Source organism: Meriones unguiculatus, chromosome 5 (assembly GCF_030254825.1).
Source record: "Meriones unguiculatus strain TT.TT164.6M chromosome 5, Bangor_MerUng_6.1, whole genome shotgun sequence".
NCBI lineage: Eukaryota > Metazoa > Chordata > Mammalia > Rodentia > Muridae > Meriones > Meriones unguiculatus.
In genome coordinates this window covers 101,538,919-102,692,351 of record NC_083353.1, presented here as the reverse complement: position 1 = coordinate 102,692,351, position 1,153,433 = coordinate 101,538,919, and the positions used below count along the sequence as shown (strand labels likewise).

Sequence of the window (1,153,433 nt, the reverse complement as noted above, 5' to 3'; positions counted from 1 at the left end):
GCCCAGAAAATATTTTCAATAAAATAAAATCATAGAAAAAAATTCTCCAGCCTAAAGAAAGAGATGCTTATAAACATACAGGAGATCTACAGAACACCAAATAGATTGGACCAGAAAAGAAAATTCTCATGCCACAAAATACTCAAAACACCAAATGTACAGAGCAAGGAAAAAAATATTAAAAGCTGCAAGGGAAAAAACGCTAAGTGACATATAAAGGCAGACTGATTAGAATCACACCTGACTTCTCAACAGAGACTATGAAAGCCAGCCTGGACAGATGTCATGCAGAACACAGATGTCAGTCCAAACTACTCTACCCATCAAAACTTTCAATCACCATAAATGGAGAATATAAAACCATATTTATACTATATCTATGCACAAATGTAGCATTACAGATGAAACTAGAAGGAAAACTCCAAGTGAAGAAAGTAAACTAAACCCAGAGAAACACAGGAAATAAATAAAGCCACTGGAGTAAAACCAACCAAAGAGAAGCACACAAACATACTACAACCAGAAAAATCAAAATACCAGGAACTAGCAATCACTGGTCATTAATATTTCTCAATATCAACAGACTTAATTCTAATAAAAAGACACAGGCTAACAGAATGGATGGGTAAGCAGGGCCCATCATTCTGCTGCATACAAGAAATACACCTTAACAACAAAGATAAACATTACCTCAGAGTAAAGGCCTGGAGAAAGGTTTTCCAAGCAGACAGTCCCAAGAAGCAAGCTGCTGTAGTAATTCTAACATCTAATAAAATAGACTTTCAACCAAAATTAATCAAAAAGAGATAAAAAGAACACTTTATACTCATAAAAAAATCCTATATTATATGTCTAGTATCCACTTATGAGTGAGCATATACCCTGCATGTCTTTATGCTTCTAGGACATGTTCTTTTCCAGTTCCCACCATTTACCCTACTAAAATCTGTACACCTAAGGAAGCTAATCAGGAAGGAGGACTCTGGCTAAGATGCTCAATCCCCATTCCCCATTCAGAAAGGCTAAGAGGATGGACATCAGAGGAGGGAGAAAACAGGGAACAGGAGCCTATCACAGATGGACTCTGAAAGACTCTGTCCTCCAGGGTATCAAAGCACAGGCTGAGACTCATAGCCAAACTTTGGGTAGAGTGCAGGGAATCTTATGAAAGAAGGGGAAGATAGAAAGACTTGGAGGGGACAGGAGTTCTAAAAGGAGAGAAAAAAAAATCTGGGCCCAGAGGTCTTTTTTGAGACTGATACTCCAACCACGGGCCATTCATGGAGATAACCTAGAACCCCTGCACAGATGTAGAGTATATTTATTGTGGGCCCTGAAAGGTAATATACAAAAAAATCAGACATACCTAAGAGGACTAGATGGCAGGAAATTATTAAACTCATTGCTTAGTTTAATAACTTACAAACAAAGAGAATAAGAATAAACAAAATCAAGAGCTTGTTCTTTGAGAAAATCAACAATATGGACAAACTCCTAGCCAAACTAACTAAAAGGCAGAGAGACAGTTTCCAAGCTAACAAAATCAGAAATGAAAAGAGGGACACAACAACAGATACTGATGAAATCCAAAGAATAATTAGATCTTACTTCAGAAGCCTGCACTTCACAAAATTGAAAAATCTAAAGGAAATTGATGATTTTTCCTGATATAGTTCACTTATCAAAGTTAAATCAAGATCAGGTTAACAGTTTAAACAGTCCTATAACCCCTAAGGAAATAGAACTAGTCATCAAAAGTTTCCCAACCAAACAAAAGCCCAGGGCCAGATGGTTTTAGCTCAGAATTCTACCAGACCTTCAAAGAAGAGCAAATTCCAATACTCCTCAAACTATTCCACAAAATAGAAACAGAAGGAACACTATCAAACTCATTCAATGAAGCCACCATTACCCTGATACCTAAACTACACAAAGACTCAACGAAAAAAAAAACAAAAAACAAAAAAACTAAACCCTGTTGGCCACAAATAAATCGATCCCATGCCAAATGTTAGCTTTCTACCATTATTTTTCTATCATTTAGTTCAATCAATACTTACACTTGAAATGTTTTTAAGAGAAAAAACTTATTATTTGCCTTTTATTCATGTAAAACTAAAACGTTCATGTAAAACTAAAAGGCCTTGTAGTTCACAAAACCTGTAAGTGGGACTGGGTTGCCACCAGAATCTCTTGTTTCTAGGCAGTAGCTCTTTTGGATTTCAAATACTCACCTGAGGATCCTGGTTACCCTTGAACTAGACAGACTTCCTATAGGACACATCTGAATCCTTTCCATCCTTATCTCAGTTACAAGGTTGACTACCAAAATGTCTTTTTTTCCATTCACTCTTTGTGACACTCCCTATGCTTACCCAACTCATCCCCAAGATTATGATCTTTGACTTCAGTCTTTGTAGTTTTCTCTTGTGTTTCCAGCTATTTGAAGAGTACCTAGACGGGGTCATCCTCGCTTGTATCACCCCTTCAATGATATTGCGAGAAAGACAATTTAAATAAAAGCAATCTCCCCACACCAGTGTGGGAATTACAACTGGCATCCATTACAAGAGTTTACATTCTCAGCAATGTGTTCTTCTTCAGAATATTATGTGTCCTTTTTAAAAAGCGCAATGAAATGGTTGCCACTTATTTGGGTGGACTCACATGACATGACAGATTAAAAATGGCAATTTTGTGTGTTTCAGCCCTCTGAAACTGTAGTTCCACATCTAAAACTTCACTCAATATCAGACTGACCATATTTGAAATAAAGTCCTTTATCTGTATCTAACATGTACATTCTTTTCTTAGTACTGTTCCATAGATGGCACATTATGACTATTCTTATATAATTTGGTTTGTAGTCAGCATTGAAAGACCATTTAGAGCTAACTTTAAACTAGGAGCATGTTCCTAGGTTTGTGTAAACACTAGGCTACAGTTTAGAAGAAGATCATCAGGTTTTGGTATTAGCAGGGGCAGAGCTGGGAAATTACCTGGACACCTTTCTCACAGATACCAAGGGGTGAAAATACTCTCATTGTTACTTTATTCACATCCGTTGAGAAGTCACACAACTGTGGCCTGGTGTTACGAGGAGCTGCTGGTGTTTCCAGGTTCTTAATCCAATATTAAACATAGAGCCACATACAAACTTCAAAGCAGTGGGGCTATTAAAAGCAAAGTCCACAACAGTTTAGACACACTGACTGTGACTTTGGTCCTTATACCTGAAAGAGGATTAAAAGGTCTTGATTATTGTTTGGAGTTCCTTTTTATGGCGTTCAAGAGAAGAAGGTGTTTGTTGTTTAGAGATATAACACAGGTGGTTTTGTTTTGATTGACAGGTTCAGAACATGTAAGTCTTTAGACATTTCAGATGCCCTGCTTCATATGATGCATCTCACTGTAATCATATGCATGCCTAATTATGCATAGTCAGAAAATGGTAAACAGGAGGTGCTCCTTAAAAGTTCCTGCAGAGGACAGTTTGCTTGATTGCATATGCACCCCAAGCTAGTTGAGACAAAATAAGCCCCTTACATTTGTAGACAAATATATATCTGGAATAAACTTGAATAGAAATTTTCCATGAAAAGGGAGTTTTCAATGGTAGTCAAGAGAAGAAGTCTATTCTATTGTTTGGAGAGGTGTGTACAGGCAGCTTGATGAGAGAGGAGGTCCTAGGTTGCTAAGTGCTTTGTTAGAAGATGGGTCTGTTGTTAAGGTGAAAATCCTTCGATGCCGAGTGTTTCCTTATAAGAGAAGTTTAGGGATAGCCCAAGTCAGGCGGAGTCCTAGGTTGCTAAGCTATTCCCATGCTTACCTGTTTCACGAGAATACATTCCGTGCGTTGGTTGTGTAGAGAAATGACATTCTAAACCATAGGTTTTCTTTATTATCTTACGGAGTCATGGATCATTTTAGAGTTTCTAGCTGGTCATGGAGTACCACAGCATGAGAGGTTAAAAGATCTGAATTAAAATGCAATTTCAGCCCTCACCTTACTCTTATTTCTTGAAATTCATACAATTCTGCTATTTCTGTGAAATTCACTTTACCTACAAAACAAATAGAAAACTTCTCATTAGATTATGCTAAGGTTTTCAACAATGATGCATAAAGGATTTCACGTAATGAAAAGTAACAGAGAGTCCTGTGATGATTTTATTGTGGCTTTTCCCGCCTCAAAGGGAAAAGCCAGTGGGTTCAATAAACACAGCATTAAAATATAAATACTTGAATGAACAACCTGGATGCCTTTAATGAAAATACACGAGCATCCTCTTTCTAATGGAAGGTCCCCTCTGGCACGGTAGCAGCCGGTTCATTTTCTAGATTTCCAGCAGATTAACTGCTTGTCTGAACTCCTGAAATAGGAGTGATGAGCCTCAGAGGAGATGGACTCATCTGTTTTCCTCTCTGTAATGAGAAGTTACTACTGTGCTCAGAGCATTCAGATTCTCTGAATGTCGGTGGTTCCCACCTCACTTGCAGAGCCCATCAGTAGGCAGCCAGGCCAAGTGGGCTGGGGAATTTTGAGAGCCAGGAAGAATGCATGCTGAGTGTCAAACTGCTGTAAAAATGAGACATCAACAATCTCACACCACTATTCAAATATTCCGGGCTCCTCTTAGTACAACTAAGGTCATATGCCTCAGTGGTCCTCAATGTGGGTGTTCTCGATCTCAGTGTTACCACCTTCGGAGAACCTGACAAAAATAAGAATTCTATATCCCAGATATAATAAATAAGATACTCTAGAATTTGGGCCTCCAAATCAGTGTTTTATCCAGTTTGGGGACAGTAGTATTTGTATATAAAATTGAGTATGTTATTGTATCTTCACTGAATTACTTTATTCCTCTCACTAGGACTAGGAGTTGAATTGTATCACATTGATAGCTGATATGGCTTAGCCCAGATTTCTCATGGGAGTTCTTTGTCGATTGTATCCATGTCTGTGGGACTTTTATTGAGTTAGTAAGTGCTATGTTATGAAGGAAACTGCATAACACTATGTGTACACAATGCAAGGTAAAGTGAAGAAAGAGTGTGTCATTACTTTTCCTTAAGGAAAATTCAGGAAGATGTAAGGAAGAACAAGTGAATTGGCAAAGTAACTGGGGATGAGTTAGCCCAGATGTGTGCCCAGTACTATGCTTGTCTGAGAATATGCCACATCATGCCTCCTATGCTGCTCACATCAATACTCACAAAAATAGTCTGTCTTAAGTAAGCAATTTGTACAGGAGGACTCTGATGTACATGGCATGTTCAAGCTATTTTTCATGGGTGTGTTTTCACTGAGAGATTACAATAAAATTACAGTGGACCTCAATGTTGAGTTTCTTCATCCATCCCATTGTCAGAGTCACATATTATTACGGAATGTTAACGGTGCCAGTCACATTTCATGCAGTCCCCCTGCTCTGCACAGAAGGTAAGTTCAGGCCAGCATTATGTGAGTTCACCATTGTGCCAATAGCCAAAGCCGCTGTTGAGAGAAGCAGAGATCGGGTGTGTTCCACACATTCTTCACATTCGAGCATTTTCATCTCCTAAACAAGCCTGAGTACATCACTCTGTACTGGCGATTGATAAGAAAAAATACGGATGAATGACTACAAACCTTAAACACATCACAAAGCAGGTGTTTGCTTATCAAAGTGGCCAGAGAAGTGGCTTTGAGTTTCTCTGATATCTGTAGAATTCTGGCTTTGGGGCATTTAACGGATGTCACAGTGTGAATTTCTCATGAGTTACATCTCTCTCGCACATTCAATTTAAAGATGGGAACTGCTGCGATAAACATATGCATGCAGACGGCACACAAAAAAAATGAAATAAAATAGAAAAATTATTTTCAAGTGTTGCCACTAGAGATGGGAAAGCCATAAACAAATGTTTCCATGCTAACTACACTCTGTATGTTTATACTCATCAATGAATGCTAATAAGACACACCAGTGCTGACTGCCTTGGGCAGAAATAAATATTATGCACTCATGGTAATTAATTTATGGCAAAGTACAGTCAGTAAAGTAAATTTGTGAAATTTGCAGAGTACTTGACAGCTTCTTATTGAAGCAGAAGTAAAATCCAGCCAGTAAATGCACAATACACAAAAAAGCGTGTTTAGCGATTGCCACAAGGATTATATTAAGTGATCTGTGGTTCTTTATTCTTCTACCCAACCCAGGGGTTAAACATTAATTTCTTTGTAACACATATATAGTGTTTTGTAAACTGACTAAATGGTAACTAGAATAGAAGACTTTGTCAACATATTCTCCAGAATTCACTGCTTCATGCACATACGCACAGGCGCATACACGCACACACACACACACACACACACACACACACACACACGCACACACATACACATGATCCTCTCCAATGAAGCCACCTAGAGTGACTTGTAAATAACATATCCTTAAGTCCTTAAAGAGACACTGGTCTTGAATCTGGAGGATATATAGAACAAAAGCATTGTTTGATTTTATCATGTATCTGCATATGAGCTGTTGTGTCTTTAAGGTGCTTTTAATGTGGATCTGTGCAGAGACTCCCAACCCAAGTTTTTTTTTTTAATTCAAATAACGTCAAAGCAGCAATAATTCATAAAATAATATTTTACAGACCTACAAATTGTTTAGCAGGTAGATATTATTAGCATGACAGTTTGAATAGTTTAAAAATCTCTTGCTCCTAAGTAGACAGTCATTGTAATTATATTTATTGGCTAATTGATTGTATTTATCTGTCATGACATGCTTGTGGAGGTCAGAGGACCGATTGTGGGAATCAATTCTCTCCTTCCACTCTGTGGTTCTAGGGATCAAACATAGGTAGGGAGGCTTGCCAGCAAGCACTTTTGCCTACAGAGGCATCTTGCAGGCTGTAGTGAGGCAATCTTGTTGGGATGAACCTGTGCAAGTGGTTTGACAAAGGATCCTGGTATGGAGAAAGTGAACACAAAAAGGAAAGAAAACATGAAAACTTTACTGAAACAAGATAGCATTCCATTGTGCCTGGTCACAATTCAAGCCACAGAAGAGGGATAGGAATCTCTCTACAGAGCTGACTCCTCCTCAGGCCAGCATCCACTTACCTAATGTCAGTGAATCATGTGACCTCGGTGGGCTTCTCAGGAGAGGTGTCTTGCCTTTAGTGAAGAGTCAGGAAGCTGAGAGCCAGTATGAAATAGCAAGTGGGGTTGGATATCCCAACCCAACATTACTCAGGGGAGTCACCTGGGAAATATAATCACAAACAAGTTGACTTACAAAAGAAGGGCTGTGCATAACCTTGTGCTCATTAAGTGTCTTAGATACGAAACCATTTGTGTTACTGCTTTTTATTAAGGTTTGTTTTCTAGGTAAGTTACAGAATTAATTGATTATGATCCCACATTTCGCTGTGAAGGTCACTGCATAAAACAAACCAGGAAGAAGTATGCTGTCCTTTCTATTTCCCTGCCTAATTTCTTTTCTCTATTTTTCACCCCTACCCTTTCTATTTTTCTCCTACTTTTGTTAAATTCCCCATCTTTATTCTCTCTTTATCCCCACTCTCCCTTCCCATAATTCCCTCCTGCTGCATTCCTTTATGCCTCTTAACTTCTCATCTTCCATTATCCCTGCTTTTCTTTTTTGCTGTCTCCTTCTTTGGTTTGAGCAGCCGGAGTTTCTGTTCCTATGTAGCTGTGGCCAGGACACTTGCCTTATTCACAGTGGTTCTTCTTGTCTCCAAACTGTCCCTTGTGTCTATCACTGTAACAACAACTGTTATACTTACTTCAGTAAATTACTAACTAATTAAAGTGCCTATGTACATTAATTCAAGTGATGATTCAAAAAAATAAGAGAGAAAGGTGGGTGATTCTGCAGGGCTTTGGCTTTCCTTCTAGAAGTACTTCCAATAGGTTTATCTCAGCGGGCCCCAGTGCTTTAGAAGAAGTCCACTAGACTTAAGGATGCTCTATCAGATACCTGGTTCTTTTTTTTCCCTTTATTAATTACACTTAATTCACTTTGTATCCCCCCCTGTGGTTCTCTCCCTCCTCCTGTCCCAATCCCTCTCTTCCTCCACCCTCTGCATGCATGCCCCTCCCCAAGTCCACTGATAGGGGAGGTCTTCTTTTCCTTCCTTCTGATCCTAGTCAATTAGGTCTCATCAGGAGTCACTGCATTGTCTTCTTCTGTGGCCTGGTAATGCTGCTTCCCCCTCAGGCGGAGGTAATTAAAGAGCAGGCCAATCAGTTCATGTCAAAGACAGTCCCTGTTCCTATTACAATGGAACTCACTTGGATACTGAACTGCCATGGGCTACATCTGTGCAGGGGTCTTAGGTTATCTCCATGCATAGTCCTTGGTTGGAGTATCAGTTTCAGGAAAGACCCCTGTGCTCAGATTTTTTGGTTCTGTTGCTCTCCTTGTGGAGTTCCTGTGTTCTCCAGATCTTACTGTTTCCCACTTCTTTCCTTTTATTTATATTCTTCACTGTTAACCACTCCTTGTGGAGTTCCTGTCCTCTCCAGATCTTACTGTTTCCAACTTCTTTCCTAAGATGCTCTGCACTCTGCGCAAAGGTTGCCCATAAATCTCAGCATCTACATTGATAGTCTGCAGGGCAGAGCTTTTCAGAAGAAGGAGAAAAGAGGGAACAAGTCAGGAACCTCACACAGAGGACCTCAGATCCCTGGTTCTTGATCACAGTTTTCTTTGCACAACTCATGTAATGCTGATAAAGTCCATTATCCCCACCAGCCAGCACAGAGAAGGATCTGTCTCAACTGCCTGACTCATTACCCGTCCCATCTGTCTATGATGCTCTCTTCTGGCGGCCAGAGAGCTTGATGTATTATTCATCTCATCATATTAGAAAGATTGTATAACCACCAGGCTATCAAAACCAGGGGACCAGAAATGATGGAAACAGGGTTTTCAAGGACTTTCCCCACTCTGTCTTAATATCTAGGAGAATAGTGCTATTTCAGGGGGCAGGGGGAGAATTATGAAAGGAAATGACCACCACAGATTGCAAACAGGTATTCACAACATTATAATGATTGAATTCATCAACTTGGATAAAAAGAAGGAAGCACAGCAAGGTACAACATGACCATATTTTGATACACAATAGTTGTGTACAAAGACACTATCTTGTGTGATTGTGCTGGTGATGGTGTAGCCATCATGGTTTGTATAAGTACTGTCTGTGATTTGTCACCTGACAAGGCATTTATCAGAATATACTCTTTTCTTTTGTTGATGTGTGGCTATATTGTACTTCATTTGGCCAGAGTCTTTCAGAATCATTAACCAATTTTAGGGATTCAAAAATGTCCCACAAGGATATTATAATAGAGTAGAATTTATTCATAATAGAGTGAAATAGAAAAAAAAAAAACATGCTCTTTTATGGGTGGTTTAGTGATGTCTATAGGGGACATATTGGCCAGAAATGTGAATAGATACAAGGCATTAACATGAATCATAACTTTGCATTGTTAATTTTCTACTTAAATTGGGTAAATTATGAGTTTATATCAGAATATCCATTTGGTACCCTGGGGTAGGATCATTCCACTTAACACCTTACTCATTAAAGGATTCAAATGCCTAGTAAGATTCAAGCTAATCAGTGCAGACCAAACCCAGATCACCAGCAGGCCTAGGATCCATGGAGTCTGTAGGAATGCAATACAGAATATGAAGTCTAGGAAGAAATGAAGGAGACAGGAAAAAAAAAAACTAAGGCCAAGAAGTGAACTGCCTGCAACGCCACCCAAGAGAAGCCAATGCCTCTGCCCTCCAAAGGCATCTGCATTCACATTCACATGTCTACATGTAGACACACACATACACAATTAAAAGATAAAAATAATTCTAAAGTCAGAAATAAAAATTGGGTTTTATACTTTATTTTAAAAAATTCAGAACCACCTTGAGAAAATTAAGAATTTATCATATGCTCATGTTGCATTTATAGTTTAGTATTTGGTGTGTGTGTTTGTGTGTATGTGTGTGTTTATGTGTTTGTGTGTGTGTGAATTAATTATTTCTGAGAAATACTTCTTCAGAGCTCTCCGTGTTTGTCATTTTTACAGTTACCATGCTGCTGCTCTAACAACCAGAGCTTTGACTTCTTCAATGTACTATCTCCTGATAAGTTTATATGGAGCGTTATCTCAGAAACTTTTCTGAGTCCATCACCCCAGTGTCCACCTAAGGTGTCTTCCTTCCTCTCCAGAGTTTAGGACTTCTGTGGAACTCTTCAACAGACTGAAGTCTCTGGTTGAAAACTGCTTCCTCTGAATCCCAGAGCTCTCAAACATAAGCCACTTACTTGGCTCAGACAATTACGTTGTGTCATGATTTCTTTTGTTCTTTATAAAGCAATCATTGTGAACTGAAAGGGAAGTTCTCATGAATGAGGCCACATGGATCTAATATGAGGGTCATTTTCAATGTCTGCTTTCCTAGAATCTATTTTTTCTTCTTGGTGACTGATCAGTGATCCCTGACTAGCTACTTCACTCTATTCTGTCCTTATGCATTTGCTATAGGAAGGATACCTCTCAATCCACCACCTCCAGGGATGGTGATTATTTAGCCTGAGCCAATTGGCATATCTCCCCACTCTCTGCTGCCTAGCCACATGGCTCTTTCAGAGACATGCTCTACAAGCAACTGGAGCCAAGCAGGTGCAAAGAAGCACTGCCAAGGTTTGTGGGAAACAGAATTCTTCCACCCGTTAGCAACTCGAGAAAGCCCAGAGCAGCCCATCAGACTACTGGGAACACCAGGATGAAGTCAACATCCAGAAAGGCAGAAGGAAGCAAGTGAACAAGAAACTGTGTCATAGATTGGTCTTGTGTATCCCACATTTTACCTGTTGATGGCAGCCCCGATATTCTTGGTTTTAGCAATATGATCTTTGGCAACACAGAGAATCTTAACAGACACAATCATATTGGACCAACCATTAATTTTCTCCCTTTACACATGAATAGGGAGACAATTTTTATTTCAAAGAACTGCTGGGAAGATTTAAAAAGACAATATGTTTGGAAGAATCATATGGCATGGATACTTAAAGAATTAGTTGTATTTATATGCTTATTTGTAAGCAGTTGGAAGAGTCTGGAATTTGTGGTCCAATTCTGCCATTTTTCCTGTTGGGTGGGGAGCCTTGTCTATTAGTTACTTACTTTGCTGTTTCTGTGATAAAACAGCATGGCTAATGCAACTTGTGGAAGAAGGGGAGTTTATTTGGACTTACAGTTTCAGAGTCAGAGAGTCCATCATGGTGGGGAGGCATGGCAACATGCAGCAGGCATGACATTAGGAACAGAAAGCTGGGAAGTCATAGTTTCAATGCCAAACACAATTCAGAGGAAAATAACTAAATTTTGGTCCTGCTATGAATTACAAATGCTGGTCCCCAGTGACACACTTCCTTTAATAAGGCTGTACTGCCAACTGGGGACAAAGCATTCAACTATTCAATCCTACGAGGGACAATCTCTTTCAAAGCAAAGGAATGCTAAAGACAAAGGAATACTAAAGATGGTACAATACCTATGCTCATCAAGGCTGGAGAGATGGCTCAGTCTGCAGAGTAATAACTATGCAAGCACAGGGAATAGAGTTTAGATAGTAGTATCCATCATAGATTGAGTGTGACAGTACATGCCTATTGTTCCAGTGCAGGGGAGAGGGCATATCCCTGGGGTTTGTAGACCATTCAGTCTAGAAGGGTTGATGAGCTCTAGCATAAGTGAGGGACCCTGACTCAGAATGTAGGGTGGAGAAGTCATTGAGGGAGACACCTGATATCAAAGACCATCTTTGATATTCCAGGGGGAAAAAAAAACTGATGTGGGGCATAGATCAGATACTAGCTGACCACCCAGCAAACTTTCCTTAAGGGTAAAAGTCATAACACTCCAGGCCTAAACTGATTGTTGCCAACAGGGATACCACTGATAGTGGTAAACAAAGAGCCAGATTTAATTGTTTCTGGCAGTGGGCTAGGGATGGTGGCTTCCTAGCTGGTGAGGGGGCACTGATGGTGGCAAGTGGGGGCTAGAGCTGACAGCTCTTAGCAAGGAGTTTCCACTAGTAGTGGTAAGCATCCAAAAAGGAAAGAAGGGAAGAAAAAGACCACTCTCTTTTTCCCTCTTTCTCGCTCTCTCTCTCACACATACACTTACGCTCAATGATGAAATAATATAGACTCAAGCAGGTAGGTTTCAACAAGCTTCTTCTTCAAGCTTCTCTGTCTTTATTTAGCTTCTTGTACTTTATTTTTTCTTCCACAGTTTATATACCCCAGCAAGATCTTTCAAGCAGTACAAAAATCACAATGTGGTTACACATTAGTGAATGATTACAACGAGTATACATAAGAAAAACATGTTCTCCAACACCCTCACATGATCAAATGGTTTACGTATTATGGGTGAGAAACAAACATGAAAACCAAATTATTCCCAAGAACCCACATAGAGATTAACAAAGTGTGAATGAGCAAGGTAATTTCTCAGCCAGCTTTTTCTTTACTGGCAGGCTGCAATTTGTGATTACAAAGAAAGAATCATTATCTTAAAAGGTAATCCTATAAAAATATTAAAAGAATCACAAACCTAAACATTTCCATGAAAAACAACCATACATTTCTACTTTAAGTTCTTAATGTGTACATCCACTCATTAATAATTATTTTGTTTGAGACAGGGTTTTCTTGTGTAGCTCTGGTTGTCCTGGACTCCCTGTGTAGAAGAGGCAGGCTTGAAACATACAGAAATATGCCTGCCTCTGCCTCCCTGAGGGCTGAGACTAAAGGCATACACCTCCATGCCCGGCTTCACTAGTAATTTTTTGTTAAATCATATCATGAAGCTGAGGGCAAAAATCAGTATGAGAAAATTAACTGTCATCTCAGTCACCAGCCCAGCCTGAGAGAGTCAAGTCATCCAATGCTTTTCTGGGCTGTTGTTCTTGCTCATTGACCTCAAAAGGTCTCTGGCTTTATGATTAAGAGTGTACTTTATTGAACTTCAAACTGTTCTCTAAGATTTTTCTACATCACAGCTACTAGCAAAAACATCATTACCTAACCTTGCTAAACAATGCATTTTTCCAAATGAAGAGTAGTCTTCATTGTTTGAAATCTACATCTGTAGGTTCTTTTCAAGGGTGGTGGTTGAATCTTTAATCTACTCCAGCAGCAATGTCTGAAAGAGATCAAGCATTATTTTGTGAGTACCAGTGATACTGCCCAGTGAGAGGCTGGACATCTTAGTGTTTTCATACAACTCATAGTTTATGAGGGATGTGGTAAACACAAGGTCAACATGCAGAGCTATGCTATATCATAGCACAAAGCCCTCAAGGCACATAGTCCTTGGGGTTCTGCCACTCCGAGGCCCACCCATTGTGGTTATGCTAATTGGTGGGACACATTCCATGGGTTCAAAAGTTGTTTTGCTGTTCCTCCTGCACAGCCCTAACAACCTAGCCAACAGATACACACACACACACACACACACACACACACACGCACGCACGCACACACACACTTGCTGTAAATGAATTCTGTCATAGCTGCACCACCAACTGTTTACCCAGCAGTACCCTCTGTTTATAGGTGAGAAATAACGAAGCCACATTCATAGAAATATCTGATGTTTTCCAGTTCTTTATATCTGTTTCTTAGGGAGCCTCCCCACTGCTCTCCATCCTTTTCCATAATATATCATAGAGTTCTGTTAGAGGATGAATCAGAGGTATGTATGTGTATGTGTGTGTTCATGTGTGCCAGAGTTGATTTAAAAGCTTCCTGCTTCTTCTAGTCCTATAATAAATGTTAGTTTACATTTGCTCATAAAGGTGTTTCATAGAGGAGTTGCTTAGCTGTTATTTCATTATGTTTCCAACTGTAGACAAGATAAATTTTGATGGCTTTGTTTGCTTCATGGAGTCCTATGTGTACATTTAAAGTTGTCTTCTTTAAGAAAGAGGAAAAGACAAATATACAGAGATGAATTAATATATTATAGAAAAAAATTTAGAGTCAGAAATTTCCCCTGACATCTGTCTGGTTGTATAGAATACAAAGTCATTTTGCTCTGGTGTTTGTTCCACAAGAGTTACCTACTCTTCTCCTTCAGCTGGGTTGTGCACTGTATGGAATCACCTTAAAGGCACTCTCATTTAGGAAATCCCTTCTTGCTTGCTTCCCAATTGGTCTTAGCTTCTCTTAGCTTCATATCAATGCGAAGAAAAGGTATCCAATTTTCTAAGCATTCCTCTAAACTCAGACTGGCATTCTCGAGGCACCTAACCTGAACCTCATATTCATATCCAAATGATGGAGATGCAACTGAGGTCAAGACAGGCTATTTCTCTTAAACATACCAAGTTTGTTAGATGCATGAGGAAGATGAATTTGTGCTGTGTGGTCCAGCACAATCATAATAACCTTCATGTTCTTTCCATTACTCCCCTCTCCCCAATGCCTCATAGAGGGGAAAATACCTTCTTCATAATTACACTTTGAAATTTGGAAGGTCATCAATACTTTCACTACTTCTAACATGGCTGATAATAAAATAAGCAATGATAACCATCATTTTAAAGAGGTTTGTTTCAATTGATGTGCTAAAGACTGTATATTTCACTTATTCTTAAAACGAACCTATGATGTTTATATATTATTTTATTTCAACAGAAATGCTTAATCGTTTGATTTATGAATGAAAGGGAAACTGTCTTGCCAAGTATGTGACTTAGCCATTGCCAGCCTTGAACACCTGAGGTCTTGCTGTTCCCAACCACAGAAAGTGAGGGGTCATTTGATGGCACTAAGTCCTGAGTGGAGGAGGAAGTTGTCAGGAATGGAAAAGGTACTTAGGGTGACCATAAAAAACAGGCATCATATAGTCTTGAAAAGAATCCCATTGGAACACTGGGAAATGCTGGCAATTGGTTAGACACCCACAATGTTTTTATTTGGCTAGAAATAAGAATTATTATTATTTTCTGGCACACATCACCTGAATAAAGTTAATACATGTGTCACATATATCATCGAGCACCGCAGGCGGAGAAACAGAAAAATGTGAAGAATGGGTCTTTTTAACAATGTAGAACATCTATTGCAATAACAACTAGGCAGATTCGTGGAAGGGGGATGGATATTTACCAGGTACACATGAAGGGTGGGTAAGGACATTCCCTGAAAAGTATTCAGCATAGGCGGTAGCAGGTAAATAGGTAGAAATCTGCAGAAGAGTCACAGAAAATTAAGTTTAGGAAGAGTTTACTCCTCTGGAATAATGTGGCTGGAGACATCTCCATAAACTCTGATTTGAATTGGAAGGATCATACTCTGGAGGAGAATGCATGCAGCTCCTTGAAGGAATTTTAGTCAGGTTTTGTTTCTAAGGTTCATTCTGGTGTGATACAGAGGATGGCCAGGCAAAAGATACACACTGCATCTGCCTTGCTCCCAGACTTCATGTGCAAGCACTAAGTGCATCCTTAAAACAAGTCCTGAACAGATTAAAGGGGAAGAAAGATATCTGGCTGTTGTGCCTTTGAACATCTCAGGGAAATGACAAACTATGCATTGCCCTCCAAGCAGAAGGAACATTACTTGTGATTTAGATTTATGTCTGTGAGTAGTCTTGAGGGCTGAGTGGCCTCACAGCATCACTAGGGAATGCTGTGAATGCTCATTGGTCAAATCAAGTCTTGTTGCTGATTACAAAAACGTCTTGTTATTTCACCACTCTATTAGTTAATAAACAAATATCAATTTGTTACACATACACACACACACACACACACACACACACACACTTTGCTGGGTGTGTATTAACACTGGTGAACAAATACGATTTAACGTCACCAGTACATCAGTGCACTGGCAATAAAAGTGGTCAGATGTAACAGTTATCAACCTATGTTAAATATTTTGCTAAGTTTTTTACATATATTGCTTAATTTAACCCTCACTAACAAAATCACTAAAAGGTAGATTTTATCGCCTTTTTTTTTATTATACTCATAAGGCAGCATACCAGTATACCCAGAGATATACAGTATGAAATTATACAGCTAGTTGGAGGCAGAATTGGAATGTTAAATTTGTATAACACCAGAGCTAGATCTTTCTGCTTGATATGTAAGGAGAAAGTAATGCATTATTGGAAAGTAGACAAAACAGTGCAGAGAGTCATTTAGAAGCTACTAGAAAACTGTGAGATCCTTTGCAGACTTGTATATTAATAACAAAGGGAATATGATTCTTACAGGCGATAAGAGTCGGTGTCTTAGGAAAATAATGAAAATATAGCTACAATATATTAATGGCTTTAGGAAAAAGATCAGTGGTTGTATTTTACTTGTGAAGATCTGAAAACTACACAGAGAAGAGAGAACGGTTTGCTAGGCTAGGTTTAATTTAGATTCAAACTTTCTTTTTTTATGTTAACCTGACACAAGCTGGAAGGAGGGAACTTTAGTTGGGAAATTCCTCTTTTAGACTGTGCTGTAGGCATATTTGTAGGGTATTTTCTTGATTAATGATTGACACAGGAGGGCACAGCCCACTGTGGGTAGAGCTACACCTGAACATCTGGTCCTGGGCTGTAGGAGAACTCAAGCTGAGGAACAAGACAGTAAGCAGCATTCCTCCAAAGGCTCTGCTTCACTTTCATCCTCTGGATTCATGCTTCTGCTTCCGCTTTGACTCCCCTGCACGCTGAATGATGATCCAGACTTGTAAGCCAAATAAACTTTTCTTCACAAAGTTGGATTTGGTCAGAGTTTTATCCCAGCAACTGAGACCAAACCAAGACACAGGCATTGAAGTGTATGTATTTTAATGGGAGAGGAGTGATCCAAACAATGGAGCAAAGGGAAGTGAGAAGGCAAAGAGAGGAATAACGATCATTTCTAGAATAAATTACTACTGTGGACAATTGGGGTTCCGTCCTAGCACCCATTGTACTACTTCTACTTTGGATTCCTGTTAAGAACTCCATCAGAATAACCAGGAAGGAGCTGGGTATTTTATCCTTCAGTACCACCCTGTCACTGAACTTGACACTGACATCATTAACTTCCCAGCATGTCCACCCAGTCTTAGTCCAGAGATAAGCTAGCAAGCAATATCCTCTGTTTACAGGATTTCCACAGGATAAGACTAGAATACCCCAGTATGATGTACTTGAGAAGCTTTCTCAGAAGAAGTATGAACTAAATTGTGGTGGTTAACTTGGATTCGCCTGGCAGGCTGTAGATTCACATGAGAGATAGCTCTTATCTAGTCTGTGGGGTCGTTTCTACATCACATTCACTCTACATGTGAACAGCACTGAATTAAATGGAAGTAATGGTTTCTCCACTATGGAGGACTGAGCCCAGATAAACCTTTCCTTTTATAAGTTGCTTATGTCTGGTATTTTGTCACAGTAATGAGAAAAGTAACTACTGAATGAACTAAACTCAGCATGCTGACATGCAAAAGCAGCAAAGGGTATGAGGCAGAGAGGAACATGTTAGGTTGGAAAGCCTAGTGAAGGCCAGTGTGGCAGAACGGGGCAAGGATGAGGCTGGGAATTAAGGAAGGTGGGGTGCCAGTTATATATTTTTGTGAACTGGGAATATTTAAATATTCTCCTAAAATCAGGTATTGTGTTGGCTAATTTACCAGTATTATCATGAGATTACCCCAGAAATGACTATAATTCCAGAAACTACCAGTGCTATATCAAGTGCCAGATGAGGTTCATAAATGTAGCCAATACTTTTATCCCCTGATGTCAGTGAGTGGCACCATGTATTGTTTATGATGCATTTGACTATTAAAAAAACAACAACTTATGACTTAAAGGAGATGTAGGAAGGATGTTTGTCTACCATAAGGACACATGTGATCAAGCTTCCATTTTTAGTAATTCAGATGATTCTTTCCTGATGCCTTGCTTGCTGCCTTCTCTTAGTTTACTTCTGTCTGCTTTTGATCCTGGAACTGGCACCAACAGTGACAAAGCTATTATGTTGCTTTGTTCTAGAACAATGGTTATCAACCTCCTTGGTGGTTGAATGACCCTTTCCCAGGGGTTGTCTAAGACCACTGGAAAAATACAGATATTTACATTATAAGTCATAACAGTAGCAAAAATTATAGTTATGAAGTAGTAATGAAAATGATTTTATGGTTGCGGTCACCACAACATAGGAACTGTATTCGAGGGTTGTAGCATGAGGAAGGTTGAGAACCGTGGATCTAGAAGAAGAGAGGTAGTCTACTTTCCTGTCCATGGGCTACATGTCACTGGATAGTGTTTTAATAAACACAAATATTGGTCTTATCCCCGGACCTGTGATTGTCCATAAGAGAATCTCTAGGTAAGAATGACTCTGTTTTGAATACCTTTCACTATTAGAGATGGGAGCAGGACAATCATGACCTCAAACAAATCAAGGACGCTTCTTAAGGTCCTCATGACAGTAATTATGAAAAGAGGATAGATCCATCCCAAAGTAATTGTTTAAAAAAAAATGAACAAGAAGGAAAACACAGTCGAGTTAACCTCCAAAAACTATTCACTCCTACTGATTTCATCTCTTCTTCAAAACAGCCACAGAAAACACAGGTTTCATAATGATTAGTTTTAAGACACAGCTCCATTTGAAAATAGGCACCCTAAATGGTCTAATATGTCAGTTAAAAGCCTGGGTTTAAATCCAGGCTCCAGTATTTACCATATCTGATGACAGCAATTAACTTAAATTCCTTGTTGTTGTTATCAGAATAACAGATATACAAAATCCACAGAATACCATACACATGCTCATGTGAGATCATATTCTTTTGAAATCACAGAACTATGCTGGGCTCAAGATAAGAATCTAATAAAGTTAAGCTGTGTCAGTACCTGTTTGCTCAGCACAGAACACAACCTTTGCGTTATAAAAAGAAAAAAAAATAAATAAATAAAACAAAAAACAAAACAAAACAAAACAGCTCTTGAATCTGTGGTGTGATCAGAGGGTTTTGTCTGGAAGACACATTTTGAAATAGGTGAACTGCCATGAATTTAACATGATTCCTCCTAGATCTTCAGTTCATAAATAGGAGTTAGAAAAGGCAATAAAGGCATTGGATTGTGTTTTTCTGGTATGAAAACCTAATAAGGATACCAGAGTTTCTAAGCACAGACGTGAATGGGCCCCTTTGAGGAACAGATACTCTTAAATAAGAATGAATGGAGTGATAACCAAAGCATAATTAGTGGGAAGGTACAATGATACTCTTACTAGATTCAAAGTGTGTGGAATTGGATAAGACTCCAAATACTTTTATTTTTTTCACTGAAGCAAAAAAATCATTACAGGAGATTGGAGCTGGGAAAGGCAAGCATGAGCTTCCTAAAGATGAGTCCATTGTGTACGCCAGACTACATCCGGCCATTCAGTACCTCTGCAGATCTCTCTCCTGAGAGAATGAGAAGATAATTTTCAAGGCAGCTAAGCCTGCATAACCACTAAAATGGAAATGAAATTAATGGAATAGTTTTTATATTCCCTCTCACACTCAACAATAAATCACACAAAGCCTGCACAATTTATGCATTTATCATACACATACTTCTTCTCTTCCTAATGGCTGTACCTTTGTCTTTAAATTCCAGAGAAACAGGTTCAATATCTAGATGCTAGAAAAAGTCAATGTAAACAGCTATTTCAGCAGTTATTGCTGAAATCCCTAAGTGGCCAAAGTGCCATAAATAAGTCATTATTACCTTACGCAAGGCTTGGGGACAGTTCAGAAGCAGGGATGAAAAGAATGTAAGAGCTGAGCTTGGGAGGATGTGCAGCAAAAAGACATTTTCTGGACATGATACAGCTGTGTTACTCATGAACTTACTGCAGCTATGGTTATCTGCACAAAACCTGCACAGCATTTATCATGGAGGGAGAAGGGGTCCATGAATCCTTATTCTGGCCAGTGCAATTATCAGCAGTTAACAGTAATTGGTAAAAGAGTGATATCATAGTTATTCAAAATGGGGGAGAGCGAAACACAGCTGAGGAACCAACTCCACTATATTGTCCCCCGCTATATTGTCCCGTGGGCATGACTGTGGGACATTTGCTTACCTTTACTTGGGATGAGAGTGCCTAGCTCCCTGGGGACAGTGCCAGTCCTGAATACATGGCCCAGGTTTTATAAAAAATAAAAAGGCACAAGCAGCCTTTTTCTCTGGCTTCTGCTTCCATAGCTCTCTCCAGGCTCCTGTCTTTGCTTCCCTCCATGATGAAGTGTAGCCAAGCAATCTCTTTCTTCCCCCAAGTTGCTTTCGGTCAGCATTGTATCAAAGGAACAAAGAAGCAAAGTAGGATGTGGGTGTTATTTTCGTCAAGGGTATATCCATAGATAAGTCACCCTTGTTCCACCAAATGCCACTTCCCCCACACTCAGGCAGATACCTCTTAGTAATTTCAGTGATCTACTGAAGGGGAATGAAGGAAGGCAATGGGGATGAACATGACTGAAACTCATTATATAAATACATAAAATTGTCAAACAATAAAAAAGAAGCAAGCCTGTAGTCTGCCCGTTCTCTACATATGGGGCTGTTGGGAAGGGTTAGCATGTTCAAATGTGAAGAGACCAGACTACCCTTGTGTCATTCTTCCTGTCTACTAAAAGATACCATGTTATTTCATTGTTTGCTTTGTACAGAGAATTCCACTGCAAGGAAGCCCCACTTCCTTTATATTCTTTTCTTACACAAGTTCCATCAAGAACTGAAAGCAAAAGTATCAGGTGACTCAGGGTTGTTTTTTTTTTTTAAATTAGAAAAATATGGTAGCATTGAAGAGAACAAATGGATAACCTCTCCACAAAAGTCAACTCTCTTGAGTGATGTGCTTTTCTTCTGTAAATGGACTGTGTCAAAGAATTCCTTGCCCAGAGGACCAAGTCAAGCCAGGACACTCAGAATAAAAGGACTCCCTTTTGTCCTTATCAGCCTTTTGAGTTTAAGCTGCTATTTTGTTGAAAGTCAGCAAATAAAGAGCATGATAGACTAGAATCTTGGAGTATAATTATCGGAAAATGGTGGTGTTTACCCACAGCTGGCCTCTGCTTCTCAGATGTGTTTGAACCTTGGGAGCCTCACTGATATGCCTGGTGCTGCATGTAACCTGATGGCAGAGTTAGGTCTATTTGAGTGGATACTATTTGCGTTGCTTGAGGATCAGTGTGTGAAATAAGAGTGCACATAGCTGCAAGAACAGAGTGGCTTCAACAAGTAGGGATTTTGTTTGCTTGTGTAATGTAGATTACAACATGAGGTAATGGCTGTTTTAGAGGCTCAGCTTTAGTATTTTCTTTCCATCCTTAGCAGCCATAACTATGTTCAGCTTACCAGGTTTTTTTTTTTTTTCCTCATAAAATATTTAATCCTCTTACCATTAGAATCCAGCTCTGTCCTTCTATAGATTGTGGAAGTGTTCAGGTTGGGAAGCCCAGAACAAGTAGTTGTAAAGTTGTTCTAATTTCCTTTCTGTTGCTTGGTTAAAGCACCCTCACAAATTTCTGTATCCATTCTTCAGTTGAGGGGCATCTGGGTTGTTTCCAGATCCTGGCTATTACAAATAAAGCTGCTACAAACATGGTTGAGCAAATGTCCTTTTTGTGTACTTGAGCCTCTTTGGGGTATATGCCTAGGAGTGACATGGCTGGTTCTTGAGGAAGCGCTATTCCTAGTTGTCTGAGAAAGCGCCAGATTGATTTCCAGAGTGGTTGTACATGTTTACATTCCCACCAACATTGGAGGAGGGTTCTCCTTTCTCCACAACCTCTCCAGCATGTGTTGTCACTTGAGTTGTTTATCTTAGCCATTCTGATTGGTGTAAGGTGAAATCTCAGGGTCTTTTTGATTTGCATTTCCCTGATGGCTAATGAGGTTGATCATTTCTTTAAGTGTACCAGGCATGGAGATAACCTAGAACCCCTGCACAGATGTAGCCCATGGCAGTTCAGTGTCCAAGTGGTTTCCATAGTAATGGGAACAGGGACTGCCTCTGACATAAACTAATTGGCCTGCTTTTTGATCACCTCCCCCCTGAGGGGGGAGCAGCCTTACCAGGCCACAGAAGATGACAATGCAGCCATTCCTGATGAGATCTGATAGACTAGGATGAGAAGGAAGGAGAGGGGGACCTCTCCTATCAGTGGACTTGGGGAGGGGCATTCATGAAGAAGGGGGAGAGAAGGTGGGATTAGGAGGGGAGGAGAGTGGGGTTTATGGGGGAATACAAAGTGAATAAAGGGCAATTAATAAGAGTTAAAAAAAGCACGCTCACAAAAAACAAACAAACAAAACAGCTTAAGGTAGGAAAATAACCATCAGGTTACTTCAATGAGGGAAGTCATGGCAGGAACTTGAAGGAGAAACCATGGATGTATACTGCTTTCTGGCTCCTTGGCAGTTTTCTTACATAGCGCAGGACTACCTGCACACAGAATGGTGCCAACTACAGAGAGCTAGGACCTCCTACATCAAATATTAGTTGAGACAATCCCCCACAGTCAGCCCCAGGCCAATATGATCTAAACAATCTCTCAAATGAAACTCCCATCTCAGGTGATTCTAAGGTACGACAAGTGGACAGATGATGCTAACTAGGATGGTGATACTACTGATCTCCATCTTCCTACACAGGGGAACAGAACAATTTTCTTTTCTCACAAGTCTGCCTCCACATCACTTGTTAGAAACGGAACACACTTCCTACTTTTGTGTGGGGAGCATCCCATTAGAAATTAAATAACTAGCCTCCCTTAGCCTTGATCAGTTACAGTCCTGGCTTCTCAGATTTGTCATTTTGAACAAAGTTAGGGACACGTGCTAACAAGAAGAAAATGGCAGACAGATGAGGATACATCTTGTAAATACAAATTGAAACAAATAGGGTCTCAGACTCACTCTGAATATGGCTGACACTGTTCCATGGGCTGTGGGTCCCAGATGGCAGGACTCAGTAAAAAGCAGAGAGTGTTCATCTGTCTCTGTATCCTGAATATAGATATGACGTAAACAATCTCCTCTTACTCCTGCCACCAGGACTTCCCTGCCATGAAGGACTACAGCCTCAGTCATTGAGCCCAAGTAAGATGCCTTTGCTAAGGTGTAAGTGACTTTTCTTATTACTGTGACAAAATGTCAGACAAAGACAAGTTAAGGAAAAAGTGTTTATTTCAGTTCACAGTTTGAGGGTACTGCCAATTATGACAGGAGCATGAGGCAGTCAGTCTCACTTAATCCATAGCCAGGAAACACTCTCCCCCCCCACACACACAGAGGGTGGCGTTGGTACTCACTCTCTTTTCATTGAACAATTCCCACCCTTATATGAGAATGAGAATTCTAACTTCAATTAACCCAAATGAAAACAAAACAAAACAAAACTCTAACAGATATGCTCAGAGATTGGTTTTTGAGGGGTTGGTTGGTTTTGTTTTTGTTTCCCCCCCACCAGCTGATTCTAGAGCCTGTCAAGCTGATACTATTAGCCATCACAGGGAAGCATTTTGTCGCAGAAACCAGGAAAAGTGACTCATGCAGGCACCATCGGAAGTTGTTTCTCTCTCATTTAACATCTTCCGTATCTTATCAGTGACAGAATAGTCTCAATCTCTGGTTGTGACTTAAAGAAAAAGTCCCACAGCCCTGGCACTTCTCCAGCCCCAGATCTTAATCTTTGTACTAGTGTTTGAAGCTGGTCCCAGACTTGCTCAGTTCTTTAGCAGAACTAATCTTTTTTGCTTCTGGAGCCAAGGAAAGCTACTCCTATGCCTGGATCACTCTGTTGCTGCTTCTGGTACAAGTGACTGTGTGGCATCTCTCAATACTGCCATTTCCTCCAGGAAGCCCTCCCTGGTGTCTGCCCTGCTTTATAGTCTTTTAGAATCTTCTCTTAGCATTTAGAATTCATTACAAAAAAATGCTACAAGAGTAAATTCTGTCCTTTCTTGAAGAGCTTTAGTGAACTGACAATTCTCCAGCATTGGGCTAAGGAGATAACTCAGCAGGTAATGTGTTAGCAGGTAATATGTTGCAAAATATGAGGACATAAGTAATATCCTCAGAATCGCACATGGAAAAGGCCATCATGATGATGTGCAGTTATAATCCCAGGGATGGAGTCGTAGAGACCGGTAGATGCCTAAGACTTCCTGTTTCGCCAGCACAGACTCCTTGGTGAGTTCCGGGCCGGTGGGAAGACTTATTTCAGTTAATAAGTTGGATTACACCTGACTGATAAAATAAGAGATTGCCCTTTGGTCTTTACTCAGGGAACTATATTCATTCATATGTCCCTACACATGTAGACCTGAATATAAACGAACAAATATATAAACACATGGGGAGAAGGAGAGGAGGGAGGAGATAAGGTGAGAAAGGTGAGAGAGAACATTCTCAGACCTTTGAAAAAGGAAAATAGTTCATCAGAAATTGATAGGTACTCGAGTAGGGCCTAATGTGACCTCAATATCCAGGCCAATGCAAATACGAGCTGGAAGATGAGGCTAGAAATTATTACCATAATCATTGACCCTCTCTTTAATTAGGAAGGTCTCAATTGCTCGTGGCTTGTTTTGTGAAGGAGTCTTTTGTCTCATGTTTAAATATTCGTTGTTTCGTTTTCCTTCTACTTTACAAATAAATGAGTATTATAGGATACTCATTCAGCTCACTGTCCTCAAAATGGCTTTCCTCGGGCTCCTTAGGTTAGAAACGGGCTGTGAAAAAGAGTGTCTATGGGAACTGCAGGAACTAGGCTACTGATAACTCCGGGGCCATGGTACACAGTGCACAAGGAAGCCAGGGGAGACATAGGCATCGACTGACCTCCTGAATCTGAACTGGAAGCTCCCTGTAAGGCCCAGGCTCATGAGTGAGTAGGTGGCCTCGTACTTCAGCCATTTTGAGTCGAGATTTTATTTATTCGAAATGAATCATGGGTGGGGAACTAAATCGGAAGTGACAAGATTGGTTGACAAGAAGGTTCATCTTCATCATGTGGGGGAAAGATTTACTTCTCTCATAGCACCAAAGAGTGAAGGATGAGTAAAGGAAGAGGAAATCTGAGGGTCAAATAAACGTAAAAGGTTCCTTTTTCTTGCCTCAGTGTGCATCATGAGTTGTTCTATTTGTTTTATTTTGTTTTCTAAGGGATAGGACTTCATTTGGGATGGGAAAAACATAGACAGCTTTCTGAAAATTAATCCTGCAAGTGCCATTTTGTCACTTTCAATTTCCTGAAAGTCAATTTGGTGAAAGCACCCAGTGTAACTTTTAATTTAAATTCAAAGTATATACTATAAAATGCATCCTATGATATATGAAAATTATTCCTTTTATGCTGAACATTTACTTCCAAGTGACAAAAAGCATTATTTTGAGTATCATGTTCAATTGCTAAAGCTACTGACCCATTAAACTTTTGTCTTCCACTATAAAATTACAATGAGTGGATTTGTTGTGTTTGGCTCAATGATCCTTTGGTGACTTGGCTTTCTAGTTGGCCTGGACCTTGATGTTGGCAGTGATGACTCCCTTTCTTCCCAATCTTCTTTGAACCATTTGAATTTCCAGCCCTATCTGGGCTATTCGTTGTACAAGGCAAGGAATCCAGTGTTTGTAGGAGAATACACAGAGAAAATAGGACGTTATCGACAGGGAAAGATCACAATGCAGAGCACAGATCCTCAATACATTGCCTACCCTACAACCCCACGCCCAAGATTCTGGACCAGTACTAATCTGGCACATTATTGTCATCATTGTCTTTCATAAACACTGCCGTGGTTAAAAAAAAAAAAAATCTATTTTTTTTTTTTTTTTTTAGTATGGATTTAGCCATTCACTAGTTTGCATAAGTCAGTGTAAGCTATGTTTTGCTGCAATAAGCAATATCTCATGTGTCAGTGTCCCATCACAGGCTATTTTATTAAGAGAAATACAGTTGTGTCTATGTGTATATGCCTGTGTATGTGCTATGTATAGAAGCACATTTGCCATGGTGCATATGTGAAGGTGATAAGAAAACTTTGTGGAGTTGTTTCTTTTCTTCCACCTTTATGTTGGTAATGGGGATTGAACTCAGGTCATCAATATTTTATAGTAAGAAACTTTGCATGTTGGCCATCTAGACAGTCTATAATGCTATCTCTGGCTGATGTTCTATGTCCAATGTGAGTCAATAGGAGGAGAGTCATGTCATCATTGCCTTCATGGAGGGTCCCTGTAAAATGTATCAATATATAACTCTACAGCTTGAGAACCTGGCCTTCTTGGTCAGGTTGTTAGGGAAAGAGAAAATACTGACAGTTAAGCACACCCTCTAAAATTCTACTAATAAGTCACATTTACATTTTTTTTCTATTGTCCCACGCAACTGACACTGACATACTTCAAGAGATCAGGCGATGCTGCTTCTTGTATTTATTTAGAAGAGAGCTAGATATTAGAAAACATTAGTATTGTCAACCGAAGATAATTGTTCTGTTCCTCTGTGAAGTCATCTGTAACATAAGGCTAATAACATCCATGTCATTGAGCTGTCTATGAAGTTGAAAATGAAATACAGAGTGGAATAAAACTGAGTGTTTTCTATGACACCCAATCGATAAAATTATCTGTTAACATTGTTGGCCCAAATATATATGTGTATATATGTTAAAATAGTATATTATATTCTTACATATAAGCAATCCACTGGGATAAAGAATATATGGGAGCCGAAACAGCCCACAGTTGTTAACATTACTAGGGCAGATAGAGTACATTATATTGAAGAGTCTTTTTAAAATACTGCTATCAAGGCAGAGGAGATGGCTCAGTCAATAAAATGTTTGCTGTGCAGGCATGAGGACATAAGTTAAAGTTTCCAATGCCCATGTGAAAGGCCAGTTGTGGCAGTGTACACATATAATTCCAACATTGAGAGGCGAGGACAGGAGGATTGTGGGGGCTCACTATCCACCTATCTAGCCAATTGGTAAGCTTCAAGGTTCTGTGAGAGACTTTGTCTCAAAATATAAAGTGGAAAGAAACAGAGAAAGACATCTGGTGTCAAGCGCTGGGGCTCTACACTTTTATATATGGGCACTTACACTTATACATACCCACACACACACATATGTTCATACACTTAAAATGTGCCTTTTATGTAGAAGATCAAATTAACTAATTTTCATTGAAATAATAAGTTGTCATTTTGTTTGTTTCATATCTCCTTCCTTTCTTGTAAATAGCAATATCAACAACCCATTCAAGCTGTATAGATAGGCATCATTCCTAATACTCTTTTTTTTCACCTCCTATTCCAGTTAGTTAGATAAGTCCTGTTAAATATGCACTTACAACACCTGCTTCAAAGTTGTATTATTGTTATGGGTAGAAGTTTTATGTGCCCTTCACCTTGTATTCACATGTGGAAGTCATAACCCAGGCAATGTTAGAAAATAGAGGCTTTAAGAAATTATGAAGTTTTATATTTGGTCATGAATACAGAGCCCCATTGGATGGGATCCATGCCCTATTAGGAAAAAAAAAGAAATATCAAAACACTTTCTCCTCCTTTCTCCTCCATCTGAGGATACAGCAACAAATTTGTCCCTTGCAGGCCTGAATGAGAGGTTGTGTCAAACACAAGGAAGCTTTTCTCTGTTTTGTATCTATCAGTAGTTTTTTTTCTTTCTTTCATTTTATCATTTTACCAAGGCTTGTTGAGCTCATGGCTTGAAAAGACAGCCCTTCTGCTGAATAATGGATTCTTTCCTAGGTTTGTGGGTATCCTCCAGCATTCATTCCATTGGCTACCACTGGCTTCTGATTCCTATAGCCTAAGCTCCTGGCATACATTCACATTGCTTCCCGGTGATATCCTCTTTATTTCTCAGTGAAACTGTCATGAAAATGAGGTAAAAACAAAGGCAACTGTTGTCATCCCTTCCTCCAGTGGCTTCTCAGGGTTCACACTTGGCCAAAAAAATCAAGATTCATTGACTTGATGACTTGATGATTTCTGTATGACTTTTCCATTACTGTGAACAAGTGCCTGACAAAAAAACAACTTACAGGTTTACTTTGGCTCATGGTTCAGGGAATTGAATCCATCCTGGAGGAGAGAGAATGGCAGCTAAAGCAAAAGCAATTCACAGAGTGATAGCAGAGTCGTTTTCACATCTGTGTGGATTAGGGAGCAAAGAGTGATGAATGCTCATACTGAGTCAGAACAACAGCCTCTGGGATGGTGGCTTTAATTTTCTCAAATCTCAATGGAAACAGGGATGTGCCTGGAGGCCTGTCTTCTTGGTTTGTAGAGTCACAGAAGAAGAGCCTTCTGTAGCTCAGTGTCTCCTATTCAAAATGCAAGTGGTGATATTTTGTGGGATTGTCATAGTAATAGTGTGCAGTGTGCTCTCACAGGTGGCAGACATTATTAATCAAGCATAATGCTTTTCTACACTAAACTCCACTTACCCTTCTTTGTCTCCCTTTTTCTGAGGCAGCCATTCACAACACTCTGAGGGCTGGAGACAAAAAGCTCAGTGGTAGAGCACTTGCCTCCCTCCATGAAGCTATGAGTTTGATTCCTAGTAAGACCAAAAAACAGCACAACACTTCCCCTGAAACATACTTTTGCCATCAATTCTACCAAATGGTTACTTAGACTTGGGGCCCTGTTATTGTATCTCAAACTAGACGTAGGAAGATATGAAGAATTTTAGAAGGTCAAAAAGTGCAGTAAATACCTGGTTCAATTCCTAACACCTAATATTCCCTTTCTTACCCTTCCCTTTTCTTTTCTTCCCTTCCCTTTCCTTCCCCTTCCTTCCTTCCTTCCTTCCTTCCTTCCTTCCTTCCTTCCTTCCTTCCTTCCTTCCTTCCTTGTAATTAAGGCATTTAAGGCATAATCAAGAGTTGAAGCCCTGCCATCTTTCCCTCTTCCATATTAGCATGTTCATTTGTGTCATCATATTCAAGATATTTTAGGTAACCATGTTGAGGATATTTCATGTGTGTAGCCTCTTTGAAACTTCTAAGAAAAACTAAAGGTGGAAATTTTCACAATACTTATTATACACTGCTGATTTTCTCTTTTGTATTATTTTGGTTACACAGACTCCAACAGCTCCGGAAAAATATGGAATTAAACTGTTCATAGTTGGAAGCATTTATATTAAGTTTTGTTTTCTTATTAAAAGATGTTTATCTAATTTTGGTCTATAGTGAGGCAAAGAAGATTATGATATCATTATGAGGAACTTGCCCTTTGTCTTGCCAACATTCCTCAAGGAACCAGAGGCAGACAGAAAAAAAAGAGGGGGAGAAGTCAACTTACAATAAGACATTACCTAAGTCAACATCTATCCCTGAGTAGTTCATTGATAAAAGCAAAGCTGAAACAGCCAACTTAGTGCTGAGCATGTAAAGCATCCCTTCACACACAAAGCACCTTCTGAAATGAGCCAAGACCCCTGGCTCACCTTTCAAGGATCACAGAATGGAGAACACCCTGTCCTGCAGGGCCTCCTGACCCTGGAGAACACCCTGCCCTGCAGGGCCTCCTGACCCATCTACCTTGTTGCACTGGGAACATTCATGACCATGGATCTTCTAAGACACTCAGGTGTGAATGCTGCTGGTGTTGGGGGTTTTGTGCATGATGATGCCAGGCAACTCTGACTTTCCTTACCTATTGATGAGCTCACTTTCACTGCTGGGAATATTTTGATCTTTTTTTCTCAGGTGCCACCGATCAACACTTTCTGTTTCAAATAGAGACTTTTTATTCAAAGGTCTCACACCCTATCGGGTAAAAACTTGAAAAATGCCTGCGGGACGTTAGTAGCATCGTTTTCTCACTCATGTTCAGCCTATTTACATCATCCTGAAACTTAGGTACTAATTGGGGTGTGCTCTGCTCCCTAAGGTCTGCTTCTGTGTTGCTTTATCTTTTAGGAATAACCCAAGAACAATAAGCATGAGGCCTGAGAATTCTTCCTAACACTTTCACAGAAAGTAAAATCTTTAAGAAAAAAAAAATAGGGGCTAGAGAGATGATGGTTTAGCAGTGAAGGGCTCTGCTCTTGCAGAGTACCAAGTTTGGTTCCCAGCATCCATTTCAGGAAGCTCACAACTAAAACTACAGCTCCAGGTGATGCAGGGCCCTCTTCTGTTCTCTACAGGTGCCTATATTCATGGGCACAAATCCCACACAGACACACATCTATACATATTTCAAAAAATCTTTTAAGATATTAAAAACTGAGTGACTTCAAGTGTTCACAGAGCTCAAGGATCAGATTGTGCTAGTCTTCATGAAAAATTATCAAGAATTACCAATAGTTGCAATTATTTACATTCCATGCAATCCTTGGAGAAGCAGCTTTATTGTATTACTGAGGGGTGATTAATATATAACAAGGATTAAGGACTGCAGCACAGCAGGCAGGCCTCTTAACTGATATGTCATTACACTGATTACAAAGGTATGCAAATGTTATAAACAGAAAAAAAAGTGTTTTTCTTTTATGCTAATTTTAGCCTGGCCCACCTGTGCATTAATTAACTCATATTCAATTAGCTGGTTCACCAAGGCAGAATTCTGTCTTCTCAGCCTGCCCTCTGTGGCACACAAGGAAGCTATAACATTTCCTAATTTTAACACCGTATTTTTAACCTCTGCCTTTTCATTCTTAAGACAATAAAAACTAGACAAAAAGCTTTTATTGGATGGAGGGAGTTTGGAGGAATTGCGGTATGATTTTGGTAAGGATCTGCCTTTTCTAAGCAGTCCAACAAATTAGAGTGATGGTTCTGGTTTCATGACTACCGTGATGTGTTTATTTGTTGGGCTGATGACTGTCCAGGAAGCATCTTTATTTTTAATAAAAGACTTTGTTTACTTTTAGTTATGTGTGTGGGCATGTGCTTGTCTGTGGGTACATGTATCTGAGTGCAGGTACATGCAGAGGTGTCTGATCCCCTGGAACTAAGGTTATAGGTAGCTCAAGTCTCTTAAGCAAACTCTACAAGATCAGCTGTATTTTCTTAACTGTTGAGCCATCTCTCCAGACTCCATCCTTACTACCTCATGCTAGGTAGTTTGATATCAACCTGATACAAGCTAAAGTCATCTGAGATGCCTCCGTAAGATTGTAGGTAGGCCTGTAGAACATTTTCTCAGTTAGCGATTGATGGGGAGGTCCCAGCGCATTGTAGGCAGGAGTCCTGGGTTCTGTAAAGAAGCAGGCTAAGCAAGACATGGGGAGCAATTTCAATATGGAACACCCCTCCATGGTCTCTGTATCAGCTCCTGATCCCAGCTTCCTGTCCTGCTTGAGTTCCTGTCATAACTTTCTTCAGTGACTTAGAAGTGTCTTTCAAATAAACCCTTTCCTTCTCAAATTGATTTTTGGTTACAGGGTGTCATCACAGCAATAGAATCTGTGACCAAGACATACCTGACATTAGTTGTTCACTGTATCAGTACCCATTTTTGCTTCTATTGCAAGCTAAGACTAGATGCATTAAGGATAAGTATCCTTAGGCTTATTTCCACAGGGCAAAAATGAACAATTATGACCTCTCACCTGCCAGTTTAAAACAATTTGTGCAAGTGAATCAGTGCAAATTCAGTAGAAAGGACCAGGTGGGCTGTTTGGTAATGCTCAGAGGTAAGTAAGAAGTGCTGGTGAATTTGATGAGGATTACCTGCCCTGCATGGAATTTTTAATCTTTTTTTTTTTTTTTTTGGCCTTAAGACTGAGCTAAACTCAACTGTTTTCTGAAGCCTTCCTGTTATCAGTGGCCAAGATCTGGACTAGGTATTTCCAGGTTCTTGGTCTCTGGTTCAAAATTAAAAAAAAAAAAAAGTCTTTTCAAAGCAAGGGGATAGAGCAGATTAGAAATATACCGGAGGAGAGCAGTGAGTCATATGAGTGGAAGCATTCAAAGATTTCCAATGTATTGCTCAGGGCTTTTATTTGTGGGCTCTAAGAGAAGGAAGGGCTGATTATTAAGGGATATAGTTGGCACATTTCTATATATTATTGAAAGATTAACTTATATAGTCACTTTTCTCCTGAACATACCCCTTCTTCTGATGCACCTAATTTCAATCCTATACATACCCCAGAAGGTATAAGATAGTGAATATGAGAGTAGCTCTAAAATTTCACTTTGGGACACATTTTTCCCTTGTTGTGTGTCTACCATAAACCACTTCAAGCTGAATAGGCCTTTTCATTCTTGAAACAGTATATAAGCAGAGTATGGTGGAACAGAATCTGAACTTGATGGTCATTAAGGGGAAAAGGAGCATCCATCTCTCAGAGCGGGGTGTGCTTGCAGTTCTACACTATGGGAATTGCTAACAGGTTGCTCATAAATTTTTGAGAGATGTTTCTGCAAAATAGTGTATATAGGTAAATGTCTTAGAATTTCAAGTACATTATTAGAAGAGGGAATTGCATACCCTATACCAAGTAGGGTAAGCTATGTGCTTGCCTGCCTCACTAGTGCTGGGAATATAGTAGCTGTTCACCCAATACCTAACAACACAGGGTCTGGAGTCAGGCATCCTTGGTTTAAATGCCAATTTTACCAAATGCTGCTGAGTGAACTTGGCAAGATTTTAGCTGTCAATGATGCAATTCCCTCAGAAAGACTATAAGTGATTCCTTCATCTTAGAATTATAAACAAGGTTGAAGGAAATAACATATGTAGACTTTGACTGACCTTTACATAATGTCTGTGACCTAGAAGGTCACAGATAATACATACTTGCATTTACATGGGAATGGAAACACTTGTCTGCACCTGTAGTTCATAATTTGCCTTTTATTTTCAGCATGGAAACCAAGGGGATAATGAAGACTAGTCCTGCTGTGTTGGCATTTATAATTCATAAATCCCCTATCATTAAGTTTGGCATTATCATTCCAGGTGGTGAGCTGATGTGAAGCTCTCTCAGGGTTTTGAGCGAGAACCGTAAGTGCAGAGGCCAGAAGATTTGTAAACCACAACTCCAACAAATTGCTTTCCACATTCATACTCTCTTATCTTCCCATGTGCAACCCGAGATGTAATACTGACAAGACATACTTGGGTTGTTGTTATTCTTTACTTCATTGACCACAGTAAGACAGAAGAAACATGGCATTAAGGGCTAAACCTACAGATTCAGGGACCAGTGCCTCCCTGCCCCTTACTTGAATTGCTTACCTATAGACTGCTTTCTGCTTCAGCACAAGTTTGCATTTTCTTATGTCATGTGTTCGTTGTTGTCATTTCTTTGTTTTGAAGACCTAAGGGATCAGTGCCAGTGCCTGACCTACCCCAGGCAATCACATCTGTTCTCAGCCATGTGCAGATCATTTTTATTCTTGCTGCAAACCTTTTGTCATGGTTTGAATGTGAAATATCCTCCACAGGCTTACATGTTTGAACACTGTTTCCTCAGTTAATGGTGCTATTTTTGGAGGTTGTGGAACTTTTAGGGGTGTGTTCTAGCTGGATGAAGGGAGTTGGCCTTGAGTTTTAGTGCTGGGTTCTGTTTTGTTTCTTCTCTTTGGTTCCGGGTCCACCTCGGCAGAAAAATCAGTTTATTGATTTTAATGTCATTCTTTTTTTTCAAGAGTTTAAATTCTTTTTAATATTAATTACAGTTTATTCACTTTGTATCCTGGATGTAGCCCCTTCCTCAATCCTTACCAATACCACTCTCTCTTCCTCATCTCTTCTCATGGCCCTCTCCAAGTCCACTGATAGGGATTGTCCTCTTCCCCTTCCATCTGACACTAGCCTATCAGGTCTCATCAGGACTGGCTGCATTATCTTCCTCTATGGCCTGGGAAGGCTACTCCCCACTAAGGCGGAGGTGATCAAAGAGCCAGCCACTGAATTCATGTCAGAGACAGTCCCTGTTACCATTACTAGGGAACCCACTTGGAGACTGAGCTGCTATGGGCTACATTTGTGGAAGGGTTCTAGGTTATCTCCATGAATGCTCCCTAGTTGAAGTATCAGTTTCAGAAAAGAACTCTGGGCCTAGATTTCTTGGTTCTAATGCTCTCCTTGTGGAGCTCCTGTCCCCTCCAGGTCTTTCTCTCTCCCCCTTCTTTCATAAAACTCCCTGCACTCAGCCCAAAGTTTGGCTGTGAGCCTCAGCATCTGCTTTGATACCCTGCTGGGTAGAGTCTTTCAGATGCCCTCTGTGGTAAGCTCTTGTCCTGTTCCCTATTTTCTCCCTCTTCCGGAGGCCTGCTTCAGTTTAAAAAGAAAAAAAAAAAAAAAAACAGAATTGATAATAAAAAATATTCATTTGAAAAAAAGAAAAATAATTTTTAAAATAAAAAAATAGTAAACATAAAGAATTCCTGGCTGATTTTGCTAGACTATATAGAGAAGAAGAAGAGTGGCCTCGTATTTTCTGTGCTACTAGAACTCTTTGAGTTGCTGCTATGACATTCTGTAGGGCTTTTTAAAAGTGTTCTGTGTCTCAGCCTTGCATCAGAATACGCAGACGGAGGAAGTCTGAAGCAGGCCTCCGGAAGAGTCTTTATATGCAGATGTTGTAAACATTACCAAAACAGTGTTTTCCAAATTTCTCCCATCTCAGAATCAACTCCTTACTGAGACTGACAAGGATTCCAAGGCTCCTTTCTTAATAGTTACGGATTCATAAAAATACTGCTTGTGTCATTTTTATCCTTACCACATCCTGATTAGACTTACTGAGCTTAAGGTTTTTGCCCAGTATAAAAAGCAGTCACCAGTCTCTGAAGCATGCATAAAGGTCAAACCTGACTGCTAAAGCCAGAGAACACATGGACTAGAGAAAGGGACAGTAAAATAGAATGGGCCCATCACGACACACACGTGTGCCCCTAGACTATGCAGGGCCCTCATGCTAGTGCAGAAAGGTGTCCTTAGTTGGCCAGGGTAGGTAGGTGCTTTTCCATTGCTTTCCTGCACTCTGGAGAAGTGACTGACTGGTTCAGTGTAGACTCTTAATTAGCTGGAAAACATCAGTAAAGGATGCCAAATCTTCAGCATCTAGGGTGTGCTGCCTCAGTAACCATGGCCTTTTTCGTGCCTTGCTGAAAATCAATCAGCTTGTTCAGACAACATAATGGAAATTATCTTTTGAAAACATTGCTTTCATGACAATCTGCTCCCTTTATCTATCAACTTTTATAGTGACTTAAAAATCCCCTTTCTCTCAATGTACACACATTTCTAACGTTGTTAAGACAGTTATTTCAGAAAAAGAGTTAGACATGTATATTAAGGGCAGCTTTTAAGTCTTAAATAGATCCAGTAGATGAAAGTCAGTGGAAGACAGATTTCTGTGAACAGTTTAAAAAAGAATGGTTTAAAATATCAACTGGGAGATTAGCTAGACCAAAGAAGAAGAAATAGCTCATCCTTTATGGGAACTCCAATGCATTTCTGGCTGCTTAGAGCACCAGATGGAGGAGGACTCTGAGGTGACACTTGGACTTATAGGGAGAGTTTGCTCCCTCATCTCTAGCTTCAGAGGATGTGCTGGGATGTACATGCTAGGGTAGATCCTTTTGGATGCATTCAAGATATAGCAACTTGTAGAGCATTAGAAAATAGTCTTCTGAGTGTGGTAACTTAAACCCGTAATCTCAGCACTAGATAGCCCGAAACAGTAGGAGTACCTCCAGTCCGGTGCCCGTTTAAGCCTATAGTAAGTTCCACGTCAGCCTAGGCTGTGCAGTGAGACCCTGCCTCAAAATCAGATGAGCAACAATAAAGACAAGAATGACAACCGTGATGTACGTATGTACTTTGTTGAGAATGTGGCTGATAGAGTGAAAATGCAAAACTGTTGACAAAATCCTGAGTCATTGTTGGGTAACTTCTGCATTCTTCTGAATGTTCAAGTACAAGCAGGGTTCGCAAAACCCTTCCATAAAGAGCTAGTTAGGAAATATTTTGGACTTGGCAGTAATATAATCTGAAACTGCTTAAAGAAGTTACAGGCAATATGAAAATAATGAGTGTGGCCTTGTTTCTCTCAAACTTTATTTATAAAAAAAAAAAAAAAGTGGTGGGACATTCAGACTCTGCTCCACAAGGAGATCAAAAACAAAACAAAACAAAACAAAAATCTAGGAATAGGTGTCCTTTCTGAGACTGATACTCCAACCAAGGACCATTCATGGAGATAACCTAGAATGCCTGCACAAATGTAGCCCATAGCAGCCCAGTGTCCAAATGGGTTTCCTAGTAATGGGACCAGAGGCTCTCTCTGACATGAACTCAGTGGCCTGCTCTTTGATCACATCCCCCTGAGGGGGGAGAGCAGCCTTACCAGGCCACAGAAGAAGAATTGTCATCAGTCAGTCCTGATGAGACCTGATAGACTAGGATCAGAGAGAAGGGGAGGAGGACCTACCCTATCAGTGGACTTGGGGAGGGGCATGAGAGGAGATGAGAGAGGGTGGCATTGGGAAGGGCTGAGGGAGGGGACTACAGCTTGGATACAAAGTGAATAAGCTATAATTAATAAAACAATACATAAATTGTAAAAAGTGGTAGGTCATATACAATACATGGGATGTGATCTACCGACTCTTGACATAAAGGATTCTTAGGAAATGACTATCGCTCTATGTATAATTTGTATTCAGAGAGATATAAAAACATAACTGCACAGTTGAAGGGAGAGTGAGTATTTGATTTGTGTAGAGAGTCTGCTGAGACTTTCTCTTCTTGCCTGTAGGGTGCACATCTCTATCCATCAGCAGAATTACATTATCCAGTGAGGAAGGATTGTGAGGTGATCTGCTAGATAGCATGCGGCCAGGAATAGTCAGGATGTTCTGACCTTTGTCTCTGCTGATGCAGTTTTGTTCAGCAAACATCAGGGGCATCTGATGGGCACTGAGTGGAAACAGCAAATGGTTTAATATAGTGATGTCTCTCCCACATAAAATATTTAGCTTGTCAGTCAATGTATTCTCGAGAACATTTTATTATGGGCTTCTCCCTCTGCAGCATTCTTGCTTGAGTCTGAATATTTACAAATAGCCAAAATGAAATGAAAGTTCAACTATTTGTTTGTTTGTTGTTTGTTTGTTTTTCTATCTTGATAGCTTTGTTTTCAGAGGCAGTTCAGAATTATTGAGGTTTTGAGAAGTGTTTTGGGGAGCAGTTAGAGGGCAGAGGTCTGACTGTGGTAGCTATTTTCATTGCTTATAAGCTTTTAAAAGTGGTATAAAATGAACAACTTTAATCAACTTAAAAACGATAACCCCAGTCACCAAGTCTTTGGTATATTATCTCTAATGAGAATCGTTTCAAAGCTGTTTTCTAATTGTTCTCTGGGTGGCTCTGTGCTGGATGCTGAGTGGATGTGTTAGGATGCCTGGGGACTTGGTGAGGAGGGCACAATCATTTCTGCTTTATTAATACTCTAAATAAAATTTGTTTTTCATGCTTAAGGCTTGTCTCTACTGGGCTAATGGTAATGAAGTTTAGGAATAAGACAAAAAAAAGTTCCTACTAGACACCATTTTGGAAAGAGAAGATACAAAAGTTTCAATAGATCTTCCTTTTCTTATCATCCCATTCCTGATAGAACATAAAACCCCACCCCAAATGCCCACAAGTCATGCTGCATTCTACTCTTGGCTTTTCATCTTCTCAAGCTCAAAATCTAGCACAAGGGTTAGCTGGCCAGGTAGTCACCATGCTCCTAAGTCTATGTATGTTCACCTTTCTAGCTCCTTTCTGCCAAACTCCACAGTTATCACCACCCTGTTAGTTTATTCATCTCACTTCTTTTACATTCTTCACACACACACACACACACACACACACACACACATATACACACACACACAAACACACGTATATTCTTTTGAAAAATATTATTTTACTTTTTTATAGTTTATTCATTTTATATCCCAATTATAGCCCTCTCGTTCAACTCCTCCTGTTCCAACCCTCCCTCTCTCTTCTACCCTCCCTCTGCCACACTGTACCCTTCCCCTAGTCCACTGAAATGGGGGGGTCTCTTCCCCTGCCATCTGATCCTAGCTTAAACAACAAGGAGGACTTTAGGGAGGATGCTTAAATCTCATTCAGAGTAGTAAACAAGATAGATACCAGAAGCCTTGGAAGAGAGGGAACAGGAGAGAGCTTACTGTAATGCACATCTAGGCAGTTCAAACCCCAGTTGTTTCTTTAGAAGGAGAAAAGTCTATCCCTGTGCATATGTATGAGTGCACACTTGGCCTTTAAACTCTTTTGATATTGTTCCTTCCTGAATGCAAATCCTATTATCTCCTTCCTTTGTATGGGGAATATCCCTAAATCCTCCTTTAATGTTTTTCCTATCTTGTTTTGTTCTGAGACATGGTCTCATTATGTAGATCAGGCTGGCCTTGAACTCAGAGATCTGCTTGTCTCTTCCTCCCAAATGCTGGGATTAAAGGCGTGTGCCACCTCATCGGGCATCCATTTGAAAACACTTTGACAAATATTTTTGAACATGAGAAATTTGATGTTTATTTTTTCTTCTAAAGCATCATGGTGATAGAAATGAAGAGTATTGTAAATAGAATTGTAATCTATCTTACTCATTCATCTTTGTCATATATAGCTAAGCTGCAAATGGATGTCCGTAGATGAGCACCTGCATAGTTTCACCTAACACATGGTAAAGGAGAGGAAAGAACTCAGCTACAGGATGAGAGGCATCTATTTCCATTTTTCCTTGGTCTACTGAACAACCATTTGAACTTGAGTGGGTAAATTCTCTGGAGCTTAGTAGTGCTCATACGTGTTAAATAAGAGGCATGGTGTTTCCAGACTGAATGCTGATTTTTAATGCCATTTCAACATTATTTAAAGAACAGCATATTTTCTTTTAGTATAATAACTATGTTAAATACATAAAAAAAACTAAAAAATTTGCCTCAAGCTAAAATTATTAATTTCTCAGACTCTCTTGTGCTAAGATATTGTTGTTTCCTTATGTTTAGCAAGATACCGCTTCTAAATTTAACAATTTTGTTTTCATCATTTTATGTTGTTCAAACTACTTTTTCTATGGGGGCATTAATTTGTGAGGCCACATAGAGCTCAATATGGACACTCTTCAGAAAACATGTACCTATGGATTTTGTGTCGCATATGGTAGGACTTTCTTAATCCCTTGGGCAGTGCTTTTTCTTTTGTCTTGGTAATGGTGAACAAACACCATGGGTACAGTTCACCAGTGAAAACATTGCCCATATGAAATGGGATTTGCTAAGGTGAAATAAACCCCCTTCTGTGAGTTAAAATGATGTCTTCATTTGTGAGTGACAGTCATGGTCATGAGAGAAGATGGGCTTTCAGGTATGCTTTGGTTCCAGACTTGACTGCCATCAATTTTAGAACTAAGGAACAGAGGAGTAGCTAACCTTGCTGAAACTTTATTTCTTTAAATGTAGTAAGAGCTAGAAAAGTCTCACTGTGTGTTGTTTCTATAATGTGAAGTGACTTGATATACGGAAAAGAGTATTCAGTGTCTGCTCTGTTACACATTGTTGATACTCAAAATATGTCAATTTCTTTTTCATCTTTAAAAACTAATCCATGGCTATGACTATCAAGTATGATTATATTAAAATACTTTCTTGAGGATGCAGAGATGGCTCACATACTAGAATCTGTGGCTGCTCTCTCACAGGACCAGATTTTCATTCTCAGAACCCATATGGCAGCTCACAAACACCTATAACCCCATTTCCAGGTCATCTGACATCATCTCTGGACCTCAGGGGGCATTGCCCCTACGTAGTACACACATACATGCAAACAAAACACCTATGCGAACAAGAAGGTTTTAAGATGCTTTCCTTTTATGTGGTACTTATTGCTTCAGGGTATCTGAACCCTTCTCCTAAAATGGAATTCTCAGAGATAACATATTGCAAGTAAAGAGAATGTAGAGCAGTGCTTCTCAATCTGTGGGTCGTGACCTCCTTTAGGATTGGATATCAGATATCCTGCACCTCAGATATTTATACCATGATTCATAACAATAGCAAACTTACAGTTATGAAGTAGCTTTAAGATAATTGTATGGGTGGGAGTCATCATAAGATGAGGGATTGTGTTCAAGGATGGCAGCAGTAGGACGGGTGAGAACCACTGCCATCATGGTTCTTCTATTACAATTATAGTGAATAATACTCACTATCACAGGAACAGGGAAGGACTGGGCAGTTTTTTTCTTCGTGTTTTTCTAAACTGACTGCTCTTTTCTCCACTTCTTCTGACCTTCTTCTCTTGGAAAGTTCTGAGTTAGAAACTATTAACATTTTACCCTGCCTTGCACACATTTGACTCTTAACGTGTAACGCACAATGTGTTCCTGTTTTTATTCCCCCTCAACTTACTGAAATTATTTTTGTGGTTTTTACTTTTTCTGCATTTGTTGCCTCTGCTAAGCTTAAGGGCATTTTTCTCCTAGCACATTTTACTTAGTGCTTTGGCAAATACCTCTCCATTTGCCTTCTGCCCTCCCTAGTCTAGCCCTGAGCCACCTCCCCCAAACTCCTCATTGATGGATGTGCTTGAAAGTCTAACAGGCTCTTCAAATTCTGCATTGCCCAGTCTTCCAACCTTGTATCTCTTGTGAGGTCAGAACAGCCAGTGTCTGCATCATCGGAATCAGACACATCATTGCTCCTGTCTCTCCTTCACTAGCCACTCAGACCTCAATAAGAATATGTGTCTATGCCCAGATGACATCTGAAGCATTTCTTCTGTCTCATCTTTGATCACCTATGGAAGGCTGCATTATCATAAGTGGTTAGGTGGATTTTTATTGCAACTTATTATCTTCTTCATATATTTACTTCTTTTTTTCTAACATTTCTTTTTTACATTTTTTATTTTAATTTTTATTAATTACACTTTATTCACTTTGTTCCCCCTGAAGCTCCCTCCCTCCTTCCCTCCTAACCCCACCCTTCCTCCCTCTTCTCCAACCATGCCCCTCCCAAAGTCCACTGATAGGGGAGGTCCTCCTCTCCTTCCTTCTGATACTAGTCTATAAGGTTTCATTAGGAGTGGCTACATTGTTGTCTTTTGTGGCCTAGTAAGGCTGCTCCCCCCTCAGAGGGAGGTGGTCAAAGAACAGGCTAATCAGTTCATGTCAGAGACAATCCCTTTTCCCATTACTATGGAACCCACTTGGACACTGAACTGCCCTGGGCTACATCTGTGCAGGGGTTCTAGTTTATCTCCATGCATAGTCCTTGGTTGGAGTATCAGTCTCAGAAAAGATGCCTGTGCCCAGATTTTTTTGTTCTGTTGCTCTCCTTGTGGAGTTCCTGACCTCTCAAGGTTTTACTATTTCCTATTTCTTTCATAAGATTCCCTGCACTCTCCCCAAAGTTTAGCCATAAGTCTCAGCATTTGCTTTGGTACTCTGCTGGGTAGAGCCTTTCAAGGTTCCTGAATAAACTGCATTGAAAAAAAAAAGATTTATTTTATTTTAAAATAATCTTGTATGGATTTGTGGATGAGAGTGTAGGTGCCTGTGGAGGCCAGACATGTCATGTTGTCATGGAGCTGGGGGACAACTGCCCACTATTATAGTTAGTTGGGAGCTTTACTCAGGTACACTGTAAGAGCAGTATATGCTTGTAACCTCTGAAATAGACCTCCATCCCTACAGGGATAGTGTTAAGAAAGAAAACCCCATCGTAATCCTTTCCATGCTTAAAACTTCATAGTTATTGACAGTGATAACTTTTACTTATTCTAGTCTACCAGGGACTTTCTGCTATGGTTTTCACTGACTGCTATGCCTGCAGTGAATGATTTTTTTTTCCTGTCCTCATTACGATGCTGTGGACACTCCATGTTTTCCATTATTTCACATCTTTCCTTCTCTCTTTAAAATCAACTCTGCTTTTAAAAGCAGCAAAGCACTTATACTTGATAGAGTTTTTACCTTGAATTCCCTTAGTTACTTTTACCGTGACTCAGATGAATACTTCAGAGAAACAATTTAATGAAGGAAAGGTTCATTTTAGGTCATAGTTTTACAAGCTACAGTCCAAGATTGCTGGATTCATGTTCTGGGTCCAATGGAATGCAGTAGATGATGGTGGCTGGAGAATGATGGCTCTTACACCATGACCACCAGGAGCCAGAGATGAGCATGCCTGGCTGGTAGGCTTCTTCTGCATTCTTGATCTATCCAGGTCTCTACCCTATTAAACTGTGGTTGGTTTTCTCACCTCATATTCTGTTTCACATGCCAATTGTCTCTGTTACCTTCATCCTTCACCCACCCAAATGTATTCAAATGTTTTCTAGGGCATTTCTCACTCAAGGCGTGTTAATAGTCCAGTGTCACCATCACAATGTTTCCTTTGTGGACATGTGCTAAATTACTTGATTTAAGATCATTCTACAAAACCCTTAATAGTAAAAAGATAGATCATTGGTTTACTTAAAATGTTATCTGAAGGAGTGACGTTAGAGTATTGGGCATAAATGATACTAGTCTTAGTTTATCTTTAGAACTTTTATTTGGACATGTGAACATGAAAAGATGTAACTATGACAATGGTCAAAATGCATTCTAAAGTCTAAACAAGCATAAACAATAAGCAAGCAACTAGAAAATAAAAAATTAAAGTTATTCTAGAAACCTCTACAACTAACTATGATGGCGTAGGTGCCACCAGATTCCTCCTCCTGTTTTAAACTAAATAGGGTCACACAAAAACTCTAATATGATCAGTTTTCACAGCCACTTGAAAATAATAAGTTCAGGAATTTCATCCCCAAGAAAAGGGACAATGTCAAAGGGACCTCTAACTACCTGAAGGCAATTTCCAAGCCACAACAAAAGAAAGACCATCAAAATATGTGAGTAGCAGAGCACCAGAGAGAACAGAAGGAAGAGAAAGAAAGAGGGGGCAGAGGTCTTCTCAATAGTCTTTGACTGAGTCCTAGTCTTTGATTGTGTGAGAGGAAACTGTTCACGGCCATGGAGATGGATGCTGGGAAGCAGTCTAAAGAACTTTCAGAGTATCTTTGAAGCCAGTAATTTCTATTCTAATAACTGATCGAACAGATCCCTGAATACCTGGAGCATTTCTTTGAGTTCTCAGGATACATCAGTGCAAGATTAAAGGCTGTGAGGATCTGTCCAGAGCAACTCAAGTAGTCAAGTTTTTCATTATTATGAAAACAAAACAAAACAAAACAAAAAACTTGACATAAACTGCTCAAAGAATAAAGATTTATTTTGGCTTAAAAATTCAGAAGTTTTAGTCTGTCGTGGAAGAACCAGATATTCACATTGTCAAATCCAGGAGACAGACCAAAGAGAAATATAGGAAGGGACCAGTGCAGAACAGAACTGTCAAGGACAGGTTCCACTTCCTCCAGCTAGGCTCCACATCTTATTTTTTACTACCTTATAATTATATCACCTTTCTATAACTCCATCAAGCCTGGTATGCTCATGATCTAATCAATGGTATCATAAATACCTCCAGAGGTACTTCTTACTAATTATGTAAGAGTTATAAATTGTCATGTACTGTGCCTTCAACCTTGCCCCCGAGGTACCTTCATTTCTAGTGCTGCTTCTAACGGCCCATAACTAATTCTCTTTCTGATTACAAACTGACTTTTTCTTTCATTTCTTTTCATGCCTTGCTCCCCATTCAATGCACCATTTCCCCCCTGAGATGGTAAAGAAACAAAATGTTTCAACAGACAAGGGAGGATGTTGTGGCTTAGAGACACAAACCCCTTCTTCCTTTTCACCTGAACTTTTAAATTGATGGGGGAAAATATTCCAGTTATTTATAGCTATATAAGAAACTTCTAATACCTAGCAGCCATTTCATTTTGTTTATAATGTATGCATGTCATCAGATCCAAAGGAGTACAGAGAGGAAGTGGGTTCTTGGCTCTTCAGTGTTGAAAGCCCTGAAGACTCAATTGCTTAGAGCTGGAATCATGTAGGATATTTATCATCCACACATAAGAGCTTGGATGAGTCCTTAGTGGAGCCCAGCTGGGTTATTAAATTTAGGGCAAAACTGTGGTTTTCCCAGACTTGAGATTCCTGGCAATAAAGTCACACATGGGGAACTAAACTTTATACTTGGTAGTTTTAGAGCAGACCTGAAGAGAAACTTTCAGTGGTGAATAAAAAAACCACAAGACCTAGCCATTTCAGCTGCTCTTCATTAACTGGTGTCTTTATGCATGTGCCTACATTCAAGAAGAGGGTCTCCCAATGGCAGAAGGGTCAAAGTTCAGAATCATACTTTAAACCTGCTGTGATTGGATAAGTAGTATATATTTTGAAATCTTTTACCAGAGTAACCATATTTTTAATAAATAGAATATCTTTTATTTACTCATTGACCATTTCATAGCTGTAAACAATGCATCTCGATCATAGGCACCCCATACTCTGTCATTTAACTCTTTCCTGGAACTTCATACTCTTCCTTTACATGCCATCCTGGAACCCTCAACACCATATTCTTCATGTTCTCTCCTTTCTTGTTAACAAAGTCCAGCTAGTGCTTCGTATTAGAATGTTGACTGACCTTGTTGATTTGTTCTTGTGCAGGTAACTATAGCTGCAGTGGCTTCATGAGTGCACTGGCCATGTTAGTCGTGATGACAGCATTTTACGGCACTCATCCATATCCTCTAGCTTTTATATCCCTTCTGCACCTTCTTTCATAATATTCCCCGAGCACTGGAGGAAAGGGGGCTGATGAATAGGTCTTATTTAGGGAAGAACACAGAACTTAATAAAATGACCCCATGTAACACACTTTTGGTCTTAGTCTTTGATGTCTTGCTATGAGGCAGAGCACAGTTGACCCTTTAGTTCTAGTTCATAGAGTAGCAGTAGTTTACAGACATGTGCTTTCAGTCTCACACATCACAAAAATTTCTCATTGTGTGTTACAAATGTTAATACATGTTCTGTAAATAGGAGTGTTACGTGGGAGATGGATCATTTTATTGGATGACCAGTAGAGAATGGTTCCTCTCAACCCTAGGCTGTGACTCCAAGTCTCATTCCCTGAGCAGAACTGGCCTCAGTTGCATTGGTTCACATAAGCTGGTGTCTTCTACTTCCACCTGGATTGCTGCCCTCTAAGAACATGAGCAAACAGGAACGTCTCATATGTTACTGACAGTCTACTTTAGTTAATTCATTACTGAGCAGTCACTACCAAATGATGTTGACATGTGTGCATTGTGGCAAGGCTGCTCTGACGTCCAGCCCTTTCAGGAAAGCAATTCCATGAGGAAATTGCCTGGGATAGCAGCAGTGGACTAAACTGGGTGACAGCCATGTCATAGCAATCAATACAGGAACAAAAAAAAAATCAAATATTAATGAAAAATGGATTTGTTCATGCACAGGATCAGTGTTTCTTTGTAAATGCTATTTTACTTCCCCTGTCTGCCTTCCAGTCAAGGCTGAGTAGAAGCTCGGTGACAGTAAACTCAAGGTGACATTTCTCATTTCAATTATTTCCTAAAGTGCCATCCTCCTCCTTTCTCTCTCACTGCTTGTCAAGAACTGGAGATGACATAATGAAATACTCCATCAGCTACGGAGCCTAGAGTCTGGTGAAGCAGGAGAAAACCTTGTCCAGCTGTCTAAATGCAGAGTAGTTACTAACTGGCAAGCTGGGATGAGGTAGTGAAGAAGACCTGGGGCTCAGGTAAAAACACTTTTATTTTCAGTTTAGTCACATTACCTGTTAATTAGAATTAAACTAGAAACTCCAGCAATCAACTCATGGGAATTCCTGTACTAACAGGTTTCATTTTTTAAATTCTTATGGTGTAAATTATGAGACTTATTTTCTGAGAAGTTTTTGGTCATTTGTTTTTATCCGTTGTGTTTATGGATTCTGCAAGTATTTTGCTTTGAATGATCATTTTGTATACTATGGCAATGGTCAGAAAAGTTCATGGGACTGAGAGAGGAAGCAATAAGAGTTATTTGGTGTTAGACTAACAATGACTGGTTGAATACTTTTTGAATTAGCTATTTGGATCTGGTTGAGCAACTACCAAGTCATTTTTGAAGGTCAGTCTCTGAAATATAGCTAGCTGAATCTCTTGAAAGGAGTAGTTAGCTATCACCTGTCTTCAAAAACAAGGACCATTTAACTCTGTCATTGTGGTTATATTAATTAATTTTCTGATGCTCTGATGAAGCTGGACAAAAGCAACTTAAAGAAGAAGGGACTTATTTTGATTTATGGTTCAAGGAAGACAGAGCTCATCATGGTGGGCAACTCTTGGAAAAAGTTAAGGAAAGCATGGTGCCAGGAGAGAGCAGCTAGCTGATAACATTTTTATCCACAAACAGGAAATAGAGAGATGGGAAGTGGGAGTGAGGCTATAAAACTTTTAAGTCTGTCTTCAGTGACATACTTCCTCAAGCAATGATGTACCTCTTAAAGGATCCATAATAATCCCCTCCAAACAGCACTATCAATTTAGGAACAAATTTTCAAATACATAATCTTATGAAGGACACATTTCTTACTCTAACCCCTACATGGCCAGTTCATAAGAGACTCCTAACATTATGACCATTGTCATGGTTTCAAATTGAGGACAAAGACTCATTGTGGCATTGAGTGTTCCAAATAGAACAGTGCTTTTAAGCCTCTAAAGATTGATGCATTCTTCAATGAGGAAAATAAACTTAATGTTTTATTAACTTCAGTCTAATCTCACAACAATTTTGCTGAGAGTGAGAGAGACTGAGACCTCTAGGAAGAGACTGTGTACCAGTGAAATTTAATTTTTTGACGTGATGGGGTTTTCCTTCGAGAGTTGGAATGAACCAGGCAGTGAATTTTAAGATAACAGGTCCACGGAGTTTAAGTCACAAAATTTGTAACAAGTATAACTTCTGCCCCCTCCTTGTCCCCTCTCATCCACATCTGTGCTCCTCTTCCTCTCCCAACTCACTCCAGTCACTCGTGTTTCCTCTTCACCAGCATTTCCTAACATGCACAATAGTAAAAAACAAAACAACCAAAACAAAACAGGGCTCACGCTATTGTGGCTATATGAGTGGGAAATGTCAGACAATAGAGGACCAATTATCTTATAAAAGTGGTTATATTTTTTTTTCTGAAATATGCAGTGGTCAGAGGAAATAGAGGCTGTGCTTGATCTTTGGGGTAGCATTTGAAGGCTTGTTAAGGGATGATATGTAGCTGGAGATGTCAACATGAAAAAATGCTACACACAAAAAACGGTGTCAGTGAGCTGATGAAGTAGGATGGATGGAGTTAGAGTAATGAATGACCATTGATGCAGAGGGAAGGCCAGCATCAGCCGAGGAAGTATAGGCAAAGGTATTCAGACTGCTTTTTATGTACCTCAGATAGTCTTGTTAAACTTCCATCACTCTTTTAACCTCAGTGAAAAAAGAATCGATAGCTCTCCCACGTGGAATTTCAAGCTCTCTCCACATTTAGCTTAAGCTACTAAAATTCTCATTCTTCAAGAAATGAAGGTGTTTTGATTAATCCATTTGGTTCTAAGTTCCACTATGCATTGGGTGCTGTTGTTTACTAGGGTTAAGGTCCCAGCATGGAGGGACTTGCCTGACTTGACCTTCAACTTGATGGCTGTGGCTGTGAGGTATTACTTGCTTCGCATTAATTACCAGCTAATCTTTTAAGCATGTTGCATGATGGAGGGCTCAGTCTGATTGCTCTTTTTTCCAGCCTCTTACTATCTTTAGATTTTCATCCCCGGTGATATTTGCAGCCTACTCTAGGATGTTGTTCTGAGTTATTTATTCTGGTAATAGTTCTCCTACCAGTTTGGGCACCTGATTAAAGGGCTGAAGCCTCTCTCTGATCTTCATTCTACCTCTCTTGTTAAAAGAGGCATCACGGATAATTCAAGGCATTAAATATTTTTCTTTGCATTCACACTTCACTTCAACACACAGGCACCTCTTGAGTTATGTGAATATGTGTCTTCTTATCATTGCTGTGATTTTGGTGGCTGTATTGATATCAAGGTGTGGTTTATAGCAGTGGAATAACTAAAATACCAAAGCAAGAATCTCATCATCCACAATGCAACTTTGCATGAGGCAGCTATTTTTTTTTTACCTTCTTACTATGATCTTGAAATTATCCCCTTTTATATTAAAAATGTCTGTCACACCTTTTGTTCTTTTCTAGATCTTTTCAGTTTTCACTTCCTGCCTTATCAAAATGTCTAGGATGCTTTCCCAGTAATTAAATTCCACAACTTTCCACCCTTCAATCCTATCAGTTTTTTTTTTGTTTGTTTTGTTTTTTTTATCTTGTGTGTGGCATCATAAGCATCCTTTTCTTTTATTATTGTTTATTATTATTAGTTACATTTTATTAACTCTGTATTCCAGCTGTATCCCACTCCCTTATTCCCTCCCAATGCCACCCTCTCTCCCTCATCTCCTACCTGCCCCTTTCCAAGTCCATGGATTGGGGAGGACCTCCTCCCCATTCATCCGATCCTGTTTTATCAGGTATCTTCAGGGCTGGCTGCAAAGTCCTCCTCTGTGGCCTAGCAGGACTACTCCTCATTTGGGGGGTGGAGAGGTACTTACTTCTTATACCAGAAGCCAGAAGCTATTGAAAAGAGAGAACAAGGTGGGAGCCTACCATAAATGTCCTCTGAAAGACTCCACCCAGCAAGGAATCAAAGCAAATGCTGAGACTCACCTTCAAACTTTGGGCAGAGTGCAGGGAGTATTATGGAAGAGAGTGTGTGTGTAGGGATTGGGGGTGGATAGAAGGATCCAGGGGGAACAAGAGTTCTACAAAAAGGCCAACAGAGCCAATAAATCTGGGCCCAGGGGGGGTCTGTTGAGACTGATGCACTAACCAAGGACCATGCATGGAAAGGACTTAGACCCCCTGCTCAGTTGAAACCAAAAGGCAGCACAGTCTCCATGTAGGTCCCCTAGTAAAGGGACCAGGGGCTGTCTCTAACATGGAATCTGTTGCATGCTCTTTGGTCACTTCCCCCTGGTGGGGGGTGGACTGGCTAGACCACAGAGGAAGAGGATTTAGATAGCCCTGAAGAGACTTGATAGTCTAGGGTCAGTTTGTAAGGAAGGAACACTCTCCTGTTCTGTGGACTAGGGGAGGGGAATGGCGGGGGAAGATGGAGGGAGGGTGGGATCAGAAGGAGACAAAGGAGGGGGCTATGATTGGGACATAAGGTGAATAAATTACAAAACTAGATTTAAATTAAAAATGAAGCTCCATGAACTTGAGGTTTGTACTATAATCCTTTTAAGACTGATCTTTTGTGATAGTTGTTGGGCTGTCCAATGTGGTTCAGACTGAAGTATCTGCTCAGGGCAGACGCAATGAACTGTTTGCAGTGGAGAGGTGGTCATGCATATTAGGCAGCTTCACTTTCTTATACTGTTCCCAACATGGCAGATTTTATCATGAAATGATAGTCAGTCGACTGCCTTCTTTCCTGTATATTCCCCTACAAATGAGGGGGACAAAATGTTTACAGAAATGTGGTAAGTGATAGGCTAAATGTTGTGTTCATGACTTCATGAGGCATAGGTGGCTTGGTCAAATAATAGGCTTTAGCCTTGTGGAACTTGAACTTCCCTCCAGACAAACTAGTGTTTTATTTTCCAGCAGACCTTCTAACTTTACCCTGTCTCTGTATATGAAATAATTGAGTGTCCAATGTATTGCTCCAGCTCTGATTCAGGTATCTGTCTTTACTCTTTGGAATTCTGTTAGAATACTTTAGCTGAATGGCCATGACTGTGGGAATGGAGGAGGCGAAAAGCAGGGATAATAAAGTAAATGATATGCTTAATGAGACTTGAAACTTCATTATGAAGAGCAGATAAAGGAGAGGGTGGAACTGGGATGGAATAGGAGTTAACAGTCATTGAACCCTTATTTACATCTTGGCATCGCTCCAAATTCCGCTTGCATTATCTTCCGTTAAGGAACTGAAAATAGATGACAGCTGAAGTTCTAATCAGAACTGGCTGGTGGCAGGCCAGCACTACTTACTCAAGGGAGAGCCACACACTAGGAAAGTCTACAAACTGAGCAGCGAGGGATTTGGGACACAGGGAATATAGTAACCAAGGTTCTAGAAAGCCCCTGTGATGAGAGAAGTTTGACGAAATGCAATAAGGAAGTTTAGAGTTCTCTGTTCTATGGCTTTGCTTTTGCATTTCATGTTTCACGTAATTCATCTTTATGACAATTCATACATGCATCTGTTTCACTTGTAGGCATGTATTTGACAGAAAACAGGGGGTTCCAGATTAGAGAATTGGCCATTTATTAGCCAGCGAGCACACGTGCATCTCCTGAGCCCCCATCAACACAGTGAGAGACCAGGAGAAATCATCAGATTGTTACTTGGGGTTCACATAGTGTGGTTGGGAAGAGTGGACCATTTTTCCCTCTGGAGAGAGAGAAAGGATTTATTTTTCTCTTGGAGTACAAACCGATATTTGCAAGGGAGGCAAGGAGAATGATGTTAATGGTGTCCCTAGATAAAGCCAACAATTTCTAGATGGAGAAGGTTCTAAATCTCACTAGAACAACATATAAGCTCCACATTCCAAGACATATTTGCCACAGATTCATTCTTTACCTGAAACAGCCAGTTCTCAGACACCAACCCAAAGCATCAAGGTGAAAATATCCTTAGAGAATTCTATTTCAGTAGTTCTAGCACAAGACAGAGATTCATTGGCTTGAATGCAGGTCTTACAAAAACACTCCACTCTTATTACCTTTTGTGCTGCTGAAATTCTCAGCAATGTTCAGGATCCTCAAGTGACTTGGGAGTGGTGGATCCAGAGAACACTTTGTGGAACATTGTGTGGCTTGGCACACTGTGAGAGGATACAAAGTAAATAGAGATTGAGAACACTGAGAGGATATTTCCTTAGAAACTCCAGGAGTTTGTAAGGATTTCTGCCAAGGACAGAAGTATTCAGTCCTTCCTAGTATAGAGGCGTGAGGACTGAACTTTGATACTCTTTAATAGATTCATTTGTCCCCCACTAACTTTATTTGAATCCATGTTCTTTCTTAATTGAATGTACTTTTCACTCTTTTAATTTAATTAAAAACTCAGCTCCAGAGTCTCATAAGCCCAAAGGTAACCCACAAGGAGTTGGTACACACATCTCTTAAAAGAAGATTTATTTATTGATGAGTGTGTGCATTAGGCAAACTGGGCAGGGAGAAGGGCCTTGACACACCCTTTATTTTTCCTCCCAGTTTCACACTAGTTCCCCTCCTTGGAAGAGAACCTTAGGCTTTGGGAAGGAAACAAAGCAGATTACCAGGAAGCCAAATCTTCACAGAAATGGATACTTGAGATGCTGAAGGTTCAATTTGCCAGATAATTTATTTCCTACATATGGCTTTCCCTACGGCACAATGAAATGCATTTCATTTAAAATTGCCTCCCAGCTCCAATCAGCATTAAGTTCATAACACATATTCAACAGATACAAACAGTTCAGATGACTAGAGACTGAGTCCAGATTCGCGTACTAGTCTGCTGATAAGTATAATCTATCAGAAATGGCAGCAGAATTCCCTTAATTCGTCTCTCACATAGGAATATGAAATTGCTTGCCAACATACACAGCATTGAGTTTGGGAGAGCCTAGCACTACTTCATTTTCTGTGTATTCACCATAGTTTTCTCTATGGACCTTGCTGTAGTTGGATCAGTGTTTTCCCTGATGTGGTCACAGTGCTGAGTGTGCTGATTGGCCTATGTAGTAACTCAGCTAGCTCAGTCTGTGGAGGTAACTCTTTGTCCGTGGTGCAACAAGAGGGAAACAGTAGGTCAGTTTTACATAAGAAAAAAGATCTATATAGCTGTCCTTATAATAAAAGACAACTTGAAAAAGACCTCGGTGTTACCAGAATTGGGTGAAGCATCTGGAAGCCATACCTCTCATGGTGCAGAAGGACAAAAAAGGTACCAAGTCAGCTGGGAGCTTCACATTGCCTCAGGATGTTAGGAAAAAAAAAAAAAAGTCATGGACGTTGAACCTCCCTCATGCAGGTCTATGAACATCTTGCAATGTAGCTGCCATTCAAGCTTAGCTGCCACTCGGGCAGAACATGTAAGAGCTGAGAATGCATGTGCCGTCTTTGCTTTAAGCCAGGCTAACCATTGTTCTTGTGAAAGACATAGCTTAGCAGCAGAAAAAAAGAACATAAAAGAAAACTGAAGGATTAGCACAAAAACAAATGGCATTGGCTGAAGAGATGGCTTAGCTCTTGACTTGCTGCATAAGCATGAGGATCTGAGTTCAAATCCTCAGCACCTGCCACCCCCCTCCCAAATGCATGCTGTTGGGTTCGCTGGCCAGCCCTTCTAGCTAAAATGGTCAGTTAGATGTCAGTGAGAGACTCTGTCTCAAAAAACTGAGGTAGAAGCTTGAGGAGATGGCTCAGTGAGTAGGCACTTGCCACTCAAGCCTGCTGATCTGAGCTGGATTCCTGGAACCCACACAAACGTGGAAGAAAGAATTGACTCCACAAAGTTTTCTCTGATCTCAGCACATGTTTTAGACTTAAAAAATTAAGATAGAGAAACAATGGAGAATCACGCTCAGGCATTAACCTCTGGCTTCCCCACACCCCTGCATTGCTGAGTGCTCCTGAACACACATGTGCATACATGCATACAATGAACACGTAAACGAAAGGCCTATGCCAGTGCTCACAGCAGTACTCCCTCTTTAACTCAGTCAAAGACAAATGTTTAGCCAGTTCAAAATCACACCCTTAGCACATATTTAAGAAAAAAACAAATGCCAGTTTGTGTGATTAATAAAGGGTAAACGAGCTGGTAAAGCTGATTGATTGCCAGAGTATTTGAGTAATGTAAAATTTACAGAAGTTGAAACTTGTTACCTTAAGCTTGCTAGGTTAGATAAAAAGCTGGTTAATGTTTCACAGGGCAATAAAACATTAGCATCCTAATATCTGGGAATATATTTTCTACCGAATGTAAATCTACATGTTAACCTGTAATTTTCCAGTTACCGGATCCAGCCAAATAGCAAATAGCTACATCTTTTACAAGTAGGTGCTCCTACAGATCTTAGTGAAGCCTCGTGCTGCAGAATGAACCACATATGACAGTGATCCCACAAACTGATGCTGGGTAGTGACATTGTTGCTGTCTCATTGGGCACATTCAATGACTTAACTGCTTATCAACATATTTCTTAAAACATGTCCCCATTATTAAAAGATAAATCATCTTAAGCTCGGAGTAGACCTTCGAATCAAAATCACAGCAGATGTTGTCATCACTCCTTAGGGCCTTCTACCGCTGCATCATCCCCTGAATCTGGTTTCCCAGGCTCTTTACAGTCTACCTTCTGTTCATGGGGTCTCACCTTAACGCATATTCTCCCATCTGTTGCTCTTCCAGCATCTTACCTCTTTTGCAGTTCCCTCTGTCATGAGTCATCTTAGTCATCATGAAGGTACAATTTGTTATAACAGTTCAAATGGGGCCAGGTCCAGAAAACAAGAACTGGATTTCATGAGAAAGGAAAGAGTGAAGAAGAGTGTGGTAGAGAGGAAAAGTTTGAAATGTGTACGTGTGTATGTGGCCTCAACTCCAGTGTAATCTGAAGAGGTATATAATCTTGAAAATAAATAAACAAGTAGGTAAACAAAAAAGCAAGCAAACAGAATAGCTTGAAAGAGCTTTTGCCTTGTCCCTTTCTTCCCTCCCTTGCTTCTTTTTCTCTCCATTCCCTTATCTTCCCTGTCTCTGTCCTGTGGGCTAAGTGAGCCATGGCATTAGAGGAAATTACCTGTAGCAAGAATGAAGTCTTGATGTGTCCACCCCCCCCCCAAAAAAAAATAATTGTATCTTGAGAGTGGCAGGAGTAACAATTACTTCCTTCCTGTTCTGGACCTGCACGCCCAGTGCTCATAGCCTGTGAACACTTCTGCCATCCCTGAGGTAGTCACATTGCCTGTTGACCACATTTTATGACATGTCGAGCTAGCACCTGGAATTTGTCTTCATGAAAATGAAGTATTCCCAGCACCTCAGCCACAGCCAATGATGTATATTGGCTGCCCATTTCCCCAGGTTTTATATAGCTCTTATTCCCCCAGTAAAAAAGAGCTGTTTCACTGTAAACTATCTCAGAGAAGGCTTTCCCTCCCCTCTGGCACTCAAGGCTGAATTGAGATCTTGTTAGCCCATCTGTCCAGATAAGCTTCATTCCTTCAAGTCCAGCATCTGTGTGCATGATGCCTGGATATCCAGAGGAAGAAGTGGATCCTGGCCCTGGACTGACACTGTGCCCTTCCCTTTCCCTCTCTGTATTGAGGTTAGGATACAGAGCCTTGAGCACAGTAGGCCAGTGCTCTTCAGGGAGGCCTAGAGTCTTCTTAATTCAGAGCATCATGTTCCCTTTTTTTGTGTGTCATCTGTACATACATGTCTTGAGTTATTCCTGTATTTGACCCCACCTCAAAAACTTCTAGCTTTCTGTGAAGGGCTTTGGGGAAATTCTTGGTTTTCTTTTGTCATTTTATTTTTTTTCCCATTGACCTATAATTTTAATTAGCCATTTGGACAATTTTGCAGACACAAACTTCAAAAGCCATATTGTTTTTTAAAGAAAGGTGTATTATTTGTCTTTACTTGGGGAACTTAATGCATATATACAATGAAATATAATGGTGTCTACTCTCCATTTCCCCCCAGCTTCCTTCGTATGCCACCAGTATGTTAGTGTTACTCATATGTGAACGGTTATGCAGCCATCCATTGAAACATCGGAACCCTCTCAGTGGTTGCATCCTCACAAAAAGAGCAGTCCTTCTTCCCCCAACAACTCTCAACTGCTGGTGCTCCTCAGTAAGAGCTGGGATTTGGGCTGGCTTGTTCTTGTGCAGGTCTTATGAAGAGCTGTGGTTCTATTGATTTGCAAAGGCTCTTCGGGTAGAAAATGTGTCTTCTGTTCTTCCTCCAGAACAGTAGGTTCAAGTCTGCTCAAGGTCACTACACTGATCTCTCATCCCTCATATTAATCCAGATAGTCTATCCCTAAAGAACCACTGCCTTGAGTGATCAACCTAGGGAGCTTCCATTCCTGGGTTTAAAAAGTCCAAGAAGGTACTCCTGGACTTGGCACTGTGATCTGGTTCTTGCATGAAGCCTTTCCTTCTACAAAAGAAGCCGGACTCCCCGTAATGTCAGTTTCCTTTAAAAATTCTATGGGTGGGGAATATGAAGTGTTCTCTTGGCTGACATCTTTGTCCCACACACCCCAGAGCAGTCACTCCTGGTGACCCCCATTAAGTCCCTTTCATGCTACTACCATAAGGCGACATTGTCATCCCAGGACTTGCTTGCTCAGGGAACTCACACTGGTGAGCCTAATCGGTTTTGTTCTAGCCAAGTTGCAGTTGCCTTAAATCATCCCTTGCATGACAAGCAGCTCATTTTCCAAACACCAAAGCTTCAAAGCAGCAGCCACTTAAAATGGGGGAAACAGGAAAGGAATGATTCAAATAACGCCATGTTTTCCCACCATGCCAGTTTGAGAAGATTTCAAGGTGTAAATAGTCTTTAAAATGTATGAACTAGGTGGTTTAACATGAAGGAAAAAACAAAAACAACCCCCCCCCCAAGAAAACAAAAACAAACACAACCAATGGCCATTGCTAATTCAGATAAAATCCAGAAGAGAGCTGATAGGCTAGGGTCAGATGGAAAGGGAGGAGGTCCTCCCCTGTCAGTGGACTGAGAGAGGGGTATGGGAGGAGATGAGGGAGGATAGGTGGGTTGGGAGGGGACGAGGGAGAGGGCTACAGCTGGGATATAAAGTGAATAAATTGTAATTAATAATAAAGAAATACATTTGAAAAATAAAATTAAAAATTTAAAAAGCTAAAACAACAGCAACAACAACAACAACAAAGGAGATAAAAGACAGAAAAAAAAGGAATGGCCATTGCTAATTCAGATAAAATCCAAATGTAACCTAATTAGGGAGGAAGAAGAAAGGAGAGATAAAATCAGTATTGGACAATCTGAAACTTTGCAAAGCTGGTGTCATCAGAAGGAGGTAGGTTGACAAGTCAGTACTAATCCTGACTTCAGGAGCTACATGATCTCATGGAGCTTGACATCCTGTTACTCTCAGAGCAGGTCTGTGGTGACTCAAATGATGTATCATGACACTTGCTCTGTGCATGCTGTAAGTATATTTGTTCATCACCTGAAATTACTGCTTTAGTTATTGCAAAGAAGATTATAACTGTGTTGATAGGAGACAATGAGAGATATGTGCTTCTGAGATCAGAATTTTGTAGACCAATTAAATGAGAAATGATGATTCCTATGTGGGTAAATTTACACACACACACACACACACACACACACACACACATACACACACACACTGCCATAAAGATGAAGCCATAAAGAGCCATCCATCAGAGAGAACTATCTGATAGGCCACATCACAGAACTATTGATTTTTATCTCACTAGCTTTATTGGGGAAAATGGACCATCAATAGAGTATATTCTATTGGCTTTCTTGATACCTGCAGAAGACTGCAAACCTGGTCCACACTTAAGTGCTGTGGTAGAATACGTGCTGCCAAACACTGGCATAAAACAAAATGGTCAAGTCTTTGGGTACCAGATCTTCATGGGCATTAGAATCATTTAGGGAGAATGGTCAATAACAGTCATATTTTCAGTTTTGAGTGAATGAATTTGTTAATACACAGGAAGACAAGGTACGGTAATGAATACCAAGTGACACACACATATGGTAGAAAAACAAAACATCATCAGATCACATGTTCTAAACACTTAATAGTAATTGACTGGAATACCCCATCAAAGGACTCATCTGTAATTTATGATAGAGAGCCTTTTAGATAGAGCAGTGTGGCCTCAGATGAGGCTTTCGAGTAAAAGAACAAGTACAGGAGAAAGCAACTGCTCACAAACACCAAATAGAAAGCAACTATGGAAGCTGAGACCGCCAGCCGCATTTCCCAAATGAGCTGTCCCTTCATGGATGAACTTCCAGCTTCTTTTCACACTGCAGACTTTCTATGTCATCAGATAGGCAACAGGGGTATCTGCTGGAAATATTTTACCTTTAGCTAGTTTTAAAGATGGGATGCTCTTACAATTGGGCTGGTTTTTACTGTTTTATTCCCCTTCTTCTCACAGAGTTAGAAAATCTGCCCATACCCAGACAAGGAGCCTTGGAAGACACTTTGAGCTAAAAGTGTTTGAATCTGTAATATAGGGAACCAAACCTACTTTCACAGCCAGCTTCTCAGTGTGCTCAAGCTGTGCATGACCATTTACCAATACAGTGTATGTTGTACAGTGTTAATACTGCTGTTCTCAGAGCCCCAAACTCAGATATTTTGAATCATAGGCCTGGAACACCCTGGACCATCTTCATGAGCAATGAATGCCAAATAATTCTCCCATAGATAACTGCTGGAACACACTTTTAAATGCCATCCACCTTTCTCTCTGAGAAGGATACAGATGCTACTGTATATCTTGGTGAAGCTAATGAAACTCTGAAAAGCAGAACTATTCCTGAGACTCTTCAGTCCTGTTCCAGTTCCTCTGCTGCCACAAAGCTACACAGAAACCAGATGAACACATCCCTCTTCTATCCCATGGAAACAAGAACATATTTTTCTATGATCAGAAGAATTTGCCAAAACCAGGAGTAATACAAACAAGTGAATTGCTGCATAGGTCACTGGGTTAATTTTGAAAGTTCTATTTGAGTTTAACAGATTTAATGACTGCCTGAAGTCTGCAGGACCTCATAGAGGTGGTTGATCTATGCATAGTAAGAGGTAAAAGAACTCCAAAGTTCATCAGTACAGCAACCAGTTCTTCAGCATGTGAAGAGAGGCCTGAAGACAACAGTGTTCCTCTGTTGCCATTAAGACAGTCTGATGCCAGATAGACAAACTTCATATGTTCAAAGGCAAGCCAACCCCTCTTTCAAAAGCCGACCACACTTTTACTCAGAACAAAGCAAAATTTTCCTTCACATCTGACAATTTGCTAGAATGATTCCTAATGGCCAACTTATATTTCACTTATATTTATGTAACTTATATTTATGTTTTTCTTTTAAAGAATTTAATTCAGCAAAAACCAAGCACAAGAGATGAAAAAAGGAAGATATGGGGAAAAGGAACTGTGGTCTCCCATTTCCTCTGACACACCAATCTCCCAGAACACTCATATGTTCCACAGCCAGGAACATCTTCAAACCTTTGGGATTGAAATGTTGATTGAAGGTTTGTGATAGATGAGGTAATGTTATAAATTATGTCTAAACGGTTGGACTCAATATTCAATCTCACTCCTGTCTCCAGAGATTTTATGGCATGGTTGAGATCTCTGATTTCAATTGATTTGGACTCTTTGGTGACTAGCTCACATCTTGGACCCTGGAAGTTATTTCTGCTTCTTGTAGTGAGCTATTGTCATTCAAGCAGAATCTAAAAGGGCTCTGTAGAAGTCATAAAGGACTCTTCTACTGCACAGAAAGTCCTGAGAATTTCCTCAGCTCTGTGTCAGGTATGGAAGGATAAAGCCTGTATAGCTATGTTTTATTGCACCGCATCTTTCACTTTTGTCTTGAATAAATGTCATTGTCATCGAAGGCCATTTGTCTTTTTGACTAATCTGCAGCTTTCTGCAAGGAGACATTTACTATCTGGTGCTGGACTGTTATATGTAGAAATATTAGGAGTGATTATGTGAGCAGTTTGCATTTCTTGTATATAAAAAAGATGAGCACAGATTGGTTTATAGATTTATTTTGCAACTGTCTGAAGGCTGTTAGGATGTATAAAAAAGAATAGATTTATATTGGAATGTACCTCGGCGTGTAACGAATATCAGTTTGAGTAAAAAATAACACCCGAATGATTGCTTGTAGTTTATGATATGCTTTTGTAAGCATGGAAGATAAACCGTTAACATAAGACAGAATTTCAGATTCTGTGCTCAAATTATCTAAGCATGCTAACTGTTACATAGGCACTGTCCCAATTCCCACTACAAGAAGAAACACAGAGAAGTACAAGGTTACGGAATGATTCTTCAAGGTTATAAATTAACATCATAACTTGGGCTCTTATTTATCTGGGCTCTGAACTCTCCACAAAAGCCCTATTCTACATCCTGAAAGCAAGTGAGGAAGACTTGGACTAATAATAGCCAAAGTTGGACTGAGTCCTTGTGACCTCATCTTTTCTATTAGATCTTGAACAATTACTTTCCTGAACTCCCGATTTCCCCTTTGGTCTTGCCAGGCAGGATACACACTGAGATAATATTGCCTGACATTTCTACTTTGTAATTCAGGATTCAAGGCTTATGTTGTTTGGCTGCTACACTGGTTTTGAGTAGGGGTATGGTTTATATATTTCCAAATGTGGAGGGTGAAGAATGGGCTCTCCACTTCCTAGTTTTAATTCCTAATCCCAACACGCTTAATACCCACACATTTATTTTTCCTGCTTATATATAGATGAAGAGCATGTCGCAGAGACACCCAGGCGGTATAGATGCAAATTTCTCTCCTCATAGTCCTGGGAAAAGAACTTCAGCACTCAGAGGCTTAAATTTAGTTCTGGTTGTTTGTTTGTTTTTCTCTTGTGGTTGAAATTGAGAGCATTTGGGTGTTTGCTTTTCTCTCCTTCTCTCAAAGAGCACTGAACTTGTTTGCAGCAATCTGAGATTTTACTTTCTGGCTTTTATTTGCTAAAAGATAAATGATATTGGTCAAGGGTCTTAAGAATTCTGAAATGCAGTTTGGTTGTGTCTAGCGGTAATGGTTATGTTACAATATTACTAAGATGAGAAAATCAAGAGGCTTGCTCAATCTCAATGGAACAGACAGCACCTTATCCATCTCAGAACCATCTTTAAAGCTTTTGCTTCCAAAGGCTGTAAGGAGGCATCTATCATCTCCTAATCTGAGGAAAACTGGCCTAGAATATCTCTAATATCTGTTTGAACTTGAAAGAGCCTATATTAACTTTGGTCATGTTGCCAGAAAGCAAAAGACTCACCAGAGGGCAGTGGTGGCTGCCTACTTCGGAGGCCTCGTCTTTGGTTCCCACTTCCCCTTGTCTTTTGAAATCTTTGACTCAGTAGCTATGTTTGTCTGGCCCCATTAGTCATTGTGTGCTTGTCATTTTCATGGTTCTGTGTGGCTCACAGGCTTTTGTTTCAACTGTTTTAGCTGCTTCAGGAACACTCCATGCTTGCTATATAGGCTGTTTCTAGACAAATAAAACATTTATATCAGTGTCACAGAATTTTCCATGTGTGTGGAATTGATCTTCCTGATTGTGATTGTGAACTTTAAAGTCAGCCAAGTTCACTTTTCAGATCTGGAATGAGTTCCATCATAAAATTGATTTGCCATTTAAAAATTATTTGTTGTGTTGTAACTTTTTGAAAAGATCCTAGCTTTTTCAATTCTCTCAAATCATCTGGAGAATCAGAATAACAATAAAATGAAAGGGGAAAGTCCTTGCGCTTGCTGTAATTTGTTAATGTGTTATCCGTCTCTCCATATTTAGGGACTCCAAGAAAATGTTGCCGTAGTTGGGGGGAAGACATCACTAAGAGGGACACTAGGGACACTGGACATAGATGGAGGTGGAATGGAAAACACTGACTTACTCATAGCTCACTGAGGTAAATAACCATTAGACACTTGTAGTTATATGTACTAATTTTACATAGTAGAGAATTTAAAAATATTGTCACCAGAAAGTAGGTTCCATTCTAATTTTGAATTTTTGAAATTTGGGTAGTATGCTACATTTTTGAAAAGGTTTCATTCAGAAGTTGGTTCACTATTTCAAAACCTTATTTATCTTCATTTTATGTGGATGTTTGCTTTGCACGTGTGTGTGTGTATATGTGTGTGTGTGTGTGTGACATGTGTGCCTGCAGATGCCATGGTAAGATAACACATCCCTTGGAATTGGAAGTATAGATACATGGGTCCTAGGAACTGGACCTGAGTCCTCTGCAAGATCAGCAAGTGTTTGCAACCCAGAGTTATCTCTCCAGCCCTTGCTTAACTGTTTTGTGACTTAGAGTAACAATAGTGTTGTGTAGTGTTTGCCAAGCTTCTTCTATTTTTTTTTTTTAAGAAAAAGTTCATCTGTGATGTAGGTTAAAAAATATACAGAAGTCTTATGGAGAGACACAGTTAGGTGGGAAAATCTTCACATTGTATATCAAATAGGACTTAGTTCAAATGCTGGTTCTCATATTTGCTAAGGTCACAAAGACAGTATATCCTTGATGTGTTCTAAGTATGTTTCCTCAAGAGAAACAAAGAGAAAATAAAATAACACCCCCTAAATTTCTTAGTGTAATGTCTGGCAAACAAAAGCCACACTACCAAGGTGAGGTATTTTTTTCTTTTTGAAGGTCTCAGAAAATGATAGCTAAGATCCAAAGACTTCTATCCCTGCAATTTAATATTTTTATAACTATTTTGGCTGCTTTCTTTTAATAAAACAGCAAACGGTATCTGTCAGTGCTGCCTTTTCCTCCCCGGGGAGCATCACCAAGATGGTGAGCAGGTGCATGCCACATCTGGCCTCCATTCCAAACTGTGGTTTATCATTTAGCATCCCCATTTTTGAAGCAAGCCGTTTTGCTGAAACTCATTGGCAATAAGTATGCTATTTCCATGTAAAAGATGGAAGGGTCAGCTAATCTGAGTTCACATAGCTGTCATCATCTTGGTGTAAGGATGGTGAGGGGGGAAGTTAAGCTAGGTGTTTGTGTGATTGAGGCTGTCTGGTGTGTGGGGGAGCTTTCTGTCACTTGCCACACATCAGGCAAGCAGAAAAGCTGCTTGGGTCTGTCTTCCACTTGAAAATCTGTGCAGTTTGTCCATTTGCGGGCTGTTGGAGAAGACTGTATCCCTGGTAGATCAATAAATATGATAGAGGTATGCAAGCTGCTGGCCACCTAAATCTGGAGTGGGATGAAAACAGAGCAAGCTGTTGCCTTTGAGATCCACTCACAATGCTTAGGAGTGTAAGATACAGAGACAGGAGTTTCCATCCAGAGAGAAAACCACCAAAGCCTGCAAAAACCACTCAAGTGCAAATCAGCACTTTGAACTTCAGCCTTTTAAGTTACTGCTTGGTATCGGATTCAACTTGGTTCTCAACTCACTTATAGGAATATAAAAGTAGCATTGAAATAGCTATAAAGGGGATCATCTCATGTGAATTTGGGTTCAGAAGGAGGCCATTTAGTTAGATGCTTCTAGCCTTGGTAGAATTATTGAAGGTATTTTTCTTAAATTTTATTAAAAAAAATTTCAGTTCTTTTGGTATTCTTTTAGATCGGCTTTCAGTATATGCCCAAGGCTATTCTCAAAATATCTGTGTTTCAGACTGGCCCCAGAATTGTTATCCTCCTGCCTCAGCCTCTCCAGTGGTGAGATTACAGGCATGCGCCGCTGTGCTTGTTTGAAATTTTCTTTGCACAACATGTTTTGGCTTCCTTTATTATATGTATATCTTTATATATTTATTATATATTATATATGTATCTTCTAAATAGCTATTTTGCCTTTAAAAAAATCATGTAATAAGATGCCCATTCGGTTTTCTGCTGGTTTCTGATATAGTTGGACTTAATTTTCTTTGTTATTTTATATTTAATACCTATTCTCTGGGAAGGGGAAGATGGATAGCATTGGACAAATGAAACGGCCTCAGAGAAGTCAAATCAGTTGCCTAGAATCACACAATTTCAGTTCAAGCCCAGCTAGCTGCACTTCAGACTCACATTTTGAACCTATAAATTCTGGAACTTTATTTTATTTTCTTGCACACCATGTACCACGTAGCATAGTTCCTAGCCCATAGCAGGTGTGGTGTTTCAAAGGAGAAATGTCACCCAGGGACTCATGCACTGGAGAACTTCATCCACAGTTGATACTGTTTGGGGAAGTTTATGCATCCTTTAGCAGGTACAGCCTTGGTGGTGGAAACATTCACTGGGTTGGGCTTCATAACCCCCGCCCCTTCTCATTTCTAGATGTGGATGGATCAGTCAGCTGCATGCTGCTGCTGCCATGCACGCCTTTCTTCCATTAAGGACTCTATACTTCTAGCACCATAAATCAAGTAAATCTCTTTTCTTTAATTTACTTTTGGTTCTGGCATTTTGTCACAGCAACAGAGCAGTCACTAACACCTCAGTGCTCAGCTAATAATTGTTTAAAGAAAAGATATAACTGAGTAGTGTATCTGGATCATACCCAAAATTTATATGTAAGCGGAGAAGTTGCCATACATCGTGGCTGACATCCTCTCATGATGCCAGGCTGCTATCTGAGGCTTTCCCATGCACTGTGGGGTTCCTGGTGCCTGGTGTTTCCTTTCAAAGCAAACATTTAGGCGGAGAAAAACATTGGGCTGTAATGGCTGCCTAGCATACTACCACAATTTGTCCTTTTTTGAAAATGACTGGATCCCACTTTGGAGAGTGGCTGCAGAAGGGATCTCTTGGAACATAATGGGCCAGTGCATGGAACCAGTGGGTAAATAAGGGTTTCAAAAGAGGCCAGAACTAACACAGGAGCAAGAGAAGCCTGCGCCTTGTATTAGTTACTCACCTTGTTGCAATAATGTGCCCTACCAGAAGAAATGTAAGGAAGGATTCATTTTGCCTGATGGTTTGGGTAGATAGGTTTCATTATGGCAGGAAAGGCATAGTGGCAGGAATGAAAGACTAGCTGCTCAGGAAACAGGGAGTGAACAGGAAGTGAGGCCAGCTTACAAAAGCTCAGAGTCCATATTCCTCCTGCAAATCTCTGCCCCCTAATGTTACTGCAGTTTCCCCAAGGAGACCACATGTTCCAAACCCATGAGCCTATGGGGAGCATTTCACAGTCAAACCACAATCCCCCTGATCCTTATATGGACTGATGATTGTGCCAACCCCTTAATTCTCTCCCACAAATGTACCAAGTCGTAAGCTGCTTACAGGAAGCTGCAGGTGAAAGTGCTTGTGTATTCCTTTATGTGAAACACTGCTGTAGGTTCCATATAGATGGTGCCTCCTCAGATGTTTGCACATCATGACATCAGCACACTGGAGCTATCCTTGTTGTGGATGAATGTGTTATTCTCTAAGGGACTACATCTTATTCAGGAGTACATGACTCTCTTCTCTAAATCTTGTGTCCACCTGATCAAGGCTGCCCCTTCTTTATCCTGATTCCTTCTCTTTTAGGATTCTCCAAAGATGGAAACATCAGGCTGGAGATGTGGTTCAGCTGTTAAGAGCATCTATTTCTCATATGCCCACTTTGCATGACCCAAAATTACCTGTAACTCCAGTTCCACAGAATCAATAGCCCTCTTCTGGCCTCTGTGAGCCCTGCTCTCAAGAGCATATATCACCTGCTACACACAGACAGACACACACAGACACAATTTTTAAGACTCAAATTCATCTTTTAAAAATATAGAGAAAGGAGTTAGAAAGATGGCTCAGTGGTTAAGAGCATCTGCTGCTCTTGCAGAGGAGCTGGGTTCCATTCCCAGAGCTCACAAATTGGCTCACAACCATTCATAATTGCAGGTCCACTATATCTAGTGCCCTCTTCTGACCTCTGCTAACACCCGGTTAGGATGTTTAGTTTGGACAAGCTAAGGACTTGCCTTTCTCAATGGCAAAATCTTCTGTAGTATGTGGTCACATTATATTTCTTATGTGTTTACAAAGCAGCTCTTGTGTACTGGTGGAAAGGAAAGACAGTGTCCAACTTCTCATGATGTCAACTTACTAGCAAGCAGAAGTCAAGTAGGCTTATTGGACTTCAAACTTAAACCTCTATTACTGAAGTTCAGAGCATTCTAAAACCCAGAACATCATTGTCGCAGAATACAATTTAGTACCCCTCATGTAGAAAGATACAGAGGGGAGTTACTAGCTTTAGCTTAACAAAACCTCTGCAAGCTCATTTTCTGGCTTTTTTTCTTGGAGGGAAGTAGCTCATTTCCCCAGCAGCCTGGAAGCCATCTTAACAGATGGTCCTTTGCTCTGTGGTGTGTGCCAGTCATAGAGAATTTGCTTGATGTGTCTGCAGGTGGCCTTGCTCTTGTCCAAGCAGCAGGCTTTGGCTAGAACGTGTTTTTTTCTGGTTTTCCAACAGAGGATGAGAAGGGAGGAGCCACTGACAGGAGGGGATCCGGAAGTGGTTTTCTTTCATTTAGGGTTTTCTGTAAGCAGGCTTACTGGCTGGCACACTCAAGCAAGATACAGTGATGGGCAGAATCTGAGAAAAACATACCCTTTGGAGAGCTCAGAATCTAACAGAGACTGCTAGGTGTTCATTGCTGCCTGATTTTTGGCTGCCCCTGCATCCATGGCTCATGGTTTCTCTTCTACCTGAGGTCTTATAAAATACTAACAGCCAAAAACCCTGGTCATTGGCTATGCATGTCTGTTTTATCAGGCTAGGCAGTTTTCCTCCTGCTCATGAGGCTGATAGACTTTTGCTAGAAGACTTGCTTTGATAATAAATTCAATCACCATTTTCCATTTTAACAACATTGACTATTTGTATCCAGATTCTCAGGACAATTGTTGTAATCAATCTTTTCTCTTAACTTCAGTGTTCACAGCTATATAATAGAGAGGGGAGGAAAGGTTCTCTTCAGAAATTTAAGAGGTTAAAATTAAGTAAGCATAAATGTATTCATAAGAATCACATTAGTTTTTCACACATTCCTGCTCCAGTTATCATTAATCAGGCAGATGGTGTTTGGAAATCTTAGATGCTATAGCTGAGAAGAACATAGGACTCTGAATACTGTATGTATTTAAGTTGTGTTGGTTAACCTTTGTTACTGTAGCAAAATACCCAAGTTAATCAACTTTGAAAGAGGAGAGGTTTGGCTCAGAGGTTTGAAGATTTCAGTCTGTGGCCAGTTGGCTCCATGCTGTTGCTGCTGTGCTCAGGCAGATCTCCATGGCAGAAGCCTGTGATGGATGTAAGTGCTCAGCGGCTGTTCCTAGGAAGTGGCGGAGGCATAGAAGAACTAGGTTCCTGTTATCCTATTCAAGAGCACATCCACAGTAGCCTGAGAATTCCTGCTATGTCCCATCTCTTGAAGGTTCTACTGCCAAAATAGTTCTTACATGGGGAACACTTTCCCAAAACTTTATCTGACATGTAGGCATGGCAATACCCAGAATGTAGGTTCACAGGAAGCTACAGCTGACCTGAAATCTGTCCCCTCATCATTCTCTAAGTCTTTGTTCTCTCACTACTTGTTACTGAAAGTACTAAACAATATTATTTACCCAAAGTGTCTGGCCTGAAATAAGCATTTCATACCCACGAAATATGTGTCTTTTTTAGGGAATTTTTTTTCTGATTGTTCATGAGAGGAATGGTGGCTTATATTTCTACTTCAGTCTTTCCTGAATACAAAAAAATAACCTTCTTTAGGAACTTGGGGATGAATTGAAATGACATTTCCGTTACTATGGATTCTGCTTAGACACAGTTGGAAGGGACAACACGTAAGAGAACAGCAACAATCCTAGTTGGCCATGTGACTGTTATTATTCCAATACTCTTAATGTATTCTTGCCAATTAGCTGGCCTATAATGTGTTGTTGTTTTCAGAGTCATATCATTGCTCTCTTTATGAGATCAGTTGTGTCTCTTTAGGAGAGCATGTCAAAATTGCTCTGTGAAGTGTAGGCATTCTTTTCTAAAAAGAGGCACGGAGACATTGACCCTCTAAATTGAGTATATTCCCACTCCTCTCAGCCATTTGTATAACATTCTGTCCTAATTACATGTGGCCTTAGGGTCTCTGAGAAAGGTTGTCATGGAGAAGCCACAATCCATGCTGAGTGAAGATTTTCTATGTGGCTTCTTTTGTGTCACACACACTCCTACTGGTAACTTTTTACCCATGCTCTAAGTATAACCAACAAACTCATTGGTTTCCCAGGGTGAACGGTGGTGAAAACGTATATTAGTTCACTGCTAGGACTGAAGTGGGAAAAGATATCATTCAGGTCTTCCCAGGAAGGAATTATCACAACTATAAATTACCATGGCATCTCTGTGTATTTTTCTGAGATATTTGTGATGACTAGATCCTTCAGCATATCACATATAACCAAAGCTCATCTGACTTTTCCTTGGGTTGCCATGGATACTCTGCTTCCCTTGTATAAATAAATGCAAAGCAATTGAAAGACTCTTCCCATCACGTTTAAACAAAGCAGGAACTGGCATGTCTAATCAACATCTGCCCCTTCATTAAAATTAAGGTTATGGATAAACTTAACCAAGAATCTGTGTTTTTGGCGTAACTCCAGCTCTGGATGCGTGGGTATTCTGTGAGGGGAGTTCTGCAGTACCCTGTTTCTTTTTCATTTGCTGTACTCCTTCATGCACCAACATTATAAGCCTTTAGACTTAAATACCCATCTGTGTTAATGTTGTGGTGGAACCATTGCCTCTCTTCAAGATCTATGTGGTTTACGTCTGTGAGAATCATGGTATTTGCACATCTTCTTTATTCTTTTGAAAGAATTCCAATATATATAAACAATGGAAAGCAGATTACACATATTCCTCTGTAGAGCCATCTAGAATAAGCTACATGTGCGCCACATCATGCTGCAGATTCCTGACAACTCCCAAGCAGATTGTCCTTGGACATTTTTTTTTCCTGATTATAGACTAGTAATAGATAACCAGGCACAGCAGGAAATCAATGTGGCTCCCTCACTAACATCAAGTCCACTGATCCCATTTCATTATTGCAGATGTCCCAATAAAGTCCTTTACAGCCAAGGGACCCAGCACATGGTCAATCACATGTTACTTACAGTTGCCAAATACTATATGTCTCCTTTAATCTACAGGCTATGCAGCCTTTCTCTGATGGTTTTGAGAGCTTGGGAAGGTGCTGGGAAGATGTCTCAGTGTTTACGATCATGCACTGCTGTGATAGAGGAAGGACTGGAGCCTCTAGAACCCACATCAAGCTGCTCGAAACCATCTGTTTTTCCAGACCTAGGGGATCTGACACCCTCTCCTGGCTTCTGTGAGCACTTGCATTTTTGTCCACATGAGTGTGTACACACACACACACACACACCACAATTTAAAATTAAAAAATTTTTACCTTTAAATATCTGGGAGATTTGAAAATTTAAGTTTACCTGATTAATTTTTTTTCTTGATTTCATTTAGTTTATGTGTGTTTTGTGGGAGTGCTTCTCACAGATAACAGGAATATTTTCATGTGTGCCTCATAGCCAGTGGTACATAGCTTCATAGTGACCACTCCTAGTGACATTCCCTGTGACCCCTGAGCTTAGACTTGCAAGGTTTCTTTACTTTAAGATGAAATTCCCATGGGTGTTTGATGTTGATTTTGTATGAGAATACACTGACTCTGTAATAACCTGTTGCTCATTATTTCTTTTTCTCTCAGGTTGGCATCATTTCTCCTGTAGATAGCAATCATTTATCTACTTGTTGAAATCTACTAGCAAGGGTTTTGGATTTTCCTTTGTTTTTCTTGGTCTTGTGGATATCTATTTTGTTTTCAGATGAGCCATCCTTTATGTTGAAACCAGTGTTGAAACTAGGATAGGATGACTATATGCTGAAGATTTATTATATTGGTTTTAATGGGTGTCTCACTCCAGAGAGGCAGAGAATCTGACAGTAGCTTAGTTCACAAAGTGGTTGTGTCAGCAGTCCTCATCTGGAACCAAAGATCTGGGGGACTCCTGGAGAGCTGCTGGTCTTGTGTCTATATTGGAAGCTCAAAGAAACCAGTTCTAATATTCATCAAGGAACACAGCAGCAGTGTCAGCAGGATGATCTTGCTATAACAGTGAAGGCCAGCAGGCACAGAGCAAAGTTTCCTTCACCTTTCTTTTAAGTTTCTTCCCACAGCTAAGGTGGGCCATTCATGTTAAAATAATCTGATTAAGAAAATCTAGAAATCGTAGTATTTTTACACAGTGGAATACTACTCAGCAATCAAAAATGAAGAAATCATGAAATTTGCAGGCAAATGGTGGGATCTAGAAAAGATCATTCTGAGTGAGGTATCCCAGAAGGAGAAAGACATGGTATATACTCACTCATATAGTCCTATAAGATATGATAAACATAATGAAATCTATACACCTAAAGAAGATAAACAAGAAAGAGGACCCAGGGTAAGATGATCAATTCTCACTTAGAAAGACAAATGGGAGGTGCATTGGACATAGGAAAAAACAAGTAACAGGACAGGAGCCTACCATAGAGGGTTCCAGAAAGATTCTACCTAGCAGTGTATCAAAGCAGATACTAAGACTCATAACAAACCTTTGGCAGAGTGCAGGGAATCATATGAAAGAAGGGGGAGTTAGTATGACGTGGAAAGGACAGGAGCTCCACAAGGACCAAATATATCTGGGCACAGGGGTCTTTTCTGAGACTGGCACTCCACCCCGGACCATGTATGGATATAACCTAGAACCTCTGCTCAGATGTAGCCCGTGGTAGCTCAGTAACCAATCGTTTTTTTTTTTTCCCTAGTAAGGGGAACAGGGACTATTTCTGACATGAACTCAATGGCAGGCTCTTTTACCTCCCCACCCCTCAAGGGAGGGGCAGTCCTGCTAGGTCACAGAGGAGGACTTCGCAGCCAGTCCTGAAGATACCTGATAAAACAGGATCAGATGAAAGTGGAGGAGGTCCTCCCCAATCAGTGGACTTGGAAAGGGGCAGGGAGGAGATGAGGGAGCAGGATATAACTGGGATACAAAGTTAATAAACTGTAACTAAAAATAAAAAATAAAAAATATATAAAAGAGAGTTAAAATTGTATGATGATCAAATAAAATATACATTTGATATAAAAAAGAAAATCTCTCACACTGATACTCCAACCAAGTTTATTCATGAATATAACCTAGAACCCCTGCACCGATGTAGCCCATGGCGGCTTAGTATCCAAGTGAGTTCCCTTGTAATGGGAAGAGGGACTGTCTCTGACATGAACTCAGTGGCTGGCTTTTTGATCACCTCCCCCTGAGGGGGGAGCAACCTTGCCAGACCACAGAGGAGGACAATGCAACCAGTCCTGATGAGACCTTATAAGCTATGGTCAGAGGGAAGGGAAGGAGGACCTCCCCTATCATTGCAATTGGAGAGAGGCTTGAGAGGAGATGAGGGAGGGGGCTACAGCTGGGATACAAAGTGAATACACTGTAATTAATATAAAAATAAAAGAAAAGAAAAAGAAAGAAAGAACGAACGAAAGAAAGAAAGAAAGAAGAAAGAAAGAAAGAAAGAAAGAAAGAAAGAAAGAAAGAAAGAAAGAAAATCTCTCACATGAGTTGCCAGTACCTGGATTTTTGACTGATTCAAGATCCATTCAGTCTGACAACAAGATTAGCCATTAAAGGAAGTAATGTAGCAAAAATGCCAATATCATGTTGTCATTTGACAGGAAAACATAATAAGCTTCTTATAACTTCACCTTCAATAGATACTGGACAGGAGTCACTTTGGGACAAGGTAACTTTCTTCAGCCTTGGCAAAGCCCAAAGTGAGCCAGGTGGTGCTGTACACCTTAATCCCAGTACCTAGGAGGGAGAGGCAGATGGATCTCTGTAAGTGCAAGGCAAGCCTGGTGTACAGAGTGAGTTCTAGGACAGCCAGCCAAGCCTATACCAAAAAAAGAGAGCAATGCCTAATGTGGCTGACAGCTCTCTCCATGGTAGAATAACAGAAAGATGGGCAGCACATCTCTGTGTTCATCTATCAACACTTTTCTGAGTAAATGCATACATGGCAAGCCCCGTTCGTGACTGCTCCTTCATTCCTTGAGCACTGCCTCCCATCACTGTAACACCTTAGAACATTTTGTCCTTTGCCTTGTTAGTCTCCCTGCCAGTCCTAAAGTCAAACACTCCTTCTTTTCACTGAATAATGACTTTCTTCGATATCTAGCTACAAAGTGCACTTACTGCTCTTGTGCACAATAATGGCCTTGGAGCCCGTCTTCTTTGTGTACAAAAATACAGGGTGGGGAATAGATAAATGTGGGGAACACTAACATTTAAATCTACTTAAATCCCTCTATGAAAATTCACGAGTTTAACTTGACTCTGAAAGAAATTTAATGTGCTTATATGATTTTTGTCTATTCAGATGGGTAACTTTTTCCGTCAACAGTGAGAACTCTCAGTGGCCTGTCTTTCTCCCTTCATCTATGTTTTGTTTGGTGTTTTTGTGTGTGTGTGTGTGTGTGTGTGTGTGAACATGTGTGTGAACATGTGTGTATGTGCAAATGTGTATGCAGGTCTCCAGGAAGGCCGGAAAAGTGGATCAACTCTCTGGAGTGGGAGTTACAGATGATTGTCCAGCTACTGTGTGTTCTGGAAATCAAACTTGGGTCCTTTGCAAGAATAGCAAGCCATTGAATGGCCAGACATCTCTTAACCCCGCTCCTGTGGCTTTTGTTTTTTATGTTTGTTTGTTTTGTTTTGATGTCATTTAAAAATAATTAATTTATTTACTCACTTTATATCATAATCATAGCCACTCCCTCATCTTCTTTTGGTCCCACCCTCCCTCTCTCTTTTCCACATATCCCCTATCCTGTTCCCTCAGCCAAGGGGAGTCACCCCCCAACAATCCACCCAAGTACATCAAGTCACACCAGGACTAAGCATATCTTCTTCCTCAGTGGCCTGGCAAGACAGCTCTATTGTCTTTTGTTTGTTTCTTTGTTTTGAGGCAGGGTCTCTCCATGTAGTCCAGGTTGTCTTGGAACTTACTATGTATACAAGTCTGGCCTTGAATTCACAGAGATTCATCACCTACTTCCACCTCCCAAGAGCTGGGATGAAAGCATGTGCCACTAAACATGTATTTTGTAATTATGTGCTTGTGTCTGTAAGGAGATGGAAGGGCATCAGAACCCCTGAAGTTAAAGTAACAGGTTATTGTGAGTTTCCTGATGTGTGTCCTGGGAATCAAACTCTGGTCCTCTTCAAGAACAATAAATGTTTTTCACTCCTGAGACTTCTCTCCACCCCCTCATTCTTATGTTTTTATTTGCTCAGTCTTCCTTCTTGGAAACCAGTCCCCAACTCTGTCTAGATGGGCACATCTCTCAACATGCATACAGGCTGATAATATTTAAGGGGAAGGAAAAGGCAGGCAGACTCAATGGCTCCTAACAGTTTCACGAGTCTGTCTTTCAAAACACAGTAGCACTATAGGCTTGACTTACTGTGCACACCTGGATCCTTCTTGCTCCTCAGTCCTGCATTGTGTGTAGGGTGAGATTGCCTTAAAGTGTCTTCTTCTTTGCTTCTTATCACTGTTTTTTTTTTGTTGTTTGTTTGTTTATTATAGCTGTAAGCATTTCTTGGGAGTCCAGGCTCAGATATTTTTTGGCTGCATTCACCTTTGTTGCATTGGTTTATTTCACTGCAGCCTCAGCTATGGTTCTAAATGCACATGTTGATTTGCCCTGCACATGCTATCGTACCACAAAACACTCAGAGACACTGACTGACACGTTCAGAGTCAGGTTTGAGGCTGTGTTAAGAACTGTGGTGTTTATGAACTGTGATGTTTCCTTGCTTCACACAAAACATCCTCTTGACCTCAGCATATAGAAAATTGGTATGTCTGGGATTGCATTGTGTTAGAATATTTTACTTTTAAAGTGGCTATTTGAATTGTTGACTTGAGCTTCATTTAAAAAATTGTTAAATTATCTTCTATGCTTTTGTTGAAAATATTTTCTGGGCCTTGGAGGAGGGAATCTTCTTATTCCTCTATTCCTATTATTCTTAGGTTTTGTCTTTTCATGTTGAATTTCTTGGACGGTCTGTGTCAGGAATTTTTTAGATTTAACATTTTCTTCGATGTATACATCGATTTCTTCCATTGTATCATCCACACTTGAGATTCTTTCTTCCATCTCTTGTAATCTATTGGTTATGCTTACCTCTGTAGTTCCTGATTTTCTTCCTCTTCATGATTTCATCCATTTGTGTTTTCTTTAATTTTTCCAATTAAATTGAGCCGTTTTGTTGATTTCTTTCTCTGTCTGACTTTATTTTCCTTCAATCCCTTCAGCTGTTTGTTTGAAGATTCTTCTGTTTCTTTTATTTCTTTCAGTGATTTCATTATTTCCTCTCTAAAGGCTACAAACTGTTAGGCTGCATCTTCTCGTATTTCTTTATGGATACCCATAATCTGTTTGTCTTTACCCTCCTGTATTTCTTTACAGATGGCCATAATCTGTTTGTCCAGAATATGTAAATAATTTAACCTTTGGGCAGAGTGCAAGGAATCTTATGAAAGAAGTTGGAAACAGTAAGATCTGGAGAGGACAGGAACTCCACAAGAGAGCAACAGAACCAAAAATTCTGAGCACAGGGGTCTTTCCTGAGACTGATACTCCAAACTAGGGCCATGCATGGAGATAACCTAGGACCTCTGCACAGATGTAGCCCATGGCAGCTTAGTGTTCCAGTGGGTTTCATAGTAATAGGAACATGGACTGTCTCTGACATGAACTGATTGGTCTGCTCTTTAATGACCTCCCCCTGAGGGGGGAGCAGCCTTACCAGGCCACAGAAGAAGACAATGCAGCCACTCCTGATGAGACCTAATTGACTAGGATCATAAGGAAGGAAAAGAAGACCTCCCCTATCAGTGGACTTGGGGAGGGGCATGCATGGAGAGGGGGGAGGAAGGGAGTTATTGGGCATAGAGGAAGGAGGGAACCACAGGGTGGATACAAAGTGAATAAAGTAATTCATAAAATAATTAATAAAGAATTAAAAAAGAATTTAAGAAGTTAAACAGCAACAAATCAAGTAACCCAATTAAAAATTGGGGTACAGAGCTAAACAGAGAATTCTCAATAGAGGAACTTCGAATGGCAGAGAAACACTTAAAGAAATGCTCAACATCCTCAGTCATCAGGGAAATGCAAATCAAAACCAGCCTGAGATTTCTCCTTACACTCATGAGAATGGCTAAGATGAAAAATTCAAGTGATAACACATGCTGGAGAGGTTGTGGAGAAAGAGGTAACCTCCTCCATTGCTGGTGGGAATGTAAACTTGTACAACCACTTTGGAAATCAATCTGGCACTTCCTCAGACAATTAGGAATAGTGATACCTCAAGAGCCAGCTATACCACTCCTAAGCATATACCTAAAAGAGGGTCAAGTATATAGCAAGCATATTTGCTTAATCAGGTTCATAGCAGCTTTATTTGTAATAGCCAGAAACTGGGAAATCACCCAGATGTCCCTCGGTTGAGGAATGGATAGAGAAATTGTGGTATATTTACACAATGGAATACTACTCAGTAATTAAAAACAAGGAAATCATGAAATTTGCAGGCAAACGGTGGGAACTGGAAAAGATCATCCTGATCCTAGAAGCAGAAAGACACACGTAGTATATACTCACTTGTAAGTAGATATTTTTCATATAATATAGGATAATAATACTAAAATCTGTATACCCAAGGAAGCTAATTAAGAAGGAAGACCCTGGGTAAGTTGCTCGATCTTCATTCAGAAAGGCAAACAAGACAGATGTTGGAAGAGGGAGAAAACAGGGGACAGGATAGTAGCCTATGACAGAGGGCCTCTGAAAGACTCTACCCAGCAGGGTAACAAAACATATGCTGAGATTCATAGCCAAACTTTGGGCAAACTTTGGGCAGGGAATCTTATTAAAGAAGGGGAAGATAGAAAGACCTGGAGGGAAGAGGAGCTCCACAGGGAGAGAAACAGAATCAAAAAATCTGGGCACAAGGGTCTATTTTGAGACTGATACACCAAACAAGGACCATGCGTGGAGATAACTTAAAACCTCTGCACAGAAGTATCCCATGACAGCTCATATCCAAGAGAAATCCCCAATAATAGGAACAGGGACCATCTCTGACATGAACCCATGGGCTGGCTCTTTGATCACCTCCACCTGAGGGGAGAGCAGCCTTAGCAGTCCACAGAGAAAGACAAAGAAGCCAGTCCTGATGAGACCTGATAGACTAGGGTCAGATGGAAGGGGAGGAGGACCTCCCCTATCATTGGGCTGGAGGAGGGGCATAAGAGGGAGTATGGGATTGAGAGAGGAGGGGGCTATAGCTGGGATACAAAGTGAATAAACTCTAATTAATAAAAAATAAAATAAAAATTAAAAAATAAATTAATTTTGTCTTTGAATTAGGACAGAATTTCCAACAATTTCTGAACCCCTTTCCCCAAATATACTTGGTTTTATAGTAAGTTTTGATGAGAGGTAGTATGGCTTTGATGACTCTACCAGAATACCAACTCTAAGAAATATTTAAGATGCTCTGTGTCCTGTAGTATCAAATAGATTATTTTTTATATAAGCTTAAGTATAATTATTTCATTAATAGTCAATTTTGCTTTCCTCTTTAATAAATGATAATTATATGTCTACCAAATAATAATTCAAAGATATATTCTTTTTTACTTTATTAAGAAGAAATATTTGATATTTATTTACTGTATGTGTCTATATAGTCAGTATCACACGTGTTTCTTAGGCAGAAAGGAGACATGAGTGGAACAGGTATTTATGATTTTTGTCACAGATAGGATGGCTCAGAGCCCCTGTGAACCATTCTTTGACTTCTCAAAGAAGAGTTTTCTGTTTGTTTGTTTGTTTGTTTTTTAATCCATTTATTATTTTGGATTTTGAAGTATTTGGTCCTTTCCAGATAATGGTGTAGGTTAAGGGCTGGGGCTAAGAGATGGGTAGCCTCTTCTTTAGAAAAAGTCTGTTTTTCATTTTGTGAAATGAAGATGAGAATATGTCTGCCTTAAAGTTAGTCATCAGCTGGTTGGAATTTTAAGAGCTCACAACTGGCTCACACACTGTCTGTGTGTTTTTCTTGTGTTTGTTTTGGTTTGTTTGATTTGGTGGGTGTTGGTTGGTTTGTGTTTGAGAGTCTTAACTGTGTTACTCTTGACTTCCTGTATTAAATTGTTTCTCTTGCCTCAGACTGCTGAGTGGGTCTGCAATCACAACCCCACCATGTTGAAGTCTCTGTTTTTAATTGTGTCCTCAGATTTCCACTCACAAACCTACCACCCTAAACAAAGCTAGCATCCCAGCTTGCATTTACTTCATGAACCATTGCCCAATGCATCCCACTGTATCTAAACCAAAACCAATTAGAAAATCTTCCATTTGGATCCTATTGTTCACCAATCCTCTGCCTCATACATCCTTACTTTAATGTCCTAATGTGCTTCTTTGTAGAGAGCGCATATTTAAATACCTTTTAGTTTTATTAAAATGCATATGCTTTTATTCAGTTCATGCTAGGTTGTTAATGTTTACCAAGGAGAGTGTGTTTGTTAGTTAGCTAGTTACTTACTTTCTTAGTTAGTTAATTAGTTAGTCAGCTTCTTGTTGCTGTGACAAAATAGCTGGCAAGAACACTTAAGGAAGGAATTGCTTTATTTTGCCCTACAATTCAAAGGTATTGTGGTCAGAAATTCATGTGGCCCAAGAAGGAGGCAGTTCCAGATGCATTCAAGTCAGGAAGCTAAGAACAATGAATGCTTGGTTTTTGGTTTGCTTTCCCCTTTTCAGTCCAGGACCCCAATCAATGGAATGGTGCTGCCCATGTTGAGGATGTGTCTTCTCTTCTCCACTTCATTATCCAATCAAGACAATCCACCACAGACATGCCCAGAGATTTGTTTCCATGGTGATTCTAAACTCTACCCAGTTGTCAATCAAGATGAACCATCACAGAGAGTGAGGCAGGGGTTGGCTTTCAGGTGCCTCATTCCCTTGTATATGGCTGTGGAGATACTCAGCAGAGATAGAGCAATGGGGAAGATGAGTGTTTGTTCTTGGATGCGTTCACACAGAGATAGGAAATTGCCATCTACCTGTGCTGTAACTATAGTGAAGTTATAGTGCTCACCTATTTATCTATTCCCCCTTCCCTGGCATCTAAGGTAATAATGTGGAAGTAAAGGATCATGTCAATATAGATGGTGTCTTTTCCAAAATTTTGTTTTAATATCTGTGTGTGTGCTTACACGTGTGCATGAGTGTGTATATGTGTGTGTGTGTGTGTGTGTGTGTGTTGCAATGTATGTGACATGACTCACACGTGGAGGTCAGAGGACAACTTGTCACAGTCAGTTCTACCATGGATGTCTTTGGGCACTGACTTAGCTTCTCAAGCTTGGTGCCAAGCACTTCTACTCACTGAGAAATATTAACAACCTAGTCTCTATGGTTTCTGTCATGCCTTATCTGTAATTCTCCATGTAACACTGACAAGTAAATGAGAGGAATAGGGGTGAGTTCACTGTGCATGCAAATCCTCTCATGAGTATTAAAGAGATACCTGTAAACCACAGTGTCCCTGAAGTTTTAACACTGACTTCCTAAGGGCTAACTACATGTCACTTCTTTGACAAGACCCTCCTCCCAAGTATAGTTAAGTTTCTCAGGTGAGTATTAAGCCAGTGTTTAACAGTGGGACAGTTGGATATATATAAAGATATGGAAGCAAAAGAAAAGAGCCTATGAAATGAAGTCATCAGAAATGAGAGAGAGAGAGAGAGAAAAAAAAAGAGAGAGAGAGAGAGGTATTTGAGCCTCACTGAAGCATAAACCTAAATTAAGTAGCTAACTGCCCCTTTTTTTTTTTTCATGTGAACCAGTGCAGGGATTGATATTTAGACCTTAATTCCTAAACAAAGGACTGCCTTTAAGGTCTAGAGATAAATAGCATATGTTCAGAGGTAAAAGGAAACCCCAAATTAGACAAATTTAAATAATGGAGAATGCACAGGGAACACATAAATATGCATTCGTCTGGTTCCCTGGAAGTGAGATGAATGCTGCCCAGCTCCCAGCCACAGTGCTGACAGTCTCCATCCATCCACCGTGCTCCCTTCAGGGTTCTTCTTCCCATCTGTTAATCGCCTCACTAATGTCCATTTGAATTCATCTCTTCAAAGGTAAATATACAAGGAAGCACAGTCTGTGAATAATTTTGGGGAGTGAAAACTCCTCATGAGAAAAATACTCTGGGAAGAATATATTTTATAAGTCTGTCAGTCTCTATATAGTCAACCTTCCCCTGGTCTTTCCTTTCTTACCTTATCCCTTAGTTGTTTTTTTTTTTTTTCCATTTTACTTTTGATAAAACTGCATTGCTTGCTTGATTCTTCTGTGGGAGGTATCAGAATGTTACCTGTATATGCATTTATGTTAATGTATATGCATTTCTATTTTTAATTGCATATATAATGTTTGGGGGAAACTGTGTGGGTATATATAACATGTAGTGATCAGATCAAAGAAAGTAGAGCTTCCTGAGCCTCAAATAGTTATCATCACTTTGTATTAGGAATATTAGAAAATCCTTTATTTTATTTTCAGATTTTTTTTTTATTAATTACACTTTATTCATTTTGTATCCCTCCCATAAGCCCCTCCCTCCTCCCCTCCCGGTCCCACCCTTCCACCCCTTTCGACTCCTTCTAAACATACAGTGCATTTGAAGAGCTTGTTGGAAATTGAATTCAGGGCCTCTTGAATGTTAAGTGCATGCTTTCCAAGTGATTCATCTATACCCTCAGCTCTAAGTATACAGCAACATCCTAACTATGATAAGTACATTGTGCTAGAGAATGCCACACCTCCTATCCACCTGTATTTTGTAAACAGTAGTCAACCTCTTTATTTTCTCCTATTCCCATCCTTCTAGTCTCTGACAACCTTTATTCTGTCCTCTACTACAAAAAGAAACGTGTTTATGTTCCCACATATGAGCAAGGAGGTCTTGGTTTGTCTTTCTATGCTTGACTAATGAATATATTATATTATATATTATTCCTATGTATTCTATATCTATGTATCCATTTGTCTTCTGTATACACACACACACATTTTTACCACTGATGTTTATCCATTTGTTGTGAGTCTGCTTTTTTGCATACTTGTCTTGAAAGCATAGAACACTACATCTCATTCATTTCCACAGTTCTTATTCACTTGTGGTATATACACATGGGTTGTCATAGCTACCCAAATGCCAATTTTACCATCTTTAATTTCAAGGCAGATTGAGATGACTGGCAGCTAAACTAGCAGTCTGTCTGCTGTTGCCAGTTGGCCTCTAACTTGGAAAGGCCAATGTTGGGGCTTGTTAAAGCAGTTTTGCTTATGGTCTTGCTTCTCTGGCAAACATTCCCCTTAACATCTATACCTTTGAGAATCCTGCCAAATTGATTCAAGACCTCTGGTTTGCACTGATGTTTGTGGTCAGGGAGAAATTGTATGCTAATTCTACTGAAAAGACCATTTTTAATTAAAATCCAGGCCCTCATGACACCAGGCTCAATGAACACCATTTATTATTTTGTACAGATTGAATCTAAAGTCAGAGAAGCAGGGTTCTTGTGAGCCACATTTGGGATTTTAAATCTGAATTGAGCTGTTGATAAGGTATAATTTGAGCATCTTTCTCCCTGTGATTTGTCTCACTGTCTACAAAATAGATCCACTTCCCTGGAAGAGCCTAACACCAGTGATATTGTGACAGAGTCTTCACTGTGGTTTTATATCCACTCTGGAGACTAGACCCCTGGCTTCTCACAGAAGGACTGGGATGAAGGAGCAGTTGAAATAAGAGATTAGTGTGAACCTCTGTCCCTTATGAAAGTCTGGTTCAACCGTACAGGAACTGAAACTTACCTTGGACTGTATTTCAACAGATTTCATTTACCTTGGAGAGCTGAAACATGGTGAATGAGATTGTACCAGTGCTTCATGGGAGGTGGCTCAATAAGGGCACATACTTCATTTTCCACATAGGGAAGTGCAGGCCATGAAAAAAGAATCACAGAGCTGTGGATTAGGGCTAGGCGAGCTGGAATAAAGATACTGTATCCTCTCCTTTTTGTTCTGCCACACCAAGTATCTGCAAATGTGGAGTTTTTAATAATCCCTGTGGTGGGTTCAGAGGCTTGTCTGCTGTAGCAAAGGAGACACCCTTTTCAATATCTTTCAGAAATTTGGAAAGAGATGATCTTGAATGTATATCTCATTTTCTACTTCTGTGGGTATTTTCTCATCTTTTTGTAACACAGAGGTGATTGGCTTTATTTGGTTTTGGTAGAATTAATAATGCCGCTTTGATCCTATTGTATTTGTTTTCAGTGAGGGGAGTGATGCAGCTTTATAATTTTTATCAGAAACTACGAAGAAACTTTTTGAAAGAAAAATTTTAAATAAGGCAAGTTGGCAAGAAAAAAAGTAATATTAAGTAAAAAGTAAAAAGAAAAGATAGCAATGAAGGCAGGCTTCCCCCAGGCCTCAAGTTTGGGAAACACAAGTCACACTGCAATGCTTTCCAAAAAGACTTCAGAAATGATTGGCCAATGCTCTATCTCTGTGTAAGGAATGACTAGGAGAATAATGTCCATATTTATGACTTCTGCCTGGTCACCCTGAAGTTCTCAGAATGCTTTCTCAGACCTGCAGATACAGAGAGATGTTGACCTCTCATGGTGGCTGCCCTTCTTCTCCCGGTCTCTCCCCTCTGTTCCTCCCTCATTCCCTATCCCCTGTTCCCTATCCCCTGCCCCTCAGAAAGGAAGAGAACAACCCCCACAAAACTACTCCAGCTCATTAAGTTGCATCATGTCTGAGCACATTCTCTTCCCCTGTGGCCTGAAGAGGCAGTCCCTCCAGGAGAAAGTGATCAAATAGCAGGTAACAGAGTCCATATCAGAGACAATCCCCACTCCCCTTGCTCAAGCTGCCTATGTATTTGTAGGGGGTCTAGGTCCAGTCTATGCATGGTCCTTGGTTGGTCCTTCAGTCTCTGCAAGCTGTTCTAGGCCCAGGATAGTTGGTAGTGTTGGGATTTTTGTAGAGCTCATGTTCTTTCAAGCTCCTTGTATCTTTCCCCTCACTCTTCTACAAGGCCCCCTACACTTTTCCCAAGCCCAATGTTTGGCAGAGCCTCTCAGAGGAGAACCATGCTAGGCTCTAGTCTGCAAACACAGTAGAGCATAATCAGATTGGCTCTTTCCTATGGAGTGGGTCTCACTTTGGGTCAGGCATTGGTTGTACATTCCTTCGGTTTCTACTCTCTATTTTAATCCCTCTCTATCCTGTAGGCATGGCAAATTCTGGGTGGAAGTTTTTGTGGGTGGGTTAGTGTTCTCCTCCCTCCACCAGGAGTCCCGTCTGGTTAGAAAGTGACTTCTCCATTGATGCTGATAGATAATACTGACTACTGAATGTTAGTTCATTTTATTGTGGAATTAAATGGTGATATGTTTGTGTGCTTGTTTTCTTTTGACTTTTTGTTGTGAAGCCACATAGTACAGGATAACCTATAATCCACAGACCCAAAGAAGCTAAGTAACAAGAAGGGCCCAAGGGAAGATGCTCAAATCTCACTCAGAACGGGAAATAGAATAGTGAGGGGAAGTGGGTAAAGAGAGGCAACAGGACAGGAAAGAGATTGCTAGTCATCTTTTGTCTCTGCCTCCCGAGTGTTGAAATTAGAGGTGGCCACTATGACTACCTGGCTTTTTATGTAAGTTCTGGAGAGCCAAAGTCCAGCCCTCATCCATTAGCAACAAGCCGTATAGGTTAGAGATCATAATTATCCCCATGTTAAAGCCTTTTTCTGAGTCTCTTATTGGTTACTGTATCCTGTAGTGAATCGTTTGCAGAGCTGTTTTCCACATAATTCTCATCATTTCTGTAGTAGTGAAGTTACAGAATCCTATTTTCTTTTCTTATAGTCTAATAATCATGTTCTTATATTTATAACATCTCTATAACCATTCTATTTTTTTTTCTGGGAAGTTACACACAAAGCATATGTTAGTTTTCACTAGATAAATTCAACAAGTACTTCCTATGTACATACAGTTAATAGATATTCATGAATCTAAAGCCTCACCCCAGTAAATTCTTATTGACCCAAGACACAGTCAGGTGACAGATATGACACTGTTTGAGGATGATGAGGTGAAGTCAAAAGTAACTCTACCCTTACTGCCCCAGACAATTGCCCATGTCTTGCAGCTCTGATACTGCTGATGACTCAGGCAGTTTTTGAGTGCCCACTACTTGGCTGTCAACCACCAGGCAGGCCACATTACACTTAACTATGATAAAGCCAGGTAAAAGGCTCAGTGGGTCTGATAACTTGACTTTGATCCCCATAAGCCCTGGAAAAGACAGATGCAGGCTAAGCAACCGAAACAAAAGAGATCCTGCCTAAACAAGCTGTAAGTTGAGAAATGACTCTTAAAACTAGCCCTCAGCCCTCTATATGTATGCTGTGACCATACATACATGTTACACACACACACACACACACACACACACACACACAAATTACACACAAATTGAATAACTACTAGGGGATGATACTAAAGTCTGGATCTTGGATACCCCCAAAAGGCCAGTGTGTTACAGCTTCGAGGAGGCTCATGTTGTTTAGAGATGATGGAATCTTTAAGAGGTGGGGCTTATTGGAAGGCATTAGGTGATGGGAGGGGTTTTCTAATTCTAATGGTAGAGTTTTGGGCCTCTTATCTTTTCTCTGTGCCTTCCTGGCCATTAGGTGAATGGGCTGATGAAGCAAACATTCTTATCTTTGCTCTGCAATACTTCCACCAAAATTTTGACAACAGTATTTCTACCAGTGCATGATGGGAACCTATAAGACTATGTGTCAAAACTAAACATTTCCTCTTTATAAGTTGATTAGGTCAGAACTTTTGTTACAATAGGAAAAAGTTAACATAATTAACTATTCAAATGTATAATACTTACAATAGGAAAATGAGGACTGAAAAAGACAATTCAAAGGTGCCATTTCAGAAAGGAGATGCAACTGGGTAGCAGTAAGAAGATGGTATTCTGGCACTGGGTATCTATTGATATGATCAAATAAAGCCGTGCCTAGAGTCCTACATGGAGACACACGGAAAGGTGGCCTGCTAGAAAGAAATGCCATGATTAATTCATCTGGCCTTGGAGACTAGACAAGGAAAATGTGCACAGCACGGTCAAGAATCACAAGAAACAAGTGATCATATGTGAAGTCCAAAGAATGAAACCCTCTTTAACGACCTCCTGTTTAAATCTTACCTTTTCCTGCTGACTACACTCTCGATTGATTAGCAAGTTCTCTTGCCATCCACCTTCTTCTTCATGATGTTCTCTATGCTTCTATTATCTTTCAGAAGCTCTGCCTTGTCAGTACACTTTCAGCCATAATCTAGACCCGAAACTCACAATGGCAATCTGTTAACCTCTTTGTTTCTACCATTCCGTTCACTCTTCTCGCAAGCCCCAAGAACATTGGTTATTACCAGTCACCACAGAAACTGAAAGTAAAATGCCCTTTTGAAAAACCATCATGGGAGTGTTAGCAGGCCTTCTGGTGTTGGTCTCCTTGGTTTGCCTGTGGTATATATGCAAGATTAGAGTCTCACAACAGTGTGATGCAGCCATGATCATTCAGGCCTTTACAACCATTGAAGCAGGACATTCTCCCCAAGCATGGTTGGATACGATAAAAAGCTAAAATGATACGCTCAGGATGCGAGGCTAAGCACTGCACTCAGGGTCAGCCGCTTTGGACCCAGAGAAGAGCATGTCTGATTGCATGCGGGTTGATGCCCCAGGTCCCGCCTCTGAGAAAAAGGTATTGGACGGGTCTGATGCTCTTTGGGTGGATGACACCTAAATGAACATCTGTACAAAGTCCCAATTTATTTCTAATATCAGAGATCAGACCTCTACTCTTGCCTGCCTGATGCGTCTAAAACAAAAAGGGGGAACTGTAGAGAGCTGCGGAATGCTATGCCTTAAAGATGGAGCTGGTTTCCGCCTTCCACCTTCCCGATGGTGAGTGCTCTCTGTCACGAACAACTCCACATTTGGCTAAGGCCGAGGATCTGGCTTGCTTCCATGTATGTGGACCTATCTGCATTGCCCCCGTGGCACGCCTGGGTTGGCTACCCAGAGGCTATTTAAGCTATGGGCTGGCTTTCCCCGGGGTCCGAGGATTGTTCAATGTTCCTGAATAAACTGCATTGAAAAAATAAAAAAAAAAAATAAAAAAAAAAAAAAGAAAAACCATCATGTAATTCTTTCTTATTTCTAAAGAAAAGTTTTTGGTTGTACATGCCCTTGACTGGACAAGCATCAGGATCCGGGCTTCATTATCTTCCCATTTTATGCTTACATATCCCCAATGGTGATACCTATGAGGTTGGAAATTAATTTCCATACATTATAAATCTATGAACCATAACCTTCTGATTAATACACATAATTTGTCAACAAAATGAGCTACTTTGAGCTACTTACTTAAGTGGGAGGCTTTAGCTGTCCTGCTCTACAGGTATATAGGTAAATATTTCTAATTAAAGCCATATCTGAAAAGAAAAAAAATCACCTAGAGGCTAAAGTCATATTTTCCAAGAAGCTTTCTTCCTAAGTTGATATTCTCTAACAATGTTCTTAGTCTTTATTTTTATGTCCTATTAACTTCAATTTTTATATTTAAGGCCTATTGATTTTAACTTTTTCTTTTTTTTTTTTTTTTTGCCTACATGTACATGCGTGGAATTCAGAAGGGTCACTGTACCATCTGGAGCTGGAAGTACAGTAAGATTGTATGCTGCCATGTGTGCTAGAAACCGAACATGGGTCCTCTGGAAGAGCAGCTAGTGCTCTTAACCACTGAGTCATCTCTCCAGCCCCTAGGTCTCTATTCCTATTTGATTACTGCTATAGTCATTTGTTTGTTTTTCCTTGGTTCCTTTGGTTGCTAATTTTCTTCTCTTAAATATGGAGGGATTGATTCTTTAAACTCCTGACTGCTGCCTTTGTGCTGACCTAGTGAAGACTAAGATTATCAAGATGTTGAAGGTAGAAGTCTTGATATTTTCTAATTCCTTTGACTCCTTATTGCTGTGCTTCTAGCAATGGATGCTTTCAGCTGCAATCTATTCTTTTTAGCATTGGTACTTTCATAAAGGTCTGGTTTCACTTCTGTTTCCACTAAAGACAGTACTTTCTAGACATCCTTCACACCCTCCTCTTCTTCTTTATCTTGGGAATGGATACCTGATCCCTATTACCTCTTCACGTTTCTCCTGTTTTAACTCTACTAAGCGTTGTAGTAGCTAATTGCATATGCACACACACAGAGAGACACTTACACATACATACACAGTATTCCCAAGAGTGTCACACAATTAAAAAGGTACAAAAGAAGATTTATTTCATTCTAAATGCCAGGACAGCCGAACACAGAGGGGTACCTTAAAATTAAAGGTGAAGGGCAGAGACCACCAGTTCAAAGGTAAAATCTTTCCAGAGGTGTCTTGTAGCTTCTGTTGTTTCCATTTATTCTTTCAAGGATTATTTGTAGATTTTTTTTCTCTTTTATTGTATTTAAATTTTGGCAGCAAAGTAACTGAAAGAGAGTAGATGTGTAACAGCTCTGAAGTGAAATGCATATATAGATATACTAATGTACATTATGTGTGTGTATATATGAATATATATGCAGTAGGACTGGCTTCCATTTTTCCATCAGAATTTGAGATTTTAAAAGTTAAATAAAATTTTAAGTGAAATCAGAAGAGAATGGAGTAAAAATTTACCTTTGAACATAGACAAGGCTGTTAGAATATTCTTCCCTTCGAAAGACTTTGCATGAGGTCCTCAGCCCTTGGAGAGGTGTTCTGTGCTTTTGTAAGAAGTGTTTTTTATAAAATTCCTAGGTTGTTTCCTGTTTTCTTCTTCTTCTGATGTCCTTCCTCTTTGCCTTTCCGGATGGGGATTGGACATTTTAGTTAGGGTCACATGCATGCAGAGGGAAGAGGGAGGGTGGGATTGGGAGGGGAGAAGGAGGGGCTTATGGGGGGATGCAGAATGAATAAAGTGTAATTGATGAAAAATTAAAAAAAATGCTCTAAAAAAGAAAAAAAAAATAAAAAAAGAAGTGTTTGTGTCCTGTCACCACAGTCTTCAAGTGGTTTCCCATAGTTCCTGCCTGTCCTTGAGGCTTTTCATCACCCCTGAGCTTCCACAACCTGATTCCAGCATCAGTTCTGATGGATCAAAATCCAAGCTGTATTTCTTATTAGGTACTTTGAAAGTCAGATCTAGACACTCTTTTAGAAAACCATAATAAATAATAATGGCATGTGCAGAAAGCTTACCTCTGCATGGCATTTTCATGTTACTAGTTTTGCATTGATTAGTATTTGCAGATTGAATTTCCTGAACTGATAGGTTGAAGCCTTGACCCCCCCTCCCCTCATGGTGGGTTTGTAAGGAGCTAACTAGGGTTAAATAAGGGCACAGTAGTCTGGTCCTTTTCTAGTAGTATTAGTGTCCTTATGAGACCAGAAAGAGGGACCAGGAGAGTATGCACATAGCAAAATTTGTTAACATGAGCACACAAGAGATGACAGTCATTTACCAGCTGGAAAGAGAGGCCTCACCAGAAATCAGTACCTCCAAACTTTAATCACTGGACTTCCACTGATTATATTTTATCTCTGGTGCTTAAAGCCACAGAGCCAAAATATCTGGGCCCAGGGGGGCTTTTGGAGATTGATGCAACAACCAAGGCCCATGCATGGAGAGGACCTACACCTCCTTTTCAGATGTAGCTCAGTCTCCATGTGGGTTCCCTAGTAGGGGTCCTTGGGATGTCTCTGACATGAACTCTGTTGCCTCTTCCTCAATCACTTCCCCTGATGGGATGGCCTTGCCAGGCTACAGAGGAAGAGAATGCAGCCAGTTCTAATGAAACTTTATAGGCTGGAGTCAGTTGGTAGGGGAGGAGAGCACTCCATTTCTGAAGACTCAGGTTGGGGAATGGGAAATAAGAGGGAGGAAGGGTGGGACTGGGAGGAGATGAAGGAGGGGGCTATGATCAGGATGTAAGGTGAATAAATTAAAAAAATAATAAATTTAAATTTAAAAAAGCCAATCCATCATCTGTATTTTGTTTCAGCATTTCTAGCACATGAATAGCCATAGTGATGAAGATGAATAATGTATATGTTCTTACGATAAAGAAGGTGGGCTCTGGGAAGAGGGAATCTCAATTAAGAAAAAGCCTCCATCAGACTACCTGTCGGCAAATCTGTGGGCCAACTGGTTGACTAACGATTGAGGCAGGAAGGCCCAGCAGCTGGTGAATGGTTCCATCCTTGGGCAGGTGGCAATGGGTGGTGTAAGACAGCAGGCAGAACAAACCATTAAGAACAAGCCAGTAAAAGCAACGTTTCTCAAAAGTTTCTGTTTTAGTTCTTGCCTTGAGTTTTTGCCTTGCCTTTGTTTAATGGACTGTGACTCTGGATATGTAAGTCAAATAAACCCTTTCCTCATGGTCTTTATTGCAGCAATAGAAATAAAACTGACACAGAAGTGGTGCTCAGGAATGGCAGTAGACTCATGTGTCTTGAGACTGCAAGGGTCCTGCCATTGTTTTTCACCAACTAATCCTCCAAAGGGCCAGAATGCCAGATGTCAGGTGATGGAGCAAAGCTTTCTTTGGGATGTAGAGAGACTTCCTTATCCTTTCTGCCTGCATCCCTCATAGGTGGCAAAACCAGGGTTTTTCATAAGTGTTTTGTGACAGAAAATTGAATGTCATGACATTATACCAGACAGGGCTAGGGCATCTTCCTTTCTCTCATAGTTCTTCAACCTACATTTTAAATTAAATATCTGGGAATCTGAGATGTCTTTTTGATTTTTTCACACCTGCTGTGAAATACATGCCTGCTGACAGTGGGCAATTTTAGCCTTGATGCAGTTGGGCAGGTCTATCTTGCTTATGTAAATGAAAGAGAAGGGAATGTGTCAAAATATATACATTATACACACATCTCTCTCTTTCTCTATACAAACACATATATGTCTATGTCTACATCTGTGTCTGTGTGTATGACTCTATCTATCTATCTATCTATCTATCTATCTATCTATCTATCTGTCATCTATCTATCTCTGTCTCTATCTCTATAGCGTGAACATTTCCATTTTTCCATGAGCTAGTTCCAAACTGAATCAGTTGCTTGGTTTTCAGTATAGAGTCAATATCCTAAACATTAAAAAAAAAAGGTATTTTAAGCCCTAATCATTTACTCACCCATAGAGAAGCATATTCATTTTGAAGAGCCCTCTGATTTTAAGAGCATTCCAAGGCACTCTTTCATAAGGGACATGGATAATTTTCCCCATAGGCACAAGAATGTAGTTTCTAATAATTCGTCAGGGAGCCACCAAACCCTCCTAAAGGCTGGGTGATATTCTTTATTCTTTAACCCTGGGGCTTAAAAACTCACAAATGAGCTAGATTTCAGTGTCTGACTACTCACTTTGGAGTCAACTATGTCATCTGTAATAAAATTAAAATTATTTATTCTTTCAATAACCTATATATTTACAAGGTCCTCCTCACTGAGAAGCTGTAGAAAGCCTTGACTGAGAACCATCAGGAAGACATGAGCTGCATGTAGATTTCTCTGTCTTGGTGGTTGAATCTTTGACTTTCCTCCCCTATTACTCATTCCATTACTGACTCTCTTATAAATCCTCATGCATCATATATTTTCCTTAATAAGCCCCATCTTTAAACATCACTTATTTGTTTGTTCCAAGATCATCTTAAGCACATACTCTGTTTAATAATATTGATAGAAAGGTGTAGGATGTTTTTTCTCTGGTTATATTCTGAGAAGTCTCTATTGTCAAACACATACTCTGTGGAATTAGCTTCTGTTTCAATTTTTAATGTGTCTTATCATGTAGAATATATATATATATATATAAATTTAATATAGCTATATGAGTAGATAAATACAATAATAAATATTAATTTAATAGTCTTATTATAGCCACTTGAGGTATCTGACACAATGTCATCTGTACATATGCTTGGATGTAATTGCTCCAGTCAAGCATTTAGCATCCCCATCTTCTTTCATGGTTACTTTTGTGTGGGGTGTAGAGAGCTAAGATCTACTCTTGATAAACATCTGCATAGTTTACTCAGTACAGCCCTCACGCAGTATATGCTAGGTTTATTAACTCTATCTGACAGTAATTTTGTACTCTTGTCTCTTCTCACTCCCCTGTATGGATTGTGCCTGTTATTTACATCAACAACATGGTTATGTGCTCATTTTCGTGGTGGAAAAATGCTTGCTTTTAAAACTATAAATGTGTCCTCCTTTGCTGGGAAAAAAGGCTAAACAGAAAATGGGATATAATATAATACCATGGGGCAAAAATCAGCATAGCCATTGCAAATATGTGCCTATCACCATGCCCATTCAAACCTGCAAATAGTCCTGGGTTGAGAGTGACATCTAGAGTTGCTACCCAGCATGACTTTTACTCACATGCCGACACATACATACAACATACAAACACACACACTAACACACACATATACACATACACATGTATACATACACATATACATATGCACACCTATACATAGACATATACATACATGCTCATCATACAGATACATATACAGGCACACTTATGTGCCTATACACCTACAAATATACATACAAATACATACATGTACACATACACATAAACATGTACACCCATGCACACACCATTTCTTATAGTTATATTTACTCTGTTACGATGGTTAAAAAAAATTGGTCATTCCTCCATCTGTGTGCATTATATCCATAAAGTATCTTGTAGGTGTCAGGCGTTGCTACAGGAGCTAGGGGCAGAATGGCATATATTTAACCTTGATTCATGGAACTTGTAACAGCGTGGCTTATGTCAAGCTCATGAGACTAATGAATGCAGTTTCATGGAAGCAGATGACACAATGTAAAGAGGATTTGTTGAACCTATGCAATGGTTCAGCAGGCAAAGGCACCTGATGGCAAGAGTGACTTGGATATCCAAGACCCATTTCATAAAAAGAAAGAACTCATTCCTATAAGTTTTCCTCTGACTGCCATACATGTGCCATATCATAACTGACATATACCACACACACATACACACTAATATGGAGAATGTAATTTTAAAACATTACAAAAAATTGGTTTTACAAGTTTACATTCCCATCAGCAGTGGAGGAGGGTTCCCCTTTCTCCACATCCTCTCCAGCATGTGTTGTGACTTGTGTGTTTGATCTCAGCCATTCTGATGAGTGTAAAGTGAAATCTCAGGGTCATTTTTGAATTACATTTCCCTGATGACTAAGGATGTTGAGCATTCCTTTAAGTGTTTTCCTCTATCGAGAATTCTCTGTTTAGCTCTGTACCCCATTTTTAAATTGGATTACTTGATTTGTTGCAGTTTAATTTCTTGAGTTCTTTATATATTCTGGATATTAGCCCTCTGTCCGATATACACTTGATGAAGATCTTATCCCAATCTCTTTTGTTCTGTTGACAGTGTCCTTTGCTTTACAGAAGCTTTTCAGTTTCCTGAGGTCCCCTTTATTGATTGTTGATCTTAGAGCCCATGCAGTTGGTGTTCTGTTCAGGAAGTTGTCTCCTGTGTCAATAAGTTCTGGGCTTTTCCCCACTTTTTCTTCTAACCGATTTAGTGCGTCTGGTCTTATGTTGAGATCTTTGATCCATTTGGACTTTAGTTTTGTGCAGGGTACAAAACTAAATAAATGTGGATCTATTTGCATTTTCCTACATGTGGACATCCAGTTAGACAAGCACCATTTTTTTGAAGGTGCTATCCTTTTTCCGTTGTATGATTTTAGCATCTTTGTCAAAAATCAGGTTTTCTTAAGTGTGTGGGTTTATTTCTGGGTTATCTACTCAATTCCATCGATCCACCATTCTGTTTCTATGTCTGTACCATGCATTTTTACTACTGTTGCAACTTGTACTATAGTACAACTTGAAATCAGAGATGGAGATACTACAGAAGATCTTTTATTGTACAGGATTGTTTTAGCAATTCTGGGTTTCTTGTTATTCCATATGATGATGAGAATTTTTATTTCAAGGTCGGTAAAATTGTGTTGGTAATTTGATGGGAATTGCATTGAATCTGTAGATTGCTTTTGGTAAGATGGCCATTTTTACTGTTAATCCTGCTAAGCCATGAGCATGGGAGATCTTTCCATCTTCTGATATCTTCTTCTATTTCTTTCTAAACTTGTACAACCAGTTTGGAAATCAACCTGGCACTTTCTCAGACAATTAGGAATAGTGCTACCTCAACATCCAGCTATCACAGTCCTAGGCATATATCCAAAATATGCTCAAGTATATAACAAGGACATTTGCTCTACCATGTTAATAGCAGCTTTATTTGTAGTAGCCAGAATCTGGAAACAACCCAGATGTCCTTCAGTTGAGGAATGGATACAGAAATTGTGGTACATTTACACAATGGAATACTACTCAGCAATTAAAAACATGGAAACCATGAAATTTACAGGCCACTGGTGGGATCTTGAAAAGATCTTCCTGATTGAGGTATCCCAGAAGCAGAAAAACACATGGTATATACTCACTTTTAAGTGGATATTATAAATATAATATAGGATAAACATACTAAAATGTGTACACCTAAAGAAGCTAAGCAAGAAGGAGGAGTCAGGGTAGGATGATCAATCCTCACTCAGAAAAGCAAATGGAATGGACATCAGAAGAGGGAGAAAACAGGATACAGGACAGGAACCTACCACAGAGGGCCTCTGTAAGACTCTGTCCAGCAAGGTATCAAAGCAGATCCTGAAACTCATAGCCAAACTTTGGGCAGAGTGCAGGGAATCTATGAAAGAAGGGAAGGGAAGGATATAAAGACCTGGAGGGGTCTGGGGCTCCACAAGGAGAACAAATGAAGCAAAAAATTGGCCCAGTGGTCTTTTCTGAGAATGATACTCCAACCAAGAACCATTCAGGGAGATAACCTAGAACTCCTGTACAAATATAACCCATGGCTGGTCCGTGTCCATATGAATTTCCTAGTAAGTGTAACAGGGGCTGTCTCTGACATGATCTCAGTGGCTGGCAATTTGATCACCTCCCCCTGATTGGGGGAGGGGGAGCAGCCTCACCAGGTCACAGAAGAAGACTGTGCAGCCAGTCCTGATGAGACCTGATAGGCTAGGGTCAGATGGAAGTGGAGGAGGACCTCCCCTATCAGTGGACTTGGGGAGGGGCATGGGAGAAGAAGGGAGAGGGGCCTACAGCTGGGATACAAAGTGAGTAAATTGTAATAAATTATTAAAAAATTAAAAAAAGCAAAAGCAAGCAAACAAAACAAGCAAACAAGCTTGTTTTGTAATAAAACGTTACAAAAAGAAAATCGTTGTAATAAGTTGAACTGATTCCTTGGAAGAAAATTTGAAGTCTTGAAAGATGCCTCCTTAGAAATTTTTTTATTTAAAAACAAGTATTAATAACATCTGAAAACATTCTGAAAATGCTGATATTCAAGATTGGTATTTTTTGGTCCCAATCAGGTTGAAATTAACGAGTGCGTCTAACAGCTGTCCACTGTCCTCTGTCACTGTGTCTCTTTCTTGAGCATTGGGGAATATCCATTTCGGCACACAGCGATAAAGCCAGTATCAGCTTTCTTACCTCAAGTATGCGGTAGCTGCAGGAAGAGGTCTGTATTAATTGCGTATCATTCATTTTTCAGGCTGCTCTTCCTGGAAATCCTGGGATAGAATTAATTTGAGTTTAAATCAGAGTAACATGGAAACAAAACAAAAACTGACATGAATGTGAGGGAAAAAGAAATCAACCCATTCTTTTGAAATGGAGTAATGCATTGTCTGAGACAGCAAATGAAACAACCATTCATAGCGGATAATTAACTGTGAAACACGAGTTTAACTTACAGCTATCATTATTAAAATAGGATCCTATATGTATGTTTTTTTTTTTTTTTTTTTTTTTTTTTTTTTTTGTCTTTCCCTATTAAGCTCAAGGTCTAATGATTTCTAAGCAGGAAAATGTTATAGTTGACCTTCCTTTCCTCTACCTGATAGTATTTCAGGTACTTGGAAATGACTGTCCACTCTCCACAATGCCACACTGAACACCAAACACATAGCATTTAGCCACCAATACTTTTACTGGTCTATGTAACATAGCCTATTGTTAACTGAGGTCACTTAGAGATCATGTATTGAAATAATACTCTCCTATGCCATGTTAATATTAATACCTGTCTGGAATAGTCTTGTCTGTATAATGGTGATGTTATTAATAATAAAAATTAACCTTTTCCCTTCTCATCTTGGTCACATTTTCATAGATTCATAGGTAAGAAGCCAGGCTGGGAATGGTGACAACCTGGGGCCAATACATTCACCCTAAAAGTGAATAAATAGAGTGTAAGTGGGAGTTTCTGGTCTGTGGCTCAGACCCCCATGGTCCATACTCTGGATGAAAATGACAGACAGCTTCATATCACACTACTTATAAATAATTCACTGTGTACCCATTATTCTTTTCCTCCATCACTTCTTTGATCCTTTCCTTCTTTCTTTCTCACCCCTTTCCTTTCCTATCTCTGCATCCTTCCTTCTTTCCTCTCCTCCCTCCCTTTTTTCTTTCTTCAACCTCCCTCTTTCCCTCCCTCTCTCTCTCTTCCTTCCTTGCTTCCTTCCTCCCTTTTGTTCTTTAGACAAGATCTTGCCATACAGCCCAGGCTGTCCTCAAGCTAATGATTCTCCCTTCTCGGCCTCTTGAATGCTGCGATTACCAGTTTGGCCCATTACTCCCAGTGCTATGCACATTTAGTTAGGAAACATAATAACTTTTTAAAATTCATGTATTTTCTATACCACCCTACCCCATATTTAGCAGAGGTATTGAAATAATATTGTCAGGAAGGTAAAAATAATTAGAACTGAGCAGTTTCTAAACTATACTATATGATTATGAATTCTCAGGAATAAACAAAAGTTACATGATGGCAATCTGTATAGACAAGTAACTCTGAGAAACCCTGTTTACATTCTGTTGAATGGAGTGTCTTCCTGGGCCTTGTGATGGCTAACATTGATTGTCAACTTGTTGGGATTTAGAGTCACCCAGGATACACATGTCTGGACATATTCGTGATGATATTCCCTGCAGTATTTAATGAAGTTGAAACTCCCACCCAGAACTGGGGCTACAGCATCCCATAAGCTGGGATCCAAAACTAAATAGAAAGGAGGAATCCAGCTGAATACTAGAATCTGTTTCTCCCTGTTTCCTGATGCTAATTTCCATGTAACTTGTCATCTCATTCTCTTGCTTCCAGGTTGTCACTACCATAATAGACCATATCCCCCGAAACTGTGAGCCAAACTAACCCCTTCTGCCTTAAATTGCTTTCCTCACTTATTGTGTCACAGTGACTAACACAGAAAGGCTCTGTTGTAGACCTTAACAGGTTGATCTCAACTGTGGCTCACACAGAATAGAAGACGGTGGACTTTCCTAAGCACTGGAAATATTTTAAAGTATGCAATTGTGGAATCAAAGAGACATGTGTTACATGGGAAACTGCTTTGATTAATTCTGGGCCTCATTTACCTGGATTTAATTTATTTTTTCTTCTGGGGACAGAGTTTATGTATTAGAGATACATATTATGAGAGCAATATTGTCAGAGATTGACTTTGAGCCCCTGACCCTCCTGCCTTACCATTCTAATTTCTGGGATTAAGGACATGTCCTACCAAACCAATCTCTGTGAGGATATTTTTCATTCATTTGTGTGTGCTTGAGTGTGTGCGTAGGAGTGTGTGTTTGCGTGCGTGCATGCGTGCGTGCATGCGTGCGTGTGTGTGTGTGTGTGTGTGCCGCAGCACACATGGGGAAGCCAGAGGATAACTTTGGAAGCCAAGCTTTCTCCTTGTACCATGTGAGTGCCAAGGATCACATTCATGTTATCAGGTTTGGCAGCAGGCACCTTAACTTTATGAGCCATCCTGTTGATCTTTTATACGGACATTTTTGAAAGGTCAGGAAAAGTTGGAGAATAGATAGGATTCTATTCTTCCATTCCCTCTGTTCTATACATATATACATATACATGTATATATATTTATCTACTGACCCACTGTTTTATCTATTTAGCTAAGAAACTTCTCTCATTGTGGGGACAGAAAAATACTCTAAGCACAAATAAATTATGGGCACTTAGCCTTAGTTTGGGGACTTTGTATGGCCGTTGGGAGGTTGGATGCTTGTGTGGGGCAGTGGTTTTCTGAGAAGGTTAAGGTTTTCTCTTGGAACTTGAACTGGCAAGACCATTGTTGAAAACAGAATTTACATCAGAACTTGTGATGTTGTATGGGTCCAGAGGAAAAGAATCCAAAGAGGCTTTGCTTTTTACTGGTCCTGAACAAGCATTTCAGGGGCCAGGTCATGATATCTAAGGTCCACACCTTGCTCAACAGTGCAGTCAAGAAGCTGCCAATTTACTAGCTACCTGGGCTTGGCAGAAAAGTGAAGTCGTATGACTCAGGCCATAGACCCTCGGCTTCTGTTAGCAGCTGATAGGAGCTTAAAAGTAAGAAGGCGCAATGCTGGCGACCCCTGCTCTGTTCAGGTGAGGGAAACCTGTATATAAGGTTGACAGAATAATGAATTTTCATGTCCAGCAGACCACTCATCTGTCAGGCAGCTGATGAGGGACTCTGTCCCCACAACTAGTAAAGGACATGAGCACTAACCTTAGAATGTTTACAGAGAGTTCAGTGTCACTGAACTTGAAAGTGAAGACTCTGGAAGCTTGTAGGTGACCACACACACTTGCAACTTGTCTTAATCTGTTTGCTTGAGCTTCAGACCTAGCAAAGCCTGTGTATGCCCCAGCTTTGGATTCAAAGGTGTTTGACAGCCAATTACAGTATAGTTTATATGACTTTTGGAGTTACTCAACTGCAGTTGAAAAGCACATACTCACTTGTGACACATATCTTATTAGGTTCTTTGGAGAAAAGCAGTGAATAGAATAGAGTCCCTTCATTACAGAATTCATTTCAATACGCTCCTGCTCATTGAAGTCAATGGCTCACAAACTAGAACCTCAGTCAAATCTAGTTAGCTTTGTGTTCTTAAAGTTAGAGATTACTGTAACATAACACAATCACTCAAGTACCTATTTTAAATTATTTGCTTCTAAAATGAAACAAGGGAACTGAATTTCTCTGACAGAAATCACATAACTTGAAGAACCTAAAGTATTTGGCCTTTAACAGAAATGGCTTGCTAGATTTTGCCCAAACCCTTTTTTTTAACTTTTATTAATTACACTTTATTCACTTTGTATTACCCCATAAACCCCTCCCTCCTCCCTTCCAAATCCCACCTTCCCTCCACCTTCTTCACGCATGCCCCTCCCCAAGTCCACTGATAGGGGAGGTCCTCCTCTCCTTCCTTCTGATCTTAGTCTATCAGATCTCATCAGGAGTGGCTGCATTGTCATCTTCTGTGGCCTGGTAAGGCTGCTCCCTCCTCAGGGGGAGGTGATCAAAGAGCAGGCCAATCAGTTTATGTCAGAGGCAGATCCTCTTCCCATTACTATGTAACCCACTTGGACACTAAACTGCCTGGGCTACATCTGTACAGGGATTCTAGGTTATCTCCATGCATGGTACTTGGTTGGAGTATGAGTCTCTGGGAAGACGCTTGTGTTCAAATTTTCTGGTTCTGTTGCTCTCCTTGTGGGGTTCCTGTCCTCTCCAGATCTTTCTATTTCCCATTTCTTACATAAGATTCCCTGCAAGTTGCCCAACAGTTGGCCATAAGTCTCAGTGTCTGCTTTGATAGTCTGCAGGGTAGAGCCTTTCAGAGGCCCTCTGTGGCAGGTTCCTAGGAAGAGGGACTGCCTCTGACATAATCTGATTGGCCTGTTCTTTGATCACCTCCCCATGAGGGGAGAGCAGCCTTACCAAGCCACAGAAGATGACAATGCGGCCATTCCTGATGTGATCTGATAGACTAAGATCAGAAGGAAGGAGAGGAGGACCTCCCTTATCAGTGGACTTGGGGTGGGGCATGGGTGAAGAAGGGGGAGAGAGGATGGGCCTGGGAGGGGAAGAGGGAGAGACTTATGGGGGGATACAAAGTGAATAAACTGTAATTAATAAAAATAAATAAATGTAATTAAAAAAAAGGTTCCATGCACTCTGCCCAACAGTTGACCATAAGTCTCAGCATCTGCTTTGATAGTCTGCAGGGCAGAGCCTTTCAGAGGCCCTCTGTGGCAGGTTTCTAGGTTGTTTCCTGTTTTCTTCTTCTTCTGATGTCCATCCTCTTTGCCTTTCGGGATGGGGATTGAGCATTTTAGTCAGAGTCCTCCCTCTTGATTAGTTTCTTTAGATGTACAGATTTTAGTAGGTTTATCCTATATTATATGTCTATTTGAGTGAGTATATACTGTGTGTGTCTTTCTGCTTCTGGGATAGCTCACTCAGGATGATCCTTTTCAGTTCCCACCATGTACCTGCAAAATTTACCTGCATGATTTCCTTATTTTTAATTGCTGAGTAATATCCCATTGGTGGGAATGTAAACTTGTACAACAAGTCTGGAAATCAATCTGGTGCTGCCTCAGACAACTAGGAATAGTGCTTCCTCAAGATCCAGCCATACCACTCCTAGGCATATATCTGAAAGAGGCTCAAGTACACAGTAAGGACATTTGCTCAACCATGTTTGTAGCAGCTTTATTTGTAATAGCCAGGAGCTGGAAACAATCCAGATGCCCCTCAACTGAAGAATAGATACAAAAATTGTGGTACATCTACAAAATGGAGTATTGCCCAAACTTTTGAGAGCTATAAACACCCTTGTGGAAGCCAGAGTGGGCATGTTGTATATCTTCCTCTGTAGCTGTGACTGCTTTGAGGCATGGTCTCTCCCTGGACCACAAGCAAGCCATCAAGCTCTCAGTATGCACCCGTCTCTGAGCCCTGATGCTGGGGCTATCAGCACATAGATGCCTAGATTTAGGGTTTTATGGTTGTTGGGTATTCAAACTGAGGTTCTAGGACAAGGACTGATCTACCACCCCAGAACCAGAATACGCTTTAATTAGACTCACAGGTGTGTGTCTGTGGAGACATTCTCAAATCTGCAGACCTCTGATGCAGTGCTCTTCCACCCATCAGCTCTCTTACTTTCACATGTGTCCCTGGCTTTTCCCTAACCAGGTTTCCCCCTGTACCTTTTCTGTCTGTTCTAGGTACACCCTAGAAGCCCCTCCTGTACCCCTTATCAGTAGACTATGGTTTCCCATTCCACGGCTTTTCCCTCTCTTCTGGCACTGCCTTGTCTGTTGAAGTTCTTACACATCTTCATTTTCATTTAATTTTCACTCCTATTGTTTCAGTTGTTTAGTTTTTTTAGACACTAGCTCTGACTTTGTAGCTGAGTTTGGCTTCAAACTACAGTGATCTTCTTGCCTTGTTCTCCCCGGAGCTGGAATTACAGGCAAGTACCCACAAGCTCACACATATACACCTTCATTTTTCTTTCTTTTAGCCTCCCTGGCTGTGTTTCCACTCACCTGCCTCAGATGATCTTTGTTTAAAGCTTTCCTGGCTGAGACAACATTGATCATAGTGCCTCTCTAAACCGGCTCAGCCTGTGGCCTTTCCACTTCTCTGTTATTGGTAGCATCCGTCTTCAACATTGTGATCTTGGTCATTAATAATCATGAGCATATTTGACTCTCATGCTCAATTCTGACTGAGTTTAAATGTGGACTTAAGGAGGAATGAGGTAATGTAGAGATCTGTGGAAAGCTCACAGAGCACATGGCGTCTTAGCTTCTCTTTATTTCGTGAGGAAGGAAATAAAACAGTGAGGGAAAGCAATGAGCCTTGGCCGAGAACGCCACACCACAGTGTGTCAGCTCCGTGCCAACCGCTGTTTTCACACAGTGTGCGCAGACCTCCCAGGGACACTTTGAGTGTCACGTAATGAGAAACTGCCAAATCACAGATTCAATTACCTTGCCAAATGTTACACAACCATTCAAGCCTGGTTCTGGTGTGTACATTTGTATATTGCTGTCCATCTTCTTTTGGGGTATCAACTCCCAAAGAAGTCTTGAAAATACTCTGGGTTTCATTAAAACATTGATGTGATGTTTGCTGAATGTTCTATTTTATATGTCAATCATATGTCAATCAGAACTGATCGGAACATAACTGGCTTGCAATGGTCATAGTATCCAATGTCCCTCTTGCTCAGCATCCACAAAAAAAATCAATGCTTGTGACAATCATAATATTTATAGCAACTAACATTTAGTGGGTGAGGTATGGTACAAATAAGCTGTCCTTCAGTACCTGATGTTTAAATACCTTCCTATGCAAATAAGCAAAATGAATCTGTGGCTGGAGAGATGAGTCATTAAGAGCTCAGCAGCCAAGAGTGCTCATTTCTCTTGGGGAGGACCCAAGTTCAATTCACAGCATCCATGTCCAGTATTTCACAAACATTTGTAACCCAACTCTGAGAAAGCCAGCCAGTTCCCTATTCTGGCCTCTCCTGATGCCTGCACACACATCATACACACACAGACATCCACACTAATGAAGCTTACATTTATTAAATTATACGAGTACCACAGGAAGTGTCTAAATGGAGTCCATAATTGGTTTGTCCATTTAGTCTTTAGCTTTATCAGCTGTAGTAGTTGTATCATCACTGTGACAAAATACCTGCCAAAAGCAACTTAATGAATGAGCAGTTTGTTTTGGTTCATTGTTTAAGGAGACACTGTCAATCGGAGCAGGAAGGGGGTGGTGGCAAGAACACAAGGAAAGCTAGTCACATCACAAACACAGTCAAAAGGCACAGGAGTGAATACTAGGATTCAGCTCATTTTCTCTTCGTTCAGTCTGCGATCCAAGTTCAGGGACAGCATGCACTGTGTGTTAGAGACAGGGACAGCATGCACTGTGTGTTAGGGACAGGGACAGCATGCACTGTGTGTTAGGGACAACACACACTGTGTATTTTCCACCCTCAGTTTAGCTCCTCTGAAGGCACCTTCACCAGCAAAGGCAGAGGCATGGGTAATCTTCACTGACAATTTGAATGACATTTTAAATCACCTAGTAGACACATCTCCTAGGAGACATATCTTCTAGGCATTTCCAAAGCCAATCAAGTAGATACTAAAAATTAACCATCGTATCAAATAAACAAAGATACACTGTTATATACTTACCAGCTAACACCCCAAAGCTGGTCAGCCTGAAAGCTTGTGACTCGGCTCTTGGGATACTGTACTAACGCTCTCCAAACACCAGCAGACATCAGACTTTGATGTCCTTGCAAAATGTATTACTTTTATTAATGGTCCTTTGTCCAGCAACCCTAACATGCCAGGCTGGTTGTACATTTGTGTTATGTGAACAGAGTTGAGCAGCATTGATGTGACCCAAGTTGCTTAAGTCTCAAAGTACAAAGTAGGACTTGAGCACAAAGTCCTGCATAGTAGGAGACATTTAGGGATCCAGAAAGTCTGTCCTACATGCAGTGTTGTGAGAAAATAGGGGCTTCTTAGGGAGCAGTGAGATGCAAATAGAAAGCAACTTGAAAGAAGAGTCTGGAGAAAAGGCCCATATCACAGACAGAATGACAATGCAGTCTCTACTGAATGGTTGTTGATTTCTTCAGCTTGTTGGGCTGGACTGAGAACTTGAGGTAATGCTGCCCACCCAAAATGATTCCTTCATCATTTCTAGGTTGACCCCTCTGGCTGCTCTAAGTCATAGCATCATTTCCCATCAAAGTCCTCATTCCAGTGGCATTGTGGTTGATGTTGATAGATGTGAGACATGTTTAAATGAATTTAAAAACAATTAAAGTTTCTCAGTATCCCCCAATCATAAGACAAGTTCCCAAATTACTTTCAATATCAGGCCATAGAAAATGTATATTGTATTAATTTTATTGTATTATAGACACACTCTTTGAATCATGGAGGAGGCAATAATTCATTTTCTTTCTCTGGGATTATGTATACTATCCTGTGGGTGATATGCTCTAGCACATCGGGTAATATGATATCTCTGTGATAACAACATTGACTGTTCTGTGATCCAGGATATACAATAACAATGCTATTCGTACAGCAGTGACACCATTAATGCTTAGAGAACACCCATGGCATTACAAGTGGTCTGCAGGTGGCATTTGGTGAACCAATAATAATATGACCTGCTGTTACACAAGAAGCAAGAATAGATGATAAAGGGCTAGTAAGATGACTCAACGTGCAAAGTTTCTTGCTGCCAAGTCTGATGACATGAGTTTGACCTTGGAAAACCATATGATGGAAGGAGAGAATGAACTGAAAGTTGTCTTCTGACCTCCACATGCTTGTACCTGGGAGTACAAACAATCACACAAAATAACAATAAAATGTTGATGTGTGTCTCAGCATCTGCTTTGATATCCTGATCAGTAGATTCTTTCAGAGTTTCTCTATGGTAATCTCCTGTCCTGTTCCCTGATTTCTCCTGCTTCTCCCATTTCCCCTTCTGAATGGGGACTGAGCATCTTCCCTAAGGTACTCCTTCATGCTGAGAGTAGTAGCCAAACTTTGGGCAGAGTACAGGGAATATTATGAAGGAAGGGGAAGATAGAAAGACCTGGAGGGGAAAGGAGTTCCACAAGAGATAAACAGAGCCAAAAAATATGGGCCCAGGCATCTTTGTAGAGACTGATACTCCAGCCAAGGACCATGCATGCACACATCCTAGACCCCCTGCTCAGATATAGCCCATGGCAACTCAGTCTCTAAGTGGGTACCCTGTAAGGGATCAGGGGCTATCTCTGACATGAACTCTGGCTAGCTCTTTGAGCACCTGCCTATGGGACATGCAGCCTTTCCAGGCCACAGAGGAATACAATGCAGCCAGTCCTGATGATACCTGATAGGTTAGGGACAGATAGAAGGGGGAGAGGACCTCCTCTATCAGTGGACTAGAGGAGGAGCATAGGGGGAGAAGAGGGAAGGAGTGTGGGACTGGGAGGAGATGAGGGAGGGGGCTACAGCCAGGATACAAAATAAACAAATAGGAAGAAAGGAAGAAAGAAAGGAAGAAAGAAAGAAAGAAAGATGTAAAAATAAATAAATTTTGGTGTGTGGTGGTACATGGGAAGGCAAGTGAATCTGTGAATTTGAGCTCAGTTTGATGTATGTAGTGAGTTACAGACCAACCAGGCTAGCTACATAGTTAGATACTATATCATCATCAACAACATAAAGAAATAAATGTAGACAAATTTTAAAATAATTGATGTAGTAAAAATAAGTAAATAACAGTGATTTTTGAAATTAAGAAAATTACCAATTAGATTTGTGCTCTAAGAAAATGTACTTACACCCTATTTTAATTATTCAGTGTCATATTTAAGCACCGACCTTCGATTAGAGCTGTAGTTTTTGAAAAGTCTTGAGACTGCATAGATCTTGCTGTGAACATCACAGTGTCACTAACAGGGATATCCTGACAGCAGGAACTGGCCATCTGCTTCTCACAGAGATATTGGCATCTTTCCCAGGCCGCCTTTTTGTTTTAAAATATTCATTTGTTTTTTATTTTATGTGTGTGAGTGTTTTGCTTGCATGTATATATGTGCACTGCATGCATGCCTGATGCCTATGGAGGTCAGAAGGGGGCATGGACTTCTTTGAAACTAGAATTATGAAATGTGGTGAGAGACCACATGGGTACCAAGAACTGAACTTGGGTTCACACAAAAGCAACAAATGCTTTTAATAGCTGAGCCATCTCTCCAGCCTTCCCAGCATGCCTTTCTCTAAGCTGAGTTGGAAGACTAGTCAAATACTTGGCTTTGCCATCCTTGAGTATATCACCAGGTGCCGTGGTCAAAATGTCTGTAGACTATCCATTCATTTTCTACTGAAGCATCTTTTTTGCTTACTTTATCAAACATAGGATTGTCAAATAACGGTTGGTTTTTCCCAGACCTAATGGTAACCCACTCAGTGCTGCTGCATCCTGGGAGGAGGCCCACAGAGAGCAGGGTTCAGAAGGACAGACATCCTCTCTTTGTCTAAACACTTGGTTCCCTTTGGTTATTAATGTTCCATTGTCTCAACTTGTTCAGAGATATCAAGGCCCAGATATAATTATCCCAGCTGATTTGGGGTCCTAACTTCCTTGAGGACAGTGTAATAGTCATTTATGTCCTAGAATTCAGGAGGATTTTAGATTTATACATACCCAGATTACTTCTTTTCTTCTTGTGTGTATGTGTGTGTGTGTGTGTGTGTGTTGTGTATGTACACAGTCAGTTTATATGCTGACATGTGTAGGTGCAGACAGACATGTATTTGCATGCATGTAACATCCAGAAGCAAATATTCTATGTTTTCCACCATTACTCTCCACCCATCTCTCGCTGCACCTGAATGATTAATGATTAATGATTCATCTGGACTGGCTAGCCAGGAAGTCCCAGTAATCATCTTGTCTCTGCCTCCCTGGTGATAGGAGTAGAGGGGCACACTGGCTTCTTATGTGGATACAGGGGACCCAAAGTCAAGACCTCATTGTTCATGGCAAGCATTTGAAATATTTTTGATTGAAATAACTCCATAGACTTCCCTAGTATATTTTATTCCCAGTAAAGGGTTATTTGCTCCTTTAATTTAAAAAGATTCTGTAACAAAAATCTTGATGGAAAGATGCTTGTTAGTCATAAAATTGATGCCTCTTACACTGACTCAGCAGACATGCAGCATTACAGTACTATCTAATCTGTGGACAAATGGACCTGCTTGCTCATTTATAAAGGAAGGTGGGAAGGCTTCATACTGGGATAGGAAAAAAATTGTCTCTCTAGAGATGTCCTGTAGAACTCCATCTGTCCAACTCTTGCCTATGTCAAGAGGATGTGGGCAACACAGCAACCAAAATTACACAGGATGTGGAGGCAGAATATTTGATTAATGTTGAGTAATCAAAGCAGATTTTTTTTTTTTGGCAAATTGAAACACTGGGCTTTCACTTGGTGGAGTAAAGTTGATGTATCCACTTGGTGCGTGTTCCTGTCTGCTTTCTGTTGCAATGGTAAACACCATGGCCAAAAGCAACTTGGGGAGAAAAGGGTTAATTAGGCTTGAGGGGAGAGTTACAGTCCATCACTGAGAAAATCCAAGACAGGAACTAACTGGAGCAGAAACAGGACTGATGGATGAATGCTGCCTACTACTGCATTCTCCCCTGTTCATCCTGAGCTAAGCTGGTTTTACAGCCAAGACCAGCCTGCCTACAGATGGTGCTGCCCTCAGTGGGCTTGGCCCTCCCATTTCATTCACAGGTCTAAACAGTCTTTCACCGATTTGGTCAAAAGCCAATCTGACAGAGCCAATTCTTCCGTTGAGGTTCCCTCCTCCCAAGTGACTCAAGGTTGCAACAAGCTGATGATGAAAATTAAGCACAATGGTAGGCTAAATTTGTCCTCAGAATATGGAAGCTTTCATGCCAAGCTTTATATGGAGGAAACTGAGTGACAACAGGGAATGGCAGCCAAAGTTTCCAAAGAACATCACCAAGGTGGACAGGAGAAGTGAGCTACTGGATCACTGGGGAGCAGGGTGCCAACAAACTGCTTGGCTGCTTTGTGGACATAGGATTGGCCAAGGGTATGGAGTATGTGTGGAACAAGCTAGTGAATCTCCTCGAGGCCATCCTCTCCGCACTTGTGATGGTCACTACAATACTGCCTATATGTACCCACTACCAAATCTGAAGCTTAGTCTGTGTTTGGAGTTTGGGTTAGCTTGTCTTACTAATTTTCACAATAGTTATATGTGAGGCAAATACCCCCAAACCACCGATTTTACAAAAGAAGAATCTAAGGCTTACAATCTTCAGATCAAGATTATCAGAAAGCCAGAAAGCCAAAGGAGAATATGGACAGAAATGGTGGTGATAGTGGTGGAGGTGGTGGTGGTTGTAATGGGGGTGGTGGTGGTGGTGGTGGTGTGTGTGTGTGCATGTTACCAAATCCCAGGCTCTACAGTACTGTTCTCTATCACTTTCCTTCAGAATGATTGAGGGGTAGAAGGTTGACGATAACAGATGTCTTAGCACAGTGCTGTGTGCAAGAGTGGAATGTTGAGGTCACAAAACTTCTTTCTCATTTCTCCCTTCGATCTTCTGCCATGATGTAAAGGCATAGAAGTAGACATTTGTCTAACATAGGAGCATTCCTTCCCTGTCTTTACATTCAAAACTTGTGCAAGTCAGATTTTTCACTGCTGTGACAGAACACCCGATAAAATCTGCCTAAACAAGGGAGGTTTATTTGGTGGTCCGGCTTTTAGACAATTAAAAAAAAGAAAAAAAATAGACAATCAAACTTTCTTGCTTTCTAGTTACTACTCCCTTTATTCAGAAAGACACCCAGCCTGTGACATGATGCTGTCTCCATTCAGGTAGGCCTTCTTCATCAGATAATATCTCGCAAATGCATCTCCCAAAGCCTACTTTCCGAACTTCTTAAGTACTTCTCTGTTTAGTCTAGTTGGAAGTCGACATTATCCAGCATAGAATTTAAAATTTGTAGTCCTGTAAAGATCATCACAATCATTTAAACCAGTGCCACTAGAGATGGCCTTGTTATTGAACATCATGAATATCTCTCTCCTCTTTGTGTTCCTACTCAAGACCAGTTGAGAAGATGCTCTGAGCCTTTTAATGTGTTACTGAAAACCTTTCCTGAATAAGCCAAGAATCTATAGATAATCCCACAAGAAATAATGACTTTTTGAATACTATAGCAGAGGTACAGGTTGAATTGCAGTAGTGACAGTCTTCAAAGGAACACACATAGCATACAGTGGGAGGTAGGAGCTCCTGCTCCTTCCTTGGTGAAATAGGTGGCGTGACTCCACTCAGACATCTGCCAGGACTACTTTGTCCAAAGAGCCTGGTGGGACCTGAGGTCAGACTATACTGCCAGCCCTCTATTTCAAGGAGATGCAAGATCTTTCTCTGGTGCTCGCTCATGTGTCAAAAACAACACAGCCCAGGGTTCAGTTTGATTTCTGACTCATCAGCAGTGACTACTTAAGACAGGGAGGGGTCCAGGGCTGTAGTGAAGTTTATTTGGTCACTGAGAGGAGGCAGGTCCACTTGGCCCCAAGAATTTACTCCAGTACCAGGGCCTAGCATTCTCTTGTGGACCCCAAGCTCATTCTATGGACTCAAACCTCTATAAATAAACTAGAGCTTACATTGCTTGGAAGACTGTGGATATCAGAACTTTGCAGGTCAGAAAATGAAAAACAAACAAGCAAAGAAACACCATTCTTCCTAGACATGAAAAATTTTTTTTCTTTTAAAACATATACAAGAAAGTAGTTTTTAGAAATGATACCATGTAAATACAAATTGAAAGCAAACAAAACGATTAAAAACAAAAACATGTCCAAGTGGGAAGTAATGGGAAGAGGGACTGCCTCTGACATAATCTGATTGGCCTGCTCTTTGATCACCTCCCCCTGAGGGGGGGAGCAGCCTTACCAGGCCACAGAAGATGGCAATGCAGCCACTCCTGATGAGATCTGATAGACTAAGATCAGAAGAAAGGAGAGGAGGACCTCCCCTATCAGTGGACTTGGGGAGGGGCATGTGTGAAGAAGGGAGTGGGAGGGTGGGATCAGGAGGGGAGGAGGGAGGGCCTTATGGGGGGATACAAACTGAATAAAGTGTAATTAATAAAAATAAAAAAATAAAAAAAACAATCTTATGTTCCAAAAGATGCTCAAGTATACAACAAGGACATTTGCTCAACCATGTTCATAGCAGCTTTATTTGTAATAGTGATAATCTGGAAACAACGCAGATGTTGTAGAGAAATGATTAAAGAAATTGTGGTACATTTATACAAAGCAATACTACTCAGTAATTAAAAACAAGGAAATCATGAAATTTTCAGACAAATGGTGGGAACTAGAAAAAAATAATCCTGAGTGAGGTATCCCTGAGGCAGAAAGATACATGGTATATACTCACTAATAAGTGGATATTAGACATATAACATAGAAGAAACATACTAAAATCTGTACACCTAAAGAAGCTAAACAAGGAGGATGACCCTGGATAAAATGATCAATCCTCTCTCAGAAAGCCAAACAGGATGGACATCGGGAGAGGAAGAAAGCAGTGAATAGGACAGGAGCCTACCAGAGAGGGACTCTGAAAGACTCTACCAGCAGGGTATCAAAGCAGACCCCGAGACTCATAGCCAAACTTTGGGTAGAGTGCAGGTAATCTTATGAAAGAAGGGAGAGATAGAAAGACCTTGAGGGAACAGGAGCTCCACATGGAGAAACAAACAAACAAACAAACAAACAAATAAATAAATAAATAAATAAAATCTAGGCACAGGGGTCTTTTCTGAGACTGATACTCCAACCAAGAACAATTTGTGAAGATAACCTAGAACCCCTTCACAGATGTAGCCCATGGCAAGTCAGTATCCAAGTGGATTCCCTAGTAATGGTAACAGGGACTGTCTCTGACATGAACTCAGTGGCCTACTCTTTGATCACCTCCTCCTGAGCAACCTTACCAGGTCACAGAGGAAGACAATGCAGACAGTCCTGATGAGACCTGATAGGCTAGGGTCAGATGGAAAAGGAGGAGGACCTCCCCTATCAGTGGACCGGGGGAGGGGCATGGGTGGAGAAGAGGGAGGGAGGATGGATGGAATTGGGAAGGGATGAGGTAGGGGGCTACAGTTGTGATACAAAGTGAATAAACTGTAACTGATAAAAAATAATCAATTAAAAATAATCTTATAATCACTTCCTTTCAATTGTTTGCTTGCTCCACCTCTTGACCAATGGTTGATTTTATTTAATTCAAGCAGAAAGCTCCTAGATTAAAGGTGTGTGCTAGGGCTGAGCCACACCACAACTAGAGGTAAATATCATACTCTTGGTTTTCGCAGTATGACCAAATATTCTGCAACAGTTGTGGAATGCCCTGTTCTGGGCAGTATACAGCCATTACAAACATGAATTCTCAATAGCTATGGATAACTGCATTTTTCAGCTTGAAAATGGGTCAATCATTAGCCAAGCAAGAATGGAAGATGGACTTGAGGCCTTAATATTTCTTATCATTAAATTCTAGGGGAAAACTGTCATCGTCTTTAACTGTGTACCTCCTGATGACCCACCAGTTCCAATATGGACAGTTCCAATCTATATCACACAGATGGCTCTGGGTAAACTAAAGGGCCACACAACAAAAGCAGAAGTCATGAATTTGAGAAAAGGGCAATATAGAGAGGAGGGTTGGCTGAACAGGGATTAATGTGTTGGGATGAAGATGAGAGAGCAGAGGGAGAGAGAATCAGAATGCATTGTATACACGTGTAAAATTGTTAAAAGAGCTAAATTAACACTTAAAAGTGTAAGAAGAGAAACAGCAAGCTGATAGTCACGATTTTATTGTATTCAGAGATTGTAAATAATTGTATTTTTCCTTGTTTTTATATTGCCTGTATTTTATGTAAAAAACAGAACTACCTTTGTAATTATAGAATGCATATGTTTTTTTCACTTTTTAAAATTTATTTATATTTTTATAAATTACAGTTCATTCACTTTGTATCCCCGCTGTAGCCCCTTACCTCATTCCCTCCCAATCCCACCCTCTCTCCCTCACCTTTTCCTATGCCTCTCTCCAAGTCCACTGATAGGGGAGGTCCTCCTCCCCTTCTCTCTGACACTAATCTATCAGGTCTCATCAGGACTGGCTGCATTGTATTACTCTGTCTCCTGGGAAGTGATCAAAGACCCAGCCACTGAGTTCATATCAGAGACAGTCTCTGTTCCCATTACTAGGGACCCACTTGGAGACTGAGCTACCATGGGCTACATCTGTGCAGGAGTTCTAGGAGTTCTAGGGGTTCTAGGTTATCTCCATGCATGGTCCTTGTTTGGAGTATCAGTCTCAGAAAATACCCTTATGCCTAGAATTTTTTTTTTGTATGTTTCTCTCCTTGTGGAGCTCCTGCCCCCTCCAGGTCTTCCTTTCTTCCCCTTCTTTCATAAGATTCCCTGCACTCTGCCCAAAGTTTGACTTTGAGTCTCAGCATCTCCTTTGATACCTTGCTGGGTAGAGTCTTTCAAAGAACCTCTGTGGTAGGCTCCTGTCCTGTTGCCTGTTTACTCCCTCTTCTGATATCCATCACTTTTGCCTTTCTGAGAGAGGACTGGTCATCCTACCCAGAGTCCTCCTTCTTGCTTAGCTTCTTTAGGTGTACAGATTTTAGTGTGTTTATCTAATATATACAACCATGTTTGTAGCAGCTTTATTTATTATTGCCAGAATCTGGAAACAACCCAGATGCCCCTCAACTGAGGAATGGATACAGAAATTGTGGTACATTCACACAATGGAATACTACTCAGCAATTAAAAACAAGGAAATCATGAAATTTGCAGGCAAATGGTGGGAGTTAGAAAAGATCATCCTGAGTGAGGTATCCCGGAAGCAGAAAGTCACACATGGTATGTACTCACTTATACGTGGATATTAGGCATATAATATAGAATAAATATATGTTTAAAAACCAAAATAAAATGCAATAGCAATATGATAAGCTGGGTTATGGATGCACACCAGGACAAATGAAATGGACATACAGACCCACAGAACCCAGGCTTCTGCTTACCCCTACCCTGGTCTCCGGCTCATTGCTGTCATCCAATAAGGGACAAGTCACAGTACAAAGCCATGAGGAGTGTGTGTATGACATCATCTGGTAAATTGTGGCTAGAGGCTGGGTTATAGGTCTGTGGAAGAATGTTGAAAACCCTGATTTAATGTCTAGGAAACAAACACACAGGCATACACACATGTTCACGCACACACACACACATACACATGCGCACACACGTACATGAAGGAAGAGTTATTTTTTCTTTTGGGGGCACTATGGCTATTTAAATCTACTAACACTGACCATGCCCTTTTTGCATATATGCTACACAGAGAGAGAGGGAGAACGAGAGAGTGAGAGAGACAGACAGACTGACAGACACACAAAATAGTTAAATTTTGTTTATGTATGTATGCATGTTTGTATACAGGTAGGTATGCATTTATAGGGAAAATCAGAGTCGGTTCTTTCCTTTAACTATGGTCCTAGGGGCTTGGTTCAGGTTGTCAGCCTTGCTGGTAACAGACTACACTCATCCACCCATCCTCAGGCCCAAGCCATACAATCTGTAAAGGTAGAAAGCTAAGAACTGCTTTAAAGAGGAGATGCCAAAGGAAAAAACTGGAGTTGTCTTTTCTCCCTCTACTTTTATATGGGGCATGGCATTGAAAAGAAAGTTACCTAGGGGCATTATGAAATCTGTTCATGTATGTAGCATTCGTTCTTACATGTGAGTTGAGATGTGTACCATTACACTTTTATCTTTTTTCATCTCTTCATAGAATTCATTTGTGTGTGTGTTTCCACATGGCAGAGCATCCTGAGAATTTTGGTGTCTTTAAAAATCCCAGTTATGTCATGTGAATATGTTTTTGTTTTAATACCAGGTGTGGAATATGGGACTGCTTCAGGTTGTCCTCAGCCATTAACTATGATTGTCTCATGTTCTAGGAGGGTCGTAATTTTTTGTCAACTGCAGATAATTTGACTCTGGGGGGCTCTATGAATGGAAGTGCCCCAAGAAGGCCTGTGCTAACTGTTGCTCCCCCTACGGCTGGCTGTCCCCACTGGGGCTGGTTTCTGCTTTTGCTGGTTTTTGCTGCTGTGCTTGCTATTTCTGGTTTGCTGGATTGCTGATTATTCTAACGATAATGATTGGACTTACCCCTAGAAACCTGATGCTCCTAATCAACATGGAGTAGTCTAAGGAGGTCTGCACTGCTTTTTTCCTCTAACCTTCTTTCTTTCCTGCCTAGTGTTGGGGGATTAGAAGGGACTAGGTTATAATATGAGTTGGCCACAGAAGAGGGCATTGCAGCCAGGCCTGAAGAGACTTGATAAGCTAGGGTCAGATGGAAGGGGAGGAGGTCTTCCCCTATTAGTGGACTTGGAAAGGGGCAGGGAGAAAATGAGGGAGGGAGGGTGGGGTTGGGAGGGAAAGAGGGAGGGGGCTACGGCTGGGATACAAAGTAAATAACCTGTGATTAATATAAAAAATAAATAAATTTAAAAAAAAGAGTTGGAAGGGTGATAGATATAAGAACCCAATAGAGTAGCTCAAAAAGTACACCTGTAGCGGGTGCCTGTGTGGAGGCCAGAGGACTTCCAAGTAAATCCACAATCTCCTCCCATCAAGTGGGTTATGAGGTTTGAACTTGGATTATTAAACTTGTCAACAGGCCACTTTAGCTGTTGAGTTGGACCTTGACTAAGTCTTTCTGAGAACCTGAATGCTCTGAACACCTAAGCACACTGTGATGTTATCTTAAATTATCCTACAGTGTCCCTAACTGCATCCCTGGAAAGACTGAGATTAAAGTCTCTGGATATTCGGGATCTTAACACTGTCAGTCTCTTATCCAGCAGATCAGGCTTTGATACCCCATGCTAGAGTAGGCAAAAAGAGTTCAACTTTAATTGGCAGACTTGGCTCATTTTCACTTCAATTTTCTAGTTACATATTTGTGACTGTGGGTGTTGGGTTTCCACTCAGAACAATACTATGAAGTACTCAATTGAGAAAATTACATTAGTAAGGCTATTTAGAGAAACATATTGAGTCAGTAGTTTTGCTTAATAGACATGAATGAATAAAACTTAACAAACTAATGTAAGAAATGGAGGGACCATTCAGGGGGTTGTTGTCCCTCACGGGGTCTGAGAGTCCTTCTCATTCCACCCTGCACGGCATGTATCATTTACAATGTTTCCCAGCCTTTACACTGCTGCATGTAAAGTCATTAGACACGTGTGTGTTTGCATGTGTACGTACCAATCGATGACAGAAAGGATCTTTTCCGTATCTAGATTGCCTTGTTTGCTCTGGATGTAGAACTTACCTGCAGGGGCTCTCAGAACAGAAGTGAGTATGATCGTCCTCCCCACTCACGCCCTAGCTCACTGGGCTCAGTGTTGTCAGGGATGGTGGGAATGACTCACAGGTAGATCCTCTATGTAGTAAACCTAGGCTTTGGATTCAGTTCCTAGCTCTACCCAACATAAATGCATATGAAGAAGTAAACTATCCTTTGAGCTGAGCTTGGGGGCAAAGAGGTCAGGGAATAACTTTGAATTCAAAGGAAGTCCCACGTACACGCTGAGTTCCTGTGGGGTGTGTGGACCATGCCAACAAAGTGGAGGATGTTCAAATCCTGGAAATCTGAAACATAAGATTTAAATAATTCTCTCTCTCTCTCTCTCTCTCTCTCTCTCTCCTCTGTCTATCTATCTGTCTGTCTTTCTCTCTCTGTCTCTCCCTCTCTCTGTCTCTCTCTTGTTTTTTCAAGACAGGGTTTCTCTGTGTAATGGCCTTGGATGTCCTGGATTTACTTTGTAGACCAGGCTGAATTTGAACTCTCAAAGATCCACCTGCGCTTTGCCTCCCAAGATGATTACAGGGATGTGTCACCACACCTGATACAGGCAGGTGCTGGGATAGCTATCTTCCTGTTTTCACGCCTGCCTCTGAGCATGTAGCACTGACCTATATAACTAATACTAGCAGTTGAAGCAGAACTTTGTGGGTATCTCTATAACCAAAGCCAACATGCCATTCTTTCTATCCCTGGCCATTTGCTCTTGTTTCATAGGTTTCCCTGTGTATTAACACATTCCTGCTTTCAACTATGCTTTATGACAAGTTTGGTTTATTTTCATCCTGTTATCGAGTATGTTGCTATTCTCAGAAGAATTAAAATGAGTACCACAGAACACAGGCATGCAGGATGGCTCAGTGGGGAAAGACGCTTGCTGCCACACTTGACAACTTAGTTTTATCCCCAGAACCTACATGGTGGAAACAGAAACAACTGGTTCTCAGATAAGCTGAGCTTCCTACAAGACGTAGAGCCCAACTCAACTTCTTGAGAAGGACTCTCTTCAACCTGTCAAGTAGCATGCCATCTTTTCAGTGCATTCCAGGTTTCTATATTTCAGGAACTGTCACTCAGGCTGTGCTGGGCTTTGGTGATCCAGCTGTCTTTGAGTCAGTTATGCTTCTTCAGTAACCCCTCCCCCATATTTCCGTAAGTAGCCCTGATGAAACTCATTGGTTCACGAAGTTAGATTTTGCTGGCATCCATACTCTGCTCTGTCATTCACTGTTATGTGTGATGAGTCGATATTTTCACACAATAGTCCTCTGAAGTTTCAGAAATCCTTTAACTTAGTAGCTTGCTGTCCAACCTAAACTTTCATCTTTCTTATACCATTGCTCTCTCTCTTTATTTTTAAAGATTTATTTATTTATACACATGAGCACACACCTGCATGACAGAAGAGGGCATCAGACAACATGATAGATGGTTGTGAGCTATGCATATGAGAGCTAGGAATTGAACTCAGAACAGTTCAATTAAGAGCAATCAACAGTTAAGAGCAGTTAAGAGCAGCCAGTGCTCTTAACCACTGAGCCGTTGACTAACATGTGGTGGTTTCCATTTTCACTCTGATAGGGTTTCCAAGATTATCTTGTAGGGTGTTCTGTAACCTTATAGCAGGTCCTCTCAATTTGGATGAGAAGTTTCTATGCTTTGACTGCCACCACAGAGAAGAGTTCACTGATAAAAAGAGAGTGTCTGAGTATATGGGAGCAGCAGCCATTACTGGTTATGCTGAAGCTGACCACAGACACCATCAAGCTGCAATCCAAGGACCTCTAGGTCTCACAAACCCCAGGTCCTAGACTTGCCAGGTCATGGACCAGTTGCATGAACCTGGAGTGAGTTGTTCAACCTCACAGTGCTGTTTTCTCTGCTCGAAATGTGACAGGGTGAAGCTTGATGGCTCAGAGTTTCCCTTCCAGCTTTAACACTCCATGAACCTGTGAATATGTACTGATTTCCCTTGAGTTGTTTGACAGATGGTGCAGATCCAGGGGATGGTGAATGCTTGGGTTCTAACTCTTTCACAGTGGTAAGTTAGGGGGTCAGTGCCTCCAAATATTATTAATAAAAGTCTTCAAATTCCAAGCTTGTTCTCTGGGCCAATATTTAAGAAAACAGTGAAGGGCCATGTTTTGTTGGTGGTGGCTTTTAGTTTTTGATTTATTAAAGATCTATTTTTATAAAAATCTTGCACTTTGAAGTTACAGAAGCACTAAGCTGCAACAAATTCTGCAAAGTGCTTAGTCTCAATTTTATGTATTTTCTATTTGTAGTTATGGATGGGGGTGATTAATATAGGGTAATCAATAGCATAGTTTTTCTTCATTGTGGTTTATATTCTAACAGGTACTGGCTTCGATTTGGGACACTGCATTCAGTTTAAGCTTTACTGCTAGTAGAGTAGCTTAAATGTTCCTTATTTTAGTTCAGAAATTAGTATCTTTTCTAATTTGTTTTTCCTTTTAATCATAGTTGATACACAATTTTATGATGTTTTCTTTTCTTATAATAAGATAGCTATATGATTTTTCTTCTTGCATTTTAATGAGTCAAATTTATTAGCAGTTATTTTAAACTTTGCATTTCTTTGATAAGCCACACATTCAGTACATTACTTTTTCTATATTACACAGTTGGCTACATTACTGTAAATTTAAAAGTATTTCGTGATAAATTCATAAACATTATAAACATATATTGGTCTATAATTTTTCTTCACAGTCTTAATCAAGATGGGTCTTACAACCAAGACAACACTATCAAAAATCATTTTCATGATTTCCTTTTTTTAACCTGAAAAAGTACATGTAGAGTGAGTTTACTGGCCCATTTATTTTCTTTGCCTGCATCTGTATGTGTGTGTGAGAGAGAGAGGTGGGAAGCAAGGGAGAGAGAGAAAAGAGGAGGAAAGGAGGGAGCAAGAGAGAGGGAGGAAGGGAAGGACAAAAAGAAAATAATAGAAAATATTTAATTATTTTTTTTCAATTTTCATAATAGATAAAGGACTGCTGTTTTTTTGTTTGTTTGTTTGTTTTTGTTTCCTTTGTGACTTAGTTGTTTTCAATAAAGTTTTCTGGACAAGCGTCCTGTTTTTTCCTACCTTAAGATTAGTTTAGAGTATGAGATATGTCTCTTGTGATTTCATCTGGGTCTCCTTTACTTTGCTGTTTCAACCTGTGTCCTGTGGTCTTTATGATGCTTTGTAGCTATGACCCAGCGAGGACCTAGCTTGTCTGTATTCTTTGTTCTGTATTTTGTTTGTTACTGGTTTTGGTTTTCTTTCTTTCTTTCTTTCTTTCTTTCTTTCTTTCTTTCTTTCTTTCTTTCTTTCTTTCTTTCTTTTGATAGTTACCTGTGTGGTTTCTAAATATTTATTTTGAAATTTTACTATGTATCAGTTCTATACCTGCATGTATGATGTGGCTATGTGATTGTAAACAATAGAAATGTTGCTGTTGCCTCAAATTTCAACTAGTGTTGGTATTTTGAGAGAGGTAGTGGGAGATACCAGCCTTTAATTATGGTCTTGAAATCTCTCCTTATAGATCAGTTGTTCAGGCAATTAAAAGTAACAGCTTGAGTTCTCTGACCTGATCTCTTTTAAGACATTGTAAAAGTTGTTTTATATTATTTTTACCTGTGAATATGTGTTTTGTGTGCATGCACATGTGAAGGCAGGTACCTGAGGTGACTAAAAGACTGCAGGGGATGAAGTTACAGGTGGTTGCAAGCTGCCTCGTGCGGGTGCTGGGAACTAAAGAAAGTGCAGCAAGTTCCCTTAACCCATGAGCCCTCCCTTCAGCCCCACAAGTCTGTCTCTTTTTGAAGTGATTCATGCATAGTTCACAGAGGAGAAGTTTCCACTCAGAAGCAGATTAGATAGAATTCCACTGTCTGCAACTCAACATCCCCATAGTTCAGAGATAAAGGTGAATTTCTGCCTATAGACTGAGGCTCCTCAGTTGTTAAATGGGGATGCAACTAACCCGACATGGTGCAGAAAGACTAAAGTGACAGGTTTTCATGAGCACCATAACATGTTCAGAGAGCCTTATTTTACTGTTCCTGGTAATAGTGTGTGTGTGTGTGTGTGTGTGTGTGTGTGTGTGTGTACGTGCATGTGTGTGTGCGTGTGTGTCAAGCATTAGAGAAAAGCTTGGAATGATTTGTAAGGAATTGAACTGATTCTTTTTCTTTCTCTATTTTTATAAAATCTTTTTCCTTAGGAACAGTTGTTTGTGGTCTCTTCATCACAGACACCTTGGAGAATCAACTAAAAATCATAGATACTGTCTTCCCCCAAATGAAAATTTGCATATTCTTTTCACATAGAATTCTATATTTGATATCTTGAGATTAGAGATCCTTTGAAAAAATTCATGAGCTGAGAGGTGAGAATCTATGTTTTAGAAAGTTGCAATTTTCTTTAATGTTCACCGAATGTCATATTTTTTGACAGCACAGAAGTTACCATGCCGCACAGGCTAATACATCCTGGGTGAGCAGATGAGATTGCTGTTGACAGATAGATTCCTTGACATTGCTACTCCTCATGGTAACAATTCTGAAAGGGAACTAAGGGCAGCTCACGAGCTTCAGCAAAGTGGGAGCACATCTGTCAGCAACTCAGACATTCTGAGAAATATGTCTCACAGTTTCCCAATGCATCTCAGATTGGATGTATATGTACTTCCAAAATTCTCCCCTTCCCTTCCACTTTATCTTGGGATGACCTCATATAGAATAACATCTATGGCCACAGTTTGTTCAGTGTGTTACTTAGAAGGAAATATGCATAGAGTATTAATGAGAATTACGGAGAGTCCTCAATGTAAAAAGAAACATAGTGTTTTGTTCAACGAAGGGGACAGGGAGAAAGGATAACAGAGGGAGGGAGGAGTGAGGAAGGAGGATGGAGGTATATAAGAAGGAGATTCTCCCCTCCTCTATAATTTTTCCTCTTCCTCCTTCTTTCTATATAACCCCTGCTCTCACTTTCTCCCCTCCCCAGACATGGTGTTACTCTGTGACCTAGAACTTGAAACACCCTTTTCAGTTGGCCCAGGGCTGGCATAATGGGTGCAGGCTGCCATGTCCAGCTACTTTCTGCCTCTAGATCTTATAATCAGAAAATTAGGTGTAGAACATTAGTATTTTGTGCTTTAAGGATGTGCTCATGTTATGTGTGTAGATGCTTTGCTCAAATATGTACTTGTTTACTAAATGCAAGCTGATGTCCATGGAGGCCAGAAGCAGGAGTCAATTCTCTGGAACATCTGTGGGGTACCTGATATGGCCTCTGGGAACAAACCAAAGTCCTCCTCATAAGCAGTGAGTACTCTTAACTGCTGAGCTACCCTTCTGCCCCCTAGATTGTCCTTTGCAAGGCCACTCAAAGGCTGGCCTGAGGGTTAGCTGTGGTGATGCGTCACAATCCCTTTTGCACAGTAGCTGGGAGGTAGAGGAGTCAAGGTTGCTGCCAACTCCTACTCTTATCTGAAGATTGTGTGGGAAGCACGGGGCTTGAACTTCTTTTCCCAATTCTTCAGCACCTTTTGATGGATGCAATTTTTAGAGATAGTGGTAAAGCATCTCAAGGGAAGTATTTGTTTCCTATGCTTTGGTCAACCTGTTTGCATATGAAAAATTATCTACTGTCTAGAAAAGATCACATGTGTGCAGTTGTTTTAACGTGAGCACAGACTACAGGCTCCATTGTTCTTCAAGATGCCTCAGAATAGGCTCAGATGTCAGAATTTTCAAAGTCAAAATCAGCTTACTAGGAGAAGTCTTAAATACAAGCACAAAATATTAGAAAGACTGTTGAAAGTAGTAAAGAGTATACTTGGCAGAACATGTCATTGATTTGCACATATATATATATATATATTCTTTTTTCAGGATTTTAAAAATTTTTTATTGATTACACTTTATTCACTTTGTATCCCCCCTGTAGCTCCCTTCCTCCTTCCCTCCCAATCTCCCCCTCCCTCCCACTTCTCCACTCATGCCCCTCCCAAAGTCCACTGAGAGGAGAGGTCTTCCTTTCCTTCCTTCTGATCCTAGTCTATTAGGTCTCATCAGGAGTGGCTGCATTCATTGTCTTCCTCTGTGGCCTGGTAAGGCTGATCCCCCCTCAGGGGGTGGTGATCAAAGAGCAGGCCAATCATTTCATGTCAGAGACAGTCCTTGTTCCCATTACTATGGAACCCACTTGGACACTGAACTAACATGGGCTACATCTGTGCAGGGGTTCTAGGTTATCTCCATGTATGGTCCTTGGTTGGAGTATCAGTCTCAGAAAAGACCCCTGTGCCCAGATTTTTTGTCTCTGTTGCTCTTCTTGTGGAGCTCCTGTCCTCTCCATGTCTTACTATTTCCTACTTCTTTCATAAGGTTCCTGCACTCTGCCCAAATGTTGACCATAAGTCTCAGCATCTGCTTTGATACCCTGTAGGGTAGAGCCTTTCAGAGGCCCTCTGTGGCAGGCTCCTGAATTCCCCGTTTTCTCCTTCTTCTGATATCCATCCTCTTTGCCTTTCTGAATGGGGATTGAGCATTTTAGCCAGAGTCCTCCTTCTTGCTTAGCTTCTTTAGGTGTACAGATTTTAGTATGTTTATCCTCTATTATAAGTCTAATATCCACTTATGAGTGAATATATTACCTGTGTGTCTTTTTGCTTCTGAGATTCCTCACTCAGGATGATCTTTTCCAGTTCCCACCATTTACCTGCAAATTTCATGATTTCCTTGTTTTTTATTGCTGAGTAATATTCCATTGTGTAGATGTACCACAATTTCTGTATCCATTCCTCAGTTGAGGGGCATCTGGGTTGTTTCCAGCTACTGGCTATTGCAAAGAAAGCTGCTACAAACATGGTTGAGCAAATGTCTTTATTGTGTACTTGAACATCTTTTGGATATATGCCTACGAATGGTATAGCTGGATCTTGAGGAAGCGCTTTTCCTAATTGTTTGAGAAAGTGCCAGATTGATTTCCAGAGTGGTTGTACAAGTTTACATTCCCACCAATATAAAACCAGTGGGGAAGAGCCTTGAACTCATTGGCATAGGAGACAAGTTCCTGAACAGAACACCAACAGCAAAGGCTCTAAGAGAAAAATCAATGAATGGGACCTCATGAAAATGAAAGGCTTCTGTAAAGCAAAGGACACTGTCATCAGAACAAAACGACTGCCTACAGATTGGGAAAGGATCTTCACCAACCCTATATCTGACAAAGGGCTAATATCCAGTATATATAAAGAACTCAAGGAGTTAAACAGCAACAAATGAAATAATCCAATTAAAAATGGGGTACAGAGCTAAAGAAAGAATTCTTGATAGAGGAGTATCGAATGGCAGAGAAACACTTAAAGAAATACTCAACATCCTTAGTCGTAGGGAAATGCACATCAAAATGACCCTGAGATTTCACCTTAGACCTATCAGAATGGCTAAGATCAAAAACTCAAGTGACAACAAATCCTGGAGAGGTTGTGGAGAAAGAGGAACCCTCCTCCACTGCTGGTAGGAATGCACATATATTTTCAAGGCCTCATAAAAACTATAAGACAAAAAGAAATCTCACTCCTAAGGGACCTGGAAGAATACTGGGTGCCTGGCTCTATCATAACTGCTGCGCAGATCCCCATACACTCAGAGGTTCTATTTTCAAGCTGATGTGCAGAAGTTCCATTAGACATTTGTGCTACTGATTTATTGAAGTGAATCCTGTAACACCTATACTCAGTGGCTACAGAGAACCAGGTGGCATGCTTGTGTTGTCAAACAGAAGAACACTTCAGCTTCTGAACCAAACTCTGGTCTTTGGGCTTTCTTTGTCAGCTGGATGAATTTCAGTCAAAGGCTTAGTATCCCAGTTGCAGTTGTTTTCAACAGAAAATGGGAATTCTTGTAGTCTTCATTCTGTACAGTGATGGGGAACATGTATGTTCCATGTATTTGGTAGAGCGTGGGGTATGCAGAAACAGGTGTTGTTAGCTGGTTGATGCCATTGCTGTTGATAACCTAGCTTTAAAATGTTATTAGATAACAAAGAAATTAGTTAAAAGTTAACCTCTGAAAGGTCGGAGAGCAGCAAAGCTCCTTGCCTGGAGATTTTATTTAAGCAAATAAGCAGAGGCCAGAGGAAATAGAATGTTCACATCAGTAGGAGGGAAGGGAATTCGTGGCTATTTCTTGAAGCACCTGAGAGACAGGGGAAGAGAATGTAACTTTGTCAGAAGTGAGGAGCAGGTGTCACTACCCAGTGTGTTTTACCACCGTTCATTTTTTATCAATAAGTCTTTAAAAGGTGATACCATGTAGTTAAGGTAGTGGTGCAAAAATTCCTCATCATCTTGAGAGGTAAATCTAGAAGGTGTATTGGGCTTCATAAATGACTCCCTGAGCTCAGAGGAGACTGGAGATAAATATTTATAGTGGCCACCTGCTATCAATTTAATCCCCTATGGGCTAGCACATCCAGAGTCTCTACATTACTGACTTCAAATATCCCCTTTTGAGTAGCTTTTCTTGGTATGTGAAAAGGAGTGAGGGCAATGGACAGATAGATAATAAAGCATATCTCAGCTCACTGTTTCCACATATTCTGAAAAGCTACAATGTATACTTCAATAATTTATTTTTTCTGTTTCTTCATGCATAGTAAGTATGTACACTGTTTATGATCACTATGCGTGCTAGATCTGAAATCAAGTTAAAGGAAAAAGAACTTGGCCTTAAAATAATGATGAAGGAAATTAATAAAATGGGAATTATGAACTATGGCATTAGGGTGACAATAGTTTTGCCCTCTGTATTTGACAGGTGTTGACCTAAGTCATTGTAAGTTGAAATGTGCAGAATTTTAATAACTAGTCAGTGAGCATCTACCATGTACTAGAGAAACAATGTAGTAAAACCACATTCTTACTGTAAATTTCTCAGAGTACAGTTGTCATGACCACTTATAGACAGAAACCATGGCTACTCACATGTAGAGTGTTGGAGATAAGTACTGTGTGGGTATAGAATAAAACACTAATTTTTACTGAGATGCCTAAAGCAAATTTCACATTGGAAGAGGAAGTTTGTTGGGAGGTTCACCTGCTGTTTATGAATTATGTCTCCTATGAAAGATCCACTGGTGTCACATGGAAGCTCCAGTTGTTTGAGTGTGGTGACTTCCATGATTTAAACTTCATCTAAAGGAACCCTGAGTAACATTTAGCCACATAGAGGAATGGTGGAGTAGAAGCTCCATTTAAAACAAGGAAGTGAAGGTTGAAGGTCATGTGTAGGGTGAATATAAAGGAACACAAGTAACTCACTTTATCAGAAGAAATTTCTGATGTAGCAAGGTAAGATGATGGGGTTTCTAAGGAACCACTGCTCTTGGCATCAATCTTCTGGGCATTCTAGTTCCTTGATGTGAGGCTTGTCTGTGTGAGCTCTTGTGGCCAGCACAAGGATATCAAAAAGTGTGGTCTACCAAGTCTGGGTAGAAACAAAGAGCCATTTTCTAAGACTGCTCTATCTTTTCTGTTCATGTATCAAATCAAAAGGCAACTTACAAGCACCACATCCATGAATGAGAAAGAAGGGTCTGCCTTCATTTGTCCTGGAGATCTTGGGGCTGTTTGGACAACAAAACTTGGTTTGTGGTGTTTGTGGTCACATCACTGTGCTAGGTCAATGATGTAGAGGGTTCTGTAATAGAAATCTTTGGAATTCATGAGTATGCACACAAGAAATTACAAAACACAATACATATTCATGTAATGTCCATCTGATAAAGAGAGTAACCCAGCAATCAAATTATACATTTTCCTTCTCAATTTTACCAGCCTCCTGTTTTCTATGAATAACTCATATCCTGTTCTCAAATATGATAAATTAGTTCTGCATTTTAATGAATTGACACCCTGCATTATACAATTCAGTACATCTAGATTCTTTGACCAGCATCATACATGAGATACAAACAACCCTGTTACCTATAAGATAGCTCATTCATTTTATTGACATATGCATTTTTAAATGAATGCACTATAAATTATACTGTGATTCATGAATCACTCTTTTTTGTTTTATAGTAGCAAATAGTGCTGTGTGATGTTTACTATTGTCAACCTGTCAGACTTTTCTAAGAGACAAGCATCTGGGCATGCCTCCGAGAGATTATCTAGAAGAGATGTATTGAGATGGGAGGTCCCACATTAATTGTGTGCAGTACCAACCCTTGGATGGGATCCTGGATTCAGTAAAAAGTAGAAAGAGATGTAAGCACCTGCATTCATCTCTCTCTGATCCATGCAATGTTATCAGCTGCCTCATGGTCTTGACTACTCCCACCATGATTAACAAAAACCCTGAACCAAAATAAGTTCTTGCACTATTAAATTGATTTTATTTGGTGCGTTTTATTACAAAAGAGATACAAATAACTAATGCATGCTTTTTCCCCCTATCTTTGTATGGATGGTGTATGCCTGTGCAGAGGCCAAAGACTGGTATTAGCTATCTTCCTCTATTCCTCTCTCTTTTATGTTTTGAGACAGGATCTCTCAGGAAGCCTCAATCTTGCTGTTCTTACTCTACTAACTGGAGAGCTGGCCCTGGGAGCTTCCTGTTAGCACTTGCCAAATTAGGGGTTGTAAACACATGCTACTACACCTGGCATCTACATATGTGCCATACAGCAAGTACTCTTCCCACTGAGCCATACCCAAGCCCCAACATGTGTTCACACATGGATTCTAATGATCCTATCCATATCTTGAGGTTTTTTTTTTTTTTTGGTACATAGCAAATATGTTCATTTTTTAACTTTAGTACACAATCTAAAATTGTCCTCAAGTGGCTGTACACATTTTCTTCTTCTCTCCAGCGAGCATTGTGTTACCTCTACTTGCTGCCTACTGTCTTGTTGATCTGTTCTCAGCTATTCTAGCTGGGTGTGTTACTGTACCCCTTTCATTTCACTTTCATTTCTTTGGTGCCTGATAAGCTTGGGAATATTTTCAGGCATGTATTCGCTGTTTGGACATCTACTGTTGTGAAATGCTTTGTCCATCATCACAGTAGATTTGATCCACTACTTATCACCATATATATTTTTTTTTGTATAGTTCGTATGTAAGATAATTGATGATCATGCCTATTGCAAGTATATTTTCCCTTTTCTTGTTGTGACTTTTTACTGTCTTGATAGAGTTTCTAACAAACTAGATTTTGTTTAATAAAGAAAATAGGTTATCTCTTTTGTTCTTATCACTGTTGACTTCTGTATCGATGTAACCACAAGGCTGCCTGTGGCTACATAGCAATTTTGAAGCTAACCTGTGACCCAATCTGGATTAAATATGATCTTCTATTTTTTTTTTTTAAAAAAATCGTCAGTAAAAATGAAAATAATTTGAGGCCAGCCTGAGCTAGGTAATAAGATTCTGTGTCAAGCAAAGAAAACAAACAAATAAAAATAATATACTATGATTCTGCACTTACTTTTTTATATAAAAGACACTGTACTAAAGTGAAGATTTTCTAAACCTATAAAAATATCCGTTGACCTTTTCGCATTTACTCATCCTCTGTTATTTCTGCACATGTCTATGGCAGTGTTGCTTCCGCCATGAATGGACTATGTAGCCATGTATGGATTCAAATCTGAATTCTGCTATTTATGCCAATGCTGTAGCCGCTCAATGACTGCAGTCATACATGTTTTATCATCATCATAAACTTGCCATCTATATTCTTAAAATTTTTGGAGTACTCTCTATCTTTTGCCTTTATAAAGAATCACCTTTGCCAGTTTGCGTAGGTAAACCCAAACAATCAACAATTTGGTTGTAATTGCAGTAACACCTAAACACACACACACACACACACACAACTTGATTTAAATTTCTGCCTTGATCTTTTTGTCATTTAAATTTTTCGTTTTTTCAAAATATATGATTTTCATTTTTATTTAATTTTACAATTTATTCATTATATATTTCAATTGAAGTCCCCTCCCTTTACTCCTCCCAGTCCCTCTCTCCCTCCCTCTAATCCCGATCCCCTTTCTCTAATCCACTGAAAGAAGGAGTTCTCATCCTCTGCCATCTGCCCACACATAGCTTATCAGAGACTGATGCACCAAACAAGAACCATGTATGGAGAGGACCTAGAAACCCTGCTCAGATGTAGCCCATAGGCAGCTCAGTCTCCATGTGGGTTTCTGTGTAAGGGGAGCAGGGACTGCCTTTGTTATGAATTTGGTTGTCTACTCTTTGATCACTTGCCCTGACACTGTGGCCTGGCACCACAGAGGAAGTGGATCCATGCAGTCCTGATGCTTTGATCCTTTTAACTAAGAAAGCTATATGGCATATGCTTCCATTTATTGAATTATAAAATTTTTTCTTATTGATTTTTTGTATTGATTTTCTATATAAAAGCTGAATCATTTTTTGAGGTTGTTTCTACTCATTTGATGAAGGGCTTTTGGTACTAAAAATGTGCTTCATATTTCTGTAATACACTTATAAATCCTTGTTTGGAGCAACCTTGCAAACAGCAGTTGTTCTGAGAAGTTATATTTGTAGCCTAAACATGTTGACACATGTAGGAGTTTCATGTAAAAAAAATAACCACTTTTCAGTTTCACTAGAAATAAATTTAAACTTGTAGAGAAATTTTAACTCGTGTGAGGAAGAGCTGCTGTACTATCTCCCTGGACCCAGTCGCTCCCAACCCTTTATTCTAAGTGGCTCAGTCCATGACTCGTCAATCCTTCATCTCCTGCCTCCCTTTCTGCCTTCTCCCCTTCCCAGGTGGCATATCACTTTCTGATGAACTGCAAGTATGTCCTTTATACTGTGGCCTTAAACATTTAATTTGTTAAGCATTGGAGCACTACCCTCTGCAATCAGTGATTTGACAGAATATTGTAATGTAATGAAAGATTATACTTTTATGATTGAAGCAATCAGGTCCATCCCCTCTAATACAAGATCCAATATAAAATTACTTATTCATTTGCTTTCTCCATCTCTTCTAGAGTGGATTGTTTCCATAGTATTTCTGATTTCTGTTTTGTTTGCTTGTGTGTGTGTGTCTGTTGTGTGTAACATTTTGTTTATTTTGTGTGCATACAGTGTGCATATGTGAGAATGTGAGGGATAATGTATGTGTGTGGGTGCACATTTATGTGTGTGACTGAAGGTGTGTGCTTGTTGAGGTGAGAGGACAGCTTCAGATGTTGTTCCTCATGTTCTATCTTGTTTGAGACAGTCTCATTCGTTGCTGCATGTACCAGGCTAGCTGGCTTGCAAGCTTCTGGGGATTAGCTTGTTTTTCACCTCCTATGTCAATAGGGCATATTGGATTGCAGATGCAGGACAAGGGGCCCAGCTCTTATGTGGGAATCTCAACTCACATCCTCACACTTTCTGGGTCAGATCTTCTCTCACTAGGCCAACTCCCCAGGCCATGACTGATACTTCTGAAGACTAAATTTTATTCTTTATGTAACAGAACAGTTCTCATTTTGAATCTGTCTAGAGTTTCAGGGACTTCCTGAAGCTACTTTGAATTGTCGCTCTTTTGTCTTAAGGAGCTTCTCCGAGAGATAAAATGTTCCAGGAAACTGCTATAGACAGCTGTTCATATAAATGTGAATCTGGGGCCAGCCACAAGATCATGGTGGCTTGCACTGTCCCTCTGGTAACAGCCATCAACTGTCAATAATTCCTCTGATAGAGGGGGCGGCTTGTAAGCTCCTCCATACTCCATACTAGACTGTAGACTGGCTTGATTATGTACTGGTCTTGTGCAGGCAACAATTGCTGTGAGTTGAGTACAGGGGCCCTGTTTGTCAGGAAGATGCATTTTAGCCATTTTTTCTCTGACTCTTACAGTCTTTCCATCCTTCTAACAGTAAGTTTGTATTTGTGTCTTGATGTCTGTCTTCTGTTTGGAAAAAAAAAAAACTTAATATTTCTCCAAATATTACTATACCACAGTCTGTATCGTTATAAATGCTATAAGTTCTAATAAAATCACACTATAGACTTTTGGTTGAATCTTATATAATTTTACTACTTTTAATATTTAAAAATATTTTCATTTTAATATTTTCTGATCAGAAGTTCAATTTTCACGTCTTTCTTTCAGCTTTGTTACATGGCTTATGCGCATTGTTTTTCAGTTCTATGATTTAAGCTTAGACCTTATAGATTACCACTCTTTCCTGGAACATACTGCATCTTCAGTCCTTCTGGAATCATAGTTATCAAATCCTTGCTAGTTTTGTTTTCTGAGATGTATGCAAAGTTTTTGTCTGTTTTCTAGCTGATTAATTATGCTCTTCTCTGATGTTATCTTTTTTGAGGTAAGATTTAATTTTGTATCAAGTACTCAGGCTAGGGACATAGTGCTTTAATGTGCCTTGTGTTGAGATGATTAGACATGTGTTTCAGTGATTCAGAGTGTCAGTATGTTTCTGCTTAGCTTTAAGATGTCTTTATTCTGTGTGCATGCCTGTGTGTGTGTGTGTGTGTGTGTGTGTGTGTGTGTGCGTGTGTGCATGTGCATCTGCTTGCTAAATAGACAATACACCACTGAGCTGTGCACCTCTAACTCCAGGTCTTGCTGCTTTGCTGCATCTCTTCAGACATGAACTAAAAGTCTGAAGTTTTTACCAAAACCCATGCTGTTGGTAGCCACTCAACTCTATTTGTTTCAGATTCCATTGAGATTACCTCATTTTCAGATTTAACTAATGCTTTATGATGTTCACTTTGGGAGTCTGCTTTTTTGATTTGAGTAACTGTGGGAATCTGCTTTTTTGTTTTTTGTTGTTTTTTTGTTTTTGTTTTTGTTTTTGGTGTTGACTTACAGATAACCACCATGTAAAGACATAAATAAATAATAAAATTTGAATTGGCAGATTCTGTGAATCAAAACGTTTCCTCATGGAGGGCCTCTCATGCTGCCCTCCCTCTTGACACCTCAGTGCCTGTTGTCTCTGCTCATCTCCTTATGTTGCCTTCACACATTTCTTTCTAAATGTTCCAGGATTTCTACATTCAGAGGACTTAAGTGATGTCTTCTAAGCTTGAGACAGAGCTGCAAGCCACATCATCATCATCGTCATCAATATATTTTCTTTTCTGTTGTTTTCTTTTTGACACCTGTGCCTTCTTTCATCACACTATGCTTAGTCATATTTAAACTTTATCTTATTGGCATTTTTCCTTTCTCTGTCTGTCTGTCTGCTATCTGTCTCTGTCTCTCCTCTCCCTTTGTCTATATACATGTGTATATGGAGATATATCTGATACAGTACCTCATTTATTAGAGTGACCTAAACTGAATATGTAGAATAGTACATGACCTTGACCTTCTGATCATTCTGTTTCTATCTCCTGAGATTACATGCAAATGCTGCCATATCTGGTTTACATGAGGATGAGACCTGAGTTACGTACCCAGTCTTTGATCCATGTCTCTATGGAAAGGTTTAAGACCATTGATTTATACAATGTTATCAGATTATCACATCAAAAATATTTTGTCTGCTGAAGTTGAGATCAAGGGAATGCTAGCTTTGCTTGGAAAGGTCTTTACAGAAAGTTATATCATATTTTAATTCATCAGAAATACTTTTGCACTGGAATAAGTCACCTTAGCACTTTTTTCTGTTCATACACTTGGTAACTAATTAAACATTCTCTTCATTCTTTTACACCTGTGAGTTGTTCATTTTTTTTCACAAGATACACTTGCCTTTCTGTGAAATTTCTAATAATTTATTGAAGATTTTTTTTTAAAAAAATGCTTTTTACAATGAGTTTTAAATTCTACATGGTTCTAGAAAAATATCTGGAGAACTGCATGGCTTTTTCTCTTTCCTTGCAAGCCAACTATTCTGGAAATATTCGGGATTTTTTTTTTTTTTAAAGGATGATTTGCTGACATTTCAAATCTTGAATCCAAGGTGCTGATTCCTGCAGTTTGAAGTTCTGGGAATTGCTTAAAGTTATAGCTTCCTTGGAAATAATCATGTCGATGTCAAAGAAAGTTTGTAGAGCTATGAAGAATCGTAATTACATAGCCTGCTGCCGTAGTGCTCAGGCTGATGGAGAAGGGACAGGTTTAACAATGGTGCTGACAGCTGAGCTTTTATCGATCTTTTGTTTTTAAAGCTAGCTGTGATGTATCTTGGGCTATAACTTCCATTCAAAGCCAATAAATAAGGAATTGCCGCAGTGAGAATAAGACACAAGCCAACAGGTTATAAAATGTGATCAGCTATGCAAAACTACAAATAAAATCGTAGCATTGATTGAAAAAAATAAATTATTGATGCCCTTTTGTGGTGCAGGGCATTTATATTAAAGTTTACAAACTGTGAGCTGTCAAGAAGAAAGTGGAACTAGAGAACAAGTAGGTAAGAGTACTTGCTGAGCAAGCACAGAGACCTGAGTTCAAATCCCAGCAACCACATTAAAAAAAAAATAGCTGGGAGTGGTTATACCTTCCTGTAATCCCAACACTGTTGGGATCACATGGCTGACAGACTAGCTACATGTTAGAGCATTGAGGGGCTGGAGAGATGGCTCAGTGGTTAACAGCTTCTGCTGCTCTTGCAGAGGAGCCACACTCAGTTCCCAGAATCCTCATTGGAAAGCCTACCGTCACTTGTAAATTCAGTCCCGGGCAACCACGTGTATAAGCACATACTGAGATATACTAACACGGGTATATACATAAATAAAAATTAAAATTAATCTTTAAGAAATGAAAATAAAACACAGCTGAGACATTTTCATACTATTTCTTGAAATAAAGAGCTCCTTAAAATGCTTTAGAAATACCATGTAAGTCATTTCTTACATACTGTCCTTACTGCTTCATGTGTCTGTATATCTGCTATGCTATGGTCTTCATTCGTTTTTAAACTTATTTTTAATTTCCATTCACAGGCATGTACTTGCTTGTTTTTAGGTACACTATGGATACCTGTAGAGGCCAGAATAGAGTGGTAGATCCCCAGGACCTGCCTTTAGAGGGGCTTGTGAGCAACACATTGTGGGTGGTGGGTACTCAACTCTGAAACTCTATCGGAGTGGTAATCCTTCTTTTTCTTTCTTTTTTATTATTTCATTTCATTTATTTATTTATTTATTACAATTTATTCACTTTGTATCCCGGCTGTAGCCCTCTCCTTCCTCTCCTCCAAATCTCACCCACCCTCTCGCTTCTCCCCTATGCCCTTTCCTCAGTCCCCTGATAGGGGAAGACTTCCTCCCCTTCCATCTGATGCTAACTTATCAGGTCTCATCAAGGCTGCCTTCATCATCTTTGTCTGTGGCCTGACAAGGCTCACTCCACCTCCAACCCCCCAGGGGAGGTGAACAAAGAGCAAGCGACTGAATTCATGCCATATACAGCCTCTGATCTCCTCACTAGGGAAGCCACTTGGAAACTGAACAGCCAATGGGCTTCCTCTGAGCAGGGCATCTCCAAGTGTGGTCCTTGGATGGAGTATTGGTCTCTGCAGGCCCCCCTGGGCCCAGGTAATTTAGCTCTGTAGGTCTCCCTGTGGAGTTCCTGTCCCCTCCAGGTCTTTCTATCTCCCTCTTCTTCCATAAGGTTCCCTGCACTCTGCCCAAAGCTTGGCTATGAGCCTCAGTATTTCCTTCAATACCCTGGTGGGTAGAGTCTTTCAGAGGTTCCCTGTGGATGGCTCCTGTCCTGTTCCTTGTCTTCTCCTACTTTGGATCTCTATCTTGATTGTCCTTCTGAGTGAGGTTTCAGCTTCCTCTCTAGGGTCTTCCTTGTTGTTTAGCTTCTTTAGGTGTACAGATTTTATTATGGTTATCCTCTATTATATGTCTAATATCCACTTATAAGTGAGTATATACCATATGTGTCTTTGTGCTTCTGGGTTACCTCACTCAGTATGATCTTTTCTAGTTCCCACCATTTGCCTGTAAATTTCATGATTTCTTTGCTTTTCATTGCTGAGTAATAGTCTATCCTGTAAATGTACCACACTTCCTGTAACCATTCCTCAGTTGAGGGACACCTACTTTATTTCCAGATTCTGGCTCTTACAAATAAAGCTGCTCTGTATTGTGCTCCAAGCACTCAGCTCTGTCTGAGTTGCACCATCTTGGCTACAAGGATTGTTTGGCTGGGCTCAACCTGGAGACCCACAGAACAGGGCTTTCAATGTTGAGAACACTGTCCCAGAGATCTCTGTGTTGCCCACAGTGAGTGTGTGGGTGGAAGGGATCCAATGTGTGGAGGCTAGCACAGAGGGATCTGGGGCTCTGTATGCACCCTCTTGCAGAAGCACTCACTCACAGGCCTGTGTGTAAATCACAGAGTGCCCACGCACACTCACTCACAGGTGTGTGAGAGAAGCACAGAGGGGCCCATGAGCACTCACTGGCAGGCATGTGTGGGAAGCATAGAGGACCCACTCACAGGCGGGTATGCAAAGCGCAGAGGACCCATGAACTCACTCACAGGCTTAAGTGGTAAGCTCAGAGAGCCCACTGTTTTCTACTCTCGGATTTGGGTCCCCTGTTTGGCCATTAGATTAAGAAGGCTCCCTTAATGGAGTTATGCACTCCCTGTTGTTATGCTCTGTGCACATAAGGTGCAGTCAATAGTTTGCCGCTCTCAGACCCCAGAGATGTCCACTGCAGCCTGGATCCAATCTGTTGCAGCTCATGGGTTGTCCCCTCTTGCCCAGGAAGCCTCAAAGTCGATGCTCTGGCTTTAGCCTTCCATCCACTCATCAGTTTTGGAGTTTCAGATCTTCTGCCCTTCAGAAATGGTGTGCTATTATGAGTAAAGTTGCTATGAACATGGTTGAGCAAATGTCCTTGTTGTACACTTGAGCATATTTTGGATATATGCTTAGGAGTGGAATAGCTGGATCTTGAGGAAGCACTATTCCTAATTGTCTGAGAAAGCACCAGATTGATTTCCAAAGTGGTTGTACAAGTTTACATTCTCACCGACAATGGAGGAAGGTTCTCTTTTCTCCACAGCTTCTTCAGCATGTGTTATCTCTTGAGTTTTTGATCTTAGCCATTCAGATGGGAGTAAGGTGAAATCTCAGGGTCGTTTTGATTTGCATTTCCCTAATGACCAAGGACGTTGAGCCATTCGATATTCCTCTCTTGAGAATTCTGTTTAGCTCTGTACCCCGTTTTTTAATTGAATTACTTGATTTGTTGCTTTTTAACTTACTTAGTTCCTTACATAGACTGGATATCAGCTCTCTGTCAGATATAGGGTTGGTGAATATCCTTTCATAGTCTGGAGGCTGTCATTTTGTTCTGATGACAGTGTCATTTGTTTTACAATTTCATAAGGTCCCATTTATCGATTGTCGATCTTAGAGCCTGTACTGTTGGTGTTCTGTCCAGGAACCCATATGTCCATCAAAAAAGGAATGGATACAGAAATTGTGATACATTTACACAGTGGAATACCACTCAGGAATTAAAAACAAGGAAATCATGAAATTTGCAGGCCAGTGGTGGGAAATGGAAAAGATCATCCTCAGTGAGGTATCCCAGAAGCAGAAAGACACACATAGTATATTCTCACTTACAAGTACATATTAGACATATAATATAGGAGAACCATACTAAAATCTGTACACAAAGAAGCTAAGCAATAAGGAGGACTCTGGGTAAGATGATCAATCCTCACTCATAATGGCAAATGGGATGGATATTGGAATACAGAGAAAATAGGGTACAGGACAGGAACCTACCACAGAGGGCCCATGAAAGACACTACCAAGCAGGGTATCAAAGCAGATGCTGAGACTCATAGCTAAACTGGGCAGAGTGAGGGGAATCTTATGAAAGAAAGGGAATATAGAAAGACCTGGAGGGGACAAAAGCTCCACAAGGAGAACAACAGAATCAAAAAAAAAATATCTGGGCCCAGGGGTCTTTTATGAGACTGATACTCCAACCAAGGACTATGCATGGAGATAACCTAGAACCCCTGTACAGATGTAGCCCATGACAGCTCACTTTCCAAGTGGGTCTATTAATAAGGGGAACAGGGACTGTCTCTGACATGATCATAGTGGTTGACTCTTTGATCACCTTCCCCTATTGGGGGAGCAGCCTTGCCAGGCCACAGAAGAAGAAAATGCAGCCGGTCCTGATGAGAACTGATAGGCTAGGGTCAGATGGAAGGGGAGGAGGACCTCCCCTATCAGTGGACTTAGAGAGGGGCCTGGGAGGAGATGAGGGAGGGAGGGTAGGATTGGGAGGGAATGAAGGAGGGGGCTACAGCTGGGATGCAAAGTGAATAAAATATAATTAATATAAAAATTAAAATTAAAAAAAAAAAGAAATTGTATGCATGGCTCACTGCCATCTACTTACTGAGGTATAGAAGCAGAGGCTGAGACTCACAGCCAAACTTTGGGCAGAGTGCAGGGAATCTTAGGAAAGAAAGGGAGATAGAAAGAACTGGAGCAGATAGGGGCTCCAAAAGGAGACCAACAGAGTCATGAAAACTGAGCCCTGGGGCCTATGAAGAGAATGATACCCCAATCAAGGACCATGAATGGCGAGGACCTAAAACCCCTGCTCGGATATAGCCCATAGACTCAGTCTCCAAGTGGGGTCCCTAGTAAGTGGAGCAGGGACTTTCTCTGGCATGAACTCAGTGGCAGGCTCTCTGGTCACCTCCCCTTTGGGGAAGGGAGGCGGGTACAGCCTTCTCAGGCCACAGAGGAAAACAATGCAACCAGTCCTGATGAGACCTGATAGGCTAGGGTCAAATAGAAGGGGGAGGACCTCCCTTCTCAGTGGACTAGGGGAGGTATATAGAGAGGGTGGGTTGGATTGGGAGAAGACAAGGGAGGAGGCCACAGCAAGAATACAAAGTGTATAAATGGCAATAAATAGTAATAATAATAATAATAATAATAATAATAATAATAATAAATTTTAAAAAGAAAAGAAACTTAAAAAACAAAAACAAATAAAACTACTATGAACATAGTTGAGCAAATGGAAGTACTCATTCTTAATTATAGGCTAGCTCTCCAGCCCCTGGTCTCAATTCAGATGTTGAACACTAATCACCAGTGTAATCCCTGGAAGGGCAATGCCTCTGGGAGGTGATTTATAGAGTGCTGCCATGGCCAAAAGCAACTTGGGGAAGAAAGGGTTTATTTCATTCATCATTCCATGTAACAGCTTATTATGAAACTCAGTGAGGACAGGAACTCAGGAAGGGTTATGAACCTGGAGCCAGGGGCTGATGCAGAGGCCATGAAGGAATGCAACTTACTGGCTTGTTCTTCATGCTTGCTGAACCTGCTTTCTTATAGAACCTAAGACTATTGTTCCAGGGATGAAAGTGCTGTAATTCTATTTAAATTACAACATTAGAAAAGAAAAACAAAAATAAAAGCTTTTAAGATATACAGCCCTGTGGCTTTCATGTGGAATATTTTAAAATATAAACAGTTAAGAAGCAAATGAATGTGTTTAATGCTGAGCTGGAGAAAAAAAGACAACCATAAGTAAATTCCTTTAGTTGGATTCCTCTAACCCTAAACCTAAACGTAAATCTAACCCAACCCTAACCCTAAGTCTTACCTTACCCAAAGACCACACTTCTTATTGTTGTCCAGATAGCTTAGTGACACTGGTCTTTACTCCTCATCTATTATAACTTCTCTCTGTAGCCATAACAACCACTTCCTCTGGGCACATATCTAGTTAGTGAGCTCTCAGCCTGTAGTTCATGTCAATTCAAAGAAACTCCCCTAGGGAGAAAATATTGACTGGGGAAAAATATTACAAAGCTTCTGATAAATCTACAAAAATCCTGATTATCTTTAATTGATTTGACTCTTCTCATACTAATTTTCAAATGTAAAACCAGGGCAGTGAGATGACTTAGCAGATAAAGACTCTTGCTATCACATCTGGGGCCTGAGCTCAATGTCCAGGACCCATATGGTGGAAGGAAAGAACTGATTCCCATAGGTTGTCCTCTTATCTACACACACAGCATGGCAAACCTATTGATGCAACAACCACTGTGTGGAATTATGATCTTTGTTTGGTATCAGCATAAGAATCATAAGAACTAACATTAGAAACACGGATTTAACCCTTGATTTAAACTCCTGTTTCAAATGTTCACAACCTTCATAAGCTGTGACCCTTTAATGTAAGTTTTCATGTTGTGGTGACCCCCAGACATAAAAGTATTTCATTGCTACTTCATAACCGTAAGTTTGCTACTGTTATGAATCGTAATGTAAAGATCTGTTTTCCAGTGGTCTTAGGTGACCCCCAAAGAGGTAATGACCCACAGGTTGAGAACCACTAATCTATTGTTCTCCATCCTTGGGTTTTATGAACCTCAGTTTTCCCTTCTATAAAATAGCACCAAGTATAAAAAGAACTGGTAAAGCTGTCTACACAAACCATGTAGCTTGTATCAAAAACACACTGATGGGGACAGCGCCATATTTTCAGCTTCTGAGAAAGCATCAGGCATTGTACTCTCTGTGGTTCCAAGCAGTCCTTTTGTTTTTGCAGCCCCACCCCTGCCCTTCATATGTATGTCCTGCCTGTTATACATTTTATAAGACTTAGAAAATCACAGGGTCCTGGGTCTACAGACTTCAGCCATCAAAGCCTTCACCCTTACAGCTGTTCCTTGAATGAAAGCTACAGCCATCCGACCTGTCTGTCAGAGCAGAACACCATGTGTTCTGGATTACTGTTGTCATTGAAAGAAACAGCTTTCACTTCAAAGGACCAAAAGACATGGCTCATTTTGGAGCAAATATGAGTGACCAGGGCCCAGGAACATCTAATTAGGTCTCCCTAAAAATGATGGCTCAACATGGAAGCATTTTCGTGGAATTTAATAGTAGCAGAACAAACAGATTAATTAGTCAAGGCTTTTTTTAAAATTGCATCGATAGAAATGTCAGAGGCTGGGTTACAGTAAAATCAGGAAACTCCTGTTGGCTCCAGACACTATATTATGACATTCTTAGCTCTGGGATTAGAGAAGGCTGTTAAGTCAGTAGGTTCCACAATATATTATCTATTACTTATAGGATGTTAGTTCTGATACAAATGTGGGCCTGGAAGGGTGATTCAGGGAGACAGAAGTAGCCCAAGATAAACATACTTGGGCTCTGGACCTGCACAATCCAAACCTCTCTTTACTACTGTATATAAATAAATGGTCAGTCCATCTTTGTGGACATAGATTCTTTGGAGGAATTTTCATTCACACAGTTTCGCTCCTAACAATTACCCTTAATTGTCTGTAAGTTGTTTGTTATGCAACCAACCAAAAGACTAATTTCATTATTTGATAATTGTTTGTTCCTGTTTTTTTCCCTCACTTTCTAGGTGTGTCAAACTAAGACACCCCTGCTCTAATCTTTTACTGTGTTCATGTTAGAGTAGACACTGGAAGTCAAATGAGTTAAATGACGACATTTACATATGGAAAGAACAGCATGCTATGGCTTGTCATGTTACAGTTTGTCCAGCGGCTTATTCTGTGGCCCTTTAGATTAGACAGTGTTGCTTCAAATATCCGACTTTGCCTGGGATCAGAAAAGTGATCTAGCAACTGTCACAGACCCAGTCTCTTCTCTGATGACAAGAACTGAGGAAAGCATACTATTTTCTCATGTTAGTCCTGAGAGGAATGGATGGGGCGCTTTGACACCCTCCAGTCAGAAATACTCAGGGGATGCTTAAGAGAGTGTCATCACCTCACTCTGCTCCACAAGCTTATTTAATCGCTATTGATTCCAGGTACATATTGAGTTCAAGATCAGAATACAGAGTGCTAATTAAAAAATCAAGTCTGGGGAGAGCCTGTGAGCCAGGGTAGAAGTGAGGATCGTTCTTCTGTTTGAAGGCTATAATAGCGATTATAGTAATTTTTTTTCCTCCTCACATAGCTCACTAGGAAGAATAAGAAGAGGAGGAACATACCTTTATATAAGATTCTCAACTGATCGTAGAATTACCGTGGAAAACAGCTCCTATTTATTATGAAGTAGTTATATGCCAAGCACTGTGATAGGATCTTTATTGGACTAGGGTAGTTGAGCCTGCTGGTTTTATAGAGATTAAGTGCTGAAATAAAGACCCTCCCAGCACCACATACCATGACAGGATGGGACGCAAGGGACTAGTTATTCAGTATTACCATATTCTAGCGTGTACTGTGAGTTTGTGACGGCACAACACAGCACTAGCGTAATGTTGTTCACACCTTTTATGCTTTATGCTATTTAATACAGAGCATGATTTGATTACTTTCTGGTGAGAAACAGAGAGCTAGAAGACAGAACCGTTGCCCAACGGCATGTTGATAGTAAATTATTTTTCTATTTTTTTATTTTTGTGCCTTTTTCATTTTATTTATTTTCACATATGGTCTCCTTATGTAGCCCAGGCTTGCCTTGACCTCAATATGTAACCCAGGCTTCTTTTTCACAGTGCTATCAGTAGATGTATATATCCTAAAAAGTCTTTACTAGACTTCTTCACTCTGTTCTCATAGTTGCTTGTTTAATAGTTTATTGTAGGAAGTTGGAAAGTAGATTCTATTTTTTCCTATCAGTTCAAATATGTATGTTTTACGGTCCACTTTTAACCTCTGCAATCAGTATATTATTAAGGAGCTTTCCCCATTCATTGCTAGTACTGATAATAATATAGTTTCAGAATACTGAACAAAAAATGTAGTGTCTTATCTGACCCTCACATGAACCTTTGAGAATTACCATCATCCCTGTTGAAATATGTAACTTCCTGCACAGAGCTGACAACACACTCATCCCTGGGCAAGCAACTAAAGAAAGGGCAGGTCAGGATCTACCTGAGCTGCCTCATCAAACAAGTCTTGTGCTCCACTAGGTTATAGACCACAGTGCCTATAACCAACACATTACTAACAGTGTACAAATTAAAACTCACTATGTTAGGCCAGTATTCATGTACCAGCTTAGAAAGTTGCATGGAAAACAGACTGGATGGCAGCTAACATCTCTCTTCCATCCTGATTATGTCTTGATACTCTGTCATCTTGAGATTGACAGAAGCATGAAGCATGTTGAACCTCAGAAGATACAGCTGGGAACTGAAGTCCTCTATACCTATGATGTGATGGAAAATATATTGTCTTAGCCCATGATTAGTTTATCATCACTGGGTCCACTGTCATTCTTGGCCTTAGATTTTACAGTTTTTGAACCAGTTGGGGTGAATATTCCATGTAAAAGAGATTCTGGAGAGCTGAAACATAATTCTCAAAAACCCACCAGAGATTTCCCAAGGGTGATAAATTTCAGACCTCAGCCCCTCTTAAGGAGGACTGATGGCAAGGTTTCCTTTGGTGGTTAGGGTTTTCGATGTCTCTTTTGTTAGGTATTTCTGACTTCGGCAAGAGACCAGGGCAAGAGGTCAGAGTGAGAGCAGCATGGAACAGAGTGGCTCCACATGGGTTGTGTTGTGATGGTCCTGTGTGTAAACACTGCTGGGAATGAGGACATTCTGGCTGGCACACTGGCTGGCACACTGGCTGGCACACTGGCTGGCACACTGGCTGGCATGATTGACTGATGTTGTATAATACCATCACTGTTAGTGCATTCTTTAGGGAGAAAAAAACATCTCCCTCTTGGTTCAAGTAGCCTGCTTCTACCTTTACAGTTGTCTAAATTTCTTTTAAAAGTGATATCAGGCCTATGTCCTGGAAATCAGAGGATGTTTGTGATTTCTTTAAAATAGTCCACGCTGTGTGTACTAACACTGAGGATGAGTCAGAAGCACCAGAGCTATATGAGCCATGGCCATGGTCTCATCCACTAATAGCAGAATGACCCAGGAAATTGGGGTCCTCCTGTTGGCATCCCTCACAAGATAACCTCACATCACTTTGGTTACTTTGGGACAGTCAGTAAGAGGCCTAAGCACTTGCGGACCAACAAGAGCCTCCAGCTAATAGTTGACCTTGGCCTGTGCACACTTTGGTCAGTGAGAAGACAATTGCAAAGGGGACTACAGATAAAATATGATGCTTTCTTCCAGCCTGGGAGTGGTGAATTGGGACTACTACAATTTCTGGGATCTGTGACTATACCGCCCTGAACATGAAAAATCGAATCAAATTTCTTAGGAAAGGAAAGGTACCTTTACTGCCTATATGAGGCCAAATTCTTCAGTAGTGTCTGGGGAGCATGAGGAAGAGGAAGAAAAGTAGAAGTACAGGTTGTGAGATAAGAATAAGAAAAATTCTTCATTATTAGTGAATATGACAAATAGAAGAGGATTTATATTTAGGGCATAGGTGTGAGAGAAGATCTGTAGGAAATAATAATAATCAGCCTCTGCATTTGGCTGATTATTTCATATGAACCTTACCCTCCCTCCCTCTTTCTGCTCTCCATCCCTCTTTCCTTATTCCCTCCCTCCCTCCCTCTCTTCTTTCTGTTTTTCTTTTCCCTTTTTTCCTTCTTTCCTTCCTTCCTTTCTTTCTTTTTATATTTTGACATGAATTCACAAAGATCAGCCTGCCTCTGAGTACAGTACTGAAACTAAAGGAGTGCATCAACAATGCTCTCCCACGTAAAGTTGATGGAAGGAACACCAGCACCCTCAGCTCCCGCAGGAGAGGATGAGGGTGCTGTGGGCCAAACATTCAACGTGAACCCCTCTGTCCTAGTGTGCTACCACTGGGGATGTATCTTGGCTTTGAGCTGAATTTAAAATTAAACAAGCTAATGGAAATAAAAAAGAAATGAAAGAGGGAAAGAATTGGAAATGCCAGCATGATGTTTTAACCTACATGAGGATACTGATTTTAAATGAGGAGGACTCTGTAGAACTGAAATTTATTCATTAGCAGCATGGAAAATCTTCATGCAGGTTGATCTGGGTTCAGGGTTTGTCCAGTGCTTTGTAGGTGTGATTCCATGAGTGGAATAGCAAGACAGAAGCACATGGGAAGTAGGAGGAGACCCTTTTCCTGAATCTGATTAAATTCTTTCTCTGGCTCATAATCAAGAATTTTAGCACAGATAACAAAATCATTCATGAACATAGCCTAGATAGAGACAAAGTTCCTTTCTGTCAGATAGAGACAAATAAAATGCTAATGTAATAATAGTTGTGAACCATTTTTAAAGTCCTAGCATGTCTTAACTTCAAGGTAACCTAGGAGAGTAAAGATTGCTTTGACCCTGTGTCCTGTGTTTTTCTGTACTTTTAACCAGTTGCCTACATTAAACTTGACTCTTACTTCAAAGGTAGTAAGAGTCAGAGTATATTATTTTTGAGCCAAATAAAAGGAGTCATGACCCAAGAACACAAATCCAGGTGGTCCCCAAAGCATTCTTTAATGCAGAAGTGGTGTCCTGAAGTTTTTATAAGAAACACATCAAGACATTTTAGGATTCACTGGTGAGAACATTATAGGGAGAGGGGTTTCTGCTATGGATTGGTGGAAGGGAGTGGTCTCCAAAGGTTTTCATCAGAAGGATGCTGAGTCAGACACAGAGGCACACAATAAATTTAAGGAGACTAAAGATAAACCAATGTAAAATGGTTCTAGACCTGCACCATTCCAACTCTCTGAAATTGTAAAGCTTGAATCCATTAGTCTTGTAGAATCATTAACATAGCAGTGGAGGCTGGACTTAAACTTAACGTGTCTTCCTCAAGGATCGCTGTCTTGCATTTTGTATTTCGTTTTGGGATTGTGTGTGTGTGTGGGGGGGGGGGGTGCGTGTGTATTCACTTATTTGGCTAAGCTATCCGGTCAGTGAGTCCCAGGGATACTTCTGTGTCTGCTTCCCCAGATCTAGGACTGAAAGTGCCGGCCACCTTGCCTGGATTTTTTTTTTTATGTGGGTGCTGGGGACTGAATTGGGGTCCTTATGCTTGCGTGGCAAGCACTTGATTGACAGCGAGCTCTCTCTCAACCTGGAAATATTTTTCGTACCCATTTTATTTGCCCCAGAGAATTTAGCAATAAACAAGAAAAAGACTAATAAATAAAATTCTGCTTTCTGTCAGATATAGGCTGTCTATTAAATACGGATCGCAGCCCTATTTTCTCTTGATGGAGTGATGGATAATTCCTAATGTGCAGCTATATCCACTTCTAAACATAATTTTATCTGTATAGTCCTTATTTTAGTCATCATCAAAGTTGTTTTTTTTTTTTTCCTCTTTCTCTTCTTGCCAGGATTGTTCTCCACTGCACCATTGCTTTGAGTGAAAACAGAGCAACAATGGAAGACATCCAAAGCAAGGGCCTCTCACTACCCATCTGCAGTTGTGGATTTTAGGATTTGAGTGAACACAAAGCTGGTGGCTGTCTTATCAGTTTGTTTGTAAACTGGCACATAGCAAAATATTCGTTTGTTCCTTATGTGCTTGTGGGACTTGGATAAAAGATACTAATAGCATGACCTGGGAGGTCAGGCATCTGAATGATCACCTACTGACCCATAGGTTGACAACCTGAAGAATTTAGTTTTAGGGAGAAAAGTACAATCCTTTTCCTATATCCAGGCTGCTTTGCTTAGAGGAGATTTCTGTGAAGGCTCCTATGTCATTCCAGGATTCCTTTAAATAACGGGTACTGTTCTAGGACAGACAGAGGAAAAGTGGGTTAATCAACAATTTACCAGAGACACAGGAAAGGCAGTAAACTTGTCACGTAGTTTTAAGGGTTGCTTATAAGGTAGAAAACAATTCTCAAATTGAATTGCTTTAGCAACAGTAACCAAAGCCTTTGGTTTTTCTAAGTGTAAAGGACCTTAACTGTATAGACACTGCTCACCGGAGACACAGTGACAGCTACAGTGATCACTGTGGTGGCTTTCCTACAGAACCTAGCACATGTTCAGCGTGTGGTAACTTCAGAGCTGGAGACGTTACTCAGTGGATAGAGTCCTGCCTGGTGTGCATGAAACAGTGTGTTAGATCCCCATCATGAGGTGATGACCACGAGGTGGTCATGATGTTTCATGTCTACAATCCAGCACTTAGGAGGTGGACCTAAGAGGACCAAAGTTCAAGGATGTTCTGGGCTACATAGTGAGTTCAAGACCAGCATAGGTTGTCTCTGAACAGCAAACTGATAAAAGTGTGTGTGAACAGCAAGTTTATTTTACTGTTAATTACTAAATGGGCACAGGGTATTGTTTGCATGCTAGGCAAGAGCTGTATCTATGAGTTCTACCATCAGTCCTTCTTTTAAATATTTATTTTATTTATATGTGTGAGTACCTGCATGTATGCACATGAAGTGTGCATGTGCCTAGCGCCTGCCGAGGACATAAGAAGGCAAATGATCAGCTGGAACAGGAGTTTGGGGGACTTGTGAGCCACCATGTGGGTGCTGGTAATAGAAACCAGATCCTCTGCAAGAGCAGCAATTACTCTTAACTACTATGAAATGGACTCTCGTTAAGTTTCCTAAGCGAGCCTTCAATGCACGAATCTGCTGCCTCAGCCTCCTGGTGGCTTAGGTTACCATTCAATGCCATCAGTCCAAACTTGTGACAGTTATTTTGATGCTGAGGTCGAGCTAACCCTATGAACAGATTCTCGTTGCTTTTCCTCCCATTAAACCAAGACCACCATTTCCAGTTTGCATCTGTAGCTCACATCTCCATCTTGCAGCACTGTGGTTCATGAGTAACAGTGAAGCTCTCACCAGGGGCCTCAGTGTTCCATGTTTGTTACAGATGTAAAGCCTCAAGGCCACCTGCACTTTAGCAAAGTCCTCATTTATTCACTCAATTCCTATGCACGGTGAATTTTGAGAGTCCTAGAGTGCACAGCAGTACAGGAAATAACTGAGAGGGTGCCTTCTAGAAAGTTCTTTATACCCGTGAGTCATCTGCAACTCCTTGCCGTCTTCTTGTTGACTTAGACCCACCGATCTTCCTGCCCATGATTTTACTCGTAGCAAAAGATGCTACTAAAGCAGAAGAAGAGAAAGTGTACTTTATAGTCAACATCTGAGAATCATTCTTTCTGGAACAGACTTTTTCTTTTTACTATAATTTTGCTAGCTGTTTTATTTTATTTTATTCTATGATTATCTTCCTTGGTAATTCAGTAAGGGCAGGACCCGGGTCTCCTTACTGACTGTATTTCATTTCTCATTGCTATGACAGAATGCCTGGCAATGCCATTAGGAAAGGAAGGGCTTGTTATGGCTGACAGATCAACAGGGTAGTTTGTCTATGGCAGTAGAAGCGTGAGGCAAGTGGTAACATTGCAGCTATAGTCAGGGAGCAGAGAGCGATGAATGACAGTCCTCGGCTTTCCTTTTTATTTATTTATTTTTGATGAGATCCCAGATCCCAGCTCATGGGATGGTGCAGCCCACACTTAAAGGGGCTATCTCTATTAACCTAATTCCTATCTCTATTAACCTAATTTGGAAAATCCCTCACACAGATTCTAAATCCTGGTGAGTTGAAAAACCAAATTAATTATCTCACTGACATCTTTCCTCTTTTGGGCATGGAAGTGAAGTCAGGAAGCTATGCCCTATTTTCAGACCCCTTCCCTCAAAATTCTCCTACCTCATAGCACTTCTTCTGGTTTGCTGATCTTTTTTAAAGTAATGTTTTAATTTTTATTGCATTTTATGTGTATGCTTGTGTATATGCCTATGCATAAGTAAGTAAGAAAAGAGCGTCAGATCCCCTGGAACTGGAGTTATATATGTGTGAGTGTCTGTGTGGGTGCTGGAAATATAGCTTACACACCCTGGAAGAGCATCTAGTGCTCTTAACTACTGAACCATCTCTCTAGTACTCATTATTATTTTTATTTGTTAATGCTTTATTAACTCTTAATTCTTGTTGATCACTTTCTTTGCTTCTAGAATCAGATTCAAAAACATGAGTCCTTTACATGTTCTTTTCTTCAATGCCCTTTTATTTAAGAAATTATTTTTAATCATGTGTATCTGTGTTGGGGGACTGTATGTATATGAATGGAATGCCTGGAGTCTAGAAGACGATATTAGATCCCCTGGAGATGGAATTATGTAACATGATAAAACACAGGATGTGTGTGCTGAGACCTAAAGGCAGGTTCTCTGCAAAAACCTTATGTTCTTTTAACCAGGGAGCCATCTCTCCAACTCCCTCACAATGACAAATCCCCCTTCTCATTCTCGTCATCTTCCTGCTTCTTTTTTTTTTTTCTGCAATTACTTCTGACACTATCCTGAGTTATGCTACAGATGAAGTCCAGTGCTCAGAAACTTCCCTTACTTCAGATACCAGCTGTAAAAGTGGGGTTGCCCAGGACAGTCTTGCTTATGATCAGCTGACTACAGCTTGAGGGAGTCCACTCTTCCCTCAAGTTTCAGCCTTCATTATCATGACTCAAAAGACTCAGCAAAACAATTTACTTTTTACTTTATTCAGGACAAAGATGCAAATGACAGCAGCCAAGAGAAGTCAGGGCCCAAATGGGTCTTGGTTCTCTGTATCCACAGAGTTGCTCCACCATCCTATCACTTTAATGTCCTCAGCAGTATAAGGCTAAGCATGGAAGCTCTCTTTCATGATTCCAGATCCATGGGTTTTATTGGGAGTACATTATGCAAGCATAATGGATTGAATCATCAACCGTGAAATTGAACTTCATTTCTAGCCCTTTTCTTCTCTCCAGAGGTTGGCTGATATCACATGGCCTAAGTCTGTAATCATGTATTCGTCTCTGTCCTAAGTCACTAATTTAACTTGTCTGGGGACACACCACAAGTCACCTTGTTAGAATGAAGTGAGGCTAGCTGTAAGAAGGTTACCATGAGTAACGAAGATAAGCCCATGCCTTGAAAAGTTCTCCAAATTTTAAGTTGCCCCCTATTAACTGCAGACATAGAGTAGTGCTGTGTGGCTTCCCCTTTGGGGATGAAAAAACAAGTGTCCACTCACATCAGATAGAGAACTCACCAAAGACCCAAGTAAAGATTCTCCTGAAGTCTAACTAGGCAAACCAATGATTTTTGGGGGTGACTTATAAGGGTATGGGTAAGGGCTACTTACAGGAGCATGGGAAACTCAAAGCACCACTAAAATCTCCCTAACCTGTAGGTGGGGGTGACAGCTCATTAATCCTGTACTCCCTGATTTTTTTTTTTAACAATAACTTGTAGGCATCTGAGCATGTAGCAGACCTTACTGCTTATGTAACCCGGGCATGGAGGGTAGGGAGATCTTGGGAATATTGTTCAGTTCAGGAACATTCTGAGACTTGTGGATGGTTTACTTCCTAAGTGGGAATTAGTCTCCTTCCAGGATGGAATTGTTTCCTTTCTGTGGGTGTGACTGCATAATCTCAAACAATCAAATTGCTTAGGAAGATCTCCATGCCCGGTGACTATAATTCAGCCTGATAGATAGAGGACGCTTTTTGAATATTTAAGTGGGTCACCTTTCCCCTGTGTGCTACTATGTACCCAGCCAATGGTTAACAAAAACTTGTTGTAGAATATATATGCATTTAACTATGGTACTGGAACACACTATCATGGAGCCTGACCATGGACTCAGATTTCTTAGCAAGTGTCTTTTTGCTACTTTACGGAGACAGGGCCTTGTAATGGAATGAATTACAGGTGAGGAGGTTGAGTAGATTTCTTATTACTACTTCTAGGACAAGTACCGTGTTAATGAAAGGGAATCACCTCTATAAAATGGCTGCAAAATGTTCTCAGATCTTTTTCCCTTGTAATTAATTATTGACAGTTCATGTGTATTACACATGGTCAGGGAGAAAAACAACACCGGCTACTAGTATTTCAAGAAAACTCCTACAGAATAATTTTAATGGATTTTTGTTGCTGCTATCAAATACAACAGTTGCTTAGTTAGTGAAGAAATAAATGGGTAATATATACATTTTTTTTGTTCCCTACATCACTGGCTGCCATAGCTAAAGTGCTGTGTCTGGCTTTTAGCAGAGGCAGTGAGAGGGAGGAAAACCAAGTTTTAGTTTAAATGAGATTAAACCAGGCATAATATTGAATCTGTGGCTTCACTGAGGCTCAGGACACTTTCATGGTGTCTGTGAAAGTACAGGTCATCTGCAGAGAATGGGAGCAGATTTGAAACTACATCGATGGCAGGCAGCATGGGGAGCTGTGGGTCTGTGAACTGGGGAACAGCTTCTCTCTGCTACTGTGTCTAGGTCAAATCTATTATGAAGAAGAAGCGAGGAAATAAATGAACTGAGTCCTTTTGTGCTCCTAAGACTGAAGCCAGCCATGTTACCTGTTAGTTAAATGATGTGAGCTAAGTTACTAAGCTCCTGACGTGGTCTTCCTCATCTGTGGAGTGGGAGAGTGGCTTCTATCTGAAAATGGCATTGTAGTCAGTGTTCTCTCACTGTAACATAAACATTGCGTAGAGCTAAGGAGATGCTTCAGTTAGCAAAGCACACATCTCACAAGCTCAAGATCCACAGAACCTAGCTAAACAGCTGAGCATGGGGCTGCAGAGGCTGCTCGGCAGTTAAGAATACTTTCTGCTCTTATGGAGAACCATAGCTCAGTTCCCAGTTTCCACACAGCCAGGACATCTCACAGCTGTGTTTAACTCCAGTTCCAGAAGATTTGATGCCCTTTTCTTACCTCCATGGCGCTTGTAGGCATGTGGTGCACATGAACTTACACAAGCAAATATACATGAAAATAAAAACAGGAAAGGGGAGAGTAACTGAGGAGGAGAAAGATTAATACAGAAGAACAAGAAAAGAGGGACAAATATTTCATTTGCCTAACTTTATATAGAATACATATAACTCTCTGTGTGTGTGTACGTGTGCGTGTGTGTGTGTGTGTGTGTGTGTGTTAAATGAAATTATGTCACTGGGGTTGACAATGATGTCTGTAAGAGACATAGACTATCTAACAAAGGTCCCAGCATCAGGCAAAAGAAATGTCTTTTTGGGTTAATATTAATGTAGTCCAAATGACTACTAAAATTTGAGTATTAGTAGTATAGTAAAAATGACTCCATAAGTCTCAGCATCTGCTTTGATAGTCTGCAGGGCAGAGCCTTTCAGAGGCCCTCTGTGGCAGGTTTCTAGCTTGTTTCCTGTTGTCTCCTTCTTCTGATGTCCATCCTCTTTGCCTTTCTGGATGGGGATTGGGCATTTTATCCAGAGTTCTCTCTCTGAATTAGTTTCTTTAGATTTTAGTAGGTTTATCCTATATTATATGTCTATATGAGTGAGTATATACCATGTGTGTCCTTCTGCTTCTGGGATAGCTCACTCAGGATGATCTTTTCCAGTTTTCACCATTTACCTGCAAATTTCATGTTTTCCCTGTTTTTTTTTTTTTTTTTTTTTTTTTATTGCTGAATAGTATTCCATTGTGTAGATGTACCATACTTTCTGTATCCATTCCTCAGTTGAGGGGCATCTTGGTTGTTTCTAGCTTCTGGCTAATACAAATAAAGCTGCTACTAACATGGTTGAGCCAATATCCTTATTGTGTACTTGAGCCTTTTTTGGATATATGCTTAGAAGTGGTATGGCTGGGTCTTGAGGAAGTGCTATTCCTAATTGTCTGAAAAAAGCACCAGATTGATTTCCAGAGTGGTTGTACACGTTTGCATTTCCACCAGCAGTGGGGGAGGGTTCCCCTTTCTCCACAACCTCTCCAGCATGTGCTGTCACTTGAGTTTTTGATCTTAGCCATTCTGATGGGTGTAAGGTGCAGGGAATCTTATGAAAGAAGTGGGAGTTAGTAAGATCCGGAGGGGACAGGAGCTCCACAAGAAGAGCAACAGATCCAAAAAATCTGGGCACATGGGTCTTCTCTGAGACTGATAGTCCAACCAAGTAGCATGCATGGAGGTAACCCACAACCCCTGCACAGATATAGTCCATGACAGTTCAGTATCCTAGTGGGTTCCATAGTAATGGGAATAGGGACTGCCTCTGACATGAACTGATTGGCCTGCTCTTGGATCACCTCACCCTGAAGGGGGAGCAGCCTTACCAGGCCACAGAAGACAATGAACACCTGATGAGACCTAACAGAATAGGATCAGAAGGAAGGAAAAGAAGATCTCCCCTATCAGTAGACTTGGGGAGGGGCATGCTTGGTGAAGGAGGAGGAAGGGAAGAATTGGGAGGGGAGGAAGGAGGGAACTACAGGGGGGATACAAAGTAAATAAAGTGTAATTAATAAAAAAATTAAAATAAAAAAGATTCCACCTACATGTAAATATTTGCCATCAGTTTGATTATGAAAATCCCTTTTTATCAAATACAACATTCTGAATAATAAAACCTACAAGATTTTCTCTAAAAAAGAAAAAAAAAATGATTCCATATTGCTCTTGTCCTAGGTTACCTCTCAGAAGTTAAAAAGTGAGTCCCTTGTGCTAAAGACACTACCTATTTTTGACACAGGTCCCAAGGATCAAAGATGGATCTGACCTGAAAGGCTTCCTCTGGTCTAGCTTTCATAGTACCATAAAGCACAAGGTATGCTGCCAAGGGAGGGAAGTAAGTCTTTCCGGCTGTGATGCCAAGGAACCATACCAGTGAGCAGCTTGACAGAGTGTCATGATCCGTGCGGCGGTTGCACTCAGCCTGGTGGTAACCAATAGCTGCCTAGTTGGATGTAAGACCCACAGTATAGGAATGAAATTTTGCCTGATGTTAGCCAAACTTCCCAGAGCTAGCGAGATCACATGTCTTGGAAGATAACCTACTATCACCACTTTACTAGAGCAGCATAATTCCTAAGTGCGTTTGAAAACTGATCCTAGTACCCACAGACAATGTTGAATGTTGAAGTTTTGACAGGGTGTGTTACCAGTGCCAGGAGTCAAGATAAGACTTGTGAGTATGGAAAATAACTAGAGAAATTAGAGACTACATTTGGTACATCTTTTTTGTCCATAAGTTATTGTATAATTGGCCAATGTCGGGTCTGATGTATACTGAAAAAAAAAAAATAACTGTGTCTGTATTCACTGTGTCACTGTGTGCAAACTTTTAAAAATATTATTCTCTAAACAATATGGTGTAAATACTATCTCCATTACACACAGATTATGTTAAGTATACAAATTAATGGAGAGATGATTTAGAATATACAAAGGACACAGGTAGGCTAAACACACACATTGTATTCTTTCCCTGAAGGCACTTGGATATCTTGGGATTTGGATAATGAAACAAGGAAAGACAAAGAGGGTCTGGCAGAGATGCCTGCTGCCGGTCCTTTGGGGATACGGCAGAGAGCTGTGTTATGCTCTGCCCTTGGCCTTGGTCTTCTGACTCCGTCTCACTATTGATCATGTCAGTCAATAGGGACTCCAGGGGCTCAGAGGTAAAATGTTTGGTGCACTACAGCAAGAAGCTTCTCCTACTTGCCATTTGTCCACAGACAACTCACATCTTTCTTTGATAATTTACTGGAGAGTTAGTCCACTTTTTCTTTGCTTGTATCACCCCCATTCTATACATTTTTTTTTGTATCAACAGATATTATAGTACTGAATCCTAGCACCTGTTAAATTCTAGTCAATATTTTCCTTCATTATCTCCAGTTTGCCTTTAGTAAGTCCTTGAAAAGAATTACACATTACCAAGAAAACTGGTAAGGAATTCCATGTTAAGAGTGAGGAGAGAAGAGGAGTCTGCAGAGCTTGGGAAAAATGTGAGACCCAGATGAAAGTCCTGGTGTCTTCCTAGTGAAAGGAATTTAGGATCAAGAAAGAGTGCTCGGATGAAACAGAAACTTAAGCGTGTACCTTTATGGGTTCTGATTTCTTTCCTGCAGAGTTGCCATGCATGTTGTAGCTGGATATCTTGTAGACAAATAGCAGTGATGTAGAAGAATGATTATCTGTATACAGAAGTTCAGCCCAATGGAGGGTGACCCCCTCTCAGCCCTTTGCATTTATTTCTTTTGTCATTTTAATTTTATGTGTATGGATATCTTGCCTGCATGTGTGTCTGTGTACCACATCTATGCAGTGCCCACAGAGCTCAGAAAATGGCCTTGGACTCTCTGAAACTGGAGTTGCAGATGGTTGTAAACCACCATGTAGGTGCTAAGAATCTATCCCAGGTCCTATGGAAGAGCAGCCAATGTCCTTAACTGGGAAGACATTCTCCAAGCCTCCTCTCCTCACACATCTATTTTTAAATTCATCTCAGCATTCCCTGGGTCCCTGTAGAAGGACTCCGCTTTGACTTTTCTTTTGAACTTAGAATAACTTGACAGTCTCTGCATGAATAATGGATTAAGTGAAATCTTGAACATGTCTTCATTTTATATTTGTTTTAAAAAGTCAAGTCAAGATTTTGTCTTTTTAAAAGGTAGCATGTAAGAACGTCCTGGTGGTATGATACAGCCAGATATTCTAGGCTCCATGACACTGTTGCAAGCTGACCCCAGCCGCTTGGTTGTCATTCACTTTGGGCCCAATATGTCATCACCCCTAATAACTAAGTGAACGGATTTTCTCATTCCCTGTAAGTTTGCTACTAGAGAGCATAGGAAGTGGCAGTGAGTCCCTGAGAAGGTATGCCATTCCTGTAGACATTGTTGATAAATAAAAGTAAAAAGAAAGAGGCAGTTATGGAAAAAAAAAAAAAACTTGTGAAGTGTTTCTTGGGTCAGGCATCGTACAGGTGCCATTCTTTCTGAAGCAGATGTTTGGTGTCTCCGTAGCTGGGTACATTGTCCTCTGTCTAGGGTTCTTAATGAATATATGGAATCACATAGGTCACCCTGATTTAGGATATTCCTGTAGAGCATTGTAAGGACTCAGCATTTACCTCTTGATCATTGAGAGGAGCGGTCCTGTTTCAAAGGTTGTAAGCACCCGCATGATCTTGTATAATCCATTTCATGCAGGGAAGTCCATGTCGCCATCCCTTAGGCTTCTGAGAAAATTCTTTGTTGCTAGGCTAAACAGAGATGTTTGAAGCCTTGTCCAAAACTACAGTGAAGTGTGACCAGTAGGCAAGGCTCCTCTGTGGCTCATAAAGGCTTAAGTAAAATGACATACACACATACAGACCACAGGTTGTGCTGCTGTCTGTTCAGTCTCTGGAAGCTTTTGAGCAGGTAATTTGTAAGATCACTCAAGTACTTGACAGCTGCTTGTGCTCTTTAAATGTAGCATGCTATGACTCTGCTGGGGATATTCTTAAAACACATAATTGGATTTATCAGGCCTTGGATAATTTCCAGGTGGTGTTGATGTTTAAGGTCCATGGGTCACACTTTGAAATGCATGAGTTTAGAAAAATTTTCTCAAAGAACTAAATAATAAATATTTGGGAGGTTTCTATGACCATGCTGTCTTGATATTACTCAATATTACTTACCCTTCTAGCATGAAAGCAGAACAGAACAGTGAGTAAATAAATATACTAATATTCCAGTATAATTTCAAAACTAATAATTAAGGCTGGGTGGTGGTTTAGTCAGTAAAGTGGTCGCTGTAAAAATGAAGAGCAAGTTTAATCCTTAGAACTCAAGTCAAAACTCCGGTGTGTCAGTGCACAGTGGGGAGGCAGAGACAGAAAGAATGCTGACGCTCACTAGCCAGCTGAACTGGTAGGATCCAGCTTCAGCTGGTGACTGTATCAAAAGATATAGTGGAAAATAATAGGGGAAGATGTCTTATGTTTCCCTTTCACCTTCACATGTGCCTACGGACACACCACACACACACACACACACACACACACACACACACACACAGGTAAACACAAACATCTCAACTTGCACACACACAAAAATATTTTCTTGTGTACACACAAACATATCTACATGCGCGCACGTGCACACACACACACACACACACACAAACATTGTCACACCCACACACACAAGTATCTTGACATGTTCACACATCATCTCTAATTACACACATAAAGATATATATATCCACATGCACAAATACAAATGTTCCTATGTGCACACAAACATCGCCACATCCACACACAGAAACATCTCCTTTTGTATACCTCATGATCACATTCATAAACATTTCTATGTTCACACACAAAGACATTGGCATCCACATACACATATCCATTTCCATACACACAAACACATCTGCATCTACACACACATAGGTGTGCATGTGGCTGCTCTCAAACACACACACACACACACACACACACACAAATTTCTACACACATAGGTATCATATGCCCAAATTAAAGTTTAAAAAGCACTAGGCAGGTAGAATGCAGACTTTGGCCTATACACTGTGGTTCGAGAAGGCCTCATTTAGATGAGTCATTCCAGCAGTGGGAAATAGTTTGATTGAAAGAACAGAGAGGAGATTGGAGACAGTTCCATGCGGAGGGAAGAATTTGGTGGAAAGCTAATAAATGTTAGGCTAGGGTGGCAGAAGGACAAGAATAGAAAATTAAAGAATTGATGGGACTTGACAGACATAGACAAAATATGCAGAGTCAACATCAATCAGTCTTCGATGGTTTGGGGGATCCTCAAGCAATAAAACAAAGCCTGACTTTTCTTGGCCGCATTTGGGAGGATTCATTTTTAGTCTGTTGCTTGCAGAATGTGACAGCTTGGGTTACTGACATTCTTCAGGATTTATGAAGGCTCAGACAGCTTTATGTCCCCATTAATGATACAAAATTAAAAATTTTATATGCAGTTTCAGGTTTCACACACACACACACACACACAAAACCTCTCAGTTGAATTTCCTGTCTACTGTAATAAGATCAGGTCTGTCTTGTACATTAATTGTGAGTTTTAGTGTAAATAAATTTATGCATCTTATTAAATAACTCAATTTCTCTCCTGCTCTGGGAGATTTTGGTAGGTGATATTTGAGAACATGACTTAATACTTATTATTCTTTTTAATGGAAGGTATTTGTGATTAAAAGATAAACTTGACAATGTAAGACTTAAGAATTTTGATATTGTGAGGTATGAGGAACACATTCCCAATTAAGGAAGAAGATTAAATATTACTGCAATGTATTGTTGCTCCAGCTGAGTGCCACAGAATACTAAGAATCATGGGAAACTCCTGTCATCTATTTAAATTCCCAAATAGTAGAAGAATGTCAGGCTTGTCTGTGGCCGACTATTGTTTGTTATCAAACCTCTGAAACATTTTCAATCTTTTAATATTCAATGCATAACTTCTCTTTATATCTACCTGAAAATCTTATGTGGTTTGTTTTGAAATAAGGATGTGGTGGGTCTAGGAGGCAGTCAGTGGGTTGAGTACTTGCTTAGTATAGATGAAACCCTGAGCTAGATAACAAGCAGTTAATGTGCCTGGGTGTGATACATGTCTAAGTCTATAATCCCAGAACTTGGGAGATAGAAGTAGAAGGCTCTTAAGGTTCACCCCCAGCTACATAGGGAATTCAGGATCAAAATGAGCTACCTGTGTTTCTATCTCAAATTATATATAATTTGTATATTATGTATCCAATGTCATCTACTGTTTACGACCACTGTATCTCTTTAATCCACTATTTTGAAAATGAAATAGGTCAATAGCAAAAGAAGGATGTGGGACCAGGCTATACTAGTTCTTAGGTTACATTGTAAACATTAAATACCATGAGCAGCTCTTTTTGGACAGATACTGATATTGCCATAGTTTGGTAACCGCTGCTTCCTTGTGATCTTAGCTCTCCATGATACAGAATCACCTAGGGGTGTTTTAAGAAGACTCCATATCGAGAGTACAGGCTAACCAGATTAGAATGTCTGGTTATAAAATTCAGAGATTGCTATTTAAGTGATTCCACTGTACAGCCAAGGCTGTGGATGATTACATGAAAGCATTTCCTCTTACCCTTTTAATTAGCCGCCTTGTTCTTAGCATGCTAATTATTTACAAAAAAGATTCATGTTGAATATCTATATGATCATATGCTTGCTTTTTGTGCCTTTATAGAGTCTCCTATGTAAAAGGGATGAAAGAAATGACCTGGTACCTCTTCGAATACCTTCCCAAACTGGTGAAAGATCATGTCACAATAGTCCCTGTGGTTATTTCTTTATTTCCTTTTCAATTGAGTACTTCTTCTCATGGCCATTTGTTTCCTCTTGCTCAGCTAGGTTATTACCACTGTGCCTTTCAGTGTCAAGTTGATTTTTTTTTCTTTCTTTCTTTTTTTTTTCTTTTTTTTTTTGTTTTTTTTAGAGCATCTTTTGAGAATCTTGCCTTTTCTCCCTGGGTTTTATCAACTCTCTTTTGACGGCAGGGACTCAGCCTATTCGTTTCTCTTATTCTTCTGTTTTCAGCTCGGCTTTACTAAAGAGTTTATTTTCAGTGTCTCATCTGGGCATCCGGGATGCCAGGTTGTTCCTTGTTTTCTTCATTTTATTATTTTTCTCTCCAGCCAGTCAGTCCAGATTCGCTAAGGTGCCAGCTCTGAAAAACTATTTGCAGCATTGGTCTTGACAGTTACACAGAGGTCTGTTTGTTCTGATTTTCAGGACAGAGAACGTTAGTACTTGATATGTTTCTACATCCCCACAGAAATTTTTTAGTCTCAGCAGTTGACCCATTTTTTTTTTAATGCAACCTAAAGTGTAGTGACTGATTGATTGGTGTTGCAGAGTGCCTGTCTTTACACCTCAGAGTATATCCCAGTGTCACTCTACTACTTTGCATCCACTAACATAAAGGTAACTGAACATAATGCAAAGGGATTTCAGAGTTTCTGAGGCCTCATGTGTGGACAGAATAAGTAAGCCCAAAGAAGCCATGTTCATTCTAGGCAAAAGGAAGCTGTGGCTTTCAGAAACTATAGCTTAAAATCACCCATTTCTTATAAATGAGCATTGGTTAAAAATTGATCTAATTATTAATTAGCATACTACCCAAATATTAACAGAGCTTTAGGAGGGAACTCTAAGTACAATCAATTGATAGAACCCATATGTGGACTGGAGGAAATTTGGAAAAAGACACTACTGAGTCTTTTCCCGTGTGATTTTGGTGGGAATCATGTCAGTTCTATCTGCACTGCATCAGTCTACCTGTTTGGTTTTTTTTATTACGAGTTATCTATAAATTAGAGTTATAACATAGCTGAAGGGCCTTAAAAAGCCAAAAGTTGGTATGAGGATAAGCTCTGTCATGAACAGTATATAGAATTCCATTGAAGATGTCCAATTCTTTCTTTTCTTTGAGATGTTTTCCATTGAACACATCTGTATGAAACTTGATTTATGAAGCACTTTTGTTCATTGTTAGAGCAAAAGAGAGAGAGAGGATGAGAGAGAAAGAGAGAGAACAGGAAAGCACCACAGATATTTGTTGGAGTGGACAGGCACACACATGCCACTGTGAACATGGAGAGTTTGGAGGACAACTTGTGGTGTGGATTCTGTCCTCTTCTCATATGAATTCTGGGGATTGAGCTCAGATCATCAGGCCTCCACAGTAATCACTCCACCTTCTGAACCATCTCACCGGGCCAGCTAATTTCTGAAGCACTTTGGAATACGTGTTTCTGTCCGACTCCAACCTGGTTAGACAGATCAGCAGCATCTTTTCCCAACTGAGCTTAGCTGGGTGAGTTATGAAGATCCACATACTTAGGTCATGTGAGGGTTAGTGAGCTAAGGTTAGGTACTCTTTAGGAATGAGGAATTTAGAATTATACTGTATATTTTTCTTTACAGCTCTCATCTACATGGTAAGAGCAAGGATAACCCCAACCTCATGAAGTTGCTGTAAGTAGTATGTGAGCTCATTCATATAAAACTTGGCCTGTTGCTATTACTATTGACTGGTCTACAAAGGCCTATTCTAAATGTGTCACCTGTATTTTTACTTGCGGGGTCACATGAAAAGCAAAACACTAGTGGCTTTTCTCTTTCTATCCATCTCCATGTTTGTGAAATGTCTATAGGTGACTGTAATCTCTAAATGACTGCTGCAGCGAAACCTAAGAAACTGACAAGATACCAACTTCAGATCTTGCTTGTGAGCCCTGGAGAGTGGGGGCTTCTTTGCTTTATGGGCATCAGAGAAATTTTATGAAATATTATTAAATCTACTCACAGATAATGTTAATGAAAGCTGTGATAGTCTGCTTGCTGCATCCACTTCATTAGACTAAGATACTCCCAGATAGCGGAAAAATCACTGTGGGTATGACAATAGGGGTGTTTCAGAAATCAATATTTGAATCAATAAGGTTGAGTTAAAACAAACAAACAAACAAACAAACAAACAAAAAACCAAACAGCCAACCTCTCGTTCACAGCATTTGACAGGCAGTGGCAGGAAAATCTCTGTGATTTCCAGCAAGACTGGCGTACATAATGAATTTCTGTCCAGCCGTGGCTATGTAGCAAGGCTTTGTTTAAAAGAAAAAAACAAAACAAAACAAAAAAACAAGCTACTACAAACAAACAAGCAAGAAAGCCACCCTCACAAGTATGGGGAGTACAGGTTGACATCATTAGTGACCCCCTAACCACTTGAGTGAGTAAAAACAGACCAGAAGAAAGAGGTAAAGGCAAATTATCTGTCTTTTTGAGCCAGGTATCTCCCTACCATTGGGCTTAGATCTGCTGCTCCAGCCTTTGAGTCCCAGGACTTAAACCAACGCAGCCCACGTAGCAGTCTCGGGACTCTTGCCTTTGTCACGAGAGTCAATCCATTCTCTCCTTACAGTCAAGTTCATCCATTCTGTCCTCACCTTGCCCATTGGTTTAGTTACTCTCAGGACATCGAAGGCCCTGAACTTAACAGAGTTTGTGGAGAATTCTTTTCTGCTGTCTGTGTGGGGTTTTGTAAGCTTTATGAACTGCTCTCATGGAGATGCTGTGCAACAAAGTGGCACCAGCCACTAAACCCACATCTGGAGTAACAGGCTTGGCTGCAGGCAGTAGAGCCAGAGCTGTGTTGGAAATGCTGGGGTTTTGTTTGTTTGTTTGTTTGTTTTGTTTTGTTTTGTTGCTACTTATGTGACTGAGTAGACTCCTGAAAGCCCTTCCCAGGGAATTAATGGTACCTGCTGTGAGCTGAAGCTATGAGAGGAACCCAAGAAGCTATAGATAAATTTGACTCAGGCTAAAGAACTGGTGCCACAAAACAAGGACTCAGAATCTTCAAATCCCCTCAGAAGCTGCCTATTATAGGGATGGAGTTCACTAGAAGTCATCATTGTGGTGGAAAGAAAGAGATATTTTGTTGACCAACAAAGCTAAAAATATCAGACTCCAGGGAGTCCTCAGAGACAGATGCACCAATCCAGGACCATGCATGGAGAGGACCTAGACCCCATGTTCAGATGTAGCCAATTTGCAGCTCAGTCTCCATGTGGGTTCTTGAGCAATGGGAACAGGGGCTGCCTCTGTCATGAACTCCATTGCCTGCTCTTTGATCACTTGTACCTGGTAATGCGGTCTTGCCAGGCCACAGAGGAAGAGGATCCAGGCAATCCTGATGAGACTTGATAAGCTATGGGCATGGGCAAATGGCAGGGGAGAAGAAACTCCCCCCCATCTAGGGGGAGAATAGAAGGGAAGACTAGGGGAAGGGAATAGAAGGGAAGAGGGAGAGAGCATGGGAGTGGAAGGAGTTGAGGGAGGGGGCTACCATTTGGATATACAATGAATTGTATTGATAGATAGACAGATAGAGGGAGTAGGGCTAAGGCAAGTCAGAGATGTTTGGATATTGGGGTAGGACTACATGTTCTAGCATTTGGTGAGAAATTTGCTTCTAACTTCGGTTCATAGCTGACGCCCACCTGACAGACTAGTGGAACTGTAATGATAATAGTGTATTAAGTATCTGTCCAAGACCGTCGTGGAACCAGACACTTCCTCTTTGCTGTGAAACTTCAGCCTTTCCTCAATTCTATGAGAAACATATTTGAGTTGACTCAGGACATCTGTTCATGTGAACCTAATTTGTGTTACATAACCCCTATTCAAGGAAAAGAACCCCTTAGGGATGAAACTCACATCTCTGAGACAATCCAGTGTATAGTAACCACGCTAACCAATGTCAATTCCAGTAGCTTTATGAGCTGACTGCTGTCTCCTTAACTACTCTGGGATTCTCTTAAATCCAAGATGTTAAATAATACTCACTTTAGTGCGGGACAGTGAAAATGACATCAGTGATCAGGTTAGATATACATGAAATGGGTAGATGCCAGATAACTGGGAGACACTAGGAAGGTCTTGATGATGCTCTGGTTGACAGCAGCCCACATATTGTATGCAGCAGTGGGGGCCAAGGAAAGTGAAACAGGAAAAGGCAGGAAGTACAGAGTCAGCTGAACTTTGAAAAAATAGTAGACACTTTCAGAGTATACATATATAAAAAAGGAGAATAATAATAATAAAAAAAGACAGTTTCTATGAAGCCTCAAGTATGACAGTCCCTGTCATAAAAATTTCACATGAGGGACAATCGCTTCTTCAGTTTTGATAGCAGTGGGCTATGAGCTGTGCTGTGCTGTGTAAACCTGATATTGCACTTCATAAAAGGTGTGTTAAGATGCGGCTTGTCAGCCCCAGCTCTGCATAGCATTTAATCAGAATGAGAACAACGTGATAAACGTGGGATTTTTCAAGGGCTTTCTGTTTTACAAAATGCAGTGTTGCATTTGCTATAAAAGGGGTTGGGGGGCGTGGGAAGAAAGAAAAATGTGTATGTTAACTTGCCCTCTATTGCTAATGCTATACATATTTCACTCAGGTTTGGAAAATGACCTGCATGTTGTCTCTGCAATTTTCTTCTTTGTCAGCCAGGCCCTCTCTGGGTAGTAAGTCTCGACAAAAGGAACAGAAAAGAGTGATTGCTGTGATGTATCTTCTAGGTTGGCTGGTACAGTCTTCCCTACATAATTGACAGGGTTAGATTTCTAAGGTGGGAGCAAAAAGCAGGTTGAACTGTGAGTCCTAAGGTGCCTATTTGAAGCATTACCATCATCTAGTCTTAGCTTTGGACTTGAGGCAAGAGTAGCACTCATGCTATTGTCTCCTCACTTCTATAACAGGTATATGAGGGTGCAATGAATTTCTCTCTGTTGTCCTCATTTGCATGTTAATCTCAGGCATAGGGACTTAGTATGTCACTGGTCAGTTGTGTGCTTATAGTTACCATAAAAACATGTGACAAAATAATGAGGGTCTGAAGACCAATATTCATTAGTTTAAAACTCCCAGGTCTAAGGAAATTCCTCAGTCAGTAAGGTGCTTGTTGGACAAGCATGAGGGCCAGAGTTTGGATCCTTAGATCCTGCATTTTAAAAGTCAATTGTGAGAGTGTGGACTTCTAATTCAGTGCTGGGGAGGCAGGGATGATGCAGATCTGTAGGGCTTGCCAGCCAGCCAGTCTTGGATCCAGACCGCTGGGAGGGCTTGTCTCAAAAGAAAACAACAGATGGAAAAACCAAGGAAGAGCTCCCAAGACTGCCTCCTGAGATCCACACTCACACGCGCACACACGAATGCACACACCCTTACTCAGATGCATAGGCACAAAGCTTCACCTACATGAACTGGCACATATGCATAGCCAGTGGGCATGTAGGAAGAAACTGTCTAATGCATTGTCAGGCAGTGACTGCATGCTTGCCTGTGTGGCCTTGTCTTTCAGCTTCCCGATGGTATTCTTGGCTTATTATATCCTATTAGTTTGACTTCTCTGGGCTGTTTTTCTTGCTGTGGTTTCTTTGACCATTTGGAGCAAATGTTAAGAAAACATACAGAAAATGGGTGGCATCAGAAAGAGGGCATGGGTCTAAAAGTCGGGTTAACAGCTGTACTGAAGACCCATTTTCCTAATTTGGTTATATTTTAACATTAAGCCCTTCTGTTTTTGTGAATATATATATATATACATATATATATATACATATACATATATATACATGCATGCACATTCTTTATTGTGTGTGCATGCACTACAGCACATATGGCACATATGTGGAAGTCAGAGGACAGCTGAGGGAGTCAGTTCTCTCCTTCCATCATGTCAGGTTTTGGGTGGAACTTCTTTGGCAGATTTGGTGGCAAGCTCCTATATCTGGTGAGCCTTATCAAGAGTGATGAATAACTTTCTTTGGCCTGTGTTAATCGTACCTTTCACTAGTTTCATATGGCTATTTTCATACGAGTATCTACTACTCTAAGAACATTCCCCTTGTGCCCCTTGTCAGCCTTCTTCATTACCCTGCACCATTTTGTTTGAGTCCCTGTGTGTGGTGTAAGATCATTCCTGGGAAGAAGAACTGCAAAATGTTATTCCTGAATAGGACACCACAGACAGACCAAAGTAATGATTCTATCAAAGTCCAACTTGAGAAATTAAAAGTGCATTGGGGAGAAGTGTTCAAGGAGCAGGCAACCGAGTTTATGCCAGAGACTGTCTCTTCTCCCCTTACTAGGGAACCCATAGGGCTACCTAAGCAGCCCACAGAGTAAGAGGATCCAGGCAGTCCTGATGGGACCTGACAGACTAGGGTCAGACAGTAGGGGAGGAGGACTTCCCCTATCAGTGGACTAGGGGAGAGGGATAGGGGAAGAATAGGGAGAAAGGGACCGGGAAGAGACAAGGGAGGTGGCTACAAGTGGTATACAAAATGAATAAATTGTAAATAATAATAATAAAGAGACCATTGGGATTCCTGATAAGGGTATAGGTAAAGGCTTATTTATAGGAGTAAGAGTGAAAATAGCAGCTTCACCAAGGGAAAAGCGTATTACAACCTAAGCAATGACTCATAAAAATTATAATTTTGAAGCTCTCTGTGTAACTTGCAGGTAGCTCAACAGGTCTGACAGCCGCTTTCCATGTAGTACTACAGGTTCAATCTTCCTTTAGGCTGCTTGGCCTGCGAGCTAGCCTCTCCAGAGTAGATTAGCCTCCTCTCTCCTCCCACCAGTTGCCGACTGTTTTTATCAGCTTGGGAAGTGAACTTCATTAGCCTCAACTTTCCAGAGCTGGTAAAGGTTTCCTTCCTGACTCTGATGAGCCCACACAACACCTTTTGACATCCATCATGAGCTATGGGACTAAATCATACACACAGGCTGACTTCTAGAAACTGAACTGTGTCTGCCTCCCAGCTTTCCATTGCCTCATGTTCACTAACTTAGCAATGGCCTGGGTTTTCAGTAAGGAAGCTCACCGGCTTTCTATTATAGCCATTTTATCCATATTTGTTTTGTTCCTTTCTCCACAGGATTGATAATTCCCTTCTTCTTTGTGAAGCAGAACATGGGATGCTGTAGAGATGAAAGGAACACAATGGTGCCCTTTCCTACTGATGGATGCATGTGCTGCAACTTACCATTGAAAAGTACCATAGTCCTCAAGTGCTTTATGGTGACTGCACACTGGGGAGAGAAGGTGAGAAAGATGAAGGGGACAGTTATTAGTGTTTCTGAAAGCTTTGAGAGCCTAAATCCTCCTTAAACAGCAACCCCCTCTGGAGAGAAGCAAATATGTCTTTGAAGTTGCTGTCTGGCATCTCAAACCTCTTAGAACTCTTGTCAAAGCAGAGTTGATGGTGATCGGATACCCTTGCAGGCACAGGGGTGAGAAATGGACATTGATGCATCTATTTGATTCAGGTTCATCAGCAACCCAGAAAGGAGCAATGCTTCTAGTCAAGCATGCAATGAGATTTTGGACTTCTTAACTTTGATTTTAAAGGCTTTTGTGACCAAGCACCCATTTGTCTTCTTACCATATTTTACAGGCCTCCTTCCTTTGAGTGTCATCTAAATTGTCTCCTCTGTACCTCTGGCTAGGCTTCTGGGTTTTCTTTGTAATTTAATTACGTTTTTGAAGTAAAGAAGAAGTACAGCTAATGCCTAATGGAGAAGAATATCAAATGGAAATGGATGTTGGCATTTGTAATTCTGTTAGGAGTCCATCTTTGGTTATAGTAAGCACTATCACTACGAGGCTTTTAATTTATGTTTATCTTTTCTGCATATGACTGTTTTGCCTGAGTGTATATCTATGCACCAAATCTGTGCTTGACTGATTCCTGGGGAGGCCAGAAGAAGACATCAGATCCCCTAGAACTGGAAGAACTGATGTTTGTGAGCCACCATGTGAGTGGCAAGAGAATCGAACCTGGGGTCCTCTGTAAGAGCAACCAGTGCCCTTAACTGTTAAACTATCTCTCACGTCCCATAGTTCAAGTTTTGAAAGATACAAAGATCTTTATAATTTTTAATTACAAAAATGATATTTGAAATACAAACTTCAAAGTGGAGAAATTTTACAGCATATATATATATATATATATATATATATATATATATATATATATTACTAAACCAGTGTAATCATTATACTTACAGATAAGTGTAGTCCTCACTCTTCATCAAGGAAACTTTTCAATGTAACAACAGAAACCATAACACACACACACACACACACACACACACACACACACACACAAGCATAATGGGTCAAAATGCAGAGTTGTTTAGCCCAGTCCTCATGGGCACCTACAACACAAACCCATGTAATGTAAGAGCCAGAGGAAGAGCCAGAGTGAGATTGTGTCTTGCAGGAAGCTACACGCAAAGTTTCATCGAAGTGGCTGCCTACACATGAGCTGAACGAGAACAACAATAGTCATGTTAATACAGACAAGGAAAAAATCCAGGAGGCTCAACCCTACACACAGAACTGCTGACAACTAGGAAAGCAGAGAGTGAGAGAAATAATCTTCCCCAGAGGAGAGCAGACCACCTGGTTATCTAATAACAAATACCGATGTATATGTATCAACAATTAAAAGAAAAGAGGCTATGAATTGGAGAGGGAGCAGGAAGAAATATATTGGAACATTCAGAAGGAGGAGAAAATGTAATATTATAGTCTTTAAAAAATGAAAGAAATACTTTTTAAGAAGAAATTAAATTTTAACTGTCTAATCAATCCTAATTTCTTTTTTTACTTTTTCAAAAAATTATTTATTTAATCACTTTACATACTGATAACAGCCCTCTTCTTCTCCCAATCCCAACCTCCCTTCCTGTTCCCCTACACCCTTCTCCCATTCCTCAGAGAAGGGGACCTAATTTATTATTACCTCCTCCAAAGCTAATTACTGATCTAGGTTTGCTTGTATCTCGTTACAGGGTAGATCTTTGACTTTACAAACTGTGGACGTGTCTGAAATTCATTTTAGTTCACATAAATAGTATCATGCTGCCTAACAGTGTGCAGTATTTTGTAATTTGCTTTCTTGCTCAACAGTGCTTCTGGTGTCTATAGCAGTTCCCTATTGTGTGTTCACTTATCTTTTCATCTGCTCATGAGTACTTGGATTGTATTTTGCTGTATTTTGATGCAGCTGCTCTGAGAACGAACAGCCATCTCTCTGCTGTCCTAATAGGCAGTGCACCACAGCCAGTGTCTTCACCTGCCAGTATTCTTTGATGCTTTTATCTTTACTACCAGGTCTCTGATCTTCATGCTCAGCTGGAGTGGACAGAGAGAAAAAAGTTACCAGGATTTTTCATCTGCATCTTTCCTCAAATTTTCCCAGCTCAGGAAAATGTATTCCTTTATTCCTCTTGTCTCTTAGAGAATCTCACTTTGTGCTTCATGGTCCCACTGGTGTATCGTTGTTTATCCACTGACTCTAGTGTTGATTTTCTTTTACTTCTTTAAGTCTGAAGCTAAGTGTGTAGCAGCACTTAGACAATTAGGAGGGCATCAAATGTCTCATTGTAGCTGGAGTATTGTTCTCATTTCCTACCCAAAGGGAGGGACAAGCTTAACAAACTATTATTTGGCTTAAAACTTTGGATCCATAGTCTTTTTCAAAAATACATAGCTAGGATATTCAAAATCACCTTTGATTGTTTTAGATTTATTTGTTAAATTTAATTGTGTCTGTATGCACATGATCACAGATCCCTACCGTGTCCTGAAGTATCAGACCCCTGTAGTTGTAGCAACAGGAGATCATACATTGGATTCTTTGCTCTGATTGTTATCTTTTCCAGTAATAACTAATCTTCAAATTGATATTCTCAGCAGTTTTTTCTTCCTATAACAATCACCTTAATCACTGCTTCTTAATCGTCCAATGCTGGATCTTATGTGAGATAAATATATAGTGTAGTTTAAAAATAAGAAAACATTTCACACGTATTTCTGTATCTTGTTTGGATGTTGTCAGAAGGGACTGCAGCTAATTATATACACTTTCGTGAAGACTGGTCCTTCTACTGGGGAAGGTCATCTTCGTTGATTGAAATTACAGATTCAGGAGAGATGCAGATGGAACTTTGAGAGAGGAAGGGCATACCTAGTGAGCTAGATCTGTAAAATCAACCTTGCTGATTACCGAAGTGACATCCTACATACAGATCACCACTATACCCTCTTATATCTTCTTAATAATTCTGTGAAAGACATGTAGGATGTGTAGCTGACACTAGATATAGCAGATAAACTCTCTTGAGGATAGGAAATGATAGGAAGATATCATCTAGCTCACTTTAAAGTACCTCCCTCCGCATTCTTAACACATGCACCTGTCCTAGGTGTGCCCTGGGATGGCACATAACTCTTCACTGTGGCAAGTGATGAGTAAATTGGAAAACTTATCTGCTGCATCATTGCCTTATCCAGTCTCAACCCCAAAAGGAGGATGAGACCATGTCTTATAAATGAATCAACAGGGTAACTTTTCTTTAATCAACCTCTTAACACCTAAACCCTGGGAGCTGATGGAAATAATTAAGTCCTCAGCACCTTTCTAAAGGTCATTTCCACTCTACTGTTGAGGGGATCAGAGTGATTAAAGTTCCAGGAAGCAGTCTGGTGCTGTTACTGACAGAGAAAATAATGGCCTTGCCCTCAACGTGTGCAGGCATGTGTCAATGTGCAATTCCCACAGCGCAGGAGACATTGCTCATTGATTGTTTTAAAGTATGTCTTAACTTATATCAAGAAGACCAGCAAGTTTAGGGCCCAGTGCCATTGTAAAGATAGTTTGTCACATTTACAGCTCCTCCAGGAAAAGAACACACCATGCCATGTTGGGAATCGCTAGCATTGGTCTGGACGCAGGGAGAAAAGAGAAAATGAAGTCTTTATTGTAGATGCCATGACCTCACAATGTCAGAAATAGGTTTGTGATTTCTATAACTTTAGATTTTTTTTTTACTATATTCTCAAGGTACAGGGCTCTGGTTTGTAGATGTTTAGCATGTAGTCCTTGATATCCTTGACTTTGATGGTGGAGGCAAACATATCTTTCTCTCTTGACCTTAATTACTAACACCAATTCTCCCACCAGACATTGTGTGTATGTGTGTGTGTGAGCATACATGAGTGATGAAATAGCCATAAAGGCTTAAAATGACCTCAGTAGAGGAGGTTTCACCAAGATCTCAGAAGCCGGGAAGCTAGTTGTTTTGGGGAATAAGAACCCTGAGCGAATTTTTATTGGAGGTGCTCCTCTTTCTGCTCCTGTTATTGCTGTGGAGTCAGGCTGTAGGGGCATAGCTGAGCTGCAGGCACCAGGTTGGAGACCTTGAAAGCTGTACAAGCCAGGAAAAGGGTCAGGTCCAGATGGGTAATTAGATGAACTATAATTCCACCCAAAACAAACAACCAAATAAACAAAGAAAAACAAAACAGGTGGTCTGATGGATGCCAGTTTGGGTATACAGTGTCAACATGGGGACTGATTTGAGCAAAAGCCCCAGAAATAGTCAGGAGTCCTCTTCCCGTTAGTCCTTGGACACACTAGCTTGGGACTTGGACTTCAGATGAAAGTTAGTGGGGCCATCAATGCTCAGTGTTAGGTTCTCTCCACATGAAGAAGCTTTGTCCTTATCTCAGTTGAGTGTGCTGGATGATTTCATGTCTTCTTAATAAACCTGTTATTAACAGTTCACTGAGTCCAATTAATAATGGACTTTATAAGACATAAGTCGGTGGGATCCACTGAGGCATAAGCAACTTACCAGCAGGCACATAACAAAAGAAGAATGCCTCTCCGTCACTAGCCGTCAGGTGCCAATAGTTCCTCTACAGAATTAGAACCCCCAGCCACCACCAATCACCTCCTCTTAATTCCAACTCTGCTTTTCTTACTGACTGGTATTGAAATTCTTTTTTTGTTCATAATTCCACAGTAGAGGGCACTGCAAAAAAAAAAAAAATCTAAAATCTTTGGGCTGCTATAGGCTACAGTGTAGAGTATAGTTTTGGTTCCTTAGCCTCTCGGCCAAGCCACCCCCTACCCCTGGCTGAGTGAGACTTAGGAATAAAAGCATTAAGAAAATAAAGACTAGGTTTAAACAATAATATTCTCTCTGGTGATCTTCCGACCACAACTTATTCTCTTATACAGTATATTCAGCATAGGCTTAATGAAAAAGCCCACAATTTGACAATCAGTCATGGAAACAAAGAAAAGCTGCTAGAAGCCCCCAAAAGGAGCTGCTTGTGGTCCATAGATCTGTCTCTTCCTCCAGGATGCTCTCTGGGCTCAGCTATCATGTTTTTCAGCATTTTTTTCTTTTATGTAGAAATATGTCAATCTGTTGCCTCTCTCTGACAGGCTGTTTGCATTTTGAGTGAAAACCAAACTGATCTAGTCTCTGAATAGCTTTCCTTTTTTTAATATCCAAAGCTGAATGGAATGGTGCCTCACTCAGTCCAGAGCACTGCATGAACTTGAAATATCTTTGACCCTTCTGAGGTGATTCCTCATTGCTTTTGCTCTTGACCTTGGATGTCTCATGTATCTGCATTGCTTCTTGAATAGGTTACTTTAGTATCACAATTCTTCCTCCACAGAAATGATTGCAACTTCTACAATGTCTTTCATTTTGAGGAAAGAAGAGAAATTGGGGGCTTAGGAGTTATGAGTACCCTTTTAGTCCTACCACTACTCTTTCAGAGGACCAAGGTTTCCTTTCCAGCACCTGCACAGCAGATCACAACCATTTATAATTCCAGTTCTAGGAAATCTGATGGCCTCCCGGGGTATGAGGCACATACATAGTAAAAGGAAATACATGCAGGCAAACAGCTATATATATATGAAATAGTAAAATAATTAGTCTTTGTTTTGTTTTTTAAGTAAGAGATGGCACAAATGACTACTAGTTGTGGAATTGGGGGCATTACTTCCAACAAAGAAGTACTATTAAAACGTGACAGTGACAAATTGGTTTAGACAAAGTAGTGAAATTTCTAAAAAGACACACATGAGAAAACAGGTCTCGGGGAGAAAAATAGAAAGCTTGTTTATATTTACATGGAGTCTTTTCATAGAAAAAGTCTGGGCCCAGATGTCTTCTTTGTTGGGTCCTAGTAAGCATTTATGAAAGAAAGAATACCAATCACACACAAATGTTTTCGGAAAAAAAAAAAATGGGACAACAATAGTCAATTCCTCTTTGACGAAAATATTAGAATTAGCAGACCAGCTGACACAAGAGAAAGCCTGTATAATTCAGTCGTTGCCTGCTCCCTAGCTTGTGTAAAACCCTGGGTTCAGTCCCCACAATGTCAAACAAACAAGGAACCAAAACTATTGATTCGTGTCCAAAGGGAACATAAATTTAACAAGAATTCTTGATTAAACTAGCAAATACATTAAAAATATTAATTACCATAACCAACAATAAACAGATAAAATTACCTCCTGAATTTGATGAGGTAATTTGATGTATCTTTTGAAATCGGTTGAGATAAAATGCCACAGGGTTAGCCTATGCGATTAAAGGGTATGGTCACATGATGCGAACAGACAAAGCACTTATAAAATGTCCTGTGTCCTTCAGAATGGTAGGTAAGGCTCTCACTTCTCCAATCCCTGCATCTGAACTGCACTTGAGAGATCAGTGATCTCTTTGCCCCTTAAAAGTGTGTTTCTTTTATGTCTTTTGGAAGGCGTTGTGATTTTCTGCTGAGGGTCAGATACATTGTATTTACTGAGTGCTGGGAACGGAGCTGAACACAGGCTGTTAGTATGAGGTTTTCCATCAGGCTGGCTGGGAGTTGGGCTGTTTATAATCATTTTAGGCACCTGTGACCTGCAGATTCCTGGTGAGGTACTTTGGCTTTACCTTTAGCCGTTGTGTTCTGTTTCCTCATCCCAGAGATAGTCTGCATTCTGCAGCTCTTTCAACTGCTTTACAAAATCACGCTTCTGCGACCCATTGTGGTCATTTGTGGGAAGGACTCTGCTCTCTGACCTGGCTTATCTCTCCTGGAGTGGGCCAGTAGCCCTGGGCTGCACTTTGACAAATGTTTCTTCAATGTTAGTTGTTTTTGTCATCATTGAGACAAAATGCTTGACAGAAACAATATTTGGAAGGTGGGTTTATTTGAAGTTTGTACTTTTAGAAACTGTAGGGTATTGTAGCAGGGAAAGCAAGGCACTATGTCTTGCTTTGTGCTGATGAGAGCTTACTCTTTGATCACATCCTGAAGAGGAACAAGTAACAGAGTGAATGTGTTTAGACGCTGGGATGGAGAATGACCATCAAAGCCCCATCCCAGAGTGGCCCACCTTCTACCCCAGCTGTGAGCCAGTTCTTCAAATGCATGAGCCTTTGGAGGATATTTTCATCTAAACCAGAATTCTATTATTTTACCCTCAGATTTGACTCCCTTCTTTAACTAGACCTGCTCCGTATCTTTTTCTTCCCATCCTGACCTCATGTTACCACATCAGATGGGACAGGAGAGTTCTCGGTAGAGGAAGAATAATGCCCTTAGACAAAAGAGGGTTCCTCAGTCATTCTCAGCTGAAAGGAAAATCTTTGCTGTTGGTTTCAAAAGTGATTACTTGTCTTCTATCACCACCCAGAGGTGAACTTTCTTGGCCCTTTGAGATCTTTCCAGGGTCCCTAGAAGCAAAGTCCAGGAAGAATTCTGGTATTGCTCAAATTTCATTTGGTCTCTGTGATAAAATCCCAAAGCAACCTAGGGAGGAAAGTGTTCATTTCAGCTTACCCTGAGGGAAATCAGGGTGGAAGCTCAAGACAGGAACCATGGAGGAATGCTGTTTACTGATTTGTTATTTGGCTCATACTCAGTTCATGTTCTTTTACAGCTGAGGCCCACCTGTCTAGGAATGGTAGCGCCTCCGACATAGTTTGACAAGAAAGGCAATGCCTTACAGATAAGCCCACAAGCCTTTCTGATCAAGGCAATTTTCTCTTTTCAGATTGTGTCAAGTTGGCAATAAAATACTAACCAGACATTCACCCACTAGAGTACACCTGCTGTGGAATTAATAAAAGACAAAAAAGTGAGAAGGGGAAACACAGAGACGTGATGCAGTACACTCCTGTAGTCCTGGCACTCTAGAGGTAGAGGCAGGAGGATCAAGAATTTAAAGCTAGCATGACCTACCTAGTGTGAACCTGTCTCAAAAGCAATCAGATAGCAATCAGGCACCGGCAATAAGGCTTCCTACCCTTCACTGTGTTGGTCCAGCTGTGCTCTGAATAGCATGCCACTGCTCTCAATCCACTGGTGCCTCGAGAAAGGGGAACTCAATGTTGATAGCTCTTTCCCTTATTTTTCCCTAAACAAATAACTTGAAAAATCCAATTATCATGAGAAATTTCTTGATACAAAATTATTTCACAACTTTATTATACAGGACCTAGACTTCAAGGGACTCAGTTTCAGATCAACAACGTGAGCGAACTCTGCTGATTAGATGAGACCAGGGTCCCTCATTGTGCATTCCATGGACTAGTCTCATTAGCATTGTGAGGGAACTTGATGCTGTAAATTCTAAGAACCTGGCTTACATCTGCTGAACGAGGCACTGTGGGAGTGATGCTCAGATGCAGTGTTCTAGCTTGATGCCCAGGGGATAACTCTTTAAGCTTGAGGACAATGTTCTAACACTGTAAGATTAAAGACCCTTGCTCATAATGATGAGTTTGAGACCCTCTCAGTATTAAAATCAAGGAAAATGGAACAGAAACACTGTCCTCAACATAGACAAATGGTTGGTGAACTGCAGGAGCACACAAAAAGATGCTGTTTAAAGTCATATATTCTCACTGGCTGAGTACTGGTACTGGAAGAGGTACAGTCTTCCAGGTCATCTAGTATAAGCCCATCCTAACTCCCCATGCTATTTGTTTGGTTTACACTTAGCACTGATTCTAAACTCCAAGGTTGTAGAGCCTTATTTATTATATATCCTGAGGCTTGAAATCTTCCTCCACCCTTTTCCCAGAAGGATACATGGGCTCAGTCACATAGCAGACTGTGATTTTTCAATGTTAAGATAAACTACAAGTACCAGGTGCCAGCTGCTAGGGCAGGTACCTAGGGCCCCCTGTTTATTTACAGTCTAGTAAACTTAACTCTAAGCACCTTTGACATTGTGAGCAGATCATACATATTTACTCTTTGCAATCCTTCACTTCTTTTTCTCTCCTACATAAAACATTTAAAAGTTAGGCATCAGCCAGGAGCTTATGGAAAGAAGCATGGGACATAGCTTCCTTTGCAGGGTGGAATCCACATCAAGGCCAGCTCTGCAGAAGGGCTGGCAGTTTAATTTGTGCTGGCCCCACCTTCTATATTTGCATCTCAAGAAGAGCCTTAAATCTGCCTGAAGCTCTCTATCTTTTCAGCCCCTGGAACTGAAAGTAAAGGTGTGGTGTGAGTTTGTCTAGTGCAGAGAAATTTAATTTATGCTGTAAAGAAGGCAAACTGCGTTCAACAAGCGTGAGAAGTAATCCATTATAAAGAACAGTGGGGTTGGTGAACTGTCTCCCCATGGTATCTGTACTTTCAGCTCAAGTTTGGCAACCCAAGTTCCCTCACTGGAACCCAAAGCATTGAACTTATACCACAAAGGTGTCCTTTGACAACACACACACACACACACACACACACACACACACACATACTGACTTTTTTAAAAAAAAGGATATTGTTAGAAACAATGAATAATTTTAATGTTGCACAGAGGAACACATGACCAAGGCTAAAGCACATGGCAAGGTAATTTCTTTCTGTAAAAAAAGGGAAGGTGATATCAGAGCCAGACTGTGTCAGCAAGCACGCTTGACCAAGATGGTATCTGTCACTCCATATTCCTGACATGGGTCATAGAGGCATCTGTGTCTCATCCCATTGGTGGGGACTAGGGTTTCCAATGTGATGTGATTGGCTGATCTGTGTGGAGGGGAAGGTTCATCGCCAGGCTAACTACAACAACATGCTCCTTACATTATAGTCTGATGTAGTCTTTAGTTTCTTAAAGCTCTGCTGAGGGGTTAGACAGGTACTCCTGCACTGATGTAGATATATAGTACAGGCAAAGCATATGTGCACAGGGATTGTCTGCCAGGTGCTGTAAGACCATGGGGAGGTGGTGCAAATCACGAAGCAGATACATTCCATGGGACAATTTCTAGCAAAATGCAAGAAAAAAAAATCAAACCAGAGCATGGGATGGGATACTTGCCCAGTGAACACTGCTGTCCATCATGGCTTCTCTGCTGCGAGTATTTAAGTTCGATAAACCGGTAAACTTAGACTAGTGCAAGGCTTTTGGGAACTAGTGTCTTTAAGGTATCAGCTACTGCTCAGTGATCACTTACTAAGAAACAATGACTTACGTGTCAGACACCATGTGCAGTTATGTTGGATACTATCTTTATATAATCTACTCAGGACAGAGAGAAACTAGGCAGGAATGGTCAGTATGGGACATTTTTTTTTCTTAAGTGAGAGTGCTATGAAGCTGTGCCAGTAGGAATAAATTTTGGAGTCTGGAAGTAGCTGGAATCTTAGCAAGTCTAGTCTAATCTTTCTTCTCTAGTGGGGAACATTCCAGTCTGTTGTAGTGGTTGTGAGAATGCAAAGAGCCAATTTCCTGTGCTACTCAAGTCTTAGTTCCCAGCCGTGGACAATTGTTAGTGTGAAAGGACTGTTATGGTGTTGGGATTGATCTGACTCTTAACAGTGATGCAAATATTTATTCAATGGACCACACACAGGATACAGGGGCACAAAAACATGTGAAATTGGAGAAGTCCAAATAACTGATAAAAAAGAAGTTCCCCTGACTAAGTTCTCTACCACTCAGTCAGGGGATGAAAAGTCATTTGTGTGTATATTTATGTATGTGAACATCATATGAGTGTGTATATGCACATGGGAATGCAAAGCCTGTAGAAGCTAGAAGAAGGAAGTGGAGATAGAGCTGATACCATAGCTTCCTCATGTGCCTTTAGGGACCAAACTCTGGTTTTCTCCAAGAGCAGAAAATGCTCCTAACTACTGAGCAATCTCTCCATTTAATAAATGCATGTTATATGTATAATATATTTGAATTATGTTATTTATTTCTGAGTAACTATATTAAAAGGAGAATGTGTCTGAAATGAGAAAGCCTGTCTGGACTTCTTGATGAGCAAAGTCAAGCTGAGAAGGGCAAGGAAGACCTTGATTCCGCGGCCATTTGGCAAAGGCATATATTTTCACAGACTTTTAAATGTGACACAGTACTGATACAGTATTCTATGGATGATGCTTGTTGAAGGTGCTGCGTCCAGTAAAATGGCATGCGGATAACTAGAAAAGGAAAGCCTGAAACCGATGACAATTAGAGCAGGCTAATTATAATAACCAGGTCTGACATAATTATATGTTAGAATTAGAGACAAAATACTGAGTTTGGAAGGAAGGAGGCTTCTTATAATTATAGTTAGATAAGAAAAAAAAAATCAACAGGACCAGACTGAGAAGAGGACATATATGGAGAAGGAGACCCAAGTGCCAAAGGGCAAGGCTCAGTGATAGGGAAACAACAGAAGAGGGAAGTAGCCAGGTGGATGGAAGTAGGCACAAGACAAAGTGTTTGATTTAGAGAGTGTTGAATTGCAGATGAAGAGGCTGAAGTGAGTGGAAGACTCATTGTGCTTAGCAGATTGATACAGGAAACATGATATGCCGATCTGAAGCCATCTAAGGGCCACAGCCAAGGTCAGGAGGAACTCAGAATATAGATACTATGTGTCTGCTTACTGTGGTTAGTATTGATGTCGACCAAGGCTTTTAAAAACACTTTCACTTATAACTTTCTTTTCCTGGGGGTTTTCTTTACATGGATATATAGGAATAAAAACCTAGAATATAAATGAAACATTTACAATAATAAACCATAAGGGAAATTGTCTTAAAACAATTTTTTGTTGTACATGTAATCTCATCACTTATTGCAGATGAAATCAAATTTAGCAATTCTTGAGATAGATATGCTTATTTTTATGTAAATAATTAAATCTCAGCTGAATGCTGGGCACTGTGGGTCATAAAGCATCTTTAACATTTTTCAGAATTGGTCAATATTTTGATTTTATAATTGTCAGTGCCAAGATTGTTGCTTTGCTTAAATATGTAGTATAAAATGGCAGAAGTATGTTTAAGGCCATTTCAGAAATCGCTGGAAATTCTGTCATAACGTCAAGCCAAAAGTCACTGAACCATTTTTTTTTTTATGTAATTTAACTAAACAACTCAAAGAACAAAATTTTAATCCAGTATTCTGACACAGTTCAAAGACAGTCTGATTTTATTCTAACGGGCTTAAAAATCCCAGTAGGAGACTTCCTAGTCTTTGTTTCCACAACGAAGCCATTCTACAGTCCTCAACAGCAGACAGTGTTTGTACAGTAAAAACAGTGAAATTCAAAACATACAATGCTCTTAACTTGGAACCAGAGTTTGGGGCAGGGCTCATTGGAGTCATGCAGTGGGATGGTGTATGCAGTCCAAAATACATGTGTTGTGTGTTTAGAGCCAAGCTACAGTGAAATCACACAAGCACGACTAGGAACACCCCAGGCTCATTACATGTTGTATTCTGAATTAATTTTCATGTTCTGAGAATTTTTATTGTTGCCATAATTTTTCTGATTTCACCATTCAATGAAATACGTCAGGTAACATTCTAACCCACTGCTATCAACAACAACAAACAAACAAACAAAAATAACAACACAATTTGGGTCTAGGACACCATGAACTGTGTAGGACTGAGTTGCCCAGAAAGGACAATCCTTGGTTATTAGTCTTTTAAATTTTTCCAAAATGCCAGATGCCATTGTCAATGCAAGAGTGATTGTCCTTAGTGCTGGGGATCTTTAGCATAGAAAAATGAGGGCAAAAGGGCAATGATGAGAGGAAAAGGGGTTGGGGGCTTGTTTACAGGGTCTCTGCTAACTCTTATTCTTCATCATTTGTAATTGCTGTTTAGGTGCTTAGAAACTACTTATCATATTGTGCAGTTTGGTGAATAATAATTGTTATATCCCTTGTGTATGACTTCCTATGTACTCTAGCAATAGAAACTGTATGAGCCTTACATTGCTTCTTTCTGGAATGTAGGAAATGATTGCTGCCTCTCTTCTAGTTCATCTGTTTCTACACAAATATGTGGCTTGAAGAATATTCATTAACCTTCCTAAACTTCTACCAGTACCCGCATACTCTTCTGTTCATTCTTGCATACTATTTCTGTATTCTTTGTTACAATCTTATAAGAGCTGTCAAGGTTAAGTTTCCAAACCCATGTGTGTGTGTGGTCCTAGTATCTGCTCCAGCATTTTTCTCTTTTCCTGTGTTTAGATGGGAGGGAACCCCATGCCCTTTCATTGCTTTTAACTCAGTCTTTGCTCTTGCCTCTTGGGAAGTTCCAAGTTTGGGAAGATTATAGGAACACATGACGATTTTCTTTTGTTGTAGATCTATGATGAAGGCTTAGGAGAAGTGAAGGGGAAGTCCTGAGAGTTTAGACTGAGAAAGGAGAAGGTTATGGCAAGCATTTCAGAGAGGGCTGAAAGCTGGGATTCCCAAGCCCAAATCTTACCAGAGCACTGGTGGTATGTTTCTGTGAACAAGCTCCTTTCTTGACTGAGTTCATTTGCATTGGATATTTAACCAGAAGCAACATAATAAGCCTGGAACAAGTAGTCTCATCAAAGTTACTTCATAGTTTCTTTACATGTGAGGAGTTGGTGAAGCCACTTCCCCTGCTGGTGGCTAGCAGGAGGCTTCTTAAGCCTCTCCACCAGGAGCCATTTCCACAGTGCTTTTTCTGGACTTAGTTCTCATACTGTCTGCTCTGGCCTCCATCCACTCATCCTGTTTTGATCACTGCTGGCCTCCATCCCTGACGTAGAGCTGGAGTTTGTTTTGAACCTTATTTGGCTGTTGGCTTATAGCCTGGCCTGTTTGCAAAGCTTAGAGACAACATTCATTGTTCAGGTACTTCCATGCTATTATGCTATTATGCTATACACCTTTGTCCATCACTATGCAGCTTTAATGTGTAGTAACTCTACTCTGGCAGCTTTGAGCAAAGGAGAACACAAGCTTCATTGTGTGTATCTCAGATGAAGAAGGGAAATGTTGAATCAGGAGCTCTTGGATACTGACTGCTCTCAGCCCCCAGCAGGTGTTAATTGGCAGATAGAACACTGAGATGACTGTATTGTGATGAACCCACTGCAGCCACCTTTTGCCCTTGAGTCTCTTTACTAAAATGCAAGTTTCCAAATGATGAATGATTTTGCCATTCATGAAGTTCCAGAAGAGTTGGGGATTTTGACTGACAGGCTATGCAAGACTGTGGGCAATGGAAGAGGAGTGGTTATCCAAAGAGAAGTCTTGCTTATATGTACACAGTAAAGGGAGAAAGCATGATGAAGAACATTGAAAGGGCCTGTCAGAATGTTCATGGGGCATGCATAGACAGCCATATTTCTGACACTTGCTCTCAAACTTCAGTAAGTGTCAGGATACGTCGGAGAACATGTATTACCCAATTCAGCATGCATTTCACCTATGCTCTAATGATGTAGCTCTGTGTGGAGGAGCTAAGATTTAGCATTGCTAGAAAATTCTCTCATAATCTGCTTCTGAGACACTGACTTTGAGACACACCATTCCACAAATGGCATAATTCTTCTATACTTTAGTTCAAAACATTACAGTGTTTATGCTCTGAAAAAAAAATGAAACTGAACTTGTCTTTATTATAATTCCAGAGATTTTAGCTACCTATAATTTGTGAGTGTGTGTAGTCAGAATGTCTCTTAAACTGTCTTTGTATACACCTCTCTTGGTAGTCTGGAGATGATGCTTGTCTTTACCCAGCTTTAATGTCCATGTTAAAAACCCATGATGAAAATCATGTCCTACAGCTTCTTGGAGCCTCTCCATTATGACAGCTGCAGTCAAACACCAAATAACTTTAGATGGTTGAGGGGATTTGTTCCTGAAAATATTTTGGCATGGGATTTTTCTCCAAGGAGAAAGGCATTTGTTCTTCCTCTGAAGAGCAGCTCCATCCCACAGTGGATCCCTTGCCATTGTTTCTAGCAAGAAGGAAGACACACTGGGAAATTGAAAATGCTACAGTTTTTGCTAAACATGCTTTGTGATGTCTTATTTATTTACCTTGTGTGTGTGTGTGCCTACTTGTGGGTGTGTGTGTGTGTGTGCACACAAATGTGCCTGCATGTGGAGAGCAGCCAGAGGACAGCCTTGGGTTTTGTTCCTTAAAGGCTAACCAGATTTACTTAAAAGGTTATTTTTATTTCTTTTATGTGCATGGTATTTGTGTCTCCATATTTGTGTGTGTGTGTGTGTGTGTGTGTGCATGTGTGTACTACTTGTGTGCCTAGTACCTGAGGATGCCAGAGGTGGGTGCTGAATTCTAGGAACTAGAGTTACAGACAGATGTGGGCTACTGTGTGGGAATGTCCCATGTCTGGAAATTAATCTGGGTCCCCTGGAAAAGCAACCAATACTTCTGTTTGCTGACTCTTTCAGTGTCAGGGTCTCTTTACTGGACTGGAACTTGTCCATTAGTCTTGGCTTCCTGTCAGTGAGCAAAATAAATCTTCCTGACCCCCACCCCCAGTGCTGAGATTTTAAGTGTGTGCTCACTCCTTTTTACACATAGATTCTGGGGAAGATACTCGGGTTCTAACATTTATTCAGAAACTGAGCTCTCTCCAATCACACACACACACACACACACACCCACACCCACACACACACCCTATGCTCATGGTTTGGGGAGGAATGCTAAGGCTACTTTATTCATGCTATTCATACCATCATCATCCAGAGGAAAAAATTACTTGCCTAAAAGTCACTGAAGATTGGGATAGACATAAATCAGCATTTCATTCCCACTGATCGTTGCCTGTGATGATGTTGATGGTGATAGCAATGGCCATCCTATCCTCATCCCCATGAGCCACACAGGAGGAGTAAGAAAGTAATAACCATTTATTGACTGTCTAGTTTGCTTACAACTAGACTCTATATTATATTAAATACTTCACACATATTCTGTATAACAGGGGCCAGTAAACACTGGCCAGTGTTCCACTTTGGCAAATAAAATTTGACAAAGCCACAACTATGCTCCATGTTTGAATGTTGGTTATAGCTGTTTTTGTGGTACTGTCGAATGGGTGAGATGCCCCAACAGAGATCATCTGGCTTACAAAGTAAGCCACCAGTACCATTGGTCATTAGTGAAAAAGGCCTTTCTCCCACTGGAGTTATTGCTGGTACCATCCTGCAGTGTTGGCACGACTCTGCCATTTTTCCAAAGACAAAAAACACTCAAAGATAGACCTAGTCCAAAATCACTCACACGCACATCATGGTGAAGTGGTTCTAGAGGAAAGCTGTCACCGCTGGAATGTGTGTTTCCCGTACACTTTGCCGTGTCCCTGATGAATGTGCCTAATTGCATGGATCATATAGCCGTGTAATAATGTACTGAATTATAATATGGTGACATTTTTTCTTCTCTTAAGCAAAGTGACATTTTAAAATGAAATAATGAGAACTGGTCCCTACGGGATAATCACACTGCAGTGGCATATTTATTTTAAAAAGCAAATCATGTGTTAGGCCAATTGCTGAGTTAATGAAATTATTATACGGCCAGCTAAGTGGATTTTGTTAATGCTGCCTTTTTTTTTTGTGGCACCTGAGTTTTGTCTGGTGGGTGGCAATGAAAGCATAGATTGCTAAGCAGGAATTTGTACCCCAAGGTCTAGACTCTTCTTAGTAACTAGATGGTTTCCTGGGGTGTTAATCACTCCAGATAATTCACTCAAGCAGGGGGTTTGTGTAGCTTTAAAGTTTTTCTGGTTTGATCCTTAACTCTGTGGCTCTCAGTCTTTGTGGCCTATCACTGTCATTGTGGCTCTTCATCAAAAGTTGGTCTCAGGGTGGTGCTAGTGTGAAGATATCCTGTGAAGAACGCTTTGAGCATTGTCTAGCTATTTGAAGGACTGAACCCCTGGGTTATTGTCCCCCTGACATCTGGCAGTGTTAAACATTTCTTACATGAATGATCAACCAGAGATTTGCACCTTTTTATCTGGTGGCTTTCATCTCCCACCCTCTGCACTGATTCCTATTTCTCTGATCAGCCAGTCCCAATTTGCTTGATTGTTATTAGAACAAATACCAAGGTAGGTTAGACTGGGAATAAGAACAAGACACAGTCATTGGTTTTTTGTTTTTTTTTTTTTTTTTTTTTTTTTTTTTTTGTAGGGAATAAGGTGTGAAAAGACTTATGGACAAAAACAGGGAAGGAAAACATAATTTCTTAATGTAGTACACTAAGAGCTAGCAGTAAATTTCAGATTTCCATCCCACAGTTCCACTTTCTGCCAGATGTACCAGAACATCATTTCTAGATCTATATTCTTAAAATGACACGAGCTGGGGATGGTGGCATAAACCTATAGACCTGGTCCTTGGATGCTGGAGGCAGAAAATACAGAATTCAGGGCCACCCTCAGCTATATAGCAAGTTTGAGACCAGTCTAGACTCCATGACCCTTTATTACATAAAACACACACACACACAGAGAGAGAGAGAGAGAGAGAGAGAGAGAGAGAGAGAGAGAGAGAGAGAGAAGGACAGAAGGAGAAAGAGAGGGAGAGGGAGAGAGAGAAGGAGAGAGAGAGGGAGAAATGGAAGAATAGAGAGAGAGAGGAAGCTCTTAAGGTGGTTCTCGTGATAATTAGGTTGTAAGAATGATAGTTTCTATGCCAAAAGAGAAAAAGCATAGAAAAGAGGCAAACAGCCAGGTTAACTCAGCTGGCAGAGTGAATGCTCTATTTATGTGTGTTGAGTATTGTAAGCACATGCATATATGTACATCCTGATAGATATACATACACACACATATATGCACATAGACATGCATTTCATGTGATCAAGCACAAGCGTGATCATATATTGTCCTTTGACTATCCACATATGACATATTTTTTTCTCTTCTAGTAATCTGAGTCTCAGCTTAAGTGTGCTATCCCTGGAAAGGCTCGTTTTATTGTGTGGCAGATTTCTTGCAATCATTTCCCCCCTCTTTCCTGTATTTGTGCCTTTAGCCAAAGGCTTTTATAGCCTCTTGCACCCCTTTCTGTTGGCTTGAGCTAGCCATGTAGACTTGCTTTATTAATTTTATGCAAGAAAATCACCACTCTATTAGTTATATGGCTGATAAAGCCTTGTGTGTATGTGTGTACTGTTTTCTTTCTACATGTAAACAATTCCAAGCTGGTCTGTGAGATGATGATTGACATGTGTTCCAGTCAACTCATCATCTTAGATGACAGTCATCTGACTTCTAGTTTGTGAACTGAGACCACCCTCCAATACCAGCCAATCTCTCCCTCACATGAAAATTCAGAGTGAGCCTAGTCATGGCTTCACATGTTTCTTTTTTTCCAAATCAGCAGGACTGCTCAGCTTACCATTCAGCTCATGACACAATTTAGAATCATTACTTGTAAGATTTTTTCACTGAGACTTATGGGCAACCTTTGGGCAGAGTGCAAGGAATCTTATGAAAGAAGTGGGAAACAGTAAGATCTAGAGAGGACAGAAACTCCACAAGGAGAGCAACAGAACCAAAAAATCTGAGCACAGGGGTCTTTCCTGAGACTGATATTCCAACCAAGGACTATGCATGGAGATAACCTAAGACCCCTGCACAGATGTAGCCCATGGCAGTTCAGTCTCCAAGTGGCCTCCATAGTAATGGGAACAGGGACTGTCTCTGACATGAACTGATTGGCCTGCTCTTTAATTACCTCCCCCTGAGGGAGAAGCAGCATTACCAGGCCACAGAAGAAGACAATGCAGCCACTCTTGATGAGACCTAATTGACTAGGATCAGAAGGAAAAGAAGTCCTCCCCTATCAGTAGACTTGGGAGGGGGGGCATGCATGCACAGGGTGGAGGAAGGGAGGGATTAGGATGGGAGGAGGGAGGGAACCACAGGGGAGATACAAAGTGAATAAAGTGTAATTAATAAAGAAAAAAAAGATTTTTTGTTGTTGTTGTTGTCGATGTGCCTGTGTGCACATCCATGCGGATACCAATGGAATCTAGTAGAGGGTGCTGGATCCTCCAGAGCTGGAACTATGGACAGCTGTGAGCCACCTGACATGGGTGCTTGGAACCAAACCCTGGTCCTCTGCAAGACCTCAGTGCTCTTCTCCAGCCAATCGACCAACTATTGTTGATTTAAGACACTGTGTGACAGAATGTTTTGTTCTACCCTACTAGGTAGGGTCTCAAAAGATCACAGCCCATCACCTCACAATGTGTGAGCAGTCCTTACTTCTTATTGCTGAGACGGTTTGTTTTTACCTGGCTTTCTCCTTGATATTGCAAATGCATGGAGGATAAAGTCTTTTCCTGGCTTGTTTACTGATGAGTCTCCGCTGCCGACAGCGGTGTCTGGCTGATAACAGACACTCAGTAAATATTTATTCAATCAATGAATACATTTCATATAGGCATCCCTTGCAGATTTGGCTCCTAATTCCATTTTCCTAGGGCTTATGTTAAATGTACTCTCCGAGGATCTATAATATGCTGTAATGGGAAGGTTTTATTAGTCTTCTATGTGTATTGAGCTGCTGGAAAATGTCAGCATGGACAGTTTAAATAAGATGCCCTAGATTTATAAAATCTGCCAAGATAATAAAAACATATATGTCTCATGTTTCAACTGGATCACAGCAGGTTTTGTTTCTGTCTCAAGGATTTGTGTGTGTGTGTGTGTGTGTGTGTGTGTGTGTGTTGTGTGATGTGTGTTTCTGGATTACTCTTGGGAATTTGTGGGCACAAATGAAAGATGTTGACTTGTTCTACCTAGGGTATCACATATTCCAGAAAAATCTCTTAGAATCTCTGGTCTGCAGAGATTCACCATTTATACCTATGTGTGGACATGGGAATCCAGGGTGCAGCCTACTCCAAGGAAGAATAATGAGCCGTGGGTGCTGATTCTTCTTTTCCCCTGCTGACTAACAGTGTTCTCTTTTGAGCTACATCATTTCTTCGTGTTTTTATCCCAATCTCCAGGAGTACTGTAGTGGAGTGGATGAGAACATGTATTTTGGAAAATGCTTTTCAGAATGAGCCCAAGAGCTCTCCTGCTAGCTACTGTGTGACCTCATGCAGGTTACTTACCATCTTTGCTCTATTGTGTGGACACATCATGACAGAAGCTGTGTTTCAGGGCTACTAGATGGGTAGTTGATCTAATATAGGTAAGTATTCTGTATAGTCCATAGAAGGATCTGTAGCCAGGCCACTTTTGAATGAGTTTATTAAGTATGTGGTAGGCAAAATTTCAAATTAAATGAAATGTAATAAATACTAACTTTTGTACCTATTACATTTATAATGTAATGAATACAAAATTTAATGTAACAATTACAAAAAATAAACCTATTCTTGGCTGTGTGCTATTTTATTCTCTGCATCATATAGTCAAGGGGTCAGCCTAGCCTAGGACAGGAGAAGTTAAAGGGCACTTGATAGAAAATCCTTAGGTCTAAATCTTATGGGGAGGAAACTCACTTCTAGAGACAGCTGAGTGATGCCAACCACCAGATGAAAAATAACGATTATAATGGAGAGTACAGTAAGTCACCTGTACTCCAGAGGGGGAATGTGGGAAACATTCTGCTTGTATTTATAGTGTTGGTATCCATCCTCAATCTTATTCCTGGGAAAAAATAAGATAAAAATTACACAATCAACCTTAGAGCAAGTGAAGAAATATTCTTACAGTAGGATAGCTAATAAGTATCAATTTTAATTGTAACAATGACTTTTGATGACCTTGTAGGAGAATGGGCAATTAAACACTTCACAGTCTTTATTTTTGTTACTGTGAGACAGTGCTGTGATCAGAGACAACTTTGGCCTGTGGTTCAAAAGGGAGATTCTGTAGTGGCATGAATGCCAGGTCAGTCAAAGCAGGAAGCTGAGAGATCAAATGTCCAACTCCAGGTAAATAGCAGAAAGCAAACTGAAAGCGGGGTTAGGCTAGAAAGGCCTGGCCTCAGTGACATCTTCCTTCCATCAAGGCCATACCTTCAAAATATTCTGTAACCTCTCCCCACACCATGTCACCAGCTGGGGACCAAGGACTCAACTACACAAGCTTATGGAGGCCAATTCTCATGTAAACTACTGTATATTCCTTACCTATTCAAGCAGTGCAAAACACACAAGATGCAGACTGAGTTGTAAAAGGGTAGTGAGAAAGGGTGGGGGGAGGGTAACAAGATGGGGGATCATACGTGGGAAGAGCAGGGGTGGTAGGCAAGAGGGCTGGGAGAGAGAAGGGAAACCTAGTGGGAAGAACATCTCGGAGACAAGCTGGACACCTGGGACAAAGCAGGCTCCTGGGCGTATGTAGGGGTGACTCCATCTGAGACTCCTAGCTGTGGGGAACTTGGAGACTGAGGGGCCTCCTCCTAGCCAGGAAGGGCTTCCAGTGGAGGGAGAGAGACACCAACCCGCCCACAAAACCTTTGACCCTAAATCTATGCTATCTACAGGATATGCAAAGATAAAGATGATGCAGAAAACTAGGGAATGGCCAACCAAGGACAGGCCCAACCTGAGACCCACCCCATAGGAGAAAACCAACCCCCGATACTATTAATGATAGTCTGCTATGCTTGCAGACAGGAGCCTAGCATGACTGTCCTCTGAGAGACTCCATCCAGCGGCTGAATGAAACAGATGCTGAGACCCAGAGCTAGAGTAGTTTGGTGGAGGAGTGTGGAAAAGGATAGAATGTCCAGGAGGCAACAAGAACCTCTCAAAAAGACTAACAATGTCAACTAACCTAGGTTTATAGAGGCTTACAGAGACTGAAGCACCAACCAAAGAGCTGCATGGACTGGACCTAGGCCCAGGACACATATGCAAATGATGGGCAGTTCAGTCTTCATGTAGATCCCCTAGCAGCAAGGGGAGCAAGATCATATGTGACATGGATTATGTTGACTACTTTTAGATCACTTTCCCTAGCTGAGCTGCCTTGTTTGGCCTCAATAGAAGAGTATATGATAAGTCCTGATGTGACTTGAAGGGTTAGGGTGGGCTTGTAAAGGGGAGGCTCCCCTTTTCTGAGGAGAAGGAAAGGAGGGAAAAGGGAGCAGATGACAGGAAGTTGAGATCGGGAGGAGAGGAGGGAGGAGGCTATGATTGGCATGTTAAGTGAATAAATTAAGAAATTTATATAAAAAGGGTCATTATAAATGAGACAGTTAAGGCTAAGATAGGTAAACAGCTTTTTTCAAGGTCATACACTAAGTGTGGTCAAACTAGGCTGTCTACACCCACAGGTTACCCAATCCTATCTTAGAATGCTACATAGAAAATACTGCCTATAAAGAATCTCTGTACCTTGGGAATCCACTTGTTCTGGCAATGCCCCTTTTGTGGAGTAGCAGCAGCTTACCCTCTGAACAGGACTTCAGAGTTCCAAAATGTTTGCCACTGTGAGGTAGTATTCAAGTCCTACCAGTAACATTCAAGATGAGCAGGGTGAGTGCAGGAGAAAAGTAGTATCTCACTGACAGTCTGAAGCCTCAAGTCCTCATCTTCCTTTCACAGTGCTGTGCTAATTCACTACCCTGATTTTAAAATTTTCTCAAACATTCAACTTGTGAGATCTGGATCATTTTCTACAGTGGAATTTTCTGTTCTAATTCAGAATAATGGGCATTTTTAAAATTCATATGCACTTAAAAGTATCATTCAAAAAGAGAGCTTTAGCCTGCCAAGAAGGGCAAAATAATTTTAGATACTTGACAAAAACTCACAGCTTACATCTAATTAACATTTTGTGGAAGTCAGTTTTAAAATCTTTTAATTAAACAAAATCTTTAGGTTCTGAGTCTACTTGCTCAAGGTCTAAGTTTATAAGCTAGGGAATCGTATCTACTAAAAGGCTGCTTTAAGTAGGTTTTAGATTGAGAAGGGTTAATCAAAGTAACTTTGTAAAGTGGAAGATTTCCTTAGGATTTTCATCCCTTAGCATGTGAACATGCATGATGAAGCTTGCAAATCAAACAGATGCAAATGTTTTCAACAGCAAAAGCCTGTAGAACAGCAAGCTGTAACTCATTGGTCAAAGAGAGCCTGTAGTGTGACTTTGTTTAGCCTTTGAGCTAAACACAATAATTTTACATTATTGGCTTTATGGGTTATTTAAACTCTATATGGTCAATGGAGCCAAATATACTCATGGTGTGCTATCTTATTGAAATAGTTTGTCACCCCCAACCCTGCCCTAGAACAATGTTCTTTGCCATTGTCCCTATTACAAAATCATGTCTTTAAAATGGCTGTTACCAACTTCTTCACGTCATCCATGTGCAGAGAATGTCTGCCTTGCCACCTCTTGAGTCTGGGCAGGTGTCCCTCCTGCCACCCCTTGAATCTGGGCTCCCCTGTGACATTTTGTTTGCTGGGTGGTGGTATGGTAACTTGGGACATGCCCATAAAGAAACTGCAGTTTTCATGTTGAGCCATTATAATTCTGAAACTTCATGTACAAAAACAAAATAAAAGCTGCTACAGAAATCCCTTAATACTTTGCAAGGGACTACAGTGCAGCTGAGCCCAAACTTCTAGCCATTGTCCTCAGGGTACCATAACTTGAGTGAAGAAAGGTGTCAATCTCTGACTTTTGTCTGAATAGACTCACAGTTTTAAAGCCAGGTTGAATTTCTCTAACATGATAACTCAAGCTCTAAAATTCTACCAAATTCAAAACTTTTATTTACTCTGCCCAATTATTAAAACCTTTGTGCCAAATACCTTCAGGCCATATGAATGAGATACATTATGAAAAGAATGAATTTTGAGTTTAGGCGTGGGTCCCATTTTCAGGATATCTCATGAATACACAATTATTTCAAGATCAGAAGGCGTCTCAAATTCTGAATCATTTCTGATCCCAAGCATTTCAAATATGGACTACTCAACCTGTATTTGCTATTTGAGCTTGTGGGTTCAGGGGCCACAAATATCACCACAATCTATGGTCCCAATGTTGTTCATTCCTGCCCCTGCTTTGTCTCATCACTTCCCAGTCCACCGTTCTCAGACTGTAACACTATTTTCAGAATTCAGTGTTTTCACTAAATTAAGCAGAATTTTCCATAAATGGTCCAAATAAGTATCATTTCACCTAGTCATTGTCATTTGATCAGAAGGTATCCTATGCAGGGGACCTTGTCAGGGACAAATACCTGCAGGGCTAAGCCAGCACACGGAGTCTCTGAGCTCCTTAATCTTGCATCTCCTATCATTTCTGGCAACTCTTCCTTTTCCCAGGGGTAGGGGATTTTAAAAAGCTGAACCTCTGCCATCTAGATGTGCTAAAATCTCTTCAGGGAGTTCTGAGATCACAACACACCAGGAATGAAAGATTGCTACTGTTGCTCCAAAGCCCAGCATGTCCCAGATGCTCAGTGGTAGCTTTATGTGGATGTTAATTTCCAATTCAGGAGGCTATCATTCCTTCATTCAGCGACAGTTGGTAATGTCTTCCTCTTCTGGATGCTTCTGCTGCATTAGCCCTGTGTAAGCTACAGGGTACCCTGATAACCTGCTTTATCTTGTCACACTCCTGATGGCAATTTTTCACCACAGAATGCAAAAATCTTTCATTTTTTTTTCTCAGCTATGCACATATGCCCATCTACATTCTAGCTCTAGCTCATTTTCCCATCTGCTGGGTGCAACTTAATGTCACCAGAGTTTTCTTTGTCCTTGAAATGTGCTACCTACCTCTGTCTTCCCACAATTTCTTGGCTGTACAACACTTTGTTGCAGAAATACAACCTCTTGTATTTCTGCAACCAAGTGCCTGACAAGGAGGCTGAAGAGGTGACTCAGTGGGTGCAAACACTTGCTGTACAACCCATAAGACCTGAGTTCAAATCCTCAGCATCCATTCAAGAATTTGATGATGGTGGTGCACACCAGTAACTTCATCCCTGGAGAGAATGGATATGTAGGGAGGGTGTTGCTGGGACTTGATGGCTGCAGGCTTAACCTAAGGTTGAGAGACCTTGTCTCAGTGGAATAAGATGAAGAGTGATAAAGCAAGACAGTCAGCATTTGCATGCACAGGCATGCACAGGCATGCACACACACACACACACACACACACACACACACACACACACACACACTACAGAAGAGCTGGGGGCACCTTAACAAAACAATTTAAAGAGAGAAAGGATGTATATGGCTCACAGTTTGAGAGCGTAGTCTATTACAGTTGGAAAGATGTGACAGCCAAATCATGTGGCAAGTGCTTGTGTTTCATTAGTAATCAGAGGGCAGAAAGAGGTGAGAGAGCTGCTCATCTTATGGTTTCCTCTCTTCCCATCTTCGTGTGCCCAGGACCCCAGCTCTTGGGATGATGCCACCACATTCAGTAAAGATCTTCCCTCCTCAGGTGAACCTCCTGAAAACATCCTCTCTGACATGCTTATAGGTGTGTTTCTAGGTGACTCCAACTGCAGGCAAGCTGACAATGAAGAAGAGCTGCCACGTCTCTCTAAAAACACACCTTCGGCTCCCCTCCTAAGTCAGGCCTTCTCACCATAATAGCTCAAATTCCACCTCTTTCCATTCTAATTCCTTGTGGGAAAGTGTTATCTCTTTAGGCATAAATATCTCTATTACATCCTTTAAGAATGCTTACTCCTATCCAAGTACTACCTAGGCCCAACCCTGCTTAAGGAGTGAGATCAGACAAGACCACCAGTCTTGCTCAGGGTGGTGATAAGGACACTAAAGTGTCGCTCTTCACAACTGACTGTTTCTGGCCAGGATGTGGGTAGGGAAGGACTCAGTCTTTTTAAGTAACTGGGGCACTGGGAGTTTGACCATGTTTCAGTGAATATATGAGCAACACAAATTAGAATTTTTTTTTTCATTTATTTTTCGGGAGAGGTCACAAGGGAAGAGGCAGACCTGGGAGGACTGGGAATTGAATGCGGTTAGGCTGTATGATGTAAACTTCCCAAATACTAGATAAAAATTTTACGTTGGAAACAAAAAAAGAATGAGTGCTACGATGAGTTAATGTTTCTGTTCTGGAAAGTTTTCTTCTTTGTGTTTTGCCTTTTCTTCCACAGAGTGGGATTTTTCCTGCCCACCTAAGAAGACTGTGCTGTAGGTACTGGTACTGCTGCGGAGGTCCCTGCCTCAGCATTCACGTCGTGTCTCCAGGGACAACTTTCCTCTTCCGCACTCTCTTTGTCACATCCTAAGCAATGAAGGAGTAAACAGGACGCTCCCCGCTGCTGTCCTATGCACAATGTCTGATGACGATTCGTCCTTGGAAGGCAGATTTAATAAAACCCATTGTGTTTTCTGGCTGTCTTCCTTATCTTTCTAGAGGCCGGTTTTTGTTTGGGACAGCTAGTCACCTCTGAAGGAAAACAAGCAGAAAAGCCACAGTTGTGAAAGGTTCGGGGAACATTACAGTGTGTAGAAAACACCACAGCAGTCTTTGTCATCGGTCCATGCCTGCTGGTGGTAACAGCGCACCAGGCTATTGCTGCTGCGAGCCAAGGACAAACCTGGGCCCCATCCCAGTTCTTCCCCAGCGTGACCCAATACTTCCTATGACAAAGGAAAGGAAAGAAAGAAAAAACCCATTTTGATTGTGTGGGGCTCACGGTCAAGTCTCTTTATCTTGATGCATGCTTTTGAGTGTCACTACCACCTAACACCTACGTGTTGACATTGGAAGGACTGATTGCAGCCCAGGCTCCTGCAGAGGCTGTTGCCTCCCTCCTCATGGATACCGGTGTGTCAGAGCTTTCTTTGTTTCCATAATCCAATTTGTCACAATTCAGCTGAGACTTTGCTTCTGACATTTTGTTTTCTACTGCCACGCAAAATGAATCAGAGTGTACTCCTGCAAGAGTCATTTGATTCAGGCTGGACTTGTGATCAGGCAAGCTGGTTGTCTGCGATGCTTACTATCAAGGAAACCCTTGAGTGGATGAACCTATTTGTGAAGGTAGAGGTCTTTGGTTCAGTCTCTTCCTAATTTTCTCATCTGTCAAAATTCTAACACATTAATTTCTGGGGAGTAAGTATACATTGAAATCATAGTATAACTCTGAAAAAGCTAAAGGCCAGCCTAGGGTTATTACATTATTTTCTCCTTATCTTCATAATTTGCTTTTCATTGTAGAGGATGGGGGTAAAACCCAACACACTTTAAAGAAGCCACACGTCTATAACTTGTGATATATTTAATTTGACATTGGTATTTCTATCTTATAAGATGGTTATTAAATTATAGAACTCAGTTTTAGGAGGCATCTTGAGGATTTCTTAGCAACAAATTCTATCTCATTCCTTCAAAGTTCTCTAGTATTCACTTGCATTGTATACAATCAGTAAATATTTAAAAATTTTTAAGTACCCTTATGACAAATTTGGATGCAGGTGCAGACAATAATTGAGAACTGGCTGTCCTCCCTGGCAAGCTTCTCTATCCACTGTACCCCAATCTGTAATTCTTTCTTTGACTCTCTTGTGAATTCAGTTACCCATCCTAATTTTGCTACTAAGAGGACATGTTCTGATAAGTATCATTGTTATACAGATGTCACAGAAGGTCCTCACACAAACAGATCCTGCTGGTAACCAGGTACAGTCTTTTGAAGCAAAGAAGAAATGAAGTAAATATAAGACACAGGGGGCCTGCTATAGATATAACGTGGCTACTAGTTTACTGTAAGCTTTTCTTTTAAGTAGGAGGATATCCTAACAAGTTTCAAATACTTTATTGGTTACTTTTCTTTTCACTAGGGCCAAACACCTGGAGATGCAGTTTAGGGCGGGAATAATTTATATTAGCTAAGTTTCCTTGTGGGGAGGGCATGGCAGCTACATTCATGGTGATGGGAGCAGCCTTGTCTGTGGTAGGGTAATCAGGAGTGCTCATAGCTCAGTGGCCACCTAGGCAGCATAAAGGTTAGGTTTGCAATGAGACACTCTAAACTCACCCTTCCTGCCCTATGCTTCTAACTATGACCCACATAGAAAGGGTTCCACAAATTCCCTAAGCAGTGCCAACGTCTGGGGATCAAGCGTACAAACACACGAGCCTGTGGAGGACACTTAAGCTTCAAGGCATCATCAAGAGTAATATTAAACTGGTGATGTGGTAACTCATTCTCATGAGATATTGCACAGTGCATATACTCTCAAGCAATAGAAAATTGTCATCTCTATAAAATGTTTATCAAATCACTCATGCTTTCCCAAGAAACACATTGGGTTTGTTGCAGCTGTTCTTCAAGTTATTTGGTTACAAACTGCTTCTAAGTATCTTCCCAGACTTAAGTTCTTACCAAGCAAAGAAGTCTGAGAAATGATGGTAAAGTTTGGAAAGCGGTTAAAATCTTGGAGGAAGTGTGCCTTTCTCAGTAGTTATGGTACCAAATACATGCATGCTTACAAAGTTTTTCTACAAGACTCTCACCAGGCCTGAGCAATAATGAGTTTTAAAGAATGGATCAAATTACTAGCAGCATCCAGATGATGCATAATGTTAAGTCTAGTTACTAATGTGAATAGTAGTGTTTTGTTTTTTGTTTTTTTTTTTTTTACAAAGATGAAGTTTTATTCACTCAACTGGTTTTAATTTGCTGACTGTATTCAACAGCGCAGGGATGATTCCATAACTTCTGCCTGGCTCCTTAGAGAAGATGAAAGATTAAAAGTGGCATTTTCCTATCACATACTCCTCAAGTATGAGTTTCATTACTTTTAATTAAAAAGGTATTATATGCATGAATGACATCAGAATCAAAGCTTGCTGTCCTCATGACTCTCATTGAATTCCCCAATGTCAAGACACCATTACAGAGTCCTCTAAGGTTTGGCACAGGGATGCATTCAAAGAGTTGAACTTGAAGGTTGATGGTGATACATAGCTCTCTTGTCCATGGTCTTCATGATAAGAAGCATTGGACCATTTCTTTTTCTTTCTTTCTTTCTTTTTTCTTTATAGAGTAGAAGAAGACTACAGAAATAACTTGTGGATTTTCTTTTATTTATTAATCTTTGTCCATATGATTCTTGATTTTCTCTTGCTGATATGCATAGAAGACTTGAAGCTACTGCTTGGTGGGAATTCTGACTGAAGAGAAAGTCTAGAATTATGTGTGAGCCAAGAAAGATGACAGAAATGCCACATTTCTGGCTTGAGGATTGAAGAAGCATCCCTAGCAGGCACAAAGATTACTGGAAGAAGGCTACCCATGTGTGCATGTGGATTGCTAATCATGATCTGTGACATGCTACACTTAATGTATTCTTAGATGTCCAGAAGCACAAGGTGAATTTGAATGTATTTATCTCTCTGATGATCTCATTTCCAAATGATCTGCATGGTAGCCGAGTGGTCATTTCAGGGTAAGGTATAGCATATTGACATGAGGAAAGCAGAAGCTGTTGACAAGCCTTGGGTGAGATGACATCTGTTTTCCAGATAAGAAATCTACACTTTAAAGCCACTCAGAAGGCTTAGCTTGGGGTGGTAAGAAGTATAAGGCATTATTATATTCACAGAGCTCTTTCGTCTATGAATTTGTTCTCTCCTTTCAGAAAGAAAGGAGACTTTTGAAAACATTCATATATTTCACACTGTTATGACAATATATTTTGGTGCTCAAAACTACACTTTAAAAATTCACTTTTTTTTTTTTTAGTCACATACCTCAATATAGTATACCACACTGGGTCTTCTGTTTAGGCCAAAACTGAGGTCTATGAAGGGATCATTATTTTTTAGAAGTTTCTGAAAATTAATCTCTTTTAAGATTATTCAATTTTTTAAGTCGAAAAGACATATGTATCTTATATTCCATGTTAATTATCAGTTTTATATAGTCTGATATAGTCTTATATAGTCGAAAAGACATATGTATTATCAGTCTTATATAGTCTGATATAGTCTTATATAGTCAAAAAGACATATGATCAGTCTTATATAGTCGAAAAGACATATGTATCTTATATTCCATGTTAATTATCAGGCCTCCTTGGTCCCTTTTCATGCCTTCCAGGCAGCCTTGCTAGCAATGGTATCATGATTTTCTCTCATACTTTAAATCAGTTCTTTCCCCCCCTCATATCTTCTGGAGACAGTCAGAGAGAACTACTTTTAAGCCAATTGAGTTGATCCCATACAGATAGCCTAAGATAATCTATTTGATGACCTAAGGCTTCAATTAGATTTGTACTTGGGTACCTAGGGATGAGGAGAACTGTCCTGCCCATTATAGCAAGCCTTTTCCTCTCTCTGCTGTTCTCTAATTAACCTTGAATTAAATTTTGAATTTTGAAGTTCCACCAAAAAAAAAAAAAAAAAATTACTTCCTTTCTGTATATTCTACCATATCCAGGAAGGACCTTTTCTTGTTTGTGTTTCCCAAATTTCTGGATGGGCTCTCTCTCTCTTGTGTTAACTCTGTGGGTACAATTGTCCTCAATCCTAGATTGTGCACATTTTGAGGACAGAAACCCAGACAGAGACTTGTCTGGGTTTGCCAGTTATTTAGTATGACCGGCTCAGTGAATCTGTTAAGTATTGGAAATGCACACTCTAGAATGTTCCTAGTCAGTAACCTATTAACCCTTCATCTTTCCAGTTGTCTTTCTTCCACGTCCCTCCTTCCTATTAATCCAAATTCTGCAAGACTAAGACTTTCATCCGAGACTAATTCAGTGTTGTATCACACAATCGTGAGTGAGTCTTGACTGAAAGGCAGAAAACAGGATGTACAAGTCACTGTGGAGTGAGCTGTCTGTCCTTGCATTTACAATATCCCACTCAATCATCTGACCTTTGCATCTGAGCATGGAAGTCCAGCCCATTTTAGTTGGGAATGAGTCATGCAGAAGTAAGGCACTTATTTGAGCCTATGCATACAAGGGAGAAATGGGTGCTTTGGATGTAGGGTCTAGGTGGCTAGATTTTTGACACTTCTCTGTTGAGAAAACTCAAGTGGGTTGTTAGATTACTCTGCCCTCAGGAGGCTTCACTGATGTTCCTCCTGTTTACTGTCCCTGTGTTGGGCAAAACTGGCCTTCACGGATGCCACCTGTCTTCTTTCCCCGCTGGGCCCCATGACTCCAGTATTTACTGACCCATCTCCTGACAACTCCTTCCAGCAAAGATTGTCATACACATCACGTTTCCTGTTGTCTCCATATTTCAGGATGTCAGCTCTAATTCTGCACAATGCACAAGGAACCATGGATCATGGAGACAACTTGGCCAGAAGTGAGAGGTACTCTCAGCATGCAAGCTGAAACCTGCTTGGTCTCCTTAGAGAACTCCTTGGATATATATGACCTGGAGCATTCTTCATAAAGCAAATAGAAGTGTCAGGGGTCAGGAGGATAAAGGAAAAAAGAACAAAAGTAGACAGGGAGCAAATTTTGCCTTAAGATATTAGTCACCAGACTGGTGTTGAGTCAATAAAGAGAATATGCTTGGGTTTGTCAGGGAAGGTTCATCCTCATTGTAATTCTAAACCACTTCTCCTGCCAAGGCAACTTTGGAACTAGAACACTGTTTCTTTTTCTTGTTTTAACATGAGTAACTTAATTTTAGATTGTTTTTAAAGTTACCATGTCTGTAGGTTATTACATATGTTCCTGGGATTCTACCCTCTGTTTGGCACTCTACGCTCACTTCACTCCACTTAAGTGTGCTAAAGCACGGTTGCGTGGCTGCTTTTCAATCCCTGGGTAGCCTCAGATCAGGGTCAGGCAACATTTACAAATTCTCCCAGACGTTTCATTAACTGGCAACTTTCTTACAAAGGGGAGAGATTAAATCATTCCATTTTAAAATTTCTGTGTGTATCCCTTTGTAGTGAGTGCCCAGAAGGGATAAAACCTTCTCCAGGTAAACACAAAACCTCACCAATTATGCTGGGATTAGAAGAGGAGTAACCACAAGTGCCATTAACCTAACTCTGGGCTGAGTGATTTCTAGGCTGTTTTCTTTCTTTTACCTTTTTGCTATGTTTGCTCTTTGGTATATATTGTCCTCTAGAATCAGAGAATGAGGATGAGTTGCTTTAGAGACACATTTCTGTGTTCGTTAAAGGCAAAGCTTCCAAGACTGTGTGTGTCATCCTTCCTTTTATGAAAATACAGGAAAGGAAAGATAAGGCATGCACCAGACCAGGGCTCTTGAGTATTCTTTTTTGTCTTATGTTTGAACTTTTCATCTGTTCTTCAAAATAAATACAGTACAGCCAGAATCGGTGTAATGGTAGCCCCAAAGTGGGCCCTCCCCAGTGAACTGAGTGATTGCCCTAGTGTGACAGGCACTGAGGCTCAGGAACCAGGGCAGTGTTTGTGTGTGAAGTGAAGGTGAACTCAGATCAGAAGAGTGTGGCTGTGTCACGGGTTCCCTTACTCAGGGCGCTCTCTTCTCATACTGCCTAGGGCACTGCCACAGGCTTTGAAAGAAGGAAGCCTGCTGGGTTGCCCCAGGAACTGGACAGCTTTGGCTCACTTGGATGCTTGCAGGGAACATGAATACATCAGAAAGATGAAACAAGGGCTCTTGAAGAAGGCAGTGGATGTTAACATCAACTCCCGGGGTAGCCGCAGAGGATAGGAAACAAGGGACAGAGCCAGATAAGACTGGCCAACCCTGAACTTCAACTGCCCAATACATGCTACACTCACCCGCCACTGTATATGGTTTTCCCCACTCTCTTGGGCCCCCTATGCATCCTGCTTCTCAGGACCCACTCGGATGCTACAGAAAATTCCATCTGTCTTTGTAATAAAATTTCATAATCTCTTTTGAGTCAATCAAATCTGATTTTAGACCAACTCTGCTATGTCCCTGGGTATGATCTTTAACCAAATAATGTCTTCATTGTTTAACTCATAAACAGTAAGAAATGACTGCAAAGATGTGAATGTGTGCGCGCGCACGCGTGCGTGTGTGTGTGTGTGTGTGTGTGTGTGTGTATGTGTGTGTTGCTTCCACCTCCCCAGCACTCCAATTACATATATGTACTACTACATCTTTCCTCTTTCCCTGGGTTCTAGGACTCGGATTCAGGTCCTCATCCCGGAACAGCAACAGTTCGCCAACCAAGCCATCATTCAGCTCCTACTTGCAAAAATTCTGGCATAAGTTGCCATTTCTAAAATTCCTAATCAGTGAAATAAACTGAGGTCAAAAGATGACAAACAGTTCAGTTTAAGCCATGTTTGAAAGTTCCGTCAGTAGCACACACCATGATCTGCGTTTTTCAGCTGAGGAGGCTGGAGGGTGATGATGCTTCATGTAAAAGGCACAGTTTGTCCAAGTCAAAGTAAGGATGGCCAAAAGCCTCTACCTGAATTCGCCAGGCCTTCCTTATGCAATACTGCAAACTGGGTTGCTTAAATTAGAAAAACAAATCATCTTGTAATTCTAGGGACCAGAAGTTCAAGCTCAGGATATTTGACAGGGCCATACTCCCCATGAAAAAGTAATGGCACACGCACATGCACACACACACACACACACACACACACAGACAAGCACACCTACTACCATTATCTCAACATCAGGTCTTTGTAGGCAACCTTTGATTTCCTTGGCTGACACACATGTCACTCCTGAGTCTGATGCCGTTTTCATCTGTTCATCTTCTTCCTGTATCTGTGCTCATGTTTTGTTTTGTTTTTTTTTTTCATTTATCCCTGAAATTTTGCTGGTGTGTATTTATTGTGAATAATGATGCATTTCATTAAGGGATTTCATAAATGCATTTCATTAAAGGATACCATGTGCTTTGCTAGGACCATAATTTTTTCCCTGTTCCCTCCCAGGTTTTCACTCCTTTCTTTATATTCTCTCAACCCTCTTCTCCCACTTTTAAAATCTATATCTATATCTTTATATATGGACATGTAGATCTGTTTTTATTATTAACATACAAGCCAGCAGCCACAAATTTAAAAAGAAAAACCCTGCCATATGTGCCTTTCTAAGATTGTTTTATTTTACTTCATACAATGATTTCAAGTTGAAACAATTTTCCAGGAAAAAATACAATTTCATTTTTCTTTATGACTGCATAAAACTCCATGTGTCAGAATGAGCTTTTCCTAGCTAGCTACATCTGCCTTATTTTCAAACATTGTCCCATTCTCTGTCAGTACCACACCATCTTGAGCTTCCTTTGGAGATACAGTTCAAATCCTAGTACATTATAATGTGCTTCCCCCTAAAACCAATGCCTGCGAGGCTGGGATGAGGAGGAAATGAGATTGTCTGGCACATAGACGACTCTAGGATGCACTTATTTCTCCAAGAATATTATTTTAGGATATGGGATCTTACTCCAACATATGTTTCTAAATATTTCTGAATAGAAATATGTTTCTAAATAAGTTACAGGCAAGGTGGTTGGTCAGGGGACAAACATCTTGGGGCATGGAACTTTCTGAATGGCTTTAAAATGGAATGGAGGAAGGAAATTCTGCGGTTTCTTTTCCATCACTCCTGGACTGCAGGACCTCTCACCCTGTCTTCTCTGCAGTCTGGTCTGTAAGATCATAAAAAGAAACACAAACTGAGCATGATGCTGCCCTCCTGTATTCCCAGCACTCAGGAAACTGAGTCACAGGAGGATCCTCAGCTTCTCACATGCCTGAGTTGCACGGAAAGTTCCAGGAATGCCTGTCTGGACAACAGAAACAAAACAGAATGAAGAAACGAAACAAATGTGAGTGTTATGTTTCCACTGCAGCATGAAATAGAAATCCAGACACTCTAAAGTGAAAAACTCACTGGGACATGCCGAAACAACAGGGTCAAGACACCAAAAGGTCATTTGAAAACAATTCAGATGGTTTTCTATATTATCATGAAGAAGTCAAGCATAGGAGATCATACCCATGTTGTAACTCTAGAGAAGCCCGGGTAGGAGGGATGCTGTGCTCCCTGCCAAAGTGAAAAACCCTTTTGCAAAAATGAAACAAACCATCATGTAGGGAGGCAACTATACACATTTCTTAGAATTCCCTTTTATGTTCTGGTTATTTCTCACATGTACCAAACTCCTTCACACCTTTTGTTTCTAACTTCTACAATCTCCTGCCCAGAGTCTTGCTGCCTCCTGTCTTTCTCCTCTTCTCCACCTGATCTGTCATCTTCTATTGATCCTTCAGACCCTTTGTCCCAAATTCTCATAGATGTGGCTAAAAATTTCCTAATCCTGACTAAAGGTGCAAACCCCAGAAGCCTCCTGGGTCTGGAGAAAAGGGACTTGCCAGGAAGAACCACGCCTACATTTTGTCCTCACACAGGTAAGAGACTGCTGGCCAGAACTAAGGAGATGCTTCACCCTGTGTCTGCCCTGCTGACTTGACAAGAGGCTGGAGTTCCAGGCAGCTGTGCAACACCTATTTGGTAACTCCCTGAGTCTTTTCTCCATGCAAGACTGTGCTAATCATGGAGGAAAGCCAGGTACTTGGTACACTGCTATCACCAGTGTCCGGGCCAAGGCTTGAGTGCACAGTGAGTTCCCCGAGGTTCCTGAGAGCCAGCATAAACACAACAATTGGAGGCTAAAGTTGAAATAAACTACACCCATGTATTAAGTGTTTCCTTCCTTCCTCTTTTCTTCTTTCCTTCCTTTCTTCCTTCCTCCCTTCCTTCTACCCTTTCTCCCTTCCTCCCTCCTTTTTTCTTTTTCATGCTAGGGATGGAGCTCAGGGTCTTGTGAGCAGTCTACTACTGCATTAAATCTCCAGGATATTTTATCAGTCTACCTCTTTCTCTCTTTATCTCTCACTTTTGCTCTTTCCTTCCATCCCACCCTCATTTCAAGGTCTCTGGCTTCTCCTTCTCCTTCTTCTTCTCTCTCTCTCTCTCTTCATTCTCTTTCTCCATTCTTCCCTTTCTTCTCTTCCTCTTCTCCTTCCATACTTTCTCTGCCTTCCTCTATCACACTTCTTTTCCCTTTCCTTCCCCCTTCTCTCTTCCTTCCTTTTCACATCACTTCTTTTTCTCCTTTCCTCCGTTCTTCCTTCTCTCCCTCTTTCCCTCCAGATATCCTTACTTTTCACCTCCTTTCCCTTCATCTCACCTCTTCATTTTTCTTCTTCCCCTCTTTTTCTTCTTCCCTTCCTCATTCTCTCTCTTTCTTTCCTCTCACTCTCTTTTTCATCCCCCTCCCCTTTTATTCTTTTTGTTATACTAGTGGTGGAATCCTGTATTTCACTCATACGAGGCCAACATTCCACCTCTAAATTATATGCTCATCCTACACTCACAATATGATGAAGAACTTGGAAGAGCTTCTGCATGTTTGGCCCATGGGATACAAAAAGTGGCATGGATTGGAAATGTATAGATAGTTTGAGTTTTGAAGAAATTATAAAAATATTGATACTAGAGTCCAACTCATAACTTATGTTAACTTTTGGATAAAGTTGCATCAAAATTTGGCTGTATATATTTTTTAATATATTTATTTATTTAATTTATTATGTATAAAGTGTTCTGCCTAACAGCCAGCAGAGGGCACCAAATCTCATTATAAATGGTTTCGAGCTACCACGTGGTTGCTGGGGATTGAACTCAGGACCATCTGGAAGAGCAAGTGGTTCCCTTAACCTCTGAGCCATCTCTCCAGCTCAAAAACTTGGTGATATTTAAATGGGATAAATGAGACTTTTTTTCTTCTCAGTGCTATTCCCAGGATTGGAAATAGATGTGACTTCCTGGTGGCTCACTGAGATTCTCCACTGCTATAAAGGCAAATGCCACTCCTCTAGCTTTATGTCTGTTGGTGTGATAAAAATACTCTTGACAAAAAGCAACTCAGGTGAGAAGGGTTAATTTTAGCTTACTGTTCCAGGTTACAGTCTGTTCTTACAGGGAATCCAAAGCTGTGGGAGCTTGAAGCAACTAGTCCCTGCATCTCCACAGTCGAGAGCGGAACTATAATGACAACACACCCCACTTGCTCATCTTCCTCAGCTATATTTCTACACTCTTACTCAGTTTGGAATCCCTTGCCTAGGAAACACTGCCTCTCCTAGTGAGCCGGCCCCTCCCCGCTCTGTGAATTAAACTGAGACAGTCTTTCACAGAATTGCCCTCAAGCCAACCCAAGGTAGCCAATCCTTCAGTGAAACGTTTTCACCTGTGTTTTCAGGTTTGTGTCAAGTTGAAAATTACGGGTAATCATCACCTTCACTGTCATCTGAAATCAATTTATAGAATTACCATGATCAATTTTGGGGGGTTATTATGTTCAGTTCTCTTTCTTATGCTTAAAGTGACGACTTTTAATTTAGAATGTGTATAAGGATGGGTACGCTATGGTGGAGACAAAACTTAGCCTGTGCTGAGGGAAGACTGTGGTCCTAGAAAGGAGTCACGTGATCAGAGGGTCACCTGACAGAGGTCCTGAGGAAGGATCCAGGTTTTCTTGATGGTTGAAGTTTTAGAAGTCTGCTCTTTTGCCTGCAGACAAATAACATGGTCCCAGAGTATGTGGGGTGTTTTGGAGAAACCAGGTCTCATCTTTTGTCATCCTGTTCTCAGCAATCTCTGGGTGAGGAACTTTGCTCAGGTGAGGAACTTCTCTGAAAATTTGTCTTTTGTGCAATTTAATCTGTGAGAATGAAGCCCATTGCCTCAGAAACACTAGTGGTCTCCATGTCTGGCTACATCATGCTTGCTGCTCATTGCCTACCTCACCACCTGCCTGGAATCTAATGGCAGTGCTTCCTGGTACTTTCAGGGGTGTGTTCTGATACATCTTCAAAATAGTCATGGGCTCTAGCATGCTGTTTTCTGCAGTTAGTGTTATAACACGTGGCTAGTAATTCCTTTATATTGAACATAAAGAGGCTTAGGGGAGTCTTGTTTTGCTGGTTTGTACTTTTTCATCAGTAGGTGTTTGCATAACCTCCCCATGTGCCTAAATTGATATTCAGCACAACAAAATTTGCACATGTTTCTCATCGGTGTAGCATTAAAACAGTCTACTGAATGTCTCCATATGATGGACTGTGAAGCACAGGGACTGTGCCACCAGGGAAACTGGCATGGAGCTAGAGCAAGGTTGTGTTGTGTCCAAACCCTGAAAATTTCAATCATGAGTCCCTCTGACTGCTCACCACCGCATTGGGCTCCTCGACCCACTTGCTCGCCAGGCTTCCTTCCTTCTGGTCTGATGCCAAGCGGACCCCCACTGCTATAGACCAAGAAAGTTGTAACACTAAGATCCTCAGAGAAGTCTTCCCCACTCCCAGCACTCCCAGCCCCCACTGGGTTCCTGCAGACCCACCCATTCTGGCTCCACTTCATCCTTCCCAGCCCTGTGTGCTTCTGTGCTTGAACACCCTGAGAGAAGAGGTAGGCTCTGGACTGACAGCGGACATTTCCTAGCATATAGCTTCATGGTACCTGAGTTGTCCATGGAAGAAGAATGTTGTGTAGGGCATTGGGCATTGCTTCCTGTATACATGTGTTTCTATATTCCATCCCTTCTTCTGAAGTGGAGGATAGGATCAAGACCGCAGAGACTAGGATCTCATATTTTCTGAGATTCTGTTTCTGTAACTGTGTTTTATTGACTACTGGCTTGTATCACTAAGAATAAGATCTACACTTACAGAATAAGATCTACACTGACACTGCCAGGAAAGCTGGCTTTGTCCTCTAAGAGCTTCCTAGTGTAATAGACAGTGGAATGTCTGTATGAGAACACCCTTCCTTCCATCTTGAATATGCAGCATCTTCAGCTCTTTTATAACATGGGTCCCTTGGGAAAGTTTCAGAGCATTCCAGATTAAAGGAATAATGAAGTGACTCAATACAGAGACATGGAAAGGTGCCTGGGGGTGCCCGTAAACTGCACAGCAAGATACAGATGGGCCCCGAGTTCAGATGACTCAGATTATACCGTTTAAATTTTTAAGATGTTTCAAAAGTAATAAGCTTCCTATGGAAATTGTACTGTGATTTGAAATTTTAAGCCTATTCCTGGGCTAGCAACCTGAAGCTGGATGCTCCTCCACCATGCTGGCAAGGGCAACAAACCACAGTATCCAATCAGCCTTACATCCATCTTAAAGGACAACTGTGACACTAAAGAATATTCCGTGATCCTATGGATGTTTGGTAGATTAGATGTGTCAACTGCATTTGCAATTTGGAGTGTTTTCAACTTGCCATATGTTTACTGGATCATGTTTCCACTATAAGTCAAGGAACACCTCTAGTTGGTATTTGGGCTTCTAGAGTAAGCAAGCAAGTGTTCTAGAGCGCTGGCCTGAGGAGAGAGATTGACAGTTTAAGGGTGTGTAAGTTTGGCTTTGGTACAAAACTCTCTAGCAGGAAGGGATTAAATCCTAGGGATGAGATGTTTCAAAACTTAACTGCCAGGTTGGAGGAGTGATTCTCCATTCCAAGCAAGTGAATGGTCTCCTCCTCCTGAGCTTCAGGAACTGTGGAGAAAGCAGCTCCTCCCTCCACACCAACTGTGTAGGCTCCAAACAGTTTGCATTGGCAATTGTTATCCCTTTGCTTTAGGAGCATTCTGAATGGCAAGCATCTTCCCAGGTGAAAGCCAGTCATCTCACAGCCGTGATCACCAGAGACACCACTGGATCTGGAATCCTGCTTCTCTCCCCTGTATTAACTAGGACGCAAGAATAGGAAGAGTCTGTTTCTGGCCTTGGCCTCTGAGCTCCTTGTGGCCACTGGCCTTCCTTGACTTGTAGATGCCTCATTTCAGTCACTTGTTTCCATGGTCATACTGCCTGCTCCTCATCTGTTCTTGTCCATCAAGTATCCATCAACAACTCTCTTTTAAGGATGCATACAGTGATAGGAAGGACACACCTGGATATTTCAAGAAGGTCATTCCATTATAGGATGCAACCGAAAAAGCTTCACTTGAATCGAATGTGACACTTATAGAGGTCTGGGTTGGGACTTAACACCTTTGGGACACTATTCAGCTCATTACTGCATCCTTTTACACACAACAACCTATAGTCTGTCTTTGAGGAATAGTCCTTGGATATTCATAATTAAATGTGTTTCCTTTGTTAATGTGGACCTATCTGCATTGCACACGTGGCACGCCTGGGTTGGCTACCCAGAGGCTATTTAAGCTGTGGGCTGGCTTTCCCCAGGGTCCGAGGATTGTTCAAGGTTCCTGAATAAACTGCATTGAAAAAAAAAAAAGAAGAAGAAGAAGACAAGGCAGCCACTCCTGATGAGACCTAATTGACAAGGATCAGAAAGAAGGAAAAGAAGACCTCCCCTATCAGTGGACTTGGGGAGGAGCATGCATGCAGAGGGTGGAAGAAGGGAGGGATTGGGATGGGAGGAGAGAGGGAACCACAGGGGGGATACAAAGTGAATAAAGTGTAATTAATAAAGAAAAAAAAAGAAAAAAAAAACTATTTGTTTTTGTTATTTAGTTAGCCTATCTAGGAAATGTATATTCACCAAAGTATTTGGTTTACTTAGACTTAAGCCAAACATCTTACTAATTTACTTCCCAGGGTCTTCTTTTGCCTTCTTCTAGCAGGATAGTACTTTTTAAAAAAATATTTTGTGGTATAGCTGGAAAAATAGTCCTGCAGTTAATAGCACTGGCTGCTCTTCTAGAGGACACTGGTTTTATTCCCAGCATTCCCATGGTGACTCACAAATACAGTTCCAGGGTCAATGCTGTCTTTTTGCTCCAAAGACCCCAGAAATGCACATGGTAGACATATATAGGCAGAACATCCATATGCATAAAATAATTAAAAAATATATTTTGTGGCAAGTGGTTTAAGCCTAATTAATACCTCCCACATGTGATGCAAACACTGCCATTGAGCCACACTTTCAACCAAAAATATTGTTTTAATACTTTAAAAATACAAATGTATGTGTATGCATGTGTAAGTATGTCACATACACCAGTTGAGGTCAGCAGAGGATATTAGCCTCCTTTTGTTCTGGAATTACAGGTAAGCTATGAGTGTGGGTACTGAGGGCTGAGCTTGGGTCTTTGTGGATGTTAGGAACCAAACTTAGTCTTCTGGAGGAATAGGACATGCTCTTGGCCATTGAGCCATCCTCCCTTGCTCCTTGGCCTCTGTACTCTTTCATTTTTCATGGCACTTCTCTGTGTCTTTTCTGTGCCCTTTCAAATTCTAAGAAATATTTTGTATTTGAATTCTCAGTTTCACGTTCATCCGGGAAACCCATCTGTCAGCGCTGCCAGTCTTTGGTTAAATGGAATAGGTGCCTTAGGCCTTCTGCAGCGCTGGGCACACAGTGGGTTAACCCTGCTGTATTTTATTCTAACTTCCACAATCATTATCCAGTCCAAGCCACACTGTATGGTACTCTGGCTCTCAGAATGGAGCAATGCAGATTTGGGATAGGCAGAGTTGAGAGTGTGTGGACATCATCTGGGCATAGAACTTGGCAATAGATGTGCAGAAGCACCTTGATACTGTCATGTGTTTGTAATACTTAACTAGTGGTAATTACTAGAGAGATTATCAACTGGCTTTTGATGTCGATTTTGAAAGACCCTAAGGAAGTTAAGGCAATTCAGAAATGAGAGTAAAGAACATCCATCAGTAAAGAAAATGTGTCTTCAGTCTGTGCAAAGATGGATAATGTGTTCAGATGAGGATGCAAATACAGTTTTTTTGTTCGTTTGTTTTGTTTTATTTTGTTTTATTTTTTGTTTTTGTTTTTATTAGTGCCACCTGGGCTGTATATGGAGTTCATCCTGTTTTAATTTTTGCAAGGAAGATGAAAGTGGGTTGAAAACAGGGGGGTTCAGATATTTTGGAGCAGAACTAGCAGCCTGGAACCCAATGTGTCCTTGTGATTCCTTGCGCATTAGCAGTAGGGGCTGAAGAGGCAATTTCTCTTAAAATACAATCCAGTATGAAGCAAATGTGAGACAGTGGCTGCTACTGAGCAAGTGAATGGCCTTCTAAAAGTGCCTAAAACCTGTGAAAAATGTGCTAGAGTGGTTCTCGCCAGCCTACTGCTTCTTGGTGAGTTTTAGTTAAGCAAGTGTGGGGGCCCATATATGCTCAGGTAGGCTTCCAAAGATGCACTCAGAGAACAGAGAACACCCCTGCCCTCCACATTCTCCAGAACTCTCCAAGGAATCTCCTCTCTCTCTCCCTCTTTCTCACTCGTTATCTCCTCATCTTCAATATTTGATATGGAATTTTAAAATTTGATGGAGATATACTAGCTTATGCTTCATTAGTGTCAGTAGTTTAGGGTACTGTTAAAGAGTTGTTAGATCCCAGATGAAAGAAGCTGGTTGAAGTAGGGAGACTGTATGACATTTCCCTGAGCATGCTTGGAAACAGAGTCCCAGCCACCTAAGTCTGTGCTCTTATTTTTAGAAGCAGCAACTTTTCAGGAGACAGTGACATGTTCAGAACCAAAAAGAACTGACCACATTGAGAGAAGAATTTCTCATCTGAATAATAGACTGCAGGATGGTTTCTGTGGCTTTTTCCTTACCGTAACTTGAGATATGGGTTTGATGTCTTAAAAATCTAGCAGCCATTTCATGAATGTGAAGATGTGTGAAATCTAGTGTGTGTGTATGTGTGTGTGTGTGTGTGTGTTAAAACAAGGACAGTTACCCAGATATTTAATATTATCTACAGACTGCCTTCTTACTAACAACAACAAAATGACTTCATGTTAATTTTTAAGTCGTCTGTTTCTAAATGTAGTTATATATTATAGTTGAGTATTTATACTTAATTTTAAAGATTCTTTCTCTCAGCCAGGCATGGTGGCATATGCCTTTACTTTCAGCATTTGAAAGCCAGAGGCAGGCAGATCTCTGTGAGTTTGAGCCAGCCTGATCTACAAAACTAATGTAGGATATCCAAGGATAGACAGAGAAACCCTGTCTTTAAAAACAGGAATAAAAAGATATTCTCCTCATGTGTTGCCATTCCCTTAGTGACATAGCTACTAATCCATGTAACCTTCCTTTCACATCTTATGTAGGTCCACACTGAACTACTAGAAAACCCATCCCAATATTTGAAGATTTTGACATTCTCCTGTGTGTCAGGCATAAATCATCATGTCACTTAGCCGTAGGGCTGATGGGGCTGGGAGATGTCTCACAAAGTGCTGTTCTGCAAGCACAAGGAGCTGTGATGGATCCTCAGCCCCATGTGTACCAAGATTCCAGACATGGTACATATCTGCATCACCAGCACTAAGAGGCAGTGATGGGTAGATCCCTGAAGCTCACTATCCAGACTGTTTCGCCAAAGTGGTTAGCTCCATGCTCAGTGAGATAGACCCTGTCTTTAAAACTAAGGTTGACAGTGAGAGAAGGAGGGCACATGATCTCCACATGCTTACACACAGGCAAGTTCACTGACACCCTTACATGCACCCATGCATACCTTACACACACAGAAGGCTGCATTCTGAGAGATGTGTTCTGTCGTTTTGTTGCTGTGTGAAAATCATACTTTGCAATAGGCAAGGCTCTATCACTTGACCTTGACATGACTCTGACGTCCTCTGAAGATATGATAAAGGTGAAGTATGTGAGGCTGATGGGAAAACACAGCAAATGGTTAAGTAGGTGTACCCTCTAAAATGAGCATAAGCATGTGGTGTAGTGATCATTTAAATCTGTAGTACAGCCATTCATCACCATTATCTAATATCACATACTATAGGAGCTGGATTTTTTTAGGTAGGTGTTCACTTTATAGTACAAGATAGTCTCAAATTTGAAATTCTCAATCATCCATATACTGGGCTTGCAGATGAGTGCCCCTGTGCTGTCAGCCATATAGAAGTAATTCTCAGCCGAGGAAGGGTGTAGCTGTTTGTTTCTCTTTTTCTGTGTTTGTGGGGTGTGTGTGTGTGTGTGTGTGTGTGTGTGTGTGTGTTACATATGAGTGTGGGTGTTCATCTATATGAATCAGAAGGCACACCCTGTGCCTGCTCAGCCTTCCCCCTCTCTCTGAAAGATCTTATCTCATGGAGCTCCACACTGAATCTCTCCTTGATAAAGAGCTACAAGCAATTAACAACTGCTGAGACATAAAGAATTAGAATTCCCCAAGGACAAGCCTGATTGAATATCCAATACTGAGTGGTCAGTCCTATAAACACACCATACAAGCAACACTGACTGGACTCAGAGGAGAGTGTGTGTGAACACAAGAGGAGTAGAAAGGGATAAATAAAAACAATAGAAAGTAAAGGCATTTGGGGAAATAATAAAACAAAACTATAGGCATAGGAGGGATGTTTCAAAGAACCACTCTCCAGTGTCTTAGCAACGAATGCAACATTTTGGATGGTCTGGGATGCCATTATTCAATAGGTTTCTAAGAGATCTTTCTCTTCTTTATGTCTAGTCTCCTTTTCCATACTAGGCACTATTGGTTTTCTCCTTAGTTGCTTTGGAAGTGATTATTTTGATCAGACACCACCAGGAGCAACAGAGTTTTGTTCCAAGGGGGCTTAGCTCATTGTTTTGTTTGTTTGTTTGTTTGTTTTGTTTTGTTTTTTCATAAATGAAATTTTTGCCTAGATTCTTACCTAGAGGCTCAGACCTTGGAAGGGTGATAGGCTACAAACAAACTCTTGTCAGTTGTTTTGGAATTCTTGATCCAAAGCTGATTAAAGCCCCCCAGGAGAAAGATCACATCTTCACCCAGGTTACCAACCTTTCTTTTCTCATGTTTCCACACTTTTTCCCATCTTTTTTTTTTTTTTTTTTTTAATCCTGCTTCAAGTTAAATTACAGGTCGTTAACTGTTAGAAACCTTAAAATAGAAGCTTTCTGCTCAAAATATATATGTATTTCAGGGTGTCCGCTGTGTCATTTTTGTTAATGTAAAAATGGGACGTTTGAAAGAACCTTTAGAATGAATGAGAATCTTTAGGAGAATGGGGGAACGGAGAAGTGCATTAAGGAGTTTTTTTTTTTTTTTCGTTTATTAGTGTTTATTCATTGTACAAAGTAACAGGCTTTGCAGTGACAATTTTATTGGTATCCTTATCTCACAGCACTCATTTTAACAAATTCACATAGACCATCAACATTAAGTCTCAACATTCCCCTAACTGCTTGCTTTGGACCCCAGTTTCTAGGTTTTGAGTATCTGCTTCCACTTTCTGAGATAACCAAAGACCTCAGGCTACCCTTGATACAACACTTCATGGTTTTTGTTATGATTTTTAAAACATTTTTTTTCCAAAGCAATGCTTGTCACCACTTCCTTCTGTCAGGATCGCATATCCAGCCTATTCTCAAGCAGAACTCAAATTAAAGTTTTAGTTCTGTACTGGCCGTCATCAGGAGGATTATAGGAAAATAGATGTTAGAGACACAGGCATGTCTTTAAATGTATAGAATACAGCTTTGGTTGGGGGACTTTCAATCCCTGGTTTACAAAGGAGCAGTAACCCCCTATCTTGTCATTTTTTAAAGAGTGAGTTTTAAGCACTATTTTCTCATTTAATGAATGACTCACGTTTAAGGAATGTCTCTTCCTTTCTAAATTTAAAGACATCGCTGTACTTCTTACAGACAAGATATGTCATTGTGGAAAAGCTCATGAAACTAAGGCCCTGATATTTGTGCAGTGTCTGAAACATCTCTGAGTTTCAGGTTTTAGTTCTTTCTTATGAGAAGACTTCTTCCCTTTTCTAGTATATTTCGCATTAAGGAGTTTTTCACATAGCTTTATGTGTTGTCTGACCCATCAAGTTTTCTCTCTGGAACTAGGTGTGAATGTGTTTACATATGATACCCATGTGCTTCAGTTAAAAATGCTGTAGTTTGATGTTTAATCAGGTAGGATCATTAAGTGTTTTACCCTTAGTGTGACTGTCAATCTTATTTTGCCTAGCGTTGGGCAGTTTCCTTAGAAGTTGCGCTTTAATGCCAAAGTGAGAAGAGTCCTAGGCAAAATTAAGGTGTTGGTCACCTTTCAGAAGATCAGTTGAGGAGACTGAACTACATTTAAATAGATGTTTCATAGATACTGATTTCTCTGTGATGGATTCCTGCTGTGCTTCTGAAATCCTCTCAGTAGCTAAAATCTCTAGTGTTCATCTCCTGGGCATCACCAGCTGTAAGCATGAAATATGTGATGGTTTAACTGAACATTAAAATAAGCAGCAAAGGACCAAGGGTTTTAAAAGGCAATTGCTTGCTTCCACTGAGAGACATTGTAGCTTTACTTGTAGTGGCATCTTGATCATGAGATTTTAAATAGACGGGATAGCATAACAGATCTACATGGCCTGTGAATGATTGCATGGAAGCTCTGCTTCTCTTTCATAAACACAGACTCTCTGCCAACCCTCCCACAGAGCCTTTTATGGTGCATATAAAGTCTCTCTTTCACTTTACCATTTACTAACTGTGAGGGTGAAACAGTTGGCTTAATTAAGCTCTGTTGCTTCTCATTTTCCTCCTATGTCCAGTGGGAATGGACATACCCTTCTAACAGGATGCTAAATAAGACAAGGATGAAGGGCCATGGATATAACAAGTTTGTTAACCCTGAAGTCAGTTATATCAATGTGGTTCATCAAATAGTCCAAGAAGCATGCTGACAATTTAATATAAATGCTCAATAAATAATAAGTAATAAAGTAAATCTCAAATTTGATTATTTTGTTTGCAGATTCCAAGGCTCTTGACACAGCCATCACCTCTTCTAAACTCAGCACTATCATTACTGGTCCATGTATGTCTTTCTTTGTCTTTGTTTTAGCAATAAAGTGAGTCATTACTACAGAACCATAGCAATATCAAAATTTCACTACAATTCACAATTTTCCATGGACATCTTCCTTTTCACATCTGATTTCCAGATGAGTGAGAACTGTGATGTATGATGGGGATGGCTATAATTTATAATAACTGTCTCATTCAGTGCTTAGTGGCTGATGTCTGTATTTCTCTCAAGAACATTCTCTGTGGAACTTAGGAAATACATCTTTGCCTACCTTTTCCTTGGGATTTCTGCTTTTGTTGTTGTGGAATGGAAACTATGCCTGGATAGTTTGCCAAATTCACAAGTATTTCTACTGCAGCCACAAGGTCTAGAATAACAGTTCTGTGGTTTGTGTTTACAGATGCTTTTCAACAGGAAGCCCACAATCTGTGCTGTTTGCTCTCTGAGCAGAGACCCATAGGATGGCTTTAAAACTACTTTCCTGTGGATATAAATAGAGCATATCTACATTGCAAAGGGGAGTGAAAATAAAGGAGGAAAAGAAGGAGCAAATAATAATTCATGATATTGTATATATATATACATATATATATGTATATATATATATATATAAATGCACATATACATACCAAGGAAGATATATTTTATGCAGTTGAGATAATTTTGAAAATGACCATGAGCCTTTCTCTGTTACATTTTCCCTTCTGAGTCACTTTCAGTATAGTTTAATGTTCTACCTTGTGTAATTATTATGTACTTTCTGTGCATATAGTTTTTTAAAAAATTGTATTTTATTCCTGTTAGCTGTTTATTTCCTATATAGTGGTTATGGTGGTATTTGGAGAAAAACAGCATCTGGAGCTTAGTGTTATAACATGTGTTTATAACATGCATGTGACCTGTGCTTAACCTATACCCAAACTTAAAAAAAAAAAGGAGCTAAATAAATTATTTTCTAGGCTTTATAATTTAGCCACTGAAGTAGTAGGGGTTCAAATTCTACCCTGCCATTTATTAACATGTCATTAGGGAATTACCTGGCCTTTTCTCTTTCCTTCTAGTCAGACCACATATATTGTACGCACATGCATGACCCCCAACAACACACATAAAGGGAGTAGATGTTTTCAAGTTTAAATGGTACCTATGTTTAGGGTAACACAGTGCCAGATGCTCAGCCAGTTCCTCAATAATTGATCTCTGCTCTCTCCATTCACAGCATGTCTGAAGAGACAAAAATGCCTTCCTGCTTGCCCACTCAGCTCAGGGACCTGGTGCTTCTGCCTGGCTGTTACTCTTAGCAGTCAGTAAGTATCCCCCAGCAGGACAGCATTGGTAATGTGGACTCTGTAACTTCCCATCTCATAGCTACATGCAGCCTCTTCCGGAGACCCTCTTGTTTGTTAGAAGGAACAGGCTAAAATCAAGAATACTTTACTAACTCTAACAGTGGATGCACCAGCCAGTTCATGATGCAAAGAATGATTTCTCCCTGGGAAAGCACTGTTTTCTTTTTTCCCCCCATAGTGAATAGCTTCCTGCTGTTGGGAGGCAAAGTCATTTCTTAACTATAAAAGCAGGTTGTTGACAGCGGGGTCTGTGCCCACCTGAATCTCATGCGCTCTTAGCTCATAGGGCAGTTGAATAACAGATAAAACAGTATGTGTGCATGCCTAAGTTTTCTAAGTAGAAGTAAAGGGGGTCTTTGGAGAACAGAAGAAATGCAGAGAGTCTGGAATCTGCAGAGAATCAGATTGTATTCCTTGAAGAGCCATCTCAGGGACAAAGTACATCTACTGAGCAACCGCCCCTGTAGAATGCTGATCTTCAGAGACAGGGAGGGACTCAGTCATCTTAGCCAGGGACCCTGACTCCAAGAATTTGGAATAGTGCCTGGTATACTCTCTGTACCCAAAAACATGTTTGCATTATGTGTACTAGTATCATCTATCTCAACACCTGATGGAAGAATAAAACTATAAGAACTGTTTTATTCTGAATCTAATTTGGAGCAGCAAAGTGCATCTAGAGAAAAAGAATCTCAGAGGTAAAATCCAATGTCCCCTGTGGTCCTGATGGAGGGTGGTTTTAGCAACCTGGATATAACCAAGCAAGGAGAGTATGCCTGGAGATGACAACGTTCGAAGGGGCACAAGTAACTCTAGTAATGAACTAGAGAGCAAGAGACCTATACTTAGTACTAAAGAGAATTTCGGCTCTCTAGCTATGACCTCAAGGAAGAGGAATAAATAGAAAAGTGACTAAAGGAGACAAATGTGACTACACATTAAGCTTGCATCAGGTCTTCCTTACTTCCTGAAAGCCAGAAGGTGGTGGGATAAGCACAGGTCACCACAGAGCAGTGACAGGGATTCACAAAGGCAGCCAGGATGCGAAATGTCCAGAATGGATGGAGCTGTGCAGGGTATGCTATCAGCAACCAAAATGTTTCTGTTTTCTGCTGTTTTTTTGTTTTTTTGTTTGTTTGTTTTGTTTTGTTTTTCTGGCTTATCTTTGTTGTTTTATTATGGGTAAAGCTAATGCTGGAGGAAAAGATTTTAGGTGCCTGATATTTGAACAAAGTTGGAACCATGGGGCAGCAGTGTCTTGTGTCTGGGCAGCAATTTGAAGTGCACTTTCAGGTCTCCCCACCCAGACTTACTAAACTCGGTGTGGTGCACAGCACAGTGGCTTCTTGTCTGTTTGCTTGTTTCCTCTGACTTGGTTTTGGTTTGTTGAGACAGGGTCTCCTAATACATCCGTACATCCTACTACTCACTTTGTAGATCACACTGAACCTCAACTTGGAGCAATCTTACCTCTGCATCCCAATTGATGGTATTATAGGCATTAGCCACCATGCTCAGCATTATATTTTTATAAGCCCTTTAATAAATTCTAAGGCCCACGAAAAAGGTAGGATTATCAATATTAATTATGATCTCCTAGAAAGCTCAGGAAGGAGGAGATACAAATGCTTAACCCATGCCATGCTTATCTGAATTCTCAGGAGTAAGGTCTGATCATGGATATAATCTGAAAGTCCTTTAGAGAAGCTAATGTGCAATCAGAGCTCATGAAAAATGAATTCCAGTTCAGGGCCTGGAACATGATCCTTCCCAGAGAGTTTTGTCAGACTGCAGGATTCAGGGTCCTCACTGATACCTCCAAATCTAAAAGCTCAACACAACCCTGAGGTACCCCTAGGGACACTAAAGTTTAGTATACATGAGAGGATGAAAGTCAGAATTTGTTCTCTGCTTCCGCCATCACCATTCATTGATTTCCTAACTCTTTTAAAGAGCGACAGGGTGGGGGTAGAAAAAAGGAGGAGATACGCAATGGTGTGGTATGCATGCAGTGAATGGTCATGGTCACCAAAGGCAGAAGCCATGTGTCTAAATTTTTACAAGGTGTGAGAAATATCCTTCTTTTCACGTGTCTGTTATTGATACGCATGAGAGAATAACTCAGACTAATTGACTGTGTAGTGCTTTGTTGATACTAAATGATGAAATGACCAGAATTCTGTTACCTGATGAACATACCAAAACCACAGGTTTCTGTAGAATTCTCCAGGGCCATACTCAACTTCGGTCAGAATTTTATCAGTGCCTTGTCTGAGGGTTGGCAAGATATCATTACCACCAAGACAGCAGTTGGAAGGGTGGAGAATATATCAAGGCATTAGGACTTTGAAGGCACTGAATTCAACATTATAAATCAAAACCTTCAGGAGGGATTAACTATAGAGGAAATATGAGATGGGAAATAACAGCAGAAGCAGTTGGCTTAGGGGCTCTGGAATGCTCACTGGAGTCTAATTGCCTTTGTTTGCAGAAAGTGGCTGCCAAAAATACTGCTGGATACCTCAGGCTGTGTCTGCTGTGGTGATAGCAGTGGAGTGATTATTCTTACCCATGTTGCACACTGGTTACCACATCCAATGCTGTTTCTGACGGTGGTGTTCATTCTTGGTTGGCACAATCTGAGAATGAACTAATGTTCTGGAACAAATTTATAGATGAATGAATGACGGAGATTTGCATGAGTATCCCATCTCCATTACAAAGATGAAGAGGGAGAGGGTCCCAGGCTACATGAATTGCCAGAGATTTTTGTAGCTGGTGTTAAATAAAAATTACAGGAAGCCATTGTTTTGGATTGAACTCCTCCACTATGCCTCAGTACAGCAGGCTGGAAGTCAAAATGGAACCACTCCTGCTGCAGTTCCATGTCACTGAGCCAAGACTACGCTGTTTATCAGGATCAGAGACGTAAAAGACAAACTTGCCCAACTGGTCACTTTCCACTAGCACAGTAGTGAAGTTCCCTTGACTTCAGTCAGCCTCAGGAAACGGCAACTGCAACTGATCAATCTGTTATTTGGTGGTTGTTCAATCTCTCTGTTCCTTCTTATGAGGAAAGTCACTTTGAGATGACCCATCTGCTTTTTGTTGCCTTTTTCTGTATATGAAGCCAACCTCATTTGCTTGGCTCACTGGAAGACATAATCCATCTTATGGACTGAAGAGTTGCCCAATTTGAGACTTAAAAAGAAAGCCAATTAAGATTTGAAATTGTAATTCTGTCCTTTGACACTGGCAAGAAGCAGAGATCAGAACTCTATCCTAACAGAATTCTAATAAGGAGTCTGGTGCTATCCTACTCCAACCCCTCTCTGTCTTCTTTGTCTCCTTATCCATTCTTCTTGATTGTCTGAATGAGGGTGTCACTCTGTAACCCAGCCTGGTCTTGAACTCATAATAGTTCTCCTGCCTTAGCCTCGTTAGTACCAGCTACTGGGTGGGGCTGAAGGTGTGGGTGCTTTCTTTCAATGAAAGCATTCTGATTTAGGATATTTACCTGTCTACATCAAGATCCCAATTTACTTACCCAAAAGGCTGGTTCATCTTCTTGTCAAAAGATATCCATCTCGTAGAAGTGGAGGCTGTGGAGGCTGTGTGTGGAATGGTCATATATCCCTCTTCCTTTCCTCGTCTTTATCAGAGTCTTGTTCAGCTTTTGACTGCCATCTCTGATGCCTTGTTCAGCTGACCACCCCTGTCACCTCTTCTAGATCTCTTGCCATATTTCTTTAGTTTTACACTTTGTTTATTTATCCAGTTTGTTCTATCTGAGTCAGATGTAAATATCTCTAGGATAATATGCTACCTGCTGAGCATCAGTCTAAGCATTAGGAGATTACCATGTGCAAGACTTAAAATATCTGACCTTCTGAAACAGAATGCTAAAGAGGGGCAGACAAAAGCAGTGAAACAAATCTCTAAAGTTAGATAGCGATCATAAGTTCCATAAAGAAAAATAAGGTGAGTAAATTGGCTCCCTGGGATGTTGGTCAATCACTGTCCTTTCAAACAGTGTGAGCAAAGACCAGACATGATAATAACTAACAAAGGACTGAATAAGGAGGAGAAATATTGGGAGGAAATGTGCTGGGAAACACCTCCAGTGATCTGAAACCTTCTTACTAGGTCTCACTATTCAGATTCTACCACTTTCCCAAAGTGTCAATATAGAACCAAGCGTTCAACACACAAAGGACCTTTGAGAGGGACACTCCAGATATAAGTTATGGATCTGTTATTGATGTGACCTGGTACTCTATTTTCTGATACATTTGCACTATTGCTACAGACAAACTTGAATCCCAGATGCTTAGTGGGAGGTAGAAGCGGTGCAAGATGTTAGAAGCGCTTTTGAGGACTGAGCAAATTTATATAGACATACATTTCAATGTATGCAACATGCAGAGCCTATATAAACTATGAGACATATTTAATAATTCCTTATATATGGTGCTATACCCTTCTCTTAGTCATCACTACCGATTAGCTCAGCTTTACTGTGAGAATAAATGTATAGAGCAGTTGTTTTCAGGAGGAGCCCTTTCTTACCCTGAACACCGTATGCATTTATTCAATGGCTTCTTAGCATTCTTGGTTGAACATTTGAAGAACTGAAAAAAAATGTTTTTATGTAATTCCTAAATGCCAGTGATTCTGCAACAGGACTGCCACACAGGATGACCTGTTCACATGGTATTTTATAGAGCCTGTTTCCCTATATGGAAGGGGAAGGCACTGCAAGATTAAAAAAAAAAAGATATAGGCAGCCTGATGATGGTGCTAGTGGTAGCAGAAGCCATGGTCCTGAGAGCTGCCGTGTTGAACAGTCATTTACTAAGCAACTTTGAGATCTGTGGGAGGAATTTTCTCTCTTCACCCTTACTATCCTATGAAGTAGATTCTACAGGAGTCGTTTTGTAGCTGAGGACATGGAGAATGTCTATATAAGCTACCTGAGGGTAGTAAGCAGGAAAAGGAGCCAGCTTCTAAACAGGGTTTTACTCCACACTCAAGAAAAAAGAAATGTGGATAATTCAAAATGTTTCTGTTTTGATTTGCAATTTTTCCATGGTCTATTAGTTTGTGGATGTTGAAGGAATAGGAGAAAGTAGGAAAAGCAATTTATTTTCTGCAGTCTGATAAAAAAATGAATTTTGGAGTACCTTTAAAAACATTGCTTGCAAAAGACTACAGGAAGAACTTGACAAAGACCAAAAATAGGAGAACTATGAGGGTTTTACCTTGCAGTGTAGGAAAACTGGTGACAATAGAATATTTATTGAAACTATTTATTTATCATCTACATATATTGATCATCTAGATATATTATCTATGTCTCTATCTATATCTGTCTATCTATCTATCATCTATGTATCTATCTGTCTGTCTGTCTGTCTATCTATCTATCCAACCAACCGCTCTCTCTTTGTATGTGTTTGTGTGTGTGTGTCAAATTGAGGATTTGACTTCTTTGTTCCTCTTTTTCTGAAACAACTCGTATTGGTCTGGAGGTCACTTATTTGGCTTGATTGCCTTTCTAGAATATAGAGGAATCTTGTGGTCTTCACCTCTTCACTGCTGGGATTACAAGTCCACAACACTGAGTCTGGCCTTTTATTAGCATTGATTCTAGGGTTCAAACTTGGGTCTTCTTTATTGTGTGGGAATCTTCTTACATCTGAGACATTTCCTTTGCCATTAGTCTGGATACATTTGAATATATTTTGGATTTGGGGACCCACTTAGAGTGAAAAGTACCAGTGTCATCCTGTACAAGAAGATCATGGTATGTTCCTGGTAAGTTGGCTGCTGTGAGTGACTTCTTGGACGTGTTTGTTTGTTTAGTTTTTATTTTATTTTTGTACTAGAGACTATAGAGTCCTGAGTTTTGGTCACCATATTTGTATGCAAAAACAATTCCATTGCCTTGGTTATCTGTTTCTATGTCCTATGACCTTTCCATTCAGTTTTGTGGAAATGTTTAACCTTTCAATGAATTTTATGTAAAGTACTGAGAATCTTTAAGAATTGAACTTCATTTATAGAGGGAAAGAATGCTTGGGTTTTGTGATTCTCCCTTTTCTAAGAGAGCCTTCAGTGGCTCTAGGGTTTGCTTTATATTTCAGAAACATGTTGTTGGAAACATAGGACTTGAGCTTTCCCTAGTGTTCTGTAGCTTAGGATTTCAATAAAATACAAGCACAGGCAGTAGAAGACAGCTACAGCACTTACTACAGAAAATAAAAAAGTTAACCAAAGTATTTTATTGATACATTCTTGGACAATACCACAGAACTGGAAGAGAATGGAAAGGGAATTTTTCTTCAGCAAGAGATTTTTTTTCCACTAAAGTGACACATAAGCAGCAATATTAACGAAAGTACTTATTACAAACAGTAAAAAACATACATGCTTCTTTTTAAAGTCCTTATCACATTGGTCAGTCATAGGGGGCATGAACAAAACCTCAAGACATGAAAAATCCATATTCTTTCCTTCAAATAGCTTAATAATCATTAAAATTATTGCAAAATATTCATTTACCCTAAGTAAAATAATAAAGGGGAACACAAATACAAATATTAAACATAAATTATTAACATGTACTGTAAAATACATTACTGGCATGCATTCCAAAGATCAAGACCTCTATTCCACTTAGCCAATGCTTTTCTTTCACATCACATCACCTACCGTGTACCAAAGATAGGTGGGGTATATCTTCTCAGCACAGTTTTTGGTCTTTAAATATCTTTTGTGTGTGCATGTGTGTTTAAAAAAAATAACATGATTTTCCGTGGTACTATAATCATAACCACACAGACGTTTACAGATGTGCATGGGGGTTTGTGTTCTCTTATGTCTGCCGAGATTTTTTTAATTAGTTGTTTTTTTTTTTCCCAAAGATTCCACCATCTGAGAGGAAAAGGTTCTATGAAAACAGGGCATTCAAAAACAAATAGTGAACCGAGGTACAACATTGAGTGGCAAAGTGCAAATGTCCTCACAAACTGTACAGAAAATTTCAAAACCTTGCATCCTGGAAGTACATACGTAGAAAGACAAGTCAGCCCCCAAAATCAGTCTGGAGGCTCTCAGCAGTTCATCCAAAAGAGCCAGGTGGGACTTGAGTCTCAACTCTCCCTTTGCTTAGGGAGTCCAGAATTGCAGCCAAGATGGCAGTGCTGATGCCAATGACTTGTTAAGCCAAGATAAAGTAAAGGTGTCTCAGAAAGCAGCTGTTTAGGTAGGATGTGTGGATCCTCTAACGTTGGTCTCCCAGCTGGAGAAGCTCCTCCAGAGATAGGAAGCAGGCAGGACCAAAATTGTCCTATGCCAGGTTGGGTGCCAAAATAACTGAGGGTCTTCCTCCTCCGTGGTTCCATGGGATGGAACAGGTTAGATAACCAGGTTATTATAACTGACATACTTCTTTTTTGCAGCAGGGCCTGGGGAGAAAGAGAGGGAAGAGTCAACTGTGGCCATGAACCTGCCTTCAAAGGTAGACCTTGGATGACTTTCAGTACCAAGTCAAGATAGAAAGGGGCACCTCTGGGGAATACACATGTACTTTGGCATATTGCATTTATCCGTAAGCTTTTTCCCCGATTAAGATTGACCTGCCAGTGATACAGACTCACCTGGATTCATTTCTTTGACATGCCTTCAATCTCGCTCTTATTTGGTCTGTGAGGTCACCAGATTTATCATTGGTTACCAAGCTTTCTTATTAGCCAACCCTAAACGTCAAGAGTGATCTGGTGCTGCAGAGATTTTCACCATGTGGTCATCTCCTGAAATCGTTTTTATAAAGAATCCTTACTAGTGGGCGGGGATGTCCTAGGTCACTGGGATTCACTTCAGTTGGCTAACAGAGTACATACACCAGCTAGCATTCAAACTATCAAGTCATTTATCTCTTTTTTTCCAATCTCGACAGCAATGTGTAAGTCCTCATCTTCAGGATAATTTCCATGTAGGTTAAAAGCACACTTGGAAACTTTTAAATGTCTGAGCAGACACCATCTACATTAATTTGCCTCAGATGGAGAACAACTTGCTTTTCACTCAGAGACCTTTACTAATGAATCCAGTAAACACACACACACACACACTCACACACACACACTGGTTCTCCCAAGGCAGGCACAGGACAGCACACTGAGCCAAAAAGCAATACTTTTTCTTTGCTCATGATGGGAACTCCAAGCTATTATAAAGTACCAAGATTCTGGCTTTTAGTTCTATATAACACCATGACTGTGAAGAGTTGGGTTCCTGTCCTGGCACATTCAGTCATAAGTCAAGTTGCATCAATTTCTGTTAGGCATAGACTCTTTGTCATGTATAATTGTCAGTGGCTTATTTCTTTTTTCTTCTTAGATTCTTGATAGAGCTGTTCATGGAGCACAGCAAAGTAGCAAGAATCTTTTCAGAACTCTTAAACAGGGACTCGTGTGAATTTAGAGGCCTCAGCAGCTGCATTAGTGTACTAAGAGCTTGTAAGTGACTTTTGGATAGTCTGTCTGCTATATTCTAAGCACATACACAAACATCCCTTTTCAAGATACTCCTCAAAGCCTAAAAAGTTGAATATCATTTTATGGAGAAATTCAGACATTTCTGATTGGAGGACTCATTTCTCTGTTACGGTATAGTTTGTTCAATAGATAAAATTAAAAAAATAGAATTATATGAAAGCGAGAGTCTCCTGGAAACTCTAATTATGATGCATTGCCATTTAATGAGCACATAAACTTAAGTCTCAGAGGATGCCAAGTCCCCCAAGAACATCCCTGTGGCCCTTACAGTGTCTATTGCATTCAGCAACTCTCTTTTTGGGGCATAAGGAAGAAAAGTAACTTTCTTTACAATTTTCTTTTTTTCTGAGTCTGGGTCTCTTGTATTTTAGGCTGCCCCTAAATGCTATGTGGCTAAGCATGACCCAAATACATATCAAATATATACCACCACATCTTTTACTGCAAGGCTGAGAATCAGACCCAGAACTTGGAGCATGCTAAGAAAGCACTCTAATGCTTAGATACATCCCGAGCCCTCAGCAAGGAAAACTTTCTAAAGATGTTTTCAGACTAGACCTTATTTACAGTGTCATGGCTAGTCAACCTCAGCTGACACAGACGAGTCATTGTAAGAGTGTGCCTTGTCAAATGCCAAGGAGCTAATTATCCTCCAGACCAGAGGGAAAAGAAACAAACAAAACCCCCAGAAGCCTGAGATGACCTAAATATCTGAGACACCTCTATTGTGTGGTTAATTAAGACTGGATTCTGTGTAAGCAGACTGTCTAGTGGAAAAAGAATAATTAAATTTCCTCAAATAGGTTACTATGTAATACCAGTCAGTAAAGAATTATTACTGAAAGAATGAATAGCTTAGAAAAAATACTCTTCCTGTGCTGTAGTGGACACTGGCTTGGGTTAAGTTAAAATAAAAATCTAGCTATGGTTTTTAAAAATCAGATATTTAGGGCAATGAGATAATTCATCCAGTAAAGATGCTGGTTAGTAAGCCTCCCCACAATCTGAGTGCAACCCACATGTTTGAAGGAGAAAACTTACTAGGGCAAGTTGTCCTTGACCTGCACACATGTGCCTTAGGCCCACACATAAATGTACACACAAATGAATAAATATAAATATGTAACGAGGCATTGTGTTACATTCAACCCCTCAGCTTAGAGTAGCTGAGGACAGAAGAATCAAAGTTCAAGTTCATTCTCAGTTTCACAGCAAAGTTTAGGCCAGCCTAGGCTAGACAAGACCCCGGGTTAACAGCAGCAAAACAATGGAACAAACGAAAATTAGGAAATTATGTTTTGCAAAACATGGAAGCTTCATGGGGATTATCTTGTTTTCAGAAAACTAGAGACCTAATTTGTATTCCCCAATATGGATGAGAAGGATGTGGGCCTCAGAGTGACCAGCATTCCATAACTATGCCACGTGACATTTGAATCTCTCTTTTCTTCTTTAGGCTGTGGTGAGAAGACCCTCTCTCTAGGACTCATAGGCCTAGGTTCTGATTTTGCTCCTTCACTTACGTGAGATGAGATGAGCTGAACTTTGTGGAGGTTTGTAAAATGAGGACAATAATTCTGACCCTGTAGGCTGTTGATAGCATGATGTCAGAACTATCCCAGTCTCTCACTGGAGAATAAAACATACAAATGTATTTTTAGGATACAAACTTCTCTACAAAGGATAAGCCTCAATATATGCTTTCTTTGTGGAATTGCTTTGAAGAGTTGCAGCAAGGTTATAATGAAGTTTATGCAGCCTTTAGAATGGCAATTTCTGTCCTTTATCACAGCAAAGTCCAGTGTATTACAGTGTTTATTTTTAAAGCTTCCTGGCCTTATGAGTAAATAAAAGAAGAGCCTTCAGGGCTGATAATTCTATTTTGTTTGAATAGCAATGTGGTTTATGGTCCAGGAAAGAGAAATGCCTAGCTCAAAATAGTTTGTCCAGAAAAATGGTTGCTAAAGAGATACACTTTTTTATTTTGAAAAGGCTAGGAATTGTTTCCCTTAGAAGACAGAGGTTTTTTTTGTTTGTTTGTTTGTTTAAGAACAGGAATAGAATGAAAATTTAAAAGTTATTTACATGTTGAATGTGTATGAGTGTTTTGACTGCATGGATGTATGTACATCACATGAGGTCCTGGTGCCTAAAGAAGTCAGAAGAGGGTGTTAGGTCCCCAGAACTGGAGTTATGGATGATTGTGAGACATGAGGTAGGTGCTGGGAGCAGAATATGGGTCCTGTAGAGTGTCTGCTTTTAACCACGGAACAATCTGTCCAGCTCTAGCAAAAACAGATGTGGAGTGCATTGTTCCTATTCAAAATGTTAGGGCTACCTCTAGCATTTGTTCTCAAAGCCAGATATTTCAAAGAGCTGACATTTCAGTGAGAAAGTATTAAGGATGCTGATTTCTGAGACACATTATTAATATATGTTTTCTTTTTAAGAAAGATTAGACATCCAACTCACTCTTATTTTGTCAAAACTTACTCTCAATTTGGCATTAACTTTAGTGGGCTAATTTTAATATAAAATTAATTTTGTTTTTAGTATAATTTTCTTTGCTTTTTAAAAATTTTTTAGTTTTATTTATTCCTTTTGGATCCTGATTTAGTCCCCTCCATTTTCTCACCCCCTCTTGGGTTCACCCTTCCTCTCTGTTTGCCCTGGCCTCCTTCTGCTATTCTTCAGAGAAGCTCCCCCTCCCCCCGAATATCAAATTGCATCAGGACTGAGTGCATCCTCTTTCCCTGTGGCCTGGTGACAAAGGGAAAGTGATCAAAAAGCAGGCAACAAAGTCCATGGAAGAGTCAGCGTCCATTCCTCTTACTAGGGAACCCATATGAAGATCCAGCTGCCCATCTGGATTTGTTTTTCAGTTGCACTAATTTATGGGAGGAGGAAAAGCTTGAGCCGTGGCATACTTGTAGAGATCATAGGACAGCTAGGGGTAGTTGGTTCTCTCATTGTACCACACAGGACCCAGCGATGGGACTCAGATAATCATGCTTGGCAACAAGCACCTCTGCCCCTGAGCTGTGTCACTGCCCACTCTCCATTTTTTCTTCTCACAAAACTGTGATTTATTGTAAGCTAGATTTAAGAAACTGTAAATAATGTAAAAAGGCAAAATACAGAGAAGAAAAAGAATCATAAAAAACCATAGTGAGAAAACTGAGTAAGTGAAAACAAAGCAAGACATCCTTTTAGCCCGTTTTTAAGTTTCCTAATTTTATAAGCAACAAAATTTATGTTTTAATAGATAAATAACGTGTGTTTTTAGTTTTTTATAAATATGTTTATGCAAGGGGTAAACATAAAGTATACATATGGGTTTTTCAAACATTGTACAAAGTAAACAAAACTTGTATAACATCCTTAAATATAACAATAACATCCTTAAATATAACATACAAAAAGGCCATGGCATCCTATCCATAGTAAGGAGATAAACATTAATAATCCCCTTCTCACCTGCACTAGCAATTCCTCCCTTTCTCTCAGCTACCATATCTGCTCCCTGAAATTGGTGTGGATCATGCCAATCACACATGTGGGCAGTTACCAATAGGCTATAGACAATATTGCTTCATGTGTTTTAAAGACACAGGATGGTGCTCCTCCATGCAAATTTAACTACAATCTTGATGTTTTTAGAGTATGTATCTGTGTGGTGGCTATGTTCACCTATGTGTAAAGTGCCCATGGTGGCCAGAAGAGGGCGCCACATACCCCTAGAGCTAAAGCTATAGGCAGTTGTGAGCTGTCCTTGTAGAGTTGGGAACTGAACTCAGATCCTGGCAAAAGGTGTGCATTTTCTTAAACACTGAGCCACCTCTTGGCCCTCACAAGCTTTTTTTCTTATAACATATTTTTTGAGATTTATTTGTATTAATTTTGCAATGATAGGTACTAAATAGCAAAAAATCTATAACTTTATTTTTTTTCTATCCATGGAATGCATTTCCTAATTTTAAAAAGTAAAAAATCATGAAAAAGGTATAAGCCAAGAAAACATATTTATTATCCATTTGACTAAAATTTTAAAAAATGACCGATAACTTCTAATTTTAATTATGTAAATTAATGACTCAAAGACAATCCAATTTTTAGAAAACAGATTAAAATACAATAAGATAATTTATGAATGAAAAAATACAAAAAGAAAAAAAACCCTGCAACATTATAGAAACATAGGTTCAAACAGATAGCATTTTGTTATAGGATGACACAAGAAATTGAATTGATATCAAATATTGGTGGGAAGTAAATAAAGAAGAATTTCTTATCACAGTGGTAGGGCTGTAAATTAACACAGTCCTCTGGGAGAGCCATCACATTAGAATAACCCTTGAATGAATCCTTCCAGGCTGACCAAGGCTCTACATTAAAACTACAGCCCCTTTGCCATCGCTGCTATCGCCAAGTTCAGTCACTAAGTATGACCTGCATCCTGAGAGCGGTGGTACAGCAGTTTCTAGAGAAAAGGAGAAAAAAGTCTCATCTGGACAAACAACTCTAGGAGGAGAAACTGCAGGGTTGCACATCAGTCCAGCGGTTGCTTTAATTTTCCTTTCCCCGAGCCTCCTATACAAGCCTCAGGTAGCTCCTTCCCTCGGCAGGCACCCTTTTTCTGCTGCCTGCTCTGTGCACTTTGACATACACAGGCCTTCCTGCTGAGGTCAGAATGATCTCTTTTCTTCTCTTTCAGCTGCCTCAGAAATCTAACACATGGGAAATACCATAACAATCTGTGTGCCAATGACTGAGAAACCGTCCTTCTAGACACACAGGAGAGTTTCCCACATGCACACACAGGTCTGTGTAGGGCTTCCCAGGGCTTTAACATAATAGTTAATCTCACATTCAGTACCAAACAGCAAAGTGGACCGAGTACCAGATGTAAGGCATCAGCAGACTGAACTGGACATGGCTTGCCTCAAGTAGGAGGCTTAGGCACGTTGGGCTGTTATCTCAACAGGCAGATTTACACATTTTTAGATGAGCCATATATCTTCATTCTATGTAAGAAGTTCCTTTTTCACTTATTCAACCAACAAAAATATATACAAAAAAAAATGTCATGTGTTAGGCTCCAGATTAGGTATTAGCAACATACCACTTTTCAGTATGTGGAAATTCATAATAAAACATCATTTAATGGCACAAGGACATGGAGAAGATGTCTTCAACTGGTAAGTCTCATTCTAGATTTGATGGAAAGCTAATCAGCTTCCTGTATATCATTCAGTAAGAAGCAATCCATTTTGTAATGATTTCTCGTAAATTCTTTCTAATTGATTAGATTAGCACATCATCCATACCAAAAGATGCAAATCTGAACAGGAATGCAGAACATGATGAGTGAAAGATGAGGCATTCATAGTTATGGCAATACAATTATGGGAAAAAAAAAACCCCTGAGACACCATACATCTCCCCAGCTCCCTCTGTAGCTCTTTGCAATAATTTCCCTGGAGAATTGTAAAGTATGTGTTGTTAGGTTGGTTAGCTGTACTTCTCTCTTGAAAATATTTGTGCATTGCCTCTGTGTGTATGTGTGTGTCCCTGTGTATGTGTGTGAAGAAAAACATAGGAGACAGTCCTCTCCTACCCCAAGGCTCAAACTCAGGTATTGAGTCTTAGCAGCAAGGGCTTTCACTCTCTGAGACATCTTGTTAGCCCTAGCTAGACTTCTTAAGACAAGGAGCTTAGCAAGGTGAGAATATAATCAGCCAGAAAAAGAACGCGTTAGCCCCAATCAACATTAATTCTGATCCAGCTGCAAAAACTCCAAAAGCTGGGTGTCTGTCTCCCTTTCCAGTTATCCAAGAGGACAAGTACTGAATGTCATTCCTCATAGATGCTGACTATACAAAATAGCCTAGGAATCTGCAGGCTATTGGTTCACTTCTTATTTGTTCTGTATTCATGTAAGGGTTGACCTGTGTCACCAGAAAGCAGTTTTGTTTTTCTGTCTAATGGGATAGGAAAATTGTGTGAGTCACAGACCAGCTTCATGTTAGACAGCAGGTCAGTGAAGCGACTTCTGGCCTCGGTTCACTGTTTTCAGACAGCAATAGAATGAATAATGGGAAAACAAGAGTGAATCAGAAGCATAGAAATCCTTAGGGGGGGAAATGCATCAAGTGCATCCTTCATTTTTCTGTCTTTGTGAGGGGCATGGATGAGAGACAGACCCAGTTCTTAAAATGGTTATGAAATCTGTTCGGAGTCAACATGTGAGGCTAGTTGATGTCTTTGATGAGGAAGAACTACCTTAAACCTGGAAGGGCTTCCTACTGAAGGGGATAATCTGAACCCAAAGCAAGAGAAAATGAATGTGGAGGGTGGTCAGCACGTGGTGAATCTGAGCATGGAAGGGAGGGTGGCGTCAGATAAATTGCTTCCATGTCTGCATGTTTTGCCTTACTAAATCTCAGACACTAGGAATACAAGCATATCAAAATCCCACTGCTTTTGTTGTTATTGTTCATTTCTATGCTTTATTTCTTCATAGAGGATTCTTCAAAAGCCTTCAATGTGGAGTTTCACTCATTAGCCATACATAAGGGAACCTTGTGCAATGTCCAAATAGAGTGTCACATGAATAACATTCCTTCTTGCAAGGTTATCTTATTATTCTCTTTAATGAGCCATCTGCCATGGCGCCATGGTTCTAGTTTAGTTACAGTGGGCAGTGGTATTGACATTTCTGGACACTCTCAGGATCCACCTTCTAATTCTTCCAAGTAGTTAACACAACTAGAGTTAAAACACAATTTCTCATGCATGTCTACACTACAGAATTGAATTTTTTTTCAAGCTTATGAATTGTGCAGCGCATGTTGTGGGTCTCTGATCTCCATGAGCTCTAGAAGGATCTTAGCATGAGTGGCCTAGTATTTTCTTTGGTGTTGCTGTATTCAGTGTATTCCAAGAATACCTTGAATGGTGCTGTTCAGATTTCATTTATAACTTGTACAGAAGGTTTTTATTTTATTTAATGTGTATGGGTGTTTCTTGTATGTGTACATGTGCACCACATGCATTCAAGGCAGAATAACACGTCACATCCCTTAGAACGGAAGCTGTAGGTGCTTGCAAGCAGCCCCTGTGGGTTCTGGGAACCAAACCTGTCCCTCTCCTAGAGTGGTAAGAGCTCTTAACTGCTGAGCCATGTCCCTAACCTCTCATTTGTAAGTTTGAAACCACAACACTCTTTTTTACTCTGAACATATAAGCAGGGTCACAACAACCTGCTATAACTGAGAAATCAATTTTCAGTCCCACCATGAAAAGGGTAAATGGTCGTTTTAGTGCTTCCTTAAAGAAACCCAATTTGTACTCGAAGACATAAAGCATCAAGCAGAAGTTTGCAAGGTTCTTAGAAGATGCTTCTGAAGGCAGATAGTTTCTGTCTTTAAATATCATGAAGCTTGGCTAATTTACAACTTGGATACTTTGAGGTATATGTTGGGAAAAGATACACCAAATTACTACATCAAAGAAATGGCTTTTTTTATTATGCACTTTGTGTGGGTATTGAAAAAGCTTTTGTGCTTTTTTGCAATTCAATATATTGTGGATTCGAATGTTCGGGAATGTGTTATGGACATGGTGAGATAATCCATCAAAGACTGAGGCTGTGCTCCAAAGCCAGTCTGAAGGCTGATGATACAAACAAAAGAATCATGGTGGCATAGCAGCAGAAGAGTGCTGGTCCTCCTGCTACATGACATTCACTGCTTAACAATGGGTCTTGGCATTTGAGGCGAGGAGATTTGTAGTCTCTTCATTCATTCCTCCACACATTTATCCAGCTTTTACCCAGAGCTTTCTATGATGTAGTAACACAAAGGTAGATAAAATCATCTCAATCCAGGTACAACTTCTGACTTCAATGCAATTCGGTGATGATTTATTCAGTACCTATTTTGCTTAAGGTGTACTTTCAAGCACAGGACTCAAATTATGGTACACTACAGACACAGATCCAGCTTATACATTCAAAGAAGATAAATCATTCAAAAAAAAAAAACAGAAACAAAACAAAAACACAACAACAACAGGTATTGGGTGGAGAAAATTCCCTTTCATAGTAGTTATATTCTGTAAGATTGTCACTGTCACTTAGCATACATTAATCCATTAATCTTAGAGGAGAAATAAGTAGCTACAGTACATATATATGTATATATAATATACAGTATATAGTATATATACTGTCTGTAGATATAATTACCTTTCACAATAGTTATATTAGGTTAATTAAGTAGCAACAGAATGTATATTATACATGTATAAATATAAATGCACTATATAGTATATATGTGTATATAATATATATATATATATTTCCCTTTCAAAGTAGTTATAGTCTGAAAAGTTGTCACATTACCCATTAATCTTAGAGGAAACCATGATTAGATATACATACATAAATACACACACACGTATGTATACTGTTGCCTTTCTAACATAAAACTGAGATTCCAACTAGTGACTTGAAAGGCCTCCCTAGCCAACTAAAGTACTCCAAATTTATGATTTCAGCCCTCCAAATCTACTTTTGTGGGTAGGCAAATCGGAAAATTGGAACCTCCAGATAATGAAAATCTGATGTACTGTGTCACCTGATAAAGTACACTTCAATGGAAGCAGTTTAAGGAGCTAGAGTACCTTAGCTCCCACCCAAGGTAGGAGGCATTACATTTCAGGGACGAGTAGAGGTTTGAGGTTGTCGAGAGAGGCACTCTAGGGATGCTTGCGTGGGTTACACAGAAACATAGGCCAAATAAAATAGAATAAAATAAAATAAAATAAAAATCCCCAAACTGAAAGTTCAGGATGTTGAGAGAACACTTAATAAATATAGAAAATTCTAGAAGAGGACAACATGTTTCTTGACTAAAAGAGGGAATCTGTTTTTGAGAAGTAGAAAATCACAATATATTTGGAAAATTATGTATTAATTAAGAAATGTTAAGGACACCTGATCTTTGACAAAGACGCCAAAACCATTCAATGGAAAAAAGATAGCATCTTCAACAAATGGTGCTGGTCCAACTGGATGTCTACATGTAGAAAAATGAAAATAGATCCATACTTATCACCCTGCAAAAACTGAAGTCCAAATGGATCAAAGACCTCAACATAAAACCAGACACATTAAATCGGCTTGAAAAAAAAGTGGGAAATACCCTAGAACTCATTGGTACAGGAGAAAACTTCCTGAACAGAACACCAACAGCACAGGCTCTAAGAGCAACAATCAATAAATGGGACCTCATGAAACTGAAGAGCTTCTGCAAAGCAAAGGACACCGTCATCAAAACAAAGCGACCTCCTACAGATTGGGAAAGAATCTTCACCAACCCTTTATCTGACAGAGGACTCATATCCAGTATATATAAAGAACTAAAGAAGCTGAAAAGCAGCAAACCAAGTAATCCACTTAAAAAATGGGGAACAGAGCTAAACAGAGAATTCTCTGTAGAGGAATATCAAATGGCAGAGAAGCACTTAAAGAAATGCTCAACCTCACCAGCCATTAGGGAAATGCAAATCAAAACAACCCTGAGATTTCACCTTACACCCGTGAGAATGGCCAAGATCAAAAACTCAAGTGAAAACACATGCTGGAGAGGTTGTGGAGAAAGGGGAACCCTTCTCCACTGCTGGTGGGAATGTAAACTTGTACCACCACTCTGGAAATCAATCTGGCGCTTTCTCACACAACTAGGAATAGCGCTTCCTCAAGATCCAGCCATACCACTCCTGGGCATATATCCAAAAGAGGCTCAAGTACACAAAAAGGACATTTGCTCAACCATGTTTGTAGCAGCTTTTTTTGTAATAGCCAGAAGCTGGAAACAACCCAGATGCCCCTCAACTGAAGAATGGACGCAGAAATTGTGGTACATCTACACAATGGAATATTACTCAGCAATGAAAAATAAGGAAATCACGAAATTTGCAGGTAAATGGTGGGATCTGGAAAGGATCATCCTGAGTGAGTTGTCCCAGAAGCAAAAAGACACACATGGTATATACTCACTCATATAGACATACAACATAGGACAAACCCACTAAAATCTGTGCATCTAAAGAAACTAAGCAACAGAGAGGACCCTAACTAAAATGTCCAATCCCCATCCGGAAAGGCAAAGAGGAGGGACATCAGAAGAAGAAGAAAACAGGAAACAACCTAGGAACCTACCACAGAGGGCCTCTGAAAGCCTCTGCCCTGCAGACTATCAATGCAGATGCTGAGCCTGATAGGCAACTGTTGGGCAGAGTGAAGGAAATTTTATGTAAGAACTGGGAAATAGTAAGAGCTGGAGAGGACAGGGTCTTCACAAGGAGAGCAACAGAACCAGAAAATTTGAACATAGGGAACTTCCCAGAGACTCATACTCCAACCAAGGACTATTCATAGAGATAACCCAGAACCCCTGCACAGATGTAGCCCAGGGCAGTTCAGAGTCCAATTGGGTTACATAGTAATGGGAAGAGGGACTGCCTCTGACATAATCTGACTAGCCTGCTCTTTGATCACCTCCCCCTGGCGGGGAGCAGCCTTACCAGGCCATAGTAGAGGACAGTGCAGCCACTTTTGATGTGAACTGATAGACTAAGATCAGAAAGGAGAGGAGAACTTCCCCTATCAGTGGACTTGGGGAGTGGCATGCATGTAGAGGGAGGAGGGAGGGTGGAACGGGGAGGGGAGGAGGGAGGGGCTTATGGGGAGATGCAGAATGAATAAAGTGCAATTGACGAAAAATTAAAAAAAAAATAGAAAAAAAAAGAAATGTTAAAATCAGGGGGCTGGAGAGATAGTTCAGCAGTTAAGATCAGTGTCTGCTCTTCCTGAGATTCTGAATTCAATTTACTGCAGCCACATGGTGGCTCATAACCATCTATACTGGGATCTAAAGCTCTCTTTTTGCAATCGAATGACCTACAGATAGAGCACACGTAAATGTAAAATAAAGAAATAAATATTTTTTTGAAGAAAGAAATAAATGTTGAAATAAAAAGCTGCATGAACAACTCTCTTGAAGATATATAAGTAATAATTTTAAACCTAAATCTTTAACCTTTGATGGGTGTCAAATCAATTCTCATGTATTCTTTTAATGAGAAACGTTAAATTCTAACAAAAACGGTTGTCTGTAGAAAAACATGTAGTAAAATAGGGTTAAAATGTGTAGTTAACAAACGTGTGGGGTGCTGAGAAGATGGCTCAGTGACTAAGAGAAGTTTCTGCTCTTTCAGAGAACTGGGGTTTAATTCCTGGCACTCACATTGTAGCTCAGCACTGATTACCACCTCAGCTCCAGGACATCAACCCTCTCTTTTCGCCTTCCTGGGCTCCAGAATACACATGATACTCATATATTCATGAAGGTACATATACGCACACATTAATAAGAATGAATAAAAATACAAATCACAAAATTTTAAGTTCTCTGTGACAAAAATTGCCTGGGAATGTCTGAAATGTGATAAATTATTACGAGCTACAGGAAAACTGGTAGACTTTAAAGACATACTGACTTTATAAAACAACCAACCTCATAAGATTAAATATTAAAGCCCTCTACTGAGACAGAAACACTAACTGAAATGCATGATCATTGATTATATCACAGAGGGTATTTTGACTCCATATTAAATAGTTCCATTGTGTCTATGGTCAGTGTTTTTAGTAGCAAAAAATACAGAGCTTTTACAGCATGTCATTGAAAGGTTCACGGAAGTATTTAGGGACAGTGGTGTGTGTGTGGTAACGGCTGAGACTTACTTATGCACAGTTCCTGGGGGACGTTAGTCAGCTTTTCAATTTCCATAACAAAGCACCCAAGGAACACAGCTTACAAGGAGGAAGAGTTTATTTTGGCTCTCCATCTACAGTCAGTAATCTCTGTTAGAGCTGGGGTGGTGGCAAGAGAGAACATGGGTTAGCAGGAAACCACTCACGAAGAGCAGATAGGAGGCACAGAGAGTAGCTTGGGTCCTGATAGCCTCTTCAAAGGCTATGCTCTCAGTGACTTCACCCAATAGTGCTACAGACTGGAGACCAAGCCTTTAACACCCAGGAGTTTGGAGCACACTGGAGATCTAAACAACGGAAACAATCATAGAAAGATATTGTGTGTAGACTAATATTAATGACAAGTAATTCTGTGCAAAGAGTTTACAGAAATTCCTCATTCCTGTGTATTTATAGACTTTAAATTTTTCTTAATAAACATAAAACATGTTTTTTATTTATTTATTTATTACTAATAATTACACTTTATTCATTTTGTATCCCCCATAAGCCCCTCTCTCCTCCCCTCCTGACCATACCCCCCTCCCCTTTCTGCATGCATGCCCCTCCCCAAGTCCATTGATAGGGGAGGTCCTCTTCTCCTTCCTTCTGATCTTAGTCTGTCAGATCACATCAGGAGTGGCTGCATTGTCATCTTCTGTGGCCTGGTAAGGCTGCTCCCCCCTCAGGGGGAGCTGATCAAAGAGCAGGCCAAACAGATTATGTCAAATCAGGGTAGCTGAATTTCTCTTATTTTATGCTTTTTTTTTTAAACTAAGCGTTTCTATAATGCTATTATATTTTAGTGTTGTCATTAAATTAGCGGGCCGTATTTAATTTTTTTCAGTAACTTACTGTATGACTATTTTACCAGCATGTATACATGTCTGCCACATGCAGACCTAGTGGGTGGGAGGTCAGAAGAGTGCATTGGATGCCCTGGAACTTTAGCTACAGATGTCTGTGAGCTGCCATGTTTATGCTGGGAATGGAACCTGGTAGTCTATAAAAGCAGCCAGTATTCTTAACCACTGAGCCATCTCTCCAGCCCCCAGGATTCTTTTTATTTCTTTTAATTAAACTATAAATGCAAGTGAAGAGGGCCATCTCTCAGAACTGGGTGGCTGTACTTATTTGTCAGGCTTTTTGTAGGGTAGACAGGACCATTGGTTTTGAGAATTTTGGTTTTGTTGATTCATATTAAGTCTTTTTTAATTCTTTATTAATTACACTTTATTCACTTTGTATCCCCCATGGTTCTCTCCCTCCTCCCATCCCAATCCCTCCCTTCCTCCACCCTCTGGATGCATGCCCCTCCTAAGTCCACTGATAGGGGAGGTCTTCTTTTCCTTCCTTCTGATCCTAGTCAATTAGGTCTCATCAGAAGTGGCTGCATTGTCTTCTTCTGTGGCCTGGTAAGGCTGCTTCCCCATCAGGGGGAGGTAATTAAAGAGCAGGCCAATCAGTTCATGTCAGAGACAGTCCCTGTTCCTATTACAATGGAACCCACTTGGATACTGAACTGCCATGGGCTTCATCTGTGCAGAGGTCCTAGGTTATCTCCATGCATAGTCCTTGGTTGGAATATCAGCCTCAGAAAAGACCCCTTTGCTCAGATTTTTTGGTTCTGTTGCTCTCTTTGTGGAGTTCCTGTCCTCTCTAGATCTTACTGTTTTCCACTTCTTTCAAAAGATTCCCTGCACTCTGCCCAAAGTTTGTCCATCAGTCTCAGCATCTGCATTGATAGTCTGCAGGGCAGAGCCTTTCAGAGGTCCTCTGTGTCAGGCTCCTGACTTGTTTCTTCTTTTCTCCTTCTTTCGATAATGAGGTCTCATGGGGCAACTCTCTTATACTTTTTTTGTGCCATTCTATTTTTGTTATACCAAAGAACTCAGTAAATAAGACGTAGATAAGGGTATTATTAATTGCAACATAAATGTTTCTTTGAGAATTTTAACTGAAAAAAATATATATATACAACCCGTAAATAGCTCCTTAGAAGATCTTCTGAAGCATCCATGTTCTAAATGCTTCATGGAAGCCCCAGGAAAGATGTTTGTTACTAAGATAGGCGTAGCTTTAAAAGTTAAATTCTGCTCTATTCTGCTGTTTTATGTTTAGCTTTTAAATGTTTAGACTTCGTATTAGGCATCAGAGGGTGAAGTTCAAGAATGGGGTGGAAACATCTGTCAGAAGTAGCTACTTCTCTAAGTCTTGGTTCTCTCAACGGTCTTGCTCATGTCTGCTGAACATCCTGCTCAGTTCAGGGGTGACTGCTGGCTGTGCATATTTCTTCACAGGCATCTGGCTTCCTTTAAAATATAACATCTTTGGTGAGCAGTGATGGAGAACAGTAAAAATGTAAATACTCTTTCCCGGGCTAGAATAATAATCATGCCTGCTGTTTTCCCTATCTCTTTATTTGTCTTGACTTCTTCATGTGTACAATGTGTATACGTGGGGAATTTGGACTTTATTTATAGAGGAACATAGCTAAGCATGCATAAAAATTAGGAACGAAAGGAAGATGCAGGGCTAGATTTCTCCTAGATTCCACCCAATGTCCACATAGAGTTAATTCTTGTAAAACTGTTGCCATAAAATATGCATGAGGGGGAAGAGGTTGTAAGTGCAAGGAGATGATATTCTGACTATGATGTGTCAGTGTTCTAGAATGTTCTTTTACATAGAGTGTTCCTGAAGGTGGCTTCTCACCAGACTTCCCTTTTGTTTCCTTTTGCAGTGCTTGGGATGGGATTTGAGGTGTTCAAGAAGCTGTTTGGACTCTTATTTCTGAGTTCAGACACAGCCTTGGCTTCAAATTGAATGCTACTGTCTTGCTTGCTTTTTCCCTGGCTGCTCTATAAAGTAGGATTTGCTCACTTCCCATTGCTCTCTATCTTCTTACCCTTTTTATTTTCCATTACCTATTTAACATTGACTGGAGGATTCTAAATTAACTTTTATTTCAACACATGCTTTATATCCTTATTCCTCTCTAGAGTAAAATTTTCTGATGCATTTTCTTTTAACCATGTATCTCCGTGAGTTTTTAGATTGCTTCGCACTCATAGCATAGACACAGAATGGAGAACAGTGACAGACAGGTATACAGATGAAATATGATAGATTCTTGCTTTTAGACCAGTCAGAAGAAATTTATGTTAAAGTCCAATATTCCTTAAAACTTTTGCCTGGGCCTTTGTGCTCTGGGCTAAGGTCCCACTTCCTTTCTGAGATGCAGAGAACTGAGGAAACAGTCTATTTCCATCAGCTTCCCTGAGTACGAATGCCTCCGTTGCTCCTAATTACTGTGCTCTTCTTCTAATTACTCACTAAGGCAGGACAGAAACATTGATCATTTATCACAAGAAGAGATCATAAGGAAAAAGTAATAACAGAAGGAACTGGAAATAAAATATGGTGTATTCAAATATGTCAGCATTCTGGACATCTTATATTCCAGATAGAGAAGACTACACATGAGCTCTGAGTGCAGAGAGCACTTCATACACATGGCTGTAGAATTGAGAATACCAAGGCTTGGTCTTCACAAATACGAATGTGTCCTAACTCACATTCTTTTCTTATTGGCTGTAAGCTCACACCATGATTCTTGCTATGAGCATACTTGGTTCTATAACTGAGCATCAGCGACCACTCAGCAACACGCCTTCTGCACTCACAAGGGATTTCCTGTATTTCCTATACCGGCATTTTCTTTAGTCAGTCTTTTCTTTAAAAATGCTGTTAGTCATGATCAATCCTCACTCAGAAAGGCAAACAGGATGTACATTGAAAGAGGGAGAAAACAGGAAACTGGACAGGAGCCTACCATAGAAGGCCTCTAAAAGACTCTACCCAGCAGATGCTGAGGCTCATAACCAAACTTTGGTGAAAGTACAAGGAATCTTATAAAAGAAGGGGGAGATAGAAAGACCTGGAAGGTACAGGAGCTCCACAGGGAGAGCAACAGAACCAACAACAACAACAAAAATAAAAACAACAAACAAACAAAAAAAGCTGGGTTCAGGGGTCTTTTCTGAGACTGATACTTCAAACGAGGGCCATTCATGGAGAAAACCCAGAACCCCTGCTCAGATGTAGCCCATGCTAGCTCAGTGTCCAAGTGGGTTCCCTAGTAAGGGAAACAGGGACTGTCTCTGATATGAACTCAGTGGCTGGCTCTTTGATCACCTTCCCCTGAGGGGGAGCAGCCTTAGGAGGCCACAGAAGAAGACAATGCATCCAGTCCTGATAAGACCTGATAGGGTAGGGTCAGATGGAAGAGGAGGAGGAGGACCTCCTTTATCAGTGGGCTTGGAGAGGGGCATGGAAGGAGATGAGAGAGGGAAAGTGGGATTAGGAGAGAATGAGAGAGGGGGCTACAGCTAGGATAGAAATTGAATAAACTGTAATTAATAAAAAAAATAAAAATGCTTTCAGTCTTCTTTTCATGTGCATATGATCAGCCCATTGCCTTAGAGCAGTTTATAATTTCAGATAGGCTGATCAGTACAGCCCTTTGATGAACATAAGAAGTTCAAGAAGTTTTAAGGCCATTTTTAAGCCTTCAAGGATGTTTATTTTAGTCCTAATAAAATTTCTACTTACAGTCTTCTTTTAGCCATGCTGCATATTTGTGCTTTTTGTCTCACCAATTTGTCCTTATTGATTATTCCTCTCTTACTTGTATTAACACACTCATCACATATCTTGAGAAATTACAACACAAGTTAGATGTCCTACACAATTCAGCAAAAGCCTCCTGGAAACTAGCTTCTAATTCAACTAAAGGCAATGGATCTGCAGAGAATGGTTGATGAGCCAGAAGGTCTGTCTATTAACAGGATGAAGGAAAACTCAAGATAAAATACTGTATTAGATTTTTTTTTACCATGGCAAAATACCTGATATAAATAGCTTAATGGGAAAACTTTTGTTTAGGCTCACAGTTTCAGAGGTTTTAGTCTACAGTTCTGAGCCATGATGAGGTACAGGGCATGTGGTGGAGTACAGTTGCTGACCTTATTACAGTCAGTAAGAAATAAAGGAAAGAAAAGAGCCAGGATCAAGACATACTCTTTGAGGAGCCTTTTCTAACTAAGCCCTTCTTCCCTTCTTCAGCTATGAACTCATCCACACTTCGTGGATTAGAAATCTCATGTTCCGAACAGTTCTCAATGTTTAGTGGTCACTAATGACCACTAAAATGCCTGCAACCCAGCAGCCTTTTTAAGGTGGAGGCTTAATGCTGAATTATAGTAGATCTATTGAATTAGATGTTAATTGTTACAGAGAATTAATGTGGTTTGCGTTGGAATGAATAATGGGATATGCTTATGTTGGAAAGAGTACACTTTGTGGAAAGATAAAATATTCTCAAGTTAAGTATCATATTATCTGTAGTTAGACTTCAAATGGTTAGAGACATTCCATTCCAGGAATGGGTAAAATAAATACAGTAAAGTGTTAACAAGCGTTAAATCTTTGTGGTGCATTATAAGCTGTTCTTTCTGCTTTTCACAATGATCAAATAGTTGGGTCTTTAAAAATAAAATGTTTCAGATTCCCATATTCACAGTAAAATCTATCCATTACAAGTTTTCTGGGAACTTATTCCAGATTTTTCTCACAATACCAGCCACTGAAAGATTTCTTAAAAACCTAAATATAGATCTATGATTTGACCTAGCTATATAATTCTTGGGCTTGTATTGAAAAGGCTCTAAGTCAACATATCAAAGAGATTTCTGCACACCTGGGTTAATTCCTGCACTATTCACAATTACCAGAAAGATTGAACCAGCTGAGATGGTGGTCACACAAAGAGATAGAAAGTGTGGTTAGTATACAGAATGGAATCTTAAACATTAAGAAAAAGAAAACATGACATTTGCAGGATAATGTCTAGAATAAGAAGTGATTGTCAGGCTACGTCATCCAGGTTCAGAAATGCAAATGTTCTAAGTTTTCTCTCATAACAGAACCTAGATTTAAATTGTGTGTGTATGTGTGTATGTATGTGTGTATGTGTGTGTGTGTGGTGTTTAAAAGAGGTGCAAGAGAAAAGCAGAAAGGATAGTGGATACATCTGTAATGTGTGGAATGAGAAATGTCCTTTGATAGGCTCAGGTATTTGAACACTTGTTCAGTGGTTTTTGGTGCTGCTCGGGAGATTACAGAATCTGTAGGAAGTGCAGCCTTTCTGGAGGAAGTTCAACACTAGGTTAAAGCTTTGAGAGTTCATAGCCTCATCTCACGTCAGTTTTGTGTCTCTGCCTTCTCTGGATGGTTGAAGATATGCTTAGCTGGCTTTCTGCTCCAGCTACCTGTGCCCATGTCTCCACATCATTATGGACTCTCCCTCTGAAACCATAATCCCCAACAAACTTTCATCTCAAATATGCCTTTAGTCATGATGTTTTCTCACAGCAACGAAAAACAACTATTACAATGTCTGCTTTGAATGAAGAGCAGAGATATTGAGAGAGAGAGAGAAAGCTGTTTAGCAAGAAAGAGCCAACAGAATTGGGGTGGCAGAGAAAGGATAAGTACAAACTAGATATGAAAATGTCATATAAACCTGTTGTTAACCTAAAATTTAAAAATAAAGTTGTCATCTCAGGTCAGCTTCCTCTATATAATTCAGGAGGATAGATGTAAGTTGAGATAGTTCTTGTGGAAGAGCTGGGGGAATTAGCACACCAAAGTGATCGTCATTGTGTGAAAACAGCAATCTGGGACAGATATAAACACAGTGCGGACAGTTCAGCTGAATGACCCTCGAGCCTGTCAGCCCATTCCTCTGTGCTTCAGCTTTCTCATCTGATAAATGAACATGATTGCAACACCAAACTACAAAGTTGCTATGAAAGTAGAAAATACAGGTAGGGTGATTAGAATAGGGCTTGATAAAATTGATAGTACTCTATTTCATCTGTGAGATTGATCTTTTCTGGGAATGAACTCTTCCCTTTCTCCCTCTCTCTCACACACGCATGTGGACATAGACACAGACACGTGGCACTTATATATATGGTTTTCTTTACAGAAAAAGTCCTTCTGGCGGTCACCAGCCTGACTACAAACAGAAATAAACACATTATTAGGCTGTGGAACACAGTCATTATGCTAGAAATTATCCTTAAAGAGACACCTGGTCATGTTTTCCATTCACCAAAAAAAAAAAAAAAAAAAAAAAAAAAGCACCATCAAATCATTTTCCCTCCATTTCCTTCCCTGACACCATCAATCCTACCCCATCCTTGTGGAAGTGTGACACTAAAATCTTGTGCTAGTCTACTGGAGCCAGAGAGGGAATCAGGGCCTTGGCAGTTACTAATGTGGCAAAATGACAGTTTTGTATGGCGCAGGGTGGCACAGCCTCATAATCAATTCTCTTACATGCACTGCATGACAACTTTGTCCAGCATTGGAACAGGCCATCGCTGATTTTAAGAAACATCACTGTTTTATGGTTCTGATATTTACACATTCTGCTTCTGGAGATCATAAGCATGAAATTATTTACATTTTCATCTATTTTGATTTGATAAATTGGCCATCTACTGACTGGTGCTGGCAGAATGTCTGTTGAATTAGCTGAAGCGAGGAGTTCTTTGTTAATCTACTGCTCAATTTTGTAGTTGAGAATTGATCAGTGTCCACATTCAGTAAGCCAAGTGAAGACTTTGACAACCACTAGCCTGGCTTTATTAAAAACAGTGTAAGTAAAACTGTCCATTCATACTGTGTATATACCCAGCCCTGATTCAGGGGTCACATAGCCCTCGTTCAAACTGCTTATCAAATAGACATAGCAGTCATTACTCAGAAATTTATAAATTTCAAGAGATAATACTCTAAACATATGGTTGCATCCCAAAGCGGGAGTGTAATTTACACAAGTCAGCCAAAATCTGTGCTGGGTGAGTCTTCCTGGAAATAACGTTGTAACACTAGTACATCACTTCTGGCTTATATTTTGGGAATTCAGGGAAGAGAAGGCATGGATCCTGATGAGAAGTTTAGCGTGAATTCTGGGTGGCATGTCAAACGTAAAAAACACCTGTGTTCTAGCCTTTGCTAAGCATTGAAAACGTGCAAAGGCTTTTATGTGCAGGCCTTTTCATCTTTGCAGCCACCTCTGAGCTACACATCAGTATTAGCTCTTTCCTTTTTGTAAAAATAGCATGCCTTCATTTTCATGTGTGTAAGTGCTTTGCCAGCATTGTGTAAGTGCACTGTGTGCTTTTCTAGTGAGGGCAGAGGCCAGAGAGGTTGCTGAATACCATTGTATGGGAGTCATGGACAGTTGTGAGCCACCATGTGAGTGCTGGGAACCAAACCTGGTTCCTCTGTAAGAGCAGCAAGTGTTCTTGACCACGGAGAAACTTCTCCTTACTCCTAGCTTTCTATTAAACACAAAGCTCTGCGGTTTGGAAAGGTGAAAGAAACATATCCAGTGCTTTTTCAGATACCATCACCATTTCCAAATGGCGGCTCTGATGCAGTAAGAGTGAGCTCTGGAAGGAGAGACGCACATCTGCACCAGGACAAGTCTCATCCAGCGATCATTTTCGAACTTGCCACCAGGGTCTGGCATTATTTTTCTGGTAGGTCACGGATGCTATCTCCATGGCTTGTTAAATTATGTCTTGATCAGCTCTCTTCCCTTTGCTTCTAGGCTGAAATTCTATCTTTCCAACTCCTTTGAATGTTCAGCTGATTGCAAGAAGCAATGAATCCCAGGAAGTGCTCAGAAACATCAAGCGTGGGTATTTAAATCCCTTAAGCAACTTCCTGTAGACAGTGGTGACACAGATAGCAAGCCTGACAGACATCCCCCCCACACACACACCCTGCTTCTAGGATTCCTCCACAGTCTCCTTCTCCTTCTTCCCCAGGGAACTGAGACTCTGTATATTTGGCCTTAGGGATGAGAAATAAACAATGTAAGCACAAGCTATTCTTAACATTCAGAGAAAGTTACAGTTGCACAGAAAGGTTAAAGAATGTCTATATTTCACCTTTTTGTTGTTGTTGTTGTTGTTGTTGTTGTTCTGCTAAAGAAGATAGTGCTGTATAAACACTGATGCAAGGGGAAATGCAAAGGTGTGGATGAACTGAGGCCATTTATACCAAAATGCCTGGAGTGCCATCTCCAACTTTTCCTACAATCTGTGTCATTGGAAAGGTCTTTAATGCCTGTGTTTTCTTGCATTTCAATTGTCTAACAAAGCAGTATATTCATGCCAGTGATATTGAGACAAATCAAAGTGAGGATGTATGTGATCTCTTCAGCATAGAGGTGAATACTTGGTAAATTGCTATTATCAACATTCCTATCCTTACCATATTCATCCCCTTCAGAGCTCTAGCTCATCATTATCCCCATTCAAGTCAAATCAGTTTATGACATAACGGAATTCAGAATTTGAAAATAAATCATCCCTCAGCTGGTGGCCCCTACTTTGTAGCATGGCCTTCCCTTAGAGGATGTCATTTCAACATGAAATTGCCAGTTCTGTATTATGTGCCAGAATAATCTAGACCCTGAACTTCATCTTGAGTGACTCCTGCAGGCCTTTAGTTAGGAGTTTTTCAGGACTGAGCTGTAGTGGATAATCAGTCTGATCTCAGAAAGAAAGCACAGGTATACATTTAGAAAGATTTTATTCATATTGTTTCAGAGAATAAGAATAGTCATTTACTCTAGACGGTGGTAGCATTTGGCTACTGATTTTACTTTGAGGGAAATTTTTGTTATTTTAAAGACATCAGCAGAGAAAATTCTCATTAGTAATTACTGCACTAAAATACTGTGTTATTTCGTCACTGAAGAGAACAGTTCTTTATGACTAGCAGATGGACCTCCTGGGAAAAGTCCTTGTGCAAGTACCAAGATATGAGCACAGATCCCTAGTGCCCATGTGTAGGTGTGTGTGTGTGTGTGTGTGTGTGTGTGTGTGTGTGTGTGAATCTGGGTGTTGTAGAGCATTCCTATAGGCTTCTTGGAGCTTCCTAGTTTATCTGAATTAGTGAACTTTAAGTTCAGCAAGTGACCCTATCTCAAAACACATAACTAAATAAGATAATTTGGATAGTAAAGAAGGATGGCACTCAACATTGACCTATACCCTACACACAAATACACACACACACACACACACACCTACACGCATAACACACATGCACTCCCCTACACACACATACATGCACACACACACATACACACACACCATAGAGAGAGAAAATTCCCATTATTCTTCCCAAGCAGTTACTATGATCTAAGCTAATTACTGTACTTTAAACCATCACAAAATTCTTAACATTTTCATTACAACAATTGCACAGCACTGGGTTTCATGTATTTAACACATCTCCAGAACAAGTCATATGATGCTCTGAGTTTTAGGTTTATGAATGATACTCCAATGCTCATAGATGTTCACACCAAGAGAAGAGCTAAAGTACACATGCACCTGCTGTGACGGACACGATCAAGAACAGTGGTTCTCAATCTTCCTAATGCCGTGACATTTTAATACAATTTCTCATGTTCTAGTAATCCCCAACATTATGTTCGTTTCTACTTCATAAGTGAAATGTTGCTGCTTTTATGGATAGTGATGTTAATATCCGTGTTTTCCAATGATCTTAGGTGAACTCTGTGAAAGGATCATTCTATCCCCAAAGGGGATATTACCCACAGGATGAAAATCAGTGACCAAGAGCATCACAGAAGATCTTTCTGCTGTGAAGACAGTGACCTGGGATAAGTCAGTCCTTCTTGTTCTTCTTTACATGAAGACATTCCCTCATCACAGGAAACCAGCCTGCAATTTGTCTTCCAGCTAGGTGGTCTAGTCTGTGTCCTTGGCCCATAGTTCTTAGTTAATCTTCCTTTACGGACAGGTTTGGTCTTATCCTATAAATCCTCAGGCTCTTAATCTTCCATTGTTTCTACCCTAGTTTCACTTTGCTTTCAGTAAAACTGTATTAATTTTTATATCCCTGGTGTCTAATTAGCAGTGTTCTCTACCTGATATCTGAAGTCTATTAACACCAGGTTTCAGGGTTGACCTGTCCTATGGCCTATGCAGTTAATATCTATTCTCTTTAGGCTTTTCTTCCCAGGCTTCCCCCATCTTATTCCTATCCTCATCACTTAAGATCAATCAAAAAGTCCTAAGATTCTTTCACTGATTGAGGAAAAAATATACAGAGGGTTGACACATGGTGTTATTGGTGAATTGTTGTATGCTATTTGGAAGCAAAAAAGGATGAGATAATTAGTACAGTTAGTTAAAGACAGCTTAGTTAATATTAGAATGTTTTTCTAGTCAAGTAATATTAAGCATTAAGACTAGATCAGCCTGCTAGGTTTCTGAGAGAATGCCTTTCTTCTCCCATTTTATATGTGGAAAATAGATCCATAGAAGTTGAGTAGAGCTCTTAAGGGTACAGGCTCATACAGTCAAGTAATTTGACACCAGTACCCAGGTTTAAGCCACCATTAAGCTCCTTTTTTAGTAGAAACTGTTGGCCATCATTCTCAGCTTTATCTAGAGAATGGATGAAGAGGATTGGAACAGATAAATGTGGGGTGATGACATGTAAGGTGATTTGGGCTGATAAAATTCAGCATGCCTCTGGTACCAGAGTGAGGGGTAACAGATAAAACAACGTAATTATTTTTAGTGACAAAGATCAGAATCCTGCCCGTAGTAGGTATTCTAGGTAGAGATTTCTGGCTCGTATTGTATAGGTCTGGTTTCTGTCCAACACGGCACTTCCCCTTCTTATGGCTGATAGGCACTGTCTCTGGATGGCTGCAAATTTTCAATAGATACTGCAAAATAAACATGGTGCTGCTGCTATTGGTATACGTCCTTGGTTTTCTTTGATCATCTTTAGTGTGAACACAGGCTAGGCTTCCATTTTCATTTCTACCTGTGAGAACTATAGCCACTACTCTTAGGACCAACTTTGAGATAATAGAATGAAGTATGCCATAATTAATAAACCATATAGTTTACAGCAGAACTTTTGTTCTATAAAGCAGAATAAAATGTGTCAGCAGCTCCCAGATATTTTTACCACCAGTCATAGAACTTGCCAATCATTGTCACTTTCATCTTTCTGAAGCTAAAAGCTTGTGGCTGTGTTTGCCAGCAAAGAAAAATTGTCTTAATATTATTTTTTTTTAAATTAGCTCTTTGAAAATATCTTCTGTTCATATTTTGGTGTTTTCTAAATGAAAAGTCAAATTGATCATGTAGTCAAAATGATCATGATCATTGATTCATGTAGTTTTATATAAGGAGAAAATTGGTGAAACCCACCCATTTTGAAAATAGTGGAGGTAAGGACAAACCCATTCTTTTACTTTCCTATCAGTGGACTGGAGGAGGAGCATGGAAAGTGAAGAGGGAGGGGATTCGGGGGAAGAGGGTTGGAGGAGGGGGCTACAGCTGGGATACAAAGTGAAAAAAATTATAATAAATTATTTTAAGAAAGAAAAAAAGAAAAGAAAAATATATGATTCTTAGTAAGTACTCCATCTATAGTTATATTCTTTGCACCATCAGTTCTGATGATGAAAAAAGTGAACCTGAGTTCATTTCAGAATCCTCACCTGAACAAAAATCTAAGTAAATCATATAATTCTTAACTATGGATTTGAAGCACAAAGAATGAAACAAAGATTGCTTAGCAGGACTCCTCAAGTCAACTAGAAAATTCAATAAACCTTGAGCTCCCAACTTGCCTAGCTCATCATAGAATCCCAGTGATATTGGAATCAGTTTGGACTGATCCTGTTACTTTTCAAATGGTTGTGTTGATATGCTGTAAATACAGTCCAAATGTCAATTTCTGTAACAGAGCCAACTGTGAAAATGAAATTGACCATCAGCTCATATGGCCCATGGGACCATGATGTCCAAATGAACTGTATTAAGTATGCAGGTTAGAGTGGAACTGGGTAGCTCATTCTGGGTCAGCATCCCCTGTGCCATCTTACAAACAAACTTGGGCAATAACTTTTCTGTACAGCCCATATTTTTACTTTCATAAAAGCTTGCACATGCTTCCTTACTTCTTATTAAATGCCTTGGGCTTTAAGATATTGACATGTGGAGGACTAAATATCTGTTATCAAGTTTGCTGGGATGGTATTGGATGATATTCATTTTATAGACTTGAATCCATATTATGAAATGTCTTATTTTCTCTGTAGAAAGGGAGAAATGGAAATGAGTGCATCCAGTGTATACCAGTCCTTAGGTAGTAATGGAATCTTAGAAGCTTTAGATGACTTAGACAGTGTGGAGAAATGTCAGGCAAATGAATCAGTGTTTTCAAATGGATGGTAAGAAGGAGACAGTTTGTGTAACATGAGAAGGGCACAATTGGACATAGATATGCCCATCTTCATATGTCTCTGAACTAGAAAAACATGACCAAATTGGTCTTTACAGCCCTTGATTTCAAACATCTGAGCTAGATCTTGGTTATCTGATATATTCTTGCATTGGAGACAAGTGATAAAACTCCTTGGAAGAAAAGATGCTAGTCAGGAATAAGAGGAGGAAAGATGGGGGTGACAGTAAGGCTGGAAACCCAATTCAGGAAAGGGTTGCTGACTCCCTGCAGCTGCTTTTCAGAATGAAATGTGATAAGCAAATAAGGATGGAGGCAAAGCATAGCAGGAGAGAAGAAGAAATGGGAAACAAATGATTGCTGAAGTTGCAACCCATGAATCACAGCTCATGCCTGTCTCTCTACCAAGTGTACTTGTGTGGACAGATAGTAAGACTTGGGACATACTGTTGCTCTTCTTCATGATCTATGACCTTATTCAGGCTGGTTAACTGTAATTTAGTCAAGATACTTGTTAACTAAGAGAAACAGTAAAACACCTATTAAGTAGATCTCTTGATCATGTAAAATACTCAATAAAAACTTGAACTGAGTAAGCATGCAGTAAGCTCCTGATACTATTATGCCAGATCCTGATGAGTATTCACATGATTCCCTTTCTTCTCTCTAATGCATTCATTCTACTAGAGACACAGTAGGAAATATGATCTAGAAATTAATTATGTTAATTACAAGGTTACCCATGTAACTTGAAATTTATCACAGAGTACTTGTCAAATAAACTTAGTTTGGGTGCCATGGGGGATCAATAGTCAGGGTTATCTTGAAAAGGTTCAGTTCTCACTGTGCGCTGTTCTTCTATTCTAAGTTTTGGCATGTGCTATATTTCATAATTATAAGACAACATTGTTTGGTCTGAGACATCATGCATGCTTTTGCCAGTCTTCACTATGGAAACAGGTACTCTGAGGGTTGTCAGTTTTTAGCATTGCTTGTGTATTGAATAATAATGAACAGGTTATAACCGCTGAGAATTGGATATAACCTCCCTGGACAGCCTATCTTAGTTCTACCAAATCTCAGCAAGATTGATTTAGATTTGGTACATTTCTGAAACCACAGGCCTAAGGAATGGACTCTCAAGGTATTGTTAGGAAGATAAGGTCTTTGTTTCTCTTAGAAGGCCTGCACCATTGTTCTTTATGGATTCTCTTCAAAGTTTGCTTTTCCAACATGTGCACCAGTCAGTCTGACCCACTGGCTGCTGCCTAAAATAGAATGGTACAACTGAGCCCATCTGCCATGGTCTCAGAGCGGATGTCTCAGTGATGTCTGCAGTGCTAGCTTTGGTAGGATGAATTCTCTGTATGAGTCAACCTCAGTTTATATCTGTCAGCTGGTGAAAAGGCTCTGTTGCTTTGATGACTCATAAATATGTGTTTCTCTTGGGTACCTTGGGGGCCTCCCTCTGATGGTCATATTCTATGCAGGTCTCCCAGAACCATAACCTAATTCTAATTAAGGGATATATAAGATAATATTCATCAATCTGAAAGATTATAAGGTATGATAGGGGCCACTAATCATTATTCTTAGTCTTGGTCAACTTAGTTCTTCTCTCTTTAGAGAATACATTATTCCCTTTTTAAAAATCCTTTGAGGCAAAAGATGTGAGACACTATTTGGAAATTTAAGTAATAAGATTGAATACATAGCATATCAGATCCTAAACCACCTCCTGGAAATGGATAGGGTAATATTGTGTTGTCTGTCACTTAATTACTTTTGTAAATTGTAACTGTCCATGATAACCCTGAAATATTTATGGGAGTAGTCACTGCTATATAGAGAAGCTGGGATTTCAATAATGTAGTTAAAGTTGTGTGTGTGTTGAATGTCATATATATTCTCCCAAATACTTTTTTAAAACCTCAGCCAGATCATAGGTGTTTGTAATACTGGTTTCTCAGAAGATTAACAAGTTCAAGGCTAGTCTATGGAATTAAAGGAATCCCTGTTTCAAAATAAAACAGTAAAGAGAGGAGTTAGTTTACAGTTCAGTTATAGAGTTCCTGTGTAGCATGCAGAAGGCTTAGTGCATTTAAAATACATTGATTTAAAATAAATGACATTTATTTTGTTATTTCCTTTACTAAATGACTCACTACCCTTCCAAATGTATTATTTCCTTTTGCTTGCAAGGAACATTGTTTGAAGATCTAAATTTCCTCGCTTACACAAAAAGCATTCTATAAATCAGTAAAAAAAATAATAGAGAGAGACTAGAATCTGTAGGACTGTCCAAGTAGGAAGCAAGTTTAGTGTCTGTAAAAGGACCAGGAGCCAATAAGGACCCAGAACCTATAAGAACCCAGAAAGTATGGGCAGCATAAGAGAAGCCTGAGTATAAAGACAAATATCAATGTGTATGATCTACAGACACAGCCTTAAAGAAAGAGCAATGTGGCTTGTTGGAGAAAACACATCAGACAGGAAATATAAAATAACATCTTTGTTTTGTTTTTTTTTTATCTTAAATAAATTTTGGTCAACTTATTTTTTCTACCAAGTGAAAAAGGGGCTTTAGCATGTTATAGATGAGACCATCTTTAGTTTTAACACTTGATTAGCAGAAGAAGTTATGAAAAAAATGGATGTGATGGGACTTAACACTAGAACAGCAAGGAAAGGAATGAGCAGCTGAAAATTGGCCCACATATTGGCATAATAGTTAAAACCACAAATTTTCCTGTTAAACTACCTACTCATTCTGTTAAGCAACACAGAAGTAGCAGGTGAAAGGACCAAACCATTCTCTGTCCATTTGAAAGTCATGTTTGTAGCCCTGGGGGAGCTTCAAATTCCATGTTTTTGTCAAAAAAGAGCCCCAGGTTCAGCTATGGATCTGGCTGGAAAGATCCTATTCCTTGCCACTGCACTGAGTAAAAGAATTATTGGCTATTCTCTACCTCTAGACCTTCACAGATGGGAACTGAGCTCCATTTTTGTTCAGAAGCTCCTCAACACTGTTGCTATCAGTGGTCTAGTGGGCTGTGGTGCTGTCTCTTTGGACTTAGACATAATGGATTTACTCATAACCTCTGATGTCCTAAACACACTTGGGCTAGATGAGTATCTCCAAAAAGGGTGTTAAGCGTTGGTAGGTCCCTGGTTGGTACAACCAGGTAATGAGTAGAGGCACATACAATCAAAAGACAGTTATTAAGGAATGCTTGCCAGAGAAGGTGCACGTAAATCTCTTGGGGAGCTTGCTAGGCTAAAGTCTCATTTAGCTGATCTGAGACAGAGCCCAAGCTTGTATAGTTCTAACCAGTCCCTGATGACACCAATGCTACCTATCAAAAATAATCATGTGTTAGGGATGTCTCTAGAAGGTTACACTACTGTCAAGTTCTGATCACTCTTAGCGTTATTGACCCAATTAGGAATATTTACACCTTTTATTTCCTGGAAATTATTTAAGTCATAAAAGTGTAGGTAGCTGGAATAAATTTGGGTTTCACTCACTGGCTGGAGACACAGAAATGAAAGCTTTGATTTGCTTCTTCATTGCATGTATGAGAGGAAAGGCTGGAAAAATATCTTCTTCCACAGCCTAATTTGTTTAAGAAAGCATTAAGGAGAATTCCAAGGTATCAGGATGGCACAAATTGGTAGAGGGTTTTGTTTTTCCATTCTGCCTCTTTCAATAGATAACATTAGCAATGCATACTCACGAAAATGGGATTCAAACGAATGGAAATGAATGCGTATGTGGGACTGGCTGCAACAGAAAGACTGGAAGCAGAGGCCCTCTCAGATTGCCTCCAAGAAGGACGGTGCGTAATAGATGATTTTCAGAAATGTCCCTCATTTCATCTAGATGACCTTTACGAAATGCCGACTTCTCCCATAGGTCAGATGTTATGTGAGCCAGTAGCTCAAAGGAGACTCAAACCATTGCTAAGGAAATAGCATCTACTGGCAGTCTTTGTACTAAGACTAGCTGACAGACAGATTCCTTCTCTTTTCTCAACTCATTTCTCCTTTTTATTCCATTTTGATATTTACAGTTAGCAATTTTAATAAATATGTGCTCTTAATATACATTATTATAGGATTTTATTCGGCACTCATCTATTCTATGAGTTAGATATGACCTCTCCTAGAGTATATATGAGAAAACTACATTTGAGTTCAAAGAAATGGATCAGGATAGTAGCAGAAAATATAGTCAGAACTAGATATTACTTCCTAGCACTCTAACACTGCATGAATTTCTACAGGGAGTTCATGCTGGCTTCATCTATGTTGTACCAAGTCACAGGCTGAAGTCCCACCCCTCAGGATTTATGAATATGACCTGACTTAGACACAAGGCATTTTTTGACATTACAAGTCAAGATGACTCCGTATTGAAACAGAGAAGTCTCACTACAGTGACTTTTGTAGAAGGGGAAAATGTGGAAACAGACACACACACAAAGGGGCAGAAAAGTGAAGATTGGAAGGGTGTAGGTGAAAGCTAAGAATCACTTGAGAGCTGGGAGGGGCTGGGCTCCTTCTTAGTGGATTTAGATGGGGCACAGCTCTGACTCACTCTAGCGTATCTGCATGTGGTTTGTAATACTACATATTTAAATAGTGTGGAGACAGGCAGGCACCAGGCTGCGGAATACTTAGAAGGGGCATTTCTGTCATAGCCAGTTAAGGAAAATGTATTGAAATGATGACCCCAAGGAGGGGGCTGAGACAGGCGTGGGAGAGTCAATGCTTCCTAGCACAAATCACAAATGCTACATGGGGGAAGAGAAGCACAGCACCTCAGAAATGGGTTATTGATATATTACGAGGAGGTGGCCAGAGAAGAGACCAGAGGAAGACCTCTGGAGAATTTTGTTGTTTGTGCAGTTGTTTAAGCAAACCCATTCACACAGTGAAGGGGAGGGTCTAGCTCCTCCAGTCCATGTGGCTCATCTGTACAGGCCACACACCCTTCCTTTCCATTCAAACCGGCCCGATGGTTCTGGAGCTCTCCTTCCTGTCCCGATTTTACAGTCTGGCAAGATCCCAAGAATCTGAGTGACATGGCAAAAGGAGGTAATTGAAATTACTGTAATGAAAATGACTGGTAATCTCCAGTGATGACTGGCCTTGTGAGTGACAGGTTTGCACTTTGTGCAAAATCTTTTACTGGAGCAAAAATGGGGCCTGTGGGGTCTTCAAGCATGAGAAATGCTTTTTTAAAATAAATGAAAATAGCTTTAGATCTGAAGAGTCCTGATAATGTCGTATATATTTAATGAACTTTCTCAGACTTGCTGAAAGTGTTTAAAAATGTAAACCAAAGTTACAAAGAAAAGTAATGTATATTTCTTATAATGAAATAGAATTTTTTAGAGTGTTATACTTCTATATAGTATATAAAATGTATGCATGAGTATAAGTATATGCTAATAATGGTAAGCACTGGGTTAGCACCAAAATCATGGGGCACATCTTTTGACTGTCTGTTATCTAGAATTCCATAGAGGTCATAAGGAAGAATGGAACTTGGGTCACATGAATATTAATATGAAGTCAAGAGAAGACCCTGAAAGTGTGATGGGCTATCTTGGTGGGCATATTTAATGTCTTCAGTGAATGTCAGAAGTCACAAAGGGAATTCCTACCTGATATATGCTCCCCAAAAGCAGTGCAAAAGCCTTGAAGCCAGTGTTTATTTTTTTCCCTTGGGTTAGAACTACATTTTGCGGATAAAAGCTCACTAACTTGTTCAGTGGTCTAATTCAAAGAATCGTACCCTGAACCTCAAAGGCAGAACAGAAAATAGGGGAGTTGTTTTTAGGAAAGGGGGTGAGCCCATTCCTTAATCCTTTGGCTGTGTTTGCTTTAAGATGACTCTATGTCATTTTTACACTATAAATACACGTGTAATTAAAATTATATTTTTTATGTCTGTATATTTAAATACAGTGTATTTAATACATCTTTTTTTTTGTGAAAGAACTCCCTCAAAGCTAACCTATACCTTACTTCAGTAAATTTTTTGAGCTGGGGAGCATGTATAATATAACCACAGGACATTGGATTGTCATGAAGTCATACTGAATGATTATCCACCTTCCTTTTCAAACTCTACCTCCGAAATATATCTGTCTTTCCTCCCAGCTATTTCCTTTGGCTTTCTAAGTAAACACTGCAGATAGCTCTCCCAAAATCTCTATTGTCTTGCTCTTACAAACTTATGAAGTCAAATGTATGTTCTCTGGCCTCATCCTCTTTGCTCTATCCAACACACCAGGTCTTTACTCCTTTCTATTTTCTAGTCACCAATTGATACCCTGATGAAATGTTACCCCTGCCAAGAAATCTTTCCTGACTTCATAAGGAAGAAATGGGTCCTTTTGTTTCTCTTCCTCATGGGGAACTCTGCTTTTCACACAGTCAGACACTCTGCTAGTTTTAGAATTGTTTCCATATTTGATAATTATCTGCATGGCTGTTCTTCACTATATTCTTTATAGTAGTATTAAACAGTATTAAACCAGGGGTTTGCAGATCCCTGAGTACGCATATGAATATGAAATAAGTTTTTAGCAAAAAGATCACCACAAAACCAAAAACTAGATAAATATTCTAAGGATTGAAAGGGAAGAGTTCAAAACAAAGTCAGAGCTATGAAGAGGCAAATAAATTGTTAGTCCTTAGACTTGCCCCTCCCATAAAATTAACCAGGATGAGTGCTCCATAAAATCTGTGGTTTTATATGTACCTCCAGATTCAATTTTCTGAGCTTGGAGTCAGTAAAGCTTTATAGAGCATGGGAAATAAGGAAAATTGAAACCTTTCCAATATTCTGTTCTCTTCTGGGGCTACAGAGACCAATTCTGCCAGAGGGAAGCAGAACTAAAAACTAAAGATAAAATGAAAACCAAAAGAGCTCATGGCCAAAGCTCTCTGTCTGGGTTGAAACACAGACATAAGATCAGGAGAGATGAAAGGGACTTGGGCCTGGAGGAAGAGATTGTTCATTGGGAAAGTACTTAATATGTTAGCATGAGGGATTTAGTTCAGTTTCTAGATGCCATGTAAAAGGCCTGGTATTGTGTTTGTAATCCCAGCAGTGGGAGGTAGAGAAAGGAAGATCTATGAAGACTTCCCAACCATCCAGCCTAGCCTACTTGGTAGCTTCCAGTTTCATTGATAGATTCTGTCTTCAAACCCAAAAGCACATATGAAAAAATATATTACCTCTGAGAAACAACAAGCAAAGTTGTCCTCTCACCTACACACTCACACAGAGGCACATATGGACATGTATACACATTCTGTCTGTCTGTCTGTTTCTGTTTCTGTCTCTCTTGCTGTCTCTCACACATACCATGCCATCTCAGTGACTAGGTGACCACTGTGGTGGTCTTGACTATTGTGACCACAAAAACCATATACCAAGCATCAGTCTCCATAGAAAACACGTACTTTTTCCTAATGGTCAAATATATGCAGCAGTCACATAGAATGGGAGCCCATCCTGGCTCCATATACCTTCATGTCTCTTCCTTACACAGAAGAAGTAAAGACCTTGGGCTGGCTCTGCCCCACTAATGGGTTCTGTGGGCAAAAGAAAAGACTAAAACAGAAAATTTCAAATTCTGACAAAAGCTAAGATGTTAGAATGTAGGCCAGCATTCTTCAGTTTTTGTTTTAATTTGTTTGTTTATTTTGTTGGTTAGCTGGGTTATTTGTTTTATTTTTTATGAGAGGTATAGAGGACAACAATCTTTTCAAAAGGACATTTTGTTCTACAAGTAGGCTGTGAAGTGTAATCTGGAAACAGAGTAGAGAATTCTGTTTTCTACTTAAGAGATAAGAAAAACTAGTTTGGGGCAAGGTTTCATTTAAGATACTCAGTAAAAGAAAAATTACCAGGTATGGTGGTGCAAGCCTTAGATCCCAGCACTAAAGAGGCAGAGATAAGCAAATCTCTGTGAGTTCAAGGCCAGTATGGTTAACATGGTAAGTTCCAGGCCATTCCAGCCAGAGCTACATAGGGTTTCATATTGAAAGAAAGGAAGCAAGGAAGGAAGGAAGGAAGGAAGGAAGGAAGGAAGGAAGGAAGGAAGGAAGGAAGGAAGAAAAAGGGAGGGAGGGAGGAAGGAAGAAAGGAAAGAAGGAAGGAAGATTATATCTAAAAGCTAACCAAAACCCCTAGCGTAATGTAGTATTACTTTAACCCTGTTTCTAATGGTAGTCACAGCAATTGTCCATAGCTGAGATCATCTGTATTTTAGGCACTCTGTCCCAAGAGTTCTTGCTCTTGCAGGATGATGTTTGCCTTTGTCAAGTGAAAGAGAAAGAATATGATCTAGGGTAGCAGTTGGGGATACACAGGAGACCACAGTGTGTCTTCGGGTAGGGGACTTGGATCTCACAATATTAACTAACCAGAAGACTTAGCTCAATCCCAGGGTTACCCAGGCAGTCACACAAGCAGATGCAACTAGGCATCAATGAATGCTCTGAGCACTAAAGCTCAGTGAACCCCCTTGGTCACAATCACTGTGCATGTTGTCACTCAGGATAAGAAGATTTCATGTTGAGAGGGGTTTGTATTGGGTGCTTATACTGAGCAATGTCCTCCAAACTTCTCTTAACTAATCTTACTATATATCCTTGCACAGCAATGAGCTGCATTTTGGGTATAAAAGCTGCCACTGGGTTAGGTGGAATAGTCTAAATAAACTGTGAATAATTTAGGGTGGTTTGGGGAACCATCTCTTGATTGGAATAAGTATCAGATCTTGGGTACCGTTTCTTCTAAGCGTTGTGACTGACTGAAAATCATCTCATGCATTCCTTTTGAATTTTTGCATGGAGTAACTTACATAATATGAGAAGATAAATTTAAGCATCTCCCAATACTTAAGTCTTGGGTATTGGAGAAACTTCCCACTATTCCACGGTCCAGATAAATAAGGAAAATAATCAACAGAATTCATTTAACACAGTTCAGTAAGGATTCCATGAACCTATTTGGCTGTTACTCTCTGGAGCTATAGAAAGCAATCCAAGTAGGAAGGTTGTGCTTCCTCTCATTGGAATGTCTCATAAGCTGGGTATTCATCATCACATAATTTCTTTTACATTTGCAATATGTAGCTTTGTTGCCTTTCACTTTTTCCTCTCTACCAGTACCTTTGTGATCAAAGTCACAAAGTAAACTATCTTCCAACTGCCTTCTGGACACATTTCGCTTATATTTCCCTTATTTGTTGCAATTGTTAATTTAAAAAAAATGAGTGTGAGAGCTGGAGAAATGGCTCAGTGCTGTGGAGAGTGGGTACTATTCTTGTAAAGGACTCAAGTTCAGTTCTTAGCACTGACATCAGGCAGCTCATACACAGATCTGCCTGTAACTCCTGTTTCAAGTGACCCCATGCCCTCTTCTGCCCATATAAAATAACTCTTTAAAATAGTCAAGATAACATTTTTAAAGGTTAGCCAGATCACAGTGCTTCTTATTTTTAACTGCTTATGCTTAAATGCCTCATCACATTTCCTATTAGTCTTAAAGACAGAAACAATTTTCCTATTTCACATAAAATAAATTTAACTCAATGCTTACTTTTATTCATAATTACTGCTAGCACTACAACTTGAGCCAATCTTTCTCTGTCTCTGTTTTTTCCTCTATTCATATTGATCATTATTCAGTCTTTCATACTCATCCTAAGCTTTCTCCCAAATCTGCTTTGGCCTTTATACCTTAGCTTTATGTTTCTCTGAATTTCTTATTCATAGATGTTTCTCTCATTTATACTCTCACACTGGCCATTTAGGAATCTATTTCACCTGCTAGTATGAGCTTTTTGGGTATGGGTAGAGTCAGAAGTCTGTACTTTGCATAGGAGTATCAAGTCATTTTGAGTTTAGATAATGTTGCCTGACTCCTTAGAACTCATTTTCAGTTAGAGTAAATAACCTGATGATGAACCCAGCCACCAGCACCATCACATACATTTAGGTATTTTTCTGGAGTAAGTATCTTTAAGAAAATTATCTTTAGTATCCACTTTGGCCATAGTGTTGCCACCCTGGTGGTTACATAGTGAGATATTCACCTCTTTGACTTTTCATCAGTTACTTAGGGTCTGGGATATCCTTTCTAGTCATGTGTTACCTCTACATCAATTGTCTAAGGTGGAAGGTAACTGTTGCTCCTCTAATGTCTACATAATCAGAGGAATTGTCTCAGGATTTCTGTAAGTGAAGAGAAAAATGAGTTACTCCAGTTCTTGCTGCTCTATTGTAGAGCATCACAGAAGAGATGTTTGGGTACACCAGCCCTGGTAGACAAGAAGCTCATGTTTTGACAGTGAGAGTTCACCTATACAACCAGGGAGTTTTGGATACAAGGAAAGATTGCTTGGTGGGGATAAGAAGGATCAATGGTACTTTTGGAAGGTCAATACTGAACCACTGATACTATGTAAATATATTTTCATGTAGACGGGAATAAATGTGTGACCCTTTGTGACTAATGGATCCTTTTTGTGGTAGTCTGGCAGTCCACATGCTAATTGTTTTAATTATACATATACACTCAGAAAATTAAAACAGCATCATTTAATACACTCAAGAGGATTAACACTGTGCTATATCAAAAATCTAGGCATATTATCACAAGACAATTTTATATTGTATTTTCTGATAGAGAGATGTTTCTGTATGCTTTCATTTCAAATTCAACTCTTACACATTTTTACTTTACTGCAAAGAAACATTGCTAAGCTTTTTATCATTTAAACATGCCAAGTTTTTCATTTACCAAGAATTTGAAGAGATAATAACCAGAAAGTCATAATCACAAATTGTTAATATCTACTTCATCTGTATGTGTTGGTTCACAGAAGCAAGTTTTATTACAGTTTTAGAAAATAATATATAATAAATTTGGATGCAAATATTTGCTCTCTTGCATGCAGGTTTTCGCCTTGGAAGTCATAATTATTAGTTTTATCTTTTTTTATTTCAGAAAGGTCAACATAGATATGCCCAGTGTTATTATTGTTAATCGTGAATTCTTTATGTTCCTTATTGACAAAAAACTTGTCATAAATTTAATAAGAAGTTGTGTCATGTGATTTTAACAAACTACAAAACCTCAGTTTGTTTAGGGAGTCACATGAGGATGAGTCATTGTCAAGTATGAATTAATCAGTTTTATTCAACATCAGTGATAGAGCTTTTATCTGTTAATTATATGAAATGGGAAAGACTGTTACTGGTGGTACTATGTTCCCTGTCACTTCATATGTTCAAGCATATTATTGAAGGTCATATTTTGGAAGATGGTGTAGATTCAATCAGAGTCTGAATCAAAGGATTGTAAGATCCTTCCCCTTGGTGAACCAATACAGTAGAGTCATCTCTGGAATTAGCATCACAGCCCAAGTTGTAGGACATTGAACAGGAAAGTCTCAGTGTGCAGTCCTACTTTCAGTGGATCCCTGACACAAAGCCATGTGTAGGGCCCTCCTCATTCTTAAGAAACCATACTTCCAAAAGCATGCTTCAGGCCCTCCTGGCAATTTGGTTAAAACACAGATTGAGGGATTCCTATCTCCTGAAAGAGGTAAGAGTGGAGTTCAAGAATCCTTACTTCTAGTAAATTCCCAAGCATTGCCAATATTACTAGACTAGGATGGTAGGTGAAAATGAAATTTTGTTTTAGAAACATGGGTTTTACCCCTGGCTGTCAGTGGATATGTTCAATATACCAGTATCTCATCTTAGCCAATTGCTAAACTCCGAAAGGGTGAGTTGCAGACATTGCTGTATAGTAAGTGGTGTACACTTCAGTGGTTAAGTGCTGAGAACCACAGACAAAACATGGTTCTTCTATCCCATTATTAACTTGCAGTAGATTCTTCTGCTGGGCTAATTTTGTGTTTGTGTGGGTTTTTTTAATTAGCAATATATACATATATAATATATATTATCTATCTATGTAAAATGTCAGCATGACATTTGAAAAACAAAAGTTGTGGGGATTTTTTTTTTCTTTGTACTCTCGGTCTATTTCAGTGATGTTGTATCCTCTCCTCCTAATTATTCAAGACTCAATTTGCTGTTAGCAATTAGATAAAAGTCTGTAGTCTGTAATTATGGTCTGTAAAGAAGAGAGTGCACACAGCACTTGCATATTTTACTTATACTTTTGTTATTGTAGGTGTTTTAAGCCATTTCACTTACTAGAATAAGCTGAAGCTTTAAAGTGGGGTCATATCTTGCAATGTAGATAGTTTCTCTGCTGAATGAGAGGCACCTTCAGATAATGAAAACCAATTGAATTATAAGGATTTCTCATCTTCGGTGTTTAATGTAATTTTATTAAAACTCTGTAAGGTTAAGGAGCTTACACCTAGCAGACTGACATCTCCAGTGCCGATGAAGTTTTACTGTCAAACATGTAAATGTTGGGTAGAATCCAAATTTTCCATCAAAGGACTTGGATTATGGACCTCACCCACTACTTGGTTAGACATGCAGAGACCCAGCAACCTATTGAATCTATGCAAGCATTTTAACAAGATCTTTGGATGCTGGTGTGAACATTAAAATTTGAAAAGCAATGCTTTAAATTATTCATTGATTGCCAAGGCTTCTGACTTCAGTAGCGGAAGAATGTAGAATTTACTGAGTGGGAGTCTCTTTGCATTTTTGCTGAGGCTTTATTTTCTCATTTTTTGGTGAGACTGTGGCTTTAAGTAGAACAAGAAAAAAATAAAATAAAAATTTCCTTCCCTTTCTTTTTACTCCTCTTTTATCCCGCAGAAGCCATGTGGTCCAATTCATGATAGTGGAAAAAAGTACACTTAACAGTAACTTCATTGTATCTTACATCCTGTTTCAAAAAAAATGGGTGGTCCATTTATATTGTGCCAAGGATTGTGTTAAATGGCAAAGAAATAAGAGCTGATCGGGGAGTGTATAACAGTTCTCATTAGTGTCTACAAAAAAAAAAACAAAAAAAAACAAAACAAAACAACAACAACAACAAAAACATATTAAAGATGGTAAATGAATGGCAGGCCTTCCAACATGAATTGTACAGAATTCTATTTAACTGTTTGGTTTCCAGGCATTTCTAGTGTTCAGCATATTCTGTGGGAAATTCCTATGAGGTGACCATGTAACTCTTTAGACTGAGGGATAAATCTGTGGGAGGTTCCTATTTCTAGGTTTTTTTACTCTTTTAACTTTCACTGTGGCTAGATGATAGTGTGAACTAAATGCAAACACCTGTGTCTGTTATCTGAGCCTCCAGATCTTATTCTCCCATGGCCATGGAGAAGCTGCAGTGCTGGAAGAGTAAGGGAAAAAATCTTCTGTGAGAGGCAAGGTTCTTTTCCATGGTTGTGCCAAAATCTGGAATTGTTGCCCAGTCTCAAACACATGGTACTCTTGGTTGCAACTCTGCATCTGATAGCAGGAGTTCAAAAATTTCATAATATTTCTGTCTGTTAATTTTGAGACAGGGTATATAGTTCTGGTTGCCCTGGGATTCACTATGTAGACCAGGATGCCTCAAGCTTATAGAAATCCATTTGCCTCTGCCTCTACCTCCAGAGCACTGGGATTAAAGGTATGTGCCACCACACCAGGCATGGTTTTATAATCTTGACCCCTGGAGGAAATGGTCAAATGAGGCTTCATGCCTTTCTAGAGTTTTCTTTTTCACATGCATTGGCTTGCTCTCTGTCCAGTTCAGATAGAGCTGGAAAATAGTGGTTTCTTTTTTTTTCTTTTTCTTTTTCCATTTCTTAACAGCAGTCATCTCTGTGATGAGGACTGATATCTAATTCCATCATTTGAGGGTTTTTTTTTTTCTTACTGTTCACATCCATGCCAGCTGTAGGCTGTCCTTAGAATGCCACAGGACTGACTACTCAGTGTCTTCTCTTGCTGACAATACATGACAGATGTGTGGGATTTGATGTCTTTAAAATGCTTTTCATCAGTGCAGAAATGGCATTTCTTGGTGGCTGTCATCCTTGTACAATGGTTGATGGATAATGATTTATCATGTTTAATCAGAAATTGCAACTTGCCTCCAAATGAAAGGAACAAAGCACACATTAGAGGAAATTTATGACTAAATTTATTTACTATTTATGAAGAATGTAAAAAGTTGCTGTTCTTCAAAGAACAACTATAAAGTGTAGAAAAAATAATCTTCCAGCTGCTTAAGATTCCAGCTGAAAGCTTAATGTAGAGTCTTTCTGCTTAAAGTTTTGCCCTTTAAATACATACCATTCTCTGTAGGTATCTTCCATTGCAGGGCACACTTGAGGCATGATGATGATCCAAGGCTAGTTTAGAGGCTAGTTCCTTCAATTCTAGTTTTTAATAATCCAGATGTCACAAAAGCTGTAGTAGGATGGGTTGTGGAGAGGTTTCCTCCTGGAGTTGAAGGGTATTCAAATAGTGAAGGACATAAAGGTGTAACTTTGTAAACAAACTGAACCAAAATGTTATTTCCTTATCTGAACAGCAGGGAAGGCTGAAAAAATTTCCCATGTAGGCACCCCTTCTCCAAAGCCATGAGGGTTTCTTTTCAATGATAGTAGAAAAGGGACACTAATAATTGTAAGTTAGCCATGCATCTACCTTATCTGGTCTCAGCTCACTCGGCCGTAAAAGAATCCTCTGACCAAGTTTATTCACACCCCTTGTTGGTAGAAAGGCAGATGAGAAGATGTCTATCCCAGAGAAACACCATGGCTCAATCCTAAACCATGCATCTGGCCTTCTGTTGGTTGTCTTGTCAAAGAGGCATGGATTACATCTTCTGGGCTCAGCTAGATTTTCTTAGACAATTAAGGTCTTCTTTTAACAGAAATCCATTTCTGAAATGACAAAGTTGACTAGAAGCTTTGAACTGTGCCTGATTCTAAATGTTCAAGGTAGTTTGTAATGTGGACTTTTGAAAACTTAATCCTAGTGATATCTTAAATCACTGCTAAGTAAAGTAGGCATTCAATAAGGAGACTGATTGTATATGTCTGTGTGTGTGCATTTCTGTGCATGTGTGAAATATATGCTGGTTCTGGAAGGGCCTGGGGAAGACATTGGATTCCCTGGTGCTGGAATTACAGGCAGCTGTGAGCAGCTGGATGTAGATGCTGAGGACAGAATTCTGGCCGTTTCAAGAACAGTGAGCACTTGTAACTTCTAAGCCATCTCTCCAACCCCTGACATTTTCCTTCTCAGGATCTGTCATTTGTCACCCTTGGCTCTAAGAACAGAAAAGTCTAAAATTCTCTCATTTTCTCAGGTGAGAGCTTATCTGGTTGTGTAGAAGCTCTCAAGAACCCTGTTTGCTTCTGCAATTTATCATTTTCACTGACTTTCATTCGTTAAGTTCTGAATGGCACCCTTTCTCTTCAGAGTGTACCAACAAAGTCTTCTGAATAGAATTGGAGCATGCTCACAGTCGAGGTTTGGTACACTTTTTCTTCTTTCCAGCTTTAATATATGTTAACCACATGGCTCCTGACTAGAGAAATGGCCAGAAAACAGTTGCAACTTTTAGAGATGTTTGAGTGCATATGTGCACATGCATGCACACAAACACACAAAAACACACACACAAACACACACATATACTTGTGTGTTTCAGTGCCCAAGACTGCAGGGTAAAGGAGCTAGCTATAGACATCCAGGGGACAGAGGTCAGTGATGCAGCTGAATATCCTACTAAGTATGGTCACACCTAAAATGGCAGTAGCACCAGGACTGAGAATTTCTCTGTCCAACTATACTGAAATATACAGGTAAAAGTCTGCCTCAAGCCAGACTTTTACCTTCCACTGGAAGGCAGTCCATTGGTTAAAAGCCTGGCCTGTGGGCCCAGAGGCTGGGGCTTATCCTTAAATTCTTCTGACTAACAACAAAATTACTTTGGAACACTAATTAATGTATCTCTGCCTTGCTTTCCCAACCTAAGTTAAGGTTATCTCTTAAGGTTATACAAATGACTGAATCAACTAAAAATAAGTGCTTGGCACAGTGCATGCTGCTTAGGTTAAGGGTTTCATATGTACATTCCACTTATAAGAATGGATGCTGTGACATTACTGAGATAATCTTCCAGTATGGAACCCCATCTCCCTATGCTGCCTCTTTTTTAATCTTAATATCTTTTTAAATTTTATTTTATTTTATTAATTACACTTTGTGTACTTCCATAAGCTCTTCGCTCTTCCCCTCCCAATCCCACCCTCCCTCCCCCTTCTTCATGCATGCCCCTCCCCAAGTCCACTGATAAGGGAGGTCCTTCTCTACCTCCTTCTGATCTTAGTCTATCAGATCACATCAGGAGTGGCTGCATTGTCATCTTCTGTGGCCTGGTAAGGCTGCTCCTCCCTTAGGAGGAGGTGATCAAAGAGGCAGTCCCTCTTCCCATTACTATGTAACCCACATGGACATTAAACTGCCATGAGGTACATCTGTGCAAGGGTTCTAGGTTATCTCCATGCATAGTACTTGGTTGGAGTATGAGTCTCTGGGAAGACCCCTGTGTTCAAATTTTCTGGTTCTGTTACTCTCCTTGTGGGGTTTCTGTCCTCTCCAGATCTTATTATTTACCACTTCTTACATAAGATTCCATGCACTCTGCCCAACAATTGGCCGTAAGTCTGAGCATCTGCTTTGATAGTCTGCAGGGCAGAGCCTTTCAGAGGTCCTCTGGGGAAGGTTTCTAGGTAGTTTCCTGTTTTCTTCTTCTTCTGATGTCCATCCACTTTGCCTTTCAGGATGGGGATTGAGCATTTTAGTCAGGGTCCTCTCTCTTGATTAGTTTCTTTAGATGTACAGATTTTAGTAGGTTTATCCTATCTTATCTGTCTATATGAGTGAGTATATACCTTGTGTGTCTTTCTGCTTCTGGGACAGATCACTCAGGATGATCCTTTCTAAGTCCCACCATTTACCTGCAAATTTCATGATTTCTTATTCTTCATTGCAGAGTAATACTCCATTGTGTAGATATACCACAATTTCTGCATTCATTCTTCATTTGCGGGGCATCTGGGCTGTTTCCAGCTTCTGGCTATTACAAATAAAGCTGCTACAAACACGGTTGAGCAAATGTCCTTTTTGTGTACTTGAGCCTCTTTTGGATATATGCCTAGGAGTGGTATGGTTGGATCTTGAGGAAGCGCTATTCCTAGTTGTGTGAGAAAGCGCCAGATTGATTTCCAGAGTGGTTGTATAAGTTTACATCCCCACCAGCAGTGGAGGAGGGTTCCTCTTTTTCCACAGCCTCTCCAGCGTGTGTTGTCACTTGAGTTTTTCATCTTGGCCATTCTGATGGGTGTAAGGTGAAATCTCAGGGTCGTTTTGATTTGCATTTTCCTAATGGCTAATGAGGTTGAGCATTTCTTTAAGTGTTTCTTTGCCATTTGATATTCCTCTACAGAGAGTTCTCTGTTTAGCTCTGTTCCCCATTTTTTTAATTGGATTATTTGGTTTGCTGCTTTTCAACTTCTTTAGTTCTTTTTATATACTCGATATTAGCCCTCTATCAGATAAAGGATTGGTGAAGATTCTTTCCCAATCTGTATGCAGTTGTTTTGTTTTGATGACAGTGTCCTTTGCTTTACAGAAGCTTCTCGGTTTCATGAGGTCCCATTTATTGATTGTTGCTCTTAGAGCCTGTGCTGTTGGTGTTCTGTTCAGGAAGTTTTCTCCTGTACCAATAAGTTCTAGGGTTTTCCCTACTTTTTCTTCTAACCCATTTAATGTGTCTGGTTTTATGTTGAGGTGTTTGATGCACTTGGACTTTAGTTTTGTGTAGGGTGATAAGTATGGAACTATTTGCATTTGTCTACATGTAGACATCCAGTTAGACCAGCACCATTAGTTGAAGATGCTATCTTTTTTCCATTGTATGGTTTTGGCATCTTTGTCAAAGATCAGGTGTCCATAAGTGTGTGGATTTATTTCTGGGTCTTTGTTTGGTTCCATTGATCCACGCTTCTGTTTCTATGCCAGTACCATGCAGTTTTTATAACTGTTGCTCTATAGTACGGCTTAAGATCAGGGATGGAGATACCTCCAGAAGATCTTTTATTGTAGAGGATTGTTTTAGCAATTCTGGGTTTCTTGTTATCTCATATGAAGTTAAGAATTTTTCTTTCCAGGTCTGTAAAGAATTGTGTTGGTAATTTGATTGGAATTGCATTGAATCTGTAGATTGCTTTTGGTAAGATGGCCATTTTTTCTGCTTCCTCTTTTTAAAATCTATTTATATATCATAATTAGAATACTCTTTCCACGGCACCTTTCATTTTTCCTCTTTCCACATCTTAGCATGTCTTAGTATCTGGTTAAAATGTTGTTTGTCTTTCTTCTGGAGGTGGTAAAGTCCTTAGAGACAGAATGACCCACCTCTGCCAGAGTCCTGAACACTGCATGAATTATGTAGGTTCAGTTGTGGTTCATTTGACATGTCTCCATTTCTAAGAAGACTAGTAAAGGCATTATCTCTTCAGTGTGGCTCACAAAATTATTGTTTGCAAATATGAAGCCTATTTTTAATTGAAGTGTGTGTGGTTCCTTTACAGACCATGCTACAAGGGCAGAATCTATCAGGCAGCTTCATGGGAAGACAAAGGCTAAATTGTAGGCTAAGCTAGGTGGGGTACTTTACTCTTTCACCTCAGCATATGAACATCATTGACCACGGTAGCTTTCTGGCCTTGGGAAGAGTTAATGGGAAGAGTTAATGCGTGGTATGCTACCTAGGATTAATAATTCACTTCGCATTCTGTACTCTTCTAATCTCTAGCCTTCACCCTGCCTTGAGCTGTCTCCATTCCCCTAGATAAACTGGGATAAGTGGCTACCTACTGTCAGTGTTCATCTGTGTGTAGAAGAGAACACTGTTTCCAGACTACACTCTGAAACTGAGTCCTTGATAATGAAGGATTTGTTGCTATTCTCTTCTTGGCCTAAAATTAACTTGTCAGTTCAAAGATCTTGCAGTTCTTTAATGAGAATATGCTGGGGTATAATGAGGTGAGAATGAGTTTGAAACTCCTTGTGTCTCTAATTCCTGTCTTGTTTCTTAACCTCCATGAACTTAAGTTATGCTTTTGTAAGTAGGGATGATACCACCTTCACCAGCCTGATGCACCTATGAAATGATGCTGTATAAATAAGTGAATAAGAAAACAAGGACATGGAATAGAACACACCTGCAGGTGGAAGCTAGGGTCAGATGGAAGGCGAGAGGGACTTCCCCTATCAGTGGACTTAGAAAGGGGCAGGGAGAAGTTTAGGGGGGGTGGGATTAGGAGGGAATGAGGGAGGAGGCTACATCTGGGATAAAGTCAGTAAACTGTAATTAATATAAAAATAAAAATTTAATTAAAATGAAAAAACAAAAATGGGGTGGGTTTTGCTTTTTATCTTCTTCCAGAACGTTGATATATACTTTTTAATTTTTTTTAATGTTCAGGCATGTGTAAGTGTGCCTCCATGTATATAAATATGTTTGTTCATCTGACATGGCACATGTATGGAGGTCAGAGGCCAATTTGGGTTTTGGTTCTTGCCTTCCACACTGAGGCAGGGTCTCTGTTGTTTTCTATAGTGAACACCCTCAAACTTCCAAGAATTCTCCTGTCCCCATCTCCCATCTCTCTGCAGGAAATCAGGGATTATGGGTGCTCCTGCTACAGGATTCAAACTCAAGAAATGCAAGTTTGCTCAGCATGTGTTTTTACACACTGAGCCATCTTTCTTTAATCCTGTTGATACTGTTTTGTTGACAAAATCTCTGGTGCGTGTGTGTGTGTGTGTGTGTGTGTGTGTGTGTGTGTGTGTGTGATTTTTTTGTCTGAAAGTTCATGGAAACAAGTAACAAAGCATCTGCTAGACAGTGATGGCCAAGGTTATCCATATACAGCACAACTAAGACATGCTTATTGGCTCTGGAAAGGACACTCAAAGCCTCCTCCAGCCAGCACCAGGATCCCCAAAGTGGCCAACCACAGGGAAAGTATGTGTAGAAACATTCCAGGACCAGATGAAGGCCTGTTCTTAGCCTTGAATGTCTAATTTGAATGTGTTGTTGATTATGGGAGGTGGCGGTAAAGATCAGATCTTATATGGCTGACATTTGTGTGGTGCTGGTAACAGCCAAGCCTTCCTGCTACAAGATCTATAACTACAGAAGATTGGCAACTATAGAACATTTCAAACAGCTTAGAAAAGGAGTTGGGAAATTTCCCCAGCTGAGAGAGAGGCACTTTGGACCAGCAAATTTTGTTGCTGCTACCTTCTAATACATTACAGATTATAATCCATATTACTAGACGTTGTAATAAAAATGTACAGAAGCACTCTCAGAGAAAGCCCATGGAGTATCTTCATTAAAAGGCTAGAATCCTAACATATCTCTGTATCTCTATTGTAAAGAAATTTCTCACCCAACATTTTTTTTTTTTTGTCTAACCCATAGATCCATGCTATCTTTTATGTGCTAATAGAATTTTCTAGGTCACAGCTTTGCTCTGTATGTCTAATGATCACGTGAATATAGCTACTTAAAGTAAGGAATCTAATGTTTAATTTCATGTAAAACCTTTTAATTTCAAGAGGTCTATATGGCTGATGGCTACTATATAAACTAAGTGTTATGACACAGTTGACGACAGGCAAAGGGGAAGGATTTTTATTTTGCAGGCAAATGGATGGAACTAGAAAAAGTCACTCTGACTCAGGTAACCTAGACCCAGAAGACAAATACGGCATGTACTTATTTAAAGTGAATATTAGTTGTTAAGTAAATGATAACCAAGTTAAAAATCTGTAGACCCAGAGTAGTTAGGTAAAGAGGAGGGCTCTAGGAGAGAAGCATGGATCTCCCAGGAAAGAAAAAATAGGATAGATTATTCCTAGTGGTTTTGGAGTGTTTGGGGATGGGCATGGGAAGGATTGAGTATGGGGCCTGATGAGATAAAGAGAGAGAATGTTGGGAGAGATGGCTGGAACTGGGAATATTTGGGGGATGGTATGGAAGTCCAGTGCAATAGAAACTTTCTGTAATGAGGGTGACCTAATGAGGACTTTTAATAAGGGGGGATATGGAACTTGAACTGGCTCTTGTAGCCAGGTAAGGCTCCCAATGGCAGGACTGGGTTACGTTCTACTGAGCTGTTGGCCGAGGGGGTACCTTGGATATCTCCCAACAACCCAGGCTGATGCCAGGAAAGAGGTTTGCTCTCCAGAAACTGACAGCAGGGCCTTATTGCCAAGGACAACATCCACAGAATTTATTAAACACAGAGAAGTCAAAACTGTTTGCATGGAGCCTGCACCCCTACCTTTTAGTCTCTTTGGTACAGGAAGGTATTCTGCAGGCTTTTAAAAGAAAACCATGAACAACAACCCAGCCATAAATCCCTTGATGTACAATCTGTTCTGTCTGTAAGATGTGCTGTGACAATTGTGGTGCAGAATTTGTGGGAGTGGCCAACCAATGCATGGTGTAACTTGAGGCCACTCCATGAGAGGAAGCCTATGTCTGACACCACTTGAATGGCCAGGAAGAACCAAAGATGACTGGTCTTGATTGATTCAAACTAAGTATCTAACTATCTAACAAACTAACAAAAACCTCAGTGAAATGGTTCATAATGATATTCTGCTATACTCATATATCAGCATCTTGTTCAGTCATCATCATAGAGGCTTCCTCTAGCAGCATATGGGAAAGAATGTAGAGACCCATAGCCAGACATTATGCAGAAAGAGAGTCTAACTTGGAGGTCTCCATTGGGTCCCTACCCTCTGAGCTCAGGGTATCCCTCAGAAGAGGGGGCAGAGAGATTGTAGGAGTCAATTAGGGTGGAGGATACTGGGAGAACATGGCCCATTGGCTTATCTGAGCAGGGTGCATTTGAGTTCAGAGAGACTGGAGCTACAAACACTTGGCATGGAGAGGTCTGCACCCTGTCTTCTGCATATATGTTATGGCTGTTTGCTTGGAATTTTTGTGGGACTTCTAACTGTGGGAGTGGGTTTGTCTTTGACTCATTTGCCTGTTCTTGAGACCCTTTTCCTACTGTTGAGTTGCCTGGTCTAGACTTGGTGTGAGGACTTTTCCCTTGCTTATTATATTTTGTTTTGTCCCACTTGGTTGTTCTCTCTTAAGGGCCTGCTCTTTTCTGAAGGAAGACAAAGGAAGTGGACCCAAGGAAGAGGAAAGGTGATGGGGGACTGGGAGGAGAAGAGGGAGGGGAAGGAACTGGATGCACTGTATGAGAGAAGAATCTATTTTCAATGAAACATGAGTAATAAACAAAAAGAAAACTATTTCATAGCAAATTATTTGACATAGAATTTTATACTGTGTTCAGCTCTTAATATTATGGACTCAGTTAATCTCATCAGCAACTCCTAGGACTCCTAGTAATATTCTGCCCACTTGGAAGACGGGGGAAACTGACATACAAAGGCTAAGTAATGGGCCAAGATCGCTATCTAGAGAAGGGTTGTCCAACCTTTTGACATCATGATAGTGTTGTCATCTACAGATGTGTTGAGCCACATTCACAGCTATGTCGAGATGCATGGGAACTCCAGATTTTGCAGCCAGGAGGACTGACACTGACACCAATAGTCAGGCTAGATTCTGTCCTCCTCAAGATGAAGGCTCAGGTTAGATTCTGTCCTCCTCAAGATGAAGGCTCATGAAGTAAAAGTTCTGGTCATTGCAGAGTATCCTGATCATTTTCACAGCCTGGTGAGGCAGAGTATAGAGTGAGATGTTTAAAATATGGAATCTCTTTTAGGACACCAGGGCTTTAATACATGGAGTTCTCTCGTGAGTCTCTTGAAATGATCTCTTGAAGACCTGCCAGTTCATTTTGCCTGCTAAAGTCACTCTGGCCTATTTAAGGTAGAAGAAAGAAAGACACATTGATATAGCTTCTTGCTGGGTGTTGTCATGGAGACGAGCCTTAAATGATGATGCTTTTCCTCCCCAGTCACAGACCCAGCAAGCAGCTTCGGTTTTATTTTGTCTGAAGCAGCATTAGTCTGAAAAGCCTTGTGAGACAGGGCCTCGACACAATTTCTTATGGTGCCATTGGAGATCTAAGGTGACTTCCACAGATATGGTAGATGCCGCTTGTATAATAACTCTCAAACTGTTCCATACTATATTCTTTTAATATCCTGAAAAGCCTTTGGTTATGGATGTTAATGGCTTCACATCACTGGTGAATGGTATGTGCTGATTACAACAAAGAATTCAGGGGTGACAAGTTTTCTTCTAATCCAGATAGACAACAGAATCAACAAAGCAGCTTCTTCAATCCATCATCAATGTTCCAGTGAGCAAAGATTAGGGGAAGAAATTATTTAAATTTGATTAACAGTTAGTTCAGGATATTTCTTCATGGCCATGCTTCTGCCCTAACTACGATTTTATAATCCATCTTTGATGTCTCCCTAAACAGCTGAGGTACAAACAGGTATTGCTAATTTAATGTAAATGTCACTGCCATGGTCTCAGTCTGAGCGAATTTGTGCCTAAAGTCAGAAAACATAGGCTGTGTTATGAAATGTAATGAAAACTGAATGTGTTTAAATGAGGTTTCCCAGATAGCTCGTTTGCTAGCTCAATGAAGCTTTGGCTTTAAGGAACCATTGCTGCTTAATGAATCAATACTAAATAGGTTGAAGACAGGTCAGGAGATTTATTGATATTTCCATTTGAAAATCTCACAGGTTTTTCTAGACAAAAAATCAGATGCAGGAGGATGGTTTGAGTGAGACTTATTGGGAGTGTTACAGAAAGAGGAGGCAGACAAAATAGCCAATAACAGAACCAGAAAGTTGCAGTCTCCAACACTCTTTCCTAGAATAGAAATAGAAAACTCCGGTTAATTGAAGGTGACAGAATCAAACTAATAGTTAACATCTGTATAGCTACTGGTCCTCCCATTCAGCTTGAAGTACTTTCCTATTACTTAGGTCCTAAAACTACAATATAAAACAATATATTGTACAAATGAGCAGAGCTACACAGAGGGACAGTCTTTGCTCAAGAGTCACCTTGCCTACCAGGCATAAATGGTGACATACTAGTCGGTTACTTTAGTTTAGTTATCGTTGTTGCTGTTTCGTTTTTCCTGTAAAGAGAGTGAGGTAGAAATCCCCACTGAAGCTTATCTCCTTGATGACCTATCCCCTAATATTCTGAGAACTTACTACACTACAAGGGACTGTCCTTCTCTGTGATGCATGTCAATGGGTAACAATAGGTTTCCCTTATATGGATTCTACCCCCCTTTGGGGACATCCATGCTCTTCTTAAGAAAAGCTTCAAGACAACTTAGCACTGTAGTTCCTCCAGTTATTTTGAAATTTTGAGAGCAAAACGCTAGGTCACTCATGCTCAAGAACATTTAAACAGTCTTGGGTCTCTTTCATTCAAGGAGACCACTGGTGGACTGGAAAGAAAGACCTTCTGGGAACGCTTAGAATGTAGCCAGACACTTGCCTTGGCCACCAGCTTGGCTTGACTGTCTGCCAGTGCAGATGGTCATTTGTAGTTGCATGTTACCTGAAGGGAAACAACAACGCAGGGCTATCTGAATTTCACCAAAAAATGGGAAATTAAAATACAAAAGTGATTTGCAAAAATGACAAAAGAAAGAAAGAAGAAAAAGAAAGGAAAAGAAGGATTAAGTTCCTATAAGAAATGTGAAGTGGTTTGCATGCTAACCCTAGGAGGCTAATTTAATCTGATTTTCAGCTATACTGATGCTAGTGATAATGACTTTGGTAGCCAATGGTTTTTGGGCTTTGCTATTGTGCAAAACACATGGGGGAGGGGAAGGTGATGAAGCTGTGGTAGGAATTTTACTTTTCTGTTCAAAGGAAGTCCCTAGTGCTATTCACTAATGTTAGTAAAATCTATTTCTGAGTTTAATCACCTTTGCCTGTGTTCCTATGCCAGATGTAACCATTTGAAGCTTAGGTGGAGTCTATTTTATCCATCAGTATGTGAAGACTGATAATTTAACTTAGAGTAGGCTGTGATCTGCTCAAGAGCACAAGCCTACCTGCCTATATGTTCATTGATGAATTCTAATAAGTTGTAATCTGGAAGATTACTTTCTTCTAAACTGGAATTACTGTGCTTAATTATTTGGGTTACCAGAAGTACTAAAGAGAAATTAAAGCATGCCTTGTGGTCTTATCTTTTCAGGAAAGGAGAGGGAAAGGTGAAGAGAAGAGAAAGGGAAAGAGGTGCCAGGATGGAAGAAGAGGGGACAGGAAAGAAAGGGAAGAAAGGGAAGGAAAGGAAAATAAGAAAGGGGGAGTGTGGTAGTTTGAATAGGTATGACCCCACAGACTCATGTGTTTGAATGTTTTGCGAATAGGGAGTGGCACTATTAGGATGTGTGACCTTGCTGGAGGAAGTGTGTCACTGTGGGGGCTGGCTTTGACATCTCATATGATCAAACAATGATAAATGTGGCACACAATCTCTCCCTGCTGCCTGTGGATTGAGACATAGAACTCTCAGCTCCTTCTCCAGCATTGTGTCTTCCTGTACTCCACATGTTTCCCCGCACAAACCTCTGAAACCATAATCCACCCCCAATTAAATGATTTTCTTTGTAAGAGTTGTGTGGTCATGGAATCTCTTCATGCAAATAAAACTCTAACTGAGATAGATAGGAAGGGAACAGAGGAAGAAGAGAAGAAAGATGAGAAGAAACAGAGGGGATGAAAAAAGGTAAAGGAGAAAAGAGAAGGGAGAAAAAAGAAAAAAGAGAGGGAGGGAAGGAAGGCAGGAGGGAAAGAGGATGGAAAGACTGAGGGAAAAAAGGAGAAGAGCTAGTCTCATTCATCTGAGGGCTTCTCATTAGATGATGAGCTTTAAGATCCTGAAAAGCCCAAGCACTCTAGAATCAACTGATAAAAACAAGAAATTATAAGATGGATGATGATACATAAAGAAAAATATATCCATGTAGTCTTCTCAGATGTAGAAAAGTTCATCACAAAAGCCTCCATCCACTAGTCCTGAGGTTGATGTCTGTCCTGCCACTCGGTTACTGGTATGCCTTGCAGGAGAGGGTATCACTCAGTTCTAAGCTTTAGGTTCTTGAATGTTAAAAGTGACAAAAAGCCATGCCTAAGGGTCTGGTTAAGTTCTTTGAAAATTCCATCATTAAGAATGATATGCAAAGCTGGGCACAGTGGCACACACTTGTAATCCCAGAATGCAGGGAATCAGAGGCAGGCGGGTCTCTGTGAGTTCAAGGCCAGCCTGGTCTACAAAGTGAGTCTAGGACAGCCAAGGCTATACAGAGAAACCCTGTCTCAAAAAGCCAAAAAAAAAAAAAAAAAAAAAAAAACAATGCTATGCAGAGATTACTCTTATAATCCTAAGCAACATTGCAGCCTTTATTATTTAATTGTGTTAAGACTCTGTAGGTAAAGATGAATGAATCTGCTGCTCCTGGGCAGTCCTATATTTGATGTGAGGTTGATAAGTACCAAATTTTAAAGTATCAGTGAAATGTTCCTGTTTTGTTACAAATTTTGTTATATATTGACATACAAAGAGACCAAATGTGTTTTCATTAGCAAAAATGAAAGGATTGGCACTCTGCTCTGTTATTATTCTGACACTCAGAACATATACCAGAACTATGATTCCTACCTAAAATGGTTTTTAGCTTGCCAACAGGCCTGCAATTACCTGTTAAAGTTAATTATACGGAATGATACATTTATCAGGTAGTGTGAGTTGATGTATCCTGCAGCAGCCTTACACTGGTAGCTTTTTTCTCTGTTGACCTCACCAAAGCAAGAGAGTATTAATAATCCATCAGAAGACCACAGTAACCCATCTTGAAAAAAGAGCTTGCTATACTTAGAGTCAAGGTTGGCTGACTTAACTAGTAATCTACATGTCATCCCTCTAATGCTGATGGTTTGTGGTAGGCAAAGTACAATACCAGGGAAATGGCTCAGTTGATAAAAGTGCTTGCTGTGTAAGCATGGAGACCTAAATCCATTCCTGGAACACATGTGAAAGCAATGGGACACAGTTGTAACACTAGGGTTGGAGGAATAGAAACAAGAGTATCCCTGTGAGTGGAAATGTGACCAGCTGAAATGGTGAGCTCCAGTTTCACTATGCCACTCTGTCTCAGAGAGTGAGGTTAAAAACCAAGTGAGAAGAATGCTCATTAGCCATCTCTGGCTTCCATGTGTACAAACACACTGGTACACATGCACAGAATTAAACAAAATATATAACTAAACCTTAACAAACTTTAAAAAGAGGGAATGGAATAAAATCCATGGGAAAGAAAGGAATCAGAGGTACACAGAAGGAAGAAAAATGGGAAGGTAAAGAGGAGGGAGAAAGGAAAGAGGACAGAGGTGACTAAGGATATCTCTAGGATGCCCTCACATGCGACCTGCCTTTACAGAGGAGGGATCTCCTAAAAAGGGAGTTACCATGTCAGTACGGTGTCCCATTAATGGAACTTGTTTCTATGTAGTACTGAGAATTACATAAAATGGGTCTTATCCAGGGTCACAGGCAAGCCACATCTGTGACACTCCAACTAGCACCACAAGGGCGACATTCCAAGTTTAGTTTTCCTTATTCTTGGCTAGAGGAAATAACAGCACAGTCAAGGTCATGGCCAACACTTACCAATATGAAGTAGCTACTCACATTTAAATCATCTAAGGATTTTGGGTCAGTTAAGCAAGAACAGCAGTGGGTAGGAGATTTCTCTAGCACCCTCCTGGTACAAGTTGAAGGTTACTCTGAGTAAGGAAGATAGAAAATAAGGAATTCAAATCCAGTCTTCAACTTGAAAAGGCAAAATAAATTATGAGAATATTCATGTAGGGTATAAAGAAAATGATGATTACCTTTGATGTCAGTAGAAAGTTAATTTAAAATGTGTCCAAGCTTCAATGCAGAAAGAAAGAGAAAGAGACAGAGACACAGAAAGAGAGAGAATCTGCAAAGTTGAGGTACATCTTTAGTAGTTAGAAACCAGAACAGAATCATCAGCTGACTATTGGGATAATCCTTCCTTATAGCAGTTGATTCGGGGAGAATTTTCAGAAATGAACTGACCTCAGTTAAGAACACACATTTTTCTTTTTAAATTAGAGTGACATTGTGGTTCTAAAAGACAAAACTTACCCTAAATGGCTGGCTCTGAGAAAACTCAGTGATTAGAAAGCTACCAGTAATTTATCAAAAAAGACTCTGGAAAAGCTGTGTTTTAAACTTTGTGTATATGTGTGAGCTTGAATCAGTCTAAGTGTACCATATACATGTGAAAGGCCACTGTGGTGAGAAATGGGTATTGGGTCCTACAGGACTGGAGTTATATATGGTTGTGAGTTACCATGTGCATTCTGGGAAATGAAGCCATGTCCTCTGCCAAAGAAGTAATTGCTCTTAACCACTGAGCCATTTCTACATCCCAAACCCATTTCCAATGGAAATTGTCAAGTTCATGTGTGATTGGAATGATAAATGGTGTAGAAATTTATAGTCACAGAGGAGAGAAATAGGCACATCGTTTGTTGGTTTTGTATGCTGGCTTATTGTACCAAAAGAGAAATTAACTACATAAATACAGGTGTAGTACTGATACCGTCAATTTTAGGATTTTTGCATGAAACCACAACACCATTTTGAAATCTGACATCAGCCTAAAAGCTGTCTTTTCTAGCCAGGCATGGTGGTGCATACCTGTAATCTCAGCACTCTGGGAGGCAGAGGTAAGTGAATCTCTGTGAGTTCAAGGCCAGCCTGGTCTACAAAGTGAGTCCAGGACAGCCAAGGCTACACAAAGAAACCCTATATCAAATAAATAAATAAATAAATAAATAAATAAATAAATAAATAATAAAAAGTGAACTCTTCAGTCTCTAAGAACCTGAGGGATCTTTTTCTTGAAGGTTTCAGTACTACCTGCTGAGTTACAGACTGAATTCTTTTTTTTATTCATAATTCCTGTCCACTATTAACTGTATAGCTACCAGGTTCTAGATGAGGCTAAAAGCCTGGGATTCACCAGGTTAGTATAACCAATAGCACGGAAAAAAACCCCAAAACCTTTAGCCCCTACATAGTCAGGCTGTACCCTGAATATCATACCCTAAGACAATGTGTTTCTAACTATGATACAGCAATTTTGCAGAACCATTTAGAGTCCCTAAACATGCACCAATGTTTTGTGCTTCAGATTATTTGTGCATAGTCTTCCCTGTTTTAAGTATCTTTCCTGGTTTGTGCTGCCTGAACCACCTTGCATACAAGGTGGAGCATGTTCTCCATACATAGCTGGACAACTGATATACCTCTACTAAAACCCTCACAGTGTGAAATTGAAGTTGCTTACCTTAGCATCCTCCATCATGTCTGAACTCCCTGAGGGCCTTGTCCATTCCTGTCTCCCATTCGTGTCACCTCAGGACTGGTTCAGACTAAAGCTTCTGAGACATTCATTTGATTGCTCCCCCGCCCACACAAATAGGCACCCCATGGTTCATAAATCTTGATGGGATAGAGCAGATCAGTGGTTAAATGCACTTTCTGATGCAGTTTCCATGAATTAAGGGCATGGAGTATACAACTCCACTGTGCTAGTAAAAACTATGGTCTGTGTGTGCTTTCATCCCATTCTTTAAGTGGAACATGAGCTGCAGAGCTGGGGTGGCAGGTGTTAACTGGTTTCTGAGCATGTGCTAAGGGATCAGTCCTGATAAGATTTATAGCTGCATTTATTTCTGAGGTGATTCAATGTCAAGGTGGGGTAGCCTTATATTCTTGACTGTATTATACTTAGAGAGTGCTTCAAAGTGGATTTAAAATTGAAGTGGTCTCCTGCTCAAGCATTGGTACCACACTAAATGCTAAAGAGAAAGAATTTCAACAGGATATAAAGCCTTTTATGTCAAAGCTCTAGAAGTCTTCAAGTACCAAATTACACCATTATATTAACGACAAGAGTGCAATGATTATTAAGATTCATTTGTTCATGGAATGCGTATGTATCTGTGGTGTCCATGTATTTGCCTGTGTACAGGTATATGCTTGCACAAACCTATGCATGTGTGTGCATGTTTGTGCACCTGTAAGTGGAGGACAGAGGTTTATACAAATTGTTCTCCTTGATGGTTCTTCTGGTTATTTACTGAGGTAGGGTCTCTTGCTGTACTCAAGATTGCTTATCTAGTCTAGCTAGGCAGATTGCTTTAGGGATCCCCTGTTTTTCTCTCCCAACAGCGAGGACTGTAGGTGGACTGTCATCTCATCAGGAATTTACTTAAAGGGACTAGTGATTCAAACTCTGCACTTGGACAGCAAGCACTTTTCCCACTGAGCCATCTCCCTAAACCTTATTAACTTAAAAAATGCAAGTCCACAAGGTGATGTCCTAATAGCGTTAACATATGAATACATGCTTAGAACAAGACTACACAAACATACAACTCAAGATTCTTATATGTCCATATTTGTAAGGCTGTATTTGAATCTACTGCTTTATAATCATATCATCATCCTATAGCATGAAATTACAACTATGATAGAGAAACACCTATTTTCTGGCCAGGGCATAGTATAGGATCAGTGATTCTTTTTCCTCCTTTGTCCTTAATTAGATGTTAAGATGAGTGTTATTAGACTGGTGGCACTTCCTACAGTTATAAAATTTTTAAATCCATCAATGACAACAGAAAGCAGTGTTGAGTTAGCTGATGGCAGGCTTAGGCCTCTGCCAAAGAGGGTACTGTCTAAAACAGAACCCTTATATAAAACATAATTTCTAGCTGTGTTATGTTTTGTACAATCTAGTTTTTAATTTGTTTCTTTCCATCTCTTACAAGCAAAAGCCAGGCTTGTTGTATATGGTGTGTTGTTGTTGGGACACAGTAGCTAAAGCAAAATTTTAAAAGCAAATTAGCACAAGATTCATTCTTATGTCTTTTTTTTTTCTCTTTACTGTTTCATCTCCTGGAATACCATCACACAGAAAGGGATTCAAACATGGAACTATGGGCCACTTCTTTAATTGACCTCCAAACATAGGTAGTTCTCATTTTTAAGGTATATCGTTGATGCCTACTCTTGGAAAACATAAGTTGGACCATCTTTCATTCCCAATTATTTTTAAATAAATCATATATAACATGCACCCTTCCTTTAAACTGATAAGGAAAAAAATCAAGTACAAATATTACTTGGATCTATAGGACCATCAAAAAAAATGGGGAAAAACACAGTAATGAGTGGGTGAACGTGTCATGTTAATGGCACTGGGAAAAGAAAGACCATTTCATAGTCTTCATTCTGTGATGTGACCTCCCTGCTTATTCTCTCAGAATGTCACCAATCAAAATCTGTGAAAAAATAATCCCAGAACAAAGGTTGTTTTGTTGCTAAACATCACTTCCTAGCAGTATTTTTAAATTTGTATTATAGTGTGTGTGTGTGTGCATGTATGTATTTATTGCGCTTATTAAGTGTAGGTCATAAGACAAACTCAGAGAGTCTGCTCTCCCACCATATAGATCGCAGGATGTAACTCAGGTCATTAGGCTTGGCAGCTGGCTATCTTATCTGCTCAGCCAACATGCAGAACCCTAGCAATACTTTTTAACTGAAAGGTAAACTTCACATAGTTTCCTATTGCTCCCTTTAAACCAAAAGCCACCAACTGCGAATGAAGCTAAAGAGAATTTTTAATAGATGGATATTTAATCTATCTTTTCTTTTCCTGTGGATAATTTTTTCTCATTTATTTTCAGGAAGTCTCCTGTAAAAGAACTGCTAAGTGATGAGCTGCAGTGTTTTGACAAGCACTTGTACTGCAGAGACTTGAAATCTCACTGGGACACAGTTACATATTCACTGTAGGGAAGAATGCCCTATTTAAAATCTAGGACAGATCATGTTGATACGGGAAAAGGAAATAACTGTGGAAACAATAAGTCTGAAATTAAAGAGTGAGATGTTACAGCCATCTAAAATCAACAAGAAATGTAATTACTCTTTGAAAGTAATCATGTCCTGTCTTTGAGTACTAAGTGGATTTTTTTTAAGGCCAAGATATTATTTGCATGCAAAATATCATTACTAAAAAAATATTGTAGGAGTGGGGTAGTGATCTGACAGAAGTCCCATGACAGAGATACACAAAGAGAAAGACTAATCCACATTGCTAAACATAATGTTACTTTCCACGATAGGACCCTGCTTTTGTAGATCTCGAAAGATCAGCCTTTGAGATGTTTTACAAAGAAGAGAGTAAGTTTAGAGATAATCAGAAGACAATATTTTATTCAAATCTTCCACCTAATTTAATTTTTTAATTTTAACTCTGTGTGTGTGTGAGAGAGAGAGTGTGTGTGTGTGTGTGTGTGTGTTTGTGTGTGTGTTTGTATGTACATGCAAGTGCTAATGTCATGGAGGCCAGAAGAAGACTCCTGTGGTGAAGTTAGTGGTGGTTGTGATCCTTCCATTCTGGGTGTTGGGAACCAAACTCTAGTCTTCCACAAGAGCATTACACATTCTTATCTGTTGAGGCATATCTCCAGCCTTTTCACACTCTTCTCCATGCCCTTCACTGCTTATTTTTCCACCTTTTGGAAGGGCTTGAATTTATCTAGACAAAGATGTTTGAAAGCAAGAGTTGTTTTCTCTGGGATTCCATTTGCTTAGGCTGACATTCAGAAATGATAAGTATAGTAGGACAATTAAGGATAGTCTTTTAGAGCATATATTGACTAACAATGCCCTAGAAATGGATGAATGGTGAGTCAGACAACTGATGGCTTCAAGAGAGTTCATCCATCTGATCAGTTGATGAGGTCACATAATCCATTATTTTGAATACCATGATATTAATTGGTAATTCTTCTGGCTAATTTTGGAAATTTTCTCACTTCAACCCCTTCCTTACTTTCAGAGAGCACTAATGTTGGTTTGATTTCTAGGCAAATAAATATGATTGACAAGTCATGAATTCCCACCATAAAATATCCCTCTAGTTATTTGTTGAAAGTAGGAAAAAAGAGAAAAAGAAAGGAGAAGAAAAGAACAAGGAAAAAAAAAAAAAACCACAAGACAATTAGTCAGTCTTACAGAATTTGGACCAGCCACTTACATTTTCTGAATTGGTACATTACCAGAAACGTGTAAATTTATTTTCATGTACAAAACAAAGTAATAATAACTGAAGTAGACATTTGTACTTGACTGATGAAGCATGTCCCCCCTTTTTTCCTGTCAGTAGTCCACACTGTCAGAATGTAAAAACACATATTTAAATATTTTTTAACCATCAATTATTTTAAGGTAGACTCTGTCTCTAAAGCGATTGGCTAGTTGTCACACCCATAATCATGTTCTTCAGCAAAGATACCAGACACCTAATTTGAGCTGTCACTGAGCTCATCAAACAGATAATCTTTCAAAATTTATTTCTTCATACAGACAGAATTTCATATTGTCATGCACGGAGTTCACAAAAAAACATTTCTATTCTTAGTGTAGACAATAACATACAAATAAATGAAAAGGAGATTGTTTTCTTACCTTTCAGAAAGCAGTCAAAAGCTATACTGTTGGTGGGATAGTGTACCAAGTTACGGACTTTTGTACACTCTTTCTTACTGGTGGTATACAGTCTACAGGAAAAGTAAATATATAGGAATATATAAAATAAATGTGCAGACAATATTCCTTTTTATTATTATCAGTTTTGTTGTTGTTGTTGAAGAAGAGGCTGCAATAGAGACCCACAGACATCGTGCCCATTATTTCGGTGGGTATGCTAGGCTGGGGTAGACCAGTTCACCACAATTCAGGTACCTCTGAACATGGGAGTGCTGGTGCCACTAGAGAACTGTAACTAGGTTGCACTTGCTAGGGTTTAGGCAGCAGAGGGAACCAGCTGACAAATAACTGAGCTATCTGGCTCTCTCCATTCTGTTGCCATCCTCTTTACCTCAGCCTAGTTCATTCTTGCTCACCAGCTTTGCCTGTTTAGTCCAGAAGGATGAGTACGAGTAGCGCCATGTTGAGAATGTTACAGATCCAAACAAATGAAGAAGCGAAACAAAACAAGAAACATTAACAAATCAGCATAGCACAGGAATGTATCACAAAACTTTGTAGGTATTACTACTTATGTCCAATTGGTTGCCCACATCCATTTTCCATCAGCCAAGACTTATTTTTTGTTGTTGTTTGTTAATCAAATACATCCTAGTATTGACATTTCTATTTTATGTGATTTCTTTCTTCGAGACCAGCAGAGGATTTTTCTTGTTTTCCTTATAGCCAATGCCAAATAATAATTTAAAAATAGAAAGAAAAGTAACATCAGAATATATTTATGATGAAATTATCTTATCTTACATTTTATATCTGAGGTATACATTGTTCTTATTCTAATATAGTCTTCCTTACATTCTATGTTCATGGGCGTAATCCCATTTGCTGTATAGCATCTATTCAGATTATCTGTTTCAGAGTCATTTATCAGCTATGAACTCTCATATTGAATAACTAGGGTGTGCTCTTGACTGTCTATCTGCCTATCTTCATTAGGTTCTACTTGCCTACCAGGATATCGTCTGTACCCACCCAATTGTTTTAAACTGAGTTATTTCTCAGCCTAGGAGACATCAACATAGAAAATGGATGCTATCGTAGAACCAGGTTAGGTCACACCTTCTCATCATTAGGCAATGCAATCCTTGCCCAAGGGAAGCATGAGACAAGAGGGTAATTCACATAGCATCTGATGAGTATGACTATTCCAGATGAGGAAGACACCAGAAAATATTCACCATTGGCAATTAAGTCATGCTCCCCACTAAATAATATCATCCATCTAGCTTGAAAAGGATTATAAGCCACAGCCCAAGCATGACCACATCCTCCTATTTATTTGTCATCTTACAGTTTTCCATGAACATATATACAAGTTCACATTCAGAAGTACATAGAGGGAGGCTAGATTCAGGAGGAAGGTGAGAGGACCAGAATTTGAAGAAATTCTGAGGGACAGCATCTGGGACATAGCTAAAATATCCAAATGATGTTTGGGTTTTCTGAAGCCCTGTAGCTGGAATTACCATTATATAAATAAAAATTCTTGGAGCTTCATCCTAATGCTGCCTGGGCTTGCTATTGTTTAGTCTGAACATAGACTCTGGCAAACACTGGCCTGAGTTTGAATATAGAATATATGATATATGCACAGTGTAACAATAACAATCTGAAAAGTTTGACCCTTTATCTCCCCCCCCATGATATTTTTTCTTTCAAGCAATCAGAATTTTAACTGAAGGAGCAACTTGAGAGGAAAATTTCAATCCTTGATAAGTAATGCAGTGGAGAGGGCAGTTTTGATGTCTGCACATTTTAAGCCAAGAAGCAAGCTCATTTTCATGTAGACATGTGCAGTGTGGAGGTGGATGGGTGGAAGCGGTCATGCACCAGATGGCAAGCTGCAGTGATGGAGCAGAGCCATTCAAGATGAAGACACCACGGACTGAGAAACATTCACACTAAGTGTTCAGAGCAAAGATGAATTGGAGAGTATTTCTGGTCCATTAATTACTCTGAAGTTCATACTATGAACTGGCCTGTCTTCTCAGATATCTTCCACCACCTTAAAAAAGAATTTGCCCAGTGGAGAGATGCATATTTTCAAGGGCGTGTACTGTTTGTAATTTGTTTTTGCCAAAAAGCTTAAATTAAACATTTCCTGTGTCTTTAATGCCAAAATTTAAATTCTCGAGATGATCTGAGCCGTCCTTGGTTTTTAACATAATGTGATATTATGACATTTCCTAGCATTAGAACATTCTTGTCTATTTTCATTAACTTACATTTTCACTGCAAGTCTTAATACAAATATATATGTATATACATGATAGATATGCATCCACATATATTCATATTTGTGACTTTCAAGCTACAGTTCAAATGCAATTGTCTGTCATCTATGATACCACATTTTCTACCTTAGAAGCTTGTTGGGGAACGTTTCAAATGATGTGTTTTTCATCTCCAATTACTTCATTACTTTAAGCCATGTTTGTTCCAGGTAAGTACCAATCCTAACATGACAGAAACAAGTCTCCACTATGGCTCAGACTGGGCATCACAGGAATAAACCCTTGACTTAATATGCCCAAATTTCCAGATCTGTGATGTCCAGTGAAGTAATCACAACCATTGGTGGTTATTTATTTAAAACAAAGTCAAATAGAAAATAGATGCATCATCTCTTTTGAAAAGCTGTCTTTTGGGTGCTTGAGAGACACTGGTGCTTGTGCTGGCTGTATCAGACAACACAGATCCAGAACTCGCGGCTACCTGCTGATACTGCTGCTACATGGCTTAGGATAAGTGGGTTCTCTTAATGTTCTCCAAGGGCTGGGTCATCAGAAACCCCAATGTTTGGAGGTACATGAATCTTCTCCTGTGGCTACACCCCTTTCTAGCTATCCTTTTTGGTGTTTTATGGCAGTGGATACACAATGCCAGAGAAGCTAGAAGTTCAGACATCTTTCAGACTGGTCGGGAGACAATGATTGCATTCAATTGTACTATTCTCTTCATTTTTCTTTTTCTTTTTCTTCCTGGATGTTTGTTATGATTCTTTATAGATACCAGAACAACCACACAATCAAAAAAAATTTAAGGACAGTTGTCCAATGAGTTCTCAGTGAAATTATTGCCATTATTCTATTTGACACTACAATATTTGAATTTTGGAAATAATCTGATAAGGCCTCTACATTGGCAGCCTTCTCTAAATGTAGGTTATTACTGTCTGAAGAAATACAATAAGCATCCACATATTTACTCCATAGTACAGTATGTTTCAGCAAAGGCAGAACCTCTCAATACACCACCACCATCACAACCATCATCATTATTGTTATCATATCACCGTCATATTATATTATGGTTGTTATTATTATTATTAAGCTATATTATGAAGTAAGAGAGCCAAAGGAATAATTCATGATTCATGCCTTGGGGATTTGTTCTGCTAGTCATGTTTCAGGACACCCAGTAGCCAAAAGGAATAAGCATGGGTTCAGGAGTAAGATCTAACTTAACTCAACCTTGGATGCTAAGCAGGTGCATGACTTTGGCCATGTCATAGAAACTGCCTGCAGTGAAGCTTCGTCAGTTCATCGAGGCTAAGAGCATCTTTTCTATAGAGTTGCAGTGCAAAATAAATGCAAGGTCTTCCATACAAAGCTTCTGTGTGATAGATATTTTAGAAGTAGCTGATGCACTGTTATTAATGTTTGCTTTGGCATTTTAGAAATCACTCAAACACTCAACAAGGATGGATATGAACATTAAAAGTTATCTACAGTCAAAAGATTAATTCTTAAGCACTGTAGGATTAGTTGTCTGAATTTGTAAGTTCATATTTGTTCATTTATAAAGTACAAATAGAGAGACTTCCAAGTGTCTGTTCTGCTTACTGATTTGGGGCAAAATCTTGTTAAATTTGTATGCTTAGGTTTATATGGATGTACATATATGATTAAAAAGTGTTATTGAAATAGAGAATAAAGTTTCCATGAAATCGAAAATTGAAAAATCTATTATAAACAGCTACAGAAACTGGGCTTTACAGGGAAACTGATCAGTATGCGTATAGTTATAATTATAGATATTCATATGATCATAGAACTATTACTTTTGGGAGTTCAGTTTCATCTACCTTACGGAATTTATAATTAACTAGGTTTAATCTGAAATCTATACTCACTACTACATTGTTAGTAAAAATAGTAATAAAGAATTTTATGCAGCTAACATCTGAGTCAATGTCATATTATTTATATGATGTCCTGTGTCTTTTATTTTAGGTCTTTCTTAAGCCACACTGAAGACTCCTGGCTGTTAGGGATAAGACACACAGTATTTTGAGTCTAACACTTCTGAACCCTGAAACATAGCTATCAGTTTCTGTCCTTCATAAAATGACTTTCTTCTTAGTAGTTTGGTGATACTTTCCCAATTGTGTGCTGCCTTTAGCAAGGTGCTCATTGGCCCTGTATACTTTAATGAAAGTTTAACATCATTATTCCATACTTTATGCTTCTGTTTCTAAAAGACTTGATTTGGCAATGATTTATGTCAACATATTTTTGTCCATATCCCAGTGGAAGAAAGGCATGCTTCTAAAGTTCTTCAAAAATTTAATTTTACTTCTAATGCTTCTAATGTTCACTGGGTATGGCTATTGCTCTAACAGGAAGTTGGTTTCCCATCAGGAAGTAGTCCTTCTAAGAGGAAGTTACTTCCCTGGTGGGAAGGGTCTGATAAAAGAGCCCTGATAGACATGTTTATCCCCACTGGATGTTTCCGGAGCAAAGGAGAGACAAAAGAATAATTAGGCAGAATTGTGAAAAGCTTTCTACCAGGAAAACTGTAGCAGAAATGAATCAAAACCAGAAGAGCAGCAGTTACCATTCATTAGGTCAAACCATCCACCAGGCAAGCTTACTCCAGAGAGCAGCAACACACATCACATTTTCTAGAGGTTTTCTGATGCAGGGTGCAAAGATAAGGAGAGTTACTTACTGTTTGGGTCTACATTTTCACAGAGTTCTGTCTTTGCCTCACCGTTGGGCCTGTCACTGGGTTTGTGTGACAGCCTTGATGACATGGTAGCTGCTGTGACTACGGCCTTGAAGCTTCGCTTCCGTTTCTGGACATTGAGTTCAGGGTGGAAAATGATGATGTACACTTTCGGCATGTATAGCATTCCCAGCGCCACTGACGCACTTAGGTTCATGGAGATTGTAAGCGTGGTGGTTTGTATGTAGAGCTAGGAGACACAACACACAAGGCACTATTACAAATACAATGACCGCAGAGGGTGAGCGAAAACTTAAAGCCGTGTCATGAATGACTATGGCAAGGAGACAAACAGCAATCCCAATGACCTTCTGCTAAACAGGAAGACAACTTGGCTGCACCTCCATCTCAGAGCTTAAGCCTATGTTAGTTAACACTGGGCAAGTCCTATTGTATTGAGAGATCTTCTAGACTATTGTGACAAGTAGGCTTTTAATCAGATTTAAATTCTTTTAAGGATAATGATAGCTGTGAAAACATGAATTATAGTTACCATAGTAATATGTAATCTTAAGTAAAAGTTGCTTATTTTAAACCTCAAAACAAAAAGTTTATTTGATTTACTATTCAGAGATTCTGAGACCTTATTATGAAAGTGATTTTTGTTCATGAATTCTTTCGTGTTGTTTTTGTATCATTAAGCTATTTATAGTTTGGATGCTACCCATATCCCCATCACTGTAGCTTTATGCTTTCTGGAGGATCAAGCAAATTTAGCAATCACCTCCTGTCCATGGGGTGATGTCATTGTGGGGGTGAAAAGGTGAGGGTCAAAGGGTATGTGAAGTCATACAGTCAGTAAGAGTAGAGCTACAGTCATCTTTCTATGATCCAGGCATATCTATGACATGTACTCCTATAAAATAGAGCTCCTTAGAAATCAGATATGTCTAACCTATGTATGGCATCTAAAGGATAGGTTAGACGGGGCAACTGGTGACCTTTGTCTTTTCTATCCAGGCAACCCCTAAGTCCTTGACAATGAGTTGTGCTGTGGTAGGCCACAATCTCTACTTTCTTGTTAAACTCCACTAGGAATCAACATTATTCTACTGGGCTGTACTTGACTGCTTTTGCAGACAAATTTTCTACTATTTTCTAACTCTGTGTGTTTCAATTTCCTGACTCTTCACCTTTGTGGACTGACTTTCAGATCTCAATAGACTTTGTTCATTCATCCATGGAACATTTTTTACAAGTTCTTTGTATTTAAGTTTGCTTACTTCAGCCTGGCCTGTTTCTCCTTTGCTACTTAAGTTGTTCTTTCTGGGATGTTCTCATCATTCATAGCCTCTTTACTTATACATTCTCCAAGGACAGTTTCCTGTACAGAATTAGTTTTAGGTTATAGTTATATTCTACTTTTTTGATTTTATACTGTCTCCATCTCCACTATAGGTTCCATGAAGTTATATCCTTTCTGGATTCATTGTTCTCTATCTAATAGAAAGGCATTAGATGCTACATGGTATATGATGGACACAGTCAGTTGCTTGACACCACTTTTCTCTCCTATTCTTCACTGGTCACACGGCCATTCTTTAAATATATAAATATTTCTATCAGATATAAACAGCATTTGGATATGTCTGATAAAACAAACAAACAAAGAACAATAACAAAAAAAAAACCTAGGATATCTTTCCACCTTGCTTTGCATGCTCAAAGCCACAGATTCCACCTCTAGTACTAAAAAAATAAAGTTACTTAGAAAGTAAGGTGGCATATAGAAGAGAATATTCAGGATATAAGCTTCAAGTTTTCATTTTAATGTCATATTTAGTGGGTGATTTATCAACAAGATTTACAACACTTTTAATGTCATGTTGATTTTTTTAACTTTTATTAATTACACTTTATTCACTTTGTATCCCCCCATAAACCCCTCCCTCCTCCCCTCTCAACCCCACCTTCCCTCCTCTTCTTCACGCATGCCCCTCCTCAGGTCCACTGATAGGGGAGGTCCTCCTCTCTTCTGATCTTAGTCTATCAGATCTCATCAGGAGTGGCTGTATTGTCATCTTCTGTGGCCTGGTAAGGCTGCTCCCCCCTCAGGGGGAGGTGATCAAAGCCACAGTCATGTTAATTTTTGTTTCCTCACATGATGCTTATCATATAATGCACTACCTTTTTAATGATGGGTAGTTTATACCATTTTCCTGTGGCTAGCCAATTAACTTAGTGAAATAAATTAGTTAATAACCATGGTTACTTCCTTTCATTAGAGAGTAAGTGCCCATCTGCATATAGCTTAAGCCTTATTCCAGGACTCCAGCCTAATCCTACCTTGGCTATCTGAGATTCTGCCAAGTAAAGAAAAGATTGTCCTTCATCTTGGCGGAAGTGGCTTAGGCCTTTGGGAAGAACCGTTAGCCTTAGAATTTCTACCTTAAGCTATGTGCCATCAATCTCAATAAATCCAGAACCCAGTTTCAGTTCCTGGGTTGCAAGTATGGCTTTACTCATACTTACATTTACCTATACTTGTAGAATAAAGCAAGCCAAGATCCGAGCAAGTATTTTATAGCAATTGTCTCAAAGACTTCTACATGACACAGTAACATGGGTTCTCTCCATCTTCCCCCCTTTTTTTTTGTTTCAACTCCAAAATAAAAATAATAGCAACTCCAACCTCATAAGATGGGGATCAAACTAATGAATGAGGAGGGAAGAATTCAGCAGGATCCTTAGGAGCAATGAACCAATGGAATCTCTGCTGCTGGTACTTACCACATTAGCTCGTTTCAGAAAGGATATTGGAAAAATGTTTCTCCTGTAACCACTTTCAGATATTTTAAACTTAAGGACATATGTGGCATTTAAGACTGAGGATATATGAGATTTCATGCTGTTCCTGCCTAAGCATGAAGAAACATAGCAAAGAGCATGTGTAACTACAGTGCACGGGTTTAGAGATAGCTCAAGGTCAGGCAAAGCTCAGCTGGATGTATTCCATGTTTCTTTTTTCCCTAGTTCTTTTTTTTTTTTTTTAATTTTTCATCAATTACACTTTATTCATTCTGCATCCCCCCGTAAGCCCCTCCTTCCTCCCCTCCCAATCCCACCCTCCCTCCTCCCTCTGCTTGCATGCCACTCCCCAAGTCCACTGATAGGGGAGGTTCTCCTCTCCTTTCTGATCTTAGTTTATCAGTTCACATCAAAAGTGGCTGCATTGTCCTCTACTATGGCCTGGTAAGGCTGCTCCCCACCAGGGGAAGGTGATCAAAGAGCAGGCCAATCAGATTATGTCAGAGGCAGTTCCTCTTCACATTACTATGTAACCCAATTGGACTCTGAACTGCCCTGGGCTACATCTGTGCAGGGATTCTGGGTTATCTCCATGAATAGTCCTTGGTTGGAGTATGAGTCTCTGGGAAGTTCCCTGTGTTCAAATTTTCTTGTTCTGTTGCTCTCCTTGTGGAGACCCTGTCCTCTCCAGCTCTTACTATTTCCCAGTTCTTACATAAAATTCCATTCACTCTGCCCAACAGTTGCCCATCAGGCTCAGCATCTGCTTTGACCAGGCTCTAAGAGCAACAATCAATAAACGGGACCTCATTTTCCCTAATTCTTATGGTTACAGAAAGATGTGGGGGCATAATATGAGATGCTTTCAGTACTCCAAAAATTAACATAGCACTGTTAGTTGACTTCTTGTCTTTGATATGTTAAGAATTTGGAAAACTTTAGGTGTTCAGTCTGCCTTTAACAGAAGCTTGATATGTCCCGCTGATCACACTGAAATGTCATTTTAATCAAAGCTTTGTGTTTCTCCAGGAAAGGAAGAAATTGTCATAGAATTGATCTACTGTTTGCTTGACACAGAATACTTCCTGTAGTCATGAAGTGTTGAGGATTGTTTTTCCCCTGGGAAAATGTGAACTGACATTTATTCAACATTTATTTGATAAGGCACCAAAGACAGTTCAAAGAAAAGATTCCACCCAAGTCTACCTTTTCAAGTCAGAAAATTTATTGGAGCTACCTACAGGAACATTGCTGAAAGGCCCATCCCAGCATGAATGATGACTCACAAACCCTGTTCAGCTTCCTGTCCCACTTGCAGCTCCCCCTAAGGGAGCATCTTTTTCCTCAACAAGTGTTTGCTCCTTACATAATTTTGAGAATGGCCCTTATGAATTTTGTTACTTTCTGAGCTTCCTGAGCCTCTCTGGATCCCAAAGCTTTCCTGAACCCTACAGCTTCTTTCTCACCTCCAGGAAGGGATGTTGTATTTTGGAGGAAAAAGCTCTACAGCATAAGAAAGTTGACAAATGCATTGTTAAAGTTTTAGAAGCAGTTTAGTTGGAAACCAGCTTAGGATGTTTCAAACCAAGCTGTGAATAACTACAAGGCTAACAAATTTGCAACCCTGGGAATTACGGCATTCTTAATATTCTTCAAAAACATAAAGATAGTAGAGGAAACACAGCTCATAGAGAAGAAGGACAGACCAGAACCATTGAGAAAAAAAATCAGATTTGTGGATTCATCAAAACTGTTTCAATATCACTGCCATTGTCTTCAACAGTAATTATAAAATAAACTGCAATGTATTTATGCATGTGTGTCTTCATTAATAGAATTTCATTAAAGAGTTTGAAGCAATTTACTGGTGTCAAGCTACTGACACAGGAGACAAATCATAACTATACTCTGGAAATTCATGGTTATATGTTCTTTAGATCCCCAGCATGTGAGGCATCTTTTGCAATACCACATCTAGAGTACCGTTTCTCCAAGACACTGCTGTGTGCCTTCTCTGGCCCACTTGCTGTGTTTCAAGCATGACAGCCACTTTTTCTGCCATAAGGAGCTGGATTATACTAGCAGAAGCAAAGCAATCAGATTTCCTTCATGACACAGTGATGGTAGTTAATAGCCATGTATTCTATACTTACAAATTGCTGACAGAAAATTCTCAGTTTTCTTACCACAAAAAAAGATATGTGAGAGGTAATGTAATTTAATTAGCTTGATCTAGCTGTTCCATAATGCAGACCTGTCAAAACATCATGTTGTAGACAACAAACATGTGTAATTTTATTTGTCAATTAAACAGTGTATGAATAAATATTCAATGCTAAGATAATGCTGAGCCTCACTATATCCCTTTCCCACTGTGTATTGGTCTTTCCTTAATGCTTCCTCTTCAAATGCCCACTGCTTTCCTGCCTAGCCTTTGAGGACTTGCTTACATCTGATCTGGTGTTTAGTGTTGTCCCTTCTACATAAAACTCTCTCCATCTTCGTAGTCAAGGGAGTTGCCTCTGCTCATGTGCTTTTTGGGTAGTGCTTTTCTTGTTTATCTAAAATAGTGCAATCTGTGTACCCCATTGCTTGCTTTGAAAAAGGTAAATTCAAGGCATTTACATATGTGAATGCCTGTGCACTGTGACTTCACATACTTGGCCAGTACAAAACAAATAAAATGCCAAATGAAAAAGGGAGATGGTCATGAAATTTCATCATAACTAGGGAGCTATTGGCAAAGCTGCTGGGAGAAAGACTCATTTTTCTTCAGGGGTAGAGCCCCTGAGAACCAACTCATACTTCAGTGGATGACCCTATAGCTATGTCAATAGCAAATAGGCTCGATTGGCTTAAAAACTTAGCACACAAACAGCAAAGAAATATTGTTGTATGGACATGACAAAAGAATTGAAGGGAGAAAACTGAAATGTATTTGAGAAAAACACATTATATAAACGTAAGAAATTATTAATACAAATTAAAGAAAAATTTCCAGGCAATATGATGATCAAAACGCTAAAAGGAGAGGAGTAAAGAAGATGCAATTTTTCCCAGAGCAACAGGAACATAAGAAACACCTTGATCATTACATTATTTCTACATATGGTATTCATTCCACAGACAGCACTGAGGGGACATGTATGCCTGCAAAGCTGAACCAAACTGAAGGGAAATACATAAAAGGTCACACGTGCCTTCTCCAAAGGTATGCCGCTGCTGTCTTCCACAGCTATAGTATCAACCACCAGTGCCCACTTCCTGGCATCTATTTCCAGGAGAAGACTTTAGGATATTTTTTATGAGATAAAGCTTCACATTGATTCAACTCTTTAGGAATTTATCAGACATCTTCCAAACTAAATTCAGTGTCTATGGATTTATAAAGAATTTTCACCTGTGTGAGTGTGTTTATGCATCTGAGAAAGAGAGACGGAAGGAGCAAGAGAGAAAGAAGGGGAGGGAGAGAGTTGGAGAATGATAATGACATCAGTGGCTACTATATCCATCGCACAGTCTTCCTATTCACCTGTGGTTTGCAAAGTACACTATTGCCACCACTTATGATTCTTTAAAAACAAATGACATTTTTAGGCAGAACTCACCAGATAATAAACAAAATGCCCTTTACCGAGTATGAACTAATTAAATTCTGGTTAACTGAAAACTTCTGCATTTCACCTAGGAATTCAATATGATAAACTTCTTTCGCGCCTAGCATGCTGATGGCATTCCTAGTCCATATTATCCATTATGAGTGTATATAGTTCTCTTTTTACTATTGTGAAGGTTGTGATTGCTGGGTGCTAGCCATAAATGATATAGCCATGGAAAAGACACAAAATGGTGCCAAGCGGGTAATTAACACTCAATAAGAATGTTCGAGTCATGCTCTGATCTATTAGTTAATACAACAAACAACTGGCTTTCTGTGCTATTCTTTTTTCTTACATTCTTAATACAGCTTGAAATGACTGTCTTCTATATAGAATCCAATGAATAACAGCTCGTTCTGATAGGATTCCATTAAATTTGCTCCTAGTTTGTTTGGAAGTTTACTCAAATCCCTATTTCATCTATCGTTGACTATTTTGTGAAAAAGCAGTCAATTTTGTCTGTCCCCAGGTGTCGGCTGAGAATTGGAATGAAAGAGCTTTGCAGGAGTCTTCAGGTGACTGGAGAAGCCTCAAATGCTTCTCCCAGCCCAGAGCTTGTGTAATAGAAATGAAAATGCTCTTCGATGCTGTCCTTGTGATGAGGGTGCACCAGTACCTGCCAGATATTTGAGGTATTCATGATACTAAATTGAAATAAAAGTTTTTGGCAGTCAATACAGGTTTGTTTTTTTTTTTTTTTTTTCAATCTTTAACACTTGTACCCTTGGTGCCTAGTTAGAGTGGCCATGTAGTCAGAAAGAAACAATGCCACATGACTGGCAAGGGGAAAGACCGCTCCCAGTTGGATCCTCTTGTTCGGTCCTAGAGGTTGACACACTAAAGACCTTCGTTGTGTATGGAATAACACCTTATTATAGAAGGCTCTAGAATGTAATGGGGGAAAGAGGCTTTTTAAGTGGGCAAGGGATTTTGCCTTTTAGTGTGGCTCATTAAAGGAAAACAGGGTTTTGTCGTTAGAGCTGGCTGTATTTCTTGCTCTTTGGTTGTTAAGGGTGACTGTGGGCAAGCTTCTTCAGTTCTAGCAAGTAAGGAAGTAAAGACTTCAACCTAAGTGTGCTGCTAAACCCTTGCTCCTTCTGCTATCCTATGAAAAATGTTCTCAGTAGCTGAGAAAAACAAAGGAAATCACATGAAGAGGGTCCCTGCCATGGCTGGCACGGGGCAGTAACCTGGGAAATGTAAGCAGCATTTGTAGAAAAGATAGCCTCTTACCCTGCACATTCTTTTCATATTCTTCCATGTAGACGTTTTTCCTTTAAGTCCTTGCTAATTCTCCATCTTGCTCAAAGTGTAGTTAAATAGAGATACTGCTGGAAGTCTGGGACAGGCATGAGGTCCTTGAAATGATCACTGGGCAAATCCACACACAGTATCTTTACCTGTTTGGCAGGTGATCCAGGTGAATGCCAGTAAGCTAGTGACACATCAGAACCATGGCTTTGCTCATGATAAAATCACATATGTGCCTGTGCTTTCCTCTCCTGACTGGAAGCCTAATGCCGGCTCTTTTCCCACAAAGCAAAATCAGAGATGTCATTATTTTAGTTAGCCACATCTTGGGAAAAGTTTTCTATTGGCCTTGCCAGGCCATTTTTACCCTCCAAGACTGACTCAAAGCTTCCTCTTCCAGAAACAAACACTTCTTACTGTGCTTCACATGGACAAGCCCAGCCTACATGCACATACATAGTCACATACATATATGTGAACATTCATGTGCATATGCTCTTATGCACATATGTACCTGAAAGTATGAAAATACATACTCATGAACACATTTTTATGCATGCAGGCAACAAATGTGTATACGCTGATATGTGAGCACAGACATTTGCATAATTCACATATATGGATATATATACATGTGCATACATGAACACATAAGGTAAGTTCATGTACATACACACACACCCCTATATCTAAACATACACACAGACACACATTCATTTTAATGCACAAAGGTACACATATGCCCAAAGAAATGTACGCACATACATGCACAAACTCATATACATATACATGCCTTCACTCATAAATGCACATATATAAGCACAGAAACACACGGAAAGGCAAACACATTATGAGAATTATACATACAAACACATACCCATACAGTTATACACAGGCCTTCATATGCACCCATGTAAACCAACATGAATATACAAACACTACTGTACATGCAAACATAGGCATAGACACATACCCACACACTCAAAAGCACAAACATGTGCATGTACATACACACAAATATACGTATATACATAAAGACACAATCACATACACGCAAATACACATGCATGTAACACATACACTTACACACAAATGCACACAGATACACATAAACATATGTACACATTTACACCCACATATACACACACATAAATACACTTGAATATGTAGAAACATGCATATACATGCATATAAGCACACATACACACACGTGTATATACACATATGTACACATACATGTATACTAAAATAAATACCAGTGGGTACTCATGTGACACACTTGAGCATACATACACACAGAGAAACATATACTCAGGCATACACCAAGACACAAACTCATGTACACAGAATTTCTCTCCCTTCTCTGAGTCTTAACTCTCAGTTTCGATTTTAAAACGTGTTCAACTTCTAATGTGAAATAGGAGTATCATTCTTTTGTAGCCAATACTGCCACTGTGTGTTGTGTTGTGCTACCAAAAAAGGTTATTTACCCTTCCTGCTGGTTTGAGAGCACAAAAAATGTTAGGTCTCTGCCTGGCAGTGATTTAACATACAAAGGGCAAAGCATTTCCCCCACCGTCAGCCTGGAGAGACACACTTCTGTCAGATTTCATCAGCTTCTTTTCAATCTCCAGTCACATTCATCCAGACGGAACCTAACAGCCTTTTCTGCAGGAGGCTACATCCCATTCTGCCTTATGATGCAAAAAGTCTGGTTTCTTCCTCACTGGGGAATATCTTGGGGGTGATGCAAAGATGTTCTGTGTTACTGTGCAAGTCAACCGGTGGGTTTTGAAACCATAAAACCTGAGCTTAGTTTATTCACTCTCTAAAGATGCAGGGAATTGCTCCATTTTCATAAGCCCAAAGCTTGCCAGGCTAGCTGAGTTCAAAGACCTCATTAAAGTTCTAATGAACATAAAAGAAAACCAGAACCAAATGAAAATACTGATGTCAGGAAAAGGTAAAGAGCAAGCCCCCCTAGTGTTCCTCATGCATATTCCATGTGTTTAAAAAATTAGAATGGCACAGTGCTTACCACATTAAACTCATGAATAAGACTGCAAGCGGTCAGTGAAAGGTTCTCATCAAAAACAAAGTGTGTTCTTATCTTTGTCCTCAAAGCCAGTGGGAACAGCTTTCATTTGAATTTGGGAATATTTGATCACTGGTCATCCCAGCTTCTTTTGCCACTTCATTAGGCCTGTATATTGATTTTTGTTGATAATTCTGCATTCCTTTTCTGCATCTCCCTCCTCTCTTGCCCTTCAACTTCTATATTGCACGAGCTTCTCTGTTCCCTGTGAATATAGGTACTGTCTAGAGAGATGACATTCTTGTAGATGGAGCTAGAGGCCCTGACTGTTTGGAATATCACACCACCCATTCATTAATATGCTAGGTGTCATCAACAGATGACAGATAAAGGGCTCCAATGACATCAACAACTTTTACTTAGCCTTTCTGAGTTGCTCTTCTGAGGTGCCAGTGTGCTCTGACGCCATATCCCCATCAGAATCCACAGCTATGGAATAGTTTAGGTCCCAAAAGAAGCTCCCTGGAAATTTTCAAGTAAGTAGTCATGCAGTTGGTGTCTCTAAATGGATCTGTGTGGATATGACAGGAACCAGTTACCTATGTCACCCAAAGATACACTGAGAGGGAATGGGCCTGGCCAGACAAAGAGTAGGGGTAAGTGGTTCATGGTCTTGATCTTCACTTCCTAAGTCTCATTTCCTTTTTCCTTTGTATCTGAAGTTTTATACCATGTAATCTTTAAAGGCCATCATTTTCTCACTACTCAGTCTAAAGGCCTGAGATCCAGCCTCTTTTTTCAACTCCTGAATCTGCTTTCTAGTTTCCTTTAAAAAAAAAAAAAAGTTTGTTTATTTATATATCTATTGTAGTAGTTCGGTTTGCTTGTCTATTTGTCAACTTGATATATGACCCAGGGAACTTCAACTGAGAGACTGCCTTTCTGTGGGGGAGGGGGATCAGTTTTGGATATTTTCCTGATTAAGGATGCAGGAGAGCTCAGCCCATTGTGGGTGCTGCCATCCCTGGCAAGGTTGTCCTGAGGGTTTAAGAAAGTAAACTGAGCAAGACAAAAGCATAGTGCTCCTTGCTGTATTTCTGCCCTGACTTTCCTTTATGCTCGGCTCTAATCTGTAAGATAATGTGAACGCTTTTCTCCCCAAATTGCATTTGGTCGTGGTATTTTATCACAGCAATAGAAATACAAACTAAGACATTTATTTATGGCACAATGTATGTGAGAATGTGTACATGTATGTAGAATGCGTGCAGAGGACAGAAGACGGTGTCCAGTGTTCTATACTGATTTTGGCCTTTTCTTTTTTTTTAAATTCTTTATTAATTACGCTTTATTCACTTTGTATCCCCCCTGTGGTTCCTTCCCTCCTCCCATCCCAATCCCTCCTTTCATCCACCCTCTGCATGCATGCCCCTCCCCAAGTCCACTGATAGGGGAGGTTTTCTTTTTGTAAAGCAGGGGTTCACTGAGCCTGGGGCTTGTGTCTTCTCTAGCTAGGAAGCCAATCAGCCAGAGTGATCCTCTTATCTTGGTTCCATTTTGAACTGGGGTTACAGGTATGAACTGGATGCCCTGCTTATAGTATGGGTACTGTAATGTAAACTGCACTTCTAAGGATTGTGCAGTAAGAACTCTTAGTACCTACCAATCTCTGCAGTCCCCTCCTATACTCCTGGAAGGACCTTAGAGGTAAAGCCTTGTTTATCATAGAATCCTTGGGGCTAGAAGCTATGATGCCTCTTCTGCTATCGTTGTACAATTTCTGTCATGTATCAGATGAAGACAAAAATCCTTAACCAGGCCCAGAGAACTCTCTTGGTTTCTGCATTTTCTCCTTTTATTCAAGTCCATTGAAAGAGTAGGAGTATGCCTTTGATGGCTCCCCACTTTGCTTGCTGTTCACATGGCTTTAGCTGGCCACCTGCCTTTCTACTTCATATCTTTTGGCATAGGTCTTTTAGATCTGACTGGCTCTCAGATCTAAATTATACCCACCTTTATTTCAGTAACCATTCTTGTGATTATTCATTCACTATGAATTATTTTATTGAGAATTTCCTGACTAGACTTTGTAAATGCAAACCATCTCTTCCAACTCAGTGGGTCACAGTAAGGGCTCAGTGAACAGTAGCTGAATAAATGAGTAGATATATTCTAGAAAATCCTGTTTAGTTAAGAGCCATAAAAGATAGGATTGGAACAGCATGGATGGCTTTGGATCAGGCTTTGTACTTGCTAACTTGCACCTCAGCCATTTTCATATTAACCCCCCGAGTTGGTGTTTAGTCCTTACAAAAATTGAAGCAAATAATATGTAACATAGAAAACATCACAATATTTTGTGAGAACCATAGAAATACAGAATGAAGAAATTAGACAGGGTCCATTGTTAATTTATCTTGCATCCTGGTACTTGGCAATCAGTATATGCCTTGTTCAGTGTTTGTCTTTTGACTGAGAGGATCTTCCCTTGTTTGATAAGTCCATGCAAAATTATAAGTTATTCAATCACATCAATCATGCAGGTCACCACTCCACCTAGGATCTGTATTAGTTTCTATCAATTCTCCAGTATGTTATACTCTCTTTGGCTACAGGGCCTTTGCTTATAATCTGCATTTTCTCTAGAATATTCTAACATACTCCTCACCTCATCTTTCATTCTTGCTAAAGATATGCACAGAGGGCCTCTGAAAGCCTCTGCCCTTCAGACTATCAAAGCAGATGCTGAGCCTGATGGGCAACTGTTGGGCAGAGTGAATGGAATTTTAGGTAAGAACTGGGAAATAGTAAGAGCTGGAGAGGACAGGGTCTCCACAAGGAGAGCAACAGAACAAGAAAATTTGAACACAGGGAACTTCCCAGAGACTCATACTCCAACCAAGGACTATTCATGGAGATAACCCAGAACCCCTGCACAGATGTAGCCCAGGACAGTTCAGAGTCCAATTGGGTTACATAGTAATGTGAAGAGGGACTGCCTCTGACATAATCTGATTGGCCTGCTCTTTGATCACCTCCCTCTGGGGGGGAGCAGCCTTACCGGGCCATAGTAGAGGACAATGCAGCCACTTTTGATGTGAACTGACAGACTAAGATCAGAAAGGAGAGGAGAACCTCCCCTATTAGTGGACTTGGGGAGTGGCATGCAAGCAAAGGGAGGAGGGAGGATGGGATTGGGAGGGGAGGAGGGAGGGGCTTATGGGGGGATGCAGAATGAATAAAGTGTAATTGATGAAAAATTTAAAAAAAAAAGATATGCATTTAAGTTCCATGTTGTAACTGAAATTTTCTCAAACAAATTTAGGAAATACTATTCTAAGTGTTCAACAAGCATTGCTATTCACATTCAAGAATGTGTATATATTAGGTGTGTGTGTGTGTGTGTGTGTGTGTCTATGAAAGAGAGAAACACACAGAGAGAGACTTTGTAATTTAATAGAGACTACACACATTTTGGGACAGTTTTAATCCCCCTAAAAGTTTTTGGAACCAACAATGAATGTTGAAAAGCTACCACAAAAGCTAACAAACAAACAAAAATGGAAAGGAAATGCTTTAAAATCCTCTATTACTTTCTGCAATCCAGGAAAACACATTGACTCTTATACACATAGCTTACAACTTAAGGAAAGAAGATGAGTCAATGGTATATTGTTTCATCTGAATCTTGGAATGAAAACAAGTCAAACCTGGATATAATTCCATGAAAGATGAATGAAGGTATCTGAACCCATGATTTTAGAGGTAAATTTTCTACTTGGCTTTGGTTTATAAAATCATCATACGTTTGTGTTATGGAGAAGACAAAATTGAAAACTCTTCTCCACAGTGAACTAAGTACTTTCTGTGGAGATGCCAGATGCATGCGACAGAACCTGTAGTAGATCCTGAAAAAGATGCATTCATACCCATTTAAATAGATGCTTAACATCTTCCATTGGATCCTCATTTTCCCTAAACCCCACCAGGCTGCTGAGACAACCAAGCTGGCATTGTCAACAGTGGGAAAATAAAGGGTTTCCTTTGAAACAAGCTCATGCACTAATTTTCCTTTGCTTATGACCAATTACTTCTTTATATTTGAAAATCCAAAACATTCAAGGCTCATTCTTGTAGTGCTTTCACATTTCACACATTCTTTATCCTCACTATGGAGCTGGCTAATATTAGTTGCAAATGGTATGTGAATTGTTTTCTTGTCCATGCTAGCCCTCTTGGAGCTAAATATATGTAACTACATAATACCATTAAAGCATATATGACAGTGGCTACCGTTTACACATTTTAAAATTCTACTCTTTTCCCTCTTCCCCCTCCTTATCCCCTGTCATGGGGTATCTAGGTTTCTGTCTTAGTAATATATCTGACTTTGATGGATCTGGCTTTGCTTCCCTTCAAACATTTCTACAGAGCCACCAGAGTGGTCTTTGTGGGTAATTCAAATGAGACCCTGCTCCATCCGACATGGTTATATTCCCAACCACCTTGCCAATCTCACCTACATTTGTCTATACTTGCATTCTTGCTGCTCCATGCTCGGTTCAAAAAAATGAGCTGACTGTGTGGTGGCATTCTCTTTGCCTAGAATTTGTTCTTCTCTTTTTATTTTTTGAGAATTTCATACATGAGTATTATATTTATATAATTTATCCTTCCCTCTCCTCCCTCCAACTATTCCTGTGTCCACTACAGAACTCTGTGACGAATTCTTTAATCTTATTCTTTAATTATTATTACATATATGCATGTATTTATAAATTTAGATTCATATGTGTAACAATAAAATATACATGTACATTTATAAATATAAATGATGAATATTGTTGCCTCTATGCATGTGTTTAGGGATGATTCCTTGGGATAGGATAACCTACATATCCTAGAGTTGATCCCAGAAGAACAATCAAGGTAGCTATTAGTTGCTGGTAGTTCTTCACATAGAGGAGAACACTTATGAAATTTCATGTTTGTTGTGAAATTTTTTATTTATTTTGCATAGGTTTTTCATTTATAAGTTTGTTACTCTGGTTTTAAGGGGAAAAAAACCCAGTTCCAGAAGGCCACCAAGCTAAGCTCAACCTCTTGTTCCTACTGGGTTAGTTAAAGAGACAAGGAATGGTGACAAGCAAACAGAGGGGTTTCTATCCTTTGGGGGCAGTGAGAAGAGGGTAGTATAAACATATTCATGTGTTCATACTGGGAAGAGACTTAGGGTTAGTAGCTAAAGAATATGGGGTGGGGAAGAGGTTTGTATAATTAGGCAGTATTGATTGAAGTGTGGCCTGGTTGATCACTGTCTCAGTCCCGGTCCTATAAAGTGGTTCCAAAAAAACCCATCTAATTCCATATGATGCAAGTCAGTTTGTAATATTAAGCTTCACCGTTGGAAATATGTGCTTTCGTTAGAGGACAGTTCTGTCCTTTCTCCATCCTTGGGTGTAGTTTCTGTCCTTTGTCATAAAGAGTAATCTTACTGACCCTGGAAGCCAAGATGACTGCAAGTTGAAGACAATTACTGGAGACATTTAGATAGCTTTTACCTCGCTTTTAGTTTCCTTAAGAGGTCAAGTCAGGAGTCAATGATTTTTAGTAAAAAGTCATTTATACACGCAGTTACACTAACTGCTTTTGAGGGTTCAATCTCTGTGCCCTCATTTTATCTGATGAACTTGCCACGGCCACTTTCTCTTCTTGTGGTTGTTTCTCCAAGCAACACATTTTCTTTATTCATAAGACATAATACAACCAGTAATTGCCATTGTAATTATGAATCCATTTATCTCTTCTACTTTCCAACTATGATTCTAGCTTCATGTTACCAGGGGAAGAGATATCAGTAAGAAATCTTTTTGGAAAAACTGAGTAAGGATCCTAATATTTTTTTAAATATCAGGCAAGGGACAGTTATAAGCACCACAGTGGATAAAATTGATTCTTTCTATAACAGAAATATATTTGTAGGAGTTTGGTTCCTAAATTGAATGCCCTTTGGGTTTTAAGACCAATATGTAGTATTTAGAGGCAAAGATAAAATGAAAGTTGACATCTTTTGAATCAAAGATCATTCTTCTACTGATGTTCACTTTCAACTAAAATCCTGATTTAATAAATCAGTAGGTCATAGACTTGTTTAATTTTTCATCCTTCAAATCTATAATTGCCAGGCTTATCAAAACAAACAACTCAAGTATTTCTTAAGGAACTGACAGAAAATTCTTAACCATTGCAACGTGTAAAATGTTTGTATGTTACATGTAAATCCATATTATATTTTTCTAGTAAGAATATGTGTAAACAGTTATGTACCTTGTATATAAAATGCAACAATTGGAAATTTGAAAATAGAGATTGTTTTTTTTTTTTTTTACCAATCCATAATGAGATGTTAAAAGGAGTCCAGCCCTGCAGTAGGAAAGGGCTAGTTCTTTTCATTCTTCTTCTTCATATTATTATTATTAATTATTATTATTATTACTATTACTATTATTTATGTGAATGTATGTATGACTACAAGTGATTGTGGTCACTTGTCTGTGGGTGCCCACTGGAGGCCTGAAGAGGGTACTGGATGCTCTAAACTGAGGTTATAAGTGGATGTGAGCTGTGCAAAATGAGTGCTGAAACTAAACTCTAGTCTTCTTCAAGAACAGTGAGTGCTCTTAACAGCTGAGCCATCTCTTGAGCCCCAAGATATGGTTGTTTACACTCATACAGAATGGGTGTGTGTCATGGAAATCTGTTCCTCAAAGGATGAGGATGAAAAGTTTGTCTTCTGGGTAAGATGAGCCATGTGGATTAGAAGACAAGTTTATTTCCCAACAAGATAGTCCATCTTTTGTGTGGTTGCCAGCTTCAAACAACATGCCAGTGAAGAAGCTAAAGGGATGAGGTGAACAGGAGAGGGAAATACTTACCTTTAGTAAAAAAAAGAGTATACAATGATGTAGGATGGAAATGCTCCATAATCTAAAGCATTGACCATTTTAGACCCTCTGTATGGGGCTGTGAATTTTAAATGCCTAGCAACAGGGTGTTTAATATCAAATTATTCTACCCTTGTCTTCAAGTGTTAAGCTGTAGTACAAGCTTTGCCTACAATATGTATAGCAATACACTTTCTTTGTTCTTGTGGTGGCCAAAGGGATGCCCAAATGAGGCTGGCATCAAAAAGCTCTCTTTGGGAGCTGCTTTTGCTGAAGACCTTGATGTCGCCTAAGGTCCTCAAGCCTGAGGCAGTTTGCAGGCACAAGAGATATTAGAGCATATCCCCAGGTCTTTCTCAGGGGAGAATAACTCTAGAGTGCAGCTTCAGATCTCTTTGAGGGGTGTCAATGTTCTTTTGTGCCTACCTTGTGCCCCTTCCTCTACTTTAGTCCTGCTACTTTCCTTTCTGCCCACTAAGAGGGTGATGAGGTTGCTTCCAAAATCAACCTCCCTCATTTATGCTCTGCAAAAAACCAAACCAAATTCAGAGTATCACCTAGAATCATAATGGATATTGAAGTTTCCATCCAAATAGGAGCTTTCAAAATGTATTTTATCACTTCCTTCTCAGTACTTATATGTAAGACCAACTGAGCATAAGAAACACTCTCCGAGAGCAGGTCCTAAGCACAGACAGTCTACCTCAAACAGGACTCATCCTCCCACAAGAACTTATTTCTCCTCCTCATATTATCTGGGGGAATGAAACCCTACCTTTCAAAAACTTGCACTCATCTGGATGCAAACAGATGTGGTGTATACAACTCCTTCCATGCCTATGCTACAGATTACTATACGATCATATATGGTCACAATGTAGTTCTCTCTCTCTTGATCTTTCTATGTACTAAACTATTTGAATGTTGCATATCATGGCTATTAACTCATTTTATTTTCCATAAATTTTACCTAAGGAAATGGATACCTTCATTTGTGACTATGATTACCAGTATCAGAGCCAAGAAATCTCACAGTAATTTCAAAATATCATCTACCACAGGGCTCAAAGATGACTGTTGTTTTTTTGTTTTTTTTTCCTTTGTTCAAAAAGTTCCTCTTAGAATTTTTCCTGTTGCAGGATATTTGGTCCCATTGTGAACCCCAGATTGTCAACTGTAAAAACCTGTTTCTTGTTTGGTATGGTTAGGCACTAACACACTCCTTTAATCCAATAACTTTTTGCTTATTGTGAACCTGTAATTATAGTATGACTCAGCCCTAGAACACAACTTTAATCCAAGCACTTTCTGTGCACAGGATTTAATAACATTAACGTAGATCAAGAGGCAGAGCAAGAAACCAGCTGTCAGGGATTAAGTAGTAAGGAGGGGCATTGAGTTGAAAGGTATTTAAGACTTCATAGAAAAGAGTTTTTAGGAGCTTTAGCTCTCTAGCTCTTTTGGCTTTTTCCTTGGATTGTCAGGTGAGCTAGCAGGCCTTTTCTTCCTGGGTTGTCAGCTGAGTTGAGTAAGAAAGGCTTTTTTCCTCTGGGACAGGAGCTGAGTAGTAAAGTCAGCTGGGTGCTTTCTCTGTGTCTCTGAGCTAGCAGGTTTTCACCACAGCATCTGCCTCCTGAGTCTTCATTGGTAAAATTGAACGGTTGAGATTTTCTTTCATTATAACAACATTTTGGCACCCGGTGTGAGGTGCCATATGTAAAAGGAACTTTTATTTGCCTGTTTCAATTGTTGTCTTGGAGGTTTACTGCCTCCTTCTGCTAACCTAGGACCAGTGCTGAAAGTTTATAGCCTCCGCACAATCTAACCTAGGCCTAGAAGGTTTTGGGCCTCTGCAACTCACCCTTTCTAGTTTTCTGAGCTCCAGCCTGGCTGGTTCAACTCAGCTGTTCTGACTCAAACTCCTCTCCCAGCTGAATTATTCAGTCTGGCTTCTCTCTCAACCCTAAATTGCTCTTCTTGCCTCAAAATAAATTCAGTACTCTTTCCTAATTTTCTGGCTCCTTCTCATTCTCTGGCTCAGTCTTCACCAGAGTTCTCTCTCAGTAACCTGTCTCTCTTTTACTGTACCAGTAAAAACTGCCTCCTTTCTCTCTGCATTTCCCCTTAAGTAGCTTCCTTTTACCTCTCTTATCTCCTGAGAGTTGAGCATATCCTATTCTGTCAAATTTTCTGTGATTTGTAACTTTCTTTGCCACTGAATTAGACATCATTTTCAAACATGGGTACTTCCTTCTATTAACCAACTTTATCTTCATTGTTTGGAACTAAAGGCCATCATGCCTGGACCTAAGCTTTTTTTTTTTTTTACCTGATACTTGCTCTATACCAGGCTGGCCTTGAACTCAGATATGTTTGCCTTTGTCTCCTGGAGTAAAGGTGTGCCAGATCACACAGACATAGAAGGTCTATGGATGTGATCTGTTGCCAGAGCAGCCATGTTCGAAATTTAAATTTCTCTACATTTTCCCACACTCCTAATTCAAACAAGACTGTATATCACATTTGATTACCATTCTAGACTCATTTTTGAGAACAATTTCCCTGCCTTTGTTTTTTTGAACTGTTTTATTAATGATCAAGAAAAATAGATTACCTCTGATCATGAGTAAATGTTTTAAATAATCTCTCTATCATCTATCTATCTATCTATCTATCTATCTATCTATCTATCTGTGTGTGCATGTGTCTACTGAGTGTGGATGTACCCACAGAGAACAGAAGAATACATAGGATGTCCCTGAATTAGAGTTAGAAGTGGTGGTGATATCCCCAGGTACTGAGAACAAACCCCAGGTCTACGGAAGAGGAGCAAAGTGCCCTAACTACTTGGCCATCCCTTCAGTCCCATGAGTCTTTTTTTTTAAGATGATAGTTAAAAGGTGACTCACAGTAGCTGCACATGTTTCTGGAATCCTACTCAGGAATTCAATAGTTGTATAAAACCATTCAACAGGATTTTTAATGTTCCAATCACTATAAACAAATTTTGTTTATTTCTTCTGGGAATGTTCCTGTTCCTTTATTTTAGAACTTGTAAACATAAAATGTATAAAACATTCATGGAATCTAGCTTCCCTACTCTATTATAGACTGTTATAGTCTGTTAGAGCCAGTCTAACCTTACTAGCCCTCTGAAACTGTGAATTTTATTATTTTCAATGGTATTTTGTGATTATTCATGAATATGTCTATGTTAAGATGTTGCTCTTTAGAAGACCCAACGTCTGTGGCAAGTGTATCACTTTCTATATTTGTTTATTAGTTCTAGTTAAACTCAGGTCATACTTATTTGTCAGGAGCAAGAGCCCACCAAGTCTAGGGAAACACAATGACGGGCTGAACCATTGGTTGGCAGTGCCCACTTGGTCATCTTCTCAAGAAGGTGACTCTAAAGCTGTAGTTTAAACTTGTATATGGAAATAATCTAAGGTGATACACTGAGACAAGCCTTTTTGAAATTTAAAGGTAAGTTTTCATTCTTTTAACATTTTTATTTTACTACTATATTTAATTTTTATTTTGTCTGTAGTTTAGAAAGCAGATATAATTGCTTTCCTAAGACTCATTCCCACTAGAAAATGTGTTACCTAGCCCTGGTACCTAACACACAACCAACATAGTGTTAGCAATGCATGTTCCTCTAAGGACACCTGCGATGGGCTCCTAGGAGATCACATGGGAAGAGGATATCCCCACTCACCCTTTCTCAGTCCTTCTCATGGTATTATCATGCGCATTCCATTCTTGTCTCGGTGATGGCCGATTGTCATACCACCAACTAGACATTAATTCATTTTATTGTCTTATAAACCATGATACAATGTGCCTTATAGGTCTTCAATCAACATTAAACAAAATCAGATTTGTGTGTGTGTGTGTGTGTGTGTGTGTGTGTAGTGTGTAGTGTGTGAAGGCCTGTGAAATTACTTTAAAATAAATTTATTAATATCATCAAAGTATATCCTTTTGTGGGCATTGTGCTGCTTGCTTCAAGCCAGTGGTCATTTCCTGCCCCTGTTCTTCATCTCTCATTGTAGTAAAGCATATATATATATATAAATATATATTTTAAATGACATCTCTCTAGTAGTAACAAAGCAGCAATATTTATTTTTATCCAAAGCTTTCAGCAATGAGGAAACTGCAGCTTACATGAGAGCAGGTGGTGAAGACAGAAATACAAAAATATGTGAATTCCAGATATGAATATATTCAGCGATTGGATTGAAGATGCCAGGATTGCTTTTACTATTCAAAGAGTAGGTTTTCACAAAACTTTACATTTATAAGCATGCAAAAAAAAAAAAAAAAAAAAAAAAACAAAAACAAAAAACTGGGAATAGTAATGTTTATCTGTAAACTAACATGTGAGATGTGAGGGCATTTGGAGTTTGAGGCCATCCTGGGACACATGGCAAGACCATGTATGAAAAACAGTGTTAGAAAAATACTTTCAACGTTATACTCCCGTTTAGTGTTAACCTTGTAAAAATGCTCATGTGTTTTCTATAGTGTACCATTCCAATGAAAGCAGAAATGCATGAAAACCTAGAAAGAATAGAGGATTGTTGGAAGAGGTCAGACTTCAAATTGAATACAGGTGAAATACATCTAGGTGCTGCACGATGATTTCGTTTGGCATTTTCTGTTTTGTAGAGCACACTGCAGACAATGCTATGTCGTTTATTGCTATTTATGGACTTCTTTTCTTAACAAAAAAGAAAAAAAAAGAAAACCTTCCTGTGGAAGCAGCTGTGTACCATTCTCCACAGAGGGCATGGCTTACTTGCTGTATATCATTTCAGCCTCTCTAAAAATTGACCGTGGCCAGTGTCACATGCCCTGCTGCTAAGAACTCTTGCTGGAGCTAGCTTTCATTAAATGTCACACAGTCACCCATTTGGCAAGGTAAGCTGAAGGGAAAGGCAAGTGTTGATAACTTCTGCAATGGGAAAAAAAAGTGATGATTATGGACTTAATCTTCAGTTTTCAGAACAATATTGGTCAAGATTCTCACAGCAGTCTCCTTCCTCAACTTTGTAGAATATTCTCAGCTCAAAAACTATGTGAGTATTAAGCGGAAGATTCCTTTCCTTTTTTTTCTTTTTGGTTGTTAGGGTTTGTGATTATTTTCATTTTTGCTTATTTTATCTTGTTCTAGGGCTAGAGATGAACAATGTTTAACAGACCTTGAAAGAAAAATTCTCAACTTCATATGGAAAAAACAAGAAACCCAGATTTGTTAAAACGATCCTTTACAATAAAAGATCTCCTGGAGGTATCTCCATCCCTGATCTCAAGCTGTACTATAGAGCAACAGTAGTATAAACTGCATGTTACTGGCAAAGAAACCAACTGGTGGGTCAATGGAATCGAATAAAAGAGCCTGAAATAAAACCACACATTGTATGGAAATCTGATTTTTGAGAAAGATGTCAAAACCATACAATGGAAAAAAGATAGCATCTTCAACAAATGGGGCTGGTCTGACTGGATGTCTACATGTAGAAAAATGCAAATGGATCCATAATTATCACCCTGAACAAAACTAAAGTCCAAGTGGATCAAAGACCTCAATATAAAACCAGACACACTAATTCTGTTAGAAAAAAAGTGGGGAAGAGCCTTGAACTCATTGACACATTCCTGAACAAAACATAAACAGCACAGACTCTAAGATCAACAATCCAAAATGGGACCTCATGAAACTGAAAATCTTCTGTAAAGCAAATGACACTGTTGACAGAACAAAATGACAGCCTACAGATTGGGAAAGGGTCTCTACCAACCCTATATCTGACAGAGGGCTAATATCCAGAATATATAAAGAACTCAAGAAGTTAAACAGCAACAAATCAAGTCATCCAACTAAAAAAAAATGAGGTACAGAGCTAAACAGAGAATTCTCAATAGAAGAATATCAAATGGCAGAGAAACACTTAAAGAAATGCTCAATGTCCTTAGTCATCAGGGAAATGCAAATCAAAACAACACTGAGATTTCACCTTATACACATCAGAACGGCTAAGATCAAAAACTCAACTGACAACACATGCTGGAAAAGATATGGATAAAGAGGAACCTTCCTCCATTGCTGGTGGGAATGTAAACTTATACAACCACTTTGGAAATCAATCTGGCATTTTCTTAGACAATTAGGAATAGTGCTACCTCAAGATCCAGCTATACCACTAGTAGGCACATATCCAAAAGATGCTCAATCATACAACAAGAACATTTGTCCAACGATGTTTATAGCAGCTTTATTTGTAACAGCCAGAAGCTGGAAACAACCCAGATGCCCCTCAAATGAAGAATGGATACCAAAATTGTGTACATTTACATAATGGAATATTACTCAGCAATAAGAAACAAGGAAATCATGAAATTTGCAGGCAAATGGTGGGATCTAGAAAAGATCATCCTGATTGTTGTATCCCAGAAGCAGAAAGACACACAGAGCGTATCCTCACTCATAAGTGGATATTAGATATATAAGATAAACATACTAAAATCTGTTCACCTAAAGAAGCTAATCAAGAAGGAGAATTCTGGGTAAGATGCTCAATTCTCATTCAGAAAGGCAAAGAGGATGGACATCAGAAGAGGGATAAAATGGGAAATAGGACATGAGCTTACCACAGAGGGCCTCTGAAAGACTCTACCCTGTAGGGTATCAAAGCAGATGCTTAGACTTATAGCTAAACTTTGGGCAGAGTTCAGGGAATCTTATGAAAAAAGTGGGAGATAGTAAGACCTGGAGAGGACAGGAGCTCCACGAGGAGAGCAACCAAACCTAAAAATCTGGTCCCAGGGGTCTTTTCTGAGACTGATACTCCAACCAAGGAACATTCATGAAGATAATCTAAAACCCCTGCACAGATGTAGCCAATGGCAGCTCAGTGTCCAAGTGGGTTCCCTAGTAATGGGAACCGGGACTATCTCTGACATGAACTGATTGGCCTGCTGTTTGATCACCTCCCCTTCAAGGGGCGGGGGGGGGGTGCAGCCTTACCAGGCCACAGAGGAAGACAATGCAGACAGTCTTGGTGAGACCTGATAGTCTAGGATCAGAAGGAAGGAGAGAAAGACCTCCCCTATCAGTGGACTGGAGGGAGGAAGGGAGGATGGAATTGGAAGGAAAAGAAGCAGGGAAACAGGTGGGATACAAAGTGAATAAAGTCTAATGAAAAGAAAAAATTAACGTTGATTTCCAAGGAAAAACAAATTACGTTGGAAAAGGAAGATTAAGACAAAGAAATGAATGAAATAAAGAAGTCAATTTAAGATGTTAAAAAAAAAAACCCAAAAATTAAAAAAATCAAGTAGATTCTTGTGTTTTCTTTGTGTCTTGGTTTTTTATTAGGTGAATATTATTTATTTACTTAGTTTGTTATTTGTAAAATGTTGATTTCCTTTTGACATGTTAATACATAGTTTAGGTTAGTCCTTTCTCCCTATCCTTGCCTTCTCCTTAACTCATTGCTGCTCCTCCCTGCTCATTCCTTCCATCCCCATTTCCTCCTTTCACTCTCATTTCTCTTGTGTCCTATTACCCCTCCTACTCTTCTCCTTAAATCATCTTTCATTAGAGTCAATCTATACCTCAGTGGCCAGGAGAAGAACATACCAAACTCTTTCTCTTCTTTCAAGAGCACATCCTAGTTTCTTTAATGCTTTTGATTTTCTTTGGACTGGTCTGAGTATGCAGCCATTAGAGACTCATTATAGATGAACCCTGCTCACAGAGATGAACATGTTCACATCAGGTTTCTACCAAGTGACATCATTTCCTGTGGATTCACACAAGAGGACCTAGAATCATGATAACAGGACCCAAATAATGATCACCCCACCCACTGAGTAGCTCCATTTCCCAGTGGTGTCCCTATAAGCGTAAAAGTGCTTTTTCAAACAAAGAAGTCATTTCAAGTTTAGGTACTAAAACTATCCCTTGCGTATTTTCTAATTTTCCTGTAGTTCTTCTGATTTATTTTCATTTGTCACAGTTGGGCATATCAGAAGGTGGGAACTCTTGAAAGTCACTGCACTACAGGACCACTCTAGTACTCTTCTCTGAGGAAGCATGAGTAGTTGCCACTTTCTTAAACAAAGCTAGCAATTTCTCTGGCATTCTTGAAGCAGTTAATATTAGTTTGTATAATGAAATACAGTAAAAATTTCCTGCTTATTTCAAATGTCTTTGCATTTCATTTGAATAGCATATTATTTTTTGAGTACCTAAGTGGCAATAGCCAATGTGAATTCACATCATTGCTCACTATCTACGAAATTAGGGACATTTTGGGCAATGCCATCCATTGGTGCATAGGAATATTGTTGTATTTTTAATGCACCATCAGAAGGCTCCAATTATCTAATTTGTTTTTCAAGAACCACTTTACACATCACCCCCCTTCTAATACTTCACATTTCAAGTGACACTTCTGAAGTAGGTGGTAATTTATACTTTTAGATGGAGACGTCAAGTACCTTGACTCAGACATAAATGAACATCAGTGTTCAGAGAGCTGGTGTTTAACCTTCCTGCCAGCAGGTTCATAAAACATGACTTTCTTTTCCTAGGTCTGCCACCATAAATGTTCTAGAAAGTATATATTTACTTGCATGTGCCTATAAACTCAGAATATATTCTAAAACAATGTCTTTAATTCATGGACAGGACCAAAACAATATCTATGGTAAAGATATGTATCCATATACTGGATTCTCAATAAAAAGCTTTTTTATGCTATCATATCATGTCAATTTCATGGTGAGATGCTTTAAATATATCTTTTAATGCATTAAAGTAAGGTTGTCATCTTCATACTGGCAGTTGACAAGCCCTAGTTCTTTATGTAATATAAATATTGTTACATAATCATATAGCATCTTAATGATAGAGCCCAGACTTGTCTTACATACAGTTAATTAATAAATCATGTAAATGAGGCTGGATAGAGAGCTCAGTATACAAAGTGTTGTGCAATCATGAGACCCTGATTATTATCCCTAGACCTATGTAAAATACCCAGGTATGATGGCACATGCTTATATTCTTATCATTCAAGAGGGAGAGAAAGAAGAATCCCTAATGCTCGCTGGTCAAGCAGCTTAACTGACTCAGAGAACTCCAATTTCAGTGAGAGACTTGATTAAAAAAATGGAGAAAAGAGAAGACACCTAGTAATGACCTTGAGCCGTTCACCCCTAGCCTCCAACACACACATACATGTGCATACAAAGTAAGAAATTGTAAAAGTAAATGCATTTAGTTTTGAGTGTTTCTGCATAGTCAGGATATCCAGGGAGAAAATTTTCATTCAGAGTGAGAAGTTGTTTCTATTGACAGAAGCCATGTGATGCTTTGGGAAAATGGTAGTTTATTTGTGAGCTCATTCTTGCTACAAAGTCCTTGATGTCTTAAAAAACATAGTTATTAACAAGACTACACTGAGTTGATTTAAGGAGAGAAGTCTCACTCCTAGATCCCACTTACTTTCTGTATCCATTTCCTAGCAGTGTCCCTCAAAGCTTTAAGTTGCTTTCTCAAATCAAGAAGCCTTTCAAGGTCAGTAAGTACAATGGATCAAATTGTGCCCCTATCAAAATATAGGTATTTTTTTATTAATTATGGTTTATTCACTTTGTATCCTAGCTGTAGCTCCTCCCCCATTCCCTGCCAATCCCACCCTTCCTCCCTATTCTTTTTCTATGCCCTCCCAGAGTCCAATGTTCAGGGAGGTCCTTCTTCCCTTCCATCTGACCCTAGCCTATCAGGCCTCATCAGGACTGGCTGCATTGTCTTCCTCTGTGGCCTGGTAAGGCTGCTCCCCCCTCAGGAGGAGGTGATCAAAGAGTCATCCAATGAATTCATGTCAGAGACAGTCTCTGTTCCTATTATTGGGGAACCATCTTGAGCTGCTTTGGGCTACTTCTTTGCAGGGGTTCTAAGTTATCTCCATGCGTGATCCTTGGTTGGAATATCAGTCTCAGAAATCACCCATGTGTCCACATTTTTGTTCTGTTGCTCTCCTTGTGGAGCTCCTGTTCCTCCAGGTCTTTCTATCTTCCCCTTCTTTAATAAGATTTCCTGCATTTTGCCCAAAATTTAGCTATGAATCTCAGCATATGTTCTAATACCCTGCTGGGTGGAGTCTTTCAGAGGCCCTCTGTGCTAGGCTCCTGTCCTGTTCCCTGTTTACTTCCTCTTCCGATGACCATATCATTTGCCTTTCTGAATGAAGATTGAGCCTCCTACCCAGAGTCCTCCTTCTTGATTAGCTTCCTTAGGTGTACAGATTTTAGTATGATTATCCTATATTATAAGTCTAATATCCACTTACAAGTGAGTATATACCCTGTGTGTCTTTCTGCTTCTGGTATACCTTACTCGGGATGATTTTTTTTTAGATCCTGATTATTTGAATATTGGAATAAAGATGTTCCCAGTGCAATCTCTTTTTAATTGGTATTCTTGGAATTTATCCCATAACTGTAACCATGCATAAATTCTCTGTTAATTCATTCAAAAGAGAAGGGAGTCATAATTCATCATACTTCGGGTACAGAGTTGAACCTCAGGCTGGATGAGACTACCTGGAGGGCAATACTTTACTGTCAATGGCAGCTCCACCATTACACACTATGTCAGTGTGTTGTGTGATTGGCATTTGTGCTGTGGAGTGATCCCAAGAACAGTTTAATCTGGGACTGAGCTTCTGGCTATCAGGGATATAGGATGCAAGGTGATGGATGTGCCTTTCCCTACCTGTGACACAAAACACTTGCTCCCCCAATGCAGTTAAGTCTGGCATGCATAAAAGCTATGCATGATTCATATCTAGCCTCATTTTTATTTTGATTGCCTGAAGTGAGATCGGAATTTCGTAGTTTTAGGGATCTACACACTTTATTTTTTTTCATGGAAAGGAGGAGGGATTCTTCTACAGAAGGGGGAATGGAATAGAGTGTTGTAAAGGGATAAGGAGAAAATTAGAAGAGGAGGGTTAAGTGGTGAAGTTCAGGATAGCAAAGGAAATATGAACAGAGATAAATAACACTGAATTCTTTTGAAAAAATCACGTGGAAACCTGATACTACAGAAGCTTCCAGAAACATATGTAAATCTAAATGGAGTTACCACATCCTATGGGAGAGAGACAGTACCCTAACAAGACACCATATGCCACCAAATAAAATCTCCAGTACTAGGAATGGGTTCTACAGACACTTTCTTCCACACCCAAAAATAGAATATTACAGGCTATTTCCAGTGCTGTTGGTTGCTCTTCAAAACCTGACAGAAAGACCCTATTGCTAAAGACACCACAAAGTTAAATCATTGAACATGGAGAAACTGAGCTGGTAAATCAGCTAGCATCACTTCTACTGACTAGAATTCATGGGGTTGGAAGGTATTTTGCGTAAAAGTAATCACTAGTCTCACCAAGCTAGGAACCCTGAAAACTACAAGAAAGACCTGCCTGCAAGGTATGCATACTTCTGCAATAGTGCTGCCAGCTTCGTGAAAGTAACTCTTTGATTGGATCTAAGGACCATTCCATAAGACAGAACCTGTACATTTTACTGCTCAAATGACCATGAACCTAAAACTTGACAGGTCGTGGGCCCAGGGGAAAGGCTAATGCAATTATCCTGCTAAAGATATATAACAGTAAAATGCCTTCTAATAAAATATATTGCTAGACTCATAGATCAGTGAATCAACCAACTCTCATCAGAGAAGCTTCTTCTTACAGTAGATGGAAATTAACATAGAGACACACAACCAAAAATATGTAGAGAGTGAGAGACATTGGGGCACTCAGTCACAAATAAGAAGTCTTTATCAGACCTACTCCTGGCCCCCTGCCAAGGCCCAGGGTTCTATGAGGAAGAGGAGTAGAGAGACTATAAAAATAGAAGGTGGTAGATGACTCCAAGAACATTTCCTTTCTAGACATGTCCTCTTCTTCCACCTACCTCTTTTAGCCTGCTCTTACACTTTTGCTCATGCTGCTCTGAACTAATTAGAAAAAACAAACAAACACTAAACAAACAAAAACTGGGAGCCACCAATTCAGTCTGTACAGCATCCCAGCCCTCGGGTGTTAGAGGGGGCCATACTTTAACATGGCCAGGGCTTCCCAACGGATGATGCAAAATTCATCTGTGTTTGGTCCACAAAATTCATCTTTGTTTGGAAAGCAACATTTAGCAAAGAACAGGAGTGACTCATTAGAGAACTTGGAGAGATAGGTACCGTTCTGTCTAATATTTAACCAAAAATCTTATTTAGACCTCTGCCAAGAAAGAGACAGAAATTAATTTTAGTATTAGTTCACCATTTTGGTAGGGTGGTTGTTTTTTTTTTTTCTTTGTTGTTGTTCTTTGTTTGTGTTTCAAATAATCTGCTCTGGTTTTCTGTGAAGTTGGAGGGTTGCAATCAGGCTCAGGTTGAGTGTGGCCACTCTCCTTTGTTCAGTGAGCTATAGGGATAAGTAAGACAGTGGTTAGAAGTGGCCCTGGGTGTGTTTGCTGACTTCCAGTTACTTGGTGGTAAGAAGAAAAGCAAGAGAGAAGGGCCAGATGAGCAGCTAAAGTTTCAGTATTAAGTTGCAATCTCATGACTAGCCAAACTACAGAACACGTATGGGAAACCATGTGGGGTTATGTTTTTGTTATGGACTGAATTTCATAGTAGTACAAAGTGAACATGCACCAACATTGACTTTACAAACCAGCACTTCACTTGGTATGTTAATTCTAACCTACGTTGTAACCCAACCCTGCACATCCCAATCCAGACACATGCCTGAGATCACCAAACTCTATGCATGGGGATTATTCTTCTTTTACATCGTCTTTACACATCCATGATCACATTTAATTTATAACCCAGATACAGTGAGAGATGAATGGCAGTAACTAATAATAAAGCAGAATGGCTACACCCATGCATCGTAATAAAATGTCCAGCATCACTTCGCTTGTGCTTTGGAGCTCTTATTGATGAGCATAGAGGTTGCTGTGAGAACACAGCTCATCTGATCAGTGAAACACCTATAAATTGATGGATACACGGACAGCATATGAGTGTGAAAACTGGTCAAAGCAATGATACACATCTCAGGAAAACTAAGTGGGTTGCTATAAAAATTCATTGTGCCGGCCAGAACACAGGCAATTTAAGACCTGCATAACCCTTAATTCCGGAATTTTCCATTTAATATGTTTGAACATTGCTTGGTCATTTGTAATGGAAACTCTGGAGAGAGAAACTGCAGTTAAGAGCACTAGTCTTACTTTAGCTTCCATTGCCAAGCTATTTGTCTAAAGTGGTTCCCATTTATGGAGATAAAACTCACTGGTTTTGGAAGCTTCTTGCCTCTACTTTCTACTTAAGTAATAATTTTATTCCTTCTCAAGTCTCTTATGGTGTTGAAGACTAGATAGTTATAGTTTCAGTTAGGATTAAGTTGCTTAGGATTTAAGAAAAAAAATTAAGGTCTAGAAAGATTTTAAGTTGATAAATACAAGATATGATAGAGAATGATTTAGGTACAAAACTTGAGATTCACATAGATAGAATAGATAGTATTTTCTTCAAGGTTGCCAAATACAAATGAGCTAAACATTTTGAAGATAACTTTTACATATGTTTTTTTTCCTAGCTGTTCTTACTTTAAATAAATAAAGTCCATATGAAAAACAAATAAACAAACAAACAAACAAACAAAAAAAGAGAAATACTGTTTAGGGCTAGAAACCCAGCTCTGTAGTACTGTGCCTGTCAGCAAGCTTGAGTAACACAATCTTCATAACAAAAGCTATAATCTTAGCACTGGCAAGGCAGAGACCTGAAGAGTCCCAGAACTCAGTCTATCTTTAATAAGCAAGCTCCAGATTCCAGGAAGAGATTCTGTCTTTGTCTCTAAAAGCTGGGCAAATGGCTTCTGAGAAATGGTAGCCCTCACCCAATTATATGTCTGTACATGTATACAAACATATTATAAGTGCATTCTTTCCATCTCTATCTGTCTCCACCCCCATTTTCCCAAAGAGAACCAATGTAAAAAGTGAGGTATGGCAGTGTGCACATGGAATTTTAGCAAAGGTAGACAGAGCCTGGAGGTTCCCTGGGATTTGCTGGCCAGGGAACCTAACTGAATCAATGAGCACTGGGTAAGAGCTGCCTAAAAAAAATCAAGATGGAGGATGACTGAGGAAGATACCTAAGGTTCTCCTCTGACTTTCACACACATACAACCTCCAACAAGGAACACTACCCACACAAACACACACACACACACACACACACACACACACACACTAATTTAGAAGGTAAACAAAACCCCTATGCTTAGTGAAGAAGCTGAGATTCAAGAGCCCAGGACTTCTCAGTTCTAAACTCATGCCTCAGCCTCTTTACTGAACTGGAAAGAAATCCAAACAAGAAAATAGAAATGTTCTTTCAGAAACAACACAGTACTAGTTGCTAATCAAGAAGAGACAGCTTCTGCCTCCCTCTATTGAATCCCTTATTAATTTTAAAGAAGTTCCTGGGGCCATCCTTTCATACAGAAAAAAACACAGTAAGGTAGAAACAGGCTGCAGTCCCTGATGCTTTAATTACATGGGTAGCAGAGGGCAAAAGGTGTCACCTAACAGATGTGGGAGTGACAGACGAAGCTGTGCACACTGTCCCTTGTCACTGTGTTGAGTAGGCAAGTCCGTGGGAAGGAATGTGGGGAAGGTCAAGTTCTGTGACATTTTCACAGTCTCAATTACCTTGTAGCTTATTTATGTATTCTCTGTACTTACACAAAGGTCTTTTTCGAAGGTGCTTTAAGAGACCATTAAACTATACAAGCTTAGAGAAAGAGGACAGAAGAGAGGAATCTGGTGGAAGTTGGACATACTTCGTTCGAATTGGAAGCTAAGGAATGGTTACCCGAGCCTTGGGGTGGGATTCTGAGTTTTCTGGAAGATAATGAGAGAAGACAGAAGCCATCTATGACACAAAGCTTTAACTACAGGGGACAAGTCTGAAGCCAGCAGAGCTGGAAACAGCCCCGATCATGGGACTTTAACCTCGTTTTTTGTTCTTTTTCTGGATGTGTGTGTGTGTGTGTGTGTGTGTATACATGAATGTGTGGCTGCGTATGTGGGCATGAATGTGGATGTCAAAGGTCAACACTGGGTTTCATCTACAATCACCTTTTCATCTTTGTTTCTGAGACAGGATCTCTCTCATTTAACCTGTTGCTTGCTGATTAGACTGGACTGCTGGCCAACAAGTCTGAGGGAACTTCCTGTCTGTTCGCTTCTAGTGCTGGGGTTCCAGGTACACACCACTCTGCTTGTCTTTCTTTGTACTTGGGAACCGCGAGGATTCAATCAGGTCCTCATGCTCTCAGGGCAAACACTTCCCCAACTAAGCCATCTCCCAAGTCCTCATAGCTTCATCTTTTATCGGAGTCAGTTGTCCTGTTTTTGCCTATAACTGTACAAAATATATCTCTATATCCACTCTGCCGATACAGAATTAAGAGGACCACGGAGTCTCAGAAAGCCTGGGTCTCTGGCAAGCTTGATTTGGCCCTATCATCCTTTCAATGTAACTGTAAGTTTGCACCATATGCTTAACATTCAGCACTGATCACACTAGGTATCCTGTTGCCTCGGAAGTCATTGTTCCTGGACTCAAAACCTTCAGTTTGATGAGATTAGTCAGCTATGTAAAAGGAGCAGGTTAAACCACTTCTATCTCTTGGCCAGGGAACAACCCAGTGGGCTGCACTGGCTCTGGAAACAGGCCGAATGGATACTAGACATGATCGTCAAAACTTTTACTGAGGAAGCTATGTTCCCCTCAGATCTATTACTCTGGTGTTTCAGAAACATATTTGAACTTTTACCATTTTATAAACAAGATAATTTTTACCTAGATCTCCAAATCAGAATCAACTATTTTGTAGAGAAGCCAAAAAAAAAAAACAAAAAAAAACCTTTTCTTAAAAAATATAATAATCAGGTTTGCTTTTATTTATTAGGTGCTAGTCAGGAAAAAATTTAAAACTGATAACATAAGGTATGAAGGTAAGTGGAAATCAAAGGTATCTATGAGTCCAGAGAGATGATAAGTGCATAAAGCGCTTGCTGCCCAAGCATGATGACTCTGTTAAAATACCCAGAGCCCACATAAGGCTAGACACAGTAGCACACAACTAGGTCTCAGTATTCTATAGTGAGATCAGAAGCAGAAACAGAAAAAGTCTCAGAAGCTAGTGAACCACAGAGCTTGATCTACACAGAGGTGCACAAAATACCCCAATCAAGTAAGATGGGATGCAAAGAGGAACACTCACAATTGTTCTTTTACCTTCATACTCATGCCAGAGTACGTGCATATGCACTCACATTAATATTAACATGCACATATTACGTACACACACATATTTTAAAAGTATGTATGTTGTAAGTAAATACCTAATGTGCTACGGTGTTAAATGCTTTGGAATTCAAAAAGGAATAAGGAGACACTGGAGCAAACAGGAATGTTATTCACTGTTCGGTGGAGGTTGGCTGTCATTGAAGAGGGGAATCTAACCCAGTGGTTAACAAGACAGTGTGCGGAAGGCCCTAAGCCTGGTATGTGAAGAGCTCCCTTGTTCCATTGAGAAGATAGAATGGGACCCCACATCACATTATATACTTTTCCTGGGATGTTACTTCGTGAAAAGGGCTCATTGAGAATGAATGTCAACATATTAGCACAGCTGAACTCAAAGGACACTCTAATTCCAAATGAGTTTTTTTTTGTTTTGTTTTGTTTTGTTTTGTTTTCTGTAATCTTACAGTTGACTGTTAATTGAATGGACTTGACTCTTTCATTGATACGACCCACAGTACCAGAAGGCTCCCATCGACTCCACTCTTTGTGAAACCACTTCCTTGCCAGTGAGACTTAAAAGACAAACTGTTATTTGGACAAGTGCTACTGCCTGAAAGTGAAATGCCCACCCCAGGATCACACATTTGAACACTCAGAGGCCAGGTGGAGGCACTGTTTGTGGAGGTTGTGGACATTTTAGGAACTGGGACCTAGCTGGAGAAAGAAGGTTTCTGAGAGGTGGGCCATGAGGATTGCAATCTGGCCTCACTTCCGGTCTAGTCTCTCTCTGCTTCCTGGCTGTTGCTGGGATTCAAACACTCCCAGCATCATAGGGCCTTCCCTGATATCATGGATTATATCTTCTCAAACCATGGTGCAAGATAAATCACTCTCAAGTTTTGCCCTGTCTAGTATTTACTTACTACTGATTTCCCATTCATTCTCAAATATGTATCAGTGTTCTGGGCTGTGTGATCATTCTGTGTAAAAATATTCCCCTGATATTCAGAAAAGGTCATTTGTTATCACTGACTGGCACCTCCTGTCCTAGCCCTCCTTTCACTCAGTTAAGTACATGGTTCTGAAGGAAATTATGTTTCTGTCTTTTTATCCTAAAAGGCTGGTCCAAATGACCAGCTAAGGCCTTGTGCAATTACAAAAGATTGTGACTGAAAAAGGGAAGACATAAGATGTGATATGTGGACCCACCCTGCAGGGCCTGAGAGATTGTTGACCTGTGCACACTGCTGGTATGCTTGCAGCAAGAGAGGGATTCTAGTTTGCCCTTCTGCCAAATACTTTCTGCTGGACTACTGCTTCCTTTTTGAGCCTCAGTGTCACATTCTGTTCATCCTCCTTGCCCTGTGACCACGCTCCTGTCTCTACAGTGCTCTTTCATCTACAGAATGATGGATGGGATTATATTGTCTCAAACCTCCAAGGTCCTAGGTATTCATTATCTCAGCAGTTTGGAGGTGAGCCTGTCTTTGGCCTCTGAGTTGGAACTGAGTGGAAATGTTCTTCGAGGAAGCAAACAGCACAGCACAGCAATCCTCACAGAGCCAGGTCTGAGGATTCCTCCCTGCAGAGATCTAATGATATGTAAATCACTCTCAGCCCTTCTCCCTCTGCCACCAGCCTCCTTGTTTACAGATCAGGAGTCTGGCCACTTTCCCTGAGTTCTAGAAACTTACTCCTCAGGTTTTGCCAAACAGGTATTAAGGAGCCTATAAATAACCACTGAATCCTCACATCTCGGCAACAACAGAGAGGTTGCTGCCTCAGACAAACAAATTGGCAGTTCATAGACATTTCAGATGATTATTGAAGGGTGAAGCCTGCATGATGATGTATTTGAAAATGAATGCAGCAATGACTTTTATATTATTTCAGAAGGTGCCAAAGTCAGCCTCCTTTCCACTTGTTTTAAGCTGGGGCTTTATTTTACTTTTTCTCAGTGTAAGGGCATGGTTAAATCCCTATTCTGAAGGTGCTAAAGCGAAACTCCAGAAAGGAAAAAAAAAATCCTTTATTTCGTACCTGAACTGAGGCAGGATGTCATTTCTCAGGAGTAGCTGAGCTTTGTAAGTAAGGATGGTGTGCTATTTACTCTTTCAATGTTGAATGATCACCAACTCGATGTTTTACCCCTTTGTCCCCTGATCCCACTTTCCTTTAAAGAACAGAAATTCTATACTATTAGAGCCTAGGGGTATGATCAGCATGGATTTCCATGAGTGGCTTTTCTATTGTTTTAAGAGTCTTCTGACATTGTTTAGTTTCAGATTTTGAGTACATTATCAAGGACTTTGAATGTTCATATTGTGCTCCTAGCAAGCAATTTCTGCTTACCCATCGAAATGAATACCAGGCTTAATGGGTGATGGCTGTAATTATTGATTTACATATCAGAAACTGAATTAGGACTGTAGCTTCACCAAATAACAGTACATTTCCATCTTCAAGGCAAAACGTCTTGAAGTCCAGTAGGAATTCTTTAGAAATGACCCTTAGACCTGGGGTAGTGAAACAAGTTCATGGTAGAGGCTGTCTCCAGAAAGGTTGTGCTATACACTGCATCCTATTTAAACCTTTGACAGGTCAGATACATACCTGGCAGTATTATCATCACGAACTAGGAGAAGGTTAAAAAGGGAGATTCAGAAAAGTCACAATTTTATTTCACACCAAAAAGTTGCAGCTGGAACTCACCCCGGGAGTATATCTGCACCAATGCCTGGAGAAATATGCGTGTCAATTAATAGCATGGGCCTCCAAAAACATCATAGAGTTTTCCTTATTTTTTTTCCAAGCTGGATCTCTAGATGGGAGTCTCCAACAAATAATGTAGGAAAGGATATAAAAACAAACAACTCACTCTATAATTAAGTCCTCAAATTTTCCATTTGAAAACTCAATAATAGTACACTGTAATTATAAAAAATATCAATCTATGATCACAAATATGAAATTAGCAATTATTAAAGAATTCACATTAGCTGCAAACATTTCTCCTGGTTACAGGAACATCACACACACACACACACACACACACAAACACTTTACTCTTCTTTTTTTTTTTCAGCCAGTAGTAAGAATAGACTTGTGTGGAAAATGATGTAAGCTCTGTTATATTGTGATGATTACAGAGCCAGATAGTAAGCAACCCGATTTTATCAACTTATTTTTCTACCTCAGTGTCGTTCTTCTCCGAAGACAAAACACATGCTGATACAAAATACATGCCCTCATTCCTGAAAACAAGGGGTATGCATGTGTGAGATGATGCAATGTATATACGCTTACTTGATTCATATATGCATTGTCGAGACGAAGGCTGGAGACATGTATTTGAATACTTCAGCAGGATGGTTTATTTTGCTATTCTGGTCTAATGAAACACAGAGTTAATTGAAATAACCTTGCATAATTGAAATAAACTTGCTGATCATGTTTTGGGTTTTGAATGAAATGATGGAAACCCATGTTGAAAAGCTGGATTGTATTTTCACTGTATTTGTACCAAGTTCCCAATCCCCTTATCTGGTTACACTGCTTCTGCACAAGGTCGCTCCAGGCTCCTTACTACCCCTGTTCTAATAGCACCATCTGTCTCCTCCTTTCTCCAACAGTTCATTCTCTGTCAGTTTATTTAGTTTGGAAAGGAGTCTCTGTTGGCTGTGCTGTGTCAGCAGGTAAGGTTAGTGAATGTACAGAAGAAGAAAGAGATAGAAAAAGAAATGGAGGCTCACACATCCATTCAAAGACTGAGGATGAGCCATTGTAAAGCTCACTAAACACAAAGCCAAAATGGGGCTGTGACCCTTTACAGGGTCATGAGGAAAAAAAATGAAGGTGTTCCAGGCTAATTCTGACAGGCTAATGTCCGTACCTGCCTTCTTATGTACACTTATTGTCTTTCTCTTGTCAAGCATGTCAACAAATATCCATTTAACAAACTCCCATTATGTACTAACTATAGGTCAGCAGGACCAAGTGTTAGATAAACATTATAAACATTAACATGCATGCAAGATGCAAACAGCACTTTTAGTCTGTTACTGAGGTCACCTCCAGAACACACTCCTTGAATCCAGACCCTTTTCTTCCCTCAGACTTCTAAAATTGCCTTCAGAGTGTATACTCCAAATATCTTCCATTTTGATTTACTAAGTAGTCGAGCTGATAATTACTTCTTTAAATGAAGAAGTCCTTTTATGATCAAAACAGGTTTGGAGCTCTACATGTGTCACTATGAGCAAAAATTCTAAGTTTTTCCAGCCAATTCTATTAGATGCTTACATATATACACATCTTTCTTCATCCTGAAAAATATCATGAATTACATGGATACATATCAAGGGCTCCTTTCAACACGGTAAAGTTGGCAAAGGCTGTAGACAAAACATTAAAAGCTTGTCTCCGGAGTCATGTGTACTACATGACATTAATAAAGTCCATCAAGAAGCTGGATATTGGATCTGACAGGACTAACTGCATTGTGATGGCTTAAAAATTGAATGTGGTTCACCCGAGCAAGCACAATTGAAAAAAGGAAGAAAACAGCCAATGATGCCTGTGTTGTATGGACTTGGCTCTGAACATTTTGCATTAAGGTTAAAGTTCAAAACAGTAAAGGAGGAGACACAAAGACCTGGAATGTTCCAATAGGTCTTTAAACACGTTTATGGGGGCTTTCAAAAAGAACTGCTTTAAAACAAGCCATACACTGCTCCCCAGGCTATGCCACAATAGAATAACTTATGTATGCAAGGACGAGGTATGGTGAATTCTTTCTCCGTGTACTCCTGAACAGCAGGAGGCTCTGGACACAGAAAGGAAAATTGGGGTCAGATTGAGGAAGATTACCACCTGTGGTGGCTAAATGCAGAGGCTGATCACACAGCCATAAACAGGTCCACAAGGGCTCCTTTCCAATTCTCTGTCCCAGCAGCTCACAGCACCACGCCGCTTCCTTCCTCCACCACTATTCTCTGGGAACCAATTTAAGATTTCATGTCTCCTGATTATCTTCTTTGTAGACACTGGCTTGTCAATTGGGTTTCATGGATCTAGGGTGATAGAAGACACAGGCTTTGGAATTTAATGTTCTTTTTCCAGGGATTAGCAGCAGAGGAGAATTCGTTTCTTTTAGTGTCTGCTTTCCATGATCCCTGATCAATTGTTCTTGGTTTGGGAAGGCACGGGGTACAATGATGACACCAACATATTCTGAGGCAGGGTCTGGATATTCTCCCTTAAAAGAAAATGGTTAAAGAACGTCATAGATGAAATTATGACTGTGGTATGCAGTCTGCTTTAAGCCACCAATTCCAGCCTGAATCTGGAATCAGAACAAGGAGTCTACGTAGAGGCAGCTGAATGTTGTCTGCTGTGTCTAAGTGGGAATGCAGAGCAACAATTAGCGGGTTCCCAGTGCAGCAATGAACAAACAGGAAGCCACCCTCCAGACCTCAGAAGAAAAGAGGTGCTGAGGTTAATTTAGGGTACTTTAAAAAAAATAAAAGAAAGATATGTAGACCATAGAGTACAAAGCCTTCGAGACAGTTCTTCAGTGTGCTGGTTTAAATGAGAATGTGCACCATAGGTTCAGATTCTTTTTTAAATTTATTTATTTTTTTATTAATTAGAGTTTATTCACTTTGTATCCCAGCTGTAGTCCCCTCCCTTGTCCCCTCCCAATCCCACTCTTCCTCCCTCATTTCCTCCCATGCCCCTCCACAAGTCCACTGGTAGGTGAGGTCCTCCTCCCCGTCCCTCTGACCCTAGCCTATCAGGTCTCATCAGGACTGGCTTCATTGTCTTCCTCTGTAGCCTGGTAAGGCTGCTTCCCCCTCAGGGGGACATGATCAAAGAGCTAGCCAATACTTGATTTTCATTAGGTCCAAAGGGAAAGCCAATCTCCCAAACTCCAAAGACAGTTCAGTATATCCAGAAAGGATCTCACCCTGGACTACAGGAAGCCAACACTCCTCAGAAACTTGTGAAACTGGCTCCCACCTGTCAAAAGGAATCATTTCCCTTTCCTCTAGCAGAAGGGACGTATGGTCACCTGTGGAGCCTCTCAGCATATGAAAGTCCATGCTGCCCTCCAGGCTCTCTCAGTACAAGTACCTATTTATACATTTCAAAGTCCATATACCCTAGCCTTTGTCACTTTCTCCTCTAGCTTAAACTCCCTATAGCCCATGAGCTCCCTGTTTCCTGTTATTCTTCCTTCTTATAACCCCGCTATTCAAATCTATCTATCTATCTATCTATCTATCTATCTATCTATCTATCTATCTATCTATCTATCTATCTGTATATCTATGTGAGGGACAGAGAGAGAAAGAGAATCCAACACTTTCAGGAAATTGTGCTAAAAGGAGTCATCATTTCTCTTACCTCTAGCAGAAGTGACATATGGTCACCTATAGAGCCTATTAGCATATTTAAGCTTATGTCATATTGCTGTATCTAATCAATATTTATATATACATGTATAGACAGATCTTACTCCCATGTAATCTCTCTTATTCTCTTACAGTCTCTTGCTATGTTTTATTCTCTGTCTCTTGCTATTTTCATTATTCTCTTCTACTCCCCTAATTTTGGCCATATTTGGTCTGCTTCTTTCCCCCTCTGCTCTTTTATATCTACAGTAAAACTTTAGCCATATCATGGAGTGGTCACGTCTCAGCAGTTTCTTTATTACTCTCCCCCCACCCCATCTACAGTTTCCACTTAGTGTTGATGCTTAGAGAGGCTTAGGAGATATGGGCTATCTGGAGAAAGTATGTCCCTGGGCTGAGCTTTGAGGTTTCAAAAGCAACACACCATTCTCATTTTATTCCTCACTTCCTGCTTGTGGATTGAAATGTAATTCTTCTGCTACTCCAATTGCCATGTCTGCCTGCTTCTATGCATCATAATATCAGGGTATTTCATTACACCTATAGAAAAGTAACTAACACCCATAGCCTAAAAGAGGTAGTTGTAACAGTCCAGATAATTAGACTGGAGAAATGACTCAAAGATTAAGAACACTTGATGGTCTTACCAAGGACACACATTTGATTCCCAGCAACTATATGGTGTTCTACATCCATTTATAATTCCAGTTCTAGGAGATCCAATGCCCTCTTCTGACTTTAGTGAGTACCAGACACACATATGGTACACATATATACATGTAGACAAAACACTCATATACACATAATTAAGGAGAATTTAAATATAGGTAACTGAGTCCCTAGAATTAGCATGGTTAATTATCTCTTGTTTCCCAGCTGGTACTCTCAATACTACATTTCATATGCTATGTGAGATGACACATGTATTAGCTGTTTTCCTAGTTACTATGGCAGAATGCCTGACACAGGAGTTTAAGGAAAGGGAAGTTTGTTTTGGCTCACGGTTGAAGGGCACAGTCTATCATGGTGGGAAAGCATGGTATTAGAAGTGTGAGGCAGCTAATCGCACCATTTGCAGGAAGCACAGAAAGAAGGGTGTTGGTACTCAGACACCTTTCCTCTTCTTGCTCTGTCTTTGACCACCAACTTAATGGGAGAAGGCACAGCTCATCCCTTTCTAAGGAGTCCCTCAAAGACATGTATTGGGGTTTGTCTCCTAGGTGATTTTAGTTCCTGTTGAGTTGGCATTGAATATTAACCATCATACTCTGATAAAGAATGAAGATGTCAGAATAAGGAGTCTTTCCTCGGTTTCTGAATCTTTTACCGGTTTAGGAACTTGTCTGCAAGGGAGTTGAATTATTTAGATTCTTTGACAGAATGAATATAGAAAAACCATGTTACTCTCTGACACAGTATATATCAAATGATGACCAGGAGGCAACCGAGGGCATGGATGTGTGCTCTTAATGTTATCCGTGCAAATAACATCATAAACGAAGTCTGGCTGTAGTCATAGAAACGAGTACATGGATGTCTCTGGCTTCATCTACGTTTTTTGGTGCATTCAGTTTGTGTCTTGGGCCTGACACATATTTCATTCCAGTTGAGAATATTCTAGGAAGGGGCATCACTGATTCACATGTAATCTGGAATAGTCTGGCCCTTTGGCTCATCATTCATCTAGTCAGCATCTGGAAGAAAGATGGTAAAGTGCAAATGTCCCCAAACTGTCAGCAAGCACATGGATTTTAAAAAGAAATGATCTTTCTTTCTTTCTTCCTCACTGGGGAAAACACTTTGACACTGTGGTACAGTGATTATAATGACAGTGATACTAATGACCTCTAACTTTGATACATTGTGATTTGTAAAGTGCTTTTCATTTGTATTATTTCTGACCCTTGGCATAGAATCCTGCATGTGATTCGACTCATTTGATAGTTAAATAAATAAAAAAAAAGTAAGGCATTAAAATAAGAGTCCATAACCTAGAAGTCAGTAGACAGCGTCTGAACTATAGAGTGACATGTATATCATGTTTTAAAAATGGAAAATGAATTATTATCATTTAAAGGCCTCTAGTTTTTAGGTAAAACAAGGTTTCCAACTTCTTTAAAATAGTGTGATGGCCTGATCACTTAATTTTTAGATCCACTTCAAGTTGATCATTTTAAAGTAGGGTGTGAGGAAATAAGTTTCCCAGTGCCCTATTACCCACGACTATCTCTTATGCTCCCTGTCTGGCCTCTGTGCATACTAGAGCTTATAAACAATTCTTGGGAAAGCTAAGAAAAGCACTTAAGATGAATTAGCAAACAATCAGTGAATATAGAAATTGATACCAGAGCTTTGGAACCAAGGTTGTTTCTGCCTCTGTCTCCATGGCAGTGTTTGTTAAGCAATATGATCTGATGTGCAATCCAGAATATGAGGGATATCTGTTTTAAATGCTCAGGATACCATGGGATTAAACCCTTAGTTTTTGATAACATGCAAACAGCACTGTTCTTAGGAGTTTTCTTGATCATTGATTATTATTCTGCTTTTTTTGAGTTGAATCATTGAATGGTTGGGTACTTCAGAGTTCTGGGCTCTCTGTCCTCACTTGATGTAATATTTTATGGGTATTTAGGTTCATTTTTCATGTATAAAATGGTTTGAGAACATTTGCTTCTTTGTATTTCTCTATGTGCTTTTATTCATTCCCCATATATTCACTGAATATCTTGTAATAGGCATTATATTTAGCTGTGAGGATCTACATGACTGTTAGATAGCAGTAGAGATTTCCAACTAATAAGCGCAAGTGACATGTCAAACATGTCATTATTTATCTTCATTTTTAGTGATTTTTGTCTCCATTGTTAATTGTGTGTGTGTGTGTGTGTGTGTGTGTGTGTGTGTGTGTGTACATGAATGAGCACAGTGCTCACAGAGACCAGAAGGTGCTATATCCCCTGGAGATGGAGTTACAGGGAATTGTGGACTACCTGGCTTGGGTGCTAGGGATCTGAACATTGGTTCTCTGCCAGAGCAATATGTGCTTTAGACTGCTGAAACACCTATCTAGGACATAATTTATGTTCTTAAGCATGATCTTCCTACTCAGAGTTTAGATGGCATTTATCGAATTGATAGGATCCTTTGATCCTGAGTCTTGCATGGTGACCAGCAGAAATTAAGATTTGTTTTGCTTAATCTCTTAGTTTTGAAAACATATTAAGGAGTTAATCTTCCAACTGTAGCATTGGGTGAGCTAGATGGGGCAGTGCTGACAGCTTGCCCTGGTGGTATGAGTATGGGTGAACTGGTAGGCTGACTAACTCAACTACCACCCAGGTCCAGATCCAGAACTGTGAGTTGGCGCACCTCAGCATCTATGAACTGCTGGAGTGCAGGAAGCAACCAGTCCTTTGCAGGATCTACATAATACAGTACAACAGGATATCTGAAAGGAATCCCAGTGGTGAGGGTCAAGTATTGATAGTACAGCAGAAGCCAGAGGCCTTGAACCAGACCAGTGACTCATTGCAATGAACATTTGTAATTAAAGATGGGCATACTGTGGGACACACTGTGACAATGAGATTTTGGCCGATATTAAAATTGTTTTGGGGGTGAGGGTTGCAAAGGTGGGGATAGATATGAAGGGATAAGATTGGAGCACATGATTTATAATTCACAGAGAATCAATAAAAACAAGAAAAACTAATTTTCCAGATGTGTCATGAAAGTTGACAATTACCACTACATCAGATTTTCTAGCTAGATGTTTGAAGTAAGAATTTTGTAATTTTGTTTTCCTTATAAACACAGTACTATTATGGGAATATGTTTTGTTTTAATCCTAGGGGTGAGAATACGGGGCTGCTTCACAGAGGATGACTACGGTTTTCCTCATGTTCCAGCAGGGGCTGTGATTTTGCCAGCTGCAGAAAGTCTCTGTAATTGCATCACATTTAGAATTATGAGGACTTTTCAGAGGGTATAAAAATTCTAGATCCCTAATGAGGGGCAATTGGTGGCTTATTAGTTGGTTTTGGATGTGCTTAGTTGCTGTTGGTTAAGTAGTCATGTAAAAGAAATTAGATATCTTATGGAAAAAGTCAAACTTATTCCTTGGGGCCTCAGTACTCCTATTCAGCAGGAAGTAGTCTAATTATAACATTTCTCCCTATCATTTTTTTTCCTCTTCTATCTAGTGTTATGAAGTTGAAAGGGTGAATGAAAAGGACTGGGGATGAGTGAAAGGAAAAGGAACCCACAAAGTAGAAAATGCTGGCAACAGATGCTTTTTTATAATATTTTTTAAATTTATTTTTTTATTTGTTACAATTTATTCACTTTTTATCCCAGCTGTAGCCTCCTCCCTCATCCCTTCCTAGGGGAACAGGGGCTGGTCTCTGATATGAACTCAGTGACTGGCTCTTTAATCACCTCCTCCTAAGGGGTGGGGGCAGCTTTACAAGGCCATGGAGAAAGACTGTGAAGACAGTCCTGATGAAACATGATAGGCTAGGGTCAGATGGAAGGGGAGGAGTATATCTCCTATCCATGGCAATAGATATTTTATTTAAAATTGAGAATAACTGAAATATTTGTCCCTGTTGATGAACACACAGAGACCCATGTCTTATGCCCTGTCTTTACCTTAGAGTAACATCATGATACAAGTTTGAACCCTCAGTACAGTGTTGAAATTTAACTTTAATTATACTCAAAATATGGTCTAAAGAGCTGGACACGGTGGTACACACCAGTTATAGCAACCACTCAGTGGGCTAGGGCAGGAAGATCAAAAGTTTCAGACATAGGAATCACTGGGAAGGTCTGGCAACCAGTGGTGCTCAACTCTCTCTTCATCCCCCAGATATTCTCCTATAATTACTCAGGTCATGTGTCCTGCATGACCATTGACATCTTCAACATTTTCCCATGTGATTCCACTCTGCAGCCAGGGATGAGAAACACAATCTCAGAAAGTCCTTCCATTTTACCCTACCCTATCAGGCCTCATCAGGACTGGCTGCATTATCTTCCTCTGTGGTCTGGTATGGCTGCACCCCCCCCAGGGGGAGGTGATCAGAGAGCCAGTCACTGAGTTCATGCCAGAGAAAGCCCCTGCTCCCCTTACTAGGGACCCCAGTTGGATACTGAGTCCATGGGCTATATCTGATCTGGGATTTTAAGTCCTCTCCATCAATGGACTAGGTGAGGGACATTTAGGGACAAGAGGGAAGGAGGGTGGGGTTGGAAGGAGAAGACGGAGGGGCCCACAGCCGGTATACAAATTGAATAAATTATAATAATTGATAATAAAAAAGTAAAAAAAGAAAAAGTCCTTCCATGTTGCAAAATCAGATAATATTCAGTCAAAATTGCTTAAAATGATCCTGTGACCTTAGCCTGGATTATTTATTTTCTCTCTTACCCTTGTTATTTAGGGCTCAATCTAGAACATGCTTGAAATGTTAGTAAAATATTCCCAAATTCTTTTTTTTCCCCTACAGTTCCCCTTTTAGTTCTAACAGATAACTAGTCCAATACCCTAATCCCAGAATACATTGCTGTAATACTTTAGGGTTAGAATGTTAAGACCACAAAAGAAAACCATTCTGGTCTCCAAGAGTATCTGGAGGGAACAGGAAGGAGCTGCACTTGTTCCGTAATTTGCAGCCAGTATCAGGAGCCTAGACGTCTCCTGAGTAAATTGGTTGATGAAAAATAGAGTAGTGTATTCAGTTTGGACCACATTGTTGACAATCACCAATAGACAGATTGAGTGGAAACTTCCCATCATTCTATCAGCTCTAAAATTTCCCTCTTTAGCTGTTGATTGGCTGCTCTGCTGAATGGGCAAATGAACTGTCAGAAACAGACTTGCAGTCAGCCTTATCGTCTATCACTGGCTTGAAATTTAGGGCACTTGACTCATAGACCTGTCCCTGACCTCACCTTGGAAGCAAAGTAACATGTGCATCTCCCCTGAAAACACATGATGTAACTACAGACAGCTTCATAGAAATATTTCTGTAATTTTGCCAATTTCTAACCACATTAGACTAGCATATATTCCTAAAACTTAGTAAACTTAAAATACCAGATCCTTGCTATTTGTGTAAATACTTGTCAGAATCCCTCAGAGTTTCTTTATAGACAAACTCAAAGGGCAAATTGAGTATATTATATTTCAGAATATTTGCTTGACTGGCATTCAGGTTTTGAATTCATCTACTTTCATCACATTTCATTACTATTTAAGAACAAGTGGAATTTTTGACATTTTAGTTTGAAAATTGTGGCCATAAAATCAACAGAATAGAGGGCATAGCAGTCTATCCCACACACATGGTCATATCAGAAGGTAGAATTTCAGTGTACTAGGCACCCAGGCTTTGCTGTCAGTCATCTCAGAACGTAATGATGCATTGCAGATAGTGACCTGCCTTCCATTTTTCATTTTCTTCTTTATTATTTATTACAATTTATTCACTTTGTATCCCAGCTGTGGCCCCTTCCCTCATCTCTTCCCAATCCCACCCTTCCTCCCTCTTCTCCCGCTATGACCCTCCTCTAGTCTACTGATAGGGGAGTCCTCCTCCCCTTTTATTTGACCCTAGCCTATCAGGTTTCATCAGGACTGGCTCCATTGTCTTCCTCTGTGGCCTGGCAGGGCTGCCATCCCCAGAGGGCGGTGATTAGAGAGCCTGCTACTGAGTTTATGCCAAAGATATCCCCTGTTCCCCTTACTTGAGAACCCACTTGGAGACTGAGTCTATGGGCTACAACTGAGCAGGGATTTAAGGTCTTCTTCATGTATGGTCCTTATTTGGGGTTTTAGTCTCTGCAGGGCCTCCTCTTTTTACTATGTCCCCCAAATATTCATCTCTACAAAATATCAGTCCTGGGGGCATGCTTACAGATACCCATACTACTTAGCAAACATGGGTTCTTTTGGCTGAGAAGCCTAATAGAATTAACCACTATGTCACATTAGGCCAAAAAACATATTATGGGGATAAAATAATATCAACCCCCTGTAGTACATTTTATAAACCAAGACAATAACTGAGTTGTGGACTCTGCTTTTAAGAAGATACTTGTTGATAGTAGGATAAAAATTGGTGAAGGGAGGCAACAGTTTCTTGTAATGCATGCAACCATATGCCTTAGGCATATATAAATAATAGTGTGATGGGTTCTAAAACTGAGCAACAAAAATACTTAGTTACAAAACCACCTTTACTTTGTGTTCTTTTACATGGTGTTCAAGAGCAGGCAGAACTAAGCCATGGTGATTATGTAAGAGTCAGATCTGTCTGAAAGGGGTATGGGTAAAAGACAGACATGGAAACTTTCCAAGTGATGAAAATCTGTGTCTTCTTAGGAATGTGAAAGTTATGTAATCAAAATTCACCCTACATGCTCTTAAGAATTTTGAGTGTCATTAGTTTGAATTATAAGGGCTATTGCTGAGGGGTTAAGAAGCAAGCAATTTACAGCAATGAGGTAAGAAGTACATGAAATGGAACAATAGGAAAGATTAAAGGTGATATATGGGCTTAAATTTAAACCACCACATCAGTGGTGAGCTATTATATCTTCCTTGGTAAGATAGGGTGTGTTGTGGCCATTCCTAGGTAAGATGCATCTGGTTCAAGAATAGGATTGATTATTCACTTATGCCCCAAGATGAGCTTAAGGGAAAGGTAGATTGACACAAATGAACAAGGAGGCAGTTGGAATTCCTTAACTAGCAAAATTATTTTTATACCTATTGACTGAGAATGAGAGCAGACAGTCAAGGAATTGGGTCAATAAACATTGCATCAGATCTGTCTTTCATTTATCTACATGTGAGATGCAAAGGAGATAGAGATGACAAATATTTTAAGTGTGGTTGGTAAAATAGTTAGGAAAGAGAGAAAGGGGGTTCATGTGGAGGAGTGTTAGATATTCAAAATACAATATATCAGGGCATTTCAGATTTGTGTGTCAACCTCAGCAGAGCTGATCTGATGAAGGAGCAGGGGGAACTCTAGGCAAATCCTGCCAAATTCTGGGCTTTCTTTCCTTCTTTGTTTACTTTGACTTCTAACCTTTGACTCGCCCAGTGGATAAAACACATCCTGGAAGTACATGATAGCTCCACCTACATTGCCTTCTCTACATCATGACAGAATGACTCAACTTTTAGACTTAGACAAAGCATGAAACCTTTCATCAGAAAGTGAACCTGGACTGGTCTTGAATCATGATTATAGAAAACAATCCAAAGACTGTAGTAATGACAAGTTGAGAAAAGTTGAGATAGCCACTACTGAGTCAAGTGTTCCCAGTTAGAAGAGGACTGATCTTAGCAACAGGCATCACTGTCATCGGGCTGGGTGCTGGGTGCCAACAGGAATATGGAGGCTCATGATACTGTGTTCCTTTTATTATCTTCAAGCTGGGTCTTGTATAATCTTTGACAAAGTAAACTTTTCCTTGTCTTAACCAAATAACAATGATATCTACCTACCTTAGAGACATATTTTGAGTGTGGACTGTCAGTTGGTATCAGATTGCATTAAAAACTCCAACTAGAAACGATCATCCTGAGTGAGGTATCCCAAAAGCAGAAAGACACACATGGTATATACTCACTTTTATAGACCTATAAGATAGGATAAACATACTGAAATTTATACACCTAAAGAAGATAAACAAGAAAGAGAACCCAGGGTACAATGATCAATCCTCACTTAGAAAGGGATGGACATTGGATGTAGGAGCAAACAAATAACAGGACAGCAGCCTACCACAGAGGGCCTCTGAAAGACTTTACCTAGCAGTGTATCAAAACATATTAAGACTCATAACTAAACTTTCAGCATAGTGCAGTGAATAAAAAAAAAAAAAGGATGGAGGAGTTAATATGACCGGGAGAGAACAGGAGTTCCACAAGGACCAACTATATCTGGGCACAGGGGTCTTTTATGAGACTGTTTCTCCAAACAAGGACCATGTATGGATGCAACCTAGAGCCTCTGCTCAGATGTAGCCCTTGGTAGCTCAGTATCCAAATGGGTACCCTAATAAGGGGAACAGGGACTATTTCTGGCATGAACTCAATGGTGGGCTCTTTGAACCCCCCCCCCCAGGGAAGAGCAGCCCTGCTAGGCCACAGAGGAGGACTTTGCAGCCAGTCCTGAAGACACCTGATAAACCAGTAAAGGGTTCTCCTCTATCAGTGGACTTTGAAAGGGGCAGGGAGGAAATGAGGGTCGGAGGGTGGGATTGGGAGGGAAAGAGGGAGTGGGATACAGCAGGGATACAAAGTTAACAAACTGTAACTAATATTAAAAAATAAAAATTAAAAAAAAAACTGCATATAGTTGTGCAAGATTTAGAAGCTCTTATTCCATTTCCTAATGGTATGGTACCTGCGTTTTGTAGAATCTCTACATTTTTCATCAAAAGTTGTGTTTGCAACTCATTTCAGAAGCATATTAATCCTTGCAAGGATTAATGTAGTTCTAGTACTTGATCATCCTTTACCCAGTAGAATGAGACTATACGGAGGTTATTGAGAAAGGAGGGAATAATTGTTGCATACTGACAGAGTCCTCTTTGAGTGGAATTTTAATTTTTTTTTATTTTTTGATTATTGTATTTATTATCAGTTGTCTTGAATGTATGGAAGAGAAGGGTTATCAAGCTTGGCTCAAGGGGAAACTCAGTACCTGAAAACAGTGGTCACTGAAGAGGACAGGCACATCTTTCTGTATCTGATAAGGTCCACTTTAGAATTGCCAGATCTGGTTCTGTGACTGCTGCCCATGACTGAAGCGTGCTCCCAGGGGGTGCCCCTGGGAGAGACTGCTCAGAAACACAGCCTGTTACTCCATTCTGTCAGGTTGTATTGCTGATCCTGCATGGGCTTTAGCTGTCACTTCTGTATCAGGCTCACATGTCCCCGTGACAGAAACATGGCTATTGAGGTTGATGAACCCTGTCATCACAGTGGGTGGTCTGCATGGACAGTGTCCCCAGTTAGATGTGTCATTGTCAAAAGATTTCAAGTCATGTTTTATAGAGGAATGCTCCTATTTGCTTGAATAGGAAGAGGCTCCTGAAAAGCCATGTTATAGAGGATCTTTTCCCATTGGTTTCCTTTCAGATTTCAGAGGGCCTTTGTGTATGTCTGATTTCTTTTTTTAACTAAATTTATTTTTTATTAATTACAATATATTCACTTTGTATCCCAGTTGTAGACCTCTTCCTCACCCCCTCCCGATCCTACCCTCCCACTTCTCCACCCATGCCTCTCTCCAAGTCCACTGATAGGGGAGGTCCTCCCCACTTCCATCTGCCCCTAGCCTATCAGGTCTCCTCAGGACTGGCTGAATTGTCTTCCTCTATGGCCTGGTAAGGTCACTCCCCACTCAGGGGATGATGATCAAAGAGCCAGTCATTGAGTTCATGTCAGAGACAGTGCCTGTTCCCATTTCTAGGGACATTACTTGGACACTGAGCTTTCATGGACTACATCTGTGCAGGTTATATACATGTGTGGTCCTTGGTTGGAGTATCAGTCTCAGAAAAGTCCTCTGGGCCAGATTTTTTGGTTTGGTTGCTCTCCTTCTGGAGCTCTTGTCCCCTCTAGGTCTTTCCATCTCCCTCTTCTTCCATAGGATTCCCTGTACTCTGACCAAAGTTTGGCTGCTTTGATACCCTACTGGGTAGAATCTTTCAGAGTCTATGTGGTGGCTCCTGTCCTGTTTCCTGTTTTCTCCCTCTTCTGATGCCTATCCCATTTGCCTTTCTGAATGAGGATTTGTCATTCACCCAGGGTCCTCTTTCTTGCTTAGCTTCTTTCAGTGTACAGATTTTAGTATGTTATATGTCTAATATTCACTTATAAGTGAGTATATACCATCTGTGTCTTTCTGTTTCTGGGATACCTCACTCAGGATGATCTTTTCCAGTTCCTGATGGGTAGTGGGTAGTATCCAGAACCTCAGAATTTATGTTCTCAGAGGAAGACACTCAACAAACAAACAAACAAGAAAATAAATTTGTTCTTTGATTGATTTGTTTGCAAAAAAATATATTCTCATCATGTTACTCTAACACAATTCTTCTAAGAGTTAAGAGTCTTAATATATAGAGGAATACTTCATCTTCATTGCTGACTCCACACTCTCATGTACTTTTACTAAATACTCTCTAGTTCTTTTTTTTTTTTTCAATGCAGTTTATTCAGGAACCTTGAACAATCCTCGGACCCTGGGGAAAGCCAGCCCACAGCTTAAATAGCCTCTGGGTAGCCAACCCAGGCGTGCCACGTGGGCAATGCAGATAGGTCCACATACATGGAAGCAAGCCAGATCCTCAGCCTTAGCCAAATGTGGAGTTGTTCGTGACAGAGAGCACTCACCATTGGGAAGGTGGAAGGCGGAAACCAGCTCCATCTTTAAGGCATAGCATTCCGCAGCTCTCTACAGTTCCCCCTTTTTGTTTTAGACGCATCAGGCAAGAGTAGAGGTCTGATCTCTAACCCAGAACCCCTGAACAGATGTAGCCCAGGGCAGTTCAGAGTCCAATTGGGTTACATAGTAATGTGAAGAGGGACTGCCTCTGACATAATCTGATTGGCCTGCTCTTTGATCACCTCCCTCTGGGGGGAAGCAGCCTTACCAGGCCATAGTAGAGGACAATACAGCCACTTTTGATGTGAACTGACAGACTAAGATCAGAAAGGAGAGGAGAACCTCCCCTATTAGTGGACTTGGGGAGTGGCATGCAAGCAGAGGGAGGAGGAAGGGTGGGATTGGGAGGGGAGGAGGGAGGGGCTTATGGGGGGATGCAGAATGAATAAAGTGTAGTTCTTTAGGGGTTAAAAAAAGAGATTCAGAGCTTGGAGTGTCTCAGTTTATTTGGAATAGTGCCATGCCATGACCACAGAGTTAGAAACTATTTCAATATCCAAGGAGAAAGACCTTTGGAAAGTATGCTCTTTAAAGACATGATTCCCCTCTACAGAAAAAAAAAATCATGTCACCAGAGAGTGTTCATGTTTTCATAAATTGTTAGGAAGTGTGAAATCTCTGAAAATGAGATAGGCTTGGATGTTGTCAAGGGTTCTAAGTAAGGATGTGAGCTGAGCTCCTGCTGACTACTGATATATCTTGTCATCAGAAATATTCTATGTTCCATTTGCAACAATAGGTACATGCTTTAATGGAGAAAATTTTGTAGTCAAAGGTCTACCTTTGATTACGGGATTCTCTGAAGTATATGGACATTTGTCATCAATGTCAAAAGCATGTTAAGTATTTTTCTAAAGTTAAAATTCTCAATGAGGTTCTCTAAGAACTGGCATAATTGCATTTGCAGTTGTCCTGATGTAGAGAAACAAAACTACACTTATTATTTGACTCTTGGATTTTATATATTTTGTTAAAAAACACTTATACTCACAGATTTTAGAATGAAGAATAATTGTGCACCCAGATACACAATATGCTAAGAAAACAATGGGAAAGCTGAAGCCCAGTAAAGAAGAAACACAAGAATATTTGTCTATATGCTTTCGTTATCTTGTCATGGGAAGAAAAAGCTTAGAGCCTTAACCAAGAAAAGATACCAAAAAAGAAGTTTAAGTTCAAGTTACATCTTGAAAGATAATGATAATTTAGCTTGGTAGGGATGAGCATATAAAATTTTAGCGTTCACTGAGATTTAGAGAACATATGAATATGGTTTGCCATAAAATTATTTTAAAGAAATTCTTGGTTTAAAATGTTCTAATTTTGATAATGTTTGGCCATTTCAGAGTTGTCACTTAAATGGACTTTTGTGGCCTTACAAGTTAACTTATAAAGACTTTCAGCAAGTATGGAATTGGTTCAAGGTGGCATGAATCAGAGGTTCTTGGCCCTCAGATCAGCAAGAACCATTTACACTAACGACTGGTGTTGAGCATCTGCATGTGCCTCATTAAAAGACACTGAAACTCTGTGTAGCCTTCACTGGAGTAATAATGAATTTCATCTTAAGCACTAGTGACAGTATCATTTCAAGAAGTTAATTAAAAATGCCATTTTATTAAGGACTTAGGCTGGTGTGACAGCTCCATGCCTCAAAGTTCTTGATGAAGAAGTCATAGTGATTAACATCACTCAAGTTCTCTGACTCTTAGCCACTGCTTTCTTTATTGTTGAGATAGGTTCTGTCTAGCTTCCTCCACCATTTGGGATTTTTGAAGGGTATCTACTCATGATCAGTTCCTTCCTTAATGTATTTGTTTCTTGGTGTTTTTCTTATTCTCCTAAGGAGTTCTCTGTAGCTATGTTGTCTCAAAGGCTAGCCACAGGTGATGAATGGAACAATTCACAGGGACCTCACTTCTCCTACCAAAACCTCTGAGATTTATGACCTGTATATGGCTTTGGCTGTATGGTCTGCATATACGTGATCACTTACCTACCTATCATAAGTCATCACAATAGCTTTCCTTGGAAATGTCTGATAATGCTCTTCTCTGAATGCCTTTGTAACTCCCACCATCTACTGATTCTTGTAGATAGAATGAATACCAACTATTCCAAATATTACTGAATATTGAAAGTATTTAAAGGATGTTATAGCCTTCCAATATGCAACCTACAATGACTTTTCTGGTCTTTAAGAAAAAGGCTCCTTCTTGACCTGACAAAGAATGAGATGATCAATGATAACCTGGCTGAGTAATGACCAGTTAGTGTTGCAGAACAGACAAGGAGCATTGGTAAACTACCTGAGATGGGATAACTGCAACCATATGGCTCTGAGTTGGAAACTACTGCTTCATGCAATATTTTTTAACTCCACATGGAAAGAAGAGAAGCATGGAGTAGACATTAGTATACAACTCCATGTACTAATAGAATAGTGTCAGTGTTTCTGAAGATGTGATTTCTATTCCATGGAAATGAAACCTAGAATGCCTTTAACATACTAAATTAATAACAATACCTTCATGGGCCAAGAGAATGCATAACACACAAGATGATTTGGGACCTTTTTTCTTAAGCTGCTGGGAATGTCTATTGTTACATGTATAGAATAGAATGCTGAAAGCTAAGAAAGCTCCATTGACTTGGTATGTAATTAAATTGAGGAAAATGAGGTTTACAAAAAGCAATAATAATAATAATAATAATAATAATAATAATAATTTAATACTGAGGGAAAAGAATCCGCATGAAAGGGTCTTGTTGCTAAGTCATGGGTTGTAAGACATAGAAAGGCAGCAATGTGATGCCTTCTTTGGAACCATCAGCTGTCATTTGGGGAGGTGTGTATTTGCATATTAATATCCTCTGGGTTACCATGCATGGCAGCCAAAGAAATGTGAGTTTGGTCTGGTTTTCTATACCGAAGTTGCATGGAGCAGTAGAGAACATGGAGCAGTGGAGAACCTAAAGGACTTCCATGTTCAGAGCTTCAGTCATTTCAGAGTCGTTCTTCCTGCCTCTTGAACCCCATGTTCGTTGACACACAAGCTGCTATGTTCACTATCCTTGTGGGTCTTCCTAAGACCCAGTTGCTTTTCTCTCTCCTGTGATATTTTTCAATGGTTAGGGCTAAATCTGGAACAAACATTTCTAATTTCAATTCTTGCCTGATGCATGCTAGCTCTGTAATCTTTGAATAAGTTAAACAAGCTAAAATAACTGAAAAGTAAAATTTAAGAAGGGCCGATGGTTTGGAGAACTCCTTAAGAAGAAAACCATGATATGTGTAAAAAAAAATATATGTGATTGTTTGTGTACACAACGTGTCCTTTGAGAAGTTCATGCCTACCATTTCTCTTACTTAATTATCTTCACTAATAGGTTCCCATTGGATCTCCATTTTACATGCTAGGCAAAAGATCCAAAGTAATGTTCCTCTTGATCTTATTGGTGAGTGATTAGGGTGTCCCTAACAGGTTTGTGTATTTGAAGACTGGCATTTGGGTCATCACAAGACCCACTTTCAGAAAGAATTAATGCATATCAGAACCTTGATTAGTTCTCATGAGGGCAAGTGGTTATATAAAGAGCCTCCCACTAATGAATCCTTCTGGCTTGTAATCCTTCTGGCTACCATACTGTGATTCACCAAAAGAAACTCTCATTAAGGACAAAGCTGTCATAGTCAGGCATTTGTAATAGTAGCGGAAACCTAATAAAGATCATATACACTGTTGAATTGCTACTCATCAATTCCTCATATTTATAAGATTCAAGAAAACCACCCTTTCCTCCCAATCTTTGTTTTGTACCCTCTCCACCTTTCTCCAGTGAGTCAAATGTACAAAGCGCCTTCATATTACAAACTGAGAACAATTATAGCTTCCCACCTCAATGTCATTCTAACTCTAGCAAACACATTCTCTATATTATGGAGGCAAATTTTCTTTGTTCTTAAAAATGGAGCCAAGTTATAATCTATCCCCTGCTTACAATTCTACAAAGTCTTCCAACTACAACTACAATGTGATCCATACCCTTTTCACAGTGTCTAAGTCTCCATTTGTTAAAGCTTTTGGCTGTTACTCTCCCTTGCACAACTTTACCACGTGGAGTAAATAGAACCCTGTCTTCCTGCAGGGCCAGTGCATTGTTCTTCAGTCTCTGGAGCATTCTGCATGCAGTTATAGACTATTAGGGACAATCTCTTTAGGGACTAAGCTAAATTGATACTTTCAATGCCACACTCCTTTCCTTTATGATCTTCATTGTCACACCCACACCCACACATACACACACACACACCCACACACATACACACACCACACTTTTATTTATCTGCCATTCCTCTCATTGTTTTAGTCTAGCTTTATCTGTATCTCTGCTCTTCAAGAAAGTTGGTAAGATCCAGAGACATTTTGGGCTTGCTGATAACTTCTGGTGGATGAAGGCCAAGTGTGTTACTAAACAGTCTACAAGTGATGAGACACATCTTCTCCCCTGCCTTCATCCAACCAGCAGTTGCCTGATGTGAAATGCCAATGACACTAAGGTTGAGAAAACATTACAAGTTTTGTGAGGGCTCATCTGATTCCTAACTTGTTCAACATTTTGATCTCAGAGTCTACCAAAAACCCTAATGAGTGAAGCACACTAAAAATCTAGCTAAGTCCCTAAAATCTCTAGACTGTCCATAAGACTCAGGTTTTCCCATGACGCTTACTGCGTCAGGGTAGTCTTTATTAAACTATCTTTGACTTGGGTTCCCTTATGGTCCCCATTGCAGCCTACTACCTCAGGAGACATTAAGTGTTTTATTGTCAGAATCCTTGTATTGTACAATTTACAGAAGGCAGATGCTTCCCCCAGAACATAAGTAAGCTCCCTACAAGGCATAAAGAACAAAGCACAAAGGCCCTCAACTGGCTGCTTACCCATCGGTATTTTGTGGCATTGGTATCTAACTGGATGAGGCTTTGGTTCTCATGCTTTCTGGTCCCCACAGCTAATGAGACAAATGGTCCCTGACCCAGCAGCCAGCATGTTTGGAAAGCTGTCTACGCTGACACAGAGCAGAGGTTCAAATGGGCCTAAAATGGTAGATTCGCCGTACTCCCCCCTTTTACATCATGCAAGGGGCTAGCAGTAGTGATTCTATTTGGCATTCTGAAAAAGAAAATTGTCTCTTTCCCTAATGGATTGACTATCTGTTGTTGCCAGGTGTGCAGACAGAAATGAAAAGCTATGTAACACACATAATACATTACATTCACATGTAAGAGTGAATGTCAGAACAGCATTCAAGTCAACAGTTTCTGTCCAGCTCCTCATATGATCTATGGACTCAGAAAACTGCCATTTGTTTCACCTATGATGAGAAGAAGTGCATTCATTGATCATGTGACCATCTTTCCTGATAATGAGACATCTCAGACAAGTAAACCTATTTTCTCATGTCTAAGTTATTTTCCTTTAGCAAATAACCAGAGAAGGTGCTTATGGGAAAGTTATGTCCCTTTCATCTGTCTGATGAAAGACAAGTATGCCAGGCAGTGTGGTGGGCAAGCTCAGCAAAGATGCAGGTTGCAAATAACACCTGACTGCATAATTGCACTCAGCTGTGAATTTGTACAAACTTGACAGAAAACAGAGAATACTATATTTGAAGAACCTCTGAAAACAGACTAACACACACACACACACACACGCATATACATACACTCACATTTTCTTACTCTGTCATTTGTGTTCTTACAAAGGACTTCCTTCTTGAGTGTCTTTCTTAACTCAGATTATTTAAACTTGAAGTTGAAAATCATCCTTGTAAAAAAACGAAGCTTTTTAACTGTATGGCTATGTGCCTCAGGTCAAATTTTATGTGTCAGATTATTCTAACAATGAAGCTTTCTTTAAATACCACCTCATCTCCAACTCTGAAGAGAGTCTAATGATTAATTCAAATTAAACTCCTCCAAAGCCAAAGTGGTATGTGTTACAAAACACGAAAGTGAGCCCGCTGAAAGTTTTTAATTTTCAGTACTTATTAGCTATCTGTTCTGGGAATAAATTGAAGGTGCTAATTTCCTGAGTTTCAAATCTCTTTTAAAATGCACTCAGCAAATCTGGGAGTGAGGGGGTGGGGCGGGAGACTGGAACATAAACTAACCATTGTGTCTTGGAGACAGCTAGGAATTTTTTAATTTTTGTTGGACTTTTTTTTTTTTTAGCATTGTGTTGGTTTCTGTGTTATCATTGGAGCCTATGGAATAAGCATACAATACTGAGGTGAATGTGATATCTCAAGTTCTGTACCAACTTGTTACAGATGGAGCTGTGTCTGTATCCCCAAATACATCTGTGGAAAGTCTAAACATACTTGACAATCAGACCTCGCAGAAGACAGTTAATCTCCCTCTTTCTCTCTGTGTCTCCTCTCTCTGTCTTTCCCTCTGTCATTCAGAAAGGACCACATGAAGCACAGTAAACAGTCTCAATAAGCCCTCTATTAGTTGGAAGCAACTGAGAAAAATGTCGGCTACTAAAGCCAGGAAATCAAAGGTATTTTATTATATGAGCCTGGGATGGTTAATACACAACTGCTTTGGTCATATAGTTTTGTAAAAGATGCTAAAATTTCAAATGATGACAGCAGCTGGCTCAAACACCATGCGTTTTAAGCTCCAGTCTTCATGTGATCTCTTTTAACAGGGTCTGTATAAGTAATATTTTATAGCAGAATGGAATCATCTTGCCTTTTATAGGTAATCACAGAGTTTAAGGGTAAGGTTGGTAGAAATATAGAGCATGTATTCTCACTTTCTCAACATGATAGCAATAAATGGTGGATAAGCATGAACCACAACCTGCAATCAGGGCTAGTGATCTGAGGGAGGCATGCTGATGCACAGTTAAGTGGCCGCTCACACTGTGAATGCACACTGTGATGCGGTACTATCACGGGGCCTGGCCCAGCTCCCGGGAACATGATAGGGTTGCTGGAGCTTTTCATTGTTCTGCCTCCCCCGACTCCTCTCGCCGCAGTGTAGCATAGCTGAATTGGAAAGGCCTGCAATGGTGTCTGGAGCACCAAAACCGGCTTCACAACTGAAGAAGTTAAGGCAAACAAGGTTGGTTGTTAGGACGCTGTTCAGGACCAGCTTTGTTGGCCTACCACTCCCTTTGTTGATGACATACCGAAATATTAACATTCTAGTTTGCTCTCACTGCCTGTGATCACAGGGGTAATGGAAGAATGTCCCATTCCTAATGCTATCATCTTGTCAAGTTGTAAAATATATTGGAGACTTTTGCAAGACTTCTCTGATGCTCCATGCACACAGTAGGTCTCCAGAAAAAAGGAATGCTGTATCAGGAGGTGATATTTATAATATAATCAAAACACCAGTCTCTTACTTTAAGTGAAAGGAAAGATAACTATAGGTTGATAGTTTCAGGAAAATTTACTTTAAGTTGCATAGAAACGATATTGTTTAGAAGTCTTGGGAAAGGTGCTCTGGGGCTCTAATAAGTGTGATCTGCATACAGAAATCAAGAGTACATGGATTTACAAAGGACACAGAAGGTGGACACAACCTGGGCTGAATTGAATCCCCCAGATGATCTGTGAGATCTCAGTCCCTAATATGTCACTGTACTTCAAGAAACCACCATAAAATGACAAAGTAGAATCCATTAAATAGGATGTAATCCAATGTGACTGTCCTGCTTCTGTCTAATAAAGGAATGTCTGGATAGAGTGCACATCAAGGCAGACCATAGGTGGAGAGAGGCTACCAAAGACAGTGGCTAGCATTATTCAACTTGTAGCCCCCACATCTGGGAGAAAATGAGTTTCTGTTGATTTCTAGAAGCACTAAAAAACAAATACTTGAAAACAAATGTTCAAGAGTTTCCAGACCTAGCAGCTCAGGCTTGTAGAAGGTGTCTGGCTTTCACACTGACACAATGTATCTCTTACTGACCCTTCTGTGCGAACAAAGGGAAGTTTCTCCTTGTCTTTATGAATATGAAATGCTGCTCTTCCAGTATAGAATCATTATCTCCCAAGAAATCTAACTTTAATAAGCTAACAAGAACAATGAGAACTGAGGCTGTGATCTCTGGTCCTCCATCCACAGGGAGCTGGAATGTTAATTTGCAGTGCAGGAAACATGACTGAACGACATCTGCCACCTAAGGCCTGAACCTGATCTCAAACAGGTGCAAAACAATAAGAGAAAAAAAATTAAATGAACTGTTTCTTTAGGAGTTGTGCTTATAAATTCTCAGTGATTTAAAAAAGAAGAAGAAGAAAAAAAGAAGCCCAAAGCTTTGTGGACTTTTGGAGTGAAGCCACAGTCTCCTGACAGAGAGGGGTGGCTTTTGAAAACATAGATGAAGAAGCTAAGAGTCAGAGACTTACCCAAAGGTATGTGTCCTGGTAATAGTGGAAGTGGTGCAGAAATCCTTTATCTCACCCAACAGTCAGCCCTCTTAAGTGTCAAAGGCAACAATGGTCATTGCTTCAGAGCTCCAGGAGAACTTTTGTGTTTAAGCTAATGTTAGACCGTGGCATGACAATATATTAAGTACTTTTCATAGATTAATTTTTGTTTCAGAGAAACCTTATCTTTAAAACCTCTACCTACAGTGACCCTGCAATTGAGTGAGGACATTAGGGAGGATCTCTCCTTAATTCAGTATGCCTGGCTACCTTATAAGGAAACATTTGGACACTCCCATTCACAGGGAAGGAAGATGCTAAAGATGGACACTGGAAACAGTAACCAGAAAGTAAGAGGTTGTTCTTTCTCAATCTCAGATATGAGATAATAAATACCTGGTGATTTTACAACCCAATACTCAGAGCCTTGGTATTCCTACCCTGGACAACTAATGTTTTTCTTCTACAATGCATGTCCACATGGTGGGTTCCTAGCACACAATATTCTAGAGTGAAGGGAAGGGATAATTCTAGCTGCCATCTAGACATTTTATCCTGGAGAGGCCACCTCCTCCACTTACAGAACTCCAATTTCCTAGGAAACAGAAGAGTTTTATGGCTTTGACAGGTCTGAACCCCACTCTTGCTCAGGACAAGCTCCCCAGGTTACATGGCACCCTGGCACCACTAGATCCAATGCTATTTTATATCTAGTGACTCTTCCAAGTCAAGCACTCACTCAGTATAGGGGATGTATCAGGAAAGAAGTGTTCCTTGATGTCTCATTATCCAAGGGAGCAAGCAAAATGAACTCATGGGCCATGCTCACAGGTAATGGATTCTGGCCTTAATAGTATATGTGTTTGATGAATGGAAATTCTGAGCTATTCATCTTCATTGAGCTTCTTTGGTACTAATTATGATAACTGCTGAAAGCATTCCAAGAAAGCATTGTACTAAAATACAAAAGTTTCATTTGTTTGTGGGTTTTTTTGTTTGTTTTTTGTTTTTGTTTTTGCTTTTGCTTTGTAACAGAGTGAGGTTTATGAGGAGGCTGGGATCCTTCCTCCAACTCTCCAATGCATATGTAATGAGGTTGGCAAGAAAAATAACTTCTGAGAACATATAGTCCCCATTTCTTTTTAGCTCTGCATACCTGTCCCCCTCAGTCCCACACACCAGTGATCTATGCCAGGAACACACAAAAATCCTCACTTTTAATTCTAACGCAGTTTATGTGGAAGGAAACTTAATAGGATGAACTCTACCTCCACATTTGCCGTTCCTGCACATTTTCAGTTAAGTTGGGACATCTGAGATGCTCCAAAATGGGATTTGCAACTGTTATCATCTTGGCCAGCAATAATTCATGTTACCCAAGACCATCCTTAACTTTGATTCACAGCCAGATGTTGGTAGGTTAATCCTTTGACATGACAGCAAAGTTAAAGGCTGCAAATCACAGGTGCTTGTGTTGATGTTCCTTTCTGGGTTCCAGTTTTTCTTGCTCACCTCCTGTATGTCTTCTGTCAAACTTCTCACTGGCTTTTTTGTGTTCTTAGTGTTCCAGTAGCAGTTGCCAAAACAGACAGAAGCATTACAGGTCATGCTTAGTCAGTTTTCATAAACTCAGCAGGGCTATGCCTCCTTTACTGAATGCTGGCTAAGTCTTCCTGTAGCTCTATCTCTGCTTAAAAGTAGGTCACATAGACCCTATTCCATGCCCTGGGGCATCACATCCCTGTCCTTCCTGGCTCTTCCAAATATTTCAGTTTTTCAGTGCTACATGAGAAAGGGTAGCTTCTTTTACCTAGCCACAGCACTTTGGAAAGGAGAGAAAATCCATTTCACTCATTCTGTCTCTTTTCCATACTTATCACACCTAGAGAATACTTAAGGACATTTGAGTATTGAACTAATTTTTTCAAAGGAAGGCAACCTGAGCATTTTGAAAGGGAAAGTGTGGGCATTTGTGAAGAAGGGTTCATGGCTAAATTTCTGCTCAACTATTTCCCCACTGTGCCTCCCAAAGGATATACATTAAATATGCCCTTATGAAATTGCTAAACAAATTCAGCCTGCTACTAATAAAACTCTTACCTACAGCCCTTGGGACAGAAATGACCCTGGATGGGTGATTTGGGATAAATCCCAAGTAAAATCTATGCAAATCCCAGTACCCTCATCAGAAACTAGACCTTGTGATCTGTCCAAACTTGAATCATATGTTAACATATAGATAATTTGTGTTGACATATGGCTAGGAAGTCTAATATACATAGTGTTGTTCCATCATCTGCCTAGACTCTGCAAACTTTAATTACCTCCTTCCACTGACTTCAGTCCAGTCTCTCATGTCTCTGTTCTTCTTGGTGACAAGCCCTTCCAGACTTTAACGTTATGAAAACCTAGCTAAATTACCACAGTTAAGCCTGCATCCTTCCTATCCTAGACTCAAAATCTCAGTGTGTGGAGGCACAGTTTGTTTTTGTCATTTTCTGTCATTGCTGTAAGTCACTACTCTCCTTCATATGAAGTTATACATATATTCTTTCTTTCCCAGTCTGAACAGTCACACAAACCCACATTTCATTTATCAATGCTATTGTTTTTCACTTGAGAATGCATTGCAAAAGTAAACCATAAAACTGTCCAGTAACATGATTTGGGTAAGAAAGATATAAACAAGACCACACAAGTATTGACTCTGCCCCACACCCGCCCCACCAGCTGACAGGACCCACACAATTCACATGTTACAGGTGCATTCCAGCAGATGCTAATTTCACCCATAATTCTCTTGGCCAAGTCCAAGTTTGTGTTTAATTAACTAAATGACTTGAGCCATCCAATTCTTATTTTCTAGTAATGTATCACAATTAAAGAAAGTGGTAGCCCTGGAAACCAATTGGCGCCATCGTAATTCCAGAAACAGGGATGTTTTCTTTTTCAGCTCATCCAGTCCTCAGCTCTCCATAGCATACAATTACTGCTATTGCTAAATTGATGTTTGGTCACTTTGGATTATAATGTGTGTCTCCTCATTTTAGGTGCACGTGATTATGAGGTGTCGACTGCTGCACTGATGCTTGCCAAGTTCCAACCATTCCCATATTCCTCATATTTATGTTCAATTAGGGAGATATTTCAGTCCATAAAAGCAAATATGGCTTCACTCTGAACTGGCAACAGCATCCCTTTCCTCTACAGTTTTTAGAGTGGAGAGAAAAATTTTAAAAATCTGTGTGAGTTAATCCATTTAGGATTGCTAGAGTTTTAATTCATCTCCCCTTTGTCAAAGAGTTTTGTTGTTTTTTGTTCCCCCCCCTGATTCCTAAGTGGGTGAGAATGTTAGTTTCAATGGCTTCCCCACTAGGGTCTGCTCCACCACCAGAAAGGAAACTAGACATACGCCATTGGAATTCTGCACAAAGCTGCTGTTCCATAACAGGCAAGAAGATAGAGTCTAGTGCTCCCATACGGAGAGGTGGGAAATGGTAGTTTACAATTTGGGTCATTTTAAAGCAATTTCGGTACTCTATAACTGGATATAAAAATGAAGAGAAAAGTGGCATAAAGCATTTTTCTACCAGTATATAAAAGCCATTTTTAGAATAAAGCCACATATGTATAGTCACGTGTGCCACATATACAACATTGGTAATAGGTAGTGCCCCGACACTGTGTGTGGCACACTAAGGACCTTGGAAATGCTGCCATTGTCTCTAGATCCAGAAGCTTTTGTGTGTGTGTGTGTGTGTGTGTGAGCAAATCATGGTTCTAGGTCATAATGATTACTTAAGATACTGGATTTTTTTTTTCTGGGGATCAAACTCAGAAGCTTGCATTTATGCCAGGGAGCACCCGATCAATGAGTTAGAACTCCCACATAAAATTGTAACACATGGCTCTTATTCTTCAGACTGAATTGTATTGCATTTGGCAAAAACGGAATTTCATTGTATTGACTCGTTAAGAAAGTGGATGTCTCATATTCAATTCTTATTTCAAATAAAGCATGAATGGCTATTTGGTAGAAATCTTCCCCAGATTGCACACATATTAAATTTATTTGTGGTTAACATAAGATTAAATTTTAATTGGGCATCTGTGGGATTTTTGTTAATTTTTTTTTGCTTGTCAGCTTTGAAAACGAAATAGAGACATTTTTATGCTTTGAGCTTTGATACATTATCAGTGCTATCCCTCCATTTCTATATCATCATCATGACAATGGTGAATCCTCTGCTTTATACTGAGATCAGCCGAGGAAGGGTAAAGAACTAGTTAAAGAAATATATATATATAAAAAAAGGATGGTTAGTACATTACATTCCAGCATTCATCATCAGTACTTAAAAAAAAAAGGCAAAGGAATTTTAATGAGAACACCTTTGTGCCACTGTAACATGTAGCTGCTTCACTCATCATGAACAACTAAAACAGTGACCACCTATGACAGCGAACACAGAGTATAAGGCTGGAAGTGCAGGGCATTTCATCATACTTGAAATGTTGACAAACGTGACTTCGTGGGCCACACGGCTATTTCCTTTCCAGGGGTAGATATCTCATGAAAAGCTGGTTTCATTTCATCTGCTGGAGCAAGCTCTCTATGAAGAATGCGAACGTTTCCAGGTTCACATTTCTTTGATAGATTTTCTTCCTTGAAAACATAACTTCAGACATCTCCATATTCCCTGTTCTTACTTAGAAGCTACGGGATAAAACAATGACCTTTGCAAGAAAAAAAAATAATAAAATAAAACAAAAACCTCATTTCTATTTGAAGTCCCTTCTAAGTATTACATTATGCTCCCCAGTGAATCAACTCTGGGAACTCATCCTGGTTAGTAAGTAGGTCTTGCATGTTTAATGTGGCTCAGCCTCCTGACACCCACCAGATACTCCCATGCAAAGGTTAACGTGGTAGTGCAATCTGGTCCTTTCTCCCTACCCTATGAGCTCACACTTGCACTTGCTGCCCCAGAGCCCCACCCACACCGTCCCATTTGAGCTTTGATTGACACCTGACATTTGAGTACTATCCCAATTCCTCCATTTCATCAGTTGGGGCCAATTTAGCCTTCACATTATGTTGATAACCTAAATTGTTAGCAGAGGCCATGTCACGACTGGAGAGAAAAAGCTTGTCTTCAAATTACATTTAATTGCCTTCATTAAGTACTACAGCATTCTGTGACATATATTTGCAAAGTGGGCCGACTAAAATAAGCCAGGCGCATCTCATTTCCTGAACATCCCAGGCTTCCTTTGGTTCTGTCCTTACTCTGTGTGTCATTGTCCTCTCCTAGCCGTGTGGTTAAGGAAACACCACCCACACACCCTCCTGTGAGAGATATGTACATTATCTGAAAATAAACCTGATTTTGGTTTTCTGGCCTGCTAATAATAAAGACTTTCAGAGAACAGCGTTCTTCTTTCGGAGCTTTGAATTCTTCCAGAGGGTGCGACTGGGCATTTTCTGCTTGCGGTTTAGTGTCTGAGGTCAAGAGAGGTATCCACCGAGTGACTTCTCAGCATCACCACCTGGAGCAGCTAATAGCGTGGCGAGGCCACTGTAACTGGCACCTTTCACGTAGTATTTTCCTGACTGAGTGATGAGTTGGCAGATCCCAAGGGGTTCTAAGTCACAGTATGGACATTTAAGGCTGGGCATGGGAGAACAATCCTGAATGCCAGCAACCAAGAGGCAGAGGCAGAAGGATCCCTGAATGTTTGAGGCTAGCCCGATTAACATAGCAATTTAGTGAGAGCTAGTCAGTAAAACTCTCTCCTATAGGCTACATTAGGCAGCTGGAGAGACAGCTCAGTTTGTAAGTGTCTGCTGAACAAGCATGAGGTCTTGGGTTCAGATCCGTGGCGTGCCCATGAAAGAAAACTGACTGAACAAAAGCTATAACTTAGGCTAAAGTAAGAGAACAAAGACGGGTGGATTCCCGGAGCTTCCTGGTCAACAAGTCCAGATGAATAAGGATGCTCCAGGTTCCGTAAGAAGTCTCAAAAGCTGAAATACAGAGCAATTGAAGAAAATACTTGATAAGCAGGCACAAACACAGACACACACACTCAGACGCACACCACCACCACCATCAACAAAAGCAATTCGAAATAGACTTTAAAAGCATGTTGATGAAAACTTAGTTTATCCTTCTCTTCATCTGTCCCGGATGCTTGAGTATGTTCATTAAAATGACTCCAGAAATGAACTGCCAATTAGTCGAGGGGGAAAAGAAAATCAAACTTCACTCTCAATTCTCTCGCCGTGTCAGGAGTGGCCACTTTCCCTAAATGTTCTTTTTGGCATTTAAACTTATTTCCATGCTTCCTAGGTAGACGTGGCTGATGAGACCTAGTGGTTTTCTGTTTGTGAACAAACACTTATCAGCACTTACTGTGTGCCATACAAGGGCCCAATGTTAAAATACTTCTCATATTGGAACCCACTGAATACTGAATAGTCCTGTCAGCCCCCGCCTTACATTATTTCTGCTTTTTTTTTTTTTTTTTTTTTCTAGAAAAGAAACAGCTCAGAAACACAAAGTGTTTTGCTCGAAATGACTCCCAGGCTTCTTCATGCATACATGAATTTTGGATCTTGGCTCTAAGGAAGACGAAGTAAATGAAAGCAATAATTATATCAGTCAACAGTTACTCAGCATGTGCGGCCTGCTTGTCAAGGATCTAAGTGTGATCCATTCCTATCTCCAACAATTCTATGCTATGGATATTTATCACCACTCATCCCCCAAGAGCTCGAAGGCAAAAGAGGGGTCTAATAGATTTGTCTGGAGCCTAGATTTACATTTGGGCACATGAGTCTAGACCCAGCGTTGTTAATTATAACATCTGGAGCCTCCTCCCATACTATCCAGGAGTAATTAAGGCTCAGTTGAAATAATTTTGATTTGCTGAAGTACATATCCTTCCTTAATAAAAGTCGACATTTGAAATGATTTTTCAGGGACTCCTCCAAATCCCCTTCAAAGCCTTCTCTGTCTCTTACATGATATGAAATCCTCGTTACATATGCTGTCGTTTTGTTCACCAGGCTTTCTCAGCCCTGCCAGCTCCTTCTAGGAGCTTGATTCAGTTCCACCCATGCCCCTGTTTAGTTTGCTTCCCTTACTCGAAAAAAAAAAATTGTTATCCTGTTTCTTCTGTTTGCTAACAGTATTTTCATCCACTCTGACAATCCTGATCCTGGATCCTAGGTTAGGATCTGACAATCCTAAACCTGGATCCTAGGTTACTTTCTTATAAAGCTCTTCTTGTTTCAATACTTTTCAGATTTATGATTCAGTTTTTTTAACACCTTTAATTGCAGTCTTTAAGCTATGTACAATGTTATTTTCATAGAAGATGCAAAGTATGGGTTGAAAACATCTTTCTTTCCAAAAATCAATACCCATTTCATCCGCACAATATATACTGAGCCTAATGTCTTCACTTTATGATTTGATGTGACACTTGAATCATTAACCAATTTCCCATATTCAAGAGTCTGTTTGCAGAGCCTCCCTTCTTTTGTGTTGAACTGCTCACCCTTCCAACCCTACCAACACATTTTAATTCTGCTAGCTCTGCTAGAGATTGCCATATGATCTGGTAAGCCACTAACTCCCTATTTTGAACATTACTTCAGTATTCATTTTTTTTTCTTCCAGATTAGAGTTTTGGTTGTGTTTATTTAATTACACTACAATTCTTCAATTCTTATCCGTCTTACTATGAATCTACATTTGACTTCAGAAATGATGTTCTTTGTTTGCCTCAATTGATTCTCGCGATTCATACAGTAACCTGTATGTTTTTCTGCCTCAGTTTTTGTTTTTTTTTTTGGAGACAGGGTTACTCTTTGAAGCAGAGAACCACCATTGTGGCTAGTATGACTGCTTAGTGAGCTTCCAGGACTGGCTTGTCTCTGTTCACAGTACTGGCATTACGAGAATGCATGGCCATGTACAAGCATTTTACACAGGTGCTTCCACACAGAACTGTAACTATCTGAGCCAGTCCTGCCCCCCTGAAGCCATTACTCATAACAGAATTTTTTCAACTTTCAAAAAGTCAGAAGGTTCAGGCCTATCTTTCTCCCTCCCCCCCTCCCGCATCTATCTATTTAACTATCTAATTTATTTGATTTGTTCTTTTCAGGCAGCTTCTCACTACGTAGCCTAGGCTAGCCTTCACTTGTCACAAGCATCCTGTCTACCAGAGTGCTGGCATTATAATAAGCATGTGGAATTATATCCAGCTTTCGACTACTTATAATATATATTTTTTTCTCTTGAGATAGGTTTTCATGTATCCTAAGTTAGCCTTGAAGCCACTGTATAGCCAAAGATGACCTTGATCCTCCTGCTTCTAATCCCAGTTGCTGGGGTGCAGCAATGGCTGAATTTTCAGAGGCGCTGGGAATCAAACCCATGCCTCAGTTCATGGTAGGTATGCACTCTGTCAGCTGAGTTCTATCACCAGTGCTTACAACTGGCAGATTTTTTACTAAGATCTTTTAAAGCAGCATTATCAAATTTTTAATAAAAAATGATTTTACAGAAATTCTCTATACTAAGGATTAGATGATACAGCATATCAACTAGTTAAAATACTAAACATGAGATGTCAGAGACTCAATAATGTCATCTTCCGAAATTGTTTTTAAAATTGCCATCAGTTGATGCTCATCAGAAAAGATCCCCAAAGGGAACACAGAGATTTAGGCTATCTGACATCCTGAGTTATTGGTCATGTATTTTGCAGAATGCCAAAATCTGTCCACGACTTTTTTTAGAAGCAAATCCGAGAATTCTGTGATGTCCAGAGGAGGACCAGCCTGTCTGTTGCCTGGGACAATACAGAAATTTCCACCTCTAATTCTTCACTGCTCTGGGAGAAGTGGTTCCTTATGTTTATTCCCAGAGTGTCAGGGATGAATGATGCCATATCTTCAGCCTGTTTCATTTCAAGCCCAGCCACCATCTGGACGGAACTCTAGCTGCCTTTACAAATGTTTTGTCAGCTATAATTGAATCTTATTGAAATATGCATGACATCTGTACATTGTGGTTGGGATTTTGAATATGCAGACAAATCCTATGCAGCAGTTTGAGGACAACAGGGAAAGCCAGTCTTCTATTGATAAAAATAAACAGGACCTTTCTACTTTTTCTCCATATTTACTGTCTAGGAGAAACCTCAGATTCTGTAGCCACTGACTTCAAGTTTATGTTTATTCTAAGTAAGATGAGCAGCAGAAGTCCACTTGGCTCATGAATGTGCTTCCCAGTCAGATGAGATGGGCAGATATATTGGGAGACAGCTTTTAGGGTTTTTACATCACATAAGTGTGCTTTGTAAATGACTGAGAAGCACTAATTACATATCCATGTGGCTGATAATTATAAATTCATATTATCTGTTCATTAAAGAAGCTCATTAAATTACTCTGAAGGAGAAATTGGTTCAAGTTACTTTACATATTTGAAGGAAATGAATTCCTGCTTCTTTAAAGATAAGCAACAAATTTCTCATGAATTCTAACTGGACTTCTAAAAAGAATTCAGACTAATGTACTTTCAAAAAAAAATTCTTAAGAATCCTGCCTCAGCTCCCAAATAAATTACTTTCTCTCCTCCAAGCCCAAGTCTTTCTGGACTTTACGAGATCTAACTGGCCGTTTACCAAGTCTTTCTTAGTTGCCCATCTAAAATCCCCTTTTCTTTTTATCCTAAGTCTTCCCTTTGATGCCACATGAAGAATTCCTTCTGAGCTGCTACCCCACAGCAGTCTATTGTATATTTTAAGACAGCTATTATGTCTCTTCAGCCGCCTTATCATCTCCCAGTTAAATATATCCCATTTCCTCTCTGAGTTAGAGCTTAGCATTTTCATGATCCTCTTGAACTTGGCTGTGTGACTCTATTTCCAGATGGATTCTCATTTCTTTAGCTCCCTCCTCAAAGGATCAGACTGATCATTGACATCTGCACATCATGGCCCAGGGGAATGCATACGTAGTGCTTACTTTCCAGTGGCCTTAAGAGTTCCGTGATCCTATTTCTATGAAATTCCAACAGCAAAGCTGATGAGGCAGCAACTATGGTGGTTACAGCTACTACCTTACCCATGTTAAAAATAAGCACAGAAAGGTTAAGTAAATGCAAGTAAGGGCATAGTAGCCCAAGGCTGTGATCCAATTTTGTAACTTTGATATGTACTGCTGGTCCTCCTAATTGCTAGACTGTTCTCAAACTGCCCAACCATGCTCAACTATTAATATTCTGAATGTAGAATTACTACCCAAGACTTTAAGAACCCTTAGCAGTGCCCTGAAGCCTCTAAAAGATCAGTCAGAGACATATAAGTAAGAAGACTTAGGGCTGAAAATCCTGGCTTTCTGAGCAAAGTTCTTCCTATCATTTTCTTCAGAAGATTCTTAGTATTTATTAATGTATTCACAGGTGGATTTTTGTGTTGGTTGTTTCTTTTCATTTTTTGTTTTGTTTTGTTTTTGTAGTTGTGATTTTTTTTTTTTACTGTCATACTTTAAAGTTACTTAAGCAGGGCACATCTCTAAATTATTTTTATATGATAGAGCTATGTGTTATCTGTAATGAGCATGTATGGAACACCAAGAGACCTTGCTCATAAACAAAGTCTTCCTCAGTAGTTCTGAATAGGGCCTAAGGACTTACACTTCTGCTCCTAAATGCTTGTAATACTTTTGGCACACATAACTATTCCAAAACTTTGGGGTATGTGATTTGAATAGAAATGGCCCCAAAGGCTCATCTAGTCAAATGCTTGGTTATGAGGGAATGGTGCTACTTGACAAGGATTAAGTGTAGACTGTTGGAGAAAGTGTGTCACTGGGGGTGAACTTTGGTGTTTTAAATGCTCAAGCCAGGCCCAGTGTCTCTGTTCCTGCTACTTGCTGATCCGGATGTAGGACTTTTCTTCAGCACCGTGTCTGCTTATGTTCTGTCATGCTTACCACCATGCTAATTATGGACTAAACCTCTAAAACTATAAGCCACATCAATTGAATGTTTCTTTTTATAAGACTTGTCATGGTAATGGTGTTTCTTCATAGCACTAGGACACTGACTAAGATAAGGCAATTTCCTTGCCCTCTTATATAGAGGTTTGACCTCAGTCACAAAGACCTTTTGTAAAACCATTAAGTCTATGACTGTCTTAATTGTTCTTTGGCTTCTCTCTTTAACCTAGCTTGGCTTGGAACATATGATCCTCTTAAAAAAATGGAAACAACATCTATATTATACCAAGCAATTGGATGGATGCTTCAAAATACTGTCTATCCCTCAGTTCAACCTAGATATTCAACACCTTCTCATTTATGTCTCTCCATGCACCATTTTCAAAACAGTTACATATTCAATAACATCACCATTCCTTTCTCAAAAAGTTCCTAGAATATTAAATATTATGTATAGTCTATCCTATGCATTTCTAAACAAGAAATATAGAATCCTTTTTCACCACTATACTCCCAAACGTCCAAATCAGATATTTCTCCTTGATTCTTTTTTCTTTTTCATTTTTTTTTTCAATGCAGTTTATTCAGGAACCTTGAACAATCATCGGACCCTGGGGAAAGCCAGCCCACAGCTTAAATAGCCTCTGGGTAGCCAACCTCAGCATGCCACATGGGCAATGCAGATAGGTCCACATACATGGAAGCAAGCCAGATCCTCGGCCTTAGCCAAATGTGGAGTTGTTTGTGACAGAGAGCACTCACCATCGGGAAGGTGGAAGGCAGAAACCAGCTCCATCTTAAAGGAGCGGCATTCCGCAGCTCTCTACAGTTCCCCCTTTTTGTTTTAGAATTCGATACTACGATGGAGCAGCTGAGAGTGGCCATTGTCACGGTAAATTCTACCAGAGTGGACGCAGGACTAGCCACAGGATTATCATCATGGATTGCTGCAGCCATGAATCATCTGAAGGAATGGGCGGGCATGGGAGCGTTAGCAGGCCTTCTGGTGTTGGTCTCCTTGGTTTGCCTGTGGTATATATGCAAGATTAGAGTCTCACAACAGCGTAATGCAGCCATGACCATTCAGGCCTTTACAGCCATTGAAGCAGGACAGTCTCCCCAAGCATGGTTGGCTACCATAAAAAGCCAAAATGTTACGCTCAGGATGCGAGGCTAAGCACTGCACTCAGGGTCAGCCGCTTTGGACCCAGAGAAGAGCATGTCTGATTGCATGCGGGTTGATGCCCCAGGTCCCGCCTCTGAGAAAAAGGTATCGGACGGGTCTGATGCTCTTTGGGTGGATGACACCTAAATGAACATCAGTACAAAGTCCCAATTTATTTCTAATATCAGAGATCAGACCTCTACTTTTTCATTATTTTTATTAATTATAGTTTATTCACTTTGTATCCCCCCCTGTAGCTCCCTCCCTCTTCCCCTCATAATCCCACCCTCCCTCCCCCATCTCCACCCATGCCTCTCCTCAAGTCCACTGACAGGGGAGGTATTTCTCTCCTTCCTTCTGATCCTAGACTATCAGGTCTCATCAGGAGTGGCTGCATTGTCTTCCTCTGTGGTCTGGTAAGGCTGTTCCCCGTGAGGGGGGAGGTGATCAAAGAGCAGGCTAATCAGTTCATGTCAGAGACAGTCCCTGTTCCCATTACTATGGAACCCACTTGGAAACTGAACTACCATGTGCTACATCTGTGCAGGGGTTCTAGGTTATCTCTATGAATGGTCTTCCTTGGAGTATCAGTCTCAGAAAAGACCCCTGGGACCAGATATTTTAGTTCTGTTGCTGTCCTTGTGGAGCTCCTGTCCTCTCGAAGTCTTACTATCTCCTACTTCTTTCATAAGATTCCCTGCACTCTGCCCAAAGTTTGGTTATGAGTCTCAGCATCTGCTTCAATACCCTGCAGGGTAGAGCCTTTCAGAGGCCCTCTGTGGTAGGCTCCTGTCCTGTTCCCTGTTTTCTCCCTCTTCTGATGTCCATCCTCTTTGCCTTTCTGAATGGGCAATGAGCATCTTAGCCAGTGTCCTCTTTTTTAATTTATTTTATTTTTTATTTTTATTACCAGTTACATTTTATTAATATTAACTCTGCATCCCAGCTGTATCCCACTTCTTCATTCCCTCCCAATCCCACCCTCCCTCCCTCATTTCCTCCCTGCCCCTTTCCAAGTCCACTGATTGGGGAGGACCTCCTCCCCTTTCATCTGACCCTGTTTTATCAGGTATCTTCAGGACTGGCTGCAAAGTCCTCCTCTGTGGCCTAGCAGGACTGCTCCTCCCTTGGGGGGTGGGGAGGTCAAAGAGCCTGCCATTGAGTTCCTGTCAGAAATAGTCCCTGTTCCCCTCACTAGGGGAAAAAAAAAGATTGGTTACTGAGCTACCACGGGCTATATCTGAGCAGAGGTTCTAGGTTATATCCATACATGGTCCTTGGTAGAATATCAGTCTTAGAAAAGACCCCTGTGCCCAGATATATTTGGTTCTTGTGGAGCTCCTATCCTCTCCACACCATATTAACTCCCCCTACTTTCATTTGATTTCCTGATTCCCTGCACTCTGCCGAAGGTTTGGTTATGAGTCTTAGTATCTGCTTTGATACACTGCTAGGTAGAGTCTTTCAGAGGTCCTCTTGAAAGAAAAATTCTCAAATTCATGTGGAATAACAAGAAACCCCAAATTGCTAAAACAATCCTCTACAAGAAAAGATCTTCTGGAGCTATCTCTATCCCTGATCTTAAAGTGTACTATAGAGCAACAATACTAAAAACTGTATGGTACTGGCACATAAACTGACTGGTGGATCAATGGAAGGGAAAATAGAAGACCCTGAAATAAATCCATACACTTATGGACATCTAATTTTGGACAAAGATGCCAAAACCATTCAATGGAAAAAAGATAGCATCTTCAACAAATGGTACTGGTCTAAGTGGATCTCTTTGATTCTTAATTCAACATAGGTGTTTATAATATGTAAACCAAGCTGATGCAACAGTATATCATGCTATACTATACCCAGAAAACTATAGTCAAGGAAAATATTCAAAGTCTCTATGTATGGATGAGAAAGTTTCTTGGTTTTCTGGAGAAATTCAGAAAAATTCCTCCTTACTGAGTATCCAGGGGCTGATATCAGCTTATCAGCTGTTGCCCCAGAAAGAGCTCTGGTTTAAAAAAGAGAGTTAACAGGTTGCCTGACCAGAGACTGCAGGCTATTATATACCTGAGTTATAACTATTATTTGCCAGAGCATAGGAAACAGAACCAAGCAGTGGCTCTGAAATGGATATGCTGGTTCCAGACATGATCTTATATCGTATTAGATATGAATACTGAGCCACTCCAGTTTCTGAAAACAAACAAACAAACAAACAAACAAACAAACAAAGTAGCCTTATGAGATGGTCAATGGGAGAGTGTTTAGCATGAAGCTGGTAATTGAACTGGGTGGTCCCTATGTTTTCAAGAACAACTATGATTTCTTCCATATATGAGTCCTATCAAGCTGATGAAACAAGACAGTGTGATCTCCAGGGACTCTGGAGGTCATGTTTATGGGAGGAAGTACAGCCTTCCATAAGCACACCCAATGAGAGTTTCTCTGAGGTCGTAGCCTTTTTGTTTTAAACATAAGGAAAGAAAATGTGGTAGAAACTGTTCAACATTGTATTGAGGGCTATTACCCAGGGTCCCTGTCAATGCAGTAAGGTAAAAGATACCATCTAATCCCTCACATAATCCAAGAAGCTAAGCACTCAGAGGCATTTCATTTCAAACAGGAGATTAGCAGACTCTGCATAAAGTTTAACAAACTTTGGTTCACAGGAGATTTCATAGTAAACAAAATTGCTTGAGGATCTGAGTTTGATCTTCAACGCCTGCATAAAAATGCTGGGCATGGTATCTCATGCTTGTAATCCCAGACCTGGGGAGGTGGAGTGTGAACCTTAGTTTTCATGATCAACATGACATAATTCAGACCCACCTTGGAAGAGAGCTTCAGTGAAGAATTGTCTAGATTACCTAGGCCCATGGGTCTGACTGCAGGGAAGTGTCTTGATCCAAATCAATAATATTGGAAGCCAAAATTCCTCATAATTAGCCTTTTATAAAACAAACTTTCTTACTGATACCAGCACACTGTTACCAGCCATAACTTCTCGCTTTCTAAAATGTATACATAACCAGCACCACACTTTAATTTAAATACAGAACTTCCCTGGCTAATAGATTTCAGTGGAGGATATACAGTGTTATAATACAAAAGTAATCATTGGAACTTTATTAAAAAATTGAGCTATTGGCAGCCTACTTCAGAGTTATTAGGTCATTTAGGATTTCTGCAGTGTTTTTGGTAAGCTATATATATTATACTGCAGGATGTTATAAATCTAATACTTCTTTCTCTGTAAAAGTTAAGTATGCACTCTTTTATAAATTATATGTAATATCTGTTCTCTCCTTTAAAAATGGCTTTCATCATTATTCTTAGAGATATGTTTATTAAAACATACAATACAGATTTTATCTTTAGTATTTTTTTATTATCTTTGTGTGTGTGTGTCTAAGTGTGGGTTTTTGCACATAAGTGCAGTATGTGTGGAGGTCAGAAGAGGGTGTGGGATGCCCTGGGGTTGTGGCAGTTAAGAGAGGAAGGGGACTGAACTGGGGTCTCTTAGAGGAGCTATGCATGTGCCTAATTGCTGAGACCCTAAGCCATGTCTGATTAGCGTTATTACTCTGTTTTGTGTGCAGCAAGCATGACTTAATGTCCTTGTCAGTTGCATTAGCCTTCATGTGAGCACCTATGAGACCTTTGTGAGTAATAAATTGACCACAGCTCTTTTTTTTTCATTTTTATTATTAGTTACATTTTATTAACTCTGTATCCCAGCTGTATCCCGCTTCTTCATTCCCTCCCAATCCTACCCTCCCTCCCTCATCTCCTACCTGCCCCTTTCCAAGTCCACTGATTGGGGAAGACCTCCTCCCCTTTCATCTGACCCTGTTTTATCAGTTATCTTCAGGACTGGCTGCAAAGTCTTCCTCTGTGGCCTAGCAGGACTCTTCCTTCCTTGGGGGTTTGGTGGGGAGGTCAAAGAGCCTGCCATTGAGTTAATGTCAGAAATAGTCCCTGTTCCCCTTACTACGAAAAAACCAATTGGTTACTGAGCTACTATGGGCTTCATCTGAGCAGAGGTTCTAGGTTATATCCATATATGGTCCTTGGTGGAGTGTCAGTCTCAGAAAAGACCACTGTGCTCAGATATATTTGGTACTCTTTTTCTTTTTCTTTTCTTTTTTTTTTCATCTTTACCTCCTACAGATGGTTTTGCTATCAGCTTCCACTCCTTTCAGAGGCCAGAGGCAATAAGGCTTAAATAGGAGGATTAGGCAAGTTTCAGATCTCACCACTGGTTTACAGAACTCTAAACTAGAAAAGCCATACCACCAAGCACCAACCAGGTAGTTTCATGAAATGATAACAACAACAAAAAAATTAAATACCTAAAACTGCATGAAGACGGACATTTTCCCATTAGATATTTGTAATACTGTAGGCATCAGCCTTATTTCTTTACTTTGTCATAAATGTGTAAGCCATTTCCATTCCTCCTAAGCTCTTGGGAGCTCATGAATATCTGGCAGGATCTGATATAGAAACTAAATAAAATATTTTCCAGTGATATCTGACTTTATCTTTTTTTTTTTTTTTTTTTTTTTTTTTTTTTTACCTAGCCTCCTGCCACAAATTCAGAAAGTCTGTTTGATTCCTCTCTTTTGTAGGATGGCATCACTATGAATAATTACTGGCATGAACAGTCTGTTGAACTGTTTGCTGGAATACAGTAGAAAATGTGCATATACAAGCAAAACCTTGCCTGGAATACCATGTTTTAGGGTAATGTTGATTTAATAAAAATGTAGCAAGCCACGTTTCAAGATAGAAAAGTAACTTCTGTGACGCTTTAAAAAAATTTAAAATCAAGTTAAATAAAAATCCTCTTCTCTTCCTTGCTTTGCAATGCCACAGCATTGCAGCTGAGGAATATAACTTCCTAGGAATCAATAATATGGGAGCAATTTGGAAGATTGAGGAGAGAGAAATCTGTCCACATTTACAGATAATGCAGAAAAGCTGGTAGATTTTTCTGGAGCGTGGCATCCGCATAGGAAATCATAGAACCTTTCAAACTGTAGTCTGACGTTCCTGGAAAAACTTCTAGCAAAGCAAACTCAAGCAGCTCTGCATAATAAATTAGCACCTGCCGCATGGGCATATGTAAACAGTCAGGCTGCAGCTGATGAGCCCACTCTCAATGCGTGATTACAAATAATCTTTCCTTGAGATTTTGTATTGTTGTAGTTTGTGAGAGAAAGAGAGAAATAAAAAAGAAGGAAGGATGAAAGAAAGAAGGAAAGGAAGGAAGGAAGGAAGGAAGGAAGAAAGAAAGAAAGAAAGAAAGAAAGAATTGTTGGAAAATTGGAAGTGAAAAAAAAATTTCTATTATGTCCAGGGAGAAATCACATGCTGATTGTGGCAGTTCCCTCTAAGTTACATAGTCTGGTTTTCAAAACCTTGAGCTGTCTTAGAGTTTTGTAATTTGTACCCAACTCACAGTAATGTCCAATAATTCTTGTCTAGAGACAGATAAAAATGTTCAAGAACTTCCATGAAACCCAGTTCATTTCTCTGTCCCCAGTGGTGCCAAAAGCCCCTTCCATGTCCATGTATTCATAACGACTTTTCCGTACCCTCTATATAGTAAATATGTGTTTTGAATTTTTTTCTTTAAAGTTTGTTGTTTCTTTATTGCCACAACTTTCTGCTGTTGTCATCAAAGAGTTGCACAGTGACATCCTGAAGTTGTGTCTATCGATATTTTTAGAAACAACTTGCAAAAGAGACATATTTTTCATCATACAAAATTAATCCTCATTCGACCTCACTTCTAGATCGAAGCCTGTGTAGTACAACAGCGTGGGAAAAACAGACAAAAACCTTACCACTTTAGACCTTGTAGTCGAAGGGTTGTGGACAAATAATTAAATAAGCACAGGGGTCAAAGTACATTTGAATGAGGTCTAGCTGTGGAGATACATAGAAAACATCAACTCATACCTACTATTCTGGAAATTTAATTTGTTGATGTAGTTTCTATTCTCTATGAGGTGAGAAAAGCTAGAAGCTTGTCTGTTGGGATAGCTGGTAGTGATCATAGTCTCTCACGGGTCCTGGACTATGGGACGTAACACAAAGTCATAGATATCTAGTAACTGGATACACTGATACACAACAATTGCCATAAGTCCCAGTAACTGACAGGTCACACAGATTAGTACTAATCTTTACCCATCCCCAGGTCATAAAAGACAGCCTCCAGCCTGTGGCTTGTCAGTTGGTTTGACAGATACATTGATTTTGGTGTTATTAAATAAGGTTTGCCATGAGTGTGCCCAGGTTTTAGGGAGGCAAAACTATCTAAGCTTCATTGTATCAATTGAAAATAGATACATCTATTTGAAAGACATACATATGGACAGGAGTGCAATATTGACTGATGAGTCTAGCTGGGCGGAATCTCTTTTGTGGGTAGAGTCTTGTGCGTGAAAGATTTGTAGGAAATCAGATGGTCACAGTTATTTGTTCTGTTCCTCCAATCTGATGAATTCAACTTCAGGAGTTAACTTTTTAAAGGTTATTAACTGTACCACAACCCACCTCAAGCCTCCTGCAGTAATGTCAGCGGAAAGGCTAATGGGGAGATGGTAGAATCTTCTGATTTTATGCATGAAATGTCAACACAGAGAACTTCAACTCCGAAGCTTCAAAGAATTCCATGGTGACAACCAGCCTACCTTGGAGGATTCAAACTTATAAAAAGTAATTTCTTCTGAAATGACTTTCGTTATTATGAACAGTAGCAGGCAAATTAACTACAATCATATCTTCATAAAGATTTCTATTCCAAGACCTACATTTTTCAGGAAATCAACGGATGGCTAATTATGCAGGAGTGGTCCCTGATGCGGAAGCAGGACCACAGGGGAGCATGCTGCAGAGAAGTGAAGCCCTGTGAGACAGCATCTCTCCTCTAGGCTGTGATGTGTAAAACTATAGATGATCACGCAGAGAAACTGATTCTTCAAATTTGTAGCAAATAAGTTAACATGAAGAATGAAACAGGTGAGAAGGCCATTCAATGTCAGAGTTCATTCTATACATTTTGTTTTGCAGTGAACAAAGCCTGCTTTGTGATGTCCGCTGAGTCAGGTCAGGTGAGGGAGCATGATTCTGCCCACTGATATTGTTACCATAAGGGGCAAGGATGTGAATGGGAAAGCTCCCAATCCCTGTTACCTCTTGAATATGTTCTTCTAAAAAGGCAACAAAATCAGGGCTGATTACAATGCTATCTCTCCTTCCCAAAGATGTTTAACATGCTATGCTTCTTTCACCCTTGCCAAATATGTCCTCCAATGAACCTTCCTGAAAAGACGTGAGTTATTATTCTGCTGCCAGCCAGACTAAAATCCATTTCTCCTTTCTTTACAGCCTGGCTAACTATTGATATTTTCCCTCCTAAGCTACAGAGATGAACACTGAGGAGTGTGACCCAATTAACACATGGCACTAGCTCTGCAGACTCCATCATTGTAGGGAAAGGCACTTTCACACTTTATTTTGGTTTAAGGGACAAAGAAATACAGTACTCTAGACTTATGAGCCAAGTCTGAATGGCTCCTGTAGGAGAGCAGGGAGACCATGCCGCTGTAGCTGTGTGTGGCCTGCTGAGAGCCTGCTTCTATCACCAACTCTCCCATGCTCAGAAAGCACTTGGGGCTCTGGATAGATTAGAGTACTCTGACCCCAGAACACATAATCAAGATGGCCTTCTCTGTGCTCCATAAATGTGACAGCACAGATGCCATGGTCTTGAAGTCAACTTGATTCAACCTTCTGTCCTTTGCAGTCCATAATCTTAAACAAGGTTTTCCCTTTTTACAGTGATGATTGATTAGGCTCCATCAAAGAAGTAAACCTCAGAATAGAGTTAACGTCCCTTTGACTTTTTCTGGATTTTTTTTTTTTCATCCAACATATATTTGTCAGTATCTGAAGTCTCCTAAGAACCTTGGTAAGTTCAGGCAGATAAAATGTCCTCATGTCATATCTAATGGAGAAATTCCTAAGGTTTAATTTTTTTTTTTCTTCTTCTTCTTCTAAAGCCAGGCATGGTGGGGTATATGCCTTTAATCTCATCACTTGAAAGTTAGAGATGGGCAGAGAGACAGAGAAAAAAGTAGATACAGGCCTGAGTTTCAGGCTTGCCTGGTCTTCAGAGTGATTTCCAGAATGGCTAGGGCTACACAGAGAAACCCTGTGCTGAAAAACCAAAAGTAATAATAATAATAATAATAATAATAATAATAAATGAATAAATAAATGACAATTTAGATTTATTTGTTTTGTTTTATTATGTGTGAGTATTTTGGCTCCATGCATGTGTTACATGCCCCAGGACCACCTGCCTAGCAGTGGTAGTGTCTACACTGGGAAGGGCCGTCCACAACAATCCTCAGTCAAGAAAATGCCCTTCAGACTTGCCTCATGGGCCAATGTGATGGAGGCATTTTCTCAACTGAGGTTCCATTTCAAAAAATCTGAACAGCACACGCAGAAGTCTTAAATCAAACCGAGCCCTGAATGCACTGTCAGGACCCACTTTATGAATGGAGAAACAGAAGTTCTGGGAGAGAGGAGGAGACTTGGGGGCACTTAGGGACAGTGGGAGAGTTTACCAGAGCCCTGGTCTTTGAACTATTTCACCACATGTTCTGGCTTTAGAATGCCCAGTTCAACAGTACAGGAGTAACTAGGTCATTCCTGTTACTTTACCGAGAGCTTTTATTGATAAAGAGGATCTCTATGGAGACATTCACAGCGAATTACCAACATCTAAGCTTGTACTTCTGCCAATCCCATCTCCCACCTCACCCCCTGGGATAGAGAATGAGACTTTTATTTGGTATGCCTCTCATTTATTCTACATTTCTCTGTGATAAAGAAAATCCATTTCCCACTAAATTAAAATTGCTTTTCCATCCTAACAAATGCTATACCCCTGGTACACACCAGAATAAAAATAAATTGATTTTTAAGTATCCACTGGAAAAAAAAGAAAACAATAAGAAACACACAGAAATCATGGGGCCATTGTGTGCCTTTTGAGAAGTTTAGCTATGGAAATGGATTCCTGTCCTGGAGACATCCGTTCTTTCTTTGTGAGGGAATATCTCTCAGCAGCTCAGAAACATCAGTGACAACTGCAGTCACCCAGATGTTCTTGTGTCTTATGGCCTCTCTGTAAAAGAATGTCCACTCATAGGGAATTTCAACAATATGGAGTTAGCCATAGATGCATAACAGGATGAGACTAAATGACCTGTCAGCTTGTCATGCTGCTATCATCATAGGACATAAAGGAGACACAGCACTGTATGTGATGCTTAATATTGTCAACTTGGCTGATTGTGTAATTACTGAAGAGAAAGCCTCTGTTTTCTAGATGAGTTTTCTAGATGAGGTCAAATGTGGTGGGAAGATATACCCCAAAAGTGGGCAGCCCCACCCCAAAGGGTAGGATCAAGACTGCGTAGAAAAAGAAAGCAAGAAGAGACCCAGATTTCATTGCCCTCTGCTTCCAGACTGTAGATGCAACAGTGAGAACAGCTGCCTCATACTCCCACTGCCTTTCCTGCATACCATTATGGATGGCACTCTCAAACTGTGAATCAAATAGAGCCTTTCTTCTTTAAGTGCTTTGGTCAGGCATTTTGTCACAGTAATGAGAAAAATAATTAATACACTCTATTATTAAATAATAGACACATTAAAACTACCTCAACAGCCTATGTATCTAAATCAGAGATACCCAAGCCATGCAAATTGGGTCTCTTCACATGGAACTTAACAAAGAGGCTAGACTGGCTGGCCAGAGATTTCCCCAGGGATCCACCTCTCTCTACCTTTCCATAAGTATTGTTAGGAATGTGTCTTATCATAAATACCAGCTTTAAAGGAAAACAAAACAAAAAGCCAAAATCTTTGATGTGGGGAATAGAACTCTGGTTTCATGTTTGCACAGCAAACGCTCTACCCACTGGTCCTTTTTTAATCCCTCACATCAATGAGTGTTGATTTTACACATAACAGAGAAACCTTCTGCCCTATAGAACAGTGTCTGTTTGTAGCCCACTTTGAAATCTAGCCCTCATCAAATGCAAAATTATGACTGGAATTTTCAGAATGTTGAGGAGAAGTCAATCTTAAAATTGTATCAAGGGAAAGTCTTTAATTTGATGTGTTATAAGGATGGCTTCAAGACTCCAATGCTAAAGAACTAAAAGTCTTTGTACTTTTATAGAAATTAGAGGCAGTGTGCCTTATCTTGGGGAAAGTGTCAGATCCACTGGTAGGATCTGCAAGCTGGGCCTGCCTGTGTTATTAAAAGTCAAGCTAGAGGTGGGAGCCCCAATGAGGATGGAGATTCTGCTCTCTAGGTACCCCTGAAATCCCTCACTGTGATTCAAACTCCAGAGAGTTCAACCAGAGGACAGGGAGTGGCTGCCTAGCCTGCAACAAACTTGACCTTGCTGTCAGTCCCTGGAATGTTGGCATTTGGATCTTTATCCACACTGTACCCTAGGCTGTACTGATTCAGTCACATCATGTCACCAATATTTATCCACACAGAATCACTTTCTTGAATGGAATACTTTTAACTCCTGGTACTTTCTAAAACCAAACCATGGATTTCAAAAATATCATCCTTATAGAAACAACACAAAACCGAGTCACTCCAAGACCCAAATGGAATCTGAACCAGGACCATCATGTGCATAACATCCTACAGAAAGCCCAGAACTCTTTTCCACCACATCAGCACAATTGATTACCTAAAGCCAGTGCATACAGTTCCAGTCAAAGAACACTGTGTAGGAGTCTGCGGGACTATAGAGATCAGACATCTAGGGCTGCAAGACAAAGCTGCCCTGTGGTTGGTCTTGCTAAGGTCTGAAAACTAGGAATGAGTTTTTTACTTTAAAGTGGTTTGTGTTGGCTAGCTTTCTGTCACTATAATTAAATACCTGAATAAATTAATATAAAAGAGGAAAGCCTTGTTTTAGCTCATGTTTATGGAGGCTTTAGTTTACAGTAGGCAGGGTCCACTGCAATAGGCCTGCGTGAAGAAGGAACATTAAGACTGCCAGAGCAGGTGGAAGAGAAATTTGCTTGCCTTACAGTATACAGGAAACACGGGAGGAGGTGGGGAGACAGGACAGAAAGATACAGAGAGAGTTGAGAGAAGATAGAACAATCAAAGTTAGGATCTTAGGGTCTTACTTTATAATTTCCACCCCCTTGCCTCATTATAAATCCATCAAATAATTAATGTAATAAAAAGTTCAAAACTGTTATGATCCTATCACTGCCCCATAGCCCTATGTCTGAACACTGCATTGGTAAGCAAGTCTTAAATATTTCCAATCTACAGCAGCATTTCATATTCAACTGGAACATCAATAAAATTTAATAAAAACAAACAAACAACAGCAACAAAAACAAATACAAGAGGTAGGCATACTACTCTAATAACAAACCCATCTCCCAGAATCTAAGCACTCTTTTTTGCATGATCATTGCCTTACTCTTGCAAACACTGAACCTCTTAATTTGAGGCAACTGTCTCTCTTATCTGGCTCTTAAGGGTTATTCCTGGATTTTACAGAATCAGAAGAATGTGTTACATACCTTTCTTGTGCTCTTTGGTGCTACTATCCTACCTCTCATTCTCTCCTGCATCCACTCAAATGAGAGCTTTCTCCCAAAAAGCCATTGAACACCTCTGCAAGCATCTAGTGGCTACTACACAGTCTTGGACTTTTTCTGCCTCTCTGTAGCATTTGAGAAATAAGGGATCTTCTCCTTCCAGGCTCTTCTTTTCTCAGGGAGCCTGGTTAGTTGTTCTCTTCTATTCCTTCTTTTTATTTTGATATTGTTCCTGGTTCCTCTGAGACCCCCTTTCCTTCTGTCATTGTTATAAATACTGGAGTATTCATTTCTCTGTCTTTTTCTATCTACAGTCACACCTAAAGGATTCTCATTTAGCCTCAAGGTTTAACACATCATCTGTAATCTGACAACTTCCAGCACTTCTCCAGAAATCCAGCACTGTGTAGCCTATTCCTAGTTGATAGCTTTAGCATCGCTCACAGGTATTTAAATTTACCATGTTCAGAATTATTTCTCTGCACATAAAGCCTCTCCCACCTTTAGGCATTTCACTTAGCCACGTACACCAAGAGATACAGAGTTATTTGCTTATTTTTCTTTTGTTCCTATGCTGTTGAGAGTCAATCACCAAATTCTGTTAAGTCTTTTTTTACTTGTCTGTAATAAGACCAAATTTTCAGCTTCAGGCACCAATGTGTTCTAGATCATTTACCTAAAATGTGTAAATGTACAAAGGCTAAGAGTAGGGATGAGAGGAAGAAGGAAGAGAGGATGGGAGGGAAAAGAAAGAAAGAAAGAAAGAAAGAAAGAAAGAAAGAAAGGAGGAGAGGAAATGTGAAGAAAGCGAAGGAACAAAGAAAAGGAAAGAAAAGAAAAAGAAGAAAAGGGAGAGAGCGAGAAAAGAGAGTAGAAACAGAGACATAGAGACAGAGAAGGAAGAGGAGACAAGAGAACTTTCTGGCCACCATTATTCCTCTATACCATATCATCTCTCACCATATTATAGGAACAGAATTCTGACTTAGCTTCCTCCATTTGCTAGGCTAAACTTTAATGCCATGGATAAAATGGTGGGTGGTTAACAGTGAAGAATATAAATAAAAGGAAAGAAGTGGGAAATAGTAAGATCTGGAGAGGACAGGAACTCCATAAGAAGAGCAACAGAACCAAAAATATCTGAGCACAGGGGTCTTTCCTGAGACTGCTATTCCAACCAAGGACTATGCATAGAGATAACCTAAGCCCTGCACAGATGTAGCCCATGGCAGTTCAGTATCCAAGTGGGTTCCATTGTAATAGGAACAGGGACTGTCTCTGACATGAACTGATTGGCCTGCTCTTTAATTACCTCCCCCTGAGGGGGAAGCAGCATTACCAGGCCACAGAAGAAGACAATGCAGCCACTCCTGATGAAAACTAATTGACTAGGATCAGAAGGAAGGAAAAGAAGTCCTCCCCTATCAGTGGACTTCGGGAGGGGCATGCAGGCAGAGGGTGGAGGAAGGGAGGGATTGGGATGGGAGGAGGGGGGAACCACGGGGGGGATACAAAATGAGTAGAGTGTAATTAATAAAGAAAAAAAAGGAAAAAAAAAAGCTAAAAAAAAAAAAAGAGTTTGCAACTGGGGTATGATACAGCCAAACTAAACAGGAAGGGCAGACAGGACTATGGGGTAAAAAACAGAAGTCCATCTTGGCATGCTTTGCTAGGTTACCACAAAGCCCTTACCAGAGCAGTATGCACAAGGCATCATTGCATTCTCCCATAGTGACCTTGTCAACATTATGGATGGTTAAACATGAGACACATCCCTGCATGAAGTGCAATGATCTGATTGTAACAGACTGACTCGCAGGGAAGTACAGTCAAGAGAGCATGTATCTATCCCCGGAAAGGGAATGCAGAGATCACCTCAGGGGTGGGCAAGATGTTAGATTTTAGAAGGAGGCTTTGCAGTGGCCACTCACCTTGCTCTGTGCTCACTCTAGAGGGTGCATTTTCATTTTCTTGCTAAAAATAAATTTTAGCTGCTCGTTCTATTAGTGGCCCCATGTGAATTCTTCTTCAAGAATACAAAAACTGGGAGGCCAGAATCTATTCCCACTGTAGAAATAATTTTAAGAATAAAAATGAAATTATGCCACTGTCTTTCCCAAAAGTTTCCAGTGACATTCAAAAAAAAAAAAAAAGTATCAAAAACTCAGTCCTCCCTATGGCATATATGGAATAAGCTTCCCTTGGATCCCATTCGCACACTTTACCAGCTTCTTCTTCTTCTTCTTCTTCTTCTTCTTCTTCTTCTTCTTCTTCTTCTTCTTCTTCTTCTTCTTCTTCTTCAATTATCATCCTGATCCTAGCCCCCCTCTTTTTATTTGGTCTCATCCTCCCTCCCTCTTTCCCTTTTCCCCCTCTTCTTCTCCTCAGAAAAGGGGAGCTGTCCTTACCGTATCAACCCACTCTAGCACAAGTTGCATCAGGACTAAGTGTGTCCTCTCCCACTGAGACCAGACAAGGCACCCCTGCTAGGGCAAAGTGATCCAAGAGCAGGCAACTGAGTTCATATTAGATATGACCCATACTCTCCTAGTTGCTAGAGAACCCAGATGAAGACCAAGCTGCCCATCAATTGCATATGTGTTAGGGGCCTATGTCCAGTTTATGCATGCTCTTTGGTTACAATCTCTGTGAGCCCTCATGGGCCTAAGTTAGTTGACTCTCTTGATATTCTTGTAGAGTTCTTGTCCCCTGTGGTCCTTCTATCCTTCTCCCAACTCTTTCTCAAAATGGCCCAAGGTCCACTTAATATTTGGCTGTAGGTCTCAGCCTCTGTTTCTGTCAACTGCTGAATGGAGTGTCTCAGATGACAGTAATGTTAATCTCCTGTCTGCAAGCACAGCAGAATATCATTAAGAGTGTCTTGGATTGGTTCTCTCCCTTGGATGGGTCTTGGGTTGTACCAGGTATTGCTTGGACAATCTCTCAATCTCTGCTCTATCTTTACCCTGCACATCTTATAGACAGGGTACATTTTGGGTAGAAGGTTTTGGGGATTGGTTGGTGTACCCAACCTGGGAATATACCCAAAGGATGTTCCATCATACCACAAGGACACTTGCTCAACTACATTCATAGCAGCTTTATTCATAATAGCCAGAACTGGAAATAATCCAGATGAATGGATAAAGAAAATGTGATAAATAGATGTCATCTAAAAGGCTCCACCTACCAGGGGATTGAAGTAAGCTAAGACTCACAGTAAACTTTGGGCAGAACATAAGGATTCTTATGGAAGAGTTGGGAGCTAGAAGAGGCAGAGGGAACAAGAGCTCCACAAGAAGATCAACAGAGCCAGCAAATCTGGCCCCAGGGGTGGGGGCTGCAGAGAGTGATGCACCAACCAAGGACCATGTATGGAGAGGACATAGGTCCCCTGATCAGAATGTAGCCTACAGGCAGCTCAGTCTTCATGTGGGTTCCCTAGTAAGCGGAGCAAGAGCTGTCTCTGACTTGGACTTTCTTGCCTGCTCCATGGTCACATTTCCCTGGCAGCATGGCTTTACCAGGCCACAGAGAAAGAGGATGTAGCCAGTCCTGATGGGACTTGATAAGCTGGGGTCAGTTGGTAGGAGAGGAGGCCTCTCCTTTCTGAGGACTAGGGGAGGGGAATAGGTAGAGAAGAAGGAGGGAGGATAAGAACAAGATAAGACAAGGAAGGGGGCTACAATAAGGATGTAAAATGAATAAATTTAAATAAAAAATAAAAAAGAAAATGTGATACATTTACATAACAGAATATTTCTCAGATATCAAAAACAAGGAAATCATTAAATCTGTGGGCAATGGACTCACTTATAAGTGGATATAAGCCACATAGTCCAGGACAACTATACTACAATCCACAGATACAAAGAAGCTAAGTAACAAAGAGGGTCCAAAAGAGAATACTTGAATCCCACTCAGAAGGGGAAATAGAATACACATGGGAATGGATGTAGAAGGGGAACTGGGTGGAAGAGGGTATGGGGAGAGGAACAAGGTGGGGATCCAATGTGGGGAGAGGGCTGAGAGAGAGAAGGGAAACTGGGGGGGGCATCTCTGAGACAGGGTAGGCTCCTGGGAGTTTAAGGGGTGCCCCAGCTGAGACTCCTAGTAACAGAGGACATGAAAGATGAGGAAGTTGGGGTTGGGAGATAGGCATCTGAGAGGAATTACCTGAATGCTTAGGGAATGAGTATAACTAAAATACATTGTAAAATTCTAAAAGAATTAACAGAAATGATTTTAAAAATACTGACAAGATACAGGGAAAAAGAACGCATGTTTGGTTCCTGCTATTTTGGATTGTTTTGTTTTTTACTTTCTAATTTAATTAATACCTAAGCCTTGTACCAGAATGGAAATGTCTTTAGAACAGGAAATTTTATTTCTCAACTCTTTCATTCTATAAAGTAGATGTCCATTTGGTGTCTTGTACCATCCTGTCCTCATATTTTTATTTTGCCTTATAACTTTTTCTCTGTCTATTTTAACAGTGGACCCTAAGAATTTAGAATTGTCCCCCAAAATCCCTGACTAGAAAATGAAAGTAGGAAAGCCTGGTTAGCCAGAGGAGGGACTTATCTGGAAGAGGGGAACTTGCATTTTAGCCAAAGGTTAACAATTTGTCTGATCTTACAGGAAAGACTAGAACTGAGACAGTGATGGGTAGAAAGGCTGCTATTACCTATAAGACACTGCCCTCCAAGGGTTTTAAGGGTTAATCTAAATGGAACTAAAAATCACACTGGCAAGAAACTGACTTTCTGGAGTCAGTCCTATAGAAGCTGTCGGTCCTATGGACTTTACAAAAGGTAAAACTACCTAAGTACTCTGTAGGAATAGTGGTCTCTCTGCTATCTAGTCTTACATTTAGAGACTGTTCTGCTCTGCAGCGGTTTGTTTTGCCCCTGCCCACTCTCACCCTGTAGCTCTGCAAATATCTGGAAGTACCCCTTAACAAACTCTTGTACATTACACTCTGCATCTCCTGTGAATTATCTTAGCGAGTATCCCAAAGGCTGAGACCGCATCATGGAGATCTTATCATGATCTGGAATAATCTGCATTGCTTAGTCTCACCAAAACCTAAAGTTCCAGCAAATGTTAACCTTGAGAATACTGTTCACTGTCTCAAGACCTGGACAGGCTGAACATAGGTCTATAAACACACAGTGATCAACAGCATGAATGGATGCAGGCTAGTTTCTGACAAAGTTCATAGAACTGGAAGGCACAGGGTGAGGAAATGTGGGCCATTGACATATACATGGGGGGAGGAGAGAGAGAGAGAGAGAGAGAGAGAGAGAGAGAGACCAAGGCATGAGAGCAAAGGCGGTTCTACCCTTCATTCCATAAGAATGGTGTCTTGGCACTTTTAACTTTGGTAGTGCTCAGGCACCTGGCCATCTGCTGGTTCCTGCTCTACCATATATCTGGTCTCGCTCCCAGTGAGAGAGCCCTGAGCATGGAGAAGGGCAGCAGATGCTTCTGAGGAGGCCCAGCTGGTGCTCTGGGATGCAGCTAGAATCTTGAATCAGGCCTGGCTGCAGCTACCTGCTTTGATCTCAAACACGTCTAACAGATTTCTAGAACTCAGACTGCTTGAGGCTGCTCCAAGAAACAGGTGGAGACGGTTTGCATTTTCTGGCAAGGCACCCTGCTGTCACTTGGCTACTTTTGTATTTACATAAAGAATGTTGATAAACAAATGAGCACATTAGAAAGTCAAGGCAAGGGTAATCGGGCAACCTGTCTGCCTGTTAAATTGAAAATATCACGTCCTGATGATCTCCCAGTGCCTAGCACAGTGGCATGTCTGCAGAGTACAGTTGTGCAGATTGTACAACTTCATCCAATGGCTTGCTTCACGCTCCCTGTGAGCAACAACCCTTGAAATTACATGAGGTACAGCTAGCATGGCCCAACATTTTGGTTAGGATTCATGTCAGCTGGGCACATTAAGGGGAACTCTAAAACCTGCTGAAAGAAGGGAGAAAGAAGAAGCGCAGAATGCTTCTTGGCATACTGGGAGACATCTCAGGTGGCCACTAGGCAGCTGACAAGAGGCTTGAAATAGCCTCCTTTTCTCAGAAGAAAGGAACGAAGAATGGGAGTTGGTAGGTAGCCCTGGGGCATTGCTCGTAAGATTGGCCTCATCTCTGGATGGGAGAGAGCCTTGCCTACATAATTGATTTGATAAAATAACTTCTCCAAAGGTATGAAAGTTAGGAAGGCTAGATGCCTTATTCTGTGGATAAATCACTTTCACCTGTTCATTCATTCCTTCTGGGGATGTGTTAAGGAAGTAATTTCAGAAGCCCTATCAAACACGCAGGTGACTAGAAAACTTCCATCTGGCCTCTCTGACCTTCCTCTTGCCCTGTGGGATCTGTTCTTATAAGTGGTTCAAGGGCTTGTTTTCTAACATAAATCAGACTCTGCAGCCTCCTCCCTGCTTCCCCAGCTTGCTAAGAATGGAGTCTGAGGCTTTGAAGAAGCTTCTCCCCATTCTCTGCAGGAGCAGCCCCACTTTGGTGCAGGGACTGCCCTATGTTTTTGCAGGAACAACCCCTCCCCGACACACACACACACTGCACCACACTGCACCACACTTCTCTCTCTTTCTCTCTCTCTTTTCTGAATTCTTCTCGGCCCTTCTTAAGGCTGGCTTCTTCATGACAGACTCACCACACTCCTTAAGGAAGCCTGGCCGAAAGGTGCTCATGACAGATAGTCTCTGGATATGCAGGAACTCAAAGTTTATCTCTAATATGAGCTCTTGCATGTTATCTTAGTATCTGAAATATTTTTGTTTTCTTTTTTATTTAATTTTATTTCATTTTATTAATTACACTTTATTCACTTTGTATCCCCCCATAAGCCCTTCCCTCCTCCCCTCCCAGTTCCACCCTCCCTCCCCCTTCTTCACGAATGGGTCTTCCCAGACACTCATACTCCAACCAAGTACCATGCATGAAGATAACCTAGAACCCCTGCACAGATGTAGCCCATGGCAGTTTAGTGTCCAAGTGGGTTCCATAGTGTAATGGGAAGAGGGACTGCCGCTGACATAATCTGATTGGCCTGCTCTTTGATCACCTCCCCCTGAGTGGGGAGCAGCCTTACCAGGCCACAGAAGATGGTAATGCAGCTACTCCTGATGAGATCTGATAGACTAAGTTCAGAAGGAAGGAGAGGAGGACCTCCCCTATAAGTGGACTTGGGGAGGGGCACCCTTCTGTTTAAGAGCAGATCTCATTCTCTTCAGGAGCAACTCTGGGTCACTGCTCTAACATTTCCTCCCTCTACCCAAACTGGAGTCGCTGCTTTCCAAGCCAGTCACAGCTCTCTGCACCCCTCTTTCTCTCTCAATTGCCTCTGCTGTCTCATTTCATGCAAGCTTCTTTTTGAAGGCTACCTCCTCCCAAAGCCTTGACTAACTCTCAGCTACAATGGAAATCCATGTATAATCTACCCCAGGTCCTCTCTTACTTTGCCTATTTTTTTTTCTGGAATGTGCTGTGTTCTGCATACTGTCTCCCTTTTGTGCAGAATGCAGAGCCCATGAAGGCAAGGATTCTATTTCCCTGTGTTGTCTCCTGCACCCAGAAAACTACCTGACATGTAGTTGATGTAGTATGAGATTCATGAAAGAACAAGTGAAAATGGAAAAACCGTCTAAACTGCAAATTGGGGATGGGAATGTGACATAATGGATAAAGTATTGCTGCACAGTTGTGGGGACCTCCGTTCAAAACCCCAGCACCTACTCGTCCCTTGATCTAGTTTTTTTATGTCTTTGTGGCAGCAGTTTTTACAGAGACTAATTTATATATCTCTCTTCTTTTAAACTGTTTATCAATGGTGTTTATGAATCCTGCTCCAAAATAAATTTGGTGAATCCACATGGGTATGCAGAGCAGGGCCTGTGTATTAGTTACTGTGTGTAGCCCTAAGAAAGCAGAGAAGTAGACAGACCTAGTCCTGTGTTCACCATACTCAAATAACAAGCTCAGCAAAAGTGACGATGTTCAAAAGAGAAACTCTGTCTCTCAGTCTGACTTGAACATTATTGAAACAATGGATGCTAAAACAATAGGAATTTCTCCAGGAATCTCATGCTAGAAGAAAGACAAGGCTTAAGCAAGATGGAGAACTTGTCTCTCAGAAAGAGATCTCATGCAGGTCTACAAACTTGTCAGACCACCTTAAAAGATGAACCTGAAACCCAGACAATAGTGTCTCAGTGGTAGGTAGGACCACAGCTTCACTGGGTCTGCTTAGACACACAAATCTTTGGCTCTCTATTTAACTGTGGTCTCACTTAAGACCCCAAAGTCACACTTGATGCAGCCCACATGAATGAATCTAATTTTGATGATTTCTGCTTTTAATTTGACTCTTTTACTTGGCTTATTGAGGACAGGTAGAAGAGCCTAGCTGGGGGCACAGACTGTAACATCCATAAAACATATCAGGCATGGACCATATGCATTTTTTTAAAATCTTTAAGCAATAAGGGGACAACCAGACTATAAGTAGAGCAGGATCACGGTAGCTTCGAGTGGTATAAAGCTCAAAGTCCTCCTTGCTTTGTCCCTGCAGAAAGACCTAAATGATCAGATACACACAGCAGAAGAAGGCATGAGTGAGAGCATTCTTGACTGAAGGCATGTATTGTACAAGGGAGTAAAAAGAAAGTAGCCCCAGAATATTCAGAGGCAGAAATAGCAGAAAATGTGGGAAAATCCATGTCTGCTAAGTAAGCAACCCTAAGAAGAAAAGACTGTGAGCACTTTGCAAATATACTAACCCCCAGTCTCAGATGGTCCAGACAAGTAGCCAGACTACTGTCCTGTTTTATGGGGTACACAGGAAACATGCCCCACTCCTTTACATGAAGAGTGACTCCTGTCATGAATCCCAAGTCATATATTACACTGCTCCACCATTGTCACATAGCATACAGCACATATTAACAAAACCCACTTCTTTGCATGTGGTAGCTTTCCTCATCTTTGAAGCCTCTAAGAGGAGACACCTTGCTTTGTCCGGTGAGAATCCTCAGATCCTTCCCATACTTCTTGCTGAGACATTTGCTTCTTTCCTAGAGGACCATTCAGCCCAGCATCTTTCTTTGTCTCTCTGCCGCTTACTCCCTCCCTCCCTCCCTTCTTCCCTCCCTCCCTTCCTCCCTCCCTCCCTCAAACCTAAGCAGAATGCAGGGAATTCAGCAAGAAAAAAGCAGAGTAGGAAATGAAGGCTCAAAAGAAGGGATGACACCAGGCCATCTAAGGCAAGAACAGCAAACTATTTTTGTCAAAGAACCACTTTATCACTGCTTCCAGCTTTTCAGGCCGTGTGCTCCAGGCTCAGCCAACATTTGACTCTTAGCAGGAATGTTATCTTCGAAAGTACCACACAGTGCACCAATATCAGCACGCATATACGTGACTAAGTCCCAATACAGCTCTTTCACACAAACCATCAGACACTGGAACAGACTCACTGGCTGCAGTTTGTGACCTTTGACAGAAGCCTCATGAGCATCAAGGCAGAGTGACATATAGTTCTGATTATCGTGGTGGCCTGGAGGGTATAATGGAATCAACAGAACCTACTGAAAAGCTTTTTCAAAAGGGCCTGATGTGATCACCGGCTGTTGGGGTACTGGGGAATGGAGTAGACACTTACAATGAGATTGTTAAATAAGAACAGCCACTCTGAAAACAAGGTGGCTATCCAAACAAATGGACTCATAGACTACATGGCTGCAAAGTGGCAAGAACTGGTGGGAAAAATAGTGCTGTTATAGGGTACAAAGACTGTTCATAGTAGTGTTTGGGACATTTACTAAACAGGTTCTTTTCAGACCTGAGTGATGGGAGGCCTTGAATGAAAACACTCATTGTTGGTTATCAGCCAAGCAAAGGACCAGGATGTGAAGTTGAGTGGGAGCCCACAGGCACCCGATAAGGACAACTTTCAATTTCAGACCCCTGCTAGACACCACTGCTTCCATACTGCGACATCAGATGCCAGAGTCTCCACTCTTCTTTCTTTTAATTTTTTTTTCCTACCAGCTGCAGAGAGGAACCAAATTTCAATAAAAGAAAATGCTAATCAGAGCCACTCCTACTTCACAGGGGCCAGAAATCAGAACACAGCCTAACCCTAGGAAAATAAGAGAAACTCATTTTGTCTATGGACATTGCTAAATTTTCAATTCAATGGCCCTACCAGTAACCCCTACCTGCCTGCTTTGTACTGGCTCTTTGTTACTGCGTTTGCATCATTAGAGTATCTGTTCCTATTCTTTCTTCTTCTGTACTTAAGTAATGCTTTAATTCGCAGAGGAAAACAAAGATAGTAAGGGCTTTTAAGACATCTATCCCTTGGCCTGCCTCTCAGGTAACAGTGTAAGGTTAAAAATTGACTTGGATTTTACTACAAACATTTAAAAAACTCCACTTGATTCTTTGCTTTTCAGTTAAATGCCTGTGAAACACAAATTGCAGGAGTTATTTCTATGTCTCAAGAAGGGGGGTGTATCAAGAAAAGAAGTGATGATGTAATGGCAGGTTTAAAACCAAGCACCATTTACTCACGTAGTGTTTGGTCTAGTACCTGACAGCCAAGCTGGCTTCTTCAACAAGGCTGTTTGCCTCTGGTGTCCTAACCTATTTACTGTAACAGCTTGCTGGGAAGGAGACCAGAGAAACCCAATGACACTGACAAAATCTGAGGCAGGTTGAGCCAGTCTAAATATCTGGCCTTAGATACTAAACCTCAATCATTACAAACTTATCTAGGGCTTTGGGTCTGTCAGCCAGGACCTCCCAGGTGTGATCGAGGAACTCATCGGTAAATCAGGCCTCTCTGGAAGCCACATCAGCCTCTTGCCTGTGGTAAATCACTAAAGGATTGCACAGCAGAATCAAAAATGAGGATTGCCGAGCTGCAATGTAGGATAGCAATGCGGGAGACTCACTGTTTGAATTGTGTAACTACCAATGTGTGTCACTAATGACACACTAGCTATAGAGGTATCTGAGATCCTCACGGAAGGAGGCACTTATGGAGAGGTGTAACGTGGCCCTTTATGTTGCTCTGCCTTTTTCCTGTGAACTACTTCCATGTCCTTCTTAATGCCCTCATGTATACTAGCATAGAATGAAGATTGGAGGCCATTCCCATACTGATGCTTTAGGATTATGGCCAAATCTAGACTACTCTATAGACTGTCACCTGTGGGGCAGAGCTGGAATAGAGTTAGTAAAGGCAGTAGCCCTCAAGCTAAACCACCCAGAGGTGTGTGGTTCAAGAAGAGGAGAATGTGTTATGAGGGTTGAAGACCCAAGCAGCAGCCATTTGGTGAACACTTGATTCGTTAGGCAAAGCCATAAATGCTTCATGCTTGGAAGAAAGTGCAAACCTACTGAGAATACCCAAAATAAGGGAGAGTGTGTACTGACATTATTTCTGTTCTTCAGTAATGCTGTGGTGGTATGGCTCTCTGCTCACTGGCTTTTCAGCATACTTGTAGAAGATACCAGTGGAAGGCAGCAGGGTCAACTATCCTTCCCACCTACCCTTCTGTGTGGCAGGACACTTAAAAGAATCTCATGATAGGCGTCTTTCAAAATTCCATGGCACCAGTGGTTTAAAAGCTTCTTCAGTGAAAGAGAAGACCGGTCATGAGTCTTTGCTTTGAAAACACTGCTAGTTAGAATCTTTCAGATGCGCTCAGTAGACTCCTGTCATACGTTCAGTGGACATCCCATCTGTCTTTCTAAACGAGGATTGATCATCTTACACCATGTCCGCTCAATTGATTATCTTTTTTAGGTGTATAGATTTCATTATGTTTATCATATCTTATAGGTCTATATAAGTGAGTTTATCCCATGTTTGTCTTTCTCCTAAACCTTTGGCAGAGTACAGGGAATCATAAGAAAGAAGGGGAGTTAGTCTGATGGGGAAAGGATAGGAGCTCCACAAGGACCAAATATATCTGGGCACAGGGTCTTTTCTGAGACTGACATTCAACCAAGGACCATGTATGGATATAACCTAGAACCTCCACTCAGATGTAGCCTGTGGTAGCTCAGTAACCAATTGGTTTCCCAAAGTGAGGGGAACAGGGACTATTTCTAACAGGAACTCAATGACTGGCTCTTTGGTCTCCCCACCCCCGAAGGGAGGAGCAGTCCTGTTAGGCCACAGAGGAGGGCTTTGCAGCCAGTCCTGAAGATACCTGATAAAACAGGATCAGATGAATGGGGAGGAGGTCCCCCCTATCAGTGGACTTGGAAAGGGGCACGGTGGAGATGAGGGAGGGAGGGACTGGGAGGGAATGAGGGATCGGGATACGGCTGGGATACAGAGTTAATAAAATGTAACTGATAAAAAAAAAATAAAAAATAAAAAAAAAAGAAAGAAAGAGAAGACCGGGGGATGCAGCTTCTGCCAGATCTTGTGCAATTTTCACTTCAAGAAATAGATGCTTCTCAGTCCTTCTTATCCCTCAGGTTGTACACTGACATGGGTCTCCAAATCTGAGTGTATGGAAAGACGCTGATCTCAGGACTGATAGCCACAGGGCCCCAGGCTCAACTATCACATATTTACTGCTATGGAGCTTATACTTAGCAATGAGTAGTGGATCTAAGGCAAAACTGCTCTAAGGTCACACTGCAAACTGAAGCACCTCCCCTCTTGCCTGAAAAACAACCTTAGTGATCCTGTCTGTTCCTTAGGATTCCAGCTCCCCTACCACTGAAGGTTGAGCCCTCTATATCCTCATCCATGCCATAGCCTCAAGTTATTTTCTTCCAGCTCCTTGTATCGTTTTGCTTCTGGTTATTCCCCCTGTAAACAGCTAAACAGACATCCCTCCCCAAAAGGAAAGCACGTGTAGAAGAGTCACGTTCTCCCTTACTAAATAGTGAGCATGTGTTAAATGGGGGTGGGGGGTGTATCTTCTCATTGAGACAATTCCAGCTTTATTCAAGGGACAATTTCTTGTGTTAATACTATGCAATTAGACCAGTGAGTTCAGGACAATAAATGATTATGTTCCAGGGGAAAGAAGAGAAAGGAAGGGGAAGGCTGTCTCTACAAATACAATTTTGTGACTACCCTGTGTGGGTCTAACTGATATTAAATTAATTGAACATATTTGAATTCTGTTATTTGATCTGTTAAGACATATATGCAGAAACACACAGTTGGGATTTCTCCATAGCTGTTCTGAGATGTGTCAGTATTATTGATTATGTCAAGATCATGTCACTCTTTATTATAGAATAGTATTTTGTTGGCTGGGCTCTGCTTAAGCATATTTGTTTGTTTATTTGTTTTCTGATATGGAGCCATTGCACATAAAAAGTTCATGTACAGGCTACGTGCTTAAATTGCTTAAAGATATCATTTTTCTCTTAAAGGACAGGTAATTCTGCTGTGAAGATGAAAGAATGAGTGATCAGAGGGTTAAATGACACCTCTGATTTGGTTCAGAGCATCATGGAAGGAGGAAAGAGCCAACAAACCAGTTTTCAGGAGCACAGAAAGACAGAGGGCAACCAGGAGCCGAAAGAAATCCTCATGGAGCTAAAGTTACTATTCCCTGTATTGGGACCTCAGGACACCAAAATTAGATTTGGCCAGGCATCTGACTGCCTCTCACCAGATTCTGCTCTGTGATGATTTCCAGTGCTCTTTTTGAAAATGAGAAGTGATCTTTGATGCTCTGTGGAAACCCAAAGCACAAAGCCCTTTCTGATTATCCTGATTCTATTAACTTTTTTTTAATTTTTATTTTTTCTTCCCAATTTATTCATTACATATCCTAATTGGAGCCCCCTCCCTCAACTCCCCCAGTCCTACCCTCCTTCCCTTTTCCCCTCATTCCTTTCCCTTTGTCCACTAAAAGGGGAGTTCTCCACTATTGCCATCTGTCCATAGCTTGTTAAGTCTCATAACACCCCCTTCTCAGATCTGGCCAATTGTCAGTTCAGTCTCTATGTGGATCCCTGAGTGAGGGGGTCAGAAGCTGCCTTTATCTTGAACTTAATTGACTACTCTCTGATCACTCTCCCCAGACTGATGCAGCCTTGCCAGGCCACAGAGGAAGAAGATCCTGATTCTATTTGTAAGGTCAGTCCAGTATCCTGGTTCCTGGGTCTACTCATGGCCTAGTTCTTAAGAAGAAAGACACCCCAGGGGTTTCTGGGAGCCTGGGACATAGTGTCCAAGAAGATGTGCAAAGTGAGGCAGACAATGGGCAGAAGGAAGGTTTATTATTTTTTTTTTTCAGGTTTCTACACTTAGTGCCTGTTTTAATGGCCTCTAAGCTTACACAGTTCTGTAAACAAACTTGGCCTCAATTTCCTTAGATCACAGATACAAAGCAAAACCTTTTTTGATTATTGCCAGAGACTGGGTAAATGGAAGCTCCCTCAGGTAAATGGAGGTTCCCATGTTCAAGTCTCTTTGATCCAAAACCTTCACTGATGTTTGTTCTCCCAAAATTTTAAACATATATCTTTTTTTTTAATTTTTCATCAATTACACTTTATTCATTCTGCATCCCCCCATAAGCCCCTCCCTCCTCCCCTCCCAATCCCACCCTCCCTCCTCCCTCTGCTTGCATGCCACTCCCCAAGTCCACTAATAGGGGAGGTTCTCCTCTCCTTTCTGATCTTAGTCTGTCAGTTCACATCAAAAGTGGCTGCATTGTCCTCTACCATGGCCTGGTAAGGCTGCTCCCCCCCAGAGGGAGGTGATCAAAGAGCAGGCCAATCAGATTATGTCAGAGGCAGACCCTCTTCACATTACTATGTAACCCAATTGGACTCTGAACTGCCCTGGGCTACATCTGTGCAGGGGTTCTGGGTTATCTCCATTTGCTCAACTATGTTTATAGCAGCTTTATTTGTAATAGCCAGAAGCTGGAAACAACCCAGATGCCCCTCAACTGAAGAATGGATGCAGAAATTGTGGTACATCTACACAATGGAATATTACTCAGCAATGAAAAATAAGGAAATCATGAAATTTGCAGGTAAATGGTGGGATCTGGAAAGGATCATCCTGAGTGAGTTGTCCCAGAAGCAAAAAGACACACATGGTATATACTCACTCATATAGACATACAACATAGGACAAACCCACTAAAACCTGTGCATCTAAAGAAACTAAGCAAGAGAAAGGACCCTAACTAAAATGTCCAATCCCCATCCGGAAAGGCAAAGAGGATGGACATCAGAAGAAGAAGAAAACAGGAAACAACCTAGGAACCTACCACAGAGGGACTCTGAAAGCCTCTGCCCTTCAGACTATCAAAGCAGATGCTGAGCCTGATGGGCAACTGTTGGGCAGAGTGAATGGAATTTTAGGTAAGAACTGGGAAATAGTAAGAGCTGGAGAGGACAGGGTCTCCACAAGGAGAGCAACAGAACAAGAAAATTTGAACACAGGGAACTTCCCAGAGACTCATACTCCAACCAAGGAAGGTTTATTATTGAGTCTCCCTACACAGCAAAGATTTCTGTTTCACACCTTTGAATGCAATGATCAGCACTCTCTGTATCAGTTCTGCTCTGCTGGGAGTCCATCAAAGGACCAAGATGGTGAAGACTCCATTTATCCTAGACTCAAGGAGCCAACGCACCCTAGCAGGGAGGATGAGATAGAATCACTTCTAGCTACTTACACCCACCTCTGCGAAGAGCCATTTTCAGAGGGCTGCCTAGAGAGAAGTTCAGTGCTTTCCACCATCACAGCATTTTCACAGGCCATAGACATAAACATGAACAGACAAAACCAAAAGGCAGAAGCCGAACTTGAACATCCAGCGTGGACACAGCCACATCATGATGCACGCACAGCCTCGGTAAAAACCACACATCTCAGTGTGTCCCTTCACTAACTTTATATGCGAGGTGAAGGCTCTTTCTTAACATTCTCTGCAAGAAAATAATGACTTTATGTATTTTACACACACGTATGTCGCAAATATGTGTGTGTGTGTAGAAAGCGGAAAGTAGAAGCTGACTGATATAGTTTCTTTCTCTTCTCTGACCTAGTTCCTATTTGAATGAAGTTTCAATAGTGGGAATGTTGTTTACAAAATTTAACCACTGAAAACACACACACATACAAAGTATGTGTCCACTTAAATAACAAAACAATACAGCATAAATTGCAAAGTAAGGCACAACCTAGCCACATTTTCCTTCTACGCTCAAAATTTCAAAATAGCTTCCAAACCCACTCCATCTTTTCTGGCCTTCCAAGCTTTCTTCAGATTATCACCATCATCTTTGCGCTTATTACAGTAACCATTTCATAATGTTCCTATCTCTATTACTATTTGCTTTTTAACATTGGACATCTTCAGAGAGCAGGTGTGACCTTTCCAGTCCCAAATACCTATGCTTCCCTGCTGACACACTTTTGTGAAGTCTGCATAGCTTCCAGAACAGTCACATAGAACTTTGCACATGGTACTATGGCTTTCCCGGGCACCACTGCCTTCTCTTTGTGGCCTGTCACCACAAAGCTAGAGGGCAGAGGCTGCATGATGAGGATGGCTGCTCACAGCTTAACACACCCACTGGGGAATCACTTATCTGAAGAGGTGTTCATGGAGATTTCAGCTTCCAGGGCCCATGGCACTGAAAAGATGTGATTCCTGCCAAAAAGTTTAATATTGGAGTGGGAGTGACATGTTGAGGTTCACGCTGTTTTGAATTTTGCTCTCAAAATGAGATTGGTTAATTTTTCATTATTACAGTCTCTCTTTTTTGCAAGAGTTGAGACTTTAGTCAGTGCAATGACCCATTGCTCTTTGTGCCACCTGCTGCCAACACTATCTGCTACTTCTCACATTAGATTGTCATTTCAAACACCCTGTTGTGTCCTGTTCTCTGCCTGTGTATTCTACTTCATTTGTCATATTTGCCATGATGAATAAGAGCCATGCCCTTCTGTATGTGCCTGTTTTCCATTTGAGGGGGGCTACAATTGTAGCATGTTCTACATGGCTAAGCATTTATTCAAAGCCTCATTTTACTACCAGGTTTGAAACACATACAGGGAGAGTGTCCTCTTCGCTCTCTACCATGGTTCTAAGTATAAGAAACATAGTAGGAAAGCACCTCTGGAATGAAAGATAGTATTTTAAATAATGTTGAAAGTGTGCTTGGCTTTGCTAGTATTCTCCCCCACCATCACTGCATGTGTTTAAAGCTGTAGAATTCCAACCAGATGTGGTGGCTAGCTCCTGTCCAAATTCCCTGGCACTTTGGAGGCAGATGGAGAATGTGTGGTGGATAGTTCAAGGCCAGTTTAGCCTACACAGTAAATTCCAGAATAGCTATGATTAGAAAGTGAAATCTTCTTTCTCTCAAGAAAAACAAACAAAACAAAACAAACAACAACAACAAAAAAAAAACAACTAAAAAACTAACTAACTAACTAACTAAAAAAAAAATTGAAAACAATAACAAAAAATAATCCTATCCTGCTTTGTTGGTGAGTTTCTTTCAACTTTACACAAAGGAGAACCATCTAGGAAATGGGAACATTGATTGTGCAACTGTCACAGACAGGCTGGCCTTTAGGCAAGTTTGTGGCCCATTTCTTAATTAGTGATTGATATGGGTGGGACCCGTCCACTGTGGAGAGTGCCCCCCCTCCCAGACAGGTGGCCATGGTTTGTATAAGAAAGCAACCTGAAAACCACGAGAAGAAAGCCAGTGAATAGCTTTCCTCCACAATCTCTGTTTCCAGGTTGGTTTGTCTGAATGATGGACAGTGACAGCAAGGCAAGCCAAATCTCACCTTTCCAGCTTCCATTTGCTCCTTGCCAAGGTGTGTATCACAGGAATGGATAGAAAACCGGGATAAACTAGCAAACACAGAGAGCAAACTAGGGCACCTACCAGAAAAGCCAGAAACACAACGAAACAGAAACTCCAGTTCTATTCAGACGGTGTGTTGTGTTGAAGACAGCTGTGTGGTACTTTTTAGAGCAACTCTCAGAGTTGGGAATGGGATTATCACATCCCACATTGTTTCTGACCTCATGGGTGGGCAGGTTTCACTTTGTGATTATATTTTGGGGGCTATCTCTCATGTATGGAAGACAAAATTCCCATTTCCTAGGAAATGTTCCTATCTCCTTGACCTACTGCTACATCTGGTCCCAGTGCTAGCTCAGATGTTTGCTATTAATTGCTCTAGTTCTATCATGCAGTGGAATAATACTCCTTTAAAGAAAAGGGGTTCTCTCATTGATGTTTTGTTATTCACCCTGTTGTTCTGATATGGGCACAAGCATGGCCTGTGGGCATTAAGCTAGAACACATCTTTTCATCCTTGAAACTTTGCAACAGTGCTCTCCTGCTCTCAATTGCTTCAACCCATTCCCCTCTTCTTCTCACCACATTTCTACACAACCAACCTCCAAAATGCACACTGACCACTGAAGCCTCTGATCCCCTACCTGACTGCCAAGTTCCACTTCCCTATGTACCGTCAAGCTTGACAAAGCTTATGTCACTTCCCACATGAAAGAAACAATGGACAGCTAAGCACCACTGAATGCCAAAGGTTCAGCCTGATAATTTTAGCACTAACATATTTTTTTTCCCACTGTGTGAACACCTCAGTCCACTTTTTCAAAAGATAGCTAAAATGTTACCAGGGAACAGGATCTTTTGAGACCTCGTACTATATGTACCAGCCCATTGATTGGTGATGTACTACAAACTTATCTAGACATTTCTTCAGATAACAAGTGGTTACAAAGCTTTAGACAAATGGATCAGATATAGAGTTCCTCAGGTTCTGTCAACACAGACTTTTCTAAACCCATTGACTAAATCACTGCTTTTCATAGAGAACAATCTAGTCTTGAAAAGACAGTACCAAGATATAATAACATAATAATACCACAGTACTGAAGACTAGCTAGCATCTTCCACAATATTATTTTACTATTTATAGTATTTTGTGGACTCTTTATGGTCACATCTATACATAATTCCCAAATCCTGGAATCCATTGTTGTACAGCAAAAGTTTACCACAATCAGAAGGTCATATTGCAGGACTTTCACTTTAGCAAGTCATGGGTTAGCAACCAAGGTGACAGTGATTTCTTGCATTATCATTAAATCAAAAATACATTTCACTGGGGATGAGATTTTTTTATTGAAAATAAGAACCTTGCTTGGTCTTTGTATTCTACTAATAAAAGAATCCAGGGGGAAATTTCACAGAGCTATCCTTAGCAGAATCAAAATGGATTTCAATTCTGCAACACAGTAAACAGTTATTATGGAATTTATTGCTGTTTTTTTTTTCCTGAGACAATGAAATTTTTCTACTTGGGGTACTTAAACTATGAAATCAGAACAAAATGGAACGTCTGTGAGGTTGCCAACTTAGCAAATATATATATATTTTAAATTGCATTTTGCTGTGAGGTCTTTGTTTTGTTTGGCAACTTGCCTCTTTGGATAATTTAGATGCTATGGTTGTGTATACACAGAGTGAATTTCTTAATTGTTCATTCATGTTTTCCTAGCCATATGCCTGTCTTTCAGGCACGTGAATTGTCATGTAGAAATTCACTGTTCCTAGTTGGCTGTTCTGTACTTTTAAGTGTGCCAATGAAGCATGTAAAACACCATAAGCTGTGAAGAGTATACAAAGAAAATTTTGTTTTGTAAAACTGAGGGATTGGAACTCACACTCTCTGAAGATACCTGAATCTCTTCCAAGGTCTGATTCTACCAGTACAATATCATCAATAGAAACTAGAATCCACTGAGTGGATTTCCCGAAACTTCCTATTTCTTTCAATTTTGTAAAGAATCACATATGTGACTTTAATTGAAAAAAAAAAAAAAAACTCCACAGTCACAAGTAGATATGGCTCACAGTGAAGAATGAAATAACACAAATAACATAGAAATAACAATACCAAAAAGCATTTCAAGAAGAAATACTTCTAATGCTAATTCAGCTATTATCATCAAGAAGAGGTATATGAGATATAACAAGACACACTTTTAATGTTACTGCAACAGTTTTTTTTGCTTTTTATATCGCCAAGAATACATACATAGGATATAATTAATGCCTTTACCCTGTTGTACATGATGTTGTTTTAATAGCAAAAAAATATCTTCATGAGATTTGAAGAGAGTCATTGTCCCCTCTAAAAATTATACTAGTTACCAACCTACCAGCATACATTTACAAGTTTATTTTTCATTTCTATTGCATTTCAGTACCCTAACTCATATTTTACTATTCCCTTGGCCCAGAATTAGACAGAGGAAATAAAATGAAATTCAAGTTGGTTTCACAGACAATAAACATGCATTATGAATCTGAAAAATACTGTTGGAAACCGCCAATGTTCAATGACTATATATTTTGGAAGAATTTTGTCTAAGATATTTTATGATGAAAGCCGTAGTCTAGAGCCATTCGGTGCCTGTAGTTTGAGAATTCTGCTTGGTTTCATGAAATAGCCACTTTAAAAAGACAAACTTATAGCCATGGAACCACACAATTTAGGTTACTACAGCATCTAAGCAGAAAAATCAGCTAACGCCACTAACATTTTATAAATAGCATGCAAAGACAGAGGTAGTAACGAATTGCTAAGCTAATTTCTGACAGCATCAATTTTATAAGTTTTTATATATTCAACTCAATATCTTTTTTTTTTCAGTCGAAGTCCCTATACATCTAAAAGCTTTGTTTAAGAAGCAGAAATAGGGATCATCAAGTACAGGCACTTGCTGCTAATACTGATGACCTAGGGTCGATCCCTGAGACCCACGTGGTAGGAGAGACCAGCCTTTGCAAGTTGTCCTCATACATATTATAGCATGAACACATGTATGTGTGCACAGAAACACACACACACACACAAATGTAAAAACAAACAATAAAACATTAACAAATTTATTAAAATTAGATTGGAACAAGATGACCCCTGATGTTCTAATATGAACTAGATTTCTAAAACAGCTCTCTCCTATATGAATGACTTCGTCTTTTCAGCCAAACCACTCTATTGGAGCCACTCACACCAACTGAGGAATTTCTACATTGATGTTTTAGGTTTGTGTAATTTTCATATGTATAAAACTGTAGCCAGATGGGAAAGTGTAAAAATCAAATGTGTATTCAGCATGTCTAGGATCAATATTGCAGTTACTACTTGGTATGCAAATCACATGTACAACTAAATATACATTAAGCATATTAAAAACAACATACGAGGGTCATCTAATTTATAGATTAATTAAATTATCAGTGCATGGAGGGACATGTATTCTAACTGAATCTTGCAGCAACCTCAATCGTTGACAGCCTTATCTTTCTCTCTCTTTCTCTCTTTCCCTTCTGTCTATCTGTCTCTTTTTCATTCTCCCTCCTTTCCTCCTTTCCTCCCTCCCTCCCTTCCTCTCCCTTCTTTCCTACTTCTCTCTGAAAACTCCCTAGATCTCAATATGATTTCCTGCTGGGATTAAGATATACTAAACTGTAGGAACTTGATACAGCATAACTAATGTCCCTGTCCATCAGCTAATGTGCAGTAACAGCCTAGATCAGCTACTAAGAAGACAGAACATCTATAGCAGTGGTTCTCAACTTTCTTAATGCTGCTACCCTCTAATACAGTTCCTCATGTCGTGATGACCCTCAACAATAAAATTATTCTTGTTGCTACGTCATAATTGTAATGTTTCTACTGTTATGAAATGTACTGTTAATATTTGTGTTTTCTGATGGTCTTAGGCAACACCTTTGAAAGGGTTGTTCAACATCCAAAGGGGCTGCAGCCCATAGGTTGAGAACCACTGACTTATAGTGATGAGCACCAGGAGCACCAAGAGTACCATGCATTTACACACACATGAAACATAGCTACTGAGGCCAATGTCTATCCTAAAGAAGCATTTATGTAAGAACTGGAATGGTGAGTGAATGAAGGGAAGACTTTTATTTAGTTAGATTAGGTCATCTTGTCTTGGAAAATGCTTAATAATGATAATTTTATAACAAATATATTCACTTGGAAAGGTCACACGTCTTTGGTTTTCGGTAGGTTCCAAGAGGAAGAGCTTACTTAAAAATTTTAAACTCCTGTACCATTAATCTACTGATCTAAGGTTTTTATGTATTTTGTACATTCTATTCTATACACATAAATCCATTTGGAGGACACAACCATTTTGGTTTCAATATGCACAAAACTAGACATTTCTGGGATGCACTGTGAGATGTACATTTTCACCTACCTTTTCTGCTGACTGCGCAGTACCAAAAAATATCGGGATGAAGGCAAGCCATACGATACACGTTGTATACATAGTGAATCCAATGGGCTTGGCTTCATTAAAATTCTCAGGCACACCCCGAGTCTTGATGGCATACACAGTACATGTGACCATGAGAAGAATGCTATATCCCAGAGAGCAAATGATTTGAAGGTCTGTGATGTCACATTTGAGAACTCCCCTGGCTTGTTCTGGGTTCATTGTCTTATGCTCATCATAGTCTATGATGATGTTGGGTGGGTCAACCCCGAACCAAATGAAGACACCTAGAAGCTGCACCGATATTAAACTGGAGGTGATTGCTAGTTGTGATGTCGGGCTTATGAGTCTGGGAGCTGTCACCGATTTCTTGCCCTGCTCGAATATGCGATAAATCCGATTAGTTTTTGTTAGAAGGGCTGCATAACTAATGCACATTCCCAAGCCCAAGAAGACACGTCGGAATGAACACACTGCCACGTCTGGCTTGGCAATCATTAGGAAGGTGATGATGTAGCAGAGAAATATGCCTGTCAACAAAACATAGCTGAGTTCCCGCCCAGATGCCCTGACGATGGGTGTGTCATTGTAGCGGATGAAAGTGGCCATGACAAAGATGGTGGCAATGATCCCCAACATTGCCAGGAAGACAGGAATGACAGCCCAGGGGGAGTGCCACTCCAGTTTGATGATGGGGATGTTCTGGCAGCCAGTTCGGTTCTCATTGGGCCTCTGGTCGTAGGGACAATGCTGACATGTCATCTCATCAAACTGATACTGGTATCCATCACAAGGCTCACAGGTCCAGCAACAAGGTGTCCCCTTCTGTGTCTTCTTCCTCTGTCCAGGCTTGCAGGGCAATGTGCACACGGAGGACGGGATCTCCCGGACGCCTTTGCCCCACTGCATGTCCTCTATCTGTATGTAGCACAAGAAATGAGACAAAGCAGTCAGGTCATTAAAAAGATAATAACCAGAAAGAACAACAAACACAAACAATTCCAACATTATTGTAGACATCACTTGCCCAGGGACTTCTCCAGAGCACCTATAGAGAGATGCCTGGATATACACCCAACTCTATCCCCTATGAAGGTGAGCAAAGAAGTGGCAGATTTAGTGGGTGGTCAGTGGGCATTCAAAACTGACATCAACATGAAAATCCATTCATCTTTCAAATTAGGTGCTTCCCCCCCTTATACTCACACACACACAAATACACAGACTTTTAATATTTTAGATAACACTGCAGTATTGACCACCTTCCCCATCCCAGATTTTACAGGCCATGTAGAATTCCCTCATATAATGGTCATGACCATTGTAACAGCCAGATCCACCTGGCTCCTCATCAGAGAACAGCAATGCTGCTCATTATTCTAGGCTGCAACTGAACTAGACTGCTTCACAGCCTGCAAGAAGTATTAGACAAGGGAATTGAAGGAATTGTATGGTCTGAAAACATTTAAATATTTACCAACTATCCCTCTAAAGGCAAACTTAAACCCAGATCTCTGTGGCACAGCAGAGAAAGGAAAGTGTACTGGCTGTGTTGGAATATTGGCTTTTGGGGGGAAGCCATTACTGTCAGTGGTGTTCTGGGAGACAGCATTCCATACTAGGGAGAACATTGTTGCAGAGCTAGATGCCACTGGCACTGCCCTTTTCCCTTGTGGCCAGCACTCCATCTACCTTTTCTTTTTGCTATGAGGTTCTCAGATACCTTTTCTACCCTGTGGGACTATACATTACCCATAGAAGCAGAGGGTTGCACACATGGCCTGGCCAGATAGCACACTGTAGTTGTTCTCTGGCTTGAGCATGCATAGGGGTCTTGGAGGGAATTTTATGAGATTTTCTGAGACCCACTCCCAGGTTTTTCTCATTTGTTGAGTCTGGTACAGGGCCTGAGAATGAGCAGCCCTAACAAGATTCCAGGTGATACTGCTCAGGCCTGTTCAGGGACCACCCTTGTTAACTAGTGTCACATCTCAAACTCAAAGCCATGAAATTCCTGTGACCCTGTCAGATAATTTAGCTTCATTTCATTTCCTCAGATAACTGGAAATAAAAATTATTGTCCTTGTTGGCCAGTGCTCCTGGCTACAGGAATAATGTGTTAGATAAAGAGGCTGACAGAGAGTAACAGCAGAACAGAGGTCTTGGATATAATAGTGCCTGCTGTAGGCATTGCTTTAGACTACATCACTGTGTGAGATAATATATTCAACTCTGCCTGATACATCATCCATGGCATATCAGTACAATTTGTACTTCTATTGCCTGAATCTAAGAGCCTGAATACAAGTCACACTAACTACATAGTTTCAGTAGAAACAACCTTAAAAAGATAAACTGCCAGTTAATTATTTTACAAAATAAATCCCATCAAAGAGCTATGGCTGACTCTCTCTAATTGAATTTTTAATATTGACCTAATTGGAATTTTAATATAATTGTGCCAAAAACAGATTAGAAAGATACTGGAAACTTCAAAACATTTTAAAATCAATAATATCTTTAGAGATAAGAGAATAAGGCAATGAACCTTTATCAGTCATTGGAATTTTGGTGCTGTTAATGTGGAAAGCAATGTAGAATAGGAAACTAGCTCCCATCAGTTTCTGTATATAAGCAACATACAAAGTCTAAACCAAAAGACCTAATCCAATCAACAAAGCTGCATGGCTTAAAGAGCAAAATGTCTTAACTTTCTAACAGTTGGTTTTAAACCTGAACCATTGTCCCAAGAATGTTCTGAGGACTTTGGTGTGAACTCATTTTCCTGAGCACAAAACCCAAGTCAGCACTAATAAATCTAAGTAAATATAAGCCATAATATGTTCATTTGGAATAATATCTTTTTGAGGCAGTAAGTCATTGGCAGTCATCCCAAAGCCATAAAATTAAGGAGATAAAGCTTATAATAAGACAAAAATGATAGGCAATAACGTTACAAGTGTCAGATTCTAAGAAGTAGGCACATTTAAAATCTTTGCTATTAAGAACACAAAATGCTGTCCAATGTCAAATTAAAGGAGCCTAGTCATGGTCACTGTGAGAGTAATGAATAATGCCAACAAGTAGATTCCATGGGCTGGATTCGTGATTGTCTGATTCCAGCATTAACAGATATCATTAGATTTGACCAGTAGGCATTTGTGTGGGGCTCATATGGACATCAAAACAAGTATTCATTATATATGATCTTTTAAAATAATCCCAAACTCTGCCACCACCCTATGTTTTCCTCTTGGAGTAAAATAAAACCCCTGGAAATACAGGAATTTGTTCTGTTCTTTTCGATGTATCTAAATACACACAAAGGCTATAAGCACAAGCATTACATTGAGTGATTGCTTAATTTGTTTTCAATTTTCATTTAAAGTCGATTTCAACTCTATTTAATTACATATATTAATGCAATAGAGTCACCTCTAGCTCCAAATGAACAGAAGTCTAAATTTACTCCCCGGGCTACTAAATAACACGATTGGAAATATTATCCTTTTCCTATGAAGGTAACAAGTGCCCCAGTTTTCCAGGAAATGAGATGCACATCATTTGGTTGTGCCAATTGTTATCTATACAGATTAGCATTTTACTTTCTAAAAAGAAATCACAGCTACAAATGCCCATGGGTAACTATTGAAAAATGCTAATCAGTTATAGTTATGAAAAATTCAAGTATGACTCCAATGTTGTTTGCAAAATGGAAGTAGGATGTTTTCTCTGAGCTCTGTAACAAGACCATGTTTCAGCTAGATGGAAAACTAAATTTTAGGTATAAAAACATTAGGTTAAAGATAGGGATATATAGCATCTTACTTAGAAGATAGGGGCTTAAATTACCACAGTGGGGCATGTTTTGCTCTAGGAAAACGGAATGGACTCTGACCAGGTTCAGCATGGCTTTGATAGGCCTTGCTTTTCTCCCTCTTCCCTCTGTCTGGCTGAAAAATCATTAGATTGCATTCCTAAATCAAGCCCCTAAGGTCTATTCCCTTATTTGGCCAATTCTTCCTCTTGAAAATGACTACCAAAGTCCAGCTATCAGAGTTCTGAAGTCCAGCAATTAACATGCCCAATTAAAATTAAATATCTCATCATAACCCGAGTTTCCTCTTTTTTCTTTATACACTTCTATCTACCTATGGGCCATGTCTGTCTCCTCAGACCCAGACAAATGCAAAGAACTATGTAATGAATGTCATAATCATGTTACAAAAATCAGAGTACATCCTTCCCGAAACTTTGAACATAAAATGACAATTTTTCCTTAAGGACAGCTAACTCTTCAAGAATAGTTTACTAAATACAGCCTAACATTCAAAGAAGGAACTTTTCTGGCTTTGGGGTTTGGTACATCCTGACCCTCCAACATGTCACCATGAACAATAAGCCAACAATATATGTTAAAACAAAGACACTAACAGTTGCACAGATAATTGGAACTCCAGGAGAAAAGAGAAGTGGAAAGTCTCACGTGATAAAAACAAACAAACAAACAAACAAACAAACAAACCACTTTTCTACATCCTGAACATTTTTCGAAAGATGGAAAGCAAAATACTAGATTTAGGCAAGCAGGCCTGTAGATTACTTTGGACTTACTCATGAGCAATGGAACCTATCATGGTGCCCATTGGCTCCTCATTCTGGACATAAAGTACTTGGTGGAAAACTATTCTAAACCTAGGAAAGAGTTACCTTATAAGAATTGTTAGCTCTTAGAATGGCTAGAATTTTAAAAGTTAAATTGTGCACTGTCATGCTGCAAAACAACCAAATAGAGTAAGAGGAAAGATTTAAAATAAAATTCTTTGATGCATCCATTTTCATCTATGAGACATTTATTTCTTCTCTCACACAAATACTTTCTATTCAAAGGGAAAGTTTTGTCATGCTAAGGACGCTTTTTCTGGTGAAACTCCATTTACATATTCTCCATCAACCAAGCTGGCTTCTTCTGTAACTGTAAAACTTCCTGCAATATTATTCTGACTTATTAGAACTTTTATAGAATGAGCTAATGAAACAGAAAGGTATCTAATCGAAATGCCATTTGCTCATTAAAATGCATTTAGTCTGTCTATTTTGTGGGGTGGGAAAACTATTTAGAAATAAATGCACAGGAACGAAGAGTTGTCTGTAGAAGGACAGGACCCGTGTGAAGACTGTGGGAGGTGGGAGCACAAAGAGTTTCATAAAACTCCTGTATTAGTCACTTTTCTGTTTTTATGATAATATGGCACGACCAAGGATAGTTATAAATGGAAGGGTTTGTTCAAGCTTACGCTCTCGGAGAGATGAGTCCTTTATGGCAGGGATGCATGGCAGCAAGTACCTGGCATGGTGACCTTAACAGGGAGTTGACAACTCACATCCTCAAATCCAAACACAAAGCAGAGAAAGCAAACAAGAATTGACAGGATGATTTTAATCTCAAAGTCCTCCCTCACTGACATGCTTTCTCTAATAGGGTTGCACGACCTAGATGTCCACAAAAAGTGCAAGAAACTGGGGGCCAAGTGTTCGAGTGCCAGAGGCTATGAGTGACATTCCTCTTTCAAGCCTCCATAGATTCTGAAGTATCTCAATATGTTTTAAAACTAAGGCCCTATTTTTAAACATTTGGCAGTTTAGCAAGACTAGGAGAGAATTTCAAGGCTTCTACATTATAATAAAAACACTCATTAATGCAGATTCAACTTCTTCACAACCTGTAATCACAGCAATCATCTTTTCTTAATGTACTTCAAGAAGGAAGCCCTGTACACGGTACCAACAGAAATTTTCTCTTGACATGCAATAGACCATACAAGAAAAGACTCAACTTCACCCAGTGCAAAGCCCTTGAAATACTAACACCAGGTCAACCCTGAATTTGAATCAGTGTTCCAACTCTGCTTGCAGACTGCATTTCCTGGAATCACCCAGAGGGTTCAAAACCTTCTGAAGGCTACAACCAACCTTCACAGTCTCTATGGAGTTGAGCTCAGGGTTGGCATGTCTTCAGTATGCAGGCAGCAAACTGATTGTGGAGCTACAAAGAGCTGGGTTACTGTGAAGAAATATACGCTGTTTAATGAGCTTAGCACTACATCTTGGGCCAGTGAGATAGCTCAGCAGGAAATGCACTTGCTGCCAAGCCTGAAGATCTCAGTTTGATCTCTAAGACCAGCATAGTGGAATAAGATAATCACCTCCTGAAAGCCACGTATATACATTATGACATTCATGCATGTGTGCTCAAATACATGCATACACAGGCACACAGTACAAATAGCAATGGTGATAAAAAAAATATTAAGTTAGAAAATACTGACAGTAAATAATCTAGCCTATTTTGGGTCTTGTTAAATAATAACTCATCATTACCTGAAATGCTTAACTGGTTATTCAAACCTTATTGGTAAGATGTTGGAGTTATAAATCCCCAGAGTTAGAAACATTTCTGGATTTAAGCCCCATATCTCCCTTGCTTCTGCGGATTTTCTTTGAAGAGGCTCCTTTGTTCTCTCTCTGGCCTTCCTCTTGCCATCTCTTTCATGGTGGCTGTGATGGCCAATTTTGGTTGTCACCTTGACTATATCTAGAACCAGCTAAAACCCAAGTAGCTAGGTAGGCCTGTCAGGGATATTTTTGGATTGGATCATTTGAGGTCAGAAGACCCATCCTAAATCTGGGCCATATCTTTTTTTCCTACTTAAACTTATTCTTGCTGACTGGTTCAACTATAACTATAATGTTCCTGCTGAGGAATTTCTTTCCTTGTAATATACCCTGTGTCTTTGAGATTCCAACGTAGAATAAAGACCAGACTCTCAGTAGAATTGCCTGGAACTCCAGCACCAGATTAGGAATGCTGAGACATCCAGCCCCCATGGAATAAACAACTACTGAATTATTTTCTTGTCCTGTATGTCATGGGATCACCATTGTTGTACTACTAAACCCACAGCCTGTAAGCCACTCAAATGAATTTTATATATATATATATATATATATATATATATATATATATATGTATAAACATATACATATATAAGTGTATAGATATATGTCAATGTATTCACTCTCTTCCTTTAGAAAACCCTGACTGATAGAGTGGCTATATACCCATTTCTCTCTCTATTTTTTTTTTTTTTTACTTATTCTTGCTCTCATGAAGTTCCTTTCCAAATGTTAAAGACCTTTGGTTAAAGAAATATATCTGGCTCTTATTTACATTGTACCATGTTCTTTCTAATGTTCTCCATCCCTTCTCAAGGCCTGACCCTAGTCTCTAGGCCCTCCCTCCTAATAAGACTTATGCCCAAAGGGAGATATGTGTTATGTATCAGCATACTTTCTTGAACAGACTGCTTCAGTTCTTCATTATTATTATATTTAACATATATTGAGGATTTACTGCATTACTGGGTTTTAGACCCTGTTTTAGCTGCCAGGGACTAAGCGGATAAAACAACAACAATAACATCAACAAAACATAAAAACCAAACCAAAACAAAAGACATCCTAGGCTTTGAGAATAGAATCAACTTTTCCCTGTCTTTGCTCTTGTGATATCTTTGGCAAAAACTGTCTTATGTTTTCTCCATGCACATTCCCACTGGCCACCTCGTTTTTTAAACTAATTTATTTTATTGATTACAGTTTATTCACTTTGTATCCCAGCTATTGCCTCCTCCTAATTCCCTCCTAATCTCACCCCCCTCCCTCATCTCCTTCCATGCCCCTTCCAAAGTCCACTGGTAGGGGAGGTCCTCCTCCTCTTCCCTCTGACCCTAACATATCAGTTCTCATCAGGACTGGATACATTGTCTTTCTCTATGGCCTGGAAAGGCTGTTCCCCCCCTTAGAGAAGGGTTATCAAAGAGCCGGCCACTGAGTTCTTGTCAGAAACAGTCCCTGTTCCCATTACTAGGGAACCTACTTGGACACTGACCTACCCTATCTGTGCAGGGGTTCTAGGTTATCTCCATGCATGGCCCTTGGTTGGAGTATCAGTCTCAGAAAATACCCATGGGCTCAGATTTCTTGATTCCGTGGCTCTCCTTGTGGAGCTCCTGTCCCGTCGAGGTCATATATCTTCCACTTCTTTCATAAGATTTCCTGCACTCTGCACAAAGTTTGGCTATGAGTCTCAGCCTCTGCTTCGATACCCTGCTGAGTAGAGTCTTTCAGAGGCCCTCTGTGGTAGCTTCCTGTCCTACCCCTTGTTTTCTCCCTCTTCCTATGTCCATTCCGTTTGCCTTTCTGAGTGAGGACTGATCATCTTGCCAAAGGTCCTCCTTCTTGCTTAGCTTCTTTAGGTGTACAGATTTTAGTATGTTTATTCTATATTAAATTTCTAATATCCACTTATAAGTGAGTATATACCATGTGTGTCTTTTTGCTTCTAAGAGAGATCACTCCGGATGAGCAAGTGAAACACCTGTTTGAAAAAAAATCAACTCTCTGAAGAAAGAATTTGAAGAAGATATCAGAAGATGGAAAGATCTTCCATGTTCATGGATTTGTAGGATTAACATAGTGAAAATGGCCATCCTGCCAAAAAGCAATCTATAGATTCAATGCAATTCCCATGAAAATACCAACACAAGTCTTTGTAGACCTTGAAAGAACAATTCTCAATTTCATATGGAAAAACAAACAAACAAAAACCCCACAGAATTGCTAAAACAATTCTGTACAACAATAGATTGTCTGGAGCTATCTCCATCCTTGCTCTCAAGTTGTACTACAAAGCAATAGTAATAAAAACTGCATGGTGCTGGCATAGAAACAGAATGGGGGAATCAATGGAATAGAATAGAAGACCCAGAAATAAATCCACACACCTATGAACACTTGATTTTTTGACAAAGACACCAAAACCATACAATGGAAAAAAAGACAGCATCTTCAAAAAATGGTGCTGGTCTAACTGGATATCTACATGTAGAAAAATGCAAATAGATTGATATTTATCACCCTGCACAAAACTAAAGTCTAAGTGGATCAAAGGCCTCAACATAAAGCCAGACACACTAAACCTGTGAGAAGAAAATTGGGGAAGATCCTTAACTAATTTGCATAAGAAAAAACTCCCTGAACAGAACACCAACAGCATAGTCTCTAAGATCAATCAAGAAATGGGACCTCATGAAACTGAAAAGCTCTGTAAAGCAAAGGATGCTGTTGTTAGAACAAAACAACAGCTTACAGACTGGGAAAGGATCTTCACCAACCCTGTATCTGACAGAGGGCTAATATCCAGTATATAAAAAGAACTCAATAAGTTAAAAAACAACAAATCAAGTAATCCAATTAAAAAGTAGAGTACAGAGCTAAACAGAGAATTCTTAATAAAGGAATATTGAGGGGCTGAGAAACATATAAAGACATTCTCAATGTCCTTAGTCATCAGGGAAATGCAAATCAAAAACGACCCTGAGATTTCACCTTACACCCATCAGAATGGCTAAGATCAAAAATTGAAGTGACAATACTTGCTCGAGGGGATGTGGAGAAAGGTGAGCCCTCCTCCATTGCTGGTGGGAATGTAAACTTTTACAACCACTTTGGAAATCAATCTGGTGTTTTCTCAGACAATTAGGAATAGTGCTTCCTCAGGATCCAGCTATACCACTCCTAGGCCTATATCCAAAAGATGCTCAAGTATACAACAAGGACATTTGCTCAACCACGTTCATAGCAGCTTTATTTGTAATACCCAGAATCTAGAAACAACCCAGATGTCCATTAATGGAGGAATGCATACAGAAATTCTGGTACATTTACACAATGGAATACCACTGGCCACCTCTTAATCCCTTCATTTGCACAGCAGTGAGAACATTCGTTCCCTGATTGGGTGTCATGTTTTTAATTCCTTCAGTGCCTTTTCATGGCTATCAAGACTCCTGGACAGCCATAAATCGTTTTTAAGACACCCATAAGGTGGCTTTACTCTCCTGACTTTATCTCAGTCCCACCAAGCTTCCCACCACGGTGTCTTATATGAAACACACAATGACCTACAACTCGAGATCACTAGGCTACTGTTGGTCATTAGACTCACTGCACTGGGCCTTCCCTTTATAAACCTTTAAAGATCCTTCACAGTAATAAACAAACAAACAAACAAACAAAACAAATCATCCTATTAAAACTTGTCACTTGATTAAAGCCTATCTCTTGGACTAAGGTTTAAGTTTCATGGTGTCACTGCCTCCCTTTACTTGAGAATCTCAACATCATGGAGAGACAGGTGGCAGTACCCAGATGAATTGACAAAAGAACAGTCCCTCATCAGCAAGGTTTCTGCAGTCAAAATTAAAAGTCTAGGGCAGCACAGTGCAACTAGAAGCTGGGGAGGAGAGCACAGGATAGAGGAATGTGGCACTGTTGATCAACAAGTATGAATTTCTGATGGACTTTTGTGTACAGTATGGCGATTATAGCTAAAAATGATACACCTGCTAACAGCTAAAAGAAAACATTATCTTCTCTCCAAATACCACCAGAACTAACTGTCAGAATATTTCAGGCTGTAGCCCTGGAAATGTGTTACCTATTGTCTTTACATTTCTCTGTGTTTTCCCCAGATACCTTTCAACCTGATCTGGTGTATCCAGATATATAGCCCACTCACAGCATAAGGGTGATATTCGAAGGATATATATTCAAGTCCCAACATGGCTACGCTCAGCAAGGTATTTACTGTCTCTGAACCTCATCTTTAAAAAAAAAAAGCTTTATGCCATTAAAATGATAAATGTTAGAGGATATAGATATAGATAGATAGATATATACTTGATTTAAACCTCATACAATATATCTATCTAAACAGCATTTTATTATATATGTAAATATATTTCCCACACTTTCATATAGCACTTAGGAGAGAAATTTAAATGAGAATACTTCTGTAAGATAGCAAAAGATCCACGATCACTTTTGGAGACCCATCTGTTTTCTGTGCATCCAAGGCATGTCTATCTAGAGAGTGAACATGTGCAGTTGAAACGCCCTTGACATTTTCTTGTGGAAAGAAAGGGAATTAAATATGGAGTGCCCAATTGCTGGGTAGAGGAGAAATGAGCACAATTAGCACAGTGCAGATAAGTGGAACAGGAGCCATCCATAAGCCACAACTAAGGACAGAACTCACTTTCTGGAATTGCTGGCTCCCCTTGACTACCATTCATCCACAGATAAATTTAGCTACATCTCAAAATAGAAAGAGAGCTGGAAAATCGCTCTCTAGGTCCAAACACTGTCACCTCTTCCTTGACCAAAGGCAAAGAAGACTAAAGGGAGGCTGAATTTAATTGTTTTGAAGACTAAGCAAGATGACATGTTTATGTAAATAGCATGTGTCTATGACACAGTAACTACTCATATAGTTATTAATTTATACAAGAACATCTTGTGGTGACTAGCTCATTCCAGATAATTAAGTTTCCTTGTCCCATTCTCTGTCTTTAACTGTGCTTCTTCCAAAAAAATTGACATGTAACATGAGTAACATGTCAAAGAGTAACATGTCAAAGCACTTCAGACTGTACACATCTAAACACCTATTGGCTACCCTTCTTTCTCTAGATGCCTTCCAACTAGCCTTCATTGTGTACCCAGAGAAACATATAACATGGACATTGCAATGAGAAGGATGTATACAAATCCTAGCATAGCCAACTTAGGTAAATGCCTTATGCTTTTTGAACCTTGCAATATAAAAACTGTGAAGTGGAGACTACAAGGTTATCTTGTAGGCTTATTGATAAGACAAATGAAGAGAGCACATTACCCAATAGCCAGGGAATGAGTTCTATTGTTTAAAATTATCAGATAATGAATGTCAGAAAGGCTCCCTTTCTACCCCCCCCCAAAAAAAAAAGTAGCTATTGGAACATTAATTTCTGGCATCTTCAGTCAACCCCTTTCCTCCATGCATTCTCTGGTGCTGGTCTCTGAGTCACCATTGTTTCATCTCCTTAATATCTGCTGCCTCTGACTTTAGGGCTTGCTTTTTGTTTCTTTATTCTTTATCACTTATCCCCATCACAATGGCTGTTTAATATCACCTTCCTAGGTATTTATTTCTTATCCTATCTCCTTTAACTGGAATGTAAACCAGAGAGGGCTGAGACTGTGCTTACAATGTAAATATCATTTTGTGCCCAGGAACAGCAGCAGCAGAAGAAGATAAGTGTGAATTCTAGAACCTCTGAATAAAATCTTATGTGGATTTCAAACTGTCCACCAGAGACACTGTCTGATTAGCTTTCTTTGTGTTCACAGTGTTCAAGTGCTCTTACACCAAGCCAGCTGCTGCATCTCCCCTCCCCCTGTAATATCTGCCATCCTATTGTGGATACAAACATGTTTTTGTTTTGGTCCAAGATGTGGGATATGGGACTGATTCAGATGGTCCACAGCAGCAGACTATTTTGCCTCATGTAGGCTCTGAGGAGAACTCTTTGTCGGTTGCAGAGAGTTTAAATCTGAGGTCCCCGGAGAGAACCCACAGAATGAGGGCTCAGGAAAAGAACAATGCTGCTCCTGCTCCCCCCTGGCTGCTCCTGGTTGCTGTTGAGACAAGAAGTTGGAGATCTCCTGAAATGAGGATTGGACTCCCAGGAACCCGATGACCCTAACCAGCAGGGAACCACTAAGAAACCCTGGAATTGGGGTGGGGTAGGGAGAAAAATGATAAAATAAATGTAACTAAAAGCGTTTTTAGAAAGGACTCCAACACCACCCCATGACTGAGGGAGCTGGACTTCCCTGTGACAAGAAAAGTTGTTTCTCCTAATTCCTCCACAACTAGTCTAAAGGTCCCAGAGTTTCCTCGATGCCACCAAGCCAGAAATAGCTTCTTCACTATTTGAAATCTCTGAGCATTTTATCTATGCCATTACTCTCTTTCTTATTCTACTTACACCTTAAAAACTACTGCCAAGACCTGTTTCTTTCTAATCCTATACACAGCCTAAAATGAGATATGAAACCTGGGGCAGATCCTATCACAGGAAAGAACTTTCAGGATTAATACAGAAAGGCATAAATCCTTATGAAAAAAAATTACCCTCTTTTTATGCCCTTGAACAATCTTCCTTAGGTTGAGCCTTCTGAATCTGACCTATTTTAAATATGACAAACTATGCAAGCAAGAACAGTAGAAGTCGGTATTCATATCTCCAGTACTAAATCTTTTCTAACCTGCTCGAGCATTTGTTTTATGTTTTCATTCTGAAGACAACTTGCAAATTGCTTTTCACACACTCACCTGGGGTGAGGCACATCCTCTGCCCAGTTAGGCTAGAAGAAGGCTGATCAGTAGGTCTCCCGCCAGAGACAGGAAGGCATTTGTTTATTGCTTTCTTGTGCTTCCTGGGTTTATAAGCTCCCACACCTCTAGCTTCCCTTTTGAAGTAGAGGATAGACAGTGTAGATCAGGCAGCGTTTAGTATAGACTTAGAAATGATTCTCTTATGTCACTGTGGTGAATACTAGTCCTTGGCAGAATCTCAGGTATATAGAATGGAGAACCACTGCAGGAGGCTGAGGAGAATGATGGCCTCTGTTCAGTGCCTACGGCTCACATGCAAAGCTGGGCACAAAAGCAGATCTGCAACTTCAGCACTGGGGAGGCAGAGACAAACAGCTCCCTGGAGCTTGCTGTCAAATTAGGGTATCTGAATCAGTGAACTCCAAGGTCATTCTTCGTAAATGGTAACCTGAGCAAGTATCCCCTTCTCAAAAAATAAGGTGAAAATCAATATAGGAGGACACATGACATTGACCCTCATATTCATGTGCACCTACATGCACATGTGCAAATACACACACACACACACACACACACACACACACACACACTACAGGCACATACTCCACTACCACCATCACCCCACATACCTCCTACAGACATGTCTAGGGAATCTTGGAACACATCAGTTTATTAAAAACTTAGAGATAGTTTAGATTAAGGAGAGGCTGTTCCTCCTTGATTTCCTCTAGTGCTTTCTTAAATCTTGGATAAAACAAACTATTGTTTACTCACTTGACGCACAGATTGTCTCACATCCTGTGGCGCTTTTGCCCACCTTCACTGACATTGCAGTATCAGTACAGGGCTCACCTAAGACCTTGACTGAATGCTACCACCACTTTTCAGATCTTTACATTCCATGTACTATGAGACATAAACCCTGGAGTTTGAACCGAGGTGTCATCTCCTGGGACTATCTGCATTGTGCCTGGGAAAGTCAATGAACATCTCTGAGGTTAATTTCCTCACCAGTGACATGGAGTTATAAGAAAATTATAATTGTTTGTACGGGATTGTTTTAAAACAGTGCATCTATTAATGCTGGAAATTTATTCATTTCTTCCTTTTTATCCCATTGTAATAGAATAAGCTTGTTACCTCTTTACTTGCATTCACAGACTCTCCCCACCGCCCCCTGCAACACTCTGATTAGCTGGACTGAGCCAAATGTGCCCTTCTGAAAAGCCACATTTCAAAAAGTGCCTCATAGAATAGTATTCCAGCACAAAATGACTATATGTAAAACAATATTATTTCTGAAGCATATCTAATTCAATAATGAATAAGAAAATGAGCTCCCTAACTGATTCTCTCAGAGAAACCATATATGGCTAGAATGCGAGGCCCAGATGCTAATTCCAGAGGATACAGAAACGACATATCTGGGTAAGAAGCCACTGAGTACCTTTCCTATCAGCTAAGCAAGCAGTGGCTCACTGTGCCTAGATCATGCCCTAGATCACATGAGTTGTTACAGAATGCTAACAAGATATATGTATCTGTGCTGTCCGTGTCCACTTCTACCCGTGCATATTATGTATCAGAATATTGTACACTGGGAGTCTACTGGCCCACAAACATGTTAGTTCTTCAAGCTAAGGGAACAGTAGCTTTTACATCTCTTACTTGTACATCCAGAAGTTATGTCAGTCTTAGAAAGTGAAAACTAAAGTGTTTATTTGACTCAGATTATCATTACAGGCTTGCTGGGAGATGAAAGAAACACATATGCCTATCGCTTATGAAAACTACTTTTACATGAAGGCACGTTCATATAAGAATACAGGGACTGTGATGTCCTAGAAGAATCTTTTATGCTATAGGTTTTTTAAAAAAATATATTTATTTATTTATTATGTATATAATAATACACCTGCATGCCTGCATGCCGGAAGAGGGCACCAGATCTCATTATAGATGGTTGTGAGCCACCATGTGGTTGCTGGGAATTTAACTCATGACCTCTGGAAGAGCAGCCTGTGTTCTCAACCTCTGTGCCATCTCTGTAGCCCTTATGCTACAGTTCTGTTTTTTGAGTATGCTTGCAATTTATTTATTTAACATTTCTTTCAAGTTCCTGATGTTGTAACTTCCCGATAAGAATGGGATCCTACTGAGAACTGTGAGCTAAAATAAATCCTCTTTTCCCTAAGTTGCCCTTGTCAGGGCATTTTATCGGAACAGCAGAAAAAACATAATCAAGAAAATTTATATGTGTGTATACCTATTATAAATTTTTATTTGTATATCAAGAGATTAAAAATAACCAGACATGGTAGTACATGCTTTTGGTTTTAGAACTTGTAGGGAGGCAGAGGAAGGTATATCTCATAGTCTACAAAGTAAGACTGTCTCAAAAAAATTTTTTTTTCTTTTGGCTTTTTGAGCAAGGCTTCTCTGTTTATTCTCAGAATAGCCTTGGCTATTCTGGATTTACTTTGCAGACCAGGCTGGCCTTGAACTCACAGTGATCCTCCTGCCTCTGCCTCCCTGAGTGCTGTGATTAAACACTTGTGGAACTGTGTTGGCAGAGACTGTCTCGAATTTTGAAAAGAGGTTTAAAATAACTAATAATGATATAAGGGTCATAACAACACACTGTAATACCAGGTGTACAAAGATATTCTCCCTCTTTTAAAAGGGTCAAACAAGCCATAGATTTTCATATTTCTTTTCTTTTCCCTTTCTTCTTTCATGTCCCTCTCTCTCTCTCTCTCTCTCTCTCTCTCTCTCTTTCTCTCTCTCTCTGTGTGTGTGTGTATGTGTGTGTGTGTGTGTGTGTCTTCTATTCTTTCTTTTTCTTGATACAAGATCTTTTGTCATTTAGGATAACCTCAAACTTGTTATTTAGCTGAAAATTAACTTGAGCTTCAGATCCATCCATTTTCATCTCCTAGTATGGTATTTTTATATTAGTAACTTATATACGGGAATTAAAATATTTTCTCAGAGGGATTGCCCTCAGATAAGCAGAGCCATAAAAAAAGCAAAACTACAGATAAATTAGTGTTGCCGTATAGCTCATTAATTAATAAAGTAGAAATTGTAACAAGTGCTAATTAGAAAAGAAATGATAACAAATAACTTGAAGGCAATTGCTTTATGTAGAACACAAGAGAGGCAGAAAGCATGCTTTGTGAGCTGTGACATGAAATCTACTGACATAGCATGTGCAGTGACAGGGCTCTTTTAAAGACCCCAAGCCTGGCAAGGCTTGTCATATTCGACTGTCATCTCTCAGCCCACAGTGTGCATAAGAACCCCTGGGGGGAGACTGGTGCTTTCACACTGCTCCTCACGTGGTCTCTGCTTCACAGTGACTCAGAACTCTGGACTCAAGGGGTCAAAACAGGCAGTGGGGGCCAAGTCTGAGGGCTCAACTGTGAACCCAGGGTTCAGTGAGGGACTCAGTCTCAAAAAATACAGTGTATATTAGAGTCCTGCACACACACTACATGATGTTAAATGAGACCACTTATAGGGGTCTCTAGTTCGATAAGACAAATGCCTGTAAGATGAGGACTAGACAAAAGGATGCAGCTTCATAGAAGGAAGGCCACAGGAGGACAGAGTGAGCCGGTAACCATTTGTATGCCTCCTGAGTGAACCCTAGCCTAGTCCCCAGAGGCCTCCTCATCTTGAACATGGATAACATTTGTTATCCAGAGCACCGAATGAATCAACGGATTTCCGTTGTGTGCCGCCCAGTCTGTGGCAGGCTGTTATGTTCATTCTTGCAGATATAGACACAAGGTAATAGAGATCACATTTAACAGTGGACTCCTTCATGTTCCCTCATCCTGGCAGGGATACCATGAGGTAAAGAGTGTTGCTTTCTGTTCAGGAAGTTGACTCCTGTGCTAATGAGTTTAACGCTCTTCCCCACTTTGGAGTGACTTGAATTGATGGGGTTTGCCTAGGCATCAGAATTTGTAACAATTTCAACGCGATTTGCATGTGCACAGAGTGATAAGAAATATCGAGCTCTATTATATATCATTTTAAAAATAAGCTCATACATTTTGTACACAGTGTGAGCAATGTACATGTTTTGTAGAGTATGTATGTACACCTGTGTGTGGGTAATCATGGAGGCCACAAATAAATATTGGGGGTCTTCCTCTACCTCTTTCTACTTTATTTTTTTGAAACAGGGTCTTTCAGCGAACCTGGACCTCAGTGTTTATGTTGGACAGGTTGGCCAGAAAGCCCCTGTCTCCTCCTCCCACCAGTGTTGGGGCTCGAGGTATGTGCTACCCTGGCTGGTTTTTTACATGAGTAATGTCCTCATGATTACACAGGAGGCACTTAATCTACCGAGTGTCCTTCCTAGACCATGTTTATTTATTAACAAGGCTTCCAGAGGTGTTACACACAGCTACAGGAGATAATGTATGTATAAACAAATTCAGAAAACACAACTTGGTTTGTGTCCTTTCCCAGAAATGGAGGGTAATAAAGAAGAAATGCGCTTTTTCTTCCTTTTAGCCCGCAGAATTTTCACACTTGAAAACACCTGCTTTTATCTTGCATAAGAAGTCAAGCAGCAGTGCAGAGGAAAACAGATCCTACCGATGCCCTTAATACCAGGCCCTTGGCAATTGCCCATTTTAAAAAAAAAAGTAGCTGCTAACACATATGCATTAAGGAAAGGCATGCTGCAATCACTCTTGCCAATCTGCACATTTCTATAATAAGCCATTTGTTCAGAGCTCAATTATTTTGTTATATTTGATTAAACAAAATCAGCACTGCAGAATTTCTATTGGGGTAAATTGACATCTTTTCTCAAGAAAATCCACCCCTTTGCTGGGCATGCTTTTAATAGTGAATTTTCCCAGTATCAATGGCCATATTTGAACATGATTCTTGAGAACTGCTTTTAAGATTGACAGCAACCTTACGGTTTGCTTTAACAAAACAGTTACCATGTCAACAGTTCAAAAATTACTCAGCCTTAGAGATAGCTCTGTGATAATCATAAGACTTGGCAGGTAGGAATTAACTATTAAAGCCCTATAATTAGTTTCTCAATCCAGAGCTTGGAAGTGATAATAGTTTAATGGCTAGGCTATGCCAGTAACATTTAGGCATTATCATTCATTTAAAAACTGGGTTTACTAATTCTATTAGTGAGTATATGAAAACAGGATGAAATTAATGTGGTCCTGACACAAATAAGCAAATTTTCTGGTTTTCATAATAGTGAATTATTTATTTAATGGAGATCTTGTCATTGCACTCTTCTGTCATCACCACCATCACTGTAGTGGTTTGAATGGGAAATATCTGTGTATTTGCACCCTTGGTTTCCAGAGGGTGATGCTGTTTGAGCTGTTCGTGGAATCTTTAAGAGAAGCAGCAGTGTTGGAGGAAGTACATCATGGGTTGAGGCAGGATTTGAGGGTTTATATCCTGGCATTGCCTACATTCTGCTTTCCACCTTTTCTTTTCCTCTTCTCCCTGGGTGGATGAAATGTGAATAGGTAGCTTCCTATTCCTGTCACCATGCCATTCCTCCTTGCCTTGACAGACTCCCCTACTGGAACAATGAGCAAAACCTTTTATAAGCTATACTTTTGTCATGATATTTTGTCACAAAACAGAAAAGTGACTAATATACTTTCATTTTCATTGTCACCACTGCCTCCACCATCACCTTCATCTTCATCATTCTTACTATCATCTTCATTTCTTTTTCTTTTCCCTCTCTCTGGGTTACACCTTCTGGTCTTAAAGGTTTCTCCTATAACACTGTAGCCCCGCAATAGTTCTGGAGGCCCTTTCTCCATGCCTAGATTAGAATATTTCTTAATTGTGAATTGTGCATGTGTGTGTGTGTGTGTATGTATGTATGTAGTATAGTGTATATGGTTTCTACTCATGTGTATATGTTCATATGGACACTAGAGTTAACATCATGCTTCTTTTTTTTATCACTCTTCATTTTACTTTACTTTTGAGATAGGGTCTCTTCCTAAATCAGTACCTCCCCAAATAACTAGACTTGCAAGCCAGTGGGCTACAGGATTTCTTCTATCTCCACAGCCCCAAGCACTGGAATTGCAGACATTTTGCCATGATGCTTAGCTTTGTTACATACATCCTGAGGACTGAACTTAGGTCCTCATGCTTACCCATGTCGGTGCACCTTTTATTTTCCTCTAAAGACTGGCCACATCAAAGTCTCCCAACTTTCCTGACCCCTCTGGTGGATTGCTTACTCTCCTGCTTGACCCTAGCTTCTGTATCTGCATGTTCCAGGGATATTTCTACAAGGAGGATAGTCTTTACTTCCTACTTAGGTGCAATTGTCTTATGTAGGCATCTACAGTTTATTAATCATCATGGGTATGTTGTCATGCTGAATATAATAGAGCATTAGATTAGCATCTGCATCTGCTTCCACAGCGACTGCTAAATTCAGTGAGGACATAGATAATGGTTTTCACCTTCTAGAAAAAGGTCCAGCATAAGACAGATGACCAGTAGGTGTGCAACAGAAAATTCCAATATGGTGATGACTTATAATTAGAGATAGCAGAGACTCAGAGCTTACCATGGGCCAGGCACTACACTTTGCATGTATCCTGCAGCAGTAAGATGAATCTCTGAGTGGCAGATGGCCCGTGTGCCTCTGACAGAGAAGAAAATGAGTAAAGTAGACCGTCTCAATGTTTATATCTCTCCTGTGAACAAAAGTTTCCAGGAGCTAAGCCTTCCACTCCATCTTCTACAGGCTGAATAATTGATTAGAACTTCAATGATTGTAGAGGATTGTGGAATGCTGCCAGTCTAGAGCCAAATTATCTTTGGTCATCCTTAGTCCTTTTAATAGCCATTTATTCCCCTTTGCTGTGCCTGACATAACACCTTTGTGAGCATTAGGCCAATCCTTTGTAATGCACTCCTCATCCAAAAGCCTATGAATGCTAACAGATAGCATCTGAAGCTTATAGCAGAGATTACCCAACTTGACTTGATCCGGCCTTCTTAACGCTTCCACCAACATATCTGAAAAGTGGTTTAATTTACAAAATTCTTTCCTTTCAATCAACTGTACCAAGTGGCACCACAGAATTGGAGGGGACCTAACTTGCTTTTCTGGGACATGGCCACCTATGCGTGGATTCAGAATCAACTATCTCTCCCTTTGAGGTGAAACTGTATTTGTGCAGCAGTATCCCAAACTTCACATTGTCACCTGTGTGCTGACATTAAAATAGGGCCTTACTGTTGACTAAATAGGAAGAATACACCTGATGAGAGGTCCCATATAGTTGCTTCATTTTCATCATTGTGTGAGGTTGCCTCCAAAGGGAATCACAGTGACTAAGGAAGCAGGCCTGTACTACAAACTGAACCCCCCAGCAGCTCAGCATTGGACTCCCCAGTCTTCCTTCCTGTGAGATATCTATTTCTATGAACTAGTTAAGCTACCCAGAGATGGCATTTGGTAACAGGCACTTAATGATCTGAGACAGTAGCTAATCTATGCTAGTCCTCTCAACTCCTGGTTCTACTTTAAACACTTGAACTGACAATAAATTACACTAACATTAACAATGCCTCTAGCTTGCAAAAGGGGTGTCTTTGCAGGAAGTAGACAGGGTAGGGGAGCTGTACAGACAGTGAGAGTACAAGCTAGAGCTGCCGCATACAATAGAGAAAGAGAGCAGAGTCTTGCCTTGCTGCTCATTGTTCCACTGTTGTAATTATTTTGCTCCTAAATTGTACCCTCTGTATTGAGGGCAAGTGTCTGTGAGTAAAAATATTTGCCAAGTCAAGAAGCTTACTGTCAAACCCAAACCTTGACTCCAAGTAGCGTAACATTAATATCTGGCTAAGAGGGAGATAGATTGCTAGGATTGGAAGGAATCATTAGAGAAAAGCAAGTTGAACATGTCCTCTCACAAGAGAGAAAGGTAATAACAGCTATTTGCAAATTTTGAGGTAGCATGAAAACTGCATGTCTTCTCTAATCAGTCTTGGCCAAGCATCAGTGTAGGAGGTCTAATAACAAAAGGGGAAGGAATAAGACTATAAGCTACCTGGACGTGGGTAACAAAAGTGTAGGTGCAAGGACACAGTGAGAGAGGAAGGGCATGTGACGACAGCGCTGGGCAAAGCGTTTACTGTTCTGCTAACTTAGATCTCTAATTCACCTGTGTCTCTCACAAATGAGAACCAGTGATGACTCCACGGTGAGGATGCACTTGAGATGAAGCCATCAGGGCCCACATGGAGGGCTCTTGATGGAGGGCATTGGGTAGCACTCGTATGACTTCTCACAGATGCTATTGTTCTCACTCACATTTTTGAAAAGACTGAAGCACGGTGAGGATGGCAACAGAACCCAAGGTCCCAAGCTGCAGAGTCAAGAGAGGACCTGGGATGTAGGACCTTACGTTCCTCCTGTAAGTCATTTCCTGAGAGGTGCTTTTTCTGATAGCCTCCCCCTTGTTGCTGTCATTTCTGCTGTCTGCTAAACCCTACAAGGGCAGAAGGGAGTTATCATTTTACCATTTACTGTTGAATGATCAAAAAAATATTATGAAGATTTATGTGCACGTTATTACGTTAGCCAGTTTGTAAAACTATAGTGAAATACTGGGAATAATTAAATTAAAAGAAAAAAATGTTTATCTTATCTCATGGATTTTAATGTTTTGGTCTGTGACTAAGGAGATCCATTGAGATTTTGTTGAGGGTGCAGTGGTGGGGGCCAAGGGGAGGAGCAAAGCTTATATTATAATTTAGGGAACAAAAAAGAAAGAGAGAGTGCCAACATCCCATAATCCTAAAGTCATGCTCCCAGTGGCTTAAAGATGTACCTCCTGCCCTGGAGTTCCCACAACCTGAACATTCTGCCAGCTACTGAAGGCACCACACTGGAGACGTGCCTTTAACACAAGAGCCTTTTGAAAGCCTTAAGATCCCACTCCAGCACCTAGTAATGCTAGCTATGTTCATTAATTCTGCATTTTTGTTTCTAGAATCACAATTTGGATTCCTATGCACGTTAAGCATTAAACACTCTTTTTCTTAGTTGAAAGCTTGCTGACAGCAGTACCTAAGTCTGTGGACTCTATCTCCCTGGCTAGGGCATAGTTGTTAATAATGGTGGTCACTAGACATCAGGGTGATAGGGAGCATTCAGTGTGTGTCTGTGTGAAATAGTGGCACAGAATAAATCTTCCCCACTGAGGTAGAGCTACTTTGCACATAATTCATTCAAACCAGAAGTTACATCAATCAATGTGTTTTATTATTGATTTATTCAATATGGGGTGAAGGACGATACCTACTCTCTCCGAGCGGGGCATTTACATGACATTAGAACATAACAGCAAATTATATTTCCTGGCTAAGGCTTAGCCTCTCTCTTTTATTCTCTCACTGTGTCTTTTGTCTTTTTTTGTCTGTCTCTGTTTCCATGTCTATCTCTGTCTCTGTGTCTCTATCTCTCTCTCTCTTTCTCTCTCTCTCACTCACACAGAGGTTTTCACTATATAACCAAGGCTGGCTGGCTTTGAATTTGCCATCCTCCTACTTTGAGGTTGTACAAGTTTTTCTGATAAATGTAAAGATATATTTATTCACCCCAGGTAGAGATGAAGCAGGAAAGCCAAAGGAAAACTTAGCAATATTTCCAGGTTTGCGGTGTGCATATATTTTTCTACAAATGATGTATCTAGCAACCTATTTGCAACCTAAGGCACACACATATACCAGGCTTTGCATTTACCTTCTTTAAAAATTGGAATTAGTTACTGCTCCATTAATAACTGTGAGACTCAGATAGGTTTTGTTTAGTTGTAGTCCAATTATGTCTAGGTTTCAAGGCAAGGAAATGTCAGTCTTACCTATTCCATTTTGGGTATATGTACAATAAAGCAAACTGTGCCTCTAAGAGAAATTTTAGAGATAGTACCTTATCAACCACCCTATGCCTATGTATAACTGGCAATGCATATTATCAAAATCAAATGCAACATGGGAAGAGACTTGCACAGTGAGCAAAGAACTATATAATACAAGCCTGCCAGTTAAAAGAGAATCACCCACATTATGCCCCCAAGCAATTAAATTACTCCTTCCCTTTAACTCCTTAAGAGTAAGCCCCAAACAACAATAATTAGGACCCCTGAGTGTTGTCACTCATGTGGCCTCACTCTTGACTCTTTCTGACCTCTAATTACACTCTGTTTTAAGTAAGCTTACCTTACTACTTTGCAAATCTGTGGGGTCCTTTGTTTTAATCATGTCAATCGAATTTATTCAAGACCCTGAAAACATCTAACTTCGACCTGGGCCACTGGTGATAGGGAGAAAATGCTGAAAGAACAAAGAACGGATCCCATACAAATCCAGCTTGGAACAGTGGGTGTGAGTGTGGTAAGTGAGTGTGCTCTCAGGTATGTCTATTTCTCTCCATGAACCTCCCCTTTCTAATAATCATCCATGTTTAAAGCTATGTTAGACTCTCTACTTGATAAACCCCAAGTCAGTTAAAAAAGTAAACAATGACAGCAGAACAAAAGAACTGTTTCAGAAGGGACAATCAATCATCTGTCTAAGAGACTACCCCCAGGAGGGCAGAGCCACCTTAAGCCAGGCTAAATAGACACAAGGAATAATTATCTCATGAATAAGGTGGTAGACTTTTCCTTCCCAGAACTCCCATAATCTTAACACAGTAGCTTACACCCAGAAAAGCGTAACTTTTCTTTTTCTTCCCTCTATTTTTTTCTCCTAAGGCATTCTCTCCTGTTTCCCTAAAGCTTCCCTTCCCACAGTGTGGCTGCTCATGGCTTGTCTCCATGCCTATCTCCAAGGGATGGTGTTCTTTCTTTTTCCTATCTCCCTCCTGCAGGCATCTGCTAAGATTTTTGGCTTGCCTGCTTTTGATATCCTTTTAAGTGCAAACATAATTGTCATTGTGTTTTCATTTTAGTCTGTTCTTAAATTCTTTTCTTAAGAACCCCAAACAGGGACCTCAGTTTTCTCAGTGACATGTGCTGTTTCTGCCAGGATTCTCCCAAACTTCCAGTAACATCAGGAAGAGATGGCTCCACTACAATGCTCAGCCACCCGTGTGCTGGTATGACAAGCATGCTCTGCCACTGGCTACTAGATTTGGCAACAACAACAATAATAATAATAACAGTAATAATAATATAGTTTAGTAGGAGAATACATATGGAAAAAGAGATATCAATATTTATATAAGAAAGACAGTTGCCAGAATTATTTAAAATGTTTCCCTACCTTAAGTGAATTTAAAAATTAGAGAATGCCCCTCTCCCCAAAATGTGAGCCATTGCCCAGAGTAGACAGCTGCTATGTAATGACAGATGAAGGCTCAAAACTCAGCTAACATAAAGTTTTTGATTTTTTGTACGTGTCTTGGCTCACCGGCACAGTTGGGAGTATCTTTGGATTTTTTAGTGAACTGCCACTATTTTTATCACAATCCAAGTATCCTTGGTCCAATTCTTTGTTCTGGGACATGAGAACTGAAATCTCAGCAGGTACTCCTCTGATTCTGATCCATCGCTAGTATAGAACTATATTTAACAGAGCATGCCAAGAGAAATTCACAATGTGCAATTGGGTCAAAATACCCTCAATAAAGGTAAAAGGCTCCCTGCCAAGCCCAGTGACCCAAGTTTGAATCCTGTGACCCACATGGTGGAAAGAGAACAGATTCTCAAAAGTTGTCCTTTCACTTTCACATATGCCTCTCAACCATATAAGTAAATAAATAGATGTATCGGCTTTGTTCAAGTACTGCTTGAACAACAAAAGCAACACAGAAACTACATTTTGTTTGCAAAAGGCTATTGAACTGTTACATGTTTTTCTGCTCTGGCCCATTTCCCCATTGTTAGAGTGTGCTAAAATATAGTTAAGTCTCTCCTTCTGAGGCATTCATGTGCCTTTACCCATAGATCTGATATCACATGTCTTTAATTTCCTTAACATGCTGTCTTTATTCCTACACTTTACAAGCAGCCATGAGTGACAGAGGAACCTAGCATGTAGAACACACTAAGGCCAGATACTAGCCAATATCAGCACCATTCAGGTTTATATCCTTACTAGACCCCATACAAGTAACAAAACAACAGTGAGGACAATCTGACAATTCTGCTCTCTGTAAATGTGAGATCGTGAAGCTCAGACACAGTCATTGTCACATGTAATTTACATATTATTACAATTAACTATTACAACAAATAACAGATTTTTTAGCATATGTATGGGTGTGTGTATGTGTGTGTGTGTGTGTATGTTCTCTATACATTTATAAGTGGATACACTCAACATTGAGTGTGTGTGCAGAGGAGTATATCTGGTGTCCTGCCCTACAAGTCTCCATCTTATTTCCCTGAGACAGGCTCTTCCATTGAAGATGAAGATAGGATGGCAGCGAGTCTCAATGATCCTCTAGTCCTCTTATTCAAAGGGTGTTTGGCAGTATTGTGCTTAAGGAGCAATTATTTTATGAATGGGTCTTCCCTGCCTGTTTTGGCCACATTACCTTAAATATGTGAACACCAGGCCTTATAAGACTAGAACAGAACATAGGTTGTATAGTGTATTCAGGTTTTAGAGGACATAAAAAGCTCTTACTTGAGAAAACATGCAAAAGACTAGAGTAGACGGAACTTTGCAAAAAAGAAGCAAATGGCTTGAGAGGACAGCTCAGTGGTTAAAGTGGTTGCCATACAAGGCAGAAGGTCAGTGAGCCTGGATCCACAGAAACCCAAGGAAATGCTGGGTATGGATGGCAGCCTACCGGGAATTCCAGCCTTGGAGATAAAGGATCACTAGAGCAAGCTGGCTAGTGAGACTAGCTACAGTCAGTGAGCTCTGGATTTGAGAGACCCTGCCCCTATGAATGATGTAGATCAATGGAGGACTTGGCTCTCCATATGGAACTTGTATACAAATGCTTGAACGCTCATTCATATGTATCTCCAGACAAAGATACCTTGTATATACACACATGTGCACCACACACACTTTTGTAAAGAAAAAAAGAAGTAAACAAACCACCACCAACAAAAGAAAAAGAAATAAAAAAAGGAAGTAAGTGTTAACCCAGGAACATGGCTGATGCTACTCAAAATGCAAGAAATGGTCATTAGGTGACCTTCACTTATCATGTCCATAAAATCTAAGTTGGAACATAGTGGAGCGAAATTTCTCACATTGTTATTTCATTAAAAATTATTCATCTCTACACTATGCAGCAGCAAAGAGGCAAATAGACCCTAAATGTCTAACAACTAAGTGATATAAATTTTACACTGGCCGTAAAATTAAACATAGTTTTCCTATTCTTTCGTTCAAAAAATCTATCTATCTATCTATCTATCTATCTATCTATCTATCTATCTACTTTACATCCTAATCATAGCCCCCTCCCATCCTCTCCCTCTTTCCCCTACCCTCCTCCCCTACTCCTCAGAAAAGGGGATCCTCCCCCCACCAACCCACCTCAGTATATCAAGTCATATCAGGACTGAGTGCATCCTCTTCCCCTCTGGCCTGGCAAGGCAGCCCCACCAGGGGGAAAGTAATCAGAAAGCAGGCTACAGAGTCCATATTAGAGATAATCCCACTCCTTTTACTAGGAGATCCACACGAAGCCCACATTGCCCATTGGCTACATCTGTACAGGGGTCCTATGTGAAATCGATGCCCTGTCCTTGGTTGGTGTTTCAGTCTCCATAAGCCCCCCTGGGCCCTGGTTAGTTGGCTCTGTTGGTTTTCTTGTGGAGCTCCTGTCCCTTCCACTCCCTTATATCTTTTCTCTGACTTTCCCACAAGACTTCCTACATTTAGCCTGATATTTGGCTGTGAGTCTCAGCATCTGTTTCTATCTGCTGCTGGGTGGAGCCTCTCAGAGGACAGCTAGGCTAGGCTCTGGTCTGCAAGCATAGCAGAGTATTGTTAATAGTGTCAGAGATTGGCCATCTCCCATGCGGTGGGCCTCGGGTTGTAACATGCATTGCTTGGGCATTCCCTCAATCTCTTCTTTATCTTTATTCCTGTACATTTTGTAGGCAGGGTAAATTCTGGGTCAAAGTTTTTGTGGGTGGGTTGGTGCAAACACTTTTTCTAAATCATATGCTTATAGAAACAAAACAAATCACGAAATATCCCATCAAGACAGAAGTAAAAAAAGCAATGTACAAACAGGGGATAAGTTCAATTATAAAATTAAAATATATATTTAACTTTACTTTTAAATTATGCGTGTGTATGTGTTCACATGAGTGTGGGTTCCAAGGGAGAACAAAAGCATTGTCTTTCTCTGGAGCTAAGTTACAAGCAGCTGTTAGCTGCATGGCGTGGGTTTTGGAAACCAAACTGAGGTCTTTTCAAGAACAGTATACACTATTGTACCCTAGTCTAGGTCCACAATCCTTAGTTACACCTTTTCTTAAAAGAAGAAGCCTCCATTATAAAAAAAGGCACTAAAATATCATAATTTTGCTTAGTTGAAAATATAAACAGGAACTGCTAGGGTATTTTCTAATTTAATTTTGTTTATCATTACTGTATGTGTGATATGTGTGCAGGAACAGGGCATGTGTAGCCAATGCAGACATGTGAAGGTCAGAGAATAAATGAGTGGAGTTGGTTCTTTCTGTTTTGTGGGTTGTGGGGATTGAACTCAGGTCACTGAGCTTTTGCAGCAAGCACTCACTAAACCATCTCCCCCTACAGTGTTTTTAAAGTGTAGTTAACAGTACTGGCATAATAACAATCAATTATTTTAATAATCTGTACTTTTTAATTGTTAAGATCACCATTTCACCTTCCAGGTAAAAATGAAATTTAAAAGATATGAACACTCAAAATTCATGCCCAATGATTACTTTTCTTTCCAAAAAAGATCAGTTTGGGTATTTACAGTTTTATTATCCTAGATGTCACTGGGCAATTTCAAGATATTCTGAAATCTTTTTCACTTGTGAAAACAGAATTGATTTTTGCCATTAGAAAGCAGAGCATTGGTTCTGGCTCGTGGCTTGATATTCTGTCTCAGCGTTTGGCTTACCTTGAATAACATTCTGAAGGATATTTTCAGAAAATATTGGGAAGGAAAATATTCTGGGCAAATATTCCAGGTTGTCACCTGCCCGAGTCTTCCCTCACAACTGCCAAAGTACCACAGCTTAACATCTACAATATTCCTAAGTACCTTACCTCGGTGAGCTGGTCCGTAAGCTTGCACAAGCATACCACAAACAGCCCCCAAAGTTCTCCCCTATGGTTGGTTACACACCCTTTACAAAGCTGACTTCGGGAACCAGAGTAAAAAAACCTCATCAAACTAATGAGGTTATAGTAGTCACCATAATGCACCCAGACCTACAAAGATGCCGACACTGTGACCTGCACCTTCAGTCATCATTTTGTGTCTTGTTCACAGCAATGTTTCAAAACTTCAGACCCTGATTCCCATCACAGAAGAGGACTGTTTGGCCAAGGCTTCCAGAAAGAGGACACTCTGGAGAGGAGCAGCCTAAACCCGGTTGTGAACTTCCAAATTTTATTGCTACCAAAGGGTTTCTGGGAGATATGAGGCAATTCCAAATGGCTACACTGGACAAAGAAAGAGACACTCTCATCTATACAGCAGCAATGGTTCCTTCTTCCCGCTGTTCTTAGAAAACACAGCTTTCCTGTGTACAGAGGATGATTCTGGCCAGAGTTGTTTCACAGAGATATTTTTTGATTTTCCCCCACAAAGGTTTTACTCATTCACTGTGCTGGTCCAGGGTCTGTGTGAGCCTCTCACCCACTCCTCATTTACAGTCTGGCTTTTCTACACTCACTTCCAGAGACCATGCTGCCCTCTTCTTTTTTGAACCAGCCCTGCTGAAAAATGGTCTCCATGTAGCCAAACAGCTCCTTTTCTATCAAGTCAATGCTATTTTTAAAACCTGAAAGGTCCCATGCTGTTTCACAGCTTTGTGATCAATGTATTCTAAGGCTGCTGCCATGCTGATTTAACTACTCTAATTTTGTAGTGTGCTTTTGTTACAGTAAAGAAGAGAATCTCCTTTCAGCTAGAAACATGCCATTGTCTCCTCCCTCCCTGAAGAGTTAGTCTAGTTGGACAGGTAAACCCCCTGACTAGGGGAACACCCCTCAACTGTAAGTACTAATAAAGAGAGAGATGGAATAATTATCCCTTTAATGAAATAATTTGCTTTTACTTCTCCAAATTCTTACTCCTAGCAAAGTTTCTACAAGCTTCCAAGAGGCTCTATTTGCTGTGCCATTTCTCTGTTTCCTGATTCAGAAGGACATTACTTCCCTTCTCCTCTTCTATCCCCTTGTTTTGTATGCTGGTCAGAACTTAAGGTTTCTCTTCTACTTTGGGCTTCCCCACACTTTGTCTAATGCTTTCCTCCACACTTTGTGGCTGGCTTCACTCAAAAGGCAAGGCTGTCTATTTCCTCTTTTCAATTGTCCTCCTCTAAGAAGCTGCTGAGATTTACAGCTTACCTGCCATGCAGGGTTTTGTTTGTTTTGTTTTAACTCAAATGAAATTGTCCTGGAGCTTCTATTGGGGTCCATTCATAAACTATTTTATTAAAAATAGTAAGAATCCCAAGAAGGGATCTTAATTGCCCTGGAACCATGTAATGACTCTAATGGGAATGCCCAAAATTATTGGTAACATTTTGAAGCTAGACAATATAAATGTCTCCCTCGTTCTTTCTAGATGTTAAGAGGAAAATACAAGTGGCATGTGTTCATTTCACGGTCCCCTTTGGAACCTAAAAGATATGATCTCACAGAACCTAAAGTATTAGTCTCTAAAGGTTGGTGAAAGAAAAGAAGAGAGAAAGATAGGAAAATGGCCAATCACTGACTGTTTATGTCACAATTGGACAGAGGTTAATAGTTCTTGAGTGTTTGACATATGAGGTGATTAGAAAAGGAAAGTGTACCATAATTTTTAAAGAATAAATGTTTTGTATTAGTGCATACTAATGTACAGAATATCAGCTTTTACTGTGGCATGTTCCCATATGCTCACCAGATACTGTCATTTTCTCAATTATATCCCATTTTCCTAATAGTCACTCTCAGAAGAAAAGGTCTTGAATGTTTTCACTAAAATGAAAAGGTAAATGAGATGTTGGCTTGAATGAAAAGTGTCACTCTTATGCTTAGTATTTGAATGCTTGTTCTCTAGCTGGTGGTGCTCTTCTGGGGTTATGGGATCTTTAGGAGGTGCATCTTTGCTGAAGGAAGTACATCTGTGGAATCTGAAAGTTCTAGCCTCACTCTCTTGGGGTTTACCGGGTTTCTGGCATGTATATGGAGAACTTTATCTCTTAGTTTGATGTTATAGCTTCTTCTGACCATGCCCCCCCTGCCACATGAACTTTCCCTTTGGAAATGTAAGACAGGACAAACACTTCCTTCTGCAAGTTGTCTTTGGTCATGGCATTTGTATCACAGCAACAGTAAAGTTAGCAGTACCAAGAGGTAGATAAGTTTACCTTATTTGTTCTTTTTGTTGTACATTTTCGTGTTGTCCATTGCCTTTTTTTCCCCTGGTCCTTAAGATGAACTACACAGCCTTGTGCCTGCTATGTAGGCAACCTACTATTGAGCTATTCATATTTTCCACCCCACTTAACCTTGTCGGAACATTTACGTCTACTAATATGCTATGTGATATTTCATGAACACATACAATATTTACAACAGTTTACAATTTAAGATGATTTTGTTTTGAAGAGTCAAAAGAATGGCACTTCCTACAGTAGTATGTAGTCAGAGAAGAGATTATTGCATTGTTTATTTTCTATTATGCCTGGCTGTTTTTTGTTTTGGATTCAAGGCGAATGGAGTGAATAGGAAGATTATTTCCTACGCTAGTGATTCGTCTTTGAAACAACTTTCTTTCACAATGGAATCAGAATGTCTGAGGTTCTTTGAAAAATATGAATAAATGCCTGGTGTCCATGACTCTTCCTGATTTCACTGAAAGGGTACAGGATTTAGGCACTTAGTCTTCCTAGAGCTGATAAGATCATTCTTAAGTATAAAGAAATTTAACAAATACTTTCTTAGGCATTAAAAACTTTGCAGCCAGTCCTGAAGATACCTGATAAAACAGGATTGGATGAATGGGGAGGAGGTCCCCCCATCAGTGGACTTGGAAAGGGGCACGGTGGAGATGAGGGAGGGAGGGAGGGACTGGGAGGGAATGAGGGATCGGGACACGGCTGGGATACAGAGTTAATAAAATGTAACTGATAAAAAATAATAATAATAAAATTAAAAAAATGAAAAAATAAGAAAAAATAAATAAAAAAAATAAAAATAAAAAAATTAAAAAAAAATTAGCCTGTTACATATGGCTGAGCATCTACCATCATCATGAGGACCTCCTAAGGAAGCTGGTGTAAGATAGGACCATTCATTAACACATCATTCAAGTGAAAGTTAATTATGCCCTTGTTTCTTGTCTTAGACATGATGTTATGAAGGATCTAATTCATATTCTCAGAGAGGGACTCCTTGCTTCAAAGAAGCCCTCTCCACTTCATTCCTGAAAAGAGTTATATACTAAAGAGAATGTAACCTGCATGGCAAAGAAAAATGTTTTTCAATGGCTTATTAAGTTACTTGAGCATAGGCATTTACATTCAAATAATTAATGGGCCAATTACAAATTATTTGGTTTTGTTCATTAAAGCAGAGCTACAATTTATTAAAGCGGGAACCAAAACAAATGGTCGTGTTGTATCAAAAATACATAGTCCTCAAAGGAAAATTATACTGTACAAACTTAGCCTGTCTGCAAGAAAAGAAAATAACCGCATTCTCTCTCTTGGTATCTATTCAGTAGAAAATATGACTAATCCAAGGTCAGAGTTAATCCATGAATTCAGAAGTCCTTGAGAAGCATTTCCATCTGCTCATAAATCCTCAGTTAGAGGAAGGCTTTGTATTTCTTTCACCTGTTTCCCAGTAGGACACAGTGGCCTTGAAAGAATGGATATCACTTCCCTTCTTTTTGCTTATGGACATCTGAGAAGAATGGACTTGAAGACCTGAACTACCTAACAGAAAGTGGCACTATTATTGATTTAAGACAGCTTTCTGATCCCAGGAGTAATACTTTTTGTTTCCCATGTTCCTTCAGTTATCCCTACTCCCATGTCATAACCAAGTCTTCTCTAACCAAAATTTTAAACTTTGGTCTGAGATATGGACACCCATGGAGTAAATCTAGCAAAGTGTTAAGAATATAGGCAGTATCATCCAGGAGAAGCCAGATGGTTTGATTCTTTCTGCTTGCCCATGTGTTATGAAAATGTGAAAGGCTGGGGGGAAGCGATGATATTATTTCAGAATATTTCTGAATCAATACTCTGATTATATGAGTTAACTCTGATGGGAAATTTTTATATGGTTTCTACAAAAAGAACTAATTAACAGTAATAATCAATTTTCACAGTATTGTACTAAGTGATTAGTAAAACAGGCATTTAGAGTACACTTTTGCTGGCAAGCGTGGAGGGTGATGGAAATAAGAGAGAAGCCTGGCAGTTAGCTAACATTTTACACAACTTTAGCCTACATCGCCTTTGATTTCTGTAAACAGACATAACTCAGCAGTGCGTATCTCAGCAATCTCACCCCTCTTCAAGGCTGCCAGCAAAAAGACAGCTGTTGTCCCACGCCTTCAGATGCCCTGGAGTCCCAGGAGCGGCAGAGTCTCACAGAACAGGCTTCCCCCGGGACCCAGATGAGGGCAATTATCTGTGACGTGGAGGGTACATCATGAAGAAGCAGATAAATCCCTGAACACGCTAATGGGATTGTGGACTGTTTTGGACCACTGTGCAGAACCAGAGCTGAGACAATGATAGATAGGACCCCATGTTGACCATGACTACACCCTGCTCAATCCTTCCTCTTAAAATATAAATTTTAGATTGCAGCTTACTTAAAATTGACTTAACAGCTAATACCCACATATAAACAAATGCATACCATATTTGTCTTTCTGAGTATGGGATGCTTCCTTCAGAATATTTTTTTTTTCTAGTGATATCTTGTTATGTCAATAGTAACCAAGCTACAATCCATAGAACCATAAGGTTATAGAATGAGGGGCTCAGCGAACAGGTAGAGCTCCCTAGTAATGGGAAATAAAATAGATAGTTATGATAGATGAGGGGCAGTGGAATGAGAGGATCAGGTGGGAAGAAAGACAAAAGGGAGGATAAAGAAGGGAATGCAAGGAGAGACAGCTAAAAATCAAAGGCCATTTGAGGGGTTGTATGGAAACCTGATATAGTAGAAGCTTAACATATACACACATATGAAGGCAATCTAAATGAAATCATAAATAACAGGGGAGACAGAGCTCCAATTGGACTCCTCTTATCACCAAATGGAACTTTCAGTAGCAGGAATGTGTTACCTCTAACTGAGTTGTTGTAACCCAGGCTTTTGCCCAGGCTATAGGTTGTTCTCCACAAACTGACAGCAAGACCTTATTGTTGAAGGCAGCACTTTCAGAACCCATTAAACAAGGACAAGTCAAGTGGGTACCTACTTAGAGCCCTTACCCCTAAGGGTATTATATGAGTGTTCTTGGTACAGGAAAGTACTCTGCATGCTGCCAAAGGGAAAATAAACAGCAACCTAGCTACGAACCTTTCGCTCTATAGGGGTATGTGACATACTTATGCAATGGTGGCACAAAGCCTGTGGAAATAACCAACCAATATGTGGTTTGACTTAAGGCCCACTCTACAATATGGAACACATACCCAATGCTGCTTGGGTGACCGAGAACCTGAGACTAGATAGCCCAGAGACCCAGGGTAAAACCAAATACTATTCTACTAAAGGAATGTAGCAATAAAATGATCCCCAACGATACTCTGCTATACTCATAGATCAGTGCCCTGCTCACCCATCCTTAGAGAAGCTTGTTTTAGTAGCAGATGGGAACAAATACAGAGACTCACAGCCAGACATTTATGCAGAGAATGAGAAATCTTGGGACCCTTAGCGCTGAACAAGATACCTCCATCAAAGTCATCTCCTCAGGGCTAAGTAAACGCTGCAGAAGAGGAGGCAGAAAAAAAAAAATCTTAAGCACCAGAAGGAAGGGAGGCCATGAAGAACACAAGGCCTTCTAAACACAATATGATGGACACATACGCACTCAGACAGACTGAGGCAGGGTACACAGGGCATGCATAGTTCTGCAGCACATGGAGTACTAGAAAGGAGGAGTGGACGCATGCCCCCATTCTAACACAGAAACTATCTACAACTGATAAGCACTTAAAATTAAATTTTAGTTTTCTTCAAGGGAGTCTCGCTGGGGAAACGAACTACTCTTAAAGGTAGACCACATTCCCGGCAGTAGATGGCCAACAGAAAACAAACTTAATTGCATCTTTGGAAGTTCTTTGTTTCATAATGTCATGTCAGGGAGTTTTCCTTTTTTTTTTTTTTCTTCTACTTTAATCTTTATTTATTTATTTTTCTTTTTACTTTACAGGTCTTTTGCTTATATATTATGGCTCCAGCTTTATGTTTTTATGGGATTCCTGACTGTACAAATATGTGAGTCTCTGCTTCTATATCTATTTTTAATGTTTTTCTTCTTCTTTTGGTTTTGTCCTATTCCAATGTGTTTGTTTTGTATTGTCTTATTATATTTTATTATTGTCCCTTAGAATCTTGGGGTGGATCTAAATTGAGGACCAACTATCAATTATAACCAAATATAAAATGGTGTGTGTATGTATGTATGTGTGTGTGTATATATATGTGTATTTGTAGAAACTGAAGGGAGTAGGAGGGTAGGAAATTGTATTATATGAAAAAAATCATTTTCAATAAAAGAAAAAAAACCATGAAAGCAAAACAAAAAACCCATAAGTTCCATGTCAATATAGATTAGAATTCACTTGATTTCTTAACCCAAAATCTCTTCCCAGTGTAGTCATACTGAGAAAACCTACTTTGTCTGCTTTGTACTACTACTGTAATCTTTAAATATCAGATTGGCATATTCCAAATATGGCTATGCCTACCTTTGGAGAAATCTTTCAGAGCTGAACATTTTAACCCCCCAAAGTCCAGCTATCTTTAGTTTTTTTTTTTAATTTTTATTATTTATCTTATATTTGTTTTTGAGTCAAGGCCTCACAAAGTCACCCTGGCTGACCAGGAACTCATTACGTAGTTGAGTTGACTATGATCTTACAAAAATCTGCCTGCTTCTACCTTCCTAGTGCTGGGATTAAAGTCATGTGTAATCATGACCCACCATTTGGCTACTGTTATTTAAAAAAAAAAATCTTTAGAGCAAAACAACTGTAGATGTTATTTTCTTTTATTTATTTTGTTAATATATAATTATATTTTTATCCTTTCCCTCTCCTCCTTCATATAGCGCTCACATGCATCATTATGACCCCTACTCCCTTCCAAATTCATGGTTTCTTTTACATCAGTCATTTTTTTACATGCAAATATAAATGAATAAGAAATAAAAAATACATTCCACAAAGCAGTAAACAGCATATATGTGTGTGTTATACTATATTATTATATTATATAAATATATAAATATTAATATATATAAAGGCATGGCTTATTAATGATGAGAAGCACACCCCTAGTTCACCAGCGCCTAGATATGACCCCAGAGTTTTTCTAAAACGTTTCAAATCTCTTGTCTCTTACTCTCAATGCCTAATTCCCATCCCCCCATCACCAAATCTTCCTTTCAGCATCACCAATCCCATTGGCGGGGCTTTCCTTTCAGCCATAAAATCCTAGGGTAGTATGCTCTTTGGGCAGAATTAGAATGTTTTTCTTCTGAAGACTTTCTGGTGGAAGGTAGAATTAAGAAATCTGCCACTAGCCTGCTAGCTCTGTCCACAAAGCTTGTCTCCTAACTACTAGGTTTTAGGACTTCACCATCCCCACCCAGTCCAAGAGCCACACTAACTTCCTAAATTTTATGCAGTCTGGTTATACTCTTCTTTGCCAAAAGGGACGTTCAGAAATAGTGAAGGGTCTTAAAACATTAGCTTTGCCAGATCTAGACTCATACTCCAACCAAGTACCATGCATGGAGATAACCTAGAACTCCTGCACAGATGTAACCCATGGCAGTTTAATGTCCAAGTGGGTTACATAGTAATGGGAAGAGGGACTGCCTCTGACACAATCTGATTGGCCTGCTCTTTGATCACCTTCCCTTGAGGGGGGATCAGCCTTACTAGGCTACAGAAGATGATATGCAGCCACTCCTGATGAGATCTGATAGACGAAGATCAGAAGGAAGGAGAGGAGGACCTCCCCTACCAGTGTACTTGGGTAGGGGCATGTGTGAAGATGGGGGAGGGAGGATGGGATTGGGAGGAGAGGGGCTTATGGGGGGATACAAAGTGAATAAAGTGTAATTAATAAAAAAATAAATAAAACAAACGAATAAAAAAAGATTCTTTTTTGCATTGTAATCTCTTTACATAGGAGGTAGAGATAGAAGGAGTACTTCAAGTTTGAAGCCATCTGTATGTCTAGGCCAGCCAGACATACAGAGGGAAGTCTTAAAGAAAGAAAGAAAGAAAGAAAGAAAGAAAGAAAGAAAGAAAGAAAGAAAGAATAAAAAAAAAAGAAATCTGCCACTTAATAGGCAAGACTGCTTTTTACTTCTGTTTAGAGAAGCTCCCCAGGTAGCAGAAGACACTTCTAGGAGGCAGAAAGTACATGTGAGCTCAGCTGCCACATTTCCCACATTTTTGTACAGACCAATAAACTCTTGGAATTGCTCCACTCAAGGATGAGTCAAGGTCGATGTCTTCTTTTCTTGAATTTCATAACTAAGTAGATACAGACAGAGTAGGTGGGAACACAACAGGAGGTCATTGGTTTGAGCCCTCCACGTGGCAAATGCCAAGTTACAGATACAAAAATAAAATAAAACAACTGAAATTGTTTGAATGGAATTATTCTCATGGCATTATTTTGTACTGGCAGTTTTAGACAGATTTCCAGCAGTACAGGGGAATTATCCATTCCTCCACTTGCTGTAAGTATGCATAAAATTACCAGATTTCCTTGTTTCTTCCATCCTCACTCATCCCTCAGCCCATTGACCAGTCCACTAATTAAGCATTACCATGTATTTCTGATGTGCTGTGTTCTGAAGATTATATACGAAAGAATATATTTGCTGCTAGTCTATCAACTTCCTGGCTGAAGCATGCATTTCAACAGGGGTGATATTACCCCTAAGGGAACATGAAGTAATTTTAAAGGGGGAGGGTGGTGTAGCTCTTACAATGCTTTATGTCCCTCCAAAGAACCAATTGTAAAAAAGAATCAATATAAAATATATGTGGTATTAAAATCATAGGGACATGGGGGAACAGTTAGGGAGGAAATGCTCCTTTGGGGCAATCATAGAAGAAATAAAATGTTGAGAAAGAATGGTCTCATGCAGAAAGACATTAAATTATGACCATTAGAACAAGAAAGACAGGGAACTGTGTAAGCAGGTGGCTGAGTGTCCCCTGCATGCACAGATATAAATGTCATCTTAGGATGTTGCAAAGCGTTGCCTGACCATTGGAACCTTTGAAAGGACAGGGAAAGTGGTTAGATGGTGAGCTGCTCTCATCCAGCAAGTCAGGGAGGACAGATCCCACCGACACAAGGACATTTCTCTATGACTTCAGCCCCAGAATGGGCATGCGATTTAGAACTGGAGTTATGCCTCACAGTAGTCCTCTCTGCATACCAGGCAATGAAGGATTCCCTCTTGCTGTAAATCCACCACAACTTTTGCTTTTGAAACAGTTGTGCAATTCATACAGGTCATTTTTAATAGTACAAAGTTCTAGTGGGATGGAGAAAATCTAGCTCTCTCTGTGTGTGTGTGGAAGCAGTATACACAGAAACTCAGCCTTTACTGGGTCAGTATGAGCCTGGGGATGAATCCGTGCCTTTCATTTAAAGCTAACTCAAGAATGTCCCCAGACCTGAATTTGTCTCCTGTCCCTTGAGGCAAGTGCTCACCATGGCTACAGGATTTTGAGTTGATTTACTGCTTTGTAAAGGTGCGCCCACAGAGTTTTACCCTACCCTCCTCTTGAGTTCTGCTGAATATTGCCTCAGAGTCTCTTGCTAGAATTTCTATTACTAAGTTAGAAGTGGCAATCTTTCCTAATTCCCAGACTGCTGTCTTCTATCATCGAGGATCGGAGTTATTATCTATGATGGACAGGCTCCTAGGCCTGCAGCCTGCTGGCACGCTTGCTGCAAAGGCAATTAGGTGAGTATGTGCAAAATCCAAAAGCATTTGTGTGCACACAAGTATGCACCCAAAGCATACACCACACTACACCCACAACCACACACCCCCCACCCACACACACCTTAAAACGGTGCTGTTATTTAGGCTGAGTCCTGTATAAACTTCCTTGCCAACTCTATTTTACACCTTTGCCTTCTGTCACATTTTCAAATTCCCTCTCTGCTTCGGTCATCTTCCACACCCCTGCTATTCCATCCACTCTTTTTTGACTAATTGGTAGGCACTGTGGTCAACCCTGCTTGATACACAGAATAACAGAGCTTTGGAGTCAAGCTTCTTGGAAAAGGTCACATGGGAAGGAGTAGAATTCTCAGGTCACCTGCTGTTAATTGTTCTGTGGAGCTAGGATGTGAAGCTGATTCTGTGATCAAGATGTGCATGCCAAAAGATACCCGCCATGCTTGCTTTTGGTTTACACTTTTCCTTGTTTGTCCTTTCCAACAAACACATAGGATACCTGTTACATGGTGAGTACTGAGCTGCTTTGGTGGATCCAAGAGTCAGGACTCAGGTCAGTCAGAGAATTTACACACTGGGGTGCCATAAGAGTGTGAGAATGCGGAGGAGCAAGTTGGCAGGGAGTAATTAATTACGGTTTATTTTTGTATATTACTTATGAAAAATAGTAGGTTTGAGGTTCAAGGGGGAATGCTGAGGCAGATTTACCTTTTGGATATAGACTTGTTAGAAGTGTTATTAACATTACTAAGAGAGATCTACATAGCAGGGACTCTGAGACCCCAGGCCCATGTGGAAGACTGGGCATGCCTTCTTATGTGCTTTAGAGGAAGGAGGGGTTTCTTGTCATGTGTTTGATGAGCAGCTGATTGCATGTGCTTGCAGCAAGGCTGTCTCTGAATCAGCTATGAAGCTGGGAAAGAATCTAGCAAAACACATCACTTTTGTTCTAGAGACCAAAGTGCTGTACTTTGGGGGTACTGTGAAAATGGAGGCACTTTGCAAAAGGGTGTGCCCACCTCTGCAAGCTTCTATGAAGGATGGGGAAAGGATAGGAGCTCCACAAGGACCAAATATATCTGGGCACAGGGTCTTTTCTGAGACTGACATTCAACCAAGGACCATGTATGGATATAACCTAGAACCTCCACTCAGATGTAGCCTGTGGTAGCTCAGTAACCAATTGGTTTCCCAAAGTGAGGGGAACAGGGATTATTTCTAGCAGGAACTCAATGACTGGCTCTTTGGTCTCCCCACCCCCGAAGGAAGGAGCAGTCCTGTTAGGCCACAGAGGAGGGCTTTGCAGCCAGTCCTGAAGATACCTGATAAAACAGGATCAGATGAATGTGGAGGAGGTCCCCCCTATCAGTGGACTTGGAAAGAGGCACGGTGGAGATGAGGGAGGGAGGGAGGGAGGGACTGGGAGGGACTGAGGGATCGGGACACGGCTGGGATACAGAGTTAATAAAATATAACTGATAAAAATAAAATAAAAGAAAATAAAAGAAAAAAACAAAAAAAAAACAAAAAAAAGGAAATATCAAGAATAAAAGAGAAAAATAAAATAAAAGTATAAAGACCTGCTGAGCAGAAGCATGTCAGGAAATACACCTTGTACCTTGGCCAGTTGTGGATCGCTGAGTTAATCACCTTCTGGTGCAAACAGAAGCATCTCTGATGAGGGTTGCGGATGAATTGATCTATGGGTGTAATTGTACATCCTCAGAAGTCCATTTTATACTGTGTTCATTTAATGCATGATAACAGTAGGTTCTCACCTATGGCCTGTTACCTGTCTATGCATAGTTATTTTTCTGTCTTTTTTTAATTAAATTTTTATTTTTTTAAAATTAATCCCAGTTTATTCACATTGTATCCCAGCTGTAGTCCCTTCCCTCATTCCATCCCAACCCCACCCTCCCTCCCTTATCTCTTCCCATGTCCCTCTCTAAGTCCACTCATAGGGGAGGTTCTCCTCCCCTTCCATCTGACCTTAGCTTAACAGGTCTCATCAGAGCTGGAAGCACTGTCCTCCTCTGTGGCCTGGCAAGGCTGCTTCCCTCTCATGGTTAGATGATCAAAGAGTGAGCAACTGAGTTCATGTCAGAGACAGTCCCTGTTCCCCTTACTATGGAACCCACTTGGATACTGAGCTGCCATGGACTACATTTGAGCAGGGGTTCTAAGATATATCCATAAATGTTCCTTGGTTGGAGTATCAGTCTCAGAAAAAGGAACCTTATGAAAAAAGGGAGAGATAGTAAGACCCAGAGAGGACAGGAGCTCCACAAGGAGAAAAACAGAACCAATAAATAAATAAATAAATAAATAAATAAATAAATAAATCTATGCATAGGTTCTTAACCTGAGAATGGTATCTTTAGTTATGGAGCTATTGGCAGATTTAGCTACTTGGAGATGGAAGGATGGTTTTCTGTAGCCCATAATCTAGAATAGTTGGTCATCATAAATTGGTCCTGAAGGTTTTAAAAGAGTAAAAGAACTCAAAGTTGGGTAGGTGTGGAAATGGGGGTAGATCTGGGAAGAGTTGGGATAACAAAGCTGATAAGATCAAAACATCTTTGAAGTTTTGAAGAACTAACAGAAAAGAAAAGATCAAAAACCAAACTAAACCAAAAAAATAAAAATAAACCTAACAATAAAAACACAAGAAACATGCTTTTCTTAGAAAAGGCAAGTTTTAGTAAGCCATAGAGCATTCTACATGGAATAGGACATACAAGGAACATGGGGTAGTAACTAACTTTTATACTCCATGACTGATAGTTCTGTTTTGTAGATTAGGAAGACATAAGAGCTGGATGTCAGAAAACTAGGAAGGTCATGCATAGTGTCTTCCAAGAAGAGATGCTGATACCAAAGCCCACACTTCCTCATGTAGGTAGAGTAACTCATTGCAAAAAAATAATGATAGAATAAGGGCATATTTGATTGGGGCTTGTTTTGATCCAATACATGTGGAAAAAAAATTGATGATAGGTAGACCCATGTGGGAAAACTTCATGATGATGGAGGTGAAAGATGAGACAAGACAGATACTGGTAAGAGCAGGCCAAAGATAGTCAGCCACCAACAGGAATAAGGTCAGGGCAAGGAAGACCTCACCTTAGAGACTCCAGGGTGTAGGACTCCATCAACCATTTGATTTTGAGCTTGAAGACTCCAAAATGAAGAGAGAAAATGTTCTGATTACATTAAGGCTTCTGACGTGTTAGGAATTTTGGGTGGTACCTCTCAAGACTGTCATAGTTTCATAGATGACAAAAACAAGCTCAGATTTCATCCTGAGTGAGTACAGGCAGGTTGGCAAGAGGGGCAGGGCCACTAGGGACAAAGGACCCTAACATGGGTGAAGGTTGTAGCTACAGAGATGTAAAGGCAAGGCTGAGCAGTATTACCCTGAAGTCACTTTGTCTAAATGCAACTGAGGAAAGCACAGCAGAAAGACCACGAGCACCCACCCCACAGCCTTGTTTTGTTATTATTGTATAGAGTAAAAAGTAATGAGATTTTATTTCCTTTTATTGAGTCAGAGTGTCCTGAAGCAAACTGGCTACCCTCACTCATGTTACCATCACTATCACTGTTATGTTCTCTCCCACAACCTAACATAGGCCTGCTAGAAAGAGCGACTCAAGCAGCTTTTCTTCAGTTGAAAAGAGAAGCAAGAAATTTGGGTCCAAAGTTTCATTCTTCATACTTAAAAAATGGCAAAGAATGACAATACTAGTTTTGGGCTGAGGGGAAATCACAGGGGCAATATTATACGGTTTAACCTAATACTATACTGTAGTTGTGCGAAACAGAGTAAATAGATTATGAAATACTGCATTGCACTCACAAAAGAGCTATCCTTCCAGTGTTCTTATAACACACTTTAAAAATCATGATAGCACCTGGCTTAGTTATTTTCTGACTCTGTATCCCTCTAATAAACTCTTGGCTTTATTTAAATACATTTGTAATTTTGTTTTGTGTTTAACATACAAACATATCTGTGTATATCTTTTTTCAAACACTGACACAAACATTTCTCACCTCAAAGAGAGTTAAATATGGTTTATTCTTGAGCTGAATTAATACATTTCGAAATAGTATCTGATAATCATAACATTGTTTGGTTAGAAGCAGATGATGAATAGCTATTCAGGAGACTAAAGATGGATTGAGATAGTAGAGCTATGAATTTGCAGCATTCCAACTTTCCATAGCAATAAATTCTCATCTCTCAATCAGCCTTAAAGAATCTTCATGTAGATGTCTGTTTTGCTTTCTGCAAACTTCTGCTCAAAGAATTTAATACACACACACACACACACACACACACACACAAATCTGAATATAGTTCTTCAATTTGGATTTTATATTGTATTTTTCCCTAAGGTTTGTCTGTCTTTTACTATAAATGTTTTCATTATTTCTGCTGAGTAAAACTCTTTCTCAGCCTCTAAGTGGGTGCCCTAGTAAGGGGAGCAGGGGCTGTCTCTCACATGAATTCAGTGGCTGGCTCTTTGATTACTCTCCCCCCCCCCCCAGGGGGGTAGTGCAGAGGAACACAATGCAGCCAGTCTTGATTAGAACTGATAGGCTATGGTCAGATGGAAGGGGAAGAGGACCTCCACTATCAGTGGACTGGTGGAGGGGCATGGGAAAAGTAGAGGAAGGGTAGGTGGGATGGGAGGAATGAGGGAGGAGGCTATAGCAGGGATACAAAGTGAATAAATTGTAATAATAAAGCTTTTTTAAAAAAATAAAAAATTTATTTTGTATGAACATGCTTCCAAACTTTGAGAACTCACCCTATTGCTGATAAATACAAGTTGTTGGGAAAGTGATGCCATTTCTTGATGGGTGATTTTATTTTTTTCTCATATATTTCAGAGTATAATCCACATACTATCAGTTTTACCATTTTGAAACGTAACAGAAGATATATTTGTGTGTGTGAAGTTACATAGCCTCTGCACTAATTTTAGAACATTCATCATGTCAAAGACAACATCCTTTCCAGTAACAGTCATGCCTCATTTTTCTTTTACCTTACCCAGCAACAATCCTACTACCTTCTGTCTCTGTGTTATTTACTCATTCTGAACACTTTGTATGAATACTAATATATAATCCATGTTCTTGTTTGTAGTCATTTTCATTCAGATTCATGTTTCCATGTTTCATTCCTTCACTAGCATGAATGATTAATTCATCCTTATGTTCTTGTCAGATAATACTCTACCACATACACATACCACAGTTTGTTCATCTACTCACTCAATAGTTGATGGATGGTTACATTGTTTCTAGTTTTAGAAGCTGTGAACAATCCTGATAAGAACATTCACAGAAAAGTTTTACATGGATGTTAGGGTATCTGTGCTCTCTGGGAAACATAGAAGAATGAACAGAATTGCACAGTCTGTCTCCTGGTAACACATTTCTAGCCCCTTTTGAAACTGAGTTCTCATGATATTAAAAAAAATATTACATCTATGTATGTATGTATATATGTATGTAACCCTCTATCCATCTATCAACTATCTATCTATCCATCATCCATGTTTATATGTGTGTATGTATGTATGTATGTATCTATCCATCCATCTATGTATGTATGTATGTAACCATCCATCCATCCATCTATCTACCATCTATCTATCTGTCTGTCTATCTATCTATCTATCTATCTATCTATCTATCTAAAGTGCACCTTCCATGATGTGTGCATGTGGAGGTTAGAGCACAATTTACAGGGGCTAGTTCACTCCTTCTACCACATGTGCTCCAGGAGTAAACTCAGGTTATTAGATACATTGTCATCAAGCATGTTTACCTTCTGATCCATCTCTCTGGCCCTAAACTGTGTTCTAATAAATCTGGTCTTGGTAACATTCTTTACCTCAACTGCAGATTGCTCCAATTTGTAGACATCCTTGTCAACACTTTCATCTTTCTCTTCACCACAGACTTTTTCCTGCTTTATTATGGGATTCAAATAAGAAAACCTATTTAGCAGCATTCTTAAGAGGATCAAATATAACAGAAATAAATGTGATTTCTGAACTTCTAGTTATCCTTGCTTTGCCAAAAAAAGCAAGAGAAAATAATATGCTCAGAAGATACACTGATTCTTTTCTTTCCTCCAAGACAGGCCATCTTTGAAATTCAATTCAGCACCCTTGTCATTTACAATTCCAATGAACTTTTTAAAGCTAATGAACCTGGTGTCTAAACCTTTTAGCCCCCTCCTGGCTCATTCCAGTGAGCCCAGTATTGGACAGTCAGGCTGACAAAAGCTACCTTTAGAGGAAGCAGGGACTGTTTTATAAAGACGTTGAGAAGAACTTGATGCTAAGATAAAAGGCAGACTTTGGGTCTGCAGAATTCTACACACAGTCAATCTCTTCTAAAGAGGTTTATTTAGAACCTTACAATGAGCCCTGCCAGAAATTGAGAGAATAGAGAGGAAGGTAAGGGCTTGGTGGAAAGCTGGAGGATTTTCTCAGAGATTGTACTTTTCAGTTCTCTTCTGATAGCCCTACAATAGCTCACCTCCACAAGCAGTCATGGCCTCTGGGTGTTTAGAGGCCCACATCTCATCTGTAAGAATTGATTATTTGAAAGTTAATTTTAGAGGCCCACGAAGAGGAACCACATTTTGCATCCTTTGACAAAGGGGCAGTTAATTTGAGGGTGGAGGCTTCAGAGAGCTTTCCTCACAATCAGCACTGCACAGGGCAGTCAAAATGTGCATTTTCTTTCACCAGCTGCAGCCAGGCAGAAAATCACATCCTTCCTGCCAAGCTCCTGTTCTGATAACCTGCTTAGTAACCGGCTTTATCTGGCATTTATTCATTTGATGTTGTTACAAAAAGAAAAAAAAAAGCCAAAAATATCCATGATACAGAATAATCCAAAAGACCAGCCCTTACAAGGTGCTATCTGGTTCACCAAAAACCCAGGTGTGCTGGATAGTTTTATGTCAATTTGACCAAAGCTATGGTCATCTGATGGGAGGGATCCTTAGGTGAGAAAAATGCATCCATTAGATGGAGTCACTCATGGGATCTTCCTAGTAAGTACTTTCTGGTAACTGTGGAGCAGTGTATATTTATGCCAGTCCTGAATCAGACAAGTAGGCTTGCTTTACTGATGGGAATACAATTTTACCAACACTTTAAAAACTACTGAACACACATACACACATTTTTAAACAAACTTTCAGTGTGGTTGAAGCCATACTTTGAACCCACTCTATAAAATGAAAATATCTTATTCCACCAGACCACAGACAACCTTCCAGGCTATTCTTGAGAAAAATAACAACCCCTATCCAAATTGTGGTCCTCCCTGACCTAGATCAAAGGTCTGATCCTTTTTCTTTGCTTTCTGAAACTCTGTACAAAATAATAGATTCTCTCACTTAAAACTGGAGCCTGTATACCTATATGGAACCTTTATATAAAAATGATAGGTACCCAAGTACATTCTCTAGCAGCATCCTGAGCTGCAGAGGTATCAAGGACAGCATTTCATACAGGGATTGCCCATAACCAATGTGCTGTGTGGGAGGGTTATAAACTCTGAGCCATGTTGGAAAGCACAGCATTGAGTATGAGGGTCTGCAGGGCCTGATGGTTGTTTCAAGCTACACACACACACACACACACACACACACACACACACACACTAAACCAACCAACTAACCAAATCCAGTTCATTAAACAGCTTCTTGTTAGAAATAAGTTCACTGTCTCCTTAAGTAGCTGACCAGTCCATCAGAGAGTACAGCCTCCTAAACCATGAACCCAAATAAATATTTACTTTCTATAGGTTAATTTATTTCAAGTATTTGTTATAGCAAAAGAAAGCTAAGCAAACTCAGTTCTTTCTAAAATGTGTGTGTGTGTGCGTGTGTGTGGTGCCAGTTTGGCTTTCTAGCAAGCCCCAGGAATCCATCTATCTCAGTTTCCACATCACTGGGATTACACGTGTATGCCGACGCAGCTTGCTTCAAAATAACAAAATAACAACAACAGCAGCAAACCCCAAAATGGGTTCTGAGGAATCAGCTCAGGTCTTCTTTACTGAAGGAGCCCTTTCCTACTATAGCTAACACAGTTCTCTATCAGAGTCTCCTATAAGACAGCAATTAAGATCCTGGTGTATACAGTGCTCTGAAGATCTGAGTGAGACCTGGTAGATCCATTTCAATATCAATGGCCCATATGACTGTGATCTCAGGGCCATTATGACCCATGTGTGCTTCTGGACCACCTAGAGATAAAAAAAAAATTCAAAACTAAAGCTACATCGCCTTTCATAGCTAGCTGCATCAGTGAGATGCATAACTTCTGCCACATTCTATTATCTCAACGACGAAGCTTTCACATCCAGGGGATGTAGACTGCTCAAAGGCGCCAGTGTCAGGTACCAGAAGGCCCGCATCACTGGGATTTTCTTGTTGCCTGGCTACTACAGGTCATGAGGGGCTTCTCTAATGATAGATAACTGACTTCGCTATCTGACAAAGAAATACACGTGTCCCACAAAGCCCATAGGCTAGACCATGATAGAAGGAAGCCCTATTGCCAAAAACAGAAACTGCTACTGCTTTCTTCTCAATAGCTAGCTGATCACAATGCTCTGGTTCAGAAATCCAGACTATGAGTGGTAAAAAGGACGAGACTTTGAAGGTGGGAAGATGGCTCAGTGGATAATGAGCTTGTTGCCCAAGCATGATGACCTAGGTTCAGTCCTTAGCACCAACATAAAAACTAGGCATTACAGCATGTGCTTGTGGTCTCAGCACTGGGGAGAAAATTCCAGGTAGATTCCTGGGCCTTGCTAGTCACTTAGTATAGTTTACTGATGAGCTCCAACTCCCAATAAGACACTGCATCTCAAAAAGAACAAAAGGAGAAAGATAGAAAGGAAGGGAGGGAGGGAAGAAGAAAACAAAACAAAACACAATACTGGTGGCTCCTGAGAAATGACTCCTTAGGCTGACCTGTGGCCTCAGCATGTATGTGTGAATGTGTACCTGCGCATGCAAGTGTGCACGCATCCATATGAACATGTGCTTACACAAATACATACACGCACAGCAGGGGGAACAGACTTCAAGAACCAATTCCTACTGTTCTATCTGTGAACATGTTCTCTGAGCCACAACCAACTTTGGTACTACTAGGCTGTAGACAAAGCATAGAGACCCATGTCATCCTTTATTGTACCTTGTGTCCTCATACGCACAGCAGTGAAGTACCAATTCCTTATCCCAAACAACTCAAGAGACCGGGTTCCTTCCAAGCCACAGGACACTGACTGTATGGACTTTCAAAGGCACTTCCACTGTGTGCTAAGGCAGGCACCCTGATGTGACTTGATCATGTTGACAATGACATCCTTGGTGTAGACAAAAACATGTGATTATAACATGTGGCCATTACAGGAGGTTTAGCAAGGAAGACATGGGGTGAATGTCAAACCTTGGACCCTGGTGTTTGATCAACATTATGTAGTTTGTTTATTGAAGAAAAAAAGTTTCCAATAGATATTTCCTATGCCCTTGGATGGTAAGGAGGTATTTACTGTTGGTGTTCTTGGGCACAGGGAGGGAAGGGTCTAAATTTTCAGTACCAAAATATCATTATGAAGGCAAGGAAACTGAGGAAGACAAAGTAAATTCCTGTTAAACATTTCTTGCTCCAATTGACCAGGTCTGTCCCTAGACTTACTGAGGCCAGCAAATGGAAGCATTGCTTTTTTTTTTGTGGCCCTGAGTTTTTGATGGACCTGCTCTTTTTTTAACTTAAATTTATTTATTTTTTATTAATTACAATTTATTCACTTTGTATTCCAGCTGTAGTCCCCTCCCTCATTTCTTCCCAATCTCACCTGCCATCCCTTTTCTCCTCTCATGCCCCTCCCCAAGTCCACTGATAGGGGAGGTCCTCTTCCCCTTCCATCTGATCCTAGCCTATCAGGTCACATCAGGACTGGCTGCATTGTCTTCCTCTGTGGCCTGGTAAGGCTTCTCACCCTTCATGGGTAGGCGATCAAAGAGCCAGCCACTAAGTTCATATCAAGAGACAGCCTGTGTTTCCCTTACTAGGGAACTCACTTGAGGACTGAGCTGCCATGGGCTATATCTGTGCCTGGGTTCTAAGCTATCTCCATGCATGGTTCTTGGTTGGAGTATCAGTCTCAGAAAAGACCCCTGTGCCTAGAATTTTGGGTTCTGTTGTTCTCCTTGTGGGGCTCCTGTTTCCTCCAGGTCTTTCATCTCCCCCTTCTTTCATTAGACATATGATATAGGATACACATGCTAAAATTTGTATACCTAAAGAAGCTATGCAAGAAGGAGGACCCTGGGTAAGACGATCAATCCTCATTCAGAATGGCAAATGGGATGGACATCGGAAGAAGGAGAAAACAGGAAACAGGATAGGACCCTACCACAGAGGGCCTCGAAAGACTCCACCCAGCAGGATATCGAAGCAGATGCTGAGACTCATAGCCAAACTTTGAGCAGAGTGCAGGGAATCTTATGAAAGAAGGGGGACCTGTTATTAACCCTAAGTTCTACCGTCAGAAGAAGCTACTCCAGCCAGTTCCTACAATGGCCTTATGTCCATCTTAAGTTCATTCCTACAGCAACACTGCTGGGTAGCTCCCTAGTATTCTTTGTACTTTCACCAACATTTCACCTCACTGAACTCCTTTGCATTGTCTCAGATCTGTTTAGAAGTTATCTAAGTCAGATATGGTTCTCTGCTTTCTTAAGACGGGGTGTGATTTGTGGGATTGGTAGTAAGGAGCTTTGACCAAGCATTCCTGGAAATCTGAGGAAAGATTTTCTCACTTAAAGAATAAACATGAAGAAAAAAATAGTACCTGGCCCTTTATAACAAGGATGTTTCTGGGTATGATGCCAATATTTTCACAGGTACCCTGTAGTAGTAAAAATGATACGTTTGGGGACAAGAATAGTACAAGGGTTACAGAGAAGACCTGTATGCATCTAATGGTACTGAGAGGTTCATTTCTTGCTAGCCATCAAACCTTGCTAGCTATTGTCTTCATTTGTGAAGATGGAACACTTTCTCATGATTCAAGGCAGAAGTAGGCACTGAGCCTTGCAGCCAGGGTGTCCTGATGAAGTCACCATCTGTACTGCTCTGCCTTGTTTCCACTCACTACATTACCTAAAATAAACCTTTAAACCCTGTAAGGATAAGGATTGTGGCTTCAACGATGTGTTCTCTATGGAACTGTGTACCATTCATGGTTCAATGTAGATCCTTAATAAATGAGACTAATGAGAAAATTAAAAACTAACCCAGTTTTAGAACTCCCAAAGTTGAAATGAAGCACTTGAATGCATTTAATGCTTATATGTGGTCTTAGGAATGCTCTTCCCAAATGTCATCTTCCAACCTGTGAAGAGGGAGGTGCTAAAATAATTCCTGGCTGTAGAATTAGCAAGAAGGCTCAGTTTGATTTTAAAACTGGTGACCCGAGTTCAAATCTGGATCCTATGAAAATCTAATTGTTCCCAGTTCTCTGTGCCTCAGTTTCCTCATCTGTAGCTTCAAATATATATTTTAAAATACAGATGTGAAGTTTAAACTTAGCGCTTTATTACATTAATGCTCCATAAATCATGGTAAGATTTTTTTGGGGGAGTATATGTGGTAAAAACAATTAACTAATATGTAACACAGAATAGAAATATGGTAAATCACTGGGGAAGACACTGAAGGTTTAAGTCTTGACTTAGAGGGGAGGCAGCACAGCTCTCATTACGCTATGAAAGAGGGAGGAGTGTAGCTGGAAGATGAGCAAACACCATGTCAGGCTCTTTTACCTGTGGGAATTAACTATTGATTTCATTTTCACTTCATTAGGTTGGGTATTGATTTCAAGAAGGCAGAGTGGAAGATGACAGTCGATCACTAAGCAAACACTCTGGACAGATTACAAAAGTTTGCTCTTCCTTTAGGATTGGGGTTATTACAGACCACCAGACCTGCTGTAAGGCCTGCTGAAATGCCTAGCCTGCTCCTTGGGGCCCTGGACAAGAGAAGAATCAATGACAGAGTGGTATTCAAAGACATAGCATGTACTGGCCCCCTGAATTTAAGACATCAGTTGAGTTGTTTGCTTCCTTAGGGCTTGAAAATAGCCATATTTTTTTCTCACTGCACCAGGCCAAAACATCCTTAGAACAAGACTGAGCAGTGAAAACAGGGTGAAATCTGATTTGACATTGAAGATGGAATGCCAGGAATATTCTCGGTCAGCTTTGAGCCAAAAGCAATGGTTTTAAAAGGACCCCATCATGACATATACAGCTGGGTGAAAATGAAGTTGTTGGACACTAAGGAAAATATGCAAACAGGCCATAAAACAAGAAAAGTGGGCAATATGTTTGTAATGTGATTCTTCTATGTTTGAGATTGAATGAACTCTGTCTTAAGAAACTAATCATGTGGATAGATAGTGCCTACCATCCCTGGAATGAGCTATCAATTATAGCGTCTCTCCAACCTATCAGATGACACATTCACAAACCTGTGCCAAACTAGCCATGATAACACAGTCCCTGGCCACAGCAAGTGGACCCAGAGTGCTCATATGCCTTCCAACAAGCCAGTGATTTTTGGAGCTATGCCAGAAAAGGCTTTATCCTCCACAAAGTTGTCAGTACATCAGTATAAAACCACAGATCATGATTAAAAATTAAATAAATAAGAGTGTTGGAAAATAGAGCCACATATGCTGTTTCAAACATTTGTTCACAAATGTCAAATGAAAACAGCCTTCAGTTTAGTAACTAGCCTTCACACTGGAGAGCTATTTGTTAGTTTGATAATTATTTTGTGTCTGCCAGCAGACACATATTAGAGCACGACTACCGAAATATCTACATTACACACAGAATACCAAGAATAAAAGGCAAAATTTTGGTGCAAAACAATCTTTCAAAGAATTCCTTAAAAGTGCAGTTATATAGAACCTAGCCCCAAACATTCAGATTTCCTTTCTTTTTATGTCATGATATGTATGGATGCGTGTATGTACTTGTACATGCATATTTGTTTCTGTATTTGATGAGGCACTTGTGTGTGTACCCAGAAGCAAGAGGCTGATGTCAAGTACCTTCTCAATCTGGTTTGCTCTTTATATATTAAGGCAGTGTCTCTTATTTGAACCTAGAGCTCACTGATTTTTACTAGTCTATCTAGAAAGCTTATTCTAGAAATTCCTTGCCTCTATGTCCCATATGCTGGGATTACAGATTGAAAGTCATACAATCCCAGCATTTGTGTGAGAGCTAGGGTTCTGAACTCTTGTCCTCATGCTTCTGTGGCAAGCATTTTTGTTCCTTATCAACACCATAGAATTCCAACCACACAGAATTCCTGTTGGAGTCACTCAGTAGACTTGGAGCATCACATATTCCATTTAGGACCCCTCTGAGCTTGATCCATCCCTGCCAAAGTCTGCATAACCTCTGAGAATGAGAAAAAAAGATGAGGGAATTTTGTAGAGACAGAATATAACTTCATCAATGAAATTATTTTTGTCTCAGGGCTCTGTTTTCTGAAATCCTTTATATCTCTCTAAGACTGCATTTACCCTAAGGACTTCAACCCAAATATCTCCCATTACTCATCTACCAACGTGACAGCAATTATACCAGCCACAAGTACAGGATCTGAAAAAACAATAATATGTTCCTCACTCAGATCTCAGCATGGTGTCTCCTTCTGTAATGCTTCCTAAACATGCCTTTCATAGTTTTTCCACATTTGCTCATTTCCTTCGTTATTTAATGATACATATTATGAAATGGCATGCTCATTACTTAGGTGCTATTAGCTTCTGCTCTTTCAGAGTATAAAAGATCAGAAACCTACCCTACCAGTTCTCTGCCAAGTCCAGCATAACAGAACAGCATAATTGTCCATTACCAGCAAGATGCTTCCACACTGGTACAGAATCCATTTATCTCAAGTAACCAGGAACCTAGGTTTTAAGGTTAATTAGTAATATAGAGGAGGAGAGAGTTTGTATGATTTCACTTCAGAAGAAATCTTCAAGAAACCCTGAATGTGTCAGTTGCCTCCTCCCTTCTCTCATCAACCTCTTTGCTGAAGGTCTCAAAGGATTGAAATAATAGCAAATAACTTGCTCTGTAGTTATGGGGAATATCAAAAGAAAGCATGATAAAGGAAATGGAAAAATGATATGAATTAAAATGTATGACATGGGTATGATAATCAGTACAGAAGGCCATAGCAAAAGGCTATCTATTGAGTAACCTTAACAGTAGGCATTTACTCTTTCTACTTCTGAGTAGTTTGGTGCATCAAAAATTAAGGTGTTAGCCATTTTGGTTTCTGAAATAGTCCTTATTTCTTGTGTGTAGATGCCTAACTTATCTTCTCACTCTACATTCTCACATGGCAGAGAGGAAAGAGAGACAATAGACTATCTCATTTACGGTGATATTGCTGTGGAGATACACTATGACCAAGGCAACTTATTTTTTAAAAAGTATCTAATTTGAAGGTCTCTCACATATTCATGCAGTGAGTCCCTGACCATCAAGACTGGGAGCATCACAGTAGGAAGGCAGGCATGGCACACTAGAGAAGTAGCTGTGTACTTATATGTGATCAACCACCATCCAGCAGAGAGAGAGAGAGAGAGAGAGAGAGAAAGAGAGAGAGAGAGAGAAAACTGAAAATGTCATGAGCTTTGGAAATTTCAAGCTCACACTCAGTTATATACCTTCTCCAACAAGGCCGCACCTAATTCTTGCCACATAGTTCCATGAACCATTTTCATTTAAACTACACATGGAATATGGTAGGGAGGTAAGTAAGTCATGAAACAGAAAATTTCTAGTGCCTCCGTAAGGGCAGAAATTCCATTACAATGCTCCCAAACCTATGACCTCAACTGACTCTGTTTCTCTTACAAAGGAGTATAGGAAAAATTATGCTAAGCATCAAATATCAAATACCTCTATGTTTGGAATTTCCATTCACATTTAATGAAAGCATATCCATGGGTTTTTAAAACTTTTTTTTACCATTTATTAGTGATCTGTCAGATGAACTTTTGAGCCCTCACCAACAAAATTAGAGAAGTAGAAGGATTTTGTAGTTTTGAGAGATTGTCACAGATGTAAATCAAATTGTTCGGTGTTTGGAATTATGTTTCCAGTCTAGCAAGAAATAGGAAGCATAATACACAAGTCTGAATCTTGGCTACACATGAGTATGGAAAAAGGAACAGGAAAAATGCAGTAGATTGACATCTGGAGATGGGGAATAAGATGGGACTATTGCCCCAGAAGGAAGCTAGATGGACCCAGAAGCTGCAAAAATGTACCCTGGGAGCACAAGCCAGACATACGTGAGGATCCTGGGAGTGATGAGAAATTGGAACAGAAGAAGATGAGACGTGTGATTGCCACTTATTAACAAAATTTTCTAGTGCTTCCAAATGTTTGCTGTCACTACCACCATCATCACAAGCACCAGTTGGATTTCTAGCTGAATTTTGAGTTTCAGAGACCAAGGTCCAGTTGTCTTACTATGATCAGAAAGAACCAGCAGGCTCACACTCTGCCAGTGCTCTTCTTGCTGGGTAAAGATTCACAAGGGCATGGTCCATGATGGACCAAAATGGGTAGGTGGCCCTTTAAATTGGCTAGGGGGAAGAACAGTTTGGACCAGAGTGAGTGGCCTCCCTGAACAGAATAGAAGTGGAAAGCAGAAATGCCCGTGTGGCATGTGTGTGCATAGTGTGATTCAGAAGGCTGTGTCCCTTAGGATTCATACACTGGACACTGGAGAGGCTTAAATGGTTGTGTAGACAGGAAGGTGGTAAGAAATATGCCTCACTATGCCCCTTTGGAGTAAAGTGGCTAAATGAAACTCAGTATTCAGCTGGTCTCAAAATGACATGGGACTATTTCATAGACCAGACTTGGGGACAATCTCTAGTTATACCTATGAGACATGAACCTACAGATATGAAAAAAAAAGTTTTAACAATATTTAGAATCCAGTAATTGTCTTAATTTATTTGAGCTCTTTTAAGAAAAAAGAAAGACTAAATGGTTTATTAATGACATAATTTATTTCTCAAAATCCTTTAGATAGTGAAATCTAAGGAAAGAGTTGGTGTCCAGTCAGAATACACTGCAGAGTGCATGCATGATGTTATCATCCTATTTCTTTGTTCTTAACTGGGGTAACTTGCTCAGGCCTCTCTGTGCTGATACTAATACCAGTTATGAGACTCTACTGCTCCAATCTACTCATGTCGGAAAGGTTATGCCTCCTGATGCTATCACTCCTGATGCCATCACTACAGAATGTCAATAGATTATAATCAGACTATTCAGGGCATAGAGCATGAATACAGATTCAGATGGTGCTACAATTCCTTTATGGGTGTTGGGGACCACATGAGCCACTGACAAATTAGAAAACTAATAAGCATAAATCTCTGCTCACTTTACAAATCAGATTCTACTGTCAAGTGCAGCAGGGTGCTCACATATGTATTTTTTATGTGGAATATATATGAGCATGTGTGTGTGTGTGTGTGTGTGTGTGTGTGTGTGTGTGTGTGTGTGCCACAAGTTTGTGGATTCTCAGGAAGTCCAGAAAGTATTATATTCTTTATAACTGGAGTTATAGGCAGCAGTGAGCCTCTTCATATAGATTCTAGGATACAAATTTGAGCTTTTAGGAGGAGCAGCAATGATTTTAAAGTATTGACCCATATCCCTAGGATATCTTATATAGACAGAAGACCAAACAATTTCACTGCAAACTTCCTGGAGTCCTGGCTCTTACAATGTTTTATCTAATTAGGACAGAGAAGATGTAACCAATGAAACCTCAACAATATGATTACCTAAACAGGACTTCAAAATTGACATAATCAATTGACATGCTAATGCAAATAGAGGTAATCTTTCAATGCTTCATCCCTAGATGAAGAGCTATGGAAGATTAATGGCGGCTGAGAGAGAATGAATCAATCTTCTCCAGGGATGAAACCCCTGATATGTTATCCAATCCCAAGTAGCCCTAAACACATACATATGAACAACACTAAATGGGCTCAGCAGGTTGCATTTATAAATTTATGTGTGCATGTGTATACTTATATATAAACATATATGCATTTATGTGTATATATATGTATGCTTGTAGATGCATGTACACATAAATGTTTACATGAATATATATATATATATGCATAATTAAAGGATAGGAGGCCTTGTATTTGATAAGGAGTGGGGAAACACAACCACTTAAAGGGAGGACAGAAAAGGGCAAATCATGTAAATACAGTACTTACATACATTGTTTTAAAAATAACACAAATAGATGAAAAATTTAAACTTTTGCTTGCTACTACCCCTTTCTTGAGTCAAATAAAGATTTACATGATGAGAACATTATAGTCCACAACACACAAAGTTTATTGCAGAAAAAGCAATGCATAAATAACAGCATGCAAAGGAAGAGCCCAAAGCCATTAATAAGAGGAGAGAGAACACAGCATTGGCCCTGGGGGAGTATTTGTTTTGTATTTATTTGTTTGCTTGTTTTAGGAAGCAGAATGTGGCTGACTCGCTTTTCTCTTCTTTGAGTGAGGCTGTCAGGATGCATTTAACTGATTGGGTCATTTTAATTAACAGAACAGCTCTGACTGGGCAGACAAAGGTGGACAACTGAGAGAAGAGCCACCCAAGCCTACCAAGTTGGCTACCCAAAGCTAGGGGGAGGAAGGAATAAACCTACTGGCATGGAGTTTTTCCAGTGACCTGCCTGTTAGAGGAAGAAAGCCCAGGAAAACCAAAAGAGGGTGTTTATTTTGGGGGGACATTTAACGGGATAAGTCATTTCAGATCTGCAGTGGAAGTGCTCAGAGGTCAGGCTGATCTGATCTAAGCCCTCTCTTCCAAACTATAAACCTATTAAAAGTTAACTATCTCCTGCCTTACCTCAAAAGGAAATAGGCAGTGAGATGTGCTGAAGGAAAATCCTTAAGGTTTAAGAGACTATAGGAGGATGTAGCAAGTAGGAAAGGCAGCCACCTTTCCCCAGAAGTGTGATGCTTTGAAGGGACTGATTCACTGATGACCCATTCATGGAAGAAGGCCGTTGGACACTTTGTCATATGGAAAGATAACCTATGTTCAATATAAATCTGAGTGCTACAATTACAGCTCAATTATCCATGTAACAGCACCTCAAGAATTAGGCAAGAATAGGATGCAAACTGGGTCCCCAAAATGCATCTTTCATGTGTTCATCTCCCTTGATAAATAAAAGTAAGAGAAGAAAAGGCATATGAACCAGTGGTTAACCTCAGTAGATTACAGGGTCAGAATTCTTTTTTTTTTTCTGGATAGGCAATGATAAAGAGAGCTTGTAGCAGCTTTTCCACATGGAGATAGTCTCTTGAGTGTGGTATATAGTGCAGAAAGATTTGGGCTGGTAATATGACTCACAGATTAAGAACACTTACTATTCTTCCAGAAGACCTCGGCTAAGTTCTAAGAACCCACACGGCAGTCCACAACTCCGGTTCTAGCATACTTGAAACCCTCATCTGACCTGTTTAGGTATCAGGCACACCTGCAGTGCACTTACATACATGCAGGCAAAGCACTCACATATGTCAAAATTTTAATAATAAATTTTAAAAAGAGGAGGAAATTTGCGTAGAGCAGTTAAGACAAGAAACAACAAAAGTAGGATCAAAATAAAGGCAAGATGGAGCTTTAATGTAGCTAAGCCACACTCACATCCCTGACTAATGACAAGTGTTTCTTAAAAACAGGAGTACAATAGAAGCTTTTCACTTGATTCTTTGCTCTCTGCCTTTTTTTGGATGGGGGGGTTCCTAAAAATCAAACATAATCAACTTATCTGTGTTTTTACATTGTCAAAGTGAGGTTGAGATGGGGACCTGTGTGCCACTCCAACCACTGTGGTAATCTGAAAACCTCCTTCCATTTGGGGGCCACCTCTCATCATAATCTGGGATTCTGTGGCTTTCTCCGCAAAAAAAGAAATTTAGGGTGAACCAATAAACAGTAGAGATGAAAAGTTAATCTTTAAGATTGTGTTAAAAGTAACTTTTGCTTACTATGCATCCCCATTGCGTATTGGCTCACCCTGGGGATTTGAACTCAGATCCTTATGCTCCCTATACCCACGGAACCATCTTCCTGACTCCTACCTATAACCATATGATCTTCATTTTTCCTTAGCCCACTAATGGCGAATCAATAGATTCATTATCTCATTGAACATGAAAGCTATCGAAGTTTTAAGTGTCAGCAAATGTTCGAGGCAGCCTGTGCTGAGGATGAAGACACAGACATTCAGAAGGAAACACGGTGGAAACAGAAGCCTTTGAGCTGCACTGAGGGGTATCCCCATCTCAGTGGCACTTTGATAATTCGATTATTTATTCTTTGTAAAACCCCAAAGGAAAGGCAGAGAGGAACGAAGAATGTGACAAGCTTCTGTTGTACTCATGTTTTTAAGAACCATTTTGTTCTCTGAAGAAAATAATACAACCTCTTTTCAAGCTACAGATTTTGAACAATATTAAAAGGGTGATGGGAGGTTTCTTAGCCTCCTTTTGAGAGTACAGCTTGGACTCTTTCCAAATCCTATATATACCCATTTTAAAGAAACCGTGGAGAATGACAGAGATGCCTATACCTATGGTTGAGCCTGTCCCGATCTTTACCCGAACACCTCTCTTTCTCCATGAGTGTCTCAGTTGAATAAAAGGCCAGTGTGCTGGCTGTCAGTTCTTCACTGGTATCTCCTATCAGTTTCCTTGAAGCAAAAGTGGGTTAAATACATCCCTTATTACAGTTCTTGTGAGGACTTACTTAAATGAGTTAATGAGGGAAAAACTGCTCAGAATTATTTTGTGAGTGAAACTTATGAATGGGATTTTAAACACAATTTTCCCATAAAAGACTAATGTTAAAAATAGTCACATAAACCTTAGCATTAACCAGAGGGATAATTTCTTCTTATTAAGGAAAGGCAAGTGCTTATTTCATTAACCTATATTTAGAGGTATGATACGAACTGATTTTTCCATTTCCTGATAACCATTTTCCAAATTTTTCTTTGGGCAGCTCTGATTTAAATTCACCTGGCTTCTCGGGGGTTGATCGGCTTTTAGCCAAAACATAAGCTGCAGGAACCCAGGGCTGGCAGTTGTGACTGTATAATTTTGACAATTTAAGAAAGCCAGCCACTGGGGAAGTTATTTTTCTCAGCATTTTAATATGCATGAGTAAATGGTTGATTGACAGAGTGGTATGAAGTCATGAAGAAGAAACTTTGATCTTTTCCCTGGAAGAGAGGAAAAGACACCTTATTATCCTCCACTCGAAGCCTGTCATTCTGAATGAAGTGAGGTGGCAAAAGCACCTTAGCCATGACACACAGAAAACAAAAGTGCTGCTTTTCTGATACATTTTTTTTTTCCCTTGAGGCAGGATCTTTTCTTGAGGCCAACCCAGGCTGGCCTCAAACTCACTGCATAGCTAAGAACTACCTTGATTTTTTTCTTTTAAAGGATTTACTTATTTATTATTTATACAGTGTTCTGTCTGTATGTGTGCCTGCATGCCAGAAGAAGGCACCAGATATCACTCTATATGGTTGTGAGCCACCATGTGGTTACTGGGAATTGAACTCAGGACCTTTGGGAGAACAGCCAGTGTTCTTAACCTTTGAGCCATCTCTCCATCCTTCTACCTTGAATTTTTGATTCTCCAGTCTCTATCGTTCAAATGCTAGTCTTACAGGCTCACAACATCATAGCTGAAGACTGTAGGGTAGGAGGATCCAAACAGCCAGCACTTTGTGAACGCTAGGCAATCACTTTAACAAATGAACTATAATGCCATCCCTGTGATTCTTTCTAATGTACTTTGCTTGGGAGCCCTTGGCTTTGAGCTGCCATTAAAAGCGGGCTTCATAGAACTTCCCTTATCCATGCTAAAATTGCCAGGGTCCTCTTCCTCATCTTCATCCTAGTCTTTCTCCTCTTCTTCCTCCTCCTCTTCCTCCATATTCTTATCTTTTTTTCTTTTTCTTTTTCTTTTTTTTTTTTTTTGAGAGGGTTTCTCTGTGTAACTGGCTGTCCTAGAACCCACTTTGTAGACCAGGCTTGCCTTGAACACACAGAGATCCATCCACCTCTGCCTCCTGAATTTCTGGAATCAAAGGCGTGTGCCATCACTGCCCAGATGCCAGGGTCTTCTTACAAGTACCACCAAGGCTGTACTGTCCAGTGAAATCTGTCAGGCTTCTTGCTGAAGAACAGATCACACTTCAGCATTACATTTTTGGGATTCAACATAGGATATTCTGACAGGTAGAAGAACTTTACCCAAAGCTTTGGACCCCACTTCTGGGAAGTCAGTGTTTTGTCCTTGGGGCAACAACTTTAGCTAAAAACTGGGCAAAGTGTATTGTTTGGCTTAGTCAAAACTTTACAGATAGCTGGTTTAGTCTCTGGAAAGGCCCAATGCCCAGCTCATGTGAGCTCTAAAACATGAATGAGTTTGTTTAATTAAAAAAAAAAGCTGTTGTTACAGTAACTTCAACTACTTATTCTTACAAGAACATACTTTGCTTCTATTGCTCTCCTTGTGAAGCTCCTGTCCTCTCCACATCTTACTATTTCCCACTTCTTTCATAAGATTCCATGCACTCTGCCCAACAGTTGGCCATAAGTCTCACCATCTGCTTTGATAGTCTGCAGGGCAGAGCCTTTCAGAGGCCCTCTGAGGCAAGCTCCTAACTTGTTTCCTGTTTTCTTTTTCTTCTGATGTCCATCCTCATTGCCTTTCGGAATAGGGATGGAGCATTTTAGCCAGAGTCCTCCCTCTTGATTAGTTTCTTTAGGTGATTAGTTTCTACAGATTTTAGAAGGTTTATCCTATATTATATGTCTATATGAGTGAGTATATACCGTATGTGTCTTTCTGCTTCTGGGACAGCTCACTCAGGATGATCCTTTCCAAGTCCCACCATTTACCTGAAAACTTCATGATTTCCTTATTTTTCATTGTTGAGTAATATTCCATTGTGTAGATGTACCACAATTTCTGTATCCATTCTTCATATTTTATCTGCATTGTCCATTGTTTATTAACTACAGAATATATGTAAAGCAAAGAGAAGTCAACTTCTATTGTATGTAAAATGAACATAGACATTTCAAAATGACAGACTCATTCCGCTTCAGTTTCATTGATAAGAAAAGAATTGGGACACTTGGGATTAATATAGCCCTGGTTAGATGAGTGTTCCCAGTGTAAGACCTAATGCTCAAAACATAAAGAGAGAAAGCGTGAAAGCCAGCTACAGCTACACTATGTGAAATGAATATGTAAGAGGATGAAGTGTGCTGGAGGGAGGCTAGAAACAGGAGGAATGTCACATTGGAGCTAGAGGACTGGCAGTGGCTTCACGTTTGTCCCTCCTGTGAATAGGGAATGAAGTTTCTTCTATAGGAACAGCACTTGGTTAACTTCCTACAGTGATTGGCAGCCTTCTCATCTCTCATTGCAAACAGTTCAAGATGTAAATTTGTTCCCAGTTCTCAGCAGATGCTTACTGTGACTGTCTAACCTTCCTTCCTTCACAAATAATCCAAGAATCAAAAGTGCCATTCATATCACCTTGAGTGAGGGTACTTTTAATAGTTCTATTTCTTGATGGTCATTAGTGAACTTGCCACCTAATTTCTATCAACTGCCTGAAAGGCATTGCTCCTTAGTTGATGCAGTAAGGGCCACAAGAATCTGGTTCAATAAAACTTCATATATAACAAAATCTGAGAGTCCTTAGAATGACAGACAGTACCCCGACAGCTCTGTGACTCTTTCTTTGTAAAGCTGAGTGACTTCAAAACAACACCCAATACTTCTCTATGTTGGCTTAGTTAAACACCAGAAACTTTTGATAACTTAGCTGCTCTATAATTGTTTAACCTAGAATCATTCCTAAAGGCCCCAGTTTAAAGGTTTTCTCCTTACTCGGAGACACTACTAGGGAAGTAGGGGAACAGGTGGAATGTGGTGAGAAAACATTAGGTCATCGGGGATGTACTCTTGAAGGTGATATTGAGACCCCAGTCCCCTCCTCAGACTTTAGTTCCTGACTACCAGATGAAGTTGCCTCCCCCACTGGATGTTCCAATTATGATGAACTGTGACATCACAGGCCCCAAAGTTCTGGGCCAGGTGACTATGGACTCTTTGGTATGAGACAATGAGCCTAAACTAATTTTTTTCTCTTTTTCAATCATTTTGAATATTTCAGTACTGCCATAGAAAACTGGCACTGGTTTTATTTTTCATTTAATGCCTTAAAAAAATACAGCAAAGAACAAGAAAACCAGTGCCCAGTGGGATAATTTCTGTTGCCTAGGGAATGAGTGACAATGTCTAGTGACATTTTTTGATTATTACAACTGAGAGGTGCTATTGATATCTAATGGATAAAAGCTAAAAATGATGAAAAACTAAACATTTTACAAAGTCATGTTAATTCCTCTGCTCTCCAAACACATACATCAAGAATTCAACAGCTGAAAATAAATGTCAACTTTCCTACAATTTTGAAAGCCTGATTTAAGAGATAATATACAGTATATTTTGTATTTTCCTTCTTCCTTTAATACCTACTTGTGTGTGATGGCTAATTGATTATCAATATGAAAATTTAGAACCAATTCTTCTAAAGACATAGTCTATAGATTTTAGAGGAAAATCCTGAGAGGAAGCTCAAGTACATCAAAGATTGTCTGAAAGTGATTATTTCTGTATCATACAGAATCAGGTGTGCCACAGAAGCTGGCTAATGGTCATCCAGCCCTGTGTACTTTGGCCGTAAAATGAATGAATCAGCACACAGGAGTTTCAGGGCCCATATTTGTCTATCACCAACTGAAAAATTGAGGACTGATCATTTTTCTTAAACCAAATTTCATTCATTCATTCACTCACTCACTCATTCATTTAATTTTTTCTCATACATTACTTCCTTACCTCAGTTCCCCCTCCCTTCACTCCTCTCGGTTTCCTCCCTCACTTCTCTTTTCCCCCAGATCCACTCATTTTCTTTTTATTTTTTCCCCCTTCAGAAAAATTCGAACCTTCAAGGGCTGCCAATTGAACCCAGCAAACTTCTCAAAGTGGAATGTGTAACATAATGCACTGGGATGCAGACACTGGAATTCCAGATCCTTAGGGTCTGAGGAGTCCAGGGAGTCCACATCATGGCAATCTCAAGGCAATGTGCACTGGCAGTCACCTCAGATGAGCCTGTGCTTCCTACTTCTCGGTTCCATTCCACCATCACTGGTTTCACTTGAAGAATTGCATGTCTTTGCATATGATGTGTTTCCACACTTCATTAAAGGAGGCAAGAAGGGAATAATGCACACTATTATTAGATGACATCTTTGCGGTCAGCTCCAGAGCAGCACTTCTGCTAGAAGCTGGGTCTCCGTGAAATCATTAATATCAGACTTGTCTACTGGCGCTTGTCGGATGCTCTGCTCTTGCAGTGAGGGAAAAGAAACAGGTCACTCATTCAAGGCACACAGTCAGTAGTGACGGGCTTGGCTTGGCTCTTCTAAAGTTCAATATTGCCCAGAACAGTACTCTTTGACTAACTGAACATTAACCTAATACCCAAATATTAGGTTAATAAATAGGAAAAGGAAAATACTAACAGGAAAGCATTATTTTCGAGAAAATGCCAAGGAAAGGAAAGAATATGTAGCAAGGAACCAGGTAGAACTGGTAAGAGGGAGTCGCTGGAGATTTTAAACCCTTCTGGCAACAGCTACTCTGGGAACCCTCCCTCCTATGGAAACACTAGGATTGGGGTTGACAAGGTGGAAATTGATGATACCAGTTACAGCACAGTCCTAGAGGAAAACACCATTTTAAAACCTTTATAGGCAATCAGTTTTCTGCCTTACAACATTCTTAGACTGAATTCTCCAAAGCCTTTCTTGTAATGCTCCCAGGAATTGAAAGCAATTCCCTACTCCCCAGACTCATTTATTTTTCCCAGGTCCAGCCTGGCAGCCATCTGTAACTGTAAACAATAGTTCCATTTGGGACAATTAAAATTGATTTTCTATTATGCTAAAAACACTCAATTAGCATTCCTGTCTTCACCACATTGATGGATGTTTTAAAGATGGCATTGAGTGTCTGTGAAGGAGAAGGGTATCATTAGAATCTAGACTGGCCATGTCACATGCCATATGCCTCCCCTCCTCATCCCTTTCCACCTTCCCCACCAGTGTGACTCATATCTAATTTCTCCCTTTCAAACCAACAGCCGTTGGGTCCCATTCCAACTGACTCCAGATTGGCTAAAAGGTTATTCTGAGTATGAATTCAGAGATCTTCACAAATAACTTAACTTTGCATCATATGCTGGACTTAGAGAAAGATCACTCACAAACACTATGCATGAATCTCACACTTTCCAAAAATTCTCCTGTACTTGAAGTAAGGAAAAAAAAAAAGACAAAATCAGAAACAAAATGATGAGATCCCCATGTATCCATAGCTCCACCCAAATGACCCCTTTTTCTCTCATTTTTCTATTTCTGCATTGTAAGTATGTGTGTGTATGTGTGTGTAGATGTGTATGTGTGTTATGTATATGGATGTATAGCGGTGGCCTTCAGAACCCAGAAGAGGACGTCAGGACCTCTGACCTCCGAAGTTGGAGTTAAAAGCAGGTGTGAGTAATCCATTGTTAATTCTGGGAAGGAAACCTGGATCCCCTGCAAGAGAAGCAAGGACTTTTAACCACTGATCCATAACTCCAGCCCACCAAATGTCTCTTAAAGTATTTCTCTTTCATCAAAAGACTGAAAAATAGAAAACAGCTTATTGTACTATCATCATCACCTTTACTATCATTGTCTTCATCATCGTCATTGTCGTCATCAAAATCATCACTGCACACACACACATACACACACATTCAGGACCCATTGTGAATAGGCTTTGCAGAAATCATATTTTTTTTGCAGAAAACCATGAACGTTCATCCTGGTAATGTGCCAAACCTTTATTTGTCTCATTTGATTAACATAATCAGATAATACCTTTTCTTTGTTATATAAACTATTGCTCCCAGGCCTTTCTATTGCTCGTGAACAATTCCCCAACTCCCCAGACCACCAAGCCCTTACATTTGATTTCAGACAATATCACCCTGCAGTAACAGTCAGACACACCCTGTCAATGTAGTAGAATGAGTCCTTTGTTTCCTAGTCTATGTCCTCTGTCCTTAGACAGTCACAGACACATTTTCAAGCTCACCCAAGACTCTTCAGTTTAGCTTCCTTAACAGATCATTTACAAAACTGTAACATACCTTATAACACCCATTCATGGACTATCATGGTGTCCTGCCACCATGACTTGAGATGGCTTATGTCTGGGTGTGATCACAGTGGTCTAGACACAGTGGGGAGATGAGAGCTGTCACTGTTGATGAATGTGAGCACAGTCTGTAGTGGTGAATCCACTCAATCTTAATGACGCAAGGTCACCATGTCAGGTGTGTCCCCATGACTGCTCAGTAAGCCTCTGAATGTGGCCAGGTGGCACACAGATTTTGTTGACTTTGGAAGGAGGGAATCCTTCACTCTGATGTTATTTTGGCATTCCTGATCAGGCCAATGGACATCTGTTCCTTTTGCAAACTTTCTACATGATAGGGACGGGACATTAATCAACTTTTCCATCCAGAATCTCATAGTCAAGGTTCAGTAATAAAACCCGAGCCAGGCCACTAAGGTTCTCTTTTTTTTGTGGAATTTATAAACTATGCTAGGCTGGTGAGAAGGCTCAGTGTGTAAAGATGTCTGCTTGCCAATGCTGAGTTCAACTGCGTTCAATTCCAGGGATCATTATGGTGGAGAAACATGACTCCATCTAGCTGTCTGACCTTGGCAACATGCTCACTGTAGCACACACACACATACACACAATATATGTAAAAAAATCGAACATAATATGATAAATTTATAAAATATAGTAATATATATTTATAATAGAATAAAATTACATATAATTTTATTACATTAAATATACTATATATATATAATATATAACATATATAATAAAAAAGTGAGCCAAATAGAGATGACGGTCAAAGACTCTTCAAGAAGGTAAGATGGTAAACTATAGTAACATTTACTTTTTCACCTTGATTTCCAATATTACTTTCATTTACAAATATCTTAGGTCTTGGTCCTAGCCTGTTTCTGTGAACTAACTTAATGGTAGGTAAACTTTCAGTCTAAAGGACTGAGGATTTACTGGTGACAAAGTCTCAATGTGATTATCCCTCTCTACTGTGGCAATTCAAACACAGCCAAAGAAACTCTACAGGCATTTGTATAGGTCTTACCTCTAATAAAACCTTATATTCAATATTTTCAGACACAGGAATCTGAATACCAACACACTCGTATATACATGTATGTATGTATGTATGTATGTGTGTGTGTGTGTGCAATTTTTATACATCATGACATATTCTCATCCTAAATCTTTTCTTCAGCTGTTGAAATTATGAAATCTATTCAGGTAGGCTTCTCCAAATAGGATACGTTTGACCCAACCTGTGGGCTTTATAATGTAGCTGGTTTTCTCTCTTCCACCCTTCTCCACCCCTTTACTTCTTCCCTTTAAAACCCCTAACACTAGATAGAAGAAGAAAAAAGATCGAAGGGAAAGGGGACATTGTTATCATTAGACTCCTTCGTGCTGATTACAGGTGTGGGGCTCCTTGGAGCAAGTTTGATCTTCTACATCAAGATATCTCATTTCTTCTTCTCATGTCTTTGTACATGGCCACTTGACAAACCATAGCCAACAACCACCAGTGGCATCCAACTACCATGCCAACCACAGGGCTCCAGCAGTGATAGATCCTCTGAAAACGTCCCAGATTTCCAAAGTAGAAGGGTTTGGGATGTAACTCATCAGCAAAGTGCTTGCCGAGCATGAGGTAAAGACCACAGTCCAATTCTCAGCACCACCAAAAGGGGGGGGGGAAGCTTTGGTTCAAGGCTTTTAAAATTTACTTTCTTTGTTAGCTTTAACAAAACCATAAATATAACAAATTACCCAATTTATTTATGTCAGGAGTGAATAGAATTCCATATAAAAAGTGTCGACGTTAGCTGTTTCTTTTTTTAAGAAAACACATTATTAAAGAAGAAATATCGGGGTATTAACTGTGAAAAGTCCTCACCTGTGGTTTCCTGCCATCTTTTCCGAGGTTCTTTTACTTTAATCCACAGACACTTCTTCAGAACTCCTTCTTAATACTACAGAAAATCTTCCCAACTGAGAATATCAGCTGGGCCTCACTTATCACATCCTCAGAGGAAATGGATTGGGGCTGCATTCTCCACCAAGCCTTTCTTAAGTGCTACTGAAGAAAGATTGCTCTTAGACCTTAAGACTGTCATTTTCTGACTCAATTAACTTGGATGAACGTTTCTCTTCCCTGGGGAATTTATGGCCAAAATACATTAGGAAAGGGCTTACCAGAGCATAGATTGGATCTCACTAATATGAATGTATAGAGTCCTGAAGCTCTGTTTCACTTTGTCCCCTCACAGCTTTATTGAAAGACTTCCCTAACATCCCCGCCTCAGTAGATGTGGGACTCACAACAAGAAGTCAAGAAATCCACAGGAAGCCAATAAAAATACTTTTGCCTAAGTTTATTACCCCAGTACCCATGCCTTCCCCAGAATTTTTATAAATTCTGAATTTCTTAATCAGTTTCTCCTTGATTCTCTTGCAAGTCTTATAGTGTTATGGTCAGATTCAAAAATATGACCAGGAGCTTGTCCCCTGACTAGCAGTTAAAAAAATAAAAACAAACAAACAAACAAAAACAAAACAAAACAAAAAAAAAAAAACGGTGACTGCAAACATATATAGTTTCTTGGCTCCAGAATCTCTACTCTTATTATCCACCTGTTACTGTAATATTCAATTCTATTTTTCTCATTGATATATATATATATAAATCTGTTTTCTACTTCCTTTTGAAAAGAATTTTTTCACTACATGTATGCGTTTAGTTCACATGTGGGTACACGTGGGCCTCTACACACCCTGGGAGGGCACAGGACAACTTTTGTAAGTCACGTCTGTTCTTCCACTGTATAGGTCCCGGGGCTGAATCAGGAAATCAGGCTAGATGTCAGCTGCCATCTCACTGGCCCTGATTTCTATTTCTCCAGCTATCTTATCACCTAAAGCTTGCACACATCCTCTGGTTGATAGGGTCACTGCAGTGACAGCCCTTACCAGCTCTATTTATGGGAACTGCCCAAAATGAAAATGACAAATGATCTGATTTGAGCTTTAAACCCCCAGCCTTTCAAAAACATTGCTTTTTGTTTTAATACTCTGCATGAGAAAAACAACCAGAGTATAGGTATCCTAAGAATGTTGGGGAAGTAAAGGCTGCTGGGAAACAGTATAACTTTCTTCACCTAGGTTATGAGATTATGAGATAAGGTAAAAATTCAACTGTTCTTGAAACATAATTAAAACGTAACTACATTTGAAACATAAGTACAGCAGAGAGTATGGATCTTTTACAAAAAAAAAAAAAAAAGAGTAGATGCCAGATTATAAAACAAGAGCAATATTCGGGAACATGAAAACACCTGCAATGAAAACACCGCAGTCACCGCTCATGTTTTTTCAGTAATGCCTGTGAGTTAATTAGCTCAGATCTTTCTGCTAGGTCTTGGGTGTCTAAAGTCATTGCAGCCCAGCCGGTTCTTAAATAGGGCTGTGCATCAGGGTTGGATTTAGCCTCAGCCTTTATCTGCTGCTAAGTTAATTGGCTTCAATTAGCGCCCACACCTTATCAGAACCACATGTGTCTCTTTAATCTGGCCAATCTTTAGCTCACAGCAAGTGATTTCCTAGAAGTAGTTTCCCTGAAAGACAAAAACTCTTGTGGATTTTCTCTCTTGGGACATAATTTATTTCCTTCTGCTTATTTCTCTCTATATGGAAATAATTTTGCATATGTTCAAAGACAGATGTTTTTAGTCTATAGTTGTTTCAGTAGCAGCATCTTGACCAGACACTGGCTGCTTGGAACCCATTATTGTGGTGTATGCTGTCAAGCTCTTTAGACTGAACTATTTCCTGCCTTGTTCTCAATTGGTTTATACAATTTCACAAGAGAAAATCCCATTCATTTTTCCCTTTGCTGAAGTTAACCAGATTCACTTTTGTTACTTACAGTATTTTGTACCTGAGAAAGGTTGTATTCAAAGTAAAGTGTTAATATATCCACCATCAGCCTGGGGGTGCAGGTAGTACATGCCTTTAATCTGGCACTGGGGAGACAAAAGTAGGTAGATCTCTGAGTTAGAGGCCAGTCTGGTCTATAGGACTAGTTTCAGGACAGCCTGAGCTACAGAGAACCCTGTCTCAAAAAAATAAAAATAAAAAAAATTAAAAAAAAATCACCATTTTGTGTGAAGCTGTGGTTCACTGATGAAACAAGAGTTTCTGTTTACAGGAGATTACATCTTATAAGAAATAATCAGAAATGGTCAAGACATTGCAATGTAGAAATGACTCAGTGGTTATAAGCACTTGTTGCTCTTGCAGATCTGGGTTTGCTTCCTAAAACTCAGATGGAGACTAATAACCATTCATGACTCTCGTGTCAAAAACCAGATGACCTCTTCTGGTCTCCACTGGCACCAAGTATGTAAGTAGTATATGTACATAAATTCAGGCTAAATACACACTTATATGTAAAAATAAAATAAGTATTATTTTAAAAGACTCTCTATTGGAAGATAATTGGTGCTAGAAGACTGGTGGGTCCCCTTGGATACCATGATCTAGAAATGACACTGGGAGGTAATTATAATTCCTTCGCTCAGATGGGAAGGAGGTGCCTGTTTTAAGAGGTATGGCAAGATATTCTACATAGAAAGCTCCAGTGCATGCCAGTGGTTAGAAAGATGCTAAGCCTTCATTGCCAGTCCTCAGTAGTGCAACTCATTCCATCCATTCATTCATTCTCCTATCCATCCATTCATTCATCCACACGTGTGTTCATTCATTTATATAACAAATACTATATTTTGGAGGAAAGAATAAGTATCAAAGTGGTATGAAATGAATTGTTAACTTTAAGGAAAGCAATTAAACCACCTCACCTATTATACAGACCTGCTCTCTCTTTATTTGCCTAGTCAGCCCCTGGTATAAAATCTCCGTGATCCAATCCTACCCTCAAAATATCACAGAGTAAAATAAAATCGTGGAATTATTGCTACGTACATTTTTAAAAGCTGTGTTCTCAGCCCTTCCACTTGTTTGAACCATGTCTCCCAAACAATTCAAAAAGCCTTTCTGAGCTGGGGATGTACTTGTTGCTATCCTCATTCCCTCACTCCAACTTACAGTCCGTAGCCCAGAGTGCGTCAGCGGATACTCAAAGTGCTCATCCACAGAGAACGGAGTCCTTTTAGTCTGCTGCCACGGCAGCACTAACGCTGGAGAGATTGCAGCATTTCTCTCTGTGGGTCGCCTTATCTCCGCATTCATTAATTAAAGCAATTAGGTTGGAGACTCTTTGTATTTCCAGGCTAGTCGGAAAAAAGCTGACAGTTCAATTGAATTCATCAGCTAAGTCCCTAAAGTTACAAGCTCTTATAATTAGCAATTGACTTTGGAAAGTTTAGCAAACAATGACAATCATGCCAACACTTTCAACCCCTCTAACAGAGACTGATCTTGAGCATAACACACTAGCAACCTATTGGGAGGGGGCATGCAATATGCAACCAAGTAGGATCTGCTCTGCTTTGGGTCATTAAAAATGGTTTCATCACACATAATTAAACACATGCACACAGTAAGAACAATCACAGAGGTGTGATTGATAAAAGAAATTCAAATTGTTTGGACTTGTTTTGGAAGTCAAAAGAATGGGCATGTGTTACATATAATATATTCAACAAGCCCTTGGAAACGGCTATTTTCCTATGTCCTTAAACAGAAGGTCCCTGGCATCTAAGAAATAGCCATGACCTGGACTGGTCCTCATGGAACTGAGACTCTGGGTAGGAGACATCATGGAGCAACATGAAGTATAAATTTTGTCTGCCCTTTGCTTTTGAGAATTTTTTCATTAATACATTTTAGGATAATTCAGGATGTATGTGTTTTACTGAAAAAAAAAAAACAACAAAAAACTAGCGTGGATTTCCTACCCAGTCATGTTTCCTAGACAACCCTTTCAAGGGTAATAATAATTTCTCAAACGCTATATTTGAGCAAAGTAGGACTAAGATACCCCTACTATCTGAAACATAGGTTCTTCTTATAACAATCTTGAGGTAAATGACTAACATAATGATAAGGATAGGTAAACCAATGTCACAGATCAAGTGACATTAGTCATTAATGTCTCTGTTACATGAATAGAGAAGTGGGCAGAACTCCAAGCCAAGAGTCTGGCTCAAGCCTGTTCACACTTTTCGTCTTCCTTGTATGTCTCATGGTGAATGCAAGGCATGCAAACTTCAGCCAGCCTGTGTTTCTGCTCCTGCCTGGTTGTCTATTGCTTGAGAAGTCCATTGACTAAACTAATTCTGTGGACCAACACAAGTCAGTAAAGAAAGGTACTATGTTTGCTCTAGGGAATGAAGAATGAGGGTGAGAAGCTGATAGATAATAGCTGTTTGGGTCCAAATTGTCCATGAGGTTGACAAAAAGAAAAAAAATCCTAATTAATATAATTCATTACCATAAGACATTAAGTTTAGAGCTCTGGATAGGCAAACTTTTACATTTGTAAGTGAGTGGGATTGGATAAGCCAGCTTCAATTCTTCCTCAAGATCTTCTGTGTGTAAACATAGGTGAAAAAAAACCTGTCTATCTGCATTTGGAATTCCAAATAGCAGAAACAAGAGATTATTAGGCTTAGCATAGAGAAGCAAATGCCAACCCTATACTCTTATTACCATTAAAGGGGATGACACCTTCAATATATTTCCAATGAGAAAGGAGTTCCTTTTCAATCCAATGAAGGATGATATATGAATACTGTTTTGATGCAATAGAATATCTTATATATGGTCATTTTAAAAAAAGACTTGAAATCAAAGGGACAAAAAACTCAGATGAGCTTCACAGTGAATTGTTGGTGACACTTTAACCTGGTTTGTTAAAACAAGTTTGCAGAAGGCTCATAAGGAGTAGTGGATGCGTGAATGCGATGTGGGTAGGTGCTGTGGAGCAGAGAAGCCAGAAAGAATGAAGTCTGTGATTATCTTTATAAGCTGCATTATGGGCTGTGCCTGAATCATAGCTTTCCCAGCTCAGAAGCATGAGTTTAGAACTGGGCCACATGTGAGCTTTAATTGTATAACTTCATCCTTATCCTCTGCATCATTAGCCACACTCAGGCTCCATAACTTCATCTCTTCAAATAAAAATATGAACCTATTTCTAAGATTTTATGAGAAATAATATGTAACTTATTAAAATCAGCATTCACTAGAGAATATTTTCTTAACACATCAGCTTTTAGTGAAACCAGTGGTGTTGTCATCTTTATACACCATGAGTAGATTTGTTCCACTAGGCTTTGGTGGTTCCCTGAAAGACTGCAAATTTAATGGATATCACAAAGCAGTAACTATGATGTTTCCCTTGAAACTGGGTGGGTCATTTAATGGAGAAAACACTATAGACTTTTGAAGAAGGTGTGACAGAAAAGCCTTGTAGTTTCTATTGTTTTAAGACAGGATATCGTCATTGAGAAAAGTCCCATGTCACATAAGAAGTTCAGTGTTTCTGAAGTCACAGTGTGCAAGATGACTGGTGCTTTGTACACTCCAGATTCTTCCAGCCATGGACCAGATATTGTACAGTGAAGTCTTCAAGATCTCTGAGGCCTAACCATTGTCTGACTGCAATGGCCAAGAACTGCTCAACATGAAATCCATTGTGAATTTCTGTCATTCCATATTCATGATTCACAATCATCCTGTAGATAACCAGATTGCAACAATTCTGTCCAGATGATACAGCAGACACCCCGGTAGGAGGAGAGAGCTGCATTAGGCAGAAAGAGTAGGTATGTGGATTCTATTGGTGAGTGGGTCTATGTCAATCAATAATAATTATTTCATCTATTAGCATTTCTTTTGAATATTTATTTTAAGAAAAATGGCATCTACTGCTAGTGAAAAACAACAAGAAGAAAGCTACTGATATTGATTCTATCTCAGATAGATTCCAGATTCACAACTTTGCAAATGCAGCACTTGAGTTGTAGTAAAAGGCACACACATCATAAAAGAATGTACTTTGTTTACTGAATTATTAAGTTCTCATGATCTCAGCTCAAGCTCAACTACCTTTGAAAAAGCAGTCAGGGTTTGAACCAAGGCAGACTGACTTCAGAGCTCCTATTCCCATATTAACAAAAGTAGTTAATAGAGCTATTGACCACAATAAGGATTAATGGTACTTTTTCTTAAAGACAACTGTGAGTATAGATCATGCTGATATACAAGTTAGGTATCAACTTTTTGGCACAATTGGCTTTTAAAATATTGCCCTCCTCATAGACTTCTCTAAGGTAAAGAATGCCTTACTAGCCATGAGAGAGTTAATTCATTAAAACAATTTCACATGTTCTCTCTCTCTCTTTCTCTCTCTCTCTCTCTCTCTCTCTCTCTCTCTCTCTCTCTCTCTAATGATCAGGAAATTACCCATGGGTTAACAAGCATGCTGGCTCAAGGCTCTCATTGTGTGTGTAGCTCAAAGACTTTCCTATTTTCTTCCTTTTCCACAAAGAAAAATGAAATTGAGAGATATAATAGGAGAACTCTGTATAGCAGTTCTTCACCAAGACACATGGGAGCCTTGTATGGAAAACCTCAGGTATCCCCACCAGGGACCAATGAACACTCAAATGATTAACAGAGCCAAAAAGAACTTTCCAAACTCTCTTAATATTTAACTGCTATTAAAATAGCATTCAACAAAAGAAATGTGCACCCCAATGCTGTACTATTTATTTTTCTGTTGCTGTGATAAAACACCATGATCAAAAGCAACTGCAGAAGTACAAGTTTGTTTTGGCCAATGGTTCCAGAGCTGGACTCTATAATGGTGAGGAAGGAGTGGCAGATGACAGCTGGAGAAGAAAGCAGGTTGTTCATATTTTGTCACATATGAAGGAGAGAGCGAGAGAGCAAGTGAGAGAGAACGAGAGTGAACTAAAAGTGGTGTGAGGCTGTAAACTCTCCAACATTGCTCCCAGTGAGATCATTTCCTACAGCAAGACTCCACATCCTCAAACTTCCATAACTTTCCCAAATAGCAAGAACAGCTGGAGACAATGTTCAAGTACATTAGACTTTGGTCAAATTTTTCATTTAAGCCACCACAACTGATATCATTGAATAGATTAACAATAATGTAATAATGTAACTGTAAGCCGGTAATATAGCAAAGCATGTCTAGAGTATAAGTGAATAGTCACACATCACACTAAGATTCCAGAAGGTACCTCCAGCGCCCAGGAGGCAGAGACAGACAAATCTTTGTGAGTTTAAGGGCATTTTTAATCTACTGAGTGAGTTCTAGAGGAACCTAGGCTGCATAGTTAGGTCTTTTCTTAAACAAGCAACAAAGCCGAACAAAGCAACAATCAAACAAAGCAAACAAAATGGAATTGACAAAAGATAGACAATGATGTCAATTCTGAATCAGATGTGGAATTCATACGATAAAAGCTTAAAGCAGTCATCATTAAAATGATTCAGTCATCAATTATGCATGCTCTCAAAACAAATAAAAATGCTTTAAAAATCTTATAAAGGAAAACAATAAGTTATAAAAGAACCAAATTGAAATGATGCAACTGAAATTATAAAAATAACAACTTAAATATTCTGGATGGGCTCAAGAGGAGACTGAAAGTAACAGAATATGAAGAATAAACTCAAGAAAGCATGAATAGGATTTATCTAATTTGAATAAAACGTAGGAAGTTGTCTAGATAAAATAGATAGAATTAGCTGTGTGATACCCAGAGAGGTGCTGTATGTATAACAGACTCCAGAAGGAAAGAAGAAAGGCTGAAAAGTATGTGAAGAAATGGCTGAAATCTCCCCAAACTTGGTGAAACCACAGAGCATACACTTAAGCAGTTTAACTAAGTTCCCAAAGGACTAACCCCCCAAAATGAACATCAAAGTTTGTTGCAGGATATTTGATCCTGTTGTGAACACCGAGATTGTGAACTGTTAAAAGCTGTTTCTAGCTGTGGAATGGCTCAGTACTAGCAAATACCTTCAAATCAGGAACTTTCTGCTTATTGTAAATACATGGTTACAGTGTGGCTCAGCCCTAGCATACACCTTCAATCCGAGAGCTGTCTGTAAACATGATTGAATAAAATTAATCCTAGGTCAAGAAGAGGAGCAAGTAGCCAGTTAACAGGGATTAAACAAAAAGGAGAGACACTGATTTAAAGGTATTTAAGACAGCCTGGAGAAGAAAGAAGGGCTTTCTGCTTTTTGTCTTTTGTCTTTTTTCTTCAGGGACATGAGCTGAGTAGGAAGAGATTTATCCTTTTTGGATGATGGCTGAGTAGGAATATGAGCTGAATGCTTTCTCTGGCTCTCGGACCTAGCAAGTTTTCACCCCATCATCTGGTTCTTTAGTCTTTATTGGTAAAATTAAACATTTGTGAATTTCTTGCCTTAAAAAAACAATTAAAGTTTTGAAAACTAAAAAACAAAGATAAACAAACAAAAAATAAATCTTCAAAACTCCTAGAGAGAAATGATGTGTTTCCTGTGATAGATTCTTCATGAAAGACAGGACAATGACAGATTCCAAGTGATTCCAGCTGATAATTGACAATTTTGAAGAATTATATAGGTCCTGTCTCACTGGAATAAACCACTCAGTCTAGTATTTTTCTTGTAATTTTCATGAATCACATGCTGAGATTGAAAATAAAATTATTGGCTATTACAAATAGAGCTGCTATAAACATGGTTGAGCAAGTGTCCTTTTTGTGTACTTGAACAAACTTTGGGTATATACCTAGCAGTGGTATAGCTGGGTCTGGAGGAAGCACTATTCCTATTTGTCTTAGAAAGCACCAGATAGCTTTCCAGAGTGGTTGTACCAGTTTATATTCCCACCAGCAGTGGAGGAGGGTTCCCCTTTCTCCACAACCTCTCCAGCATGTGTTGTCGCTTGAGTTTTTCATCTTGGCCATTCTGATGGGTGTAAGGTGATATCTCAGGGTCGTTTTGATTTGCATTTCCCTGATGGCTAATGAGGATGAGCATTTCTTTAAGTGTTTTTCTGCCATTCGATATTCCTCTGTCGAGAATTCTCTGTTTAGCTCTGTTCCCCATTTTTTAATTGGATTACTTGGATTGCTGCTTTTCAGCTTCTTTAGTTCTTTGTATATACTGGATAATAGCCAGAACCTGGAAACAACCCAGATGTCCATCAACGGTGGAATGGGTACAGAAATTGTGGTATTTTTATACAATGGAATACTACTCAGCAATCAAAAAGGAGGAAATCATGAAATTTGCAGGCAAATGGTGGGATCTAGAAAAGATCATTCTGAGTGAAATATCCCAGAAGGAGAAAGACAAACATGGGATATACTCACTTATATAGACCTATAAGATATGATAAACATAATGAAATCTATACACCTAAAAAAGATAATCAATTGAGCGGACATGGGGTAAGATGATCAATCCTCATTTAGAAAGACAGATGGGATGTGCATTGAATGTATGACAGGAGTCTACTGAGCGCATCTGAAAGACTCTAACTAGCAGTGTTTTCAAAGCAAAGACTCATGACCAAAGCTTTGGCAGAGTACAGGGAATCCTAAGAAAGAAGGGGAGTTAGTCTGATGGGGAAAGAATAGGAGCTCCACAAGGACCAAATATATCTGGGCACAGGGTCTTTTCTGAGACTGACATTCAACCAAGGACCATGTATGGATATAACCTAGAACCTCCACTCAGATGTAGCCTGTGGTAGCTCAGTAACCAATTGGTTTCCCAAAGTGAGGGGAACAGGGACTATTTCTAACAGGAATTCAATGACTGGCTCTTTGGTCTCCCCACCTCCGAAGGGAGGAGCAGTCCTGTTAGGCCACAGAGGAGGGCTTTGCAGCCAGTCCTGAAGATACCTGATAAAACAGGATCAGATGAATGGGGAGGAGGTCCCCCCTATCAGTGGACTTGGAAAGGGGCACGGTGGAGATGAGGGAGGGAGGGAGGGACTGAGAGGGAATGAGGGATCGGGACACGGCTGGGATACAGAGTTAATAAAATGTAACTGATAAAAAAAAAAAAGAAAAGAAAATTATTGTATTTTTTTTGTTAACTAAGATAATGAATGACAATAAAAAGTGGTACAGTAAGAGGTTCCAAGCAGATTGGAACCTCTGAGGTTTCACTCAATGAGGAAAACATTGGACTGAGTAGACTGTTTCAATGTAGGTACATGTACTAAAATAATGAGAAGGGACACTGCTGAAATACACAGATGGCATCAAACATTACATATAAGTCAAAGCAGAAGACTAAAATCTGTTTTCTATAGCTCAAAAGGAAGCATCAAGAGACACAGAAGAGCAAACACCAAAGCAGAAAATAAAATAAAAAAACAACAACAAAAATATGAAAAACTGATTTTCAGTTTTCCTGAATGAAGATATTTAAAATACAAATCAAAAGAGCAATCGCCAGAGTGGATTACAATCAATATGGCCTAAGTGCACACTTTGAATGAGCAATTTACTTCAAATTGTACTTCATAAGTGGGCTCCAAGTAAAAAGGATGGAAAAGACACACAATACAAACATTATTTTGAAAGGGCAACTGATTAGATTTTATTATATAATAAAATGGATTTCTATGTCAAAATTATTACTAAAATGTTATAATAAACACAAGTAAGTTGGAAGACTGTGTGTGTGTGTGTGTGTGTGTGTGTAAGTCGTGCAAGTGTGTGTTATCTCTAACACCTTAGAAACACAAACATTTTCCAAACACCCAAACATATTTGCTAAGATAAAACATAGGCTTAGCTATAAGCAAAACCTGACAAATTTAATGTAATTGAAATAATAGACACTGCTCCAGAACAACATTGTTAATGGAAATCAATGGCAGAAAGACAACAGAAAATCCATATGAGAATAGCAACACATTTCTAAATAAATCATAGTCTGTGGAGAATATTTAAAAAACAATTTAAAATATCATGAAAGTCAATGCAAGTCGACCTGTAGAGGGAGAGATCAGTGGGTAAGAATGCTTGTTATGCTCACTTGAAAACTTTAGTTCCAATCCCTAGCACCCAGGTTAAATGCCAGGTATGACTGTACATCATTATAACCCCAGCTTTGGTAGGGCAGACACAGGTAGATCCTGAGATTTCACTGGACAGCATGTCTAGCCAAGAAACTCTCCACCTCCAGGCAAAGAAGCGGATAGTGATAGAGAGAGGCATGTAATCTGTCCTGCTCTCTGTGTATGTAAATCTATGTATCACACATACACACCACACACAGAAAAGATGTGAGAGTTAAGAAATGCATTTAAATTATAGGATGCTTCTAAATCAGGAGTGACAGGAAAATGTATACATAAACACATTCTTATTCATAAAAATATTCAGTACAAGGGAAGGAGGCTGTGGAGAAGTTTCAGTGATTAATAGAACTGGCTGCTTCTGCAGAGGACCTCAATTCCAACACTCTCATGGTTGGCTCACAACCATCTGTAACTCCAGTTCCTAAAGATCTGATCCCCGCTGCTGATCTCTGCACACACTTCACTCATGTGGTACACATCCATGCCTGGAGGCAAACCACCCAAATACATAAAATAGATACATGTTTTAAAAATATCAGCTGGTTTTCCAAAGAATAACCCAAGTTTATGCTCCAAGAAACAAGAAATCAGGAACAAAAGAAAGAAAAGAAAAGAATAACCCTGAGCAAGGAGGAAGTAGGAAATATCAAGAGAAGAAATTAATGAACGATATCTTTTTAAAGTGATAGTGATTACCATACAAACTGACGACGATAGAGAAACCACAAATCACAAGCACCCAAAATTAAATAAACTCCTAATAAAACTACAGATCCTGCCATCATTAAAAAGCTAATGCTTATGATAACCACTTCATAAACACGAATTCAGCAACTAAAAAATAAAAAAAAAGAAAGAAAAAAGTATTCCCCACCGAAACCCCACCAAGATGAAGTAGGCAACCTGAATAGTCTGACAACCATAAAACCAATCTGTAATTTTAAACAGTTTTTAAAAGCTTCAGGGTCTGGTGGCGTCATGAGAGAATTCCATCAAACATGTAAGAAAAGATTAATACCAATTTTATCAGTCTCTGTTAGATAACAGAGGAAGAAACACTCACATATTAGGAAAACAGTGTTGCTCTGTTAGCATTTATCTGTTGCTCTGTTAACATTTATCATTAATTGAGATTAAAACCTCTCCCTAAGGAGTAGCAAACAGAATCCAATCATACATGAAAGAACTGTGCAGCAGGTAGGCAAAGATGGTTCAGCATTAGAAAACCAACCAGTGTAAGCCAACGTGCTACATGCCATCTAACGACCTACTATCATTGTTTTGATGGTCGCCCACATCTTTCCTGAGGAAACTCAGAAGATGTTTCTAGAAATCTCTGTGAAAAGTGCTTGTCATTCAGGAATTAGTAAGGCTCTTAGCATGCTCTGAGTACTACCTAGGGTTTCTATGTTCTATTTCGTCTAGTCTTTACTCTCATCGTTACTTCTCAAGTAAAGAAACCATTAGAGAAGAGCTGACTTGCTCAAGACGGTACACCTATTAGCAAAGGAGGGTGTCTAACCCTATCCCTACTATTCATAACGTCTTCTGGAGACCAGGAGCAGGCTTCAACAATCCTGCTCACAGAAATGTAGTTAGAAAAAAAAAAAGAAAAGAAAAAAACACAAACAAACAAACAACAACAACAACACAGCTCCCTCATACTGTCAATCACAGGCAATAAATTTCTAAGCCATTCTTCCTGGAATCTCGCACCATTGTTATAGAGAACCAACAAGTATCTTTCACAAATTACAATACAGACGAATTCTAAATGTTAAAGGGCAAAGTCCATCTTATTCTTAGATAGCCTATTAACTAATTTTCTTTGATATTACACAAAAATAAGTGTAAAATGGAAAGAATAAAATAAAAAACACAAAATAATTCACCCATTCAAAATTCCAAAAGCAAAGTCAATGAGGTTTTTTTTCATTCATTTCATGTTTATTTACCCATGTAAGTTATTTTTAATAATTATTAGCATGATTTATCAATATTTATAAATTATTAGCATCAATTATCAATGTAATTGATATATTTCAGCTGAGCAGTTAATATAACCTAATAAATTTGTGAAGTTTTTGAATCTATTAAAATGGATAAGTAGTAAGAGTTCATTCTAATGACACATAGGCAATCGTGAGTCAAATTTTATTTTTATATCAAAACCTTTTGCTTTCTGACATAAGTATATTTTAAGCCATCAAAACCACTGAAGGACCTATGAAATGGTTCAGCAGATAAAGGGGCTTGTTGCTTAAGCACAGTGACCCTGGGCTTAAGAGTCCATGCAAATAGACTCCAGAGTCCATGCAAATGTAGAAGGATAAAATGGAATCTTTCATGTTGCCCTCTAACCTTTACATCCATTTTTAGAATGTATCACCACAAACACTCATCCACACTTGTGTGCACAAAATCTGAAACAATAAAATAAAACCATATAACATTTAAGACCTGGGAGTATAACATTTACGTTTTGGAATGTTTACCTAACAAGTTCCAGGACTGAGGTCATTCTTAAGCAACACAAAAATTAGATATACCATTCAACATAATATGTTTTAATTGCTTTTGATTTTTATTTAAAATTTTTTCTTTTGTTTTATGTTTTTTTTTCTTTTCCTTAAACTTCAAAATCAGGACTGCAGGTTTAGAGGAGTATAATAAACATATGTGTGACATCAAAACACACCCTCAACGTCATTTCTGAAAGCCCCGTCCGTGCCTCATACAGGTCACACAATGATAACTGCATCTTTTTTAATTAATTGATTGATTTATTCACTTTACATCCTGATTGTAGCCCCCTCCATCCTCTCTTTCCAGCACCACCCTCCCTCCACATTCCCCCCCCTCCCCTATTCCTCAATAAAGGAGAGCCACCACTTACCCATCCACCCCAGCTCATCAAGTCACATCAGGACTGAGTGCATGCATCATCTTCCTCTGTAGCCTGTTGAGGCAGCCCCACCAGGGGGAAGTGATCAAAAAGCAGGGAACAGAGTCCATGACAGAGGCAGTCCCTATTCCCTTTACTATCGAACACACATGAAGTCTGAGCTACCCATCTGCTACATCCGTGTAAGGGGGCTAGGTCCAGTCTATGCATGGTCATTGGTTGATACTTCAGTATCTTCAAGCCTCTCTGGGTCCTGGTTAGGTGGCTTTGTTTGTCTTCTTGTGGAGCTCTTCATGCCTACAGGTCCTTCTATTCTTCCTCCCACCTTTCCATACACTTCACCCTATGCTGGCTCTGAGTTTCAGCATCTGTTTTGATCCACTGCTGGTGGAGTCTCTCAGAGGACAGATTTGCTAAGCTCCTCTCTGTGAGCATAACAGAACATTATTTTTTTCTTTTCTATTATGATTCTTTTTTATTAATTTTATTTTTTTATATTAATTACAGTTTATTCACTTTGTATCCCAGCTGTATCACCCTTCCTCATTTCTTCCCAATCCCACCCGCTCTCCCTCATCTCCTCCCATGGAACTCTCCAAGTCCACTGATAGGGGAGGTCCTCTTCCCCTTCCATCTGACCCTAGCCTATCTCATCAGGACTGGCTGAACTGTCTTACTCTGTGGCCTGGCAAGGCTGCTCCCCCCTCAGGGGGAGGTAATCAAAGAGCCAGCCACTGAGTTCATGTCAGAGACAGTCCCTGTTCCCCTTACTAGGGTACCCACTTGGACACTGAGCTTCCAGGGGCTACATCTGAGCAGGGGTTCTAGGTTATATCATGAATGGTCCTTTGTTGGAATATCAGTCTCAGAAAAGACCCCTGTGCCCAGACTTTTTTGTTCTGTTGCTCTCCTTGTGGAGCTCCTGTCCCCTCCAAGTCTTTCTATCTCCCCCTTCTTTCATAAGATTCACTGCACTCTGCCCAAAGTTTGGTTATGAATCAAGGCATCTGCTTTGATACACTGCTGGGCAGAATACTGTTAATAGCATCAGAGGTTGGTTTTCTCCTATGAAGTTTCAGGACCCCTTAAGAGCTGCATCCAGAACTCAAGTGCTCTGGCCTAAACCTCATAGACTGCATCACCTGCACCTATAGTTTCCTAGCTGCAGATGGTCTCAAATAACCTGGACAGTAAATAGAACAGCCTGCTCTTTAGACTTGGCTAACATTCCAGCTTTTTGCCTCAATCCCCAAAATCAACCCCCACAATGTCAGCTGTAAGTAGCCAAAAAAAAAAAATTTCCCATTATCCATTTATTATCAACAAAAATCTGGGATGTTAAAGCCCCTACCTGTTGCAGGGCATGGCTGCAATACCCTGCCCTCTACCTAAGGATGGGGTTTCTCTCCCAGATGCCCTTAATTATATAACCAGATATCTTGGTTCCATCACCCCTTTCCAACTTCTCCTTCTTTTCCTTCTTCCTGCCCTCTCTCTCCCTCCTCACCGGCACATAATCCCCTTTTCCTTCCCCCTTCCTCACTGCTCCCAATAAACTTGCGCTTATATAATATAGAAAAGAGACCTCACTCAAATAAGTTTATATATATATATATATATATATATATTTATATGGAGATTGATACTCTTCATTGAGAGGATATTATTTCTGTCTCTTATGGAATAGTTAAATTAGTGTAAGCAGTGTAAATGTTGGAAGCAACACTCACAGAACAAATGAATGTAGTGATCATGCATTGGATGTCTTGGACTTAGTGCATCTGTTATCATCATGTATCTGAAAAAGCATTATCTGATGCCTACTCTGATGAACTCTACAAGAAGCACAAAACCTTTCTACAGGGGAGGGCTCCAGAATACAGAACAATTGTCGAAACAGGAGACAGGAGACTAAAATATGACAACAAAATCCTTATTCTGATAAGGACATGAAAACAAGCAAAAGAGCCTTTCTAGCTCTCATGATCATTACAAACATCCTTGCCTGTGTCATGACATTTTTTTTTATTAATTACAGCTTATTCACTTTGTATCCCAGGTGTAGCCTCCTCCCTTGTCCCCTCCCTTGCCTCTTATTCTTCTATGCCCCTCCCCCAGTCCACTGATAGGGGAGGTCCTCCTCCCCTTCCCTCTGACCCTAGACTATCAGGTCTCATCAGGACTGGCTTCATTGTCTTTCTCTGTAGCCTGGTAAGGCTGCTCCCCCCTCAGGAGGAGGTGATCAAAGAGCCAGCCCACGGGTTCATGTCAGAGATGGTCCCTGTTCCCATTACTAGGGTTTCCTCTTGGACACTGAACTGCATGGGCTACATCTGAGCAGGGGTTCTGGGTTATCTCCATGCATGGACCTTGGTTGGAGTATCAGTCTCAGGAAAGACCTCTGTGCCCAGATTTTTTGGTTCTGTTGCTCTCCTTGTGGAGCTCCTGTCCCCTCCATGTCTTTCTAATTCCCCCTTCTATCATAAGGTTCCCTGCACTCTGCCCAAAGTTTGGCTTTGAGTCTCAGCATCTGCTTTAATACCCTCCTGGGTAGAGTCTTTCAGAAGCCCTCTGTGGTAGGCTCCTGTCCTGTTCCCTGTTTTTTACCTCTCCCGAGTGAGGTATCCCAGGAGCAGAAAGACACATGGTATATATTCACTTATAAGTGGATATTAGACATATAATAGAGGATAAACATGCTAAAATCTGTTCACCTAAAGAAGCTAAGCAAGAAGGAGGACCCTGGGTAAGATCATCAATCCTCACTCAGAAAGGCAAATGGAAAAGACATCAGAAGAGGTGTCATGATATTTTGTCAAATTTTCCCACTTTGGCTAAATTGTGATGTTTCCCAAAATAGACTACTTTGGTTAGAACTGAGTTATCTTGTTTTTCTGCAGTCTTGCCTTCCCTGTCCATGGTCCTTGATTTTTGTTAACTTGATACAAGTCATCTGAGAAGAACCTCAATCCTCCCCCTAACCCCATAATATTATATATGTTTTTTTATTTGTTACAATTTATTCAATTTGTATACCTGCTGTGGCACCCTCCCTCCTCTCCTCCCAATCTTACCCACCCTCCCTCTTATCTTCCCATGCCCCTTCCATAGTCCACTGATAGAGGAGGTCCTCCTCTCTTCCGTCTGACTCTAACCTATCAGTCTCATCAGGACTGGCTCCATTGTATTCCTCTGAGGCCTGGTAAGACTGCCAGCCCTCAGGGGGAGGTGACTGAAGAGCCAGCCACTGTATTCATCTGATCGTTTGACTGACTATAGGTGTAGGTGTAGGGTGACTGCTTCCCTCAACTTCCTGCTTCTTCGACTTCCCCATCATGACCAAGCTGGCACTCTAATCCAAATGAGCCCTTTCTCATGTTGCTTTTGTCAGGGTATTTTATCATATCAAACCAAGCCAAAAGGACAACATTATTTTAGGTGTGTAAGGCTTGTTGGTGCAGGACTCACATTTACTCCTGCTTTCAGCCTCCTTGTGATGTTCTTTTCCTAAGATGTTGGACTGAATCTGCATCTGTATCAGTCAGTACCAGGAAAATGTGAAGTCTGGAAGCAAAAGGTCCCAGCTCTGATACTTTGCAGGGCCTGGCTGACATGTGCATGCTTAGTTTTCATTTCTGCCACTTAGGTGGGTAATTCAGAGCATCTGTACTGCCTGGTTAGCCTCTGTGATGGATGGGGCTGTCTCTCTCACTCCCTCTGAGACTCCCAGCAGCTCGGAGAACAAAGCTCTTGCACATAGAAGACCTTCAGTCACCTCACTTGACTGATGATTGCATCTGTGGCTGACATGTGTGGGTTCCATTGTGCACTGCAAATGAACGGGCAAGGGTCTAAATGAGGGAAAATGTCAAGTAATTTGTTTATTAGGTCTCTTCCTGGCATCACATAAATTACCTGATTGGTAAAGTAAAAATAAAGGTTAGACTTAGTTAACTTTTATGGAGGCATAAACATTGTTTCGGCTCTTATTTTCCTCTTTTGCTCACAGGGATATTCCTGAACAGTATTCAGATTGTTATGAATGCAGAATCTGGAGCCAGACTATTGGACTCATTCTTCATCCCAGCTTATTATCTGAAAGACTTCACCAAGAAATCCATTGGGGACTGTGAGTTCCTCATCTGAAATATGAGCGATAGCACCTACCTAGTAAGTGAGTGATGAGGTCTAAACAAACTAGCAGCTTGCATCATGACAGACTTAAAGCGGGTGCTTGACAACATTAAGTATTATTACTTATTATTGCTGCAGAAGGCCCTGTGAGTTAGACAGGGAACCCACCCTTCTGCAAAAGCCACATAGACTCTTCAGGATGGAAACATTTGTAGGATTGGGAGGCATTATATGTGGCCCACTCATCTCTCCTCAGCCCACTTTAGCTGCCACCTCTCACACATACTCTGGACCTGTTGAGACACCCAACATCACCAACTGACATGGCATGGCAACTCTGCCTGAGGTTGGTTTGGGGCAGTGTTGGTATGGGTGCTGTGGGGTTTGTCTCTGGGCCTTATGCCTCAATACACCAAGGCATGGAGCTGTAGGGCAGTTCCAGTAACTTTTTCCTCACAATACTTAGGCTGAACATGACCCTCTATAGGAGCCTCTTTCTATTTCTGGCCTCACTCATCTTCTTCTTACATGTTTGCTGGGACCATCTCCCAAATACAGATCTCAGATTCTGCTTTTCTTGGGGGGGGTGTAGATATGGGTGAAGGCAGTGTTGATATCTTCTCCTTGTACAGAGATTCATTGATATACAGAAAAAAACTTGCTGGACTCCACAAGCTAGTCGTTGACTTATGATGTGCACCATGAAATGAAAATGACCATATTTTAAGGACACTGAAGGAAGCATTACAGGGTGAGGGGAAAAACAAACAGACAAAGAGAAAGAAAAAAAGCATTGCCCCGTTAAAGATGTACAGGTCCCCGAATGTCTGCGAAAGTCTACTAGTGGTTTTGTGAATATTAAAACAGTAAAATCCTTCCTGTTAGTTTGTGATCAAGTGGCTCTGATATCCCTTCACAACACAGCTTTCCCTGGAATGTCTCTAACTGGTCTAGGGTCCATCTGTCTATGTGTTAAGTTCAATAGGTGACTTTCAGGACCCTCCCCCAGCTAGAGCTGATGGATATACCCCTTAATTGTCCCCGGAACTTACTAATTATTAAATATTTAGAACAAAATCTTCTTTGTTTTCAAAAGTAAGATCACTAGCCAAGATAATCACTGGCAAGACCCCATACTTCATTTTCTCTTCCTCCCTTTTAAAACTTCCCATTCATCTCTCAGCCACAAAACTCACATCTCCTTGATACATTGGCCAACATAAAACTTTAATACTATGAGCAATTACCCAGTCAGGATCTTCCATGCTGCACCAGAGCAGAGGGAGCAGAGCCCACTGCTCAGCAGGGAAGATATCCACTAAGGAAGGCAGAAACACACGGTCTTTCTGCAGGTCAGTTGTTATCCAGAATTCTCCCTAACAGGCATGAAAAACCGTAAGGCTGCAATTTCATGCAGAATTTCAAAATTCTGTCAGTGTGAGGTTTCATGAGCAGAAGAAAGGAGCATGGCTGTGAGGGATGTGTAAGCATAACAGATATGCAAGAAAGGACACATTCTCATTTGCTTCAGCATGGAGAGGGGTATTTTTTCACATCAATGACATCATCTCTTCTGACATGTGGGGAAGGGAAGGTCCATGCAGCCAATCCAAAGGCTATGTTATTTACCATTAGTCACCAACATCCCTTTTATAAGCCACAGTAGAAATTTATGTGTGCTAAGGCATATCCATATTATTTTTTACCTTTTAATTGCAGGATTTGGTGGGAACGAGAATAGAAATTAGCAATCTCATGAGAAATTACAGGAAGAAGGGATATAGAGTGTTCAAAAAAAGTTTCAGAAGGCTTAAATCTCAGAAAATGTAGATGATTATTCTTTGTGTGGATCACAACAAAGAGGGAAACAAGCAAAAGAACCAAAAGAACACAGATACATATTTCAGAAAGATATAATGAAAATGAGACATGAGAGTATTCTAAAGCCACCCAGCTGGCAGAGTGTCTTCTTGAAGAAGTCACCCAACACATATAACAAAATATGTTCCCTTAAGCTACATACCTGTGTCTGTTTTGTTGAAAATAATGATTTTAGAAATAATTAATCACAATATATATTATATATATGTATTATATATATAATATATATATTCCATATATTATAATATATGGAAGCCATCTGGCATCAGACACAAAGAGAGAAGTTTCAGGAATACACAGACTGTGGAAGGGCAGGAGAAGACCAGCTGATGCTGTCTCAGCCTCTGTCTGAAGAATACTTCCTGCACCTTATTGCTGCTGTCCAGAGTAACATGAACTCTGAGGTTCTGAGAATTGTTCTGCTAAAGGCAGCCATTGAACTTGTTCTGTTAAGTATGACCTTTAAATCTAGGCTAGGGGTACTCTGTCATCTCCAATTCTAATTGCGGTGTTCTCTGTGAAAGCAAAATTGGTTCTAGAGGCGGGAACTGAGTTTTCATAGCCACACAACTTCATTCCCAAGTACTCAATATGGTGCCTAGCTCTAGGATAGGTCCCTGCAGGTACAATGCAATGGAGAATTTTCCGGGAGGGGTTAAAGAAGCAATGCCAACATAGCAAGAGGGCGGAGTCCATCAGGCAGTTAAGGAAGGAGGTGTTCTGGTTGTGGGTGTGCATAGTATGGTGGAAGGGGTCCTGCACATAGGCATGTATACAAGATACAGAGGAGTCAGAGTGAAAGCTTCCTAGGAGTACACTCCAGGAGGCCCATGAGACAAAATAACTTGATCTGGAAAATGAAACAGGGTAGTGAGGTAAGAGGAGAAGGCAGGGAGTGGAGACTGGGGTCCACAGACATGTTGCAGGGCAGGTACAGGAAGTGACATGATCCAATTATGTTTCAGAAAAAGTAGCAGCGACTCTCAGGAGATGGTGCAGTCAGTAACACACTTGTTGCGCAAGTGTGAGGAACCAAGTTCAATCCCCAGCATAGATGTAAAAAAAAAAAAAAAAAAAAAGCAGGCATGCTTATACTCCCAGCCCAAGGGAGGCAGAGACAAGCAGATCCCAGAGGCTCTCTGTGTGGCTGGCCCATCAGGATGCCAGGACAACCAGTTCAGGGAGAAACCCTGTCTCAGAAAGCAGGTAGATAATATTTAATGACGACACGGGAAGTTGGCTTCTGGCTTATACATACATATATATATATATATATATATATATATATATATATATATATATATATATGTGCGCAGGTACACACACATCCATATGCAGAAACATGCAGGTTTGCATATACACAAAGAAAAATAGCAACAGTTGTCAAGTCTGTAAAGCACACCTGGTAATGTCCTGAGTTCACCTGAGGTGATAATTGACTGGGGAGCATTATTAGTCCCTGTACGTAGATATATCGACTGAGGATATGAGGGGTGATGCAAGGGACAGATTCAGAAAGCAGCAACATTTGGGGTTCATACTGAACCAGTTTTGCTCACTCTAGAGCTAAGGACTTGTACAGTTGCCCTTTGGGCACTGCATAAGAATACTAGTGCAGGCCTGTTAGAATGGCTCTACTGTGTTTCTCTCCCTTTCAGAGAGAGTGAGTAAGCTGAAAGAAGCAGATTTTACTGGAATGATCAACGGTAATTTTCTCTGGCAAAATGATGCCATCCGGTATCTTGCTCCTAATATTTTAAGAAACAAATTTAGATACAAAGTCGAGGTTGGAATCTTGATGACTCTGCTATCAAAATGGTCTCAGATACTCTAGAATCTAATAAGATGCTAGACTTTGATAGCTGCAAGGTAGCTGTGAAATCGTCGATCATTCAGCTACAGAGCTTTCAGGTAATGACTACACAGCAAGTAGGTTTGGTCTCCTGCTCAGATCTCCTTTTATCACTGCTGTCTCAAGTGGCAATGATTCTCATCTGTGTAACAGTAACAGTGATCAGAAAGAGAAAGAGAGAAAGAGAGAAAGAGAGAGAGAGAGAGAGAGAAGCTGTGTGTCCTACCCCTTCTGTCAAGAAGAACCTTACACCCTACTCTGGCACTGTTAACTGACTCCTAGACAAGTGGCATTTACAGTCAAGGTGATCTATACTGCTAATGGAAAAAAGAAGTTAACTACCCAGAAATACACACACAGATCACATAACTGACTATTTCCTAATTTTGATGCTAGCTTCTTACAGAAGCAGAAAAGATTCAGGCCATTTTAGGAAGCCACTTAGTGTCTTTTTTTTTTTTTTTTTTCTGGAGTGTTTATATTTTATTTTATTTTTTATTTTTTTATTATTTTTTTTTCAATGCAGTTTATTCAGGAACCTTGAACAATCCTCAGACCCTGGGGAAAGCCAGCCCACAGCTTAAATAGCCTCTGGGTAGCCAACCCAGGCGTGCCACGTGGGCAATGCAGATAGGTCCACATACATGGAAGCAAGCCAGATCCTCAGCCTTAGCCAAATGTGGAATTGTTCATGACAGAGAGCACTCACCATCGGGAAGGTGGAAGGCGGAAACCAGCTCCATCTTTAAGGCATAGCATTCCGCAGCTCTCTACAGTTCCCCCCTTTTTGTTTTAGACTCATCAGGCAAGAGTAGAGGTCTGGAGAGATGGCTCAGCCGTTAAAGGCAGCCACTTAGTGTCTTAATGCCTAACAAAGAGGCATCAATGTGTTAAAGCTTATGGAGAGAGCATGATTTTGAGTGGAAGGCAGCACACTGCCAGCTAAGACAGAGGTCCTCCTGTCTCATTCAGTCACCTCAAAGACTCCATCACAGAATCACCCCAAAATCAATCAAGAACACATTTGCTATTAATGAGAAATTGAAACTTTATGTTTTCCCTAGCACATCCCTTTGGCTTCCTTATTCTGACCTTGTTACTACTTTCTTGCTGTCATCTCTGAGAAGGCTGTCTAGAGTGATTGTGAGTGCACGTCATGTGTAAATACTGAATGTTAATTGAATAAGTCAGGTAGAATGTGCATGGCCAGACAGCTGTGCAAGCAAGTGCCTTTATAATACAATGCTACAATGCGTATCACTAGAAGACTATGCTTCCAAGGCCCTCCCCCAGACCTCTCTTTTTCTGTCTTGACAGAACAGACAGGACAGAGGTTTCTCTTTGGGTTTCACAATCAGCCTAATGGGATATGTAAGCTTTAGCATGAAAAACTCACTTAGCCAACTTCCTCACTTGACAATAGGAAATTTATGACCCAGCTGTGAAATTATCATGGGCCAGCTCTCATACCCATGAATGAAAATAGATTTATGAATGTGCACAACTGGGAGATTTACATTCAGATGTTTGAATTAGGGGAGGGTTGCCAAAGTCCCTTCACTAAAGAAGATATAAACAACATCATCTCCTCTTTCAAGGTCCCAAGGATAAACTGAGGAGTAATTATGACAGAATTCTCTCTGGGGGAACAAATAGGTTTAATAGCTTTACCTACAGAATAGTATAGGTGACCTTAAAGCAGCCATGGTGAAGGGTCTGCTAGACTCAGAATAAATCCTGAAGTCCCCCATATCCATATGGATGAATGTCCCTTCCCCCATTCTTTCTAGCCAGTATGCTTTTATCTCCTCTCTGAAGCTACATGCTATTAGGGCAAAATTGCATACACTTGTTTGGGAGTTAAAAGGACCATATACACTTGGGTGTGGGTTCCAGGACCCTCCCAGCCTCTCCTGGTAAAGAATGTCAACAATCTACAAGCCCAATTGTGATGCTCTTTTACAAAGAGTACTGCAGAACTCATGAAGATGGCAGCGGTTTTGCCCCAAGGACAGTCCTGTATTTCAGTGGAGGAGGAGTTACATCTCACATTTCACTTGAGAAGCTACTTGTATGGGTCCACATACACACACACACACACAAAAAAAAAAAAAAAAAAAAAAAAAGCAAAAACAGCAATGAAATCCCCACTCAACTTAAGTCCTATCTGAGGAGATGGAGTAGAGAAGGGCCTTCCAGTAAGAATACCTGGAAAAATAAACACAGACTGCAGCCCACATTTGGGACATGGACCCAGTGACCTAAACAGAGGCAAGCTCTCTTAGGACCCATTCTGGCACACCTAAGCATTAAAAACAGATTAGGATGATCCTTCACTCAGGAGTTTCTCCATTTGGCTTTGAAAGGATAATGAAATTTTATTAATCCCTGTGATATTTAAGTAAAAATTCTTTGTACATATGTCCAGAAGTACTGGTACCCAACAGCTTGTTGTGTTTCCACAGTAGAATGTCCCCTAAAGGTTTGTCCATTTGAACAGTTGGTTCTGGGCTGGAGGCACTATTGTGCTTATTTACAGAACCTTTGGAAAGTGGGGCCTTGTTGAGTGATGTAGGTGACAAGCTATGGTTTTGCAGAGCTGTGGTTGTGTTTGAGGCTTTTTCTGATTCTTGGTTAGTGCCACAGGGATTCAGCCACCATGGACCTAGCCTTCTGCCCTACCTTCTCAAAGATGACAGACTGTATCTCTTGAGCCATGGGCCAAAGGAAAGCTTTCCTTTCTAAAGCTACTTTTGTGAGGTATTTCATCAGGCAACGTGAAAAGGAACTAATAAACAGCCATTTAGTTACCATAGATCTTTAGTAAGGTTGATTCTATAACAGATGTCTCTAGAATAGACGAGAAGATTGTGATACAGTCACCCTCCTCAGAACAATCTCAAACTGACAATACTTTGACTTGACTATTCCAAGTTATTCTTCCTAGCAAGATAAAACTACAAACAATTTTTTATGTTTTAGTAATTTCATTGACTATCCATGTACATAAAAATAAAGATAACCCATTCTCTGGAACATAAGTATCTTTTTAAAGAGTAAATATCTTGTAAGGACAACTAATTACTGAAATGGGCAAAGCCCTCTACTCAGAAAATCAAGTTTTCAAAGACTTATTTCAAAAGCATTTTATTATTATCATAAGTCAAAATACTTTCTCTACTTGGGATCAAGACATCTGCTCTGAAGCACAGCCCTTAACCTATACCTCAAGGCAGGAAAGTAAGTAACTGTCCTCTATCCCCTGAGATGCTGTCAACACTCTGCCAAAGTGGTATTTTGTCTCAGTGCACTGATAAATAAACAGTGACAATGACTCTGATTTATCAACCTGGCTATTGGGGCTGAGGAATTTTTCAAGGGAGAGAATAATTAATATTCAAAACCCCAAGCATTTTCTATAGCTTCAGTGTTCTTCACAGGCCAGAGAACCTCCCACCTTATTACTTACCTTGGGTACAAGGAGATTGGGTTCACATAGAAACTATGGTTAGTATTTTAACAACTTGGCCATCTTTTCCTTAACTTTTTATTTTCTTTTTCATTTGAATGCAATGGAAGAAAATTACCCAAGAATCTGGAGTCATAACTGACAATCAGAAGAATTCACTGGGGTTAGGTGAATTGGGAAATATAATTTAGTATTAATCACAAGATTATCTCACTATACAGGAGAAGAAATCATGGGATCAGAGAAGGTGGCAGAAGAGAAGAGTATGGAGTATCACTCTCATTTTCTTTTCTTTTTTTATTATTTGAGAATTTCATACTTGAAATGCAATGACCTTTGATCAAGTGTGCTCCTTCCCTCCATTGCTACTTCTCCCAACTTTATGTATTCTATTTTTTTTTTAATTCAATGAGTACATTTTGAGTTGACTGCTTGTGCATGAGTGTGGACTCTCTATGGTGCACAGGTAACCTCCCAGGAGCTGTATTCCTGAGGTCATATACCCTAATGGAGAACTTAATCCTATTGTGCTAGAAGGTCATAGTGATGAACAGTGACATCAGTTCTTATCTTTACACGCATAGAGTAGTGAACCTTCTATATTTTGATCATACTTTATGACATCACAGCTCACTCTTCTGAGACTTCCACTCAGTTGGGAAACAGGATCATGTCCAGGGAAGGGAGCCTGAGAACGAGACTGAGATGAGCAGGGCTATTTCCCGGAGCTTAGCTAAGTTTCCTGTGCTGACTTCCCTTACTAACTTCTGGTCATGTTAATCTATTCTCTTTGGCATGTTCCTTCAAGTCAATGGAATTCAGTTTCTTTATTTCACTTGGTGTTTTCTTTTCTAGACTTTCTAGCAAGAGGAATAAAGAATAACTCAACCTGACACCGCTCATGTTCACACAATATTTCATGTTTTTTTTTTTATCTGCATCTACAACAGTAACTACTCTGCAACTAAAAATAATGCAAGTCCAATATGGATATGCTAAACTTCCCAGGAAAGTAAAGTTAATCGATATAGTGAAGAAAGACTGAAGGCAAAATAGACTATTTTTACTAAATATCTCCACAAAGACATCTACTTTCTAATTTTTGAAATCGTCAAACATGTCATATTACATGGCAAGAGGGACTTTGCAAATGAAATGAAGTTACAAACCTTAAAGTTAGAGAGATAAACCTGTTACACAGATTAATCACATAAATCTTACAAAACATAAGTGTGAGATGGTAGAGAAATTAAAGAGAAGTGCCAAAAGTGGTTAGCAAGACGGCTCAGTGGATAAGAGTGTTATGCTTTTGTGGATAACCTGAGTTTGTTCTCAGCCCTCACATCAGGCCACTTACAAATACCTGTAACTTAGCCTTTGGGGTTTCAATGTCTTCTTCTGGCCCCCAGGAGTCTTGGACATACATGTACAGTCTCATGGAAAGAAACATACACACTTATACACATACACACACTTGAAAAATACATTTTTTTTACTTTTAAAAATTTATATTTTTATAAATTATACTTTATTCACTTTGTATCCCAGCTGTAACCCCCTCCCTCATCCCCTCCCAATCCTACCCTCTTCTGCCCTTCCCTCACCTCCTTCTATGCTCATCCCCAAGTACACTGATAGCAGAAGTCCTCCTCCCCTTCCCTCTGACCCTAGCCTATCAGGACTGGCTGCATTGTCTTCCTTTGTGGCCTGGTAAGGCTGCTTCCCTGTCAAGGGAGGTGATCAAATAACCAGCCACTGAGTTCATGTCAGAAACAGTTCCTGTTCCCATTACTAGGGAACCCACTTGGAGACGAAGCTGCCATGGGCTACATCTGTGCAGGGGTTCTGGATTGTCTCCACACATGGTTCTTGGTTGGAGTATCAGTCTCAGAAAAGATCCCTGGGCCCAGATATTTTGGTTCTGTTGCTCTCTTTGTGGAGTTCCTGTTCCCTCCAGGTCTTTTTATCTCCCTCTTCTAAAAACATAAAATGTGCTGACAGATGAAAAAACAAAAGGAGCAGGATGCTTAAGGAACTTTCTTTGTTGGCTTTGGGGATAGAGGATAAAGTCATAATCCAAGGTGTCAGTGCTGCTTTTAGGATATAGATAAATCTGCCAGCAGAGATTTAAGTGATCTAAAGTACTGAGTCTTCTCTTGAGCTCCAAAATCTGTGATGTTTTAAATCGGGGTTATATAGACTCAACTATTTTTTTGTTTGTTTTTAATTACAGGCACAAGAAACCCAATAGAAGAGATATAAACTTAAATGTCCTATCCATTCTCAACATTGGGAGGTATTCTTAACTCATTTGCAAAGTGGCAGTCCTAGGAAGCTAAATGACTTAACTTTATTTTTAAAACATAAGTGGGTGGGGCTGTGCAGGGGGCACCAGGTCCTCATGCTCATAGATACAAAGCACTAGAGAAATCAGGAATGTGAAGCACACATGCTTGCTTCTTCAATCAAGGGGGTGTGTAGACCTGTTTCCCACACAAAAGGCTGGGAGTTTTGTCCTTAATAGCTTGGTAATCTGTGCTATCTGTGGGGCCAGGTAATCCTAATCACCCAGGCTATTGTATTTACCCCATTTTCTTCCTCCCCAGACCTTTATCTTGAATATTGCTTCTGAGTCAATAAAACACACCTGTCCTGGCTAGTTTCACGTCAACTTGGCAAAAGCTAGAGTTATCTGAAAGAAGGAAACACAAATTGAGAAAATGCCTCCATAAGATCCAGAGGGAAAGTATTTATTAGCTAGAGATTTATAGGGCCCATCTCATGGTAGGTGGTGCCATACTGGGGCTGATGGTCCTGGGTTCTATAAGAAAGCAAGCTGAGCAAGCTTGAGGGAGCAAGCTGGTAAGGATCACTCTATGGCCTCTGCTTAAGCTCCTGCTCTCTACTTTCCTGTCCAGTTTGAGTTCCTGTCCTGACTTCCTTAAATGATGGACTACATGGACATGGAAATGGAAGCCAAATAAACTTTTCCTCTACAACTTGCTTTTGGTCACAGTGTTTTATCATAGCAATAGGGACTCTACTTGAGACTACCCTTAGAGATGGTGTCAGTCACATCCTGGTGACCTCTTTGTTATCTATATGACTGAGACCACACCAGATTCTAGGTCCTTAAGAATCAATATTCACCATGAAGCTCACATATACTTTGCAAAAGGGTTTGACGTGATCATGCCTTAATATTTATTGTGCACATGGAACTGAGATAATTGTTACCAGCAAACTTTATTTCCCAATATTGTTCCATTCTTATATATCTCTAAAATAAAATGACCAATGTAAGACTCTGGAAGTTGGAACCAGTACCAGATAATTAAGTTGTGATGAAGTGGATTAAAATGTGTATCCTATTGATAGCATCCTTTGCTTTACAGAAGCTTTTCAGGTTCAAAAGGTCCTATTTAACTGTTGATCTTAGTACCTGAGCTGTTGGTGTTTTGATCAGGAAGTTGTCACCTGTGCCAATGAGTCCAAGGTTCTCACCCACTTTCTCTTTTAGCAGATTTAGTGTATCTGGTTTTATGTTGAGGACTTTGATTCACTTGTACTTGAGTTTTGTCCAGGGTGATAAATATTGATCTATTTGTGTTTTTCTGCACGTAGACGTCCAGTTATAAGAGTGCCACTGTTTCTTTGGAAGTCAATCTGGTGCTTTCTCAGAAAAGTGTAAATAGCCATACCGAAGGACTCAGCTATACTATTCCTTAGCATACACCCTAAAGATGCTCCACCGTACAAGGACATTTGCTCAACCATGTTCATAGCAGCTTTATTTGCAATGGTAAGAAACTGGAAACAACCTAGATGTCCCTCAACCAAAGAATGGATAAAGAAATTGTGGAACATTTACACAATGGAATACTACTCAGCCCTTAAAACAAGGAAATCTAAAATTTGCAGGCAAATGGATGGGACTAAAAAATATCATCTGAGGTAACACAGACCCAGAAAAACACACATAGTATATCCTTACTTAGAAGCATATTTTAGTCATATAGTACAGAATGGCCATACTACAACGCTCCAAGATTAGCCCAATGGGCACCTTAGGCTTTATGTGGGCCCACTACTTAAGGGAATGGGGGATATCTCTGACCAGGACTATGTTGTGTTCATTTGGATCACTTCCCTTTGATGGGACTTCCCTATTCAGCTACAGAGGAAGAAGATGAACTCTGTCCTCATGTGAATAGATGAGCTGGACAGTCTGGGTAGGGGTGCTTTCCTATTCTGAAGAATAGGGAATAGGGGATTCGGGAGGAAGAGTGGAAGAGGAGAGAGGGGCCTGTGACTGAGATGTAAATTGAATTGATTTTAAAAGGGGTTAAAAAACTGTCAAAAAAAAAAAAAAGAAAACAAGAAAGAAAAGAAAGGAAAAGATGTGTGTTCTGATAGGCGGTTCTGAGTCATTGTGGAAAAAGTTGTAAAAGATGCTGGTACTCTGGACCCACTCTGTTCTCTTTCTCTTTGCTTCCTGGACACCATGAAGTAAGCAGCTTGTTCCAACACTTACCTTATCACAGGTCTTCAAGTGACAAGCCCTGTGGATTATAGGTTCAAATCCTCCTTACTACATGCCAACTAAACCTTTCATTTCTTAAGCTCGTTAGCTCAGGTATTTGGCTACAGTGATGGAAATCTTACTACTAAATTAGGTTACATATCATTTTCCTGAGCACTTAGTGGTAAAGTCTGGGACTCAGATGAAACTTTTTTAGGTATTCCAATTTATAATAATCCACTAGTTAGTTGCAAAAACTTATGGTGTAACTCATATATTTTTATATAAAAACAATGAGCTCATTCTAGAAGGTTTAGCTTCCTGGAGGCAAAGGGGTTAGAGAGTGGTCACATAAATTCACATTTCATTTCACAATTTTGGATTGGCAATAACTAGGGTGAGCTCTTGATAGAATAACTGAGCTCTCTAAACTCATCTCTTATATTTTCTTTTTTTTTTTTCAAAATATACTTTGTCTAAACCTAAGATGCAAATAGTAATGAAACGCAACAATTTCCCTGCAGAGCCCAGAGTATATTAATAAATATTAAGTGATTTGCTTGAATGCCTACCATGCAAACAAGAATTTATGGGGGTTCAGGGTTTTGTAATGCACATGTTTGCAGAGCCATATTTATAATTATAAATACTATTAATCTTCCAGACACACACAGAAAGAGCCCAGGCGTGCACCATTGATTACAAGAAGAGATGCTGACACACCAAGGAAGAGGCTGTCTCTTTCATTTCCAACATGTTTTGTAACAGGCACAAAAACGTTCTCAAACAAAGCTACTGTTTCTGTGAAGGTATCATTCTCTTACGGACTACAGCTATTGACCCTCTATAAAAAGTATTATTACCCACTTATGGGTGTTTTAGGTCATTAACTCTATTGATATATTACTGTTGATTTTTCTGGAAACCGATTTCCTGAGCCTATAAATAAAAAGCGAAACATGCTCAAACCAAGTTAGTAGAAGTAAGTCAGCATGCACTTGCAGTCTAGTGTGCATGCATGACCCTGAATACTTGTGAGAGTCATGGGGATTCTGTGGAGGTAGGTAGAGTCAGCTGGGTAAGAAGTTGGAGGGAGTGATAGGGTCCATGGAAATAGAAAAACCTCAAACCTGTGTAATGTGTAATGTCCTAGCCAGTTCTTGCTGGGCAAGAATAAAGCATGTTGCCAGAGGTGAGCTTTCAGAGAAGAAGAAAATATATACATCTGATTTTCAATATAAGACTAAGTTGCTAATGTCTAAACATGCCTGCTATGTTCAGCTTGGGATCTGTCATACCTGGTTAGCTGGCAAATATAGAGTACTCAGCACTGGAATGTCTAAATATGTGTTGTACTATTTCAGATCAGAGGTGGAAATGGAAGTATCTTCTGCCATGCTGGTGGTGAGTTAAATGCCATCCTTTCAGAGCATGCCTCTTTGTGAAGGTTCAGAGAGCTGACAACTGGAGAAAGGCATGACTACAGACTAGATCTCTGTAGCCCTTGATTCTTTGTATCTTCATTTGTCCTCTAAACAGCATGAGAGGGAAGATGAGCAAGCAGGAGGTACAATGGTGTCCCATCCTTTCCTTTTTAGTGCACTCTACTGGAAGCAGATGTACCCAATGGAATCTCCTGCACTTGACCTGACACCTTAAGAACAGTAATCCCACCTCATGTTCTCAAACAGGCACCAGCAAGTTTTACGAAATACAAATCAATAGGAGTAAAACCCGAACCAATTATTTTGTCCATTTGCTTCTTTTCTTTCTGCCTTATTTAAAGACCAAAGCATCTGTGACCTGAAGAAGCCTACAGCACTCTTGAAATAGACTCAGTCCCTAGGTGGTAAATCAGCCTCCCTTTCTTTTGAGACAGGTCTCACTATGTAGCCATGGCTGGCCTGAAACTCTCTATGTAGACCAGGCTGGCCTCTAATTCATCACAGATCCATCTGTCTCTGCTTCCCAAATGCTGGGGTTAAAAGTGTGCTGTAAAAGTAACTTTTATTTGACTGTTTTATTGATGTCTCCGAGACTTACTGCCTGTCTGCTAACCTAGACCTAGTCCTGGAAGCTCCTAGCCTCTGTAAAATCTAACCTAGGCTGAGAATGTTTTCAGCCTCTGAGACTTACTACTGAATAAGATCACTCTTTATTGTCCTTACTGAGTTCTAGCTGGCTAGTTCAAACTCTTCTCCCAGCTAACTTCTTTAATCTGGCTTCTCTCTCAACCTCTGCATTACTTGGCTTGGCCTCTAACTCCAGCAATCTTTTCTAATCTCTTGACTCCTTCTCATTCTCTGAATCATTCTGTCTTCTCTGGAGTTCTGTCTCTGCAACCCTTCTCATTACTGTGCTGTTAAAAAAATGCCTCTTCTTTCTCTGCATTGTCCATTAAGTAGCTTCTCTTTCCTCTCTTCTTTTGAAAGATGGGCATATCCTACTCTGATTCTTCCCTATTTCTGTCACTCAATTAAATGTCACTTTCAAACATGGGTGTTTCTTTCTACAAACTATCTTTACCTTCATTGTTCAGGATTAAAGGCATGTATCATCATGACTGGATCTAAGCTTTTCTTTATCTGAAATTTGCTTTATACCAGGCTGGCCTTGGACTCAGATCTTCTTGCCTCTGTCTCAGAATTAAAAGTGTGTTAGTATCCCAGCTGAATCACATAGACCTGGAAGGTCATGGAGCAGCCTTATTCTTAATTAACATTCCTCTACAGGGTGCACAACCTGCTCAGCTGTAAATCAAGCGCTTAAATCATTTGAGTCATGCTAAATGCCCGACTAGAACTGAATTTTGGTTTAATCCTGTCATTGGGATGCTAAGGTAAAATTAACATGAACCATAATTTCTATAAAATAATAGTTTTTTATCTCCCCATTCACTTAATATTTAATTAGATATTTCTATAGGCTAAGCATTTGAATAAACACTATATTATAAGGAAAAAGTCATTAGTTTAGCACTATATATTAACCTCTTGAAGAATTAAGGATTGTATGAAGAATCAGTATCTTTATTGCTACAGTGGCTAAGGAGTGCTGAATATTTACCATGTTTCAAGTATGTTACTTGTATTTAATTCAGTGACTATGTCCATCAGCTATGGCTGTAATTCTGATTTAATGCTACTAGAAGTAGAATTGAATCTAATATCCACCCAGCAGTTCACCTTCTGTTGTCTGGCATGCTCCTTGGAATTGCAGGCTTCCCTCTGAGTTGAAATATTACCTCCAAGAGTGAAGACGAGGGTCATGAACTTGAGGTTGTAAACAAAAGTCACCAAAATGTCATGTGTGCAGGGGAACAAAACCTTGGAAGATTCTGGACAAATTGGACGTTGGTGTAGTCCTTCATTTGCTCTGTCCTAGATTCTCTTCTGGGACGAGTAAACCTGCATGTTGTGTCTGCTCAGGAAAAGTTATTACATAACAGCACCAAAGACTGCAGAAGACACTGTGACTTAAAAGAAAAGAGCTATTAATAACAAGCAACAAGCTGAGTTCATTAAGCAAGTCTTCAAACTGAAGTTGAAGAAGTGCTGGAATTTTATTTTGTTTTATTTTATATATTATTTTATTTTATTTTATTTTATTTTATTTTATTTTATGTGTATGTACATCCAAGTGTAGTGGATATGAAGACCAGAAGGTGATGGGTCCTTTGGAGCTGGAGTATAGGCATTTGCTGACCATCTGACCTAAGTGCTGGAAACTGAAGTTGGTCTTCTGCAAGTGAGCAGATGCTCTTAACTGTTCGGTTATCTCTCCACCCTGAAGTAATATATTTTGACATTTTTTTTCTTCTGCCAACATAGATAGAAGTAGGGGTGTTGCTCTATGTTTTTCAATCACATTTTAAATTGTGGGTGATTAGGTGTTTAATAAACATTTTACTGTTGAAAATTTTAAACAATAGAGTAATTTGTAGTCTTATAGGTGAATAGAAGAAAGTATTGATTCTGAGATGCCTAATTTTATTAAATGGTAATTTTGGAAATCAACTGTTATTACATCTTTAAATATCTGTGACAGTTAAAATTTCAACATTCTGCCCAATAAAAGGAAGTTGACCCTTCTTTTTCTTTTTCACTCAGCCTAACGTTGCCCAGACCCATTTTTTTTTTCTTTACTGCTGATTCTGGATCTTGAGTATACCGCACAAGCATTCTATCATTTAAGCCACATATAGCCCATTAACTTAAATTTTGCTTAATTAGTTAATTGATTAATTGACTGTGATCTGTGCCAATGAGAAATGCACGTGGTGGTCAGAGGTCAACTCTCAAATGTTGGTTCTCTCCTGCCAGTTTGTGGGGTCTAGTGATTGAACTGTCATCAGCTTCTCCCCTGCCTTATCACATCCCCTGGTGAAATCAGGAACCCTAATAGCTGCACCACCTCACTGATCCCACCTCTTCGTATTTTAATAAAGGAGTTGTCCATGTAGCTCAGTCTGCCCTTGAATTCCTACCCATCCTGCTCTTTACTCCCAAGAATTGGAGATACAAGTGTTTCTCACCATATTCCAATCAATGTTTCTTAGTTGATTAAAACATATTCCAATCAATGTTTCTTAGTTGATTAAAACATATTATAAATGAACCCTATCTTATTTGAATTCTTACAATATATTGATAACAGAAGAGACCATTGATCATTGAAGAAGCTCCAGTGAAGGGCTTCCTAAGGCTTAAACAGTATTACAAAGATGTAGTTTCTCTTTTAAAGTTTGGCTTCTCTTCCCTGGCAATTATACACTCTAGCCTTAAACACAAGCTCACTGAGTTCCTGGAGATGCATTCATTTGCTCTTCAAAGGAATAGCATGTTGGTGACATAGACAGGGCAGTAGCCATGCAGCAGAGTTTGTCTGTGAACAGAAACCTTGTCTGAAAGCCTCTCAGCATCACCATGGCCACACAGCTTAACTTACACTGAATCTGTTGCTGTCCTTGAACTTGCAAACTATTGTGTAACAAAACTAAGTCCAATTCAAGAGACTTGGGTGTTGAAAAACATACTGTCTTCACTTTCTATGAATTTATATGCTAATTTTTAAATAATTACAATGTTATCACATATCAAACATGACCACAGCCTGATTCAACTGTTGGAGTTTTGAATATCCAATTATTAATTGTAAGTTCAATAGGAAGGAAATTATAGGGAGAGCTGAAAACCTCCAGAATCCTTTGGATCTCCCCAAGTTATGCTGCTGTAGCAAAGAACAGGTAACCTTGTGAGAATGTAACTCAAGTCAAGATTCCTTTGGCCTCCTCTCTAAGAGAATCAAACCCTTTTGGTAATTGCACATTAAGACTAGCACACACACACACTCACATACAAACACACACAAAGATTAGCACTATAGGTAGCTGGAGAGATGGCTGTTGGTTAAGGGAGTCCACAGCTCTTCTAAAAGACCTCAACTTGATTCCAGAATAATCTGTGTCTCCAGTTCCAGAGGATCTAACCCTCTTTTCTTCCTTATGTGGTACTACTATTCACAGTCATGCATACAAAATCAAAATAATGAATCTTTATAAAAGAAAACCACAACAACAAATCTCTAATGTTTTGTTATTTGAATTTCAGCTATTTGCATGATTATCAGTTTGGGCCATGTCTGAATTTTCTACTAATTCCAGGTTAAAGAAGATACTTTAAAGGAGAAAGTTGCCAGAAGAAGAAAACAGGAAACAACCTAGGAACCTGCCACAGAGGGCCTCTGAAAGCCTCTGCCCTGCAGACTATCAAAGCAGATGCTGAGCCTGATGGCCAACTGGCGGGCAGAGTGAATGGAATTTTATGTAAGAAGTGGGAAATAGCAAGAGCTGGAGAGGACAGGAACTCCACAAGGAGAGCAACAGAACAAGAAAATTTGAACACAGGGAACTTCCCAGAGACTCATACTCCAACCAAGGACTATTCATAGAGATAACCTAGGACCCCTGCACAGATGTAGCCCATGGCAGTTCAGTGTCCAAGTGGGTTACATAGTAATGGGAAGAGGGACTGCCTCTGACATAATCTGATTGGCCTGCTCTTTGATCACCTCCCCCTGAGGGGGGAGCAGCCTTACCAGGCCACAGAAGATGACAATGCAGACACTTCTGATGAGAACTGATAGTCTAAGATCAGAAAGAAGGAGAGGAAGACCTCCCGTATCAGTGGACTTGGGGAGGGGCATGCACGCAGAAAGAGGAGGAAGGGTGGGTTCGGGAGGGGAGGAGGGAGGGGCTTATGGGGGAATACAAAATGAATAAAGTGTAATTAATAATAATAATAAAAAGAAAAAAAAGGAAAGAATGCTGGATTCCAGAGTGAGGTTGAGCAGTGTCCCTTTGAAATCCCCTTCCCACTGTTAACATTACAATACACACACACACACACACACACACACACACTAAAGTTAGTGTTTTGAAGCAAAAAGAAATCACTTTGTTTCTATAACAAATAGCCCATACATGCTTTCACTATAGGCATAGAAAGGTTTAAAGACATACATTCCATTTCTTTCTTTGTCTTGACATCTATTTCAATTTTAAAACAATGGTTCATTATTCATTGTCAAGCATTTTTTTTTTAATCTCTAACAAGGAAAATACTACTGACCCTTTAACATACTAATTAAATAAAACATTTTGAAAGGTTTCCTTAAACTAACAATTATGTGTCCTCAAACGCATATTATAAACTATTCATTGTCTTCTGGGCTCTCAGAACACACAAGCCCACCCCTTATCCAAGCATCCTCATGGGCTGTCATTGCCTGATCCAGAACTTGTCCCTTCTTTACCCTGCAGTTATTTCATGGACTCTCTTGACAGCAGTATAGAAACACGAGCAATTGAGTCAAGCTTATTCTTACAGGAATTTCCCAGTGGCCGAGTAAATGATTTCTTTTTCCCTAATTCCCTTCTCAGAATTTTGCTGTTGTTCATGCAGAAATACTCTAGCATTGTACCATGTAGTCATCTCTTATTAGACTGCAGTAGAATAGTCTCAGAGCCACAATGCCTGTGGGAAGGGCACATGAGGTGCTCTGTAATAGACAGCACACTGCTAGGAACTCACATCAGGAAGATCACATCCTGACAAGCTGGGCAGCCTGGTCTTCAGCACTGGGATGCTGAAAACTGAAAACTTCATTGGCTCAGAAACTAATTTGCAATTACTGACCTCAGAGGAAGCACTCCTAAAAATTTCATTTGCTAGAAAAGATGTAGCTAGGGATTGAAAGAGCACCCTTGAGTCTTTATAAATGAGAAGTAGAACCATTACTTCAAATGCTTTGTTTTATTCCACTGAAAACAAGAAAGCGAACCAACAGGAATGCTTGCTCAGATTCCATTCTAGCAGTTAAAAAAAAAATGAATCACAATAGTCATCACAAAAGGGACGAGGAGGACAAATTATGTTAGGCAGGAGACCAGTCACGAAATAGGATACCTGGACCATGGCTTTGAATCTCCATGTGGGCAGGGTGAGGTTCAGTGTAGCTACAAGAATTACTTTTTATTTTTATCACTTGCTTCAAATAATTAAATTCGTGTTAACAATGAAAGCTTTCCACATAGTGACCACCTCCTATCCAGACAACTTAAATCTGTGGCCATCTCAACTGAATTTACCATCTGTCATTACTGTCAAAATGGACTCGTGTGCCTCAATCATCCATTCGTGTACTTTTCGTGTACTTTTCATGCAACCCAAGAGTAAATAACGAAATCCATGTGAGCTTTGGTTGACAGACTTGCTCACCCTAACACACTACCCTTAATGTCATCATCATCATCATCATCATCATCATCATAATAATAATAATAATGAAAAAAAGTTCACTTAATGCCAGGCCAATGATCTCCAATCTTCCTCTCAGAACCAACTAAAAATCCCAAGCATGTGGGAGACTCAATTCTCCAGGCATAATGGATATGCTATCCTAAACATGGGTTTGTATGAAGAAGTAGAAATGAATAGTATCATTTAAAGTGAGATATTCAAAGCCTGGGAGAGTCCTCCTTGCTCTTCATTTATTTTTCTAATGTATTTCGAAGCCATCATAGATTAGAAATGGATACCTTATGAGTGGCTGTACCTCCATAATCTTCTCCATGCCCATCTCACTCTTACAGGTTTAGGAAGTACCACATATTTAAAAATTCCAAATAAATGTCATTCTTGTTTTCACCCCTCCCACTCTAAGCAGCCTTTCTCTTCTAAAGACTGCTAGAAGCTACAAACCCCTTCAAGGAATACATATTCACCACTTAGTTTGGCTTCATTTCCATGGTCAAGTAGAATTCTCCGGCAGGATTCTCAAAGGATCGTCAGCACTCCCTGGGGACAGCTTGGAAAGGCAAACATTTGGTTTGGTGTAAACTTCAGACCTAATGAATCAAACCCAGGAGATGGGTCCCACTTTCTAGATTTTATGAGCTTCCAGATGGTTCTGATGAACAGTGAGATTTGAGAGTAGTTTAGCTACACCCTCCACTATTCTGTTATGATAACAGCAAAAGAGTCTTACTTGGTTCTTCCATTCCTACTTTCCCCTCTGCAATTCATTATCTGTCCTGCAAGGTATGTGTGTGTGTGTGTGTGTAGGTCAAAGGTCATATTCTAGCATAATTCCTCAGGAGATATCTACCTTGCTCTTTGATACAGGGATTCTCACTAGATCTTGGAATTCACCAATTATGCTAGGCTTTCTGGATAGTGAGTCCTGGAGATCCTCCACTTGACTCTGCTTTTTCCAGCACTGGGATTACAAAGGCATGCATCCACACTGAATTTTCATGTAGGGGCTGGGGATTGAACTCAGGACCTTGTGTTTGTGCAGCTAGGACTTTAAGCCACTGATATATCTTCCCAACCTCTCAAAGTGATTATTATTTTTAAAACTTTAAAATAAACTTAAAATATTTTTAAATTTTAAACTTCCATGTAGTCATATCTTTTCTTAATTTGCCTCTTAGTGGATTTTAACTTATCTCAGAAATAAAAGTAAGCCGTGTTGTGATGTACAAGAAACTGCATTAATATGACTGCATGTCAATCTGATGCTTCTTATGACTTCTTCTCCCTTATCCTGAAGTGGTTATACTATTTATGACTAAGCTTTTTGATCTGCCTTGTCACTCATATTTCTCACATTGGTGGATACCCATTCCTTAGGTCCTTACCTTCCCATTTCCATTATCTTCTCTCCTACCGTTTTTTCAATCACACACTGAAATCTCTTGCGTGCATGTTTACTCAATTGTGTACCGTATAGCTGTAACCTAGGAGGTCAGTTGTGTGAGATGTGTGACTGCATTTGTTTTATCTCCAATCTGTACCTGTCCAGTGCCTCTCATATCATAGGAAGGACATATAACTGCAAAAAGAATAGCGACTTCCTAACTGGCCAATTACATACAATTCTGTTGACTGATTAATTCAAATAAAACAAAATGAGCATGGTTAAGCTCTCCCAGATCATAATCTAGTTGGCAAGGGCCAGGTAAGAATTCTCATGTACATTGAAAAGCCTTACCTGCTAGAAACTTATCATTGGTGCTAAAGCATATGCTGAGAAAGACTAAAAAACCAATTTTACCCCCACTCCTAGGCATGATTATAATTTCTGCATAGGTCAACATACTATAAGTTTTGAGCATATGCCTTTAATCTTGGCTGACTGCATTTGTACCAGTGACTCCAAGGAAGAACAGTTAGGTAGGCCAAACTGCTTTGCTTTTGATTTTATTACTGTTGTTGCTATTATTATTATTATTATCTGTTGCTTTTTTTTTTTTTTGAGACAGGGTTTCCATGTGAAGCTTTGGCTGTCCTGGACTCACTTTGAAGCCCAGGCTAGCCTCAGACTCACAGAGATCTGTCTGCCTCTGCCTTCCTGATTACTGGGATTAAAGGCATGCACTACCATGCCCAGCCTTCCTCCTCCTCCTCCTCCTCCTCCTCCTCCTCCTCCTCCTCCTCCTCCTCCTCCTCCTCCTCCTCCTCCTCTTCTTCTTCTTCTTCTTCTTCTTCTTCTTCTTCTTCTTTTTGTTATTATTGCTACTTAGGCTTCTGAGACAAGAGTCTGACTACTGTAGCCCAGGCTGGCCTCTTGCCTCAATATCTCACATTCTAGAATTATAAACTTGATTGTTTATAAACTTGATTCTAACTTTTCATCACAAAATCTTGGATTTACCTTCTAAGACACTTTTTTTTTCTTTTGCTTTTATTTTTCTGTTTTTGAGTATACATTTAACATGTCTTGGATTTGGCATAATTTCAGCTGGTTCGTTGGCTTTTGTCCTTAGCCATGCTTGGCACATGTTGACTGACTCCATCATTTTTAGGCATCATCGTAGACATTTGGACAGCAGTCCTCATGGGGGGAGAACATTCAAGTGTAAGTGAATTCAACAAAGAAAATGTTTGATTTATATAACCAGCCAGTGGTGCTGTCATCAATTTCTATATCATAGTCCTTTTTTTTTTAAAGAAACTGCCAAACACACTCAAAACTTACCAACTTCAAGTCATCTATCATTTTGTTTCTGACTGTCCATTTCCTATACACACCAGTTTTGCTTCTGTACCTTTCTTCCTTAATGACCACACTTTTGCTACTCATGACACCAAAAGAGGCACACCTGGAGGGCATCATTCTCTATTTATTAATCACTGCAGTGCCCTGTGAAGTATAAACTGAGGTAGGCTGTGGACATATTTCCTCCCTTTTAATGAGATACAGAAATTATTATCTAGATGACGACTGATGATCAACTTTATGTGTCAACGTGACTGGACTATAGGACACCTGGTGTTCAGTCAAATAATATTCTGTGGATACCTGCAAAGATATTTCTAGATAAATTCAATATTTGAGTCAGAGACTGAGTAAAGCAGATGATCCTGCTCATAGCCCATCCAACCCCAAGTATTCATGTGTCCCAGCAAACCAATAAGGACCAAAGAGGATACAAAGATGGAGTAAGGTTGAATGTTGTCTGTCTTTAAATGGGACACTGACATGATCTTGTACAAAGAAATAGAGGCTCAGTCAAGGGCACATTCTATAGAAAGATGGAGAGGTTACATTAAAATGTTAGTATAAGTTATTAATTCAGGAAATAGTTTAAAACAGAATGACAGAAATCATCACATAAATCTTATTACTAGCAGTTAAGAAAGAACAAGGTAACAGTCCCATTCACAAAGAACTTCAAATGTGTTAGCCAGGTCACTCATTGGGAATATGAGTCAGATTAAATGAAGGATTTCACAGAAATGAAGTGTAGGGTACAGACTCAACACCAGACCCTCAAGATGGCTCAGCAGGCAGAGACATTTGCTGCCAGTCTTGAAGACTTGAGTTTGATTTAAGAAACCCACATAGGAGAAAGAGAGAGCTGCTGACTCCTGCCCACATAGGAGAAGGCGAGAGCTGACTCCTGCAAGTTATTATCCGACCTCCACATGAGGCATGTATTGCCCCAACCACCTCAATAAATAAACATGAGAGAAAGTAAAAACCCAGCGCACACAATCCCATCATAATATTATCTCCATTATTATAGTATGATTGGAGGGACGGTTATCAGCCCCTCATGAAACCTGGAATAAATTGGAAGGTCAGTTGTATATGTGCAAAAGCACATTAAACAGGAAACACCAATCTAATTGGTCACCAATGCTCCAATTTTTATACCAAGGAAAGAGAGGAGCAGTAAGAACTTACATTGAGCTGAAGTTCATCTGTCCACTGTCCGATGAGACGGTAACCGGGGTTGGTGGTGTTTGTTGTCTGGTACTGGAAGATGTCATACCTCCCAGGGGCATCCCCATTTTTGTTAAACATCACTGGGGTGCCAGCACTACCTGAAGAAGCCAAGAAAAAAAAGACCAGAATTAAGCAGGATTCCTTCACGTCCTGAGCAACGAAGTTAGGAGCTAACCCTATTTCTAGTAAGATGGCCTAGAACGTCCTCTTCGGCTAATGGTAGGTCGTCTCTACAGACTGCTCCATGATTACAGAATGGAGAAAGACAACCTGTATCTATTGAACTGTTTTATTCTTGACATCTCTGAAGTTTTCATTCTGAACATTTCTCTTTCTAAGCCACAAAAAAATCCATTTATCAATTTTCAGAGACAAAAAGTATGTTTTAATATAATTCTGCTGCTGTGATTGCAATACTCGTGACAGCAATTGTTATTATGGTTTCCACTTAACACTAAATTGTAGTCAATAAAGAATAACTTCAAAAATAATAATTTTTAAAAATGATACATCATTAGAAGTAAGCAAAATAATTTACTTAATGTGCATTTGTGCACCAATTGAATTTAAAATATTTCTTGTGTTGATTATTTCTAATGGCTGGAATACCAGTATGAAATGCCCAGACATATGCCTGGAAGACATTCCACAGAAACTAGTTTCTTTTTCAAGCCCTTATGTAGTTATATCTTCTTAAATATACACATTTGAGGAAGAGATGAGATGTTTCAGCATGTGAGAACATTTGTTACGTGAAACTGAGGACGTGAGATGCAATTTCTAGCACCTCTTCATTCCTAGTAAAAGAACTGGGATGTTCACTTTTTCAGTTAGATAGGTATTTCCTGATTATGTGTTTATATACATGTACAAGTGAGCTTGTGAAAGGGTGACATGGTCAGGTGTCTGTGGTCACAGAGACAGAAGGATCACCAGGGCATGCCGGCTGCCACCTTAGGGCAAAGGAGCATCTATAGTACACACCTTCCTATAGGGACAAATTTCAGGATGTTATGAGAGTGCTAATTATCCGAAAGGAAAATCAGAGCTTGTGTTGGGATGAATAATGGTCCCAATATATCTCTTCTATAATGTTTTTTTAATTTATTATTATTATTGTTAATGTTTTTTTAATTTTTTATTAATTACAGTTTATTCACTTTTTATCCCAGCTGTAGCCCCATCCCCAATTCCCTATCAATCCTACCCTCCCTTCCTCATTTCCTCCAATGCCCCTCTCTAAGTCCACTGGTAGGGGAAGTCCTCCTCTCCTTCCATCTGACCCTAGTCTACCAGGTCTCCTCAGGACTGGCTGCATTGTCTTCCTCTGTGGCCTGGTAAGGCTGTTCTCCCTCCACCAGGGAGAGGCGATCAAAGAGCCAGCCATTGAGTTCATGTCAGAGATAGTCCCTGTTCCCATTACTAGGGAACCTACATGGAGAATGAGCTGCCGTGGGCTACATCCTTGCAGGGGTTCCAGTTTAACTTTATGCATGGTCCTGGTTTGGAGTATCAGTCTATAATGGTTTCTAGGATGTGGCAGAGTTCAAAACCATAAGATGAAGAGAATGTTCTGTATAATGTAAGTTGGCCCAATGTCCTTATATCGGTCTACATAAAAGAGAGAAAAGGGGAGCCAATGACTGTGTGTGTGTGTGTGTGTGTGTGTGTGTGTGTGTGTGTGTGTGTGTTTATGCAGCTTATGAAAGAAAGGAAGAGTAGTTGGAGACATGCATTATAAATGACATGAGGTCCAGAATCTAGGAAATGGAAGAGAATAGATTTTTCTATTTTTCTAATAGTCAGCAGGAGAACTCAGCCTTGCCTTCACTATTACTGGGGCCCAAGGAAACCTGTGGTAGCCTTTCATATTGCAGACATATAAGGTAAAGCATGCTGTAATGGCTAACCTAATGATGATGTTGAAACCCCTGGAAATAGGAAACCTCAATTAAACATTTTTTTAAATCAGGTTGGCCTGTGAGCATATCCTAGGGAATTTTATTGATGGCTAATTAATATAGGAGGTACCATCACTAGGCAGGTACTGTCCCTAGGCAGTATAAGAAAAGTAGCTGGATGTGAGGCCGATAACAGGCCAGTAAGCCATGTTCCTAAAAAGTAGCTGCGGAAAAGTAGCCTCTGTATCAGTCCCTGCCTCTAGATTGTTTTGATCCTTTACCCTGAAGTTTTTCTGTGATGTTCTGTATCCCATAAGCTTAAATAAATCTCTTCTCCTAAGTCATTTTTGGACATGGTGATTATCACAGCAACAGAAGGCAAAGTAAGGTCCATGTGTACTGTTTAAGAAATTCGATTATGGTTATATTTGGGGGTAGAGGTCAGTGGGAATTCAAAACACAAAATACCAAAATTTCCTCAATACAGTTAAGCAGCTGCTTAAGATCAGGTAGAAAAGGTCACCTGTCAATGACTCAGAAAACTAAACCAAAATAATACTTACTACCTGGTTTTTGAAACTTTGAGAACAGGTTTAAAGTAGAAATTAGAATCTAAGTATCTTTTTGACCTTAGCAAATTATTTAATTTCAGTCAGTCCCTGTCACTAGGGATACCTTTCCTTAGTGATACAGTGAATACTGAACACAATAGGACAACAAGGCACTTCTGCCTGTGCGCTTTCATAAGACTCACCCCATTGAAATGCTTATTTTATTCTTTTTTATTTATTACAGTTTATTCATTTTGTATCTCTGCTGTAGCCCCCTCCTTCATCACTTCCCAATCCTTTCCCCATTCTCATCCTATGCCACTACACAAGTCCACTGATAGGGGAGGTCCTGTTCTCCTTCCTTCTGACTCTAGCTCATCAGGTCTCATCAGGACTGCTCCATTGTCTACCTCTGTGACCTGGTAAGGTTGCTTCCACCTCAGGCAGAAGTGATCAAAGAGGCAGTCACCGAGTTCATGTCAGAGGCAGTCCCTGTTCCCCTTACTAGAGTATCCACTTGGAGACTGAGCTGCCATGGGCTACATCTGTGCCATGGGGTTATCTCCATGCATGGTTCTTGGTTGGAGTATCAGGCTCCGAAAAAATCTCTGCACCCAGACTTTTCAGTTTGTTGCTGTCCTTGTGGAGCTCTTGTCCCCTCCAGGTCTTTCTATCTCTCCCTTCTTTCATAAGATTCCCTGCACTCTGCCCAAAGTTTGGCTATGAGTCTCAGCATCTGCTTTGATACCCTTCTGGGTAGAGTCTTTCAGAGGCCCTCTGTGGTAGGCTCCTAGCCAGTTTCCTATTTCCTCCCTCTTCAGATGTCTATCTCATTTACCTCTCTGAATGAGGATTGATCATCTTATTCAGGGTCCTCCTTCTTGCTTAGCTTCTCAAGGTGTACAGATTTTTTTAGTGTGATTATCCTATATTATATGTATTATATCAATTTATAAGTGAGTATGTACCTGTGTGTCTTTCTGTTTCTGCAATACGTCACTCAGGACAATATTTTCTAGTTCCCACCATTTGCTTGCAAACATGATGATTTCCTTGTTTTTAATTGTATTTCATTGTTTAAATGTGCCACTATTTCTGTATTCATACCTCAGTTGAGGGACATATGAGTTGTTTCTAGATTCTGGCTATTACTAATAAAGCTGCTCTGAACATGGTTGAGCAAATGTCCTTGTTGTATACTTGAGCATATTTTGTATATATGCTTAGGAGTGGTATACCTGGATCTTGAGGTAGCACTATTCCTAATTTTCTGAGGAAGCGCCAGATTGATTTCTAAAGTGGTTGTACAAGGTTACATTTCTACCAGCAGTGGAGGAGGGATTCCTTTTTCCACATCCTGTCTTCCATGGGTTGTCACTTGAGTTTTTGATCTTAGCTATTCTGATGGGAGTAAGGTAAAATCTCAGGATCATTTTGATTTGCATTTCCCTGATAACTAAGGACACTGAGCATTTATTTAAGTGTTTCTCTGCCATTCAATACTCCTCTATCGAGAATTCTCTGGTTAGCTTTGTATCCCATTTTTAATTGGATTAATTGATTTGTTGCTTTTTAACCTCTTGAGTTCTTTATATATTCTGGTTATTAGCCTTCTGTCAGATACAGAGTTGGTGAAGATACATTTCCAATATGTAGGCTGTGATTTTGTTCTCATGACAGTGCCCTTTGCTTTACAGAAGCTTTTCAGTTTCATGAGGTCCCATTTATTGATTGTTGATCTTAGAGCCTGAGCTGTTGTTGTTCTGTTCAGGAAGTTGTCTTTTGGGCCAATGAATTCAAGGCTCTTATCCACTTTTTCTTCTAAGAGAACTAGTGTGCCTGTTTTTATGTAGATGTCTTTGATCCACAAGACTTTAGTTTTGTACATGGTGATAAATATGGATCTATTTGTATTTTTCTACATGTAGACATAAAGTTAAGCCATCAACATTTATTGAAGATGCTATCTTTTTTCCATTTTATGATTTTGGCTTCTATGTCTAAAATCAAGTATCCATATGTGTGTAGGTTTCTTTCTAGGTCTTCTATTTGATTCCATTGATCACCATTCTATTTCTATACTAGTACCATGCAGTTTTTATTACTATTGCTCTGTAGTACAGCTTGAGATCATGGATGGAGATATTGCCAGAGGATCTGTTGTTGTACAGGATTGTTTAAGTAATTGTATATTTTTTGTTTTTCCACATGAAATTGAGAAGTATTCTTTCAAGTTCTGTAAAGAATTGTATTGATATTTTGATGGAAATTGCATTGAATCTGTAAATTTCTTTTGGCAGGATGTCCATTTTCACTATGTTTATCATACTGGTCCATGAGCATGGGAGAGCTTTCCGTCTTCTGATATCTTCTTGAATTTCTTTCTTCAGAGACTTGAAGGGTTTTTTTTTTGTTGTTTTTGTTTTTGTTTTTGTTTTTGTTTTTCAAATAGGTCTTTCACTTGCTTGGTTAGAGTCACACCAAGGTACTTTATCTTATTTGTGACTATTGTGAAGAGTGTAGTTTCCCTAATTTCTTTCTCAGCACTTTTGTCTTTCATCTTCATCAGGCCTATTGTTTTTTTTTTGTTGTTGTTTGTTTGTTTGTTTTTTGAGTTAATTTTGTATCCAACCAGTTTGCTGAAGGTGTTTAGGACCTGAAGGAGTTCTGTGGTTGAATTTTTGGAGTCATTCATGTATATTATCATATCGTCTGTGAGTAGTGATACTTTGACTACTCCTTTCCAATTTTTATCGCCTTCATCTCCTTTCGTTCTCTTATTACTCCAGCTGGTACTTCAAGTTCTATATTGAAGAGATATGGAGAGAGTTTGCAGCCTTACCTTGTTCCTGATTTCAGTGGGATTAATTCAAGTTTCTCTCTGTTCATTTGATGTTAGCTATTGGCTTCCTGTATATTGTCTTTACACTGTTTAGGTATGTGCTTTGTATCCTTGATCTTTCCAAGATTTTAAACATGAATGGGTGTTGGATTTTGTCAAATGATTTTTGGCATTTAAGGAGATGATCATATGGTTTTTCTACTTCAGTTTGTTTATATGGTGAATTACATTGATGGATTTCCATATATTGAACCACCCCTGCATGCCTGGGATAAAGCCTACTTGTTCATGGTGAATAATATTTTTATGTGTTCTCAGATTCAGTTTGCAAGTATTTTATTGAATATTTTTGCATCAATGTCCATAAGAGAGATGGTTCTGAACTTCTCTCTCTCTCTCTCTCTCTCTCCCTCTCTCTCTCTCTCTCTTTTTGTTGTTGTTGGGTCTTTGTAGTTTAGGTATCAAGGTTACTGTGGCCTCATAGAGTTTGTTTCTATTTTGCGGAATATTTTTAAGAGAATTGTAGTTAGCTGTTCTTTGAAGATCTGGTAGAATTCTGTGCTAAAGCCATCTGGCCCTGGTCTTTTTTTGGAAGGGAGATTTTTGATGACTGTTTTACCCCTTCCCCTTGGGGGATATAGAGCTACTTAATCTACTTACCTGTTCTTGATTTAATTTTGGTAAATGGAATCTATCAAGGAAATTGTAAAGACTTTTGTACTAAGACCTAATGGATATTTAGATTTCCTTAGTGTCTGTCATTATATCCCCCTTTTCATTTCTGATTTAGATAGTTTTACTCTGCCTTTAATTAGTTTGGCTAAGGGTTTGTCTATCTTGTTGATTTTCTCAAAGAACCAGCTCTTGGTTTCATTGATTCTTCGAATTGTTTTATTTGTTTCTAATTCATTGATTTCAGCTCTGAGTTTGATTATTTCCAATTGTCTATTCCTCTTAGGTGAGTCTGCTTTTTTTTTTCCTAGGGCTTTCAGTTGCGGTTAAGTTGCTTGCATGAGATGTCTCAAACATCTTTCTGAAGATACTTAGTGCCATGAACTTTCCTCCTTCCACTGCTTTCATTATGTCTCATAATTTGGGTAAGTTGTGCCTTCATTTTCATTGAATTTTAGGAAGTCTCTAATTTGTTTTTCATTTCTTTCCTGACCAAGCTGTTATTGAGTGGAGAGTTGTTTAGCATGTATATATAGGCTTTTTTGTTATTTCTGTTGTTGCTGAGATCTAGTTTTAGGCCATTGTGGTCTGATGAGATACAGCAGATTTTTTTCAGTCTTCTTGTATCTGTTGAGGCTTGCTCTGTGCCTGACTATATGACTAAATTTTGAGAAGGTTATTTGAGATGCTGAGAAAATGTATACTCTTTTGGGTGTGTGTGAAAGGTTCTTTTGACATCTATTAGGTCCATCTTATTTAGGACTTTGTGTCATTATTTCCCTAGTTAGTTTCTTTCTAGATTATCTGTCCTTTGATGAGAGTGGAATGTTGAAGTCTCCCACTAGTAAGTTGTTGGGATAGATGTGTGATTTAGCTTTAATAATGTTTCTTTTACAAATGCAGGTGCTCTAGTATTTGGGGCTTAGATGCTCAGGATTATGAAGTCCTCCTGGTGGATTTTTCTTTTGAAGAGAATGAAGTGTTCCTCCTCATCTTTTGTGATTAATTTTGGTTGAAAGTCTATTTTATTAAATATTAGGATAGCTACCCCAACTTTATTTCTGGGTTAGTGTGCTTGAAAAGCATTTTTCCAGCCCTTTATTCTGAGGTAGTGTCTATCTTTTTCACAAAGGTATGTTTCTTGGATGCAGCAGAATGTTGGATCTTGTTTCCATAGCCACTGTGTTAATCTGTGTCTTTTTATTGGAGACTCTGTTGATGTTGATAGATAATAGTGACCAATGAATTTTAATTCCTTTTATTTTGGAGTTGGTGGTCTTACTGTGTTTCTTTGCTTGTTTTCTTTTAATTTTTTGTTGTGAAGTCATCTATATTCTGTGTTTTCTTGGGTGTAGTTGATTTTGTTAGATTGGAGTTTTCCTTCTAGTATCTTCTGTAGGGCTGGGTTGCTGTGTACATATTGTTTATGTTCAGTTTTGTCATGGAATATTTTAATTTCTCCATCTATGTTGATTGAAAGCTTTGCTGGCTATAGTAGTCTGTGTTGGCATCTGTGGTCCCTTAAAGTCTTCATGGCATCTGCCCGGGCCCTTCTAGCTTTCATAATTTCTGTTGAGAAGTCTGGTATGATTCTAGTAGGTCTACCTTTATATGTTACTTGGCCTTTTTCCCTTGCTACTTCTAATATTTTTTCTTTGTTCTGAATATTCAGTGTTTTGACTCATGTGATATGAGTAGTTTCTTTTGTAGTCTGGTCTATTTGGTGTTCTGTAGGTCTCTTGTATGTTGATGGTTATCTCTTTCTTTAAGTTGGGAAAATTTTTTCCTATGATTTTCTTGAAAATATTTTCTGGATCTCGTAGCCTGGAATCTTCTTTTTCATCTAATTCCTATTATTCTTAGATTTTATCTTTTCATGGTGTCCCTGATTTCTTGGATGTTTTGTGTTTCAAACTTTTCTGATTTTATTTTTTCTTTGAGACATGTATAAATTTCTCCAATTGTATCTTCAGGACCTGAGATTCTCTTTTAGATCTCTTATATTCTGTTGGTGATACTTACCCTTGTGATCCTGATCCTCTCTCTGGATCTTCTTCAGCTCCAGTGTTTTCTTTATTGATTCTAATTCTGTTTTTCTGTCTTGTCCCATTTCCTTCATCTGTTTGAATGTGGATTCCTTTCTTTCCATAACAGCCTGTACATTTTTTTTTGTTTATTTCCTCTCTGTTTAGGTCTACTAGTGCCTCTACTTGGGCCTCTATTTGGTTGTATTTGCCTGTATTTCTTTGGGAACTTTGTTTATTTCCTCTTTATGTGCCTCTAATAACTGGATAAGCAATCCTTTGTGATCATTTTCCTGTGTTTTCTGTGAATTAAAATATCCATTGATTTTTGGAGTTGCTCGTGAAGTCCTGATTTTTGTTGGATGTGTTCTTATGCCAACCTCCAGCCATCTGTTACCTTCTCCTGGAGTCTGTACTTCAGACTTGGTCCATCTGTCTCTGGCGTCTATAGTATTCTTCAGGAAGATGAGAGAGGTCCACTGGTTCAAGAGAGTGTGTGTTGGTGTTTCAGCTGTAGTTAAGGGAGGAAGATCTCAAGCACATATGCACAAGCATGGGCATTTGTGTGGAAGAGTGCCTTGAAGGTCAGGGTACTAGATCTTGTAGATATCTGGAAGGGTAGAGCATAAACACACACACGTGTGTGTGTGTGTGTATGTGTGTGTGTGTGTGTGTGTGTGTGTGTGTGTATGTGTATGTGTGGAAGCTGTTCAGGGGCACAATGTGAATGCACAGGTGCCCTGAATACCTCAGTGGCCCACACACCTGCTGAACTGTCCTCCAGGTATTCGGATCTGTCTGGGTTCCACCATCTTGGCTCTAGGAATTCTTCGCCTGGACTCCACTGGAAGACTCACAGAACAGGGGCTTGAATATAGAGAATGCTGTCCCAAGGATTCCTGTTTTGCCCACAGTTGGGTTGTGGGTGGGAGGAATCCAATGTCTGGCTGCTAGCATAGATGGACCCGGGATCTGAGGCTCTGCAGGTACTCACTTAAAGGCACCCTCACTTGCTCGCAGGCCTATGTAGAAAGCACAGGTATTTCCCCTGTTCTCTACTTGCAGATTTGGGCCTGCGGGGACAAATGAAAGTGTAAGAGATCTGTCACCACTGGGCCATATAGACCCATACTTTGGACAGGTGCCTCTGCCATCTAAGTCAATGAGCAGGGAGGATCTTGCTTGGGGCAAACACTGTTGCCTCTGCCACGCAGGGCGGGCCCTGCTTAGGGCAAGGAGAAGTGCAGGGGGTCAAGTGTTCACTGCCCTCAAACCCCTGAGATGTCCTCGGGTAACCTGGATCCAAACTGTCCCAGCTCATTGTTGTTCCCTCTTCAGCCACCCCTCCACTCACCAATCCTGAGTCTTGGATCCTCTGACCCTCAGATATGGTGTGTTCTCGTTGCTGCCATCTTGGACTCCTATCTGGAAGGCTTTTTTAACCTAGTTTTGTGCCTGTATGTCCTTGTGTGACTACATGTTACATGTGTACAGGAGTGGCTTGCATCCCCTGCAGCTGGAGTTACAGGCATTTGAGATTCACCTAATATAGGTACTGGAAACTGAACTTGGCTCCTGTGCAAGAACAGTAAACTCTTAACTGCGGAGCCAACACCCCAGTTCTTTAATAATTTTTAATAGTTCTTATTTTGCCAGTGTTTATTTCCCTATATTTTCAAGACCAAAAATAACACATAACTTAGTTTAGCCACATTGAAGTGTGTTTTTTTTTTCTTTTTCAGTGCACATATGCTGCTCTCTTGAGATCCAATTAGAATTTTCTTGTTTCTGGGATCTTTTTCTATTTCTCTAACAGCAGTATGGATCCTCCAGTGGGAATGGGCACTAGACACCTATGAATACTCTTTTGGTCCCACAAATTTGAATCAATGGTTGAATTGTTTGTGGCCAAAGAACCATTACAGTCCACTGCTTCAATGCAGTTTCAAGACATACTTGCTAGAGACCATAATAAAAGCTTCATCACAACAATTTTAAAAATATTCTTTGAAATTATAATACAGTAAATCATTTGCTCTTCCCTTCTCTTTTCTCCTTTCAGTTTCTCCCATGCGCTCCAACTTTCTGTCTCTCAAATTCATAGCCTTTCCCCCACTTTTATTGTTGTTACATATAGCCATCTGTGTTACACAAAGCTCCCCAGAATGAGGTGGGGAAACAAACAGCAGAAACACAGGACAATGGATGCAAGAGAAAATTTGAACAATGGTATCCTGATTTTAGCAAACATTCCAGGTTTGTAAGGACAAGAGATGAAATTTGATGTTGCATGTCATTCGCAAGCAGTGAGAACCTTAACACTGCAGCAAGAAATTGCTATTTAGCTGCCCACTCTTCTCCCTCCCACAGGATGCTCCAATTCATTATGTGCTTTCCTCTAACTACTGCGTTATTTGTGAATGCTCCTGGAGCCTTTCACACTTTTGGAGAGGAGAGAGAAAGCCTATCTAAGGCCCAGAGTTTCAAAAAAAAAAAAAAAAAAAAACAAACAAACAAACATGGTGCTCTGCCCAGTCTTCACCAGAACAGGACACATGGCCTTATCTTTCTCCCTTCTCAAAATCTTTATGGAGGAAAATGATTCTTGTCAAGTCTTTTCTATTCCTATTAAAGTTTGTGTTAAAAATTATAGCAGAGGACATGAATACTTTATTTAAATGATTATTTTTAAGAGTGTGTAGCTTTGACCTCTGAATGCCTTCTTTAATGAAATGGGCTTATTATTTTCAGGGTGCTTTTTCCCTTCTTACAATCCCCTTTAACAGTAGCTATCCCTAGACTTATTAAAAAGGAAAATAGCTAATGTGTTTAATGGACTTTGAGAACAGAAAACCATAAGCAAAAAGTCCAGAGAAGAGGAAAAGAAAATATAAAAGAGGAGGTGGTTACCTGCAGAGATCCTGTAAAGTGTGACGGCCATAATGCAGGAGCATTAAGGTACAAGAAGTAGGACTACCAGTCACGATGGAAAATGTAATAACCTATAAAACCAGGATCACAGACAGGAGGGCTGACACTGAATTACCTTTTACTAGAAAGCTTGGATTATAAATTTAATTTAATTTTTAAATTGGGGGAGGTGAGAAAGAAAGTGGGGGTAGAGAGGGAGTGGGAGTGGAAGTGCATGTTTATGAAGGTTAGTGCATGCTTCTATGCATGCCATTAGGAGCCCTGGATGGCGTGGAGCTGGAGTTACAGGAAATGTGAACCACCCAACACTTAGGTTAGAAACTGAACTGTAAACCTCTGAAAGAGTAATATGGACTCCTAATGGCTGAGGCATGTCTCCAGCCCCAACAAGAACTCTATTAGAAAAGTTACAGACTCCTAGCTATAAACAACCATGAGAAAGTCTGAGAGTAGGTTATTAGGAGCATGAAGAGAACAAACATCATAGCATAGGAAGCATGAAGGAGGTCTTGAAGGGGAAAAGCTTTCTGTTCCAATAGGACAAAACAAGTTTTTAACTCTTAAAGAATGTTTGCAGTTTTGTGCAGCTGTAAACCATGTAATCTAGCTTGGCTTAGCCTACCTGCCAGAGTTACAATGTAAAAGACAACAACGATAAAAGTAATTCTAAAGGTAAAGATAAAATGTTATACTAAATTGCCTACAGCTACAAGGCACTGCTGTGTGTGTGTGTCATGTTTCAACACCAAGGCCACAGAACAGCACACTTTCTAATCAACTCTGTGGAGAGAAAGAACTGCAGTGTGGAAAGAGAGAGAGAAAAAGAAGGGGACTAGAGTGTCTGTGATCCAACAGGTAGCATAGAACGGATGACAGTTCAGAGCGTAGCCAAGTCTGAAAACTGTGCTGGATGCCAATGTGTGACAGAAACCACTTTTCTTCCAGAACAGAGAAGCTTTGAAAATCCTGATGCCCAGATGACAAAACTATTTTCTGCATCAAAGCGTTTACCGAAAAGGTTTTTTTCTTCTTATTTGTTTTTTATGCCATGTAGAATCCAGATTTCTGTACTGATTCGTATTCTGTATCTTTCTCCTCAACAGGACACCCTGAACCATACTGCTGGAACCAATGAGAATGGTTTCTACATTTTGGAGAGGCCACTGAAGATAAGGATTTCTTGGTCTATTGCATCAGCAAAGGCAACTTTGAGTTAAATGTATAGAAACTGATGCTGGCTGTCATGGAAAACTCAGCTTTAAATGTGGTCAGAATATTTATTGTTACTTCTGTTTGTAGCATCTTGCTTTGCTTTCAGAATGACAGGTGAAAGCTTGTTGTTGTTTTTTTTTAATATAATACAAATATGTCAAGAAGACCACTTAGTACTTAATTCCATTTTTATACTTTCGAAATTCCATAGTATCCTTTCAAACTAGTCACAGACAGATTTCAGAAAAATTGAAGATGGCTCTCACTTCTCTAGGGAGAAAACCAAAACTATTTGAGACGTGCTTTAGCAACATACATGCTGACTTTCCCTTCTTTCCTAGGAATCAGTGAGTCCAGATAATAGGTATATTCCTGACTGAATGGATTAATCATACAGTTGTTGTTTCAGAGTTTTAAATACCAAACTCTTTAAAGTTACACTAGTAAACATTTCCATTTTGACCTATTAATGAACATGGAGACAACTCGAATGCATTTGTACACAGGTCTCTGCATGTATTTGTGATTCAAGAAAAGGTAACTAGTCATTTAAAATGAACAAACAAACAAAAAACCAAAAAAAAAAAAAAACCCTCTAAATTAGCTCCCATCTCCATTACAGGAAGCAGTTACCCACTTAGAGAACCTATGGCAATACTTTTCAGACACTTTTATCATTAACCAAATCAATGCTTTTGTGAATGTGAAGGTCAGAATTACTGACTTGTACTCCACAGGTCTACAAAAACATTTCTAGGAGTAAACGGAATTTCTTACCAGAGTCTGTGGACAAATACAACTCTGCTTAATAAGAAAAAGAAAAGGCAATAATCTTTGTAACTATGCAAAAGGAAACCTAAATTCTTCAAAGCACATTGGAAGAAGATTTATAGATTTATAGATTGATTCCTGCCATTTGGTAGTTGTTGTGTGTGTCAGTTACTTCCTTCACATTAGACATTTATTTATTTACCTAAAAGGAGGAAAGTAAATCAGAAATAAGGATTTCTGGCTCTTTGGAATAAAAATTATATTTCTTGTAAGATCTTAATGCTAGGTATTCTTATTTATTTTGAGATTCCAACAATTACTCTTTGACTTCTAAGTGTACAGAGAGCCCAAGACATACAGACATAGCTTCATGTATATCTAATTTGATACTTAGCTGCATATGTACATGATTCCATTTTGATTCTGCAATTTTAGTCATACACAATTTCTATTAATGTATTGCCCTGACACATTTCTTATTATACATAACATATTTAATATTTTCTCAGTCCTATTATACGCAAAAGCTAGCATCAGAATTGTGAATTTCTCCCAAGTGCATATTTATTAGGTGTGCTAGTTTAATTTTGTTATTGTTTACTTGTTTTTGTCAGCTCAACACAAGCTAGAGTAATCTAGGACAAGGAACTTCAGTTCAGAAAGTTATTCCATCATTTTGTCTATGGGTAAACTTATAAGGCATTTTCTTTTTCTTTATTTTTTTATAATTACATGAAAATGTTTTTTTAATTATCATTCATTACAATTATTCAATTTGTATCCTGGCTGTTAATCCCTCTCTCATCTCCTCCCAATCCCACCATCCCTCCCTCTTCTTCCCCTATGCTCCTCCCTTAGTTCTCTGATAGGATAGGTCCTCCTTCCCTTCTATTTGATTCTAGCCTATCAGGTCTCATCAGGACTGGGTGCACTGTCTTCCTCTGTGGACTGGCAAGGCTGCACCCCCCCCTCCCTAGGGGGAAGCAATCAGAGATTAATGATTGATATGGGAGGATCTAGCACCCTGGCAGAAGTGTACTCATGTTTTCTTTCTTAATCCCTTTTATTGTTGTTATGCTGGTTATCGATGACATGTGTAGAATTATTTTTTACACTCTCTATTGACTTTTACATCGCTCAGACATTGCATTTTAGCTGAATTCCTTAAGTACTGGTATGCTAAGCATCAAGACATCGTAAGACTCACAGACTCAAATTATAGAAAAAGTATTATCAGAGAGGGGGTGTGCCTCTGTGTCTCCTGCACTATCTACTCTGTTTTTCTCTGTTTACATTTACTGTTCTCTTTTAGGTAGTTTATCACAACAGGAGTTAGCAGTCTGAAGGGTAAATCAAAACCTGAGAAGTAGTTTGTATAATAAATGTTCAACTATCCCTTTTGATCTTGGAACTATCCATCTCCTGCCTCTTTCCCTTCATTTTTTTTCTTTTTCTCTACATTACCTACATTTAATAAAGAAAAAAATGGCTTTATGTAAAAGACCTAGATTTCCAAAAAAAGAACCTCTCTGTACTGGCTGATTTTGTGCCAGCTTGACACAAGCTAGTGTCATCAGAGAGGAAAGCACCTCAGTTGAGGAAATGCCTTCCTCAGACCCAGCTATAAGGCATTTTCTCAATTAGTGATCAATGTGAGAGGGTCCAGTATGGGTAGGGCCATCCCTGGGTTGGTGGTCTTGGGTGCTATAAAAAGCAGGCTGAGGAGGTTAGGGGAAATAAACCAGTCAGTTGCACCCCTCAGTGGCTTCTGTATCAGCACCTGCCTCCAGGATTCTGTCCTGTTTGAATTCCTGTACTGTCTTCTTTCAATAATGAACAACAATATGGAATTACAAGCCAAATAATCTCTCTTCTTCCCAACTTGCTTTTTCTGTCAGCCTGTTTTGCCACAGATATAGAAAGTCTAATTAAGACAACACCATAACCCTCTAGTATGTAGTCATTCATTCTCTTTTCTAAGTTTCATTTCTTTACCATTGTCACACTGGTTTCCAATCACTTAAAACATATAATTAATTAGCTTTTGTTCTAACTTGAGTCAATAGCAATGCTATCAGGAAATTTCTCTAACTTATGAAAGAGAAGATATTTTCTTAGCATTAGATATTTTCTCGCAACAGGATAGACATTTTAGAGACTTACCATTGAAGTTAACGTTGCGGATATACTTTAACAACTTCTTGCCCCCTGCTTGTTCCATCTCGGGACACACTCCCCTGTAGTCAGCACACAGATCCTTATTCATATGATGAAGGGCATGTGCCATAGCGTAGACAGCATCGATCACAAACTGTACTTTACCCTCCTGCTCATAATTGGAGTCTTTTCCAATTCGCTCCTGTCCTGCACATTAAAACAAGAAACACACAGATCGGCCTTGAGTGGGAGTGCACATTTCCATTTGTTTTTGAACATGCATGAAGACAACAATCTCCCAGATGTCTAACAATGTGAACCACATTGCTACCTGCGTTTATCATATCTTAATTTTTTAATACGTGAAGTTTTTCTGTGAAGGTTGTCACACTAACTGTTTTATCAGGTATGCCTTAAAAGCAGACATTCAGAGGAACACTGAATGTCTTTTGGCTTTTGTCATGAGCCAACATGGTATCTAGAGTAGCATGTTTCCAGACAACCAATAGGTTCATGTTTTCTGTCTTAGTCTGATGAGAGGTGAGAGGTCTATCTTAAAATCTTTAAAGATTTCTTGCTCTGGATGGGACAATTGAATCATAACAGAGAGGAGCATATAGAATTCAAGTATTGAACTCATCATCCTTCCCAAATTTCCATTCCTGTTGTGCTCCTGTGTCCATTGTGGTCATTACTGGAGATGGTGTACTCTGAGCAGAAACTCTGGTCTCATTATTTTTATTTCACTCCCCACTGACACACACACACACACACACACACACACACACACACACACGAGAGAGAGAGAGAGAGAGCAATGTAATGTATGTAGCAGTCTTATCAATTCTATTTCAGACAATTCATATTTTGGACACACTGCCAACATTTGGGTTTTATCATTTCCTTATCTTTCATCAGAAAGTCAGGCTAGAGGTCTCCACTCAATAATTTATTGTCTATGTTTATCTCTGCAAAGGGCAGAGCTGACGACCTCACTCAACACTCATTCACATTCCTCACTAGGCCTCCACTGCGCACAGAATACAAAGTAAACCTCTTCCCTTGACTACAACAGGTGGTCATTCTTCAGCTTGCCCCATGTGCTCAGTCATGCTGACAGCTGACAAGGACTCAGTTCTCCTGCATGGTGGAATGTTACTCAGGTTTGTTCTGCTTCTCTAAGTTCCATCATCATTCTGTGAGGCACACATTCTTGCTCATTACTCTGTACATTGGAAAGCAATGGTGGAAATTCATATTTGTCATACCATAGATCATGTTATTACCACATTGAACTACCTCCACCCTGTCTCTATGTTTGTTTGTTTGTTTCATATGTGTGTGTGTATAGTTTACTTGAGTATTTTTTATAATTTTTAATTTTGGAGAGTATAATACAGTTATATCATTTGCCCCTTCTCTTTTTTCTTTCTAAACTCTCCTATATAACCCTCCTCACTCTCTTTCAAAATTTTGGCTTCCTTTTTCATTAATTATTGTTACGTGCATTTTTGTCTATACATATCTATTCCTAAATACAATGTACTCAGTCTGTATAATGTTACTTGTACGTATATATTTTCTGGACTGTCCATTTGGAGTTGGATAGTCAATTGCTGTACTTTTCTCTGGAGAGGAATCCTCTTCCCGCTCTCATCATTCCATCATCACCTGTAGTTCTTTGTGTAGGGGTGAGGCCTCATGGGCTTTCTCCATCTACTTTGGCCTGTGTATTGATATTCCCCTTGCTTATGCAGACATGGTTGTGAGACTTCTTGGGTTGCTTCTGATGTCTTGTGGAGACACAGAGTCACAACAAACCCTTTCCATTTCTTCCATACATGTGTGATTCCTGTTAACCCTCTTAGCTTTGCTCACATTTTTGGCTTCGTTTGTCAGGAAGTCCTTTGTCTTGGCTTCCACCCCTCATTTAATTCTCCATTCCAGAAATAAGAGCAGAGTTTCTCTACTTGGCCTATCAGTCACATTAAACTTCACAATTTTCTATTATATACTTTGGGGTAGTGTTTTGTAAGGTTCTACCCATCGGTATCCCTGGCAAATTGCATACCCTCTGTCTCAAAGGCCAGCATTGAACATCTAGCAGGTGCTCAGTGACCTAAGAATTTTATTATATATCCAGGTCAGGTGACTGGATGGGTGCCTGTGAACCCAGCAGCTGGGAGGCGAAGCCAGAACGTTCAAGATTTTAAGGCCAGTGTGGCACAGATGAGACCCTTTGTTAAAAAGGAAATGGCTGAATAGATCATAAAACAGATGACTGGACTTTTTTAATTATATTCATATGTGTTTGTGTATATGTTCAAGTGTGTGTGTGTGTGTGTGTGTGTGTGTGTGTGTGTGTGTGTGTGTACACCTTTGTGCAGAGGTCAGTATTGCTTGCAAAAGTTGATTCTATCCTGTGATGTGGGAACTAAAGCTAAAACTCATTAACCTGTGCAGCATGTACCTTTGCCTAATGGGACATTTTACTCACTTCCAAATAGATAAATTATAAATTCGCTAAGTAAATTATATTATGACTCTTCAATGAAAAATAAGTGTTTAAAGACTGTCTTACTTGACATGAGCATTTCCCATTGTTTCTTAGGGCACATTTGTGCTGTAATGAAGCAGTATAAATTCCAAATCCTAAACACACAGAGGACTCTTGATACATGCTGTGTTAAAACAAGTTTTAGGTCTCTTTACTGAGACACTTTCTCAGAATGTCTGTTTTATCTATATGTCATAGTTTGAAGCCTAGATTCTCAGTTTGTAGTTCCAGTTACGCTAGAATTATCTGTGTAGGCCAGGGTAGTTTAGCACTCATGGGATCCTACTGCTTTAATATCCTAAAGTGCTGAGATTAAAGATGTGGGCCATTATGCATGGAGAGAACATTTAATATTACAATATAAAGTATAATATCCATGCAAGATATCCAAAAATTAGCATGATTGTCTAAATTTGTATTTTCCTTTGAGGAATAAACATTGGTATCAAAAGTAGCAGACAGTAAATTAGGAAACATCATTTACATGTTGATAAAGCATGCTTACTATTTACCCTGGCTCTGTAGACTACGTGTAGAATAGGCTTTATTTTTTTAGTTTAAGATAAAATCATAACCACCTTGGTGCTATTTTCAGTGCGAATTCAAAAGTTTTACCTAATCTTGACTCTTTTCTCTAATTTCTCTTTCAATGAAAATTTTTGGTTCTTAATGACAATGCAATAATTATTAATTTATGTCACTCCACGATGAGTATCTAATGCTCTCAGAATCTTATGACACACAGTGTAATGAAGAGTCGTGTGTGTGTGTGTGTGTGTGTGTGTGTGTGTGTCCACATGCTATTTTGTTTGGAGGGTAAATTCTGAAACATGGGGTTGCCTGAACAAGAGTTAATACATCTCTATTGCTAATCTATATTGGTAGAGGGACTGTACTACTTTGCTGTCCCAGCCACAGACAGGACAGGAAACTTTTTGTTTCCTCATGACTGTTACAGCAGAAGACCCTGAAAAATTTCAGCATGGCCATATGCAAACCTACAACCAGAAAGCTGTGTGGAACTACACAATGGAGACGAAGAGAGGGCATCTGAAATTTAATCTTAAGATTTTTTTTCCCTTATTCTCTTGAGACAGAGTTATTTACTCGACTTGATGCTATACTGGAATCCAACAAGCTCTAGAGAAAGTTTTGTTTTGTTTTGTTGTTGTTTTCTCTGCTCCACACAGCTTTCAGGTTACAGGTTTGCATATGTCCATGCAGAAATTTCTATGAGAGTTCTGAGGATGCGAGCTCAGGTTCTCGGCTTGCACAGCAAAAGCTTTACCTGTGGAGTCATCTTTACAGCCCACTCCTTGCACTTTCCTCATATGGAAATTCTTTGTACATATGCCAATTGTTCACAATCTCTTTGCTTTTCTTTGTTTGTTTTTAAATTTTGCTGATCAGATACAGTGTGATCACTTACCCCTGGTGATGCAACCTTGCCAGGCCACAGAGGAAGAGGATCCAGGCAGTCCTGATGAGACTTGATAAGCTATGGGCAGATGGCAAAGGAGGAGAACTTCTCCTTTCAATGGACTAGGGGAAGGGGATATGATGGAAAAGGGAGGGAGGGTGGAACTAGAAGGAATTGAGGGAGGGAACTTCAATCAGGATATATAATGAATAAATTGATAATTTTTTAAAATGAATAAATTATCACCCAAATGTTTTCAGACCAAAAAAAAAATCTTATTTCCTCCTTTATTTTTAAAGGCTTTATTAAGTATACAGATAAGCAATAAACTGTAAACATTTCCTCTACATTGCATTTTTCTTTGAAGTATTTATCTGCAGATAAAAATCTATTCATTTCATTTTTGTTCCTGATAATTTTTTCCCTTTTATTACTTCTGATTGCTGAATCACGCTTGAAAAGACATTGTGGAAAGATGTCTCAGTGGTTAGAAGCTCTTACTCCCATTGTATGGGACTCAGGTTCGGTTCACAGGAAGGCTCACAACATCTGTAACTCCAGATCCAGAGAGTATGATATCCTATACTGGCCCTCTTGAGTACTAGGTATGCATGGAATGTTCATTTGTGGGGGCATGCATTCATACACATAAAAAGAAATAACTGCATTTCTTTTGCTGTTGCCTCCTGAGTTCTGGAATTAAAGACACGTGTTACCACACTCAGCCTAAAAATAATATTTAAAAAAAATATGTTCTCTTCCAGTTAGAGCAACACCATTTGTTGAAGTTGCTCTCTTTTTTCTATTGTATGGTTTTGGCATCTTTGTAAAAAATCAGATACCACAGGCATATGGGTTTATATCTAGATCTTCTATTTGATTCCATTTATTCACCAGTCATATCTAAGCCAGTACCATGTGGTTTTTATTACTGTTGTTCCATAGTACAGCTTGAGATCAGGGATGGAGATAGTTCCAGAAGATCTTTTATTGTAGAGGATTATTTTAGCTATTCAGGGTTCCTTGTTATTCCATATGAAGTTGAGAATTTTTCTTTCAATGTCTGTAAAAAATTGTGTTGGTCATTTGTTGGGAATTGCATTGAATCTATAGATTGCTTTTGGTAAAATGTCCATTTTTACTATGCTAATCCTGCAGAGCCATGAGCATGGGAGATCTTTCCATCTTCTGATATCTTCTTGTATTTCTTTCTTTAGAGACTTGAAGTTTTTGTTTTGAATTTTATAACTTGCTTGGTTAGAGTAACATCAGATACTTTATGTTATTTGTGGCTATTGTGAAGGGTGTTGTTTCTCTAATTTCTTTCTCAGCCCATTTGTCATTTGTATACAGGAGAGCTACTGATTTTTTTTTTTTTTTAGTTAATTTTGTATCCAGCCACTTTGCTGAAGGTGTTCATCAGCTGCAGGAGTTCGCTGGTAGAAGTTTTGGGGTCACTCATCTACACTATATCATCTGCAAATAGTGATACTTTGACTTCTTCCTTTCTGATTTGATGTAGAAAAGTGCAAATAGACTCATATCTACCACCCTGCATAAAATTTAAGTCCAAGTAGATCAAAGATCTCAACATAAAACTAGACACACTAGAAACAGATACAGAAATCTTGGTACATTTACACAATGGAATACTACTCAGCAGTTAAAAACAAGGAAATCATGAAATTTGCAAGCAAATGGTGGGAACTAGAAAAGATCACCCTGAATGAGGTATCCCAGGAGCAGAAAGACACACATGGTATATACTCACTTATTAGTAGATATTAGATATATAATATAGGATAATCATACTAAAATTATGTAACCAAAGAAGCTAAGCGAGATGGAGGACCCTGGGTAAGATGCTCAATCCTCATTCAGAAAGGCAAATGGGATGGACATCTGAAGAGGGAGAAAATAGGGATCAGGACAGGAGCCTACTACAGACGGCCTCTGAAAGACTCTACCCAGCAGGTTATTGAAACATATGCTGAGACACATAGCCAGACTTTGGGCAGAGTACAGGAATCTTATGAAAGAAGGGGGAATAGAAAGACCTAGAGGGGACTGGAGGTCTACAAGGAGAGCAACAGAACCAAAAAATCTGGGCACAGGGGTCTTTTCTCAGACTGATACTCCAACCAAGGACCATTCATGAAGATAACCTAGAACCCCCTGCAGAGATGTACCCCATGACAGCTCAGTGTCCAAGTGGGTTCCCTAAGTAAGGGGAACAGGGGCTGTCTCTGACATGAACTCAGTGGCTAGCTCTTTGATCACCTCCCCGTGAGGGGGGGTGCAGCCTTCCTAGGTCACAGAGGAAGATAATACATCCAGTCTAGACAAGACCTGATAAACTAGGGTCAGATGGAAGGGGAGGAGGACCTCCTCTATCAGTGGACTTGGGGAGGGGTATGGGAGGAGAAGAGGAAGGGAGGGCAGAATTGGGAGGGGACAAGGGAATGGGCTACAGCTGGGATACAAAGTGAATAAATAAGTAAATAAATAAATAAATAAATAAATAAATAAATAAATAAACACACAGTAAATCTGTTGGAAGAAAAAGTGAAGAATAGCCTCAGACTCACTGGAACAGGAGAAAACTTCCTAAACAGCAACAGTTCTGGCTCTAAGATCTCGTGGGAACTCTTGAAACTTAAAAAGCTTCTGCAAAGCAAAGGACACTGTCATCAGGACAAAATGACAACTTACAGGCTGGGAAATGATCTTCACTAACCATACATCTGTTAGAGGACTAATATCCAAAACATATAACGAACTTAAGAAATTAGACACCAACAAACCAAATAATCCAATTCAAAAGTGGGGTCCAGAGCTAAGCAGAGAATTAACAGAGAAATATGGAATCATAGAGAAACACTTCAAGAAATGCTCAGCATCCTTAGTCATCAGAGAAGTGAAAATCAAAACAACTCTGAGATTCCATCTTATACCCATTAGAATGGCTAAGATCAAAAACTCAAGTGACAGCACATGCTGGAGAGGCTGTGAAGAAAGGAGAACCCTCCTCCATTGCTGGTGAGAGTGTAAACTTTTATAACCACTTTGGATATCAATCTGGTGCTTTCTCAGAAAATTGGGAATAGTGCTACCTTAATATTCAGCTATACCACTCCTTAGTATATACCCAAAAGATGCCCTAACATTCAATAAGGACATTTGCTCAACTATGTTCATAGCAGCTTTATTTGTAATAGCCAGAATCTTGAAACAACCTAGATGTCGCTAAACTGAAGAATGGATACAGAAATTCTGGTACATCTACATAATATAATACTACTCAGGTATTAATACTCAGGTATTAAAAACAAGAAAATCATAAAATTTGTAGGCAAATGGGTGGAACTAGAACTGATCATCCTGAGTGAGGTAACCCAGAAACAGAAAGACAGGCATGGTAATAAGCAGACATTAGCCATATAATATAGAACAGCCATCTACAGACCTAAAGAAGCTAAACACTAAGGAGGATCCTAGGGAGGATGCTTAAATTTTATTCAAAATGGCAAACAGGATAGACTCCAGGAGAAGTGGAAAAGAAGAAACAGGATGGTCTACTATAGAGGGTCCTCTGAAAGGATTTATCCAACAGGGGATCAAAGCAGATGCTGAGACTCAGGGCCAAACTTTGGGCAGAGTTCAGGGAGTCTTATGAAGGAAAAGGTTGGTAGGATTAGACAGACATGGAGGGCACAGGATCCCCTCAAGGAGACCAACAAAACTAAAAGCTCTGAGCCCAGGGAGTCCTGCAGAGACGGATGCACCAATGGAGGACCACACATGGAAAGGACCTAGACATCCTGCTCAGATGTGGCTGATTGGCAGCTCTGTCTCCATGTGGATCTCTGAGTAACGGAATCAGGGGCTGCCTCTATCATGAACTCAGTTGACTGCTCTCTGATTACTTGCCCCTGATTGATGCAGCCTTGCCAGGAGAAAGAGTATCCAGGCAATCCTGATGAGACTTAACAAGCTATGGACAGGTGGCAATAATGAAGAACTCCCCCTTTCAGTAGACTAGGGAAAGGGGATGAGAGGGGGAGGGAGCGTGGCACTGGGGGAATTGAGAGACGGGGTTTCAATCAGGATATATAATGAATAAATTGTGAAGAAAAAAAATTAAAAAAATGTTCTCAGCCCAAGAGTATCAAGATTTACTCACATTTCTTTGTAGCATATGTTTAAGTAAATAAATAAATCCAAATTAATTATGACATTTTTAGAAGATTTGTTCCTATGTATCCCAGGCAGGCCTAGAATTGAGATGGCAGAACAGACGTGTGCTTCCATGCTGAGCATTACTTACGTAATTTGGAGTTTTCCGATGTAAATAATTAACCTCTTTGCAAGATCTATTTTGGTGAGTAGTGTGAAGAAGGAATCGTATCTTCTCTCTGACTACCCTAATGTTATGGCTAGATACTGTTTTGCAACATCACAGCCCTGTTTTCCAGTTTGAGTGTCTTTTGAGTAAACACAAGTATAATTTCACAAGTAATTGTATCTACCTCCAGGTCAGCATCTGTTTAACTCTTTTCACATACTAACAGGGAAGTTTAAGTTATTAAGGCTTGATAACATCTGAATATTTAAATATGTTATTAAATATGTATGTGAAGAAAGTTCTTGTCCTTTGAATGGTGTGAAACTTGCTAAGAACAGGCTGGCTTTGAACTTGGAGCAATCTTCCTAACTCTATTCCCAAACACCGGGAGATCAGTTTTATGCCCCTGTAACTGATATTTCTACTTTTAATTTCTGAAATAAATTTTATTAAGAATTAACTTGCTCCGAAAAAAATAAAAAAAATAAAATGAAATAGCTCAAGCAACCCAAGACTAAACTTAATTTGCGCTGTGGGGGTTTTAATTGTTTATTTATTTGTTTTTGTTTGTTTGGTTGGTTGGTTTTTCTAGATAGGGTTTCTCTATGTAGTTGTAGCTGTCCTGGACTTGCTTTGTAGTTCAGGTCAGCTTTGAACTCACAGAGACCCAACTGCCTCTGCCTCCCTGAGTGCTGATATTACAGGCATTCACCTCTAAGCCTGGCTCAATTTATGGTGTTTTGAAATAATTTTACCTTGATCGGAAAGCTTATTAAAAGTGAGATATACAAGATGTCATTTGATTAATTCGAGGTTTTTTTTTTGGTTCATTCAATAATATTTACATTTTTCTCATAAAAGTTTTTTCTGTAATTTCATGTGCATGCTTTGTCTGCATATACATCTGTGTACTACATGTCTAGTGTCTGATGAGGCCAAAAGAAGGCCTCAGAACTCCTGGGACTGAAGTTATTAGTATTTGTGATCTACCTTCTGGGTGCAGGAATCAAACTTACATCTTTTGGAAGAGCAGCCAGAGCTGGTAACTACTGAGCTATCTCTCTAGCCACTCTCAGATAACTGCTAAGTGTCCTTTAGGTTCTGTCTCAGTGATGTCAGTTGGTTTTGCTGCTTCTTATGCTGCTTTTATTGTCCATTCATCTTCTCTTTGGCTTTTATTGATGCACATGAAAATAATACTTCATCTATTTCACCATATTCCAACTTTTTATTACAAAAATTTTAAACAGAAATCAAAGCTGAGAGGACTTTAGAATGAGTCCACCAATTAGATCTGAGCATCACGTGGTTGCTGTAAGGCTGTATTTACTGTGTTAACAGGGCCATCTTACTTCTTTTATAAGCCTATTCGTTTTTAATATTAATTTTCTAACATGATACTTTGCAAATTTTCCTGTTTTTATAGTACTCACAAAAGGCAATATTGGAGGTATTATGTCCACTATAAACTCACACTATGAAATGACTTCAGTCCAATAACACAGAAGAACAGTTTCTAGTGTGCTTTAATATGGACATTTATCCCAGAAAGAACATTTTGAAAAATAATAGAACTATTTTCAGTAATGAAATATTTTATTGTTGAAGAAATGCTTCAGGGTTTATGCCTTTCTTGGAGAGTCACCGGGTACATTAACATATTAAAGGCTCTGGGAAGACTTCAGACTTAAATTTGTCAAACCAACAGAACTTGAAAACTGCAGTCTTGTTACAGAGAACCAGAAGTGGGGAGTTTATTTACCAACAACCGCAGATACCAGTTAAATATTATTTTCTTACTGTGGCTATTGATTATATCACTGTGGCAAAACAGCTTGAAAAAGACAGCTTAATAGAGGAAAGAGATATTTTGGCTGATAGTTTTAGAGGCTTCCCTCTGTATGGCTCTATGTGCTTGAACAATAATACATCACTGCCTGTGGCAGAAAGATAGCTATTCACATCAGGGTGAGGAGGAAGAGAGTCCCACTAAATGATCAGGGATAATATACTCCCAAGAAACTGTACATGATAACCCTTATCCTTTAGCTAGGTCATATCTTGCAAAATTTTCAAGATACACCACAAACTGGGCACTACAAATTTGAAATGCAAGCCTATCGGAAGCACTTCAAATTTAAATTGCAACAGGCAACTACAAATATTTGCTAACTTTGAAGACCTCGTTACTCATTACTCGTTACTCATGAACTATTACTTTAATTCCTGGCTCTCTTCCTACTGGATATTTGATTCTGTTCCAATATTGATAGCAACCCCTGGATGTGTGGAAGGCTGAATCCTTCCAGAACATTCAGGGATGGTCCTAATCTGTCAAAACCTAGGACCTTCTTTCTGTCCAGTAATGATTTTTATCTCCCATCAAAGGGAGGTCGCTTAAGACTCGGAAAGTAAATGAAAATTTAAAAAGTAAACACAAGTTACAAAGTTACAGAAGCTTGCAGAATGGGTAAGAGTTACAAGGCTCATTCCCACAGTTATAAATGGGAACTCTAAGACCAGCCTACCATCTAAGCAGCCTGAGAATCATACAGGGACTGCAGGAAGCTCCAGGGATGCAGCTTTGGAGAGTGCTTACACAGGCTGGGTCACTAATGCACCTGTAAGTAACCTTTCACCCATATTTAGGTAAGTGGCCCTTCTCTCACTCTAATGCAAATAAGCCCACTAAGCTTGATTTTGGTGTATCATGTGTGTGTGTGTGTCTGTGTGTGTGTGTGTGTTTACAGTTTGTTTGTTTACCAAATTCTGGGAGCACTGATTTGCTTTGACGACAAGATTAGCCAGTTGTATCACAGTTGCCCCCATCATCATCACAATTATTTTATAGTCCTGAGGAAATAATGTGTTATATCCATGGTAACAGAATACAGGAGAAGTATATAAAGCTGCACCAGCACTGTGAATTAGCCAAGACTAAATTTTTTTCATGCAATATGCTAATGGTTTAATAACCTAATAATGTTTGATGTCCAGTATTTCTAGGTTTCTTCCGCTGCTCCTTTTATTCACACACCAATTTACAACACTCCAAAGGCCTAGCACTAAGTACATAAAACCCACTCTAAAAGGCAGTGTTAAATATCTTCAACAGCATGGCTTGCAGCAGAATAAAAAGCCTTTCCAGCTAATTCTCACTTAACACCTCATTCTTGTAACCTTACGGTGTGAGATGCTCTTCCACCCTATCCTTCATGTTCTTTATTTCACTCTGACAGTCATGTTTACCAAGGAAGTCTCTGAATTTGAGATGAGCTAAGAATTCAGAAGCATTATGTTCTGATTGTCTTGTGGGGAAAGAAACTAACTTCCTAGCCCTTCTGACTTTCTGTGACTTTTGTTTTGTTTTTCAAGACAGTTTTTTTTTTTCTTTCTAGCCTTGGCTGTCCTGAACTCACTTTGTAGACCAGGCTGGCCTCAAACTCACAGAGATCCACTTGCCTCTTTCTCTGCAAGTGCTGGGATTATAGGTGTGCGCCACCATGGCGCCAAGGTGCTTGTTAGTGTTATTTAGTGTTCAGTATTGATCTTTCAAATGCACACTCCCCTTCAAGAATATTTTATTAATTCTTTGAGAATTGTATGTAATAGACTTTGATCAAATACACCTTCTTAACTTTCTGTTGAATAAGAATTAGCTTCTCTGAACAGAATAATTGACATAAGATTTTCACCATCAGAATACATAATGCTACCCTCCTGGGAAGCCCTTTACTTTGAAGGACTTGTTTAGCTACCTTGTCTTCTGGAATTTATTCCTTTTTCAGATGATAGGTTTTGTGAAAATGGATATTCAACTTAATGGAAAAATAGATATGGAAAAATACAAAAAATGGAACTCATATTAATGGTATATATAATGCTGTTTGTGTGAGAACTTAAAAGGGAAAGATAGGGATGAGCATGGAAAGCAATCACAGACTTTGGTCTTAAGCACAGAGGTCCCAGAAAGGCTCAGTGGACACTGGTGACTGATGCATTTGAAGGGCCACTTTATGATTTTAAAGGAATGAACAAATGTAACTTTCATTTTACTTTCAAATGTTAGTTGAAGTTATTTGCTATGTAAAAACTTCCTGAAACCTTTTTTTAAGTGTTTCTCTGCCATTCGATATTCCTCTACAGAGAATTCTCTGTTTAGCTCTGTTCCCCATTTTTTAATTGGATTACTTGGTTTGCTGCTTTTCAGCTTGTTTAGTTCTTTATACATAATGGATATTAGCCCTTTGTCAGATAAAATGTTGGTGAAGATTCTTTCCCAATCTGTAGGCAGTAGTTTTGTTTTGATGACAGTCTCCTTTGATTTACAGAAGCTTTTCAGCTTCATGAGGTCCCATTTATTGATTGTTGCTCTTAGAGCCTGTGCTGTTGGTGTTCTATTCAGGACATTGTCTCCTATGCCAATGAGTTCAAGGGTATTCCTCACTTTTCATTAGCCATTAGGCAAATGCAAATAAAAATGATCCTGAGATTTCACCTTATACCCATCAGAATGGCCAAGATGAAAAACTCAAATGACAACACATGCTAGAGAGGTTGTGGAGAAAGGGGAACCCTCCTTCACTGCTGGTGGGAATGTAAACTTGTACAACCACTCCGGAAAGCAATCTGGCGCTTTTTCAGACAACTAGGAATAGTGCTTCCTCAAGACCCAGCCATACCACTCTTAGGCATATATCCAAAAGAGGCTCAACTACACAATAAGGACATTTGCTCTACCATGTTTATAGCAGCTTTATTTGTAATATCCAGAAGCTGGAAACAGCCCAGATGCCCCTCAACAGAAGAATGGACACAGAAATTGTGGTACATCTACACAATGGAGTATTACTCAGCAATGAAAAATAAGGAAATCATGAAATTTGTAGGTAAATGGTGGGACCTGGAAAGGATCATCCTGAGTGATCTGTCCCAGAAGCAGAAAGACACACACGGTATATATACAGTATATACTCATTCATATAGACATAACATAGAATACACCTAATAAAAACTGTGCATCTAAAGAAACTAAACAAGAGAGAGGACCCTGACTAAAATGCTCAATCCCCATCCTGAAAGGCAAAGAGGCTGGACATCAGAAGAAGAAGAAAACAGGAAACAACCTAGGAACCTGCCACAGAGGGCCTCTGAAAGCCTCTGCCCTGCAGACAATCAAAGCAGACGCTGAGACTTATGGCCAACTGTTGGGCAGAGTGAATGTAATTTTATGTAAGAAGTGGGAAATAGTTAGACCTGGAGAGGACAGGAACTCCACAAGGAGAGCAACAGAACCAGAAAATTTGAACACAGGGGTCTTCCCAGAGACTCATACTCCAACCAAGGACTATTCATGGAGATACCCTAGAACCCCTGCACAGATGTAGCATATGATAGTTCAGTGTCCAAGTGGGTTACATAGTAACGGTCAGAGGGACTGCCTCTGACATAATCTGATTGGCCTGGTCTTTGATCACCTCCCCCTGAGTGGGGAGCAGCCTTACCAGGCCACAGAAGACGACAATGCAGCCACTCTTGAGGTGATCTGATAGACTAAGATCAGAAGGAAGGAGAAGAGGACCTCCCCTATCAGTGGACTTAGGGAGGGGCATGCATGAGGAGGGAGGGAGGGAGGGAGGGAGGGAGGGTGGGATAGGGAGGGGAGAAGGGAGCGCTTATGGGGTAATGCAAAATGAATAAAGTATAATTAATAGTAAAAAATAAATAAAAAATAAACTTCCTGAAACCAAGGTTTCTTTGTCTTAGTAGCACTTTTCAAAGCGGTGTTTTTTCTGTTTATTCAGCCCCACAGAGGTGCACATCAGTAAACAACCTTGGATGTTGGTTCTTGTCTACTCCATTTAAAACAAGGTTTTTGGTTTGTGTGTTTTGTTTTGTTGTTGTTCATTGCTGTGTAGGCTAAGATCTCTGGCCCCAAAGCTTCCATAGAGTCTTCTAACTATTCCTGTCTTCTGACCTTAGGGGTTTCGGTATCACAGATGTGAGATACAGGTCTGGTTTTATGTGGTTCTTCAGATCCAAAGTCAGTTTCTCTTTCTTACATGGCAAGTCCTTCACCCACTGTGTCATCTTCCTCATCCTGGAAGCACGTTTAAACCTTATGTTATGCACATCTTGAGCATAAAGGAATATTGGACATAAAGGCTTATAACATTTTTACAGTGTAATTAGTTTACTACTCTAAATACTAATTCTTGAATCTACTAAAAACAACAAATTACTTTAATTAAGAAAAATGTTAAAAATGAAATTAGTGTATATTCTTGTCCTAAAAAAAAAAATGCTAGAATTTAGAATTTAGCTAACTAGGATGCAAGGACACCAAGGAGCAAGGCAGATGCTGGGCAGTTGAGAGATGTTGTAGACAATCCAGTGGTAGCCCGGCAGGACTCATGAAGACCCTACCACAGTCCCTGCCACCATTTAAGAATAGAGAGTAAATAGCCACTGTCTTGTACTGTTCTCCTTGTGAGTTCACAGTTCTCTTTTGAAGAAGAATATTAATGATAATAAGATTCAATTTTACAGATGTTTACTTCAGTGCAAACTTTTATAATGGCCACATATACATATATAAAATAAGGAATGTGAGGAGGTCTGTGTTGAGCCCCAAAGGCAGATGGCATTGCTGTGTCTCTATTTGTAGGTGAGGATGAGTGAGAATTGAACAGGATGGGTGAGGTGGAGAAAAACTGATGGGCTCACAGTAGGTTACCGTAACACAGGCACTATGTGTTTCTTGCTGACTTTCAACGGGCCAGACTTCCTGATGAGGGCTGTCAGGGCCTGACATTTAACCTTCGAAAGCCCCTCAGGTAAGAAAGGTAATCTTCTCTATTTCGTGCCCATTTTCTGGCTTACTGCTATTTTTCTGGACTTTGTAGACAGTGAAAGAATATCTCTGTTACACATAGAAAATAAAACAACATGGGGCAATTCTCCATTTATTCTATTCTTAATACAGATTTTAACATTATCATTATCATTTATTATGATTTATTCAGAAAGACAGAAAAAAAAAAGGAAGAAAGAGAGGATGGGGGACGATGAGAGCTGTGTTCTGAACCTTTGTGTGTGTGTGGTTATGTACATCCATGTATGCAGGTGTACACCTGTAGGTTTGTATGAAGTTTGTACACAGTAAATCTTCTACTACTTTCCCTCTGTTCCTCTGAGAAATGTTTTTGTGTTTTGTTTTGATTTGTTTATTTATTTTTTTCTTTTCCTTGAGCTCAGGGCTCACATCTCAGGCTACAGAAGTCTTCCTGTCTCTCTATTCCTTTGGAGATAGTGTTATAGGCATTCACAGGGAAAACCCATTTTTTCCTTATCAGTGATGCAGCCCCCGTGGTTTAGGAACAAATGTTCTTAACTGCTGAAACATCTCTCCAGTGTCATGTAGTGTTCATTTTTAAGGAAATATCCATCTTAAAGACCGGGATAGGCTCTTTGACCTCCCCACACCCCAAGGGAGGAGCAGTCCTGCTAGGCCACAAAGAAGGACTTTGCAGTCATCTCTGAAGATACCTGATAAAACAGGGTCAAATGAAAGGGGAGGAGGTCCTCCCCAATCAGTGGACTTGGAAAGGGGCAGGGAGGAGATGAGGGAGGGAGGGTGGCATTGGGTGGGAATGAGGAAGTAGAATATAGCTGTGATACTGAGTTAATAAAATGCAACTAATAATAAAAATTAAAATAACTAAATAATTTTTTTAAAAAGACCAGAATATATAAAGAACTCAGGAAGTTGAAGACCAACAAACCGAGTAATCAAATAAAAAAAATGGGGTACAAAGCTAAACAGAGAATTCTAAATATAGGCATACAGAATGGCAGAGAAACACTTAAAAAATGCTCAACTTCCTTAGTCATTAGGAAGTCAAATGTAAATAAAAATGACCCCGAGATTTCATCTTCTACCCATCAGAATGGCCAAGATCAAAAATTCAAGTGACAGCATATGCTGGAGAGGAAATGGAAAAAGGGTAACCCTCCTCCATTGCTGGTAGGAATATAAACTTGTAAAACCACTTTGGAAATCAATCTGACACTTTCTCAGAAAATTAGAAATAGTGTTACCTCAAGATCCAGCAATAGCATTCCTAGGCATATATCCAAAATATGTTCAAGTATACAGCAATGACATTTGCTCAACCATGTTCGTAGAAGCTTTATTTGTAATAGCCAGAATCTGGAAACAACCCAGTTGTCCCATAACTGAGGAATGGATACAGAAATTGTGGTATATTTACACAATATAATACTACTCAGCAATTAAAAACAAGGAGATCATGAAATTTGCAAGCAAATAGTGGAAAATAGAAAAGATCATCCTGAGTGAAGTATCCCAGAAACAAAAAGACATACATGGTATAAACTCACTAATAAGTGGATATTAGATATATAATATAGGATAATCATACTAAAATCTATATACCCAAAGAAGCTAAGCAAGAAGGAGGACCGTGGGTAAGATAATCATTCAGAAAGGCAAACAGGATAGACATCGCAAGAGGGAGAAAATAGGAAGCAGGACAGGAGCCTACCACAGAGGGCCTCTGAAAGACCCTACTAATCAGGGTATTGAAGCAGATGCTGAGACTCAAAACCAAAGTTTGGGCAGAGTGCAGGGAGTCTTATGAGAAAAAAGGGAGATAGAAGGTCCTGAAGGGGACAGGAGCTCCACAAGGAGACCAACAAAACCAAAAAATCTGGGCCATATGTCTTTGCAGAGACCGATACTCCAACCAAGGACCATGCATGGAGATGACCTAGACCCATGGCTCAGATATAGCCCATGGCAGCTTAGTCTCCAAGTAGGTTCCCTAGTAAGGGAAAGAGGGATTGTCTCTGACATGAACTCAGTGACTGGCTCTTTCATTACCTCCTCCTTGTGGGGAGGGTATTAAGCCTTACCAGGCCACAGAGGAAGAGGATGCAGCCACTCCTGATGAGACCTGACAGGTTACGGTCAGATAGAAGGGGAGGAGGTCCTCCCCTATCAGTGGACTATGGGAGGGACATATGGGGAGAAGAGGGAGGGAGGGTGGAACTGGGAGGAAACAAAGGAGGGGGCTACAGCAGGGATAGAAAGTAAATAAATTGTAATAAATAAAAAATATATATTTTTTTCTGATGCCTGGCTTCTAGTTTAGAAGGACCAGGGTATTTTCTGAGACTGATACTCCGCCAAGGACCATGTATGGATATAACCTGGAACCTCTGCTTGGATGTAGCCTGTGGTAGCTCAGTAACCAATTGGTTTCCCATAGTGAGGGGAACAGGGACTATTTCTGACATGAACTCAATGGCAGGCTCTTTGGCTTCCCCACCCCCCAAGGGAGAAGCAGTCCTGCTAGGCCACAAAAGAGGACTTTGCAGCCATCTCTGAAGATACCTGATAAAACAGGGTCAGATGAAAGGGGAGGAGGTCCTCCCCAATCAATGGACTTGGACTTGGAAAGGGGCAAGAAGGAGATGAGGGAGGGAGGGTGGGATTGGGAGGGAAAGAGGGAGCGGGATACAGCTGGGATACAGAGTTAATAAAATGTAACTAATAAAAAAAAAGAAATAAAAAATATTTTTTAAAAAAGACAAACTACTAGGTAATTTAACAGCAAAATCAGGTATATATGCTTCGTTTTTGTTCACTACAGGCTAGTAATGCAAGTATGACCAACATATTTGGAAATAAACTGGACACACAGGGATAGCTGTTGGGATTAGCCGATGAATACATACATTCAGTCCATGATTCTGTTTGTTAAATAAATTTCATGCCAGTGAATGTAAAAATGATTGTGAAGAAAAAAGAATATCAAGAAAAGGAAGAAAATTTAGATGCAGGCAAAGAAAAAAAGAATAGCTTCAGGAAAGAAAAAAAAAAGAACAAGAGGGTAACAAGGTAGATAAGTGACAGGGGGGGTAAAGGTCTTTAAATAAGGGACACTTGGATGTTTGAATATCCAACTAGACAAGGGACAGAGATGCAACCATACTATACTTTCTCACTGCCTCTTGGGGTTCTAGCAACTCTCCTGCTGAAATACATGGTTTCTAGCTTTACAATTAGACTGTATAAACATTAATAAATATTTCTGCTTGCCAGGTCTTTTACTGAGGACACACATACAACTGATGCTATTGGGTGGGGACATTGAGGTACCACACTCTATACTCACTTCCTTGAAGGGAGGTAAGTGGTTTAATGAAGTGCTTTAGTGTGATGGACATGTCTTACCCTCCAGATACAAAAAGAAGTTTCAGGCGAATTTAAAGTTAGAAAGGTTTTATTTATTGCTTGTTTGATGAGTGCTTACTTTAAAAACAAATAGAATAGCTCACTCAGGATGAGTGAGCAGAAAGATACACAGGGTATATACTCACTCATAAGTGGATATTAGACATAATATAGGATAATCATACTAAAATCTATACACCTAAAGAAGCTAAGCAAGAAGGAGGACCCTGGGTAAGATGCTCAATCTTCATTCAGAGAGGCAAATGGGATAGACACCGGAAGAAGGTTAAAATAAGGAATAAGACAGGAGGCTACCACAGAGGGCCTCTGAAAGACTCTACCCAGCAGGGTATTAAAGCGGATGTTTAGACTCATAGCCAAACTTTGGGCAGAGTGCAGGGAATCTTATGAAAGAAGGGTGAGATAGAAAGACTTGAAAGGGTCTGGAGCTCCATGAGGAGAGCAACAGAACCAAAAAATCTGAGCCAAGGGGTCTTTTCTGAGACTGATACTCCAACCAAGGACCATGCATGAAGATAACTTGGACCCTCTGCTCAACGGTAGCCCTTGGCAGCTCAGTCTCCAAATGGGCTCCCTAAAAAGTGGAGCAGGGTCTGTCTCTGACATGAACTCAGTGTCTGGCTCTTTGATTACCTTCTCCTGAGGCGGAACAGCCTGACCAGGCCACAGAGGAAGATTATGAAAAACAGTCCTGATGAGACCTGATAGGTAGGGTCAGATGGAAGGGGAGGAGGTCCTCCCCTATCAGTGGACTAGGAAAAGGGCATGGGAGGAAATGAGGGATGGAGGTGGGATTAGGAGAGAACACGGGTGGGGTACAAAGTGAATAAATTGAAATAAAAATTAAATTAAAAAAAGAAAAAATAGAGTAAAAATCCATCAATAATTCAGCTCCACATTAGATTGGTGAACAGTTCTAGTGAATATCATCATATATATATATTACTGAACACCCCTAAGACAAGACTAAGTCTTGAGTACCTTCATAGGGACAGACCCATGGCAGGGCTTGTCCAGTGAAATATGAAATATGTGTGCCCAGTGAAATATGAGAGGATGAATGATGCTTTAAGGGATGATCAAACAGAACATGTAAAATCACTGAAAAGAATGCTACAATGGGCCTCTCTGGGCCATGAATGGCTGTGATGGAGAGGTCCATGTAGGTGACTAGGAGATGGAGAGAGAGTTAGAGAGTATGTAGCAGTGTATCTGCTCCTGACATGTGAGATCTTGTTCATTAATTTACTTTGTTCAGGGACAGAGTTGTATTTATCTCCACTTTTACTATTTTTCAAGTATAAATGATAACTAATTTATCTAGCTCTTTCTGAAGTCAAGATTCTATAAACACACACACACAAATAAAAACTTCTGACAACTTCAGTTTGCCATCATTGTTCAAAACATAAATGTCTTCGCTTAGCACTAACACATGTATAAATGTGTCGTTCTCAATTCAGGGGCTCTAGAGGCTCTAAGCCTTCTCTCTCTCTCTCTTTCTCTTTCTATTGTTCTGCTGAAGGAACTTAACAATCAAATGTGTGTGTAAAGTCAGTCAATGATAAATTCTCCATCCCACCACAACTTTCTTTGTTTACTTGTATGTTTAATGTCTCTGCTTGCAACACAAGAAGCAGGAGAGCCCATGCCTTAGATTGCAGTGGTTTTCCTAATAGAAATATGCTTGGATGTTTAATTTCTGGGATGCCCCACAGGATGTTCTCCATTTTGGACAGAGCCTGTGGAGTTAGGCTTTCATCTCTCCTTGATCGGTGTACAGGAATAGAGCTGTTTCACAATATTCATCATCCTTTACTTACTTTTTTCATTCTAATGCCCATGTACAAGAGTGCTGGCCTCATTTATCCTCTCCAGCATTTGACATTATTGATCCCCTTTATTTACTTATATGCAGTAAAATTTCATGTATCTTAATTTAAACTTTGGGTGAATGATGATATTGGACATTTTCCCCAGATACCCATGATGCAACCACATTGGAAATAATGAGTTTTGCCAATGATGCCTAGCCCAGGTAAAATTTCTCAGCTTCTTTTCTGCCAGGAGGAGTACTAATGACTGAGATGTGACAGATTACTGCCTCAGTGATGCTCAGACATTACATTGCTTATTTATAATTACATTGCCTGTAATCATTACACAATATTCGGAGCACCAAGACTACCTCTAAATCATTAACTCTACTCATTTTTATTGTATAATAAATCTTTTAAGGAAATATTAAAATATATAGCTTACTTTGAGGGCTAGAATGAAAGGAAGCAATTTAGATGATATTTGGATTGTATAGTCTAAGGGCTTAAATTACTACAGGAAAAGAGATAGGTACTATATCTCTATATATATAATTCATGTTTTTTAAAATATGATATGGATTTCTCAAGCCAGGGAGATGCCAACTCCTTGAATCACTGTTTACAAGAGGAAAGCAAGATGTTTTGTTTCAAGTCCTGGCTCTTTCTGATGCCTACCTCTTTGGGGGGAGCCACTTAATAAAACTGTAAGAACTTTTTTTTTTAAATCTCTCTTTAGTAGACTGTAAATATTGCCAGGTTTGTTAACTGCTGAGTTGTAGGGATGATCAAGTGACACAAGGGATATTAAAACAATTTAAAGACTCTAAAGTGTAACTCATAAAAAATAAATCAGTACCCAAACATAAGGCAAAAAAATATTCAATCTTGCAAGTTTTCCAAGTAACACAAATCAAAACAGAGGTAACATTTCAGTTGCTTTGCCAGCAGCAGAATAGATTAGTCTGGTGCTTCTTGAAAGCAAATGTGGTGATATATTTCAATTGTCCAAAAACTGTTTATCCTCCTTGAATTGGTGATGATACAAATGGATAATGCATATTTTGCTAACACTTATCAAAGCTTCCTATGTCTCTGGCATTGCATATAGCACTTTATACAACCTAACTGGCTCAAAGTGTCTCCTCAAAGTACAAACCTAAAATGAAACACTGTCAGACAATTTGCATTATCAAAGTATTTGACAAATGAGCATATACTCTTGGAGATGCAAAGTCACCTGCTTCATATATTATAGCTGGTCTGAAGCAGGAACCAAACCTGATCTAAGGGTAAAAATCCTCATATTTCAAATCATTTTATTGCTTCTGAAAACACATGAAAGGGAACGGCTCCATTGAAAGAAGAAAAATGCGATCTTAAAGCATTTCCCAATGTGTTTTATGTAAACTCACCAACTAGCAGCAAAGTAGAGAACCAGCAAAAGTGAAAAATCAATGCACATGTTTTTATGCAATCCTTAAGTAACATTACAACCTTGCATATCATATCATACATATATGTGACATTACACATATGTCATATATATGTATGATATATAAGGTTGTAATGTTACTTGAGTGTACTTGAGTCACTTGCATTTATATAAATGCACATCATATATATATATATATATATATATATATATATGATATGCAAGGTTACCTGAAAAACTATAAAACTATTCAAAGATATGCAGGACCAGATTGGTGACTCATACATGTAATGGCAATTCTTGGGAGGAAAGCAGATCGCAAGTTTGAGGCCAGCCTGGGTAACTTATCAAATTTAAAGTCAACTTGAGGTGTCATTTTTTTTTTTTTAGAAAATGTATATATATATATATATATATATATATATATATTAATCTACATTAGGCTACCATGAGATTCTCATAACATTGGTCCTTAGCAGCACCAACACTGTAAGTTTTCCATAGGAGTATGTGCATGCATCTATTTAGGAATAACAAGTCATGATCAAAGCCTCAGTGACACATTGAGAAAGCCAGGTTCAGTTCAGTGTCTAAATAGAAGAGCACACACGCTCATGCACACACACACACACACACACACACACACACACACACAGGCATTAAAATCAGAAGAAGTTAAAGGGGCAAACCCTCCTGTAGGCTGTGCCAAGAGGAGGGCAGTTGTTTAGCACACTGCTGGAACTGGTGGCACTTGTAATCTATCTCCACCAGGCAGGTAAGAGCTGTGTTTCAAAGACAGCCATCTTTCTCCTTGGGTCACACTTTTTCCTTTTTCAATCACTGAGTGACAGACAGACACTGTGAGGAAGTCATTAGCGCTGGACTCCTCCCAGAAGCTAGAGTTTAATGAAGATATGCAAAGTAACAGCCCCACTCTGTTTCTTTTTGTTTTCCTCTTCCCATCTGATAGGGTGCACTAAAGTAGTTCATGACAGACAGATTTGCTTTTCAGCCTGGAAAATAAGTTCCTTTATAAAAATTTACTAATTGCTACCCTAAGTAGGACTTAAGACGTAAATAAAGCAACTCTCAGGAAGTCTCTGAACTGACCAGATTCAGAAGGTTCCTTCCTCTCTAAGCTTATAGTAAGGAGATAGTATCCAACCATTTGTTCTGTTGAGAGCTCCAGGGTTCCAGCTGTCATACGCCCTAACTCCTGCTACATGGGCTTTCAATGAGGCAGTTACATTTGAGCTGTCCATGCTCCTGTAACACCTCACCAATGGACCTAGAAGTAACCTTGAATATGATGGGCTTAACAAGTTGAAGTTTGATGGTATCATTACTTTTGACTGTCATTCAGTCCAAATCTTGTTTGAGTGCATGTTCATTAATGTCTTTGCAGGAATGTTGGCATAAAACATTTATGACCAGGAGGAAAATAATTATCACATATTACAGTGATGGCTATATATCCCCAAGAGTCAAGACAAGTATCTTTCAAAAAGGAGGGAAAAGACAAGAAGACAGCAAAGCTTTGATTCTCTCTCTCTCTCTCTCTCTCTCTCTCTCTCTCTCTCTCTCTCTCCTTCTTTGTGTTTGTGTGTGGAGGGCAGTGTTTGTGAACTTCACTTCAGGTGACATGGTAAACCATGAAGGCCACACTTTTGTGAATTTCCATACAGAGAAGAGGAAACACTTCACCTGGCTGGTGACATCACAGTTTTTTTTTCTTTCATTATTTTAAAATTCAATATGCAATCTTTTGTTACAAACTTCTGAGATGACTGCTGAATTTTTTTCCTCAAACGAAAGTGATTATATCTCAACATTCAACATTTTTCCTTTCATAGTAAATTTTCCAACTCTGCTGGGGTCTCAGGCCTTGTTGTAAGGTCATGGCTCCTTTAAAATTAATATGAGTTTGCTCAGATATATTATTATGGACTTCCTAGGTGTCTCATTTTATTCTCCATTATCTGTTGAAAAAAAAAAAAACTGTAGATATGCATGCCTCATGAAAAGGACCAAGAAAAGGAGAACAACTCTCTAAATATTCTACTCATGGCTATAATTCCCTGTTGTGTAATCATGACTCTTATTTTCTCTTTGGAAAATAACTATTTTTCTTAGCTTTTTATCAATGTAATAACATTTGGCTGTAAACTGAAAATATATTACCCTATTTTAAGTTCATGGAAGAAGAAATGAAGTTAGTTTATATCTCTAATAAGCTGTTTGATAATGAGAAACAAAAGGGGTCATTTAAGGCTCATTATGAAATATGGCCTCTTAAGAATACTTTGGGGGCCACAATATAAACTAGGTGTTAGGGAAACAAAAACAGAGAGAGACTCTCCTGATTCTCCAACGAGAGCTACCTGTTCACATTCCGTTCCCTTAGTGACTTGGAATGCAGTAAGGTCATAGAAGGGAAAAGGCTTTGGGAGAAATAAGATTCCTTTACCACTTGGTTGATGCATCAGAGACACCACTTGAGAATCTGTTTACTGGGGACCATCTCTTATCAGTAGACACAGACAGGCTGTGATGCTGGTATCTACAGAGTTCAGGTTCCTGGGACAACTATTTACTGTCATTTTAAAGTAAGGCCTCCTTTTTCCCCTCTCAGAACACTAAATACAACTTGTAGTAATTTATCAGATAAACATGTTTCTCTTTCTGTCCCTACTATAGAAAAATAAGCTCTATAAAACCAATGATTTCACCTGTAACCACTGTTCCAGCATAGGGATGTACAATGCCACAATTATTACTCATGACCTGAGCAAATAAATGAGAAATAAATGTAGGAGAAAGCTGTTGTGAACCCATGGACTCTGGGGTAACTTTATTTTACTCACTAGTGGTCATGATCTTAGGAGGGTCATGAAAATTTGAGGTTAATTTGACCTGATTTCATCTACAAAGAGCAGACAGTTTCTTCCTTATGTAGCTCAGTGCATTGATTGGGAATCAAGGCGAATGCTTTAAATGTATGGAAGGGCATTAATACCTACCCAACACAGCTTAGAAAACAAAGGATGCCCAGGGAAAAAATAAGAATGTGACTGAACATGAAAATAAAGAGAGAATCCTTTGGCAATAACCAAGTGTCCATATGAGTGTAGATTTGTTTCTGGTCTTCAATTCAATTCCATTGATCCACCAAGATGTCTACATGCAGAAAAATGCAAAGAGATCCATATTTATCACTCTGAACAAAACTCAAGTCCAAGTGGAACAAAGACCTCAGCATAAAACCAGATACACTATATCTATTAGGTGAGAAAGTGGGGATCAGCCTTGAACTCATTAACACAGAAAACATCTTCCTGAAAAGAACAATAGCTCAGGCTCTAAGATCAACAATTAATAAATGGGACCTCATGAAACTGAAAAACTTCTGTAAGGCAAAGGACACTGCCAATAGAACAAAACAGCATTCTTCCAATTGGGAAAAGATCTTCACCAACCCTACATCCAACAGAGGGATAATATCCAAAATATATAAAGAACTCAAGAAGTTAAACAGCAAGAAATCAAGTAATCCAATTAAAAAATGGGGTACAGAGCTAAACAGAGAATTCTCAACAAAGGAATATTGAATGGCTAAGAAGCACTTAAAGAAATGTTCAGTGTCCTTAGTCATCAAGGAAATGTAAATCAATACAGTGCTGAAATTCCATCTTACACCTGTCAGAATAGCTAAGAGCAAAAACTCAATTTGTAGCACATGCTGGCAAGGATGTAGAAAAAGGGGACTACTACTCCATTGCTAGTGGGAGTGCAAACTTGTACAACAACTTTGAAAGTCAGTTTGGCACTTTCTCAGAAAATTGGAAGTAGCACTACTTTAAGAATCAGCTATACCATAAAATTTTTCAGAGATCCATTTATATATAAAGAGAGATGATATTTAAAGATAATGGCCAGATTTATTTGAGTTTGGACAGTAAAAGGTAACCAAATAAGAATAAACTGAGATAAGCTAGTATGTAAAACTGTAGTGTGTAAAATGTAATAGTAGGAGGCGTGTTTTCAATTTCATTTTAAAATTTTGTGAATCAAATAATTTTTTATTTAACAGTGCAACAAGAATCGGAAGACAAGCTCGGTTGCCGTAATAATGTGTAATAATCAACGGAGGCAATAAATTTATCTCAAAACATAAAAAAAAAAAAAAGAATCAGCTATACCACTCCTGGGCATATACCCAAACGATGATCTACCATACAACAAGGACATTTGCTCAGCTATATTCACAGCAGCTTTACTCATAATAGTAAAAAATCTGGAAACAACGTAGATGTCCCTCAACTAAAGAATGTATAAAGAAACTGGTACATTTTCACAATGGAATACTACTCAGGTATTAAACACATGTGAATCATGAAATTTACAGGATGGAAATCGAAAGGATGATCATGAGTGAGGTAACCTGACCCAGAAAGATGCATATAATATATACTCACTTATAATTTGATATTAGTCATATATTACAGGGTAACCATACTAATAATTCACAGACCCAAAGACCCAAAGATTCCAAGTAACAAGGAAGGCCCAAGGAAGTTTTTTTTTTTTTTTTTTTTTTTAATCAGAGACAGAAGCACCAACCCAAAAGCATGCAGGGACTGGCACTAGCCCACCTACAAATATGTAACCTCTGGGCATTTGTAACCTCTGGGCATTTTGATCTTCATGTGGGTTCCCTAGTAAGCTGAACAGGGAGCTGTTTATAAAACGACCCTGTTTCCTTCTTTTGATTACTTCCCCCTAACATGGTTGCTGTTCCTAGCTTCAGTGGATGAGGAGGAGCTCAGTCCTAATGGGCCTTGATGTGCTAGGGTGGGTTAGTGGGAGCTTCCATTTTCTGAGAAGAAGAGGAAGTGGAATAGAAAAAGAGGGTGGGAGGGACCCGGATATAAAGTGTATCTAAATTAAAAATAAAGAACAGACATTGAGTCATTTTTCCACAAGATCTCTCTACTCACCTTCTGTCTATTCTATGGATGATCTCAGGCAGCAGGGACTATTGTTCTTCTGACCTTACAGATGAGGGGGTGTAAGAAGGGGACAAAGAATGAGCTGGCACTAAGCCCTACCACGTTGTCATATGTATCATGAGTAAGGCAGTGAGACTCCATCCTCCTGCAGCTTCAGTCCTAGATTGCTACACAACAGAGGCTGTATAAAGTCAGCTCAGAGCTTCTGTGCCAAGAAGAGTAAGCCTATGAGGACCAGGAAATCCTAAGCTTGAAAATATCTGTCCACCTCTGTGGATGTCCTGTTTCTTCCTGCAGAAAGGCTGGAGATATTAAAAAGTAGCTCTAAAAAGTTTGTATCTGGGTTTTTATATGTGGTTGATATTTATCTTGTGAGCACAGTTTTATTCTCTATAAAATGAATATGATGTTGCATACACTGTAAAATCCCCAAATGCTTTTAACATCCATATTTCTCCCTGAGGACAGAAAGGGGGTAAATGACAACCTCTATTACCAGAAGCTCTTCCTAAGAAAGACTATATTCCATTTCAACTTGTTTAATGACACTTGGTAAGTCATTCAATAGCCCTCTTTTATGCCTACTAAAATGACTCCAAGTATCCAGTTTATAGCACTTACATTGCTAATAAGAGGCACTTTGTTTACAGACTGTTGCTAGGTGATTCATGAGCATTAATTCCCCTAGATAAAGTGTTCCTTTTTGTTAATATCCTAGCCTGACAGACTTTCCAAATATGGAAGAACCATAACTGCCACATTTAAAGCCATTGTATGCTAGAGTTCATGAGAAAAAACACACATACACACACACTGCAAATAATTATGGTTCCTAGTACCAGTGTAAGCAATTTTGCTTAGGTGCTTCTGCAGTTTTAATGCAGGGTCTCTCTGCTGCCTAGATTCTACACAGAATTAAATACAGTATTTCTGGATACTTCGCAGTACAATGTGAACCAAAATAGCCTGTAACAATGATCTCTGTTCAGGTTTATGGTGCTGGTGGAAGAAGGCAGAGTTCATTTACTCTGTGAGAATACATTCATAATCTTCTATTGTTGATGGTATAAACATGTTTTTCTTTTAATCCCAGATGTGGGATGTGGGACTGATTCAGATAGTTCACAGCAGCAAACTATTTGCTTCATGTGGGCTCTGAGAGGAGCTTTTGACAGCTGAAGATAGTTTAAATCTCAGGACTCTGGAGAGAGAATCAGTGCCACAGCCCAGAGAGTGTTGAGGAGCTCTGAGAAAGAATGAGGCTGCTGCAGGTTCCCTCCCCTCTGTAACTTCTGGTTGCTGTTGATGCAGTGAGATAAAAAGTTGGAGATCTCCTGAAGCAAGGATGGGACTGGCTTCTACAAACCCAATGACTCTAACCAACAGGAAGCAGTTAGGAGAACTGTGTGCCCTCTTCCACTAACCATTTCTTTCTCCTACCTGGTGTTGGGGTGTTGGAAGGGATTGGGCTGTAGCAGAAAGAAAGAGATATGAGAAATATAAAGAAAAGAGTTTTTTAAAAGTATGCCAACATTCCATTACCTAAGGGTACAGAGAGCCAGCCCCATTCTGACCACTAGGAAAATAATCCTCTAAGGTTTGAGAAGTGGTCCCCCTGTTTATTGAAGATAATGTCCTGCTCTTTGTTACATTAGTGTGTGAGCTTTTAATTCTTCTTTTTGATCTTTTAATCTATTTCTTTGTATTCTAGATTCTCACATCTACTCTTTTGGGAAGGGAGGTTCTAACAGGTTACATAGAGACTGGTTTCTGGATAGAAAGAAGGCATAGGTAGATTCCAGTCATCAGAGAAAAAAGAAAATGTAGCAATAGGCTCATTATTTTTCCCTGTGGAACACTGAAATTAATATGTAAGATACAAAAGCAATGTATGGAAAGGAATCTAAAGCTGTGTTTCTGAGACTGATGATCATATTGATAGAGTTGTTACTGTTGCTTGGTGATGATGATAGGGAAGAATCCATGAATGACTGCTTTCATGCCAGCTTCTCTTCTCTCTGATACATCAATGGAGTAGTTGAAGGTGGGCACAGCTGGTAATATGCTACCACTGTAAGAGCTTAATTGATGTTTTGTTCTTAAACTCCTTTTAAAAATTTAAATTCGTCTTTCTAAACGAGGATTGATCATCTTACCCCATGTCCGCTCAATTGATTATCTTTTTTAGGTGTATAGATTTCATTATGTTTATCATATCTTATAGGTCTATATAAGTGAGTATATCCCATGTTTGTCTTTCTCCTTCTGTGATATTTCACTCAGAATGATCTTTTCTAGATCCCACCATTTGCCTGCAAATTTCATATGACAGGAGTCTACTGAGCGCATCTGAAAGACTCTAACTAGCACTGTTTTCAAAGCAAAGACTCATGACCAAACCTTTGGCAGAGTACAGGGAATCCTAAGAAAGAAGGGGAGTTAGTCTGATGGGGAAAGGATAGGAGCTCCACAAGGACCAAATATATCTGGGCACAGGGTCTTTTCTGAGACTGACATTCAACCAAGGACCATGTATGGATATAACCTAGAACCTCCACTCAGATGTAGCCTGTGGTAGCTCAGTAACCAATTGGTTTCCCAAAGTGAGGGGAACAGGGACTATTTCTAACAGGAACTCAATGACTGGCTCTTTGGTCTCCCCACCCCCGAAGGGAGGAGCAGTCCTGTTAGGCCACAGAGGAGGGCTTTGCAGCCAGTCCTGAAGATACCTGATAAAACAGGATCAGATGAATGGGGAGGAGGTCCCCCCTATCAGTGGACTTGGAAAGGGGCACGGTGGAGATGAGGGAGGGAGGGAGGGACTGGGAGGGAATGAGGGATCTGGACACGGCTGGGATACAGAGTTAATAAAATGTAACTGATAAAAAAAAATTAAAAAAATGCACATCGAAAAAAAATTTAAATTTGTTTTTAAAAATTTATTTGTTTTACATCCCTATTTTAGCCCCCTTCCTCATGTCACTCCAATTCTGCCCTCCCTTTTCCCACCTATTCCACTGCCCTAGTCTTCAGGAAGGAGGAAGACCTCCTCTCCTGCCAGCTGACCCCAGCATATCAGGTTTCTTCAGGACTGCCTTCATATTCTTCCTCTGTGGCCTGGCAAGGATACCCCACCCTAATGGGTAGAGTCTTTCAGAGGCCCTTTGTGGTAGGCTCCTATCTTGTTCCCTGTCTTCTCCCACTTCTGATATCTTTCCTATTTGCCCTTCTAAATGAGGATTAAGTGTCTTCCCTAGGGTCCTTCTTGTTGTTAAGCTTCTTTAGGACTGTAGATTTTGAGTATGCCTATCCTATATTTTTTGTCTAATATCCACTTATAAGTGAATATATACCATGTGTGTCTTTCTGATTCTGGGTTACCTCACTCAGGATGATCTTTAATAGTTCTATCCATTTGCCTATAAATTGCATGATTTCCTTGTTTTTAATTGCTGAGTAGTATTCCATTGTGTAAATGTATCATAATTTCTGTATCCATTCTTTGTTGTGGGACATCTAGGTTGTTTCCAGATTCTGACTATTACAAATAAAGCTGCTATGAACATCGCTGAGCAAATGTCCATGGTGAATGGTAGAGGATCTTCAGGGTATATGCCCAGGAGTGGTATTGCTGTATTTTGAGGTAGTGCTATCCAAATTTACTGAGAAAGTGCCAGATTGATTTCCAAAGTGGTCGTACAAGGTCACATTCCCACTAGCAATGGAGGAAGGTTACCCTTTCTCCACATCCTCTCCAGCATGTAGCATCACTTAAGGGTGTTTTTTTTTTCCCATTCTGATGGGTGTAAGATGAAATCTCATGGTTATTTGGATTTGCATTTCCCTGATGACTAAGGACATTGAGCATTTCTTTAAGTGTTTCTCTGCTATTTGATATTCCTCTGTTTAGAAGTCTCTGTACCTCATTTTTTAATTGGATTACTTGATTTGTTGCTTTTTAACTTCTTTAGTTCTTTATATATTCTGGATATTATCCTGTCAGATGTACAGTTGGTGAAGATCTTTACCCAGTCTGTAGTTTGTCATTTTGTTCTGATGACAATGTCCTTTTTTTAACAGAAGGTTTACAGTTTCATGAGTTGCCATTTATTGCTTGTTTATCTTAGAGCATGAGCTCTTGCTGTTCTGTTCAGGAAATTGTCTACAATGAGTTCAATCATTTCAAGGCTCTTCCCCACTTTTTCCTCTAATAGATTTAGTGTGTCTGGTTTTATGTTGAGGTATTTAATCCTCTTGCATAGTGATAAATATGGATCTCTTTGCATTTTTCTACATGAAGATAACTAGTTTAACTAGCACCATTTGTTGAAGATAATGTCTTTTTTTTCCCCTTGTATGGTTTTGGTTCCTGGGAGCAGCCCTATCAGGCCACAGAAGAGGACAATGCAGCTACTTTTGACGAGAACTGATAGACTAAGATCAGAAAGGAGAAGAGAACCTCCCCTATCAGTGGACTTGGGGAGGGGCATGCATGCAGAAATTGGAGGGAGGGTGGGATCAGGAGGGGATGAGGGAGAGGCTTATGGGGGGATACAAAATTAATTAAATGTAAATAATAATAATAATAAAGAGTAAAAAATATATTAAAAAAAAGAAATCAAGTATCCATAAGGTGTGTGGGCTTATGTCTGAATCTTCAATTCCATTCCATTGATCCACTAGGCTGTTTCTATGCCAATACCATGCCATTTTTTATTACTGTTGCACTATAGTACAGCCTGAGATCAGGGATGAAGATACCTCAAGAAGATCTTTTATTGTACAGGGTTGTTTTAGCGAATCTGGGTTTTGAGTTTTTTCATATGAATTTGAGAATAGATATGAGGGTGTTCTGCTGTGACATCTGTCACACCTTTGATCACCAGGGTTGATTTGGTTGATCTGTCTGGCTAGGCAGGTGTCCCCTTCCTCCCTCACTTCTCCATGTACATCCCTCCCAAAACTGTGAGCTCAGTCAAAGAGGAGGACATTTCTGAATAGAGGAGGACTGGTCTTCATTCAAGGGTATAAGAGTAGCTCTCTGCTAGAACCTCCAAACAAGCATTTAGCTTTCTATTTATTTATTCATTTGTTTATTGTTTTTATTACCTAAAGATGCTGTACAACCAGGAGGTCCCTAGGGAAGATGCTTAATCCTCACTCAGAAGGGCAAACAGTATAGATATTGAAAGCAGGAGAAGACAGGAAACAGGACAGGAACCTACCACAGAAGGCCTCTGAAAGAATCTACCCAGCAGGGTATGGGATCAGAAGCTGAGACTCATAGCCAAACCAGGGGCATAGGGGCACTTATCTTTCCTAAATGTTATTCCTTTATCTTTATAGTCTTGTTAACAAAATCTATAGGCAGTGATTAGGTGACATGTATGAGATCTAATGAATGACTTGGTTTACAAGGTTTATTTTTCAACCCTATGTATTAAACGTCCCTTAAAAGAAAGAGATGTTAATTAAACTGCTAGTTTTGAGAAGAAAATATCTTAAGGAATATGGCACCATACTATGGACATTCTTAGATGTGGTGGTTTATACCTATAAACCAAGAATTCAGGACCCTGGTGTATAACTGCCTATATCTAGCAGTGCAATGAAAGTACCAAGCCAGTCAGAGCCACAACCATTATATTAAACACATACTCACACACACAACAACAACAATAAATAAAAGGTAGGCATTTAATAGTGTTTGCTCTCCCACTTCTGGTATATATTTGCAAGGTAGATACTGGTTCAGGACAGAAGCTGAACTGAATTTTTTACTGTATAACTGGGCATATTATAACTTGTTATGCCATGTTTGGTTGATGTCTCTTGGACAGCTGCTAGTTTCTGAAGAGAAATGGAGAAGTAGATCCAGGAGAGAGGGGTGGTTAGAGGAAGCAACTGGAAAGAAGGGACGGAAGGAAAACTGCAGTCAGGATGTTATGTATAACAGAAAAGTAGAAGAAAGAAAAGACAAGCAATGAATACAATGAGTTGCTATGGGGAAAAATGACTCTGCTCATTTATTTAGCCTTTGTCATATCTAAAGGAAAACAAATCTCTAACAGCCAAATTGGCCCTTCACAAGGTAGATGGATTCCTAAATGCTCTGTTCCTTCCTTTTAGTGAGGAGGTAACTGTGATGAATCAGTGTCCACAAAGTGGCACCTGGCAGAGCAGTAATGTTAGTTAGACAAATGTTCTGTGTGTGCTACAAGACACAACAGAAAGATTTTTTTTATGGCTGCCATAGGCAAAGACATTTATATTCCTGGAACCTTGTACTGAGTGGGAAGGATTCATTTGAGAGAGGAGACCTTGAGCATATTCTACTACTCTTCGAAAACAAGGGAAATCTGGGAAACGAGGTGTCTAGCTATTTCAGTGCCAGACTAGGCCTGGAAACACACTCTCTCTCATGGTGCTTCACTTCCTTTGATATTGAGTTTTCTATTCCACTCAGAGTTTACCATAGCCTCATGCCTGTCTGCAGACACTTATAGCACCTCACTACAGCATCCTTTAATGTGCACCCCTAAAATGCTCCCGTCTATACCTCTGCATTTAGTTAAATTCCTGGCTTTATTTTCCTGATGAACTTTTACATATGTAACCGTCTCTTCCTCAGAATCCACATAAACAATAGGATAATCATGAATTCCTCACAGGCAAATGCATTCAGCCAGAATGGTAATTGTTAGCAATGCTGAATTGGGAGCATGTGCTAATGTCGCTTCGGATTTTACACTTGAATTATGTAATTTAATCCCCACAGCAGCTTCAGAAGCTTTTCTTCATTCCTTATTTCAAGCATGAAGAATGGCTTTGAAAATTTAGGCAACATTGTCCACGCTCTCATAGGGAAACTCATTGATGACAGACTGTAGCCTCGTTGATTCTAAAACCAGTAACTATACGGTACAAATGTTTTCTGGATTGGAGATCGCCTGTGTTTGTTTCCTGAGACATCATTTAATTTTCCTTATCTTCTTAGTATCTCTTCACATTCATTATCCTCTACATGATCAGACTTGGATCACTTCTCTCTGTTAGCCATACTGTGTCAAGTTATCAAGGGAGAACACACTCTGTTGGTGGCTTAGAGTCAGGAGCCACATATACCACCAGTAAACAGAAGCCATATGCTCTTTCTGCCTCTCAAGGACATGTGCTACTCATGAAACTGTCTAGTGGGTTCTATTGCCTTGCGCGTGGCTCTAAAACTCTCTCAGGATGATGTACCCTCACTGTAAAATATCACAAATGACATTAACACCTGTCGCATGGGGACTCTGCCTTGTGCAAAAACCTGGACCATCTTACACATATTCTCTTCCAGGACTCCAGCCAAAAGGAGCCATGTACAGGCTCACTTGCTACCAATGTTTGGCTTCTCACAGAGAAAGTACTTCAAATGATGATAGCAGAAATATCGCTTTTAGAGTTATAAATATCATGATTGAGTATACAAGAAATTTTGAATATTTTTAAAATAGGAGGCAATTAAGAAGCATCTCTTGACTTACATTCATATCAAAGGAATATGGGTATTTCATAGGACACCGGTTAGATGGCTTCTAAGGATATTTGCTGTAAGAATTTTTATAACCCAGAATTCCCTCTTTCCAAATTCTACAGCAGCAAAGTATATTCTATATTTTTAACATTTTTAACAATTATTGTTATTGATTTCATGGTCCTTTTACTTGTATGGGACCTAGAAGCCTTCATTACAGCATTACAAAAGCAATCTGTGTTTTTCAAATGCTATGGGTCTCATTGTTCATTTTCAATGTTTTTAGGATGACAGATTCCATGTTAGTCTGCCAAGAACTAATATTGAAACATAACTTCTTATAGCTTAAGAGGCTATATAGTGCACTAGAAAAGTATATTTTAAGCATGTTCACTTTCATAATTTTAGAATATTTAATTTTTTCATCAGAGGCCAATCACAGGAAGAGATGAAGGAGGCTATTTTTTGTTGTTGTTGTTGTTTGTTTCATTTTGATTTGCAGATCTCATGCCAAAACGTCCACTGTCTCTATGCTGTCAAAGAGATAGTTGTATGGTCTCTTCAGGTGGCTTCTTCTTTCTGACACATTCATTCTCTTTATTGTTTCTAAATTTAGTCACCAAGCAGCTTTCCTTCCCATCTTCTCTATGCTAAAGCCTATCAATGTTTCCTTCTACTGTTCATGTCCTTGATTAAATTTAACTTGTTACCATTATTTTCTTTCCCCTCTAGACTATCAGTCAGAATAACTTCCCTACCACTTTCCACTTCCAAGATTGAGGTGTGTCTATATGTCAAGATATTTTAAAAAGTGTTTTGAAAATACTACCAATGCAACATAAGAGTCCAAACAGGCTTGGGAAAGGAAGGAGAATGGAAGGGAAAAAACAAACAAACAAAAAACCATAGGACCCTCCACATTTTGCATATTTATATCCACAAACCTGAAGAATAAAAGCAGTAGTAATAATATTTGCTACTACTTGATAGACTATGTCTTACTAACAGAGATAGTTGAAAGACAGGTGTGATGACTAACCTTGATTGTCAACTTGACAGATAGATTCTGGAATTAACTGAGAGATATGCTTCTGGGCTTGTGGGTGAGGGTGATTTTTAGAAAATCACTAATAAGGAAGACCCATAATCAGTTGGGCACCTTCCGAGGAGTTGTCCAGAGAGAAAGAGGCTAAAAGAAAAAGCAGTCTTTTCTGCCTTTCTTTTATTCTGAGAGAATGCATCTATGCTGTTGTTGCTGATGCTGATGCTGCTCTGCCATTAATGATGTACATCAAGATTCCAATATGCATGAGCTGAAGAACAGCAGATATTCAGAATGTGCTCGGGCCTTCCAAGTCCTTACACTGGGATTGCTGAGGAATACTGCTCTGGAGACTGAGCAGCCACTAGGTTTTCAGTCTCTGCAGTGTGCAGATGGCCACCGTTGGTCTACTCAGCCCCTACCGAATGAGCCATTCTAGCAAACACAATTTCATATGTAATTTTAATTTTGTAAACATCATGTAATTCGTTCTTTCCCTAGAAAAATCATTGCCTAATAAATAAGAATGCATGAAGGGAGAAGAAGAGGATAGCTCTGGAATATCAGTAATTTAGTAAATGTGGCCATGGAAAGAGTCTGATAAAATGACACAAAACATTTTTTTTCTATTTCAAGTGCTGGTTTGGCCATATATATTTCTTTTTTAACTTCAATTCTTTATGCTCAGTACCAAGATGTGGGTATTCACAGAACATCCTGAGTTAGAGCATGCAAAATGACATGTCTTGGCCTTAGATAGAAACAATCCTAAGTTCCATCCCACAATCCATTCCACCCCCAGCCATTCTATGGAACATCAGATGTCAGAAACACTCTGGAAACTGTCATCCATCATCTGCATACTGTCGTACACTTGAATGTTCCCTGTCTTATAGACAAATTATCCAGATGTCAAACTAATTTTTTCAGTTTCCACTTGAAAGCTTTGTGTCACCTAGGTCTAGTCAACATTGAATCAGTTTTATTCCTTTTCTCTCCAACAAAAGACTGTTTCTGAGAACACTGTGCCTTTCTGTATTGTAGTCTAAACAGAACATGTGGTTACTCTGACATTCTAGTTAAACCATGGTGCTTCCAATATATGTGTCCTATTGATTTTGCAGTAGTGTTTTTATTCCTGTCTCTCTACCACATATCTTCTCTTTCACAGAAAAATTGTTGATAGAATGTGAGCTCTTACGTATTCTCAAATCCTTTATGATATCTTAAGTATTATGTACCATATACTTTCTACCTAGTGAACAGTTACTAAATGAGAGACTTCATTTACAACATTCAGACTTCAAAGATAAACTAAATAAGACTAGTATCTAAAGTGACTTCAACATGCGTGTGTGTGTATATATATGGATGTGTGAAGAAGAACCTTAGACTCCAACAACATTACATTTTGAGACAGGGCCTCTCACAGACCTGGGGCTTCACAATTTGGTTTGGAGGGCTGACCAGAGTTGAACCTCAGGGCTCTGACTGTCTCTGTCTCTGCAGTGCTGGCATTCAAGTGCATGTCACCATACATTTCCTTTTTCTCTTTTTCTTCTTCTGGGGATCAAACTCTGGTCCTCATTTATGTATGTTAAAGACTTTATTGCCTTAGCTTTTTTCCTGCCCTTGCCCCCAGTATATTGAGTACACCCTTGGCTGTGGAGACACCTGAAAGTCACTGTCACAAATGTTTAAAGGCTACTGGAGAGGAAAGTCAGGCTATTCAGCCTTCCAAAGTTATGAAATACTCAAAGATCAAATGTAAGATTAAATACAAATAAAGATGAAATTTGTTCAAACATGATGTGCTCTTTGCTCTTCTTTTGATAGCTATAGACTTTCCCATTCATTCTCCTCAGATTCCCCACATTCTCTTCAAAGGCAGATGGACCTATTCACCATTTTATTGCTATTGTTATGCATTATATCTTCAGAGTCACAGTAATTCTTTTCTGCAGATCTGTGCCATAGTATTCTATATCAGTGACTCCACACATTTTCTCTTTCACCATTTGGCTGTTCCCTAATCTGTTTCCAGATGTTTATTCAAACATTGCTGTCTCAAGGAAGTCTTTGAAAAAAGCTCATGCCTCCAACAGAACTGAAATTCCTTTTATGTGTCCTATTACCTCAGCTTTAGTTTATATGACAAATCTACTGGAGTAACATCAATGACCCTCCTCCTACTTCTATGCTATATTCTAAGTCTCATCAAAGCAGAGATCTGGATTGCTTGGTTCACCCTGAGACCACCAGTGCCTAGAATAGTGCTGAGCAGAAAGGAGATTAATTAATAAATATCTGTAAGTGACTGAATGGACTGATGTCTGCTTTCCCACTTATCAACTTACATACTTTTTTTGCTGTTGTTTTATTTTTATTTTTTTAATATTAGTTACAGTTTGTTAACTTTGTATCCCTGCTGTATCCCGCTCCCTCTTTCCCTTCCAATCCCACCCTCCCTCCCTCATCTCCTTCCTGCCCCTTTCCAAGACCACTGATAGGGGAGGACCTCCTCCCCTTTCATCTGATCCTGGTTTATCAGGTATCTTCAGGACTGGCTGCAAAGACTTCCTATGTGGTCTAGCAGGGCTGCTTCTCCCTTGGTGGCTGGAGGAGAGGTCAGAGTTCATCATTGAGTTCATGTCAGAAACAGTCCCTGTTCCCCTTATTAGGGTACCCATTTGGATACTGAGCTACAAATTGGATGGACATTGTATATAGGAGAAAACAAGTAACAGGACAGGAGCCTACCACAGAGGGCCTCTGACAAACTCTACCTAGCAGTATACCAAAGCAGATATTAAGACTCATAACCAAACCTTTGGCAGAATGCAAGGAATCATAAGAAAGAAGGGGAGTTAATATAACCTGGACAGGACAGGAGCTCCACAAAGACCAAATATATCTGGTCACAGGGCTCTTTTATGAGACTGTTTCTCCAACCAAGGACCATGCATGGTTATAACCTAGAACCTCTGCTCAAATGTAGCCCATGGTAACTTACATACTTTTTATTGGGAAGAAATTACAAAAGATTCATATGAAAAGCAGTAAATATTTAAGCATTATTATAAGTGCCAAATGATTGCTTAATTTATATATTAGAAAAACCATTAAGAATGTTCATAATTACAAACCCAAGTATTCTATAAACTTAATCAGATATACTATAAATGATAGCAGTTACCACTGGTCCTGGTATAAAATTTCTTAGGGGCTTTTGTTTACATAAAAAAGGCTTTGGCTTTATTCTCCAGGTACAACACAAGTGTTAGAGTCAGTGAGATCACATGATTCAGTGCAAAGGCCAATTACAGTGAGATGGGCAGGCAGAAAAGAAAACATTCTTATCTCCACTTTTCTTGACCTGCAAGAATTATGTTCCTGTTCTATTTTCTGAACAACCTAGTAAAATTCAGTTTACTTTTGAAATTTGTCTCCAGCCAGGCTTCTTTCTGTCTGCTATGCAAACCTCTCAATACTGACCATATGAAGTCACCAGGAGGATGACATCTGGAATGAAATTACCTGTGCATTTGCGATCTGTGTCTTCTTTTTTAGAGCCACTAATTGTCAACTTGCAGTTGAAGTTCTCTTCCCAGTATTCAGCAAACCATACATTTCTCCTGTTGTTTTCAAGTGTCCGGGATGTGAAGTAAGCATCAAACCCTAAACAGAATTAAATAAGAAGGTCAGAGCTCATGGAGATCAGTGCGGACATACGGAGAAGGGAAAAAAAAAGTCCAGTGATATGTTGCAGAAGATTTATTTGTGTCAATAAATGGAATAGGTAGATGAAGATCAAATACATACACGCAACCCTAACACGTATCAGATATGTACATACGTACATATAGACACACATACAGATAGATTTAGGTCTCTCGTTCCATAAGTGAAGGAGACTTGTGTTCCACAACCACTATTTTCACAGCGAAACCCACACTGAAGACCTAAAGAGTGATATAGTAAGGAAAAAAACAAAACAAAACAACAACAACAACAAAAACCGATTTGCATTTCTAGTGAGCTAAACTGGAGACAATTTTTTTTTCAATTATGAAGTTTAATACTGTCAACCTAAGGATGTTGTCTCATGTAGATGACATGTCTCTGGACATGCAAATGGGGATTGTTTTATTAGATTAGTTGAGGTAGAAAAAACCCACCTTAACATTGGGCAGGACCATTCCTAGGGCTGGTGTTCTAGGCAGAATAAATTTATAAAGCAAGCTGAGCTGAGCTCTATGGCTCTGAGCCTCTGACAATGCTCTGTAAGCAGATGCCTCCTCAGACACCTGCTTCTATTATTTCCTTGTCAAAGGGGGCTGGATACAACCATGAGTTTCCATGAACCTGATCTTCTTTAAGTCCCTTTGGTCAGGTATTTTGTTGTAGCATCAAGGGAATTTATTGATATATTAGTTTTGTCATCTTCCAATTATAACAAAAGTGTTTACTGCAGACCTGGCTTGCAATAACTGTTATCATTATTCTTACTTGGTAGATAAGAAAACAAACTTCGAAAAAATAATTATAGCACACCCAAAGTCAACCTTAAGTTATAGTCTTCATATTCGGCTATTTTAGTTACTGGCCAGTAAGTAACATTTCAAGGCCTTTTTGTTTTGGTTTTGTTCCAAACTGGAATTTGCTTCCTAGTCAAAATGGAAATACATTGGTTTTAGAGAAGCCACGGGTAGATAGGCCTGACACTTTGATGCCACTTTGATACACCCAAACTAGCAGAGATATGAGAGCCCAAGTAACACACATTCTCTAACTGTTGTTTCTGGATTAGGTACTTCAGACCATGCAATGGAGCTATGAGGTCTCAAGGAGATCAAAGTTTAAAAAAAAATAACATAAAAATAAATAAAAAGAAAAAAAGAAAAGAAGAGGGATTCAGGAACCGGGACGACTCTCATTCTGACCAGCAGCACAGCAGGATCAGCACAGTGACCAGCAGTCAGAACTTGAAGCCCTAAAAGACAAGTGATTGTGTTTCCCAGGTGAGAGGATACCCCACAGTGGGGGATTCAATCAGCTATAACTCACCCAGCTAAACCGTGGAAGAGATCCATGTTCCACCAGGTGCTTGGTCACCAGACCAGAGCCACATGCCAGCGTGCTGGGATCACTGTCCCAGACTGAACTGTGGGCACCACAACATCAGAGACTGTGATTTCAGAACACTCAGCCAATACCACCACCCCAAAAAGGTCTCTGGAAAAATTACCCAGTTTCAGCAGACACCCAGGCACCCAATCCCCAGAAAGGCAGAAAGGCAGAGCCACCTAAGTCTGTGCCTGCAGGTTCTACTTGCCATCACAGACAGAACAGCTGTCCCCAAAGCAAAGACTGGGTGTCCCTGTCAGGAGGAAATCCCACAGCAGGGGAATCATCAGATCCAATGCTCAGGACACACAGCTCCAAAAGACTTTCTGGATTCATGCAGGCTCTAGGCTCTAGCCTTCTACTGCAAGCATAAGCACTGTGCTCACCTGCCATTATTGAGTACCGCTAGGGCACTGGGTCAAACAGCTGCATCCTCAGACCTACAAAAGCCAGAGTGCCATTACAGCAGCTCTCAGATACTGCTCCAAGGATCAACCAGTTATCCCTAGCTAAACAGACAAAACTGTGGGAATCCCTGGTTCTTCAAGAGGGATTCACCCAACAATTACACCTTAAGAGCAACAGCTACTACTCACTAAACTCAGCAAGAAACCCAGCAGCAGGCCATCAACAGGACCACTCCTGATGAGAGGAGAGCCTTCCTGAACACCACAGGTCCATACACCTGAAGTGATCTGTGACAATTCCTGAGAAGCACCACTATTCAGTTGAACATACCCAAAAAGCAGAGAACTTCAGAACCCCGCCAAGTGGATTCTCCCCACCCCAGGACCCAGCAGGCATCAGAAATTAACAGACAACACCTGAGACAGATTGGTAGAGGCCAGCGAAAAAGCACAACCAACAAAAGGCAAAGCAATATGGCATCCCCAGAACCCAGTTATCCAGGGGCAATTAGCCCTGGACTCCCTAACATAAGTGAAATTCAAGAAGATGACCTTACATCTATGCTTATGAAGAGGCTAATGGAGGAAGCAAATAAAATGCATAAAGAATTAGGGGAAGATATAATAAACAGATTATGGTCACCCATAAAGAAATACAGGAAGATGCAGCCAAACAGTTTGTGGCATTCAGAAAGGAAATTATTAAATCACTGAAAGAAATAAAAGAAAGAGAGGAATGTTCAAACAAACAGCTGAAGGAATTGAAGGAAAAACAGGAAAATATAGCCAGACAGGTGAAGGAAATCAACAAAATGGTTTAAGATCTGAAGATAGAATTGGAAAAATTAAAGAAAACACAAATGAAGGAAATCATGGAGAGGGAGAACCTAGGAAAGAAAACAGGAACTACAGACGTAAGCATAAGGACCAGACTACAAGAGATGGAAGAAAGAATCTCAGCTGTAGAAGATACAATGGAAGAAATCGATGTATCCGTCAAAGAAAATAATGAATCTAAAAAATTCCTGACACAAATCATCCAAGAAATCCAAGACAACATAAAAAGAGAAAACCAAAGAATAATAGGAATAGAGGAAAAAGAAGATTCCTTCCTCCAAGGCCCAGAAAATATTTTCAACAAAATCAATGAAGAAAATTTCCCCAACTTAAAGGGGAAGCCTATATGAATACAAGAGGCCTACAGAACACCTAATAAATTAGACCAGAAAAGAAAATCCTCCCACCACATAATAATCAAAACCGTAAGTATACAGAAAAAAGAAAAAAATATAAAAGCTGCAAGAGAAAAAAGGCCAAGTAACATATAATGGCAAACCCATTAGAATCACACCTGACTTTTCAACAGAGACTATGAAAGCCAGAAGGGCCTGGACGGATATCATGCAGATTCTAAGAGAACACAGATGTCAGCCCAGACTACTAAATCCAGCAAAACTCTCAGTCCTCATAGATGGAGAAAACAAGATATTCAATGACAAAAACAAATTTCAACAATACCTACAAAGAAATCCAGTGACAAAAGCAGAAAGCATTTTACATACTTTTTTTTTAAGTGTCATATTAACTCTAGGCAGAGGGTACTACTTAAAGCTATACTTTAAAGTCAGAAATGAAGATTAAGAAGAATTTGACAGCAGGGTGTCTGGTTTCAAACATCAATATTCATTACATATGCTATAAAGTGGGTTTTGGTGAGTGTCATAATCATTTGGTCAGCTGACCACAAAACTGGAGAACAAACTAATCCAGGCATGGCGAAACCTGGGTTTTTATTTTCTTTCTTATCTTGAGGAGATTTCCATACCCACCAAAGATCCAAAGTTTGCTGCTGTTCACAAACCATGCCACTTTCTCTCTTTTCGCAGAACATGCCTCACTATGAAGCAATTCGTAGTACCTCAGGGGAAACTTCCAGCCGTCGGAAGAGAAACCATTATGTGGTCAGGTGATAGAGTGGGGAAATAAATCTACCCTGTACATGGTTTTGTGTTCTCATAGTGCTGGGGTAACACAGGTTCAGAAAACAGGTCCTATCATACAGCCCCAAGAGGCAGATGCAGAGCTGAAATGGATTCATCTACCTAGGCACATCTTTCTGCCTTGCTTTTGCTTGTAGGAGTCAGATTTTTTACAGGATCTGACAACCTAGTTTCACCTTTTACCAGAATCATGGTAAAAGATAAGTGGAAATTTATTAGTTCCCTCTAATCATTTCTATTCAGAGAGAAGGAAAATAACCAAATGAGAGCTCTTTGAGCTTTGAATGACATCTTATTACAGCTAGATATTTACCGTGCCCTGGAGTGCACTTGGCAGCCCTTTAAGTAAGGTGTGCTTTGTAGCTCTTTATTGCTGGCAGATAAGTTGCTTCTGACATAGAATTGGGACAAAACCTCTCTGCTCAAGCATACAGGTTCCTACCCAGAGTCTCAGTCTCACCAGTCTGAGGACTCTATCTATCTACAATTGGAAACAGGGTTCTTCATATAGGATGGGACAGAGAGTTAGCAATGGAATCAGATATTAGAATAACTAATAACCATCCCAACATCCCTCTCTCTCTTTCCCTCTGTCTGTCTCTTGTGTGTGTATGTGTGTGTGAAATGAAACTTTTCTATTAAATTTCTATTAAATCTCTATTAAATTTCAGAAGAAGTGTGATATAAACATAATCTCAGTACAATTAAGAACACTATCACAGTGTTGAAATAAAAGCCAAGGCACCAAGTCCCACAGTTTTGATTCAAAAGAAACAGAATCAAAGTTTTGTTAAAGGAAAACTATCATTCTTTTATATGAAGCAGATGGAATTCTTAGCAAAATGTGTTCCTTTAGTTGAACTAATGAATTTCATTTCTTATGTTTCTTTTTTGGCTTGTCTGAGTCAGAGTCCCACTGGTACATGTTAAGCAGAATGGCCATCATTGGGGAAGTTATTTATAAACAACAGCGAGAAGGATCAAGGTCTCAGCAGCCATTACAAATTATTCTTGCCAGGTTTTTTTTTTTTTTTTTTTTTTCTCTTTAAAGTTAGGTGATGGCCTCATGTGCCTCCCACAATTTATAGAGTGTAACTCAGTAGGAGCATGATTCATCCTGGGTGGCCATGCCTAGGGAGTGGACCTCCTAGCTGAAAGGGGAAGGAAGGCCTCCCTAGAGGGTGATCTAGCAGTATGTCATTAGCAGGTCACAGGGCAGAAGTACGCTTTTCCTGATGTTTAAAACATCTGAAATATACAACAGTCAAGACTAGATTCTCCACTCCACGAGTGCATTGCAGGCCACATTCGCATCCTCATTGCCTCCAGTGGCAAGCAGCACCAGAACTACTGACTTTACAGCCCAGTGCAAGGGGCACTCAGCTCTTCTTCCCACACTGACTCCAGCTCAAGACACCTGTGGTAGTGCATAAAGAACCCACTGTTCATCACAGTTCACAAGATCTAGGGAATAGTGCGGTGAACAAGTGATAAACAGAAGGAAGGAAAAGACAAAAGAAAAGGATTGTGACAGTGGCTAAAGCATCAAGGTGAGGCTGATCCACAGCACAGAAAAATATGAGTGGGGAGGAGAGCAATGAAACGGTGTGATAGAAACCGTATGCCCAGAAACATGTTACTATTTGTGACAGAAGGTAAAAGGTACACAGAATAGTGGAAGGGGGCATGGATATCGTGGCATCAGTCTTGCTGCTACTGTCTTAATTGGAAGGTAGATGACATTATAAGTTATTATTTTCAAGGCCTGGTTTACTTTATTTTATGTGTATGCATATTTTGGCTGCATATATGCATATGCATGAGACCAGAAGGGAATGTCAGATCCTTAGGCATGGGAATATAATATATTTGAGAATAAAGGTAGAAATTCACACCAGTAGGGAAACTAACTCCTTACAGTCATCTCACAATCATAAACCAGTTGGAAGTTAGGGGTATAATTTCATCCCATCTCAAGAATTACACATCATGTAACCTACAAGATATGCTGGGAAACCTCAGGTCAATAACAATGAATGAAAGTCAGTGATTTGGGAGCTCTTTTAAGAGGATGACAGTTAGTCACATGATTGTAGGAACTAGTGGGAGTGGGTGTGTCCTGCATCTTTGACTAGTGTGCTGTATATGGTTTTATTGTCATGTCTTCGTTCTTGGCTCCACCCATATCTGCTTAGTCTTATCTTAACTTTCAGGCATAGAGGCCATCATGTGTACCTACTCATCCCTGTCTTTCTAATTTCATTTCTGTAAAGTAAATTAAGTTAAAGAAATATAAATCAATTGGCTGACCTCATTGGATAAAGCTAGACAGAGATGCACCCAGAAATTTTCTGACTTTGTCTACTAATGATTCTGGTGGCAAGCAGCCATTATTATTGAGCAGACAAGTAAGAGTTACTGCGATGGAAATTATTCCACAATGAACAAGCAATCACATGAAAAATGTTTATGGATGAGGTGGAGAAAGTGAGATATGTAGTATTATTCTAGAAAATGCATCCATTCCTAGTTTCTGGTGAGGTGATCACCAGTCTAGTTTCAATTAGCAAAATAGTAACTCTTTAATAATACATGCATGACTGAAATTATTGTTTGGCTTACTTCAACTAAGACAATGTCCTCTAATTTGTGTTATCATAAATGATAGAATCTCATGTCTTTACTTTTTGCTTCTTTATGTATCGATTATTTATATTAGATAATAACATAGGGAGAGAAGCGAAAGTCAGGGAGGGCTATGTATGGGTATATTGTTTACAACATTACCAGTTGATTCCATGTAAGATTTGGGTTTCTGTAAGCATTAAAGCTCTGTAGAATGGTTATTGTCTAAGACAACGTGATTTGTGTTCCTATGCACATATTTCACAGGTATAATTTATTAATAATTCACACTGTATATGAGCTGTGCATATTAAGTTATATACATGCACTGCTTTCTATTGGTATAGCAGATATGAACAATAAATTCTGAAAAATCTGTGCTTGTACTGTGGTTTGTAGCTTCTTTGCAGTTTAAGTCTTTAGGAAGATAAATTTAATATAAGAATGGATGAGCCATTCTTGATAAGAATTTATGTTTCCAAGAAACTGCTGTTACAAACTTACTATTTACAAATGTTATACTCAAATATAACATTTAAATTAACGATAATATGCTGAAGGTAAGTTATTATGCTCAGTTTCATTTTAAATGCTTTTCTTGAATGTATTTTGTACAATCACACTTTTCACTGTTCTCATGAACTTCAGTCTTCTAACAACGCTTGGAAAATCATAAAGTGAAGCAAGTGGCACTTTTATCTAGTACAGTCTGTTCACTATCTTCATGACATAAGTGTGAAAGGTGTTCATGACTGTCTTTCAGAAACCTAAGAACAATAGTGTGTGCTGCAAAGATTAGTTACTAAGTAGGGACTTTGAATTATTCTTATTCATGTTATGAGTTTTAAAATTCCTACAGGACCCAAAAGAGCTCAGGATAATTTGTGACTGAGACTGCTGGATCATCAAGAGAATTTTTGGTAGGACTACATGAGTTTTTCTACTGGTACACCTGCATCTCAAAGCCACACTTTCTTATGCAAAATTGTAAGAGTGGATGTCCTGCCCCAGCATTCCTGACAACAACGAAGTTGACTCAAAAGGACTAAAATAAACCCTTTTTCATATAAAGAAACAAACAGGCAGTCTTAAAAAATCAGCAATTTGTGGCTGGAGAGATGGCTCAGTAGTGAAGAGCACATACTACTCTTGTATGCTCAGAACTTAACACCCATAATAGGCAGCTCACAACCGCCTAACAACCCCAACACCAGGACTATCTAAAGATTCATTCCTCCATGGATTTTTGCAATTTTGTGCTCATACCTATACAAGGACCACTTTCTACACACATTACACACACACACACACACACACACACACACACACACAAAATAAAAAAATAATAAAAAGAATCAAGTATATACCAGTATTCCTATTTTCTATCTCTGAACTTGAATACACATGTTAGCTGCTATTATTTTTCCAATTTCCAGAAATAAAAATAAAATCAGACAGTGAATTTACAGACCAGAGCTTTGCTCAAAGATTAGCTAGATAATATTTATTATTACTATCAACTACCAGGAGTCTCACAGGGTACCTCTAAATAAGATATGCCTTTTACGTAGAGTGGCCTTCAGATATTTGGAAGCATGTTTACCAAGACATGTTTACCGATATTTCTGTATACCTGTTTGAGGACAGCCTTTCAATGACCAACATACAGCAATTTCTCTAGAGTCCTTTTAAGGGCTCATCTAATATACATGAGGTTTTTATAGAAAGTCTGTGTCTAGAATGGCAGTTCATTTCCCTAGACATAGCCTAAGTGAATATGTAGTAAAAAAAAAAAAATAATTTATCTGTGCTGTGACTCTAAGTCACGTTAACTAAAGGTGCTATCAGAGCACCTTCTGATAGTTCAAGACACTAGCCTTTGACTTCCCAAGTGCTGTGAGTACACAGACAGAATTGACAACATTATCCTCTAGAAAACTGAACAAATTAAGCCACTCAAGATACTTTATACATATTTCTGGAAGATCTACACAAAACCTACCAGAAATACAAAAAGCAAAATCTTGTAACATGAGCAAATGATCCCTTATGTTCACATATGCTTATAGATCACAATTATGATATCAAGTCATGGACAAGGATAATGAATGCTAGTCATGGGTGATTGAAATTTGATGTAGTATTTTGGTCACTCTTTTGATAAATGTTAACTGTGGTATGAAAATTTGCTAGGTATGTTTATCCTATCTTATAGGTCTAGTATCCACTTATAAATGAGTATAGACCATGTGTGTCTTTCTGCTTCTGGGACAGCTCACTCAGGATGATCTTTTCTAGATCCCACCATTTATCTGCAACTTTCATGATTTCCTTGTTTTTAATTGCTGAGTAGTATTCCATTGTGTAAATGCACCATAGTTTCTGTATCCATTCCTCCGTTGAGGGACATCTGGGTTGTTTCCAGGTTCTGGCTATTATGAATAAATCTGCTACAAATATGGTTGAACAAATGTCCTTGTTGTGTACTTGAGCATCATTTGGATATAAGCCTAGGAGTGCTATAGCTGGATCGTGAGGAAGCACCATTCCTAATTGTCTAAAACACCAGATTGATTTCCAAAGTGACTGTACAAGTTTACCTTCCCACCAGAAATGGAGGAGGGGTCCCCTTTCTCCATAACCTCTCCAGCCAGTGTAGTCACTTGAGTTTTTTATCTTAGCCATTCTGATGGGTGTAAGGTGAAATCTCAGGGTCGTTTTGATTTGCATGTCCCTGATGGCTAAGGACATTGAGCATTTCTTTAAGTTTTTTTTTTGCTGCCATTCTATATTCCTCTACAGAGAATTCTCTGTTTAGCTCTGTTCCCCATTTTTAATTGAATTGCTTGATTTGTTGCTTTTTAACTTCTTTAGTTCTTTATATATTATGGTTATTAGCCCTCTGTCAGATATAGTGCTAGTGAAGATCCTTTCCTAATCTACAGGCTGTCATTTTGTTCTGACAACAGTGTCTTTTGCTTTACAAAAGTTTTTTTAGTTTCATGAGGTCCAATTTATTGATTGTTGATCTTAGAGCCTGTGATTTTGGTGTTCTGTTCAGGAAGTTGTCTCATGTGCCAATGAGTTCTAGGCTTTTCCCTACTTTTTTCTTCTAACTGATAAGAAGCAAAACAAGAAGAGGTTCCAGGGTAAGATGTTCAATTCTCAGTTAGAAAGACAAATGGGATGGACATTGGAAGTAGGAGAAAACTACAAACAGGACAGGAGCCTACCACAGAGGGCCTCTGAAAGACTCTACCTAGCAGTGTATCAAAGAAGATGCTGAGATTCATAACCAAACCTTGGGCAGAGTGCAGGAAAGCATATGGAAGAAGGGGGAGTTAGTAAGATCTGGAGAGGAAAGGAGTGCCACAAGGACCAAAGATATCAGGGCACAGGGGTCTTTTCTGAAACTGACTCTCCAACCAAGGACCATGCTTGGATATAACCTAGAACCCCTGCTCAGACGTAGCCCATGGCAGCTCAGCATCCAAGGAGGTTTCCCTATTAAGGGGAACAGGGACTGTCTCTGATATGAACTCAGTGGTGGACTCTTTGACCTCTTCCCCTACCCCAGAGGGAGGAGCAGCCTTGCTAGGCCACAGAGGAGGACATTGCAGCCACTCCTGATGAGACCTGATAAACCAGGGTCACATGGAAAGGGAGGATGACCTCCCCTACCAGAGGACTTAGAGAGGGGCAGGGAGGAGATGAGGGAGGGAGTGTGGGGTTGGGAAGGAATGAGGGAAGGGGCTACAGCTGGGATACAATTAAATAACCTGTGATTAATATAAAAAATAAAACTTATAAAAAAAGAAAAAGTTGCCAAAATATTAATCAATAATATGTTGGTATTTGGAAAATATACATGTTTGTGTTCAAGCCAGATGTCTTCTTAATGAACAAGCATCAAATTTTTGTTTGTGTGACAGGCTGTTTAGATACTTTATATAATTTTTATTCACATTTTTGAACACATTTTTAAAAATCTTATCCAATTATTATAACTGATATATCTGTGTAAAATTCTCTAGCAAGCATAATCTAACAAGATAATGAATTTTAAATGAAAAATTATTGATATTTTGTGCATATGGAATCTGCTCATTCCAAGAAAAAAAACATATTTAGCCAGAGAACTTTTCCTACATGGTGAAAGCTACACATTTTATTTTTAATAACTGTACAAGAATCATGTTGCCTGGTTACCACCTTCATTTTGTACTCTGCACTAAAAATGCCTCAGCAGCTAGAAGTTTTTTGGTAAGCTGAGCATCTAAACTTGTATAATCAAACATCTATAACAATCCAAGGGGGTTTATCCATGATTACATTTCATTTTCTTTCTGATCACCAATTCTTCCACTGCCTAAAAGTTGAGGGAGAAAAACAGTAACATTTTGAAAGAAGACTTGTCACATGAACATCTAAAAAGGAATAAGGAACTTGAAGGAAAGTGGAAACCCCATAGTAACACTGGTAACAAACATATGACCATTTAATGAGAGAATTAGAGGTTATTATCATTGCTCTTAGTAGCCCGCTATAATTAGATAGTAAGACTCTATTACTGAAGATCAGACCCCTAGGTTGAAGTACATAAATAAATCACTCCTGAACTGACCAGGAAACTCTTGCTGGAGAAAAAAAAAAAAAAAAAAAAAAAAAAAAAAAAAAAAAAAAAAACACTGACAATCTTACCTGTAATTGGATCCTTCACGATACAGTATCGACTTACCAGACAGCTGTACTTACTGAGTTACTAACATATTTCTGAGAAAGTAACATTGCACTAGGTTTTGAATGAGGTGAACTTTCCTGAACACATGTCGTTGCCACTTTTACACAAATTATATATAATAGTAACTGTTCTAGATCCTTGTGCACAGTTTTGAATAAACACAATAGAAGACTGGCATAGACGTGAACACTTGACCTCAGTCAAATCCCCTAGCCTGGTAAGTTGAAGTTAGCAGTAAGAAAGTTCAGGTCAACCAACATTGTTTGGCTTCTACAGTAAGTTTGTAAATGGAAGACCTGAAAATGGTAGCCTCATGGCTTTGGAAGAAGACATTTGCTTCAGGTGAGAGATTAGGTCAATTGGATACAAAAGAAAAAGAGAGATGGAAGGTGCATAAGATCTAATAACTTGAGGACTTAGATAATTTCCAACACCTGATGCACTCTTTGTTCTTGTGTCTATAATGTTAGTAGGTAAGGGAGAGGTTCCTAAGTTCTATAGATGTGTTGATACATGTATTCATAGGGAGAAACAAACATTTCTTAATTTCATCAAGATGGATTAGTTTTGTGTTGGAGATGAATGGCCTTCAAATGCTTGAGAGATGGTGTTGAATATGGAAAAATTCTGCTCAGTGCTTGGTGTTGGGAGTGACAAAACTCAGTGTATAGGTCCTTAGTTCAGAGGAAAATACCCTAGATTTATTTTTAACAAGGAATACTGTTGTTAGAAATAATTTTCTCTTTTTGCTTCAGCAAGCAACACAATGGCCTTGGTGTCCAAATCAACTGGAAACACTAAACAATAAGGTCTTCCCTTTGATATTATATTTTCATAACAAAATATGGACAGTATTACTTAGACTATAGTCCTGCTGACGACTTTCTTTTCCTCTGTGGTACATGCAGAGTGCCAGAGAGAGTTTAATGACAGGCAGACCATGTCTGTGTTTTGATTACTACCTAGGTCAGTGACATTGTCCAGAGGAAATGCATTTCCACTGGAGTCAGTGCAGGTGGCTTTGTCACACAAATTTCAAGTATGTCTTAGATATAATTAGAAAAGCGCATGATAGAGTAATTAATTACAACAGAAATTAATTAAATCAAGAGACATTATATTACAGAGAATCTGAAAACAGGCTACATATTCCATGTCTCAGACACACCTCCAGTGTTTGGTGTCAGGTAAGAAAATACAAATAACCACAAAAATGGCCATTCTGATCAATGTTTGCTGAAACACTGGAGCAGTCTGTTGATTGCGTGAAATGAGGAGAATGTGGATGTCACTATTTCATTTACTGGGCCCTGACGAAATGAAATGAAGAGAGCTGAGCATAAGTGTGTCTACTGCTCTCTTCTGAGGACAGATGCAATCTGACCAGCTCCCTCAAAAATTTTGTGCTGTGAGTTGCCAACTATGGTGGACTATAACCTAGAATTGTGAGCTGAAATTACCCCCTTTCTGCCCTATGTGGCTTTTGTCGAGATACTTTATCACAGCAATGGGGGAGAAAAAAAAATAACAGGAAAAAGTGATGCACAAGAGACTAGATTACAGAATGCCATGACTTAGTTTGGCCTCAAGGGAATGTAACCTTGAATAGTCACACAGGATCCCCGTTTCAAAGATTGCTATATTTAGTTTAAATCCTCACAGCACTTTCATCAAAACTACATTTTAAAGCAAATGACCTTTCATCTTTTTTTTTAATCTTAAACTATAGATCAAGTTTGAGGATGATCCCAACCAGTGCCTTTTCAGCTACCCGTCCAGTGAGAATACTGTTTTAGAAAAAAGAACAAAGTGCAGGCAATCACATTTTGTATATAAATTTCCCATATTTAGCAAATATTAGAGATAGCTCTTGCTATATGGAGAACAAGGATGCAGTGAGCTAAAATCTCCTTCTTTATGATTTCTGGGCATTCCCCCTAGTTACAGTCTTGAAGAAAACAAACCAACATCCCGCCATGATAAATGAGATGTTGGTGATTTACATCACTTTAAAAGCTTCATTTCAGTGGGTTGAGATGTTCACTCACTATTACTAATAATGTAGTTAGTACATAGTAGGCACTCAATAAATACTAATGAGATGGGGATTCTGAGCCCTGCATCTAAGTGGTTCCTTAATTCCTACAAAGCTGTGTATTTGATCTGAGTCTGAAATGCCTCCTCATGGGCCAATGAGTTTGAAAACTTGAACTTCACAGGGTTTTTAGGACTTTGTAGAGTCTTCGAGGTCTGCCTGGTAGACGTAGATCCCTACAGAAGATTTTTGAAGATCATAACTGATTCTGGTTTTGGTCTGTTTTTTGTTTGTTTGTTTGGTTTTTCTCCCCTGAGACCCTCCTACTATCATGTGAACAGGACACTGCTCCACCCCTACAGCCAGGGATTATTATCCTATTCCCTACCTGTCCCGGGTGATAAACTAAAATACCTCTGAAACCATCATCTGAAATTAAGCATTTTATCCACAATAATAAAAGTATTAGGTAATCTGTCACAGCAACAAAAATGTAGATCATATACACCTAAGAATAATATTTATGAGTCAATCCTACTAGTTTAAGAATGCTAAGTATGCAGTTAGTACTAAAAGGTAATATATATATATATATATACATATATAATATTCATATATATACATATATGTATACATAGTCACATATATGTATATATATTCAATCTTTTCACTTCTCCTATTTTATCTTAAACTATAAGGTGAGGAATCTTCCCATAACTTGGGTCTCTACTGGAAGTTTTGCTTTGCTTTTGTAACAACTCACTTATGTTATGTAAATATGTTTTTCTTTTAATCCCAAGTGTGGGATATGGGGCTGCCTTAATTTTTCCATAGCTGATAATTGCCTAATGAGGCTCAGAGATGTGTGATGATCTTTGGAATTAGTAGAATTCTGAGGACTCTGGGAGAGCATAAATACTAGAGGCTAGAGAAAGGAAGGGGTTTTGAAGAGATAGACGGAGGAGGAAGGGTGCTTGTTTTTCTTGCTATGTTTGCCATTTGCTGGATTGTTATATATCTTGATGACCGATATTGGTATTTTCCCAAAGAACCCGATGACCCTAATCATCTGGAAATAAGTCTAAGGAGGTCTACATCCCCATTACCAACCTTCTTTATTTCTTACCTAGGGTTGGGGGTTGGAAGGGAAGTAGTTTCTTAAGGAACCCCAAATAAAATAGAGTTTGAAATGCCTACAGGGGTTAATGCAACTTTGGTTATGTCTGACTTATTTCAGTCTCTTTAAATTTGGGTCACTCAATCCCCGCACTTTTCATTCAGTGGCCACATGATGTTGTGATTGGTAGCATCCCTAGACTCTGTGATATGCCATTAGTATTAGTATCACAAAGTGCGACAATCAGAAAATTAACAAACATCACTATCTTGTGAGAGGCAAAACTGATGATGTCAAGTGAAAACAACTTTTTAAAATGAAGCAACTCTTTATGATGGTTTTAGATAAATGAATGCTATTTGCTTCATAGAATTAAACAATTTTCTTTTAATATTGGTAAAAATGAATGTGAAATATTTTCATTGTGAGATGCAGGTTTCATGAAGCTATTTATGTATATTAAATTGTCTGGAACAAGAGTCACAAAATTTTTGTTAGGATAAACTTCCCTACGGTATGAGATTTAGTTTTCTCTTTATACTTTTCATTAGTTTAGTTACTTATTGAAGTATTCATGCTCTCTACATTGTTTACAAGTGAAATTAATACTTTCAGTAATCCTGGATAAATGGCATTTTCATTCTGAAAACAAGTAATGAACACACAGGAGGTAGGCAAATTAAGCCTATGGACATATTCCATGAAGATGCCTCAGACAAGCTCCAAGGACACTGTTTCTTCCCTTCATCTCTGCAAGACACATAAGAAGTGGGTACACTATTACATTAAAGGAAGTTTTTGTACTTTCAGATATAGAGGTTATTTATGACCCTAAAGGAAAATAATCAAATTCAATAAGGAAGAGGTGGTATGATAGAATCTGTGTTAGAATTAAGGGTCTATAACACAGCATTGTTGGTCCTAAATGGAAGGCTGGTGCATTTTTCATGAATGAGAGCATTTATGCACTTACCTGAGCTCATTTCACACACATACCCTAGGCACATGCGCACAGAGCACATGTACAATATATGTGTCCTTACTCATGATCGACTAGCACATGTATACTAAACCTTCCTTTAGGTTCTCATTCAACTCCCACATTGAAAAGGCAGTATAATTTCTAGTGACACCCTAAATACTTACCTTTCATTCCACAAATAAGTGTAGCTCTCAGCTCTTATCAAAGACTTTTTGATCAATAGACAGAAACCACTGCAGAAAGCCACAACTAGTGAAAAAGGAGATGGGTGCCCATGGGATACTCAAGCCTAGTGTACATGTCTACAATGCAATCTCCGTGCCTAAATCACAGGGAGCCTCACCGAAGGTGGGATAAAAAGACTGTGAGAGCCAGAGGACCTAGAAGTGTGCAGTGTCCTTTAGACATGATGGGGAAACTTCACACATGGGATTTCAGTAACACAGCTGCCTAAACATGACCTACTCAGTGGCAACATCGATTGACATGCCAATGCTGATGGGATAAATCTCACAAAGCTCTGCACCTGGATGAAGAGGTATAAGCAATTAATGGCTGTTGAGAGCAGGAGAGTTATTCTTATACAGGCATGAGCCTCCTAATTGGTTATAGAACCACAAGCTGTCAGTCCTAAATATATGCACATACAGGCAACACTAAGTGGATTCAGCAGCTTTTATTCATATATTTATATGCGGATATGTACATATACATATTTATATAACAAAAATAATCAAAGGATACAAGGTTATGAATTTGAGAGGGAGTATGGAGCAAGGACAAGTTGGAGAAAGAAGAGGGAAAGGTGGAAAAGAATGCAAACATAGCACTTACTAGTGTAATTATTATTAAAATGAAAAGTATGAAACAGGCAAATAAGATATATCCAATACATTTTAATTCAACTGCCAAAGGCAAAAAATGCTGATGTGTAAGTAGGCAATTACTGAAGATTTACTAACTCTCTTTTCATACCTAGTAAATACTTTTAGAAAACAAGGTGAAAATAAAAATCCTGTAAGATACCATACATGTGCAAATCTAGCCCTCAGCAGGTTGATACACTAGAAATACAAAGTTCAAGGACAGCCTGGGATACATGGCAAAACTGTGAGTAAAAAAATAATGATTAATAAAAATACCAAGCATCTTAGGGAGTGTTTTTCCTCCTTTAGGTTGAATTTTTAATGTTTTTCTTAAAATTTAATTGTTTTTTTTATTCACATTACATCTTGGTTGTAGTACCATCCCTCCTCTACTCTCAGTCACACCCACCCTCCTCATTCCCCCTATCCTCTTCCTCAGACAAGGGGAGCTCCCTTTCCCATCCACCCCAGCTCATCATATTGCATCAGGACTGAGAATGTCCTCTTTCTCTGTGGGGTGGTAAAGGAGTCCCTCCCCGCCCCCAGAAGAAGTGATCAAAATGCTGGCAAGTGAGTCATTTCCCTATCTGGTCCCCACTTCCTTTTCTAGAGGACCCACATGAAGTCTAAGTTCTCCATCTGCTACATCTTTGTAGTGGCTGAGGTCCAGATCCTGCATGGTCCCTGGCTGATTCTTCATTCTCAGCAAGCCCCTTGGGACCCTACTTAATTGGCTCTGTTGGTCTCTGGTGGAGCTCCTATTACTTCCAGGTCCTTTTCTTTTACCTCCCACTTTTCCAAAAGACTCCCTAAGCATGGCCCAATGTTTGGCTGTGAGCATCCGTTTTGAAGCACTGTTGGATAAAGTTCCTCAGAGAACAACTCTGTGAGACTCCTGTCTGCAAGATTAGCAGAGTATCCTTTAAAGTGTCAGGGTTGGCCATCTCCCTTAGGGGAGAGAAAAGAGAAAGAGAGGGTGGGGGTATCTCTGTGATGAGCTGGAGTCATAACTCAGGCTAGGACCCTGGGAGGATTTGAGGGGGATTCAAGCAGTGACTCCTAATAGCAGAAGCCATAGAAACTGAAAAGGACACCTTCTAGCTAGACTAGCCTCCCAGTAGGAAGAGGGGAACTCCAACACACCCACAAAAACTTCAACCCCTAATCTACCCTGCCTACAAGAAGTGCAGAGATAAAAATAGGGCAGAGACTGAGGGAATGACCAAGCAATGGCTGGCCCTACCAAAGAGCTATCATAGGGGACATTTTTTAGTTTGTATGATTATAGCCTTATTTCATTTCCTGAGACTCATACTCCAACCAAGTACCATCCATGGAGATAACCTAGAACCCCTGCACAGATGTAGCCCATGGCAGTTCAGTGTCCCAGTGGGTTCCATAGTAATGGGAACAGGGACTGCTTCTGACAAGAACTGATTGGCCTGCTCTTTGATGACCTCCCCCTGAGGGGGGAGCAGCTTTACCAGGCCACAGAGGAAGACAATGCAGCCACTCTGATGAGACCTAACAGACTAGGATCAGAGGAAGAAAAAGAAACCCTTCCCTACCAGTGGACTTGAGGAGGGGCGTGTGGGGTGAAGGGGAAGGAAAGGAAGGATTGGGAGGGGAGGGGGGAGGGAACTAGAGGGGGGATACAAAGTAAATAAAGTGTAAAAAAATAAAAGAGTCTCACAGTGCTGTGATCAATGTGTTGGACCAGATCAAAAGCCACCTGTATCACCATGAGTCTAAAGCACTCCAAACCTGAGCAATGTCAATTTGATCATCCTTTAGTACCATGTGATTTTTCAATAAAATTATTGTTATGATCAAAAATAAATAAATAGAGCATACATTAAACCAAATATGTAGTATTAAGTAGCTTCAAAGGGTAATTATTGGTGAATTATTCATTTTATACCAAAATACAGGCTTACTTAGATATTATAGGCAACTAACTGTGACATAATTTTGACTTGAAATATTCTTCTAAGGGGATGAGAATCATGGTTCCAATGAAACCAGGGAAACCTGGGTGTCATTTCTTGTACTTAATGGTGAGAAACTGTGAGAAGCCTTGCTCTCTCACATAGAATTCAATACTCAACACACAAAAGGAAAATGATAAGTTCAAAATGTTTTCAAATTGTAAATTTAATATTGGAAGAAATCTCCATCTGATTTAATCCATGGAATCAGATGGGAGACAGAGTAAATGCAGCAGTTAAAACCCCATATTAACTCTATATTTCTTTGAGAAGTCATATACTTACAATTGAAGGAAGAATAAAATATTCTGAAAAGGGAACTGAATTGTAGCTAAGGAAGGATAGAGTAAAATTGAGGCTCATAATTTTGAATGGCTTCAAATTGATGTCCAAACCGTTCATTCTATAAGCATGCTTATTAGAAGGAAAAATAGAAACCATTGAAAATCAGAAGAATCAAACTGATGCTGTAAAATCAGAACAGAAGAATGCTTTTCCTTCTTTATGAAAGGAATGATGAACTATAGGAAAAAAAGCTTTATGTTTTTCTTCAGAAAATTCCTACGTATTACAGAATTATATTACAGCAGGTAATATTTCCCACAAATACTATTCTATGTACACACCACTAAACAGCAAGGCAAAAACATTCACAGAATCTCTGTGGGCAATGCCATAATAATGACAGCAATACCGTCCTTCATTAATTACCGAATAGATGGACACACTGAACTATACCTAGCATTATATACATATTTTAATTTAGAAATATTTAGAATTTTATACATTTTATAATTTAGAATATTATATCATCCATAGCCTGAGATCGGCCAGCAATTATAATGAATGACGTCATGTGGAATATGCTACTTAAAATGACAGTTCACATCAAAAGTAAGTAGTGACCAAAGCCATACAAAATCTAGTTTTATTCCATTTTCATAAAGTTTAAACAGGTGACCCTTTTGCTTAGTATGTTGCGTTATGAACAGATCTGTGAGGATGACGATGGAAAGGGTGTTCACAGAAGTTTAGAGAGTTGATGGCTTTACAAAAGCAAGGTGACATGAAGCTTCTCTTTCAGTGATGGGGACCATGATGCAACAGTATATCTGCAACATTTTTCCGGTTTATGTGGGATAACACTAATTAGATAACTGGTTAGAAACCTCTTTAAATTAGCCAGGGAGTGTTGCATGAATCTACCCCTTGAATATAAGCTATTTATTAGATTTAGAGCTGTTCAAATTCGATATTCACGAGATTTGGTCAATGGAAAGCAAGTAGATGATGGAGGTTAGCGGTAAAAGCACAGGTTTTTGAATTAGACATAGTTAGATTCGCATTCAGGCTTTATTTCTTTTTCGTTTAATGGTCTTGGTCATATTAGTTAAATTCTCTAAAAGCAAGTTTATTTGAAAGTGGGGAAATATTTATAATTTTCAAAGTCATTGCAATATAATGGTACAGTATAGTCATGTCATAATAAATGTTATATAAACCAACATTATATATATGTTATATACAGTCCTAAAAATAAGAAGAGTCACACTTATTACTATAGCTATAGTGACATCACCACTATACCCACAATCATTCAGTGGTCTTTACTAAATAAGTAGCCAGGTCTCTAACAATCTCCAACCAAGACCTGTCTGCTGTAGGAAAAATCAATATTTTAATCCAGATCTCACTGAATGAAGACCTACTTAATAAACTTATGAAATAACTACATGAATAAAATTTTAGAAGAGATCTAAACAGTGTGACAGGCAGCACATAACAACATGAAATAAATGAGAAGAAAATGAATTAAATATGCATGGATATGAAATCATTCTGATGTGAAACCTAATGCAAACAGAGAAAGTGACATAATTTACTTGCTTGGATAATGAATGATTATTAAAAATGGCTCTATATCACCAACACCCAGTCCAAGAAATAGATTTATCCCTATGAGCGCTTTCTACTCTATCACCTTCCAGCCTTGCTCATTATCTAGGTATTTATGATAATTCATTCTATGATTGTCTTTATCATTTAAGGACATGGAATTAACCACTAAGTATATACAATATTTTTAATGTAATGCAAAAGGAATAAAGCTAAATGTGATTTATGTATTTAGCTCGATATCATGTCTTATTATGAAAATTAAGTCTTATGAGTACACCCCATACCAGGGGATTAATTTTAATTCTGACAGTTTACAAGATAGGAATATACACTATCATTATCCATTCTGTCAATAATGAACAAGTTGCTGCCTGTGTTTGATTTGAACAGCAAGGATGTTGTGAATACTTCTTATATCTTTCAGTGCATATATATGTGGATTAGATAATAATTAGTTAAAATATTCTCATTTGTCACTATTAACACAATTTCATTCTTATAACTTAAAATTTTATTTTGACACTTTAATTGACAATGTATGTAGAGATAGAGTTCAATAATTTTTTTCTGATTTTCAGTAGATCACTATTATTATTTGTTTGTCTTCAATGAGAGACACAACTTAATATACATTGAAAGCGGTCGTCACCAAATTTTGGCCTTTAAGCCACATGTGTGGTTTGTTATCACTTTCTTTCTCTTTTTCTTTTTTTTTATTATTTTTCAATTGAAAATAGTAAAATATGTTTATTCTTGAATTTTTAAAATAATTTTCTTTATTTTTGAGATTATAATTATATCACTTCAAACTTGGGTTTCCTTCCTCCAAACACTCCCATATTTTTTTCTTTTTTTAATTTTTTTTAATTTTTTTTTAACTTTTATTAATTATACTTTATTCATTTTGTATCCCCCCATACGCCCCTCTCCCCTCCCATCCTAGTCCCACCCTCCCCCCCACCTTTCTGCATACATGCCCCTCCCCAAGTCCACTGGTAGGGGAGGTCCTCCTCTCCTTCTTTCTGATCTTAGTCTATCAGTTCTCATCAGAAGTGGCTGCATTGTCAGGGTTCTAGGTTATCTCCATGAATAGTCCTTGGTTGGAGTATGAGTCTCTGGGAAGTTCCCTGTGTTCAAATTTTCTTGTTCTGTTGCTCTTCTTATGGAATTCCTGTCCTCTCCAGCTCTTACTATTTCCCACTTCTTACATAGAATTATATTCACTCTGCCCGTCAGTTGGCCATCAGGCTCAGCATCTGCTTTCACAGTCTGCATGGCAGAGGCTTTCAGCGGCCCTCTGTGGCAGGTTTCTAGGTTGTTTCCTGTTTTCTTTTTCTTCTGATGTCCATCCTCTTTGCCTTTCAGGATGGGGATTGAACATTTTAGTTAGGGTCCTCTCTCTTGCTTAGTATGTTTAGATGTACAGATTTTAGTGGGTTTATTCTATGTCGTATGTTTATATGAGTGAGTATATACCATGTATGTCTTTTTGCTTCTGGGAAAACTCACTCAGGATGATCCTTTCCAGGTCCCACCATTTACCTGCAAATTTCATGATTTCCTTATTTTTCATTGCTGAGTAATACTTCATTATATAGATGTACCACCGTTTGTGCATCCATTCTTCAGTTGAGGGGCATCTGGGCTGTTTCCAGCTTCTGGCTATTATAAATAAAGCTGCTACAAACATGGTTGAGCAAATGTCCTTTTTGTGTACTTGAGTCTCTTTTGGGTATATGCCTAGGAGTGGTATGGCTGGATCTTGAGGTAGCACTATTCCTAGTTGTCTGAGAAAGCACCAGATTGATTTCCAGAGTGGTTGTACAAGTTTACACTCCCACCAGCAGTGGAGAAGGGTTCCCCTTTCTCCACAACCTCTCCAGCATGTGTTGTCACTTGAGTTTTTGATCTTGGCCATTCTGATGGGTGTAATTTTTATTAATTATAGTTTATTCACTTTGTATCCCAGCTGTAGCTCCCTCCCTCATCTCCTCTGAATCCCACCCTCTTTCCCTCTTCTTCTCCTATGCCCCTTCCCCAGTCCAATGATAGGGGAGGTCCTCCTCCCCTTCCATCTGACCCTAGTGTAATAAGTGACATAAATAAACAGAAAAATTACACACATCGGATGCCTGGCCACTGTGGTGTTTCTGTGCATGTTCTGTTAGTAGATTTCTTTATTCAGGTTCAAAAAGCATGTGACCAAGTCAACTTGAGGGTTTATTTTAAGACCTGGTTTGGGCCATTTCAGATTGAGGCTTACTGTTTCCATTTCAACATTCTTGTGATCAAATGCAACATTGTGGATGCAACAGAGTGTGGCAGAGAAGAGCAGCTCATTTCATAGTGGACAGAAGATACGCACAGGCGTTGAGGAAAGGAGAGAGGAATAGAGGGAAGGAGGAAGAAAGGGAGAGAAAAGGATAGAGGGGTAGGGAGAGGGAAGAAAGGAGGGAAGAATGGGAGGGAAGGAAGGGGAAGAAAGAGGTGGAAAGGAGTGAAAAGCAGAAGAGAAAAAGAATTAGGAGAAGAAGGAAGAGAAGGAGGACTAGGAGGAAGAGAAAGCAGATAATGAGGAAGATAAAGAAGGATAAGAACAAACAGCATCAGCAATAACTGGGGGGCGGGTAAGATCTCCATTTCACAGACCTACTTCACTGCCTGAAGCCACACTGATACCAGGTTGTATTCAAAATATGAAACAACCAAAGGATTAACCCACTGATGAGGTTAGTATTCTTATAAGCCAATAACTTTCCAAAGGCAGTGCTAGATGAAAACCACGAGTCAATTTTCATAGTCTTTTCTGAAGCCATTTCGTATACAAATCATAAATAAGTATATATTATCAATATTTAAAGGCAACTTCCATAGGAATCAGCTGAACGGATTTTGAATGAGGTAAGGTTCAGCAGTGCATTTTGATGGCAAATAAGTGGGCTAAAAATTTGATCGGTATGCTGCAGTAGTTAGCCTGTTTCCTGAGATTTACAGCCTTACCAACCCCAAAGTCTGTTGCTTCAAGAGAACTAAAAAGATAGGCTCAGCCTAATTTTGGCCTGTGTGTGTGTGTTTGTGTGTGTGTGTATGTGTGTGTGTGTATCTGAGGATAAAAGCTAAATTCTCATGCATAGTAGGTACAGGCTGTACTAATGAACTTCCTCCTTAATCTCTCCACTTCTGTTTTCATTTCCTTTTTACTGTTTTTATTAACTAAGCTTCCCTTGAATATTTCCCATATTCTAGAATATTCCCATATTCCAGTTGGAGTGAACTCAAATTTTGGTGAACAAAATAAGACATTTTCTGTTTTGTGGAGTTTATACTCTCCCTAATGAATCATAGGAGGGTTTTGTTGTTTGTAATAGGATTGTGCTTATTGGAGGAGAATTCCCAGAAAAGTTTAAGGAAATAGGAAAAATATCCATGCCGCCACAGCCTGGTTTCCCATAGTGGGTGCTTCCCCAGCTCATCAGAAGAAAAAGCAACAAGAAACAAAGAGGTTGTTAGAGAGGAGGAAACAAGCTCCCTTGTTTTTATACTCAGGATAGACCCATAGAAACAGAAATCTCATTGAGAATATCTAATCTTACTTGGTAAAACTACCTACTTGGTACAGAAATTGCCAACTGCTACTGGAATAAGTATAAGTAACACACGGAATTCCCAAGCAGAGCCAAACTATAGCAGCAAGTGGGTCATAAGGGAGCGAGATATTAAAAAAAAAAAAAAAAGAGGCAGAGCAGTGAGACACAAAAACAATGGACATTATAGAAAAATTCTTAAGAAAGTGCTAAAAAAAAAAAAAAGAAATAGCTCTTGGTTTTCTTTCTGTCTCACAGAGGGCCTGGCAATGTTTTCTCAACTCACAAACTTTGGAATTAGAAGGTTTTGACACAACAAATGTATCAAGATCCTAGAATAAAATGAACATACATGACAAAAAATAAAATACTTGGAGGTTTTAGCTTTCCAAATCCAGGAAACCTATGCATCTTGAAATAAATGACCTCACATGTACTCTCTAGGTCTAACACGATTTATCTGTTATTGTCTTAATGTAAATAAGACATTCAAAACCACAGCAGTAGTCTCTTAATTACTGCCATTGCACTATTTTCAAGCCAGTTCACTAAGCACTCTCTCTGAGTATTACATTCGGCCCTGATGATGGCATGAATTAGAGTTCTTCTCAATGCATTTTCAAACTTACATTTATTTATTTATTTACTGTGAATTTATATATGCTCGCCTGCTGCAGCATCCCTGTGGATGAAGGTTGAAGACAACATTGTCTGGTGGACTTTGTCCTTCCGTTAGGCAGGTGACAGATATTAGGTCATGAAGCTTGGTGGCACGTGCATTTGCCAGCTGAGCCACCCTAAAGCCTATTCATCACTGTTTTTACTTTAACAATAAAGAGGCAGAGCCTTAAGGAAGTCATGCAATTCCATCAAAAATGTGATTTGGTACTCTGAAGTACCAATGGCTTTACCATCTTTTCTTTCTTTGCTGAGGTTATCTCTATTTGCATTTACATACACTTTAGGATGACAATATCACTACACATTGATTTTCTCAATGAGTCATAAACTCTGAAAACAAGCTTTGAGTTTTATTCACCAATACCACCCTATCCCTTTACTTAATGTAGAACTTTGCCACCTCAGTAAAAACTGATAGAGTGAATTAATTAATAAGTAGAAGAATAAATGAAAAATGGATGAACCTTGTAAAAACTGAATAGCTTTTGAGAAAAAAAAAACTCAGATTTTCTGACTGATCAGAGAGATCCAAATACTATAAGCAAAATTTACAAAACAAAATTTGAAAATTATAGTATTTTAAGACTTGATAAAGTAGGGTCCGATGTCAGGGGAGGAAGACTCCTCTTTTCAGTGGACTAGGGGCAGGGGATGGGGGGATAGGGAGAGAGAGTGGGACCAGGCAGAGATGAAGGAGGGGGCTACAACTGGGATATAAAAATGAATAAACTGTAAAAAGTATAATAAAGAATTGCACTCAAAAAAGAACATAAGAAAGAAGTCTCATGAATAAAAAAAATGAAGCTAGGGAAGTAGATAGATGAAGCATAAAAATGTAGGTGAGAGAAAATAAAATTGGCTCTCAGTCTTGCATTGGAAAAAACTAAGAGTAAAAAGAATGATAAATGAGTTCAGCTGTTACATGTGACTTTCACTATCACATAACACCTCTCCGACTATAACTTCCATTTTTGTTCACCTTGCCTTGTGACTTCAAAATACACAGGCTTTCTTCATAGAAATTTTTCATTGACATGTGATGTTAAGATAGAAAACACCAGCTCTCCTTAGGGTTGTATGCTTGTCAAGAATAATGCAAAAAGAAGTTCCTCTGATTAAGCAGGTGCAATAAGGGAGAGGAAACTCTGCCCCTCTTTGCTGAATCTTTGTGAGTTTTACCTGTGCAGCAAAGATATTCCTGTGAGTTTGTTCAGCTTTGGCACCATGAAGAAGTTAATATACACAAAATTCAGAAGGTAGAGCAGGATTACATTCCCTCACTTAGATAGGCTATCTGGGCTTAGGCCATTCACTGCGTTTTAACTTGTCTTGGCATGATAACTTAAAGCTAAATGATTGATCGATTTACAAAGCAGTGCTAATTCTGTCAATAGGTGTACTTCCCAGAGCCAGAGAAAAACAGTGCAGATGGAAGAAATATGCAAGAGAGTCAAGGACTCTCTTGACTTTGCCTTCATTCAACTACAATATGAAACAAAGTATGTTAATATTGGTTGATATCTGTCTGTTAAAAAAAACACCTTCCCAGAATATAGCACATTATAAACAAAGTGATACATGCATTGAAAAAGAAATTCCTCCTTTTGTTCCAGACAAAACTTCTAGTCTTGCTAATACACATATTCTAATTTAGTGTTAAAACTGCTGAAGACTATGTTTCAACTAGGTCATTCAAGCTGTTTTTGTGTCTTGAGAGGAATGTTCTAGAATTCCCTGCACAATTCTTTACTTCTCCTGAAATGGTAAAAAACATTTATTCTTGCACAAGTGAATCTAGACCTCCTCCATTTCAAAACTCCCTAACCTTCTCCATGAGGTTATTCCGGTGAAGTGGGTGTTGCTAGAGTTGCACATCAGCTCTGAGAGGGGAAAAAGGACTAATAGGAACAGTCTGTTTTTTTGTTTTTTTTTTACAGCAAAATCTGTTAATGGGGAAAATAAAAGTGGCAGGGAGCTTTGGAGGTCACAAGTCCCCAGAGGATAGGGAAGAAAATAGGAGGATCAGAGAATGCCCATGGGAGGCGAAGAAGGAAGAAAGGGCACTCTGTTCTTTGTGTACCATGATCCTGATACAGCCAAACACACAACCAAGAAAGTGCCTACATGGATTGGTGGTGACCAGTAAGAATTCAGGACAAACTCATTCCTTCCTAGATACAAAATCAACACTTGGGAGATGTTTCCTAAATTGGATTGCATTAAAAATAAATCTCCACTAAAAGTACACCCTCACCGCCACTATACATTAACATTCTTGCATGATTCAAAACATTTGGTCAACTTCACACTCAAAATACACGTATAAATATGTATACATACGCTTATGTTGTTTTGATGCATAAGAAATTACAGAAAAGTTTGATTAAGGAACGTTTAGGGAGAGAAAAGAGGTGTTCATTTTTTTTTATTAATTACAGCTTATTCACTTTCTATCCCCCCTGTAGCTCCCTCCCTCCCCCCCTCCCAACTCCACCCTCCATCCCTCTTCCCCACCCATGCCCCAGTCCACTGATAAGGGAGGTCCTCCTCCCCTTCCCTCTGATACTTGTCTATCAGGACTCATCAGAAGTGGCTGCATTGTCTTCCTTTGTGACCTGGTAAGGCTGCTCTCCTCTCAGAGGTTGGGGGAGGGGGGAGAGTGATCAAAGAGCAGGCCAATCAGTTCTTATCAGAGACAGTCCCTGTCCCCATTACTATGGAACCCACTTGGACACTGAAATGCCATGGGCTACCTTTGTTCAGAGGTTCCAGGCCATCTCCATGAGTAGTCCTCGGCTGGAGTATCAGTCTCAGAAAAGACCCCTGTGCCCAGACTTTTTGGATCTGTTGCTCTGCTTGTGGAGCTCCTGTCCTCTCCAGATAAAGAGATGTTTTCATCAGTATTGTAGGTATAAGGTGTTGAGTTTTATTGTTCCTAGGAAGGTGCCTGAAAATTCTGATCTGTAATATATCTGAAATATTGCATTGCATTTTATAAAGACTTCATTTTGTGCCCCATGTAGTTTGCATTCTTAATCACCATTAAAAATCTCAAGGATTTGGTTCAGAGGCTGGCAAGATGGGGCTGCAGTTAAGAACACTTGCTGATTTGTAAACGGTTAGAGGTTAGTTGCCAACACCCATGCACAGCTCCAGGGTCCTGAACCTCCAGCTCTGGGATCTGACACCAGTTCTTCTTTTCTTGTAGGGCACTCACATGTCTGTATAGAGATGCATGCATCCATACACATAACTTAAAATAATTACTTGCATATATGTGCATGTACACATGAGAATAGGTACTTAGAAATGGAACGGGAGCCACTGGAGCTAGAATTACCAAGCAGTTGTAAGCGGCTAAATGTGTCTGTGGGGAACCAAACTCAAGCTTTCTGCAAGCCCAGTGCATGCTTTTAACTGCTGAGCAATTGCTCTAGCTCCAAAATCAGTGAACTGAAAATGCCCAGAAGGTACCAGCATGTGTTATCAATATCAGTTAAATTCAGTTCATTAAAACTAACATTTCAAAGTTTTGTTCATTTTGATTTTATTTGATTTTTGGCAAACAGAGAAATTTGATAATGGACCAGATACTACCTCTGCCAGATAACTGTAACAGCATTGCAAACAGGCCTAGGAATCTTCTGTTTCTTAGCATACACTGAGCAACACTGGGGGATGGAACATGATACATGAGTTATTATCAGAATGCCTAATGTATAAAATAAAAAGTTACAAACAATTTTGAAAGTATATACTGTCTACATGGGAACTGACTATTCCATCTACTTTTGAGTAAGTGTACATTTTTATTTAATATAAAAAATTCAGATACTGAGCAGATCAGAGGTATCCAATGCTCCTGGTGTATTGGAACAAGAACTAAATACTGTTAAACATTGCTAAATATTACTAATCCTGGCCAAATGAGATCAGAATTGTCAGTTTTATGCTGAGCTGCTGCTAAGTCTTCACCACAAACCCCCTGGCAATGACTACTGGGAATGATTAAAAGTGTCCGGAGGTTGCTGCATGGCAGTCTCTGCCCATATGCTGGGTAGCCTTGACTGAGATGTCAGTGAATCACTCCCTTCATAGACTGCCATAACGACAGCTTGGTTGTTGAGGACACTAATATTCCCTCTGAAGACCCTCCAGCATCCTTAGCAGAGGGCCACTGCTACCACAGTGAAAGACGTATTTTCATCATGGTCACTCCAGACTGCAGCCAGGTAAGCAAGATAATCTTTAATGAACTGAAAATGCCCTTGCAGCCATTTTCACCTAGGCTAGAGTGTTTGTGATTGGTGAAACTGTGGACTTCATTTACATGAAGGACTATGTAATGGATGCTGCAAACACAGTCATTTATTTGCCTGAAAGCCTGCCACACTGTGTCAGTGTGACTAGCCAAACCTCCTTTTGTCTATAGAAGCAAGTTTGTCAATCACTTTTCAACTCAGCTAAAAGACCTTCTCCTTTGCTGCCTCTTGGTGTTACAGCACTGTGCTCAGTAAACTGGCCTTTTCTTGCCTGCTTTTAATCTCTGCTGTAAATTAAAAGAGTAATGTCAGTGGTGACAACAGCAAGAGCAGTCAGAGAACAACTAAAATACTAGAATGTTTCAGCAAGCAGGTGGAACATATATGAGGAGGACAGAAGCCGCAGAGGTATAGTAAGAGTAAAGAAACTTAATGTAGGAAGTGCAGCCAAAACTGAAAAAAATTAATAAGGCATTAAAGGTTTGGAGAAGAGAAACTGGGCGTTGTTTTTAGCTGTCTGAGAGTTAGAGTGCTTGCGACCATGGTGCAGAAGCTCCCAGTACTCTGGGCCTGTTCAGAGCTCTAACAGGAGGAGGAGTATCCTACCTCTTCTATTCACTGCTGTTGAGCAGAAAAGCTCAGATGACAACACAGGGCTACTGGTGACTGGAGAAGTGTGCCAGTGCAGCCAGTCCTGATGGGACTTGATAAACTAGGGTCAGAGGGAAGGGGAGGAGGACCTCCCCTATCCGTGGACTTGGAGAGGGGCATAGGAGGAGATGAGGGAGGGATGGTGAGATCAAGAGGGAATGAGGGAGAGGGCTACAGCTGGGATAAAAGTGAATAAACTGTAATCAATATAAAAAAATTTAAAAAAGTGTGCCCCCAACCTGAGCATCCAGAGATGTCAGTCTCTGGCATCATGGTGCGACAGGACATAAGCTCTTATTGGTTGAGACTGAATTTGCCAGTCTTCCTCACAAGCACTGGGTGCTCAAGAGCCCAGGAAGGTCAGCATTAGAAGAACTTTTTCCTCTCCTATTTAACAATTTATATCTAGGTAGTGCAAAAATACCCCATATAACTAATTACCAGCAATATTAGTAAAGATGTTTTATTAATGTTTGATTAATATTTGTTATTCAAATATTTCCCAAATATAATTCATAAGATCCATTAAGTAAAAATTTTATAAAAAAGCAATGTCATTTTTGTTAGAAATCTGGGTCAAGCATGGCATGAACATTTGTGTAACATTTTCTATCAAGAAGTGCAAGAAGAAAGGTTTCCTCTTGGCAGTTGATAGATCTGAATGCAAAGGAACCAGGAACCTTTAAAGGCTAACACAACTGAAATCCTTTAGGGCTTTCGTTTATGGAATGGAAATCCAATTAAGTTTGATTTAAACAAGCACAATTCCTTTTTTTTAAGTTTTGTAAACTCACATATAAAATTTATCAACTTCAGAGTTAATGGATTCAAGGCACAAAATGTAACAGCTGATCAGTCCCTATTTTCTGTCTCTGCCTTTTCAACCTCCATGAAAGCAACATGATGACCAACTGAAACTTCTACAGTTGCTCATGTTTTAGGACTAAACAAGAATTTTTTTTTTTATAGAAACTCCTGAGGGTCCAGTGGCTCTTCTAGGACTGAGGAGTACTTCCTGAACCAGTCTCCATGAGGCTGTGTCCTTAAATCCTATGCTTTTGCCTCAAATTGAGATGAACATTCAAACCACCCTGACTGAATAGACTGAGACGGAGCTGGAGGAAGGAGACAGATGAGGTGATAAGAATCTAGGAAATGAACCTGATGGCTATTCACATATCACTAAGAGTGACTAGTGCAGTGTACACAGACAAATGGAGGGATCAGAGACAAATACATTAAAGAAATATGAGCACTGTTTAGTTAGCTAAGTGGCACATTCATGACTTTGACAGTTTCAAAGGAATGCACTAAATTCTATTAGTAAAACTGGCACTCAGTGTTTTTAAATCTTCTTACATAATGTTGTGTTACATAAGTATTTATATTTGGCATCTTCAATTTTCAGCTTGAAGAGCTGAACGGCGTCTTTTATCAAAAGACCTAGTTCTACTCTTTCAGGGGATATAAGGCTGGCTTCAACCATATAAGCATGGTAGGGATTCCTACATCTGAGGCTACTTTCATGTTTCCTCAACACTGATATGATGCGGTTTTAATTATTCTTTTATTCCACAGATTGTTTTTCAAATTTCAGTTTTGGGCTCCCTAAAATGACACTGCCAACATTTCCTTACCTTATTCTTATTCCCCAAGCTTACCCTGACCACCAGCATTCTCTTCACCATACCCCATAGGCACTCTGTGGATTCCAGACATTGTGTCAATTTGTGTATGAACATACTGCCAGTTAATCTCAGTGGCATATATATATATATATATATATATAAAGAGAGACAAGATAAGTTCAAAGAAATGAAATGAAATATTCCATTTATATATCTTGAGCTTATATAAAGCTCAGATGAAAACTCAACTCTGCCAGATGCCATTGGGTGTTGTCAGCACCACTGTGGCCATTCATATATCTGACAGTATGTGGACTTCTAGTTAATAGGTAAAAATAAATAGACCAGAATAGCTCAGTATTTCCCTACCCAAATATGTAGATGGAATAATATTCTGCATGAGGTGAGCACAATCTGATAGACATAAGGAACTTAATAAAGGAAAAGGACTATCTGGTACGACTGAAATATTTACATTTGTGAGAGAAACCTATTCCCCTTTCCCGCAGTGTATTTAAGTATACTTGTATTCATGTCTTAAACAGTGGTCTCTTAATAAGTGCTTTCCCTAGGGATATTTGGCAGTGTTTCCACTGCTGTTCGGACAAACATGTACTCAAGTCATGATACCAAATCTACCTTTAAAGAGAAGAGTAAACTGTGACAACCTGGTAGGTACACACACACACACACACACACACACACACACAACGGTATGGGGGTTCTCAGTTTAGAAGACAAGAAAACAAACTGAAGAGATAGCCATAAGGTGGTAATGTCTGAGCTGGGAATTTGCCCAAATTGGACAGGGCTACAGAGTATCCAAGATTTTGTGCTCATTATCAAGAAGTATTGAAGTTTACATTTAGTCTAAGTCCTCTGCGTGCCTATCATCTATCTATCTATCTATCTATCTATCTATCTATCTATCTATCTATCTATCTGTATGTGTACATATGCATGTATATCTGTATATAAAAATAAATTCGAAGTGATCAAATATGCTGAACCTCAAGAAAACAGTTCCACCCATGTTACTAGTGTCTCACAAAGGTAATTGTTTTATTTTTACATGCACCGTATACAAAGTCTTGAGTTCAAGAGACAGCCACGAAAGGGGCTGGATTCTTACCAGGCCATGCTGTTTCTCTCAGACATCTCTCATCTCACTGAGATGAGTGTTCTTTCTTCGTTACTGTGCCCCCTCAATAGAGAAGCCTCCAGTCACTGGTGGCTCCAGTTTCCATTAAGCAGAAACAAAATCAAACGTAAAAAAAAAAAAATTAGCTTCTCCCTCATCAATGCTTCGGTAATCACATATGTCTGGCTGTGACTGTATCCACATCACAGAGGTGGACCACTGATTACCACTCCAAATTCAATTCAACAATACTGAATATTTTATGTTTCTATACGAGCATTATTTTGAGATTGTGTCTCTTTCTGTAGTTCTGGCTAGTCTAGAACACTGTTTATATTCCAGGTGAACCCTGAACATGTCTCCATCCTCCTACCCCTCTGATTTGAATGTTGAGATTAGGAATGTATACCACCACTCCCAACTCCTTCTCTATGCTGTTTCTCAAAGACCTCTGCCTTATTCCATATATGACCCAACACCACAAAAATCAAGTGCCCTTTTATCTTCTTTCTCTTTATCCTTTACTGCTTGTTACAAATAAGTAGATAGGCATAAGACTATAAAAGCCTAAGTTTTTAGGTTTCACTTTAAATCAAGGTGAAAGGGTGATGAAAAAGAGAAAAGGCATAAACGAAAGGACTGCGAGTTTCCTTATAAAATTCTGAGTTCTTGGTATACTGTTTATTAATGTTATTTAATGGAAACTGGAGATTAACCCCTGAAGCTTGACAGAAAAGTTTTACTTATGAAACAGGAACCAGGCAGGGGATTCGGCTTCAATGGAAGCATACATACTATCTAATTTCTTTACACACCCATGTTGGTAGAAATAAAACAGGAAATCAGCCAAGGCCCGAATCATTTGGGGTATTATCACCGGTAACAGGCTGAGGTAGACAGCTCTGAAAAGTTAATGACCACTTATGCTTCTGATAGTGAAGCTAGGCAAACAGGATTTAGAAAACAGGGTATCAGTGACAACCAAGATAAAGTGATAAAAAATAATTACAGTATTAAGCAGATAGTAACAGCTTTCCTTTGAACTGTGAAATTTGATGCAGAATGTCCCTAAAAGAGCAACAGATACCTTGAGGGCCTGTGAAGTTCTGCAAAGGCTGGGTCACAGTCTAGACAGATTTCAAATATGCTATTATTCTAATGCACTTTCATTCCACATGCTAATTGGAATTGTTAGCTTGGTACTAAATTAGGTAAGACCTTACTTTTATGAATAAAGAAATATATATGTTAAGTGAAAAGAAGAAGTATTTCCTAATTGTTTTTCATTGTTAAGGATAAGATTTTAAATTTCATGTATGTGTGCCTGGGTGTATGTATGTGTATCACATGCATGAAGAAGCCTGCCATGGTCAGAAGATGCATTTGATCCTCTGACACTTGGGTTGAAGACAGTTGCAAGTTACCATGAAGTGCTGGCCACCAAGCATCAGGTCCTCTGAAAGAGCAGTCCTCAAGTCATGATACCAAATTTACCCTTTTTAAAATTAATTGATCAATTAACTTGCTTATTTATCCACTTTTCATCCTGGTCTTGGCCCCATCCCTCCACACCTCCCAGTCCCACTTTCCATCCCTATCTGCATCCCCCTCTCCTATTCTTCGGCAAAGAGGACCCCCCCTCCCTTCCCATCTACCCCAGCTTATCAAGTCTTATCAGAGTTGAATATGTTTTCTTCCCCTGTGGCCTGGCAAGCAGTCCCTCCAGGTAGACATAATTGAAAAGCTGGCAAAAGAGTCCATGTCAGAGAGCACACCCACTCCCCTTTTATTAGGGGACCCACACGAGACCTGAGCTTCCCATCAGCTACATCTTTGGAGGGGGCCTAGGTCCAGTCCATATGAGTTCCTTGATTTGTGCTTCAGCCTCAGAAGGCCCTTCTGGGTCTTGGATAGTTGCCTTTGTCTTCTTGTGGAGCTCCTATCACCACAGGTCTTTTACACCCCCACCCCCACTTTTCCACAAGGTTCCGCATGCCTGACCCAATGTTTGGTTGTGAGTCTCAGCATCTGTTTCAAGGCACTGTTGGGTGGAACCTCTCAGAGGACAACTCTGCTTGACTCCTGTCTGTAAGCACAGCAGAGTGTCACTAATAGTGTCATGGGTTAGATCTCTCCCATGAGGTGGGTTGTGGGTTGGACCAGGCATTGGTTGGACTTTCCCTCTGTCTCTGTTATATCTGCCCTATTTTTACGCATGCACATCTGCAGGAGGGCTGAATTTTGAGTCGATGTTTTTGGGACTGGGTTGGTGTTCCCCTCCCTCTACTTGGAGACTTGTCTAGTTGGGAGGTATCCTCTTCCATCTCTGTGGCCCCTGCTACTACGAGCCTTTTCTAGAGTCCCTCTCATATCTCTCTTGGAGCCGACTGCTTTAGGTCTCAAAATTGCCGGAGATATTCCCTCACCTACAGTTTCTCTTTTCTCTACAGGCCTTCTGTCCTCCCACCTCCACTCTCTCCAAGTCTGATATATGATCTCATATATCTCTATGTTTCTTCTCCTGCCTTTTTCTCACTCTTCACCCATTACCTCTGCCTCTTCCATCTCCCCTTCTGAGTGAAATAATTTAAGCATCCTCCCTTGGATCCTCTTTGTTACTTATCTTCTCAGGGTCTGTGCATTGTTGTATGTTTATTCTACACTCTATGGCTAAAATCCACTTATAAGTGAGTACATACCGCGATTGTATTTCTTGGTCTTGGTTATCTCACTCAGGGTGATCTTTTTTAGTTCCATCCATTTGCCTGCAAATTTCATAATTTCTTTCTTTTTAATAACTGAGTAGTATTCCATTGTGTAAATGTTACCACAGTTTCTTTACCCGTTCTTTGGTCATCTAGGTTGTTTTCAGTTTCTGGCTATATGAGTAAGGCTGCTATGAATATAGTTGAGAAAGTGTCCTTGTTGTATGGTGGGAACTTATCTTGTCTCTTTTTTAAATGCCACTAAGATCAACTAACAGCTTGCTCATACACAACTTGACACAATGTCTGGCATCCATGGTGCCTATGGGTTATTATTATGAGAATGCTGATGGCCAGATTAGGCAAAGAACAGAATTCTAGACCATCTGGTGGATGAAAGTATCTTTATGTTAAATACTCCTGTTTTGAATAGAAGATTTGACATTGAAACACTAAAGAGTCTACATCGCAGCCAAAGCCCATGTAACTAAAGGCTATAAAGAATTCTGGGTGCTCATAGCACTAATGCTAATTGGGAGAACATTTCATAGATGCAGGTCATTTTCCATAATATTAGTTCTAAAGACAATCTGTCTCATTGATAAGAGTTTGCTCTTGACTGGACACTTCAATTCCCCAGTGTTTGTTGGGCATTATTGGATTGTGTGTGATGTGAACATACAACATGGGTCTTATTAGCATCTAGTTTAAGCAAACTCATGCGCACATCTTCTCTTGATGGGACTGTCAACAAATAAAGTGAACAAATTACAATTTGAATACTATCATTTGCCTAAAACCATTCTACTTTATCTAATAATCTGAACTGGCAAGGAGCTTCCTTCCATGATGCTGAAGGTCATTTGTACCTTCCTCACTCTGCTCTGGCTTCCCTAGTTATGAGTGTTCCATCAAAGCACTGCAAGAAAGAGGTCAAGTCAATGAGTTGATTCCAACAAACCTAAACTCACATTCTAGGTATTGTATTATCTGGTGTGTACACAATGGAGGTAGAGGCAAACAGAGTCAGAACGACAGAGACAGAGAGAAGAAGATCCATGTGCTAGGTGTTTTTAAGGGTTTGAATTCAAAATGTCAACAACAGGTTCAAGTCTGTAAGATGGTTCTCAGTTGGTGGGTTGAGTGGGGACACTATGAAGACTTAAGGAGATGAAAAATAATTGGTATAGTTAGGTCATTAGGGGAAGCTATGAAGAATATACTTGATCTCTGGTTCCACTGGGATATGAACAGTCTCCAACACTCACCCCTGAAGTTATGCACTGATTTGATTTACCATGCCTGTACCACCATGATATAGCAAATCCTGAAGCAAAATACATATTTTTTCTGAGTTTGTTTTTATTTGGTTGTTTGTTCACTGCAACAAAATGGTGACTAGTACAGTACTTCAGATCCTTTTTCTTTGTAACATTAAATACCTGAACAATCATCAATATATCTTAATGAATAGTAAGTAATAAAAATACTTACTATGTCTGCATATAACATGGTATAAATAAAGATTTATTAACTGTTACTGTTGATCACATGTAGCTTATTGTTGCTTCTATTTCATCTTCTGCTGTAAACATTTTATTACCTTGGTAGTTATGAATTCATGTATCTAAATCTTTCACCAAGTGTTTAGTTACTTGGGAGAACAAATTCTTTCTTTTTTTTTTTTTCCTTTCTTTCTTGAATCTTCTCGATCAGAGTCCATGAGCATGGCTAGAATTGTATGCTACAGATATTCACTGTATGATAATCAGAACTAGGGTCATTTGTAGAAGTTCCCATTACATTGTGTCATGACTACAGTATTATAATACCATTTTTATAGCAATACATCTGCCTGATTTTTATTTTAAATTTTTTTCTTTTTTCGTTTTTATTATTATCCTTTATTACAATTTATTCAATTTGTAGGCTGGATGTGGCCCCCACCCTCCTCTCCTCCCAAACCCACCCTCCATTCCTCTTCTCCCCCTATGTCCCTCCCATAGCCCATTGATAAGGAGATCCTCCTCCCCTTCTATTTGACCCTAGCCTATCAGGTCTCATCAAAACTGATTGCACTGTCTTCCTCTCTGGACTGGCAAGGCTACATCTGTCCCCCCAGAGAAAAATGATCAGAGAGCCTGCCACTGAGTTCATGTCAGAAAATGTCCCTGCTCCCCTTACTAGGGATCCCACATGGAGACTGAGTCTATCGACTACATCTGAGATGGGGTTTTAGGTCCTCTCAATGCATTGTCCTTTGATGGGGTATCATTCTCTTCAGGGCTCCCAGGGCTCAATTTTTATGGTTCTGTTGGTCTCCTTTTGGAGCTCCTGTTCCATCCAGGTCTTTCTATCTCCCCCTTCTTTCAAGATTCCCTGAACTCTGACTAAAGTTTGGCTATGGGTTTCAGCTTCTGCTTTAATACCTTGATCAATTGAGTCTTTCAGAGGTCATCTATGGTAGGCTCCTGTCATGTTCCCTGCCTAATTTTTAATACTCATTCCTTACTAATTTCCAGTTCTACCTATTTAGAACATATAGTTCAGCAAGAGATCTGTAGTAGATGCTTTCTGAATGTTTAACTATGCTTTCTCAGGGAGTACCTGAGTTTGGTCAAGTTATCAGCATGTATAGCTCATTACACCAGGCTTCTCATGATAAATTAAAGACTTGGAAAACTTCAGCATAATTCATCTAGTCTTGAAATTCAGATATTCTGGATAGATTAATTTTACAACATTCTCTGTGCCATTTCAGGTCTGTAATCACACAACTAAGGGATAGAAGAAATGAAAGCTCTGGCTTCAGTTTTTGCAATACCAGAATGCAGAAGTGCTAGTACTAATACTGATATACATGACTTATTCCATGCAGAGAGGTGATTTATAAAGGCAAAGGAGCTCTTGCAGGGGGCCCAGGTTAGAGTCTCAATACCACATGATGGTTCATTCCATCTATAGCTCCAGTTCTAAGGATTCCAACATAGTTTTCAGGCCCCCACGGGTACCAGGAACATAAATAGTGCACATACATACATTGGAAGAAAATTCTCATTCACATAAAATAAAATAACTTAATCTAAAATATTAATTTAAAAAAATCTCTTAGTTAATTGACAATTTTTATTTTTCAACTCAGAAAGTAGACAGGAGGGGAGAAATGATAAAAACCAGAACACACATAAACTTTTCAAAAAGTAAAGTAAAAGTGAAGATAAAAGTTAATAATATATATCCAAATGATTTGAGTGGATTTTAATGTTACTTATACATTTAATAATTTTGGGATACATATTAATTTAGTTTTATTATATGTATGTATGTATGTATGTATGTATGTATGTATTATGTATGTGTGTGCAAAAATGACTGATGTGCTCATGGAAGCAAAAAAAAATACCAAATTCCCTGGGAGCTAGAGTTACAGGCAGTGGTGAGCTGCCTGATGAGGTACTGGAAACTGGTCTCAGACCCTTTGAAATATCAGTATGCTCTGCAATGTCAAGAACTTACAATTCTAAACACATACATACTGAGCACAAGTGCTCTCAAATTCATGAATAACATACTGCTGGATGTGTAGAAAGTGTTTAATTCGAACACAATACTAAGAGATGTGCTGGCTAGTCATGTCAACTTGATACAAGCTATGAGAGAGAATCTGAATTTAGTAAATGTCTCTATAAGTTTAGCCTGTACACAAGTCCGTGGTGTATTTTCTTGGTTGATGATTTATCTATCTGAGCACAGCTCACTGTGGATGCTCTCAATACTGGTTCAGTATGGTCTTAGATGTTATAAGGAATCAGGCTGAGAAAGCCATAAGGAGCAAGCAAGTAAGTAGGATTTCCTCCATGGCCTGTGTCAGATGTCCTGCCTCCATATTCCTGCTCTGAGTTCCTGTTCTGGCTTCTCTTAAGGAAGGACTATGATTTTAAATAAACACATTTCTCCCTAAGTTGCTTTTGGTCATTTTTTTTGTCACGTCAATACAGACCTTAACTAGGATAGTCCATGCAATAATAGACTGTACAATTAAAATTATTCCCTGTCTCATAAGTTCTACTTTCTTGTTTTCTATAATAATTGCATCAGATCACTGTTGCATCAGAATTATTCTCTTTATCATAAAATTTTTTCACTGTTTCATGTCAAAGATCCACTGTTTTATCAAAATAGTCCAAAGTCCTATCCTCTATAACAATGGTCAATTGTCCCATGACAGTGGTCTGATATATCATAATAAAGATTCACCCTTTCATCACAATTTTTCAATCTTTATCATAATGGTCCACTGTCCTGTTCCATTTTAAGTTGCTTTACTGATCCATCAAACTGTCCCACTGTCACATCAAATTGATCCATTGTTCTACAATAAGATACACTGTCATATCACAGTGGTCCAGTTTCTCAATATATATCCTATCGTACAATCAAAATGATTCACTGTGACATAAGAATGGCTGATAGTCACTTCACAATTGTGCAATTTCCCATCAAAATGGCCCATTATCCAATTACAATCATGTCCTATCCCACATCAATGATCCATTATCTAATCACAATGTTCCTATGTCCCATCACTGATCCACTGTTGCATCCAATTGTATAATAACAATTATTCATTATCCTATAAGTGTTCCATTCTCCCAACACATTGATTAATTTTATAATCACAATTGTCCAATCTTCTATCACAATGATACTGTCTCCAATTACAATGTCATATTGTGCCATCACAATGGTCCACTGTTCATCCACAATAATTTGTATATAATCACAATGGTCTACAGTTCCATTACAGTGGTCCCCTGTTCCATCAAATTGTCACACAGTCAACTTAAATTGGCCCATTGTTCTAAGACAACGGTCTAATGTCCCAGCACAATGATTCATTCTCCCCTCATAAGGATTCACTCTTCCATCATGATGATACAGATCCCTATGACAATTACTCACTGTCTTAATACCCATCCCAATGGTGAGCAGTTCTATAAACACGGTTAATTATCACATCACATCACAATCATTTACTGTTTACAGTGTTCTACAGTCACACAACAGAGATTCAATGCTCTATCAGTTTTACACTGTCAAGTTACAATGATTCAGAGTTATACACTGTCCAGTGGTACTGTCTATTGTCTTGTTCCCGTCATAGTAACCTACTGCCCAATCAAAATTATTTTCCCATGACAATATTGTAATGTTCCATATCAAAGTTCCTGCAAAGTCCTATCCTCTATAGCAAAGGTCAACTGTGCCATCACAATGGTCTATGATCATATAATGAAGATTCATGCTCTGATAACAATTTTCCATTGTTACATTTTGGTTGTCCACTGTGCTAGTCCTTCTCAAATTAGTTCACTGATCTACTCTTTCATCACAATAGTCCACTTTCCCATAACAATAATTCACAATCCTATCAAAATGTTTCACTCCCATAATAATGTTCCACTGTCCCATCACAATGATGTACTCTCCCATTACAATGACTCATTGTCCTATCACAAAGGTCCATTCTGTCCCAACAGAATAATCCATTTTCTATCCCCTTATAATGATTATCTCCTTACAATGATTCACAGTCTTTTTAACATGTTCACTGTTATATCATAATAGTTAATTGTTTCAACTCAATGGGACACTCACCTATTACAATGGTTTACTCTGCCATCACAAATGGGCATGAGCCTATCCCATATTACAATGCCCTACTTTCTCTTAACAATGTCCTACTGTCCTAGCCTTTATCATTTGGTGTTCTGCCCTGTTATAATACTTCACTTTCCCATCACAATGATACACTGTTCCATCAATATGGTACACCGTCCCATAATAATTGATGATTGACCCATCTTCTATCACAATGGTCCACTGCCTATCAAAATGGTCCAAAGATCCTTAACAATGATTTGCAGTCTCATACCATATGCTCAGTTCTCCTGTTTCCTTTTATAATGGTTTACCCTCCCTTCAAAATGGTCCACTCTCATATCACAATGGTTTGCTGTGTAATCACAATTGTTTACTCTCTCATTGCAATTATCCATTCCTCCATCACAATTAGCAAGTCTCTCATCACAATGGTTTATTGTTCCTTAACAATAACCCAGTGTCCATCTCAATGAAGGTCTGTTTCATTAAAATGAGGCCATTATCCCAACACAAATGGCTACTGTCCTATCCACTATGACAATAGTTTATTATCTCTTAATAATGGTTCACTGTCCAATCCTGCATCACTTGATTCACCATGATGTCATAATGATATTTATCCTTCATAATGATTCAGTGTCCCATCACAATTGTCCCATGATACCTGACCATTGTTCTTTTCACCTTAGAAATGATCCATTGTCAAATCATAATGGTCAACTATTCCTTCACAACAATTCAGTGTCTAAACAAAATGTTTCACTGTCTCATCATAATGGTTCATTGTACCATCAGAATTGACTACTTTCCCATCACAATGTTCATTGTCCAATCACAATGGTCCACTGTCTGAACATAATAATATTTCCTATAACAATTCACTGAACTATCACTATCACTGTGTTCCTCTGTCTCATCATAGTTGTTCACTGTCCTATTCAATCTAGAACTTCAACAGTGTACCATAAAAACATACACACTGTCCTATCTCTTATCAGAACAGTCTACTGTCCCATTAAAATTATCTACTTTTCCATTATAATGTTCCACCATCCAATAAGAATGCTCTAATCCCCCATCACTATGATCGACTCTTACTTCACAGTGGTGCATTGTTCACCCACAATTTTTCACTCTTCATTCCTTAATGATCCACTGCCAAATCACAAGAATCTTCAGTCCCATTATGATGATTCCCTGTCTCATCATAGTGTGCCATGGTCCACTCTCCCATCACAATGATCCACTCTCCAATAGTAATGGTTTACTGTTTCATCACAATGATCACTGTCTACTAAGAATGTTTCATTATTCCACTAAGATCATCCACTGTCCAATCAAAATGTCCTACTGTTTCATTATAATTATCACTGTTTATTGAGACTGATTCACTTTCCATTCACAGTTGTACCTTTTCCCATGACAATGGTCCTCTGTTGCATAAGAGAAATCCAGTCTCCTATTTCCTCTAACAATGGGTCCACTACACCATCAAACTTTTACACTGTTCTATGATTTTAGTCCACTTTTCCATCACATCACAGTTATCCACTGTCCTTTCACAATAGCCATTATTCCTTCATGATGTTCAATAATCACAGTGGTCCATGCTACCATCACAATGATTCACTGGACCATAACATCAGTTCATTGGCCCATCACTATGTTTCTCTTTCATTTCACAGGAGTCAATTGTCTTATTCTGTCTAACAATCTCTACTGTCACATAATAGTCACCCAATCCTATTCCTTGTCACAATTACCCATTCTTTTATCAAAATGATCTACTTCCCCATCACAGTAGCCAATTGTTTCATCATAATGCTCAGTGTCAAATCACACTTGTCTACTGTCCCATCACAATGGTCCATTTTCCCATCACAACTATCACATTGTCCCATCACAATGTTCCAAAGTTCCATAACAAAGACTGATTCTTCATCATTATGTGTTCTGTCTCACAACAGTGCTCCAGTGTACTCTTTCCTCTCAAAAAAGATCTACTAGCCTACAACGATGAGCCAATGTCTCAGCCATTGTCCTATCACAATGACTTACTCCCTACTCCAAAGCTTTACTATTTCATAATTGTTGTCAGGTATTATCTCTTCAATCAAATGGTCCACTGACACATCTCAGTATTCAATCATCTCATCAAAATGGCCCACAGTCTTAAAAAATGATTCCTTATGCCATAATGTTCCACTGTTGCTTCACTCTCTTATTCCAAACCACAATGGACCACTGTCCCTTTACAGTGGTTCACTATACCATAATAAATATCCATTGACCCATCAAAAAGCACCCCACCTCTCCCACCACAATGATTCACTCCCCTCACTGTACCATCATATTGGTCCATTCTCCCATCATAATAGTCCATGGTCACGTCACAAGGATTTTTTTGTCCAATAAGAATGGCCCATCTCTCATCAACATGATCCACTCTCCAGTCACAGTGGCTCATTATACCATCACAATGGTCTACTGTTCCTTCACAGTGGTTTACTTTCGAGTCACAATGGTCCTCTATCAAACCCTAGTGGTGCCCCCTCCCTTCACAATGCCCTACTGTTATATCACAACGGTTCACTGTTCCTTTACTATGGTTTATTTACTGTTCCATCACAATGATTCATTGTCCTATTGCAATCATCCACTGTCACATCACAGTGGGTCATTGTCTAGTCATAATATTTATTGTCTAATAACAATGGTAAACTGTTCTATCACAATTATTCATTGTTCTAGACTATAATTCACACTCATATCACACTCAACTATTACTTTTCACAATATTTGCTGTTCAATAACAATAGTATATCACCCCATTACAATGACCCATTGCGCCATCAAATGGTCCTCTGTCCTATCTCTGTTACAATGGTCAATTGTCCCTCTCCAGTGATTCAGTGTTTCATGACAATGACTCACTGTCTCACTGTTCCAACACAATGGTCCACAGATCACAATGTTCTGCTATAATAGTGAGCCAATGTCTTATACACTATCACAATGGTCTATTGTTCTACCACAATGATTTCTTATTCATAACACTGCTCCACTATAAATTACAACACTCCACTGATGCATTATAGTGATCTAATATCCTATCCTATCTCTTATTACAACTGTCTACTGTCCCATCAGACTGTTTAACTATTCCATCACAGTAATAAAATGTCCCATTAGAACGCTCTGCTATCCTAAAACTCATCACAGTGGTCCACCGTCACATGAGAATTATTCACTGTCAAATCACAATGCTTCTCTTTCCCATCACAATTGCTTATGGTCAGGTCATGTAGCAAAGATTCACTGTCCTATCACAGTTTTTCACTTTCACATCACTACGGTCTATTGTACGATTTCCTTGTTTTACTGTTCCATCACAATGGTACATTGTGTGATCACAATGGTACATTATGCGATCACAATGGCCCACTGGCTCATTGTATTCATCCACTGTCCCATCACAGTGGTCTACTGCTTCATTATAATGATGCAAATATTGCATCAAAATGAGACATTCTCCAGTTACAATGTTGCACTGTCTCATAACAATGGGCTAATGTTTCTTTACAGTGATTGAAGTTCCAGTCACAGTGAACTTCTATCCTATTACAGTGGCACACTGTCAAAATACAATGATCCAAATGTCACACCAACAAGGTTCAATCTCTTATTTTTTATGTGCTATTGAATCTATATAAAACATAGTATGAATAACCTTGATTAAAAGAAATTTGTACTCTTGGCATTTTTTTAATCATTTTTTTTTAAATTTGTGTGACTATGTAAATGTATGTCAGGAGTAATGGTGCCTAAGGAGTCTAGAACAGGGCATCAGGTCCCCCAGAGCTAGAGTTATGAGTGGTTTCAAGTCACCTCACACAAGAATTATGAACTTCTATAAGCAAAAAGCACTCTTAACAGCCCACCCTTCTTTCCAACCCTCTGCGACATTTTTTATGTGCTTTTTTTTCTTTAACAGAGATCCACTGTACCATCAGACTGGTACAGTGACCATTCATAATTGTTCATTTTTCCATCACAATCATCCACCATTTCATCACAATGACTTACTGCACCACAATGCTCTGCTTTTCCTTAATAATGGCCTCCTCAAACAGGACATGTGATGGCACAGGCCTTTAACCCCTGCACTTAGGAAGGCAGAGGCAGGTGATTTGTGAATTTGAGGACAGCCTGGACTAAAAAGCAAATCCAGGGCAGTCAAGACTATACAGAGAAACCCTGTCTTGAAAAAAAAAAAAAACAATAACAAAAACAAGATTTAATTCTCCCTCTCCTATCCCCTTTCACAATGATCAACTCTCATATTACAATGCTCCACTACCCTATTAGAGTAGTTTACTATCTTTTGTTTATTATTCACACTCCTTTGATTATGATTCATTCTCCTGTGACTCTATTCCCTTTTCTCATTACAGTGTTCCACTGTGCTATTCCCTTCCATAATTATCTACTGTCCCATAAAGTTATCCACTATTGCAATACAGTAATTTACTGTCATCTCAAAAGTCTCCATTGTCATGTGGCAATGGACCAATATATTATACCCTATCACAATCCTCCACTTTCCTGTCACAATGATCCACTGACCCTTCAAAATGCAATATTCCACTGTTTTATCACAATGAGTCAAAGTCCCAACATTCTGATGACAGAATCTACTCTGTCATCATAATGGTCCACTGTATTGTACCATTTTACAATGGTCAACTGTCTATCACAATAATCCACTGTCCTGTAACAATAATTCATTGTCATATCATAATCATCTGCTGTCCAATCACAATGCTCCAGTCTCCCATAATAATGGACAAATGAACAATCCACAATCACAGTGATACACTGTTACATCACTGTAACAATATCCTATAACAATGATTCAGTATACTAGCACAATGTTCCACTGTAAATAATGGTTCAAAGCCCTATCCCATATCACAATGATCCAGTTCTTGAATCCATCCCATCAAAATGGGCCATTCACCCATCATAATATTTCATTATCAAATCAAGGTACTATCACCCACTGTCCCATCACAATAAGCACTGTCTCGTAACAATTATTCACTCTCCCATCACTATATTCTCCTGTTTCATCTCAGTGGTTCACTCTCCTATTCCCTCTAACAACAATATACTATTCTTTCATAATGATACACTCCGAAATTTCAATGATGCACTGTCTTATCCCCTATTGCAAATTTCTCCTGTCAAAATGATTCAGTGTTCACTGTCATATCACAATTGTTCACTGTCTTATTCCTTATCAGAATGGTTCACTGAAACATCACAATAGTCAAGATTCCCATCATAATAATTCACTAATCAATCACAATGATTCATAGTCCTATCTTGATAATCTATAATATCCATAATCACAATATCCCATAGTTCCATCACAATGATTCACTGTTCCATCACAATGATACACTGTCCCATTAGCATGGTCCACTGCTCCCTCACAATAGCCCAATGTCCTATCTACTACGACAGTCATCCACTGTCCTTTCAAAATGATTCATTTTCCCATCACACTATTTTTGTTTCTATTCAAAGACCCAGTGCTCCATCACAAAGCTGTATTACATATAACAGTGTTCAATGATCCCACTTTAATCATCAATGGTTATAAGTTATGATCTACTGTAACATCTCATTGCACAACTTTCCCTTAATAATGATCTATCGTCCATTCCCTTTCACAGTGGTCTACCATCCCATAAATGTGTTCCATTATTCTATCATAATTGCTTAATGTTCTATAATAAAGTTCCACTGTAACATTGCATTGTTCCACTGTCCTATTTCTTCTTACAATTGGTCACTGTTCTATCACAACATTCCACTGTCCTAATATAAAGATCCACTATTCCATAACAAAACTATACTCTCTCATTATGATGGTCCAGTGTCCCATCAAAATGGCCTACAGTCTAATCACAATGACCCACTATGCCATCAATATGGTTCACAGTCCCATCAAAATGTCTATTGTTTCATTAAAATTATCTACTGTCCTGTTGTAATAATTCTCTGTCTCATCAAAATGGTCCATTGTACATGAGAATAATCCAATGTCTCAAATCAATTCTCCCCTTTCTCATGACAATGTTTCATGTTCATTTTTGTACCAGTCTTATCCTTGAACACAACAGTCCACTGTCCTTGAACAATATTCCACTGACCCAGTACGATGTTCCACAATCCTCTATTCTATCTCAGTGTTCTTCCTTCCCTTAATGATCCACACTCCTATTCCTCCGTGTAATGTATGACTGCCACATAATGATGTGGTACTTTTCCAAAATAACATTCCACTCTCCTATCCCTGTCACAGTGGTCCACTCTCACATAACAACATTCCACTAACCCATCACAATGGTTCATTGCCCTTTCATATATTTCACTGTCATTACCGAGTAGCTCATTTCCTTTGTCTTCTCCCATTGTTCAACTATCTCATTACAGTACTCCACTGCCCAGAGACAACTCTCTACAGTCCCATCATAATAATTCTGTTACATCACTCTTTCAATTGTTTCATCTCAGTTGTCAACTGTACTATGTCTTCTCATAATGGTTTATTGTTCAATAACAATGACACAGTATTCCATCTTCTATTCCCTGTCATATTGGTTGACTGTCTCATCAGAACTACAAGCTTTCCCATCACAGTATTTCCTTGCTTCGTTACAACAGTTCAAAGTCCCTTATAACAATGGTCTGTCCATCACAATCATTTACAGTTGCATAACACAAAATCGCTGTTCCATTATAATGTTTTGCTTTCAAATTACAGTAGTCTTCTCTCTCTCATCACAATGATCTATTCCCTTATCACAAAGGCTGTATGTCTCATCATAATAATTCACTTTCCTATTACAATGTTTCACTTTCCCATCATTATGGGCCACTCATCCAACACAACGATGTGTTGTCTCATACTAATCTCCACTATTCTATCTCCTAGCTCAATGGTAGGAGTATCCAACCATAACGATCCAATTTTTCATCACAAGGTTTCAATATTCCCTTCACAAATCCACTGCCTCATCACCATGGTCAAAGTCTGAGAGTCTGTAGCAATCTTCAACTGTCCCACCCAATGATGACTTATGGTAACATCTCTTTGCATCACTTTTCCTTAGTAAAGCTCAAATGACCATTGTTTCTCACAATGGCACACTGTATCCTCAAAATATTCCACTTTCCTATCACTATGCTTTACTCTTCCATTCCATTGTTCTACTATTACATCACAGTGTTTCACTGTTCTTTTCCCTCTCACAATTATGTACTGTCCTATCACAAAACTCCACTGTGCCATCACAATGATCCATTGTCTGAAAACAATGATGTACTTAAACTTGAAAACGCACCACCCTGATTATGTGCCATAGTCTTATTCCCTGTCACAATGGTCCACTGTCCCTAAACAACATTCTACTGTCTCAACATATTGTCTTCTCTGGTATCACAATGTTCACTGGTCTATCACCATCCTTCACTGTTCCACTGAAATAATACAGTGACCCATCACACTGGTCCAGTTTCATATGCCTTCTAAAAAGTGTTGACTGTACCATTTTGCTGATATACTATTCCATTACAGTGGTCCACCTTCTTTTCACAGTATTCCACTCCTCTATAAGAATGGCTTACTCTCATATCACAATGTTCACTGTCCCATCACAATGATCCACAGACCCATCAAAATGGCCCACTCCCCCATCAGAATGTTTAAAGTCCCACAAGAAAGATACATGGACTCACTGGCCAATCCAATGGTCCACTGGCCCGTCATGATGGCCAACTATCTCTTTATAATTTACAACTGTCACATCACAGTTTTCTACTATCAAATTCCAATGATCCACTGTCTCATCCTTATGACTTACTCTCTTAGCACAATGTCCCACTGCTCCATCACAATGATTCACTGTCCTATTACAATGATTCATTGACTAATCACCTTGTTGTCCTGTCTCATGATAGTGGTCCATTGTCTTACTCCATCTGATAATGCTCCAGTGTTCATATTAAGAAAATGTCCTATCACTTATCACAACTATCCACTGGCAAATCAAAATTATTCAATTCTCATAATAATGTTCCACTGTCTAGTCAAAATTTTTAATATCCCATCACAATAAAACACCCTCTCATCACAATGATCTACAGGCACATCACCATGATCACTATCACGTCACAAGGGCTCATTATCTCACCACAGTTTTCACAGTCCAGTAACAATGGTCCACTACCCTATCACAATAACCCACTATTCTATCAAAGTGTTTCACTCTCCCATCACAATGGTTCAAAGTCCCATCACAATGGTCCATTTTCCCATCACTTTTGTCCACTATCACATCACAATTTTTATAGTTCCTTCAAAATTATTTACTGTTCCATCACAATGATTGATGGTTCTTTCATAGTGGTTTATTATCCAGTTAGAGTGGCCCATTATCCCATCACAATAATTTACTGTCTCATCAAAAAAATCACTGTCCCATCAAAATGTTTCACTATAGTACCACAATGATCTACTGTCTCATAATTTTCCATGACACCATCACATTGATCCATTGTCCCATCAAAAAGATCCATCAAAATGTTCCACTGTCCTACCACAGTGGCTCAAAGATCACATCATAAAGATCCTCAATCACATGGCATTGATACAAATGCCTCAGTAAAACATAAAAATCATGCGTATGTAGCAATGCCATGTGATATTCTGATATATATATACACCACATTGTGTAATATTTCAATCAATTACACTTATCTGTCTCCTCCAACTTTTACCATTTATTTAATGGTGACTTTATAAAAAATCTCTTCAAATTTTATGAATAAAGATTATATTAAAATGATTTATAATGCAAAAATTTCCTCAATCTCATCAAAATGGTTCATTGTCCAGTCACAATGGCTCATTGTCTCATCACTACTTTTACATTAGTCTTTTACTCTCCCATCAAAATAATTCATTGTTTCATTACAATGATTCACTGTTCTATCACAATGGCCCACTGTCCCATCCCAGTTGTGTACCGTCACAGAGTGATGGTACACAGTACTATACTCTATCACAATCACTCACTGCACTTTCAACATGACTCACTTTCCCATTACAATGAGTCATTGTTTGCTCACAAGGATCAACTGTCTTGTCATTCCCCTTATCACAGTGATACACTGTTTAATCACAATGGTCCACTATCACAAAAAAATTTTCTGCTATCCATCACATTGATAATTGTCCTTGAAAATGTTTTTCTGTCACATTTCAGTAATCTATCCTCCTACTCTCTTACAATATTAATGTATACCATAACACTTGTCTACTGTCCTATCAAACCTTCCACTGCCACATTTCATTATCACAATGCTCCATCTCAATAATTCACTGTTCCCTCACAATAATATCCTGTTTCATTACAATGATACATTGTTATATCAGAATTGTCCAAAGTCACCTAAAGCATTATTCAATTGTCCTATCCTTGTCATTCATGACCATATTACAGTAGTCACTATAATATCCCATTGTACCACTTTTCCTTAATAATGCTTCAGTGTTCATTCTCTTTCATGATGGCCCACTGTCCCATAACAATGTTCTGCTATATACTCACAATGATCTACTGTTACATCATAGTGTTTCACTATCCTATCACAACGTTACTGTCTCCCATGACAATGATCTACTGTCCCATCACAATGATATAATTTCTTATCACAGTAGTTCACTATGCCACCACAATGGCCTACAGTTCCATCACAATGATCCAGTTTCTAAATAATGGTCCACTTTTCCTTAATTATGGTCCACACTCTTATCCCCTAACACATTCGTCCATTGTCTCAAAACAATATTCCACTATCCCTTATAACAGTGATCCACTGCCTCATTGAACTGACCCAATTTCCATTGAAATATTCATCTTCCCACCACAATGTTCACTATCTAATCAGAATGGTACATTGCTCCTTCACAATGAATCATTGTCCCATCACAGTTGTTCAAAATCCAACCAAAAATATCCACAGTTTCATCACAATGTTCCCCTTTCCTATTACCTGTTATAGAAGGACAAATGCCCCATCTCCATGTTCCACTGTCTTGTCAATGATTAATTTTCCCATCATAATTATCCATGGTCTTATAACAATGCCCCTCTGTCCCTTGAAAATTGAGTTATATCCTATCACCTATCACAATGGCCCAGTGTTTCTTGATAATGATTAACTATCACATAACAGTGCTCCACTGTAACATAGCAATGGTTCATTGTCCTATCTCTGGCCACAATGACCTAGAGTTCCATCAGACTGTTCCAATATCTAATCACAATGGTCCCTTGACACATAGTTATGCAATCTCTTATTTCTTTGTATAATGGTCCACTATACCTCAATGCTGCTGTATTTTACCATAAGTTTCCTACTGACCAATCAAAATGTTCGCTGTCTCATAACAATAATCCACTGTGCAATTATAATGATCTCCTGGTTCATAACTATATTCTACTGGCTGACCCGCTATCAGAATGGTTTATTGTCACATCAAAATGACTCACTATCAAGAACACATCAAAGATATCCACTATGACCAAGTAGGCTTCATCCCAGGTATGCAGGGGTGGTTCAATATACAGAAATCCATCAATGTGATCCACCATATTAACAAACTGAAAGAAAAAAACCACATGATAATCTCCCTAGATGCTGAAAAAGCATTTGACAAAATCCAACATCCATTCATCTTTAAAGTCTTGGAGAGATCAGGGATACAAGGCACATATCTAAACATAGTAAAGGCGATATACAGGAAGCCTATAGCCAACATCAAACTGAATGGAGAGAAACTTAAAGCAATCCACTGAAATCAGGGACAAGACAAGGTTGCCCACTCTCCCCATATCTCTTCAACATAGTTCTGGAAGTCCTTGCTAGAGCAATAAGACAGTTGAAGGAGATCAAGGGAATACAAATTGGAAAAGAAGAAGTCAAATTATCACTATTTGCAGATGATATGATAGTATACATGAGTGACCCCAAAAACTCTACCAGGGAACTCCTACAGCTGATAAACACCTTCAGCAAAGTGGCCGGATACAAAATTAACTCAAAAAAATCAGTAGCACTCCTGTATACAAAAGACAAAAGGGCTGAGAAAGAAATTAGAGAAACAACACCCTTTACAATAGCCACTAATAACATAAAGTACCTTGGTGTAACCCTAACCAAGCAAGTCAAAGAACTGTATGAAAAAATTTTCAAGTCTCTGAAGAAAGAACTAGAAGAAGATATGAGAAGATGGAAAGATCTCCCATGCTCCTGGCTTGGCAGGATTAACATAGTAAAAATGGCCATCTTACCAAAAGCAATCTACAGATTTAATGCAATTCCCATCAAATTGCCAACACAATTCTTTACAGACCTGGAAAGAAAAATTCTCAACTTCGTATGGAATAACAAGAAACCAAGAATTGCTAAAACAATCCTCCACGATAAAAGATCTTCTGGAGGTCTCTCCATCCCTGATCTCAAGCTGTACTATATAGCAACAGTTATAAAAACTGCATGGTACTGGCATAGAAACAGAATGGTGGATCAATGGAATCGAACAGAAGACCCAGAAATAAACCCATACACTTATGGACACCTGATTTTTGACAAAGATGCCAAAACCATACAATGGAAAAAAGATAGCATCTTCAACAAATGGTGCTGGTCCAACTGGATGTCTACATGTAGAAAAATGAAAACAGATCCATACTTATCACCCTGCACAAAACTGAAGTCCAAGTGGATCAAAGACCTCAACATAAAACCAGATGCATTAAATCGGCTAGAAAAAAAAGTGGGGAATACCCTAGAACTCATTGGTACAGGAGAAAACTTCCTGAACAGAACACCAACAGCACAGGCTCTGAGAGCAACAATCAATAAATGGGACCTCATGAAATTGAAAAGCTTTTGTAAAGCAAAGGACACAGTCATCAAAACAAAGCGACTGATTGGGAAAGAATCATCACCAACCCTTTATCTGACAAAGGACTCATATCCAGTATACATAAAGAAGTAAAGAAGGTGAAAAGCAGCAAACCAAGTAATCCACTTAAAAAATGGGGAACAGAGCTAAACAGAGAATTCTCTGGAGAGGAATATCGAATGGCAGAGAAGCACTTAAAGAAATGCTCAACCTCATTAGCCATTAGGGAAACGCAAATCAAAACAACCCTGAGATTTCACCTTACACCCATCAGAATGGCAAAGATCAAAAACTCAAGTGACAACACATGCTGGAGAGGTTGTAGAGAAAAGGGAACCGTCCTCCATTGCTGGTGGGAATGTAAACTGGTACAACCAATTTGGAAGTCAATCTGGCGCTTTCTCAGACAATTAGGAATAGCCCTTCCTCAAGACCTAGCTATAACACTCCTAAGTATATACCCAAAATTTGCTCAAGTACATAAAAAGGACATTTGCTCAACCATATATGTAGCAGCTTTATTTGTAATAGCCAGAAGCTGGAAACTGCCCAGATGCCCCTCAACTGAAGAATGGATGCAGAAACTGTGGCACATCTATACAATGGAGTATTACTCAGCAATGAAAAATAAGGAAATCATGAAATTTGCAGGTAAATGGTGGGACCTGGAAAGGATCATCCTGAGTGAGTTGTCCCAGAAGCAAAAAGACACACACGGTATATACTCATTCATATAAACATACAACATAGAATAAACCCACTAAAATCTGTACATCTTAACATACTAAGCAAAAGAGAGGACCCTAACTAAAATGTTCAATCCCCATCCTGAAAGGCAAAGAGGATGGACATCTGAAGAAGAAGAAAACAGGAAACAATCTAGGAACCTGCTACAGAGGGCCTCTGAAAGCCAGAAGAAGAAAACAGGAAACAACCTAGAAACCTGCCACAGAGGGCCTCTGAAAGCCTCTGCCATGCAGACTGTGAAAGCAGATACTGAGCCTGATGGCCAACTGACAGGCAGAGTGAATGGAATTTTATGTAAGAAGTGGGAAATAGTAAGAGCTGGAGAGGACAGGAATTCCACAAGGAGAGCAACAGAACAAGAAAATTTGAACACAGGGAACTTCCCAGAGACTCATACTCCAGCCAAGGACTATTCATGGAGATAACCTAGAACCCTGACAATGTAGCCACTTCTGATGAGAACTGATAGACTAAGATCAGAAAAAAGGAGAGGAGGACCTCCCCTATCAGTGGACTTGGGTAGGGGCATGAATGCAGAAAGGGGGGTAAGGGTGGGACCAGGAGGGGAGGAGGGAGAGTCTTATGGGGGGATACAAAATGAATAAAGTGTAATTAATAAAAGTTAAAAAAAATGAATCACTATCTGTTGATTCATCACTACTGTTTTCTTTTTTATTCCTTCATCCACTGTCCCATTCAGAGTGATTAACTTTCCCATAAAAAAAAATATTTCACAGTTTCATCTCAAAATCCACCCTTTCATCATAATTTTTCAAAGTCCTGTCCACTATAGAAATGGTCAACTGGCCCATCAAAATGTTCTCTGGTCACAAGACAAAGATTCACTGTCATGTCACAATGTCCCACTGCCATATCATGGTAGTCAACTGTCCTCTTCCCTCCCACAATGGTCCATTCACTGCTGCATCAAAATAGTCCACTCACATCACAATGCTCCACTGTACCATCACAGTTGAGACAATAATTATGAACCAATCTTTTATACCCTATCTTAGTTGTCCAGTGTTCCATCACAATGTTTAACTCTCCTATCATAATGCCACAATACCCCATCAAAATGGTCCACATACACTTAACAATGATTAACTGTACCACTGTAATGTTATACTATCACGTCACAGTGGCAAACTGTGCAGTTCTCCTTCATGATTGGTATATGACCCCTTCACAATGATCTACTCTTCCAAGTACAAGATTCATTCCCACATAAGAATGATGTGATGTTCTATTACAATGTTTCATTGTTCCATAATAGTGATCCATTACATAACAATCCATCCCATAACAATGAGACGCTCTCCTAAAACATACTGGCCACAGTCTTATCCCCTACCACAGTGGTCCACTGTCTCATAACTATGGTGATTGTCCTGTCTCCTGTCACCTATAATAATTATTCAATTTCTCATCAAAATTATTTTCTGACTCCTGAAAATGCTCCATTGTTCCAGAATAAGTGACCACTGTTCTACTCTTATCACAAAAATTTATTATCCCATAAATAGTCCACAGACCCTTAAAAATTATTAACTGTCACATCACAATACTCTACTGTAGCTTCATTGTGGTCACTGTTCCATTTCCCCTCATTATTGTCTCTTCCTTCACAATGTAACACTATCAAATAACAATGATTCCATCCAGTCATATTGGTACACTGTCCCATTACAATGATCTACTCTCCCATCACAATGATCACTGTTCCATTATAACGATTTGTTGTCCAATCAAACTATCTACTCTCCCGCTGCAGTAATGCATTCTTACATGACAATGACCTACCACTATCATTTACTGTCCAAACACAATTATTCACTATCCTATTACAATGTTCCACCATCACATCACAAATATCTACTTGTCTCATAGCAACAATTCACTGTCCCATCACTACATTCCTCCATCTTATCACAGTGGTCCACTATAATGTTCTCTTGCACAACTATCTATGGTCCCATAATAATGATCCACTGTCTTTTCACAATGATACATTGTGCCATCATAATGTTCTACTACCACTTTATCATGGCCCACTGTTGTACTTCCTCTCAAGATTGGACATGTATCTGTTGACACAGCCACTCTCCCATAATAATGATTCATTGTCTCTTTACAATGCTACAATGTTCCATAGTGATTGATCAGTGTCTAATACCATATCACAGTGGTTCACTGTCCCATCACAGGGTCTATGAACCCTTAAAAGTAATTCACTGCCTGATCACAAAGTATCATTATCACTTCACTGTCATCATTGTCCTTTTCACTGTCATAATTCTCCATTCTCCCTTTACAATAGTCTACTATCACATCACAGTGTTTCACTGTCATCACAATGTTCCACTATCCCATCCCAATGATCTACTCTAGTATGATAGTGGCTCACTGTCCTAGCGCAATGATTTACTCTCTTATCACAATATTCTATAGCCAACAATTATTGATCAGTATCCCATTTCCTATCAATGGTCTACCATCCTATCACAATAATCCAGTATACACTCAAAGTAGCCCATTGTCCTTTAATGATTCATTGTACCATCACTTTTTTCCACTTTACAATGGTCCAATCTCTTATTGCAATGTTTCTTTGCCCTATCACAATAGTCCAGTGTGACATCACAATGTTCCTCTGTTATATCTCAAAAATACACTGTCCCATCACAATGATCACTTCCCCCCATCATAATGATCCATTTTTCCATCACAATGATTCACTGTTCCATCACAATAATTAATTTTCCTTTCACAATGCTGTATAGTGCCATAATAATAAATGAGTAACCTACCTCCTATCACAATGGTCTACTGTTGCATCACTAGGTTTCTAAACCTTTAGCAATGATTTACTCTCCCATCAAAATACTTTATTGTCACCTCACTTTAATTGTTTATTTTCCCCTTAAAGTTGTCTACCTTCACATCAAAATTGTTCAATCGTAATGATTTCCTTTCCCAACATAGTGGTCCACTGTTTAAACACGATTATCCACTGTCCCATCATGATGCTCTTTTATCCCATCACAGTGCTCCACTTTCCCTTAATAATGTTATACTGTCTTATCACAATGGTTTTCTGATCATAACAGTGTTCCACTATTCCATCACAATGGTTACTGTCACATCCCTGTGTTCCACGGTCACAACACAATGGCCTATTGTACATCACAGCAGTCTACTCTTCTACGTGATGATTTGCAACTCCATAATATTGATTCATTGTGACATAGTTATGATTCACTGGCCAAGCACTATGTTACTCTATCATTTCACAGTGGCCAACTGTCTTATTCCCTCTCACAATGGTCTATGTATCCTCCCATCACAATGGACCACTCTCATCTCTTCAATGAACTGGTTTACTTCCCCAACATAATGATGCACTTACCAGTCACAATGCTCCACTGTCCCATAACAATCATCCACTGTTCTGTAACAATAACTCACTGTCCCACCAAATGATCCACTGCCCCATTACAGTGTTCTACTGTCCCTTAATAATACTCCAATGTTCTCTTATTCTAGTTCTCCACTGTCCCATCATGATAATTCAGTGTCCTCTCACAAATGGTCCACAGTCCCAACTCAGCGATCTACTTTCTCATTAAAATGATTCACTGTCACACAACAATTGGTCACTCTTGTATCATAATGGTTCACTGTCTTCTCACAATGGCCCACTGTGTTATCGCAGTGGTGCTTTGCACTAATAGCTTTTCACTATTATCCACTGTTCCAACACAACTGTATCTGCCAAATCACAATGGTACACTGTCCCATTTTAAGATTTAATAACTTAATTACTATGCTCCAATCTATACATCATGGTCCTCTCATAATCTTCTACTGTCCCTTCACAATGGGGCAGGCTCTAGTATCTCTTTACAATGTTCCTCTGTCCCATCATTTGATGGTATAATGTAATCAGACATTACAATGTGTCTGGTAACAATCTAATGTCTGAATTTATTTTGATTGTATGCAAATCTCAGTTATCCCTGTCTTTTGCTAGTACAATACTTTAAAAAGAAAACCTCACATGATCTGAGTAGGATCATTCTATTTGTTACACAGATATTGTAGTTGATGTGACGTGAAATTCAGTTTGCCACTGTCTTCTGCTTCTTCACTGTGTAGAGAAACATGATGGTTTAAATTTATTACCTGAAATAATATAAGAATCATCCATGGCAGAAAAATGTTTGGGCCCATTAAATATGTAATTTGGGGCTATGGTAATCTCAAGGTAAAGAATTGTTTTAATAACTTCTACAGAGAATTAACTTTAGAAATCAATGAGAAAACACTATTTTCCAAATCCTTTAATTACTAATTAAAGACATTCTTTAGCAAAAAATTATAAAGATGTTGAAAACATAATTGACAAGAACCATTGCTTTTTACTCCAGCAACATGAAGGACTGTGAGATGAAAACTTTCACGTGATTCATTTAAATAGACACTTTGAATATTTGCATATTATATTTATGGTTTCTTAGACACATACATGAGCTTGAGAGAGATAATAGACATGACTCATTAATTGGATATGTACTATATTTTGCATATGTTTTACATTTTGAAAACTGAAGGTTCACGGCCACTCTACACTGAGATCATCTAGTAATACCATTTTCTATTTTCATATACTTCCTCTGTGACCCAGTGTCAAATTTGGTAATTCTTCAGGAATTTCAAACTTTTTGCTAATTTAACACCTTTTAGATCATCTATTCTCTGCAATCTTTATATTCCTATTATAACTAAAGAACCACAAACTTCACTCATATAGGCAGTACATTTAATCAATGAATGATGTGTGAGTCCACAGATTAAATGTTATCTCCAAATTCTTAGGTCCTTCTAGTCACTGAGATACTATATTACAAATAAGCCAACTAATGTCCTCACAGTGATATCAAAAATGTTCTGCAGATAAGCTTCATGTCTCTCATTTTAACTTAAAAGCTAGAAATTATTAAACTTCAACAAGGAATTCATGTATTGGCCAAAAGACATTACAAACAGAGAGTTTAAATTGGATGTCTCCATTGGGTTCCTCCCTTCAGAGATCATAGATTCCCTGTGGAAGAAGGTGAATAAAGATTGTAGTAGTCAGAGGGATTGAGGAAAACATGGCCCACTGACTCAACTAAGCAAAGCTCACAAGTCTGAAACAGAAAACACAGGGCCTACATGGGTCTGCACCAGCTCCTCTGGTATGTTATGCCCATTGGCTTGGTATTTTTTGTGGGACCCCTAACAGTATAAGCAGTTGAACTGCCAACTTTTGAATTTTTTTTTCTTCTGTTGGGTTGCCTTGTCTGGCCTTGCTATGATTATTGTCACCTAATTTTACTGTATATTCTTTTCTCACTTTTGGCTGTCATCTCTTGGAGGCCTGTTCTTTTCTGAAGAAGGAATGGAAGAGGAATAGATCTGGGGAAGAAGAAAGGTATGGAGAGCCAGGAGGAGTTGACAAGATGAAAACTTTGGTTGGAATATACTTCATGAGAGAAGACTCTATTTTAAATTACAAATAAAAATTTAACATGGCACACTAAAAATTGAAATAGTGAAAACCTCTTATTGATGGTGAAAAAAAACATGGCATGGACAGAACAAATTAGCCCCAATATTTTCTTGAAGCCAAATCCAAAGCAACTAACTATTCAATTATTTCAAGGCAGAGAGAGATGAGGAAGTTGCATAAGAAAAATTTGAAGGAACCCAAGGCTGGCTTGTGAACTTTAAGGAAAGAGGCCATTGAAACAAAACAGATATTCAAAGTGAAACAATAGGTACTGGTTTATGAGGAGCTGTAGGCCGTTCTAAAACTGTAGGTAAGATAAGAAAGGCCTCTAAAATATTCAGCAAAATTCTAATGAATACAAGATATGCTGTCCTCGAAGTATTGAGAGTGTTCACATTAGAGAGAAAAAAATCAGTACTCGGCTTAACATTTTAAAGAATATACTGATTCTCTTGTCAGTAGTTAACACAGAGATGGTGTCTTTAAAAACTGAAGTCCCTTCTCAGTTCTTAAAATGGCTTTCTATCTGTAACAATTCGGGTTAAAGTCAAGATAAAATTATGTGGTAAGTATTCCACATCAGAGAGTGTTGTAGATATAAACATGTTTTTGTTTTCCCAGGTGTAGGATATGGACTGATTCAGATTAACCACAGCAGCAAACTATTTTCCTCATGTGGGCGCTAGAAGGGGCTCTTTCCCATCTGAAGACAGTTTAATTTTGAAGACTCTGAGGGGGAATAAATACCAGAGTCCAGAGACTGTTGAGGGGGATCCAAGAAAGGAAAAGGCTGCTGGTGTCTACCCCTGCTGCTTTCAATTGCTGTTGATGCAGTGTGAGAACTCAAGGATATCCTGAAATGAAGACTGGACTTTTTCCAAGGAACCCAGCAACCCTAACCAGCAGGAAGTAGCTAAGAAAAGCCAAGTTCCTTCTCCCCACTAACTTGTTTTTCTCTGCTACTCAGTGCTGGGGTGCTGGAAGGATTTGCGGTAGAAAGGGGAGAAGAGGTACAAGAAGCTAAGCAAAAAGGAGGACCCTGGGTAACATGATCAGTCCTCATTCAGAAAGGCAAACAGGATGGACTTCGGAAGAAGGAGAAAACAGGGAACAGGACAACAGCCTACCACAGAAGCCCTCTGAAAGACTCTACCCAGCAGGGTATTAAAGCAGATGCTGAGAATTACAGCCAAACTTTAGGCAGAGGGCAGGGACCCTTTTGAAAGAAGCAGGAGATAAAAACACCTGGAGGACTGGAGCTCCACAAGGAGAGCAACATAACAAAAAAAGCTGAGCCCAGGGGTCTTTTCTGAGAGTGATACTCCAGCGAAGGACCATGTATGGAGATAACCTAGAACCCCTGCACAGATGCAGCCCATGGCAGCTCAGTCTCCAAGTGGGTGCCCTAGTAATAGGAACAGGGACTGTCTCTGAAATAAATTTAGTGGCTGACTCTTTGATCCCCTCCCCCTAAAGGGGGAGCTGCCTTACCAGGCCACAGAGGAAAACAATGCAGCCAGTACTGATGAGACCTGAATAGGGTCAGATGGAAGGGGAGGAGGTCCTCTCCTATCAGTGGACTGGGGGAGGGGAATGAGAGGAGAAGAAGAAGGGAATGTGGGATTGGGAGGGACTACACCTGGGATACAAAGTAAATAAATTGTAATTAATAAAAATATAAATATTTAAAAAAAACTAAAAATAGTTAAAAGGAAGCACCAACAATAGATGCCATGTAGAACACAATTGTTTCACAGGAAGTAATCTTAAAAGCTATATTATGAGGAGTTTGGAAGTAGTTGACTCAGTCATGGGTGACTTGCAGGCTTCATTACTTCATTGGAGAATGCAATCAAATGTGTTCAAATAGTAAGATGACTAGGATGAAGTATGGAGCTTGGAGAAATATCTACATTATTGACATCTCATAGTAAAAATTAAACAGATGAGGAATTGTTTCTCATACATAAGCAAGACCACTTCTTGGAATGAAATCTGCCCAGGGTAAAGAGTCTATGATCACTATTTAGATAATAACAAAGGATTTGGGGTATTATACCTTCAGTAAACACCATCTGGATCAATTTTCAGTCACCACTATCCAAGGAAAACTGTCAATCGGCAAAGAGATCTCAAATGACTGAAGGCTCAGATGATTATTATAATTTTAAAGAGTGGATGTTATCTTCAGACATGACGTGCATATTAAATAGATGACACTTCTGTGCATTTGCAACATTTTTATGCACTGAAAATAATAATAATAATAATAAAAAAAATGTGACCTGTTTTAGAGTAAGTCTTTAAGCAATTCTGCAATGTCTTCATCAAATTCCTGCCAATGGAAAGAGTCTAAGTGTCCAAAATAAACATGAAAGCTGATGGCAGATAACAACTTAGCCTAAGGGAGGAACAGTGAATGTACTTTCCCCATAGAAGGTGCATAGACAGACGTATAGCAGTTTGCTGTTAAAAATCTTCTTCAGGGAGAGAGAAGAGACTCTGTGTCCAGTGGAAACAGAGAACGCTTTCAATGTGAGTTCCTTCCATTTCAATAAAATACAACTTCACTCCTCATCTCAAACTAATGAGAAAAATAACTAAAACTAGCATAAGAGAGTTTTGTGTTTCAATAGCACTAAAAACTTGTATATTATGTAGGACCTACAGAGAAATAAACATCTTAATGATTGCTGAACTTTGGGGTGGTTAGAGAAACTTTTAATTTCTTTTAACTTTTATTACCATTATTAATTATTTATTGCAATTTATTCACTTTGTAACCTGTCTGTAGCTCCTCTCCCTTTTCTCTTCCTATGTCCCTCCACTGATAGGGGAGGTCCTCCTCCCCTACTATCTAACCCTAGCCTATCAGGTCTCATCAGTACTAGCTGGATCCACTTCCTCTGTGTCCTGGCAACTTTCCAGTCATACCATTCCTGGGCATATGTCTGAAAGATGCTGATCCATACAAGAACTTTTGCTCAACTATGTTCATAACAGCTTTATTAATAACTAGATTTCCCTCAACCAAGGAATGGATACAGAAACTGTGGCACATTTACACAATGGAATACTACTCAGCAATTAAAAACAAGAAAATCATGAAATTTGCCGGCAAATGGTGGGAACTAGAAAAGATCATCCTGAGTGAGGTAACCCAGAGGTAGAAAGACACACAGGGTATAGACTTATACTCACTCATAAGTGGATATTAGACATATAATATAGGATAAACATATACTATAGTACTAAAAAAGGTAAATAACAAATAAGACCCTAGGGAAGATTCTTAATCCTCATTCAGAAGGGCAAATAGGATAGGCATCTGAAGTGTGAGAAGTCAGGGAACAAGTCAGGAGCCTACCACAGAGGGCCTCTGAAAGACTCTATCAAGCATGATATTGAAGCAGATGCTGAGACAGATGCAAAGCCCAACTCTGGGCAGAGTGCACGGAATCTGACCAAAGAAGGGGGAGAGATAGAAAGACCTGGAAGGAAAAGGGATTCCACAAGGAGTCCAACAGAGCCATAAAATCTGGGCACTGGGGGAGCCCTGCAAAGACCGACACACAAACCAAGGTCTATGCACAGAGAGGACCTAGACCCCCTGCTCACATGTAGCCCATAGTCAGCTCAGTGTCCATGTGGGTGCACTAGTGAGGGGAACGGCCTATCACTGATATGGACTCTGTGCCCTGCTCTTTGACCTTTTACTTTCTTTCTTTTTTTTTTTTTTTCAATGCAGTTTATTCAGGAACCTTGAACAATCCTCGGACCCTGGGGAAAGCCAGCCCACAGCTTAAATAGCCTCTGGGTAGCCAACCCCAGCGTGCCACGTGGGCAATGCAGATAGGTCCACATACATGGAAGCAAGCCAGATCCTCAGCCATAGCCAAATATGGAGTTGTTTGTGACAGAGAGCACTCACCATCGGGAAGGTGGAAGGCAGAAACCAGCTCCATCTTTAAGGTGCGGCATTACGCAGCTTTCTACAGTTCCCCCTTTTTGTTTTAGACGCATCAGGCAAGAGTAGAGGTCTGATCTCTGATATTAGAAATAAATCGGGACTTTGTACCGATGTTCATTTAGGTGTCAAAATGTTATGCTCAGGATGCGAGGCTAAGCACTACACTTAGGGTCAGCTGCTTTCGACCCAGAGAAGAGCATGTCTGATTGCATGTGGGTTGATGTCCCAGGTCCCGCCTCTGAGAAAAAGGTATCGGACCTTTTACTTTCTTAATATAACACTTTAATTTATTATTTGAGAATTTTATACATGTAGTCTGTGATCACATTCACTACCCTTAATACTTTTTAGATCTAACTTGCACTTCTCCACCCCCCACATCTTAGGGTTTCTAATGCTGAAAGGAAACACTATGACCAAAAAGGAAGTTGTGGAGAAGAGGGTTTCTTCAGCTTACACTTCCACATTGCTGTTCATTACCAAAGAAAGTCAGGACAGGAACTGAGTAGAAACCTGAAGGCAGGAGCTGATGCAGAAGCCCTAGAGGGTTGCTACTTACTAAATTGCTTTGCAGCTTGCTCAGCCTGCTTTTTTATGTAACCAAGAACAACCAACAGGGAAGTAACCTTATTGAATGGGCTGGGTCCTCCCTCATTGACCACTAATTGAGAAAATACCCTACAGCTAGATTTTTATGGAGACATTTCTTCAATCGAAGCTCCTTCCTCTCTAATGGCTCTATCTTATGTCAAGAGGACACACAAAACCAGCCAGTATACCCTGCCAAGTTTGTGGGGTTGTTTTTAACTTAATAACCCATTGAGTTCAATTTTTGTTGCTCACATACTCATGGGTGTGAAGCCATTCACTGGAAAAGCATGACTACACAGAAGGGGTCATACCTTTAAATAAGACTGAGGTTCTTTTAACAAGAACCATCAACTATCAAGAGCTCCTCAGCTATAAGTGGGAGGTTTGAATCCCTTTCCTTTCTAGGCTAGAATATTGACTGGCTTGTTCTCTGAAAGTTTTGTGCAGGCAATGACAGCTTCTGTGAATTTATGAATGCATTGATCTTATCATGTGCAAAGGACATCCTCCCTGATCTCTAGCTATTAAAAAATTGCTGCCTTTTTTTGTCATTGGCCTTAAAGGGGGTAGTGTGATGTAGATACTGCATTGATGCCTGCATTGAAACTCCACAAAGTCTTTTGCCTACCTATGTCTAGTGAGTGTCTGAGCACTATATCAATTTATGGATATAGACAAACATTTAGAGGGTAGTTTGATACTATGTGCACTTAGTAAAGTGGCCAAAGCAAGACTTTCTGAGCGGGAAACAGGACCAGAAAATTATACTATCAGAAAATGGACCCTTGTAAAATTTAAAGAAGATTCTGTACTATAAAAGAAAATGTTAAATGATTGACTATTTAAGCCTACAAAATGTGAAAAATCTGCACCAACTATCTGACAGAGGGTTTAGTGTTTAGAATACATATAGAGGAGCTGGAGAGATGGCTCAGTGGTTAAGAGCACTGTCTTCTCTTTCAAGGGGCACATGTTCAACTCCCAGCACCCATATGGCAGCTCACAACTGTCCATAAGTGGTTCAAGGTGGTCTGACACCCTCAGACCAATGCACATAAAATAAAATTAAATAAATTTTTAAAAAACAGCAAGAATAAATATAGGATGTATACATATGTATATGTGTGTGCATGTGTGTGTGTGTATATATATATATATATATATATATAGCGAGCGCGAAAAAGAGAACAAACAACACATTTAAGACATAAGGTGTGGAAACAGAGTTCTCAGGAGAAACACAAATAGTTAGAAGTGAGTTTAATCCAGGCAGGGTGGCACATGCCTTGTCATCCCAGCACACAGGGAGGCAGAGGCAGGGACATCTCTGTGAGTTTGAGGGCAGCCTGGTCTACAAAGCGAGTCAATGATAGTCAAGGCTGAACAACAAAAACAACAAATCCCTATCTCAAGGGAAGAAAGAAAGAAAAGAAAGATACAATGAAAGAAAGAAAGAAAAGTGTTTAAAAACTGTTATACCCCTAGCCATTGAAGAAACTAAAACTATAGCTACTTTCAGTTTTCACCTTATCCTAATTATGATAATATTTTCTTAAAATTAAGTAAACAGTAACATTCACATATTGCTTGACTCACAAAACAATTCTAAGTAGTGATTGTGAAGCCTGCCTGTAATCCTAGCAGGATGATCATATATTCAAGTCCAGATAGGCTATACAGTGAAACTTTGTCTCAAAAGTAAGCAAGCAAACAAAGAAACAAAGCAAATAACAAGAAGAGAAACAATAAACTCCATAGTCCAGAGTTTTGCAAGAAAAATATATAAATCATATAAAAGAAACTAAGAAGGAAAACAGATGAATTAGCTACCCATGACATACTTACACTTGGAAGGAGCCAGAAAGTTTTAAATATCAGATTAGACTCAGATGAGATGGCATAATGAACTGGAGAACAGGTTAAAATAATTATGCAATGCCTCACTAATACATGCACAGGAAAGAAAATAAAAATATGTTAGGGGACATGGAGAAGTAGATTCTGGAAAGAAATTTTAGAAGAAGACACTAGAGAGAAGTGTGTAAACTCTTATTCAAGTGGAAAATGATTGAGAACTTGAAGAATTGATGTAAAGGTACATTGTGGGTTTAAAATGATAATTCTAAAGCATGACTATAATCTAATGTGTCTTCATCCTAGGGCAATTCCAGCAAATAATTGAACATGCCTGTGTGTGCCTCCCCAAAATGATGAAGAATTTTAGGGTCAGCAAAGAAATTACAGAGGTGGACCGATGAGGAAAGCGCACAGCAGTGTTTTTCAAATTTCCTAGAGGTAATACCTGATGATTTCCAAAGAGATCCATATGCCTAATTACATTGGTAATCAAGATTCTGAACAAAATAAGAGCAGTTTTAGACAAAAGCCATCACCATATCCCATACTGAAAGATCTTGCTATAAACTTTAAACATAATAAAGGCAAATGATGAGCACTGATTGACCTTTAAGCCCAGACATTTAAAAATCAAGCATAGCTATACAGAACTACATGAGCAGGATTTAAATCTCAAAAAAAAAATAAAAATAAAAATAAAAATCCAGATTTCTTTGAAAGAATAGAAGCCAGCAAACAAACTTTAATTCAAGTAAAATATTATCACTTCTTATGAATCAGTACAGACAAAGAAACAAAACATTTGTTTATATAAAGAAGAGTAGTCAATTGTAAAAAATTCAACAGCAGTGTGGAGAAATAGGAAGACAAATAAGAGACAAAAACTATGTGAGACACTAAAAAGTAGAAAAAATCAACACAAATGTACTAATAATCACAATTGGAAGAACATAATTAAAATCATAGTAAATGAACAGAAATTTTCAAATGAAAATGTATGAATCTAGAAGAGATGTATACAATAATAGAAATGTTAAGAAATATGTTAACCACAAAATTGAGAGTATCTGTATGTTAGAGGAAGTAGAATTTGAGGCAAAATCCATAATTGGGTAAAACGAGTTATTGACCCACTGAAAGGTGGCTCAGGGGTCAAAAGTGCATATTGTGGCAAGCATGAGACCCAGAGCTCAGATCCCAGTACCCATGTGAAACCTGGGATGCTGATACACACATATGTAACTCCAATACAGAGGGAGATAAAGGCATGAAGATAGCTGGGGCTTTCTGGCTGCTAGTTTACCTGACAAAGATGAGTTCCATTTTCATGGAAAAATCTCTGATGTAAAAGAAAAAACAACAGTGATAGAAGACAAAACTAAATACCTTCATTTTTATATACAAAAAAATTATCATGTATTTATTTAAAATACATTGTAAGGGTTCACACAGACTTAATTTAAAAAACAAAACAAACAAACAAACACAAACAAAAATAACATTTCAGCTTAGAAATCAAGGAAAGGACAGACCACCTAGGAACGAAGACAACACGAGAGAGGCTGGACAGCTTACATCAGGGCTCTTGCCTAGAGAGCTACTTTGAATAGGTTTCTTGCAGGTACTTCTTTTTTTAAATTTTAATTTAATTTTATTTTTAATTACACTTTATTTACTTCTTATCCCCCCTCCCTCCTCCCCTCCCAACCCCTCCATTCCTCCGCCTCCTCCACGTATGCCCCTCCCCAAGTACACTGGTAGGGAAGGGTTTCTTTTTCTTCCTTCTGATCCTAGTCTGTTAGGTCTCATCAGGAGTGGCTGCATTGTCTTCCTCTGTGGCCTGGTAAGGTTGCTTCCCCCTCAGGGGGAGGTGATCAAAGAGCAGGCCAATCAGTTCGGGTCAGAAGCAGTCCCTCTTCCCATTAATATGGAACCCACTTGGACACTGAACTGCCATGGGCTACATCTGTGCAGGGGTTCTAGGTTATCTCCATGGATGGTACTTGGTTGGAGTATCAGTCTCAGGAAAGACCTCTGTGTTCATATTTTTTGGTTCTGTTGCTCTCCAAAAAATCTGTGGATCTGTGGATCTCCTGTCCTCTCCAGATCTTACTGTTTCCCACTTCTTTCATAAGATTCCCTGCATTCTGCCCAAACTTTGGCCATAAGTCTCAACATCTGCTTTGATAGTCTGCAGGGCAGAGCCTTTCAGAGGCCCTCAGTGGGAGGCTCCTAACTTTTTTCCTGTTTTCTTCTTCTGATGTCCATCCTCTTTGCCTTTCACAATGGGGATTGAGCATTTTAGCCAGAGTCCTCCCTCTAGATTAGTTTCTTTAGGTGTACAGATTGTAGTAGGTTTACCCTATATTGTATGTCTATATGAATGAGTATATACCATGTGTGTCTTTCTGCTTCTGAGATAATACCTTCTTATTAACTCTGTGTTCATTCCCAAATTCATGATCCCAAACAGCATACATATGCATACACATTCTCTACATAGACAGTCATGCATACTATATATGAGTATATGGATGTATGTGCAAATATGTGTGTATGTACATTAATCAATTAATTCAAACAAAACACTGGTGAGAACACTTTTGGAAAAGGCACTGCAAAGTAGGAAAAATAGGAACAAATATGTACAAAATTTGTATGATGTAAAAATGAAATATCCAACTTTTTTTTTTTCAAGAAAGTGTTTCTCTGTGTCTTGGCTGTCCTGGACTCACTTTGTAGACCTGGCTGGCCTCAAACTCACAGAGATCTGCTTTCCTATGCCTCCCAGAGTGCTGGGATTACAGGCGTGTCCTATCACATCTGACTGAAATACCCAACTCTTAAAGCATTGATAGGCTTAAATTTAGAGACTAAAAGAAACCTGTAAACATTTTGACACATCTTCTGAAAAAAATATATAATGGTATCTATTAAGGCTAAAAACAAGAGTCTTTACCCACAGTGCACATAGAAATCATTCTTTTGGTTAGTAATAGACAATTAACACACACACAGAAGAGACTATAAAACCACTTGAGGAAGAGGACATAAGAATAGAAAAGAGTCCTTCGGGGGCAAGATGGCGGTGCCGGGAGGACTCTCATTCTGAGCAGCAGCACAGCAGGATCAGCACAGTGAACAGCAATCAGAACTCTCGGCCACAAAACACAGTTATTGTGTTTCCCAGGTGAGAGGATACCCCAAGGTGGGGGATTCAATCAGCTTTTAACTCACCCGGCTAAACCGCGGAAGAGATCCCGGTTCCGGTTCCGCCAGACTCTTGGCTGCCGGCCACCAGCCCCAGCCCCAGCCCAGAGCCACAAGCCAGTGTCTCTGGTCCCGGTCCCAGACTGAACCTTGGGCACCACACTATCAGAGACTGGAATTTTCAGTCGAGAGATAACCCCAGGGTACAGGAAACGATTGGGACCAGCCTTAGGTCACCCAGACATCCCCTGGAAAAGACTTGGGCGGGTTCCACGGGCACCCCAGGAGCCAGCCCGGAGCCAGAGCCTGGGACCCAGGTTCCAGCACAGAGCCCTGCCTGCCTGCGCGCCCGATTCACCGCCGGAGAAAGAAACGGCAGGTCTGATCTCAGAGCACTCAGCTCACCCCCAACCTGAAAAGGTCCCCGGAAAATTACCCAGCTTAGGGAGCCACTCAGGCTCCCAAAAGCCGCAAAGGCATACACAGGCAGTTTCTGCACACCAGACAGCTGGCAGAGACTGAGCCGCCATCACACAGCTGTGCTCCAGGCACAGGCAAATTTCTGTGGCCAGCCAGCTGGCGGACACTGAGCAGTGTGCACCAGGGCAAAAAAAGACACTAGGAGTCCGTGTCTCCAGAGAATCCACAGGGAAGGAAGGAAACTGTACTGATCTAAATTACCCAATCCTTCCCTAGAAAAAGTCTAGCAGTCTAGTGGGGCCGAGGCACCAGCACTCAGCTGTGCTCCAGACACAAGCACAAACAGTTGAGGCGCGCCTGATGTCCAACTGGGTCACAGCAGCTGATCATTAAATTTGCAACAAGAAACCCAGAAACAGGGCAGCTGCCCTCAGGACTTCCCTGGATGAGAGGAGAACCCTCTCGACTAACAAAGACCACAGTTACCACTCAGGGCTATATCCCTGAGGTGAGCAACTCCTGAAAAAACACCAGACATCCAGGGACAATACCCAAAAAGCTGAGAAGACATCCTTCATGAAAAACCAGCTTTCTGCAAAGGGGATTCTCTCCACCACAGGATCCCCAGGAACCACCAGAAAATAACCCCAAACTCCTAAGATAACACAATGGGTAGAGGCCAGCTTAAAAGCTCAAGCAACAAAAGACAGAGCAATATGGCATCTCCAGAACCCAGTTACCTAGGGGCAAGTAGCCCTGGACACCCCACCATAACTGAAATCCAAGAAGATGACCTAACAAGTATGCTCATGAAGATGATAACAGAGGAAACAAATAAGATTCGTAAAGACATAGAGGAAGATAAACTCAAACAGAATATTGCCATCCGTAAAGAAATAGAGGAAGCTGCAGCCAAACAGTTTATGGCCTTTAGAAAGGAAATGCTTAAAACACTGAATGAAATGATAGAAACAGAGTTGAAGGAACTAAAAGAAAAACAGGAAAGTACAATCAGACAGGTGAAGGAAGTAAAGAAAACAACTCAAGACCTGAAGATAGAATTGGAAAAATTAAAGAAAACACAAATGGAAGAAATAATGGAAAGGAAGAAGCTAGGGAAGAAAACAGGAACTACAGAGGTAAGCATAACCAACAGACTAAAAGAGATAGAAGAAAGAATCTCAGGTGTAGAAGATACAATGGAAGAAATCGATGTATCTGTCAAAGAAAATGTGAAATCCGAAAAATTCCTGACACAGACCGTCCAAGAAATGCAAGACAATATGAAAAGACAAAACCTAAGAATAATAGGTATAGAGGAAAAAGAAGACTCCCTTCTCCAAGGCCCAGAAAATATTTTCAACAAAATCATTGAAGAAAATTTCCCCAAGCTAAAGGAGAGGCCAATTAGAATACATGAGGCCTACAGAACACCCAACAAATTTGACCAGAAAAGAAAATCCTCCCGCCACATAAAAATCAAAACAGTAAGTATACAGAACAAAGAAAAAATACTAAAAGCTGCAAGGGAAAAAGGCCAAGTAACATATAATGGCAAACCCATTAGAATCACACCTGACTTTTCAACAGAGACTATGAAAGCCAGAAGGGCCTGGACAGATATCATGCAGACCCTAAGAGAACACAGATGTCAGCCCAGGCTACTATACCCAGCAAAACTCTCAGTCCTCATAGATGGAGAAAACAAGATATTCAATGACAAAAACAAATTTCAACAATACCTACAAACAAATCCAGCATTACAGAAGACACTGGAAGGGAAAATACAACCCAAGAAAGCTAGCTACATTCAAGAAAACACAGGAAATAAATAACCTCACTTCAGTAAAACAAAAAGCAACCAAACACAACAACCTGATGACCACAGCCAACATCAAAATCAAGAGATCTAACAGCCACTGGTCATTAATCTCTCTCAACATCAATGGACTCAACTCTCCAATAAAAAGACACAGATTAACAGAATGGATACGTAAACAAAACCCAGCAATCTGTTGCATACAAGAAACACATCTAAGACACAAAGATAGACATTACCTGAGGGTAAAGGGTTGGAAGACGACTTTCCAAGCAAACGGACCCAAGAAGCAAGCAGGAGTAGCCATTCTAATATCTGAAAAAATAGACTTTCAACCAAAATTAATCAAAAGAGATGGGGAAGGACACTTCATACTCATCAAGGGAAAATTCCACCAGGAAGACATTACAATCCTGAACATCTGTGCCCCAAATACAAGGGCACCCACATTTGTGAAAGAAACATTGATAAAATTTAAAGCACATATAGATCCACACACATTAATAGTGGGAGACTTCAACACCCCACTCTCAACAAAGGACAGGTCAACCAAACAGAAATTAAACAAAGAAACAATGTCTCTGACAGAGGTCATGAATCAAATAGACCTAACAGACATTTACAGAACTTTACACCCAAACACAGAAGAATTTACTTTCTTCTCAGCACCTCATGGAACCTTCTCCAAAATAGACCACATAGTGGGTCACAAAGCAAGCCTCAACAGATACAAGAAGATTGAAATAATCCCATGTATCTTGTCTGATCACCATGGAATAAAGCTGGACCTCAACAATAACAGAAATAACAAAAAGCCTACACACACATGGAAACTTAACAACTTGTTACTAAATGACAGCTGGGTCAGGGAAGAAATAAAGAAAGAAATTAAAGTCTTTCTAGAAATCAATGAAAATGAAGACACAACATACCCGAACTTGTGGGACACAATGAAAGCAGTGCTAAGAGGAAAGTTCATAGCACTAAGTGCCTTCAAGAAGAAATTCGAGACAGCTCATTCAAGCACCCTAATGGCTCACTTAAAAACCCTAGAAAAAGAAGAAGCAGACACACCAAGAAGGAGTAGATGGCTGGAAATAATCAAACTCAGGGCTGAAATCAATCAATTGGAAACAAATAAAACAATTCAAAGAATCAATGAAACCCAGCTGGTTCTTTGAGAAAATCAACAAGATCGACAAACCCTTAGCCAGGCTAACTAAAAGGCAGAGAGACACCACCCAAATCAACAAAATCAGAAATGAAAAGGGGGATATAACTACAGACACTGAGGAAATCCAAACAATCATTAGGACTTACTTCAAAAGTCTATATGCCACAAAATTTGAAAATCTAAATGAAATGAACAATTTTCTTGATCGATTTGACTTACCAAAGCTGAACCAGGACCAGGTAAATCAACTAAATAGACCTATATCCCCCAAAGAAATAGAAGCAGTCATCAAAAGTCTCCCATCCAAAAAAAGCCCAGGACCAGATGGCTTCAGCGCAGAATTCTACCAGACCTTCAAAGAAGAGCTAACACCAATTCTCTTCAAACTATTCCACAAAATAGAAACAGAAGGAATATTACCAAATTCATTCTATGAAGCCACAGTCACCTTGGTACCTAAACCTCACAAAGACTCAACAAAGAAAGAGAATTTCCGGCCAATCTCCCTTATGAACATTGATGCAAAAATACTTAATAAAATACTTGCAAACCGAATCCAAGAACACATCAAAGATATTATCCACTATGACCAAGTAGGCTTCATCCCAGGTATGCAGGGTGGTTCAATATACGGAAATCCATCAATGTGATCCACCATATTAACAAACTGAAAGAAAAAAACCACATGATAATCTCCCTAGATGCTGAAAAAGCCTTTGACAAAATCCAACATCCATTCATGTTCAAAGTATTGGAGAGATCAGGGATACAAGGCACATATCTAAACATAGTAAAGGCGATATACAGCAAGCCTATAGCCAACATCAAACTGAATGGAGAGAAACTTAAAGCAATCCCACTGAAATCAGGGACAAGACAAGGCTGCCCACTCTCTCCATATCTCTTCAACATAGTGTTGGAAGTCCTTGCTAGAGCAATAAGACAGTTGAAGGAGATCAAGGGGATACAAATTGGAAAGGAAGAAGTCAAATTATCACTATTTGCAGAAGATATGATAGTATACATGAGTGACCCCAAAAACTCTACCAGGGAACTCCTACAGCTGATAAACACCTTCAGCAAAGTGGCAGGATACAAAATTAACTCAAAAAAATCAATAGCCCTCCTGTATACAAAAGACAAAAGGGCTGAGGAAGAAATTAAGGAAACAACACCCTACACAATAGCCACAAATGACATAAGGTACCTTGGAGTAATCCTAACCAAGGAAGTCAAAGACTTGTATGAAAAAAATTTCAAATCTCTGAAGAAAGAATTAGAAGAAGATATGAGAAGATGGAAAGATCTCCCGTGCTCATGGCTTGGTAGGCTAAACATAGTAAAAATGGCCATCTTACCAAAAGCAATCTACAGATTCAATGCAATGCCCATCAAATTACCAACACAATTCTTTACAGACCTGGAAAGGAAAATTCTCAACTTCATATGGAATAACAAGAAACCCAGAATTGCTAAAACAATCCTCTACAATAAAAGATCTTCTGGAGGTATCTCCATCCCTGATCTTAAGTTGTACTATAGAGCAACAGTTTTAAAAACTGCATGGTACTGGCATAGAAACAGAATGGTGGATCAATGGAACCGAACAGAGGACCCAGAAATAAACCCACACACTTATGGACACCTGATCTTTGACAAAGACGCCAAAACCATACAATGGAAAAAAGATAGCATCTTCAACAAATGGTGCTGGTCTAACTGGATGTCTACATGTAGAAAAATGAAAATAGATCCATACTTGTCACCCTGCACAAAACTGAAGTCCAAGTGGATCAAAGACCTCAACATAAAACCAGACACATTAAATCGGCTTGAAAAAAAAGTGGGAAATACCCTAGAACTCATTGGTACAGGGGAAAACTTCCTGAACAGAACACCAACAGCACAGGCTCTAAGAGCAACAACCAATAAATGGGACCTCATGAAACTGAAAAGCTTCTGTAAAGCAAAGGACACCATCATCAAAACAAAGCGACCACCTACAGATTGGGAAAGAATCTTCACCAACCCTTTATCTGACAGAGGACTCATATCCAGTATATATAAAGAACTAAAGAAGCTGAAAAGCAGCAAACCAAGTAATCCACTTAAAAAATGGGGAACAGGGCTAAACAGAGAATTCTCTGTAGAGGAATACCGAATGGCAGAGAAGCACTTAAAGAAATGCTCAACCTCACTAGCCATTAGGGAAATGCAAATCAAAACAACCCTGAGATTTCACCTTACACCCATGAGAATGGCCAAGATCAAAAACTCAAGTGACAACACATGCTGGAGAGGTTGTGGAGAAAGGGGAACCCTTCTCCACTGCTGGTGGGAATGTAAACTTGTACAACCACTCTGGAAATCAATCTGGCGCTTTCTCAGACAACTAGGAATAGCACTTCCTCAAGATCCAGCCATACCACTACTGGGCATATATCCAAAAGAGGCTCAAGTACACAAAAAGGACATTTGCTCAACCATGTTTGTAGCAGCTTTATTTGTAATAGCCAGAAGCTGGAAACAACCCAGATGCCCCTCAACTGAAGAATGGATGCAGAAATTGTGGTACATCTACACAATGGAATATTACTCAGCAATGAAAAATAAGGAAATCATGAAATTTGCAGGTAAATGGTGGGATCTGGAAAGGATCATCCTGAGTGAGTTGTCCCAGAAGCAAAAAGACACACATGGTATATACTCACTCATATAGACATACAACATAGGACAAACCCACTAAAACCTGTGCATCTAAAGAAACTAAGCAAGAGAGAGGACCCTAACTAAAACGTCCAATCCCCATCCAGAAAGGCAAAGAGGATGGACATCAGAAGAAGAAGAAAACAGGAAACAACCTAGGAACCTACCACAGAGGGCCTCTGAAAGCCTCTGCCCTTCAGACTATCAAAGCAGATGCTGAGCCGGATGGGCAACTGTTGGGCAGGTGAACGGAATTTTAGGTAAGAACTGGGAAATAGTAAGAGCTGGAGAGGACAGGGTCTCCACAAGGAGAGCAACAGAACAAGAAAATTTGAACATAGGGAACTTCCCAGAGACTCATACTCCAACCAAGGACTATTCATGGAGATAACCTAGAACCCCTGCACAGATGTAGCCCAGGGAAGTTCAGAGTCCAATTGGGTTACATAGTAATGTGAAGAGGGACTGCCTCTGACATAATCTGATTGGCCTGCTCTTTGATCACCTCTGGGGGGGGGGAGCAACCTTACCAGGCCACAGTAGAAGACAATACAGCCACTTTTGATGTGAACTGACAGACTAAGATCAGAAAGGAGAGGAGAACCTCCCCTATTAGTGGACTTGGGGAGTGGTATGCAAGCAGAGGGAGGAGGGAGGGTGGGATTGGGAGGAGAGGAGGGAGGGGCTTATGGGGGGATGCAGAATGAATAAAGTGTAATTGATGAAAAAAAAAAAGAATAGAAAAGAATTTTGAAAAATGAAACACTGACAAGGTCAGTACAAAATAAGATAGTATTGTATATGGGAAGGCTCAGTAATTAGCCTGTCCAATGTGCTGACAATCAGTTAAGGCATAGCCACTTACATTGTTCCTTGTTATGTTTAAATTACACTAAAGTATACTCAAGTGTGTTCACAAAGATTAAGTAATAAAGAACAAAAAATTAGGGGTGTACAAATTTCTTTTCAATGAGTAGAAGAATAAATAAATATAATCATTAACAAAATTAAGGTAAATAAACCACAAAATAAAGCAAAATGCATTCTGTTTGTGACATAATCAACATAAAAAAAACATGATGATCATATAGCTTTACAGAAGATACCTAAGTTTTAAAACCATAGAATGTTTTGATCCAGACTGACTTGTAAAGCTAAAGTGGTCTTGGTTGATATCATCTATCAGTATTGGTTACTTGGAGAAATTATTCTAAAAAAAAAGTAAGGTTCAAGTACTCTAAAAGAAGTAATGAATATTTAGAAGAACAAATTATATACCTGTTAATTTTATGCAGAGAAAAAAAACCACTTTATGCATTGGTACTATGACATACAGTTGATGGTTGAGCTTAAAGGAATTATGAAAAAAAAAGGTCACTGCATGAATAAAGAGGAAGTCTTGAAGTTTCTAGATTTACCAAAGTGTTCCATGATTTTGTTTACTGAATGGAGATTGATATGTTGTATATTTGCAACCTTTTGTGGGGTTAGTTTAGGTGATGAGTAGTTCATAGTGTTTCCTTCTATGTTGCTTCCTCATCTCTAGATGAATTTCCTCATAAGATGGTATGATATCATAAAACTCTAAAGGTTAGTGGAGGACACACTATGATATTGAAGTGACACAGAAACCATGGCTCCATGACTTACACAGACTATAATTTAAATATCACAGTGAATTTTACAGTTTAACTTACCACAGTATGAATTTAAATATCAGAAAGAGAAATTAAAAAAATAAATATTGAAATAAATAAATATTCTAATATTGCTTCCCAGGTAAGCAATGGCATTCCTGTTTGAATTGATATGTTATTCTGCAACAACACACGCTAACGTGGGAATACCAGACTGAGGTAAGAACACAGTTGATAGATGGACAAACCTGCAGAAAAATATAGCATTAACTAATTTCTGAATGAGGTTGACAGCTAAAGACTGTGGCAGTCCTTCTGTAGTAAGAGATACTATGAACATGTGAAGAAAAATGGGGACAAAAGCCAGTGCTAGAGAGACAGATATGCAGGAAACAAACTGAAAATGATAGCCTGCAACAAAAAAAATGAATGTTTTCTAAATGTTTATCTTGTATCAATATAATTTCAAATTCTTCTGAAAAAAGAGCAAAGAATAATTCTTTCAAACATGACTTGTTGACCTCATTTTGAGTTTTTTAAGTATTTTTTTTAATTTTTTATATTAATTACAGTTTATTCATTTTGTATCCCAGCTGTAGCCCCCTCAATCATACCCTCCCAATCCCATTCTCCCTCCCTCATCTCCTCCCATTCCTCTCCCCAAGTCCAATGATACAGAGGCCCTCCTCCCCTTCCATCTGACCCTAGCTTATCAGGTCTCATCAGGACTGACTGCATTGCCCTCCTCTGTGGCCTGGCAAGGCTACTCCCCACTCAGGAGGTGATGGTCAAAGAGCCAGACACTGAATTCATGTCAGAGATAGTTTCTGTTCCCTTTACTAGGGCACCCACTTGGAGACTGAGCTACCATGGGCTACATCTGTGCAGGGGTTCTAGATTATATCCATGAATGTTCCTTGGTTGGAGTATCAGTCTCATAAAAACCCCTGTGCCCAGATATTTTTGGTTATGTTGCTCTACTTGTGGAGGTCCTGTCCTCTCCAGGTCCAACTATCTCCAACTTCTTTCATAGGATTCCCTGCACTCTGCCCAAACTTTGGTTAAGAGTCTCAGCCTCTGCTTTCATACACTGCTGGGTAGAATTTTTCAGAGGCCCTCTGTGGTAGGCTCCTGTCCTATTACTTGTTTTCTCCTACTTCCAATGTCCATCCCATTTGTCTTTCTAAATGAGGATTGCTCATCTTATCCCGGGTCCTCCTTCTTTAGGTCCTTTAGGTATACCTTTAGGTATACAGATTTTAGTATGATTATCCTATCTTACAGGTCTTGTATCCACTTATTACTGAGTATATACCATGTGTTTCTTTCTGCTTCTGGGATACCTCATTCAGGATTACCTTTTCTAGATTTGCCTGCAAATTTCATAATTTCCTTGTTTTTAATTTCTGAGTAGTATTCCATTGTGTAAATGTACCACAATTTCTGTATCCATTCCTCAACTCAGGGACATCTGGGTTGTTTCCAGGTTCTGGCTATTATGAATAAAGCTACTATGAACATGGTGGAACAAATGTCCTTGTTGTATACTTGAGCATATTTTAGATATATGCCTAGGAGTGGTATAGCTGGATCTTGAGGAAACGTTATTTCTAATTTTCTGAGAAAGTACCAGATTGATTTCCAAGGAGGTTGTACAAGTTTACATTCCCACCAGCAATGGAGGAGGGTTCCCCTTTCTCCACATCCTCTCCAGCATGTGTTTTCATTTGAGTTTTTTATCTTAGCCATTCTGATGGGTGTAAGGTGAAATCTCAGGGTTGTCTTGATTTGCATCTCCCTTATGACTAAGGATGTTGAGCATTTCTTTAAATGTTTCTCTGCCATTGTATATTCCTCTACAGAGAATTCTCTGTTTAGCTCTGTACCCCATTTTGAATTTGGATTACTTGATTTGTTGCTTTCTAACTTCTTGAGTTCTTTATATATTCTGCATATTAGCCCTCTTTTCGATATAGAGTTGGTGAATATCCTTTCCCAGTCTGTAGGCTGTCGTTATGTTTTGATGACAGTGTTCTTTGCTTTACAGACGCTTTTCAGTTTTATGGGGTCCCATTTATTGATTGTTGACCTTACAGGCTGTGCTGCTGGTGTTCAGGAAGTTGTCTCCTGTGCCAATGAGTTCTAGGCTCTTCCTCACTTTTTCTTCTAAATGATTTATTGTGTCTGGTTTTATGGGGAAAAAAAAAGAATTGCCAACATGATCCTGCACAACAACAGATTGTCTGGAGGGATCTCCATCCCTGACCTCAAGCTGTACTACAAAGAAATAGTAATAAAAACCGCATGGTACTGGCATAGAAACAGAATGGTGGGTCAATGGAACTGAATAGATGACCCAGAAATAAATCCACACACCTACGGATACTTAATTTTTGACAAAGAAGCCAAAACCTTACAATGGAAAAAAAGATAGCCTCCTCAACAAATGGTGCTGGTTGAACCAGATGTCCACATGCAGAAATATGCAAATAGATCTATATTTATCACCCTGCACAAAACTAAAGTCAAAGTGGATCAAAGACCTCATTTTGAGTTTTTGACACACATTCCCTGACAATAAACTTTTAAAAACTAGTTTGTTATTCAAAGAGGAACCATACTTATAGAAAGACTCCATATGTATATGGAAAGAAAGATACATAAATGCCCTACTGGCTGTGGCCCAGCTAGTTCAACAGTGGCTGTCTACCAATGGAAGTTCCAAAAACCCAGTAGTTGTTCAGTATACATGGCTGGGTATCTCAGCTGTTCTTTAGTAAATGCTAGAGTCCCGAAGAAGTGGTTCTAATGCCAGTGAAGAATGAACATTTCAGTGTGCAAGAGATCAAGCAGGCAAAGAACGCAGGCATCTGCCTCTCCTGCTCTATAAGCTGCCAGCCAAAAACATGAACAGATTAAAGATGGAACTTTACACTTCAAAAGATCCAGATTAAAATTGAATCTTCCTATTTTGAATTATTTAGTTAAAAAAAAGTCTGTCCCAGTTATATCCAGCCACTTGAATTAATTCCTAATGTACTCAAGATGGCAACCAAGAACAACCATCACAGCTAGAGTATGTCTTTAGGATGAGAACCTAGTGTGCTGTGTTTTAAAATGTGTAAACTGATCCTCACAGCTTCATTCTTTGCCTCACAGTTTCAGCATTTACTCAACAACTTCCCCATGCAAAGAAAAGATACTGTTCCCACTTCATGGAATCAATTGTCTCCTTCCACCTTACCTGGGTTCTCAGCCTCCAAGTCAGGTTTCCAAGCTTGTGCAGCAAATGCTTTTGTTTTTTGAGTCTTCTCACTGGCCTCTAGGGACTATTTTTTAAAATTTATGTGAAGTTAAGGATTGTAGATCAGGGCTGAATCATTTGCCTAATACATTTAAGATCCTCAGTGTGCAAGTGCTGTACAAGATCAAGTCAATAAAAAAAAAAATAGTATGGAGAGGAGAAGCAGTAACATGGTCAGTTAGTAGTATAGTCAGTGTTCTTTAAGGATATGGCCTCTGAGAGCCTACCTATGGTCCAGAACGTGGATCTACACCCAGGAACATGCTGGTAGCACTAAGTGAACATGAATGAAGACAAAGTGTGATGTTTACATAAAGGTTCTTGTGAGAGCAGAGAAAGAAGGAAGAGATTTTGAGGAGGGAGAAGGAAAGAGAGTAAGAAAACGAGCAATTATGGGAGACCCGTGGTTGACTTCAACTTGTGTACCCTGATTGCATTTCCATGACCACATTTCAGTCCTTCTTTACCCTTCATCAGGTGGCTTCCTGACATCATGAAGCGACCATGACTGTGTTCCAAGATAAAACTTTGTCACCTGAGAAAACCATCCTGAAATATTGTCCTTATTCTTTATTGATTATGTGGAGAAAGTGTTCAGGAAAGCCCATTTACCTAGCTAGAATATTACTGATCAGAGAGGAAGAAGGGATTCAAGTTGAGAACTAGATAACAAAGCATAAATATATTGATGGGGATGGTTCAAGGACACTGCTTCATTTCTGTGGATACTCACTGTATGGGACAACTTTGGAAAGAGTTATATGATATCCATTCGATAATAATTCCAAACAATTTTCACTTGATGCTTTATAGTTTAAAGGGTCCCCTCCATGACAAGTTTCAAGATGACAAAGTGAGAATGGCAACTTTTATCACCTTTCCTAATTTAACCATCTACTCTGCTCACAAAATAAAGTAATCGAGGAAACAAACAACTAAATAAATCTTAAAATACTTGGAGGTTTTATTTCCTGATTGGCTGATGATATTGTTCACTTATCTGATTAATGCTGTCTTCTTAAATCTTTAGTTTCATCTGAAGGTGAATCTATTCTCTTTCTCAAATTTGGGCACACACAAACATGAGCACACATAAGAACAGAGGCATCCTCATGCTTGTCAAAATCCTGAATCTGGGATTTGAGAAGAGAAAAAAAAAATGCTTTCTCTAGGAGCAGAATAGTACATTAATCATGGGAAATGGTTTTCTCACAGCAGCCAGACTTCATTGTTCACTAGTATCTGCTAAGAGTCTCAATAACGGATAGGGTCCTCTGACTTTCCCAGTAATTTACTTCAGGGGAACTGGAGAAAACTTTTAGTGGTATCTCTGTCTAACAACAATGTTTCTCCATAGCCTGTGTTTGTTATTAGCATTGGCCATTTAACAGTGTGTTAATACAAACATTCCAGTGTGACAATTTTTTACAGTAAGTTTTATTATGGCATTTTCATATGCAGCTTATTTTTGTGCAACTCCCCTCCCTTTTCTCAAATTTCTATCCCCACTTGGTACTTTCATATCACACATATCCTATCATCCATCCTTTATTTTTCAAAACTTCTATTTCTCCTGGTGTAGCTCCCTTTCTATTTCTGTCACCTACACACTTACACATCCCCACACATATACTCACATACAGAAACACACAAATTAAAAGCTGGTATTCATGTGAAAGATAATATGAACTATTTGTCTTCCTGAGTATCATAGCATCTCCCAAAAATGAAAAAGTCAATAACAGCAAAATAAGCAGAATCAGGGGATATTTGCCTAAGTTATACATTTTATGCTCTGTTTGAAACAGTTCTATAGGTGCCATGGACTTGACTTTTTAATAACACAAACCCTCTTTAAGACATTGTGTTAAAATAACAAAACAAATTAACAATAACAAAGCCAGAAGATGAAAGTATAATATTTGGATTCAAATTCAAAGACAAGAGAGCTCAAATATTTTAACAGCATGGACCTAATCAAAGAGAGAACTTGAGCATGAAACTGAAATATGATACACAAGGTAAAATGGGAAAGGAAAACATTATTTTAAAATAAAATATATATGAAAGCTTTTACACAATGAAGTGAGAAATATGGACATGATTAGATGAGATTAAAAAAAAGTAATTGACCTTAAAATAGTCTGCATTCAAGAAAAAAGCCTTTCACAAAAGGCATCTTCAGAGAGTATTAGCTCTACAAGATACTAAACATCTGGCTTTTCCAGGAAGAATTCTGTGATGAGATGCATTTTGGAAGCACCAATTTAATGAAAAATTAGGTTCTGTATTACAGGCCTTGTGGGAGGGTTAGTGATCTTAAATGCACCACAAATCTTTCAGAAATATAGTAAAAATACTCTTCCCAAATCCATGTGAATGTGGGGTGTCTGTAGTACAGAGAATGTCAATCTTAGCACTCTGTGAAATATGCTTAGGGAAGTGGTCTATATAACCACTGAATTTCCCCAGCAAGTGTTAGTGATTTTATTATTCAAATGGCTACAGATCTTGACTGCTGAGGATTCAAATCCATGAACCCTGAGCTAGAGACACTTAGCTAGACATCATAGACTACGCCATCCCCATGGACTGTAAACACCAGGCTATAAAAGTCAAACCCCAGGTCTCAAAGTTCTCTTCATGTTACTTTGCAAGGGTTTCTGGATTAGATTCAGTCCTCCAGTTATCTGTAACTGCATCACTAAATTGCTAAAGTGGTCTTCAGCTTCCAGGACCAGAGATGAGTTGTGTGGTAGATAGACTGATTACAGGGAAGCTGGAACAAAGGAGGAAAACATGGAGGACACCATGTGAGCCCATTGTTAAGGCCATAATTTCATACATCTACAGGCAACACACGTGAAAGTAACAATTGTCTGAGCTCTGATTTATTGGAGTGGCAATGTTTTTTTCTTTTTTTAATTAAATTTTTATTTTTCTATTAATTAAAGTTTATTCACTTTGTATCCCAGCTGTAGCCCCCTCCTTCATCTTCTCCTATGCCCCTTTCCAAGTCCACTGATAGGAGAGGTCCTCCTCCCCTTCTATCTGACCCTGGCTTATCAGGTCTCATCAGAACTGGCTTCATTGTCTTCCTCTGTGGCCTGGCAAGGCTGCTTCCCCCTCAGGGGGAGGCAGTCGAAGAGCTAGCCACTGAGTTCATGTCAGACAATCCATGTTCTTCTTTACATAACCCTGAATAAAGCTTATTAATTCCAATGCCCCTAATCAACATTTCTAATTCCCATTATTGATAAGGACATGAACCTGTATAAGTTTTCCTATCCCAGGAACTATTAGGGTATAAAGCACACACAGTGGCCTATAAGTTTAGGCATCACAGACATCACTGAGGGATGAGACTGATGAACTGGGATGTCCTCGCTCTGATTAAAGTGGTATTCCTTACTGAGGGAAGATTCTCAGCTTCGTTGTCTCCAGCCAGGAGTACAAAAAGTGTAATGGCACATTTCACTTTCATTTAAAATAATCCCAGCAACTCAAAGTTTAAGTGAGGTTTTTGATTTTTCAAAAAAAAATTTTTCAAAAATCTCTACGTTGGAACCATGTGGAAAAGAAAAATGCCCATAGGTAACATATATATGAGACATCAAGTGACAATGGGAAGAAACGCTGCCTTTCTCTAATGATGTCCTGTGCACTAAGACTCCATTTTCCAAAAAGAAGAGAGAAATTTCATGAGCTCTAGACTTTAAGTAAATTTTGGCTTCTTTTTTGGTTAGAGGAGAATTTTTAAATCACTTAACGTTTCAGAGATTAGTCGTCCTTTTCCTAAACACAAAGTTACACTGAAACCTTGAAGGTATGCTGGAAGAGGGAAAGACACTTCTTCAGTGGGATATCCATTGGTAAATTGCATAATATACTGTAAATAATGTTCCATTCATACTTCTCAGAGCAACTCTAATTATAACCATTGGGGCAACAGCAAGAGCAAAAAAAAAAAAAAAAAAAAAAAAATGTTACGCTCAGGATGTGAGGCTAAGCACTGCACTCAGGGTCAGCCGCTTTGGACCCAGAGAAGAGCATGTATGATTGCATGCGGGTTGATGCCCCAGGTCCCGCCTCTGAGAAAAAGGTATCGGACGGGTCTGATGCTCTTTGGGTGGATGACACCTAAATGAACATCGGTACAAAGTCCCAATTTATTTCTAATATCAGAGATCAGACCTCTACTCTTGCCTGATGCGTCTAAAACAAAAAGGGGGAACTGTAGAGAGCTGCGGAATGCTATGCCTTAAAGATGGAGCTGGTTTCTGCCTTCCACCTTCCCGATGGTGAGTGCTCTCTGTCACGAACAATTCCACATTTGGCTAAGGCTGAGGATCTGGCTTGCTTCCATGTATGTGGACCTATCTGCATTGCCCACGTGGCACGCCGGGGTTGGCTACCCAGAGGCTATTTAAGCTGTGGGCTGGCTTTCCCCAGGGTCAGATGATTGTTCAAGGTTCCTGAATAAACTGCATTGAAAAAAAAAAAAGAATATTAGACCAAAATAAATATATTTTTAGTCTTAAAAAAAAAAGAAAGAAGAAAAACTTAATTGGAGGGGAAAAAAGGCAAAAAGTGGACAAGAAATAAGAAAAGGTAATGAATATGAATATGATCAATATCCACTATAAACATGTGGGCTGGAGTGGTTAACAGCTCTTGTTACTCTTGCAGAGGACCTGGTTTGGTTCTCTTAGACCTCCTGATATCTCAAAACCATCCCCAGCTCTAGTGCCAAGGCATAGAAAGCCATCTTATGAACTTCAGTAGCACAAACCATGCACATAGAACACATGTGCATATGCAGATAAAACAGATACACATAAAATAAATAAGTCTAAGATATTACATCTATGCATGTGTCAAACCATAACGGAATGCATTATTTTGTATAATATATGCTAATAAAACAATTTATAAGAGAATAGATGAAACCATGTATCTTCAGTGATAGGACATGATTGTGAACTCAAACAGATGCTACATGACTCTTGAATTTTGTCATGTGACCATATACTGCCTTGTACTATTTTGCCTTTTAACGAAATGAGATTTCTTATGATTTAATTCACATAACATTGTTGAAATGACCGGGGGTCTCTGGCTTAGGTTTCGGAAATAGGAGAGCATAAGAAAGGACAAAACGACCTCAATCTATGCTACTTTGATGTATTTCAAATTCTATTGAAAATGAAAGAAAGAGCTACATGAATATAGCACATAGCTATGTGTTACTAGCATGGCTTAGTTGCTATGTCTTAGAGAGCTTGAGAATAACCTCATCTAAGCAATTTCAGGACATGATAACACTAGGTAAAGCAGTTTGCACACCTAAAGGAGATAGAAAAAACTTGAAAGAGTACAGAGAAGGACTTGCAAAAGTCATACAGGGGCCAACAGTTCTAAAGAGAGTGAGTAATGTAGAGTGAGAAACCCGGCATTTTCAATCGCACAGGTAGGATAAAAAAAAAAAAATGCCAGAGATGATAATTACATTTAAAGCTTTGATTCATTATACTCATGTGTGTATGTATGTGTGTGTCTGCATGTATGTATGTATGTTTGTATGTCTGTGTCCATGTGAATGTATATGAGAGGGCAGTACCCACAGAGGCCAGAATAGGGCACTAAATTCCATGTAGTAGAAATACAGGCAGTTATGAGTCCCTGGACATGGGTGTCAGGAATAGAACTCAGGTCCTCTGCTGTCTTAACCATTGCATGCTTGCAAAATAAAATAGGGTTTTCCTTTTCCCTCTACTTACACCATGAGTTAAAAAGAAACTGCCTTCTCATTGGAAAACTTCAGGACAAGAGAAATAATGAATATCAGCTAAGAACACATGTGGAGGAGAGCAACTCCAAATGAGAACTCTCTCCACTGTGCTTGAAAAATGGCTCTCCTTTAGGTTTTGAATTCTGCATGATAAATCCATCCTTTGGGCAACTTTATGGAGTTGTAAAATAAGATGACATGTTATAGCAACCTAAAACTTCAAGTTTGCAATAGCTGGTCCCTTAATGAATAGAGAAAGAAACTTATGTCAAGCTACAGCCAAGTAACATGAAGAAGAAAAATCAAACTACAGCAAGAAGGAGAGGGCAATAAAAATGTTCAGCTGAAGTAACAAAGTGACAGAAGCACTGAAATGGACTGTGTTCTGAACCTGAGGAATGCAAAAGTCTCTGGAGTAAGACAGTTTCTGACTGGAAAGGGCTCAAATTGTCTTTTAAACTTTGAAAGGACCACTGAGACCATATGCCACACACCCTTACATGAGAAGTTCATTTCATTGAAGGTACTGATAAGATACAGATGGAAGTGTTGGATATTTTTTTCTGACAGTCTTTAAAAAATATACATATTTGCCCATATTCCTTTTTCATTTCCACAGGCTGAATAGAGAGGGCTATGATTGAATAAAGCAATAATTCTTAAATTTAGTGGTCATCAGAATCTACGAGTCAGGGTCCTATAGACGTCTGGCCTGGTATATTCTCTCATCAGTTCACCTAGGATGAAGCTCCTTTAGCACATTAATCAACTTCTCAGGTGATGCTGATCTCTTGGGCTGAGAAGCACTGTTTGAGTGATAGTTCAGTCCTATGGTAAAGAGTCTATGCCCCTGTATTTGTACACAAATACACCTTGTTGATCATAAATGTGTGTCTGTGTCTACTATATGTGTAATTTTATGTATTCTGGATGATATTTGTGGCAGCATTTATGATCACCCTAAGCATATTGAGAATCTCCTGGAGTGGTGCAAGAATTAAATGTGGATTTGGTGCAAATATAAAAGAGTTCTTTTTAGAATAAGGAGAATGAAATAAAAGTGATGAACAAGCATGGTCTTGAGGAATGGGTTAGACATGAGGTGGTGATGAGGATCCTAGGGATTTTGAGATAGGTCGGAAGGATACAGAGTTATTAGATAAAATGATTTCCATTAGGCTATATTAAGACGTAGGCTTGTCAATATATAACATTAATTTATTGTGTGTATGTGTGTGTGTTCACACCTGCCATAGCATTTATGTGGAGTCTCTTTTCCTACAGTGTGGGTTTCAGGATTAAACTTGGTCATCAGGCTCAGCAGTAAGTGTCTTTACTTGATCACCATCTCATTGCTCTAAAAACAAGTTCTTAAATAGTGTCATAGGACTCAATAATGAAACACATAAGTCACCTCCAGGGTAACTATGGAAAAAGTTTATTGATTCATTAGAGTCTACTATCTCTGCTTTACAGTATTATAAGGCTGAAGAGCAAGCATTCATCGGAAATAAGCAGCTTGATATTTGCTGTGGGCCACCAGTAACCCTCAGCTTTAAAACCGGAGCTGAGACACAGGAGAAAGAGAGAAAAACCAGAACGGCAATGTCTAAGACACACTGTGAGAACTATGTTACCTACTATTTGTGTTGGAGATGGGACAAAGAGAATTGCGCACAGTGTTTCTAAGTCATCATTGATGAGGATGCAGAATGAGACAGAACATCTAAAGGTGGAGTGAATGATGAAAATCACAGGTTAATTTTTTGGTTTTTTTATTTTTTATTTTTTTTATCAGTTACATTTTATTAACTCTGTATCCCAGCCGTGTCCCGATCCCTCATTCCCTCCCAGTCCCTCCCTCCCTCCCTCATCTCCACCATGCCCCTTTCCAAGTCCACTGATAGGGGGGACCTCCTCCCCATTCATCTGATCCTGTTTTATCAGGTATCTTCAGGACTGGCTGCAAAGCCCTCCTCTGTGGCCTAACAGGACTGCTCCTCCCTTCGGGGGTGGGGAGACCAAAGAGCCAGTTATTGAGTTCCTGTTAGAAATAGTCCCTGTTCCCCTCACTTTGGGAAACCAATTGGTTACTGAGCTACCACAGGCTACATCTGAGTGGAGGTTCTAGGTTATATCCATACATGGTCCTTGGTTGAATATCAGTCTCAGAAAAGACCCTGTGCCCAGATATATTTGGTCCTTGTGGAGCTCCTATCCTTCCCCCATCAGACTAACTCCCCTTCTTTCTTATGATTCCCTGTACTCTGCCAAAGGTTTGGTCATGAGTCTTTGCTTTGAAAACACTGCTACTTAGAGTCTTTCAGATGCGCTCAGTAGACTCCTGTCATACGTTCAATGCACATCCCATCTGTCTTTCTAAACGAGGATTGATCATCTTACCCCATGTCCGCTCAATTGATTATCTTTTTTAGGTGTATAGATTTCATTATGTTTATCATATCTTATAGGTCTATATAAGTGAGTATATCCCATGTTAGTGCTTCCTCCAGACCCAGCTATACCACTGCTAGGTATATACCCAAAGTTTGTTCAAGTACACAAAAAGGACACTTGTTCAACCATGTTTATAGCAGCTCTATTTGTATAGCCAGAACCTGGAAACAACCCAGATGTCCATCAACGGTGGAATGGGTACAGAAATTGTGGTATTTTTATACAATGGAATACTACTCAGCAATCAAAAAGGAGGAAATCATGAAATTTGCAGGCAAATGGTGGGATCTAGAAGAGATCATTCTGAGTGAAATATCCCAGAAGGAGAAAGACAAACATGGGATATACTCACTTATATAGACCTATAAGATATGATAAACATAATTTTTTGTTTTTAATTTTTATATATGATTACCTTGAGTCTAAGGTAGATGTAAAGAATCCTTAAGAATCAGGCTGCTGGAAAGTGGCAGGATACAAAATCAACTCGAAAAAATCAGAAGCCCTCCTAAATACCAAAGACAAAAAGGCTGAGAAAGAAATTAGGGAAACAACACCCTTCACAATAGCCACTAATAACATAAAGTACCTTGGTGTGACTCTAACCAAGCAAGTGAAAGACCTGTTTGAGAAAAACTTCAAGTCTCTGAAGAAAGAAATCAAAGAAGATATCAGAAGATGGAAAGATCTCCCGTGCTCATGGATTGGTAGGATTAACATTGTGAAAATGGCCATACTGCCAAAAGCAATCTACAGATTCAATGCAATTCCCATCAAAATACCAACTCAATTCTTTACAGACGTTGAAAAAAAGATTCTCAGCTTCATATGGAGAAACAAAAAACCCAGAATCTCCAAAATGATCCTGTACAATAACAGATCATCTGGAGGTATCTTCATCCCCAATATCAAGCTGTATTACAGGGCAACAGTAATAAAAACTGCATGGTATTGGCATAGAAACAGAAAGGAGATCAATGGAACTGAATAGAAGACCCAGAAATAAACTCACACACCTGTGAATACTCGATTTTTGACAAAGAAGCTAAAACCATTCAATGGAAAAAAGACAGCATCTTCAACAAATGGTGCTGGTCCAACTGATGTCTACATGTAGAAAATGAAAATAGATCCATGCTTATCACCCAGCACAAAACTAAAGTTCAAGTGGATTAAAGACCTCAACATAAAACCAGATGCTCTAAATCGGTTAGAAGAAAAATTGGGGAAGAGCCTACAACTCATTGACACAGGAGACAACTTCCTGAACAGAACACCAACAGCACAGGCTCTAAGAGCAACAATCAATAAATGGGACCTCATAAAACTGAAAAGATTCTGTAAAGCAAAGGACACCGTCATCAAAACAAAATGACTGCCTACAGATTGGGAAAGAATCTTCACCCACCCTTTATCTGACTGAAGGCTAATATCCAGTATATATAAAGAACTAAAGAAGCTGAAAAGCAACAAACCAAGTAATGCAATTAAAAAAGGAGGAACAGAGCTAAACAGGGAATTCTCAATAGAGGAATATCGAGTGGCAGAGAAACACGTAAAGAAATGCTCACTCTCATTAGCCATTAGGGAAATGCAAATCAAAACAACCCTGAGATATCACCTTACACCCATCAGAATGGCAAAGATCAAAAACTCAAGTGACAACACATGCTGGAGAGGTTGTGGAGAAAAGGGAACCGTCCTCCATTGCTGGTGGGAATGTAAACTGGTACAACCACTTTGGAAGTCAATCTGGCACTTTCTCAGACAATTAGGAATAGTCCTTCCTCAAGATCCAGCTATAACACTCCTAGGTATATACCCAAAATTTGCTCAAGTACACAACAAGGACATTTGCTCAACCATGCTTGTAGCAGCTTTATTTGTAATAGCCAGAACCTGGAAACAACCCAGATGTCCATCAATGGAGGAATGGATATAGAAATTGTGGTATTTTTACACAATGGAATACTACTCAGCAATCAAAAAGGAGGAAATCATGAAATTTGCAGGCAAATGGTAGGATCTAGAAAAGATCATTCTGAGTGAAGTATCCCAGAAGGAGAAAGACAAACATGATATATATTCGCTTATATAGACCTACAAGATAAGATAAACATAATGAAATCTATACACCTAAAGAAGATAAACAAGAAAGCAGACACGGGGTAAAATGATCAATCCTCACTTAGAAAGACAAATGGACTGTGCATTGAACGTATGACAGGAGTCTACCACAGAAGGCATCTGAAAGACTCTACCTAGCAGTTTTTCTAAGGAGATACTAAGACTCATAACCAAACCTTCGGCAGAGTACAGGGAGTCATATGAAAGAGCAGGAGTTAGTATGACGTGGAAAGGATAGGAGCTCCACAAGGACCAAATATATCTGGGCACAGGGGTCTTTTCTGAGATTGACACTCCACCAAGGACCATGTATGGATATAACCTAGAACCTCTGCTTGGCTGAAGCCCGTGGTAGCTCAGTAACCAATTGGTTTCCCATAGTAAGGGGAAAAAGGACTATTTCTGACAGGAGCTCAATGGCAGGCTCTTTGACCTCCCCACCCCTCAAAGGAGGAGCAGTCCTGCTAGGCCACATAGGAGGACTTTGCAGCCAGTCCTGAAGATACCTGATAAAACAGGGTCAGAGGAAAGGGGAGGAGGTCCTCCCCAATTAGTGGACTTGGAAAGGGGCAGGGAGGAGATGAGGAAGGGAGGGTGGGATAGGGAGGAAATGAGGGAGGGGGATACAGCTGGGATACAGAGTTAATAAAATGTAACTAATAATAAAAATGAAAAAAAAACAGGCTACTTGGGCCCTTTGAAAACTAGAGAATTCTAATTAAGGCAAAGAAAATAAAAACAAAGCCAAATTTTTCAACACATGTTGAAAAAATTCATGGTGATAGAATTAAAACAAGCCATGTGATAGATACAGTTCTTCCAAATTTAATTTGTGTGGAATACTTTTCTAGTCACACTAACTCCCAAACAACTTTTGTAATACCTCAAAATTCCCCCAAGAGACCCTAAAAGGTTTTATTAAATAGATCTTGTTGGATTCAGCTCTGGTTATACAGTATTTGCCAGGTATCCACTTGCACAAGAAAATAGTGTAATAGAGGTCTAGACCTGGGATATTAAACTATAAGGGGTCTTAAGAAGTATCCTTGAAACATTTTCAAATATATTATGGTAGCTCAGCAGTCACCACACACCATTTAAATCATAGAGCACCCTTCTCTCTAAAAGCACTTCAAGGCCTGTTTGAGACTACAATGATATTTTCTTGATTTCACTAAGTGACTCAGATTGATTGATAACTTGGGTGCACTTAAAACACTCTAAGTCCTCAAGGGCATCTGCTCCAGGTGAGTGCTCTGTTGATTTTTAGTAGTGATTTTGTACTATACTCAATCTGCCAGAGTAGCTTGTCTTCTTTTGGTTTTCTTTTCAAACAGTACCAGTTTGGTAAAAAGGTCTCACCAGATCTAAACTTGTGTCAAAAGTATTCAAGTAGATCCAAAGGTTCTTTTGAAGATCCAAGATCTTATCTTCTGGGTCTCAGACCATACATGTATTCTCAGCTTTTGCAAGAGCATCAGAATAGAAATATTACATCTTCATTAAGACAGGAAATCACTAGGAATTGGAACAGATGTTTATAGAAAAGAAATGTGGTCTGTGCTCTGAGTTTACTAACAACACAGTTCATAATCAATTCTCTTACTGCTGCTTAGTAATGTACAAGAGTGGAGAGAAAGCTTCAGGGTTAAGAGCAATGTATGTCTTTCCAGAAGATGTGGGTTCTATTACCAGCACCCACATAGCCCACAACCACTTTTAACACCAGTTTCAGGGGATCCAATGATCTTTTCTGGCTTCCACAGGTACCAGCCATGCAGATGTCTTAAGAAGCATTGATTGACCCAGAGAAGAGCATGTCTGATTGCATGCGGGTTGATGCCCCAGGTCCCGCCTCTGAGAAAAAGGTATTGGACGGGTCTGATGCTCTTTGGGTGGATGACACCTAAATGAACATCGGTACAAAGTCCCTATTTATTTCTAATATCAGAGATCAGACCTCTACTCTTGCCTGATGCGTCTAAAACAAAAAGGGGGAACTGTAGAGAGCTGCGGAATGCTATGCCTTAAAGATGGAGCTGGTTTCCGCCTTCCACCTTCCCGATGGTGAGTGCTCTCTGTCACGAACAATTCCACATTTGGCTAAGGCCGAGGATCTGGCTTGCTTCCATGTATGTGGACCTATCTGCATTGCCCCCGTGGCACGCCTGGGTTTGCTACCCAGAGGCTATTTAAGCTGTGGGCTGGCTTTCCCCGGGGTCCGAGGATTGTTCAATGTTCCTGAATAAACTGCATTGAAAAAAAAAAAAAAAAAAAAAAAAAAAAAGAAGCATTGATTGAACTCTTTGGAACATTAAAACACACGCAGTTTCTCAAGGAGATTTTTCCTTAGGAGGGGGGATGCTCTGTGATTTTTAATAGTTCTTTTCTCCATAGCCAATCTGTCAGCATGCAAGCAAAACACTTATCAATTAAATTAAGAATTAAGAACCAAGTCAGAGAAATGAATGTTGAAGGACACATGAGTCATGATAACCCACCTCCATAGGAAAAATAAATGAAAACATGCTCCTTTCCTTTTTCTCCCCCACAACCCTGCCTTTCTACCCACACATCTCAGGGAATACCTGTCCCCTTGACATCTCCGTGTGTTGTGACAGTTTTCACAAGCAAATTACTGGCAAAATCCAAGAAGTGATGCTAGTTCAAAGCACTGGTCGTCAGGATTTCGGTCCTTGGCTTAAAAGGTAGAGGTAGGGGATCGACTAAGAGCCAGGCCCTTTTGTCTACTTTCTGTGACAGAATACAAACATAATGAGTTATTCTCAGACAAGTCCAAACATTCACAAAAAGCAGGATTCAGCAAACCAAGCTGAGGCAAAGAATTGCTGAAGGTTCACTGGAACTGACACTGTATATACTCCACTCTATGTAAGCATGCTGCCAAAATGTGAGAATGATGCCTGCCCAATGCTGAAATCACCTAGCCAAATGGGTGGCTTTACAAGTCCATTCTATCAGACATGCTCTTCTCTGGGTCGAAAGCGGCTGACCCTGAGTGCAGTGCTTAGCCTCGCATCCTGAGCGTATCATTTTAGCTTTTTATGGTATACAACCATGCTTGGGGAGAATGTCGTGCTTCAATGGCTTGTAAAGGCCTGAATGATCATGGCTGCATCACACTGTTGTGAGACTCTAATCTTGCATATCTGATTGCATGCGGGTTGATGCCCCAGGTCCCGCCTCTGAGAAAAAGGTATCGGACGGGTCTGATGCTCTTTGGGTGGATGACACCTAAATGAACATCGGTACAAAGTCCCAATTTATTTCTAATATCAGAGATCAGACCTCTACTCTTGCCTGATGCGTCTAAAACAAAAAGGGGGAACTGTAGAGAGCTGCGGAATGCTATGCCTTAAAGATGGAGCTGGTTTCTGCCTTCCACCTTCCCGATGGTGAGTGCTCTCTGTCATGAACAATTCCACATTTGGCTAAGGCTGAGGATCTGGCTTGCTTCCATGTATGTGGACCTATCTGCATTGCCCACGTGGCATGCCTGGGTTGGCTACCCAGAGGCTATTTAAGCTGTGGGCTGGCTTTCCCCAGGGTCCAAGGATTGTTCAAGGTTCCTGAATAAACTGCATTGAAAAAAAAAAAAAGTCCATTCTACAAGCACTGGTTCTCTCAACTCTGCTCATAACATGTCTAATGGAATGCAATGCAATGTGAGTCTTCACCTTCTATCTTACAGGTACATAAATGGCTCAGTAGTGTCCAGCTATTCATTTACAGTTTGGGGGGAGGGAAAGGAATAGGAGTTGTTAATATGTAATTTCTTCTTTATATTAATATTGCTTATTTTGTCTATTCTCTGCTTAAAAGCCACAGCTATACATTACAGTAATATGCAAAAACTTTTAAATTACTCGCATACAATCATTGTAATGCATGTCATAAGGATAGTTTCCTGTCTTTGTGTTTTGATGTTTCTCTCTGATATCTTTCTTCTCTCATGGCTTTTCTCTGCCTCTGTCCCTTCTGCTATTTCCCTTTGCTCTCTTAGCCTAGTCTAGGCAGCTGTGTATGCATGATTTTATATATCCTTATAAAACCTAGTATCTCTAGATGAGAAGACTCTGATATTTTTCATTCTTAAACTGACTGAAGTAAATCTCCAGTTGTATCCAGTATAATCAAATGGTAAAAATTCTTTATTCATTGTGGATATGTATATATATATTTGTTCCAGTGGCAGAGTACTTCCCTACTCATCTATCACATCTAATTTCAATGCCTACCATCAAACAACAAAAGTAAAACATATCTCTCTATTCACATGGGTTTCCTTCCACGTATTATAGATTTTTCATGACTGTTGAATATTTACTATTCTGTTTTCAATATCACGATTTAGCAAACATATGACTGCTGTGGTTTAGATAAGCAAGTCACAAAAGAACACACGTAAACTTTGTCCTTACAATGATAGGATTAGAAGGTGGCAGAACTGCTAAGTGGTAGAACCTAGGAAGAGGTCCTAGAGATTTGAAAGCATGACTTTGAATGGGGGTTGTGGCAATCCAGAATTTATTTCTCTGTTTCCTTGTTTAAAATGTGACCACTCCTGTTGAATCATGCTCTTAGCTTAACAGAGAAACAAAAGAGTAAGAAAAAAAAAATAGTCTTGAACTTGAACATTTAGAGCTATAAGCCCAGGCAAACCTCTTTGTTTAAATAAGAAGTTAGTGCTAAAGATTTTGTTGTAGCAATAGGAAGCAATTGTAATCAAATTAAACACATCTGTTTATACACACAAACTTGTCAAGATATCTTGGTAAAGTTAGGAGTTGTGACTTTAGGATCAGCTCAAACAACAAGCCTTTACCTACATGGAGTACCAAAATCCCAGCATGTAATTCCCAGCCTGCTGAAGAGCTCAGGAGGAATAAGACACTCAATACGAAAATGAGGACTCACTAAAGAACAAATGAAAGAAAAAAAAAATGACTGAGATGACAGGTATCAATCATCGTTTGGAGAAACAGCAGTCGGAAGAACCAGCCAGAGTCTTGTGATAGCATAATAATTTTGGGAGCATTTTAGTACTTTGAAGCATCACTTTTCAGGAGTACTGCTGCAGACAGTTCTGCAGTCTGCCTTTCTTCTCTGTGATGAGCTTCATTTTCCCAGGCAACCATCAGTAACTAAGCAATACTCAGCCTCTTTTGTGTACCAATTTTACAATAAAAATATCTGACATGATTTTTCTGATAGTGTGTGAATAAATATTTTAATGGCAGCAAAAGCCTCCTAGAAAAGGTGCAGACTGCTGTAGACTCCTCTGCTTTACAGTGTTCTGATGTACAGTATGGCCACAAAGCAGACACATTATTGTATATTACTATATCTGAACATGAATTCCAATTTGCTGAACTTTTGGGCAACTTCCATTTACATCTAACATCTGCTGACATCTTTCTGGTGAGGTTTCTAAGTTCCATCTCTTTTTAAAAAATGCCTAACAAGTATGAATTCACTTAAACCGTACAAAAAGCCCACAAAAGAGTTGTATTAACCCACATATTGAGGATGAAAGATTTTATGCACAGGAAAAAAAGATCAATGTCTTGTTCAAAGCAACAGACAACACAAGTGGCAGAGCTGTCATTTAAGGAGTGTGTGGTTGGGGAACCTGCCTGGAGCAAGGGTGAGGTGAAGGTGTGTCCAAGCCCCCAAAATCTTGTCTTGAGACTGGCAGGATGAGAACTGTTCTTCCCTTCCTGTTCGGAGCTTGCATGTCCTGGTGCACAGAGCCTTATGGCTCCCATTTCTGCCATGCTTGAGGTGATCACATAGCCTGGTGGCCAGGTTACAGGTTAGACTTCCTCTCTCCAAATAAGGTCATGTCCAGCAAGCACCTAGAATTCCTCTTCATACAAATAAGGGATTCCCAGCACTTTGGTTCTAGCCAATGATTTACACTCACCCTGAATGACTCTACCCACCCCGTAAAGGTTTAAATAGCCCTTTTTCCCCCCAATTAAGCGACCTATCTCACTGAAGCTGTCTTGTGGGTATTCTGTTTCTCACATTCACTGCTGCCTGAAGTCTCCATCCTCTAGCCATTTCTGCCTTGCCCCCAGTCCTGGGATCCATGAATTGTGATCCTTCATTCTGGTGGTCATGCTGTTATGGGTGAAAAAAATAGGGCCAGGAACCTCTTGGGTGTCCAGCTTGGGTCTTGAAGAGACCACCTTGATGCACAGGAATATGGTGAGCAATCTGTCTCTGGATCCAGCCTTTCTGGCTCGAAATGAGAGCTAGCTGGCAGTTTGTCTTTTCCTTCTTTCCCTTACTTCTGGGTTCACACTATCCAGCAGGACTGAGTACAGTGAGGAGCAACTGAAACCTTCTGGCCAAGGCTGCTTCTTGGAGCTGGTAGAATGACCCCAACCCTTTGTTCATACCCCAGCAGCTCACTTGGGTGTGGGCAAAAACAAACAAAAGAAAAGAAAACAAACAAACAAAAACTATAAGTTTTTTTTTTCCCACACACACACAGACACACATGCAACACAAAACGCAAAACAAAAACAAAACCACATCGACATTGAGGCTTCCTGGGCCTGAGGGACCAACCCGTGAGCTGGTACAGTTTGGATCCAGCTCATCCATGGATGTCTCCTAGGACTGAGATTGGTGAATGTTCACCACCCCCCTTGCCCCAAGCACTGTCCTCCCTGCTCAGTGGAGGCAGCAGTGTTTGCCCTGAGCATGTACCTCCAGGCTTCCTGACTGAGACTGCAGAGGTAGCAGCAGTACAGTCCTTCCAGGTCTGCTAAGGCAGTGAGTGGTGGCTAGCCTAAGGAGGAGCCTTCATGCTCGGTGACTGAGATGGCAGAGGTGGCTGCCCCAAGCAGGAGCCTCCATGCTGGGTGACAGAGGCAGTAGCTCTACAGGTGTACCAAGTCTTCGGATGCAGAAGCCAGTGGCTAGCCTAAGCAGGAACCTCCCTGCTCTGTGACTGAGACAGGAGAGGTGGCTGGGCCAAGTACAGGTCTTTGTACCCGGTGGCCAAACAGTGGACACCACTGAGCTGATGGGTCTCCTACAGTTACAACTGCCCCTGCAGGCCAAAATTTGAGAGGAGTGAACAGGGGAAACCCTGCTTTCCAATTAGGCTTGCCAGCAAGTGAGTGCGTGTTCAAGTGTGTGCCTACAGAGCCCCAGATCCAGAGTCCCTATCCATTAGCAGCCAGACATCAAACCCCTCCCACCCACACCCCACTGTGGGAAACATAGGGATCCTTGGGACAGTATTCTCAACATTCAAGCCCCTGTTCTGGTTGTCTACCACTGGAGTCCAGCAAACAATTTCTGGAGCCCAGACAGATCTGAATACCACAAAGACAGTTCAACAGGCCCGTAGGCCACTGAGGCATAGAGGGCACCTGTGCACGTGCTATGTGCTCATGAACAGTGCCAGCACCCTTTCCTGTGCTTAAGCTACACCCTTCCAGGCATCTATGCGCTCTAGCACCTTGTCCTTCAAGGCACACTTCAAAGCACAAGCCCATGCTTGTGCACATGTGCCTGCGGCCTTTCCCTTAGCTACAGCTGAAACACCAATATCCACTCATAAACCACCCTCATCATCCTGAAGAATATTCCAGACACCAGAGAGAGATGGACCCAGTCTGAAGTATAGACTCCAGGAACAAAAAGCAAAGGTTATAGACAAGCAGATGGCTAGAGGTCAGCATAAGAACACATCCAACAAAAATCAGGACATATGCTTCACCAGCAACCCTAAAAATCAATGAATATGCTAATTCATCAGAAACACAGGAAAATGATCTCAAATCTATGCTTATCCAGTTGGAGTCACATAAAGAGAAGACAAACAAAACTCTCAAAGAAATACAGGCAAATACAGCCAAACAAATAGAGGCAGAAGTAGAGGCATATAGAAAGGAAACAAACAAACAAACAAACAAACAAAACTGAGGCCATCATGGAAAGACAGGAATCCACATTCAAAGATATGAAGGAAATGGTGCAAGACATGAAAACAGAAATAGAATCAGTAAAGAAAACACAAGCAGAGAAAACCCTGAAGCTGGGGAACTTAGAGAAAAGATCAGGAACCATAAAAGTAAACATCACCAACAGAATATAAGAGATGGAAGAGAGAATCTCAGGCGCTGAAGAGAGACTTGCAGAAATTGATACATATCTCAAAAAAAAAATCAGAAAAGATCCAAACACAAAACATCCAAGAAATCAAGGACACCAGGAAAAGTTGAAATCTAAGAATAATAGAAATAAATGAAAAAGAAGATTCCAGGCTTCAAAGACCAGAAAATATTTTCAAGAAAATCATAGAAGAAAATTTCCCCAACTTCAAGTAAAAGATGTTCACAAACATACAAGAGGCCTACAGAACATCAAATAGACAGACCAGAAAAGAAACTCCTCACGTCACATAATAGTCAAAATGCTAAATCTATAGAACAAAGAAAAAAAATACTAAAAGCAGCAAGGGAAAAGGGCCAAGCAACATGTAAAGGTTGACCTATCAAAATCATACCAGACTTCTCAACAGAAACTATGGGAAGCCAGAAGGACCTGGGCAGATGTCATTCAGACTCTAAGAGACCACAGATGCTAACCCAGATTACTATACCCAGCAAAGCTTTCAATCAGCAAAGACGGAGGAAATGAAATATTCCATGACAAAACTAAATTTAAGCAATATCTACACAGCAACCCAGCCCTACAGAAGATACTAGAAGAAAAACTCCAATTCAATGAAAGCAACTACATCTAAGAAAACACAGGACATAGATAACCTCACAACAAAAATCTAAAAGAAAACAAACATAGATATACAATAACACCACCAACTCCACAATAACAGGAACTAACATTCATTGATCATTATTATCTATCAACATCAATGGAATCAACTCTCCAATAAAAAGACACAGACTAACAGAATGGTTGTGTAAACCGGATCAACATTCTGCTGCATCCAAGAAACATACCTCTGCAACAAAGATAAACACTACCTTTCAAAGGGCTGAAAAAATGTTTTTCAAGCAAATGGACACAGAAAACAAGCAAGAGTAGCTGTCCTAATATCTAAGAAAATAGATTTTCAACCAAGTGACAAGGCAAGGCTACCTACTCTCTCTATATCTCTTTAACATATTACTTGAAGTCTTAGGTAGAGGCAATAAGACAACTAAAGGAGATCACGGGAATACAGATTGGAAAGGAAGAAGTCAAATTATCACTATTTGCAGACAATATGGTAGTATACATGAGTGGCCTGAAAAATTCTACCAGAGAACTCCTTCAGCTGATAAACGCCTTCAGCTAAGTGTCTAGATACAAAATTAACTAAAAAAAAAAAAATCAGGAGCCCTCCTATACATGAAAGACAAAAGGGCTGAGAAAGAAATTAGGGAACCTACACCCTTCACAATATCCAGTAATAACATAAAGTACCTTGCTGTGACTCTAAACAAGCAAGTGAAAGACCTGTTTGGAAAACAATTCAAGTCTCTGAAGAAAGAAATCGAAGAAGATATCAGAAGATGGAAAGCCCTCCCATGTTTATGGATCAATATGAAAAACAGTGAAAATGGCCATCTGGTCAAAGTAATCTACAGATTCAATTCCCATCAAAATACCAGCACAATCCTTTACAGAACTTGAAAGAACAATTCTCAATTTCATAACAAAAAACAAAAAAATCCAGAATTGCTAAAACAACCCTGTACAATAACAGATCCTCTAGCGGTATTTCCAGGCTACAGAGGAAGACAATGATGCCAGTGTTGATGAGATGTGATAGGCTAGGGTCAGATGGAAGGGAGAAGGACCTCCCCATCACTGGACTTCGGGAAGGTAATGGAAAGATAAGAGGGAGGGAGGTTGGGAATGGAAGGGGAGGGAGGGGGCTACAGTTGGGATATAAAATGAGTAAACCTTAATTAATAAAAAATTAATTAATTTAAAAAAAACAATGAGCCATAGTAGAGTACAATGCAGCCACTTTTGATGTGAACTGATAGACTAAGATCAGAAAGGAGAGGAGAACCTCCCCTATCAGTGGACTTGGGGACTTGGGGAGTGGCATGCAAGCAGAGGGAGGAGGGAGGGTGGGATTGGGAGGAGAGGAGGGAGGGGCTTATGGGGGGATGCAGCATGAATAAAGTGTAATTGATGAAAAATTAAAAAAAATATAAAAAAAAACAATGAGGATGGTGTCTGATCCTCTTAAAACTGTGGCCAGGCTTGCACTGGGGCTTTGAGGAATCCCCTGTGGAGTCTGGGTTTCGTGGCCCCATAAAGTAGATGCTGTGTTTCAGGGATCTATGGTTTCATAGTCTCCACTATAGTACTACCAATTATATAGCAGTGGTTTTCAAAGGACAAAACATTGTAAAAACACAACTGCTTTGATACCCAGCTCAGATGTAACTAACTGAGTATTCTGGAGGTAAAACTTAAGAATATTTAATGAGTAGATTTGAAACAACTTCAACAAACACATTTTTAGTTTATGGTGGGCAAGCTTGAGTAGGATGGTTTCTTCTTTCATTAAGTTTGTGAAAATAATATATATATATATATATATTTCTTAGCAGTTAATAACACTTGCTGGTTTTTTTTCAGAAGAGTAGGGTTCAGTTCCCTGCACCATCAATGTGGCTCACAACTGTAACTAATATTCAGAAAAGTTTTGCCCTCTTCCAGCCTCTACAGGCACTGCATGCATGTGTCTGCTTAAGATCTAGGCACTGCTGATGTTTGAGGTCTAGTTTCATGTGAACATGCAAGGCAACTAGGAAAACATTTCTGAATCCTTGGATCTTGAAAGCCCCTTCAAAAAATATTTTTTTCTTGGGGAACAAGTACGTTGCCTCAATAGAGAATTATTTGTAGACCAAAATTCAAAATGGGGCACATGTATATATGCACATAGGAACACACACACACACATATCACCTTCATAAATACTCATTGTGAGTGACTTGGTTGCAAGTATTCTGTCCACCTCCTAAAGATGCCCCTGCCTTGAATAGTGCCTTATCTTCTATGATGTGGTGTTGCATCTTTTTCAATCTATTTTACTGGTGTTCTTATACCTCTAGCTCCCTTCTCCACTCTTTATCCCTCTAATACTTTCTAAGTTCTCAACACTAGGTAGGATAGAATAACAATAATTAAAGTTTAGAGAGAAAAGGGGGCAGAATTCTCCTTAGCTACTTCTGCCTGTTTAGGGACATCTGGTTCTTTGGGGCAATACCAATCTTGGTCATCGCGATATTTAGTAGTCTAGTAAACTAGAATACAGCAAATGCAGCAGCAGGAAGAGCAGCAGCCACCTTCTTATTTCAAGTGCCTCCTCAAAGTACTCTTCCTTTCTTTGTCTGAACTCTCATCTTTATATCCTCTCTGAGTCCTCAGAATTAAACTATCTCTGGTCAGCAGCAACCATAAACCTCTCTCCAAGCAATTATCAGCTGTGGACAAACTAAAAGCAGCCCCATAACCACACTTGGGATTAAAACAAAAACATAACATAGCTGAGTTTTTAAAGAAACCAAAACTTCCACTACAATGTGGTTATGTTCTTGTGTTTCTAGAGACAGGGAAAGAAACAACAAAGTTCTATACTGAATGAGTTCAAATCTCTGCTCTTTTCAGTTATTTTTCATTGATAGCCATAAATTTTATTTATTGTCATTGTATGTGTAAATCTTGTATATGTGTTATGTGTGTATGTGTGTGGAAGGGTACGTACGTTGCAACAGGACACATGCAGAAACCAGACGACACCTTCTGGAGTCAGTTTTCTCCTTTCACGTTAACATTTACTCTAGAAAACAAACTCAGGCCATTGGGATTGCACAAGGGACTTTTACTTGCTGAGCCATCTCACTGACTATCACATACTAGCTCTTACTTAAAAGTACTACACACATTGTTAACTCCTATGTTTTCTTTCCTCGACAGGCATGAAGTCCTATCCAAAAAGTTTTGGCAAAAGTTAAGCATGTATCAAATATGTCACAAATGCTTAATATAAACATTAGACCTCTAGTTAGGCAACTAGTTCAAAATTATATTATATATTCTGCCAAATACTTTTGAATATTTGCTGTGGACACATCTGTCTCCCCCCTTTATCTCTCTCTCTCTCTCTCGCTCTCCCCCCACTCTGTGTGTGTGTGTGTGTGTGTGTGTGTGTGTGTGTGTGTTTGAAAAGATCAAATGGTTTTTGGGCTAAGAAACTTGATGCTGGTCTGATCAATATGTGAATGCACTACTTACAAAATGAAGCCTCTCTTTTTGGATTATAAGCTCTTTTAGGAACACACCAATATTTTGTGAGTGTTTACTATCACAGCACTTAGAGTCATACACAGTGTTGTGTGAATGTGACATAACCAAGAAAACATCCTCCCCATGGTACATACTCCTTGCATATACATACAGACTTTACAAATGACAATTTCATATTATATGCTGATTTTTCACTCCCAGAAGGGTCAGTGGTCACTTTACATCAAATGGTTAGAAAATTTTATTCTGGATCAAGAGAATTAGTAACATCCAGTCTGACTGAGAGCCTCAAATGGAATCAAATTCTGTCTCAAAGATTAACAGTAAGAAATACTGTCAGCTCAGTAAGGGATCTTCCTGATACACTCTCTTCCTCAAGCTTGAAGTTCTATAAACATTTACAAGGGTGAAGGGAAGGTGCCATGACATTTCTCTAGCCTTTAGGTATGTTTGATTGTGTCTCATTAAGCTACATAAAGCTGTGGAAATTATGGGGCACCTCTCTCGTGGTACAAGGTAGCAAGGAAGGCAGTAATTCTGACCCTTTCTGCCAATCAACTTGAAGTACCTACCTGATCTGCACATTGGATACATGTAAGAATGTTGCTGAAACAATTCCAGTTTGTTTTTGCAACATTACTTTGATTGTATTTAAGGCTCTTAGTCAGACAGTAGCATTTATTAATTTGACTTCTGTGGGGAAAAATAATCATCCATGATTATTCTAAACTTGAGATAGGCAGTATTACAATGAAAGCCAATGCCTTCATCTATGAGGACATCTTCTAACCAGGAATAAATGTTATGGGAACAAAATGACAATTTTCTTATGAAGCAAATGACATATTGATAGAGTCACTGGCTTTGGAAACCTCAAGGTGCCACTCAAATTAATGTGACACCAGTGTTGTACACAAAGACTTCATTATTTTATACAAATATAAAGATTTATCATAGTGGGTATAACATATATCAATATTTTCAATGTTCAGTCTGTCCTAAGCTTTCCAGTGTTAGATGAAAAATGATCACATGACCTAGCCTTGACTATTTTAAATTAGCATTATGAAAACTTATTTCTAAACTTTACAGGGATCTAGATTTCTAGATTAGATTGTTCTAGGTTAAAGTGAACCTTTCTCTTACTGTAGATTTCCTCTACTGTAAACATGCAGGTGTCCCTGGAGCCCTTTCATATTTTGTATGATGTATTTGCTGAGGTCATTGAACAAATATGACTTCATACTTCTGTAGGAATAAGCAGTTTCATAGCTCTTTCCTCCATATACCCAGAAAGTAGTCAAAAAGTATTTCTCAATTCACTCTTCTCATTCTTACAGAGATTGCTGACATTCCAGGTTATGAAGACTATTTGCCTTGGGGTCATTTTCCTCAAAACAGAAAGCCTGCCTCATACTCTAATCATGCTATCTACCCAGGGCCTAGGCAGCATGGTTATTCTAAGATCCCAAAGGAAAAAGAGACTACATAATCCTGAACAAACTCTTAAGAAGACAAGTGGTGAAGATTAGGAAAAAATCTACAAGAAACTATATTTCTGTGCAATTCCCATTTCAACTGAATGTGTAAACCCTCTGGGAAACTGTTATACTAATCAGACAGAGTCATTTTCACATAGACACAGAAGTGTGGGTCTGCTTAAGAAGAGGGAATGTGGCCAGTTGGAAATGGAACCAAGGAGCTGGCACCTGCTACTGCCTAGGATTTTGTGCTTTTGTCTTTTTGACTGCTTTCCAATCTCTTACAAGTGTACATGGAAATGAGGCACACTGTCAAAAGCCAATGCCACTTTGCCAATTCATAAAGGACTTAAGGATTTCTTCTGAAGTATCCTAATATATAACCCATTTCCCTGGCCAGTACACATTTAGGATATGACTCTTATAATCCAATTTGTATTATTAGATTATTGCTCAATGCAATTCACTTTGGCTTGAGGATTTCTAGATTAAAACAAAACAAAACAAAACAAAACATTATATTGTAAATCCAGAGTGAAGAGAGTTACAACCCAAAGAGATAGAGGTTAGAAAGATACAGTGAAATGTGGTGAGGCCAAAGTAAATTTTTTTTCTGCCCTGTAGGGCAGTCTATATGGGATTACAGAAAATACAGCCTTCAAATGGTGCAGTCCCACTATTTTGTCCTAAATTTTTCTAGAATAATAAAATTTAGTGTTCATTTTTAACACCAGTAAGTTTCTGTTTTATAGATTTTTCCAGGGAATAGTCACCTGCCTTGACTTTTAGAATCAAGACATCAACCACAGAGACTTTGCCAGTTTCAACACTGGTAGTGATCCCAGGCAATAGGAATATTCTCTCAAAGTGTCCATGAGAGAGGATATTAGTGAGAAAATACTGTCTATGTAGACATGAAGTGAAATTTAGACCCCCTGACCACCTGACATAACAACTTACTGTATGTGGAGACACACTGAGACAAATTCGTCTACAAAGGATGGAGAAGGCCTTTTAAATCTTGACTGTTTGTGGCTCTATTCTCAATTAGTTCATCACCTAGAGGATAATAAAGTGAAGATATCAGTCCTTGATTTCGAAGCTTAATTGTGCTGTGTGGACAGAGAAAGATAGTTCATTGTCTATCTTAAGTAGAGTGTCTAATACCATAGTGTGAGCCCTTCTGTCCCAGGAGACAACACAAGAACAGAAAGTGTCTGTTTTTAACCACCATTATTCATAAGATATGTAGTCTTGGGTCTATTTATTTCATTATAAACTAGATGAGCTAAATAATACCACCATCTCCTTTCTCCACACGAAAGGGACAAGCATCTTAGACAGTGAATGAGAAGGTATCAGGTAAGTTTCAAGCACTGATAGACACTCAGAAAAGCAGTTAACTCATGGGTATCCAAGGAGATATTTAAAACATTCTAAGATAACAGAGTCCTTGTCTTTTCTCTAAGTATTGGATTTAAAGCTAGTGGAGCCTTTGGTGTCTCACTATACTCTTTACATAAAAAAAAATGGAAGAAAATGAGGTGAGATTACATATATTATATTAGAATTGTGAGATGAAAGATAAATTGATATGTGAGGGATATCAATCATTGCAAATTAATCTTCTCCAAAGCCTCAAACACACTGGCAACACAAATTGTAGAACTGTTGTTGGACCTGTGCTACTATCTCACAGACACTAGATCTTTGACAACCGAGAGAGAAACAGAAGCCACTTACAATTTATTCACTTTGTATCCCAGCTATAGCCCCTTCCCTCGTCCCCTCCCAATCTTGCCTTCCCTCCTTCATCTCCTCCTATTCCCCTCCCCAAGTCCACTGAAAAGGGAGGTCATCCTACACTTCCATCTCACCCTAGCCAGGTCTCATCAGGACTGTCTGCATTGTCTTTCTCTGTGGCCTGGTAAGTCTGTCCCACCAGGGGGAGGTGATCAAAGAACCAGCCACTGAGTTCATGTCAGAGACAGCCCCTGATCCCCTTAGTAGGGAACCCACTTGGAGACTGAGCTGCCATGGGCTACATCAGTGCAGGGGTTCTAGGTTATCTTCATAAATTGCCCTTGGCTGGAGTATCAGTCTTAGGAAAGACACCTGGGCCCTGATATTTTGGTTCTGTTGCTCTCCTTGTGGAGCTCCTGTTCCCTCCAGGTCTTTCTATCAACCCCTTATTTTGTAAGATTCCCTGCACTCAGCCCAAAGTTTGGCTATAAGTCTCAGCATCTGCTTTAATGCCCTGCTGGGTAGAATCTTTCAGAGGCCCTCTGTGGTAGGCTCCTGTCCTATTCCGTTTTCTCCCTCTTACAATGTCTATCCCATTTTCCTTTCTGAATGAGGACTGAGCATCTTACTCAGGGTCCTCCTTCTTGCTTAGCTTCTTTAGGTGTAGCGATACCACTTTCAGAGTTGGGTAATTTATCTCTTAGCACAGCAACCTAATAAATGGCATTTAATTTAGGTGTCCTCCTTCTGCTGAACCTCCTGAATATCCTGTCATTTACTTGGAATCTAAACTGAATTTTGGAGCATTTGATTATTTACTTCTTCAACCAAAGAAATCTCTTTTCTTCTAACCCAACCTGTCATAATTCTTCCAAGTCCCTTTAAATCACAAAGTTTTTTTTTTTTTTTTTTTTTTTTTTTTTTTTTTTTTTTTTTTTTTTTCTGATTGACGTATAAACACACTTACTCCAAATCAGGTCATGGTGGTTCACACCTCCCTAGTCCCAGTACTCAGGGAGGCAGAGGCAGGTGGATCTCTGCAAATTTTGAGTCACAGATATCCTAGTATTCAAAGAGAGTCCATGATAGCCAAGGCCACACAGAGAAAGCCTTTCTCAAAAAACCTAACAAACAAACAAACAGAAAACCATGCTCACTCCATTTCATAATGCTCCTGTAGCTTGAACAAGGAACACCATGCTGCTTTGTATTTATTCATTTTAAAATTGTTATAAGATATCTAATACATGGCAGTACAATGTCTTAAAAAGATTGATAAAATAATATACTTTTAACTATGAGTTCTCTGGTTCTTTAGTTTTTAGGAACTCTGCAGTAAATGTGCAAGGTCATTTTCAAAGAAGAAAAATTCTGTAAACAAAATCAGCACGATGAAAATAATACATAATGACCCTTTCTAAGGGTTGTGGCAGAGAGCTTCTGCAGATGTGCCATGGAAATTTGTATAATTAAGCCAGAAATGATGGAATACCACTTACAGAAACAGAAGGATAGAAGATTTCAGGTAAGAGGACCATCTGGACTCCAGGTCCACATGTGAGAATGGGCACTGGGTCCTGAAGCACCAGAAAATATGCCCATCTGGCTGTTACCAGGGTCTGACAGCAAATGTCAAGGAGATAAGGACAGAGCTCAGCTTGAAACTCAAGTTCACCAGGATACAAACATGGCCTTTTTCCTTCAGGTGGGGCAAGAACTCACTAGACCCTAGTGACCAGAGGGTATTATGGAATGCTCTTTCTAATATTTTTTTGTCCAGAAATTATCCATCATCAAAGACATATGTCCCTTTCACAAGGGTAAGATGTTTTACAAATGCCTGGAACTAGATACACATTGGGTAAAAGACAGTTTTAATGCCCCCTTAAAATCATTTCACTGATAATATTCCTATCAGTTTTTTTTCAGAAATTATGATCTAACCACTTTATCTGCTTTATTCAGAAAATTCTGAAGCTGTCCTACCATCAAAGTAGTGCAAGGAGAATGGTTGACATTGTTGTGGGCACACACACACACACACACACACACACACAAACACAAACACATACTCCCTCACTCACTGTGGGGGAGGCAGGGAGTCATTTGGAAAGAATAAATCTAGCCACTGCTTCTCAATGAGTGGCAGAGCTGTATTCCTTTGACAGGTTAAACAGCTTCTCTGAGGTCCAATGTGAGTGGGTGGCAGGCTGAAGCCTATGTTGAATTGTGGGAGAAGGGACTCTGCTTGGTGAGTGAAGAATGGACCACTTTTCCATCTAGCTGCCTTGCTCTCAACTAGCACCTTGGGAACCTGTCTCTTTCCTGCTGGAAGTGGCAGCACAGTAACAAAGTTGCGAGGAGAATTTATCACTGGAATGTTCCTCCAGTGACTCTGTAGCCTTGGTTCAAATACTTTGATGATGTCTTTCCTGGCAGAAAGCAGGCAATGATTAATACCAGTGTCACCAAGTTAACATCCTTAATTCAGGGAAGGTGATAAATATGAGGGGGGCCTGAATTCTGCTTTTATTTTATGCTCTTTATCAAATCACACGCTCACAAAGCTCTAACTTATGTTGAGAAGGAAGAAAAGACCAAGGGGCCCATAAAGCACCAATGGCCCATTGCACCCACCCCAGTATACTCCCTGCATCTTCAACTACAAAGTCCGTTTCTAGGATTATAAAAGTATCAATGCAGCTGTGGGCGTGTGGTGGGGGTGGAAGTCACACAGCCTCTTTTTTAGCTATAGACTAATTCAAGTGGAGTAAAGTAGAATGAATTCTCACTCTCAAAGTGAGAAGGGTGATTTTTTTTCTTTTGTTACGAATATTCTGAAAATGTAGCCTAGAGATGATGTACTGGCTCAGCAGTTACTGTGGTTCCAGGAGCATGCTGCATTGAGACTTTGCTCTCTACCCAGGTGCTTTATGGACTCTAAGGTCAGGCTAGGCATTGTAGCTATCCATAAGTCATGCACTCTGACAAACTGTTGCAATTCTGTGCTGTTTTTGCCCTCATGGGGGCCAAATGTCAGTCAATTGGCTACCTCTAAGTAGGATAGACACTTAAAAATAATTGAGAACTCCTCAGGGGTTCTGAGTGATTTGAAGCTTTAAAATTTGTAGTTTCTTTAACACCAAACCATTTTTTTCTTTTTTAAAACATTTTTTTAAATTTAATTTTATTTTTACTTATTACAGTTTATTTACTTTGTATCCCAGCTGTAGCCCCATCCCCCATCCCCTACCAATCCCACCCACCCTCACTCTTCCTCTCCTATCCCTCTCCCCCAGTCCACTGATAGGGGAGATCCTCCTCCCCTTCCATCTGACCCTAGTCCATTAGGTCTCATCAGGACTGGCTTCATTGTCTTTGTCTTCCTCTGTGGACTGGTAATGCTGCTCCCATCTCAGGAAGAGGTGATCAAAGAGCCAGACCCTGAGTTCATGTCAGAGATAGTCCCTGTTCCCATTACTAGGGAGCACAGCATGTTATAAGAAATTATACTATGTAGAAACTTATTTATTTATTTTCACAGATACTATGACAATGAATTAGAACAATCTCTCCTAATACCTCATCCTTGAAGGGCCATTAATGTGAAATACCCTTTTTAAAGGCAGATATTTAGGAAAGAGTTAAAGAAGCTAAATAACAAGGAAGACCCCAGGGAAGATGCTCAATCCTCATTCAGAAGGACAAACACAATAGACATCAGAAGCAGGAGAAGACAAGGAACAGGACAAAAGCCTACCACAGACCATCTCTGAAAGACTCTACTGAATGAGGTATAGAAGCAGAGGCTGAGACTCATAGTCAAACTTTGGACAGAGTGCAGGGAATCTTATGAAAGTAAGAGGCGATAGAAAGTCCTGGCAGAGACAGGAGCTCCAAAAGGAGATCAACAGAGGCACAAAAACAGAGCCCTGGGCTTCCTGAAGAGAATGATACCCCAACCAAGGACCATACTTGGATAGGACCTAAAACCCAGATGTAACCCATAGACTCAGTCTCCAAGTGGGGTCCCTAGTAAGGGGAGCAGGGGCTGTCTTTGGCAAAAACTCCATGGCAAGCTCTCTGATCACCTCCTCCTGGGAGGTGCAGCCTTGCCAGTCCATAGGGGAAAACAATGCAACAAGTTCTGATGAGACCTGATAGGCTTGAGTCAAATAGAAAGGGAGGAGGACATCCTCTATCAGTGGACTAGGAGACGGGCATGGGAGAAGAGATTGGGATGGTAGGATTGGGAGGAGACTAGGAAGGGGAACACAGCTAGGATACAAAATGAATAAACTGTAATAAATGATAATAATAATAAAAACGACTCAAAAAAGTAAAAAAAAAAATCCGATTTTTCTATATGTATTTTAGCTTCTATAAATTGTTACACTGCAAAATAAATAAATAAACAAATAAACAAATAAATGCCAAATGCTTGGAAACAAAAAGAGTTTAGGTAAGAGGCAGTCTTGTGAAAGAATGAGGAAAAAGATAGCAGGTCCTGGAGGGGACAATCACTACTCAAGAAGACAACTAACCTAAGCCCTTGGGGGATACAGAGACTGAAGCTCCAACCAAAGAGCATGCATGGCCTGGACCTAGGCTCCAACACATATCCTATCTAATGGGCTGCTTGGTCTTCATGTGTGTCCACTGGCAAGTGGATCAGTGTTGTCTCTGACATGGAGTCTGTTGCCTACCTTTGGATCCCTTCACTATAACTAGGCGGCCTTGTCAGGACTGAGTCAAAGATGTGACTTGATGTGTCAAGGTGGGTTTGTAAGGGGACAGAGGCTGTCCTTTTTTTTTTTTTCTGAAAAGAAGGAGCTGGGGGAAGGGGAGAGTGGAAAGGGGGAAAAGAGCTTGAGGATGGGACCGGGTGGAGAGGATAGAGTAGGTGGCAATCAGGATATAAAATGAATAAATAAATCTAATAATAATAAAAGAATCACAAAAAATTAGGAAGGGAAATAGTGGACTGAGTGTAAAACCTTCCTATAATCAAAACTTCAGATCCCCCTCCCCCAAATGTTTAGATAAGGCCCTGGGCCAGCTGGTCTGAAGAACAACAGCCACATCCAACACCTGCCCTGACCATGCCTGCCACAGCATTGGGTGAGCTAGTTGGGAGAGTGCTAGAGAGCTCACTGCTTTGGTGATGTCATAGGTGAGAGGGTGGGCCATCAACTCAGCTACATCCCAGTCCCAGATCCAGGGCTGAGTCTGGCCAATTTCACAACATCTACTCCATCTACTCCATCTACGATATGTTGCAGCCTGTGAAAGGGCCTGTCTTGCAGATCTAAAGCTATAGGATCTCCATAACACAGGACAACAGGATATCCAAGAGGAGTCCCATGAAGATCCAGTACAGATGGTGCAGCAGAAGTCAGAGGCCTTGAAACAGACCAATGACTCATTGCAGTAAATATTTGCAAGTAAAGATGTGTGGCAACACTGTGGCACACTTCTTCTTCCATGACAAGATTATTATTTTTTTAGTTTTTTATTATACCTTATTTTATTTTCTTTTGGGTGAGGGAGGTTGCAAGTGCAGAGGGCAGTTGAGAAGGAATGGAAAAATGAAGGGGATTCAGGTGCATGATGTGAAATTCATGAAGGATCAATAAAAAGTTTAAAACAAGAGTCTAGAAAAGGTTTGCTGTGGCATACGTAATGAGGATTAACTTGATCACCCTAATTGTGGGAGAAAGACCTGCTCACTGGGTAGCATTGTTCCTTAGGCAGGGGGATCTGAATTGTGTAAGAGTGGAGAAAACAAGCTGAGCATTAGCATTTAATCTCTCTGATCCTGAGTACAGATACAATATGACCAATTCCTTAAGCTTCTGTCACTTTGGATTCCTTGCTAGGATGAATTACAATTAAGAACTCTAAGGGAAAATGAACCCCCAAGCACCATGCCATCTCTGTTTAATACAGACAGTTGTTGCATTAGCCATCGGGGCTGAAGAATCTTTGATTTTAATTAAGCTTCACTAACGATTAAAGTGCAAAATTTCATAGGAGAAATCAAGAAGTCCAAAATCTATTCCAGTGGAGAAAGGCATGGAACAAGGTGGCGATATACCACGTGGAATCAATGCAGAAGGAAAATCCTGTGCTTAGAGAATACTGCAGTCCAACCACATGAATCAGCATATATAGGAGTATTAACTTGGAGGCAGGATTCAAATTTTTTCTCCTACACCTGAATTACATTTTATCTCATTGAATTATACTCAAAGTCAGGTAAAAGATCCAAAGTACTGCATATTTACATGCTCCCCCCACCCAAACACAAATATATGTTCATGTATGAGAACACACATGCACACACAGAGGTATTTTATATTGATATTTGTATTTTTTTTCTTTCTGATCTTTTAAGGGAGAAGCCTACTTTACCAGATTAAATTAGCTACCTACCATGTTGAGTAGCATATTATGATTTGGACCATAGAAGATGTCCCTTGAGGTCAGGAGATAGAACCTGAGCTTCAATTTGTTTGAATTTGTAGTTGTCCAATATCTTATGGAGTGAATAAGCTGGTTTTGTAAGGACCAATCTAGCAAAATAAAAATATGTGTGTTTAGTTTGTTTATATATCTGTCTTATTAATAAAGAAGCACTTGTCTAACTCAGGTCCTGAGTGAGAAACACCAGCAACAGCTATGCTGAGTATGCATTCCATTACAGTAACTCACAAATTCTTGGAATGTTGATTGCAAAACTAAAGCCAACTTCCCTGAGGAAATGGTCTGCCTTACAAAGTAAGAAGACTCCCCAATAAAGCAGTAAAAATAAACCTTTGAAATTAGTTCTGTGATATCCATAGTAACTAAAAGTAACAACATCTATTCAACAAGAGTAAGCCAAAGAGGAAAAACCAAACCAAAACACTAGTTTGAGAGGGAACAAAACCTCTTTATGAAGTGTCAAAAGGAGTAAACTTGCTTGGAAGTTCACTGATGATACTAAATAGGAGTCTGATTTCTGTCACTGTTTATCTAATTTCATCTTGAGAGCTTACGTGATATGTCTTCAGTAGTTATTGTGAAGTTGTTTTTTTTTGTTTGTTTGTTTGTTTTTGTTTTTGTTTTTTTGAAGTCTGGATCCATCTTTATTTAAAGCATTTCTTTCAACATGTTATTTTAGCACATTTTCCTTCTACATACCAACAACTTACAACATAAAACCTGCATGCTAAGCCCAAATAGTAATTCCCTTTCATTCAGCTACATGCCAACCAACTTGGAGTTCCCTTTTTTGTCTTAATTTTAAATTATTATTTATTACATTTTATTCACTTTGTATCCCAGTTGTAACCCTCCCCTCCCCTCCATGTCCTTCTCCTAGTCCAATGATAGGAGAGGTTCTCCTATCCTACTATCTGACCTTAGCCTACCAGGTCTCATCAGTACTGTCTGGATCCTCTTTCTCTGTGGCCTAGTGAGGTTGCCTTACTAGGGAGAGGTGTCAAAGAGCAAGCAACTGAGTTCATGCCAGAGACAGCCCCTGCTCCCATTACTAGGGAACCCTTGTGGAGATTGAGCTGTCTATGGGCTATATCTGAGCAGGGAAGGGGGGATGGTCTAGGTCCTCTCTATGTATGGTTGATGCATCAGCCTCTAAATGAAAAACAAGTATGACCATGTGCATACCATTTGTTGCTCAAACTAAACTTTATTAAATAAGGATAAAGTCACGGAAGTAAGATTTTCTCATATTTGGTAAAGACAAGCTTGGATAATATCTAAAAGCATCTTCCTTTCCTGTCAGATTCTATCTCCTGACCTTAATGTGACACCTTCTATGATCCAAATCACAATATGCTGCTCAATTAACTAAGTTAATCTAGCAAAGTAGGCTTCTCCCCTAAAAGATCAGAAAGGAAAAAAATGCAAATAAGTTTTTTTGCTCAGGTCAAGGACTATACTGTGTGTGGAGGTCAGAAGGCAACTTCGTATAGTCAGGCCTTTCTTCCACCTTTACCATGAGTCCTGGGGCTCAAAACTTGGGTAGCCAATATTACACAAGTTTCTTTATGTGCTTGAAAAGTCTTATAGGTCTCTGCTGGCAGGCTTAAGGAGACATACTGGCCAATTAGTGACAAATACCATGGATGTCTGCATGGTATGGTATACTACACAGCAGGAAAGGCAGGAAGATTTAACCTCTTGATAATTTATCAATGTTCTTGAGGGCTTGAGGGCTTGATAGCCTGCAGTCAGGGAAGATGCACCCAACCCTCGGTGGAAATGAAAAGTAGCCACCATGTCTCTCTACTTTTACCCTTCAGACAGAAGCATAGCTACTCAGGACCCCGCACTCCCCTCTTTCCTCTCCCTGCACTTTCTCTGGCTCAGACATTATTCACAGCCCATCTTTATATGTAGCCTGCAACTGATTGACTGAAGGTCATTCCTCCATTTTGTAATTACTGTGTGTCTGAAGTGACTCCTGCCCGGCCCATTTCCATGAGTGCAGGCAGAAGCTGCCCTTCAACAGGGGTATTACCCAGGGAGCATAGTCACATACTCTCCTCTCCTCCTTCCTCTTCTTCCCACGGTATTTCCCTTCATAAAACACACATATAAACCTGTGATATAGCTTCCTCTTCTAAAGAACTCTGTGAGAAAAAGCGACTATGAAAGGGGTGCCTTCCTTGTAACTGGTCAACTCACAAAGGTTTATTATATTTTTTTTTTTAAAAAAGAACTTTCTATAGTAAATCTCCCTTCCCTCAAATAGACTGTAAGCAGTAACAATGAAAACAGTGGTAGGGACTATGGAGATTCTGTGATAAATCCTAGTTTCTTCAGATACCATCTTTTGTAAATTTCACCAAGCAATCTAACTCAAACATCTACTCTTGTAATCTATAAATGGGATCAAAATAGCTCCTGCTTCTGAGATGTACTATAAAGCTTCTGTCATGTCTAATAGAAGCTCACTTCTAACTACCCCCACTGAAAACAGCAATTCTCTAATCCTTCTGTTTGCAAAGAAGAAAACACTGCACATAGTCCCTGTAAGAAATATCGACTCTGCTCTTCCAAGGATTCCTGTCCTTTTATTATTGACTACATCTGAAATATACTTGGGCTTTTCTTGAAGTCATGTAAGATTGTGCTAGAAGTCACCCACATTAACACTGTCATACGGGGTCTGGATATAACCAAGCCACAGCACAAGACACCACCATCTGCAAGGATGATGCTGGTACATGTGTATGGGTGGATCAGCGGCCTCTTAGAATTAATTGGTGTAGAACACAACCGTCTGAGAGAATCTCATGTAACAGTGAGCATGCTGAGTTTGGGGTTTCTCATAGGGATTTCCTTGTTTGTCTGCTTTACCTCTATAAACAAGACAGAAATTTGCAACTCAACTTTTAAAAGCAATGTCCCTAAAGTTTGAATAGATTATTTCCCTAAATATCAATGTCAATGTGACGGGCTTTTGGCCAACTTGTATTTGATTTAAAAGTGTAACTGCCAGAAGCCCAGGAGCACTAAGCCATGCATTGAAATAGAGCATGTGGAATTTTGCTTGGTTCTGATTCATTGTGTAAGAACTGAGAAAACAACAGAGATCATAAATAATTAAGGGATTATCTGTTTCCTAAGCAGCAAAATTATGTGATTATTTATTTTGGAGGATTTGTCACAGGATGGTTTTGGTAGCTGTCAAACTCGTATGTAACTAAACTTTTCAGGGAACCTATATTGTTATGAGTATACAGCAGACAAGGGACTGCCAAGTTTATAGATATAAACAGAGACTTTAGATATAAAGATTGCCATTCAAAGAATTCTCTGAACATTTTTTTTAATTTATCTATCTGAGCATTTGCCTATATGTATGTATGTATTCCATATGTTAGCATGATGCCTACGGAGCCAGAAAATGGTGTTGGATACCCTTGAACTGGAGTTACAGATGATTGTGAGCCATCATGGGAGTGCTGCGAAATGAACCTTTGTTATCTGCAAGAGCAGTAAGAGCTCTTAACTACTGAGCCAGCATGCCAGCCCTGGAGTACTAATATTTGTGTGTCAACCATGATCTTAACTTATTCTTTATTGTCTGCCTCTTTAGCTCCATCTTTCTACATAATCTGGCTTTCTGATTACCTTCCTTCTCTTCCCACCATTTTCCTTCACGATTTCACTGAAAGCTCTCTAAGTGATCTCTAGCAAGAAGATGGAGAGAACAGTTGTAAACAATTTCTCAAATGTTACATTTACTAGAAAGCATGAATTCACCTAGTAAACCTTACTTTTCCCCCCATGAGTATAATAAAAACATAACATATATATATATATATATATATATATGCATTGATATTATGCTTAAAATGGGATGCATCTGGAAGTATATTTGCAGACTATTCACAAGCTAACAAATTATAACATATAAAAGGATAAATGCATTGTAGAGTGTTGCCCAATGAAATAAATCACTCAATGTATGAGTGATGAATCACTTCCTCAATATAGAGCTGAGTGAATGAAATCTTTTTCATCCTTTCATAGATATAAATGATTGCATATAATAGGATTTTATGACATTTAAGAACAGCAAAAAGCAAGACTCAGACAGTGTAAGATAAAAGTATGATTCTGTATAACATGACACACTGATACATGCCTGTAATCTCAGCATCAGAGGGTAAAACAGGCAGGAAGGGAGTTCACATGAGTTCAAGGTCAGCCTATGCTATACACCACATTCCAGGCTAATCTCAGATACAGATCATAACCCTGTCTTTTGAAGCAAAAATTAAACAAAAATGACAGTAGAAAAGTTCAGTAAGGGAGGTAGTATTAACCTTCTTAAAGATGGTAGTATTTGTACCAGAAGGAAATGTAAATGGAATCCATATGGTATGATGCAAATATATTATCTCAATTTGAGTGACAGCTGCTTTAATATATAAATATCTTAAAATTCATTGGGTATCATGTTTAAGATGTGCATAATGTTATCTATTCAAACTTCATTCTGGTTTTAAAGCACTCAGTAATAACCAAAGCCATCAAGATACTAAACATTTGACCTTGGGTCTGCAGGTAAGGTATCTTCCTCCCAAGTCTGATGACTTGAGTTGCATCCACAAGTCCTGCATTTTAGAAGTAGAAAATGATACAACCCCCACAGGGTGCCCTCTGGTCCCCACATCTGAGCCATGGCACATGCATATCTCTCTCTTTTCCTCTCCCTCCCCTCCCTCATACACACACAAATATGATTTTAAAAATTTGAGACATAGGATTTTAATCAATGTATGTTATCTAAACAACACTGAATTAAATGGGGATGATGTCCGTGTTTGCTTTAACAATGATAGATTAAGGGATCTACTGGCTCTTATGTAAAACATAGTAGTACCTTCAGGCAGGTGGAAGCTAACTACAATCATTTAAGTTGATAGTCAAAATTGGACCACGCCCCCTTTTTTTCTTTACTACAGACACAATGATTCAATTAGAAGAAAGTCACTATTTCATTAGGTATCTCAGAATGCCTGGTCTCTGATGTAGATTGATGTTTTGGCTTCAAAGGGGAGGCAGGTTTCATAGTGTTTGCCTGTAATCCAAGAATTTAGGAAAGGAAAGTTAGGGCAGAGACTCAAGGCAAAATAATTTTATATGCTGAGAAACAACACAATACAGTCAGACTTTGGAAACTCCCAACAGCCCCTTTTACAACTAACTGGGGAAAAGCTTTGAGTTAGTTATCAGAAGGATCACTTAAACTTTAACATTTCAATTAACCTAGAGAAAACACCTGATATCACTAACACGATGAGCCTGAAAAACGCCCATTTCTTAATTTATAAAGATTTTTTTTCTTTATTTGCCAGATAAGGAGAGATTAAGATGCAAACAAGAAAATTGCAGAAGGGGCTAGAGTGATGGCTCAGAGATTAAGAGTACTGGCTGTTCTTCCAAAGGTCCTGAGTTCAATTCCCAGCAGCCACATGGTGGCTCACAACTGTCTATACTTTAATCCAGTGCCCTCTTTCTGCCCTACAGGCACACATGCAGGAAGAATACTGTATACTGTATGAACAATTAATAAATAAATTTTTACAGGAAATAAAAGAAAATTGCAGAAGCCCTTTCAACCTCCCAAAGTATATAACTGGATGCTCTCCCTGCTATCTACCCAGCTAACTAAATGCTCCTTTAAATTTTCATATTTGTTTCTTGTTCAGTCTCAACCCAAAATAGTTACCCCCTTTTACTTAATGTTTTTTTAAGGGAAGTTAGATCTCATGTGCTCAAGCTAGCTTTGAGCTCTGTGTAGCCATGGATGACCTTAAACAATTCTCAATTCTACTCTCTCTGCTTCTCATGTCTTGGAATTTCAGAAATAAGCTACCATGCCTGGTTCATTATGGGAGGAAAGCAATTTATCATTGAGTGGATTTCCAAATCTCTTGGCTTCCCAAAAGGAAGTTTGTCAGTTCTTGGATGGGCACATAATTTCAGACTTATTTGCTGGGTTTTTGTTTGTTTGTTTGTTTGTTTGTTTGTTTTTAAGGCAATGGGCACAGCTAATACTTTCCTAGATGGTACTACTATTAGTTTGCTAATTGGATATAGGCTCAAACTCTTCTCAACTCTCTATGTTTAGATTAGTAAAACCCTCAGACCTCATCAAAGATGTTTCTTAGTGCACTAGGTGGTGGTGCAGTGGTGAAGGCAGAAACTCACAACAGTCAAGGCACCGAGCCTAAGTGTCAGTGGAATGATCAGCTACAACAGGGACACCTATATCACCTCTCTCCCCAAGGTTCAAGGACCAACTCAGAAGAGGGGCACAAAGACTGTAAGAGGCAAGAGGTCAAGAAAGACGATTGTGAGACAGTTTCTTCTAGATATATCAAGAACACTGTACTGCTGACATCACAGCAGCTGTGTTTGTTTGCACAAAACCAAGCCAGTCAGCATTGAGAATGGAGTAAGAGAGGGCTCATGGACCCCTATCAATAAATGAGAAGCTTTAGACAGTTGATGGCTTTGGAGAGGGAGAGTCAGTTTTCTTTAAGAGTGTGAGTCCTGATAGGTCTATCGTGTACCAGTAGATGTCCATTAGTGTATGTTCAGAACAAATTTGAGTCAATGGATTATTAAATTTACAAAAAAAAAAAAAAGGATATAAAGTTGGAGGCGTAGAGACATGGGGAGGACCAGAAGAGCGTTAAGGCAAAGAGTTGACAATACAGAATGCAGAAGGAATTAATAAAATATTGACTGAAAAATCTATTGCTTTATCCTTTAGATGATTATAGGACTGATGTCTCGAGCAGGGTGGAGTGGGATGGTTTAGGTCCTATCTGTATTGGGGCTGAGTGACTCTGAAGCCAGAGAATTTCAATCTATCAAGATGTTTTTGTTTCCAGGACACCCTTAATTCAATTTGGACAATTCTTCCTTTCAGTTTCGGTTTCTGTTATTGTTGCTGTTTTTGTTGAGATTGTGTTTTACTATGTAACTCAGTCTGAATTCAAACTATCTTTCTCCCTGTCTCAACCTCCCCAGAGCTAGAATCAGTTTCAGATTTTCAATTTTCCTGCCCTTCACACAATTTCTTACTTTTCTTCTCAACTGCTATAATTTTCTCACTTTTTTTCCTCACCACCCTCTATTTGAACAAAACCAAGAGGAGTATATATTCAACTTTCTTTCTGTTTAATGTATTACCTGTATTCTTAAAACTTCACTATTCACCACGAGTAGACAACATTCTCTCTTTTTCTCTCTTTCTTTCTCTTTATCTTACTTTAACAACACAATTCATAGTGATGAAATCTGTATGTCGCCCTTACACACAGAATCCAAGTAAACACATAGTACACATTTCAAAATATGAATAAGTGAAATGACTGTTAGTAAATGAGCCAATAGTATACTTTTTGTTAAGTTTTTGTAACATCTGAACACATTGAGATGACTTGAGATGTAAAATCAGCCTAATATGATATAGAATAGTGTTATTACTTCTCATGCACACCTTTGTAATTTTCAACATAAAGTAGCATATTCATTGACTCACATAATAATCTTTTATGATAAATCTTGCTTGTCAATTTGACTAGATCAGGATTATTTTAAGAGAGGTGGCTCTGGGTGGGTCTGTAGGAGCATTTTCTGGAAGGATGAACTGAGCTAGAAGATCCTCCCAAGGACAGGTTGCATTTTTCTACTGCAGCCCAGATAAGAGAAAGCCCAAAGAAATAAGTTGTTCCTTTGGTCTGTCTACCTTTGTCTCTTATTGGTGAATGCATCTACATTGTTATGTTGCTCCTGATGCTATTGCCACCATTCACTGCCATCAGATCTCAGCTGTCTATGCTTTCAAAGGCAAACTAGTGGCTCTCCAGGAACTAGGACTTCTGCATAATATTGAGACTATTAAGGCATTCAGTCTCCAAGATTGTGCTGCTATTGTGCTCTCAGTATTTCCACTGTGGACACAACCATTGCTCAACCAATTTAAAATCATCACATAAAGAAAACTAAAAGAAAATCCTTTTTATGATATACACTTATTTCCTTTGTATTTTTTCTCTAGAGAGCCCAAACTAAATATATTCACCTTTAAGGAATGAAATTGAACAGTTTTCCTGATAAAATATTTTCACATTTGTACTCTTCTCTGTCATTTTAGATGAGTGACTATATCTGGCTTATCACATGCTATAACTCAATAGTTATATTTCTGATTTATATTCTTTTGGAGCTTTCAAACCATCATTTAAAGAAGACTTTTATTAAAAAAGTGGCCATGCCAATGACCTTCCAGAATTTCTCTATTCTCCTATTAAATAAGTTATTGGTCAATAACCACACTCATTGCTTAAAAACATCAGGGATTAATGCAGAAGAGAGAACAAAAGAGTGTAAGAGCTAGAGGTAAATAATTAGAAGGAAATGGTGCCTGCTGCACCATTGGACTCACGGCTGTGACCATATACAGAAGATCTCAAGCCAGACCAAAACTACAACAAAGTAAAGAGAAATGGGCACAAAGACCCACCTGTAGTCAAGGAGTTATAGGAAACTAATAGCTGCTGAGAGAGGGGATATCAGCTATCTTCAAGAGTGTAGACCCTGATAGGTTAATGGCACTCCAATGAAAAGCCACACAACCAAGCATATGTGGATATCACAAATTGATTGGACTCCATTTGGGGAAAAGAGAGAAAAAAAAAGCCACAAAGTTGAGTGAGTAGGGAAGTGAAGTGGATCTCAAAGAAGCAGGGAGAAGATAGGCAAATACAGTCAAAACACATTATATTAAATTCTCAAGAAAATAAAAACAAACAAAGAGAACCAAAATAAAAATCAACAACAACAAAAAACAAGCACTGTGGACTGTGGTCCTGTCAAAATGTCTGTTGCTGCTGACATTTGTTATACCTTCTGTCATTGCACAAAGGTTTAGGCGACAATAGATGGATGAAGTCATCATAATGAAACTGGAATCAAGAGTAAAGACAATTTTGTGTAGACCTTCATAGCTTCAAACTTTCTGGTTTTATGAAAAAGCAAACATGTAGGAGCCATTCGAAGTTTCTTTGAAACAAGCCCTTCTTGTACTCACTTTCTTAGGGCTATTGCTTATGATAGAAGCAAACATGACACTGATCTAGGAAACATGGCAGCTACAATAGGAGGCTTCCAGTTTGCTTCAGAGCATCAGGGTACTTTGGAGGTGAAGCGCTAAAGGCAATGTGACCATGGTTTCCTTGGAAGACTTGTTGGGCTGCAGAGGTTGGCTCAGCATCCTAGGTAATGGGGCCACACACACGTAAGCAAATGAAGATGTGCCTGGGCTCTCCCGAAAACGCAGAGAAACTGAAAGTTATAGAACTTTCTTGACTGAAGAGCCAGAGGAGTACTGCCAAATGCTGATGAAATTCTCCAGATTTGTCATGAATATTGGGCAGCTAGCCCAGCCACAGCTGATCCTTCCATGGATTAGATCCTGTCACCATTAAATTGAAAGAAAGAGAAATAACATTCTTATCTAAAAAACACCCGGGTCTCCTTCTCTGTAAATGGAGAATGAATACAGAGGGAATACAAGAGTTGATTAAAGGCTGATGTCATAGAGGCAAGCACATTGGCACAAAGTAGGTTTTTATGAATACATACATATACATATACATACACATATACATATACATATTCATTGGTGCTTAGATAGTTCCACGTGGTTGTTAAAGTGCTTGTTATACAAGCAACAGGACCTAAGATTAGATCTCTAATGCTCAGGTGAAAGCCAGAAGTGATGGAGGCATGCACCTCAAATCCTAGAACTTTGCGAGGGAGACAAGTTGATTCCCAGAGATCTCCAGTTTTTCAGCTTACCTAAAACCAAGAGCTCTAGCTTTAGCAAGAGACTTTTCTTTTTTTTTCCTTTTCTTTTATTTTTATTAATTACAGTTTATTCAGTTTGTAGCCCAGCTGTAGCCCCCTTCCCCATCCTCTCCCAATCACATCCTCCCTCCCTTTTCTTATCCTATGTACTCCCCCCAGTCCAATGAAGGGGTAGGTCCTCCTCCCCTTCCATCTGACCGTAGTCTATCAGGTCTCATCAGGACTGGCTTCTTTGTCTTCCTCTGTGGATTGGTAAGACTGCTCCCCTCTCAGGTGGAGACTTCTTAAGAAATAAGGTAGAGAGGCAATCGAGGGCAATGCCATTCACACAGAGATGGATGCCTAGAATACCACACACACACACACACACACACACACAAAATCAGTGTCAATCAAAGGCTCAGGTGTTAGCAAAACACACTGAAAATATGGATCTCAAAGCTAAATATGTGGGTTACTTTTCTTTACGGCTTCACCAAAGATACTGGGGTATATGTGAATGTTGGCAACATACTGTAGTGCAGCACAATATGATATGGAGAATTTACCAAGGATGGGGCTGGTGGGAGGGACAAAAGCACACATAAGACGCTGCAGAATGGAAACCTTATTTGTCCATAAAGATATGTTGAGTTTAGATCATTCATAACTTTGGTTATGTTCAGAAGTGTGGCTGAACTCATTTCTCTCTCTCTCTCTCTCTCTCTCTCTCTCTCTCTCTCTCTCTCCCACCGCCTTTCTTAGCTGGTGCTTTGAATGCATAGCCTCAATTTTATTGTTCCAGCTGCTGTGAAAGTGAAATAGCCTCATTCTTTTTTTTTTTTTTTTTGTGATAACGCACAATGATATTATCCCTAGATAGAAGCTACGACACTTTCCTCATGGCATTGTGAAAATAGGCACATTTCTTTAGAGGGAGGCACAGAGACTTTTAGGATCTGTCACGGTTCTATCCTCTTGGAATGCCATGTTTAACAACATTTTTCTCTTCATTTTGTTGTCTTGAGACATATTTTTTTTTGCATGTGTTTGTTCCTCATGTGCATGCTTATGGGATCATACTGGTGTGTGAGCACGCATGCTTGTGTGAGTGGGTGTAAAATTCTGAAACTGATGCCAAGCACCTTTCTGAACTGGTGTCTATTTTTATTATTGGGGAAGGATCTTTTGCTAAACCTCCAGCACCTTGCTTTCCTGCAAGTTCTGAGATTACATCCATGAATGAGTGTTTAGCTTTCATGGGAGCTCTGGTCATCCCACATGTGTGGTAATTGCTTTATCCATTGAGCAATTTCTCCAACCCCTAAAAGATTTTATTTGGTGTTTTCCTTTTATTTTTAAGAAGTTCACAATGATGTTTTGGGTGTGATATCATAAATTTGTGTATCCCTATATATACAAAAATAATATTTCTTTCTTTCAAGTACTTATAAAACTCCACCAAAATAACAATATGCTAAAATGTACTGTCCATAGGGTTAGTAACCATGAAATATTGACATCAGTTCTATGTGGCATCTAGGGCTCAGGGAGAGAGGACTCAACTGAGGCTCTAGCATCTCTTACTCTTCCTGGCCCTAGACTCCACACCTCGTTCTCTATTCCACAAAGTCACCTGGGTGAGCATTTTAACCAACCTTCTTCACAGGTGACTCTATCCTCTGATACCATTCTTACCTTTAACATCTAGTATAGTACCCTTTCTAGACAGGACACTCTGTGAGGTAACTAACCCCAGCTTTTCTTTCAGGCATTTATGTGTCAGACCCTTTCATGGCCTGTGATTCCTCATCCATAAAGTCAGACAATAATTTCAATTTTGACTAACTTCCCATAGTTCTCAGGCAACAGGCTACATGCAAGAGGTCAAACGGTGTAAAGTCTAATGGAGGCTATTGTCAGAGACAAGTAAACAATCAATCTGAGACTGTGAGCACACAAGGTTTGCTCACCATATAAAGAACTGTTCTGAGATGATAGACATGCAAGGTCAGCTCACCATAGAAAGGATTGAAGTTCACTGTGGTGGCAAAGCATGGTAGCAGCAGAATGGTCACACAATATATCCAAAGGAAGAAGGTAAAGGAAGTCAAATGCTGATGCTCAGATCTTTCTTTTTTTATGCCCTCTGGGACAGCAGCTATAGGGTGGATGGAGCTACCTACATTCAGCATGTATCTTTACATCCATTAAAAAGATTAAAATCACTCACACATATGCACAGAGGCATGTATCCAACATGATTCCAAATCCGTCAAGTTGATCGTCAACATCAACTCTCACAGACAACTCAGGCTAGTGCACACCATATCCAGTGGAAAAACAACAAAATATTGCTCAGTGAAGTTTGTGTTCTCAGTGTCCCTCCTATTAGCCTCCTTTCTATTGCCATCCTAAGGCACCATGACTGAAGTAACTTATAGAAAAAAAGAGTTTATTTGAGGTTTATTTGAGGGTGAGTTCATGACTGCTGTTGGTGGGAAGCATGAAAGCAGGCAGGCATGCGGGCAGGCATGGTGCTAGAGCATGAGAGGGCACAACTTAACCCAAGAGCAGAAGGCAGAGAGCTAACTGGGAAAGGGTTGGGCTTTGGAAACCTTAATGCCTACCACTAGTGACACACTTCCTCCCCCAAGGCCATCTCTTCTAATTACTTCCAAACATCTCTACCCAACTGGGGACCGAGTCTTCAAATAGATAGGTCCTGGAGGGCATTTTCACTAAAACAGCCAGCCCCTCCCACAGGTCCAGACAGTAAAGCTTTGGTCCCCAGTAGTGTTGCTCTTAAAGTGACAAAAACAAAATGAAAACAAAATAAAACAAACAAACAAACAAACAAAAAAACAAAACCCCCAAACCTTTAATAAGTAAAGCCTAGAGGGAGGCTTGAAGATCACTATACGTTTCCCTGTAAAGAGCATTACAGGACACTGGGCACTTTTATCTTTCATTTGCCTACTCCCAAATATTATTCTTTGCCACATACTTTCGCCACAGTGTGCTCATTTTAGGTGCAGAAAAAGGAAATGATCAACCCTGGACTTGAACTTCTAAATCCATCAAACATAATAAACCTATTCTCTATATAAATTACCACAGGTATTTCTTTGTATCCCAGCTGTAGCCCCCTCTCCCTCTTTTCCCATGCCTCTTCCCCAGTCCACTGATAAGGGGAGGCCTTCCTCCCTGTCCATCTGACCCTAGCCTACCAGGTCTCATCAGGACTGGCTGCATTGTCTTCCTCTGTGGCCTGGTAAGGCTGCTGGCCCCACCCCAAACCCCACCAGTGAAGGAAAAGCAATGAACACAGAGAGCTGCTATACCAAATTAATATTCAAGGAAACACCTAAGGTTTAAGAGGAGTCAGTCAGCCAAATAGTATGATCATGGTGCGATGCCACAGGAAAAGAGAGTCTTCCCAGTGCCTTGTAAACAGAAAAATGTTGAGCAGAATGTGATGAGTTCAGTAAGATCAGGGTGTAGAATTGTTTCAAGAGTCATTGGGCAACTTCCTCATTGTGTCTGCCCCTTTGTTCTTCAGTCCCCATCTCTTATCACTGTCCACACAGTTAGAGCTCAGGCATCAAGTACTGCATAACCTACTGTAAGAATTCCTCCTGTAACCCATGGCAGCTATCCTGTGGCAGCTCAGTCTCCATGTGGGTTCCCTAGTAATGAGAACAGGGACTATCACTGACATGAACTCAGTGGCTGGCTCTTTGATCACCTTCCCTCCCCGGGGGGGCCGCCTTGCCAGGCCACAGAGGAAGGCAATACAGCCAGTCCTGAAGAGACCTGAAAGGCTAGGGTCAGATACAAGGGGAGGAGGACCACTCCTATCAGTGGACTTGGAGAAGGGCATGGAAGTAGATGAGGGAGGGAGGGTGGGATTGGGAGGAATGAGATTTCTCTCAATCACACATCTTAACTACAAGATAACATCCACTGAGCCTGTTTTACTTGCTGCCCATAGCACAGACCATTTTCTGTGTTCTGCTCTCATTAGCTTCTTTCTGACTGCTTCACTCAATCTGTGCATGCTGAGAGTCAGGATATGGGATCCCCATCTTCTATTTATTTGTAAGCACAGAACAAATGCACACGTTTTAGTGAAAAGGAGTAGAGACAGTTAATATCTTATCTGTTATCATTGCAGCACATCTGTGAATGCAGTGGCCTGTTTGTTAAGATAGGCGATCGGCTTTGGGCATATATTAAGGGAATAAATTAATTTGAAGCCTCCCAAGAAAAAGACAGAAGTGACTCATGGGATTGTTATCTCCTCAAAATAACACAGAAAACACCGGTGACAGATAGAGGCACAACCTGATTTGTTTCAAAAAATAAATAAATAAATAAATAAGAAATCTACACAGACTCTGTAACCTTCTGGGAGAATAATTAATTAGGTTGGATCAGAGAGAAAATAGAAAGAAGTGCAAATATTTGATCCCTTTGAGTAAGAGGACTGGGTTCAGCATGTCCTGCAAAGCATACTTGTAGAAACCTTTGGAGGAATGGTTTGCCAAAAAAGGAAACAGACAGCAGTTTATCAGCACAGGAGTTCATTTTCTTTAACCTAATATTTCCACCTGGACATAACTTTCTTTATATATTAAAGAAAAATTAATTGTAATTAATATATTTAGATTATGAGAACACTAAGAAAAATCATCATTTCCTATTAATTGCCCCCAAAGTCTTTTTAATAATAAAAGAAAGGAAAAAACGGCAGCAGGGGGATGGTAGGTTGCAGAAATGTAGGAAAGTACTGGAGTAGTGAACAAGAAATGGCTCAAGTGATGCTGGCATCTGCGGAGGGTCAGGGCTCTATAATCACAGCTTCTGGAAGGGATCAGGAGAGGTAACAAAATGTGATCCCCACAGTTGCCAAGCTAAGAAGCAAAGGGTAAATTACAAAGAGAAAATGTTCTCTCTAAAATTGCAGTGTTTCGGCACACACACTTGGACGTGTTATTGTTTCGGTTCTTAGTAATGGTGATGATCTCTCCTCAGAAAGCTCTTCAGAGTGAGAAAAGACTCTATGCTAATTGCAACATTACCGTGAGATAACTAATCTCTACAAAAGAAGATTGTCAACACAAGGAAGAGACCAGGTGCGTAGCTCCATTTGCGCCCCACAGCCCCGCCTGCTCTGTAAAACACAATCTATAAATCCTGCACAAACATGAAAATCCCCAAAGATTTTTGTTTTGGTCACCCAACGGAATGTAGCCCCCTCTTTACACTCACTGCTGACAACGCACATACCTTCCACGGTTGCCCTCTTAGGCTGGATGGTGATGGCTCCTTCTGCAATATCTTCATGCTGATGCAGTGGGTTGATTTTGGATCCCCAGCTGTCTGACCCGACCCAGAGAAAATGGCCTACTTGGTCAGCTCTTTTGGCCGCTGCAAGGATCTGCCTAAGGAAAGAAACACAGAAGAGCACAGAGGTATAAAAGCTGAACACAGACATGTGCAAAATCAAGTAAAGCCAAAAGAAGCTCTGCTACATCAAAACATAAGCAAGCAATCGCAAAAGATAGCATGGGGATTTTTATCTTGCATATGTAAAGAGGTTTATAAACCAATAACGAAGGTTTCAAAGCCCCTTTTTTTGTAAAATAAGTGAAAGATGTTAAAAGTCAAAAGGTACAAGGAGAGATAAACATGAAATAAGCTGGAGATGTGTATTCACATGTATTAGAAATTGTGAAAGCACCATTTAGAAAAAGATCCTAAATGGTTTTGTTTTGTTTTGTTTTTTTAATTGGCCAAATAGTGCCTTGTTTTACTTCATTTTGCAACTTTGGGTTTCAGGTGCAGAGATAAGACAATGGTAAGTATCATTTGTAGAAATAAATCATATCAATATAAATCATACTGCAGAAGTCGTTTATTAAAATAAACAGGATCCTACTTTCAACATAGAATTTCATTTTCTGTGTTTATAGAGGAACAAAGTCTGTAAATATCAAAGGCAACAAAAGAGAAAGTATGAAAAGGAAAAAAGCGTCAGTGAGAAAGTGATAACGGAATTTGGAAAAGAGGAGAAAAATGAGACATGTGCACATATTATCCAAACACAAAAGCACATACATGCACACTCACATCTACACACACATTCACACACATGTACTGGCACAACTTTCACGTACAGAAACCCCCAAACATACACACACATACACACACTCTTTCTCTCACACACATGCACACAGACACAATTCCCATCCCATAAATTTTCAACAATGACACATGTTCAGAACTAAAGAAATAAGGATGTCTTAAAGACAGAATATGAGAGTGAACACCCAGATCAAATTTTCTTTCTTCTAGAAAAAGCAGATTGGTAGTTTTTAATAAACTTATAGGAATTTGTTGTCTAATAGTTTCCACTACTAAGCATCAACAGGTAGAGGAGAAATGGTTGGATAAAGCAGGAGGAAGGAAGTGGAGAGGAATGACAGGTACCACTGAATTCAGTACTGAATGGTGTGACTACTTAAAGGAACTAAACATTTGCTTTTTAAGAAAAGTCATACAGGGAGGAAAATAATATTCTGGAAGGTTTTTGTTGTTGTTGTTTATCTACCTCAGATTTACATTTTTTTTAATTTTACTAATTACACTTTATTCATTTTGTATCCTCCCATAAGCTCCTCCCTCCTCCCCTCCCGATTCCACCCTCCCTCCCCTTTCTGCATGCATGCCACTCCCCAGCTCCCCACTCAGGGGGAGGTGATCAAAGAGCAGGCCAGTCGGATTATGTCAGAGGCAGTCCCTCTTCCCATTACTATGTAACCCACTTGGACACTGAACTGCCATGGGCTACATCTGTGCAGGGGTTCTAGGTTATCTCCATGAATAGTCCTTGGTTGGAGTATGAGTCTCTGGGAAGTTCCCTGTATTCAAATTTTCTTGTTTTGTTGCTCTCCTTGTGGAGACCCTGTCCTCTCCAGCTCTTAATATTTCCCACTTCTTATATAAAATTCCATTTACTCTGCCTAACAGCTGACCATCAGGTTCAGCATCTGCTTTGATAGTCTGTAGGGCAGAGGCTTTCAGAGGCCCTCTCTGGTAGGTTCCTAGTTTGTTTCCTGTTTTCTTCTTCTGGCTTTCAGAAGCCCTCTGTAGAAGGTTCCTAGGTTGTTTCCTGTTTTCTTCTTCTTCTGATATCCAGCCTCTTTGACTTTCAGGATGGGGATTGACCGTTTTAGTCAGGGTCCTCTCTCTTGCTTAGTTTCTTTAGATGCACAGATTTTAGTAGGTTTGTCCTATGTTGTATGTCTATATGAGTGAGTATATCAATCTGGTGCTTTCTCAGACAACTAGGAATAGCGCTTCCCCAAGATCCAGCCATACCACTCCTGGGCACATATCCAAAAGAGGCTCAAGTACACAAAAAGGACATTTGCTCAACCATGTTTGTAGCAGCTTTATTTGTAATAGCCAGAAGCTGGAAACAGCCCAGATGCCCCTCAACTGAAGAATGGATGCAGAAACTGTGCTACATCTATACAATGGAGTATTACTCAGCAATGAAAAATAAGGAAATCATGAAATTTGCAGGTAAATGGTGGGACCTGGAAAGTATCATCCTGAGTGAGTTGTCCCAGAAGTGATTTACAAGAAGAAATCATTTAATACAATAGCCAGTTCTCTACCTACTGATTCTTCTGTCAGATAGTAAGTCCATGTCTACAGCTGACTAGTGCCTATACCAAGTCCACAGATACAGAAGTCCCCAGTGGAAAAGGACACCAGCCTGGAATTGGGGAAGAAATGACACAGGAGAAAGTGAAAAATAACAAATTAATTTAGTTAAGATATAAAAGGATAACCAGTAGCAAGATATGGAAAGAAGTGAGAACATGAAAAAGAATGTGTATATTGAAAATGAAAAATTGCACTTTCTTTCGTGAAAGGAAAGTTAAAAAACAAGATCAAATCCTAAAAATGCTGTTAAAATAAATAAGACTACATACAGTTCACATTTCCTAATAAATATGCAGAAAAATAATTCTTTTAAATGCTATCTTTTAACTATTGTTAATAAGACATTTCCAGAGGGCATTTCTATAGTTTATTAATTATTACCCATTAACTGAGAAATTGAGAAGCATTCTGAATTAAGAAAGCTAAACTGCCATAAAATACGTAAACAAAACATGTTACAAAAGTAATTACTTTGGAAGTAATGAGCATATCCTACAAAGCAGAGAGAAACTCAGAAAAAAAAAAAACAGAAAAATCAGATTATTCACTGTTAATCAGAGAATTTTTACACATGCTCAGTGTACTTGTGATTTTTCTTTCCACTGGAGAGTTAGACTATCAGATGCTATACAAATAAAGAATTATCCAACTCATAAGGAATAAACACTGTTTGCTAAATCATTTCATGGGCAAACACTATTTTAATAAGTATGAGACATAATGTCTCATACTTATGTGCATAATGTCAACTATTAATTATAGGGTCAGAATAAGAACAGTTTTAGGCATCACACACATAAAATTTTCTTTTATAGAAAAGGATTTATTTGTCTATATTGATGAGTATACCTGCATAAGTTTTGATGCACCACATACGTGCAGATGCCCTCAGAGCCCAGAAGAGAGTGTCAGGTCTCCTAGAGCTGGAGTTACGGGCAGTTGTGAGCTGTGTGAGTGCATGCTGGGTTTACTGCAAGAGCAATCAGAGTTCTTAAACAATGAGCCATCTCTTCAGCCCTAAAATATGTTTTTCTTGAGCTTGCTCTTTTAAAGGAAGTTATTCAAGAATGTGTTCCAGCAATATATATGCATATATGTTGAATACAGTATATATTGCATATGTATATTATATAGACATATATACACATATATGTATATACATGCAGAACGAAAATCTTTTGGGAACAAGAAATAGTGGTCAGGGAGGAAGAGAGGCTACAAGAAGGAGAAATGTTAACAGCAATAGCAACTGGTCCCAGATTCTGTGTAAATGATGGAGTTCTCCGAAAGTTGTATCCAAAGAAATTCTGAGTCTGAGATTAGTGACTTATGAACCTGGAGGAAAAGGGATGTGTCTTTAATGTAAATGATCATGGGAAAATACTGAAAGCAACTAAATAAATAATAAAAACCAAATAAGACACTATCATATTAACTTTAGGTAAAACAAACAAATTACATCACAGCATCAAAAGAAAAATAAGTGCTCGATTCTGAAGAGGTAGGCATTTACATACGCATAATAAAGTAAACACTCATTTCCGTACAATAAAAATGTGGCACAGGGATGTGAGGACCTTAGAAGAGATTTATACAATTTCAATCATCTCAGATAGGAATGAGCAGACAATACGGGAAATCAATACTTCCTACATTGCCAGTCTGCCCATTATGCAGATAAGAGCAAAAAGCTTTTAGAGCTGAAATAACTGCCCAAGAGAACAGAGCCAGAGATTATGGAGAGGAGGATAAGAAGAAGATGCTCTAGAGTGTTGTAGTTATGGTTTGTAATTAAAGGGCTGATGAGATAGCTCAGTGGGCCTTTAAAGGTACTTGGCACTAAACCCGATGATTGTGAGTTCAGTTCTTGATGTCCACAAGACAGAAGGAGACAACTGACTCCCCGCAGGTTGTCTTTTGACCTCATGCTCATTCACTAATGTGTGCCTGTGCACACATACATAATAAATAATGTTAAAAATAAATAAATATATGGATATATTTTTCCTAAAATAAAATAATGTCAATATAATACACTTAGTTTGTGTATCAAAGGCTTTTATTCCTGTAAAACAGGAAAATTATGGTTTTTAAAACTATGAATAATTTTTCAGCTTATATATGATGAAAACTGGCCAATAGACACATGTGTATGCATGCATTTGTATGTGTGTGTGAAAATATGAATTTTTATTGTATTACACTTAGGAGCAAATGTTAATTTGCTGCTAAGGAGTGTGGAGAAGTGATAACATCTGACAGACGTGGAACGGTTAGAGAGAAGAGAAGAAAACAGCATGGGAATATGTAAACAAATGAGTACTTAATCAAAGCAGACAGTGGCTGAACTTTAATGTGAGTCTCACAAAAGGTACAGGTAAAGCCTGAGTACTCTCCATCCTGCAGAAGAAAACTTGAGTTCATTTATAATTTCCTTGCAAATATTAAACTGTGTCTGAACACAGAGGGTATAGGCTTTATAAAAGATTACTTTAATTATTACTTGTAATCATTTACTTTTTTCTTTTAATCTTTTCACAGATTTAGAGGATAATACAGAATCTTTTTTTTTATTAAAAAATCAACTGTTTCTTATTTTTCTTGGGGATTTGCAATGGGAACATGTTACTTTTATGTGCAGAGTAAAATTTGAAGACAGATTTTATTGTACCTTAAGATTCAAATTATCTATAGCCATGACTGATTTAGCATTTAGCTTCCCTTCAAAATTGAGATATTAATGCCATCTTATAGCTATTCTCAAAGTATTTGAAGTTAATGTTGCAAGAAATGTCAAAATTTTCCATCTCCAGTGTTCAGTTTTTGAAAAAAGAATCAACATTGTGGTGATTCTGTAATCTTTAGATGATTCTGCCTTCCTAGAGAGGGCTTGCAGAGAGAAAAGCAACTGTAGGTGGGGAATCTTAGACAAGCCAAAGACCTGAAACAGGGTGGGTTCCTGGGAGGATACGGGGGTGACTCTAGCTAGCCCAATGAAACCCCTGGTGGCAGGGGTCATGGAGACTGAAGAAGCCACCCTCTAACCAGACAGGACTTCTGGTGGAGAGAAGAGAACACCAACCCACCTACAAAAACTTTCATCCAGAATTTACCCTTCCTTCAGAATAGAGCAAATATCAAGGGAATTTGTAACCAATGCCTGGCCAAACCTGAGACCCACTCCATGGGAGAGAGCCAACCCCTGACACTACTGATGTCTCTCTACTGTGTCTGCAGATGGGAGCCTTGCATGAGTGTCCCGAGAGGCTTTGCCCAGCAATGGATCAAGACAGAAACTTAGACTCACAGCAAACATTAGACAGAGCATAGGGAGCCTTGAAGAGGAGTAAGTTGAGGGGGGTGTAGAATGATCCAGAGAGGACAGGAGCTCCACAAGAATAACAGTAGTTCCTACTAACCTGGTCCCAGAGGGGATTTTAGAGACTGAAGCACCAACCAAGAACCAAACATGGACTAGACCTAGACCCTCTGTGCATATGTACACAATGAGCCCCTTGGTCTCCATGTGGGCCCCCAGCAAGCAGATGGGGTCTGTCTCTGACCTGGTCTCTGTTGTATGCCTTTCAATCACTTCACCCTGTCATGTCTGCTTTGCCAGGACACTGTGAAAGAGGAAGTACCCAATACTGATGAGATTGGATTGCTGGGACAGGTCTGTGGGTTGGGATTGGGGGGTTCTCTCCTTTCCGGAGGGGCAAGGGGGGGAACAAAGGAAATGAGGGAGGGATGGGAGGAGAGGAGTGAGGGGGTTACAACTGAGATGCAAAGTGAATAACTAACTTTAAAAAAATGTTAAAAAAGAATACCTTCTTGAAGAAACATGAACTTGACTATCAATGTGCTCAGAAACCAAGATGCCAACACATAGATGTCAATAAACAATGACATTCAATGTAAACTTGAACTCCATTGTAAAAATAATATGCATACTTCATGAGTGAATTTGTACACTCTCTACCTAAAATATAAGCCACACAGGTCAAAAGTACAATCTTAATCATAAGGAACTGATTTTTAAAAACTCAACATAGACATACATTGCCAACATATGACATATGAGTAAATGTGAAAGGTAAGCAAGAGAGAGATAAATAAAATGGTTGACAAAATATTAATAGTATGAGAGGGGAAACTAGAGCCTCCCCAAAAAACAATATTGGAAACCAAAACCTCACAAGGAGCTAAAGTACAAAGGATCTAAGATAACCTGACAGTGGTACTAACAGCATCATCCAATGATCATTTTTCCAGAGAGGGCCCATATGTAAAAGAAAACGTGAGATAAAGACAAATACAGGGTTCATTAAAACAATGCCATGGGAAGAAGCACCCAGAACACGCTGGTACACTGTAATCAAGCGTCTAAATGGACAACTAAATATATAGCATATATCGCCCATAAAGGCTGGGGATGGGGGAGCCTTCATGTATATCATTAAACACTGAGCAATAACTTTAACATTCCATTCATTTATTCAATGGCGTTGGTTGAAAATGAGCTATTTTCATAGTATCAAAACAGATAGTAAGGATAAAAATACCACTCAAAAGTCATCTGGTCTAACGATGGATAGAAATAATGGACATTACAGATTTATCTGAACCATTCAACAGCAACAACAACCAACAACAAAACTTGACTCCACAGGTAGGAGCTAAAAATATAAAATATAACAAAAAGAATTTTCCAGAAATACTCTGGTCAGAGAAATCATCTTAAGAAGGAGAGAAGCCAATGTAGCTCATGCCTTAGTTGTACATAAAGGAATTAATGCTCAACTAAAAGGAAGCTTGATGGTGTTCAATCAGAGGATTGACCTCGTGCAGGAGCAAATTGATACCCTATGGCAAAACGCTCAACTTGGCTGTCAATGAAAATATGCTGGACTTTGAGTCACTAGCATATAACATGAGAATTTTTCCTGTGCTGCAAATCTGTCTAAACACTTGTCGAGCTATATTTTAGGTAATTGGACTGGAGAATTCGATACTACGATGGAGCAGCTGAGAGTGGCCATTGTCACAGTAAATTCTACCAGAGTGGACGCAGGACTAGCCACAGGATTATCATCATGGATTGCTGCAGCCATGAATCATCTGAAGGAATGGGCGGGCATGGGAGCGTTAGCAGGCCTTCTGGTGTTGGTCTCCTTGGTTTGCCTGTGGTATATATGCAAGATTAGAGTCTCACAACAGTGTGATGCAGCCATGATCATTCAGGCCTTTACAGCCATTGAAGCAGGACATTCTCCCCAAGCATGGTTGGATACCATAAAAAGCTAAAATGTTACGCTCAGGATGCGAGGCTAAGCACTGCACTCAGGGTCAGCTGCTTTCAACCCAGAGAAGAGCAAGTCTGATTGCATGTGGGTTGATGCCCCAGGTCCCGCCTCTGAGAAAAAGGTATCGGATGGGTCTGATGCTCTTTGGGTGGATGACACCTAAATGAACATCAGTACAAAGTCCCAATTTATTTCTAATATCAGAGATCAGACCTCTACTCTTGCCTGATGCGTCCAAAACAAAAAGGGGGAACTGTAGAGAGCTGCGGAATGCTATGCCTTAAAGATGGAGCTGGTTTCCTTCTTCCACCTTCCCGATGGTGAGTGCTCTCTGTCACAAACAACTCCACATTTGGCTAAGGCTGAGGATCTGGCTTGCTTCCATGTATGTGGACCTATCTGCATTGCCCACGTGGCACGCCTGGGTTGGCTACCCAGAGGCTATTTAAGCTGTGGGCTGGCTTTCCTCAGGGTCAGATGATTGTTCATGGTTCCTGAATAAACTGCATTGAAAAAAAATAAATAAATAACATAAAAGGAATGAATAAAAAGGGGCTGAAGAAAAAAAAAAAAAAGGAGAGAACAGAAACAACCTCCGCTCCAGCAGTGCCTTCAAGTTGAATTGCTTAGAAGGTAATTGGATTAGGAAGCCCTCTCATAGGACAGTTTAAAAAGACTTTCATTTTACTGATGGAAGAACTGAGATGCCAAGAAAATGGGAGCCCGGGGAAGAAACCGCTTCAAGGAGAGAGAGAGAGTGTGTTGATCTATGCAGTGAATATTCTCAAAATCAGATTCAATACTTTTCCATGTAATGATCTTGACGCCTCACTTATGATTGAGCCCTTCATAGTGGGTTGTTGGGGAGATTCTTGGCTCTTGGTAGGACACACAATGCAAGGAGACAGAAGGAAGGTTGCTGGAGGTGACCTTAGAAAATCCCAAAGAAGTTATGGTCTGAACCCTTCAATTTTACCCAAGAAAAACAATTCACCTTCAAATTCAATTTGAATTTTCAATCACTGAATTTTAAGATACAAGGTGAAGATTTAAAATGCAACTCCTCCACACCAGGGAAGTATTAATCAGCCTATCTTCAGATGATTGTAATGATGGCCTTTTTCAAGAAAAAAAAACAGATCTTTATCTTAGTACTTCCTAGAATTTAAGGTACAAAATTTTACAATCTAAACAAACTTACAGCATCCAAAATACTGAGTCTATGATTAGATTGTAAAAGAGGACATGTAGAGATCTGTATGTACTGTGGATATAATTTATTAGTCTGATATATTTACTTACCACATAGTATCTTATGTATTATTAGTACATATTTCCATATTTATAGTTCAGCACAGATAGTTCTCTACAGGAAGTTTGCTATAATACTGTATTTATAACTGTGAAATTCTGTGATAAAAATTTTAATTGTCAATCCACAAGGAAGAAGCTAGATAAACTGTAGTACATAGGTAAAATGAAATTATGCATACAGATTAAAAAATTGCACAGATCCATAGTGTGTGTTCTCTGCTGTGAAATGCTATGCCAAGCTAGGTCAAGAGCAGACACATGCAGTACACCTACAGGGTACTTAAAAATGGATCAGGAACATGATACAGAATGTCTCCAGAGTGACACACCAGAAAATGACAAGCTAGGAGCTCTACCATCCATAATGGAAACCCTGTTAGCAAGGACACGAGGTATGAGACATTTTATTTGTAGGTTTGGACACTGTTAGAAAAGAATTTAGCCATTTTCAGGCAGGTAAAATAACAATTAATTAAAAAAAAGACAAAAATAAAAGACTCCAGAGTGGTTTATTGTGTTCATAAAAGTAAGCAGGGGCCATTTGCACCCTAGAAGAGATTTAGAGGGTGGCTCTAAATGCTACTGCTGCAAATGCAAGGAACTAGGCCCAAAGGGAAGTTAAAAAGACAAGTTTGGAGCACAAGAAAAATCAGTGTAAAAGGAATAAATAGTAGGTGGGTGCAGAATGTGGCGGTCCGACAGTTAGTGCCCTGTGTTTAAATTCTGAGCAGTGAGGAAGGTAGAATCACAAACCCTGTCTTTTACACTAACAAACACCATTCTTGGGATAAAACCCTGCAATACTTGAACTTGTTTATAATAATACAGCTTTTTAAAGGCCTAGTACTCTTTTCTTTCTTCCAATAATTTAATACATTTTATTTTTAATCAAAATGAAACTACAAGACATCCAGGTACTAACTGCTTCTGTGGATGCCAACTTGTGTGGGGACAGCAAGCATGAAAGAATGTACCACCTTGTAATTAGAGCTCTGATCTGACTTTATTTCTCCTCTCCTCGCCAGCATCCTCATCCTTCTGCCTTCTAAAGCTGTGACATGCATAGGAACCAGGTTCACAGTACAGTCATCCTTACTTTATATCCTCATCGTTGGCAAAAATCACGACGGCCCTGGAGTTGGGGGTGTCCAAGAGCTGTTTGATAATTCTATCAAAGTCAATGGTCCTGTCTTTGCGCTCTTGGGGGATTCTCACGGACTGGGCAATGCAGAGCCCACCTGTTCAAGAAAAGAAAGCAGAGTGTCAATAAAATTCCCAAAGAGGTATCCAAGAGACAGGGAAGATAATGTGTGTGTGGGGGGGGGTGATATACTGAGTAGGCAGCATTTTCTTGGGGATGCCTGTTTTTCAGGAAGGCATAAGACATCATGCTCATTCTTGCGATACTTGTGCAAATCCCACAGTAAACCACAACCTTGTGCATTTGAATACTGACACTTCCCAGTGTTACTAACTTTGAAGAAGCAGGCAAAGGGTGGCAAAGTATGTGGATGCAGGTCTTTACAATGCAAGTTATAGATTAAGTTAAAGTAATAGACCCTAAAGCAGCCAGTTTTCATATTTATGCCTGAGAGTTTTCTGAACTTTCAGTTCCTAGTTTTTTATGCCAATACATGACTCTCAACTTTTGAAAACCAGCTTTAAAGAAATAAAATGAAAGGAAACAAACAAACAAGAGCACCAACTACTACAAACAAAACTTTGTGGATCACAGACAATTGGCCCAACCATTAAAATTTTGTTTCACACATTTCATATTATCTTCTTAGAAACTAGAAAATATATTATAGTAGCTAGTGTTCCCTGCTTTGTGTAATGAAGGGATGAAATAGATTTTTTACTCCATGCTTCTCAGAGTTCCCAATTTATTTTTATGAATGTTAAGGGAGACACGGTCTGGGTCGGGTAGGGAGTGGGACTGCAGCTTACTGAACAATAAGATGGACTTCATCTTATTCCAACTCTTGCTTAGTCATTACTCCTGAATATAGTACTTTAAAAGATACACTTTCAGACAGGCAAATGAAGATAAAGTTAGAGAGGATAGTTGTAGGAAAACTTATGAAGACCATCTGAGTGTTAGAAAACTTGGAACAAGAAAAATGCTTGGCTCTTCCTGTCATGCACTGGAGAGACATCTAAAATGGATTCTAGAAACTGGATATGTGGGGAAGTATGAATAGGCTTCCACAAATACAGAAAAGCATAAACTCTGATCCCAAATTAAGACCCAACTGAACTTCAATCTTGGTTGTTATTAGTGTAATGCTAAGCAGCTTTCCAATGCCAGTCCTCAAGAAAACACCTGTGATATTTTTCCTACAGCACTAAAACCAGGTTAATCAACCTAGCTGACATTTCTAGAACCACATGTCTAACAAGAGTAGACATTCCTTTCAAGTGCAACTGAAAGGCTCATTAAGACAAACCATACCTGGGCTTTAAAGAAAAAAAAAATGAAAGCTCACAGAAATCATGCAAAGTGTATCCTCAGATCTTGACAAAGTGAAAAACAGTTACAACAGACTTGTAGATTTACCCATGGTCAAGTGGAAAGTATCCAAAAAAGTTAAGTACTTTGAAAAGACTTAAAAAAAAAACAAAACTATAGTACATTGAAATTAATGGATAAGAGCTAAAATGGTAGTTAGGTGGAAAACAATCATGTCATACATAAACAGAGGCAGCTTTACTTTATGCAAGAAGAATGAACCTGAGATCAGTTACAGTATATATAAGACAATGAACTCAACACATTGTACTGAGAGTCCTTCTATGAATAGAAGGAGAGATAAAAGGTAAAACTAGAGATGAAGAAGAGAGGAGTGGGAAACAGAGATTGTCAGAGTGGAGAGGCTCACGGAAATAGCACCACACAAAAGAACTGCATGATGACAAGCATAGTTTCTGTGGTATCAAATATGGCTCAGTTGGTATAGGGTGAAAGAGGCATGTGCTCCTCAGAATAATATAACACGGTTATTCACCTTTAGTGCATAAAACCTTTTATCCATTAGGTATGTAGAAGGATCCTTGCCAACTCTAACAATGAGACTCACTCTATTATGAAATCTGTAAAGAACCTAAGGACATGTGGAAAGGGAATGACCTGTGTCAACTCTGAATAGCAGTGTTTTAATTAGAAATGCTGTGGCTAACAGCTGCATTTAAAATAGAATTTTGATTTGTAAATTTCCTCTTTGTGGGGATGCGGTTTTACAGTCTGAAGCTGTTTTCTATACTTGGGTTCAACAAAGTAAGATTAACTAAATGACACAAGTCAGGATCCTAGCTGCTAGAATGACTACAGAGAAGCAAAGGGGTAAGGCAGCATAAACCCTGCCATGTCACATTATAGTTTGAGACCTTCAAATAAATTTACATTTTGGAAGGAGAGGAAGGAGAGAGAACTGTATTCATGCCAGTGAATATGCACACACATTCTAGAGCTCTATAGAAGTTCTTAGATACAATCATATCTCACAACACACATACTTAGCTAGCATCCAGTTTTCAGTATGGGAAAAAATATTTCAACAGAGTAAACAATGCCTCCCTTGGAAAGAGCGCAACTGTATGAATATAGACAGTAACACATATGATTTAGTCTGGGTCACCAATCGGTGTGAAGAAATAAGTTCATATAAAATTAATGATGACTGAAAATGCTAGGTGAATGTCAAATGAATGTGGGAATCAACATAGATGAGCTTCCCATGAGTGAAATGAAGTCACTGGGAAGAACAAAATAAATAATGATGTCTTGAACTATTCAGTGAACCAAATGCCCACAACTGCCTATGAATGTACAAGTGCAAGAATGTGTAAATGAATACACAAAAATGAATGAAACTTCCTTGCAGAACAATTACAAATAGAAAGCACAATATGCTGATGATATATTCTCTTTGCTTAACAAAAAGAATACCACCAACAAAACACTGCAACTGTTGCCTTTCGGTCACATTGATATGTACTGGAGTCTGTGCAGGAAACATCTACCCCAAAATGCAAATTAACTCCCTTCGCAACTGTAACATATTCCTCCAACATCTTTAATTGTCTTCTTTTGAGGAGGTGGTAGTTATACACTATTCATCCTTTGAATGCAGATGTTATAGATTAAATGCACATGTCTCTCCAAATGTATTATGTTGAAACATTACGTCCAGTTTCATAGCATTCAGTTTCCAGGAGATGCTGCTGCTGCTGGCCTGTTACCTACTCTGGGAGAACCTGCTGAAGGCAACGTGGAAGTAGATGCTGAGAAACACTAGTTTGTGTACCACTGTGTGAGTTATAGCTAGCTCTGGGAGGTGGTGATAGTGTTAGATATTGATTTACCAGCCAAAGAAAGCTGGGCTGAGGATGGTATCCTCGGAAAATAGAAAAGGATGCTTTGTTATCAATTGCACAACAGTGCAGAGAGAGAGAGAACAATGGGGAAGGTGTCTGTGGGCAGTGGCCAATACTATCTCAGTGCTGTAATTCCCCCATGTCTAGCAGGCTTTATGCAGAATCGGGAAATGAAATGGTCTGTAAAGTGTTCTGGGGCTGCTGGGGAGACGATACGGCTACTTGACCACCTTTTCTGCAGGAGAATGGAAAGCATTTGGGTGGAATGCCAGCTTCCCATCAGTATTCAATTACAGCTGAATGATTAAGCAAACGAGAGCAAACTCCATTTGGCTATGTGATTAGCAGAGGGGCGGTCCGCACTTTCAATTGCTGTTCATCTAGTGCACACTGGGGCAATTGATAAGTAGGGTTTCATGACTTCAGCTTGGAGATGCTCTACCCTTTTTAACTGAGAGCTGCCCACAGGTGAGCCAAATCAAATACCTTAACAGAAGAGAGAAATGGGCAATTATCCTGGTAATGGGGATGAACAAGTTCATAAAGTTAAAAACGTGAACTAAAAAAGATTGGAACATGAAGGTAGAAAGGTGAACATGCTGTTTTCATCTGTTCTTGGAAGGCATCAGTTGTGCCTGCTGGAAGGAAAATCATCTCATTTGCATCAGATCCGTAGGAGCAGGCTTAACACTCACTTAGGCTGTGGGGAGATGACTTCAACTCAAGCATTCAGATGATATGCAATATGTCAGAGCTAGGTCGACTTGAGGGGAAAAAAAAATCTGTGTCCTGGGGGGTCAACCAACAAAGAAGGGATATGGAATGTCCCTCCTATACGCTTCGATGTTAAGGTATCAGTTGGACTATTTCTCCATAGTGATGACTAAGCAAATGTGACTATACTTTCACTACATGTTGCTTGATGCCCCATTGAATGGAAATTTGCTCCCTTATTTTGGTTTTTATTCTAGCTAAACCTCCCGTAAGAGACTCAGCTTGCCTAATGTATGTAATGTTACTACCGGACAAAGGAAAGCTACAGCTGAAGAAATAGTTGTTAAGCAGTTGGAGCTTAAGAATCTAACTTTTTTTAATTTTTAATATTAGTTACAGTTTATTAACTTTGTATCCCAGCTGTAGCCCACTCCCTCACTCCCTCCCAATCCCACCCTTCTTCCCTCATCTCCTCCCTGCCCCTTCCCTCACTTTTAAAAAAAACTATTATTTTTTTTTTTGAAAAATTTCATATGTGGGCATAGTGTTTGCATGTGTATGACATGCAGGTGGCATAAAAGCAAGAAGAGGGCATCAGTTCCTTTGGTCGGGAGTTATGGGTAGTTGTAAACGGCCTTGTTCGGGATCAGAAGACATATGTGGGTCTACTACAAGAGGGACACGTGGGCTGCAGAGACAGTTTTAGTCATTAAAAATATTTGTTCTTCCAGAGGACCAGGTTTCAATTCCCAGCACCCACAGAGAAGGTCACAAGCGTCTGTAACACCAGTTCCAGAATACCTGGCTCGCTCTTCTAGCCTTCATGGACACTGCATGCAAATGGCGGACAAATATGTATATAGGCACAAATCACCCAGGCACATTAAAAAGACACCGACCATAACAAATTGCAATTAACTGCTTAGCCGCATCTCTAGCCCCAAGAATCTAGGTTTTGAAATGTGTTTCTTTTATCTGGCCAAGTTTTTTATCAACGAACATTGCAACTTTCCAGTGAGTTCCCACCGCCGTGAGAGGGGTATTCACAAATAGTACAATGGGTAGAGTCCTTATAAAAATTACAAATGAAAAGTTGTATCACTAGGGCTGGAGAGATGGTTCGGTGGCTAAGAGCTCTGGCTCTTCTTCCTAAGAAGCTGGATTCGATTCCCAGCATCCATCTGATGACTAACCATGGTCTATAACTCTAGTCTCAGGCTAATCTGTACCCTTTTCTGGTTCTCACAGGACTGCATACATATTGTACACATACATTCAAGCAAAATACTCATATACATAAAATGAAAATAAATAAAATATAAAAGAAAAAAATTAAAAATAGTCATGTCACTGACAGGATTATCCATTCTTGCCACCTTAGCTTTGACTGAGAGGACAATTTTCGTGGCTTGAATAGACAAGCCACTGAGATAATAAGGAGAGTCTCAGTCTTGGAAATCAATCCCTTCTTCATTTAATGCTGAAAGCTGGTGGGTTTTGTCTTTCTCTGGTAGGGTGCAATCTGTAACAGCAAGAGACATCAGGAGCCAAAGCACAGACTTCTTCCAATAAATTCTGTTGCTCTCCTAACTGATTATAGATTCTCTTCTATCTAAAAGCAGAGGAGGAAACAATTTACAGTCAGCAGTTTGGTCCAGGAAGAGCCTCTGCTTGAGATGAGGCCTATTACTTAGCCAAGCCAATTCAATTTAGCAAATAGTGAGATGATTCAATGCAAGATTCTGTAGGATTTTTTTTTTGTCAGAAACAAAATATGCTAGTAAAAGGATCATCTGAATAACCGTGAATCTCATATTAAGGCAGATGAAGATCAACATTGATGTGAGACTGGGTAATAAGATAATTTTCAAAATCAGGTATCACTCACATTCCATTAATTGGTTAAAATATTCAGTAGCCACTCTTTAATGAGAGAGAGGTGTTTGAAGTTAAGTTGCTCCTTAGACTGCAGGCTAGTACTAGAATTTTTATCTTTCAATAGTTTACACTAAATGACCAACAATTGCCTTGCCCTCATATATAATATTTCACAAATGGAGAGGAAGATACTTGAATATAGGAGCGTGGTATGTCTAGTTTAAATAGTCAGCCTCTGGAAGGAGGTTCCATGAGACCCAGGAAGTAGGTGGAGCTTATACAACTCTGAAAGTGAAGAGAACATACAATAGAATATCAAGAAACTGACAAGATTCGCCAGGGCCCTGCCCCAGTTTACATGAGCAGTAACCATTTGTAGAGAAAGGATGCTCTCAGATCAAGTGATCTGTTTGCAAGTTGTGGAGAGAGCTTCAGAAATGCACCTTTCATGAGTTGTCACCCCGTTAGTGTAGAGTTTTCTTTGAGACATCTATAGGTAACCCATTCTATAGGTAACCCATTACACATGCTCCCATAAAGAACTCAATAAACTCATCAGCTCAATAGCTAAACTTGGATAGAATAATTACTTGGGTCTGACATGAGTGTCCCATGTGGATAAATAAATATTTCTTTGTGTTTCCTCAGAAAGTTCATACAATGAGGAGTTAAAAGTGGACATATTATCTAGTTAGAAAAATCAAAGACTCTATAGAAGAGGTTATCTGAAGTTAGTATTTTACATCTACAGAGAGGATGAACTTGGGAGGAAAAGGTGAAAGTCATTGTGGATAAGACTCCCCAACTATCACTTCCCTTGAGCTTTGCCAGTTGATCTGTTTTTGCTTAGAGTGGTAAGGTTTGTATTTCCGAGCAATAGCTTACCCCAGTCACAACAAAGGAATTAGCTGTACTTTATCTTCCAGCCTGATTCAGGAATGAGTACTTGATACCTGAAGGACAAACTTGCAGGAAATACATCAGAGAAAAAAGTGGGGTTTTGTTTGTTTGTTTTTTGTAGTAAGAGAGGAGTCAACAGAGAACCTGTCAGGGCCTTTTCCTCCAGCCATGTGTTCATTTTGATTCATGGAGCCATTACTATGCTTTTGGCACTATCAAGCCACAAGTGAAAGTATAAACACCAACTATCATTAGACTTGTAAGCCAGAAAAAGTCAAAAGAACCAGGGACCTTGAGAAGTCATCATTTAGATAAAGAAAGAAGGTCAGGTGTTACTCACTTTCTCATATGGGAACTGATGGGACACCTTCCTGTGAAGGCCGTCCCTAGTCAGTTTTCAGTGCTTAATAAATGAATGTAGTCAGGCATGATCTTTGACCTCAGTGAATTCTTACCTGAATATAAAAGTGGAAAAAAATCCTTGAATGAGAAACATTTCAAGTAGACCACAAAATAAAAGAAATGCCTGGGGAATCATGTTCTGCCAGGAAGACCAGAAGAAATGGAATAAAAGTCACCTTCATGGATGTGGGAACAAGATCGTTAGGCAGCAGAAAGACCCAGGAGAAAAGGACATGCAAAAAGGAGAAGCAATATTAGAGGATAAAGAGTTTGGCAACAGAAAGACATTTCTGGGGAGACCTGACTGGATTACTGATTGTTCTTGGATGCCAAATGTGAATAATCTCTGAGATACCTGTTTACCATTCTAGCTTGAAGGGAGGAAGGAAAGGATGAAACAATAACAGGCTGAATTCCTACAGAATATTCTTACCACCAGGACATAGAGAACATTGTGAAGAATGTGGAGAGGTAGATTTGATGGCAGGGAAGCCAAACGCAGGCTGGTGCTACTAAATTTGTACAGTCAGGGTTGAACTGCATGAGGCTTTGTGTGGCAAATCTGTGAGAATCTTCCAGTTGGTGCTCTGCCAGGGAACCACACTTCACATTCAAAGCTCCATTTTTACTTGTAAGTAATGAGTGAGTCTACCACATCGTGCAGCCAAGAAACATTCGAGAGCAAATGCTCCTCAACCATGGTAAGGAAGCCCAGGACCACTGTGGTCTGATATACACCTGCAACAAACTTTGGGATGTGGAAGTTTGCTGTAATGACAATTGTCCAGAGGAGAAGATGGAGCCACGGAGGTGCCTGTTGGTCCCTCTTTTTTGTAGGGAGCTCCAACAGAGAGGCCCCTTTCGGGAGCTGCCAGTTATGCTGGGGTAGGGTTTTCAGTCAGGCAGCTGCCTTTTAGTCATTCATCTCAGAGGGAAGTTGTTCAGCTTCTGCTGTGGTTTATGATGTGCTGTGAGTCACTTCTCTTGATGCTTTCACATCCACACTTTCACCTACTGATTCATTCATTTATCGAAACGTATTTACTAAACAACTGCTAAGTTTCAGGCATGCTGTGTTGCTGCGTATGTAGCAATCAACATGAAAGACAGACATCTCGTCCACTTGTCGAGGGATATGTGCTAATAGGGTAACTCTCTTTTTCTAAGTTCTCTTTCAAGATAGTGATGTCCTGTGCAATTGCTAGGAGCCTAGTTTACAGCTGCAGTCCCAGCACAGAACATCACGTTCTCCTGAACAGCTGGTATCCTGGCAGGTCGTGAGCGGGTTAATGAAGAATGTGCTCTCATTCAGGAAGCTTTGGGAAGGCAAGCTGTTCCTTTCCTTGAACAAGAAATAAGAAATAAGAAATAATTTTTCTCAGTCACTGGTCTTTCCTGTGGCTGGATTATTCTCACCAGTCAAAACCAATTGTCATTTGTCTCCAGGTAGCTTCCAGAACAATAAATGGAGAGTGGGGGGTGGGGAATGGGGGGTGGGGGGTGGATTTTTGAAGCTCAGGCTTGACTGGAATTTCCAAAGTACTGTTTTCTTTCAGTCAGTTCTCACATGTGTGTGTGTATGCATACTCATGTACAGATACGTGTGTGTTCACATGAAAAATTGAGACATATTCAATGATTTATTTTTACCCTTAAAAACTAGAGGCTGGGGGCTTGAGAGTTGGTTCAGAAGGTAAGATCACTGGCTGCTTTTACAGAGGGTCTGTGAACACATACAGTGGCTTACAACCATCTCTGACTACAGGATCTGAAGCCCTCTTCGGGTCTCCATGGGTACCATACACATGTCTCATACAGACTTATATACAGGCAAGCATTTATACACATTAAAAACAAAACGTAAAGGGGCTAATTGGGTATTATGTCAGAGGTGACTCCATCTAAAGGAGTTCAAAAATACTTGGGAGGTTACCATGCTCAGCTATAGAAAAGATATCACTCTCATGCTGTCTACCCTTCTCTCCCTCAAGGTTATGGGAAATACATAAACTCAGTGTTCTGACCATTCTTTGTGGATTGTCTCACAACGTTCACTCTCTTCTATAACAATTTCACTATTTCCAAGGATTTTTGATACCTTTATTTTCACTTCTATTATTTGCTTTTGTGGTATGGCTGTTGAAACCAGGCCTGCAAGCATACCACACAAGCCTTCCACAAGTGAGCTGAAACCCAGCCTATATATTCTTGCTCAAACACCACCATGTTCAACGAGCACTGGGTTGAATTGCAGACATTCATTTATTTTATTTTTTATTTTTATTTTTATTTTTGTAGATGAGGTGACTGGAACTTATAAATCAAACAGATTTGTTGAATCTCTCATAACCAGTTGTATAACCTAAAGCAAAATTGAGTTATTTTCATCTTCAGTCCAGAACCCCTACCTTCCCAGTTCTGATGAATGTTTTCCCTCATCTTCTGCCCCTCACTCTTTTTTTCTGTTACATCTCGTCCCTATCCTTGTGCTCATCAATACAGCAGAATGAGGGTAGTACTTATCGTTCCTGTGTGATCTTCTAGGCTACCAAACCCTTCTGAACAGTGAGGCTTTTTTGATAACTCTTCTATAACAGTCCATTTCTCTATAGTGATTCCAGGACAGGCACATGTCAACCCTGCCAATATTTTCCCATACACGTCTTTACAGAAGAAAAATAGAGGGATCATACATCCCTTTAACAGCAAATGAGAGACAATTTATGATCACAGCTTTAGATTTGCTGTGTGCAGTGGATGAAATGTCTGATCACTGAGATTTAATTCTAAACAGAAATATTCAGAGTATTACTCACATGCAGTAATGCTAGCAGTATGGGTATGCTAGCTCCAGTATAAAAATTAAACAGACAATGTGAATAGCTGTCATTGAGCTAGTCATCTCTGTATGTTTCATGATAAATTAGACCGATCCTTAAGAATTCTATCTTTTCAGCGCCCTTTTCTGCAACTCTCTTTCTTACTTATTGTTTCTACTGTGATCTATCCATACTGCAGCAAACTATTGCTATGGTTAAGACTTAAGAGACTACACATATCAAAAAGAGCCATCTTTAGAGGATGTGAACATTTATCATTGTTAAAGAAATATCACTCTGTATCAGTGTGAATGTCTCAAACCAAAGAAGTGGAAACAAATGAATCCTGCCTCCAATGCCTTTAGAAATGTATCATCTTCCCCATTTGTCACAGAGCTTAGAGAGAGAGTGCTTTTCTTCCCCAGGAAAGCATGAAATATTTAAAGCCTCTGCCAGCAGATGCTCCTATAAGCACAAAGGAGGCCAGTTAGCATCATACTCTACCTCTTTGGACCTAAACCCACAACTTTTTTCAAAAGCATGTGATGGGTAATTTTAATTGTAAACTTGATGAGATTTAGAATCTTGAAAGCAAACCTCTTGACACATCTGTGAGGGAGTTTCTAATCTGGTTAACTGAGGTAGGAATGGTACTACCCTAACCGTGGTGATAGCATTCCTGTGGCTACAGACCAAGGACTGAATAAAAATAAGAAAGCCATGTGAGCTCCAACACTTGTCTCTCCCTGATTCCTAGATGCTGATGCAATGTGAACTGGGGCCTTATGGTCCTGCTGCCAAGAGTTCTTGAAAACTGCAGCCAAAATAAACTCAGCCTTCTCTTAAGTCGCTTAAGTCTTTTAGATTTGGTCACAGCAAGGAGAAGGGTGATGAACACACCAAGTTCCAGAAGATCCACAGAACTGTTGACAGTATGAGGCTGCATTCATTTAGTTTTTCAAGACTATTAGACAAAAAAGCTGTTTTAGGTGGACTTCTCTGTCTCTTTATCTACTGATCTGATCCTAGAGATATCTCATTTGTCTTCTGATTTTCTTTGAAGAATGTCCATAGAAAGGTCATCCATTTTAGGGATTCACTATTTAGGTGCTTAGGTTACACTGAGGAGTTTGACAGATTTCCTGTGGTAAAGTACTGATTTCAAGGAAGGTTCCTGGCTTAATGAAAAGATTGATGAAAAAAACGAACAAAAACAAAAGTAAAACCAACCCAAAACAAAACAACAACAAAACCAAAGAATATTTACAAACTTCAACAGGATTGACTATACTGGTGCTGTGTCTAGGCAATCAGGAAACAGATTCAGCTTCATTTAAAAAGGTGGTAACTCAGGCTGGCTATGGAGGTGCAAGTCTGGATTCTCAAGACTGGAAAAACAGACTCTGAATGTCTGGGAGTTCAAGGGCAGCTTGAACAGGCATGCTCTGTTACACAACAACCTCAAGGCCAGCCTCAGTTATGTAGTAAGATCAGGTCTCAAACAAACAAACAAACAAACCCACAAAAGAACATGTTGTTAGTACTGAATTAATTTCAATTAAATTTTCCATATAGAACTTATAAATATACTCATTTTGTGATATGTTCATGTTTCTCAGGTTTCTTAGCAAAAATGAAATACATGAGTATGTTCTCAGGAGGACTAACCTTATCTTTACTGACCTCAGTGCAAGCTTTATCAACTGCTTAGAGTAGACTTAAAAGGAAGTGAGGAGAGACATGCATAAAGATATAATCTCAAATCTTAGGAAAAGATTTGAGTGACTAAAATGAGGCATGGGCCATTTTTAAGGCAATATATTTTGGGATTACATAGTTGTTTTTTTGTTTTTGTAAAGAGATAGGGTTTTGGTTTGTTTGTTTTCTGTTGTGTGTGTGTGTGTTTTAACCACAGTAAAGGAAATCAAAGAAAAAGAGACCATTTTTCATGCATAAAAGTGAAGTCAATGCTTTTGAAGCCACTAGACTAGAAATAAATTCCATCTAATAAACAGTTTCCAGTTAGTATCAGAGGAAGGAAAGGGTGAGAGACTAGGAAAGTGGACAGGTAACACATAGTTGCTACCATGGGGAATGTTAGACGCGAAAAGCTACAGTAACCACTTGGTCTGCAAAGAGGAAAAACACTTACCTACTTAATTGGAGTGTTAACTGCAAACTACAACAAACAAACAAACAAACAAAAACCAACAAATAACCTGTACCCGCAATTATGGCTTTTAGTTTAGCTTAAACCAGGAAGGGACGTTACAATTTTGAGCATCCTGAGCTAGCCCTGATTTTTTTTTCCCCTACAGCTGCTGTTTATTGACATTGACATTCAGGTGGGCACTATCGCAGCAGGCCTGGAGATTCTGCCAACAGAAGTTGGAGAGTGGGGTGTCTGCAGAGTGGAGTGCACAAGGAGGAGTTGGGGAGTCCAAAACTGTAGGAAAACCAAGTCAGGGCCAGAGCCAAAGATTATCTACCCTGGAACCCCAGACTCTCTGTTCTCGAGCCCCTGCTCCTGCTTTCTCTTGACTCCAGGCCAGGCCTGGGAGTTCTCTGAACAACTTTGTACAGGAGCAAATTACAGAGACGTTACTGGTTACTGACCTTTTGTGGTAAAGTCAGAGGGTTTCCGGTCCTGCATTCCTCCTGCACCCTTTGCTCAGGTAGGGCCCTGTGATAGACAGCTGGGCTCTAGTCCTTGTTTCAGAGGCATGAATTTTCCCTAGTGTCCCAGCCCACCAGCGCCACACTATGGCTCAGAGTGAGCACTACAAGCATTGCTGGCCTGATGAATGGGTTGGGGGAGGGGAGAGGGGATAGAAGAAAGCTCGAGAGGGCCATCGAGGCACAGGCACTACAGGCATGGTGTCGGTGAAGCCAGAGCCAGGGCACCAGACGGTCAGCACAATGGCCACATCTCCCTTCTTGAATAAGCCTTGGGCCTTGCCAACATTCATGACCAAGTTTATAGGAAGGTCAACATCCTCAGCCCATGCATCCTGCACAGCATCCTTACACAGCATAGGGAAGATGTCACCGTACAGGTGAGCCTGGCAAGCTGTCTGGGGATTGCTTGTCATGGCAATGATGGGAGCAGGAGGGATTTTTTTCTAAAACGAGAAGGCACATTTTATTTCTCACTAAAATCCTTTGAGTATACATGTTGCTCCATTTGGTAGTATTGTAACTTATATACAAGAACTCTACATGATCATCCACATCTAAATTCATTTGCTATATTCTCCTGTGACCCATAGGTTCAGTGCCAAAACCTACAGTGCAACTAACATCACTTAGGCCTCTGTTGTGACTGCAAGAAAAAAGATAGATAATAGAATATCAAATGGTAGTAGGAACAGCTGGGAAGTAAGAGTTATCATGTATTAGAAAATTTTAAAAAGCTATTGGCCTGTGACCTTAGCCAAATGATAGCAATATCAATATCAAACAATCAGAACAAATATTATTCTTCTAAAAATCTTTTGTTCATCTAAGTTAATAATCAAGAAAGTTGGATTTGCCATTGTTTGTTTGCTTGTTTTTCTATGACGTTTAAAATATATGGACTTACAGTGTCTGTCACAGTTACTCAGATCTCTTGTTACTCTGCAATAGCCAAAAAGCAAATGTTCATTCCCTACCAGCATATTTATAGAGATAGATAGAAAACAGATAGATATCTCTGCAAATGACATAGTTTCTTTTTAAGGCAAGCTAAAACTCTGTAGTGTGCACATATGTAATGTTTTCATACCCACTCAACAGTTAGATGGATATAAACACTGAATTGAACTGAAGACTAAATTGTGAAGGTGGCCTTTGACTGATACAGGTTCAACTGCAGGAGATCTGAAGTCTGTTCAAAATAACATAGCTTTCAAGCCCAGCTGAACCATAAGTCTTTCTTCCAACCATTATGAAATTATATATTAGGATTTAAAAGTTGTTTGGAGCCATCTGTGATGCAAAGTATAATTGAGTTTAGTCAATCAGTTCAAAGCAATATGTTAATGTTAATGTTTGGTATCAGTCACTATAGCATCTAATTTTGCATAAAATGAAAACATAACTCAGTATATGTGTAGGTTGTATGAGAAGTGTCTCCCATAAGCTCATTTATGAGAGCATTTGGTCCATAGTCGTTGACACTATTTAGGAGGTTTTGATAACTTTGGAAGGGCCAAGCTTTCTGGAGAAAGTACATGAACTTGGCAGGTTTTGAGGTTTTAAAATATTTTGCAAAAGTGGTTGTAAAAGTTTACCTTCCCACCAGCAATGGAGGAGAGTTCCCCTTTCTCTACATCCTCTCCAGCATGTGTTGTCACTTGAGTTTTTGATCTTAGCCATTCTGATGGGTGTAAGGTGAAATCACAGGGTCATTTTGATGTTTTGATTTTAATTTCCCTGGTGACTAAGGACTTGGAATTTCTTTAAGTGTTTCTCTACCGTTCTATGTTCCTCTATTGAGAATTCTCTGTTTAGCTCTATACCCTATTTTTCAATTGGATTGCTTGATTTGCTGGTGTTTAACTTCTTGATTTCTTTGTATAACCACTTTGGAAATCGATCTGGCACTTTCTCAAACAATTAGGAATAGTGCTACTTCAAGATCCAGCTATGCCACTCCTAGGCATATATGCAAAACATGCTCAAGAATATACATGGATATTTGTTCAACCATATTTTTAGACACTTTATTAGCAATAGCCAGAATCTGGACACAACCCAGATGTCCCTCAATTGAGGAATGGATGGAGAAATGTTAGTACATTTACATAATGGAATACTACTCAGCAATTAAAAACAAGGAAATCATGAAATTTGCAGATAAATGGTGGGAACTAGAAAAGATCATCCTGAGTGAGGTATCTCAGAAGCAGAAAGACACACATGGCCTATACTCACTTATAAGTGAATATTTAGACGTATAATATAGGATAAGCATATTAAAATCTGTACAGCTATAGAAGCTAATTAAGAAGGAGGACCCTGGATAAAATGATACAATCCTCATTCAGAAAGGCAAATGGGATAGATACCAGAAGAGGGGGGAAACAGGCAACAGTACAGGAGCCTACCACAGAGGGTCTCTGAAAGACTCTGCCTGACAGGCTATCAAAATATATTCTGAGACTCATAGCTAAACTTTGGACAGAGTGCAGGGAATCTTATGAAAGAAGGGGGCAATAGAAAGACCTGGAGGAGACAGGAGCCAACAGAACCAAAAAATCTGGGCACATATTTCTGAGACTGATACTACAACCAAAGGTATTTCATCGAGATAACCTAAAATCCCTGCACAAATATAACCTATGGCAGCTCAGTGTCCAAGTGGGTACCCTAGTAAGGGGAACAGTGGCTGGCTCTTTGATCACCTCACCCTGAGGGGGATACAGCTTTAACAGGCCACAGAGGAAGACAATGCAACCAGTCCTGATGAGACCTGATAGGCCAGGGTTAGATGGAAGGGGAGGAGGACCTCCCCTATCAGTGGACTGGGAGAGAAGCATGGGAGGAGAAGAGGGAAGGAGTACAAGACTGGGAGGGGATGAAGGTGGGGCTACATCTGGGATACAAGGTAAATAAATTGTAATAAATAAAAAGTAATTATTTTTTTCCTAATTCCTATGACTAGTTGTTGCCTTTTATGTATGGATATAAGTATGAACAGATAGCTTCCTTCCCCTGCCAATGGCATGCCTCCCCTACTGTGACAAAGTTGATCCCTCTGGAAACAGAAGCCAACATGAATCATTTCTTCCTTAAGCTGGACATGGTATTTTATGTCAGCAACAGAAAAATTATATATAGAGCATTGGGTTCATGGTGAATGTTTTTGGATAAAATTGTTTTGCATGAAGTTTTTAAGTTTGTTTTTCTGGACTCCTTTGAAAGGATCAGAAAGATCAGTTGCAAAGAAACAGTAACATAAAGTGTAGCAATTTAATAAAAAAATATTGTGAGTAAGGAACTTCATAATTTTTGTCCAAAATTATATTTACCTTCAGGTCATTCTAATTATTTGTACATTTGGGTTTTTTTAATGAAAAAATATATCTAAAAATAAATGTGCTCTCAGATAATTTGGATTAAGCACAGATTGACAAAACTAGATGACAGCTGAATATACATATGCAAAGATAGAATTTTATTATACAAGAAATTGATAAATGTGTAGAAGTGGGAGTATTAAGTAAGAAATTGTGATTTAATTATTTATTATGGCAACAGCCCAATCTATAGCTATAAGTTTAAATACTCTTTCATTTCAAAAGCACCACACATTTAAAGCATGCTCTCTGGTAATGCTATTCTGTTCTATCAGGCCATATTGTAATTGTATGTTTATTAATAATTTTTATTATCACACTCACTGAGTAGGATGACAATTTTCATCAGTTACACTTGCTTTCTGCCCACTATTTTCTTTTTTCAGAGTTGAAAATTTTATTTTTTTAAATGTTAATTTTTTTCTGCACAATCCATTTATTATATATCCTGATGCCCCCTCTCTCAACTCCCCCAGTTCTACCTTCCCCTCATCCCCTTCCCCCAGTGGAAGAGAGGAAACAGGATGGGAGCTTACTATAGAGGGTCCTCTGAAAGGCTACACTCAACTGGGGATCAAAGCAGATGCCAAGATTCATGGCCTAAGGAACACAGGGAGTCTTATGAAAGAAGAGAGGAGTGGGGATAGATGGACATGGAGGGGACAGGAGTCCCACAAGGAGACCAATAATGCTAAAAGATCTGAACCCAGTGGATCCTGCAGAGACTGATGCACCAACTGATGCATGAAGAGGACCTAGGCCCCCTGCTCAGATGTGGCTGATTGGCATCTCAGTTTCCACGTGAATCTCTGAGTGAGGGGCACAGGGGCTGCCTCTATCATGAACTCAGTTGACTGCTCTCTGATCACTCGCCCCTAATGATGCAGCCTTGCCAGACCACGGAGGAAGATCCAGGCAGTCTTGATGAGACTTAACAAGCTATGGGCAGATGGTGATAGTGGAGAACTCTGCCCACTATTTTCATTCATTTGATTTCACGATCAGTGTCAGAAATGATTTAACTATGCTTTGAGTTAAAAAATGCCATCAGGAATTAAATCGTGAGTTTTGTTTTAGAAATGAGCAGAGGGAAGGGCTGTAGAAGTGACTCAACAATTAAGGGCATTTGCTGCTTTTGCAAAAGGACAACATTTCAGTTGACAGCACTCAGAAGGTGCCTCAGAACCATCTCAACAATCAGTAATTCCAATTTCAAGGAGTCTAACACCCTCTTATGACTTCCTCAGGTACCAGGCATATATGTACTGTACTCACATGCATACATGCAGACAAAACTCTCAGACAAGTTAAGCAACATATGAAAATCTTTTAAAATTAAAAATAAAAAGAAGTAGCATAAAGAAGGAGGGCAAAATTTAATACAACCAAGATAAGCCTGATTTCAAGGTAAGGGTTACAAAACCAACTGTATCAGTCCATCTTAAAAGTGTTCTGGCTGCGAGATGGCTCAGAGTTTATGAACAGTGGGAGTTCTTCCAAAAGTCTTGAGTTCAATTTCCAGCAGTCACAGGCTTATTTTTACATCTATGTTGAGATCCAGTGCTCTCTTTTGTCCAGTAGACATGCATGTAGGCAGACTACTGTATAAATAATAAATTAATTAATCTTTAAAAAGAAAGAAAAAAAATAGAACCATCTCATTTACAATTTCCTAAACCTAATCTCTTCATTGAACACAAATAATAGATGTTACTCTATTAGTTAAAATTGATTGGTCTATTTTGACTGGTTAGCTCAACTTTCTGCCGTAATTAAGAACTCTGGGTGAGAGCTCACCTGTACATCTGCAAAACACTTACACAGCCCCATATATCCTGTATGCCTCATCTTGGAAGTTCAGCTCTCCAAGAGTGCAGTAATCAGCATCTCATAACTACATGTATCTGTGATTATGAGTATTGTTATTTCAACCTAGCTAATTAAACCTATGGAAAGCAGTGTGTTTTCTCATTTTCCCTCAATGCTCATTTTTTCTATCACAATTTTTTTGAGTTAGTAGGCTCCACTGGGGGCACAGTCAGGATCTCAATGATGTTTGCCCATTTCTGAAAAAATAAACTGCTGTTGCACTGTATTTGAACTATCACTTTACAAAGGTATAGGCTGAATTTGTAATTAAAACATAATAATCTTCCTCAGTGTTTTGATTAATATATTGTTCAGTCAATTTTTGGATTTCTTAAAATTTCAAAATAAAGTATTGGGTCAGTATTCCCAATTTATTTTCTTTCTTTTTTTTTTATTAATTACACTTTATTCACTTTGTATCCCCCCATAAGCCCCTCCCCCTCCCGATCCCAATTTATTTTCTTTAAAAGGAACCGCTGAAGCATTCTACATATGTTAATAATTCTTTGTGGAACTTTTCACTGTGAGTGAAATCTACCTGTAGAGATTTAAAGAGCCTGTTAGTGATTTTGCTCCGACTATATTTGTATAGCTATTTTTCTGAAATGATACTCTTGGCAAAAATATTCTGTCACATGTGAAGTCTTTAAAAATATCTTCTTTTTGCAGCACAGGAAAAATTCTCATGTTATATGCTAGTGACTCAAAGTTCAGCATATTTTCATTGACAGACAAGTTGAGCGATTTGCCATAGGGTATCAATTTGCTCCTGCACGAGGTCAATCCTCTGATTGAACACCATCAAGCTTCCTTTTAGTTGAGCATTAATTCCTTTTTGTACAACTAAGGCATGAGCTACATTGGCTAAATGATTATTCAGGGTCTGAGCAGTCTGCCCAGTATGACTCATGGCTAATGCCCCAGTGGTAGCTCCAACAGCCGCCAATGAAATGGCAGTAACAATGGTGGCTGTAGTTCCAAGATCCCTTTTCTGTCTGAAGAGAGTCATAGTGTGAGGGGCATCAATGGGCACAGGCACCCAGTGAGGCATGCGAGTAACCAGGGCATACCTAAATTTACTAGCATTCCAGCATTGGGCAAAAAAGCAAGTATCAATGCAGCCATGATCATTCAGGCCTTTACAGCCATTGAAGCAGGACAGTCTCCCCAAGCATGGTTGGCTACCATAAAAAGCTAAAATGTTATGCTCAGGATGCGAGGCTAAGCACTACACTCAGGGTCAGCCGCTTTGGACCCAGAGAACAGCATGTCTGATTGCATGCGGGTTGATGCCCCAGGTCCCGCCTCTGAGAAAAAGGTATCGGACGGGTCTGATGCTCTTTGGGTGGATGACACCTAAATGAACGTCAGTACAAAGTCCCAATTTATTTCTAATATCAGAGATCAGACCTCTACTCTTGCCTGATGCATCTAAAACAAAAAGGGGGAACTGTAGAGAGCCACGGAATGCTATGCCTTAAAGATGGAGCTGGTTTCTGCCTTCCACCTTCCCGATGGTGAGTGCTCTCTGTCATGAACAATTCCACATTTGGCTAAGGCTGAGGATCTGGCTTGCTTCCATGTATGTGGACCTATCTGCATTGCCCACGTGGCACGCTGGGGTTGGCTACCCAGAGGCTATTTAAGCTGTGGGCTGGCTTTCCCCAGGGTCAGATGATTGTTCAAGGTTCCTGAATAAACTGCATTGAAAAAAAAAATATCTTCTTTTTGTCCAAACAAATGATCTTGATCTCTCTCTCTCGATCTCTCTCTCTCTCTGCTTCTCTCTTTCTCTCCCTATTACCTTTTCCTTTCTTTCTCTGCTTCCTTCTTTCTCTCCCTCTCCCTCTATCTTCTCTGCTTAGAAGAGGGCATCAGATGTCCTGAAACTGGGGTTATGGATGCTTATTAGTCATTTAGTGTGGTGCTAGAAAATAAATTTGGGTTCTCTATAACAGCAGCAAGTATTTCTAACTTCTAATCATCTCTTTTGCACCAGATGGGTTTTTCCAAATATTGATTGACTGATTGATTATTTTTGAAATAGGGCTTCACTCTTTAGCTTAGGATAACCTCTAACTTACACAGAGCTCAGTCCAGCCTCAAACTTACATTTGTGACTCAACTTTCTAGGTACTGGCATTAGGTACATTGCTCTACATTTATTTCCAAATACTGGCAACAACAGTAAAATCAATGAAAATTTTTACTGAGTGCTTTGTATACCACAGTTTTGCACCAAATTAATGATACACACCATTTAATTTAGTGTAAATTCACATTTAAAATATAATATTTAAACTACCTTAAATATTTAACTACTTTAAATATTTCACAGAACAGTAACCCTGAGTATAAAGAGGGTGAGCACCTTCCTCTTGGCCAGCTGCTTATGAAGTCATCAGTATATGTTGGGGTAATCTTTCTGTGAACAGTGAAAAAAGTTGTCTCTGTATTATTCAACTGTTAATTAAGTACCAGAAGATAGCTGAGTACTGTCTGGATTTTGGTATTGTCATTCTTATGGATCATCACCTGCCTCAGTATTTTGTAAACATGTGCCTTCTTCATTTCAGATTGACTTAATAAATATCTGATGGTCAATAGCTGGGCAGGACAGAAAGGTGAAACTTCAGGGTGGAGAGAAGGGCTCTGTGGGAAGAATCAGGGTTAGGAATTTGAAAGCATGACATGTAGGTGGAAGGAACAGGTGCTGGAACTGTGTGAGAGGAAATAGTCCATGTGAAGACATGGGCCAGAAATAAACAGGTTAATTTTTATGAGCTAATGAAGAGCCTGCCCAGCTACACTGCCTAACTTTTATAAAAAATAGTAACTCATCCTGTCTTTATGCAGAGCTGGCAGGTCCAAGACAGTACAGCAGTAAGTATTAATATCCTAAGCTTGGGTTTCTGAGCCCAGAATTCATATTTTCAACCAGCACACAGAATTTACAACATGAAATAGTATTTAGAGAGATATAAACCAAGGGTGTATAACAAGGAACTGGTAATAGTGAGATGAGTGGAGGTTTTTTTAAGGAAAAAAAAATGAGATTTAGGATACAAAATAATCCTGCAACTAACTTGAGGATGCATTGTAAACTTCATCTTACAACTAAACTTGGGAGACTTGTACCATGACATGACAAATGGGCTAAACTTCAGATAGATTAGAAAGGATGCATGAAGACTTTTACCACTCTGTACTTCTTAGAGATGTTAATGAAAGGACAGTGTCCTCAGATACATTAGGGCAAATCCAGCAGTGACTTTTAGTCTTCATGTTTCACTATATGATGTAAATAAGAGTTTGAGAAACTATGTTGAAGAGACTGTTATTATTGTTACTATTATCACTATTGTTTTGTGAAGGCAGGGGCTCTACTGCCCATATTTGCCTCAGTCTTTAACCAATCCCCCTGTCTTAGTGTCTCAAGTACTCACTTTATTGAAATGAGCCACCATGCGGGCTACAATCTTACTTAGGTACAATTGATACTTCCTAATACATATAAAACAATAGGTCCTATTTGTGCCACACCTTAGAATCTCTAAATACCTTCTACAGGAAAGGGACACAGAGGCTGCCAATCAAATGACTTTGACCTGAAGCAACTCTTTTAGATGATCTCATGTGTTCACTGTCATGGCAAGACATTATAAATTAGAGAGATAGAGACAGAGAGAGAGCAGGGAAGATATGCAAGCTTATCGTGCTGTGTTTGAAGATGTTGCAGCCTCACCTCCAGCCATACATTGACATATTCTGGACTGTAAGATGATGTGTTTGTTCTGTTTTAAACTACTAAGCTTACAGTGATATAATACAGTTTCAAATAGGAAGATTGCATACGATCTTCAGGTACCACCTTCTTCCATTTAAAAAATGCTGATCTAATTCCTTGTTTAGGCTTGTAGAGGTGAGTCTTGAATGCTGGAAGGAAGTGAAACCAATGCTTTAACATTTTCTAAAAGTATGCTTACTAAGCTCATAGATGGCTGGGTATGTTTCCAAAGTAGAAAGTCTGACACAATAGGTCTACAGTAGGACTTGACATGCTGCTTCTAACAAGGTCTCATCTAGCCATGCGTGCTACCAATGGCTATTCTCAGCAGAATAAAATTTGAAAGAATATATTAAAAGTCATCATTTGCCTTGTTGGAAAACTTGAATAAGGACAATCTTATAAATTGATGAAAATGTTTGGCTAAAAATAAATGACTATAGAATAAGTTGTATAATTACTATCCAAATGTTTATGTCATACACAGAATGTGTATGACAATGTAAATGTCTATCACTACAGTGCTAATTTAGAATCCAGTTGTTCTGAGTATATGACACAGAACAATTTCAAAGAAGGGTCTATGATTATATTTCAGTGGGTAGAGTGTTTTTGTCTAGAAGTCAGAAAGGTCAGTTCTTGATCTCTATCCTTGCATAAACAGGTCTTGGTAGTAACCCCTGTAACACCAGCACTGAGAAGTCGAGGCAGGGAGATCAGGAGCTCCCACTTCCACTGCATAGTAAGTTCAAATGAATCTAGTCTGGACTATACAATAGTCAAAACCAAAACAAAACAGGACACACACACATGCAAATAAAAGAACCAAAACTTCAAAGGAAGGTATAGGAGGAAATGTCAGAATTCACTGACCACCCCTACTGCTAACAGTGTGGGTACAAGCCATCTAGCTAGTGAGACAGGAAGGACAGAAAGCACAAAAGGAGCTTATGAAATAGTCCTCACAATGTCCCATAAAACACCTATTTTATCACTGGTAAAAGAATTCAATTTGCATAAACTACAATGCTAAATTTAAAAAGTAGAATCTGGAGGTTTCTCTTGTGTTCTCTATTTCAGACACTATTTTAAAGCCAATGTTATTTCCAGTAGTTCAGACTTCTTTTAAAAATGCCCAAGTGGGGATAGAGAGATGGTTCAGGGTTTAAGAGCACTGGTTGTTCTTCCAAAGGTTCCAAGTTCCATTCCCAGCAACCACAGGGTGGTTCATAACCATCTATAATGATACCTGGTGCCCTCTTCTGGCATGTAGACATACATGCATGAAGAATACTATATAATCAAATAAATCTTAAAAAAAAAATACAAAAGAGTGCCCAAGTGAAGGGAAACAGAAACCTTATCAATTATCTTATTTTTTACCTGCCTGGAAGTGAGAAAGTGTTTACACTTACATTTGAGAGTAGCACAGAGAACCACCACTTTCTACCTTGTCCAGGAAGGAGAGAGAGAGAGAGAGGAAGAAAAAAGGGAGGGAGAGAGAGAGAGGAAGGGAAGGAGTAAGGTAGGGAGGGGGAGGGAGTAAGAAAGGAAGGAAGGGACAAATGTGTGTTTGAGGAAGAAAGATAAGACATAGGTGCTTCTGATTTCTCTGTTCAAAGTAAATATGCTATCTGAAAATTGCCACTTTAAGATCCATAACAAACTCCATGTAATTCTGGCCATGGAGATAAAAGTTGTCTCACAAGCTTGAACAATCCCACAGGACACTGTGCTCCTAGACCATTCCTAGCTACTTGACCTTTACAAAAGTTTGGTATAGGTTAAGTTAGGTTCTATTTCAATGTGACACAAGCTGGAGTCATTCTGGATTAGTGATTCATGTGGGAGTGCCAAACCCAGTGTGTTGTCACCCCTAGGAAGTTGGTCCTAGACTGTGCAAGAGAGCAAGCTGTTTAAGATGAGCCAGGGAAAGCAAGCCTGTTATGAGTATTTCTCTTTGGTCTTTGCTTCACTTCTTGTTTATTATTTCTTGCTTGAGTTCCTGATCTGTGATGGAGTGTGACCCGGAAATATAAATCAAACAAACCATTTCTTCTTAAATTTGTTTTTCGTCAGTGATTTGTGACAGCAACAGAAAGAACTACCTATGATAGAAATAGACACAAATTACATATGACATCATTAGCATGTCATTAATTGCTGACATCTTGTGGACGAGCTTCAGTAGATGGACCACTTGGTGCCTCATGAACACTTTGCTCAAACATGGTTATTTTAACACGATGCCATGAAAACCACACTTCCTTTCATATTTATAAACATTTATGCTATAATTTTTCTCAGCTCACATTACATGCCATGTACTTCTGGACTGTCTATCAAGTACTCTAGTAGTATTTATGGCACTGGACAGATTATTAGGTATTGGTTATGGAGATGGATGAGTCCAGAATGCTTTCATTTGCTATATGGTTTTCTCTCATCATTCACCTACCTGATAAGCTGGAGAGCCAGTACATGAATGTGGACCCTGGTAACAGGGTTTACTACAATACTCATAGGACAAATTCTCACCACTGTTCATAAAAGAAGAAAACTCCATTTGCAAAATGAAGAAACTTACATTCAAGGAGCATGTTACAGCAACTGTCCAAAGAAACCAAGACAGTAGGTACTCGTATTGGAATTTAGCTACTCTGTCCTCTTAGAGTAAGGACCATCTGTTCCTGAGATACTAACACCATATGATATCTCTAAGCTTTTCTAAGATAAATGGACTGAACTTAGTTCACAATAATAAAGAGGAAGCCATTTCTAGTAAAATTAAGAAAAACTTAAAATGCTGAATTTTTGTATGTTTCTCATTAAAAATCATGAATTTGTGTTTTGATAGAGCAAACATGCCTTTTCTGACTAGAGAGTGAACTAGAATTTGATGTAAAACCACAAAGCCCTTGTGGGTACTTGTTGCCTCTCTTCTTACACAGACTGCATTGTCAGATTTTACTGATAATGTCATCGGCTTGTGCTTTCAGAATCAAAAGAAAACCCAACATGTTTACTTGCTTGGTATAGTTGGATCCCATAGGAAAGATCTTAACCACAATTGGACCAGTATTTAGAATACAAAATCCTTTAGACTCAGGGCCTGTAAACTGTCTTGTGTCCCCACCCTGATTCTCCCTTCATTTCTCTATCTCTCTGTCTGCCTATCTGTCTCATTCTCTCTGTCTCTGTCTCTCTCTCACTCACACATACACACACACACGCACAGATATAGAACATCTATATACAGAGTCATAAACTCCTTGTTAAGCATTAATGTCATGGACAAAGGTACTTGGGTAAGTTTTGTATCCATGAAACTATAAAGGGCCATGCTGGGACTTATCTTTAATTGGAGGGTTGATTTCTTTCTTTGGTTGGTTCCTTCCATCTTTTGTATTCTCTTATGCAAAGAGCTTCCTCTGCTACTCAAGGCTTCTGCTCCTTCAGCCCTTCAGTTTCCTCATCTCTATCATAGGCAGAGGCAGTCCTAACACTGAGCTTGACTGGCTCAGGCTTTAAGACTTGTTCCAAACAGACCAGTCATGTATTCACTTCGTGTATAATCAGGCATGCAGAGAGCAAGGGGGAGATGCCTCTTTCCAGTAAAGATTGTTGTTATCTAGACTGTCTATAGTTGGACTAGGAGGATAGTTAGAGAATTATGGGCTGTTCAGTGAAGTTAAAATTATCTCATGTCAAACCAAAGGAATTGGATTCAGGTGTGTGTATACCTTTATTATTCACAATAAAGGCTGTTTGCTTAGATTTTAGGCCTTTGGGGAATTGATGTTTTTCTTGGCAGATCATTACAGTGTTTGGTAAGCCTCAAAATCTTCCTAATAACTCAGTTGTGAGTAAATCTGTAACACAATTTTTCATTTACATTGGCAAATTAAAGCATTCTCTGGGGTCTACTTAATATTCATATCAAACTGGAACTGGATGTTCTCACGGTGGAAGCAAAGCAACAGATACCATCTCTACTGGATCTGCTACTGCTTTTCTCTTGAGACCAAAGCAGTAAGAGCTCGCTGAGATTTATAATCATCAGGCCACCAAATGGGCACATGCTTCCGATCAGTGAGTGACTTTATTTTAGAGTTCTCCTTACTCAGTTTGTGTCAAACCCATTTAGAGTTTGAAGAGCTTAGAATTCCCTGCATCCCAAAGGCAGAGATGGTTCTCAGGTCTTTTCTCCCAATATGGCTTTAGATTTAGCCCTGTGCTTTATCCCAGTTCATAAAAATTCATAATTCATGAACTGGCTCCTGTCCTTGTTTTTCTTAGCATGGGTAATGAGAGTAACAACAATGTCATCATAGGCGTGATTATGTCCCTAATACTGTGTAAGGACTAGCACAAACAGACATTCAGTAAACATTTGTCAGATCAACATATGGATTAAGCAAAAAGGTGTCCAATCTGTAGCCTCTGGGCTACATCTGGCTGAGGGTAGTTATGAAGGTGAGCCAAACATATTGTTAATCATTGTTCTGTTCATCTTACTAAGCTTTTTAGACCATCTTGCTTCCTTTATTTTATTTTGTTACTGAAAGATAATATTATCATCTGCAAAGTTCACACATCAGAAATATGCAATCAAGTTACCAAACGAATTGTAAAAGAAAATCTCTTCATTTTTGTTTTTCTTTGAGACAGGGTTTCTCTGTGTAGCCTTGGCTATCATGGACTTGCCTCGTAGACCAGGCTGGCCTTGAACTCACAGTGATCCCCCTGCCTCTGCCTCCACCACCCTCCTTCACCCTGGGTGTGAGTATGTGGTTTACAGGAGTTTATCATTGCATCTAGCAATCATTTCATGTTTTAATTTCAGGACACATGTATTTTTTTATTTTTATTTTCTATTTAGTTCAACAATAATAGAATTAAACTGGTGGATAAAATAAAAGCTAAAACCTGTTACTCATGTTTAATAAATTAAAGTCTGACCTCAGAAGTTGCTCTAATATGCTTTTCGTTAAACATATCTTTACATTTTGAATATATCTTAATTATAGATTTGTAGCATTTTATCACAGCTCAAGATGGTCTTATTATTTTAAGTAAACATGCCACACATAAAATAATTATAGCAGTACTGACTTAATATAAGATATTAAAATATTCTTTAATAGTAGTTCATGTAGTCATGGACAAATAGTGTCCTTAGGAATAATATATTGCTTTACAGTTCTTCACATCTTGGGAAAATCATCAATTATTACTCATTTTTCTAATAGCCTTAGGAGAAAAGGGACTCAAGATATAGTAAATATGACCTGCAACCATGTCTCTTAGGTAATTGTCATAAAAAAATTAAGACATGCATGTACTATGCTGGCATCCTTATTTTGTGCTTTGTTCTGCTTATTCACCAATTTTCATATTTAAATAAACATACTATTGGAACACATGCAACACAATTAAGGCATTTACAGTATAAAGGAAGGAGAGTATTTCTTCTCATACCCAGATGTGGCCCAGGACTCTGAACACTGGAATCTAGACAATTAGTCTTTGGTTTAAAATGAGAATTCTGATCAAACATCATAAATAAAGTGCAATAAGTTTGTGTGAAATCACAGGATGTTACATAAAAATAAAAATTGAAAATAAGTGTGATCTGGAAATTTTAAGCATGTCAAAATCATTTCAGTTTACACTTTGCTTATTTTCTTAAATTCTTTGCTTATGCACTGTAGCAGTTTAGAAACCAGAGCCAGGGACAAATACTTCAAAGAAACAACCTGAGGCAGAAGCTGAACTCCAGGATAATGTGTGATAAGACACTAGCTAAGAGTTGCCGCATCTTGAAGTTCTTTCATGCAGAAACATTTAAACAGTGGCTATGTTCAATTGTTAAGGTAGGAAATGGGTAGCAGGTTTTCTTTGACTAGACTTATCACCAGTGATAATATAATCTTTAAGTGGTTTAAGTTCAAATCAGCCAACTTTTTTTTTAAACTTCATGAATGTAAGTTGGGATACAACTGAACTTGCACACACACAGGCACGCACACATGCGCACACAGAAACCTCTACTGCACCATGTAATGACAATAAAAATAGCTAATGTGCGACTGCCTTGGCCTCCGACATGAACTTATTGGCCTGCTCTTTGATCACCTCACTGAGGGGGGAGCAGCCTTACCAGGCCAGAGAGGAAAACAATGCAGCCACTCCTGATGAGACCTAATAGACTAGGGTCAGAAGGAAGGAAAAGAAGACCTCCCCTATCAGTGGACTTGGGGAGGGGCATACATGGAGAAGGGGTAGAGAGGGAGGGTTTGGAAGGGGAGGTGGGAGGGAGCTACAGGGGGGACACAAAGTGAATAAAGTGTAATTAATAAAACATTAAAAATTAAAAAAATTTAAAAGAAGAAAATATAGCTAATGTAACATTGTGCCAAATCAGCATGTTTCTAAGCCTAAATATATCATGGAAACAATGGTGTATATAGTGCTAGAAGTGTGACTTCTATGTAGAATTAACTAAAAAAAAAAAAAAATGGATATAAAACCGAAAGATCAGAAATTCAAGGAGACACCACTATAGATCCCAGAAACATCACAATGAAGAAATGGTATGATCAACTCTTGACCTACAGAATAAATCAATTCATTTTAGCACCAGGTACCAAAACTCCCCAAAGAGATAAATAATTTGAGTAGGTATGTTAAGGTAATCAAATATAACAGTTGATTTTTTTTTTTTTATTTTACTTGGAGCTAGGGAGATAACTGAGTTAGTAGAGTCCTTGCCATGTATGCATGAGGACCTGAGTTCCTCCCTAAGAGTTCACATTAAAAGGCTGGGTGTAGAGGAATTTTAATTCAGAGCATGGCTGTTATGACAAGAGATCACATCCAAAGACCTTCTAGGTCTGTGTAATCCGGACAGAATGCAAACACGACTTTCATCCCAAGAGACAGGAGGCAAGCAGATCTCTGAATTCTAGTCAATTCTGTTCAGGAATTCAGTCTGTAGTTAGTTGAGTGCACTTGAGTTGGTGGTGGTTCAGTTTGAGGGATTCAGAGGCAGTTTATACCAGGAGAGTTATACAGAGACACAATGTACAAGGCACGGTGTTAGGTGCCTGCATTCTCTGAATACAAGAGGATAAGGTGGATAGCTTAATAACAGAAGTTTAAGATCCTACTGAGCAACAAAGCAGCACCACATTCACAGTAATAATAGGGATTCTATTTCTGCCCAATCATGGTGGCTTTATTGAACAAATAATAACAAATACTGATTTGGGGAAAAAGGAACTCTTACATTCTGCTGGTAAAAATATTACTCAAAACTATTATGACATTTAGTGTAAAAGTTCTGTAAAATAAAAAATATATATATATATATATATAGAACAATCATATGATCCAGCTATAGGACTCCCCAGTATATACCCCAAATATTCTAAATGAATTTAACAGAGATACTTGTATAGTCATGTTGGGCTGCATGGGTCACAATAACCAAGTTATGGAATCAGCTTAGGTGGTCATCAACAGAGAAACGAACACATAAAATATAGTATGTATACAAAATAGAATTTTATTAATGCATAAAGAATGAAAATATGCTATTTGCAAGGGTATGTATTCAACTGAAGATTATACCAAATGAAATATCAAACTCCGAAAGCCAAATATCCTATGTTCTTGCTCATCTGTGACTCCTAGGTTTATGTATCAATATATATATCTATATATATATAATTATATATACATAATAAATTACTCAGATGTATATAAGGAAACATTAAAGTAATGTGGAGCTGTCTAGGGCATGAATGGGAATAACTGGAGGAGAAGGAGGGAGAGATAATGAGGGGTGAATATGGCCATAAAACTTGAATGAATATTTCTTTATGTTATACATGAATTCCTTGTAGCTAATGGTTACTTGTACAGCATAAGGTCTGGCAAAAACTGGGCCAGTCAACATTTCATCAGAAGTGGGGAAGGTGCTAACAGTGGCCTACTTTAAGAGACTTGAAAGTTAGTGGTTGCTGAGAGTGGAGGGCAGTTAGCCACTTAAAAGTATTATGTTCCACTCATCAACCCCCTATCCCAGGTGATATAAACATTTCCCATGAAACTCGTTGTATCACCCAAAAATGGTAGGAAGGTAGGAGGGGGCCTTCTTGGACCTGATAAAATGGTTACATTCCAGAACAAGAACAGTCTCAAATATTGCCAAAAATGTGGAGTTATCAATAACCCTTGTATAGGCTGGGTCTTGAAGGTATCAGCCTGTTGTTGCAACTTCTCAGGAGAGTGAATGAGAATGATCACAAGTTCAGACTTTTCATAGTCAACTTTAGTGAGATTCAGTAGCAAAATTAAAAATAAAAGGGCTGTAGGAATAGTTAAATATTCGAGCACTTGTCTCCTATGTTTGTGGGTGCAAGTTCAACAAACTACATAAAACAATAAATAAAACATGCAAGCAAACAAAATCCACTCTCATTTGCTTCCAGTAGGATGGAGGCATGTAATCATTACTTTGTCATAAAACTAAATAGTCTTTTACCATAAAATCCAGTGTGTGCACTCATCTTATTTACTCAAATTAATAAAAACTAATTTCTACATAAAAGCTTGTATAGGGATATTTATAGTTGCTTTATACATAATTGCCCAAAACTTGTAAGCAACTGAGAGCTTTTTCAGTCAGGGAACAGAAAAATAAAGCATAGTAAATCCGAATGATGAAACAGCACGCTGAAAGGAACCTCTCACGAAAGCTATGAAACTGAAGAAGGCTATCTGAAAAATAACTATTAGTGGTGTGATGTTTGGAAGGTGAACAATCTATAGACATAACTAAATATGAGTGGTTGTTAGGTTTGGGGAAGAAGAAAGGGTTAAACAGGTGGGATAGAGGGGATTTTTTCTAAGGGCAATGAAATGATCTTTATAATGGTGGGTAAGTGTCATTATATGTTGATCCAAATCTATAGAATATATAGCTCTACAAAAGCACTAGACTCTAGGTGAATATGATGTGGGAATGTAGAACCATTCCTTGTAGCAACTGGGCCACTTTGCGGGGAGTGGGGGGAGTGGATATTGTTAGCTAGGGACTAGGTACATGCATGAGTAGAAGGAGGAAAAAAATTAGCAAATTTATCAAACTGGGGCTCAGTATTGATATGAATCAAAAATTTCAGTGATAGTAAATTATTAAAATAATCATTAGTTAAATCAGGAGGAATTCTTTCACTCAGAGTAGTGGTGATTTGCAAACCGTCATTTAACCCAATTGCTCTTGAACAGCCAGAACTTGTGGCTCCTAATCAGTACTGGCTCATTGTAAGCATAGATCAAGCTCTTCTTTGAGGGCAAAAAGTTAAAACAGACAATCAAAATCAACAAAACAAAAACAACAACTGTGGGTTAGGTGTTAAATGTATGTTACCCTTTATGGAAATGAGGGTACATATCCTTGGGCCTGAATCATACGGCAAACAAGAGTCTACATGGTGTATTTTTATGAGGTAATGCAAAAAGAAATCTGAGAATATAATCAGAGTAAGGAAAGGTGATGCAGAGGGGTGTGCTAACTTGTCCTTGGAGACATGATCAAGTAAGTACCTACTCACCTCTGATAGGACACCAACTTCAGATTATTCTACCCTTGTCCAGCTTGCTGACACAACGAGTTTTCCTTGGTTTTACAAGGAACCTGGAGGATCCTCAGACAGCTACATCATGGAAATGACTCACCCTGGACTGGGCTACAGTTTCTGAAAGGCTAAATAGCTAGGTATTTTTTGTTAGTCCCTCAGTCCTCTGTATGATCTATCACCACCTGATAGTATGTATACCTGGGGAAGAATTGTATACACCTGGGAAGACTGTGCAAGTAGACGAGAGTAACTAGAATCTTACAGAAAGAACAGCAATCTGTTACAAGGAAACCAAGACTGGGAAATAATTTGAGGATGCATGCAAAAATTGATTGACTATACCTTAGCTGCAGAATGGAATTTTTTCAAGGAAATTGGGGGTATGAAGCAAGGTGCCAGGGTAGGTAGATCTTTCTTCTCTGTACATGTGTCACAATGTTTAAGGTGATGCCTTCCTTAATTCTTTCGGAATGACTGAGACCCCGTTAGCATGGAAACGTCAGTTTCAGGAGAAGAGCATTCTCATCAGTTAGCAGCTATCAAGAGTAGAATTCAGGTATATGATTCCCAGAGTCATTCATCTGAGAAGGCCTAGAGAAAACAGCAAAAAGTAGCCACTTTCTCGGGGGCTTTTGCTTTGTTTTCTTTTTAAAAAGGAAGATAGAGTAGAAAGCAGCCGGATTTGGGTTGATAGAGACATGAGCTATACTTGGACTTTAACTTGCATAGAAACAAGAGAAGGGCTTTATTGAAAAGGAAGCTGGGATTAGTCAAATGTGGAGTAAAATATATTGCTCCACCTTTCCTGCCTGCATCACACTATGCTCATGTAACCCTATTTTGAGGCTAAAAAATGTACAATAAGAAGAAAATGCCATTCTTCAGTCTAAGCTGAGGCACCAACAGGAAGATGTCAGGATTGTGAGGCATCAACCAAATAGAAGGGAATTTTCTTTTTCAAAGAAAATATAATGGTGATGAAAAATTGCATTTTTAACATTTTTTTTTTAGTGAGAAGCTTATCTAGTAGTGCAAATTTATCTCTCACTGATACTGCGTGCTGCTGATAATATGATGAAGAAAGCAAGGTACCCTTTGTCCACAGTGACGATTCAATGCATTAGACTCTGGTGGACAGTTCTTCCGATGCTCAAACTTTGCATGGCTTAAATGCGAAAGCAATGATTTCAAAATCATTTTGAAATCTGCCCAGAGCAGAGTACCATGGAAATCCTTAAAACAACTAAAGAGGCCTTTCTACAAAGCAATAGTTCTCTATGCTACAATAACTGGTAGCACTAATTTGGACTAAAAGCTCAGTTAAAATAGTGTATTTCAAAAAATAAAATTATAACTCCCAAGCAGGTGTTAAATCAGCACATTACAATTTTCATTTAATTATTAATGAGAAACTGGAGTGATGTTCAGTGTAGAACCTGAAGAGTCTGTTTTAATAGCTCGGGATATTAGAAATTAATTTTCTGTAAACATGAAATTGGCTGGTAGAAGGTGGCATAACCTTCTAGAGGACAAAACTGACAGTTGACTTATGTGTTTTTAGGCAAGCATCATTTTTCACTTCCTAATTCAGAACTTCGGGAGTTTTGAAATATCCTAAAGCTAAAAAAAAGGTAAGATTTAGACATCCTGGAAGTATGTTCTCGAACTCATGATGCTTTCCAAGCAAAGGAAGTTTACAAACAAGGCTTCATGATGGCCTTTGTAACTCATTCTTTATCTAAATAAGTAAAAATGGAGCAGAAAAACATTTTACTCTGAACAGGTTTAAGCAAGAAATGTGGTCATTGCCCTCCCTCACCATCATCAGATGCTTGGCACATGATAATTCACTCTTTCTGACTGATCAATGCAGATAGGAGTCAACCAATCCTTCTCGAAAACACCAAGAGCATTTTAGTAGAATCTGACCGGGCCCCACACACCAGAGATCTGTTTAATTGTTCTGAGTTTACTTCCTGCATCTTATTTTCATACAGCTCCCAGATGATTCTAAAATGCAGCCCTGGCTGAGTGCTGCTGCTCTGAAGGGCTGTACACTCCTTGCCAACCCCCATCTGATTCTGCAAGGATTGCAAAACCAGAAGCCTTTGGGGTGCCAGGCTGATGATGTAAATGCAAGAAGAGCCTGCTCCTTCTACGCACACAGATTGAAGTTGACTTTTCTGCTGGCTCAGGCAGACAGGTTGAGGAGCAAAGCTGGTCTCTGGTCTCTGGGCTGCCGCTTACCTACTCTTAATATTGGAGACCATGGAAGATTATTTCCCCCTGCCCCTGTCTACATCACTCTCTAGCTCTCGGGTTTCTGCACTTCTCTCTACCTTTCCTACTGGGATTTTAACCTTTATTCTGTTTAGTCAGAAAGCCTTTCAACCTCTCCATCTTAGCTCTTTAGGTGGTAAATGAAACCATTGAATAGAGAAAGCTGATAAAGATAAAACTAGATGAGGGGCCATGTTCCAGCCTCAGCAAGCAACAGAACTTGGCAGGTTCTGCCAGGTGATGGTGGTTTAGGCCTTAGAGTTAGGGATAGAAGAATGGTGTTATGGAATCTCTCTCTGACCTAAGGAAAGCCATCGAGGCCATGTGTGGCAGGGTTGTCCCAGCATAGAGGCCTAGAGAGGCGATTATGTAAACCTGGGGAAAGCTGCTAACAGGGAGTAGATCTAACCCAAGAAAAAGAAGTGTGTTGCGAACAACAAAGCTAAAATAATCTGGAGATCTGAAGAGCTCTTTGACATCAGACATGGAGATGCAGAGCTTGGAGTTTGCCCAACTGGTTTTCATGCTTTGGTCCAGTATGTTCTTGATATGTTCCCTTTTTTCTCTTTTGATACAGTCATATATATCCTGAGCCATTGTACGTTTGAAGTATGTTATCTGCTTTTTTTTATTTTGATTTTTCAGAGGATTACAGTTAAGAGGTTGTATGGATCTCAGATGAGATTTTGAACTTTGGATTTTTGAACAAGGTTTAGACTGTTATAGACTAAGTTAGACTGGATACATTTCTGCATTATGGTATGGCTGCAAGGATATCAGTACCAGGGAGTGGAATGTGGTGGTTCAAACAGGAATTTCCCCCATAGACCATCTGTGTGAAAGCTTGGCCAACACAGAGTGGCACCAATAGGAGATGTGGCCTTGTTGGAGAAAGTCTGCCATTGTGGAGATTGGCTTTGAGGTCTCTGATACTCAGTCTATGTCCTATGTGCTATGTGACACACAGTTCAGTTCCCTTCTACTGCCTGCCATGAAAATGTAGAATTCTCAGATCCTTCATCATTTTATCTGCCCAAAAGCTGCCATGTTTCCTGCCATGATGATATTAGACTCCGAAGCTGTAAGCCAGCCCCAATTATGTTTTCCTTTGTAAGAATTGCCTTGATCATGCTGTCTCCTCACAGCAATAGGAAGCCTAACTAAGATCGACAGTCTCAACACATGGCTTTTAGTTCTGTTCTTGCCAACCAAGGTTTAGCCAGCAGCTGTCCAAACCTATAGCACTTCTAGATATAACTTACACATTTTCTGTTAAGAAATAGCATAAAACCAAAATTGCATAAGACATAAAGTAAACGTTCATATTGTTTCATAGAGCCAAGAAATCCAAGATCAATGATGTGATGATGACCTTGTTCTTAGCAGAATCTCTAGCTGATATAAGCCATAATCACACAGGGAGTGATTGGAAACATACAGGTTTACCTTGTGACCTCTCACTCTCTGCCTGTTTTTGTTATTATTGTTTACGTGTTTGGTCTATTTATTACATTCTTTGCTGTAACAAAATAACTGACAAGAAGCAACTTAAGGGAGGAGAGGTTGACTAGAGCTTACAGTTTAACGGGACACAATCTATCTTCAAAGGAATGCTATGCCTGAAGGAGCTTGAAGCAGTTGGTTACACAGTTAGGAATTACAGAGCACTGAATGCTAGTTCTCAGCTACCATTCTCTTTTTCATCTAGTGTAGTACCTCAGGATGCTACTCACATTAGAGTAGTTCTTTCTCCTTCAGTTAACCTGATAAAAGTCAGAGATATGCCAAGAAGTTGTCTCTTCAGAAATTCTAGTTTCTGCCAAGTTATCAAACATTATCCAAACAATCTACTATAAATCTATACTTTTGATTAGGGGGCAAGATGGCAGCACCAGGCTGACTCTCATTCTGACCAGCAGCACAGCAGGATCGGCACAGTGACCAGCAATCAGAATTTGCGACCATAAAACACAAGTGATTGTGTTTCCCAGGTGAGAGGATACCCAATGGTGGGGGATTCAATCAGCTTTAACTCACCCGGCTAAACCACGGAAGAGATCCTGGTTCCTCCAGGCGCTTGGTCATCAGCCCAGAGCTACACACCAGCGTGCTCTGATCACTGTCCCAGACTGAACTGTGGGCACCACAATATCACAGATTAGAATTTCCAGTCGAGAGATAACCCCACAGTGCAGGAAACGATTGGGACCGACCTTAGGTCACCCAGACATCCTCTGGAAAAGACTTGGGTTCCACGGGCACCCCAGGAGCCAGCCCAGAGACAGAGTCAGGGACCCAGGTGCCAGCACAGAGCACTGCCTGCATGCCTGATTCGCTGCCTCAGATAGAACTGTGGGTCCTAGGGCACCAGAGACTGAGTTTCACTGTCAGGTGCAAACCCACAGGGAGGGAAATGGCTGGTCTGATCTCAGAGCACTCAGCTGATACCACCACCCTGAAAAGGTCTCCAGAAAAACTGCCCAATTTAGGCAAACGCCCAGGCTCCCAAAGGCCAGAAAGGCAGAGCCACACGCATCTGTGCCTGCAGGTTCTACTCACCATCCCAGACAGAATGGTGGTCCCCAAAGCAAAGACTGGGTGTCCCTGTCAGGAGGAAACCCCACAGAGGGGGGATCATCAGGTCTAATGCTCAGGACACCCAGCACCAAAAGACTTTCTGGATTCACACAGACTCTAGGCTCTAGCCTTCTACTGCAGGCAGGAAAGCTGTGCTCACCCGCCATTATTGAGTACCGCCAGGGCACTGGGGCACACAGCTGCATCCCCAGAGCTACAAAGCATGAAAACCATTACAGCAGCCCTTAGATACTGTGCCAAGGATCAACCAGTTATCCCTAGCTAGACTGACAAAACTGTGGGAATCCCTGGTCCTTCAAGAGGGCTTCACCCAAAAATTACACCTTAAGAGCAACAGCTGCTGGTCACTAAATTCAGAGCAAGAAACCCAGCAGCAGGACAGCCATCACCAGGACCTGTCCTGATGAGAGGAGAGCCTTTCTGAATATCACAGTTACCATACAGGTCCATACACCTGAAGTGAACTGTGACAATTCCTGAGAAGCACCACTATTCAGTTGACCATACCTAAAAAGCAGAGGAGAACTTCAGAACCCCGCCAAGTGGATTCTCCCTGCCCCAGGACTCAGCAGGCACCACAAATTAACAGACAACACCTGAGACAGAGAGATGGGGAGAGGCCAGCAAAAAGCACTCCAACAAAAGGCAAAACAACATGGCATCCCCAGAACCAAGTTATCCCGGGGCAAGTAGCCCTGGATACCCTAACATAAGTGAAATTCAAGAAGATGACCTTACATCTATGCTAATGAAGAGGTTAATGGAGGAAGTAAATAAAATGCATAAAGAATTAAGGAAGATATAATAAAACAGATTATGGTCATCTGTAAAGAAATACAGGAAGATGCAGCCAAACAGTCTGTGTCACTGAAAGAAATAAAAGAAACAGGAACGTTCAAACAAACAGCTGAAGGAATTGAAGGAAAAACAGGAAAATATAGTCAGACAGGTGAAGGAAATCAACAAAACAGTTCAAGATCTGAAGATACAATTGGAAGAATTAAAGAAAACACAAACGGAGGAAATCACGGAGAGGGAGAACCTAGGAAAGAAAACAGGAACTACAGAGGTAAGCATAACCAACAGACTACAAGAGATGGAAGAAGAATCTCAGGTGTGGAAGATACAATGAAAGAAATCAATGTATCTGTCAAAGAAAATAATAAATCTAAAAAATTCCTGACACGAACCATCCAAGAAATCCAAGACAACATAAAAAGACAAAACCTAAGACTAATAGGAATAGAGGAAAAAGAAGATTCCCTCCTCCAAGGCCCAGAAAATATTTTCAACAAAATCATTGAAGAAAATTTCCCCAACTTAAAGGGGAAGCCTATAAGAATACAAGAGGCCTACAGAACACCTAATAAATTAGAACAGAAAAGAAAATCCTCCCATCACATAATAATCAAAACAGACATAATAATCAAAACAGTAAGTATACAGAACAAAGAAAAAATACTAAAAGCTGCAAGGGAAAAAGGCCAAGTAACGTATAATGGCAAACCCATCAGAATCACACCTGACTTCTCAACAGAAACTATGAAAGCCAGAAGAGCCTGGACTGATATCATGCAGACCCTAAGAGAACACAGATGTCAGCCTAGGCTACTGTACCCAGCAAAACTCTCAGTCCTCATAGACGGAGAAAACAAGATATTCAACAATACCAAAACACAAATCCAGTGTTACAGAAGATACTAGAAGGAAAAATACAATCCAAGAAAACTAACTACTTTCAAGAAATCATAGGAAATAAACAATTTCATTACAGCAAAACAAAAGTAGCCAAAAACACAAACACACTACCATGGCCAACATCAATATCAAAGGATCTAACAGCCACTGGTCATTAATCTCCCTTAACATCAATGTACTCAATTCTCCAATAAAAAGACACAGACTAACAGAATGGATGCATAAACAAGACCCAACAATCTGTTGCATACAAGAAACACACTTAAATCACAAAGATAGACATTACCTGAGAGTAAAGGTCTGGAAGATGGTTTTTCAAGCAAATGGACCCAAAAAGCAAGCAGGAGTAGCCATCCTAATATCTAATAAAGTAGATTTTCAACCAAAATCAATCAAAAGAGATAGAGAAGGACACTTCATACTCATCAAGGGAAAAATCCACCAGGAAGATATCACAATCCTGAACATCTATGCCCCAAATGCAAGGACACCCACATTTGTAAAAGAAACTTTAATAAAACTTTAATCACACATTAATAGTGGGAGACTTCAACACCCCACTCTCAACAAAGGACAGGTCAACAAAACAGAAATTAAACAAAGAAACAATAACTCTGACAGAGGTCATGAATCAAATGGACCTCACAGACATCTACAGAACCTTTCACCCAAACTCAAAAGAATTTACCTTCTTCTCAGCACCTCATGAAACCTTTTCCAAAATAGACCATATAGTTGGTCACAAAGCAAGCCCAAATAGATACAAGAAGATTGAAATAATCCCTTGTATCCTATCTGATCACCATGGACTAAAACTGGACCTCAGTGACAAAAATAGCAAAAGGACTACACACACATGGAAACTGAACAACTTGCTTCTAAATGACAGCTGGGTCAGAGAAGAAACAAAGAAAGAAATTAAAGACTTCCTAGAATTCAATGAAAATGAAGGCACAACATACCCAAACTTATGGGACACAATGAAAGCAGTGCTAAGAGGAATGTTCATAGCACTAAGTGCCTTCAAAAAGAAGTTCGAAACATCTCATGCAAGCAACTTAATGGCTCACTTCAAAGCCCTAGAAAAAAAAAAAGAAGCAGACACACCAAAAAGGAATAGACAGCTAAAAATAATCAAACTCAGGGCTGAAGTCAATAAATTAGAAACAAATAAAACAATTCAAAAAATCAATGAAACCAAGAGCTGGTTCTTTGAGAAAATGAACAAGATAGAAAAACCCTTAGCCAAACTAACTAAAAGGCAGAGAGAAACTATCCAAATCAACAAAATCAGAAAAGGGGTATAACCATAGACACTGAGGAAATCCAAACAATAATTAGGTCCTACTTCTAAAATCTACATGCCACAAATTTTGAAAATCTAAATGAAATGGACAATTTTCTTGACTGATTCTACATGCCACAGCTGAATCAAGACCAGGTAAACCAATTAAATAGTCCTGTATCCCCTAAGGAAATAGAAGCTGTCATCAAAAGTCTACAATGCAAAAAAAGCCCAGGGCAGATGGTTTCATTGCTGAATTCTACCAGACTTTCAAAGAAGAGCTAACACCAATACTCTTCAAACTATTTCACAAGCTAGAAACTGAGGAACACTACCAAACTCATTCTATGAAGCCACAGTCACCTTGTTACCTAAACCTCACAAAGACCCAAAAATGAAAGAGAATTTCAGGCCAATCTCTCTCATGAACATTGATGCAAAAATACTCAACAAAATACTTGCAAACTGAATCCAAGAACACATCAAAGACATCATCCACTACGACCAAGTAGGCTTCATCCCAGGCATGCAGGGGTGGTTCAATATACTGAAATCCATCAATGTGATCAACCACATAAACAAACTGAAAGAGAAAAACCACATGATCATCTCCTTAGATGCTGAAAAGGCATTTGACAAAATCCAACATCCATTCATGTTTAAAGTGTTGGAGAGATCAGGGATACAAGGCACATACCTGAACATAGTAAAGGCGATATACAGCAAGCCTATAGCCAATATAAAACTCAATGGAGAGAAACTTAAATCATTCCCACTGAAATCAGGGACAAGGCAAGGCTGTCCACTCTCTCCATATCTTTTCAACATTGTTCTTGAAGTCCTAGCTAGAGCAATAAGACAATTGAAGGAGATCAAGGGGATATAAATTGGAAAGGAAGAAGTCAAAGTATCACTATTTGCAGATGATATGATAGTATATCTGAGTGACCCCAAAAACTCTACCAGAAAACTCCTACAGCTGATTAACACCTTCAGCAAAGTGGCTGGATACAAAGTTAACTCAAAAAATTCAGTAGCCTTCCTGTATACAAAGGACAAAAGGGCCGAGAAAGAAATTAGGGAAACAACACCCTTCACAATAGTCACAAAGGACATAAAGTACCTTGGTGTGAACCTAACCAAGCAAGTCAAAAACTTGTATGAAAAAAAATTTCAAGTCTGAAGAAAGAATCAGAAGCTGGAAAGATATCCCATGTTCATGGCTTGGCAGGATTAACATAGTAAAAATGGCCATCTTACCAAAAGCAATCTACAGATTCAATGCAATTCCCATCAAATTACCAACACAATTCTTTACAGACCTGGAAAGAAAAATTCTCACCTTCATATGGAACAACAAGAAACCCAGAATTGCTAAAACAATTCTCTACAGTAAAAGATCTTCAGGAGGTATCTCCATCCCTGATCTCAATATGTACTATAGAGCAAAAATACTAAAAACTGCATGGTACTGGCATAGAAACATACTGGTGGATCAATGGAATCGAATAGAAGACCCTGACATAAATCCACACACTTATGGACGCCTGATTTTTGACAAAGATGCCAAATCCATTCAATGGAGAAAAGACAGCATCTTCAACAAATGGTGCTGGTCTAACTGGAAGTCTACATGTAGAAAAATGCAAATAGATCCATACTTATCACCCTGCACAAAACTGAAGTCCAAGTGGATCAAAGACTTCAACATAAAACTAGCCACACTAAACCGCTTAGAAGAAAAAGTAGGGAATACCCTTGAACTCATTGGCACAGGAGACAACTTCCTGAACAGAACTCCAACAGCACAGGCTCTAAGAGCAACAATCAATAAATGGGACCTCATGAAACTAAAAGCTTCTGTAAAGCAAAGGATACTCTCCTCAGAACAAAACAACAGTCTACAGATTGGGAAAAGATCTTCACCAACCCTGTATCTGACAGAGGGCTAATATCCAGTATATATAAAAAAACTAAAGAAGTTAAACAGCAAAAAATCAAGTAATCCAATTAAAAAATGTGGTACAGAGCTAAACAGAGAATTCTCCACAGAGGAATATCGAATGGCAGAGAAACACTTAAAGAAATGCTCAATGTCATTAGCCATCAGGGAAATGCAAATCAAAACAACCCTAAGATTTCACCTTACACCCATCAGAATGCCTAAGATCAAAAACTGAAGAGACAACACATGCTGGAGAGGTTGTGGAGAAAGGGGAACCCTCCTCCACTGCTGGTGGGAATGTAATCTTGTACAACCACTCTGGAACTCAATCTGGCGCTTTCTCAGATAATGAGGAATAGCGCTTTCTCAAGATCCAGCTATACCACTCCTAGGCATATATCCAAAAGATTCTCAAGTACACAATAAGGACATTTTCTCAACCATATTTGTAGCAACCTTATTTGTAATAGCCAGAAGCTGGAAACAGTCCAGATGCCCTTCAGTGGAGGAATGGATGCACAAATTGTGGTATATCTACACAATGGAATATTACTCAGCAATAAAAAAACAAGGAAATCATGAAATTTGCAGGCAAATGGTGGGATCTGGAAAAGATCATCTTGAGTGAACTATCCCAGAAGCAGAGGGATGCATATGGTATATACTCACTCATATAGATATATAATATAGAATAAACCTACTAAAATCTGTACACCTAAAGAAACTAATCAAGAGGGAGGACTCTTGCTAAAATGTTCAATTCCTATACAGAAAGGCAAAGAGGCTGGGCATCAGAAGAAGGAGAAAAAAGGGAACAAGTCAGGAGCCTGACACAGAGGACCTCTGAAAAGCTCTGCCCTGCAGACTATCAATGTAGATACTGAGACTTATGGGCAACCTTTGGGCAGAGTGCAGGAATCTTAGTAAAGAAGTGGGGAAACAGTAAGATCTGGAGACGACAGGAACTCCATAAAGAGAGCAACACAACCAAAAAATCTGAGCACAGGGGTCTTTCCTGAGACTGCTATTCCAACCAAGGTCTATGCATGGAGATAACCTAAGACCCCTGCACAGATGTAGCCCATGGCAGTTCAGTATCCAAGTGGGTTCCATTGTCATAGGAACAGGGACTGTCTCTGACATGAACTGATTGGCCTGCTCTTTAATTACCTCCCCCTGAGGGGGAACCAGCATTACCAGGCCACAGAAGAGGACAAGTCAGCCACTCCTGATGAGACCTAATTGACTAGGATCAGAAGGAAGGAAAAGAAGTCCTCTCATATCAGTGGACTTGGGGAGGGGCATGCATGCAGAGGGTGGAGGAAGGGAGGGATTGGGATGGGAGGAGGGAGGGAACCATGGGGGGGATACAAAGTGAGTAAAGTGTAATTAATAAAGAAAAATAAAATAAAATAAAATCTATACCTTTAACTTTCTACTCTTTCTCCTCCCCTTTCTGCTCCTTCTCCTTCTGTTGCTCTTCCTTCTCCTCCTCCTCCTCTTCTTCTTCTCTTTCTAAGACAGAGTTTCACTGTGTAGCCCTGGCTGTCTTAGAATTTGTTTTGTAGACCAGGCTGGCTTTGAATTCAAGGCTATCTGCCTGTCTCTGTCTCCCTAGGGCTGGGATTGAAGATGTGTGCCACCACACCCAGTCCCTCTCCTTTTTCTTCAATTCAGTTATGGAGCCTCACTCTAAGGACCTCATCTAACCCTGAACGCCCACTTAAAGTTGTATCCTAACCACAAAAATCAGACTGTTTTCTCCATCCTAAGACAGTAATATGAGTTTTCTGGGGAGAAGAGTGTAACAAATAATACAAAGATGCACCAATGTGTAATTGTAGCTTTGAGTCTTGCAATCAATCAATCTATCTATTGATCAATTTATTTAAATATTCTACAAGAAAACACATTAAAACTTGCTTTACTTTGACTCAAACATATTTTAAGGGTTTTACTATTATGTTTAGTTATGCTTAGTTATGTACTTCCGTCTATGTGTGAATATGTGAACTTGAGTGTAGTACCCAAAGAGGTCAAAGGCATCAGATCCACAAGAGCTGACATTACAAGTGGTTTGAGCTGCCTGACATGGATGCTGGGTACTGAGCTCTGGTTCTCTGAAAAAGCAACAAGAACTATTAACCACTGAAATTATTTTTTTTAAATATAGCTAATTACAAGTCCCAAATACTCAGAATGATCTTTTCTAGATCCCACCATTTGCCTGCAAATTTCATGATTTCCTCCTTTTTGATTGCTGAGTAGTATTCCATTGTGTAAAAATACCACAATTTCTGTACCCATTCCTCCGTTGATGGACGTCTGGGTTGTTTCCAGGTTGTGGCTATTACAAAGAAAGCTGCTATAAACATGGTTGAGCAAGTATCCCTTTTGTGTACTTGAACGAACTTTGGGTATATAACTAGGAGTGGTATAGCTGGGTCTTGAGGAAGCACTATTCCTAATTGTCTTAGAAAGTGCCAGATAGCTTTCCAGAGTGGTTGTACCAGTTTACGTTCCCACCAGCAGTGGAGGAGGGTTCCCCTTTCTCCACAACCTCTCCAGCATGTGTTGTCGCTTGAGTTTTTCATCTTGGCCATTCAGATGGGTATAAGGTGATATCTCAGGGTCATTTTGATTTGCATTTCCCTGATGGCTAATGAGGATGAGCATTTCTTTAAGTGTTTTTCTGCCATTCGATATTCCTCTGTTGAGAATTCTCTGTTTAGCTCTGTTCCCCATTTTTTATTTGGATTACTTGGTTTGCTGCTTTTCAGCTGAGTGAAATATCCCAGAAGGAGAAAGACAAACATGGGATATACTCACTTATATAGACCTATAAGATATGATAAACATAATGAAATCTATACACCTAAAAAGATAATCAATTGAGCGGACATGGGACAAGAAGATCAATCCTCATTTAGAAAGACAGATGGGATGTGCATTGAACGTATGACAGGAGTCTACTGAGCGCATCTGAAAGACTCTAACTAGCAGTGTTTTCAAAGCAAAGACTCATGACCAAACTTTTGGCAGAGTACAGGGAATCATAAGAAAGAAGGGGAGTTAGTCTGATGGGGAAAGGATAGGAGCTCCACAAGGACCAAATATTTCTGGGCACAGGGTCTTTTCTGAGACTGACATTCAACCAAGGACCATGTATGGATATAACCTAGAACCTCCACTCAGATGTAGCCTGTGTTAGCTCAGTAACCAATTGGTTTCCCAAAGTGAGGGGAACAAGGACTATTTCTAATAGGAACTCAATGGCTGGCTCTTTGGCCTCCCCACCCCCGAAGGGAGGAGCAGTCCTGTTAGGCCACAGAAGAGGACTTTGCAGCCAGTCCTGAAGATACCTGATAAAACAGGATCAGATTAATGGGGAGGAGGTCCCCCCCTATCAGTGGATTTGGAAAGGGGCATGGTGGAGATGAGGGAGGGAGGGAGGGACTGGGAGGGAATGAGGGATCGGTACATGGCTGGGATACAGAGTTAATAATATGTAACTGATAAAAAAGAAGAGAAAAAAGAAAAAAAAATGAAATTTTACAATGAAAAAAACAACAGCAACAACAAAAAAAAAAACAAGTCCCAAATATACAGTATCAGTTGGGATTCATTTATTTGAAACAACAAACAATGTCATTACAGAGAAGTACCAGAAAACATCACCATTCTGTGTGAGAAATTGCCAACTGTCATTACAAATTAAAAGAAATGCTGGGCAGTTGTGGAGCACACCTCAGCACTCAGGAGGCAGAGCCTGGCAGATCTCTTAGTTGAAGGTTAGCCTGGTCTCAGAATTCCAGGACAGCCAGTGCTACACAGAGTAACCCTGTATTAAAAAACCAAAATAAATACAAATAAATAAGTAAATTAGGCAAATGACACTTTGAATAACATAGGGTGTCTCCCCTCAAACTGAGGTAAAACTTCCAGTGCAGTGGGTGTAAAATAAGTTAGCTATAGTTAAATTTAGAATCAAACTTATTTTATAATACTTGGGAGAAAGTCAGTAGCCTATTTAAGAAGAGGAATTGCTCAGAATTTTAAAAATATAATATGATTCTGTGAGTTATTAGATGCCCAGTGTCTGTGTGAATTATCATTAGACTGAATTGGTCTGGGAAGTTATATTTAAGGCATATCCCCAATTGTGAGCTGAAAGCTTCTGTTTAGTTGAAAATAAAATGGCATACATTTTATTCAGTTGACCTAATCAGAGGCGGCATTTAGTTCCCCCCATGGTAAGGCAATACAGGGTGAGGAAGAACAGTGTTTAAGCTTTGATGACTCTCAGGTATTTTCTTGCCACATTTAATTTGTGGGTACAACTCTGATCATACACAAACGATCCTCTCTGGGGTTACATGGGCTCCATTGCAGAAAGCAGTTTCCACTAGCCTCTGCCTATATAGGCAAGCATACCATTCCCTGACCTGGTTTTATTTCTCAGTACTAGCTCTTGTAATTTTATGTAGTCTTTTAGGTGATAGTCCTGCATGTTGTATTCAAACAGAATGCTTTCTGAGGCAAACTAACACTTTGCTCTTCTGAAACAGTCAATTTCTAGTCAGAAAAAGTGGCCTTTAATAGTGCTAGCTTCAATTTCCATTTTAGATTGTGGTTTTTCCTTGAGCAGTGGATTCCTTAAAAAAACAAACAAAAAAAAAACAACAGTATTTCTATTATATACTTGTTGGTCATTTGATTGTGGTGATGCATATGAGATAATGAACATGTTTTTGTGTTATATGTTTGTGTGCATATGTATGTATTGACATGTTTGAGATTGACAGCCATTGCCTTCCCCAAACACACCTCCATCTCCATTTTTTAAAATACAATCTCTCATTGAACTTGAATCCCAACATTTTTGCTAGACTAGGTGGCTGGCAAGCCCTCTGGATCTGCTTGTTAGCAAGTCTTACTTTGCACAGGAGTTAGAGAGAGAAACGACACAATCTGGGTTTTAAGTGGGTGCTAGGGATAGAGTTTAAGAACTCAGGCTTATGCACCAAGCACACTATCCACTGTGCCACCTCCCAGCCCCTTTCTTATCCTTGTCAACAATTTTTCTGATTTCTTGCTGTAAAAATACACTCAGACTCATAAGCTCTCCTGGAGTCAGGATTAACTCATGACCCCAAGCCCAGCTTTGACCATTCTCTTGATGGTACCCAAAGGAGCATCTGATGGCTGGATCCCCTTTCAGCAACTCTGTACTTTCTGAACATGTAGGAGGATTAAGGGATATAACGCTTTCAAAGGACTTGCTCCTTCTCAGCAGGGCCATCTCTGGAAGATATAAAAAGCAGGTTTCTGACATAGTTCAGAACAGAAGATAGCAAGGTCACCTGCCGGCCTTTCTGCTGAAACTGGACAGTAAAGGGAAGCTCAGACAAGACAACACAAACCATAGATTAGATTCCCATGGCCTGCTTAAGCTCTGCTCATTCACCTCTCAGCCAGAGAGCACTGTGCACAGTACTGACCACAAAATCTACACTTTAGAATGTTCTGCCTAGTGCCTCTATTTGCATTTCAGATATTACTTTTAAGTTAAACATCACATTTTTTCCTTTGGAAAGAATATTTCTAGAAATAGGAAATAATACACTTATTTATAGCTCTCTCTAAAAGTGACAGAGTAGGCCACTTTGCCTCTAGGGCAAGGAAGCAAATGTATTAATCCTCCGTTTGCCACTGACACACATCAGCGAGGTGTATGTGATAACGGTACCTAGTGGAAGGTTCCTCCTGAGCTGTAATTAGGGAAACTGAGAAAAGAGCTTGCTATATGGTAAACTCTGCCTGTCTTTTTTTTGGTTAGTAAATCGCATGTGTACACACTTCATACAAACTTGAGTCAGATCATAGGTCTGCACTGATAATATTGGCCTTTGATTTGCATCTATCTAGAACTAGACTGTTGGAATCAAGTAGGGAGCCGCCAGGGTGTATCACGTGGTATATTGTGCTTACCTATGGGGAACCTGAATGTGACTCTAATCTCTGAGAAAACCATCACAGTCATCCAACTGGCCAACTTAATTAAGCAGTACTGATTCAAAATATAAATCTGATTGTTCCCCTTTCTGGTCTCTATGCAGTGGTGCAGGAGGGGAAAAAAATGCCTGTAGTTCCAGAGAAACATACAAAAATAGTAAACTATTTTTAAAGTAGAGTAGTCTTATCACATTCATAGTCAGCTTGGGCCAAGCAGTGGGAAGCAAGCTGATTTAGGTGTTTTTACATATTTAATGGCCTCATTAAACATCTGGGGAAACCAAGGCAAATGTCTGAACAAACTGAATTTTCAGTCTGCTATTAATTGCTTTTCACCTATATTCAGTCCTGTATGAGCCAATCCCTGGCTCATACAACACTGTGCTCTGCCACCAGGAGGTCACGTATTTAGGATCTGGTAGGGTCAGAATTTTAGCTTCAAAGATACCAATGTTTCTGATACTTTTGTTGAGTGTATACATTTAACTACAGACCTGAAAATGCAGAATGTCAAATGGGGCTCCTGCTCTTACAGACTCCACACAGGAAATCAGGATTCATTTCTAATATCAGTTCTTCACTTGTGCGTTTGTGTGTGTGTGTGTCTATGCACCCATGTATATAGATGTCTATGTGTGTGCAGGTACACCATGTGTGTATGCATGAGGTGACCAGAGGTCAATCTCAGGTATTCTTTCTCATAAGCTCTACATTGTGTTTTTCTGAGAAACGGTCTGTCCCTGGCTCTGGTCTGTTTGGCTCTTGCTTGTTTAGCTTGGCTGGCTAACACAGGAGTTCTAGAGAGCCTTCTCTCTTGCCTTGCAAACACAGCTTTTGCACGTAGACTCTATTCTGCCTAGACTTTTAAATGTAGGTTCTGGGATTCACACTCAGGTCTTCCTGTCTGCATGACAAGCACGTTACTGACTGGGCCATCTCCACAGCTTCACAGCCTCAGGACCTAGAATCTGTAGGTGTGTCCGTATTTGTGGAACCAACATCATCTGACTTACAAATCAATGACCTTTGGAAGATATTTTGGGATGGTGCTATGATATCTCCACCAACAGACAGCACCATCTTTCTAACCATTAGAAGATAAACTCCTCCCTCTGATTGTCTTCAAGGCCTTTGCATGACATTTCTTCAGGAATTGCAAAATTCATCCCAGAGCCAAAGCATTGATGTAGAATGCCAATAATCTACTCTGTGGCTTGCAGACCATATGCTCTAACAAATAATAGGTTTTAAAATCTAGTTTGCAGAGAGATTTTAAATGAGCACCTGAGAGGCTGCTTGTTTGTACTGTAATGGCTCCATCTGGCTACAGACCACCAGCAGGCCTAGGCCAGTGTGTTCACTTGGAACAAGCTACAGGACACACACACTGTTCTCCATGTAGGGCTTCAGCAGGTGTTGGAACAGGGTCTTAAGGATGAAGAGTGTCCCAGGCTCTGTCTCCTTCCTTTTCTGCTCCTTAGCAGCTGTCAGCAGACACCCATCCTGCTTTACTTAATTACCCCTTGCTGTTTTCTTCCAGAATGTTTATTTTTAGGGTGGCAATAATGTATCCAGCTTAAAATGTGGATTTCCCTCTAATCATTCATTAGAGAATGATTTTTTTAAAAATCTTATCATAAATCTTAATTTCCTCACCTGACCACATGCCATGACCCCCTGTAACCCTAAATTTAAGTTTGTTTCTGGCCATACACCTGTTGCATATGTGAACAGCCCTAGGAGGCCTCACAGGGTTATTAAGTATAGAAGGATGTGAAGAAGGAAAGAAAGGCATGCTGGATGGGGATCTTGGAGGAGATGAGGCTGCAGGGCATTTTTAGACTCGAAATTCCGTGTATAAATGTATGATATTCTCAAAGAATAAATAAAAGTCTTTTTGAAATAAGGCTTAAGCTTCAAAGAAAAAGAAAGCTTCCAAAGTAGCATGGTTGTACAGGGATTAAGTTGTAGACTTTTGAGTTAAAGGATATCACTCATGGGTTGTAAATGATTGATGGTTATTTCTCTATACATTGGCAGTTTAAAACTGAAAAAAATTGTATGATATAAATATTAATTCATTAAAAACTTTATGTGTAGCGTGTGTGTCCTCTGGAACTTGAGTCATAGATGGCTGAGTGTGTGTCCTGGGAACAAACCTCCAGTTCTCTCCAGGAGGAGCAAGTGCTTTTTTTCAGCTCAGCCATCCTTCCATCCTTTGCTGCTAACTTTAAAGGCTAGGAATAAAAACAAGATAAAGATGCCTAGCATAATAGACAGTGAAGACAGCTCTATCACTCTGAACTTCTCAGTGGAATGAAAAGAGTGAAGAAAATGCCTTACGAAAACACATTCCTTTGAACTTTCTTAAGGCCAATCACTCTATTGGAAAAAGAGTAGGGGAAAAACATATACACATTTTACAAATATTTTCCATTCAGAATGATAATTTCTGAAAAAAAAAAAAAGGGAACTTTTCATCACATTTATACCTCAGCAGCAGAGCTGCGATGGCCTGGCACATGTTCACAAATCCACTGCATCAATTATTTCCAGTGGTCATACATTATAAATAAAATTTGCTTGCTACTGCTAGGTTGCCATCCAGGGTTGTCTGGGTCTAAACATATCACTGTGTGTAGTGGGTGTGAGCCTTTATACTCATTGTTAAATCTTTATGTTCTGGGGAGACAGAAAGGGGAAGCTGTGTTTGAAGAAACCTGAGTCTGAAATCTGTCATTCCTGGGAGGAAGTAGTGCCTGAAGTTATTTGAGTAAGGTAAGCAGGTTTTAATGGCTATTCAGAAATACCAGCTCAGTGAATAAAATACTACATTGCTTTTTATCAAAATGAGTGATGAAAAATCTCCACAGAATATCATTATAGATACTGGTGGGTGATATAAATGATTCATGCTGAAAAGAGTAATAAAGAGCCTTTTAGGAAATGTCTTCCCTAGAAAACATAATTGCTATAGAGTCTCTCACCTGACTTGCCTTTACTTGAAAGGCTACCTCGGTAGGATTCCCCAAAAAGAAAGTTCAAAGGGGAGCTATGTGTTTCCTTGCCTTATTCTTTAGTAAGAACTTTAAAATTAGAGAATGGACAGAGGAAAGAAGTTCCCACAAAACACTTCTATGTCCATACTCCTGAGTCCGTCTGAAGGAGCCTTGCCTTCTTCATACTCTCAGGTTTATCCTTTGCAAGCGAGCTGCTGATTCCAGACTTCTCAACTGTCCCTAAGGACACTCATTCTCTGACTTACATCCCTCGAGGCTACTGGTCAGAAAATGTACCATATTGCTCCCTCCTTACAGAATGATTTCTACTCCATGGTAAAATCTGCTACAAGCACCATCATACCATGCTCGTATTTACATCTGCATTTATGAGAGTTTCCACCCGAAAGTGGAAAGGTCCTGTTTCCACAGTGTCTTATGAGCCTTCCTGAATTTCACTTGGTGGGTATGGGCATGTGGGTATTGTGTGGTGATGGTGAGTTTACAGTTTCACAGATGACACTGCAATGGAATCAGTTCAGTATGGTTCCTTTACCATAAAGCATCCATGAGCACATACTACCACAAAACCACACAGATGTTATGATCAGTCCCCAGGTTGTCCTCTCCTTCAGTTATAAGACAGGCATGCTACGCTGCTTTTTTAAAAAAAAATGTTTATTTCAACAAACTACAAAACGACATCTTTCTTGCTCATCCATTTATCACTTCCTCTATAGGGACATATTCTGTGGTACTGAGTTAAACAAGAAAATATCCCATTTTCTTCTAGCAAGGGAAACTTTAAATTCATGAATAAAATAAAGAATTTCCAGGAGTTGTAAGAGTTACGAGGAAGGTTGGCTCAGTGCTGAAGGATTAGTAGGAAACAGACATGTGAGGTTTCAGGAAGATAGCTGTCCCAAAGAAAGAAAATAGCCAAGCTGGGCTGTGAGACAAATAAATGTGTACTAAGGTGTAGTGGTACACAGGGTAGGAAGCTGCTGCATGGCCATCATGAAAGGAGGGCCAGGGTGATAGATGTGGATCTATTCTTATTCTTCTACATGGAGACATCCAGTTAGTCCAGCACCATTTTTTAAAAGATGCTTTTGTTTTTCTCCCACCGTACAATTTTGTCTTTTTATCAAATATCAGGTGTTCATGGGTGTGTGGATTTGCATCTCTGTCTTTGATTCAATTCCAGTGATCATCCTATACCATGAAGTTTTTATTACTATTACTCTGTAATATAGCTTGATATCAGGGATGGTGATTTCTCCAGAAGTTCTTTTATTGTGCAGGATTATTTTACCTATCTTGGATTATTTATTTTTCCACGTAGTCCCTTGGCATATATGTAACAGTTGTGAAGCTTGGTTCTCATGTGGGACTCCTAAGAGCAGGAGTTGGGGCTGTCGCTGTCTCTGCTGTCCACCTTTAGATTACATTTTCTCAACTGGGCACATTGCCTAGCTACAATAGGAGGAGATGTGCTTCATCCTAAAACAACTTGCTGTGCCAAGACAGGTAGATACCCATGGGAGGCCTCCTTTTTTCTGAGCCTCTTCTAGGGAGAAAGGGAGGACAGGGGAATGCCTTGGTGATGAGGTGAGAGGTAGGGACTGGGAAGAAATGCAGGAGAGGCAGAAAGATGAAAGATCCTACATGGGTCAGAAAGTAGCATATGCATTAAATAAGTGCCTCGTTGGAGGTATGTGTTTTTCTCCATGTGTTGATGGAGCAGTTAAGAACAGGAGTAGCCTGGTGTGATCTACAGATTCATGTGATGGATTGTGCAGCTTTACCCAAGAATAAGCCACATTGTATGGGTATTCCTGGACCAGACAGACTGGAAAAACCACGTGGGCTAACACAATAAACCGGTGTATTTTATTATGGTTGGTATGCATGGTAGATTTGAGGCAATCCCCAAGGTAATAGTGGGAAATCTAAGACTTCTCGTGAATACTGTCTTTGAGGGGAGAAAGTATACTACTACTGCTAGCAACACCCATCTACTAGATTATTTCCACCACCTGCTTAATAAGCCTGTATGTATGTCACTTACACACCTTGAATAAGTAGAAGAATTTTTTCTGTGGGCACTTTGTTTTTTGTTTGTTTGTTTGTTTGTTTTGTTTTCTATCCTCTGAAAAATTTAAGCAAAGCAACAGTTTTCCAGAAGTAGATTATTAAACAAAGAACATCTCCTGGCAAGTCTTTGTCACCTGACAGCTCTCTGTCACAATCATATTGCCTCACTAAGGCAGCGTGTTGACTTTTCATAGGAAGGATCAAGAGAGGCAATCGCTCCTCCGAGATATGAGTGAGTATCACACGTCTAGAGACCAGAGATGGTGCATAAACTAAATGTCCTTAGAGAATGTGACCAGCCAGGAGTACATAACTCGGCTCTTCCGGTTCGAAAAAAAAAAAAAAAAGTACAATGTCACCATGTAGCGTTCACTTCACAGATAAGGAAACTGAAACTTCAAGTTTGAGCAAACGGAGTCCTCTGCCCTCCCACTGGCGAGTTCTACTCTACACACAGGTCTCCAGGAGAGACCACAGCCCTTTCTACTTAATCACGTACTGTGCATAAAGGCAAGTGAGGAAAGGTCAGTTGGTGCGTGTATTAAGCAGCCTGTTTACTCTTCCTTCAAGACTGATTTGCCAAGGGTTTATAAAATCAAAGGTTTACATGAGTTTGTCATCTACAAGACACATCTATCTTTGAAAATCAAATCCGACGTGACCGAACAATTAAAAGCGGCAGCCTCTCAAGAACGTGTGCTGAGTGGCATAGGGTCCTTGCAGCATTATCTGGTGTAATACTCAAAACCACTCTGGGAGCGAAGTCTTCTCTTGCAGGGGGGAGAAAAATAAAAGACCATCCAAAGCAAAAATCTAGATTCACAGAAAGGTTAAGCCGCTTACCCCAAAGTCTGATAATAAATAATAAATTCAGGGGTTGATTTGACAAGCATGACTCCGAGGACGAGATGGGGAAGCTAAAGAGCCAAAGCTAGCCTATTAAAGAGTGTCAAACTGAATCCCAACCATGCTCAATCTTTTCCTTGTCGGTGCAACGCCTTTGAGCTGTGGTGGTCATGTCACTCATATGGTTAGCACACCCCCAAATATTTACTCTCTTCCCTGCCTCTTTGAATACATCATCACTAAAGTTTCTGGGTAAATTTAATAACTGAATGAATACAGGAACTATAAGTAGTCACCACAGATTAAGAAGGTAATTGAGGTTAAGTGACATCCTGATGTGGGGTCCCCAAGATGGAACTGGAGGCTTTCTAAAAAGAAGAGGGACCTGAGATAACAGGTTTGTTCTTCCTCTTCATGGGGTGGTGTTTTCCAATGAGATAGGAGAAAGGTCTTTACCATATAATGAGCAGATTCAGGTAACAAGCCTGTGGACATACTAGCCTCATCATTGGGAGCCACATCAAATTCAGTTGTTTATAAATTAGCCATCTTGAGTATTCTGCTAGAGTAACAGGAAACAGAAAAGGCATGATGTTAACACACATACAGAAACACAGGAGAGAAAGACAGAGACAGAGAGACAGAGAGAGAGAGAGCTATTCTGGTGGCTGAATCCTAAATGTCATTAATGAGAGTGACTGATGGTTGTAACATATAAACCAATACTTTAGTAAACTCAGCAGTTAAAGATCTGTGACTTTCTGGAACAATATTAAAAAATAAATATTATTCTCATCAGATTTGGTATAGAATTTGTGGAGTATAGCACAAAATGAAAATGGAGGACTTTTGGTATAACAAATAGTTTTTTATAGTTGGCAATGGCAGAGCAGATAGCTAAGCATAGGGCATGATACAGTTGTATGTGACCTGTGAGGTTGTGCACGTCACAACATCATGAAGTTGTCCCTATTATTGAGACAGACTCTCTGTGACAAAGGAAGAACGTGCCGTTGAATCTCATAATTGTAGTTGTAGGTGACTTTGTGGGGTAGAGACAAGGTAATGAGACTACCTAAGGGGTGTTCTCGACACCCCGAGCCCTGTTCTTCACACTCAGCTACACTAACTTTCCTTGTATTATTTGTGAGGTTTTTGTTTGTTGTTTGTTTCAGTTTTGTGTCTGTGTGACCATGAGCCACGTGTTGTGAGTGCTGGAAACAGATCTAAGTCCCTCTGTAAGAGCAGTAGGAGCTTTTCCCTGCAGAGCCTCCTCTCAGCCCTTTGCACAGTTTTCAAGGCATGCTTCTGAGTCATCTGTAGTTGGAGTATGTAAATGCTGACCAAGTCCAGTTCTTAAATTCTGATTCAACCTGTCATTCCACAAAAGGTAATGAGATGCCTCAGTTTTGATTCCACAGGTATCTGCTTTAGAATGAAAATGAAGCAAGGATTTTGAAAACTCTTCTTGGGAGGCCTTGAATAAAAGGTCCAAGGAAGGTTCAGCAACCTCTGCCATTCATTCACTGATCTAGTCTGAAATGATGTACAAAAGGCATTTGTTGGAGAGGTGGAAGAAGAAGCAGAGAGTAGATTTCCTATATCTGAATTCTTTATCTAAATATCGCTTTTAATAATTTAAACAAAAGGCCTTGTTCTCTGGTAAACGAAGTTGATTCACCACTTTGGTGTTGTGCTTTAAGGAACACACATAGAATAGTAATAACTGATAATGTGCTCTCTGCTGTAGGTTACCATATATTTAAAGGCTGTAGCATAAGTAAACACATTAAGTTCCAGAGAGCAAGGAATATTTGGGGAAGCCACTGTATCGACGTGAATGTCATAAGAGGAGGCACAGGAACTGAATTCACTGAATGAACTGAATTTTTTTCTGAAGGTATCTATTCCAGACCACCATCCGACTAGGCACTCAGCAGCCTGAATGGTTTCCTAACAAGTACACAATAAAAATGCTATGCTAATAATCACCTAATACAGGACACGAATTCAATTACCTGCTACCTACTTTATTGTAATGGTAGAAGCCCTGATTCAAATGACTGGCATATGGGATTTGAGTGCCATTTAATATCTTCTCATGTATTTTTATTTGGCTTTCATTGTATCCTCATGCTATCTCTATAAAAAGATAACGCTACACTAATACAGAAACTCTAAAAATATGTATTAAGTCATTAAGATAAGTCATTTGAAAGAATAATTACCTTGAATTGCAGCTTAGTACACTTCTCCCAGTCAATAAAACACCATTGTGTTTTCATGTTTGTTGTTGATGTTTATGTAACATATTTTTTTTCTTTGCTTCTGCTTTTTGTTTCCTTGGAAGCATTAGATGTCCTGCTGATTATTCACACTCTCAATAGCCCCTTATGACCACAGCAGCCCTCCCTGTACCGTCTTTGTATATTCTCTGGGGAGCCCTGGTAACATGATATTCACCCTATGTTCGTCTCCCAATTGCCAACTGAATAGGAATGAACCCTTGTCAAATTTTAGAAAGCACAACACACAGTAACCAAAGCAACCTCTGCTTTTCACTCATGATTTCCAGGCTAGTCATCCTAATCATCATTCCATCTTTTCCCTTTTCAAGCTGCTCTTCTTAGTTTCTCTCACTGACAGGTAAGTTTACCTTACACAAAGCATTCATGAATAAACTAGAAGTATTCCTAACCTTAAGTGAATACAAATAAAGGCTTCAAAAATTCTTAGGGGTATGTCTCTTAAAACAAAAAAAATGTAAATGTTTATATTTCTATATGAATGCCTACTCATTAATACATATTTTCTGTTCAGTAATCTTATAAAAGCTTCACAGTTTTTAAAATTGAAAATAGATTATTCTTTCAAACAATATATCCCAACCACCATTTCCCTTCTCTCCATTCCTACTAGCCCCCTACATCTCCTTTCCCCTCGGCCCACTCACCCTCTGTTTCCTCTTTGAAAAAGAGTAGGCCTCAGGGAGACAGTAACCAAACAGGACAAAGCAAGGTAGATTAAGACAATGTGAAAACCCAACTTGTGAAGCTGGACAAGGCAACCCAATAGGAGAAAAAGACTCCCAAGGGCAGGCAAGAATCAGAGATAAACCTACTCCCACTGTTAGAAGTCCCACAAAATCTCCAAGATAACAGCCATAGCATATAGTTTATAACTAAGTTCCATATACTTCCTACCTACATAGAAAAGAAAAAAAAGTCTCCGATTCCCCGTAATGGTCATTAGATCATTGTTAGTTATAAGAAATGCTGTAATCCTTTAGAAATAAATTATAAGAAGGGAAGGATCTTCTGAGATTTTTCCAGTTTCTTTGCACACACATATGTTCAGTTCATTGTATTTCTTTCTTTTATGCTCTCATTACAACTTTCTTAACTCATCAAAATCTTGTTCTACATGTGCCATTCCACCAGCATCTGTTCACACCTTCCTTTGCAGCTACCTAACGAAATACTCAGCTGGAAAGAGTAAAGGCTACACTTCAGAGTCTTGTATAGGGAACAATGCGATGTTAAGGATGAACAAAAATTCTGGTAACCTCTAGCCATGCCATATTCTTAAAAAACGAAACAGAATCTTCTTCCTCTCCAAATTATCCATCTGGGTGCTTTTGTTGGTAAGATCAATACCCTTGAGGTGGTGAAGACAGTGTAAGCATGGCTCCTAGCAGGCACAGCCATGACAGAGAGTAACAGCTCTCAGAAACATGAACTATCTTTGGTCTTTCTATCACCTGTGCCTATTTCTATATTGCCACACTACAGATGGATAATTCCCTATTAATTTCCATATTATTTTTAAGAAGCAAATTCAGGAAGGAACTCCATTGTACTGTGGTGCCTTATCTACGTCAACATTTTTTTTGTTTGATTATTAAATCTGTTCCTCAGTCAAGCCCTTTATACTTCTACACCCAATTTCATTTTCCTGATATGAGTTAGTATGTATGTTACAAAACCATATTCACTGTGTTTGATTGATACATTAGAGTATTGAAGAAAGGCTTTTCAAAATGCTTTCTACTCATATTTCCTGTTACAAGGTAAGTGCCAAAACATGGAATTATCCTGCCCCAAGTAATTCTTAAACATCTGCCATCTTTCTTCCTTAATGACACACTAAGGAAAATGAAGAAATTACAAAAGCTAAGTAAAGAACAACAAAAAAACCAACAGATTTGCTGCCGGATCACAGATATTTGCATTTATGTTGTGGAATATTTCAGATGAAGAACTATTTGGAAAAAGCTCATCATGAGAACCAATGAATTGGTTAATCTTTTGAGTGGAATCATAGACTCTCTTTTACAACCTCAGGAAAGTACAGAAGCCTCAGTCCAAACAAGGCACACATTCACGCATGCAGACATACACACACACACACACACACACACACACACACACACACCATTTAGTTCAATTAGGTCAGCTACACATACCATGTATGAATTCAAGAGTACAAATCTAAATTTGGAAACAGATTTTCAGAATGAAAATCAGAGGCAGGACTGTGGTGTTACACAAGGCTTTTAAATCTTCAAGGTCTCTCATTTCAGTGTCCTGTTCCCCAGAGTGTCCAACAGAGCCGATTGCTATAGTCAGCTAATACTTTGGGCACAAGAGTAGAACAGTATGAGATATGAGTGAAAGAAGTCAAGATGAACACAGCTAAAGTCTACATTAAGAGAACGATCTTACCATTGAACAGGAGACACTTTTCTCTGGAGCAGTTCAGAATGGATGAAGTTTATTGAATTTACATTGTAACTGAAAAGGAAGTATGAGACATGATACGGCCATAAATACCTATATCCAAATTTCTGGAATTATAATTTACTTTTTTTTTTCCTCCTGGTTTCTCAGTACACTTGGTTTAATCAACTATCCAATCTTCAGTTAACAAGGATGACAAAGGTGAAGTGAGAAACAGAAACAGCAGGGACTGTTTATACAGTCTCTTACAGAGTGACTCACAGACGCATGTCTGAATCACAGAGCAGCATTGACCACTGGACAGAGGTCTCCCTGGAAAGTACCAGAGTCATAATTTAAAGTCAATATTTTTAATATGGAGTGAAAAGTAAAAACCATTTTATTATACCATACATTATTTGAGCAGGAAAGATGACTCAGCTGGTAAAGGAGCTTGTCACCAAACCTGACAACTCCCAGGACCCCTGTGGTAGAAGCAGATAGATGGCATCTGACATTCATATGTGCAGCAAGGCAATCACCCCACTAAATAATAAATAAATGAAGTAGAATCAAAACTAAAAGCCTCATAAAGGTAAATATCTTTCCCTATCCCTTTTTATTAATTTGATGAATAATTTATGTGCCATTACCTAAACAGATTTCTAATGAGGTTCAATAAGCTTGCAACATGGGTTAACTACTAATATAATGCTAGAAACATGCTCATTAAACTAAGAAGTCTGCTCTGTCATTAGCTCAACACGTACAAACATTGTTCAGGTTTATTAGCATTTTCTGTCCAAACTACCACTGAAGAAAAACTGTTCCCCTCCTTACCTTTACTTTACTTGGAATGGATTTGAAATAAAGCCACACTGCTCTTTGTATTACTGCAGAAATCTATTGCTAAAGGACCTTGGCACCTTCTGAGAAATGTGCTGCTGAGCAATATCATAAGTGTCTGAACATCACAAAGTAATCCTACAAAATCCTAGACCATAAAATATGCTACTGCTCTAGGGAACATGATGAAACTTGTTTGTACATGAGATCCCTGATCCTGTAAAACATTACAAAGCAAACAGTGAGCTGGTTGTGTCCTTAGAGAATGTCATTCCTATCAAGGGTTTGTAAAGACAGTCTCATCTATTTTCCCCCAAACATAATTCTTTTTCAAATTAACATTTTTGGTTCTGATCACATATGTTGCAATACAAAGTTAAAATTCCATTTTATGAAACATACATATTTAAATTTTCAAGCAATGTAACATGATAAGAGCTTTTTTAAATTTTATTAAATTATTTTGAAGCCTTTGTAGAAAATTTGTTCATGGGTATGCATGCATTTCTAGTTTCTGTAGTTTCTTGAACTGGCCAAATTTTCTATTTTGACCGTCAATGTGATATTCTGGAATATTCTAGATTTATAAGTCTCAAAATATCTCATTGTAAATCCTATACCCCTGATCTTTTTCAAGACCGTTGTTTGTTCTAAGTCAGGTATGTCCTCATAGAAAGTTTAGAATCAGCTTTGCACATTTCCACAATAAAATCCTGCTGGGAGTTTAAGAACTGCAGTAAGTCTACAGAACAATTTTGGTATTGCTTGCATAGAAAGGTCTACTAGAAGCTTTCTTAGATGCATTCATATTTCATTCAGGCTCACAAGGCGCAAATAGGCAATGCCCAATACCAGCTTAAGTCCTCAGAGATAATTAAGTCTGTATAAATTTGTCAACATGGTATAGGCAGGTGTTCTTGTTCAACTGAAGCAGTACATAAATCTAATAACTATCGAGGTGTTATCTGTCATCTCTAATGACAGCTGAGGTGAAATGAGACAAGACCCCATCGTGGACTCATCGTTCTATAACAGATCTTATATGGCACAGCAAAGCTCTATTTTAACGAGGAAAGTAAGCATGATGAATATAATTGTATCTTGATGAAGCAGGTTTGGTCTTGTTTCTCCAAACCACACTTAACCATGGCCATCTAACTTAAGGTGATACCCTGTAAGAAGCTCTATTTTAGTCACTGGATGCTGTGATAGAATATCCTCCAAGAAAGCAAATTGGAACATGAAGGGTTATTTTAGGTGACACTATTAGGTTAACGTTTATTAGTGCAAGAAAGTTAAAGAGAAACCTGAAGCAGTGGAGCACATTCACAAATAAGCAGAGAGAGAAAATGAATGCAAGTATAGTTACTTGTGCTCATTACCTCCCTCTTCACTTACATAGCCAAACCCCCAACCTAAGAAAATAGTGATACCACAATGGAAAAGTCTTCCCATATAAGTTAAAGCATTCAAGAGAGGCCCAGTAGTCATACTCACAGGGCAACCAGATCTAAACAGTCTCTCACCAAGACTCTCTGATGATTCCAGGTGGTACAAAGCTGACAATTAGAATTAACCACAACAGACTCCATATTATGAGCCCTTTGCACCATGTAAAATAAGTGGCATACACTTAGCTGGACCATTTGGCTCTCGTGAGTAAGGCAGTCATTACATAAGTTGACATTTTGTTAACTCTTACCCAAACTCTTATCTTGCTGGGATACATCCTGCAAGGGTTCAGGCAAGATTTGGCAGAGAAGGGAGCCTGCACACTGATGAAGGGTTGTAGGAACCGATGATTACTCACTTTGCTAAGAAAGAAAATGTTTTCACCTTATCAAAACTACTAACAATCTCAGTGCCTTCGATACTCTTCAGTTGCTGTGATAACACAAAATGAGCAAGGGAATTTATAAAAGAAAGCATTTAACTCAGGGCTCACAGTTTCAGAGGGTTAACATCTTTGACCATCATGGCAGGAAGCATGGCAGCAGACAGGCAGGCATGGCACTGCAGCATTATCCGAGAGCTCACATCTTGATCCAAAGGCATGAGGCAGAAAGAGTGAAATTGGAACAGTGTGTGATATTGATAGTCTAAATCACATCCCCGGTGACAACCCTCCACCAATAAGGCCACACCATCTAATCCTTCCCAAACTCTTTCACCAACTGTTCACCAAGTATTCAAATATATTAGCCTATGAGGGTAATTATCATTCAAAGCAGCATTCCCCATTAGTAAAATGCACCAATTTCATCATGGGATATAGGAGAACTGAGTGTAGATATGGTCTTTTTAAGCTTGGAGGATTGTGAAACTTGCTAAATGTTGGCAGAACATGCAGTTTTCCACCAAACAACATGTACACCTGTGCATAAATAGAAAGCTGGAGTAATGCCCTGGAAAGCTTCTCAGAAAACCCACATGCCTTAGTTGGCAAACCTAGAGGACCCAGCAGACACCAGTACCCATTTTTCTTGTTGATGGAAGATCAAAACCATATTAGAAATTCACAGTCTCTCTTCTCTACTTCACAACTCACTAGCTCATCAAGGTGTACTGTCCGGTGGTTAGCAAGTGGTGGGTGACTGACAAACTTTGGATGGATTTATTTAATGCATAGAAAATGCTCTGTTGTTTAAGTTGGAATTCGCATACCTAAAGTCAATATCTATGAAACTATTATCATTTTTAGATATGGTCCGAAGTATTCTGGTTTTGCCTCTGCTCGTTATATAGTTGAAGATGTCTTCAAACTTCTAATTTTTATTCTATGTCTAAATACAGAGATGCATCCCTAGTCCTAGTCCCCGTGGTGCTGAGGACAGAACTCAGGGATGTTGCATGTGAGGCAAGTGCAGTACCAGTTAAGCTACACCTTCAGCCTGACACTGTCTTACTTTGTTATGTCACATTACAAAATAATTCCCAGTTTAAACTTTAAAGACAAGTTCCCTACAGATAATGAGAAATGGTAATGTTAAATATTAAATGCAGAGTACAAATTGCTCAGCAGTGTATGAACATAAACTATGATGAAAAAGAGCAAGAGGAACACTGATGGTGATGATGGTGATGATTTTGATAATAGTGATGATAATGATGATGGAGAACAATGACTCTTCTTGTAATAGTCCTTGTAGGCACCATTATCCATATCTGATATAGTGATGAAAATCAAACAATGTCTATAAAAGGAATCATGTAATACATTATGTGTTAAATAATCTCAATGTTAACTTGAAACAAGAAGGTATTAATCTTAAAGCAAACTTTGGGCAAAAAAAGCTTCTTTAAAAATTAATTCAGTACTATATTGGTTGCTTATTTATAAGCCAGACACTGGGTGTAGAACCAGTGGCCTACATGGGAGATAGTGAAGAAATAAATAAATAATCAGAGAGCAACTGAAATCTTTCCTTTAAAACAATGGAGGAAAAGGAGAGGGTGGTGAACTAGCTCCCAAGAACACACAAGTTAGAAAAAGAAAACAAACTTCCATAAGTTGTGCTTTGACCTCCACAGGTGTACAACAGAGAGAGGAGAAAGAGAGAGGAACAGAGAGATAGAGAAGAACACACAGAGAGAGGAAGAGACAGAGACAGAGAGACAGAGAGATAGACTTAGATCCCGAAAAGAACTTCAAAAGTATTTCAGGACTGATCCATGAGTGAAGCATAAAAATAGTCGTAAATATCCATGTATCTACATAGTTTAAGATAATGCAGCTTCACATTCTTTCACTATTCACTCAGCTTTTCCATGCCTTGGGCTATGTGATTTTTGCCTTAAATTCATGGGGTTATACTACATCTCAACATAACCAGAAGGGATGGAAAGGATGATATTGTTTAGGCTCTGAGTTCCTCCGAGCACAACTACTCTCATATGTTGAGAATCATTCTTTCCTGAGTCCACACTGCCAGAACACATAGGTTTCAAGCCACCACTACAGAGATTTGTTAAAAGAATGAAATCAAACAGGCAGCGGTACACCTCTCTCTCTCTCTCTCTCTCTCTCTCTCTCTCTCTCTCTCTCTCTCTCTCTCTTTCTCTCGCTCATACAGATACTAGTTACAGGGGTAGACATGCATACATACAGAGAGAAAAAAAGAAAAGGCAGAGGGAGAAATAAAGAGAGAGAGAGAGAGAGAGGGAAAGAAAGGCTAAAAGGCTGCTGCTTCTTATTAATGCATGTTTGATGCGAATTCCCTGGGGAGAGTGGTTATCTGCTACTGTTGGACATTGTCTTGAGTAGGATATGGAGAAGTAAATGATAAAATGACAGAGTGTTTTCACTGTGTTTGTTAAATGTCCAGTGGGATGATTGCAACGGAAAGAAATTGAAGGCATGGTCAAAACATACAGCCAGACCACTTGGTGTAGTGTATGATGCTCTGGTTAGAGAAGGGCAGAACTCCTGTGTGCACTGAAGTCTCGATGAAGAACCCTGAATCTGAGAGAAGCATGAAGCCCCAGCACCTGTGCTTCTCTCCCCCTCATCAATTTTTAGAAAACCAGTTAAGAAAGCACCATATTTTGAGACTATTCTGGTATTTTCCTCAAACGGAAAGTATCTTTAACTTCTCTAGAGCCGAGCTGCTGAAGGCATCCTCTGGAGTCACAGATGAGGTAACCTGAGGACAGTTGAGAGTGCCCTGTGGGATCAGCAAGCAGAAGGAAGAAAGAAAATTCTAGAGATAAGTATGTTAATTTGATGAATGTCCAGGCTCTCTTTGAAAGTGAGAATCACATCATAAAAAATAGGTAGGCCAGATTCTAGAGCAGAGTTCTGTAAGCTGTCAGTTACTGGGCACTGCCCCATTTTATATAAATAAACTTCCAATGAATGGCTCATTGCTACATTACTTGCGGCGCATATATAATCACTCATTGCAATATTACTCATAGTGAGTATAATTACAAAATGGCCTTGTGGTCTTTCAAAATAGCTATAACAGATTTTTTATTGTTCTTATTCTCCCTGCCCAGACTGACAACAATATGGAGCTCATGAAACCTTGATGTTAGTTATAACAGCTTATAAAATCTGATAGTGTCTGCATATATCAATAACTTATATGAGTCACAGACCTTTCTGTAGCCATCTCCCTAAACTTTTCTGCAATTGTATCATTATTTCTTTCTATATCTTACCAGAGGATTAGCTAGTGATGTTTAATCATTGAAAAGATCGTAATTAACCCAAATGCCTATTCAGCGGAACCTCCTGGTCAAAGAGACTTTTTAGCCTTCTCATAACCTTATCTTGGAAAGCCGAAATCAGCAGATTAAATAAATTGGACTTTCTCTCTTCAAAACATAACACTGTAAGCTTAATTATAAAGTTTCTCAGAATTCTAAACTAGGACACATATATATTCTGCTCTCTATTTTAAGAATATATAATCAGTTTTTGAAGTTAAAAAATTCCTTTTCAGAGAATAGTCCAAAACCAAATTTGGTAATAGCTTTAAATTTATTCAACACAAAGACTATTTTAATGTTGCTCTTCATGTGATTTTGAAAATATATATATAAAAAAAGTATGTGTATTCCAAGATCAGCTAAGCCTTCCCTTCTATCCTTGGTAAGTACCCCTACTTTGTGAGCATCTCAGGAATAAATGTGGAAGGAATAGTTTAAAAGCACTGGGTCCCTCTCAATAGAGCCTAATATAGAATAAAGCTTTGTTCCTTAGCAGGTGTGTAACCACCCTCTTGCCAGTAAAGGCATCTGTTGCTTCCCATGAGTGGATTAGTCAAAGCCATGTGTTTAGTTTCACCCATTGCTTTGAACGTTTCAATGTCCTAAACATTAAGCAGCCATCCATTGCAAACCGTAAGAGTGTTTTCTCCTCTGTCTCTAAGAGATGATTAGAAGTTCAAAAGCTCAGACATAGCCCATGACAGCTCAGCATCCAAATGGGTTTCTCTAGTAAGGGGAACAGGGACTGTCTCTGACATGAACTCAATGGCTGGCTCTTTGACACCCCCTCTCCCCTGAGGGAGGAGCAGCCTTGCTAAGCCACAGAAGAGGACATTGCAGACAGTCCTGATGAGACCTGATAAACTAGGGTCAGATGGAAGGGGAGGAGGACCTCCTCTCTCAGTGGACTTAAAGAGGGGCAGGGAGGAGATGAAGAGGAAGGGTGGGGTAGGGAGGGAGCTACAGCTCAGACACAAAGTAAATAACCTATTAAAAAAAAAAAAAGAAGTTCAAAAGGTGTTGACTGACACTGAGGACAAACAGATGGCCCAAGGAACCATTTTCCCCATTTGTAAAATGTCTCCTTCACTGTCATAACCATTTCAATCTAGGTTTTCCTCAACTAGCCTGGTCCTTAAATGAGTATTTTGTGGGTCAGGGAAAGAATGCAAAAATGTTGTTATCATATTACTAATTCCCATCGTTAAAATATATTAATCTAATCTGGCAATTTTCATCTACATCTTGATCATTCCAGAGGCAACCCTATAAATCTGATTATATATATGATTTCAGGGAAGAATAATTGTTCACAGAGAATTGACCCAAATATGAAGGACATGCATGTTACATACTGAGGAGAGGAGTGTCACTGGGAGTTCAAACATGGGCCTCTCTACCTATTACACCCTTTCCCACTGTTTTTTTCAGAACTCCTGAACCAAAGGCATCTCATATGTCTGAGCATTATAAAACTGCATCTCTTAAACAGTTTCATCACTTTCAATCATTATTTCTACCATCCTACTCATCTGTCCTCTACTAAGTACTCACTGTAAAGTGCAGTAACCCCTTTACACAGGATGGGTGGTTCTTATAACACAGGTATCAGTGACAAGCCAAGAATGCCCTGAGTGTCCACAAATGCTATTAATGACCTTCTGGAGGTTTGGAATTAAGGGGAAGATCCAGAGCAGAATGTCTGGATTAAAATCAACCAGTTCTCCTCCCCATTTGAGGACTTTGACAATGACTTAAATATTTAGTCTCTTAGCATCCTCATTGGTATGTCAAAAGGAAGCTTTTTATCTGTTTAGGTGGGATTTTGTAAAATTAAATAACTCTGTTTATGTAAAGTTTTTCAATTGGTGCTTCCACATAGTGAGTTGGTTTATATCAGCTATTATGCTCCCTGTGGCTGTCATCATGATTTGCTTTTACAAAAATACAAACGCACAGATCTTGTTAGTTTTGTTTTCCTACAGTGCTGCTGAGGGAACCCATGAATTTGCATATGTTAACCAAGTTCTATGATGATGAACTTTATGCCAACCTGATTACTTAGCTTTGAAGATAACCTATAAGACAGCATTTTAGTTTGTGGATATATACACACATATACACACACACAAAATCACACACACGCACACATACACACATGCACATGTGAACACAAAAGGATATGTTCATGTATGTAAACACACATACATTTATATTAGATTTTTAATAGATGATTCCAGATATAAATATTTGAGTATGCCATTGGTTCATAGTCAGCAATGTTGAGATTTTAACAAGGCTACAAGAGTGCTGACATTGTTTTAATCTTATTTGTTCCTTCTGAAACACAAGTTGAAATGTATTTGTCATTGGAATGATGATTGGGAGATGGATTCTCTAAATGTGTTCATAACCTTGGAAAGATTAATGCTTTTTTATGGAATTGGTTCGATTTCTTGGTGTAATTTCTCATTCTGGAGGGACAGTATACCTTACCATGAGAGCAGAGTGGTATTAAGGAATTAAGGTATGAAGATCCTATGTATCTGTTCCTCTGCATAACCTGTGTGCTCCTTTCAGCAGGCCCTCATGATACAGGGCTACTTAGGCTTGTACTTCAGAGCCCATAGTGCCAAAGCCTACATAAAATTTCTCTTCTCTATACATGACCCCTCATCGGAGTATTCTCCTATAGCAACGGAAAAGAAGCTAAGACATATGCTCAACCCTCATGACCAATACATTGTTTGATTGCGCATTGTTTTTCTAGTAAGTTTTGTATGTTTTCCAGCAGGGTAACAATAAACCTCCTTAACTCAGAACTCTCCATTTCAAATCACAGTTCAGTAAAGGAGCACTTCAGTATGCAGGGCTTACTCCTAGAAACTTCTGAACGGGGTATGTGACACATAAACCTTTTTGATAGTTATGTACAACAGAATTCTACTCTCTTTCTACAGGTGTCTCTTATGCCCATACCATCACACACTCACACACACACACACACACACACACACACACACACCACAATCAATTCTAACCATATTGTATGGGTAGCTTTTTATTGTTGCTTTGAGTAAGGGGATAGCTGGGTGGATGTAAATGCTGTTTGTCTCAGTCCAGTTGAGATGGTAACAGCCTATGGCACTATTCTCTCCCTTCCCCCAGATGCATAAATATACTGAAATATGCTGAAAGGCCTTTAGTGCAATAGCCGCATCTAAAAATTACTCCCACATTTTCAACCCTGCCTCACTCCATTATTTCTTCCCTGAGGCATACTTAATGCTGTCTGAAAAAAAAAAAAAAAAACCTTTAACACATCAGATTTTAAGTCTTTCTAGATCATTGTCATTTCACAAATGCTTCTCAGGAAAAAAAAAATTGTTATACTAATAAGGTTCTTTGGAAGCTTCTTTGCGCCACTGGCCCATATCCAACATCTAATCTATGTCTCAGTATCCTTCACTTCCTACTGGCTTTCTCTGACTTCAGGAATGCTAGGCCTTGGTAAGAAAAGAATCAAATTTCCATCAGATGCTTCTCAGTTAATAAGAAATGAACCTTCACTAAGAGCTGAGCACTGATGAAGAGATCTGAAAATCTAGATAATGAGAATGAAAGAACTCTGTATCCAAAGCACACACACACACAAACATAATTTAAAATAAAGCAATGTTAAAGAGGTGGGACCTACTCAAAAGTAGGTCACTGGTGGACTTTGAAAGTAGATCTCATTCCAAGATTGCATGTGTGCTCTCTCCTTCCTACCTTCCATGATGTTCCTACCTTGCCATCAAGAAAAGTAATGCATCCAGCTCTGGACTGAAACAAAGAATCAAAAGAAACGTTTTTTACCTTTTTTTTTTTTTCAATGAAGTTTATTCAGGAACCTTGAACAATCATCTGACCCTGGGGAAAGCCAGCCCACAGCTTAAATAGCCTCTGGGTAGCCAACCCCAGCGTGCCACGTGGGCAATGCAGATAGGTCCACATACATGGAAGCAAGCCAGATCCTCAGCCTTAGCCAAATGTGGAATTGTTTGTGACAGAGAGCACTCACCATCGGGAAGGTGGAAGGCGAAAACCAGCTCCATCTTTAAGGCATAGCATTCCGCAGCTCTCTACAGTTCCCCCTTTTTGTTTTGGACGCATCAGGCAAGAGTAGAGGTCTGATCTCTGATATTAGAAATAAATTGGGACTTTGTACTGATGTTCATTTAGGTGTCATCCACCCAAAGAGCATCAGACCCGACCGATACCTCTTTCTCAGAGGCGGGACCTGGGGCATCAACCCGCATGCAATCAGACATGCTCTTCTCTGGGTCCAAAGCAGCTGACCTTGAGTGCAGTGCTTAGCTTCGCATCCTGAGCGTAACATTTTAGCTTTTTATGGTAGCCAACCATGCTTGGGGAGAATGTCCTGCTTCAATGGCTGTAAAGGCCTGAATGATCATGGCTGCATCACACTGTTGTGAGACTCTAATCTTGCATATACACCACAGGCAAACCAAGGAGACCAACACCAGAAGGCCTGCTAACGCTCCCATGCCCGCCCATTCCTTCAGATGATTCATGGCTGCAGCAATCCATGATGATAATCCTGTGGCTAGTCCTGCGTCCACTCTGGTAGAATTTACTGTGACAATGGCCACTCTCAGCTGCTCCATCGTAGTATTGAATTCTCCAGTCCAATTACCTAAAATATAGCTAGACAATTGTTTAGACAGATTTGCAGCACAGGAAAAATTCTCATGTTATATGCTAGTTACTCAAAGTCCAGCATATTTTTATTGACAGCCAAGTTGAGCGATTTGCCATACGGTATCAATTTGCTCCTGCAGGAGGTCAATCCTCGGATTGAACACCATCAAGCTTCCTTTTAGTTGAGCATTAATTCCTTTTTGTACAACTAAGGCATGAGCTACATTGGCTAAATGATTATTCAGGGTCTGAGCAGTCTGCCCAGTATGACTCATGGCTAATGCCCTGGTGGTAGCTCCAACAGCCGCCAATGAAATGGCAGTAACAATGGTGGCTGTAGTTTTTTACTTTTGAGTTGATTCTCTCCAAAGCTATGTGGTAGTGGAAAAAAAAAACCAAAACAACGCTGAGTAACACAGAGCACATTATTTGAAACCTAGTACTCTGTGGCATTCCTGCTTTTTGAGATAGATAACATCTAACAATAAACATCGCCGTGCCATTCTATTTTACTTTTTTAACTCTTCCCAAGTCTTGTCTACAACATTTTGTTTGTTTCTCTACTAGCATGATATTGAATGTTAGTTATTATTTTGCAATTAATTAACTCAATTTGAGAAGTTAAATTTCTTCCTATGGAAGAGTTCAAGTAGAAGAGATTACTGATCCCTGATGTCTATAAACATAAAATGCTATAAACATCTGTTTACCAGAAAAACAGTAATATGCATAGTGTGGTATGAACAAAGCTGAAGAAGACTAGCCATTTCTCTAGCTTATCTCCTGTAGAGGAATTTTAATCCAGGAACATGGCTGCTCTGATCACATGCATAGACATTCTAGGTCTGGGTGATCTGACTGGAATTCAGACATGCCCTACTACACACCTTTAATCCCAAACAATAAAGGTAAAGTCAGTTTGTAGAAGGAAGCACCCATGTTTGAAAGTGATGTCTAATTGAGGGACAGACAAAGTGATTAATCAGAGAAAGATTTGACTGAATGAATCTGGAATAGGATATGCCCAGTTATCATGAGACTAGAGAGGAAAGAGACTCTAACTTGAGAGATCAGGGGGAGAGAGGCAGTAGTTTTACTGGGACATACAGTTACACAGTGACAGGCTGGAAAGAATGATCAAGCCAGAAGATTAGAAAAAAATTTCTAGAGTTAACTTAAAGGAGAGGGAGGGTATTTTATTTAACATTGTATTGAAGGAAATTAATATAAGTTAATTTTAGTTCTCTATTAACTCAAAACTTCTATCTGGAGAAAACATGGTAAATAAACATGAATAAAGACTTGATGTAAGAATAGAGCCTTCCAGGGGAGAATATTACTATCAGCTGTACTTCTAATAATAATGCTGGAAATCTTAAATTATTCTACATTGAATGTATTCTTCATTTTCTCAGTTGCGAGTCACAAACCCCTTTGCAATTTCCCATAGATTCCTACACTCAATCAAACTACATATGCCAAAGGTGATCAAAAAGAAATAACATCTAGTGTAAAGCATAATTAATATGGAATTAAAATAAGACTTGTAGAGTTAAGAAAAGTGAATATTGCTAGAATTACTTTAATTAATATTTGAATAATTTAAATAAATTCACATCTAGGCATTCCAGTTGAAAGCTGTTTTCTTGTAAGCTCTGTTTATTCTTTAACCTCAAGCAAGTCAATGAAATCAAAATGCCCTTTAGAATGACTCTCAATTACACTTACTGGTAAGTGAAGTTTATTTATGGGACCAAATTAGAGCAACACCACTCTTAGGTTTTGTTCAGCTTGATCTTGAAGCAAATGTTTTCAATAAAATAATAAAAGTCCTCAAAATAGAATTGTATTGTCATGCAAATCCCCTAAGAGCAGACTCTGGAGTACAGCACAGCAGGATAACTTTCAGAATAATAATGTAGATATATGGGGGAAGCACTGGAACCTAATGAAGAATAGGGGAGAGAGTTTCTTTGGTTTTACACAACTTTAAGTTGTTTATTATCCATTGCGGTGCATGCACTGGGTGTTGACATGGAGAGTCCCACGGTTGCATGACCCCCCTTTACTTTCTGGGCAGACAGATCTTTCAAATTACTTCCAGACAAATGGGTAAAGCAAGGTCCATGAAATGTCATTTCTAAGTTTATGTTTAATATAGGGAACTTGATCTAAGTATGTGGCTATTAGGGCTCACGAAGCCTGGGGCAGCTTCCACAGACTCCCTACGTGACCCGAAGTTGAAGAGTCCACCCAGAGATGAACAACCAACAGCAGGTCTGAGATGGTGGGAAGGAATCTGATTGGTTGCCCAAAGCAACTTAACCTGCTGTCTCTTTCAGAATAACTGAGTTTGTACTTCCAGAGTCTGTGTGGTGACACTGTGCCTCTCACCCCTTCGGCCTGGACCTACTGTCCTCACCCATGGGCTTGACCCTTGAGAGGAGGACAACCTAAGTAGACTGAAACAAGGGAGACTTCTGTAGAACCTTGAAGAATCAACAGTGGCAAAGAATCCTGGTACTTCCAGGCAAGAAGAAGACACAGCCTCATAGACACAAGGAAAGAAAATCTGAAAGTAACCTGAACATGCAGAAAGCTTGAACCTTTCCCTGTCAAAACATACATGATAAAATTACTTATGCCAAAATGTGACACCACCCAAATTATACACAGTATAAAATATAATTAATATGACATTTAAATAAGATTTCTACAGAAGTATAAAGTGAATGTGGCATGAAATTCCTTATTGTAGGAGGCTCGAATATATGTCTTGGTGTGAAATTCTGAGCTACGATAATAATGAGATGATAAATACCTGTAGTTTTCAGTTGCTGAATGAATGGAAACTCTTTACGTAGAAAACAAAAACACATGCATTCAGGACTCTCGGGGAACAGTTACAGTGTTTGACATGAAATCAGGTCTCCAGCACCCAGGAAAAACCTGGATGCAGTGGCATGCACCTTGGGTCAGTGGAGAGAAGACAGATAGAGGCAAATTGCAGAGGATTGCTGGCCGGCTAGTCTGGGTGAAAAGATAAGCTCATGGTTCAGTGAGAAATCCTGTCTCAAAAAACAAGTGGAGAGCCATGAAGACACTGGATATTGACCTATGGCTTCCCATTGATAAACACAGTTGAGTGTGCCTGCACACACATAGACACATATGTCACAACTAAATTTAAAATTAAAAGGCAAGTTTTAAAAAAGAAACAGTTTTGAATTCTTTTTTTTTTTTTTTCAATGCAGTTTATTCAGGAACCTTGAACAATCCTCAGACCCTGGGGAAAGCCAGCCCACAGCTTAAATAGCCTCTGGGTAGCCAACCCAGGCATGCCACATGGGCAATGCAGATAGGTCCACATACATGGAAGCAAGCCAGATCCTCAGCCTTAGCCAAATGTGGAATTGTTCGTGACAGAGAGCACTCACCATCGGGAAGGTGGAAGGTGGAAACCAGCTCCATCTTTAAGGCATAGCATTCCACAGATCTCCACAGTTCCCCCTTTTTGTTTTAGACGCATCAGGCAAGAGTAGAGGTCTGATCTCTGATATTAGAAATAAATTGGGACTTTGTACTGATGTTCTTTTAGGTGTCATCCACCCAAAGAGCATCAGACCGATTCTTAAGTACAAAAATTAGTGGGTCTCTGAATCACTATTTGTTCCTTGTAAATTTTGGGGGCTTTTTCCCTTCTGTTTTTTTTATCCTATTCTGAAGTGTTAGGTTTTGTTCCTTTGAATCTTAATTGTTTTCTAATAGGAGACAGAAAAGGAATAGGTCTGATGGGAGATGCAGTGGAAAGAAACTGGAAGAAGTCGAGGGAGTGAGAAACTTAATCAGGATATATTATATGATAAAAAATCTCTTTTAAATAAAAGGGAAAAAGCAAATTAATTAATTTCAAAGGAAACATATCTTTTGCTTTGAAACTTGTACTCTTCGATAGCTCAGGACCTACTACATTGTAGACATATGGGAAAGGTTTACTCAATCAAAGAAGATCTTTTTAAACCAAAATTTGAAATGTGGTTTTCAAAAGGCACTATATAAACTTTCTAATCTGCACACAGCAGATCTGGTTAATCTCAGAGTGAGCCAAGGAAACAGTGATTACGAGTGAAGTAGCACATGTGTTTGACAACCCCCATTTGCAGATCAGCCTTTGGATTTCAAAGATTCTGAATCTCCTCTGGAATCACTTGATAGGGCATCAACAAGTTGTAATTGTAAGAAATGGGAAAGATGTTACTTCTTCAAAATAATCCTACATCTACTTGCTGTATAAGAAAATGTTGTACAGATTTTATTAGGCTTATCCTATATTACATGTCTATATAAGTGAGTATATATCATGTGTGTCTTTCTGCTTCTGGGACAGCTCACTCAGGATGATCCTTTCCAGGTCCCACCATTTACCTGCAAATTTCATGATTTACTTATTTTTCATTGCTGAGTAATATTCCATTATGTAGATATACCAGAATTTCTACATCCATTCTTCAGTTGAGGGGCATCTGGGCTGTTTCCAGTTTCTGGCTATTACAAATAAGGCTGCTACAAACATGGTTGAGCAAATGTCCTTTTTGTGTACTTGAGCCTCTTGGGTATATGCCTAGGAGTGGTGTGGCTGGATCGTGAGGAAGCGCTATTCCTGGTTGTCTGAGAATGCGCCAGACTGATTTCCAGAGTGGTTGTATGAGTTTACATTCCCACCAGCAGTGGAGGAGGTTCCCCTTTCTCCATAGCCTCTCCAGGATGTGTTGTCCCTTGAGTTTTTGATCTTGGCCATTCTGATGGGTGTATGGTGAAATCTCAGGGTCATTTTGATTTGCATTTCCCTAATGGCTAATGAGTTAAGCATTTCTTTTAGTGTTTCTCTGCCATTCAATATTCCTTTATCAAGAATTCTCTGTTTAGCTCTGTTTCCCAATTTTTAATTGGATTACCTGGTTTCTTGTTTTTCAACTTCTTTAGTTCTTTATATATACTGGATATTAGCCCTCAATCAGAAATGGTTGGTGAAGATTCTTTCCCAATCTGTAGGCATTCGTTTTGTTTTGATGATGGTGTTCTTTGCTTTACAGAAGCTTTTAGGATAACTTTACTAAAATCTGTACATCTAAAGAAACTAATCAAGAGGGAGGACCCTGACTAAAATGCTCAATCTCCATCCAGAAAGGCAAAGAGGATGGACATCAGAAGAAGAAAACAGGAAACAAGTTAGGAACCTGCCACAGAGGGCCTCTGAAAGGCTTTACCCTGCAGACTATCAAAGCAGATGCTGAGACTTAGGGCCAACTGTTGGGCAGAGTGCATGGAATCTTATGAAAGAAGTGGGAAATAGTAAGATCTGGAGAGGACAGGAACTCCACAAGGACAGCAACAGAACCAGAAAATTTGAACACAGGGGTCTTTCCAGAGACTCATACTCCAACCAAGTACCATGCATGGAGATAACCTAGAACTCCTGCACAGATGTAGCCCATGGCAGTTCAGTATCCAAGTGGGTTACATAGTGATGAGAACAAGGACTGTCTCTGACAGGAACTGATTGGCCTGCTCTTTGATCACCTCACCCTGAGGGAGAAGCAGCCTTGCCAGGCCACAGAGGAAGACAATGCAGCCAATGCGGATGAGACCTGATAGGCTAGGGTCAAATGGAAGGGGAAGAGGACCTCCCCTATCAGTGGACATGGGGAGGGAATGCAAGAAGAAGGGGGAGGGAAGGTGGGATTGGGAGGGGAGGAGGGAAGGGTTTATGGGGGGGATACAAAGTGAATAAAGTGTAATTAATAAATGTTAAAAAAAAAGAAAATGTTGTAACATCTTTCAAAAATAACCACCTTGGTCCTTCAGAGGTAGACACTGATAATCAATTCACTCAAAATATAAAACATCTGTGCAGGGGTTCTAGATTATCTCCATGCATGGTACTTGGTTGGAGTATGAGTCTCTGGGAAGACCCCTGTGTTCAAATTTTCTGGTTCTGTCTAAGATCAGAAGGAAGGAGAGGAGGACCTCCCCTATCAGTGGACTTGGGGAGTGGCATGCATGAAGAAGTGGGAGGGAGAACAGGAGGGGAAGAGGGAGGGGCTTATGGGGGGATACAAAGTGAATAAAGTGTAATTAATAAAATAAAAAAATAAACTAATGAAAAAAAGAAAAATGCAAAAAAATATATAAAACATACTACATTTAATTTGGCTCTTTTGGGTGGGATCTATTCTTAACCCATGAGAATAACAGAAAAGAAGATGTTTTAAATATATTTAATAAAACAAATGCATTTTACACCACTACTTGGAATCTTCATTGGAGGGTCTTGAAAATGTTAGGTCTCATAAAAATCCATTTTTAATTTTTTTTTCTTACATTTAAAATTGTAATATGGTTGTTTCATTCCCCACTCACTTTTCCTCCCTCCAAACCCTCCCATATCTCTTCCTTGCATGCTTTCAAATTCCGGGCCTCTTTCTCATTACTTGTTGTTATACAAATACAGCCTGCTCCATTTATATAATGTTACTGAACAGTCCATTTGATGTTGGATGCCTAATCTGTGTTCTCTGCCCTGGGGAAAGCAACTTCTTCCATTTCACCATTTCTTAGTTGCCTGATGTTCTTTTTGTAGGACTGAGGCCTCATAGCCTGTCTTTATCCACTTTTTCAGGTCTATTGTTGCCTTTGTTCAGCTCATGAAACAATATTTGATTATTTTTAAAGTGTAAGATTTTTATAATATATTTTTGCATATAACATATTCAGTCTCTATATTCTTACATGTATGCATGTTTTCAGAATGAACATTTGGTATTGGATTACCAATGGATATAAACTTTTAGAACTGTTTTGTACTTATGAAATAATTACAAATTAAACTCTTATGCTCTTATAAGTATATTTCCATGTTATTAACATCTAGAACTTTCATGGTAAGTTTTGACAGAGTAATATTTATATTTCATCAATGAAAGCCTCATGATTCTTATATTTTTTTTCTTAGATGCCTAAAATCATTTTAATGCTCAAACATTAATCCAGATGTCAACTTTGCAACTAGTTATATTTTTCTTAAACTACTTTTATCTGTGACATCTAGACTCTCTTAGATGATACCAACAGAGCAAGAAAACAAGTATATTAGTGATGAATACACAAGCATTTATAATCATTTTTTGTGTGTAATCATCTGTAGCTATATTAAAGCAAGTACAAGCCTGTTAATATGTCCTTCACTAATTATAATAGAGATCGAATAATTCCCTTCCATAGTTTCTCTGTAGTCTATTCTTTCACTAGTTCCAACAGGAAGGTAAACATCTGTTTTGCTTTGTTTTGTATCACAGAGTAGCCTCAAGTTCATAATCTTCCAACCTCAGTCTTCTGATAAGTGTTATCAAATGCTTTATTTCCATACAGAGTTATGTAGGCTTAAAAAATACTTATGTATAAGTTTCTTGTACTTATGTATATATAAATTAATGTATGTAGACATTGACTTTTCTATCTATTGAATAAGTACTTATATACTTGACACTAAAGACCTTGGTAATCTTAAATACACGAAAAGAAATTTAATTTATTCGACATTGCTGTTTTTTGGTTCTATATAACTGGAAAAGGTCTCCAAAGTGACAGTGCTTGATAAATAAATAAATAAATAAATAAATAAATAAATAAATAAATAAGTAGATATATGGATGAACGATTACAACAGAAATCAAAGTGAAACTACAGACTATTATATGAGTGATTTAGATCAGTGGTTCTCAAACTTCTTAATGTTGAGACTCTTTAATACAGTTCTTCATGTTATGGCCACCCCTACCATAAAACTATTTTTGTTTGGACTTCATAAGTGTAATTTTGCTATGACTTGTAATCTCTTTTGTCATGATGTAAGTACCTGATATGCAGGATCTCTTATATGAGACTCCAAGGAAAGTGTCATTTGACCCCCAGTAGGTTTGTAACCCACAGTCTGAGAACTGCTGATCTAGCTTTAGAAAAAATTTGATAACAAATGTAGGTAGTTCAGTAGCTAGAAAAATAATTCTCTTCACACTGTATGGAATAATTAACCTCAGAAAGATTAAAGACTTTAAAAGGAACAAGAAAAACCAGTGTGACCTTATGCAGATACTTAATGAATACAATAAGATATAATTCATGCCACTAATGTTCAAACACAGCTTAATCAATATCAATAATATCATTAATTTCCTTTAGTGGTCAAAGTAACAAGTGCAATAGTCATAGATCAAGGATAGTTAAGAAAAATAAGTTTTGCCTGTAACTCACAGATATATATGTATATTATTACAAAGTTATGAACAAATATGAATTTTAAAAAAGGGGGATGTGAGTCACCAATTAGGAAAGGAACAATTTTAGATGCCTAGTAAACATCTAAAAATATGTTCAGCTTTTTCAATGTTTTGGAAAATACCCTAAAATCCATATGTCACAAAGTAAACTGAAATAATATATTTTTACTAGGGATTTACTTTTTTCTCTTAAATTTTATCTATTACATGATCCTAATTCATACCGTATACGTGTTATGTGTGTGTGTAAAATGAGGTAAGCAACATTGTGCCTTAAAATCAAATTTAATAAAATATGGGCTCACACTTCTGTAAAATGCAAGTTAAATTTACACTATTAGATGTAAACATGTAATAACATTCAGCAAGTAGGTATAGCTTGTGTTATTTAGGATTGAGTCAGTAAAATCTGTTCCTAAAAATTTAAAATTATGTGATAAACTGCATTCATTTTAAATTACAGTTGAACTAATAGGAAGCTGGATGGGGGAGTTAATTTAGGAGTCTGGATATTTCACTTTAGAACTGTCAGTTAGTATTAGTCATATCCCAGCTATTGCAAGAACACAATAGGGTGACCAAAACTGGGCTAAATATAATGATGTCAAAACATGAAAAAAAAACCTGTTTAATAATAAGGATATGGAAAATAACTGTATTATTGTCAGTCATAAAAAGATGACAAATGTTATAAAATATAAGATTTATATTCCTTTACAGAGAATTCTCTTTTTAGCTCTGTACCCCATTTTTTATTGGATTATTTGATTTGTTGCTTTTTAACTTTGTGAGTTCTTTATATATTCTGGATATTTATTAGCTCTCTGTCAGATATAGGATTTGTGAAGATCCTTTCCCAATCTGTAGGCTGTCGTTTTGTTCTGACAACAGTGTTCTTTGCTTTACAGAAGCTTTTCAGTTTCATGAGGTCCCATACCACAGAGAGCCTCTGAAAGACTCTACCCAGGAGTGTATCAAAGTAGATGCTGAGACTCTTAACCAAACTTTGGGCAGAGTGCAGGAAATCCTGTGAAAGAAGGGGGAGATAGTGGGACATGGAGAGGACAGGAGCTCCACAAGAGAGCAACAGAACCAAAACGTCTGGGCACAAGGGTCTTTTCTGAGACTGATACTCCAACCAAGGACCATTCATCGATAATAATCTAGAACCCCTGCTCAGTTGGAGCCCATGGCAGCTCAGTATCCAAGTGGATACATTAGTAAGGGTAACAGGGACTGTCTTTGACATGAACTCAGTGGCTGGCTCTTTGACCACTAAACCCCCCACACACTGTGGGGCGAGTAGCCTTGCCAGGCCACAGAGGAGGACAATGCAGACAGTCCTGATGAGGCCTGATAAGCTAGGGTCAGATGGAAGGGGAGGAGGACCTCCCCTATCAGTGGACTTGGAGAGGGGAATGGGAGAAGATGAGGGAGGATAGGATTGGAAGGGAATGAGGGAGGGGGCTACATCTGAGATACAAAGTGAATAAAGTGTAATTAATATAAAAATAAAAATTTAATTAAATACAAGATTTATTTCAACAATACATGCACATATGTAAACATATACATATGTGTCTGTGCCCCTATTTAATAGTCTGTTAACATATTTTAGCCTATTTGTTTGATATTTTAAGATATTCAAGATATAATTAATATTATAATAAATATGAAACATAATATTTTATTTTAAAATATTTTCTTCTTATATGGACTTTTCTCATGAAATTTGAAAGATTTCATAATCCATAGCATATGTTATTTTGTAATGAGCATACGTGTTTATAGAAAATAGTAAAAGGTGGACTGAGGGGAATCAGAAATTCCCTTTATTGACAATAAAATTTTAGTGAAATAAAAAGCATGGCAAACTTGTTGATTTATATTCAGTAGACTTGAAGTTTGTGTAATAATTTATTCCAGAATGGGAAATGGATTTCATATGTTAAAGTTGAAGAAAGAAATCAGAAAGTCATGGGAGAAACAACTTTGTGTCATGCCAGGTCAGGGGTCAAACTGCGCATACTCTGGTATGCACATTACTGTGCATAAATTGCAATTTATCTGAACAGTATCAAAAGATTCCCCAGTGACCATTTCTATTTCTTTATTGTCTCATCACTTCTCTCTCAGCATGGACAGCTCAGTCTCACAGTGCAACTTTAGATTTGCTCCCTTTCCTTAAGAAACACAGTTTTCTCTTCTTGATTTGTGTTTTCTTCTTCCTTCCATCTCTCCAACACTTAAGTGGAGGAATAACACTGGTTGGAAGCTTGGGTAACCTCCGGAAAGGGAACTATTTCCTGATGATGCAAAACCTGGCCCACAACTGCTCAAATGTAGTGTGGAATTCCCAACCTTAACTGGTATATTTACAACACAACTCCTACAATTATGGTTCAGGGAACATCACAAAGAGGAGACGATGGAAAAAAAAGTATGACAACCAGAGGAAAAGATACATGTTGCTATGTAGTGTCTTCTAGACATGTCTGGGATGCTAAATCCCATGAAATCTCAACAATATAGCTGCCTGAACAGGACTTGAGGAAGGATTTAGCTCATTTTGAGGATATTAAAGTTTTAAAACACAATAAAATATCTCTTCTCCAAGGTATTCACACACAAACATAACCCTGTATCTGTTTTCTATCAATTACCAAAGAGAGATGGTTATTGTTTATAAAACTGTATCCATGTCCATATAAGGTAATCATGTAAGGATGTCTGTTCTGTGCAAAATTCACATTCTTTGGCTTTATCTACCACTAAATTCAGAAACCACAGTCATGAAACCACCTGTTCAGTCCTCACATTCCTAGTGAAGAGACACATGAAGCAGAAGGAAATGATTTCCAAAAACATTTTCAAAAGTAAAAATAGAACCAGGGCTGGGAAATAACTTTACTTCATTATGTTAAAAAGGATCTAAAAATCTGAAAGCCTTCCACAGAGACCAAGAAAATAACATCTCCTTACTTAAATGATGAATATGTGACAGTTCCTACTCCGTGCTCTAGCATGAGCTATCTTTGCCAGCAAGACTTTTCCAAAAAGAGACAGCTGGATGGGGAATCCCTAAATGACATCAAGCATTCCCTTCATGGGAAATTTGAGTTTTGTCCAATTTTCCCAAAGTGAGATGCTGTTAACTTAGTAGGAAGATAGACTGTCTGGTTTTAAAAAGTTATTACTCACTTGGAAAGTGTTTATTCATGACACCTCAGAAGTTGTCTTGTACATGTCTTAATACACATGACTCAGTTAAGATAGAAAGGTAATTATTTTTAGTATCATTTTCACATATAAACAAATAAAGCCACAGGTAAGCTATAGGAGTTCCCACCAATCATGAAGAAAATGCCAGAATCAAGACAAAAAAGTTAACTTAAAATATGGATACAGCTGGGATACAGAGTTAAGTAAATGTAACTGATAAGAAAAAAACAAAATTATAAAAAAATAAACTGGAAAAAATATGGAGATATCTACTCTTTCCACTGTATTAAGCAACTTTGCAGCATCAATAATGTTATATTACTGGGTCTTCTCCTAATTATTCAAAATCAGATTTCCAAGAGATATTTATTAGGAAAATATTAAACATGTATAGTTAGATGTTTTAACAGGTGATGCTTACAAACAACCAAGTCTATTACTCGTCTTTGAGCCATTTACCTACTTTTGGAAGTAATTTATAAAATTACATAATAAACATCTTATTCAGAATACTTTGAAAAATTATAGTTGTTATCATAAAAGAGGTAAAATAGAGTTTGATCATTTGTAAAGTAAGCCTTTAGGTCTTTCTAAAGACCAATCTCATAATAATCTTAGAGTGAATAAAGAAACCATAGTTATGAATTCTATGACACTCCTGGAAATTTTCTGAGGGTATTGGAATGTCTATGCCATGTAATTGAGAAAAGAAAAATCCAACCCAGCACTGATTTCTCTAAGGACTGGTCAAACATGCTTTCTTCTGCATGCATTTTTCAAACCTGGAAGCCTTTCTTTACAATCCAGCTTAGAGGATTTATGAGCGTTATGAAATCTGGCTAAGGATGAAACATCTGGTCAGAAATTAAATGCTAAGAGGTGTGACTAGTGAATTGCAAATACTTGTATCTTTGGGTAACAATCAGCTATTGTTTGTATTCCATGTATATTCAGATGCAAGGATTGAATGAGGCCCTGCAGATATAGAGAATTTACTTCAAAGTTCCATCCTCCAGAGAACACAAGGAAACAAAGAGAAAACATACCAAGAGGTCTGGACTGAAGCAAGGATACTGTTTTATTTGCTGCCAAGTCTCTACACCAAGACTATTACTAGATCATAAATAAGAGATTCAGTGAGCGTGTGTGGAAGTATAACTCTGAGCTATAGAGAGTTTAGTCTAAATATCAAAACATGAATTGAAAGTTCTTTGTTCTCATTTCCTTTAGGTGGATATTAGTGACCTGTATATCCATTATTTACCTTATGAGTAACTTCCCAAAGTCAACAAAGATGATCATTGTACCACGAAGTCTTGTCTCCATGTACTCTCAGTATTCTAGCCTTTCTTCCCTCTTCCTTTGATAATTAGACCTAATGAACTCATGAATATACAACACTAACATTAACACTGAGAATTTTTAAGGGAAATGCATCCTCAATCACTGTGACTAGTCTATGTACATAGATTACTACAGGCTCAATTCAACACAGAATGTGTTGTGGATCATTCAAGGCATGTGCATGCATGGAAGCACAATCCCTTGCTCTTTCATCTTGGCATTCTCTTCTTTGTGCACATTCTCAGAGTCTTCCCCACAAAATATCCTGAGTATGCATTTCTCCCAGTGCCTGGTTCCAAGATAAACCCATTTCAGCATCTTACATCAATATTTATAAGCATATTTGTTTAATGACCATGCCTATGATTATGGTTGGGCTTCACTTTTTATTGTCCTTGTAGCAAAAGAAAGGATTGAAGTAACCATCTCCCACAGCCTTACTACCTCTGAAATCACAGTATGATAAAGAGATAGCATGGTGGGTACTCTTAGAGATATTGGAAAAGAAGAACAACATGGGTATCACCAATGCTGTAACGTTAGAGGAATTTGGAGCAATACTGTTCAAATCCAATTTTCCTATCTGGATGATTAGAAAAAGTATCTACTTTGTTGTCATCTGTAAAAAAAAAAATACCCTCTAAAAATATTGTTCCTAATCCACTGATCATTGATCCAAAGAAATCTGAACTACTTTGGGCACAGTTGGAAAGAACTAGGTAGTATATGGCTTGAAGCTCTATGAGAGCTTAGGGGAAAGCATAATGGAATTTAATCAGGTTGGTAAAAACCAGAAAAGCCTCCAAATGATGAATTTTGAACCAAGTTTTACAATACCAAAACAATGTTCCAGCAGCAGGTGACAGGTGACAGTCCTCTTACCTCTAACCAATATTCAGTGGGCACACGTTAAATTCCTGACACAGTACATAATATTGACAAAAACTGAAATCAGGGCACTTCAGTTACCACTTCAATGTCAGTGTCTAGGAATGAGTGAGAACTAAAGTTAAAAATCAGCCTCTACAGCCCTTGTTCTTTTCACTTAGCCAATTACTCGGCATTGCCAAGGCAAGGACATAGAGTTGGTTATACAAAAGCACAAGTTGAATTATCATATATTGAAGACTGCTTGGCTTACCTGAAGAAAACACTTGTATTCATGTCATCAAATTAGGTATGGCTGGAGAAGCAAAATGTAAGAGTTAAAGCAATGAGTTCTCTATCAGATGACTATCAGAAAGAAAGCGAGTGAGTCTGTGCAGGTTACACCTACGTAATAGAGCAATGGAAACAACATATAGCACCGGTCAGTGCCTGACATACAGTTAGCATGGGATGTATAGAATATCGTTTACCATGGAAGCAACTATTTTTAGTATACTGCCAGTCACAACGTTAACTACTCAGATAGTGGCTTTTTGATAGATGAAGATATAAGTAATAAAACCATAGCTGAAAGTTTAAAAAAGCTTGCTCGCTTGCTTTCATTCCTCTAATCACTAGCAAACTGGGCTTGTCTTTTGCTATACATTAACTTTCCACAAAGTCTTTTTCTTAACCTTATCATAAGATTGGCATTCCAAAGTACTCTATTCATTTCTTTCTCAATGTTTGCCAGAATTTGCTCATCTTTGAGGTTTTAAATAGGCAGATGTTTCTTCTTTGGTCTTGCTTTTCACTGCCATTCAAAACTATAAAAATATGTGACTCAAAATACTAAAATATTTATTAGATAGACAGATGGATGAATATAGAACGAATGATTAGAGAAAGATTGCAAAAGTGAAAGAGAGAAAAGAGATGAAGAAAAATTAGTCAGAATAATATATAAGAGTAGAGATAGAGGGGAAAGGAGGGGAGTAGAGAGGGAAGGAATGGGAAAGAGATGAAGAGAATGTGGAAGGAATATAAATTGGGAATATGAATTTGATAGACTAGCTGAATATATACCGTTCTGCACCATTAATCAGAAAAGAAACAAAACATGTAGAAGAGGGTTTACATTTTAGCTTGGAAAACTATGCCTCTCAAGAAGGAATGGCTTGATTCAACATGTAATGCGTAAAACCTGCTCTGATGCTTATAGTTTTGTTCTTAGCCAAACCAAGATGGGGCCGGGGGAGGTCTGTGCAAGTCTGTAACAGTTTATCTAATGTTGTTAGAAATGCTGAGTGGGTTGGAAAGATGGCTCAGTGCTAAAGCGGTAAGAGCACTTGCTGTTCTTTTAAAGCATCCAAACTCAGTTCCCAGATCCCACATTTGGGAGAGCTCACAAATTGCTTATAACTACAGTTCCAAGAGATGATATCCTCTTCTGGCCTCTATGAGCACCTATATTTATGTGACATACACACATCCATATATAAAAATTTTTTAAATTTAAAATAGCATGGCTGAAAGGGATTACATTAGTTAACTAGGAAAAAAAACTCCACCTTTATTTCCTTTGTGTGTGAACATGGATCTAAAAAGTCCATATAATATGAAATGAGAGAAGTAAAAGGTGGGAAAGTTTTAATTTTAGTAGACATCACTAGTGGTGTCCAATAGAGAAGAAGGGTCAGGAAGGAGCTGGCTCCCTTGCATTCCTCATTAATAATCTGTGCTTTTAATCCAATGGGATGTCTGAAATGAAAAATAGAGTTTTTATATTTGCCTTTTATAGCTATTGCTTGTTAACATCCACAAGGAAGAATTTTTCTTTTGGAGTCCGGATTTCTTTTTTCTTTCAGAAAATACAGAAAGCTAATTTTGAATAGTGAAATTCTTTCTAAAATTAAGCATGTGAATTTCAGTCTCCTAAACACTTCCTACCTAAAGAAATTTACCTGATAGTGATTTGCCTTGTAAGATCCAGATCACAGCTTTGTCCTTGGAGTTTTCAAGATAATGATGTTCCTACCCATGATAAGCTAATACCCATCCAGCTCCCTTGATGTCTGGTTCTGGTCTGATCTCCTCAGAATTGTGCAGTGTAATTCTTACAAGTACATATTTGGTGGTCTTATTTGGAAAGAATCTGATCTGAAATTCCAATTGCAGCATCCACAGATTTTGCAAGTTGCTTGGGAATTTTGAATGTCTATCACTGTATCTTTGGGAGGTCACAGAGAAGTTGTCTCTTTCTGTATTTGGTATTTCAAAGACATGTTTATATCACACACAACCAAATCAAAATGGAAGGCATTATATCCAAATGAAAAAAGAAATGTCTACTGAACATCACTAAGTGAAATGTTTGAACTATGTCAAGAAGAAAGAGAGGACCCTAACTAAAATGCTCAATCCCCATCCTGAAAGGCAAAGAGAATGGACATCAGAAGAAGAAGAAAACAGGTAACAACCTAGGAACCTGCTACAGAGGGCCTCTGAAAGCCAGAAGAAGAAAACAGGAAACAACCTAGGAACCTGCCACAGAGGGCCTCTGAAAGCCTCTGCCCTGCAGACTATCAAAGCAGATGCTGAGCCTGATGGCCAACTGTAGGGCAGAGTGAATGGAATTTTATGTAAGAAGTGGGAAATAGCAAGAACTGGAGAGGACAGGAATTCCACAAGGAGAGCAACAGAAGAAGAAAATTTGAACACAGGGAACTTCCCAGAGACTCATATTCCAACTAAGGACTATTCATGGAGATAACCTAGAACTCCTGCATAGATGTAGCCCATGGCAGTTCAGTGTCCAAGTGGGTTACATAGTAATGGGAAGAGGGACTGCCTCTGACATAATCTGATTGGCCTGCTCTTTGATTACCTCCCCCTGAGGGGGGAGCAGCCTTACCAGGCCACAGAAGATGACAATGCAGCCACTTCTGATGAGAACTGATAGTCTAAGATGAGAAAGAAGGAGAGGAAGACTTCCCCTATCAGTGGACTTGGGGAGAGATATGCATGCAGAAAGGGGAGGAAGGGTGGGATTGGTAGGGGAGGAGGGAGGTGCTTATGGGGGATACAAAATGAATAAAGTGTAATTAATAATAATCATAATAATAACTAACTCTAAAAATTAAAAGAAAAAGCTGTTGGTATAGAAAGAAAAAAAGAAGAAGAATCATTTCAATAAATACTTGAGTGGTTCATTATTTATATTTTTCTTTCCTCTTGCTAATCAAACTGGTAAGTAATATTGGCTTCCATGACAGGGTACTACAGGAGGTAGATACTGACTCTTTTGATAAAAAGATTTCCCTTTCTAATCACCCATAGTGTGAATTATGCTTGGAGCCAGCCTTCCACCAAAGGCCCCATCCGTTTAAACTGATTGAAAGTAATAGTATACATATGCCTTGCAGCACAGAACAGAACCTGTAATCCTCACAAAGCCAATTCACACACAAAGACAACTGTCTCCATCGCTATATTGTTTTGCTTGTCTAGTTACAAACCTGTGGTCTGCAAGAAGCTTCCAATAGTGACTGTTGCCCTTAGCTCAACTTGGAGGTAAATTGAGATAGTAAGATATTACCTTTTATTCAATATTTCTTGAACACTGCCTGTATTCATGGAGTGAGCCAGATCTTAAATTGGAATAAAACTTCCATTTTACCCCCATCTGTGCTGCTGGTGGCATTTCTGTTCTTGACTCGTGTCTTAAAACATGTTTTTTGGTTTTTTTTCCAGGAACACCTGGTCTTATATTTCCATATCCCTTTACTCTGTAGATTTTATCACATTAAAAAAATAATATTGAGTCTCTACTTTAAGAATAATGAATATCTCAAAGACACCTCAAGATGTCTCTGAATGCTAAGTGTGGCACAAGACATTATTAAGGAAGCAATAGGCAAGACTTTGAGAGTCCTTCTCTAACGACCATGGAGCCATGGTATCTAATAGATGAGAAATTAGTAATTCCTCCACCCTTTCAAACTCATATGACATCACCAAACTCTGTCAGCAATGGCTTTGTGCAACACCTCAGCTAGGATTTTTTGAATTAGCACCCAAGCTACCACTAATTAATTACCATAAAACACATACATGGCAACAGTTGAAGGTATCTGAATGTTATCTGAATGTGACTGGCTTAAGGCTGGGTTTCTGGGTGGATGGAAAATCAATGTTTCTGAGAATTTCTAAGTATGTCTAAGATACACATTCTGGGGCTAAGTAGACTGCATAATTTGTAACATGCTTGTACACATGGGAACCTGACTCCAATCCCAGTACCCAGGTAAAAATCCAGTGCGCAGTTGTACTCTTAGTAAAAGGGAGACTAAGACAAGAGAGTCTCTGGGGCTTGCTGGCAAACCAGTCTGGACTAATTAGTGGGTTCCAGCTAATTGGAGACTACATCAAGAAAGGTAGATAGAATTCCTGAGGATGACACAAGATTGTCATCTGGCATGTCTCCATCCCCACCCCCCCACACACGTTCATTATTTCAGAATAGTAATGACTTAGTAAACTAGACTTGCTATCTCATCTGCATCATTTTATTTTTACACTTTGTTCTCCTTTAGTTGAAATGGTAGATTCTCATCTCTCCTTCTAAGTTCAAGCCAATACTCCACTATACTCGTGCTATAAAAACTACAAAATCTACCATTTGAAACTCATACCTATGATATAGATTCTTATTTATTTCCATGCACCTCATCTCACATACTTCTTTCTGCCTTTTTCATACATTTCTTTTCAAAATCTTAGTTTTGAGATTGAATCTGGCTGTGGTATCTAGTCTTGTCCCAAATTCTTGGATTCAATTGATCCTCCTGACTCAGCTTTCTGAATATATTCATGCACAGATGTGTACCATGATACTTAGTCTCCTCTTTAATCTTTTTGAAATGCTTGCTTTTATTTTTAAATATGCATATATGTTAATTTGTGTGCATGATTGCAGTGTCTATGGAGGCCAGATCATAATTCTCTGGATTTGTAGCTACAAGCAGTTGTGAGGTGCTTAGTGTGGGTGCTAGGAACCAAATACATGTCTTCTATAAGGCCAGTATATATTTGAAACTACTGAGCCATCCCTCCAGCTCTCCTTCCTCTTTAATTATAAACTATTACTCTGAATGACTTTCATATGCTTTGGGGATACCTGGTCAATAAATCAGGCTTTAGTAACTTCTTCCATTTTCCTTTCCCATTAGCTACAACTGCTATAGGACAACTGTAAGTTGGTTTTGGTTTTCTGAACTGTGACATCCCTTCATAGCTCTCCATTAACGTCTGTCCCTCTAGAAATTAGCTCTCCTCAGACAAAGAACATTGTGCAACTGCTTGGATTACCTCTGTGGGTATCTTCTGTTCATTCAAATACAGCTTGATCTTCTAGTGTTTTCCATTACTCATCTCTGACAATACAACAGGTAACTGAACAAAGATCGTATATGGAAACCATACAGCCAAATATTCTCTTTTCTAATACTCAAATCACTTATCTTATATCTACCATACCCTCTTGGAGAAACTCCATCCAGATTCAGGTTGAATGTCTACCACCTTTCCTCTAATCTCCACATGCCTAGGTCTTATAAAAGACAGCATGGTAGTGCCTAGTGACACCACAGTTTCATAACAAGTTCATTTTCTTAAGTATCACATGCATCCAAAATCATTTCGTGTGTTAAGAATCCCTAAAAGACTCACAGTAATACAATGACAGAATTTATGGTAAAAGACCGTTCACAAATAAGCTTCCTTTTTTTCTCTCTTTCTTTCTCTCCCTTTTGGGTCAGAATAGGATACACAGAGGATGCTCCATATGTTCTATAATAGATGAGAAAAATGAAGCTGTGGAAAGCCAAACATCTTGGCTGCAGCCATATGATATTAAGAAGAATAGCAATCTTTGTTCAGACATCTTTCCATTTAGACAAGCAACATTGGTCACATTTTCAAAGATGAAATCACAGTTATGTGACTCCACTGTTCCCAGTTTTGTTGTGTGACACACCACATGATGCAGAATACACTTGGATCAAAGCTGCTCACCTCATGGCAGCCAGGAAACAAACACATCTGTTAAGGGACATTCTCAAAGACCTGCTTCTTTCAACAAAACCATTCTTCTTAATAATCCATTCATCTTTGAACCTATCTGTAGGAGTTAGCAAGCACTCTCATAATTTCCACTACTTCCTAAAGTTCCATCAGAGATGGACCAAGCCAACAACACATATTATATCAAATTATAACAAATACCAAGCTATTCCATCCGGCCCCTATCTTAATATCCTGAGCTTACAGTGTGTGTGTGTGTGTTCTCCTCACCAGCCATTACCAAAGACCAACCTAAACTCTTTGAAGTACAGAGCTGGATGTAATTTTTCCTGTTTCAGAATTATCTCCATTCAAAAGAATAGTTTGAAAGTATGCATGCACGCATGAACAAATCCTCTGAAGATGTGTCAGGTAGGAGCTGAAGCCTTCACCCCTTCCTTATGTTATTAGGAATGTTCATGGATGAATAGGCTGGTATCCAGAGCTCCAATGCCTTTTTGTAAGTGCTTTCTTATTTCACCTTGCCATGCTTGCTTTTAAGGAAGCTGTACTAAATTTAGAAGGCCCAGCAAATCTCAATGACCTACTTAATAACATTTCCCCTTTGTGCTTCCAACATTTCTTTTATAAGGAAACCAATTTTAAATAACTATGCTCTTCTTTCATGGTCCTAACTCCAGATACATATTAAACACAGCATGGGTCATCTTCAATGCATTTTTGAGTAGATGGAGCAAAACCTGTATGACTTAGAAAGACAGCAACGAATTTTAGTACTTGGGCTCTTTCTATTTCCAAACATTTAAATATCTCCTGTACATCTACTCTTTCCATGCAGCTACTTATCATGTTGCTTTGACAAAATACCTGACAAAAGCAATTTAAGGGTGGAAAATGCTTTCCTCACAGTTTGAAGATATAACCCATCATGATGGAAAAGCAGGGTGGTGGGAGCTTGATGCAGCTAGTTACAAAGTGCACATCAGAATGATGGATGCTGGTGCTAACTTGCTTTCTACACTTTATTAAGCATGAGACTGTGGCCCATAATACGATGTAACCACATTTGGGGTACATCTTTCTTCCTTTGATAAACTAACCTAGAAACCCCTTTATAAACAAATCTGCTGTTTGTTTCTGTGCTTATTCTGAACCTTTTCAAGTTGACTATGAAGATCAACCATCACATCCCTATCACAGAGCTTAGCTTCCTACATACTTTGTGTCAATGGCAGAAGTGAATGAAGAAAATATCCTCTACTTGATCTGGTGTTCTTGATTATCGGGAGACACTGGTGTGTGGAATTTGATTTGAAATATTCAGTATTCTAAGTTTTGACATATCAAATATTAAGCCAAAATGGATGTCAAGTCTTAAGGGATTGGCTGATTCAGGTTTCTTTTTTCAGCTGAGGCAATGACTGTAGGGAGACACATAGTGAGAGGCAGCAAATTAAAAACAAGACTGCAAACAAAAAGTAAAGGAAAGTAGCATGAGAGAAAACGCATTAAGGAAATCTTTTGTGCTTCAGAGAAATGATTGGTTGGGTATAAAAATCACTTGAAAATGTGAAAAAGCACAATTGCCGAACCCTGCCCTTAATCAGTTAATTAATAAATTCTAGATATCAGAGTCTCAGACATCTGAACATTTTTAAATGTCCCATGTGTTTCTAACACTCAGATAAAGTAAAAAACCACTTCTCTAATATTTACAGCTGTTATAAAGACTGTTATAAAAACCCATGCATCTTTCATCCAACACTACTATTGCTATTACTACAATCACAATCACAATCTTAATAATAATAATAACAGCAGTAGTAGTAAAATAATAATAAATCTTCTGAGGAAACATTGTTTTCCTTCCACTCTAATATTTATTTTTTGGTTTTATTTAATTAATTTTATGATAGCTTGCTTTCTCTGTTTCTTTCCTTCTTTTTTTTTTCTTTTGATATATTTTTGAGATAAGGTTTCTCCGTGTAGCCTTGGCTGCCTGGACTCACTTTGTAGTCTAGGCTGGCCTTGAACTCAGAATTTTGCCTGCCTGTGCCTCCCGGAGTGCTGGGATTGCAGCATGTACACGATGCCTGTGATTTCTTATTTTCTATGTAAGCATCTCATGGACAACTAACCTAAAATGCATATTTCATTACATGCATATATCATGCTTTTGTAAAATAATAATATAATAATAATAAATAATAAATAAAAGATTTTTCAATATCTCTTTCATTGAAGAATCCTTAACGTAAAAGCTAGCTGTTGAGAAGCAAGGCCACACCAGAACAAGTGAAAGACAAGCGGGCTGTCTCACTTTTTCTTTTCATCACCTTGTGCTTTAAAGCAGTTATAATTGCACTATCACGAGGTGGGTCTTGAGAGCTACCAACACCTCTGAATTTTCCTACTTGCTTTCTTTCTCATTCCTGTCCTCACAAAGGCTCAGCAGATATAAAGATAGCCTCTTCTGTCTTGCACCCCAGGAACAGCATGGTTATTTTCTCTTGTTTCCATTGTTAGCACTGTCATGTGTCCTGGAGAACAAAGGAGGTTAACATTTTGAGTCCAGGGGCTTGCTCTTACAGTATTAAATTTGAGAATTATTACATAGAGGGAGTTTTACTTTCTTTCTAGCAGAAGTTTTTATCTTTTTCTTTTTCTTTTTTTTTTTTTTGAAAGTAGGCTCTTTTCTCACATAATTTATCATGATATAGTTCTGCTTCCTCTACTCCTCCAAATTCCTCCTTACTTTCCCTCCTCTCCAGATGTACTTCATTTCTGTCTCACATTAGAAAGAACAAGTTTCTAAGAGATAAAAACCAAACATGTCAAAATAAAGCAGAAACGTTTATATCAAACTTGGACACAGCAACCCACCAGAAGAAAGAGTCCCAAGGGCAGCTCAAAGAGTCAGAGACCCACTCACCACTCAAAGCTATTAGTCTCATAAAAATAACTAAGCTAATAGCACAGAGGATCCTCTGTTTACACAGAGGATCTTGCGTAGATCCATGTAGGCTCTGTGCTTTTTACTTAGTTGGTTCAGAGGGCCAGGTTTTCCTGGTGTCCTCCATCCCAGGACTCTTACAATCATTTTACCTCTTCCACAGGATTCCCTGAACTCTGAGGGTAGGGATTCGATGGAGACACACAATTTAGACTCTCTCTCTCTCTCTCTCTCTCTCTCTCTCTCTCTCTCTCTCTCCATAATGTCTGGATGTGTGTTGCTGAATCTTTCCCCATCAGTTGTTGGATGAAACCTCTCTGATGATAACTGGATAAATCACTGACATATGAGCATAGCAGAATGTTATTTAAATTGTTTTATTGATTTATCCCATAGTGTTTGGTTTTATTCTATGTCTCTGGTTCTTGGTTATCCAAGCAACTTTGGTACAGGGTACTTTTCATGGAGTGAGCCTTCAGTCAAATCAGACATTGGTTGGTTACTCCTGCAAGTTCTGTGCCACCATTGCCCTAGAATATTTTGCAAGCAGAATGTGGGTTGGTATCCACATTCTTCTTTCAGTAGCCTGCAGAGTACCCTTCTTCACCAAAGAGTATAGGACTTAAGGCTCCATTAGGCACCAGGTAGACTCATGTTAAATGAGTTCTATGGATGTTTTTCTTGGCAAATGGGCCATGTTGTTAGATTGAAATCCTTTAGCTTAGTGTTATCCTTAGTTGTTTGAGGATTTCCACATAACTATTTGATCAACAACTCAATAGAATGTAATCCAGACCCTTCACTGGAAATTTTGTCTGGCTACCAGTGATGGCTAGTTGAGACTGTGTATACCCAATACTAGGACTCCTCATTATAATCACCTTCGTAGATTCCAAGAAGTTTCCATTACACTAAAATTCCATACCATCCTCCAAATATTCCCCAATTCCTATCATCCCTCTCCATATTCTCTCCCTTCAGCCCATCTTCTCCAACATGATCCTTCACATTCTATCTCCAGCTGTCTCCAGTTTACTTGTAAAATCTATTCTATTTGTTCTTCTCAAAGATAACCATGCATCTCTGCTAGACCATTCCTCTTTACTTAACTTCTCCCAGTCTTGAACTCTAGCTTAATTATCATTTACTTAACAGCTGATGTGTATTATAAGTGAATACACAGCATATCTGTCTTTCTGTGTCTAGGTTAACTCACTCATTAGAATGTTTTCTAGTTCCATCCATTTGCCTGCCAATTTCACAATATCATGTTTTAAAATAGCTGAGTAATAAGTATTCCATTGTGTAAATGTACCACATTTTCTTTAGCCATTCTTCTTTTGAGAAACACCTAGGTTGTTTCTAGTTTCTGGCTATTTTAAATAACACAGTAATGAACATGATTGAGCAAGTGTCTGTATGGTAATATGGAGTATCCTTTGTGAATAGTCTAAAGAGATGTATAGTTAGGTCTTGAGACAGATTGATTCCCAACACTCTGAGGAACTATTATATTGATTTCCATAGTGACTATAGAAGTTTGCACTACCACCTGCAATGGGGGAGTGCCCCCCTTGTTCCACTGCAGTAAGAACTTGTGTTATTGATATTAGCCGTTATGACAGTTGTAAGATGTACTCTCAAAGTAGATTTAGTTTGCATTTCGCTAATGGCTAAACATATTGAAACTTTCTTTAAGTGTTTCTCAGCCATTTAAGATTATTCTATTGAGAATTCTGTTTACATCTGACCCCATTTTTCATTAGATTATTATTCTAGTATCTATTTTTTGAATTCTTTATTTATTTTGAATATTAGTTTTCATCAGATGTGGAGTTGGTAAAAATATTTTCCAATTTTAAAGGCTGCTTATTGGTCCAATTGATGAAGTCCTTTCCCTTACAAAAGCTTGTCTGTCTCATGAGGTGCCATTTGTTAATCATTGATCTCAGAAACTGAACTATCAGTGTTCTGGTCAGAAAGTCATTTTCTGAACCAATCCATTCAAGGCTATTCTACACTTTCTTTTCTATTTGGTTCAGTGTGTATGGTTTTAAGTTTAGGTCTTTGATCCACTTAAACTTAAGTTTTGTGCGGGATAATAAATATGGATCTATTTACATTCTTCTACATGCAGATAACCAGTTTGACCAGAAAAATTTGTCAAAGAGTCTGTATTTTTTCAAGTGTGCATTTCTGGCTTCTTTATCAAAAATCAGGTTGTCTATATGTTTAGCTTTATATCTGGATCTTCAATTTTATTCCATTGATTGTGTCTCTTTTATACCAATACTATGTGCTTTTTATTATTATAGCTCTCTAGTACAACTTGAAATCAGGGGTGGTGATACCTCCTTCTTTTAGTGTTCAGGATTGTTTTAGCTAATCTGGTATTTTGTTTTGGCACATGAGGATGAGAATTGTCCTTTCAAGGTCTATAAAGAATCATTTTGGAATTTTGATGGGTATTGCATTGAATAGGTAGATTGCTTTTAGTAAGATGGCCATTTTTACTGTTAATTTTACTGACCCATCAGCATGGGAAAATTTTCTGTCCACTGATTTCAGCTTCAATTTATTTGTCAAAGACTCGAAGGTTTTATCATACACGTCTTTCACTATATTAACAGTTTTTAACCATTGACAAACTAGTGATACTTGTGACATAATCTACTTGTATAATAAATGTTTATATTCCTGATTGGTGGTTAATAAATTGGGAAGTGATAAACCACAGTTAGGGCTCACCATTATTTCATCTGAGAGCAGTGTTTTTTTTTATTTTTTTTTTACCTCTCTCTATACAGTTAAATAATTCATTTTATTTACTTATATGTGTATCTGTTTGTATGCACACCTATGTTTGGGGGCTCATGGAGGCTAACAGATGACATAGATCTTTTGGAGCTAGAGCTATAGGTGGTGGTGAGTTGTTGAATGTAAGTGCTGAGAATAGAATTCCAGTCTTCTCTAAGAGGAGCAAATACTCATAAACACCACGTCATTCTTCCAGCTTTCCTCTAAATATTACCCCTTCCTGTCCCAGCCCACATCCTTGCATGTGAGATACTTTATTTTCAGGTTACAGTATTAACAGATATAAGTTTCATTACCTTTTGGGATTTCCTTCTAATGGAGTATCTACCATTCAAGGATGTGGACAAAGAGAGAATGAAGAGGGAAGATGAATCACAGAACTTTTTTGTTTCTTGTCACCAAGCATGCCAAAAGGACTGTGTCAGGAGCTAATCTCTCTCTTTTCCCTCTCTCTCTCTTATAATGCATTTACTGAAGAGGATATTATAACCAGTAAACTCATACAATGTCACAAAGAAATAAAACACTATCTAACACAATGAGGCAACTAGAAACACCATTTGAAATAGCTCAACCATGCAGGGAAATTCTCATTAATACCTGTTTTGATGACAGTGTTTAGTAAACATGAAAACTAAGGATTTCACTAGTGAGTCTGACCTCAACGTCATTAAAACTAACATAGTATCAATACACACTCCTCTTCTGAAATAATTATGAAAATTACTTTATTACCTTGTATTCATGCATGTCTGCAATTTGCCTTCTGTTTTTTTCAAACAATCTGTCAGCATATTCATAATGAACCAGATATAATGCTGGAAATCTGGTACATTTCTCAATGGTGAGCAATTCTTCAAAGTGATGACATACCAGAGAAAGATTGAAATCAGTCGCTTTTAACACTGAACAACATTTTTCAAAGGAAACATGTTGTATGTTCATTAAATACAAATGACACAGCTTAATCACTGCACTCTGAGAACGGTTTTGAAAGAATCAGACAATCATTGAACCAAGGGTACTGTTGAATACTGATTTCCTGTTGCCTGATCCACTCGAATTAGATGTCGTATATTTGACTGTCCTTAGAAGTTGAAGGACAATCCCACCTAAAGTTCATTGCCAGGTTATGAACTCAAAGACATGAAATGCACGAGGCAATGTGACACTATACCCAAGGCACCAAGACTCAAAAGACACGATGGTAACTTCTAAAGCTGTCATTTGAAGTTTGGAAACAGTAATTTTGAGCTACCAATGATCAGAGAGAACCTAACACTGCCAGCCATCTAACTCCAAAATAGTCATGTTTTTATCTTCAGTGTTTGTAACATTCTGCACCGCTGCCCTCTTTTGTACTTATTTTTAAAGAGGATACTTAAATAAATCACCCACAAAGCAAGATGGCTATTAATCATTTACTTATCTGAGGTCAAGCCTTTTGGGTTTTCACTTAATTACTTATTTAGAAGTGAAATACAGCTGAAAAAACAAAAAACAAAAAACCACATTACCAAAGAACACATATTTCATATTTTTCCTTTTGCAAAGCTATTTTTAATTTTGATGATCACAAATGCACAGATTTAAAAAGCTCTTTCTATGGTGAATGCAATCGTGGATTTGGTGCTTTTCCTCTCTATTAGGAAACAGTGTTGTGTCTGGATATACTAAGGTGACAAATCTTGTCCAGTAATTTATATAGAGAACACACCTAATACTCTTCTAAGCTGCTCTTCTCATCTGTGTAGCTCTACTTCAGCCCCAAACCCACTTCTGCTCTGTTCCATAAATGTCCTTTATTCTTGATGTTCTAGCAAGTGCTGATGTAACCTGATTGGACAAGATTTCTCTTTTGCCCTGGGAATTCTGGACTTAACCTACTGGTTCCATAAGGCTTTTGTAACCAAAAGGGTTGGTTAAACAATTGGCAAGGATTCAAACAACTGTAAATTTATTTACTTTTTAGTAAATTTCTCGTAAAATATGTCAGAATTTTAGCTATGACATGAAAAGAGGGTCTCTTTGTTCCTAAAGAAAAGACACTAGAAAACAGAATTACTTCTAGTATGAACTTTTATCCAGCCTAGGTTTGTCACAATCATTGTTTTCCTGTCTAAGGATCAAGATGTCACATGGCAAGATTTGGACCAAGTAACATAGAGATTTAGAACTGGTCACCAGGCTGATTTTGCTCCAAACCTGATCTTTCATCAAAAGTTGAAACCTCACATTTCTAAATTGCTCAGTTAAGTTTAAATTATCTTTTCCGAAGCACTTTGGAATTTTGTGTGTGTGTGTGTGTGTGTGTGTGTGTGTGTGTGTGTGTTTTAAATTTTCTTAGCTGAGGGGATGACATGAGAGTCATACACAAGCTTTGCTAATACATGGCTTGGGCTGAGCCTATAGTATTTCTAACCATCTCTAAGTGTGGACCTGAAAGCTTCTAGCTTCTACACAATCTAAACTTTTGCAGGCCCAGATCCTGAAGGTTTCAGCCTCCAGCCTCCATGTGCTAACCTAAGCCTATAATGTGTTCGTCTTACAAGAATCATTGTTGACTAAGCTTATCCTTTATAGTTCGTTCTGAACTCTGGCTGTTTGCTTCAACTCAGCTGTTCTGGCTCAAAACGTCTTTCCAAGCTGACAGATGCAAACTGGCATCTCTGTGCTTCTTACTGAATTGCTCTGCTTGAAGACAACTGAAAACTGCCTCTCAATGCCACAAACTGAACTACACAAACTCAACTACAATCAACTGAACTTCACCAAACTGCACCTCATTGTACTGTACTCCCAAACTCTATACTACTGTCTCCACAAACTGTTGTTCTCTCTCTCTCTCTTTCTGATCTACTCTTAAGTATCTTTTTTTTCTGTTTGTTCTTATAAGAGTAGGACATATAATATCTTTGATTCATCCTGTCAAATTTTTCTCTAATCCACCACTTTGTCTGCCCCAAAATTAGACATCATTGTTGTGATTTAAGATGTGTGCTAAATTCCAGTCAGAGGGACTAAAGGTGTGCCATGACTATATTCCAGCCAGGGAGAATAAGGATATGTATTCCAGCAATACAAATTAAAGGTGCATACTAAGGGTATGTCTGCTTTCCAGCCAGATCACACAGACCTAAGTCTTTGGATATGATTACTTGACAAAGAAGCCATATTGCTAGATTAAAATTTTCTACGGAATTGTCTCCTCTTGTCTAGATGATCACAGCCTCCTCTAGACATCAAAATTGTTTGCCTCTCACAGCTTTGTCCTTAACACAGAATCATATTGTCTGATCTAGCATATCTTCCAAGCTTGATTTGGATGGATGTAAGAACCAGAATCAAAACACACTGATAATAAGACTATGAACATATATAAGTATGTACTTGCCATGCACTAAAGTAAGAACATAGTATACCATATCCAATATATTAAGAGTATTAGCATCTTCCCTAAGGTCCTCCTTGTTGTTTACATTCTTTAAGAGCATAGATTTTAGTATGTTTAGCCTATATGATATGTCTATTAACTACTTATGAGTGAGTATATACCATGTGCATCTTTCTGCTTCTGGGTTACCTCACTCAAATGATGTTTTCTAGTCTCCAAGTGGGTTTCCTAGTAAGGCTAGCAGGGGCTGTCTTTGGCATGAACTCAGTAACCAGCTCTCTGATCACCTCCCCCTGGGGGGTGGGGGCGCAGCCTTGCCAGACCACAGAGAAAGACAATGCAGACAGTCCTGATGAGACCTGATAGGCTAGGGTCAGATAAAAAGGTAGGAGGACCTGCCCTATTAGTGGACTAGGGGAGGGGCACAGGAAGAGAAGAGGGAGGGAGGGATTAGGAGACAAGTTTGGGGACCATAGTCGGGATACAACATGAATAAATTGTAATAAATAATAAATAAATTTTCAAAAGAAAAAAAAGAGTATTAGCATTTTTTTAAGCTTAGCTTCAAGCTGAGCATGAGCATCCAGGACCATCCTGGGTGATACAGTGAGATCATGTCCTAACAAACAGAAGATAGAAACAGGAAGAAAGTAAGAAAAGGAGATGATAGCTGAATAAAGAGAGAAAAGAAGGAGTGAAAGAGGAAGGTTTTAGACACAGAATCAAATACACTGTAAAAGATGTCAGTGTGAATCAGCTTTGAAGCTGAAAGTGGGCCTCAACACAACCATGTTTCAAGGCCAGATTATGAGAATGACAATTAATTCTAAAGCTTAACTTCCTACGCAGGTGGCAGGGCAGTATCCTGTACCTATTCAGAAGGTTTACAGACTGCATTCAAGATAGATAATTACATCTTTGATAAAGCAAAAATAAGGAATGCTATTTCTCAGAGCAGCAAAAGAAACTTTCCCTGTCAGGTGTGCCTTTAAAATATTTTCTACTTTGACGGTGGTGTAGGAAACTGAAGGTTGGAATAACAAAGGCTGTGTGAAATTTTCCCTAAATGCACCATTTACTAAGAGAAGATGACAGATGAAGAAAGAAAAAGGAAGAAGAAGTATTGTACAGAATAAGAGACCCTGAAAATTACCTTTATTTCAAACAAGATGACTACAGATTTTCCTAGTCAGAAAACACTACCGGAGAATATAGAGTACCAAGAGTCCCACATCTTCTGAGAAAGACACAAAGAACATTCAAAAATTCTGCAGGGTTAAAATAACTGATTATAAAATTAACAAAAGAGAGATTAAAAACTGTTCCTGATAGCTGCCCTTTATCAAAAATAAATTTCACTCTAAAATATTGCCTTTGGTTTTCAAATATATAAAAGTTTACAGATGAACCACAACTTCAACTAAAATTCTCAAAGTTTATCTTTAATTTATTTCAAACATTATTTTATATGTATGTGTTTATGGGAACCATGTACATGCAGGTGGCCTTGGCAGGCAGATGAGGGTATAGGAAACCCTGGAACTGGGGTTACAGGAAGTTTTAATCTGCCCAATGAGTGCTGGGTACTGAATCTGGGTCATCTGCAAGAACATCCTAAACTCTCATCCTTCAAGCTTCCTATCTCTGAGAAATCAGTTGTGTGTTAGATCAGAAGGCATAGTTGTTTTTTTTTTTTTTTTTTTTGTCATGTTAACTACCTACTTGGTTTTGAGAAATTATATTGAGCTCATAGTCATAATGTTCCCATGATACTTTGAGGAGAGTAAATGCCTCCTGCTTCTGAAGTGACAGGCTGTCTGCTGTATTACATTGGCTATATAGTTCCACCATGCTTGTTGTATCCCAGTAATTTAAGAATCTGGGGCTGTGGCCATTACTGTAATGTCTTGTCTTCTAAGTCAGCAATAACATTCAACTTGTATCTCCTACAGAGAATGTGATTACACAGAGTCAGAAAGAACTGGGTGACTGATCAAGGGAAAAACAATACCACCTTTCACAGCAATAGTTCTGGTTCTAGTTCTAATCTATTGTTATCTTTGAAACAATGAAAACCTTCCTCTGCTATGTGCATGTTATATGATTAGTTCACTTTAAGTCAAAGTGAAATAATTAGAAGCATATTATAATCAAACTTACTAGAAGCATATAATATAATCAAACTAAACACATTGTTGTTTTCTACATAGTTCTTTTATCATCCTTACCTACAAAAGTCATCTGAGACCATTAACACATGCATTGCCCCCAGGAGGATTCTTCATTAAAATACAGATTACTTAGAAAGATAAATGAGATGGACTTTGGAAGTAGGAGAAAAACAAACAAACAAACAAACAAACAAACAGGAGAGGAGCCTACCATAGAGGACCTCTGAAAGAATCTATCTAGCAGTGTATCAAAGCAGATGCTGAGACTTAACTAAACCTTGGGCAGAGTGCAGGGAATCATATGAAAGAAAGGGGAGTTAGTATGACTTGGAGAGGACAGGAGAGCCACAAGGATCAAATATATCTGGGCACTAATTCTGAGACTAATTCTCCAACCAAGAACCATGCATTGATATAACCTAGAACCCCTGCTCAGACATAGCCCATGGCAGCTCCGCATCCAAGTGGGCTCCCTAATAAGGGGAACAGGGACTGTCTCTGACATGAACTCAGTGGTGGGCTTTTTTACTTAGCCCCTCCCTTGGAGGGAGGAGCAGTCTTGTTTGGCCACAGAGGAGGACACTGTAGCCAGTCCTGATGAGACCTGATAAACTAGGGTCAGATGGAAGGGGAGGAGGATCTCCCCTACCAGAGGACTTAGAAAGGGGCAGGAAGGAGATGAGGGAGGGAGGGTGGGATTGGAAGGAAATGAAGGAGGGGGCTACGACTGGGATAAAAATAACCTGCGATTAATATAAAAAAATAAAAATTACATAAAAAATACAGATTACTAGGCTTCCCACACAATTTGAAGAAACTAATGTGATGGAGCCTAGAGAGTGCTTTACAGAGCTCTGACTTCAATTTTCATGGACACTGGAACATAGGGATCAGCAATCCAGGCCCATGTTTTGCACTGTGATCTCCAGAGTACTAGATACCATTTGTAATATATGGGAATATGCAGACAATTCCAATTCTCGGGCTTCAACTTGACCAGGAAAATTAAAGTCTTGGACTGAGCCAGCAATTCTGGCCCTGTAGGAAACTGGGAGTGTGTGCTCAAGGTTGAGCATCATGGACATTGCTGCAGGGCCTTGTTATGTCAAGTAATACAGAACAGGTCTTACCTTTAGGAAATTCTTTAGTTATCACCACTTTGGTTGTCATCCTGTTCCAAATGAAAGAGTCCACATTTTAACAAGATGTCCACAGTATTTTTCTACATTATAATCAGAGAAGTCCTGAGATAGGATGTTATTTTCCAAAACTTCCATCAAAATGAAGATAGAATCTCCTGACTTCTCTGCACACTTTTCTTTAAGTGTCTGGTATTAATTTACAAATTAAGTGTATAAAAGAAACCACAAGAGACAAGATCAACATGAAGCATGAAATGCATGGCATTAAGAGCAACTCCTAACTTCTGAATACTGTTTTGTAGAAGGGTATTTTCAACCATCATCTATGACCATCTTGGGATCAAAACGACCAGGAAGGCTGTTCTGTGTAATATATAGTACATTTGCTAACTTTCTTGGACAGTCTTCACAAAATGTCAGCAGATATTTCCCCGTTTGAGAAATAGAAATACTTCCAGATATTTCCAAATGTTCCAAAATTTCCAGATATTTCCAAATCACATGGTGAAAACATGTGATTTCCTGTAGAGGGTCACTGTTCTAGAAGAAAATTGTCACAGTTAACAAATATTGAAGAACATACTACTCAAAAGTTTAGCTGTTTCACAGAATAAGCATATGGGGTTTGTCTTGCATCAGGACTAAATGTAGGGGAAGAGAACATTAAAGCTTTAGAAATACAAGTCAAGAGAGACAGCACTCAAGAAATAATTACAAAATTACGAGAAGGGGAAAACATAACTTTTAGATAATGGTGGATGGTTCCCTAAGAAGGGTTTAAGGTTTTAATGGCACACACCATTCCAAGTTTGTTCTCTCCGTTTCCTGCTGTTGGTTCTATATGTGAGTTCTCAGATCTTTCAGCCATCATTCTTTTCTGTCATGATGATGATGGACTCTTATCTCTCTGGAACCACAAGCCCAACTAAACTCTTCTATAAGTTTCCTTGGTCATGGCACTTTATCACAACAACTAGAAAAGTAGCTAATGCAGATACAAACAGATTTTATTACTGACATGGCAGAGCAGGACTGAAAGTGAGCCTCATTTCTACAAATTGAAAAACGAGGGGGGGGGAATAACTCATCTGAGACTGTTAAGCTTAGATGTGTGGTTGCAAAGAATGAAAGGGTAATTATTAAAGGAACCATCCACATTAAAGGGACTTAATAGCAGGTGTGCATCAAGCAAATGCAGAAACTGTGGAAGAAGGCAGGATAGAGGGAGAAACTGCAATTGTGAGAGAGAGAAATCAAGGTCATCTGCCACTGAGATCAAGAAAATAGAAGCAGAGATAAAGGCCTCCAGAGGCAAGGGACACCTCTGCCACTGGCAGGAGAAAAAGGGGAAGAGAGTGCAATGATATGTATTATTTTATATAAACATTTATATTATGATATCTGCACATAGAGCAGGGAGCTTTAGGACCATCTATAAAAGTAGCATTTTTTTTTCTAGGCAACAGTTAACCATCATGTCCACTAACTCCTGAAAAAATGTTTATAGAACTCAAGAATCAAGTACAATTATGGGATAGGAGAGGAGTCATTTTGTAGTTACTTACTGGAAAGAAAATAAACACACACTCTGGCTCTGATGTTTATGGAATAGTGTGGATCCAGCTAAATATTTCTCAAAGAACTTCTTTGAGAAACTTCCCCTTGATTTTGTTTATTGTTTTATTTATGGTGATAGGGTAATAAGACAATTTCTAAGACTCTAGTACTCACCTTAGCAGAACTTGCTAACTGTTACCTGAAGATGCTTGAAACTACTGACCTGCAGGAGTGTATCTAATATCTTCAATTCCAGAATCATCCAGGCTCTTATACAATTGTCTAGACTCACCTGGATCTCTTGAATTGATTGAGTTAGCATTGCCATCCTAGAACTTCAGGAATCTAAGCCTGATGAAGACGCCTGACAACAATTCTAGCACTCAGAAGCCTGAAGTAGGAGGATCACAAATTTGAGGCCAAGATGAGCTTTATAGTGAAAGAACAAATCAAGATTAGTCTGGGCCGCAAAGTAGGATATTAAATTTAGAAATAGCATAAGAAAAGCCTACAAATTTGTGAAGACGAATAAAATTTAAAAATATGGTCCTGGAATATAAATATGACACAACCTGATGAAGTATGATTACAGACTGGGAGGAGACAGGGGAGGCGGTTACAGCTGAGATACCAAATGAATAAATTGTAATAAATAAAAATAAAAAAAAAACATCCACTATCCATTCAACCCAAACAAACCAACAAACAAGCAAAACAACAAAAAAACCCCAAAATAACAACAACAAAAATGAGTTTCCAAATGACTAAGGTTTTAATTAACATATGGATCAGATGGGGTTGTTACAGGACCAGAACCATAAATGGAGGAATTTCTACAAAAGATTTTTTTTAAGTTGGCAAATAGTTATGGACATACCATTTTGTGTGAAGTGGGTCTTTGACTACCTAGTAATAAGAAATCACAAAGCTGAATAACATGTAGACTGGAATTGGGAACGGAGAAGAGATGGGCACAGTCTCTGTGATTAGCATGAAGAATCTTTATTATTATTATTATTATTATTATTTACACTTTATTCACTTTTTATCCCCCCATAAGCCCCTCCCTCCTCCCCTCCTGATCCCACCCTCCCTCCCCCTTCTTCATGCATGCCTCTCCCCAAGTCCACTGATAGGGGAGGTCTTCCTCTTTTTTCTTCTGATCTTAGTCTATCAGATCACATCAGAGTGGCTGCATTGTCATCTTCTGTGGCCTGGTGAGACTGCTCTCCCCTCAGGGGGAGGTGATCAAAGAGCAGGCCTATCAAATTGTGTCAGAGGCAGTCCCTCTTCCCATTACTATGTAACCCACTTAGACACTAAACTGCCATGGATTACATCTGCGTAGGAGTTCTAGGTTATCTCCATGCCTGGTACTTGGTTGGAGTATGAGCTTCTGGGAAGACCACTGTGTTAAAATCTTCTAGTTCTGTTGTTCTCCTTGTGGGGTTCCTGTCCTCTCCATAACCTACTATTTTCTACTTCTTACATAAGATTCCATGCACTCTGCCCAGCAGTTGGCCATAAAGTCTCAGCGTCTGCTTTGATAGTCTGCAGGGCAGAGCTTTTCAGACACCCTCTGTGGCGGGCTCCTAGATTGTTTCCTGCTTTCTTCTTCTGATTTCCATCCTCTTTGCCTTTCAGGATGGGGATTGAGCGTTTTAGTCAGAGTCCTCTCTCTTGATTAGTTTCTTTAGATGGACAGATTTTAGGTTTATCCTATAAGTCTATATGAGTGAGTATATACCATGTGTGTTTTTCTGCTTCTGGGACAGCTCACTCAGGATGATCCTTTCCAGGTCCCACCATTTACCTGCAAATTGCATGATTTCCTTATTTTTCATTGCAGAGTAATACTCCATTGTGTAGATATACCACAATTTCTGCATCCACTCTTCAGTTGAGGGGCATCTGGGCTGTTTCCAGATTCTGGCTATTACAAATAAGGCTGATACAAACATGGTTGAGCAAATGTCCTTATTGTGTACTTGAGCCTCTTTTGGATATATGCCTACGAGTGGTATGGCTGGATCTTGAGGAAGCACTATTCCTAGTTGTCTGAGAAAGTGCCAAACTGATTTCCAGACACATTAAATTGGCTAGAAAAAAAAAGTGGGGAATACCCTAGAACTCATTGGCACAGGGGACAACTTCCTGAACAGAACACCAACAGCACAGGCTCTAAGAGCAACAATCAATAAATGGGACCTCATAAAACTGAAAAGCTTCTGTAAAGCAAAGGACACCGTCATCAAAACAAAACGACTGCCTACAGATTGGGAAAGAATCTTCACTAACCCTTTATCTGACAGAGGGCTAATATCCAGCATATATAAAGAACTAAAGAAGCTGAAAAGCAGCAAACCAAGTAATCCACTTAAAAAATGGGGAACAGAGCTAAACAGAGAATTCTCTGTAGAGAAATATCAAATGGCAGAGAAACACTTGAAGAAATGCTCAACCTCATTAGCCATTAGGGAAATGCAAATCAAAACAACCCTGAGATTTCACCTTACACCCATCAGAATGGCCAAGATGAAAAACTCAAGTGACAATACATGTTGGAAAGGTTGTGTAGAAAAGGGAACCCTCCTCCACTCCTGGTGTGAATATAAATGTGTACAACCATTCTGGAAAGCATGAAGGATCTTAAAAGGAGAAGGGCTCCACAGAGGAAGAGTCATTGACTGTGCCAATCAATATTGACACATGCCACCAGTATCAATAGGTCTGTCACCAAAGAAAACATCTTGAGAATTAAAGCAAAATTCACCCATTACAGCTTTTGTTTGATTATGATCAACACTGTGGAAACCTGTACACTCTGGCCAGTTAGATGTCTCAGTGGGCCAAGGTACTTGTCTCTCACATTTGACTTGTGTTCAATTTGAACCCCGTATATGACAAAGAAATGACCTCTCAAGTCAAGAACAGGAACACAAAAAAATGTGTACTGATATTTTTTTTCACTACTGCCTCCAAAGATGAATATATACTATGCAGCTAATAAACCCATTGGAAAACATAAAGGGAGATTCATGGATCCATATGCTTGATGGAATAGAGGCTAGAGGGGACCCATCTAAGCTGATATTGTACAGAAGTGAGATTAGGTTCAAGCTATTTTTGATGGACATTTGTGAGATTATGGTTTGTGAATAACAAGAAACTAATTTATTCCCCAGATAGCATCTGTAGGATGCTTTCTTGTCCCTGGCATGAGGAACTGGCCTGTACCCATGGGAATCTATCTACTGAGTGTCATGTGCTAACTGACGTTCCATCCATACTGCTGACTGTCTGATTGGGGACCTCACCATGGGAAAAAAACAACAATAAAATATAAAAACAGCTGTAAGTCGCTAGCAGGAGGGGTAGTTTCAAAATGGTAACAAGCTTGAAAATGGTGGTCCCTAGAGCCATGTCCCACACCAGGAATCAGAGCTTGCATAATCAAAGCATCTTGATAATTGAGTTGAACTGCACAAAGGCAACAGAATACATTGCCTTGGAAATGTTGGTGAAGGCACGGACAATGGTCTGAACTCATTTCCAAACTGGGTCAACAAAGGGACCTCATAGTCTTTCCTGGCTTTTAAAATAGGCAAGAAACCCAGGAAGTCAATGTGTCTAAAAGCAAGCACATCTGTTTTGAAATCTGTTTCTGAATCTTTATTTTTGACTAAGACAATATCCTTTTGGCTCAACACCAGAAGAAACAAGGCATGCTGAAAATAACTGCAGAATGGCTTTGAGTTTGTCAAGGAGTAAGCAGCCTTCCCAATATGAAATGAATGCCAGACTACTGCTTCATTCTTCTCACGATTGGTTCCAAAACTGGACATTCTAAACAAGACCAATGAGAAAGCAGGGGAAACTTGGTTGTGGAAGGAGGCTCAGCTGGTAACGTATCTTACTTACAAAAATGAGTATCTGAATTCAGATCTGCACCATTCATATAAAGGACAGGCACGGGGGTATACAAAGCTCCAGGGAAGCAAGTGAAGAGGGATGGAAACAGATCCCCAGAGCTTACTGGCCAGAGAGCCTAGGAAGTCAGTGAAGTCCAGACCTAGTGAGAGACCGTACCTCAGGAAGTAAGGTGCAGAGTGATTGCAGAGGAAACCAACATAAACCTCTTACCTCCAAACACTTAAAGAAATGCTCAACATTGTTAATCCTCAGGAAAATGCAAATCAAAATGACTCTGAGATTCCATCTCACACCCATCAGAATGGCTAAGGTTAAAACTGAAGTGACAACACATGCTGAAGAGGATGTAGAGAAAGGGGAACCCTCCTCCATTGCTGGTAGGAATGTAAATTTGTGTAACCACTTTGTACAATCATTCTGGTGCTTTCTCAGAAAACTGGGAATAGTGATACCTCAAGACCCAGCTATATATCTCCTGGGCATTATCCAAAAGATGCTCCAACATACAATAAGAACATCTACTCAACTATTCTCATAACAGCTTTATTTATAATAGCCAAATTCTGGAAACAACCTAGATGTCCCTCAATCAAGGAATGCATATAGAAATGGTGGTGCTTTTCCAAAATGGAATAGTGTTTAGCTATTAAAAACAAGGAAATCATGAAATGTGCAGGCAAATGGATGGAACTAGAAAAGATCATCCTGAGGGAAGTAACCTAGAAGCAGAAAAACATGCATGGTATATACTCAATTGTAAGTGGGTATTTGCCATATAATATAGGATAAGTGTGCTAAAATCTACTGACCTAAAGAAGCTAAACAACCACAGAGACCCGAGGGAAGATGCTTAATTCTCATTCATAAGGGACAACAGGATAGACACTGGAAGCAACAGAAGAGAGGGAACAGGATGGGAGCCTACCACAGATGTCTTCTAAAAAACTCCACCTAGCAGGGGATTGAAGTAGATGCAGAGACTCACAGCCAAACTTTGGACAGAGCACAGTGAGGTTTATGGAAGAAGGGGGATATAGGAGAACCCTGAGAGGACAGAGGCTCCACGAGGAGACCAACAAAGCCAAAAGCTCTGGGCCCAGGAGGAACTGCAGAGACTGATGCATAAACCAAAGACCATGCATAGAGAGGACCTAAACCTCCTGCTCAGATGTAACTCAGAGATAACTCAGTCTCTATGTTGGTTCCCTAGTAAGGAGAAAAAAAAAACAGTCTCTGATATGAATTCAGTTGTCTCCTATTGATCAGACTCCCTGGTAGGGTGGCCTTGTCGGCCCACAGAGGAAGAGGATCCAGGCAGTACTGATGGACTTGATAGGCCAAGGTCAGAAAATAGGGGAGAAGGACTTCCTCTACCAGTGGACTAGGAGAAAGAGATAGGGAAGGAAGAAGGAGGGAGGGTGAGAGCAGAGGAGATGAGGGAGGGGGCTACAGCCAGGCTACAAAGAGAATAAATTGTAATTAATAATAATAATGAAAATAAAATTAAAGCAAACTTCTTGCCTCCAAATACATGTGGACACTTGTTTAAACACACACACACACACACACACACACACACACACACACACAAGCATGCCAATACAAAAGGCATAATGGCTTTTACCTGTAAACCTAGTGCTTGGGAGGCAGAGGCAGGAGCAAGGCTGCAAGTTTGAGAGCAGACTGAGCTCTCAAACATAGTGAGTTCCAAGCCAGCCTGAGCTACATAGGCTCTCTCAAGATAAAAAGACAGAGGAGAGAGGAAGAGAAGAAAGAGAAGAAGAAAAAGAAGATATGAAGGCAGAAGGGACAAAACCAATATAAATAAAATGACTCATTTTTTTATCCAAAAGTCTCTTTTGTAGAATATATTTATGTGCCTATGACACACATATGTGTTTATAAATATGTGCAGTATGCATACATGTTATACATTGAGTTATATGTATTTAACAAATACATCTTCAGATGATACTATATGGCTTCCATTTTGTAGCTTTGGGAAGCAATCACGGAGCTCTCCTATTGGAGTCAGGAACCACAGGTTCTCTGGAGCAGAAATGGCTGTCTTGGAACTTGCTTCCTAGGACTGGAACACTCAGACAAAAAGTACAGCTTCCCAATGGTCTTGTTTCCAGATACGAGCAAATGAGCATCAAGTGCAAACAGCAAGCTGTGGAATGAGATGCAGCAAAGCCAAGGCTGTTAAGCAGCAGGTGGGCCGCTGCTGGGTGCAGCAATGATGAGCTACTTCTGCTGAGTGTCTGGACCACATGAGGAAAGGAGGCTGAGTCCCTTCATCCCCAGGTGGGAGAAAAATTCTCCAGGAAAAAAAAGCGGAACCATGCTAGTGAGAAATGAAGGGCATGCTAGCTCCTGACAATGCGAGATCCTGTTCTCTCCCACTGTCCCTCTCCACGCTCAAGCAGGTCCTTAATCAAATCTCTTTAGCCATCATTCCCCACCTCTTCGACCTCTTCAATTCAGACTAGTTATTCACTTACTCTGTAACTGAACAGCTAGTGAATATTTTCTTTTTTTTTTTTTTTTTGGCTTTGAGGCCGGAGATCTAGTCTACTGTACATTCCATTTTATTTGAATAAGCCATTCAATGTATATAAAAATGTATACAATGTCATAAAAGGTAGGTTATGAGTTGCACTTAGTCTGAAAACCATTCTTTGTCATTATTTACAGTGGACTTGTATGACTATTTTATTTCACTTGTACGTGTCTGTGTGCATGTTCAGATGAATGTGCTTGTTCCTGCATGTTCAGGAGTATGTGTTATTTATCTTACTCTTATCTCTACCTAATGTTATGGATGTATATATGTATGTATTTATGTATGTCTATGTGCATGTATGTATGAAAATACATATGTATGTATGCATGTATTGTTGTGACATGAGTGAGTGGGTGCTTACCTGCCATAACACATGTAAAGGCTTCAGGAGAACTCGCAGAAGTTGACTCCCTCCCCACGTGGATTCTAGAAACTGAACTCAGGTCATCGGGTTTGTTTGCATGTGCCTTTACCTGCTGATCCATCTCGTGGGCCTAATGACTATTTTTATTGAGACAGAATTTCTGACTGAACATGGAGTTCATGATTTCTGCTAGAAATCATTAAGTTCCAGGATCTGCCTATCTCCCAGCCCCCAGTGATGAGGTTCCGGATGCATGCTTTACACATACATGACTTTTAAAAAAGTGTTAGCATTAGGTCCTTATTCTCAATTTCCTCAACCTATACCTTGTTGATTCCTGGACTAATTGTTAGACTAAACTTTGATTCATACAATACCATTTATCACTTACCTAATCATAAAGCCTGCCCAATCTGTCCATCTCCGATTCTCACTTCATACATGGTCCCTATGCTGTCCAGCCCTCCTGCCCAAGTGTAACACTAAGGTCAAGAGAGGTGAGCCCATGCCTGTTTGAGCCCATGTCCATTCCATAGCCTTCTTCCACTACAAAGCCTCATTAGGAGTTTAACCTTTCCAAGTTCATCTTTGCTCTGTGATCTAGAAGAACTCTTTAATTTCATTCTTGTTACTTACTGACATCATTGGGTATCTGGCCTCAGTAATTTCTACATATTAAGATTCCAACCATGCATATACTGTAACCCCTGCTCTCAATAAGCTAATGAATTCCAGGAAGACAAACAGCCAATGTCAATGCAAAGTTCTAATGGAAATTAGGGTTCAGAGATAAAAAGCCTACTTGTATATACATTAGTCACCCTTTGCACAAACTTTTTCATTTTTGAACTTGGCAGACTAAAGTGGAAAATTCCCAAATAAATACTCTATATGTTCAAGATCACATATTGTTCTGAGGGGTCTAATGAACATTTCCATCATTCCTCCCTGGAAACAACAGCTCTTCCCCGTTTCTACACTGTATATGCTATTTGCAAAGTTTGACAACAATAGATAGAACTGCAGGGATTTAGAGTCATGAGAATAAACTTCTGAGGATGTTTGTGAGGAAGTTCCTGAAATAGATTTACTGTAGCAAAAAGACTCATCATAAACGTATTTGTCTCCACTAACTGGGGTGTGGCTCTGCCCAAATTGCATAAAATGGAGAAAGCAGAGGATATGGCTCAGTGGGTAAAGTGGGTAAAGTTGCTCAAGCATGAACACTGAGTTTGGATTTTCAGAAGCCCCTTTAAAGGCCAGACTTGCCAGGGCATCTGCAATCCCATCACTGTGGTAGAAAAATAGGGGTCAGACAGATTGTGAAGGATTTCTGGCCAGAAATTTTGCTTTAAAAAAGAATGAATGAAGATTTTGCATCTTACTCAGGGTCCTCCTTCTTGCTTAGCTTCTTTAAGTATACAGATTTTAGTTTGATCATCCTATATTATACATCTAATATCCATTTATAAGTGAGTATATAGCATGTGTGTTTTTCTGCTTCTGGGATACCTCACTGAGAATGATCTTTTCTAGTTCCCACCACTTGCCTGCAAATTTCATCAAAGACATGGAGAGGACAGGAGCTCCACAAGGACAGCAACAGAACCAAAAAATCTGAGCACAGGGGTCTTTTCTGACACTGATACTCCAAATAAGGACCATGCCTTGATGTAACCTAGAACCCCTGCACAGAAGTAACCCATGGCAGCTCAGTGTCCATGAGGGCTCCCTAGTAATGGGAACAGGTGCTGTCTCTGACATGAACTCAGTGGCTGACTCTTTCATCATGTCCCCCTGAGGGGGTTGCAGCCTTACCAGGCCACAGAGGAAGACAATGAAGCCAGTCCTGATGAGACCTGATAGACTAGGAAGAGGAGGAGGACCTCCCCTATCAGTGGACTGGGGGAGGGGTATAGGAGAAGAGGGAGGGTGGAATTGAGAGGAGAGGGGAGGGGACTACAGCTGGGATACAAACTGAATAAACTGTAATTAATAAAAATAAAATAAATTTTTTAAAAAAAGTTTCAAAAATTAAAGCAATCCAGCAACCAAACAAAACAATTGAGTTCCAGGTTCAATGAGAGAAGCCATCTTGGAAAGGAGTAAAGGGTGATGAAGGAAGACCCCTGACACCAACCTCTGGCCTTCACGCACACACACAGACACAGGTGAGCTCACACACACACGGGTGTGCCCATACATGGATGGACTAAATACACACAAGTAAGCAAACAGCACAGAGATCTCAGCACTATTGTTCATCACTCTCTGCTTCCTGGGTGTAGATGCAAGGTGACCAGGTGCATCAAGCTCCCACTATCACGCCTTCTCTCCTACAACTGACTGACCATTGCCTCGCTTTGCCAAAATCAGCCCTTTCCTTCAGAAACTGCCGTTTTCAGGTGTTTTGTCACAGTGGGCCGAAAAGCAACTAATTCATTGCCCTCTGCAATCAGACACTTCATGGCCATCTTGAATGTCGCACTGATTGTGGCACTCCTCTGAGACATAACTTACTTAATTGACACCAAGGAACAAGCCTAGTGACAGTGGCCATTTCACTACAGTACATTGTTATACTGTATGCTTAACTACTGTTACACTCCTGCTGCTAAGGTTTATAAGATAAATGTTATCATTGGTACATATGTAGGAAATGTAGGCGGTGTAGGGAGGGCTCGGTACCAGCCACACTTTGGGGTACCAACCGGGTGTTTTTGAAAACACCCTGTTCATAAGGAAATTGCTTTGTATGTGGATGACATTTTTGTTCGTTTGTTTTGAAGACACATCTTGTTAGTGAACAATCAGAGAAAACGTCTGATTGTTTTTGTGTGTCTGCGCATGGGTGCATCCATTAATGTGTTCTCTCCAAGGCATAGCTTATAAACGCATTCACTTGATGACTACATAGTTAGTCATGTCAGTTTTTAACCTGAAATTTGGAATTTACAGCAAAAGGCGATGTAGACATAAAGTAGCAAAGTGATAGAGAAAGCTGGATCCTTTATCAAATGATCTAAGGAAGGTTATCACAGTGTCAAATGAATGGTCTCTGAAGTACACAGTAAGCAGCATGGATACCAAACAGATTGAAAATGGGGCCTGCAAAGAAATGGGCTGATATCACCATGGGATACATGAAAAGGAATTAGTTAACCAGCAAAATTTGAGCCTCTGAGGAGATGTTTATTTTTATCTGTAACTGCCTGGCCTTCCTGGTTTTAGAAAACAAACAAGATTGACACCAGGGTAATCAGTACAGGCATTTTTTTTCCTGGCACTAAACTTTAAACAGGATGCACTACCTGAATTATTACACAAGGGAAAATGAAATATTCATGTGTGGCAATTTTTAAATCAACCCTCGAAAAAGCAAACCTTCAAAGTGTGGCCTGTCCTTGAATGGCTTAAAGGGAAAAAAAAAAGAAAGAAAGTAATAACTGTTTGCATCTGCCAAGGATTCAGAATTGATAGTTTTTATTGGTACAGAGTAGTGCAAATTTCAAAAGCAAAATACAAGTTGGAATCTGGGTTACTGTGGAGTCTGCTGCCTGGAGCCTCTAAAATGTCCCTGGCTATAGGAGAATTTGAAGAGGTACTGGATCTTTTAAAGATTCAGCTCAGAGTGACTGGAGAGACGCTCTATGTGAACTGCACTTGCTCCTCCTCCAGAGCATCCCCAGTTTGGTCCCCATCACACTCATGTGGTGGCTAACAACAGCTTGTAATGCTGCCCCAAGGCATGCAATGCCATCTCCTGGTCTCCGCAGGATGACCATACACATACACATACCATCATAGAGGAACATATACTAACAGATTTTAAAATAATAAAAATAAATTGAAAAAAATGATGTAGCTCAGGCCCAAGATGCAGCTTAGTGTGTAAAATGATTGCTGTGTAAGCATAGGGGACTGAGTTCAGATTCTCTAAACCTACGTAAAACTAGACAGGGTGACAAGTGTCTACTTGTCAAATTAGCGTTTCTACAGCAAGATGGGAGGTAGGAATAGTATAATCATAGTAACCATATTTTCCGGATAGTTTGACATGCAAAGTAGTGAACAGTAAGAGAAGATGATAATAGGTGATAGATAAATATAGAAATTAGAAGCTGCCTGACTTTCATATGTATGCTGTGTCACATACACACACATGCGCACACAATTTGTTTAAAAAAAGATTTTGTTAACTGAGCAATGCCTTTACTGTAGACTTTTTTTTTCCTAATTCACACAAAAACAGACTCACGTGTTGTTGTGAAAAATTAAAGGCCTCACTCTTTGGTTCACAAGAAGGTATCTTTGGTTAGACATAGAAGGGCACAATTACTCTAGTTAAAGATGGATTAGAGAGAACAGAATCAACATTTTTACCCTAATCAATAGAATTTGCTCAATTTTCAGGTAAGGAATTCAGATCTGCCCCTCAATACACACTTGTGCATGACTTGATAGCTGTGAAGTGTAGATCATTCCCAGATGGATACCAAAATCTCAGTAACCATTTCTTTGTATACCAACATGTACGAGGATCTCTGGGGGCAGGCTGGATGGGACAGTTTCTCAAACATATGAAGACAGAGGACTCACATCTCTCAGAGGATCTCAAAATATACTGATGTTCTAAGACCACCATGTTGAAAATTACTTCAGTAATAGAACACTAAAATTGCATATTTAAACCCAGCTTTTAAACAGGCTCGCCATCACTGATTATCTGCTAAATAGCCACAGAAATCTATTTAAAATGCCTAAATGGTTTTACAGTAAAGTCCACTTGAAAAATTAAGATAAGTAGCCCATAATGATCCTATTGGCTTGGTTATAAATTATCTTAGACTTCTCTTTAGGCTCTGTAAATAGATTGTGGCTATGACATTTTGGTTAGAAGGAGTGGAACAACCAAGGCTATCAGCTGGAGTTCTTTCTGAACTCCTCTTGGCAGTTGTGTCAGGGGAAAGTGCCAGGTCCTTCAAACCCATTCAGAAGGCAAAGAGGTCTATTTCAGCAGAGGTGTAAAAGATAACCTTCTTTCTTGTTCCTGATGTGGCACTACAAAGCTATTAAACCTGTGGAGTGCACAAGAGGAGGGAATGGAGTTTAAAACTCAGTCTCAGATCTAACTGAACGTTTATGATAGTCATGTCATTCTGACTTCCTGCTTCTGTTTCATTACCTACAAAATGCTGGAAAGTCTAGCTAGAAAGTGAAATGCCATGTTACTGCACAGATGGAGCAGGGGCTCATGGGAATTTACACTATCTGAGGAGCTATTGGCAGTTAATGGTGTAGGCAGTAGAGATGGCCTGGTTTTCTTGGGGGTTGTGACTCCTAATAGGTTGCCCATGCTTCCCTTAATGCTCATATGGTTATCACTGATAGAACTCAGTGAGATGTATAACAAAATGCGGATATAAAACTAGAAGAAGGGGTTGTCATATTCCATAAAAAGAGTTAGTGGGGGAAATATTGAATGCATATAAGCGTAATGTAGTGTATACATGTATGGGATTCTCAAAGAATAAATAAAAATATCTTGTAAGATCATATGGCAATGTAAAACAATATTCAAGAGGTGACTGATACACCAAAAGTACCCAAACAGAAGTTGGATTTTCCTATCTCTGTTATTCTGATTATTATCAGTATGGTTATCTATCGAGTGTACAACTTTTTTAAACATTTGTTAAAATAGAATTGTTTCCTCCAGGTGGTAGCATATGACTTTAATACCCAACTATCTTAAATCAGAGATAGGCAGAGACCTGTGAGTTCCAGACCAGCCATGATTACGTAATGTGGAATGACAATACTTAGAAACACAAGAGCAAGATGGGAAGAGGTGAATAAGAAAGATAGCAAGGCAGAATCAGGATATCACATATGTAATATAAGAGAAAAATACCAGGGTGGAATATCTGAAATCAAAAATATTTGAATATATAAATACTGTTAATGGGCAAGGGCGATAACTTAGCACCCACGTAATAGATAACAAGTATCTGTAAACAGTTCCGGTTATCCATTGCCCTTTTCTGTCCTCCCTAGGTGCCAGGCACATATATGGTGCACATACATACATGAGGGTAAAACACTCTTCAACAGAATATAAATAAATACATCACATATAAATAAGTCCACTAGAGTTCTACTCTACAGTCAGTGAAGTAATGATGTAGTTCTAAATTATCTACATGTGAATATATTGTTGAGAATTCTGTGGAACTAAAAGGTGTTCAAAAGTTAAGGGAATAAAGAATAAAGAAAGGTCTAGAGAGAGAATACCAAATGATTACATAATGAATAGTTCCTATATACCTCAATGTTAACAATATTTATCATTGAGCAGTGGATATATATATATATATATATATATATATATCTTGGAAAACTAATTCAGAGATTTTGAGACAGGGCCTCATCATGTAAATAAGGCCAATCTGGAATTTACAGAGATCTGCCTGCCTCTGGTTCAAGAGAGCTGTGTATTGAAGGCATATGCTACCACACCTGGAGAAAATAATTTAATTTTAAAGAATGTTAAACAAATTTGACTAAAACATATTACACAGGAAGTTTCATTATAAAAAAGAGGTCCAAGCAAGGACCAGCTGACTGGTAAAGGATAAATAACTAACACACACTGATAAATTTTACATTTTCAGAGTTGTCACTTCTTTTCCACATAGGTCCCATTTTCTCTTACTGAAGTATGCTACTTTCTCCACTACACTGTCTTTACTTCCTCTTTTTCTTGCTCTCCCCCACCCCTGAGCCCCCTGTTTTTGTCTTTGCTTGCCCTCACATGTAACAAAGGTAATAAATTATTCAAAAACACACATTTGATGTTACTGGTTAAAAGCGGCATTTTCTTTCAGAACAACATTTATAAACATTTCATTCAGAATATTAATATTTACTGAGAACATTTTTTTTACCAGACTTGTGAATCATGACAAGAGTCCCCCTTGTACCATCTGTTTTCTTATCTCCGTTGACTACAACAACCTAGGTATTATGTCACAAATTATGGGGTTTTGTTTGTATACAAATGCAGTAAAGAATACTTATGTGTTAATTATGATTCTTTCCTAAATTGGAGTCTTTGATGCCAATAACCATGATATTCACATGTGTCTACAAATGCATATTAGGTGTGTATGGGAAACATTCATGTGTGATGAAACGTAGCCTAGAATTAGAAAAACTGCATCATTTTGAGCAAGCCAGGAGCAATATTATGTATGTTTAATGTGACTTGTGTTTGTTAACTTTCAGATGCTATACCAAATACTTGAGATGAACTAACAAAAAGAGGAAAGTATATTTTGCATTGTTTGGCATTACCACCTTTGGACCTATGATTAAGAAGGACACCATGGCAGGAGAGCAGTGTGGTTCTACTTTCTCGCTTTATGGGAGCCACAAAAGTCAAAAGCAAGAAAGAGGTGGTGCCGTGGTCCCACAATGCCCTTCACAGGTTCACTAATAATGACATAGCAGTTCCACCTGTGAGGCTTTTCTTCCTGAGGGCTCCGCATTTCTCTCTAGCCCTATGGCCTGATATCCAAGCCCTCAGCAGACTGCAAGGGAGACTTTTGCAAACCTTAACAGGTTAGCAATTAATTTTAGTGATCAGACTATGTCAGTCATCCACCTCTGCTGTTCGTTTGTTCTCACCATGCTGCATTAGTGTGCATTTTACACTCTGCCAAAATCTCTTGAAAAACATGAACCACTGTGTTCCTCTTTCTCACATCGCCTTACATACAGTTTACATCTAAGATATAATGCATCATAGTGACGCAACAAAATCTGCTACATCAAAGGGCATGGTGGCACATGCCTGTAATCCCAGCACTTAGGGAGACTGAGGCAGGCATATCTCTGTGAGTTTGAGACTAGCCTGGTCTACAAAGTGTGTCCACGACAGCCAAGGCTACACAGAGAAACCCTGTCTTGAAAATAAAGAGACAAAAATCTGCTACATCAAATTGTCTATAGATCCATAAACTGGTCCATTTCCCTTGTAGAGTTCAAGATTTGGATTAGTAGAAATCAGCACTGGACGGACCTCCCAAGGTCACTATGTTTACCCTCTCCTTCATTACTGGTGAGATTAGGGAAATGGTTTTATTTCTCAGAAAAGCTTTTTGAAGATTAATTGAATCATTCCTACTTCTTAGAAGAATTTCATCATACAAAACCACTTTGAAGAAGCCAGTACTATTTCAGAAAGTTACATCTTAGAATACAAAGTAAAGAGATGTGAACTGTGGATGAATTGTATTGTTAACTGTCTTCCCTCCAAGTTCTTGCTTCCTTTAGAAAAAAAGAAAAAGGCAAAAATAAGTAAGTGCAAAATAGGGAGAGAGAAAACAGCCTAATCCAAACAATTTCTATTTAAGCAATGAAGATTTTAAAGTATCCAAAACATACTAGAGGGAGAAAATTTTGCAAACTCTTCAAAGTAGCTAATTGCATGGCATTTGATATTATAAACTTTCTGGATGCTGGCACATTACAGAACAAAGGGCTTGAAGCTACCTCAAGGTTAAAAAATATTACCATGCTCTTTCAATTAAATCATTATATTTTGCACTATCAGGAAATTCTGAGGAAAAATTCTTTTTATTACTTACATAGGCCACTGAACCTCAATGCCTGAAGCATGTAAGAACAAAAACAAATGAATATGAAAACAGTATCCAATAAAGAAAATGGACATAAGAGGACAATACCTTGCTACTTTTGACTTTTAGTATTCTTTAGCCCTGAACTCAAACAACAAAAAATATCCAATATCATTCATGATTGGATTTTATGCACTTATATGCATTACAATAAAATACTGCATGTTAAGTTTTGCATGATTTAATGTTATTTCAATACTGTTTTGAAAATGGATGGAACTAGAAAAGATCATCCTGAGTGAGGTAACCCAGACACAGAAAGACGCACATGGAATATGCTCACTTATAAGTGGATATTAGCTGTATAATACAGGATAACCCTACTGCAATACATAAATCTAAACCTAAAGAAGCTCAGTAACAAGGAGGACCCTAAGGAGGATGTTTAATTCTCATTCAGAAGGGCAAATAGGATAGATACCAGAAGTGGTTGAAGAGAAAGACCAGGACTGGAGCTTACCATCGAAGGTAGAACTTCTCTGACTACATATGAATAATCTAAACATAGACTAGAAATAGACACTAAGACTGCAGCACAATGAGAAATCACCTCAGAGTTGTTACAGTTTCAGCTAATGACAAAACTCAACTGTGTGGAACTCATTGTTTCTTAAATTGATCATGGGGTGTTTTGCTATTCAAATTTAAAATCTTAAGCATCACCAGTGCCCCGGCCCGCGGGGCTTCAACAGGGTTCCTAAAGTAGGAGAATGGAAGGAATGGGGGGGTAGGGACAAGAGACACAGGAATGAAAGCCAAGTCTGTTTGTCTGATCAAGGCTTCCATTTATTAGAAATTTTTACCCAACTTATATAAGGAGAAGGCAGAAAAAAGAGGGAAGGTAATTAGCTGCTGCAGGAGACAGGAAGAGTGCTTTCATGGGATAAATATTCTACCTACAAGATACCATAATGATATTCTCTTAAGATATCTTATGGATGCTCTAACAAAGGATGTCCTCACAATCTATCACCCATGATTTAGGGTCTAGATAACTCTTTCACTACATAGCTTTAGTTCTCCACTAAATGACCTTTGCTCTCTACTTGGCTTTGGCTTCAGTAACTACCTTTGTCTCCACTAGATAGCTTTGACTTTGGCTTCCATAGATAGCCTTGGCTCACTAATTGACTTTGGCTTCCGTAGATACCTTTGTCTTCACTAGATAGCTTTGGCTCCCGGCACACCACGAGCTTGAAAAGCAGGCAGAATGACTATGAAAGTCTGAACATAGCAAGGGCAACAAAAAGAGACCCTACTATCTCAAAATATTTATTTTTTTTTACCATAGCAAGAGTAAATTTATTAAACCAAAATGTAATGAAATGGGAGCACTGGAAAGAAAAAGTAGCTAAAAACTACTACCTGCAGAGCAGACTGTACCCTGTTGAAAAGACGAGATTGTAACCTCTTGGAGATATTAGCCAAGGTTTTCATTGAGGGCCCTTGTAATCTATAATCCTATGCAGTCTGTTAACTATATGATTCTAGATGAGTGTGTTCTATTGCTATGAAAACCAAAAGATGTCAGGTATAAGCTGCTGCCCATAAGGAGAATAAGCAACAAGACCATCCATAGATCCTGCCACTGTCTTTCTATATGCTGAAGAAGCCACTATGTTGCAGAACATTTGACCACACTGTGAACCCCAAGATTGTTTACTGGAAAAAAAAAAAAAACCTATTTCTAGTTGTGGTGTGGCTCAGCCCTAGTACACCTCTTTAATCCAAGAGCTTTCTGTAAACAGGATTAAATAAAGTTAACACTAGGTAAAGAGTAAAGCAAGCAACAAGTTAACAGGAAGTGAACAAATGAAAAAAAAATAGAGAGTGAGAGGAAGTCTGGAGTATGGATAGAGAGATGTACAGGAAGGAGAAAGGAGGGACATTCAGTTTGAAGGGTATTTAAGACAGCATGGACGAGAAGGAAGTTTTTTTTTTTTCTTCTGGGACTTGAGCTGGGTATTCAGAAGGTCAGCTGGGTGCTTTTTCTGCTTCTCTGAACCAATAGGTTGTCACCGCACTACAGTGATTAATATTGTTGATACAGCTGCAGAATTTATTCCTTGAAGGTTTTTACAGTTTTTCTTACTGTTGAAGATTGCTCTCCTGCACACTCTATCTTGTATTTATCAGATCCTAGGATTGAGTCTTCTAGTTATGCTAGTGACATAACATTCTACTTGTCTTCTCCAAGCATAAACATGAAGAGGAACTGCGAGTTGAAGTTTCCACAAAACATTCACACCTGTATTCAAGATTCTGCATAATTGATTGATAATTAGACCTTCATGATTTTAAAGAGTTGGGATGGGGGCTGATAGAAAGCCTTAGTAGCTATTCGTTGCCCATCCCCGTGTTTAACTTGACATCCTTTTGACTGCCATGTGAACCTTTTAGGAATATATTAACATAATAGACCACTAGCCTCTACAAATTTCCAAACTAAGAATATCATAAAAGAGCATTCGAAGCCAAGAGCTAAGCTTTTCCTAATATCTTGTACCTCACTTATCCAAAGTCTCCAACAATGTATTTCAGATGCCTGTATTTATGAATTTTGTTTGTTCAGTAATTATTAAAAAAAGTACTGAAACTCATTTTACATTGGAACATGGTATTTTGGGAAGCCTGAGTCTAGGCTCCTGTGTCACAGTCACTTGCATTTGGGCCCCGAATTAACTATTTCTAGTCTTCTTGGACTGAGAATTATGTTTTATATTGACAAAAAGGACTGATGAACTGTACGTTTCTCTTGTTTCTTAGTCCATTTCTTTCTATTTATGCCATAACTCACACTAACACTCCATATATATCCAAATATATAGCTACACACACACACACACATACATATCCCTATATCTTACACTTCTTAGTGTGATTACAATGATAACGTGGGCTACCTTCTCTACTATTCACAATTACTCTTTTCCTTAAGTAAAATATTGAGGAAGACAAATATATTGAGACAGGTGTGACTCAGCAAAGTCTGATGCAGCTGTCAGGACCCAGGAAGTTTCCTTCTAACTCCATTTCTGTGTGAAAAGGTTAGGAAGTTTGCTGTGTTAATTACAAAACTTTCATAATGAGCCATGTTCTGCCATGTGTTTAATGAAAGAGCAAGGCCTGGTTTTATATTCTGAATTATATTAAATATGGAGAGAATTGCTTGCTCTTTTGACCTATAACATTGGGCCATATCCAATGCAAAGATTAATATAGAGGTAATATCTGATAATACAACGTATTATAAAACAAAATGAAAGTGTAATGAGTCAGTAAGAGAAGAGGAGAAAAAAGCCACTGAAGAGCAGAGAAATTGTTTCCATTGACCATTATCTCATCCCATGCAAAGCATTACAGGTTTTGCCTTCAGGACAATTATAGGTAATATGGAAATGTGCTCTATCTAGAACTTTGGCCTTGATAGAGCAGAGAGAAAAAAATACTTTGAGAAGTGTTGTGTTCACATTTGTTGACAGATATGCCTAGTCAAATTATTAAATCCATTAAAGAATCATTGCTAATGAGGAAGACAAAAAAGAGCAAAAGCAAGAACCAAATGAGCAAAGAATGAAGCTGTTTTTACACCTAACAACACTCAGATACTTTGAGCAAGATGTAAGAGGAGTGTTTTCCAGTAGACCAAGAATATCACCCCTGAAATAAAAATGTCTCCTTAAAGTACTTTCCTCTTTGATGGGATTTAATCAAACTTGAGCTCTTCATTAAGTAAGAGCCAATTATAGGTAATGATAAGAAAGTGTCACTCATAAAGTCTAAGAGCATGCATTAAGACAAGTAGTTTAATAAGTATCAGTATTAAAAACACATTATGTCATGATTTTCAAGATCCAAAACAAAAACATTTCCTCTCTACTTTCCTTCCTTTCCCATTTCTCTTTCTATTAATTTCTTTCTGCATTTGTTTATTTGAGCAAGTATGAATAATGTATCAGCAAAGTACCCCATATTAGTAGAACACGGATCTTCTTATCATTAAATGTTGGGTCAAAAATAACTATTGCTCAGTAGAGATGAGGCTATCTTATAGCCTAAGAAGAAAATGTCTGCAACTGATGGAAACAGATACAAAGATCCACAGCCAAACACTAGGCAGAGCTTGGGGAATTCTAGAAAAGAGAGGGAGGAAGAATTGGAGAAGTCAGAGGAACCTAGGACAATCAACTAACCTGGGCCATTAAGGGCTCACAGAGACTAAATAACCAACCAGGAAGCATGCCTGGGACTGACTTAGGCCTTCTGCACATATGTTACAGTTGTGTAGATTGATCTTTGTGTGGGACTCTTAACAGTAGAGGCAAGGTCTATCTCTGACTTTTCCTCCACAGGGCTGCCTTGTCTAGCCTCAACAGTAGAAGATGTGCCTAGTCTTACCGCAACATGAATGCCAAGGACCATGGGAGGCCTGCCTCTCTGGTTTTGAAGAGAAAAGGAGGAGTGGATGAGGTGAGGTGCAGAAAGGACTGAAAATGAAGGGAGGGGAAAATGGAGTTGGGATGTAAGGCAAATATACAAATTAACTTTTAAAAGGAAAGAAATAAAATGTCAGCCATTACAGAAAAACAGATGTACCGTGGTTTTCAGAAGAAAATGATGCTACTTGTACTTTGATACGTCAACTGCAAGTAATTCTAAAGTCTATGCATTTGGGGGTGGTAAATTTTAACAATAAAAATATGTAAGTCTACAGAAATAAAGACAGGGTACTCAATATTCAGATGAAATACCAAAACGAAATAAAGTTGAGGTCAGAAGTCAGGACGTTTAGTTTACAAACTAATTCCCACTAGTTAAAACATTGGTTAAATTCTGACTTGCAGTTATTGAGAATTTAAACAGAAAAGAAGTGGAACAAGCAAAGAGAAATATTTAGACAATTTTGGGGTTCATGTGTTAAGTAGTATTTCTAACTATTAGGATTTATGTCTTTAAGGAGTTGAAAGGACTAATATGTCATCTTGAGTCTGTGTCTTGTAGTTCTTCAGTTCTTCTGAGGCAGACAAGCATAGTAAAAGCTTAGTTATCTGGGAGTCTGCATTGCTTGGGCTCTTTCTTGAGAATGTACATTATAACCTCAGAGACTCCTTTGAAGCATGGCTCACACACTTTATTTCAAACGGCAGAGTAAATGGCCTCTGCTTAGAAACTAACACCTTGGTAATTTACTTTTTATTCTTTGTTTCAACCCAAACCTGTTCTAGAATATATCTGGGGACCAGAGCCAGAGGGACAATGTAGCCTAAATTGGTTTTGAGTGTTTCTGTGAGTGAAAATTAAGGCGGAAAAACCCAGTTACCATTTTAAGCCTATGCACAATTGAAAACGTATATGACCAAAATTAGATGTACCCTCTGATACAACATAACTCAAGTTAGTCAATCAAAACAGAAAAGAAGCCACAATGTGCCCCTTAGTAACCAACTTCTCCTCTGTCTGGACTCTATAAATGGAAGCCCTGAACCATAACAAAAACTGATGCCCTTAAGTTGCCTAATTCAGGGAGTCCACTGTTCTCTTGCAGCCTCCTTCATCCATGTTATCACTTAGCAATGGAATGAAGTTCATTATCAGTTTATAACCATCAATTTGGATCAAGATGCCAAGAACCCAGAAACACCTGAACTTGAGGGTATCCACTGGCAACATCCCTGCACAGGATAACAAGCTTCCCTACTGGTGAGAGTTGTAAATCACAGAAATTTAAATAACATTTATTTGGGAACTCATCATCATAGAAGATAGAATAATGGTTGAGTTAACTGACTGTGATGATAAGAGTTGAGTTGAGAACCTAAGTTAAGATAGAGAGTGTGATTATGGAAGGATGAAGGGCCAACAAGATATAATTAACTCAAGATCATGGACAGCAAACTGGATTTCTCCATGTGGAAGGATACAAATAGATCCTATATATCATCCTGTAAAAAATTCAACTCCAAATGGATCGAAGACCTCAACATAAAACCATATACACTGAACCTTAAAGAAAGGAAAGTGGCACTGAACTTTATAGAAAGAAAGTAGATGAATTTCTGTATACAACACTGATATTTCAGACACTTAGATCATAAATTAATAAATGGGACATCATGAAACTGAAAAGCTTCTATAACACAAAGGATAACACTATTCAAAGTGGCAGACTACAGAATGAGAGGAAAGTTTTATGAACTCCACATCTGAAAGAGGACTAATATTCAAAATATTTTTAAGAAACTAGATATCAAAAAAGTAAACTAACATTAAAGTGGAATATATATCTAAACAGAGAATGCTAAATAGAGAAAACTGAATGGCTGAGAAATACTTAAAGAAATGTGCAACATTCTTACCATTAGGGAAACACAAATCAAAACTGCTTCGAGATTCCATTTTACAGCTAAAAATCAATAACACAAATGACAGGTCATCATGGAGAAGATGTAGAATGAAGGGAACATTCATGATGGGAGTGTAACCTGTACAGCCAATATGGAAATCAATATGATAGGTCTTCAGAAAGTTGGGAATCCATCTACATGGGGCAGAACATGGGGAGTCTTGTGGAAATATGAGGGGAAGGATAGAGGGACCTGACAGGACAAGAACCCCCCCCCAAAAAAAAGACCAATAGAAACAACTAACCCAGACCTACAGGGATGAGGTTCCAACTAAAGAACATACATGGTTTGGACATAGGCCCCTTACCATACATAACTTATGGGCAGTTTGGTTCCATCATATGAGTTCCCCAGCAAATGGAACAGGGGCTGTCACTTCCCCATAATTAGCAGCCTTGCCTGGCCTCAGTGGAAGAGGATGTGCTCAGTCCTGATATGACTAGATGTGCTGAGGAGGGGTGATACAGGGAGGGGCACTCCCCTTTCCTGAGAAGAAGGGAAGGGGGAGGGAAAAAGCAGAAGAGGGTGGGAGGACAAGACTGTAAGGAGAGGAGGGACAGGGTTGTATTTCAGATGTAAAATGAAAAAATGAAACTTAATAACAATAATAATAATGAAATATAATGATTTCTTCCATGTGATCAGCAAAATCTTATATTATTTGTTTTGTAGACACACAAAAATGGTATCAGATAGTCTTACACAGTAATGAACAACCCAGAATGTGATGTTGGTTGAGATGATCAAATTAGGATGGCTGTGAAATAAAGGATGAGTGTGTACATAAGGGAAAAATATGGGAATAGCTGCTGGCTTCATGGGAGTTTTTTGGATCTGAATATCTAGAAGTTAACACTTCTGTTCAAGTACTCAATAGTTTCAATACGTGTTCTAAAAGCAATACTGAAAAACGTAAATTTAGAACCAAGCACAACACATACTTTTCTTGATGTTTTTCTTCCTTCCTCCCTCCATTTCTGCCTCCTTCCCCTTCTCTTCCTTCCTTTCTTTTTTCTTTTTTCTCTTCTCTTTCTTCCTTTTTCTTTTGCTTTTCTATTGCTTTTCATGGAGCTGTGTCTTTTTATATTTGTTTTTAATTCATTACAATTTATTCACTTTGTATCCCACCTGTAGCCTTCACACTGGTTCCCTCTCAATCCTACCTCCCTCCCTCTTCTCCTCCCATACTCCTCCCCAAGTTCAGAGATAGGGGAGGTCCTTCTACCCTTCCTGCTGACCCTAGCCTATCAGGTCTCATCAGGACTGGCTGCATTGTCTTCCTCTGAGGCCTAGTAAGGCTGCTTTCCCCTCAGGGGGAGGTGATCAAAGAGCTAGCCACTGAGTTCATGTCAGAAACAGCCCCTGTTCCCCTTACTAGGGTACCCACTTGGAGACTGAGCTGCCATGGCCAGGTTTGTGTAAGGATTTGTGTCTTAACTCTTCTTCCAAAGGAGCTCACTGTGAACACTGGCCTGAAACACTTTCTGTTTCTTCATTAGAAATCTATGATTGATGAACTCAGTGGATGGCTTTTTGATCACCTCCCCCTGGGTGGCGGTGGGGTGGAGACAGCAGCCTGACCAGGCCACAGAGGAAGGTCATGAAGGACAGTCCTGATGAGACCTGATGGGCTAGGGTCAGGGGGAAGGGGAGGAGGTCCTCCCCTATCAGTGGACTGGGGAATGGTAATGGGAGGAGAAGAGGGAGGGTGGGTACGATTGGGAGAGGATGTGGGTAGGGCTATAGCTGGGATACAATGTGAATAAATTGTAAGAAATAAAAAATTACATTAAAAAAACAAAAAAGAAATCTATGATTGGTTGTAATAATCTTCTATATTTTATTGAAAATTATTCTTTTTGAGAATGTAACAAAATAAGCTGTCTAAACTCATCTTGTCCAAATTATAAAGGTGTCCTAGAAGATACCTCATAGACAACAATAGTATTTCCAAGCATTGTTAGCACCCAGGAGAGGCCACAGTAGGTTTTGCCTTCGTATAGTATCTCAGAGCTTCTGTGACTGAGATTTTTTCACTTCATACTTCTTTATATGTGTCCCAGTACTGTGGACTCTGGGGTTTTGGAAAGACTAAGACTATTTGACAAGGGTTCAAATATTAGACATCAGACAGAATTAAATTTTTATTATATTGAGCCACCAGAAGTTCAGAATTTGTTTGTTGTAAAAACTATTGCCTTAAAATCAGACTTAAATAAAATTTCTGAGTTTTGAAGTCAATCAGAAAGCAAAGATTAAAGTAACTCAGATTCTGAAACATCTAACTTTTGCTATATTTTTGTTGTCAAGTAATGCTTGCTAAATCAATGTGATTTCATTCTTAATAACAATTATCAATTTTTTCCTTAAAGAATATTTATACGATATTTAGAACCTTAATTATACTTTATTCAATATGTTTTCCAAGATTATTCTGAGATGCTATTTTCTCTCCTGTTTTGTACCCAAATAAATTTATAGCCTTTATTGGACGTGAACACCGTGCCTTTTCATGACTAAGCTTTGAAGAATGGATATGATTGAGTCTGTCTGAAATTCATTCCATATAATCATGAGGAATATAAAATGTGGTCAACGTAGGTAGAAGATGGGGAATTCAGGATGAGACACAACATGCTGTGGTCCTGGTGAGAGATGACACTGACTGGATTCAAGATGCTGACATTAGGAGTAGAAGAAATATTTCAATCCAAAAAGACTGAAACTTACTAAGGTGAGGGAGGTTGTAACTCCCTTAACTTGTATGTGACTCTATCTTAGAGGACAGTCATACACTGAAGGGAAATAGTGACTAAGATATTATGTAAACAAAAACTACATTCCAGCATATAACCACTGATTCTATCACTTTCTAGTTCTGCAACCTGAGACAATGTCCTGAGCCTCAGTGTCCTTAGGAAAAATAAAGGAAAAATATCATGAGACTGTTCTAATGACAGCAATATAACATGTTTATTTTACATATTTATGCACATGTACATATGTGCATATTACATGATATTTGTTACTATTATTGCTACATAGCTCTGCATATCTTTATTTTCTCTTAGCAATTTTTCTTAAGGACTATAGTTTCATACATCATAGTATCTGCAACTAAGAGATGTTTTGTATCTGTCTATTAAAAATCTTTGATATATGTATACATATACAGTCATAATTTATTATTCTGTGTCATCCTTCAAAGAAAGTATCAGTTTTATGCTAGAACTCCAAACACTTACTTCACTGTTAAGAAGCATCCAAATGTAATGTGCCTTATCAAAGCACAAAAACAGAAGTTTGGTCTAAATGGCTAGGATAAGAGCTCAATTGGTAGAGTACTTGCCTAATATACATAAAACCTAGGTTTTAATTCACTGTACCACATAAACCATAGATAATAATTTCAGAACTCAGGAGGTAGAGGCAGGAGGATCAGGAGTTTACATCCTGGTAACACAACATGCTCAAGGCTAGTGTGGCCTACAGGAAATTCTGAATCAATCCCAAATACTCCAAAACAAAGTTTATAACCATTGGCATACTTTTCAGTGATGTCATTTTGAGCAAACACACACCACTTTACCATGTATTGTGTAATGTGTCCATCAACTTTCATTCAAGTCTGGGGGACTGTGAACTACAGTAGATGTGATCATTATTTGAAAGCCTCTCATGAGAACCTACTAGTCCTCCTCTCAAAAAAAAAGGTAAGATGATAAGGTCAGGACATAAAGAGCTTTAAAAATCATCTAGTTCAGCACTTTTGCTTTAAGAGGACTATAGCTAGCCTTTAAAAGCCAGAAGAGAGGAGGATTCATCTATTTTACATGAGAATTTGAAGTATTTACCATATCATTTCACTAAACTCCCATCAATTTAGCTCTTAGATTTGTTGTTGAAAAACTGACATAGCAGAGAAAGTCCAAGTGGCATGACCTGTGCTCCTTTGGCAAATCCACTGAGTGGTTAGCAACTTATGTTTTTGATGTATTATTTTGGAGCTCCTACTGCTGAAAGAATGTAGGTAGAAAATGAACACAGCAACAGTTTCAAATACCGACATGGAAGTCTTTTCCTCACAGAAATGTTGGAAGACATATAAGTTTCTGGTTAAAATGTAGCCTAAAATGATTCTTTAACACAGGGAGCCAGTGCACCAGGAGTCAGCAAACTGTTTTCATTCCATTGCTGATGCATTATTTCCCTAAGGGAAGCTGTAGGGAGAATGCTTCAAACTGTGAAGCTTGCTTGACTGCATATTACCCTGGCATGTGATGCACTTGGCATTTCCTCTTGCTGGTGTTTAGTAAGGAGGAGCTGTTCCTATTTTAGGAATCAGAATTGTCATCAAGTCATGCCATGGTGTCTCACAGCCAAAACACCTTAGACTGCTGTACAGGTTGCATATCTAGTGTTTATTGAACACTGGTGCTTCTAAAGGCTAGACTTGACATCTTAGGAAGTTCAATTTCATGGGAAGACAATAGTTGAAAATCTGCATAAATAACAGAGAAATTATAGGTATATATTCTAAAGTGGTAATGTACATCTCTATGAAATCAGTTCTGTATAATGAATGTGTCGCTAAATAAATAAAAGCAGGAGCCTAAATATCATGTACATTAGAATATGCCCTCATTTTTAAATAGAGTCATTCAAGGTCACCATGTTAAAATTAGGTTGTTAGCACTGAATTCTCAGCCGAGCTACAATACAAGCCCTACACCTCAGGAACAGCTTGGAAGTAGGTGCAGAAAGATTATAAAAGGCAAATGACCATAACATCTGCTAAAAAACCAAGTCTTCTGTATAATATGGAAAAGCTATATCCATTCAGTAAAAAACATTATAGTAACCTGAACCAGACCTGAACATGAAAGTAACAGTTGACATGTCAATAAGGGTGAGAAAATTTTCAAAGGGACCCACTTTTAAATGAATAACTGTAGACAGTTGACTTTTGAGTAAGTGAAAAATCAACCTTCCCCAGGAATGAGCCCTTTAAATGGTTATCATCATACCAGTGATCAGCTCTAAAAGCATGTATATATACATATACATATGTATATATGTGTGTATGTTTATATATTATTGTTACACATATATATACTTATATAAATACACTCAACTGAATTCATTTAGTGCTATATATATTACATTATACATAATATATGAAGTTAACGTATTATACATAACATATATAATTATATTGAATAATATCTGTTATATATGAAATAATATGTTTTTATAATAAATGATATAATATGATATATAACATATATGATATATATAAACACTAAATGGCATCAGTAGGTTGTATTTATATATTTTTATGTATGTATACATGTGGCAGTATTAATTAAATAAAATGAATAAAATATAAGTAGAAGTGGCAGATAGCAAGATGATCAAAGTATATCATATTTGTGTATAAAATGCCATAGTGAAACCCACTATGTTGTACAATTAATAAATGCTGATAATTTTTTAAATTAGGTTATTAAGGTAGATCCAACTGAGTAAGTTTGGAATATTTATTAAAAGTGGAAAAAGTGCACAAAGGCACAAATATACATAGACAGAAGATGTTATATAGGGAAGAAGGCCTTCTACAAAGCAAGGAAGGGGTCTTAAAGAAATTCCTCACTGACAGTCCTCAGAAGGAACTGAACCTGAAAACACATTTCAAATCTCCTGCCTGCAGCCCTAGGCCATAATAAATCCCTGAGTCTGTACTATTTCCACCTGGTAGTGAGGAGGTTCAGGGAAGATCTCCAAGTTGCTATCTAGCAACTTAGTGAAATACACAACCAGGGAAAGAGAGGGGAGAAAAAATAATTTGTCTGTGGATAATACTATTTGGTCTTTCTAGAGTTAGAGAATTGCGAAAAAATTAGAGACAAGACGAGGCTTGAACACGACACTGAGTAGAGTCACAAGAAGACACCTGAGCATTTTCAACCTTTGCCATGCATCTTCTATCAGCCTGAAAGTCCACCTCTATACTTTGCTTCTAATTACAAGTAGGCGATACCTATAAAACTGCCACTCAGTAGACCTGCTCTTCCTCATGATCAGTTCTTTTTATATAATCACACTGTGGAACAAGCTGTTTCAAAATCCGTCTGAATCCTTTCCCCAGCTTTCTTCATACCTAAAGTGTGTGGCAAGGACCCTGACATTCAGTTTTCTTCCAATGTCAATGTACTTCAAAATTCAACAGTTTGATGCAGAAGGTTCAACACAAAGCCCAAGAGTCAGGAAGAACAACTTGACATTCAGGTACCATGGTGACTTCCATAAGCCACATCAACGTGGACACAATTAGGACAAAGTCTGCATCATGTTACAGTTCTCAATAACTCTGAAAGAGTGGGAAGCATTGCATGCTTTAGTCTTCACAATCATATAGTCATCAAGCCATTTGACCATAAAGGGCTTGGTACATGATCCCAGGACAATATCCCATGACTTCCCCAATAATAACAAAAAATGACCTTACAGGTGACCCAGTAAAACTCTCACACAGATTTCTATGAAGTGTTTCCCAAAGTATGGTCTTCATGATTTCAAACACCAATGAATGAATCTACAACACACTCTAAGGCTGTATGTTTAGTCATGAAACAGTCTTCTGGTGCCTGAACAAGTTCTGCAGGTGATTCTGATGTTATTAAAGTTCCTGTTAAAGTTTGGTGCTAACAGTGGTTGTTATTCCTACCAGACTTCTATACCCTTAAAGAAGAAACTGTCTTATTTATGTAGAATGTCAGACAGGGCTAGCATAATTGCTTAATTATTGGCAAAGAAATATGTTATGTGACAATTTTTATGGCCTCACCATTGACTCAAGAACTTTATCTGCCAAATTAGTGTCATAAATGGATGGATACTAGGTCTTCTCTCTCAGAAAGACATGTGATCAAACTAACTTAGAGTTCTTTGTGGGATTCTTGCTACCTTTATCGCTTAACAGTAATATCTCACTCAAGTTTTAAAGTGTAGTCATTATGTTATAAGTCTCACTCAATGATACTATATTTTCTATGATTCCTCCAACCACTCACCTCCATAGCATCACATATGTTTTCTGCCTATGCTTGTTAATGGAAGGATTCCTGTGACTAATGCGACTTCATGACTAAATCACTGATCTGATGCTAGGGGGAGCGACTTGGTTACATAGCTGCTCACATTGTGGATGTTAGAAAGACAAATAGTATGATCCATTTTTCTGAGAAGATGTATGTGTATCTATTATTAATAAAGTGACAAATGGTATGCCATCAAAATAGATCTTCTGCATTAGAGGAGAAAAGCCAGGGGAACTTTTGATTTTGCTTTATTTTAATGCTCAGGATGAAGTAAGGAGTCCATTTAGAGGCCACTGCTCTTATACTCAAAAGACTCCTGTAAGAAGGAGATATTTGTTTAATCAAAACACAAGTAAAGATATTGTAATGGTTAATATAGACAACACGAACAAATCTAGAATCACCTAGAATGTAGGCCAGATAAAAACTATTTATGAGAGAATTCCTAGATTTGATCAGTAGAGGTGGGTAGATTCACTTTAATAGTAAATGGCACCATTTCATGGATTTTTCAGACTGAATAAAAAGGACAAAAAACTGAATACCATCATTCCTGTTTTTTTGCTCCCTGACTACAAGATGCAATGCTACCAGCACTTGGAGCCCTAGTGCCCTGCATTTTTGACCCATGTTACCTTCAAACTTTGATCTGGAATAAACCCTCCCCTCCTTCATCTGTTGTTGTGGAATGTTTTGTCACAGCAACAGGAAAAGGAACTATTACAGATGTTGAACCAGTCAGATGGAAAAGCACAGAAAATCGATGTATGGACTGTAACTGTAGGCTAAAGATATTGGGTATAAGTTAAACCCTGTGGCTTTTTAGTGATTTTTTTTAACAACTATGCATGTATATGCACATTCAAAAAAATACCTATATATGCAAGAGGATACTATTACATTTTGATTTTTTTTTTCCGTATCAGCTTTGCTTCCTACAAGCAATGTACAGGTACATAAACTAGGCATGTGCCCACTATATGGTTATCCCATCATGAGGTATTTGTCCACTATATAAGAAAGACCTAAATGTGGAGTGTATTTTATGGCCTCAAGTTTAAATTTAGTCTCTTCTCTGAGTGTAACTGTGAACTCAGTGAGGTATCTGGACCATGTTAAAAGGAGTTTGCTTACAATTATCACTTATTTGGGTTGCTATATCAAAATCCTACCTATTATATGGAAAAAGCAGAAAAATGATTATTTCTCTCCACTCTGGAGAAGGGAAAATCTAAAACTGAGGTGTGAGCATATTCAAGATCTGCTGAGGGCTATCTTCATGCTTGGGAGATGGCTGCCATCTGCCTCATTTCCCTACAGTAAAGACAGAGTTCGTTCTTGTCTAAAAGCTAATTAATTCTATCATGAAGATGCCACCCTCTTGATGTCTAAACCTAGTCTTCTTCTAAAGAATGACAGATTTCACTTCACAGGAGGATTGAATAATTTCATCCATAAACATCACACAACCAACACCAAAACAACAGTAAGAATTTAATTTATTTTGACAATACACTGGACACTGTGCTAGGGTTTATATGAAAAAGAAATACTACCCTCATTATCACATGAAATAAGTACCCAACTTTATATCTTTCATGGTTTTATCTATCTGTGCATAACAATGTTTGTGCAGATGTTTTGCCTGTCTGTATGATGTGTAACATCTGATTACCCGGTGTCTTCCTGTGCCCTTCCCCCAGTCCATTGGTATAAGAGATCCTCCTCCCCTTCCACTTTACCCTAGACTATCAGGTCTCATCAGGACTGGCTGCATTGTCTTCCTCTGTGGCCTTGTCAGGCTGGCCACCCACCTCAGGGGGAGGTGATCAAAGAACCAGCCACTGAGTTCATGTCAGAGACAGTCCCTGTTCTCCTTATTAGGGAACCCACATGGAGATTGAGCTGCCGTGGTCTACACCTGTGCAGGGCTTCTAGGTTATCTCCATGCATGGTCTTTGTTTGGAGTATCATTCTCAGAAAAGACACTTGTTCCTACATATTTTGGTTCTATTGCTCTCCTTGTGTCCCCTCTAGGCCTTATTATCTCCCCCTAATTTCATAAGATTCCTTGCACTCTGCCCAAAGTTTGGTTATGAGTCTCAGCATTTGCTTTAATACCCTGCTGGGTAGAGTCTTTCAAAGACCCTCTGTTGTAGGCTCCTATCCTATTCCCTGTTTTCCCCCTCTTCTGATGTCTATCCCATTTGCCTTTCTGAATGAGGAGTGAGCATCTTATGCTGGGTCTTCCTTCTTTCTCAGTTTCCTTAGGTGTTCAGATTTTAGTATGATTATCCTATATTATATGTCTAATATCCAAAATATGCTCAAGTATACAACATTTGCTCAAAGATGCCCATAGCAGCTTTATTCATAATAGTCAGAATCTGGAAACAAACTAGATGTCCCTCAGTTGAGGAATGAATACAGAAAATGTGGTACATTTACACAATGGACTACTACTACTAATTAAAAACAAGGAAATCATGAAATTTTCTGACAAATGATGGGAACTAGAAAAGATCATCTTGAATGAGGTATCCAAGAAGCAGAAAGACACACATGCTATATACTCACTCGTAAGTCAAAATGATTCTTACTGAACAACACTATCCCTATGAAAAGGCATAAGTAAGGATGTGTGAAAAAACAATGTGAGTCACATGACAAGGAAAAGTTCACAACATGCTGATAGTTAGGATAGCTTGTCATAGAGAGCAAAAATGTGGATCAGTTTCCAAATCAAGTATTTAGCTGGTGTGGTTAAAGCAAATTACATTTATCAGAAATTGTGCTTCTTACGTAGCAATAATAAAAAGGAAGGGCTGCCAGAGTTGTTTTGCTTAGAGAACCAATGGGAAAATAGTTGATCGACTAGAAATGAAATCAGTTTCTTAACATTAAATTACAAGTAGCCAGGCTGTCTTTAATATTAGAACAGCATTCTATCTTCTATCCTTTCATTCAAGATATGAACTTGTATCCCTTTCAGCTAGGCAAAGATTACCTCATTTCATAATAACTGAAATGCACAAAGGTATCCTGATTTACAAGATGTTTCGGTCTAACACAAATAATTCAAATTTTGTTCATTTCCTAAGATCAGATAAGTGTCAGGGCAATGTGGATTTGATTATTAATAAATCAGCAAACACACATTCTGGGACAATATTTAATAGTGGTGACTTCTGTAAAGCCCAGGGACTGATTCAAGCCGAATCATTTTCTCTGATGAATGTCACTGCCATCAAGTGACATCTGTTTGTTAATAAGCAGCTGCCCTGAAATTGGCTTAGATAATGCAGGGATTTGGGTGAACATGGTCCAGGGGTTGGGAACAGACCTAGAGACCACGTTTCTGGGCTTGAGTCCCAAGTCTGTCATTGACACATCAGGCTACCATGGAATGGAAGTGACTTTATATGAGACCCATACAATCTACCGCTGTGGGTGAAGATGGTGATGGGAGGGTACAAGGAAAGCCCAACCAATGTGGCATATCACAAACAACAACTACTACTCACTCGAATTATTCACTCACCTACTAATTGTAAATAAGGAGGTCTGTGGTTTATGAAACATATCATGGTCCGTTATACAAAATGCTAATTAATAATAGTTTCTACCCAAATTAGCTATGTTGTTCTTCCATCCATAATGTGTGAAAATGTTACAAGCACAAGAGTAGGGCAAAAGCATCCATGTATCAATCTCACATGTTCCAGAAACCTGTACCACCATTAAAGGTCATATGTGACAGGTCTCCATAAAATAATTTCAGGTGTTCTGGAATAACTCAATCGAGTTCTTTGCCCTGAGGATGAAGACTCCACTAATTATATAGTTACATAAATCTCTTTCTCCTGCCCCAGTTTCTCTTATTATTAAATTGACAATAGCAACTTAATAAAATCGGTGAGTTTTCAGTATGCCATGTTTTGAAAAGGTAAATAAAACTATTTGTTACTGAGACTCACAGCCAAACATTGGGTGAGTGTAATGGAAAAGGGGGGGGGATAAATGGACTTAGCGCTGACAAAAGCTCCACAAGAAGACCTCTGAACCAACGAATCAGAGCCCAGAGGGGCCTTTGGAGTCTGAAGCACCAACAAAGGACAATGCATGGTCAGGACTTAAGTCTCGCACTTAAAAGTAGTAGAAGGGGTGCTTAGGCACCATGTGAGTCTGCTAGTTAGGGGAGCCAGGGATATCTTTGATCTAACTATGTTGCCTGCTTTCTGACCACTCTCCCTGATGGGACTGCCCTACCAGGGCTACAGGGGAAGAAGATGAGCTCAGTCCTCCTGTGAATACATGAGCTGGGGTGTCTGCGCATACGGGGCTCGCCTCTTCCTCAGAATAGGAGAGGGGGTGTTGGAGGGAGGGTGGGACCTGAAGGAAAGAAGGAAGGGACCTATGGCTGAGATGTAAATTGAATTAATTAATAAAAAAAAGAAGAAAAGAAAAACATTTGTGTTTGTGACTCTAGTTTTGGTCTTTGACACTAAGCACTAAAGTAAGGATATATTTCCAAATGCTGAGAATTTGAAATGACTTTTTAAACAAAATTTGATTAGCAATTACTGAAAAAAAAACCAATAACAATGAAAATTAACTGACAATAACAAATATCCATACTAGAATATCAATTTCAAAGCCAGATGTTACAACTAAAATTTTAATTATTTAGATAGTGTTCTTCTAAGAGTTTATTAGTAATAGATGCTAATAAATTGTTATGTGTTTTTAATTAAAACTTCCTAGTGATATTTGTGAAAGCTACTATTTTTCCTCTAGGGTCGTGATATCTGTATATGAAAGCTGTATTTTGACAAGCTGTATAGACTACATGCTTCCTAGTTATACTGAACTGTAGTTATTTAATATATACAGTAACTCTGGTGTTACTAGAAGACTTCTTTCTCTGATGAATAACCTTATTGGGCAAAAAGGTGTTATTCAAATTTTTCTCATTTATTTATTTGTGTGTGTGTGTGTGTGTGTGTTTGCTAGATGTGTGGGTGCCCATACACATCAGAAGATGGCATTGGCTCCTTCAGAGCTGGAATTTCAGGAAGTTGTGTGCTATCCAGTGTGGGTACTGGAGTTTAAACTTATGGCCTCTTTTAGAGCAGTGTGTCCTCTTAATCTCAAGCCACCTCTTCAGGCCCAATACACAGAATTTTAAACAGAATTAAATTCATTCTCATCCAAATAAAATATATTTCAAAGTAAAATTTTTATTTATAATTTTCCAGGAAAAAAAAAGAGAGAGAAATAAGATGAAAATATTCCATTGTACTTTATACTTGTAGAGTAATTTTTACCACTTTACCAGCTATTTGACCTCTATGGATCCAGAAGTACACCTTCTGTAAGCCAATCTGTTCTTGAGCGTATTCATTCTTGTGCCCATCCACACTGTACTTGCTGTCCCCCTGTTCCTTTATTCCTTTCTACTTGTATGTTGTATATACATATAGGATAAGGATCTATAAATTCTAGGACCCACAAATGAGAGAAAGCCTGCTCTGTTGCTCTTTCCCTGACCAACTTAATTCACTTAGCATGATTATAAGCAGCCAATCCCATTTTTTTTTTCTGTAAATGATGTAACTTTGGTCTTTAGAAGTGAAAAATGATAAATTGTATTTTTAAACCACATTTTGGATTCTGCTTCTTATGCTGAACCTTCCCAAGTTTAATGAGGACTAAAGACATGGTGAGCCCAAGATGACTTGAGCAGTAGAACCAAAGTTAAACTTGTACCTTTGGCATTTGGTTCCAATGCTTCTAAAAGCATCCTAAAACTTTTGTCAAAGACATAAAGATGGGAGGTAAATTTTCTGACACAATGGAAGCTTTCTTGGAAAACCTGAAGACATTCCTGTGTTAAGTTTGAATATACTTCATTTTTCACACACAACCATGCTGTATCTTCAAGGGACTCACCCGCTTACTTCCCTTCATCTCTCTCTTCAAGTAGTTACATATTTCATCTTTCTATCTTAAGCTCAATATGCTCCAGAGTAGCAATCATTTGGAGGAAGAACAAAAATGAGAATGGGAAAGGATATGAGAAAGGAGTAAGAAGAGTTAGTAAAGCAGGGGAGGGAGCCTGGGTAGATGGCTCCCTGGAGAGGAACAAACACAGCTTTTGCAGAGGACCCAGGTTCACTTCCCACCATCCATATCCAGAGGCTCCCAACGGCCAGTAACTGCAGCTACAGGAGATCTACCACCCTCTGCCGGCCTCTGCGGGGACTGCACTCGTGTACAAGTGCACACATGTACACGTAACTTAAAATCTAAAAAGAAAAGAAAAAAAAAAAAAGATCTGTAGCATAGGAAATGGAAATAGTATAAAATGTGAAGTAGATTTAAAAGAACATCCTCAAATTAATCATCACAGTCACCAAAAACCACCCTGATGATTCCATTTCTCTCACGTTTAGTGGGACCTACCCTGAGTGTACTGCTTACTCTCAGTGCTTAATTTCCCACATTCCATTCTTTATAAATATACTATATCCAATCTTCACACACATCCTTTCACTCAAGGGTTCTTTTTCAAAATCACTGATGACCTCCAGGTCACAAAATATTATGATCGGTTCTTGCACTTGCTCAAGCTCATGATTCCTGATTCCTCAGAATCTTTGGGTGCTGTCTAACTCATGTTGCTGGATCTGTCACCGGTTCTGGACTTTGAAATATTTCTGTTGGCTGTCTCCCTGGGCATCCCCCAGGCTGAAGTGATCACATGCCATTTCCCAGAACTATAAAGCACTGACATACTGACAGATCTCAAATTCTGATCTCCACTGTAGAGAGCTGGTACTTCTTACACTATATTTTTATGCCCAACTGCCAGTTCAGTTATGGTATTTGGATATATTTCAGACATGCCAAGATTTACATATTTCTAATATGCATAGAGCTTACGTTTCAACTTAGCTACATCTGGTCCCCAATTACCCTCTTAACCCTTAGGAAAGAGTAATGAATGTGTTGTCTGCTGATGCTTGCTGTTAGAAACTGGAAGAATAAGAAAGTTGGATGGGAATTGATTAATGAGCATTAAATATTTACCCACCTCCTTGGTACTGCCTCCTTGGCAGTTCCTGACTTCTAGAAACCTAAAATGAAGCTTGATCAATTTTCCTTTCCAGTCTAATCCTATTTATTTGGGGGTGGGGAGAATAAGAATAATGAAGTTAGAGCCTAGCAGCGTTGGTGCATGCCTTTGATCCCAGCACTTGGAAGGCAAAGAACCAGTCTCAAACAAGGTGGAAGGCAAACACTGACAGTGGGTGTTGTCCTGTTTTCCACACTCATGCCTGCATTCATTGATAGGAATGTTCGTATGTATACATACACATGTAAAAAATTTTAAAAGTTGAATACAAAGGCCATATGGATAGAAGTAACTTAGCACCATAGTGCACTGCCAAGGTACATGATCCCTCTTCTGCTAGAGCCTCACACAGCCATGATGGAAAAGTGTGTTGTTATTGCCCTGTGAACTTGCTTCTGCATGTTATACTTAAGTGGCCAGCATCAAGGTTGAAGCTGTTTCTTTGTACACTGTGAGCTGTAAATAAGTGTTTTATGTTTTCACATAACAGATATGGGAATGAGTTTTCTATTTAAAGAGAGTGGACCCAAGCCAAGTTGCAAATGATAATCACCAGTCAAGAGCTAGTCAAACTCAGCCTCAGATGGCTCAGGAGAAGCATCCTGGCTATTGATCCAGTTGCTACCCAAAGCCACTTATCTAATGTGAACGCAGTAAACTAAGGTTGAGTGAATTTGTATAGGGAAAATACACTCAATACAAACCTTACCTACAGTGTATGTGGAAACAGCCAGTATTTTTTAAAATATCATGAAGAGTACCGTTTGGAAAATAGTGAAATCTAAAGAAAATTGGCAAGATGTTTATTACCAGGAACTCATCCCCTGGTTACACTCTGCCAATTGTTCTTCCATTCATGTTCATATCATAATAGACTTTAACTCTACTGATCTTTTGTGTTTTACCACCAATAATGGCCACCTATAAGCATCTTCTGTTACTCTCTTAACAACAGATTTTATCTAGAAACAGAAATATCTCAGAGATAAGTGGCTTAGAGGTATAGTAACTGCCTAGCATGCACAAGGATCTGGGTTCAACATCCAGGCACAGACACACAGGCACACAGACATACAGACACAGACACACACACACACACACAGAGATAGAGAGAGAGAGAGAGATTTTGGGGTTATAATCTTAGTAGTGCAATGGCATACAAAGTTTAAAAATATAAAGAGAATACTGGATTCCTGAACTCAATTCAATGTTAATACTTAAAATGCAATAACTTGAATACAAATTTTATTAGCCAAAGTAGTTGATCTTGGATTTTCTTCCCCTGTTTAGATTCAATTATGCCTACTTTATTTAAAACACAATGAGCATAAATAGAATTGTATGCTTACTTGTACATCAATCTCTTACCATACAAAGATAAGGGAACTTCAAGGAAGGAAGAATAGAAAGAATAACCTTCAACCCAAAATTTACTCTGCCAACAAGGTCTACAGGGATAAAGATGGAGCAGGATGCAGAGGTTGAGGGAAGGGCCAAACAATGACTGGCCCAACTTGAGAGCCTCCTAACCTCAGCCATTGGATAAGGCCAACCCCTGCCACTATTAATGACACTCTGCTATGCTTGCACACAGGACACTGACTTAACTGTCTTCTGAGGGGCTCCACTCAGTAACAGATCAAAAGAGATTCTGAAGCCCATAGTGAAACATTAGGTGGAGCCCAAGGAATCTTGTGGAAGATTTGAGAGGAGGACAGAGGAGCCTGGAGGGTTCAAGAACTCCACAAGAAGACCAACAGAGTCAACCAAACTAGGCCCATGAGGCCTCACAGGGACTGAAACACCAACCAAAGAGCATATGGACTGGACCTAGGTCCCCTACACATCTGTAGCTGATGGGCAGCTTGGTCTTATGTTTGTCCCCTTGCAATTAGAGTGGGGACAAGAAAGTGCCTGCTTTTGGATCACTTTCACTAGCTAGGCTGCCTTGTTGGGCCCCAGCAGCAGAGGATGAGCTTAGTTAGTCCTGATGCGACTTGATGTTCCAGGGTGGGTTGGTAGGGGAGGGTGTGCCCCTTTTCTGAGGAGAAGAGGGAAGAGGTTGGAGGGAGAGGCGGGGGGTATAGAGGAGGGAGGGGGCTATGGTACAGATGCAAAGTGAATAAATAAATCATGAAACAAAACAACAACAACAACAAAGAATATAAGGGATCAGCTCAGTGGTGGAAGAGAGCTGTGACAGGCAGACTTCCGGAGAGAAGATGGTTGGTCCACATTTCAACTCCATGCAACTGTGATCACATGCAGCTCAAGCCAGTTAAAACTGCAGAGAGGTAGGAGGTACAGTGGAAACAGGAAAATGTGAAGGGAGGACCATGGCTCCCGGGACTCTAGTTGTGGGAAAAGGAAGACTTCTTTGAAGAGACTAGGAATCATGGAATTTCAGTGTAAATGGTGAGATTCTCTCCTTTCTGTCCTGCAAACCTTTAAAACCTCTCTTCCCACCTCCGCCTCTATTCTCCAATCTTTTGTAAATGGAGACAACCCTGGTTCATTCTTTTTTAACTTTTCCATATGTTTCTGGATCCCCCTGTCTCTCCTTGCTGTTTACACATTTCAGACCCTGTCAGTAAAACTTTGCATCTAACTCAGCTATCGCCATTACCTGCAATCTTAATTAATGGGATAAAACCCACAAGGCTATAGAGAGGACCTTTGCTGGAACGTTCTTTCTTGGTGAGTTGGAAGTAAAGCAGGGTGAGATTTTTCCCATTTCTCAGTTAGCAGGTTGTTAATATTTCCACGTATATGTGTTCTAGTAATATTATTGCATTTTTTGAAAATTTAAAAAAGTTCCGAATACAAGAAAAGTTGCAACATGGATACGCATGGTTCCTTACGGCTTCACCTCCATCAGAGGAGTTAGTGACGGAGGTAAAGTTACTCCTTTTTAGGTCTTGGAGGCTGCAGCTTGCTTGTACTACATGGGTGGACATACAGCCATGTGAATGTCAAAAATAGTAATTGGACTCAGTGGATTACTGATAGAAATTTGCAAAAAAGAGGACGTTAGGTTGGAAGGGATACAGGATGAAAGGCCCTGGGGAGCCTGGAGGAAGGTGGAGAGAGGCAGTGCTGCATAAATATAATCAAAACACATTATACAGAAACTTTCAAAGTATTCTTTTTTTATTCTTTTATTTTGTCTGTTTGCTAAAAAAGAGATTTTAAAGGAGGAGTGAAGTTGCATAGGTGGGGAGGTGGGAAGAATTTGGAAGAAGATGGAGGGGGAAACCATGATCAGAATATCTTGACGGAAAAATATTTTAATAAAATTTAATTAAAAATAATTTTATTAAAATTAGAATGGAAAAGCATGCATTGAGGCCCTAGAGGAGCGCTCCATTGATAATTTGACTGTGCTGTCTATATAGCTGAGCACCACTCTAGTTGCTATCAGAACTACCCATTGACAAATGCTGAACACAGGACTTGAGGAGAACAGACTGATGACAGACATACTGTGATCACCCCAAAGCGTGGAGAGAGGAATGGACACGGGTTCTATTATCATGTGTAGCTTGTAGAAAATAGCATCCAGTGTCCTCATATGGAACTACACATTGAGGTCCACCTCCAAAAAGCAATGCTCAGAAGCATCAATAATTTCCGTAGGCACTAGCATTAAGACATTATTATATGTGTATGTGTGCATACATGTCGCATGTATGTATGTATACATGTATATGTAGATACATACATGTATGTATATGCATATTTATATCTATATTTTTTAAATTCACATATACTGTTAGTAGATATTCATCACAGTTTCTGTCACAATTCTGAAAATTTGAACCCTTTAAAGGAACATTTATCTACTCTGATAAAAATAACATGTGATTTATGTGAGGTAAAAAACACACATCCCTAGTATATATGCATGTTGCTGTTTTGCAGTGGAAGGAATAGAATCTAGAGTTTGACATATTCTAGTAAGTACTTAAAAACTGAGCTCCATTATGACCTTCATGTTAAAATCTTAGTTGCATCTAGAAAGGCCACTGATACTTTATGGAAAGAACATTTTAATAATTCTTCTCTTTCACTTGAGCCTAAAATATGTTCTTGCGTCTGAGTGTGTCTGTGTGTGAGCGCATGCTCACGTGCACATATATTTTACCCCAAGATAATAGTTGTATGATGATGATGATTACAGTATTTTTTCTTATATGTAAATGGCCATCCTATAATGGGTACGCAAGCTTTTCAGGGTCACAGGGCAATCTTACTAACACGGAGCAAAGATTATAATGCTGCCTCAAGAGGATCTATAGAAATTGTGTTTAAATTAACACTAACTCTAAATTACCATTGTAATGGAAATGTACTATTTAATAGTGATTGGAATTAAGTCTGAGGTGTTTAATTCATTCAACTAGAAGAGCAACAAACAATGTGAGTAAGCAGTAATAGAACACAGAGGTCAAAATCTTTCAAAGGAAGTGACCATGGTTCTGTTCAGGACAGTTACTGTCACTGCTGGTGTGTATTGAAATCACTTTACTTGCTTCAGAGTCTCAATACAGCCCACATGGGGCTTTGTAAAATTTCCCATGATCTCAGAAAGATTTAACAGCAGGGATCCATAGGCCAAATTAAAAGAAAACAGATCTCTTTATGTAAATCTCAAAGAGCCTGCACTTACATGCATTAACTCGCTCAAAATACAAAACAAATTAAGAAGTCAATGAAGCCAGTAAGCAGATATGCTGTAAACAATCAGACATGATGTAGTGCGTGGACTGGGCTGCCTACAGTGTAGAACTGTCCAGTTCGCTCATTCCAGTGCCCTATCTCACTTCTCTAGTGCAGTCCAGTAGCATTCTGGAAGCTCTGGCAGCAGCAACCAAACTGACAGTCTGACCACCAAGTGTTGATCAGAGAGAGCATGGACACTGTATGAAGATCAGTCTTTCCTGCCTACGCTCTGCCCTCCTTCAACCCCAGTGGTGGAAGGTGCCACTGTAGCTAATGCACTTTCCGGGTGAAATACTTAAACCCAAGCATTTTGCTTGCCCTGCACTTCTCAAATGGTACTAGACATTTAAGCAGTTCTTAGAACTCTGAAGCTTTTAGTTGTGAAATCTGGTTATCAGTACAAGTTGTTCCACATGTTTCTCTGAAGTCTATATGGACATTGATGTTCCAATATACTCATTTTATTCTTATAACAAATCTCTTGCTAGGATCTATTCTGTCAGTCCTCCAGAAATTCAGAACGAGGACTCTCTCATAATAGTTTTTTTTATTTTTTTATTTTTTGTAAATATTGAGAATAGGGACTTCAAAATCTTGAAGACTGAACGCAGAGCCTCATTAGATAGAGAGAAAAGAGTAAACAAACACACCTTGTTCTAAACTTACTGATTTTGAAGTCACCACAAATGCCTGGTCGCTTTCTCAGGCAGTCACAGCAGGGCTCTTCCTTCCCTCCTCAACTGACCAAGAAATTCTGCTGCTCAACAGAATTCTCTATGTTTGTATCTCTGCTCCTGGATTCAAAACCAAGGACGCTTTTCCTCCCTATGTTCTCCTCTCCATATAAAACCCTTTCTTCATAGGGGCACCAGGAAGTCTTCAGAGGCAAGCAAGCCACAAAGCGGGACCCACCACTACCATCAGCTCTTTTCATTCCCCCTCCCATTGAAGGAAGGGAGAGGGAGTTGTTAGATTTGTGTCCACAGTCTCTCTCTTTCATGTCACAGTAGCAGCGGCAGTCTATCATCATCTATTTTAAGACTGTGTGCCGACCGTGGCAGTCCAGCCACTTGGAGGAGCTCATCCTCAGCAATTAGAATGATTTCTATCAGGGAATTTTCTAAAACAAGAGACACCAGTTTTCTTAGTAAATACTGATGCCTTCACTCTTCAGAGGACCGATATGCTGGTTCCCAGTGAATTACATAAGGAAGTGGAGCCAGAACCTGAGGCTTAGACCTCAAATATCTGCCCCTTTTCAGAAATGGTAAACATGTTGCATGGAAAGAGATTTTGAATTCCGTTCATCAGGGGTTGTATATTGTTTCAAATCAATTGTTTTGCTCTTACAGCTTTGAGTATTTCAAACACTGCCAATGTTGCTTGCGGTTCAGTCATGCTCCTCTTCCTAGAATGCCCTGCACTGCTTCCCTTTGGACAGCATTGTCTGTCTATCTTCAACATTCATTTTGGGGATATTACCTGCTTTCTCCCAGAGACCTCAGTTGGAACATAACTATGTTTCTGTTCATTGCTTTCCTTTCTCATATTTGTGTTTTGAAAGCCAAGGCTTTCTTTCTTTCTTTCTTTCTTTTTTCAATGCAGTTTATTCAGGAACCTTGAACAATCATCGGACCCTGGGGAAAGCCAGCCCACAGCTTAAATAGCCTCTGGGTAGCCAACTCCAGCGTGCCACGTGGGCAATGCAGATAGGTCCACATACATGGAAGCAAGCCAGATCCTCAGCCTTAGCCAAATGTGGAGTTGTTTGTGACAGAGAGCACTCACCCTCCGTAAGGTGGAAGGCGGAAACCAGCTCCATCTTTAAGGCATAGCATTCCGCAGCTCTCTGCAGTTCCCCCTTTTTGTTTTAGACGCATCAGGCAAGAGTAGAGGTCTGATCTCTGATATTAGAAATAAATTGGGACTTTGTACTGATGTTCATTTAGGTGTCATCCACCCAAAGAGCATCAGACCCATCCGATACCTTTTTCTCAGAGGCGGGACCTGGGGCATACAACATGAGAATTTTTCCTGTGCTGCAAATCTGTCTAAACAATTGTCTAGCTATATTTTAGGTAATTGGACTGGAGAATTCAATACTACGATGGAGCAGCTGAGAGTGGCCATTATCACAGTAAATTCTACCAGAGTGGACGCAGGACTAGCCACAGGATTATCACCATGGATTGCTGCAGCCATGAATCATCTGAAGGAATGGGCAGGCATGGGAGTGTTAGCAGGCCTTCTGGTGTTGGTCTCCTTGGTTTGCCTGTGGTGTATATGCAAGATTAGAGTCTCACAACAGCGTAATGCAGCCATGATCATTCAGGCCTTTACAGCCACTGAAGCAGGACAGTCTCCCCAAGCATGGTTGGCTACCATAAAAAGCTAAAATGTTATGCTCAGGATGCGAGGCTAAGCACTGCACTCAAGGTCAGTCGCTTTCGACCCAGAGAAGAGCAAGTCTGATTGCTTTCTTTCTTTCTTTTTTTTTTTTTTTTTTGTCGTGAATATTATTTTGAGACGGTGTTTGTAAACAAAGGTATTCAGATGCATACTGTGGGCTCATAAGATACCAGGTTTAGCTATAGACTTAGAAAGCCATTTTTTCACAGGGAAGCAATGGTCATACTAGAAAATCAGAATCAGAAACAGTCCCACTGCACCAACTAGAATCTTGTGCTAATACTGATATTGTTAACATGTTTTTTAAAAAATACATGGGTTCCAAAAGGTTTCTCAGTCGCTAAAAGTGCTTGCCATGCAATCTGGCTACACGAGCTTGGTCCCTAGGACTCAAACGAGAGCAGAGAATTGACTACTGAAAATTGTCCTCTGCCTTCCACATACATGTACACACACACACACACACACACACACACACACACTAAGCAAACAAATAAAACAAAAATATAAAAATAAATTATTTAAAAGATCCTATTCTGTACTGTGCACTATTCTGAATAAACAATATTATGTCATATTCAATATGCCATCTTTTATAAACTTAATTTGTAATTAGAGAGGAAAGCTAGGAAAATGAAATTGAAGAAAGGTAAAGCAATTCTGTGACAGAGGTACACCCGGGATGTTAAGAAACTCAGAAGAGAGACAGCCGTTCATTACCTGTGTTAATGAAGGTTGAAGAGAAACAAAATATGAACATGCCTAAATTAAGCAGAGAAATTATTTAAATGATGTTGGACAATTCACTGAGCCACTGGGGAGGTTAGAGAACCAAAATCAGAATATTAGTAGACATGGAGAGAATCCAGGCTGCCAGAAGCAAAGCCTCAAACAAACAAAACAAAAGCTGTATCAGCAGGCTGGCTTGACACTACTGTAGGTCCTGTTGGAATAGGAAGCCAGAAGTTAAATGAGTGAAGCCAACTGATGCTGGATTTCACATCTACTGGCCTAAGTAGATATTGCTGCTCTGGTCAATGCTGGTGTCAATAAAATGGGCTTTTTATTGTTCTTGCTAGTTGTGTCCTTGAAGCTTAATTCATTGACAGTGGTTATGCCTGGTTAGCAGAACACAAACTAAGGTGAGGTTAGGAACATGAATACTGGGTGTTGTAAGCTTTACCGTAATCTGCAGGCAGGCTCCCTTCTGAAAATGTACATAGTCATTTGTCATTAGCATATCCACATAGACTTAAATAGGTTGTGTTATTAAAGAGACAATTACATCCATTGCTGTCTACAACAGGATCCTTAGGCAGGTTAGAATAGTATATGCTCTGAAAACCTGAGGATTTAAGTTCAAATTCCCTATACCAAGATAAAAAAAAAAAGCAAGGATGCTTATTGTATCTCCATACCACCATCTAGATTTCAATGCCACCATCTAATTTCTTGTTGTTTCTTTTTTAAAATGGTGTTATATAAAAAGGTAATCATATTTTTAATATTTTAAAAGATTACTTGCCTTATGAGTAATGTATGTTATTTATGTTAAATGTAGATATTAGGGCTGGTAATGTGGGGTAGATGTTTAATCCCAGCACCCAGGAGACAGACTCTGTGAATCTGAGACCAGCCTCATCTACATAAGGTGTCTAAGACCTGTCAGTGCTACATAGTGAAATTCTGTCTAAACAGAGCATAAAATATGGATAGTAGATATTCGAAGATGCACAGTCATGACTTCTCTAACATATTTACACTATAACACTTGGTTTTCAGTGGGAGTGTCAAGAGGAAACCTATTGTAAAGCAGGAGTAACAGATCCAGGTTATCATTTTGGGGGACCTAGAGGAAAAATTATAACTTTGTAAGTGATTCCTTTGGTTTTCCCCCAAAAGACAAGATGAGGAAGTACAATTGTTCCCTCTCTTTTTCTTAGTAAATACTGCTTGCGTATGTTCTGCCAATGGAACTTAAGCTAGATGACAGGAACACAGGCTTGACTTGCCTTGATCATAAAAAGCACCAGCAAAGAGAGAGAGTGCTGCATCCAGGAAGGAACAGAAGGCAATGCTATAAACTCCCATAATGAGGGAGAGAGAGAGAGAGAGAGAGAGAGAGAGAGAGAGAGAGAGAGAGAGAGAGCTCTGTTGGTAAAGCACTGGGGCCTGAGTTGTATGTTAAGTATCTAAATAATAAATGATCATGGCAGCAGGTGCTTGCAATCCTAGCACTGGGGAGGTGAACACCAGAAGAACCCATAGGCACACTGACGAGTCTGTCCCTCTGATCAGAGAGAGCTTCAATCCTTAGTGAGAGAACCTGCCTCAAACACAAAGTGGATATATACACACACGTACATACACACCTTACATATACTATGCACTACAGAGAGACATAAATAAATGTAAAAAATGCATCATTAGCAAATTCACAATCTCAAGGTCTAAATTCCTGATGACTGTGTAGCAGCTAAATAAATCTCTGGCTATGCATTTATGACCCCAAAAACATTACAGAGAATATTCAAAAAGCAAAATGATAAATTCAAAGAATATCTAGAATTTATTTTAATAATGACACTTTATTTTTATATCTTTATTTTTATTAAACGACACCATTTCTCTCCATCTTTATTCTCCCTTCATTCATTCCCTGTTCCTTCCCTTCAAACTCTCCCATGTTTTCACCCTTAACCCCCTCTCAAATTCAAGCCTGTTTTTACATTGATTATAGTTGCACATATACACATATAAGTGCATAATACAGAAGCATAGCCTGCTGAGTCTCCCTAGTGTTGCTTATGTACAAGATTTCAGGGTTGAGCACTTGTACTGGATTACAATTAGGAGGGACCTTCCTGAGAAAACTAATTTTCCCTCTTTCATCAGTCATCATTTGCTTATAGTTCTTGCTCTAGTGATCAGGCCATGTGAAATTTCCCCCTTCCACATAAGCATTTTATTTCTGTTGAAAATATGTAATAATGCCAGATGAAGCAACAATTTCTAGTAAGTATCACGAAATACCAAAAGGATAGTTCTAGCATATTTTTAGGTTTTAAAAAGTTGACATGTGGGAGCTGGAGAGATGGCTCAGAGGTTAAAAGCACTGTCTGTTCTTCCAGAGGTCCTGAGTTCAATCCCCAGCAACCACATGGTAGCTTACAAGCCCTCTTCTGTCATGCTGGTATACATGCAGATAGTGTTCTCATATGTAAAATAAAATAAATTAAAAAAAAAAAGTTGACATGTAGGTTAACATTGCATCGTTAACACACTGTAGGTGCCTGGGTTTTTATAATAATAATGTCATAAAACAGTATCTTTGAATTCTCCTGGAAACTGTCTTCAAGGCCGTTAAAGTTCAATGCAGTTTATTCTTTTACAATCCTGACAAATAAGATCCAAGGAGAGCAACAGAATCAAAATACCTGGGCACAGGGGTCTTTTCTGAGACTGATACTTCAACCAAGGACCAGTCATGGATAAAACCTCGAACCCCGGCTCAGATGTAGCACATGGCAGCTCAGTCTCCAAGTGGGTACCCTAGTAAGGGGAACAGGGACTGTCTCTGACATGAACTCAGTGGCTGGCTCTTTGACCACCACCCCTCCCTGCCCCCAAGGAGGGAGCAGCCTTGGCAGGCCACAGAGGAGGACAATACAGCTAGTCCTGATGACTGATGACTGATAGTCCTGAGATCTGATAGGCTATGTTCAGATGGAAGGGAAGGAGGACCTCCTCTTTCAGTGGACTTGGAGAGGGGAATGGGAGGAAATAAGGAAGGAAGGGTAGGATTGGGGGGGAATTAGGGATGGGACTGCAGCTGGGATACAAAGTGAATAAACTGTACTTAATATCAAAATAAAAATTTAATTAAAAAAAGCAAGAGCCAAAGGATCTGAGACTGACCAGTGTGACACGTTCTCACAAATGTTTTTTGTTTGTTTGTTTGTTTTGGCTTCCAGTGAGGAAATAAGAGTCTTTAAATGCAACTTAAGGCATTTAGCTTATCATATTGGCCTGGCTTTTTTGGTGGGGAGAGGGGAATAATGAGAATGAATTTTGCCTTATTCCCTACAATATTGGGCAAAATCAGCTTTTGTTGACATTGTGTGAATAACCATTACAGGGCTATTTATACAAATGTGGCTCTTTTACAAGACAGTCATCATCTGAGGAAATCATGTTAACATTCTCCTTAAATCACAACGTGATGTAGTAGCTGCACTTATGCAAGTCTTCCAGAACCGAGCCTGAGTGAGGTTGTTGGCATTTACTTTAACAGCATAGACAAAAGGATGTCTAATCATCCATGTGAACAGGCCCCTGTTGGTGCTCCAGAAATGGTTTAGTGGTAAAGAGCACTGGCTGCTCTTCCAAAGGACTTACGGTGGATTCCCACCACCCATTGTCAGCTCACAGCTGTCTGTAACTCCAGTCTCAGGAGATCTGATACCGTCTTCTAGCATCCCAGGGCACCTATGTGGTGCATACATTCATGCTGACAACACTCACATACACATAAAAATTAGAGAAAGAGAGAGAGACAGAGAGAATTGAAAGACTCCTGTTGAAATGTGCCTTCCCCCCCGCCCCCATCCAATGAAGATTTCGTCATTTGTTTTACCAGTGAGTGATGCCAGGGAGCTCAACCTTGCTTTGCTACTGTGAGCTCTAGAGATGTGCTTTCCGCCTAGAGTAGCCTCTGCATTAGGATTAAGGATCCCTTCAATTTTGTGGTGAAAGCATTCTAAAATGAAAACAAAGTATTTATAAAGAAGAATGACAGTTCTCAGAGCCAAACTGTTGAAATGTATTAGAAAGAAGTAATTCAACTATCAATATAATTTGCAATTATGACTGAAAGCAGACTATTCCAGTCATTTTCAAACTTTTCAAATTCAAATAATAAATATTTATAGGGAATCAGTGTGGTGCACTAACATCCAGGTGTTTCTAGGCATTGACTGCTTCCCAGTACCACATCTCATTCATTACACAGCCATGACAAAGCAGACTCCATACATCTCATCTGCTCTGTGTGGATGCTGAGGACCGAAATGGTGAATCATGTATCAAATCTTTACAGTACAGAAGTAAGAGAGTTCATAACTCAAATCCAGGTCTCTGTATCTTGAGTACCTTACTCAGTTTTATGATATAAAGCTTCACATTTACACATAGGTGCCTCGGGTCTTTTGTACAGGTCATGTTCTTGAATTAGTAGATGAAAAATAAAGTGAATATTTGATGTTACACTGGGAAATTTCTTCAAATTCTCTAACAAGTACACCTTCCGGAATTACTTCTCAGAAGTAGAATATGTAATTGTTTCTTTAACTGGATAGAGATAAAGTAGGCTGACTTAGAAGTTGCAATGCCTGAGACTATGTATCTTTAAATACCAAAATCACATTTTCAGTAGGGAGATACATCCTCAGACGTCCATAGAAATGAAGGGGTTAGAGAGATGGCTCAGTGGATAAAGCACTGAAGTGTGAGGGATTTGGATATTCCAAATCCATGTAAAATCTACTCAGGAGTAGCTGTTTCATGTAATCACAGTACTCATAAGACTAAGACAGACAGAGAAATCTCCAAGGATACCTAGCTAGCCAGGTTCACAGGGATTGCCAAGTTCTGGGTTCAGCAAGAGGCCTTTTCTCGATAAATAAAGTGTAGTGCGATCAAGAAAGACACCCAGTATCCAGCTTTGAGGACACACACATACACAGAGAGAGAGAGAGATACAGAGATAAAGAGGAGAGACAGACCAAGATATACAGAAAGATGAACCCCCACATGTGTGCTTACATAAGCAAATGCACCTACATACATTCACAATACACACAAGTGAATGCATATACACACACACAAAAAAAAAAAAATACCGCATAGCAATGCAATGATCTTTTAACCTCATTTCCTCTCTAAGTCACAGTGAATAAACTTAGTCTACACTATTTAAACAGTAAACTCTCCCTCTGCCTCTCCTTTCTCCTTGTTTATCAGAGAAGGGTATCCATAAAGCACTTACGTGAACTTCCTGTTATTAATTGCACCCATGATATAGCACGGGTGGCTTATAACCGTGATCTGAATACCACAATATGTAGAACTACTAGCTGACATGTCAGCTGAATCTCCTGTGTCTTCTCCTGTGTCTCCAGCAGCAGGTTATTATTTTTTGACTCTCACTCTCAAGGCGTGTGTTTGCAGGCTGGATGGTTTGATTTTAAATGACTGTCCCTGACAAGGCCTTGTTTTTGAGCTGAACATCTCAATATATGGTTAGCAAAATGCTTAGTCTGGAATGTGCATACAATATTACACAGGCCATTCCTTTTTCCATTACATAACAAACTCTAATGTCATATCTTATGCTTTCAACCAATGACACCAGGAATAGCAACCATATAATTTTCTCACTGAAACCTGTCTACAGAACACAGTCTCTTGCAAAGTGCTAGAATAAGCATTTATTTAAATCCCAAAGCAGGAAGAGCTGCCTTTTACTAAATATTTAACATGTTGGTGACCATAACAATGCTGATATTTTTTGAGGAAGAATTATATTCTCTACTTTATCCAATACAAAGCTCAGTGTTAAATTTGGGACCATGTAGTAGCAAATAAATATTTCAAGATGGTGGCCAGGTTTTATTTCAGAGCTACTGTTTTACATGCAATTTCTCTTGACCTTGCCTACTTTACTTATTTCCATCCAGAGAGTTCACACATTTCTCCATGTCAACCTCATTTTGATGAAAGCAAGATTAGAAGAGACTAAGAAAGGAATAAAAATGGTCATTACAATGATTAGGTATCTCTTTGGGGGGCTAATGAAATCTACTACTAATGAATTCTACATATCACAGCCAGCCACAGGACAGAGTTAAAAGTTCCTGCCAGATCAGAAGGTTTCTAACTTAATTATGTTAGATAGAACCACAGCAGTTAGAGTAACAGCAGTGAATGAGTAACACGTGTTCTCTAGTCAGAGTCTTGGGGATGTGACCAGAGCTATAGGATGATTAATCAGAAACACTATGCAAAACCAACAGAACAAAGTAAGACGTTCATATCTGCTTGAACCTAGAAATGATATTTAAGATGACACTTGTCCATGATTTGTAAGTGTCAGCCAGGGATACTTAGACACAGGAGTATCTCAGTCTGAAGGCAGAAAGTTAGAAAGACCCAGATGGACAATGACACTTAAAATTACAGCAATCGAGCATGCTGTGAGTTAAAAACTTGAGATTCTCAAAGAAGCTTCTCTGCACAGTCATGGGCAGGTTTATCTGCTATATACACTGGGTATGTGTTTAGTGAAGGGTGATGTTCAAGTTCCTATCATCAAGATAAGTGGCACCTTTCTTCATGATACAGACCTTCTGTTCATGGATCTCATTTTTGGTTATCTACACCAGTCACTGACCATTTTGAGTGAATAAAATTCTTACAAGAAAAATTGATTCCCTTAGCACAATAACTTCATAGGACCAGGCAGGATGTGGACAATTAAAATTCACGAATTTAGACGGCAGAGATAGGGAGATCAAAATTTACCCTTAGCTAAATAGTTAGTTCAAGGACAACTTTGGTTACATGAGACCCTGTCAAAAGTGGGGAAAAAAGAAAAAATAAAATAAAACATAAAATGAGCCAGAATGTTTTTTGTTTGTTTGTTTGTTTGTTTGTTTTTGGTGAAGTTGTTCAGAGGTATTGGGTTCTTTTCTAAAACCAGGGTAGCCTTGTCCTGATGTTCATACATAGTTCTAAACAGTTCTCCCTACCTAGGAGATGGGCAAGAAGAAAAGCATCATGGATGGATGGATGGACATAGGCAGTCACTTTTTCTCACTGTCTATAAACAGACTGAAGTTTTCTTGCACATCTCTTAGGAAGAATCTAGGTACCCATTGCAGTGTTTATTGTGTTCATCTGTTGGTGCCAAGAAGCTGCAGTTTCACACCTTTGAAAAAAATATCTCTCCAAAAATTACATGTTATAGATGAAAACCTTAAAGATTCAGTCACAGGACATAGAGAATGTAAGATCAAGGACATGGTGGTGATTATGTTTACTGTTTACTTAATAATATCTCAAGAAAACTCCACAAATCACAAATATTTGAAAAAGATAAAGTTTGACGATGTAATCACTTCCTACCTGCCTCTTTGGAAATCTGTGTGAAGGACTCCACACCTTTCTCTCCATAGCTTCCTTCGGATGCGAGAGTAGACACATAATTCCAGCCCAAGGCCTTTACAATGTCTACCATAGCCTGGGCTTGGAAGGAATCAGGTGGGACCACGCGAGAGAAGAAGTCATAGCGCCGGTCATCACTGAGCTCAGGAGCTGTGGATGCATAACTAATCTGAGGGATCTGAAACGATAAAAATATATAAATAGAAAATAAGCAACATAGAGAGCAAAGCAGGAGGGTGAAACCAACTAATGCACACTGAGGACTAGCCACTCAAAAGAAAGGACTAGGGCATCACATAGGTGAACATTCTGTGCAGTTACCATCCTACAAGCACACACCATCTAGATGAATCCGAAAAACGACATTTCCTTTGGTTCATCTGTTCGTTATGCTCTTTAGTAGAACAAGAGCCTTCTTGTTCTATTTTCTCTCCTTAAGTAAGAGGAATGAGGATATCAGGGAAACACTGTGGTAACCATCATGGCTGCTTAAAGAAAGAGGCTTCATGACCAATCCAAGTATTGTAACAGCTAAAAAAAAAAAACCCAATGAAGCCTAACTGCCTAGTATGTAGAGACCAGGGTAGTCAACAGAAGTTATGATTCCTTATGGACATCATGAGGCATGAGCAAAGAGTCTTGAGGACCTGTGGGGACATATCAAAGCGAGCTCCATGTGGTGATTCATTCCCCAAAGAATATTATAATGTAGCTCAGCAGGATCCTTAGCCCCAGGTAAGGGTGGTCCCCATGAAAGCCTTCTCAACCTGTGGGCCTCAAAACCTTTTGTGGTTCCATATCAAATATTTTGCAGTTATTTACAGTTCAATTCATTGCAGTAGCAAAATTGTAGTTATGAAGTAACAATGAAATAACTTTATAGTTAAGGGCCACAATGTGAAAAAAATGTGCTTTTTAATATTTTTTAATTTTATTTTTTATTTATTATTCTTTTATTCACTTTTTCTTTTTCCTTTTCTTATTTTTAATTTATTACAATTTATTCACTTTGTACCCTAGCTTTAGCCCCCTCCCTCATCCCATCCCAATCCTGCCCCCCCCACCTCCGTCTACTAGTGGGTAACCTAGTAAGGGGAACAGGGGCAGTCTCTGACATGAACTCAGTGGTTGGCTCTTTGATCACCTCTCCTTGAGGGGTTTGGGGGAGGCAGCCTTATCAGGCCACCAAGGAAGACAGTGCAGACAGTTCTGATGAGACCTGATAGGCTATAGTCAAAAAGGGGAGGAGGACATCCCTTATCAGTGGACTGGGGAAGCAGCATGGGTGTAGAAGAGGGAAGGAGAAGGTATTGGGAAGGGACAAGAGAGAGGGATACAGCTGGGATACAAAGTGAATAAATTGAAATAGATAGATAGAAAAAAGTACAATTGGTATCCAATTACTCCTTTTCTGGTATTGGATAAATGTTTTGAAGTTTAGTTACATGAGTGATTTTGAAGCATTGAGTCTAAGCTAAATCAAAGTGAGGATCTGTAACATATATATTATGTTAATTATATTAATCTATTATATTTGTGACTGCTACATATACATGCGAATGCATACACACACACACACAGGGATGCACAGAGTCTCAAACATTCTAAGGAAATCTACAAAGCCACTACTAACAACAAACACAGCTTGGGATCTGACAGCAGGATCCCTGTGTTGGTAAGCTCTGCAATGCACTCCACTTGTTCTCTGTGTGATTTCTAGAAAGTAGCAATTTTGAGAAGTTACCTGTGATTAGTAGTACAAGTAGTTATATGCAAGAATAATGAACTGACAAAATTTTGTTTGACAATTCTCCCCTCATTATGATTTTGTTTTAGATATCTAAAAGTTTTTTTTTTTAATCTTTGTTTAAACTGATCCAATAAACCATCTGTTTTGCCAGGAACATACCAAAGTCAAACTTTGACTTTCTGAGTCCAGAAGATTCTGTTCAATATTGGCTGTTTCTGTTTTTCTTATTTTTCTTATTCTTTTGAAGCATGCTTATTACTGCTTTAAAGATCATTTTTACAAACATTTCATGTTCAGTTCTACTGCCTGACAGAAGGGTGATTTTCCCTGTTCCCCCCTCACATTGGCAAGAATGTTCTCTGACCCAAATTCATAGCACAAATTAAGATTAGGAAGACTCAGTGTCTTCTGTTGAGGTCTTTCCCTGATTAACTCAATTACAGGATTTCAAGGGCCACTGGGAGTAAGATTGAGTATCAGCAAGTGCTAAGATCAGAGACTGAGCCTTTTGTTATCTAGTGCCTTTACCTCAAAGATTTAGCTGCATCATTAATTGTTCTCACATGGCAGGGATGTGCATTGTTCAACATGATGCCAGGACTGAGTGGGTGTTTCATGACCTGGGGGGCTAATTATGGAAATATAGGATGGACTATCTTCCCTAACTGAGGTTATCCATTCTCCACATTTGACCTTGGTGGTTTGAGTGTGAAATGTCCCACACAGGCTCATATTGTTAATACTTGGTCTCCAGTTGTCACCACAGTTTGGGGATGTTCTGTAACATTTCAGACATTGATCTTTGTGGAAAGAAGTGCATCAGTGGAGGTGTATTTTGAAGCTTTGTAGCCTGGCCCAACTCTCTGCTTCCCTGACAGCCTGGCTGACCTCTTGGATAGATTTTCTATCATGATGGATTCTATTCACCTCCAGAATTCTATTCGTAAATAGAACTTTACTTTCCAAAGTTGCCCCCCCCCCTTTTTTTTCAATCACCGTATACTATCCCAGCAACAGGAAAATAACTATTACAATTTCTTAAATTCTTTACAGCACAGGTTAGCTTTCTCCCCTGTGTCCTAAAGCAAGTTGACAGTTTCACATTTATTACAGGGATGACTGCTTTAGAAGCAGTCTATTATATGCTAACCTCTTTATAATATATACATTGTGTTCTAAAAATTTCATAGGCAGTTCCTTCTCTAGTAAATGTGAAACATCCTACACTATCATATACTATATTATACTATGTAGTACTATTTTTCTCTTAGCTCATTTTATACAAGGAGTATGCACTGAGCCTCAGAATTCAACCATGACCTCTGAAAACATAGATATGAATTAGTATCTCCACTCAATCGTGAATATGGGCTCCACAAACAATTGAACACTTAATTATGCTAATTTCGAAAATCTTGCTAAAATCTTAAATAATAAGCATACAAAAGGAAGGTCAATAGATTATTAGCATCTAAGCGGATTTCTGCTCACAGCATTGACTATGATATCACTGAAATTCAATTTAGAGTGTATTCGGAGACAACTATTCAACTTGTTTAAAAACATTGATGATGCTCAAACAAACACCCTGACAATTAGGGCTCTTATGTGTTAATGGTTTAGAGATTTTAATTATTGGGGAAAGAAAAAAATCTTCATTTGTAGTGCTTCAGGAAGAACCATGGGGTGTTGGTGGCGAGAGGGACTTGACAAGATTTTCTTTCAGTTTCATGAGGTCCCATTTATTCATTGTTGCTCTTAGAGCCTGTGCTGTTCGTGTTCTGTTCATGAAGATGTCTCCTGTTCCTAGAACCCCTGCACAGATGTAACCCATGGCAGCTCAGTGTCCAAGTGGGTTCCATAATAATGGGAACAGGGCCTGTCTCTGATATGAACTGATTGGCCTGCTCTTTGATCATTTCCCCTTGAGCAGGGAGCAGCTTTACCAGGCCATAGAGGAAGACAATGCAGCCACTCCTGCTGAGACCTGATAGACTAGGATCAGCAGGAAGGGAAGTCCTCTCCTATCAGTGGACTGGGGGGAGGGGCACGGGTGGAGAAGGGGGAGGGAAGGTGGGACTGGGAGTGGAGGTAGGATTGGGAGGGGTGGAGGGAAGGAGCTACAGGGGGGATACAAAGTAAATAAAATGTAATTAATAAAAATTAAAATTAAAAAAGAAGTGCAAAGATACAAGGCAAGTGTGTCAGAACATTTCCATTAATTTTCATTTAATGAAATGTGGAAGCCTTATGATGATGCCCAGATGTTGTCCCTGCCCAATTCCCTCCCCACTTCTGAAAGAGTGCTAATAAAGATAAACCCAATCTACTACTCAATTTTTCATTTATGTAGCTGCTGAGAAACATCACAATTATAAAACACCACAATGAAAAAAAAATTCTAAACTATCCATCAATTACTGTCATGAAAATCTTGGTAAAGTAGATTCCTTTCCTATTATTACCTATCTTTTGACAATGCTATCTGAAGTCCATCCCTTTCAGGATGTGTGAGAAATAACCTCTGGCTTAAGATCCAAGTTTCAATTCAGAGCCATGCACACCTCCTCTTCAATATTTTACTTATGTCAACACAGGGCATATAATGATCCTGGAGTAAGGAATTAAAGATCAAATGGATTTCACTTCTGAGATCAAAATGTATTGCATAGAGATAACCCTCCTGGAAATAGAGATGAAAGAACAGAGAATTTCTATAACCCGTGATACATGATGCTGCATATTTACACGGTGATGAGGCCTCATGCTCAGCTTCTTGCTCTCAAGCAGATTTTCAGGCTTATCAGCCACTGTTTTGAGGATGCTTCTAATGTTTGATCACAGAAATGAAAATGCATCTTACTGTATTATCCTTTTCCTCTGATAAAAATTTGCTGATCACAGAAGAATAATTTTGTTAATTATAAGTGTAAAATAGGATAATAACCTACTGCAACTTATTCTGTATGGAATGAAATTTGGGATGAATTTTTTTTTACGTTGTCTTAGAAAATTATATATTAATGATTGGAAATGCAGAGAATGACAACTGAAATTACAAGATCGTTTAAAGCCCTGGATCTCTAGTAACGTTTTCTTGAATCTCCTTGATACCCTTGTCTTTACATTTGAATACACACACATATAATAAAAAAATAAATTTAATTTTCTTCCTCCTTACCTTGCACATTCCTCTCCTTCTCCTGCCTCCCCGATCTTCTCTTTTGTATGTGTGTATGTGTGTGTTAGCATAATTCTCTAACGTGGATATTTAGTTTCACTGAATATTTATAAACACTTAAATCTTCACTATCATTCTAACTCAAAATCAGGCCTTCAGAGCTGATAGAGTCATGGTGGCCATCCACCACGGTTTCATTACAAATGCTCAAGCATGCGACTTCAAAGTGACAGAATATTTTTGGTTTTTGATGAAATCTCTTCATGTTATTTCAGGTTAATGAGGTAGAAAATCCTCTCAAAAGCTGTTCTTGTTGCCCCAACACCTCTGTTAAACAACTAGTCATGCTTTGCTTCCAGGGAAGATTGCTGTTCCTTGCCATACACTCAATCCTTTTAACTTACTGCTTTTGGGAGAGGGGAGGAGTGGGCACACAAGCCATAGCATGTATGTGGAGACCAGAAGACAACTGTCTGGGACCTGTGTACTTCTTCTACCTTCCCATGGGTTCTGGGAGATTAAATCAAGCAGGCTTGAGTGTCAAGTGCCTCTCCTATAAGCCATCTCACTGACCCACAAATACTAAATTCTAAATTCTATATCATTTGATATTTGGAATATGACATGCACATCTTATTTTTAGCTTGCAAATCTTAGGCCAACTTAATTATCTTAGCTTTTATGAGCTTGGAGTATGTAAAAAACTGTTTTAATTTTTGTGTATTCTTTCTTTAAACTGATGTTTTAAAAGTACCCTGAGTAACCGCATCTTTTGAGTTTTAGATATAAACTTTAGAATAACTTTTTTTTGGGTTTTTTTTGGCTTTTTTTTTAGAATAACTTTTTTTTACTTTAATTTTATTTTATTAATTACACTTTATTCACTTTGTATCTCTCCATAAGCCCTTCCCTCCTCCCCTCCCGGTCCCACACTCCCTCCCCCTTCTTCACACATGCCCCTCCCCAAGTCCACAGATAAGGGAGGTCCTCCTCTCTTTCCTTCTGATCTTAGTCTATCAGGAGTGGCTGCATTGTCATCTTCTGTGGCCTGGTAAGGCTGTTCCCCCCTCAGCGGGAGGTGATCAAAGAGCAGGCCAATCAGATTATGTCAGAGGCAGTCCCTCTGACCATTACTATGGAACCCACTTGGATACTAAACTGCCCAGAAATGTCCATTAAAATTTCATGATAATTGAATTATAGTCATATATTAGGGTAGAACTTAGATTTTTATACCACTGTATGTTCATTTGTGGAAAGTAAATGTTATTATTTAAGTTTTATTTTATTCAAGTTTACTAATTATATTTTTCATATAAAATAGTTGAATTGGACTTACCCTACAGAGGATAAACTATTACGCTCAATTGGTTGACAAATAAAAAGCTAAGTGCCAGGTATGGGATACCTCCATGTGGTGGTTTGGAAGAGAATGGCCACCATAGATTCATGTGTTTGAATATTTGGTCCCCAGTTGGTGGAAATGTTTGGAAAGGATTACGAGGTGTGGCCTTGCTGGAGGAGGTGTGTCACTAGGGTAGCTTTGCCCCTTATGTTTTAAAAATTCCTGCCATTCTAGTTAGATCTCCTCTGCCTCTACTTGTGGATCAGATACGAGCTTTCCGCTCTTACTGCAGAGCCATTGCCAGCCTGCCTCCTACCATGCTGCCTGTCACGATGATCACAGACTCTTCCTCTGACACCACAAGACCCCATTAAAAACACTTCCATCTATAGGCTGCATTTGTCATAATTTGGTTGACTTGCTTTTGGTTTGGGGTTGTTTGTTTTCTGTTTGTGCTGTTTGTTTTGTTTCACCTTTTGTTTTGTTTTGCTTTGTTTTTTTTTTTTTTTTTGTTATGGTGATAAAAAAGTAACGAAGGCATACCACTTGAGTTGTTTGTCAAACATGCCCTGAAATCCCCTAAACAATGCAACCTCTTGCCATTGTTTTTAGTGCCCACATAAACTTAATGGCAAAACCCTGGTGTTGAAGATAGCACAATCTTTGTTCATAGGACATGACAAAATCAAGTTGGTAGCAATTCAGAAGCCTTTTTCTGCCTTCTGACTTTCAGAACACAAGAAGGCACGAGTTAGGCTGCTGAGAGAAAAGAGACATTAACGGCCTTACCCAGCTACTGTGAGCTACAGTAAGAACTGGTGTAGCATGATGGGCCCATGGATGCAGTAGTGGCACAGATTTTTTAAAGGGGTAGACATTTGTTTTCTGTAGAGACCTGTGCCTTGTCTATTTGGCCACAATGTTATTATTTTTGAGCCCACAGGCTCCAGTGAGTAATTTATTACCATTATTTTACTAAGGAATCATAGAATCAACTGTCCTCTAAATTCCATAACTCTCTACCCATAGATTCTTGTAGCCCTTTAGACATCAGCAGAGAAGTTTTGTTGTGTTTCTTTGGCAGTTAAAGCAAACCTCACAAATGGTCAAAGGGCAGATAGTAAGTGTCCATCAATTTCTCAGACGTAAAAATAGCTTTCTTGTGCTCGCTTCGGCAGCACATATACTAAAATTGGAGTGATACAGAGAAGATTATCATGGCGCCTGCACAAGGATAACATGCAAATTCATGAATCATTCCATATTTTTTGTGGGTTCCATAGTAATGGGAACAGAGACTGCTTCTGACATGAACTGATTGGCCTGCTCTTTGATCATCTCCCCCTGAGCGGGGAGCAACCTTACCAGGCCACAGAGGAAGACAATGCAGCCACTCCTGATGAGACCTAACAGACTAGGATCAGAAGGAAGAAAAAGAAACCCTCCCCTACCAGTGGATATGGGGAGGGGTATGCGCAGATAAAAGGGAGAAAGGAAAGGTTTGGGAGGGGAGGAGGGACGGGAACTAGAGGGGGGATACAAAGTAAAGTGTAATTAAAAATAAAATTAAATTAAAATTAAAAAAGAATAAAAAAAGAAACAAAGAGGAAAAAATATCTTTCTTACAAATATTATGTGTCCCTTGTTAGAAATCAGGCACCATTGCAAAAGAGGGGTAAAAATTATAAGATCTGATGGTTAGGAGGACAGAGCTGAAGAAGTTCCTTCTGGATATGAGAGGACACAGTGCACTCATGAAATCATAAGAGCTGTAGTTGTCTACACAAGCCTTTTCATAAGATGAAGGCAGTCAGCATTCCAACTTGTAAGAGCCCTCCCTTAGCTGAGGAGCTGTTCAAAATTGACAATTTAGGGGAGAGACAAAAGTCAGTTTTCTTTAAGGGTATTACCCCAAATAGTTCAATCTAACTCTAGTTATACAATGAAACAGGCATAAGTAATGTGCCATAAATACTGGGCTTGATGGACTATAAAAATAGACCTAAAATTGAGGTGGGATTTGGACATGGAGGGTGGAAGTGGAAGGAGTTACGAAGAATGCATGTTGAATATGATTTTAAAACATTAAATGCACATTTAAACTTCTCAAAGAAGTAATAAAATATATTGCAAAGTTTTCTTCATTTCTATTATTTAATCCAAGTCAAATCAAATAATTGTCTCTGTGTAGGCTTTGCCCATTGTTTATTAACTTTGTTTCAATATAATTATTATTTTCATTGCAGCAAGTATGGAGGCAATTTAATATTTTTATCTATCTTGCTTGCATATACAAATATATTAATTTTGCTTATTTACTATATAACTTGTATCCCTGTTAAAACTATTGTTAATTTGAAGAGCTTTCAATTTAATTTCCTTGGATTTTTAAGAGAGTCACATTGTAATAATTTATTGCTTTCTATTTTTAAACTTTTTGGGGGATTATGGTATGAGTGTGTTTGACTGTGTGTAGATATGATCATGTAAGTGTGCAGGCATTCAATGATTCCTGAAAAGGGCATCAGATTCCTGGGAACAGGTTATTGTGAACTAACTTACATGGGTGTTGAGAAATTGAACTCAGATCTTTTAAAAGAACAGCATGTGCTCCTAATTGCTGAACCATATCTCTGTTTCTTTATTGTTTTCTTAATTGAACCCATCACCTAAAAGGTTTAGAAAAACAGAAGACGTAGTAGGGAAAAATTGATGCTCCTTTTCTCATTTTTCAATACTGATCATTAATGAAGAACAAAGCTTCTTCCATAAAGCTCAATATGTTTCTTTCAACATTGAACAAGAACTTCTAAGTCACCTAGCTGACATCTCCCTCATACACCTCCCAAGGGAGGAGCAGTACTGTTAGGCCACAGAGGACTTTGCAGCCAGTCCTGAAAATACCTGACAAAACGGAGTCATATGAAAGGGGAGGAGGTCCTCCCCTATCAGTGGACTTGGAAAGGGGCAGGGAGGAGATGAGGGAGGGAGGATGGGATTGGGGAGGGAATGAGGGATACAGCTGGGATACAGAATTAACAAAATGTAACTAATGAGAAAAATAAGATTAAAAAAAATAAATCTTAACAAAAAAAAAAAAATCAATCACTTTCTTCAACAGCACTCAATGGAGCCTTGCCCCGTCTCTGTCACTATAGGTCTTCAAGTTCCATGAAAGCACTCACTTTATGCTATTAATACAGGACAATGTTGCAGTAAATCTTGGCTGTCAGGTTCACTGGATCTAGAATCAACAGTCAAGCCACTGGGCATCCCAGCAAGAAGAGATCAAGTTATTTGAAGTCGGAAGGTCTGTGTTAAATGTGGGCACTGTCTGGTAGCAGCCCAGGTAAGAGAACAGACGAAAGAAGGAAACCATGTTTTACTTTGCTATCCTTTGTTCCTGCTGCCAAATTTTTCCGTCCTGTTGCTGTGACTGCTGCACTCATCCACTGATACTAAGCTTCTCTGGACTTCTAACATAGGCTTCATACCAGCATCGCTCTAAGGTATAGTCCAGGCCATCATCATCAGATTAGAACTTTTGAGACATCCAGGCTAGTGAACTGAGCAACTACGATACTTTTGGCTTCTTTGATGTAAGGACATACATTACCAGACTATCCAGACCATATCATCATGTAAGCCGACTTAATAAAAACCCCTATTAATAAGTATTCACTTTACTGATTTTATTACTCTTGAAAGGAATAGATAATACAGGTGTTTTTACACTTGGTAGTTCTAGAAATCCAGGTGAACACTCTCTATAAATGTATGAGGACAACTGTTCATCTTAATGTTGAGCTACTTTTCACATCCTTATTGGGCATTTGTATGCTTTCATTGGGGGAATGAAGTATTTGCCCATTTTTCAATTGGGTCATGTAACTTGATACTATGGTGTGGATTCCTTACAAGTCCTTGTGGACTGCACTCTACTATGGGTTGGTTATGAGTGATAGACATGATAATCATATACATGGTAATGTATAGCACCTAGAGGCTCATATGCAATATTGCTTGGTTCTACGATTAAGGCACAGTTTTGGAATGGTCTAGAAGTTTTTAGAGCTCTCTTACCTAGCAGGTATTGGGCCACAGGACTGTGGATGTGGGTTATAATCCAGAGTTTTCTTTATGTCCTGATTTGTGCTTTAGAACAAGGGAAAACCATGAGACAACACAAATTGTGTCTCTCTTTTGTGGTTTAAGGAAGAGATGTTCTCTATAGCTTCTGCTGAGACTTGATGGAAGAGATGCATTACTAGGGGCATCTTTAAGACTTTATCGCAATCTCAGAAAACACCCCTGCATCCAGAGTTTGGTTCTGTTGCTCTCTTTGTGGAGCTCCTGTCCCCTCCAGGTCTTTCTTTCTCCCCCCTTCGTTCTTAAGATTCCCTGCACTCTTCTCAAAGTTTGGCTATGAGTCTCAGCATCTGCTTTGATACCCTGCTGGGTAGAGTCTTTCAGAGGCCCTCTGTGGTAGGCTCCTGTCTTGTTCCTTGTTTTCACATTTTTCCAATGTCCATCCTCTTTGACCTTCTGAATGAGAATTGAGCACCTTACCCAGAGTCCTCCTCCTTGATTAGTTTCTTTAGGTGTAAGGACCATTCACAGAGATAATCTACAATGCCAGCATAGATGTAGCCATGGCAGCTCAGTGTCAAAGTGGGTTCCATAGTAATGGGAACAGGGACTGTCTCTGACATAAACTGATTGGCCTACTCTTTGATCACCCCTCTCTCAGGGGGTGCAGCCTTCCCAGGCCACAGAGGAGGATAATGCAGCCATTCCTGATGAGACCTGATAGACTAGGATCAGATGGAAGGAGAGGAGGACCTCTCCTATCAGTAGACAGGCGGAGGGGCATGAGTGGAGAAGAGAGAGGGAGGGTGGGATTGGGAGGGAAAGATGGAGGAAGCTACAGGTAGGATACAATGGAAATAAACTATAATTAATAAAAATTTAAAAAAGTTTATAGCATTATTCCTATGTGTGGTTAAAATGTTATCGCTCAGCTTCCTCCATCTCCTTGGCACCTTACTCCTCCAACCTATACAGAAGCCCTAAGCTAAAATCAACCCTTTCTTCCATAAATTGCTTTGGTCACAGTATCTTATTACAACAACAGAAAAGTAACAGACTTTCTCAGTTAATCGTTTCGTGTATTTTATTATAGTGGTATGAATAACTTGTCCAGTTGGAAGCCCTGCTTACCCTTGTAAAAACTGGGAAACCTCCTTTGCCCTCCTTCTCTTAACCTTGCCCGCACTGAGAAAACTCTAAACAAAGGAATGGCACCAAAAGCCCAGTCCTGCATTTCTGGCAGTTGATGCATCCTGTCTTTTTGACATTGCTAGCCCACTCAAGTGCCTGCCCAGGGATTTAGCTTTTTACCACCCTTGGGCACAGCCCCAGCTCCTTGCTGGTATGTTACCACCTAAGGTCTATAAAACCTCCCTCCCTTAGCCCAGGTTTGTGACTTCTTCAGCCTTGTTCTTTGGGACTGATGAACCCACACAGAAGCAGTGCTCAGTAAGAAGCCTGCATTTATCTGCTTTTGATCTGGTCTGATCTGGCCTATATTTGCATCACTGAGAGAGATAAAATATCTATGATAACTAATACATCTTTCTGTGGGGTGCATGTTTTCTATACAATTCCTTTCTCTTAGGCTTTCTCTGTACTTTGCTGTTTTCTTTCCTTTAAAGACATTTCAGTTTGCACATATTGCATTTACATAGTTTTGATTTTGGAGAGTAGTGTCCAAAACAATAACATGTCATTGCCAAGGCCAAGGTCAAAAGGCTTCTTTTCTAGAATTGCTAACACACTATCCATAAAGAAGCTTGTGACTTGAGTGAGGTCAAAGGATCACAGTTTCTGTTCCATAATTTCATTTTAGAAGAAAACTAAAAAGAACATACTTAATTCTTTATATGAACTTATACACACGTGTTTATTCTATACCTTCACTGTAATAGCTATGTATCAATTTATGCTTTCAGACTCAAGCTTTTTCCTCTATTGAAATCGATTTTCCCTAAAAATTCTGTGTTATAATCAACATTTTCTCAAACACCACAGGTTAAAATCTACTTCTGTAAAACTGAATAATTGTAAGCACTAACACTTCATGTTTGTCTTTTTTTTTTAATTTATCTTTCTGGTTAATGTATAACTTGGCAAAAAGTGTTTTGTTGTTTTGACCTGGATGATCTAACATCACTCTAAGTTCTCCAGTTCTCTTGAAGGTTCTATACTGAAGAGGCAAGGGCAAAATTTTGAAAACTCCATGGAGTTCTTAATTTTTCTTTTTACTAGTTTTAAAAATTATGCACCTATCACAACATTATAATATTTAAGAACATAACTCAGGCTAAAAAGATACATCAGCAATAAAGCATTTGCTGTCCAAGCAAGAGGATCTAAGTTCAAATTGACAATACAAATATGGGAAAAGATACAAACAAACAAAACAAAAAGGAGCTGCCTGTAGCCATATCAGTCAATGCACAGAAAGATCACTGGAGCTGGCTTCCGGTCAACCTGGACCAAAAGATCAGAAACTTCAGTTTCAGTGATAGACCCCATCTCAAAGAAATAAGGGAAAGCAATATTGAGAACTACTGCGCCTTTTTTTTTTTTTCTGTTCTGGGTATACATATACAAGGACAGGCATACACATACATACATACACATACATACATAAACATATGCAGATAGACACACAAACACTCTCCATTCCCTCACCACACATACCACCACCACAGAGCTAAAACAACTACAGAAAAAGTACTGAAAGTGATAGTCAGCTTCAGTTCTAGTAATTAGATCTATCCCCTGTGTCAAAACTTGTAGATGCTCCTAATTTCTTATGGGTGTTTATATAAAGTTAATTTCAGATATTCAAGACACAACAATGACAATAAAGGACAGGATTCCTTCTTTATTACTATTTCCTACCCTTTCTTTCACCAAGTTTAACAAATCCATTCATTGCTTCCTATTTTGACAACTGCCTGATCATTATGTGTTAAAGGTATATATTTACAATCTCCTTATTACAGTTATGTCTACATTAGTTTTATCTTTACAGGAAAAGAAACTATGATTAAGACAATCTGAAGGGCCTTTCAACCTTTTGTTATCTGCATAGATGCCTGATAGTTATCCTATTCTGTGCCATGTTGGTGAACAAGACTATTCATAAGACTATTACTATTACTTTCTGCTGTAACATTTTCAATTTCTTAGTTCCCATTGCCTGAATAAAATAATGTCTCCTCCAACCCTTTACATCTTCTACTATCGCAACAAGGTAACTATGTGTGTATTTATGTAATACAATCAGAGAATGTATAAACATTAATATATCATTTGCACAAAATATATTCTTGTGATTTATTAAAAGTGTACATTTCTGTACAGCTCCCACGGATTTAATTTATTTTCATTATTTTAAATTATTTGCATATATATATATATATATATATATATATCTGTGTGAGAGTATTTTAACATGGATGCAAGGACCTACAATGACCAGAAGCATTAGATCCTCCAGAAGTTGTGATCCCCCAACAAGGACTTAGTAAGCATTTCCAAAGAAGTTCCAGAAAACGTGGACAAGCCTAAGGCGGTACATGACTAAAAGAAGGATTATATTCTGGACACAGCAGGGCAGCCACGCCTTTGGACACACAGTATAAAACCTGTGTATGCCTGTGCCAAACCAAATCTCAGCTTGGAGTGAGGAGTTATGTATGATATTTGCATCCTTAATTGTTGAGTTACAGAAACAGCTACTGGGCAAGGAAGAAACAATTTCCGCTGAGAGTACAATCCTGGGTAAGTCATTCATGCTCCAATGGAAGGTCAAACATCTAAAACTGTTTCAGCAGTTCAAACTGGTCTTAAAGAAGGGAATTAGGCAGGAAAAAAAAAGGTGATTAAGGAAAGGGGAAGACTTAGGACTCGTGGTCCTCTGTGCAAGTTCTATCTTTACAGCCAGTGAAAGTTCTATACTTAAGAAGGGGTCTCCAAACCACTGAGCAAACTCTCTCTCTCTCTCTCTCTCTCTCTCTCTCTCTCTCTCTCTCCTAATCATATTTATAAAAATAGCAATAAAATAAAATTTAGTCATAACTTCAATGATATTTTCCAAGATTCAAGTCAGTCGACACTGATGATAAAATGAAAAACAAGTTTCATGTTATTAAGTTTTGAGAACGACCTGTTTTCATGCTTCAAAATTATCACAGAAAATTATGTTGTGATAAACTTTTGTGATTATTTCTGAACAATATGAAAAAGTTAAATAAACATTAAAAATCAATGATTTAAAAAACCAGACAAAGTCAAGTCATCGTGTACAACACTTCTTAAATCCATACCTTCCACTTAACAGAAAAAGTCCAGTTAACGTTTTCCTTAACTTAACCTTTTATATTCGTATACACCTGTATGGTTTGACAAATCCCATTTGAAAGGGAAAACAAAGCCAGAACAGACCACCTTTTAGAATAATTAATTTGGGCATTTGTTTTTTTAATATTTCATTTACTTTTTTTTTTTAGATTTCTTATAAATTAGTTGCATGAGTATTTTGTGTGTGTGTGTGTGTGTGTGTGTGTTGATATATATGTACCATGTGTGTGCCTGGTACTCAAAGTGGGTTCGGATCCCTGAAACTCAGGATATCCGGTAATAAAGTGTTGTTGGCCACCATATGAGAGCTAGGAACCAAGCCTCTGCCTCCTGCATGAAACAGGACAGTTACGTGCTGAGCCATTTCCCCAGCTCTGAAACTGAACATTTAACTATGTCACTTCATACACACATTAATGAGCACATTCAAAACACCTGTTCATACCTCAAAAATACAAGTGATTGGAGCTTTTGAATTATTTTCGATATTGAAGGATAATGAAGAGATAAAGTAAGCCCAATTCGTGTCTCCCATCCCCACTAGGAGGTGCTCTAAATTCTTGCTCAAGTTTTGTTATTTGCTTTGGAAAACAATGGCTTATTGGAAGATTAGTTGATGGTTATTTTTTTTTAACCCCTGAAACTGTTTTGTTTTGTGGCATCGAGCTTCACGATTCTGATTAAACAATTATATGAATTACAATCCACTTATTATTCTCCCTCTTCCTTTAGAGCACTTAACCTCATGGAGGGCAAGGTCCTTATAAATCACCCCTTCATCACTGGGCAGAATTCTCCTGGGAGAGAACTGGAACAGGATCCATCCTTCTTGAATGAATTAAACAGAAAATAAATGGATAGAATGATGCTGAGAGAACAAGACCCTGTAGGCTGTTCCTAATGTCCAGGAACTGTGGCCAGAGGGTTACACAGTAACAGGAATCTCTGCTCCCTGGAGGGCAGGCCAGTGGTGGCCAGTGATGGGCACTAGAAAACACACTGCTTTTGTTGTTGGTGATGGTGCATTTAATTTAATTTTTAATATTTTTATTTTAGTTTTTATTAATTACACTTTTCACTTTGCATCCCTTCCTGTAGCTCCCTCCTTCCTCCCTTCCCAAACTACCCTCCCTCTCCCTTCTCCACCCATACCCTTCTCCAAGTCCACTCTTAGGGGAGGTCCTTCTCTCCTTCCTTCTGATCCTAGTCTATCAGGTCTCATCAGGAGTGGTCGCATTGTCTTCCTCTGTGGCCTGGCAAGGCTGCTCCCCCCTCAGGGGGAGGTGATCAAAGAGCAGGCCAATCAGTTCATGTCAGAGACAGTCCTTGTTCTCATCACTATGGAACCCACTTGGACACTGAACTGCCATGGGCTACATCTGTGCAGAGGTTCTAGGTTATCTCCACGAATGGTCCTTGGTTGGAGTATCAGTCTCAGAAAAGAACCCTGTACCCAGATTTTTTGGTTCTGTTGCTCTCCTTGTGGAGTTCATGTCCTATCCAGGTCTTATTATTTCCCACTTCCTTCATAAGATTCCCTGCACTCAGCCCAAAGGTTGGCCATAAGTCTCAGCATCTGGTTTGATACCCTTCAGGGTAGAACCTTTCAGAGGCCCTCTGTGGCAGGTTCCTGTCCTGTTCCCTGTTTTCTCCTTCTTCTGATGTCCATCCTGTTTGCCTTTCTGAATGGGGATTGACCATCTTAGCCAGAGTCCTCCTTCCTTCTTGATTAGTTTCTTCATGTGTACAGATTTTAATAGGTTTATCCTATATTATATGTCTAATATCCACTTATGAGTAAGTATATACCTTGTGTGTCTTTCAGCTTCTGGGATACCTCACAGAAATTTTGGTACATCTACACAATGGAATATTACTCAGCAATAAAAAAAAAATAAGGAAATCATGAAATTTGCAGGTAAATGGTGTGAACTGGAAAAGATCATCCTGAAAACATAACTTTTTATCTCACTTTCTTCATTATGGAGACTTTTCTTGAGATTTTATTTTCTTTTCTTCAGAATATGAAACAAGGAAAGTTGGTTCTGAATTAAGTTCAGGAGCAGAGAGATGAAGGGAGGCATTTAGTAGTCTCCTCCTCTGGTTTTCCCTTAAGTCTTCCTCTTAAATATTTAGAATTAGCATGTGTCATAGTGCCTGCAGGATCCCCTATTTCCTCTTAGTCTCATATTTCACTGGGTTTGTTTCTTAAATAAGTTGGGCCTATGCTTAGTTCTCCTTAGCACCTAAGAAACAAGGTCATCAGGCATAAACAGAAAATAAGGTATTTAGGATCCTGGGTCCCCAGTTCTAGCTGAGTGTCTTTATGTTAACAATATTATGTTAATATTGTTACTCTAAAGTCAAAAACTAAAAGGAAAGAAATCAAAGATGGGATATATTAACCTTTGTAGAGTAAATAACGGTCACACATGAAATATAAAAAATAAAATATTCCGGGTGTGTGACGCAGTTCCATTTTCTAAGTGTTGATAAGACCAACTTAATTCTATCCCATAATTCCTACATAATCAACAACTACTAGGCAAACTGATTTCAGCTTGAAAACATGCCCTTACAGACATCTTATTGTCGACATCTGTTAAAATAGCTCAAGCCTTGGTTCCAGATGTGCTTCTGATTACTTTAATACATACATTTTGAAAGTTTAAATGGGTGCCATTACTCCAGCACAAACTTAATTATCACCACAACACACTACAATTTTTTTTGTTTTGTTTTTATCAAGGAAAGTACAGTTGCACTTATCCAAAATAAAATAAAGGGAGGCACTTTTGCATTTTGGTTCCTGCACATCGACCTTTATTCTCTGACAATCCATCCTTCCTCTTAACATAATAAGGGCAGTGCCTTTGACAAGGTCAGTCATCTGGGGAACATCTTATTTCTGGAAATTTGAATGAGGTCTCTTTGTTCCTAGGGACTCATACCCAGGGAAGGCAATACAAAATGTAAGAATACTTGTTCCAGAGGGCAATTTCCACAAACGTTGTAAAAGGCAATTTTTGGAAGTATCATGTGCAATTAAGATAATGCTCCAGTGTACCTGTAGAGATATTAATGAAGTCCCAGTGGGGCATTATTAAGTTCACAGTCAGCAGTAATTTTGCTCTTACTTCTTATTAAGCTTTATTGATATGGATCCCCCCAAAAGGGAAAATGGTTGAATAATCCTTTCAGGCTTATTTCTCGACGTATCACTCCTTTCAATTTATAATTATATCCTCCACAGATACTATCTCTTCTCATATTAGGATAGCCAGGCAGCCATTCGCAGTTTTAGCAGTATTTATGTCCAAGTACTGAAAGACGACTACAACTTTTCATTTAGTTCTAACTCTATAGTTTTATACAACTTCATTCATGATAGATATCACTGCCAGATTTTTCAACACCTTTTCCACTCAGTGTTTACATCTTCAATTGTAAATCATTAATGACCTTCATTATCTGTTAAGTGGTTTTTTTGCTCTTGAGGTCCAAGAAGTTTTGTGGAGTTGGAGGCTGCAAACCATGCTCGTCCACAGAACATGTTCAGAAGTATTATAATTGTTTTTTGTGATTTTTTTTTAAGTCCATAGACGGACCATTCTCAGATACAGTTTCAGCAACATTGCTGAGCAAAAGCATCATTAAAATATTCCCTCTTTGCTCTCAGAGCAGCCATTTCCTTTCTTTGATTATAGCTCTCTAGCTTTTATTTAGGATCACTTTCCACCACCCCTCTTGTTACATCCTTATTTCCAGGCATATTTAGAATATTCAGAATCCCATTGTTGACACAGGTGACTCAGGTCAGTCTACAAGACAAGAGGAGCCTTTAGCCTAATCTGGACCATGTGAACAATGCACAAAGAAATGCAAATTGTGTTTTGTTTCGTTTTGTTTTTTTCCCAGAAATGACAGGAAAGAAATGGAACAGGAAAGCTAGAATGACTGATGAGGAAGGCGCAATACCAGGATTTTTGACAGAGTATAAAGGACACAAACATATAAGTCATATGCATCTCAGAACTGGGAAATGTGAGGCTCAAGTCCAGAGATAAAAGGGTACCCAGATCTGGGACTGGAAAGTCTACTTGCTCAGATGCTTCCAACTTTTCTAGATGATCCACCTTAGGTTTCCAGTACCCATGTTGGGTGTCTTACCATCAAATGATCTTAAGCTATCTTTTGTCCCCTGTACACAGGTAGTACATATGCACAGAGAGAAAGACAGGCAGGCAGGCACGCATGTATGCACACGCATACACATTGTAATGATGCAGTGTGATAGGATCCGCAGGATTGCCAGTCTATGAACTGGATCTATGATTGAAAGTTTTCCTTTCATACTAGTTCAGAACTATATTTTCAGTCATGCTAAAAAAACAGATTGGGTTTTACCTAGTCTCCTGTTTTACGTTTTCAGGGTTAAGCCTAGGATTGGTAACTATACAGTAAAAATATTTTGGTTTTATTTGTTTGTTTGTTTTGGCTTAGTTGTAGTTGGTAGATGATGGTCTTCAAACCTGCATATTAGTACATTTAAATGCTTGAAAAAAAGGCTTGATATGACAGAGACTCCAGCTTCAAGGGTGGCCTCAGCACATCCAGGAAGATCTGGGTACAGTGTCAGATGACTCCACCTGGACAACTGTGATGCTGGGCAGGACTGCGCCAACTGCCCTAGTGCTGGGGCCCTCCCTGAACTGTGGACGGGCATGACACTCGGAGAGCTAACTGCCCCATTTTGCGTAGACAGGGTGGAGTAACTCATTCTCCCATATTCCTCCTCCACAGAGGAAGCCTTTCAGATTTGCTGGGCCCACTGTCTGAGGACTGATGTGGCAATGCTGCTCTAGGACTTGTGCCCTCAGAGCCACTGACACCTCAGGAGCCTAATGGGAAGGCCATCTGAATAATGAGTAGGCCTCTATCATATTAATTAATACATAGGTCTCTTGGATTATACTTCTTATGGTAATTTATCCTTCTCAGGTCTCTGATGGGTTTGAGGGTCAGTTTAACAGCAGAGGACAAGGATTCACCAGCCCTTTCAAAAATGAACAGTTTGTGTAAAGTCTGAGCTTCTGATGAAGTGTTTGAGGGTCTAAGATGCTGTTTTAAGGTTGGTGATAAAAAAGTAATTTCAGGTATATAACCACCCTCCCATGCTACTGTTTTGTGCTGAGAACTGTTTAGAGCTTTAACATTAATCAGATTTTGAATTGTCTCCCAAGACAATTTGTCTCTTTTTGTAAACTTAAAAAGATTCTCAAGGAAATCGTAAAACTTGCAGGCAAATGGATGGAACTGGAAAAGATTATCTTGAGTGAGGTAATCTAGAAGCAGAAAGACACACATGGTATATACTCACTTATATGTGGATATTAGCCATATAATATAAGATAAACATATTAAAATCTTTAGTTCTAAAGAAGCTGAATAATAAGGAGGACCCTAGGGAAGATGCTTAATCCTCATTTAGGAGGGCAAAGAGTATAGATATCAGAAGCAGGAGTAAACAGGAAAAAGGGCAGGAACCCAACATCGAGGGCTTCTGATAGAATGGGTAGATTCCGAAACTCATAGCCAAACTTTGGGCAGAGTGCAGGGAATCTTATGAAAGAAGGGGGAAATAGAAAGACCTGGAGGGGACAGGAGCTTCACAAGGAGAGCAACAGAGCAAAAAAGAATCTGGGCCTACGGTTGCCTGCAAAGACAGATGCCCCAGCCAAGGACCATTCATGGAGATAACCTAGACCCCCTACTCTGATGTAGCCCATAGGCAGTTCAATCTCCTTGTGAGTTCCCTCGTAAGAAGAGCAGAGGCTGTCTCTGACATGGACTCAGTGTCCAGCTCTTTGATCATCTCCCACTAAGGGGGCAGTCTTGCCAGGCTACAGAGGTAGAAGATGCAGGAAGGCCTATTGAGACCTGATAGGCTAGGGTCAGATAGTAGGGGAGGAAGACCTTCCCTATCAGTGGACTAGGGGAGGGGCATAAAGGGAGAGGAAGAAGGTAGGGTCGGACTGAGAGGAGATGAGGGAAGAAGCTACAGTTTGGATACAAGTGACTAAATTATAATAGATAGATAGATAGATAGATAGATAGATAGATAGATAGATAGATAGATAGATAGATAGATAGATAGGCAGGCAGAGAAAAAAGATTCTTTTAAGCTTCAGGAGATCCACTGGAATCCACAGGTCACACTCCAAATAAGCGCTACCATCCAACAGCCTGTTTCCCAGCTTGCCTATTCCTGAAGGTAGAATTCCTCCCCTGGTTTTGGGACTCCCCTCCCCAGTCTACCAAGACCATGGGCCAAAAAGTCCATGGGCCTAATAGTTGGACAACTTGACTTAGTCTTCTTCCCCTAACACATATATGTTCCAGCATACTGTTTCCTCAGGACCTGCATTCGGAGCTTGAGTGCTCAGGCCTAAACCTCCTGGCCTGCATCAGTTGGACCTGCAGTAGCCTAGCTGCAGATGGTCTCACGGGTCCTGGACAGCAGATAGAGCAGCCTGCTTTTGGTACTTTGCCTCATCTCCCAAGATCAACATCCCGCATGTCAGCTGGAAGTGGTCAGAAAAAAATTCTTTGCCTGATATTTATTATAATTGGAATGTTGAAGGCCCTACCTGCTGTGGGGAGTGGCTGCTATACCCTGCCCTCTACCTGGGAGTGGAGCTTTTTCTTCCAGAGGACCTTAAGTAGATAGTCCAGACATCTTGGTTCTGCTGCCCCCTTTTCCCCTTTCCCCCTACTCCTTCCCCCTTTCCTGCTCTCCCCCCACCCAGGGCATACTCCCTTTTCCCTTCCTTCGTGGCTCCCAAGAAGCCTGAATTTATATAATATAGTTTTGTCTTGCCATTAGCTCATTCCATTTTATTTAATCAATCATACATAAATACAAATTTGAAATACAGAGACAACACACAGAGCTTATTGTATAACATAATTCTAGTATAAGATTAAAAATAATAAAATAAAATAAAAACTAAGACTCATGGATGATGAGCACAAGGTTTAAAAACGGCAGCAGCTGTGTTAAACACACTATTCAGGACCATTTTTCTACCCATAAAAGGGGTTTACCATATGACCTCAAGATTCATTCCAGGATAAAAATGCTACAAAGTAGAAATTATTCACCTCCACTGGCACTCTACTATGACAATTTGTGAGCTAAGCTTTGTAGTTGCACTTCTGTAGGGACTTCTGTTATAGCGCGAAGTGGGTCTCTAAGGACTTCTGCGGGTTGTAGACATACTACATAGTATGTCCATAACTCACACTGCATTCAGTGAAAGCACCTTGAGGTCTTTTTTTTCCCTAGTGTTGTGCTCCCAACATAATGCACATTTTGGAGATGTGGAAAGAAAAGAGACAGAATTATCTTTTTGAAAATAGTGTTCCTATTTGTCTGTGAATTGTCCTTAGAAAGAAAACCTATTCAGAGCATTGTCCATTTCGTGCTCTTTATATTAGCCATGACTGTACACTCCATCCCATTCACGTTTCAAAATGACTAGAGTCCCAAGAGTAGAAGTTTGGTGGACTAGACACCAAATGTTGAATTTTCAGACTGTCATTAGTAATGTCAATGTGTCCACCCGTTACCAGAACTGAAATTTGTCTGGGAACTGGGGAGGCTGGTCAGTGGTAGAAAGAGGTATTCATACCATGTCCTGGTTTGATCATCGTGACAAACATAGGGAGTTGCCAGAGTTAAAAACAGGAAAATGCAAAATATTCCACTGAGGATATAATGTGAGAGGATATGAGTAAGCCACATGACCTCATTTGAAAATCACCAGGCTGAAGTTTACAAGATGATTGTACAATTTCTATCATGACACCAAAGTCACAAACTATAAACGGAAAAGAGAAGCTGTGGTTAATGCCTTATAGACTCTCCCTTCTATATTCTGCTTTCTGCTATGACTACTTTCCAACTATTAGCCCCTTGTATTTCTTGGCTCCTTTTGTCATCTGGTCTCTCAGAGGAATGATTACAACACATTCAAATTTTTAGTCCATTATGGGGATACATCTAGGAATGTTTTAAATTTAAGAATTGATATTTCAAAAGAGAATGCAATTAAACCCAAATGATTCTCAGAGGACTACCACCAGCTTTACAAGTTTGATTTAGTTTAAAGAAAAATAAATCTTGATCCATTATGATTGAAAGAAAAAAAAAAAGAGTGTCATAGTTAATTCAAGATTCTAACCTATATCAAGGGAAGATGTGTGTGTGTATGAATTCCACTTTTAAAAAGGTAAATAGGCAACAAAGTATGTTTTACAAAACAACAACAATCAAATGCCATGTAACCTTGTGGTCAGGGAGAGCCAAGGTCAAGTTGATACATTTCAAATAATATAAATTTAATAAAAAAAAAGAGGTGATCATGTTCCAGAAGAGAAAGGCAAGTATGCATTAATTCTTATATTTAAAATGGCTTACTTGTTAAAGTTAGTTAGTCATGAATTCCTCCCTTATGAAAATAAATTGCTTTCTTATTAGTTCACTTAGTGCCTTGAAATTCTTGTAATGCAGGCAAGAAAAATCCCTTACAATACAAGAACAGTAAGTCATAAGATTTTTATGGGAAATAATTCCTTCTCACTTAATGCATAATATAATATTGCATTGGTGTGGTAACCAATTTTGTCTTAACTTGAAAATCTCACACACTATAACACACTAATAGAATCTAGACAATTCCAAAGCTCCTAGGACTTAAAGGATGTATCAATAGCATCATGAGTGCATCAATGTGCTGTCCTGTGATGAGTGAGGAAGAGAAAACACAGCATTCAAAGTAATAATAGACTAAATCTCTTCTTTCCCTGCAATATTTATGTTAACTTTATGGTTGGTGCTCTTCAGAAATCCCTCAGTAGGAAGCACTGTACTAAACAGAACACAAAGGGTCACTGAGACCTGAATAACTATTGAAGTCTGGGAGTTTATAAGATACAAAAGTCAGGTATTACCAAGCTGGTCTTGAGAGAAAAAAAAAAAAGTAGATTTCCACCAGCTATAGGACAAATGCCTCATGCCTCCCAGTGACAAGATAAGGCAAAAATGAATGTGTAGACTAACACATAGGGTAATGAATTTAAAGAAATTCAACAAACTTGTCTAGCTTGAGAGAGGAATCTATGATTCTACTTGACTGGCATCCAGAGTAGATATGTGGAAACATAATAAAATGAACAAGAGCCTCATCTAAATTCATCTGGATTCTTATGTTATAATAACTACTGTTTCTAATTAAAAAAAACCCATAATCTATCTAACATAAGTTACTACACTCCTGGAAGAACAGAGAGCTCAAGAGCTACTAAATCCCAAAAACATTTGATGTAATAACTCCTTAAGAAGCACCTTCATTAGCTACAGGCATCACTCAGCAAGGATTCAATTAGAGGAAGTACGGCTGATTGTTCCACAAGGTCTGCAGCAAAGGGTTCTCTTTGTTTCCTTGAAGGCCTGAAGTGGCCCACTCCTTGCCAGCTCCTGGAAATTGAGAATTTGCTCACTTTCCCACCTGAAGATCACATGTTCTGGTGAAAAAATATAAAGTTTAGCATTTATCCAGCTTTTCTTTCTCTTTGCCTTCATTTTTTTTTTTTTTTTTTTTTTTTTTTTTTTAGCTACTGGGTGAAAAGATAAGCATTGAGAAGAAATAAAGGGATCAAAATATAAATGGTAAAACTTTTGGCAAAGCAAGGCTTAGCCACAGAAATACATTGGCCATGTCCATCCAGGGTCAGTAGATTCTGATCATATTAGTCTCTCTCTCTTTCTCTCTCTCTCTCTGTGTGTGTGTGCGCGCGCACGTGTGTGTGTGTGAGAGAGAGAGAAAGAGAGAGACACTGAGACACAGAGATACAGAGAAACAGACAAGAGGAGGCAGAGAGAAAGACAGAGACTAAGAGAAATAGAGGGAGACAGAGAAAGTACACAAAGGAAAGAAAGACAGAAAGAAAGAGATGAAGAGAGAGGGAGAACATAAAGTTCCACTGTAAAATTTCAAGCTGTAGTAGTAGCTGAGAAGATTCTCCTTTTTAGAAATGTTGATTTTTTTTCTCTAGAATCTTTCACTTTCAACACTCCATCCCCAGTTCCTGCAGTCTCAACTTCTGCTATCATATCTCCTGACACCATATCATCTTCCAATTAGGATGATTGCAACTTTTTTTTTTTTTGCATGTAATTGCATTTCTACTTGAATACTCCCCTTTGAGAGTGAGGGAGACAGGGAATGTTCTCCATGGCAGCTTGACTGGTTGTGTTTGTAACAAGTTTGCTTCAGAGAAGAGTTTGGAAAAGTGCTTCAAATCTCTGTGATGCACAGTTTCGTATTAAAGGGAAGCCTTGGCTAGACTTGGGCATTCTGTCCTCTTTCTTGTCCTTTAGACCTGAGGTTAAAAGGGGCATGCTAATAGATTAAGGCATTCCCAAAGGGTCAAGGATGGAATGCTCTTGCTAATGGGTTCAGATTTTTACCTTCTCAGAAATAAATGATGCTAGAGAGTAAAGAATTTATGTATGTAACACTGTCATAGAGTTAGAAAGAAACAGTCATTGTTTATTGTTTATATTATCTACACTTAACTACGCAAACCACATACTGTTCTTCTGTCAAGCTATCAGTCCCTTAGTATATTAGTTCCCTACCCACCAATTTTAATGTCTCTTTCTGAATATTTAAATAGTATTGTGAACTAGTTTGGGCACAGAAATAGAAAATACCAAAGAGCCGATTTTGATTCACTTTCATATACGATAGATAAGCTAGCAGTCCATTGCTGGCATGGCAACTTTGATTCCCAAGAACCTATGCTTCTGTTCTGTCCCCCTGGCACATTCCTTTCTCCATCAGTGTCATTTAAAATCTCTGACTGCTGCTGAGGTACCAGTGACTACAAACATTCTAGGCAGTGAGAACAGAACGGGAAAGTGGGAAACAAGTGTACCCCTGTAGAGCTATTATTCTAGGAAACTATCCCATCTCCCACACAGTACTTTTACCTATGCGTCATTCTCCAGGGCTGGCTCCTCATTCATACCTAGTTGCAAAGAGAGATTTGTGAGAGGTCTACTTTTTTGTAATGCATTTTATTAACCACTCAGGAATTGAAAATATTCAGTTAAAAAGTAACAGGAACAGGAAGATAACTCACACTTGTGTACTTGTGGACAATGCTAATTGGGCTTAGTGGATTAGAACAATAGTAAGGGTGACAAAAAGAGAGAACATTAATTTTAGAGTCGGACATGATGAGGAGGGGAATTTTGGGAGAGCCGGGGGGGGGGGAATGTGGAGGGTAGATAGGATCGTATTTCGTTGTGTTCATGTACGAAGAATTTAAGTAATATAACTGAGAAGTAGAGAAAGAACAAAGTTTAAAAAAAATAAGTAAAAAGAGGAAGCAGTTGCCTTTTGACACAGTCACAGAAGATGGCTAAGTAATTGGTTGTATATTGCTCCAGACCAGAAAATTCCAAGTAGCTAAAGCTGGTTGATCATGGAGTTATGGCTAACCCACTCTCCAGAATAACGACGCAGAAGGCAAAGGAGTCAAAGCTAACAGCCAATACTTCCCTACCTGTAACTGTGTGCTGATCATAAGGAAGAAGGGATGCTGAGAGTACTGATGCCTTGCAATGACCGAGCAATGCTGCTATGTCCATGAACACATTCCAGGAATAAAAGCTGTGAGTATGATCACATGACCATGATTTTATTGTGGTAGGTTCTTTCCTATTGGCATTTGCAAGTGGTCACCAGAAGAATTCAGCCTCGTGCCAAAGATTCTTCTAAAAAATATTCAGCGCTGCACAAGTTTAATGTGTATCCACACCTAAAAACCTACCAAACAGGAGGCAGGATGGTGATATAAGGCCATTTTAATCTTTGTTGCAAGACACTGTCATATAAGCAAATAAAAAAGTAATGCAAAGACCATTTAATTTTAACTTTTGTTTAAAGAAAATATTATGATAAATTATTAAACTCCATGTTTTTCCTACCATAACAGTCTTCTATATATTGAAAAGATAGGTCATTTAATTTCCTTCATTTTGAGCAATTAACAACTCATATTCACAGCTTGGAGAAAACTTATTGGTTACGAGCATTAACTGCTCTTACAGAAGACCTAGGTTCAGTTCCCAACATCCACATAGCAGCTTAAAAGTATGTGGAACTCAGTTCTAGAGATCCAACACCCTTGGGCCTCCGTATACACAAATACATGCATCTATGTCCACCCATAAAAATCTGCATACGTACTTGTACAAAAAGTGTACACACATATACACATGAATGAGAGGAAAATAATGTTATTATAGAAACCAGCCACCTGGGATTTAACAGCTAGCATAAGAATAAAAACCAATGTGTTAAATTATTAATTCATTTGTATGAATAGGTCAGCATGCATAGACCAAGCTCATGCAAGCAGCACTGTCATTTGGGTTAGAAACATACTGTCAGTCACATTTCTCTGTAGTGGTGGTGAGTGGATACACAGGAATTAGTTCAAGCCTGTCTACACTCAGCTTGTTCCCTGAACAGTCAGTTGATCCATGCTGGGAAACACAGCTCTCTAAGGTGCAAATGCAAACCTTTGCTTGCACTTGAGATTTGCTGTGATTGGTGCAAACACAGTTTCTCTGGCTGTATAAGTGGCCTGTTCAGCTCAGTTGCTGAAGTGGCTGAACATCAGTCTACTATGTGGCCTTTTCTGGTGTGGCAACCTGAGCCTGATAAAGTGCTTCTCTTGTTCTTTCTTCACCTGGCACCATGAAGAAAGAAACAAGAGAATGAGAGGGAGGGCAGTGGCAGCAGAGATAGCAAAGCAGAATGAGCAGCCAAAGAACTGCACCACGAGCCATGAAAGAAGCAGAGCAGAATGCTACAGACACAACTACAGGAGAGGCTTCTGGACTAGGGAAAGAGCAGCAGCAGCCATAGCAAGAAGAGGCCGAGTAAATAGTAGAGTAACCAGGGCAGGAAAAAGGGGGCTTGCAGAGAATCCTGCACTCAAGAGGGCTAGAAGGTAGTAAAGACACAGAAAAGAAAAATCCTAAGTTCTCATTGGTGGAAGATTTCCAGAGATCTGCCAAGCCTGTGTGATCGGGAGCTCCAGCACCAGCTGCTGGCAAATGCTGGCAGACCCTTAATAGTGCCCAAAGTACGTTTATCAACTTCCCAGGCCCACACCTGGAAACTAACATCAACAGAACTACAGGTTTGCTACCCAAGGCCTAAATGAAAGATGTGACACTAGACCTGAAACTAGTGGCAATTCTTTTGAGTGCTGAAGACCATGCATTTTAGACAGGGAACACAGAGTACACTGAGCTAAAACCGACCTAAAAGCCTTCTGATGACTAGCTTTTATGCTGCTGGAAGTTGCCATGTAAGCTTCCAAAGAAAGGAAGCAACAACAGTTCTGTCCAGTTATGATGCTCATGACCACAGCAATCACCATCATGGCATGATAATCATGATACACAGTAATGCTGCAATAGTGGAATTCATACCTGGCCAGTAACCAACAGCTCTTTAATTAAATTTAAGATCCAATCAACAAGGTGAAAACCATGCCTAGTACCAGAAACCTAGCCAAAGACCCATGGCTAGGACATCATGGATCTTGAAGGTAAACCTACAACTATCATTTTACTAAACTAGCAGGATGCCTAATGACACTCTAAAATTTGTTCTTATGACCACAGATAAGTTCAGTCTTCACCAAAATATATTTCTTAACAAACTTAGATTATTTGTTATGATAAAGCTGTATGTGTATATGGAGGAGTGAGTGAGAGTAGGAACAAACAGAATGATAAGAGTAAAGTATAAAATGAAAATATGAACAATGGAGAAAGAAAAAGAAGTGCAGATGGGAAGAGACAGAAAAGGAAGTGAGAAATAAGAATAGCCCCAATAGATTTCTGAGATATTCAGGTCTGTGTAAATCAAGGGTAATTTAAAATTCCTCATGAAGATAATTCTAACAAAGTCAGCCTATTTTTCTCCCCTAAAGTCTAAGCACCGGTAAAAGGGTATACATGAATGAACACATTGACAAACATGACAGTGTGGCAAAGTCTAAGCAGGTCAAAGGGCTCAGCTTTCTTTCAGTCACATGACCATTCTCGGATCAAAACTAACAATGTGCAGAGTTTCCTGTGATCAGTGGTCCTGATTCCAGTTCACCCTGTCTCAGTGTCCTGTGTCTGACTTCTACTGACCACACACAGTGGAAATTTTGGTGTGGTCATGCTAACAGACACAACATCTTTAGAAGGGCCCTTTCAAATTTGGAAGAACCAGAACACCAGCCTGTTTTGGGATAGAAATCACTGGGATCGTCATTAGCTAAGTTCAGTTAAGGCTAAAGGCAGTCTATCCACATGAATTCAATAGCATATCTTCACTAGGGGGTGGGTTTTATCTTTAAGCTATTCCTAGGCCACTTTTTCCAAGTTCCAAAGAGAGGCTGATCCTGTTTTCTTCACAGAAGTTCAAGGGAATCTGATTTTTTATTCTCCCATTTCCTGACACAGCACAGAACAAATTATAATTAGGAAAACACCTGAGGGGAAAGTGACAAATCAGTGGTCCATTTTTATAGATAAATCCCATTTCTACAAGCACAAGTGATTCACTCTCAAAATAGATACCGAGGAGATGCTGTAGTTAGCTGGTTCACTGCTCCGAGAAGAACACAATTGCTAAGATGTCAGTGACCACAGTAGCAGAAAATGTGAGCCCTGTAAATATTGTCATGGCCAACAATCCTCTAATACAGGTATGGAGTGCTACGTAAACATTCATTCTGCAGAATATCCCTCCAAAGGCCAACTAAAGCAGCAATGTCAGCAAATCGAATGTAGCTCAACAGGGTTCCACCGCTAAATGAGAATAAGTGTTCAAAAGGCAGAAAATAAGCAAATAGGTATCTTGTGATAGGAATTTATAATGCCTAGCCTGGATTGAAAGTTCAGCCCAGGGTGGATCAAAAACACTTTATAAGCTTTTTAAATCGTTAGTCATTTGGAGGAAAGCTCCAAAAATCTGTTACCCAAGAGGATATTTTTAAAATTCAGATTAATTTTTCTTACCACAGGCAATCTTTATTATATATATCCTCTACAGCTAGTACGAAAGAAAAGGAGGATGATGGAAAAGAAATAAATGAAAATGGTAAAACTTAAAAGCATTAATCTTATTAGACTAGCTCATTTGTGTTTCAGATACAAAAGATAATATTTTTAACAATGTCCATGTGACTTACATAGTGTATTCCCATCTCTCTCTCTCTCTCTTTTTGTGTGTATTTCATTATTGCTTGAAAATATTATAATTTCTCTCTCTTCAACCCATTTTCTTCCTTTTTACAAAATGTTGTTCATTTTTAGAGGAAACTGGATCTATTAAGCAGTAGCTGAACTTTTACATATTAAAGAAATATGTAGTTGTTATAATATGGGAAAATAAAAAAGGTTAAATTTTCTTGTACCTTTTCTATTGATCAGTTACCAGACAGCCTTAATGAAAGTTGTTATGAGAAAGCCAAGCTTCATATTTGTGTGTGTGAGCAGATATGTAGTTCATGTATGCGCATGTATATGTATAGGTATACGTTCCTGTGTGTGAAAGTCAAACTTAGATTTTTATTGGGTGACTTCTACTAACATTCTTCACCTTACTCACTTTCATTTATGTCCATACAGTTTTATTGGGAAACTATGCCAAATATTGAAAAGGAATCAACATTTCAAGGATGTTTCCAGAAGTTTGAAGGGGTGAAACTCCCCAAGTCATAGATTTCCTTCTAACTGGAATGCTCCCTCAATAAAACAAGTATTAGAATTAGGGGATGCTATTATTGTTCTTCTGACTTAGCCCTGAACCATCACAACAGTAATAGTATTTATGACAGCTACGTCACGAATGGAAGCTTGAATTCCAGGGTACCAGCATTGTGTGGAAAGCAGAAAGAGAAGACCAAACAGAAAAACTGGTTAATTGAACAGATCAAGACATATGAGACATATGTGGAACAGGAAGATGAGGGCAGTGAGTCAAGGATTAAGGGATGGAGAGATAGTTCAATGGTTTAGAGAGCTTTCTTTTCTTCTAGAGGACTTTAGTTCAGTTCCATTTTCTCAACAATAACAGGTTGTTCACTACAATCTGTATTGTTCTCTAGCTCTAAGATATCTGACCCCTTTTTGTGTACTTGAACAAACTTTGGGTATATACCTAGCAGTGGTATAGCTGGGTCTGGAGGAAGCACTATTCCTAGTTGTCTTAGAAAGCGCCAGATAACTTTCCAGAGTGGTTGTACCAGTTTACATTCCCACCAGCAGTGGAGGAGGGTTCCCCTTTCTCCACAACCTCTCCAGCATGTGTTATCGCTTGAGTCTTTTATCTTGACCATTCTGATGGGTGTAAGGTGATATCTCCGGGTCATTTTGATTTGCATTTCCCTGATGGCTAATGAGGATGAGCATTTCTTTAAGTGTTTTTCTGCCATTCGATATTCCTCTGTTGAGAATTCTCTGTTTAGCTCTGTTCCCCATTTTTTAATTGGATTACTTGGATTGCTGCTTTTCAGCTTCTTTAGTTCTTTGTATATACTGGATATTAGTCCTCTGTCAGATAAAGGGTTAGTGAAGATTCTTTCCCAATCTGTAGGCAGTCGTTTTGTTTTGATGACGGTATCCTTTGCTTTACAGAAACTTTTCAGTTTCATGAGGTCCCATTTATTGATTGTTGCTCTTAGAGCCTGTGCTGTTGGTGTTCTGTTCAGGAAGTTGTCTCCTGTGCCAATGAGTTCTAGGCTGTTCCCCACTTTTTTTTCCAATTGATTTAGGGTATCTGGTTTTATGTTGAGGTCCTTGATCCACTTTGACTTTAGTTTTGTGCAGGGTGATAAATATGGATATATTTTCATTTTTCTGCATGTAGACATCCAGTTGGTCCAGCACCATTTGTTGAAGATGCTGTCTTTTTTCCATTGAATGGAATTGGCTTCTTTGTCGAATATCGAGTATTCATAGGTGTGTGGATTTATTTCTGGGTCTTCTATGCGGTTCCATTGATCCTCCTTTCTGTTTCTATGCCAATACCATGCAGTTTTTATTACTGTTGCCCTGTAGTACGGCTTGAGATCAGGAATGGAGATACCTCCAGATGATCTGTTGTAATCTATTTGTAATAGCCAGAACCTGGAAACAACCCAGATGTCCATCAACGGTGGAATGGGTACAGAAATTGTGATATTTTTATACAATGGAATACTACTCAGCAATCAAAAAAGAGGAAATCATGAAATTTGCAGGCAAATGGTGGGATCTAGAAAAGATCATTCTGAGTGAAATATCCCAGAAGGAGAAAGACAAACATGGGATATACTCACTTATATAGACCTATAAGATATGTAAAACATAATGAAATCTATACACCTAAAAAAGATAATCATTTGAGCGGACATGGGGTAAGATGATCAATCCTCATTTAGAAAGACAGATGGGATGTGCATTGAACATATGACAGGAGTCTACTGAGCGCATCTGAAAGACTCTAACTAGCAGTGTTTTCAAAGCAAAGACTCATGACCAAACCTTTGGCAGAGTACAGGGAATCATAAGAAAGAAGGGGAGTTAGTCTGATGGGGAAAGGATAGGAGCTCCACAAGGACCAAATATATCTGGGCACAGGGTCTTTTCTGAGACTGACATTCAACCAAGACCATGTATGGATATAACCTAGAACCTCCACTCAGATGTAGCCTGTGGTAGCTCAGTAACCAATTGGTTTCCCAAAGTGAGGGGAACAGGGACTATTTCTAAGAGGAACTCAATGACTGGCTCTTTGGTCTCCCCACCCCCGAAGGGAGGAGCAGTCCTGTTAGGCCACAGAGGAGGGCTTTGCAGCCAGTCCTGAAGATACCTGATAAAACAGGATCAGATGAATAGGGAGGAGGTCCCCCCTATCAGTGGACTTGGAAAGGGGCACGGGAGAGATGAGGGAGGGAGGGACTGGGAGGGAATGAGGGATTGGGACATGGCTGGGATACAGAGTTAATAAAATGTAACTTATAAAAAAATAAAAAAAATAAAAAAAAAGATATCTGACCCCATTTTCTGGCTTCCACAGGTGTGAACACATACACACACACACACACACACATTCAGAGATGATAACATATATCTCCAAAAAGAAAAAAAAGTCTCAAGATGAAATTCATTAAGAAAGAATCAGATTATATGCAAAGCACAACTGAGCATAAAAGCGACTGGAAACTCAAGGTGGAAAGTGAGAGCAGCCAAATACTCTGCAGGAAATGGTGACCAACCTAAATGCCAAGAGAGAAGCGTCAAAACAGATGTTTTCAGAAAAAGTATAACATTCTTCTAAATCTAGGAGGTATTGACCACCAAGTCTAATGATAGAAGTTGCAGTGAAGCTTCGCTTGGACTAAGTAGGAGTGAGCACAAAAGATACAAAAAGATACACAAAAGATACAAAAGTATCAATAAAAAGAAATACAAGGAAGGGAAGTCTTGGTTGTATATATAAGTAGGTCTCTGTGTCTCTTCAGAGTGTAATAAAGATGATTTGGAACAGTATATTTCAGTGCTTAAGTCAACTCATTAAGGAGAACATACAACAGTCAACTGTCATTCAGCTGTTTCACTATCATCCCAATATATCATTCTTTCTGAGCCACCAATCATTCTCAAGCCAATAGACTAAAGAAAACAGCAGAATATTCAGACAGTCTTAGCAAAGGTTCTGGTGATGATAAACTGAAGTCAATTTAAACAGGGGAAGGGTGAGAAGAAAAAAAAAAGAGGAAAACAGAAATTCATATTTGCCCATTTATGAATTATATACCTTTACCAAGCTTAAAGATGTTTCCACTTACAGTCATTTAGCTGACCTTTTTTTTTTTTTTTTTTTTTTGTGAGCTGAGGTTCAGGATTTCCAACTGCATCCCAACAGAAAACAGGGGGCTTTTCCATTCCTAGGCAAGTAATTTTCCATGGCTTCCTGGCTGTCTTCATGTTCACATTCAAGGTTAGACATATACCCTCCCCACACTGGAGCATTTGTAAAATGCATGTTGGCATCTTCAATGTCTGATTTATCCTGGACTAAAAAATCTAAACATCATTTTTAGAAAACAATTTTCATGTAATGGCAGGAACCTGCCCTGAAAGATGTTTGCTAAATATTATATGCGAGATGCATAAAATGTTCCCTTTCTGTTTTCTACAGATTATTATAATGTCGATACAGAAATATCTTTTGCTAATAATGACTCTCACAGTAGAATAAAAGTTAGATAATTACTCTAATAATTTCCTCCCACTTTTCTACGAGACACCTTACTCTGTTTAGCAGTGAGTCTATGTATGTGTTTGAGATGCTACTGGGTAGAGCCTCTCAGAAGACAGTACTGTCAGGCTGCTATCTGCAAGCATGGCAGAGTATAGTTCATAATGCAAAGATTGGCACTCTCTGATAGGGTGGGTCTTTCATTGTGCCAGGTGTTGGTTGGCATTCCTTCAATAGCTGCTCTATCTGCTCTATCTTTATCCCTGCATGTCCTGTAGGCACTGTAAATTTTGGGTGGAAATTGTTTTGGGTGGGTTGGTGTTTTCCTCCTTCTGCTTGGAGACTACCTTAGTAAGAGGACCAAGTGCATGCAGGGCCTGTAGGGGCAAGGAGAAAGCATCAGATCTGCTTTAACTGGAGTTCTAGGGAATTGTGTGCCCCAACTCCAGTGCTGAGAACCAAAGGTTCTCTACAAGAGTAGCCAGTGCTTAAATCACCAAGCCATCTCTCCAGCCTTTACCTGATTGGGAACACACCTCAAAGGACATCTAGGAGAGTGTTTCCAGAAAATTTAACTGAAGGGAGAACAACCCTTTATGTGTATGACACTCTCCCATGGTTTGGGGTTCAGGGATGAATACAAAGGGAGAAAGGGAGATGAGCGCCACAATTCATCTTTGTCTACTTCCTGTAGGCAAATACTCAACCACAGAAAAAATGACTAAAATGGTTGTATGTGGATAATTAATCATGAATTTGTTCATTTATAAGAGCAGTAAGGGGAAGCAGTCAAATTACCCATCAATAAACAAGTGGATAAGCAATTTGCCATATATCTAGATAATAGACTAATTCCCAACAATGTAAAGGAAGCATACAGAAGAATCTTACTAATGTGATGCCGAGTGCAGGAAGACGTGAAGGGTGCACATTGTGAATTTCGTTTTCACGAAGCTGTATGGAAGGCATATATAACCCCAACTCATTCAGACAGGTGACTTTTAGGCCTGAGAGGCTGGGATGAAAGGTGGAATGAATCATAAGCACAAGGAAAAGTCGGTGCATTAAATGTCCTTTGTGTTTACCAAGTGGCTCAAGTGGTTACCAGCACATCAGTCAAAATGCACTGAGCAGTATGTACCAAAAGTGGACAGTAGGCTGTCATGAAGTATAGTTTAATTATCTTACTTTTAAAGATGTATTTCAGTTTTATTTAACATGGATGGGTGTTTTGCCTGCATCTATTTATATACAGCACGTGAATGCAGGAACCCCCAGTAACCAGGAGCCTCTAGATCCCCAGAGACTGGGGTTACAGATGGTTGTGAGTTGCTCTTTGTGTGCTAGGTATCAAACCCAGCTTTTCTAGAAGACCAGCCAGTGCTCTTAATTACCGGACCATATCTTCAGCCCTACTTTTTATTTTACTTTCTTGTCATGGGCTGGAGAAACAGCTTAGTGGAACATTGCTTCTCTAGCATGTGTTCATCTCAGGGGTAAACCCTTCACAACTAAAAAAAAAAAAAAAGAAATCCAATCAATTTTTTTTTTTAGCTTTAACAAATCTATTTTTTTTAATTTTTTTTTCATCAATTACACTTTATTCATTCTGCATCCCCCCATAAGCCCCTCCCTCCTCCCCTCCCAATCCCACCCTCCCTCCTCCCTCTGCTTGCATGCCACTCCCCAAGTCCACTGATAGGGGAGCTTCTCCTCTCCTTTCTGATCTTAGTCTGTCAGTTCACATCAAAAGTGGCTGCATTGTCCTCTACTATGGCCTGGTAAGGCTGCTCCCCCCCAGAGGGAGGTGATCAAAGAGCAGGCCAATCAGATTATGTCAGAGGCAGTCCCTCTTCACATTACTATGTAACCCAATTGGACTCTGAACTGCCCTGGGCTACATCTGTGCAGGGGTTCTGGGTTATCTCCATGAATAGTCCTTGGTTGGAGTATGAGTCTCTGGGAAGTTCCCTGTGTTCAAATTTTCCTATTCTGCTGCTCTCCTTGTGGAGACCCTGTCCTCTCCAGCTCTTACTACTTCCCACTTCTTACCTAAAATTCCATTCACTCTGCCCAACAGTTGCCCATCAGGCTCAGCATCTGCTTTGATAGTCTGAAGGGCAGAGGCTTTCAGAGTCCCTCTGTGGTAGGTTCCTAGGTTGTTTCCTGTTTTCTTCTTCTTCTGATGTCCATCCTCTTTGCCTTTCCGGATGGGGATTGGACATTTTAGTTATGGTCCTCTCTCTTGCTTAGTTTCTTTAGATGCACAGGTTTTAGTGGGTTTGTCCTATGTTGTATGTCTATATGAGTGAGTATATACCATGTGTGTCTTTTTGCTTCTGGGACAACTCACTCAGGATGATCCTTTCCAGATCCCACCATTTACCTGCGAATTTCATGATTTCCTTATTTTTCATTGCTGAGTAATATTCCATTGTGTAGATGTACCACAATTTCTGCATCCATTCTTCAGTTGAGGGGCATCTGGGTTGTTTCCAGCTTCTGGCTATTACAAATAAAGCTGCTACAAACATGGTTGAGCAAATGTCCTTTTTGTGTACTTGAGCCTCATTTGGATATATGCCCAGTAGTGGTATGGCTGGATCTTGAGGAAGCGCTATTCCTAGTTGTCTGAGAAAGCGCCAGATTGATTTCCAGAGTGGTTGTACAAGTTTACATCCCACCAGCAGTGGAGAAGGGTTCCCCTTTCTCCACAACCTCTCCAGCATGTGTTGTCACTTGAGTTTTTGATCTTGGCCATTCTCATGGGTGTAAGGTGAAATCTCAGGGTTGTTTTGATTTGCATTTCCCTAATGGCTAGTGAGGTTGAGCATTTCTTTAAGTGCTTCTCTGCCATTCGGTATTCCTCTCTAGAGAATTCTCTGTTTAGCTCTGTTCCCCATTTTTTAAGTGGATTACTTGGTTTACTGCTTTTCAGCTTCTTTAGTTCTTTATATATACTGGATATGAGTCCTCTGTCAGATAAAGGGTTGGTGAAGATTCTTTCCCAATCTGTAGGTGGTCGCTTTGTTTTGATGACGGTGTCCTTTGCTTTGCAGAAGCTTTTCAGTTTCATGAGGTCCCATTTATTGACTGTTGCTCTTAGAGCCTGTGCTGTTGGTCTTCTGTTCAGGAAGTTTTCCCCTGTACCAATGAGTTCTAGGGTATTTCCCACTTTTTTTTTCAAGCCGATTTAATGTGTCTGGTTTTATGTTGAGGTCTTTGATCCACTTGGACTTCAGTTTTGTGCAGGGTGACAAGTATGGATCTATTTTCATTTTTCTACATGTAGACATCCAGTTAGACCAGCACCATTTGTTAAAGATGCTATCTTTTTTCCATTGTATGGTTTTGGCGTCTTTGTCAAAGATCAGGTGTCCATAAGTGTGTGGGTTTATTTCTGGGTCCTCTGTTCGGTTCCATTGATCCACCATTCTGTTTCTATGCCAGTACCATGCAGTTTTTAAAACTGTTGCTCTATAGTACAACTTAAGATCAGGGATGGAGATACCTCCGGAAGATCTTTTATTGTAGAGGATTGTTTTAGCAATTCTGGGTTTCTTGTTATTCCATATGAAGTTGAGAATTTTTCTTTCCAGGTCTGTAAAGAATTGTGTTGGTAATTTGATGGGCATTGCATTGAATCTGTAGATTGCTTTTGGTAAGATGGCCATTTTTACTATGTTAATCTTGCCAAGCCATGAGCATGGGAGATCTTTCCATCTTCTCATATCTTCTTCTAATTCTTTCTTCAGAGATTTGAAATTTTTTTCATACAAGTCTTTGACTTCCTTGGTTAGGGTTACTCCGAGGTACCTTATGTCATTTGTGGCTATTGTGAAGGGTGTTGTTTCCCTAATTTCATTCTCAGCCCTTTTGTCTTTTGTATACAGGAGGGCTACTGATTTTTTTGACCATAAGAATAATCTTTTACGCTGTTCATTATGGTGATGCAATGGTCTTCATGTCTACAGATTATTATATATGTAATATATATAATAATTATATATAATATATTATATATAATAATATATATGTAATATATTACATATATTATATATGTATAATATATATAATAAAATTATATATATATATATATATATATATAATTCAGTCATTCTTTAAATATGAGTAAATTCAGCAAGTTAGATTTTGGGTAGAAAATGGGGAAGAATCCATAGGGGAGCTAGGCAGAGATCATGTTTGAGTCTTAACTGTAAGAGCCTCTAGCTAACTAAATCCAGATTTGACTCAGATGGTTAAATACACTGCCCCGGGTTTGAGTTGCAGCCCAGGTGATTCTGAGGGACTCCACAGATGCTTTTATACATAATTCATTAGTTATGCCATGTGGTGAGAAAATGGTATCATAAATGCAACTTTTTAAAAGGAATGGAGAGATGATAAAACAAATGCAGATTCTAAAATTTCAGCAGGGGTGAGTTGTCCTGTTTTCTAACAGAGCAGCTGACAGTCAGCTAGTCACTCGTTTTAAATATAATCAGTCTTAGGAGGACACTAAGTTCTTGCACCACATTCTAACAACTGCTATTAACAGGAACAGAATAATATTTTCACTCACAGTTAACTAAAGTTTTATTTACATTTTTATATATGGCTAATCCTGGCTGGGTTTGCAGCACTTGGAGGAATAAAGGACTTAACCTATGAGTTTAGAAGAAAAGGATAAGCAGGACAGAGTCTCGCTAATGACATGCAATGAGTCTTTTGTCATCTGAGTAACTCAGGATGCTAATGGTGGCAGGGTGGAAAGTACATAAGCTATGACAGGGCTTGGTAACAATTTAAGATTCCCCTTTGCTTTTCACAATTGGAACTGCTCTAGCAAATAAATACTACCTCCAAGAAGATTATACACACACTCTTCCTGTAACAGGCATTAAACTATCTACAGATATGCAGAACATTAGCAACATTCTATGGCTACACATAAGATACTTCTGACAAGAAGGTTATGATTTGGGTTATGATTTTGTTGCATTTTAGAAATGCAAAATAGTCTTTTGTCCACACATGTTCAAAAATCATTGCATATTTAATGTGGAGCATATATTTTTAGAATATATGCAAACGTATGCAGTAGAATCTTGGCATAATCTTGTTTCATTTCTTCAGTGATTTAATTGTTACATAGATCTCATCATGTTCACAACACCATTAACTGCCAGATGGAAAGTATTACCTAAGGCTACTCACTGCCTCTGCAAAACAGTGCATTGTTTAATTTTCTAGGAAACACTAAAATTAATATTGCTATAGTTTTTGTAGAAAATGGGCACCCCACACCTTTCAGTTTTTTAACTTCCTAAAATATTTTGCAAATTATATTTTTTCTACAACGGTAAGCGGTTCAGATGTGTATTTAAAGGCCCTGAGATTTTACATATAAATAATTTTAGTCCTACTTAAAACCTTAAATTTTCCATATTTTATTCACAGGGTTTAATTTTGTTTTGGGCTTTCTAATAAACATACATTTCATTTTATATCATTAAATGTAACCTCTTTTTCTAATCTTCCCTCTGATTCTCAGTATCTCTTAGGTATTAAGGTTGTTTTTAAAATTATCAGGGACCTTTTGTATTTGTTTATTTTTATCAGTTGGTCTCCTGAAATTTATTTCTGGAGCTATGAGGAGAAAAGTCATCATCATCCTGTCTTAATGAAAGATTATCATCTTTCAAACTCCTTTCAAGGAAAAACCATATTGAATCAAAGCAAGACAAAGGCCATGTAAACATGTATTAACTATGGGAGGAAATGAGCTATGGAAAGCTGAAGCACCTGTCACCTTTAAATGTGCTCTCCAGTCATCTCATAAGGCACTTACCTGATGCTGCTAAACTTTAAATAAGCTTAATGTGGATTCATCTAAAAAATAAGAAAACTGTGGCTGGGGAGATGGCTCAGTAGTCAAAAGCACTTGCAACTCTTGCAGAAGACCTGGTTCCATACTCAACCCTAACATGGGGACTGAAAATTATCTAAATCTGTGGGTCCAGGAGGAATCTGTTGCCCTCTTCCGGCCATTGGGGGTATTGCATGCACGGGGTGCATATGCACCTATTTTCAGAAAAAGCGACCATACACACAACATAAAAATAAGTAAACATTTAGAAAGTAAGAAAATTTACCTTTGTGAGACACCTAACACCAGATTCTTACCAGGACAGTGAAAAAATTCACAGAAAAAAATTAGGTTGATCCTTTAATACATAGGATTTCCTATGGCACATGTGACAGTTACAGCAAATGCCCAGCCTCAGATTACAGATTTTAGAATACATTTAAGTGACACATTTAAATGTTCACATTTTATCTAGCCTATCTACAGACAGTGTTGTCTGTGGTATATACATTGAAGAGCTTCCTTGTTTTACATTCAGCAGTCACTACCATAGTGGGACTCTCCAAGCTAAATGAATTTGCCAGTCTAATCCTTTGTATCAAATCTCAAGACGTGGACTGCAACCACCAAAAAATGCCATTTAGAGAAACCCAGTAAACATACAATTTCAATAAAACATCAGCAAGATCAGCAACTAATTTTTATTTCAAGAGATCTGCTTAGAAAAATTCAAGGGCAATAGAATCAATGGTAAATTAAATCATCATGAGACTGGTGACAATTTTCTAAAGGTATGAAGAATGGAAAAAAGGGGGAGATCTAGCTGATTTTTTAAAATGACAATTCCATTGAAAAACTGTTTCGAGATTTTATAGCTACATAAAAGATAAAGAGCTAATTATTTTGTGGTGAGCTAAAGAGAAAATACCACATGCTCCACTCACACAAAGCAAGTATAACTGGAAAGATACGAGAAGAGATTGTAGGGGACAGAGGTGTCCAGAGTCTCCTGACTTTAAGAAAACAAACTCATTTAAATTTTTAGATTTTATTCTTCATGTACTTTATAAAATCACTTATTAGAAAGAGGAATCTGCTCAGTATCCAAGTGGGTTCCCTAATAAGGGGAACAGGGACTGTCTCTGACATGAACTCAGTGGCTGGCTCTTTGATCACCTCCCCCTGGAGGTGGAGGCAGCCTTGCCAGGCCACAGAGGAAGACAATGCAGTCAGTTCTGATGAGACCTGATAGTCTAGGGTCAGATGGAAGGGGAAGAGGTCCTCCCCTATCAGTGGACTTGGAGAGGGGCATGGGAGGAGTTGAGGGAGGGAAGGTGGGATTACAAGGGAATGAGGGAGGGAGCTTACAGCTGGGATACAAAACAAATAAACTGTAATAAATATTAAAAAAATAAAAATTAAAAAAGAAAAAAGAGGAGTCTGCTTTTAAAAATAAATTTCTTCCCGTCTGCCTGGCCCACCTGGGCCACAAACATCAAGCATAGCATAGACGGTGAACTCAGTGGAGGTAAGCTGGAGTCAGACCCAAGTCCCATTGTTCCCTATCCAAAATAAGCCTGTGTTGCTCCAGACCAGCTCTCAGGCTTGGTGATCCATCTGCCTGATACTCATTTCCTGGCCTACCTGGGACACATACAGTGTGTCATACAATGAACCCACATACAGTGAACCCAGCAGAGGGACACCAGGCTGGTGAACACCAGAGTTAACTAGATGGCTGGCGGCCAGTGTAAGAACACAAGCAACAGATCTCAGGAGCCATATGGCACCACCGGAAACCAGCAGCCCTACCACAGTATGCTCTGAAGACATTATCACACCCAAAGCAAAAAAAAAAAAAAAAAAAAAAAAAAAAAAAAAAAAAATGATTTTGAAGCTGATGTAATGAACATGATAGAGGCCTTAAAGGAGGTAAATAAACTTTCAAAGTAGCACAGGAAAATATAATCAAACAGGTGAAAGAATTGAACAAATTCCTTAAAGAAATTAAAGAAATACAGGAAACTACAATCAAACAGGAAAAGGAAATAAATAAAACTGTTTAAGACCTAAAAATGGAACTAGAAGCAAATAAGAAACCACAATCTGAGGCAAATCTGAATGTGGAAAACCTAGGGAAGAAGACAGGAACTACAGACAGGGGCATCACCAAGAGAATGTTAGAGATGGAAGAGAGAATCTCAATAGTAGAAGATGTGATTGAAGAAATCAGTGGATCAGTCAAAGAAAATGTTAAAACTAAAAATATCCTGATGCAGAATATTCAAGAAATATGGGACACAATGAAAAGACCAAATCTAAGAATAATAGTAATAAAAGAAGGAGAAGACTTCTAGCTCTAAGGCCCAGAAAATGTTTTCAACAATATAATAGAAGAAAACTTCCCCGACCTAAAAAAAGAAATGCCTATAAATATACAAGATGCTTATAGAACACCAAGTAGATTGGACCAGAAAAGAAAATCACCCTGCTACATAATAATTAAAACATTAAATATATAGAACAAAGAGATAATTAAAGCAACAAGGGAAAAAGGTCAAGGCACATATAAAAGCAAATCTATCAGAATTACACCTGACTTTGCATCAGAAACTCTAAAATCCAGAAGGGCCTGGGAAGTTATCTTACAAACACTAAGTGACCACAGATGACAGCCCCAACTATTTATCCAATAAAACTTTTAATCTCCATAGAGGGAGAAAATAAGATATTACACGCACACACACACACACACACACATATACACACACAATTTTTTTAAACAATGCCTATCCATAAATCCAGCCCTACAGAAGGTATTAGAAGAAAAACTCCAACCCATAGAGGCCTAGTACACCCCAAAAAATTCACAGGTAATAAATAATAACCCCCACATTAGCAAAACCAAAAGAAGGGAATCACGCACACACTGTAGCGCCACCAACATCAAAATAACAGGATGTAACAACAACTGGTCATTAATATCTTTCAACATCAATGGCATCAACTCTCCAATACAAAGACAAAGTTTAACATAATGGATACAAAAACAGGACCTATCTTTTTGCTGCATATAAGAAACACACCTCAGCAATAAAGATAGATATTAACTCAGAGTCAAGAGCTTAAAAAAGGATTTCCAAGCAAACAGACCCAAGAAGCACGCTGGAGTAGCCATTCTAGTATCTAATAAAATAGACTTTCAACCAAAATTAATCAAAAGAAATGGAGAAGGACAGGTCATACTCATCAAAGTAAAAAACCACCACGACTATGTCTTCGTTCTGAACATCTATGCCCCAAATGCAAGGGCACTCCCATTCATAAAAGAAACATCAATTAAGCTTAAATCACACACCAAACCCCATATATTACAAGTAGGAGACCTCACCACCCAACTCTTTCTGATGGGCAGATCATCAAGACAGGAATAAAATGAGGAAGTGAAGAAACTAACAGCTGTCACGAATCAAATGGACCTAACAGATATCTATAGAATTTTTCACCCCCACACAAGAGAGTTTACCATCTTCTCAGTACCTCACAGAACCTTCTCCAAAATTGGGTATAGACTTAGTTACAAAGCAAGCCTCAACAGATATAAGAAGATTGAAATAACTCCATGCATCTTATCAGACCACTATGGATTAAAGCTGTAACTCAGAAACAACAGAAGACCTATAAACCATGAAAACTGAACAACTCCCTACTCGGTGACCACTAGGTCAGGGAAGAATTAAAGAAAAAAGACTTTCTATATTCAATGACAATGAAGATTTAACATACCCAAACTTATGGGACACAAAGAAGTACTAAGAGGAAACTTCATAGCATTAAGCACCTTCATAAAGAAATTGGAGATCCTGTAGTGGTAACTTAGCAGCACACCTGGAAGTTCTAGAAGAGAAGGACACAAACACACCAAAGATGAGTACATAATAGGAATTAATCAAACTCAGGGCTGAAATCGATGAATTGGAAACAAAGAGTAGAAGATGTGATTGACATCTATGAAGCCAACAGCTCAGGCTCGAAGATCAACAATTATTGAATAGGACCTGTTGAAACTGAAAAGCTTCTGTAAAGGAAAGGACATTTGTCAATAGAACGAAACAACAGTCTAAAGATTTGGAAAAGTTCTTCACCAATACTACATCCAACAAAGGGCTAATATCCAAAATAAGTAATGAACTCAAAAAAATCAAACACCAATAAACAAAATAATACAATTAAAATATGGGGTACAGAGCTAAAAAGATAATTCTCAACAAAAGAATATTAAATGGCTGAGCAAATAAAGAAATGCTCAACTTCCTTAGTACCCAGGGAAATTCGAACCAAAATGACTCTGAGATTCCATCTGTACCTATCAGAATGTCTAAGATCAAAATCCTAAATGACAGCACATGCTGGCGAAGGGGTGGCAGAAAAGGGACACTCCTCCATTGCTGGTGGGAGTATAAACTTGTACAACCACATTGGAAATCAGTCTGGGGCTTTCTCATAAAATTGGGACTAGCTTTACCTCAAGACCCAGCTATACCTCTCCTTGGGATATATCCAAAAGATGCTCCACCATACTACAAGGACGCTTGCTCAACTTTGCTCATAGCAGCTTTATTCACAGTAACTAGAATCTGAAAACAACCTAAATGTCCCTCAACTGAAAAATGAATGAAGAAACTGTGTCTCATTTACACTCAGCTATTAAAAACAAAGAAATAATGAAATTTTCAGGAAAATGGATGAAACTAGAAATGATCATCCTGAGTGAGGTAACGCAGACCCAGAAAGACACACAAGGTATGTACTCACTTATAAATGGATTTTAACAATATAGTGCATGATAAGCATACTATAAGGCCAAGACTCAAAGAGGATAATTAACATAGAGAATCCAAGAGAGGATGCATAAATTTCACTTTGAAGGGGAGATAGAATAGAGGTGGCTGAAGAGAGGTAACAAGGGTAGGAGAGGGTGCACAGAGAGTTAAGAGTGTGGAGAACAGTCCTGGGGAGAGCAAGGGTGAGAGGACAGAAAAACTGTAGAGAAAAGAGAAACTGAAGATTGGGGTATCTCTGTGACAAGCTGGAGACCTACGTCAAGCTAGGCTCCTGGGAGGATATAAGGGAGTATTCAAGCAGAGACTCCTAGTAGCTGAGGCCACAGAGACTGAAGAGGACACACACTAATTACACTAATCTCCTAAAAGAGGAAGGGGAACACCAACCTACCCACAAAATCTTCCACACAAAATTTAGAGTGCCTACAAGATGTGCAGGGATAAAGAGAGCAGATAGAGCAGAGACTGAATGAATACCCAAGCAATGCCTGGCCCAACCAAAGATCCACCCTATCAGAGAATGCCAACCTTTGACATTATGAATGATACTCCGCTGTGCTTTCAGACAGGAGCCTGACAGAATTGTCATTTGAGAGGCTCGACCCAACAGCGTCTCAAAAAAGATGCAGAGACTTATTGCCAAACATTGGGTGATGCATGGGGCTTACTGTAGAAAAGTGGAAGGAAAAAGAAAAGGACCTGAGGTGACAGGAGCTCCACAAGAAGATCAACAAAGGCAACCAATCGGTCACAGAAGGGCTTGCTGAGACTGAAGCATCAACCAAGGACAATGTACAAACTGGACCTAGGCCCCCTTAAAGATATAGCAGATGGACAGCTTAGGCTTCATGTGGGACCTCTAGTAAGGGAAGTGGGGACTACAAAGGACAAAGACTCACTTGCTGGCTTTTTTATCATTTCCCCCTCAAGACTGCCTTACCAGGCCACAAGGGAAGAGGACAAGCTCAATCCTGAGGCAACTTGATGAGCTGGGCTGGATGGGAAAAGGAGCTCCAGTTTTCTGAGGAAAAGGGAGGAGAACAAGGAGGGAGGGTGGGGCTAGGAGGCAAGGAAGGATGAGCTACAACAAGGATGTAAGGTGAATAAAAAAATTAAATATTAAAAAAATTAATTCCTCTCCTTTTTCAGATATTAGAAGTATGAAATTAGTCCACTGTACAAATTAATTACAAACAATACCATTTCTTGCTATTTCAAAAGCAAACTTCTGTTTGTTGTAATGTCCTGGATTAAATTTCATTACTAATCTCAAAAAGTGTACTATTAAACAGCATTTTCATATATTTTTTCCAGATAATTGCATTTAAAGAAGACAATTTCTCTTTCATATTCTGTTTTCAATTTTGTGTGTGTATTATTTATGTGTGGTGTGTCTTCATGTGGATACACTCTCATGTGTGTGTGTAAGTCAGAGGAAAACTTCAGTTACTGCACCTCAGTAACCATCTCCAGTCTTTTATGAGAAATGGTTTCCCCCGGCACAGAGTTCACAGAATAGGCCATGTTGGTTGGGCATATGTGCCTTCCTCCCCAGCAATGGCTTTACAAGTGCATACCACTGCACCTGGCCTTTTTATGTGTGCTATGGGAATCAACCTCAGGCCCAAGGATTTTTTAGCAAGTACCTGAGTGACTGTGCTATCACCCCAGGTACCCATCCTTGATTTTTTTCATTCAAATTTTATAAACCTTAACGATAATGATGAAGGTTTTTTTTTCTATTATGCTCATAGATGACATTTACAACCCTCTCAACCTTAAGATATGATTCAAGATTGTTTTTAAATTGTCTTCATGCCCTTAGATACAAAATAAATAGAGCAAAAGAGGGATAAAACCTGGATATTTAGTTTGCTGTAGGAAAATAAATGAAAAAAAATGTATCCAAAAACTTCTATGGACCTGGTAATTTAAGAAATATTGCTCTACAATTTAATAATCATGCTAATCGTTAACTAAAGATACCTTGAATAACGGCATCTCAGAAGCCCACAGCTAGCTTCACACACAGTTGGAGTTGAAATACTCTCTTCTAAACTAGTTTTACCTGAACTCTAATGTCATTTTGTCTTTGTCATGGGTGTGATTGAAGAACTGATGGAGAAAGTGTCCCTGTGGATATTTGGTGGTTAACTGCTAGACTCCATTTCAAGTCTTCTGATACCACAGAGTGTGACAGGGTTATAGGATAGCTTAACCCACCCAATAATAGAATCAAAAGTCACTTTCTAACTGAAGCAACTGTTGAAAGGAAAGGATGTTTTTCTTAAGTACCCCATAGAATCAAGGTTATGAGTGGGTTATTACACAGTTGCAGAGAAAAGAACACGAGGTCCAAGTCTTGGTTGAGAGCTTTATGGAGCCCAAGGGCTTATAAAGGCAAGACTTCCACTCTTGTTTCTCTTTTCCAGTAATTCTAGAAAATCAGAGGGTAAAAAGAAGCTGAGGATGTCTCTCATCTGCCCTTTTTCTTTGAGTACCATGATGGTGGAACCTCTACTGGCTAAACCCAGTTTAGCAGGAAGCTGAGTGTGCCGGTTCCTTTCCTTGCACTGCTGCCATATTATGTCTCCTCAACCCTGCAAAGACAGGGTTTAATGTTCTCTGTTGCTCCTGAACTAGGCTGGTTCCCTGCTGGTGGTGATGTTCAGTCCCCATGTTCTTCAGTCTCTTTCCAGTTCCACCATGACATTCACAATAGCAAGAAACACTTGATTTGCATGAGTCCAAACTATGGTTTCTTTCTTTTTTTTTTTTGTTCTCTTTCTTTCTTTTTCTCTTTGTCTCTCTCTTTATTTCCTCTCTTTCTTACTTTTAATGCAATTTGAGTTCAGAACCCTAATTTTATACATATATTAATAAAATACTGGTATATAAAACATATTTATTCTCATAGCAACCAAAAAAATGACAATAAGAGAGAACTTAGGTTGTAACTGATTCTATTCTCAAAATAATGTGAGAATTTTGTTGATGAAGTTATTTTACAGCAAAATAAAGTCTGTCTTTTTCCAAAGTAAGAAATAAAATAAAGAATCCCTTCAATAAAAAGTCTTAGATGTTATCGCCAATGACGAAAATTTGCCATGTACAATAACAGAGAAAATTATTTTTCCTTGGCATTGGTCCAAGTCATTTCTTTTCCATTTACTTCAAAAACTGCCTTTTTGCAACAAGAATGTAGATGTCAATATTGGTTCTTTAAGAATATGATGGCAGTGTGCCTTAAAAATAAGGGCATAAATAAAGATAGAAGGTAAGGAATATGGATTTGAAGAACATTTTCTAAATAACCATACCTGCAGGTTTTTTCATTTTCAACATCTTTCACACTGAGGCTCTGTTTCTTGATCTGCATCAGATAGGAAGTCAGGTTGTGATACATTCAGGTTGTCAGAAGCAAGTCAGATACCCATTATAGACCCTCAACCACAGTCTCTATCGTTTGGCTGTATCTCGCCTGGTTTTGTCATTCTCGGTTCTCAACTTACATTAATGCTGATAACCCATAAAGAGAAGTAACCAGTTACATAGTTGCCCCTTGTAACCACCAAAGAAACAACTTCTGGTTTTAACGTTATTTTTGACAATCTCACCACATTTAATCTGTAAATGTCTTAGAGTCCGTTAACCAAATACAACAGGCATTCATCTTTGGTACTTCCCGGCCATGAAGCCAGTAGAGTTACTTCACAGGAGATTTATTGCCACATGTCTTACATGAAAGTCTCCTGGAGAAATCTAGGTACTTTTTGAAAATTCTGAGACTTCTAAAAGACAGTATTTAAAGAAAAAAAGTTTATAGTCTTCTTTTGTATCCAAATAAACAAAATGACGGGTTATTAATTTGTGAGGGCTAACCTCATCAGGGAGGATAAAGATTCACTTCATTTCTCAGATACATATACTTATTAGTCCATGATATCTTTAAGCATTCATTCTATTTATAGAATTATTAGAAATTGATCTGGGATAAAATGCTTTGCACTTTTATTTGGGTTCTCTCCATGACTCACCAAAGTGGGCATCATGTCACCAGATGACCCTGAGACATTGTTTCAATTACTGGCCCCATGATAGTCAGTCTCGGTGTCAGTATCAGTTAAAAAGACTAACATTTTTAAATGGATTATCCATTCTCTTAGCATACAGATATGATCAAGAATTGGCCTTGCAGATGTTAATATGGAAATAAAACACTCTTGTAAATTCTTTATCATTCATATGTAAGCTCAGTGTAGGCAAACAGGCAGAAGCTCTCAGTCTGAGTGGTTACACCATAGTAGAGGAACATGGAAAAACAGAGCATGTCTTCAGCACTAAGGCCGCTTTGGAGGCTGCTGTAGTTGTTAGGTATCTGCCTGTTTTCTATCTTCCTAATATGACTGGTAAATCTGTTACTGCTAGTTATAAGTTTACTGATAAAGATGTAGAATTCACAGCACACAGAAGCTGAACACATTACACACCAAAGTCTAGTAAGAAGTAGAAGCTGACCATGAACCACTATTTGCCTAAATTACATTTTGTATTCTAAACTATAGTATGATGGCTGTGGTCTGTGCTATGTAGCCTGAAAGGTGAGATTCAAGACATCAGGGGGCCATGAGATCTTGCATAAATGTTTTAGCCTCTCTATGAATGCAACTCTGGAGTTTCAGTGATAAGAACTAATGACAGAATACCAAACATGACGCAGAAGTGAGTCTAGGCATGATTATTACTTTACGGCCAGACTCACCAATTTGCAATCACAACTGACACTCATTAGTGATACACTCCATGCTTCACAAAATGCATAATTTACATACTGCCAAGAAATGTAAGGCCTATGTTGATTCAAATTGAGCCGGAAGCAGTGGGTGTCTTTAACAGCACCTCCTTTGTATCCATATTCATTCATTCCATTAATTAGTTAGATCAGCTTGTGAATTTTGGGGTAAGTAGGGGAAATCTCATCTTTGTGAGAAGTTCCTAGCTTCCCCTTCTTGCTGATCTCTGTCTCCCTCTCTCTTTTTGCTTGAAATCAAATCTTCAGCTGCTTATAGTAGATGGGGGGAAGGGAAGGAGTAAAGGAGGGACTGGGAGGACGTGAAGGAGGAGAAGCTCCCATCAGAATGTGAAGGAAATAAACTAATTAATGAAAAACAAAACTACTGAAAATTTAAAGGTTAGAAATAAAAGCCACTATCATGAATCTTAACATTTTGTTGTGGATTATTTTCACATGTATTTTAAAACATTTCAATGATTCTCTAAGGAAGTATAGTATGAACAGGTATTTAAAAATGATGTAATTCCTTCAATTTAACCAAATTTTGCATTCATATCTTCCCCGTCATACTCTCCCTCAGGAATGTTGTCTGTGCTTCATTATTGTCTGTAGAATGTTCATCTAAGTTCATTTTTAAGTTCTTACAATTATATTCCTCTCATCTCAACTTAGTAAGTATTTTTTTCTTGCTTAATAGAGTTGAAGGTCACTGGGAGTGAATATCAGTCTATTCAAGGTTAGCAAGAAGAGGTATCCTTATTGGTTGTCATGTTACCAGTAGCCCTACAGTTCATGGAACTAGTTACAGCTAACACGCATAACTTTGAAATATGTTTTCTCCACTCTGAGGGAGTGGACCATGCCTTCTGACTTTGGTGGCACATTAACTATACACAAAAGGTGATAGCCATCATAGTCAAAACCAAGTGCAAATGTGCAAAAATGCTGGGACAAAAACAGCAGAGCAAAAGTAGTCAATCACATAAAGGCGATAACTCAGCATCCATTTAAAGGTGGACCTCTATATAGATGGTGGGAAAATAGAAATAAAAAAAAGTTAATTGGTAAAAGCCATAATACCTGTTGGCAAATCATTAGTGAGGAACCAACCCTCTTTCATAGAAATGGCAAGTCAAGTCCATTCTGTTCTTCATTCATGTGGTACCCGAGTGACCCTGGCTTTCTTTGAGATATGATCTTTGCCACATGCTATATTAACAGTGTCAATAAATCTCTGGCCTTTCTGCGGCTGCCAACTTAAATTTCATTTTTATCAATTTTCAGTCCCTGCCAAAAACATTCTGGGAAGCCTGAGGAATAGCACTTTTATAGAAACTTGTTCTTTGACTAAACTTTAGGATTAGATTTTTGAGGGTTAGGGAGATAGGGTGGATAATACATTCTACCTCTTTAGTCAAGATGGTATGACATAGTTGTGTTCACTTTGGAAGAAATAATTGGAACTATGTGCAAATAATTTTCCTTCCTAATATTTTTCCAAATTGAGGACAATCCTGTAGCCATGATAAAACTGTATGTTACCACTCATGCTCTATGATTCTGTCAAAAAGGCAACCAAAAGACCTTAAATTATACTGAATAAAAATATAGTAGAAGATAAATGAAAGTCATCCAACAATAGCTCATCCATTCAGGCTGTGTGTCAATCAGCGATAGAATTAGTTACTGAATCTTGGTTCTTCTTAATCTGTCAGTTAGAAACTGAGCCACGTTTCAGCCACTCATATCAGAAGTGGGTTCTTAAGCCTTTCCACATGCATCTCCCTATCTTGAATTGAGTACCACAGGGTACCGATTTTTCTCCCCAAATGCTTCTCTGCATGTGCTACTGTCCTAGTCCTCAAAATGCAGTGCATTGGCACCAGTCTGGCCTTCAGTCTTGCCTATCCTTCAGTACTATCTATAAGCAAGTAGCTCAAAGTAGTCTATTCAAGGGTATGCCCGTCCATGCAAACACTTTGCCCCAAACTCTGCCTTTGTAGCTTACCCTCAGCATAGTCTAACATTTGATCATGGTTATTCCAGCACCCTTGCTTCAGACATCAATCAATCAGCCTTCCACCATAACCCCAAAACGACCCCTTCTTGACTCTCTATGCAGAATCTGGCACCTGTGGCTGACTGCACACTACTCAATTTCTTTATCTTACATTTCTCTGTTGACTTGAAAATAGTTCCCTGGACTCAACTCATAGTACCTTACCTTTCCAGGCTTCCCTCTTCTGCTTCCCCTGCATCACAGTTGGTATTCCAACAGGAATCACCATCCTTTCCAGACTCCCTCCTGCGATATGTTGATGGATGGGTACCCTCACTTCTGCTGACCTGCATACGCTTCCTGTGTAGATTTGCTTGTTAACTGATTCTTCCCCTCTTCCAAGCTGTTCATCAAATAGTTCTATATGCTTTATTTATTCTGACATTTCCATCTAAGCTTTTAGCATTTAGTAGAGGGATCTAGTCATACTTTATGAATGGAAATTAATGTTAAGGTGTCTGTTGCTTTTAGAGGGCCCCTCTAGCAAGAATTTAATTGAATTATTTAATCAATGATTAGTAAGATAATGCTATTAAGTACATTTTATGTATCTGTGAGACTTTGGCATAGTTCTTATTTACTTATATAAGTCAACATTGTATTTTACATGATAAACTCCTATAAGGAATGATATAACAGTTTACTTATTAAGTACATTGGTTTGATAAGAAACTGAAAATATCATATTCTAATACTTTTTATCATAATCAAGACTTGTAAGAATTTTAGGCAGTGTTTTAAATTAGTTGTCTACTAAACTGTATTCTAGAAAGTAGAATAAAGTTTTATGGCTTCAGTGCTTAAAATCAATGGTAAGATTTAGCCTCTGAAGAGGAAAATGTCAGATCCTACATAATATTTCTTGAAAGAATATCTACAGTTTAAAGACAGGGGCTATCTCTGACATGAACTCAGTGGCTGGCACTCTGATAACCTCCCCCTGAGTGGGGGCAGCCTTACCAGCCACAGAGGAAGACAATGCAGACAGTCCTGATGATAGCTGATAAGCTAGGGTCAGATGGAAGGAGAGGAGAACCTCTCCTATCAGTGGACTGGGAAAGGGGAATGGAAGGAGATGAGGGAGGAAGGGTGTGATTAGGAGGGGAGGGCAGAGTCTGCTATAGCTGTGATACGAAGGGAATAAACTGTAATAAATAAAAAATAAATTTAAAAAAGACACAGAAATATATCTGCAGGTAGAAATGTTTAGTATTGATTTCTGATCATGTAAATTAAGGGAAGATAAACAGATTTAATTTTAAATTACAAGATAAAAATACTTAAAACTAAAAATCAGTTCCAGACGAGAAAGTTATTCTTCTAATGGAATCATAGACAATCTCTGTACAGCATTGAGCAGGATTAGAAAAATTGTATTAATTGCTTGCCATGATACTGCATTTCTCTAGGTTGCCACTATACATTCAATTTAAAACTACAAACAATAGTAAACCTGCAGATAAAAATCTTTAACTAGTGAAGGGATTAGTTGTTCACTGCCTATCATTCATATTTAGCAATTTAACTTCATTAGCATATGAGATTTTAGAAACCAACCTGTCCATAGAGAAATGGAAGCATGAAAGGGAAAGCAGAGAACTCTCTTTGCAGCCAATGTACACAGGGCCATTATTGGCTGCTTCCTGAACAGTCGTTTACTGGCACTGATAGTGTACCCTGCAGCTTTTCAATCACTCAACAAGATAACTAGCAAACTAGCTAGGCATGAAAACAGTTGAGAAAGAACGTGATCCTATATTAGAGATAATGGCTCTGTAGAGTGGAGAGAGGGAGAAATGCCTTTCTTAGGCTTGGCATTGAACGTGACAAAGAAAAAAGCATAAAAACCTCTGTGGCAACATTAAAGAAACATAAGCTATACAAATCTAAAACAAAGAATAATTTTCACCTTCTGTTTTTTGAGATTTTTCTCACTAATCAAATTTCACTGTGTCTCCTTCTTTGAACTCAGCCTTTGTGATGAGTTCTTATTCCAATTAGACATCCTGACTGACTCTAGTTGCAGAAAACTGTACCTCCGCAAAAGGCAAAGCTGGGAAGAACAGAGTGGATCCTCATTCCTTCACAGTGTCTCTGACCACATGCTGTGATAGACCCTCTCCAAGTTTGCTGTTTGCTCAGGTTTTTGCTACTTATTGGTCCCTGAGAGAATCTTCTAAATGAAAACAAGAAAAACTTGACATGTGTCTAGAAGAAAATGCAGGGTGAGTTTCCAAGTGCATGGTGTCTCTGGAGAAAATCTGAGTTGTAATCCCCCTAAGATAGAGAATTTTAACAACCTGAATTACCATGTGAAAGTTTGCCTGTACTGAAAACAGGTGTTGGCAGCCTCCTTCTATGGAAAAGTCCTTGGCTTTTGTGTATGTTCTATAAGCCATATTTTGTTGGTCATCAGGATTGAACCAAGAGGCTATTTCACTGCCCAGAGCATCTCTCAGAACTCATCAGCTGCTATTATGGGGAGAATCAAAAAAGCTGGTGCAATGGATGAGGAATCTTCCTAGTCTTGAGAAGGAACCACAGGGGGGGGGGAAACAAAGAATGGTAAGCAAACATATTTTAAGGGGACAAGGAGCAAAGAGAAAAATGCATTAGAAACAGCCTTGATGAGACCTTGTAAGCTAGGGTCAGATAGAAGGGGAGGAGGTCCTCCCTATCAGGTCCTCCCCTAGGGAAAGGGAATAGAGGGAGAAGAGGAAGGGTGGGTGGGTTTGGGAGGAAACAAGGGAGGGAGCTGCAGTGGGGATACAAAGTGAATAAATTGTAATAAATAAATATATAAATAAAATTAAATTTAAAAAAGGAAATAGTTGAATCTGAAGTGCTATAAATCTTACCAGCAGCAAATGATCCAGCTAAGGCTTGAGTGTATCTACCAAAACTCAGGTTACAATTTATCTGTCATGATAGATAGGTCCAGACAAATCCAATTTTTAAGTGTCAAATGGATTGTGGGCTTTGTCCCTATGAGTGACTTAGAGGAATCAATTTGTGGCCAAATGAATGGGTCCACAAATTAATAGTTTATCACCATGGGAGTAACATTTTTATAAAAAAATGAATAAATTACTCTGACTCACTTGCACTTTCTTACTGTGCCACAACCACATATAAGAACCTCATTAGATACAAGTACATGCCAGCTCTAAGCCCTAGGTTAGAGCTAAATGAGATAATGAGATAAACAAAACTCTTTTTTTTTTTTTTCAATGCAGTTTATTCAGGAACCTTGAACAATCATCTGACCCTGGGGAAAGCCAGCCCACAGCTTAAATAGCCTCTGGGTAGCCAACCCCAGCATGCCACGTGGGCAATGCAGATAGGTCCACATACACGGAAGCAAGCCAGATCCTTAGCCTTAGCCAAATGTGGAGTTGTTCGTGACAGAGAGCACTCACCATCGGGAAGGTGGAAGGTGGAAACCAGCTCCATCTTTAAGGCGCAGCATTACTCAGCTCTCTACAGTTCCCCCTTTTTGTTTTAGATGCATCAGGCAAGAGTAGAGGTCTGATCTCTGATATTAGAAATAAATTGGGACTTTGTACTGATGTTCATTTAGGTGTCATCCACCCAAAGAGCATCAGAGCCGTCCGATACCTTTTTCTCAGAGGCGGGACCTGGGGCATCAACCGGCATGCAATCAGACATGCTCTTCTCTGGGTCCAAAGAGGCTGACCCTGAGTGCAGTGCTTAGCCTCGCATCCTGAGCGTAACATTTTAGCTTTTTATGGTATCCAACCATGCTTGGGGAGACTGTCCTGCTTCAATGGCTGTAAAGGCCTGAATGGTCATGGCTGCAATACGCTGTTGTGAGACTCTAATCTTGCATTTTCAATGTATTATTCTGTCTCAGGAATTTTGTTCTAGGAACAAAAAATGACTCAAGATGCACTTAATCCAAGCCAATAACGTTTATAATTTTCTGAAATTCTTTCTGCATACATTCCCAGACTCCAGTATTGTCCACAGCCACCCAAACACATCACGTTTGCTATCAGTCAGACTCTCACACAGTTGCCAGACATTGTAGTTTTCACTCTACGACATGGTATATGGAAGACTTTAGGGCAAGATGAACACTCTGCAGCAACAGATACTGATAATGTTTACCTGGCATGAATCATATCACAAGCATCATTTCCACTTACAGAAGAGTCAGTCAAGTACTGCTACAGCTTGCTCTCATGAATGCTAATTGGAAACTGGCTGCACCACACAGACTCTTGTTTCATTTTCTACAAATGCTCAGTTTTCTGTGCTCTCTCCCCACCTTCCTGTCACTCACTAATATCTCATAGAGACATGAACACCAATCTTGTATACTTCCTCATGTTTTATTCCAGTTCTCCGAAATCACGTTGAAGAGAATATACTAAAACTGGAATGAGTATAACAAATAGGCAATTTGTTCCTGGGTGACAAATTATTTATGTATTTTTATCTCTTCCGTTTGCCAGATGTTTATACAAAATAGTAAAATTGTTAGCTTTCTCTTCGCTGAGATTTGTTAAATGAATGCTAACGCCCTTCTTATTGATTAAAATTGTTATGTTTTACTTCTGTATGTGAGTGTGTGGTCAGAGGACAGCTGATAAGATCTCTCCTTCTACCATATGGGTCCTAGGGATTGAATTCAGGTCCTCAGGCTTGGGAGCAAATGCTTTTAATCCATGAACTATCTCACCATCCTAAGACTAGCCTCTTAAATAAAACTCCATCAACAACTCATATTTGGGCATCTGATCTTAAGACACAGGCTCTTTGGAACACTGATCCCAACTCATTGCATAGTATTTGCTTGTGACCATTGCTTATTTTTCCTGGATTGGATTCTGCTGGGGCTACTATAGACTTGAAACATGTTTTAGAATATTACTCATGACAAAGTATAAGTAAATTTTAAGTTGGTTGTCTTGAGAAGACCCACCTTAGAAGATGGATTTATGGGACAGGCCTGCCTACCTCAGAAAACTTGCCAAGTCATTTCTGTAGAGTCTATGAAATACTCATTTATTACCTATCCAACTGGGAACACACACACACAATGTTTTCCAAGAGTAAATTGAAAACATGCTGTTCTGTTTTCCTTTCTTTTGTTCATGTACTACCTGAAAGCATCTCTGTTCTCATATGTGCTCATTAGTAATTTGCTGTGCAGAAGGAAGCAGTGCTCTGTGGCCCTTCCTTGCTGGATTCAAAGCTGGTGATCTTGTCTCAATGGCTGCACACAGACTCGAGGAGCTCGTGTGTGGTTAACTCTTCAGCTCAGTACCTTCACAATGGCTTGCCTGGCTCACCATGCCATCACCAGTATCCCACCTGAGTTTCAGTTACACTCAAACCCATCTGACTTGATTTTCTCTTCTCATTGGTTAGATGTTATTTCAGGTGTGTAATATCAGGTAGGATGTTTTGCCCGTGTTGTCAACACCCAGTCTGTTCCTTTGTAGCTACTGTGAATAGAAGACGTACATCTTCTTGCTTTCACTCAGATCACTGCAATAAGTGCGTCCCACAAAGAGTTTGTCAGGAGTCTGTAACCATGACGACAAATGCAGGTGGAAGCGGGTTACCAGAAGAAGTGACATGTGGTCCAAATGCCATTACAAAAATGGACCTAATGCCAAATCAGTCCCATTGTAGCCACACTTCAGCTGGATCTTCCACATTTGTTCCAGCTCAGCTGTGGCCCTTATTCATGTGCTGATTGCTGCCTCATTTTCCCCATTCATTCACAGCTTTGTTTTCTGGAAAATTATCATTGACAAACTTTTGGTAGCTGTCTAACATAATGATGTCCAAGAAGTTTAGGAACCCAGGCATTTGATGAAAAATAATAAAAAAAGAGGGACGCATAATTAGGATCAATATAAAAGTAGAATGGTTCCATCAAATATCTAAAAAAAAATATATATATATATATAACGGCTCATTTTGGTTACCAGACCTGGAATTTAACTTTTACAACTATTTTATTTATGTTTACATGAGCAATATAAACTGTTACATTTTAGCCACTTAAAAGTTTGTCACTGGGAGGGAATGAGGGATCGGGACACGGCTGGGATACAGAGTTAATAAAATGTAACTGATTAAAAAATAAAAAACTAAATAAATAAATAAATAAGTTTGTCACTCTGTAAACAGTTAAGCAAACAGGTAAATAAAGTAAGTGGATTGAACTGGAATTATATATATAAATATAAAGCCAACATCAAGGAAGACCCTAGGGAGGATGCTTTCTCAGATGATTAGGATCAGTGCTTCCTCAAGATCCAGCCATACCACTCTTAAGTACAAATCCAAAAGATGCTCACCCATACAACAAGTGCATTTGCTCAACCATGTTCATAGCAGCTTCATTCATAACAGCCAGAATCTGGAAACACCCTAAGTGTCCCTCAACAGAGGAACAGATCTATAAATTGTAGTACATTTACGCTATGGAATACTACTCAGCATTTTTTTTAAGACAATTATAGAGTTTGCAGGCAAACATATGGAACTAGAAATGATCATCCTGAGTGAGGTAACACAGAACCAGAAAGACACCCATGATTATTGCCCCTTTTTAAATTGAATGCTGCATTTGAGTATCCTTATGAGTTTTAACTATTTTGAATCTTATTGTTGGAGTCCCTTGTATAATGTATCGAAGGAGATACAGAGAGTCGTAGCCAGACTTTGGGCAGAATGCAGGAACCTTATGGAAGAAGACAGAGATAGAAAGACCTGGAGAGGACAGGAGCTCCACAAAAAGACCAATGGAACCAAAATATCTGGTCCCAGGGGTCTTTGCAGAAACTGAAACCCCAACCAAGGACCATGCATAGAGATGACATAGAACCACTGCTCAGAGGAAACGCATGGGCTGCTAAGTTTCCATCTGGGTTCCCTAGTAATAGGTACAGGGACTGTCTCTGACATGAACTCAGCAGCCAGCTATTTGATCACCCTCTCCTGGGGACTCTAGCCTTGCCAGATCACAGAGGATGATGATGAGACTTGATAGGTTAGGTTCAGATAGAAGGGGAGGAGGTCCTCCCCTATCATGGACTAGAGAAGGGACAAAAGGGGAGAAGAAGGAGGATGGTTGGGACTGGGTAGAGAGGAGGAAGGAGGCTACAGCTAGGATACAAAGTGAGTAAATTAGTAATAAGCATATAAGAAAGAAAGACTTAAAGAAAAAAAAGAAGATATGGAGCACTTCAGAAGAGCAAAGGCAAGGCCAATAAGAGTGCCAGATAAATTCAGAACAATGAAATGCTTGTTAAAAAAACAAACAAACAAACAAACCATTATCGGATTGGATTAACAGAATAATAAGGACTCACAAAGAATTGAGACATTGATCCTTGGGACAGATGAAGAGATTTTATTCCTACAAAGAAAGACCAAATGATAGAAAGAAAAATAAGCAAAGCTTTAGTGACCCACTTCAATCAAGTAAGTCTGTAACTAGAATCTACAAAGTAAAGAAACAGAATTGCCCCAACCCCTCCCACAGGACATGAAGAAAAACTGTGTATACCATCCTTACTTCATTAAAAAAAAATCTATACATACAGATCTAGGAAACTAAAAAACACTAAGAAGGATGTATGAAAATGAAAATACACCTAGGTATAGGTATAACATGAAACCTCAGAAACACAGAACATCTTGGAAAAATCCGAAGAAAACAAGTTAACTTTATGAACTAATAAATACTGGATTTCAGCACACAGACTTCTCATCAGCAACAAATGGCCATCATCACGTGATGGGGCCACAATGTTACAATACTTAGATGATGAATTGTTACCCAGAGTTCTAGATCTAGGGCTCTGGAGGAAATCAATACAAACACACAAAACAGCATAGGACTGCAAAATTATGAGACAAATTAAGGCCAGGTTAATCATCTGCCAACACAGTTCCCTATAAGAAACTCCAAGTTAAGTTTCATTCAGATTCAAAGAAACATAAAGGAAAATGATAGAAAAGAGAGTTAAAAACCATTTTTGTTAATTACAAAAAAAATATAGGCTAGGGTCAGATAATAGGGAGGAGGACCTGCTCTATCAGTGGACTAGGGGAGGAACATAAAGGGGGAAGAGGGAGGGAAATAGGGCCTGGAGATGAGGGAGGGGGTTACAGCTGGGATACAAAGTAAATAAATTGTAATTAATAATAATAATAATAATAGAATATCTCCCTTCTCCCTTTAACATAAATATATCTACTATAACCACAGAAATGTCTATATTCAACTTTTCTGGACTGATAAACCCTAAACTTTGATAGTTGCAAACTGAAAATAAAAATAAAATATAAACCCTAAAGAAAAAAAAAACAAAAAAAATATAGCTGGATGCTGAGTAGATAAATCTCAACATATTATGAGATATGAATAAAATATGGCAACAATATTGTATAGGCTAGGGCTTAGCTAAATGAATTTATTCTTTATAATTCTTATATTATCCAACACATTATTATCTCTGAGTAAACTTTGATGAATTAAAATGCAGGTGGCTATCTCTAGAAAGACCAATAAATTTATGTTGGATTAATAAACAAAAGCTTTGAAAAGAATTTAGCCAAGAAACTTGAAATCAATCTAAACAATACTTAATTGAATAATAGAAGACATGACAAAAAGACAGTGAAAGTTTCAAATCTCTGATAGAGTATATTAATAAAAACGACAGACTTCCTCATAAAAATGTCACACATAGAATCCTATTATAACCTGCAATAAACTAAGAAAAAGAAAACCAAAGAAACAATTTCATCTCATTTATGTGATATGACCTTAAAATAAGAAAGCGTGGATAAAATGAAACAGCTACTATGCAGAGAATGTTAAAGAAATAAGAAATCTATATATTTACGTCTTCAAAGTTTCAAATTAAACTCAAAATGATATAAATGTACATCCATGTAAAAGGTAAAAATTAAAAACACTGATAACAGCAAAAGCTGAAGCAGCTATGAGAAAGAACTTTGAAATTCCTTCAGGAGGGTGTTGTGACTATTTTTAGTAACAATTTCTAAGGTTTTTATACATTTAAGCATAAAGGCACCCTAAGTTCCAGCAATTCCATGCCTAAGAGATAGCCAAGAAAAAGCAATGCATATGTTAATCTTAAGGAGATGGATCATTGTGTAAGGATACTTGCTGCACAAGTAAAGAATATATATACCCTTCTTTCATATGATTCCCTGCACTCTGCCGAAGGTTTGGTTGTGAGTCTTAGTATCTATTTTGGAGCACTACTAGGTAGAGTCTTTCAGATGCTTTCATATGAAAGAAGGGGAGTTTGATGTGGAAAGGATAGGAGCTCCACAAGGACCAAACGTATCTGGGCACAGGGTCTTTTCTGAGATGGACACTCAACCAAAGTCTATGAGAGGATAAAACCTAGAACCTCTGCTCAGATGTGACCCGTGATAGCTCAGTAATCAATTGGTTTCCCATAGTAAGGGGAACAAGGACTATTTCTAACATGAACTCAATGACTGGCTCTTTGACCTCCCCACCTTCCAAGGGAGGAGCAGTACTGTTAGGCCACAGAGGAGGACTTTGCAGCCAGTCCGGAAAATACCTGACAAAAGCGAGTCATATGAAAGGGGAGGAGGTCCTCCCCTATTAGTGGACTTGGAAAGGGGCAGGGAGGAGATGAGGGAGGGAGGGTGGGATTGGAGAGGGAATGAGGGATACAGCTGGGATACAGAATTAACAAAATGTAACTCATGAGAAAAATAAAATTATGGAAAGAGAAAAAAAAAAGGAATATATATACCAGCATGATCATGTGGATCTTATAACCCCAGAAGCTAGCATTAATGGTAGAGGCAAGGAAATCCTGGTCAGCATTAGGTTTAGTGAGAGACAGCATCTGAGGGAATACATAATCTGTAAAATGATAGAAAAATCACTCAACGTCCTTCTCTAGCCTCCGCATGTGGGTACATGGGAACACATATACACACGAGCATACAATACACACACACAAAAGGAAGATACGGTGGAGGAGGAGGAGAAATCATGTCTACGAAATGACTTGTAACAGTGTCTTTGAAATGTGTTTATTCAGAAAGAACAAGAACTGAAAATTTCATGTATGTCCATCTGTTGAGAAATAGGTATAAAAATTGGGATATAATATAAGACTTAATGCCACTCAGCAATGGGAAGAAAAACAAACATGCTACTAGAGAGACAAATCTCAAAAATATAAGGTAAGCTGAAATACCCTGGACACAAAATGATATAATCCATTATTCCAAGTAAAGGTTAATTTTGATTGCCAACTAGACTAGATTAAAAAAAAAAAGTTGTAGGTGTGTCTGGGAAGGCTTTACTAGATTGGGTTCTCAGAAGTATAAGGACACATTTAACCATGGGTGGCAACAGTCATGAAATAACATTCAGAATTGAATACACATCCACCCCTTCCTGTTCTCTTAGTACACATGCAATGTTACTAGCTGTCTCCTGCTGCCATAACTTTCTTGACATGATGGCTGGTGTCCTATGTATCTTCGAGTCTAAGTAAAGCCCTCTTTCATTAAGTTGATTTTGTAAATTATTATGTAGCAACAATCAGAAAGGGACCTGATATCTTTTTCTTTATTTCAAAAAGAGTCAAGTGCAATCTATTGTGATAAAAATCACACCATGATTGACTTTGATATGAGAGAAGTGACAGAGCAAACAAAGAAGAAACTTAGTGTTGATAGACAGTATCTATTTATTGATAGAAGTACTGGTTATAGAAAGGTGGACCTCTAACAAAATTCATGCAGTTGTTCATTTAAGACATAAGAACTTCACTCTAAGATGTTCTTCAGCTACAAAAATCCCATTTCCAATAATTCTAGAATTTTAAATCTCATTTAATTTTAAGCCCTCTTTTCGTTCCCTCCTGTAACACCACATTTCTCAAGGTTAAGTTCTGACATGGTTTTCCACCATAACTTGGCATTTCTGACTACAGAAAACTACCTAGTTTTTGTTGTCTTGGTCTTGTTACAACATCTTTACTTTGTACTATTAGTCTTCTGTGGGGAAAAAGACAGTGTGCCCCTTGGGAAGCTACATCAAGCTCTTTAAACCCACAGGAATGGCAATTAACACAATATCAGGGAGTGCTGAGCTCAGCTCACAAAGCTATTGCAACGAAGCAAGCATGCATGCTGCCCATGAAACACATGCTCTTTCACCCAGCTCCTACTTCAACAGTCATCTCAAATGAGAATATATCTTATAGTAGTAAGGTACACAAGAGAAGACTTAACTTGGCTCATGTTTTCAGTCCACGGGGATCTGCCATTGTGGTTTTGGCTGTGGTGAAGCAGAACATCAAGACAGAATGTTATGGGGGCCAGGCAGAAAAGCTCATATTATGGTAGCCAGGAAATGGAAAGACAAGATACTCTGTCAAGGGACTGTGTACCCACTGATCTATTACCTTCAACCAAGTTCCCTCTCCTAAAATTCCCAGTATCTCCAAATGAATGATATATAAACCTATTGAACTCATCACATACTCAAACACAGACTTACCACTATAAGGTAACATTAATCATTAACCAAGTCAAAATACAAATATTTTAATGTCTTGGTGTTAAGAAAAAGAAAAGTGCCTTAGCCTAAAGTGATTAGAGATTACTATAAATGTAATGCTCAAGGTTCATGGCAGGTCCTAGAATAAAGCACCTAAGGGCACCAGGGATCATGTATGTCAGGATTTAATCACGCCCATGCATATACACTATTTCTCAGTGGGAGAAAGAAACTGTTATCTAATAGATACGCACACCAGGTCTCATCTTTTCCTGCTGTAGGAAATGTGTGCTATGTATAACCCAACAGTCTGAAGAGCCACAACAGATTGTGACACCCCCTTATTCTACAAACAAATGGATACCATCATATGTTTATTACCCATCTTAGATTCCATGTTTTTTTTAAGAAATGACACCAAAAATATTTCCTAACAGCTTTCTTCATTCAAGCTGTGATTATAGTCTTACAAGAGATGAAACCAAAAATTAAGGACAGATACTTTCACCTTGAAGTTCTTTCGGCAAAGTGCCCTTGCTGCTTAATAGGCTGTATAAATATGTGTGGCAAGTACTTTATGCAATTAACCTATAGGTGAGAAAAAAAATATCAAAGCTGATTTTAAATTTCAGAGCTGATGGGTGTCTTGTGTGTGTGTGTGTGTGTGTGTGTGTGTTTTGCTGTGATGAAACAACCTCACAGAAGCAACATAAAGGAGATCAGGCTCATTCTGCCTCAAAGTTCAATGGAGAGCATATCGTGGCATCAGGGAAGCAGAAGGTTGAATCAACTGGTTGTATCATCCTATAGTCAAGAATCTTTCAGCTGGATCTTCCTTTTTGATACCAGAATCCTCTCTCTAGGAAAGAGGCCTGCAGATGGACAAGATAGATCTTCATACATTACTTAATGAAATCAAAATAATTCCCACAGGCATCACCCTTTACAAGTTTGTCTCCAAGCGATTTTAGATTCTGTCAAGTTGATGACTAACACTAACCATGAAAACGGGCATTTTCAGACAGAAGCATCATTCTTTGGTTCATGATAAAGCTCCTCTAAAAACAGCTAGAAGATTGATGAGAACGCTATGTCACCACAAATAAATAAATCGGATGTTATAGATATTTTTGTTTCCATATTAATAGATTTAGGTTTAAATACAAGCATTTTTGTTTGTTCATTTGAGATAGAGTCAGTCTCATTCTGTAGCCAAGATGGTCCTCAAAAGTGTGGCAATCGTCTGGCATCCAACTCCTGACTCCAAGGGTTACAGGTGAGTCAGCATGCCCACCTTATTTAAGAACTGAGCAAGCGAGAAGCCTAACCAGTATCTGTCTGCAAAAATCAAAACTGTTAATTCAGTCACCAAAGGATCCAAAGTGCCATGGATTACAGGTTTTGATACCTCATTTCAACATTCACGACACACAAAATTGAATCACAAGAAAACAGTAGTTACTGGAAATGAGAGAACTCTGAAAAAAAAAAAGAGTCCAAATTCATTCTGCATGATCTGTTTCCTTTTCTGAAGTCAGCGGCTGCCAACAACACAGATTCTATATAATTCAAGCTTTATTTGCACTTGTGTCTCATCACCATTTTGCCATTAGAGTAGAGCAGCTGAGATGACACAATATGCTGGCTTTTCACCATCCATCCCTTCGACGAAATTCAATGACTTCCAGTTGGTTTCTGCAAGTTCAAATAATGTTGGGCAATAGCTAAAGAGAAGGCTCCCAGTGAGTAAGAGTGGCTCCCTTTGTTAAGTGAGGCAAAGAAGGGTAGATTTTTGATATCTGAGACACGGCCATACAATCTTCCAACTGGGAAGATGTGATAACATCACAGAGCAGTATTGAGTACTGCCGAGAAGCAAACATGGATATTTAAAAACTGAGTACTGTTGTCAAGTGTAACACTTCAAAAAGTAAATGAAAGGTGTCTTATTATAGTGATAACGTTAGCAGTTCTAACATGTTTTTATTTTAGAATGTTGCTCAAACTAGCACTCGTTAGTGGTGAGAGGATGAGTTTGATATTGTCTCTAACTGTTCAGCTTAGAAGCATGTAGCATCCATAGGAGAAGAAATGGCCACAGATATTGCTTTTGGGTCTCCTGAGACTACATCCAGGACAAGATGTAGAAGGAATGGGCCTGACAGGCAGAACACACACCATCTAGTATTCCATAATGTGTTGACAGTCACTACTTTGAAAACAGCAGTAGCTATTTCCAGAGCGTTCAGTATCTTCATACACATTCAAGGTTCCATTTGGCCGTCACTCTAGTTGGGGAGGGGGATGAAAAGCTTTTACTGGCCTCCTTCCTCCTGACACTAAAGTCCAAGTGCGGCACTTTCATGTGTTCTTCAAGTTGTTCAGTAGAATTACTGGACATGGCAGGATTAGGTAAACCTCAAAACATAGAGTCAGTTCATTAGAAGTGCAAGTGCACTGGGAAGCGTTAAAGTATGGCTTTCATTTTAAGTTTAATTTTAGTTAAATTAACACATCTTGTCTGTAACTGTGAGGTGATTGTGCTTTGTGTGTGTGTGTGTGTGTGTGTGTGTGTGTTGTATTGTAGAAGATACAAAAGAAAACTAAATGCAACACTTTAAAAATGTTTAGGCCTTCTGTGTCAATAAACTGGTGAGTTACAGTCCAGATGGAAGAAGGAGTAATACATTAATAAACCACAACTCCTTTTACCTTTATTTCTTACTGTCATTTCTCATTGTAAACAATTTTAGTAATGCACAACTATTAAGTAATAAAAATCTATCTTGTCTTAACACCTGGTTCTCAATCTAAAGTTTCAAAAAACCTTTGCAATTTCCTAACTGATAGGACTGTGTTTGTTATCTCAGTTCAGTGACTCACAGTGAACCTCGAAAGAGTTTCTGGATGAGAGCTGAACAATGGGATAGCTAACTAAGCAATTAAATCTTTAGCACTACCTTGACCTCCTGGGAGAGGATGGGACATTTGATTAAGTACAATCATGTGCTTAAAAATGCCACCAACCATAGCTTTGCAACAAAACCTCAGCGATGAATCTGGACTCCTGGGTTCGGTGACGTTCGTGGACGGTGAACACAGCAATTAACCTAGACTGTTGTGACTACTACATAAACAGGAAGAAGGCACAGAGGCTCTGCACCTCTTAGATTTTCCCGGAAGTGGATGTTTGTGCTGAACCTAAATATAAGTACGGAACATCTTGATTTCTCTCTCTACTCATGAGAATGACCCTGGAGGAGTTATGAGAGCCTCTAAATTTATAGTCAGTCCGTCAGAAGTTCAGGAGACCTGAGAGGGCATCAAAGTGTGGCTGAAGGTGGAAGTCAGAGCAGTTATGGGGATGGCTAAGTTTGTAACACCTGATACTTGTTTGTTCCCGGAAGATAGCGTGGAGACGTACAAAAGAAATATTGAAAGTAATGGAAGGAAGGGGTAGGTGCTGGCATTTATGTCAATCCTTGAGTTGTCCAATAAGACATTCTCTGTAGGGGCAGAAGAAATGGCACAAAAGTCAATAGTATTTGCAGCTCCTTTTGAAAGCCATAATAAAGGCACTAAAAGAGGGTGATATATCTGCCAAAGACGATCGCCAGGGGGCCAACACCATCTTCTGGCCTCTGAAGGCATCTGAACTCACATACCATATTCATACTCATATTTATACCCCCCTAAATATATGATGAGATCATCTAGTTTAGAGGCATTTAAAGGGAAACTGCTATGACAATAAAGCAGAAAGTAATTAGTTTAGAGTTGAAATCAAGTCACTTAATAATCCGGGCATGGAGTGGAATCTAGGGACTCATTGCTTCTCTTTCTCCAGCTGTCAGATGATTAAAGCTATTTACCTTCTTCGGAGAGGTTCAGCAAAGAATGGTTAATTTCCTAAAGTATGTAAAGAGTTGGAACTCCTCTGTTTACTTTCAGCAGGTTGTTCTGTGAATGTATTAGGTTAGGTATTCATGTAAATCCATACTACAGACTAAGACATTTCCCCATAGATTTCCTAGAGACCAAGAATACATATTTGGCATGGCACCAGAGACTAAAATAAGAGGTGTAGGTTACAGACTCATGAAATTAAAACAAATAAACTCTCCTGCTATCCAGAGGAAGTTCCACTTTGGAACACTTACTCATCAGGCATTAATGAATGCCTCCTATTAACCAAAGGCTCCCCTGTGTTGATGAAGCCTCCCTGACAAAACAAAAACCTTTTAATTTTTGGCCACTTATCTTCTGAGACTCAGTATACTAAGTGACTTAAGCACATTGGTTCATTTTCACCAAAATTATAATTATTAGATGTATTTTATTATTTCCCTTTTGCAAATTAGGAAGTGGAGGCTCAGCATGTTCAGATATTTTGTTCTAAGTTATGTCACTCTGAGGTAGAAGAACTAAAATACAAACTTCACAACCAATAACTACAGTTATATTGTATGTAAATGCTAACTAATATAGCAGCTTATGTTAAATGCATTTGGGGCCAAAGAACAGCCCAAGTGGAGGTCTAGTTAGGGGAAAGGAGAATCTCATAGTACAGACAGAAGAGCTGTGCTAACCCTGTTACATCACTGCTTTGATCACTGGGTTTGATCAATAATCATACAGTAGTGCACCCACTTGGTCCATTATATATATAACCACTTGAGATTGAAAAACTTATCAGGCTTATTCTTTTTTAATTTTTATTTTTTACATTAATTATAGTTTATTCACTTTGCATCCCAGCTGTAGCCCCCTTCCTCCTCCCCTCCCTCATCTCCTCCTATGAGGGGCTCATTCTTGGCAAAAACTGATTCTCCCTCCCTCATCAGCCATTGCCTATAGCTCTTCATCTAGTGGTGTGGTCAAGTGAGATTTCCTCCATCTGCGTTGGTATATTAAATTGTGTTGCCATTATAAAGTTCTTGTTTAAGGTACCATGTTGTTCAGAGTTTGTGGATGAAACTTCCCTGTCATATGTATAGGACACCGCCTTACAGTCAATGTGTTGATGTTCTGGCTCTTTTAATTCAGCTACTACTGCTTCTGTGTGGTTCCCCGAGTCTTAGGAGTAGAGACTGTGCTACAGATGTATCAGTTGTGGTTGGTACCCAATATTTAGCTGTTCTCTGCACTTTACCAGTTTTGAATTTCTGTAATAAGATATCTATTCCTGATACTTTACATTAGCTTAACTGTGTACTTGTTTGTTGGTTGTTTCTTCACTAGACTGTCAGCTCGTTGAAAGCAAACAAAAGTTACGTTTCTCTACGCTGCCCCCATACCATCCTACTGCTACTACCCTGATACCTAGACAGCAATTAATATATCTTCATTGTAAGGCCATCAATAGTTCTATAGGAGAAGTTCAAAAGCAGTTGAATATAAATAAATACCAGTTAAAATTTAATAACAAGATGGAAATAATTCATTTAAAACATTCAATTAGTGTGTATCCAGAAAAAAAAATATACATACAACTTCATCCTGTGGAGTATCCTGACTTTTACGATTGGGCTGGTAATGTACTCTCTGGTTAGGTTTTTACTACTCAAGGTACTTTAAATGTGATAACCGAGGTACCACTATTTTCTTCACAAGTGTTCAACATGGGTTTCTTAAAGCCTCATCCAGCCTCATTAGAAAAGAAGGTGCATAGTCTTACTGCAGCTTGGCTGGTTGACATGTTGGGGAGACCTGCTGTTTTCCGAAGAAGCAGAAGAGGAGTGAAGGAGGAAGGGTTAAGGGAGGTGGGGAAAAGGACTGGTTGGAAAGTAGGGAGAGGAAACTTAGTTTGGAATGTAAAAATATTGAAAAAAATAGAAAACTCATTATGAAACTCTATGTTTCAATATCCTAATCTTAAAACATAAAGGTAATTTTACTACATTGCATAATATTCTTTTTTCAGGGAATATACATGTATTGTATGCACACCCATGGATACAACACACATCTGCATGCATATACTCCCATACCACCAAACCTACAATAAATTCCTACTCAACTATTGCCTATGAATATGATTCTGGAAAGTCAATTAATTAACAAACAGATCCTTAATTGCCTAATTAAATATTTAAAATATCTGAATTTTTGAGGTCTCTAAGCGGAACAAAATGACTGTCCTGTGTATGGCTTTTTGGTCAAATGTAAGTGAGACACTCACTTATTGCATTCCTCTTGTTAGAAGACAAGAGAGAGAGGGTCCTCTTTTCTGGTTAAGCACAAATCTTTCTGAAGTTTCTTCTGTCCATAGCTTCTGCCATATATCACAAAAGTTAAGAGTTGTGATGACAAATCTGTTTTCTGCACACTGCAGACTACTTCAGGATCCCAAGCGCCTCATCATCCCATGTTGATGACCCACATTTAAGGATTATTAAAACTGAAAACAGCAATGAGAATCTCTAATTGGGAAGCTTGCTGACAACAAGCATTTGATCATTTAACATTGATTGTCTCATTAAACGTTCCAATAAATCATTTTATAGACAAGTAAACCAAAGTACAGAAAGATTAATTGCCTGACATAAAAAATTAATAAGTAATGGGTTCAGGATTAAACTAAGAAGTTGTAACTTAAACTTCTGCTATGACGTTTCTAGGCAGAACATCAACTATATCATACAGACAATCAAATATGCCATTATAACTACTGCAAATTTTGTTCTGAAGGTAGCTAATGAGTCATAGGTGAAGTTAATTCTTGGGCTTGTGATTTAATATTTGATCTAATCCTTTCGCCTGTGTCCTAAAAGAAATCTTCAGGAGAAACATTCAATGCATCCTCCATTCTACACAAAAAATATTGAGGTCAAAGACATCAGCAAAGAGATGTCATGTGACCAATGAGACTATGACAATGACAACAGGTGAGAAAAGGATTTTCTACACTGTGCAAAAGCAGCACAGTAGCAGAAATCAGTTTGTGTCATTCAGAGCTTTAAAATTATTCTGTGTTTTTAAACTCCATCTATGCCATCCTGTCGAAAACACTCATCCCTAACATGAAATGTCTGGCTTTAATTAAGCTATTTATATAGGTTTTACTCTGAATGCATTTGTTGAAAAAGGTGGAGAGTATCAAAAACAAATTGTGAGGTTTTGCTATTCACAGCAGCATCTTTCTTCCTGTACATAAATGATTTAATGAGATAATGGCACTCAGAAAAAGGCACACAAATTCAAAAGGGAGCAGATGCTGCCAAAAAGGTCATTTCATGATGCCTGCAGCAAAGAGGGGTGTTCAGAATGGACGAACATAAACACACCAGGAGACGCTGTACTAATGGCACCTGCAGCAAGTAACAAGGCATTTTATGTGATGTGTTGGACTAAAATCACAACTATCTTATATCAAATAGTGGAGATGCTGTCTTACGCTTCTGGTATTTTCTGTGATGATTCACATCACCTGAGAAACACAAAGAATTTTTAAATCTCAAGAGTAGGTCTTCATATGAAGTCATCCTGTCTTAAGGTATTTGAGGTATATCATTGCTGAACCCAAAGATAAATTTCCTCAACTATTAATGTGTAAAAAAAAAATCTCTAACCCTACATCAACATTTTTATTTATGTTAAAGCTTACTCAATTCAAATGCCAGGGGATATTCTAAATTGGGAATCATGCATCACAAAATAGTTTGTGGCCAGCAGACCACTGCAGATACACTGACTGAGTTGAATGCCTAGGGACAAAAGACCATTACAGATATACTCAACATGAGGCCCATTTAAAGTCAAAGGTTTAATATTCATCCAGAGTTCCTCCTTTAGTCTGTATCTGGGCCTTCACAAGATTTTCTTAAGCAATTGTTTGACAAGGTTCTGGTATAGGACTGGATCCACTAATAGCTTAAGACATTGTTCTAAGAAGCTAAGCTCATCTTCTTCAGTACATCAAAGTCTCATTGCTGAGACTGCCTTCCTTAATAGCCCACAGAGACAGAGGATCATTTCCTAATTCCCAGAGTTTCTGCTCTCTTTAATTTGACTACTTATCATTGGCTCCTAGTCTGAGTTTCTTGGAGAAAATCAAAATGGAAGGAATAAGGGATTTCTGCCAACAGGCTGATGAAATCATATCATTTCTCCTAGGCTTGGAAAAAGAAAGTACTATTTCTCCATGCTAAAACACTCATTGAAATGTTCTGTATTTGGACAATATGAGAACTCACGCAATACTAAGGGACTGGGTAGTTATCAGTGCATAGTATGAATTGGTCAAAATCTTTAGTATGGGAGTGCTGGAAGCCTCTAATGGCACAGTTGTTGGGAATGGTCTTGTATTATGGATAAGTACCATATTCCAGAAATTTATCCTTACATATACATCCTCTACATTGTCTGATTTTCAGTGCTACACCTGCATGCAAAGATTCCATTCAAAGCTTCCTAGATGATGAATATTTCCAGACCCACTATCCTCAAACATATTCAACTCATTATTATCAGTGGCTGCTCACTATCCATGAACATAAACCAAACCAACAGCAAAAACACATGCTTAAATCATCACCCTGATGACCCATCGATCACATTGCTTCTGCAGAAAATGAAGAGCCCTTACAACCCGGCTTTAATTCAACATTTGAGGGGTTAGCCTTGGTTCTATCATCACTTTAGTCAGAGCAAACTCAAAAAACTCCCTGAAAATCACTCACTTCTTAAATGCCAGCTTATAAGGTTACTCGTATTGTTCTAATACAAATTCAAAGGTCTTAAAAGATGTATCTAGGAATAACCTTTACAAGACAGCCCATTATGACCAGCTCCTTCTTGGACATGTCATTCAACACTTATAGCAATGATAACTACCTTAAAATTTAATGAGTTCCCCCAAATACTGTTTAAAGAGTATATATTTAATATACACATGTATATATGCTTATATGTAATATCACATAATGCACACATAGATACACATATATAGTATATTTGTGTGTGTATGTGTGTGTGTAATCCTGATGCCTCACTGATCCCAGTAGGCCTTCTGCTTGAATGAACACATTTAGATGAGAGAGTATCTCTTCACTGTGTGTTTGGAAAATTAAGGCAAAGAAACTAGAAATAGAAAACAATCCATTACAGACACCCTGCAGCCAATGCATGAAATCGCATTACACTATATGCCTATACTTTTATACCTTCTTTATTGATTTTATGACTTGATGTTTTATTTATAATGCTTATTTATCCTGTTTTCTCTTCCATAGATTTTTATGCTATCCATGGTACAATTGGATTCTGTGAAGAACTGCTTGCATACTGTTGGAAATAAAATCACTCCACCAAATGAAACTGGAATTTCCCCAAAGTTGGGATTTTTTTTTTTTTTTACTAAAAGTGTCAGAAAGCTGAGGGGGTAAACCAAAAGTGATGGAAAGTCCACAAGTAATTTTCGAACTGGAATTTGCCTCTGGTTGTGAAAAGCTGACTTACGTCTCCTGAGCTAGGTGAGCTTGTAACGGAAGGGGCTTGACTTCTAAAAGAATAGCTGTACACCTGCGCAGAGACATAACTCTCCCAAGGTGTCACCTTTAGCAAACTAGTGAGTATAAACCATCTGTGATGCCAGTTAATTATTTTTGCAAACCTATTTCTTGTGCTCTGCTAGTCAACCTAAGAAACAGTCTCCAAAGCCTAACATGTTAGGGTCCAAACTATGGGTATGTGGGAGGGAGTTGCCACCCGAGCTGGGAGCGGTTCCTACACGCTCTATGCAGCTTTGCAGTCAACAACTTTAGCAACTGCCCTGTAGCCTTGGCCAACTTTTACAGGTACAAAGAATAAACATGAACTCAGTAGCTGGCTCTTTGGTCACCTCCCTCTGGGGATACAGCATTACCAGGCCACAGAGGAAGATAAGGCAGGCCGTGCTGATGAGACCTGAGAGGCTAGGGTAAAAGGGAAGTAGAAGAAGACCTCCCCTATCAGTGGACCGGAAGGAGCACGAGAAGGGTAGGATTGGGAGGGGACGAGGGAGGGGGCTACAGCTGTGATACAAAGTGAATAAATTGTAATAATTTAAAAATAAATTAAAGAAAGAATGAACAATAAAAATAGCTGAACAGTAACTGACTTCTTTGCCTATCTAAGAAATTCTAAGAGATTTTGAGGTGACTCATTTAGAATATTGATGGCCTAATGGCCATGTCATAACAGTGGTTGGGAGGCTATTCTACGTAAATCTTAATTTATTGTTAATGCGTTGATGTACTGTTTCTTCTTAAATTAAATTTATTTAATTACCCGTGTGATTTTGATAATTTGTTCACACAGCATGCACAAGCATACACAGAGCACCTGTATAGATGTCAGAGGGCAGGTTGAGGAAGTCGGTTTTCCTGCTTTTACCGTGTGAGACCAGGTTATCAAACTGAGTCATCAGGGTTGGCAGCAAGTCTGGTAGCATTAGCCATAATCTACCATTGTTGCCATATTAAAATTCCATTTAATTTTTAAATTCTTAAGATGATAGTGTATTTTAGACGTCTTCTTGCAGATGCTATGACTTGAAGATTCTCTTAGCTTCCAATTTAAGGTGCACTTGAACCAATTATCCCTGACAAATATGTATTTTCCTAAATTTGGCAAACATTAATCAAAGCTTCCCTTTCAGTACACACATGTCTACCAATGGGACAGCTCAGACTGTTTCTTGTAGATGAATAAAGTGTGATAAACCTGTGTCACTGTCCAAAAAAAATATTTTTAGTGCTTACCCACGGCCTCATCACTAAATACTCGACATTAAAGGTTCGCATATGGGTGGTAACTAAGGATTGTTTCTCTTTAGAGAAACTGAAAAAAAAAAGGTGTAGCTGTAAAACTATTTTATTTTTTCCATTGTTTTGCTGACTAAACAATGCTTGCTTTCACGTGGATTACCATTTCACACATACATAACCGTTTTACTGTCACAATCTTAAAATATGTAGGTAAGATCCACGTGAACATTATAGACAAAAGAATTTAATAAAATTAACACTACAGATTGCTATATTTCATCTGAAGGACCAGAGCTCTGGAAATTTTATGATGAGAGGGAAAAAAAAACAAAAACAAAAACAAAAAAACTTCTTCCCCTTCATCTCCAAACCCATGTATTTAGATCAGATAGTGTGGACATATGACAGTGCTTGGAATGTTTTGATATATGAACAAAATTATGAAAAAGTAAAGATAAATCTCTGCCTTTCTGTTCCTTCAGTAGATTGTATTAGGATCCAGCTCTTGAACCCGTCCTCCAGTGACACATCTTCTCCAAGAAGGCCACACTTTGTAATACTTCCTAAACAATCCCACCAACTGAGGACCACATATTAAAACATAGGAGCCTAGTAAAGCCATTCTTACCCAAACTACCACAAATACCCATAATTGCCCATCAGGTCTTTGGAGATTATTTTAATTAAATTATAACTGTATCATTCCATCTTTCCATTCCCTCTCTACCTCTTCCATGCTTACCTCTTTCCCCCATATTCCTCTCAATTTCACAGTCCTCTTCCATAAACATTGTTGTAACATACAGATATGATCAATATATATGTTCATATATAGATATAAGTATAACCTTCTGAGTCCATCTATAAACCTAAGAAATCTTCCATTAAAAAATAATTTTGACCTCCTATAATGTCTTTCTTGTTTAGCCTTTATAACCTCATCCACGATGTGCATCAGCCACATGTTTTTAGTGACTGTTGGCAGGAAGCTCCATTACAGCATTTCCACAAGCTGACGTCGTGGTAACCATCAGACACAGGAGCAGTGATTTCTTCAGCTGATTTGAGCCAATGGCTGAAGATGACCTGGAATGAGGTTAATGTCCCATCCTGAGTGTTTTGCTTTTGATCATTTCTCTTCCTATTCTTCTGTTAAGGGAGGTTAAAAAAAAAAAAAACAGAATGGTAAAATATTTTTATTTTCTTCAGCTCATGGATGAATGCTACAGTCTTACATCTAGATGATTTCAGAAAATCCAGTTGGACAGGAAATCAACAACAAAAATTGCAACTATCTACTGGCACTTAACAACCTGAAATCAACAATAGCTGCATTAAGACAGTTTGATCAAGAGCCCTCACTTTTTTCACCTAGAAACCCTGCGTTCCCATACACTCTTCGAAAAGTTAGCAAAGTTCCTGACTACTCATGTGCCATGGCCTGTAATTAGATGACTAGCGTCTGTCTCTCCCCCCCGTCTCTCTGTGTTTCTGTTTCTCTCTGTCTCTGTCTGTATCTCTGCCTCTCTCTGCCTTTGTTCTATCTGTCTGTATGTCTGTCTGTCTACTCCCCTATAGGCCTAGATCTGGGAAGGTGTTGTTTTAAGAGCTGGCAGAGAATTAAGAGTTAGGGTCACCTGTCATGGTTGGTATAAACTTAAATAGGAGTATAAGAACCCTAAACTCTTTCTGTTTGTTTGTTTTCCTCCCCGGCTCATGAGGAGGTGAGCTGTGTTCTACCATGGTACCCTAAATAACCACAGGCACTATTCTCCAAAATGGTGAGCTGAAGTAAACCTTGTATTTTTATGAAACAATTATCCAGGGAATTCTGTTATAGTAATGGAAAACTGCATATCACATTATATACATATTCATTTGCAGTGAGTTAAGTGCTATTTGGGTGCTGTGAACCAAACCCAGGTCCTTTTTAAGAGTAATAAATGCTTTTACCATTGAGCTAACTCATGAGCTACTTGAAATATATTTTTATGATTTGTAGTTTAGGACTTGTTTTACTTGATGTATATATTAAAAATACGTGTATATTAGAAATACATGAATATCCATATATATTAATTCTATATGATATATATTTATTTTTATACGTGAATAACTTCCATGTCCAATACTAAAAAAGATAATTTTTTACAGATTTACTTTTATCTTCAATATCACCCTCTCCATCTCCATTACAAGACTTAAGCTAATATTTTCTAAAGCCACCATAGCCCACATTGTAAAGTCATGATACTTATTCAATCCGAGTAAATTATCTCTGATAGTTTTTACTGAAACCATAACAAAGAATTTTTTAATATTAGAATATATCAGTTTTATTTTTTTACCCAATACTTATATAATATGGACTCTATAACTATTTGTTTTAGTCCCTGTGTAAAATAAAGACACATTAATAGCTTAGCCTTGCGATTATGAGATGATAATTTCATCACTGTATATTAATCAAATACATCTTAGTTTTCTTCCTGATATTTCTTTTTGAAATAATATCCATGAAATATGCAGACGGAGCATAGACTCAGGTAGCTTTAGTGCATACACTATTACAAACATGTTGTTCCAGAAAATAAATTAATTGAGACAGTTCATAAACCACCCTACTTGGATGTCTTGGTACTGTCTTCTTTGAAAGGAATTACTTATCACTTTCCTTACTGTTTTTATAAAAACTTTGCCTATTACCTTGACATGAGACTATGTATAAAATATCAGGCACACCAAGGCTTCTTGTCTATGACAGATCACACCTTCCTTGTTCATAGTTCCACAGCACAGGTTAAAACATCAACACAGAATCAAAACACTGACACCATCACACTGGCACGTATTTCTGTTTAAAACTGAAACAATAATTACTGAAGAGACAGAAAACCAAGGAAGAGACCAACAAAGCATATCCATCTCCATATCCATCTCCTGTAGTGCTGCCATCACCATTACTCCTGAAACTTGGTACAAAATAATTGGCTGGTGTGGGCCATTTTTCTAAGAGAGGACCACCAAGAGCAGCAAGTCATCTCTGAAATGTCAGACTCCGGAGCCAGCTGTTCTTCATGAAGAATATGCCAAGTAAATGCAAGATCCAGGCACATCCTTGGACACATGCAGAACATATGTTAGAAACACGAGTATCCTGAGATCTTTCTTCAGAGGCATAATTTTAGAAAGTTTTAACCCAGGAAAGACCTGCGATCTTTTTTTCTAGCTCAGTGCCACCTCATGAAGTTGTGTTGCCCCTCACTTTGTTTTTTTACCATATGCTTTATTAGTTATACAACCATATTTTGTTGTCTATATCTGACTCATACACTTTTATATTTAAAGAATGATGACATTTATGTTGGACTTAAATGGGCCTTATGACATCAAGCAACTAAAATACATGTTCCAGGAGACTGAATAGTTTCCATGTCGAAATGAGGTATCTTGCTTCATGTCTTAAAATGAGGTGAGTCTTTGTGATGGTTAATTTTCTTTGCCAGTGTAACTGGACTCTTGGATGCTACCTCAATTGTTACACCATAGTTCTGGGTGCCACTGTGAGGGCATTTTTATAAACAATTAGTTCCCAAGGACAAGCCTGATCTATGTGTTAATCTCCGAATGGCTCCATAGTACAAGAGCCCTGCTGGGATGGGATGAAAAGTGGGAAGTTAGCAAAGCTAATGGAAGTGGGTCAAATAGAGCAGGTACTCCTTGGTTGTATCTTGCTCTGTATCCCTCCCTGTATTTCACCTGCACTGCTTGTCATTTACCATGAGGTGAAGAGACCTCTTCTCCACATTCGTGCTCAAGAGGTTCTGTCTTACTGTAGGCTCAAAAGCACCCAGGCAAATCAACATGAACCAAACCCTGTCAAACCAGGAAACAGTACATGGAACTCCTTCCTTTAAGTTAGTGTTAGGTATTTGGTCTCAGTGGTCCCAAAACAATCAACTCACCTCCTAATAGTCAGCCACTCAACTTCTTAGGTTGAGGAAGATCCTTTTTCAAACCCATGTACTTTTGCTCAATTCTTAACACACTTAGAATAATTAACTCTAAACTTACTATGCTTTCCCCTTCTTCCAGGTTGGCTATGGTTGAATCTCTTACAGAAGAATCTAGCCTTCAGTACATAAAACATGTGTGCCCTAGGATGCCTATGAATATAGCCCTACACAGAAATCACAAGCTTACTTAGACCATTATGAAGGGTTTTCTAAATAGTTCACCCATGCAGTTCTCTGGCATGAACCTCATTTAACATTGTGTCCCAATTCAAACACTTGGACACTTCTACCTTATTTTCTATGTATACCAAAATGAAATCTATGGACCAAACTAAACATCTACTCATAATCATGTACTAACTTTAGATTAAATTACTTATCCCCTTTATATATAGTTTGGCCTATTATTGGTTGAGAAATAAAATGAATTTTGGTACTTTCAATAAAAAGACCTTCTGTATTTCAAACAAAGGAGAAAATAGGTAATATGATGTGTGATACAGGCATCTGGATTATATAAAAGTGGTAGCATATCAGCAGCCAATCTAATTTTGAGCCTGGGTGTATCAAAATTAAATTAATTGGTGCAAATTATACTGGGGAAATTTTAACAGGGTTGATGTGAGACAAACTCCTAGTATCCTTGATTCTTTCTTGATTAAAATACCATTTCTGCTGTTGTAAAACAACCCAGATCCTTGGTGAGCTATTAATCAGACACAGAGTACTACCTAAGGATATGAGATGCTTGTGACATCTTTGTCTTTCCAAGTAATAAGGGATGATTTTAATTTCTAGGCCCATTAAAATATACTTAGTCATTTAAGATATTCTGTTAGATGATCCACAGCATATAACAGGCTAGAGGAATTTGTCTTGGGAGAATGTGAGGGATTCACTTTTCTTCTTGAGCTAATTTTAAAAATGCTGCCCTGGATAGTTCCTTATTCTCTACAGGTCTTCTTTTAACTTCATTTTGTGGGTACAGAAATTCAGTAGAAAAATGTATTGGTGTAGGTACAAGAATTTAAAGTGATGTATTACAGAGACACAGGAGGCTTCAGTATCCAATTCAAGTGACCACACTATTTAAAATTGAAATGTATACACCTAGAATTCAAATGATCCCCATCCTAACTCATAAATCTCAGCACACTGCAACTGGATTAAACTTGTTAATTTATCAGTGACAGACAAGCAACAACAGAAGATGTTTCACAGCTACTACTTGTTTGTACTTGGTTCGTGTAACCACCAGTGCACATAGCTCTGACTTTAATACATAAGAAAGAAGATGCCCATTTCTTACTATCCTGAAATTCGAAATCTTGGAGTTGTTGCTACAGTGTTATGGAGAATGCTAGCATTTCCCAGAGGCTTGTTTTAATTTGGGCTTTTGATCCTTGCCTATCACTCAAATATTCAGTACATAAAGCTAGAGGCCCAAAAGATGTTGATATAGCTAGTCTAGGAAACACCATTGGCCTCTGTTAAGCCACTGTTACTTTTTTTTTTCTAGGTTATTTGTGGACTTCTATCTGCTTGAACCCTTTGAACGCTTAGTCTGCACCACAACCAAAATGATTTGCTAGAATCCCAAGTCAAATGATATCATTCTGCCATATTGTCCCAAGTTATTTTTTGCCATCTTACTCAGAGAGCAAACTATGTTTCTTCACTGATGTAAAGGACTTAAAGGACTTCAACATTAATTTCACCTGTTATTTAGCTATAATTTTTTTTCTCCAAATAACCTAGAAAATGCTTCATTAAAATTCCATATTCATTCCCTCCTCTGTGTGGCTCAGGTTACTAGAGATTTCACTTGTAGTCACTTTGACATGATATGTTCTTTCTTCAGGCTCAAGAGCTACCTTAAAACATAAGATTTTATTTCCTGTTATCCTTGCAAATGACCTATTTCTAATTATTTGTATTGCTTGCTTCTTATCTGGTTCACTTCACAAAAATATAAGTAACTGCAAGAGCCTTGAATTGGCCCAGTTTGCTCATCACTGGATTCCAGGAAGTGGAACTGTAACTCACACAAAGTTGATATTTATACTTTGTTAGTTCAGTCAATCGGGAAGTCTGCAAATACAGCCTTAAATGGGTGAATATTTGTGTTTGAGCATAAAAAAAAAAAAAAACTGTTCAAGACATCTACACAGAAAAATGTACACAAAATGCTAAGGCATTAGTTATGCCCTGATAGTGACTCAACACTGCATCCAGCTTTATAAGTGTTCTAAGATGACAAGAGGCAGAGAAGTCATACAGCCTTCTTACACAACATGAATACAAGTAGATGCTTAAAGTCCAAGATGAGTATTTGCCACTTGATATCTAACACTAGGGTGGTTTTGTTTTGTTTGGTTTGGTTTTGCTTTTTGTATTTTTTTTTATTTTACTTCTTAGGCAATGATTAGATTAAGCTACATGAATTCTTTTGGGAAATATTTCTGTCAATTATGTGGAAAATCTTGTCTAAGTATAAGGCGTAGAAGTATAATTAACAAAAATGAATTCTCCATGTGCAGTCTGGTAAAAGAAAAAGAATATGCTGTTATATACATGCATATGCCTACTAGTGAATAATCCCAGTGTTATAATCACAGATGTTAATATACACGCGCACACACACACACACACACACATTTACAAGGTGAGGCTAAGCTGGGGTGTTACCATCCCATGAGAATATATTTTACAAGGACACTGAGAAAGATAAAATAATTTACTCTAGACCTGCTCTACACACTGTTTTCTAAAAATATCTGAGAGCAAACCCCGAGGAAGACCTGTTCCCATCCATCTGAAGCCCAAAATAAAAAGCCTGATGAGTTTTACCTTTTGGATTGATAGCATGACGGATGATCAATAACTTCATGACTTTGAAGGATTCATTTTTATTTTTCATGATGTATATTTATTTGTATGTAGGTGTGTGCACACATTAGTGTAGATGCCTGTGGAGACCAGGTGAAAGTATGGGATTCCTTTGAGCTGTAGTTGTAGGCAGTTGTGAGCTGTCTCGCTTAGGTACTTAGAACTAATCTTGGGTCCTCTACAATCTCGTTTTCTATGCCCTAACTATGATCTCAACATTTAAAAGACAGGCCAAATTGTGTGAGAATAAAATTGTGGAATTATAATATCAAAAATTAAAAACTTGATGAAGTGAAAAATACCTCCTTCAGAAGTTCTATCTCATTGAGCTTGTACCTCACAAAACGCCCAGTTACCTCAAAAATAAGAACGTAGCTGGGTATCACAGTATTTGTAGGACTTGTGTGTGTGTCTGTGTGTGTGTGTGTGTGGATGTGTGTTTGTGCAGAATGGGGTAATTTGAAGGAGTTTGTGGAATTAGTTGGAAGGGCAGGAAATGAAAACCGTGTAAAATAGATCATAAAAGCACAGTTTAGTGTTGTGAAACACCTTCATACAAGTTGAGCCCTAGTCTTGTACACTTGTGTTTTCTTTGGTGTTTCCATGTCTTGAATTGAAGCAACTGCAGTCATACTGACAGACTGTCCAGTCATGTTTGGAAAATGCTCTCCAATCAATTGGTGCTTTCAAGATAAAATATAATCGATGTGAACTGTTCGAATCTCACAATCACTTATGCAGGTCTTCTAATTGTGCCGTCGCTACCTGCTTCAAAGGTTGAAATAAGGCAGCTGGGTTTATACGGACTCATTCTTTCAAAGAGCATGGTGACCTTTATCATCCGTTCTCATGGCATCTGCAGAAGAGCAGGCATTATTCTCACTTAACAGCTGACAAAACAGTCACAGAAGGTGAAGTCGCTCTCTCAGAAGATGTTTCTTTACATTCTCGTTAGCAGTGACCTTACTCTGTGGAATTCTTTAAGGTACAAGCACTTCTTATGAAAAAGACATGCTCAAGTTGCAACTAGCTCCTCTAACAGAAGGCATAGGCCATTTCTTTAGCACAGTGAAACAAGTTACTAACATCATTGCCTCTATTATGGGTTATGCAGTACATTAAAAGAATGTAGCATTTATCTGTGCTTAAACTTCTAATTGGCTGATACTATTGGTCTGTATTAAAAATATAATGTTAAGAAGGATATTATATCTCTAAATCTCTTTTACTCCAAAAGATAGCAATTACCTTCATTCTAATGGCATTTATTAATTCTATTTATCAAAGCAAAGCAATGGATCTTATTGTTTGATTACAAGATGAAGATAATACTAACAAGAAGTAAGTCATATTTTTCTTCTGCTTGGTCTCATAAAACTTATATAATAATGAATTAACTATGTTATGGCAGAGGCTTAGATGCTAAATGATTTGTTATTATACCAGGAAACTATCTACCCTAGCTCCCCATAAGGACATCTTATTCAACATTATAGGCCAGTTTTATATAACACCTTCCTAACTTCTACTCAATTCTGAAAATGAGTGAGGAAAAATTTAAAAATAAAAAAGAGAAATAGCTGGGAGGCAGGGATGTCTCTGTTAGTCAGGTGCTTCCCTGGCGAGTATGTGAAATAGAGCTCAATTCTCCAAGACCCACACTGAAAAGTAAAAGCTAGGAAGCCAGTAAGATAGCTTAATGTGTATCACACTTCTGTGCAAGCACGAAGACCTAACTTTGTATTCCAGCACACTTGTTTGTTTATTATTATTATTATTATTATTATTATTATTATTATTATTATTATTATTTTAAAGGTGGAAGTGGTGGTGTGGTGGGATTCTGTGTGTAATCTCACAGGGCTGGAAAAAAATGACTCATTGGTTAAGAGTAAGAGCTTTTGCTGCTCTCCCTGAGCATACACTTTCTGCTCCCTTCACCCACGTAAGGAGGCTCACAACAGCCTATAAGTCCAGTTCTAAAGGTGCACGTGCCTTCTTCTGGCCTCCAGGAGCACCAACATACAAGGCACACCCTACATACATAAACATAAAATAGTAACTAAATAAATCTTAAAGATAGTCCCTGTTCTCTGACAGGAACTCAATGGCAGGCTCTTTGACCTCCCGACCTCCTTAAGGAGGATCAGTCCTGGTAGGCCACAGAGGAGGACTTTGCACCCAGCGCTGAAGATACCTGATAAAACAGGACCTGACGAAAGGAGAGGAGGTCCTCCCCAATCCGTGGACTTGGAAAGGGGCAGGGAGAAGCTAAGGGAGGGAGGGTGGCATTGGGAGGGAATAAGGGAGCAGGATACAGCTGGGATACAGAGTTAACAAAATGTAACTAATAATAAACAACAAAAAAAAAATCTTAAAGAATAAACTGTAAAATAGCTTTAGTGCCACAGCCCTGAGCTGTGGAGGCAGCAATAGACACATCCCTAGCCCATGCTGGCCAGGCAGCCTAGCATAATCAGAAGAGCCAGACCAATGAGGGACCTTGTCTCAAAATAAGGTAGATTAGAGGTTGGGAAGATGAGAAAGGGAGTAAAGTGCTTGCTCTGCAAATATCAAGACCTGGATTTGGATCCTATCATTCGTACCTATATGGCAGGCGGTTTGACAACCTGCCTGTCATCCCAGAGCTCAGTGAGAAGAGGTGGGACTCTGGGGAAAGCTCACTGGCAATAGCTCTCCTTCAGTTGAGAGTCTTTGCCTCAATATAAGAGGGGACATTGATCACGGGAGATATCCAGCGTCAACGTTTAGCATCTATATGCACATGCCACACATGTGTACCAACCTAGAGGAAAGCAAACACACACACACACACACACACACACACACACACACAGAGGGAGGGAGGGAGAGAGAGAAAGAGAGAGAGAGAGAGAGAGAGAGAGAGAGAGAGAGAGAAGAACATTGTCCCTGAGCTATGATACCCATGTTCTCTTCTGGCCTCTAAACACGTGTGCACAATCATGAACATACATATTTTTGCAAACATATGAACTGTCACAGGGATAAATATTCACACACACACACTATCTGTATACATGTTTTAAAATAAAAGTAAATGAGACAGTGCTTTAGTTCTACATAGATGTCATTTCAGTAAATCATACAACCCAGCAATGCTAGATCGTAGGGTCAGTTGCTTTCATACACGTCAGTGCTCTCTGCCTATAGTAAGCAACATATTGACACTTTACCTGCTGTCTCCACTGCACTCACCCAGTATGGCGTGCAAAAAATGTTTAATGCAAGGTCCTTAGCCAAATATTTACTGCTTTGTGTTCTTTGTTACTGTGCTGTATCACATCAGTCCTCCTAAGTCTATGGGCCATGCAGAGTGCTGAGAAGAGAATGCTTAAAAACTGCTAGGTTAAAGCAACAGTTATTTTTCACTTCAAGATATTATATTTACCAGGGCTGGAGAGATGGCTCTGCGGTTAAGCGATGTCTGCCCTTCCAAAGGTCATGAGTTCAATTCCTGGTGACCACAGGGTGGTTCACAACCATCTACAATGTGAAGTGATTCCCTCTTTCACCAGATCTAAATGCAGATATTATATTTGCCTAACTTCCCCTCAACAATGTTCTTGACAGTGGGGTTCACTTGACTATGGAATATTTAAGATGTTTCCACGGGATATGGAAAAGGAGAGGACTTCTATTGGTATTTGATATTAGATTGCTTTATTTAAACTGGCATTTCAAATGCTTTAGAATGATGTCAGTGTGCATGACAGTGATGTTCCCAATAAGTTTTGAGTAAGTAAATAGCCATATTTGCATTTTCCCAAGCTAAACCAATTACTTTGTATGCCTGAAGTAAATCTTTACAAAAACTAATTTGGTAATTAATTTCCTGCTATTTTCCTTAAAAACCTAGAGACCATAACTTTCATCAAGATTTCAAAAACAAAAAGAGAAAGAAAGAAAAGAAAAGAAAGAAGAAATAAAGAAAAGAAAAGAAAGAAGAAATGAAGGAAAGAAAAGAAAAGAAAAATTTGGAAGCAAATTTTCCATAGAAAGACCATCTTCTATGCAAGCTTGTGGCACAGATGGTTGCTCAAGAGGTTGGCATTTGGACCATAATGTTCTATTAAAGAGTCCTTTTAGGACTTTCTGTGAAAACTATATGGAAGCCTACCTCTTAGAAGCAAGTCTGAGCATGGAAAAGAGGATCACCACAAGTATGAGGTGGCCTCATCTGCTAGTGAGGTTCTCCCTCCCAAACCACAGAGAGGAGGTGGTACTGTGTCCTTGTGAAGCTGAAAGAAGCTAGTGAGGAGAGGAAGCAGATGCATCTCCAAGGAGAAGGCACGTTGACAGAGCAAGGAGATCCATCTGAAGGTGGCTGTCACTGTTGCTTCTGAGGTGCACTACATTCTGTGTTGAACCTCAGAGCCCTTATCCCCTTTTAGAACTAGACATCAGTCCTAAGCCTTCATGTTCACTGTGACACACTACGGAAACTTTGTGGGAAGTACAAGACAGCCTTCTCTGCAATTTCTCTTTGCATAAATACTGTGACATGGGGCATTTCGTTTGTATTTACCTCTTTAATCCTGGAGGTCAAGTACAAAAGGATACTGATCCTGATAAAAAGAAGAAGAAATGAAAAAGAAATTTCCGCCTCAATCTTTTTCTTAGGACTTAGATGTTTAGTGGAGTGAGAGGTGGTGACAGGGTTGTTTTGCAGCTCTCAGCTTTTACTCTTACATGGTAAATTGAATCGTCCATGTATTGAAAACACAGCAGGAGATGCTAGCTAGTATGTTCTTTCTTGCAAAATTGGCAACCATACTTCTTGGTAAGACATTCAACCCTCTGCAAAAGTAATACAAGCTAACAGAATCAGGGTGGGCTTTACCTTAGTACATTTTGAGCAGTGTATGCGAGGAAAAAAAAAAGAGAGAGAGAGAAGGGCTTTGTTTTAAATTTTCAACCTATTAATGACCATTAAAGCACAATGACATACCATAAAAAATGCTATAAGCAGCCAATGAAATCCACTCGAAATATCACTGTTAATTATTTGAACAGAAGTAACTGTACTTTTAAAGTTTAACAGAAGTTTCACGGTGTATACTCAAGTTCTGAACATATATTCCAACAAAAATCCACAGAGTGACAGAAAATCCATGCAACACATCATGAGAAAATTCCCTAAGACCAGTATTTACCACAGCACTGCCCTTGAAGAAAAGAAGACCACTCTGGCAGGCTTAAGAGATAGTTAGGTGCATAAGAGCATTTACTCTTCAACCAGGAGATCTGGGTTCTCTTCCCAGTACTCATATACCAGCTCACAACCATCTATTCACTTTAGTCCCAGGAGATTCAATGCCCTCTTCTGAATTTTGCACCAGACACACACAGAATGTGCATGTTTACACATAGAGGCACCTCCCATACTCATGAAAATAAGTAAATATTTTTTTTAAATACCATTGTGATCTCTTATGGGCACACTTCCTATAGTTTACAGAACACAATCTGAAATGAGGTCAACTCCACACCCAGGAGACCACAGAGTCAGAGTCTAGGCTTTACAGAACAGCATTGGTTTAATTTGTATAAGTGCTTACACGCTTAAGCCTTATTTTCCCTGACTAATCTGTGAGAACCACAACAGAACTAACTCAACTGTATTCTTTTGTGAACTGAGTAAGACAATGCATGCAAAATCTTACTACATGTCTAAACTCATAAGAAACACTTTGGTTTTTGTTAATCTTAAAATTACTAACAAAACAAAATCATCTTTATCTGTTCCATGTGTAAAATGTTATACATTACTAATAATTTTCCAGTTGATTGTTGAATAATAACCAGTGTTTTTTTTTTCTTTGAAATACTACTTATTTTAAAAACCCAATAAGCATTCCCTTTATTAAGCTTCATGACATTTTCTTTCCAACCTCCTCAGAGTTCTTGGAAGTTTCTAATCTAAGATAATGTGCATTATATATTTCTCCAGTTTTTATCCATGACAGCAAGAAAACATATAACGTTCATCTTTACCTTAACTGGAAGTGCTAACTGTATCCTTAAATAAATAGTTAAACTCACACTTAATAAAACAAATTTCTGACACATTCCAAACTATTTGGATGTTTTAGCACGGACAATCTACAATTTACCATCATGGTCCTGTGACAGAACATCTCCACAGCAGTTGTCATGGTGATGGCAGAACAGAATCTAATATGTTATTCAAGCATTTTTATTTGCCAAGCACTTGTTTTAGTTCTATGTTACTTTTTTAAAATGGAAATCAAATTATTGTTGAACTCTACTTTGACAATCAGCGATTATGAAACTATAATGGCTGTCTTTGATTCAAAAGAAAGCTGTCCATCTGCCTATAATGTAGGTGCCTAAGTTACCTTTCTGAAACAAAGCCAATTAAATTAAAGGTCTTCCCAGCTTCAAGAAAAACATAGATTTTATGAGGCATTAATCTGAAATTATATTAACATTCAATAGTAAACATATATTTTATCAGGATAACAGATGTCACACAAAGTTGAATTACTTTGAGATTTAGTAAGGCGTAAGATAGTCAAAGTGTGTATTTTCAATACTTTTAAATATTTTGTCATTATATCATTTAGAAAAAAAAGCCTTTCCACACTGTTTATCCACATAATATTTTTTATCTTAAAATATAATATGATATGAATACCTGTTACAGGAAAATAATGAAATATAAAATATGAAGAAATTTTTCAGTAGCAACTGATATCATCAAAACGTCTCTTTCACCCAGAGAGGTTTGCTGAGACTGAAACGTCAAACAAAGACCATGCATGAACTACACCTAGGGACCCTACAAGATGTAACAAATGGATAGCTTAGGCTTCAAGTGGGTTCTCATGTAAAGGAAGTGGGGACCTCAACAGACACAGACTCACTTGCTAGCTTTGATCACTTTCCCCTGCCTTGACAGGCCACAGGGGAAGAGGACATGTTCAGTCCTGATGCAACTTGACGAGCTGGGGTGGATGGGAAGGGGAGCTCCCATTTTCCTCAGAAGAGGGAAGGAGGAGGGAGGAAGAAGAGAGGGTGCAGCTAGGAGGGAAGAGAGAAGGGCTACAAGGATGTAAAGTGAATAAAAAATAAATAAATGAGAAAAAAAAGAAAAGCTGCTGGAATTCAATTGTGAAATAAAGAGAAAAATAGCAATGGAAAAAAAAAAGTCCCTCATTACCTTTCAAGAAAAAACAAACAAACAAACAAAAAAAACTGTCTCCTTACTAAGTCAAATGCCATAAAAGTGATGATTTGAGAGCTCAGTAGTTAAGGGCACTGGCTGTCCTTACATAGGAAATAAGATCAGTTCCCGGCACCCTTATCTGGTGGCTCACAAGTATCAGTAAGTTCAGTTTCAGGGAAACAGAAATCCTCTTTTTGTATATACCTGAGTGGTCAGGTATATACATGCAGTCAAAACACTCATACATACAAAATAAAAATAAATTTCCTTTAAGAATTTCTTGGGATTGCTCCTGATAGTATCTATTTAAAAGATGTCCTTCTCTTAGATCATCCGTAAAAGTGGCAGTACATCACACATCTTAAAGAGTGCTCAATGCCATGATTGAAATATTGATTGCGCTTAGAACAGAATGGCTCCAGAAAACAGAGGCCACCACACAACACATGTGAAACTCCTAAAGCTAAGCATGGAGAGGCTTTCTCGCAGTGTCTTTTCACAGATGTACTAAGTTCAGAACCTTTTCATAACTATAGTAACTTTAAGTAAGGACTTTCGATAGGCAGTTAAATGAACATCCTGATGATAAAGTGGCAAACCAAACATCGCAAGGTCATAATTTACCCAAGTTATTCAAAGACTTGAGAGACTCACAGCATTCTCCCTTTGACAAATGTCCTTTTCCTTCTCTGCTGTGAAAGTTTGGGTAAGTAACAGAGCCTGAGAATGAAGATTAATAGGTTAATATACCAGTGCCATTGTCACATACTGAAGATGCTCTAGGCTGTCAAACACGTACCTCAATAGAACTGAGCCTATTACTGCCACCTGGAGAGACCCATGACCACCAAGGGCATCAATACTAAGACACAGCATGAATCCATTCGTGGAGATATGGGTTTCTTCCCTTCTGTGCAGTTGCCATGGTAATACTGGAACCGAAATTAACATTTTATTCAAAATGTTTTTTTTTTCTATAGACAAAAAATTTCTTGATTTTTTGATTCGAGATCAAGAAATACAGGAAATATATTAGTCCACTGCCTAGGACTAGTGAAATGAAGTTGTGGATCTTGGAGAACAACCTACAGCCATCACTTCACTAAAACAACACAATACTTAACTAAATAGTTGTCATAAAAATAAAAAGAAATTATGCAGTTACATTATAATTTAAAAAAGAAAATACAGACACATAATAAATATTACTATATATTAATGATAATGTTACTATGGTCCTGAGAGATTCAGATGTGATTCATTTCCATGTTATTTCAATACTAACTTTGCCAATCAGCTAATCACAGAAGCCCAGATTTATAACAGATGGATGCTAAAAATACCTAATACAATAACCATCAACATCATGAATTTGGTGTAAGTATGAGTTAGTAACATTTTTAAATACCGTACTCACTGCAAGGAACTTAGCCCTCATAAATGGTTCTTATAATCTATTTTGGTTTTGTTGTTGTTGTTGTTAGAGACTTCTTTCTATCCTAACTGTTTGGAACAGCAGCTTAGTCTATTGTGTAGGCACCTCTATAGAAATAGTCTGAGACTGTTTAGCAAAAGGCACAAGTGTTTCTTCAACCTCTAGAATGGTGTTTCGGTCTGTTCTGTGTTCATGAACAGAATTATGAGATAGAACACCTTAGTAAAAAAGGCAATTTTATTTGGTTGATGTTTTTAGAGGTTTAAAGCCTGAAAGAAAGCATTCCAACATCTCTGGCCTTGGCTGTCACAACATGGCAAAGAGGCCTCTATAGTGGAAGAATGACCAAAAGCAACATATTTGGAAGAGAAGCAAGAAACTGGGAGACCCCAGGCTTACTTTTGAAAATACATTTATGTTATGGGAACTGCTATGTTTTTATGAGACCTAAGCCACTCAAGAAGATCATCCTTAATCCTTGATACTTACACACTCTCACCCACTACAAGGGATGTCTAACCTTTCTGTTTCTCTGAGATTCAGTGTATGAATAATTGTATTAAGCCACACATTAAATGCAGGCTATCCAACTAGTAACTTATAGGTTATAAAAACATGCATAAATTTATTTTTGTTTGTTACCATGTCATGTTAACATAGTAGTTGCCCCTTTTTATACAGATACAGACTTCTAGCATAGAGACCAACATATCCAACACAGCATAAAGCTACAGGATTTTTTCTCTATAGAAATGTGAACTGTCCTGTTCCAAAAAAAGCAGCTCATTCCTGGCTACAGGCTGTTTTGATAGGAAGGTAAAAATTTGTTCTAATAGTGACAGAGGTAACCTAATTATTTTATCCCTATTAAGTATTTCCAAGCCTTCTGATGATGAAAATATTCTACTCCGAGAGTAAAAAGAAGCTAAAAGAAATCTATACACAAATTCAAAACAAGCAGGAGGTGGTACTGGCTTCAATCTGGCCTGCCAACCCATTCCTGTTCATTTCGGATAAGGCCCGAGCTTCTTAAAAGAATATAGTATGACTCCTCCACTTTCCCAGACAATGAACATTCTGTCTTATTAGGAAATAGAAAATCTTCCCGAGTCTTGAAAAGTATGAAAAATAAAATCCTTTTCGTGTCACGCTGAGCCAGTTGGACATTTGTGAGATAGCTGCTACAGGAGGGTGCTTTCTGTGCATGTCTCAGACTCTACACACACATACACAATGTGTATGATGTATATATTATGTGTATAGGATTACACACACACAAAGTTCCTAGCTTCTATTCAATATGCAAGTCCTAAATTTACTCTGTTCTCTCACTCGCCACTGCTCCCACTTGTGTTTTCATGAAATTAGACAAACAAACAAAAACCATGAACAACTGACATCAGGTAGAAATCTTGTGGGAACAAATGAAGGGACAGAGAATGGGCAGAAATCAGCTTGGCATTTGATTGATCCCCAGGGTGACTTTTCAAAAACAATCCCTGTCATATGGATGACAATTTCCACCAAACTGAAAGAATAATACTCTATAAAAAAACAACTTGTCCAGAAAATTTGAACACAGGGGTCTTTGCTCATACTCCAACCAAGTACCATGCATGGAGATAAGCTAGAACCCCTGCACAGATGTAGCCCACAGCAGTTTAGTGTCCAAGTGGGTTTCATAGTAATGGGAAGAGGGACTGCCTCTGACATAATCTGACTGGGCTGCTCTTTGATTACCTCCGCCTGAGGGGGGAGCAGCCTTACCAGACCACAGAAGATGACAATGCAGCCACTCCTGATGAGATCTAATAGACTAAGATCAGAAGGAAGGAGAGAAGGACCTCCCCTATCAGTGGACTTGGGGAGGGGCATGCATAAAGAAGGGGGAGAGAGCATGGGAAAGGGAGGGGAGGCGGAAGGCGCTTATGGGGGGATACAAAGTAAATAAAGTGTAATTAATAAAAAAATTTTAATAAAACATCTTGTCATGTTCCTCTTTAGATCATCTGAAGCCACAATTTTCTGCAGCAAGTACCATCCAGTCAAATAAAATTTACTAGTAACATATTATTTCCATGCTTAATTTTTATGTAAAACCTTCCCACAAGAGAAGCTATTAAGCATGTGGAAGATGGTCTTTGATACCATACCCTTGCGGGTATGTTATTTTCCATTTTCATCACCCACTTAGGGGAATTCTAAACAACTTGAAGTCCAGAAACTCTGTAATAATTTCAAGAAACATGCAATGTCCACAAATTCTTTCTCGATTTTGTCTTAAGCTTTCAGGAAGTGTTTGTGGGGAATCAAGGGTATATTATCTTCCTCTGTTTTCCAAATATTTCTATAGACAAATACTTGACTCATCTACCCTATGTGTTAAACATATACTATTTCATTCTCAGTATTTCTTCTTTTTTTCTCTGTGAAAAGTAAATCATTTGATTAGTACAAATGGAAGATGTATGTGGAAAATATTAGAATAAGTCACCAGTAAATGCAGTTTTTTTGGTGTCTTATGCTCTGACATGTCACATGCTATTGGTCTAAAACAATGTTAATTTCAGAGATCATCAAAAGTCTTGACTGAAGATTTCTCCCTCATCTGTGACCTCTTGATGATGGTGCTAATCATTCTACTATCATCTATACCGACAGACAAAGAGAACACTGAATTCTTCTGGCTACCAGGTATACACATATGATACAAGCATGAATCAATAAGAACTTTCTGTAAAACTCTCATGAGAACTCTGGAGAAAATCAGTGCATTTACTGAAGTGGAAAAGTAATAACTTTGAGTGATCTCCTTCCTCCTTTGTGTACTATGTCCTCACCTTGCTCCTCACAAGGAGAAGGTTTCCCCCTATGGAGTATACCAGCTGCTAGCTCTTACACACAGCCAGATTTGCACTATGGGAACGTGGTGGTAAATTCCAAGTGTCAAACTGACCGAATTAATAAAGATCTAGGGACACATTAGGATCTGTATTTGAGAGCTGACACAGAGAGGGTTAATTCAGAGGGTAAGATCCACTCTGAATAGGAGCAGTACCACCCTATGGGACAGTGTCCTAGATGAGCAAGGTTTAGGGCTGAAGAGATGACTCAGATGTTTAGAGCATTAACTGTTCTTCCAAAGATCCTGAATTCAATTCCCAGCACCATATGGTGGCTCAAACTCATCTTTAATGATATCTAGTGCCCTCTTCTGCTATGCAGGTGTACAGACATTATATACATAATTACATAATAAGTAAATAAAATATTTTTAAAAAAGAAAACAAAAGAGGACTAGCTGGATGTAGAGGTAGCTCTATTCCTAATTGTCTGAGAAAGCCCCAGATTGATTTCCAAAGTGGTAGCACAAGTTTGCATTCCCACCAGCAATGGAGGAGGGTCCCCCTTTCTCCACAACCTTTCCAGCATGTGTTGTCCCTTGAGTTTTTGATATTAGCCATTCTGATGCATATAAGGTGGAATCTCAGGGTCCTTTTGATTTGCATTTCCCTGATGACTAAGGACATTGGGCATTTCTTTAAGTGTTTTCATGCCATTCAATATTCCTCTGCTGAGAATTCTGTTTAGCTTTGTACCCCATATTTTAATTGGATTACTTGGTTTGTTGGTGTTTAACTTCTTGAGTTTTGTATTTGGGATATTAGCCCTCCAAAAGATGCTCAACCATACAACAAGGACATTTGATCAACCATGTTCATAGCAGCTTTATTCATAATACCCAGAATCTGGATTATACATAGATGTCCCTCAAATGAATAAGGTATACAGAAATTGTGGTACATTTATATAATGGAATACTACTCACCAATTAAAAACAAGGAAATCATGAAAATTACAGGCAAATGGATACCATGTGTGTTTTTCTGCTTCTGGGTTACCACAATTTCTGTATCCATTACTCATTTGAGGGACATCTAGGTTGTATCCAGATTCTCGCTAATATGAACACAGTTGAGCAAACATCCTTGTTATATGGTTGAGCATCTTTCAGATAAATGTCCTGGAGTTCTGGATCTAGAGGTAGCACTATTCCTAATTTTCTGAGAAATCCCCAGATTGATTTTCAAAGTGGTTGTACAAGTTTACATTCCCACCAGCAGTGGAGGAGGGTAGCCCATGGGGTGCTTAGGCTCCATGGGGTGTCCCTACTAACGGGAACTGGGGCAGTCTCTGACATGAACTCCATTGCCTGCTCTTTGATCACCTCCCCCTGATGTGGTGGCCTAACTAGGCCACAGAGAAAGGGGATCCACCATCCTGATGAGACTGATAGGCTAATGTCAGATACTAGGGGAGGAGGACTAGCCTATCAGTGGGCTAGGGGAGGGGCATAGGTAGGGAAGGGGAAAGGAGGGTGGAACCAGGAGGAGCTGAGGGAGGGGATACAGCTGGGATACAAAGTGAAAGAAATGTAAATACTAATAATGAAAATAGAAAAGAAGAGAGGGTGAGGAGAGTACCACCATTTCCCTCATCTATTTCCAGTTCTGCCAAAATGTGATCAAGTTCCCATGGCCAGGGGTGTGAGCCATCCCAAGGATTTCCCAATGACAGACTTACAGTATTCCCTTAAACCATGAGCCAAATTAACATTTCCTCCAAGGTTGCCTTAAGCAGTTAATTTATCACAGGAAAGAGAAGAATAGAAGGATCTAAACAAAAAAGGAGGAAGAAGAGGAGAAGAGAGAGGGGGAGGAGAAGGGCAGAGAAGAAGCATGGAGGATTCATTTCCTTACTTCTCCTTTTTCTAGAAAGCAGGGGCTGTTTTTATTCTTAAGGTTGCAGGTGCAGTTCATCAGTCCGCTCTTATAACTGAGAGAATTCATTCACTGGTCTTCATAACTAGCCCTTCCACTCAATTTTAGACCTTAGAAATTCAAAGAATTACCTCTCTGCTAGCATGAACCTTTCCCCCACTGTCTCTAGTTGTCTCTCATCCTGCCTGAAATTTGAAAATACTTTTGATATTAAACGTTCCACCCATAACATTTCACCAGCATAACTGCCCAAATGTAAACTGAACAAGGATGATGAGTATGCCAAACTGGAAAGAGAAAAGCCCACAAGGCTTCGACTATACACAAAGAACTCAGCTGCCTCACTGAGGAAAGTAGGGAATAGGAAAGGTAGTGTCTTTTCCCAGGGAAGACTACAGCAATTGTTTGTTTGGTGGCAAATGATCAACCCTGAAAACATGCATACAGGTAAACATTATGTAGACTGAAAGGTTATATTTATGAATATATGTATATATATGTATATACATAATTTACATCATATATATCACATACACTTACTCATACATGCATATATATATTTATATATAAATGCAGTTAACAAGGAAAAAAGAGGACATGAAGTTGAAAAAAGTAGGAAGGGTAAGGAGAGAGATATGAGAAAGAAAGTAAGTAAATCATAATTTTAAGGTTTTTTTATTTTATTTTAAATAGATCCTTAGTCTTTTATTAAACAATGCCATTTCTTCCTACCATCTGTTTTAGGCTGATGTGTATCACAACACAAGGCAAATAAGTTTTAGTTTGATAATGACCACTTATCTACCTTGTAGAGAAACTCTACATTTCATTTAAAGCCCATTGAGAAAAATAGAGCTAAGTGACAAAGATAGTTACCTAAACACTATTTTTTCAGTTGTGGCTGGAGAAACATCTGAAGTCGGTGAAACCCCTGGGCCTTCCATGTGTATGATTTAATATATTTTCATTTTCTCTACAGCGGTTTAGATTGGGTTTTTGACACTTGGAACTGAAAAGAGAGGTCTAGCAGCTGTAATGGAATATATGCAGTGCTGAGAAGTACGGATTCTGCAACATCAATAAAAATAATAAGGTTTATGAGAAAAATAGGATTGAGGGCAAGGCATCTAAAACCTGAACAACTGCTACTGTTTGTTTCACCCGCTAGAGAAAGCAATCCTAATGTTATCTTGGCTTAACAGAAAAGATATATTTCCAACATCAATAAGCCACAGTAGGTAATGTTGCACAGAGCATGGCCAGAACAATATTTATGAACAACACTGGTTCTTGGAGAAAGTGCTGGACAATACAGTGTGGATAACTGGGACAGTAGCAAAAAAAAAAAAAGTTATTTTCAACTGTGAAGTAAGTTAACTTTGTGTTTAACTATCACTTGATGGCGTAGAACCTTAATGAGATGAGAAAAAAAGCACAAATGAGTGTGACTCCCGCATTATGCTGACATCATTGCCTTATTTACAATTTAATTTTCATGTGTTCTGCTAAGGTAGACTACATTCCTATACAACTAAATTTTTTTTTGTAACTCTGCTCAGAGTACAAGGCAGCACATGCTATATTTATTTTAAGTACTAGTTAACGCTGAGTAGTTTTCTTAAATGTCTAAGTGTGTTTTCAAACACCGTGCAAATGCCTTGTCTGAGATGATTAGTCATAGAGACTCTCTGTATCATCATCACAGATGCATCAACTTTACATACCATGAGTAAAGTGAAAAAGTATGCCTATTTTTTGTAGGAACTACATCTTAGGATAGAAATTGTGATGTATAGTTGGCTGTGGTATAGGCTGGATAGTGTTCTATTAGAATATAATAAACACATCATATTTATATGTTCAATATTATAGTTCAGCATAGTAGAGAGGCTACTTTGAGGCAATCTAGTACGACAAGTTGAGAGATAGCATAGAATACATGGGCTTCTTTTTCTAATCGACTTTCCCCTTAAACCAACACATAACTTTGTTGTTTTCCATGATATTTTCTATCATGCATGGCCTTCCAACTGTAGTTTGGCCAGCAGACTTAAGAAATTAGTAATAAGTGGTCTCGATTGTAACCCATGTGGTCTTCCTTCTGGTCTTTCTCCTTCCAATGGCTGCCTGCCAACATTCAATGTCATGCATTACAGATGGCAGATACTCTAAGAGCTAGATTTCCTGAATGACTGCGTGAATCAGAGGTTGCCGCTCTGCATGCCCACAATGCATTGCTCTATGTGAAGTAGAATTAAGCTTCGACCGCTGTAAGCTGGAGATTTCTAGAAAGATCTATTGTGGCACCTTCTGTTGCCTTAACTCAGATGGGAGCTTTGACGTAAACTCTGAAAATTTATAACCTAGCCTTTACATTTGTTTTTGCTCTACTACCTTTAGGTTATTCACAGTCAAATGGAATAGGAAGTGACAAAGGGTCTGCCAGAACAGGGAATTTCCCCTGTGTGACAACCATCTTCATTTCTGATCATGTATTTCAGATAAGTTCCTTTTTTGTTTCCAGAAACATAAAACCACCCAACTTATTTCAAATAAAAAGAGGATTATAAGGTAAATAGGTTTTTATTGAATTCAGGAAGAAGATCATGAGCCTTGTACAAAGAAATTAGAACATGTCAGCAACTGAGAAATCTAGTACAATTTGAGTGGCAGCTTTTTTCCTGCTTCAGCTGCTCCCTCATATCTTCTGTCCTCTTTTCAATCAACCAACTTCATCTGCTCAGTCACTCTTCAGGCCCACATTCCAATAATAATCATGTTTCAAGAATAATCATAAAATAGCATTTTCTGAGTTCAAGTACTAGACAGGTCAGCATGAAGGAATATGGATGGGTCTAGCAAAATTTAAGTAATCTCTGATTCAGTGGAGTCTCATGTGCTATGCCTTATTGTATCTAGTGCCCTAGATTTAGTGATGTGTTCTCCTTTAGACCAATTTCACTTGGCTAATGATATCTTGGTCACATGACCCACACCCATGTATTAGAGATTATCTGCAGCAGAATCATCTAACTAAACCTCGGTACCAGATGTGAGAAATTTTTATTCTACAGCTGTTGCCCCCCGTTGTCTCTCTAAGGATGACGGTAAGTTCTTATTGCTGACATACTACACACTTCAGACGCGAGACACATAATACTCAAGTTTTATCTAACCTGAAAAAACCTCTTCCATTGGTATAGCTTTCATAGTGCTTGAAAATTCAATGAAATCTGCCAGTAAAGAAAAGTAATCAATAACTATCCAGCTTGATGCCTAAGAACCATAACAATGACAAACTTAACAGGATACACTTAAAGGTGCAATTGTGGCACATATCTTGGCAGCAAAGCTGTCTAACTAGATATAAGACCTATTAAGTAGGAGAAAAATCACTCCTGTTAATAGAAACCTAGACAACAACCTTGGGCTAAGGAGTTCATGATATTAGAAAAAACCTACTACCGTCATTCACTAGATCAGCATAATTCCTAAATGCATTCTAAACATTATCCTCATACCCACAGATAAAAGTATATCTTATTCTTCACCAAAGAATCTCCTTTTTCTAGGAAGTGGAGATCATTATAGAAAATCACTGCAGGTTATAATGAAAATGACAATGGTTTGTGGGGAGCCCAGTTTCAACTGCTATGAAAACAATAAAACTTCTGTACCTAAGGCTCAGGGAACATTGAAAAGGAGAGGGAAGAAAGTTTGTAGGAGCCAGAGGACCAGGAATTCTGTTGTAGATGGTGTCTCTTAGAAATGACAGGGAAGCCATAGTGCTGAAGTATCATGGGTATAGCTTCATGCTCAGCAGAGTTCTCTTGTATGTCCAGTGGTCCCCAAAACACCCAGAACAGGGAATTTGCCTGTTCTGTACCATCAGTATTCATTTCAATTAGGAGTTTTGGTGTGATTGTATGTTAACATAGTTCTCTTACAGGACAATTTTATTGTGAAATAAACATAGCTAGCAAATATTTTGTGAAAGTCAGCCACTTACTCATTATCAATGGCCAAAATCACTACAGTATTGAAGTTTTGACAGCTGTCTATTAAGAATCTTTATATGGGCTGTCTTCTTTTTTGCATAAATTAGCTTTTAATAGTTTATATGTGAGAAGAGAGAGAAGCTAACAGTAAAGTTAACTCTGAATTGCCTATTGACACTACCAGATTATACCAGATTTTTTTCTCGGTGACATTTTGTCAAAGTTCATGGGTCCACACATACAACTAAAAGTATTTAATAAGAGAGGCCTCTTATAATGAAACTTTTGCTTTAGATAGATTTCTGTTTCTTCCTTTATTTGCATAAGTGTTCATTCCTCTTAGATGAGACAATGTCACCTTCACATTCTTGAAACAGATACAAATTATATAAAGTCTGTGATCTGCTTTGCTTTGAAAATCCATAATAAAGTCTACTTTGCTACCTAATCACTAGATGGTTGAACTTGAACTTTGCTCATCTTATATGATACCCAGGCAGGATGTCACTACAGATGTGTCAGGATCTTCTGTTCACATCCCATCAAAACATGATGAATTACAATTAATAGTTATAGATTATATACAACAATTTTACATTGCAGACATCATAACTTAAGAAACAATAAACTAAAGAGAATAAGTTATTTATCCTGATGGTCATGAGGCCATTTGGAAGGCCAGTCAGTGCTTCTTGTCATTGCTACTAGAGTGTCTTACAGCATACTGACAACCCAATGGAAAAAAAAATCAAAATTCAACAATGAGTGTTGGGTCAGTGATAGCATAGCTAGCCTACACATGTTTCTGAATTCAATCCTGAGTAGATTCATACACACACACACACACACACACACACACACACACACACACACACTGGAATCCAAAAATGGTTTCTACAGAATGAGTATCACCTCTGTATCATTGTAAAATAAATAAATAAATAAATAAATGTGTAGGTTGAATCAGCATATACAGTCAAGCATTTTCATTTCTGATTAAACTTCTGCTTTATCTCTTTTGCTGATTATTTCAATTAAGGAAGATGAAGATATCAATATTTCTTTATTCCCTATCATAATTCTTAGATTTTAATTGTGAGGTACAATGGTGCAATGGCATACCACAACCGTAAGCAAATTCGAAACCAGCTTAACCTGGAGACCCCTGCATCTCTCTTGAACTTTTTAGCACATGAAAGCAGTGACAATGTATTATTTCATACATTCTCTATAAAAATTCAGTCAAGTCCGAATGTAATGTTGCACTTTTTGTCATATACGAAAGTGAAAAATAATGCTACGTACCTCTTCATTATTCTTAGTCCTGTTGCAACAGCCAAATTTATAACTGTTAGTTACTTGGGATATCTAAGAACGAGAAAATTAATATAAAAGGAATTCCTGCATATTACATTGTACTTTCATGCAGCTCCTTCCCGGGACTTATCTTCCGTACAAAATTCCACCATGTGGGGTGTTGCTCAGGAGTGTGACCACCTGTCACTCTTAACACAGTTATTTAAAATAGTCATAAAACACCTTGACTAACATGATAGTGAATTCTAAATAAAACTAAAGTGGCATTAAATTGTATGCACTTTGGGAAAAGATTATGACTCAAGGGTTATCTATCATATAAATCAGTCACCCTGTATGGCAATAGGCACTATCAAAGGAATTGAGACAACTCACGTGAGGTAGGAAAATTGCTTGAGAGATGAACGCTGATATAACATATAAATACGGGCATATACTCCAAAGCAATGCCTTTATCTTTTTCTATTTTTAAAATGTTCCTGGTTACTTCAACATAAGCCTATTATTTCATTTTTAGGCATGGGATCACATCTAAATGGAAAAAAGAAATAAGCTTATTATTTTTTTTACCAGATATTACTAATCTAAAAGTGATTTGGGTCAGCCTATCAAATAAATATCCAAACTAGATGGTTTAACATGGAAAAAAAAATTACCTCTTACTTTTGTGCTAGTTTATAACAGTGCTGCTGTTGCCTGCCTCCAACAAACCCTCTTACACCCGAGGACACAACTTCATACTCAATGAAGGAAGAAAGGAGGGCAGAGACAGTTAGAAAAAAAATATCTTTGTGACCATATTAGCCCTGCAATGACAGCTTCTGTGCTTCTAGCCAGTCAGCAAACGCCAGTCAGATAATCATACCACAGAATAATGCAGCCACTGAGCACTGTCACCACCAATGTTTTTCACGAAACCACTGCAAAAAGACCTCGAGGCTTGGTAGATGTTGGGTTCTTTCTATCAACTTTATGGACAGAGTAAAGGAGAACTTGGAAATTGAGAACAAAAGTGTTTACCATTATATAAAACCTCTAAAGGACAAAAAGAAAAGTACAAGAGGAAGGAACCCATGAGGAAAGTCTGCTTAAAGTTCCCTCCCTCTCCTAATAGTGTCCTAATTATAAGTCATTGCAGAACGTATTGTGCAGGGGGTACTATACTTTCCCAAGAATATGAACACAATGTTTTACTAATTATGGTATCTTAATCCATCTAGGGGGCAATAATAAAATACCAAAGACTGGGCACATTAAAAAAAAAAAAAAGAACCACAAAACAAAACAGAAATGCTTCCGCTCTAGCTCTGGAAATAGAGATAACGTGTTACCAGCAGATTTGGTGCCTGGTAAAAGCAAATTTCTAGGTTAATTAAAGGCACCTTTGTGCTGAATCTTCACAAGGTAGGAAGGGTTAGCTTGCTACTGGGGGCGTAGCTCATCAGTAAAGCACTTGGTTTGCATACAGGAATGCTGAGGTTTGATTCCTAGTTCTACATAAAGAAAAAAAATGAGAAAACATAAATTCTTTTGTCTGTTTCAAAAGAACCTAAATCTTGTTTCTAAGGGCACCACCCTTATGTGGATGGTATTTCCCAAAAGGATCCCTTCCCAATATCATCACTACCTTAGGAATTGCTTAGGATTTTAACACATGAACTTTTTAAGGGACCATAAGCAGATATACCACAGTAAATAGAAAGGAACCTGTATGGAGCAGATTTAACTTACAGTTTAAGATATGTAGCATCTTCTGTGGAGGATTTAGCATTTGTCATGATCAACAAAGGAGAAAAGAGTGAAGAAAGCTTTTAATCTAAAATATCACTTTTCTTACTTTACACTGAAGGTAATAGGTGGATTTTTTTTTTGTAGAAACTTTTTCATTTATAAAAGCTTCTGAGTTATACAATGAGAACAAAAAGAGATGATACGTTAGAAGAGGCTGCAGACCCTTTAGATATGGTTCACTGTTATTACAAACAAAAACAAAAACGTGTTTTGTAACATTTTAAAAAAAACACAAATCTAGGGGTTGGAGAGATAACTCAGTAGTTGAGAACACTTGCCGCACATATATACATGTAAGCAAAATAACTCATGCACATTAGATAAAAATAAACCTCTCTAAAGATGTGAAGTAAATTTTATCTTGTCTTTCTGTGGATTCATCATGTTCTACAGAAAAACATTTTAAATGTTAATTTATGCTTTCTGTGCATTTGTGTTGCCTGCATTTATACCTGTGCACCATGGGCATAGCTGGTGTCTAAGGTGGCCAGAAGAAGGTGTCAGATCACCTGAGAACAGGGTTATGGACAGTAGTGAGTACTAGGAATGGAACCATGGTCCTCTGAAAGAACAGCCAGAGCTCTTAAAAACTGAGTCAGATCTCCAGCTCCTGAAAAAGCTGTATGAATGGAACAATACAAAAATATAAACACAAACTCCAACTAAATAAATGACAACTTTGCTAAATAAAAAAATACAACTGAGTCTTGAATTATCATGCCTTGAGATTGTCTACCTAGCACCCTAACAGTAAATACTCTCCAAACATTAACATCTGCTGTCAATCAGTCCAAAGTAAACAGTTAACACAGAAAGGGAAAGAACTGCTTAACTTTTCTTTCAAAGAGTGTAAATTCTTTAAATGCTTATAATAGAAATGTACAAGTAGGCAGTTTTAGATTTCCCAGAGTTGGTTTTTGAAACTTTGGAGAATTGGTTCTCTAAGTCAAACCATAAGTAAAAGAAATAAATCACGTGTGATCATCCATTTCACAAAGGTACCAAATGTCCATTACTGCACTCTATAAAAGAGGAAGATTAACAAAAGATAATACGGACTGTGCATACAAAGGTTAACTCATCCCAATTCAAATTATGCCATCACAATGTCTCCAGGATATTTAATTAGCTCAAAGCAGGAAAACTGACCAAAGACTAGTTGAAAGTCAGAGAACTAAAAGCCACTTACAGAGGTGTTGGGGAAACTTCTCAAATGATAAAAGTACTTGTCTTGCAAGCAGGAGAACCTGAGCTCAGTTTTGTGCAATTGCATAAGAAGCCATGCATGGTGGGATACAACTATAATCCTAGTCCTGGAAACAATCCCTGAGCTCAGTTTTGGAAAGGAGGCTCTTCTACAAAATAAAACATATAAGTAGACACAGAGGTGACTAGATTTCAGAGGTGATGCTCACAAGTATTGTAATTAAATGGACTTTTTATACGACCCCTCAAATGTTTAAGAACTTCTATTTGCATAGAAATCCCCATGTGTTAATTGAAAATCATTCTAATCTACTGATTCCAATAAGTTTCCTAAGGCTACGTCAGGACAATGCTAAACTACCTCAGTTTTCCACACCAAATAGTCTTGACATGAAGCTAATTAAATTCCTCTGCATGTTTTCATTAATTCCTACTACATAATTAGAAGTCCCCTAGAAGGTCCAAATTAGACTATTTAATTGGACTGAGGAATGATTTAGAAAATTAAATTAGGAAAAAGAGACCACATTCCTAATATCCTATAGCTAATAAGTACATGTATGTATGCTACGGCCAAACCAAGCACACAGTTATTATAGTAATATAATACAGGTATTCAGTTGAAGTTACTGTGTGGGCAAATGCTGTACTATCTTCAAAAGGAAATTATTTGACAGTTTTCAGTCTTCATTCTGCTACTATATAAAAATATAATTAAGACTTTAAAACTAAAAGCCACTTACTAGGTGTTGGGGAAACACCAAGTTGAATGGATAACTGATAAGTCTAACACTATGATACTCACACAGAAATTGTTGTTGAAGACCCCATAGAGAGAGGTGAAGCTTAACACATTCATATGCAGCTCCAAGTTTTGATGTACTCTTGAGCTACATACAACTCAGCTGAGTAACTCAGTGTGATTTACTCCAAGGCTAGCACCAAGAATATAGTTATAAAAGCCCAGTGATTTTCTCAGTTAGCTGTAAGAGTGAATATAGCTCACTTTGTGTGTATTTGTGAATGTGTGTATGTGTGCAAATGTGTGTATGTATGTGCGCTTGTGTGTACTTATGTATGTGTATGTGTGTATATGTGTGTATGTATGTATTTCATGTATGCAGATTCCCTAAGCAACCTGAGAAAGTGATGGATTTCCTTTGACCTGGAATTATAGGGCTCTACAAGTGTGACCTCTCTGCCCTTTGTGTGTGTAGAGAACCATTCTCAGGTCCTCTATGAGAATAAGTGCTCCTAAGCACCACACTTTAGCTCCCATCCAGATAAGTATTCTAGTTCTTGACTTCAATATCCAGGAAAGGAGATGATTGGACAGGAGAGACTTAGCTCAACAACATAGTCTCCTACTTGGAAGATAACTAAATGAGAAGAGAAATGTGATATTGCTTTCTTCTCAAGTAGCATATTGAAATCTTAAGACTATGTATTGACTGATATTAAAATAAACATAAAGAATAAATGGTGAAAAAACAATAGTCTTTCCCCAAGTTCAAGAGGAAAAAGGTGACCAAAAGACATGAAATACAGTCTTAAGATTGAGTTAAATATCACCTAAAGACAATATATTGATTATTGATATTTTGTCTAAGGATGGTAGATAGTCTAAGATGAAGATCTGTAATATATATATATATATATATATATATATATATATATATATAGAGAGAGAGAGAGAGAGAGAGAGAGATGGTAGTTAGACAGACAAATGGACAGTCAGGCAGACGAATGGACAAACAGATGGATGATGGATGGACGGATAGATGGGTAGAGAATTATACAAGGTATAATTGCTTTTGAAAGATAACAGGAGTTCATACAAAGCACAAAGGGTTACTCAGAAGAACTATCAAATCTGACCCAAAATAGTCTTACATTTATCTGCCCAAAATCAGGATAGAGATTCACAAAACTAAAAGGTCTCCTTACCATGTCTTAAATTATTTTTCCAGTGCTTAATTACACATCCAAAGCCAGAAACATTACAGGGATTTGTGATCAGAGTTTCCTTCTGATAAATTTAGTGTCATATAGTTTTCTCTGCTCTTAAGTCAATGATTTTCCTCTTACTCTGTCATTTCTCTACAGTTTCCTTTGTAATAAAAATATCTAAATTAGGACTCCTAAACCACCTCCTTGAGTCGCTTTTCTACCATATGTTGCTCTGTAGATGGACTGATACACATACCTATTTTTCTTGTGATAATCAGTCTTTTTGTAGGAATTTGTCTCAGCTACATGTTTATGCTAAGTATGTACGAAATTTATGCTTTTCCCTTTCAATGATTTAACACATAGTTTGGTGTCATAATGAGAATTAAAAAGCTCAAATTTATATACCCAAATTACATAATGGGAAAACAAATTCAGCAAATCCTGCAATTACCCTCCCTTTTGACTGGAGGCAAGTTATAGAACATGCTATAAGGAGGAGGAACCTGACCAGAACCTAAGAATTTAACTGAAACAGAAATTGAGTTTATAATTCAGGAAGGCCAATACTCACAGAATTATAAGATTGAGAAGTAGGAAGTCACTGCAGTGAAGAAAGAATGGAAGGACAGACATACAGATGGACACACATACACACACATAAAGAAGTCCACTTGAAGCTTTGACCTATCAATTATGTAAAAATACTTGTGAGAAAACTAGCAAAGTGGCGGGAAGTGCCATAAGATATAGGCATATGAAGGGTGTAAAAGCTCACAGCAGAACCAAGGATGCTTTGGATCCTTGATTCACAGAGCACAGGAAAGCACTATTAGAAAGTTACTGCATCAGCAGCAAAGCCTATTCAGGCTTGGGCTAATGATTACACCAGGCATGACCTAACAAATGAAAATGTCAATACCAGAGCATCATATTACAGTTAATAACAAAGAATACAATAAATCCACTCACCAAAAGTGTTAAATACAGCTCATCCAATCGTAACTTGTTCAATACTCAGAAAAGCAGCAAAGAGAAAGAAGAAAGTTACATAATCCATAATCAGTAAATAAAGGGGTACAAAAGGATCAGTCACAGAAATTATGGCTCTAGGTTCTTAACAACATTCTCCATATATTCAAAATGGCAGAGTGTAGGCACAGGTTAAAAAATAAATAAATGTATAAAATCAAGTGGAATTTGTATAGGAAAACAATGAGTGGAATGAAAAGATCTGTGATAAAATGAAGAGCTGTAGGAAGATTAATGAAAGCAAACTGATAACAAGAGAAACTATCCAAAACTAAAGTTTACCTAAGTCATGAGATGGACAATCTTGATTGCCAGCTTTGCTGGATGTAGAATGTCGTGGGAGGCATGCCTCTGGGATTGCAAGTATAGGTGTTTTCAGACAGGTGTACCAGAGGGAGGAAGAACCAGTCTGAGTGTGGGTAGCACTCGGCCCACTGGCTGGGGTACCAGGCTGAATAAAAAGGAATAACAAAATCCAGTGCAAGAAAACCACCTTACCACCAGAATTCTCCTTGTACTGCTTCCTAACTGCTGACAACATGTGAAACCTGTCGGGAGCCGCATTCGCCATTACGAGATGGCGCTGGCTTCCTGCTTCCTGGTTCTTCTTGCTAGAACTCGCCTTACAGCGGCGCATGCGCCACATGATGCTAATACGGATTTGAGTGCTCTCCCTATCAGAGAACACATGCTAATTGGGTATTGTGCGGAGCACCAATTACAGACGAGCACGTAGCCCTGCGGGCTATTTAAGCAGAGCACTCACAAGGCTTGAGGTCCTTCTCCATCTACCTGAAAGAGCTTCATAATAAAGATTCTGCTGGACAAATCTTCGGTTGCCGCGTCTTCCTTATCGGCGAAGGATTGCGCGCGACAAGTGGTGCCGAAACCCGGGAACTCGCCGACCCCGGGCAGAGGAACGACTCAAAGGACCCCTGACTGCTCGTCAGAGGAAGATTCAAGCCAGCAGAGTAAAAAGCTGCAGCACTTTTCAGCAAGGTATGATTTCTGTGGTCTGGTGTATTCCGTTTCTCGTTGTTAGTTTCGTTTTTGTTTTACTGTGTTGTTTGTGTCTTAATTGTGGGAAACGGGGTAAAACTTGCATCTGCTTGTGTTGCGATAGTGAATAAGTGGCCTTAAGACTCAGGTAGATAACTGAGCTGCCGCACCCTCTCCTGTAGATAAAGGAGCCATGGGTAACCAACTAACTAAAATCTTACATTAAGGATAAAAGATGTAAAAAAAAAAATCAGAAAAGGCCAACGGGCATTATCAGACCACCAAAATAGTCTATCAAAAGCTAAAAAAAAAAAAGGCTAAACAAAAAAAAAAAAGCCAATAAAAAAAAAAGTAAAAGGTAAAGATAAGCTAGCTAAACTTAAAAAAAGGGCAAAACAACTTACAAAAAAAAAAAAGAGCTCGAACAGCGAGCAAAAAACTTAAAGCTGTTGTCTGCCTCTGAGAAAGGGGTAAGTAAAGGTGAGGAGGACCCTAAATTGTATCCTCTCCTCACTGAGTTTAATACAATATCGTCCTCTTCCGAGGAGGAGACGTCCTCCAAAGAAAAAAATCAACAAGAGTCATCTAACTCTGAGGAGGAAGCAGGGCTTGATCCTGCTAAACAAGCAAAATTAGATGAGAAAGCGGCCAAATATAAATCAAAAAAATATGGCCCAAACCCTCCTCCGCCTTATGCGCCAGGGTATGGTGCGACAGCGCCTCTGCTTGAAAAAAAGAGCCAAAGTAAAGATAAAAAAAAGGTTAAGACTTCTAACTCGCTAAAAGGCCCGGATCCTATTTTAATAAGATCCAGGGGAGCTGTCTGTGTTTTTCCACAGGAAAAAAACAATCCATTCTGGGTACCGGAGTGCCTCACGCAAAAGCTCGTGACAGCTAAAGATGATCTTTCAACAGACACACCTGCTACTGCTTAAAAAATCAAGGACAGCGAGGAGGACCAACTGCTCCTCTGTTTTTGGTTGCTGCGCAAATTCAAAAGACAACAACATGCAAAAAATGTGGCCATCGTTCAGGCTATGCTGGCTGTGGAACAGGGATCTTCCCCTCAAGTTTGGTTAAACATGCTTAGCCGTTGAGACACTGTCAAAACTCATGGCACTCCTGACGGGCACAGGTTCCCATTGCACCGAGATGCTGTTCTGATCAGACCTTTGCATCTCCCAGGGCTCAGGTTCCCATTACACGGGGTTCAAGGTGCAAAGGGTCTCTTATACTATGTAACCTCCTCGATCGTTTATACTGTTGAGTCAGTGAGCTGATCAAAAATCTCATAGTGTACCGTTTGGCTTTGCTTGTAATTTTTAAGAAAGGGGGAGATGTCGGGAGCCGCATTCGCCATTACGAGATGGCACTGGCTTCCTGCTTCCTGGTTCTTCTTGCTAGAACTCGCCTTACAGTGGCGCATGCGCCACATGATGCTAATACGGATTTGAGTGCTCTCCCTATCAGAGAACACATGCTAATTGGGTATTGTGCGGAGCACCAATTACAGACGAGCACGTAGCCCTGCGGGCTATTTAAGCAGAGAACTCACAAGGCTTGAGGTCCTTCTCCATCTACCTGAAAGAGCTTCATAATAAAGATTCTGCTGGACAAATCTTCGGTTGCCGCGTCTTCCTTATCGGCGAAGGATTGCGCGCGACAGAAACCACAAATGGTACTGGAACAATCAAGTATTATCACCAAAGAAAGTTAGCATGGTACCACATCTTTAATCTGAGAAGTCTGGAGCCATAGGCAGACATTATGTGAGCTCAAGACGATTCTATTCTCTAAAGTGTGACCCTGTCTCAAAACAAGACAAAACATTATTTTTAAATTAAGCCTAGTCTTCTCTATTAGTCTTAGAATAGATTCTGTAGTTAAGAGTTAAAACTACAAAATGTCTAAAGGAAGACATGAGGATACTGAATTAAGACACAAAGAAAAATAATTTCAGCAGGTAAAACAGTTATAAAATGAAATTCACCAATGTTTTCTTTCCTAAGATTTACTTAATTTCATTTTATATGTATGAGTCTTTTGTTGCGTGTTTTTATGTGTACCATACGTGTACAGTGTCTCCAGAAGCCCGAACAAGGTGTTAAATTCTCTGAAACTGGAATTAGTCAATTGTGAGCCTCCTTTAGGTACTGGAACCTGAACCTGGGTCATCCGCAAAGTTTACAAATGCTCTTAACTACTGAGTCATCCTCTTAAGCCCTATTAATGTTTTTTTTTAATGTACCCTTATTTAATCACATTAAACAAGTTGGTTAGGTATCTGAATAAATGTTTGACTATGAAGAATATATGAGTGTTGAGTGCCTGAGAAGATTCTTGCCATCATTATAACAAAATGGAAACTAAAACCACAATGAACTATCAGTCAGCATCAACTAGGAAGACTAAGAAGTAGACAAAAAGTCATTAAGTTTTAGGACCAACAAGCACTCTTATATACAACACTGATTGCTGAACACACCTATAGATACACTTTGAAGAATATCTGAAAGGTTTCTCATGAGGTTAAATATACTCCTACCTTTAAACCCAGCCATATGCTGCTATGTATTTACCCTAGAGATTGTTAGACATATGTCCACTGAAAGAATGTTCACATTTTTTTAACAGTTTTACTTAATATCCCTGAACTGAAAGAAATCCAAATGTCTGCCAGAAAGGGATAAATACAAACTGTGATGGATCCAAACACAGCAACACCATTCAGGGAGACATCATCAATAACAACAACAGAAATCTGATGTAACCTGAAGCCTCGGTGGATGTCAAAACCAGCAAATGGGCTATTAAAAGGCACTTTTTGACTATATTTGTGAAAGAAGAAAAGTCAAAATAATATCTGCAAGATGACCACATTTCCAAAATGAAGAGCTGCATGCTTAAATTAATAAAATTTTATATAAACTGTAGCCCTACTAAACAAATAAATGACTCAGTAATTTAAAACTCTTGCTGCAAAACTCTAGAGTTCACTCTGGTACCCATGTGGTCAATGGAGAGAACATGTTCAAGAAAGTTGTGTGTGTGCACGCAGACACACACCCAAGCACCCATGCATACATGCACACACACAGACACCTAATAACTTTTCAAAAATAGCTGATAAGTTTTCTTAAATGCTTACTTTTGGCTCAGTCGGTAAAGTGAAAGCATGAAGAACTGAGCTTCATCACCAGAAACCATACATCAAACCGTAGCATGGCAGACACAGTCCCAGTGCTGGAAGTCAAGTGGGTCCCTGGGGCTCACTGGCCAGAAACCTAAACCACTCAGTGAGTCCCAGGTTAGTGACAGACCCTTTCTCAAAGATCAAGGTGGACAGAATCTGAGAAACAATACTGGAGGCTGGCCTCTGACCTCCACAGGCATGTGTAGATGCATGTGTGTTCACACAAAAATAGACAAGAAAGGCTTGCATCTGTAGCATTCTTAAAGGGCTGAATTAATAAAAAAAAAAAAAACTATATGGTAGTATTTTAGCACCACCATGTACTAAACAGGGGTTAATTTCCTTTTACTTGGGTTAAAAATCAAGACTATCATGTTCAAAGAACAATAACCATTCATATATATAAATATAAACATATTTGTTTCAAGTGCCAAGTATTACTTCTCTGATGTTTGGAAAGATTCAAATTTTGACACCTGGAGCAAAATACAAGGGGAAAAAGTTCTGTAACCACGAAGTGACTTTTCCCTAATATGATTTTTTGTTTTTTTATGTTGGGACTCCAATTCTTTGTTGCAGGAAAATTTACAAAAGAAAACACTAGCTCTGTGGAAACGGAGTCAACTAACCATCTCATAAAAGGATCCGTATAAATGCATTTCACAGCTAAATGAGTTAATTAAATTGGTTTTAGGTTGTTTGTAAATTATTAAATAAAATTACCCATTTGTGTAGATGAAGTTACTCCAGCAGGTCAAACTCTCATTTTTAGTTTTCTTTTAATTTTTAATATTATAATTTAATTTTATATGTAACATTTCTCCCATTCCCCCTGAAGACATTTGCATATACTCCTTTTTCTTTCTCCTTCAAAATCATGGTCTCTTTCTTCATGATTATTACAGGCATATATGTATGTATTTTCCTAAATATAACCTGTTCAATCCATACAATGCTACCTCTCTGTATGTTCTCAGGTCTGATTCTGGCACTGGATGAATGGTTTTGGTGTGTTTATTTTTTTCTTCAGGAAGACCACCTCTCTTTCTTCAATATTTATTTAATTGCCTACACTTCTTTCCGTATGAGTAAGGCCTCATGGGCTTCTCCTCATTTAATTTGGCATGTTGATTGGTGTAATAGATTTCTTAATTTTTTAATTTTTAAAAATTTCTAGTATGTATGAGTTTGTTCACATGTATATATGTGCACCAGATGCATGTCTAGTATCTATGGAGATTTTTTTTTAAAAGCATTAGATTCCATCGAAGAGGAGTCAGGACTCTTTAACTGTAGAGCCATCTCCACTCTTACTGTTTTCATTGTCTATATAGGAACTGTCTAAAACTGTTACTCTTGTTGAAATCAATAACAACTTCCACAGAATACAAAAATATGTAAAATAAAACCAAATTAAATTGCTGACTTTATTACATTTCTAAATATTGAGAACAATATTTTACATTTACAGATGTTAACGTAGGGAAAAGTAGTATGGTTACGTACTTCCTACACACAGTTGATAGTTATATGACATCAGATCAACTTTCACTAAATATGTCTTCAGCAACAGTTTTTATTATATAGAAAAAGTTGTCAAGACCCAAAGGCTGTCGTGTGTTCCACTCTGCAGTCTCTTCAGTATAAAGAAAAGCTATCCAAGGAAGAGAGAGAGAAGCAAAGTGACATTCAGACTGCCATTCTCCATCACAAATACGGATCAACATCCCTTAGGAACTCTACTGTGCTGTGAAACTGAGCAAGACATTTTATTCTTTTCTCGTCTCAACTTGTGTGACTTTCCCCATGGAGATATGAACAAATATTGTCACTCCAGATAGTGCACGAAGGGCAAACCTAAGAGGTTATTTATGCCACTCATGTCCAGCTCGGTGAGCCAAAGAGCTAATTGTACTTCTGACAGGAGGCAAGTGAGGGCTTACTTACAGAAGCATAGGTGGCCCAAGGCAGCCTGCATCACCCAAATCCCTCCCTCCAATTCGGGTGACAACTCATGAGGCTGTGTCCCTGTATCCTCTGTGCAATTTACCAGCAACTTCACCAAAGGTTTTCCACTTCCCAAGAATCATTTAATGCTTTTAAAAGCTTGAGAAAGAAACTTGTGAATCCTTTCATTTTCTGGGCTTCTTGAACATTGGTTACTTTCCTGACCCATTTGAATATTTCTTCTCCTGTGAAATATTTCAACTTGGGGGGAAAAAAAAGCTACACAACACAATCCATCCTCCAGCTCAGGTCAATCACTGTGTTATCATATCTGTCGATGTCAGAGGCTTTGGTAAGAATGAGGGGAAAACAGGGAATTTTCATAAACCATCTTTATAAGAAACAGAAAGATAAAGGCCTTGATTCTGTTATTTCTCAACTGCAAAATTCTCTGATTCTTAACCTTAAATTAATGATGTCCAGTCTCTAAGCAAGTGCCCATATGCATGCATGTATATATTGAGCACACTATAGTACATATTTTAATGAATTAAGATAAGAAAAAAATAAGCTTTGATCATTTATGTAAATGCCAGTGAATTTATACCATGTGAGCAGATTAAACCAGCCAGAAAACAAATTGAGATATGTTTTCAAGACAACTACAAATTTTCCTCTGGTATCTAATTGGTATTGATCAAACACCAGGGAAAAGGAATAAAGCATGTATATGGTGAATGATCCTACTGAAGTGAGACATTGGTGGTGTCCCTGCTACCTGCACTACCAAGCATTGCCTGAGCAGCAAACATCACAGTGATGTTCACGTAAAATCTCTCCTGTACAAAACACTGGAATGGTCTGTGGAAATGGGCTTTTGTGGCTCCCTCTCTGTGTATGCACAGGTGCGGTTTAACTTGCCTCTTAAATTTTTAGCACTACTCATGGTAAGACATGAATTGATACGTCTAGCAGTATGGGAAAAGTTAAGTCTCCTAAAAAGACTTCTGGGCCCCAGCTGGAAGTTCTGTTGTGGGGATATAGAGCATTAGGATTCAAGGACAGATGGTGAACAATGACTGCTAAAGGTGAGTCATTCCAGGTTATAGGTTATCTCTGGTTTCAGGCTAGCCTTCTCTGTTCCTGGACTATCCCAATGATGTGACTAGCCAAACCATCCTTCTGCTGCCACAGTGAGGAACCTATCCGAAAGTCATGGTTTCCTTGCAAATGGGAACTGTAGTCTCTAAACTGAGAGTTACGATAAACTATTCCTCTTTTACATTTTTCCTGCCAGATATTTTTTCCCAGTGACTAAGTAACTAAGAAAAGTGTTTTTCTTTTTTGTTTTTGTTTTTTGAGTTTATGATCTCCTTAGTTTATATTATAAAAGAAGATTATAGGGCTAAAAAGATAGCTTAAGGTGCAAATGTGCTTGTTGCCAAGCCTGAGAACCTTAATTCATTTTTATATCCCACGAGACAGAAGAAGATAACCGACTGAAGTAAGTTGTCCTCTGACTACCACACACTCACTGTGGCATGGCCAACAATGCCCAGACACACAAAATCAATCCTTACCAATAGGTAAGCCTTGGCTTTAGAATAAGGCATTATTATCAGCAAAGCAAATTAAACAATCTAGATAATTAGATAGATAGATAGATAGATAGACAGATAGATAGATAGATAGATAGATAGATAGATAGATAGATAGATAGATAGATAGATAGATAGATAGATAGATAGATAGATATGCATACAGGCAGACAGACAGACAGAGCGAGCTCCTTATGCCTTAATGACTCTAAAGGATAACTTTTCTTTCCATGCAAGCTAGCATGACAAGCATGACAAAGAGAGCTGGGCATGAAGTTACACCCCTCATGGAGAAGCTACTGGAAATTATTTGCTGATGATGGTGCTGGTTGGGGTGATTGTAGAACCTGTGTGCCACATGTGTTAACTACCAAAAGTAGATGGCTGGGAATGTACCTTGAATGTTATACCCCACTCTCATTTGGACCCATGTCTTCTGTCACTTGATACACTGAAATATGAGAAGCTGGGAACCCTGCCATGCCTTCCTAGCTGCTGAAACTGTAAGCTGGAATAAATCTTTCTTCCTTTAAACTGCTTCTGTCAAGATTTTTCTCAGAGTAGTGAGAAAAATAACCATTATGTCATGTTAGAAATTCAGAGCAGTGTGCAAGAATAAGTAGAAAGTACTAAGAGCCACTGAAAAACACTCCCTATCTGTGAGTGAATATGGCAACTTGCCCAAGAGTCTCTCTCTTTGAAAGGAATGTCATGCTTCCTTCCATTCAAAGTAGAAGACTTTTGGGGTTTATTTCTCATACTCTCTTTCCTCTCTCTCTCTCTCTCTCTCTCTCTCTCTCTCTCTCTCTCTCTCTCTGTGTGTGTGTGTGTGTGTGTGTTGTTGTTGTTGTTGCTTTTGTTGTTCTATCTCGAGATAGAATCTCATTCTATTGCCCAGCCTGGCTTTGAATTCATTTTATATAATGCAGGGCAACCTCAAAATCATGGCAATCCTGCTGCCTCAGATTCCTAAGGACTAGAATGACAGATCTGAGCCACGTCAGCTGAATTTGAATCTGCTTTATATATAGGCAAATGTAGAGGATTCAGAAAGAGATGCTCTGAAAGTCTGAATGCTAGAAAAGAGATTATCCTGTACATGGACATGTCTATGAAGCATCTGAACATTCTATATGCATTTTGGTACTGTGGAATAGAGATTTTGTGCCTCATTGGAGAAATTATCTACAACATTGACATACAACGCCTTACGAAATCAACTTTAAATATTTCATGGTCATGAATAATGCCAAATTCAGATCAAAAGCACAATGCTTCTTCCCTTATCAACACTCACAGTGATCATGCTCTCAGGCAACTTCAGCTCTCTGTATACAGATGAACTTCTATAATAAAATCAAGAAAAAGACAATAGGCCTTTGTGCCGACTGTTAGACAGTTAGCATTACCAGGATAAGAAGAGAATTACTCAATTTATTGCACCTTGAGTGTCTGTCAACAAATAGTACTTTCTAAAACAACTTGCAAACTACAGTAGGTTAAAAAAATAAATAAACAAGTAAATATAATTGAGAGCTGAATGAAGAGATGGGTGGAAACTGAGACCTGCAAGAACTTGTTCAGATTACATTTGCCTTCAGAACTCAAATGCGAAACTGCTGTCTCAGGAAAACTTAAGGAATTAAACTGAAATGAAAGATGAGATCAACACCCCCACCTGCAAATAAAACAAAATAACAACAACAAGAAAAAAACAGATGCACTTAAGCAAAAATTATGAAATGAAAGATTAAAAGGATGGGGTGTAAGCCCTTTAAATTGAAAATCTAAGAGTAAGGACATAGGGTTGGCTAATAAATGACACTGTGGACTTTCTCCTGCATTAATTTCGAAGAAGCACACTTCTGATGAGTTGCAGAGTGCCAGAAGTGGAGAACTAATTTTAATTTGTTTTCTCATTAAAATATGTGGGCTAGGGGTAATGGGGAAGAGGGAGGGAGGGTGGGGCTGGGAGGAGATGAGGGAGGGCCTATAATTGGCTGTAAAGGGAATTTAAAAATAAATTTAAACAAATGTCATTTCCCTTCTATATTACACAGAAAACAATGGAAACAATTACTTAAGTACAAAGCAATATCTACTTACAATATGTTAGCTCAATAAAAACTATAAAAGTAAAAATAAAATAAATATTGTATTGGAAGGAATATACCAGGGACAGATATATTAATGTAATAAAGATCACCTTTTTATTGCTACCAGAGGAGAACTTCCATGTACATTTAATCTATCCATGATTAGATGCATTGAAAACATGGAATATTTCTGAATATATTTCAGGCTCGCTCATGATAAAGTCAGATACCAGGTTAAGATATCTGTAAATACAAATTGAATGGTCATCTATTAGCAAGTCTGTGATTGGTTAACTGAGTAGATGTCAAATATTGATGAGTGAATTAATGCCAGTCTGAACTACAGTCTCAGCAGAATGTTCCCTAAACTAATCCAGTCAATATTTTTATCTGTGGTTTGCTGATGCTATATCTTGGCAACCTGTGTTTCCGGATGATATTGATGTCAGTCATTCTGACAATATTGTGACAGTATATTTTCCCAAAATGTATTGGGTACTTGGAAGGTGGGCTCAAATAAGTAAGACAACAGTGAGATGTCCGAGTGATGAGACCGAACACTGAGGGAGATGGCAGCTGAAAAATATGTGACTTCAGTTCCAACTACTACTGAAACTGAGGTGAAAATATCATTTGAGAATCTAAATATGGGGTCACATGGTAAGACTGTCTGCACATCCACACACAATACAGAGTGCAGAAAGGGAGAGAGGGAAAGGAGAAAGAGGTAGGAAGTGTGGAAAAGAGGGAGAGATGGAAGGAATGTGCACAGCATGAGGATCACAGAGGCGAATGTCAGTGGCCTTGTCTGTGGAGGTTCACTCGAATGATGTTCAGGATGGTCAGGAGAGATGGAGGATGGAAGCTCACCATTTCTTCTGTGTGATCTCTGCTCTTGGTCAAAATGAGCTAAGATACGGCTTCTGTTTTCATGTAAAATTACTGCAAAGTGGAAAAACATCATATAAAATATTCTTTGAAATTCTTCACAAGAAGCAACGAAGCACGGTGAGCTCAGAAAATTAAGAATTAAGCAAGCAAGTCTCATGATCTTTCCCAACTAAAGAAGTTATAGCTCTTTACCCATAAGCTCCTGAGTGTGAAATGAAACCTGAAGCCAAGAACTGCTTGAAGAAGTGAAAAGAACAGTAGCTGAAAGAGAATGACAAAATCTGGGGAGTAATTCGGTTCTCATGATTGTGACTGCACTGTGCACACACTCATGCTTTAAGGAAATGTGCTTGCTTCTGTGCACACTGGATAAAGTTGTTTGAAACTTTTTGATGGGCAATCACCAGAAGATATTTGTATAAAGCATCCTTCTAAAGAACAGACTCCCGGTGGTATTTAAGTATCTGCTTTCTTAGACCATTGCCCAGTGAGACCTAGGCAATTTGCAAGGAATTCCTTTTCAGTATGAACTGGACTCTAGACAAGAGAAATGGGCAATTAGGTAAAGACTGTATAGAGACTGAAATCAAGAAGCACACTCTCTGGGAGAGATCACATTATCTGTTAGAAAAAAAAAATGCTGAAAAAGTCATTAGTCACTCAAAAGTCACCTGAGCATGCTAGAGAAGGATTAGCACTACAACATTTTTAAGTTTCCTTCCAACACAAAATTCTGATGATTTGATAATCTTCAATTAAATGAGTTTTATAAACTGACAGATTTATAAAACTGGAAGACACCTACTGGACTAGTGAGAACAACATAGGCCAATGGAAAAGGTAGCCTAACTAACGAGAGAAACACCAGCCAGTCATAAGTAGACATGCTATTTATGGCACAGTTTTTGTGTGTTTGGTTTAGGTGATGCACTGAAAATCATCCCTTTAAAAGGCCATCATTGGGGATAAAGAGATGAAGACGTGGATAAAGTGCTTACATCAGATTCCCAGGACCCATGTGGATGCTCAGAGTGTCAGTGTCCATCTGCAACCTAGGTGCAGGTGAGAGATAAGCAGAGGCAAATATATCCTTGAAGCTCACTGTCCAGCCAGTCTAGCCATTTGAGAAGCTCTCAGTTCAGTGAGAAACCTTGTCTCACAGCCAATTGAAGAGTGATGGAGCAAAATATATAACATGGTTCTACAGCCTCCACACAGGCAAACACTTATGCATGTGTACCTACACACTCATATGCACACATTACATGAACACTTAGACACTACACACGCACATAATATATCATTATTGTTGGATTCTCTATGGGACCAAACATGGACTCCCACTCACAAGTATTGCAAGGCAATGAATGAAATTACAAGTAACTCATCTGTATGTCCAAAGGAGTCACAACTACAAAAGACAGATTGGAAACTAAGATAGAATCGGCAGAAAAGACGGGGCTCTGCATTGTCTCAAAAGTTCTTTTCCACTAACATGTCAGACAGTTGCAGGGATTACATTCCCTCTGAACTGAATTTCTGCTTTGGAGTGAGCGACTCTCCCCAGTTGGGAATCCTGTGCCTTTCATCTCCTCTTATCAGGGCATATCCAGCATTATTCACTCAACCTGTACTTTCCGTGTTGTCATAGTCATGAGCAGAATTCTGCCACTATAGATTTGCTAGCAAATGGACTGCTGTAGGCCCTCATAAGGGAATAGACTGTCACAAATGCTCAGGATTTGAAGGCTGCTTTGTACCTCAGTGCACTTCATTAGAAAAATAAAGACATAAATAGAATTTCTTAATCCATATAATACCTGTCCCTGTCACGGAACATAAAAGGAAAAACCTTCACATTTTCATTTAACACTAAGCTAATTTTCTCCATGTCATCCGCCTTCCAGCATGGTTAGGAGTGTGAGTTTCCTGTTCAAGTGTGACAGGAATGAAGAAGTCTTGGGTTTTCTACCAGGTGTGTGTGTGTGTGTGTGTGTGTGTGTGTGTGTGTGTGTGTGTCGTGTAACAACTCCCCCACCATAGTTTCTTAAAAGAAACCCAGAAAGTGAAGCTGAGTTTGTGGACCCATTTTTGAATCCTTTCAGAAGAAAATGATCTTAAAATCCAAGGCATTGAAACATGAGTCAGAGGTCCTTAAACATCAGCTCTACAGAGAGATCTGGAGATTTCAGTGAGCTCCAAGTCACCGGCCTGCAGCAACCAGATCCCCAACGCCATGAGTCTTAGATGCGGTGTCATCGATTTCACTTGATTTGCAACAGCTGTTCAACACTTGGCTGCTGTTCTAGCCTAAGCCTAAGAAGTTATATTTCTGACTCCCAGGAGATTATGAGATTATTGGTTTCTGCTGACATTCATGTTAAAAACTCCTCTGTCATATAGGTTAATACAGGTGTTGGAGTCAGTCACAATAACAGGGTTTCAGTGTGATTTGTCTTAGAAAAGTTTGTGTGCTAGATAGAGGTTTGCTCCCCAGTGTGAAGTCATTGGGTTGGCTCAACCTTGAAGAGGAGGCATTTAGAAGATAGTCACTACTCAAATAACGAAATCACCACCTGTTGATGTCTGTAAGAGGCGGATTAACCTCCAAAGGGTTGAAACAGAGACTAGAGCACAGTGCTACAATGTCAGGCCAGGGGGTTGGAGAGATACTCAGAGAACCAGGTTTGGTTCCTATCCCCTACCTGTAACATCAATTTCATGGGGGAACATCACCCTCTTCTGGCCTCCACAGACACCTATATGCATGTGATGCACACTTTCACACACTTAAATCGTTTAATAGTAAATAAACCAGGCCACAGGGAATATTCTACCTTTTCTGCTTACACACTGTTTGTGTTCACCCAATGCTCTCCACTGTGGTATGATATAGTGAAAACGCCCAACCAGACACCATGCTATTGGGGCTGGCTCAGCTTAAACTTTCAGCCTCAACAAGCGGCCAACATTAACCTCTTCTTGTGAGACACATACGATTTCTTTGAAGTAAATGTTTAAAATTTTTCTAAACCTCAGGTCTTTTTAGTCAGTAAAACAATTTTACACACACACACACACACACACACACACACACACACATTTTATTGAGAGAATTAGAAAACTGCTTAGAACAACAAGCCATTACACTCCTATGAAAAGTTCTTACAGTAAGGGGATTATTTAGGTGATGCAGGTTGCTACCCACTGGAAACACGGACAGATCCTAAGACCACATGCACAGTTTGGAAGCCTCACAATCTACAACACTCCTCCCCTCACCATTCATGTACCGTGATACAGTAGCTTTTTGTTTTTCTTCTCTCCAGCAGCTCCTAAGTAATTGAGTTCTTCTTTTCTTCGGTCTCATCTGATGTTGAAAACCAGGTGGAGATTTTTGCCAAGAGAAAGAGAGAAGGAAAAACCTGCTGCTGAAGCAAGAACTTGGGGGTAGAAAAGAAACGCCAGTTTCTTAAGAAGAGTGATAGTTAAGGCTGTGAGTTAATGAATACCTTTGAGCTTTCTTCCTTGAATGGCTATAGAGTGGAAGTCAGGTGAACCAAATTATGAAGCAAGAGAGTTTATAATAATAAAATAAAAGACTGCATGTCCTCCACTATCTTGCTCAAGTCCAAGCATCTGCTGAGGGCAGAGCGTAGGTGCTACAGTTGCTCTGGATAATCCACCATTAGTCACTAAGAGGGTTTCTTTAAGTTCAGAGAAAACTTTTATTACTCCGTATCCCGATTTAGTAACTGAAGTGATGTTATTTACTATCATTCCCTAGCAGAAGGGAGAGTGGCTCCCTCTTTAATACAGAAGGAAATTAGACTTCTTCTAAATTAATGTAACTGAACTGGAGTACTTGATGCTTAGAACGCATTCCCATGCTTATGAAGTCTTGGTTTATTATTTAATAACTAGAGACTTGGAAGCCTGTTCCCTGCTCCAAGTACAAGCTCCCCTTTGTGGTTTCTATGACAACTCTCCACCTCATTTTAGAACACGCTGTAGTCTGACATGTGGCTCTGACTCTAGTAATAGGTTCTATTTCTGGAAAAATTAAAACTATTTGTACCAATGCATTTTCCCATTACTACAGGCATCACGAGTGTTATCAACTCAATGGTATGTGTGTGAGTTTGTGTGTGTGTGAGAGAGAAAGAGATCCTTCTCTCATCCAGACATGGAATGTTTAATGTTCTTTTCAGTTCCTCAAAAGATGGGGAGAACTGTCTCGCTTCCTCAGAAAAGTACCCAAAGTTCTAATAAAGGAGAGAAAATCTCAGGTAATGCCAATTAAGCATGGCCAAGCACCAGGATGCAGGCACCATTTGAAATTATTTAAGCACATGAGCTCACTATCTAAGCTTAAAGAATTCCGGTGTGCAGGACTCCTGTGTTGAAGGTGAGGAGACAATAGCAGATTAACTTGTCCACAAAAGCACTTGTCATAGGTGACCCAGCTAGGCTATAAGCCAGCTCAGCCTAGCATCCTGATGCCTTTATCTCCTCTTCTTCCAATGGGAAAAATAAATAAATAAAAACACATCAAAACAGAAATCACAAGCATTCAGCCAGCCACTTACTAAAGTACGTTAATGTATAAGAGCATATGTAGGTTGGAGAGATTGCCCAGCCTGTACAATGTTTGCTGCACACGCATGCAGAAGCTGAGTTTGAGCTCCAAAATGTGCAAGAAATCCAAGAAGCCGGGTGCTAGGGAGGGTCCCTACGGTTCCCTATGCTGGACAGTTTTGCCAAATCAGCCAACCCTAGACCAATGACAAAAACTGTCTTTAAAAAAAATAGGGCAGATAGTGACTGAGTAATGACTTCTGAGGTTGCTATCATGCCTCTACATGTACATATACACATAGGAACATATAAATCTACTTTTACTTAACATATTATACATTACTTAATATCAATATTTAAATATGTTGAGACATAACCCAAGGCCAATGATGGAGCTGAGTATTTGGTCGATCAACACCACAACTGTTAATACATACCTTAATTCTCTAAGACATGTGGCTCCTGATTACCTCTGCTGCTATGCCAACTTGATTCCTAGAATTCAGGGGGAAGCAGGGTGAGATATCTTTGGCAATGGTAAATCAGAGAGCCATGGCCAACCAGTCCTCAAGTAATCATTCATTCTGTACTGTGCTCTTCATTATCCAAGTGTCAGAAGTGCCTGTGGTCAGATCCATTTGAAACACGAAGAGCCCATGCTTCTGGTGAACATTATTCACTCTTTGGGATTGAGTTTGTAACTGCTATTTAGTGTAATAACAAGTCATGCCAACTTTCCTAAGTCTTCAAAGGAGTGATTAACATCACAAAATTGTGGAGTACTAATAAAGAAAATGAAGGCTTGTGCTATTTCCTTATTAAATTAGGAATCCTTTCCATTCGTTCAGTAAAATTAAAGTGTATAGATCTGGGTTATAAAATGTCCACTTTATAGTTTCAATTAGCTCTTCACTTAGTTTTAATGGAATGGCTTTCTGCTGCCTTTTCTTTCTCAACTGATATTCATCATGATCTCTGTGTTAAAGGTAGAGATTCTATAATCATGTTCTCAAGATTAGGACCCAAGATCTCTTCCTACTTTCAAAATATCATCTACACTGAAATCAAATCATACAAGGCACATTCTCACTTCACAAAGCAACAACACAACTCCACTCCCTTAAAAGTACACCTAAGGAAGCTAATCAGAAAGGAGGACTCTGGTTAAGATGCTCAATCCCCATTCAGAAAGGCAAAGGGGATGGACATCAGAGGAGGGAAATAACAGGAAACAGGACAGGAGCTTACCACAGAGGGCCTCTGAAAGGCTCTATCCTAAAAGGGTATAGAGGCAGATGCTGAGACTCATAGCCAAACTTTGGGCAGACTGTAGGGAATATGATAAAAGAAGTGGGAGATAGTAAGACCTGGAGAGGACAGAAGCTCCACAAGGACAGCAACAGATGCAAAAAGTCTGGGCACAGGAGTCTTTTCTGAAACTGATACTCCAGCCAAGGACTACTCATGGAGTTGGCCTGGAACCCTTGCACGGAAGTAGCCTATGGCAGTTCAGTGTCCAAGTGGCCTCCATAGTAATGGGGACAGGGACTGTCTTTGACAGGAATTGATTGGCCTGCTCTTTGATCACCTCCCCCCTGATGGGGGAGCAGCCTTACCAGGCCACAGAAGAAGACAATGCAGGCACTCCTGATGAGACCTGATAGACTAGGATCACAGGGAATGGGAGGAGGACTTCCCTTATCAGTGGACTGGAAGAGGGACACATGTGGGGAAGAGAAAGAGTGGAATTAAGAGGGGAGGAGGGAAGAGGTACAGGGGAGATACAAAGTAAATAAACTGTAATTAATGAAAGTAAAAATAATAAAATAAAAGTGTAGCTGCAGAAATTACATGTTAGTTCTACTACAGTGTAGACATTTTTCTCTTGTTAGTTCCCCTTCAACATACTCCAAAACACTGGCCAAGGTTTCACAACCAGCCTCTTCTTATATCATTTTCAGGATATTAATCCTGCTAAAGCATGAGTTGTAAAAGAACAATTGAAGTCCCAGAGCTTTAGATTTATGTTGCAAGTCTCTTCTGCCCATGCTCCCTGACCTTATACAAGTTAAATCATTTGTCTCTGCTCGTTTTCTCATTTGTAAAATACTGATAGTTACTAACACTCCTCGTGAAGAACAAAACAGAATGATGGACACATGTCATGACTTTAGCAACAAGGCCTGATATATGTTCAGTGTACAGTATGTTTTAAGCACACATTGGCATACAAGAAACATAAATCAAGAGTAAGTTGCATTTTCTGTCTGCTGGGTGCCAACTGACTAGGTGGGTTTTTCAAAACATTCAAATACTGGTTCTCAGTATTTTTTTTTTCCATTTGCCCAATTATTGGCATGAGCTAATTTTACATGTCTATAGTGTCATAGGGAGGTAAGTCACTACTATCATTTGATAATTACACAGCTAAAAGGAAATGTTTCATTTAGAGGGCCCAGACAGTGCTTTTAGTGTTGTTCTGTTGTGGTAATTCAAGTAAAGGTCAAATTCTTCAGGACTTAAGACTAGTCTTTCCAAAGTTGGTTAAGTTTCAGAATCATCTGGGGCAGCTTCTGATAAACACAAATTTCTACTCTCCAGAAGAAATCTCTTTAAACTTCTGGAGATGGGGTCAGAAACTCTTTTATTTCCCCTCTTAAAATGGTTCCCAAGTGATTTGGATAATGAGACCAATTTAGAAACAAATGCTCAATGACGGAATGAGATCACTGGAGAAACCTGGTGTAATTTCACCCAGAGGACAATCTTTTCCCTTCCTATACCCTTGATAAGTTTCTGTACTTCATTATACAACTGTGAAGCATAAGACAGAACAAGGCTTGGATGATAAAATCCATGATGGACACTAGCGGAAAGGTTCCAACCCTGTTAAGGGTGTGTGCATATACCTGGGGATAGTGTGGACGATTGTTCCACATTATTGATTGCTATTTCAATCGACGTTCCTTTGTAGCTATAATGTAAGGCAATTTCCAGAAAGTTGTAATCCCAGACACATAATAAAGTCATAAGTGAACACTATTTGGTTCATGTCATCACTTCATCTTCTAGAACCACATACCCGAGAGCCTCTGCTGGCCTACTTTGCTTTCACTTGAAGGATTTCCTAGGTTACCAGGCATGGTGTGATTGTTGGTTTTCTTGGGCACACAGGAAGAAATTTAAAGTACCAAAGAATGAATACATAGGTATGGTTGTCATGAGAAGAACACTTGCAAATTTAAGAGTACCTTCAGAAATATTTCACATAAGGCTACTGTGAGGAAGAATCCAGATGCCATGAAAAATAAGCCCCCAGATATCAGTGTTTCTCATGAGAGGAGCTGCAGGTAGATGTCTATATTTTGACAGTGTTTTCACAAGTGTTGCTTTCAAGTAAGGCACAGTAGTTTATACCTATAGTCCCAGCTAGTCTGAAAGGTTGAATGAAGCAGGAGTATTTGAGCTTTGAAGTTCAAAGGAAGTCTTTTACCTATAAACTAAGACTCTCATCAAAGCTAGGGTACACCACAAACACACACACTCACATACATACATACATACACACACACACACACACACACACACACACACAGGTTGCTTCATAAATTACACCAAACAGGAAAAAAAAATGGTTTTCAAATACTTTGCGTTACCTTTTAACACGACAGAGTAATTTGCTGATATCCTGACTTGAACAGCATTGAAATAATCCCAGTTCAGTTCTCTGAACATGCTGCTCCCTTTGTGGTAAATTTATAGTGTTCTAGTCATGAAAGAATGAACTGAAAGATTTTTAAGATGGTCTTAGAACTGTGGAACTTGAGTATGATAATTTTTTCAGATTACTTTTATATTATCATAGTTCTACCAATCAGTTTACCCTACCTGCTCATGCAACAGTAGTTCTGAGCAAATAATTTAAAACTATAACCATCTATTAATTTTTTAATTACATAAAGAATTTACTACTATTGTTTTTGTTGGTTTTGTTTTGTTTTAAGGCACGTAATTACAGAGCTCAGGGAGGCCAGGAACTGATGACATCACACTTCTAATCTTTCTTCCTGAACCTCTGCCTCTGAGCTCTAGGATTACATGACTGTGCCACCATAACCTGATTGGTGAGATGGTAGAGAGCAAAACCAGGGTTTCATGCATGCTAACCAGGTATTCCACCACTGACCACATCCCATCCTAAGACGTGTTTATCATATGTACAATGTTCCCATGGGTGTGTGAATACATGTATGCCCACATGTCCCAGCCAAAGATAGGTCTGTATCAGATGATCTCCACAGACACTCTCCACCTTATTTTTTCAAACACAATCTCTTCCTGAACCTGAAATTTATCCATTCTTCTTGGCTGGATGGCCAGTGAGATCATTGGATTTGCACTGCGGTCTTACTCACAACTTTTTCTTGGGTGTAGGGAACCCAGGTCTTCAGGTTTCTGAGTCAAACATTTTACAGACTGAGCCATCCCTCTGGCTCTAAGACTTATTTTAAAAGTAAGCACCATTAGATATGGAGGAAAGGATATCTTTCTAAATTGTGTTGCTAAGTTTCTCCTATGCTTTTCAGTTGGGGTTCCTAAATCTGTGCTCCTTTTCTTCTGAGCAACTTGATCAAAAGAAAATTATACGGCCTTCAGAGCAAGAGCAGAGTTGAAATCCTTTTGACTTTTGTGTATTTCTCCTTCTTCTAGGGCAGTGAGAGGCTTTCTCCAAAATGGCATTGTCTACTTAATGTCTGCACAGGCCAGTAGGAAGCAATGAAACATACCTGTTTCCTGAGTTCTCATTGAGGAAATGTATATCACAGCAAAAGACTGTGAACACACTTGGACAGACTTATCACATGCTATTGTCCTCTGTCTCAGGGAATCAAGGACACATCATTGTTCTGAGAAAGCCTTTGTCGTCTGCCACTGTATGCTTTTCCACTCAAATATAAACTAAGTTCAACATTGCATACTTTGTTGACTGGTGTGTTCAGAGTGGTTATGACAGGCTCACCTTATGTACAGTCAATTAAAGTCTTACTGCTCGGGTGTCAAGTGTCTCCATTGCCCATTCTCCCCACACCACCACAGAAACAGGTTTGGATAAGTCCTAATAATGTTTGTATACTGGGTAATCAGGCTCCGGAGGATTTGCCTCATTCTGCAATTTTCCTTTTTTTCTATGAAGCCATTTCCTACCCTCCTGACTGATCTTGATCAGTTTAATGCAGCAAACTTTCAATGGACAAGAGGGGAATTTCCTTCATTCATGCAACAGCAAAAATTAGATTTAACAATACTGAATGCCTTAATGCTTTTAACCTAGTTGTTGCCTGTAATCTTCACATAACCTTATGAAAGAGGACTTTTCACCATAAAGAGTCTGCACCTCTTCTCAAGTGAAGCCAAATAACTTACAGCACACCTGTCGCAGACCAACTGAGCACAGTTTGGGCTGAAAGCTATTCTTTCCCGAGGCTACTTAATCAGCCATGAATTGGCTGGTGAAGTATAGATTGCCTATTCTCTAGCAAGAGGTCTATATATATATTTTTACAACAAAGTCATCATTCAAAGTATAAGAGCATATTGTCCCACAAGCTGCCTTGCTGAATTAACTCCCATTGCTGCTGACATCTATGTGAGATGTCCTCTACATATTTTAGAAGTTCAGGCACTTCCCATGTAATATTCATCTGCAGATCTTTTTCTGAGACACAGAAGTATTGATTACCACTTCCCTGAACTCCTGAGATCAATGGTAGGTTAATGGGTAGGACACAGGTCAGAAGACAGTTAATTCTTAGTTGAGTTTCTTTGGCCAGGTCTTTAAATCCTGTCTCTATTTGATTGATTTGTTTATCTTCATAATATATTTGGAAGATGCAAAATTATGAAAATCTCTGTGCTACACACTAGGGATGAATTAGTAAACAAAAAGTAGCCAGGATGTAAGGTACACGAGAAACAAACAAACAAACAAACAAACAAAAGAGTCACACATGATCATATATTTTTGTGACTTATAAATTACAACAACATCTTACTGTTAGAATATTAAAGTTTAATTAACCACCAGTATTACCAAAAGCATTTTGCTAATAAAGGAAAAGAGCTATAAAGCCAGTCTTTTGGGAAAGATATTCAAATTCTATGTGGATGAAACTTTAAGTTTGATTACCATGAAGACAGGAAAGAAACATCGAAATGAAGTTAAGATAAAGAATTGCATTTGAGGTAGCAAAGAAAAGGCATTTGATAAGAATATTAGGTGAGATGTGTGAGAGAACTTGGCAAGTTGATGAAAGGTAAAGAAGAAAAAATAAATAACAGAAAGGAGGAGAGAGCCTTGCCAAGAAGAGAATCAACATAATCAATCATGGCTATCATATCCTGAAGTTTTGTACTTTTTGTGGGTGTTTGTTTGTTTAAGAGAAGAACAGAAAAGATTTTTGGAAGGGAAGTAGGGGAGGATCAGAAAGGAGTTTGATAAAGGGAAAGTATATGATCAAAATATATTGTATGAATTCTCAAAAAGAGCAAAAGTATAAATATAATTTTAGGAAAAAAAAGTGGCCCAGAGAGATGAGTCAACAGTTAAGAGCACTGGTCTACCCATTCAGAAGCCACAGATACGATTTCCAGAATCTACATGGCAGCTGACAACCAGTTGAAGCTCCAGTTATATGTGATCTGCCCTCTTCTGGCCTCCACGGGAACTGCATGCATGTGGTGGATAAACATACATGCAGGTAAAATCAAACATGCGCTATACCACTCCTAGGCATATATCCAAAGGATGTTCAAGTACACAACAAGGACATTTGCTCAATCATGTTTGTAGCAGATTTATTCATAATAGCCAGAACCTGGAAACAACCCAGATGTCCCTCAGTTGAGGAATGGATACAGAAATTGTGGTACTTTTACACAATGGAATACTACTCAGCAATTAAAAACACGGAAATCATGAAATTTGCAGGCAAATGGTGGGACTTAGAAACGATCATCCTGGGTGAGGTATCCAAAAGTAGAAAAGACACACATGGTATATACTTACTTATATAGACCTATAAGATAGGATAAACATACTGAAATCTATACACCTAAAGAAGATAAGCAAAAAAGAGGACCCAGGGTACGATGACCAATACTCACTTAGAAAGACAAAGGGGATGGACATTGGATGTAGGAGCAAACAAATAACAGAACAGGAGCCTACCACAGAGGGCCTCTGAAAGACTCTACCTAGCAGTGTATCAAAGCAGATATTAAGACTCATAACCAAACCTTTGGCAGAGTGCAGGGAATAAAAATAAGGGGGGCGCTAATATGACCTGGAGAGGACAGAAGTTCCACAAGGACCAAATATATCTGGGCACAGAGGTCTTTTATGAGACTATTTCTCCAAACAAGGACCATGTATGGATGCAACCTAGAACCTCTGCTCAGATGTAGCCCTTGGTAGCTCAGTATCCAAGTGGGTACCCTAATAAGGGGAACAGGGACTGACATGAACTCAATGGTGGGCTCTTTGAACTCCCTCCCCTCCACCTCCTGAGGGAAGAGCAGCCCTGCTAGGCCACAGAGGAGGACTTTGCAGCCAGTCCTGAAGACACCTGATAAAACAGTATCAGATGAAAGGGGAGGAAGTTCTCCCCTATCAGTGGACTTGGAAAGGGGCAGGGAGGATGAGGGTAGGAGGGTGGGATTGGGAGGGAAAGAGGGAGCTGGATACAGCAGGGATACAAAGTTAACATTTTCTTTGATTTTTTTATATTATAATTTCAACAGTTTTCCCTTTCATTTCCTCCTTCCAAGTCTTTCCACACACCCCTCACTCACTTAAAATTTATGGCCTCTTTTTTTATTAATTGTTACATAGATATGCATATGTACACACACACACACACACACACACACACACACACACACATATATATATATATATATATATATATATATATTGGTAAATAGAGACAAGCTGGTAAGTCTGTATAATGTTACTTACATGTACATTTTGAGAACTGGCCACTTGGTATTGGAGAGCCAGCTGCTGTGTGCTCTTTCGTGATAGTGATTTCTCCTGCTCTCAGCATTCCTTAGTTGCTTGTGGTTCTGTGTGTAGGACTGAGGCCTCTTGGCTTTCATCATCTACTTTAGCTAATTTACTATGTCTACTTTTACTATTCTTATTCAGCTCATTTTAGGTAGTCATGCACGCAGTTTCTGGCATTTATAAGAGACACACTCTTGTAACAAATTCCTTGACATTTTGATTCTTACAATCTTTCTACCCCTTCTTCAAAAATGTTTCCTGAGTCTTAGGTGTAGAGGCTGTCTTGTAGATGAATCCATTAGGAACGGGTGCCAGAACTCTCATAAATTTTTATAAAAGAATAATGAGGTTATATTCATGAATATGTTTTGAACAAGTTTTAAAAAGTATTATTTTCTGAATTTTTTTTTTCAGTAAGAGCAACTCATGATTATATTGTTCTTGTACTTTGGTCTTTGTTTCAAGAACAGCATGCAGAGAGCCCAAAGTGGCAGGTACTTTAACCTTATATTCCCAGAGCCAGAGTTTTAAGAACACCTGACTCTGAACCATTTGCTTCTAAATAATAGATGCTAGACAATTTTATGTCAGACATATTAATTATTCATTTGGATAATTTAAATTGATTTCAAATTACACTATATCATTTCCTATTAAGTTTCAAAAAGACTGTAAGGAATCCATTAAATCCCAAATCATCATCATTAATTTTCATTAAGATACATGGACACCAAATACATTCCATCTCCTAAAGCTGGTGATTTCCAGGATTCATTTGATCAGATTACTGTGAACAGGAGCCAAGTCCTGGCGCCTGCCCTTCATAAACAGCAGTGGCTTTTAGATCATAATACTAATCTGTGCATATACTCTTGTTCAGTTATTACTATACTACACATGCTATTTTAAGAATCTTTATTGGGTTATAATCATAACACAATGAACTTCAAAAGTTTCGAATGTTCATGGGCCTGAAGAGATGGCTCAATGGATAAAGCACCTGAAAACCAAGCTGGGAATCGTAACTTAGATCCCTGGAAACCATGTAAAAGTAAAAATACACATACACACATTATACAGACACTCACACACAATTTATTATCACAACAGTGAGAGTGACATAACTTCATTTAAACATATAGACGCCAGTAGATGCTGTAGCACGTGCCTGTAATCCCAGCACTTGGGAATCAGAGACAGCTGGATATCTGTCAGTTCAAGGCTGGCCTGGTCTACAAAGTGAGTCCATGACAGCCAAGGTGACACAGAGAAACTCTGTTTCAAAAAAAAATAAAAAACATACAATCAAACAGCTATATATGTCTCTGTGTGTCTATAAGCACATACCATAATATCTATGTCTGTACCTGTATCTATAGCATCTATGTCCATATTATCTCTATACTTATATATATATATATATATATATATATATAATGTATGTTAATTTAAGAGGATAATATTTGGTCTCAACAAAAAATTTCAGTACCAGGCATAAAGTATCTCCCTTTGCATTGTTTAGAGAAACGCAAGACCTTTAAAACAATATAGGCTGCTTCTGTTCTAATTGTTCCCCCCCCCCCAAAGAATGAAAGGGAGGCCCTGTTGCTAAGGAAAATCACATACTTTGTACACAGGATTTGGAGGAATCAAAGTCTATCTGACCTGGAAGCCTTCTCCCTGATGATTAGCTTTCATATTACTGGAAGGTGACATGCAAGCTGCCAAGGAAGAAAGGTGATTAACAGTTCCACATAGCTGCAGCATCTAATAACCACAATGACCAAAATGGCAAAAGACCAGTATTGGCACTTACATTTTGACTCCTGCCAACAACAGCTCTTTAGTTGGATGTAACAGCTGCTCCATAGTAGGGAGTTCATGCCTCGCATTGTGACACATGAGAGCATAGAATCAGGGAACCTACTACTGTCATTTTTCCAGAAAAACATCATCTTTAATTCTATTCTTAATGCTTATCCTTATACTCATAGGTACATGTAACCATGTCCTCTCTCCTCAAAGAAGCCTTTTTTCCCCCACCAAATGGAAACCATTACAGAATGCCAATTATCGACTTTCTATTAAACATTTGTAAATGGCCCAATGCTACATATTGTTAGTACTTTTTTTTAAAGATGAGGTGAAGTGTGCACTTACAGCACACACACTTACTAGGAAGCAGCAGTGCAGCTTTGTATCCTAAGGTGTTCCATGACAGGAGTTTGGAACAATCAACTCGTCACTGGGCTCAGGAAAAAGAGCAGGAAAAGAAGAAAAGGACAGGCATGGTCCCCAGTCTCCTGAAGTTTACATTTTAGAGGAAGTGATGAGGGAAAAAAAGTATTCAAATGACTAAATGAGATGGCATTAAACAAGCAGAAAAAAAATAAATTATAACTTGGGTGATTCTCTTGGGTTGGCTCGGTAAATTTCAAGAACAAAGTGATGGAAAGAACCACATGTCAGGCTCTGGATGGAAAACAATCAGCTAAGAAAAGTGAAGATCTAAAGATGGAAGAATCTGAGAGTTGAATCATGGGGCAGGAGCTGCAGCATAATTAACAGCTGGAAGGTGGTCCCAGCTTGGGTGTTTATTGAACTGAATATGTAATTTCTCTAAATTCAATGGAAATCCTGAGAGATGATGGCTTTGAAATAATGACATGAGGAGAACTTCTGTACAGCTGTTGGACTTTCCCTTTCTCCTCCATCCAAAGGTTGGTCTATGTTTTATGGGAAAAGTGAGCAATACAGAGGTAAACATGATATAAAAAAATAAACTGCAAGACAAGTAAAAGCTGATTGTAGGCTACTGCAATATCCCATGCATACACATACAAAAAAATTAGTAAATAATGCAAATGGGCAAACCTAAGGTTAGCTAACATTATCTGGAAGACTTGATGATTGTGTTTGTGTGTGTGTGTGTGTGTGTGTGTGAGAGAGAGAGAGAGAGAGAGAGAGAGAGAGAGAGAGAGAGAGAGAGAGAAGAGGATTTACTATATGTAGTAGGATTTGTCCACATTCCCAGCACTTGGGAGGCAGGATATTAGGTGTATCTCTGTGAGTTCAAGAGAACTTGTCTACATAGTGAGTTCCAGGACAACCAGGGCTTCACAGATAGACTCTATTAAAGAATAACCAGAGGAGCAGAAACAAAAGAGAACTTGGAAGTAGGTCTGGGAAAATTGAAATGGGAAGCTGGAGGTCGATATCACCAAGATACATTGTACATATATCTATGACAGTATTAAAAATAAATAAATATAAAATGTCAACACACAGGAACAAAAATGAGAGTGCTTTCAGACAGAAGCACATGTTATTCATGTAGAAAGAGTGGATGTCACTCCATTCTAGCTAAGAGTGGCTGTCATTTTAAACAGTGGCACATTGTGAATAAAGATTTTAATCTTCCAAAGATCTGGAGATTTCAGTCCTTACATGTCATAATTTTAAAATAGAATATGAAATTATTCAATTCTGAACACCAGCTAATTCTGAGACTAATTCTGAACACCAGCTGTGTGGGGTCCTTAGCCTGAGACAATACAAAAGAGGTTGAATGCTGGCTCTGTAGCTTGGCAAAAGACACACGTTAATATTGTGATTTGTGAGCAGGAAAAACCCCTCACAACAGGAGGACCAGGGGAGACTTCATGTAAGAGACTGAATGAGGGCTGGTTGTTGATAATTATGTGACATGCAGAGGCAAAACTATTTGGCAGAGCATTTTAGGAAGAAGTAATGATAGGATTTATGGTGATGAATTCTAAAAGCCGCAAAGATGTAGAGGGAAGATGAGTGGATTAGCTAGCACCAGAAATTGGATAATGAAAGAGAAGTAAATCAAGCTGTAAATGGACAAATATCAGAAAGTCAGCCACATTAATTGGGGGACTGTGGAAATCAATTGCAATTAAACCCCATATTTTCCAGTGTGATATGTTTGGGGAGATGTGGTTCAACGTCATACACTAGGCGTTTTGCTGAGTGATGGGCAAAAAAAAAAAAAAAAATAGCTTTCTAGAGAGAAATACAGTGGTGTCATCAGTGAGTATTCTTACTTAGACATAACTTCTGGGTATGGAATTTCATAAATGTGCATTTTCCTCTTTCCAGTGTGAGTGGAAGATATTTCTATTTCATATAGATGCATAACTGGCAAACATTCCAAGGATCTTCATGAAAACTTAATCTGCTTTTCACTAGAAAGAGAACATCTAATGAATCTTGACCACCCCAAACCCTTGCTGTCCCAGATGCGTTTACAAGATGAAATAAGTGTCAAGCACTCATAAGAAGCATGCTATTCTGAATGTGGCCATGTTTCACTACTTGTCAAAGCTACAGCTATACATACAGCAGAATGTGCTTTTAGCAGCCAAGACTATTGCTACCCTACCCACTGGCCACATGGATGGCCATGGGTATAGTATATAAGTGTCACTAGAACTTAATAACTTCAGCTACCACTTGCTCTGCTAGTCAGCTTGTCATACACAAGACTGAATGAGTCATAGTCCCCCAATACCTGGGTTGTGTCAAGTGCCATCATGATTTTTGATATATGACTGACAAGATACTGCTCTAATCCATGGCTTCTCCCACCACTCCCTTCTGCTTACTGTATAAAGTATGTGCTCAACCCTGAGAAGCGGTTATTTAGTCATTTTCAGGGGGTGTAGTGGGGATGATATATAGTCATAGGTAGTCACCTAGCTGTGCTCTTCTAACCATGTATGGCTATACAAGGTAAGTGTCATGATCTAGGATGGATATAAATACATCAATGCAGTGCACTCTGATACCTGAGACTCCTACTACCTGTAACTACATGGTTGGCACAGTAGAGTTTGCCTTTCAAATGAAACTATTGAAGATGCCATTCACTCAGTTATGATCACTCACTAAGCCCCTCTAATTTGATCTTCAGATAATGAAGTGTCTCTGAGACTATAGGATATCAATTCATTATAAAATGCAGGCAGAGAAAAGCATGCCTTTAGGAAGACCACCAACAGAAAATACCAAGAGACCTAAAAGAGAGAAAAAAAAAAGATAAGTCATAGGATTATAATAGAAGGTCTGTGAGGAAACATCGGCACATGGTCCTCTGTATGACTTATGACACTGTTGGTCCAGGTTTTACAGAAGTGAAAGAGAAAAGTCCTAGTGAATGTGGGATGTTCTGTGTCGAAATACTTTTTTTTTAATTACTTTTATTTTTATAATTTATTCACTTTACATCCTGATTGTAGTCCCTTCCCTCGTCTTCTCCCATTCTCACCCTCTCTCCCTCTTCCTCCCTATTCCCCTCTCCCGTTTCTCAGAAAGGGGAACCCTCCTCCCCTATCATGTGACCCCAATCTATCAAGTTTTCTTAGGTGCCTGCATCCTCTTCCTCTATGGCCTGGCTGGGACCCTACCAAGAAGTAGTTAACAAAGATGGGACAAGAGCATACATGTCAGAGACAGGCCCTGCTCTCCTACTAGGGAACCCACATGGAGAGTGAGCTGCCTATGGGCTACATCTGAGCAGGGAGTCTAGGACTCTGAGATTCACCGTATACCCTTGGCTAAGATAAAAACCCAAATGACAGCAAATGGGGCCAAGGATGTGGAGAAAAGTGAACACCCCTCCATTGCTAGTGGGAGTGCAAACTTATACTACCACTTTGGAAATCAATATGGAGCTTTCTCATACAATCGGAAATAGCTTTACCTCAAGATCCAGCTATACCACTCCTGGACATATACCCGAAAGATGCTCAACCACATAACAAGGACATTTGCTCAGCTATGTTCATAGCAGCTTTATTCATAAAAGCCAGAAAGTGGAAACAACCTAGATGTCCCTAAATTGAAGAATGGATACAGAAATTGTGGTATATTTACACAATGGAACACCACTCAGTTATTTAAAAAAAGGAAATCATGAAATTTTCAGCAAATGAATGGAACTAGAAAAGATCATCCTGAGTAAGATAGCCCAGAACCAGAAATCCTTTTCAATATATGCCCTCAGCTCTGTATAAACAGGGAACTTCTTCAGGTATCCACTCAGGTTCCTTGTAAGGTCCTAAAATAAAGTACCCTAAATTCATGTCCTAGCAGAGGTGAATTGACCTCAAGTCTCTTTTTACTATCTTTATATGGCATGAAGAATATATCCTCATCCTAGTTCCTGGAATGTATGAACTTGTCACTCATTTGGCAGGAAAGAATTAAGGTCATAGATGAAATTATGATTACTAATGAGGTCACTTTGTCCACATAATACCAATGTAATTATAAAGACCTCTTTATAAAAAAAAAAAAAAAAAAAAAAAAAAAGGTAAAATAGAGACAGAAAGAGAGAATGTGAGAAGAGGTAAACCAGCCATTGCTGGTTTTGAACATGGATGAGAACAGCCTCCAAATTTTGGAAAGGACAAGATATTAATCATCCCCAGAGACTACCTAAAGGATCACATTTTGATTTAGCTCATGACATGCATATCCACTTTTGACCTCAAGGAAAGTGAGAGGGCACACTTGTTACGGCAGTCATCAATGAGTGACACATTGCACTCCTCCACTTCCAATGTCTCTGCCCTAGTATGTCAATTAAATACAATGAGTTTCCCAGGGCAGAACTAGTGCTAAGGAATAATTTCTGTAACCCCTATAGAGTCAATAGCCCATCACATACCCCTAGATTCCTCTGAGTGAGTCTCACAGCTATAACACACTGCTGTTTGTGGACAACGCCATCACTGTCATCCTCTGATGACATACTGAGGGCTTCATTTAGAATGTTCTGGCCCAACAGTTAACTCTTGTGCCCAGGAACTTTTTATCCTCGAAGGCCCGATTCCACGACTATAGTCTCTATCACCAGTTCTCAAACTGTGGGTAGTCACTCCTTTGGCGGGGTCAAACAACCCTTTAACAGAGGTCACATATCAGATATCCTGCATATCAGATATTTACATTATGATTCATAACAGTAGCAAAATTACAGTTGTGAAGTAACAATGAAATAATTTTATGGTTGGGGGTCATGACAACAGGAAGAACTGTATTAAAAGGTTGCAGCATTAGGAAAGTTGAGAAGCACTTGTCTATACATTCACCATCGTGGCATTTACCTTGCCAAAAATTAACTTTTCTCTGGGACATGAAACTCATGTCAGAGTATAAATGATCAGTTTGATTTGCCATGGAAACCCGGAGACTGTGTTAGATTTGGCTGGCTGGTTTGGTTTTCTTTTCTTTGCTTCTTAGCAGAGAACAGGAGGAGGATGTATTACCCCTCCCTCCTAAGGAAGATTTAAGCATAAGCCTTCCCTGACCTAGATGAGAGGAAACTCATTTTTTTTTCATTACTAAAGATTCGGGTTTTGACTTAAATAAATCTTCTGTAAATAAGACAAAAGGAAGATTTGAGGAGAGACCACCACTTTTAAAAATAAAGATGAAGTGACATTACTCCACATTGGAAATGACGCTGGATAGTAGCTGCCACAGTCCCATGAAATGGTGCTCCACAAAGGAGCGGCAAACCTCCCTGCTTTGTGTCTTCACGGCTAGGATGCCTCATAGTACTGCCTAGAGTTTATAAAGAGAGTCCTTTGTCACCACTAACTAATGTGAAGACCTTTGTAGTCATTCAGTGACTGTTGCTAACCTCACCACATTATAGCTGGTTACTTTCTCAAAACCACATGCAAATACTCTGTTATGGAATGTATAGATTCACTCCAAAAGGTAAGTTTAGTTACTAAGTCTCAGGGCTATGAATGTGACTTTACTTGGAAATAGGGTCCGTGTTGAAGAAACTAAACTGATATGAAGTTTTTAGGATGAGGCCGTGATCTAACATGACTTTACTTGGAGGAAACTGGAGGAAAATACAGAGAAGGCCTGTGATGTCAGTCATAAAGAGAGAAGACATGAGGCTTTAAGTCAGGGGACCCCAGGAACCTCCCAATATGCTGGGCCTCTTTCAAAAGAAATTGACACTGGGAGTTCCTCAGTTTTGACCTTCCAACTTCTACAACTGTAATGACAATATTGTATGCTAAGCACTTCACAGCTTAGGAAAGCAATCTCCAGTCTTCAAGAGGAAACCTATTGGCCAAGTGTGTGTGTGTGGGGGGGGAATTTATGCTACTATGGCTATACCTCCCATGGGCTCCAGGAACTTTTGCTTTCATAGACCACTTGATCAATAGCCTTAAAAACTAGGAAAATCTTATGGCTCCATGGAAATATAGCTGCCTGCTATGCATGGGGCTCTGGGTTGATCCCAGGTACTTATAAAAAGGTAAAAGATCATACTTCCAAATGCATTCACATTGCATTCATAACTGCATAGACACAAAGACAAATGTATCCATGTGTTCAAGCATTTCAACCTGAATCTCATTTCGAGTGAAGCCAAACCATTATTCTTAAGCAGCTAGATACCCAACGCACCCCGAGTCACTTGTCAGCTGATCACTGTTGCTGCAGGAAGACTAGGAAGGCTGGAGTTCCCTGAGCTGGGACAAGTGACCAACATCATGCTGTAGTATGAATTTTAAATGTGCAACACCTTCTAATTTTCTTTCATATTCTGTCATATATGGAAGTGTACGTCGGTAATGCAGTGTGTCACTTCTTCATGAAAAAGCTCCTTAGAGTAGTACTGTAGTGAGCTACACTGACGTGCTGAATGGCAAGCACTGCAAAGGCAGTAGAAAAAAAAATCTATGATACATGGCAGACATTCAAGGAATATTTACTGCAGTGGTTAAGCTTGTCAATTTGATGAGATTTAGAATCACCTAAGAGCCAAGCCTCTGGGCACGCCTGTGAGGGATTATCTTGATCGGGTTAATTGAAGTGGAAGACCTGCCTTGACTGTAGGTGGCATCATTCCACGGCCAGGTTCCAGGTTCCTATCAAAAAGAAAGCCAGCTGAGCCTGAGCATTTATCTGTGCATCTTACTTATAGCTGCAGTGTGACTGTTTCATGCCTCTCGATGCCATGTCTTCCCAGCTGTAATGGACTCTACCTTCGGGCTGCACAGCACTGAAATCTTTCCTTCCTTAAATTGTTTGTGTCAGGCCATTTTATCAAAGGAACAGAAAAGTAAGGAAGACATCTACCAGTCACATAAGAGAGCAAAACTTATTTGAAAAAAACATATACTGAAATGCACTCTGGGTGTGTTCTTAAGTGTTCTAGCCAGGCTTTCTTAGTTAATTCATCCAAATTAATCAGCCTCTGCTGCATAGTGAGAGCCTACATCAAAGCAAAAGGAAGAGAATAAGTGGAGGGAAGAGGGGGGAGGGGAATCAAGGTATAAGGAGCAGGAGACACAATCTTTACAAAAAGCTCTATGAAGTTTCTTAAAATTGCAGTTCTTAAAAATTGTGGGGTATACTAATTGTACAGGCACCTTTTACGAAGTTCAGACTCCTGACTATGAAGTTATGGTCTCAGCAGGAATGGTATGGACTGGAGTCATCTACAGTTGTGTAATGAAGTTCACTGTTACGATAATATATTCTCTTCTGATGCATAAAATTGGACATCCAATCATGTTTTATTTTTTAGAAATGTGTTTATTTTAAGTGAATTCTACATTTTTCTTTATTCATTTTGTTTAAAATGTATAGATTTTATTTTTATATGCTTACTTTACCAGTTTGTAAAAATCACCAGAGAATCCTTAAGGAATTATTTCATGCAATAAATCTATTGGCAGTTCTGTGTTTCTGACACTTTAATGTATATAGGAACCACTGGAGATCCTGTGGAAGTGCTAGCTCTTATGCTGCGCAGCTTAGCTGGGCCTGGGATTCGACCATGAAGATAGTGTTCCCAGGGGACAGAACATACTTTCCACAGCAACGATGCCCTGCATCTCTTTAAAACTGTGACATGTAACAGAAATCACACAGCATCTGCTTCATCAGAAGTGCCTCTTGGTCCTATAAACCTTCATACTGCATGTTGCACCTCACCACCTCACTATACTATTACGCATTAAAAAAAATTGTCACCAACATTTATACTGCTAAGGGAAAGAAGTCAATTTGAAAGGCTGTGTACTGTAATTCCAACCCTGTAATATTCTGAGAAAGGCAAAATATGGAGACAGTCAAAGAGGGGGCGCTTGCCAGAGCTTGGCAGGCAGGAAGCTACGAGTAGGTGGGACACAGATGATTTTCAGGATAATTAACTATTCTGTAGGATGAAATAATGTTGGGTATAAATTATACATTTATTCTTTCCCATAGGGTGCATAGAGTATACACCAACACTGAAACCTTATGTGAACTGTAAACTTTTCGATAATGGTATATTAATGTGGTTCATCTCTTCTATGGAGTGTAGCAACCACTATGGGGTGAACTAGTGAAAGTGCAGGATGCCATACACATATGAGAATAAAGAGTATAAGTGAGCTTTCCAACCCTGAGATGTTTTACAGTGACCTTGTCATCTACAAAACTATTGGGTCTTATTCTTTGATAAAAAAAATGGACAGTCCCTTTTACAAATGGTTAATTTAATTGGAATCAATATCTTAAGCAATAATTCCATAGGACAGTAGGTAAGTGTGAGAGTTTATATTATGTCTCCATTTTGCACACTTAAGTTAACTGAGAAATCAAGAAATAAAGTCAAATTATAGCTCACAGTAATTCTCCTAGTCAGTAGTTTTTCAAATATGGTGGCAGATCAAAATTATATGGGGGCTTTTAAAAACACTTAATGACAGGAGTCAGGAAAAAATGAATCAGGTTCTTTGGGGATAGAACTGAGTACTATTTAGGAACATAACAGGTGACTGTAATGCACAAGAGGTAGAAAATCGTGAGTGCAATTCACAACCACATGTGAAAAATACGTCTATGAAAAACTCTAATATTTCCACAGCTCCTGCGTGATCAATTAATATGGATTCCAAAAATTGACATTCTTGCCCTGCTAATGGCTTGTTGATATTATGCGAGCCTCAATCATAGACCTTATCTCCTCCTGCATGTAAAAGAGCTTTCCCTGTCTTTGTTGCCCAACCAGGCTATGCATCATAATAATTACTTCCAGGCCAAAGAAAGGTGATCCTCTTGGACAGAGAGATGACTCTGAGGCTCAGAGCACTTGCTGTTTTCTTCAGGGAACTAAAGTTCACTTCCCTGCATCCCTGTTGTAAGGTCTGCAACCAAACTTCTGTAACTCCTGCTCGACAGGGTCCAATACCTTCTAGCTCCACAGGTACCAGCATACACATGGCATTCGCATTTATACACAAACAGACACACAGACACACACACACACATTTTTTCTTTTAAAAACATGAATAGTTCTTTATTTAGTTAAAACGGTAAGCTGAAAAGGTACCAACACTGTATAAATTAGGTCAGAATTACATAGCTGTAATCTGTCAGTTCCATGTGCAGAATTTAGAATGGCTCTATGTCTGCTACAAACATCAAAGCATACTTCCTTGCAGAAGAGAGTCGCCAATTTTAAAGTATTTAGGAGTTACCTGGGGATCCTGCCAAAATGTATATGCGCTGGAATTGGGACATACTCAGTGAGTAAGAGAACTGACTCTGGGCCTATGATGGCACAAATTTGAATTCAAATCAACCATGTAAAAAGCTGAACATGGCTATGGGTAATTCTAACCCCAGCATCAAAGGGTGAGAACAGTTGGATCCTTAGAGTTCACTGCCCAAGCCAAGCTAGACCAAAATGGGATCTTCAGTTCAGTAAGAGCCTGTCCCAAAATAATTAGGCCAAGTGTGATAGAGGAAGACCCGCCAAGTCCATCTCCAATCTCTACATGTACACACATGGATGCAAACATGCACCTCCCCACATGTATACACTCACACATCATTAACCAATAAGAAAGTAATGCATATTGATGCTACTTCTTCGGAGACAACATCAAAGACGTTGGCAAATAAGGGTTGCAAGGCAATAGCACCCACTCTCCCCAATCTCTGTTTTTGTGGCTCTAAAATAATATCAACAACCTCCCATGCAGACTGATATAAGCACCTCATGGACTGCAGTTACAGTATCGCTGCCATAGCAGGCATGTTATACCGCTACTTTATTTTATTATTACCAGTTTTATGGACACGTCCCCTCATATAGTTTTCCATGGATCAGAGTATGGCTGAAAGGAAACTAGCTTATGTAAGGCCACTGTTTAGCAAGCAATGCATTTAGATGGGATTTGGATCCAAATTTTCAAACCTTCCATTAACTTCCCATTTCTATGAAGCAGCATTCCATTTATTGTTACATAACTTTGGACATCTCTCTACCATGCCTTTGGTTGAACTCCACGGTAACAATTACAGTGTTTTGAAATATTACCAAAAGTCTTTTAGCGCCCTCTTCAAAAGCTGAGTATGGTTGCCCTCCCATGGAGTCTGGGCTGCTGTTAGCAATTGGCCTCTCATGAGTACACAATACAAGAGCAATGCAAGATTCCAGGAAGCAGATAATGGAAGCACTCTGATCTTTCTGTTCTTGCTTGAATTGCTCTTCCCAGAAGTGAGCCACCATCTTAGAAAGGTGCTCAAGCAACCTTCTAGGCTTGGGAATGAGGAGAGCGAGTCATGTGGAGCAACGAGGAATGGGTTCTCCTCCCAACAGTTCCGGAGAAATGAGACTTCCTGTCAAGAACCTCAACGGAGTCACATCGGAAGGATTTCTTGCTTCAGCAAAGCCTACAAAGCAGCACAGCCAAACAATGCATCTCCAGCACCACCTCATGGGTCCTCCAATGGAGTTACTGTTCAGCTTAACTTAAACCCCTCTCCCAGTGAAACAGATAACAAATGTTCCTTGTTTTAAGCAAGGAATTTGATATGCAAAAAATAATTAATGAATCATTTACTTATCCACGTGCTCTGATACAATGAAAGCCTAGTCCTTGGCAAAGCATGCATTAATCCATTTATGCATCAAATTACCCATCCACTCTCCTATCCATCCAGGATCTACTGAGACTTTGGGTTCTTGCTTTTAGATGTTGGAAGTATGATGATTAAACATGAAGTATCCTATCCTTAAAGAACTCATTAGTCAGGCAAAGAGAGAAGCAAATATTTAACAGGTAACTGTTAAATGAGTGAAAGCAGGACACAGTAAATAAAGTGGAGACTTAGTTATTGTTAAGTGCTTTAAACATTTGATAATTTTGCTGATTTAATCACGGTGAGCCACATGTTGCTTACACATACTCCCAGTTTACTGCAAGTATAAAGTCCAACACAGGGTTGAACCAACCTGTGGTGGTACTATCCAGAGGTTTTTGTTTTGTTTGTTTATTCTGGAGTAAAATAATAGATTTATACAGTGATATTGACCTATGTAAATCAGTAACAGGCATCCTTACATCTTATATGTTTACAGGAAAACACATAATCATAGGTAATTCCTTGTACTTTTACAGCAACTCCCAATGGGAAAAAAGAAAACACAAAATTGCCTTATTATATTTTAGAAACCATGTTGACATTTTTTTAAGTTTTTAAAACTGAGGAATCTACTAAAATTACATGCATTAACAAAATAGTATGATACCTGGAATTTGCTTCATGATAATGAATGTGGAGAAAAAAAAATAATAAAAGAGACAAAAGGATCAAGAATTGGTATATTTTCAATGGAGGAAGACTAAAGGGAATTCACCCTTGACCTCAGGTTCCTGGATGAAGTCCAATCACTACAGACTAGAGTAATAGAAAGAAAACATACAGCCTATTAGATGTAAGTAGAACATTGCCTAGGATCTTCATAAGACAATGAAGAAGCCAAAGATATGCAAAATTTTCTGAGTGTCTTTTAGATTTATTTTTATTATTTTTAAGTTTGTGTGTGTGTGTGTGTGTGTGTGTGTGTGTGTGTGACAGAGATCAACCTCAAGTGTTATACCTCGGGTGCCATCCACTTTGTGTTTTGTAACAATCTCTGGCTGGCCTAGGCCTCATCCATTAGGCTGGTTAGATGGCCAGTAAGCCTCAGAGACATGCTGTGTCCATCTCCACAGCACTAGGACTACAAGTACACACCTCCACTCCAGGCTGTGGGTTCTGGGGATCAAACTCTGACTTGCAAGGGCAGTACTGTACTGACTGACCCATCTCTTCATCTAAAATAAGCTTGCTTCGGAAGATCATGCTCCTCACTTCCAGATTCTTTACCTGAAGGGTTTCCTTTATGAAATTACTTTCTGATCACTCAAGGCATGTGATTTCTGCAGAGTCTGTTGAAGCACCTCCAGAAACTCAGCTTCTCAGGACTCTACAACAAAAGGATATGAAGCCCAGGAAACAGAAGCCAGAGACAAGGGAATCTGATTCAGCAGTTTAACCTCTTCCCTGGGTTAATTCACGGCTTTATTTTAGAGGAAAGCTCTCTCCTAAGCGCCTTCATTTGCAAGACAAAGGACAGAATGAAAATGAGCCCTTGCACCCAAATGACTGATTTGCCATTTCCTAAGGCTTTTGTGGAAGCTCAACTATAAAATGATACTTTCTCTACTGTTTCCATTACAAATTCACTTAACATCTTAAAATGTCTTTTTAATCCCTCAAGACTCAAGAACAGCAATCTCCCCATACCCTGTTATCACACACATGGCTCTCAGTATAGGTAACTCTGTCTTTTCTCTGTTACCAGTTTTGCTTTCAATTGTTAGTCAATTATAGGAATAAGTTCTTGGTGTTATTAAATGGATTCTATTTTAGATAAAGCAGATCCTGTGCTGCTAAAGCCACTGGCATTGAATGATAGCTATGTAAATGAAAAATAGAAGATAATTACCGTGGCTATTCTCAGATTTAAGCTTTGGCTTAAAAATGCATACAAAGACTAAAATCACAAGAAGATGAAAAAAAAAAAAAGGAAAAGAAAAAGTAAAGAAGAAAGAAAATCACCCCTGGTGGTCCAGTTCCATTAAAGACACAAAATGCCCACTTAAAGATTTAGATTTTTAGTGGGGCATAAGCAGATCAATTGATAAATAGCTTAAAAATAAACCATGGCACTAAAATGTCAGATATATCTATTAACTAATCCTAATAAAGGTTATTTCCTTTTCTTTCCTTTTCTTTTTTTTGAGTGCATAAGTGTGCATAGTCATGAATATGAGTGTGAGTGCAGATTTGTGTTTGCATGCACATGTGGAGGACAGGGAAAAATCTAGGGCTGTTCTCTCCTCTCTCTCTCTCTCCAGTCTCTGGCACTGGCCTGGAACACCATGCAGGCTGGGCTGCTGAGTGCAAACCACAGTATTCTCAGTGTCCTCTAGTTTCCATTTCTAGTCTAGGATCATTACATGTGTATGCCATTATTCATGGCTTATGTTGTTTTGAATTCATTTATTTGTATAGTGTGTGTGTGTGTGTGTGTGTGTGTGTGTATGACTGTGTGTGTAAGAGAGAGAGAGAGAGAGAGAGAGAGAGAGGTACCGTGCTGTAGCCTACATGTGATGGTCAGAAGACAACTGGTGGGAAACAGTTCATTCCTTATATGTGGGTCCTGGGGCTTGAACTCAGATTCTTAGACATGGTGGCAAGGGTGGCAAGTTCCTACACTTGCTGAGGCATCTGAGCAGCCCCATGTCTGGATATATATATACATACTGGGAATAAAACTCCAGTATTGCCAGTATTAGAAAGATATAGCCATATCCCCAGCCTAATTAGTTTCTTTTCTTCATGGATGCTCTTTTATTATTATAGATATTCTACTGTACTTCCATTTGAAATGCTATTTATTATCATTGCCATTATTATTGCTATTAGAAATTTAAATGTGTTTGTGTTGTATACATTCTAGGTGAGTATGTGGATCATCTCAACTAGTTCATATAACAATTCTCCAGTATTTAAAAGCTTTATCTCCTTTGGCTAATATTTTTGTCAAGTAGGAGAAAAAGCACAAGAACTAGAGATCTCATCAAAGTACAGAGTGAGGTCACAGTGGCAATGGGACATGGTAAATTGAGTAACTCTTTTCCCAATGACTGTGTCTCTGTTATTATTTCTTGACTTCCTAATGTCACGGGAGGTGTGTGGGGGGGGGTGTATACATGTGCTTTTGTGTGTGTGTGTGCGCGCGCGTGCGTGCATGTGTGTGCTTATGCATGTGTGGGCTCATTTCCTGACAGTGACATGCTCTCTAGCTATCCATGTTTTCTCAGGAAGTTCTTTGCAAAGAAAGCTGAATCTCAAAAACTGGTGCAGCTCACATACTCTACCCTATTCTGCAAGTGTTAAATATCCCATTCCAAACTCCACTCTAGTTTCTGTGCACTTTCTCCCAAATATGCCCTCCCTTTGGAGCTGTTGTCTTTGTCCCTGCATTGTTTAACAGAAGCATTAAGCTTGGCAAGTATTGGTAGCAAGAACTGTCCTAACCAAAATGTGATCACCCTCAGTTTCTTATCATGCTCTTCGTTATCTCAGTCCCATTCATGTCTGATCACCCTGGGCCAGTCTTCAACAGGACTCCTCATCCTGTTAAACAAGACACATTCTTCTCATTCATAATGTTTCTTTCTTCTTTATTTTTATTTTAAATTAAAAAAAAAAAGTATCCCGATTATAGCTCCCTCCTTCAACTTCTCCCAGTCCAAACTTTCCCCTTTTTCCCCCTTTTGCTCTTCCAGTACACTAAAAATGGGAGATCTCCCCTCTGTGATCTGACCCTAGCTTATCAAGTCTCATCAGGACTGCCTGGATCCTCTTCCTCTGTGGCCTGATAAGGCTAGCCAGGAGGAAGTGAACACAGACCAGGCAACTGAGTTCATGACAGAGGCAGCCTCTGCTCCCCTACTGGAGGAGCAAAATGGAAACTGAGTGGCCTATCGGCTACATCTGAGCAGGGGTCTACGTCCTCTCTATGCATGGTCCTTGGTTGGTACATCAGTCTCTGCAGGACCCCTGGGGGCAGATATTCTTAGCTTTACTGTTCTCCTTGTGGGGATATTAGCTGTATAATATAGGAAAACCACCTAAAATTCATAGACCTAGAGAAGCTAAACAACAAGGAGGACCTTAGGGAAGATGCTTAAAAGTCATTCAGAATGACAAACAGGATAGATACCCAGAAGTGGTAGAAGAGAGGAAACAAGATGGGAGCCCTGAGCCTTGCCTCTGCCAACTAGATGGCCTAGGGTAACTTCTAGGAAACCCAGTGTCCTCGTTTCTCACTGGTAGTTTTTGAATCATAGTCTACTAAATAACTCAATCTTTAGTGTACAGGTATATTCAGAAAAAAATTAATGCTAGAAAAAATGACAAAGATGTGGTTATATAGATATTTTTTTTAGGAGGAGATTGGTCACCAGATTTAGATCTGAGGACAAAATGTCAGGAAACTGGCTTAAAAGTATAGCCAGAATTGTCTTCCTAAAACAACAAATGTCTTCAATGACAGCAAGAATTAAGTTTTGAATTTTTCTTTACAGTAGGCCCCAGCTCTTCATGGTAAAGATACAGTTTTGTAGTTGATGTCTTCTTATTCTTTATTTCCCCTCTTCCTCTCATAAATTTTAGGACATAGTCAATATTATCACCTGCATATTTTTTTTTCAGATAAGGCAACAGAGAAAAGTGGTCTAAGAGCAATGAGGTGTTTGGGACAACCCTTTTTATTAGTTTGAAGAGCAGATGGAACCTGAATCCAATCTTATGACTCTGATTCCAAAAAGATGAAAAGTGAAATAGTAAAGAATAAAAAAAAAATTGAAAAATGGTAGAGGAAACTGGAGAGTAGGTTCACTGTGATTCCAAATGCCACTTCTAGCCCTAAAATGAGGTGGAGAAAACAAAACCCTTCAAAGAAAACTAAAGTCATGCAATTGTAATTAAAAGGAGATATGAAACCATCGTGGATTAAGTGGAGTTTTTATTTGTTTGTCTTTGTGCAGACCATTTCAACAAGATGGTATTTAAATTTGCTTCTTTCTGTGTGGAGGACAACAGATTTATGAACAACCCAGTTTCACAGCAACTCACTCCTGGTTGAAGAGAATTGTCTTAGTTAAATGTAAACACATTTGGCAAAGTGGTGCAGTAAGGATCTAGTGCCTTGCATGATGGATGACAGGAGCTGTCATCAGAGTTCCCTATCAGGCATGAGTGTTTGCTTTGAATACCAAGTGATTTCCTTAAGGACTGAGGCCAGCACAAAGGATGGAAATTGAATCTTCAACAAGGATGTAAGTAGGACACTCTCACAGAGGTATCAGACAACTGAGAAGAAATTCTACAGATGTTATGGTGTTGATGCTCAAAAGCCAACACAATCTGTAATAACTTCTGGGTCAGCATGGTACCTTGTCAAAAGAAAGAGTCCAGCCATCATAAGTAACCCCGTTAGAAAGGCCAAAGGACAGATGCAGATGGCTATGTACCATCTTGCATGTCTTCACTCGATGCTACATCTTGTGACTTAGAAAAAGCCTTGATTCCCAGTAAGTTTAGTGTGAACAGAAAGACTTATCATGAGCTCACAGTTCCTTGGGGACAATTGAGCCATACACCCATTTTTAACTTGCTTCCCTATATTAAAGTCACTCAATCCTTCATTATCATTTCATTTTGGCTTTACTTTGAAGCTATTTGTAACTGCTGTATGTCACACGTTGAGTGTTTTCTTTCTGAAGAAAGAGCCTTTAGATGAATGTGAACATTTTAGAGTACATCAGATCATTAACCACTCTCAGTACTACTACTCAAATTCTTATAGCAAGAGGAAAACAGAGGCCAGGTTTACTTTGACAGTGCAAATTCAGACAGGAAATAGTAATTCCAAACTTTCCAACTTAGGCCATGGGACGAATTCTAACCTTATGTTCTGTAGTTAGTAACTGGGAGGAAAAGGAAACATGAGATAATCTTCTGTTCTTAAACCTTGAACCACTTCAGGTACCAAGAGACAGTTGCTTATAAGGATGCAGATATATACAGGTATGTGATTTCTCAAGGGAACAAAAACAATTTCTATTTTTGGGACCATAAAAGTTTTTAAAGAGGAGGTATGATTATAAAAAAATTACAAACATACAGTATTAGTAACTAGTGCTTATATTGATGCTTCTACTCTTCTGTAGAAAATTCTACTTAATCTTGACAATCGTCTTATCAGTTATATGTGATCAGCAGTTGCATTTGACCGATGGGGCTCAAAGGACCAGAAGAAGTTGCAGAAGGACATACAAGAGAGCTTAGATGGCAGAGCCAAAAATCAAGAACAGGTTAGCTGTCTCTCAGGTCTTCGTTACCTACAACCTCACTGATCATTTGAAAAATCAAGTGTAAGAAGTAAACAAAAGTAACTGTATGGAGACAGGACCCGTGTTTGTCATTATCCAGAAATAAATGCTACATTAACTCATTCAAGTTGTCTATTAGACACTTTTGTCTGTGCTTCCTAAGATGTTTTGTACTGACGTCCCTTGAATATATCTTCTGATAGTTAATTTTAAACTCTTCCAAAGAAATGTCATTTATTATTTAGCCTCACATATCCTTCAGATCCTAATCATAGTAGCTACTCAGAAAAATTGAACTTAATTAATTACAAGTACTTCATTTATAAACAGAACATCAATTTTGTTATTTATGCCTGGGTATATAAACATATATATGCAAGTCATATATAAGGCATATTTACATATTCTATAAAGCTACAATGCACCTATACATATGTTTAGATGTAATGATACCATGTTTACAGGAATTATTTTACTAATATGAAGGTCAGTGAACATTTTCTGACTTCTCCTAATGGCATTTAATATGACTTATGCTACAATTATAAAATTATACATTGTATAACAAAACCACAGACATTGGAGAAAGGACACAAGAGCCAGAAAGATTAATATTTCTATGATAAAACAATAACTTTTCTTTTACGCTTGCTTGAGCCAGGGGGACAAAAGAGAAACATAATTAGATAAACAATCTTTATGATCTAACAGAAGGAAGCATATTAATGCATCAAGAAATGTTAGCTGTAATTGATCCTATGGGCATTCCCACTGAGAAACACTCAGTAACTCTGATAAAATTGTTCAGACAGAGACATTCTTTACAAAGTTTCTTGTGCTCTAGCTGTGACTGGGAAGCTCAGGCTATCTGCTAATTTAAGTAGACATTAATGAGCTAAAGAGCTTCCTATCAAGTATCTTATTTATAAATGATAAAAATAAGAACAGAAAGATGGCTCAGCAGTTAAGAGCACTTGCTGCTTGCAGAGAACCTGGGTTCAGCTCCCAGCACCCACCTCAGGTAGATTACAACTGCCTAGAACTCCAGTTCCAGAAGATTCTATGCATCATCTCATTCCAGATCTGATGCATCATTTCTTCTTCACAGGCTCCTGCACACATTATCTGCACATACACACATACATGCATGCACAGACAAACACTTATCATAATAAAATATTTTTAGAAGAAATGAGAAAGGCATGATATACCTGGACCATTATTTCATTGCTTTATTTAACACTTTTTAAAATATAAATCCTAAACCCTGGTGCTTTGAAGTTTGTATGAGTACATACAATGGCTTTAGGCATGAGGCATGAATGGTGAATACTGGTGTGTGTGTGCGTGTGTGTGTGTGTTAATATGTTAGCATATATATGTACATAAATATAAATACATAAGAGTATATACACCTTCTGACTACAGCCATTTTTTTTTCTCTGTAGAGGAATCCTGATTCTCTCAAAACTTGATCTTGTTGCTTGAATGGAATTGACTCTTCTTCTCATCATTGTGTGAGTAGCTCCATAATGCAGTTCCTCTCTACTATGTTCCTCTAGACCATGTTGCCTAGCTCAGCACTAGTGAAGCTCAAAGCAGATCCCTGGGTTGGAGCTGGGAGGAAATCTCTACCCCACCACGTTACTTGTACTATGAAGATAGTGAGTTACCCTGTGGGCTATTAATACACAAACAAAGAGAGATACCCAGTGCCCACAGATAAGCTGGCATCATTCTCAGTGTGTCTGAATTATCTTGCATCTGAAGATATCCTGAGCTTTTCAACTTAAATTGCAATGTTAAGATGGCCAATTACAAGACTGCGAACAAATCAGATCAGTAATATCTTGAAATGAGTCAAAGTCACATTTCATGATCAGTCAGCTCAGAAAGATGAATGAATTGTATTCCCGAAGTAAGCCTTAAGACATCTTCAGACTACCCTCCCCTACCACAAAATGGCATACCTCACAGCTGAATACAAGTTCATGCATCAAACACAGATAAATATTACTGAAAAGCTGGAAATAGTCTTATAAGAATAATGATGTTAACATGAAATTTTTATGTCAGACCCAAATAAAATAATCATTCCTCAGCTAAGGATGAACATTTGCTTTGGGATTTCATGGGATTTTACTAGTGAAATCCTAGTGGGATTTCACTAGGCAATTTCATCCTTGTGTGAACATCATAGGGTACATTTACACGAACCCAGATGGTGTAGGTTCATGGCCATTTAGGTCCTCTGTGCAATCAAGAGACTTAATAAATGAGGTGCAGGAGTGCTGTAAGAGTATCATGCCTACAGTTCTATGTTATTGTTTTCATGCAATTACGAGTCTACTCTAAAACAACAGTAAAATGCATAGCACAGTAAATACATAAACCAACCACCTAATTATTTATTAGCACTATTACATATTAAGATAACACACATATTTGGGGTGTTATACTTTTATATATATAGCACCAAGGGCAGTCTGTGTGGATCAAGAGTAGAACCTCCTGAGTAATGTATTGTGTTATGACTTCACCAGGACTGTATCACACAGCAACAGGAATTCTTCTGCTGTACAGGTCATGTGTGAGCTACAGGTTTGCAAGAACTCAGGTTCCAATGAGGTTGTGGAAGGAAAACCAATTCCTCAGTATCATGGTGACTTCAGAGGCGGTCAGTCAGAGGCCCCAGTCATCCACACAAGGTACTCTTGTGGGAACTCTCTACCTGGATGTACTTATGTGGCAGAAATAAATGAGTTCCCATGTACCTCAAAAGGTACCTGAAGCGGGCCTTCCAATGGTGCCTTCCTATGGGATACCATGTAGCCTTCCACAAAGTTTGTTTCAAATCTAAAGTGCCACATATCAAGGGTCCTGTGCAGTGCAATACCAATCAGGGAGAAAGTAGATTCCAGCCAGGAGTCTAAAATATTAACCTCTCCATACATTGATCTGGTTGCCCATTGTTTGATATGAGTTTTAGAAGTGTTTATCTCATAAGGTATTTTGAAGCAAACTGGGGGTCTCTAATCTAACAATAGAGTTCATTTTGTAAATTTACAGTTTCATCATTATTTTGAAACCCTTAAAGAAAAGATGGATTGGATTTTAAGTCCATTCACATTTTCACAATGCATTGAAAAGAAAAGAGCTATTAAATATTTAGCCATAATTCAATATAAATTTTAAATGGTTATAAAACAATTTTCATTAGTTTAATATTTAGTTGTATGAATAAAGTTTTTGTTGAAGATGTTTATCAAAAATTTGAAAAGATATTCAAGATAAGTCTTGATCAAGAATACTTTCAAGAAAGGAAGTTATTTAAAAGTGTGGTTTTTTTTTTTATGTCCTAAAATTTAGAAACTTTAAGCAGTTACATAAAGGCAAAAATTGATAATGGTGACATTTTCACTAAATGTCACTTGTATGTTTCTATACAATTTTAGTTAATTTTAATGTCATATGTATGCCTTTTAGATTTTTTTCCTATGGTTGTCAGTCTCTAAAAATGGATAAATAACTCATAATTCTTAAATTTTCACATCTATTAAAATGATTAGTTTAACCAATATGAAACAACTCAGAATCACTTCGAAAGAGTCTTAATGAAAGATTATTTATATTGGATTGCCCTGGTGGGCCTGTCAGAAAGGGATTATGTTGATTGATGCGGTAAAAGCCAGTTCAAAGTGGATGGCACCATTCCCTAGGCAAAGTCTTAAACTGTATAAGAAGGGAGAAGTCAACCTGAGCAGATACAAGCAAGGAAGCATGTATACATTCACTTCTCTCTGGTGTTGAAGGAATTCCATATGACTAGAGGTTTAAAGTTTCTATCTTAAATTGCCACAGGGATGTTCTGTAACCTGGAATTCTAAACAAAAACAAATCTCATTCTCCTCTATGTTGCTTTGTGTTGGGGTATTTATCAGAGCAACAAAAATGAAACTTCAGTATTCATATTTATTTTCATCCTGTCTTGAATAGGACTGATCTGTATAAGCATGAAATGGTGACTTAATGATAAAATTGCTGCTTAGTTTTATGTCAACATGACACAAGCTATATTCTTCTTTGGGAAAAGACCCTGTTTCGGTAAGATCAGGCAGTTGGAAAGCCCATAAAGCAATTCCTAAGTGATTGATGGGGAAGGGCCCAGCCCACTGTAGATGAGACCACCCTGGGGCTGGTGGACCTGTGTGTTATAAGAAAGCAGGCTCAGTAAGCCGTGAGGAACAAACCAGTGAGCAGCATATTTCCACAGCCTCTGCCTGAGCAGTGCCTCTGGGGTCCAGCCCTGCTTGACTTCCTGTCCTGACTTCCTCCAGGGATGAACTACAATGAGGAAATGTAAGCAAATAAACCCTTTCCTCCCCAAGTTGTTTCTCATCATGGTCATGGCGTTTCATCACAGCAATAGTAACCATAAATAGGTCATAGAGTAATAGGTCTGATATTGGCTCAAAAGAAAAATGAAGAAAATTCACGTAGCTTCTAATGGGAGCCTTCAGGAAGGGGAACTATCCAGGCAATCCTTGCTACTTTGAAAGAAAATGAGATTACAATCTAGGAAGTGGGCTTTCCATTCCCACTGGTAGTTCAGATGGCTATAGCAATTGCTGGCATCTTGATTCAAACCTCATCAGACATTTTGAGTGAGGTCAATTCATCCAATTATCCCTGACATAGAAACTGCATGGAACAATATGTTTATTATTGCTTCAAGCTACTACATTTAAGGGTTCAAGAGAAATTGTTTTATAGAAACAGATGCTGGCACAATGGATTATGTCACTATTATGACTCTATAGTGCCTTGGCTATTGTTGTAGTAGTAATGATTATACATACAGCTCAAATTACAAATTTTACGTTAAGCCAAGTGATGGCCAGTGGTCATGATTAAGTAGACTGAATTTAAGATTACACGCATGTCTATGAGGGATTATCTTGAAGATCTTAATTAATACACGAAGACCCAGTCATTTAAGTTTTTATTTCATGAGGGGCATAGGTTCTCTGTACTGAGGACTCTGAACTATAAAATCAAGAGGGTGTGTACATACTAGCATGCATTCCTTGCTCTCCTCTGATTGAGGAGTAATGTGAGCAGCTTCTTCCAGCTCTTGTTGCTTTGACTTTTCTGCTGTGATGGATCATATCTTGAACTGTGTGCCCTTCTTTTTCGGAAATGTTTTTGTCAAAGTATTGTATCATAGTGACAGAAAAGTTAAAAACCCAAGACAAAGCCTAAAGGTAAAATGGACAGGCTCAGCAATTCAGTTTTCCTTATTGGTCTTAGAATGAGCAGAAGTCTCGGCTGTATATTATCAACATTTAAGGGTCTTGTTTAGCATGATCTTAACACCATCGCCCCAAGTGGTGCATTGAATGTGTTCATTACAGTGATTATAGCTTGTAATGATAATGTAGATAATAATGTAATGATAATAATAGATAATACCTCTATTATTGGCTTTCTCGAATTCTATGACCACAAGGGCTAGGGGTAAAGTTCTCAGGATATACAGATTTTCAAGTCTATCCTTTCATTTACATATTTAAAATTTCTCTCTCTCTCTCTCTCTCTCTCTCTCTCTCTCTCTCTGTGTGTGTGTGTGTGTGTGTGTGTGTGTGTGTGTATGCACACACACATGTGAAGGTACTTCCATAGTTCAGAAGAAGGCATCAGATCTACTGGAGCTGGAATTGCAGGTAGTTTTTAGCCATCCAGTATGTCTATTGAGAACTGAATTCTAGGCCCTCTGAAAGAGCAACACGTGCTCTTAACCACCACATCATCTCTCCAGCCCTGAACTCAACACTTATTAAATACATATATTATATATGTACATATTAGTGCATGTTAGTGATTCTCTCTCTGTAAGACATAGTTTTGAATTCATATAATCTGTTAAATGGAGCATACTATAAAAACCACGCTATAACAAGCAATGGTCTCTGCTAGGCAACCATTTCTAATTTAATTATGAAAGCAAATTTATGGTTAACCTAGTTCTTTGGATTAAGAATCTGAACATAATAGAGTCTTTGCACATTTCTCCAGGCACAGCTCTAAATGCACAGAGTGAGATTAGAACTGAGTCAGGCCTGGCAGATGCAGAGTGTGGATTCTCTAAGCGCTGACACTTTAAGGTGCTAGCCTCCATTCAGAGTTATTAATGATTCAATCTTCAAAGAGAATTGACTTTTTACTGCTTTTGAATATTTTTTTGAAGTAAAACAGTATATCTATAAAGAGTCTTCTAAATTGTCTGGAATGTTTCTCACTAATTAAAATGGAATTTTGAGGCTATAACTCAGAAGTGCTTCCACCATTAATCATAAGTATATAATTAAAGATGAAAATGAATTAAAATATCTCTACCACATAATTAGCTGAGGTGAGGGGACTTAACAGGGATGCAGGAAGAGTCCACGGCACATGTGTTGCTTTCAGGAGGGAAATGCATGCACAGATGGGACTCCCACCTGCAAGTGGTATATAATTCATGTTTATTGCAGAGAAATGTTTGATGCAGGGTTGTAAATACGGAAAATAAACTGTTGAGATTGCTTTGTTCTTTTTGTTCCAAAGAGTTAGTGCAAAGGCAAATTAATACACAAAACTTACACTGAGCACATTCTGTTCAAAACTAAATTAATTTCAAAGCCCTTAATTCAGTTTTTTAAAAGTGAAACCATTCCAGTAACTCAATTTATGTGTAACTTACTCTTTTTTTTTTCAACTCAATTTAAAACTTAATCATATTATATTTAAATCCTTGAAACAGGCTGTTCTTAATAGATGGGAAACACCTATTTGCCAGTTTACAAATAAGTATATGTTTCCAACTGATTTTAACAGATCTACAGATAAATTCATAGCTACATAGAGCATCTATAAATTCCATATTAGTGAGGGTTCCTGGATGCTGTCCTTCCTAACTATATGGTACCCATGCAGGCACAACTATATAGCCTTTTAAAAGGTTTACCTTAACTTTTAAACTCTTGATTTATTTATTTATTTATTATTTCTTAACCATTTGAGTAATGTAGGATGGCCAGAGTATTGATTTTATAACTATGGTTTTCAGAAAAGGATCCCGAATCCACTAAGAGACCCGCCTCATGGTTAGAAATATTGCTGAAGTATGTTGTTTTTCTTCAGTCATATATTCCCCTCCTCTCTACTAACGTAAGCAGTCTGCCCTAGTTTGATTTCTGTGGCAGTGAGAAACACCATAATTGAAAGCAATTTGAGGAGGAAAGGGTGAGCTTCATCTTACAAGTTAAATCTGTGATTAGGAGACGCCAAGTTAGAGGAGCTTGAGGGAGAATCCCAGCGTAAGGCTCCCTATTGGCATAGGCCCAGCCTCATGCTCAGCTACCGTTCTTATACAGTGCAGGTCCACCTATGGATGGTACTTCCCAGAAAGGGTGGGACCCTCCTACACCAATTAGCTATCAAGAAAAATGTCCCAAAGACATACCCACTGGCAGGTCAGATGGCATTCTCCAGTTAAGGCTCCCACTTCTCAAGGTTGTATCAAGTTGACAAGCCACACGGGCCATCAGATCATCTGAGCAGTCCCTGTGGATGTCACAGATCACTGAGAGTGACGGTCAGTTTTGATTTTGAACCTGAGGGAATTTAGACTGACATAAGAGACACACTACTGAGAATGTCTATGACAACATTTCCACAGATATTTAACTGCGATGAGAAGACTAATCCTGAATGTGTATGACATTCTTTCATGGCCTGGGCACCCATTCTTAATAATAAGAAGAGCGTGAGTATCATCTCTGTTTCTCTGGGTCATCTCTGTTTCTTAACTGCCCAGACGCATCTGAGCAGTCTCCTCATGCTTTGACCAGCATGAATTCCCTATTTTGATGGACTGTATCTTCAAACTGTGAGCCCAAATCAACTCTGTCTTCCTTAAGTTAATTTTAAGAGGTGTTTTACCTTAAGCAGTGGGAAGGATAACTAGTGCAGAAAAATTGAGAGCTGTTGCTAAGCTAAACCTAAGATAAGCATGCTCCATAAGCCTATGGAATTCGTTTATGATAAGACGGCAGAAGAGCTTCACTTTAGGCTACAGAAGCTCTGAAATGCTTAAGCAGAATAAAATCAACTATTCTGGCGTGAGTTTGGAAAAACAGACTATCAAAAGAAAGACAAACAATGGAGGCCAAGTTCGGATGTTTCAGCAGAGACTCCATCAAGAACTGGGATAGAAGCACTTGTAAAATTTAAATGAGATATCACTTCTGAAAGAAGTGAAAGTACTGTATATTAATTGTCTGTTGTCCCACTTAAAATAAACAGTGGCTGTATGAGGTAGAATTTTTGCTTCCCCATTATACAGATAAGGGAATTGACGCTCATGGTTATTAAATCACCCACATCACCAAGTAAATATAGAAATAAGACTCCAACTCATGGACTCTACTCTGCCATTATTGTTGGTGTTTCATTTGTGATTTAAAACATGTCACTACATACTTTTATACAATAGAACAATTAAAACTATATATTGTACAAGTTCCTTGACACTGTTAGTATATAAATAATATAATAAATTCAGTACTGAAGTATATATAATGGTTTGGGGTTCAATTTGAAAACCATATTCATATACTCTTTTAAAGCATTAAACTGGAGTTTCAATTACATAGTAGTTAAATAAACTAGCATGATTAGAGGGACAGTCTCAGTGAAGGTAGCCAACCAAGAAAATACAATTGTCTAAGATAATTAATATAATCAGTTTTAAAATGAACTTAAAAAGTACAATGAACTAAGACAAAATAATTTTGTAATAATAAGTAAAGTAGATCCATATTAAATTTTAACTTCCTTATACAGAATAGAAGACAATTAAAATCAGGATTCTAAACTCATTAACACACCAGACTTTGATTTTTAATCACATCTTTTATTATATCGAAGGTTGGATAACTTTTCCATCCTTCAGAGTTTCATCTGGATTCTCTATGTTTGTAGGTCAGGAATTGAATGGATATATATATATATTCTTTTTTTTTTTCCCTGCCGAATAACTGGTGTGTGCTTGCCAATTCTCTGGATTTTCTGAGAGCTGATGGATTTGTATGCTAGGGATTTTGATGATGGTGACTAAGACGTGCTCCCCCCTTCCCCCCCCCCCACATTCCCACAAGAAATGCTTGGCTCAGGTGTTCATTTGCATGAAGCAGGAAATCAGCAACAAAAATGACAGAGGGAGATAAGAAAGAAAGAAAGGCTTCAGGGAAGGGAAATACTATATGCTTTTGTGTCAGACAATCCTAGGAATGCACTGAATTTGCTAGATGGTCCATGTTTCAGAGCATAGCCGAAATAATAACATTTTCTCATCCTTTTCATGTCTTGTGAGGTTTTATCCTAAAAGATGCAAATTTTTATAAAATAAAGAAGTTTGCAACAAAGCCCTAATACATCAACCAGAGAGCTATGAATTGTGTGATAGAAAGCAGCCTTTGACTGACAGGACAGTCACACTTTATAATACACTGTGAGGTCTGCGTTGTGCATTTATTACGGAATATTTCAGAAATTGTTTCACTCTAACCCTCTAAATAATTGGAGGGTTTTTTAAATTGATCTAATTGAAGTAAAATGTCCATATAGAAATAAAAACAACCACACAGCCAGATGCAAATCACAGAGCTAGGAAATACCGCCAGGAGAGAACACGAAGAACTCAAAATTCACAGTATTGCTAGTCCAGCTTTTTTTTTGTCTCTTTTTAAGCCTTTATTAGAGCCATTCCTTAATTAAATATAATGTGAGTATTAAAATAATACAGAAAATATCAGGAAAAGTCTTCTTATAGTCCTTGGCTTAGACATAACCTCTTCTGTAGGCATCATTTTTCACTGTAGCTTTTCAGAGAATTCTCATAGCTTTTCTTTTCCTGAGTTTTTGATACTCAGAATATTTTCTGTATGATCCACTTTTAATGGAGTGATTGGCCTGAGTAGTTTTATTTTATTTTATTTTATTTATTTTTTTTGTCGTGTGTGTGTGTGTAAACCTGTAGGCAGGAGCATATGCACACATGTGCATGTCTGTGTGTGTATGAGGTGTGTCATCCTCTAGTGTCATTCTTCAGGTGTCACCTATCTTGTTTGGTGTGACAGGTTCCCTTCATTTGCCTGGAGTTCTGCAAAGCTGGCTGGTCAGCATGCTCCAGGCATCCTCTTCCATTTCTCAGTGCTGGGGTTACATGTGCTGTAATAACCATCTTTCACAGCTGCTTTTGGGACTCAAAATTAGCTCCTTCTCCTTGTACAGAAAGTAGTTTACCAACTGAGCCATTTCTCCAGTCTCCCAAGTAGCATTTGTGACGCTGTTTTGTTGATTCTTGGTATGAATCAGTTAGCTTAAATTTCCGAACCAAACTAACTTTTACATTGTACTACTATAATGGAGAATCTTAGGGGAGAAATACACAATTGACTTTGTATATCTTCAGTTCTAAAATCTGGCTCCTTTGTAAAATGAAATATTATACAGTACAGTTCAGGTTATGCTGCTATACCATCTTCAGCATATCAGGGGTTTACAGAAGGTCTCTCAGACCAACCAAAATGATTTGCCAACAGGGTAGAAAATAGCCAAGAGAGACATACACAAATTTGTAAATGTATCCTTCCTACTTAGTTTCATTATGAAAGAAAACCATATGTCTATTTAAATGTAGAAAGGTAGAAATGTTTAATTTGTTGTAAACAAAGAACAGCAAAACAAAGTCCTGAAGCAAAATCTAGTTTTCAGCATTGAAATAGAAAGCACATCTTAACTCCACTATATAAACCTGGACGTTCACCACAGAAGACTCAGAAAGGCAGTCAGGTATGAGTCAGCTGACTCATTCTTGTCTTCCCAGTGGTTGAGAAGCTGAGGCAGGAGAATTTTGTGAGTAACTAGTGCAAGCAATGAAGTGAATTCCAAGCCAGCCTGAGCTACTTTATGAGAGGTTTTCTCACAAAAACAAACAAAATGGGCTAGTGAGATGACTCAGTTCAGTTGGTCAAGTGCTTTTCTTTCAAGTATGATTACCAGAGTTTGATCTCCATGATGCATGTCTGGGAAGCTGGACAGAGTAGCATATGACTATAGCCCTGCAGCTACTGTGGCAGAAGAGAAGCAGATCATTGGGCTCATGCTCAACCAGCCTACCTCACCCAGTAAATTTTCGGCCAGGGAAAGTTCCTCTCAAAAGAACAAAGCAGGTGGTGCCTAACTAAGTAACAAAATGTGAGGTTGTCATCTAGCATATGCAAACACACACACACACACACACACACACACACACACACACATACACACACAGTGCAGTGGATTTGGGTCATATACCCATCCATTACATATACATACAAAAAATAAAAAAAAGAGGCTATAGTGATTTCTCAATCATTCAGCATACTTGTTGCATTTGCAGAGGACCTAGTTTCAATTCCCAACACCTACCTTGTGGTTCATAACCACCTGTAACTCCATTTCCAGGGGATCCAATGCCTTCTTTTGGCCTCCTTGGGTACCAGGAAAATACATGATTCACAAACATATATGCAAGCAGAAAACTCATATACATAATAGTAAAGATAAATAAATCTTGAGAGACATAGAAAAAGCAAGAGACTTTAGACAGCTTCATATAAAAACACAAGATTAAGCACTTATCTTAATTACCAAAAGATAATAAAACCAATTTTATGTTATCAGTGGCCAAGGCACCCAAAAATGAAACTCATAAACAGTCTATTTGTTTAACAACAAAAACAACAACAAAATAATCATCATGCCTGGGACAAATATTCCATTAGCATTATTAAAGCATGTCTTCTAAATTTTTCATCAAGAAAAAAAGATAATTAAAAGAAAATAAGAGCTGAATCTTTGCACTTTAAGCATCGGGAAATATGGCAATTTAATTATTCCTTGGGTCGTTTTTAGAAACTTGTGTCTCCCTCCTGTGGACTCTTGGTATATTGTCATTAAATTGTATTAGAGACAACTCATGCCAAGTTTCATTAACACAGAAATAGTCAGAAAAACAGTGAAGAAGAAGAAGAAGAAGCAGAAGAAGAGAAAGAAGAAAAAGAGGAGGAAGAGGAGGAAGAAGGAGGAGCAGAAGATTGGACATGCATGCTATGCATATTGTCTATCTCATACTGCTCCTTCTCTGTCAGAGCCCAAGAAGAGTAATTTGCCTAATTCTACACTCCCAGTAGTGTTTTCTCAGCCCTGGTTCTTTTCAGAGTTGTTTTACCTTGAAAATGCCTCTTTGCTTGGCCTCTAATGGATCAGTATTTCCTCTCTTTCTTCCCATTTCCCCAAAATACACCTTTCCTGAATCTTGTATTGATCCCTTTATGTAATCACATTACTAGGACGAGATTTGCCAAATTGCCGTTATTGTTAATAATAAATCCATTATTCTTTTCTATTCCTGGTAACAGGATTTACTCTAAGGCATCTCCGATACTGTGAATGTGAGTCCTTCCCTGAGAGGCATCAAGCTTAGAAATGTGGTCCAGTGCTATGTCCTCCACTAGCCAGGACAAGAAACTGATAGGAGCTCAACTAGCTGTTCCTGTCTCATCTCCACATTTTGCCAACTTGCTTTTCATGCTCAGCAACAATGCAGATGAAAAGTCTCTGAGGCTGAGGAGATGGCCTGAAGGATAAAGCACTGCCTGTGCACATGTAAAGCTCTGACTTTCAATTCCCAGAACACACACACACACACACACACAAAGCTACGTGCAGTGGCATGCAGCTTTAATCTTGGCACAGAGAAACTGGATGTAGAGACACAGAAGCAGACAGTATGGTGTACGCAGGTAGCAAACAAGAACATGGTGAAAGACGAAGAAGGGCGTTAGTGGTTATCCTCTGATCTCTATATGCATGATGTGGCACAGACATACCAGGACTCACACACAGAACACAAATTAAAAATAATAGCGGCCTTTGTCCTTTCAGTTCCTTTCAGCTCTCCTTTGCTACAAAGCCATGTAAGCTTTAGAATTACTTTGTTGTATTTCTCCTTTCTTCTTTCTTACCAGCATGGTTGCTCTCCTTGCTTATTGGAAACACCCTCTTGCCTAGTTCTTTGCAAATCTCCATGCTATGGATTCTGGTAGTAAGGTAAGTGTTCCAACATGTTTTTGCTTCATTATGTTATGTCACTTGACTACTAATCACAGTCCAAGCCACCCAGAAAAAATATATTCAGTTCCCCCGACTCGACTTGAGATCACGTCCTAGACATATGCGACATCGTCAAGCTGATTTGAGAGCTTGTCTTTCATTTTACACTTTTCACCCTCCCCACAATCTCTTCACACGCTGGGAAATACTGATATTGATATTGTGCTCCAAGGCTAATATCTGTATGTGGCCTGCTCCCAGAACTTTCCGTCACAATAAATAAATAGTCACTATTTGTTCCCTCCTCCTCAGACTTTCTTCTAGCCTCTCTTTCTATGATCTGAGTCTCAGAAAGCTGCATCATGTGGCTGCTGTGACTGCCTGTTCCAGCCTTGCTAACACAGTGAACTTCACATTTGTCTTGGCCGATAGTGCACCATAGCAGATAATCAGAAGGTGTGGAGAGAGGTGGGTTGGGGTATTTGTTTCTCACTCCTTGCTGTAGGCCTTTTCCCAGCCTCACTTTGACTTATATTCTCCTTAGGTATAACTCCTGCAGCATACCCTCTATATCTCTCCTTCCTTGAGCTTTAACAACACCGTTGTTTTTTCCAGCTGCCTCTTTTGGGGCTAAGGGGTAACAGTTTTTTATGGCTGCTATTCTTTGCACCCGCACCATTCCTAGTGAGTTGGCCTGAAACCATCTCCTCTCTCAGTGAGTCGTTCCTTTATTAAGGATCCTGAAACTGTCTGAATTGGATTCTGTCCCCTGCTGACAACTGTGCTGAAATGAAGGGGTGACATGATCCACTTAGCACTCTCCAAAGGCAACTTGTTCTCACATTGTGACCGTGTCTTCCTGTGCATTACAGTCCAGCTTTTGTACGTGTGTACTCTCTCCTATTTGGCTGTGAGTAAGTTCTGGTTGATTTGTTTACTTCTGGAGAGTGCAGAAAGTCAGCATATAACTTGGATTATGTACAGGCTCAATAAATATCTGTGAGTTTCAGTGCACTAAACAATAGTAAATCACATCAAAGAGCACAGAATACAATAACAGAGCAAAGGAGGGGTTCTAAGTTTAATTTTCTGGACAAAGGCTCGTCTTTGAAAGAACACCACTCGGTAGTGGTGGCTGCATCTGTATTCTCTTACTACCTTGCTGCCGTCTCTGCCTTATGTGACTGAAATCTCTGCTGTACTTCCATGCTTCCTCATTATTATCCTCCTCTCCAGGATCCCTTTAAATAAGAACATTATAAAATCCAAGTGTTTCCAAATATTTCTAGATAAACAAGGAACATAATTGTAACATTAAATGCCAGTATGTCTGGAATTGCACTAGGGGAAAATAAACAAAATAATCCTTTTATGTTTTGTTTATATTTTATTCCCAACAGCAGTCTTATAATCCAAGATTAGAAGGCCTTGAGAAGAAAAATAAACAGTAGAGAGATGGCTCACTGCTTAATAATACTTGGCTTAAAAAAAAAAAAATGCCAGTTCAGCTTGCAGCATTCATGGTGGTAACTCACAACTGCTTGAAATTCCAGGTCCAGGGACTCTCATTCCCTCTTCTGACCACTGTAGGTATCCACACACACACACACACACACACACACACACATACACACACATACACACACACACACAGAGAGAGAGAGAGAAAGAGAGAGAGAGAGAGAGAGAGAGAGAGAGAGAGAGAGAGAGAGATTGGTACATACACACATTAATAAAAAGTAGCATGTATATTAAATCAAATAGCAAATAAATAAGCAAATGCCAATGCCAACAAAGTTTTCTAACACCACCCTCCAAATGTCTGTGAAGCAGTACTTTTGTGTTGATTTGTTTCTTTGTCTACTTCTAAAAAATTATTTTCATTTTCCTGGTGGAACTAGGGAAGCAACAGGGGAGAGAACAGAGCTAAGAAATCAACACTTCTCAGAGATTTGAGGGAAGAACTTCGAGATGTACAATGCTCTGTCATCAGTTTTCATGGCAATTTCAAGATAGTTGGGGAGGCAGGCTATTTCTAGCACCAAGTAAGTGATCAAGATGTTCTTATTCAGTACAAAAAAGTAAGCAGCCTCCTTAGACACAACCCTCAAGGCGTGGGGGACAAGCTGCAATTCAGAAAGGAAACGGAGGGGCCACTGATATGCTGTATTTTTGAAAGTCAAAGAGAGACAGAGAAGAGAAAAGAGAGGGAGAGAAAGAGAGAGAGAGCACCACAATACAGATGAAAAGAAGCAATTACTGAAAACTAACATACCAGGATGCGATACATCTGTACTCAGGAGAGAAAGAGACCACTTTTGTTTTTTTTTTGACGAGATACTGTATTTCACTTTGTGGGTCCAAAAGGAATTTCATCACTTTCATAATTAGGTTGTACTGATACGGTGTACTAAGTGAGTAACTAGTAAAAATGCCACGTCCTAATAACCAATTACACTGCTCAAGTCACGCAACTCTTTTCCAAACCTAAAATTTAGATTTGTTTTCTTTTATTCAAGAAAAAATAAGTTCATTATTTAACCAAGACTTCCTAGAAAGCATAAATTTTTCTTATATTACACTCTGCCTATAGAGTCAGATGTCTAATGTACTTTTATTAAGGTAATTCACAAGCTGTACCACCAGGAATAAACGTTTGGAAGAAGGAAGTGGGATATGAGATTAGAAAAATAAGTATGGGACACGAGTATATTTTGCCCTTACTACGGTAGCTGAGAGCATAGCAGTTAAAACATGAGCAAGGATTATAATTTTGGCACTCACCCTCATTGTACAACCTAAAAATTTTATCCTACCATAATAATACATGGCTCATTTTTTGGAGGCTTAAAGCCTTAAACCATTCCAGACTTCACGCATCTATATTGTTTCAGAGCATTAGCCAAAATATCAAACAGTAGAAAGAAAGTAAAACTTAATTTGTCATGATGACTTGTCAGCCTTCTATTTGAAAACAAGAATATCTTTACACAAAATCTGTTGGTGGAACAGCGCTTTAAATTTATGGAAGGGACTTCTCAACTGGCTTTGAGAAACATGGCATATTCTCCTGACATGTCTTCCTTGGAAAGGTTCACACTATACCTTCCTTTTGAAGGATTTTAGAAAATCCATCCAAAGATGACTGCTTGTATCTAGACCACCATTAGACAAAAACAATAGGAAATTGGGAGCTTGGTTTATTTTTATAGCTATGAATATTTCAAAAATCATTTTGGTCCTTGGGGATATACTTCCTTTCAATCAGTTGCTTTCATGGCCTGTGAATAATTGTACGTTTGGTATGTCTGGAGAGAACAAATAACAATGATGGGTTTATGATTCAGAGATAAATATATAAAATGCAAACATTTTGGAATTTACATTCTCAATGAACATTTTAACACACTATGAATGCTCTTCTTTGGTATATTTTCAAGTAAAAATAAATTTTGACCTTAATCTCTATTGACAACAAATAAAATGGGTAAAATGATATAAAATATCATGATGTTTTGGTGCAGAGAAAAACAAATAGTAAGCATATTTTAAAGTGTGTATCTGGGATATAGATGAAAAGTGCTGGTTCCCCCTCAAAATAGACTTAGTAATTAGAAAGACACCATCAAGATAGGTCACTATGAGACCCATTAAGAAGATAAACATAGTACTTTGAAAATATTAGTTGTTTCAGTAACTGAAAGTTATTTTTAAATTCATGTATCTGGTACCTGTTGGATCCCAAAGACCCAGAAATTAAGTCCTAAAAGACCATTACATAATAACCTGTAAAAGAAGAAGGAACCAAGCTTCCAAAGATGCAAGCAAGACAGATTCCCAGGGATCTGGTACAGAGTATTAACCATTGTGGAAGTTCTTTTGTATATATATTATGGTTTCCAGATTTTCGGTTTTATGGGAGTCCTGTGTGTACGAACATGTGTCTCTACATCTGTATATGTTTCTTGTGCTTTTGCTATGTGTCTTTATTTTCTACTTGTTTGTTTGTTTTGTCTCAGGTTTCTTTTATCTTATTCTATAAATATTTTTTAGATACCTGTTTGTTTTCTAAGGGGAGGCAGACACAGAATAATTTAGATGAAAGGGAAGGTGGAGAGGAACTCAGAGGTGTTCAAGGAGGGAAACCTTTGATCAGAATGTATTGGGCAAAACAAATAGTCACAATATGAAAGAGATGATGTTTAGCTCATTGTTTCTCCCCTCCACAGGATCATAGTCATGTTTTCAGAGGTCAAGCACATAGCCAACTCCATGATGATGTCTAAAATTCTCAGGATTCAATATTCCATTCATCATATGTAAACCACTCTGACTTTTTAAATAGACTGATATATTTACTCCTGTATCCTTTTGACATCTTTGTTGGTTCTTCGTTGCATTTTAAAAACAACAACCTCTGACAAACTAGTACAACCAAGTCAGGTCTAGTTATTGAGGTTCAGTTCCTCCTGCTCCCTATCTTGACCCTGCTGGGCACTCCAAACTCAGTCCTGACTAGACCTTAGACCTTTGTGCTTGCTCCTCTCTGCACCAGGACTACTTTGTCTTCTCATACAAACCTCCACCCAAAGGCTTTTCCCACAAAAACATGCTGCTTCTCTCACTGCCTTGTTTAGTGTTGCATTGATGATTTCTGAAACTTTATCATCATCTTTGTAGCACTAACAACTATTTTATTTTCTGTTTGTTATTCGTACTCTCATGCAGAAAAGTCACATTTTTCGTTAGTGTGCCCTTGGAACACACAGTGGGTTCCCGACACATAGTGCTCAAAACCCAAACCAAAACACATTAAAAAAAAAATCCAACAATGACAACAACAAAAAAACTTGGCAATTCAGAATGGAGGCAAAAAAATGGAGGGCGGGGGGATACCACTAGGGAGGGAAAGGGAAGAAACTGAATTGAAAGAAACCAGAAAAAAAAAAAAGTTCAAAAGAGAATAAAAGGAAAACTATTACTAAACAGTTAGAATTCAGTGTGAGAGAGTCAGGATCAAGTTTTGTAAGATGCACCATTCTCTGCTTTATTCATTTAGCACTTAAGAGAAAGCAACACATGTCATACTGGTAACTAGACATATGAAGATGGAGAATGAAGAAACATCAGTAAAGCATCTCACTCTCTGATAGAAGAGTGACAGTTAAAAATCTGTGGCCTGGACAAATGATTCAGTGGTTTAGAGCACTGGCTGCTCTTACAGGGAATCTGAGTTCGGTTTTGAGCAACCACTTGGTATCCTCAACCATCTTTAATTCCAGTTGGAATTAAAAATCTAACAGAATCTGATGTTCTCCTCCAGCCATTGTGCACTTTGCATCAAGTACTAGAATTCTTTTGCTTTCACCAAAATGGAAACAATGGAAAGGAAACTATTAGAAAATCTGAACTTACACTCAAGCAAGCCCTGGTCTCCTATGGATCAGCCATGTGTTATTGGGAAAGCTGATCACCCCTCTGAGTTTTTACTTCTTCCCACATAACACAGGATTCACAGAGCACTTATATATCAGCAAAATGAGACTGGCAACAATGATCTGTTAATCATACACTGAGGATGTGATGACAACAAAAAATGTTGGGATTTTAAGCCTTGTCTATAGAAGCGCTCACATCTTTATGCTGTCTGAGACTGAAGAAAAGACCAACGATGGAATGGACTGATTTTCTAAAGTGCCTAAATACAGGAATTAACTGGGCAAACCATATTTTTCTTAATAACACTCTAGTTTGGTAGCAACACCACTCAGTCCCAATGTGAAAGAAAGGACTTAACTTTACTCCAGGAATACCTATCAACAGTGTAAGATCACAGCTTTCCTATGCCTCATATCTCGGCACACTGACTTCATATCATTGGGTTATACTTACATACCTGAAAAGAGGTAGGCCAATTTACCTCCACAAAACACATGTTAACACACAGAGTGACTCTGACATACGTTCAAAGTCAATCCTAGCTATGTGTCACACCACGGCAGGTTCCCTTACAGCTGTAGAGTGGAAAAACAAATTCATGTAAGAAAATGCTTTCTTTCGTGGGAAATAGTAAGAGCTGGAGAGGACAGGGTCTCCACAAGGAGAGCAACAGAACAAGAAAATTTGAGCACAGGGAACTTCCCAGAGACTCATACTCCAACCAAGGACTATTCATGGAGATAACCTAGAACCCCTGCACAGATGTAGCCCATAGCAGTTCAGTGTCCAAGTGGGTTACATAATAATGGGAAGAGGGACTGCCTCTGACATAATCTGATTGGCCTGCTCTTTGATCACCTTCCCCTGAGGGGGGAGCAGCCTTACCAGGCCACAGAAGAGGACAAAGGAGCCACTTTTGATGAGAACTGATAGACTAAGATCAGAAAGGAGAGGAGAACCTCCCCTATCAGTGGACTTGGGGACGGGCATGCATGCAGAAAGGGGAGGGAGGGTGGGATCGGCAGGGGAGGAGGGAGGGGTTTATGGGGGGATAGAAAATGAATAAAATGTAATTAATAAAAAATTATATAAAAAAAGAAAGAAAATGCTTTCTTTCATTTCTATAACAGTGATATGGTACCCTCTGTCATGATTACTATTTTAGTGCTGATGATTAATCATTAGTTACACTACTGATATAATGAAATTCATGCAATTATACCTAAGGATTTTTATTGTATGAGATCAGTGTTACAGTAAGTTGGGAGATACAAATAAGACTGAAGGAATTATCAATTAAAGACCGACTAATTGCTTCAGTGAAGAAGTAATCCTTGCATAAAGGAAGAGTCCTGATTCTTTTGTTCTCGTCTGTTATTAGATTGACCTAAACTTGCAAAACAATAAGCATAGTAACCGCATACTACAGGCACTGACCAGCATGCCCTAGACAGGGGCGATTCCTGCCAGGCAAGCATCTGTTGGTCAAATGCTTCATTTTGAATTGATTGGCTATAGGCAGGTCCCCAGACCATTAATGACCTGCTGTCCCTCCCTAGGGGGATGGGCCAGTTTCCTAGCAACTGTATCTCTAGTGGGTGGGGAAAGAATGTAGTAAGGCATAGGTCCTTCTCCTCAGGGCATTATTGGACTTCTCCACCCACCTAGTTCAGGCCTTAAATAATAGCTGCTAACTTTTAATTTTTTGGTCTCTCACCACATTGTTATGACCACCTTATGACAACCACCTTATAACCATATCTTTGTTTCATGAGGTTGCTATGAACTTGCTCTGCTTCTGTAACATCACCTATGTGCCTGCCTAATTCCCCATTTGGAAATCTTGTGATCTATAAAAACTCTTTTCTTCTCCATGCACTATGCTGACCTCTTGAACCTTGCCTTAGGAAGAGAAAGCCCATGTATACACACACACACCACATATGTTAATTTGGCCATGATTATTTGGGTTGGTCGAATTAACAGAGGCAGCAGAGTAGGAAAAAAAGATGGTTGTTAAACGAGACGGGCTCCTGTGAACTCTATCAAATCCATTTCTACTCAGGAGACTAGAAATAATAATAATAATAATAATAAAAATAATAATAACAACAACAACAAAACACTCAAAGGTCATCTGAAGGTAAATTTCTAGAAAGCATGTAATTTAGTTAAGTCTATAAATAGGAATTTGGTTTGAAACAGGGTTCTCTTATAACATTCAATTTGTAAAGGAACTGCATTTATTCCTTTTTCTGCCAGAACAAAAAGGAATACCCAATGTCAACGTGAAAGTTTGTAGAGCGCTGGCAAAACAAGAACTTTACATCTTTTTTTTTTTTTTAATGCAGTTTATTCAGGAACATTGAACAATCCTCGGGCCCCGGGGAAAGCCAGCCCACAGCTTAAATAGCCTCTGGGTAGCCAACCCAGGTGTGCCACGGGGGCAATGCAGATAGGTCCACATACATGGAAGCAAGCCAGATCCTCGGCCTTAGCCAAATGTGGAGTTGTTCATGACAGAGAGCACTCACCATCGGGAAGGTGGAAGGTGGAAACCAGCTCCATCTTTAAGGCATAGCATTCCACAGCTCTCTACAGTTCCCCCTTTTTGTTTTAGACGCATCAGGCAAGAGTAGAGGTCTGATCTCTGATATTAGAAATAAATTGGGACTTTGTACAGATGTTCATTTAGGTAAGCCTTGAAGTCAAATGGGGGATTCTAGCTGAAACTGATCTGGATTCCTCCTCCTTCAGGAGTAGCTCTTGTAGCACTGGAACTATTTAACCTGCCAAGGGAGAGAAACTATCAATTGACCTACCTAGCTGTAATTCCCACAAACAACAATGACCAGAATGGCAAGATATCTCAAAAGATACAACAGTGACATTTATATCCTGGGAGTGTCCAATAGGTAGCTAATTGGATTTAAGGCAAGCTCAGTAAGTGGGAATTCATGCATGATACTGTCAACCTTTCCACTACCCATGTGACAGGAGAGGCCATGGACCCTAGAAGAGAATCTCATACTGCCACTTCACTAACTAGCATAATTTCTAAACGTATTTTAAATACTTTTTCTTATACTCACAGACAATTGTAGCTCTCACTCCTCATCAAACAAGCTCTTTTTGACATAGATGGAGAGCACAACAGAATGCCACAAGAGGTCAAAATGCAAAGAATGAGTGATTGCTGAGTGTCCACAACCAATTGATAACATCTAGAACGAAGCCCTTACATCTAAGGTAGAAAATATAAGAATAAGAGCAGAAAAAAAATTGAAAGAACCAGAGGAACAGGACAGCACATCTACTCCAAGATAGTGTTTTCTATATGTGACCAGGAAGGAGGCACCCAGAAAATCTCAACTATGTGATTGTCTAAAAGAGACCAGAAAAAAATAACCCTATCAAGCAACATGCCAGCAGGGATGTGGGTATTGTCATAATGCTTCAAAAAACTCCAGGCAATTCATAATTGATAAAGAAAGTCTTTTCCAGGAATGAGCCCCCTTAGTTAGTTAGCTAATCCCAAAAGAATGATCTTAAATACACATCAGCCATACTAAGTCATCTCAGAATGTTATATTTATGCATTTTGTGTATATGTGTGTATTTATAACAATAATAATTAAGGAATAAGAGCTCCTTTTTGAGAAAAAGAGGAATAAGGCATGGAAATAAGATGAGAGAGGAGAAAATGATATAAATATAGTATACACATATGAAATTCTCAAAAGTATGTTTAAGGTTAAGAAAACATTTTGAAGTAACTTTTTGTTTAAGAATCATAACAATTAGTAGACAGATGTTCTGGAGATGTCTAGTTTGGAATGATAATTAGGCTTTGCTTTATGACCCTTAGAAGTTCCCTTTTTGAAAAAAGTATTAAGACAATTGATCCTTCTTTCATCTACAGAATCCTTGAAGGTTGCTTAGCACAGGTGTCATGGGAATCATCCTCAGGGGGCTTATGACAGGTCCTGCTTCATTCACCTCCAAGCTGGAAAAATCTTACCTGACTTTTCTTTTATTAAGTATTTGTCACCCATTCACATGGCTCCTTCTTTAGCAATTAACTTGACAAGCTTTCATCCTAAGCATTCTTAGAGCGTCAGGGATGTGTGTGGCTTTTTATTGCTTTGTTACTATATTTCAATCTTGCAGATTTTAAATCTTTCCAGATTTTAAGCATTGTTAGGGATGTGTGTGGCTTTTTATTGCTTTGTTACTATATTTAAACCTCCCAGGTTTTTCAAACCTTCGTTTTTCTGTCCTGAATATGAGTGTATGAATCAACAGAATGCAACATCTCAAAGGAAAACAAGGTTGGCATTTTGTAATTATAGATAATTTGAGACTGTGTTTGCCTACTTCAACTCTTTTCCTTCAACAGCTAAGGTGAAAAAGACTATTCTTTAGCATTTGTTGTAGAAAAGAAAGACAAAGCTTCATCTTTATAGCGAATCATATTTATGTGTGTTCTTAGATTTAGCAACATCCCAAACCTGTAAACAATCCAATTGTCTTTGCTGGCTGAGACACTTAAAGTGAGTGGATGAACTTATGATGGAGCACAACTAAGCAATGAAAAATAAGGAAGTTTCCTTTCTCTCTATAGATCAAGGGCTATCAGGATGGAGAACAAGTCAGAAGTTACTTATCAATTATTTGGTGGGAAGAATCTATCAAGTACTAAAATGAGGAAGCATGTTTGATGTAAGCACTGTTGTTCTGTATCCTAATTCTGGTGGTATTTTTTTTGGAGGGGGTAGACATGGATTTAGAGTCATGGATTTCTACACTAAAGAGAATGTTACAAGTAAAGTCATAAAAAATGCAAGTATATCAGAGTTGGTTTTCATATTCTGTATCTTTTTTTCCAACTGGCTTCCTTATAATGTCTATTTTAACAGATTAATAATGTACAACTTCATTGAACACTAAGCAGATCTGACAATTAAAAAAGAACTGAGCTTCAATAAAATCAACTTGATGGTAGTCCAGCTAAGGAATGACCTAGTAATGAGAGGACTCACTCACCCCCATAAACGGGGCTGAACAATGCCAGGCAATTATCATGCATTCTACTTTTTCCAAAGGGCAACAGAGAAAACAACACTAGCCTTTGTATATAGAAACAAAGGCACATTGGGGGCCTCATTTCAAAATTTTGAACAGGGATGGAGGGCTTCTACTGTCCTTTTCAAAGTCCACTATTCAGCTTCAATTACTGCAGAAAAATAGCCATCGCAAAGACAGCCAAGAAGTTGTGAATTATAAATCACATCTAAGCTTAGAGCATGTAGACAACTATATTAGAATTCCAAAAACCAACATCTGTTTCTGTAAAAGAACACATAAGAAGTACTTACATTTATAATTTAAATATCAAAAACATACCATCCAGAGCTGACTTGGGTCTCATCACCCATCGCGGTATTGTTTAAACATTATCAGCACTTTTTTTCCATGGCCTATATGATACGTATGTACTGTTTGATGGGAATTTATCTTCACTTCTTTATGTATTTCATCCACCTTGCTTCAATTTTAAAGGAATTCAAAGTTTAGTTTTCAAAAACTATGAATTGAGCATAAAAATATCCTCTCCTATTATTTTGTAACTTTGATAGTTGTACTAATTCATATTGGATGGGCCATGGTGCATTTACAAATGTTTCAAATAGGAGATGTTCCAGACAGCCAGGCACTGTGGCACATGCCTGTAATCCCAGCATTTGGAGGTGGGGGACGGAGACAAGCTGATCTCTGTGATTTCGAGGAGCAGCCTAGTCTGCAAATCGAGTCCAGAACAGTCAAAGCTATACAGAGAAACTCAATCTTGAAGAAAAAAAAAAAAATGTTTTAGAAACTGTTTAGAATTGTTCCCCAACTACCTAAATGTAAGAACTGGTAAATTAAAAAAAAATCAAATAGTAGATTAGTTTGAATGATTCTATTTAGATATATTTCAGTGTAGCCTTTTGCTAATTTAGAGGAGACATTTTCTAAGAATGAAGTATATGGAAAGCATTTGATTTGCCTTTCTCCTCAGATGTTTTTGGCCTGAGTGGTGATGCAAAAATGTAGATACTTTTCTAACAATTTTGTACTAAAGCAAGAAGGGTTGTAGAGGAATGAAGAGAAATATTCCTGTGTCTTCTCTCTGGGGCCTTTTTATCTTTAGTAACTTTAAGGATGAATGACGCTTTCTGGAAGCCTGTCTTGCCAATTTGGAAGAATAACGCCAAGTGAATGAATAACGGACACATGAACTCAGGGTTAATGCTTCCACTTGTTAACAAAATCTTGCCAGTAATTTTTCAATAAGGGAAAATGTTCTAAGAGCTCTTTTAATTTCCCGTCTTGATGCTATGTACTTTTGCAATGGAAACAATGTTACTCTCTCCCACCACAGAGCAAAGGGGGAGGGGCTCTCTCATTTTGCCTAACCCAGAATTCATTTGATTAAATAATTTCTCTGCTGATAGAAAAACCATTCCAGAAAAGAATGAAGATCGGTATCTAATCAGTGCCCAAAGCAATTTTGGAATCAAATAAGAAGAAAGGATGCTGCAGGAGTTCATCATGGTTCTACTATATTAACTTCTTACAGTAGCTGACATTGAAGCACACACACAGACTTACTCACACACTTTATCATTTATTTTTAGTTCAATGTCTCACAGTACTGAAGACTAGAGGCCAAAAAAAAAAAAAAAAGTAAAGTAATGAGTAATGACAGTGCTCTAACTGCCACTCCCACCCCTCCCTCAAGCTTCTGGACTTCAACTGATTTACCTGGTTCCAGCAGTTCCTTGCTTTAAGTAACCCAATCTTCGTCTGGTCTTCTCATGAAACTTTCTCTGTAGTCTCTATCAGTGTCTGTCTAAGAAAAGGACTCATCATTGGACTTAGTGCTCATTCGGATAACTCACAATGATCCTTAGTTATGTGTGGAAAGACGCCTTTCACAGCTGTGAAAAATGAGTGCATTAGCACACAGTGTAAATGTTAGAAAATGGACATTTCTTGGGAAATGAGCATTTTATACTTTTCTGCTTACTCACAGGGGTTCTGTCAAAGAAATGCTGATGTCTTTATTAATAGTGAATAAAAATAAAAATTTACTTTCTATTTGAAAAATTTTAAATGTGTTTTATCTTCTCAAAATGATTCTACAAGTGATCAAAACACTCTCAGATAGGACTAGTGGGACTACTAAAACAAAACAAAACAAAACAAAACACCAAATAACATCTTGGGGGTTGAAGAGATGACTCAGCAGGTCTGAGTACTTTCTTCTCTTAGAGAGGGTCAGGGTTCTATTCCCAGCATTCTCTGTCTCTCTGTGTCTGTGTGAATGTTTTAAGGTACATGGTGCATATGTGGAACTCAGCACACAACCTTGGATATCAGTCCTCACTCAGATGCTTTCTTTTGTTTGAGACAAAGTCTCCTTGTCCTGGAACTTCACTAAGGCTAGGATTGCTGACTCATGAGCTTCCAGGAGTTCTCCCGTCTCTTGGCCATCTGACTCTTTCTGAGATTGCAGGCACAAAACACTGTGCATTTTTTTTTTCCAATGTGGGTTCTGGGAATCCAACTCAGATCTTGATTTGTTGGGTAATATATCTTCCCAGCTCAGATAAGTAACTGTCTCAAAGCATTTCTTCTATCTCAGTTCCAGGATATCACATTCTCTTGGACTTTTTTGTTCTTCCCTGACAAGAAAACATTTCTCAGAAGACTTCATTGATGCCACCTCATCCTACAGGAAGCTTGTGGATGAATTCCCATGTTCCATCCTCATATAGCTCTTTGCACTCTGGACACATTCCATAGATAAACTCAACAAGCAATTCTCTAGCATGCCACATCCTCTTCTGCTGACCCCTTCAAAATTGAGACCCACAGGAGCACCTTTAACATACTACTTGCACAGTTGTCTCCTGACATATATGTATGTGTATATATATATATATATATATATATATATATGAATATATAGGTCATATATATGTCTGATATATATATGAATATATATATACATATATATGAAGGATAAAATGATTCCATTGTTTGTCTTCCTTCGAGAGTCTGATATTTCTCAATTCCCTATACTCAACACCTCCAAATATGCTTCTGTGCAGACTATCTTCTCCTAGTTCTGCAAACACCTCTCCTTCTACTTATTCAAACTGAAGAAACCATGGAGTCATCTTTGCAATTTCTTAGCTCATAACACACATCCTCTTCCTTGGATAACACTTATAACATATGTAAACCATAGAATCCAATAATTTCATTTTAAACTTGAAATATGTGCCCTGGTCTAAATCAACCAGCATGGCTTCCTGAGTCACTGCACATCTGTGTAACCGGGTTCTGTGTCAGCCCCATGCCCCCATAAAATGCACTAGGCAATCAGATCATGCCCAATCTTTCACACATTTCTGCAAATGGCTACACCATCCATCAATAAAGCACATGTCTTTAGCATAGTGACTGTGACTAAAGATTTACATGGTCTGCCTCCTTTCACACAACATTGGTTCATCCTAATCAAAGGACGCTCCTTGCCAGTCCTTGAATATTTTTGGTATTTCTCATTCAGAGTCTTTATATCTTGTGTTCTTTCTTTCTCATTCCCTGACCAGTAACCTTCATGTTTTTTTTAATTATCTTCCTATCCAGCCCAAGTTTCACTATGTCAATGAGATATGCCTTATTTAAATGAATGAGTATTATTTGGAGATGAAGAAGAGAAAGAAGAAAAAGAAGAAGAAGAAGAAGAAGAAGAAGGAGGAGAAGAAGAAGAAGAAGAAGAAGAAGAAGAACAAGAACAAGAAGAAGAAGAAGAAGGAGAAGAAGAAGAAGAAGAAATAAAAGATCAAAGCATCTGTGACATCTTCTCTGTGTTGGCTTACTTTTGCCTCTCTTTTATTCCTAACGGTTGATATCCACTATATTCCCATTTCACATAGGAGCATATTAAGGCTCAGATTATCTCAAGATCATCAAGTAGTAAACAAAGAAACTAAAACATAAACTTATTGTTTGATTCTAGTTTAAATTCTGGTATCCTCTTAGAATATTTCACACACATAACTCTGTGGCTGACACACTAGTGCTCCCCTCGGAGTCTCCTTTAAGAAATTACTTGTGAATGGATAAAGAAAATGTGGTACATTTACACAATGGAATGCTCTTCTCAGCTATTAAAAACTAAAAAATCATGCAGTCTGAAGGCAAACAAATGGAACTTTCTAACATCTTGAAAGAGGTAACCCAGACCTAGACATACACCATGGTTTGCGCTCAGATATTAGACATACAGTGCAGGATAAGCAGATATTAGACATACAGTTCAGGGTAACCATAATACAAACCACAGACCCAAAGAAGATAAGCAGCAAGGAGAGCCTAAATAAGGATGCCTGAATGTCACTCAGAAGGGAATGGAAATCAGATCTACTCTGACAGAGCAGACATCAGAAGAGGATAAGAGAGGGAACTGTGCAGGAGATGGAATAGGGAGAGAAAAGAGGGTGGGGATCAGCTGTGGGAAGAAAGGAAGAAAGGGAGGTGAGAGGGCAGGGAGAGAGAAGGGAAACTGAGGGGAGGGGCACATCTCTGTGGGTAGGCTCCTGTGAGGATATGAGTGTGACTCTAGCTGAGACTCCTACCAGTACGGTGAGGGGGCATGGAGACTGAAGTGACTACCTTCTAGCCAGGTAGGACTCCTAGTGGAGAGAGGGTAACAGCAACCCACCCACAAAACCTTTGACCCAAAATTACCCTGCTTATAAGAAGTGCAGTGATAAAGAGGGAGCAGAGATTGAGGAAATGTACAATCAATGGCCCAACCTGAGACCCACCCAATGGTAGAGAACCAGTCCCTGGTACTATTTTTGTTTGTTTGTTTTGATAATCTTTCATTTTTATATAATTTTTTATTTAATACAATTTATTCACTTTGTATCCCAGCTATAGTCCCACCCTCCCTCCCTCCCTCATCTCCTCCCATGCCACTTCCCCAGTCCACTGATAGTGGAGGTCCTCCTCCTCTTCCTTCTGACCCTAGCCAATCAGGTCTCATGAGGACTGTCTTTTATAGTGTTCCTCTATGGCCTGGTCAAGCTGCTCCCCCCTCAAGATTGGAAGAAGGTGAAAATAAGGAACAAGACGGAGCCCACCACAGAGGGCCTCTGATAGACCCTACCAAGCAGGATATTAAAGCAGATGCTGAGACTCATAGCCAAACTTCGGGCAGAGTGCAAGGAATCTTATAAAAGAAGGGGGAGATAGGAAGACCTGGAGGTGTCTGGAGCCCCCGACACTATTAATGATGCTCTGCTCTGCTTAGAGACAAGAGCCTAACATGACTGCTTTCTGGGAGGCTCCACCCAGAAATGGATTGATACAGATGCTAGGACTTGCAGCCAAACATGGGACAGAGCTCCTTGGGGGTCTTGTGAAAGTGTTGAAGTAATGATGGAACAACCTGGAGGCATCAGAAACTCCACAAGAAGACCAACAGAGACAACCAACCCAGACCCATGGGACCCTGCAGAGACTGAGGCACCAACTAAGGAGCATGCTTGGTCTATACCTACATCCCCTGCACATATGTAGCCAATGGATAGCTTGCTCTTCATGTGGGACTCTTGGCAAGTAGAGGTGGGTGGTGGTTTTAACACACTATTGCCTGCCTTTGGGTCACTTCATCCTGGCTGGCTTCAATGGAAGAGGACATGCTCTATCCTGATGTGACTTGATGTGCTTAGGAAGGTTGATATGGGGAGAAGAGGGGAGCTCCCCTTTTCTGGAAGGAAACAGAAAGAAGGGGGAGAAGGGAGCAGGTGGGAAGAGAGGAGGGATGTAAAGTGAATAAATAAATAGAGTTAAAAAAAATGACCTGTGGCCCAGCTTTGAAAAACTTTCACCCATTACCTTCAGTAGAGACCCCACCAGCTTGTAAGCTGAGATCATGCTGCTTCTCGGATCAGTGGCCAGAAAAAAACAAGTCATTTCTTTCTCTTTTACAATGGAGTTCCTTTGCGCCAGACCTCTGTATTTTCCCTGACAAAGACTGTCACATCTAAGTCATTCCACAGTCCCTGTTTAACCCTGCATCCTCTTTTTTTTTTCTTTTTTTGTCTTCATAAGTTTTTTTGCCTTTCTGTTTTATATAATAGGCTTCATTTCAGTTTCCACTTCCCAGAGAATCTAAAGCAGTATCAAATGACACCCAAGGACCACAAGGGATGACACTGGATGAAGAGAAGGATGGACTATGTCCACACACAAATCGCAGTACATTTCTCTGAAGCCCAGCAATGGGGACTTATATCTGCACTTTCATTTTCTGCTTTCTAACAAAAGACTCAGAGTTATGGAAAATCAGAATGCTCTCAAGATGGAAAACTCCAGTGTTGTGGAGGTTTGAGAATCGGGCACATGTGCTCAAAATTAAATTCAGAGAAAAACCGCAGGGGTGTGCCATATAAAATTGAATGCCTTCCTGCCCTGGGATGCCAGACACATGCACATTAAAAGGTAATGAACACTATTTCATGTTCTGACACCGTTGCAGTGAGAAACGCCACTTAATACAATGAACATATCTTTCAGAAATTTTCACTGATGCTTCAGATCACCATATTATATGCTTACGTGAAGCAATTGCAGATAGACATGCCGCTTTCACAACTGTAAAACAGAAATAGACATGGTAATGCCTCCCTGTTGGTTTGTGTGAGAATTAAATGAGATAACACATTATACAAAGCTCTGTATGGGGCTGAGATGGTTTGGTTTGTAAAGTAATTGTTGTGTAAAAAGAAACAACCTGGATTTGGATTCTCAGCACCCATGTAAAAAGCCCGGCACAGTGGCTCCTTATAGCACCCGTGCTGGAGAGGTGATAACAGGATCTTCCCCACAGCTTGCTGGCCAACCAGTCGTTCTAATCTGTGAGGTCCAGGTTCAGTGAGACACTGTGTTTCCAAAATAATGAGGTATTAGGGCTGGAGAAATGGCATAGTGGTGAAGAGCATTTACAGTGCATGCAGAGGACCAGAAAAGGCACTGCCCACAGCGGGCTGGGTCTTTCTACATTAATTAGCAATCAAGAAAAATGTCTTCACAGGCATGCCCACATACAAATATGGTGAAGGCATATGGTTCCCTTTCCACGGGTGTGCTGAGATGACAACCAAGATTAGCTATCACAGTACTATACTACACTCATCTAGTTAGCAACACAGAGCCCTAAACTTCATCCCCTCAGTGAAAAGAATGCCATGGAACAATTTGGTGATGCTTGAATTGGGCATTATGTTCAGAGGGGAACCAGCTCACAAAGTCACCCTGTGTCTGACGGTTATACCGAGGTTTTACAGGAGGCATATCCTCATTTGTGAGACTCGCACTCTAAAGTATCCACAGTGTGTGACTAGTATGATGTGGGCAATGCACTCTCAAATGACCAATGAAGGAAATTCCTTTGACCTACTCATGTAACTGTAATGCCAGCACCGTAACCATCTTTATTTGCATAAGTGCACTATGGTGTTTGTACAATGAGAGAATGGATCAACTAAGCTTCTCAAAACTTACTCCCATCATTAAGAAGTGCTCCACAACTTGGGGAGGGGCATGCGGGGAGAAGGGGGAGGAAGGGATGGATTGGGAGGGGAGGAGAGAGAGAGCTAGAGGGGGGATACAAAGTAAATAAATTGTAATTAATAAAAAACTTAAAAAAAGAGCATCTAATAAACTCCAAAAATTCTGAAAAAAAAAAGAAGAAGAAGAAGTGCTCCACAAGGAGAGCAAGAGAATCAAAATATCTGAGCCCCAGGGTCTTTTCTGAGACTGATACTCCAAGGACCATTCATGGAGATAACCTAGAATCCCTGTTCAGATGTAGCCCATGGCAGCTCAGTACTCAAGTGGGTTTCCTAGTAAAGGGAACAGGGACTATCGCTGACATGAACTCAGTGGTGGGCTCTTTGACCACCCCCTGCCCCCCGAGGGGGGAGCAGCCTTGCCAGGCCACAGAGGAGGACAATGCAGCCAGTCCTGATAAGCTAGGGTCAGATGGAAGGGGAGGAGGACCTCCCTTATCAGTGGACTTGGAGAGGGGAATGGGAAGAGATGAAGAAGGGAGAGTGGGATTGGGAGGGAGGGAGGGGGGATACAAAGTGAATAAACTGTAATTAATATAAAAAAATAAAAAAGAAGTGCATGACCGTGCTTGTAAGTTTTCTGCAAGGTAACAAATGCCTATTTCAAAGTAATGAGAATTATAATGATAATAATAGAAAAAGTGACTCACTCATTGATATTTCATTTACTGTTGCTTAAGACTGGTAAGGTATCTTGCTTTTAAGTATATATCCTATTAGGATCTGTTAGCAATGGCTTTTATTTTTATTTTGATGTTCATTTGTTTTAAACATAGTAATTAGCTTTGAAGATAAAATAGCAAGTTTGTACACAGTAATTTAGCTGGAAGACCTAGAGAGGTTTAGTTTGATGGGTAACCATGCCTCATTATACTACAGTATCTTAGGCTTGAGTTCCAACCCGTAGATTAGAGGAAAAAAGCCTTGAGCCCTAGCTAGGAGGCTGACATTTTGATCTGGAAGATGTCCTTAGCCACAGGTTTTAGAAGTCAGGTGAACCTGAATACATTCTTGTCTTTCCATCTCCCCTCCCACTCTCTCCCTCTCAAATATAGAGTTGTAATTTATATATACAATCACATGTACATATTTATACCATTGGGACTAGTTCCTTCAGCACAAGGGAAGAGATGGGTTGCATATGAAGGAAATGCTTACTTCCTTTCACACCTAAGGCAGGAGAAAATTGCTTCCAACCCTATGTCAGAAAACATGCACTTTTGCTTTACACATTCTAAAAGTGGCAGGATGGAAAGAAAAGGTGACAATATCACTCATACCCAATCCTTTACTCTCCATGGTAGCTCTCTTGTGTTCCAGGAAAACACAAAGAACCAATTTGATGTGAGGTTGAAGTCCATTGGACACCCTGAGCAAAAAAAACATGACTCATGGTCACCCAGGGTCTCAAGCTAGCTTGAGTGGAACACCCAGATTACCAGGGCATAAGATGTAGTTAGGATGATCTTTGTGCATATCTTATGAAGTGATCCATGAACTTCATCCCGGCCCATTCATTCTAGTCCATTGGTTCTCAACCTGGTGCTGCAACCCTTTAATACAGTTCTTATTGTTGTGGTGACCTCCAACCATAACATTTCTTTCATTGCTTACTTCATAACTACAATTTTGGTGCTATTGTGAATCACAATGTAAATGCCTATGTTTTCCAGTGGTCTTAGCCCCTGTGAAAGAGTTGTTCAGTCCCCTAAGTGATAGTGACCCACAGGTTGAGAACTGACTCTCTATATCTATTCATACAAGTTAAAAACACACATATTCCAATTCCTGATAGCCCCACGCTCTTTCACATTTCCTAAATATCAAAGGAACCATAGTGTGCAGAACATGGGACTTAGAGTCATGGAGGTTAGGGTTTAAGGCTGTATCACATATTTACCAACTATTCACTAAGATGGAGCATTCCAAAGTGAAGTTGACCTCTCTAAATAATGTCATTTGTTTAAGGGAGATAATGATAACCACCTCTAGTTGCTATGTGAAGATGAAAATAGTGAAGCTAAATATATCTCCCAGAACTGCAATACATAGGTATAACCTACTTTACTCAGGGAGATGCAGAAAATGTTTATGACATTATTAAGACATACTATTTATTCTTCCCTATCGTGGGATGGGGTCAACCAAGTACATAGGCCAGAAACAAATGTAAAACAAGTGTATCTGTGATAACAAATTTACCTGTGGCTACACAAATGTACATACACACACTCACACGCTCAAAACTTATTCATAGGGCATGTTGTTATAAGTGTTATATATATATATATATATATTTCACATATAATATGTAGATAATTATACAATATATATATTAGAGTGATTTACATATTTGCTATATATTGTATGTATCACTATATGTTATAATAATATACATATTATGTACATTCCAAATAATGCATGTTACTATAATACTCTTTGTATATAGTAATATATATATATATTCAACATATCTATGCTTTTTTTTAAATTTTATTTTTCTCATTAGTTACATTTTGTTAATTCTGTATCCCAGCTGTATCCCTCATTCCCTCCCCAATCCCACCCTCCCTCCCTCATCTCCTCCTTGCCCCTTTCCAAGTCCACTGATAGGGGAGGCCCTCCTCCCCTTTCATATGACTCCGTTTTGCAGGTAATTTTCAGGACTGGCTGCAAAGTCCTCCTCTGTGGCCTAACAGTACCGCTCCTCCCTTGGAAGGTGGGGAGGTCAAAGAGCCAGTCATTGAGTTCCTGTTAAAAACAGTGCTTGTTCCCCTTACTATGGGAAACCAATTGATTACTGAGCTATCACGGGTCACATCCGAGCAGAGGTTCTAGGTTTTATCCTCTCATGGTCTTTGGTTGAGTGTCCATCTCAGAAAAGACCCTGTGCCCAGATATGTTTGGTTCTTGTGGAGCTCCTATCCTTTCCACATCAAACTCCCCTTCTTTCATATGATTTCCTGCACTCTGCTGAAGGTTTGGTTATGAGTCTTAGTATCTACTTTGGAACACTGCTAAGTAGAGTCTTTCGATGCTTTCTGCGGTAGACTCCTGTCATATGTTCAATGCATATCCCATTTGTCTTTCTAAATGAGGATTGATCATCATACCCCGCGTCTGCTCTCTTGATTATCTTCTTTAAGTGTATAGATTTCATTATGTTTATCATATCTTTTAGGTCTATATAAGTGAGTATATTCCATGTTTGTCTTTCTCCTTCTGGGATAGCTCACTCAGAATGATCTTTTCTAGATCCAACCATTTGCCTGCAAATTTCATGATTTCCTCTTTTTTGATTGCTGAGTAGTATTCCATTGTGTAAAAATACCACGATTTCTGTACCCATTCCTCCATTGATGGACATCTGGGTTGTTTCCAGGTTCTGGCTATTACAAATAAAGCTGCTACAAACATGGTTGAGCAAATGTCCTTATTGTGTACTTGAGCAAATTTTGGGTATATGCCTAGCAGTGGTATAGCTGGGTCTTGAGAAAGCACTATTCCTAATTGTCTGAGAAAGCACCAGATTGACTTCCAAAGTGGTTGTACCAGTTTACATTCCCACCAGCAATGGAAGAGGGTTCCCCTTTCTCCACAACCTCTCCAGCATGTGTTGTCACTTGAGTTTTTCATCTTGGCCATTCTGATGGGTGTAAGGTAAAATCTCAGAGTCGTTTTGATTTGCATTTCCCTAATGGCTAATGACGTTGAGCATTTCTTTAAGTGTTTCTCTGCCATTCTATATTCCTCTACAGAGAATTCTCTGTTTAGCTCTGTTCCCCATTTTTTTTTTTTTTTTTTTTTAGTTTTCACATTAAGATTTTATTTTAAACAAACCAGGAAACCTACCAAGTTTCCCCCGTTATGACTCGTCCTCAACAATGAAATGTCTTTTCAGAACTCTGGTCCAAGAGCGATGTATTTTTTTTTTTCTTTTATGAGTTGTTTTTATTTTAACATCATCCAAGCAGCTCTAATGACGCAAGCAGTTATAGCAATCTTGAGTAGGGAGAAAACCCTAGTAACTCACAAATGATGTTAATCCAACAACAAGCCATTCAGTGTTATACAGACACCGGGAAATTATGTTGTGGTCAGACTATGGGCTTTGGTTCAAAAGGCATTCCCAGGCAGAGGTAGTTCCTCCTGGTTGCCTAGATATTGTCTTTTCTTAGAAGAAGCTAATATACCTTTAATCCTCAAATTATGGTGGTGTTTGAAAGAAGTGTTCCCCATTTTTTTAATTGGATTACTTGGTTTGTTGCTTTTCAGCTTCTTTAGTTCTTTATATATACTGGATATTAGCCCTCTGTCAGATAAAGGGTTGGTGAAAATTCTTTCCCAATCTGTAGGCAGTCGTTTTGTTTTGATGACGGTATCCTTTGCTTTACAGAAGCTTTTCAGTTTCATGAGGTCCCATTTATTGATTGTTGCTCTTAAAGCCTGTGATGTTGGAATTCTGTTCAGGAAGTTGTCTTCTGTGCCAATGAGTTCTAGGATGTTCCCCACTTTTTCTTCTAACAGATTTAGTGTATCTGCTTTTATGTTGAGGTCTTTGAACCACATGGACTTTAGTTTTGTGCAGGGTGATAAATGTGGATCTACTTTCATTTTTCTGCTTGTAGACATCCAATTAGACCAGCACCATCTGCTGAAGATGCTATCTTTTTTCCATTGAATGGTTTTGGCTGCTTTGTCAAAAATCGAGTATTCATAGGTACATGGGTTTATTTCTGGGTCTTCTATTTGGTTCCATTGATCCTCCTTTCTATTTCTATGCCAATACCATGCAGTTTTTATTACTATTGCTCTGTAGTACAGCTTGAGATCAGGGATGGAGATACCTCCAAATGATCTGTTGTTGTACAGGGTTGTTTTGGACATTCTGGGTTTTTTGTTTCTCCATCTGAAGCTGAGAATCTTTTTTCCAATATCTGAAAAGAACTGAGTTGGTATTTTGATGGGAATTGTGTTGAATCTGTAGATTGCTTTTGGCAGGATGGCCATTTTCACAATGTTAATCCTACCAATCCATGAGCACGGGAGATCTTTCCATATTCTGAGATCTTCTTAAATTTCTTTCTGCAAGACTGGCTGCAATGTCCTCCTCTGTGCCCTGGAAAGGCTGCTCCTCCTTTGGGCGTAGGGGGAGGTCAAAGAGCCAGCCATTGAGTTCATGTCAGAAATAACCCCTGTTACCCTTATTAGGAGATCCACTTGAATACTGAGCTACCATGGGCTACATCTGAACAGGGGTTCTAAGTTATATCCATACATGGTCATAGACTGGAGAAACAGTCACATAAAATACCCCTGTGCCCTGATCTATTTAGTCCTTGTGGTGCTCCTGTCATCTCCAGGTCATACTAACTCACCCTTCTTTTATATGATTCTCTGCACTCTGCTAAAGGTTTGGTTACGAGTCTCAGCATTTGCTTTGATACATTGCCTGATAAGCTAGGGTCAGACTGAAGGGGAGGAGGACCTCCCCTATCAGTCAACTTGCAAAGGGGCAGGGAGGAGATGAGGGAGGGAGGATGGGAATGGAAAGGAATGAGGGAATGAGGGAGGGGGCTGCTAGGATACAAAATAAATAACCTGTGATTAATATAAAAAAATAAAAATTATTTAAAAATGATGCTCCACCATTGAACAAGGACATTTGTTCAATTATGTTCATAGCAGCTTTATTTATAATAGCCAGAATCTGGAAGCAACCTAGATGTCTCTCAATGGAAAAATGGATACAGAAATTGTGGCACATTTATACAATGAAGTACTACTCAGCTAATAAAAGCAAGGAAATCATGAAATTTGCAGGATGTCTTGGTTCTCTAAGAAAGCAAGCTGAGAAAGTCATGAGGAGCAAGCCACTAAACAAGTCTCTCTATGACATCTGCATTGGTTTCTGCTGTGAAGTCCCTGCTCTGTTTGAGTTGCTGCCTTGACTTTTCTGAATTGATTATGATATATAAGCCAAATAAACCCTTCTCTCACTAAGTTGCTCCAGTCAGGATGTTTCATCATAGCAATATAAACCCTAAGGCTATGCTGGCTTCTACCGGTCTTGAATAGTTTTGATACTTTAACTCCAATCAGTTTTTTAAGGCATGAACCTGATGAGTGTAGGAATGAGATGCTTTTATCTCTGACATGAAGTCAGTGGCTGGCTTTGATCACCTCCCTCTGAGAAGGGAGCGGGCTTACCAGGCCACAGAAGACAAAGCAGCCAGTCCTGAGGAGACCTGGTTGATTAGGGTCAGAGGGAAGGTGAGGAGGACATCCCCTATCAGTGGACTTGGAGAGGGACTTGGGAGGAGATGAAGGAGGGTAGGATTGGGAGGGGAAAAGAGAGGGGCTAAAGCTGGGATACAAAGTGAATAAAATGCAATTAATAAAAAAAATTAAAAAAAATTCTTTCTGCAGAGAGATGAAGTTTTTCTCAAACAGGTCTTTCACTTGTTTGGTTAATGTCACCCCAAGGTACTTTATGTTATTAGTGGCTATTGTGAAGGGTGTTGTTTCCCTAATTTCTTTCTCAGCCCTTTTGTCTTTTGTGGCCAGGAGGGCTTCTGATTTTTTTGAGTTGATTTTGTATCCTGCCACTTTGCTGAAGGTGTTTATCAGCTGAAGGAGTTCTCTGGTTGAATTTTTGGGCTCACTCATGTATACTATCATATCATCTGCGAATAGTGACACTTTGACCTCTTTCCAATTTGTATCCCCTTGATCTCCTTTAGTTGTCTTATTGCTCTGGCTAGGACTTCAAGTACTATGTTGAAGAGATATGGAAAGAGTGGGCAGCCTTGTCTTGTCCCTGATTTCAGTGGAATTGATTTAGGTTTCTCTCCATTGAGTTTGATTTGGCTGTAGGCTTAAATATGCTTAAATAGTCGATTTTATGTTAGAAAGTGCCATTGTCCACCCTGTATATGAACAGGTGGGAATTTGTTTGGACATTTAATTTTGAATGAATTTCATATACAAATAAAATAGCTGGTATCCTTAAAAGAATTGGATAATTTGACAAGCTTATGTTGTCCGATATCACAGCACATGCTTTTAATCAGATGTACAGAATGAGTCCCCTCGAGCAGACTTCTTGGTTTGAGAATAATTTTCATAAATTCTTACAACTTTTAAAAGAAGAATGGTCTTCAGCTAGAGTCTATAAAGTAGAAGGCAAAATAAAATTTCCCATCATCCAAAGGAGCATAAAATTCTAGCTATTTCTCTTAGTGGGGATAAAAGAGGAACAAAAGAAGTGATAATAATAAGAACAAAATGGCATAATAAGTGACCCAGACTTCAGCTCATATTAAAGCAGCAATCTCATAGTATTACAGCAATCTTTTTTAAATTTAAAATTTTATTTCTTTATATTAATTACAGTTTATTCACTTTGTGTCCCAGCTGTAGCCCCCTCCCTCATTTCTTCCCAATCCCACCCTCCTTCCCTCATCTCCTCCCCTGTCCCTCTCTAAGTCCACTGATAGGGGAGGTCCTCCTCCCTTTCCATCTGACCCTAGCCTATCAGGTCTCATCAGGACTGGCTGCATTATCTTCCTCTGTGACCTGGTAAGGCTGGCCTCCCTCAGAAGGAGGTGAACAAAGGGCCAGCCACTGAGTTCATGTCAGGGACAGTCCCTGTTCCCCTTATTAGGAATCCATTTGGAGACTGAGCTGCCATGGGGTACATCTGTGCAGGAGTTTTAGGTTATCTCCATGCATGGACTTTGTGTGGAGTATCACTCTCAGAAAAGACCCCTGTGCCTAGATATTTTGCTTCTTTTGTTCTCCTTGTGGAGCTCCTATCCTTTCCAAGTCTTTCTATCTTTCCCTTCTTTCATAAGATTCCCTGCACTCTACCCAAAGTTTGGTTATGATCCTCAGCATCTCTTTTGATACACTGCTGTCTAGTCTTTCAGAGGCCCTCTGTGGTAGGCTCTTGTCCTGTTTCCTGTTTTCTCCCTCTTCCAATGTCTGTCCATTTAGTTTATTGATCATGTTATCAAGGGTCCTCCTTTTTGCTTAGCTTCTTTAGTGTAGAAGCAGAAAGATACACATGGTATATACTCACTTATAAGTGGATATTAGATATAAGTGGATAATATAGGATAAACATACTAAAATCTGTACACAGCACTCCAAGTTCATGACTGCCCTCATTCTCTAAATAGCATGGTCAAATAGCTTTGATTATTCCTGTTTCACATTTATATACTGTATTACAAATTGAACTGTGTCCCACAAAACTAGTATCAATCATACTCCAGGGCAAACCAGAAGTAGTTGGTGAACACAATAATGACTCCATGTGTGTGTGTGTGTGTGTGTGTGTGTGTGTGTGTGTTTGTGTGTGTTTATGTTCTATTTGCTTTGTTTTGGTATTTATAATTTTTCGTTTGTTCTGATTTTCACTTGTTTTTTTTTTTCTTCCTCCTTTTTGTTTTTGAGACAGCAAAAGGAAATACATGAAGTTGGGATGGTTAGGTGGTGGAGGAGAACTGGGAGAAATTAGAGGACAGGAAAGAAGATGAACAAAATATATTGCATAAAAAATTTTAAACAGGGGGAGGTCATCAAAGAGCAGGCCAATCAGTTTATGTCAGAGGCAGTCCCTCTTCCCATTACTATGGAAACCACTTGGACACTAAACTGCCATGGCTACATCTGTGCAGGGGTTCTAGGTAATCTCCAAGAATAGTCCTTGGTTGGAGTATGAGTCTCTGGGAAGTTCCCTGTGTTCAAATTATTTGGTTCTGTTGCTCTCCTTGTGGAGCTCCTGTCCTCTTCAGAACTTACTGTTTCCCACTTCTTTCATAAGATTCCATGCACTCTGCTCAACAGTTGGCCATAAGTCTCAGCATCTGTTTTGGTAGTCTGCAGGACAGAGCCTTTCAGAGGCCTTCTGTGTCAGGTTCCTAACTTGTTTCCTGTGTTCTCCTTCTTCTGATGTCCATCCTCTTTGACTTTCAGGATAAGGATTGAGAATTTTAGCCAGAGTCCTCCCTCTTGATTAGTTTCTTTAGGTGTACAGATTATAGTAGCAGCCTTACCAGGCCACAGAAGATGACAATGCTGCCACTACTGATGAGATCTGATAGACTAGGATCAGAAGGAAGGAGAGGAAGACCTCCCCTATCAGTGGCCTTGGGAGGGGCATGCATGGAGAAGGGGAAGGGAAGGTGGAATTAGGGGGGGAGGAGAGAGGGACTTATGGGGGGATACAAAGTGAATGGAGTGTAATTAATAAAAATTTAAAAAGTTTATATGAAAAAGACATAAGTACTCATAGTGTTACTCATCTACCTAATAACTACAATAAATGTAAGAATATGAATAAATATAAAAAGTTTTAAACAAAAAAAATTAATTATAAAAGATGTAAAAAGGTGGGAATGGTACTTGAAATCCTACTTTACCTTATTTGAAAATAAGGTCTTCTAAAAAAAAATCAAAATAAAGTAACTCAGTAGGCTATATCCTAACCCAGCATAACTGACATTCTTAAAAAGAAGAGAATTTCAGCCAAGCTATGCCAAGAGAATTGATAACATGAGAAGAAAAGGTAACCATCCAAAAGTTAAGCGATTTCAGAACTCAAAGAAGCTAGGGGAGGTGTGAGACAGGTATGTTCCCTTGAGCTGTCAAAGATCAAGGAGTCTTGCAACCCCTGCATGTAAAAGGATCCATTTCCCGTTGTTCTAAGTCTCAGGTATGTTGAGCTTTGTTATAGCTGCCCTAGGAAATGAATTCAGTGAGTCCCAGAGAGATTACGTTAATGGCTGGATTTCATATCTTTATTGAATTCTCACTCTGCAGGCTTAGATCCTTTAATTTGCCTATTAACAAGAACCACTGCCCTGATCCGATTGTCTTCTTTCATTTCCCACTCTATATATCTAGGATGGAAGGCTTACATCAACTTCATATGCAGGCTTGGGGAACACTGAAGCAGATTGCATGGAGATGTCATGGAGATACCAAGGAGATGTCAACTATGTCTGCCTGACCTGACCTTTTTAAAAATATATATATTTAGGTTTTTGGGTTTTTTTCAGTTAATTAAATTTTTTATTAATTACATTTATTCACTTTGTATCCCAGCAATAGCCCCCTCCCTCAGCCCCTCCCAATCCCACTCTACTTCCATCATCTACTCCTATGCCCCTCCCCAAGTCCACTGATAGGGAAGGTCCACCTCCCCTTCCGTCTGACCCTAGCCTATCAGTTCTCATCAGGACTGGCTGCACTGTCTTTCTCTGTAGCCTGGTAAGGCTGCTTCTCTCTCAGGAGAGGTGATCAAAGAGCCAGCCCCTAAGTTCAAGTCAGAGATAGTTCTTGTTCTCCTTACTAGTGCACCCACTTGGAGACTGAGCTGCCGTGGGCTACATCTATGTAGGGGTTCTAGGTTATCTCCATGAATGGTCCTTGGTTGGAGTATAAGTCTCAGAAAAGACCTCCGAGCCCAGAAATACTTGGTTCCATTGCTTTCCTTGTGGAGGTCCCCTCTAGGTCTTTTTATCTCTCCCTTCTTTCATAAGATTCCCTGCACTCTGCCCAAAGTTTGGCTATGAGTCTCAGCACCTGTTTTGATACCCTGCTGCATAGAGTCTTTCAAGGGCCCTCTGTGGTAGGCTCCTTTTCTCTTCCCTATTTGTTCCCTTTCCCAATGTCCATCTTATTTGACTTTCCGAATGAGGATTGATCGTCTTACCCAGAGACCTCCTTCTTTCTTAGCTTCTTTAGGTATACTGACCCAACTTTTACAGAAATAATGTACTAAAATTTCAAACTACAAATATACCTGGCCTAGGACTTTCATTTTCTAAGAACATAGAATACTTTCCATCCATTTGGAATACATAATTTTTTTTAAAAATCCACAAATTACTTCACCCTCTCTTTGACATACATAAATGACAGTCATCTGTATCAGGTAAGGGATTGATTTCATTAGAAGAAATATCAGAACACTTATTAGGGGCTTTTATGTTAGCAACACAAAGATAGAAAAGCAATGTCTGTAGCAATTGCTAACACTGGATGAGAGCCAACAGGTGAGCCAGTCATTGTGTAACATGCCTTCACATACCTGCTGTCGTTTAGTCAATTCGAATCCCCTCACTGACTTTGTGAGGTGTTGATGTTATCTCTCTTTAGGGGAAATGCACTGAATGGTGAGATGCTCTGGACCTCTATGGCAAACGCCCCAAAATTTACAAAATTAACCCAGGTCTCCAACATTACCACCTATTGACTTTCAGCTACTTCATTTATTAAAAAATACAGAAACAGAAGCTCTCTCTTGCTGGTTAGTGGTTGCCATGGTTTCCCATATCTAACTTTAAGCATCTTACTGTAAGCCATTCTTATCCTTGACCTATTTTTTTTTTTTTTTGTTATGGCAAGATATAAAACTTTCTAAAACATGCATTGATTTCACCATGTATACTAAATGCATATATGGGTTTGATATTTATTTATATGTTTATTTATGAAACAATGTAGCCAACCCTGTCTATCAATTTGTTTCTGGTCATGCTCCCTCAGACTTCCTAGTCCTGATACTGTAAAAACCAAGCCACAATGCTTAGATGAAGTTTTAGATTTTTTTTTTAACAGTGTCTTTGTACCGGACTGGTTGGAAGACAGGGAAATGGTCATATGAATTTTTCAGAGAATCAGAACTAATAAAGAATTTCTGTAAGGTTTATCAGTTGGTAAAATCTGCCTTTGTTCCCTTTGAAAGAAAAGCATATTTAGAATTACAGTCCTCTTATTACTAGCCAGAACACCAGAAAATCCCCAAGTTGGACTGTCTCAGAGATGCTGGGCCAACCTTGCATCTATCCACCTTTGTTTTCCTGTTTAAGATGATTTGATTGTGATATGCAAAAGAGAACAATCAAATGTGAGGGAAGATTATATTGTCACAACGCCTTCACCTCCTGCCTACTCTAATTATGTGGTCTGATAGAGGAGATTAAAATCATGCCATCAAAACATGTAAAATAGATTTCACAAGTATTAAAAAACTTCCTGCGTCTAGCCAGCACTGGTGGAAGCACCATAAGTTATTCAGACTTGGGAGAAAACCTAAAGTGTCCTGACTATAGCCAATGATGGCATTTATGTTTTCTGTAAGATGTTACCATCAAGCCACTTTGTCTCTCTGATTAGAAAATTGTTCACATCACCATTGTGAAAATATAGGGTCTGGCCCTGCAAGTAAGTAAGACTACCTCTCACCCGGGTGAGTGTGTTTTTGAACATGAATTCGGTTTATGAAGATATGGTTAGGTGGATTATCTTTTTTTTATACATACCTGTTCATCTATCGGTGAAATTTCCATAAACAGAAGCACAGTCCAGCTAATAAGTCCAGGATGTTGATTATCACTGAGCAAACACTGAGAAGAATAGATTTTTTTTTTTTTACAAATTTTTTATAGATTTTGGGAAAATTAAGAGTAATCAAAGACTTTCATTTGAGAAGTAACAGTTAATTTTGGATGTCAGGTGAATATAGGAAATGAAATTGAATTTTCTAAGAATAAAATGAGAGATAGAGAGAGGTCCAGTTTATGGATCTCTCTCATGCCAGAGAATAGGACAATTCTGAAGCTTCTGTGGGATTGAAGAACTATCAAGTTATGCTCCTGTCTGCAAGCAGAGCAGAGAACCATTATTAGTGTCGGGAGCTGGCTCTCTACCACCTGATGGGTCTCAGGTTGGGCCAAATATTGTCTGGACTTTCCCTCAATCTTTGTTTCCTCTATCCCTGTACTTCTGGTAGGCAGGGTAATTTTTGGATCAAAGTTTATGTCAGTGGGTGATTGTCTCCATCCTTCCACAGTCCTGCCTGGCTAGGAGGTGGTAACTTCAGTCTTCATGTTCCCCCTGTAAGGAGTCTCAGGTAGAGTTACACCCATATCCTCCTAGAAGCTTACCCTGTTGCAGGCCTCCAGCTTGAGAAAGAAATGTCCACCCTCAGTTTCTCTTCTTGTTCCCAGCCCTCTCACCAAACTCCTCATTTTCCACACATCTGATTCCCCTCATTATATCCCTCCTCATTCTTTTTCTATTTTTTAAATTATTTATTATTTATTACAATTTATTCACTTTGTATCCCTGCTGTATCTCCCTCCCTTGTCTCCTCCCAGTCCCATCCTTCCTCCTTCTTCTCCCCCAATGCCCCTCCCCTAGTCCACCGATAGGAGATGTCCTCCTCCCCTTCCATCTGACCCTAGCCTATCAGGTCTCATCAGGACTGGCTGCATTATGTTCCTCTGTGTCCTGTAAGGCTGCTCTCCCCTCAGGGAAAGGTGAGCAAAGAGCCAGCCACTGCATTCATGTTAGAGACAGCCCCTCTTCCTCTTACTAGAGAATCCCACTTGGAGACTGAGCTGCCATGGGCTACATCTGTGCAGGATTTCTAGGTTATCATTGTATCAAAGCAGATGCTGACATTCATACCCAAACTTTGGACAGAGTGCAGGCAATCTTGTGAAAGAATGATGAGATGAAAGACCTGGAGGCAGTTCCACAAGGAGAGCAACAGAACCAAAAAATCTGGGCACAAGGGTCTTTTCTGAGACTGATACTCTCACTAAGGACCATGTATGGAGATAACCTCCCCATTCTTTTAATATGCTTTTCTCAAATGGCAAGAATAACATACACTACCATGCACTACGCAGCTTGGTCAGGATATTGCCATTGCTTTTTTCTGTTTTCTACCACTCAAAAATCTCCTTATCCTCATTTGATTTCACTAAACTGACAAGTTGTCAACAACAACAACAAAGCCTATAGTACAGGTTGAGATTAGAGATGGAAGGACCTCCAGAAGGTCTGGTATTGTACAAGATTATTTTACCTATTCTAGGTTATTTTGTTTTCCCAAATGAAATTGAGAATTGTTCTTTCAAGTTCTGTAAAGAATTATGTTGGTATTTTGACAGGAATTGCAATGAATCTGTAAAATGCTTTTGGTAGGATGGCCATTTTCACTATGTTAATGTTACAGATCCATGAATATGGGAGATCTTTCCATCTTCTGATGTCTTCTTCAATTTCTTTCTTCAGAGACTTGAAGTGTTTTTTGTTTGTTTTTGTTTTTGTTTTTCAAACAGATTCACTGCTTGGTTACAGTCATACCAAGATACTTTATGTTATTTGTGGCTATTGTAAAGGGTGTTGTTTCGTTAATTTCTTTCTCAGCCCTTTTGTCTTTTGTATACAGGAGTGCTGCTAATATATTTGAAAGACACACATGGTGTCTACTTACTCATAAGTGGATATTAGCCACATAATATAGGATAAACATACTAAAATCTATTCTTCTAAAGAAGGTAAACAACAAGTAAGATTGTAGGGAAGATGCCCAATCCTCATCTAGAAGGACAAACACAATAGACATCAGAAGCAGGAGAAGACAGGGCACAGGACAAGAGCTTACCACAGATGACCTCTGAAAGACTCTACTGATTGAGGTATTAAAGCGGAGGCTGAGATTAATAGCCAAACTTTGGGCAGAGTACAGGGAATCTTATGAAAGAAGGAGGGGATAGAAAGACCTGGAGGGGACAGGAACGCCAAAAAGAGACCAATAGAGCCATAAAAACTGAGCCCTGGGGGCCCTGAAGAGAATGATAGCCAAACCAATGGCAATGCATGGAAAGGACCTAAAACTCCGGGTCAGATGTAGCCCACATATTCAATCTCCAAGTGGGTTCCCTAGTAAGAGGAACAGGATTTTTTTTCTGACATGAACTCAATAGCAGGCTTTCTGATCACCTTCCCTTGGGGTGGGGGCAGACTTGCCAGGCCACAGAGGAAGACAATGCAATCAGTCCTGATGAGACCTGATAGGCTAGGGTCAAATAAAATTAAAGGAGGACCACCCCTATCAGTGAATGAGGGGAGGGGCATGGGGGGAAGAAGGGAGGAGAGTGGGATTGGTAGGAGATGAGGGAGGGGCCACAGCCAGGATACAAATTGAATAAATTGAAATAAATGATGATGATGATGATAATAATAATAATAATAATAATAAATTGAAAGGAAAATCCCTTTTGCTTATGCATAAAACCCTTATAAATCAGAGGTATAAATAAAAGACTCCTTACATTTTGCTTATACCTCTATGGACACTCTGAGTATAATGGCTTTCTCTATGAAACAGTAGGGTACATGTGATTAAAATGGGGTCACTATTTTCTTCTGGTTACTCTCATAAATCTAATAACAGAGGAGATGCTCAATAAATACCAGCTAGATGTCTGACTTGGTTACTGAAATATAGAAAAGGAGGACAGAATCTCTCCATATTAACATTCCCTGTAGCTTCCTGTAATAGTGTATGAAATCTCACTGCTTTCAGATGCATTTTTGCTTCACAGTTCATTGTCATATATTTAATTGAGATACTGTAATTTTCATAGTTGGTAGGTAAATCTACTGAGATTTGGAAGAGGAGCATGAGGGAAGTGAGGAAGGGGCTGGAGGACTATCACTTGAATAGAGTTTGATATAAAAGATGAGCTCTATTGCTATATATAATGCTATTGGAACTGTAGCAGCTCAGAACAATTAATTGCAAGATTTATTTATAAACAAAAGAACAGGGCTTGAAAGTCCTCAGCATAAAGAAATGTATTGAAGTAGCTGGGACTACTGTTACCTTTATTTGATTTGATCATTATATATACTATTCACATATAAAATTATATGTGATTTCATGAATGTGTGCAATTAGTATGCATCAATGAAAGATGAATAAAAAATATGTACAGCTCATAACTTTGAATCTTTAGGTTTGGAAGCCGATATGAACAAAGTAAAGTAGAGCAGAGGCCTTAAAGGGAATGAGGATGCTAAAACATATATGACATAAAATAGAGCAAGTGACTACTAGGGGTGGCACGGTTTACACAGAAATGGGCATGGGTCTTTGGTGAGAAGATGGGGTATGGGAAAGATTATCTCAAACTAAGACTGTATGAAGTCAGTGGAAGCCCACTATTTTATAAACTAATTAAAAACATAATTGTAAAATGATTTTGAGTAGAGGTCCCGTGTATGAATGAACGAAGCTGACCATAGAAGCAGTGGGTTATTAAGCAAAACATAGCGGTGCCAAGTGTAGAACACTCCTCTTTAGAAGATGCTGGAGAAGAAGGCCCTCATGGCCTTCAAAACGATATAGGTTATAGTTACTGACCTTGATTGCCTATCAGAACTATATGGTAAGACCCTATTTCTGGAGATATCATACGCTTTGGTTAAGGAATACTAAAAATACATGTTGACCCTGAGCTAGAAGTTTCCTCACTGCTATCTAGCCTTAAGAACACTGGAATTTGCTTGAAAACAGTTTGAGGAAAGTCAACAATGGTCTTCTCCACCTTTGGAGAAGCTAAAATCCCAACTTGCCAATCAAGAGGTACTTACTGGTGCAATGCTTGGATGACAGTTACATAGAGGGAGTTATGTAGGAGGAAGTCAATGCCTGGTGTTGTAGATCTGACTAAAGACCAATGACCAGGCAAACTATAAACACCAGGATGAACCTATTACTCCAGTTTTGTTGAATAGACACAATGCCTCATATATATATATATATTCCCATAATATCGTGCTGTCCTCGGCCTTTATCAAACAGGTTTATTTTTCTACAAATGGCAGTATCATTCAGAGATTAACGTTTATCAAAATGCTGAAGATAAATCATTGCTGGGTGCTCAGCAGTAAACAGGACACCCATAATGCCTTTTACAAAGCTCTGAAGAGTAAGCAGAAAGAGCATAAGATCTGCTAATGAGAAGAGGGGTTATGCAGCATTGTATTAGGGCCATGATATAGTCATGGTAATCATTAACCCATAGTTGCTTAGACTGACTTCATGGAGCCTATAAGGAACTGAGCCTGTCAACACTGAGCCATGCATAGGTGGAATGGGATTCTAGGGGCCCTTCCCAGTATATGTTAAAGGCCAATAGAGTTAAACATTGCATACAGAAACTGGAGGTAGGGTGGGTGAATTTGTGAAGGCAATTTGGAAGTACAAAATGAGTGGTTTTATAAATTTTAATTGGTGAGATGAAGTCATTTTCATGACATTGGGGCATTGGAAATATTTTTAAAGAAGAAAAATATCTCTAATGTATCATATATCTTATTCTTAAGAAAATTTGACATGCACAGTGGAGCCTAAAAAATAGTTCACTGTTTTCTTATGAGTACAGTGTGTTGCCTTAATATTAGTGGTTATTTAATCACATCTATAATGGCAATCACATAAATCATACCATTACTGTAAAGAAAAAAAGGAAAAAATTCTATCAATCAAACTACAAATCACGTCAGTTGTAAAATTCCTAGCAATCACGTGTGCGTGTATGTTAGTGTATTTTCTGTTACTATATTTAAAGAGCTCAGACAGGGTCGCTTATATAAAAGAAAAGCTGCTGTGTTGAGTTCTGGAGGCAGCGACTGAAGAGCAAGTGAATCATTCACTCTCTCAATCCTTTGACAGAAATACCTGAAAGAGCAATGTAAGGAAGACTTGATGGCATGACATTCCATCATGACAGGACTTACATGGCAGCAGGGGTATGAGGTGGTTATCCGCAGTCAGGAAGCAGAGAGAGATGAATACTGTTGCTTAGCTGCCTTTTCCCAACTTCTTCAGTCTGGACTTTCAACCTATGGGAGGGTCCCATCCTCATCCAAGGAGATCTTTTATTCCCAATTAAAAGCTCCCTGGAAATGCTATCATGGATATGATACTCGAAGAGGCATGATTGTAAACTCAATCAAGACAAGTCTAATCATTACAGGGACTGAGGTTCCCCCCCACACACACCTCTGGTGCCCAGAGTAGCACAGAGAATCACATGGTGAGAGAAACAGAGCCATTTCCCTTGCTCTATGGGATGTTTCCTACATGGCTCACTCAACTCTCTTCCTCTCTTACTAGAATGCAGTTTTGCTTGATCAAGATCACTTCCTCCAGGCACCATTTAATCTTAATCAACTTCAAAAGGATTCCCATTCCAAATGCATAACAACAATCTGATTAAGGCATTACTTTTTAAATACCCTAAATTTACACTAAATTCAGTGTAAGCTTTTGTGGAGCCCTTCAAATCATGTATACATGCATTTGGGAATGGATGGTATTTAGTATTGGGATTACAGCTTTTCTTCTCCAGTTGGTTTAAATCGTTAGCAAACACACACTCTTCTAGGCAGTATACACCCAAGTGTCCCCACACACCCACACAGGAAGCAGCCCCACAAACATCTGGATTCTGGGGGTTTTGTCACACAGATGCTGTTTTTAATTGCATAGTAGGTACTTGGAATTCGCGAGCTCCAGAAAGCAGTATGAGCCAATAAAAGTTTTGAGGCACCTTCAACTTCTGAGTTCCCCATGTCGTTCTATTTTGGCAAATAATTTACTTCTCTCCTGGCAAAATTGCAGGGTTTTGCGTTTGTGCTGAAGCAGCAGCTATGCCCACTTTGCAGAACACTGGCCACCTGAAAAAGAGCAGCGGAGAAAAGAAGTGCTCCTGTAGAAGATATGGGCTCTTTTTAATCTTATTTATAAAAGCTGCAATTATGCCTGCAGAGGAATGAAGTACACACGGGTCCTTTGGCAGATTTCCAGAAAGGAAGGCAGTGTCCCCTGTGTTTAACCTTGAAATACGCTTCCTCACAATCCCGTCATGATTGATAATAGCTGGAGACAAGCAAGCTGCTCAAACTTCAAGTGTATAATGATTACAGCATTCAATCCTGGTATTTATTTATTTTTTTTTTTAAAGGAAGAAACACTCTGATTTTTTTTTTCCTGTTGGGTGATTATTCTTCTGGCGGAAACACTGAGTCATCCCTCCCTCCATCTATCCCCAGCCCCCTTGCTTTGGTCATTCTTATCTTTGGAGTTCCACTTTCATTTTATTTTGTGAGTCAGGACCTTACTATGAAGTCTAGGCTAGTCCTGAACTCTCAGTGGTCCTCTTCCTCAGCCTTCTAGCTGTGGAGATTATAGGCATGGTCCTTCATGGCTGTCTTTATGTCCTTCCTTTGTTGGTATTTCTTGTACTACCCTTGTGAAAATTTTAGTGGTAAGCCTTGTCATCTTAACCCCCTTATTATGGACATATGCTTTTATAAAAGGAATGGAGTCATAATGTTGAAATATTTGTTATTTCAACATCACTTTGTCCATGTAAACTGTCATAGAGTGTCCTGATTTCATCTTTTTAGTTTTGGCCATTTCTCCCTTTTGTTTTGTGTGAGTCAGTTTTCTTCATCAGTTTAACTGATTCTAATATACCATTTCTCACTGATTTCATTTTCCCATGTTCTTTGTTTCCTAATTTTACAGATTATATGAATTTCTAGTGGTAAGTTATAATGTTTAAAAAGGTTGTCTTTTATGCATTTGCTGTACTTTGTGCGTATTCTTCTTTCAACACCTTATTGTACCTTTTTCCTCTCACCCCTGTCTGTTAGTCCCCTTGGCATCCCAGAGAGTTTATTAAAGGATGCCTCAGAAATTAATGTGAGAGACTACACTTGAACTTAGCCCAAAGCCTCAAAAGCAATAGATATAATTTTATAGTTATCCTTATTCAATGGGAGACTCCCTTTCATTTTGTTATGAATTTATTCAATGAAAATATATTCAGCTTCTACTATAGACCAGAGTTGTGCAAGGCTTTGTCGATGCAGAGAAAATTACTATGCAGGCTTTATGCTCCAAAAAGTTTAAGTAGGAATAGACAAATAGTTGTAATACATTGAAGTATGCACTGAGAGAGGTTTAGTTCGGATGACATTAGGAGCCTGTGTAAAGTGACAAATTCAAATTAGCCCTCAAGTTTGCCAAGATGGAAGACATGCAGACAGAAACCTTACAGGTCTGCAGTAAGGGAAGACTGCCGATTAAAGCAATTGAAACACAGTTGTCAAGTGATTCTGTTATAAAGGGAAAAAGAGACAGAATTCTGACTGCAAGAACTTTGCATTAGTTCTTTCTTTGATGAGATAACAGAGTATGATTTGTTTATAATTACAGTACATTAATCCAGTGAAGACTCTATATTGCACATACAGGAGAGAAGATATGGCCTTAGCACAGTTTGCAAGGAGAGGGAAAATAGAGGACTGCAGTACATGTACGGATGATTTGGCTGCAAGATTGCTGATGTGAGAAAAAGAAGAACAGGGTGGATAGTTAGGAGTGGAGGAAGAATTGATTGATATAAGGTAAGGAGCAACACCCCCCAGCATTGTGGAAACACATGGAGACAAGTGTGCCATAGCTGACTTACCATTCATGTGCATTTTTTTCTCACTACCAATCCTATTGTTTAGCCTCAGCAATCCAAAGGAGGATGACCTAGGATGCAACTTGTTTGAAAAGTATAATACAGAGAAAAGGAGAGTTGAAAATGTGAGTAAGGATATCTGAAGAGGACATTCATGAGTACACTGGAAAGAGAGAGCAATGAGAATGGTGCAATTGCTGTGAGGTAGAAAGATGGAAGATGCTTATGAAAACATGAAATAGGTTGAAGGCTGGGGAATTTTATTCCTTATGGATGAGAAGCTCTAAGGTAAGTTCAAAGAACAATTGACTGAAATTAGGAAGGACATTATGTCCACATAGAACAAGGGACAAAAACAATGGGATACAGGACAAATGGCCCATGTGAATTCTGAAAAGACTAAAAGCCATATTGGAATTCTGGCAAACAGACAGAAGGTTGAGAATGGAAATATCAAAGAAATAGTAATAATAATAAAAACAGTGAATGAGATATGATGGACACTTACAGTACCCATGGATTTGCAGTTTGTAAGCATTTGTTTTCAACAGACTGAGCTCTGAATTAGGAGAACTATTGTACAATTGGTGATCAGAAGAAAGCACAAGACAATCTGATCTCTGTTCTCTTATGCGTAAAGTGGAGAAAGCAGCCATTTTCCTGTCTGATTTTCAGTAGACACAAAAGAAGTTGAATCATTAGAACAAAATCTCTCAGTAATTCTGAGTAAAGAGATAGAAGAAAGGAAAAATATTATGTACTGTATATCTGGGTAATGACAGGACCAATTTTAGTGGATAGATCATGGTTTTCCAAAGAATAAAGCACTCAAAAGTGATAGAATAAACTATCAATCAATGGATTCTACAGATTCCCTTGTCCTGAGGATGAGTCAAATGTTTAAATACCTTGGGGTGCATGAACACTTGCTATTTATAAACCAAAAAGAACTGGGTTTTTATGGTTCAGAGTCATTTTACAAATAGCTTAGATATGAAAGTGTATGGGGTGTGGGGTAGGGTACAGAGAAATGCAGATTCAGACTCTTGGAAAGCATTAGTTATATACATATTTACAGCCTCTAACATGTGGAAGTGATATCTTAGTCATTAGCAGTACCTCAGAGATTCCTATGTGTCCTAACATCCGGGTGATAAATAAATAATATAAATATGTTATTGTGAGCCAACAAAGATGAAGAGGCTTAAGGAATAGAGGAAGAGACTGTGCTAATTCAGAAATATATGGAGTATATTTGGAGCATAGAACATTCCTTAACAGACTTTAGGATTGATGTTTGCTCAGTGTGACAGTGGATTACTTGCTTACAAAAGGGTATGTTTAGGACTTCAGCAGACTATAACTCACATCATGAGGGAAAGCTAGTCTCCCAGCAGAGACACCTTATTCCTAGTTCAATGTAGGGACCATGAGTGTCGATGAGGTCTGTGATCTATAACATGTAGTTATAAAGATAAATGGATTCTAAATGGAGATAGTGATGGACTATTTACTCTTTTGGCATTTCCTGTTTTAAAAGTCTATGGATTCATTTGAGCAATATATGTTTTTTGTAATTAAAGATGATAACTGGGCTCTTTAATGAGCCCATAGAGTGCTATACCTTGTGTTAGTGTTGTACTTATTTCTCAGGAAGCTGCTTGCTAAACTCTTCCATAATGTTTCCATTTTATTGAAGAGAGTAACATAGTTATTGAAAAGAAAACAGCTATTTGTTTGGCATAGTCAGGGAATGGATATTTCTCTCTCTGTTTATATTCCTAGAAAATGCCAAATTTGAAGAAAAACAGATTTTGATAGAATTCTTTCATACTGGGCTATTTCCTTACAGAAGTAAAAATAAAATGTCTTACGGTTGTCTTGGTGCCTTAGACTAGGTAGTGTTGGTGCTTGAGCAGGAGCTACGTAAACAGAACCAAGGCAGTTCTTTTTCCAGGGATTCTTTAGAAAACATACCAATGGTTACTCCATAGATTCTTTATGTGAATGAAATGAGATAATGACTAGAGATAATGCCAAGACAATGCTTAGAACTGATTGTAGAGCACAGCACACAGTCTAAAACAGCTGTCTTTATCTTTAGCTTCACCTGGTCAGTGTTGCAACTAGTGCAATTAAAATTTTCCTCAGCATTGTAGATGTTGAGGTTGCTCAGCAGAAAGAGGTAGTTGCCGCTAAGTTTGTCACAATGAGTTCACTACCTGAGCCCAAGTGTTGGCAAAAGAGAACTGGTTCCTCCAAACTGTTCTTTGATCTTTACAGGGGCACTGAAGTGCACACACACACACACACACACACACATTAAATCTTTTAAACATTTTTCCTCAACTTGAATAAATTGTTGCCTTGAGAGTCATATGTGCCCAGTGGCACTACAATGCTGACTGTCTGAGTTTTCATTCTGTGTATTTCATTATGGACACTTTTTACCGTGACGTGTGCATTTGCCCAGCTGCATTAATTCTCTTCAACCACTGGATTTTATGCCTCTCATATTTTCTAATATAAGAAACCTAGCACCTGAATTTACTGGAACTGTGAAGAGTATAAAATAGACTTTGAGTGAAAGCCAGAGGGACTCTTTTATGAGCAAGGCCATGGAATTTGGAGTATGAAATTGGTGACATCCATATTGGTTATTGGGAAAGCTTTCATGAATTCAGTTTAACTCAGCAGCACTTCTCAAGTATGTGTCAGGCATCTGTTATATGAGGCCTGGACGACTATTTTCGCCACTCTTTCAATGACCAAATGCCTTCTGCAAAGAAATGATAGCTTTATATTTCCAGAGGTGGATATTTACTCACATGAAATGAAAGTATCTTACAACAGTAAGAAACAACCAAATGCCCATGAGTAGGTGAGCTAATAGTGGAAAATTCTCATCATACAACTATATTTAGAAATAAATAAATGATTAGTACATAAATAAAACAAGCAAACTATTGATACATGGCACAAAGCAAACCTCAAAATCATGATGCTAAGTAATAAGTATAGTACTATGACTGTTTCTGGAAACTAACATAGGATAAGTAAAGTCTAGGAGTATGAAGAATGGCAGAGGGGCACTGGAAAACTTTAGAAGTGATAACACACAACACACTTAATTGTTCAGATGACAATGCTATTTTTTTTTTAAATTTATACTTTTGTTTCTGAGCACATGCGGAAAGGTGTTTGTGGAAGGCAGAGGTAAATTCTGGGTCTCTTTCTCAATTTCTCTTCACCTTCTTTCTTTAAAAATTGTTGTTTGTTGGTGTTTTGTTTTAATGTGCTAATGGAGAGACAACGCAATGGTTAAGAGCACTGTGTACTCTTCCCAAAGATTGGTGTTTCATTCCTAGCACCCACATGGTGGCCCACAACCATCAATAAATTCAACTCCAAGGGATATAACATAACTCTTCTAGGAAGCCAGTGAAACAGACACACAAATGGGATATATATACTTACATGCATACAAAATACACATACATAGAATAAAAGTTAATTAAATGTGTGTGTGTGTGTGTGTGTGTGTGTGTGTGTGTGTGTGTAGGCACTTGTGAGGGCTCATGAATGCAAGAGAAAGGCTTCAGATCCTCTAGAGCTAGAATTATATGTAGAGATGCACAGGGAAACTGAATTCCAGCCTCTGAAAGCACAGCAAGTGCTTTGGCTGCAGAGCCATTGCTCCAGACTAAACCCCCACCCCTAGCTTATTTATTGTTTTTTTATATTTGTGGAGAAAAGTATTCATTTATTTTGTTTTTAAATCAAGGAATTTTTGATGTGGCTGCATTTTAATGGTTGTTTTTTATTTTTTTCTTATTATTATTTATTATAATTTATTCACTTTGTATCCTGGCTGTAGCCCTCTCCCTAATCTCCTCTCAGTCTATCCTCCTTTCCTTTCCCCCTCCAAGTTCCTCCCTTCATCCACTGATAGGGGAGGTCCTACTTACCTACTCTCTGAGCCTAGCCTATCAAGTCTCTGACCCTAGGTCTCCTCAGGACTGACTGAATACCATTTCTCTATGCTCTAGTTAGGGCACCTAGCCAGGGGGAGGTGATCAAAGAGCTGACCAGGGAGTTTCACGTCACGACAGCTCCAGCTCCACTTACAAAGAAACCCACTTGGAGACTGAGATGCCCATGGGCTACATCTTAGCAGGGCATCTAGGTTCTCTCCATTTGTAATTAAAAATAAGGAAATCATGAAATTTGCAGGTAAATGGTTGGAACTAGAATAGATCATCCCGAGTGAGATAACCCAGAAGCAGAAAGACACACATGGTATAGACTCTTTTATAAGTGAATATATAAGTAGATATTAGCCATATAATATAGGATAAACATACAAGAAATATAGTCCTAAAGAAGCTGAACAACAAAGGGGACCCTAGGGAAGAGGCTTAATCCTCATTCTTAAGAACAAACAGGATAGATATCGGAAATAGGAGAAGATAGGGAACAGGACAAAAGCCTTCCATAGGGAGCCTCTGAAAGCCTGTAGCCATCAGGGCATTGAAGCGGATGCTGAGATTCATATCCAAACTTTGGGCAGAGTGCAGGGAATCTTACGGAAGAAGGGGGAGATAGAAAGACCTGGAGGGGGCGAGAGCTTCACAAGGAGACCAACAGAGCCAAAAAATCTGGGCCTACCTTATTTCTTAAGTTAGGTCTCTCAAGGTCTCCAATTTGTTTAGACTCTTATGTCAGTGATCCTCAGGTATCTTCTTACCTCTGACTTCTTATCCCAGAGACTACAGTCATGAGATGCTCCACCAGGCTTCCTTTTAGACATGAAGTAAGGAATCAAAGACAGGTCTTCAGGCTTGCATAACACCTCACCAACTGCTGTGGTTTGAATGAGCAATGCCCCGACAGCTCACATATTTGAACATTTGGTCCTCCGTTGGTGGCACTGTTTGGAGAGGTTATGGAATCTTTGGGAGGCAGAGCCTCGCTGGAGGAAATACATCATTGCAGGGCTTTGCCCATTGACAGCCTTGCTCCACTCCCTACTCTCTGCTTCTGGTGCATAGATGAAATGAGATCAGCAAGCTTCCTGCCACCTGCATCCTTCATGTTTGCCTGTTGCCATTCCTTCCCTACCATGATGGATTTCCTAGCCTTCTAGAATTGTGAGTCAAAGTAAAGGCTTTGGTTTGTTTGTTTGTTTCTTAAATCATTTTGTCGTTGATTGAGGCAAGAACATAACTGCAGGTTTGAAGTCATACTGGACTAGATAACGAGTTCCCAGGCAATCTGGTTGCAGAACAAGACTCTATCTCACATAAAATAATTTTTATCTTTATCTATGTATGATGTGTTGCATGGAAGTTTTACTTAACGTTATGCTAAAAAAAATTCTTCCATTATTCCCTTCCAAACCAGTCGAGATCATGTACCCTTTTTGTATCATATCATTAGTCCATGGTTTATTTTTATACAGTAAACAGAATGTCTTTTACAAACTACTTCTTTGTCTCTAGACTGTCAGCCCCGAAGAGATAGAGAATATTTTCCTCTTGGCTTTGTGTTTTCTTAATATTTTATATAAAGAATAAATGGATGAATACTGAGGATCTACTTCCAGCCAGTATATAACTAGAAATATATCACATTACTTACAATTTCTTTGAAGATAGGAAAGCTGGGATCTGACCAATGACAGAGCTAGGGAATGTGTCTATTTACAGTGCTAAGGAATGTTAGTGAAAGATGAGGGGATAATCAAGATGAAGAATGAGGTATGTCTCTGGTGACACTTTAATTTTATACACATGAAAAGGCAAGCTCATACAGAGAGAGCAGAAAAGACAGAGAAAGATAGAGAGACAGAGAGACACGGACTCTGTCTATATTCTGCCTTGGGGATAAAAAAAAAAAAGACAAAAACAAGGGTTAATTTTTTGTTGCAAGCTCAAGAGCAGAGAAAGCCCTTTGTGCATATTAGATGTAACCCTCACGGAACTTTTTTTTTTAATGTAATAAAGTGATGCCACAAATCATCTTGGGCTTCCAAGGCCATTGATTGGGGTGAACTCTGAGCTCACTGTTCTCGGCAAGTTGGCATGTTAGACACCTTGATTGAGCATGGAAGGTTCTTATTCCTGAGAGAAATGGCTAGATCAGAACGATTAATTTTAACTAAATTGAAAATGCTCTTAAATAAATGCAAGAATCAACCTTTATGGAAATATTTAGAAGAGTGTTTAGTGTTTATAGAAAAACGTAACCCAAAGGACCAAGGAGAGCCTTAAAATATAGTTCTCTTAAGACACTGAAGAGTCATACTATGAAAAATAAAATTCCAATGGACAAGGGAAAGATTGCAGTTTTCTGGCTATTTTTAGATAACTGGTGTATTGTGAACTTGATCTTATTCCCAGAAGAATCTTTGTAAACCATCACTGCATGTTATTTTAATTGCATTTGTGCTCGCTTAGACTATGTTTTGGTCATGGAATTTAAGACACAATCTGTGTCTACCCCTCAAGAAATCAGTTTCTTTCTTTTAAGTGCCTTGTCTGGGCTCTGTGCTACTGGATGGAACTAGGCATGCTAAAAGAATAGGAAAAGGATTTTTGCAAACTAAGGACTTTGAATACTAGGGTGCCAGGGATGAGTGCATATTTTGGTGTTCAGAGAGGAAAGCTTCAGTCAAACAGAACAGAGCTCTCAGAAGAGATAGGCTTGGAGGTTGTTCTTGAAGGATATGTAAGGCCAAGGCAGTGAGAGAAGAGAGAAAGTTAACCACATATGTGATACAAGAAAGTGTGGGAGACAGATGCTATACAAGCTCTCAGGATTCCTCTTTCTACAAGAATACAATAAGTTAAGCAAAGTCTTCTCACCTGACTTTATCCCAAGTCTCAGAGGCAGGAACATGAGATTGATAATCAGCACTGAGGTAAAACTGAAGGAAAAACCATTGCAGAGTACGGGAATGTGACAAGGCACTACTCTATAAATTACAAATAGTATTTACTACATATATTAGTTAGATTAAATTCCTTTAAAAAGGACATTTTATTTTTTAAATTAATGTATGTGTATTTGTGTATGGGTACAAGTGTCTGAAGAAACCAGAAGAGATACCATGTCCACTGGAAATTTAATTACTGAATTCCATACTGTGAACTCATTTCTGGTCCTCTACAAGTACAGTCTATGTTCTTAAGTGCTGAGAACTTACCCATGTTTGGCCTCAGAATCTTTCTTAGCACACCACAGTGTTTACAGTTTAGTCCATTAAGTGAGAACTACTTCCTACCTCTGCCTTTAGAATTAATTTTTCCTCTTGCATTGCTGGGGGCATGGTGTTCTTTCATTTGTTTCTGAGTTTACTTTTGTGTCCTTTAAATTTTTGAAATGGGACATCTTCTAGTGTGCTGCTACATTTCGTAATTAAATTTGTCTCTATTGATGATTTTGACGTTGACCTGGGGTTAGGATTACAAAACCACAGATATTAACATGTCTTTTTTAATTAAATATATACATGGCATTCTGAGGTCTGTACCCCCAAACTTAGCAATGGTCATCCATCCTGTTTGCTGTACATGCTTCGTTCAATTGAGGAATGCTATTCTGTTCTTACATAATGATACTATGTTACATATAAATATTTCACTTTACAATTGCTTCAAGTTTTATTTTATTATATTTTGCCTTAATAGTAATAATTGCAGGCAAAGTAGAAATCATATTTTAAGATAAACAAAGATAAAATGATTCAAAGCCACAAGTGCCATAAATAAAGGTTTCAGTCAACTGCCAAGTAACTTATCATACATTCACTTCTTCAAACACTGAAGGACATATAGTCTCCATTGTAGGAATGCTGAGACTGAGATTTAAAGGATGAAAGGAAAAGAAATAAAATATGTAAGCTTGAGTGGACAGGTTCCAGTATTTTACCTACTATGTTATACTATATTCATATTATCCATCATAAGAACTTGCTATGTGCTATTTTCTGTCTTAAATCTTACACACACACACACACACACACACACACACACACACACACACTCACATATTATTGGGTCCTGATTACCATGTCCTCATGAAGGAATAATACTGGCAAAATCCACAGATGGGAAGCATAGGCTGCTGAGTCAGCACTGGTGGGTACAAATGGAACTAGGATTTAAACTCTGGGCTCATAAGAATCAACATTTCTTTTTTTTTCTTTTATTATTATTATTAATTACACTTTATTCATTCTGTATCCCCCATAAGCCCCTCCCTCCTCCCCTCCCGACCCCACCCTTTCTCCCCTTTCTGCATGCATCCTCCTCCCCAAGTCCACTGATAGGGGAGGTCCTCCTCTCCTTCCTTCTGATCTTAGTCTATCAGATCACATCAGGAATGGCTGCTTCTTAGTAGTGTATTTACTGGTTCTCATGGGATGATGGAATCATTAGTCAGGTGATAGTTGTTGGGTTAGATGAAGATGAGTCCCACTCATTTAGGGAATGAGACAGATTGCACACAGTGAAGGCTTGTTAAAAGTTACCAGGCCACAGAGGAAGACAATGCAGCCACTCCTGATGATACCTAACAGACTAGGATGAGAAGGAAGAAAAAGAAACCCTCCCCTACCAGTAGACTTGGGGAGGGACATGCGTGGAGAAGGGGCAGGAAGGGAGGTGTTGGAAAGGGAGGAGGGAGGAAACTAGAGGGGGGTACAAAGTAAATAAAGTGTAATTAAAAATAAAATTAAATTAAAATTAAAAGACGTTGGTTGTGCAATCAAAACGCAGAGTTGTGGAGCTCAGTCTCAACTAATACATCTAATAATACAACCCCTGCACCAAAGGCTTAGGCATCAATGTGGAGGAGGACGCAGAACAATTATAAGATCCAGGGGAACAGGGAGTTTGCTGTGAGACTGTGTTTCCTAGAAATATCAGAGAGACTACACTCATGAGGTCTCATAAATATGGCTACCTAAGTAAGACCTGAATAAGAACAATACCAGTAGTCATGCTAACATGGACATGGGAAAGCTTACTATGAGTCCACCACAAGAGCTAAGCAACTAAGGAATGCTGAGAGTGAGAGAAATAGTCCTCCCCAGGGAAGATCACACTAATTGGTAATTCAATACCAAATGATCAGCCATAAGTAGATATACATATAATATAATATATGCACATATAATTATATTAAAGAAATTAAAGAAAAAGAAGTTGTGAATTTCAAAGACAGCAAGGTGGCACATGGGAGGACTTGGAAGGAGAAGAGAAAAGGGAAAATGAAATAATTCAGAAATAATTATTATAATCTCAAAAATTAAAAAAAAAAGAACAGTTGGTTGTAGAAAAAAAAAAAACAAGTTTAAAATTTTCAATATATTACCATCTCCCGAAAGGAAGATTACACTATCCATCCTTGAATCTAAAACCACAAAATCATCTATGAGTGATCTCTTTGCTGTCAATATATGCTGAGGACCATACCTGGCACCTCATATATGCTATCTCATTCAATCATTGCAGCCATCCTATCAGGTAATAAGTTTTTATCAATTAGAAGAACAGTGTACAGTTCCCAGTGAACTATAGCAGTTTCTATTTCCCCTGTGAAAGAGGAGATGAACATTTCTGCCTGATAAACACATGAAGTAATTTCTTCTTTTTTTTTCATTTTACGTTTATTCAGAAAACACAAAGTGGTACATTACATGGTTCTGATTAAAAAATAAAATAATATAGGGTACATGCTGTAACAGGAAATCTAGTCTGCTGTTTGTTATACGAAAGGGACTAGGGAGAAGAGATAAAGAGGAGGAGAAGGTATGGAGACATGGCTCAAATTGGGGGTATGGGAAGAAATGAAAGGAAGGAGTAGAGAGGCAGGTTTGAGTAAAGCGCTTTATGTACATGTGTGAAGTTCTTAAACAATAAAAACAAGCTGTATCTGCTCTTGTAAAGCCTTTGTGTATAATTCTCAGCACCCACATTTGGTGGCTTACACATTTGGTGGCCAGTAGTTGCTACAAGAGATCTGATGCTCTCTTTGGACATTTGGATGCATGTGAGTATACATACATACATGCATACACACATACATATATGTATCCATACGTATATGCATACATAAACACATAGACAAAATTGGAAATAATTAAAATATTTAAAAGAAGGAGCGAAAAGGAGAGGGGAAGGACAACAGGAGGTTAGGAGAAGAAATCTTTAGGTGAATGCTCATGGTGAGATTAGAAAGGAGGAAAACGAAGCATAATACATTTCAAAAATTCATGTGTGCAGTTGAGGAAAGAATTTGCATAAAGCTCCTGCCAGAGAGTGACTTGCAAAACATATATTTTCCAGAATGTGCTTTATCTAGAGCTAGCCAATGGAAACTGACTTAACCCAATGCATTCTCCTTCCAGGCTAAGGTAATTAAGAATTCTGTGACTTCTGTAACTCAGCTCCACTGTCTTTCAGGAGAGAGAGAGAGAGAGAGAGAGAACCTCCAGTCAGGTCCTTAAAAGTAATAGAGAGAGGAAATAAAAGGAGCTGTGTCTCTGAGTGACTTGAAGCCCAGAGAAATCAGCAACACTATGTCCCATTGTTATCTGAACAGAAAATGAACATTTTTTTTTCTCAGTAAGGTATTATTTTTGAACTGCTGTTACACTGGTGCCCATCACCCCCGTGGATATCATGTGGAACCGTGGATCTTCTTTATTTCATTAAGAACAGATGTTACACTGCTCAGTCAATTATCCATTGTCGTCGGAGTTTTGCATCACGACTACATTAGGAAATTCCACTGGGGAAACGTGAAACTTAATTTTAACCAGGAGGATGGTGATAACAAAGCAATAAAAAGGGGTAAGTCATATGGTGCCATTAACTCAATTTTACATTTTTTCACATTCCCTAGTTTAGCTGTCTAGCTAAAACAGAATAAGGGGCTAGATTTACCCTCTTACTAGAGGTGGGGGTTGGGGGACAGGGAGTGAAGGAAAGAAGGAGAGAAGGGTAAAAAGTCATATAAAGTAGGTTTTCCTCACTTGGTGAATTAAAGTGAGTTTTGCCTTGAGATCCGAGGAACAACAGCTTGTCTCAGCTTATAGTATGGATAGAAATTTGTGGCCAAAACGAGATGGACATCAGAAGAGGGAGAAAAGGGAACAGGACAGGAGCCTATTACAGAGGGCCTCTGAAAGACTCTACCCAGCAGGGTATCAAAACGAATGCCGAGATTCATAGCCAAACTTTTTACAGAGTGCAGAGAATTTTATGAAAGAAGGGGAAGATAGAGATTCCTGGAGGGAACAGGAGCTCAACAAGGAGAGGAACAGAACCAAAAAATTCTGGGCCCAGCGGACTTTTCTGAGACTGATACTCCAAGCAAGGACCATGCATGGAGATAACTTAGAACCCCTACACAGATGTAGCCCATGGAAGCTTTGTGTCCAAGAGGGTTACCCAATAATAGGAACAGGGACTGTCTCTGACAAGAACTCATGGGCTGGCTCTTTGATCATCTCCACCTGAGCGGGGAGCAGCCTTACCAGTCCACAGAAGAAGACAAAGAAGCTAGTCCTGATGAGACCTTATAGACTATGGTCAGATGGAATGGAAGGAAGACCTCCTCTATCATTGGACTGGGGGAGGGGCATAGGAGAAGAAGAGAGTGGGAGGGTGGGGTTGGGAGGGAATGAGGGAGGGGACTATAGCTGGGATGTAAAACGAATAAACTCAAATGGCATATAGACAAAATACTTACGTTTGGTCTTTTAATACTCCATGTAGATGAACAAAGCATAGACCATGGTACACTTTACAAAATATCTAGGGCAAGAGGCAGAACAAAATCTTGAGATCTGGGTCTAGGCAAAGATTTCTTAGATACCATGCCAGGTACATATATATGTATATATGCTCTAATTCACTTATGTTTCGAAGGTTTCCATGACAAAACTGTGTGATTGAAAACAATTTCAGGGGAAAAGGGTTTATTTGTTTTACAAAATAAAACTCTACTCCATCACTGAGGACAGTTAGGACAGGAACTCAAGGGAGGAACATAAAGGCAGGAAACATGGAAGAATACAGCTCGCCAGCTTGCTTGCTCTCTTGTTAATGCTTACATGACTTTTGTAAATGACACAGGATCGCCTTCCTAAGGAATGATGCTGTTCATAATGGATTAAGGCTCTTCCTATTGCAATTAACAATCAAGGCAATCCTTCACAGACAGATGACCCTTTGCTATGTCAAAATGATAGTTTGAGAGTAACCAGAATAACAGATGATAGATAGATAGATAGATAGATAGATAGACAAGATTGCTAAATAGATGATTGATAGATAGAGTTATAAATATAGATATGTGACCATATACACTGAAAATTCTTTTCAAAAGATTCTGCTAAAAAGATAAAGTACATTGCCTAAAAGAAAACCACAAAGCATATATCTGATGAATGATTTGTTTTAAAAATATATTTATTACTCTCAAAACTCAGCACTAAGGAAACATAAGAAAGTGGACAGGGACCTGAATAGATTCATGAAGTAATGACACACAAAATAATAAAATTTCTAAGTGGATAATGAAAATAACTCATCACTAGGGAAATTCAGATACAAGCCACTGTGAGCTATTATGCAATACACATTCAAACTGGGTTAAAAACAAGAAGGACTGGCAGTCCAGTATGATGGTAATACAGACTGGGGCATTTGCACAATATGATAAGCTGGCAAATAATAATGGCACTGTGGAAAGCAGTCTGCCCTTTTCCTGATTGGCTAAGTGTGCCCATAGCATATAGCTGACTACCCAAAGCAAAGGTACATTTCTAGTCTCCTGAAGAATCCAATTATGATACTTGGAAAGTGGAGAATAATGACAGTTAATTAGAAACAGGTGAAAGTTTATGTAAGACAGTATGATTACTTGTGGTCTAAGCTTCTCATCATGCAATGCAAGAAAAAGAAAGTGAGTAAACATAGGTAGTACATCTTCGATTTCACACTTTCTCTAGGAGGTTTTGCAAGTTGAAAAATAAACACTTTGTGTAACAAGACTGGGTGGAGTTGCTATGTCCTCAGATTCTATCCATGTTGACACAAAGATACTTGTGCAATTCTATGATGATTACATGTCAGCATATGTGAGAAGAGAAATGACTTACAAAATAAAGAAAATGTCATATTCACCAATCCAGTCCAATGTCTTAGGTCAAGACTAGGCACCAGAGCCACAGAAACCATGCCCTTGAATAAGTGGAGGAGTGTTTATGAACAGAAGTTGGAAAAGTAAACGACTACCTAGGCTTGGCTATACAAAGAATCAAACTATTATTTTCCCACTAGGTCTTCAACCATTTCCATTTTTCTTTCAAATGTCTTTCATGCACTCTTATTTGTATCTAAATCAGCTCATAATAATCCAAAGAGTCAAATAATTATGGTGTAGATCTAGCAAAAGAGCTGTGGTTATGTATACTCCATCCTCCATGAAACTCTGACTGAGAGGAAACACAAAGCTGGATTGTAGTCATTATCTTTAACATATTACTTTTCTGCCAAAGATTATGAATAAAAGACAAATAGTAAATTTGTTTTCTGAGCTTGTGAAGTAGCTCAGTGTATGCTCACACACACACACATCACAAATAGAAAAATAAATAAAGGCAATAAAAATTAAATTTGTTTTCAGTTAAGAATCTGAATGTTCACTTCTATAAAACTGCAAATTTAACTAGGTAATAACAGGGTGACACAGAGAACTCTATTGGCTAGGAAATAATATAAAATAATAAATAAGAAAATCAGCCTTTGCCTGTTCATTTCAGAAAGCAATTTTATTTGAAAATATTTCAATGTAGAGTTTGTTGAATCCACAAACACAGACTCTACACGAGGCAGAACCTAAAGCAAAATGTTCCAACCGAACAGCTCAGAGACACATATGAAAAAAGTATGTACAGTGGCCCAGGAACAGTGATCATGTAGGTCTTCTGGGATTCTAGAGAAAGGTAGCTTAACCAGATTCCCGGAGCTATTTACATAGAGCTACCAGTATCCTTCTCAGGGTCACACAGAAAGATATCTAGGAAAGGCAGAAACCAGATGTCTAGCTCAACAAGAAACACCCTTACTCATAAGTTCTCCACATTCAAGTACATGGACATTACCATCTGCAACCGAAAGCTACAGAAAATGCCCATGTGCACTGAAAACTCTGGAAGGGATATCCTCACAGGTTTTAAGAAAAGCAGTCCATGGAGAAACTAAGGGACTGCTTTATTTCATAGTGTGGCTATGTAGCCAATGTCCAAGCTGGCTCATGCCTTCTTAGAAACACAGCCACTTATACCACTTGACTGATAAAACAGAAACCTGGGTGGTAGCCAGAAGATGTCTCTGTCTGTATACGAAAGGAGAAAATGTAGATTCCTTGGGAAAAATTTAACTTGCCCAATTTCTAGATGTTTGTGGAAATGATTAGAATTTCTTACTGAATGTGATTATCCAAAAATTGGAAAGAGGCATTGGTCATGCATATTGATCAGAACTGAAGCTCCCAGGCCAAGCACAGGATCTGATGAGGAAATTTATACTGGGAGAAACAGAAACACATTTAGAAAAATTCAAAGTAGTATTGAAAATACTATAGGGAGCGAAATGTTTAATGTCTGCAGTATTTTATGTTTTGCTTTTATTTCACCTATTCATTATAAAGACATATAATGCAGTTGTCATCAAGCTCCATTTGAGTCTCCTCCAGTTTACCCCACAATGACATAACTAATACCATTTCCTATCCATGCTTTGACCTAAAATCACCAAGCAATAGTAGCCTGTTACATGAGCAACATATTAATATTCAGAGTTATCTACACTCTGTGTACCAGACTAGAAGATGGTAGAGATTAGAAGACAGTCTCAGCCTGCTGATGAAGTAAAGATTCAGTATAAGACTATCTTCTTCCTAGACCACACAAACAAGAAGTAAATACCAGGGTAATGATGGGATGTGAGATGGGCAATTTCATCTGGTGATGCAGGACTAAGGGCAGTGATCTTTGATGCTTTATGCATTAATTGCTTTCCATTGGGCTTTCTAATGCAGGGTCAAAACTAATTTCAGACATCTTGCTATTGAAAAACTTACATATTTTTATGGGACACATGATATCTAAAGATTGATAAGGTGAAGAAGACATATTTTCCATTTAACTGTGGCATCGAACTATTGCTCAGACTCTGATACTCCAAACAAGGACCATGCATGGAGATAACCTAGAACCCCTGCACAGATGTAGCCCATGGAAGCTCAGTCTACAAGAGGGTTCCCTAGTAATGGGAGCAGGGACTGTCTCTGACATGAACTCAGTGGCTGGTTCTTTGATCACCTCCCCCTGAGGGGGAGCAACCTTACCAGGGCACAGAGGAGAAGAGGACCTCCTCTATTAGTGGACTGGGGGAGGGACATGGGAGGAGATGAGGGAGGGAAGGATAGGGAGAGGATGAGGGAGGCTGTATACAAAGTGAACAAACTGTAATCAATAAAAAATAAATTAATTAACAAAATTATTGCTCAGAGCCTAAACAGTAATAAGAATAACTGGGTAAACATCCTATATTTGCTGCAATTTTGTTATTGCTTGTTCTTTTCCTGTCATACCTTTCTCTTCCTCCTTCTCCTCCTCTTCCTGTTCCCCTTCCTCTTCAACTTGTGTGTGTATCTATGAAGCCAAATTAATATATCATTTATTTGAAAAATCAGTCATTGATTGCTAATAAGATGGGTGAATTGCAGTCTGAAGGAAATGTCAGTGTTTCTGACTGCTTCTCCTTTAAGTTTTTCTGGGTGGAGTGTATATGAGTTAAGTCTGTTTTCTTAGCTGAACTAGAATATCTTCATTTCTACACAGATTGTATTTGATACTTACTGATTACTATTAGGTGTCTTCGTCTCCTGTATACCTTGCACAAAAATATTACCTAAATGCATAGAATCCTAGCAGTATTCAAGCTACACATCCAAAAGAAGGCCAAAGAGAGAGAGATTATACCCTGAGTTATGGTAGTTTTATGCTACAGTGCTTACTAATGAATAAGCAGCATGGGCCCTAATAGAAAATCTATACTATGACCAGACATCAACAAATCTCCCAGGTTCGAGAGAGAGATAGAATTGACACTTCTTCTTTGTGAGAAAACGTTTTATAATGTGCTGCCTGCTCTTAATTCATATAACCTGCAGGCTATGAATCAGATATTTTTTTTCTCCTCTCTCTTTCTCTCTCTCATGTGTATATGTCTATCTTTCTATTTCTCTGCCTCTCTGTGTGTCTCTGTCCCTCTCTCTGGCTCTGTAGCTCTGTCTCTCTGTCTGTGTCTATCTCTGTCTCTCTCCTGTGATAGGATTCAATGACTGAGCAAAACATCTATAGTGAAGAATTATTCAGGGGCCTGGTGGGAGGGTTCAGTGGGGTAAGGGTGCTTGCTGAAGGGTTAGACACCTACATTTGTTTCTTGAAATCCACACGGTGGAAGGAGAGGATAGACTCCTTAATATTGTTCTCTGAGTTACATGCACGCCTAGTGGCATGTGTCTCCTCCCTTTCCTCATCGCTCCAATAAATAAATGTAAATAAATAAAAATAAAAAATTAATTACTCAGGAGCAGTCATTTTTGAAGAGCAGAAGTCCAATTAAGACATCTAAGGAAGAGGGCAATCTTCAGCATGCTACTGGCTGTCTCTCTCCTCACTCCCCTCTTTTCTTCTCTGACTTGTGGTTGAAGTGATTTTGTCATGGTGACAATGCCTGTCTCTCTTCATTTGTCTGATTATTTTTAAATCCTCTCCAAGCCCATCTTGCTGATTAAGCCCTTTGCTTGTCACGGGTCCTCAGTAGATATTTGTCAAACCATCACATCACTCTCATTTTATTAGACTGTCGATCTTAATAGCAGACAATAGGATTACTGGTAGACAAAAGAGCAGAGAACAAAGGAATGAGGTGGAAATGCTACACTGTTTTCATTACTCATTACTTTTGGATAGGCACATATGATACTGTGGGTGTGGATATCACCTCTCCAGGTAAACCGGTTGGTAATAACTCTTGTACATCACACAACACTATAAAATACACAACAAATGCAAAACTGTCCACTTATGAGTCTAATAAAGTAAGCTGCTATCATTTACTTTGACAATAGTTCTATGATTGTTTCTTCACTTAAATAAAAAGCTGGAAGAGGTTGAATGAAGGCGGAGGAGGAATGTCTATAACATCTATCACCAGACTTTTTTTAAGCTCCTACACAGCTGGAGGGCAACATGGGGCTTAGGCTGCCATCTTTGGAGTCACGATCCTAAGTTTGTGCATTGGCCTAACACATTGGTGACTATGATTACAACTAAATTAACTGTCTCGAGGTAGTAATATATAAAACATGAATGTAGGGTCAATGAGATGCAAAGTTTGATAACTGGAGTTCAATCCTAAGAACCTACATGGTAGAAGGAGCAAAACAACCCCTGAGAGTTGTCCTCTGTTCTCCATTCATGTCTGATATATGAGGCGGCATGCAAACAAGTACACACACACATACACACACAGAGAGAAATAAAAAAAGATACTATTGGAGGAGTATGTGAGGGGGTTCCTGCTGAATCAACAGGGTGTCTTGAGTGTAAGCACAGGAAATTAGCCAAACTCAATTTGTAGGATGATGTTCCCGTTAACAATTTGCCTTCTTTCCCAAAGTACTCCTTTGCAAAAACAACCAAATGACTCTGAATCGTTTAATCTTTCCCATTCTCCATTCTTCTGATGAGGTAGATTCCCCAAAGGTAAAACACAAGAAAAACATTTAATCAAAGAAGCAGCCAGAAGTGGTTTTAGGATAATTGATATTTAATGGCTCAGTCTTAAACCTGGTGTCAGTTTTTGTGGCGCTTGGGAGAGTTTTCACATTCTTGCTAGGCAACATTCACAGGAGATAAGAAACGGCTGGTGATCTCCCTTCTTATGCTTTTATTCCATCACACCTTTCAATAATGTGCCCAAAAATGACCCTGAATTCATTGCAGCACTTTATATGTCACTGAGCTTTATTTTTCTCGAATAAAAATGTCTAAATTGCCACAAGTTCATTGTGGGAATCTCACTATGGATGCAAGCAAGCTTATGTTCAAGGACATTCACCAGTCTGAAGTAAGGGTATGTGGTTGATTTAAAAAAATGAGAAAATATACCTAAAAATAAGGAATTGAAGAAATAAAATGAATTAGTATATAGGACTATTACCTCTTTGCAACCATTAAAACAAGGCATAAGCTGAAAGAATGTTGTTAAAAGAGAGAGGTTCATTATTCTTATGAAAAGCTAAAACAATAGCAAGCACCAAGTATTAGACTAGAGGAATTACAAATTGTCATTCTGGGTCAGACATCTTGAGCGTGGAATATATGATTATAAGGATCATCAATTGCAATGGTTAGCTACAATAATAGAAATAATAGTCATGAGTGAAGATGATTCTAAAATAGAGGCATATGCAGAGGAAATGGTTTCTACCTTTCAAGCTAGGTAGTAAATCTAAACATGGTTGGGAATATTTAGACCTGGTTAGAGACAATGTAACTGTGATTTGATGGATGACAGAATCCTTTTCATGGTGCTAGTAGAACTTTCTATAAAATATTTCTTTTTCTGACCTCTAGCAGAAAGCTACTCATGGAGTAGATCATCGATGAAGACTCCCAACCACAGTCTGCACAGCCTGCTAGAGGTGTGATGAGCACTGTAGAGTGGGAAACTGGAAAGCACCAAGAGCTAATTAAAAGTTAACTGCATTGGAAAGTTGAGTTGAGGGAGACCCAGGTCCTGCACTAGGCTGTCTACCAGGACATTTCACAAGCACACCGGAAAACAGGACAACCTGTCCTTCTGGTCCTTTTGTGACATGTCTCCATCGCCATCTCTTGATCAAGTTTGATATAATACCATGTGACCAAAAACCTTAAAGGGCCCAGATCACTTTTCACAGAACAAGCAAAAGAGGTGAATAATCTTGGAGCTTGAGGGCAGTGCAGAAAAGGCGCATATGAAAATGCTAATTGTGGATCTTTCTGGAAGTTAGTTACATATTAATTTTATATATTAATTTTTGCTCTTCATCATACCTCCACAATGTACAGTGAAAAAAGTACAATTGCTTTTGTATATAGAAAAACTATCTGATAGGCTATATATGAATATTAATTCAGTATATTTATCTTACACTTCATTTTACTTCATGAAACATAAGCACAACTGCCAAGTTCACGATATTAATTTACTTTTTCATTCTGATTTTATTGACATTTTATATGATCACTTGGCTGAAAAAATAAACAGTACGATAATGATATTGCCGACAATAGAAAAGATAAAAGGGAAACAAACAAAACTTCCGTCTTAATCTTTAGGAAATGGTGGCATAAGACCTGAGGATCACATGGCACTACACTATACCTGAGTCTGAGAATGACTGGTAATTACATTATTTGTCACCAAGCTGTCTAGGAACACATATTGGCAAAGTCTGGCCTATTTATTTATAAAAAGGCATATATCTAGCCTGGGATATATGAGCTCCTACCTCAAAAAATCACATACACACCAAAACACGCACATACATACAGAGACACACACAGAGGGGGGAATATATATTTATATACACACATATATATATATAGTAAATAAATAAATTAATAGAATTCACATCATGCTTCCAACATAAAATATAAGAGTATTGCCATATTAAAAAGCAAATCAGGGAGTTTCTTCCTGTAAGGAGGCTAAGGTTTCTCTGCAGATTTCACTATGGGATATGGGTTGCTTAGCAGAATATCCAGGCAGAGGGAAAAGTAAAAGTGAAGCTTCAGACTCCAAAAGATTTCAAAGAATGGAGAATGTATTTGATGTTCTGGAAATGAACTATCAGGCAGCATGAGAGAAGATAGCAACAAGACCCCAGTCTCTGGGAAGAATACACAGAGCAAGGACATTACGGGAGTCTGAGAGTTACAGCCTTTTTTATACTCTATGCTAGTTTTCCTTTCTCTATTCTTTCTTTTTTTTTTTCACCCAACACAGATACTGCTAATCAATAACAATATTCATCACCATGAACGCTAAACAGAACTTCAAATTTTTTCTTAGCTCTTCTACTAATAGGAGTCATTCTGACAGCCATTACCAATAAACAAAAAGGTCCCTCAGTATGCTATTGACTTGCTTTTCTTGATATAAGGATCAAATATGGTATTCCAAAGGAATGCTGTATTAGTATCTGTGGAAAGAGACAGGAGGTAACACAGATGAAACTAATCTTATTAAAATGGTTTCTGATGTAGATAGCTGTGAAGCTCATTACTGATGCTTGGTTGGAAGTAGAAATTACAACAGTGTTGAGAATTAGGGCACGGATAGACAGAAAGGAGGAAGTATCCTAGAGACTGGTGGCAGTTTTACTTGATGCTAATCCTGAAAAAATATGACCAAGTGGTAATTCGAATTTGGCATATTATAAAACCCCTTATGTGCGTAGAGTGACTAAAAATTAGTACCTGCACAGGACACAAACATGCTTCAAAATGATTAGGTACTGGCCCTGATAAGCCCACCCTGTAGTAGATAGACTGATTCCAGAAGCTCAGAAAGCCAGGGTTAACAAGCTCAGAATGTTTATTTTTCTTCCACTAGTGCTGGACAAAAATCATTTGATACTTAGGTATAAAATGGTGGCATTTATAATTTAGAGAGAGCTAAGCTCGGAAGTACTCTAATGCATTATTAAGATTGAAAAATCAAACAGTAAGGAATCAAAGAATTACAAAGCTCCAGTTCTTATAATGACAGGTATTGAAAACATGTTGGCTGCACTTCCCACTGAGAGTCTTTCTAGATGTGAGTTGATACATAAGTCCTCACCATGGGCTACATCATAGTCAGCTGAACCTTTGCTAACTCTAAATTCTTCTTATAAGCTTTTGTATATGTTCCTGTCAGGGTCATGTTCATTGCATATTTTTTTCTCATAGGTGATGGAAATAGCTATAGTTTATTTTTTTGTTAGTTCATTATCAGGATTTTTTCAAATATAATATCTAATGTGTACAATATCTCAGCTATAACTGACCATGTTACTCCCTTATAGATAAAGCAAATACAGTTAGATATATTAAAAAAACTTGTTCAATTCATATAACTAATTCATTAATAGGGCTATTATTCTACCTTGCTCTGGACTTGTGATCATGTTCACTGCTATTTGTTTGCCTGTATCAATTTCCACAGCAAAATGTGGGCACAAATAATTAGATAATTACTCCGGACACCACATTTTTGTGTGAAGACCTTATAAGGTATAGGATGAGGTGATCAAAACACAGAGCTGTTCTCATTATGCAATAAAGGACATGAGCTACTGCTCATATATGGCTCTGAGCTCCCAAATGCCTCAGAGACCCTGAGCAGGATGTCTACTCTCCCAATACCTTCAAGCCATTGATTCTAACAAATGTTTACTTTTCTGATAGACACCCCCATTTTATAAACACCATAAAGCACAGGCCCCCATCTGTTTATAGAGCAGCTAAATGTTCCATGTATGAAAATGTTTCATGTGTATTCGCCTTCTTAGTTTAAGCTCTCAATTATCAACAAACTGCACTCTGATCTTAGACAGGAGTAAAATTCAAAGCATTTTGTTTTTCTTCAAAAGAAAGAATGAAAAGAAATACATGTAGGGGTCATAATCTAGTGCCAAATTTTTTTCTAAAGAGTACCACTGAATAAGTATTCAAATTTAGATCTGCTTCCTATCATTTGTTTTCTGCACCCTGTTTTACGTTTTGTAGCTCATAAAAGATTGATTCGTTATTTAATTTTAAGGGTCATTTAATTTATTTTAGGTGTATGGATAATTTTTCCTGTATGTATGTATGTATAGTATACCATAAGTGTGTGAAGTATCCTCAGAGGCCAGAAGAGTTCATCATATTCTCTGGTACTGCAGTTATGAGTGTTTGTGAGCCCCCACATGGGTGGTGGGAATTAAATCCATGTCCTTTGGAAGATCAGCCAGGGCTCTTAACCACAGAGCCATCTAAATAGGGGGAATGGGTGCTTTGAGCATGATGAGAGGTGAATGTGGGTTATCACACTAACCAGAAGCACTATCTTTAACAAACTGAGATGGTCCCTTTCTCATGTCTCTCCCTGGGCTACTAACTTCAATCTGATTTTTATCGACAACTCAGCACATCGTAGAATAATACTATGTTGGGTGAGCCAGATTGATGGTCTTGCAGATATCACTCTCTTTTTTTACTTCTCTTCCTCAGCTTTCTGAGCAAGCCGTGGGTAACACAAACAGCTCTGTCATTTGTTAAGAAAGGCCAAGCTCAAGGCATGAATTGAGTGCCAAAGAAAAACGTCTAACCAGGAAGGCAGATGGAATAAATATCAACCTTAAAATAATAGAGCTGGCATTGTATGAACCAGTTCAAATATGGGACCTAATCACTGTGAATGACAGACAAATTCTCACAGACCCCCTGCTTATTAGCACAGCATGCTCCATTTAAAAACAATTTTTTTTTCTAACAGTAAATAAAACACAGGGCTACAATTAAAACCTTTCAATGTCTGCAATCCATGGAAAAAGCATTTAGTGACAAATTAGAGGGCAAGAGAAGATTATCACACGCTAAACTAAGCTTACATTGATTCTATCAAGTTGTTTGCCTGGCAACACATGGGTTATGATGAAAAAGTTGAAAAATTAATTTCCCCCATCTAAATATTATTAATTACAAGCACTCATTTTGAAAGGTATGTGGCACTCCAACTTGCAGGAAAAAAAGGTGCTTTGGCAACCTCTAATTATACTTAATAATGAATACTATTTATCATTTGCATAAACATTTCACATTTGCAGTGTATTTAGAAATTTTGCTGTCTGTGGTGCATATAAGGAATATCAACAGAACTTCCCTATTCTAGTATCTTGCAATGTTTCTGTGGATTATGACAATTATAAGCTCTCTTGGGACAAGCGGGAGATTCTGTTGTATCTAAATACTAGTAAACCATGGCAATTGCATTTTTAGTACTGGGTCACGGGAGAAATACTTAGTGGTTATATTTAAGGAAAGTCAAGAGACTCTTTCGCAAGTGCTCACTAAATACCTACACTGGGCAGAAGGTTTGGAAGAGAAAATAATGGGAAACAGAAAGGTCCATGGAGAACACATGCTGGATATTTTCATAGCGCTGCAGGGTGCTGCGAAAGCTATAGGAAGAGAAAAATAAACATCATAACACCTACTTTGAACCCTGTTCGCTAGAACAATGGTTGGTTTGGCAAGACAAGTCCTTTGGTGAAATAGTGGCACGAACCTCATGGGAATTAACCAATTACTTTCCACTTGGTTTCCAGACTCACTCAAGAAGACACCTATATAGTTGGCACCAATATTGGGCAAAGAAACTATGGTTAGACAGGTCATAGGCCATAGGGGAGAAGATTAAACAATAACAATAACCATAACAGCAATAATAATAAACACGACACCATGTTTTATTTAAATATAAAATACCCATTTCAATAGAGTATGGCCAAGAAGTAAAACAAATAAAGGATTGTAAAAGAAATTATTAGACAAATTTCTGAATTTTGATTTTTGGAAAACTGTTCGTGTGAGGTAAAAACTGGACTGATAATAACATATTTAGAAATATGTTCTAACTATGCAACTAAAAAAAGGTCAAAGGAATCTATCAATCTATATCCAATTATTCAGAGAGCTATAAACAAAAAGGAAAACTGAAGTTCTGAAAAAGGGGGCATTATTCAAGAAGTAATCTTACATGTTAGACTATTAAGAAACTTGTAAATTAGCCAGAGTCTGTTAGACAATGTAGAAACTGGCATCATACAATGTTGAATAAAAATGTAGTCTAGATGTAAGTTACCTTTCAACAGTGTACTTTAATACTATTGACTAGTATGTAAATAGGAAATAAATATATACACATCTTTACATATGATACACACATAAAAAATATAGAAAACTTAATAACTGAAAATAATATCATTCATTTTCTTAAAAGTATATATTTCCATATTTAAGTGTTTTTCTGTAATCAAGTGCCAGAAGTTTCACTAAGAATTCTACATAGTTTTTTCTTTAAAGCCTTAATTTTACTGCTTGATGAATATGTTCTTTATGTTTACATTAGTCCTAGAATGAATAGTCTTTTTAATTAAATTTTTATTTTTATATTAATTATAGTTTATTCACTTTGTATCCCAGCTGTAGCCCTCTCACATGTCCCCTCCCAATCTCCCCCTTTCCCTCATCTCCTCCTATGGCCCTCTAGATGCTAAGACTCATAAAGAAACTTTGGGCAGAGTTCAGGGAATCTTAGGAAAGAAAGGGGAAATAGTAAGACCTGGAGAGGACAGGAGCTCCACAAGGAGAGCAACAGAACTACGTATTTATTTATGCTTATTATCTGTGTTTTAAAAATACAACATGAGCCAGGTGGCGTGGTTGCACTTGCCTTTAATCCTAGCACTTGGGAGACAGAGGTAGGTGAATCTCTGAGTTCAAGGCTAGCCTGGTCTACAGAGTGCCAAGATGGCCAGGGCTACACAGCGAAACCTTGTCTCAAACAAACAACAACAACAACAAACAAAGAAATACAAAAGGAAGCTTTAAAATCTTATTTTAAAAATTTATTTTCAACTATGTACTGGTCAGGTATTATTTAATGCTGTGCAGGTGAATGCAGGCTCTCTTTGGAGGCCTGAGGGACGATGATCAAAGACTAAATTTTTAATACTGAAATCTCTGGGTTGGATGAAAAAGATGATTCAGCAGCCAAAAACACTTGTAATTTTTGTAGATAATCCAACTTTGTTTCCCTGAACCTTCGTGTCTGTAACTCAAGGTTCAGGGGATCTAATGCCCTATTCTGGCCTCTTCAAGGCACACAGATACACAGACACACCCTTACACACATCAATAAGTCATAAATCTTAATAAAATAAAATACGCAACTTTACTTTGGCCTGACAATTCTCCTTCTATTTTAAAGTTTCCTCACAAGAAATCCTCAAAGTTAGGTGAATATGCCATACAAAACGGTGTGCTACAACCCTATTATACTAAGAGAAACACAGAACAAACTTTCAGATCTCTATATAAGAGGCCCTATTAAGAGTCTGAAAATTCCACTACATACATATTTATAATTATTAAAATGATGATGCAAATGGAACATATACTATACATCAACTCTCACAGGGTGTTAATAAAAAACAGGAAAAAACAATCAGTTACTCAAGAGAGAAGATGCTTGCCTAGTCTAGACAAATAGCTGTCATTCAGCTTTTTTTTTGGCATTAAAGTGCTGAGTCAGCATCATCATGTTACCCACCTTTTAAAAGACCTTGTAAAATATTTTATTTCCTTGATGCTCTTCAATTCTTGAGGAAATGAAATATTTCTGGGCTTCATATTAATTACTCATAAACATATATTTTCAAACATTAAGGTAGATTTTTAATTGCAGCCAGGCAATAATGTCTACCAGTTTTATTAAGTGTCTTAAATTATGTTAAAATACTGTATATTTATCTAGGTAAAACTCTATGCATAATTTTTTGTAATATTCACACAAATGAATATACACATATACATGAAAAGAAAGTATTACAAATAAATGGGTCTAAAAGGACAGGAAATAACTTTTTATGGGGAATGGATATTTGATGGTTTTATTATCTTTATGATGTTATGTTCTTGTTTTTTGATAAATACTCATAGATTTATTTGTATGATTACATTTAACATGTCTTTTCATGTATATATGTATATGAGTATTGTGCTATTTTTTATCTTGAGTGGAATAGAGCAGGGCATTATATATTAGTATGTACACATTTCAGGGGCAACTATAGAACACGAAAGCAAAGCCAAAAGGGTTGAGAATTTGACTCAACAGTAAAGTGGGTCAGCTCTGATTCAAAGGAAGACGCACTGAGCGGAAGACAGCAAGGTGTAAAAATGTTCTAAACAGTATGCATGTTACTGTAGTACACCGAATCAGAGTAAGGCCAAAGGGTGAGACTCTTGAGGGAGGCAGCTGTGAGGGAGGTCTGTAACGGCAGATACAGCTATCCACATGTGGAGTAGAACATCTAGGTCACTAGAAGTGGTTAAAGTGAGACAAGATTAGAAATGACCTAGTTTTCTAGAGAAAGATTTTAAATTCAGTGAGGTGATAGAAAAATACTTCTCCTTTGAAGCAAAGATCACGTTTCCCTTTGAGATATTACTTGGCAGTCCAGCCTGCTTGGTTATAATATAAAGCTGCTGTCAGGTGTTTAAGGAGTTTAAGGTACGACTGGTTGGTTCCTTCATTTATTCAGTTAGTAAATGCTTAGAGATAATGCTAAGTTGCTGGTATCTGGTAGAAGAGAATTCCAGTAGAAATGAGTTTACTCAAAGAAATTTAAACTTGGGAATGATTAGCCAGGAAATGCCTATATTCTGAAGAAGGAAATAACAAAGGTGATTATATTCCTGACTTCTCCGAAAATAACACTGATGACTTGTTTGTTTGTTTTGAGGCAGGGTCATTCATTTAGTCCAGTGGCCTTTAACTGCTTATTCTCATGCCACCACCTCCCATGGGATAGGATTATATAGGCCTAAGTCCTCACACCAAGTAATATAGAGTATGTTTGCTTTGCTTTCTTTACTTCATCTTTTCTGCATATGCCTTGATTTCCTTCATCAAAAAAAAGCTGACTGTCCTATTTCTAAGACAAAAGAAGTAGCATTGTAGTCCTATATAACCATGGGTTCTTAGGTATGCAATAAAAACCAGAGTCAATGAATCTAAAAATAATGGTCCCCCAAATCCTCCTGAGGAAGCTCTGAAACACTTGGTAGTTGTGGCTCTTTCTTATTTACTTCAATGGTTCTGTTGCAGATCAACACACACCACAGGCAAGGTCTTGTACTAAATGGTACATTAGAGATGTAGCCTAACACACGATGAATTCCTCTAATTAGTGTAGTTTGCTATTATAAAATTCTTTTCACACGTATGATTAGTGAGCATTTAAGAACATCCAAAAAAAAAAAAAAAAGAAAAGAAACAAATACATATTCTCTCCATTTCTCCTCCCCCACCCCAGTTTAAGACATCATTACTTTGAGGGAGCATTTCGTCTTGTGCTACCTCAGCCACATCATCTCATTGTCTCTAGTTCTTAGTCTTCACTACACATTGGAATCCCCTGCAAACCTAAAACAATTTAAGCTCTTGGTCCAAGTCCTCAGACATTTGTATTGAATTCGTGTAATTTGTAAATTGAACGTTAAGATTAAAAAGAAAAAAAAAATCCCCCAGGAGATTCCAATGATTAGCCAAAGTTAACAGCACCAATGGCATTGATGATATCTTTGGGAAGCAACATCGGGATTCTCATTTCATCTTCATTACTGATACTGTTGGAGAGATGTGCCATATCTTTGAGGTGTCCCTATCAAATTCACAATATATTCTATGTGGTCAACATTTTCAAACATCCCATTTTAAAGCAAACCTCCAAACTGATGAAAGTCAATTTATTCATTTTTCCCAACATGGCAACAGACAAAAAAAAATATATTTTGTTTTTATTCAAATTGCACTGCAGTAGTCACCAGTATTCTCATTTCATGAAAGATGATGAATTAGGATTCAGAAAAAATAAAAAATAAAAGTAATGCACATTGCCACAAAGTGGGCAAATTAAAAGCAAAAAAGTCTCCTGTCTTCTTAATCCAATTTAAATACATTTCTGTTGTTATTAATCTTCCAATACCACTGACATTTAATTTTGGATAAAGAAGAAGATGCACATGAAAATTATTGAGTCTGTGAACTGAAAGCTGAAACACTTCACACAAAAGCCGCAATGGGTTTGGCTACTGGAGAGGTTCAGTCAGCTGTATTTACAGTTCCATAAATGGGAAGAAACATCACAACAAAGGGGAATGCTGTGAATTCTGGGAGAAGCACATGCAATGAAATAAATAATTCATAGATAGAGCAAAGGTCATCAAGCTGGCTCTAATATGATGGGGTCTAAAATAAGTGCAACTGTGTCTGTCTCTCCAACCATCCTGCCTCTGCAAGTCCAGGTGCAGGGGAGAACTATAAAACTATAATAGACTTAGTACAAGTTAAATAAATGACAAAACCAACAATGACGAAGAGTTTCAAAATTTGTGTTTCTTTGAACAATCTTCATTAAAAAAAGAAATATTTTGTTTACTATTCATCTAATCTCAAGGTCATTTTCAAAATAAAAGACCATTCTTTCTTGCTAGAATAAAATTCAGATGTTTTAAAACCTACAAAAGTAGAAATAAGGTCTTATTAAATAACTATGGTCTTTTTATTGTGATCATTTATTTTCACTGTCAACTTGACTGGAGTTAGAATAACATAGGTGGTAAACTTCTGGGTATGCTCATGAGGGAATTTCTAGTAAGGTTCAACAGAGGAGGAAATACTCAGCCTGAAAGTGGATGAGGCCATCCCTAGGGTTTAATATTTATAAAAGAATACATGGACTCAGGTACCAGGAATCATTTATCTCTGCTTTCTGACTGTGGACACATTGTAACCAGCTGCCTTATGAGCCTGCTGATAAGCCTGCCCTGCCATGACGGATGGTATCTCTTCAAACTGAGAACCAAAGAAAACCTTTCCTTTCTTAAATTGCAAGGAGAAAAGTAACTAATTACATTCTCTTACCTTACCGGTAAGAAATAAAGTTAAGAGATGATTGTCCAATAGTCTAAGAACCATAATCACAAGGTTTGAGTGTAGGCTTCCTACATTCTCTCAACTTAATTATTCAATACATTATTATTCAATAAATTATTCAATAAATTTATCCATTTAAGCAAAACTTGGAGTTTGGATTTAGAACATTACAACAACAGTAAGCATAATTTTCTCAAACAGTGCTTTTATCATATTTGGAGAGAACTTTAACTGATAGTTATAATCCAAGCTTCTTTCCATATGAATTATTGTACATTAAGCTGTGAACTTCAACACTGATTTAGAATACAGTTTCTAGCGGATTATTTTTTAATGTGGTCTGTACGTGAAGCTCCATGTTACATGCAGGTTAGAATTTCTAAGAGCTGTCTATTGCTAAAGGATATGCTTACATTTCCTATGTCCGACAATAGCTACTACTCATAGAAAGAAGAGTTCATCTATGTTCAAATTAAAACCATCTTTTCTTAAAATCGGAAACCTATTTGATTCACAATCAAATTCTTCAAGCGCAGATAGGACATAAGAACACATCGATTGTTTCAGTGGGATATGGTTTTTATAGAGTTTGTCAGCTGTATTAATCAAATAATGCATGCTGCCAGTTAGTCATATCCACTAAATGCAGAGGCTTTTACTTAGAAGTCATGAGTGACCTTATACAAAGGAGATGTAAGTAAGTGTATTCCTGGCTTACTTATGATTGTTTATTTCTACGCTGAAATGTCATTATTTTAGACTTAATGATAGAAAGCAAAAGGAAACCAAAGAGGTTCAAGCATTAAAATACAAAGGCAAAAAGTGTAGATCACATGCCTTGGATGCATCAGCCTTTCCTTTTGAATGGCTATAGAGGAGAGGGGAAAGAAAACAAAATAATCTCTTTCTTGTTTTCACAACTTTGGGAGAAAATAATGCACTTAACTTCGCTATTGTCGGTAGTGGTTTGAATGAGAAATGTCCCCAATAGATTCACATTTTAAAATATTTGTTCTTTTATAGGCAGCTCTGCTTAGAGAGTTATGGAAATATTAGGGTAACCTTACTGGAGAAAGTATTTGATTAGGGGCAATATTTGAGGGTCTATAACCCTGCTCAACTTTTGTTCTTCTCTTTCCTGCATGCAGAGGAAATAATAATTCAAAGTGCTTCCTGCTTATGCCTCCATTCCGTGTCATCCCCCACCACAATGGGCTTAAGAAACTGGAAAGTAAATTACTTTTTTCTTAGATGGCTTTTTCTCATGTTATTTTACCATCACAATAGAAAAGTAATGAGCACGCCCTTCATTCTTATCCCATAAGAACTGCTAACGTTATTGGTCACTGCCTATAATGACATCTACTGTCATCGGTGCACTAGGAATCAGTAAATGTGTCACGTGGTTTGTTTCAGCATTTCAGCCTGTGAGCCATGTGATTCCCAGGCTCACTCTGAGACCCAGTCATGTGCTCCTTGGGAAAGGGAGAAGAGACACAGGCATCTTTATGTAGAATTATAAAATGATGAAACAAGGGGTCATGCTGCTATTAATAAATGATGCTTTGGTGGTTTCTGCTGTCATTCCTCATACTCAGTGCACTGCGCGGGACACTTCATTAGCTTTTTCAAGGTATGCTGTTAAATAAAGCCCTGCATGTAAAGCACATGACCCAGTGTTTGGTGTGCCATCAGCTGTGAAGGAATATTAGCTAGTTTTGGACTTTCCATTTGGACTTTGTTATTACATCAGTTTATATAAGGTGAGGATGGAATACGTGTTTTCATAGACAAAAGGCTCTTTGGAATTCTAAAGAGATGGTTGTGCTATTTCAGGTAAGGAGGAGCTGTTGGGTAGGCATCCTGTTGAGGCACAGTATGGACTGAAGGACTCAGGGTGTCAAAATGGGCCTGTCAGAGGATGGTAAGCCATCTCCTAGGCATGGCTGTCTCCTGTTTCAGCAAAAGGTTTGAATACAAATTTCTTTATGAATCATTAGCTGTCATCTCCTTCCAGCTCTCCTCTTGCAGCTGTTCTTTCTGATTCTGCCTGCAAACTTTTCACACTGGGCATTCTCCCAAGCTAAACAAGTTGTCTCTCTCCACAGCTTTTGTTCCCACTGGAGGAGAGAACTAAATTCCAGAGATAAGCCAAAGAATGGACGCAGCATAAGCCACATGTGCTGAAGGGACAGATTCTTCTAAACCAATTTGATAGAGCCGTTGGCAATTACTTTTCAAAGTGTATGCACGGTTGGACTTTTCTAAAGTTTCCAGCATCAAAATGTCTTTAGATCATGCTCTTCTTATTGGACCAAATCATGATTATTAAATAATTGGTCATATGTGACTCTGAAAAAAATGTTTGGGTCTACTTAGAAAAAAAAATGAAATGATGCATGCCATGTTACAGAAACTACTTCTCAGATACATAGTTATATATAGTTATGTGTCTAAAGCACATGGTCAACCAGTTCCAAAATGGAGAAATGCATCCAGTCCCATGGATTGGGAATTATATGCATTAAGAATGACTGAAAAGACTGTGGACAATGCACGAGAGACAAACGTAAGAAGATCTAGCTACTGCTTAAATGGTACCCTATAGATTTTAAGAAAAAAAAAGTCATTTTTATTAGATTATGGCTCTATAAAAATGCATTTTTATTTTGCTTCTAATTATAGCTTAGTTCTCTCAAAATCCATCAATGACAAGAAAACTCTTACATTTATTTTATATTTTTGTCCTTTAATAGTGATAGAATTTTTACGAATTATTTTAAATTCAAGGATGAACCACTGCTTGGTTTGAGTTTTAAAAACTATTTCATTCATTTATTCAGTGTGTGTGTGCATGTGGGGGGAACCATGGATGCCAGAAGAGGGAGTCAGATCCTCCGGAGCTGGAGTTATAGAGACCGAGGCACTGTCCAACCAACACCTGACTCAACTTGAGACCAACCCCATTTGAGAGAGCCAACCCTTGACACCATTAATGATACTCGTCTATGTTTACACACAGGAGCCTAGCATAGCTGTCCTCTGAGAGGCCCCACCCAGCAGCTAATCGAATCAGTTTGCAGAGACCCACAGCCAAGCATTAGGCAGAGGTCGGGAAATTCTGTGAAAGAGTGTGATGGGGGGAGGAAAGAAAGATCTGGAGGGGATAAGAACACCACAAAAGACCAACAGAATCAACCAAGCTAGGCCCATGGGGGCTTACAAAGATGGAAGCACCATGGAAAGGGCATGCATGGACTGGACCTAGGCCCTCTAGACATATGTAATTGATGTGAGTCTCCTAACAAGCTGAAACGTTGATGTCTATTAAATGGACTCTATTGCCTGCTTTTCTATCACTGGCCCCTAAAGGGGCTGCCTTGACTGGACTCAGGTGATGAGGATGAGCTCAGTTCTGATGTGACTTGATGTGTTGGGGTGGGTTGGGAGAGCTCCCCAACTCTGAGGAGAGGGGGAGGGAAAATAGGGGGAAGAGCGTGGGATGGTGGTATCTGGAGGAAAGAAGGGGAGGGGGCTACAATCAGGATGTAAAGTGTATACATAAATTAAAGATAGATAGATAGATAGATGATAGATAGATAGATAGATAGATAGATAGATAGATAGATAAAAAGAATATTGTGAGATGTCTCACATAGGTGCTGGTCCCCTGGAAAATCAGGAAGGGTTACTAACTACCCAACCATTTAACTGGTCCCTGACTTTTAAGCACTGTGGTATACGTCATTCTTTTCTTTAGTAGTTTTTCTGAAATAAACATCTCATGTTGCCTAGGCAGGCCTAGAACTTTCTATGTAGCTGAAGATGACCTTGATCTCCTGATCCTCTTGCCTATAGCTCCTTATGTCAGGCATACAGACATGTACTACCATATCTGCCATATACTCAATTCTTTACACACACACACACACACACACACACACACACACACACACAGAGCACATATTTACTACATAAACAGAATCTTATGTGGGTAGGCTGAGTTAACAAAAACACATCTTCACTTCTGAATTAAATGGCTCATCTTTTTAGGCCTCTCAAATTAAATACCTTTTTTTTTTTCTCCTGACATAGTTCCCTTCCTGATCTCAATATAAAAGGTACAGTGCAATAATTCTGAATCACCTGGGGTTATCTTTATCTATCTTATCTGTCCTAAAATTTTTGATTAACATAAATCAAATACGAAATGATTCTCATTATATTACATATGAAATGAAAGCATTGGTGATTTCTTCGTTTTTCTCTCTCCTAAAATAGTTGATGAGAGCCTCCACAGGAATACTGAAAAATAACTATAGTTTGATCATAAAATAAAAATACATTTCTGTTACGATTTCCCCATTTGTGCCAATACGTCTAAAGAGTCACAGTTTCAATAGATCAGGAAGGCATGAATTTCTTACCAACTGAAAGCATGAAGGCTGCATCACATAATGACTACATGAAATTATGGTAGGTAGATTATTAAAGAGTGATAGAATAAATGAGTGTGAGTAGGGGTCATGGGGATTAATTATATTATTAAGTTTATTTAGAAAATACCTCATGGGTTAGACAAGATGTTTCAACAGGTAAATACAACTGAAGCCAAGCTAGAAAGATGGTTCAATGGGTCAAGGTATTTGTCATTTACCCTGACAAGGTGAATTTGACCCCTGAACGCACAGAGTAGAAAGAAAGAACAGACTCCAGAGAATGAATTGTTCTCTGACCTTCACAGACATGCCTGATGCCCATTTGCATCTTCGGGGGTCAGCTGAAGCTTTACTTGAGTGACTTCTTATCCAGTTGAACATACATTCTGTCTTTCAAAAAAAACTTAGTCATTTTCTTCACAGTATCTGACACGTGTTAAGCACTGAAACTGTTTTTAAGTAAATAAATCTATCATCTATTTATCAAATAAATAAATCTATTAATACGTTGAACAATATTAAAAGTGACACTTAGTAGAAGAAAGATAGCTTTCTATATGACTATACAAGCAATTAAGTGGAGGAGGTAGAAATGAAATTCGATAACCCCTTCCTGTGTCTATTCTATTTGGCCTTCTGAACAAGAATTAAGCAACCTCCCTGGTGTCTTCCATGTTATTTAGATTCCTTAGGTCTATAGATTGTAGTGTGGTTATTCTGTATCATATGGCTAATATCTGCTTATAAGTAAGTATATTCCATGTATGTCTTTCTGGTTCTGGGTTACCTCACTCAAGATGACCTTTTCTAGTGTTTCACCCATTTGCCTGAAAATTTCATGAAGTCCTTGTTTTTAATAGCTGGGTAGTATTCCGTTGTATAAATGTATCACAGTTTCTTTATACATTCTTTGATTGAGGGACATCTAGGTTGTTTTCTGATTCTGGGTATTATGAATATAGCTACTATAAACATAGTTGAGCAAATGTCCTTGTTGTGTGGTGGAACATCTTTTGGGTATATGCCCAGGAGTGGTATGGCTGACTCTTGTGGTAGCATGATTCCCAACTGTCTGAGAAAGCACCAGATTGATTTCCAACGTGGTTGTACAAGTTTGCATTCCCACCAGCAAAGAAGAAGTGTTCTCCTTTCTCCATATCCTCACCCGCATGTGCTATCACTTCAGTTTTTGATCTTAGAGGAAACAGGATGGGAGCCTACCATAATAAATGTCCTGTGAAAAATTCCACCCAGCAGGGGATTGAATCAGATGCTTAGACTCACAGCCAAACTTTGGCCAAAGTGCAGGAAGTCTTGGAAAGAGTGTGTGAATAGGAAGGCTCAGAGTGAACAGGAGCTCCATAAGAATAACAGAGCCAATAAATCTGGGCCCATGGAGGCCTACAGAGATTAATGCACCAACCAAGTCTCATGTATGAAGGGAACCTATACCCCTAATCAGTTGTAGCCAATAGGTAGTTCAGTCTCCATGTGGGTTCCCTAGTAAGGGAAACAGGAGCTGTTTCTGACATGGACTCTGTTGTCTACTCTTTGATCACTTCCCTCTGGTGGGGACCCTTGCTAGGCCACAGAGGAAGAAGATGCAGGCAATCCTAATGAGACTGGGGTTATATGGTAGGAAATGAGGGCTCCCCCTTTCTGAGGACTAGAGGAGAGGAGTAGGTGGGAAGAGGGAGGGAGGGTGGTACCAGGAGGAGATGATGGAGGGGCCTACAATTAAGATGTTAGCTAAATTATTAAAAGATAAATTAATTTAAAAACAATTGAAATTCTAAACCTCATGTAGCGAAGGATCATTGTAATCAGAAGGATTTTTTTGTTTTGTTTTGTTTTGTTTTAATCAAAATGGAATACATACAGCCTAAAAATTATCCTTTAGTCTCCAAGGATATGGAAAGGGTGCTGAAAGAACCTAAAGACCTCATTTTCCATTGTACCTTCAGGGCGGTAGTCAACAATTTATAGGAACAAATGAACTGAAAACTCTTAAGTTTTTCTAGGCTAGTCTCCCTTCTGAATATAGACTCGCTTCTGTGATGAAATGTAGACTTCTGTCAAACTGGCAGAATGACCTTGATCAGACAGGTTATTTTTACAGCTTCCAGTCCTGCTTCTTTTGTTTGCCTATTTGTTTCTTTGTTGTTGGTGGTGGTGGTGGAGGTGGTGTTGGTCGTTGGTTCTGTTTTGACAGGTTGTCTCAGTATATCCCTGATTGACCTTGAACACACTATGTGGTGAAGGCTGGCCTCAAACTCCTGGTCACTGTTCTACCTTGGCCTCTCAACTTTTTGGCTAACATTTATTCTTCTATAAAATACCAGTGACAGGACTTACTGTAGTTGTCTCATAGGGATGCATATAAAGAACTTTGGAAAGTACAAAGCTCTCTTCCAAAGCCAGTAAATATCTTAAATGTCATTACTCTAAGACTCTGTAAGAGGGATCAATTTTTCTTTTTTTGTAAAGAAAACTGTAGCTTATCAATTGAGCTGCTAAGCTGTACAAAATTTAAGGCAGGGTATTCTTGGTGCAATAATAATTTTAAATAAATCTCAGTAATGGATAAGTAGAGGATAGTCAAAACTCCTTCCTGGGTTATTTTGATTGAATATGAAAGCCATCTCTAAGAAGTTATGGGAATTTAGAGACAGAGACTTCAGCCCAAGATTGCAATGTGACATTTTCCCCTGAACTTCTTCTAGCCTTGCTATCAGCAATGTAATACATTACTGCATTTCATTTTTAGGCAGGAACATTATTTACTCAGAGGAGAAATACTTTCCTAAGGAATGATTGTCCTTGGGAACTTTCAAGGACATTTGAGAAATACTTCAACTCAAGGCACAACATTGTGAGCATTTGTTTATGTGTCTCCCTGTTCCAAGGGAACTATTTTTAAAAATCTTTCATTTACGTTTATTACAAACATTCATCTTTCCCTTCCAAAAGCTAGCAATTAACAAAAGTTCATTGATTTCCAGTTTTCCTAGGTGTCATTTTCTCAAGCATATTTTTAATCAGTTTCACAGCATTATTTTCCTATCCTTCAATGTATTTTGTTTCTTTCTCTGAATTTTTTATTAAAAGAGTTTTATTAGTTGCAATTTATTGGAACAAAAATCGGTTGTCAGCATTCACCGCTATTTAATTACCTTTATTTTTATTGCTTTACTTTTAATTTAGTAGCTGTGAGCAAATATAGTAAATATCTGATAATAAAATATCTGATATTTAATAAAATAATCTAAGATTTAATAAAATAACTGATATTTATAAGGAGATTTCAATGCTGAGTTTAAATATAGGTCTTGTGATTTAAATGTGAAATGTCTTCCAAAAGTTCATGTGTTTGGACACTTGGTCCCCCCAAACTTGTGCTATTTTGGAAAGTTGTGAAACCTTTGGGAGGTAACAAAGGAAGAGGGTTCATGAGGATAGAGTGGTCTGGCCCCATTTTCTCTCACCTCTCTGCTTCCTTGCTGGTGGATACCATGAGACTAGCTGCCTCATACTCGTTAAACTATCACTTTTTATAGACTACATTCCCTCAGCTATAACTCAAAATAAACACCTCCTTCCCCCCCCCCCCAAACAACTTGTTTTTGCCAGGTGTTTGGATACAAACTGAAAAGAGCAACAAATGCTCCAGGCTACTATGAAAATCTCCCCAAACTTTATAAAGTAGGTACTATTTAAATCATTCCTGACAGTTGAAAGACAATAGGAAAGAAAGGCTAAACAAGTCGCCTAGATCATAAAACTGCTGACTGCTACAAAGAGTTACTTCCAGGGATTGTTTTCTAATAGATTCACCTTTTTTAAAATTCAGTTATTATGAGGATAAATACTCATGGTAGACTAGAGATTAACAAACAAAGAAATTAACAGAATACCAGCTTAATTATGTCTGGTATTTGTAAGTTAAAATATAATGCCACATATAATAGCATTAGGAAGTGCCCTTGGCGGGGAAGTGCCACTTGTAGCAAACACTTGGCAGCTTTGTTGGCTGGAAAGCATTGTCCTCACTTGGGACCTCAAGGTGGGTAAAAGCAGAAGGAAAATCTGGCATCTGCCTTCTTTTGTGTCTAGCTGTTCTCTTCATTCCATCTGGTACTCTTGCTTGATTGCACAGGTATGCTGATCACTCATCAAGCCTCCTAACCTGCTTAATGCCTCTTCAAGGCTGAAGACAGACACATAATTCATTTCCTCATATTTTCCTCTTGAGTCACCTTGAAATCCAGGAGCACAGGACTTATCAGCAAGCAGCTTTGGGACAAACAAAGCTAACTACCTCCTAGAAATTGTGAAACAGTAGGACAGGTCACATCCAAAATAGGAAAAATACCTACAAAAAGAGGTGACATTCTAGGGAAGATAATTTTGAAGAAACAATATTAGTCAGGTAGCTGGAGTGATGACAGGGATTAGCAGGTTAAGAGTATAACAGACCACATTGTAGGGTTATACATTGATGGGCAGGACCACACTCGAAAGGTTCTGCTTAATTCTGAGTGCCTTTTCCCCCACATCCCTAATTCTTCCTCTATTTAAATGTAAAGATTATGTCAGTATTCTGAAGACACATGGGTGGGGGTGTCACTGGACCCTTGTTTTGTTCCTCTTTCCCAAATATTAACTATAAATAATTTTTACTTTTTTTCCTCCACTCAAATTGGCATTTCGATAGTTGTTGCATTTAGCTTATTCACACTGCTGGAGTAAAGGCTTTGCCCCACATACTCTTCATACGAATGTACAGTATAAACCTCCTCACTAAGCAGAAAATCTTTTGGCTTCTTAATCTTAGTCTTTACAGCCTTCAAAACCATAAGCACTGAACTTCTGTTATTTACATATTTTCTAACTTGAGTAATGGCACTCAGTTAGTCTTTATTACTCTGCTAAGTGAATGAAGTAATAAACTACCTTCTTTATATGATATACATTAGTGCAGCTCTCAACCTTTATCAACAAAACTTCTCTTTGAAGTAGATGGTAATTTATACAGAAACTCAATCAGGTCAGCTTGCATGGGGTATCAGGCTTAAAACTTGCCACTGTAAGTTCTTGCATACAACTATGATACCATGCCTGGCAAATACTGCTTGGCTAGAGATAGCTAGTCACTCTGAATCTTACAATCTTTCTCTTCTTTCTTCTGGAGATGATTGTTGAGCCTTGGCTGGCGGCAATGTGATATAGATGTCCCATTTAGAGATGAGTACTCAGTCATCAGGGAAATGCAAATCAAAATGATCCTGAGATTGCACCTTATACCCATGACAATGGCCAAGATCAAAAACTCAAGTGATAATACCTGCTGGAGATGATGTGGAGAAAGGGCCACCCTACTCCATTGATGGTGGGAATGTAAGCTTGTACAACCAATTTGGAAATCAATCTGGCTCTTACTCAGACAATTAGAAATAGCACTTCCTCATGATCCAGCTATACTACTCCTAGGCATATATCCAAAATGTACTCAAGTACACAACAAGGACATTTGCTCAACCATGTTTGTAGCAGTTTTATTCGTAATAGCCAGAACCTGGATACAACCCAGATACCCCTCAACGGAGGAATGGATATAGAAATTGTGGTACATTTACACAATCGAATACTACTCAGAAATTAAAAACAAGGAAATCATAAAATATGTGGGCAAATGATGGGATCTAGAAAAGATTATACTGAGTGACATATCCCAGAAGCAGAAAGACACACATGCTATATATGCAATTATAAGTTGATATTAGACATATAATATAGGATAAACATACTAAAATCTGTACACCTAAAGAAGCTAAGCAAGAAGGAGGACCCTGGATAAGATGAGCAATTCTGACTCAGAAAGGCAAATGGGATGGACAGCGGAAGACGGAAAATATAGGGAAAAGGATAGGAGCCTACCACAGAGGGCCTCTGAAAGACTCTACCCAATAGGGTATCAAAACAAGTGCTGAGACTCATAGCCAAACATTGAGCAGAGTGCAGGGAATCTTATAAAAAAAGGAGGAGATAGAAAGACCTGGAAGGGACAGGAGATCAACAAAGAGAATAACAGAACCAAGATATCTGGGCCCAGGGATCTTTTCTGAGACTGATACTCCAACCAACTACCATTCATGGAGATAACCTAGAACCCCTGCACAGATGTAGCCCATGGCAGCTCAGTCTCCAAGTGGGTTCCCTAGTGAGGGGAACAGGGGATGTTTCTGACATGAACTCTGTGACTTGCTCTTTGATCACCTCCCTCCTGAGGGGGGAGCAGTCTTACCAGGCCACAGAGGAAGACAATGCAGCCAGTCCTGATGAGACCTGATAAGCTAGAGTCAGATCAAGGGGGATGAGGACCTCCCCTATCAGAGGACTTGAAGTGGGGCATGGGAGGAGATTAGGGAAGGAGGGTGGGAGTGGGAAGGAATGAGGGAGGGGGCTTCAGCTGGGATACAAGGTGAAGAAACTGTAATTAATATAAAGAAATATGAATAAAAATTATAAAAAGAAACCTATGACCTTACATTATATAAATAATTTATACATAATACTTTTAAGTACTGTTTACATTAATAGGGCAAAACTGAAAAAAGTCATCTCATACTTTACAAGTCATAATATGACATATAACCAATACACACAAATTTGTACTCATGATTCTGAATAAAAACAACATACAACTGTCTGCACTGTCTTCAGTCTTGACTACATAGAAACCATTCTTTTCTCCTGCATTCTTGTTAAACACATGTGTTCTGTTGCCACAATTAAATAATATTGAGCAGAAAAAGGATCAGGACAGGTCTGAATAGAGAAAAGAAGTAACAGTTTTCTTTCTTCTCTAAAAAATCAAATTTAAAATTATTGAGCAATTAATCATAAAAGAGCACAAGAGTAGAACACTGAAAAAAAACCTACCTTATGGCTACATAAACTGATATTGTTTTAGAGATATCAAAACATTCTAGTAATTAAAATGTGAAGGAGTGTTTTGATATCTTCTTTACACTCAGTCAAAAGAGAGGGGAAAAAACATTTTACCAAGAAAGATACAACCATAATTGTTAATGATAAGCAACAGTCTCTGGAACAAGAAGCAAAAACTCTTTTGAAATAATGGACAGGGATATTAATGGTTTATTGATTGGGTGGCTTGGTGAGTCCAGTAAAAGAAGTTTACGACATCCTCATAAGCCAAGTAGGATTTATATCTACGAATCATTTGAAGAGACTATGGGGAGGAAAGGGGGGATATTCTGGAATATAAGAGAAGGAAAACAAATATTTCCACAGGTAACTGAGGAGGTCTTCAATGAAGGAATACATAACAGAAATGAATGGAGAAGATAGTTGGAAGTAAGTATATGGAGAGGCAATTACTTACTATCTTAGCAATTAGAGATTTATCTTGGAGGCTGTTTTCCAGGAGAACAGAATTCTTAGGCCACCACAGCTGAAAAAATTACAGGTCAAATCATGAACTTTATCAAGTTTTCTGTAGTTTACCTTTCTACTCAATAAAGTTGACCAACAGTAGGATTATGCAAAATAATGTGTTACTGAGCACAATCTATACTTACGTTCACATGTAAAACTACTGAGACTTTTTAGAGACCCAATCTACTTTTTAGCTAAGAAACTCTATTTTACAAGCCAAGGGTGAATCAAAACGTTCATCAAAGCTGGACTGAAAAATGGGAAAGCCAGAAACTAACCAAGAACCTAACTGGAATAAATATGAGCTTTATAGCTAAGGAGATATTTGTGGGTGAGGGTCTTGCCATTCAAAGAGGAGGACCTGACTTCAAATACCTATGTAAATGCAAGGAGAACCACATATAACCTCATCATTTGGTATGTGGAGACAGCAGAAAGTCAGGGTACTCTGGCTATCTTCAGTAATTCACAAGTGATGTTTGTAAACCCTACACCAACATCTAAGGTAGAGAGTAGTGGGAGAAGATACCCAAGATTAACTCCCAGACTCTAAGTACACACAAATTTTCCTCTCACCCCAGGATGTGATGGTTAATCTGGGTGGTTTACTTGACATACCTGGGAAGAAAGAACCTCAGCTGAGGAATTTCTTCCTTCATATTGGTCTGTGGGCTTATCTGTGAGGCAGTTTATTGTCTGATAAGTGATGTCAGAGGGCCCGAGTGACTGTACAGTGTCATGGACTGTGGGCATGGACTATATAAGAAAAGTAGCTGTGTGTGAGCCTGTTAGCAAGCCAGTAAACAGCATTCCCCCACTGCCTCTGCTTCAGTTATTGTGTACAGCTTTCTTCCCTATACTTCTCTTAGATTGTAACCTGCAAAATGACATGAAATTTTTCTCCAAGTTGCTTTTGGTCATAGTGTTTACTAAAATTGGGGCCAAGTAGAACACATATTTGAACATACACAAATATATGGCATATAGGTGGGCCAGAAAGAACTAAGTAGTAGAAGGGAAATGAAGGCTAAATACATGGAATTTGTGGGGCTAATTGATATGGATTTTTACTAAAAAGGTTTCTTATCATCAAGATATTCATTATCCATCACCTCATGAATAATTTGTACAAAACACCATCCCTTCAGAGTTGTTAATATATCCATCTTTCTATAAGATGATCTCTCACCAATGGATGAATGATATATGAATGAATGAATACCATATTACATAAAAGCAATGAAAGACTAATCGGCTGCATAATAAAATTTTGAACTACACAGAGAGATGAACACGCATCTACTGTTACTCATTCCAGAAACATGCTATTTGAAACACAAAAAGTATTGCTAAATGAGAGTATGTAAGAGATACACCATGTGCAGTGAATCAAAACCATGATAAGAATAACGTACCAGAGGAAACGTTTGTTTTGGCTCATCATTTCTCAGGATGTTCCCATCACTGTAGGGAAGGAATGGTAGGACAAACAAGAAGCAAAAGCAATGGACAGTACCAGAAACAGGTACAGCCTTCAAAAGCCTACCATAGGATAGCTATTTCTATAAGGTAGGGTCCACTTTCTAAAGGCATCACACACTTCAAAACAGAACAGGAAGGGGCATGTGTGGTCAAATCATGAGACTGTGAAGGACATTTCGAAGTCAAACTTTAACACTTGAGAGTTAAGTGGTTGAAAGGGCTTACAGAAGTTGACAAGTGGACAGAATGTCTTGTCATAGCTCTATTTTTTAATATTAGGGAAGAACAGGGTTTTGTTGCATAATCCAGTTTTCTTAGAGTTATCCCTGATGATTATGTAATTATTTTTCTCATTGTAAAAGCGGTATGAAGTTGTATTTAGCTCAAATTCTATTAGATAGTAGAAAAAAAAATGCCAGTTTCATTTATTTGATAATGAATCATTGAAACATACATTTACATTATTATTTAAATTTACTTAAAATTAATCTTAGTCAGTATTGCTAATTTTAGGAACATTTTCCCCCCTGGGAACAAACTGTCCTTGAATAAAATATTGTTTTACTGTAGTAAGGTTCTCCTGAGTTCAGAGATCATTCAAGGGGCAAATTTTAATAATTAGAACATTCTAAGTGTGCATTTAAACTCCCGAAGGGAAGAACATTTCAAACATAAGATGGGATGTTCAGTGCCGTATTGAACTTCTGACCATCTCCTAAGTGCACCACCACACTTACTTTCCATGGTCCAAGGTGATGATTCCAACGCCTCATGCATGGAAGTCAAGCACTCTACCAGCTGAGCTATATCTTCAGCCTGTGTGTTTTTCTTGAATGATATGTTTGTATGAAGTATCCCTTCACAGACAAACAAAACCATAGTATAAAGGGTAGACTCCAGTATTCAGAATTGTATTAGCATATCTCTGGGCCTCCCTCCACTTATCAAGACTTCAGTAGCACAACCGTAAAGAAGAGAAATTTCTGAAGAGGATAGAAATACGAGTCTGTCAAAAATATTCAACAAATGAAATATAGTGTAGCCAAACTAAAGCCTATTTAATGAAGAAATCAACAAGGCACAGCATACTTCTTTCCACATCTTTAATGCCTTAGATTAAAAAAAAAAAGCAGTTAATTCTATTCCATCCAACATAGCTTGAATATAGTTAATATGAAATACTCTTTCACTTTTCCCCTCATTAAATATCAACTAATGTCCCGTGGACTCATGAGTTATGTATTAACCCATGTTAATTAGGGAAAAGTCACTAAACAATTAGACAGATGACAAATTAGATGGAAAAGGAAGCTAATATGTTCTGTAAAACATATTTGGAAAGGAAAAAGCAGGTTTGAAACTAAAATATTACATAATAACCCAGTGCTATCAATATGCAAATTTCCATTAATTATATTATTGGTTTGCTTATATTTGATGAGCAAGAATATAGTCAACAGGAGAGAACCCACTTTAAAAAGTTTTGTACATATGACTATCATATTCCTATCTTTATACTCATTTCTCTAAGCATAAAATAAAGTTCTGTTTAAGATTATCAATTTACTAACCTAGTAGTTTTCCAAAGTAAGGGGAACAAGGACTATTTCTAACAGGATCTCAAGGTCAGGCTCCTTGACTACCCCCTAGGGGAGGAGCAGTACTGTTAGGCCACAGAGGAGGGCTTTGCAGCCAGTCCTGAAGATACCTGATAAAACAGAGTCAAATGAAAGGGGAGGAGGTCCTCCCCTATCAGTGGACTTGGAAAGGGGCAGGGAGGAGACCAGGGAGGGAGTGTGGGGTTGGGTAGGGAATGAGGGAGTGGGACACAGCTGGGACACAGAGTTAACAAAATGTAACTAAAATGAAAAATAAAATTTAAAAAAAAAGATTATCAATTTACAAAAAAAGAATGTCAATTTTCCCCATCTTTGAAAGTTGAGTCCTAACCTAAATAAAACCAGTAATAATTTTTAATCTTTTTTCTCTTTTTTTAAATTTTTTATTAATTACACTTTATTCACTTTGTATCCCCCCTGTGGTTCCCTCCCTCCTCCCTTCCCAATCCCTCCCTTCCTCCACCCTCTGCATGCATGCCCCCCTCCCCACCAAGTCCACTCTTAGGGGAGGTCTTCTTTTCCTTACTTCTGATCCTAGTCAATTAGGTCTCATCACGAGTGTCTGCATTGTCTTCTTCCGTGCCCTGGTAATGCTGCTTCCCCCTCAGGGGGAGGTAATTAAAGAACAGGCCAGTCAGTTCATGTCAGAGACAGTCCTTGTTCCTATTACAATGGAACCTACTTGGAGAAATTGTGGTACATCTACAAAATGGAATATTACTCAGCAATAAAAAAAAAAGGAAATCATGAAATTTGTAAGTAAATGGTGGGATCTAGAAAAGATCATTCTGAGTGAGCTATCCCAGAAGGAGAAAGATGCATACGGTATATACTCACTCATATAGACATATAATATAGGATAAACCTACTAAAATCTGTACACCTAAAGAAACTAATCAAGAGGGAGGACTCTTGCTAAAATGCTCAATACCTATTCAGAAAGGCAAAGAAGATGGACATCAGAAGAAGGTGAAAAGAGGGAACAAGTCAGGAGCCTGACACAGAGGACCTCTGAAAGGCTCTGCCATGAAGACTGTCAATGCAGATGCTGAGACTTATGGGCAACCTTTGGTCAGAGTACAGGGAATCTTAGGAAAGAAGTGGGAAACAGTAAGATCCGGAGAGGACAGGAACCCCACAAGGAGAGCAACAGAACCAAAAAAAAAAAAAAAAAAAACTGAGCACAGTTTTTTTCCTGAGACTGATACTCCAACCAAGGTCTATGCATGGAGATAATCTAAGACCCCTGCACAGATGTAGCCCATGACAGTTCAGTATTTTTTAATCTTAAAAATGAAAATCTTAGAAATAAACTAGTAGGATAAAGCAAGAGTTTAAGTATACATGTTCTTTTTCTTTTTTATTTTTTCTTTTCTTTTTCTTTATTAATTACACTTTACTCACTTTGTATCCCCCCTGTGTTTCCCTCCCTCCTCCCGTCCCAATTCCTCCCTTCCTCCACCCTGTGCATGCATGCCCCTCCTCAAGTTAAGTATAAATTTTCATTGGCATAAAAATATCTTCTTACATCTGATTTTGAAAATAAATAACTCTGTTGAGGTATCAGGGTATCTACATTCAGTGAGCACCGTCTTTCCTATGAAATACAAACACTGGGATAGAAAACTTGTTTTAGTTTCTAGTTTCTGAGGTTTCATGACATAATAACCTTAAAAAATATATATATATATATATATATATATATATATATATATATATATATATATATACAGGTGCATATGCCTATCAAGCCCATGATAGACATGAGAAAAACTGTGATTACAATTATGGAAACTGTGGATGCTCTTAAAACCAGTTGGGTAAGAGACTAGAATGTCCATCAGGACTTTCTGTGGGTTATTTTTGTATTATATAATAATTGAAGACAGATAATAACGTAACACAGGACTGCATCAATTATTCCCAAATATAAATGAACACATAAAATTTCCTGCATGGGAAAAGACTGAAAGCTATCTGGTTACAGATTTAGTTTTGCATTTTTTCCCCCTTGGGTTCAGTTTGGTTTTGTGAGACAAAGTGTCTTACTCTGTGGGCCTGGCTGTCCTGGGACCTATAATATAGCCCAGGCTGGTCTTGAACTCATGGAAATTCTCCTGCCTCAGCCTCCAAAGTTCTGGGATTAAAGATGTAACCTGCCATATTTTTTTTTGTTCTGGTTGTTTGCTTTGACTGAGAGAATGATGAGTATGATGGGAGTGACCTTAGTGTTACCTCTGCTGATAAATATGAGGAAGAATATGCACCCAAAAGTCATGAAAATATTAGATTTAAGAGGCAATTTCTGAAAGAGAGAGAGAGAGAGAGAGAAAGAAAGAAAGAAAGAAAGAAAGAAAGAAAGAAAGAGAGAGAGGAGTAAATACAGCCCCTTTTCTTCCATGGTAAGATGATCCTATGAGGAAGCTGGTGTCTATACCAAATGCACTACTCACCATTTGGTAAAAAGCACTAGAAATGGTAGTGCACCAAAGTAATAAACTGTCTTTACAACCTCAGCACCTGACATATATATATATATATATGTGTGTGTGTGTGTGTGTATAAACACATGTGTATATGTGTGTTTATACATATATGTATATATGTATATGTGTATATGTCTATATATGTATATTTGTACATATGTATATATGTGTATACATATATATGTATAGATGTAAAATATACATCTATACATATATTTATATTGTGTGTGTGTATCTTAGGCTTCATACCTCAGGTGGGCCATCCACTTGTTTTGAGACAGGGTTACTCACTGGCCTGTACTGTGTCACACTGGTGAGACTGTCTATACTGGGTTCCACTAACCCCACCTACCTCTGCCTGCCCAGTGCTAGGAATACAATATTCATTGCCACACCTGTTCACACATGTTCTATGGATTGAACTCAAGTCTTCATGGTTGCTTGGCAAGCGCTTTACTGATTGAATTATCTCTCCAACATCACATGCTGTTTCTTGAGGCTATAACAGTCTAAAACCATCCTTTGTATTTATTTATACAGCCTGACAGCAGTAAGAAAGCTGGCATTATTCATCTAAGTGGACAAATCTGTGGAAGAGCAGGCCATAGAGATCAAGCTTTTTAGTAGAAGGGTTGTGGTCTGTAAGTCTCATAACATGGTCTGGGTTCACTCATGGAATTAAAATCAGAATCAGTACGACTTTTTCAGAAAAATTTGCTTAGTGATAGACTGAGCAAATTTCCATATTTAATTACATGAAAATTTCCTTCCTAAAGTCTGTATTACAGCAATTTGTGGAAGCTCCTTTTTCTGTTGTATCCATCTATATTTCTATTCTGAGTATGTAGCTCAGTTACAGAGGGATTGCACTGTACATGTCTAGGTTCCTTTTCTTGAACATAAAAATTGTGTAATCCCTAGTAATGTGCTGTAATATTCTATTCTATTTCAAATGGAAAGCAATAGATAGTGTCTACTGTGAAGCAGGCTCTTGAGATCATGCCTACACCCAGAGGGGAGAATGTCATCATGCATTAGTAACTGCTGTAATGAACATGGGAAGACTGGCTGCATATGTAGCAGGCATTTAGTTCCATGACCTAAGCCCTTTCTTCATTCCACAGAATGAAAACCTTAAGTGTCAGTTACTTACACACTGAAAGATGTTGACAATACCTCTCTACATCAGACTGGACTAACATCTCTGTGTTCTTAATCTGGGCCAATCATAAACTATTGGCTAGAAAGGCAGAGAAAAGTCAAATCTCAGATATGTCCTGAAGAACCTCAGAGAGGAACACTGAAGTTATGCATGAAGAGTAATTGACATAGAACTATTAGAGGGTCAAATGGCTGGTTGGATTTACGGTGTACTTGAGAAACAGGAAGCAGAGATGATATTATTGATGAAGTTTGGAGTTTGGTTATTAGTATTTTTTTTGATTAATGTATTCAAGGGGCAGCAGGCTCAGCAACTAGAAATGTGCATCTCTCTGGATAGTCATGAGCTTGATGCCTCCTAATGTTTGCCTTAGCCTCCTGAGTTCCATTGCTATTTCATGAAAAGTAACACAGTAAGATGGAGGTCAAGTTCTTCTGTGTCCAGAAGAAGGATGATTTAATATACTTAGTAAGATACCTGCTGGGCTGCCACATAAGGTCATAGACTTGAATCATGAGAGGATTAAATGAGTTGGGATACTTCCTATCCTTCGAATATGTGCAAGACAGATGATGAATGGTACTGAATTATAATATATCTTGCTAGCCCTGAATTCTAAGTGCCTAAGAACTAGGGTAGAAACAACTACAAAAGACATTTTTGACTTATCAGAGTAGGAATGTATCTCTGACTCCCGGGACACTCATCTGAGCAATCAGACCACAAGATGTATCTCTAATTTCTGCAAAAATACAGTTCTAGCTGGAGCTAATGGAAATATGATCTTAATGGGTGTCTCAAGTTTCTCCTTAGGTTGTGGTTGTGAAATTTCATGGGAGAGAGTCAACAGAAAAGCTCATCCTTTTAGACAGTGTTTTTTGTATCCAGGCAGGCTTGACACTGTCGTTGTGTCCTAATAATAGACTCTGTGGCAGGGAGAAGGACAATGCATTTTATCAACCAGAGTAGGAGAGTGGACAGAGAATCACATGAGGGAGGGTGAGTAGACAGATGTGCTATTCCTAGTGTTGGCACCAACTCAAAGGATTACCTTGGCTAAGCCATTTAACCTCTTTGAACCTCAGTTTTCTCATTGATTATATGAAAGAAAGGACATTTTTGCTTCTGCATCCTTTCAGGGCTGTTAGAGAATTAAATGGGGGAAAATGTGGGCTGCAGTGCATCAAGAGTATGAAAAAGAAAGAAAAATGTCATCTAACTACACTGTGTTCTTCTTAATGTTCTTCACTACCAAAGGTGAAGACAACCTTGTGAAAGACCCATGTAAGCTGAGTGCTCTTCTGGGAACAAAGCCTCATTTAGCTTCTCTGAATTAAAAAAAGAGCCATCACCTTGGAAACTGCCCTATGAATCAGTGTTAGGGCAGAGAACCAGAAGTTCCAACTACTGTTTTGATGTGTGACTCTGTGTGTGTTTATTTATGTGTGTGTGTGTGTGTGAGAGAGAGAGAGAGAGAGAGTGTGTGTGTGTGTGTGTGTGTGTGTATGTGTGTGTTTGTGTGTTTGCATATGTGAAGAGGTTCCAATGTGCCAGCACACACTGAGGCCAGATGACCAGCTCCTTTATCACTTCTTGTTATTTGAGACAGGAAGTCTCATTGGCCTGTAGCTGACGTAATAAAAGGCTCACTGGTCAGTGAAATCCAGGGATTCCCTCTTCCTCCACAGAATGAGGATTACAAGTTCGTGACCACAACCTGCTTTGTAGCAACAGCAACAAGGACAACCAAACACCAAAAAAACTCCATAGATTCTGATGAATAAATTCAGGTCCTCATGAATAAAGTCAGCACTCAATCAGCTGAGTTCTCCCTTTAGAGCTCTTTCTCTTTCTCCCTCCCTTTCTCTCTCTATCCTCCTCTTCTTCCTCCTCCACCTTCTCCTCTTCTTTCTGTTCCTTGTCCATCTCCTCCTTTTCCCCTTCCACCACCTTCTCCACCTCTTCTACCATCTCCTTCTCCTCTTCCATATATATGCTTGACATCACTACAGTCAAAGAAATGCATGCCCAAAGCAAAGGGCATGAAGGGCCAGAATGAAGTATGTTCCGGTTATGACAAGACCACTGAACTCACAGCAGCGACAGTATACACACAATATTTCCAAATAACTAATAAAAAGACTGTATTTAAAACGACATACTTGATCTTGTGAAGCTTTTTATGCCAGAAAAAAATAAGGTGAATTATCTTTTTTTTTTTCCTCTACAAATTTCCCTAAAACTAAGATGTCCTTATTCAATCTTAATCCTCTCTCTAATGTCACTCTTTATCATAGTCATACTAAGCTGAAACAGCATTCTGGAATCATGTAAAAGTAATTACAGATCATTCAACCATTCAGAATTTTCAAGTTCTTCATATAAACAGTATGAGATCGGACCCAATCGCTTCTTTATTAAAAAAAGCTTCTATCTACAAATCTTTATTTTGTGTTCTTGGCTGAAATTCGCCATTTTCATACTGGAAACCAGACTGTTTCTCATCTTCATTAACACAACCCTTCAGTGATCTGATGTCCTATGAAGGTTTTGTTGTTGTTGTTGTTATTTTTCCAGAAACATTTTCATCTAGTAACATATTTTTTATGGTGCAGGCATGGATTTCAAGGCCTAGCACAAGCTTTACTACTAAACTACATATGACCTTCTGGTTAGTATTTTGAAATTGATAGCAGAATAGCATAGCTATTTGATATGACACAGAGATGATATGGGATTTTCCCCTTATTTTGTATTTTTATTTTTCAGGCACTTTCTTTTTAATTTAAAAGGGCACCTGAATCTTGTAAAACATTTTTTGTTGTTTGTTTTATTTTGAGACAGAGTCTCTTGCCTAGACTGTCCTTAAACTTGAACTCTTTATGTAGCTAAGAATGATATTGAAAATCTGATCTTTCTGCCTCTACCTCCCAAATAATAGGATTAGAAGCATGTGTCCATGTGAAAAGGTTAGGTTATGCAGTTCAGGGGATGCTTGTGTGCTAATCAAGAATTCTACTACCTAAGCTACACCCCAGACTCCATGTTTCTCAATCTCCAGTTCTCCTGTAGCTGATATCCATTCTAAAAACACATTAAAGAAATAACAGGGAGAATTCATACATATATTCTCTTGCTTGTTGCCACACTTGCAAAGAGGAAAGTAGAAATCAGGTTGTTTTTGTTTTTACTTACTTATTTTTATTTTTTATATTAATTACAGTTTATTTGTTTTATATCTCAGCTGTAGCCCCCTCCCTCATTCCCTCCCAATCCCACCTTTCCTCCCTCGTCTTCTCCCATGCCCCTCTCCCAGTCCACTGATAGGGGATGTCCTCTTCCCCTTCCATCTGACCCTAGCTTATCAGGTCTCATCAGGACTGGCTACATTGTCTTCCTCTGTGGCCTGGCAAGGCTGTCCCCCTCAGGGAGAGGTGATCAAAGAGCCATCCACTGAGTTCATGTCAGAGATAGTCACTGTTACCCTTACTAGGTAACCATGGAGACTGAGTTGCCATGGGCTACATCTGAGCAGGGGTTCAAGGTTATCTAGGTTATCTCCATGCATGGTCCTTGATTGGAATATCAGTCTCAGAAAAGATCCCTGGGCCCAGATTTCTTGGTTCTGTTACTCTCCTTGTGGAGTTCCTGTCCCCTCCAGGTCTTTCTATCTCCCCCTTCTTTCATAAGATTCCCTGCACTCTGCCCAAAACTTGGTTATGAGTCTCAGCATCTGCTTTGATACACATACACTGCTGGGTGGAGCATTTCAGAGTCACTGTGTGTTAAGCTCCTCTCCTGTTTCCTGTTTTCTCCTTCTTCCAATGTCCATTCCCTTTGTCTTTCTGAGTGAGGATTGATCATCTTACCCAGGGTCCTCCTTTTTGCTTAGCTTCTTTAGGTGTACAGATTTTAGTATGTTTATCTTATATTAAGATCTCATCAGGACTGGCTGCATCATCTTCCTCTGTGGGCTGGTAAGGCTGCTCTCCTAACAGGGGGAGGTGATCAAAGAGCCATCCACTGAGTTCATGTCAGAAACAGCCCCTGTTCTCCTTACAAGGGAACCCACTTGGAGACTGAGCTGCCATGGGCTACATCTGTGCCCATGGTTCTAGGAGAGGGGGATGGGAGGAGAAGAGGGAGGGAGGGCTGGATTGGAAGGGGGTGAGGGAGGGTGCTAAAGCTGGGATACCAAGTGAATAAATTGTAGTAAGTAAAAATTAATTAAAAAATTTTAAATAGCCAATGTCTTATGCACCACTCTCCTATCTTGGATACCCTGAGTGATCATTGTTGATGAGGAGCCAGAGTTTAGGAAAAAGCAGAGTCGCTTGGACCAGGCAGCACTACCAAACTCACTCATAAACTCACAGAAGCTGTGATTCTATGCATAATAGTGGCACAGGATTAAACCAGTCAACATTCTAGCATAGACAGAGCACCACGTCCTAACTGAAGAACTATTGACAGTGGATGATGTCTGGAAGAAGAATCAGTTTTCCTTAGGGAAGTGCTCCCTGGTAGACACTCTATGACATTCAGCAGACGCCCATGTATGTGCCTGGGAGCATATGGGCAGTACAAACTGAACATAAAGAGTTATTAAAAAATAAATGGTGTGAAGTTGGGGAAGAGAAGCAGTTGGGGATGATCATGGGAGAACTTAGGAATTGGAATGGAGGGTAAGTATGGGTTAAAAAACAGATTATATGATCTTCTCAAATAATTAATAAACATTTTTAAATGCCACTGTCTCTTTATGAAAACCAGTTTTTTTTTCTTTGAAGTTTAGGAATACAGGTCCTGCTATGTACCAGACATACGTTTGTGAGTAACATCAATCTTTAGGTCAAGAATAGGCCATCTAATTGAAATGTATAAATTATTTCTAGTGTATACAATGTTAATTCATTTTGTAATAAAGTATTTGCCCATTAATATAAAAATCAGTTATTCTTTCTACTCTAATTTCAAGAAAATTACCACAAATTATGCATTTGATTTATAAACATAAGCAGTTCAAAAAGTTCTTATCAAACACGTAGAAAATTAAAACCATTAGGAAAAGTATAAGTAATCTAAGAGAGTTCTACGAATCAAAATATGATAGACTGCGTTGGGATTGCAGTCCTGAGAAAAACAAATTATTTCTAAATGAAAAGACAAATGGGGCATTGAAGATTAAATCCTGGCAGAAGAAATTAAGAATAACAATACTCATCAATACAAAGTTAAAATCCATTTATTACTAAAGATCTCAAAAAAAATATTCCACCACATACTTTAACAAGTCAAAACAAAGAAAACACAACCCCCACTTCTTATTTAGATCTTATTACCATAAAACTGATAGGAATAAAACTTACTTTTAAAGAAATGCCTTCTACATATTGATGATTTTGACACCCAGATGGAGTTGTCAAATGCATGTGATATGCTCTTAGTGTGAGTGTGTGTGTGTGTGTGTGTGTGTGTGTGTGTGTGTGTGTGTGTATGTGTGTACAGGTATTCATACATTAAGGAATGGAAGTGCACCTGCCAGGTGGGGGTTTCTGGAGGTTAACTTCAGAATTCCTTCCCCAGGAGCTGTCCATATTGTTCCTTTGAGAGAGAGCATCTCATTTGCATGGAGATCCCAATTCGGCTAGCTTAGCTGGCCAGTGGGCTCCAGGACTCCACTATGTCTATGGTTCTGGGGCTGAGGTTATAAAGTCACCTATCACACTTGTATTTTTATAGGTTGGTTCTAGGGATCAAACTCAGGTCCACATGCTTGTATAGCAAACACTTTACCAACTGACTATCACCATGGAGCGGTCTGTATGGTTTTAAAAACAAGCACGTTTATAGATCAATTTTTAGTATCTGTTTTTAGCTCACTGTTAAATCAACATCCATCCTGATCTACCAGCTAAGTAAAAACACATGTAGATATACTGTGCTCTGTCATAATTAATTTCACAGATCTAAGAGGAAAGCTTAAGATGGTGCGTAAACTGTAGTTTGTGGAGTGAAGAAAAATGCTTCCAGTTCAGGAGACTGAGGATTAATGACTTTGAGTAGAGCAGGCAGCATGAAGGCACAAACACCATGCTGGTGGCTGGGTGCTATGCCAGGAACACTGTGAATACTGTACTGGCTTGTGTAAAAATAGCCACCACCCTGGCAATCACAGGGCTGGGTCGTGGTGTGTTAAACAATAATACCTTGCCCTGATGGAACTCCTGTGAGCCAAAAAGCTTTCACCTGCATTATTCCATTAACCTCCTTGTATTGTTATGGGAAATGTGTTTATTTTTTGAAATGACATTCAAATATATCCGTAAAAGAACACTTCAGGTCTCCCCAGTGTTCTCTTCTCTTTCAGCCAACACATTACCTATGAAAAAATCAATAGCTTATTTCTTTTCTTATACCATCACACATTAAAACTCTAGTAGCTAGAAAAAAAAAAACATCAGCATGAGCTTTTCAGTGATGCTCGCTTCACAAATTACTTTATCCTCAGCATTAACTTGCATACTTAGAGCAAAGGAATTCTTTTTGTTCTTGAAAATTGGCACTGAATGATAAGGTTTTATTCATTTATAATTTTGTGTGCTATCTATGTGCATAAATCAATGCAACGTAATGTAAAACTATCCCTTACTAGTTGATTGCATTAATACCTATGATTTTAAAACAGCTTTTTTTTTTTTTTCATTCTTCCAGTCAGTTCAAATACTCAGAAACATCACTTTGGAGTGTGACTTTTTCTGAACACTGTTTTGAAGAGTGCTACAGCATCTCTGCACTTATCCTCCAACTGTTGTTCAAATGATAAATTCTCTCCTAAGGTCCCAGTTTCTTATCATTTAAATGTTTACTCTCAAAGGAACTTCTTTTTCCAAGTTGCCACATCTGACCTTTTTATGTTTTAATTACACATTCTCTTAGCCAATAATCACTTCATTTTATATCTAGTTTTTTTAATTTATTTATTTTTATATTAATCATAGGTTATTTACTTTCTATCCCAGCTGTTGCCCCTCCCTCATTCCTTCCAAATCCTACCCTCCCTCCCTCATCTTCTCCCTGACCCTTTCCAAGTCCACTAACAGGGGAGGACCTCCTCCCCCTCCATCTGACCCTAGCTTATCAAGTCTCTTCAGAACTGGCTGCAATATCCTCTTCTGTAGCCTAGCAAGGCTGCTCCTTAACCTAAATGTCAGATCAGTATCCTTTATGGCTCAATTAATTTTGTCAACCATTTAGTCTGAGGTAGGTCCATTTTACTTTTAACAGGCAGAAACTTAGGTTTTGAGAACTCCAGGACCCTTCCTTAACTACCTGACCTAAAGTAAAAGTTTCTTTTCATTTCAGATAGTCTATTCCCAGGCAAAGCTAATTGCTTTAAAAAATGTAAACATCAGTCTGTAGACATGGCAGGTGTGAAATGCTTGCTGTGCAAAGGTGAGGGCCTGAGTTCAAACAAATCCCTAGAACACATGTTAAACAAGTTCTAATAGCATATGTTTGTAATCCCTGTGTTCCTACAGAAAAGTGGGAGGCAGAGAGGAGAATCTCTGTGACCTCATGAATCAGCTGCCTTTCACATATATCAATGAACAGCAAAGAACCTGTTTCAGATAATGTGGAATAGGAGAACCAACATCCAGATTTTCTACAGACCTTCACATGTGTATGAGGTGACCACACATCTGTGCTCACCAAATAAACACAGACACACACACACACACACACACACACAATCACACCACTATATGTGTTATATAAAATTGGTAATTATATTTGTAATATTATTTTTATTTCTGAAGTTTAAAAGTACCTGAGTTGTCTTCCGTTTTAGTCATTGGTAAAGTTATCTGAAATAAATTACCATTTACTAGAAAGCATTACGTTTGTTTTAATTGCGCGCATGGGTGTGGTCATGGTGCAAGCAGAGGGTTTGGATCATGTTGGAGCTGGAGTTAAGGCAATTGTGAGCTGCCTAACATAAATACTGGGAACGGCAAATACAGTGTGCACTCAACTCTGAAGTCATCTGTCCAGACCACTAAATTACCATTTCTGAAGTCAGTGGTTTTCTTTTGCTGGAATCCAACCACAATGGATATGCTTCATGAACTCATGATCAATGCTTTTGAGTACTGTGGCTCATCACAGATTCATCCCTTCTAAAACATAGCTACATTGTTTTCGCAGAAACAATGCTTCACAGAAATCCTCTTCTCTTTTCTGGTACTGCTTTTGGCCTTTGGAGATTGTCAGACTGTCAAAAGATACCACACTAATCTTAATATGGCTTGATGCAATACCCAATTCCCCGACCCACATCTGCCTTCTTATTAAGATTTTATTGCCAACTTGTACAATTGAGAATCACAAGAATAACTTTAGGCCAAATAATGCCCAGATCTTGTGTGCTATAAAGGCGACATACTCTCTATGAAATGATTCTGTGATATTTTTCCTTTGGTTATTCCTTCTCAACTAGATCTTCTATTTGTGTTTCCCCAGCAGAAGTCAAGTAAGGAAAGTTACTTGAAGCAGCAACAGCATATGAGGCACATGTCAACGGCTTAAGAAGTGGGGAAGTTATTCTTTTATTTTTAATTTACTTTTTTACTTATTACAATTTATTCACTTTGTATCCCAGCTGTAATCCCCTCCCTTGCCCCCTCCCAATCTTGCCCTCCCCCGAGGGGAGAGCAGCCTTACCAGGCCACAGAGGAGGACAATGCAACCAGTCCTGATCAGACCTGATAAGCTAGGCTCAGATGGAAGGAGAGGAGGACCTCCCCTATCAGTGGACTTGAAGAGAGGTATAGGAGAAGAAGGAGGAAGGGTAAGGTTGGGAGGGAATGAGGGAGAGGGCTGCAGCTGGGATACAAAGTGAATAAATTCTAAGTAATAGAAAAAATAAAAAAAAAAATTAAAAAGAAAAAGAAGAAGAGCCAGTTAATAAACAGGTGGGTTTCTTTCAGGAAAGTTGTCTTACTTTCCCCAAGAAACTGCATGTAGGGAGCAGAGGTAGGAATCCCCCATAAAGAATGGGACTTCATTCTAGATGCTCAGCATAGCTCCAATCCACTTCCTTCTGGATGCTTTCCAAAGTCAGTCACTTAACAAAGTGCTAAAGAAAAAAACCCTGCCCATTAATCTTATGCTGCCCATTGTAATTTAGCTCTTGGTTGAGCTTATAAAAATAGTATTTGCATTGGTTTGAAATATAGTTCATAGCTGCATATATTATAGGCTCTAAACATTTTTAAGTTATTGGTTTTGAAGACAAGATGGACTACATAGGCATAGTATCAGATAGTGGCACTGCAATGTCATCTGAGTCTCACACCATCTTAATTTTGGGAATAAGATGTATATTTTGATGCATACTCTTATTTCAAGCACCGAAACACATCATTTCATTCAGTAGCTGTAAACATAAAGGTAATAGATAAACGTAATTATCTCCATGCAATTAAATTCTTTTGCTAATTATCCAACATTTTTTATCTTAAAAAGTCTTTATTAAATCTTACTTAAATATAAAACAACAATAGTGTTTCAATGTAAAATATCATTAAATATTTTATGTTTCAATAATAACTAGGTGTACATGTGTGCACACATGCAGGTATGTGACATGCCTGCAGGAAGTGGTTCTCTCTCCACATAGATCTCAAAATAGAAAGCACTCCTGTTTGTTTCATTTCCTTTTATTTAACATGCTATTTTTAATTGGCTATATTTATTGTTTCTTGTCTTCTCTTATCCCCTATAAGACAAAACACATTCATTATCTCTTCTGTTAAGTCTGATGTCCTCCACGGACAGAACAGTAGCCACCATAGAGCAAGTGACCATATTTTCTAGTTAGAGGAATTCAGTGGTAAGGTTTGCATATCAAGAGAAATGGGCAGCATTGACGTTGCACATACGATATTTTTTTGGGGGGAGGCATAAATTGAAACTTTTCTAGCAATGGTTCCTGAAGGATCTCCCAAAGATCAAATGGATAAGGTTCATCAAACTAGGAAATCAGAAGCAAGAGGAGGAATTTCAGATGGAAGACACTCAGTGTAGGGATTGGTTGCCCACCTGATGGACAGCTGAAAGTACAAAGGAAATGCTGCACAGAAGTTGTTAACTATAGGTAAATAAATTGCGTGTGTAGATCTTGGTTCTGGATGAGTGTCTGTTGAAGAGAAGCAGACTATTCTTTTTGGGACTGTGGTTCTCCGCTCTGAGAACCACATGGCTGACTACACACTTAAGTAGAATTCACTATTATGGTCTGTGAGTGTTGAGTGCCTTCTAACTTCCTGATACTTCTTTTCATTGAAGTGTTGTCATATTTAAGCTTATATTTGTCTTCCAATGACCTGCACGAGGAACAATGATTTAACCTGTGTCTTGAATTTGGAGATAGTAAACTGAGAATTCTTGGCTCTGCCTTCCCCTTTCCTTGAAAACACAGTATGTACAAAGTCGATACTACCCAACTATTTTGATGTGATTTCCAACACTGATGGATCCTATACACTAATGTACCTACTCAGACTTACTGTAAGGAATTACTTTATTTTCAAGGGCCTCAGCTGTGATCCTTGGGACCCAATGAAATCTATATAGACTTATCTTTTCCTTGCTGTATGTCCTTAGTCAGATGACATAACATTTCAGAGTTTTATTACACTAACCTGTAAATAGAAATGGCCACAGTACCTAACAATGCTCATCATTTGCAGACTGGCAACCCATTACCCTCCATCATACTGCTCCATCAAGAAAATGTTGTTTTCTCAAGATCAGACCAGCTGACTCCTTGAAATGCTTATTTCAGATGACAGTCAGAACCAAACTGGAATTGCACTCAGCTTCCGTACTCCTTCTCTGCAGTCTGTTCAGTTTCAGCATTGAAAACAACTTGACTTGAATACGTATATGTGATCACATAAGGCACATGCATATATAGGCATAGGTATACACATGTGCATATATATACATTATGTTTATGTATTTGATTTCTAACTAGACTGGTTCCTTTAAATCTCAGAGGTTATATACCTAGTTTCTGAGTACCCAGATTAATAACATATTCATTATATAGCTGATTAACAGAAACTATTTGTTGGCTGTGGTGGAATATTATTGTCTCTCTTAATGTGTGTCCCTTGCAAAATGAGTCATAGGAGAGAGTTCATGGAGGATTCAAATTCCAACCAATTTTGTATTTGTTGCTCACCATGCCTTTTTAGAGATTCATAATTCTGTTATAATGACTATATCAGAGGCTCCATAGAGACTTTGGCTTTCCTTTACCCAGTGTTTCAAACATCCACACCAGGCAGTTCCCAACAGCAGTGACCTTTTTCATGTCTAATGCAATGCCTACATAATAGCTGCAATAATACTCAAGATATAAATAAGTCTGATTGTATAATTTTTAACACATATAGGAAGGCATAGTCCCAATATACCTTATTTATGTAATATTAGTTATCTATATTTATTTATCTGCATAGATTGTGGTAGAAAATGTTGAGACTAATATAATATTTTAGTAATATATAAAACACATTAAAATTATTATTGTGTATTATGTATTCAAAAGAAGGTGAGTCCCATTTATTTTAGAAAACTCACTAAAAAGGGAGGGCACTAAAAATGACAACTTCATTTCCAATTGATATTTAGTTCACTCTTTCTTTTTCACCAATATTTCTAGGCTACACAAAGCAGATGACAGAAATTTGTTTGATACATAATATAACATCACCTAAGGAATTATTTTTTTATTAGCTAGAAATAAGATTGGCTTTCACTATTACAGCATATTTGATGAAATAATATTGCAGTATTTTTTCTGATGTGAATTTCATTGCATCTAAAATTTACTTATGAGATTCAGATCTAATGTCATATCCATTTCCTAGACTGCATAATATGTGACACCACTTTATACTTTAATTTCAGTGCGGCAAGAGGAGAAAAATGTAGAAAGAAATGAAATAAGTGTGTTCAGGACTGCTCCATACTAACAAAATTTTCCAAAATTTGGGAGTTATGGATTGGTTAAATCTGTACTTAAACCGTATTATTTTTTACCATTGACCTTCCAGGGATTGAACTTTTAAATATTGTTTTCATTGTCAAAATATAAGAGTTTGATGGGGATGGATTAGGTGGTAAGGTGTTTGCTTAGCATGTACAAGGCCCTTGGTTTGATACCAGCACCATATAAAACACTGGGTGTAGTGCTGTATCCCTGTTATTCTAGAACTCTGGGAGTGCAAACAGGAGGACCAGAAGTTCAAGGACATCTTCAACAAGATTAAATTTTTGGCCAACTTGGAAAAGAAGAGAACATGTTTCACATAGAGATCAATTATAGATATATCTCAACCATGCATGTTTATAGACATCTCTGTGTGTGTATATGTGTGTACTGACATTACTCTTATATAAATATTTTCCACCTTTCCTTCTGTAGGCGTTCCTTCAAGACTGTGATGGATCTTCATGGGTGTTAATCATTTGCTCCCAAAGAAAGAGAGATGGCTTAATATCCTATCTTAGGAGGTGGCCTAAGACTATCCCCTATCCATAGAAAACATAAACGTCATTTTTCAGAATTTGAAAGTAAAAACACTAATGAGTTATTCAATGTTCTGAAATTACTACTACTACTATTTAAATAGCACAGTCAAAACAGTGGCCTAGCAGGAAGGTAAGTTTGTAAATGTGACTGAAATCAATACAAAATCAGGAAAGATGATACTTGAGTCCTATGTGGATGTTTTTGTGGAGTTTTCTTTCTTTCTACATGGTTTTCCAACCCCTAGACACCTGGACGCACACATATATAATAAGGTAGATTGATTTGCATGTTTGGTTTATAACCATTGAAAAGAACAAAGTCAGCCTCCTCATGAGGCCAAGCACTACACAAGAGATGGGTTAGGGATCTGATTAGATTCTCATTGGTAATTTATGCATCCTTAGTAATTTAACCATCCTTAGTACCAAACAAGACACAAGAACGGAATACAAGAAGACAATTATTTCAGAGCAATTTCTCTCAGGGTTTCCATCATCTAGAAAGCTTTTAGTTCAGTCACACACAACTATTTTTAAATAATGTCTATAAATCTGTTGAATTGTGTCAGGACTTGGTTTATGTTCCTTTACTTTGCAATTATTTTATTCTACATCATGCAATAGAGTTTACAAAGATCTCTGGGTCAAGTGTTTGCTGTATACCACCAATTCATGATCCAGGGTAAGTTTTTTCTGTATTTTACAAGAGTGAAGGCATTAGAATAATCCTAATGTCACGTCATAGGATTATAGAAATGACAAATGGTTATTGCAATTATGTATCTTTTTTCCAGGAGAAATCCATACAGCTAACTGAGAATTACCACCACCACCATCATCATCATTACAATCATCACCATCACCACATCACAATCATGGCAGATAAAAGAGACATGAATACATTCCCTGAGTCATGCACTCCTTTTTCTTGAAGAGTCATGCTATGTGTATGTTCTGATTGCTGTCAGACAACAGAAAACAAAAGTTATTATGCCTTTTTCCTACCTAATTCTGGCAACTCTCCCTTTGCCCATTTACATTTTGGTTTAGTACAGTCCTGCAGTACACAGAAAAAGCTGTTCCCCCGAGGAGTAAGACGACAAACTGTCAAATACGAAAGACGTCGAGTGCAGGCTTTCATGCTTCAGGAATGCCTTCTCCACACCTCAGTGGACTTCTGAATTGCCTCCAGGGGTTACCGCCGCTGTCTTTGTGAGGTAAGTGTAAGAGGTGCTTAGGATGCTGTCTGTGAAACACCGAGTGCTGGCTGGAGAGTGGTGATACAATAGAAACCAAACCGACTTCAGGACTTTTTGCTCTTCTTTCTACTTTCAGAATTTCCAGGAATATTCTTAAAGTTTGCCCGTGAATAGGAACATGCTACCCCTTAGTTGGGTCATGGAGTAGATACAGAACAATCTCAATTGGAGTACAAAAGAAACTTATATGACTATTAGAGAATAAAAGGGAAAAAATCAAGGAAATATAGGCTAAGCCTCAGTTAACTAGGCAAAGACTGAAGAGCTTAAGGTACACATTTGATTGCATATTTTGCCGAAATAAAGTGTAATGTCCCAGTTTGCCACACTGACACAGGCTGAAAAGGACAGGATTGTTGATCCCTACGCTACTTCAAGCCCATTCACAGAGAACTGCTAACACCGTAGCTCCAGAAAAGGAGCCCCCAGTAACAATGGCATCTCATTTAATGTTTTTCTAATTAAAAAAAAAAAACTAGAAGAAACACAGGTGAAACAAGTGATTGGTGCCAATGACTACCTTAATGATAGCTGTGACATCCTCAACTCATATAAGAGGAAGATGGTTCACAAAGCTTGAGATGTTGCAAGCAAGTAATTTCAATAGCACAGAAGTGAAAAACAATAACAAGCAAGCTCAGAAGTCAGATTATAGACCCGGTATAGTTTAAAACATATGTTTGCAGTGCTTCACAAGTGAGTTTGAGTCTTGCAAAGGCTATTTCATTTTCTCTCCAAAGGAAAATCATGGAGATGATATCATCACCAGACTAACACTGTTGTGCTGATTAAATGAGATAGTTCACATAAAGGACTTGTCACACTCCAAGGAGTTCACGAACGTGTTTATCACTCATTATTGTTGTCACTTAGCACCTAAAGGACTGCAAAGATCAATAGGGAAAATGTTCATAAATGTTAATACGGTGCTGTTATATCTATAAACTCAGCTGAGCATCTGTTGCTTCAACATACATCCCACATATCATACCATAGGCTCATATTGTTTTTATGAGAAAAAAAAAACTGCGAAGAAAAATAAATCCTAAACAATAGATAGACAGACAGATAGATAGACAGACAGACAGATAGATAGATAACCTTCAATTTTGAAGGAGGGAATATGAGATTCCAATGTAGGATTATCTCCCTAAGGAAACTAAAAACTTAACCTTAGCAGTAAAATGTCAAAATAAAAAATACCAACCAAGACTATAGTGCTGCATTGCTTACTTGAAATCTGTTAAGAAAGTAGATCATATGTGTCCTCACTACACAAACACATGTACACATATGTGTGCACACAATATTAATCATGTTTGGTAACAGATGTGCTAAGTAATTTATTTTGGCTGGTAATATGATAACATACATCACACCATGTTGCGTATCATAAATACATGAAAATCATTGTTATCAATGATGCTTTATTAAAGCCTGAAAATTTCTGTCATTCAAATATACTGTTTGAATCCATGCTCCATGTTTATATGTTGTTATTACAACATATTTGTATTAGGAGAATTAAATCAGTGGTATCGATTATAAGTATTACTCATTTTAGCTGTATCATAGAATGTAGGTTTTTTTTTTTTTTTTCAATGCAATTTATTCAGGAACCTTGAACAATCCTCGGACCCTGGGGAAAGCCAGCCCACTTTAAATAGCCTCTGGGTAGCCAACCCCAGCGTGCCATGTGGGCAATGCAGATAGGTCCACATACATGGAAGCAAGCCACATCCTCAGCCTTAGCCAAATGTGGAGTTGTTTGTGACAGAGAGCACTCACCATCAGGAAGGTGGAAGGCGGAAACCAGCTCCATCTTTAAGGCATAGCATTCCGCAGCTCTCTACAGTTCCCCCTTTTTGTTTTAGACGCATCAGGCAAGAGTAGAGGTCTGATCTCTGATATTAGAAATAAATTGGGACTTTGTACTGATGTTCATTTAGGTGTCATCCACCCAAAGAGCATCAGACCCATCCGATACCTTTTTCTCAGAGGCCGGACCTGGGGCATCAACCCGCATGCAATCAGACCTGCTCTTCTCTGGGTCCAAAGCGGCTGAGTGCAGTGCTTAGCCTCGCATCCTGAGCGTAACATTTTGGCTTTTTATGGTAGGATTATCATCATGGATTGCTGCAGCCATGAATCATCTGAAGGAATGGGCGGGCATGGGAGCGTTAGCAGGCCTTCTGGTGTTGGTCACCTTGGTTTGCCTGTGGTATATATGCAAGATTAGAGTCTCACAACAGCGTAATGCAGCCATGACCATTCAGGCCTTTACAGCCATTGAAGCAGAACAGTCTCCCCAAGCATGGTTGGCTACCATAAAAAGCCAAAATGTTACGCTCAGAATGTAGGTATTTTTAAGTTAACACTAAGACAGCATTTCCAAGCCTGATTTGATGAGGGACTCTTGCTTTCCAAACACCTATAGACAAATCAAGGGTATTTATTTTCCAAGAAGCTATTGATCTCTCTACAGATGTTTCAAAAATGCATCATTTTTTAATTGTGTGCGTATATGTATGTGTGTTGGATTTATTTCTATGAGTGCAAGGTAGAGGTTCTTACAGTCAAAAAACTTTATGGCCTCTATGCACAGCGATGGGACCACCTCAGCACATAGTGAAGACCCTCAGCTTCTAACCTAAGTCTCATTGAGTTCGTTATTCTCCATCCACCTCCTCTATACAGTGAGAATAATAAATTACCTTCATTTCCCCAGGGAATACAAACCTGTCCACCTTCTGGGTGTGATATTGAATCTTCACATTGGTTCTCAGCTATATGAACTTTTCTGAGTAAACCTCATTTATTGCATTTGTATTTAGAGATGAAAGTCACAATGAATACATACAAAGTATTGTTGGAGTCCATAAACATCCCCATAATCTTTCTACATGCGTTAGCTGCATATAATATTTATTTAATTTCATTGGTGAACATATTATATATTGTATAATGAATACATCAGCTAATTTATTGCTGGAATTTTTATAGCAATCTGAGTGCCTATGTGGATACAATGTACAAAAAAAAAAAAAAGAAAGAAAAAATAGGTCCTTTAATTTGCTGATTACACAAACAAGCTTTGATATTTTTGGTGACAAGGAGATGGCTACCTGAGGAGGCACCTCCAGAGGTCAGAAGGGATAGCATCTTAATGCCTGCAATATCATCTGTTTCTACCTGGAGGGATAAAACAGAACAAGTGGCTACTGTTCTTGACAAATGGATACAATTTCAATTTTTCAAAATGTGAGTGTCAGATTCATCCATTGTGCCAAATAGATCTGTCAAGTGACCTTGCCCATTTACCAATGGATGGCCTACTATGGAAACATGTTGAGGCATTTAAAGGACTAAATGTCAACTTGTGGATATTGTCATCATACAATGTATATTGTCATTCTGTCACACACGGACTTTGAAGGTCAAAAAAGACCTTCAGCTCACTCATCTGTGCGCTAAAACTTTTGCTGCACACTGCAGTTTCTGCTTACCTTCCAAGAGGACCACAAACAATCTCATGGGCTTCTCGAGCACCTCACCTACCTGACAACACAGGATTGCAACCAGACTTCAAGTAGGAGAGAGCTGAGAGTCCTTGCTCTTTTTAATCCTCCTATTTGCTTCATTCCGTTAGGCTTAGTCTCTTGTTGTTAATATTCACACTGACTTGTTCTTATCTGAGTCCTCATATGAAACCTAACTGTCACCTGAAGAAAAAGACACTCAGATGTATGGTGGGATGTGTGTGAGTGTGTGTGTGTTTGTGTGCATGTGTTGATAATGACAAGTATTAAACCCAAGAGCACACTCTATCACTGATCACTGAACTATTTCCCTAGCATCAATTCCCTCATTTGAACTACCACATCTTCCTTTAAAAAAAAATCTTAGTTTACTCTGTAATGGAGTCTACAAAGTCTTTAAGAGAGAATAGATTATTTCTACAGCATAACAAAGTAAGATAATTGTATTCCTATGCTCCCCAAAGGAAATAAAGTGATTATAAAACATGAAAGAACAATTTTCTCCATATCTGTGTCCATTTATGTTTTTTGAATGAGCTACAAAATATAAAAACAAGTCTATAGTATAAAATTATAATTGATAATTTGAAAGAACACTAACAAATATCATTAACAATATGATAGAATATAAATATGTTAATAGATAAAATGTTTTCATAAGCCACGCCAATGAAAAACATGGATAAATGTAATTAAAACATAAAAAAAACCAAGTATGAACATAATGGAAACTATACTCAACCTCACAAAAACAATTTTGAGACAAGGCCTCAGCACTGCAATACAGCCAAGGAAGAAGGATTTAATTTCTCATCCAAATGTGTCCCTCTTCTAAATACTGGTGTTACAGGCTTTCGGCATCTCATTCATCTCACCTGCACATTCATTACCCAAAGAAACATAATTAAGATCTAGGTGCCATGCTTTACATATTATAATGACATCAATGAAATGATTTGAAAATGGCAGCGTTGGCAAGAGCATGATTTACCATGTGTGATACGGAACACATTAAGGTTGAGTTCTGGAGTACAAAATTAATATGTATCAGACCCAAAAAGCAGTCATTCTGTTACTACAGATTCATTCTAAAGGAATAAAATAATGGTTCCTCAAAGACATAGGAACAAGAAAGTTTACATCTTTGTAGTGGCAAATGTAGAGAAAAGAACAGCGGGGATAAAGAATGGTCACACAAATAATAGAACAATCCTAAATTATAAGGTGATTGTGTGGGTTTTTGCTAAGTGGCATGGAAGCCCACTTATACAACATTACTAAGTGACAACTATTACCTAATAGTTCATTCATTTAACAATTAATAATATTATATGTTTCTATTCTATTTGTGTTTGACTTGCTAAAAGTCTGAAAACTTAAGAGATCATTTTTTTGACAGTGCAATTTTGTGTTAATTTTACATGTTTTCTTTGTTTCATCATCACTTTTAGGCTTTTAGCAATGTATTTGTCACTAATATAGCTTTAAAAATTGTTATTTTGAACAAGGAGATTTCTCTAATTCGCTAATTGCTGTGCTCTGTGGCTCAGGTTTTTGGCAAAATTATCTCCACTATTGAAAAAATTGGCTCAGACTATTGGGACAAAAAACACTTTCTTGACCTGTTGAAAACTGTATTTCAGCAGTAGAATCCTGTCATATGTCCTATGCACATCTCATTTGTTTTTCTAAGTGAGGATTGATCATCGTACCTTGTGTCTGTTTTCTTTTTTATCTCCTTTAGGTGTATAGACTTCATTATGTTTATCATATCTTATAGGTCTATATAAGCGAGTATATTCCATGTTTGTCTTTCTCCTTCTGAGATACTTCACTCAGAATGATCTTTTCTAGATCCCACCATTTGCCTGCAAATTTCATGATTTCCTCATTTTTGATTGCTGAGTAGTATTCCATTGTGTAAAAATACCACAATTTCTGTATCCATTCCTCTGTTGATGGACATCTGGGTTGTTTCCAGGTTCTGGCTATTACAAATAAAGCTGCTACAAACATGGTTGAGCAAATGTCCTTGTTGTGTACTTGAGCAAATTTTGCGTATATACCTAGCAGTGGTATAGCTGGGTCTTGAGGAAGTGTTATTCCTAATTTTCTGAGTAAGCACCAGATTGACTTTCAAAGTGGTTGTACCAGTTTACATTCCCACCAGCAATGGATGAGGGTTCCTCTTTCTCCACAACCTCTCCAGCATGTGTTGTCACTTGAATTTTTCATCTTGGCCATTCTGATGGATGTAAGGTGAAATCTCAGGGTGGTTTTGATTTGCATTTCCCTGATGGCTAATGAGGTTGAGCCTTTCTTCAAGTGTTTCTCTGCCATTCGGTATCTGAAAGACCCTACAAAGCAGCGTTTCAAAACAGATACTAAGACTCATAACCAAACCTTTGGCAGAAGGGGAGTTAGTATGACAGGGAAAAAATAGGAGCCCCACAAGGACCAAATATATCTGGACACAGGGTTTTTTTCTGAAACTGTTTCTCCAACCAAGGACCATGTATGGATATAAACCTAGAACCTTTACTCGGACAAAGCTCATGGTAGCTCAATAACCAATTGTTTTCCCATAGTAAGGGGAACAGGAACTATCTCTGACAGGAACTCAATGGCAGACTCTTTGACCTCCCCACCCCCCCAAGGGAAGAGCAGTTCTGCTAGGCCATAGAGGAGGACTTAGCAGCCAGCCCTGAAGATACCTGATAAAACAGAGCCAGACAAAAGGGGAGGAGGTCCTCCCCAGTCCGTGGACTTGGAAAGGGGCAGGGAGAAGCTGAGGGATAAAGGGTGGGATTGGGAGGGAATAAGGGAGCGGGATACAGCTGGGATACAGAGTTAATAAAATGTAACTAATAATAATAAACAATAAAGAAAGAATCTACAGGAAAAAAAAGAAAACTGTGTTTCAAATGAAAATGAATTCATCATTTAAAATTGGTAAATCTTGCACAAAACAAGAATTAGTGCCTTTCCCAGAATAGAGACTTTGAACAATAGCTTTGAAACTTTTATCACAGTGATCCTAAGATAGGTATGTGGCAAGTGAAAGGAAATAGGAATCAGCTTGATCTAAGGAAAACAAGAATAAAAAGCAGTTAGATCCACAGTCTTTTAATAAAATAGAAGTGTCCAAGAGTCAGTTTTTAATATGTATTATGAATATACACACATATGCACACCCCCACACACATTGCCCTGACATCTGTGGCTAACATCTCTCAGGGTTGACCAGTGGTGTACAATACAGTAGAAACTCCTCAACATGACAGAGACAATTCTAGGGCCAAGTAGATCAGCTCCATTTGTATTAGATTGCTACCATGTAACTAACTAATTGCCCCTGAAAATGACACAAGCAATTCATATGTCTGGAATTCTTTCACTCCATTCCTTCTCAGACAAATTTAGATGGACTTAATGAAGACACCAGGCTCCTTAGCCACTCTGCAGACAAGTGACCAGCTATGTAATCAAGAAATTCTGGTAAATAAGCAATAACCACTGATACTTAAGGATCATCATCTTAGTGTTGTTTATTTATGTCAGTCTTTAGAATTCACATTGTTTGTTTGTAAAAGTGCCTTGCTGAAATGAATTAAATCATCTTCCAAATATATACATATATATGTATATATATATATGTATTTCTAGTGTTACTTTGCATTTTCTGATAGTTAGATGAAAGTTGCTATGCTGCTAGTAAAACTGTGGCACATGATTTTTTAAGTATGATTCATTTTTTTATTTATTCATGAAGAATTTCACTATGTAAACCATTTCAGGTTTTGAGCTTGTTGGCCTCCTAAGTACTAGGGCTACAAATCTGCTGACTGCTGGGCATGTAATCACAATGGGATCCCCCGCTTGACAAATGGGTCCAAACATAGTCAAGAAGGGCAATTACAGAGCCAGGGAGATCTTCAGGCAGAAAAACAATTGGAAGGTGGAATCCTGAAGAATCCTCACTAATAAAGAAGTCAAACAGAAAGAGGAAGGTGATAGCAAATAAACTTTTTCAAGAAGGTATTCTAGCAAAAGAAACCTGTGAAAATGGAAATATGATAACCGTCTTCTGTATTTTCAGGCAAATAGATGGGACTAGAAGCGATCATCCTGAGTGAGGTAACACAAAACTAGAAAGATACACATGGTATATACTCACTTATAAGCAGATATTAGTCATATAATACAGGATAACCATACTACAATCCACAGATATAAAGAAGCTAATCAAGGAGGGCCTTAGGGATGATGTTTAAATTTCATTCAGAAGGGCAAATACTATAGACACAGGAAGCAGTGGAAGAAAGGGAACAGGACAGGACCCTACGATAGATGTCCTCTGAAAGTCTCAACCTAGCAGGGATCAAAGCAGACGCTGACCTGCACAGCCAAACTTTGGGCAGAGTGCAGGGAGTCTTATGGAAGAGAAGGCGGGTAGAAGGACCTGGAGGGAACAGGAGTTCAATAAGGGGACCCACAAAGGCAACAACTCTGGGTCCAGGGAGTTTGGAGAGACTGATGTACCAACCAAGGACCATGCATGGAGAGGACCTAGACTTCCTGCTCAGATGTAGCCAATAGTAAGCTCAGGCTTCATGTGGTTCTCCTAGTAAGGAGAATAAGGGTTATCTCTGACATGGACTCTGTTATCTGCTCTTTGAGCACTTCTGTTTGGGGCAGAGGGCAACCTTGCCAAACCAAGTCTCATAAGGACTTATGAGGCTAGGATCAGATAGTAGGGGATGAGGATTCCCCCTTTCTGTGGTCTAGAAGAGGGGCATGGGGGGAGGGAGGAAGGGTGTGACTGGAAGAAGATGAGGGAGGGGGATACAATCGGATATAAAGTGAATAAATTACAAAAATAAAATGATAATAAAAATATTTCCAAAAGATTCATATTGTTTACTTGTGAAACATCCTTTGTTAACTTCTTCCAGAACTTTCTTAATCCTGGTAGAACATCTGCAGGGAGAGGATGTCATTTCAGGATAACCAACGGCAAGTTGCTAAATTAAGATCAAACTGTCCTTAACCTTGAACATTTTTCTAAAAGATTTTAGAAGGAAGAGGTTCCCTAGGGAGTTTTGTAATTATATGATTGTACTCTTCCTAAGTGGCTATTTACAGATAAGGATTTTCCCACCATTCTTTAGAGTTAAATATATAAACTAAAACAGTTCAGTGGTATTTCTTTGGGTGACTGAGAGAAAACCTGAGCAGAAACTATGAACAAGCTGTGTTATCACAGCTCATGTATTCCTTGCTTGCATTCTCTGGGCTTAGCAACTCCCGAACATTCTCAGTGCTAACACAGTTAGGCTCTTATTAGGACTAGTGAGGCTCAAGCTGGAAGAATGATGATCATTTTGAGCAGATGATTGACTCCCTAAATTACAGCTTGATTTTTTAACAAAATTATTCATTACAGTTTATTCACTTTGTATCTGAGCTGTAGCTCCTTCCTTCATTCCCTCCCAATCCCACCCTTCTTCCCTCTTTTCTTCCCATGCCCCTCCCCCAGTCCACTGATAGGGGAGGTAAACCTTCCATCTCACTCTATCTTTTCAGGTCTCATCAGGAGTGGCTGCATAGTCTTTCTCTATGCCTTGGTAAGATTGTAGCCCTAAGGGGAGGTGATCAAAGAGCCAGCCACTGAGTTAATGTCAGAGACAGCCCCTGTTCCCATTACTAAGAAACCCACTTGGAGACTGAGCTGCCATGGGCTACATCTGTAGAGAGGTTCTAGTTATCTCCATTCATGGTCCTTGGTTGGAGTATCGTCTCAGAAAAGACCCATGGACCCAGATTTTTTGGTTCTATTGCTCTCCTTGTGGAGCTCCTGTCCCCTCCAGGTCTTTCTATCTCCTTTTTCTTCCATAAGATTTCTGGCACTCTGCCCACAGTTTGGCTCTGAGTCTCAGTATCTGCTGTGATACCCTACATATTGATTTTTCTTCTATCATTTTTTTCTTTTTTTTCACTTTTTTTTTTCTGAAATAAGCATGAACATGACTGGTAAGAGATTTCACGATTTCTTCCAGCTATGGGTCTTTGTCATGGCAAACGCACACACACACACACATACAAATGGATAGAAGACAAACATCACAGAAGGAGAATAACTTGTATTCAGCTTGCATTATTTAAGATAAAGTCACTACTAATGAACATTAACTTATAACACTGTTTCTCTATCCCCAGGACCCATGTTTCTATTCCTCTTTTAACTCTTCAGTCAGAAATGCTTAGATAAGTGAGAAATGAGAAGAGGCCTGTTTCTCTAGAAGCTATGATTCTCTTCATAAAACTTTTTAAATACTAATATTTTTATGTTCATTTATACTTCTAAACATATGTAGAAGTCTGGTGAAACCCAAATGGAGAATATTTGACCTGTGTCTATTCATAAAATTGTTAAGCATAGTAAGTAAAGCAAAAGGGTTCAGAATAGTGAAAGACTTCAAAACAGAATAGCTAAGAGACTGAACTTCAAAAGTTTCTTCGAAAAGGTCAAGTAAGTGAGGTGAGAGATCCACAAATTAGCTGGCTTTCGAAGTCCACAAGATACCCATGCATTATCCTCTATAAATGCAATGCAATTATAATTCATTAATTAAAAGTAATATCAGGTGTAGACTCTGCAATCAGAATTGCTACATTTGAATTCTTAATCAGTGATTTCCTAGTTGTGTGCCTTAGGTAAATTGATGAACAACTCTGGACATCCCATTGGGTAGGGACAGTAAAGAACACCTATGTACTGTATTTACAACATTTAATGGGTTACTTTGGCCACCATGTCATAATGTTATAGCATTAATGAGTTGTAACTATTATTGTGACTCTTACATGGTTGGTGCAGGGGTCCTCCATCATCTGTTGTTCTGTGTGAAGGAATTATTCATAAATCCCCAATCCCACACTAAATATGTTTTTCTGTCAACTCTTGTTTCTCAACATGTGATCATTGGTTTAAAAACATCACTGTTATGGTGTGAAATTCAAACTTAGTGGACACAAACCTCTGGATATGGAACCCAACAATCGGTTTTAACAAGAATTTTACATGAATAGAACGTAGCCTAAAATTGGAGGGCAATTACAAAGTGAGATACCAGTATGAGATTCTTCTCAAGATGATAAAGAAACATATTGCATACACCTGTCCCATTGGAGAAGTGGTAAGAGAAACCTGCTAGACAGACATGCTTGCCAGTGCAATTATAATTGCATTGCATTTTCTAGTATAATAATGTCTGGTAATTTCTGAGAGTAAAAGTGTGTGTATGTGTGAGTGTGGTTTTTGAGTGAGTTCATGTGAATGTGTACATGTGCATTCACATGTGTGTGGAGGCCAAAGTTCTGTGTTTCCATTAGCTGTTCTAATTTGTAGTTTTGAGATAGTATTTCTAACTGAGTATGAGAGCTCTCCAATGAGACCTAGCCTGGATAGCCAATAAGCTCCTTGGAGCTGCTTCTCTGGTACCAGAAGTTCAAAGGTATAGATGTGCACCACTGTGCCTGGCTTACAACAAGGGTGTTGGGGATCTGGGGATCTGAACACACACACTTGTGTGGCATTTTATCTCCCCAGCCCAATTTCAGACATTTCTAATGACTGATGTCTTGGCCTGCTCTCTACCTGTCTGAGAGTATTTATCACCATGATTGGAATTATTTTTAGTTCGTATACATCACTAGAATCTCTAGTACAGAGTGCAGTATGTACCTCACTAAACTACCTTTCAACCAAAGACTCAACAGCTCTTCAAGATAAATTCCATCACAGAGGAAAACACTACACTTATGAAACAAAAAAAAAGCAGCTTCAGAAATTTAAAGATTTGAAGTTTTTTTATTTACCAATACTGGTCATTTGAAATAATGAATATTTAATTTTAATTGCTTGTCTCTCAGACAGTATTTGCCACCATCAGTCAGAAAGAGAAAAACAAATACAATTAAATATTTACTTTCTAAAATTGGCAAATGTAAATAAGAGTGAAATAATTTTAAATAATTAAATTTTCAAGTGAGTTTATGGGCATGTTTGTAATTGTATCCTTCTGAGTCTATTAAAGATTAAACTGTATGAAGGCACTTGGGACAGTCAGTATTGGTCTTAAATCAATGTAAGTTTGTTGCATGAATTAGAAAAAAATGTTTCTTCAAATATAACTACAAATCTGAAAAAAAAAAATCAAGCTACAGGGTTAAATGTAATTGACTACTCCAAATATGCTTGTCTGTATGTAGCCAAACATAGTTTCATTTGCTACTTCCTAGGAGAAGACAAATGAATATTTCTAACTGGAAATAGTGCATTCATATCACTACACTTGTTTTCAATTGGAGAAATTGTCCTGTGGCCTCCTACTGTTCCCCTCATGAATTGTAAAAAAGTATAGTTCTCTACCTTTGCAATGAAGTATCAAATCTATCATGTAGGGCTTTCAAAGAGCATATTTGAAAACCATGACTTTTTTCCAATAAAGCAGTTACTACGGGATCCTGGACCATCAGGTCATTGACAAGTGCTTAACCACAGTGGAGATATGGAGGAATTGTGTGAACTGTTAAAGACAGTAGTGGGCAATGACAAGTGGCTACAGACTGATGATCTTTGATGTCCCTTCCCATACAGGACTGATAAGCCCATGCATACACTTACCAGGCTCAAACTATATCCATCTGATCATTAATCCAGTGCAAAAGTCATAGGATCCAAGCGCAAAAGTAGGCATCCACTGCTTATGAGTGTGTCTCATACTCATAAGCATCAGTATGAGATTACTGAGGCTCCTAGGACCAAGGCCTCCTTTTACCAGGTAAATCGGCCTAAGAGCTTCCAGATTGCTGAGGAAGAATGAGGATGAGGTGGGCACTTCACGATGCTATCCAGTGTGCTCAAATGCCCGTGCACATTTTAAATCAATGACTGCATGAGGAAATGAAGGGCTGTTATAGAACAGACCTTACCCATATCTAAAGACAATAATAGTCACTAGTTTTGGGATTCATTACAAACTTGTAATCAGACTAAGTTATTAAAAGAGCTGCAGGACACATAGAACATATTTAATCAACTCTGGAAGACGAACTTCTGGTTTATTGATCACAGAGACCTAAATTCAAAGCCCGACCCCACCATATGCTAACAGGAGGAAGTAAACACCAGTGAGGCTCAGCCCCACTTGTACAGACTAAGACACTTCATTAGCACCATTTCAATATTTGTCAGGGATTTAAGTTACAAAATGAAGTCACAGACATGAGTCAAAGACCTTGTACCTAACAAGTACCGATGGCAGGAAGCTGATATTAATATGGGACAAACATGTGAACCAGACTCCAGCCAGGAAAACCTTGCAACACATGAAAATGGCTTTCCTTCGTTCTCTGTGTGTGTGTGTGTGTGTCCCTCTCTTGCTCCATTATAATAATGGGGGAGCCTAGGGTGCTAATACATACCTCTAAGCTAGCACTTAAGGAAGCTGAGGCAGAAGAATTGCCCTGGGACAGCCAGGGCTATACATAGTGAGATTTTGTATCAAAAATAAATAAATTTAGGGCTAGAGAGGTGTCTCATAGTTTACCTGTACCTGGTGCTCTTCCAGAGCTCCTGATTTTGGCTCATGGCATATACATCAATAACCCACAAACTCCTAATACTCCAGCTCCAGTGGTCCAACACCTTCTGACCTCCACAGGCACTGCACTCACATGCAACAACATGCAAAACACACATACACATGCACACATACATTAGAATAATTATCTAACTAACTGTATTTGTCTCCTGTCAGATAGCTCAATGGATAAAGTCTCTTTTCATCAAGTCGGACAACCTGAGTTTGATCCCCAGAACTAATTTAGTGGATGGAGAGAGATGACTACTGAAAGTTGTCCTTTGACCTTCACATACACACAATGGCATGACTGCGAACACATATTATACATGTGTATCATACACTGCACCTGGAAATTCACACAAAATAAAAAAAAACATACATGTAGAAAGTCACCATTTTTAAACGAAATGAATCAATGAATAAATAAATATATAAATAAATTCAAACTTAAAGTAACTTTAGTTCATTGTGCTACTTCTCCAGAAAACTAATTTTCAGGTGTAATATGCACCTTACAAACCCACTCTGCCCTTGCCATGGTCAAATGATATTCTTGGAAATGGATTGGTCACTGATTTAGTCAATGAGCTAAGTTACAAAAAGATGACTTCTCATCAGTTTGATAAAGAGCAAGCAAGCTTATCAGTAGATGGTTCATATGAGTCAAAAGAACCTCAGGGTGAAAAATCCCTAATCTGAAACATTTATGAAGCATTTTATATTGTCAATCCTTTTTTATTGTCAGATTTTGGAGTGTTTTCATACACATAAATTAGTTATCTGGCTGAGGGGACCAATGTCTAAGCATGGACATCACTTAGGTTTCACGTATTCCTTATGAATACCTTGGTGATTTTTCAAAGTATTTTGAATGTACCAATAAACTGACTGTGGCACATTCAGATCAGATAGAACTTTCCACTTCTGGTACTATATTAGTGCTCCAAGGTTTCCAATTTGGGGCTGGAGGAATATCTTAGTGGGCAAAATACTTACAATGCAAGCTGAGAAGCTGAATTCAAATCTTCAAAGACTGATTAAAAGCCAGATACTGCTTTACAGTGTTTACAATCCCATTGTTTCTACTTTAAGATGGGAGGTGAATCCTTAGAAATCTGATGTCTGGTATAGTTGCAAACAACAAGGGGAAAAAAACCTTACCTCAAGATAGACAGAAAGTAAACACTTACATGAATCTAAAAGGACACAGTAATGTCCTGAGAATCAGAACTCTGTAATAGCTCAAAATTTTTTAAAACCTATGAATTCATTTAGAATGCTACCTTTCTGCAAAAGTGTTTTCTGTCAAACTTTTCATGTGTTCTCGATGAGCAAGCACAATTCAACAAAACCTAAATAAATGTTTGCAGAAGCCCAGCAAGATGAAAAGTATGCAGTCAGATGCTTCAGCAGATAATTGTACTTAGGATGAGTAAGACCCCACACTTGACCTCAGATAAATTAACTTTAAATAGAGTGGATGAGTCAGTGCCTAGAATGTAAAAATTCTAAAAGATCAAGGTTAAGTACCAAATGAACATGTAAGGCTTTTAAAGAAGAAAGTAGAATAATGGTAGCCTCAACAGAAGATAGGATGAAGAGAATAGGTCCATTTCTGTCTTCGAAGAGGTCCCCTTTACTTCTTGGTATTGAAGCTAACATCACTTGAGAAATAGGAAAATGCAGAGGCCAATATCTTCTCTGTCTTTACAGGAGTGGATAAAGGACACACTTCTTAACATGATGCAACAAGCATGACAAGCTTTTGAGGTCATAGAGGCATAAGTTGGAACATCCTGGCCCCATCTTTCTTATAGTGAGTCACTTTGCTTATCTTAATACTTCAATGTCTTTATCTATATAAAATAATTATTTTCTCAACACAAGTAGGAGAGCAAAGTGATATGAAGCAAATAGATAAGATGGCTAACAGAAAGGAAGCTCTCAGAATAGTTTGGGGAAGGATGAAAGCAGGTTGAGGATGGTGAGGGCAAGAGTGATGGTGGTACTGGTATAGCCGCAACCCTGGCTCTGAGTGGGAAATAGTTAAAAGATATCTCAGTTCTTTTTTTTTCTATATATATTTACTAACTACAATTTATTTCACTTTGTATCCCTGCTACAGCCTCCTCCCACGTCTCCTCCAATCCAACCCTTCTTCTTCTCCTCCTATGCCCTTTCCCTAGTTCCCTGATAGGGGAGGACCTCCTCCCCTTCAATCTGACTCTAGCTTATCAGGTCTCATCAAGGATCTCTCAGTTTTTGCAGCTTTAAAAGGTGGTGTAGTAGAAGTTTTTGTTTCCTTAAAAACTCAGTTATGTCCACGTGTTTTTGTTATAATCCCAAATGTGGGATTTTAGTTTGTTCAGAGCTGATTATTGCTTAGTACAGGGGCTTGGTCTTTGCCAGCTGGAATTACTTGAAGTCTGAGAACTTTGAGGGGAATAAATAGGATAGCCCAGAGAAAGAAGGCAGGACAGCTTGGAAGAGGCGGAGGACTTCTTGCTGTACTTGCTGGCTTGTTGGTTTGCTGATTCACTGGATTTCTGGATATTGGTGTTGCCCAAAGACTCCATCAAACAGGAGATTGAAGCAGATGCAGAGATTCGCAGCCAAACTTTGGACAAAGAACAGGAAGTCTTATGGATATAGAAGGACCCAAAAGGGACAGGAGTCCCACCAGGAGATTAACAAAGCCATAAATTCTGGGCCCAGGGAGGACTGCAGAGACTGAATCAACTAAAGACCATGCTTAGAAAGGACCTATACCCCCTGCTCAGATGTAGCCCATAGACAGCTCAGTCACCACGTGGGTTCCCTAGCAAAGAAAAAAGAGACAGTCTCTGACATGAACTCCATTACCTGGTCCTTGATCACTTCTCCTTGGTGGGGTGACCTAGCCAGCCCACAAAGGAAGAGGATTTAGGCAGTCCTGATAGGCTAGGGTCAGACAGTAGGGGAGGAGGACTTTCCCTATCAGTGGACTAGGGAAGAGAGATAAGAGAGGGAAAGGCATTCAGGATGGAACCAGGAAGAGATGAGGGAGGAGGCTACAACTAGGATACAAAGTGAATAAATTGTAATTAATAATAATAATAATAATAATAATAATAAAAGAACCCTATGACCCTACACAGCAGGAAGAAGTAAAGAGGGCCACATCCCCCTTCCCTTCTAAACTTCTTTCCCCCTACCTGGAGTTGCATGATTAGAACAGAGATATAAGCTTTAAGGAACCCCCAAATAAAGTAGCATTTGAAAAACTAGTGCCTACAAGGTAGGCTACATACCCAATGATAGCTTACAACCCCAGAAAGAAAAGATTTTAGATATATTCACCTACTTAGTGGAAATACTATTGGTGGATGTACTTACATTAGGAACAATTATTTAGTGGTTTCTCTTCCAGGCCATGTTCACTTTATTCTTTATAGCAACAGTTTGTAATGGCTCCTAATATCGTTACTGTCTTTTAGATGTAACTCAGTCTTAGAGAGCTTACCACACCTAAGATTCTATTGTCAATATGATGAAAACTCATTCAAACTGCCTCATTGGTTGCTGCTCTATTACTAAAGAATAATACTAAACTTCATATGGAAAAACAAAACAAAAATCCAGAATTGCCAAAATAATACTGTACAAGAATATCCTCTGGAGGTATCTCTATCCATGATCTCAAGCTGACTACAGAAAAATAATAATAAAAACTGCATGGTACTGGCATAGAAACAGAAAGGTGGATCAATGGAATCGAATTGAAGGCCCAGAAATAAACCCACACACCTATAGATACTTGTTTTTTGACAAAGAAGCCAAAACCATACAATGGAAAAAAGACAGCACCTTCAACAAATGTTTCTGGTCTAACTCAATGTCTACATGTAGAAAGATGCAAATAAGTCCGTATTTATCACCCTGCAAAAAAATAAACTTCAAGAGAATCAAAGACCTCAATATAAAACCAGACACACAAAACCTGTTAGAAGGAAAAGTAGGGAAGAGCCTTGAACTCGTTGGCACAGGAGACAACTTCCTGAACAGAACACAAACAGCACAGGCTCTAAGATCAAAAATCAATAAATGGGACCTCATGAAACCAAAAACTTCTGCAAAGCAAAGGACATTGTCGTCAGAAGAAACAGACAGCCTATAGACTAGGAAAGGATCTTCACCAACTTTATATCTGACAGAGGGCTAATATCCAGAATATATAAAGAACTGAAGAAGTTAAAAAGCAGTAAATCAAGTAATCCAATTTAAAAATGGGGTACAGACATAAGGACAAAATGACAGTCTACAGACTGGGAAAGGATCTTCACCAACCCCATATCTGAGAGAGGGTTAATATCCAGAATATATAAAGAACTAAAGAAGTTAAAAAACAACAAACCAAGTAATCCAATTAAAAAATGGGCTACGGAGCTAAACAGAGAATTCTCAGTAGAAGAATAAAAAATGGCAGAGAAACACTTAAAGAAATGCTTAACATCCTTAGCCATCAGGGAGTTGCAAATCAAAACAACCCTGAGATTTCACCTTACACCTATCAGAATGGCTAAGATCAAAAACTCAAGTGACAACACATGCTGGAGAGGTTGTGGAGAAACAGGAACCCTCCTCCTTTGCTGGTGGAAATGTAAACTTGTACAACTTGGGAAATCAATCTGGTGCTTGCTCAGACAATAAGGAATAGCACTTCCTTGAGATCCTGCTATACCATTCCTAGGCATATATCGAAAATATGCTCAAGTATACAACAAGAACATTTGTTCACCCATATTCATAGCAGCTTTATTCTTAATAGCCAGAACCTGGAAACAACCCAGATGTCCATCAACAGAGGAATGGATACAGAAAGTGTGGTATATTTATGCAATGGAATACTACTTAGCAATTAAAAACAAGGGAATCATGAAATTTGCAGGAAAATGGTAGGATCTAGAAAAGATCATCCCAAGTGAGGTATCCCAGAAGCAGAAAGACACACACCATATATACTCAATTATAAGTGTATATTAGACATATAATATAAGATAGACATACTGAAATCTGTACACCTAAAGAAGCTAAGCAAGAAGGAGGACCCTGGGTAAGATGATCAATCCTCACTCAGAAAGACAAAGGGAATGGACATTGGAAGAAGGAGAAAACAGGAAACAGGACCGCAGCCCACCACAGTGGGCCGCTGAAAGACTACCCAGCAGTGTTTCAAAGCAAATGTTGATACTCATAACCAAGCTTTGGGCAGAGTGCATGGAATCTTATGAGAGAAGGTGGATATAAAAAGACCTGGAGGGGACAGTATCTCTACAAGGAGAGCAACGGAACAAAGAAATCTGGGCCCAGGGGTCTTTTCTGAGAATGATACTCTAACCAAGGACCATGCATGGGGATAACCTAGAACCTCTGCACAGACATAGCCTATGGCAACTCAGTATCCAAGTAGGTACCCTAGTAAGAGGAACAGCGACTGTCTCTAACATAAACTCGGTGGCTTCCTCTTTGATCACCTCCACCTGAGGGGGGAGAAGCCTTACCAGGCCACAGAATAAGACAGTGCAGCCAGTTCTGATGAGACCTGATAAACTAGGATCATATGGAAGGAGAGGAGGACCTCCCTTATCAGTGGACTTGGGGAGGGGCATCAGAAGAAAGGAGGGGGTGAGGGTGAGATTGGGAGGGAATGAAGAAGGGAGCTACAGCTTAGCTACAAAGTGAGTAAACTCTAATTAATATAAAAAATAAAATTAAAAGAGAATAACACTAAACATTTTGCCCTTGGCTATGCTATTGTTGAGTCCTGGCTACTTGTACCCAGTTTCAGGTGAAGAGGAGTGATGATTGCTTCTTCTTGACTTTAGTTTTTTTCTATACCCATACTCTACTCTCATACAAGAATCCATTTCAAAGAACAGCATTGTCTGTGCCAGCATGGTACTGTCTGAGTGGTGCTCAAAAGCATATACCAGGGAAAATGGCAACTGACCCCTTCGCACAGACATGGCAGGGTTGTTTTATGGAATAATTCAAGGAGGCCGCCAAAATCGCAACACTCACAGTGGTAAAAATAATACCAACCCTACCAATGACACATGCAGTGCCATGGGCATTGAACTAAGTGGCTGACATGAATGATTATACATAAGAAAAGAAATAATATTATTATTTAATGGTAGGAATAGTGATTTCTAGATATGAAGGTGAGTACACAGCTCACATGGTTAGTTACAGAGGAAGATCAGCTATGTTAACACCTATACATTGTATATCTATCTATCATCTATCTATCTATCTATCTATCTATCTATCTATCTATCTTTCTTTCTTTCTTTCTATCTATCTACCAATCAATATATTACAATTTATTCACTTTGTATCCCCTCTGCAGCTCCTTACTCATCTCCTCCCTGGCCCAGCCCTCCTCCCTCTTCTCCCCCTATGCCCTTTCCCTAGTCCACTGATAGGGGAGGACCTCCTCCCCTTCTATCTGACCCTAGCCTAACAGGTGTCATCAGGGCTGGCTGCATCATCTTCCTCTGTGGCCTGGCAAGACTTCACCACCCATGGGAGGTGATCAAAGAGCCGGCCACTGAGTTCATGTCAGAGACAGCCCCTGCACCCCTTACTAGGGAACCCACTTGGAAACTGAGAAGCCTATGGGCTTCCTCTGAACAGGATATACTGACTGGTAGCTAAACTCTGGGCAGAGTCCCGGAAATCATATGGAAGAAGAGGGAGATAGAAAGACCTGGAGGGGATAGAAACTCCAAAAGGAGAACAACAGAACCAAAAAACGTGGGCCCAGGAGTCCTGCAGAGGCTGATACTCCAACTAAAGACCTTGCATGGGGAGGACCTAGATACCTACATTCTTTTATGGTAGTGTCTCACTGTGTATTCTTGGCTGTCCTAAAACATACCTTTTTTTTTTTTTTTCCCATTTCAGGCTCCCCAGAACTGGCATTGTAAACATGTTCCACTAGGTCTAACTAGCACCTAGACCTTTAAACTCCATATTCTAGTGCTTCTTCTTGAAATAAAAATCACAATTACCAGACGTTATTCTTGCATTCCAATGTCAAATGAGTACAAATAAGAGTTAGGAGAAACCTTGAGTAGTGTCAATTGAGCGGATGCTGATCATTTCAAAGCACAATATTTGCTTTATGTGACACAATCATTTGTTACACTTCTCAACCAGGTATAAAGAAACAGCAAACAAAAACCATGCAGTGAGTATGTGCCTCCACGAGGCTGGTGAAATAGCAGATTTGACACTGAAACTTATCCCTTCCAGAAACAGTGGTCCCAGGTGTTATTCAAGACAGAAAATCTTCAGTCCACAGATCCAAAAGCAACATTTCATTTCTGTAGATCAACTTTTTGAATCTTGTCATTTATTTACTGTCCTGTTTTGCTATTTATGCATAAAAATGTTAAAGTCACAATAGCAAATGTAAAATGAGAGGGAGCCATGATACCCCAATGTGTGGTTGTTGATGTTTTTTTTTTCTATCTTAATTCTATTATGCCAACTCCATCCAACTTAATTATAATGAATAGAGAATTACACAATTACCCTCTGTTCTGTTCCTCAGATGTTGTATTTTGATAGAATTCACTACATTCTGCTCTCCACTTGAACACTAGAAATGGATGTGTGTTGATATGAAATGTGTGATAATTACATTTGAAATATAGCTTACATAATGATCGTGTTAAAATAAAATTATAGATGTGTAGAGACAATGTAGTCATGCATTATTTAGCACAATACATGCTTAAACCAAAATATGGTAGTAGAATGAATGAACAAACACAATTTTCATTTAGGCAAAAAGGCTATTCAGTAGTTTTCAAGTACCTAATACGGACTGCGAACTTAAAAATAGTGAGAGACAAATTCTCCCAGTCATGTTTTCAGTTTGATTTAGGGGGGATGTAGAGGTAAGTTAAGAACACTGGCTCCTCTTGCAGAGTACCAGAGTTCAGTTCACCATACCACATTGCAGCTTACAAACATCTGTAACTCCAGTCCCCATGGAACCGATGCCCTCTTCTGGCCTCTTTGGGTATCAGGGACACAATGATAGCACACATACATACACGTAGGCCCACATTTATGCATATAAAAATAAAAATAAATGAAGAAATAAAATTTTAGATAGTTGAGTGAAAGTCTTTGGGTATATTCCAGGAATAGAGTACATACTTATCATGCACAGAGCCCTTGCTTCTATCTCTTGCACCAAAACATAAAAATTGCTCAAAGTAAATATCCCAGTGCATATTTCACAACAAGTATATTATCTGTTTTCTTGAGTGTCTGGGCTACTTTCTTTCAACTTAAATGTGTGTATCAGAAATAGCAATTTCTCAGCAGTCTTTGATGAGGTATAAAATAATAATGATTGATAACATGCTACAAAATAGTTATGAATTAACACCAATTAATACTTATGAATAAATCAAACTAAGCCTTATAAAATGAGCCTATAATTACTTTTCGGAGAATATGACAGAGCTGATTGTCAAGCTGACAGGATCTGGATTTGCACACCTCCAGGCACACTGTAAGAGATTACTGAGATTCGATTAGCCTCTGATCCTTCCTGTCAGTGAGGACTTATCTCTATTAGGTAATTGAGATTGACACCACCATTTCTAAGGGAGAGTGGCACCATTTCCAGAGCTTGAGTTCTCAACCACATAAAAAGAAGAAAGCTAGCAGGACAAGAGCATTCTTCTCACCATCACTGAAAATATAACATGGACAGCTGCCTCAGGCTCTTGCCCTCAGGAATTCCGTGGTGTGATAAACTGAAAGCTGAAATAAGCCCTGCTCCTTTAAGTTGGATTGTCAAGGTAGATTATCACAGAGGTGAGAAAAGCAATTAATACAGGGAGAAAGATGGAAAACCAAAATGTGTCTTCATATACTGATGGCATCTTTGCAGTTGTTGCTGTTGTTGATGATGGTTATATCCTGGGGATCACACCACAGAAGAAGCAAGTGTTCGAGCACCGAGCTGCATCCTCAACCCTGAAGTTACGTGCAGCACCTCTAATTCATCCAGGTACCATCTCTCATCTAAATCCTCCTTCAGAACTTCAGACTTGCATATCCAATTGTGTGTTCAATACCTCTACTTGGTGGTCAGGAAACCACCTCAATTATTCTCTTTACAAAGCTGATTCTGGGTCCCTCAGACATGCTTTATCCGATCCAGCTTTTATATCTCAGTAATCAACTCACTTTTCTAGATGCCTGAGTTCCAGATCTTGAGTGCAATCTTTTTCCCTTTCTTGCCTTCATATCCCACATTCTACTCACTAGGAAATCTTAAGATTCAAAAGGAGTCTTCCTGAAACGATTGTTGTTAGCATCCTGGGTAAAACTACCAAACCAATACTATCCGAGTCCCCTTCCTGCCTGTACTTCTGGACTCTGCTCTTTGCTATCATCCTCAACACTGCAGATACAGTTAGCTTAGCAAAGCAGAGCACAGATCATCTAACACCTCTGTCAAAATCCCATCATTGTCTGCCTATGCTCAAAGAGAAAAACAAAATGTCTATGATAGTGTCCAAGGCTTTTTATCATCTGTTCATTATAGCCTTGACCCCCAATTTTGCTTAAGTCTCTTCCTTCCCATGTCATTTTACAGCATGGTAGTGCCAGGTTTCTTCCGTAACAGTTATAATAATACATTCTACTTCCTTAGCAACAGTATTCTTCTGAAAGATATCTGCTTGCTCAAGAATGACTTCAAGTCTTTGCTGAAATACCACCTTTCAAAATTTCCCTGAATATCATATTTATAATTAAAACCCACCTATATATCCCTTTGCAATAGCGGATTAAAGAGTATTTATCATAATCCACATTCTTTTTGCACACTGCTGAGTTTCTAATATGCTGCAGAATTCATTTATTTACTTATTGCAGTTATTCACTTGTTTCTATGAATACCAGCTTATGGGAGAAAAAGGGAGAGAGAGAGAGAGAGAGAGAGAGAGAGAGAGAGAGAGAGAGAGACTTTTTAAATAAAAAGGCTTAGTAAATATTTATGAGTAGAAATACAGATAATGAAAGCAGAAATAAGCCTAAAAGTATTTAACTAAGAAGGCCAAGATTTTGCAGCTAGAAGAGTATTGCAATGAAATTTTAACTGAAAGGTGAATGCTGTCTGGTGTTATCTGTTCTGCAATCCTAAAACAACATAATTAGGGGAGGAAGAGTGTACATGCCTGAAATTTAAGTACTTGGGAGGCAGGGGCAGGAGGACAGCTGAAAGTTTGGTCAGCCTGGTGTAGATAGTGAGCTTCAAGTCATCTAGCACAGCATATTGACATTCTGTCCCCAAAACTAAACTCCATGAAATAAAAGAAGAAAAAAGAAAAGCAAAAAATTAAATTTCATAGAATTCATAATTCTTTTAAATCAATGTCCCACATTGAAAACCTCTCTCATCTATCTATCTATCTATCTATCTATCTATCTATCTATCTATCTATCTATCTTGTATCATTTATCTATTTCTATTTCTCTATGTGTGTGTATACAGACACATATATGTGTGTTTGCATATGAATGTATATGTGAGTATAGACATACATATATATCTACACATAATACAATATAAATAATGTTATAAGTAGACATTCCAGAAAAAACAAAGAGAGAATAGTGCCAGGCACTATTGTTATTATAGATATTCTGTAGCAAACAGCAATCATTATTATTTTGAAGTAGTAATACCTACATTATATAACAATAATCATGAAATTTGCTAAATGTACAGGGAATGTTAAACTCAGCACTAAACCATTTTGATTGCTCTGCAGTCATCAACATTATTCCATCAGATAGTTACAAATCTTAAATTATTCATCTAGTATATATATATATATATATATACTAGTATATATATTCATCTAGTATATATATATACTAGTATATATATATGTGTGTATATATATATATGCACACATGTATGTGTGTGGGTACATGTATGCCATGGCACTTATGCAGAGGTCAGAGAACAATTTGTTGGAATTAGTTCACCTGTTCTACAGTGTGGGTCCCAGGGATCTCTCAGGTCACCATAATTGAAAGCAAATCCCTACAACTGCTAGGTCATCTTGTGGGCCCAGGACTATTTGTATTATGCCAATTTGAAAGATACAGTTGTTGATGGTTAGAGTCCTTCCTGTTCAAGCAAGTCAACAACAACAACAACAACAAAAAAAGTGGCACATAATCAATTTAGACATAGATCTAACCCTTGAACTTGACTGTCCATTCCAGGATAAATTTTCAGAGGCAGGAAGGGCTCTTTAATGAGAACCATCCTTGTGATGTCTGCCTGAACTGCTGCCTTCACAGAAGTACAGTTTAAAACACAGTGAACATGCCTGATCAGTATTTTAACCAACAGAAATAGCATCCTCTAAGTAGTATTACTGCCAGGCTGAGCCTTTCTATGTGGCTTAGCTTATACCTTTCATCAGCGCCCAGAACAAGCAGGAGCAGCTGTGCCATGAAGAAAGCACAACACCCAGAGATGGAGAATTCTGAAAATGACCAATTATAAATCTATTAAGCTGCAGCACTTTCTGAGCAAGAGGCAAAATAATCCATTAAAGTGGAAATTTCTACCCTTCCCTCCATGGCCCACAGAAACATTAGTGTTGCATTTATTAGGATGGACTTCCTGAGTTCCATCAACTTGACTTTCTGCAGTTGTATTGATACAGTGCCCTCACTTTGTGCATGTATCTGCATGATGATTTCCTCACATGAGGTCTTGAGAGAGTGGAGTGAATGAAATAAAGTTTAGGACAAGCTGTCACAATCCATAATGGCAGGCACTGAATCGGAACAAGAGGAAACATTTTTTCTCATTTATTTAATAAGAGACATTGACTGTGTATTTATGTCCTCATGCCTAGCCACTGGCTGAATAATGGAAAACAGACATCTTTCATTGGGTGATAAGAGTTTGTGTGTTAAGTTTCTAGGAGTGTACACAACTAATCTTGCCCTACAATTGGATTCAGTATTTCTGTGAAGAGATGTGGCTAAGCAATTGACAACTCTGATATCTTTAAGCCATCTTGATATCAGGGTAGGGTGATACATAATTATTTTTAAGCATTGTTGCAGTTTCATAACAATTAAACACAATGAAAAGCGATTAATTACATAGGTGTTATCAGAAAAAAAAAGTAAGTTTGAACATACTTTGTCTGTCAGCCAGGTAGGTTACTTTGGGCTGCAGGAATCTCTCTCTCTCTCTCTCTCTCTCTCTCTCTCTCTTTTAATGCACAGTATAACAATATGGACATGCAGATCTACTCTGGCAGCAAATTAGATTACATACTTGGAAGTACATGGCACAGTTACTCACACTTAGAACTCAAAAGTAAATTAGAATTTCTCACAGAATGTGGTACATAACCGATACCATGCTAAAGTCACATACATCATTTTTAATGTTACAATCTATTAAATTGGCTCAGGAAACATTTAATGTTTAAATACAGTGAGAAAGAAGTTAACTTCAAACATGGAAATCTCATATTATTAAGAAACATGTCATGATACTTTTCTAAGATAAATATTTTCTTTTAAAGGGATTTAAAACTCACACTATGTGTGTGTATTTTAAGACTGCAACATCGAAGTAGTTGTTATGATAATTCACAAAAGGTCAGTTAATTAATTAGTCTGACTTTACATTGCATAATTATTGCCCTGCTAAGTACTGATCATGCATTTTAGTTGCTGGGAACATGAGTTTGCAACTATTCTTAATTACCTACTTAAAGCAAAAGAAGATGAGGAGTGGAGTCAGGCTCCTAGCTTACTGTACAGGGACCCAGGAGTTTAATATACTTTGTACTCCATTATGGAGTGAAAATGCTTCTGGGCTCCAGGGATATCAACAAAAGATTTGCTTTAATGAAAGGAACTGAGTGTGGCTCCACAGCTCCTAGATAGGATGCCTACAGGCTACAGTTTACATCCAAAGTACCTGCCTTCTCTCCCAACTGCTTGCAAACAGGAAAGAAGCTAATGCAAACGCAGAAAGCAACTGTGACCACAGTTCATACTGGCAAGCATGAAGAAGAATGTAATGTTTCTGAACAACTCAAACATGGGTGTAAAGAAAACATCAAGTGTTATTTTTAGATTAATGAATGTTAGTCACTGCAGTAGGAAATCACTTGTCTTCTACTAGAGTTAGCAAAAATCAAACTCAATCCAAGGGCAATGTATGTATTTTATTACCTATAAAATGCATTAGTGTGTATGTGTGTGAGTGTGTGTGTGTATGTGTGTGTGTGATGTTTATTTGTGTCTGTACTATGGATGAGAGAACATGTTTATAGGCTGTTCCTTCCTTCTATTTTTTCCATGTATTCAAGAATCTAAGTCAGGTAACCAGGCTTGCAGAGAAAGGGCTTTACCAGATGGACCTTCTTGACAGCCTTTTTGTTTTGTTTTAAATGCATTTCCTAGAAATTTGGGATTCACCTAGATTCAGATGTGGTCATCCTTTAGGCCTCCAGGTTGGTAAAGCTTAAGCTGTCTGGCTTCTTCTCCGCCCTACTTTCTTCTGTCTGATTGGCTATCCAGTCTCTCTGTGTGTTGAATGACCCATCCCTGAGGCACTCCATTTCACAGCTCTCCAGTACTGAATTTCCAAGGAGCAAAGATGGTGTCCCCATTATTTCTGACAGAAATATCTCAGGGAGGATTCAGAGATGTGTAAACCCTGACGCCCATTAATAAACCAGTCATTTACTTTACCTGAGTTGAGCCATGTGATTTAACCCTGGAATAAGAGACAGTAGAAAGTTCTCATTATTTGACACCTTCTTAAACAAAGAAGCCTAGAGTTATTGCAAGAAGGGACTGGGTAGGATATTGGACAACGATTTAACTGTCATTGTATTTTCCAGTGCTTCTAGTGGCCCATGTCTTATGAGTTTTGCTAACTTGACCTAAAAGGGTGTTAGGTTTTTGTTTTTTTTTTTTTTTTTTTTTTTTTTTTGCCGCTAATAAGAGATTTGATATATACACTCTATAACAAACTGATTTTAAGAAAAAGCAAATAAAAGAAGGGAAGTAAGGAACACTCTGGTTATGGTAAATGAGCTAGACTAATAATGATTAAGAAGCTGTGAAACTATCAGTTAAAAGTTTCCCTAAGGCCTTACAACCTCAAAGTGGAAGTGCAAAATGATGTCATGGAGATTTTATAAAAGCCAGTTTGATGCAAGCTAAACAAAAAGAGTTAGACATTTCCAGAGGGTATGTGTATCTGTGTGTGTGTTTGTTGCATGTGCATGTGGACATGTTCATGTATATATTAGCATGTGTACACAAAGGATATTTGTGTAGAAATAAGAGGTAAAAGTTAAATGTCTTCCTCAATGATTCCTCTACATATTTTTTGAAACAAGTTCTCTCACTGAACTGGATATCACTGAGACACACCATTATGCCTGGCTTGTGTTTGATGAACTCAGACTCTGGCCCAAGTATTTGTACAATAATCACTTTACCCACTGAACTATCTTCCCAGTCCCTAAAAACTACACTTTAAAGACAAAATCCAGATGGATAAAATGAGACCTATACAAAGTAAATGACTTATTTTGGGTTATAGCAGATGACATTCATAGCACTATAAAGCATGCTGTAATTCACCTAAGGTCATTTTAGATCATAAACACCCTGTGCATATATTAAAGAAAAACAGTTTTAATTTCTTAAACTCCAAATGTCTGTGAAATTGACATAACTGTTACCTTTGTTTCAAAATTTTTATAAGACAAAATGCCCAGAGACATCCTAATTAAATGGATTGTATACACATAAAATATACATGAAGGTAGCTTCAAATATAGCATGTGGATGTCTTCATCCCTTTCCTCTCTGCTCTTTTAAAAATGTCCCTTTAAAATTTTCCCACTCACCATCTGTTAGGTAAATTTCCTAAAACACAGTAAAAGTGGAGGCAGAGATTGTTTTAGAGATGTTTCCAAATGGCAGTGATACCTATATTTATGAAATTTAAAGAGGGTAGGTTAGAGTTGCTTAAAATAAAGCCCCTCCCATCTATAAAAATATCACAACACCCTATGAGCAGTTCTTCATGGGAGAGAGAGAGAGAGAGAGAGAGAGAGAAGGAGCATAGGGATGTATAGACAGCTATATGAAATAGTGTCCCTAAAGCTTACTGTTCTATGCAAGTTCCAGTGAATGAAAAGAAACCATTGACAAACTTGCAAATAGATTTCATTTATGGTACAAAGTTCATAGATTTAGATTTGCATTATTATACTCAATAAAGATGCAATTACTCAATCTATTTATATCTGAAAAAAACTACACACACACACACACACACACACACACACAGAGAGAGAGAGAGAGAGAGAGAGAGAGAGAGAGAGAAAGACAACAGATGCCATGCAATTCAGAACCCATAGCCTAGATCATGTCACTGCATGCAAATAATAATCCATTAGAATCAGGATGTAGCAAAAGAAATTTTTACTCTATGCGTGTTTGCTCTTAAGTCAGTAACATTTCTTAAGTCAGAAATGCTCCTCTTTCTCAACACTGTAGTGTTTCTAACTCATGGCTATAAAATACTGTTCTGGGGAGATTCATTCTTCGGTCACCACATTATGTAACCTCCCCACTTTAAGCCATCCCCATTCTGTGATTAGTTTTAAAAAATATGTTACTCCTCATCAGTAATAATTTATGCTTAATCTTTCTGAGCATTAAGAGAGTATTATTCTGCCTAGGCTCAGAAACAAATCTCCAGAAATTCCTCCCCAATGCTTCTTTGAGGCTGAAAATGCATCATAGGGCAGTTGCTGTGATTTAATTCTACTTGGCAGAGCCCTGGCCACACGCTAATTTCATTAGCCTGAAATTCCTGGATTTGAAAGACCCACTAGATCTGATTCTTGTTCTCATGTCATTTACTAACCTATTCAGGGAATATACTGAAGGAAGAGAGAGAAAGAGAGAAGGGGGGAGATGGAGGGAAGGAGGAAGAGGGAAGGAAGAGAGACAGAGTCTGACCTGACTTTCCAGTCCTAAGACTGGCCTTGCACACCAGTAAGCAGAGGAGAATTCCAAGTGAAAGGCAGCATTTACAGCTGAGGAGTCATCCTTGTCCATTTCTGCATTTTACAGTGTTTCCACCTTGGCTCTGGCAGAAGCAGCATTTGTTGTACCTCTGACTATCTCATTACTCCTCCTGGCCCCCAGCACTCAGCATCCCCTCATTTAGTCTGTAAGTATCTCCTCCCCCAGGCTACAGGCTCATCTCACTATAAATTCATATCTCAAGTGATCAGTTTGGCATGGTCCCCACAGCCACCCACGAAGACAAGAGCTAAGAAGAAAACCTCAAATCACTGCAAAACTCAGAATCTAATCATTTGGAGGTTTTAATTTTATATAGGGCAATTTTAATTGAACAGAAACCTAGGGTCCCATAAAAGATTCACCTACTCACCTTTCTCTCTTTCTCTATTTAAAGGTGCCTATTGTTATTCTGCCTTTAGTCTCTTTAACCATTTTGCAGAATGACAGAATCTGGAAAACTAGCGGAACTTGCAAGCTAAGTGCTTCTAAAACCACATGCAAAAGGCCACCAAATGATTTCTATGTGAAATATAGAGATAGAGAAATATTGTGTTAGTACCTGAAAGCGCACGCGCGCGCGCGCGCGCGCGCGCACACACACACACACACACACACACACACTTCAACATGAGCAATGGCTAAACCAGGATGCACACTAACTGTTATGCCCAGCTTGCAGCACAAGCCACAAGTTGGAGCATCCCTCCCACTCTCAGCATCCTAGTAACTGCAGGTGAGAATCAGGGCCTCTTTTGCCTCAGCTGTACAATCCAGCACGAATAGCTACAATTTGCAAATTAGAGGAAAATGACCATGTTTTCTCTGAATGGTTTTAGTCCCAACCCACACTGTTCACACTGGCATTAGGCTCCATCTACCCCAGCTCAGGGAAGTAGACCAGCCATTTGTTTCTTTGGAAGTTGCCTCAGTTTTAAATGCAACTACAGGAGAAATAAACTCCTCCTGGAATCCTTTGCACATTGTCCCTAGCTTAATCTGAAATGTCTTTTGAGAACTTCGCTGTTTTACTCTTTTACAAACACACAGGCTCGAGTGGCATAATGTCCACACTTGAGGAGAAGAACAGGCAAAGAAATAATATTATAATGCTAAACCCAGGATGAGCATTCCACCTCTCAAGGCTTGGGAGGACCCCCCCCCAACACACACACAGAGGCAACATGCACACACACACACACACACACACACACACACACAGACTTCAGATGTTTTCTCAGCTCATCTCTTCAATCCTCTCTGCAGCTGCAACTACCCCACCCTAAGCTGTTTTGCTTTAAGCTCAGAGGTGAAGAAAACTCTTGTGAGTTTTGAGGACAAAAGCCCAGACTATTTCAGTATGCAAGCAACCCAGAGTGAAGCCTGCCCTCAGATCACTTTAAAGGAGGATGAGCAGCAAGAAATCACCAAGCTGGCACACTCAGGAGGTATTGATATGCTCCAGTGATCACAGGAGCCTCATTAGCTTCAGGTGAGCACTTCTGCTGCCTGAACACAAAGTTCCCTCTCCTGGAGATGAGGCAGGTCCTGTGCTGGCCTGGCCATCACCACCAGGCCCCTCATAAAACTCTCACCCTTCCCTTCGGGAAAGCACAGGAGCAAGAATCACTTTTTAGACTTGAGCAACGCAATCCTGCAGGGATCAGCTCCCACAGCTAAGGGCAGGCAATGGCTGGATTTGGTTACCACCAAAAAGCAGCAAGCTCTGCTTTAGGAAAGTCATACCAGAATGGACTTGAGGCAATAACTTGGGGATAAGGAAAGGAAAGAGAGGTTGGGAAAGGAAAGTGAGGAGGGAAAACCAAACAAGAAAAGAGAAAGAAACAGAAACATACAGGGAAACCTTATCACAGAGTCCCTCCAAACTCAATTTCTAACCCTCCATTTCCACCCAGTGCAGCAGAGTAGGCACGGGGACAGAGGCTGCAGGGACCAGAGGCAGAGCACTGCGGTTGGACCCACTGCTGATAAGTCCTGCATCTGCCTTCCTCCAGTTTTAGAACCTGGGTCATGAGACCCCGAATAACACTCCTTAGGCACAGCAGGCTCAGTATCCCAGCTCAGAGCCTGGGATTCTGGGTGTGGGGCTGCATTAGTGAGGGAGGGGGACTAGGAGCAGAGGGAGCAGTCAGTGAAAGCGATTTTATTTCGCAGTTAGCATGAGCTCATCTCCAGCTGAGGTCTGAAGTGGCAGCAGAAAGCTAGCTGATCGCCCAGCTCCTGCCACTGGCCGGACTGCAAATGCAATTTAGGCAGTGCACAAAATCGCCAGGAGGAAACCAACTCGGGGGGGGGGGGTGACACGTCAGCAGGCGAGGTCTCCCCAGTGGGGCTGATACCCCCAATACCTCGGATCGAGACCTGCTACAGGTCTGAAATTCAACCCCGAAGAGATGGGCGATTATCATCCACATGCGGGTAAAGCCTAGCCCTCCGTTGAAGAAGGGGCTCCTGGAGGTCTTCGGGAATATTTCCCTGGAGTCGAGGTTTCCTAGGTGGCATGGGAAGCTGGGGAGTTGAGAAATGCCGTTTTCAAAGCATCTTCCCATTTTTTCATATTCCCTGTGCCTAACCTGCTCCCCTAGGAGCCCATACACTTTTACAAGCCTGTTTCAGACCACATTTCACTCTAATGCAAACCCATTTCAATCATCGCCTTGTTTTTCCGAAGACTGCTCCTTGTAAATGGGACCACAAATCCGGGGAGTCAGGTCGGATGGAGTGGAGCGTGGACAGGGGAAGACATAAAAGACGAGTAAACTAAGCAAGGAAGATACCTCCTTGAGTGGGGTGGGAGGGATTTGGCAGGATTTCCAGGGTAGAAATGTCAGAGTGCTGGCCTGACCCCTGCAACCCACGAAGTCCAAACCAGCTTTTAAGGTTAGAGTGCAGGGAGCCACAGAATGCTCCTCCCCAAAGGGAGCGCCCCCCTACCTGGAAAAGCCTCAAGATGTTGGCTACCATGATGGAGACGGAGCTCCCCGAAGCCCCAATCACTCCAACTACTTTCTCAGGCTTGACGAAAACCGGGGGCTCGCCGTTTGTACAACGCACGTCGGAGGTGTCCTTCTGGATGAGCGCCTGGACGAAAGTGAGAGACTGTTCGAGCGCATAAGTGTCCCTGGAACAAGTGTCCAGGATCCGCGCGCCTAACGTTACGTTGGGCAGCAGGTTGGGATCGCTGTTGATCTGGTCCAGGGCGTAAAGCATAGCTTCCAGCCTGTGGATCCCATTCTCCCTCTTGATGTCGCCGCAGGGCACTCCGCTGGGACCCTTGGCGTGCACTGGGAACAGCCCCCCAAGGGTGACGTCCCCCTCTATCCGGATCGAGTGCGGGGCGTACATCTCCTGGCCGCGCGCCGTCGCCGCCAGCACGCACAGGAGCACCTCCAGCACGCAGCAGGGGAACTTCATCAAAGTCAGGACGCGGAGCAGCTTCTCCAGCTGGACCATGCCGCTCCGGATGCTGCTGCGGCGGCGGCGGCGGCGCTGGAGCGGATGCTGATGGGCAATCCCAATTCCGGGCTTCTCGTGGTGAGCTCCTTTTGGGGAAGCCCGGGGGACTTCTGTAGGCACAGAGGGTGGAGGAGCCTGAGGAGGTGCAGCGGGAGAGGGTAGGGGTGGTCCCAGGGCGTCAGCCAGCCTATGGCACCTGGCGCTGTGGCTCCACTAGCCCGCGCACCAGCTTGCGCTCCCCGCTCCCTGGCTTGCGGCTCGCGCTCTCCAACAGCCAAGCACTGGGGAGAGGGCAGGGATTGCTATCGCTTTAAATGGTCGTTGGGCTCCCTCTCCTCCTCCTCCTCCTCCTCCCACTCCCTCTCTCCCTCCCTTGCTTGCTATCCATCTCTCCCCACCCTTCCCAGCGCCCGCCCTCCCCACCGGTTTGCATCATCACGCAGGGAGGGGCTGCGTGCTGAGGTAAAGGGGGGGGGGGGAATGGGTGGGTGGCCCGGGAGCCTGAAGGTTGCCTCTCCAGGGGAGTTTGGTAGTCCCCAGGGAATGTATGGATTTCAGGATACCAGTGAGGGTGAGCTCTTGTCCTCAACTCTGGGGTAGAAACCTCTGGTCCACCAACACCCACGCCCAAGTTCTAGGAATCGGAGGCATCCTTGGGATGAGGCTGAATGATTCCGAACCCCGGGTCTGATCTTTGACTCTCAGCTCTAGCAGAAAGCGAAGGAGTCCAGAAGTGGAGCAGCCAGTGAAACGGGGCAGGAGGAGGGGAGAGCCCAGTCTTTATGACTGGCTCTCTTGTGCTAGCTTATGCTCAGAAAAATACAGGACATCCAGGAGCCTGATTCTTGACTTAAGTCCTTAACCAGCGGCTTCTTCTGGAGCAAGCACCCTCTAGCTTGGATGAAACCTGAAACCAAGAGGAACCCTAAGGCATGGTAGTACACCCTCGACCTTCCTAAGGTCCAAAACTGGCCGAACTGACCACTTTTCTCGGCAGGTCTGCGGCAGAATCCTCTGATCCAGTCAGTGCGTTTTCTTTCCTTTGCAGCAAGAGAAGAAACGGAGAACTCCAGCGCTTTCCTGCCTAGCGCTGACAGGTGTAAGGCTCCCTCCTACCTATTTCCAGAGATACTTCTGGGATGCTGACAGTTTTTCTTTGCAGTTAGGAAACAGCAAGAATGTGGTGAGGGTAGGAGGAAGAAAGAGAAGCTGCAGAAGGCTCCTGGAAGATGAGGGACGCTTTTTACTCTGCCAGGCATTTGGCAGAACAAAGCCAGAATCCTAAGGCAGATTCCAGTGTCCTGCCTCCCGGAAGGTGGCCCCTCTGAAACTTAGCCATTAAAGCAACAAGTGGCCTTAGCTTTGTTACAGGGAAATTTAAAATTTCTCTGGGACCTTAACTCAACTGTTGGTGATGCTTTCTACTGAAGGATATAAAAGCTATATTGTACAGATTTGAGGGTGGAGAGAAAGCCAAAACTCAAGACTATGCTTTCTGTTGTGGATAGAAAAACTATTATTTGATATAATATACAATGCTATTATATTGCCACCACCACCAACTTCCCGTGTGTCCTTGGCATTTTTCAGTGCTACAGCCTGAGTTTTAGTTTTCCCATCTGGAAAACGATGAGATTGAGTTGGATGCACTCCAAGTTATCTTTTAACTCAAATCCTTTGTTAAAATAGGCCATGTCCCTTTGGCTACAGTGCTCTTTTTAGGCCAACGTTCTCTGTTGCTTTATGCTTAGGAAACCAGCACAAAGATGTCCCATTGGCCAACATTTAGTGATGCTGAGGACTTTTTGTGTTAGGTCAGGTGCTCCTGCTGCTATTCATCTTCCACATTGGGATAGTCTGTCCATTTCTTTTGGGAATTCGTCTCTATTTCAATGTTTTTGGTTTGGGAACTGAGCCCTTTTCCTAAACTCTAGGTATAGCTCATTCGTACATCTGATCCTTCTAGCCACAGTGCCAAGATCAATAGAGGGAATAAAGCTCAGCCAGCTTTATGGAGAACTCATCCTTGTATTTGGTGGGGAAGCTAGGGTAGGGACATGAGATTGGGGATGGGGGTGAGGCTATCCCTGGACCTAGTCACATTTCTATGAATTAGAAAAAAAATAGGCCTTCTGCTCAGACTTCATGTTCCTCTTTTGGAAAACTATTATGCTCTTCTGATTTTGTAAGCACAAGATATTTTACTGCCATCTTCCACAAAACTGTACTGTGATTCATATGCAAATTATATGCAATATGCATAACAGTCACTCTTAGTCTTGGTGCCTTACTACACAAATGTACACCCAGCATAACTTTGTATCATGGCGTCCCTTGCTGTTTGCTGCTGGTGTGTAAATTAGAGGAGCCCTCTTGTGTTTGAATCCCACACTGAGATAGACTGAAATGATTGCAGGGATGAAGGATGTACCTGTGTGTGTGTGTGTGTGTGTGTGTGTGTGCGCGCGCGCACACGTGTGTGGCGTGTGTGCATGATAAAATGGAAATGGACAGAGATGATATGGATGGGGGAGAGGAATGAGGAAAGGAGAGAGAGAGAGAGTTAGACAGAGACAAAGATAGAAAAAAATACATAGTGACAGACAGATAGAAAGGCATTCCACTAAAACATACTATCACTCTAGATGCAGGCATACTTGAAGGATTACTTCTAGGTTTTACCATTTACGTGGTGTTTTCTTTCTACTGTTTGAAGTCAAAAGCAGCCTGCTGTAACCCTTCTATTGTAGCACACTAGATCAAAACACTAAAGAAAATACATGGGATAGGTATCCTATAACTATAGAATTGTCTAAATAAGATGAGAAGAAAAAGCAAGTGAAATAACAGGAAGACAAGGCCTCCTGATTTTAAATGCCAGTATCTTGGGCTGTCTTCTATGAGGATGGAACTTTTATTTTTAATTTCATGCTATGTTTCAGGAAGTTGGTACCAAACAACACTCAGAAAAATGAGTAACAGGTAATAACAAGTTTTCTCCTGCACACGTACTTATCCTTGTCCTGTCTCCCATTCTCTCCTCACATCCTATGATAGTCCTATGAGTTTCTTTTAAACATCTTTTAAAGGCTGTCTCATTTCATGAGTGTTCTCTAGTGCTGGCTAGTCTCATGTCAAGTTGGCACAACATATAGTCACCAAAGAGAAGGAAGCCTCAACTGAGATTGGACAGGAAGCGAGCATCACTGTAAGACATTTTCTTAATTAGTGATTGGTGTAGGAGTGTCAAGCCCATTGATTGTGGGGCTATTCCTAAGCAGGTGGTCCTGGGTCCTATAAAAAGGCAGGCTGAGCAAGCCACGAGGAACAAGCTGGTAAGTAGTACTCTTCCATGGTCTCTGTATTGGCTCATGCCTTCAGCTTCCTGTCATGACTTTCTATACTGATGATGAACTATGATGTAGAAATATAAGCCAAATAAATATTTTCCTCCACAACTTGCTTTTGGTCATGGCGTTTCATCCCAGCATTAGTAACCCGAGCAAAGAAAGCCCTGTTCTCTCTGTGTATTCTCCCCAAACATCTGGCAGTCAGCATTCTGGTTTTTGTAGTACAGCTATTTGTGTATACGTCTGATTTATCTGCCAAGTTGTGAGATCCTTAAAGGTAAGATCCAGACTGTTTGTTATTTATCTCTCCATCCAGGACACTGTTTGCAATGGTGTCAGTGTATAAGACTCACTCATGTATTGAGTGGATAAGAACTGGTTCTTTTACTCTCTGCTGCCTTTATGTGGAAGTGACCAGAACCTTAAACAGATGCAGAAAGAATATGGTCTTTCACACAAATTACTTAGCTCTTACACCGTGCATAGTTTTTGGAATATAATAGATAATAAATGTTCTTTCAAATCCTTTTGTTTAGAAAAAAAAAAACTGGAAGTCTGAAACAGCCTAACCTTAAGACACTTGATCAACTTCATGAAAGCTTAGATTGATTCTTCTGGAATTAAGACCCCACTTTGAGACCAATAACTGAGACTACTCCCAGAGCCTTCCTGAACGGGCAAGACAATGAGCTCCGATTTATTGCTTGACATTAGCATCCCTGAACAGCATAGAAAGGAAAGGCTCTTACTAGAGAAGCTACAAGTGATGCTGAGCTTGCAGAATTACTATGCATTTAGAACCCACAGCATCACATTCATTTTTATATACTTAGCCACAATGGAGAACCCAGCTCTTTATGGTAGGTACTCTGTTTTTCATTGAAAATATAAATTGATATTTCCCTGTAAGAATTGTTTTGGTAGAGCTGGAATAAACAGTATTCTAAGGACTGGAGAAGAATCTAGTTTTGGCTACAGAGATGATGCATTATAAAACATGTCTGCAGCCTTGATTCTGCCTAACCATCCTTCCTCACTCATAGTCTCACAAAAACTATTTAACTGAATATAACAGCTCCATCCTATTTTCGTTTTTTTGTTCAATTTTGTATTCTAACTCAGCTCCATCTTCTTTTAAATTTCTACATGTTTACCTTATGTACTTGAGCTTTGTTCATATGTAGGTGTATGCACCATGTGATATAGTGCCCACACAAGCCAGAGAGCATCAGATATGCTGGAACTGGAGTCATGGATAGCTGTGAGCCACCACATCGGTTCTGGGAACAAACCTGTAGTTCTCTGCAAAGGCAGAAAGTGCTCTTAATCACTGAGCCATGTCTCCTTCCCCAGTTCAATCTATGTTTTGATTATTTCACTCTCAATCATGTTATGTAGGAAATATGTTCCTACTCTTAAGTTTTATTCTATTTTTATGTCTGTGTGGATATGTGTATGTGTATGTAGGGGCCCCCGAGGGCCAGAAGAAGACATCACCATCTTCTGTAGCTGTCATTTCAATGTGACCCACCCAACACGGGAACTAGGAACCAAAAACACGGGAACTAGGAACCAAAAGTCACCCCTCCTCAACAACAGCCATAGCTCTTAACCGCTGAGCAAAAACTCCAATATCTCTTTTGAACTTATTTAAATCCAATTTGTATCATAGGAGGCTGTCCTTAATCACTGCTTCTTTTTTTCTAAAAGAAATATTTTCCTTGAGGAATTCTGTATATGTTTTTATGTCTATTTATAGGTATGTGCATGTGGAACCGAGAAGAAGAAGTCAAGTCTTCCGGAACTGGATCTGCAGATTATTGTAGGCCACACAATGTGGCTGCCGAGATCTGAACTCAGGTCACCTGCAAGAGCAGCCAGTGTTCATAGCTGTTGAGCCATCTTTCCATCCCTCAAGCACCACTTCTTAAGAGAAAATATTCTAAATATTTTTTCCTTTCTTCATACAAGTATCCAGGCACATATTTTGATTTTTTTTTTTTTGAGATAGCATCTCAAGTATCCATGTATCTAAGGATAACCTTGAGCTTCTGATCCTTCTGCCTCCACCTCACAAGCGATGGAAGTCCAAGCATGGACTCATCATCCAGTGCCAGGGTTTGAACTTTGCACCTCATGCATGTTGGGCAAGGGCTCCATCTACTGAATGAGATTCCCAGCCCACTGCATTTAAAACAGACACTCATACTTATGTTACATTAGTAAACAGGGTCAAGTTCCCTGGAGAAAAATACAGTATTACATCTTGTGTTATACTTTTCTAAGGTTGGCAGCTAGATGTTATATCACTCAACTATCATCTATTCCTCAGGTTTCTATTTCCTTTACTATTGAAGTATCTGACATTGTACAGATATTGTACAGCTGCATCTACAGGCTAGGTCAAAAGTGACTTCTCTTGATATACCTGTTTTCCTTTTCAATGCTCTCTTTTGCTTTAGGAATTCAGGTAAGTAACACACAGGGAAAGCTTTAGAAAATGATTTCTTGTGCTGTGCCTTTTGGTATGGTTGTAGATAGGCCACCCAGGACCACTGTAGCCTCTTTATTAGATGCCTGAAGATGGAGATGGAGAGAAACCCAGTGTTCCCTACTTTACTCTGTCATTCCATACAGTATATAGATCTTATGGTTTGGATGGATGTATCTGAGGTTTCTCTTACTTGTAGCCAAATTCATGATGGTATTAACTGTATGACATTATTAGGGCTGAAGAGATGGCTCAGTGGTTAAGAGCATATACTCCTCCTATGGAGGACCCAAATTCAGTTTCCATCACTCACTTCCACTGACTCATAACCAACTGTAATTCCAACTCTAGGGGACCAGACAACCTATCATGAACTCTGGACACCTGCACTCATTTGTTCTTGTTCCTGCACACAGGAACATACACATAATTGAAAATTATTAAAAAAAATCAATAAAAACACTTACCGTGAGGGATGGAGGAATCTCTGAGCAGTCTGCTGCACCAACCAAAAACCATACATGGAGAGGAACTAGACACCTCCCTGCTAAGATGTAGCTAATTGGCAGCTCAGTCTACATGTCAGTTCCTGACTAAGGGGAACAGGGGCTGCCTCTGTCATGAACTCAGTTGCCTGCTCTTTGACGACTTGGCCCTGGTGATATGGCTTTACCAGGCCAAGAAGGAAGAAGATCCAGGCAGTTCTGATGAGATGTAATAAGCTAGGGACAGATAGCAAGGGGAGGAAAACTCCCTCTCAGTAGACTAGGAGGAGGGAAGAGGGAAGAGGGAAGAGGGAGGGAAAGCTGGGCTGGAAGGAGTTGAGGGAGGGGGCTTCAATCAGGATATATAATGAATTAATTGTGAAAATTAGATAAATAAATGAGAGAAATAAACCAATTTCTTCACTTCAAGGGGATCTGTGTTAAGTTCCCAGCACTCACGTGGTGACTCAACAACCATCTGTAATTTCAGTTCTATAAATTCTGATTAATTTTTCTGAACTTCCTTAGAAGTTCAAGACACATGGTTGCACACACACAGGCAAAACACTCATATGCACAAAATTAAAATAAGTAAATTTTAAATGTATATCAGTATTAAATATTATATCAATACTTTCTGTTAAGGTTGAATATTGTCTGTGGGTGATGAATATTAGCATAAGCTTTTGATTTTTAAGTATTTCTCATTCATGTCAATGTAATCCTAAAGATTAATACATTTAACATATCATATTCTTATTATTATTGTTTTTATTGACCAGGAATACAGCCGATCCAGGATAACAGGTATCATTTAATTGCCTTTGTACTTTTAGGTTGCCTCTCATACCCTGCAGCTTTTCTGTCTCCTGTCTGGCCTGAAGATGCTCCACAGGCACACTATCTCTTATCCACTGTGCTTAACTCACAGATCTTACTTGTTACATCTCTCAAGCCTCATGGGCCAGTCTGGGTGCCGATTGCGTACCGAGGCTTTGAAACCACAAACAGAATTTAACTTCAGAACCAAAGCAGACCTCATTCCACGATGTTCTCTCTTCCTGGATCTCAGTGATCCGACTCATTCCTTTCTTTCCCTAGAGAGGGAAAGCATTCTTTCCCTGCCCTTTGGATGAGAACATGAGATAGATTTAGAGGAAATCTCAGTTATAAACAGGATGCATTGGGGGATGCTAATCATCCTATTCCTTATCATTTTTGTTGCCCTGAAAAATTGCTGCCCTGAGGTAAGAAAGACAGAGCTTACAACCATGCGCACCTGAAGCCATGCTTTCAATCGTCAAGTGTGTGTGTGTGTTTGTGTGTAGCTAACATGTTGGGGTGTGTATATTTGTATGTGGAGGCTGGAGGTTTTCATTCAATAGGTGTCTTTGTCTTTGTCACTCACTGACCACATTTTTTGAGAGAAAGAGAGAGGGAGAGAGAAAGAGGGTTTCTTACTGAACCCAGAGAACTTCCATTTAGCTATAGTAACTGGCCAGTGAGCTCCAGAGCTTCTCCTGTCTCAGCCTTCCACTGGGTGGCTTTCAGGAGCATCACTGTGATATCTAGGCATTTACAGTTGTTCAGGTGATCAGAACTCAGGTAGTCTTACTTTATGGTGAGCACATTATTAAGAGTCATCTCCAGACCCTCTATTGTTTTTCTGTGTAAAAACAGATACAATGCCCTGGGCATGATGGCCTACAATTGTCATCCCAGGAGAAGCACTGCGTTTAAGGCTAGCCTTTTCTACACATGTATGGCAAGGCTTTGTTTCAAAATAACAGTAACACAGACACCATCATCAACAACAAAATGCTGACATGTATGACTGAATATTTCAAGAGCTTTAACTCCTACAAGAAGCAAGTAAATGGTGTACTCAGTGAATCATAAGTCCCTATCATCCAAAGTTCTATACATGTGTCTGGGTACAGTGACCTGCAGCTTTAAGCTCAGCCTTCTGGAAGCAGACTCAGGCAGATAAATTCAAGGCAGTCTGGACTATTTAGTGAGTTCCAGACCAGCCAGGGCTGCATAAATGTTTCATGATGTTTCTTCTCTATCTGTTTTCATTTGGTGGTACACATGCCTGTAAACTAAGGCCTTGGACAAGCCGCTTGTCCTTATTACGCCCCCTTTCAGTACTCCATATAGTGTAAGTTAATGATGTGCTTCAACCAACCACTGCTAAAGCCTTGAAAGTTCAAAGCTCAACATTTGCTTATGTGATGTTCCAATGCAATATTTCATCTGACGTGAATCAGAGGAATCTGTTCATTTCTGGCTACTGATTCAGTTAATATTACCTGAGTTTTAATAAAAGCCCTGTTTTATGAGCCCTTTGACAAGTTACCTCACCTCAGGTGGTCAGAGTTAACACAGGCGATATAAAGTGGGTTTGTTAGCTATATGCCCAAATTGGTTATATACATATAAAAAACACATATGTATATATGTAACAATACTAATTATAGAAGTCATGAACTTTGGGTGGAGTGGTGGAACACAGAAGAATTGAAAGAAGGTGAAGAGCTTCAAATGATACAAATATGGTAGTCATAAATGAAATTCTCAAAAATGTTTAAAAAATTGAATTCCAAATAACAGCCCTTTCTTCATAGTTCCAAAAATTTCTCTTTATGAATTAGCTTTGTGTACTTTAATATAGCTCTTCATGATGTTATATGCCTACCTTTGACATATTCAAAAGATTAGGCATTTCTCAGTGTAGTCTTACTAGATCAAAGGAGAATGTCTGTTGCTTTGGTTAATACCCATGCTTTATTGAAGATTCAAGTAATACCCTTTAAGTTCTTCTTGAATGATTTTTAAAACATTGCTTCCCTTCTTTGTGTCTCTATCTTCAATTTCCTATGTGTATTGAAGTTGGGTAGGCAAAGTTGATGCCAATGTCATAATGAACTATATTTTTGTTATATATTGAAAATGATTCCATTCTGAAGTCACAGAAGTCACACCCTATAATTCCCCCAAACACAAAGATCATAGGTAAACAAGGAGAACTGAGTTCTAGTCAGTTTTCTTCTAATTTTATTTTAAAAGGATTTTAGGTAATTTTTGGAATTTCACACATTAGTACTTCATCTATAATGCCCTCTTCCATTCCTCTCCCTTCCAACTCATTCCATGCCTTCCCCTCTCAAATTTAGGATCTTGTATTTTTTATTATTACATGTATTTTTCCTTCCTCCAATGCATTCCATGTCCTTCTCCTAAATCCATCATCTCCTATTTAATTATCATTGTTATATGAGTGTATATGTGTCTGTATGTGTATATAATTAATTGTATATAAATATGTATAAATAACCTACTGTTGTCAGTTTAGGCTTGCTTTTTCCCTCTCCCAGTGAACATTGAGCATTTGTAAATCTCCATCTAGGGGTGGGAACATGTAGAATTTGCTCTATCTAGTCTAATATCTGGGAGAGAGAGAAGCAAGAATCTCTTGTAGACCGTATTTTGATCTATCACAATTGACATAGTACATCTGCTCCAGGCATGATGGGCTAATTGGCCATGGACTTGTCCTTTCATTTACTGTCAATCAGAAAATCAGAATAAAAGAAGCTTTGGAGATATTGATAACAAGCTTCTCAGAACTGTGATGCTCAAAGAAGAGGAACGAATGAGGAGAGCCCTGTGAATGTCATGGCTTTCTGCCTGGTGCCACATATCAAACCCATGCTGAGTGTAGTAGGTTAACTAATTTGAAAGGACAGAGATCAGCCTCCAAGGAGTCTAAAAAAGCACACAGGACCATTCTCTCACTCTCTCTTGCTCCACTTCATTCTCTAGTTCTCGCACCCTCTATCCCTCTCTTGTTCACTCTCACTGTAGCTTTTTCTCTTTCTCCAGCTTTCTGTCTCCCTCTTTGCCTCTTTCTGTATCTGTCTCTCTCTCCATCTGCCAAAATTTGCATGGGATTTCTCTGACTCTCTGCTAAACAGTATATGTAAAAACAGGTTGTGGAACTAGAAACCCAGATTGGAGGGGACCAACTTTAGGGAAAGGGTACGGAGCTCAGACAGGTCTTGGAGATATTCAAATTCTGACTCTCCACAAAGAAGTGATCTTAAAGAATACTCAAAATATTTGGAAGAAAGTCCACAAGATATTCTTCAATGGTATGGCTAAACACCCTCAAAAATCTTAGGAACATCTAGGGAAGAACTAAGCTGCTCCAGTCTCATTACTTCAGAGAAAAAAAAATTAAAATGATGTTTTTGTTCTTGCTCTTGCTGTTGATTTTTAACTTCTTGCATGGCCCAGGATGTTTTTCAACTCTTTTACACAGCCGACGATGGCCTTCTTGACTTTCTCGTACTGCTGTCTTCCATCTCCTAAGTACTGACATTGCAGCTGTCTACCAGACCTGGTTTCTCCACAGTCTTAGAGATGAAACCTAGGTCTTTAGAATCTGCACAAGTACTCTACCAACAGATCCACATCCCTAACTCCAAGTTCAATGGCCTTTAATGAATGATGCAGCTATTTCACTATGATAAATTTATGCTATTCACGATCCAGTAAGTATTATGAGGGAATTTATAAAATGGGTAAAAATATCTAGTTAATAAAACAGATTTTTTGGAATGATCAATTTGGAGTCATCCCACAAATGCAATAGAATATCGAGTTAGAATACTAAATGTTCTTCTCTGATCTTTGAAATTACATGGGTAAAAGTCTTTTTGCAATGCATTTAAACAAAATGTTAAACAATTAACCTAAAGACAGAGTATCCAGTGAATTTACTAAAATCACATCACGTAAGTCCCTCAAAAGAAAAGACATCTTGGTTTCAAAGAAGAAGGCAGAGGTTGCAGACCTGAGAGAAACTTCACCCAAATGAGTCTCATTCCTTTTTTTTTAAAAAAAAAAAAAATTATTTGTTACAATTTATTCACATTGTATCCCAGTTGTAGCCCCCCTCCATTCCTCCCTCATCTCCTCCCCTGCCTCTTCTCCAGTCCACTGATGGTGGAGGACCTCCTCCCCTTTCATCAACCCCTAGCTTATCAGGTCTCATCAGAACTGTCTTTCATAGTCTTCCTAGGTGGCCTGGTCAGGCTGCTGCTCCACCCTCTGGGAGGGGGGGTGGTGTGGGGTGGTTAAAGAGCCAGCCACTGGGTTCATGTCAGAGACAACCCCTGCTAACCTTACTAGGGAGCCCATTTGGAGACTGAGCTGCCACAGGATACCTCTGTACAGAAGTTCAGGGTTATCTCCATGAATGAGCCTTGGTTGAAGTATCAGTTTCAGAAAAGACACCTAGGCACAGATTTTTTGGTTCTGTTGCTCTCCTTATGAAGCTCCAGACAATTTCAGGTCTTTCTATCCTCACCTTCTTTCACAAGATTCCTTGCACTCTGCCCAAAATTTGGCTATGAGTTTCAGCATCTGCTTTAATACCCGGCTGGGTAGAGTCTTTCAGAGGCCCTCTGTGGTAGGCCCCTGTCTTCTTTGAGGGCTGGATGTACACAAGGGCCTGAAAGTGGGTCTAGGCACTTTGTGTCTCTTGGAAGGTGCCCAGAAAGAAGACAGGAAGAGCAGTCCCACTTTTGCAAGGAGACATCAACTAAAAATCTAGAGAAGGCTGGAAGAAGATTCTTCCCTCAAAGCCTTTGGATAATAAATAGGTTGCTAGCTGATAACTAGCTAGCAGCCTTTTGATACTAAAGAAGGAATTTGTGAACCTGATTGCACTATACTTGATGTACAGAACAATGAGATAAATTATTGTAGATTCAATCTTTTTTTTATACACAGTAATGAGGAAGTAATAGAAAAAGTGTTTTAAAGCATTGAACATTTTATGGGACAGTGAGGTTACTCAGCTGGTAAAGGTGCTTGCCTCCAAGTGTCTGGACCTGGATTCCACTCCCAAGTGGAATGAGACAACTTCTCTAAGTTGTCCTCTGACTTCCAATGTGACTCTATCATAAATGATGTAATAAACAATTTCTTTAAAAGTTGAACAATTTAACAAAGGCACGAGAATATTGAGCTAATGGAATCTTACATAAGAAGTGGGAAATAGGTTATGGAGAGGACAGGAACCCCACAGGAGAGCAACAGAATCAGAAAATTTGAACACAGGGGCCTTCCCAGAGACCCATACTCCAACCAAGTACCAGGCATGGAGATAACCTAGAACCCCTGCGCAGATGTAATCCATGGCAGTTTAGTGTCTAAGTGGGTTACATAGTAATGGGAAGAGGGACTGCCTCTGACATAATCTGATTGGCCTGCTCTTTGATCACCTCCCCTAGAGGGGGGAGCAGCCTTACCAGGCCACAGAAGATGACAATGTAGCCACTCCTGATGTGATCTGATAGACTAAGATCAGGGGGAAGGAGAGGAGGACCTCCCCTATCAGTGGACTTGGGGAGGGACATGCGTGAAGAAGGGAGAGGGAGGGTGGGATCGGGAGGGGAGGGAGGAGGGGCTTATGGGGGATACAAAGTGAATAAAGTATATATAAAAAAAGAAAATACCTTTTTTTTAAAAATTTTTGGTCTTTTCAAGACAGCGTTTCTCTGTGTATCATCAGATGTCCTGGACTCACTTTGTAGATTGGTATGGCCTTGAACTCAGAGCAATCAGCCTACCTGAGTCCCTGAGTGCTGGGATTAAAGATGAGTGCCTCCATGCCTGGCAAAAATACCTTTTTAAAGCACAAATGAATGTCCAGAGATGTAAAGTGCAACAGTAAATAAATATAGTATCCATCATACAATGTCTCCATGTAGCAGCAGGTGTACATTGTGAGAGAAATTATCTTGACTTTTCATAGCACAGTAGTCAAAATAGAACAGCCCCCTCCCACATTCCTCTCTAAATTACATCTTAATACGTTTAAAGTATGGACCTCATTCTGACAGTGACAGAATTAAAGTAAAATAAATAAAAACGTTACTTAGAAAATTAATCAATGTGAAAAAATAAAACAGCACAGTCCTCTCCAAATCAAAGAAATACAAAGAAGAAAATATTTTTAAAAGACTAAAAATAAAAGCATGTTTTCTAAAATTGTGCAATGTAACTAACAGATCTTAGGGGGATATTGACAGTCAAATCTTTACATCCAAAAAGTTAAATTCAATAATCTACAGTGAACATGAGATAGTAGAAAAAAAAAAAAAAACACAAAAAAACAAATGAATGAAGCACCAAGGAAGTAAAGAAAGAACTGCCCAAATCTTGTTTTTAAAATTGACTCTGTGACTATACAGATGAACATCATCAACAAACAAAAATATGGAGGCAGAGATGCAGAGATTACCACCATAGAGGGAGAAACTGTGTCTTGACCTTAGACACACAAAAGAATAATGTGAATGAATTCATGTCCAAACATGAGTAACAGATAGAAATGTGCAAATTCATTGACTGTCCCACTCTATTGAAACTAACTCTAAAAGAAAAGAAAATTTATGTCTCTCACGTTTACTTTATGACCAGAAGCTTTCAAAAAACGTTGCCTTTGGCAGGTGGTGGGAGTGGAAATTAACTAGAAAAGGGCACAAGAGATCTTATTAAAGGTACAGAAACATTCCAAAACTGATTTATGATAATGGCTTCACAACTCTGTAATGTTAGCAGCAATTATTAAATTGTACACTCCAAACGGATAGTCTTTATGACTAAAATGTATCTCAATAAAGCTGTTTAAAATAAGATATATGAAATAATATGTTTTACAAATATTCCCCTTAAGAAAAATTTCAGGTCCAAAAGAATATAATCGAATATTTAAGGGTGAGGCATCAATTTTTCACAAGCCTTTTCAAAACGTGAAGTAGACAAGAGCAGTAACGCAAAGAAATAAGAATACGTGTAACCTGATGGACTTGTATGTAAGTTAGGTTGTAATTCACACATGTATATTCACTGAGAATAAAGAATCTGTATGTCAACTAAAGAAGATACACATGTGAAACAGGAGTGTGAGAAGATGCTAAATATTGTTGTTTACCATAGATAATTGAATTTAAAACAAAATGAAATACCGCCACATTTTAGAATAATTAAAATTGTTGGACACTTTAAGTGTTGGCCGGGATATTCAAGAATCAGTGCTGTTATACATTGCTCAGCAGAATATGGAATGGTATGACCATTGTAGAAATCTCTCTTCATTTTTTTTTAAATTATGCATTCACTTGCTATGTAACTCAACGTTTTTATTTCTAGTCAAGGAATAATATTTGATATTTACAGATATGTAAGTATGTAACTACTTAGTGTGCTTTTTTTTAATCCACAAAATAGAAGGAAACCAGACATCTGTCAGCAGCATAAACAGCTTGAGTAGGCCATACAGTTAAGCAGTCAAATACAAATAACCACAACTGTTCATTGTGCAGAAAAGAGTAGACTACAGAATGTTCAGCCATAAAATGAGACATTTATACCTACCACTCCTCTCAAGGATCAGGAATCATCATAGAAGAGGTGTTGGAAAGAATGTAAGAACCAGAATTGGTGAATGACTACACGGAAACGCCTTCTAGATGCAACAAAGCAGCTGCACATATAAACTCACAGAAGTTGTGACAACAAATGCAGTATCTGTACGAGCTCAAGCCAGGCCTAATACCAACATGGAGCAGGGAAGTGGAACAAAGTTCCGTCTCTAATCAAGGATCTAATCGAGGATCTCTAATCGAGATCTCTAATTGAGGATCTAATGGATCGAGGCCATTAGATCCTGAAACAGGGACAACCAATTATCTTTAAGATTATAACCCCTGCTAAGGTCAACCACCACTCCCTAGTGGATGATCACATATCCAAGAATGTATGAAAAGAACGAATTAAACTCAATGAAAACACAAAGGTGAGAGGGTGGGGAAGGGAATGTAGAAATTGAAGGAAAGAAGTAGGCTTCAAGGCAGTAGCAATTACAATAAGGATGAGGATGTAAGGAGGCTAGCTGGGTATGATGAATATATAGTGTAGTTGTATATAAAATTTCATTCTTGTTGCTAGATAGTTGGTGAAGACTATTTGCTGCTCTCGCACAAGATCTGGGTTCAGTTCCCCACACCTGTGTGACTTCTCAAATCCACCTGTTATTTCAGTTCTAGGGGAACCAATGCCCTCTTCTGACCTCCACTGGCACCGCACATACGTGATGCATACGTATACACTTAGGAAGACACAAATACACATAAATACATACTTCAAAACTATTGCACAGAATCCCAGTAACCTATGTGTGTTTAAAATGCCTCATCAATTAAAATGACAAACTTGTGTGCCTATGCATGTGTGTGTGTAGGCAATATTAAGGAAATCACATAATTAGTTTTCTAAATCAAGACATTTTAAAAAAATAGTGCATTTCATTAATCACTACATCAAGGGGTCAGCATGGTGGCACAAGTCTTGAATACCAGCCATTCACATTTAGAGGCAAGAGTAAACACAGTGACAGTGGCAGGTGGCTCTAGTAGTGAGGTCCAGGCTAGCCAGCCAGAGCTGTATTGTAGGACCAGTCAAAATAAACGGCTTTAGCTGTGATGTATGGACAGTAAGAAGAAAATACATTAAACTTTAATTTTTGTTTATATTCTTCCACTGTTTCAGTAAAGTCTACAATATTTCTAGCTGAATAAGTTACTTTTTCTCAAAATGATAACTGCAGTCTGGGAAAGACAGTTATATTAACCCTACGGTGTTGAGAAGAAGTAATAAATAACATAATAAAAGTGATGTTTGATTAATGAGACATCTTGTGTATAATGAATACTCCACAAATCGTGGATATTTGTGCACATATGGACCTTAGTAAATTACAGTAAAACATAGTTTCTAATGTTGCTTTGACAAACATATCGACCAGAAAAATCTTAGAAGAGGGCATAACTATTTAGGCTGGTGGTTTCATAGGATTTTGGTGATTTGTGTCAGGAAGATTTGGGATCAGAAGATCTCTAGGCTGTCATTCGCCTATAGGGGACTGGAAAGCAAGGGTTGGCTGGAAGTAGGGGCTAGCTGATAGCCTTCAAAGACCTTTCCATGGCCATCTATTACTTCTGCTGGTCAAGCCCCATCTTTTAAGGTTCTACATAAGAACAGCACAAGTGCCACTCAGGATGACTCGGTGGGTACAGAGGGATGCCCACAGGCCTGATGACTTCAGTTCAGTATCTGGAAACCATGTGGCAGAAGGAGAAAACTGACTCTTGCAAGTTTTTCTCTGACTTCCACGGGTGTCCCTTGGCATCTTTACCCACATCCCCCAACGAAATAAATAAGTAGGATGTGGAAATTAAAGAATAGAAGTAGACCTGAGGGGAGAGTGTTAATTACAGTGGAGAAGAGGAAGGAAGGTGGGTGGCTGGATGTGATGAATATAGGCATGTATAAAATATTCCCCTTGGGGCTAGAGAGACTGTGCAGAGGTTAAGAACACAATCTGCTCCTGCAGAAGGCTGAAGGGCAGCTCCTCCTTCTACCATGTGGGTCCTGGGTATTGATCTCAGGACCTCAAGTTAGGCTTTAGATACCTTTATCCAGTGAATCATTCCACCAACCTTGTTCTGTTTGTTCATTTTTACATAAATAACCAGATTAGCTTGAATTACTTTTTTAACAACTGAAGAAACCGTAAGAAGAAAGATGAGTACCCTTTGTCTTCTAAGTCATGTTAGATGATTCATGGACATGGGTAGGTGACATCAACTATGTTTCAACTGGTTTCATCCTCTTCTTGTGTCTGCCTTATTTCAATAATTCACATACTGTGTACAAAGTCTCAGGCCATTTCTCTCCTCTCTAAACCACATGAGATATCTTTAAGCTAAGAATTTTTTTTAACAATTTGGATTTTCTCATTCTGAATGCATGTTTTCTATACATTTACTGAAAATAAAATCACATAGCTTTTTTATAGGGTTATGTTGAACCAGGTAATCCATCATTAGTATCTGCAAATAGTAGGTAAGTAGAAGGACAAAGCAATTGGTTTGATTCTGGATATTATCCTTTTTTGTTAATTGTTTCTCATTACTTCTACTGAGGTTATTTTTCTCTGACACCTCTCATGTCCTAGACAAAACAATGCACATGATTACACATATTCCTTCTGTTTGTGTGTGAATTATTTCTGCACTAAAGTTTCAAGGACTTTCTATTTCTTATTTTGACTGTTGGCTTTTAAAAATATTTACATATGTCATAGCTCTCTGACT

General features: G+C 39.2%; 1 protein-coding gene and 1 non-coding gene across 10 annotated transcripts; one reads left to right on the top strand and one right to left on the bottom strand.

Moving 5' to 3' along the window:
- Positions 1-215,401: 215,401 nt before the first annotated feature.
- Positions 215,402-1,136,279, bottom strand: Grm7 (glutamate metabotropic receptor 7). 9 transcript variants are annotated; one of them, XR_009591906.1, is made up of 13 exons: positions 1,135,355-1,136,278; positions 841,595-841,811; positions 687,579-687,720; positions 677,418-677,572; positions 550,219-550,359; positions 511,262-511,462; positions 496,153-496,292; positions 387,308-388,243; positions 281,640-281,886; positions 276,606-276,697; positions 270,917-271,008; positions 270,714-270,808; positions 216,491-216,618 (listed from the first exon to the last, which is right to left on the bottom strand). XR_009591906.1 is itself a non-coding variant. In XM_060383883.1 (11 exons), exons 1-10 carry the CDS (start codon positions 1,135,871-1,135,873, stop codon positions 276,627-276,629), a joined length of 2,769 nt encoding a protein of 922 aa, XP_060239866.1. In that variant the 5' UTR covers positions 1,135,874-1,136,277; the 3' UTR covers positions 216,482-216,618; positions 276,606-276,626. The 9 variants fall into 9 exon arrangements, 3 of the variants coding, with proteins under 3 accessions (XP_060239868.1, XP_060239867.1, XP_060239866.1); XR_009591904.1 differs by lacking the exon at positions 216,491-216,618 and adding an exon at positions 266,681-266,861; XR_009591905.1 differs by lacking the exon at positions 216,491-216,618 and adding an exon at positions 266,681-266,861 and having other exon boundaries at positions 270,917-270,956.
- LOC132654495 (U6 spliceosomal RNA) lies at positions 849,072-849,178 on the top strand. Its single transcript, XR_009592135.1, has one exon. It is a non-coding gene; the product is annotated as a U6 spliceosomal RNA (small nuclear RNA).
- Positions 1,136,280-1,153,433: the final 17,154 nt, after the last annotated feature.

What these genes read in the sequence shown, in the direction of transcription:
- Grm7 (XM_060383883.1), bottom strand. Translation starts at nt 1,135,873, where the DNA reads ATGGTCCAGCTGGAGAAGCTGCTCCGCGTCCTGACTTTGATGAAGTTC. An exon ending in CTGCGCAGTCAGCAGAAAAG is followed by an intron (nt 281,887 to 387,307) that starts GTAGGTGAAAAT and finishes TGTGTCTCCTAG; the next exon opens with CTCTACATACAAACCACCAC. An exon ending in TGAAAATGTAGACCCAAACA is followed by an intron (nt 276,698 to 281,639) that starts GTAAGTAACTCT and finishes CTTTTCCTGTAG; the next exon opens with ACTGTATACCACCAGTAAGA.